The 1,153,433-nt window shown below is 43.0% G+C and overlaps 5 protein-coding genes and 2 pseudogenes across 12 annotated transcripts; 5 read left to right on the top strand and 2 right to left on the bottom strand.

The window, feature by feature from the left end:
- The first annotated feature begins 157,083 nt into the window (after window positions 1-157,083).
- Window positions 157,084-235,161, top strand: UBL3 (ubiquitin like 3). 2 transcript variants are annotated; one of them, XM_081082989.1, is made up of 5 exons: window positions 157,084-157,995; window positions 219,091-219,199; window positions 223,959-224,045; window positions 232,230-232,307; window positions 232,864-235,161. In XM_081082989.1, exons 1-5 carry the CDS (start codon window positions 157,969-157,971, stop codon window positions 232,914-232,916), a joined length of 354 nt encoding a protein of 117 aa, XP_080939115.1. In that variant the 5' UTR covers window positions 157,084-157,968; the 3' UTR covers window positions 232,917-235,161. The 2 variants fall into 2 exon arrangements, with proteins under 2 accessions (XP_080939115.1, XP_080939116.1); XM_081082990.1 differs by having other exon boundaries at window positions 157,259-157,995; window positions 232,974-233,421.
- Window positions 235,162-292,717: 57,556 nt separating this feature from the next.
- LOC308513826 (heat shock protein HSP 90-beta-like) lies at window positions 292,718-294,256 on the top strand (annotated as a pseudogene). Its single transcript has 2 exons — window positions 292,718-292,905; window positions 293,143-294,256. The product of its transcript is annotated as a heat shock protein HSP 90-beta-like (transcript).
- Window positions 294,257-369,687: 75,431 nt separating this feature from the next.
- SLC7A1 (solute carrier family 7 member 1) lies at window positions 369,688-392,592 on the top strand. 2 transcript variants are annotated; one of them, XM_081083603.1, is made up of 12 exons: window positions 369,688-369,779; window positions 372,861-373,244; window positions 375,675-375,833; window positions 377,854-378,028; window positions 381,686-381,807; window positions 382,397-382,619; window positions 383,357-383,496; window positions 386,158-386,260; window positions 387,917-388,134; window positions 388,400-388,566; window positions 389,205-389,313; window positions 390,810-392,592. In XM_081083603.1, the coding sequence occupies exons 2-12, from the start codon at window positions 372,875-372,877 to the stop codon at window positions 390,911-390,913; spliced, it is 1,890 nt and encodes a 629-aa protein (XP_080939729.1). In that variant the 5' UTR covers window positions 369,688-369,779; window positions 372,861-372,874; the 3' UTR covers window positions 390,914-392,592. The 2 variants fall into 2 exon arrangements, with proteins under 2 accessions (XP_080939729.1, XP_080939728.1); XM_081083602.1 differs by lacking the exon at window positions 369,688-369,779 and adding an exon at window positions 370,526-370,748.
- An 8,139-nt stretch (window positions 392,593-400,731) lies between these two features.
- On the bottom strand, window positions 400,732-904,105 carry MTUS2 (microtubule associated scaffold protein 2). Of its 4 annotated transcripts, XM_081083595.1 has the most exons (16): window positions 903,864-903,977; window positions 881,881-881,953; window positions 716,594-719,063; window positions 711,441-711,681; window positions 659,547-659,744; window positions 534,828-534,989; window positions 516,136-516,234; window positions 499,577-499,788; window positions 447,835-447,901; window positions 419,479-419,693; window positions 412,880-412,985; window positions 410,131-410,204; window positions 406,705-406,803; window positions 405,499-405,618; window positions 402,907-403,004; window positions 400,732-402,129 (listed from the first exon to the last, which is right to left on the bottom strand). In XM_081083595.1, exons 3-16 carry the CDS (start codon window positions 718,808-718,810, stop codon window positions 401,916-401,918), a joined length of 4,122 nt encoding a protein of 1,373 aa, XP_080939721.1. In that variant the 5' UTR covers window positions 718,811-719,063; window positions 881,881-881,953; window positions 903,864-903,977; the 3' UTR covers window positions 400,732-401,915. The 4 variants fall into 4 exon arrangements, with proteins under 4 accessions (XP_080939721.1, XP_080939722.1, XP_080939723.1 ...); XM_081083596.1 differs by lacking the exon at window positions 406,705-406,803 and having other exon boundaries at window positions 903,864-904,105; XM_081083597.1 differs by lacking the exons at window positions 499,577-499,788; window positions 516,136-516,234; window positions 534,828-534,989; ... (3 more) ...; window positions 881,881-881,953; window positions 903,864-903,977 and adding an exon at window positions 457,312-457,795.
- On the top strand, window positions 846,933-965,759 carry LOC308513827 (cyclin-Y-like protein 1; annotated as a pseudogene). Its single transcript has 6 exons — window positions 846,933-847,019; window positions 850,631-850,822; window positions 853,975-854,136; window positions 964,871-965,044; window positions 965,147-965,183; window positions 965,235-965,759. The product of its transcript is annotated as a cyclin-Y-like protein 1 (transcript).
- An 8,363-nt stretch (window positions 965,760-974,122) lies between these two features.
- Window positions 974,123-988,748, top strand: SLC46A3 (solute carrier family 46 member 3). Its single transcript, XM_081085198.1, has 6 exons — window positions 974,123-974,438; window positions 974,918-975,130; window positions 978,945-979,815; window positions 981,289-981,372; window positions 985,129-985,285; window positions 987,407-988,748. Exons 2-6 carry the CDS (start codon window positions 974,942-974,944, stop codon window positions 987,489-987,491), a joined length of 1,386 nt encoding a protein of 461 aa, XP_080941324.1. The 5' UTR covers window positions 974,123-974,438; window positions 974,918-974,941; the 3' UTR covers window positions 987,492-988,748.
- A 13,951-nt stretch (window positions 988,749-1,002,699) lies between these two features.
- POMP (proteasome maturation protein) lies at window positions 1,002,700-1,018,252 on the bottom strand. The gene is made up of 6 exons (XM_081084682.1): window positions 1,018,041-1,018,252; window positions 1,015,755-1,015,852; window positions 1,013,786-1,013,846; window positions 1,009,190-1,009,291; window positions 1,005,528-1,005,621; window positions 1,002,700-1,002,870 (listed from the first exon to the last, which is right to left on the bottom strand). Exons 1-6 carry the CDS (start codon window positions 1,018,041-1,018,043, stop codon window positions 1,002,803-1,002,805), a joined length of 426 nt encoding a protein of 141 aa, XP_080940808.1. The 5' UTR covers window positions 1,018,044-1,018,252; the 3' UTR covers window positions 1,002,700-1,002,802.
- Window positions 1,018,253-1,153,433: the final 135,181 nt, after the last annotated feature.

The raw sequence follows: 1,153,433 nt of genomic DNA on the forward strand, positions 1-1,153,433 counted from the left end.
TGCCAAGGCATTCTAAAGTTTTGTTTTTTAACATTCACAGGATTACTGTGTGTTTATTTATTTTATTTTATTTTTTCAAAAACCCAAACACTGTGATTATGGGGTTTTGCAACTAAGCAGAACTCTTACTGGTAGAAAAAATAACCTGAATTATCTGTAACTTTGGGGGAAGTTTAATCTGATATCAAAGCAGTCATTGAAATACAGCTCCATTGTAAAGTACAGAAAATTACAGAGATTGTATTGTGATGCTGGGACCTGACGTGAGACACCTGCCATCTCACATTTGGGGTTTATGGCAATTCACAGTAATTCTGCCTGTTGTTCGGAGCTTATAGATACTTGACCAGTTGGGGCTATGGCCACTCAGAAGTTCACAACCACAGACATCCAGTGTCTTCCTCTGAGGAAACTCGAAGCCTAAAATTGAAGTTCTGTGTGGCAGATAAGGGTTATGACACCATGAGACGGCCCAGTGCTCATATAACTCACGTGACTAAAACCCGGTCCTACAACGATGTCACCGATTTGGGATTTGTGCCTCACTTGTGGAATCTGTTTTGCTTGTAACCACACGCTAAGGAAAAAGAAAGCCATATGTCTTATGAATGCCCTTACCTGTCTCCTGGGTAACACCGTTATGAATAATGTTCTGCAGAGATTGCCTTTCACATGGGGAGTACTCAGGCTTTGGGTTCTTCCTAGCTCCAGGCTTTTAAAATTTGAAATCTAAACATTCTTTTCCACTGTCTTTTCAACTATTGACTTTTTTCTCTCTCTTTTTCTTTAAATTTCTGTCCTTCTGCTTCTTCACCATTTTTTTGAAGTCTCTCTTTTCTTGTCTTTGTCCATGGTTTAATACTATATGAGCAGAGATAGAGGGCCTGGAGGGGGTGAGAAGTGAAATTGATGAACATTTTAGTGAGCAGACCTTGCTTCAAAGAGTTGAGAAGAACTTCCAGCACCATAGCTCTGTCTTCTTACGATTCTCAGCACGGTCATTACTCTTTAGTCACACCAAGACCTGAATCAAAAAAGTATTTTTAAATATCCATGACTTCTCCCTGTATTACCGCCAGTCTTGATAATGCTTGTTAGTACCTGTCACCAGATCTCCCAATTGTACTCATCCAGCCAAGTCCACAGATGTGTTTCAACAAGACCCTATCATTCAGGGAAGCTGCCGGAACACTGCAATGGGGAGAATCCAGAACACAGAGCCTACCAGTCGCACAGTATCCATGCTCTCTCTTTAACACTCCGCATAACTGTGGTACCATCTGTTTGTCCATCTGCTGAAATGAGAAAAAAAAACACCATTCATGCACTGATGAAAACAAACCAAAAAAAAAAAAAAGTAAGTCCCTCTTTTCTAGCTGAACAAAAAAAGTGCAGCTAAATACTCGGCGTTTGAAAATGCAGCAGTGAATGTGGAACGAGCCTGTCTGCATATCTGGCAGCTCGTTCTTGCTTTGTTTTCCCTACCAGTATTTTGCCTCACGTTTGCTTCTGTGATGGGTATATTACTTAGCAAGCACGCCCATGGTTGTGAACATAGTATAGCATAAAAGTTAAACTCCTGTTTTTGATGTACTAGATTGTGTATGTCTTTCAAACAGTTCTAGTTTCCACCTTATACAGAATAATCAGGAAATGTGTAAAAATTCAAAAGTAAAATAAAAAATTTTATTCATTAAAAAATAAAACTATAGTTTCCAAAAATGTTGAAAGCAAAATAAAACAATGTAAATGTATACAAATTTAGGGGCTTAAGCACACAGAGAGAAATTATGTCAGATGACTTAAAAAGCTAGTAATTAGTGTGCATCATTAGTGAGATATATATTCAGATGTTCCTCAACTTACAATGGGGTTATGTCCTGATAAGCCATTATAAGTTGAAAATATTGTAAGTTGAAAATGCATTTAATAAACCTAACCTACTGAGCATCAGAGCGTATCCTACCTCAAACCAGCTCAGAACATAGTATCCAAAAAAATGCTGTAAAGTGGTGGCTAATGGGGAGCTGTGGCTCCCTGTCATTGCCCAGGATCGCAAGTATCTTATTACATATTGCTACCCTGAAAAAAGATAAAAAATCAAAATTTAGTTTCTACTAAATACATATCACTTTTGCACTATTGTAAAGTCAAAAAATCTTAAGTCAAACCAGGGACCATTTATATATCCCAAGGTCTAAAAGAGTCCCAGAAATCTTAAACTATTTCCAACAGTATTATATATACATATATATATAACTATTCTGTGTTTTAACCATCCTATCTAATAAAAGAGAAACATGGTAATTGGCGTACGACCGCTACCCTTCCCATTGGCTAATCAGGGCAATATGCAAATTAACTGTCAGCCAAGATGGCGGCCGGCAGACAGGCAGCTTGAAACTAACATGAGGCTTGCTTGCTTCAGTGACGGAGGACTCCAACGTTCCCTGACTGCCCCTGCAGGCCTCTGAGCTGCAACTCTAAGCAACTATGTAACAAACATAGAAGCTAAACAAAACCCCAGAAACCTGCTGGGCTTCAGCCAGCAGGATCGCAACATTGTAAGCAAAGGCCAGAAACCTACTTTCAGCAGTGGAGGCCTAAGAGCTGGAGCCAAGCCTCAAAGCTAAAGCTGGCCCAGAATAAAAAAAAATAAAAAAAGGAGCGGTTGGGAGCTTCAGTCACCCCCAGCCTGAAAACAGCACTCAGCTCCTCACCCAGACTGGCCAGGCACCCCAGTGGGGACCCCCACCCTGAAGGATGTGTGACCAGCTGCAAACAGCCATCATCCCCTCACCCAGGCTGGCCAGGCACCCCAGTGGGGACCCCCACCCTGAAGGATGTGTGACCAGCTGCAGACAGCCATCATCCCCTCAACCCAGGCTGGCCAGGCACCCCAGTGGGGACCCCCACCGCAACCTCCCCATTGACCCTGCCTTGAGTGTGACAGGGGATGGTTCCCCCAACCCCCAATCGGCCCTCCCTGAGCATGACTGAGGGTGGAATCACAACCTCCCAATCGCCCTGCTCTGTGTATGACAGGGGGCAGCGCCCCAACTCCCCAATCGGCCCTGCTCTGAGCCTGACCAGGGGCTGCACCTAGGGATTGGGCCTGCCCTCTGCCACCTGGGAGCAGGCCTAAGCCAGCAGGTCATTATCTCCCGAGGGGTCCCAGACTGCGAGAGGGCACAGGCCGGGCTGAGGGACCCCCCTACCCCCCGAGTGCACAAATTTTTGTGCACCGGGTCTCTAGTCCTATATAATAAAAGCCCAGCGACCATTATGGCAGAATGACCAATGATCAGACCACCAGCTGGTAGCTATGACACACACTGACCCAGACCTTGCTGTCGGTACTCTGACAGCCCTGAATCCCATTCACCCACACCCCGGACCCTGACGCAGGGAGGCAGGAGCCCCATTCCTCATGGAATCAGCTGTTGGTCAGCTTGCTGTCCGTGCCCTATAGCCCAGAATCCCGTTCACCCACACCCCGGACCCTGACCAATCTCATGCAATCACAACATTAGCTATTCATTTGCCAAATGATAAGAATTTGTATTTTCATACCAATGATTTTGCTGAAGTTTTAGATAGGGCTAAAAAGCATAACTTGACTTTGATGGCATAGTTTTTATTGAATGGAGAAGATTCCTATGAGTGTAATTATTATTATTGGGAGGTTCCATAACATTATGTGTTTAATAATTCTTGTGGAGAAAACACTAAAAGGACGAGAATAAAGTATTAGGTAGACTATTCACTGTGAGCTTTAGAGAACCAGAATGATATTACCTTAGACTTTTGCTTCTGCATATAAAAGGTGCAATAAGTTTTCTGATCTGCAAACTATAGGAGGTGTAATTTATGATACATTTTATGAAGCTGCTAAACATAGAGGATTATTAGTCAACAACACTATCTGGAAAGATACGATTGACGATGCAATCATCCTTAATATGCCCAAACAACCACGGCAACTTTTTGCATATATATGCGTGTTTGGATGTCCTTCTGATGCAGACAGATTATGAGATGAGAATAAATCTAAATTGATTGAAGATTTTTGTTGGAAATTACACCACAGAGAAGGTGCCTGTGTGAACTGTGAAATGCAAGCCCTTAATGAAACTCAAGAAGTATTCACATTGCATGGAATGAAATGTTCACATTTCAAACTTCCAGACTATCTTTTATCAACAAATACAACTACATGTGATGAATCATACAAGTGACAACAGGCAGAGATTTTGGTAAATTCTCTGAATGATGAACAGTTGGCAGCCTTTCAGACTATAACTTTCACCATTGAAGATCAAACTGTACACCCCAAATGCTTTTTCTTGGGATGGTCCAGGTGGTAGTGGAAAAACATATCTTTATAAAGTTTTGATATATTATATTAGAGGTCATGGTGGTACTGTTTTACCCACAGCATCTACAAGAATTGCTGCAAATTTACTTCTCAGTGGAAGAATCTTTCATTCCCAATATAAATTACCAATTCCATTAAATGAAACTTCAATTTCTAGACTTGATATAAAGACTGAAGTTACTAAAAACATTTAAAAGGCCTAACTTCTCATTGTTGATGAATGCACCATGGCATCCTGTCATGCTATAAACACCATAGATAGATTACTAAGAGAAATTATGAGTTTGAATGTTGCATTTGATGGGAAAGTTCTCCTTCTTGGAGGGGATTTTTGACAGTGTCTCAGTATTGTGCCACATAGTATGTGATCAGCCATAGTACAAATGAGTTTAAAGTACTGTAGTGTTTGGGGATGTTTCAGAAAGTTGTCTCTTAAAACAAATATGAGATCAGAGGATTCTGCCTATAGCGAATAGTTAGTAAAACTTGGAGATGGTAAACTGGATAGCAGTTTTCATTTAGGGATGGATATTATTGAAATCCTCTGTGAAATGATTTGTAACAGATCTATTATTGAAGCTACCTTTGGAAATAGTATATCTATAGATAACATTTAAAAACATATCTGAACATGCAATTTTTTTGTCCAAAAAATGAACATGTTCATAAATTAAATGAAAAAATTTTGGATATACTCAATGAAGATTTTCACACCTATTTGAGTGATGATTCCATTGATTCAATGGATGATGCCGAAAAGGAAATTTTTCCCATTGAATTTATTAATAGTATTACTCCTTCGGTAATGCCGTGCCATAAATTAAAATTGAAAGTAGGTGCAATCATCATGCTACTGAGAAATCTTAATAGTAAATGGGGTCTTTGTAATGGTACCAGATTTATTATCAAAAGATTGCGACCTAACATTATAGAAGCTGAAGTATTAACAGGATTTGTAGAGGGAGAGGTTGTTCTGATTCCAAGAATTCATTTGTCCCTGTCTGACACTGCCTCCCATTTAAATTAATTCGAAGACAGTTTCCTGTGATTCCAGCATAGGTGATGACAATTAATAAATCACAAGGACAAACTCTAGACAGAGTAGGACTATTCCTACCTGAACCCGTTTTCAGACATGGTCAGGTATATGTTGCTTTCTCTCGAGTTCAAAGAGCGTCTGATGTTAAAGTTGTAAATACTTCATCACAAGGAAAATTAGTCAAGCACTCTGAAAGTGTTTTTACTCTTAATGTGGTGTACAGGGAGATATTAGAATAAGTTTAATCAATTTATTAGTCATTGTTTGTATCGATGTTGTTTTTATAGCATGTTTTTGTTGCTTTTATGTCATGTTTTTGTGGTTTTTATATCATGTCTTTGTTGTTGTTATATCATGTTGTTATTGTTTATTTATTAATAAATTTACATATCATTTTAATATACATTTTACTAATTTTCTTTAATCTCTGACACATCTATTATACAGAAAGGGCAAATAGCGATATTAAAATATTTCTTCTAATTAATTCCCTTTCAATGGGCATGAATTTGTGCACTGGGCCACTAGTATATATCATAAAATTATAATATGGACACAAATAAGCCAAATAATTTATTAGAATAAACTTAAAGGCCCTGGATGGTTTGCTTAGTGGTTAGAGTGTCAGCCGTGCACTGAAGGTCTCAGGTTTGATTCCCGGTCAAGGGCATTGTGGGGGCCCTGTCTAGAATGCTCCAGATGTTCAAGGCCACTCTGAGAGTGGGAATCCTAATCTGTGTGTTCAGACGAATTTGCTATACGCAGGTGCAAATGCAAGGATTTAGAAGCTATGCAATGTGCAGGTGTGCCCTTCAGTAACCCAAAAGATTGATGGCACTGTTTTGACAAGAAGTCTCTTTTGTCTAAGTTGGTATAAAGTATGCTACTGTTCAGCCAGTGTGGTTGGCTCCTGTATAGCTCCTACGTTAAGGGGCTGCCTTATAGGGAAGATGTATTACTGACTAGCCTGTGTGCCACTGCCTGGTCAGACTACTTTGTTAGCAATGGCTCCTGTGTTTGCTACTGTATTAGCAAGGGCTGCTTTGTGTTTGCTACTGTGTTAGCAAGGACTGCTTTGTGGACTGCCTTATTAGCAATGGCTAATTGGACCACAACAAAGACTCTCTTATATTCCCATGACTTCTCATGTCTTCTAATGCCTGGCATCCAAGGAGATCCAGTCCCTGGCAGAGGGACTCGCACCCAACAGTTAGCATAATAGAGCAGGATTCAAGGAGTAAGTACTCCAATAATTGGCACAACGAATAGGGTTCAGGAGTATGTGTGGACTCAGGAGCGAGTGCTCCTGGCAGGCATGTACTCGGGTTGCAGGTTTGATCCTGGCCTGGTTGGCGCATGCAGGAGGCAACCAATCGATGATCTCCCCCTCTCTCTCTCTCTCTCTCCCTCCTTCTCTCTAAAATCAATCAATCCATCCATTGATCAATCAATTAAAAATAAGTAAATGACTGAGAACTAAGATTTTCAGTGTAAAAGAAATAAGTATTATAAATTTATGATGTATTTTCTCTTAAAATTTTTCTATTTCTGTCCACTAAAAAGTTTTAGAAACAGTAATCAACCTGATAGCAATGAGTGTCCACAGCAGCCAGATTGTGGCCAACAAATGTCACTTCCCACTAGAAAAAAACAGGGGCCCTTGGAGAAATGGTAGGTCTGGGGCAAGATGAACCAGGAACATCTTATTGTATGAAAAAGCATGAAAGCCATCAAACTATTGGAAATTCTTACAAAGCACTCAGAAGTCATCTGAAAGGAACCGTTTCTGGCCAAAAGAGGGGCAATTTGGACATTGGAAGGATTAGTAACTGCCATGGGTTGAGGCATATCAATTATATTTAAATCTATCGTTTATAACAATGTGTACTGAATTTATAAACCTCCTCGGTCACCTTTGAAGGATACTAAGGAACCATTCAGTATTCTAAAAACTAGTAAATCCAGAGAAAGAACCAAGAATATATACTGCATTTCCTGTAGAAACCTCAGAATAGCCAAAAACTTGATGAGGGGAAGTCCTTCCCTCCCTCTTTAAGAACTCCCATCAAAATCTGAAGAAGAAATGTGTATTAGTTTCCTAAGACTACTGTAACAAAGTACTATGATCTGAGTACTTTAAATAACAGAAATTTATTGTCTCCTGGTTCTGGAGTCTGGAAGTCCAAGATAAGATCAAGGTGTCAGCAGGATCATGCTCCCTCTGAAGGCTCTAGCAAAGTATCTGTTTCTGGCCCCTCCCGGCTTCTGGTAGTTGTGTGGCTGGCCGTAACATGACCCTGTCTTCACATGGCATTGTCCCTGCGTGCATGTTTGTCTCTGTGTCCAAACTTCCCTTTTCTGTAAGGACACCAGTTACATTGGATAAGGGGCTCCAGTATGACCTCATCTTCACTAATTTTATCTTTAATTACTCTATTTCCAAATAAGTTCCCATTCTGAGATACTTGGGGTTAGGGTTTCAACATATTAATTTGGGGGGTATATAATTTAATCCATAACAGAATGCTAGAATGAGACTAGAATCATTTGGTAATTCTCAATGAAATAATGGACCTAGGCAGTGGCCATCAGTAACCGCTAAAACCACTAAGCAAAAAGTTGATGAGGAACCCACTGACTAATCTTAACATCACAAGTCACAGGACAACCAGGCATCAGGGTGCTTCCTGATGTGATGCAACAGGAGAACACATTCTGTGAGGTGTTCTTGCCTCTCCCCCTCAAAAAAAAAAATCAGACATGAATCTGAACAAGCCTTTAGATGTAAAATGTGAACTAACAGTTTAGAAGATTTACAAAAGAAAAAAGAATGTGTTAAATGGCACTTTGGATATGCAATCAGCAAAATCCAGAATGTGAGAAATTCTACAGTAAAAAAAAGATCTGCTTTCTTAACAGATGTTAAGAAAAAAGAAAAGGGAAGGGGAACCTAAAAATCAAGAGACTTTAAAAAGCATATCAACTGCCCTGGCCAGTGTGGCTCAGTTGGTTGGGGATCATTTTGTGCACTGAGAGGTTGTTGGTTCAATTCCCAGCCTGGGTTTTGGGCTCTATCCCCAGTAGGGGGCATTCAAGAGGCAGCTCTCACTCACATCAGTGTTTCTCTTTTTCTCCCTCTCTCTAAAAATCGATTTTAAAATAGTTTGTAAAAAGCACATGGCCAAACTCATTGTGTGCACTCTGTTTTGGTTTGAACAAGCCAGCCGTGAAAAATAAGAACATATGAGACAATTAGGGGATTTGAACACTGGTATTTCATGAAGTTACGGAATCGCTAATTTTTCAGTGTGATTATAGTGTCAAACTCAAAATAAGTTTGGAAGTTTTGGTTAGAAATAAAAAAAGACTAATTCAAAGGTCTTAGGGTCTGCAAACCAGAAACACTATTGGGCAATACTCAGAGTGTTCCAAAGAAGAAGAAGAAAAAAGCTGGAGGTTCTTATAGTAAAAAGCACATTCTTGAGTAGAATCAGTCCTACATTCTTAGCCTCTGATTGTTCTGAGACAGCCATCCTCTCAGTGGTTCTCAACCTTGGCTGCACATTAGAATCACCTGGGAATCTTTTTAAAATCCTGATTTCTGGGCCTCATCCTCTGGAAATTCTGTTTCTTTGTTACTAATGTTGTGGCCCCACCCAAGAGGTTCTGGGTTGGCAGGAGGTGCTCACTCTTACACCCCTGTCCTTGGTAGCTTGCTTGCCTGCTGCTGCCGTTGTGGCCCCACCCCATAACAAAGAAACAGAATTTCCCAGATGATTCTGATGTGCAGCCAAGGTTGAGAACCACTGCTCTAGATCAGGGGTCCTCAAACTACAGTCCGCGGGTCACATGCAAATACAAATATTGTATTTGTTCCCGTTTTGTTTTTTTACTTCAAAATAAGATATGTGCAGTGTGCATAGGAATTTGTTTATAGTTTGTCCGGCCCTCCAACGGTCTGAGGGACAGTGAACTGCCCCCCCCCCCCCTGTTTAAAAAGTTTGAGGACCCCTGCCCTAGATGATCTGTGATCTGAATACTGGGTGTCAGCAGTCTGGCTAACAAATGCCAGGTAGTCTAGATGTGTGAACATTCTCTCCTTAGTCCTTCAGGGGGTGATCAGAGGGTTATCTGCAGGGATTATGTAGATCCAGGCGTTGATGCAAGACTGGAAAGTTCAAAGAGTTTAAGTTCTCAGGCTCATTAGAACAAGAATAGAAGCATTTCCTGATGCCTCAACTGACTTGATTTTAGTAATTTAGCAGCTTGACTATAGTCTTCAGACGATGTTTCTTCACTCTATTTCTCAATAGTTTTGCTGTGATCTTTTAAAAATATATTTTATTGATTTTTTTACAGAGAGGAAGGGAGAGGGATAGAGAGTTAGACACATCAATGAGAGAGAAACATTGATCAGCTGCCTCCTGCACACGCCCCACCTGGGATGTGCCCGCAACCAAGATATATGCCCTTGACTGGAATCGAACCCGGGACTCTTCACTCCATGGGCCGATGGTCTATCCACCGAGCCAAACCAATTAGGGCTTGCTGTGATTTTTTTAAAAGTCATTACATTTAGAGATACTACTGAAGTCTTTATGGATGAAAAGTTATACTGTCTTAGATTTGTTTCAAAATAAGCCGGAGAATGGGTGATAAATTGGGTGGTATTATAAATGAAATGCCATTGGCCGGGTGATGTGTACCTGGGGTTTTATTATATGATTTTTCTCTACTTTCATATGTTTGAAATTTTCTATAACAAAGTTTTAAAAATTGACAAGGTGGTGCTCCTCCTATAAAAGTCCTATCTCTTTATATTTCATCTCTTTTCTAGATACTGTCTCATCTTATTCACAAAGACTTAGCTGTCCATGTATTGCCTCTCTGAGCATTATGACTATTTCTATCCCCACTGAGTCATCCCCACAGCTTATAAACATGATACACTATCTCCTATCCAAAAAAAGGAAAGGAAAGAATATCAGGAAAACCAAATTTAATTGCCCTTCTTAACTCATTTCATCCATCCAATTTTTCTATTGCCCTACACAGCCCAAACTTCTCTTCTTATGCACACACTTTCTAATTCCTCACCGTCCATTTGCTCCTCAACTCACTGTAATCTGGCTGCTGCTGGAAAATGCTGGAAAGGTCATCACTGGTCTCTATCCAGTAGTGACCACCGCCAGTGGTTGTTTTTCTTTGTCTTGGCTGCATTGGGCATGGTTCCATGTCTCTCTCCTACTGCCCACGCTGGCCTTGTCCACCTGTCTTCCGCTGTCTGGTGTCCCTTTTGATAACACACAACACTCTCTCCATGCCTTTCAGTTCCTCAAGCTCCGCAGGCAGCCCGTTGTTTGCACCTTCACGTGCTCCTTGGCTCCTTACCTGTCTTCTCAGCTCTTCTCACGGTTGGTTCATGTCACTGTTCCAGTCCTTAAGACGGCCTCATGATCACTCTGTGCGATTGAGACCCTCCGCCAATCTTTATTCCTTTTATAACATCCCCTTACAAAATCTGACTCGTAATCAGATCTTCACTCGTTTATTTCCCACTGGACTATAAGCTTCACAAGGAAAGGAACCATATTAGTTTTGCTCATCCTTGTAAACAGTGTCGCAACCTAAGCCAGCAACTGGTACAGCTCCTGGCACACAGAGGCCCTTAAAAACATTTGTTGAATGAAAACATGAAATGATACATTAATCAAAAGATTACCCTAATTAGTATTACAAATTGTTCAAAGCACTGCAGGAAAAAAGCACATTAGCGGAGTTAAGCTAGTTTGAGAGGATGGCAAGAGCTTCGTATTGGAACTGAGATCTGAGAGTGGAAGGGAGTTATGCACGAGAAGGGGGCAAACATAGTGAGAAAAGGTCAGCAGACGCTGATGGACGTTAGAAAGGGAAAATTGCCTGCGATCAGAAATCCATAGCTCCCCCCACAGGGGTGTGTCTGTGTGTGTTACTTCAGAGTAAGTGACCTAGTGCAGGGAAACCCAGAAGTCGGTCTTGTTGGCTACATTTAACCACTTGAGTACCAGCAGCCAAGGAAGCTCAGCAAGCTCTCACTTTCCTGCTCCTTCAAAGCAGGAAGTATGGCTAATGCTTTAGTGAGCAGCCAGGACTGAGCTGGGGCCACTGAGCTGGAGAAGGAGAGCTAACCTCACACCTTCCCATGTGATAGAAACCATGTCTACACAAACAAGACCTCAGACACCGCCTAATGCAGTTTGTCCAACAGACCTCCTTTGCTCAGCATCTAGGTTTGGCCTAAGGAACGATCAGAGTTCAAACCTGTCTTCCCTAAAGGCAGGTGTCAGGGCCAGGCATCTGAGCACCCTCAGTCAGCAAGAGCCAAAGGAGGGTGAGATTCCAGGTGCTTTAAACTGTCCCCAGAGGAATAAAGAACAGTTAAAGGGCTTCTGAAACTAGGTCAAACACACACACACACACACACACACACACACACACACACACACACACAAATAGTAAAAGGTTTTTTGAATATATACTAGTAACCTGTCCTTTGACCTAGTAACTCTTTCTAGGAACCTGCTCTAAGTAAATCATGAGAGGCAAACAAGGGGAGGTTAGGATCATTAGACTGCTGAAATGCTGTTTACAAAGGAAAATTAAAAAAAGGAAAAACTTAAATGTCTACAAATATTATAGTATGCCTGAACTAGTATGCAGCATTACAATTATGGTTAAAAATAAATTGTAATCACTTGGAAAATACTCATAGTATAACATTAAGTGAAAAAAATAAAATGAATAAATAGCTGAGTGTACAGTATGAACTCAAGCATTTGAGTTTCTGTATATACATGATAGAAGGAAAAGGATTGGATAGAAATCATAATTATAGTTAAATCAAGCTGGTGAATATTAATTTAATTTTTATACTTATTTTTTTAATCCTCACCTGAGGAAGAGAGGGAGGGGGAGAGAGAGAGGAGAGAGGAGAGAGAGACATCAATGTGAGAGAGACACATCAACTGGCTGTCTCCTGCACACACCCCAACCAAGGCTGAGGAATGAACCTGCAGCCCAGGTTTATACTCTTGACTGGGAATTGAACCTGTGACACTTTGGTGTGTGAGCCAACGCTCTACCACTGAGCCACACTGGCCAAGGTCTGTATTTAATTTTTTAACAAATACATAATATATAGTTATAAATAAACAATAAAAATCTTTTTAATTTATTCATTTATTTTCTTTTTTATTGTGGTAAAACATATACTAGTATAGCATAAATTTACCATTCTAATCCTTTTTATGTGTACAGTTCAATGTCACTAAGTACTTTCACATTTGTTATACAACCATCATTTCCAGAAAATTTTTCTCTTCCCAAACTGAAACTCTGCACCCATCAAATAGCAACTCCCCATTCCTCCTGTCTCCAGCCCTGGCATCCACCATCCTACTCTCTGTCTTTATGAATCTGACTTCTCTGGGAATATCATCTAAGTAGAATCACACAGTATTCATCCTGGCTTATTTTATGTAGCATAATGTCTTCAAGGCTCATCGAGGCTGACTTATTTTTAAGCACCTAGTGTGGTTTCTACATTCTGTTAAGCTTCAGAGCTCATCTACAGAGAGCTCCATCCAGGTCTTTTGCATGGGACCTGGTGAACTCACAGATTTTGTTTGAAATGTGAAGGTGTCTCTCTAAGGGTCTCAGGAAGTGATGTTAAGCAACAACATTGGGTATTAAATGCTCACATCCACTGTGCCTCCAGCAGCCTCAAGTAGCTGAGGATGCCACAATTTTGTTTTAAGTCTTGAGGAGCTGTGAGTAGAATAAGCTTGGACTCACACTGATTGAAGAAAGGCCTGGAAGGAGCTTTTAAAACAACTACTCAAACCCTCTCATTTTATAGAACTGAGGGAGTTGAAATCAACTGCCTCCCTGCATGAAAGAGGCAAAATAGTGTCACGACCTAAGCCAAAACTGTTCTGAACAACAGAAGCTTAAAAAGGATACGTTTCCTTATCTTATGAAAAGGATAAGGTTTCACTTAAATACATTTGAATAAAGAAGAATTGTAAATATGCTCGTTTTAAACCAGAAATTAATTAAGGATTCTGAAGAGTAAAATGGTGGGAGTGAAACATCTATGAATATGAGATTTTGATAGCTCCTATGTGGCAAGGCCAGCTGGGAGACAGAAAATCAGCAAACTCCCTGGGTTGACCAAACAGAGTCCGTCTGACTTACAGAATTTTCACTTTAGTTCAGAAAAGGACCTGCAATAAGCAGGGTCCTACAGAGAAAGAGAACCAGTAGGAGATATATGGAGATTTGTCATGAGAAATTGGCTCACACGATTATGAAGGTTGGAAAACTCCATGATCTGCCCTCTGTCAGCTGGAGACCCAGGAAAGCTGTCGATGTAATTCAGTCCCATCTGAAGGCCTGAGAACCAGAGGAGGTGATGTCCAAAGGCAGAAGATTAGAGGACATGTCCCAGCTCAATCAGTGAGGCCAGAAAAAACAAAACAGGGACAAATTCCACCATCTTCCTCCTTTTGCTCTCCTCAGGCTCTTAATGAATTGGATGATGCCCACCCATATTGGGGAGGACCATCTACTCTACTGAGTCTCATTTCAAATGCTAATCTCATCAAAACACCAAAATCTGTATTAGGGTTCTTCAGAGAAATAGAACCAATAGGATTTATTTATTTATTTATTTATTTATTTATTTATTTAAAATAAACTGGACCCTTGACCACTTCATCACTTTTCAGTTTTTTTCTGTAGGACTCTGGACCTTCCAGAGGAGAGAAGGAAGGAGGAGGAAAGGAGATAGAAGAGGAAGGAGGGAGAAGAGTAGAGACAGGAGATCCCATCTACAAGAGTTTGCATCTGCCCAGAAGGAAAGAAGAAACAGGCACAAAAATCACTGTTTTGAACTTACAAGTAAAGCACAAAGCCTTTTCTTATATACTGGTAGTTAGATGTGCCAAGAAACATCTATGTTTTCTATATTTCTTTTTGGAAGATAAGTCAACCCTCATTTCAACAGGTAGAAACATCTTGATTATGACAAACCTCTACTTATTTCAAACTATATTAAATGTGGAGGAAAAAAAAGACTTCTAGAACTTCCCACGCATGATACTTTTCAGGATTAGCTGTAATTCTCTTCAAAACCCTAGTGTGTAACTTTGGCTCCTGTTCTCTTCTGAAGGTGGCCGTGTGCGCTTCCTTTCACTCTCTACTTGAGCAGCAGCTGCCCTTGGGGAAGGTGTCTTTTCTACCACTCCCGGCCATCTGCTAGCCTGGCTGAGGAGAGACCGATTTCCTCCACCCACATGGTCTTGCAGCCAAAGACACAAAACGCAGGGAATGGTTCAATTAAAAAACTGGGCATGCAAGGAAAGGCGGGCATTAAAGAACAACTCTGTTCTCCCTAAAAAGAAAAAATAAGGTGGGGGGGGGGGGGGTGGGAAGGGACACAGCATGTAAATATTTTATTTCAACCTCCCTTGTGCTAATTAAGGAATATGGACAGTTGTTCCTAAAAGGTTTTAGCAACTATTCGTTTTGAGTGGAATCTTCTTAATGAACTGATGTAAATAAGAAGGAATGGCCTTAAAGAGAAGACTCATTATACAGGCACAGCCCACAGCCAAGCTCCCTGCGGGCTTCTGCTGGCTGCCAGGATGTGGAGGGAGAGGTGGATATGCCCAGAGGAGGTGCGTCTCAGAGGGCGTCTGTGTGACACAGTGCAGACGTGGCAGTCACCAGGTGTGCTCCTCAAGGTGCCATTTTCATTCTGGAACGTTCAAGTGTCCTATTATTTCTGAAAACATGTGCACCAGCTTGGCATCTAACTCAGGGGACAAAATAATGCAGGAGGGGGAGGAAAATGTCAAGAGCCCACATTTTCCATTTTGTCTACTTTCTGTCCTCTCCTCACTTCACCTCACTCTCCCTCACCTACCTCTCACTACTGTTCACCTGACCGATCTGGACACAGTTTTAACTCTGTGCCATCTTGGCCGTCTCTCCAGGTTCGGTGTTTGTCCGCCACTTAAGAATTCAGGATGCAGGGGCTGTGCATCGGTGTCCTCCCGGCTTGGCTAGAACCACCTGGCTTGGCCGACGACTTTGAAATATGCACTCCAGACAGGAAACAATCTCTCTGCTCAGGACGATTGCCCTTGGCCTGAATTAGTCAGACAGGATTTATGGAGGAAGGATGAGGGAAAGGAGGAGAAGGGAGACAGGCACACAGAGTGCATTAAGTAAACACAAGTTAAGGTATGGCTCAGCGTCATAGGGCAGTGACACCGGTGGCATAGGAACCCCTAGGCCTGTTTTTAGCACAGCCTGATGGAAACTTCACCTGCAAGGTGAATAACAGAGTTTTAGTCGACAAGTGTGCCAGGCTCCATCCTGGTGGCTTTCACAGACCTGATCTCATTTAATCCTCCCGAGACACCCTGGCAAGTTTATCCTATTGTCCCCCACGTGTCCTGAGAAAACAGACCCAGAGGGGTCAACGCAGCAAGGCTCTCGAGCCTCGGGTCTGAGTCTCGGGTCTTCCAGTTGCACGACCAGTGGTCATCCACAGGAAAGAAAACCGAACCACTTTAAAAATAACCTGATATCATAATTAGTTTCAGTGATGTTAACATTAGGGGAAACTGGGGAAGAGCTTTCTGTGCTGTCTTTGACACTGCTCTGTAAAATCTAAACATGCTCCAGAATAAAAAGTTCATCCTAAAGAAATAGGCCACAACCTGGAAGCACAATACTTCCGAAAGGGATGTAATGCAGATGACCCTGGTCATCCCGCTCTTTGTCTCTCACCAAATTGGCCTGCCCACGCAGACCGAGCCCCTGCTCTATGTCATAGGGGTGTGCAGACATGCACAGGAGAGAGAAATAACGGGGCTGTGCAGTGATGGAGGGCAATGATGAGCAGAGAAAATGACATGTACGAATTGTGACGTATTGACGTATGGATGTGATAGCAAATGATAAATATTGTGTTACTAGAGGCCTGTTGCACGAAAAGATTCATGCAATAGGCCTTCCCTTCCCCTGGCTGCCGGCACCGGTTTTCCTCCGGCACCTGGGACCCAGGCCTTCGCTCCGGCCGGAGCCGCCTTCAAGCCTTCGCTCTGCCACTTGGCGCCTACGTATGCAAATTAACCACCATCTTTGTTGGCGGTTAATTTGCATATCTCACTGATTAGCCAATGGGAGGTGTAGCGAAGGTATGGTCAATTACCATGTTTGTCTATTAGTAGATAGGATGTGTGGAAACTACTTCCATTTGGCGGTATTTTTTTATTGTGTCTTTGTGATTACAAAACCTTTAATAACAAATTACAATTAGAAATCTTCCTTAAGTCTCTAAAATGAGAAACTTCAGGGCAATCTGATCTGGGGGAAGGAAAAGGTATTTTGGAGCCAGAGAAATCTGAATTCAAACTTCAGTTATGTGGCTTTTTGTTTGTGTGATCTTGATGAAGTTGCTCACAATCTCTAAACTTCAGATTTTTTAATATTTAAAATGGGGACAAATCATACCTACCCAACAGGATCAAGGCATTGAAATATACAAATATATGGTGTTTAGTGCTACATTGTAAGTGCTAAAGAAATAAATATATGAATGATTAAATATGGATTAAGACTTAAAATAGAATATTCATGCCCAATTTAACAACCACAAAAAAATCAAGCATCTATAAAAGGAAAACTCTTAGTTAAAAAAAAACAACAGACCACATGAATAATATGACACTTTCTTAGTCCCATTCAGACAGTGTTTTCTGTTGACTTTGGCGGGGGCAGGAAGGGGGGGGGGCGGGGGCAGATCCAGGTACCAGATCTGGATGTTGAGTGTAAACAGACTTGGAAGTAGCCGGTCTTTCCTGCGAGCAGAGCCAGATGTCACACAGGCATGCAGATGGGGGAGCATCAGGCTGCGGGAAGTACCGATGGGACAGGAGAAGTAGTCCTACACATTGGGTGGGACTGTGGCTGTGCCTTGTCATGAGGCTCTAAAAGTCTTCATCCTCTTTCTTTGAAGGGGCCTAAGGATGCCAGTTGGGTTGTACAAGGAGGGAATGCCATGACCTGGAGGAGCAGGCAGCCCTGAGGGGGTGTCAGGTCCCTCTCCCAATGTGGGTGCGGCAGTCTGGAAAAGACAAAAATCTTCTGTGGTTGGGCCAAGCTGCCTTTTTAAAAATTAGCTATCTGACTGTTGTCTTTACCATCTAAAAAAATTAGTGTGTCAGCCCCAGAAAGCAAAGGCAGGCACCTACCTTGAATTGATTAGCCAGAATTAGGGTCCCCAGTGGCTGGGACCTACACAAAGGTTTGCCTGTCACTCACTTAGATTTCTTTTTTTCTCACTCAGTCCTCACAGCAGAAAGAGGCCAACATTGTCACAGAGAAGCCCATGCGTGGGCAGCTTCCTCTTCCATAAAATGTGTGAGTGTGAGGGGCAGGGAGTGGGTTAGGCCAGCGGATCCCAAATCTGTCTGAACTTAAAATATGCTACATGAATGACTATTCGAGTGGACCCAGAAATCTGATATTTTTTACTTCTCCGGGGGGACTCTGATAGTCAGCTGGGGTTGGGAATCACTGGACCCCATGATCTACCCAGTCTCTTTTGTCTGGAGCATTTTAGATTATAGAAGTCCAGTTCCTCCCCTAAACCATGGTCATCAGCCCCACCTATGTAGGAAGCTTAGAAATGATTTCTTAGCAACCTGGGGGTAGTTCTATAGTTAAAGAGCTTTCTTGCTTTCCCCTGCCCATTTTTGCCTAAGATGCCTTTAGTACTTTCCCTCCTCCAACTCCCCATGTCACTTGGCATCAGGGGACAGCAAATACTCCTTGGCCCCATCTGTCCCAAGTGCCGTCTGAAGACCAGCCCCCTGCACGTCTCCTGGGAGCTTGGCGGAACCACAGGCTCTGGAGCCCCGCACCAGCCCTCCTGATCCTTTCCATTTCACCAGGGTTCCCAGGTGGCTCATGTGTACATTAAAGTCTGAGAAAGCACCGGTTCAGATCGCTGGTTCTCAACTTGGTTGTACGTTTTTTAAAACTTGGAGAGTTTTTTAAAAATGCTGATGTTTGAGTCCCAATACCCAGGATTATTTTAAATCCCACAGGGGATTCTAATGTGCAATAAAACAAGAACTAGATGAGCGCTTTAAGATAAAATGTCAAATGAGATTTGCTTAGCAGGAAGGTTGTAGCGAGGGGTTCTGTGTATCATCACTGCTTGGGGTGGATTAAACGGATGGATGTGTTTGGAGTGTGGGTGAAACAAAGAACTAAAGAGTTCTTCCACACATAGGGTTGGCTCTGAAACCCTCCAGTCAAAACAGGAGAGAAGAGCAGAGTTCGTCGAGATGTTCATTGCTTCCATGGAATTGAGATTTCTCTGGAGCCTACCGGGGTGGGCCACACTCTCTGGAGCAGCGCTGGTTCCCCCCGGGCCTTGAGAGGAGCTCACTCAGGAGAACACAGCCCCAGGACGTAGACGCTCTCTCCCTCCAGCAGAAAGCTGTTTCTTATACTCTAACTTCCACATATTCCTTTTCTGTCAGAAGCTAAGCATGTGTCGTGTGTGTAGTGAGAGAGAACAGCAGTCCATGTGGAAAAATTAACAAAAGGCTCTATGGAAAATTTCAATTCTGTGACTTTGAGCTGGAGTTGATTCCCAGAGCCCTTGCCCATCCCACATCATCCTGACAGCAGCTGGCTGTGATCTCGGACCCCTCCACCCAATGGGCCGTAGAGGGCTGGTTGGTGGATTACAAGATTCAGGCTTGACTTTGGTTTGGACAGAACTATCTGTCCCCCAATGTTCTCACCTGTGTTCTATCTACCTCACTCTTTTGAACTCACCGAGAAGTAGCACTGGGAGTGAAGACCAGTGAGACAAAGGTGCGGGATAGGTCTTCACAACCCCAGTCTGCAGGACCGCGCTGCTGTCCCTGAGCTCTGGTGGCCCCTGGCCTCCTCGGCGCCTGGGGACGACCCCAAGGGCACGATGAGGCTCAGAGAAGCTTCAACAATTAAACCGGCTGCGGGCAAGTGGCAGTTTCAAGTCCTCGTGATTCAGGGTGGGAGACGCCTCTTTCCACACTGCTCAGTGGGAGGCTCTTAGAGGAAATGTTTGAAACACCAAGAAAAAGGCGCCAGCTGAGTGAGCCCTCCTGGAGCACCGTCATTGGAAAACGGTTCCCCTCCTTCTGTTTCCCTGGTGCCCTCTTCGGAGGAGCCATGCTGCACTCAGGGCAGGGAAAGAGTGTGGGGGACGAAGGGCCATGGCTGTGCAGAGGGGCTGGGCCTCCCGCCTGACCTGAGGTTGGCTTTCAGCGTGGTCGTCATTGAGGAGGCTGAGTGGCGGTCAGGTCACTGTGTCCTGGGCTGCCTCCCCTCCCCCAACCGCTCGCCATGACCCTGAGGAAGGTCCTCTGCCTCTGGCTCCCGGGCCTTCTCCGCGAATGAGGATGAGGCCACCGTGACAGCTAAGAATGCTCTCACAATTTATGAGGCTGTGACTTCTTGGGCATTTACAGCTCAGGAAAAGGAAAAAGAAAAAAAAAATGTGAGTGAGAGTGTAAGATGCTATTTTAGGACAAGAAATAGTATTTTGGGTGACTCTAAGGAAGTAATTTTGTGAAATTTCAGACAGAAGAGACAAAAAAGGACTGTATCAAATATAGAACCCAAGAAGGGTTGGCACGGCCACACTGAGCAGAGTTTCCCTGGGAACCTGTCACTAAGAGCCTGAGCGGCTCCAGGGCCAAACACCTGGGGCTCAGACTGTGGTGATCACAGTGTCTGCTGGCTGCCGCCTCCTCAGACCGGAAGCACAAAGGAAACATGTTTGGCTCCAAACCCAAGGGCACAGGAGAGGAGAGACAGATAGACAGAGGCAGAGGAGAGAGGGATTCTGAAAATAATTTGGCATTTTATTTATTTTCACTGAGTGCCCACTACCATGTGCTAGACATCCACAGCTAAGGTTCAACTTTTGGCTTTAATGATAGTGGCCCCCTATTAGAAACACCTGCCAGGGGCCTGCAGCTCTCTACTTTCCTGGGCACACATTGCCCTGTTTAACCCTTACAACAAGGCTGTGAGCTGAGCTGCGCTGGACAGTGGATCAGTGGGCCTGGGAGCAAGGATGTGGAAGCCAGACCACCAGGGTTCAAATCCTGCTTTGGCCACTTATCAACAGTGTGCTCTTGAATGTAACCTCTCTGTGGCTCAGTTTCTTCATCTTAGGAATAACAATAGTGCCTCCCTTAGAAGATTGCTGTGAAGATCAAATTGGCTAATATTTATTAATCACCTAGAAAAGTGATTAGCATATGATAAGTGCCTTAAAAATGTTGGCTATTATTACCATCGTCCCCATTTTACTCAGGGAGGTAAACCTCTGGTAGGGAAGCTGGGCTCTGAGTCAGGCAGCACTCCAGGCAGACTTATCCCCAAGCACTTGTTATTTGGGGTAATTTTCAATGTTGCCTCTTCTAGAAGCGTGTGCAGCACGTATCTGTCTCCTTAGGCCACCAGCAGGTAATTTGTCTGCATGGGGTTCCACACTGTGGCCTGTGGACATATACCACCACCCACTGAGACCAGAGATGAGTAGCTAGAGCTGGAGCTGTGCTCAGGCTTGGTGAGTTGTAGACATTGCAGCATTCCTGCATTTGCAGGCCACTCCAGACAGCTGGCACCTCCAGAAACTTCCTTGTGCTCTAGTGGGAACGATGTTTCTCTATTGCCTACAAGTCTCAAAAGTGCTATTTTAGAAAGGATTTTAAAAGTACTAACACTTGGCTCTAACCCCCCAATATTCTGAGTTAGCTGTTCTGGACTATGGGCTGGGCCTCATCATTTGTTCTAAGTTCTCCACACGACTCGAATGTGCAGCCAATTTGAGGACCACTAACCTGAGCTGTCCTCTGATAGCAGATGTGACGGTGTCCCCATGGACCATTCTCTCCTTCCTAACCTCCGACAGGGCTGGCTCATGGGCCCCAGCCAAAGACTGCATTTTCTAGCCTCCCTCACAGCAAGGTGTGGCTGTGTGATTTATTTCCGTGAGTGACAAGGTGGTGTGCCTCTTTTGGGTCTTGGCCACCTCTCTCCATTCAGTCCCTTTCCACAGGCTGGAGAGTAGCGCAGAGTAAGAGCCGCAGCTTTGGCCACACTGACAAGAGCCTCTCTCCAGGCAATGGAACCAGGATGTAGACATCCTCATTTCCAGGACCCCCCAGGGAGTTTTCACCCACCTGCCCTAAGTTGCCCCCCTCCCTTAGTACTGTTACATGGGAAAAAAATGAAATTCCATTGCTTTGAACCTCTGTGGTTTTAGGTCTTTTTGTTGAAGCAGCTAAGCCTATATATCCTAGAAAAGACCCAGTTGATTGCTTGTAAATAGGGATGAATGTCACAGTCACCTGAGGAACTTTTAAAAACTACAGATGCCCATGACCCACCTCAGCTCTAGCAAGTCAACATATCTGAGGATAAAGACATCTGTAGTTTCTATGTGATTTTTGTTTGCTTTTAAATTCTTTATTCATTGCTAACAACAGAATAAAATTATTTTGACCAAATTAATTTGATAGAGACTCAAAGAGTCAATTAGCCACATGCATAGGAAATGAAATACCAACAGGCTAATCACTAAGAGAGAACAAGAGAAAATGCTAGGTGTGCATGCTCACTGTCTTCCTTCTGTCCTTCCTCTAGTTATGATTGAGTATATACTACATTATCTTCTTCTTTTTTTTTTTAAGACTTAATCTTTTTAGGTCAGTTTTAGGTTCACAGCAAAATTGAGCAAACAGTATAGAGATTTCCCTTATACCCCTGCCCCATCACATGCACAGCCTCCCCCTTTGTGAATATTCCCCACTGGATTGGTCTATCTGTACTAATGAATGAGCCTACATTGTCATATTATTACCACCCAATGTTCATAGTTTACATTTCAGTTCATTCTTGGTGTTGTTCATTCTATAGGCTTGGAAAAATGTATCATGACACATATCATTATAGTATAATAGAGTATTTTCACTGCCCTAAACATCTTCTGTGCTCCACCTGTTCATCCTTTCCCCCAACTCCTGCCCCCCACAAGTCCTGGAAACCACTGGTCTTTTCAATATCTCCATGGTTTTGCCTTTTCCAAAATGTCATATAGGTGGAATTATATAAAATACTAGAGGCCTGGTGCATGAATTCATGCACAGGTGGGGTCCCTTGGCCTGGCCAGCAATTGAGGCCTGTCAGTAGGCCAGCCAGCAGTGGGGGAGAGACTGTGGGAGGTTGGCCTACTGGGAGGAGAAGAGGGGCTGCAGGAGGTTGGCTGTGGGAATGCACTGACCACCAGGGGGCAGCTCCTGCATTGAGCGTCTGCCCCCTGGTGGTCAGTGCACATCATAGTGACTGGTCAACCAGTCATTCTGGTTATTCCGGTGGTTAGGTCATAACAGTCACTTCGGCTTTTATATAGATAGATAGATGATAGATAGATAGATAGATAGATAGATAGATAGATAGATAGATAGATAATATTTTCAGATTGGCTTTTTTCACTTAGCAATATGCATGTAAATTTCCACCAGGTCTTTTTGTGGCTTGATATCTCATTTCTTTTTATTGCTAAACTAGAGGCCTGGTGCATGAAATGCATGCACTGGGTGGAGCGGGGTCCCTCAGCCCAGCCTGTGCCCTCTCGCAGTCTAGAAACCCTCAGGGGATGTTGCCTGCTGGCTTAGGCCCGCTTCCCATGGGGATTGGGACTAAGCTGGCAGTCGGACATCTCTCTCGCAGTCCAGGACCCCTTGCTCCTGATCGCCTGCCTGCTCACTGCTCCTTACCACTCGATTCACTACTCCTTAGCGCTGCCATGGAGGCAGGAGAGGCTCCCACCACCGCCACTGCACTCGCCAGCTGTGAGCCTGGCTTCTGGCTGAGTGGCGCTCCTCCTGCAGGAGTGCACTGACCATCAGGGGGCAGTTCCTGCATTGAGCATCTGCCCCCTGGTGGTCAGTGCACATCATAGTGACTGGTCGTTCTGGTTGTTCTGCTGTAACAGTCACTTAGGCTTTTATTATATAGATAATACTTCATTGTCTGGATGTATTACAGTCTATGTATCCATTCATCTACTGAAGAACATTTTGTTGCCTGCAAGTTTTGGCAATTAGGAATAAATTATAAACAAGCTGCTATAAACATCCATGTGCAGGTTTTTGTGTGGTCCTAGCTTTTCAACTTATTTGGGTAAATACCCAGGAACAGGATTGCTGGATCAGAAATTTGTAATTCTTAAAGCTCCACAGGTGAGTTTAATACCTATCCTGGTGAGACTCTGGGAGGGAAGCAGCCAAGACTGTTTGCTCCCCTATTCAGATACCCCAGATCTCAGGCCTCTTGAGGTGCAACACACAGGGTACTGAGCCCAGGTCTGGGTGTACTCTTACTCCCTTCCCTTCCCCAGCAGCACCTTATGTGGCACTGGGTTTCCGAAGGGAACTCAGTATGCATTTGCCAGTTGATTCCAGTGAGCCAAGAAGTGAAGAGCCATGAAGAAACAGAGAGGGGCATGTGAAAAGTCGCCATGAACTCACTTCACGCAGCAGACAGAACTGTCAAAGCAAGTGGTTCTCAACAGGCTGATATTTTGAATTAAAAAGAGGGCTTACAAAATGCATATATACACACATGTCCTTCTTTTAGTGTAAAAGGTTGCCATCAAGACTTGTGACTGGGACATCGTTTTATGGCTTAGGAGTATGTCAGGCTCTTTGTATGAAGCCAGGTAGACTGCTGAGCCTGTGCTGCCACAGCTGCTGGTTCTGGTGGCACCTGCAGGTCCTGGGGATGACAGGGGAAGTCCCTCAACATGGAAACTTTTCCAGGACTGAAGATGCTACATTCTCTTCCAAAATGGATAATTAGGCAAGGCAAGCAGCATCTGTCTCCCCAAGATCAAATCTTCTTTCAAAGCCTTCACATATGTGAGCCACCCCACCCCCAATCTGGCGCTGGTTGTCAGGACTTGGCCTTCAGAGTGCCCAAACTCAGATCACCCTCCAGACAAGCGGAGCTGCTCCCAGGGCCTTCATCCAGCATCCGCCCATGTCTGCTCATACAAATAACCCAATTAACAAGACTACTGGCACTGCTGCTGCCTTCCAGGAGGCCTCCATGATGTTAGTAACTGCATGTCTCATTGAATAGAGCCTTTTTCTAAATTGTGAAGGCCTACATACACCAAGCTCCACCTGAACTGCATCTTTTGAAACTCAGATGCCTAATGCAGAAACAATAGTAAAACTGTAACAGGACAAAGATGACATCAAGGGAGAAAATATTGCTTTGAACTCCGTGAAAGTGTTTCCTAGACTCCGAAGGCCAGAGTGTCTGCTTTCAGGGCTGATGGCAGAGTCCTTGAACTTGTCCTGCTGGGTGATGTGGGAGTGAACCTCACCTCATGGTGTGTTATTTCACCGGCTGTAATCCAAGTGTCTTGAGGATAAGGGCTGGGTCTACAATTTCACTCTCAAGGACTATTTCATATTGGAAACTGATTGGCTGATGCTTAATGGCATATGGCTTGGCCTCCGGGTCAACTTCTTCCTTCTGAGATTGTAATCGGATGTCTCAGTGCCTTTGAGGATTTGGCATCTCTCTGCCCCCAGAGTGTTCCCTCTGCTCCAAGTGGACTGTTTCCAAGACAGTGTGAAATAGCAAAGCTCACCCCATAGACTGGGCCCTCGGGGCCTATTAATGCCGGTTTCTTGATGTGTTGTCCTCAAGCTCTTCCTGCGTCCTCCAAACAGAAATTAAAGTAGATTAAGAGGTGTGTAGTGCTCGCTTCGGCCGCACATATACTAAAATTGGAACGATACAGAGATTAGCATGGCCCCTGCGCAAGGATGACACGCAAGTTCGTGAAGCGTTCCAAAAAAAAAAAAAAAAGAGGTGTGGTGGTTGAGAACTGGCACGAAACACTGACCTTATCCAAAGAGAACTGATGAAGGATCAGTGCCTGGAAAGACTACTGAACTCTTCTTCTCTATTCTAATCTGGTCTGAGCACTTTGTTATGACAAAGCCCTGAACTGTTGCTGAGAAGGAGGCTAAAGCTCTCTGAAGATACAAGGCTAAAGGGAGAAAGCAGCTTGTGGTTCCCTGGACTACAACCCTTCAACAGGCCCCCTTGGAAGCTCTTTTCATGGTGGCCCATGGCGTCAGCCCTCAGCCCCATCCTGCTCACTGTGTGCAGAGGCTTGGCCATCACTAAATCTATTTACCTGTTTCTCAGAATATTGCTCTGTCCTAGCAGAACTTTATAGGAATGTCCCTAAATTAGCCAATGATTCATTGTCATTTTTGTTTCCTAAAATGGTAGCCATTCTTTTTAATACCCTACCGGGAAATTCCTTAGCTTTCTATGCCCACAGCTAACCTAAATCTCACTGGGGACCCCTGCTTAGGGCCTGATGGACCAATCACAGTCTGGCTACTGTCTGGCTACTGGAGGAGATGGGGAAGGGTGGTGGGTGGTCAATATAGGGCAAAGTAACCACAAGGACTCTGGGATCTGACAGGCATGAAATCAGATCTAGGCTCCATCACTTGCTAGCTTCATAGCCTCTCTAAATCTGTATTTTATCTATGAAGTGGGAATAGTAATAGTCCCATCTCATAGGGGGGTCTTACAAAGATTATAGAGAAATATAGGGAAGGCAAATGTCCAACGCTATAAGATAGCATATAGTGATTAACACAGTTCTAGCTTTATTATAATGCTATAATAATTATAGTTGTTTTCAGGGGCACAGAATTTGATTCATCATGACATAGTATCATAATTGTTCCTTCCCTGTCCCCCGCTCCTGTTTTCCTGCCCCAGAGCTCCCATTTTTTCAACATATTTATCCATTCCCTTGTTTTATATTCTGTTGTCCTTTTTTAGCACATGTACTATATTAACAATAGATTGCTTAGTTTGACTTTATAAGAAGAGTACCATGCTCTATGTAGTTCCTGGAACTTATTGTTTTGGCTCAGTGTTATCAACCAGTGTTATACCCATGTTACCAACGTTCACCTAAGTTGCTGTAGGTAGCTGGCTCATTCATTTTTCATTGTTATGTAATATTCTGTTATAGAAACATAGTACTATATAAGTTTAGACTCCTATTTGTGGGCATTTGAGGGATTTTTGGTAAACCGCTTTATTGGGGTATAAGTCACATACCTATGTACATGTCACCTATTTAGAGTATACAATTTAATGTTTTATGTTTTTTTTTTCAGATTTGTATAACCATCACTGTGGTCAATTTTAGAACATTTACTTCATCCTAAGAGGAAAGAAACCTTGTATATCTATTAGCAGTTATACACCAGTCTCCAATCTCTCAGACCCTAGCAACCAAAAATCTACTCTATGTTTCAATAGATTTGCCTATTCTGAGCATTTCTGATACATGGAGTCATAATATGTGGCCTTTTTTGACTTGCTTTTTTCATTTAATGTAATATTTTTAAGGTCTATCTATGTTTTAGTGTGCACTGGTACTTCACTTTATTGCCAAATAATATTCCATATTTTACTTATTAATTTATGAGTTTACTAGAGGCCTAGTGCATGAATTCGTGCACCAGTGGGGTCCCTTGCCATGGCCTATGGGATTGGGCTGAAACCAGCTCTCCGACATCCCCCAAGAGGTCCCGGATTGCGAGAGGGTGCAGGCCAGGTCGAGGGATCCCACTGGTGCACGATCAGGGCCGGGGAGGGATGCAGGAGGTTGGCCAGCCAGGGAGAGACCATGGGAGGGAGAGCTCCAGGGCGTGTCTGGCCTGTCACACCCAGTCCGGATCAGCTGGACCCCAGCAGCAAGCTAACCTACCAGTCAGAGCATCTGCCCCCTGGTGGTCAGGGCACATCATAGGGACTGGTCCACCAGTCAATTGTCTGCCCTCTGGTGGTTAGTGCACGTCATAGTGAGCGGTTGAGCAGCCTTAGCATATCATTAGCATATTACACTTTGATTGGTTGAATGGATGACCAGATAACCGGACACTTAGCATATTAGGCTTTTATTATATTGGGTTGTTTGTTGAAATCTTTTGCTCTTACTAACAGTGTTATTATGAACATTACACCACATTATCTGCTGGGCACACATGCAAAAGTTTCTCTGGCATGTATTCTTGGGGTGGAGCTGTTGAAACATAGGGAAGGCAAATGTCCAACACTACAGGTTAATGAAAATTGCCTCCCAAGTGTTTTAACAGTTTACATTCCCACAGCAAAATAACCATTGACCCGCATCCTTGCTAATATTTTGTATGGCCAGAATTGCTAGTTTTTTTAAATCTTGTTTATTTTATTTTGTGTTTTTAAGCAGTCAAACTACTGCTCTGCATTGGACTTGTTGCTGATAATAGCATTCTAATAGAGATTCTCCCTCCATAATTATCAGGTGTCCTTTGTAATAGTTGTAGCTTTTACCTGCCTGAACTCCGATGTCATTGTTAATACTAATGTTCTTTCTTCCTTCCCAGATGGGCTCATGTTTCGTCTCCTGGCTGGTCCCCAGTCCCACTCTACCTCTCCCAGGCAGAGAGCAGACAGGCTGTCCTATGTGCTTGGTCCTGGTAATAAACACCTCACACATATACACATGGACACACAAATGCATTCATACCTTGGGCCTCTGTCCATATCTAGATGGGAGGATAACAAAGCAAGAAGCTGATTCAATTGTTCCAACCCAGAGAGGAACACCTGGCTCTTCATTGGCAAATGCTCACCCTGCGAGTGCTGGGAAAGGAGGGATCTCGCAGGTTTGTTTTTCTGCCATTATTCATCCCTCTCCTTTGCCCGATCCATCAAATTCAAGTTGAAATGAGTGTAGCTATAATTCCTGTGCACTGAATTCTCTGCAGAATCTCATTTTATTTACTTGCTATTCTTCCCATTAATTAAAGTTCAATAGCATTTTCCCTCCAGAGGGCTCTACAAATAATGTCTACAACAAACACTTCATAGAAAGACTAATGTTGGAAATCAGTGGAGACAATAGAAGTAGAAAAGAGAGCACAGAAATTAAAGGGGCAGAGAAGCAGAGGCTTTTATGATGCTGGTGGACAAGGAGATACTCACTGTTCGGATGCTCCTGGAAGAAAGACGCATTGCTCAGCTGAGTGGCTCAACCAGAGCGAGGGCATGGAAGCTCCTCATCATTTCCCCACACCTTGCCCTGTGCATCTCTCCCATCTGACTCTTCCTGAGTTAAATCCTTTTATAATAAACCAGTCATTTAGTAAGTAAGCTGTTTCCCTAAATTCTGTGAAATATTCCAACAAACTAATTTTACCAAGGAAGGGGCCACAGGAACCTCCAGTTTATAGCCAATCAGCCAAAAGCCCAGATGACAACCTGCTCTTGAGATTGGTGTCTGAAGTGGGGGAAGGAAGCCAGTCTTATGGGACTGAGCCCTTCACCTGTGGTCTCTCCAGGCAGATAGTGTCAGACTTGAGATAAACAAGTACGTGCAGCTGGTGCCACATAATTGCTTGGAGTGGGAGGATCCCTGTGTTGAGTGAGCAGAGTGAAGTATTCAGTGAGTACTGAGTAAAGGAAAAGTTTTCCTTTATAAGGGCTCCAGGGGGAGTCTATTTCTTTGAGTCCACATTTCATATTTGTATACTTTTTCCATATGCGTTGAGATGGTTATATTGTTTTTGTTTTAAATTTTATATCTTTGATTATTTGGGAAACTGAATATTTTTAAAGTGGAAAAGCAGCAAAAGATAATGTTGAAATAAGAACAGATTCTTTAATAGCTCTGTTGACCTACAATAAACTGTATATATTGATAGTGTACAACTGGATAAGTTTTGATACATGGATAGAGCTGTGAAACCATAATTAAGATAATTAACATTTCTGTGACCCGATAAACTTTTCTCAGCCCTTACACCCTCTCATTCCCATACCACGCCCCCACCCACTACTCCCCAGGCAACCATTGAGCTACTTTCTGTCACTGTAAGTTAGTTTTCATTTTCAGGTATTTCATATAAAAGAAATGTAGTTTGAACTGTACTTTTCTCTAGCTTCTTTCAGCCTTCAGTCTCAAGAATTATACAGTCTAGGGCATGTAACTATTTCACTGCTGTTTCATGGATCAATAGTTCATTGCTTTTCATTGCTGAGCAGTATTCCATGATATGGCTGCACCACCATTTTTTACTCACTCATCCCCTGATGGACATTGGGGTTGTTTTCATTTTTTGTATGACTTATAAAATAAACATAAACATGCATGTTCCAGAATGTGTGTGGACATATGGTTTTATTTTTTCCTGGACAAACAGAGTGGCAGGGCTGTGCCACATTATGCAGTTGTTTCAGGTGGTGAGGCCAATCCACTATTTCATCAGGGCAGAAGCCTACTCGAGCATTTTTTGGAGTGCATGTTCTTAAGGCAAGTAAATTGAAGGTAAGGTACCTGAGCTCTCATGCAGAGCACTCAAAAAATGTTTACATTCGTACTTCATCTCTTCTTTGCCTGCACAATTAATGGAATTCCCCTCCTTCCCATGCAAGGATATTCAGCTATTGCCCTTGCAGAGAAATGGGGTTGTTCCCCTTGGAGTAACAGCCTTCAGTCTCAAGAATTATACAGTCTAGGGCAGCCGTGGGCAAACTACGGCCCACGGGCCGGATCCGGCCAGTTTGAAATTAATAAAACTAAATAATAATAATAATAATAAAAGACCGCCGAAACCGGTTTGGCTCAGTGGATAGAGCGTCGGCCTGCGGACTGAAAGGTCCCAGGTTCAATTCTGGTCAAGGGCATGTACCTGGGTTGCGGGCATTTCCCCAGTAGGAGATGTGCAGGAGGCAGCTGATTGATGTTTCTCTCTCATCGATGTTTCTAACTATCTCTCTCCCTTCCTCTCTGCAAAAAATCCATAAAATATATTTAAAAAAAAAAAAAAGACCGTACCCTTTTATGTAATGATGTTTACTTTGAATTTATATTAGTTCACACAAACACTCCATCCATGCTTTTGTTCCGGCCCTCCGGTCCAGTTTAAGAACCCATTGTGGCCCTCGAGTCAAAAAGTTTTCCCACCCCTGACCTAGACCTAGCTTATTCTCTTTGTCTGTCATTTCTTCATCCTTCACCGCCCTCACACAGGCTTGTGAACCCTTTGCTGAGCTGGCTCGGCCCAGATTGCACTTCACAGATACTGCATTTTTTATAAATTGAAGGTAAGACCCTCCAGCAGCAAAATGATTACAACTCGCTGAAGGCTCAGATGATGGTTAGCATTTTTAGCAATACAATATTTTAAAATTAAGATATGCACATAGTTTTTTAGACAGAACACTCTTTAATCCACACTTGCTAGACCACAGAATAGTGTAATGTAACTTTTATATGCACTGGAAAACAAATAATTCCTGGGACTGGCCTCAGTTTGAGATCCGCTTTATTGCAGTGCTCTGGAACTGACCCCAAAATATCTTCAAGGTATGCCTGTCCCTTCAGAGCAACACCTATGTTAGTGTTTAGTCAAATAACAGGTACTATAGGCTAGCTGACTTGACACATAAAGCTAACCTTTTTTTTTTTTTTTTCGATTTAGCTAAGTGTGGAAGCATTTTAAGAGGTGAAATCACATCCCAGTTACTAGGACCTAGTAGGTTGCTTTTCTGTTCAAGTTAAACATAGCAGGCTAGTGAATTGTGGGAGGCTTTGACGGTCTCAGGTGTTGACCTAACATTTCATAAAGTAGTGAGGTGGGGCATTTTTTAAAGTCCATAAGGTAGAGACAGACCCAGAACTTCCAAGAGAAGGCCCAAGGCCCCACAGCAGCTTGCATTGCTTCACAGCTGGGCCTCATTTGGGCACCTCCAAACCCCAAACAAGGAAGGGGAATCTGCAGATCTCTTTGTAGCTCCTGCTGGGTAGCCTCAGGCAGAGGCTAAATTAGCACCTCCTTAGATCCAAGAGCCAGTGTACCCAGTGGTCAGAGTGGGACCATCCAATTACAACTCCTCAGATCCATAAGGGACACTCTCAGGGGGCAGACTCAGTGAGCACCAAAGCCCCACTGAAGCAAGTCTTGCCTCATAAGGGTGTCTTCAGCACAGAAGTTCTCCCACTGTAGACACAGCTGACTCTCACAGCCAATTGGCCTGGACATCAATTCCTCCCAGTGATACCTACAACAATCAAGGCTTAACTACAACAAGACTGTGCACAATGCTCACAAAGGGGTGCACCAAGAGTGTCCACCTCAGGTAATTGAGGAGGCTGAGCCACTGGGCCCTATAGGACACCTAGCACACAAAGCCACTCTACCAACACAGAGAAACATAAAAAATGCGGAGACAAAGAAACAGGTCACAAATGACAAAAATGGAGGAAAGCAAATGACTAGATATAGAGTTCAAAACCACACTTTTAAGGTTTTTCAAGAACTTTCTAGAAACCGCCGATAAATTTAGTAAGACCCTCAAAAAATCTGGTGAGACCACTGATAAGTGTAGTGAGACCCTCAAGAAATCTAGTGAGACCCTTGAGGTTATGAAAAAAGACCAACTAGAAATTAAGCATACACTGACTGAAAGAAAGGATATTATGCAGAGTTCCAACAGCAGACTAGAGGATTGCAAGAATCAAGTCAAAGATTTGAAATACAAAGAAGCCAAAAACACCCAACTGGAAGAGCAAAATGAAAAAAGAATCCAAAAATACGAAGATAGTGTAAGGAGCCTCTGGGACAACTTCAAGCGTACCAACATCCGAATTATAAGGGTGCCAGAAGAAGAGAGAGAGCAAGATATTGAAAACCTATTCGAAGAAATAATGACAGAAAACTTCCCATACCTGGTGAAAGAAATAGACTTACAAGTCCAGGATGCACAGAGAACCCCAAACAAAAGGAATCCAAAGAGGACCACACCAAGACACATCATAATTAAAATGCCAAGAGCAAAAGACAAAGAGAGAATCTTAAAAGCAGCAAGAGAAAGAAAGTCAGTTACCTACAAGGGAGTACCCATACGACTGTCAGCTGATTTCTCAACAGAAACTATGCAGGCCAGAAGGGAGTGGCAAGAAATATTCAAAGTGATGAATGCCAAGAACCTACAACCAAGATTACTTTATCCAGCAAAGCTATCATTCAGAATTGAAGGTCAGATAAAGAGCTTCACAGATAAGGAAAAGCTAAAGGAGTTCATCACCACCAAACCAGTATTATATGAAATGCTGAAAGGTATCCTTTAACAAGAGGAAGAAAAAGAAAAAGGTAAAGATACAAATTATGAACAACAAATACATATCTATCAACAAGTGAGTCTAAAAATCAAGTGAATAAATAATCTGATTAACAGAATAAACTGGTGATTATAATAGAATCAGGGGCATAGAGGGAGTGGACTGACTATTCTTGGTGGGGAAAGGGGTGTGGGGGATGCGGGAAGAGACTGGACAAAAATCATGCACCTATGGATGAGGACAATGTGGGGGGAGGGGGAGGGCGGGGGGGGGTGGGAACTGGGTGGAGGGGAGCTATGGTGGGAAAAAAGAGGAACAACTGTAATAATCTGAACAATAAAGATTTAATTAAAAAAAAAATAAAGTCCATAAGGTAAAACATAACTGAATGGTAGTTTGGAATCTGAATCTTGTATTTGATATATCTGGAGCATTTTAATTACCATTTTCTATATCCAAACTACTTTTTTGCTTTTGGGGGTAAAAACACTCCCTGATCTTGGCTCTCCCAGTCAGAATCTGGTGCTACCTGTGTTGTCTTTTTTAAAGATAGCATAATTTTTTTTTCTAATATCTGTATCAGTTTTCTGTAACAAACTGGACACTTATAAGTATGTGATGTGCATGACATCCTATATAATAAAAGGGTAGTATGCAAATTGTCCCCTCAACCAGAGTTCTCCCAGAGTTCGACCAGGGGGTGGGCCGGCCTGCAGGGGGAAAGAAGGGGGGCCCTGGCAGCAACAGGCAACCAGGGGAAGGGAGGCAGGCCCTGGCACTGGCAGGCGGCCAGGGGAAGGGAGGGAGTACCTGGCTGGCAGCTCACAGCCAGCAGCCGCTAGGGACCCTAACAGTGCATGAATTTTGTGCACTGAGCCTCTAGTTAAATTATAAGTTAGTGGGGCTTTCGAGCAAACAATCTGCCAACATTTGAAAATACTGGTGGTCAATAACCTCTTTTCAAGGTAAGTTTTCTTCTAAATTTCAGTTGAAGAATAACTTGGATAATTGTTTGGAAAAGTAGTACAACTATGTGGCCTTGTGGATTTTAGTGTTTGCATTATAAATTATGCATATATTGTTCATAATGTCTTTATCATGACAATAAAAAAAACAAACAGTGAACTCTCAGTTATGAAAAAATACCCCCCAAAGTTAATAATTTCATTAGGGGCGGTAAGACCTTCTCATTTGAAGCAATTAGAGAATTCAAGAAAAATAAGTGACTAAATGCAAAATATATGCTATGAAAGTGAGAGAAGGGATAGGATGCTGTGGAAGTGAGAGATACATGTCCTGTAGCCAGAGACCTTGTAAAGGGACTCAGAGGAGGTAGAAATTGAGTGAGGATTTGAAAAAAGAATGAAGGCTTTGTTTGGGCTGAAAGGGAAAAGAAGGTGTCCCAGGTAGGGTTAATGGCATGGGCAAAGGTGTGGGAGGCAGAGTGTTGGATGGGCAACAAGGAGGTGTGATGGACAAAAGACATACTGCTGGAGGCAGGGCCAACCCACTAAGGAGAGAGCACTGTCTTGGTGGTATGACTTGGGTCTCCAGGGAGTAGAGGGGGCTTTGATCCACCCCAATTAATTCCTCCACCTGTATTACACTGGATCTCAATGTCACCAATAGAGGTGTGTAAAGATTTTTCATTCTTCTTGAGATCCCAATAAAATTGCACATAGTCCTTATAGGAGGAACACCCAGGTCATGCCTCAGCTGGGATATTCTCTGAGAAGAAGCGCCAAGGGGTTCTTGGGGTATGGGTGAAGCCAGGAGAAGAAGTGGAAAATTTCAATTTCCCAGAGTCTACCTTGCTTGACTGCTATGAAGAGGGCTTGGCTGTGAAGACCATTTGGGACTTGAAGATGGACAGGGCAAAGAGGGGAGTTGGGATTTAAAAACATAGTCTGACCCCTGAGTGTAGGAGCAAAGACTAAAGGTGAGAACCACTCTGTGTAAAGTATTTCACTTGGAGCCACAGGGTCTGAGGCATGGAATGGCTTCAATAAACCCCTGTTGAATGAATGGATGAATGAATGATCAGTTCAGGGCAGGTGATTAGAAAGCAGGCCATTTGCCCCATAGGATCTTGTCATTCTATTATAGGAGCATGTAATTTTTTTAGGTCCAACCCCTTCTGAGGATCTGATCCAGTTTATGGGTTTCTCTCCCCCCCGCCCCCCCACCCCGGCAAAAAAAACCCACATTTGCAGTATTATCCATTTTAGAATATTCAGAGCCCTCTTCTGCCCCAGGGACAATCCATGAAACCCTCCAGATCATCTTCAGATATGTAAAGAAATGTTGTGAGGAAAAGGAACAAGTCTACAAGTTGGAGACCAAGAGAGCTGATGTGTGGTTCCCGTTCAGATTCAAGCCTGGAAGCAGGAGAAAACTGATGGCTCAGCTGGAGGACATTCAGGCAGGCAGTGAATTCTCCTTTCTCGGTCTTTTGTTCTAGGCAGGCCTTCAACTGTTTAGACAAAGCCCTTCAACATTGGGGAGGGCCATCTGCTTTACTCAGTTTACTGATTCAAATGTTAATCATCTCCAGAAATACCCTCACAGGAACACCCAGCACCCTGTGGCCCAGTCAAATTGACACATAAAATCAACTATCACACTCTTCTTCAAAGGCTGTGGGTTGAATTACTAGAAAGGGGAAATATTCATTTTAGTCAAAGCAGTCTGAAGAAAACTCAGGATAATTTCTCAATAGGCTGTTGTGTCACATTAGACTATTAATAAATCATCTGCCATGTGTGAAATAAGCCTGGGCTATAGGAGAAGTCCCTCAGGGGATATGGAGACGTGAAAAGGAGGAAAAGGGGGGTGGGGAGGGCAAGGGTTGAATGCAGCTTTTTAGAGCATCAACCAGACCCAGATTTTCTCTATGTACATGGCCATAATTTTTAATTTTTATTTTTAATTACAACTTATATTCAATATTAATTTGTATTGGTTTCAAGTGTACATCATAGTGGTTAGACAATCATATACTTTACATTTTCCTCAAATTTTTAAGTACCCACCTGGCACCATACATCTATACTAATAAAAGGGTAATTTGCTAATTAGACTGGGAGACCTTCCGGGAGACATTCTGGATGTCCTTCCGGACAAAGCCATGGTGGTGGGGCCAAGGCAGAGGCAATTAGGGGCAATCAGGCCAGCAGGGGAGGACAGTTGGGGGCAAGCAGGCTGGGGGGGGGTGGTAATTGGGGGCAAGCAGGCTGGCAGGGGAGGGGCAGTTGGGGGGAGCTGTCTGGCGGGGCATGGCAGTTAGGGGCAAGAAGGCTGGCAGGGGGGGCAATTGGGGGCAAGCAAGCCAGCAGGGGTGGGGGGCACTTAGGGGTGAGCAAGCCAGTGGCGGGGGGAGTTGGGGGCGAGCAAGCTGGTGGGGGCCTAGCGCACTCCTGCCGGGCAGCGGGTGACAGGACGTGCTTTTCCAAATTAATGAGAGAAAATGTTGATTCTCCTGCTGCCCACGAAGGTGGAAAGTGAAGTGGGGAGACATGTGGGGAGTGAGCGAGTTTTCAATCATGGAAATAAAATGGTTAGGGTTGGGGGATGGCAGTTAGGGGCAAGTAAGTGAGCTGTCTGGTAGGGGATGGCAGTTAGGGGCAAGAAGGCCGGCAAGGGGGGCAGCTGGGGACAAGCAGGCTGAAAGGGGGTAGTTGGGGGCGAGCAAACTGGCAGGGGGGGCAGTTGGGTTTGAGCAGGATGGTGTGGGGGCAGTTGGAGGTGAGCAGGCTGGAATGGGGGTGGGCAGTTGGAGTTGATCAGGCCGGCAGGCAGAGTGGTTTGGGGCAATCAGGCAGGCAGGCAGGTGAGCGGCTGGAGCCAGCAGTCCCAGATTGCGAGAGGGATGTCCAACTGCCAGTTTAGGCCCGATTCCAAAACTGGCAGTTGGACATCCCCTGAGTGGTCCCAGATTGGAGAGGGTGCAGGCCAGGCTGCGGGACAACCCCCTCCGCCCCACCATGCACGAATTTCATGCACCAGGCCATTAGTAGTTATTATAATACTAGTAGCCCGGTGCATGAAATTCGTGCACTGGGGTAGGAGGGGGAAGGGGCCCCTCAGTCTGGCCTTCACCCTCTCCAATCTGAGACCCCTCAGGGAATGTCCAACTACCTGTTTATGCCCACACTTTTAACAGATAACAGCTCCATTGTTGTTTCTTTCTTATGCTTAAAACCATTGGAATTAGTAGGTATTCAAAGTGTATATACATTTGGGGGGACACCCTGTATATCTCTAGTCAGTGGTGAAAAAAACCAACAGCAGATTTGGGACCCCCAGACAGGGAACCTCGCTCACTCCCCACATGTCTCCCCACTTCACTTTCCACCTTCGTGGGCAGCAGGAGAATCAACGTTTTCTCTCATTAATTTGGAAAAGCACGTCCTGTCACCTGCTGCCTGGCAGGAGTGCGCTAGGCCCCAAGCAAGCGAGGCTCAGTCAGGGCAGCCTTTGCTCATGGGTGCTGGCACCCAAAGTGCACATTCCTCCTCTATAGTCGCCCTGACTAGCCCACTGTTTCACTAAGAAGATGGAATTCCTCTCCGCCTCTGGGTTCTTGATCTTGAACGCTGACCGAAGGCACCTCAGCGAGGGCTGCCTGTGCCCACCAGGTATGTCTGTCTGCATCTGCTCCCGCCTCAGCACCTGCATTAACCCCCCAGAGGTGATCTCATAGCTGCACTGGCCTCCGTGGGAACAGGGCATCACCACTCCACCCTCTCACTGTCATCTCACAGGTGCCCACCCTCAGCACCCAGAACACCCAGACACTCTCCAAAGGATGTGAGCGCATCAGAGGGGATGTGTGCACATCCTGTGGGGGTGTTAGGCATGCTGGGTTGATGGAAGTGCGGTGGAGAGGCGGGGGGGAACTTGTGCACGCCTTGGTTTGCAACTGTTGCAGGCGCGGGAGGGTGACAGTGTGCTGGGGGATGTTTGCATGCCAGGGGGGGATGTGCACACCGGAGGCCTCTGGCTTTGCAGATCCGCAAACCCCCGTGGTGCGGCCAGGAGGACGTCAGTCTGGCCAGCCACGGTGGCTGTCCCTGCGATCCTGCACCTTCTGGGCCAGGAGGTGGATCTTGCGCAGCCACTCCTGGGCGCTGATGGCCTGCAGGCGCTACTTCAGCTCAGCCTGCAGGCTCAGCTTGGTGCACTCACAGCTATCACCACCACCATGTGGGGAGTACAGGCCGCCCTCCGCCGGCCTGCCTACCCTGTCCAGAGGCTCTCTGCACTGCTCACCTGCCCAGAGTGACTGGGGCTGGGCGGAAGCCAAGCGTCCTGCCCTGCCCAACCCCGGCCGATCCGCCCCTGTGCGAGCTGCCGCCCCACCAGGAAGGGTCACGGATCCGGGTCCGGGACCACGGACAGCCTCAAGCACTGCCCCCGCCCGGCAGGGTCACGGATCCGGGTCCGGGACCGCGGACAGCCTCAAGCACTGCCCCCCGCCCGGCAGGGTCACAGATCCGTGTCTTGGTCCTGCGGATAGACTCAAGTGCTGCCCCCCGCCTGCCAGGTCATGGATCCGGGTCCCAGACCGCAGACAGCCTCAAGCGCTGCCCCCCGCCCGGCAGGTCACAGATCCAGGTCACAGACCACGGACAGCTTTGCCTGCTGCCACCCACCTTCAGTATGCAAATTAGCTGCCACCTTATTGCTTCAGGGTGGATGTCCCCACTGGGGTGCCTGGCCAGCCTGGATGAGGGGATGATGGCTGTTTGCAGCTGGTCACACCCCCTTCAGGGTGGGGGTCCCCACTGGGGTGCCTGGCCAGTCTGGGTGAGGGGCTGAGGGCTGTTTTCAGGCTGGCGGGCGACTGAAGCTCCCAACTTCTCCTTTTTTCCTTTTCTTTTTTTTTTAATTCTGGGATTTATTTACCTTCTATGGCCATCACTGGAGCTGAGAGCCGGCTTTAGCTCTGAGGCCCGGCTGCAGCTCTGAGACCTCAGCTGCTGAAAGCAGGGATCTGGGTTTGTTCTATAATTGAAACACTGTTGCGATCCTGCTGGCTAAAGCCCGGATGGCTGAAAGCAGGTTTCTGGGTTTTGTTTAACTTCTATACTTGCAACATTGTTTCTTAGAGTGCAAGCTCAGAGACTGGCAGCGGCAGGCGGGGAACCTTGGCTTCCTCCTTCACTGGAGCAAGCAAGCCTCCTGTTCGCTTCAGCTGCCTGGCTGTCGGCCGCCATCTTGGTTGGCAGTTAATTTGCATATCGCCTTGATTAGCCAATGGGAAGCGTGTCTGAGGTACAGTTAATTACCATGTTTGTCTATTATTAGATAGGACTAGAGGCCCAGTGCACAAATTTGTGCATGGGTGGGGTCCAGCCTGCCCGGCCCCAAATGGGGCAGATTGGGGCTGGGCCTGTCAGGAGGAGGAGACACCAGAAGGTTGGCCAGTGAGCCTGCCCTGATCAGGGCCCAGTCAGCTGTGGGGAGGGGCTGAGGGCAATTGGCCGGTGGACCCCACCTCCGATTGGGGTGGGGGGCTGACTGGGTGGGGCTGGCCATGGGGAAGGGCTGTGGGTGGTAGGCCGGCCAGCCCCACCCCCGAATGGGGAAGAGGGGGCCGATTGGGGCCAGTGGCCTTGGGGAGGGGCCATGGGTGGTTGGCTGGCCAGCCTTGCCCCTGATCAGAGTAGGGGGGCTGATCGGGGATGGAGCTGACTCGGGGGAGGGGCTGTGGGCTGACTGGGGTGGGTCCAGGCAGGGGAAGGGGCTGCAGGAGGTTGGCCAGCCAGCCCCACTCCCTATTGGGGTAGAGGGAGTGATCAGAGGTGGGGTCGGCCAGGGGAGGGGGTGTGAGAGGATGGCCAGCTGGCCCCACCCCCTGATTGGGCCAGTTCGCTGGTAGCAGTGGGTGTCATAGCAACCAGTCGTTCAGGTCGTTGTGGCATTCTGGTCACTGGCTTTTTATATGTGTAGATTATTGACTATATTCCCTATGCTGTACTCCATATCCCCATGACTATTTTGCAGTGTGTGTGGCTGAGTTGCTCTGTTTTAAGTCCCAGTGAGCTAGAGTATCTGTTCTGGACCATCAACCTTTTTGTGATGTTTTTTTTAAAACCAGGAACCCAGATCTTCAGGCAAGTTTAAGTGGTCCCAGTGTCCTCACACTTGGCTGCTCACCTGGAGAGTTAAAACAGACTGATTCCAAAAGTCTTGTGTCCATGTGAAACTTATTGAGGTTGGTACCTGTTCTGTGGTTTGGAAGAGAATGTCCCTTTGTTGGGAAGTACATACTGAGGTATTAAGAGAGAGCAAGAGCTAGAGAGAGAGAGAGATGATAAAGCAAATAGGTTAAAATGTTCACAGTCGGTATAAAGGACAGGTAGATATTCTTTGCCTTAGTCTTAGACTTGCAACTTTTCAAGAAGTTTGAAATTATTTCCAAATAAAAGTTAACAAAACATTTTAAAATCCAAATTCCCCAGTTTCAGAGTGTTTAATGTGTCTGCAGTTCTGCAAAGTCCTGGGGTAACACCACAGTGCTCCAGGCCCCGGCAGATAGAGGTGCCCACACCTCCTCTCCAGGCTGCCAGGAACCAGCTTGGTGCCCACTGGGGAAAGGACACATTTAGAGGTAAGCATCCTCTTTAGAGACCTTTGCCACTTTGGGGGTGTGCAGTGCGGCTGCCGCATACTTGTCACCTCCTGTTCCCTGTGGGCTCACACATTGTGTGTGACATCTGCCATTTTCTAACTGCTCAGCTGCTTGGGCTGCCTTTATCAGAGGTGGCTTTGCTGAGAAGCCCCGACAGAGGTCACCAGGGTCAGTGATCCTATAACACGGAGACAATGGCTGGGTGGGGCCTGCAGGCTCAGGGGAAGAAAATGAGAGGCATGAGAAGGGACCTGCCTTTCTCCTCCTGGACAGCAGTTAGAGAATGAGCTGGGGGAGAGGGGTGAGCTCAGGTGGTGACTTGAGAAGTAGCCCCAGGGGACCCATGTTCCAACTGTATACTTTAGCTGAGAGCTGACTTGTCCTTCCCACTTTCAATTACCAGAAAGGCAGCATTGTCTAATCTATCCATCACTTCCTTTCACCCGTCCCTTGAGACCAGAGACATGCATTTGTGAGGTGAGAGGGCAGTCTGGGCTGCATAGCAGAGCCTTACTCTGGATGCCATTAGAAGCCCTAGAGGCAGCTCACCTGGAGCTCATTAATGCCTCTTACAATCAACGTGGCAGGTGTAGCTGGCTCAGATTCTGTGTGTGGTCCACTAAGGGCCTCCAGATCTTTGTCGGCCCTGTGTCTTCCTCAGCCCCTCAGTGGTAAGCTTGCAAGATTCCATTTTTGTGTCTGGAAGACTTGGAGGCACTGTCTTTACAGGATGGACTCTCCCTGCTCTGACCTGGGGCAGGACCCAGCAGATGACAATCAGGGTCCTAGAGGGTGGGGAGGCCCTGCTTCTGTTTCACTTTTTTTTTTTTAACCACAGGGTAGGCAACCAGTAAGTGATTATATTGGACCAGAGCAAACCTGGGAGCAAGCAGTGACAGTACATCAACCAGATATCAGGAGAGAACAGAGGTGGGGGTACTAGGGAGCAGAGCAGCAAGGCAGACCCAGGCAGCAGATCAACAGAGGAATGGACAGATCTGAACTGTGTGAGGCAGGTCTTGTGTCCCTACCAGTCAAGAAGCCACCAATAGTGCTCAGCACCCACCCCCAGCAAAGCAGGGTGGTGGGGACACTCTGAGGAATCAAAGACAAATGGAACATTAAAACCTTCACACAGAACTGGGTGACATAAGTACCGAGAACTATGGAGCAGTTAGCACAGGACGGGGAAGGGGCTGGGCAGGGCTGAGATGAGGTTGGGGCTTAGATGGCATCTCAGAGTAGGTGGCCTTTTGGTTGGGCTGCAGTGGGGGAGTGGGGCTTTGCCTGTTGTCAGAGAAAAGCTCTAGACTTGACAAAGGAGACCCGGACTGATCTCCTGCACCGGCAGGTAGAACTGGCACAATCATTTAGGGCGTCTGCGTCTTCCCCTTACATGACTTCCAAGAATGATACAGCTTGAAGAGATCTGGGGCTCTCGCTGCTACAAACCACCTTCTTTTTACTCTCCCGCAGGTTCACTCCAATACCACTCCAGGCTTGGTTGGGGAAGGGAGAAGTTGGTCCAGGTCCCTAACGCATTGCCAGGGCACAGGCCATGAGATGGGGTGAAATTTTAGGAGGCAGCTTAGCAGCTCAGCTCATTTGAGAATGCCTGGATCTGACTCTCCCAGGTAGGGCAGCTGCTGGCTCAGGATGGCTCTCATAGCCTGAGGATGAAGAAAAGCACAGCAAAGACAGGAGGCCAGAAGCAAACCTCACTTTGTCCCTTCTCCTCCTCCTCCTCCTCCTTCTCCTCCTCCTCCTCCTCCTCCTCCTCCTCCTCCTCCTCCTCCTCCTCCTCCTCTTTCTTCCTTCTCTTGGCATTAGAAATGCACTTGAAAGCTCTTCTAATTCAAAACATGTCAGCCCCTTCATTCCTATTTTGGGTCCATGGCTCATACTTCAGTTGTTTGTACATCTTAAAGGGTTGCAAACTAACCTTATTTCTCATGTGCATTCCATCACTGTAGCAACTATCTTTGGGGGAAATGAAACCATGAGCACAATTCTTGGCTAGGGGAGCAGAAGAGCTGTGAGAGGCCAGCCCTCTGAGGTAGAGAAGAGTAGCACCACCCCAATAGAGGGACAGAAGGTGGGGGATGGGGCAAGACTGGGAGTTGCACTGGGAGGAGGGGAGGCCAAGGTTTGCAGGCTGTGTACACACTTCCTATCTCAAGTCCAGGTGTTAAGAACAGAGGTGGGACCATCCCTGTGACTGGGTGAGCACTGGGCTCAGGGGAAACTGGGACCATGGAGGGTGTGGTGGGCGGGTGGCCATGTCTGTCTCAGGACTGTCTTCCAAGATTGGAGAAGGGGCACCTCTTCTATGCCCCGGGCATTTGACACTGGATTATTATTACCTGTGTCACAGCCTTCAATAACTTTGTGCATGTTGGCAGGTCTGTGAGCTCCCTAGGGACAGGGGCAGAGGGTGTTTTTCTTTTCTGAATCTCCCAGTGCTCAGGAGAGCGTTGAGCCTGTATACGGCACTCAGTGAAATAAGTAACATGAAGTACTTGCTGAACTGATTCACCTTGAATGTGATGCGTCTCCAACAATGTTTAGAGCTTTGCAGTAAAGGGTCAGAGCAAGGCGGGGAGGGCTCGCCGCTGGCCAAGACTTGCTAAAAATGAGATGGAAAGAAGAAAGGACCAAAAAGCAGTTTGCTCTTGCTCTCTGGGATTAGTACTGAGTGCCTGCATCGTCATTTGTTTGTGGCATATTTAAGAACAATATATAGAAAAAATCCCCATCTTGCATCATTTCCCCAAGTCACTGGTGACTGTTCTGGTCCTGGTTCCACTGTGAGCAATATTCTATTTTCTTCTCAATTCTGGAAGCAGTGCAGGAGTCCTGGACGGTGGGGTGGGGGTTGGAGGGGCCACCCTCTCACATACTTCCTCCGGTAAATCCCTCTCTCATTATACGTACTATACCTGGCTGAATGTTCATTTAGGGCAAGGTTATTCTGCCCTGAGCTGGCCTCTGCTCTCTAAAATGGACTGGAATGTTTAAAGCAGAGATGCCTCACAGGAATGGGTAGGTTGATAGAGCAGTCTTAATAAAGTTTCCTTCTGCCGGTTATTTTCCCAAGGTGTTAAAGCCCAGGCATGGCTTGATCTTGGTTTTTATGCTATTGATCTTTCTGGTTAGCAGCATCCTGCTCAGAGAGAATTGGACTCTCATTGTCGTCTGGTTTCCTCCTCATGAGCTGAGTTGTTCCATTGGGGCAAATCTCACAGGGCAATAGCGCTGCTCTCATCAAACCTCTGCTCTACCGTTCTCTGATGTGGAGTAGAAACCTAAGCTGCTAGTCCCCAACACAGCAGGAGCAGAAAGGAGCAGAGTGAAATACCAACCACACCCTTTGCATATGACTTCTCTAATGTAAGCACAGGCCATGTTATGAATAATAAAACCATAGCTTTGTAATTCTCTTTCTCTCAGCAGCACAGAGAGTTTGCCAGCACGATCGCACCAAGCCCTGCGATATTTCTCTCAGGCAGGCACGAACCCCTCTCAGGGGTCTCCTCTGGCCCCCATTTAAAGAGAGGAGGTGAGGATTGCATTGCACCTCAGCCCTCCTGTCTCCGAAGCTTGGGCTGGACCTTGCCCGGTTCATTCTTCATGTTGCCTCTATACAAAATACACGGTGTGGGTGGGGATAATTAGGCAACATTAAATGGCTTGCTTTACCAATTGAGAAAGAGGAAGCGAAACATTCCCAGGAATGCATCTCAGAGGGATCAAATATGTCACAGACACTAACTGTGTCTGGGCCATCTGCGCCTCTACTCGGGTCCCCTTTGCACTTGGGCTACCCCAGCATCAGTGTCTGCCATGCGGGCAGGATCCAGCTGGTGACATTCAATCCATCACTGGCCTCCCACATCAGGGGACACTTCCCTGGGGACGCAGGCAGCTGGACAGCAGTGGCTCCCACAGATCAATAGGCAAACTTGCCTATTTTCCAGCAAGTTTCAGCCAGAACTTAGTGACTAAAAAGTTTAGTTCCTCTTTTTTGTTATTTCTCACTTCCTCTTCCTTTCCTATCCACAGCGCCCTTCCTTCCAGCCTTTTATGACTTTAATTGTTCTTCGAGCTCTGCTGGACCTACCTACTTTATGCTTTCTCTTCTCAACTCCGTCCTTTCCATTTCTCTCATCACTTTCTTGGCATTCTTGTCTACGTATATAATAGAGGAGGACCCAATATTTTAGTAACAAGATGACCCAATTTACAATCAGATTTTCTGTCGTGTGTTCTCAGTGACCCTTGCAAATCTCTCCCTATTTGCTGACCTGTACAAAACTCCTGATGAGGAGGTGGCAGGTACAAAGAAAATGAGTCTCTGAACATGTGATAGTCAGAACAATTCCTCTTTATACTCTTTATAACAATGGCTTTGGTCAAGTCAAGTGTGAATGGTGTTTGTACATATTTCCTTTTTTGGCTTAAAAAAGGAGTTAAATATTGGATCAGATCCTGTCAAGACTACTCAGCCATCCTGGGCATGGCATTTGTTGGTGTTTATTCTTGTTATCATGACATAGTTTTCTATCAAAGACATAGCAAAGCACAGAAGACCTCCAATAGAGGTCTTTTGAAAGCGGTGTCCATTTGCTATCTCAGTATATCTCAATTGGTCATTTAAGAAAGAAACCCTTTTGCCGAAACCGGTTTGGCTCAGTGGATAGAGTGTCGGCCTGCGGACTGAAAGGTCCCAGGTTCGATTCCGGTCTAGGGCATGCACCTGGGTTGTGGGCACATCCCCAGGGGAGATGTGCAGGAGGCAGCTGGTCGATGTTTCTCTCTCATCGATGTTTCTCTCTATCTCTCTCCCTTCCTCTCTGTGAAAAATCAATAAAATATATTTTTTTTAAAAAAAAAAAAGAAAGAAACCCTTTTCTGTTTAACTGATACTAGGTATTCAACCCTCACTGCCATTACTGCCCCCACCCCACTGACACAGGAGAACAGTTTCGGAAGCAGGGGTGTTGCTGGTCTTGTTTGTGTGTAGCCCAGCCCTAGCACGGTGCCTGGCACAAATAGCATTCAATGAACATTTGTTGAGTGAATGAGCAAGTACATCAACAGAGGTTGTCATGGGAGATGCTAGAGGACCATATGCTGGAGTCAGGTGCTTCAGAGAATAACTGTCCATGTAGAACAAAGGGAAGATTCACTGGAACAACAGGAGAAAACCAGAGAAAGTCAAAATCGTTGTGGTCTTGCCCAGATCTTTCAACCTACCAATCATCCAAAACATGCATTTCTGTTTAGTATACAAAATATTTATTGCAGCTTTTACTCTGCCAGACACTATGCTAAACTCCTGTGATAACAAAATAAATAGGGCATGTCCCCGTCTTCAAAGAGTTCTTGGTGTAGCAAGGAAGCAAACAATTTTTTAAAGTTAAAATGTTCTACTCCCATGTATTGCGTTGTACTGAACTGAACCAATGTACATATTTTTTTTAATCTGATGAACCACCCTGGCCAGAGTGGCTCAGTTGGTTGGAGCATCATCCCATGCACAGAAAGGTGGTGGGTTCGATTCCTAGTCAGGAAACACCCTGGTTGCAAGTTCAATCCTTGGTTGGGGTGCGTACAGGAGGCAACGGACTGATGTTTCTCTCTCACATCTCTCTCTCTCTCTCAATAAAAATAAATAAATAAAACTAAAAAGATGAAGATCTGATGAAGCAGTCAATTTGAATTACCATTCTGTGTGTGTCTGTTTCCTACATGTTCGCACTGGCATAGCACAAGGACAGCAGACCATTCTCACAGTCAGTGCCTGGAGGAAACACTCTATTTGGGTTGAGTTCATATGTCCTTCTTTTCTTCAATTGTTTGCTCTTGAGTTTTGCGTTTGTCAGCATCCTTTCTCCCTAGCTGCACCTAGCATCTTTGATGGGAGTCGTCACCAGTAACCTAGCAACCCCTCATTCATATTTGTCACAGAAAGAGCACTCATTGCATAAAGACCTGGCCGGTCTCACTCTCTGACCCCATTGTTACTTTAGAAAAAGGTCCCTTGTCTACAGCTCTCTCTGAGAAACATGCTGGGACGTAAACTAATGCGTCTGGAGTGGCCCATCTGTTGACAGCACGCTAATCAATGAGCTCATGTATTTGTATTCCATTTCCTGCCCTGGCTACCAGTGGTTCTTAGCAGAAGAATTGTAGGTCTGGCCCATCACAGAAACCTGGAATCTTAGAGATGGATATGGTAAGAGAAAACTGGGTTTTCCTATATTAAACTACAGCAGGCCCGAGAATAGGGGAGAGAAACAAGGGAGGTTAACAGCTGTGGGCAAAAACAAAAGACTATTTACACTCCTGAGTGGATGTTGAAACTTTGAATCAAGTTCCAGGTGGCCATTTCCATTAGCTAGAGCAGGGGTGGGCAAACTTTTTGACTCAAGGGCCACAATGGGTTCTTAAACTGGACCGGAGGGCCGGAACAAAAGCATCGATGGAGTGTTTGTGTGAACTAATATAAATTCAAAGTAAACATCATTACATAAAAGGGTACGGTCTTTTTTTTCAATAGTTTTATTCATTTCAAATGGGCCGGATCCGGCCTGCGGGCCGTAATTTGCCCGCGGCTGAGCTAGAGAGAGCAGCCAACCATCAGAGGCCACTGCATCCTGCTTAAGTGTAAACTTGTCACACTGTGGCCTATAGCCAGTAAAAAAGTAACAAGTGCTTCTTCCTTTTGGACTGTGCACCTATCCCAGGTCCCAGCACCTATCCCAGAATTGTCTCTGCCTCACCTTTTCCCGTCCCACCCTTAGCCAATGTAAAGGCTTTCAAAACAACTTTCTTCTCCAAACTCATTAGATAAAAGAGCCCCATCAATCCCAGGACGGCAGACGTGTTCATCTTTTCCACCCGGCCCTGCTGGTGGCTCAGACTGCGTGTCCCAGGACCCGTCCTTTACTGGCTAGCGTGTGGCTAAATAAACCCTTTCTCTCAGAAAAGCCTTCAGCTGTGAAGCTTTTTGCTTAACAAATAAGACCTTAGACAGCTAACATCTGCCTGATGCTAGAACTCTTTCCTTGCCACCCCAACAAATGGCCATATAACTTGTGTCCCGTTGGAGGACAAAGAGCTGTCTGTGTCTGGAGAGTGCCATTTCCAATCCCGAGCCCTTTGGCTTGTGAGAAATCTGTTTTTAGAAAGCTGATTTCTTACATTGAGCTAAAAATCACCTCCTTCCTACTTCCTTCCTATTTACTTCCTTCTGCCCTCCGCTCGACATTTCCTCACTCTTTGCTCCTATTCTTTTACTAAAATAAATTCCATGCATTACTTACTTCTTCCTCACAACTATAATATTTGAAGATAGTACTTCTTAATTTTCTCCCCACCAAGGTAAACACTCGGAGCCTTCCAACATTTTATGTCTGGCGTTGTTTCTAAAGCCCTCAGCATCTATACCCTTCTCTAGATACATGTTATTCATCTTACATTGCCTTGAATTGAACACATCTTTCAATTGTTCTTTGACCAATGTATATTATTATGATTACCTATTATTTGACACTATGTTTCCAATTAATGCAGCCTATAACTATAATAGCGTTTTAAAGCAACCACATCACACTAGAAAATCTCCAGGTATTTTGAAAAGAGAAACTGCAATGAAACCAGGTTTTCCCCATTATGCCATTGTGCAATCAATTTCCGGACCTATGTGTGTTGGCACAACATCTGCTCTATTGGCATAAGGGTGTTGTTTTCTTCAGTGCTTCCAAAGCTCATTTTGGCTTAGTCCTTTAACCCAGCGGTTCTCAACCTGTGGGTCACGACTCCCTTGGCAGTCGAATGACCCTTTCACAGGGGTCGCCTAAGACCATCCTGCATATCAGATATTTACATTACGATTCATAACAGTAGCAACATTACAGTTATGAAGTAGCAATGAAAATAATTTTATGGCTGGGTCACAACATGAGGAACTGTATTTAAAGGGCCAGAAGGCTGAGAACCACTGCTAACCCCAGCCCTTCCTCTCTCCCATACCTGCCAACGAGAATGTGAGGTCTCCAGCATCAGTGGTCCCACCTGGATGACATTTCTGCTTCTTTTTAAATTTCACCTCATGCCATGCACAGACTGTGGAAGAAGTCAATTTCTAATTGCTTGTTGGGTGGCTGAATGAATGCATCATACAAGGCTTTACCATCAACAGTCCCTTCTCCAAAACAGCTCAATGTCACCATTTAATACAGAATCTCCTCGCGTGTTTTATGTCCTAGTGTTTAGATGACGATGGGTTTATTCTGGTCATAGAAACCCCCATACTTTCTGGAAGACCTGGGAGGAATTTTCTCTCTTTAAAGGAAGGGCTGGCTGGCAACGCTTATCATTATAATTTGGTTCCTAGAGCTGCTCTTTAAGCACCAGGATAGGAATATTATCATTCCAATATGTTGGCATAAGAAAAGATGGAGAGAAAAACACACTGAGCATAATGATAGCCTGAGGCACTAGCAATTTATATCATATGGTGAGAACCATTTCTGTGAGTGGGTTTGTCTTGCTCGAGACCAACCAAGCTTTGAGAAAATATTTTCAAGTCATCTAAATCAGCAAATATTGCTCCAAGAGAGGGGAGGGTGGGCAGAGTTTATCCCCATATCCATAATTGTCAGAGCAGTTCTTTTTTGAATATCATGAGGCTTCTAATACCACCACCCATGGCAGCACCACTGAGCAAGCTGGTATTACTGATATTTTAGTGAGTTCTGGAATCTGCTCCAGCCACTGGTGACTCTAAACTGAAAATATTTTCAAGGAAAGGCTGGTAATTACTGGGTGGAGTAATGTTTATGCTCACATGAACCTTTGCCCAGGTTAGAACCAGGCTGCCCAAGTTATTCCCCTTCGCCGCCTGCAACTAGCATGGTGGTCTGCACAAGGAGGCCACTTGTCTTCAGAAATCTGCAAGGGCTGTGCCTTATCTAGAAATGAAAAGGCAACAGGGAATTTCTTAAACAAACAGAGAAGAAATTGTCAGAGAGCAAGAAAATAGATGTAGTTAGCTCTCAAAAGAAATAAAAAAACATAAACGGGAGATGATTTTTCATTTTACTCTCTACTGTGCAGGCCATTCTGAACCTTGGGGTGGGAATTCTCAACATCTCGGCCAGTTGGGATGGGCAAAGGGAGCTTAATTTCCACTTCTATGAAATTTGCCCAAACCTTGGAGTCAAGAAGACGTGTGTAACATCAGGGATATTGAACCACTAACTTGGAGTAAGGCTTGCACTGGCCACGCCGCAATATTTTTATTAAAAAGTAAGCAGGGAGTTTAATAAAAATGTAAGGCTGCCTCCTGCCCTTCAGTGCCCTTTAGACACTATGGAAATTATCGGGGCATGCCGGGTTAAGCTGCAAGAAAGGAAAGCTGCAGGAGGGTTTTGGACTCCCGTGTGTTTTGAAACAGCCACCACCTCTCTGCACCGCGTGGTTGACTATGCATCCTATGCTCTGGCCAGACCATGTTTCCTTAGAGGGCTTGAGGAGATACTGTATGCTCCGAGTCAGCTAGATGTGGGTTCAGATCACAGACACGCCACTTACTAGCTATGAAATGGTAAGCAACACACTGACGCCTTCGGGGCCTTGGTTTTTCACACTATAAGAAGGTGATGATAATATCTCCCAAGTCTGCTGTGAGAAATAAGCCAATTAATGCCTATTAAGTGCTCAACACAAAACCTGGCACACAGTAAAACAATAAAATGCTTTCTAAAACGTTATTATTTTTAGAGTAGGAGCTGAGATACAATATAGTTTTGGCAACATGAAGCTAAGCCCAGACCTGAATGTATTTAGTGAGATCTGCTACGTTGTCAGCCCTGCACTGTGCATCATGCAGTGTACGAAGGGAAGGGAAAAGCACTCCAGCATCCACAGCTTTCCTCTGGATTTTCTGTGTTCACGGAGTGCTGTTCATTAGGAAATTGAAGGTATAAACAGGCTCTCCTTTTGGGGACTAAGATGAAATGCTCAGCATGGGTCATTCAAACCTTTAAATGAACTCACAATATCATATTTGTGTTATTTCTTTCAAAATCCTCCAGCTCTAAAACATTTTTATAAGAGCTGTGGCAAGAAAGATCTGACTTTGAATATTCCTTTTCTCCCTGATCTTGTGCACCCACTTTCTGGAGAGCTACTGAGCTGCCCAGTTCAAGGACATGCCGTGGGGCAGCAGTGAGTAAAAGCAGAAAGAAAGATCTAAATATTCCACACACCTATTGTTCGCCTCTGAGAGGGTGGAAAGCATGAGGCTGTGACGACCAATAGGGCCACAGCATATGGACTCCTGAAGGTTCTTGTGTCTGTTTGGGAGCTAAAGAAGTCTGGTAGTTTGGAGCAAATTATGGGTGGTTTTTAATTTTGTTTTGAGTTACTGAGTAAATTATTAAGAGGAACTGAAAAGAGAATTATGCATGAGCCTGGATTGTGGGGGAGGCCCGGCAAGGGGGGCGGGCGCGTAGATCCGTGCAGGGCATCTGAGAGAAAGAGAGAAGCAGAGACAGACAGAGATCCCTTGCAGGAACCCAGATCTGGGCCCTTTAGGACAGGGGTGGGGAACCTTTCTCCTGCCAAGTGCCATTTGGATATTTATAACATCATTCACGGGCCGTACAAAATTATCAGCTTAAAAATTAGCCTGCTCTATTTAGTCAAACATTTACTAACTCTCCCCTAATGCCTTGGCAGGGCCAGACCAAACGATTTTGCCGGCCTTTTGTGGCCCGAGGGCCGGATGCTCCCCACCCTGCTTTAGGACATAAGGCCAAAGTGGTTAATGTTGGGATGAAAGACCAAGGGAAAGGAACCTAATATCTCCCTTCCTTTAATAGTTAGAGCCTCTTTTTCCCTAGACATAGGACACACTCTAATGAGTTCATCCTGAGTTGCAAACACCCTGTTTTCTGTGGGCATATGGACTGTAGACCTGGGTGGGGCTGACACTCACCCATTTGCCAGCCCTGGGTATGTCAGATGCTGGAGCTCTAGCAGCTCCTCGCTCCAAAGGAACATTTGGAGTCTCCAAAGTCGGGCCCTCAGAGAGCACCAGACCCCTTCCTCTGGACCTGGCCAGTGGGGCAGGGACACAGGTCTTTGCAAGTCCAAGCCTATAATGTCAATGGTCAGGATGACACTCAGTGAAAGAACACTAATAGTTTAACTCAGCAACTGAAAGTGACAGCCATAACTTGCCTCTAGTTTCCAGACCTCCCTTAGCTCTCCAAACAGTTACTAGCGGCTTCAGAAATGTCTGTAGGCCAGTCTTGGTGTTTACCCCTTCCTGCCTGTGAGCCTGCCCTCTGAGCTGCCTCCTGCCGGGGAAGGATGGGAAAGAATGGGAAAGGCCTGCTCTCCCTCAGCAGTGACCTCCAGGGACCTGTCCTCTGGTAGCTGCTGCGTGGGCCGTGGCAGAGTGGGTCCAACATGTGGAAATGTAAAGGAAGGTGCCTCTGAGATGTGATGCTTGTTTCCTTTCAAGGCAAGTTTCATTTGGACTAAAAACAAGAGTGCTTCTCTCCTTTCCTGCTCCCACTTTAAATTTAGGGATGTGGGGTCTTCAGTCCTCAGCTGTGGACGTGGGAGGAGGTCGTAGGAGCCACGGGCCCAGGAGGGAGAAGTGGCCAGCCTGTCCTCTCTGCCTGGAGGCTGACCACGATTTTGATCGGGACACAGCACAGAGGTGTCTGAGGGCCAGGCAGGCCAGTGTGGAGAATTTCACTTACAAGCTGGACCAGGAGGTCTCCGGAGAGAAGACCCAGTGCTCCTGACCGTGGAAGAGAATGGGAGGAAGCCCCCTCCCCACCTGTTTCCCATCTGAAGCTGGACCAGCAAGGAATGGGGCACAGGTAGAATGACAAAGATGAGCCAGACATATTCAGAGTTCCAGGCCACAGCACATAAGAAGCAGAGCCAAGCCAACGCGAAGGGAAGGGAGACAGTCTGAGTGGTTCTGACGAATCCCTCCTCTGGGTGGGCTCACAGCAGCTGCTCTCTGCCCCACGGCGCCAGGTTGCTCTTACTGGTGCCCTTGGTCTGCTTGCTGGAGTGACCTGTCCAGAGCACACCACTGCGTCTCCACTGGCTGGGAATAAGATGGGTCGGTTAATCCTTAGACAAACCATGATGGGTCTATAACGTGGTCTGACCCGCAACACCTCCCCAGCGGGAGATACGAGCTAAGCCCCGAGCACAGCCCCGTCCGACACAGTGGGCATCGCCAACACTGCTCTCCCACCCTGCGGGAGAGACCTGTTCCCAGCTGTCTGTACAGTGAGTTCACTGCCTTGCTGTGCAGGAGCGCGGTTTTACCACAAGGCAAATGGTTTGCCTGTTGGGCAGTCGTTCACCACGTGCTTCCAAACATGGCCCTAGACGTGATGACCCTCAGGGACAGGCCAGGACATGATGACCCTCAGGGAGAGGCCAGGGCGTGATGACCCTCGGGGACAGGCCAGGACATGATGACCCTCAGGGAGAGGCCAGGGCGTGATGACCCTCAGGGAGAGGCCAGGGCGTGATGACCCTCAGGGAGAGGCCCTAGACGTGATGACCCTCAGGGAGAGGCCAGGACGTGATGACCCTCGGGACAGGCCAGGACGTGATGACCCTCGGGAACAGGCCAGGGCGTGATGACCCTCAGGGACAGGCCCTAGACGTGATGACCCTCAGGGACAGGCCCTAGACGTGATGACCCTCAGGGAGAGGCCAGGGCGTGATGACCCTTGGGGACAGGCCAGGACGTGATGACCCTCGGGGACAGGCCAGGGCGTGATGACCCTCGGGGACAGGCCAGGCGTGATGACCCTCAGGGACAGGCCAGGGCATGATGACCCTCAGGGACAGGCCAGGACGTGATGACCCTCGGGGACAGGCCAGGGCGTGATGACCCTCAGGGACAGGCCAGGACATGATGACCCTCAGGGACAGGCCAGGGCGTGATGACCCTCAGGGACAGGCCAGGACATGATGACCCTCGGGGACAGGCCAGGGCGTGATGACCCTCGGGGACAGGCCAGGACGTGATGACCCTCGGGGACAGGCCAGGGCGTGATGACCCTCAGGGACAGGCCAGGACGTGATGACCCTCAGGGACAGGCCAGGACGTGGCTGTGGGAACACACTGACCCAGACACAACGGGAGAGGTGCACGGATCTCTCCCGAGGGCAGGGCCTCACAGGGGAGAGCAGGGAGCTGTGCGGCTTTGACCAGGTCACTTCTCATGCCTCTCCTTGTGTGAATGCCTCGTGGAGCTGATGTGCTGGTGTTTAACGATATGGGTAGTTTTCCCACAGTGAGATGTCACCTCATGCCTGTGAGAATGGCTAGCAACAAAAAGACAAAGGATGTGCACTGTTGGTGAGAATATAAATTGATGCAGAGGATGTGCACTATAGAAAAAGTATGGAGGTGCCTCAAAAAATTAACAACAGGATTACCGTATGATCCAGCAGTACCATTTCTGGGTATTTATCTGAAGGAAACAAAATCACTCTCCTGAAAAGATATCAGCATCCATGTTCATTGCAGCATTATTTACAATATGGAAACAACATCAGTGTTTACTATGGATGATAAAGAAGTGATATGCATGTATGTATATATGTATATATGTAGGGAATGGGCAAAGTAGGTTTGCAATTGTTCATATGGAAAATACAGTAATCTATAATAATAAAAGGGTAATATGCTAATTAAACTGGACATCTTCCGGACACCCTTTCTGATGAAGCCAGGGCTGGAGGAAAGCCAATCAGGTCCCGGGTGCCTGCGGGTGGCCTGGGGAAGGGAAGCCCGGGTGCCAGGTGCCAGAGGGAAGCTGAGGCCGGCAGCTGGGGGAAGAAAGGCCTACTCTTGCATGAATTTTCGTGCATCGGGCCTCTAGTTAATAAGTAAGTAATAATACAAGAATAGACTGTTTCTCTCACTCACAACTGTAAATATACTTTTGCTCACCCCTGTATCTATACACACAATGGAATATAATTCAGCCATAAGAAAGAAATCCTTTCATTTGCGACAACACGGATTGGAGGGCATTATGTTAAGTGAAATAATAAGTCAGACAGGGAAAGAAAATACTACATGATCTCACCTATGTGGAATCCAAAAGAACTGAAGGCATAGAAACAGAGGACATGGGTGGTTACTTGAGGCAGAGGTTGGGGGGCAGAGAGGGAAACGGGTGAAGCCCAGCTTAGAACCACGGTTCTCTCAACCACGTAAGAGCTGACTGCAATGTCACTGGACACCAGCCACAGAACTCCCCTGCAGCCACTCCCAAGAGGGGCTCTGCCACTACTTCTGTTCTGAGTTCATCATTTTTCCTTTCCATATTTTACTTCATTTTGTCTGCCCATAATAGTAACACATAGTTATCACAGAAAATTTAGAAAATAAAATATAAAGAAACAAACAAAAACCCTTCACTGTTTCCAAAAGCCAGCTTCCTCCTGGATTTCCCTGCCCCATCTGACCCTCTCTCTTCTCCTTGTCCAACCTCCCTGCTCTTAATCCTTATTAGCAGAAGAGTTCTCCATTAGCATTTTCAGGTCCTCCTATCTTAGGGGGCAAATATTAGCATACAAATTAGCATATTACAACCCAATTACTTTTCAATCACAAGCAATCCAAACCAGATTGGGGGTATTCTTAATTTGCATAAGTTTGGCAAAGGGGTAAGAGGCACAGTGAGAAGCTGTGGGGTCTGATGTGTCTCCAGGGGAACACAGCCGGCCTTGCTGTGGGGAGGAATGTGGCTTGGAAACAAGTAGAAAGAAGATGTAATAGGAGCGTGTGGCCATTTAACAGCAAAGGAGCCGCGCCCAGCACTCAGCACGGCCCCGGTGAGCCCCTTCTGCCCAGACAGAGAGACCCGAGCCATTTGATTTCCCAGGCTCCCTTCCAGCCCCCGCCTCCTGGGCGGCAGTGTGGCTTCAGGGCAATAGCGTTTACTGAAGGGGTTCAGTGGAGAGCGGCCATTTGCTGGCACTGTCTTCTCTGTATGTGAAGTTCACCCAGGCAGCCTGCCTAGGTCAAGTGGACATGTTAATAACTTTCGAGACTCTTCACCCCAGCCTCCCAGGAAGCCGTGTGTCTCCCAGGACAATATGTTCTAAATAAAATCTCTGGGCAGATGGCCGTAAGTGGACTAGTACATGGATGGATGGTCAATGTAACAGAATAATTGAATGGCTGCCACCCCAAACAGGCATGTTGTTTAATTACCCTAAGATCCAAAAAATCTACTGTAAATCTACTACATGGAAAGAGCTGTAGTAGGTGCTGCTAATCACAAACACCATTTTCTGGATCAACAGGAAAATGAGTTCAAGAAAATTCCTATTGAGAAATTAGAATCTAGGTATAGACAGCAGGATCTCCTCAGAGAAGCAAATGGATTTTCCAGTGTTACCCAGTGTTGGATAGCTACAGATTTCCACCCCACCCCTATTCACCTTGAAACAGCATGATGCTCCGAATTATATTCCCAAAGAGAAAACCAACTTCACAAAGTATTTGTGAGCACTGGGTGTTTGAACACTGTTAGGGAGAAGCAGAGAAATTTATAGAGCACAACACACTCATTTCACATAAAATTTCTTATTGGAGATTTTTCACTTTTTTTTGTTTGTTCTTGGCATTAAGTATTTTCTCTTAAGTTGCTCATTGATTTAACCACCTTTGCCTGGGTTCAAACTCTGTTCCAGCACTGTGCTGAGGGCTCCTGATGTGGGAGCCAGAGCCATGAGGGGCAGGACCAGAGGAGGGTGGAAGTTGCTGGCGGGGCTGGTGAAGGTGTGGACCTGTGTGGAAGGGGGGACCTGGGTGGAAGGCGGGGCCTGGGTGGAAGGCGGGACCTGGGTGGAAGGCGGGGCCTGGGTGGAAGGCGGGGCCTGGGTGGAAGGCGTGCACAGCAGAGGAGGAGCTTGTAGCAGGACGCCAGACTAACAAGAGATGGAACCTTGCATGCGTTCTAAAGGTGCTTTGCCTTGGTCTGTAGGAAACAGGAAGCCATCGGAAGATTTACTTATTGATCCGATTTCCATCTACATTTGTTTGTCCTGGCCTCCATATACTCAGGAAACACATGATTAGCATCCTCCTGCAAGAAACCTGCAGTATGTTTGCGAGCAATGACATTTCAGCAGTTGATCTTTCCTTGTTAGGCTAAATGGTCCTGATTCTTTAACCTTTCCTCATGGGACCTCTTTTCCATCTGCATTCTCTCTTCACGTGTGTCACTCTTTCTGGACTGTCTCAAGTTCTTCCCTATTTCTCAAAAGGATAATCATCAAGATGGCATGTGATTTCATAAGTGTCCGACAGGAGAGCATAACAAAGCGACTATTTCTCCTTTTCTCACGTCCAATTTTCTTGAACCAAGGTGGGGTGTTTCCCCCACGGTAACATGGTGCAGTTGGCATGTTGGCCAGCTTGGCATTACTGTTGTATCCAGGCCCCTTCCCGTATTTCTACCTGCACATCTCCAGCCGCCTTCCCATCAGCCGGCACAGTTTGGTCACAGTGTACCGCTTGCATTTACCCCTAATTACTACCAACCACGAACCATTTTGTTTTCATCATCTTAGCTTACATTTTACTTTAATTCATAAGTCCTGGACCTCTTGCCTTCTACCCCCCCATCCCCAATAACCTGGTCCTAAAAAATAAAGTGCTGGATTTGTTCTCATGAGTTGAACAGCACGTTGGCTAAACGTCTTTGAAATGGCTGAAAACAAGCTCTGGCGTCCTTTATTTTCGTGTGAATCACCAGTGTCAAACCCACTTTCTGACCATGTGTCACCCCTCTTTATAGACTCCTGTCACTTGGCATTTCTCAGGGAATATTCTGCTTTTTGGGTCTTCTCTGAAATGTTGCTGTCAGGATTTCTAGAGTAATTTTGAACCTTTCAAAGATCATGACCTCAGGATCTCTTGATTCAGGACTTTCCATGATCCCTAAAAGGATGAATATTAAATTGTTGCTTTGGCAAGGCTATCTTTTTATTTTAATTGAGAAAAATAAATTTCCTTCCTTCCTGGTGTAAATTGAGTTTATCTCATTTACCCTTGTTGAGAAGTTGTAATGGTGCTAATTAAATTAAGGGTTTCACACTGATTTGGAGGCCGTTACCAAGAGATGTTCTCAGAGACTGGTGAGCAAGCTCAGGAGAAATGGAGAGTTAACAGTGATGCAAAGACAGAAATATGTGTAAGCAGCCATTAGGTTAAGGAAATTGGTTTGCATATGAATTTTAACTATGAATTGTGAATTTTTTACCATGTAATGTTCAATTGTGAGGAATTCAGAAAATGATGCTGCCATTTTTTTTAATTCTAACTAGAGAAAGGTGGAAAAGGAAAGAGCACACAGGTGTTTTTCTCCCCCCCCCACCTTTAAAAAAAAAAAAAAAAGGCTTAGCAAAGAGGGAGAGAGTTATAGGAAAAGCTAAGAGACTTGTCCCCAGGAAAATTCATTCACTGGAGATCACATTTAAATAGAGGATTAAACTTCGCAACGCGCCTCTGCATCTGTGGCAGGAGAGCCCCGCAGGTGTCCGTGGAGGAGCAGCACTGGGCCTATGGGGAGGGACGGGGCAGAGAGGGCTGAGGGAGGGTGTCTCGGGGTCCTGAGGTGGTAGCAGAACTGGAAATGCCTTGTTGCCAGTACCACCTTCACTCAGCACCATTACCCTACCTGCCCCCCCCCCCCCCACCTTACCTCATCCCCTCAGTTAATTCAAGTAGAGCACCTGGCGTATGATGAGCACTCAAAAATGTCACTATTATGATGAAGAAAGGCAGGATACTGGACAGGCTCACAAATGAACATGGCAACTCCGCATGTAGCCTTCTGTCCTCTAAGAACCCACTGGCTGAGCGCTGCCCTGAGGACCTGGGCACTGAACACACGTGCAGGTGAGGGAGCCCAAGGAAGGGACAGGCACAAGTGGGGCTGGGGGTTGGGCCTGGTCCTGTGTCTCCACCAGAAGCCTCCGGCAGCAGATGGGAGGAGATCCTAAAAAGGGGGGGTGGAGGTCACTAAAGTGAGGATTCAGGGGAAGACAAGCTTGACTCAGCGACTGGCACCTTTGTGTCCACTGGTCCCAACAGCTGGCTCCATGCCTGTGACTGTTCACATTCAGGGGGATTTGTGAGGGTGGGGAAGGTCTGCGCACAGCCAGGAGGACAGGGGAGCTGTTCCCTGGCTGAGTTGGGCTGGGTAATTAGAGAACGTGGATGCTGGTGCCCAATTGGTAGACGTGCCTGTTGTGCTGAGACAGGTTCACAGGACAGCAGGTGCATCTGCAGCGAGAGCTGACCGATTGGATGAGGCAGTTCTCACGTAAGGAGTTGAAGTATCAACTTCCTGGGCCCCTCCCATCTGCCTTGTATCTGTCAGCTGTAGGGAAGGGCAGACATGGAATCCCCAAGCAATGCCACACACACTTCAGTACCCTAGCGAGGAAGCAACCAATATTGTCCTCTGCCTAAGGAGAAAACAGCCAAAACAGAGCATCCCAGAGCTGAGCTTGTAGACCATGTTATAAATATATACATATATATTTATATTTAAATCTTTTACCCAAAGATAATTTCCAATTTCATATACCTAAGCAAGGCCTAGGAGGCAGACCTACCAGATGCTCCCAGCACAGTTCTTCATCCCCAGATATGTCCCTCCATCAGACTCTGCCCTTCCAGACCTAAAGGGGATGGAGAGCTTTGCTGACAAGCCTCACAGGTCTGTTTCAGTACGTGAGGCTCTTATAGAGAAGACATGGTCTGGACCACGGCTATTTCATTATTGCTGTCAAGTTTCAGAATGTCTCCTGGGCTGGTGACATATGGTTAGATAATAAAGAGTTGTTGGTGAAATGCTTCAGGTATGGTTAGAGAAAAAGAAAGAAAGAAAAGAAACACACTATGGGATGGGGGTGAGAGAGTGATGGGAGGGTGGAGACTGGGCAACTCTGATTTTTACCCTATGGAAAAAAAAAAGGAAAAAAATATATAGTATAACTCATCTAAAGTGAGGCAGATTGGATTCTAAATAACAGCACTTAACTCAAAAAAAACTGTGATTCAAACAGCTCTCAACACAGAGTAGAATAATATCACGTGTGAGGCAGAACAACTGAGCTAGGAAGTGCCCATCTTTATGGGGCTAACAGGCTAATAGTGGTATTGAAAGTAGGGAAGGCTCTTTAACTGCACTCAGAAAGTTAGAGGAATAAAATACTTCCCAAAGTCTGGCTCAGTGGTTATAGTTGGCCTGCAGAGGAAAGAGAAGAAAAGCTACACTTGTGTGCTTTATTTAAACAATTTCTGCCCTTGTTAGTGGAGTTATTTTGAGCATGTTAGAGACCAATAGTTCATTAGAAATGGGACAGAGGATAGCAAAAATGCTAAGAAGAGAAGGGAATTACAGTGAGTAGGGGAGGGGGAAGGATGCTGGAGTACATAGGTGGGGGGCCTTGAGAGCCCATGAGCAGGAGTGAAAGAAACCACTAGAAGAATGCCAGATTCATTTGTTCTTTCAGCAAATATTTACTCTGTGTTGGCCCAGTAGTAGACCCAGGGGACGCAGCATGAAACAAGCAGGCGGCGTCTTTGCCCTCATGGCACCCACATTCTAGGGAGGTGGCTGGCGAGGGGGGAGCAGGACTTCATGAACATTCCATTCTGCCTGTCTGCTGAGTTTGAGGATCCCAGCTCCCTAATTCAGCCCCTGCTGCTGCTTCTGGTCACCCCTTGATCCTTCTATCTGGGAGGCCATGAGGGAAGCAGGCAATTAGGACAACAGAAGGGGTGGGGAACTGAGTTCTAGCCACCAATGTCATCTTACTTCTACTGAGACCTTAGGTCTTCCTCTCCCTTTCTTTTTAGAGGTTCATTAAAGCTGATGCACTTTCCTGGCCTACACATATTGGCCATACCCTGAAAGGTTTGTTTCATAGCCCAAAACAACGTCTGACATCATAAGCACAGTACTGAAGAAAGCCGAGCCAGCACGCAAGGTGTACAGTGGCCGGGCGAGGGGGGGGGGGTGCGGGGGGGGGGGTGGTGTTACAGTCCAAGACCTCCAGTGGATGCCTAAAACTGCAGCTAGGCATCCAAACCCTATATATACTATGCTTGTCACACACACCTTTTCACTTACAGGAAGCACTTCACAGCTTCTCTGCAGCATTTCTGAATTGCCAGCGTCACTTGAGCACAAGCACTGCAATACCACGACGGTGAACCTGACCACTGAGACGGCTACTAGGTGGCCAGTGGGTGGAGTGTATGCAGCATGGAACATGGGACAAAGAGATGACTTATGTCCCAAACAGGACGCGCGGGCTGGTGCGAGATTGCATCATACTACTCAGAACGGTATGCAATTCAGAACGTATGAATTGTTTTTTTCTGGAATTTTCCTTTTAATATTTTGGACCCTGGTTAAGAGTGGGTAAATGAAACCACAGAAAGCAAAACCTCGGGAGTGCTACTATATTTTATTTAATGCCAATCAGAACCTCATGCTGGTGATGAGAACATTTCACCCAGGCCAGGAAGCTGCTGCAGGGCAGTGTCCAAGTCCTGCCCTCCACACCTTGACCTTAACGGGATGCTCCTAGCCTTCAAGGGGAGGCTGTCTCACACCTGGTAGGTGCCCCAGCCTCTCTCTGTACCCACTGCCCACTGGGTGAGCTGGCCCTCTATCAGGAGGCTCTCCCCCTCTGCTGTGCTTTTGTCATCCTTCCCTGAAGCTTCCCTATTCAGAAAGGCTCTGATAGAGTGAAAACGTGACCAGCTCCCCAAACAGGCAGTTCTGAGAAGATATCTGCTTCCGGTCTGCTCCTGCTGCGCCAGGTCCAGCCGAAACGCTCGGATTAGAGCTTGTCAGCCCATTGTTGAAAAACTGCAGTGGGGCCCATTTATAAGCACAAAAATGAGAAATCCCAGGATGGGAAGCCTGCTTTTATTTTTAACATTTCAGAGTTGACACCTCCAAACACCTATAAAATTGGCTGCTGGCCAGAAGAGGAACAAGCAGAACTTTGGGCTGTGGGTGACACCATTCACATAGTGGAAGGTGATTTGGGGTCAAAGCATGGGCTGGAGAGAATGCTTGGTTCTCACTGCTTGGTCTTGGACATAAAGAAGAACAGCATGAGTTGTCAAACCCCATAGGAACCCTTGGGGGCACCTATGCAGGCTAGGACACCCCCAGTGCCTGTGCCACCACTAGCTTTGCTGTGCCATCGAGCTCAGTGTGCGCAGTGTGTCCATTCCTGGCTTTGGCGTGCTTCACAGCTAGGCTCCAGCCTGGCTGGCTCATGACTCTCACTGTCACCAGGCACCCCGCCCAAGGGCTTTTCTCTGCCTTTCTCTAGCTGCACCCTGTTCTCAGGCAGGCTGCTGCACACCAGCGCTTTTCTGCTGCCTCCTCTACTGCCACTGGGCCACTTGTTCCTCCCAGACAAATGCTAAAGAGGCATCTGCTCTCCAGCTGAATGGCACACTCCTGTATTTAGCCACATTGTGTAATATGTGACAATAATACCTTGTACTCAAGGTGCACCTTTTATCAGAGGGACTCCATGCACCTGCAGACATCTTCAGCACAACACCCCTGGTGGAAGGAACATGCCAAGTTGTGATCTCAGGTTCCTAGCTGGAGAGAATGAGGCCCGAGGAGGAGGGCCTGGCCCGGGTCTCCCAATGAGTCAGGAGCCAGCAAAGGACCGTGTGCTGCTCCCTAGGTTTTTTTTCTTTTTCTCTTATTTCAGTTTTTTTTTTTAATTGTCTAAAGTTTTACATATGTCTCCCCCTTCCCCGATTGACCCCCACCCCTAAGCCATTTCCACCCCGGGCAAGCCCCCACCGCCCCAGTGGTTATGTTCATTGGCCATGCTAATATGCATGCATACACGTCCTTTGGATGCTCCCTAACCTCTCCCACTCCCCTGCCATTTGTCTCTGGATCTATTTTTGTTCATCAAATTATGTTGATCATTATATCCCACATATGAGTGAGATCATGTGATATTTATCTTTCTCCGCCTGGATTATTTCACAGCATAATGCTCTCCAGTTCTATCCATGCGGTTGCAAATGGTAAAAGTTCCTTCTTTTTTATAGCAGCGTAGTATACCATTGTGTAGATGTACCACAGTTTTCTAATCCACTCATCTGCTGATGGGCACTTAGGTTGTTTCCAAATCTTAGCTATTGTAAATTGTGCTGCTAAGAACATAGGGGTTCATATATCCTTTCTGATTGGTGTTTCTGGTTTCTTGGGATATATTCCTAGAAATAGGATTACTGGATAAAATGGGAGTTCCATTTTCAACTTTTTGTGGAAACTCCATACTGTCTTCCAGGTGACTGCACCAGTCTGCAGTCCTACCAGCAGTGCACGAGGGTTCCTTTTTCTCCACATCCTCTCCAACACTTGTCGTTTGTTGATTTGTTGATGATAGCCATTCTCACAGTTGTGAGATGGTACCTCATTGTTTTGATTTGCATCTCTCAGATGATTAGTGACTGAACATGTTTTCATATGTCTCTCAGCCTTCTGTATGTCCTCTTTTAAAGTGTCTATTTAGATCCTTTTCCCATTTTTTGATTGAATCGTTTATCTTTCTTTTGTTAAGTTGTATGAGTTCTCTGTAAATTTTGGAGATCAAACCCTTATCGGAAATATCATTGGCAAATATGTTCTCTCATGCAGTGGGCTTTCTTATTGTTTTGTTGATGGTTTCTTTTGCTGTGCAGAAGCTTTTTATTTTGATGTAGTCTGATTTGTTTATTTTCTCCTTAGTCTCCATTGCCCTAGGACAGTGATGGCGAACCTTTTGAGCTCGGCATGCCAGCATTTTGAAAAAACCTAACTTAACTCTGGTGCCATGTCACATATAGAAATTTTTTGATATTTACAACCATAGTAAAACAAAGACTTATATTTTTGATATTTATTTTATATATTTAAATGCCATTTAACAAAGAAAAATCAACCAAAAAAATGAGTTTGCGTGTCACCTCTGACACGCGTGTCATAGGTTCGCCATCACTGCCCTAGGAGCTGTGTCGGTAAAGCTATCGCTATGACATATGTCTGCTATTTTGCTGCCTATGAAGTCTTGTAGGATTTTTATGGTTTTCCATCTTACATTTAAGTCCTTTAGCCATTTTGAGTTTGTTTTTGTGTATGGTGTAAGTTGGTGATCTAGTATCATTTTTTTTTTTTTGCATGCACGCATCTGACCACATTTCCCAGCACCATTTATTGACGAGACTGTCTTGACTGCATTGTATGCTCCTGCCTCCTTTGTCAAATATTAATTGAGCATAATGGCTTGGGTCCATTTCTGGGTTCTCTGTCCTGCTCCATTGGTCTATATGTCTGTTCTTGTGCCAGTACCAGGCAGTTTTGAGAACTGCGGCTTTGTAGTATAGCTTGAAATCTGGTATTGTGATCACTCCAACTTTGTTCCTCTTTCTCAGGATTGCTATGGCTATTGGGGGTCTTTTTTTTTTTTACTCCAGATGAATTTTTGGAGTTTGTTCTAGATCTTAGAAATATGCTGTTGATATTTTAATGGGGATTGCATTGAGTCTGTAGGTTACTTTGGGTGGTATGGACATTTTAATTATGTTGATTCTACCAATCCATGAACATGGTATGTTCTTCCATTTATTTATGTCTTTCTCTATCTCTTTTTTCAATGCACTGTAGTTTTCTGTCTTTTACCTCCTTAGTTAAATTTATTCCTAAGTATCTTAATTTTTTTGTTGCAATGGTAAATGGGGTTGTTTTTTAGTTTCACTTTCTGTGAGTTCATTATAAAAAGGCCATAGATTTCTGGGTGTTAATTTTGTGTTTCCTGCTACATTGCCGAATTCACTTATTAGGTCTAGTAGTTTTTTGGTGGAGTCTTTGGAATTTTCTATATACAGTATTATGTCATCTGCGAATAAGGACCGTTTTACTTCTTTTCCAATTTGGATGCCTTTTTTTTCTTATTCTTGTCTGATCGCTATGGCTAGCACTTCCAATACTATATCAAACAAGAGTGGTGAAAGTGGGCATCTCTGTCCTGTTCCCGTTCTTAAGGGAAATGAGTTTATCTTGGCCCATTGAGTATGATATTGGCTGTAGGTTTGTCATATAAGGCTTTTATTATGTTGAGGTATGATCCCTCTATTCCCACTTTGCTGAGAGTTTTTATCAAGAAAGGGTTTTGGATTTTGTCAAATGCTTTTTCTGCATCGATTGATATGATTATGTGATTTTTGTCTCTCAATTTGTTTATGCGATGCATCACATTTATTGATTTGTGGATATTGTACCATCCTTGCATCCCTGGAATAAATCCCACTTGATCATGGTGTATGATCTTTCTAATGTAATGCTGGATTCAATTTGCTAAAATTTTGTTAAGGATTTTAGCATCTATGTTCATCAAGGATATTGGCCTGTAGTTCTCGTGTGTGTGTGTGTGTGTGTGTGTGTGTGTGTGTGTGTGTGTGTGGTGTCTTTATCTGGTTTTGGAATTAGGGTAATTCTGGCTTCATAGAAAGAGCTTGGAAGTGTGCCTTCCTCTTGAATATTTTGGGATAGTCTGAGGAGGATAGGTTTTAGTTCTTCTTTGAATGCTTGATAGAACTCCCTTGTAAAGCTGTCCGGACCAGGGCTTTTGTTTGCTAAAAGATTTTTGATCATTGCTTCAATTTCTTCAGTGGTTATCAGCCTATTCAGGTTTATTCATTCTTCCTGATTGAGTTTTGGGAGCTTGTATTTTTCTAAGAATATGTCTTTTTGTCTAGGTTGTCCATTTTGTTGGAGTACAGTTGTTCATAGTATTTTTCCATAATCCTTTGTGTTTCTGTGGGATCGGTTGTTACTTCACCTCTTTCATTTCTGATTTTGTTTATTTGGGCCCTTTCTCTTTGCTTCTTGGTGAGCCTGACTAGAGTTTCATCACTCTTGTTTATTCTTTTAAAGAACAAGCTCTTGGTTTTGTTGATCTTTTGTATTGTTTTCTTTGTTTTTTTGTTTTGTCTCTATGTCATTTATTTTCGCTCCCTTTATTATTTCCTTCCTTCTGCTTACTCTGGGCTTTTCTTGTTTCTCTCTCTCTCTCTCTCTCTCTCTCTCTCTCTCTCTCTCTCTCTCTCAACTGTTTGAGTTGTAGAGTTAGTTAATTTATTACAATTTTTTCTAGGTTGTTTTTTTTTGTTTTTTGTTTGTTTGTTTGTTTGTTTTCGTTTTTTTAGGTAGGCCTGTAGAGCTATGAACTTCCCTCTCAAGACTGCTTTCACTGTGTCCCATAGATTTTGGATTGTTGTGTTTTCATTGTTATTTGTTGCCATGATGCTTTTTGTTTCTTCTTTGATCTCTTTGGCAGCCCAATCATTGTTTAATAGCATGCTGTTTAGCCTCCAGGTGTTTGATTTTTTTAATTGTTTTTATTGTATTTGATTTCTAATTTTATGCCATTGTGATCTGAGAAGATGCTTGATATGATTTCTAGCTTCTCAAATTTGAAGAGACTTTGCCTGTGCCCCACTATGTGGTCTATCTTTGAGAATGACCCATGTGCACTTAAGAAGTACGTATATTCTTTGGCTTTGGGGTGAAATGGTCTGAAGATGTCAATTAATTCCATCTGATCTAGTGAGTCATTTAAGATGTTTCTTTGCTGATTTTTTGTTTAGAGGATTTATCCAGTGGTGTTAGTGGGGTATTAAAGTCCACTACTATGACTGTATTGCTGTCAATCTCTCCCTTGATATCTTCCAGAAGTTTTTTTATGTATTTGGGTGCTCCTATATTGAGTGCATATATGTTTACCAGAGCCATATCTTCTTGTTGAATTTCCCCCTTTAGTATTATGAAGTGGCCTTCCTTATCTCTTGTTTTGGCCTTCACTTTGAGGTCTACTTTTTCAGATATAAGTATTGCTACCCCAGATTTTTTTTCATTTCCATTTACCTGAAAAACCTTTTTCCATCCCTTCACCATCAGTCTGTGTGAATCCTTTGTTCTGAGGTGGATCTTCTATAGACAGCAGATATATGGGTCATGTTTTCTTATCCACTCAGCTACCCTATGTATTTTGATTAGGGCATTTAATCCGTTTACATTTAAAGTTATTGTAGATAGGTACTTGTTTGTCACCATTTTTATTCTTTATGCCTGTGTTCCTTCTTCACTTCCTATTTCTTCTTTTAACAGCAGACTCTTTAGCATTTCTTGCATTGCTGGTTTGGTGGTAATAAACTCCCTTAGTCCTTTTTTGTCTGTGAAGCTCCTGATTTCACCCTCAACTTTTATTGATAGCCTTGCTGGGTACAGTATTCTTGGATTCAGACCCTTGCTTTACATGACTTTGTATATTTCATTCCCTTCCCTTCTGGCCTGATGTGTTTCTGTTGAGAAATCAGTTGATAGTCTGATGGTAGATCCCTTGTAGGTAACTCTGTCTCTGGCAGCCTTAAGATTCTTACTTTGTTGTTGGTGTTTGTCTATCTAATAATAGACAAACATGGTAATTAACCATACCTCTGACATGCTTCCCATTGGCTAATCAGGGCGATATGCAAATTAGCTGCCAACCAAGATGGCGGCCAGCAGCCAGGCTGCTGAAGCAAACAGGAGGCTTGCTTGCTCCAGTGATGGAGGAAGCCAAGGTTCCCCGCCTGCCACTGCCGACCTCTGAGCTGCACTCTAAGAAACAATGTTGCAATTGTAGAAGCTAAACAAACCCAAGACACCTGCTTTCAGGCAGCCTGGCCTCAGAGCTGGAGTTGCTACAGTGTTTCAATTATAGAAGCCAAACAAACCCAGATACTTGCTTTCAGCAGCCAAGGACTCAAGCTGGAGCCGAGCCTCAGAGCTAAAGCCAGCTCTCAGCTCCAGTGACAGCCATAGAAGGTAAATAAATCCCAGAATAAAAAAAGAAAAAAGAAAAAAAGGAGAGGTTGGGAGCTTCAGTCACCCACCAACCTGAAAATGGCCCTCAGCCCCTCACCCAGACTGGCCAGGCACCCCGTGGGGACCCCAACCCTGAAGGGGGTGCGACCAGCTGCAAACAGCCATCAGCCCATCAATCAAGCTGGCCAGGCACCCAAGTGGGACCCCCACCCTGATCCAGGACACCCTTCAGGGCAAACCAGCCGGCCCACACCCATGCACCAGGCCTCTATCCTATATAGTAAAAGGGTAATATGCAAACTGACCCTAACAGCAGAAGGACTGGGAATGACTGGTCACTATGACACACACTGACCACCAGGGGGCAGACGCTCAACGCAGGAGCTGCCCTCTGGTGGTCAGGGCGCTCTCACATGGGAGGAGCTCTGTTCAGCCACAAGCCAGGCTGATGGCTGCCAGTACAGCGGTGGTGGTGGGAGCCTCTCCTGCCTCCTCAGCAGCACTAAGGATGTCCGACTGCAGTTTAGGCCTGCTCCCTGCTGGCAAGTGGACATCCCCCGAGGGCTGCCAGGCTGCCAGAGGGATTTCTGATTGCCATCTTAAGCCAAATCCCCCCGGGGAGCGGGCCTAAGCCAGCAGGTGGTCATCCCCTGAGGGGTCCCAGACTGCGAGAGGGCACAGGCCGGGCTGAGGGGCCCCCTCTCCTCCCCGAGTGCACAAATGTTTGTGCACCGGGCCTCTAGTTTAATTATAATGTGTCTTGGTGTCGGTCTTTTGGGGTTCATCTTGTTTGGGACTCTGTGAGCTTTGGACTTGTGTGAGTTTTTTCTTCCCACTATCAGGAAAGTTTTCTGTCATTATTTCTTCAAACAGGTTTTCTATTCCTTACTCAATTTCCTCTCCTTCTGGCACCCCTATTATGAGGATGTTGTTTTATTTCGTGTTGTCCCAAAGTTCCCTTACACTCTCCTCCTGTTTTTTAAGGTTTTTTTCTAGATGCTGCTCTGCTTGGTTATTTTTTCCTACCTTGTCTTCTAACCCACTGATGCAGTCCTCTGCTTCTTCTAGTCTACTGTTGATGCTTTCTATTGAGTTCTTTATTGCAGCAATGTCAATTTTCACTTCTTCTTGGTTTTTCATTTCCTCTTGGTTCTTACACATATTGTTGAATTTGTCTTCCATTCTTGTCAGTGTCTTTATGACCATTGCTCTGAATTTTTTTTCTGACATACTGCTTGCCTCCATTTCATTTATTTCCTTTTCTGGTTATTCTTCCATTTCTTTCATATGGGGGCTGTTTCTTTGTCATCCCATGTTCACTCCTCTGAGGGTGTCTGGTTATGGAGCTCTCTCTCTCTTGCGTTGACTCTCTCTAGGCGATCTCTGACCTTTCCATGCATGGATTACCCACCAGCTGTGTTTAATTTGCCAATTCCAGGTGGGTGTTATTGGATTCAGCTGTTCCTTCTATCTGCTCTTTGAGAAGGCGCAGGACCTGTCTGTGTATTCGGCCGCCACCTTGTCTTCCCTGGACAAACTTTTTAGGTACCCATGCCATGGAGGCTGGAGTCTTGGTGTTCATGGGTTCACAGCTGAGGCAGCTGGTCCCTGGACATTGCAGTTGTAGGGTCCCAGGAGGTATCCAAGTTATCCCCTGTTGAAGGTAAGGCTGAGCTTCCGATCACAGCCACTATCTCCTTCAAAATGGCATGGTCTCTGTGGCAGAGCCAGCCACTCCAAGAGATTTCAGCAGTAGTAGAGGCTGCCCGGCCAGGGGAGCCTGGTCTGCCAGTCCCCAACAGTCCTGAGGAATATAACTGTCCCTCACTCACAAATGCAGACACTTCCCACACATCCATGCACTCTCCTTTCGCTCTCTCACTCACACACTATCTTGCAGCCTGCCATCTCATTGGCTGCCATCTTGGATATCCTGCGCCCTAGATTTTTATCAGACTTTCTGCTCCCTGAACTTTTAGAGCCTGCAGCTCTCCCAAAACTGGCCCTCTTCTCCCAGCACAGCATTCCTCTGCTCACACAGACATCCCTATGCCTAGACACACTTTTCACTTGCCTTAAAACCCACCCATGCATCTCAATAGAAATGCAGAAATGTTACCTTTGCTGTGGCCAGTGTTTGGCTCATGGTGGTACCTCAATGCTTGAAAGAGACATTTCCACCCAAATCCACACCTTGGCTGACTCAGGAAGTTGTGAGGAACCAAGAGAAAGTGTTCCAGAACTCTCTATAAAGGAGTTAGCCCAAATTCCATCTCTTTATAACAATGAGTGGCTGATTAGATGCTCTAGCCAGGGAAGTGGCTGTACACAGCCAGTCCTGGGGTGAGAGTCTTAAGGCTGGGGGAGAGGGGACCTCCAGGTAGGTTACTCAGACATTTCTTAAACACAAGCAGGATCTATCTTCTGAGAAAGAGCAAACCACATTATATATTAGGCGTTCAAAACTAATTGCCCTTTTTTGGTTTGTTCTATTATCGCTGATAATTGACAATCCCATTGTAGGAGATTCAGTGGTGTGCCGACAGTTCTCACAGCTGAACAAAAACAGAAACGGCAGAAAGCAATGTTGACCAGAATGGGCTTTGGCTATGGAGTGTTCCATGTTAGGGTAGGATAGTTCTATGGGTAAAGATGCAAGCTTTGTGTTCCCAAAGATGACCACACCATTGGTCTTTAACCCAGTCTCTGACACATGGTTTCTAAATCCCTATAAATTCCTAAATAATAAGAGTACTAGGAAGATCTTTTTCTCTAAAGAGGTGACTCCAAGTGGGCTCCTGGATGGCTCCATGATGGGGTCTGGTCACCAAAAAGACTAAGCCACAATTGGAAACTTGAAATTTTCATCCCTACACACTTCATCATTCAGAGACCCATGAATGAGGGGCTTGGGGGAAGGCTAGAAATGGACTTAATAATTGACCTACATGATGAAGCCTCCATCAAATCCCAATAGTACTGGATTGCTGGAAAGGTGATTCACCCCAGCTCCATGAGAACAGAAGGTCCTGCCCTCAGGACACTCCCAGACCTTACCTTATGCTTCTCTTCATTTGGATGTTCATCTGTATCCTTATCATACCCTTTAATAAACTGGTAAACTTTAAAAAAAAAAAAAAAAGATGGCCATACCAATATGTGGGTGAACCTTGAACAACATGGGTTTGAACTACATGGGTTCACATATATATGGAGTTTTTCAATAAATACAGTTGCCCTTTTGTATCCTTGGGCTTTGTGTCCATGAATTCAACCAAACAAGGATAGAATATAATATTTTTTCATCCCCAACCATGGATTCCCAACCTGGGATCAAAAATAGTGTTTCAGTTGATTGAATCTGAGGACATGAAGGGCCAACTAAAAGTAAATAAAAAGTTATACAAGAACTTTCAACTGTATGGTGATGGGTATCCATAAATCCTTATGTTGTTCAAGGGTCAACTACATACCCCATTGCACAAGTGATAATTATCTACTTCATGAAGAGCTAGAGTCTATGTCCTCTCCCCTAGAACCCAGGCAGATACTTACAGCTTCCTCAACCACTAAAACATGTGAAAGTGATGGGTGTAACTTCCATGGCTAGGGCACAGAAGGCAGTGCAGCTTTGGTCAGGTGCCTTGAATTGCTCCCTCTGAGAAAACCACGCCCAGAGGATACTAAGCAGCCCTGCAGGGAAGTGCATGTAGAGAAGAGCTAAGTGTCCCCCTTCCTGCCTATAGCGGCTTCCCTAGCATGTGAGAGGAACATCTTAGGAGCAGACTGAATAGCCCTATTAAGTCTTTGGATGACTGTAACCCCAGCCAACTTACGATTGCAACCACACGAAAGACCCTAAGGGAGAGCTGCCAGGCTGAGTCCTTACCAAATTCCCAGTCAAAAGAAGCAGAAATTATTACTGTTTTTTTAAGCCACTATGTTTTGGGGGTGATTTGTTATATAGCAGTAGATAACTGAAACACCATGGAAAGATTCTAAGCAGAAGGATGCTATGAGAAGATCTAGGCGGGGGGAAATCAATGAGGCCACTATTTGTAGAATAGAGCAAGATTCAGAGGCAGGATGACCAGTTATGGAAAATGGCGATAATCATACCTATTTTGTCGAGGCTTAAAGGTATTCTTTAAGATAGCAGATGGAAAGTGTCTAAAAGTGCCTGACTCTGAGAAGAGGCTCCATAAGTAGCTATTATTTCTGTTATCACAAGGTAGACTGGTCAAAGGTGTTATGACAGGCAGGGCTAGGAGACATAGGCAGGGAAGAGCCATTTTTAAGGTGGATATGTATGCCTCTCTTCCATTTATATCCTCCTTGCTCTGAACGCTATATCATTTAGAATAAAGTCTGGCTGAAAGAACAGAAAACCCAAAATAACAGTGGCCTCGGTAAGACAAATGTTTATGTTTCTCTGCTGTAAACAGTTCAGAGATGGTTCGATGACTCTATGGTGACCCAGGATCCTTATGAATTGAGAATGGAGAAATGGCAGTCTCTTCAATAAGTGGTGTTAGAAAACTGAATAGACACATGCCAAAAAAAGAAGAAAAAAAAAGAAAAAAAGAAAGAAAGTGGACCACTCTTTTACACCATATTAATAAAATAAGTTCAAAATAGATTTAAGACTGAAATGTCAGACCTGAAACCATAAACCCCTAGAAGAAAACATATGTGGTAAGCTTTTTGACATCTGTCTTAGCAATATCTTTTGGGGTATGTTTCTTAGGGCAAGGACAGCAAAAGCAAAAATAAACAAATGAGACTACATCAAACTAAAAAGCTTCTGCATCAACAAAATTAAAAGACAACCTACTGAATGAGGGAAGATATTCACAAATGATATATCCAATACAGGAGTAATATGCAAAATATATTAGGAATTCATACAACTCAACATAAAAAATCCAATTAAAAAATGGGCAGAATACATGAATAGAAATCTTTCTAAAGATATACAGATGCAAACAAGTGTTCAATGTCTCTAATCATCAGAGATATGCAAATTTAAATTACAAAGATATCACCTCACACCTGTCAGAATGGCTATCATCAGTAAATCAACAAACAACAAGTGCTGGTGAGGATGTGGGAAAAAAGTAACCCAATTACACTGTTGGTAAGATTGTAAAATGGTGTAGCCACTATAAAAAACTGTATGGAGGTTCCTCAAAATATTAAAAATAGAACTACCATATGAACCAGCAATTAAAATTCTGAAGAAAATAAAAACACTAATTCAAAGAGATACCTGCACCCCTATGCTCATTTCAGCATTATTTAGAATAACCAAGATATGGAAACATAGGCGTCCAGCAATAGATGAGTGGGATAAAAAAGCTGTGGTTCATATACAATGTGTCCCTAAAAAATGTATACATTCTTTAACATCTGATAGCTCAATTTTGAAAATGAAATGTATTTTAATAAACACTGCCTTTATAATTATTCAAAGTGTGTGAATACATTTTTTGAACACACTATATGTAATGGAATATTACTCAGCCATAAAAAAGAACAAAATCTTGCCATCTGCGACAATATGGCCCTAAATTGTATTATGTTAAGTGAAATAAGTCAGACAAAGAACGATTTCACTTATATGTGGAATCTAAAAAAAGAGAACAAACAAACCAGATTCAGAAATAGAGAACAAACTGATGGTTGCCAGAGGGAGAGAGTATGAGGATATGGGTGAAAGGTAAAGAGAAATAAGAGGTAAAATCTTCTATGATAAAATAAATAAGCCATGGCGATGCAGTGTACATCACAAGGAATATAGTCAATAATCTCTAATAATAAAAGGGTAATATGCTAATTAGGCTGGATGACCAGATGACCTTCTGGACAACCTTCTGGATGAAGCCGGGGCTGTGAGGGCTGAGCCCCTTACATGAATTTCATGCATTGGGCCTCTAGTGTTGTAATAACTTTGCATGGTGACAGATGGTTACTAGACTTAGTGTAGTGATTAGATAAATTTCTAATCACTATGCTATACACCTGAAACTAATATAATATTGTATGTCAACTATCTCTCTATATAAAAGTATAATATGCAAATAGACCAGATGGCAGAACGACCAGACACTATGACACGCACTGACCACCAGGGGGCAGACACTCAACCCAGGAGCTGCCTTTAGCCCACAGGCCCTGATCACCTGATCTGGGCTTGCTGGCTAACCTCTCAGTCCCTCCTCCTGGCCAGCAGGCTCCAATTGCCTGATGGGAAATGGGGAACTGAGGGCGGGTGTTGGTAGACCTAGGTGGCGCCAGGCCAAGGCAGGTGCGGGCCTCGCCCATCGCTCCACACACAGAGAGTGACTGTCAGTGGCGGGTGGGGATGACTGCTGGCAGCTGAGGAAGATGGCCCTGATTGCAGGCCAGGCCTAGGGGCCCTACCTGTGCACAGATTTTGTGCACCAGGCTTCTAGTACTTTAATAAAATAATAATAAAATTAAATTAACCATGAAAGTGAAATAAAACTAAGGAAAAAATGGCCCTGCAAGATCAAATATCCAGTTGATCTTGACAAGAAGTTGGGGCCAACTCAGCTGGGCACCCTCTTATTGGCTCTCCTTCCCTGCCTCTAACGCCCTGTTCCCCCACTCTTCTCTCCTTGGGATCGCACTCGTAATGGAGTAGTAAGCACATGATCTTGCCTCAGGCTCTGTTTACCAGGGAAGCCAGACTAAGGCAAAGCCAGTATGCCAATGGATATCTCCCCTCCATATACACTCTCCACCCTTCTCTTTCCCATTTCCTAGCCAAGAGGGGCCTGAGTGTATCTGTCTTGGGAATATGTAAGGAACTATAACAGAACAGAAGCCAGTCTTCTAGCAGGTGCAAGTGCATCCCTGCTTTGTCTAATGCTTCCCAAACTTTTCATCCCAGGTAAATTCAATGTCTTAAATTTAACAAGGTTTCTGGTTATTTCGATTAACAAAATAGTTTTGGAAATCAAAAACTGGTTATCTCTCATCAGCTCTTTTTGTTTGTTTGTTTGTTTATTTGTTTGTTTTTTGTTAATCCTTACCTGAGGATATTTTTTCCACTGATTTTTAGGGAGACTGAAGGGATGGAGGGAGGGAGAAAGAGAACTAGAGAAACATCAATGCAAGAGACACATTGATTGGTTGCCTCTCGCACGTGCCCCAACTGGGGTTGGAAATCGAACCTGCAACCTGGGTATGTGCCCTTGATTAGGAATCAAACCCTCAACCCTTTGCTTTCTGGAGAGTAGTCCAACTTAATGTAACTTGAGGGACCAGTTATCTCCAATCTCTATGACCCCCATGGAGGAGACCCTACTGTTTGCAGCCACCAAAGTGATATAGAACAGTGGTCTGTGGTCTGTGGACCACTGGTGGCCCATGAGGTCTGAAAGGTTGGCGACTGCTGATTTAAGGAAACTTTTGGAGCAGTGGTCTCCAACCGGTGGTCCGTGGACCACTGGTGGTCTGTGAGGTCCAAAAGTTTGGCGGTCACTGATATAAAAAATCCAGGTCTGTTCTAACTTGGAAGTTCAAAATCCAATTCAGCAATGACCATGCTTCTGGGAGTGCAACAGCCCACAGTTGTTTTGATGTTGTAATCACCCCTTCTCTCCCTTCTGCAAAGGCACCATAACATCTTACTAAAAAGGTTTAAGGAATTTAATGTTGTTTTAAGAATATTTAAAACAAATTCTTTAAACCCACTGACAAAATTGAAATAACCCTGGGGCTTGTGAGATATAAATTGAAGATCATGAACTCTTTTAAAAAGGTACCATCTTTCTCTAAATTTTTCATTACCTGATTTATTTATTTATTTTTATAATATATTTTTATTGATTTCAGAGAGGAAGAGAGAGAGAGATAGAAACATCAATGATGAGAGACAATCACTGATCAGCTGCCTCCTGCACACCCCTTACTGGGGATCGAGCCCACAACCCAGGCACGTGCCCTGACTGGGAATCGAACCCAGGACCCTTCAGTCCAAAGGCCGGTGCTTTATCCACTGAGAAAAACCGGCTAGGATATCATTATCTGATTAATACAACTCTATTTCACAATAAACTAGATTTTTTTTCTCTGAAAATTTGTTTTCTTAAGTCAGGATAACCAAATCTAATTCTATCTGTAGTTCTGTAGCTTGTGAATTCATTCTGTCATTCTTTTAAACTGGCCACCATAGTATTAATTCAACAAGCCATTCCCTAAGACAATGTCCCATGATTACACTTTTTGACTTAGCTGCATTAAAATCTAAGGAAATACTCAAACTTTTGAATAAAACATTCATTTTAGTTCTTTCTTCTTCCAGATGTAAGAGTTCCTGGCTACCTCCTGAATTGCTCCTATCTTTCAAAGCTGACATGTGATTACATGTCATTTGAAGAAGCACAGTTATTTCAAGAAGGTATGAACTGCTCCTAAATTATGGCTTTTCTAAACACTCACAATATTACGATGACTTCCAGGTTAGAGTTTTACCCAATCACGCTTGGTCAGTCATGGCATATTCAGAACACCTATTGTAAACAAAAAGTTCCACCCAGCTGCCAGCGGAGGGTGTGCCTCACAGGACTGGCATCAGGTTCACCTCAGGCAGCCGGCATTGAGAAAAAACAGGGTAAAGCCACGTCATCAAGGTCAGTAGGTGAATTCTAGCTCTGACTTTTAAAATTATTATTAGAAAAATATATGCTTTCTTTCCTCCTCCCTTGACTCTCCCTTTGCTGGTGTTTTTCTACACCTGAAAAAAAATGTATTTGGTCTTTACTACGCCTACATTCAAAACATAGTCTTGCAACTCAGCCAAATTTTCTGCTGAGCCAGCCAGTGGCAACAAACACCAGGGCTCACGGCAACCATAAACGTGTGTGTGTGCATGTGTTTATGGGTGGGTGGGTTGTGTGTGTGTGTGTGTGAGTGTGTGTGTGCGTGTGTGTGTGTGTGTGTGCATGCGCCAATGCAATGCAAACTTCCTAAAACACAACCCACATCCCCACCCCTGCACAAGGAACTGGATAAACAAACTCTCCGCACAGAGCCCAAGGAAAGGAATTGGGTCTAGATTTAAACCTGCGCTCCCAGGTTTCCATTCTCTGATAATGAAAGAAGGTTGCATTAATTGAATATCATGCCTCAGGCTTCAGTGTGTGATTCCTCTTTATTATTTCCAGTTTTCCTGCTTTATGGGAAGGATGGGCTTCTCTATGTTTAATGAGAGCCAGAGATTTGGGAATCCTGACAGTTGGGTCCTAACTAGTCAAGTACAGTTTCCATGACACAGAGAGCGTGAAAGGAAGCATTTTGGCCATTCTCGTGTCAGAAGCCAGAGCCTGGGACAGAGCAGACTATGGAGGTGTAGTTTGTTGTTGGTCTTTGGGAGAAAGAGTTGTGAAATCCCAGGCTAACCCCTGAGCAAAAATGATGGTGGTGATCTCTGCTCCACCAGCCTCTCACTCATAGCAGCAGCATTCACTTCCTTATCTGTAAAACGAGGGTGTTGAACTTGAGTGCTGGCTCACCCACTATGTGACTCTACAAAGTTTGTTAGTATTTGGTCAGTATTACTGGAATGCCAGGTTAATAAACAACTTGGCGGGAGTAGCATTGAAAATGCCTGTGGCACAGCTAAGGAAGATGGTAGAGGATTCATAGAGGAGAGGGGGACATCATTGGATAAATTGATTTGTTTAATACAAGAAGAGTAAATCCCAAGCAAAACTCCGGTCATAACCAGAGTTTATGACCAGCTCCTGCATAATCCTTTTTTCCTTATCAATCTGAGGAAAGGATTTAAAACTAGTGTCTTCTGCCCAGCCGACGTGCTCAGTGGTTGAGCATCGACCTATGAGTCAGGAGGTCATAGATCAATTTCTAATCAGGGGACATGCCTGGGTTGTGGGCTCGATCCCCATTGTGGGGCATGCAGGAGGCAACCAATCAATGATTCTCTCTCATCATTAATGTTTCTCTCTCTCTCTCTCTCTCTCTCTCTCTCTCTCTCTCTCTCTCCCTTCCTCTCTGAAATCAATAAATATATATTTTAAAAAAACAAGCAAAACCAATGTATTTCAATTTAGATGGGGTTGAGAGTCATGTTTTTTTTCATCAAAGGCATATGGGCACTTAAGTCTTATTTTCAATTGTGGAATGAAAGGCCCCCCCCCTTTGCCCCCCAGCAGGAATTGCGGTCATGAATGAGGGGCTCAGTGAGTGTATGTGTTTAGCAAGCAGCTTCAAGGTTCTCAAATCTGATTTCCTTATTTCTGGTGTTGAGGCTTTGCATCTTTTAGAAGTCTCATCTCTCTCTGTCTCTCTCTCTCCTTCTCTCAGCTGATAGCCTACGTTTTTGCTCACAAAAACCAACACATCCATGCTTTCTGTGGCCACATCATGCCGAGTGCAACTGGGAATACCTGTGCTGAGCCCCTCAGTGCGATGGCTCCTCCTGAGGAAGGGCCTTCCTCCCAGAAGACAGGTGCCAGGGACCCTGGCGGTCAGAAGGCGGCTCTCTCTCCCCCAGTGAGCCTGGGGCTGGCGCTGGAATAGCAGGGTATTATGAGCAAGCAGGGCTCTCCTCGCTATTTGTTTGCATTCCATCTGATGAGATGGCTGGCAAACCCCTCCAATGTCTCAGCTGCGTGGTGAGCACACTAGCCACAGGCTCTAATGTGCTCAGAGGTGATGTGTGGAGCTCACGAAAGCATCACCTGCCTCCAGTCAGGAATTCATCTGTCCCAGTGGCACCCAGATTATGAGGGAAGGATTTCGTAATCTGCCCCAACCACTCCCAAAGGAATTTCCTTCTCCCTTTGATAGGAAGGTGGAGGGGAGCAGGAAAGACATGGCAGCACTAGGCACTGGGCATTTTAAACAGAGTGAGGCTTCTTGTAAAACAGAGGAAAGTCTTTGAATCACTATTGGATATGGCAGTCCAGGCTGATAAACCCAATAAAAGAGAGGTGAGCTATGGTCACCAGCAGGGGGCGCTGGACTGCTCTCGGCTCCTGAGACAAAGAGAGTAGTAAATAGGATCATTGGGTTTCTAGCCCAGGAAGGACTTCAGACTAGTTCTGACTCAGGTGCTGTTGTTGTTGAAAGGTGTTGATTAGAGGAGTGTCTAAGACTAGAGAAATACTAAATCAGGCGGGGGCACTTAGCTGGCCACGTGGTGCCATAATCATGCACTTAGTGAGATTGTGCCTATGCCCTGAGCCATTTCCTGATATAAAATAAATATTTGAGTTGGAAGAGCTGAGTAAAGCTGCAGAATGTTCTGTAGATTCTTCACATTTTCTCGACTGCTACTGGAAGCCTTAGCGAGCCTTTTCAACACAAGAGCCTTGTTGCCATAGGTAGTTTGCACTGAGAGCCAGAGACTTCATACATTAAGAATGTTCTCCCTGGCTAGCTTGCTGTCTCTACTTGCTCTTCTGTTTCATTTGTGTAATTAGTGCCCAGACAGAATTTTCAAAAGTGTGCCACTCAAAATTGAAGGGCCAGGGGATTATGGCCCAGGGACAGTCTCCTTCCCAGCCCCTTAGGTCATTCTGATGCTAGCCTGATAATCTCCAGCTCAGAAATGGGAGTGAGCAAATACATGGCTATTGCAAGGTTCAGGTACTAGTCCTATCTCTGCCACAGGCATGATATATAAGCTGGGCAATTTATTTAAACTCTCTAGGCATTAGTTTCCTGACATATAAAAATTATGTCTAAGGTCCCATCCAACTAAACTTAAACTTAAATATGTCTGGACTGACCCCAGGGCACTTTTGGGTTGTAGGAACAGCTCAAAGTCTGATCTGGGGTGTGAGTCCTCTGAGGGTGGGTGTGCTATGTCCTCTACCTAAGCCATAACTCAGGCTCAGGGCGAACGGAGCCAGTCAGCACCACCTCAACATTTCTCAGCCCTTTCATGCAGATTTTTAAGTCATACTCCTGGATCTACTAGAAGAACAACAACAATCACCAAAATCATCCAGATCCATTAAGGCAGTGGTTGGCAAACTGTGGCTCGTGAGCCACATGCAGCTCTTTAGCCCCTTGAGTGTGGCTCTTCCACAAAATACCAACTTCTGCGCACGGGCCACAAAGTTTCAATCGCACTGTACATGCGCGCCCGCACGTGGTATTTTGTGGAAGAGCCACACTCAGGGGGCCAAAGAGCCGCATGTGGCTCGCGAGCCGCAGTTTGCCGACCACTGTACTAAGGGGACAGGGAAATCCTTCAGAGCAATTGCTTCACAGCTGTCATTTACTATCAGATTTCCATTTTTCCAAAGCCCACATCTCTAGAACACATTGTCTCTCCCTCTTCAGAGATCAATTTTCCTCTGCCTTTTGGCATTCTCTGCCATGTCTCAAATTTAATCAGCCTTTTCTCCCTCTGTCTTGGCAGTATAACCACTGAGTTCGACTCTTACTCTGAAGTTACATGGGTCCTGTATTTCAAAGAGGGAACTGAGTCAGCAGGCCAGGACTGACTAAGCATTCCCAGATTGGGCACAGTCGGTCCAATTCTCCAATTCTTAGATTGACGTAACTCCCATTGAAATTCAATGCCCAGTAACAACTACAAGCTTTATATATATAATTATGAACAAAGGTTTTTAAAAGGCTAGAGGGTAAGAAATAGGAATCTGTATCTCTGTATCAGCAATTACCTTGTGCTTATTACTATAATAGCCCAATTGTCCATGGTTTCTCTGCTTAGCTGGCACAGGCAGCCAGCCTGTTTCCTCTTGTGCCCTCTCCTAGGCCCTGCTCACTCATTGCTAATGGAACCTAGACCCTTCCCATAATGAGTTAGAGAGGAGCATGGGAAATGGAGGGCTGGAAAGATTTTATGCGCTCATCATCCCCTATGACTCACTGCTTTGTGCTTCCTTTACTTAGTGTGATGCAGTAAGTTATCTTAAACAAACACTTCACTATTTTGGAAATAAAAAGGGATACCAAGAGGTATTCAAATGCTGAGTCCTCATGGGTGCTTGGCGAGATTTAGAGAACAAGGGGAAATGGACAACTCTGGGTATCAACAGTGGGATATTCTGGAGATTGGTTCCCCCAAGATTGCAGCTCTTTGCTCCAGAAATAAGAGCTGGAAGGACATGTGACAGAAATGCTAAACTCTCTAATAGTCCTCATCCCTGGCTCTACATGAGAAACAACTTGGGGAATAAAAATTAGTGACAACTGGGTCCCACCAGTTGAAACAGAATTTATGGAAAGTAGAATCCAGGCATCAGTATTTTAAAGACTTCCTAGATGGGCCCTAGCTGGGTAGCTCTAGAGCAGGGGTGGGCAAACTTTTTGACTCAAGGGCCACAATGGGTTCTTAAACTGGACCGGAGGGCCGGAACAAAAGCATGGATGGAGTGTTTGTGTGAACTAATATAAATTCAAAGTAAACATCATTACATAAAAGGGTACGGTCTTTTTTTTTTTTTAGTTTTATTCATTTCAAACGGGCCGGATCCAGCCAGCAGGCCATAGTTTGCCCACGGCTGCTCTAGAGTGTTGTCCCTATATGCCAAGGTTTCAGGTTCAATCCCCGGTCAGAACACATATAAGAATCAGCCAATGAATGCATAAATAAGTAGAACAACACATTGATGTTTCTTTCTCTCTCTCTCTCTCTTTCTCTCATAAATAAATAAATAAATAAATAAATAAATAAATAAAGGCTCCCCAGATGAGGTTGATACACAAGGAGGGCTAAAACACCAAATTATAGAAAGGACTATTTTCTTCACTAAATACGAAAGTTGGGAGATGCCCAAACACTGAAATGAAACCATTTTAGTATTAAATAAGTAAGGTACTGTGGCTATAATATTGATAGTAGTAGCAATGAACACTTAACTGTGTGCCAAACTGTGCACTAAGCACTTGATTTGCCTAGGCCCGTGGTCGGCAAACTGCGGCTCGTGAGCCACATGGGGCTCTTTGGCCCCTTGAGTGTGGCTCTTCCACAAAATACCGACTTCTGCGCATGGGCCACGAAGTTTCAATTGCACTGTACATGCACGCCCGCACGTGGTATTTTGTGGAAGAGCCACACTCAAGGGGCCAAAGAGCTGCATGTGGCTCGCGAGCCGTAGTTTACCTACCACTGGCCTAGGCTCTCTTCATTGAAGGATACATATTATTACCCCATTTTATAGATAAAGACACCAAAGCTTAGGGAGATGGCAAGGCCAACATACCTCATGAGATCTATGTGAAAGGAAGATGTGCCTAGGTAGCACGAAAAATGCGAAGACAAGATATAGACCTGACCCTTAAGGTCCTACTTTCCAGCAGAGGAGCAAAGACATATATACGAATGACTAAGAATCCAAATGTGCCAACTGTCAGAGCTACAAAGTGTGATAGAATCACAGAACCGCAAGAGAGGGAGAGAGGATTAGGAGAGGCTTCACAGAGGAGTCAAACTGAGCTTTGAAGAATGAGCCCTGGATGGTATAGGCAGTGCTGGCTGGGGGGTTGTGGCAGGAAGAGGAGATATCTTGGGGAGAAAGCACAGTGCACAGAAATCTAAGAAAGCATCTGAGAATTGGCAACTAGCCCAGTCCAATTAAGGTTAAAAAAAGAAGCACTATATGGTGAGGAAGGTGAGGTGCCCTAAATTATGGAATCTTAAATGGGATCTAGGAGGCCACGGGGCACCCCTGCAGGTGTCTGAGCAGAGTGTGATGGCAGTGTTTCAGGAGGAGCCAGGCCAGCTGGGGCCTTCAGGAGCCTTGGAAAGTTCCTCTACAGTGGCGGTTCTCAACCTGTGGGTCACGACCCCTTTGGGGATCGAATGACCCTTTCACAGGGGTTGCCTAAGACCATCAGAAAACACATATATAATTACATATTGTTTTTGTGATTAATCACTATGCTTTAATCATGTTCAATTTGTAACAATAAAATTGGGGGTCACCACAACATGAGGAACTGTACTAAAGGGTTGCGGCATAAGGAAGGTTGAGAACCACTGCTCTACAGAGAAGTGAAGCAGGCCCAAGCCTGGGGCTGTCTGTGGATAGAAGGAGGAACAAATGCCAAAGAACCCTGGGAAGGTGTTTAGCATACAGCCCTGTCTTATCTTGCTGGCGTTGAGCGATTCTATATACGCTTCCTCAAAACCATGTTATTATCAGGAACCACACCCTACTGGGTCTGAAAACATCAGGTACTGATGTGTCCTACATGCTTTGTTAGCTGTGGTTGTTATAGGTGTTTACTGTGAAAGAGAGGGAGGGCAGCTGTCTTCTCTATATAGTTTGACTCCTGCTGCTCATGTATTTATTTAGATATTGTATGTTTTCTCAATGTCTATTATGATTCATGATAGTCAATTTTCCCTTCGAGGAAGAAAATGAGAACATGGATGCTGGCTAGGTGTGACTTCCTCATGTTTCCAGAAGGCAGAGCTTTTCAAACTTTCCACTGGTGAACTTCCATTGGGAATTCAAATTATGAGGGTGTGGCCAATTGTGAACAACTAAAAAGAATAAATTTCTTTGCATTTTGTGTTTTATCTTAAAATTTTATGTAAATCTGCAGCCCTGGCTGGTTTGGCTCAGTGAATGGAGCGTCGGCCTGCGGACGAAGGGTCCCAGGTTCTATTCCAGTCAAGGGCATGTACCTCAGTTGTGGGCACATCCCCAGTGGGGGATGTGCAGGAGGCAGCTGATCGATGTTTCTCTCTCATCGATGTTTCTGACTCTCTATCCCTCTCCCTTCCTCTCTGTAAAAAAAAAAAATCAATAAAATATTTAAAAAAAATTTATGTAAATCTGCATTCCCATAACATATCTATCCCTTCCTGTTACTCTGCACCAGGTTTACACTCTGGCTCTGTGGCGCTCTGGCTCACCTCCTTTTAACAAGAGGCCTTGGTGATTGTTCCATCTAAAATGGAACAATTGATTTAGACACGGGCCACACAAAAACCAGCTTTAAGTTGTCTATTTCACTATGATCAAAGAAAACAACTTGTCTAACTTGCTTCTTTTTTTTTACTGTATAGGTTAGCCATTGGCAAATGTTAAAATATGTCATACTAACCAGTTGATGGGAAAATGCTCTTCAATTAAAGATCCTTTCATTTACAACAAGGTCCATAGAGTAGATCAATATGAAAGTCTAAGTATCAACTTTTCCATGGTGCAAAATCTACGTGTGGGCAAACTGAGGAGGAAAATGGAGTTTTGGAGAGGAGAGGAGGCCTCGTCATTTGAGTGATATAGGTTGACAGCAGGAAACTCCTTGATTGATTATCCTTGTGAAAATTGGGTACGGTCTGTAGAGCTACATCCTCATACACAATGCCACCACTTGCTCCAAAGGCTATGAGTTCCCAAGTCTGTTTTAAGTTATTCCTCTCCTACCAAAATCCTGGCTTTCTTTCAAATCTTCAGCTTCTGATCATTAACACAGTCTTTTCAGGCTACCTTTTTATTTTCCTTCTTTGGGCTTTTTAGAGCTCATTCATTTTTATTCTATCTTGATGAAGGAGTTAAGAGATTAGGTCTTCCCATCCCATTTGTCACTTCTTGTTTTTTGTTTTTTCCAGAGATATTGCCTCTTTGATGGAGTATTAATGTCAGGTTTTCCCCTAATTCCCAACCCTTTTGTTCACTTGGATTGAATTGGGACCTTTCTTCTCACCAGTTCTTGGCTGCTGGCTCACTCACCTGTCTGTGGCAAGGTTGTATGTGGCAGGGCTAACCTTACTTGGGGATACCGGCTCCTCAATAACAAAGCCTTCCTGCCTGGGAGTCTCAAAGGCTCTTTCTGCCCCAGACCTTCTCTGGGGCACCTCACCTGACACCAATACTCCTCTTCCAATGACTATGTAGCACCGGAACCACCACGATTGGTAATGGTTTAGCATTTAGAATGGCTTAGGTAATGGAAATGGAATGGTAATGATTCATTCTAAATACTCTTCTTCGTGTCTCAAATGCCAGCCCATCCATTTTCTTTCCTGCTCAAGCTAAGTTACTGCAGATACATTAGTCACTTATTAAATATTTCTTGATTTTGATATGCTTCTATCAGGGAACTGTAGTCACAGAAACACTCAAACATGAGCCAAGGAGAAAAAAAATTATGGCAACTTCCCAACTCTATATATCCTACCATCCACTTCCTGTTTACTGTTCAAGACTGGATGAACCTGTATGTGCTATTGCCCAGGGCACATTAGAGTCACCCAAACCCCAGATAGGTGACTATTTGCTATGGAGGGGAAGGAATTGCTAACACAGACCTTGGGGACAAGTTTAGGACCACCACCTTCCAGGATTAGTATGTCCTTCCCCCTGTTGGGAAGCAGCTGGAAGGAAGGCAAAAGAGAAAGTACACCAGGATTGCAAATGTAGTCTCTGAAGTTTACAGAAAAGGAAATGTCACTCAAGACAGTTGTTATCTGCTAGAATTTCCTGAACATAATAAACTGTCCTGAAATGGACACTTTCAGGGGGTCACTTTAGGGACAGTTAAAGCTGTAGTTGGATCTGTTGTTATCTGACATTAGGGTTGGTATAGAAGAATGGTTGAGGAGAGGGGTTGGAAGCAGGAAGGAAATTGGTAATGTCTTAGAAGAGGGACTTAGGGTACGGGAGAAGGGAAAAAAAAATAAACTCTTCAATTCAAAGTCCTAAGTGGTGGATGGTTTGGATCTGATTCTATGCCCTGGCCAAGCCCTTCAATTCCTTGCAGGAGGGCAGAAGCTATTCCAGCAGTATCTCTCGCACTGGCCCAACCTGAAACAAGAGCGGGGAGTTTGCAGGGCATCATGCTGACATCAGAGAGGAGCAACCGAACAGATCCTGCCCAGTAGGGTTTTCTCCAGTCTCTGTTCTCCACCAACTCCCAGAGTTCCTACTGATTACAGTTGAAAATAATTACCCAAGATATGATGGGGAAAAGGCTGCCTTATTTATACTGTAACTTCCCACCATGGGCTTTTCTAGAAAGCAACTTCAAAGCTTTCTACCCAACAACGAAAAATTGTGAATGATCATTTCTTTCCAAAAATAAATGCAATTTCGTAAGGAATTTATCCGAACTAATGAAGCTTTGTTTCTGAGTTCCATGCCTTGTGCTGGATGAACCCGTTAAATGAATCACATAGGGAGAGCCATTTAGAACAGGCCCGCTGAACACTCTATGAAAAGGGGCCTGGCATGATATTATACCAAGATTGTCTTGGGTAGCCAGGCCTTCTCTGGCACTTGTCAGAATGATTCACCATTCTCTACATGTGAATGGGATTTCTTGTTGTCTTGATCGCAGTTAACAGTAATTCATTTCAACATAATACCATATATATACATCAATGGTGACATCAGATTTGACCCCTTTATGTCTGAAAAGAAGCACTGATGCCTCTCTTTGGAGGTCCTGTTTGGATAATGAAGCAGCCCTAGGCTGCTTTGGGCTTTCATAGAATCACTTAATCCATACTTATTGAAATCTACTATGCGGCAGATGCTATGCTGGTACTAGAGATACTCAAATTAGTAACTCAGTCTTTTCTCATAGGGAGCTGAGAATCTGGTGGGAAAAATAAGACTGACCTGCTTGCCATGTAGGTGAGAGAGTCGTGAATTGGAAGGCACAACAAATACCAACTCTGAAATGGTATGTTTTTTAAAGAAGCAGGTCTGGCTTGAGTTATAGCAAATAGAGTACATTAGTTTCCTATTGCTGTTATATCAAACTAGAGGCCCAGTGCACAAAATTTGTGCATGGGGGGGCAGTCCCCTCAGCCCAGCCTATACCCTCTCCAATCTGGGACCCCTCGGGGGATCATTGGGCCTAAACCAGCAGTCGGACATCCCTCTCACAATCCTGGACTGCTGGCTCCTAATCGCTCATGTGCCTGCCTGCTGGTCGTCCCTAACTGCCCCCCACTGCCAACCTGATTGCCCCCAACTGCCCCCCTGCTGGCCTGGTTGCCTCTTACTGCCCTTCCTGCCAGCCTGGTCACTCCTAACTGCCCCCCCCCCACCAGCATGGTTGCCCCCAACTGCCCCCCTGCCAGCCTAGATGCCCCTCACTGCTCCCTGTGTCAGCCTAATCACCCCCAACTGCCCCCCTGCTGGCCTGGTCACCCCACGCAGCCTGTTGTTCAGTCATTTGGTCATCCCTCACTAACCCTCCTGCCGGCCTGGTCATAAGCAGCTATCTTGTGAGGGTGTGAGGGTTAATTTGCATATCACCTCTTTATTATATAAGATTACCACAACATTGGGAGCTTAAAGCAACAGAAATTTATTATCTTATAGTTCCAAAGGTTGTAATTCCAACATGGGTCTCAATGGGCAAAAATCAAGGTGTTGGCAGGGCAGTGTCACTTTTCTGGAGGCTCTAAGAGAGAATCCATCTTCTTGCCCTTTCCAGCTTCCAGGGGTGGCCCACAGCCTTAGCTTATGGCTCCCTTCCTTCATCTTCAAAGCCAGCAATGTTGCATCTCTCTGACCACCCTTCCATAGTCATGCCTCTCTCTGATCATAGCTAGGAAAGGTTTTCCCTTTTTAAGAATTCCTCTGGTTAGATTAAGCCTGCAGGATAAACAAGGCTGCTCTTACCATCTCAAGGCCTTGAACTTAATAACATCCACAAAGTAAACTAACTTAGTCATAGGTTCTAGGGGTTGAGGCATAGACATCTTTGGGGGCCACTGTTCTGCCTCCCACACCGAGGACAGACTTGGCATCATGCATAGGGTACATATTTATTTGGATTTCTTTTGTGTTTTTGTTTTTCCAACCATTATCCCTTGGAGATACTGACATATATGAAAACACCATTTTCTGTGGTGGTGGATGCAGGGATGTGCTGGGTGGAACCAAGGGGAGGGTTGTTTCAAACTGTCTTGATGGAATGTGGAATTTGAAAAAGATAACCCAATTTTAAACTTATATTTGAAAGAAAAATTTTAAGAGGTCATACTCTTGCTCTCATAATGCAAAACACAGAAGGAAAAGCTCAACCACAAGCAAACCATCTCTCCTTGGCCAGTGGAGCTAAACAGAGAAAATGTATGGCCTCTGTCATCTGTGATGGGAGTGGGGCCAGAAGGGTTGGGGTACTTCTCTGGGGGTGATATTAGACTCTAAAAGGAGATTGAAAAGCACTGAGGTAGGCCAGGATAAAAGCCTTTTAACTGGTCTCCCACCCCCAAACTCTCCCCAATCAAACTCATTTTCCAATTTCTCCACCTAGTTGTGTGCACCTATGAAGAGCCCTCTGCTAAAGTGTCCTATTCATGGCTAGGCTCCCAGGTTGATTTTGGCAATGCCGGCTCAGTTCAGAGCCTCAGAAAATGTTTGTTGAATGAATGAAGTAAATTGAATGACTATTGTTTGTCATTCATGCTCAGAAAAATGCCATGGCTCCCTATTTATTCTCCACTGAATAAAATCCACTTGTTTCAAACATGCTCCCCCCACCACCACCAATTCCTTTGCTTTAGCTCTGTGTCCCCATGTCCCTCTCTTTTTCAAGCCTGTATAAGTTTGCTAGGGCTGCCGTATCAAGTACCACAGAATGGGGGGCTTAAACAACATAAATTGATTTTCTCACAGTTCCAGAGGCTGGAAGTTAGATATCATGGTGTCAGCAGAGGTGATTTCTTCTGAGGCCTTTCCTTGGCTTGTAGCTGTTTGTCTTCTGTCTGTGTCTTCACATAATCAGCCCTCTGCATCTGTCTTTGTCCAGATTTGCTCTTTCCATAAGTTCACCAGTCAGGTTGAATTAAGGCATAGCATCCTTGTCTTAACTTAATCACTTCTTTAAAGGCCTCATCTACAATTACAGTCACATCCCAAGACACATGGATTTGGGAAAACACAATTCAGTTCATATCAAAGGCCCATCTCAGTACTTTCTCTATCATATCCCTGATTTCTCTCTTTTCTGAATCTTCCTCCTTCCATCTTCTCTCCATCAGTGTTTTCCCAGCTTGTATAACACACATACCAGTACACACAGACATCCTAGAAACCATCTCTTTGCTCTGAACAGCAATGGCAATAAATATTTTTCTCCTAGTACTCAGCACTTTTACTTTGCATAATATTCCCTTCTGTTATATTTTATCCTGTTTTGTACTCTCTTGTCTCATTATACAAGGTGGGGCAAAAGTAGGTTTCCAGTTGTGAATATATGTGAAACACCAAGTTTATTCTTGTATTATTATTTGTTATTGAGTAATTATAAACCTACTTTTACCCCACCCTGTGTGTATTATATGTGTAATTTCCTCATCCAAAATGTAAGCTCTTCCTGGACATGGTTTGATACAGTTGAACATAGTAAATGTTCAATAAATATCTGATGAATAAACAAAGATGGTGGAAGATAACTATGAAGTAGTCACTTGAGAATGAGATGAGTTAAGTATATTACAGATGAATTTATTTATCACTTATTTATCTTTGAGGTAAAGGAACCAAAATTATGTGCAAGTTTGTGATTAATAAATGCTTTCTGACAAGACTAATGCTCATACCAGAAAAGCTGACTTGTTCCCATAGCATCATCATTCAGAATGGCTCAGAGACGAGGGATGTGAGTATCATTGCTGAGTACCAGTTTTGGATCTAGGCTGCCTGAGTTTGATCTTGACTCTGTGACCCTGAAAAACCTGCATAACTTCTCTGTGTCTCAGTTTCCCCATCTATGAGGAATAGTTAAAAGAAATTTTAAAAATTCTAAATGTCACCTCATAGTCTCTTGTGATACTTGGAATAGTGCCTGGCACATGGTCAACACTTGGTAAATGTTAGCTATTATTATCACCAGTAATCTCAAATGTTTTTAAAGTGCTGTTCCTTCGGCCACTCAATGGAGATCATTATATTTTGGTGCATAAATATGAAAATTTCTTCAAGAACATGACACTTCTACCCCAGGACCCACAATTAGCACTGGATATAATTCTCTTCTCTGCATTTCTGGACATTATATGATGAAGGCAGGTAGAACTTGTTCGTGTCATGGTTAGGCCTTTGTGAAATGTGACAGCCAAGTCCTTAAATATTTCTAGAAATGTCAGAACACACTAGAAGTAGCTGGGCTTGACAGTTCAAGGGCTAATTAATGCCAAACCCTGCTTCTTAGGTTGCCTCATTCACAATTCTTGGTCACTTATTTTCCTAAGTCTTACTTAAAAATATCTTCTTGCAGTTTTGCCGAAACTGGTTTGGCTCAGTGGATAGAGTGTCGGCCTGTGGACTGAAAGGTCCTAGGTTCGATTCCGGTCAGGAGCATGTACCTGGGTTGCGGGCACATCCCCAGTAGGAGATGTGCAGGAGGCGGCTGATCGATGTTTCTCTCTCATCTATGTTTCTAACTCTCTATCTCTCTCCCTTCCTCTCTGTAAAAAATCAATAAAACATATTTAAAAAATAATAAATAAATAAATAAAAATGTCTTCTTGCAGTTTCCTAGAAGGTGAGAATGCCTTGAGCAGCATCAGTGGGGAAGGGGTCTCCAACAGGCCTGTGGAGGTACAAGGAGTTGTAGGTGTGCAGGGTCTGACCTTGAACTGAATGGGGAACTGAACCATGTGCAGGACACCTGCAGGAAGTCATCCGGCCCAGCATTGAGTTTTTCTGTCTCAGAGGACGCTTCCTTCTCCCCCAACTCCCCCAAACTGTCTCAAGTGAGAAAATTTTCTAAGGTCCCACTCTTTAGTGCAAAAGCCTCATTAAAAACAAAACAAAAATATGCTAAGTTAAATAAGCCAGACACAAAAGGATAAGTATTGTACGATTCCACTTACATGAAATATCTAGACTAGGCTATTTCATAGGGACAACGTGGATTAGAGGTTACCAGGAGCTGGAGGAGTGTCAGTGGGGAGTTACTGCTTCATAGGTACAGAGTTTCTGTTGGAGGTAATATGATAAACGGGTTTTAAAAATAGATAGTGGTAATGGTAGCACAACATTCTGAATATAATTAATGACACTGATTGTATGCTTAGAAATGGTTAAAATGGGAAATTTTATGTTATATATATTTTAGCCCAATTAAAAAAAATGTTGAGAGGCAAAATAAAAAGTCATTTTCCCCACGCCGTAGTTCACACAGGATTGTCCATGCTCAGACTCTGCTGATACACAAGCAGCACCAAATACAAGTAGCTCAGAGCACACCAGATACTTGCTGTCCAGCCTCTGAGCCATTGCACATGCTGTTTCCTCTACCTGAAAGGCCCTTTCCTTCCTGTCTCTCTGGAAACTCGTGTCATCTTTAGAATTTAAAAGTCAGTTGTCCCTTCTCTCCCTGGCTTCTCTGACCCTCTCCTTTTCCCTTCCAGGATGAGTTGGTTACTTCTCCTTGGTGCCACACATTCTATTGTGATTTATTTTCTTTTTAAAAATATGGTCAAAACACACACAGTAGAATTTACCCTTTTGAGTGTGCATTTCTGACTGTTTTAATAAATACAGTTAGTACCATAACCAACACCAACACAGTTGCATCACCTCCACAAACCCCAGCCCCCGACAACTATTCTGTTGTTGGTTCCTCTAGTTTGGCCTTCTCCAGAATGTTGTATATATGAAATCTATACAGCACGTGTCATGGTCTATTGTGATGATTTTTTATTTCTGTATCTGTCCTTTGTTCTAGACCTGAGTTCCTAATATCATGGACCTTGCCTTATTCCTCTTTCCCGGAACCAAGCAGAGCATGTGGTCCATGGGACTGCCCTGTGCCTATTGGTGAAATAAACGGTTGAAAACATGATGTTTTACCCTGTTTCTAATAGTAACAAGCTGAGCAAGGTGTCCTTAGCTGGGGGATAATGGGAGGTTCCAGGCAGGAGCAGAAGCAGCTGGGAGCAAAACAGTCATAACCAGAAACCTCGAAAGGAGGTGGAGTCAGCCCAGCCCTTCCTTCCAGGTGACTGACAGGGAGCAGAATGTGGTGAGGAAATTGGTACCTGGCTACCTGGTGATCACTGGTTACCCCTGAGCCAACCCCAAAAGGCCACACCCACCAGCTGTGGCTCTAAACTGGACGTTCTGGTCCTGACCCAGGGCACCTCCCATTGCAGGGCACCTGCAGGACTCCAAGTCAGCCAGCCTCAGAGCAGCCCAGAGGGATCCAACCCGCACTCCTCCTGGATGTGATGAACAACAGTCTGGTGGGGGCAGAGAACACCAGTCTGGGGAGTGGGCCCCTCAGAACCAGCTACACCCTCCCCCATTCTTACCTGCCCCCACCCACCCCCTACAGTCACACACAGGATCCTTTGCTTGCTCTAAGACCAACCTAAATCTGAGGGGGAAAGGCATGACAAGTGGCTATTTGAGTTACTATTTTTCACTGTGGTTTTCTGTTTGCCCTCCTTAATAGGAGCTAAATATGGCCTTAATAGGAGCTAAAGTCCTGTGTTCTTGTTATTCTCTTTTCTTCCATGCTTTATTAAATCTTTTATTCGGTCTTCATTCGCACCTCCTTGAAGGCGGGACATAATCGGGTCCTCAGGTCTTTTTGGAAGCATATCCATTATTAAAAGAGAGATCATATAAGAGAAGGGCCAAGTGGTTAACAGTAAATAAATACCTGTTAAATAATGGATTCAATACTTCGTGATCAACAAGTATAGATCGTCGAAGCTAACTACATCTTTCTCAGCCCTCAGTTTGGAATGGCTGCTGCCTCTAGATCACATTCTGGTGCAGAGGTAGGAAGGAACAATTCACTCCTTATGGTACTTGTCATTTCAGTTAAATAATTAATGGGCAAGATGTAGACACTTATAGTTAAAACTAGAGGCCTGGTGCACAAAATTCATGCACAGTTAGGGATCAGGGCCAATTGGGGCTTTCTGGCTGCTGGCCAGGGCCTTCCTTCATTTTGTGCCACCCCTCGGTGATCAGCACACATCATAGTGAGTGATCAGAACCCTCCAGTTTCCCAGTTGAACTCCTGAGGGGACACTTTGCATATTAGCCTTTTATATAAATATACTAGAGGCCCGGTGCACAAAAATTTGTGCACTCGGGGGGGAAGGGGGGGTCCCTCAGCCTGGCCTGTGCCCTCTCACAGTCTGGGACCCCTCGGGAGATAACACCCTGCTGGCTTAGGCCTGCTCCCGGGTGGCAGAGGGCAGGCCCAATCCCTAGGTACAGCCCCTGGTCGTGCTCAGAGCAGGGCCGATTGGGGAGTTGCGATGCCACCTTCAGTCATGCTCAGGGTAGGGCCGATTGGGGGGTTGGGGCACTGCCCCCTGTCACACTCAGGGCAGGGCCAATGGGGAAGTTATGGCTCTACCCCATGACACACAGAGCAGGGCCTGTGTGTGTGTGTGGGGGGGGGAGGGGGTTGGGGTGCTGCACCCTGTCACACACAGAGCCTCAGGGTGATCAGGGGGTTTGGGCGCTGCCCCCTGTCATGCTGATCCCGGTGCTGGGAGGCCTGGAGGCTCCGCTGATCCCGGTGCTGGGAGGCCTGGAGGCTCCGCTGATTCTGGTGCTGGGAGGCATAGTACCCTTTTACTATATAGGATAGAGGCCTGGTGCACGGGTGGGGCTGGCTGGTTTGCCCTGAAGGGTGTCCTGGATCAGGGTGGGGGTCCCCACTGGGGTGCCTGGCCAGTCTGGGTGAGGGGCTGAGGGCTGTTTTCAGGCTGGCGGGTGACAGAAGCTCCCAACCGCTCCTTTTTTTCTTTTTTTCTTTTTTATTCTGAGCTAGCTCTAGCTCTGAGGCTCCAGCTCTTAGGCCTCCGCTGCTGAAAGCAGGTTTCTGGCCTTTGTTTGGGTTCTATAATCAAAACAATGTATAACTCCAGCTCTGAGATCCTGGCTCACTGAAAGCAGGTTTCTGGGGTTTTGTTAAGCTTCTATATTTGTTACAATGTTTCAAACTGCTGGCTCAGAAGCCGGCAAGGCAGACGGGGAATGTTGGTTTCCTCTGTCACTGAAGCAAGCAAGCCTCATGTTAGTTTCAAGCTGCCTGGCTGCTGGCCGCCATCTTGGCTGGCAGTTAATTTGCATATCGCCCTGATTAGCCAATGGGAAGGGTAGTGGTCGTACGCTAATTACCATGTTTCTCTTTTATTAGATAGGATATAGACTAGAGGCCTAGTGCATGAAATCTGTGCAAGGGTAGGGTCCCTAGCGGCTGCCGGATGCCAGCCAGGGCCTCCCTTTTCCCGGCTGCCAGCCACCATTGGCCTAGGCAGGGCTGGCCAGGGGGAGGGACCGTGAGCAGTTGGCCAGTCCCGTCCCCTGGTTGAACTCCTAGTCAAACCCCTGGTTGAGGGGACAAATTGTATAATAGGCTTTATATAGGATGCCCTTTGGAAAATATGGCATGAATGCTAAATCTATTTCTTACTATTGCAACAATTGAGAATAGCTTTTATAATCACTTTTTCTTTTTCTATAGAAGTGAAATTTTTTAAAAAACAAAACAAAAAAACAAGTCTTATGATTGGTCAGAAGACTGTTTTCCAGGCTTTTCACATTTGGAGTGACATTTCTTTTAAAATTTGTATCCCTTGCTTCATCAACCACACAGACGTGTTTTGACTCTCTCTTTAATCTTTCTGCATTGTTTAGTCTGCAGAAATGAGGAAGTGAATTGCCCCTAACATGTGCTGGTGGTCTTGATCTGGCTGTGGTCCCAGAGGCGCTGCCCACACGTGACTACAGTGGTGGCATAGAACCAGTGACCAGGCCACTGATCCAGGTCCTTATCTCAGAACCACACCACTTCATAGCAATGCATTATGCACATTAGATTTAATGTATCAATCCCACAAACATGGACATAAATCCCACAGCCACAATCCTTGAAAGCTCCTTAGCGGGTGAAGGCATGTACCAACAATCACTTGAGCCAAAGGAAATAGGTGAAGACACAGGGACACTGCCTCTCCAGAAGCCTGAAACCATCAAATGTCTGCAGGCACCTCCTGGTGTGACACAGGAGGCTGCAAAGGAGTCTCTAGGCCAGCGACCACCCATGGTCCAGAGGCTCTCACATCAAAGGTGGTCAGCATGAGACTTGGAAAGAAAACAGGTTGCACAGGTTACTTCCAAACAGAATGGAAATCCTGGTTCCACTCTGGACTGGCTATGTTCCACAGTTATGACCTCTCTGAACTTTTTCTAGAATAAAGACTAATATTTCCTGCCTCCCAGGATACTCAAAAGTATTCATCGAAGTATTATATATAAAGATTTCACAAAGCACGTAGAAGGCACAATTTCTTTTCCTTCCCCTGCCCACCTCTGAAGAACAAAGGCCTGCTGAAGCTGGCTGTGTTACAAGGTGGTGCAATGCAGAACACCACTGTCAGACAGCAGAGGAAGCACATTTCAACAGGAACAGGAAGTCAGGAAAAGTCTGGAATGTGGCACATGAGACCTGTGCTGGAGTTTGGAGATAAGCAGGGTAATGGTTGTACCTAGGGGCTCACTAAGACAGGGGAGAAGGCCAAGGAGATACAAAGGCATTAAAAATCACCCTGGTCTCACATCTTGGTCTCCAGCAGCCCTGCATCTAACACGGCCCCTAAAGCTGGGACCGGGTGAGGCCACCTTGCTAGCAGAGCTCTTGTCTCCCTGACCAGTCCTGCACTGGCCAGGCACAGGGCTTGACTTCTTCCCTTGCTTTTCTTTGAGACTGTTAGGCCTAAAACACTCCCAGCCAGATGTCCCAGGGGTTCACTGAGAGCAAATCTGTGTACATGGGAGCAAGAGGCTATAAGAATAGGCGAATGGAAGTTTGTGGAAGTAGTCATTCATCAGGCCCTGGAATCCAATTTGAAAAGCCATCTGCCTTAGCCTTCCATCAGGATAAAGAGCAGGAGCAGAGAATGGCCTCGTAGGTACAACTCCTCCACCCTGGATAACAGGCCAGCAGATGGTGCCAAGGCAGGAGGCATGTGTGGAATGGGGGAGCAGCCACTCTGACCAACACAGGGCAAGGGGCCTGGCTTCAGATCCATTTAATTACAGCTCCCACTGCCCTCAGGGGGCCTCATTTCTCAATGTCAGGTCAAGTGAGCATCTTCACTCTGCTCCCTCTTTGCTTTGTGCTTTTGGCTGCTCAACTTGAACGCTAGGCCAATCGTCGAAATGTCTTCATGTCTCCAGAACGACTCTGTGGGTTATTTGTTGCACCGAGGAGACTTGCCTTATGCAGGAACCAGAAAACACTTAAGTAGGTGACTCTGTCATCTCAATCACAGAGCTCGAGGGTCATGATTTCACTTCAATTTATCCCAAACTCAGGCTTAATCATGATAAGCCAAATAATTGTATAACTGATGGTCTCTCTACCTCATTCAATCACACATCTGGTAACACAACATCTGTAAAGGTTGCCAGGGTTTTTTGTTTGTTTGTTTGTTTGTGTTTGAATTAACAATTCTGAATGGCTTGGAGATAGTCCCAATAAGATATTGATTTCCCTGGGGAAATTTTCTTCTGATGGTCCATATTGAGCTTGAAGCCTTCAGACATATGCAAATTTGAAAATTTTTTTTCACCTGCAGCCATAGTTTCGTTTGTCTTACTCTGATAGTTCTGAGTGTTTATTACATTAGCTTGAGGAAATTTGCCACCAGTTTCTACAATTACGTGCTCAGTCATTTCACCCTAAGACCTAATGTGAGACCCCCACCGCCTCTGACCACAGCTCTGGAAGCAAGAGATGAGAGATGCAGTCAGTGTCATTGGGCACAGCTCCAGAATGGCTTCTCTTTTCAGGGGCCACTATAGCTCTCCAGATAAGTCCCAGCATGAGGCTAATGACTAAGCTGCCACTGTCACCTCCCAGACACCCTTATGTTAGATAACATGCAGCTAGTTAAATGAGAGGCCACAGATACATGCTCTTCATTCCACACACCAAGAGTAAATCAGTGAAGTTCTATAAAATATTCAAAAAATTAAGAAATCCAGATGCAAAGTAAATTCAGCCAATATGAGCCTTCCCAGTCCTTTAGCTGTTGGTCCAGAGCCAAGTGAAACTATAGGATTCCTGTAAATCTGTTGTACTTGGACAGCTCTGGGCACGCCCCCTGTATATATCATGTGATTTGGTTTGGAGTGTGCCACTGCCCAGGGAAGCCAGACTGTGTGTTACTGGTAAATGTGTTCGGGAGCAATAATGAATCCAATGGAGGACTGAGGTCTGGGTTTGAGGGAACAACCCTCAAAACCAGTGAGACAGATGGGCCAGGCTGGTCAAATGTAGTTTGGCTATAGTTTCCAATAGATATCTTTTTGTTGTTGTTGTTTTTCTTCATTTTCAGTGTTAATGGTATGCTTCAGTGTCGCTTACAGAAAGGGAAGGGCAGCAGGGCATATTGGGAAAGCTTTGGGGGGACATGGGCAGTGCTGATGCTAGTCCCCACCTGCCACCCCCAGCTGGGCTGGCACCTCTGCAAGGGTCTGTTGGCTTTGTTTCTAAGTGAGCATCACATATTTAAAAAGTGGCTTTGAAGATGAGTTTTCTCCAGTCCATTTGTTATACCACTTATTGTCAGAGCATAGCAAGTAGTCCTTTTGGGTTGACTTGTGTTTCCCAGAAAGATATGTTCAAATCCTCACCTTGGGTACCTGCGAATGTCATTTTATTTGCAACTAGGATCTTGGGAGGTGTAATCAAGTTAAGATGAAGTCATACTGGATTAGGGTGGGCCCTAATCCAATGACTGGTGTACTTATTACAAAAGCAAAATTTGGACCCAGATAGAGAAAAGGCCACATGACAACAAAGGTTCGGAAGAGAGAGATTGAAGTGATGTGTCTACCAGCCAAGGAGCACCAAGCACTGCTGGCAGCTGCCAGAGCTAGGAAAGAGGCATGGAAGGGAGCTTCCAGAAGGAACCAAACCTTCCATTCTGTTGAAGGAAACTTTGGTCTTCCAGAAGATCAAGTCTTTGATCTTGAACTTTCAGCCTCCAGAACTATGAAAGAATAGATTTCTGCCATTTAAACCCCAGTCTGTGGCATCACATTATGGCAGCCTGAGAGGACTAATAGAATGGTCATTTCACACACAGGTCAACATAACTAGAATAAGCTTTATTGGAGCCTTTACATGTCAAGGAGCATAATTTGGTCTCAATGATGGCAAAGTTTGTTTGTTTCTTTAATAGAACTAGTGTCTTCAAAACTTTTTACTGGGTGTTTTTGGAATGCTCTTAAAAAGATTAAGCAATGCACATGCATACAAATATATATTCATCCACTAAGTTGTGTTTTTTAAAAATATATCTGTGGAGACATTTAAAAAGGCAGCAGAGTAAGTGAATGCTATATAGACACGCTCCCAGGGCCAAACTGGAATTACAACTAAAATACAAAAAAAAATAAAAATCATCCTGAATAATTAACTGAAGACTAGCTGGAGAAAGCCCTGATAACCAAGGATAGAAAGTGGAGACTGCATAGAGACTGATAGGAAGAGAGAAAAAGCTGGCAGGGCTCCCAAAGACAGCAGGTAAAGTTCTGGAGAGATATCTCAGTTGTAGGGGGTTGCCTCTGAGAACTCTGAGGTTTAGTTCCCAAGCTGAGCCCTCAGCAGAGAGCACCAGAGCTGAGAAACATGCCCACACAACATCTGGCTGTGAAAAGCAGCAGAGTTGCTGTCTGCCAGGGAGAGATGGCTGGAAATGCAGTCACACTCTTAAAAAGCCAACACACAAAATTTTATGTACAGCCACTCAGCTTGGGCTCTGGCAAAGGTAGGGCAGAGTGGACTGGAACTATGAGAGCAGAAGCCAGGGTTGGGGGTTGGGGGTTTAGAGCTTGGAAGGAAGACACCCCAGTTTCCTGTGCTGAGTCATTCCCCCATGCTGAGGAGCTCAGCTTTCAAAGGCAGACCTTGGCTATCCAGGCAATTTTTGCCTGGGGGGGAGACAGTTGCCCCACCCTGTTGCGAAACCCCTTGCCCCACCCTGTGGAGTTTCTAAGGCCCATTAAGAAACTGAGATTAACAATTAGCCTCTAAGAAGCAATTACCTCACACTGTTGGAAATCCTCTCCTCACACCTGTAGACAATTGTCTGAGGGCTACTCAAGACTGAATCCAATCAGTATGCAGACAGAAGTGGGTATCTGGAGGATTTGAGTCTTTGGCTGATCTACTTAGTCAGAAACAGCTTTTGACACTGTCCTGCACCAAATATTTGGAGTCATAGCAGATCTACCTAATTATCTACTTCAAACTTTTTAAACAGGGGGCCAGTTCACTGTCCCTCAGACCGTTGGAGGGCCAGACTATAGTTTAAAAAAAAAACTAGTCAGCTGCTAAGCAACAGGCAGCGGCGGCAAAAACATCCGGCGGGCTGGATAAATGTTTTTGGCGGGCCGCATGTGGCCCACGGGCCGTAGTTTGAGGACCCCTGAGTCCTAATACATAGTCACAAATGCAAAAAGGCAGCCAAACTGGGGAGACAAAAAATGACCCCCAAATGAAAGAACAAGGGAATTCTCCAAAAGAAGAGATAAATGAAATAGAGATAAAAAATTTATTTGATATAGAGTTCAGACTAATGATGGCAAAAATGCTTAACAGAATGAGAAAAGATACAGTAAATATGAAAAAAGAACTGTCAGAAATAAAGAATGACATCACATTAATAAAAAACACATTAGAAGGAATACACAGAAGATTAGGAGAAGCTGAGGATCAGATCAGTGGGGTAGAAGACAGGGTTGAAAATAATCACTCAATCAGGGAACAAAAAAGAAAAACACAAAAAATAGGAGGACAGCCTAAGGGAGATGTGGGACAACATAAAATGTAGCAACCTATACATATAAAAGCCTAAGAGACTGGCCAACCAGCCGACTGGCCAGTAGCTATGATGTGCACTGACCACCAGTGGGCAGACGCTCAACGCAGGAGCTGCCAAGCAACAGCAACTTTGCAGAGTGCCCTCTCACACTCCGGGACCTCTCAACCAGTTGTTGGACTGCCAATTTCACCCTGATCCCCACAGGCCAGGCCCAGGGACCCCCACATGCCAGAGGGCCCCCACTCACTCCACAGATGATCCAGGTACAGTCGGCTGGGGAGGGATCATGGGAGGTTGGCTCCAGGGCATGTCTGGCTGTCTGGCCAGTCCTGCCCCACCAGCCACCTTCTAATTAATTTACTTTCAAAGTGCACAAATCCATGCACCGGGCCTCTAGTATTCACATAGTGGGGATACCAGAAATGGAAGAAAGTGAGCAAGGGATAAACAACGTGTTTGAAGAAATGATAGCAGAAAAATTCCCTGACTTGGTGAAGGAAAAAGTCACACAAGTTCAGAAGGCACAGAGTCCCAAGCAAGAAGAACCCAAACAGGCCCATGTCCAGACAAACCAAAATTAAAATGCCAAATATTAAAGACAAAGAGTAAAAATTAAAGGCAGCAAGAGTAAAGCAATTTGTGATCTACAAAGGAGCTTCCATAAAGCTGTAAGGTGACTTCTCATCAGAAACTCTACAGGCCAGAAAGGAATGGCATGAAGTGTTCAAGGTAATGAAAAGCAAGGATCTGAAACCAAGATTACTATATCCAGTAGGCTATCATTCAAAATAGATGGGGAAATAAAGAGCTACCCAGAAAACAAAAAAGGCTAAAGGAGTTTATCACCATAAGCCAACATTGCTGGAAGTGCTAAAGGAATTGCTTTAATGAGAAGAAAAAATATAGAGAGAAGCCTAGGCATATAGAATTAAAATGGCAATAAATAAGTACCTATCAATAATAACCTTAAATGAAAATGGATTAAATGCTCCAATCAAAAAACATAGGTAGCTCAGTGGTCAGCAAAATGCAGCTCGCAAGTCACATGCGACTCTTTGGCCCCTTGAGTGTGACCTTCCACAAAATATTGACTTCTGCGCATGGACCATGAAGTTTCAATTGCACTGTATGTGTGCACCCGCATATGGTATTTTGTGGAAAAGCCACACTCAAAGGGCCAAAGAGCCGCATGTGGCTCACGAGCCTCAGTTTGCCGACCACTGTGGTAGCTGAATGGATACAAAAACATGACCCAACTATATGTTGTCTACAAGAGACCCACCTCAGAACAAATGACTCACACAGGATGAGAGTGAAGGGATGGAAAAAAAATTTCCATGCAAATGGAAAAGAAAGAAAAGCTGGAGTAGCAATACTCATATCTGACAAAATAAACTTCAAAATGAAGGCCATCACAAGACACAACAAAAGTCACTACCAAATACTAAAGGGATTGACTGAAATGAACACCAAAATATATAAAAAACTTCCAGAGGGCTTTAGGGAGAGATCGATAACAATACAGTAATAGTAGGGTAATTTAACACCCTGCTGACTTCACTGGATAGATCTTCCAGACAAAAAATTAACGAGGAAACAGTGACTCTAAAAGACACACTGGATTAGATGGATTTAATTGACATTTATAGAACATTTCACCCCAAAGCAGCAAAATATACATTCTTCTCAAGTGCACATGGTTCATTCACAAAGATAGACCACATGTTAGGACACAAAACAAGTCTTTACAAGTTTAAGACCATTGAAATCATATCAAACATCTTCTTATATCACAGTGGAATAAAATTAGAAATCAACTACAATAAAATCACCCAAAGACATTCAAACACATGGAGGCTAAATAACATCTTATTAGACAACTAGAGGCCCAGTGCACGAAATTTGTGCACAGGTGCGGTCCTTAGGCCTGGCCGGCGATCAAAGTGCAAGCGTCTGGAGTGGAAGGGCAGGTCCCAGCTGCCCTCTAGGCCCTGGGCAGCACCTGGGTCCCCGGGGCCTCCACACGCCCCCCTCCGCCTGAGTCACGGCAACTGAGTCCCCACACAAAGATACAGTAAGCACAGCTGGACACTGCGAGCCAGGGCACAGTGTGGGCTTCTGGGCCTCCCAGCAGCACCACATGGAAGCTGGGCAGGCAGTGTGCTCTCTCTCCCGGGTGGCCTCACAGACCGGCTCCTGTGCAAACCTACAGTGAGCCCGACTGGCCCCTGTAGTCCTGGCAGCTGAAGCCCTGCTCACCTAGAAGCCCATTGGAGCTGGCAGCACCTCCACTGCTGCCTATTGCCAGTGCCTCATCACCAATACCTGCCATGCTCTGCACCGCCCCCTGGTGGTCAGTGCACTTCACAGTGAGCGGTGGAACTCCTGATCAAGGGGACAATTTGCATATTAGGCTTTTATTATATAGGATATCTTCCATTGATTTCAGAGAAGAAAAGAGAGGGGGAGAGATAGAAACATCAATGATGAGAGAGAATCATGGATCAGCTGCCTCCTGGACGCCCCACACTGTTTATGGATACACCTCCTAGCACAAAGGAAACTAAAAGAAAATAAACAAATGGGGCTACATCAAAATATAAACTTCTCCACAGCAAAAGAAACCATCAACAAAATGGAAAGGGAACCCACTGTATGGGAAAACATATTTGGCAATGATACATCTGATAAAAGGTTAATATCCAAAATATATAAGGAACTCATACAACTTAACAAAAAGAAGACAACCCAATTAAAAAAATGGTCAAAGGGCCTAAATAGACACTTCTCCAAAGTGGACATACAGATGGCCAAGAGACATATGAAAAAATGCTCAAGTCACGGATCATCAGAGAGACGCAAATTAAAATGATAATGAGGTATCACTCACAGCTGTCAAAATACATACCATCAGCAAATCAACAAATGATAAGTGCTGGTAAGGATGTGTAGAAAAGAGAACCCTAGTATACTGCTGGTGGGAATGCAGCCATTATGGAAAACAGCATGGAGTTTCCTCAAAAAACTGAATATGGATCTGCCATTTGACTCAGTGATCCCACTTCTGGAATATATCCAAAGAAACCTGAGCCCTAGCCAGTTTGGCTCAGTGGATAAAGCACCAACCTGTGGACTGAAGGGTCCCGGGTTTGATTCCGGTCAAGGGCACATGCTGGGTTGTGGGCTCGATCCCCAGTGTGGGGCATGCAGAAGGCCAATCAATGATTCTCTCTCATCAGTGATGCTTCTATCTCTCTCTCCCTCTCCCTTCCCCTCTGAAATCAATAAAAGTATGTAAAAAAATTTTTAAAAAGAAACCTGAAACACCAATCAGAAAGGAAGTATGCACCCCTATGTTCATAGCAGTGCAGTTTACAATAGCTAAGATCTGGGAACAGCCAAGTGCCTATCAGTGAACGAATGAATAAAAAAAGCTGTGGTTATTTATACCATGGAATACTATGCAACAGTAAAAAAGAAGGATCTCTTACCCTTTGAGACAGTAGGGAGGGACCTGGAGATTGTTATGCTAAGGGAAATAAGCCAGTCAGAGAAAGACAAGTATCACAAGATCTCACTCATATGTGAAAAGAAATATAAAGTGTGCATCTTAGCATATTATGTTTAGACTTAAACTTCTGAGACAATAAAAGGGCAAAATTAATAGAGAAAAATAAAAATATGTATCTGTGAGTTTGTTATTTTAGCAAATGAAATAAATAATTTCTATATTTCTGCAAAAAAGTGACCCATGTTTACATTTTTAGCATCATATTTATCAGTGACAGTGTGGAGTTACTGCATCCTCTAAGAGTGCAACCAATCCCCAGCCAGCACTCTGTGCTATCAGAAATGTCTGCTTATCAGCTCTGGATGGAGAATGAAATTATCCTCTGACAGAATTGATGAGGCACCACTTTACTTAGAGGCAATCTGAAGAAGAGTTAGAGGGTTAAGACTTTGATTCAAATCTTCTGGAAATTACACATTGTTACCCATACCAGAGGACACACCCATCCATCTTAATTTATGCTGACAACTAATTGATGATCTATTTAAATGAATACTCACCAAACTTGGTAACTTGGACCTCAGGGTAATTTTATTTTAGACTTATTATCAGGCTGAAGGATTCATTTTTAACTGATTGTTCTGATTTTTACAATCATGATGTCATTTTCATTGGTTCATTGGAATAGCCTTGGAGTTAGGCACTGAATAGGATTCAATGCTGCCTTTTGCACTTTCTTTCCTACCATTGTTTTGTTTGGGACTTTGGTGTTTGTTTTGTTTTCTGCCTATAACCAATCTAAAGAAGAATCAAAGGGCCCAACCAGTATGGTTCAGTGGTTGAACATCTACCTGTAAACCAGGAGGTCACAGTTCGATTTCCTGTTAGGGGACATGCCTGGGTTGTGGGCTTGATCCCCAGTAAGGGGCATGCAGGAGGCAGACAATCAAAGATTCTCTCATCTTTGATGTTTCTGTTTCTCTCTCCCTCTCCTTTCTTCTCTGAAATCAATAAAAATATATTTTAAAAATTAAAAATCAAAGGGAGATTTTAAAAGTAATTCTATAAGAGTTTATATTATCAATGGGAAATATACATAATGTTTTTAAATTAAAATGTAGAATACAAAATCAGCTTATGATTCTAAGTAAGCATATTTTTAATCAGCTTTTTTAAATTGTAAAGTTTTTAATTTACTTTATCAAAACAATTTTTAAACTAGATAGAGAGGACTTCTGGCATCTTCACACCTGAGAACTTTATGTGCCCTGGGATTAACGAGACTGAACTACCCTTCACAGTTCAATTGCCGGAGCAGAACGAAAAGGATAGTCTTAAATAGTCTTCCTTTTCTGTAGAAAGTGTGTTTTGCAGAAGATACAGATACATATTCATCACATATATATTAAATACAAAAAAATCCTGAGCTGAGAAACTGAACTGAAAAAGTAATACACAAAATGTCAATGTCAGCAGAGTTCTTTTGGGGTGATAGGAATATGAGTGATTTGTCCCTTTTTTCTACTCTTCTATATCATATATAGAAATATGTTGTTCTTTTCCAATGGTAATACGTAATATAATTAATTCTTAAAATGATCTAAGAGCAAAGCTGATGCTATGAAACATGCCCCAGACAGCTGGGAAACAACCATGGTTAATGGAGCCTGCTGTTACACTGTTGTCAAGGATGAGGAGTGGCCCAATTTGGTTGAAAAATGATCCTACCAAGGCCAAAAGACAGGCCAGCAGCAGCAGGTGCTCCAGGTGAAGTCCCAGCTGGCCAATGGCCCAAGACCAGCTTTCTCAAGGCTAAAGTGTCATGATGTCCAATCTGGCACCATTCTTGTCCCATCAAGCTCATTTTGTCCTTAATCCTGCCTCATTTGATGTGTTCAAATGAAATGCTGAGAATTTTCAGAGCAGAGAAAGCAATGAAGAGTCTGGCTCTCCAATCTGTCCATCTGGATAGACACACTCTGAATCCAGAGAACTTCTAGCACCTTCACAGTTGAGAACTTCATGTGCCCTGACATTAGTGAGAGAAACGAACTACTTATCATAGAGTATTTGAACTGGCAAAATGAAAAAGATTATTTTCAAATCAAAAAACAATGGCCTTCCTTTATATTATTGAGTGCTTATAATATGTGGAAGAAGCTCATTGTAGAAAGTGTGTTTGGCAGAGGATATACCTATAGGATGAAAATATCAATCCTAACAATATCAGAGACCCTGCTAGGAACATTCATTCATTCATTCATTCATTCACACAAGAAATCATTAATATCAGCTGTGTGCACAAATCCTTAAAGCAATGGTTCTCAAAGAATGGGCCCTGGAACCAGCAGCATTGACATCATCTGAGAACTTGTTAGAAATGCCAATTCTCAAACTCAACCCCAAAACTATTGAATTACAGTCTCTGGAGTCTAGCAATCTGTGTTATAATAAACTCTCTACATGACTCCTATGGCTGCTAAAGTTTGAAGACCACTGTTCTTGTGTATGGATGTATTGGTGGAGGAGGAATTACTGATAAGCATTTTAATTAAAAGACAAGAATAATGTGTGGAAGGAGTTCATTGTTCCAGATAAGCATACTTTATAGGGGCTTTTCAAAAGCTACTTCCTTGCATTGAATGCCTGATTCTGTGTATATTCGTAAATTTAGTGATATCACTCTCGGGATGTCAGAAAATATGTGGTTTTCTCAGTCCAATATGGTATTGATTTGAAGTATTCTTTTCTTTCTTTTTTTATTGTTTTATTGCTTAAAGTCTTACAAAAGGTATTACATATGTCTCCTTTTTCCCCCCACCCTTGACAATCCCCTGGCCTCCCCTACCCCCCAGTGTCATGTCCATTGCTTATGCTTATATGCATGCATACAAGTCCTTTGATTGGTCTCTTACCCCCCACCCCACTCCTGCCCCCCCCCCCACCCTCCCTGGCCTTCCCGCTGTAGTTTGACAGTCTGTTCAAGGCAGCTCTGCCTCTGTATCTATTTTTGTTCATAATTTTATAATGGTCTTTATTATCCATGAATGGGTGAGATCATGTGGTATTTTTCCTTCATTGACTGGCTTATTTCACTTAGCATAATGCTCTCCAGTTCCATCCATGCCGTTGCAAATGGCAAGAGTTCCTTCTTTTTTACAGCAGCATAGTATTCCATCGTGTAGATGTACTGCAGTTTTCTAATCCATTCATCTACTGATGGGCACTGAAGTATTCTTTTCAATTAACTTCTAGAATAAGACAAAGGATCCAAATTAAAAATACCTTTATTCTTTCTTGCTGATGTTCTCTGATCAGAATGTCTTTGTTTGTGCTCTTATGAAGTGGCTATATGCCAGTCCTCATGGCCCAGACCAGGTTTGTCAAAAGGTATCCTGGAAACCCTAAATGGCTATCAAAGTTGTCATTTGATAGGTTCTTGATCTACATAACTCACTTAGAGCAAACAGTTCCTACCTACTACAATGACACACACTTTTCTCTTTTCCTCTTCCCTTCTTTCTTCCTCACTGCATCATCCTTAGCCAAGACAGTAGTAATTCTGCAAAGTAGCCCCCTGATCAAATTGAGCAGGCCTGGACACAGCTGTGTTGGAAGCAATGATGCCTGGGATGGAAGCCACTGCTAGGATCTCCTGGGTACAAAGGATGTGTTCTTCTGTACAATCAGTTGTGTCTAGCATGTTTTCTGCTTCTCTGGAAAGAGATGTCCAAAGGAGCATGGCTGAGCAGTTAGCACAGCTACACAGAGACAGCTAGCTACTTACTTCATTACCTCATAAGGAATTTTGGATCCTGTCCAAAGCCCTGTTTGGGATAGAAGGTGCACACACAATTCATTTGAGGCTGTTTTTGTTGCCTCTGTGGTGGACATCCTTGTTACAGGGCTCAACTGGAGGACTGAGGATCTGTTTCCACTGACTAATGCACATATTTAATTTAAATCCCATCACAGGAGAATCTAATCACAAGAGTCACAACAGAAAATAATGTAACAACTTCCATTTATTCAGTGTTTACAATGTGCTAGGCATTATGCTGTTTCTTGATTTAAGCTCACAGCAACTCTCTAGGTTTTACTACCTCTTTTTGTAGTAAAGAAAGATTAATTTGTTCAGGATTTACAGCAAGTGAGGTATAGGAATGAGGTTTGGATTCAGCTCTGATTGACCCCCTCATGCGATGGGTCCTCTCTGATGTATCTATAGTAAAGGAACAGAACTATGATAGTTCATTCAGCTGAAGAACACACTGATTCCATCATCTATAAATGTGCCCTGGCCAGGGCTCTGATGAAGCTGTCTAGTTAGTGACTGCATTACTGAGATTTCTTAATTGAAGGGGAATTCACCAATATATGATAGATTCCAGAGCTGGTAAATAAGTTTCATCTTACTAATTCTGATTGTTAGTGGGTACCTGGACTGCTGTGTTGAGAAAAAGTCTGAGGCCATATGTAAGGCCAAGAGCCAGGAGTGCTTTAATGTTTGAGGAATATGAGGCCTGGCCTCAAGCCACTGGAGGAAATTCCAATAAATCTCTTGCAGCATACTTCCCATCTTTGGTGCATCCTGGTGGGTGTCAGGAGTCTTAAAATGTAGGCTCATACCTTGAATTTAAAGCATATGAATTTAAGTCAGTAATTATCATAGAAAATTAAGTATTATGAAGATGGGCTTCGTAAAATGTGGTGGTGTTCACAGTTCTATGTAGCATTAGGACAATGGAACACAACAGTAGATGAGATTGGAATTAATGATACAGGAGTGCCTCATTTTTAGGGAGACTAATTTTGAAAACCTGAACTCATAAAATTATAAATAAGGTTCTCAATTATACAAAAGAATTGTTGAGATGCTTTATTTTTTTATCTTAACAAAATTTAATTTTTTTAATTTTTAGTATTTTTATTTCTAAAAATTGCTTATTGTTGAGATTATTACAGATGTCCACCTGATTCCCATGATGCCCAGGCCTTCACCATCCTGTTGTTTGTGTCCATAGGTAAGGCATATATGCATATGTTCTTTAATTAATCTCTTCCCTCTGTGATTTACCAATCTGTTCCATATTTCCATGCTTCTGGTTTTATTTTCTTCATAAGTTTATTTTGTTCATTAGATTCCTTGTTTGTTTGTTTTGATTTTTAGATTCAATTGTTGATAGCTATGTATTTATTGCCATTTTATTGTTCATATTTCTTCTTCTTCTCCTTCTCCTCCTTCTCCTTCTCCTTCTCCTTCTCCTTCTCCTTCTCCTTCTCCTTCTCCTTCTCCTTCTCCTTCTCCTTCTCCTTCTCCTTCTCCTTCTCCTTCTCCTTCTTCTTCTTCTTCTTCTTCTTCTTCTTCTTCTTTCTTCTTTATTCAAGAATATCCTTCAACATTTCATGGTTTTGTGGTAATGAACTTCTTTTGCTTTTTCTTATCTATGAAGCTCTTTATCTAACCTTCAATTCTAAAGATAGCTGTGCTGGGTAGAGTAATCTTGGTTGTAGGTCCTTGCTATTTATCACTTTGAATATTTATTACCAATCCCTTCTGGCCTGCAAAGTTTCTGTTGAGAAGTCAGCTGACAGTTGTATGGGTTACCTTGTAGGTAACTAACTGCTTTCTTCTTGCTGCTTTTAAGATTCTCTCTTTATCTTTAACCTTTGGCATTTTAATAATGATGTGTCTTGGTGTGGGCCTCTTTGGGTTCCTCTTGTTTGGGATTCTCTGTGCTTTCTGGACTTGTAAGTCTATTTCTTTCACCAGGTAGGGGAATTTTTCTGTCATTTCTTCAACTAGGTTTTCAATATCTTGCTTTCACTCTTCTCCTTTGGGCATCCCATAATGCAAATGTTGATATGCTTGAAGTTGTCCCAGAGGCTCTTTACATTATCTTCATTTTTTTTTCCTTTTTGCTCTTCTGATTGGGTGTTTTTTACTTCCTCATTTTCCAAAGTGCTAATTTGATTCTCGGCATCCTCTATTCTACTGTTGATTCCCTGTAAATTAGTCTTCATTTCAGTTAGCATATGCTTAACTTCTGGCTGGTTCTTTTTCATGTCTTTGATGTTCTCACTAATTTCCTTAAAATTCTCACTGAGATTCTTGAAATTCTCACTAAGTCCCTTGAAGTTCTCATTAAGATCTTTGAGAATCCTTATAACTATTGTTTTGAACTCTGTATCCAGTAGTTTGTTTGCTTTTATTTCATTTCATTCTTTTTCTGAAGATTTCTTCTGTTCTTTCATTTGTGACATGTTTCTTTGTCTCCACATTTTGGCTGCTTCCCTGTTTGTTTCTATGTATTAGGTAAAGCTGCTATGTCTCCTGGAATTGGTAGAGTGGCCCTGTGTAGTAGGTGTCCTGTAGGACCCTGTGGCTCAGCCTCCCTGATCACCTGAACTAGGCACTCTAGATGCACCCCTGTGTGGGCTGTGTGCATTGTCTTGTTGTGGTTGAGCCTGATTGCTGTTGGTGTTGCTAGGAGGAATTGACCACCAGGCCAATTGACTGTGATGACCAGCTGCCACTTCAGTGGAACATCTGCATGCCTGCTGTGCTGGAAACACCCCTATGGAGCAGGACTTGCTTCAGTAGGGCTTTGGTGCTCACTGAGTCTGCTCCTTGAGTGTGTGTTGCTTGTGGATATGTAGGGTTGTAATCTGGCATGGACTGAAGCTGTCCCCTGGGTACACTGACTCTGGGGACCATCCTGGAAGTGCAAAGTCAGCCGCTGCCTGTGCTTTGTACCCATCAGGAACTACAGAGCCATCTGTAGATGGCTGCTACTTGTGTTTTCCTTGGAAGTTTCCAGGAGAGGCCAAGCTGTGGAACCAGGCATGCTACTGCTAGTGCCTGGCCTGGTGCCTCTTATTGAGAGGAAAGGGACACACTGACACCAGCTACTGCTTGTGTGGGAGATTTTAGGAAAGTCTTCAGCCTGAGCCAGGACAGGCATTCATATGGAATAGCCACTGCAAACAGCTTGGGTGGGGCTGCAAATTGGGTGGGGCTGCAAATTGGGTGGGCAGGATCTCAGGGAATCACCAGGGTAGAGCGAACAGTGTAAGCTAGGCTGATGGAAACTCAGATATGGCACCTGTTTGTCAGATCTGTGGTGCGGGAGGTCTCAGCATAAGAACAATGACTTCTGCTAGCATTTTTGTCTCGGGGAAAGCTGCCCCTGAGTTCTTGTCCTGGTGCCAGACAATCCAAGTCCTCCCAGTACGTCTCTTCCTAAACCACTGCCCCAGCACTGGAGTTCAGACGGAGCAAGTCCAGGGAAGTTCATGCACTAGCCCTTTAAGAGGAACTGCTTGAGACTCCAGCAACCTTTATGTCACTCAGCCACAATCCCTCCTGGTTTTCTAGCCCAAAGTTACAGGGGCTTCACTTCATAGCACTGGAACCCTGGGCTAAGGTGTCTGGTGTGGGCTGGGACCCCTTGTTCCTCATAGGAGTTCTCTGCAGCCAAGATATCCCTCCGAATTAAAAAAAATCACATGTGGATGTTGGACCAGCCCATTCCATGCCTCTGCCCCTCCTACCTTTCTCAATGTACTTTTTTCTTTACTTCTCTAGTTACAGGACTTCCATTCAGCCAGATTTCAGGCAGTTCTGAATGATGGTTGTTCAGTGTTTTAGTTGTAATTTTGGTGTGGTTGTGGGAGGCAGTGAATACCATCGTTTACCTATGCCACCATCTTGGTTTTCTCTCAGGGATGCTTTTAAATAGTAGCACTCCACCACCATATATACATATCTAAGACTTGCTGGGGATGGTTTAGAATCCCCTCTGTGATAGAAGCGGGAGGTGGGCAAGGAGCTTCACTGTTGGGAGACATTCCTTATTGATGAGCAGTCATAAATGAGCATTTATAAAACTAATGCTGGAGGATTAGATAAGGGGAATTGTGATTCAATGCCTCAAAATTTAACTTGTGTGACTTTTCAAGAACACATCTATTGAAGAAAGGCTTAGCTATCAACATTCTTGAAGAGAAAGAAAATGTCAGTGTGAGCAAAGATCTTTGTACTAAATCCTCACAGTCTGTCCAGTTAGACGGATTTTTCACAAGTGCTCAGATAGGATGATGCTATGTCCTCTGAGCAATTCAGCATCTCCAGGGAGCATTGACACACGTGGAGAAAACTTGTCTCTCAAATCAAATCAGCACCCGAGGGACCTTTAGGCCAAGAGTGACCCAGGTGGAGGCTATCCCAAGACCACTGGGGCCGCCTTGATCTGCATGGGGCCATAGTCAGAGACAGGCTCTCAGGAACCAGACTAGAATTGGATGCTATCTATACAAGCATGATGGAATTAATAAGAGTTTGTGCAATTTTTCCCAGAATACTGCAAAAAATCACTCCATTTTCTGTTCTGACTATTGAATACTTTCAACTATTAAAATTATGCAAGTCTCTGTCCACTGATTAAAGCAATTATTTCATCTTGAAAACAGCTTGCACATTCAAAATAATTTGGGGTACTGTTTATATTTAATGAATTTTCAAAGTACATTTGCAATATACTTTACTACCAGAAAAGGAGACCAATGGCACACAATCAGAATTTGAATGTATGTAAAGCTAACTTGACATTTTACATTTTATTTAAAAAGTAATTATCTTCTGGTAACTGTGGTGTTCCATAACATCCTGGATGTACCCAGTGGGTCCCCGAAGTCATCCTTTGAACCAGTCCCATGCAGAGACCTTCACTATATCATCATGGTCCTTTCTTGCCAGGCACAAGAAAGCTGATGATAACCTGATAAAGGAAGAAGAAAATGCATTTATTTAACTAAGAATTTAGTGTAAAGATAGTTTATGATTGCCACCAGAATGTGATCATTTTGTATCCTTCCTGCTTATGGCCCTCAGCCCAAACAATATATCACTGATATTTCAGCTTCATATTAAGGATGCAAATGGTTATATACATAAGCTTTACACCAAGTTATTCCTCAATCTTTTGATACTTATGATACCTCTAAGATCATCAGCTCAGCAGAATCTCTAATATTAAAGAGTTATGATTAGAACTAGAGGCCCGGTGCATGAAATTCATGCACGGGGGTGGGAGATCCCTCAGCCCCACCCACACCCTCTGCAATTCGGGGCCCCTACACCTTTTTCTTATCTAGCTAACCTCTTCACATTTAAAAAAAATGAACTGAAATACCACCTACTCTAGGAAATTCTCTTTGAACAAATCTTTACAATCTGTATTATTTTCATAGTATGTCATTCTTTTTCTTTAACAGCAACTTAGAGTGGATGCAATGTGCTTCTCATTCTTGCATCTGAATTTTTTCTCCTTGCTCTTGTAATAGCAAAGCTTATCCAATTTACATTTACCCTTCAAGGGCTTATATTTGGTTCAATTTCTAGTTGGCTCCCTGTTTTTTTAAAAAGAATATATATTTTATTGATTTTTTACAGAGAGGAAGGGAGAGGGACAAAGAGCTAGAAACATCGATGAGAGAAACATCGATCAGCTGCCTCCTGCATACCCCCTACTGGGGATATGCCCGCAACCAAGGTACATGCCCTTGACAGGAATCGAACCTGGGACCCTTGAATCCGCAGGCTGATGCTCTATCCATTGAGCCAAACCAGTTAGGGCTGCTTTTTTTTTTTAAGCAATAAATTTGGGTTGTGATAGTAAGCCTCACTTGTAATCAAGCCTGTAGGTCTCCCTATCTGAATATTTCTATAACACCTATCACTTTAGCATGCCAGAGATGGTGTTCATTTATAAAAAATAACAATAAATGCCACCTGATCACTTGCTCTTCTAGTAATATTTTATAGCAAGATGCATTATTCTAGTACTTTAACTATCACAACACTGAGGCGTGCAGAAATGAATCACACTGAACAATAGAGAATGACTCACATACCAAAGCACAGTGCCCTTGGGGCTCCCTGGTCCTGTGCCTCAGCTATCACAGCACAGCACCCAGTTCACATGGAACTCAGCTTCCTTTAAAATAGGAAGGGGTCCCACACTCATGAAGCAGCTGCTTCCACACATATTTTTATTTTATTTTATTCACAGCACATACTCTTTGTACTAGTTGTTGGAAAATCATCCTAGCAATTGCCTTTGTTCCTCTCTGTTTTGTTGCCTTAGATTCTGATGTCATTATTGCGTTTTTATCATCTACTCGCTCTAATAAGATTGTGAATTATTTAAGGGCAGGGATCATGACTTGAGCTTGTGTGTTCCCTGTCATGGTGCCTAGATAAATACTCAAATGCCATCCAGTCCAAATGACTGTGATGAGAGAGGCCTCTGATTTTTATTTAAGGGGCCTCACTTGTTCTGCACCTTTACAGAGGGGTGAGCAGTGGCTGAGGGAATTTGAGGAAACCCAGACAGAATTCTCCTCCTAAAAGATTTTGCTAAGCTAGCGCCCAGGACCGCCAGGCATTTGTCCACTTAAAACCCAGACACACAGCAATAACAAAGGCACTGGTCTCCTACTGCTAATGCCTAGGGATAAAACACCAGCCTGTAGGAACTCACCCCTGCAGTCAGGACTGGGCCACTGGGTGGACCTGGGCTGGTTCTCCTAACTCTGGGGACAGGAAGACTTCCCATGGCTGCAGGCTAGAGGCCTCAGTCTCTGCGCCACCCACCTGAACAGGTCCATAGCGCAGGCTGGTCAGCAGAGAGGCTTTTTTACCTGGGATCGCGGGGAGGCATGGCCTGGCCTGGCCTGTTCCCCCCACGATTGATCACAGCGAGGCCTGGCCTGTTCGCCCATGATCGCGGCAAGACCTGGCCTGGCCTGTTCACCCTGTGATGGGCACCGGGCTGGGGGGCATGGACCCAGGCCGTCGCTTGGCACTGGGGCAGAAACATCCACTCGGTGCCTGCGCCCATAGGCCTGGAGTGGCCAGGGGTGATCTGGGACCCCGGCTATTCAGGGCCTATGCGTGGGCCTACAGGATAGAAGCGGCCTGGGTCCCAAAGATGTTCCTAGGACCCAAGCCGCTCGGCGCCTGCATATGCAAATTAACCCACCATCTTTATTGAGTTAATTTGCATACTCTCCTGATTGGCTGGTGAGTGTAGCATAGGGGTGGTCAATTTACATGTTTCTCTTTTATTATATAAGACTAGAGGCCCGGTGCACAAAAATTTGTGCACTCGTGGGGTAGGGGGGGTCCCTCAGTCTGGCCTGTGCCCTCTCACAGTCTGGGACCCCTTGGGAGATAATGATCTGCTGGCTTAGGCCTGCTCCCGGGTGGCAGAGGGCAGGCCCAATCCCTAGGTACAGCAACTGGTCGGGCTCAAAGCAGGGCCGATTGGGGAGTTGGAGCGCCGCCACCTGTCATGCACAGAGCAGGGCGGATCAGGGGGTTGGGGCGCAGTCACTGTCACACTCAGGGCAGGGCCGATGGGGAAGTTATGGCTCTACCCCATCACACACAGAGCAGGGCCCATGGGGGGGGGCGTTGGGGTGCCACCCTCTATCACCCACAGAACAGGGCCGATCAGGGGGTTGGGGCGCTGCCACTCACACTCAGGGCAGGGCCAATGGGGAGGTTATGGCTCTACCCCGTCACACACAGAGCAGGGCCCGTGGGGGGGAGGGAGTGGTTGGGGCACCTTCCCCTGTCACAAACAGAGCAGGGCAGATAGGGAGGTTGTGGCCCCGCCCCCTGTAACACACAGAGCCGCAGGGCGATCAGTGGGTTGGGGAGCTCCCCCCTATCAGGCATAGAGCAGGGCCGATCAGGGGGCTGGGGTGCCGCCCACTGTCACACACAAAGCCGCAGGGTGATCAGGGGGTTGGGGAGCTCTCCCCTATCAGGCACAGAGCAGGGATGATCAGGGGGTTGGGGCACCTTCCTCTGTCACGAACAGAGCAGGGCGGATAGGGAGGTTGTGGCCCCGCCCCCTGTCACACACAGAGCCACAGGGCGATCAGGAGGTTTGGGTTCTGACCCCTGTCACGCTGATCCCGGTGCCAGGAGGCCTCACGGCTCCGCTGATCCCGTTGCTGGGAGGCATATTACCCTTTTACTATATAGGATAGAGGCCTGGTGCATGGGTGGGGGCAGGCTGGTTTGCCCTGAAGGGTGTCCTGGATCAGGGTGGGAGTCCCCATTGGGGTGCCTGGCCAACCTGGATGAGGGGATGATGGCTGTTTGCAGCTGGTCACACACCCTTCAGGGTGGGAGTCCCCACTGGGGTGCCTGGCCAGCCTGGGTGAGGGGATGATGGCTGTTTGCAGCTGGTCACACACCCTTCAGGGTGGGAGTCCCCACTGGGGTGCCTGGCCAGCCTGGGTGAGGGGATGATGGCTGTTTGCAGCTGGTCACACACCCTTCAGGGTGGAGGTCCCCACTGGGGTGCCTGGCCAGTCTGGGTGAGGGGCTGAGGGCTGTTTTCAGGCTGGCGGGTGACTGAAACTCCCAACTGCTCCTTTTTTTCTTTTTTCTTTTTTTTTTAATTCTGGGCCAGCTTTAGCTCTGACTCCAGCTCTGAGGCCTCTGCTGCTGAAAGCAGGTATCTGGTTTGTTTGTGTTCTATAATCGAAACACTGTATCAACTCCAGCTCTGAGATCCCGGCTCGCTGAAAGCAGGTTTCTAGGGTTTTGTTTAGCTTCTATATTTGTAACTATGTTTCAAACTGCAAGCTCAGAGGCCAGCAAGGCAGGCGGGGAACGTTGGTTTCCTCTGTCACTGAAGCAAGCAAGCCTCATGTTAGTTTCAAGCTGCCTGGCTGCCGGCCGCCATCTTGGCTGGAAGTTAATTTGCATATCACCCTGATTAGCCAATGGGAAGGGTAGCAGATGTATGCTAATTACCATGTTTCTCTTTTATTAGATAGGATTACTTCATTCCTGCTGATTGTCATAGGGCTCCAAGAGATGGCATATTGACTACTATTCTAATCCCTTAAATTGAAAGAAGTTGTATTTTAATAAATTTTTGAAAAGGAAGTCATAAATATACGTGTGTGTGTGTGTGTGTATGTTTGGTTTCTGAGAAAGCTTCATAAAATAAAATTCAAATTATTAATATATTAACTGAACTTTAGTGTTTTCATTTCAATTTTTTCTTGAGCATCTGACAACCATATAACAAGGTTTTCCAGCTTTGTTCAAGTATTATGCAGTAGGTTACTAATCAGGTAACAACTTAAATCTACCCTAGCACCCTGGTTGTCCAGGTTGTGTGGTCAAGCCTGACCATTCCTGAAACATGTTGAATGATGGTGAATGACTCGTTTGTAAAATTTCATGGACTCCAATAGGCCCTAATTTATCACATTCGGTTCATTGGTGATCATGTGACAGATGATTAATGAAGTTTGGAGTGAGTACAAATGTTACTCTCCCCTAACAAATAAGTAATTGTCCTAAGGGTTGATGATAAACATTCACTAGACTAGAGAGTAAGCTTCAAGTAATTTTTGTATTTAAATATATAATTTATAATCGGATGCATTTATTTAATATAATTTAATTTATAATATTAAATTTTAAGTATTTTAAGTATATCAATGCTCTCTCATATATGTAATATATTACATATTATTATAATATTAGAGGCCCAGTTCACGAAAATTCGTGCACTTGGGTGGAGAGGGTCCTTCAGCCCAGCCTGCACCCTCTCGCAGTCCAGGAACCCTCAGGCGATGTCTGACTGACAGTTTAGGCCTGTTCCCATGGGGAGTGGGCCTAAGCTGCAGTCTGGCCTCCCTCTGTGGGATGTGATAGGGTGGGCCAATCAGGTGATGGCCAGCTAGCTCTGCCTCCTTCTCCCCTCCCCAGATTGCCCCTCCACCGCCGCTGGTTGCTGCTACCCCCCAATCGCCATCCCCTCCCTCTGCCTCCTGGCATGCACCTTATCTGCCCTGGCACCACCTGCTCACTGGCCCCACCCCCCACCAACCGGTCAATTTGCATATTATGCTTTTATTATATAGGAAAAGTATCTAAATACCAGTCCCTTAATATGAGTTATCATGGAATAGTTTCATGAAGATAAAACCAATGATCTATTTATAGTAATGACAGTTAATCTTTTCAGAGCAAAGAAAATTGGAATTAATTTAAGTAAAAAACAAAACAAAAAAGAGTTTACTTTCTCTTTAAAATTTAATCAATAAATATAACACACAAAAGATTGGCAGTAGAATTTTGTGGTGTTTGCTATTTAGTATATATCAAGGCTGATATAGCTAAAATAATTTAAATATGTAATCCAAAATCTGTCACCTGATGGTATATAAGTTCTTGGTTTTCATCACACTTCCTTTGGAGCACCTAGGTTTTCAATTGTGCTGTTGATGCTGTCAGTTCAGTGATGTTTGTGGCATACATGGGGACTGAGAATGGGAGAAGGAAAAGGATAATGAGTTTAAACAAACTTGGCATCAATGATAACCATAGATCTTAGAAAATGTCTTCTTTGTCAAGAAAAGTGAAGTATTAAACTGTGACTAGATCTTATACAGAGTGTTAAAAATCAACCTGATATGGGACAGTGCAGCTACAATCAGTTGGGAAACCGAGAAGGTTGCTACTACCAAGAACAGTATGGGTTCAGAGTCAACTTGAGCAATATGCCATCAGTCAGATCTAAGGTCATGGTCACAGGCAACATTAGACCATTTGAACAGACAATGTACAGTGATCCCTTATGAAGACTTCACATAAACCACATAAAGCAGAGGTACCAAGACTGGTTTTGAATAATTGCTTCCATATTCATGGGGCTTAGGAAAGTCAGGAGCGTCCTGTTCTGATCCAAAAATACTTTTCTTCTCCTTATTTACAACATACTTTTTATTGATTATATTTCTTATGCTGTACTCTACATCCCCATGACTATTCTGTAACAGCCAATTTGTACTTTCTAATCCCTTCACATTTTTCACCGCCCCCCCCCCCGCCCTTCCCACTTATCTGGCAACTGTCAATATGTTCTCTGTATCTATGAGTGCTTCTGTTCTGCTTGTTTGTCTATTTTTTTTTTAGATTCCATTGTTGATAGGTATGTATTTATTGCCATTTTATTGTTCATATTTTAATCCTTTTTTCCCTTCTTCTTAAACAATACCTTTTAACATTTCATATAATATTGGTTTGATGATAAACATTCACTACACTAGAGAGTAAGCTTCAAGTAATTTTTGTATTTGTATTTGAATTCCTTTAGCTTTTTCTTATCTATGAAGCTCTTTATCTGTCCTTTGATTCTAAATAATAGCTTTGCTGGGTAGCGTAATCTTGATTGTAGGTCCTTGTTTTTATAACTTTGAATATTTCTTGCTACTCCCTCTAGCCTGAAAAGTTTCTGTTGAGAAGTCAGCTGACAGTCTCATGGGAGCTCTCTTGTAGGTAACTAACTGCTTTCTTCTTGCTGCTTTTAAGATTCTCTCTTTATCTTTAGCCCTTGGCATTTTAATAATTATGTGTCTTGGTGTGGGCCTCTTTGGGTTCCTCTTATTTTGGACTCTCTGTGCTTTCTGGATTTGTAAGCCTATTTCCTTCACCAGGTAGGGGAACTTTTATTTCATTATTTTTCCAAATAGGTTTTCAATTTCTTGCTTTCTCTCTTATCCTTCCAGTAGCCTTATGATACAAATGTTGGTATGTTTGAAGTTGTCCCAGATCTCCTAATGCTATTTTCTCTTTTTTGGATGCTTTTACATTTTGGTTTTTCTAATTAGGTGTTTTACTGTTTCCTTATTCTCCAAATCTCTGATTTGATCCTATACTTCATCTGCTCCATTGATGATTCCCTGTAATATTTTTTTTTTCATTTCAATTCCTGTATTCTTCATTTCTGGCTGGTTCTTTTTTATGTTTTCTAATTCTGTTTTTATGTTCCCTGTCTCTTTGTTGAAGTTCTCACTGAGATAATTGAGCATCCTTCTAACCAGTGTTTTGAAGTCTGCATCTAGCAGATTGCTTGTCTCTATTTTGTTTCATCCTTTCTCTGGAATTTTGTTCTGCTCTTTCATTTGGGACATGTTTCTTTGTCTCCTCACTTTGGCCACCTCCCTGTGTTGGTTTCTATGTATTAGGTAAAGCTGCTACTTCTCCAGGCTTGGTAGAGTGGCCTTATGTAGTAGGTGTTCTGGAGACTCCAGTGGCATGGCCTCCCGCTAACCTGAGCTGGGCACTCTAGGTATGACCCTGTGTGGGTTGTGTCCACCCTCCTGTTGTAGTTGAGCCTTGAATAATGACATGACAATGGAAAGGACTTACCCCCAGGCCAATGGGTGGTAGAGACTGGCTGTGACCATTGACCACCACTGGCCACTGTGGAGGATCACCTGTGCAGGGGTTCAGCTCTCAGAGCAGGACTAACTTCACTGGGGCTCTGGGGTCCACTGAGTCTTCCCTTTCAGTGTGTTGCTTGTGGAGGTTGTTGGGTGGTGCTTTGATGTGGTCTGAAGCCACCCACTGGGTGCACTGGCTTTGGGGTCTGCTGGGGGTGCAGGCCAAGATCAGCCGCTACCTCTGTTCTGCCCAGGGCCACCAGGCATGATCTACAAAGTGATCTGAAGATAGCTGCTATTTGTGCTGGAGGTATCAGGGAGAGGACAAGCTGTGAACCAAAGCTTGAACCAAAGCAACGGCCACTTAGCAAGAGATACAGGGTACACTGAGGCCAGATGCTGCTTGTTTGAGAGATTTTATGAAAATCTAAAGCATGAGACAAAAGAGGCCATTTGTATGGTAAATCCACTAGAAACAGCTTAGGTGGGCCTGAAAGTTGGGTGGGAAGAGGTCTCAGGGAATCACCAGGATAGGATAAAACAATGTGAGCCAGATTGCTGGAGTCTCAGATATGGTACCTACCTGCCAGCTCTGTGTGGAGGGGGAGTGCCTCAGAAAAGGAACAATAACCTCTGCCAATACTTTGTTTGGGCAGAAAGCTGTCCTCCCCAGCTCTCGCCCTGATGTCAGATAATTCAGTTCCTTTCTGTATGTCCCTGGTTCCTTTCAAGATGCTGCCCCAGTGCTGGAGCTCAAAGGGTGTGAATCTGAGTAAGTACATGCATAGACCTTTTAAGAGGACATGTATGGTCTTTACAGCCATAAATTATGGGGACTTCTCTTCCTGGCACTGGACTAGAGGTGCTTAGTGTGGGGCTTGGAACCCTCCTAATTTTTATCTGCCACATGTGGATGTGGGACAAGTCAGTTCCATGTCTCTGCCCCTCCTACCAATCTTGATGTGGCTTTTTCTTTAAATCCTTAGTTGTAGGAAATCCATTCAGCTAGATTTCAGGCAGTTCTAAATTATGTTTTAGTTTAGTTGTAATTTTGATGTTAATTTTCAACATAATTAAAACAACACTGGAAAGAGACTGATGAGAAATTAATATTTCATCCCTTATTATTGGCATTTTCAAAGGTTCATTTGAATTCTTTGTCTTTCAAGAGTGGAAAAGAGCTTCTCAAAAATGTAAGATTTTTAAAAATACATATGAAGGTGAAGGATAGACTGAGACAGGATGTACTTATTGCCTTGGTGAAGGACATAGATTATGTCTATACAAGACCAACCATATGGTAGAAAAGAACAAATTAAGTCTGCCAGATGTTTTATCTACATAATACGAAAAACTCCTTTGATTGAATTTTTCACTTTAATTTCTGTGTTTGATGTTGAATAAAAAAGTCACAGATAGGAGAATATGAGAAGAAAATGAAAGGTGTGCAAAAATACAGCATCAGAAATGCTTTTTGATGATAATAAAGTTTCTCCTTAATGTTTAAAGTTTTCTTTAAAGCCAGATATAATGGGTTTTATATTTATACTAGAGGCCCAGTGCAAGAAATTCATGCACGGAGGCGGGGTGGGGGGTGTCCCTCAGCCCAGCCTGCACCCTCTCCAATCTGGGACCCCTCGGGGGATGTCCAACTGCCTCTCGCAATCCAGGACTGCTGGCTCCTAACCGCTCACCTGCCTGCCTGCCTGATCACCCCAACTGCTCCCCTACCAGCCTAATTGCCCCTAACTTCTCCCCTGCTGTCTGATCTCCCCTAACCACCTTTGCCTTACCCCACACCTGGGACCCAGGATTCCCTCCTCAAGCCTGTCACAGGCACCTGGAACCTGGGCTTCCCTCTCTTTGCCTGGCCACAGGCACCCAAGACCCAGGCCAGTGTTGCTTGGGCCAGCTGCAGCCACAGGCACCCAAGACTTTGGGATGGGCAGCTTGTCTCTCTCCCAGGTCAGAGCTTGGCTGGTTCCCATTCCTCTCTCCCCAGTGTTGAGTGTCTGAGCAATTCCGGAACAAGAGTATGAGAATGCGAGGGTGTGGCAACCATTTGCATATTAGCTCTTTATTATATAGGATAGGATAGGATAGGATAGAATAGGATAGGATAGGATAGGATAGGATAGGATAGGATAGGATAGGATAGGATATATATTACCATTTTTTTGGCCTTTAGGAGCTGTTGATCTCTATGCCTAAAAACCAAAGAGGAGAGAGCTGCAGACTGAATTTTCAAATGTCCTCATCATAATCCTGATGGTTATCTTATAAAATAAACCAGTAAACCAAAGCAGAATCTAATGCAGGGAAACTAAGATTAAGGGGAAAAGATCATGAAGTCAGAGGAAATGCATGTATCACAGTCAGCAGAAGTAGGAAAATAGAGACATACAACTCTGATAGCCTGAAAAGGTCAGTTGATTGGAGACCACCTTTCTGTAGAGAAATTTGGATGCCAGCCTTGGGAACATGTATTTATTTCTCTAGGCCCTGAGGAGCCATTCATTATTTATTTTTAATTGTTTTGTTTATTAGTTGCCAACAACAGAATCCACTCTGCTAATCCAAGCTAAAGGAAAATTTATCAAACAAAGTTAGTAACTTATAGAATTTTTAGGTGAACCAATAGCAAGTGCAGCTAGATAACAGGAAACACACACACCATCAACACTCCTCTGAGTTTCCAGAAACTGCCCATACTGCCTTTGACAGAACTATACAGCCACCTCCATAGGTTACTCACTTTTGGTTCCACTTCTCTTGTGAAACCTGAGGTGCCCATGATTCATTGAGCTGAAATCATAAACCTGAGCCTTAGCTGCAAGCGAGTTTGGGAGAGGAGGTTTCTACTTTATGAAGGTGTTGACCCAAAACATGCAAGGACATACAATGATATTGGGCAGTCACTAATAACAAATGTTAACTACAGGAATGAGATGATAGTAGCTTAGCTTTAGGAAAATTAATTCAGCATGATTTGTGTAGAAGGACAGGAGTGGGAAAAGGCTGGATGTGAAAAAAAAAAAGTTAGGAGTCTGTTGCAATTGTCAAAGGAAGCAGTGATAAGATGTTTCACTATAATGCTAGTGGTAGAAACATAAGCAAGAAGGAAGATTCTGGAATCACTAAAGAGATAGGATTGACTACCTTTACCAACAATAGTGGATATCATCAACAGAAGAGGAGGTGCCATTCTGAAAAGAAAGGCTGAGTCCAGTCTGGGACACATTCAATTTTGGGAAAAACAAGATACACCCAGGTGGACAAATCCAGTGGGCAACTGGAAAGATAAATCTGGGGCTTTAGAGAGAAGTATCCAGACACAGGTATTAGTCATTACAGAGAGAGGATAATTGAAAGAATAGGACTCAGAGAGTATAGTTCAGTTAGTGTTTTTATTCTTTTTGAAATTGTTGAGTTTTTGTGTTGTTGCTGTGTGTGTGTCTTTTTTTTTTGGGGGGGGGGGTAGGTAATTCCTGATTGTCTACTTAAGTGACTTAAGGAGACCTTAACTGAGAGCTTTTCTCCCCCAGCATAAAAGAAAGTTTTACTCTTATTCAAGTAACATCTTCTTTTCTTTTGGGAGGAATGTAGCATCAGTTATATAGTTCTCCATATAACTATGTCCTGGGGTCCAGGTGACAGGGTGTATCATGAATAAGGAAAGACAAGCCTTGTTTTCATGGTAGTCATTTTTCACCTGGTATGAGAAAAAAACTAATTACACACTGGTAGATCAAGAGTACACATCACAGAAGAGAACGTTTCTGATTCTCTAACCTGAACAAGTCTCTGTGAGGAAAGGGGGGCTTGTTTCCAAGAATGTAAGTGCTATAGAGCTCGCAGCACGGGGCCTCACTGTCCCACATTTCCACTTCCAGTCTCCTAACAACAAGGCCTTCTCTGAGGCTCAGAGAAAGAGACCCTCTGCAGAGTGAATGGGAGGCTTGTTGCCCACAAAGAGTAAACTAAGTTGGGACCAGCATTTTCTTTTAAATCAAGGGACACTTTTGTTTTGAAGGACAAAACTGTCTCAGAGCAGCCTGAGCTGCCCCGTGGGGAAGGAGCTCGGTCTCCTGCTCCACTCTGATCAGACTTCAGGGCCCCTGGCACTGGCCAGAGTCAGGGTCACCAACACCCCTGGAAGGATCCTGAAATGGGAGCCCATTACCTGCTCTGTATCATCAACTTGGACACCATGTCACCGGTGCCCTCCTTCCTTCTGAGAATTCACCTACTGATGTGGAATCCTCTGAGAAGATGCCAGAGAGAGATGGACCTACATATTCAAATGGATGCCCTGCTACAGAACCAACCCTCCCAACATTTCCATTTGTTTTCTAAAGCGGAGGAGGATCTGCAGTTGCTCAATGGGGAGAGACCCACCGACACTGGGTCACTGAGAGTAGTGGTGCTGCTTCTCTGTGCACACCATCCTGTTCTCTTCATGTTGAATAGTAAATGGTTGAGTCAATCTTCAGAACTCCACCTTCCCTAGAGCACTGGAAGAAGCAGGGTGTCATTATTTAATACTAGAGGCCTGGTACATGAAATTGGTGCATGGGTGGGGCCCCTCCACCTGGCCAGCAATCCAGGCCAATCAGGGCTGATGGCCAGGGAGGGAACACAGGAGGGACCACGGAGGAACCTTGGGAGGGCTCCAGGGCATGTCAGGCCCTGTCTCGCCCAGTCCCAATCAGCTGGACCCCAACAGCAAGCTAACCTACTGGTCAGAGCATCTGCCCCTTGGTGGTCAGTGCATGTCATAGCAACTGGTTGGTTGACCACTTGGTCAGACACTTAACATATTATATATATATATATATACATACACATACTAGAGGCCTGGTGCACAAAAATTTGTGCACTCGGGGTGGGGGGTGGGTCCCTCAGCCCGGCCTGTGCCTTCTCTCAGTCTGGGACCTCTCAGGGGATGACCACCTGCTGGCTTAGGCTTGCTCCCCTGGGGATTGGGCCTAAGCCGGCAGTCAGACATCCCTCTGGCAGCCTGGCAGCCCACGGGGGATGTCCACTTGCCAGTGGGGAGCAGACCTAAACTGCAGTCAGACATCCTTAGTGCTGCTGAGGAGGCTGGAGAGGCTCCCACCACCACCACTGTACTGGCAGCCATCAGCCTTGCTTGTGGCTGAGCAGAGCTCCCCCCAGTGAGAGCGCACTGACCACCAGAGGGCAGCTCCTGCATTGAGCGTCTGCCCCCTGGTGGTCAGTGTGTGTCATAGTGTCCAGTCATTCCCAGTCTTTCTGCTATTAGGGTCAGTTTTCATATTACCCTTTTACTATATAAGATAGAGGCCTGGTGCATGGATGGGGGCAGGCTGCTTTGCCCTGAAGGGTGTCCTGGATCAGAGTGGGGGTCCCGCTGGGGTGCCTGGCCAGCCTGGGTGAGGGGCTGATGGCTGTTTGCAGCTGGTTACACCCCCTTCAGGGTGGGGCTTCCCACTGGGGTTCCTGGCCAGTCTGGGTGAGGGGCTGAGCCCGTTTTCAGGCTGGCCAGCGACTGAAGCTCCCAGCCTCTCCTTTTTTTCTTTTTTCTTTTATTCTGGGATTTATTTACCTTCTATAATTGAAACATTGTTGCTATCACTGGCGCTCCCAGCTCTGAGGCCACGGCCAGCTGAAAGCAGGTATCTGGGGTTTGTTTAGCTTCTATAATTGAAACTTTGTTGCTTTCGGAGCTCAGAGCCCGGCCGCGGCAGGTGGGGAACCTTGGCTTCCTCCATCACTGGAGCAAGCAAACCTCCTGCTCACTTCAGCTGCGTGGCTGTTGGCCGCCATTTTTGTTGGCAGTTAATTTGCATATCTTGCTGATTAGCCAATGGGAAGCGTAGCAGAGCTATGGTTAATTACCCTTTTTGTCTTTTATTAGATAGGATATATAGATTGTAACCCACGGTGCAAAATGCTCTACACACACTTTCCTTCCAGCCCCTGATCTTGGAGACCTCATGTCCTTCTAAGGCTCTGTTCACCCACTTCAGCTGCCACATGAAGTAAATTGTATCATGTGCATGGAAACCCTTTGCAGGCTCCATGAGTGTATCTTTACTTTGCTGCAGTTCTGATTACCCCAAAAATAGGAGAGACTCCCTCATTATCAGGTAACACCATCGAGGTAAGACCTCTGCTCAGCCTACTGCAGTAGTTTTAAATAAGCCATGGGTCGCCCTAGATGGTTTTGCTCAGTTGATAGAGCCACAGCCTGTGGACTGAAGGGCCTTGGGTTCAATTTTGGTCAAGGGTACATTCCTGGGTTGCTGGCTCAATCCCCAGTAGGGTCATGCGGGAGGCAACAGATCGATTCTCTCTCATCATTGATGTTTCTATCTCTCTCACTCTCTCTCTCTCTCTCTGCCTTCCTCTCTGAAATCAATAAAAATATATTAATAAAAATAAATAGGCCATGAATCAAGCATTGCTGCTCTTCATCCATCCAGTCCCCTCACACCTTCTTTTGTCTTTGCCCTCCCACCATCCCCCACACTCGCACACACTCCACTGGGGTCTGTAAAATGGGGTCAGGATTTCTATTTCAACCAAGGGTGGCACTTCTACACGGCTCTCCTTCCCCACCCATCTCTGTCCTCAGTCCTGTGAGGGCTCTCCCTCCCTCCCCTCCATCTAACTTGGTGGGCCCTGTTCTGCCCCCTCCTCCTGTGACCTCCTTTTTGCAGCCTCCCCCTTTCTCCTCTGGGGGCAGAGCTCCCCAAAGGTTTGATGGGTCAAGGGGAGGAGGAGGGAGGGACATGGAGCCTTTCTCCTGGGAGAGACACTGGGGTCAGCGGCTGCCCCCACCCAGCAGCTTTTCTAGGCCCCTGTGCAGCTTCACCCACCGCCTCCCACTGCCTCCGGCTTCCTTTCAAATTTGGACTCAGTTTCTCTGACTCAGCCCTGACCCCTCTTTGCTGCTTTCTGGGGAGTCTGAGACCACCCCTCAGCCTTGGGCAGGCATGCCTGGCCTGTTTCCCCATAATGGTGCTACCCACTCTCCTGGAGTAGTGACTGAAACTTAACAAATAAAAAGAAGCAGCTCTGAAGATTATGAATTGCGCACTGAGAATGCCACAGGCTGTGAAAGGCTGCGCAGTCCACAGCTCGTGGATCACATGTAGCAGCCTCCCATGCCACCGGTCCCTCCTGGTTCCCACCCCTGCCGGCCTCTGCCCCGGGCTTGGGCCAAACCCTGGGAGCTTCCTGATGGCTCTCACCTCACACCTCACTTTCCAGTCCAGCCCACCAGCACCCGCAGCAAGCTAACCTACTGGTCGGAGCACCTGCCCCCCCCCCCCCCCAGTGGTCAGTGCACATCATAGCGACTGGTTGAGCGGTCGAAATCCCAGCGGATCTCAGGTCAAGGGTACAATTTGCATATTCAGCTTTTATTATATAAGATGTTGGGCACCACAAATGTGTATTACTCTAAACAGTAACTGACATTGTTCCTAAGACAGAAAGAGTCCTTCATGAGACAGCTCAAGCAGGGCAAATGTGGGGGTTTCCTTCAGGAGGTTGGAGGACTGAGGGAGTTCAGGATGGCATCTCAGCTCTTGTTAGACTCAAATGTCGCACTGTCTCTTGGAGGGGCATTCTGCTGCCAAAGTTTTACAGATGGTTCTAGATGTAGCAACAGATAATTAAAGGAAAAGCAGAGTTTACACTGCTTGGCAGAGTTTACACTTCTCAAGTGTTGGCCTGGGTTGTGGGATGTCAGCTCTAGAGGACGTGGGACACTCACAAAGGCTGTCTTGGAGGAGCAGGAAGACAAAGGAAGAGGTGCTGTAACTCAGGCCTCAATACAGAAGGCCAGCAGTAATGCATGGGGCAGGTCGCCAGGAATAAGCCAGTCAGTGGTGTGAATCAGTGTGGATACTTTCCTTCCAAATGGGGGCACATTCTCAGGCCTTTCTGGGGGCCTTTAGGGACCCTAATAGTGATTGCATTAACATGTTGACCTCATGGTGTCCCAGGGCACTGGGGCTGAGATGGTGCTTCCATCAACAGAGCCCTAGGGGAGAAAAAAATGTGATATTTGCTGCAGAAACCTTCATCCCCCCCATCAGGGCAGTAGATCCAAGGTCAGCTTTTCTACCCCTTAGGCACTAAGCTACAGGAAGAGAGTGCAAAAGATTTTATCTGCCTCATTTTCCTGAAAATAATGCAATGTATCCCAGACATGCTTGGTTGCATCCTCAGGGGAAAGCTAAGATTGCAAAAGGGACCAAAAGTATCAGAAGACAGGAGTGAGAAGTCTGATTTGTCAGTTTGATCAATGATTATCTAGGAGGAAAAGAAAAAGGAAGGTCTGGGGACTCTAGGACAGAGCTCCAGGATGGTAACCCCCAGCTGCTCCTTGTCTCACACCAGCCAATGTACAAAGATGTCCTTTTACTCACCAGCTATGAGCCAATTTCCCTTGATGGGTGGTCTGACCCACTGGAGGTGGAGGTGGAGAGAATAAGACAAAGGGTAAGATAAAAGGGCCCACTGACATTCCATCTTATCATGCATGGAGGATGGTCTAGTTCTCACTGGGCTTCAGAGAAATCTTGGTGGTGCCCGGCTCCTCCTGAGGATCTCCTTCTTTCCAGGACTGGCTGGAAGCCCCACCTTCATACTTGTCCTTCTTCCTCTGTTGACATCCGTAGAAGTGTTTACAGACCACAGACCATGTTCCTGTTAACCCTCATTAGAGCCCAGGCACTAGTAATTATTGTCCTCACATTCTCAGGGCAGAACCTGAGGTCCAGAGAGGTGAACAGACTTGTTCAACATCATTCCACCCAAAGAAAAAAAAATCCTAGGATCTAGCATTTACTGAGCATTTTTTACTTCCAGCTAAGAGCTTTACTTGGCTTTATGATTTCATCATCATAACAGCTCAGGGAAATTATTGTCCCCAGTTTACAGAAGGGAAGCTGAGACACAGAGAGTAGGCATGCATCTTGCCCTTGGGCTCAGCATTTGTGGGATGTCAGTATTTATCAGGGCAACCGGGCAGTCTGGCCCCAGAGCCCTGGCTCTTCACCCCAGGGTGTGTCTCTGCAGCAACCAGAATCCTGGTGAAGGCAGAATTTGAATGCATGTCCTAGACCACCTTTCCCAGTACACAGGGAATCTTGTGGAAATGCAGGTTCTGATCCCACAGGTTTAAGATATGGCCATGGTTCTGCATTTTTTAAGAAGCTCTCAGATGACATTGATGTTGTTGGCTTGCAAACCCAGTGTGAGTAATGGCCCTCTGTATCACAGCCATTTTTTATTGGTATCTGACCTCCAACATCCATTCATTTATCTCTGATTGCCACAGCCATTGCTCCCCTCCCCCCCATACAAGCCACTGCCTTACCTAAACCTAAATGTGCCTTGTTCTTCCAATCTGACCCATCCTATGGCTGAATCAATAGGACAATAGCCCTTTACCAAGAATGAATATAGTAATCACTGGGGAGCTATTTGAACATAAACACATTTCCCCTCAATCGCAGACACTCTGATTCAGAACATCAGGAGGGCGGGGCGGGGGGGGGTGCACACTGATTCCTAGCGCTTTGTAGTGTAAATCAATCCATCCTTTCTCTTAGGCTTTCAATTTACCCATTACCTATGTAACTTACAGAAACAGGCTAGCAAACCTTGAGCACGTGTTCTTTCTGATCACACCTGGATAGGTCAACTTCTCTGCCAATCACATTGTGTACGTGCACAGGATTGGTTCTTCTGCCTCCACTCCACCCCCAGGGACACAACTTCTTAACCAAAGATATTATTCTCTGGCCATAGGTCAGCTTAGCTAATAGGCATAAATCTGAGTCTTTCGGGGAAGGATCAGAATTACTTCTGATCTCACAAGCGTAAGACTGAAGGAGCAGAGGTGTTATTCTCTCTCCCCTCAATCTCTGAGCCCAGTTTTCTAGCTGTTCTGGGTCTTGGCTGAGCAATCAGAACTCTTCAAGAAGAATCCATTCACTATAATGAGTTTCAAAGATCACCTCTCTCTATGATTAAGTTTCCCTGACTTTTTTTTTTCGTGCAGTGCCAAAGAAGGCCTCACATTGAGGAGAACTAGAAAGGCATGATTCAGGGATGTCAAATGCTCTCAGGATTCCTTCTTGCAAAATCTTTGTTAATTGTACCCAGTTTCTATAGTGATAAATTTAAAGAGACATGAAACAGCAGGATCCCAAAGACACTGGACTATTGTACTGTCCCATTAAGTGGAAACAATGGGGAGAGTCTTGAGCCTATCTCCAGGGCAACAGAAAATACCAGTCACAGTCAGATGGACTTTCTGATGAATTTTTAATAATAGAGTTTTATATACTTTGTTAATTTAAGGATGGGAAAGTTAACACATAAGGATTTATGTAAAATTACAAACCAAAAACGTATCTTTGATTTAATCCTAAATTTTCTCTTTAGGTATTTTTTTTTTATTATTTAAGACAGAATAAAATTTCTCACATCAGGAGAAAGACACTATGGAAAACCCAGAAACAACATATTAGCAAAAAATTGTTTTACTTAAAAATCTATTTTAGCATTGAAGTATAAGCAGATCAATTGGTAATATACTATAGTCTGCTCACATGCTGACATGTGGTCTTAAAATCTCTGCAAAAGAAACCATCAGCAGAACAACATGAAAGCCCACTCCATGACCAACATTCTTTCAACTGTATATATTGCAAGGTTCTAATCTCATCTTTTGTATGCTTACTTGTTACTATAAAATAGGAATAAAATGGATGGGCAGCAGACACAACTATTAAAACCTTTCATATATATTAAGACAAAACCCTTGCAGAGAATACAACAAAGCCATAAAACACTAAAAGCTATAAAATTAGAACATATAAGTTTTTATAAAAAAAAGGATAAAACATCAAATTGGTCATATTGACCCTAGTATTTTAAATTTTCACTTATCCTGCTAATTGCAAAATCTTAGAATAGGACATGGAAAGTGGGGAATATATTAATGTTACCATGAGAATCCCAAAGTTTTTTAGACCATAACTTTAAGGTAACTTTGTGCTTTTCGTTTTAATGCATAGAATGAAGAAACAGAGCAGAGTGAAAAACGCTGGCATTGTAATACTCATGGTAACAAAGTCCATGAAGACTTTGACATTAATATCTGACAGGGTTAAAAAAGGACCAGCTCAGGCCCGGCAGGCGTGGCTCAGGGGTTGAGCATCCACCTATGAACCAGGAGGTCACGGTTCAATTCCCTGTCAGGACATATGCTCGGGTTGCTGGCTCGATCCTCGATCCTTGGTGTGGAGTTTGCAGGAGGCAGCCGATCAATGATTCTCTCTCATCACAGATATTTCTATCTTTCTCTCCCTCTCGCTTCCTCTCTGAAATCAATTTAAAAAATTATATATATATATATATATATATATATATATATATATATATATATATTCTTTTTAAAGAGGACCAGCTCAGTCCTTACCTTCTGCTGATATTTGATTGGGGATAATTAAGCCACCATCAAGCTTCCAGAGAATAAAAGAGACATTTTCTCAAGTGAAAAAAAGTCCTTCTCTAAGTTCTGCCTAAATCATACCCTAGGCCTAGACACATGGGGAGAACTTCTCTTTAAAACTGGGATTAGTGAAGGTTTAATTGTTTGTAGCCACTCTTTCATTTGCTTTCACCCCAATGGTTAACATAGTATCCTGGCCCAATTCTCTGTCTCCAAGTGTTTCTGAGAGTTTTGTGCTCCCTGTGCTCCTGGAAAAGCCTAGTTGAATTTTAGGGGGCAGCTGTGGTAGTGTTTCTTTTCTTCAGGCTCCTTGGTGTCCTGCCCTATCTCGCCCCCCGCTCCCCCGACAGAGTGTCACAACTTCAGGCCAGTGCCTGGTGGCCATGCCCATGAATGCTGTGGCTCCTCAGATACCCTGCCAGATCTGATGGCCGCTTATGGGCTCTCCAGTCTTCCATCTCACTGACAGAAATCATAGGCTTCCAGCCAGTACTGCCTATAAAATCAATAGAAATGCTGAGACATGACTGAACCCGAACAGCTGAACCATCACAGATGGGAGCTGGAATCCAGTGGCAGACTCTTGTTTCCCAGTGTTCTTTCTCTCACTATTCCATAATAATAAAATCCATAATTTTTGTAATACAAAATAAAGGCAACACTTTCTAGCTTCTCCTGCAGTTAAGTGTAAGAACACATGCCTAAGCTCTGGCCAAAGAGATACAAGTGAAAACAGAAAAGAGGGGTCTAGCCTTCTTTTCTCCCTTCTTTCTGTTGGTGGGAATGTAGATGCAATGGCTGGAGCTCTAGCAGCAATCATAAGCCGTGAGATGGCCTGGAGAATGGAAACTATACATGCAAAAACTATACATGCAAATAAACAAAAAAGAGTTTGGGTACTTCTTACACTATCTAGTTAAATCTAGCTCAGAAGTAATTGTCTCCAGACTTACAGAACATAAGACAAAAATAATCTTCTTTCTTGCTTCAGTTACTGTTACATGTTACTCAGCCAAATTTGATTCTAACTATATGCTACAATTATAGAGCTAGCCATAGTCAAATAGTAATCAGGTGAATTGATTTTTCATCTTCTGGGCTCTCTTTCATGATTCTTCCCACTGTCCTCTGATGCCCTCTGTCTGCCTTGACACTAATGCCCTCCATTGAAGTGCCCATGCTCTGCAATTTTTCTAATCACTTTTCTATATGGAATACCAATCCTACATCCTACCTGCTCTGTGATATGGCAGGTGACTGAATAGGTAATGTGATAATGAAATGTATACTATGTTTTCATTCTAATCGTGCAGCGGTTCTCAACCTGTGGGTCGCGACCCCTTTGGCAGTCGAACGACCCTTTCACAGGGGTCGCCTAAGACCATCCTGCATATCAGATATTTACATTATCATTCATAACAGTAGCAACATTACAATTATCAAGTAGCAATGAAAATAATTTTATGGTTGGGTCACAACATGGGAAACTGTATTTAAAGGACCAAAAGGTTGAGAACCACTGTAATAGAGCATTCTAGTGGGGGTTAGGGTGACCAGACCACAGGAATGACTGACATAGGTAGTCTAGCTGATAACTATGGCAAGTATTTTCAGGCAGGCAGGCTTTTAGACATTTGATATAAGAAATATAATTCTGCAAACTGTCCGGCAGCTCCAAGTTCATCCATAGCATGTCAGATTCAATTAGTATTCTGAGATACTTAACTTTCTCCTTATATTGCTTACTTGTATAAAACTTGTATCTATATAATAAAAGCCTAATATGCAAATCTACTAAATGATGAAATAACTGGCAGAACAACTGGTCACTATGATGCACACTGACCACCAGGAGGCAGACGCTCAATGCAGGAGCTGCCCCCAGCCTGCAGGCCCCAGGCCAGCCAAGGCAGGTGCCAGCAGGAGGGCCCCTGATCACCCTGCCAGTTGCCCCACAGATTGGCCTCGATCTCCTGCCAGGCCTAGGAACCCTACCCGTGCATGAATTTTGTGCACCAGGCCTCTAGTTCAAAATAAGATAAATGGGGTCTGGGTGAGAAAAAATGTGAAAGTTAACACTTTAAAACATTTCAAGTTTTCAGAAATGATATTCTTTTGATTTTCCTATCATTGAAATTAGAAACAGTGTTTGAAAAAGGCCCCTACATTTAACATAACAATGTTTGGTGAAAAGTCTTTGGTTCCCCCAATAATCTTCATCAACTCGTCCTCTACCATGCAAATAAGCATGCAATCTAAGGAAAAAAAGATGTGCACCATATGGAAACACCACTTTTGGACAAGTCCCCTGGCTCCAGTTCTTCCAACAAAATTGCCATCCCAATGCCTTAGCTTTGGAAATTACGGGGCTACCATTGATTAACACAATATTATGCTTTTTGCTTCCTTGAACCATCAAAGCCAAATTACTAATTACTTATGAAAAAGTAATGATTTGTTGTTATTTCAATAGCTTATATATTAATAGGCTTTTCTCTAACTTTGCATAAGTCAGAGCTTGCTAACAGTCAGGGAAATATATAAAGAGGAAATGCAGGAGACCCCTTGAGTCATCAAATACTGCCTGAATAAACATCCACTTTTCCTTAGCCACCACTGGTATCACTTCCACTAAAAATACAGTAATTTGAGCTTGTGTCTTGGACCCCAAAGGAACAGCTTATGACAGACATGTAATTGTAAACCAACTTCCTTGAAGATAGCAGTGCCTTGAAATGAAAGGCTGGCCTTGGAAAGTAGGCAAGCAAGTAACCTCATGGTAACCTCTTATCTTTCCTTTCAGCGCCTCTTATCTTACCATCCTCTTCCTCCTTACTCTCTTTTTCATCTCACTGCTATTTACAATTATCTTCTGGCAGGAAATAAGTTTTAAAAACAAACAAACAAAAAAACTATCAAAATATCTTGTTACTCATAATTATTTTTAAAAAATCTTGTTACTTTCCCCTTTTAAGAAATGTTCCTTTACTATGTAATTGCTGTTGTTATTTTGGTGTGTGTGTGTGTGTGTGTGTGTGTGTGTGTGTGTGTGTGTGTGTTTCTAGGCCTTTACCCGCTAAGCTCACCAAGTTGGAGATCAAAGACCAGGACACAGAGTTCAGAGGCAGAAGCACACTTCTGGACTGACTTGCACTCTCCTAGGCATGTAAGGGAATATAGTCATCTGGAGACATGACTGACACAATTAACTGGTAGTCTTCTTGTGGGAGGCAAGACAATGAATAAAACAATTAGAAAACAATGTCAATTGAAGATAACTAACAATGATGTCATGTTTGAAGTCAGTCCTTGAAATAACAATGTACATGCCTAAAAATAGAGCTCAGGTGAGTAAGGAATTAGGTGGGTGGAGAGGTGTAAGAACTGGAAAGATCCAGTCAGGGCAAGGTGAGCTTACCCAACTTCAGAGGGAGCTCTCAGAATTTCTGAAGGCTATTGTTCAGGCCAGAACTTGATCCGATTAAGGTCTTTGCAAAGTTTCAATATTGAGGCATTCAGTACTGGTTAAAAGGAAATGGACTCTTGTGTATGTTCCTCCTTACTGTTCTACGAGTGGGAAAGCCACTCAGGTTACTGCGTGGGAATGACCCTTAACTCTCTTCTGTACCCATCTGTAAGAGTGCATGGGTTTTCTTCAGTAAAACCCTTTGAGGTACAAGGAGAGGAAAGAACGACAAACACTTCCACTAAAAAGCTATTAGGGGGAAATAAGTGAAAATGAAATGAGGTTTTAATCTTATTTCTAAACCACATTATGCATATATAATGTCTAATCTTTTTGTAAAATGAGTAATAATTTAGATGTACTGCACTCAATATTTAATTACCCATGAGTTCAACATAAATTTCTCCTTTTGCAAATGTAAAATCCTTGCTATTAGAAGAAAAATCCAGTCTAAGGTGAATAAAATTTTGCTTCTAATTCTAGGTATAAATAAAGCTTCCCTTTAAACATGGTTTAAATGGTTGGGCTCATCAATTTATGACTTTGTGTTCATTGAGATAGAGAGAAAATGTCCAGCATACTGACTGGCCATAGTATGGAGTGCTCAATAAACGTTAATTTATTATTTTTAATAAAGCTGTGTAATTAAGCTATAATCTGCAGTAATGCAAATTTATTGAGTATTTCAAATTTTTCATTAACGTGGCCCATGTTTTTCCACTTAGATGAGTTTAAATGTACAATGGGAACTATATGAAAATGTTCAGTTTTTTAATTATACTGGACCCTCCCTAATACTCTTATCTCAAGGTTTTGTATTAGAACTAATTCTCCCTTGTGTACTTTGGTAGACATATTATCTCAGTCATGATCTCCATTTGCAACTTATCATTATCTCACCAGTCAAACAGGTCTTCATGGACAGACAAAACCATTCTGCTTCTCCAAAGTGGGGACCTTTTAGTGCATGTGGTGGATGTCTGTATGTCATTCATTTTTAAAGAAACTGCTTCCAACCTAGTTGATTTCTGTAATGGTTTTAACAGCTATTATCTTTCCAACTTTCTTTAATGATTGGTTAGCATCTTTGGCCATATGCAAGAGATTGCTGGCTCTCACTACAAATTAAATGTAGGTAAACCAAATTATTTTAAATGCAATAGAGCTTTCAAACAAATCCTCCAGTTGCTCCTTTGCAAAGTGAAGGATTCTTTCACAAAGCCAATAATCACTTCCTAATGCATGGGTTTTGCAAATCTGGAATTTAATACATCAGATTTGTTAAAAACAGATAATGCTTCTTTATTTGCTTCTCTAAGGGTTGGTCTGTTGGCTTAATTTTAATTGAAAGAATAAAATAATCAAGACCAGATTGCTCCAATCATGTTTTGGGTTGGGTAGGGTTGACAACTAATGTGTAAAGAGCAATTTGGTATAAATGGGATGGAATGGAAGGTATTGGAGTGGGCTGGGGGGACTATGCCCTCAGATCAATAAGTTCAAGCTCCTAGCAGAGCTAAAGTTTGAATACCTTATATTTCCTTTTTAAATTTATCAGGCTCTTTGCAAGATTGCATCCTACAAAAATAAACAAACAAAAACGCAGTATTTCACAACTGATTCTGTACAAGGAGTGGTAGCAACAGAAGAGGGTGACTCCAGCACAGAGACATGTAGGCTGAACAAGGAAATGCCTAAGCTGATGTCGTAAAACAAAACCATGTGGAAAAGGACAGTGAGTTGGAGAAGTATGTTTTCCTAAACTGAAGAATAGAAACTAAAAATAAGACCTCCTTCCTATCAAGAACGGCTGGCCGTGGTGTCCTTTATGATTCTCCTTTGTGCCCCTCACTCACATGCTTCTGTCTGGTGTGGCCGCCATCCAATCCTCCAGGGAGAAAAAGAATCTTGCCTTGTCCCTGCCAGACCTTCCAAGCAAATGCAGCCTTTTGTTTCAGAGCTTTCACCTTCACAAAATGCTGAGACAGTTTCTACAAATCAGAGGAAATCTGATGGTGGGAGTGGGAGCAGGCTTGCAGAAAAAGAATTTACCTTCCTGCAACCAAGGCAGGATACATGTCAAGTCACCTCCCTGGGATGAAGGCTGGCATGGAGGTGGTCTAGACCCTGCATGCTTTCAGGCCTCCTTTCAGGAACTCTGTGCCAAGCACTGTAGGGATTAAGGAGAAAAAAGATCTATCCCACTTAAATGCTTTGCCTCTCAAGCTGTCTAAATTTTTCTCGAGATTTTTAGCTGAATGCTCTTCAGGGCGATGCATTTTCAAAAGGAAACCTCCAATTCTGACTGCTCAGCTCAGTCACCCTCTTTGAACTTCCTTTCCCAGTTCTCTGAATCCTCAGTGTGCCTTTCTGCTTGACATTGAGCATGAGGGCATTTCAGGGGATCAAGCAAAGATAATAAAAGAGCTCTGAGCTTATATAGTTTAAAAGAATGCTGTTTTCAGAAATTGTGAACAAGAGCACCATTATAAAATTTTAATTACTTATATGAATGCATTACAAATTCCTCCATCACTAGAATGTAATAACTAAAAAACTATCTTATAATGAAATGTAAATGAATTTCATCCCATGAAAATGAGACTTTAAAGTTAGCCAGGCAAACAATGGCATTTTTTTTCCTGTTGGCTCCTCAAACCTGCTGTTCCATCAAAACACAGAGGAATGTGTTCCCATCATCTAGGACATAATCCTATATAATAAAAGGGTAATATGCAAATTGTCCCCTCAACTGAGAGTTTGACCAGAGTTCGACCAGGGGGCGGGCCAGCCAGCCAACCTCCCACGTCCCCTCCCCCTGGCCGGCCAGGCCCAATTGGCCCTGGGGCAGGCTGGCCAGACCACCTGTGCACAGATTTGTGCATCAAGCCTCTAGTATTAACATAACTTTCACCATAGTTTCAAGACCCTAATTATGTAATATTCTGGGGTTTGTCCAACTACTTCAAGGATGTTGGAAACCCCTCGCCAAAAATAACTTTAAAAAAATGTAATATACATTTCTATACCTCAATCAAAAAAGTAGACAGGGGTTGTGAATAATTTTTGGAGGTGGAAGCATTAATCACCAATTATATAAATGTATTTGTTCTTTGTCAATTGCCAAGAACCCATAGGCCTGCACTCTGAAGGATGCTCGATTGAGCTTTGAAGAATGAAAGGCAAAAAAGTAAATAAACATTTATATACATTCAACTTTGACTATTTAAGGGTTAGTTATACAATTTAGGAACCTTTTCTTTTTCTTCCTGATTATACCTGGACCTTGGGCAATTGTTCCTTAGTATCTCCCCAAGAAGCTGGGTTCAGCAAAAGAGAAGATATAAGCATATTCAACTGTTCTTGCTCAGCTAAAAATATTAATATGTTGTGTCATGGCCTTATGATGGAACAATATGCAGCCACTAACTAATATATTTACAAAAAGTTGTGATGTTTGCAAAGTGTTTACAACCATGAAAAATAAAGGCAAGATTTCCAACTATATATACAATAGGAGTCCAAATTTTTTTTTAATGTAGAAAGCAAGACTAATGGGAGGAAGGAGGAGTTAGTGTTATGGGTGGAATTTGTCAGGCTTTGTGTCTTTTTCACACTTTTCCTTTTTTTCTCCTCTGGTTTTCTTTTCCACATTTCTATTAAGGATATATTACTTTTGTGTTTGTGATTTTACACAAAGTTTTAAAAGACACATTTGTTTCTATGCCTTTTTTGGCCACAGTCATTCTTCTTTGTTGTTGTTGTTAATCCTCACCTGAGGACATTTTCCCATTGATTTTTAGAGAGAGAGGAAGGGAGGGAGAGAGACAGAGAGAGAGAGAGACTAATGTGAGAGAGGCACGTTGATTGGTTGCCTTCCACATGCGACTGGAATCAAGCATCTAACCCACACCCTTCAATCTGGAGGCCGACACCCTATCCACTGAGCCAAACTGGGTAGGGCCACAGTCATTTCTAATTAATCCTCTTGTCGGTTTTGCAAAGGTTGGAATTAAAGATGCCCCTTAGGTATTGGTATAAACAGAATCCAAAAGACAGTTGTAATCCTGGCCCAGTTTCACAGAGAGTGTGGATCAGAGGCTAATTTAGACGGGGTCTGTCCAGATGCAGTACGTATTAGAGTGCATATATATCTCGTAAATGGCCCTCATGATTATTAAGGATTACCTTTGAATGGGTAAACAAAGGATACTTTTTTTTCCTCTAGGAAAAATTAGACGGCTGAGAGGTGAACAACAGCTTAAAAGGGAAACAGGCAGAAAACAGAATAGTCCCAGAAGAGACTTGGTCTTTATTTCAGTAGAAGCTGAGCATCAGAAGAGACCTCTTTTTTGAGGTCAGAGAAATTTAACTGGGAGCTCTGCAATACTGGGACCAGAGTTGAGGACCCAGCAGAAGCCCTGCTCTGGCATTCAGGAAGACCAGTTGTCTTGCAGGAGTTGGGCAGCAATCAGGATGAAGGTAGAAGGAAACAAACAGTCCTGTCTTGTGAGGCTGGACAGAGCTGTCCACGTCATGGGGGTTGAGTCACCTGAACGAAACCAGATTCTATTTTATTACCTCTGACCACCTGCCCATGGACAATTGCACCCCTGTCAATTATTATCTGGAAGAAAATTGTTTCCATCACCACACTTGGCAGAGACCGGCCTGCGTGTGTACTAGTATTGCTGGCATGATGATGATGACCTCCCAGGAAGAAAAATACAGGGAGGATGATAGATTTTTGGCCAAGGACAGAAAGAAGAATTTCAAGCTCTTAGGAGATAAAAGCAAGGACACAGAGGTCTGTGCTGTGGCAGCATACTCCAGGACATGGCTGCCACAAGCAGCAACACTAATTAAACTGACATTCCTTATTGCCACTGTTGAAGCTCCTTAGAACATTTTGGCATGTAACTTTGTCCCTGGATTATTATTAGTGTCTTTTTGGTAATCCTTTCCCTTATCTGACTTCCATGGTCGCTGTAGGGGGTCATTTTGGCTAGTCCTGTCGACTCTACCTTAAAATATATCCAGACTCATCAATTCTTCTTACCTAGTTTACGGTAAAATCTCCAAATGTATCTCCCTGCTTCTCTCCTCAAGCCTCTATCTAACACAAGACCCAGTTCTCTATATAGGAGCTAGAGGGATTTATATAAAACTTAAGTGAAATGTTGACAATATTTTGCTTAAATCCTCCATGTTCCCCCTGCATTAACATCAAGCCACACTCTTTGCTGGACTTCCAAAAACCTACACAAACTACTTACATCTGGCTTCCCTGATTTCATACTCTCCCATGTATACCAAGCTCAAGCTCCAGCAATCTTCCATTGTCTCTTCATCTCACCAAGCCTGGCTCCATCTCAGGGTCTTGCCACTTGTTGGTCCCTCTGCTTGGACAGCTCTTACCTCTACTCTTTTATTATTTTTATTTTTTTGTTTGATTTCATCACAGATATTTTTTAAGACTAAATGTTTTAAAATATAATTACCAGTCACAAATATTATGTAAAGTGACAATATTTTGCTAGGCAAAGTGACCATAGTGCTTTGCAAGCACGTTGAATTCTTCAAGGCTACACAGTGAGGTTGGGAGCATCAGCAATCTTGACTAGGAAAGAACATAGCTGAGTGAACCCTCCCCGCAAGAGGCCTCTTAGTAACTTGACCAAAGTCCAGATTCTGGCTTTCACTTTTCCCTCTACTCATTATGTTGTTTTTCTTCTTGCCATTAGGACTGAACACAAATGTTTTTCTTCAGAGAGGCCTTCTCAACTGAGCTAACCTCCCTTCCTATCACTAAGGCCCATCTCCTTGTGTCATTTTATTCCTAGCTCTTAATGCAATCTGAATTGGTTTCATATATATATAATTAGTTGTTATATTAGTTTTATGGGTTGCCATAATTAGTACCAAAGACTGGGTAGCTTAAACAACAGACATTACTTTTTCTGGTTTGATTGAGATGTACAGCATTATATAAGTTTAAAGTATACAATATAATGATTTGACTTAAATATATCATCAACAGAAATTAATTTTTTCACAGTTCTTCAGGCTAGATGTCCAAGATCAAGGTGTGAACAGGTTTGGTTTCTTCTGAGGCCTCTTTTCTTGGCTTGCAGTTGGCTGCCTCCTCACATGGTCATGCTACTATGCAAACATCCCTGCTATCTCTCTGTATGTTCTAATTTCTTCTTGGGAAGTCACCAGTCATATTACAATGGGGCCCCACTCTAATGGCCCCATTTTTAACTTATTTACTTCTGTAAAGGGTCCTCTCTCTAAATACAGTCACATTCTGATAGGGTTAGGACTTCAACATTGAAATTTTGAGAGGAACACAATTATTTATTTGCTTCTTTTGCTTACCCATTTATTTTTGTCTGCCCATACTAGAATTTCATTATCACAAGAGCAGGACTTTGTCTTTTGCTCACAGCCATGATGCTACCACCATGTCATTTCAGGGGAAGTGCTAAGTGTTTGCATAAAGCAATGATCAGTCAGTGGTTTTGCATAATTTTTATTACCTTTTCCCAATCTATTCCATTTCTCTGAAAGATTTTTATCTCTTAAACCGCACTTATTAACAGATTCTAATTTATTAATAGTTTTTATTAAATAGATTCTCCCATGAGATAGTCAATGTCATCACCTTCTAGTCCAAATATAATAAATCTGACATTTGAGTCCCATGAGCAGCTCATCAGTCATAAATATACAATTTCTATTAACCTTTTTAAAGTATTGAAAGTATCTCAAGGATTTCTTCCTCCTCTCTGTCCCATCACCATCTTTCCGGATCCCTGGCATGAAGAAACCCAAGCCGGAAACCTCCTGGATCAACCCTTATGCATTTTGCCTCCCCAAGTCTCTCAGATTTTATGAGGCACTAGAAAATGTTGGCTGAACAAGACCTCAAAATGTCACTTTTCTCTCAGGACCATATTGTTCTTTACTTGTCTGTGTGGGTCAAGTGAATTCCAGACCCACCACCAGTCAGGTTAGCTGAGCTGAAAGCAAAGGCTGAAAGGAAACTATCTGCTTTAGCTAGATAATCCATGGGGAATTGCCCATTAAGAATGATCTGTTCCAAATGTAGGTCCCTTGATGTGAAAGCTTTGTCATATCTTACAGTTAACAAAACATTGTTACAGAATGAAAACAAACATACCCATGGTACTATCCATAAAGGGTAAAGAGGGAGCCAGGTCAAAGACAAACCAACCCACTAAAGCATGGGCTTCACCAGGCAGCTGTTCTGAGAACCACAGCCCACTCCTCAAAATAAAGGTACCGACGACTGATAATCAAGAATTTTAATTTTACACTTAGCCTCATAAGAATCATTGCAAATTCAATTTCTTCGTAAACTAGAGACTTCACATACTTGATTTGCCACAGGAACTAGGACAAAATAGCACATGCACATGTGAAAAGAACACGCACAATCTCAAGTATAATTGGGGTTTAAATACAGTATTTGGAAGGAAAAAGCACCTCCAATGACAGCAAAACCCTCCCCCAAATAGTTTTATAATTGTTTTATATATTCCAAAGGAATCAACTTATTCAGAGTAAACTGGTCTGTTAATTTAATGGCCATATAGTATCAGCTCCAAAGAACCTCCAGGTGGAGGGTAAAGCTCATTCAAGCTTCCAGCACTCACCCTTCACTTTGTCTAATGTGCCTCCTGAAAGAAAATTTGAATTTAAAATTTGACAAGTACATCTTTAAAAAATGAGTTTTGGGCCACGTGCTTCCATCCTAACAGGATGAAACTTGCAAGAAAAAGAAGAATAAAGAGTCACAAGACCCGTTCAGGCCACCAAGAATTTCATAGCATCAGGACATGTACTTAAGCTTATCATCGTTTTATACCAATAATGTTAGTGGTGTGAGTTGCTTTTAAATAAATGGTAAATTTTTATTTTTATTTCTTTTACTATTTCATGATGCAGAGCTATCTGTAATTATATTTGCACAGAAAGTAGGAACACCCTTCCAAGAATAAGACAAACCCAAGAGTGAATTTGATGAGGAAATTATATCTTTAAAAGAAAGTAAACTCTAGAACCAGCATTTTATTAAGCCAATACTTATTTCTAGGTTTCTAAAGTTACTTATCTGTTTTTGCTATTTTGGAAAGAAAAGTGTATATGCATGAGCTAAGAAGAGTGACACTTATGTTCTATCTAACTCATGAGCTCTTTTCTACCTCTGTAATCTTGGACATAATATAACCTCATGAGTTGTCTTAAAGATTGCATAAAGCAAAGTATAGATGCCTATGATGCCTAACACATGGAAGTCACCAGAAAATTCCATATTCTTTGCCCCTGGTGCTACTTGATTAAAGCCATACACAGTCTGAAAACTTACAAGAGCTTCACAAATCCATTCATGTCCATGATTTTGTAATTGCTGAATCCCCCTTGGGAAAGTTAGCTAAACAGCCCAGGAATAATTTACAAATGCAAATGTTGAGAGCTAGGAGGACATAGAAAGGGTCAAGGACACTTGCCCTGGACTCCTCCTCAGGAAGAAGCAGGAACCCATCAGGGGGTTGCTGCCATCCTCTGCCCCTTGCCCTGGGCATGGCATCTGTGTTGACTGGTCCTGTTTTTCCATTCACTTACTGTTTGGCAAACTCTATGTCTGGGTGTACTGCCTCTGTCTCTCCCATTTCTCTTCTGTTTATGTTTGACCTGTATTTTATGTAGCACGTCAAAGAATTTTGGGTGAAGTGTGTTCTGAGCTCCCTAGGATTTAGGGAAAAGACAACTTTGCTGAAAAAATCATGAATAATGGAAATTGCTGGGGTTCACCATTCAAATCTTCAGGCTACCACCTGTATGTTGAGAAAATCAAGTACATCTTTGTTCAAATTTCTGAAGTGTTTTTGAAGTTTTACAAAATAAAGCATTTGGGGTAAATCCCTTGTCCTAGATTCCCTTTGATTAGGAAGTAACCTATTTTCTCAACTTTGAAGCTGGTTTAGAACTCATCTGTGTTTTCATTTTCACACTCAATCTGAGTATTTGTATTTAAAGGTAGATGGCAAGACAAAAATTCCACTAAACAAAATCGTGAAATGTTCTCTGGGACTTTACCAGGTGTAATAAGATTACTGTACTTCTCTCTTCCACAGGATCTTGATCTCACAGAAACACATATATTCCTACATTAATGTCACTTAGGCATAAGATCAGGGATGGAAAAGTGACAGAGGAAAAATAAACAGTAGGAAACATACAAAGGAACACGTCACAAAATCTTAGCCACAAAGACAAAATAGAAAATCCCTCCCCACATATCCATAGAATTTTGAAACCACCAGAAGGGCTCATATCCAAGAGCCAGTTAACAGTTGTGTCTACAAGTCAGAAACATAGAAAAATCCCCACTGGTTCTATTTTCCTGGCTTACCCAAGACAATTAGAGGAATCTTGCAAAGCAATATTTTCCCAACAGAGAATGCTAGGAGACTCCTAAAAGATGCAGAGTCCAGCTCTGGAGCCTTCCCAGTTTCTTCAGTTTAACAACAACTCAGCATTTATTGAGCAACTACTATGTACTGGACTCTGATAACATGCCAGGTAAGGTTAAGATTTTAGACATTTGTGCATGAAATGTCCTTTAAGTGAGAAGAACCTGGAACCATCTGTCCCCTAGCTCTTCACTAGGCTGACTCCCTTTTTTCAGTCAGGTCTCAGCTCAAATGCCTTCTTTTCCAATACTTCTCTAACCATTCACTCTAGAGCTGCCTCCAGCCTCCTGCCCCTTCGCATTTTATTTTATTACTCCATTTTAGTTTGTTTCCTTTAAAGATTTATGACAATGTAAGATGATCTTGTATATTCATTTCTTTAATTGTGGAGTTTATGGGCCATCTTCCCAACTAAAATACAAGCTACGTGAGAGCTGGGACTCTCCTGTCTTATCTGTGCACTCACCAGGTGTCTGACACAAAGCATGCAAATGGAGGCAAAAGCAGAGTATATATCTACCAAGGAAGTATCATTCCAATGATACACATGGCTGTCCCCAGAGTCGTCCACTGGTCCCTCTGAAGCTGACACTGTGATTGTTTGGGTGGGGTCACAGACTACTTTGGGAGTGCCGGGAGCCGGTCCATGCTTGCTGTTTCAAGGGACCTGGCATATATGGCATACTGTTCTTAATATGTTTGCTCACCTTCTTGGCACTATGTGTTTTAACCAAGGTCTCTGAGAAAGGTTGTTTCCCCAGGTAGGGATTTTCCCCTGAAGTTAGGGAGGGAATAAAACCTCTTAACTAAGTGCCAGGCGGGTAATTAATCACTTTAACTATGAACAATCATGCTTAAGCTACATAATCTTTACTCCCTGGAATGGAGATAAGAAACGCCCTAACCTTTGGAATAGAGATTGATAGGATTGGAATCAACTGGTATAAATACAGATGTAACAAGAGAACAGGACACAGAACTTGGAAGACAGAACCTACACAGAACCTAGAGACAGAAGAACTTCGCTGGAGAGAACAGGGCAAAAGATCCTGGACTGAACCTGACTACAGAAATTGGCAAGAGAACCTGACTAGAACCTGGTGACAGAACCTGGCTGGAGAACCTAGCGAGGGAACATGGCTGGAGAACCTGGAGAACCTAGCAAGAGAACATGGACACAGAACCTGGCTGGAGATCCTAACCAGAACTTCGCTGGAGATCCAGACCAGAACTTGGCTGGAGATCCTGGCTAGAGATCCTGGCTAGGCATCCTGGCTAGGCTGCTGATCAACTGAACGCTGTCTCCGTGTCATTCCTTCTTCGCCGACTCCGTCCACACCTTTGGGGACCCCTGGACCTGCTGGGGTTGGACCCCGGCATGGGAGGACACTGAGTTTCTAAGGATCAGTAGCACTAGCCAGGTAATGACTCAGGAAAAAGAGACACCAGGTGGGAGGACAAGCTCATACAAGGGCATGGATGCCAGAAAGAATTTACCAAATTCTCAGGTTTGCAAGTTTTTGTTGTAACTAAAGCAGGCATTTAAGGGTGAAAACAGGTTAAAAAAATAAGTGAGAGAAGGCACAGGTCAAATACCAAGTGAGACAAATTAAAGTATTGGGGTATAATTGAGAAATTTTTAAGCAAGGAGACAAAAAATATACTGGTGGTGATCAATCAGTGGCTTCTGAGTGAGTGAAACCTAGGTCCAAGTCCCAGTGCCACTACTTACAAGCTATATGACCTGCTGCCTGTGCCATCTCTAAAACAGGCATAGAACCCACCACCTCACATGTTTGTTGTGATGCAAAGTTATTGTGCCCTGTGCTAGACACATAAAAGTGTGCAATTGCTTTTAACTCTGATGATGATTATTGGGAATGACGTGATTCATTTATACATCTTAGAAAGAGTCTTCCAGAAACAGTGCAAAATAGATGTAATAAGCTTTCAGATTTCATGACCTGAAAAACATTTTTTAAACTTTATTCAGGTACAGTTAATGCATAATTAACTGCTCATTTTAAAGTATACAGTGTGATAAAAAAAATTTAAGAATATTTGGAGACAAATATAGAATGCTAATTTGTAAAAAAGAAAAAATAATGATGATGACCTACTATCAACTGCTTCAAAAGCAATTATTTTAACACCATAAAAGCAGGAAGAACATTCTCTCCAAACAAAGGGTGAACATTTACATTGGAGGAGAAATTGCTTTATGAAAACTCAGAACATTATTTTCAACATTTTTTCATTGTTCTCTGAGAACTCATCGTGCACTGGTGTGTTGGAACCTCTGATATTCAGATTTTATTATGGAATATAAGCCTAGATGTGGGGAGGCTATCTGGGTGGCAGTTGGTTCCAGGAAAAACTTGTGAAGAGATGAACTAAGGTTGTAGGAATGGGGGCAGAAATGTGGGCGATGGTTTAAAAAGACACTAAGAGGGTAGAATCAGTAGGGCTTGGGTATTGAGTGAGGGATTAGGGAAAAGTCAAGGATAGGTCATGGGGAGAAGGAGGCACAACATGGGAGGGGAGGAGGTTTGGTGGAGAAGCAGGTGATGCTTTGGTTTGTAATGAGTTAACTTTGGAGTTGCTGTGAGACATTCCAGAAGAGAGGTCTAACAGGACTGCTGGGATGGATGGAGCTGGAGTCCTGGGAAGCAGACTATACTTGAGATATAAAGGTGGACACCATCAGTTCAGTAGGGCATTTGAAGCCACTGGAGCAGAGGGTGTGCAGAGCAGAGAGGAGAGCAAAGGTGAGAGAAAGAAGAGCCACTGGTATTCTTTATTCCCTTCCCTCCAGGGAATTTTAATGAGCAGTCAGGCAGAGAAGCACTGTTGGAGGGAGCAGGTAAGATATTAAACTTTGTTAGGAACACCTCATGTTTATAGAGGGATTTAGAGGTTACAAAGTTCTTTTGCATATATAGTTTTTTATTAAATGTTTTCAATCATCCCCTGAGGTAGAAAGTATACCTAGGTAAGGAAACAGGATAAAATCAACAATTAAGAATCAGATGTAGTATAGAAGCTAGTGAAAAAGATGGAAAGGAAGCAAAGAGGTAGTTGGAAAACTTGGAAAGAGAGATATTGTAGAAACAGTTTTTTTAAAAAATATAATGATAGTGAGCATTTCTAGAGTGACATATCTATTAGGCATTGTGCTAAGTGTTTTGCAACTATTTCATTAGGCCCTGACAACAACTCCATGGAGAAGTTACTATTTATTAACCATATTTTACAGTTGAGATGCTCCCAGTTTACACAGATTAAGTAAACTTGCTCACAATGCTGTGAGTGGCAGAGTTGGAATCCAATCCCACGAGGTCTGACTCCAGGCCTCTCCAAGAGCAAGAGAGTGGCCAGGAGTGCCAAGGACTCCGAGAATTGATCGAGGATGACCAGGCTCAAAATGTGTCCATGGCATTTGGCAGTTAAAAATCTTAGCTTGAGAGTTTGAGTGAAGTGTGAGGGACAGAGTGGGTAAGGCTTCCCTGTCCACTCATCCATGTGTGGTTGGGATAATTGTGCATCGCACAACTCCAATTATGACAGGAGTCGCTCCTCTGGAGCTGTGAGGTATACAACCAGCACAGCCTTATGCAGAGTCCTGAGTGGAGGTTAAATGGATTTTATGGGACATGGTCCCCTGTACTTTAAAGAAGCTGATGTTGAGGGAGAAACAAGACGGGGTAAGAGAGAGAAAAGAGCACTGAGAAATGAGCCCATATTTTTGTTTGTTTGTTTTTTTAAATATGGGAGTGATTTGACATATTTTCACAATAAAGAGAAATTTCCCTGGGGTCATCCCAGCTTTTCTGAGAAATTATTTATTATTTATTTTTTTGTTAATCCTCACCTGATATTTTTCCATTGATTTTTTAGGGAGAGTGGAAGAGAGAGGGAAACATCGATGTGAGAGAGATACATCAATTGGATGCCTCCTGTAGGAGCCACAACCAGGCCCAGGCTGGGGAGGAGCCTGCAACCAAGGTATGTGCTCTTGACCAGAAAGGAAGCGGGGACCCTTTGGTCCATAGGCCAACACTCTATCCATTAGGGAACACGGGCTAGGGCTGAGGAATTATTTATAGTGCTCCTTTTCCTTTGACTTTTCCTGTTTAGGACGGCGTATTATATGGTCACCCTAAATAGAAGAACTTCGGGACAGGAGAGGCAGAAGAAGTAAGAGAGAGAAGGACAGTGTTTGTTGCAACAAGGTTCTGAGACAGTAGGAGTGGCTCCTAGGCAGGTAAGAGAGCTGAATCTTGGAAGGAGATTGCTAGGGCTTCCCCTAAAGCAGGAGGGTGATGAGATAAAAATAAGTGTGGATGCTAACAAGTTAGGGACTGGATACAAGTTTGTGAGATATCTTACTTGACTCCTTTTTTTGGCCGGTGTGGCTCAGTTGGTTGCAGTGATGTCCCATACACCAGAAGGTGGCAGGTTCAATTCCAGGTCAGGGCACATACCCAGGTTGTGGGTTTGATCCCCAGTTATGTGTGTACAGGAGGCAAGCAATCGGTGTTTGTCGCCCATCTCTCTCTGTCTGCCTTTCTCTCTCTCTCTCTCTCCCTCTCTCTCTCTCTCCAACAAAAAAGGAAGAATTCATTCCTTTTCTCTGTGAAGTAAGAAGCCATGAGGTCACAGTTTAGAGTTCAAATTCCGTGTTCAATTCACTTTACATTATTAGCCATGAGGTGAACAACATTTTCATAAATTTCACAACCTTTGCATAAACATGGTTCCTTTGGTCTCCATAAAAAAGGCAGACAAATGGGAAAAGATTTGAGCTGAGCATAAACAAACAGCTGAAAACACATGCCTGAAGAGAAGTTGGTTTAGTCCTGTCACTGTCACATATGAAAATGTTAGCATAGCAGGAAAATAGTGTGAGACAGACCTACACAAGCAACAGGCGAAGCATCCACCACTGTATCCCTCTTCATTATGATAATTATAATAGTAGCTTACTATTGAGAGCTTATTTTGTGCAAGAAAGAGTTTTGTTTTAAATGTGTATATTTTAGTGTAATATTCTAAATATACTCAACTTTTCTGAGTGTTTTTTTATGAGAAAATTGAGTAAGTCACCCAGTTTTACTCATATAGTAATTTAAATTCAGGGCCCACATTCATAACTAATAGGGTATTCCCCTCCCCTTCTCTTTCACTAGAACCTGTTGATTTAAGTTCATTTCAGGTTTTCTCTTTTAAGTCAAAGGTTGTCATTGGGATAAATTAATCATGTCTGAGTCCCCCCAGAGAAGATGATACAGTAATCTGATCGGAAAGCTCCTGGGATGGTGGACTAGATGCCCAGGCAAACAGAGCAGTTGGCTCTCTTCCTGCTGTTACCCTTACGAGACTGTTAGGCAGCTCCCCTGTGAAATCTCTAACAGGCATGCTGGAGAAGGCAACAGCTAACTGGATTATTCAGTTTAGGGAACAAGGCCATGAAATTCAACCATATAGGCAGTTGCCTAATAAGGCCTGACTTAAGTACTGAATCAGCATCAACAGAGGCCACTCTCCAACTGTGGTGGCTTCCCTGCCAATGTGAAACATTGCAAGGCTTCAAGGGCAAGCACAAGGTTTTGGAGAAATCTCTCCTTGATTCCTTATTCGGCTCTTAAATGTTAATATAATGCATAATATGTTTATTGATAAACAGTAAAGTTAGTCCCTTGGTGAATAGAAAAACACAATTTGAACAATGTGAAGTAATGATGGATCAATCAATCAATAAAAAAACTAGTATAAAAATGACTATGGTGAAGGTTATTAAGGTTGAAGAAACAGAATTTATAGTTTATGCCACAAGATTAGTGTTAAGGAGAATTCTTTTGCCTCCACTTATATAATGCTTATATAATTGTGTGTGTGCATGTTTTTTTATTTAATTGGGTTGCATTTTATTACTCTGGGTATTCAAAATTTTTTTTCTTTCATTGACTAACCCTATTATGGTGAGACAATAAAAACCAAGAATATTGATTGTGTTTTAGGATATCAATTTGGTAATACAATATATATTTATTTGGGATATTTGTCATTTTGAAGATAAAATTATGTAATAATTCAACAATTTCATAAAGCCAGTAGGAATAATTCTGTCTTTTTGTTTCTTAGAACATTTTATATGCAACTCATTCTCATGTACACTTGAAAATTACAGAGAAAACGTGGCTGTTTCTCAAGAAGTTTCTATTTCCTCATTTGTTCAAAAAGAGGGAGATGACATTATGTGTAAATCCCTTCCAGCTTGAGCATTGGCTGATTCAAAAGTGTCAGCAAAAGTGGGGTCAGGTCATGAAGGAAGGCATTATGGGATGCCAGCAAGAGGCAAACACAAAAGTTATTACTTTTCTGATGGCCTATGAATTTAAATTGTACAACGTCCATTGTTGAATATTTGCACACACAAAAATTGCTTAAAACTTGTTACCATTAAAAATGTAACTCTTATTTTTTTCAAAAATGAACTCCTTTTCACATAAAAATAGTTTTCTTTTCCATTCCTTAATTTAGTCATGGGAAAACAAATGAGCGAAGCCTTGAATATCATTTTTGTGCTCATGAAACACACTTCTAGATCTGAACATAATAATGAAAGATAATTCCTGACTTTACAGAATCACAGAACTGGGAAAAACTTTAAAAGATTCATCTCTATAATGCACTATTGGCAAGGTTTCTTGGGTGATATTAATTCACTATGCTAAGCTTTGGGGATACAAAGACCCTTAAAACTTCATGGCCATGACAGCAAGTTTAGATTCTAGAATTTCTATATCACTGATATTTCTTTTTACTTTAAAAATAAAAGAGAAAATACATACTGGGTTGAACATATTATGCAGTAGAGTGATTAATAGTCCTCCTTGGTTTTGTAGAAGTTTGTTGGTAGGAGAGGAGATAGTGGGACAAAGCTCTGTATTAGGAGTCAGCTTGATCTCCTATTAAACTGGTAGCTGCCTGATCTGTAAAATGAATATTTGAGATTTGATCATCTCCAAGACCCCTGAAGCACTTTAAAATTATCTGAATCTAAGAGGTTGTACAGATGACAACTAACTCCCAAAAAATAGACAAAATATACTGTTGGAATTCAGAGACCGTTTTCCATCCTTCTATCAAAACAAATCTTATCACAACATTTCCCAGTTTAAAACCTGTTAGTGGCTTCCATTTGCTGTCAGAGTAAATCCAAACTAATTTGCAAAACCTAAATTGCAAAGTCCTTAGTGATTGACCTCTAGTTTCTCTCTCCTGACCTTTTCTTATCCTACTCCTGCCCCACTCCCATGCAGCATTCTGAATTTCAGCCACTTCCCCTCCCTGTACTCTTTCCCTCTAGTCTAGGTTTTGGCCCACCTGTTCTCTCTTCCTGACCACACCATTAAATTGTGCACCTAAGAACATACAAGATAGCAAATTTTATATTATGCATATTTTACCATAATTTCAAAAATAAAAAATAAATTCACCCATTTAGCATGTTCAATTCAATGGTTTTCAGTATATTTATAGAATTGTGCAACCATCATCATAATCTGATTTTAGAATATTTTCATCATTCCCCCTCAAACACACACACACACACACACACACACACACACACACACACACACCATCCATATAGATCCATATAGTCATAGTAGTCACTTGGGGGGAGATATTTGTAACAGGCCATGGTTGTCATGTGATAGTCTTCTGGGACTTGACACTTGGAGACTTAGAAGTAGCTTTTGAGATTTAGTTCAACTCCTCAGATAAAGGAATGGAGGCTCAGGGGGGTTGTGTGTTGGCAAAGGTCACACAGCTTTTGATTTCCTGTGAAGTTGCTTTTCCTAATACAAAAATGATGAGTCATTTGCTTCCTTTAGATTGATGCTGACAATAGATTAATGGGATTAAGAAGATGCTATTGGATTTAGAGATCAAAGGGAACCAAGATGGCGGGTAGTTAAATGCAGGTACCCAACACCTCCCACAACCACATCAAAATTACAACTAAAATACAGAAAACCATCATTCAGAACAGCCTGAATCTGGCTGAAGAAAAGTCCTATAACTGGAGAAGTAAATAAAAAAGAACATTGAGACTGGTAGGAAGGGTGAAGGCATTGAACAGGCTGGACTGAAACCAGCCTGTAATGTTTTTATAATCAGGAGGGATTTCTTTGCTGCAGAGATCTCCCATGAGAAGCAAGGAGTCGCAGCCACACATCAGATTCCCAGCCCAGTGTCCCAGAGCTGGGAAGAGTAACTTCATGCTATAAAAACCAGTGGGGATTATGACTGAGTGACACAGAGGGTGCTAGAGACCCAGGCAGTTCCTCTTAAAGGGCCCGTGCACAAACTTACACAGTCTGCTTTCTCTGAGCTCCAGAGTCAGGCAGTGACTTTGGGGGATCCAGGACATGCAGGAAGGGATTGGATTGTCTAGCATCAAGGCAGGAAATCGGGGACAGCTTTCTCCCAGATAGGAGTGCTCACAGAAGTCATTGTTCCTGTGCTGAGACCTCACCCATTGCATAGTTGACTGGAAGCCATATATGAGCTTCCATCAATGTGTCCCACACTGTCCCCTCCACCTTGGTGATTCCCTGAGACCCCATCCCATCTAATTTGCAGCCTTACCCTTTGCTGTTTGCAGTGGCTTTTATATATGAATGGCCTGTCCAGGCTCAGGTTTCAGACTTTGCTAAAATCACTCAAGCAGCAGCTGGCATCAGCATGCCCCAAACCTATCAAATAAAAGGCCCAATACCTGGCACTAGCATCAACCTGCCTTGCTTCACAGCTGAGCCTCCCCTTGCACTTCCAAGCCCAATACAAGTAGCATCCATCTGCAGATCTCTCTGTAGCTCCTGCCAGGTGGCCCCAGGCAGTGGCTGACTTTGCATCTTCCAGAAATCCCAGAGCCAGTGTACCAGTGGGCAGCTTCAGGCCATACTAGATTACAACTCTACACATCCACAAGCTACATACTCGAGGGTCAGACTCGGTGAGCACCACAGCTCCACTGAAGCAAATTCTGCTCCATAGGGATGTCTCCTACACAGCATGTGTGCAGCTATTTCACTGTAGTCACAGCTGGTCCTCACAGCTAATTGGCCTGGAGGCCAATTCCTCCAGCAACACCAATAGCAATCAACTACATCAAGACTGTGCACACAACCCAGGTGACTGGGAAACTGAGCCACTAGACCAGGGGTGGGCAAACTTTTTGACTCGAGGGCCACAGTGGGTTTTTAAACTGGACCGGAGGGCCAGAACAAAAGCATGGATGGAGTGTGTGTGTGAACTAATATAAATTCAAAATAAACATCATTACATAAAAGGGTACGGTCTTTTTTTTTTTTTTTTAGTTTTATTCATTTCAAATGGGCCGTAGTTTTCCCATGGCTGCACTAGACCCTATAGGACACCTACTACACAAGGCCACTCTACCAATTCCAGGAGACATAGCAATTCTACCTAAGGCATAGAAACAAACACAGGGTAGCAGCCAAAATGAGGAGACAAAGAAACATGTCACAACTGAAAGAAATGGGTGCAAGCAATCTACTGGATATAGAGCTCAAAACAATGGTCATAAGGTTATTCAAGGGACTTAATGAGAGCTAAATTAAGTCATTAATTTATCTCTTAATTTATTACCAAATAAAATGGTCATAAGGCTATTCAAGGGACTTAGTGAGACTTTTGAGGATCTTAGTGTGAATTTCAAAGACATGAAAAAGGATCAGTCAGAAATTAAGCATACAATAACTGAAATAAAGAATAATTTACAGGGAATCAATGGTAGAGTAGAGGATTATAAGAATCAAATCAATGATTTGGAATATGCAGAAACAAAACCACCCAATCAGCCCTAGCTGGTTTAGCTCAGTGGATAGAGCGTTGACCTGCAGACTGAAGGGTCCTGGGTTCAGTTCTGGTAAAGGGCACATGCCCAGCTTGTGGGCTTGATCCCCAGTGGAGGGCATGCAGGAGGCAGCTAATCAATGATTCTCTCTCATCATTGATGTTTCTATCTCTCCCTCCCCTTCCCTCTGAAATCAATAAAAATATATTAAAAAGTAAAACACCCAATCAGAAGAGCAAAAAGAAAAAGAATCCAAAAATATGAAGATAGTGTAAGGAGCCTCTGGGACAACTTTAAGTGTACCAATATTTGCATTATGTTGGTGCCAGAAGGAGAGGGGAGAGAGCAGGATATTGAAAACCTACTTGAAGAAATAATGACAGAAAACTTCCCCTACCTGGTGAAAGAAATAAACTTACAAGTCCAGGAAGCACAGAGAGTCCCAAACAAGTGGAACCCAAAGAGGCCCATGTCAAGACACATCACAATTAAAACGCCAATGTTTAAAGACAAAGAGAGAATTTTAAAAGCAGCACAAAGAAAGCAGTTAGTTACCTAAAAGGGAATGCCCATACAACTATCAGCTGATTTCTCAGCAGAAACTTTGCAGGCCAGAAGGGATTGGCAAGAAATATTCAAAGTGATGAATAGCAAGGACCTACAACCAAGATTACTCAATTCAGCAAAGCTATCTATAATAATAAAAGCATAATATGCAAATTGACTGAAGGGCCGAACAGTGGAATGACCATCTGAACGACCACGCTATGACACCCACTGGCGCCAGGCCAGCCAAAGCAGTGTGATGCGATTGCTTGGGGACCCCACCATCACCCCATGATTGCCCCACAGAGGGAGGCCTAGGCCACTGACCAGCAGGCTGTGATGAGTGGGCAGGGCCTCCCTCTGTAGAGCATGATCGATTGCTCCAACAAGGGAGGCCCAGGCTACCTAGCAGCAGGACTGTGGCAGGTAGGAGGGGCCTCCCTCTTTGGGTCGACCCATTGCGGAGCCCCAGTGTGGACAGGGGCTCCCAGATTGTGAGAGGGTGCAGGCCCGGCTGAGGTACCCTCTCCGCCTCTGAGTGCACAAATTTTGTGCACCGGGTCTCTAGTCATTTATAATTGAAAGCCAGATAAAGCCCTTCCCAGACAAGAAAAAGCTAAAGAAGTTCATCACCACCAAATCAGTATTACATGAAATGTTAAAGGGTATTCTTCAAGAAGAGGAAGAAAAAGAAGAAAAAAAGTTTAAAAATATGAACAATAAAATGGCAATAAATACATATCTATCAACAATTGAATCTAAAAATAAAAATAAATAGATAAGAAATGTAATGAATAATATAAACTGATAGATAAAATAGAATCAGAGTCATGGAAACATGGAACAGACTGACAAATCTCAGAAGGAAGGGAGATCTAGAGGAGATTAACCAATGATCTTATATGCATATATGCATTACCTAATGACACAGACAATATGGTGGTGAAGGCCTGGGGTAGGGTGGGAACTGGGTGGAGAGGGGCAATGTGGGGAATAAAAGGGGACATCTGTAATACTCTCAACAATAAAGATTTAAAAAAGAAAGAAGATGCTACTCTTCCCTGCTGTGGACAACTGTGCTCTTTCTGCAGCCTCCTGGCTCACCCATTTGAGTCTGGAGGCAGAGAGTAAAGATAAGAGAATCTACATTGAGTTCAGTAATGCTCTCATGCCCTAATTCAGTGAATGAATAGTTACAATAAGTTTTACTGAGAAAAATGTCTCAGCCATTTTATAAGAGTGATTGGAAGCACAGCTAGGTACAGTGACTGCTTTTGAAAAATGTGGTCTCTTCTAGTAGTGCACAGGTAGCTGACAGCAAACAGCAACATCTTATTGGAAATGTCAAGGTCTTGGGCTCCCTTGGTGGTTGTTACACCCATGCTGCTGCGTGGCCCTTGGAAAGCTGCAAAAGAGGTGTGAATTGAAGCTTGCATAAGTCCTGCCATGTTATGCTCCTTGCCTTCCTACTTACAGTAGCATGGAGGCCCAACAAACCTTGGCCAGGGCAGTCATTGGATGAAAGTTGGTGTGACGGGTAGGTTGGGGATTAACTTTGCAAGCAAGAGCCTTCTAACTGGGTTCCAATATTCCTTCTGAACTCATTGGTCAATTGAAGCACTTTCAACTGTCCTTATTTCTGGAGGACTGGGAAGGGGGCTCTTTGCTTGCTAAACATGGTGAATGAGGAACCAAGTACCAAAGCCATGGAAAGTCATGCAGCTAGAGACTCAGAAATGTTTAGACAAAGTCCTGAAGTCTAATTGTGGTGTGAATGGGTCTTTATTTCCTCTGTGCTTTGGTTTCTCTGGGTATTTGCTCTATCCTCCAGCCTGGTTACCAACCTAACTCACCATAGAATGAGGTAGGCCGGAGGAGTACTTGGAACTTACCAGATTACTTAAGAGGCAGGCACTCTACATGTCCTGTGAGTTTCTATCCCGATGAGCCAAACCTGATTGGTTGCTATGGGGAATGAGAAGCTGTCAGACAGTGAGTTCCCTGTGCACAGTGCCTGGATTATCCATTTTTAAACTCCTGATGCCTAGCAGTGCCTGGCACAGTTGTTTGCTGAATGAAGGAGTAGTAACACTTCATACCAAATGATGCATTATTACTTACAGAGTAATCTATTTTCCCAGCATGAAGTCATTCTACTTTAAAAGTGGAAGGTAGGCAAGACTGAATTACAGATGAGGTCACATAGCTATAGGTTGGAGAGGTGGCTTTCTGACTCTAAGTCTGCTGGCATTTTTACACATGTGTGTTATTGAGACTGACCTTCCTAAAATATGCGGCCAAAGCGCTAAGAGAGATATGAATATGGATTCAGAGAGACATTTGTGTTTTCTGCATTTTGTTCCTAAATCTGGGGTAGACATATTCTTCATGTGTCTCTTGACTAATGGTATTATTTGGTGCTATTTGTTAATCACTGAAGGTATATAGGTTTTCAATTACATTTTGAGTTAAATCGAATTTAGAGGCTTGCCTGGTAAACTAGTGAATCCTCGCTTAGTTTGTAGTAGCTATTTCCTGATGTAGCTTTGGCACTCTTCACTATTACAGTTTTTGGTAATTTCAATTAATTAGATTGTAGCTCTATGGCCCTGGGTCTTCGGGAAACACATGTTCAAACATTTTCCCTGCTTAATAAGATCCATGTTCCTGTTGAACTTGTAGGGCCTCACTGGAAATCAATGATTGCCTCTGATCTTCCAAATGTAATGTTGAGACTCAGGAAATCACTACACAAAATGCTTTCAGATTGCAGGATGTGGAGAGCTCTCTGTCATTAAAACGAATGATTCTGCTTAGAAGTAAACCATATTTTAAATCTGTATGTATATTGTACATGAGGGAACTTCTCTGTACAGAATTTTCTCTCCCCTCCCCCCCCCCCCCCACCCCCCATAATTCTCCAGGTCACACCTAACTTCTGGGTCACAGCTTGGCAAAAGCTAGCTTTCCTTTCCTAGCAACTGTTACTAGGAGGGGCGTGGCTTCGAAGTCGGGCGAGGGGGACTACCCTTCCCGTGATGCTCCAGGGTGGCCTCCGTCGTGACGCACTCGGTGTCCGCGAGGGGGACGGGGGCGGCGGCCGCTAGTGGGGGGCGAGCTCCCGGAGTCCCGGACTCGCGTTCAGGCAGCTGCAGCCGCCATGTTGGCTTGAGGGGCGATGACAGGAGGTGGCTGCGGCGTTTGGCACTGAGAAGTGGAAGCGAGACAAAGCTCTGAGAGGAAGCCGTTCCGGACTGAGGAGAGGGAGGACCGGCCTCTTCCGGGGACCGGCTGGAGTCGGTGTCGCGGGACCTCGCGAGGCCGGGGAGGGGAGGGGAGGCCGGTGAGGAGAGCGGAGCCGCGAAGACGATGCGCCCCGAGAGCCGCCGCGGCCCGGAGGCGCCCGCGGCCTGAGCCCCGAGGGGCGGTGGGTCCCTGCCCGGCCCGAGCTCCCGTCCCCCGCGTGTCGCCGCGGGCTTCGGGCCTTGGCTCCCAACGAGTTAAATGCCCTTGAGCGCGGCTTCGGGCGGCCCGGCCCCCGGCCCCGGCGGCGCTCGGTAAGCCGTTTCCCCCGCCGGCCACTCAGCGCTCACGCGTCCATGTGTAGCCGCATAGTTATCTGTGTACCTCCCGCCGGGGCATTTTGCTGCTTCATGAGGACTGGACTCGGGCGCGCGTGTGAATCACTGCCGGCCCACGAAGGAGGAAGGCGCATTTAACCCCCTCCCACCGCTCCATGCCCGTGTGTCACTCGGCTCCGTCCACCTGGCGCGGCCGGTCCTGGGGCCACTGCTGACGACGACCGGGCTGCTCCCTCCCGAGTGCCCTGCGCTCCGGCCGCTCGCTCCTGGGATCGCTCCTCCGCGCACAACCTCGGCCAGGCCGCGACTTGGGCTCCCACCTCACTTAGTTTTTGGAAAGCACATCACGAACTCGTCGAGATCGTTAACGCTGGTTTCTGTGGCTGGAAGACCTCTGCACCTTTCTGTTTGTTGTGTGGGTTGTTTTCGTTTTCGTTTTGGTGTTTTTTCCCGTGAACGTCTGGCTGTTTATCAAGTGGCAAGATGTCCAGTAATGTCCCGGCGGATATGGTGAGTGAAGGCTAAGTTACGACACACTTTGATTTAATTGTGGTTTCCAATCTTATTTCATCAGAAAGGATGCAGAGGTGGGGCGAGTTTGCAGGGGCCTGTTGAGAAGCCGTCGTGCTGGGAGATTTGGAGAAGTTGGAGGTTCTGGTTTCCCCCTTTTAGCCAGTAGTGCTTTGAGGATGGGGTGTCTCACTTGGTTGCGTTTTTTCAAATCACCCAAGGCAATGGAGAAGTCGGGAAAATGTGGCGAGGTGGCTTTAAGGGGAGAAGATCCCTTTGCCAGAAGCCTCTGAACAGTGTATCCTGTATCTTAATGCCTCGGAAAACGCCGGTGACAGTGGGCAGAGCCGAGGGCGGGCGTCCCCCCAGACACGGAGGTTGGCAGGGAAACGGGATCTGTGGCGCTGACGGGCTCCCCAAGGCACTGGGTGCAGACTTGATCTTGGCGAGAACAGTGTCGTGGATCTATCTCCTCAAGAAGAAGCCCACGAGAATTTGCAGTGACTTTTTTTTGAAGTGTGTAGGACTAGGTGAACAAGTATGGCAACAAATATTAAGATGTTTGGGGATTTTCACAAATCTAGGCTCACCGTATATTGGGACTTTTAATGACTATTACAGGACTTTTAGTAGCAAATGTTTGGTAGTACCTATCCCATCACTGGACTTTTAAACGCTAGTAAAACACAATATTGAGCCTTGATCCTTGACTGTTGAGAACTCGAAACAAAAAGTATTCTTTGATGTTGCTTTTCTTTTTGTTTATAAACGTTAAGGTTGTGAGTTTGTTGACCGACGGTAGGTAGCCGCGTAGACTTACCGTGCTGGAGGTGGGTTTGTGTGAGTGTGACATTACATTTTGCAGTCCTAGGGACAAACATAATGCAGTTAACAAGAAGATGGGTAATCTTGTTTATAAAAGAATTGCTGTTAACATAGTTACATTCCATTTGAGTGTTCATGTATTCCAGCCAAAAAATAAAATTGAACTTTGTTGATTACATTTTAAAATCTCAGATGTTTCTATAGGAGCAAACTTCAGTTACAGATTTTAAAATAATTAAAAAAGTTAAGTGACCCTAAGTGGTGTGTTTTGACCTTGGTTTAAAGACATTTTGCTTATGTTGGATTTCCATTTAACGTGCTATTTAAATGTGAAGAAACCACAACATTCTGTCTTTCGGGTGGCCATGCACCAACTTTACACTCTCCTTCCTGAGTTTTAAAACTCTTGCTTTATCCTTTTGGTTTTCTCTTTCCTCCTGGTGTGCACACAGAAGAATAGTCTTCTACCCACTTAAGGAGATAACGACATGGTTTCCTCAACCCCCCTCTAGAAGTTGCCTGGAGCGGTCTCTAGACTGAGCTGGGAAATGCTGTTTCTTGTTTGGTAGGTGCTTGGGTTCATCACCTCCAGCAAAAATTTGATCTCCATAAGGCCACCATTTTATATCATCCTTCACCGTGCAAGATGTGTGCACTATTGTAGCAGAGAGTTAGAATGAAATAGATTTGTGTCATTAAAACAGTACCATCACTTTCTTTAGTCCCAGTGATGAAGAAAAGCTGAAATGTGCATAGCATCAATCACAAATTGAAATGATTTGGGAAATACTGTTTCCATGTCAGAGGGAAGATTTGGAAGCTAATGTTTGTTTCGATCACAGAACTGAGAAATAGTGGCAAGGTTTTTATTAATAGCTGCAATTATAAAATGTAATTATTTCTGTTCTAGACCTTATTTTAAGGCCTTAATGATTCTGTGGTGCTTTGAGATCCTTTGATTAAAGGTGATATGCAAGGGCACAGCAATATTATATAATAAACATAATATCTTGATGCTGTTTCAGAGTGTATCTAAGGGTACAGCTCAGATGAGATTGTTCTGCATATTTTTTATGTCTTGTTTTCTAGCTGTTGAACTTGTTGAAGGTCCATAGATTTCCCCCCCTATGTTAAAGCCTTTTAAGCCTTTATTTGCTATTACTTAGAATTTTTATTTAAGAAATACCTTCATTTGATATGCTCCTAGAATTCTTGACTTTTTGAAATATAACATGGTAAATACTGGTTAGAAGTTGTTGATTAAGTGCTTCGTATTTTTAAGCTCTTCATAGCAGTAATGGCAGTTAATTTGTGTTTTTATTCATGACTTAAAGTGAGAACAATTTTACCACTGTGAAAAGCCTCAGCCTTCCCACCCCCACCTCTTTCTACAATCTGACATTTTCCTTGCAGCATAACTCTAAATTGATCAGGATATGTGCTCTTGCAAGTATGAATACATACATTTTTGCTAGGTGCAGTAAAATTTTCACGTTTCTAAGTGCTGACAGCTAGTATGTGCTACTTAGAAAAAATGTTGCGCTCTTTTCCATGATAATGGTGCTTGTCAGTTGTACAGGAAAATCCTATTTGGGAGATGAGGTGGTCCAGTAAGGTTACAACCCTGCCATGTTTTCATTAGAGATAATTTATTCTTGAGCTACAGTAATTGCTAAATCAATTGATGTTTTTGGAAAGTCTTATGGCAATGATTGTGGTTCACTTTAAAATAGATTTTTTAGTATCTTTTCTGTTTTGTAAATATAACTCACATTATAAAATTTATTTTTAAACATTCAGTAAATTTTTGTGTTTACCATAAGGATTCTCTTTTTATAATTCAAATTTAGCAAGTTGATATATTGGAAGGGGAATAGCACCCGTAGGGAATGGATTCGCTGTACTCTTTTAAAAAAATAATTTGCAGTTGATGCCTTTCCTATTAAAATTCTGTAAATATGTTCTATAAATAATTTGCATATATTTACATAAAATATTGGCCTTTTTTTGGCTAAGAGTGATTGAGATTTACTTCCAACATAATAACTTGTGAAAAAAATCTGAGAATATCTGAACAGAATATTATAATACATTGTATATAAGTGATTCACTGCCTTTATTTTATTTTATTTTTTTCAGCCAAATCATAGGTCATGATGGGACAATATTCATTGGTTATAATTGTAGCATGAATGAGGTTAATGACTGTAGGTTTTCTGAAAGAGAATGTTTACTCTATTTGTTAGTAATAAGGCCTAAGGCTATGTAGATAGGTAGTACTTTTATTTTCTGGATAAGGAGAGTTATTAATAAATTGTATTTATAAAAGTATTATATAAAATATTTGAGTTATTATTTACAGCTTTGGACTTAAAATTGTACTTGATGATAGCTATAAAATTGAAACTCTACCTGAGAGAAATTGACAATTAGTGTGAGAATAACGGCAAAGCAATTTTGGTATTTGAAACATTTTAGGTGATAAATTAGTTTAAAAAGCCCTGTATCTTTTTGAACTGCTAATGTAGAAATTGTAGCAGATGTAAACATTTTAGTCTGGGGTTAAATGAGATAATGATAATTTGAATTTTTTCAGTACTTAATGAATTTATTGTAATGTTATATCTCTTCCATTTGTGGGAGAAATAAATACTGGAGCCCTCTGGTGGACAGGAAATTACTAAAATTAATTTCTTTTCGAAGTGAACTTTTATCACTTTTCCAACTTAAAGTAGAATGACAGGTATAAAGTATATTAGGGGAAAAGGCCATGCTAGAAAAAGGTCCAGAGAATAGAAAATGGTTAACTTTGACAAAAGAGTATATTAAGATCTAGTGCCCCAAATTTTCAGCTTACAGCTTCTTTTAATTTTTCTTTCTCTTGCTAGAGTGCTTATTTTAAGACTAAGTTGAGAGGGTTTATGAATGAACCTAAAGGGTACCAGTTCTATATTTAAGTGTGTGACAATGAACAAACAGCTTAATAAATTATGAGTCTCTAATGGAAACTTTCTCTAAATTGTTTTACTCAAATTGTCTTATATTTGGTGTTCTGAATTATTTGTTTTTATTAAAGCAAGTAGCAAATTATTTCCCTCAGCTTTCAATGCCCTTTCTGGCTCTGAATCCTCCAGTTCATGTCCCTTTCCTGTGAAAATAGTTTTTAGTCATCTTTTCTTCCTGTAAAACATTTTCTATCAGTATATTTGAGATTCTTTTATGATGCCAAATTTATATGGATATGTATCTTATATTTATATCTCTTGTACTTTCTAATGTAAAATAGACATGTAAAAACTGGTTGAGTGATTTCTTGACTCATGAAGCATTACTCTCTTTGTTACCTATGGAAAAAGTAGATTTGTTTGTTCCATACTACAACAACAACTACTACTACCACTACTACTACTACTGCTGCTGCTAATGGTGTTAAATATGAAGTCTATGATGTTTGCTTCTATTACTACTTTGAATATTAAAAAAATTCTTTAATATTAAGGTTTGAAGTTATTTAAATTAGTGGATAACGTACTAATGGCTCCACTGGTTTTCATAATTGGAACAGTAAATGTATTTTAGGAGACTGAAGTATGTGCTTCTTAAATATGCTTTTTAAGAATTCCGTTCATTCTTGGGTAAAATTGAAAGAGACTATAGAATTCATGGTAACTGAAATCTCTGGGTGAGAGATTCTGAATCAGTAAATTTTTGAATATATGAAGTGTTTTTGGAAATATCCCAATCTAATAATTTTGAATGACTGTCCTGTTAATCCTAATATGTATGAATAATTTAGCTTACATTTGATGACTTAGAGACATTATTTGAATATCATTGATTCAATTCAATTATTTTTCATTGAGTACTTCTCTGTGTAATGAAGTATCATTCTATAAACTATAACTGGCATACCCTCTGCACCTATTATAAGTTGTGAAGCTTTGTGCTTCTTCACTAGTTCAGTAATTTACTAAGTTCAATGAGGAAAGACAACTGAGATATGAAAATTAAAATATTAGAACTTCTGTTTGTTTAATTTTTGCTCCCAAAATGGGGAAGAACTGAGCTTTTATATGAATTATGGATTGGCTCTAAGACTATTTTAGGTTCACATCCAGGTGATTGCAATGGCTGGATGTGGTTTGTTGATGAAAGATGTGGGAATTCTGTAATATAGAGATCAACAGCACCATGAGCTTCTCCAAGTTCTTGCAGTTTTTCTTTTATATTATATTAGAGGCCTAATGCACGAAATTTGTGCAAGAGTAGGCCTTCTTTCACCTGGCTGCCGGCACGGGCTTCCCTCTGGCACCCGGGACCCAGGCTTCCTTCTGGCTACCGACAGGTACCCAGGACCCGGGCTTCCCTCTGGCCGCCAGCAGGAACACGGGACCCGGGCTTCCCTCGCAGCCCCGGCTTCATCTGGAAGGTCGTCTGGAAGGATGTCCAGTCTAATTATCATATTACGCTTTTATTATTATTATTACAGATTATTATAGATTAGATGACTGATGCACAGATTCGTGGACCCCCACCAGTGCACGAATCCGTGACCCGGCCTCTAGTATGCATATAAGATCTTTGGTTAATCTCTTCCCAACCCCCCTCTCCCTCCCTCCTCCCTCTGAGAATCATCAGTCTGTTCCATGTTTCCATGCCTGTGCATTGAGTGTCTGCCCCCTGGTGGTCAGTGCATGTCATAGTTACTGGTCAAATGGTTGAATGGTCGCTTAGACTTTTATATATATAGATTATAGATGTAGATATAGATATAGATAGATAGATAGATTATATAGTTACTTTTAAAAATGCTTTTTAAAAGTATGTATACTTTATATTGAGATAAGAGCAGAGGTTCATTATAAAAGTATTTAGAAGAGCTGTAGAACTCAAAGCTGCATTATGTATTTTTATTTTACAAAAGTTTAATATTCTAGATGCCGATTTTCTTCATGATGACAAGAAACTATCAATAGTATGCTACCTAGCAGATATTTTTCAGAAATCAAATACTAGGTTGTTTCTTCAAGGCAAAATTGACATTTTAACCAATAAATGAGAAAGTACCTTCTTTTCAGAAGAAACTAATGTTATGGAGAGAACATTTTGAAAACATGTTTAGATATTTCCAGTATGTTGAAAAATTCTTCCTTATAGAGAATTTCAGTGGACTTTGAATCCATTTTTTTTGAAATATAAAAAGCAACACATTTTGCTTAGTTTGCAAAAATATCTGACATCAAAAAAAATTTAATAACATTGACATCAGGTAACTGACTTTTAATAAAAGCTTGTGCATATTTGGTGATAGAATAGAAAAGTGATATAATTTAATAAACAAGTAAGCGACATATTCTTTTCTATTGATTTATGCCTCTTAGTGAGCTAGGTTTTTCAGTTTTGACTATTTCAGCTCTTAAAATCAAGTGTCAAAATACATTGAACTTTGCAAATTGAGAAACCAAGATTTTAAAAAAACAGAAGTGTATTCAATAACAGTGCTCTCACTTAACATATTAATAGTAATAGTATGTTTAGTGATTGCAAGATTAAAATAAATTAATATTTTGAATAGTTAATATATATAATATACATAAATACATGATTTATAAATGAATATGCACATATCAGAGGTATATGCTCAAGTACTTTATAGTTGGGATTTTCAGTCATAAAATTGTTTTGAAGCCATTGCATAAGATAACAAAATTGCTGAGTATTTTAAGTTCTTGTGCTTGATAATTATAGTTTTTCTGTCTCCTGCCTTGTTGAGCAATTATATTTTTCTGTGGTCAGTATGCCTACTTACCCCTCTCTATTTACAGTTGCTGACTCTTATTACTCTTGGTGTGGAAACCAGATTTTCAAAGTTTATTAGAATAAAGTATGTTAAAACTGAGGAAATGGTGTCTGAATAGAATTTTCAGGAGACAACCTATGGCAGAGTATAAGATCGTTATTTCACAGACAACCAAAAAATCTGTTTACTTGAGGGGCTTATTTTTTGGCACTTAGCATGTTTTGCAGAGATGTAGATTCTTGTTAGTGACAAACTATGTAGATGATTAAAAAATAAAATTACATGTATAACTTTATTTTATACTCATAGGGCAGAGAAGCTAATAGTGGTTCTGTACTTGTTATTCACCAGGCAGATGCTTGCCATTTTACATGATAACATTTCATCTAATCCTCACAGTGATCCTGGGGAAATACAGTTGGTATATAGATAAAATTGCTACTGCCCACTAGATGAAGACCACCAGGAATGCATCTGTAGTGGAACACGTTAGGTTTGTTGATTTGCTGCAGCAAGGAAGAGCACATACCTGAGGAACCCTTAGTAGTTTCAGGAAGAGGGATTGAACAAGTTTTGATAACATTTGGGCAGTGCAAGATGATTCTAGTTAGAGACCAGGGTCAGTAGAGACTAACTCTGTATGGAATGCTGTCACCCATGAAGTGGAAGGACGTTAGTGATTAGATGTCTTAGCCATCGTTGTTTAAGAGACAGGAGAAATGAAAGGGTTTGAGGGAGATCTTTAGTCATTTTGGAGCTGTAGCATGGCCCTGAGAGAAGTTGTTATCTATGGTCTTCTGTTCTGTTGGCCTTGTCTGTCTTTAAGAAGCATCACAGTGTGATTATCAGCAGAGATGATTTTTACTTTCTCAAAGCCTAGGTTCATAGAGGGTAAGGAGCTTCTTTGAGGTTATGTAGCTGGTAAAACGTAGAGGATAAGAATTTGGGTCTGATGGCAATAGTGATAAACATATTAAGCCCTTATCCCCTGCCATACATGAGCAAATCTTGCTAAATCCTTTAGGCACACTTTCCTAGGCAGAATACCTCAGATTCCTTCCCAAGACCTTGTGTTCCATGCAGTCACTGCTGATTGCTCTGAGCTAGCATGGTCCAGTAGAGATAACACTTGCTTAAATAGGTTTGCAAACTACTATATATATACTCCCTGGATTGGAATGATTTTAATGAAGGTAGATTGTTTTATTACTAAAATTACAAGGAGTTTTCTTTATAGTCTTTGGAACTTTGAGTTCTCTTGTGTATCTCATATATACTAACCACTTTGAATGCAGAAACTATATTGTTTTATATATGTAAAACTGATTGATAAGCAACAATTTAGTGCTTTCAGGGTATTTTGTTTTTGTCTTTATACAATAACTGCTTATGTATGATGCAAATTTTCTGTTGATTTGTTTAAATCTATTTATGATATAAATAAAATACATACATGGGCAATTTTCTATGACTAGATTTTGAGAAGGAAATGTTCTTTCCACTAAAGAAACTTGTCCAGGTTAGGCATTACATTTTTGTGAACTTAAATTAAGATGGCAATTCATCGTGTCTAGACAAAATGGTCTCTCATGATACATGTTTAATTTTTTTTACTTTCAAATAAAATTAGTGCCTTTGCCTTAGAAATATTCCTGCTTTTGTATCCTGCGTCTTTCATTTAGTCATATATCATGACAGCTACCATACCTATAATTACAGAACCACATGATTTTGAACGGATTCTGATAGATATACATAAATTGTTTAGCTGATTCTGTGGTCATGGACATTTAAGAGCTACTATAAACGAAATAATGCATATTTTAAAACATATCTCTATACTTATTGGATAATTTTCTTAGGATTAAATTCTTAAGAATATAGTTGCTGTGTGTTGGATATGTTTTAAAAATTTAGTGGGTTGGAGGAGATACATATTTACTAATTTCAAAGTATCCTTGAATTTCTGGATAAACCTCACTTCATTATTCACTGTCTTCTTTATATGCTAGATTATATTTCATTTACAATGTTTGCAATTTTCATAAACAAGATTGACTAGTAATTTTAATTTCTTGTGAAGTCTGACAGATTTAGGCATCAGGATTATGCTGACTTCATAAAATAAGCTGGAAGATGTATTTTTACTCTCTGGAAGAGTTTGTGAAGATCGATTTTATTTCATCCATAAATGTTTGGAAGAACTCGCTAGTGAAGCCATCTGGAGTTTTCTTGGGGAATATTGATTCAATTTCTTTATTACATAGAGGACTATTCGCATTTTCTATTACTGTCAGTTTTGACAAGTTTTGATTTCAAGGAATTTGCCCATTTTATCTAAATTTTCTTATTTGGCTTAAAATTTTTCACAATATTTTTATTATCTTTTTGATATTTGTAATAGTATCTTCTTTGTAAAATCTGTTTGTTGGTAATTTTGTGCTTTCTGCTTATCAGTCAGTTTTTTAAAGCCAACTTTTAGATTTAAATTTTTAAAGATATTTCTATTGGGTACTGCTTTTACCTTTATTTCTTCTGGTGGTTGTTTTTTTAATTGCTATTTTCAAGTTTCTTGAGATGGGTACTCAAATCACTAATGATCAGTCTTCTTTTTTTCATGTATGCATTTAAGTCTGACATTTCCATATAAATGCAACTTTAGCTGGATCTCACAAGTCTGATGTATTTTTATTTATCACTCAATTCAAAATATTTTTAAAATTCCACTGTGATTTTTTCTTTGACCCATGTGTTATGTACAAATAGTGTAATGTACAATATCTAAGCATTTGGCGATTTTTTTTAGCTGTATTTTTGTTGTTGATATTCAGTTTAATAGTACTGTGATCTTAGGATTATTTTTTCCATGATTCCAATCGTGAGTAACTTGTTGTTATTTGCTTTATAGTTAATTTTAGAAAATTGAGTGTGGTGCGCTTAATATTTAAATCAAATTTGTTAATTATGTTCAAAGTCTTATTTTGGGTGGTTTGTAATCAATTTAGAGAAGTGTATTAAAATCTCCAACTGTGTGAGGATTTTTCTCTATGTTCTTTTAGTTACCTCTAATTTTGCCTCATATATTTTGAGGCTAAATTAATGGCTGCAAATAAATTTACAATTATTGTTCAGCATCTATTGATTGAATCATTTTCTTTTGTGCTTAATTTAATCTCGTGTTATTTTGTACAGTAACACACTGTATAGGCTTGTGGCCTAGCAGTAATAGGCTACAACATATGGCCTAGGTGTGCAGTAGGCTATGCCATACAAACAGGTTTGTGTAAGTGCACTCTGTGATGTTCACGGTACGAAATAATATAATGACACATTTCTCAGTACCTATCCTGTGGTTAAAGAGGCACCTGATTGTATTGTGAGCTTGTGCGTGGCTTTTATTGTAATTCTGCATGGCGTTTGTAGAGTGTCTTGAACCTATGGTTTGCTATCTTTTGTCACTTTGGGAATTTTATAAGCTGGTATTCTTTAAATATTGTTTCTATTTAAATTCCTTTCCTTCTGGGACTACAGTTACATGTATGTTAGGTCATTTCACAGTTTCCACCCTCCCTTTCCCCACTATGTATCAGATTTGATATTTTTCACTGATCTATCTTCAAGTTCACTTATGTCTTTTCTGTCCAATATCCAGGTATACCCAATTATTGAGTTCTTAAGTTTGTATTTTGTATTTTCAGTCTTAAAATTTACAGAGATTCAAGTTTTCATCTACTTTTTTGGTTATATTAATCATTGTTGTAATATTCTTGTCTGATGACTGTAATATCTAGATCATCCAATAGCCTGTTTCAGTTGTCTGGGTTTTCGATCATTATATCTTTTTTTGTAGAATGCCTGGTAATGTTTTATTAACATTGTGATGAAAAATTATAGAGGATCAAAATGATATTATCTTTCTCCCGATAGGATTTCATATTTTCTGTCAGGGCAGTTAAAAAAACATGGATCACTTTGATTCATCAGTGATTGATATGACATGAGGCAGAATTCAGGGCAATCAAGAAATTCAGGTAGACTCACTCCTAGTGCGTAATGCTTATGAGATTTCACTTGAAAGTTTGGAGTATTTACTAAGATTTGTCTTTTTTGGCAGGCCCTGAATTCCAAGTGGTGTGAAGCTGATAAAAGCTGTGCTTAGCTTTTTTAGCCTCTTTGCAGCATCTTTTTATTGAGTTTTCCTGTTTGTCAGTTCTGTTGTCTATGATTCAGCATATTCCTTCTGGAAGGGCAAAAACTGAGCAGAATATAGGGCTCATTCTTTTATCTGGGAGCCTCAATTTCTGGCTACTGTGGTAGTACATAATTCTAATTTTTGTCTTCCTTACCCAGTGAAACTGATACCAGGGCCTGGATTTTATTTTCTGTGTGGCTCTGTGCCCTGTACTGGTAATTGGCAGATACCTTGAGGGGAAAAAGTAGGGATCTTCTCATTGTGTTTCCTTCTCTAGGAGCTCTTGACCCCTAATGTCCTGGCACTCTTAATTGCTCTCTCCATATCTCAGATAGCAGGATTTTTTGTTTATTAGTTTTGTATTTTATTTCTCACTTTCATAGTTGTTTTCAGTGGGAAATTTGGTCTGATACCGCTATTCTGTCATAGCTTGACCCAATTGCCCTTTCTTTTTGTATAGCTAAAATTAATTAAATAATTAACCTTGGCACCATCAGCCAAACAGGTTGCTTAAGTTAGACATCTAGGAGTCATCCTTGATTCCTCTCTTTCCCTCATCCCCCAAATTCAATCCATTTCAAAATATACCTGGAATCCATCAACTTTTCTTTATTTTCATACTACCACCCTGTTGCGAGCCATCTCTCTCACCTGGACTGCTGTATTGGTCTTGGGACTAATTCTTCCACTTCTGTTCACATTCCCCTGTAATACATTTTCCAGAAATAGCTTGAGTGATCTTTATGAGACATAAATTGAATTATCTTTTCCTCTGAAAAACAGGAAATTTCAGGTTCCCATCCTATATAATAAAAGCCTAATATGCTAAGTGTCTGGTCGTCCGTTCAATCAATCAAAGTGTAATATGCTAATGATATGCTAAGGCTGCTCAACCACTTGCTATGAGGTGCACTGACCACCAGGGGCCAGATGCTCCGACCCATAGGTTAGCTTGCTGCTGGGGTCTAGCCGATCAGCACTGAGTGAGATGGGCCAGACGTGCCCTGGAGCCCTCCCGCTGTCCCTCCCCAGCTGGCCAACTTCCTGTATCCCTCTCCAGCCACTATCATGGGTGGGTGGGTGGGAGGTAATCAACCAAAGACCAACCTATATAATAAAAGGCTAATATGCAAATGAACTGAATGGCAGAATGACTGGTCACTATGATGCGCACTGACCACCAGGGGGCAGACGCTCAACACAGGAGCCGCCCCCTGGTTGTCAGTGCACTCCCACAGGGGGAGCACCACTCAGCCAGAAGCCAGGCTCACAGCTGGCGAGCACAGCCCTGGTGGTGGCAGCCTCTCACACCACTGCATCAGTTGGACATCCCCTGAGGGGTCCTGAACTGCGAGAGGGTGCAGACCAGGCTGAGGGACACCCTTCCCCCCGACCCCCCCAGTGCACGTACACTGGGTCTCTAGCTGAAAAATAAATTCTCGTGGCTTAAGATCACAGATCCTTACCAAGGCCCTGCAGAGTCCTACAACATCTGGCTCCTGTGTGTCTCTATGATCTTACCTCATTGGCTTAATATGTTTCCATTATACTGGTTCCTCTCAGTTCCTCACATAAGCCAAAAGCTCTTCACATAGCTGGGGTGAGCTTTAGCGTGTATCATCATTGTTTTGCCTAAAACAGTGGTTGGCAAACCGTGGCTCGCAAGCCTCATGCGGCTCTTTGGCCCCTTGAGTGTGGCTCTTCCACAAAATACCACATGCGGGCGTGGATGTACAGTGCGGTTGAAACTTCATGGCCCATGCGCAGAAGTTGGTTTTCAGCCTGGGTGAGTCTATTTTGAAGAAGTGGCATTAGAAGAAGTGGGGATACGTTCGCTAAGTTCGACCCTTCAGATTGAGGACGTTTTTAGCAAAGGCCAGCTTAGGAGTACCCTAATTAAGTTAATATCAATGTACCTACCTATATAGTTTAAGTTTCAAAAATTTGGCTCTCAAAAGAAATTTCAATTGTTGTACGTTGATATTTGGCTCTGTTGACTAATGAGTTTGCCGACCACTGGCCTAAAACACTTGCCAGTATACTTCGTGTGTGTGTGTGGTTTTGTGTTTTACATTTAGGTCTAGGGCTCATTTTGAGTTAATTTTTGTGACACTTCCACACCCTCATATCAATGCTTGCTTAGGTTTTCTGTCTACAGAAACACTTTTTTAAAAATATATTTTTATTGATTTCAGAGATGAAGGGAGAGAGAGAAGTAGATAGAAACATCAATAATGAGAGAGAATCATTGGTTGGCTGCCTCCTGCACGCCCCCTCTTGGGGATAGAGCCTGCAACCTGGGCAGGTGCCCTTGACTGGAATCGAACCAGGGACCCTTTAGTCCGCAGGCTGATGCTCTATCCACTAAGCCAAACCAATCAGGACAGAAACACTTTTCCTGACCACATCTAAAGTTGAATTTTCTCTCTCACTTGGTTTCTGTCTCAGGTCCTTACTGGCTTTCTCCATAGCACTCGTCACACTTTGTAATTCATTTGTCTGTCTTTCCAGTAGGCCATATATTCTGAGAATAGGTATGTGTCTTTTTCACTTGCTACTATAGCCAGCATCTGGAATGGCACCTTTTGTGTAGTAGGTAGTTTCTTCATGAATATTTGTGGATTAAAGAAGTAAACAACTGTGATAAATGCTCTGCCAAACTTATTACTTAAAATATATTTAATACCCCCAAAAATATCTCAGAACAAGTCTATCAGGTAAGTAGGTGGTAGTGTTAGCAGCATTTGATTAATAAGGAAAATGAGGCATAATCATTGTGTTCTTGGATATTTTTATTTTTCTAACATTTTGGCCATTCTTTACCTTTCTTATGTCATATCCTTTTCCTATATCACTATATCTTAAAACTAATGGCTATGATTATACTAATATTTCAGTATTTCAATTTTACCTACTTGCCTTTGCTTAACATTTAATAATAGCCAAAATGTCAGAAAAGAAATTAGAAATTTGGAAAATCGAGAAAGTGTTGATACTTAAAGTGGTATATTTGTGGTGTGTCTATCAAGTATTGTGAATGATGTTTCAAGCTATAAAATTCTCTCATTACTTTGTAACTGTAAATAGAATGTTACAATTAATTAGGTATATTTGAATATATTATATGTATAAAATACATATTTTAAGAAAACTTTGAGCCTTTTTTACTTAAAAGACTGTTTAGTTATACAGATTTTTAGTTTTGGCACTCAAAATAATCAGTAGAATTTCCATGTTAGATATTTTATATACTATAGAGTCTACATGTAATAATCCTGCTCTTTTTATTTCTTTGCATTATTCATTCAATCAAATCAACAAGTATTGGTTGAACACATGCTATATGCCAGGCACTGTTTTAGGCTCTGGTGTGCAGTGGTGAATAAAATGAAACAAAGTACATAAGTAAAATGTATAGTATGTTAGCTATTGATAAGTACTATAGATAAGAATAAAGCAGGAGAGGGTTGGAGAGTATGCCTGTGTTGTCCAATTTTAAAAAGTGTGATCAGGGAGAGCTCACTAAGATGTTGACATTTGTACAGAGAGGTCTGAAGGAGACAGGGAGCAAGCCATCCAGATATCTTGGGGAATCCCCTTACGGACAGAGGGATTATTGCCTCTTGATTTCTTGGTTCCTTTACAGTTTCTCTTGCTGTTTCTTCTACCAGTCCTTCCCTTAAATTTTTGTATTTCTCGAGGGTTTTTGTTTTCTGCCCTTCTTTGTGATCTAAGTGGTCATTATCTTATTCAGTAATGTGTGCAACAAACATTTATTAGATACCATTGTGCCAGATACTCGAAATCGCACAGCGCCGCCTACCCAAGAGTCCCTGGTCCGGCCCTGCCTCGCTCCCCGGTCCCCACAGCAGCTGCAGCCACTGCAGGTCTGGCCCTGCCTCCCTCTCTGGCCCTTGAAGCAGGCCGGGCCGCTGCTGATCAGGCCCTCCCCCAGCGCAGGCCCTTGGAGGCCTCTGCTGCCCCGCCCCCGACGCTGCCCATGCAACCTCCTACTGTCTGATCGACCCCTTACCGGGTCCTGATTAATTAGCATATTTCTCTATTTTACATATATAGATAGATGGATGTAGATATAGATTGTCATCAGCCTTTTTAAAAAACTTTTCAGATCTTATTCTACATGACATAGAAAGATGTAATCAAGTTTATTAGAATTCTTTTTTTAAAAAGTATGGCTTTGATTTTTTTCTGAGAGAGAGAGAGAGAGAGAGAGAAAGAGAGAGAGAGAGAAAGAGAGGAAGGAAGGAAGGAAGGAAGGAAGGAAGGAAGGAAGGAAGGAAGGAAGGAAGGAAGGAAGAAAGAAAAAGAAAAAGAAACATCCTTTGGCTGGCTCCTGCACACCTCCCACTGGGGACTGAGTCTGCAACCTGTGCATGTACCCTGACCTGGAATCCTACCTGCGACCTTTTGGTGCATGGGATGATCCTTAATCCACTGAGTCACTTCAGTTGTGCTAGAATTCTCTTTTTAAAAAAGCAAATACTCTTAAGAACCTGGGAGTCATCACTGACCTCTCTTTAACCCCCAGTAAGAATGTAAAATTAGCCCTCAGGAAAGAAGAGAGGGCTAAAAATATAAATTAGTGTGGGCATTTAATTGAAGAAAAAATAATACCAATATGAGATTACATGAATTCACCCAGAGAGAGGGAGGGCAGCGTAAAAGTACAGTGGTGAATTTTGTGTTTTTTTGGGGTTTTTTTTCGCAGTGGAGAATTTTAAAAGTGACTAAAGGAACAGAATTACAGGAAAAGTAAAAAAAAAAAAAAAGTTTTATATCTTGAAAGCTGTTCAAGGAGAGACTCAGGGAGGAGTGGTTGGGTAAAGCATACACTGAAGGGCGGTGAAGAATAAGGACTAAAGTCCATCTTGTGTAATCTGGTGAAGGCTGTATCTTAACTCGTCAAGTGTGGTCAAAACTGTTTTTGTTTCAATTCTCAGTTTTCTTTCATATTGAAGTGTTAGGCACAGAAGAATTAAGTATGTCCACTTTTTTTGAAGTTATTACTGTTTTTGCAGCTTCTGTATTCATATCTAACTTTTCTCAACCTTTTTTATTTGTTAAAATGTTTTGTTTTGCTCCTGTATATAATCTGGACAAGTATTAATAATATTTGTTTTTTGCTCTAAGATTGAGCCTTTTAAAATCATACAGAAGTACAGGATCTAATAGGATTGTTGGTTCCATAGCAACCATTCAGTTCATGTTTTGGTGCAGGGTTTACTAAGAGATGTTGTTGTTTCTTGTTAAATTCTCTATATCCAGAGAAAGACATTTTACTAAAAAATTGGGACTTGCCTTTCAGAGGTGTTGTCAGAATTCCAGCTGGCACAGGAGGTAGCAAAAGGCTCTTTCATTTCCCAGAGTACTGTCTACCTTACTCTTTGGGACTTAGGACAGACAGCCAAGAAAAATAAAAAGCTGGGAAGATATTTTTCTTAAATATTTTTATTATGAAATAGAGGTGAGTTCACTCTTAAGTTGTGTGTAGTGTAGATGTAAGCTTATTATTATATCTTTTATTTTCAAATTTGCCAATACGTGAGTCATTTGTGAAATCTCATTTCTTAATTAGAACCACTAGATATACAGCTGAAGTCTTCCTGGACCAGTTTAAGCGGCCATCCCAGTTGGACAAAAGGGAGAGCAGTCTATCCTGAAATTGTAAAATTATTTTCTTGATTCCGAGGTGACTTGAAAAACTATGTAAATTATAGTTACCTGTGAAGTACAGCAAAGATAATCACAAGGACAAAAAGGAGATGTCCCAGAATAGGTACATCAGATAGTACTAGTACAAAGGCAAGAACAGTAATACCTTTTACTCTATTTGAAAACAGTCACGGATGTGGTCATTTATTATTAATTTTTGCTGAAGAGTTAAGTTTCTGAGATTGTCCTTATATTGTTAATCTTAGCATCTGATAGTTTTAAAAAATAAACTAGATTAAGGAAAGGTAATCATAATAATGCAATATCAAGTAGGTTAATGTGATTGCCACTCAGCAATGGGTGAGATGTAACTTATCTCTAGAGTGAATTGAATGACATCATCCTTTCTGTGATCTCTTGGTATACTTGACCTTTTCTAAAGGAAGTGTTTATTTGGCTTGCCTTATTTTGCCCTTTCTTGTCCATAGTCTATTTATTTTATATATTTGTACTTAAATATAAACCTTTTTTATTGTTTTATTCTAATTGTGTTACTGACTAGAAAAACAATAGGATTATTGTAAAATAGAAAACATTTTAAAACATATAATGCCATTTACAAAATTTTGTTACTTAGTATAAATGCTGTGAATGTTTTGTTCTCTTACCCTCTATCTAGACTTGGTGGGGGGAGTGTTTGTACAGTTGATGATTCATTTTGATATGTTCTGATTTGGGGAGGTTTTAAAGATCAAATTTAACTATGTAGGCAGTTTACATTCACTCATTAGAAACCTTCAAGTCTTTGAGTTTTTCCAAATAATAAAATTGGCTTCTTTTTAGCTCATCTTTATCTGTACCATTTTTCCTTTTTAAAATGCAATGTTCTTTCTGGGGATTCTGTAGAGTCTAATATGGATGTACCAGTGACAAAAAACATTTTGCTAATTTTAATTCATGAATCCCCCTATAGTTAAAGCAAAATAAACATTTGCCTAAACAAGAGTACTTCATTTCAGTAGAATCAAAAGGAGGCGGAGTTTGAATTTATGTATATTTGAGATTTGCAGAAATGATTATTTTAGAAGTCCTTGGGACATCACAGAAGGACTTAATTTTTTTTAAACTCCCTACCCTTCCCCCCCCTCCCCATTAATACATTGCATTGTCTTATCCTACTTGTATGTTTGGAAATACATATATATGGTATATAGATATAACATCTCTATATGAGATTTTTTAAAAATAATCGTATACTTTAAGTTTTATTTATAGTTTATTTACTCCCCCTTCCACCTGTCTAAAGTAAAAAAAAAATCTCTAAATGTATGATTTACAAAATTTATACATTTTGTTTAGAAAGCCAACCAAAGAAGTTAGCATGTTCTTTTGGAAAGGACAGAGTCTTCAAGTTCCAGGTGAAATTAATATCTGCAAAGCAATAAATAGAACAATCTTACTGTATTTTCAAGTTTTTAAATGAGATTTAAACTCAGGCATTCTGTTTCCAAAGCCTATTGTGTGACAATGTAACACCTCTGGAATTCTGGTAAGACGCACTGTATGTATTAAATACTAAGTATATTAGACATGAGGCAGTTCATTTTATGTACACGTGATAAGATTTTAGAGCAAAAAGGCAGCACTCATTAAACAAATAGTAGTAAATAAGCTAAGGGTTGACTTTACTATCTTTAGTATGCATTTTGTATCATGATCATAATCTAACATGCTGATTTGAGCAATATTCATAAGTTTATTTTTTCAGTTGAAAGAAGAAAGTAGAATGGAAGACAACTCAAGGGGAGAAAAACCCTTGAATATAATGTTTTAAAATGTCTACTACTGTTTCAAATATAGGAACCATGAATGCACAATAAACTCCAAGACTGCAAGGAGTCTGGGAGTAGTGTAAATCTAGAATTCATTCAATGTTACTATAAAAAATATAAGGACCTCTCAATCAGATTCTTCTAATCTCTGGTACATCTCTTTTGTAGAGTCACTAACATACCACTATCACTAAAGGTCTTCGTTAGAGAACCTTTACAGAAACGAAACAAAATACCAGGTGCTGGAAGTTAAGAGACATTGTTAGGCTTATCTAAACACCATAAATCATTCTATTAAGCTGACATGTAGAATCTGTGACATTCTGAAGTGGTTGAATTTTACCCTTGCAATTATCTGTAGAAAAATTTGGGGAGAAAGGGATTATTCTTGAGTTATCACCTGTGATAGAGGTCTCAGGTCTTTTAATCAGCTTTGACATTAATGAATGTTGCTCCTTAATTCTTTTGAGAGGGGAGTCCTTGGATCCTTTCAAAATTGTCTCTCTCCAATTTGCTAATATGATTCTCTTCTCTCTCTCTCTCTCTCTCTCTCTCATTGTTGTTGTTAAATGATTTCCTTTTTGGTAGAAAGAACACATTTTATTTTAGAAAACTGCTCATGAAAAATCTATATAATTTGTAGTGCCCTAGTATTTTAATTCATTATTATAAGTAATTATCCAGGATTGGTTGCTGAAAACATAACTGCTTTTATTAGATCAAATCTTCTAATTCCATGAATAGGTAGGTTAATTTTCTCCAGATATATGGAAGTTTTGTTATAGCAGTCTCCTTAGTTTATGCACTTATCTCACTCTTTTATTCATAGGCAGCTGTATTTCTTATGAACTCTGTAATTATGTTTTTTTATTCCAGAATTTCTACTATGGATGATACATACTACAACCATACAACTTTACTTAGCCTTTCTCTTCCATCTTATATTATTTTTCATTTTCTGTCCCAAAGCTAACTTACTAGTTTTACAGTTGGATTTAACTTATTTATTTATGTATTTACTTTTTATTTTATCAATTTACTTTTTATTTCACAGTTTGCATTCAGTATTAGTTTGAATCCGTTTCAGGTATACTACATAGTGGTTACATAAGTCATATACTTCAAAGTACTCCACTCCCCCCCCCCCTATATTTCCAGTACCCACCTAACACAATACATAGTTATTACAGTCTTATTGACTGTACTAGAGGCCCGGAGCACAAAAATTTGTGCACTGGCAGGGGGAGGGGGGTGTCCCTCAGCCCCACTTGTGCCCTCTCACAGTCTGGGACCCCTCGGGAGATAACCACCTGCTGGCTTAGGCCCGCTCCCTGGGTGGCAGATGGCAGGCCTGATCCCTTGGTGCCTGCCCCACCTCCCCGGGTTGCGCACATGGCCGGGCCGATCGGGGAGTTGGGGCGCCGCCCCCGGTCGTGCACAGGGCAGGGCCGATCAGGGGGTTGGGGTGCCGCCCCGGGTCACGCACTCGGCAGGGCCCATCAGGGGTTTGGGGCGCTGCCCCCAGTCGTGCACAGGGCAGGGCTGATCAGGGGGTTGGGGCGCTGCCCCTGGTCGCGCATAGGGCAGGGCCGATTGGGGGTTGGGGCACCGCCCCCAGTCATGCACAGGGCAGGGCTGATCAGGGGATTGGGGTGCAAGAATAGGGCTTCCTCGGGCTGATTGCACCACCAAGCCCCGCCGCCCAGGGCCGCACACGGGGGTCCTGGCTGGGGACAGGGCTTAGGTGGCACACAGGGGCCTGGATGGCGGCTCGTGCTGGCCCGCCCTGGCTGCAGTATGCAAATTAGCCGCCATCTTTGTTGGCGGTTAATTCAAATATCGTGCTGATTAGCCAATTGGAGGCGTAACAAAGGTATGGTCAATTACCATGTTTGTCTATTATTAGATAGGATTTCCTATGCCGTACTTTTCATCCCCATGACTATTTTGTAACTACCAATCTGTACTTATCAATCTCTTTACTGTTTTTACCAATCGAGTCAACTCTTTTAGATTATAACATTGAATCACTTGGGTGGGATTTTGTAAGCATTGTTTTAACTTTTATGAAAAATTTCAGACAAACACAGAAGTGGAGAGAATAGTATAATGAAACCCCATGTACTCATGTCCCAAATTCAATAATTATTAACTAATGGTCAATAATGTTTTATCTGTAATCTGCTGTACTTGCCCTTCCTGGATTATTTTTAATCAAATCCCAAATATTATATATGATATTTGATGTATATGTATGAGATATACACCTCTTTAAAAATAACCATAATACTCATCACAGTTTCAAAATTAACAGTAATTGCCTAGTTTTATAAAACATACAGCTATAAAGCATATAAAGACAAATTTTTATGCTAAGTTTTAGCAATATGAAGACACTAAAAATTAACATTTCAAAATGTGTTTAGCATTAAAGTGTTTTTTGTCTTATGAATGTTGAGAAGTGGAGAAGTCATAGGAAATACAGTATTTTTTAGTTCTCTGTTTTTCTATCTTACCTCTAAAAGAAGTAAAAAATATTCTGACTTTGCTGTTCGAATTTACAAACTATTATACATTGGCTACTAATGTTGAAAACAAGCACATTTGTAACTATGAAATAAGAACTTTTAAAATAAGTAACACTATTTTTGAAAGGTTGAAAAAATTGTGTCAAGATTTAGAGATCGTTTTTGAATAGGAAAATATCATTCAGGAGATTGATTGGCTTTGATTTGGGAAATCACTAGGTTGCTGTTGTCCTCTTTTATTGGAAGGGAAAGGATAGCATCTGTATCTCTGGTAAAGTGACCTAGTTTGTTCTCTTTTTCCTTTGCTCTATAATAGATTAGTAGTTATTTAAATAATTGATGTTAAGTGTCTCTGAATCCCTGTGGTTTGAAGGCTCGATAGATACTATTAACTTTCTTTTCCTGACTAAAAAGGATGTGTTAGTATTTTTGTTTCCTTAGTCACTCTAAATTTAGACTTTTTGATAATGAATTAGCAAGCTTGTGTGTTGAACTAGAGATAAAATATGGCTGTTTTCTTATTTTTAGCTTTATTTTTTGCGTCTCTTTTTTCACTCCTTGATACAATTAAGGGTTAATGGAGAGTTACAAATAAATGTTTGCAAACAGTTCAAACTATAAAGTTACTTTTCTATTGCTCTTGAACTGAATAAAAGCAAAAATTTTTAAAAATTCTCTGAATCAATTTTCATTTGGAATCCTTGGTTTACAGAGAAAGTGTTTAATTCAGGCTGCCATTTTACTTAGCTGCCTACTCTCCCACTCTCTCAAAACTTTGGCCCAGTTCCGGATTAGAGCAGGGATTGGCCACATGCACAAGAACGTACATGCTTGTATTCGTGTACATGGGAATTTGCACTTGAATTTCCCTTTTAACAAATGATAATGATCTGTTGACTGGAGTTTCATTTTTTGGTGTGTTTTTTTAATTTGTGATTACGTTCTGCTTTTAGAATTGGATCACAAGATTGACATTTAAAAAATAAAATACCTCAAGAACCCTATCCTTTCTGATGCATTTAAGCTATCTTATTTATGGTCCCTTTCCTGTTCCTTCCCAATCCATTCTCTCATTCCCACCAGTGCAGCTAGCCTATTATATCATAACCCTGCACTCTCAATCTTCACAGGTGGAGAGGGTCTAAAGCAATGATTAAAACATAAGAGCAAGGCTGGGTGACTTAAATCATATGTTTAAAAATTCAAGGTTTCTGCTGTTTCTACAGATTTGTCAAACAGGAGGCAAAGTAAACAGAGAAACAAATTTAGTTGTTATCTTTTATATTTTCATTTTAAACACTATAGCATCCTGAGCTATAGTAACTAGTAGCCTTTTCCCACATTGACATTAAAAATCTAAGACTCAAAAATGCTTTTGTTTCTTCTTTCCAGAATGAATAAAATATAGTCAATAAGAAATTAAAGTATTCACCTTCTACCCATGATTTCAAAGATTGAAGTAGCATTTTGCACTGTAGCTTAGACTTGAACAGTCAGTCCTCAGCACAATATGTTGAAAATAAAGAGGAAACAACACAGCAGCATTGCTACAGTTTTGGTCTTGATCTTGAGGATTGTTACATGCAGCTAAGGTCATGTGTGTTCCATATTTTGAATTGAGACCTGATACAATTTAGGGTGAATAATCCCTAATTTAGCTAGTGGTTATCTGTATAGCAATCCCTGTTCCTTAAGGCATAGCCAAGACCAAGAAAATAACAGTCTCCAAACAGCAAAAATTCTTGTAACCAACTTGGTATACTTTATTCCTAGAAGATTTTCAGAATTCAACATTAACAGCATAGTTGCTCTTAATTTAGACACAATTTAAAACTGATTAACTCAGCCCATAATAAGAGATATGCTCCCTAAGTAGCCATAACTGGTAGCTTCTCTGATAAAAATTTCTTATTATTTGTTGGTTTCAAAACGTTCATAAAATAAAACTATACCAATTGCTTAGGAACAGGAAATTTTTTGTCTTGACACCAAAGTCTGAGAGAAATTTCTTGCATAGACCTTTATTAGGAGATATAAGTAATATATAATATAGTAGCTTTCTCCAAGTAAATATAATAAGGAGTTTTTAATGGTATAACTCCTAGTCACAATTGGATAAAAAATGATTTTTCAAAGAACAGCACTGACCAATAGTAACACAGTGCAACAATATATATAATTTTAAATTTTTTATTAGCTACATTAAAAAAGTAAAAGAAACAGGTGAAGTTAATTTTAATATATTTAACCCAACATATCAAAAATATTATCTCTAACTAATTATCGAGTTATCTGTAATTAATATAAATGATTATGGTATTTTAAATGTTTTCATACCAAGTCTTTGAAATTGACTTACAGCACTTGTCAATTGAGATGTTAAATTTTTATCAGAAAAAGTCATAAAATATTTCGTAACATTTACAGTCAAAAAGTAAATATATGGATCCAAATTCCAAACATACTTAGAATTTTCCAGTAACTGAATCTCACATATCAGATTTAAATTTAAATTAATTTCAAATGCTTAGTATCCACGTATAACCAATAGCTACCATATTGAACAGTGCAGCTGGAGAATACTAGAGTAGAAAAAACTTACCCAGAAGTATACATCAAAATCGCCTGGGGCCTTGAACATATGTGCCCTTGGAAATGATTCAATCACTCGAGTGCTTCCTTGGCATATGTATTTTGGAAAAGTTTCCCAGGTATATTCTGATTTACACTCTTAGTTAAGAATCACTGATCCTGAGAATTAGTTGCATATACTTAAAATAATGTGACCAGGAGTTCCTGCAACTACATTTTTTGTAAAGGTTGTAGCAGCAGGAACATGGATTCAGGTATTCTGTGTTCCCAGCCTGAAAACTCTTAGAATTGGTTTTTTAAAAGATTGTTCTATTGATTTTTTTGGGGGGGGAGGGGAGAGAAAAAAAATCAATGCTATAGTGAAACATCTATCAGCTGCCTCTTGCATGCCCCCTACCAGGGACTGAGCCCAGAACCTGGGTATATGCCCTCAGCGAGAATCGAACTGGCACAGGACGACCCTCAATGAACTGAGCCACACCAGCCAGGGCTAGAATTGAAATTTGAATTGGCTAAATACTGTGCCAGCTTGAAAGGGAGGGTTTACATGGAGAATAATATACAGGAGATGAAGAATAGGGAGTGACTGTCAATAAATGAATGGAGAGAATTGTGGACTTCAAGACATAATTCCTATGGTTCCCTGGGGAAAATCCTTGAGGGCCACAGGAATTAAGCTAGACCCTATAAGATTAGATGGGAGAGCACTCCAAGGATGGAATTTCAACCCATATTGGGGAAGACATTTTGAAATGAGATGCAAAGCCAGATTAACAGAGGAACTTTTGTTTACTCAAAAGGTAGCATGAAGGCACATGGATATTTGAGAGAAGGAAGGAATGCTTTTAGCTGGAGGAAAAACCCACCTTTAAAAAATAAAGGTGACTCTATTGATAGTGACTATCAATAAACGCATTTATCTTATATAACAAGAAATCTGGAGAAAACTATTCTGGGTCTGGTATAACAGCTTAATGATGTCAACAAGCTGCCAGGTTTTTTTTCATTATTAGAGACTAGATTTTCATCTTTGTGCTTGTTGTCCTGTGGTTTCAAGATAGCTATGTGGGTATGACTATCACAGCCCGGTCAAAGGCAGAGGGCAAAGGATGGAGTGGAGGGCATAGCACTGACAGCCCAACTACCATTTTCCTTCAGCTCTCTTATCAGCAAAGAGTAAAATTTCCTAGAAGACGCATCAGTCTTTCTTGTACCCCATTGTACAGAACTAAATCACATAGCCACTACTTGTTGCAGTGGAGTTTGCTATAGTTCTAATGTCTTCTTGTATTAAACATTACTTCTTTTTTAAAAAAAATATATTTCTTTATTGATTTCAGAGAGGAGGGAAGAGGGAGAGAGAGATAGAAACGTCAATGAGAGAGAATCATTGATCTGCTGCCTCCTGCACGCCCCCCACTGGGGATGGAGCCTGCAACCCGGGCATTTGCCCTTGGCCGGAATCGAACCTGGGACCCTTCAGTCCGCAGGCTGACGCTCTATCCACTGAGCCAAACCGGCTAGGGCAAACATTACTTCTTTTTAAAGTACCGTTACTTAGGAAGGAATGAAATGAACTAATATGGCATGTATCTGTTAGTATCCTCTACAGCACTTTCCCACAAGTTGTCTTTTGTTTGTTTCTTTGTTTACATATCCAATATGTTCATAGTAGGTGCTAATTTGTTTTTTCTGAGTGCATGATGAATACCACCGAGAGATGCTTGTATTATTTGGGAAAATGAAAGAAAGAGCATTTACATACTATTGAGCGTTATCACACTGTGTTAAAAACATTAATAGTCTTTAGATAGTAAATATTTTCTTAATTAACTTTTCTAGTAGCAAAAGGAAACTTAAAAACTTGTAACTTGAACTGACTTCTAGATTTAACTTTAGAGATCACTGAATATAATTACTACCTCCCTAATATGGGAACATGCATAATAGTATGCTATTTTACATTTTTATGAAAAGTTTACAAAATACTTTTAAATACATGTTGTGTCATTTGAGCTTCAAAACAAATTCTGAATAGGTAGGCTATTATCTGTATGTAAGCCCTAGACTTGCCATCAGGCATGTGACCTTGGGTAAGTCATCTGCAAAATGAGAAAAGGAGAGTGCTATGAGTATCATTTGCATTAAAATATAGGAAAACATTTTGCAAACAACAGTATGAGCTGGCCAGTGTGGCTCAATGGTTGAGTATCAATCTATGAACTGGAAGGTTACAGTTCAATTCCTGGTCAGGGCACATGGTCAGATTGCGGGCTCAATCCCCAGTGTGGGGTGTGCAGGAGGCAGCCAATCAATGATTCTCTCTCATCATTGATGTTTCTATCTTTCCTTTCCTCTCTGAAATTAATAAAAATATATTTTTAAAATACACACAAAAAACGGTATGAAACAGATGTTGGTAGTAAGTAGTTGTTGGTGTTAAAACTGAGCATCCAGGACAGTCAGGTATGTAGTATGTCCAGGATGTCACAGCTATTAAGTGGTAGGGCCGATAACCAAACCCAGGCTCTATAGTAAACTGGAAAAATCTAGGGTTTTGAGTAATAACATATTAGAATGTCTTCATAACTTTGTGTTTTTTGACAGGCAATACCATGTACTTTTTTAGAAACCATGCAATAAATTGGTAGTTATTTTCCTAATTCCAAAATTCGTGCACTGGTAGGGTCCCTAGCAGCTGCCAGCTGCTGGCCGGGGGCTTCCCTCCTCCCAGCTGCCTCCCGCCTCTGGCCAGAGCCTTTCTCCCTTCCCCCAGCCACCTGCCGCCACTGCCGCTGGCCAGGGCCTTTCTCTCTTCCCCTGGCTGGCCCCACCCCTTGGTCGAACTCTCGGAAGAACTCCTGGTTGAGGGGACAATTTGCGTACTATGCTTTTATTATATAGGACTAGAGGCCCGATGCAAAAAATTCATGCAAGAGTAGGCCTTCCTTCCCCTGGCTGCCGGCACTGGCTTCCCTCTGGCCGCTGCCAGGCATCTGGGATCCTGGGCTTCCCTCGCAGCCTTGGCTTCGTCCAGAAGCATGTCCAGTCTAACCTATTATGCTTTTATTATAGATTTTATAGATAGTAAGATCATGCTTTAAGTTTATTAATTGAACAAATATATATGGTACAGAATGCATTGAGTATACATAGAAAAATAAGCAGTGTGTGGCACCATTTAATAAGTTTGCTACAAAGTTAATTTGCTAGCTTTACATTAAATATTTAATATTAAAAGATGTAGCCCTACCGGTTTGGCTCAGTGGATAGAACATCGCCCTTGGACAGAAGGGTCCCGAGTTCTAGTGTGACCATAGTCTTGTACCTTGGTTGTAGGCTCAATCCCCAGTAGGGGGCATGCAGGAGGTAGCTATTCTATGTTTCTCTCTCATCGGTGTTTCTAACTCTCTATCCCTCGCCCTTCCTCTCTGTAAAATAAAAAAAAATATGTATATTTTAAAAATTTGTATAAGGACTCTGGAATAGGTCATTAATTAAAGCTGCCTACACAGTGATTCCTTTTCTATCAGTTTTTTCTTTAGCAAACAGGCTTTCAGAATTCCATTATATATACCTGATACCTCCTGAAAGTACTATAAAAGCTATTTAATGAACATTTGTTAATGATAATTGTGATTTTGCCCACTACAAAGAATTCATAAAGTAAATTATAAATTGCATAATCCATTAAAATAAATAAATAATTCTTTAAAAAATTTAGAAAGTATAGAAAATATTTTTAAAGTTGCAGAAAAATCATCCATATTGTTCCCACCCAAAGATGACTAGTGTAAATATTTTGGTTTATTTGTTGCTAATCTTGTAAGTAGTAATGGTTAAAAGTAAATCTTGAATCAACTTTGCCATCTCTTCTTCAGAGTTCTTTAGATTTTTCACCCCCCCAAACTACAAGCAAAGCTCATTATTGTTAAATCAAATACAGCCCTCAAGGAAGCAGTGGTGCAAATTTTCACTTGACACTATGTTCACAATTACTAAACTAATTCATACTTCAATGAACAACAATAAAAAGTTACTGTCACTACTGGAGGAAAAAAGAGCTCTAAAAATTAATAGAATTAATATGGCAAACTGGATGTAGAATTGTGCTTGAAAAAGTAATTAGGTAGAGAGGAGAGAGAGAAGGGGTAAAGGCAATGAGAATTGAAGTATGGAATACTAGATTCATAGAACTCAGAAGCAGTATAGGGAGCTAGACTAGCAAGCTAGATTCTTGTCCAGCTCTCCATTTTATTATGGGCTGGGAGTCAGGCCATATCTATATATATAAAAGGCTAAGCATCCGTCCGGCAACTATGATGTGCAATGACCACCAGAGGGCAGACCTTAACACAGGAGCTGCCGAGCTGTAGTGACTTGGCAATAGTGGTTCTTGGGTGATGCACCTAGAACCAGAGAAGAGGGAGCCCGATTCTGGGGTGCATCACCCAAGAGCTGCCCTCTCACAATCCGGGACCCCCTCGGGGGATGTCAGAGAGTCAGTTTCAGCCCTATCTTTTCAGGCCAGGCTGAGGGACTCCTCCTGCTGAAGGGACCCTGCTCATTCCGCCAACGACCTTTGAACCGTGGTGGCTCCCCAGGTGCAGCCAGCTGGGGAGGGACTGTGGGAGGTTGGCCCCAGGGCATGTCCAACCCATCTTGCCCAGTCCCACCCCACTGGCCATCTTCTAATTAATTTTCTTTCAGTGTGCATGAATCCTTGCACCGGGGCACTAGTATTGTATAAAAGCCAGGATTAGGAGAATCCAAGGCCCCTGACTTCCAGTTTATTTGTTATTCTCCTATGCACAAAACAGCAAAAAGTAGCCCTGACTTTATAGAAAATGAATTATATAAATGTTAACATTCATTATATGAAATTTGTGGTACCCATATTCTCTTTAACAGTTGAATCTCTATGGAAAAGAAATGAGAATAGTAGAAACTTTCTAATTCAAAAACCTGAATTCAAATTCTGACCAGTTTCTTTTTGATAGCATTGATCTTTGTGATTTCATCATTTTAAGCAACACTACGTATTAAGTGATATAATATGGTATATATTAAAAATTAATTGGGAAATACAGCCCCACAGTAGGAAAAAAAAAAGGTGATTATTGTAAGACCTGAAAACTGCTCCATTGATGCACAAGCTACTGAATAAACCATTACTAATTACAAAACTAAATAAAAGAATTATGAGTATGCAGATATATCACTGGGTTAAGGAAGATGACAAAGCCAATGCCAATGTATCTTTTCAGTCAATGGCTATGTGATATACACAGAAGCAAATTTTGGAATAAACAAAATGTTTTTTAATACAGTCAGTATTTAAGCTAAAGAACTCCTCACTTAGTATTCACAATGAAGAAAATACCTTGGTACAGTTTTAAAAGGCATTAGACTGGAGTCAATAAATATAGGGTACCCCCCCCCCAAAAAAAATGTACACACACTTTGAATAATTATAAAGGCAGTGCTTATTAAAATACATTTCATTTTCAAAATTGAGCTATCAGCTGTTAAAGTGTGTATACAGTTTTTTGGGACACCCTGTATATGGCTCCCTTTTACCTTAGCTCTGGCCGCCCTGCTCTTTGCTCATAACAGACATGGATAATTAACCACAACTGGAGTTCCCCAAGAACATTGTCTTTTTAAAAATTTTTATATATATATTTTATTGATTTTTTACAGGGAGGAAGGGAGAGGGATAGAGAGTTAGAAACATCGATCAGCTGCCTCCTGCACACTCCCTACTGGGTATGTGCCCACAGCCAAGGTACATGCCCTTGACCAGAATCGAACCTGGGACCCTTGAGTCCGCAGGCCGATGCTCTATCCACTGAGCGAAACCAGTTGGCCGGAACATTGTCTTTGTGTTTCAACAGGTTAAAGAGCTTAATCCTGTGATTCTTAACCAAGATGATTTTGGCTCCTGGAGACCTATGGCCATGTCTGGGGATATTTTTTTATTGCCATGATTTGTTGAAGGGCAGGGTCCACTAGAGATGATATTATACATCTAACAATGCACAAAGCAGCCCCCACAACAAAGAATTATCCAGTATGAAATATCAATCATGGTGAAGTTGAGAAACCCTATCTTAGCCTTGGACTAAGAAATAGTTAGATCTATATTCAGTCTTCCAGTTCACTTGGCAAGATTTTTAATCTCAGTCTCAGTTTCCTCATCTGGAAAAAAAAAAGATAATATCTGCTTTATATAATTTTAATTCGTACAGTTTCTGACACACGGTATTGTTATTATCACTACCAACAATAATATCAAGCATATCAAAAATTTTTAGAGTGGTAAAGTTTGATGAGTACTATAAGACTTACAGTTTTTCAATTTCTTTGCTAAATTCCCCTGTTTGAGCAGTAGTAATTCACATATACTTTGTGTAACAGCTGTGTTACAGCAGAGAGAGACCACTAGAAGTCTTTTGTTTTTCCATGTGTTTTCTAATTATACAAGCTTCTGGCTACCTAATTCAGGTTCAAATGATCGAAATAATAAATAGTTTCAAGACTGAAAAATTTGTAGAATGGTTGCAGACACTCCCAGTACCTTGAGTCTTTGAGAGGATTGTTCCTTCCTAAAGCTGTGTGCTGAGATCTAGCCACTGCTCCTTGGGATCAGTTCTTCAGTAGTTGCTGGGCCTTGTTAGAGACTGTGTTTGATCATGGGAATCATGGTGTTTTCTCTTTCTCTCCAATGGCCCCCAATGATTTTATTGATGCAATTAGGGAGGATGATCAGCTAGTTCAGTACTTGTACCATGTCTTCATTAAACATGTATATTGAGCCCGGCTGGTGTTGCTCAGTGGTTGAGCATCAGTCTGTGAACCAGAAGGTCATGGTTCAATTCCCAGTCAGGGCACATCCTTGGTGTGGGGCATGCAGGAGGCAGCCGATCAGTGATTCTCTCTCATCATTGATGTTTCTATCTCTCTCCCTTCCTCTCTGAAATCAATAAAAATACATTTTAAAAACACACACAAAACATATGTATAATGATGCTACCACAAATAAATATCCACTGTGAAAAACCAGCTAATGGTGAGAGAAAGCAAAAAGAAGTGAAGACATAGAAGGAGTACACGACATTGTGATTCCTGCCCTTGAGGAGTATACTGTCTGATCAAGAAGATATAACTTACACATTTAACACTCAAAGGATTTATAGATCTAAGTGTATGGCAGACCTCATATATAAGGTAGTAAATAATTGAGCAAGGTTAGGAAAAGGACAAATCAAAAATAACCATTTCATTTGATTGAAGCTAATTACTACTTACATATAAATATGAGGCTTATGGCACTTTAAGGTCTTATAATTTACAGTAAATGTCCATACTTATTTTATTTGATCTTTGCAGTAGCCAAAAAGATAAAGTAACAGTTATTAAAGTGCCTCCCAAATGTATGTAGGTAATGTGATATAAATTAAGTTGTAGATTTAAAAATATATTGGGGAATGTCAGTGTAGAATTAGAAGAGTAATAGTCTTTCTCCAGCACTAGCCTGGCCAGTGGACATAAATGTGTTAGGAGACCTTGAAGAAGAAGGGGTATTCACTTGATGTCTCTATAGAGGCATTACACTCCTTTAATTCTAAAGTTCTGTTTGAACTCCCCAAGGATACTTTACTCACAAACTAAGCCTGTTTTCTTTACTGTCGGTATTACATTTCTTTCACAAGTTAGCAAAGCATGTAGAACACTTTTCTATCTCCTTTTTCTGATCTGAAGACATGTTGGGGTGTTTTTGTTGTTGTTTTTAAATCCTCCCCCAAGGATATGTTTTTATTGATTTGAGAGGAAAGGACAGAAAAATATTGATTGATTGCCTCCCCAGTGTGCCCGACTGGGGATCGAATCCACAACCTAGGTATGTGCCCTGCGCAGGAATTGAACCCACAACCAACTGAGCCACCCTGGCAGGTCTCATGAAATATCTTTTATTTGGGAAGACAAAAACCAATAGAACACAGGTGCTAAAATAGGGAGAATAAGAAAAATACATCACAAAGTCGTTTTTTTTTATAACCTGTTTGATAGGTTGTGTTTTTATAAGGTATTTATACTAATTAATTTATAAATAATTGATTTACAAATATATTAACTGTTTATTCCATAATTGAAATGTCAGTGGTTAAAGAAAAGAGACACTTAACAAACCATGTTCTCTTACATGACAGGTAGTCTCTGTCCTCAAAATTTTCTCCTAACTCTTCCTATAATTTCCCTAAATGTAGAATATGAAGCCCACCCTGAAGGGGCTGTGGCCAGTCTGAAAACGGTCCTCAGCCCCTCACCGAAGCTGGCCAGGCACCCCAGCGGGACCCCCACCCTGATCCGGGACACCCTTCAGGGAAAACCAGCCAGCCCCAACCCATGCACCAGGCCTCTATCCTATCTAATAAAAGACAAAAAGGGTAATTAACCGTACCTTCGCTATGCTTCCCATTGCCTAATCAGGGTGATATGCAAATTAACTGCCAACAAAGATGGCGGCCGGCAGCCACGCAGCTGAGCGAACATGAGCTGAAGCGAACATGAGGCTTGCTTGCTCCAGTGATGGAGGAAGCCAAGGTTCCCGGCTGCCTGCCGCAGCCCAGCTCTGAGCCCGAAAGCAACAATGTTTCAATTATAGAAACTAAACAAACTCCAGATACCTGCTTTCATCTGGCCGTGGCCTCAGAGCTGGGAGTGCCCGTGATGGCAACAATTTTTCAATTATAGAAGGTAAATAAATCTCAGAATAAAAAAGAAAAGAAAAAAAGGAGAGGCTGGGACCTTCAGTCGCTGGCCAGCCTGGAAATGGCCCTCAACCCCTCACCCAGACTGGCCAGGCACCCCAGTGGGGACCCCCACCCTAAAGGGGGTGTGGCCAGCCTGAAAACAACCATCAGCACCTCATCCAGGCTGGCCAGGCACCCCAGCGGGACCCCCACCCTGATCCGGGACACCCTTCAGGGCAAACCAGCTGGTCCCCACCTGTGCACCAGGCCTCTGTCCTATATAGTAAAAGGGTCATATGCAAACTGACCCTAACAGCAGAAAGACTGGGAATGACTGGTCACTATGACACACACTGATCACCAAGGGGCAGACACTTAATGCAGGAGCTGCATCCTGGTGGTCAGTGCACTCCCACAAGGGGAGCTCTGCTAAGCCACAAGCCAGGCTGACGGCTGCCAGTACAGCAGTGGTGGTGGGAGCCTCTCCCACCTCCTCAGCAGCGCTAAGGGTGTCCGACTACAGCTTAGGCCGGCTCCCCGCTGACAAGTGGACATCCCCCGAGGGCTGCCGGGCTGCCAGAGGGATGTCTCATTGCCAGCTTAGGACCAAGCCCCCCAGGGAGTAGGCCTAAGCCAGCAGGTGGTCATCCCCCGAGGGTTCCCAGACTGCGAGAGGGCACAGGCTGGACTGAGGGTCGCCCCCCCCCCACCCCCAAGTGCACAAATTTTTGTGCACCGGGCCTCTAGTCCTATATAATAAAAGGGTAATATGCAAATTGACCCTAACAGCAGAATGACTGGGAGTGACTGGTCACTATGACACACACTGACCACCAGGGGGCAGACGCTCAAGGCAGGAGCTGCCCCCTGGTGGTCACTGCGCTCCCACAGGGGTAGCTCTGCTCAGTCACAAGCCAGGCTGATGGCTGCCAGTACAGCAGTGGTGGTGGGAGCCTCTCCCACCTCCTCATCAGCGCTAAGGATGTCCGACTGCAGCTTATGTCTGCTCCCTGCTGGCAAGTGGGCATCCTCTGAGGGCTCCCGGACTGCCAGAGGGATGTCTGACTGCCAGCTTAGGCCCAGTCCCCCGGGGAGCAGGCCTAAGCCAGCAGGTGGTTATCCCCCGAGGGTTCCCAGACTGCGAGAAGGCACAGGCCAGGCTGAGGGATCCCCCCTCCCCAAGTGCACAAATTTTTGTGCACTGGGCCTCTAATATAATTATAACTTTTTAAAAACTTTTCATTATAGAAAGTTTCAAGCATTCATTAAAGTACAAAAGATAGTCTAAAAGACCCCTATGTACCTATCACGATGATTTAAAAATTAATGGCATATACTTATTATTTTTTTAAAATAAGGACATGTTCATTGTTTTTTAGAGAGAGAGAGAAAAAAAAAGAGAAAGATCAATTAGTTTCTTTTAGCATGCATCTTGACTAGGGCTAGGGATCGAACCCACAACCTAGGTATGTGTCCTGACTGGGAATCGATCCTTTCACCTTTTGATGTATGGGGCAGTGCTCCAACCAACTGAACCATACCAGTCAGGCTATATCATTTTTAACTCTGTATCAGATAACTTTCTTATCTCCATTTCTTTTATCTCTTCTTCTGGAGAATTCTCTTGTTCTTTAATTTGTGGGTTGTTTTTTTGTCTCATTTTGGCTGTCTGTTTGGGTTTGTGACTGTATTAAGTAGATCTGCTGTGCCTCTCAATTTCTAGTGCAGGACAGTGTCAAAAGCTTTTTCTGTCTAATTAGATCAAAGCCTGTCTAAAAACTCAAAGCCTCCAGACACTGCCTCTGCCTACAGACTGGTAGGATTTAGTCTTGAATTGCCCTCAGGCAATTGTCCACAGGTTTGGGGAGTATTTTTTTTTAGTAGGATGGAGCAATTGCTTCTGCCTGGAGGCTATTATTCGCAGTCTCTTATTGGGCCTCAGAAACTCCCCATAGTGGTGCAGGGTGTTTTTCAATAGGGTGGGTCAACCCCCAGGTAAAGTCGCCTATATAGCTAATGCCTGTGTGAGAAAGATGTCCTTTGCAGCGTGAGGGAGTGACTCAGCACAGGAAGTCAGGGTGTCTGCCTTCTGAGTTCTAACCCCTAAGCCCCTGATCCTGGCTTCTGCACCTCCCTCTGCCTCCAGTCCACTCTGCTGTCCCTCTGCCAGAGCACAAGGTGGGTGACTCCTTAGGGAAATTTGTGCATTGGCTCTTTCAGAGGGTGCCTAAATTTCCAGCCATCTCTCCCTGGCAGGCAGCAACCCCACAGCTTTTCACAGCCAGATGTTATGTGGATACCCTTCTCAGTTGTGCTCTGTTGGGGGGCCCAGCTTTGGGATTAGACCCTAGTGTTCTCAGTGGCAATCCCCCACAGCTGGGATATCTCTCCGGAAATTCAGATGCTGTCAGTGGGTGCCCGGCCAACCCTTTCGAGCCTCCGCCCCTCCTACCAGTCTCTGTAAGGTCTCCACTTTCTATCCTCAGTTATCAGGGTTCTGTCCCGCAAGTCTTCTATTGATTATTTAGGAAGTTTTTCTGTGTTTTAGTTGTAATTCCAATTTGGTCCTGGGAGCGTGTCAGAGCAGTATCCACTTACTCTGCCACCATTTTTAATCTATTTATATCATTCTTACTACATCTGGTCACCACCATCCTTCCCCACCGATTATTTTTAATAGAGTATTTTAAAACAAATCCCAGATATCTTGTCATTTCCTCTTAAATTTTGTAGGTATGAATCCTTAACAGATAAGAATATCTATAATCATGACTTCATTATATGACAGTAATTCCTTGGTAACACTTAATCCCCAGTCCATATTCAAATTTCCCTGATTAATAGTTGGTTTGTTCAAATTGACATCTAAAAAGGGTTTGCACATTGCATTTGATTGTCACTTAAATCAGCGGTCACCAAACTTTTGGACCTCACGAATCACCAGTGGTCCGTGGACCACCAGTTGGAGACCGCTGGAAATGTCTTTTATTTTTGAGGTTCCATCTCTCTCCATCCCCCTTTCTCTCTCCTATGCCATTGATTTGTTGGAAGAAAAGGACTTACATCCTGAAGAATATACTACATGTTAAATTTGGTTAAGTTGTGCTTTTTCATAGTATCATTTTATACCTTCCTCTATTCCCCAGTTTTCCTGCAAACTTAGAGTCAATTAGATTCAGGTTCACTGTAATTCCACTTCTTAAAAATTGCGATATAATTCACACACAATAAAAATTCACCCTTTCAAAGTGTACAATTCAGTGGATGTTTAGAATATTCATAAACTTTTACAAATATCTGTTTAAGGTTATGTATTGATTGGTTGATGAAAATGTTGTGACCACAGACTCACAACCTAAGCCTGTATTTCCCCAAAAGATGTAATGGTTCAGTAGTTCATTCTTCACAGGACTGTGTAGAATGGAACTACTGTGAATAACAACAATCAACCATACCTGAGGACTGGAGTTGTTGGATCGTAGGACAAATCTACGTTTAACATTTTGAGGACCGCTATACTATTTTCCAGAATGATTACACCCTGTAACATTCCCATCAGCAATATTTGAGAATTCCAATTTCACCACATCTTTGCCAACACTTGGTTGTCTTTTTAATATAGCAAACCTAGTGGGTTTGAAAAGATATCTCATTGTGGTTTTGATTTTTATTTCTTTGATGACTAACTAATGATGTAAATCTTTTCATGCACTTATTGGTCAGTGTACTTTCAATTTAAAAAATATGTAATTGAGATGATGTAGCTTGTGATAAGTTTATTTACATTAATGTAATAACATGTACGAGAATTTAAGGTTCAGTTTTTGTAAGTTTATTTTATTAGTTTTATAAGAATTCTTAAGTAATTGAAAAGATTTGCCATAAGGTAGTTGAAATAGCTAAAAGGTAAAAAGAGTCTATTCAGTTATAATTGCAGTTTAAAATCTAAGGAATTAATGGAAAGCTACTCATAAGTGATACATTTTGACAGATTTGTAAATTGAATAAAAATTAAAGGTAACTTTAAAAGCTAGTGCTAACTTTTTGAATTTGTAATTTTCATAAATCAAGAATTAATTTAACAAACCAAAATGGAAATAAACTTCTAAATATAAGTTTCTGTGTACAAAAAATATTTGTGGGACACAAAAGCTACTTCTGTGAGCTCAAAAGCAACTCATTATTATTTCTATTAGGATAGCTCTAATAATGCCTCCTCCTTTGCAATGAATCTTTATCATCAGTTCTCTTTTCTGTCTTTTCCATCTCCATCATAAAAATTGACCAGCAGAACTAAATTATTTTTGGTGTCATTGAAAATAAAAACTTTAAAATTACTTATTTTAAAAAAACAAAACTCCAACCACCACTACAACCACTCACAGACTTTTAAAAAAATGGTCCTCAGTATTGGTTTTGTATCTCATCAGAAGCTCTGACTTGGTAGAGACTGTGGAGTTTTATTTTAACTTGTGTGGACCAGATTGCTTGGAGCAATATTGGACAAGTTATTTATTTAGTAGAAGTAGTTTCAAGAATACCAGTGTGATTCACAAGGAATTATACACTTTTTTTACTTTTTATTTTTTAAAAAATATTTATTGTTGACAGTATTACAAATGCTCCTCTTTGTTCCCCCCATTGTCCCTCTCCACCCGTTCTGCCCTGCCCCAGGCCTTCACCACCCTATTGTCTATGTCCATAGGTAATGCATCTATGTATATAAGATCTTTGGTTAATCTCTTCCTGTCCTCCCTCCCCCTTCCCTCTAAGATTTGCCAGTCTCTTCCATGTTTCCATGTCTCTGATCCTATTTTATTCATCAGTTTATTTTGTTCATTAGATTTCTTGTTCATTTATTTTGATTTTTAGATTCAGTTGTTGATACATATGTATTTATTGCCATTTTATTGTCCATGTTTTTTATCTCCTCATTCTTTTTCCTCTTTCTTCGTCCTCTTCTTCACCTTCTTCTCCTTCTCCTCCTTCAACATAATACTGATTTGGTGGGGATGAACTCCTTTAGCTTTTCCTTGTCTATGAAGCTCTTTATCTGCCCTTCAATTCTAAATAGCTTTGCTGGGTAGAGTAATCTTGGTTGTAGTTCCTTGCTGTTCATCATTTTGAATATTTCTCATCAATCCCTTCTGGCCTGCAAAGTTTCTGTTGAGAAATCAGCTGACAGTCATATGGGTGCTCCCTTGTAGATAACTAACTGCTTTTCTGTTGCTGCTTTTAAGATTCTCTCTTTAACCCTTGGCATTTATTTATGACTAGAGGCCCCAGTTCACAGAATTCATGCACTGGGGATGGGGGAGATCCCTCAGCTTGGCCTATGCCCTCTTGCAGTCTGGGACCCCTTGCTCCTTATCACTCGCCTGCTTGCTGCTCCCTACTGCTCAGCTCACTGCTCCTTAGTGTTGCTGCGAAGGCTCCTGCCACCGCTGCTGCACTCACCAGCCATGAGCCTGGCTTCTGGCTGAGCTGTGCTCCCCCTGTGGGAGCGCACTGACCACCAGGGGGCAGCTCCTATGTTGAGTGTCTACCCTCTGGTGGTCAGTTCATAGTGACCAGTCATTCCACTGTTCGGTCAATTTGCATATTAGGGTTTATTATATAGGATGTGTGTTGGTGTGGGCCTCTTTAGGTTCCACTTGTTTGGGACTCTCTGTGCTTCCTGGACTTGTAAGTCTATTTCTTTCACAAGGTAAGGGAAATTTTCTGTCATTATTTATTCAAATAGGTTTTCAATATCTTGCTCTCTCTCCCCTCCTTCTGGCATCCCCATAAATGCTTGAAGTTGTCCCAGAGGCTTCTATTTTTTTATTCTTTTTGCTTCTGATTGGGTGTTTTTTGCTTCCTCATATTCCAAATTGCTGATTTGATTCTCGGAATCTTCTACTCTACTTTTGAGTCCCTGTAAATTGTTCTTTATTTCAGTTAGTGTATGCTTACTAGTAATTTCTGACTTGTCCTTTTTTGTGTCTTTGAAATTCTCACTAAGATCCTTGAAACTCTTACTAACTCCCTTGAAACTCTCATTAAGTCCCTTGAAGCTCTCATTAAGATTTTTGAGCAAACTTAAAACCATTGTTTTGACTTTATAGCTGGTAGTTCGCTTTCTTCCATTTATTTCACTTGTGACATGTTTCTTTGTCTCCTCATTTTGGCTGCTTCCCTGTGTTTGTTTCTATTAGGTAGAGCTAGTATGTCTCCTGGAATTGGTAGAGTGGCCTTGTGTAGTAGGTGTCCTGTAGGGTGCAGTGGCTCAGCCTCCAAGTCACCTGGGCTGTGTGCACAGTCTTGTTGTAGTTGATTGCTGTTGGTGTTGCTGGGAGGAAATAACCTCCAGGCCAATTAGCTGTGAGCACAGCTGCGACTACAGTGGAACAGCTGCACACATGCTGTGTAGGAGACATCCCTATGGAGCAGAATTTGCTTCAGTGGAGCTGTGGTGCTCACTGAGTCTGACCCTCGAGTGTGTAGCGTGTGGATGTGTAGAGTTGTAATCTAGTATGGCCTGAAGCTGACCACTGGGTACACTGGCTCTGGGGTCTCTGAAAGATGCAAAGTCAGCCACTGCCTGGGGCCACCTGGCAGGAGCTACAGAGAGATCTGCAGATGGATGCTACTTATATTGGGCTTGGAAGTCCCCAGGGGAGGCTCAGCTGTGAAGCAAGGCAGGTTGATGCTAGTGCCAGGTCTTGGGCACTAGCATTGATAGGTTTGGGGCATGCTGATGCCAGCTGCTGCTGCTTTGAGAGATTTTAGCAAAGTCTGAAACCTGAGCCTGGACAGGCCATTCATATGTGAAAGCCCTGCAATTTGGGTGAGTCTGCAAATTGGATAGGGTAGGGTCTCAGGGAATCACTAGGTCATAGGGAACAGTGTGGGCCAAGGTGATGGAAACTCAGCTATGGCTGCCAGTCAGCTCTGTGATGGGGGATGTCCCAGTACAGGAACAATGACCCCAGAGAGCACCCTTGCCTGGGAGAAAGCCATCTGGAAGTTCCTGCCCAGATGCCAGACAATCCAGTTCCTCCCCATATGTTCCTGGTTCCCCGCAAGCTTTTACCCCAGTGCTTGAGCTCAGGGAAAGCAGACTGTGTATGTTTGTGTGCCGGCCCTTTAAGAGGAAGTGACTGGGACTCCAGCAGCCTCCATGTCACTCAGCCACAATCCCTGATGATTTTTATAACCCCAAATTATGGGACTTCTCTTTCCAGCTCTGGAACCCTGGGAGTGGGGTCTGCTGTGCGACTGGGACCCCTTGCTCCTCACAGGAGGCCTCTGCAGAGACAGTCTTCCTCCTGATTAAAAATAATGCCACATGTGGTGTCAGACCAGCCTGTTATGCATCTCCACCCCTCCTACCTGTTTCGATGTACTTTCTTCTTTACTTCTCTAGTTGTAGGACTTCCATTTAGCCAGATTTCAGCTGTTCTGAATGTTGGTGGTTCTGTATTTCAGTTGTAATTTTGATGTGGTTGTGGAAAGCAGCAAGTACTGATTACCATCTTTGTTCTCTGCAGATTGTTTTTGAGCAGAAATGATGATTCTAAAGTCAAGCTGCAAGTCACGGGAGAAGGAGGTGTCCCTAATTTGTGGGTTCATGTAGTGTGATCACAGCCCTATGTTTTCTGCTGCTCCACAGCTGTTCTGTTCACTTACACGTTGGTTAAGGGCTAGATTTTTATTTCACACTCATGCTTCCATAAAAGGTGTTTAAGGTATCCAGGATTATTGACCTCAATTGTCTGCAAGTTATGGGGTCAACAAATAGTTCATACTTCACACCTTTAAGGATTTTTCTTTTTTTCCCTCTTAGTTGGAGCTATGTTTCTTCATTTCTTTCACTTTAATTTGAATCATTATTGAGCTTTCTTTTCTTCTTCCATCCTTCACCCATCCCTATTCTTCTTTTCTTCACAGAAAAACTAGTCTAAAAATAGGCCCATACAGAACAGTGAATCTTTGTGATTTGAACCCATGTAAGTAGCTTCTTTGAATCTTTGTTCTTTGGGGCAAGATAGTGCTACCAAGATTAGTATTGCCAAGATCAGTGGTGGAGGAAAATTGACAGAAAATGAACAAATGAAAATGTCAAGCTATAACTTTGCCCCAGTAATTATAAGACAACACTAAAAACTGAAATCAAAATTTAATTCAAGCCCTGGCCTGTGTTTCTCAGTGATTAGAGCATCCGCCTATGCACCGAAGGATTGCAGGTTCGATTCTGGTCAGTGGCACATACCTGGGTTGCAGGTTTGATCCCCGGCCCCCATTGAGGTGTGTATGGGAAGCAGTCAGTCGATGTGTCTCTCACATAGATGTTTCTCTCTTTTTCCCCCTCCCTTCCACTCTCTCTAAAAAATCAATGGAAAAATATCCTTGGGTAAGGATTAACAACAACAAAAAAGTTAATTCAGTATATTTCTGGAGTGATTAGAAGTCATGGCAATATTTGCCCTTGCAGTTAACTTCCTGACCGAGATTTTTGTTTTGTGTTATTTTTTGTTTAAGCGAGACAGCTAATATTTTTTTATTTAGGAAGCATATATTTTCGAGACAAATGGGGAAGTGTATATGCTTCAGCTTATCCAGGAGCTCTGACGATATAGAAGTAAATTCTATATATACGTATGTGAGCAATTCCTGAAATAACAATGACTAAGTGAAGTAATGAAACATACTTCAGGAGAACCTTAAAGTATGAGATGAGTCATTTGAACAAAGTAAAACCATGATGTACTTTAAAAAATTTGGATTCTCCGTATAAACTGCCTAAAACATTTCAATAGTCCTAGTCAACTGAACAGTGGTTAAAAAACACAGACCTTGGACCTAGGGTTGCTTGGAGACCCTGCTCAGGTACTTCTTAGCTGTTGGCCCTTGGACCTGTATTTAGTCTCTGTTATAGTTTCCTCCTCTGTAAACATGGATGTAATAATAGCAATTTTCCTGTCAGTTGCTGTGAGGATTATATGAGGCAATGTATGTAAAATAGCTAAAAGAGAACCTGGGTGTTTGGGATTATTAATAATGTTGTGATTATTAATAATAGTTTTCACTGCATATTAGGTATACTTTAGTCATGTTATGAGGTTAAATAGACTTAGGAATTCCCTGGGAAATTAACTGCCATATATAGTCTTTTTCTATAGAAATGTAATCCAGGTTACAAACAATGGATTTACAAATGTGAAGCCTTGGGACATAACAGCTTACTAGTATATATTAAAATTGGTTAGAGTCCAAAGTATTCAATATTTGCTAGATTAAAGCCATTAATAGTAGAGTTGTTCCTGGAAGGCATTAAGTTCTGTGCACATAAAAGCTTATGAAAAATGATCAAAACCATTGACTTTATTCCTGAGTGAATAGTATGAATACTGGAATATGAAATGAATGTTTCAAGTCTTAGCACTTAAGAATGCCAAGAAAAGACTGTATTGGCTCCAATAGGCAATAATCATAACAGTAACTTTGGGTAGAATTCTGCCTTTGTTTTTTTGCTACCTGCTTACAATTAGTTCTTCCCCACAACTGCTGCTGCAAAAAAAACCCATAATCAGATACATAGTCAATTTCATGATCTCAGAAGCACATATGGGAAGTTTACCTGCTGATTTCTGTTGCTTTGGTAGGTCTTGAATATTAAAGCACTCACATAGTAGGTCCATGATAAGTGCCTGATAAACATTTGTTGCATGGATGAGTTGTAGTGCACAGGATTGATGAGAGCAAGATGCATGAGGGAAGGGGTACAGAATGCCCAAGAAAGACCAATTGTGGTATACTTAACGAGTAATATGGGTCTAAACTAGGATATTGACAGATGAATATGGGTGGGGGGAGAATACATACAGAAGGAAAAACTAACAAAACCTGGTAACTGTGTAGCTATGGAAAAATAGTTGTGATCAAAATACCATTTAAAATAATATCACTAGCAGCCTCACTTGTTGAAGAATCCATGTTCTTCATTATCTCTACTAATTTCTAGGATCATTATTGATTCTCTAAATTAAATTAACCTTTACCTAGGTTTCCACCTGAAAAAAAGTAAACTAGGCCACAAAAGGTCAGCATACACATTGGTATATCCATGTGTGTGTATGTGTAGAGCTATTACATATTCCCTTACCATTACATATTCCCTTGCTATTACATGTTGGGTTGCTTTTGAAGAAACTGGGGAAAAATAATTTTATTATATTCCTTAAGAAAGCATTTTATGCTGTAGTCATACTTTCTGAAAATAAAAATCTAATTCTTTTAATGAGAAGTCCAGAAGCTCATACCTTTGTCTGACTTTTATATCTGTTTTATGGTGTTAGTTATTCTGAATTATTATTGATATAACAGCAATTTTTGAAATTCCTCACATATTGTTGCAGTTGTGTTAATAGACACAAATGTAGGCTATTTTATTGATTAAAAGTTAGCACATTGTTCAGCATATAGTCCAAATGAGAGGATTGTCATAATAACTGACTTGAATCAGTTTACTTAGATTTCTAACTGTCTTCTGGTTTCTTTATAACTTGAGATAATTTTTCTTTAACTCAAAAGCTAAGTCTAAATTTGCAACAAGTATTATGTGGTATTTTCTAATTCAGTGTGGCAGTTCTTTATTTCCTGAATTCTTTCTTTTGTAATGATGCATTCTGCTCTTTTCATGTCCATGTCTTTAGATAATTGTCTAATCTTCTCATAACAATCTTTCCTGTTTATAAATATTCCTTCTTTTTGCTGTTTGTTAGTCATTTACTTTTTCCCAGTTCATCTGTTTTTCTGCTTAACAATTTCTTTGTCAAATTTTTACTTTTAGTTTTAATTTAAACTTTACTACTCTGTGGTTCTCTTTATTTCTGGTCTTTGAAACCATATCTTTTGCTTTCTGTATTGTAATACTAAATGTTTTCGTGCTTATGGATTTATATTCTGTAACCACTTTGTATGAGCATTCAGCGTTTTCTTGAAATGAATAGCACCAGTGATTATATTAATTAACATTCTTAGCTTAGATGGTATGTGTTACGTAGTTGCAGGATTTTATGCTATCTTTTACTGGTAATGGTGTTTAATATTATATACTGATCCTGATACATTTGTTACATTTGCCCATCTTACTCCTGCTTGTACAGAGCTCTGCCTGTGAATAATTTGTCATGCTGATCCTAAGTAAGCTGATAAATTATTTATTAGGATTTAAAATTTTAATTAACAACAATTAATATAACACAATTGTATTCAAGTACAAATTCACGAGGATTCCAGAGACATCCTATCTAATAATAGACAAAGATTGAAATTAACCGTACCTCTGCTACACTTCCCATTGGCTAATCAGCAAGATATGCAAATTAACCGCCAACCAAGATAGCGGCTAATTTGCATATGTAGGCGCCAAGCAATGGAGCAAAGCCCACTGGCTCCGGGCAGGAGCAGCAAGCGAAGGCCAGCGTGGCGAGCAAAGAGCGAAGCCAGCCGAACCGGCGAGAGCAGAGAGCTAAGCCCCTCGCACCACTGTGCAGGCTCCGTCCTCAGGAGCCGAGCGGCTGCGAGAGCAGAGAGCAGAGAGCTAAGCCCCTCACTGCTGCGCTGGCTCCGCTCCAGGGACCTGAGCAAAGAGCAAAGCCCGCCGCAACGGTTCCTACTGGCAAAGAGCAAAGGCCTGGGTTCCGGCCGTCGGAGGAAAACTGGTGCCAGCAGCAGGGGAAGGGCAGACTGCAAGAGGGCGCAGGTTGGGCTGAGGGACCCACCCGAGTGCACAGGTTTCTGTGCCCCGGGCCTCTAGTTAATTTATAAATGAGAACTTCAATCTTAAGAACACATGAGGCCATAGCTATCTGGGACACCACTAAGGACAGTATTCCTAGTCACAGGTTGATGCAAATTGCCTGTGCAAGCTGAATAAGACTGCAGAGCACAGGCAGTCTAAATTGTTTTCTTCATAGACAGAGTGTATTCTTCTTAAATAGGAGAACTTGCTATCACTTTTGAATAGATTGAAAGGCATATGGTAAAGAATAGGATGATTTTTTTTAGGGTTTTTTTTTTTTCCTTCTTCGGGTCAGCTGATTTTCATTATCACTGTGGTCTGTTTCAGTGCCTGTATTCCATGATAGTTTTGTGTGGAAAATAATGTGTCATCACCAACTTTGTATAACAGTAAAACATGTTACAGTGTATTTTTTCTTGGTAATTGTTGGTAGATTCACTTTCTCATTGTACTTAAAGTATCCTAGTACCTTTACATTATTGAAATATTTTAGGATAGTCTGAAATATTCTGGTACATTATTCATTCATCTTACAATATATTAAATACCTGTTATTTTTCAAGCATAGGTAACTATCTAAGTTAACTATATGAATTAATTTAAAATGTATACTGGTATTTTTTTCTCTTTTGATAAAAGCAGGATTTAATTAGGAAACAAAACACAGCCAAAGATACCTCATTTCTAAAACCAGTCTATAGCCAGTCACACATGCAAGAGACTGTGCTGTTTGATATAAGTTAGCAATTTCTGAAAGAAGAGAACTATTAAAGTGTCTTAAGACTGATTTCCACCATCAAGGAGCATGATTGATTGCAAAGTTAAAACACATAGGTAAACTGTCGCTTCAAGAAAATGATATATGTGTAGAATGGCCTTATAATTTATTGTTTAGATTGAAATACTTTTGAGGGCCCTGTTCATAATAGTGAGAAAGCAAATATAAATCAGAAATGTCCCAGGCAAACATAGACACATGGGGTCTCCCTGATACTCACTTGTGATTGGATAGGAACTCTGAGGGAAAAATGAGCAGTGTAGGCCAGAGTGGTCACATAGGCTTCAAAGAAGGCATTAGAACTTCAATGAGGAAAATCATTCTTGTGATTCTTGCCAGGATAGAAATATATTCATTTATAATGAATATACCAATTTGGATGGTATAGAAATTTGGGTAGAGAAATACTAGTAGTTAGATTAGGCTGAGAAGTTTGGGTTATGAACTACATGATCTTCAGAAGTTACTTAACCTTAGTGACCCAGTTTGCCATCAACAGCATGGAGATAGCAGTACTTATCTCATAAGGTTGTACAACAATTAACTATGTCCTCCTGGAAAGTACTGTGTTAACTACCTGTGGCACACTGACAAAATTTTAAACCATTGAAAGTGTTTGGCAGTGTGCAGAATGGATTGGGGATGAGAAAGGCAGAAGAGAGGATTTTTAAAGAATTTAGTAAGTGATGAAGTGGAGATGAGAAAAAGGGGCTGAGTAAATTATGACTCTGAGCTTCCAAGCCTGCATGACTGGGAAACCAGGAGAATTTAGCAAAAAAATAGTAAGTCAGAAGGGTTACCTGTTATTTAGGAAGAAAAAGTTCAAATTTAAACATGACAATTTTGAGGGGAGAATAGCCAGTTAGAAATGGTCAGCTGGCAGTTGGAGGAATAAAAGTGGTGCTCATGAAGAATGAGTTTGGGAATGTTCCAAATACGTAGGTAGCAGTTGAAGCCTTGGGCATAGATGATGATCTCTCTCAAGGATAGAGTGTAGGGGAAAAAAACGATTGATGAGGGAAACATGGAAGCCCATATTTGAAGTACAAGAGGAAAAAAACAACTAAAAGGGAGAATCAAAGAAACAGGTATAGTATTTCCCAGAGTCTGTTTTACCAAACATTAAATCTATAGTGTGGTAACAGGGCATATAGGAAAGGAAATTGGTTCCGTGGTTAAATTCTACAACTCTGTTAAAGTTAAATTAGTTCATTGCAAGAATTATGTTTTTTAGTATGTTAATATACCCGGCAAATCTCCAAGAGGGAAATACATGAAGTAATGGTTTGCAGATTTATCTGTTTGCTGAACCCTCTTCGCCCCAGAATACTTCATAGAGACTAGTGCTCCATAAAACACACTTGGGGAATTATAGAAACCTAATGAGGAAAGAGTTTCAAGAAGGAAGGAATTAAACTTGTCAAATGTAGAGAGATTAAGGAACATGAGAAATGAGAAGAAGCTATTAGATTGTTTTATTAAGTTATCATACATGGCCTTTAAGAATATAGTTCAGTAGCATGGAGGACCCAGTGCACTCTCCCTTCCTCCTTTCCTCACTCCCAAGCTCCAAGGGCCCTTCTTTTGCCTCTATGACGTGTTTCCTAAGCCTGTTTATTCTAGGAATTACTTTTTCTACCTCTGCGATTTACCAAATAAATGTTCTTTTATAGTTGGGAAAAAAAAATACAGTTCAGTAACGGGCAGTCGGACATCCCTGGAGGGGTCCCAGATTGGAGAGGGTGCAGGTTGGGCTGAGGGACACCATCAGGCCTCTAGCTAAGGATAAGAGTTATTGATGAGGAAATGAAGGCAGTAGGTTTACATCATTCCACTTCTGTTAATTCTAATATAAAGTGTGATTGATAGGAACAAATTGGTCATTACTGAATATTTTTGTATCCTATGTATATTTTATTATACATAATAAATTCTTATTTTTCTAAGTAATATGACCTTTTGTTTAATGCTAATTAGATTATATTAGAACTGGAAGGGACTTTAACAGTCATGTAGGACAATCCCTCAGAGAACCATTAGTTTCCCTTTTATAGGGTAAAGGCACACATTAAAATTATTTTCTAACCACAGCCTAAGTCTAAACTAATTTTTCATGCTTAAAAAATAAAAGTAGCCCTAACTGGTTTGGCTCAGTGGATGGAGCATCGGCCTGTGGAATGAAGGGTCCCAGGTTCGATTCCGGTCAAGGGCATGTACCTTGGTTGCAGGCATGTCCCCAGTAGGGGGTGTGGAAGAGGCAGCTGATTGATGTTTCTCCCTCATCGATGTTTCTAAATCTCTATTCCTCTCTGTAAAAAATAATATGAAAAAATAATATAAAATATATTTAAAAAAATAAAACTATATGGGAAAGGTAAGCCTTATCAATTGTGTGTTTTTAAGGGGTCATCTTATGTGAATTTTACTCTAATATTAAAGACCATCTTTGAGTATAACCTATCCTTTCATATAGCAATGATACAAATATTTAACTCATAGTTATGCTGTAAAGAGGAAAGTGACTTTGACATCCTCTCACAATCACTGTAAATAGATAATTTTTACAGCCATTTCAACATTTTTTTATGATAAAATATTATGCATTAGGACTGATGACTGATTTCTTTATTATGGGTATATTAGGTTCCACATCATCACACTATGCCCAACAAATTTAAAAATCAATAAGTAACCTGAATTTTCGTGACCTGCTTGGGTTAGCATCACTGCCTCCTCCTGAGATGGTTGAATGCTATAGAGCAAACCCAGAGTATTGTAGAGTTAGTGACTGTTTTTGATTGTTGTTATCTTCTATAGCATCCAGCCTAGCATCTTGTTTAATAAACATTGGTGTGCTAAGTCTTTTGAAGTTTCTGCTGCAAGTAGACCAATCCTAAACACTCTGGCATAAGCCCATGTTCCCCTTGGAGAGGCACACATTCATTTTGGCAGATAGAAGATTCTGAGAAGTTTTTCAGTGAAGAAACTTTGGAATTTTTAAAAAATATATTTTTGGCTTTTTAGATTGTAGTAAAATATACATAATATTTACCATCTTAACCATCTTTAAATGTATAGTTTAGTGGTATTCAAGATATTCATAATCTTGTGCAACTATCAACATCATCCATCTCCAGAACTCTTTTCATCTTGCAAAACTGCAACTGTGCTCATTCAATAGTAACCCTCCTTCCCCATTTACTTCGGCTCCTGACAGACACCTTTGTTGACTTTTTAAAACTGGCATTTCCAAACTTATTTTATAGTAAATAAGGACTCTTTTTCTCTTAACATTTACTTATATTCCCTAGATGTTCCATCACTCAGAGAAAAATGCAGGATTATTTTTTATTTAGTACTAGCCACGCGTTGCTGTGGCTCAGTCTGGTTAAATGGAAAAGAAAGAAAAGAGAAAGCGCACATTTCTAATATGTTTAATTTCACAATGCTTGTGGATATACAATATTTTTTGTTGTTCCATTGTCTGTGCAGATATAGAGATTGTCTGGTTTGCCGACTCTAGAACATGCAACATATAATTGTCCATGTGAAAAGCAATCTGTGTCTAGATCTAAACCGCACAATTCTAAAGATTGGCCCTGAGCTTTATTGATGGTGATTGCAAACACCAATCAAATTGGGAATTGCAATCTCTTAAATTGAAATGGCATATCCGTTGGAATCAAAGGAATACGAGGAATGAGGACATCTTCACCTCTGAAAGGTCCTGTCAAGATTGTTGCTTCTATGACGTTGCTCATTAATTTTTTTTACTGCTAGCCGCGTGCCATTGCAAAGCTTTGGCTGGTTGATATTTCGCAACATGATAATTGGCACGCTGATTTTCAATTGCAGTACGTGCGGTGGCATCCCTGGCAGATCGAGTGAATTCAAAAATTCTGTTGCATAATTAACCGCTTCATCTGCTTCCACAACAGTGTCGACAGACTTGTATGTGACTGCCTCGCTTTGAATGTTAGACTGAATAATATTGTTAAGTTCGTAGATATCTTTCTTCTTGGCTGCAAGAATAGCTCATTCACTCAGCCAGTCGTGATTCTTAGAATTGGTTTGAATATTGAGAAATACCTTTTCAACAAATTTTTCTTTTGATGTCACTAAATTGCAGAAGTTATGAGGCAATGAAATTCGTCCTGAGGTCAGATCAACCAGCACTTTTCCGTTCCCAATTTCCAGCAATTGATGTGAGAATATCTCAGCTGATCGATCGTTTTGCAGCTGGACACGCATATTTGTAGTTAATTTTATCTACAATTTATAATTGTAAACAGAAACATTGAAATGGAATCGTAAAATATTTAGTATAGTGTGTGTTGCTTTTACATCCAACAGATGGCGCTGTTTTTCAAAAAAAGCATGTTTTTACCTATCACAGTTGCGACATATATATAATAGTAGGTATATAGGTATATAAAAACATGCGCGTATTCAAATGCAATGTTGTGTCAAAATTTCAAAGCAATCAGTGATGAACTTTCGGAGATTTAAGATTTTGAACAAACGAACATTTACATTTTTATTTATATAGATGTGTCAGATTAAGGATATTTTTCTCAAAAATTTCATGAATCCCAAGAGAAAAGCAAGCTCTTCTGAAATGTCTATTTGAGTAAGACATGAATTCAGTGTTTAGAAAGATATAGGGGGAGGTTGAGAGGGTGTTTTGGGGAGACAGTGAGTATGCTAGAGCAAACTTTATGTAGGAGAGAGAAAACCTGGGCTCCTGTTCTACTTTGCCACTAACTAGCTAGCGTTTCAGGGCCTTTTCCCCTGTCTGTTCCATATGAGCTGGGACTATTAGTAGTCTTAAAAGTTGAATGATTGAAGACTATTTTAAAAGACATGGAATTTAAAAAGTAGTAGTGAGAATTTGATGATAAAATAGAAGAAGTAAAAGGGAAAAAATCTGAGATATGGGCAGAGAAAAGAGAATTGTCATCTTCCTGAAATACATGAAAATATACACTGAGTGGCCAGATTATTTTGACTACCTGACGTTTGTAGGCAAATTAGTTATAATTTCATGCTGAAGTTGCTAGAGGGCCAGACCATTATAAATAGGGAAGCAGGTTGTTTACCATGACAATAGAAGTGATTTTTTTTCTGAAGATATGTGTAAACGCGATTTAACAGCCTTTGAACATGGGATGATTATATATATATATATATATATATATATATATATATATATATATATATATACACACACACATACATATATACTAGAGGCCCGGTGCACAAAAATTTGTGCACTCGGGGGGAAGGGGGGTCCCTCAGCCCGGCCTGTGCCCTCTCGCAGTATGGGACCCCTCGGGAGATAACGACCTCCTGGCTTAGGCCTGCTCCTGGGTGGCAGAGGGCAGGCCCAATCCCTAGGTGCAGCCCCTGGTCGGGCTCAGAGCAGGGCTGATTGGGGAGTTGGGGCGCCGCCCCTGTCATGCACAGAGCAGGGCAGATCAGGAGGTTGCGATGCCACCCTCAGTCACGCTCAGGGTAGGGCTGATTGGGGGGTTGGGGCACCACCCCCTGTCACACTCAAGGCAGGGTCGAGGGGCAGGTTGCGGCGCCACCCCCTGTCATGCACAGAGCAGGGCCAATCAGGGGATTGGGGCACTGCCCCCTATCACTCACAGAGCAGGGCTCATCAGGGGGGTTGGGGCTCCGTACCCTGTCACGCACAGAGCAGGGTCGATCAGGGGGTTGGGGAGCTCCCCCTGTCATGCACAGAGCAGGGCCGATCAGGGGGTTGGGGAGCTCCCCCCTGTCACTCACAGAGTAGGGCCGATAGGGGAGTTGGGGCACCGCCCCCTGTCACACACAGAGCAGGGCGGATCAGGGGTTTGGGGCTCCGCACCCTGTCACACTCAGGGCAGGGCTGATGGGGAGGTTATGGCTCTACCCCGTCACACACAGAGCAGGGCCCGTTGGGGGTGGGGGGGGTGGGGGCACCGCACCCTGTCACACACAGAGCAGGGCCAATCAGGGGGTTGGAGCACCGCAGCCTGTCACACACAGAGCCGCAGAGCGATCAGGGGGTTGGGGAGCTCCCCCCTATCAGGCACAGAGCAGGGCTGATCAGGGGGTTGAGGCGCCTTCCCCTGTCACAAACAGAGCAGGGCGGATAGGGAGGTTGTGGCCCCGCCCCCTGTCACACACAGAGCCGCAGGGCGATCAGGGGGTTTGGGCGCTGCCCCTGTCACGCTGATCCCGGTGCTGGGAGGCCTCTTGGCTCCGCTGATCCCGGTGCTGGGAGGCATATTACCCTTTTACCATATAGGATAGCAGCCTGGTGCATGGGTGGGGGTTGGCTAGTTTGCCCTGAAGGGTTTCCTGGATCAGGGTGAGGGTCCCCACTGGGGTGCCTGGCCAGCCTGGATGAGGGGATGATGGCTGTTTGCAGCTGGTCACACACCCTTCAGTGTGGGGGTCCCCACTGAGGTGCCTGGCCAGTCTGGGTGAGGGGCTGAGGGCTGTTTTCAGGCTGGCGGGTGACTGAAGCTCCCAACCACTCCTTTTTTTCATTTTTTTTTTTTATTCTGGGCCAGCTTTAGCTCTGAGGCTCCAGCTCTTAGGCCTCTGCTGCTGAAAGCAGGTTTCTGGCCTTTGTTTACCTTCTGTATTTGAAACAATGTTGCGATCCTGCTGGCTGAAGCCCAGCAACTAAAGCAGGTTTCTGGGGTTTGTTTAGCTTCTATATTTGTAACATAGTGGCTTAGAGTTGCAGCTCAGAGGCCGGCAACGGCAGGCGGGGAACGTTGGAGTCCTCCGTCACTGAAGCAAGCAAGCCTCCTGTTCGCTTCCAGTTGCCTGGCTGCCGGCCGCCATCTTGGCTGGCAGTTAATTTGCATATCTCGCTGATTAGCCAATGGGAAGGGTAGCGGTCGTACGCTAATTACCATGTTTCTCTTTTATTAGATAGGATATATATATATATATATATATATATATATATATATATACACACACACACACACACACACACACACACACACATACATACATACTAGAGGCCCGGTGCACAAAAATTTGTGCACTCGGGGGTAGGGAGTCCCTCAGCCCAGCCTATGCCCTCTCGCAGTCTGGGACCCCTTGGGGGTGACCACTTGGTGGCTTAGGCCTGCTCCCTGGGGGATTGGGCCCAAGTTGGCAATCAGACATCCCTCTGTATTGTGATTTGATAAACTGTTGATGGGTATGATGATGATAATAATAGATCATTTGTGATACTAGCTTAATTACGTCCTTGCTATGTGCCAGTCACTAAAATGGTGTGTAAGTTTTAAACTACATTATTTGATTCTGAATTGTACTTATAAGAACCTAGCATTTTCTTTGTTTCTTTATTGATGAGATAAAAAATAATCAGAAAGCAAGTAGGCTAATTATTACTGTTAATTCATTTTTGTAGCCCAGAAGCAATTCTTCATGTTCAGTACTTAAAAAATAATTTAATGAGTAAATAGTTGGCATTTCATATAATTCAAGAAGTATTAATACTGCTTTGGAATATAGTGCTTCACCTTCATTTTAAAAATGAGTTAAATGTTCTGGAAATTTACCTTTCTCATAAAATGAGATGTTTTATTTGGGAAGTTAAGCTAGAGATCTCTCTGGCAACCTCTTTACCTATCTTTCAGGATAGGTGTTTCTACAATTAAAAATAGACTTCCACTGAGTTTTTACCCATAAAGATTTAATATTTCATATAAATTAGAATTGACATCCTGCTGAGTGCTAAGAAGAATGCAGAAAAAAATTCCATAGTTTTAATTCATTTGTCAAATCTCAGTGCACCTTGTTTATGATCCCATACTAGAAGTATATTCATAGACAAGAATTCAGGTGTGTTTTCTTAGAGGTTAAAATGTGTTGTCATGAGTGCCTTAAAATAACTTCTTCACAAATAGAACTACTCCTTTCCTGTGGGGAATAGGAATATTTCTTGGCTTCCCTAATTTAATTTTGAAATTCTTTTTTTTCTACAATTAAAAATAAATTCAGTTTCATTATTTCATCCAGGATGGTTAGGTTCAGGAGGATTTATTGATGCCATCCCCTCTCAGACATATATCAGCAAGAGTGTGTGTGGATTGGGGTGGGGAGTGTAGGGCACCAAGCCTTACAAGCAGAAGGAACAACCAGTTTAAAGGCCTTGAGGAACTGAAAGAAGATACCTGTGACTGGAGCATAGTGAGACCAAGAGTGGTCCAGATGATGATGGAGAATAACAGTGGAGACTATGGTGAGGAATTTGCTAGGGCCACCTGGTTCATTCTAGCAGAGTGGTGAGCAGCAGGTATTAATTGTTAGCACACCTGGATTCAAATCTCACTCAGCTTCCCTACTTCCTAAAGTCTCTATAAACTCATTCCCACAACTCTAAAATGGTAGTAATACCTGCTTCAGAGCCTGGCTAGGTGGTGTGCACTACCTGAAATATAGTAAACCACACAACAAATGGCAGGCTGCTAGCACTTTACCTCTTTATTCACTGTACCATGCATACCCTACTCTGGATTCTAAGATTCACAGGCTTTTCTTTCTGTTACTTTTAAAATTCATTCAGCAAATATTTATTGGGCACTTAAAATTTTATATCCTAGCTAACTCTCTTTGCCTTAATTATATTTGTATGTCTTTCTCATAGCTTCAAGGTTATGAAATTCTCAAGCAGCAAGCATAGCATCTGCTTCAGAAAATGCTTGAATAAATGGACACCTAATAGAAAGTTTATGGAACATGATTACTATAATTCAGCATGCAGTTGTTTGGATGATTTGTTTTAAATCAGTCCTATGTAAAAAACAAAACAAAACATATTTCTTGTCGCCCTCATTTCATTTTACTTCAACAGAAATTTAAAACATGCCAGTTACAAAATCATAACTCTAGAAAAATAGAAAATATGTTTTTTTATTTTCTATTTTCAAATTCACACATGTTTTCTATTTTCAATTTCTAAATTCACACATTGCCTCAAAATAAGTTACTGTTAGGTTTATGTCTTTTTTCAAGATTAAGTAGCTACTTTAATACAGTATTTTTTAAACAGCTATCTTCAAATGTAAATAAGACAGGTAAGTAAAGACAGACATATACCATATAAACTTTTAGCAAGTTGAATGCTTGCTTTTTAAAAAAAAAAAAAAAAATCTGTTTACTTTGAGATCATTATAGATTTACATGCCTTTATAGGAAATAGTAGAGAAATCCCATATATCCTTTACCTAGTTTTCCCTAGTGGTAATATCTTGCATAACTGTGGTACAATAGCCCAATAGGAAATTGACACTGGTAAAATCCATAGACTTCATTCAGATTTCTCTAGTTTCCATGCACAGATTTGTGTCTGTGTGTATATTTAGTTCTGTGCAGTTTTATCACATGTGCAGATTCATATGACTATTTACCACAGTAAGATACAGGATAGTTCCAGCACCAGGATCCCTTGTGTTTCCCTTTTGTAAGCACAGCCAGCTATGCCTCTTTCTCAAACCTGGCCACACGATTCATAATTGTGTCATTTCAAGAATATTATACAAATGGAATCAGACAGCCTGTAATCTTTTGGGTTCCCTGTTTTTATTCAGTATAATCCCCTTGAGATAAATGGAGAGCTTTTAAAAAGTGATTTGTAAAGAAAGTCTAACATCTTTCCCACTGGGCCTATTGCCTGGTCTCTGGCAGAAAAGGTAGGAATTGGCATTACAAAGGCAAAGGTGCTTCCCTGGAATGTGAGGTAGAGTACCTCATTAGTCATGTTATTCAGAGACTCTCAGAGAAATTGGGATTTCCTTTTCTGATCTACTAGAGGCCTAGTTCACAACATTCACGCACTGGGGCGGGTGTTCAGCCCGGCCTGCACTCTCTTGCAGTCTGGGACCCCTCGGAGGATGTCCAACTGCCAGCCTAGGCCCGCTCCTGCAACTGCTGCTGCACTCGCCAGAATTGAACCAGCTTCTGGCTGAGCAGCGCTCCCCCCATGGGAGCGCTTTGACCACCAGGGGGCAGCTCCTGCTTTGAGTGTCTGCCCCCTGGTAGTCATTAAGCGTAATAGCAACCAGTCATTCTGCCACTCAGTCCATTTGCATATTAGGGTTTTATTATATAGGATGTGTTGATCTCTTGGTAGAAAATAGTCCTATTTCTTTTTTTTCCTTCTTCTTCTTCTATTAGTCCTATTTCTTTTAAAGGGCATGGTCCATCTCCATAATTGTCTGTTCAATGTCCAAAGACCATTCCAGTTAAGTCCATCTTTCATTCCCTTTCTCTCCATCCTCTTAATTTTTTTTAAATCCTGACCAATTGAAAACAAATCACTGTTGAATTAAGTTTTAGGTGAGATTTTGCCAAATTGATGTAATCAATTTGACTGAAAACTTTTATTTTAAACTTAAAATTACATGCATGGAAGAGTTGTTGTTTCCATTTGCCTTACAGGAAATGATCATGGTAGTTCTACCTCACTAATAGTCTTGTTTTGATTTGTTTTGCTTCAAAAGTAATTATAAAATATATAATTCATTTGAATGATCTAAATGCCATCCCTTGGGAATTTTATTATGTAATAGGAACTCCATCTCATATCAAGTCATCCAGAGCCTTGATAGTTTTCTTTTTAGACAAGTATGTATATGTAGTATAGCATATTTTAAGCTGTAAATAGGAATATTGTTTCTAACTTATTGATATGTCAGGAATCCCACTACCTCACAATCAGAGCTTCTTTTAGAGTATTTTATAGATTGACTTAGCTTGGCTTCAAATAAGTAAAAAGGTCTTTCATTAATAAATATTTAAATAATTGGTACATAATCTTTCAAAGGAAAATAGCTCACAGTTGGAACTATATCTATATCTCCATATCACTACCAAGAAGTTATTATTATTCATCCCCATTCAACATAATGCACTGGCCCTGGCCATTTGATAAAATGCCCAGAATGCTGAAGCCTAGATTTGAGTCTTAGTGCTAATGTTTCCAGTCTGCATTTCCACTTGCATCTTGAAACTAAAGAAACTGAAATATTAGTCAACAAATATTGGTTGAACACCTGCTATGTTCCACGCAATGTGTTACTTTCCTCATCAACTTAATTTTGTGGATTTATTGATGTTATTTTAATGTTTGGACATAAATTTCTTTCCTGAAGCAGTCTTTATCTGTTATTGTCAGTTTTAGGTAATTTTGACTATAAGATTTGGTCATTTCTTAGAGTTATGTATTTATGGGCTTACTCTCACATCATCATATTTCCCTCCTTCTGCATTCTACATAGGTGATTAGGTTTCCTCTAAGTAGATTTTAAAAATCTTACCTCGCTTTTTGTTCTCATTTTGTAGTCCAAAGCCACTTCAAACTCTGCCACGAGTTACAAACTCAAATGTTTTCTGGGGCCACACAGGTATCCTAATATATATAAAGAGCTAGGTGCCATCACGACCAAATGGGCAACTGGTCACCATGAAGTGCATGGAGCACTTCTCGGTCACCCCCCTCCCCCGGCCCCTGAGCTGCTCACCATGATGGGGGGCTGGCAGCAGGGCAGGACTGGGGACTGTTGAGCGGTGGTGGCGGCTGCTTCACAGGGTGGCCATGACTTACCAGAGCAGTCACCTGGGCATCAGCAAGTTTCTCAAAGCAGTTGCGGGGTGGGGGGACTTATGTGAAGCGACGCTGTCACGGGGTGGGGGGAGCCTCGTGGAGCAGTGGCGGGGAGGGGGAGTTTAGCGGAGTGTCCAATGGCAAGCTCTGCAGGGCGGCAGCAAGCTTCACGAAGCAATTGAGGGGTGGGGATGCTTCATGGAGCAGTTGCGGGGCTCGTGGAGCAGTCGAGGGGCCGCAAACATTGCGGAGCGTGCCGGGGTGGGGAACTTCACCTAGCATCGCAGGGCGGCGGAGGCCAGGCTAGACCTAGGGACCCTAACTATGCACAGTTTTGTGCACGCTGGGCCTCTAGTAATAAGTATATGAAGCAGGCCAATGTAAAGTAAGTAGGAATTGATAGGGTCTGTGTAAACAAATTTTTTAGATAATTCATTTTCAAATAAGAAAGTGAAATATCAGTTTATTGGTGACAGTGATGTGTACCAGTTTTAAAATAGGAAATACTAAGAACTTTGCAGCATGAACCCAAATCCAGCTAGTGCTAATGTATTTATGGGGTGAGGTATATGTATTGTTTTATTTTAATTTATTGTGGACATCTCTCCATGTCAAATTACGTAGATCTATATTTTATATCATTTAACAACTGTGCCAGTTTCAATTGTAAGGATGCATGGTCATTTATTTTCCATTCCCATGTTGATATCAGGAAAAATCTAAAATATGCTTTGACGTCACCATTGCAAATTCTAAAGATAAAGTCATTTTTCTTTATTTTAAAATATCCTAGCAAATAAAGAGGGAATATGCTAATTGACCCTCATGCCATCGCAAATATGGCGGCACCCACAGCCAATAAGGAGGGAGTATACTAATTGACTGCCACACCCTCAAAGATGGCAGTGCCCACAGCCAATAAGGAGGGAATATGCTAATTGCTGCCCCACCCTTAAAGATGGCAGCGCCCACAGCCAATAAGGAGGGAGTATACTAATTGACTGCCACACCCTCAAAGATGGCAGTGCCCACAGCCACAAGATGGTGGCACCCAGTCCCCTCAGCCCCACTGTGGTGGCAGGCGTGCGGCAAGGCTGGGCCTGCCCCGAGGTGGGCCCAGCCTTGCCACGTGCCTGCCTCCGGAATTCCCCAGTCCCCTCAGCCCCCCAGCCACCCAGGGCCGGCCTGAGGTTTAGGCAAGCCTCGGCTGTCGGCTGCCCAGCTGCTCAGGGCTGGCCCGAAGGGCAGGCAAGCCTTGAATGGCAGCTGCCCAGCCAACACCCAAGGTACAGGCAAGCCTCAGATGGTGGCTGCCCAGCCGCCCAGGGCCGCCCGAGGCTCAGGTAACCAGGGCCAGCCGAGGCTTGTGCTGCCGGCAGTGGCAGCAGCAGAGGTGTGATGGGGGTGTCGCCTTGCCCTGATTGCTGGGTTGCCTCCCGGACTGTGAGAGGGGGCAGGCTGGGCTGAGGGACCTCCCTCCAGTGCATGAATTTTCATGCACCGGGCCTCTAGTAATTTCAATAAAAGTCCAATAGAAATTATTTTTAAACTTAAAAGATTATTCTAAGGAATAGTAGATCATATCATTTGCATAATTCTTAGGAAGCTTTAATTTAGTTATATTTCTTTCCGGTTAAACATAAATTTAGCTGAACCATTTTGAAGATCACTATTTCTTGGGCATTGATGACTAACAGACCCTTATACAGTAGTTTGAAGCCTAAAGAAGATTCTATGTAAATTCACAGCATAATATATATGCATCAACATTCACACATAAAGAGACAGCGACGAATAGTGATGTATCTGTTAGAACTAAAGTTCACATCATATTGTGTAGATGTCCTTGCTTTAAGAATCACTCATTACTTGTTCATTATAGGAGATAAGTAAAGTGGTGATTTCTTACAGTTTAATCATTTTGGCAAACCACTACTTGAATTTAGTTCAAGTGGAACTTACTAAGTTTCTGGATTATATCATTTCTTTATGGGAGTGTGATTTCATCAGTTTGCTTCCTGTATTAAGCCCTTTGGTCTAATTTCATTCTAGTCAGGAAAGATAGCAAGAAAGTTTTACTGGACATATATTAAGAGTTTTTCCTCTGGAATATAGCCTTTTAAAAAACTTTTTTATTGAAATTGAAAGTATAATGCAGTTAAAATACATTTTCTAATTTGGAATCCAGTTCTACTTCATCTGATATGGAATCCAGTCACACCCCATTGAATGTAGAATTGTTTGTGTGTAGCATTTTTTTAGATGAGATATTTTATAACTTTTAACACATTTTCAAAGTGGTGAGGTGCTGGGAGTGGCACTGGCCATTGTGGTGGTAGATAGTAGATCAGTGCCCTGATGTCTTAATGATGCTGCAGCAGGCACCAATTTATTCATTGTAGCCTTTGCCGTATTAAAGATGTTTTGGCATTTTTTTATAAGGAAAAAAATATTAGTAACTGAAGATGAGAGCTTGGGTAACTTGTGACCATTAGTAACTGAAGATGAGAGCTTAGGTAACTTGTGACCTGGCACAATTCAAACAGGCACAAGACATTCTCTATTCTTTATATGTAAAGATGCTGGGCTAGTCCTAGGGCTCAGCTCTGGAGCAGACTCAACTTTTGGAAAGGTCTTCTCTGCTATCTTAACAGAGGGCCAGAAGTATAAAAAACCACACTTGTTATTTCTTATATGGAAATGAATGGATGGTGTGGTTTAAAAAAATAATAATATCAAGTTAATTGTGGAAAAGATAAGAATTAAGAAGTTAAGCCCAGCCTACATGGCTAAGCATTGACCTATGAACCAGGAGGTCATAGTTCAATTCCCAGTCAGGGCACATGCCCAGGTTATGGGCTTGATCTCCATTGTTGAAGGCGTGCAGGAGGCAGCCGATCAGTGATTCTCTCTCATCACTGATGTTTCTATCTCTCTTTCCCTCTCTGAAATCAATAAAAATATATTTCAAAAAAATAATTTAAAAGTTAAGAATAGCATGTAAACAAATACATATTTAGTAAGAACAATAAGTTCTTTGGATCTCAAAATTTTTAATTCTATTATCCACCTTAGGTTTTTCACTAAGAATCTATATTCTTTGTCATATATAGCTCTTCCTCCTCCTCCCTAGGAAAATACATCATCATGCATTTTGGATTAAAGTAACTGCTATCATTGATTCCTCTATTAACCATAATAAAGTTCTTTAAAGTTATAGTTTCTTGTTAATTTGATTAAGTTTCAAATGATTGTATAGGTTAAAATATTTTATATAATTTATTTTCTCCTTATTTTCTCTAAGAAGTAGATTATCAACTAAATTTTTCCCCGTTTAGTGAAATGAACTGTAGGGTCACCACTTTAATTTTCAATGGAAAATATGCATTCTATACTAATAGTGATAACCTGAAGAAGTCCAATTCTGAATATTGTTGGAAGTAAAATTTAAAGGCATAATGAATTTTGGTTTTCCTTTGTTCATGTATTGTGACAAATATATCTGCTCCCCCTCATATATATTAAACTAGAGGCCCAGTGCACGAAATTTGTGCACAGGGGCAGGAGGGTGTGTCCATCAGCCTGACCTGCACCCTCTCCAGTCTGGGAGCCCTCAGGGGATGTCCTACTGATGGCTTAGGCCCATTCCCTGTGGTTCTCTGCATTCTGCAGGGCCTGCCTGCTTCACACCACAGTGACTGCCAAGCAGGCCGTGCTGAGTGCTGCCTGCGGGCAACACTTGCCTGCTCCCTGGTCGCCGTGGCGACGGCCAAGGAGGCCGTGCTGGGAGCTGCCTGCAGGCTGCTCTTCCCTGCTCCTGGGTCACTGCAGCAACGGCCAAGCAGGCCATGCTGGGAGCTGCCTGCGGATGGCATTTGCCTGCTCCTGGGTCGCTGCGGTGACAGCCAAGCAGGCTATGCTGGGAGCTGCCTCCTACCTGCTGTCAGTCTCCACAGAGATGATGAGGTTAATTTGCATACTCATTCCTGATTGGCTGGTGAGCGTAGCAGAGGGACGGTCAATTTACATGTTTTTCTTTTGTTATATAGGATATCCTATATAATAAAAGCCTAATATGCTAAGTGTCCAGTCATCCGGTCATCCGTTCAACCAATCAAAGCATAATATGCTAATGGTATGCTAAGGCCACTCAACTACTCACTATGATGTTCACTGACCACTAGAGGGCAGACAGTCGATTGGTTGACCAGTCGCTATGACGTGCACTGACCACCAGGGGGCATACGCTCCAACTGGTAGATTAGCTTACTGCTGGGGTCCGGTCGATCAGGACTGAGCGACATGGGCCAGACACACCCTGGAGCTCTCCCACGCTCCCTTCCCGGCTGGCCAACCTCCTGTGTCCTTCCCCGGCCCCAATCATGCACCAGTGGGGTCCCTCGGCTTGTCCGGTGCCCTCTCGCAATCTGGGACCCCTTGGGGGATTTCGAAGAGCTGGTTTCGGCCCGATCCCACAGGCAAGGCCAAAGGACCCCACTGGCACACGAATTAGTGCACCAGGCCTCTAGTTAGAAATAAAATTATATATCAAATTCCCATTCTCTAAAAAAATTTTTACAGAGCTTAAGTTAAACACAAATGAGAAATTGGTAATAATTTAGAATATGACTGAAATAAAAAACTGAGTCATTTATTACTTTAAAATTTCAAGGTTTATATTAAAAGCATCATTGTCTTCTTTCAGATCAATTTGCGCCTCATCTTGGTAAGCGGAAAGACAAAAGAGTTCCTGTTTTCTCCGAATGACTCTGCTTCTGACATTGCCAAGCATGTGTATGACAACTGGCCAATGGGTGAGTGGTGTTTTTCCTATTGAGAATGAATAATGTTACTTCTTCATGCCCTTACCTTATTTCACAAACATTTTGAAAAAGTTTTAAATATCCTATATAATGAAGAACTAATATGCTAATTAGAGCAGACAGCAGAACAACTTTCTGGAATGACCAGTGGGCGGGGGGAGGGGCCTTGAGGCCGAGAGGTAGCCGGGGCTGCGAGGGCTGAGCCCCCTGCACGAATTTCATGCATCGGGCCTATAGTATAAGAGATAAAAAGAACAAACTAATTGATGGTATAAGGATCAAAGGTAAAGGGGACCACCTTCCCTATTTTGCTGTTCAGCTATCTCACTACAAAATGGTAAAGGCTCCACAATGCCAGGTCCCTGTTTTTGACTTAGAACTGCTTGATATAAATGAAAACTATTTTTAAAAGTAAAACATAATGTAGCAAACATACACGTTCATATAAGTAAACCCATTTATGCTGAGACACAAAGTAAAGGAAAAGAAAAACTACCTTAACAGATTATAATACATTCTCTTTGGTCTATTCTATACATAGCCTATTTAAAATTGAGTTTGACACAAAGTTAATTTCTAATTTATGTCACTTCATAAGTTTTCTGAACTACTTACAAGGTCAAGAAGGTATAAAGTCTTTATGTGCTTTACATATTTAAGCTAGTATCCATGGCACCAAAATTAGGGGGTGACACTCCTTCTTTTCTCTGGTTTTCTCTGTAATAAGACTCCATCTTGCCTTCCTAATGTGAGTCTTTAGTTTATGTTCTTCCTTTGAACTTTCCCCATGTTCTCTTGACCCTTTTATGGCATGTACCATAGTGATATGACTGTTTCAGCTGATTTTACTTAATTTTACTAGTCAAAGCAATTTGGACTTTTAAAGGACAAGACTTGTTTCAACGAAGAACACAGTATATACAAATGATTAAATTACTTCAGTGTCTGTCAACCTTAAATAATATATGGAATTTTTTTGGAGGAAGAAAATTCTTATAGATTCCTTAGTGCTGGCTTAAGTTATTTTTATCACAATGTTTATTTTTAAAGATAGAAACATGAAATCCAGTTAAAACTCTTTATCCTTATTAACTCATATACCATAAAACTAAAACAAATCCACAAGGAAAATGCAAACATAACTCTAAAACCAATAATATTCAAATTAAAAACATTATTGTACCCTATGATGTATTTTTACTAAAACCAACTTAAGGCTTGCACCGTAAGTGTGTTACTGTTGGCTTGGCGTGCATGTGTTCTGCTTGGGGAATGAGGACCCAGTCACCACAGAACCTTCATTCACACCGTGTACCACATTGCCATTCAGCCTTCACTCAGCAACAATTGATTGATAATGTATTAAATCAACCTCTGTTCTTTCGTTGTTAGCCTCTTGACAATTAAAGAAGTCCTATTTGGCATCAGTTCAATCATAAACTTAAACACATACATGGTCTTTAAAATCCCAAGGCTGTATACTTGGTTATGAAGTGATTATTTGAATTATATAGAATATTTCTTTCAGATTATCATTAAAATGAAAACACAATTTAAAAATTCTTGAAGAGGACTTTCAAACCCTAAGAATATGTCTTTGTGGATTCATAGATCTGAGTTTAAGAAACACTGAGACAAATACTTTCAAATAACTAGATCTTTCTTCCCATTGGTAACCAAGGGTCAAGTCAGTGTTAGTCCTGAATCAGGGAGCTACTGAAGCTAAAGATTGTAGGTAAGAAGGAATTTCAGAAAAGATGAAGTGGACCTAAACTTAGGGCTCTTGGGATATTGGAATTTTCTCATAGCCAGGAGCCAGGCAGGACAGATAGCTGTCAGTATGAAAAGCATTTTTAAAATACCTGTTTAGTAGTGATGTTTTACTAAGTATGACACAACATTACTTTTGTGATTTTGGAGGAAAAGGAGGGTAAAGATAGATAGCTTTTGACATCTATGGATATTCTAGAAAAGATCACACAGGACAAAAACAGTCTCAAAAATTTATTTTTTGAGGGCAACATTGTAATTTGAGCTAAAAGATATACTTTTCAAGTGCAGGTCTTTGCCATAAGTAGTGTCCCAAATGAATGAACCATCTACCAGCATTGGAAATTTATTGTATCAATCCTATGCTATGTACACACAAAAAGTTTTTGAAAATTTTTTTATTTTTTATTGATTTTTAGGAGAGGAAGGGGGAGGGAGAGAGTGAGAAACATCTATGTGAGAGCAAAATATGGATTGGCTGCCTCCCGCATGCCCCCTACCCAAGATCAAGCCTGCAACCATGGCATATGCCCTGACCAGGAATCAAACCAGCAACCTTTCCGTGCATGGATCAGTGCCTAACCAACTGAGCCACACCAGCCAGGGCAAAAGTTTTGAACCCAGCTTTTCCTCAGTTTGTCAGTTGTACTCAGCAATTTTAGACAATGCAGGGAATAAAAATAAATAATTTTTATTATCTATAAAATATTTATGTTAAAGATCCATTTCTACATTATATCACATAAATGCACCAAAAGTCAACAAATGTAGATATTTATTGTTGCTAGTAATAAAACTGTAGTAAAAATTGCTCCTTGAAGCATTGTTCTTCTGTAGTTCTCTAAATTTCAGATCCTCTGAGATGGAAGGGAGTTAGCATATTAAATCAGTGGTGTATGCAGGAATCAGGACACTCTGTGTAAGATAATGAAATAGGAGGGTTGGGTAGGGGCTGGGAGGAGTTGGGAATAGGGGAAAATGGGAGATATCTATAATACTATCAACAACAAAAATATATTAAAACAAAACTAAAAGATAATGAAATATGTGGCTTCAAGTTTCTGCAGCTCAAAAATGCTTTCCTGTGAATTGGACATTTGCTGTAATTTGTCTTCTGTATCTATGAAACACTTGCCTCTTGACCAGAAATATTCTAATAAACCATAATTTTGGATGTGATGGATTCAGAGTAATCCATACAAAAGTGTTCAAGGCTTATTTGACTTTTCTTCTAGAAGAGGAGGGATCTAGGAACTCTAGAGTCAGGAGTGAAGGCTTGCTGGGGGAGGGAAGGGGGACAGGAGAAAAGGCTGGAGGAGTCTAGGGGAAAGGGAGACAGGAGAAATTACATTCATTTTTTCACTACCGAGTTTGTTGTGCTGAGTCACTGAGAGGCACTGGTTTTATCAAATTCATATTCATTATTTTACATACACACAAAAAAATGGCAAAAGGAAAGTGCTCTACTTAGCCCCATTCTCTGCTATCACTTCCTCTTCGGGATTGTTTTTAAAATATATTTTTATTGATTTCAGAGAGGAAGGAGGAGCGAGAGAGAGAGATAGAAACATCAGTGATGAGAGAATCATTGATAAGCTGCCTCCTGCATGCCCCGGATTGGGGATCGAACCTGCAACCCAGGGAATATGCCCTGACCCGGAGTTGAACCAGTGACTTTCTGGTTCATAGGTCGACACTCAACCACTGAAGCACACCTGCTAGGCTCTTTGGGATATTTTAAACTAGTGTATGTGTTGAGAGTTATCATCTGATAATAGGAGCTTCTGTAAGAAACAAACACATCATACTAGAATTGTTGAGAAAGATAATGATGGAAATCTCAAATCTCTATCAAAATCAGAGCTTAATTATATCGACAAGCTAGAGAAAATTACTGACCCCATAGCCTCTCACACGCCAGTGTCCTCACACCATCATGTTAACAGAGCAGTGTTTCATGAGTTTCTTAAGTAGTGTTTCAAAATGAACTATTCTGTTCCTCATCATGCCCACCAGTTCGTCTTTTGACTTTTTTTATGCACTTTCCATCATACCTTCTAATATATGGGGTGTTTTGGTTTTTTTTTCAAGTTTCTCTTAAGTAGTTTGGGTAAAGTGAATTAAAGTTGTGTCTTCTGTAATATTTATAAAATGGCTTCAAAAAGACAATAAAGTAATAAGTCACCATTGTCCAAAAGTAAACACAAATTTTTTGTCATTCTCTTTTAAAATTTTTGTTCTCCAGTTTTAGTGAGATACAAATTTTTTTGTTATTCTCTATAGCAGTATATTAATTCTTTTTAAAATCTATGTGAAACATATTGTTTCTAACCTCATATATGTTAACAGGTACAAATATCCTGTTAAAATATCCTCTGTTAATTACTGGTAATTGAAATTAATTTTTAAATGATGTTTCTCTTCACCTGGGATTAGATTTTTTGCAGCTTGTTTTTTGGTTTTGTGGTTTTTTTTAATTTTTAAACTTCAGGACTCTATTTTGGCACATGTTAGTGTTCTTAAAAAGCAAAAACTAGTCTTTCCACAGTTCTGACTATTTAAGGCGAAGAACTAGCAAGAACTGAGACCACACCCTACTTGGTTTGGCTCAGTGGATAGAGCATCAGCCTGCGGACTGAAGGGTCCCAGGTTCGATTTCGGCCAAGGGCACCTGCCTGGGTTGCAGGCTTGATCCCCAGTAGGGGGCATGCAGGAGGCAGCAATCAATGATTCTCGCTCATCATTGATGTTTCTATCTCTCTTTCCCTCTCCCTTCCTCTCTGAAATCAATAAAGATACAAACAAAAAAAAAAACTGAGCCCGCAATGATTGCATGAGTAGTGCCTGCTTTTACTGAAGTGGAAGCTCCAAGTGTCTTCCTTGATGTATTCTATTTGAGTTGATCAGAAGTTTAGAACAATGCAGTAGTATTTTAATTTTGTGTTGAAATACACCTAACAAGTTCACTGGTTCTTTTCAGACTGGGAAGAAGAGCAGGTCAGCAGCCCAAATATTCTACGACTTATTTACCAAGGACGATTTCTACATGGAAATGTCACATTAGGAGGTAATATTTGCCTTTGTAATGGGATTTAATGTCTGTCTCATGGCAGCATTATCCATTTGTTTATTTAATGCTAATGTCTGATTTTACTAAAAAATTTTAACTCCAAACTTAATGTGAATTCTGCCTAGTTTTTATGTCCACTTCTTTGTATTTTGCATTCTGTTAAATTTAATTTTAGCATTATAGTGTTTACTACCTTGTGAAAAAACTCTGTCTATAACTATCTTATAAATATAATCTTATTTATTTCTGGATAATATAATTTAAATGTAATATTTAAAGTTAAAGCCAGACAAACTAGGAAAAATTTGTAATTGGTTTTCAAATATAATGATGAAGGAATGTTTTCAGTTTGACTTTAACTGTTGTAATGGCCATTCATGCAAGAATAATGAGTAACATTAGAGAGACAGTCTCATATAGTGGCTGAAAGAGCAGATTTTAGAGCCAGACAGTCCACGTTGCACCCTGGCTCCACTGCTCACTGGCTGTGTAACCTTGGCAACTGACTTAACTGCTTTGTGTCCTAGTTTCCACATAGTAAATGGAATAGCCATAGCACCTGCCTCCTAGGTTGGGAGGGTTAAATTTTAGTGCGAAGCTTTTAGAACAGTGTTTGGCACATAGTAAACACTTGTTAGTAATTACTTCTCTTTACATGTGATTGGAGAAATGTAGCTCAATGGTGCCCTCTTATGGGTACATTTTCTACCATCATCAGGGTTTGTTTTGTTTTTAGTACATGTATTTCAGAAGTATTCTGATGATCAGAAGTTTGTAGGCAAATGATCTACTTCAGCAGTCACCAACCGGTGGTCCACAGACCACTGGTGGTCCATGAGGTCCGAAAGGTTGGCGACCGCTAATCTACTTTAATATATCTTCATTTAAATTACAATCTGACTTTTGTCTCTAAAACTAACATGAAATGTTTAATTTGTTTTTCCTTGAAGGTAGAATATTTTCATTCATTCCTTCAGCATATACTTAGTCCTATGTGCCAAAACTGTGCTAACCAGTTGAAGATATACCAGTAAAAGGTAAACAAGATAGAATCTCTTCCTTCAAGGTGCTCTAATAATATATAGAAACAGATAAAATCCAATATTAAAATATTGTGTGATCAGTGCTGGAGTAGATAAGTGCAAATTATAAGTATAATAATATCAAGTAGGTAGAACATTTCAGGATAATTTTCACAAATACCACATTTCAGTGGCAGTGTAATAACTGGTCTAAGGGGTGCTGCTACCTACTAAGAGATATCTGCCATTTCAAATACAGTTACTGGCTGGTAGTCCTTTTTATAGCTCTTTGTGTAGTCACATGGACCAACTCTTAGTGTAAGAATTGACCATTAGCTCCCTGGCTGCATTGGACATTCATTCAAGAGGGGACCATGTTTTAGTCTCTTTTTCAGTGTTTGTGTCTCACACAAGCTCTTGTACTGTTGATGGGTAAATGTTGAGTGAAGTTAATCTATTGACAACGTAAATGAATCTTGAGACTCCGTTTCCCTTGAGTATTGATCTATATGAGCAATTTCCCACCAACTTGGATTCTTTATCTTTTTGTTATGCCCCACAGTTCCAACTATGGAATTAAAGATTGTGGAATTTGTGTTAAAAATCAAACTATTGATTTCATTCCTATTAAAATTTAAAATTTTACCACTATTTTTTGGGAATTTTTTTGAAATAATTAACAGATTGACTTATTGTTATTGTCATACTGTGGTGCTGTCAGTGTTTTCAAAAACAAAATAAACCATCGCTGGTTTTAGTGATTTAGGCAGATAGCATAGGAGCATAACCTAGTCCTTTCAAGTTGATCAGTATATCTGGGTGTTTGATAAAGGTTGAGTAATATTCAACTATTTGGTTTTTTTATTGCATCTTTTCTTTTTAGTCTTCCTTTGTCCTTGAATGTGGATAATGAAGAAGACAGCACACAGGGTCATAGCAGCTGTCTTCCCATATTCTAATGGCAAGTGTGGGGAAGGCTTCAGCTTGTGACTTTCTCTGTAGCCCGGTGACTTAGATGTTGGCCCAACAGCTGGAAGTCAAAAGCAGACAGATTTCTATTCAATACCAGAAGAATATTTGAACAGTGGTGCTGCCTAAAGAAAGAATGGACCTCCGTGAGAAGGAGTGAGGTCCTTGTTATTGGTGACATTCAAGTAGAGGATGAATACTGCCATGGGTAGGGGTTAGTCATTATGTTAAACCAGGAGACCTGGGTATTCTCTGCCACTGTTGAGACTTTGTGGTTTAATAAGTTTCAGGTTTACTAGTAAATTTTTGTTAACAAGTTTCTTAAACATAGCCCTGAACCCCTTTTCTAAATTTCAGTTACATAGAATTTCAATCTGCTAAAGAAAAGGTGTGATAACAGCCTTACTAATTGGGGATAAAGAAGATCAGCTACAGGTTTGACATTCAGTACATTCCAGATCAGTGTTTCCCAAAATGTGGATGAGCTGGTGAGCTTGAGACTCCCTTGGATACTCTTAACAAGCACATTTCTGCATGCCCTCTCTCTCCCTTCCATCTCCCATCTTCTACTGAATCGAAGTCCTGGTGATGTTCATGTGAAGGTTGAAAACCTCTGTTCTGGATATTGTGCAGTTTCATAGCAGAAAGCAGAAGCATCCGCAGTGAAGGAAATACAAAGCATTTCGGATCCTTGTGCCCTCTTCCTTCAGCTTCTTTGATGCTATTAGTATCAGTACCTATTCTTTCTAGTTAAAATTAAAATGGAGAAGAAAAACAATAGCCTCATCAGTCCAAGTTTTAGCTTCAAATGGCCAGCTTCTCAGCAGCTTTCCAGGCCTGCCCAACATTTCTCTAAATTGCCATCTCAGTTCTCTGCCCTGTTTCCTGAGATCCATTTTCCTTGCTGTCTCAAAAGGCTGATATTAATGATGGCTATGGCAACACTTACTGATTGCATTCTTTGTGTCAAGCCCTGAACTAAGCACTTCCTTGGATTGTTTAATTTAGTCAATAGAACTGTTAAGGGGCAGGTGACAGAATTACTATTTCCAATTTAAGTGGAGGAAATTGAGGCTTAGGGAGGGGAGGTCAGTAACACACAACTCCTTTCACATAGTTGGTGAATAGCAGAGGTGTGATTTTTACTCAGGTCTGACATAGTAGAGTCAACAAGATGGTATGACAGTGATGCACAGCTGGGCATGTGTACATATTAAATTCAGTCAGGCTTTCCCAATACATTTAGTGACATTTTTAATATGACATCTTATTTGCATTTTAATATTAAGTCAGGTTTAGGAGATTATCCACAAAAAGGCCCTCCTTTTTCCATTATCATGTGTATTTATGGGCCATCATGCTTCATTTGAATTTCAGAAGTTAAGAGACTAGACCAAATAATGGCTAGCTAATTTTTAATACCTTGATTACATGAACTATTAAGATTGAAGATAATTGGGACTCTTTTAATCCACAAGTTGAACATCATCCAACAGAGTAAGATTTAAAAGACAGATAGCAAGCAGGAGGATCATACTTGCTAAGTAATGGTCCTAAGCTTGCCTTCAGTTTGTAATTAGGGAAGAGCAAGTAGTTTGGGATGTCAGAACTCAAAGGTCACAAGGACGGAAATAACTAGAAGTTAGATACACTGGATCTTCTAATTCTATATACAGAATAGCAAAGGAATGTACCATGAAACTTGATGTTTTATGGAACCTCTATGCTGTTTTTCATAGTGGCTGCATCCACTTACAGTCCCACCACCAGTACACTGAGTGTCCCTTCATCCACATCCTCGCCAACACTTGTTTCTTTTCTTTTTTATGACAGCCATTCTAACAAGATGTGTGATGATATCTCATTGTGGTTTTTATTTGCATTTCCCTGATATTTAGTGAGGTTGAGCATCTTTTCATGTGTTTGTTCACCATCTGTGTGTCTTCTTTGGAAAAATGCCTTTTCAGGTTTTCTGCCCATTTTTAAAATGGATTATTTGTTGTTTTATGCTGAGTTTTATAAGTTTTTTTTTTATATATTTTGGATGTTAACTCCTTATTAGGTATAACATTTGCAAATATTTTCTCCCATTCAGTAGGTTTCGTTTTTGTTTTGTTCAAAGTTTCCTTTGCTGTGCAAAAGCTTTTTCTTTAATGTAACCTTATTTATTTATTTTTTTCATTTTGTTGCCCTTGCCTAAGGAGACACATCCAAAAATGTATTTCTAAGACCAATGTCAAAGAGTTGACTGCTTGTGTTTTCTTCTAGGAGTTTTATGGTTTCAGGTCTTAAATCAAGTCTTTAATCCATTTTGTGTTCATTTTTTTATAGGGTATAACAAAGTGGTCCTGTTTAATTCTTTTGCTTGTAGCTATCCAGTTTTCCCACCACCATTTATTGAATACTTTTCCCCATTGTATATTCTTGCCTCCTTTGTTGTAAATTTAATGGACTATATAAGCATAGTTTTCTTTCTGTGCTCTTTATTCTGTTCCATGACCTATATGTCTGTTTTGTGCCAATACCATACAGTTTAGATTACTATAGCTTTGTAGTATAGTTTGAAATCACAGGGAGTGAGGTCTCCAACTTCAATTTCATTTACCTCTGCTCTGGTCTTTATTACTTCCTTCTACTAACTTTGGGCTCCCCCCCCCCCTACTTTCCTTAGTATAAAATTAGATTATTTGAGATTTTTCTTGTTTCTTCAGGTAGGCCTATATTGATGTAAAGTTCCTTCTTAGAATGGCATTTGTTGCATCCCATAGATTTTGTAACATTTCCATTTTCATTTGTCTCAAGATATTTTTTTAATTTCCTCTTTCAATTCTTCATTGATCCATTGGTTTTTTGGTAGCATTATGTTCGGTCTTCACATATGTTCTTTCCAGTTTTCCTCTTACAATTAATTCCTGGTTTCATGTCATTGTGGTCAGAAAAGATGCCTGATGTTTTCAGTCTTTTTAAATTTATTGAAATGTTTTGTGGGCTAACATTTTATCTATCCTGGAGAATGTTCATGTTCATTTAAAAAGAATGTGTATTCTACTGTTTGGGAATGGAAAGTTCTGTATATACCTATTAAGCCCATCTAGTCTAATGTTTCCTTATTGATTTTGTCTGGATGATCTGTCCATTGATGAAAGTAGGATGTTTCAGTCCCCTACTATTATTGTATTACTGCCAATCTCTCTCTTTATGTCTGTTAATATTTGCTGTATATATTTAGGTGCTCCTGTTAGGTGCATAGATTTTTGTGTTATATTCTCTAGTTGGATGATCTCTTTATTATTATGTCATAACCTTGTGTTTTGTTACAGTGTTTATTTTTTTAAGTAAAGCTACCCAGCTTTCTTTTCATTTCCGTTTGCATGGAATATGTTTTTCCATCTACTTTCAGTCTGTGTGTATCTCTAGATCTGAAGTGAGTCTCTTATAGGTAGCATATGTGTGCATCTTTTTTTTTTATCCAGTCACCCACCCTATATCTTTTGAATGGAGCACTTAGTCCATTTACATTTAAAGTAATTATTGGTAGGTAGGTACTTATTACCATTTTGTTTTCATACTTGCTTTATATGTGGTTGGTCTACTACCTTTATTACACGTTTGCCCTTATTAGTGAGATTTTCTTTTTACATATTTTCTTATTTCTAGTTTTAGTCTTTTCAAGCTTAAATAATTGTCTTTAACATTTCTTATAATGCTAGTTTAATGATGATAAACTCCTTTAGCTTTTGCTTGTCTGAGAAACTATTTCTCCTTCAATTCCAAATGATAATCTTGCCTGGTAGAGTATTCTTAGTTGTAGGTTTTTCCCTTTTATCATGTTGAATATATCATGCCACTCCCTTCTGGCCTGCAAATTTTCTGTTGAAAAATCAGCTGTAAGTTTTTTGAGAGCTTCCTTCTAGGTAACTGTCTTTCTCTTGCTGCTTTTAAGAGTCTCTTTATCTTTAACATTTAAAAAATATATATTTCTATTGATTTCAGAGAGTAAATGAGAGGGAGAGAGAGACAGAAACATCTGTGTTGAGAATCATTGATCAGCTGCCTCCTGGAGGTCCCATACTGGGAATTGAGCCCACAACCCTGACATGTGCCCTGACCAGGAATCGAACCATGACCTCCTGGTTTGTAGGTTGACACTCAACCACCGAGCCATACCGGCCAGGCTATCTTTAACTTTTTTAACATTTCAGTGAGTCTCTGGGTTCATCTTGTTTGAAACTCTTTATACTTCCTGGAGTTGAATGTCATTTCCTTTACAAGGTTAGGGATGTTTTCAGCCATTGTTTCTTCAGATAGGTTTCTGTCCCTTTCTCTCCCCTTCCTCTGAGATTCATATGGTGTGAATGTTAATATGCTTGATGTTGTCCCAGGTGTCCCTTATGCCAACCTTATTCTTTTAAATTCCTTTTTCTTTTTTTTAATCTCCCAATTGGGTTATTTCCTTTATCCTGATTGTTGATACATTCTTCTGCATCATCTGATCTGCTGTTGATTCCCTTTAGTGTATTTTTCATTTCAGTTGTTATAGTCCTCAGTTCTGATAGTTTTTTTTTAATCTTTTTTATCTCTGTTGGAGTTCTATACTTATCAGCAGAGTTTGATGAGAGTCTTTATGACTGTTACTTTGAACTCTTTATCCAGTAGACAGCTTACTTCCTTTTAGTTTAGTTCTTTTTTGGGGGCAATGTCCTTTTTGTTTGTTTGTAACATATGCTTTTGTCTGTTTCTATGCATTAGGAAGATGAGTTACATCTCCTGGCCTTGAAAAAGTGACCTTATTGAGAAGGTGTACTGTGGGGCCCGGGGGTAGAATCCTTTCTTGTCACCAGAGCCAGATGCTCCAGAGATGTGGACTAGTGTGGCCTTCGGTTGTGGTTGGTCCCCAACTGCTAAGGACACACTGGCAGGCGCGGCTGGTTCCTGGCCCTCTGGCTGTGGCCTGGCCACAACTGTTGTGGGCATACTCGTGTGCAGGGCAGCTCTTTGGTGTGAATGGCTTCAAGGCCCAGCTTCGGCTACTGGAGACACACTGCACTGTGCTGGTGCTGACTGAGGCTGTTCACCAGGTGTAGCAGGGCAGGAGTCCCTTTGGAAGGCAGGCAGCTAGATGAGTCTTCAGGGAAACACCGGAGTGGAATGAACATTCTTAGCAAGGTTAAAGAAGAGTGTCAGAAGTGATGCCTGCCAGCATCAGACCAGCTAGGTGGAAGGAGAGTTTAAAAGGAGGGAAATGGTGTCCACCAGCACTCTTGCCCCTGGGGAAAGTTTCAGTAGATCCCTATCCCTCAAATTAGTCAGTATATCACCTTCGCATACGGCCCAAATACTTTTTAAATTGCTACCTTTGTGCTCATTTCCTACAGCCCTTTGACTCTCCTAGGTGTAAGCTCCACTGGTTTTCATATTTTCTGGGGGCTCCTCTTCCTGGTGCAGGTCCTCTAGGCCGGGGCTAGGATCCCTCCCTCTTTAGAGGGCACATCACAGTTGTGATGTCCCTCCCGCTTGTGGGTCACCGCACTGCAGCGAGGGCAGGGCAGGTCCTGGCTAGACTGAGTCTCTGCCCCTCCTGCCCCTCTAATGTGGCTTTTCCTTTGTGTCCGTAGCTGTAGACAATTCGTTGTTAGCCTTCAGGCCATTCTCAGAGATGGCTGTGCTTTGTTCGTTGTAGTTTTGATATCAGGGCAAGGAGGTGAGCTTTGGATCTTCCTACTCCACCATCTTGAACCTGAATTCTGAGCCTTGCTCTTGAATGCCAATTTAGCTTGTCCGTGAGATTGTTCCTTGTGGTTGGTGCATTGTCCCTGTAACTTTGTCCCTGGTGCATTGTTTCCAGATCACCAAGTCACTGCCCTCCAAAATAATTTTTTTTTATTCCTTTTTCCTCTTTTCTAAAGGTTATTTCCAATATTAACCAGTTATACATTTTCTTTTGTCGCCTTCCTTAAACAGTGTGGTTTATGTATCAAGCTAATGGCCATATCTGAACTTCTGAATTGTAAAAAATTATTTTTGATAGTATTAACCTAATTTCATTTTTTAAGAGATACTCTATCCAGGATGCAGTTTAACCTGTTGAGGAAGTCATACAAAAAGCAAAAAATGCATTAAATGGTTTCAGTTCTGGTTAGTGATTTCGATAAGTTGATGAATATGTAACAAATTGTCTTCTTTCACACAGCATTAAAACTTCCTTTTGGCAAAACAACAGTGATGCATTTGGTGGCCAGAGAGACGTTGCCAGAGCCAAACTCTCAAGGTAAGCCAGGCGTTGGAGAAGGGTCTCATTTGAGCCACAGAGACAAGCATTCAAAAATGGCTCAGTTTTGCCCTAGCCAGTTGGTTCAGTGGATAAAGTATTGGCCTGCAGACTGAAGGGTCCTAGGTTCGATTCCAGCCAAGGGCACATAATCTGGTTTGCGGACTCAATCCCCCAATGGGGGGTATGCAGGAGGCAGCCGATTAGTGGTTCTGTCTCATCATTGATGTTTCTATCTCTCTATCCCTCTCCCTTCCTCTCTGAAATCAAAATATATATATGTATGTATTTTTTTAAAAGGCTCAGTTTTTCTTGAACAGGAATTCTTAGGGAAAGGAAGTTTTCATAGTTTATGAATGGAATGTGTTGAGCAAATAACCAGACATTCTGGAAATAGATTAAAATTAACAGCATTTATTATAGCTTTTTAATAGCAAAAAATGCAAACATTAAAAAAACACTATTATAATTCTTGTGTTGGGTGCCTTCCTTTCCACTTCCTCCTACCTCCAATTGAAGCATTATTATAAACAAGGCTTTTCTTCATTTTCTCCAGGTCAGAGGAATCGTGAGAAGACTGGAGAGAGTAATTGTTGTGTAATCTTGTAAACACTGTCTGCTAAGTGTGATGTGATGTCATCCTTGTCTTTCATGCTGCTGGGACAGAAGAGACCCAACATTGCTTCAGAAACCCTTAGGAAGTCTGCCTGTAAAGCCATGGAACTGAATGATCACATGAACACTGTCATCTTCTCTCATGAAAGTAAAAAGAACCAAGAACATTTTTCACTATGATTTTCTATTCCTAGTATTTTTGTTTATGTTGAGCAGTTTTAAAATACTGGTTTTTGAATGCAGTCAATCTCCAAGGGAAAAGTTAACCAAGTTACTTCTCATAGCAGAAGCCTTTCTGCTGCCACAAAAATTTTATCACCAGAACTAACAAATCAACTGTTCCAAATACAGTTTGCACTAAAAAAGTTTGACATTATTTTTTTCATCAGCAGAATTTATAGTGTAGTTTATGGTACCTAGAAATACTCATGTATACAATTCCACACTGGAAAACACTCAGCAGTTAATGTAGTTAATTACTGGGCCAACTGGAGAGGGGAAAAAATGGAAAAGAAACTAAAATGTTGGGTGAATTCTACCTAAGTCAGCTGTGGTGGCTGCACTGGCACGGACACTAAACTGAGTGTGATGATCTTCACCGCAGGAAGTGAAGAAAAAAATGTGCCTGGTGTTTGAAGGACTCAATAGAGAGCTGATGAGCAATTTGTTTTCCTGTAACACATGCACTCTTCAGTCATAAGTAACCGAATGCTAGTTCACACAGCACAAAAGGGATGAATGTGCTTCCTAGCCTTAATGTGGAGGGGTAAGTTCTAATCACTCATAGACTTTCATGATTGGGCAGAAGTATTAGAAAACCTCATTTACTGTTCAATTTTATGTATTTGAATATCAGTAGATGGAATTTTTTCATAATTTTTGCTCATCTATAATTGTGTCCAGTGTCAGACTTATTCATTAGAGAGTTCAGATGAATTCTTAAAATTAAAAAATTCTCCATAATAACTGACTTCTTTCTTTATGTAGTTTGCATTTGGTATTAGTGCTTGCAATTGTATTAAAATCAATTATTTTGTTTTAAATCAATAATTTAAAAATGAATATGCTAAAAACAATTTGCACAGCACTAAAGCATGAGCTAGTTTCATCTAAACCTGTAAAAATATAAAAGATTTTATATTTTTTCACTGGGGAGAAATTTTCTTCCTAGATGAAATTACAAATATGTGTAGATTATATTTAATAAAAAAACTTATAAAATACCTAACTATAGAACTTAAATATAGATTGGCGTGTAGTATATAGAACAATAATCCATATTAATAACTTTAGCCTTTATAAAATGAAGTTGCAGGCTGACATGTTCTGTATTTAAATAAGTGTCCACGGTCCTTACAAACATTAAGTGTAAAGGGTTTCAGATTGTCAGCTTTGTTTAATGATAATCAGATTATTTTATTCATTGTTAATGCATTGATGAAAAGGCTTTATATGCAGTAGGTCTACGAAAATATTGTTCATACTGATAGAATTAAATTTGTATAGAGCAGAGTTTTAAAAACGAATGTAAATAGCACTAAACATTTTTTTCCGCAACCTGTACTTATAGATTCTTTCTGTAAACTAAATAAAAAAGTATCGTGCATTTCGGTGGTCATTCTAAAAGGTCTTGATTAGGTTAATAATTGTTTAAGTGCTGTCATTCATGTTACATTTGTCTTCTACTTTTATTTCTTAATTTTTAAAAATTTGTTTAATTACTATTCTATTGTTAGTTTTGGGAGTTATTTACAATGTATCTTTGATATTTAATCTGGCTAATTTGCGCACAGTCAAAACAGTGGTTAGAATTATGTAGTCTCTGTTATCACTAAATGTTATATTCAAGAGATGTTAAATATTTATATGCTTTGTTGACTAGCTCAAATGTGAGTTCTATTAGTGTTGACTAAAGAAGAATCTGGTAATTAATTGGGCAATTTAGTCATGTATGGCTCTCTTCTTCTTTTGTAAAACAAACTACTGGTAATTATTTTTAATACCTATTTTAATTCTATTTACTTTTCTGTTTTTCCATAGTTAAAAACTATCAGCTAATTGTGATTGAATTTTTACGACGGTTAAAAATATTCTCTACTGGTTTTTAATATATTTTTCTGTGTGCTCCCATGTTATACATTTCCCTCTCACAAGACCTCAATTTAAAGTTTGCAGAATGGATAAACTTGTTTATTATTAGAGAAAGAATTATGTCACTTAATATTTAATATTGTTGTGCAAATGAAAAAAAATAAAAAATAACAGTAAAATTATATACTGAAAACACCAAAAATATAGATGCCTTAATAGTATATTCATGAAAATACTCAGTTATCTCTTTAAAATAGTTCCTTGGACTGCCTGATGTCTGAAATATGATTGGTCATAGCCACGGCTACTACTGAAGGTCCCTCTGCCAAAACAACAGCTCACTTACCAAAAGGTGGAAGCTGCATAGACCCAGTAATGTAAATAAAGCCTGAATCATGGGCCTGTGACTCTGCCCAGCGCTTGGTATCTATCACACTTCTTTTACATAAATTATCCTAGACTTTACGTGTTCTGGACAAGGCTAAGCTTTCCTTCACCATTAAACCTCAGCATGTCTCCTTGATCTGAACTATTTGCTTTCTCTTCAAGATAAGTTGTATCTTATCCTGTCATGAAAAACATAGTATCTCACATTGTCATTCATATTAAATGAGGTTTTCTCATAACAAACATTTATCCTTAGTTTTATGTCATCTTGACCTTTGTTATAGTAATTTCTGTTAGCTGATTGTGGTAAACAATGTTTAATGTGAAAAGAAATTAAAAATTTCTTCATCTGTTGTAGAATACTTCCTTTAAATTATTCATAATTTTGGTGTATTTTCCTGTTCTTTATCTCTCTACTGTTTTTCTTTTTTCCCTTCAATTTACTTTATTACATTCTTCAGTAAAATCAGTATTGTGTGTGCCAGCCTTTATTCTTCTGAGAAGGGATCAACCAAAATTTAGTGTGCCATCCTTAATGGTAACTCACAGGCATGTCTTCAAGTTTTCCACTAACATTTCCATAATATAGTCTCTTGTTAGCCAGACAGTGATTTGGGTGAGATGAGGGCTTGAGAGAAGAGTATAAAATCTAGAATTATGATGGACACACAAGTGCAGACTGCTGCCCATTATCCAGGCACACTTTCCCTGGCCCAGGCGGAAAAGGTATGTCAGTAACTCTACAATTCAAGTGATACTAAAGGAGTTGGTTGGGTAAGCACACACACGCTTCTTAATGAATCTGGAAGGGATTTAAGTCTTACACTGAGACTTCCATAGGTTTCAGAGTAGAGTTCCACATTCAAACATTTAGTATCTGATTTGTTTCTACAGACTTTTCCTGTGCCTTATTTTGGTGATGTCTACAATGTAGTGAGAAATTTCACTCTTTTTAATTTATTTTAAATACTAGAGGCCCGGTGCACAAAAATTTGCGCACTCGGGGTGATCCCTCAGCCCAGCCTGTGCCCTCTTGCAGTCTGGAACCCCTCGGGGGATGACCACCTGCTGACTTAGGCCTGCTCCCTGGGGGGATCGGGTCTAAGCTGGCAGTCAGACATCCCTCTGGCAGCCCAGGAGCCTTTGGGGGATGTCCACTTGCCAGCGGGGAGCAGGCCTAAGCTGCAGTCGGACATCCTTAGCGCTGCTGAGGAGGCAAAAAAGGCTCCCACCACCATCACTGTACTGGCAGCTGTCAGCCTGACTTGTGGCTGAGCAGAGCTCCCCTTGTGAGAACACACTGACCACCAGGGGGCAGTGCCTACATTGATCATCTGCCCCCTGGTGGTCAGTGTGTGCCATAGTGACCAGTCATTCGCAGTTGTTCTGCTGTTAGGGTCAATTTGCATATTACCCTTTTATTATATAGGAGTGCCTGGCCAGCCTAGGTGAAGGAAGGGCTGATGGCTGTTTGCAGGCTGGCCACAGCACCTTCAGGGTGGGGGGTCCCCGCTGGGGTGCCTGGCCAGTCTGGAATAGGGGCTGATGGCTGTTTGCAGGCTGGCCACCGCCCCCAGCCACCCAAGCTCCCAGTGGAGGCTGGCTGGAAGCAGGTATCTGGGATTTATTTAGCTTCTATAATTGAAACTTTGTTGCCATGAGTGGAGCCCACATCCGGCTCAGGGCCGGCGGGAAGTTGGCTTCCTCCATGGCCCGGGCAACCAAGCCTCCTGCTTGCTCCAGCTCTGGGGCTGCTGGCCGCCATCTTGGTTGGGTTAATTTGCATATAGTTGCTCTGATTGGCTGGTGGGCATGGCTTTGGGCCTTGCGAAGGTACAGTCAATTAGCATCTTTGTCTTTTATTAGTGTAGATATTTTTATTGATTTTAGAGAGGAAGGGAAAGAGAAACATCAATGAGAGAGAGAAACATTGGGTGCGTGTTGGACATTGGATGATGCTCAACTGAGAGCCACACTGGCCAGGGCAACTTTGCTGTATTTAAATAACTTGAAGGAACAGACTCTAGAAGTAGTAACTGACCATCAGTAGAGCTAGAACCTCAAGGTTCCAATTGGTCTTTCATTTGTCCAGACATTCCATGTGAGTGTTTATTCAGGTCCCAGTAGATTGATTGCCTTTAAGATGGTTTTTCCAGCATTCTGCAGCCTGGCTTCCTTCACATCCTCCATCCTTATCTCACTGTTTTGTTTTTCACTAGGGGCATTGCTTTCCTGAATTCCTCTAATTTGTATGCTTCCCCCAGCCCCACTCCCACACACACACTTTCTTAGATGCCCTTTTGATCATTTGAACAGTCCTTTTTGACTGACACTCATTTGGTCCTCAGATTTCAGAATCCCATAAGAATTCCTGGACTTTGAAGTCAGCCCTGGTTTCAAGCTGGGTGACTGAACAAATTACTTAACCTTTGGACTTCTGTTTTGTTCATATATAGAATAAGAATAATACCTACTTTGAAGGGCTGTAAGAGTTACTTGTAAATAAACATGTAGAGCACATTTTGCCCAAGAACCCATTTTGTTACCAGAAAGAGGACAAGCCTAGGGTTTGTGCAGAAAAGATTTCATATGCGTCTAGGTAATTTTCCAAAGTACATTTATTAAGACTGGGAACAGTGAAACAAGGGGAGCCTAAGTGGGGCTGCTTTAGCACAGGGAAGTCCAAAAATAGGGGCCTCGGGGACAGGTTCAGAAGGTTAGCCCAGGACCAGCTACTGGTTGCAAGCCTCCTGGGGTCCCTTAGAGGTTAGGAGATCCATGCCTGGAGGTGAAGGTTGTGGGGGAGAGAGTGAGCACTGGGACCTTTGTTTTGAAGGTTTTAAAGGCTGGGAGTTTAGGGGAGGTCTTGAGGGAGGACCTTGATAGAATATTCATCAGCTTGATCCTGAGGTGCCAAAATGAGATTCATTCCCTTAACTTCATCTTTCCATGGGTGGGGTTGGAAAATGGCACTAATTGGCTTTCTGTTATCTATCTCCCTGAGTGGAGTGATTTAAAGCTCTTTGCTCTCTGGGTTGAGAAGTGTAAACCATTTATGTGTCCTTGGTTTAGGGAAGGTAGGATTTTGTGGTTTACTGGATGGCTGTAAACTGCTTAGTTGTTTATTTATCTTAGTTTCCCTATTCTGCTTGACCTGGCTTACTAGCATCTCTCAATTTGACAAACTGGAAAACCTGTCAAAGGCTTTTTGTTAGACATTAAGTACTAGGCATTAACATGTTCTCCAGACTTTACAAATATAGCTTACAAGACTGGTGCAGCCATATGGAAAACAGTATAGAGTTTCCTCAAAAAATTAAATATGGAACTGCATTTGATCCAGTGATCCCACTTCTGGGAATATAGCCTAAGAAACCCCAAAACACAGATCAGAAGGAATGTATGCACCCCTATGTTCATAGCAGCACAATTACAATAGCTAAGATCCGAAAACAACCCAAGTGCCTATGAGTAGATGAGTGGATAAAAAAGCTGTGGTACATTTATATCATGGAATACTATCCTATCTAATAATAGACAAACATGGTAATTAACCATACCTCTGCTACGCTTCCCATTGACTATCAGGGTGATATGCAAATTAACTACCAACTAAGATGGCAGCCGGCAGCTAGGCAGCTGAAGTGAACAGGAGGCTTGCTTGCTCCAGTGATGGAGGAAGCCAAGGTTCCCCGCCTGCCGCAACCAGGCTCTGAGCTGCTCTCTAAGAAACAATGTTGCAATTATAGAAGCTAAACAAACCCCAGATACCTGCTTTCAGCTGTCAGAGCTGGAGCGAGCAGGACTGCAACAGTGTTTCAATTATGGAACCCAAACAAACCCCAGATACCTGCTTTCAGCCAGCTGGCATCAGAGCTGGAGCCACAACAAAGTTTCAAGTACAGAAGGTAAATAAATCCCAGAATAAAAAAAAAAAGAGAGAGACGGGGAGCTTCAGTTGCAAGCTTGGCCCGCCTGAAAACAGCCCTCAGCCCCTCATCCAGGCTGGCCAGGCACCCCAGTGGGGACCCCCACCCTAAAGGGGGTGTAGGCAGCCTGAAAACAGACATCAGCCCCTCACCCAGGCTGGCCAGGCACCCAAGCGGGACCCCCCCGACCCTGATCCAGGACACCCTTCAGGGCAAAATAGCCGCCCCCCACTGGTGCACCAGGCCTCTGTCCTATATAGTAAAAGGGTAATATGCAAACTGATCCTAACAGCAGAACGACTGGGAATGACTGGTCACTATGACACACACTGACCACCAGGGGGCAGACGCTCAATGCAGGAGCTGCCCTCTGGTGGTCAGTGAGCTCCCAATGGAGGAGCTCTGCTCAGCCACAAGCCAGGCTGATGGCTGCCAGTACAGTGGTGGTGGTGGGAGCCTCTCCTGCCTCCTCAGCAGCACTAAGGATGTCTGACTGCAGCTTAGGTTTGCTCCCCGCTGGCAAGTGGACATCCCCCGAGGGCTGCTGGGCTGCCAGAGGGATGTCTGAGTGCCAGCTTAGGCCCAATCCCCGGGGGAGCAGGCCTCAGTCAGCAGGTGGTCATCCCTCGAGGGGTCCCAGACTGTGAGAGGGCACAGGCCGGGCTGAGGGACCTCCCCCCACCGAGTTCACAAATTTTTGTGCACCAGGCCTCTAGTCTACACTAATAAAAGAGAAACATGCAAATTGGTGTTACTCCACTATGCCCACCAGCCAATCAGTGACTATGCAAATTAACCCAACAAAGATGGCGGTTAATTTGCATACACAGGCACAGAGTGAAGACTGAAGACTCTGGCCGGAGTGAAGACTAAAGACTGAAGACTGAAGAGGCTGGCTTCTCTGCTGTGGCCGCAGTGGAGGAGCCAAGCCTCACTGCGGCCACAGCAGAGAAGCCAAGCCTTGCTGTGGCTGGACCAAAGGCCTGGGTCCCGGGTGCTGGAGGAAAACCGGTGCCAGCAGCCAGGGGGAGGAAGGCCTATTGCGCAAATCTTTGTGCAACGGGCTTCTAGTTCAGCAATAGAAAAGAAGAATCTCTTATCCTTTGAGACAGCATGGAAAGACCTGGAGGTTATCATGCTAAGTGAAATAAGTCAGTCAGAGAAAGACAAGTATCACATGATCTCACTCAGATGTGGAATCTAATAAATAAAATAAACTGATGAATGGAGTGGATCCAGCATCATGGAAGCATGGAACAGAGTGCAAAGTCTCAGAGGGAAGGCAGGGTAGGGTGAGTGGGTGGGAAGTAATCAACCAAGAACCCTGTATGCATATATGCATGGCTCATGGACACAGACAATGGGGCAGAGCTGAGGGGGGTCAATGGTGGTTATATGTAAAACTTTCAACAATAAAGAATTATCCTATCTAATAAAGAGGGAATATGCTAATTTACCCCCATTCCATTGCAAAGATGGCGGCGCCCACAGCCAATAAGGAGGGAATATACTAATTGACTGGCCTGCCCTCAAAGATGGTGCCATGGCCAATAAGGAGGGAATATGGTCATTGCCCTGCCCTCAAAAATGGTAGCACCCACAGCCACAAGGTGGCGATACCCAGTCCCCTCAGCCCTGCTGGGGCAGCAGGGCACTCCCCATGCCTGCCTCCAGAGACCCCCAGTCCTCTCAGCCCCCCAGCTGCCCAGCACCGGCCTGAGGGATAGGCAAGCCTCAGCGGTCGGCTGCCTAGCCACCCAGGGCTGCCTGAGGCTTAGGTAACCAGGGTCAGCCAAGGCTTGCGCTGCCGGCAGTGGCAGCAGTAGAGGTGTGATGGGGTGTCGCCTTCCCCTGATTGCCAGGTGGCCTTCTGCACCTGAGGGCTCCCGGACTGTGAGAGGGGGCAGGCCTGGCTGAGGGACCCCCCTCCAGGGCATGAATTTTCATGCACCAGGCCTCTAATATATATATATCCTATCTAATAAAAGACAAAAAGGGTAATTAACCATACCTCCGCTATGCTTCCCATTGGCTAATCAGGGCGATATGCAAATTAACTGCCAAGAAAGATGGCGGTAACTGCCAACAAAGATGGCGGTTAATTTGCATATGTAGGCGCCAAGCGATGGAGCGAAGCTGGCTGGCCCTGGGCAGGAGCAGCGAGCGAAGGCCGGCGTGGCGAGTGAAGAGCAAAGAGGGGGGCCCGCCAGCCCGCACGCTCTGCAGCCTCCACCACGTGCCCAGGGCCCGTGAGTGGTGGGCCCGGGGCTTAGCTAAGGCTTAGCGAATACTCCCTGGTGGCCCCACAGCAGGGAATCCTGGAAGTCTCCTGACAGGAGGGCAGCCGGGAGAGCCAAGTGGGGCAGGGGCTGCAGGGAGCCATGGAGGAGCAGAGCGGCCGGAGCCAAGTTCCTGGGAGTCTGAGGAGAGTGCTTGACAGGAGCCCGGACTGCAAAGAAGGAAGAGGAAGCGGCCACGGGGAGCTCTTCCAATCCCCCGGCACGGACACCCTACCGCAGCCCCCACACCCCCGGGGGGACGGGGAGGCTGACTGGACAGAGAGAAGACCCAGCCTTGGGGGTAGCTGCAGCCCATATCTCCGACTCCCAATCTCTTCCCCCACCACCCCAGCCAGGGGCTCCCACAAAAATAGCACACCTGTGACAACCCATCAGCGCCCCCGAGGCACCCGAGGCCCATGGCCTGCCACTGCTGGGCCCCCTCCACTGGGGCCAGGCACGCCTCTCCTCCCTACAACTCCAGACCCGGGTGAAGGCAGGCCTAAGCAGCCCCTCAGGGTCAGACTCATCCCCCCCAACACCCCCTCCCCAACAGCAGTGGTGCTGTCTCCGCAGCAGAAGTGCACTGAACCTTGCCAGGGGTGCGACTAAACCCGCCCTCCTAGCCCACCTGGCCCCACCCTGGCCCAGCCCCTGCCCTTCTCCAGGAGAATGGAGCCCCGCCCTGAGCACATACAGCTGCAAAAAGGCCATGTACAATTTAAAGAATGGTGTCAAGTGGGGAGGTTTGACAGTTACTCCCCCTTCAGCCTTGCCACCCCCCTAGCACCCCCTTAGCACTCCCTCCTCCCCCTATCCAGCGTCTCCAGGGATGACCACCGCTACAGGGCTACTGGCCAGAGTCTGACCCTCTGAGGCCTGTGGAACCCTCTGCAAAGCTTCCATAGCTACAGTCACAGGAAACAATCATGCCCTCCTCCCCTAATCAGCACCTGCTACCTGAGAGAGTACCCATGAGCTTAAAAATAACAATCCCTTGCCGAAACCGGTTTGGCTCAGTGGATAGAGCGTCGGCCTGCGGACTGAAAGGTCCCAGGTTCGATTCCGGTCAAGGGCATGTACCTGGGTTGCGGGCACATCCCCAGTAGGAGATGTGCAGGAGGCAGCTGATCGATGTTTCTCTCTCATTGATGTTTCTAACTCTCTATCTCTCTCCCTTCCTCTCTGTAAAAAATCAATAAAATATATTAAAAAAAAAAATAACAATCCCTTCCCGTTTAGGCATCACTTACTTGATGAAAAATTTCTAGGTTTATTAGCTCAGAACCTCCTCATGACAACAGTGAGGTAGGCGGAGAAGAGATTACAATTCCCATGGTATATGCGAAATGCAGAAATGAAGCTCAGAGAGGAAAAGTGTCAAGCACAGTGGTTCCCAAGGTGCAGCACACGCCCCACGGGGTCGGGGGGAGGGGGGGGAGGCAATTTGATTTTAAGTGGAGACAATTCTAGAATGAGTTAACAGTGAATTTTTTGCATTTCTTATGTTCGAAGGGGCCTCATCTACAGCGTATCCTATATAATGAAAGGCTAATATGTAAATGACTGAATGATGGAATGACTGGTCACTATGCTGTGCGCTGACCACCAGGGGGCAGACACTCAATGCAGGAGCTGCCCTCTGCTGGTCAGTGTGCTCCCACAGGGGGAAAGCTGCTCCGCCAGAAGCCAGGCTCACAGCTGGCAAGCAGAGCAGCAGTGGTGGGAGCCTCTCCCGCCTCCGTGGCAATGCTAAGGATGTCCGACTGACAGCTTAGGCCCACTAAGCCATCAGTTGGACGTCCCCCCAGGGCTCCCAGACTGTGAGAGGGCACAGGCCATACTGAGGGACCGCCCCCCCCAGTGCATGAATTTTGTGCACCGGGCCTCTAGTGTGTATATATAATAAAAGAGAAACATGCAAATTGACCGTACCTCCAAAAAACCCACAAGTCACGCCCACAAGCCAATCAGGAGTGAATATGCAAATTAACCCAACTAAGATGACAGCGGCCATGGAGCTGGAGTGAGCAGGAAGCTTGGGTTGCCCCCAGCAATGGAGGAAGCCAAGCTTCCTGACTGCCCTGCCAGCCCTGAGCCCCATTTAAGGCTAGAAAGCTTCAATTATAGAAGATAAATAAATCCCAAATACCTGCTTCCAGCCTGTGGCTGTGGCGGCCTGAAAACGGCCATCAGCCCCTCACCCAGGCTGGCCAGGCACCCCAGCGGAGACCCCCACCCTGAAGGAGCTGTGGCCAGCCTGCAAACAGCCCTCGGCCCCTCACCCAGGCTGGCCACACCCCAATAGGGTGAGGGTCCACAATGGGAGGTTGGCCAGCCTGCAAAGAGCCATCAGCCCCTCACCCAGGCTGGCCAGGCACCCCAGCGGGACCCCCACCCTGATCCAGGACACCCTTCAGGGCAAACCAGCCGGCCCCAACCCGTGCACCAGGCCTCTATGCTATATAATAAAAGGGTAAGATGCAAATTGACCTAACAGCAGAGTGGCTGGGAATGACTGGTCACTATGACACACACTGACCACTAGGAGGCAGATGCTCAATGCAGGAACTGCCCCCTGGTGGTCAGTGCATTCCCACAGGGGGAGCTCTGCTCAGCCACAAGCCAGGCTGAAGGCTGCCAGTACAGTGGTGGTGGTGGGAGCCTCTCCTGCCTCCTCAGCAGCACTAAGGATGTCCGACTGCAGTTTAGGCCTGCTCCTCACTGGCAAGTGGACATCTCCAAAGGGCTCCTGGGCTGCCAGAGGGATGTCTGACTGCCAGCTTAGGCCTGATCCCCTGGGGAGTGGGCCTAAGCCAGCAGGTGGACATCCCCTGAGGGGTCCCAGACTGTGGGAATATCTTAACAATTAGCCTTAGATTAGAAGAAAAATAGAGGACCCAGTAATTCACTACTGGGACATGGCTTCAGAAACAGATTAGACACCAGGTTGTAGAGCTTGCACAGTAAGAGAAGAACTAGACATATTAACACAAGGACGTAACTCAACATTTGAGGTGGGATTTGTTGACTGAGATGTAAAAATGCATGTATACATTGCTGAAAAGAGACAGGTCTGCTCAGGGTGGGAAAGAGCTCTAGGGCAAGAAGAACCCACATGGAGCTTCACAGACCAAAAAGCTTACCAGTAAGTGGGTGCGGAGTAGTTGAATCATGATGGAGAACAGACAAAAATATCATGGGATACTCCTGCATATTTGCTCAGATTCAGGCATCCGTTTCTGAATCTGTTATCGGAAAGGGGACCTGGCCCTTAGTGGGTCTGCCTAGAGCTGATGAATAGTGTGTGGGTTCTTGACTTCATGCAGGAAAAATTTCACACTCGAGTCCAGGTGAATTTTAAAGGATGTTTATTAAAGCTGGGGACAACGAAACAGGAAAGGGCTGGGGTAATGAGCCTAGGCTGGTCTGCTTTGGCTCACTACGAAGTCAGAGGAAAGGGGGCCATGGGGACAGGTTCAGGGGGTTTGCCTGGGACAAACTGCTGCTGCCCATTGCTGCCCTGGTTGCATGCCTCCTGGGGCCCCTTAGAGCTTAGGAGACGCATGCCTGTGGGGGAAGAAACGGGGGAAGGAAAATGCACAGCACCCTCCTGGGAGGGAAATCATGAGCTGGGACCTTAGTTTTTAGGGGTTTTAAAAGCTGGGCATTTAGGGAAGAACCTCAAAATAATATTCATTAGTTTTATGCTGGTGTGCCAAAATGATATTTATTTCCTTAACTTCATCTGTCCTTGGATGTGGTTGGCAAATGGCACTAATTGAATTTCTGCTCTGTCCCTCCCTGAGTAGGGTGATTTAAGCTCTTTACCATCTGGTTGGGGGTGGGGGCAGGGAGAAGTGCAAACTATTTACTCTTAAGTGTCCTTGGTTGAGGGAAGATAGGATTTATTAGGTGTCTGCAGTCTGCTGGTTAATTATCTGCCTCAGGTTCCCTACTCCACTTGTCCTGGCTTACTAGCCCCGTCTCACACCGACCTGAGGAAAGCACTGAGGCAAGTGCTGTAACAACGAGGCATCTTATTTACTGAGAGAACTATTGACCCTTGCTGACAATGCCATCCCGTAGGTTATCACAAGTCATGAACTGCTGTACTTGGGTTCATTGGAACTCAGAGAGAATGAATGATTCCAGTGGAAATGTTAGGAGTCTGCAGAGGAAACGTTGTGACCCAGATTTTCATGATGACGCACCTTTTCAAGGCAGATCCTGGCGATTGCTTCTCTGACTTTCTCCCTTCTTCCTTGCTGGCTGAGCTCTGATTTTCTTGGAGGGGATGGGGCTGTTTGTCCTCCCCCAAGTGGCTCAGGGAAGTGTGGCTTTATCCCAGCCCAGGGGCCAACCCCATGCCCTTTGGTGTGGTTGATTTAGGAGTGGGCCTACGACCCAAACCTGGCCAAGGAGACTTGAGGGGAGCTCCCCTGTGGAGGCCCTGGGATAAGTTCTCACTCACAAAAAGCTTAGAAGAGACTAGGTGTTCTCCTTCAGAACATTGACTGAAACGGCCACACCAACCCTGAGACCCTGCTGGGAGCCAGCCTGAGGGCGGAGCCAGCACGCTGAAGGTACAGGGTAGAAAGAAGATACCTGGCCCCCAGGACATCGCAGGGCTGCTGGTTCTGCCCAGCATAAACCCCGCTGCCCTAGACTTTTATTTTTGTTAATCCTCACCCAAGGATATTATTTCCATTGATTTTCAGAGAGGGTAGAGGGAGGGAGGGAGGAGGAGAGAGAGAAACATCAATGTGAGAGAGATACATTAATCAGTTGCCTCCCACATGCTCCTGTTATATTGTAAATCAGCAAACTAAACAGAGGATGCCTTAACCAATCAATCAGTAAGCCGAATTTTGGAGCCTTTATTACACCAGCGGTCTCAGAGGAGTTGTCTCTCAAAGTCTGAGAAAAGCAACTTGGAGGAAGTTTTCCCTTTATATCCTCTAGATCCTTTGTCTCCCCAGTATGGATTTCCGGACCCTTTGCAGGCTTTTCAAAGAGCTCTATGTAGATGTTTGTTGCAAGAAGCTTGTAGCCTTGAGCACAGCACGACTCAGTAGCCTTGAGCATTTCAGATAACTGGAGGGCACCTGGCATGGGAGTGGCTAGGGCCAGCAACGGAACAGCTTGTAAGGTCAGACAGTTGAGCTTATTTTCTCTATTATTCAAGCAAGCACGCGTGTTTACAGAAGCCAAGAATAGCAGGGTTAGTTCACAGAACAAAGGACTATCTGTGTTTAGTGGAAATTTTCAAACCGCAGTTTTTACAAAATAGAGGTTACTATGCTTCATACCTTGACCAGGGCTGGGGGATTAACCCTACAATCCAGGTACATGCCCTTGACTGAAAATTGAACCTATGACCCTTTGGTCTGTGGGCCAATGCTCTAACCACTGAGCAACTGGCCTGGGCTACTTTAGATTCTTGATGGGCAATCTAATATATTTGCCAATGTAAGAAACATTCAAACCAGAGAGAATTTTGTGAGTTTATTTAAGCCAAACTGACAATAACTGCCAGGAAGCAAAATCTCAATGAACTGAGAAAGTACTCTGAAAAAAAAATGGCAGTTTGCACCTTATTTTATACATTACAATCAAAAGAGAAGGCGTAAGTGGGCTACATGAAATCTGGGTGATAGATTAGGAAGGTGGGAGAAAGCAAAGCTGGGAAGCCTCTGTAATTGGATAAAAAAGTAAAATGATAGAGACATATTTCTTTTACATAGGTGGGTACAGGGTAGTTAACAGTCAACAATTAACAAGATAGAAGTAAAATGAGGACAGTTGTGTTCTCCACTTCAGGTGCAGTACCTGTGCTTTGAGGGGTCTGGAAAAAGGAAAATTACTTTGACGTTCCAAAGGTATGTTATTGTAGGTGCAAAAAGGCAATAGACAGGCTCAATGAAGGTAAAGATTGACTTTTGTCAGGGAGGATTCTAGCTTAGGACGTGACTACCAGCCATAAACTGCTTTCGGACCATCCTATGTGGTTATTTTAGGTCTCCTAGTTTGTAAGGCCTCCCCTTAGCTTGTCAGGGTTAGTATGTGACCCCTTTTCATCCATAATTTCTTAGAGTTTTTTCCTATTTCTGTTACTGGTGGAAATGGTGGAAATACTGTTCTTGCAATATCCTGAGAAAATGAATTTTCTAAGACTAGCACTGGAGGATGAGATATTGTAGAAAGCTTTATTTCTATGGACTCAAGTCCCTAAGTTCCCAAGGTCCCCTTTCTCATTGTGCTGCCCAAGAAGTGTAGCTGTGGCTTCAGCAGAGTGAAGATCAAAGCCAGTGTCCAGAGTTCCCGCTCCATGTTAAGGCACAGTCTGATGCAGCATCAGGCCAGTTTAGTTTGTTTCCTGCTGCAGTCCATTGTGTGTGGAGCTCACGTGGCTGTGGCCATGCAGCCATGGAGGCAACATGTCAGGGAAAAAGCCAAAGGAGTCAGAGAGCCAGGAAAGAGAGATCCATTTTCTAGGGGATTATATATTCCCAAGTTTTCATGGGCTTGCAATGGCCCTTCCCCCTCTGACCAATGATTTCTGTTCACAGGTTTGACTGACAGGCATCTTACCCACACCACCCTGACTTTACTGCACATGGCCCATGCCCACTTTGTCCAGTCCCTTCCCTCAGTGATCTGTGGGGAATGAGCTGGTGGTTCCCTGGGGAGTGTGAAGTCACAACTTCCTGCTGAAGCTGCCCAAATAACATGCCTATAATGTCTGGCCTTCCCTTTGCTCCTTTCCTATTATTAATAACTAGCTAATTACAACGTGTCACTTCCGCTCATAAAGCATCCCTAATGATACATAGGAGGGAGGGTTACATTTCAATACATACTTCAGACTTTATGAAATTAGCTTACAAAAAGATGAGAAAAAATAGGAAGATGATTCTGTATTCAGCTCTCCCAAAAATACATCTCTGACTGTATGAGCACAAATTATAATAATAAAAGTGTAATATGCTAATTAGACCAGAAGGCCAGATGACATTCTGGACAACCTCCTGGACGAAGCTGGGGCTGCGAGGGCCGAGCCCCTTGCACGAATTTTGTGCACCTGGCCTCTAGTACTGATGATGAAGGGAAAAGACATCTAAAGAGACCATTATGGCTACAAATCAGCTCTCTAATCTTATAATTTTTTAAAAATATATTTTATTGATTTTTTACAGAGAGGAAGGGAGAGAGATAGAGAGTTAGAAACATCAATGAGAGAGAAACATTGATCAGCTGCCTCCTGCACACCCCCCACAGGGGATGTGCCTGCAACCAAGGTACATACCCTTGACCGGAATCGATTATAAGATTAGGGACATGAGCAGAATGAGGGTTTGGATCTATAAATGAAGGATTAATAGCAGATGTCAACCACCTCTGAGAAAAATGTTAGAAAGGCCTGCAGTAAGCTGGAGTTGACAGAAAATAATAAAAAGTGTTTGCTTTGTTCAAAACAGAAGAGCAGTGAAAAACACACACCAACAGAGCAAAAACAGAAGAGCAGCGCAGGGCTGCACTGCTGGTGGTCAGCCCTGCCTTCTTCAGCTGGATTCAATCTGAGCACTTGTGGCTTGGAGCAGTTGCCTTGGTTTTTGCAGATGACCAAAACAGAACCATGTAAATGTTTCAGAGGAATGCAGTGGAAAGATGGGGACAAGTGTCGTTAAGATGGCATTGGAAACCAAGTGAGATGATGGAGACAGGCACAAGGGGCCATCTGCTGTGGGAGTAAGTCGCCAGGCCCAGATAACTAACACTTCGGGATTCTAAGAGAATTCATGCACTCTCCATGCAATATTGTCCTCTGCCTACCTCTTGGTGCCATTGTCAGGAGTGAAGGGGTATCCCAGACCCTTACCTTCCTATGGCTCTGGCACAGGCTCACCACCACTGCCTGCTCTGAGACACAGAAGACCCAGACACCAGGCCCCCTCTCAGTGTCCTCACCATGATCCCATGTGGCCCTAGGATGCCCACTTCCTGTCCCATTTCCTACCACTTACCCATTCCCCACTCCAGGAACTCAAGATCCAGTAGAAACCTGCATTTGGCCTCTGCCTGGTCCCTGGAAGTCCCTTTGGTTCTTCACTCAGACTCCATCTCTCCCCTGAGGGGCCTATCTCCCTGCGATCCTGGGAGTGTTATGCTTTCAAAGGCTATCATTTACTGAGTGCTCACCCAGTAACAAGCACTGTTTTATGGTCATGATGTAGGCCTATTTACAGGTGATAAAACAGGCCCAGAGAAGTACAGTGTGTGTGTGTGTGTGTATATATATATATATACATATATATATATATATATATATATATATATATATGAAGTTTATTTTATCAGGCAGAGATTGTTCTTAAAAATATTCTTTTTTTCCTACTTTTAAAATTTATATTTGTTCATTGTAGGACATCTCATGATTATGGGAAAGTATAAGGAAAGTAAACTAATCCCTCCTCTGGAATCAACTATTATTATCTTTATAAATTTCTCCTAGTCCTCTGTATTAACATGTATACATTAAAAAGTGTACTCCATACAGAGTTTATGTTGTTTTTCGTCTTTAACATATCATAAGCATATCTTCAATATTGTCTTATTTAACAACACATTTGTTTATATTTATATAATACTCCATTTCACGGGCATATTATTTTTATTTATGCAATTAATAAAAGTTTAGTGTTAAAACTATAATGAAATATCAATACATCCTCACTAGAATGGCTGAAATGAAAAGGATTGACAATATTAAGTGTTAGCAAGATGTGAAGCAACCACCTGGCCGGTGTGGCTCACTATGAACCAGGAGGTCATGGTTCAATTCCCAGTCAGGGCACATGCCTGGGTTGTGGGCTTGATCCCCAGGGTGCAGGAGGCAGCCAACCATTATTAATTCTCTCTCATTACTGATGTTTCTATCTCCTTCTTTCTCTCCCTTTCTCTCTCTGAAATCAATAAAAACATATTTTAAAAATATATATGTGAAGCAATCAAAACACTCATATATTCCTAATGAGAATGTAATTGAGAACAACTGTATTACAAAACCATTTTGTAGTATCAACCAAGTATATGTATATCCTGTGACCCAGAAACTCTTCTCCTGGATAAATATCCAACAGAAAAAAAACTGTGTCTGCCCATAAAAGACACGTACCAGAATCTTCACAGCCACTTTATTCATAAACAAGGAGCATCCCAAATGTCCATCAACAGTAGAGTGGACTTTAATATTGTGCAACAATCATATTAAGGAAAGAAGCCAGACATGAAAGAATACATACTGTGTGAGCTCATTTAAATCAAGTCCACAAACAGGCAAAACTAGTCATTGAAATAGCAACAGAATAGTGGTCAGCTTTGGTGGGGAGGGCTGCTACTAACTAGAAGAGAGTGAGGGGTGCTGAAATGTTCAATATATCATTCAAAACCACTTCTCTGCAAAAAAAAAAAATGACTCATGATACAGTCTGAAGATGTCTGTCTGCTATCTTTACTAGTACATTTGAATGATATATTGATTTGTGTTTTTCTGGGGAACTAGAGATTTCTTTGTTTTTATACCTAAAGTTCAATACCTTCTCCAGGTTCTGCCTTAAAACAGAACCTTCAGGATCAAAAGCTCCAAGAACACAGAAAGTGCTTTCACATCTGCAGATTCAATTCTGTCTGGGGAAGTTTTTGTATCTATCTTTGAGTATATCATTTGCTCCACTTGTCAATCCTCTTCTTCAGGGACACCTGAAGATAATGTTGGTTATCTTCATGTCTACACCATATCTATCATCTTCTCTATTTGCCTGAACATTTGTGTTTATTCCATTTGAAGTCACTGAGATTACCTCAGGTCTTTCTTCTATGTCTGCACGTGGATTTTTAGTTATGTCTAATCCTTTCAATTTTTTAAAAATTTTAGATAGAGAGGAAGGTGGAGGGTGGAGAGAGAGAGAGAGAGAGAGAGAGAGAGAGACATTGATCCATTGCCTCCCGTACATACCCTGACCAAGGATTGAACCTGCTACCTGGGTATGTGCCCTGACTAGGAATCGAACCTGCCACCTTTTGATGTATGGGATGGTGCTTCAACTAACCGAGCCACTCAGGCCAGGGCTAGTCCTTTCATTTCTTTTTAAAATTTATACTTTAGTCCTCTCATTGTGATGTTCTGGAGTTTATGGAAATAGGCAGGGGAGTCAGAGAATGGAGGGAAATAGAAGGACACTCAGGTGCAGCTATGTGTGTCTCTGTTGGAGGAGCTGCACCCTGCACTCTGCGGATGAGTCGTGAGTGTCTGAAGCCAGCACTCCCACCACCTAGTTGAGGGCACTTACATTTCCCTTTGGGATTACCCTCAAGGGTCAGATTGTTCTTTCAACTCGGGGATAGTCCTAGAATCCTCATTTCTGCTAAAGAATCAGCTCTATTTTTCACTATCTCCCATTCCTCTACCCTTGACTCTTTGTAAAGTGTTTTTTCTATTTCTTTTTCTTGTTGCTGGTCACAAAGAGGGAAAAACAGCAAACTCTATGGACTCTTATTGTTTTGAATAGTTATCCAATCACTTGTTTTTGGTGATTACCAACTATCTTTGATGCGTCCTTCTCATTCATTTGTTAGCCATTCATTGGGTGCCTAAGCTGTGCATTGGGGCACTCAGAGGTCAAGGACCTGTGATATAGTCTCTGCTCATAGGGTTTATGTCGTTGTCCAGCTCCCCAGTCGGCAAATACTCTCGGTTTCATACTAGTTATCGTTCCCTTCCTCCCCTCGCCTACCACCCATACCTTCATTGTCTCTGACATGCGTGTAGTACAGCCGCAGCCTCCTACACGGTCTTTTACTTAAGACTCCCGGAGACAGATTCAGCCCGAATAATGTTTGTAGATAAATCTTTTCAAAATCACTTTCTTCCTGGCTTTCCCTGGCCAAGTGCTTGTTACTGCTGACCCCATAAATCCAACCTCCCACACCCAGCTCTCCATCCTGCAGCCCCCGTTCTCCCTCCGCAGTGAATATGGAGAAATGGCTTGTTCAACATCTCTTCCAAGCCCTTTCTAGAGCATTCCTTCAGGTGCTGCACGCGTGAAAGCAAAAAACCTCCTTTCCTGACTCCCGTGCAGCGGGAGTTCCAGCTGTAATTTAAGTGTCTCCTCCTGGCTGCACACAGGTACCATTATGATTCACCCCAAGGTGTGTGGAGCGGGAAACTGGGCATGAAGCGTCTGTTTCGCTGGCCTGGAGTGTGGCAGGGGCAGGGGTTCGGGTTTGGAAGCAATGACTGCCTGGTTTGTAGGCAGTATTTTAAGCTGACAGCTTTCTGATCACTACAGAGGCCTCAGCCCAGCTTGCCGGGTGGATAAGGGGCCAATTCTTGGAGGCTCAGCTTAGAGACTTTATTTTTTCTGCTTTCTGAGTCTCATGCGCTGCTTAAGTTCTTTCTGCTTTAACCAGTTAACATGGCTCCTGGATTTTGCAGTCATTAACTCTGGGCAATATGTTACCCAGCTTTAATTCTCACTGTCCCCCAAAACCTATCAGGCTGGTCTCCTTTCAGGTCTCAGAAGTGCACCCTATTCATCCCTGCCTTGTGCCTTACTCGTCCCCTCACTATCCTATGACATGTAACCACCCCTGGCTCCTCTGCTTCAGACCTCAGGCGAGCCGTGTCTCCGCCCGAGCTTCTCTGACCCCCGTGGTCCCCGCTAGTCCTCCTCACCAGACAGGGCAGCACAGCCTGAGTCCGCGTGGCTGGCGGTGTCAGCTCTTCCACTCCAACTTGATTGTTGAAAAACCAGTCCTTGGTCTCCTTTGCAACAAAACGTAGAGGTTGGACCACCTGAGCACTGCCTTCTCTTTCAATTCTAATGTTGTTGAAACTTTAAGAAAAGCTACTTCCCAATTCAAGAGTGCCCAGCTGCTCTTAAACACCTTTCACTTAAAACTCCGGGGCCTCTTTATCTCCTGACACCTTTCTTCCCTGGTTGACCAAACACATGGGGACAGTTCACTGTCACGGGTGGAAAGCAGTTGGTGCTCTGGCAGAGCAGGGCTCCGAGTGATGAGAAGCACCATCCTCTTCAACAGGCAGCTCCTTCTCCCAGCGTGGCCACCGGCATGTGGGCAAAGTAAACAAGTTGCACATACTCAATTAGCCAGCCTGTCACCTGAGACCTCCCCACCAGCCAAGGCCTAGTGGGTGAGGGTCCAAAGCAAGCTCTAAGCAGAAGTCCTAAAGGAAGTCTGCACAGGCCAGCAGCAAGAGCGCTCACAGCACTGGACCTCACTGTGGGCCCTGGAGCTTGGGGGTGAGTGCCCTGGCAGAGGAACTAGGCCAGTGCGACACCCTTCCGCTTCAGAGAAACTAGCCGGTGTGATCCCCACACCGCAGAGGCTGTGTCATCAGGTAAGTAGGTCAAAGCAATTCATCAAGGCTCCTGGAGGAGGAAACGGGTTCCGAGGCCATCCCAGGGCACACGAGTTCCGGGAGATGCTCACTGCTCCTGCCCCGATCTGTCCCTGCTCTTAGCCTGTTCTTCATCCAGCAGCTACAGCCCATTACTTGAACCACCCACAGAAATGCCTTCCTAGAGGGAGACGAGTCTCACCTTTAATCAAAGGATGATGTAAAGAGTGGCCAGCTGACAGATGCTTGTGTTTATGTACATGGCTTCTCATGCACATCCTAGAAGCTGTAAGAGCTGCTTTAGGAAAACAAATAAAGCATGTAAGTAATTTATTTGAGTCAGGAATGACTTCAGACTTATCCTGTTTCCATCTGCTTTGACCTCTTCAGTCGCTGGTCCCTTCCTGCACACAAACACACACATGTGCCTGGCCCACACCCTTGTGGCTTAGAGGCCTCGCACTGGCCTATTCATTTAGACTCTGGCCTGGCATCTCCTTGGAGCCTTGCTTCTAGTAATTGTCATCCCCACCCTGCTCACATCCCCAGACGCCCCCCAAAACTGAGCCCAGACCATTTTGACCCCCATTTTCTAAGAGAGGTAAATCGGGCAGCTCCTGAATGTTGGGAGACTTTGGACATAATTATTGATCCCATAATTACAAAAGATCTTTGTGGCAAATTTTCCAGAAAGTTTCTTTTTCTTGATGAATTGCTTTGACCTACTTATCGGATCAGCAGCCGGCAGTCTGTTCCTTGGTTGCCTGGAAACTCCCAGCTCTGCCTTACACCCATTAGCAGCAGCCACCTTAGCCCACTTTTCTGTTTATTGTCTACACAGCTGCCCAGCCTCTATATGACCCCTGTTGCTAACGTGGAAAAGCACAAGCTCCAAGTCTGGTTCTGAGTCCCAGACCCACCATAAACTAGTCAAATGCATGTGGGCACCCACGTGAGCTTCTCCAAACATCAGCTTCCCCACGCGAAAACACCTCGACTCCAAGCGGTTTTTTATCACTAATGAAATCTGATGAACTGACGTCCGCACAGAACCATACACAGGGAAAGATGTGAACTCTCTTTCCTTTTTCTTTTTAAATGTACTCATCCTGGCTTCTTTTTTGTTTACTTACTTTATTTTTTTATTGATTTCAGAGAGGAATGGAGGGGGAGAAGGAGATAGAAACATCAATGATGAGAGAGAATCATTATTGGCTGCCTCCTGCATGCCCCCTACTGGGTATTGAGCCCATAGCCCGGGCATGTGCCTTTGACAGGAATCAAACCAGGGACCCTTCAGTCTGCAGGCCGACACTCCATTCACTGAGCCAAACTGGTGGGAGGCAGGCCAGGTATCCACACTGAACCTGAAGTTAAAATTGGGGCTCTGTGGTACCTGACCCACAGCTGCTAAAATGCCTGGATTTTAAACAACAGAATGATCAGAACCTAGTGCTTGACAGGGTGGGGTCGGAACCTGAGCCACAAATGCAAATTTGTTCTCTGGTCTCAGTTCCCAAAACTTCGCTGGAGATCCCCAAGTCCAGTTCCCAAGTGAGAAATGTAGCTGTAAATAGTCGAGAACGGGCCCCGAGAGCATACAAAGCATGAGCGCCAGACGCATGTCACTGCACCGCGCGCGCCCGGCCTGGACCCTGGTGCTGAGCACTTAAAGTACGCGCCTGCAAGTAAGTTTGTGCTTTTAAGTTTGAGACACACAGTGTCAAGCTCGTTTCTTCTCTTCAGTTTAATTTGGGCGGGCATTCCGCTGAGCAAATGACCCCTTCAGCAGCACTGAGGGAGAATGGACTCATCGGAGGGGGACTGGGGCTCTCTGCAGAGCAAGCAGCAGCCCTATTCCTGTCACTTACAAGCCTGTGCCGTCTTGTCAGGGAGAGAAGTGAAAGGGGAACAAGAAACTCCTAAGAGAACCAAACCCAACAAGTGTTTATGGGCAGGGAACCACCGGTCCCAGTGGGTTTCCCTCTATTTATTGGAACGCCCTCCAACGGTTTCCTAGAGCTGCCATAGTCAAGTACCATAGTCCGGGTTCCTTAAACATGGAAATTTGTTGTCTCGCTGTTATGGAGGCTGGAAGTCAAGGTGCCAGCAGGCTGATTCCCTCTGAGGCTGTGAGAAAGAATCTGTGCCTTGCCTCTGACTTAGCTTCTGGTGGTTGCTGAAAATCTCTGATGTCCTTTGGCTTCTAGAAGCATCTCCCCAATCTCTGCCTTCATGTTCACATGGCATCCTCCCTGTCTGCATGTCTGTGTCCAAATCTTCCCTTTTTATAAGGACACCAGTCATATTGGAGTAGGGGGCCCAGCCTACTCCATTAGAACCCCATCTTCTAATTACATCTGTAAGGACCCCATTTCCAAGGCAGGGCACATTCAGAAGTCCTGGGAGTGAGGACTTCAACATATGAATTTATAAGGAACATAATTCCACCCATAACATCTATGTGGCACACCTTTGCTAGATGCTGAGAGATAGAAAGATACGTTGATACACAGCCTGTGCTTGATTTACACACAATCCAGGGTGGGCACGCCCAGTAGAGTATTCTGAAAACTGGGATACAGTTGGTGAGAGGCACATGGGAACATGAGTCAAGTTCCAAAGGAGGAACCTTAGAGGAAGAACATTTGGTATTGGGTTGAGAGGCAAGACCTTTAAATTGCATCCTAGTGAAGCCGAGGGAGATTTTAGAAAGATCTGGGGCTGCGTTCACCACTTTCAAAGTCTGGCATTGGTTTGACATTTTTAGTCATCTTCGGTGTATCTTCAGTCTATCTAGAATATAAAGCTGTACAGCTGATGTTAAATCCAATACACTGTGGAGTGTAAGCGGTCTGACCTAGAATGTTAAAGGTACCTGTTTTTTAAAATTGATTTTAGAGCCCACCAGTGTGGCTCAGTAGTTGAACATTGACCTGTGAACCAAGAGGTCATGGTCAGAGCACATGCCCGGGTTGTGTGCTCCATCTCCAGTGGGGGGCGTGCAGGAGGCAGCCGGTTGATGATTGTCTCTCATCATTGATGTTTCTATCTCTCCCTTCCTCTCTGAAATAAATAAAAATATATAGTAAAAAACTGATTTTAGAGAGGGGGAAAGTGAGAGAGAAGGGGAGAGAGAGAGTGAGAAATACGTCGATCGGTTGCCTCCAGTATGTGCCTTGACCAGGAATTAAAATTGAGACCTTCCCATGCAGGGGACGATGCTCCAACTAACTGAGCCATACAAGCCAGGGCTGGCCTAGAACTTTAAGTGAAAATACCTAAAGTTTCAAATAATAAGTAATGATAAGACTATAATTCTAGTTTAAATAGTTTAGGAAATTTACTGAATTAAGTCTGTAATCAATGTTCAAATATTCATGAAAAATTGTTCTCCTAATGTGGTTTATTAATATTGTGTTGTGTTTAATAAAGGAAGCATTAATTGTCATAAAATAAATAGTAAAATTATATGAAAATACTGAATTATGGGCTGAATTGTCCCCCAACCCCCACCCCCGAATTTATATGTTGAAGTCTGAACCTCCAGTACTCCAGAATGTGACTGTATAAGAGGCAGGGTCTTTAAAGAGGTGGTTAAAACTAAAATAGCTTTTGGAATGGGCCCTAATTCAATATGACCAGCGATCCTTTTAAGAAGAGGAGATGAGATTGTACAGAAAGAGACCCCTGGCATGTGCACACACAGAGAAAAGACCCTGTGAGGACATAGAAAAAGGCACCATCTGCAAGCCAAGAAGAAAGGCCTGGGGAGAAACCAAACCTGCTGATTTCTGAATCTTGAACTTCCAGCCTCCAGACTGTGAGGCAATGAACCTCTGTTGGTTAAGCTCCCACACTGTTATTCATGTACAATCCTCAGGGTTCCTGTTTGTTTGTCTGTTTGTATTTGGTATGATTTGTTTCTTAATGTTTAATTCAAAATAACAAATGACTACCTCCTCTTCCTACCCAAACCTCATTTCCTCTCCCATGTAGCCCTCAGGACAGTTTGGAGTGTGTGAGTACACATGCCTAGAGGGTTTTTTAAAATAAATGTTATGACATTGTCCATATTACTCTGAAAATTTTTTCTTTTACTTATATGATTCTGAGGTATTTCTGTATTTCAACATTTTCCTATTGATATACTTTTAAATTGTTTCCAGTTTAAATAGTGTAGTTTCTTTAAAAGGAATAGGAATGGTTATACCAACTTGAATAAATTGTCACACCTCTGAGTATTGCCAAAATAAGCAGTCTTTAGTTTCTAAAGAATTCAGCAAAGCCATACTCCTTAATTTAATGATTTCAATGAAAAAAAAAAAAAAAAAAGATCTCCAATAGAGCAATGTTACTTTTTCCAAAACAACTTGTACCCAAGCTGAAGTGGGTTTCTGATTTGTTAGTGCCTAATTGCCTAGGAAGCCGATTAAATGTTGCAGATAAGGTTGGTGGAACTGTGCTTCTTTAGCCCTTAGCTACAATCCTGTGAAGGTACAAAGTGACCATTTTAGTTTTATTGTGACTTGGTTTGGGCCTGATTCTTTTCAGTTATAATCAACCCCTACGCCACAAAAGGATGATGTTATTTATTTTGGGCATTGAGTAATGCACCAGGTATGAAAGCCCAATTCACTGCTACCTTTGAGAGACTTAACTGTTTCACAATGCTTTTGGTGCATACTAATGTTTTATTTTATTTGCAAAGAATTTTTACTTTAACTATAGTCATAAATGCTTTGTCAATTATTATTTGTACATTTTACCCACTCAATTTAGCAGTAAATAACTTTTATTTGAACTCTAAAGCAAAAGCAAACAATCTGAAAGGATGTGTGCTGATTTTTCAAAATCTATGAATTTCACTTAAAAATCAGTTTGAGGCAAACAGAGTGCCGAGTGTCCTAATGCAAGTGGATATTAAGTACCTATTAGGTCGTGGGTACAATACACAACTTTAACTAAAACAGCGATATGTAAATATTTTTTTAGATATTTGCAAATCAATTAAAACATAAACTCTGTGGTCCTGAACACAAAACGCAATGCAAGCTTTTGTCTTAAGTTGTCATCAAGCCCTACACCTCCCTCCAAAGCTCCATCAGGTTCTCCAGAGATGAGGCGTTCACCACAGAGCTGCTCTGGAAGTGCATGGAATAGGTCTCTGAAACCTTTAACCTTAATAATAGTGGCAGTATCAACAGTAACAGCAGGAGTACTTGTTATCCAGCTTAATAAATGAGCCGTCTACAATTAAAGTGTTAAAGGATTGTTGGTGCTTACAGGAATTGGAACTTGAGGTAAGCCTCCACCAATATTCTCACAGACAAAGTTCTCCCTTCTCCTCCTACTCTATCAACTGTCCCCAGAGGCAAGAAAACCCTCTCCATTTATACGTCTGACCCTAGAGATTTCCCTGCTTCACTTTCTCCCACCTCCTTAATCTACCACTGATAGATTTCATGCACCTGGCTTATATTCTCTTCTTTAACTCTAAATGCACAAGAAAGTGCAAAATACCATTCTCCAGAGCATTTTATTTCTTTCTTCCTTTATTTTAAGAGAGGAAAGAGGAGGAACGGAAGGAGAGAAGGAGGAATGGGGAAGGAGAATGAGGGAGAGAGAGAGAGAGAGAGAGAGAGAGAGAGAGAGAGAGAGAGAGAGAATCAGTTGCCTCCTGCACACGGCTCGACCTGACCGGGAATCTAACCGGTACTTGGGTATGTGCCCTGCCTGGGACTCCAACCTGCCACCTTGTAGTGCATGGGACCACGCTCCAACCAACTAAGCCACACTGGCCAGACCCAAAGCATTTTCTTGATCTAATGCGATCTTGCTTCTGGGTATGTCCTCAAACTTTTGCTTCTGGGTATGTCCTCAAACTTTTGGCTCAAATAAACTCATAACATTTTTCTTTAGGTTTGAACATTCTTTCATCTACATAGTAATCAAATAATCCAGCAAGTGAAGCACATCAGATAAAAGGAGTGAGGTCATGGGATTTTGTCAAAGAGGACGCACAGAGGCTGGCTAGGTCTGGAGGGGCTCCCCAGAGGAAGGAGGCAGAGGGTCCTAGTGTAGAGTGGCAGAGGGAGCATGGCTCTTTCCACATGCACAGAGCAGGCTGGGGTGGCTGGAGTTCAAGTCTCCATGTGGACAGCTAGCTGAAAGGAAGGCCAAAGCCAGAGCATCTGGGCTCTTTGAGACCCTATTTAAAATTTTATTCTTTATCTGAATACTAGAGGTCTGGTGCACAAAAGTTTGTGCACTCATGGGGCTGGGGGGGAGGGGGTGGGGGGGGTGTTCCTCAGCCTGGCCTGCGCCCTCTCACAGTCTGGGACCCCTTGGGGGATGACCATCTGCTGGCTTAGGCCTGCTCCCCCGGGGATTGGACCTAAGCTGGCAGTCAGACATCCCTCTGGCAGCCCATGATGTCCACTTGCCAGCAGGGAGCAGGCCTAAGCTGCAGCCAGACATCCTTAGCACTGCTGAGGAGGTGGGAGAGGCTCCTGCCACCACCGCTGTGCTGGCAGCCGTCAGCCTGGCTTGTGGCTGAGCAGAGCTCCCCCTGTGGGAGTGCACTGACAACCAGGGGGCAGCTCCTGCATTGAGCGTCTGCCCCCTGGTGGTAAGTGTGTGTCATAGTGACCAGTCATTCCTAGTCATTCTGCTGATGGGGTCAGTTTGCATATTACCCTTTTATTATATAGGATTAATAGGAAGCTATTAAATAGTTTTAAGTGTTAGAGGGGCAGTGACATTACCAGGCATGAAGATATTTCCAAGTATCTTCATGTATTGCTGTACTTTTCTTCTAAGAAAGTACTTAGAACTTCTAAGTCAGCACATTTGTTTCTGGGAAGAATTCACACTGTGCCTTCTTGGATAGCAAAGACAAAGACAGGGTCAAGGTTACACTCCAGAAATAATCACTGTGAAAGCCAAACTCTGATTTGTAAGAACAGAGCTTTTAGTGAATCAAAGCCAAAGTCCAGCAACTGACAGTTGTTGGCACCAATTAACACCAACGGGAATCCCCAAACTGGGGTGCGGTGAAAAAGGAAACTTATTCAGGGCAAACAGTGATATAGCATGGCTGTGAAAACAGCACTGCTGTGGAACAGCTCAATTGTGATGCAGCGAGAGTGTAACCACCGGTTGTGAGGCTGCCCTGGAACCAGGCATCCCTGGGGCCTGGCCCATCTTCAGTTAAGCAGCTCTGCTCCACCATGGCCCACTCCAAGATGGACTGGTCAGCTCTGCTCTGGTGAGACATCTTCCTAGCTGGGGCACTCCCCAAGCCAGAAAGGAGCTGGCTTGTCTATGTATTAGAGGCCCAATGCATGAAATTCATGTAAGGCGGCTCAGCCCTCTTAGCCCTGGCTGCTGCCTTGGTCCTCACAGCAGCCTGGCTGCCTCGCGGCCCTGCCCCCCACCCACTGGTCATTCTGGAAGGTCATCCTGGAAGATTGCTCCAGAAGGTCATTCTGCTGTCCAGTCTAATTAGCATATTAGCTCTTTATTATCCTATATAATAAAAGAGAAACATGCAAATTGACCATCCCTTTGCTACGCTCACCAGCCAATCAGGAGTGGATATGCAAATTAACCGACAAAATTGGTGGGTTAATTTGCATACACAGGTGCCTGGTGGAGAGCCAGCAGCTTTGGGGGATGTGGCTCCCTCGGTAACTGGGCGGAGAGCAGAGCAGGAGAGCTGGAGGCTTGGGGGGACATGGCTCTCTCAGTCTCTCCCAGCATGGGGAGCACCAGGAATTCTGGGAATAGTAGTTCTGATGGCAGACCCAGGACCGGAAGTGGAAGCCCAGAGCGTGGGGAGCACCAGGAATGCTGGGAATTATAGTTCTGGTGGCAGACAGATCTCCTAGACACTAGAGGAAAGTGAGCCTGGAGCGGTGGGGGATGGAGGGAAAGCAAAGGTGAGGGACATAAGTAAGTTAAGAGTGTCTAGGAAAAATTAAAGGGAAGATATGCTAAAACTTCCAGGAAATCTCCACCAATGAAGCAAAGAAAAAAAAAGCCTTTAGTATTCTGTGAGCAACAAACCAAACTGAGTTGGGGGTCTCAGACAATTCACTCATATGATCGCAAAGACAGACAGAAACTCCCGGATTGGAGAGGGCTCCCAGATTGGAGAGGGTGCAGGTCAGGCTGAGGGACCCCTCCGCCCCCATGCATGAATCTTCATGCACTGGGCCCCTAATATTGGATATAAAATCCCAGCAAACAGAATAGCAGAATGACCAGAATGACCAGAATGACCAGAACAACCAGAACGACCATTGGCTATGACATGCACTGCAGAAGCCATCCAGCCTTATCCGGGCCCCGATTGCTCTCCCCCAGGGCGGCCCAGCCCCTGATCAACCCCCAAACCCCAATCAGGGGTGGGGCCAGCAAGGGCAGGCTGGCCAGACCCCACCCATGCACAAATTCATGCACCAGGCCTCTAGTATTGACAGAAGTTCCCACTCCTGGTCCCTGATTAGTTCATCCTCATGCAAATGAGAATGCCACATCCTCCTTTGAGTGGTAAAAGGCACTGTTGTTATTGGTCAGAGTAGAGTTTCTCTGATTGGTCAGAGGTACACAGCTCTGATGGCATGGGGAAAGCCTCAGTCCTATTGGTTGAAATAGGATTCCAGAGAACTGTTATAAGGGCTGGCTCAGATGGCAAAGTCACAGTGCAGGCAGTTCAGTGGCAGGGAGTTTAGTGCAGAGGCAGGCTTCTTTATGAGTGCAGTTTTCATGAGAGAACCCTATGCAGTTATAGCTGCTAGGCTCTGCTTTTTTATTTATTTTATTTTTTATTTTTATTTTTTTAAATATATTTTATTGCTTTCTCACAGAGAGGAAGGGAGAGGGATAGTGAGTTAGAAATATCAATGAGAGAGAAACATTGATCAGCTGCCTCCTGCACACCCTTTACTGGGAATGTATACGCAACCAAGGTACATGCCCTTGACGGGAATCAAACCTGGGACCCTTCAGTCCACAGGCCGACACTCTATCCACTGAGCCAAACAGGTTAGGGCTGCTTTTTTAAAGTTATTATTATTTGAGCGCAGTTAGCTTCTAGGAGCCCTTCTTAGTCCTCAGGGCTCACAGTCCTGAAGAGACCAGGAGAGGTAATAAACTAGACTATATGGCAGGAGGAGAGAAGTGGACGAGGAGTATGAGCACCCTAATGTCCATCCACTTACCCCTTCTTCTTTTTTAAAAAATATACTTTTATTGATTTTAGAGAGGAGGAGAGAGAAATGTGTCAATGATGAGAGAGAATTGCCTCCAACTAGGGATGGAGACCGCAATCTGGGCATTGCCGTGACTGGGAATTGAATCATGACCTCCTGGTTTATAGGTTGATGCTCAACCACTGAGCCACACCAGCCAGGCTACCCCTTCTTAAAAAACACACATGTTTTTATTGATTTTAAAGAGAGAGAGAAACATAGATGGCAGAGAAACATCTATCTGCTGCCCCCTGCACTGGGAATCGAACAGCAGCATTTTGGTGCTGGAATGGTCACCTGACTAAATTTTAACCAATGAAATATAAGAATTGTCATGTATGGCTTTCATAAATTATCCTTAAAAGGAAAAAGTATGTTCTTCCTCTCGGCATATTCCTTCCTGCTGGCAGTAGACTTTTAAGTTAAACTTAACAGATCTTATGATTTTACTTATAAATCTTTTTAAATCATGTAATTATTCACAAGAAGACTTTGGAATTAGTTAATTAAATTCCCTTGGACACATCATAGTACATTTATAATGAAAATATATTTAATTTTCTTTTTAAGTACTTTGGTCATATAATAAAACTTTTCTAGACACTTAAATAATGCTTGCAAAATTAATAAGTCAATACTTATGCATGTGGTGGGAATTAATGTCCCTTAAATGGGGGCCACTGGCTGCATCAGACAGCCTCACAGAGCCCAGCAGTCCAGGAGGGGCCTGGCATTACACACTTTTAGGAGAGAGTGGGGATAGATGAGAAGGCACCTGTGCCCATAAAAGCAGAACAGGCCTGGATGACCAAGGGCAAGGTGCAAACCTGCCCAAGTTGCCCATGCAGTTGGCTCTGCCTCAGCCACACCTTCCAACGGAAGATGGACAGAATGGCCTTCATGTGCCTGATCCACATCAAACTTAGGGAGTCCTCCTTCTCTGCCCCTTTTTCTTTTCAAACTCTGCCCATGGTGCAAGGCAAATTCAAGACCTCTGTCCTTGATGACTCAGGTCCCCAGTAATGGCCCCATCTTGGAACTTTGGTTTGTGCATTCTCTCTCTCCCTCCTCTCTAATGTTTCATATATATATATATATATATATATATATAGTCAAGCAATTCACACATTTCTTAAAGGCCAGTAAATCTTACCTTTCTAAAAATTTTTTTTGTTTTATTGATTTTTAGAAAGAGAGGTAAGGAGAGGACTAGAGATAGAAACATCAATGAGAGAGGAACATCATCCATCTGCTGCGTCCTGCACACCCCCTACTGGGGTTCAAACCCACAACCAGGCATGTGCCCTGACCAGGATTCGAACCAGCAACCTCTTGGTTCTTGGGTCGACACTCAACCACTGAACTACACTGGCCAGGCCTTACCTTTTTTTTTTTTTTTAAAGCCTCATAGTACTTACCACAGAGCTAGTCACGTGGTAGAAACAGTAATCAGCACACACTCATTTATTGACGAATCCCATAGTAACTCTGTGGGGTAGTTCCTATAATTCACATTAAAACAGTCCCACATAGGCCTGGCCGGTGTTATGAGCATCAGCCTGTACACTGAAGAGTCACAGGTTCAATTCCCAGTCAAGGACATCTACTTGGGTTGCAAGCTTGTTCCCAGGCCACTGTCGGGTGCATCTGGGAGGCAACCAACTGATGTGTCTCTATCACATAATTATTTTTCTCTCTCTCCTTTCCTCCCTCCCTTCCATTCTATTTAAAAGCAGTGGAAAAATATCCTTGGGTAAGAATTAACAACAACAAAACAAAACAAAAAAACACCAAAAAAAGGCAGTCCTGCATTAACTATATGATGTTTTGCAGTTGTGGTTAGTTCAAGCTTCAGTGCTAGAGAAGTCAAATAGTATTTTTGAGAATCTGCGCTCCAGAAATACTGAGTCAACATGCAAACATGATACCGAAATATTTCTTGTGCTATCGCTCTCCCCTCAACATTTACTGAAAAGGCCTTAAGATCTGGGCATGATCAGGAGGTCACCCTCTCTTGGTTTACATGAGCCCACTGTTGGGAGGGTCAAACTGATGAAGGGGCATCTGTGTTCAAAAGAAGCTTGGCAGGAAGGCATTCATATTGCTCCTTTCCAATTGCCAGTCTCCTGATGAATGTCTCTGAGGGAGTCCCTGTAAGTCAGTAGAATTCCACAACAAACACGAATACCATTGGGTCAAATGCCTTCAAGTGACAGCCACTCAGCCTCCAGGAAACCAACCCTCGGGGAATGACTCCAAATGGATTCTCCCTGTTCCATATTCTACCCAGTGCTAAATAGCAAGGTTCCAGATCCTGCAAACACTTACCCAAACCTGATATGCACAGGCAGTTTCATTTCCTCATTTGTTCCTCAATAAAGCCTTGTGACAGATTTCATCTTGTCACCATTCTGCACCTGAGGAAACTGAGGCCTGAGCGAAGGATTTTTCTGTGCAGCAGTTTTTGCATCTGATGCTGACAGTTTGTTGACAAGCCTTCTCCCTTCCTGTCATATCTCAGCAATGACATACAATATTGCTTTGTCTGGGAACCAGAGGACACCATACCTAACAAGATTGTGTTAGGACTAGATGACATTCCTTCAAACTTATGAATTTGGCCCAAGTCACGGGAGAGTGTTTGAAACCCGATCCAGAGGGTTCCTTATTCTTTGGTGGAACAGCTTGGAGGTCAAAAGGATTCCACAGGTGTGGACAGATGGTTAAGGAACAATAGTGCCAGCGCTGAGGCCAGCACAGAAGCTTCCCAGCTTGTGGCTAGCACATCTAGTAATTAGTCACATTTAATTTGTCACTCAGGGAGAGGGCAAAAACTAAAGCATGCTTTGTATTGGATGGTATGTCAAGACAAGTCTGTAAGACTTGAATCCTGTCACAGCTCAGCGATAGCCCCATCCTGGGCATGCCCCAACCCCAACCCCACTCCCACCAGCAGCCTTGCTTTCCTGCATGTAGAACAATGCACAAAGCCAGATGCCAAGCACCCACGTTGTCACTGGCTCTCTCCACATAAGAGGCCCAGTCCATGACAAGACAACGATGGCATCCTTGCAGAGTAATTCCAGAGGCTGCAAGGGGCTGAACATGGTATGGGAGAGGCTACTTCTGGCTGGGTGGGTTGGGGAGGTAGCAGAGGCCCTGGGGCCAGTATGGGGACTCCAATCCCTGAGAAGGGGGCCCACAGGCTCCCCTTGGGCTCCCTGAGCACTCATCCCACTTTAGCCAAGCCCATACAGTGGAGCAGAGCCATCCATCTGACTGTCTTCTCCACTGTGGCCAAAGTCGGAAAGTATGGTCCACTCTCCAGTGGCTCTGGCTGTGGAGCTGAGAACCCTCTGTGGCGACGGCTGATGGGCCTGAAATGTTTATCCTCTCACAGGGGGTGGAAACCAGAGGGAAGCCAAATGCTTGTGCCCCAAGTCTGCACCCGGAAACAATGACCGTGGCCGTTCCTCCAGGCCAGGTGTTCCTGTTGCTCAGCGAACAGCTAAGGTCTTAAAGCCATTGCATTAACCCGGACCCAGCTGGGTGGAAGGGTGAGCAGTGTGCTTACGATCTTCAAAGCCCCCTCTGAGGAGTCGCTGTGGCTTGGCTGACAGACATGTGGGCTGTCCCTCCTGCTTGCTGGAGACAGTCAGCATCTGCCTGTGCTAGATGCCCCTCCTGCTGCAGCCCAGCAATGCCTGCTCGGCTCTGGCTCCCACAATCGCTTATTAACAGGAATCTGTGCTCATGCCTTCAAAAGGAAAAAAGGCATGGGTGGAGACCTTAGTTGTTACTGCAAACCCCTTCCCCCAAAAACATGATGCCGCCATGAATTCAGCTCCCAGGAGCTGAGGTGAGCAGAGCTGCGCCTCTATTTTCAATGTGCTGGCAATCACCTGGAGGGCTGGGTGAAATGCTGGTTCAGAGGTGGGGGCCTGCCCTGAGATATTTTTTCATTGTTTAAAGTATTATATATGTCTCATTTCCCCCCGATTGACTCCCCACTCTCCCATCCCCCAGCCACTCTGACCTGAGATTTTGGATTTCTAATGTCCTCTCAAAGGATGCGAAGGCCACTGCTCTGCGGAGCACACTTTGAGGAGCAGGCACTGCTACACAGCGCCTTCACAAAGGCTGTTCCCTCCTCCAGGAAGGATGCCTGCCTCGGGCGTGCCTGCCGTAAATGTCCCTTAAATCCTATCAAAGGAGAGAGGGAGGGAGGGAGGGAGGGAGAGAGAGAGAGAGAGAAAGAGAGAGAGGGGGGGGGTTTATAAGTAGTTGTTGGCAATGTTGGTAATACCTGAGAGCTAGTTTTATTATAGAAGGCTTGACCTTTTGACCTTCAGGGTTGACCTATGATGTTGGGACAGCTGCTGGTGGCATTAGATCCCTCTTTTCCTCAGACCCTTGGGTCAGGATGGGACTGTGTTTCTCTGCCTAAATGCAGCCTGCAGGGCGGGGGGCCCAGTGCTCTAGGTGCAACCTGAGGGCCGCATGAAGAACACCGTGCTGGCAGCTAAGCATTCTGGAGACAAAGGAGGCCATGCCCCAATGTGACTTCCTGCACCCAGTTCACCTGGGTGCTTGCCTTCAATGCAGATTCCAGGGACCCACTTCCCACTCGCCTCACTGATATCCGTGGGGCAGCTGGGAATTCTATTACATGCTGGTTTTGAACCTTGCTTTTTTCTCGGGAAGCCAGGGAAGACCTTGGTGCGAGCAGGATGGCAAGAAGCCGTCTGCCTGTGGACAGCTCCCCCCGTTAGCAAGGAACCCTGGGGCATCCGTATTTTTCCACAGTGCACGCACACCTGCTCTGTAAGCACTCTTGGAGTTCCAGCTAAGGACTTGGCTTTCTTTCCTGATGGTAGATGACAGGAGCTCTGTTCTCCGTGGAAAGCCATGTACCCTTCATGAGCAGCCCCCTTCCTAGAGCTTTAAGATGAGCCAAGAGATGATGATCCCATCTTAAACATGCCACGTACCTTGAAAATATGGAGGTATTTCTACAAACAGCACCCAAAGCAACCAAGTGGGGAGCATAATGCTGACAAGAGAACTCCAGCTTCTCAGGCAGGAGGGATCTGGTGGACAAATGTCGGGAGGCCTCTCCAAGGAGCTGAGCCCGTCTAGAAGTGCTGTGTGGCCAGCTTGTGAGGAACATTGTTGGCAAAGAGCCACACAAGATCTAGGCCAGACCTGCTGCTGCATGCAACACTAGGTGCATTGATCAACATCTAAGGTGTTTCCCACACTCACAGGAAGTCACTGCCCTCTTCCCCCACGAAGGAATCGAGGACTGTCAGGATCAGAAAAGTTTCTGTGGATTTCTCCTGAAGGTTTAAGGGTCTGAAAATCCTGCAGCTGGTTGGGAGCCAGCTCTGATTACTTTAAATGCATAAAAGGATGTATTTGAGCATCTGGCCTGGAAATCGACCTAATCTGTCTATAGCATAATTGGTTCGGGAAGAGCTGGAAGACAAATTGAGGCTGGTGGGTATAAATAGAAGAAAAAGTGGCAGAAGGAGAGCGAGATGGGTGAGCTCAGACACAAAACACAAACAAAAGCTGCTTGGGAGAGCAGAGGACTCATTTGCATCTGGGCCCAGAACTGGACTGGCGTGAGGGGCTGGCTTCCAGAGTCTGCCCCCGAAGAGCAGGAACCAAAATCAACATCCACACAATCGTGCAGTCCCTGAGCATATTGCCACAGGTGGCCCCAAATTGCCCTTGTTAGTGAATCAAGAACACAAACAATTCATAAAAATCAGAGAATTTAGACTCAAGGCTGAGGCAGGGGTATGAGCAGAACAAAGGTCAGGGGAAGATGACTTCGTGGTCACTTTATATCTTTGTTCCCTTTGCCTGTGGTTGCGAGGCAGAGCCTCGTTACCATGCAGGCCATCAGTGGGCACCGATGACAGTTGGCCTGTGTTGGGTGGTAAAGGCATCTCCTTGTCTAATAGAGCCTCAGCGCAGCAAGGAGGGAACCAGGAGTTAAACATGTTGGTTGCTAAACCGAAGCTCATTTGTTAGGAGAAGTCAAACAGGTGTGACTTCTATCTTTACCAACAGATACTTATAATGAAAAAGAAAATTTTCATTGGCTTACAAACACTGAAAGCATTTTCCAAGAGTATCAAAAAGAGCCTGGGGCAGACCGTGGCCAGTGTTGCTAAGTGGTCAGAGTGTTGGCCTGCACACTGTAGCATCTCTCTGGTTTGATTCCTGGTCAGGGGCATGTACCTGGGTTGCAGGTTGGATCTCCAGCATAGGGAGGCAACCAATCCCATCGATTTTTCTCTCTCTCCCCCTCCACCCTCCCTTCCATTCTCTTTTTTTAAAAAATCAATGGAAAAAATATCCTTTGGTGAGGATTAACAAAATAACCACACAATGAAACAAAAAAAGAGCCTGGGACAGGCCGTGGCAGTGAGAGAGGACACAGCCAGCTGCACGCAACAGCACAGCAGTAAACAATGACGCTGCCCCTTTCAGAGCCCGAGCATGACCCACCCAAGTAAGCCTCTGCGCATCTCCTTCTGATGGCCTGTGCTTCATGACATCCCTTTCGCATTTGTCATGACAGCATTGTTTTCTGTGTCTGCTTTCTTTTGCATTTGCACCCCATGCAGTTAAATTTCATGCTTCCAAAATGAAGAATCAAACTGCCATTTCTCCTCTCTTTAGAGGAAATTAGTCGTATTTCCCCCATAATTCATGGGCAAGCGCTATGGCTGTGGACAGAGCATTAGCAACTCCAGACGTAAATTAGCTTCTGTTCCTGGTGAGGCCCGAGGTGCTGAAGGAGATCTGGCAATTTCGACTTCGGGAAGGGGAGCTGGACAGCGTCAGAGCGGTGTGAGGTGCTGGTTATTTAACCGTCTTCAGTGAAGGATGCCAACACCTCTGTCAGGTGTGCCAGGATGACCCACTTCATGCCAGTTGTCACAGGGTAATCGTTAAGAGCACCCTCTAGCTCTAAGGTGTCTCAGTTTGATTGATAAATAATACCACCACTCTAATGAAAGTGAAAATGAAGTGAATAGCAAAAGCTTATCTTGTGAAAAAAGCCGGACAAAAAAAGGTACATATTACATGATTTCATTATCTGACTGGTCCAGAATAGGCAAACACATAGAGACAGAAAGTAGATTCATGGTTGCCGGGGGCTGCAGGTGTTTGGGGAGATATGGGGAGTGACTATGAATGGGTAAGGGATTCCTTTTGAGAGAAAGAAAAATGTCCTAAAGTTGATTGTGGTGACAATAGCAAGATTGTGAATATACTAAAAAACCATAGGATTGTACGCCATATAAATTATAGCTCAATAAAGTAGCTATATTAAAACAAAGGTTTAAAAAGAGTTAAACCACAGAAATAGAAGGGAAAAACAGAAAAGCTTGCAGTGTCTTTCTGTCAGTGAGCACTCTATGCTAAGGGTCTCCGGAGAGAGGCTATTCATTCTGAGGGGTGTGGTAACTCTGCTTGACCTCTGGAGGGCCCTTGCACACAACTCCTGCAAGTTCACAGCCTTGTTGGAGCAAGAAAAAGAGTGTGAGGTTCTCCAGTGTCATTGCTAAGAATCAAGGTATGCCGAATGGCCTTTCAATGGTCAAGAGTGTTGGCGGGTGACCAGAATCCTCAAGGTAGAGACAGGGGAAGGTGGCAGAAAGTTCTGAGTGGGACTTGTCCCACCTCAGTCACGGTCATGCCCTTTGTCAGTGGGTCTCCATTTAGGTGGGAGGGGGGAGGTTACAGGGTGAGGGTGGAGCTAGGTGTGGAGACAGGAGTTTGTCCCCAGAGGAATTAAGTCCATTATCTCACATGTAGCCCAGAGTGGGGACAGTCCTGCCCACTTAGGTCTGGAACTCTAGAAAGCAAAGGGCAACCACAGAGTGTTCACCTGACAGGAATACCCCTCAGATCTTTTGAAAATATTATGGAATCTAGATAGCACCCCATTCCCAATCTGTCTACTAGCACTGGGAATCCTTATTCAAAGGAAGGGAGTTGAACTTGAAATCTGAGAAATCTGAAAATTTATTTTGTACATTTTTATATCTTTAACCCCAGGAAGAGTGTAGCTCTCAGCAGAAGCTGTTTGGGTGGATGTATGGATGGGTGGATGGGTGGACAACACACATAGGCTCAGATGAGCAGAAAAGGCTACCATGCAATGTGGTGTCCCAGCCCAAGGCCAGGGTCTCCAACAGAGGGCGCTCTCTGCCTGAAAAAGCAAAGCTAGGTCCAGGGCCAGAGAAGTAGGTGATGGGGGGTAACAGAGGTCTGGGCTCATTGCAAACTAGAGGCAGGGAGATGGGGTGTCCTAACCTAGGAGCTGGGGACGGCACTGTGCCCCAATGTCCACACACTTAGGGCAGGAAGGAGACAGACCTGTTCTCCTTTGGGCCTTTCCTCGGCATTAGGAAAAGAAAACCTAGCCCTCGGGTGAGGGTAGCACCAATGTGCAGTTTTTTCATCACTCTATCCCCAAGTGTCCAGCACAGTGACTGGCACAGGTAAGGCACACGGTGCTTCTCAAATGGAATGAATGAATGAGTGTAGAAAAACTAGATCTGAGCTGGGCCATACTATTTTAGACTACAAAACCATGTATCCATTCCTAGGCTACATTTCTGGCCTCTATCTGGTCTGTGTCAGAAAGAGGGTTACACATAAATTCCTGCAAACCACCCAGTGGTTTGTCCACCAGACACAGCTGAGTACTGACAATGGTGAGCCTAACTAGCTTCACAAGGAGGAAGGCTTCTGGGAGATCCATCCCCACTCCCCAAATCATGTGCACAAACACAGGACAACACAAAGAACGAACAGTATGGAAACTCAGAGCACAGCTCTCCACAGAGGCCAGCCTGCTAGGCCACAGTGAGAGTGTCCATCTGACACTTGGGGAGTCAGATGGCTTGTTGGGCTAACAGGGGAGTCCAGGAATGAGTGGCATGGAGCTGGAGAATCTGCTATTGAGCAGCTCAGGAAACCTGCCAAGAAGAGGGCAGTGAGGACTGCATGGGAGGGCCAGCAAGAGGAGCTGCCCCCAGGGGCCCGGGGCTCAGCACAAGCCCACCTTCAGCCTCCCACTGTGGACAGCCGTCCTGACTCCCAGGAGGACAATCAATAACAAATGTGAACAAAGTGAGTCTCTCATAACAGCCTGTTCTGCCAAAGAGCTGGTGATCGCAGCCCGTGCATCAGTGAGGAAGAGGGTCTGGAAGGTTTCTTTTTCCTTGTGGGTTTGGAGTTCTCTGTCAGCTCGAGCTGTTGAAAGCACTTGTGAACTGTTATTTCTTGTTTTAAATTCTTCTGGGACGAACTCCACAGAATCTAGGATGTTAGAGCTAAAGGGGAAAAGGGATAGACCTTCAAAATCTGTCCCTTTATTTAGAGTTAGAGAAAGTGGTGGCTGGTGACTGACTCCCACCCCACCACACACATTCAATCTCTCTCTCTCTCTCTCTCTCTCTCTCTCTCTCTCTCTCTCTCTCACACACACACACACACACACACACACACACACACACAGAAAAGAGTAGTAAGACAAACCTGCCTTATGTTAAACACCAACTAACAGACATCACTTTGGCATCTCATTTGTGGCTACTCAGCTCACACCTGGAGGGCCAGCTCTGACCATGGTGGAGACCACGGGGGAACCTGCCAGCATTTTGCCAATCCGTGTGGACTCCCAACCACCCAACCATGAAACACCTCCCTGACTCCTGGAGACTTGGAAATTGTTCTTAGAGAGAAACTAGAAAAATTCACACACAAAGGATGGGAGTAGGTATCTGTGGGAATTATTGGTCAAATGTGACCAAAGAAATTGGAATCATTTAAAAACTCAAGGTGACTCGTGAGGTGATCACGCAGTAAGCAGGGTCCTGACCGTGCTGTTGAGAGAACGGCGGTGGAATCGCGGTGACCGTGCAGCCAGAAGCCCTGTAGGGAGAGAGGAGGTTGAGAAGCCAAGCTGGCTGTGCACCCTGGTGGAGGGAAGTGCTCCTAGATGTCCCAAGGCTGCCCGCCAGGCTGCCCCCAGAGTCGGGCTAGGAGAAGGGGGTCGGTCCCTCTGTACCTGAGCCGGTGACTTTTCTGAAGATGGGGCACCACCTGCATTACATGTCTGCCCTCTGCACTGGGCCGGTGGTGTCCTCCCTTTCTCGGTTACACTTCTCACTGTGAATAGGTAACCTCTGACTCTGGGGGTGGAGACTACTGGAATGTAGCTCATGAGAGAGAGCCCCAGACCAGGAGCTGCAGTTGCCCCTCTCGGTTTCCTAGGGAAGCCTTCACAAAGCACCATCAACTTGGTGGCCAAAACAACAGTCATGTAGTCTCTCCCAGTTCTGGAAGCCACATCCAAAACTAAGCTGTCGGCAGGGCCATGCTGCCTCTGAAGACACTAGAGGAGGATCCTTTTTTCCTCCTCCAGCTTCTGGTGGCTCCAGTGTTCCCTGGCTTGTGGCCACATCACTCCAGTCTTCGTCTCCATCTTCACGTGGCCCCTTCTCCTGTAAGTCTGGGTCTCAAACCTCCCTCTGCTTTTCTCATTAGGAACCTGTTGGTGGATTTAGAACCCACCCTAAATCCAAGATGATTCATCTCATAAGCCTAAACTTAGTTATATCTGCAAAGACACTTTCCCAAAATCAGGTCACATTCCCAGGTTCTGGGGTTAGGTCTTGGGCATACCTTTTGGGGGTCACAGTTGAACGCACTACACCGATGCACGTCAGGGTCCTGGGCCTGCCATGCGGTGCCAGCCTCTGGAAGGTGCAAACTTTCTCAGGGATCGCCAACCCCTGGGACCTCCTGGGGCAACTGACTCACCAGGGAATCCCGTGGCTGTCCCAACTTGCTCTTATTTTAAATCGATTTTGCTGACCAGCTCAGTCCTGTCATTGCATCGGAAAAGCACCTGGGAAGGCCTAACTGACCCCAGCCGCCTCTCAACTTTGAGAACCACATCACCTAACAGGCAGGTCCTGCTTTAACAAGCAGGGCTGGAACTTCTCCCTCCGTAGTTACCACCTCAGCAACTACCTACACAGAAGATTCCCATGAAGGTTGGGTGTGGAATCAAAAGAGGCCATGTTGAAGTCATTCATAAAAGCCACAATTTCCTCACCTTTCCCCCCAAGGGAACCATAAAGAGGCTTTGGCCTGACACTGCCAAATCTAGATTTACCTTCTGCTTTGGCCATCAGCCCTGACAGTGTAGGCTGGCACCGCAGGAAATAAGAAATACCACTCTGCTGACGTGTGGGAAGTGTTGAAGGGGTTGGCTGGAGCATAACTGTCTGGATCTCCTGGAAGGTCAGGTGAAAATTGGACTCAAATAAATGGTGGTGGAATTGGGAATGAAAGTCCTAAGATGTCTTTAATTGTGTAGTGTGGGTGAAATGGAATGTTGCCCAGGTCAGTTGAGATTCTTGATGGGTTATTAGATCCTGTTTCATGGGGAAATAGTAACTGCATAATTACTAGGGCTGAGATGACAATAGGAGGATAAAGTAAAAATCAGACAATCTGGAGGGAGTGGCTTTATTAGCTGACAGACCCTCAGATTCAGGCGAGGAAGCTGCTACTGCTGCACTTCAGAAGGATGTTTGTTCCCTGTTAGAACATTCCCTCTAACCACGGGGGCTGTCATTGTGAGTAATAAAATGATCCCACTATCTCATGTTCTAGAAAGGTAAAAGATCATAGGGTAGGCCTTGTCCTGCATGAATAAACTAGCACATACAAAAGATAGATGTGCCATTGGTCTGTAAATAGAAAATAATTTATCCATAATTTATATCTCAGGTTACAATGAAAAGGCAGCTACTGTGTCTGATGTGTAGGGTATGTCTAGGAGTAGTCCTGTTAGAATTTGTAAAATTTCTAAGAAAGAACCAAAATTTCATCATGGTGAGAGACAGGGTAGGGCAAAAGTAGTTTTACAGTGAAACATGGTTTATTCTTTTTTTTTAAAATACATTTTATTGATTTTTTACAGAGAGGAAGGAAGAGGGATAGAGAGTTAGAAACATCGATGAGAGAGAAACTTCGATAAGCCGCCTCCTGCACACTCCCCACTGGGGATGTGCCCGCAACCAAGGTACATGCCCTTGACTGGAATCGAACCTGGGACCCTGGAGTCCGCAGGCCGACGTTCCATCTGCTGAGCCAAACCAGTCAGGGCGATTCTTGTAATATTATTTATTAATTATTGTATTATTTTCCATATGAACAATTGTAAACTTACTGTATTTGATGGGGTTGATAAATCCATGAATTGTTGATAATTTGATTAGTGGGTGAGATTTTCAGATGTTGGTCATTAATGGTCTCATAGTTGAAATGGAATGATGATTTTTCATGTCATTGGTCATGGTTATATTTTGTGTGAGAATAACAACTTGTATTTAAGTATTGTTTCTGTGATAGTTTTGTAGGTTTTTCTTAAAACTTTCACCTATTTATGGCATTCTAGGGTTAATTGTAAGTGGTGGAATTGTTTGTGGTATTGCAATGAATTTTGGTCGATCTTTTTAGGTTTAATAGTTTTTAAGTTTACTTGGGGGGCGGGCGTTAGTTACACAATGGCTATGGCTACTGAGTGATATCCCAAGGTCTTAGTTTCTGCTATAACTGTCTTGAGGATGTTTCTTTTGGGATTGTTGATGAAGGTTATAATAGTTTTATACATTTTGAAAATGATGAGGTAGAAAATGTGTTAAGTTTAATGGATTAGAGGGTTGAATAATTTATGGTCTAGAAATTCTGGTGGGTTTTTTCTTTTTGTTTGTTTGTTTTGTTTGATTTTTAGTGAGGAAGCTATTGGCATCACTGCATTAAATAACTACGGGACTTGCCTAGTTTATTATTCTTTTATGGTTATATCATAACTGACTGGAAGTCAATTGTCCTATTTAATACTAGAAGAATAAGGTCATCTTTAATAGATAGAGACATATAGGAATAGTCAAAATACATCTACAAAATATCAGTATCAGGTGCTAAACGATGGTTAGAGGTAAAGAGGAATCTTGGTTGATGGAGAAAGCAGACAATGAGAAAAGTGGAGCTGATTATTCTGTGCAATCTATGGAAGCTTGTGACTGTGGAAAATGTTGAGCCATAGACTTCATCTGAAATTGTAAATGATGTTTCATAACATTCTGAGGCTTGCAGTAATGGGGAACAAATTCCTGGAGAAAGCATAATGAATAGGGCTTGAAGTAGCTGCGATTTCCTTCCATTACTGTGGTGAGCTCAGGTGCTGGAGACTCTGGAAGCTAACAGACTGCAGTATTAAGAAGGAGCATTTCCAGGAGATGGAGAGGGTGAATGCCTAGTGTGGGTATTGGGGCTAGGCTTGAATGTAAAGAGCTCAGAGTAAACTGGGGAAAAAGAAGACTTCTGAAATAGTAAATAGGAGTATCCCATATCAGAGTCCTTGTTGGACAGTTAGTGTATGATGACCTTGACATGTGCTTTCTCAAATATGTTTCATCATCATTGGTATATGGTCAGTCCATTGGTTCATAATTAGGGCTATCATTTAACTCAACAATAGGGATGTTGAGTTAAAATGGAAACATGGGACCAAACCAGATGTCATGAGTAGGGCCCAGAGGGCTACTGCATGGACAGGTCCAGCTTCTGGGGTGGCTGCCAGTCCCAGGGAACAGCCCTGAAGAACATGTGCTGGCTCTATTAGTGCCTGGGAAGCCTGGAACAGAAATGGGAAGGGCATGGCCACTTAGAGGCAGGGCACAGAGGTTCAGAACTTAGACTCCAAAATCAGCATGGGTTTGAATCCCGGATCTACCATTGAACAAGTGTGTGATCTTGGGCAAGTTTCTTAGCCTCTCTGAGCTTCATCTGAAATGGGGGTTGTTGTGACAATTATAAAATTTCCAGGTAAACTAATTACCATTTTACTCCTTAACTGGATCACATTGTGTGTTCAATAAATGCTGGTTTGGGTTATTATTCAGAGGAAGCAAATTCACTAATCATACCCCTTTATCTGACCCCTCAAAGCTCAAGGTTAATGAACTGGAAACAGAATTGTGAAAGAGTCAATCCTCCCCCTCCCCCCCCCCCACCCCCCCCCCACCCCCCCATGAATTCCTCCTCTTTCCGGCCTATTTGTCATTACAAATACTTTTTTTTTGGTCACTTAGAGATACAAACTTTCTCTTGATGATCTAATTTCTGTAAAATGCAAGGTTAAATTCTAAATAGAAGGAGCCAGGTGAAGGAAGTTACTAGAAAATGCTATGCCTTGTCTCCTAAGAATAGTCTTGGTTATCTGGAAGAATGTCTGACATTGCCTCTCAGGCTGCAGCTCTCTCACTGTGTCCTCTGAACAGGAACTAATTTCATTCCAACAAAACCTGTGTGGCATGTGGAACATCTGATAACCTGCCTCTGCTCACCTCCCACATGCTCCTGTGGGACTCGACCTGGCCTGCTCCTGGTCTTCTCCTAGGAGGGCGAGATGTGATGTGTCCTGTTAAGCCGTGTATGCTGGAAAGTTCCCTGGGTGCAGAGGATAAAGGGACTTGGAAGGAGGGAGGATGCAGGAGAAATTTCATGGGCGTGGTGGACGTGGTTTGGAGAGCAGTTCCAAGGGAGGCACCAGCAGAAACAGGCTCCGAGGCCAGAGTGACAGTGCGAGTTTTTGTAAAGCACAGCAGGCTTATATTGGGGTTCAGCAAATGAGGCTTCACTGAACAATAATAATATCAAGTGCAGCTGAGGATTTGGATGGGAAAGACGGAGAGGAATGCACCTGGGAGGGTTTTGGTGGAGCCCAGGAAGCCGGTGAGAGGCTAGGGAGCAGAGGGTGGAGACTCTAGAGTCCCTGCTTCGTGCTGGAGCCAGCCTGGGAGCAGGAAATGAGTCACCAGTGGCACCTGGGCCAGTGGGCAGGACACCTCTAAAGTGAGAGCCCTGGATTTCACTGACAGGGATGCTATAGTCAATAACTGTTTGCTGACTGAGCCCATTGGTGAGTCATCTGAAAGGTTGGGCAAGCCCAGCTCTGGCAGGGCTCTGTCCACCAGGAGCCAAGATGTCTGCAGCTCAGTCATGGGCTTTTTGTGGCTTCTGTAATATTAGCCTGAACTTCTCCCTCCCTCATCTGTCTCCTAAGGAAACCGAGAGGATTATCTGGTTCATCTTTCCAAAGCTATTTGTAGGCCCTCTACAGAATGCAGAGCTTACTATAGTAGTGATACTGTATTTTGAATTCACATCTATTTTCTCTTGAAAACTTTGGGCAGCTTTATCGGTGGTAGAGTGGATTTTCTTACAGTATAGTTTAACTTTCATTTATTTGTCTCCAAAGACATATAAGGTGAACTCTGCATGCAGGATCTTAATCAGAATCACTTACTCATTCACTGTGTTGTTAGTCGTTTTATTATTGAGTTGCGGGAGTTCTTGATATGTTCTAAGTATAAATCCTTTGTCATATTCCCAATATATAGCTTACCTATTATTTTTTTCAATGGTGCTTTTGATGAGTAGCACATTTTATAAAGTTCAGTTTGTCAATTGGCTAGTGTTCTTTGTGTCTCATCTAAGTAATTTTTGCCTATTCTAAGGTTGAAAAGATATTCTCCTATGTATAATTCTATAAACGTTATAGTCTTGGCTTTTTCATTTAGGTGTATAATTCATAATTAAGTTGGGAGTATGGTATGAAGTAGCATCAAAATGTATTTTGTCTATGTGGACATCCAGTTGTTCAGCACCATTGGTTGAAAAAGCTTTCCTTTCCCCACTGAATTGCTTGGGCAGCTGTAGTGAATACAAATTGAGCATGTAATTTGGAATCTGTTTTTAGACTATATTTCATTCCATTGCTGTATAAACATATCCTTCTGCCAATACCATGCTTTTCTTTCTTTTATTAGTCTTTATTTTATGTTGAATTTACTCCCAGGCCATAGTATTTTTTCCTCGGTTTCTCCTGGGTTGCCTTTTTTTTCTGTGGAACCTCCTCTTCTGGTTTAGGAACCACCTGCTCTTTCTCAGGAAGGATCCTCTCAGTGTGGCAGGGAGAGCCCATGTGGGTCAATCCACCCAGGAGCTCTCTGTTCTGTGCCGCATCTTGGGAGCTTTGTTCACCTGGATGCGCTCAATGGTCAGAGAATCTACATCGAAACCCTTAAGTTCAGTATTGCCCTCTGCATTTTTAAGCATGTGCAGCAAAATTCTTTTTGGTCTACTAACCTTGTGTCCGGCCCCTCTGTTTGGTCTAGGCACAGCTACCACCTCCATCATTGTATGACAGAGTGACACACACTGCTTCTGTAAAGTGACCTCCTTGTGGTATGCATACCCTTGATGGCCTGGGGATTTTCACTGTGTCCTTAAAGTGAACATGCACATTTGAACCTCCTGATTTGCATGATTTTATGGGATTTTCTGAGTCAAGTGGATAGAGAACCATTTTCAGAGGTCACCTCAGGCCATTTTTTGGGAAGAGACCATACTTTCTTAATTAATGTACTGTTGTAGTTATTCTTGAAACCTTGTTCAGAATTATTATTATTTTATAGTTTATGGCTAATTTACAGTAAATTTTTCATCTTGTTCAAAATTGTTTGTCTATTCTAAGTCCTTTCTGCTTTTTTATAATTTTTAGAGTGAGCTTACAAATTTCTACAATGAAAGCTTTCTTGGATTTGCATGGGATTGCATTGAATCTATAGATCAATGTGAGGAGAAATGAAGTCATAACAATATTGCCTTTCAATCTATGGACATGATGTATGTTTCTATTTATTTGGATTTTCTTTACTTTCTCTCAGAAATATATGTATTTTTAAATGTAAAGGTCTTGAACATATTTGTTAAATTTATTTCTAAATATTTTATGTTTATATGCAATAGTAATGTGGCTTTATTAAATTTCATTTTCTGTTTATTGTTAAAATATAAAAATACATCTAATTTTTTTATATTAACTTTGTGTCTTACAACCTTACTAAATTCGCTTATTATTCCTAGCAACTTTTTGGGGGGATGGAGACTGAGATTCCTTGGGATTTCCTATGTATGCAATCATGTCAACTGTGAATAAAGAGATTTTTACTGCTTTCTTTACACTCTTACACCTTCCCTTATTGTACTGTAGGCCTTGCAGTACTATGTTGAAAAGAAGTGGTGTGAGTGGAAATCCTTATCTTATCCCCTATTTTAGGGGAAAACATTGAATTTTGCATCATTAATATGGTTTTAGCCATATGTTTTTCAAAGATGTCTTTTATTAGATTGCCATGGGCTGGACAGCATTCCTTCACTTCCATTCACATGTTGAAGCCCTAACTTCCAGGACCTCAGAATGTGACTGTATTTAGAGATTGGGTCTTTAAAGAGGTAATGAGGTTTCAAGAGTGGACCCTAATTCAATATGACTGGTGTTTTTACAAGAAGAGGAAATTACATCACAGGCATAGAGTGAAGATCATGTGAGGACACACAGAGAAGATGGACTCTGTGAGCTAAGGAGAGAGGCCTTGGAAGAAACCAACCCTGCTGACACCTTCATCTTGGACTTCTGCCTCCAGCACTGCGAGATTAACGCTGTCACTTAAGCTGCCCATCTGTGGTGCTTTGTTATGGTGGTCCGAGCAAGCTAATGCATAGATTGAGGAGTGACTCTCATTCCTAGTTTGCTCAGAGCATGTGTGTTTTTTTAAATTATAAACAGGTGTTGATTTTTGTCAATTTTTTTTGGCTTCTACTAAAATGACATTCTTCTGTATTTTGTTAATGAGGTGAGTTGCATTAATTATTAAAATAAAACCCCAACCTTGCATTCCTGGGATAAACCCCAATTGTTCATGATATGTTGTCCTTTTACATATTGCTGAGTTTGATTTGCTAATATTTTATTAAGGATTTTTGTATTTCTGTTTAGGAGGAATATTGGTCTGTATTTATTTATTTATGGTGATATTGTTATCTGGTTTTGATATCAGGGTGTATCATTCAAGGTTGAATCAGAGAAACACAACCAACAGGAGCTATATTAAGAAAACTAGCCGAAACCGGTTTGGCTCAGTGGATAGAGCATCAGCCTGCGGACTGAAGGGTCCCAGGTTCGATTTCAGTCAAGGGCATGTACCTGGGTTGCAGGCACATCCCCAGTAGGGAGTGTGCAGGAGGCGGCTGATCGATGTTTCTCTCTCATCAATGTTTCTAATTCTCTATCTCTCTCCCTTCCTCTCTGTAAAAAATCAATAAAATATATATATATATATATATATATATATATATATATATATATATATATAAAACTAGACTGCCTAGTTCAAATCCAGGAATATGCGACTGTGGGGGCAGATGAGGCAAGTGTGAAATCCATAGGCTGCAAGAAGGGAGGCTGGAACTCCGGGCATGAGCTAAGGCTGCTTCCAATAGTGCGATTTCTGCTTCAGGGAAGCAAAAACTCTGCTCTTTAGGCCTTTCAACTTATTGAACCCGCTCACCCAGAGTATCTAACATTATCTCTCTTGCTTTAAGTGAACTGGTTCTGGACTTTGACCACATTTACAAAATGCCTGACCAGCAAACTTTGTGTACGCAGACAAGTCAACACACCAAAAAGACCATCACAGTGTCATGCTGCTTCATTAAGTGAGTTGGAAAGCATTTCCTCTTTCTATATCTTTTTAAAAAATATAACTCATAGCTCAGCTGGCATGGCTCAGTGGTTGAGCATCGACTTATGAACCAGAAGGTCATGGTTCAAGTCCTGGTCAGGGCACATGCCAGGGTTGCGGGCTCAATCCCCATTGCAGGGCATGCAGGAGGCAGCCGATCAATGATTCTCTCTCATCATTGATATTTCTATTTCTCTCTTCCTCTCCATTCTTCTCTGATACCAATAAAATACTTTAAAAAATAATTCATATTCCATAAAATACATCATTTTTAAATGTACAATTTTGTGGTTTACTAAATATTTACACACAATTGTATAACATCACCACTACCTGATTCCAGAACATTTTCCCTACCCCAACAAGAAAGTGTGCCTCCTCCATACTTCCTTCCCCACTGTGGGAGTGTTCCCTGCAGTGAAGGGATGATGGAAAAGTTCTGGGGTTGAGTGGTGGTGATGGCTACACAACAATGTGAATGGAGTTAATGCCACTGGATTATACTCTTAAAGTGGTAAGTTTTAGGGTATGTATATTTTACCACAATAAGAAAATAATAAATGCAATCAAAGATGATTTCATTCCTTATTTTATAGATGAAGGACACAAAGTACAGATATCAAGGAACTTGCTCAGAGTTGCTCTAGGGAGAGGCAAAATTAGAATCTGCACACAGAGTGAGTTCAATTTGATGTTTGTCTTTTTCCAAGACATTTACTGGGGCAATGTTTTAATAGCATTAAGTTGTGGGAACAACTTAAGTGCCTGATGTGGTTCGGTTGTAGATAACCCAGTCAGTATGATGTGAAGCCATTAAACTTACATTTGTCAAGACTTTGTTAAGGCATGGTTGAATTATTTTCAATTTATTTATACATCATGTGGAAAATTGGCATATATAAAAATAAGTTTACATTAAGACCACAGTTTTATGTTTTAAAATTTCACACATGTATAGTTTAAGTATGTTTAAGCATAAATATAAGGGATTATATCCAAATCATAATGAGGCTATTTGGGGATTATAAAACTTGAAGTGACTTTTTTTTCATACTTTTCCTAGAGTTTCCGTATTAGTTACCTAATTACTGAATAACAAATTATCCCCAAACTTAGTAACTTAAACATTACACAATATTTATTCTCTCTCGCAGTTTCTGGGAGAATCTGGGAGCAGCTTGACTGGATAGTTGTGGCTTGTGATGTCTCGTTATGAGGTGTTGGCACAGGCTGCAGTCATTTGGAGTTTTAACTAGGTTTGCAGGATCTGCTTCCAATGTGTCCCATTCACCTGGTCGGCAAATGGGTTCCTCTCCACAATAATCCTTGAGTGTCTTTACAACATGGCAGCTGACTTCCCCTAGAGCACTGCTACCCCCCAGACCAAGGGAGGAGCTAACGATGCCTTTGATGACCTCGCCTCAGATGTCACACACAGTCACTTCCACAATACTCTGTTAGACACACACATGAATCCTGATTCAATGGATGGATTCCAGGAGGTGAGCATCACCGTGGAGGTTGGCTGCCAGAGTTTCAAACTTTCTAAATGAACTATGTGGGAAAATGGAGTATGATTAGAGGGGTAGATTCTGGGGCCAGACTGCCTAGTCAAATCCTAGTTCATACACATATAATGGTTTCATCAAATATCAAAATGTATATAGTCCTGTGTAGATACTTAACCAATATGTGTTACACCCTCTTCAATTATTAGTGAGAATGAAAATAGTAACCAGCTCACAGAAATATTGTGAGCATTCAATGAGCTGATATATGCGAGCATACCATCTGGTCCATAATAAGTGCTATATAAGCCTTAGCTACTATTATTTTTTAATTTTAAAGTCATAAAACTGATTAAATGGAATAATTATTTAACAGCTAGTGATATAGTATGAATCCAATCATATAAAAATGTATACATGTATTTTAAAAGTTCATTATTTTGTTAATGTCATTGGTCTCTGAGTCATGGTATTATAGGGTGTGACTTTTAATTTTTTCTTTTTCTTTCTATTTTTATGGTATTCGTGTTTTCGGTTGAGAGCCTTATTTGTATTACAATCAGAAAAATAATAATTTACTTTTTAAACACTCACTGTGTAACAGCAAATACTTACTTAACTGTTGCATTTGTTTACATCAACAAACATGGAGACTAGCTACGTTGAAAGTTATCTAGTCAAAGTGTAAATACTAGTTCCCTTCATCTCAAACTTAAAAGGAAAACCTCAAAGCCAATATCAGGGGGGAAAAAGGCAAGCTTTATCTACTTTGGCTGCAGTTTTTCCCCATCAAGGTGAGTATGAGCAACCCTGAACTTGGTTATAGTGCCGCAAAGTTCAGCAAACATTCAGGATACACAGCAGTGTGTGGAGTACTGTGGTAGGCACTGGAAGGCAATGAGGCTTGATGTTTATTGTGATATTTATTAGAAGAAAGGGATTTGATGCTGTGATGCTTGTGATTCTCTGTGCCCTTAATTTGCTGAATCAACCCTGAAGAAATTGTTTCACTTCCCCAAAGCTGCTTTCACACTGTAACTAGCCACCCACCCACCCATTCAGCAAAGCCACACATATGAACCAAGTTTAAAGAAGATCCTAGCTGCAAACCTGGTAGAAACTATGCGGCCCAAATGGTCTGCTCAGATCCCACCCAGTTCCTCAAACAAATGCTGATTCCAACAAATGTGGATTCCAGATAGGGGGTCATTCTCACATGTATGATTTCCCTTTTAATTTTTTTTATTGATTTTTGAGAAAGAGGAGGGGAGAGGGAGAGAGAGAGAGAGAGAGAGAGAGAGAACTAACATCAATGTGAATGAGAAACATCAATTGGTTGTCTCTTGTACACACCCCAACCAGGGATCAACCTCCAACCTGGATATGTGCCCTGATGGGGAATTGAACCTGTAACCTTTTGGTGTATGAGATAATGCTCCAACCAACTGAGCCACCTCATCAGGCCAGGCCCTTTTTATTTTTTACTTTATAATTATCAGGAACAAGATTCCTCTTTATTTCTAAAACAAATCCAGTCAGTCAAATATCTACCTTTACTTTTTCTCTTAGAATTATGATAATTTTACAGAAAAATCCTAAATATGATACAGAGTTCCCATATGTCCTGCAGGCAATTTTTATTAATACTAGCATCTTTAATTGCCACAGTACATTTGTCAAAACTAAGAAATTAACATTAGTCCAATTACCATCAACTGAACTCCAGACATATTTGTGTGGTAGGCAGTTAGATAGACATAAGCAGAGTAGGAACTATACATAGGTCAGGTGCAGAGGGTCACCAGGGTGGAGAGTCCAGGTGCCTAGCAATGGGCAAAGCTACAAGCCCTTGCATGACCACTCCCTTAGGTATTAACCCCTGGAGATGATATCTAGACTTCAGCTGTATTTCAGCTCCAGGCCCAGAAAAACAGCAAAACCAGATGGAGCAACACCATGGCTGACATCAGGACTAGCTTTAATGACTAATAACTTCCTGCCTTGGCACTGACCAATCAGTGGAGACCACAACCCAAAGGAGATACACCTAGAAAGCTAATGAATATTCTATTGAAGTCCTCCCTTGAGACTTCCAGATAAAGGCCCTTAGGACAGAGGACCCAGAGAGGCTCTCTCTAAGGAGCACACACATGCCTTTTTCCACCCCTTTCCTCACTCCCTTGTCTCTCTCTTTCTCCCATGCTCGAAGGGCCCTTCTTTTGCCTCTTTAACTAATTTCCTGAGCCCATTCCTTCTACAGCTCACTTCCTCTACTTCTGTGACTTTCTAAATAAACTTTCTCTTATAGCTTGAGTCTTGGCTCTGAATTCCTTCCTAGCTAGAACTCAAGTACCAAGGTTGCTGAACAGAGGTCTGGTCTGACTCTACCAGCCTAATACTTGGTGCCATTTCACCACAACCAACTGCATTTCACCAATTTTTTCACTAATGTCCTTTTCCTGTTCCAGAATCTTATTTGGGATTCCACATTGTACTTAGTCATTATGTCTCCTTAGTCTTCTCCAGTCTTTGACAGTTTCTCAATCTTTTCTTGTTTATTGTGAACTTGACAGCTTTGAAGAGTGCTGGCCAGATATTTTGTCAAATGTTCCTTAATTTGGGTTTGTCTGATGTTTTCTTTGGTTAAACTATGGTATGTATTTGAAGAAGACCCAGAGGTAAAGTGCCTGAGAGGAAATTTATTTTTTTATGACTTCTCAATGTCTTTAATGCTAATGGATGAATTCTCAAGAGGAAAAGCTTTTTCTTATAGAACAAATTTCAAGGAAAATATATCAAAGGTTAACTTTCTTATGTATCCTTTATTTCTCCTGTATGTTTCCACCCCATTATATTTGCTATCAGATATCTGAGTTTGTTCTCAACACTTTAAATCTGCACAGCAATAAATGGTCTTGGCTTTTTCTTTCAATGGTCTTGTCACACCCCATGCTGGGCTAGTTGCAGTGGGAGGGGCTGAAGTCACAAAGTGGTTAACATGGATCCCTACTCTCAAACTCACTTTTAGTTGGAGAGGCAGGTTGGTGCAAAATGATCTAAACCAACTTGTTTTCATGGTCATCAGGTCCTTCTTGGTGGATGACAGTGGCTTCCAGTGATTAGAAATGCTTGGAAGAACACAGGTGCCTCCTGCCCAACCACCTCCCTACCAGGTGGTGTGTAATAATGACAGCAAGTCTTAGGCCACATTCTGAAATGTGAATGGACTTTTGTTTGCAAGCAAGTGCAAACACCATGCTCTCTGTTCTTTCGGACATTCCAATAAACACTTTGCATGAAAGTTTGACCAGAGGCAAATGTGACTGTGTTCTGACAACAGATCAACTCAATCACACCAAATGGTAAAGCCTCCAGTAAGTGAAAACCCAGAAATGACTGGGGTTTAGACCTCAGGTTCTTTCTATTCTATTCAAGAGAGGACAGACATGGCTGTATAAGTCTTTTGGCTCCATTGTACAAGTCTAGCTTGATCACTGCTCACTCTCTAAGTGGAAGATGGCCTACATCCCTTACCCAAGGAACAAGTCTTCTGGTAGAGAATTAAATAAGGATTTTTTTTGTTTTTGTTTTTTAATTAATTAAATCTTTATTGTTCAGATTATTACATTTGTTCCTCTTTTTTCCCCCCATAACTCCCCTCCTCCCAGTTCCCGCCCCACCCTCCGCCCTCACTCCCCACCCACTGTCCTCATCCATGGGTACACGATTTTTGTCCAGTCTCTTCCCGCATCTCCCACACCCCTTTCCCCCCCAAAAATAGTCAGTCCATTCCCTTTCTACGTCCCTGATTCTATTATGATCACCCGATTATTTATTCAGTTGGTTCTTAGATTCACTTGTTGATAGATGCATGTTTGTTGTTCATAATTTGTATCTTTACCTTTTTTCTTCTTCTTTCTCTTCTTAAAGGATACCTTTCAGCATTTCATATAATACTGGTTTGGTGGTGATGAACTCCTTTAGCTTTTCCTTATCTGTGAAGCTCTTTATCTGACCTTCAATTCTGAATGATAGCTTTGCAGGATAAAGTAATCTTGGTTGTAGGTTCTTGGCATTCATCACTTTGACTATTTCTTGCCACTCCCTTCTGGCCTGCATAGTTTCTGTTGAGAAATCAGCTGACAATCGTATGGGTATTCCCTTGTAGGTAATTGAGTTTCTTTCTCTTGCTGCTTTTAAGATTCTCTCTTTGTCTTTTGCTCTTGGCATTTTAATTATGATGTGTCTTGGTGTGGTCCTCTTTGGATTCCTTTTGTTTGGGGTTCTCTGCGCTTCCTGGACCTGTAAGTCTATTTCTTTCACCAGGTGGGGGAAGTTTTCTGTCATTATTTCTTCAAATAGGTTTTCAATATCTTGCTCTCTCTCATCTTCTGGCACCCCTATAATTCTGATGTTGGTACGCTTGAAGCTGTCCCAGAGGCTCCTTACACTACCTTCGTATTTTCGGATTCTTTTTTCATTTTGCTTTTCCAGTTGGGTGTTTTTTGCTTCTTTGCATTTCAAATCTTTGACTTGATTCTTGAGCTCCTCTGGTCTGCTGTTGGGTGTCTGTATAGTATTCGTTATTTCAGTCCGTGTATGCTTAATTTCTAGTTGGTTCTTTATCACAACATCGAGGGCCTCATTAGATTTCTTGAGGATCTCACTACATTTATCGGCGGTCTCACCAGTCTTTTCGAGGGCCTTACTAAGTTTATCGGCAGCTTCTAGACAGTTCTTGAGAGACCTTAAAAGTGTGGTTTTGAGCTCTATATCTTCCATTTCTGACATTTGCGTCCTGTTTCTTTGTCTCCGCATTTTTTTAATCTTTTCTTGGTGCACCCCCTAGTGGTCTTTGTGCGCAGTCTTGTTGTAGTTAAGCCTTGATTGTTGTCAGCAATACCGGGGATGTTTTGACCTCCAGGCTAACTGGCTATGAGAGTCAGCTGTGTCTGCAGTGGGAGAGCTTCTGTGCTGGATCTCTAGGGCGGTGCTAATCTAGTGTTTGCCTGAGGCTATCCGGCAAATGGCTCTGCGCAGGGCTTGGGCAGGGCAGGTCCCCGGGGATCTACAGGGCGGGTGAAGCGAGCAGTTATGGCTGCTCTCAGTTCCATCCCTAGGGGCTCTGCCTCACAGAGTCCCAGCAACTGCTGCAAACCTCGGAGAGAAAGCTGCCTTCGAGTTCCGACCGAAGCCAGACAGTCCCGCTTCTCCCGTTTGAGTCTGGGTCCCTAGAGACTCGCCGGGATCTGGAGCTCAGAGTCTGAAACTCCCTCCTGATGGAAAACAACAACCACGCCCTCCGCCGCCAGCCCACTCCGCGCACACTCCGCACCTGAGTATTTCACTTCAGCACTGCGCCTCCTCTGAGTCTGGGTATGATATTCTCTTTCCTCCTAGTTGTAGAATTTCCACTCAGCCAGCCTTCCTGTGGTTCTGGATGATGTCCATTCCGTCTTTTAGTTGTATTTTTGATTGGTTGTTCGAGGCAGCAATCTCCGGCGTTAACCTATGCCGCCATCTTGGTTTCCCCTCCTAAATAAGGATATTTGAAGTGGTGCAGCCCCCCTCTAGACTGGTGAGACTTGCCAGGGTTTTTAAAGTGTTCACTAATCACTCCTAATGTATGAGTTCCTCATTAAGATTATTTCAAATACTAACTAAAAGCTTCAGGTTGTGGATTAAAATTAATTTACACTGTTAGAAACAAAAATTGAAGTAATTATAAATAGTGTGATAAGAACAGGTAAAGCTATGTATGAGGCCCTCTGAGAGCCCATCTATGGAGCTGGGTTGGGTAAGGGTGGGGTTCACAGTAGGGGGGTTAGAGAAGCTTTCAGAGAAGGCGATCTTAACCAGAGCTCCGAAAAAATGACTGGATATTTACCTGGGAGGCCAAGGTGAGGAAGGGATTCCAGGTGGAGGGAGGAGGCAGGAAAGGGCCCAGAGGCAGGAAGAGGCTTGGAATAGGCATGGCCATGGCGTGGGAATCACAGAGGAGAGGGTGGCAGTGATGGAGATGGGAAAGGTAAGGAAGTACAAGTCTTAAAGTTCACCCCAGACTGAGAAGTGTGGATTTGATCCTATGGGTAACAGGAAACTACTAGAGGGTTTTATTTTATTTTTTTTAATGCTCATCCTCCCACCCTCTCTCCTTTGGCACCTATCAGTTTGTTTTCTGTATCTATGGGTCTGCTTCTGTTTGTTTTGTTTGTTCATTTGTGTGCTTTTAAAAAATTCCACTTATGAGTAAAGTCATATGGCATTTGTCTTTCTGTCTGACTTATTTCACTTAGCATAATACTCTCTATGTTCACCCATGTTGTCACAAATGGTAGGATTTCCTTCTTTTTCATGTCTGTACAATATACCATTATGTATATGTATCACATCTTCTCTATCCAATCATGTATTGATGGACATCTAGGTTGTTTCCATATCTTGGCTATTGTAGATAATGCTTCAATGAACACGGGAGTGGACATATCTTTTCAAATTGGTGTTTTTGCATTAGAAGACTTTAAGTAGGATGGAAACTACATGATCAGATTTCTATTTTCCAGTGATAGCTCTAGCAGCACACAGAGGGAAGGTGGGAGGAAGAAGGAACTTGAATCAGAGTGGCCAGTTAGAAATTAGGGTAATGGTTTTGGCAAGAGACATAAACAACAGTGTTTGTGAGGGAGCTATAATAAAATTACCATATTGAACACTTACTCTGAGCCAGGATCTATGCTAAGCAAATTCCATATATTAATTCATTTCATCCTCATAAACTTACAAGGTTGGTACTGTTATCATCTCCATTTTAAAAATAAAGAGAGGCCCAGATAAACTTGCCAAATACCATATGCCCAATTATATTTGCATTTTATATAAACAAGGAGTATTTTCAGTATAAATATGTCTTATACTTTGCACATAATTTTTTTATATTTACTATAAATATGCAATACGTTTTGGAATCTGGCACCCCTAGGCCTAGAAAGGTGAAGTGAGTTGCTCAAGGTGTCTTAGCCGCCAAGTTGCAGTGCTAGAATCGGAATGGGGCAGGCTGCTGAGAGCTGCGCTGGGCTCCATGGGGTCTCCACTCAGCCACCTGCACAGGTAAAGCAGGGCGGGGTCTCCGCCCACCCGTGGGAACCTCACCCAAGCAGTTGGAGTTAATCACCAGGGAGCCCTTCCTTTGCCCTTTTAATCTTCCTGTTCTCTGAAGGTCTGTTTCTTAGAAGAGGTTGCAAAGCTCCCCTAAGCCTTAAGTCTTCATGCTTAGAACAAAACCCTGCCCTGTGATTAAGTAACTACCTCTCCCAACTTTCACTGCCTGGAGGGATCTGAAGGCATGTCAGGATTTCCATTTCCCTCAGCAAATGAGCGTTATAATTAGGAGCTTACTCAACTTGATCTTCACTGCACTCACTGCTCTGCTTTCCTGTTGCTACCAGCCTGGGATATAAAACATAATTAAACAGAAGCTTTAACAGATTTAATAAGCTTTCACCTGGGGCACAAAAGATAATTGTACTTTTAACATTGGAATGTTTCTCATGTTTGGCAAATGAATCCCAGGTGTGGGCAGTACAATGTGGTCCAGGGTGGGATTACTACCCTTAAGAGTTTTGTGAAGAAGGCAGATATGAAAACCAGACCCAGAACAATTGGGATGTGGAGGGGGCTGTGGGAGTCCATAGCAGGGAGCTTGTGTGCCCTGGAGGAAGGTGGGATCATGAGGACCTGGCTCCTCAGACTTGCCCACGGGCATCCCTGAGAGTGTGTTAGCAATGCAGTACATGCCCCTCCCCCTGAGACCTACAGCATCAACCTGCATTTTAACAAGATCTAAGGATGACTCCTATGCACATTAAAATTTGAGAAGCATTATCTTGAAGAACACCTGAGATGACACATAAAATGGATCAGGAAGGATGAATAGTTCTCCAGGTGGGGTCTAAAGGGATGGCATTGGAGGGAGGAATAGCATAAGCAAAGGCATAGAGTTGTGAAGAGAAATGATAGTAGCCCTTTATCTATGGGATATGTTCCAAGACCCCAGTGGATGCCTGAAAACATATTTATACTGTTGTTGTTTTTTTCCTATGCATACACATCTTTTCACTTAAAGAGAGTACTTTATGGCTTCTCTTGGGCAAATCCGAATTGCCAGCATCACTACATCTTATAGTTTGGGGTCATTATTAAGTAAAATAAGGGTTCCTTGACACAAGCACTGCAAAACCACAACAAGATAGAGCAGGATAGTGTGAGAATTCATCACTTTATTCAGAACAAAGCACAATTTAAAACTTAAGAATTGTTTCTTTCTGGAATTTTCCACTTAATATTTTTGGGTCAGAGTCAAACTCAGAAAGCAAAACCACATATAAGGAAGGGACTCTTGTAGTTGGGAAACCACACAAAGCTTTGGTGTGATGGTACCTGGGGAGTGATTGATGGGTAGGGGACTGGAAAGGCTGGCAAAGAGCCTTAGAGGGGCAAGATCAAGGCTAGCTTGTGGAGAGGAGAAGCAGAGTTTGTCACCTCAGAATATGCCTTTTGGGGGGTATTGATTGTTTTAAGTTTGTTATTTTAAGAAACAAGAGTCAAGAAGAACCTTTGCCCTTTCTAACCATCTAAAAGAATTTAAATAGAGGACCTGCTCCAGTAAGGGAGCCATCTTCATAGATAACTATGTTTTAATATAAACTAGGTGTGATAAAAGGGAGGGACCTAGCAAGGCCCCTTTGACCAAAGTCCTCACTGTATCCCACTGTTAAAGTTGGCTCAGGAAACATTTGTTTAGCAAACATTTGCTTTCCATCTCCATGTGAATTGCCTTCCTGCCCTTTGAAGTCCCAAACCACAACTGCAAGCCCCCCTCCCCCCATGTTCCCTTTCTCCTTAGCTAAGACCTTAACTGTCCCATTTGTCCTCTGGCCCCCTATCTTCTTATTGAACCCCTGTATATACATATACAGTAAATTTGGTTATTTCTCCTGTAACCTGTCTCTTGATTAATTTGATTATTATTCCAGCCAGAAGAACTTAGGAGGGTAGAAGGAAAATTATTTTTTTCTTCGCTACATTTTATTGCTTCATCAGAAGGGTTTGATTTTTTTTTTTTCAAAGAAAAATTTTCAGCAGTTTGTGAGCCAAATACAGTCCCTGCTCTCTAGTACTTGTATCTTGTCACCTTAAAGATGCCTGAGAAAGTGGTACACCATGCAGAGGAGGAAGTGGAGACTTTTGTGTTCCAGGCAGAAATTGCTGAAGTCTGAAGACTTGGAAGACCTCTTGGCAGTCAAGCACTTCTCTGTAGAAGGTCAGCTGGAATTCGGGGCATTGCTACTCATCCCCCATTGGGCTCCCTTTGACTTCTTTGAGAACAAGAAGAACAACAAAAACTCTATGTCCATCATCTATATATCTATATATAGAAAAGCCAAGCGACCGGAACTCCGGAACAACTGGAACAACCGTTTGCTTTGATGTGCACTGTGGCCCCAACCGTCCCCCCCACCCCCCAATTGAGGGTGGGGCCGGTCAGCCAACCTCCCATGTCCCCTCCTGCTGGCCGGCCCTGCCCCAATTGGCCCCAATCAGGGCGGGCCGGCCGGATCCCACCTGTGCACGAATTCATGCACCAGGCCTCTAGTGTGCTCATAATGGACAGCTGTGATGAGTTGATACCAGAGTACCTCAACTTCATCTGCGGTGTGATTGACTCTAAGGACCTGCCCCTGAACATCTCCTGAGAAATGCTCCAGCAAAGTAAACTCTTGAAGGTCATTCGTAAAAATATTGTTAAGAAGTGCCTTGAGCTCTGCTCTGTGCTGGCAGAAGACAAGGAGAACTATAAGAACTATAAGAAGGAGAACTATTCTATGAAGCATTCTCTAATAACCTAAAGCTTGGACTCCATGAGGACTCGACTAGTTGGGGATGCCTTTCTGAGCTTCTGCACTATCACACCTCCCAGTCTGGAGGTGAAATGACTTCTCTTTCAGAATATGTCTTTCATCTGAAGAAGACCCAGAAGTCCATCTATTATATCACTGGGGAGAGCAAGTTGCCAACTCTGCTTTTGTGGAGCGATTTGGAAATGGGGCTTTAGAGTAGTGTATATGAAGGAGCCGATCGATGAGTACTGTGTGCAGCAGCTCAAGGTGTTTGAATGAAAAAGCTTGGTCTCAATTACCAAGGAGGGCCTGGCACTACCTGAGGATGAAGAGGAGAAAAAGAAAACGGAAGAGAGCAAGGCCAAGTTTGAGAACTTCTGCAAACTCATGAAAGCAATCTTGGATAAGAAGGTTGAGAAGGCAACAGTCTCCAATAGGCTTGTGTCTTCACCCTGCTGCATTGTGACTAGCACCTATGACTGGACAGCTAATATGGAGTGTATCATGAAAGCCCAGACACTTCGGGACAACTTTATAATGGACTACATGATGGCCAAAAAGTACCTGGAGATCAACCCTGACCAACCCATTGTGGAGACTCTGCACCAGAAGGTGGAGGCAGACAAGAATGACAAGGCTGTCAAGGGCCTTGTGGTGTTACTGTTTAAAACTGTGCTGCTCTCTTCTGACTTTTCACTTGAAGATCATCAGACCTACTCCAACTGCATCTACTGCATGATCAAGCTAGGCCGAGGCACTGATGAAGATGAAGTGACAGCAGAAGAACCCAGTGCTGCTGTTCCTGATGAGATACCCCCTTGAGGGTGATGAGGATGACTCTTGCATGGAAGAAGTAGATTAAGAGTTTCTATTTGCAGATCTTGCATCCTCTATGTAGTGTCTTCATGGCTCTCCCAGCAGCCCTGCATGGCCCTGGTCCACCTGGTTTCCCCTAACTGATATTTAGTAGTTTTTTCTCTCCTGTCTTTGCCTAAGGCAGGTTACAATGGCCTCAAGCCTTCTCTTCTCATATTTGATATTAGGTTTGGATGTCCTGTATTGTGGGTTTTTGAAATTTTGTTCTGAAATTAAAGTATGCAAAATAAAGAAGATGCAGTTTTTAAAATTTTTTCCTTCATACAAAAATATAAGTAAAAAGTATAAAATAATGAAGGTAAAGTACAAATTAAACATTGCAGATACAGCCTTCTGTGCATTCCCACCCACCTCCATTCTATTCACCGCCCTTCTTCCTGGACCTAACTATTATTTTGAGTTTGGTGTTTTTTATGCATCGCTTTTAGTTTTTATACAATATTTAGATACAGAAATAATATTGTTTTGCCTGCTAGGCAATGATATGTATTTTACTGCAACTTTTCTGACTCAACATTATGTTTGAAATCTATCTATGGTAATACACAAGGCTTTGGGTAATTCGTTTTTTAACTATCACATAGTACAGAAGAATACATCACTACTTACCTGTCTAGTCTCCTAATGATAAATGAGGGTTTGTGGGTCTCCTATGCACATACTTGAGTTTCTCTGAGGAACATCTCTAGGAACGGAGTTGCTGGGGCATAGAGTGTACACCCCCTCAATTTCACTAGACAGGCTGTTTTCTAAAATGCTTGTACCTACTTGCACTCCTACCAGGAAAGTATGAAAGTTTCTGTTTCTCCACATCCTCTCTAACACTTGATATTGTCATACTTAAAATTTTTTTTTTGCCAATTTGATGATAGTGGAATGGCATCTCACCTTCAGTTCCTCAGTTACTAAGTAGAGCATGTTATCAGGTCCCTCTTTTGTATATTTCCAGTTAATATCAATTGTCTGCTTCCCTATTGAGTTGGTTGACTCAAATTGATATGTAGAGTTATTAATATTTTCTGGACACAGCTCTTTTATTAGTTTTCTGTATTTACATTTTTTCTCTCAGACTTTGGTTGGCTTTTTCATGTTGTTTATGGTATCTTTTCTTGTATGCAAGTTTTCCAATATCAATGTAATTGAATGAATCTATGTTTTCCTTTATGTTTTGTGTGCATACCTTAGACTTTATTTCCTTCCTTGACATCATGCAGATGTCCTATATTTTTTCCTTCTAAGAGTTTTGCTTTCCTCATTGAGTCTAATTTTATTTTCTTATATTGACAATCAGTTGTCCCATGGCCACTTATTGACTAGTCCATCCTTGCCCTCTGACTTGTAGTGTTACTACTGTCAGAGACCAACATTTCCTGGGTGCATGTTCCATTGCTGTCCTGTCCCACCAGCCTGTGTGTCTCTTCCTGCTCCTATGGCAAACAGTCCTATTGACAGTGCTTAATGATAAGGAATGACATCTGAGAAGGTGACATTTCCAATAGTCCTGGTAATTTGACCCTGTGTTCTTGCACACACACTTCAGAGTTGTCCTGTAAAGTTACACACAGCAGTCACTGAAGTAATGATTTTCATTGCACTGAACTTATATAATAATTTGAGAGAGATTTGGTATTTTTTAAATGGTCATCCCATCCACAAACAAGAAATAGCTTTTCCTTTATTAGGTCTTATGTCTTTCTATAAAATGTTATAGTTTTCTAGTAAAGGTCATGTGGATTTTTAGAGTTTTTTCTTTGATACCTTCCCTTATGTTTTCTATTGCTATTATGAATTATTGATTTTAAATTATACTTTCATTTTTGTTGGATTTGTTTTGCAGATGGTTTGTGCTTTCAGAACAAGTAACTTACGAGTTGACCATTATTTTTATATATATATTTTTTTATTGATTTCAGAGAGGAAGGGAGAGGGAGAGATAGAAGCATCAGTGATGAGAGAGAATCATTGATGGGGAGTCAAGCCTGCAACCCAAGTATGTGCCCTGACCAGGAATTGAACTGTGACCTCTTGTGTCATAGATGGATGCTCAACCACTGAGCCACATTGGCTGGGCTTGACCATTATTTTATAAACTAGAGGCTTGGTGCATGAAAATTCATGCACTGGAGGGGGGGGTCCCTCAGCTGGGCCTGCCCCCTATGACAGTTCAGGAGCCCTCAGGGGTGGGAGGAAACCCGGCAATCAGGGAAAGGTGACTCCTCATCACACCTCTGCTGCTGCCACTGCTGGCAGCACAAGCCTCAGCCGGCCCTGGTTACCTGAGCCTCGGGCGGCCCTGTGCGGTTGGGCAGCCGCCATCCAAAGGTAGCTTGTGCCTTGGGCCGGCTCTGGGCAGCTGGGGGGCTGAGGGGACACAGCCAATAAGCATATTCCCTCCTTATTGGCTGTGGGCGCCGCCATTTTGAGGTGGCATGAGGGTCAATTAGCATATTCCCTCTTTATTAGATAGGATATGAGTTGACCATTACAGGTCCTGTTGCTGGTTTGCCTGTCCAGTGCTCAGCTAATGCAAGAGTGTGGTACTAACTCATTTGCTCTGGCCCATTTTACAAATCACTTATCACCTAGTTCTGCTGTGCGGCTGATAACCTCTTCTGCTAGGGAGCAGTTTCTTCTTTCATCCTAGAAAAATATATATTGTTTACTCTGTTTTGTGAGTTATAGATACACAGAGAGTCATCTGAGAAAGCTATGCTGGTTCAGTGAACTGGCTCAAAAAGCGAGGACTAAATAAAGATGACTCCTTCCATCTCCCAGATCAGCTCACAGACTTACAACACATTAACTGCCCCAAATCCATATAGTCATGCCACTTAAACAAATAGGAATAGACACCCCACCCCCAAGTCTTCGATATTTATTTTAATGTTCCCGAGAATAGAAAACATTAAAGTGAGGAGAAGTGTGATTTGTCTTGGGGCTGCAGCCCTATCCTAGGAGATAATCCAGACTCTACATCTCTCAAAAGAAATAATGTCACTCCAATAAATATGATTTCTCTTTTAAAAAGTGAAGGTCCCATAAGAATATCAAGTCCGCTCTTGTCCTGCCCTCCCCACAGAGACACTGCCTGCATTTTCTCTTCATTTCCTTCATGTATTAGTTTCTTATTGTTGCTGTAATGAGTCATTAACAACTCTACAGCCTGAATAGCACCCATTTATTTTGTGATAGTTCTGGAAGTCAGAAGCCCTAGGGATCTCACAGGCTAAAGTCAAGATGTCAACAGGACTGCGTGTTCTTTAGGATCCTACAGGGGAGAATTTGTTTCCTTACCTTTTCCACCTAGAGCCGTGGTCGGCAAACCGCGGCTCGTGAGCCACATGCAGCTCTTTGGCCCCTTGAGTGTGGCTCTTCCACAAAATACCACATGCGGGCCCACACGTACAGTGCGATTGAAACTTCGTGGCCCATGCGCAGAAGTCGGTTTTTTGTGGAAGAGTCAGTATTTTGTGGAAGAGCCATACTGAAGGGGCCAAAGAGCCGCATGTGGCTCACGAGCTGCAGTTTGCCGAGCCGCGGTTTGCCGACCACTGATAGAGGAATGCATTCCTTGGCTCATGAATCCTATCTCCAAAGCCAGCTGCACTGCTCTGATTTTGCCTTCCTCATTGCATCTTTCTCCTCCCTGATTACCTTGAGCCACCGGGATATCCCAGGATAATCTCCCATCTTAAAATCCTTAACTTCATCAAATCTGCTCAATGCCACTTGCTGTGTGAGGTCACACATTACCAGGTTTCAGAGGTCAGGCTGTTGGCATCTTTGAGGGGCACTATTCTGCCTACCACACTTTTAGACCAACGTTTTTTAAACTAAAAGTTGACTCATTAGTGACTCACAGAGTCAATTTAGTAGGTTGAAATCAACATTTTAAAATAAAATCAGAGTAGCTTGCCTCTAGTAAGGTTAAGTATTGTTTCATTGAGTAAGGTTTCGTACCATTTAATGGACTTTGGGTTTCGTGTGTGTGTGTGTGTGTGTGTGTGTGTGTGTGTGTGTGTGTGACATTGGTTAGCAATACAAATAGAAACTATGTTTCTTACTGTGAGCTTTGATAGGAAAGCAACTATGGAACTATCATAATAACCTGGGCTTTCTGCCTCAGGGCTCTCCAATCCATCCTCCACACTGCTGCCAGAAAATTCCTCTTAAAAATACATTGGACATGCCACTCTGCTTAAAATTCTCTGAAGGCTCTCACAGCGAGTTAGACATTCTCTGCTTGGTCCTCCAGACCCTTTGCACTTTCCATCATGGACTGCCTCAACCAGGATCCTTGGCCTTGACTTTCACGTGGGTGTGGACATTGGGAAGCACTGACAAAGGTCAGAGGACTGGAAGAGAGAGGAATTTAGGGTACTTTCCCCCACCTTCTTCTCTGCCAGGCAAGACCAGCTTCATGGGTCTGCAACCTGTACAGCCTCACAGGGCCCCGTGTTCAGAAAGACTTCATGCTTGGCTTAGTGCCCTGCTATTTCCAACTTGGAATTCTTAATAATTTTTGAACAAGGGCCTTCATTGTCATTTTGCACTGGGCCCTGCAAATTATGTCACTAGTTCTGTTGTCAGGCCAGAGGTGGCAGTGACAAAGGCACAGCACTTGTCTGAGACCCATTTCCTACAACTGCAACTTACCTGCTGGCCTCAGCAGTTCTAACCAGGAGCTAGCTTCCTGCTGTTGCTGGCAGTTCCCTTTAACATACCCACTTTTTAAGTAGTCCCTTCGTTAAATTCACTTCACCACTTGCAAGAGTTCCAAATGTTTCCTGTCAGGACCCTGACTGATAAAACAGTCTACTGGACAAACTCCAAAATCTTGGCATTAGTGTCTAGACCAAGGGTGGGCAAACCTTTTGACTCGAGGGCCACAATGGGTTCTTTTTTTTTTTTTTTTAATATATTTTTTTGATTCTTCACAGAGAGAAAGGGAGAGAGATAGTTAGAAACATCGATGAGAGAGAAACATCGATCAGCTGCCTCCTGCACATCTCCCACTGGGGATGTGCCCGCAACCCAGGTACATGCCCTTGACCGGAATGGAACCTGGGACCTCTCAGTCCGCAGGCCGACGCTCCATCCACTGAGCCAAACCGGTTTCGGCCACAATGGGTTCTTAAACTGGACCGGAGGGCTGGAACAAAAGCATGGATGGAGTGTTTGTGTGAACTAATATAAATTCAAAGTAAACATCATTACATAAAAGGGTACGGTCTTTTTTTTTTTTTCTTTTTTTTTTTAGTTTTATTCATTTCAAATAGGCCGGATCCGGCCCGCAGGCCGTAGTTTGCCCACGGCTGGTCTAGACTCTTCACAATTTATGCCCCTCCCCCCAACACCCATCTTTGTAGTTTTTTCTACCATGCTACCTCCTTCATGCTATAATCCAGCTCCATCAATCTTCTTCTTGTTCTCACAAATATGCTTTGCCTTTCCAGGTCTGTGCTGTAAATGCTAAAGATTCCCCAATACACATTTTCCACTTCTTCCATATTAATAAAATTTTAGCTGTTCATATTGCTACCCACATTAAGGAGCATGTTCCAATTTCCCTTGTAGGAAGTGTGGCCATGTAGCTAAAATCTGGCTAGTGTTTGTGTGGTGGGCAGATTCCAGGAACTGTCCCTAAGGACTCCTGGATCATTACCTCCGCTGGTTCTTCTCTGTCCCTTTTTTAAATATTGTGGCCTGAAATGCAGCATCTTGGACTACAAGGATGAGGAACCTCCTCAGGGTGGTAGAATAAAGATGTGGAATCTGTGTCCCTGGAGATTTTATGGAACACAGTCTTCTTACCAGCTCTGGATTAATGCCTAAGGGAATAAGGACTTTGACATAAAGGAGAAATAAACTCTTCTTATGACACTAATATTTGGGATTTCTATTTCTTACCAATGAACCTGATCCTAACTAATGTTATACCCACCATCATTTACTAATTAAATATTTATCAAGAACCTCATTTCCCAAGCATGGAGCAAACAAGAGTGAGAAGGGCCAAGAGTGTGGGTCTTTTGACTGCTTGAGGTCATGGAGGTGGTCAAAATGGTCCTGCCCATAACATATTAGAAGTGGCCTGAGGACCTGAAAATACACCTCTCCCAAAAATACAAACAGCCAATAGATATATGAAAATATGTTCAATCTCACTGGCAATTAGGGAAATGCAAATAAAACTACAGTGAAATACCACCTTACACCAGTTAAAGTGTTGGAGAGGTTGTGGAAAAAAATGGAATACTCATTCACTGCTGGTGGGAATGTAGACTGGTACAAACACTATGGAAAGCAGTCTGTAGAGTCCTCAAAAAATTAAAAATAGACCTACCATATGACCCAATAACCTCACTCTTAGGTATATACCCAAAAAAACTCAAAATCATTTATATGCAAAGATATTTGCACCCCTATGCTCATAGAAGCATTATTCATGGTGGTAAAGACATGGAAACAGCCAAAGTGCCCTGCAAGAGAGGACTGGATAAAGAAGGTGTGGTACATGTACACAATGGAGTACTACACGGCCATAAGAAAGGATGTAATAGCATCATTTACAACCACATGGATGGACCTTGAGATTATTATGTGAAGTGAAAAAAGTCAGACATAAAAAGCTAAGAACGATATGATTTCACTCATATGTGGGCTATAGAACTGAAACTTAGGAACACAAACAGCAGTGTGGTGGTTGCCAGAGGGAAGGGGGTGCGGGGAGAAAGGGATCCTAATATGAGGTGACAGGAGAAGATTTGACTTTAGGTGGTGGGCACATAATACTATATACAGATTTTGTAACTTAATAATCCACACATGAAACCTATATGTCCATGTTGACTAATGTCACCCCAATAGAATTTAAATTAAAAAAAAGAAGTGCCCCTAACTGGAGCTTTAATCTCCACCTAAGTTATCAGAGAAAAATATTCAATACAGTATTATAAATGCACAACTTTAACCAGCCTCTCCATTCAGTTTGTCATTTACAATTCAGAGTAATCATAGTGGCACAATTTGAATCAAGGAAGACATATAATAAGCGCATATATTTTTAGAAGGCTGCTTCAGTCTCACGGGGAAAAAAACAGATAGCTAAGAAATATAACCAGAAAAGAGGTAAAATTCATAGTCTAGGTCAGAAAATTTAATGCATTCTCATATGAATCAGAGGACAATGCCAGGGCTGAAGATTTCTAGGGCATCTTGAGTGATTCGTACACTGACTCATTTCAGTGTGTTGCTGGTTCCATCAGGGATGGATTCTGAAGGGCTGCCATGTACGGTCAGAATGAATAAAATCCACATCACAGATGCTATTATGAGGCTTCCAGCCTCTCTGGAGCTGTGAGTGCAGCCATGAGGGAGACATGGGGACAAGGAGCAGAAGAGGCAGCTTGCTTAGAATGAAACCTCACATGTCTGAGATGGAATATAATGGCCTCTAAAAATAGGTGCTAAGAAACCATTCTGTCAGGAAATAATATATCACAAAGTTAAGCTTTCCACTTATGAACTTCAGAAAAGCTTTTCTTTTTCTCTGCTGTGATCTAAAGGGGGAAAAGCCCTTCAGCATGTGGAAATGCAAGAACTCAGGATTTAGACATGGGGATTCTGTGCCCTCTTTATCTAGGTCATTTTTTTAAATGACATTGAACTAGCAGGGGCAATGAGATCCTTCAGCTCAGTGTAGTGTCTCATATTAGTGGACTGAGGTTCTGGGGACTGGGTTCCCAGAAAACCAGTACCTTCAGCAAAATACTCACTCCCATCCTCACCCCCACCTTCATCCAGTGCTTTCATCCCAGAAGTGCTGTAAAATCATCCTTTGGAGTTGAAGATGCTTCAAACATAAACGACTGCTGATGGTGACTGAGCGGGAAGGAGCACGGGTGAAAGGATAGCGTAAGGGGAAGTGTTCAGGACTGAACTGTGTCCCCCCAAATGCCCCTGTTGAGGCTCTAACCCCGCAATGTGACTGTATTTGGAGATTCAGCCTTTAAAGAACTAATTAAGTTAAGTGAGGTCATAAAGGTGGGTCCTAATTCGATAGGACCGATGTCCTTATAAAAAGAGGAAAAGACACTAGGACACTAAACAGAGAAGAGGATGTGTGAGGTCACAGCGAGAGGACAGACGCGTACTAGCCAAGGAGCGCGCTCTCAGGAGGACCCAGCCTGCCCACACCCTGATCTTGGGCTTCCAGCCTCCAGAACGGTGAGAAAATTAATCTCTGCTGTGTAAGCCCCCAGCCTGTGGAATTTTGCTCTGACAACCCCAGGAGACTAATACCGGAAGTCACATTTATTAATCATCCTCTAGGTGACAAACTTAACACATGCCATTAAGTTCATGCTCACAACAGCCCTGGAATGTAGGGAAAAGCAGAGAAAACAAAAGTATAGAGAGAGCGGCACTCTGGTCACAGAATGGGGGAATCTAAAGCTGGACTCATGTTTAATTTAAAGCCAAACTGTTTTCACTGTGTTAGAGGTTCTCAAGTATTGGTGTGCTTCACAGCTATTTATGGAGTTTGCTAAAAGTTTTGAGGCCTCTTTCCCACACCAGGTCTTCGGCATGAGGCCCTGGCCTCTGTGTTTTCCTAAGCTCCCAGGGGTGCTGACTGGCCGCCCTGCCCCCGCTCCCCAGGCTCGAGGAAAGTTTCCTGTCCGTTGTTTTTTCAACATTGCATGGTAAGACTAGTAAAGCTAATATACTATCTTTCCTAACCTCTCACCTTTGCTGGAACTCCAAAAGCTTTAATTTTCATTAGCCTGTTGCGGGGCAAGTTTCCAATAACATCAATTTAAAATACAAACATCAACTCTGATTTGGCACGTGATTTTCCATGATCACAGAACCCTGGTGGCTCTGTTTCCGAGGGTCTGTCTTTATTTATTTATTTATTTATTTTTAATATATTTTATTGATTTTTTACAGAGAGGAAGGGAGAGAGATAGAGAGTTAGAAACATCGATGGGAGAGAAACATCGATCAGCCGCCTCCTGCACATCTCCTACTGGGGATGTGCCCGCAACCCAGGTACATGCCCTTGACCGGAATCGAACCTGGGACCTTTCAGTCTGCAGGCTGACGCTCTATCCACTGAGCCAAACCGGTTTCGGCTCCGAGGGTCTGTCTTGCTCTGCAATCTGACGTATTCGTATATGAGTCTCAGAATTTTACTATGGAAATCTCTGTAGTCTATGAGCCATTTACTGTCAACCACACCCAATACCACAAATCTCAGCAGGATGAAACGCCAAATTGTTTTTGGAAAGCTAATAACTACTCCTTAATTCTTAATGCTTTGTGAATCTAATATTCTGTTTATTGTATTCTCATAAAATTGTGTACCCAGAGTTACTTCTGCCAGGGTATTATCATTTTGTGAAGGGAACAAGACAAATCTAGATATTCCTTCCCTATTTTCTTGAGCTGTCTAATTAGTCTTAAGGAGAAAGATACTCATATTTTCTTAATTCCAGAGAATATCTTTTCTTTGCATGTCACATCCCCAAGGTGTGGATCTGCTGAGCTGCTTCACAATCAGGCAGGAACATAATTTGCTTCTAAGTGATATTTTTGAGGCCCGGTTCTTGATTTCTTCTTCACTCTTTGAGGAATGCAATAAATTCAGAAACTCGGTTTGGCTTTGAGAATTGTTGCTTATTCCCCAACTGTTTCTCTAGGGAACAAGAGGGAATAAGAGGAAGCGAGAAGGCAAAAATCAATGGAGACTGCATAACTGGGCTCTGTGCCTCCATCGGGTGTGAACCTGAGCAAGTGCACTCTCGGCAGGTGGAGGCTGTGGGCCCTGGGTGGCCAGTGGACCGGCAGGCAGGGGGCTGCTATCAGCTCAGACAGAGGCAGCTGCAGGGTACAGCAGTCCTGCTCCTTGCAGCTCAGAGGAAAACTAGTACAGGAAGAACGCAGCTCTCCAAGAAGGCCCTGCAGAGAAGAGCCGCAGCACCGGCTCTGCGGAAGGAAGGCATGTGCAGGCTCTGCTCTCACACCAGGAGGAGGGGAAAGGTGAGGAAACACATGCTCAGGGGAGGACCTGGAAGCAGCAAATGGTATAAGGTGGCCGTGGTCTGAACACAGGGCACCTGGCTCCAAGTTCAGTTTGCATCGTTTGTGATCAGAGATCCGCCTTATGTTAGGCGATTCCTACTCCCAAGGGTAGAAGGAATAAGAGCTTTTGTCCCAAAGCAGCCACAGAGTGGCAGGGCCCCGAAGATTCCACACATAACTTCCACTACTACCATGGGATTAAGGGGACCCCTCTTTAGGTTGGACCACAGGGCAAGTTTAACAAGCCATGATTCTCTCCAAACATTTCCCACTAAGATTATAGCTGTCCCTCTAATCATTCAAATTTTCCTTTCAAACACTCCTATCCCATCTAGCCCAGGACTTCAGTTCTTTCCTCCTGTCGACCTTAAGCAATCTATGCCCGGAAAAGATGCACAGGTCAAAACTGACCCTATACTTAGAAATGCAGCGTGTGAAAATGTGCACGTATTGATGTGGAAATGGGCTGGAAGGGTGTCACTGAGCCAGAGGGTGGGTACCTTTGGGGAAGGGAGTGGAGCCAGAGCAGGGCCCAAGAGAGACTGATGTTTCACCACTGCTATTTGTTTCCATGTATATCTTTATAATTTTAAAAATGCCAAGAAATGTTTGATGAGTTGACAACATTTTAATTGAATAAAATAATTCTTGCCTGGAGCAAAAAAGGGTATACAGACAATAGCTTAAGAGAATTGAATTAATTTCCAATACCCTCATATTTGAGTCCACTTTTCTTAAAAATAATATACTATGCAATAGTCAAGATCCAAAAAAAGGAATACGAATAACAGGATGGCCCTGGCTGGGTGACTCGGTTGGAGCACCATCCTGTATAGCAAAAATGGTTGCGGATTCGATTCTCCGTCAGGCATATACCGAGATTGTGGATTCAATCCCAGGTTGGGGTGTGTACGGAAGGCAGCTGATTGGTGTTTCTCTCTTACATCAATATTTCTCTCTCTTCCTTCCTCTCTCTCTAAAAAACTAACCAATAAAAACATATCCTCAGGTGAGGATTAAAAGGGGGAAAAGAATAACACAGTGGTGCCCATGTCCTTATTTCCTAGCTTCGGAAATCAGACACTGCCACTACAGAGAAGCTGCCCCTCACACACCCTGCCACTGGCACATGACCATTCTATGAGAAGTGAGAACTGATGTAGGAGTTGTCCTATGTTTTACAGATGGGAATTCCAGAAAAGGCCTCTCAGGAAGCAAAGAGAAGGGGTTCAAGGAAAGCCTTGGGGTGATTTTGCATTGTTTTGTGTCACCTGCGATAATGCTTTCTTCCTTTGGCAAGAAGGGATTAGGCAGAGGATGTCTGAGACAAAGGCAGCAGTGTGCTGTGGGCAGCTGCCCCTCAGAGCTGTGCTATGATTGGCCTACTTCCTGGGAGCATGTTCCCTGTCCTGTCCGCTGTGCCTGTGGCGGTCGTTCCCTGTCCTGTCCGCTGTGCCTGTGGCGGTCATCCGCTCATTATGTGTGCGTCACCAGGCACCTAATCAGCATCAGCTTTGTGGCCTTGACGTTAAATGACACTTGCTTCCTGCAAACTGTAATCAAAGGAAATAGAGAGTGCTGGCGAATAAAACATTTTGTGTTCTTTTCTATTAGCACTTGAAATTGAGTTTTTTCTAATACGTTTTTGCATTCTGCAAGCTCAATCAAACGCAATGGATGTGTCTGTGGAAATTAATGATGTAATTAAAGAATCAGTTCCCCCTGGGTCATTTGCTGGTGGTTACAGATGTTCTTCACCCCTTTTTCTCAGCAGAGTTGATGAAGCCCAGGTTGATTTTATGTAAATAAACTATGGAACGCTCACAAAGATAAGATATAAATAAGAACCACAAACTAAACTTTTTCCCAATGGCGAAGACTCTGTTTCTGATTATTCTAAAACCCCCTTTTTGAGGGGGAGGAGGAAATAAGTATGTTTTGAGATTCTGTTGTTGTTTGTTTTCCTGGAAGAAATGACATTTAAATAATTCTGCGTATATTAACTTACCTGTATGTTAGTGCCAAGTGATCAGGCTTGCAGTGCTCCTCAGGTTTATAATTGTACATGGGACGTGACGATTTGTACCTTGTCTAAGGAAGTGCCCAGGGCTCTGTCAACAGGCAGCAGCAGCTTTACATGTATGTCAGTTTGCGTAGATGTCAAGGGACAGCAAACACACACCAGAATAGTCCCTCTCATGTCCTCATAATTAGAGAGAGGACACGGTGGGTCTGCCTCATCCATCCATCATGGAGTCAGGATGGGAATGGAAATGACTCACTGATCAAAATAGCAGAATTAGATCCATCTGGTTCAGACGCCTCTCCTCAACACATCCAGAGAGTTCCTCTCACTGGGAAAATTAAAAAGACAAAAGGAAACCAAATGAGAACTAAAAAATGTTATCTATCATTTACCTAAAATCACAATATCTGATATATAGTCAGATATCTATATATGTATAAGCCCAGCGACCATTACAGCAGAATGACCAGAATGACTGGTTGCTATGACACATGCTGACCACCAGGGGGCAGACACTCAACGCAGGAGCTGCCCCCTGGTGGTCAGTGTGCTCCCACAGTGGGAGCACTGCTCAGCCAGAAGCTGGGCTCACAGCTGGCGAGTGCAGTGGTGGTAGCAGGAGCCTCTTCCACCTCCGCTGCAGCACTAGAGAGTGGCGAGCCAAGTGGTAAGGAGTGAGCAGGCAGGCAGTTAGGAGCGAGCAGGTAGGTGGTTAGGAGAGAGCAGGCAGGTGGTTAGGAGCAAGGGGTCCCAGATTGTGAGAGGGTGCAGGCCGGGCTGAGGACCCCTCACCCCATGCATGAATTTTGTGCATTGGGCCTCTCGTATAGCATTATATCTCAGTGGTTCTCAACCTGTGGGTCGCAAACAATGAAAATACATCCTGCATATCAGATATTTACATTATGATTCATAACAGTAGCAAAATTATGGTTATGAAGTAGCAACGAAAATAATTTTATGGTTGGGGGTCACCACAACATGAGGAACTGTATTAAAGGGTCACGGCATTGGGAAGATTGAGAACCACTGTTATATCTAATGTAATTTACTGAGCATTAACTAAAATATAACCAAATTTACGATGATTTCAAATAACAGCTACGTTTTCAAAATGGCTCTGCTGCCAGCCTCTCCTCCCTGACCCACCCTGTGGCCCTCAGCCCGGTGCAGGAGGGGCTGCCCTCCTGGTCTTGTTACTCTTCTTTCACCAGCCCGATTAAGTATGTCTGCTGCACCTCTCAGCCTCTGTCTCATCTAGATTTCATGCCAATGTGGTCATGCCATTTGTCCTAACAAATCAGATAACAGAGGTGAGCCATAATTATTTTACCCTCGTTTAATAGAAAAAAAAAATGAGGCCAGAGATGCTCCAACTTGCCCAAGATCCTGTTAGTCAATGCTGAAGTCAGAGCTAGGATTCCAAATTCCAAGCCCCCAGTACCTTTCTTCACACCATATGCTCTTGTCTTATAAGAACAATTGAAAGATGCTAATTAAGAAAATGCTAATTAACCAGTGCACCTTGAGAAACCAACAGCACATACAGGAATGTCAAAAGGAGACGTTCATTTGCATAGACATGATGTATCTTCTTAGAGATTGTAAAACCATATTCTCGGGATGTTTTTACTGAGATTCGAGGAATGACACTTGCTTAAGGCGACTGTTTCGCGGAATCCCAGGAACCCTGAAGTCCTGTGGGTTGTGCTGCGTTTGGATTTGCCATCTGTTTCTTAGCAGATGTGTTAGCATTTCAAGGCAGCAGGAGAAAAGTCAGAAAATTAGCTAGAAGAATATAATGCCCTTATGTAATAGCTGCTTTCATGAAGTTAACATCAGGTTCTTCTTTGGCCAGCAATGACTAATTCTTGAAATGATTCAGTTTCCTTTTGCCACAGCTTGTTGAATAGTTTTCTTACATAATCTTTTGTCAAAACTTTTCTGTTAAACACACACACTCACACACACACACACACACACACACACAAACTATGACAACTAACAAATATAAAGGAAAATTGTAGCCATTTCCACGGAATAAGGTTAAACTCAGGGTCTGGTTTCACCTTCACCTTGAACTCGACTAGTGCCAACAAGGCCCAACTCTACCAGCAAAGCAGAGAAGTGTTATTCTCTCAGAATGAAGCTGACTGTCCTTTCTCCGTTGAGAGAGGGCACTCTGGAGGCAGCTGTGCTTGCCCTGGCTCCAAGGTTCATGGGTTGATTGATCCCCATAACCAGAGATTCACAGCTCACACTCTGCTAAATTCCCTTAAAGTTGCATTTTGGAAGGTAAGTCCTGAGCTAGAGACATTTTCTGCTCGAACATGGTGAGGTTTTTGGTGGAGAGAGTGGATACACCCTCTGTGGTTTGTTCCTCCTGCATCTAACTTTAGCCCAAATAGTATCTAGACTCCAGGGAGGGGTCAGGGCTGAGCCTGCTGCCTCCTGCAGGCTTCCAGGGCTCTGGATGATTCCTGAGCTGCCACACCCTGCGCTGCATGGCCTCTTCCCTGAAATGCGACATAGTGGATGGTGTTGGCATTTTCCCTGGCATGGAAGCCATGCATACCTATACTCAGAAGAGGACTGAAGGCTGCTGGAGGAAAAGAGGTCTCAAGTTTACAAATTCCTGTTCCCTCTTGGAGTCCACAGTACTTACGCCAATGTGGAGGTTTAAATAAACATCTTGCATGAGATAGACAGGTCACATTGTCCTGGGGGATCAAAATAAATCCACACATTTTCACCCTCAAGATCTACTTCTCACTCCTGTTTTATGTGAATTAATGTTTGACTGCAGCGCTGCTGCACATGCCCTCCCTTTGGGACCACAGCTGCCATTGTATCCTCTGCTCAGGACACTGTTGGCTACCACACCTGAGCGGGGAGAGGACTGAGAAAACCACAGCAGTGGCTCTTATAACTGGAATCAGCTCTCCACGCTTTGCTCATGTTTCATTGGCCAAAGCAAGTCAGGTGGCCACACTGACTTGGGTTAAGTATAAGGGTTAAGTATAAGGCTCCTCCAGGCAAAGCTAGTGCATATTTGTGAACAATAAAACAAGCAGTGATGCTAATTAAATGTTAGACCCATAATTTCTAACACTTTCAGTTCACAAGAGTTGGGGTAGGCCAGAGACCACCCGGCTTGCTCACCCTCAGCTGTCACCAAACCACTATTTACTTGGGACTGGTGTCCTTTGAACTACATCCATCTCGACTAATTTTTTCCTTTAATAACATAAATAGTAACATAAATAATAAATAAATATATTCTTCTTGTGAAATATGCAGACAATAAAAATGGAACAAGAAAAGTCTGATAGTTCCTAAAACAATTAAAAATTGGACTACCATAGGATCGAGCCATCCCGCTTCTGCGTGTATCGCCAAGAGAAAGGAAAACAGGGTCTGGAAGAGATATTTTCACACCCATATTTATAGCAGCTTTATTCACAATAGCCAAAAGGTAGAAGCAACCCAAGTGTCCACCTACAGAAAAATGGATAAATTGAACGTATTTATATACAATGAAATATTATTCAGCCTTAAAAAGAAAGGAATTCTGACACATGCTACAGCATAGGTGAATATTGAAAACATTTATCTAAGGGAAATAAGTCAGTCACAAAAAGACAAATACTGTATGATTCCTCTTGTATGAAGTAGTCAAATTCATGGAGACAGGAAGTGGAATGGTGGCTGCCAGGGTCTGAGGGGAGGGAGGAAAATGGGGGTCATAGAGTTTGTTTTGCAAGATGAGAAAGTGCTAGAGATCTGTTGCCCAGCAATGTGGATATACTTAGCGCCCCTGAGCTCTGTACTTAAAATGGCTAAGATGGTAAATTTTATGTTTTATTTTTACTGCAATTAAAAGATTAAAAATTTTTTAAATTAAAATCAAAGCAAGAGTCTCTTTGATGAGCACTTTCCAACCTCATTTACCTCCCTAAGGTTAATATCTGCTTATTAATTTGGAGTGTATCCTTACACATTGCTGATGTGCTTACACACATTCCTACATAGATAAAAATATAAACAGTTTGTCCACACAAACAGCTGTTTTCTACTTCACATATATTACAAAGCATTACATATATTTTCAGCCATATGGTTTTGCATCTGATAGTACAGAGTGAGGCAAAAGTAGGTTTACAATTGCTCTTATGGAAAATAATACAATAATTAGTAAACAGTAATATAAGAATAAAGTCTGTGTTTCACATACAACTGTAAAGAGATATTTTAATGCTGGTTTATATTGGTCTAGATTTTAAAAAATTGCTACAGTGATCAATAGCATGAAAGTATAATCAATTATTTAACCATTTTAATGGACATTAAAGTTAGTTTACAACTTTTCTCTTTGAGCCTATGTGAAAGTATTTCTCTATATTAGATAACTAAAAATGCTTTCTGGGGCCATCAGGTGTGTGTATTTAGTTTTTTAATTTGCGCCGCCACGTTGCCCTCCGAAAGAGCTGAACCACCCAGAGAGCAGGACATGTCCATTTCCCCACTTTCTCAACACCTGCTACGATCAGTCTCTTCAATTTTTTTGCCAAACTGATGTTTGGCAATGATATTTCCTCCCTGTTTAGTTTGCATTTCCCTGATTGCTATTGCAGTTGAGGATCTTTTCGTTCAGTTGCTGGTTATATGTGTGCTTTCCTCTTAATTGTCTTCTCACATTCTTTGTCCACTGCCCTCATTTCTTAAATCCTCACCCGAGGATATGTTTTATTGATTTTAGAGAGAGAGGAAGGGGAAAGAGAGAGAGAGAAGGAAACAAACAAACATCTGTGAGAGGGAAACATGGATCGGTTGCCTCCTGTACTTGCTCCAACTGGTGATCGAACCGGTAACCTCTTTAATGTACAGGCCGACGTTCCAACCGACTGCGCGGCCCAGCCAGGGCCCGCTTTGCTTTTTCACTCTCTCTTCACGCATTTGTAAGAGTTATTTATATATTCTGTCTGTTCACCCCTTGTCTTTTATTACATAAGTTGCAAATACCTTTGTGCACCATTTGTTTTTCGACAGCCTGTTTTTAGTTTTTCCACTTGCTGCTTCCAAGTACAACCATTGTCATTTACTAAGTTCCTATGCACACATACGTCTGTTTCTGCACTAACTACTGCGTTCCACTGACCTGCTTATTCCTTCCCTTTTATGTCACCCTGTCTAAATTACTATAACGTACCGTGCACTTTGAAACCCTCATTAGTCTCCCATTTGAAAGTCAACCTTGCTGGCCTGGCGCAGACTCTTCCCACTGAATTTCTGATAACATTTGACATGGGTTGTAAGATTTGGGTTGGGGAAGCAAGTTTTGACTGGTGTTGCAAAGAAGAATATATAGATTAATTGGGGGACAACTGATATTTTAAAAATATTGACTCATCCAAACTAGGAATGTGGTTTATCTCTCCATTTATTCAGATGCTCTTTTTGTCCTTTTATGTTTTCAATAGAGGCCTGATGCACGAAATTCATGCAAGAATAGGCCTTCCTTCTCCTGGCTGTTGTCACCAGCTTCCCTCTAGCACCTGGGACCTGGGCTTTGCAACACGCTTCATCCAGAAGGTCATCTGGAAGGACATCTGGAAGGACATCCTGTCTAATTAGCATATTACACTTTTATTATTATAGATATTTTTTCTCACAAGTGTTACCTTTTGCTTATTGAGTTTATTCCTAGGGATTTTAGAGGTTTGTTGGTGTTGTGAATGGCATTGTTTTCAATTGCATTTTTTACATTTTCAGTTACATTGCTTTTGGTGAACATATAGGGAAGCTAACACTTATCATACAGTGATTTTGTACCCATCCACACTGAAACACTCTTATTGGTTAAACAGGTTATAAGTTATTCTTTTTTATTTTATGGGTGAATAATCATGTAGTTCTAAATCAAAGACATTTTTGTCTTTGCTTCATAATATTCATGTCTTATTTCTTTTTATTATCATATGGTCTAAAGATTTCTAGCACAATAAATGGTACTGCAGTCCTTCCTTGCTCTTTTAATAGTAATGCTTCTAATTTTTTATGATTCCATATGATGTTTTCAGATTTCTGACATAGACACCTATAAAATCAGACTCTCAGTAAGAAACCAATGGCAATTTGAAATAGCATAGTAACTTTATTTGATGATTATTATTTCAGAATTTGAAATAGCATTAATAAAGGGAGTACAGTCAATCCTCAATGTCCAGTATTCCATATTTACAAATTTATAATCTTAAAATAAATACTGTGGTGGCTACAGTTATTCACAGACGCGTAGAGTGGTGAAAATTTGTCACTGCCATGCAGCTTCCCAGCTGAGGTTGAGCGAGGTGGCACGGCCTTCTTGCTCAGGCCCTCTTGCGGCAAACAAGTGTCCTTTTCACAGTCTACTTAGTGACATGTTTTTCATATTTTTGTGCTTTGATTGGCAATTTTTATATTTAAAATGGTCCCCAAGCATAATGCTGAAGTGCTGTGTAGTGTTTCTAAGAGCAAAAGGGCTGCTATGTGCCTTACAGAGAAAATCTGTGTGTTAGATCACCTTCATGCAGGTGTGAGTTATAGTGCTGCTGACGGTGACTTCACTGTCCATGAGTCAACAGTATATGTTATATGAGGTGTCTTTAAACAGAAACATATATAAAACAAAGTTCTGCATTCACCATTGACAAAATGTGAGCAGAGGCTTGCAGGAACCTCACCCTGTATTTCCCCTAGGAGCAATGGTTCAGTGTTCCCTGATTCAGGTTCTCTACAACTTTATAGAACAGAACAACTGTGACTAACACGAATTTGTATTAATGAAGACTTAAGTGCAGGGTGCCTCAAAGGGTAAGGTAGCACCCCAAGGCTTAGAGGCAGCTGCGCTTTCACTGCCTCTAAGTCAAAGGGATAACAGATGGAGTGATGCCCAGGGCCCAGAGGGCCAGAGTCCACAGAGTCAGCTGCCCCAAGAGCTACAGTGACAACCCAGGTCACCTTGCAGGGAGGGAGACAGAGGAACAAATACCATGGCCTCGCTCTTCCCTTTCCTCAAATTTCCTGCCAAGGTTCCTATTGGTCCCCGCAGGAGAGGAGAGCAGTTGACACATCTCTGCAGATGAGTGAAGATTGAACTTAGGGACATAGGGAATATAGTGTGGCATATCAATTGAATAAATGGTCCCTGCATTCCTAATTTACTAAAGAGTTTTTTGAAGATGTATTAGGAATTATTGTTGAATTTCACCAAATTATTTTTTAGGATTTATAGTTTTCTCTATTAATCTGCGTAGGTTGTGAATTACATGAATAGATGTTCTAAGCATTTCTGGGATCATTCAACTTGATCACTTTGCCTTACCTTTTTAATATCCTAATTCTATTTGCCAGTGTTTTATTTTGGATTTTGGATCAGTCGAGTTTTCTACTTTAGTGTTGGTATCTTGGTAAATCTAGCCTTCAGAAATTAAATAGGAAGATTTTCATTTTTCTTACGTTTTGTCCTGGTTTTTATAACATAGGAATTATTGCTTCCTTGAAAATTTTTGAGAATTCTTAGAATTTTCTGGATAGTTTCTCCTTAGAGTTTTATCAGTTTGTTCTTCATATTTCATTTTTCTTCCTTTTTAAAAGTCACTTTGGTGTCCTGCTTCTTTGCTATCAGAGAGAGAGGAGTTATTCACTATCATAGATATTGGCAGACTGCTTTCCAAAATGCGTTGTAGCAATTCACACACCTGCCAGCAGCACATGAGGCTTCTTTCTTGGAATCTTTGCCAGGACCACTTGTTTTAATTATTGCAACTCCAAGGAATAAAATTCTGTTGTGTTGACTTGCTGCCCTCGGTGCACAGACAAGATCAAGTTCATCATCAAGGGACAGCCTTTGGAAGCTGGACTGGATGAAATCACTGAGGCTCGGAGAGACAGAGGGCATGGCAGCCCCTCAACGTGAGTCGTTATCAGGACAGCTCTAAGATCCGTGCCTTTTGTTAGACACAACATTCTCCCTGAAAGTCCACCTTTTATTTACTTATTTTATTAAAGGTATTGGGGTGACATTGGTCAACATGAATAAATTGGTTTCAGTTGTGGGTTTCTATGTTACAAGATCTGTATATTGCATTGTGTGCCCACCACTCAAAAGTCCACCTTTTATTTATTTATTTATTTTTTTTGTTAATCCTCAGCCAAGGATATTCTTCCATTGGTTTTTAGAGAGAGTGGAAAGGAGGGGGAAAGATAGAGAGAAAGAAACATCAATGTGAGAGAGGCACATCAATTGGTTGCCTCCCACAGGAGTCCCAACCGGGGCTGGGGATGGAGCCTGCACCTGGGGTATGTGCCCTTGACTGGAATCGAAACCAGGACCGTTCAGTCCACAGGCCAACGCTCTATCCACTGAGCTAAACCAGATAGGGCAAAAGCCCACCTTTTAAGAGGAAGGATAAGTTTCTATCAATAATAACTTTAAATGTAAATGGATTAAATGCCCCAGTCAAAAGGCATAGGGTAACTGAGTGGATAAGAAAACATGACCCGTATATCTGCTGTCTACAGGAAACCCACCTCAGAAAAAAAGATGCACACAGACTGATGGTGAAGGGATGGAAAAAGGTTTTTCAGGCCAATGGAAGTGAAAAAAAGCCGGGGTAGCAATACTTATATCTGACAAATTAGATCTCAAAGTGAAGGACATAAAAAGAGATCAAGAAGGCCACTTCATAATACTAAAGGGAGCAGTCCAACAAGAAGAAATAACTCTGGTAAATATATATGCACCCAATATAGGAGCACCCAAATAGGTAAGAAATCTTCTGGAGGAGATCAAGGGAGAGATTGACAGCAATACAATCATAGTAGGGGACCTTAACACCCCATTATCACCACTGGACAAATCCTCTAAACAGAAACTCAGCAAAGAAACATCAATCCTAAATGACTCACTAGATCAGATGGAATTAATTGACATCTTCAGAACATTTCACCCCAAAGCCACAGAATATACATTCTCCTCAAGTGCACATTTGTCATCTTCAAAGATAGACCATATATTGGGTCACAGACAAAGTCTCTTCAAATTCAAGAAAATTGAAATCATATCAAGCATCTTCTCAGACCATAAAGTCATAAAACTGGAAATAGACTACAACAAAAACAATCCAGAAAAATCAAACACATGGAGACTAAATAGCATGCTATTAAACAACGACTGGGTTACCAGTGAGATCAAAGAAGAAATAAAAAACATCATGGCAACAAACGACAATGAAAACACAGCAATCCAAAACCTATGGGACACAGAAAAAGCAGTCTTGAGAGGGAAGTTCATAGCTCTACAAGCCTACTGCAAGAAACAAGAAACAATGAGAATAAATGACCTAACTCTACAACTCAAAGAGTTAGAAAGAGAGCAACAAAAAAAGGCCACAGTAAGCAGAAGGAAGGAAATAACAAAGATCAGAGCGGAGATAAACGACATAGAGACCAAAAAAACAATACATAAGATCAACAAAACCAAGAGCTGGTTCTTGGAAAGGATAAACAAGATTGATACACCTCTAGCCAGGCTCACCAGGAAACAAAGAGAGAGGACCCAAATAAACAAAATCAGAAATGAAAGAGGAGAAATAACAACAGACCCCATAGAAATACAAAAGATTGTTAGAAAATACTATGAACAACTCTACTCCAACACACTAGACAACCTGGAGGAAATGGACATATTCCTAGAAAAATACAACCTTCCAAAACTTAATCAGGAAGAATCTAAAAATCTCAACAGGCCAATAACTATGGAGGAAATCAAAGCAGTAATCAAAAAGCTTCCAGCAAACAAAAGCCCAGGGCCAGATGGCTTCACAGGGGAGTTTTACCAAACATTCAAGGAAGACCTAAAACCTATCCTCCTCAGACTATGTCAAAAGATACAAGAGGAAGGAACACTTCCAAGCTCATTCTATGAAGCCAACATTACCCTAATCCCAAAACCAGATAAAGACAATACAATGAAAGAGAATTATAGGCCAATATCCCTCATGAACATAGATGCCAAAATCCTCAACAAAATCCTAGCAAATCGGATCCAGCAGTACATCAAAAAGATCATACACCATGACCAAGTAGGATTTATCCCAGGGATGCAAGGATGGTACAATATCCGCAAATCAATAAATGTGATACATCACATAAACAAATTGAGAGAGGAAAAACCACAGTCATATCAATTGATGCAGAAAAAGCATTTGACAAAATCCAACACCCTTTCTTGATAAAAACTCTCAGCAAGATAGGAATTGAGGGATCATACCTCAACATAATAAAAGCCATATATGACAAACCCACAGCCAACATAATCAATGGGCAAAAACTAAAACCATTCCCCCTAAAAACAGGAACAAGACAGGGATGCCCCCTCTCACCACTCCTGTTCAACACAGTACTGGAAGTACTAGCCGTTGCGATGAGACAAGAAGAAGAAATAAAAGGCATCCAGATTGGAAAAGAAGAAGTAAAACTGTCCTTATTTGCAGATGACATGATACTGTACACAAAGAACCCTAAAGACTCCATCAAAAAATTACTAGACTTAATAAATGAATTCGGCAATGTAGCAGGATACAAAATTAATGCTAAGAAACCCATGGCATTTCTTTACACCAATAGTGAACTTACAGAAAGTGAAACTACAGAAGCAATCCCATTTACCATTGCACCAAAAAAATTAAAATACCTAGGAATAAACTTAACTAAGGAGGTAAAAGACTTATATGCCAAAAACTACAGGACACTGAAAAAAGAGATAGAGGAAGACATAAACAGATGGAAGAATATACCGTGTTCATGGATTGGTAGAATCAACATCATCAAAATGTCCATACTACCCAAAGCAATCTATAGATTCAATGCAATCCCCATTAAATTACCAACGGCATATTTCACAAATCTAGAACGAACGTTCCAAAAATTCATCTGGAATAAAAAAAGACCCCGAATAGCTGCAGCAATCCTGAGAAAGAAGAACAAAGTAGGTAGGATCTCAATACCAGATATCAAACTGTATTACAAAGCCACTCTTCTTAAAACAGCTTGGTACTGGCACAAGAACAGACATATAGATCAATGGAATAGAATAGAGACCCCAGAAATCGACCCAAACCACTATGCCCAATTAATATTCGACAAAGGAGGCAAGAGCATACAATGGAGTCAAGACAGTCTCTTCAATAAATGGTGTTGGGAAAATTGGACAGATACATGCAAAAAGATGGAACTAGACCACCAACTCACACCATACACAAAAATAAACTCAAAATGGATAAAAGACTTAAACGTAAGACGGGAAACCATAAAAATACTAGAGGAATCCACAGGCAGCGAAATTGCAAACATATGCCGAAGGAATTTCTTCTCTGATAATGCTCCTAGGGCAATGGAAACTAAAGAGAAAATAAACAAATGGGACTACATCAAAATAAAAAGCTTCTGCACAGCAAAGGAAACCACCAACAAAACAACAAGAAGACCCACTACATGGGAGAACATATTTGCCAATGATACCACAGATAAGGGTTTAATTTCCAACATTTACAGGGATCTCATGAAACTTAACAAAAGGAAGATAAACAATCCAATAAAAAAATGGGCAATGGACCTAGATGGACACTTTTCAAAAGAGGACATACAGAAGGCCGAAAGACATATGAAAACATGCTCAAAGTCACTAATTATACAAGAGATGCAAATCAAAATGACAACGCGTTATCATCTCACACCTGTCAGAATGGCTATCATCAACAAATCAACAAACAACAAGTGTTGGAGAGGATGTGGAGAAAAAGGAACTCTTCTGCACTGCTGGTGGGAATGCAGACTGGTGCAGCCACTATGGAAGACAGTATGGAGTGTCCTCAAAAAACTAAAAATGGAACTCCCATTTTACCCAGTGATCCCACTACTAGGAATATATCCCAAGAAACCAGAAACGCCAATCAGAAAGAATATATGCACCCCTATGTTCATAGCAGCACAATTCACCATAGCTAAGATTTGGAAACAGCCTAAGTGCCCATCAGCAGATGAGTGGATTAGAAAACTGTGGTACATATACACAATGGAATACTATGCTGCAGTAAAAAAAAAAAAAAAAAAAAAAAAAAAAAAAAAAAAAGGAACTCTTGCCTTTTGCAACAGCATGGATGGAACTGGAGAGCATTATGCTAAGTGAAATAAGCCAGTCAGAGAAAGATAAATACCACATGATCTCACTCATTTTGGATTATAGAGAACAACATAGACTGATGAAAAGGGACAGATCCAAAGACTGAGAAACAGCGATCAGGCTATCAATCCCCAGAAGGAAAGTAGGGGAGGGCGGGGGTAAGGGGAAGAGATCAACCGAAGGACTTGTATACATGTATATAAGCCAAACCAATGGACATGGACAACGGGGGGATGGGAGCATGAGTGTGCGGGGTCGTGGGGGGGGGGGGTAGGTTGGGGGTTAATGGGGGGGGATGAGGACACATTTGTAATACCTTAACTAATAATAATTAAAAAAAGAGGAAGGATAATTTACTATGGCCCTAAAATTCCTGGCAGAATGAGCTCATCATTATGAAGATCATGGATATATCCAAATATTTGGTGCTTTGATGAGCACAAACATCCAGATACATCTCATAGATTCTCACAGGCTTCTTCTCACTGCACTTTTATTTTTTAACTTTCCCTATTTTAAATCCTCATACTGTCCACTCTTCTTTGAGAATCAAGTTAGGCCTGTTTGTGGTTGGAATTTAGGAACATAGGGAATATAGTGGCATGGCATATCAAGGTAACAAGTGTGAGGACAAATGGCCCTGAAGGTACGCAGCTTCGGATAAAAGCCAGCTACACATGAGGCTGCGATAGCATACATTTTTTAAAAAATGTGTCCAGCTTACTGGATTTTTCAGCCTGGTGTTGCATGGTTTCCAAAGCCCTTCAAGTGTGTCTAGTAGGTAGTGGGAAAGGAAGACTTTGGCCCCAGCGCCTTCCTCTTTCCATGGGTCAGAATAGGCCAACAATTGCACCAGGAAAACAACCAGATAATGTTTTTGAAGAGCAAAATTATAGTCACTTTATTCTTACTCAAAGGGAGTGAGAAGAAAAACACCAAGAGACACCATATGTGTCTCCTTCAGCAAGAGCCTAGTTGTTGCGAAGTCCCTTGTATATAAAGTTTTTCTCCCCGAAACAAAAATTTATTCCAGTTCAGCTGGGTTGAACTAAGCACACACTCTTGGAGTTCCTTTATGCAGCACATCCAGGAAGACTGCACTGGTTTTGCCTGGGTTTCAAGGATATTTTACACACATAGCATGTTTGCAGTGCAACTTTCTTAGGTGAGTCTTCTTCAAATTAAAGTCATATTACTATCACTCTTGAGTTCAAGAAATACACATTTTCTCTTCTCTAATGTTATTCACTCTCTTCTATGGCAAAAGTTAAACCCTAAGGTCTGCTGCAGAAACTAAAATAATAGAGAGACAAAGATCCAATTGCTTTGAAGAGTCATTCATTATTAATCACATTCGCTGTGGCACAGGTGGCCTGTGGTCATGGTTTAAAGAACATGTTTCTGACGGAAGAAAATCATTCTGGTTTTCACAGAGCTGCAATCACTGATACAGTCTAGGGGTACCCACCTAAAAATGAGAACACTCTCCTATGCTGGGATATTTATTCAGTACCTTCCCCATGCTCTCTGTACGGACCCAACTTTTGTCTCCCTTCTCACTGACAGCCAATTTCACAGTTTCTATTTCTTCCCATTCTCTCCTCCCTGTTTCTCTCCTCCATTGTAGTGAGGAGAACACTGTCCATTATAGAGCATCCCATCCCAGCTCTCCCAGGACATCAAAGCATCCATTTCCCACAACTTCTACCACCCTCTCAATCACCTACGCTTACCCAGTCTTGCAAACACTTCCTTTTATTCCTTCTGAGCTTTATTGGCATATGTTTATTCATTTTTTAAAATTTCAAGTTTGTAAAATCATCAAAAAGAACTGAAACATATATGTCAAAAACCCTTCATTCAATCTCCACAACCTCCTATCACTCCCAGGTGGTAGCCACTGTTGACAGCTGAGTGTATATTTTTTATCAGACATTTATAATGTACTAGAGGCCTGGTGCACAAAAATTTGTGCACTTGGGGGGGTCACTCAGCCCGGCCTGTGCCCTCTTGCAGTCTGGGACTCCTCGGGAGATGATCACCTGCTGGCTTCGGCCTGCTCCCTGGGGGATTGGGCCTAAGCTGGCAGTCAGACATCCCTCTGGCAGCCCGGGAGCCCTCGGGGGATGTCCACTTGCCAGCGGGGAGCAGGCCTAAGCTGCAGTCGGACATCCTTAGCACTGTTGAGGAGGTAGGAGAGGCTCCCACCACCACTGCTGTATTGGCAGCCGTCAGCCTGGCTTGTGGCTGAGCAGAGCTCCCCCTGTGGGAGTGCACTGACCAACAGGGGGCAGCTCCGGCATTGAGCGTCTGCTCCCTGGTGGTCAGTGTGTGTCATAGTGACCAGTCATTCCCAGTCATTCTGCTGTTAGGGTCAATTTGCATAGTACCCTTTTATTATATAGGATAGAGGCCTGGTGCATGGGTGGGGGCCGGCTGGTTTGCCCTTCAGGGTGTCCTGGATCAGGGTGGGGGTCCTGCTCGGGTGCCTGGCCAGCCTGGGTGAGAGGTTGAGGGCCATTTTCAGACTGGCCACACCCCCTTCAAGGTGTGGTTCCCCACTGGAGTGCCTGGCCAGCCTGGGTGAGGGGCTGATGGCTGTTTGCAGGCTGGCCACTGCCCCCAGCCACCCAAGCTCCCAGTAGAGGCTGGCTGGAAGCAGGTATCTGGGATTTATTTATCTTCTATAATTGAAACTTTGTTGCCTTGAGTGGAGGCCACAGCTGGCCAGGGCAGGCGGAAAGCTTGGCTTCCTCCATCGCCGGGGCAACCAAGCCTCCTGCTCACTCCAGCTCCATGGCTGCTGGCTGCCATCCTGGTTGGGTTAATTTGCATATCGTCACTCTGATTGGCTGGTGGGCGTGGCTTGGGGCATAGCAAAGGTGCAGTAAATTTGCATGTTTCTCTTTTATTAGATTAGATAAACAAATGTACAGCTATTTTGTAGGGGTTTTTTTACCCTCATGGGAACATATTACACACATTTGTAGTTTGTTTTTTGCTTTTTGTGTTGTTTTTAAAATCACTTGAGACATGCAAACAATATAAAAGTCTAGGTTATAAACATAAAAGTCCTTCTTGGGTGTATTTACCCATGAAGTTGAGCTGTCCTATCATTGCTTTGGGTCAACAAGAAAAAAAAGTAAAAGAAAAATAATTCATCATCCAAAATAATTGCAAAGCAAAATAATTGCAAAGCAATTTGAATCTTTATTATAGTTTCTTTTACTCCCTGTAACTCCATTTCTCCTTTTACACACACACACACACACACACACACACACACACACACACGAGTACTGATGGACAATCAGTCCTAGTCTTTGACTATCATAAGTAGTGCTGCATCCTGCATAGACACCTTTGCCCACGAGTGAATATTCTATAGCACAGATTTCTAGAAGTGCAAATGCTTTATTAGAATGACATTCATTTAAAATTTTGTTAGATCCTGCCGAATGCCTCCCAAAACAGCTCTACCACCTACATGCTCACTGACAGGGAGGGACAGCCTCACTGGGTCTCCCCCTCCACATTCACATGTAGCATGATCAACCTCTTAAAAGTTCTTTTACCTTTGCCAATCTAATGGGTTAAAAGTAGGATTCCATATTTAACTCAAATTTTCTTTTGCTGTCTTATACTTTATAAGAATTTTTTATCTGCCCATTGTTTGCCTTTATTTGTGATGACCTTCACCATGAGAAACTGTTTAACTTTTCTGTAGTCAAATTTGTCAGATTTGCCTCTATGTTTTCTTGTGGACACGCTGTTGTCTCAGCACCATTTATGAAAGAGATCCTCCTTTCCGACTCCACTGCAGGATCATTTTGTTGTTACCAAGTGTCTATATATACCTCGGACTTGGCTGAGCATCACTGATTTTGTCCATGCTGGTGCTGATACCATGCTGTCTTTGACTGTGGTATATTTTTAACATCTGGTAGATCATGTACTGTTGCATTTTTCTTCTTAGAGAATGTCTTGGTTATTTTTTATCTATAATATTCCATATTTATTATAGTATCAGCTTGTCAAGTTATACAAAGTGCTGTTGCTATTTTTTATTGGAACTATAAAACTCTACAGACCACTTTGGGAAGAATTGGTATCTTTACAATGTCAAGAACTATGAAGGGTCTGAGAGTTTATCTTGTGTGAAGCTAACATTAGCCTGTCACAGTTTCAGGGATGCTGGCAGAAAACACAAGACCTCTGGATCAAAGAACCCTATTACTCACAGGGCAGTGTAATAGCATTAGCATGAGTGCACTTGTTGCCAGTTCTGAGTCACAATTCCCACAGAGCAATGCAAGACCAGATGATATCTAAGCACCTAGTGGATCATGTTGAAGAGATGAACTCTGAGTTTAGGAAATCCAGATCTTCTATAATAGGAAGTAAGCAAATTGTCTAATACACACATCCTGAGGAGATAAGTCAGTGATTCTTCCCAATAGGTGCAGATATATGAGAGATCCGTGGAGAATGGTCTCCCAACATAAAATATTGAATCTTTCATGGTACACCCCTTTATTATTTAGCTCTTCTTTATCTTATTACTCTTCTGCTTCATCTCAATAATGCTTTTTTAGTTTCCTGTACACACATTATTAGAATTATTCCCAGGTATTTTATATATATACTAGAGGCCCGGTGCACAAAATTTGTGCACTCTGGGGAGGGGAGTCCCTCAGCCCAGCCTGTGCCCTCTCACAGTCCAGGACCTCTTGGGGGATGTCAGACATCCTTAGTGCTGCTGTGGAGGTGGGAGAGGCTCCCACCACCGCCGCTGTGTTTTCCAGCCATGAGCCCGGCTCAGGGCTTTTGGCTGAGCAGTGTTCCCCTGTGGAAGCACACTGACCACCAGGGGGCAGCTCCTGTGTTGAGTGTCTGCCTGCTGGTGGCCAATGTGCATCATAGTGACCAGTTGTTCTGCTGTTTGGTCAATTTGCATATTAGCCTTATATTATCTAGGATATATTTTGTTGTTGCTGTTGTTGTTAATCCCCACTTGAGGATATTTTTCCATTGATTTTTCAGGAGAGTGGAAGAGAGAGGGAAAGACAGAGAGAAACATCGATGTGAGAGAAACACATCAATTGGTTGCCTCCTGCATGAGCCCCAACCAGGGCCTGGCTGAGGAGGATCCTGCAACCAAAGTATGTGTCCTTGACCAGAATCAAACCCAGGACCCTTTGGTCCACAGGCTGAGGCTCTATTCACTGAGCCAAACTGGCTAGGCCCAGGTATTTTATATTGTTAAAAATTGTTTGTGGCTTAATTTTTTAAATCTCACTTTCAAAAACTCATTTGCCCGTACACAGAAATGCAACTGATTTTTATTAATTGATGTTGTACCTAGCAACCTTGCTACATTAGCTAATTCTAATAGTTATTTATTGATAATTTAAAAATTTTCATGGATACAATTATGTCATTTGTGAATAAGGGTAGTTTTATTTTTTTCTTTCTAATATATATAAAACTAGTTTATTTTTATTGCTTTACTGTCCTGGCTAGATTATCCAGTATAATTTTTAATAGAAGTGGTGATGATGGGCATCCTATTCTAAGTCCTGATATCAGAAGAAACGCTTTTAATGCTTGACCAATAAGCATGGTGTTGGCTGTAGGTTTCATATAAATACACTGTATTAGTTCTTTTCTATTCCTTGTTTGTTGAGTTTTTGTTTTTCCTTTATCATGAAATGTTGACTTTTATGAAATGTTTTCTCTAAATTTATTGAGTTCATTATCTCATTTACCCCCTTTACTCTCTTAATTTATGAATTACACTAGAGGCCTAGTGCACGAAATTCATGCACTGGGGGGGGGGGTCCCTCAGCCCGGGCTGCACCCTCTCACAGTCTGGGACCCCTTGGGGGATGTCTGCCTGCTGCCACGGAGGTGGGAGAGGCTCCCACCACTGCCGTGGCGCTCGCCAGCCATGAGCCCAGCTCAAGACTTCTGGCTGAGCAGTGCTCCTACTGTGGGAGAACACTGACCATCAGCTCCTGCATTGAGAATCTGCCCCCTGGTGGTCAGTGCGCATCATAGCAACTGGTCGTTCTGCCCTTTAGTCAATTTGCCTATTATCATTTTATTATATAGAATAGTTTTTACAACCTTTAAATTAACCTTCTGGAATAAACCTAACTTAGTCATGCTGTATTGTTCTTTCATATAATATCCTATCATGTTTGTGTATCAATTTTATGCTGGGTCATAAAACTATTAGATGGACCCCTATGAAATTGATGCTAATCAAACACTTTTTTACCTACACAAACAGGCATTTCATAAGGTTCATCCTAATAATGTTGAGTACTCCTACTTTGTTTTATTTTGTTTATTTGTAAGAGATTGCAATAAATTAGCACTATTGCTTCCTTAAATGTCTGGAAGAAAATATTGACAGATCTATGTAGGTTTTTAATTATAAATCAAACTCTTTAATATTTACATGACATTCAAAAATTTCTATTCTTGCTGAATACTGTTTTTTCGTAAGCTGTACTTTTATTTAACAAATTGAACATTACTCTAAATTTTAAAAATATTGTTGTAAAAGTATTTATAGTATCTTATGGTGTTTTAATTTCCATGGGGTCTGTGGCATTCCATTTCTTTATTCCGTCCTTGGTTATTTGTATATTTTCTTTTTTTTCTTAATTAGTGTTGCCATGAGTATATAAATTTATTAATCTTTTCAAAGAATCATATCTTGATTATGTTGCTCTTCTCTTTTATTATTTGCTTTCTATATTATTTAGTTACTAGAGGCCCGGTGCATGACATTCATGCACCCGGGATGCGGGCCTAAGCCGCAGTCAGACATCCTTAGCACTGCCACGGAGGTGGGCTGCTGTGCTCACCAGCTGTCAGCCCGGCTTGTGGCTGAGTGGCACTCCCCCTGTGTGAACGCACTGACCACCAAGGGGCAGCTCCTGCATTGAGTATCTGCCCCCTGGTGGTCAGTGCACATCCTAGCAACTGGTCATTCCACTGTTTGGTCAATTTGCATATTGCTCCTTTATTATATAGGATATGTTTATAGTATTTATTATTTATTTGTTATAGAACAGAATTTTTATTTATTAATAAAAAACGTTTTCTTTATGAGACCAAATGCCCCTTGATTCCAGCGTTTCTTGGAATATGTAATGTAGATTTTTCTATAGTAAATTTGGAAGTTATAAGAAATAAGAATATATTCATGATTTTTTTCTTGTACTTACTTGGATTTAATTTATTGTTCTTTTTCTATTTGCTCATGATAGTTACTTAGATAATCAAATTATCCCATCTTTCTTCTTTCCTAAATATTCATGTAAGTTTACAAATTACTCTTTAAGTACATTTTAATTACATTCTACAAATGTTGATATGTAATATTTTTATTATTTTTTAGTTTAAAATATTTGAAAATTCCCATTTTTGATGAATGGGTTATTTAGAGTTTATTTCATAATTTTCAAATATGTAGATATTTTCTAAGCACCACTTTGTCATTTATTTCTAGTTGTTGTTATTGTTAATCCTCACTCAAGGATATTTTTCCATTGATTTTTAGAGAGAGTGGAAGAGAGAGGGAAAAACAGAGAGAAACATCGATTGATTGCCTCCTGAATGAGCCTGGACCAGGGCCTGGGCCAGGGAGGTGCCTACAACTTAGGTACATGCCCTTGACTGGAATCGAACCCGGGATCCTTCAGTCCGCAGGCTGACGCTCTATCCATGAGCCAAACTGGCTAGGGATATTTCTAGTTTTAATGAGGATAATAAAAGAAAATAACTGTATGATTTCAGTTCTTTGACATCTTCTGTAGCAATTTTTATAAATTTTTTTGTGCATTTGAAAATAATGGATAGTCTGCTGTTTGACTCAATAGATTTAGAAAAGATATAAAGCATGAGTGTTCTATATTTGAAAATTAAATCAGCTTAGTTAATTATGTTGTTCAGATTTTCTGTACCCTGACTAAGTTTTTCTTTGCTTGTTCTACATTTACACCTGGGAGAGGTGTGCAAAGTTGAATTGAATGTTTCAGTTCTGAAACTTCCTGCTATAGTTGTAAACTTCCCCTCTTAGGACCTGTCAGCTTTTACTTTACATATTTAAAGCTATGTTATTACGTACATACAGATTTAGAATTATTATATCTCTTTAGGCCATTTATCATTATAAATTTCTCTCTATAGCCATAATACTGCTTTTTTTTTTTTTTTTTTGTCAAAGTCTGTTTTGACAGTAATATAGCGAGTAGTCCTTTGATAAATTACATGGTATATTTTTTCCATCCTTTTACTTTTAAATTTATGTTTTTATGTTTCTATTATACAAACAATAAATGGGAGTTAGTTTTATTTAATGCAGTTTGGCAATCTTATATTTTAGTTAGATAATTTAATCTTTTCTATTTATTCCAATAACTGATATATTTGGGTATAAATGTTTCATCTAATTATCTGATAATTTTTAATCCTTTTCCAAAAGGACTTTAGGATATATTAACTTCATTTATTCCCCACCCTGACCTCTATGCCACTGTTATTATATACTAGTGGCCCGGTGCATGGATTCGTGCACATTGAAAGGAAATGTGCAGGGCGGGACTGGGCAAGATGGGCTGGACATGCCCTAGAGCCAATCTCCCACGGTTCCTCCCCTGCTGGCCGCACCTGGGGCAGCACCAGGGCTCAAAAGGCATCTGCGGAGTGAGCAGGGTCCCTCCAGCTGGTGGGGTCCCTCAACCTGGTCTGCAGGAATCAGGCCAAAACCGGCAGTCCAACATCCCCCGAGGGGTCCCAGAGTGCAAGAGGGCACTCTGCAAAGTTGCTGTCGCTCGGCAGCTCCTGTGTTGAACATCTGCCCCCTGGTGGTCAGTGCGCGTCATACCTACTGGCCGCTTAGCCTTTTATATATCTAGATTTTGTGTATTGTGTATATTTGAAAAATCACAAGAGCTTATTTTTATCCAAGCAAAATTAACCTCAATATTCACAAAAGACACCAAAGACAGAAAGTGGAGACTGCATATAGACTGGTAAGAGGGGCGGAGGCACGAAAAGGCTGTCGCGGCTCCCGTAGACAGCAACTGAAGTTCTGGAAAGATATCTCAGCTGTGGGGGACTGCCATTGAGAACTCTGGGATCTAATCTCAAGCTGGGCACCCCAAGAGAGAGCACCATAACTGAGAAGGGTACACACATAACATCTGACTCTGAAAAGCAGCCGTGTTACTGTCTGCCAGGGAGAGGGGGCTAGAAATTCAGGCACCCTCTTAAAGAGCCAATGCACAAAATTCCCTGTGGAGCCACTCACCTGGTGCTCCAGCAGAGGGAGGGCAGAGTGGACTGAAGCTCTGTGAGCAGAAGCCAGGACTGGGGGCTCTGGGGTACAGCTCAGAAGGCAGACACCCCAGTTTCCTCTGCAGAATCATTCCCTCACACTGCAGAGGCCATCTTTCTCATGCAGACTATTGCTATAAAGGTGGCTTTGCCTGGAAGAAAGACAGTTAATGAACCGCATTAGAAAACACCTTGCCCCACCCTGTGGCATTTCTGAGGCCTATTAAGAGACTGAGAATAACAATTAGCCTCCAGGTAGAAGCAACTGCCCCGCCTGTTTAAAAAACTCGCACCCCAACTGAGGACAATTGCCTAAGACAGACTACTCCAGACTGAATCTTTTTTGTTTGTTTGTTTGTTATTCTTTTTTTTAATTGTTTTAAGTATTACATGTCTCCTTTTTTTGTCTGATTAACCCCCCTGCCACTCCCACCCCCTAGGGCAAGCCCCCACTGCCACAGTGTCTGTGTCCATTGGTCATGCTAATATGCATGCATACAAGTCCTTTGGTTGATCTCTAACCCCCGCCCCCTCCACCCCCTACCTTCTCCCCAAGGTTGGATGGACTATTCAGTGCCACCTTGTCTCTGGATCCATTTTGTTCATCGGTTTATGTTGATCATTATATCCCACATATGAGTGAGATCATGTGATATTTATCTTTCTCAGATTGGCTTATTTTGCTGAGCATAATGCTCTCCAGTTCCATCCATGCTGTTGCAAATGGTAAAAGTTCCTTCTTTTTGATAGCAGTGTAGTATTCCATTGTGTAAATGGGCCATAGGTTTTTAATCCACTCATACGCTGATGGGCACTTATGCTGTTTCCAAACCTTAGCTATTGTAAATTGTCCTGCTATGAACATAGGAGTGCATATGTCCTTTCTGATCGGCATTTCTGCTTTTTTGGGATACATTCCCAGAAGTGGGATCACTGGGTCAAATGGGAGTTTCATTTTTAATTTTTTGAGGAAACTCCATACTTTTTTCCACAGTGGCTGTACCAGTCTGCATTTCCACCAGCAGTGCACAAGGGTTCCTTTTTCTCCACATCCTTTCCAGCAGTTGTTGTTTGTTGATTTATTAATGAGAGCCATTCTGACAAGTGTGAGTTGGTACTTTATTGTTGTTTTGATTTGCATCTCTCAGATGATTAGTGACTTTGAGCATGTTTTCATATGTCTCTCTGCCTTACATACGTCTTCTTTTGAAAAGTGTCTATTTGGGTCCTTTGCCCATTTTCTTTATTGGATCATTTATCTTCCTTTTGTTAAGTTGTATGAGTTCCCTGTAAACTTTGGAGATTAAACCCTTATCTGAAATAGCATTGGCAAATACGTTCTCCCATGTGGTGGGCTTTCTTGTTATTCTGTTGATAGTTTCTTTTGCTGTGCAGAAGATTTTTATTTTAATGTAGTCCCATTTGTTTATTTTCTTCTTAGTTTCAATTGTCCTAGGTGCTCTATTAGTAAAGATATTGCTACAACGTATGTCTGCTATTTTGCTGCTTATGGAGTCTTCTAATATTTTTATGCTGTCCCATCTTACATTTATGTCCTTTAACCATTTTGAGTTTGTTTTGGTGTATGGTGTAAATTGGTGATCTAGTTTCATTTTTTTGCATGTATCTGACCAAATTTCCCAGCACCAGTTATTGAAGAGACTGTCTTGACTCCATTGTATGTTCTTGCCTCCTTTTCAATATTAATTAAGCATAATGGCTTCGGTGGATTTCTGGGTTCTCTGTTCTCTTCCATTGGTCTATATGTCTGCTCTTGTACAAGTACCAGGCAGTTTTGAGAACTGTGGCTGGGTAATATAGCTTGATATCTGGTGTTGTGTTCCCTCCAACATTGGTTTTCTTTCTCAGGATTGCTGCAGCTATTCTGTTTTGTTTTTGTTTTTTATTCCAGATGAATATTTGGTGAGTTTGTTCTAGGTCTGTGAAGTATGCAGTTGGTATTTTAATGGGGAGTGCATCGACACTAATAAAAGACAAACATGCAAATTTACCATACCTTCGCTACACCTTAAGCCACGCCCACCAGCCAATCAGAGCGACTGTATGCAAATTAACCCAACCAATATGACTGCCAGCAGCCACGGAGCTGGAGCAAGCAGGAGGCTTGGTTGCCCCAATGATGGAGGAAGCTAAGCTTCCCGCCTGCCTCGCAGGCTCTGAGCTCCACTCAAAGCAACAGAGTTTCAATTATAGAGGGTAAATAAACCCCAGATACCTGCTTTCAGTCAGCCCTCGCCACAGAGCTGGAGCAAGCAGGAGGCTTCCCTCCCACCAGCCCTGGCCAGCTCTGAGCTCCTCTCAAGGCTACAAAATTTCAATTATAGAAGGATAATAACTCCGAGAAAAAAAAAAAAAAAGGAGAGGCTGGGAGCTTGGCCAGCCTGAAAATGGCCCTCAGCCCCTCACCCAGACTGGCCAGGAACCCCAGTGGGGACCCTGACCCTGAAGGGGGTGTGACCAGCTGCAAACAGCCATCAGCCCCTCACCCAGGCTGGCCAGGCACCCCAGCAGGACCCTCACCCTGATCCGGGACACTCTTCAGTGAAAACCAGCCGGCCCCCACCCGTGCACCAGGCCTCTATCCTATATAGTAAAAGGGTAATATGCAAACTGACCCTAACAGCACAAAAGACTGGGAATGACTGGTCACTATGACACACACTGACCACCAGGGGGTAGACACTCAATGCAGGAGCTGTCCTCTGGTGGTCAGTGCGCTCCCACTAGGGGAGCTCTGCTCAGCCACAAGCCAGGCTGATGGCTGCCAGTACAGTGGTGGTGGTAGGAGCCTCTCCTACCTCCTCAGCAGTGCTAAGGATGTCCAACTGCAGCTTAGGTCTGCTCCCCCCTGGCAAGTGGACATCCACCGAGGGCTGCTGGGCTGCCAGAGGGATGTCTGATTGCCAGCTTAGGCCCAATCCCCCGGGGAGCAGGCCTAAGCCAGCAGGTGGTCATCCCCCGAGGGGTCCCAGACTGCGAGAGGGCACAGGCCGGGCTAAGGGACACACCCCCTCCCCCCGAGTGAACAAATTTTTTTAAAAATATATTTTATTGATTTTTTACAGAGAGGAAGGGAGAGAGATAGTTAGAAACATCGATGAAAGAGAAACATTGATCAGCTGCCTCCTGTACATCTCCCACTGGGGATGTGCCCGCAACCCAGGTACATGCCCTTGACCAGAATCGAACCTGGGACCTTTCAGTCCGTAAGCTGACGCTCAATCCACTGAGCCCAACTGGTTTCGGCTGAGTGCACAAATTTTTGTGCACCGGGCCTCTAGTGCTTTATAATTGGATATTTATGAAGTTTCTTCTTTTGCACTCAATGCAGGAGCTGTCCTCTGGTGGTCAGTGCGCTCCCACATACACGTGGGACATACAATTTTGTGGACATCTATCGTAATTTTCTTGCTGCTGTATTTTCTTACAAAGTTGTACAGTGTAAGGAAGACTCTTCCTCTTAGGGTAGGCACACTTTCTACCATGACACAGCCACAAATACAGCTGGCTTCAAAGGTCTCCTGAAAAATTTGGCAGAGGTTTAATTTTACTCTTTGTCAATGAACTAATAATCAAATCTTCTAAACCCAAGGACCATTCTTTCAATCCTAATGGACATCAGACATGTCATTTGCTGTTTCTTCTGCCGGGCAATGCTTGCCAAGTATCATAATTCTCCCCACGGTGGACAACTCCTAGGATAGAAAAGCTGTATGTGTCAGAACTCTTGGATGTAAATGACGGAAACCCAAGACAGGGGGCTTTGGCAAAAAAGAGCACCTCACTGGCTCCTATACCCAGATGGTGGCCTCAGGGAGCCTGGAAAGAAGACTTGAGTCCTAGGAGCACTCACTTCATCCCTCCCCACTGAGTTGATTTCTCTGGATGTGGGCCCACCTGGTTCTCTCAGGATGGCTGATTCCTCACAGCTGCTACTGGGGCTGCAGGGGGCTCCCCACTGACATCTGTCCAGCTCAGCTGAGAGTGAGGAAAAAGACTTCTCTTCCAATTCCAAAAGGACTTGGGAAGGCTTCTGAGGCGACCCCAATGTAGGTCACCTGCCACACACCAGGGACACTCACTGTAGTGGGGGTAAGGGGAGATGACAAACTGGCTTGGGTCTAGGGCAGGGCTGGGCAACTTTTTGTGAATGCGTGCCAAAACCAGCAAAATCTCTGACTCAAAATTCTTCTGCGTGCCAACCCTAATTTTTTGAGAACATGTTACGCCTACTTGATATCTCTTAAGGTGTACGTATGTGACGAACCTTGAAGAAATAATAAAATTCATTCGAGCAACAAAACAGTATATGATGATGAAAAATACATTTATTTTTTAATGTATACATGTACACTGATAGTCCAACAGAAAACTTTATGACTCCGTTTGATATTATCAGTGGGACTTTTGCTGCTGCATCACTGATGACAGAGATTTTACATCAGTTTATATTTCGTGACCTTCAGAGATATGCACGAGCTACTACTTTCATCCATCAGGCTACTCCTATTACGAGACTTAACAAAATTCATCACTGAGAACAAAGATTCACAAGCGTATGAGGATGAAAACATGGAGAGTAATGCTGTTGCAAAGTTTTTTAAACAGAAAAAATTTTCTGGAATGGCATTCCAAGTCCTCAATAGTTCGTTTTTGACACTATTGAAATTGGTCTTCTCCTCTCTCGTCAATCCATGTCTATGGTCTTTAAGATAACTTGTTATGTAAAACTATTTATTTATATAAGATGCACCTACACTGAATTTATCTGAAAAATAAAAAAGTCGATATTAAGAAAAAAATTGTAAATGGAAGATTATAAGAGAGGGTTTTGCGTGCCAGCGAAAGTTACTGGCGTGCCAGGGGTTGCCCACCCCTGGTCTAGGGCCTCTGAGCCCAGAAAAATGCCTATGCTGAGGGAGGTGGGGTTTAGTGAGATAGCAGTTCCTGTTAACACGGTAGTAGGAGAGGCTGGGAGTGATGAGAGCAGAATCTCCCAGAAAAGGGGACAACTCTGGTTCTGAAAGATGTGAAGGAGCTGGCCAGGCAGCAGTGTAGGTCCTCTGAAGAGTGTCAGCTGTGTTCCCACCTCCCCACCCGGACTCCCAGGAAAGCAGGACCGTGAGGTTGTACCACTCAGTCCTTACAGGGCCAAAGTGCTGATGATAAGAACACCCTTTATTATGGAAGAAGCAATGCTTCCATCTTAGCATTTTGTGGGACCTCACAAATCAGTCTGGTGTCAGAGTCAATAGCATTGTCCTCCAGGCCTATGCTATGGCCAGGCATGGTGCACATGCTTTACATGCATATTGTTATGTATTCATCATAGGCACTATCATCCCTGTCTTAGAAATGAGGAGGGAGAAACGTGAAGTAATTTGCCTAAGTGTATATGGCTTAGGAGATGGGAAGCCAGGAACTGAAGACATGTTCTCCGACTCCAGAGCCCACACACTTACCTGACTCAATTAGCTGCCTTGAAATGCTTAGAAAATGGAGTGGCTCCATGATCTGCTGAATAGTAAATATTATTAACACAGTTTTAGGTTTACAAAAACATTGAGGAAAAAGTCCAGAGTTTCCAGATACTCCCTTCCCCCAGTTTCCCTTATTATTAACATTTTGCATTGGTGTGGTACATTTGTTACAATTGATGAACCAATATTGCTACATTATTATTAGCTAAATCCTAGTTTATGTTGGGGTTCGCTCTGTGTTGTTCATTCTGTGGGTTGACAAATGTATAATGACATGCGTTCATCATTCAGACCAGGTTCACTGACCTAAACTCTCCTGTGCTTCACTTATTCATTCCTGTCTCCTACAGCCCCACAAAACTCTGGAAACCACTGATCTTTTTACCGTCTCCATAATTCTGCCTTTGCCAGAACGTCATATAGCAATATGCATTTAAGGTTCTTCATGTCTTTTCATGGCTTGGTAGCTCATTTCTTTTTACCAGTAAATAATATTCCATAGTCTGGATGTGCTACAGTTTATCTATTCACCTATTGAAGGGTGTTTTGGTTTCTTGCAATTTGGCTGCTATAACTGTTCATGTGAAAGTTGTGGTCCGGACACGACTCATTTGGGTAAATACCAAGAAGCATGATTGCTGAGTAAATATGGTTAGACTACATTTAGTTTGTAAGAAAACGCCAAACTGCCCTAAGTTGCTATACCATTTTGCATTCTCAGCAATAAATGAGAATGCCTATTGCTCCACATTCTCATCAGCATTTGGTATTGACAGTGTTTTGGACTTCAGCTATTCAATAGATGTGCAGTGGTATCGCATTGTTGTTTTAATTTGCAATTTCCTAACAACAAATGATGTTAAGTATATTTTCATATGTTTATTTTCCATCTGTATAACTACTCTTTTATTGAAGTACTTAGAGGTCCGATGCACAAAATTCATGAAAGGCCTTCCTTCCCCTGGCTGCCAGCACTGGCTCCCCTCTGGCACCCGGGACCCGGGCTTTCCTCGCAGTCCCAGCTTCATCTTTGACATGGAAGCATGCAATAGACTGACGGATCTCAGAAGGTAGGGGAGGAGGGGCAGGAAGACATTAACCAAAGAACTTATATGCATAATCCATGGACACAGATAGTAGTGCAGTAGGCCTAGAGGGGTGGAGGGGTAAATGGGGGCAAAAGGGGAGACATCGGTAATACTTTAAACAATAAAGATAAATTAAAAACAGAAAACTCATTACCAAGACCAATGTTGAGGTGCTTTTTCTCTATGTTTTCTTCTGGGAGTTTTATAGTATCAGGTCTATGGGTTTTGTGTGTGTTTCTTTATTTTTTAATCCTCAACCAAGAATATGTTTTTATTGATTTTGAGAGAGAGAGGAAGGGAGAGAGAGAAACGCTGATCCTGTATGAGCCCTGATTGGAATCAAACCCACAACCTAGGTATGTGCTCTTATGGGGAATTGAACCCGCAAGCTTTTTTGGTGTACAGGATGATGCTCTAACCAACCGAGCCACCCGGCCAGGACAGGTCTATGTTTAAGGCTTTGACCCACTTTTAATTAATTTTTGTGAGTGTCATATATATATTTAGTTTGTAAGAAAACACCAAACTGTCCGAAGTTGCTGTACCATTTTGCATTCTCAGCAATAAATGAGAATGCCTATTGCTCCACAAATTTATATATATATAAAATTTCCAGTTTTATGTTTATTGAATATATATTTTTCATTCTTAACATGAAGCTCATAACTATCTAGCAGGTAGTAAAACCTTTCTAGCTGAGACTAAGAGAGGACAAGCATAATTCCCCTAGGCCAGCAGATGGCAGGAAATGCAAGTTTAAAACCACATCTGTCTGACTGATTCTGTGCACTTATATGCATACCAGAGGCCCAGTGCGTGAAATTCATGTATGGGGGGGGGGGGATGGTGGGGGGTCCATCAGCCTGGCCTGCACCCTCTCCAATCCGAGACCCCTTGGGGGATGTCTGACTGCCGGTTTAGGCCCAATCCCTGGGATCAGACCTAAACTGGCAGTCGGACATCCCTCTCACAATTCGGGACTACTGGCTCCTAACTGTTCACTTGCCTGCCTGCCTGCCTGATCACCCTTAACCACTCTGCCTGCCACTCTGATCGCCCCCAACTGCCCCCCTTGCCAGCCTGATTGCCCCTACTGCCCCCCTGTGCTGGCCTGCTCACCCCCAACTGCCCCCCCCCCCCTTGTTGGCCTGCTCACCCCCAACTGCCCCCCCTTGCTGGCCTGCTTGCCCCCAACCGCCCCCCCTTCCAGCCTGATTACCCCAAACTGCCCCCACCACCAGCCTAATTGCCCCCAACTGCCCACCCCTGCCAGCCTGCTTGCCCCCAACTGCCCCCCCCCCCCCACTGGCCTGATTGCCCCCAACTGCCCCACCTTGCTGGCTTGCTTGCCCCCAACTGCCCCCCTGCCTGCAGGGAACCAATTCCAGCATGTCATAATTTCAAGAGTTTCATCAAAAGGTTGATGAGACTTGGGGACTCAACAGGGTTGAGTCACACATGTAGTCACCTGTTGGGAATGGCTAAAGGCATTTCCCCAAACCTTAATAGGAAACTGGTTGTGGCTGCCAGACAGTTAAAGGGCATCTTAATCTACATGTTATTGCCTCCTGTTGGCCAAACGCCTGTACAGCCATAGGCTATTCTCCAAACTGACAATGCTACTGTACCCTTTGAAACCTTACCCTTTGAAGTGTATTATCTCCACCTTGCCTTAGGACAAATTGTGTTAATAAAAGCAAGGGTCCTAGACGAGGAGGGAGTCTTCAGTTCCTTTAGCTGAAGGTCCTCTGACCCCCAATGCCTTACAAAATTATATCTTGTCTCTGGACTCTTTATTAGTCCCCGGATTCCTATGTCATCTACACATATCCCCTTTTCCAGATTCCTGAACCCTTCTAGATGCTGGGACAAGAACCCGGCACCTGCTAGCCTGCTCGCCCCTAACTGCCCCCCCACCAGCCTGATCGCCCCCAACTGCCCCCCCCCACCCCCGCCAGCCTGCTTGCCCCCAGTGCCCTCCTGCCGGCCTGCTCATCCCCAACTGCCCCCCTCCCCCCACCCTGCTGTCAGCCTGATTGCCCCTAACCGCCTCTGCCCCACCACCATGGCTTTGTCTGGAAGGTCTCCCGGTCTAATTAGCATATTACCATTTTATTAGTATAGATATGCATAACACATGGACACAAACATCCATGCTGCCTAATGGTGCTAGGCTGGGACTTGGTCTGTTAACTTTAACCTTCGATGGTGCTCTCTGCAGCCTATATTCTAGCACCTCCATTCCTTCCTTATCTTCTTTGGAATCTGGGCTAGTTGCTCTTTGATTCTAATCAAGGTTGCCTATCGCTCATGGTTCCACTGGACCTGCAATTTGAAGTCCAACCTGGCTAAAATTTAGCTTTACTTAAAATATCCAGCCAGGTTTCTGTCTCTGTCCTTCCCCCAGCTTTTTTTTCTAACTTTTTACAGAGCCCTTGAGCGCCCCCCTCCCCCTCTCCCCCTACCCCCTTCCGCCAAAGTTCACACTGAGTCCTTTTTGCTGGGAAGTTGCTTGCTTATGGGCCTTGTCAATAAGGATCCCTTAGGAAGCCTGTTGAGTAGGACTGCTAATCTGAGCACAGTGTTAAAAATCCCCTTGGTTAAGTTCCACTTATACTCCCATCAGAGTCTGAACACTTGCTCTCAGAATTTATAAATATTAACTCTATGTTCCCCCTCTGTGTTACCCAAACAGAGCAACTCCACAGTCTACTAAATTTATTGCCAAAACTTTTTTTAATACTTCACAATCATATTTCAAACATATTTCTAATAAGAATGTAAGATTTATGAGCTTCAAGCACAGGTGAAATAGCTTGCAGAAGACCACACAGTAAACAAAGTGGTAGCGTTCCAGTTCAAATCCAGATCTGGTGCCAAAGGCAAAGTGGCTGGTCCTTGAATCACACTGGATGAGAAGGGGGGCACTCTTTGATGGTAAAGAAGGCTATTGGGAGTCAGAAAAAGCCCCAGCAGGTAGAATTTCTTAGTGTAATTTGGGAGCATTTCACCACTGTACAATTGAAACTGGGATGTAGTTTTAAAACAAGGCATAGTCACTTATTATGATGCCAAGCACTGTCCAAAGTGCCTTACAAATATTAGTCCCTTTTTATATTTCACTAGAGGCCCAGTACACGAATTCGTGCACCAGTGGGGTCCCTTGGCATGGCCTGCAGGATCAGGCCGAAACTGGCTCTCTGACATCCCCCGAGGGGTCCCAGATTGAGAGAGGGTATAGGCCAGGTCAAGGGACCCCACTGGTGCACGATCAGGGTGGGGGAGTGATGCAGGAGGTTGGCCAGCCGGGGAGGGGCTGTGGGAAGGCTCCACGGTGTGTCTGGCCCATCTCGCTCAATCCCGATTGGCCAGACTCCAGCAGCAAGCTAGGGTGGAGGATCTGCACCCTGGTAGTCATAGGAGCAGTTGAGTGACCTTAGCATATCATTAGCATATTACACTTTGATTGGTTGAACAGACGACTGGACACTTAGCATATTAGGCTTTTATTATATAGGATTATAATCTTTTCCCAAGTTAGCACCGTGTGGTTATATGCTGTATAAGTTGCTAGTATAATTATAAGAGTATCATGTCCATTGGCTGACAATGAGCCCCCTTTACTGACCAAGGACATTTGACTGGCAGGAGGTGTGGAAAGGATTCCAACGCCATGGACACTGACTGACCTATAGGTTTTGGTTTCCCTACAAAGTCAGGAGGAGACTGTCAGGATGGCTCATCTCCCCCATGTCACAGGTTACTGGATCTCTACAGATTGCGCTCCTTTGTTTTTTGGAGCAAAGAGAGACAACAAAGAGGTTGCTGGTGAGGTGAGTAGTGTGGGATTTGTGTTCAAATTTCTGTCATCTCTGGGACAGTGACTCGGGAAGAAAGCGCTTGACCAGCTCTCTGGCCAGGTGTGCTGGTCCTTCCCTCCAGGGGCGTAGGCAGATGCAGGCTTTGGGGCCTTTCCTGGCAAAGGGCAAGGATAAGTTATTTATAAAAAGCAAGGGCATAACAATAAAATAAAAGGCAATTGTATAATTATCTTTTAAAACCCGTTTAAGTCCCTCCCATATCTTTGACTTTTGGAAAAGGAAAACGTGTTGGCTCGCTGTGCTCCCTGGTCAGGGCGAGGCACGGTCCTCCTCGCCCAGGCCGCGGGGTCTGGCAGCCGGGACCTCAGGATGCGGCTGCCAAAAAGGGCGGGGCGACGAGGGAAGGATGGCGCCACCGCTTCATCGCGCTCCTCCCGCTCCCGCTCCCGCCCGGCGCGTGTCGCTCTCATTGGTTCCCCGGTGACGTGACCGCGCGCGCCGGGGCTGCCAGGTCGGAGGCGGGCGCGGGGCTGATGAAACCAGGCGCGGATCTTACCGCCACTCCATTCAGTCCCCGCAGGCAGGTGTGAGCGGTCCACGCGGCGCGGCCACCGGCTCCACTAACGGCATCACCGCTCCAGCGCCCGTCCTTCCGCCCCAGCCTCCGCCGCCGGGCGGTCCTGCCTGCGTCCCGCGTCCGCCGGCTCGGTGAGTGCCCGGCCCGCCGCCCGGGGCAGCTCCGGGTCCGGGTCACCTTGGGCCCCGGGCGCGTGGGGCCGTGGGAGGGCGGCGCGGCCTCACCCTGGGTGCCGGCACCCTCCGCGTGGCCGGGGCAGGGCGGAGCGCGCCATTTTAGCCCGTGTTGTGTCCCTCCGGCGCGGCGTGGCGCATGATGCAACCCGAGTGAGGAGCGTGGCCACCTGGCCCCGCGCGCCCGCCGTCTCCGGGCCGCGCGTGGACGCCCGCGTGGTGTACGGGCCGGGGCGGGCCGGCGCAGCTTCCGGCGACACTCCCGTGCGTGGCGCGGGCACAGCACTGCGACCCGCCACGCGGTCTGCGACGTGACATCCGCCACGGGCGCCAGTCCCCCGGCGTCCCTGCGGGTGGTCCCGCGGCAGGTGGCCGGCGCGGGGAGCGCCCCGCAACCCCGCACGCTGGCCTAGACGCCCACCTCCTCTCCCCTGACACTCCGGATGCGCACCCCTTACCTGGGGCCCCGGGTTTTCCCAGGGAAGTCCGGTCCGGGTGCTCGGACTTGGCCTGAAAAGCATCCTGAGTTCGGAGCCGGAGGAAGTCCTTCCGGCTTCATAACGACCATGTCTTCCCGGCGTGTTCCCGGCCGCGTAGGCCAGGCATTCCTTCCAGACCGTGCGTGCGCGCCGAGCGGTGTGCTGTGCACCGCGGCTGCTCCTGCGCCCGCCTTCCCAGTGGGTGTGGGGACCAGCCAGGATGGAGTTTGACTTGCGGGAGCCGGACAGCCAGACCTGTGCCTTCTGGAAGGAAACTCGGCTCAGCACGCAGGGTCAGGCTCTCCCGTGGAAGTCACCTGAAGTTGGATTCATTCCAGATTGACTTCCAGGAGGAGAGGGTTGGGGGTTCAGCCCGAGGTACAGTCCCTAAAATGTGCTCTTAAACATGTAGCCGGTAGGACTGCATATGTTAGCCGCGGGCTGAATTTCCTAATTGCGTTTAGTATGAATTGTAAGTTATTTAAGATTTGTCTTGACATTGCTTGCCTTTTATGTTTGGTTCAGATAATAGGAAACCGTGGTAGGGTTATCTCCCTGATAATTTTCAGTTGGTCTCAGTGGAAATTATTATTTTTATATGAACAGATCCTTCTGTATTTAAAACAAAAGGTCTTATTTAAGTCACTCAATCAGAAATTTAGGGGATAAAGTCAACAATGGATTAAAATAGTTTTAAAGGTTTAGCATATTAAGATTATGTTTAATCATTATACATAAAATTTAAAGGATGTCAGAGGAGTTTGACTAAACAAACAGGACAAAATTTAATAGAGATCAGAAATATGCTCACATGTTTGAATATGGATTTGAGCCACATGGGTGCTCTTAGGTGTTATAATTATTTGCTTTAGAAGGAAAAAAAAGTCTTGAAGGACAAGATTGCTGACCTCAGGAGCTTGAATTCTAATTACATTTGGTAGAAGGTTCTATTCCTTGATAGGATTAAATGCATGTTTTACTGTTTTTCTAGTCTAGTGTCTTTCTACTAAGGCCAGTAACGATGTTGGAGGGCCCAGCATTATGTCTAATTGAATTAATCCCTGTCGTGAGCAAGGGAGCATCCCTGAAAAGAGTCACTCACAGACATTAGTGTGGGCATATTGCTACTTGACATAATTGTCGTGGCTGAAAGTGACCCCACATTGGATTGTTAAAAGGTGTCCAATCCCTATTCATTACTATGTATTTGGAGGGCAGATTTGAAACAGGCAATAAGTGCATTTTTTATTATGGAGAGAAATACTGCCTGCAGTTGTCCAGGCCAGAGGCACTTTCTGAGGTGTCCATCATTCTACCTGGCCCTTGGTCCTCACACCAAGTGGGACCTGTGGTGGGGCCGTAGTGTTTTTCTTTATTTTTATTAAAGTTTTTTAATTGATTTTAGAGAGAGGAAGGGGGATGGAGAGAGAAACATTGATGTGAGAAACATCAGTTACCTCCCATACCTGCCCCTTGGGACCTGCAGCTTGGGCATGTGCCCTGACCGGGAATCGAACCTGCCACCTTTCCGGGTATGAGACCATGGTCCAACCAATTGAGCCACACCAGCAGGGCACCTAGTGTTCTTCTGTGTGATTGGCCTCTTCAGATCGGGGCCCTCTACCACCGTGGGTCCCCTAGGCCACAAGGCCTGTGCTTGTACTTTGAGTGAGGGTAGGGAACCATTGGAGGCTCTCATGGTGACTTTCAACCCCGTGTAGAGAAGAGATAAGGGAGAGGGGCAGATATGAAAGCAGGGAGACTTGTAACTAATTCTGGAATAAAACCTCTAGGCTATTTCTGCACAGGAGAGAGTGGCCGAGTAGTTTTGGTGAGAGGTGAGGGCAGCTTGGACCCGGGTAGCCATGGCAGACATGCGAGGAGGTTGGTTTCTGCTCCCCTGTAGATTTTAAAGGTGGACTCAGCAGGATTGGCCAGTGGAGTCCCTGTGAGGTGGGAATGAGGTCTGCTATGAGTGTAAGAGGAATAGAGCTGCCACATTAGCAAGATGGGGGAAGCTAGGAAAGAGCAGGTGGGGAAGGGCTGAAGCCATAACTGCCACTTCACCCTCAAGGGACAGGGCTGAAGGACATCTACTTTCCTAGGGGCCCTTCCTAGGCTCCGTGACTGGTAGCCACCTGCCCCAGATCGGAGGCATTCTTTTTCTCACCTAACTTTCATGCCTCCTCACACCTGACCAGAGGTTCTCCCAGTGCCTGCAGCCTCCCTCTGCTCCCCTGCCACCCTTCAGTGGCTAGCTTGGCGGTGGGTGGGTTTGTCCTGTTGTCAGGATGAAGACCCTTTGCCACTTGGGGTTCTGAAGCCACAGGGTGTACCTGCTTTTTCATTTCTGTGCCTTTAGGACCACCTTCAAGGGGTTTCTTGGGCCTTAGGCAATGGGCATTGGATCCCAGGCCAAGGTTTCATCCACCTCAAGATTTAGGTGTCTTCTAGTCAAGATATATAGCAGTAGGATCTTCAGTGGCAGAACATCTGCCTTGTACACTATAGGAATTCTCTTTTTCTTCCTCCATAATCCCCGTTCACCCCATACCACAACTCCAAAGCAGTTTTGAAAATAACTACCCCTGCCCTAACCAGTTTGGCTCAGTGGATAGAGCGTCTGCCTGCGGACTCAACGGTCCCAGGTTTGATTCTGGTCAAGGGCATGCACCTTGGTTGCGGGCATATACCCAGTAGGGAGTGTGCAGGAGGTAGCTGATCGATGTTTCTCTCTCATCGATGTTTCTAACTCTCTATCCCTTTCCCATCCTCTCTGTAAAAATATCAATAAAATATATTTTTTTTTTTTCAAAAAGAAAATACCCCTGCAGTTCAAAGGGAGCCATAATTTATCATGGAAGGATTAATGTGCTTGCCACCTGGGAATCTGCTGGAAGAACAAGCAGCACATTGGTTGAACAATTGAGTGGGCAGCTAACTATGTTCGTTTCACTCCAGAGGCACTCCTTCAGGCACCTGGTGCCCGCCGAGCTGTGGGTGAAGCATGGACCTCACACGTTGCTCAGGTACAAAGCTCCTCAAAAGGATCCCCCCCATGAGCTTAGTAGAAAGACACTAGACTAGAATTCAAGGCTCACCCATCCTGCTACACCCAGTGACCTCCATTTGGCTTCCCCCCCTGGTTATTGTTATACATTTGCTGCAAGGCCTGGAGTTAGAATGGTGTGCTGAGGGAAGAGGCCTTCACAGCTTCAGTGTGCGGAGATGAGCTGCCATGGGACAAGGACGCTTCTAGGAGCCAAGGGCAGGCGGTGCCCATGCTGGGGACAGAGCAACCTTAGGCTTTGCAGCTGTCTGTGTGTGCAGCCTCCAGAAAGTCCTTGAGACTTTCTGAACCTGGTAGACCTGCTCTGTCTGTCGATTGGGGAAGATTCTGTGAAAGAATAAAGGGACTAGACCAGAGGTCCTCAAACTTTTTAAACGGGGCCAGTTTACTGTCCCTCAGACATTCCACACATGCGCACTGCGGGCCCAGGACGAGTCAGCTGCTAAGCAGGACAGGCAGCGGCGGCAAAAACACCCAGTGGGCCGGATAAATGTTTTCGGCGGGCCGCATGTGGCCTGCGGACCGTAGTTTGAGGACCCCTGGACTAGACTAAATCAGTACATTTAGATTCCTTTCATGAAATATGTTATTTCATGAAATAAGCCTACTGTTCTGATGATGGCAATTAGAAGTCCAGCTCAGGGAAACCTTTAAAGGCTAAGGTGAGAGGGACTTACATGGAGATAGGAGTAAGAGCCTCCCTTCCCTGAGTAGGATCGGGTACATTTATGCATCATCTCTTCCTTGTTCCTGGATGGACCTTTCTCTCTCTCTTGTGTAGGGAGGGAACGGCAGTTTTGGTTCCTTAACATTCTATATTCCTCCTGTAGTGCTTTCTTAACAAGATTCTGTCAGTTCGTGACTGTGAGAACAATCAAATGTGTTTCCACTTGTTTAAGAGCGGGTCCTACACTGCCTGCATGCTCCATGCATGGTGGGCTCTGCAATGTAGAGAATATCAGTGCTGGTCTGAGCTGCAGGGGAGTAGCCTTGGCTCGGTGTGGCCAGCCTGAACTGCTCACAGGGCCATGCATGATGTGGGTGGAGGAGATGCCATAGGCCAGCGGTTCTCAACCTGTGGGTCGTGACCCCTTTGGCAGTCGAACGACCCTTTCACAGGGGTCGCCTAAGATCATCCTGCATATCAGATATTTACATTACGATTCATAACAGTAGCAACATTACAGTTATGAAGTAGCAACGAAAATAATTTTATGGTTGGGTCACAACATGAGGAACTGTATTTAAAGGGCCAGAAGGTTGAGAACCACTGCCATAGGCCTTCCCGCAAAAAGGGTGGATCTCAGATGGGGCTCCACTTATAGGAGGAGTGCCTGTTCTAAGATCTCTCTCAGAGCCATGTTTAACTTTTCCATGTTGCTTGCATAATAATTGACTTCTAGTGCTTTCTTTATAGGAGTGATGTAATCCACTTACACACTTAACACAGCTTCTGGCACAGATTAAATGCTTGAGATAAACGTTAGCTGTTATACTGGAAAGAGCTCAGTTCTTTGATTTAGATGTGGAGAGAAATCATATTTATAACAACTTTATCTTGCTATACCATTTTACCAAGGTGTTAACATGTAGTCGCATTACCTTGTTGTGTCTGCATTGCAGGGGCGGTGTAGTGCCAGGGTGTTGTGGGGACATTGATCCTCTGCTGATCTTGGTCCAGGATCTCTGGATATGGTCCTAGTTCTTGTACATTGATTGTCCCCTGTAGGCCTGGAGGGCTCTCTTTATCACTGACCTTTCACAGTTGAGATCATGGAGGGCTTCCTGTGGCCTTTTTGCCACAGTGGGCAAGGGGAACACGGGCGGGGGGGAGCACAGTCTCTGGGCCTGTGTTGGCTTTGAATGCCCTGATGACCTCGAAGCTATTCTCTCTTTGGAACCAGATTTTTCCCTGCGTGTGGGGTTTAGGGTTCCTGAGGTCTCAGATCCGCATATCTTAGGTTGGGCCTCTTGAACCTCTGAAAGGGAGATCTCACAGCCCCATTCTTAGTGCTTGCCTGCGTGTGTGTAGGAAAGTGTGTGCATGTGTGTGTTTGTGTCTTTTTGGGGGGTGTCTACCCTCGTCATAGTCCCCAGCCATTTTGTCCAGATTACCTGAGGGCTTTGGGTTTAAAAATCAAAGTCCCAAACCTAGGGCCATCTATGTTTTCCACCTGGTTCCTCCTTCCTGGAGGTGGTGCCATGCAGTCCTCTAGTGCCTCGAGATGGGGATGCATTACTTGGGGCAGCAGGGAGAAGGGACGGCAGCAAAACTGTCTCACCGTATTTCTCCATACTGTTCTGTTACCTTCCTACCTGCGATGAAGGTGCTGGAATTGATCTTGTAAAGTTGGCGTGCAGATGTGTTCTGTTTCCCGTATCTTCTGATCTGCCTACCAAGTGCCATTAACCAGAGTCTTGTACACATATGGGAAGGAAGGGAGCTGAGCTGGCTGAGATCAGGAGTCAAGCTCAAGCTTAGGACTCATTGTGTCCTCAGCACTTTGTTTCCATTTAGTCCTCACCACCTCTGAGGAGGTTGGCGCTGCTGTTTTGACCGATGGGGAAACAGAGGCACTGAAGTGATGTAAGCTGCCCGCAGGCACACAGGTAGGTAGAGAGTGGCAGAGCAAGGAGTTGCTCTGGGGGCCTGGCCTGAGTCCTCCCACCAAGTGTGCTGTAGGGCCGTGGGCATCAGCCTCACCGGGGGCCTCGGCCTCCTTGGGACCGTGTTCTGCACGCCATGTGCACGGGGCAGGGCCAGGTGCCCAGGTTTTAGCGTAGGAACCTGAAGGTGCTTCCCCCCACCCCCCTCCTCCTTACTGAGTGAGTCTGGGAGGTGCAGGGGCCTGCTGCTCTGCTGCTGGACAGCGCCCTGCTTTTCCCTCTGTCCAGTTCTCTGCGGTCTTTGAACCCCGGTCTTTCCTCCTGGAGCCCCAGCAGCAGAGCTCTCGGTACAGCTGGCACTATGTCCTGGGACGGCGGTGTTGGGCGGTGGACAGAACCTGGGGCTGGCATGTATGAGGGAGGCCGCATGGCATTGTTTTAGGGTTGGTAGTTTGGCATTCACATTCCCAGAGTCAGGCTGGATGGGGGACTTCCTGTCCAGGCCCCAGGGGAGCCCAGTTCTATTTGTCTCCACCTGGTCATCTCCACGTGGGGATGCAGGAATCTGCAGCCCTGTGCAGGAATTTTGTGGGAGCTGAACTCTGTTTATAGGGAAAAGTCGCTTCCAGACTATACTCCATACTTTTCAGGACCAGTGGTGGAGGAGTGGTCCTGCCCTCAGATTGCTACCTTGCTGACTGCTGTCCTGTGGTGAGGTAGGGAAGTTCCTCCTTCCTTGGAAAGCACTTCTTTGACCTCCTCACAACGCATGGGCCATCTGTGTTGGGGTGACTCCCCAGCAGGTCCACCCCTTCCTGCCTTTCAACCTTTCTCTCCCCCCTTTTTTACTTTTATTAGCATTTATTTTATATTGAATTTACTCCTGAGCCATATGTTTTTGTTTTTTCAGTTTTTCTTCTGTGCAACCACCTCTTCAGGTTTAGGGACCATATGCTCTTTTTCAGTGAGGATCATCTCCATGTGGCAGAGAGAGCTCATGGATGAGCTGATCCCCCCATGAGCTCTGTAAGTTCTGTGTTACCTCTTGGGAGCTTTGTTCTCCTAGAGAGCTCAATGAACCATAGAATCTATATCTAAACCCTGCAGTTCAGCATTGCTCTCTGCATTTTTAACCATGTGTAGCAAAATTCAGCACTCTTTTAAAAAAATCTTGATTGTTCAGAGAGTATTACAGATGTCCTTTCTCCCCACCCCCACTCCACCCCCCTATTGCTTTTCTCCATCTGGATCTTGCCCTACCCCAAGTCTATTGTCTGTGTCCATGAGTTATGCATATTCTATATAATAAAACCCTAATATGCAAATCGACCGAACAGTGATATGACAGGTCACTATGATGCACACTGACCACCAATGGGCAGATGCTCAACACAGGAGCTGTCCCCTAGTGGTCAGTGCGCTCCCATAGGGGGAGTGCCGCTCAGCCAGAAGCTGGGCTTACAGCTGGCGAGCACAGTGACAGCGGGGGGAGCCCCTCCCGCCTCTGCTGTAGGTGGGTGGTAAGGAGCGAAGGGTCCCGGACTGTGAGAGGGTGCAGGCTGGCTGAGGGACCTCCCCCCGGCCCCCCAATGCACTAAATTTTGTGCACCGGGCCTCTAGTCTACACTAATAAAAGAGAAACATGCAAATTGGTGTCACTCTGCTACGCCCACCAGCCAATCGGATGAGTATGCAAATTAACCCAACAAAGATGGCGGTTAATTTGCATATGCAGGCACAGAGCGCAGACTGAAAACTGAAGGCTCCAGCCAAAGTGAAGACTGAAGACTGAAGACTGAAGAAGCTTGGCTTCTCCGCTGCGGCCACAGTAGAGAAGCCAAGCCTCGCTGGGGCTGCAGCAGAGAACCCAAACCTTGCTGCGGCCGGACCAAAGGCCTGGGTCCCGGGTGCTGGAGGAAAACGGGTGCCAGCAGCCAGGGGGAGGAAGGCCTAATGCACGAATCTCTTCATGCAACAGGCCTCTAGTATGTATATAAGTTCTTTGTTAATTTCCTCCTGTCCCTTTTCCCCCCTTCCCTTTGAAATGTGTCAGCCTATTTCATGCCTCTCATTCTATTTTATTCATCAGTTTATTTTTTTCTTTAGATTCCTTTGTTTAATTTGAATTTTAAATTCAATTGTTGATAGATACGCATTTATTGTCATTTTAATGTTCATATTTTTTATCTTCTTATTTCTTCTTAAAGAAGACCTTTTAACAGTTTATATAATACTGGTTTGGTGGTGGTGAACTCCTTTACCTTTTCTTGTCTGGGAAGTTCTTTATCTGACCTTCAATTTTAAATGATAACTTTGCTGGGTAGAGTAATCTTGGTTGTCAGACCTTGCTTTTCATTAATTTGAATATTTCTTGTCACTCCCTCTGGCCTGCAAAGTGCCACAAACCCTGTGTGCAGCCCCACTGTTTGACCATCTATCCCCCCCCCCCCCCCCCCAACCACCATTGTAATGACGAATGGCACACATTGCTTCTGTAAAGTGACATCCTTCAGATACCTAGTGGCTTTTGGGTATGCATAGCCTTGATGGCCTGGGCGGTTTCATGGGTGTTCTTAAAGTGAACACGAAGCGTTGAACCTCTTGATTTACATTATTTTTGCGGTTTTCAAATGAGTAGCGAATTATTTTCAGAGGTCACCTCAGGCAGTTTACGGAAAAGCTCTCTCAACTTTCTTTTGGATAATATTTCAGACTTAAACACTGCAGGTGTAGTACAAGGAATTCCTATGGACCCTTTTCTCAAATTCACCAGTTTTTCATTCTTTCTTTCTATTGATTGATTGATCTCCACACATAGACTTGTTTTTCCTAACCACAGCACAGAGTCAAAGTCAGGAAATTTAACACTGAGTCAGCATTATTATTTAGCCCACAGTCCATATTCAACTTTCAGTTTGCTACCATTTATATTTGGTGTTTTTTGTAGGAGTAGAACTTTCAAAGGAATGAACTGTGGTCAGATATTCTATCTCAAAAGCCTCCTTAAGAAAAAAACATGTTTCTAAAATTTAGAATGCTCGTTGTGAAAAATTTGGAAAGTACAGAAATGCAAAAAAGGAGGAGAAAAAAGCACTCACAATTCCAGCACAAAAGCTTAGTGCTGTGCCAGGTGGAGAGCTCGTGAGAGGTGCTGGAAGACCCAGCTCTGTGTTCTGGTCACCGGAACCTGCACTCACACACCCAGGCAGCAGCCCAGAGCCAGTACGGGGCTGTGGGGAAGAGAGGGCTCCTGATTGGAGCCAACCCAACTTCATGCCCCTGCCCACCACTTGGGTGGCTGCCACCTGGGCAAGTGAACTGAATGACCGCAGGGTGGGGCAGGGTGTAGGTCATTATTAAATACCCAAAACTCATTCAAGACCTGAGAAGTGTTGCAGGTCCCCTCTTGTCTGCTCTATACCCCTTTCCCCCCGAGACTTAGCAAAGGGGCAAGGATGGGCATGGGGCCTTGGTCGGGAGAAACACCGCTGGCTCTTGGCAAACATCTCATAATTATTTAATACTACTTTTGTTATCCTCTTGGCCCCCTACCAGTGGGCCAGTGGAGAAAGAAGAGGTGAAACTCTAAGTTGTGAATTTTGCTTTTTGTTAGTGACTGCTCACTTTCCTAGGGGAAGGTTTAAGAACCGTTTGAAGTGTGGCTCTTCCTCTGCCTTTCATGTATCAAGGCCATTCCCTTTGCCATCACCTGCAATAACTGAGTGGGGCTCCACTTTTTCCTGGCCAATAAAAGGATCTTTGCTGAGTGAGTCTTGTTTTGGGAACGATTTTTTCTTAGAAGCTGCTGTTGCGTTGTCCACGGCTCCCGGTCATCTGTTTCTCAGTTTCCCTGAGCTGGTAATGTACATTGTGTATGAAGAGACCTCTGAAGGTCGTGATCAAAAGCCTCAAGTATTTTTCATGTGTTTGTTTTTTCTTCCCCTGCACCAGACCCTCCCTTGAAGGAGCTGGCCTTGAGAGTGACTGTGGCGGGCAGCTGCCTGGGGTGTGCACACCCCGCTGGGGCACGGAATGCCTAACCTGGATGGGCCAGGATGGCAGGGCTCTTCTTCAAAGAAATCCTTTGAAGTGCAAACATTTCCTTTCCTGAAAAGAAGGGAAATTGAAATTGTTCTGTGCAGACAATGTTCTCTTAGATCAAAGAGGGAGTGAGGCTTATAAAGGGAGATTCACAATAGACCTACTGTGGCACGGTGGAGATGTGACTGTGTTGATGTCAATGTCCACTGCCCGGAGTGTGAGTTGGTGAGTTGATATTTTCCTTTAAAAAAAAAAAAATTTATTGAGGTCCTAAATCTAGACCTGACAATGTTATATTTAACTATGTCTCTCTTTTGTGTTTTTATATTGTGTTAAGCATTTAGAAAGACCTTTTGGGAAATTATGACACCTCCATGATGGAAAATTTGGTAGCTAATAGAAATGGCGTTTTCATAGGACATTTGATCTAATAGGAAAATCTTTACTGTTCAAAGTGAAAAATATCTGGATGGAATTTTTCCTATTGAGTGTTATCTTAATGCAACACATGTATTTATACAGAAAGGAGTGTTTGAACGGCCTTTTGTTTTGCTTAGAAAACAAATATTCTTTAACAAGGCTGTGTGTATAATTCTGAAAATAATTGTAAAGAAAGGGAATTGATCCTACAGAACAAGAGCACAGGGACATAACAGCTAGCATCGGATAACTTGCCTCCTTTATTTAAACCGCACAAATCTCTGTCCTTGTTTCTCATAAACTTCTTTTATTTATTATACTTCTCAATAAAAATAAACAGTGTAAGAATCCAGAATACTTAATTTACAGTCTCTTAAAATTTTATCTCTAAGTTACAAATATCATCACCACTGTTAGTATTCGAGAAGATTCCTCCAAAACTTGATTTTAAGCTGTTGTTTTGCTAATATTCTGTGAAATAAGGGATACTCTGTCGTTGTCATTATATAACATGTCCCCTTGAACCTACAAACAACGTTTTAGCAGCTAGTTTGGTTTTTTAAAAAACAGCTTTTGTTGGAAGACATGTCTTTTTCGCTAAATGTCAATGTTGGGAGACATTAGGCAAAAACATTCCTTAATTTTTTGAGTAACTGTACTGAACTGGGAAGACTGTCTCTCTAGTCTGAATTTGATACAATCAGAATTTGGGAAAATTATCCGATAATTTTCCCTAGGATTTGGGCCCAGTTACTGAAAGACTGTCTTGGGTCTGTTGTCTGGTGAGGTGAGGGCATAGCTTCCTTGGACCATTTTGAGTGGGGGCAGAGCCTGGGCACAGGCCGTGGCTGGAACATTCCTGTTGCTCTGGCTGCCGGCCTGTTAACATCTTGCCTGAGGATCTGCAAGGGAGTTCTTGTGGAATCGCCCTGGGGAGCCTTTGAGTTGGTGGGAGATGAATGTGGAACGTCCTGGGTTGGCTGGCTCTGACACTCCAGCTGGCCCCTAAAAACCCCAGCAGGGGTCTCTCCCACTAGGTGTGTGGCCATGTAGTACAGAAACACCATTTGCCCTGAAGAGGAGGCCCTCCCTGGGAGCCATGAGAGAGGGAGAGGAGCTTTCCCTCCACACTTAAGCAGCCCTGCCCCAAATTTAAATGAGTGGATGACTCAGAAACTGTAGTCCTCTTTCCTTCTTCTGTAATTACTGTTAGACTGTCTGAAGCTTACAGGACTTTATTACTTGTCTGGGCATGGGAAGGACTCCTGGAAATTTTGTGCCCTGAGGGCCACATACCTTCCAGGTCTAGACCTCATGAAAGGCCTGCATCTACACATGCAAACTGTACACTGATTAAAAAAAAAAAAAAAGTGTAAACCCAGGGACAAGACTAACCATGTCATATTTTGTTTCTGGAAATTTAGCACACAAAACAAGAGACATTTTCTCCGAATAGTGCATCTTGGGCGACTTTTTGATTTGCCTCTCCATCTGTATCTAAAAAGCATATAGGTAGGTATACACATGCATTGGACAGACATGGAAATACAGGCAGGTATTAAGGATAGAGAAAATACATTTTAGTGAGTCTACAAGTTCAGTAATTTACATAATGTAATAGGGTCTTCCAAACCCTAAAGTCAAAAACTTCAGATGTCTTAAACAACCTAGGCCAGGACATGCATACACACAACCCCCTAAGCCTGCATAAGGTTTACTTACATTGGGTTCTGGATAATAGGGATGAATGGCTAAAGGTAAAAGGGCAGGCCCACCTGGGTCCCAGAAGTGCTGGACTCTGCCAACAGGGGAGACCTGCTTTTGAATAGTCAGGGAAGAACTTGGCTGCATTTGCCTGTCATTCAATTAAAAGCTTGGTGCCTCATGTATATATTTGCACTGGGAAATCTGAGGTAAGCGAAGTCTGCAAAGCGGACAGTGGTCCTGCTTCCCCAAGTGCTTTACTGAAAATGTTCTGAAAGTGTCGCGAAGTTCCCTGAATTCCTTGATCTAAATGGAGTTCTTGTACTTTCTCACAGGGGAAGAAGTGGGGAGAAGCAATGGGGATGGAGTGTTACTGCGTTAAGTTGTATATGATTTTTATTTTTGCTGGGTTGTCTGGTTCATTAATTCATATGCTCATTAGAAAGCTTTCTGTTAAGTGACATGGAAACATCATTGACATTGTTCTTCAAAATGTGGGACTCGTGACCCTTCTGTAAAGGGTGGAGAGCCAAGACTAGAACTGGGGAGAGCTTTGGATGGTGGGGTTAGGGTGTGGTCGGCATGGGCGAACTGATTGTGCCCTGCGGTGGCTTTCGCATTTTGCATTCTTCATGTAGCACCCCCCTATGAAATCCCACCATAGCACTGTTTCTTTGGGGAAATCAGATTTAATTTATGCCACCTCATGTGGAAATATAGAGGGCAGTTTATAATCACCTTGTTCACACCTTTCAGTCTCTAGAAACTTGCACATTTTAGATTTGTCTCACCAGGTGTTGAGATGAGCAGTGTGTTGCATGGGCGAAACTTTGCAGTTGGGCCTGTGAATAATTGTGCTGCTTATAACACTCACCTTGGCAGAGAGGAAAATCCACCAGCCAAGGAAATGTGTCTTGATAGTTCAGCAAAGCAGCCAGGGGAGAAAATGAAGACACATTTTAAGGTGTGAAAAAAGCCCATAAAGGAGAAGGCTGTGCTGTCCAGCTCAAGGAACCCCCTCCCTCCATGTGTGTTCGTGGGTTGTCTGAGCAGGGCGAGGGGTAACCCATAAAGCAGGGACGTTTCATGAATGTGCTGGGAAGCCGGATATGGTGAACATGGCTTGATGAAAGGTGCTTAGAGCCTGCAGTCCTCTGTCCCCTGCTGCCTGGCCCTGAGGTCCTCCTGGGACCCAACACCTCCTCCTCTCTGAGTGCCCTCTGGCTTGCCTCCTCCTCTCGTAGGCACAGGCCAGGAGTCCAGAGACCAGAAATGTTGAGCAGGGACTACAAAAAGAAAAGGCCCTGGGCCCAGTGTCCAGATCCTCCCCCTTCCTTGGAATACTCCAGAAGAGCCTTGCTAGTCACAACTGTACATTTCCTCATGCCTCTGGCAGTGAGCAGCATTGGGGCAGGTCATTCCTGCTCTTGATGCAGCCCCCTGGGTGCTTGCAGACAGGTGGGGTCAGGAACTTCCTCCCTGGGCAGCCTGTGGCTGGTAACGGCCCCTAGACAACAGTAACCTTTTGTGTGGGGCATCTCCTGCTGAGGCTTTGGAAAACTGGGATAGGCCCTGAGAAGTTTCAGCCCCACACTATCTCACCAGGGAGGAAGCTTGAGGGAGGTTATTTTCAAAGGATCAGACAGCCATACACATACAACTATATACGGGCCCTGCCAAAGGGAAAAGAAAGCAAGCTGGCTTGTGTTAACCCCCCCGTTGGAATTTAGGATGAAGCCCTTCTGTAGCAGTGCTTCTAGAAAGAGTTGTCTTCTGCCAGAAATGTTTCTTTTGGGAAATCCTTCAGTGTTCCTACCTCTACTTCTCTCTTCCTCCTCTGAGACACATACTCTGCCTGCCTGGTGGGATAGAGACACAGTGATGTTAAAGCTGAGAGAGAAGGGGAAGGGTCTTGCCTGCTATCAGGTACACATGCAGAAATAAGGGCAAACATGACTCTGTGAACTAAACTGCTTTGGATGGGCTGAGACCGGAGCCCATCCTAGGGGGTGCTGAAGGACCACTGCTTTCTGTAATCTGGGTTAGACCAGCCGGAGACGAAAGGGGGCACCCTGTTAAGGGCACTCTGCCCAAGCCCTTTAGATTTGCCTTATCAGACCTGACCCCTTGATGGGCGAGCCTTCTTATTTGGATATGCAGATGCGCGCATATGAAAATAACACGCCCTTGCGTTGAGTTCACAGAAGGTTCAAAGGAAGACAAAGGATGGCAAATAGTCAGGTTTGCAAAAAAGGCTTCAATTGTGCAGCCGAAGTTCAGATGCTTTAAATCTGCTCTGTGGACAGAAATCCGATAAGGGTTATATTACAGAGGAGGGGAACGTTCTGATCTGCCAGTCCCAAGGAAAACTTCGCTTTTGTTTGGGGGTGGCGGAGAGTTCATATGAGGAGTGACGAAGATTTGGGACTTCCCAGTCTGGCAATACCGAGAGAAGGAGTGACCGTAAGACTCTTGGAGGCCGTGGCAGGTCGAACCACGGATTTATCACCCAGCTTTGGAAGTCAGAGCTTGTCCCTTGTCTGGATTCTCAAATGTTTTAAAATAAGTAGGAAGCAAAAAGTGCTTTCCACAGCCCATGATAAATGGACAACCAGCGGGAGCAGAGGTGTGAAAAGGAGGAGTCTCAGGAAGAATGTCCTTGTTGGTAGCGCGGGGGAGCCAGGGGTGCCTGGGTTGTCTTCTAACAGCGCTATATGGACATGTCTGCTCACAAAGATTGCCTTGCGAGCTTTCCCAAAGACAGGACTCTTGGCCAGAGAAGACCATGTTTGACTGAGGTATTATTTCTTACGTTTTTGGCATTTCAGAGTGGAGCAGGACACCTATCCGTGTTGTCGTTGTGAAGTGAGTTGCAGCCCCAGGATGGACACAGCCCTCTCGTCTGAATGTGGAGCCCCACTTGGAGCTGAATTCCTGGAGTTTTCTGTGTTCTTTCTGAGATGTCCTCTTCTAGCCCATCTCCCCCTTACTCGGGACCTCTGAGGGCCAGCCTCCAGCTCCTCCTAAGCCTGACATTTTGCAGCTACACGAAGTATATGTTTGATCTGAAATTAGTATTGTTGCTGTCAGCCTTTAGAAAGTGGGGAGAACTGGAGACCCAAGAAACAATGACATAATGCCAATGACACCAATTTTAAGGCCAGGTTACCTGCATTAATGAACTCCCAGATTGGCCCGTCTCATCTGAGAGAGCGGTGTGGCTCTTTCTGCCTGCAGAAAGCATCCTGTTTCTTGACTGCCAGTACCAGGAGTTTCTGCCCTTATTCACGGAGCATTAGGCAGCACTGAGTATTAATGATGTTTGGTGAGAATTAATAAGTATGTCTTCAGCTCTCAAGGGGTATAGGTCCTTCTTAGGAAGTTGCAAGGCAGCGGCAGGTGACCAGTGCTGCCACCAGTGTCCCTCCATGAGGACAGAAATAGATTCCTTTGGGCCAAGTTTGTAAATTTATGCATATAGCAGATCCAAAAGCTCAATTCAGCTTTTATGTTGGCTACCCGTGATCTGTTTGCAGATTCTAAATTTGCGGACTTTTAGCAGCATGGAAAGTTGACATTGGCAAAGCAAATCTAGTTTTCTTTATAAAAATTCAAAATATACTGGGGATTTATCCTAAGTTAGAGGCAGGATACAGTGCTGTATTTTTGAAAATATAGGTCGTCATCTTTTTTTTGAAGTTTATTGTTTTGATAAGGCGTCCCTGGGATTTCTTCCAGCACAGATCAAGGGAAATTGGCGCAGGGTTGAATAATACTTTTATGTATAAATAAGAAAATCGTGGTATTCTTAGATGTTTGTATAAGTGCTCCCATGACTAAAGAACAGTTGCAACTGTTACACAAAGGGGCTTGGAAAAATGTATCTGAACTGGCTTGGCTTCAGTTTGGGAGGTGGTAGCCTTTCTTCTCAAATTGCATCCGACTGTGCGGACTCTGTGCTTCGTTGGGAGGGAACCGGACCAGGTGCTTCATTGGGAGCGATGGCAGATGTTCTTGTTCACATGCTTGCTGGAGGCCCGCACAGACACCAGCGATTCCCGCTGCAAATCAGTAGCTGGCAAACTGGTAGAAAGGCAGACAGCTTTTGTGACTGCGGTGAGTGCCGTGGAAGGTGAAGATGCGCCTGAGACGGTATTGTTATATAAGATCTCAAAGCAGAGCTCTCCAGGAAGTGTGGCCTTTGTCCTTGTATTCATTCATTCAGCAGCTACAGTTTTGGTTGGATGCGTGAGGTGCTAGTACCGAGGTTCCCGAGGACTGCCTTCTGGGGGATCCTCTGTAGATACTGTGAAGGTGCAAGCAGTTGGCTGAGAACCCCATTTCTTTGTGATGAAGCCAACTAGAGAGAGTGCCAATCTCTGCCCACCCACCTTGTCCCCCGGAGAACTAAGGTCCTACAGTTAGGCTAAACCTGCTCACAGCTGCTTGCCTCTCTGCTTACGTAGGCAGTCTTATGGTCTGTCATCAGTCCTCACAGATTCTCTACTTTTATTTACAGCTCCCCAAACCTCCATCTTTCTGAAGTCCTTCGTGTTTGGACATGTCCCTTTTTGTTGTTTATGTTCTTTCTCCCCTATTTTTGTATATTTTTCTATGTTTTTGTGTCTGTCCTTTCTCCCCTGTTAAATTACAAGCCCCTGTAGGGCAGGGACCACCTCGCTTTTTCTGTCGCCGGTGGTTCCTAACTGTGGGTGCAGTGGACGCTCAGTACACAACCCTCGGATGCAGGATCCCGGGACTCCGGTGGATCGGGCTTCTCTGGGTGGGAGTGTGATCGGCACTGGGTCAGGTGGTCCAGCTCTGGCGCCTTTCCCACCTACCTTTGGTGTCTGTGCCACGCACTTTGACCTTCCCTTTGAAGAAGGATTGTGAAGCAACATTATACACGTAAAGATCAACAAAGAAGAGTGGATGATTCCCGGGCAGAAATGCAAGTTAAAAGGCAGGAAACGGGTTTGGAGGGGACGAGCGAGCGGAAAGAAATGCCCTTGAAATTCTTCTTTAATCATTTGTTTTTAGAGATGGAAAGTGGAACACGGAGAACAAACATTTTCATTCAATGTATACACAGTTTGGCAAAACAAATAACTGGGCTTTGTGAGTGTCCAGATGGCTGGGCAGTCTTTTTCTGTTGAGTTCAGAGTAGAATAAGTGGGAGAAGCTGCCCCTGTGACGAAATGCAAGGTAAAATTCCACTTTTGGGATTGAGAGTCAGCATATGCCAAGGCCTCTGGGTGGGGTGGTGTCGCCAGGGGAGTGCCCACAGCCCGCAGTGTGTGACCGGCTTCTTTCTAAAGGAGGCACCTCAGTGCACAGCTCCTGGCACGAAAAGGAAGCGCTGTGATCCAGGCTGCGGTTGCTGTCAGGCCCCGACACCCCCGCAGAGGACTATGGTCGTTTGCTCTACAGAAACGGCAATAGTTAAATATTCACAAATAAAAATCTGGTTAAAAACTTGGTCATTATTAATTTCATTGTTTATATTTATTTCTTACATTTCTTAATAGTTTGAACTCAGTTTAAGCATTTCTAGGCAATTGCCCTCCAATTTCCCATCTGAGTTAGTACAGATGGAAATAAATTAAACAATAAGCTTATTTTTATATTTTAAGCTCTATATTTGTATAGTCATTTGTCAGTTATAGAACACCATCATATAACATAAAAATCTACTTATTTAGAGTTCCTGCTTAATCTCCATAGCACTTTATGAGTTGGTTATTAATATGATTTCTTATAGATGAACAAACTACTGTAGTAACAATAATAATAATAGCAGCAAGCATACAGCACTTACTGTGTGCTAGCAACTATGTGCATTGCATATATTTATTCATTTGAACCTTCCCAAACTCTGAAGTAGCTATTACTACCATTATCCTCATCTTATAGAGGGGAAAGGAAGCTCATTAAGTAACTTGACCATATTTTGAATCCAGTTTTACCTGAGATTTTAGCCTCTTCACCATGGGGAGCAGGTAGGGATGGGGTGGAGAGGTGTACATGAATTACTCATTTTCAGATGGTAAGACTGAAACAGAAGTAGAGTGACTTGCCCAAGATCGCACAGCCAGGGGCAGGCAAGTCTCCTGACTCCTCCTCAGATCAGTGAGCAGATGCAAAATGAGCCACATGAAAAACATGTTTCACTCAGGGAGTACTTAGTTCAACAAACTCAGTAACGTAGCTTGATCGAGTGGGCAGGCCTTCCCACCCAGGTGCCCTGAGCCGTGGCATTCTTCTCCATGCATGGAAAGGTCAGAAGACTTTTATCTCGTTTAACTGAATTTGTGTGATGTTGACTGCGATGTCTGTCTAGCTGGAGGCCTTGCTGTGTTCACGGTTGGGCTTAGCCACAGAGGTGGATCCTGGGGGGCGGGCGGGAACTGGCCCAGTGAAGTGGCTTTGGGATGAGGCCACATCAGCCACTTAGAGCCCTGATAAGCATCATTGAGATTCTCTGAGGCTCAGTCTTCTCATTTATAAAGTGAGGATTGACTGTGCATGTGGAAAACTTACCAGTGTCTGCAACATATCAGCTGTGCAGATTTTACTATATTACATTGAGGATTGTGTTGTTATAATGCAGTGTGTTGTTGTAACTGGTCACTAGAATCTGTCCGGCATTTTTTTATTCTAGGGGAGGTCTGTGTAACTCACTGTAGAGGGAGGAGGGTGAGCCACTAGATGGCTGAAAGCCCCATCCAGCTGTGTGAGTATATAATAGAGGCATAGTACTTGGCAGTGGCGTGGACGGCCAGCATTCCTCAGGTGACATCAGCAGTCATGGACATCCAGAGCTCGCTGCCCATAAGGCTTCGCCATTAGGGCCCCTGCAGGGAGCAGATGGCGTTCTCAGAGTAGGTAGTCTGAGGTGAGTTAATAAAGCTGCTGTTTAAGAAGCCTTTGGGTGTGACAGCGGACCCTGAGCAACCCTGGAACCCTAGGCCTGGAGGGAGCAGAAGAGAGTTGGTGACCACAGCTTCCATCAAGGAGGCCATCCCCCTCCCTCTCCTGTCAGTGCCCAAATTGCTAGGAGCACTAGTGGAAAAGGGTGGATGGAGAGTGGCCCTGGGGCAAATGGGATGTCACTTCAGGCTTCGGAGGACAAAGACCAGCTACATGTGCAGCCCCACATTTTGGGTTGTTTCAGACAAGCCTCAGTTCTTAATGTGTAGTCGAAATGATCGGACAGAGGCCCATTTTGAAAGCATTTAAGCTGATGGCTTCTTCGGTAAAATTTCTTCAATTACTTGGAGCAAGTTTGTCTAGGTCATTCAGAGTATTTGGACTTCCATGGTAAAATAAAAGTGTAGATTAGATCATGAAAAGGGCGAGAGAAAATATATTAAGCTTTTTGGGCCACATGTAGTCTCTGTCGAATAATTGGTCTATTCCTCCTCTTCCTCTTCCTCCTTTTTAAAAAAAACAATAAAAACCATTCTTAATTTGTGGTCAGTACAAAAATGGGCCAATGCCATAGTTTGACACCTCGTGGACTAGATATTTTGTTTCCCTAAGTGTGTTGTGTGACAGATGATTTTAGGGCATGCACAAACATGTTCATCTTAATAGTGTAAGTGCAAATGCATATTAGAAAAAATATGTACTGGAAACGTCCAGAGCTCACTGCCCATAAGGCTCTGGCCATAGGGTCCCTGCAGAAAAGAGAAGGCCTTTTATTTGGGTGGTGGGGCTGGTTAATCTGGTCTCAGATCACTTTGGTGCTCCATTTATGAGAGTAATACAAGGTTTTTTTAAATCATTGAAAGGCAGGTGCCTTTAAGAACAGCATTAGGAATAACTGTATGCATGCTGCCTGGATACAACAAAAACTCATGACAGCGGTATACAAATAGGCTGGTTTGGAATGTACTAGGTCATCTTGTAATCAATCCCTTCTTACTAAACACTGGTGTCCCTTGATTATTTCATATTTCATACTAGAAGCCCAGTGCGTGAATTGGTGCACGAGTCCCTCAGGGTGGCTTGAGGAGATTGGGCCCCAGCTCGCGCCCCCAGCCTCGCAGCCCCACCTGGCACTCTGCCTTGGCCTGGCACTGCCCCCTCACCTGCTCCACCATCCCGCCTGCAGGGCGATCGATCAGGGCTGGGCCTCCCTGCCTGGCTCCCTCAGCACCTGGGAGCTCTGCGCCCTGCCGCTGCCACCGCTGGTCGCTGTCTGCAGGGTGATCTGCGGGACGATTGGGCCACCGTTGGCACCCACCTCAGCCTGGCACTGCCCGCTCATCTGCTCCACCGTCCGCCACAGTCCTGCTCTCATCGGGGCCAGCGGCGCCTCCACTGCAGTCCATTGCCAGCGCAGTGTTGCTGATGCCGGCCATGTTCCGCACCTCCCCCTGGTGGTCAGCGCACCCCATAGCAAGCAGTCGAACTCCCGGTCTCCCTGTCAAACAACCGCCCAAGGGGACAATTTGCATATTAGGCTTTTATTATGTAGGATGTAGCCTGTTGGGACCATTTCGTGCAGGTGAAAATGTTCTCAAGAAGAAATCTTGTGTGAGTTTAGCGGAAAAAATGGGAGGACAGAGCCATCTTTAAATTAGGTCCGTACTGCTAAATGGCAGGTGTGTGTGGTTCCATGCCGCCTGTGCCTCCTTCCCTGGGAGAGAATAGTCTCCTGTGGGGAGCCCTTTGCATCATAAATCACTCCCTGCACATTGCATTTCCCTGACTGTGTTCATATGTAGAATTGCAGTGATGCAGCCAAGTGATTTAGCCCCAGGAGAACAAATTAAGGCAATCAAAGCACAGAAACTCAGAACCCAAAGCTTGCAAGTGCTTGCTTAATTCCCTTTGGTAATCCGTGGGCTGGTGCAGGCAGGCTCCTCTGAACCTGGCTGCCCTTGGCAGCTTCTGGCCACGTCTAAGGCTGCTTCAGAGCAGCCGCACCCTGGGACACATCCATTGGTGGGAGGACGGAGCAGGCTAACACCTGCCTGCAGGAAGTAGTACAAGAGCTTGTCAATGCCCAGGAGAGTCGCATGAACTCACCTGTCAGGTGTGCCTGGGCAGACAAAGGGTTGTCTCCAAGCCTCCTGAACATTCCAGACCTTCAGTGCGGGAAGCATTTCCAAATGTGTCTCCTGTACATCCCACTTCCCAAGCGGGGCACGTTTTTTCCCCTGCCTCACTGTATGTGTACCTTGCTGGTCTTAGAAAATACTGTGTTGGAGCTAAGATACTTTGTTAAATTTGTTACTGCCTGTGATCGTGTGCCTCCTGATTACCTATGAAAGCTGTCCCTTTTTCTCTGAGATCCTGGACCATGTGTACACAGAGTGAGAGGGGTCCCCTCTTCCCATCCCCTGTACTTGTCGTCTAAACCAGCCAATGCTGCAGTCTTCCTCAATTTTATTATTCTATGTCCTGTTGCCATGGAATATTTAAGCTGTGAATTAAAACTGGAGTTTATGTTCCCACTGGAACCGGAGATATGGCAGTAACAGGAGCCAGTTTCATGTTCCTGAAACTCAACTCGAAATGGGTCTCCCACAGAATAGCTGCTGTGCAGCTGGAGTGGACATCTTCTTTCCCACGCACCCAGAGCTCTAATGGTTGGTTTTGGGGGTAGGCGGGAGAGTTTTGACTTGAAGCAGAATGAAAGTATGTAGACAAAGTGCTCCTCTCCTCCCCTCCCCTCCCTTCTTCTTTCCACAGCTTCATTAATGGTAATTTACACACCATAAAGATCATCCATCTAAAGTATAAATCCAGTGGCTTTCATCAGGGATAAGAACCAAAGTTGTCTTCAGAACCTGTTTTTTAAGTGGGAGGATGGTCCCTGTGTCTAATTCAAGTTTTACTGTAATGACATTACGGCCCATTGCCCCAGGGGACTGATTGTAGGTACATGGACTCTCAGTCCTGTTAAAAATCATGGAGCATAAGGGTGGATTTCGAGTTAGTCATGCGGAGGTCTGAACCAAGATTCCTCTTTAAATAGCTGGTTTTTCATACGTGAGCTGGTGTAAAAGCTGTATAAGCTTCAAGGGGCCAGATTGAGTGTTAAATGACATGACACTCAGTGCCTTACAAGAGGGCCCTGGTACATAGTAGGCACTTAATGTAAATGTTAGCCATCATCATCATCATTGTTGTTGTCATTACTAGAGGCCTGGTGCATGAAATTCGTGCATGGGTGCAGTCCCTAGGCCTGGCTGGCGATCGAAGCACAAGCATCTGGTGTGGAAGGGCAGGTCCCGGCTACCTTCTGGACCCTGGGCCCTGCACATCCCCCTCCACCTGAGTCACGGCACCCGAGTCCCCACGCGGAGATGTGGTGAGTGCAGCCTGATGCCGCGGGCCGGGGCACAGCGTGGGCCTCTGGGCTGCCCAGTGGTGCCACACGGAAGCCAGGTGGGCAGTGTGCTCTCTCCCAGCCCGCCTCGCCGACTGGCTCCTGCAGGAACCCACAGGGAGCCCGACTGGCCCCTGCAGTCGGTCTTGGCGGCTGCGGCCTGGCTCACCCAGAAGAGGCTGCACGGGTGCAGGGCAGGCTCCTCTCAGGCACCCGGCACCTGAGCATGGGGGCTTTCCTGGAGCAGGAGCGCTGGTGTTCCGGGGGAGGGTAGCAGACGGAGTGAGAGCAAGCTCAGTGGACACCCTGCATTCTCACCACACCTCTATCCCTGTCACCCCCGCCCCCAGGTAACTGGCGAGAGGTCACAGCTCCCCACCCGGGCGCTGTGGGAGGTTGGTTGCTACTACCCACTCCCAGTTCCCCGTCCCAGCCTGGGGCCTGGCCCTGATCAGGCGATCAGGGCCTGCTGGCTGCTGGTCGCTGTCTGCAGGGCAATCGATCAGGTCCAGGCTTTTATTATATAGGATAGAATTATTATTGTTATTGGGGACATGTCTGGCTTAGGCATGTGTTTATTATAGCAGGACCAGAGTAAGGATTCTGAGCGTAGTTGGTGACAGCATTTAAAGAGTGGGGAGGCAAGGATGGAATGGAAAAGCAGCCTGTTCTTCCATACCTGCCCTCCCCCAGCACCAGTCCTCCCTTCCTCTTTCCCCGCTATTTTTCTGCCCTAATCATTTTTGCCTTTCACAGTCTGAGAGGATCTCTGCATTAGATGACTTGTCAGTCCCTTCCAACTCTTAGAACCTGTGATTTTGTTTTTCAAATTCTCAGGTTTTAAAAAACAAAGAGGTTCACGCTCACTGGTAGGCAGAGCCTTTCTGGGAAGGAAGCTACCGTTCTGGTCTCTGGGCACTGCCTCATCTTTGTGCTCCTTCAGAGCCACAGTGCAGAGATGTCCTTCACTCTTAAACACCCAAACAGCGGGTTTTCATAACAAGAGGAATTTTTTATAAGGTGGCAATGGAGCCTTAATATCAAAGTTGAGTTGCTTACCTGCTCTGAGCTCCCACACCTCATCTGTGAACGGGGGTGAGGGATCCTCTCTGGAGGCTCAGCACAGCACAGACACGTAGCACAGGTCAGCCCCGTCGCCTCACCGGAAGCCCCACCTGGCAGTCGCCTCTCTAACCTTGTCATCATCTTCGAGTTACATGCAGAGGAGTGAATCTCAGGCAGTTCTGCAAGATACCCGAGCGGCTCTTAGAAATGAGGACCCGGATGAGGAGGGGAAGCTTGTCGTTCACACTGCATCTTTTAATCCCTTATTTTTTCTTCTGCTTGCCTCTCAGTTATTCTCAATCCTGGTTTGGGGACATCGAGGGTTCTCCAGGGATGTGGTAACACAGTTTTTATGATGAATACATACTCATTTGCAAACATTGTTTGTGGTGTTGGTTTTTTAAAAAATAAAACATTATTTAACAATAATTTTTAAGCCAGTTCACTTAAAAACATATGAGTAGAGCACGTTGCAGCCCACACAGCTCCATACAGAAGGCAGGCTTCCTCCACCTCGGTGGCCATCGTTCTTGGTGTGGGGCTGTGCCCTGCCCTGTAAGACGGTCAGCGGCATTCCTGGCTTCTACACACTCGGTGCCAACACCACCAGCTCTCAGCTGTGACAACCAAATATGTCTCCAGACATTGCGAACTGTTCCTTAGGGCCAAGTTACCCCCCGCTAAAAACCTGTCCTGCAGCCTCTGACTTGGCCCTCCCCTAGTGGGCCTTCCCCAGGAGATCTGTGCGGATGGGAGGAATGGCCTGCACTGGCCTGTCCTGGTGCACAGCCGAGGGTCCTGGGCCTTCAGAGGAGCATTTCACGTCTCAGAGGAAGGATGAATCACCAGGTTGTGAGGCCAGTGGTCCTTTCCTTGGTACTGGAGTCATTTTTCTTTTTAATAAAAATTTTTAAATCCTGTTTTTATAGAGAGTGGAAGGGAAAGAAGGGGGAGAGAAAAAGAGAGGGAGAGAAACATGGATGAGAGACAAATTGATTGGTTGTCTCCTGAACACGCCCCCAACTGAGCCAGGGATCAAACCTGCGACCCAGCTACATGCCCTTGACTGGGAATCAAATCCGAGACCCTTCGAGGCTTGGGCAGATGCTCTAACCATTGAGAATACTGGCCAGGGCTGGACTGGGCTGGAGTAATTTTAATTATTGAAGAGTTGGGGGTAGGAGGAACATTTGGCTATTTCCTTGAGCACATTTCCTGTTGAGTTTGTAATTTTTTCTCCCTGATAAGCATTGTAGAACCACAGTGTCTGTCTAGATTGTGCGATCTTTCAAACAGCTTTTCTGTTTAAATGTTATTGCTGCCTTAGGGAGTAGACAGAAACTGGTGTGGGTCCTAGTACAGGTGGAATTAGGGTGGACATTGGCAATTGAGAGGAGAGGTGGGACACTCACGTTTTCAAGTAGACACTGGAGTCCATTTGTGAGTTTGCCTGGGAACCATTAGCAACAGCTGTGGAAACCTCTGTCATCAGGCAAAGATACATATAACTGAGGGACTGGTAAGTGGGAATGTACTGTGCGGTCATAGAGCTACGGAAGTCAGGAAGTGTGGGTAAGATGGGAGTGTAGCGGAACATGATATGTAAAAGTATTTTGGTTTCTGGTACCGTCCAAGCCTGCCCCTTGCTAGTTAACAAGAGTTTGGTGATATTTTGTATAAATCCAAAGTTCAGAGTTTCAAGACTGGTAGGCTAAGGGACAGGGGAGTCACTCCTAAGTTCCTGTGGCCCAGAAAACCATTTTGGAGTCACCATCCTCACAGTACCCATATTGCAGGCTCATAAAAAGAGGGGAAGGAAGTGGAGAGCCTGAGCACGGTCTGGATCCGTTGGTGCCTGGAGGCCTCAGGGTTCAGGGGACATTGTGGGCTCCAGTCTGGACTGTCACCTGCCTCTCTCCTTGAAGAGGAAGCCAGCGCAGTCAGCTCCGCACAGTGCGTTCCAGCCTCGCAGCCCACGTTCCCTTTTAACAAACGAGCTCAGGCTAAAACGGCAAAACTATTTACTAGTATGCCAGAGAAAAAATGGAATTATGGTTTGCTTTTACAAACTATAAATCCCTCCTTTCAGAACTCTGAGACCTTGCTTATTTCTCCCTTTGGCTGTGGGAACGTGGCCATCCCAAAGGAGCTCTGTTCTGCCACAGTTCTTGTTTGGAGTCAGTGAACTTAGAAATCCCCTGACTGCCTTGATCTGTGCTTCCAATTGTAGCTTCATTCCTGACAGTAATGCTGATGTCTGGCCTTCTCGTGGGATAGAGCATTGGTTATGTCATTGGGCCTCACCTTATTTCTAATTATTTAATGGAATTGCATTAGGGGACCAGAAGTGTGCTACCTCCACTTAATAATTCACCCATTCTTATTTTTTGAAACGGTGTTCCCAGTAATAGAGTGTAAACACCATGAAAACAGGTATTTTGGTCTCGTTAGTTCACTGCTGCATTCCTGGTTTCTGGAACTGTGTGTGGCAGGCACTCAGGCATGCGGCATGAAGAACAGGATAAACCTCACAGGCAAAGCACATATTTAAGTTAGCAAAACGTTGGGCATTATGTTTAATAAAACAAAAAAATTTGCTTTTGCCTGAATGGAAGGATCTGATTCCTTGGCTTATACATTGTTTAGTGGAAGTCCATTTGTGGATGTTTTCCCGTTTTTTTAGGTACATTTCTCCCGCCTGTGACGGTTTCTGTGTGCTCCTTGAAATCTGGCACAGGTGTGGCATTGGAGTGCTGCTTGCTGTATTTATGAAATAAATTGAATGCTTTAGGCATGAGGTGTATGTGGCATTCTCATTACTGACTTTAGCAAGTGCATCTTCAAATCTGAAAAAATGGAATTCATTGGTTGAACATTCTTGGATTGAAGAAAGGCAGCGCTAATGGATTCGTTTGCCAGGCGTTTGGTCCCATTGATCCTGATGAGTTCACCCACACTAACGCACAGCCTCTCTTTCTTTGAGACTTGTCAGAGGAGGGTGAGGTGCTTCCAGGACAGGACTGTGAATAGAGCAGGGGTCACCCCCAGGCTGCTTTAGCGAGCCTGAAGGAAGTCCCACTGCTTTCCTGACTTGAGTGGGTGCTAGGCTTGGCTGTGCTCACATCACTGGGCAGCCCAGCAAGCAGCGGTTCTCAAACTGTGTGGTCTCAAAGCCTCCTCACACTTTTAGACTATTTAGGGCTTTCCAGAGCTTTGGCTTAGATGAGTTATATGTATCAGTATTTATCACGTCACTAATATTCATGTATTAATCCACTCAAAAATGACATCAGTAAAACCTCTTATCTTAACATGAATAACATTGTAATAAAAATAACTATTTTCTAAAACAATAGAATTTAATGGGAGTGTTGTCTTACATATTTACACATTTCTTTACTGTTTAGCTTAATAGAAGGCAACCGGGTTCTTACGTCTGCTGTGCATCCGTCAGGGTTGATGTATTGTTTTAGATGAAGTATGTAAAGATGGCCTCAGAGAACTCTTGGGAAGAGGACTACTTTAGGAGCCTTTCCAGATAATGGTGGTTATTCTCTCTTGATACTACATGAAAACTCACAGGCAGTGGTGGGTTCCACTGTGGAATCTGAAACCGCATCAGTGAGCTTTTGTGCTGTAAACTACACGGGCCTGTTCTGCCATATGAGTTACCTGTCACCTGGGTATGGCCTGTTTTACTGCATTATTGCACAGTTGAGCTATGCAGATCTGACAGGTTGACACATTTCATCACATAATATTTTTCTGAAAATTTGGGAAGCTGTTGGCGATCTTGGTGATGGACGCAAATTTTCCAAAGTTCTGATTTTTGTGTGTGTTTGCTTGAAAGCTCCAATTTTATCATTGACAACAAAGATTACCAGCTGTTTGCCCCCAGATTCTACTTTCGCTCCAGAGTTTTCTTCTTAAAGTATAGTCATGGCTCTTGGCTGCCCCTCCCTTCCCCCAAGAATAAAGCGCAGTTTTCTTGACTTCATCATATGGACTTTGACGACTTCATCCCAGCCCCAGCACTTGGACAGTTTCCAGGCTTGTTTCCACATTGTGTGTGTGTGTGTGTGTGTGTGTGTGTGTGTGTAGCTTAAAACATCGCATATTTATTACCTTACAGTTCTGAAGGTCAGAAGTTTGAAATAGGTCTCACTGGGCTCAGATCAGGGCATTGGCAGAGATCTGCTTCTTTAAGGCTTTTGAGAGAATCTGTCCCCGGTCTCTGCCAGCTTGTAGGAGCTGCCTGCCTTCCTTGGCTCATGCCCCCTGACAGTGGTGGATGGAGTCTATCCGACATGGCATCCCTGTGACACTGGACTCTCCCACTTCCTTTTCCACCTTTTAAGGACTCTGGTGTAATCACGGTGCACGTCATGTAATCATGAGGCCACCCAGGAAAATCTTCCCATCTCAAGTTCAGCTGATGTTTTGTTTGTTTTTTCCTTTTTTCCATAATTTTAATTCCCCTTGTTATGGAGCCTAACATAGTCACAGGTTCCTGAAGTTAGGATTTGGTCTTTGGGACCCTTATTCTGGCTGTCACACTCAAGCCTCCACAGTTTTACATTTAGGCCCCCTCCCCGCCCTTATGATGGGTAAAGTCGTCCTCTCTTAACATCACCTCATCGCAAAAGCCTTTCCAGAAGGCTCTAGGTGGGGCCAACTCCGTTCTCTTCTACCAAGACAGAGCCTCAGGTATGAATCAGCACCTGGGCGCAGTCGCACAGTAGGGTGCCTGTCAGTCTCCTCTGTTGGGCTGTGAACCTGAGCCTTATTCATCCTTGTTTTTCTCAGTTCCCTTGTGGTACTTGGCACATGGTAGAGCATCAAGAAATAGCAAAATATTAATGATTTGGGGCTATCTTTAAGTGAATGTTGAGTTTCTTTGTTGTGATAATGATGTCATCGTTATGTAGGACTGTCTTTCTTGGGATTTACCATTCGCTATTATAGGTCACTTGCAAATGGTTCACGACAAAAGCATGTATTTCTACAAAGATATGGCAAATGCTAAATATTGGTAAATGCAGATGAAGAGTGTAAATGTTCATCTAACTTTTCTATAGTGTTGGACATTTTCAAAATAGAAAGTGGAAAAGAATGAAATCAACATGTGATGAAGTGCATGGCTGTGTCGGTTGGGATTGCTGGGAAGCCGGTTCACTGCTGTTGAGGTGTTAAAACTAGCTGTTGATTGAGTCTTCATTGGGTTTGGCATAGTGATCATCCTCTCGGGGCTCACATGCGGTGCAGGTCATCTTCAGGAAGCCTGATGAAACCTCCCCAGCTCTGAGTGAGTGTGTACGTGCAAAGTAGAAATGATAAGATTGAGAAAGCAGAGGACTTTCTGTGCCACTCATCTGGAAGGTTCTTCCTAACATGCCCTCAGGGAAGTCGGACCTCACTGCATCCAGACAGTGGCCCCTCCAGTCACCGACCTCATTCTTTCTGGGATTGCAGGCCACTCCACCAGGCACGTCAGCAGTGCACATGCTACATTTAGAACAATCTGTGGCCTGTCTGGGTGTCTGCTCAGTGCCCACGTGTCAGCTGGTAGAAGAGAGCTCCCTCATGAAATGGTTGACTATACAGATTGGAGTGTGACTGTTTCCTGAGGGAACCAGCTAAGGTTTTCTGCCCCCACTGACCTTGGTTCTCAGTGCCAGTGTCAGGAGAGGGTTCACTCCCCTCTGTGGTCCCTAGCAAGGGCCTCAGTGCTCTGTCTCACATGCCCTAGATTTGTGGAAACAGCCTGTGTGGCGGATGCTTAGATAGCATCCTTATCTATGTACTAGAGGCCCAGTGCATGAAATTCGTGCACGGGTAGGGTCCCTAGGCCTGGCCGACGATCAGGGCTGACTTGTGAGGCGACTGGCGGTGTGATCGGGTCCCCGCTTGCACCTGCCTTGGCTTGGCACCACCCGCTTGCCGGCCCTGCCCCCTGCCGCCACTGCCAGTCACCTCCCTCTGCGGGGTAACCGGTGGGGTGATCACGGGGTCCCCACTTGCACCCGTCTTGGCTGGCCTGGCGCCACCAGCTCCGGTCTTGCCGCTGCCACTGGTCGGGGCCTGTGGGCTGGGGGCAGCTCCTGCATTGAGCGTCTGCCCCCTGGTGGTGAGTGCACGTCATAGTGACCAGTCATTTCGCAGTTCAGTCAATTTGCATATTAGGGTTTTATATAAATAGACGTAAAAGCCTAAGCGATCGAATGACCGAACGACTGGTCACTATGACATGCACTGACCACCAGGGGGCAGATGCTCAATGCAGGAGCTGCTTCCTGGTGGTAAGCACCACTCAGCTGACTGACAGGTGCCAGATGCAGGGCTTACGGCTGGCAAGTGCCGCTGCAGCGGCGTGAGCCTCTCCCAATCGGGACTGACTGGGTGTGAGCCTTCAGCCAGCGTAGCGGGGCCGGGATGAGCAGGAGTGGCAGGCAGCATTGGACTGCCGATTTTGGCCTAATCCCCACAGGCCACGCCAAGGGACCCCACTGGTGCACGAATTCGTGCACTGGCCCTCTAGTTTAAAATATGATCTTCCATTTATAGAGGTGATGTGGTAGCATGCCTGGGTTCAAGGCCATCTTGTCGGTTTCCTGTTTTCGAAATTCCCCCATTGATGCCCCTGCCTGGTGGTGCTTCACCCCATGTCTGCCCACTCCCTGTGATGTAACCTCCCCGCTCTCATCCCATCTTAGTTTGCATTACAGCTGGGAGTCCTTCCTGTTGCTGAGCCAAATGGAATCATTCCTCTTGTAACAGCCACAGGCATGGAGATTCTGGGGCCAAAGAGATTGTGTCTAATGCCTCTTCTTTGCCTCTCAGGAGCCTGAAGCCCCCAGCTCATCCCTACTGAGACATCCTTGCTCCAAGACCCAGGTGATCGTTGGGTGACAAGTCCTCGCATCATATTCCAGGTATAGTCTGCCCATCAGCACCCCAGCAGGATGGTCGTCACTTATGTGCTAGAATATATTAACTTAGACCTTTGGTAGGTTGTTGACTTTTTAAGTGAACTGACAGCTAAAACCCTCTGTTGTTGTTCTTTTAAAATTTATAGCTTCTGTGCTTTTTCAGGATCACCTAGTACTTCCATCTCATCAGAAAACAGGTTTGCCTTTTCACAGTGGTGGGTTTCTTAAATTCCTACATTTCTTTCAAATAGAACTCTTTTTTTAAAGAGATTTTTAAAAATTGATATTTTTCTTTAGAGAGGATGGTGGGGGGGAGAGCAACATCAGTGATGATAGAAAAGCATCGATCAGCTGCCTCCTGCATGCCCCCTACCCAGGATGGAGCCCAAAACCTGGGCATGTGCCCTGACCGGGAATTGAACTGTGACTTCCTGGTTCATGGATTGATGTTCAACCACTGAGCAACACTGGCTGGGTCCAACATAATTCTTTTTTTTTTTTTTTAATATATTTTATTGATTTTTTACAGAGAGGAAGGGAGAGGGATAGGGAGTTAGAAACATCGATGAGAGAGAAACATCAATCAGCTTCCTCCTGCACACTCCCTACTGGGGATGTGCCCGCAACCAAGGTACATGCCCTTGACTGGAATCGAACCCGGGACCCTTGAGTCCACAGTCCGACGCTCTCTCCACTGAGCCAAACCGGTCAGGGCAACAACATAATTCTTTTTTTTTTTTTTTTTTTTTACAACATAATTCTTAATACCTACAGATGGTAAGGCCTTCTGCACAAAGGCCTCGTCCACAGGGTGTGCTCCTGGTGCGGACGGCGAGTGCCATGGGTCCGCAGCATGTGGAGGCGCCTGTGCTCCGTGGCTGCTGGCTGCTCCCTGACGGTGTGCACAGTGTGCCAGTGACACAGTGGGCTGTGTTTCTGCCTTTGACCACGGAGGACTTTGCATTTCTCAAGGTAGTGGCAGGCTCCAGTTTCTTTCCTACTCCTAAACTCTTACTCTTGCTCCTACTTCTCTCCCTCTTCTATTTTTCACTCTTTTACTTAAGAATTCTTTTGCAGCATGTTCTGGGATTTAGGTGCCATCAGGATCTGCTATAGATAGTGTGTTTTATGCAGGTTCTTGGGTTCCTAGAGTCCTGAGGGGGCATTGGAGCCAGGAGGAGGTGGGGGGGTTTGGGGAGGTCAAGGCTAGCTAGTGGGTCTTGGCATACTATTTCTCTTTAAATTAGAGTAGCTCCTGTTTTATCTGACTCTTGCATTTGGTTTTGGCATAGGATGTAATGACGGGGGGAAGTTTTTCTATTAAAATATTTGAAAGCCTAGCTGGTTTTGCTCAGTGGATAGAGCATCGGCCTACAGACCGAAGGGTCACGGGTTCAATTCCGGTCAAGGGCACGCATTTCAGTTGCAGGCTCCTCCCTGGCCTGGGCCCTGGTTGGGCTGGTGTAGATGTGTTTCTCTCACATCAATGTTCCTCTCTGTCTTTCCCTTTTTTTTCTACTTTCCCTAAAAATGAATGGAAAAATATCCTCAAGTGAGGTTGAAAAAAAATAATTTAAAAAATACTTGAAAGTTTTTTTCTTTTCAGTTATTCTTTGATTAAGAAAAACTATTTACCACAGGGACTTCATCATTATCACTGTTTTATTTACCACAAAAAAATGGAGGTTGTTTTCAGGTGTGTGTGTGTATAAAGAATGTCACCTGACTTACCCTGCTCTCACATTCTTACATTCCTTGGGAGCCATTCTGAGCCTTCCTCCCGAGTGTTTTGCTATATTAAGAATGCTCACGTAATCAGGGATCAGCAGCCCACACCGTCTTTCATCAGAGGAACTTTGTGGGGGATCTAGCCAGTGCCCTTTGCCACACATCAGCATCTCCGAGCAGCTGCCTGCAGGAGAAGGAAGGAGGAGGGCATCCCACAGCTCCTAGTTCCTGGGGGTTTTCCGCTATAAGTAAGCACCTTATTTTTGAGGCTGTTGCACCTTGTAAATGTCAGAAGCAAAGGTGCAGAGTTACCAGGTGAAGCAGGGGCCTGCTCACACCCCCATGTCCTCCCTGGGCAGCAGGAGTCAGCTGCCTCGGGAGAAATGCGATGTGGGAGCCTGGACTCTTTAAAAGCCCCCCGGGCTCTATATCTGTCTGCGCCCAAGCAGCGAGGGGCACCTTCACTCACCTCACACCTGTGCTGGACACAGCCAGTGTTTAAGGAAATGAAACCCACGGTCCTATCCCTGGAAGCAGTGTCGGGGCGGGAGGCACGGCATTTTAGAAAAACATTAATGTGTCTTTATAACTGAGGCTTCTGACCAGATGCAGAGATGTCCCCAGGTGGATTTTCACACTTTATGCCTCTGTCCTCACTTCATGAAATGGACTGTTTTCCCCCATGAAAGTAGTAGCCTCTGCGACAGACAGTTAAACCTTCTCCTGGTCCTGCACTCCTTCCACGGAGCCCCATCACCCTTCAGCCCCCCCGCCCTGACACTGCTTCCGGACATAGGACTGTGGGTTTCATTTCCTTAAACACTGGCTGTGTCAAGCACAGGTGTGAGGTGAGTGAATGTGCCCCTCGCTGCTTGGGCGCAGACAAATGGAGACCCCGGGAGGCTTTTAAAGAGTCCAGGCTCCCACATCACATTTCTCCCGAGGCAGATGGACTCCTGCTGCCCAGGGAGGACATGGGGTGTGAGCAGGCCCCTGCTTCACCTCTAGACCGGACCATTTTTTTGTAGTTTTAGTCTCCCCTCCTGACCCACACTTTTGGTTAGTTCTGTCATGTGAGTTCCCCGCACTCCGTAGCTTCTGCCCGCACACGGTTCCTCCTGTGCACTGAAAGAGCTGTGGGTGCTCAGAGAGCAAATGGTGCAGTCAGCTGCTGGCTGGCCCCGGTGTGCGCTCAGGTCAGGCTCAGGCAGGAGGGCCTAGTGCTCTGATTGGGGAACTCTGAGACTGAAGACATTGTAGCCATAAGTCATAAGGGGCCTGGTTGCTGTCCGTGTTGCGATTAGAGGGGGTGAGAGGAGTGGCAGTGATGACACGCCCCGTTCTTTCCCTTTGCAGGTTTGATCAGCAGAATGGGATGCAAGGTGCTCCTCAGCCTTGGTCAGCAGATGCTGAGGCGGAAGGTGGTGGACTGCAGCCGCGAGGACAGCCGGCTGTCCCGCTGCCTGAACACCTTCGACCTGGTGGCGCTGGGGGTGGGCAGCACGCTGGGGGCCGGCGTGTACGTCCTGGCCGGCGCTGTGGCCCGTGAGAACTCTGGCCCTGCCATTGTCATCTCCTTCCTGATCGCGGCGCTGGCCTCCGTGCTGGCTGGCCTTTGTTACGGCGAGTTTGGTGCTCGTGTCCCCAAGACCGGCTCGGCATATCTCTACAGCTACGTCACTGTTGGGGAGCTCTGGGCCTTCATCACAGGGTGGAACCTCATCCTCTCCTACATCATCGGTGAGTCGTCCACTTCCGTCGTTCGCACTTCCCTACTTTGCTCCAAACAGACCAAGTCTAGTTTCTTCCGAGGAGAACCTCCTTGCCTGACCATTATCCGTCCTCCTTTTTGCTTCTTCCTCTTACGGAAGGCAGAGGCACCGCTGGCCCTCCAGCTGCTCTTGGTGTTCATGGTCGGGTGTGCTGGGGTGTAGAGGGGACAAGCCCGGCCAGCAAGGAGGTCGTTCCTGTTAACATGGAAGGCATAGAACCGTGGGATGTTTCTAATTAGTTAAAAAGGATTTAGTCTCTTTTAGTGAAGTTTTTTTTGACTACTAGAGTAAAGTCATCATGGACATAGGAAGATGGGGGGGATATAGAAAAGCATGAAGAAGAAAGTAGAAATTACCCAATCTGAGAACTGGGAGGTAGTAATTCTCTCATTCATTCATTCTCTCAACAAATATTTATTGAGCACTTGTTCTGTGCACGGCATTTTGCTAGATATTAGGGATGCAATGAAGAAAAAAAGACAGTCTCTGTTCATGAGAATTTACTGTTTAGGGATTTGACCATTGTTCATATTTTTGTGAATTTAAATGCATATTTTTGGCACAGTATCTCTCTTTCTGCATAGAACAATAGATAGTAAACATGCCTCACAGTGTTAACTGTTTTTCCATAGTAACATTCCTCATGGTTGTATACCATTGTATTGAAACAAACACCTGAATAAAAGAATAACCAAAGGCTTTGCATGGCCAGTTCACAGCAGTAGAAATGCAAATAGCCATTAAACATTCCACTTACATTTTATCAGGCTTTTTTGTAATATTATCAAAAGACAGTAAGATGTGGTAAGCTGAGCCTGTGAGTACTGGGAATATCATGCGCGGTACTGTGTGTGGCCTCTGTGTGGGCGCCACTGCCACACACCCAGGCTACCTTCCCTTTCAGCCCTGCGCTGTCTGCTCAGAACCAACCTGGCTTACTCCTCCAACTTCCAAAATAAATTTCATAACAGTGAAACTTGTAAGTGCAAACACTCACACAAGCTGAGGTCTCTCGGTGGGAATGCAACAATTTTAGATGGGCTGTTGTGTTTCCAGAAGATTTACCAGGGCACGACACAGGAGAGCGTGAGGCCTGATCGTCCTAGAGTACCGATGATGCTTCTTTGCCAGAGCGCCATTGGCCTATGTGGGGTCATGCATGTGTCATGTGCCACTGCAGGAACTGCTCACCCTTAGCTGCCGGGGAGGGCAGTTTTTCCAGCCAACACGGGGTTTTAAAGCCCTGACTCAGAGCTGGGGGTGGGGGAGGCCAGGCAGCCCCTCTCAGCCAGCAGGGTGGGGCTCGGGAGCCCCATCAGCAGTGAGCCGGCCTCTGGGGGAGATGGGAGACCATGTGTCTTCACTGGGTTGTGGCCTTGACGGACAGATTTCATAATAGGCGAGCTGCTCAGCACAAAGAAATGTGGTTTAATTTTTGAGTTGTTGGGAAAATACTTATCATGAAACCAAATAGCAAAATTGAGTCTGCAGGTCACCCTGGCAAGCAAACTCCTGAGGGTGATCCAGACCGCAATCACCAGCAAAACCCCCTTTGAGAAAGGAAAGGAAAATGCTATGCGTGACTATGGGAATTTTAGCGATATTTCCTGAGGAACGGCACTAGGAAAGCAGGGACTTTATTCAGATTGAGAGAGAGGGAGAAGGAGAGCGCACAGTCAGCTGTTGTTGGCATTGGGAGTGCTGCCTCCATTTGCGTTCCTCATGGCGGGGGTGCAGGGAGAGAACTTTGTCTGCCAGCAGGTGCTTGGGGACCTGTGGCTGTGAGCCCAGGGTCAGGCACAGAGTGGCAGAGGTGAGTCAGCCGCGTGTGATGCCCTGGTCTCCTCTTGCTGGGAGAGCAGTGTTCACCAGGAGAGTCTTGGAAAAGAAGCTCCCGAGCAAGGTGCACACTGCTCACTGCGGCCTGGGAGTGCCTTGAGCCATCAGTTACATGGCTTGCCATCAGTGTTTCTTTTTTTATGAAATAAAATAGGTAGAATTGAATAAACACTCTCTGAGTGCCTCTCAGGTAGCAAGGGGTAACATTGTTTTGTAAATTCTTTACTAATAATTTGGTTATATGTGTGTTGGGGGTAACATGTTCTATAAAACTTTTATTAATCATGTAGTTATATATTTGAAACACATGTATACACGTGTGTTAGGCAGCGGCAGAAAATACGTTTTCCCCCCCAGGCCCTAGAAGCTTCCTTGACCTTTTCATTTCACTGTGAACACTGGTTGACCCTTCTGAGTGTGCATGCTGAGGTCTGCCTGCGGCAGAGTCCCATGCACCATCTGAGACCCCGCACGGCTGCTGTAAACGTCCAGCTTAATGACAAATACTTTGTTAATTGCTTTCTTTCACATTCCTCTGATATGTGTTGTTTTGTGACAGGTACTTCAAGTGTGGCAAGAGCCTGGAGTGCAACGTTTGATGAGCTGATTGGCAAACCCATTGGGGAGTTCTCTCGGACTCACATGTCTCTGAACGCCCCTGGAGTGCTGGCCACAAACCCAGACATCTTTGCTGTGATCATAATTCTCATCTTAACAGGTACACCCACACAGTGAGAGGGCCATCAGGTTGAGGCAGGGGTCCAAGAAGACAGGTTCCTACTGGGGGTCTCTAGAAAGACCAGGTTTTCTTCTTTTTCTCTTTCTCCCCTCCACCCCTATTTTCTTTCTGTAATTAATACAGACATCTTTTTTTGTCTTAATGGCTTATGATACATTCACAGTAGGGCTGGCCTATTTAATAGCTGCCGAGTTGTGTATCATTTAGCTAACAGAGAACCTCAGGTGTTTATTTGACTATTGAGTAACATTTTTTTAGTACTTCAGGCTTTTTGTGCAAGTGACTCAGGAATACACTGTTGATCCTGTGATGACCATTTGGGAAGGAAAGTTGGTGTTCATCAGCCAGGTTGAGGTGCAGGGACGAAGTCTGGAACACTAACAGGCGTCTGGGGTGTCAGAGACGTCTCAGTTGGTTTTACACCTATTGGTGGTCAAAACACCCTTTAAGCAAATAAATTTTATGACAAAGTTATGGATACAGAATTTAAAAATGCCTGATAGTACTTGCCCACAGCTGATAGCAGCCTCTTCTTACATGTATCTGTGTTGAAGCCACTAGGTGGGGGTTTTGCTGACATAAACATTAAGTTGATGAAATGCAGATAAATTCTCTTTTGTGGTTAGAAAACCTTGCATGGCTTTTAAAAACAACCCATCTAATTTTGCCCACTGTGTAATTGAAATCATTTTGCACAGGCCAGACTCAGCAGTATTTCTGGTCCAGTGGTAGGAACATGTATCAGAAATTAAGTTTTCACTACTCAGATTTTCATAAGCACGAGAGGGAGGGACACAAAAGGAGAGATACAGCTGAGTGTGGTGTCTTCCCTGTGATGAATCACTCTATTCTCTTCTAATGTCTGCATTTCAGAATTCAGTCTGTTATGTGAGCCTCTTTTATTGTAGAATTAGAGGCCCAGTACAAGAAATTCGTGCACTCGGGGTGTGGGAGGGGGTCCCTCAGCCCGGTCTGCACCCTCTTGCAGTCCGGGAGCCCTTGGGGGATGTCCAACTGATGGCTTAGGCCCGCTACTCCCGGGGAGCGGGCCTAAGCCATCCGTCAGACATCCTTAGTGCTGCCATGGAGGCAGGAGAGGCTCCTGCCACCGCTACTACGCTTGCCAGCTGTGAGCCTGGCTTCTGGCTGAGCTGCGCTCCCCCTGTGGGAGCACACTGACCACCAGGGGGCAGCTCCTGCATTGAGTGTCTGCCCCCTGGTGGTCAGTGTGCATCATAGCGACTGGTCTTTCCACAGTTTGGTCAATTTGCATGTTAGCCTTTTATTATATAGGTTATATAAAAGACACAATGCAGAGCAGTGATCTCAAATCATAAATTGTGTTGTGTGTTCACTGGGTACTTTTTCATGCCTCTTTTCTTGCTGACAGTTTGCACAGAACTCACCAGGTGGCATCTTTACCCCAAGGTGATCCTGCATTGTCATGTGGTTTCTGGGCATTTTTATCACCTGATGTGTTTTTTAATGTGAGTTTACGAGCTAGAACTAGTCTGGCCTAGTGCTTACGGGGTGGCAGTTCCACAACCACAGACACTGTCATTGCAGATGTTGCTAACACCCACACGGCGATCTGAATAATTTCCGATCTGAAAAACTCATTCTACTAAGAAACTGAGCAAAGTGTCTCCTTGGAGAAACTAAAATCCTGCTCCTGAGGGTGGTTCTCATAAAATACTTTAATGAGTGGGAGGGTGCAAGAAGAGGCGCTCATTTCATCTCCTGGGGGGCTTGATGCCCCCATCTCTGCAGCCCTGGTGCCCCCTGGATGGCATCCTCATAGCATTGTTAAACGTCTTGATCACTGCCTCTAGAAAGATCACGAATTCAGCCCCATCCCCAGAGGTTCACAGAAGTCTTTAGAATTTGATGCCATGTGAGTTCTTGTTAAGTCATCGCCCTCATTCCCGTCCCCATCCCAGAAAGGACTTGCCTGGTATGAGGTTAATGCTCCATGTTTCCTGTGTATGCACATTTTCAGGACTTTTAACTGTTGGTGTGAAAGAGTCAGCTATGGTCAACAAAGTATTCACTTGTGTCAACGTTCTGGTCCTGGGCTTCATCGTGGTGTCAGGCTTTGTGAAAGGATCGCTTAAAAACTGGCAGTTCACGGAGGAGTATTTGCACAACAACTCTGGTCTCCTGTGCTCCAACAAGTGAGTTGCTCCCTCTGCCCGTCCCTTGGCATGTGGAGTTGGTGTGTCTGGGGGATGGAACTGGCTAGAACCATACGAGTCTTCTTTTCAGTAATGTGATTTGAATTTGAACATTTTATTAATTTTTTTTGTAGTGACATAGCTGAGGGTGTTTTATTGGTTTAAGATAAATTTTATTCCCCTCAACTAGACAGAACATGGTATGACAAGGACGCTTATGGTGAAACCAGAGTTTTCATTCTAATTCCATCATGTACACAGTTGAGGATCACTGTCAGACTCACTAAGTAATCCCTTTTTTCTCTTATTCTGTTTCATGACCTTCTTCTGAGTTTTGTGATCAGAAAAGATTTTCTCTGCAATACCATGGTGATACCACTTTATTTCAAAATGTTTAATAACCCAGAAAAAGAAATATGTGGAACTTTTATCAAAGTTTTTCAGAATTACTAAAGTATCAAACTGTGATTCTAATAATCTCTTTCTCCCACACTTGACTTGGGTTGTATCAGCCCTGAAAAGCTGTGGCCCCATCCCCCTGACCTGTCTCTGGCTCAGGGCACTCAGGGCTAGAGGCAGGTGATAGGCGGGTTTACAAAAGCCAAATAATCATAATGTATCTTTTTTTAAAATTTTTTATTTTACTGATTTTTTACAGAGAGGAAGGGAGAGGGATAGAGAGTTAGAAACATTGATGAGAGAGAAGCATCGATCATCCCCTACCGGGGATGTGCCCGCAACCAAGGTACATTGCCCTTGACCGGAATCGAACCTGAGACCCTTCAGTCTGCAGGCCGAGGCTCTATCCACTGAGCCAAACTGGTTAGGGCCATAATGTATCTTTTTTGTCAGATTTTCAGGTGAAACTTAGGGTCCTGGGATGGAGAACAGGGAGTGTGATTTTGCCCATGAGTCTATTTTAATTACTGCTAAAGGTTAAACTGCTCAGATAGAGATTCTTCTAAACTGTGGTAGCTTTAAAATGATGTCTCACATCCCGGAATGAGCAGTTTAGTTGGCCGGCCAGAGAGGCTGTATATAGGCTTTCAGGGACCCAGGTCGTGGCGCACCTGGTTGTTCTGTCATCTCTGAGGATGCTGTCCTTACCTACCTGGCTGGAGCTGGGCTGTGGGTGCTGGCATCATCCAGCTGTCCCAGAAAGGGAGCAAGTGTGGAGCAGAGTGTTCCCAGTGCTTTTAAGGACAGATCCCGGAGACACACGCTTCTTTTGCCCCCATTCGGCTGCAGAATCCAGTAGCCAGCCACATGTAGCTGCAAGGGAGGCTGAGGCACTGGGGGTCTGAGTGGTCACATGCCAACTTGGTTGCTGGTTGTTAAGGGCCAGGTGCCCAGTTGCCTGATTAATGGGCAGGCATTGATGTATGACTAGTTCATGACCAGACACCAATAGGAAAGTATTGAATTAAGTGCACAAAACTTCACTAACTCTAATATTATATGGGTAGTACTTCAAATAAAAAGAGCCTTTTAGTCTTTGGAGACTAAATCCTATTACAGAGAAATGAGGACTTTTAATACATATACCCAAACATTCCTGAGTCACATTTATGCCAAATTTCTTGGTGCCCATTCACTTATGGAGGAGTAAAGCCAAATCAAAAATCTTTGAAGAAACAGTCAACTTTGAAAACCTTGGGTGCTGTCTTACTGGTTGCTGTTTACAGGTCAGGAATTAAATGTTTCCTAGTTGTCAGTCAAGATTTAATTTTACGGTTTTTATGAAGAGGTTGTCCGTGCCAGCTGATGGTGTGTGCTTTCATCAGTCATCCTTACCCTGACTGTCCTAGCAACAGTGAACTCTGCTGGCCTCCCAAGTGGCGTTGGTAGCCCAGCCCTTGGTCCTGTGTGAGACGCCTTCAGCTGCATCTGCCTCCAGCCCTGGGACACGCCATGGAGGGCAGCGAGTCAGCCACTTTAAGAGGTGGAGTGCAGTAGGACAGGAACATGGCTTGCTTGTTTATTTTATTAAAATCTGTAAGATTCTTCCTTTTTCTTTTTTTAACCAGCTCTAGATCTGTATTTTTGACAATGGCCACACAGTCTTTCATGAAATAGTTTGTCTCTCTGAAGTTCTAAGGCATTACCCAAAAAAACCATATCGCATGGAGGGGCTTCATCATGTGTGGGTTAGGGGGCAGTTCCCACCGCACCCTGCTGCGATCGTAGGAGTCCGCTCAGCAGGGTGTCCCGTTCTTTGTGATTCACAGAGCCCGTGGGAGCGGCTGCGGTGTGGACTGTGGACCACACTTTGCTGACGTACCTGTCCTGGGCTGCCTTTTTTTGTGTCGGGGTTGGTGGTTCATGTCAGTAAATGACAAGCTTCCGTTTCAGTCTGGTAACCATTTTCCCCACATCTGTCACTTGTGCATTTCTTGGGGTTTCCCCCAGGTTGCTGCTGAGCCACTGTAAGTCCCACAATTAGGGTCTTCATGCTTCACATCCAGTGGCTCATGGCAGCTTCTGGAACTGAGAAATGTAATTATCCCAGAGGAATCGGTAAAAGGTTAATCCTCATTGGAAAGTAATTGGATCCAAATTATCTGTTTATTTCATTTGCTCATTGATAAATCAAACTGAAAGCAACTTTGCTGAAATGAGTTGCTAACTCAACCTCAGTGCATCAGTGCTCATAGAGTTGGAATATTCTTTCATTCCTGTTCTCAGGTTGGGAGGCGAAGTGGTCTGGGAGGAGGGGCGGTGGGGAGGTATGACCGTCCTCGCCCTGGGGGCTCTGTGGTAAGTGACAAGAAGCCTGCAGCCAAGTGGAAAATGTGGCCACAGGGGCGGGCTGGAGCTGCACTTCTCAGACAGAAGGAGCGGGGCTGCTCTTCAGGGGGCTGAGGCTCACGAGTAGTTGGTGAGAGGCAGGGCCTGGGGTAGACTGATGCCAGAGAGTGCCGCCCAGGCGAGACCCGGCAAGGGCTGAGCCCCACTCTTGAAGCTTAGACGTAGTGTTTACTTTAGAGTCACAGGGTTTGATCCTTTGGGACTGTTTTCTGGATCTTTAAGGACTTCGGGGTTCACAAAATGTGCTTGACTTTGAATTCATTACTTCAGCAAACAACTGATCCCCGCCCATGAGCCCAGCTGTGCTAGGCACCAGCCTCTACCTGAAGCATCCCAGCTGCTCACTGTGTGTGCGTGGGTGCTTAGGAAACATTGTTTTGTTGTCCGAAACTGAGCAGTTTTCAAACCTCAGTGACTTTGGAAATGCTTGTTTTGGGACCTGAGTTACTGGCAGATACGGAGACTTTTGCAGTTCGTTCCTACATCTGGGGCCCCTGCACTGCCCGGCTCCATTTCTTTCTCCAGGATTCTGGGGGAGAGGCTGCATTCGTTGGTCTCTCCTCTATCCTGAGGATACCCCGTCACAGTCCCTCTGTTCCATCCCCACCCCACGTCTATATTTAGAAGAGGCTTCTGGGAAGGGCATAGTGTGCACCATTGTGGTCAGGACCACACCCAGCGGAGGCCTGTTGTCCACAGTCGGACGCAGTGGCTGGCGACAGCTGCCGGGGTCATGGCCTGAGGGTCTGGAGCAGTGGTCATAAGTCAGGTAGTGGTGTTTACAATGGCTTGTCTTTGGGACCATGAAGCGAGTGTTGTGATCTTTGCTGTGACTCGTTGTTTTCCTAGTGAGACGAAAGAAGGGAATCCCGGTGTCGGTGGGTTCATGCCCTTCGGGTTCTCCGGTGTCCTGTCAGGAGCAGCCACCTGCTTCTATGCCTTCGTGGGCTTTGACTGCATCGCCACCACAGGTATGCCTGAGCGCTGTCGGGAGCCCCTGCCCCGCCCTCTAGCTCTCCAGACAGGCCAGCCTCATTTTACCCACGGGTCACTATTTTCCTTCCTGTGGGTTTGTGTCAGTCCCCAAGCTTCCACACCTGAGTAATGTGTAGATTGCAGCTTCCTGCTGATCTTTCCTACCCTTATCACTTCCCCAAGTCCCAGGTCACAGTTCCTGGCAGGAAACTGCATCCTGAACGTGACTAACCCTTCTACTAGAATGGGATAATGACAGACAGGGCTACAGCCTGACTTCATATCTGTGCATCATCCGGGAGAAGCGAAGCCATTAAAAATATTGTCATCCTGGCGAATTGAATAGTCTAGGCTCCATTGGACCTCCCAAATCTCCCTGCCAAAGGAAACAAGTCTTTTCCTTGGCGGAACCATGATGTAAAGGCCGAGAACACCATCTAGGGCCTAGGGGTCACTGGTCTGTGTGGCAGAGGGCCACCCTGTGTTTCCAGAGCCCAGGGAGGCATTTGTGGTGGCACAGACTCCCTGGACACTGACAGGCCTGGGGCCTCATGGTTTGTGGTTGTCCCTCCTGGCTGCTTCTAGGTGAAGAAGTCAAGAACCCCCAGAAGGCCATCCCCGTGGGCATCGTCGCCTCCCTCCTGATCTGCTTCATCGCCTATTTTGGGGTGTCGGCTGCCCTCACACTCATGATGCCATACTTCTGCCTGGACAAGGATAGCCCCCTGCCTGAGGCCTTCAAGCACGTGGGCTGGGATAGCGCCAAGTATGCGGTGGCCATTGGCTCCCTCTGTGCTTTGTCTACGAGGTGAGGATTCTCAGGTTCTTGGGTTGATGTCAGGTGTGGTGGGCCAGGTAAAGCTGGACACGCAGGTCTGCTCTTAAAGTTACTCTTTTCCCTGGAAATGGAGCCAGTGCCCCAACCCTGATTCTCTGGCTTTTCCTTGTTGCTATTAATCACCCTAGAGTTATTCGTGTTACTGGTCTCCTTGAAGAACCCGAGGCCCACTTTTTTACATCATCTGCTCAGCAAGGGACTGCCTTTCTGTCCCCGACTTTGGCCACTGGACCAGGCCAGCTCTTTGAACACTGCATTTTGGCCTCAGTTTGGCCATAACGTGGAGGTAACCTTGAAAAAGGGAGAGTGCCTTTTAATGAGAGGCATGTTGCCCCTGGTATGTCCTGTTAGCCCACATGAACAGTTACTATTTGTAAATGTCGATTTACCATAGAGATGTCCTCATGAACGCTGGGGTGCTTTTATTTTCTGTTTGAGTCAGCTGGAAATAACTGTAGGAATAAATGTAAAATTTGACTTCCAGAAAAACGACTAGTTTGTGCTGGTTTGTTAGGCTTTTCCTTTTCTTAGACTTATACATACTTTCTCCAGGCCTGGTATATGGAATTCTGAGGTTATATAGCTTGGTGGCGGCAGTCCTGGCGAGAGTCCAGGGCTCCTACTCCTCAGGTCAACTGGGCCTGGTTAGATCCTGGTGCCTTGGTTCCTGGGAAGCTCCTCTAACTGATGCCTTTTCTTCCATCTAGCCTTTTAGGTTCCATGTTTCCCATGCCTCGAGTTATCTATGCCATGGCTGAAGATGGACTGCTATTTAAATTTTTGGCCAAAATCAACAATAGGACCAAAACACCAGTAATCGCCACGTTAACCTCAGGAGCCATCGCTGGTAAGACCTGGAACTAATTTCACACACTAATATTTCAACAGTTAAGTCATTATTGTTCCCTAGGGAAACATCCTCAATTGTACTGCAGTCTCTGAGAAATTTTAACTTTTGTTTTCTAGCCTTAGACCTGGTTTATTGCAAGGTAACTGCCCTTCCAACACAAGGCAGAGGCGAGTGCTCCAGGGGATGTGATGGAATTCCCACTAAGTTTGAATTCTTCTGTTATTATTATCCTCTCATTGGCCCGAGCTTAGGATAATGGTCCCTCAAAGCCACTAGTCTTCTCCTTTTCTGAGTGTCCCTGAGTCGATTTTGGTAAGATGACATCTTGCATTTACAAGCCAAGTGAGAGTTTGTGTTATTACTAGAAATTTAGTGTCCTTGTATCTTAGCCTGTGAATTCCCTGGGAAACGAGGATCCCTTATGATTGGTGTTGTATAAAATGTACCACTTTGCCCTGGCCGGGGTGGCTCAGTTGGTTGGAGCTGTATCCCATGCACCAAGGGGTTGCAGGTTCAATTCTTGGTCAGGGCACATTAGCTGGGTTGCAGGTTCAATCCCCAGCACTTTGAGCCTATGTGATGATCTAGAGGCCCCAGATTTAAGGAATGATGGGGGTCAGGGGGTGGGGGTGGGGGAGGGCAGGGCTGAAATTTATTTGCACTGCATGCTGTTTGTTGTATACATTTCCTCCTCTAATGACTGGACTGCATTTCGTAGCAGGAAAGGCAGTGTGATCCCATTGTACAGAGGTGGAAGTGGAGGCACAGAGAGGTGAAGGCAGAATGCAGACCCATAGTGTAGATCTGGCTCTTGGTTCCTGGTTTGTTTTTATGCCAAAGAGGCTGGCTCCTTCCAGGGTGCGAGAAGAGCATCGGGTCTTTTGGTAAATTAAGACACGTGACACCAGCCAATTTGTGCCATAGGGACTTGTCAAACGGCCATTGATAGGACATCTTATCTTAAATGAACGTGTTGTTATTAGTAGGATTTATGCCTTTAGCAAAGTGTGCTTCATTTTGTGGATTAACATTACATAATGGAAGAAAGCTAGCTTTTTATTATTTACTAAATTTGTCCTGTAATTTTACATTTCTTTTTTATTTGTTTTTTGTTAATCCTCACCCAAGGATATTTTTTCCATTGATTTTAAGAGAGAGTAGAAGGAAGGGGAGGAGGTTGGGGGGAGAAGGGAGAGAGAGAGAAAGAGAGAGAGACACACACATTGATGTGAGAGAGACACATCGATATGAGAGAGACAGATTGATTGTTGTCTCCCACACTTGCCCCAACTGGGGCTGGGGATTAAACATGCAACCCAGGTACATGCCCTTGACCCTTCAGTGTGATGCTCCAACCATTAAGACACATTGGCTAGGGCTGTAATACATTTTTTAGAGTGATCGCAGTGGTCAGGTTAAGGGACACATGTCAGAATACAACCACTATATTTAAGGGATTAAGGCATTGGAAACCATGAAATTTTTTTCAGTATTTACATGTAATTTGATTATATTAAAGACTGGCCTTAATTTCCTTCCTGTGCTGATTAAGGGAGATGAAACTATCGTCATTAAAGTGACTACAAAGTACATTCACTAAACTTCTTTTTTTGGTGGGAGTGTAAATAAGTATTAAGTTTTCTAAAATCACCTCCCATGTTGTCGCGATTTCTCTGAGTGGGAATGCAGGTGCTTGTGGTGTGCATAGTAGGTCACCGTTCTATTTATCTGCAAGTCGTCTTTGCTCCTAAATCTTACTATTTATTCACAATCTAAATTTGTTTTAGCTGCAGTGATTTATAGGAGCTTGAGAAGTGTTTGTGGAAAAGCAATGGTTTTGTGTTATGCTTTAACTTGCCTCGATTGTGAATGATTTGAAAATACCCCAAAGTAGACCTAGCCAAGTTATTGTTTAAATGGGAAACAACCTCTATACGCATGTAAATACACATACACATTCTCACAAAAAGTACAAAGAATTTTCAAATAAGCATGCATGTGTTGTTGTTTTTAAGTGTGGTCATGGTGAAGGGCTTGAAATTGTTTGGGAATAACACTGCTTTCCATGCTCAACTGTCTGGGTCAGGAGCCTCGTCCACCTCCTCATCATTGTTGCTGACAGATGCATATGTCTTGGATGATATACCAGAGACTGTTCTTACCTCTTCAGTAGTGTATAGCATGTTCAGCGAGTGCTGGGTGGATGATGAATGAATAGATGCATGGCTGATGGATAGATTGGATGGCTGATGGATGGATGGATGATAGATGGGTGGGTGGATGGATGATGAATGGGTAGGTGGATAGCTGTACATGATTTATCTATGAGTCATCATCATATAGAAGAAGAAACACTGGACTTGGAATCACAAGAACTAGTTTAAATTCTGACTTTTCCACCTAGCTATGTGACCTTAGGTAACTCTCCCAACCTTGTCTGAATTTCAGCTTCTCCATCTGTAGTCTAGTTACCATCTATTGAGGACTGTGTACATGATTGAATCCTGAGCTTTTCTTCCTGTAAGCATCTTTCCATGGAAGGGCCTGGGGTTGGGGGGCAAGAAAAATGCACCTCTGTGGGTGCAGGTGGGTGGTGGTTCTGGGTGTCAGTCTGTGTAGAGGGCCATCCATGGATCCTGATGTTTGTCTCCTCCCCAGCTGTGATGGCCTTTCTCTTTGACCTGAAGGACTTGGTGGATCTCATGTCCATCGGTACTCTCCTGGCTTACTCTTTGGTGGCTGCCTGTGTGTTGGTCTTACGGTATGTATGGCTTTTCTGGGTCCCATGACGGAAATGCACATGAACCCTCCTAGCCTCTTAGCAGTTCAAATTATTGGTTTATACAGTGCAAATTTTAGGTTGTTGATAACTCCTTTGGGAACTTCCCAGGAGAGGGTGGGGATATGGTGGTTGAGAGCCTACTTATAGAGAATATCCATGAAAAGATTCAGGGGTGGCCCCACCTCCTTCTGTCATGTGCCCTCATTTTTCTGGCTGGATGTTAGGAGAATAGAGACAGGTTCTCATCCAAGCTGCTGAGCCTGGATCTTGGGATCAGCTTTTTTGAAGGTTTTGGTGATGATTTCAATATGGTCCAGCTTCTTGGGACAGAGTAGACTGGGGACTGGCCCTGATGAGAGTTGGGAGAATCCAATGAAACTTAGGTCACTGTGATGACCTTCAAAACTCAGGTTACTGCGGTGCTTCAGTGCACGCTGCTGGAGAAAGGCGTTCCATTATATGGTGTGGGATGGCTGAGGTTGATGTTCAGGAAGACTTTCCAGGTTCTGGTGATAACAAAGCAGCCCGGGCTTAAGCTTGGTGTCTCGGCTACTCCAGGGCACCCCAGCAAAGCATACCTCCTGGTGCCAATTTTTCTTTGTTCTAGAAGGACAGGGCTCTGCTTCCCAAGTCCCAGAAATGGCCCAAGGTAGCATTCATCATGAGACCATGTCCTCATGGAGACTCTTAGTGTTGGTCACCTGGCAGGAGCCTCCGTGTTTCTTCCCAGGCATTTATACTTACAAGGCCATTATCCCGTTTCTCATGTGTCAGCATCTAATGTATGTAAAACCTGGGTTGAGCCTTGGTGGTGATTGTATAAGATCAGCTAAAACTAGTTTACTACCACTTTTTGCTTCCCAAGGGCTCAATGCTTCAATCTTCTCCAAGGTCCCACCACCTTCTTAATTGACCTCATGGTATTACATTTAGTGAATCAGTGAAAATATGGTGAATATCTTTAAGCTTACTTTTAGACTGTATGCAAAGTAATTCATAAGGCACTCGGTTTTCCAAGACTGGTGGAAAAGATTTGAGTTTCGTTCATTTTGGGTAGGAGGATAAGAGGCCTCATTTAAAATGACTGCTCCATTCGCAAGTAGCTTGTATCTTGGAAATCATGCCACTGAACTCTATAGATTTATTTATGCCAAGGCATTGGAGTTTTAAAATAAATTGATCCAATTAAGTCTCACAATATCTCAAAGCCATCAGCCTGCAGACACATTTCTCCAGCTTTCTGCACCAAATAGGATCCTGATGTTGCTTTCTATTTCTGTCTGTGCATTTAGTTCCCTGCAGCCTGGTTTTGTTGGAAGTGGCCTAGTATCTTAAGTTTCCAAGGGCTAGTGCTACTCTCAGAGCCAGAGAAACCATCTCAAGACATTTCTCTGGGCTGGTTTATGGTGGAGGTCAAGTTGTCTCAAAACAGAGACACCAAAGAAGGCTGTTGCCAGAAGGTGAGACCCAGGTCTCCTCTGTTTCCACTTTGCCAGAGAAGACATCATTCTGACCATCTTCTTCCCGTTTGATGCCTTACGTCCTAGGAAACTTATCTTTGAAGGCTTTCTAAGAAACTGAATTATTGCTTGTTCTTTTGCTTAATGAAAACATGTTGGTCACATTTGTCTGCAGGTATCAGCCAGAGCAACCTAACATGGTATACCAGATGGCCAGAACTACCGATGACCTGGATCAAGTAGACCAGAATGAATTGGTGAGCACCAGCGATTCCCAGACAGGCTTTTTACCAGAAGCAGAAAAGTTTTCTTTGAAAATATTACTTTCACCCCCAAACATGGAGCCCTCCAGATTCTCTGGGCTAATCGTGAACATTTCAACCAGCCTCATAGGTAAGAGCCTGCCCTTCCTTGGAATGTGTCTGGGGTCCTGCTTGTTGGCATTGCACGGTTTCTTGTCACTGGGTATGGGGGTGGGTGTCAGAAGTCCTGCTGCTGGATGGACTGTGCTACCGGTTATTCTGTCCTCATTGCAGGTGATGCCTACAGAAATAGAACCTCCCTCTCCATAGGTTTTGGGGAGAGCTGAGGGTATCATGGGAACTTGAGAAATGGTTGAGATGCATCTCTCTTTCTCTCCCTCTGTCTCTGTCTTCAGCAATTCTTATCATCATCTTCTGCATCGTGACTGTGCTTGGAAAGGAGGCTCTGACAAACGTGGAGTTGTGGGCCATCTTCATGCTCATCGTCTCTGCTGTCCTCTGCTCAGTAGTCACGGTCATCATCTGGAGGCAGCCTGAGAGCAAGACCAAGCTCTCCTTTAAGGTGAGCAGCTCTGCCTGTGCTTCTGCAGGGAGCTGCCCGATGGGACACACCCCGCACGGGCTCTCCCAGGTGTGGGTGTTTGGCGGGAGGTGCTTCCTGGCCAGCCTCAGGGGAACATGGGCCATGGGCACAGACAGTGCCTGGTGGGGACCTGACCCTCGTTCTCAATGGTGTGGCTCCACCTCACCCACCGGGGCTTCTCACAAATGCCATCCAGGTGGATTGTGTATCATCACCAAGCCTTGGAGGTACACTTTTAAATTTCACAAATAGTAGAATAGTTCAACCTTAGAGGTAAAGTGGAATCCTTCTTCTAGCCCCTGCTTTAATGGGAATATAGCAGGAGTGGAAAATAAGAATAGAGCTTTCTTCGGCAATTAGTTGCTTAGACCCAAGCTCCCGCCTGTTAGGGTTTGCCTGCATGGGGGTGTATTTACGTTGGAGGAGTTGGGGGTGCAAGGGTAGGATTGGCCCTCGCTTCCTCTTCCCAACGTAAAGATGGCAGCCGATATAGATCTCAGAGGTCCATGTAAGTGTCAGGTGCAGGATGTTTTCTAGGTCGTCTTGTTAAATGATGCAAACAGGTGCCAGCTCCAACTCTGCTGTCAGGGCTGACGCTCCACCTTGTGTCTTCGCAGGTGCCCTTTCTGCCAGTCCTTCCCGTCCTGAGCATCTTCGTGAATGTCTATCTCATGATGCAGCTGGACCGAGGCACCTGGGTCCGGTTTGCGGTGTGGATGTTGATAGGTATGTCCCATACTCCAGTGTATCCTGAGACCTCCCACCCCTGCTCATCACTCATGTCCCTGCTACTTACTTGGCAGATGGCTAATGTCTTTGAACCTCCTCAGTTCAGATTTCAAAACACAGTAGAAACACAGGTATTCAACAGTTTTCTCTCAGATAACAAGGAGCTCCTGGTAGGTTGTGGGTCCTTCCCTCTTTTTCAGATACTTTTCATTTTAATAGCCTCTTGCCTGAGGTAGTTATGTTATTGGGCAAGAGCTTGAGGTTAACAAGAGCAAGGCTGTGAGCATGAGCCTGCTGTCAATGAAGCACCAGTCGTTTCCACCCCCAGTAGGAAAGTCGGGACGTCACCTCTTTTCGTGGGCGGTGGGCACTGGCAGGGCCTGCAGGGGCTTGGGGTGTCACCTTGTGGGTGCTGGTCCTGTCTGGGACTGACCGTGGCCTGGCCTCTCTCCGGGCCTCTCCCTCTGGGGATAGCAGGAGGTGGATCAGGTTTTTTCCTCAGTGTCCAGTCTGAGTGCTGATGAAGGGCGACTGGCCTTGACCTATGTCCCTCCGTGTCCCTGACAAGAGCAGAAATCTCAGGACCAGGTTTTGCTAAACCTCTCAGTCTGGGGCCACACCTTCGGGTAGACGGCTGCTGCTATGCCATCTCCAGGGTGGTACTTTGCTACCCCAGTCTCTGCAGATCCCTCACTCCCCTCAGAGTCTAACCTGTGTTTAGCTGGACAGGCATCTCCTGTAGAGTCATTCTGTGCGAGCTGGCTCAGTCTGCGCTCAGCCCACTGTGGCCATTCCTTGAGACTGCAGAGCCAGGTGCTTACTTCCTGCCAGAGGTGCAGGGACTGCTTCTGAGCATCCCTATGTAAGCGCCTGGCTTCTGGGCATTACCTACTTCCTGTACTTTTGGTAGCTGAGTTGGGTCCGCCTTTAAGGACCACTCTCCTTATGTCACCAGCAAAAGGGTGGCCCCAGGGCCACCTGGGTCACAGTCTCTGGACAGTAGTTAGAATCACAGATCTCTGGACCAGACTGATTCGTATGGTACACTCATTCCCAGGTGACCCGAATGCCCCCTGCAGTGGGAGTCACGGCCACAGAGAAAAGGAGCAGCCGGGACCGTGCAGACTGCACGGAGACCCACGCTGGCAGGGAGAAGCACAGCTTCTGCAGTGTCCGTCTTGACCCTTCCAGTGGCCACAAGCCCCCCAATTAGGTGGTCAGTGGATGAACCTGAGGGATTGATGTCCCTTCCAGGGGCCCCCAACTGAGCAGTTCCCCTGCTCAGGAGCTTCCCTGGTATGACGCTCTCCAGAGGGTCACCTCTGCTGGACCTGTTTGGAGAGTTGTGTTGTTACTTTAAGTGTAAAGTGTAGAGAGTGGAGGCTCAGCTCAGAGCAGGCAGCGTGGAGAGTCTTTGCTAAGCCCCAGGCTGTGCTGTCTGCTTCCTTGGACCCCATCTGCTCTGTTCACTGCTCTCTGCTCTTGGCCTGCAGGCTTTGCCATCTACTTTGGCTATGGGCTGTGGCACAGCGAGGAGGCATCCCTGGTCGCTAAACAAGCAAAGACTGCTGATGGCAATTTGGACCACTGCAAATGACGCACAGCCGCATCCACCGGAGGTGACAGAGCACCCAGATGCACCTTGCTGTCTCCACCAATGCAACAGGACCCCCCACAACCGCAAGGCTCCTGAGCAGCAGAAGGTGCACTGCCTGGACTACAGCCACAGCCCACATCTCAAAGGCCTGCCTGTCATGCTCTCGGGCAGGCTCACCAGGCGGTTACTTCTGACAGCTCCCTCCAGGGCCGCTTGGCTGTGGCTGCCACTGCGTCTCCTAACTTCCCTCCGAACAGAAAGCAGCTCCTCCTGCCGTGCTGCTGTGGCCCCAGGCAGGATGGAGATCTCCTTCTCATTACTGGGCACCCAGGGCTGTGTCCCAGGCACCGTTCTGGTATTGAAAACGCGGCTACTCCAGACTCATAGTAGCCTCTCCCCGCTCAGCTGGAACAGCCGGCCCTCAGTACAAGATGAGTACCACGAAACAGTATGCCTCCACAGGCCCGCCCCGAGCCAAAGGACAGCTTGCTCCAAAAGAAAAAACAAAGATTGGTTTTCTTTTCCTGCCCCTGCCCTCTGAGTTGTTTCCAGAAGGGGTCTTAGTGTGACTCCTTCTCCACTCCGCCACCTTGACAGAGCGAGAAGACAGCGGGAAGGAGGCAGGGCTGGGGCCGGCCGCACTCCAGAACGCGTGTGCACGGGGGACCTCCTTCAGCCACATTCCCGCCGGGCCCAGCCTGTTCTTGCTGCTCTGGCATCTCATTGCTGCTCTGTGTCCTGAGCAACTGGAACGTGACACTGTTTATGGAGGATTGGCCTCAAGTTAGCAGCGCTCAAAACACCCTTTTCCGTGGGTCTCTGCCGTTCACTGAGCCCTGTCCTCTGATGCTTGCGGGTCAGTGTTCGGGGTCTTGTAAGGTTCCCAGGACAGGTGTCCGCTCGTTCTGAGGTGACAGTGAACGTTCCTCCCCACACTTGTGGCCCCTGCCACGATCTCGTTGGCCCTTCTCTCAAGTGTAATCAGATTGAGTCCTCCTGTTGGTTTCTGTGAATCACTCCACCAATCAAGTTGGTGCTTAACATTAACTTGGAAAATGGCCAAATGATTAGCCTGTGCCGTCAGTGTATTGTTCAGAGTGTGGGGCCCCACACTCGACGGTTGGGGTATATTGCTGTCCCTCTGGTGTACCTGTTGTCCAGATGCCCTGGGTTTGTTTAGAGGTTTGTAACCCGGCCCAGCCCCCTGCTCCATACGTCTCCACAGTGAGCTGCTCTCTGCGGCACTCGCAGGCCGAAGCTGGAGAAAACAAACACCAGTCCCATCGTCCTCGTCAGGGTGTCGTCCGGGAGACAGGAGGCCCTTGTTGATGGAGGTAGAGGGAGACAGACATTTCACACAACACAGAACATGTAAATGCTGCCGTCAAAGCTTATTTTCCCATTTCTTCCCCCCTGGCCTTTGGCACAAATCTGGTCGAAAGAAGCTGGTAAGTTGACAGCACTTGTCTTTTGTCCTGCCCAGAAGACTCTTGGAGAAAAGTTTGAGTTTGTGAAACAGCCAGACGGCTAGGCTGGCCGCTGGAGGACGGCTGGGCAGTCAGCCTGCCGGGGCAGGGCCCTTGGTCAGGCCCCAGGTGGATTTCCAAAGAAAGGTATTTAAATTTATGTAGATTGGTGCTGTAAACTATTTTGATAAATATTAACTTATTTTGTTTGGGTTTGGTTGTCTGCTATTTTCTTGGGCCTGTTAGCTGTCCGCTCCATGTGGCTGATATTTTCCCACATAAAGAACTAGAGGGAGGTGTGTCTAAAAGAGATTTTTTTTTTTTTTAATTTCTCTTTCTGGTTGAAATATCCATGAATTTTCTGGGTGATCGGAGAGCAGAGAGCAGTGAACAGAGCAGATGGGGTCCAAGGAAAGTGCCCAACAGACTGTGATCACAGTTGACCTTTTCACTAGCAACACCCATCCTTCTGCAAACTGAAAAGGTGCGATTCTCCTGCACGACAGGCCAGAGCCAGACCTGCTCACAGAAGGCGGGGCTCAGGCTAAGGAGAATCCCTCACCCTCCCTCCGGGCAGAGCCCCAGTGTGGGGCAGGGCCCCGAGGGTGACTCAGACGTAGTGCACTCTTGCTGAGAGTAGTTTGTTCTCTTCCTGTCTGAGGGCCATGACATAGGGATGGTATTGGGGCTAACCTCTCAATGTGAATAGACTTAAAACACCTCATCCTGCCCCTGAAATACACACACACACACACACACACACACACACACACACACACAGGCAAAAAGAAAATCCACCGAAAGTGCTCCTCCCACCAAACAAGAATAGGATTGTCAGTTTTGCAGCTTGGCCAGTATTTTCCTACACAAATTTCACACATCTGGAGACCCTCTGGGGATGTTGTGTCTACTCATCTGTGCCCCAGCCCCAAATGCTGAGGAGGGAAAGACCCTTTGTGCTGAGTAAGTGCCCCTTCCTGCCTCTGAAGTCCCATCAGCATGTTTCCAGGGCCTGAGAACTCACAAAGGAGCAAATTGGAGCCCCAGGGCCTCTGCTGAAGAGGGAGAGAGAAGGGGTTTCCAAGGAAACAGCCGGCCTCTGGGGCCTTCCAGAATGGGGACCCTTGGCCTCTGCACATGCCCCACCCTGCCCCATCAGCTCACACTCCCTCCCCCCAACGCTGAGCTGGGTTTGTTTTTCCAAACCAAGAAGGAGTAGTGATAGAGCCATCTTTTCTAGGCTGTTTTGGAAGGACTGTTGCCAGAACCCCTCACATGTTGCCCACCTTTGGCTTTATTCCATTGCGTTATCAGGCAATCAGCCACCTGCTCCCATGTGCTGCCTCCTGCTGTGTGTTCCTGCCCCAGCTCCCAAGGCCCTGACACACTGCCCTCTGCCCCTGTGGCAAGGCCCGTTCACACTTGGATGAGGCACCTGGCCCTGCCTGATGCTTGACCACTGCATTGGTTCTGCTGCATGCGTGGGGGTGGGAAGGTGGATTCTGCCAGGTCTCCCCTCCACTCCCACCACTAAGGCTGTCTAAATTGACTAGGTTTTGCAATCCCAATAGGATGGCCTCTAACCTAACATTGGAGACAGACCTATGAGGTCAGGGTGGGAGGCTGGGTTCCTTGGGTGAGTGTGGACACACCTCATGGAGGCCCTGCCTGTTAGGTAAGCTCACTGGCATTTTGGGGAGCTCTGCCTAGCTTTGTACCAGGCCCCACTGTTACACATCTAATACAAGCCATCACCATGAAGACAGGCCCCATGAGCAGCGTGTTCCAGGATGGATGGAGAGGGAGGTTTTGTGGGCACATCCACTCTGCTGGGCGAAGGTGTGTGATGTGTATTTATGGAACTGGTTAGTTCCCTTTCAATGGAACTAGATATGTTATGTATAATCTAAACTATATCTGTTTGCCATCATAAGGAGAGTATTGTACTTAAGGTTCCTTGGGGAGAGGAGATGTAGATTTTGTCAGACTCTCCTGGACTTTTTTTTGGTAATGAAATGCTTTATTACCATCCAGTGGTGTAAGAAGCTACACTCTGTATTTCCTCATCATCAGTGTGATGCCTGAAAATTAGGCCAAAAAATGTCAACTGACGTTCATCTCCGTCACTATAATCCAGATTTTGTGCCCATTGCTTGCTGAAGTAGCACTCTCTTTCAAGGGGACATGGACTGGCCAAGGGTCTCAGGCGCAGTTACCAAGGAGCCATCCTGGATCGTTCTCCAGGAGTGGAGCTTGAGATGGATGACCTTGGCCGTGAAGTCCAGGCGATTTTCTCAGGGTGTGAGAGTGTCCGCAGGCTCAGGAAGCAGGGCAAGGAAGATGCACTTAGACTTTGCTAGTTTAGTAACAAGGTATGATCTTGTGTTTCTTGATGACAAACTTTTTAATTTGAGAACTTATTCTCCTATTTGAGAAGCTATAATATATATTTAAAATAAGTTTCCTGTTTAAGTTGTGCCTTTCAGCATCACTGGGTGCAAGGAGCACCAAGGGTGATGATCCCCATGAGGGCTGGCTTATCACCAAACCTGAAGAGCTGTGGTTTCTCCAGTAAACGTTTTCTTCTATTGTATTGAACATGGAGCCATTATTAAATGAGTTTTGTTTTTTATTATGTAAATTGTAAAATATTTTTTGTTTGATGCTCTATTTTTCTAATAGTTTTCTTACAGTTATGATACTAGAGTTAGATTTTAACGCTAACTGCAAATCAGGTTGGTCTCTGCTGGCCCCTCCTGTTTTCACTTTATTTTAAGAACGAGCTTAGATGTTGTCCATCACTTTTTTAAAATGTGAAACTGCATCCCATTTTCGCTGACAACACTGTGCATCGACAACTTCTTACTGTACTTTGTGTTGTAAAATCAAACTGTTTTGTGGTACATTATCTCATGCTTCTGCAAATTCTAATAAATTCTGTAGCTTCAGTGTGCACGGTGTCCATCTCAAGAATTCCAGCAGCTTTGGCCAGGTCCCCAGGAGTGGCAGTGCCCCATGGAGAGGTCCAGATCCCGCGCTTTGCTTCTTTAGCATCTTCCGCCTCCCCACAGGCCGGTATTCTATCCCCTCCTTCAGCCATTGGGTGGAAATCCTTATTCCAACAATAAGCTGGGAAACCCAGAGCCAGGAACCCCTAGAGCCCTCATTTATGATCCCCTGTCGCTATCTCCCCGCTGCCCACTCTCCGGACTTGGCTTGGGTTTGGGCCCCAGAGATTTCATTTGCTGAAGGACTTGGGTATGGGGTGCAGCTAAACCCCTCACACCAGAACACCCCTCCACACCCACCATTGCTTAGAGAGGATGGGTGCATGCAGGGCAGGGAGAGGGTGGAGAGGATTGTAGCTGTTCTAATACTTGATCTATCTGTCCCCATTCCCCCTTGAGAAAGGATCATTTTCTTGCAAGGGAGGCAAATTCATTCAAATTGACCATAGCTCTCAGACACTGACACACAGTGATCCAGTGATCACATTGGGCAAATCTGCTGCCAGAAAGACAAGGCCTAACCTGTGTGTCATCTCAGCTGATGCCAGTGCTGGAGGGGACACCCAGGAGAGCAGAGAGAAGGGCAGGGAGCTGCTGTTGGGCCTGGCGCTGGCGGCTTGTCATGGGGGATAAAATCCTGACGACCAGGCACATCACCCGGTGGTCGGCCAGATGGTAAACGAATACAAACCCGACCCGATGGTGTGGAAGTGTCCCCAGCATGTCCCCAGGGTGTGCAGTGTCTGGGGACGCGGGCAGGCAGGAGTCCATTGCACCTCCCAGGGCAACTTCTCAGAGGTCTCCAGTGAGCCCAATCCCTGGCCTTCAGGATCAGTGGGCGTCAGTGTCTCGGAGAGCCCAGAACTGGGACAGGACCATGGTGGCAGGGGATGTGAGTGTCGGCTGAGCACTGGCCGGAGCTGAGCCAGGTGAAGCCTCTTCCAGCAGTGCCACACTGCCACCTCGTGGCCTGCCACAGGGTCTCCAGCCTTTCCTGGGAAACCTTGAGCCCCAGAAAGGATCCAGGTTGCAGGCCTCGGGAGAGTCTCCGAAGCACCTTTTCCCTGCACAGTTTGGTTTTGATACACTTCTGCTGAATCCAGAGCTGTGCCAACAGCTTGGCGTTCGCAGTAACAAGGAATCCTGTAAAGGCTCTTCACCAGGTGACAGCCAGGAATGGCGGCCACCTTGCACACCGGCTACTCTAGCCCAGCCTGGCTCAGCCCCCAGAGCAAGGCGGGGTTGGAGTACCTACTGGGGGTAACACTGCTGGCCCCTCTTCAAAGGGAACAGTTTCGTTTGAGCAAATCAAGCCTTCCTACCAACCCATCAATGCGGTCATTGAAAAATGCGCTGTGAGAAAAGGCTCAGGGACCAAACTGGCAGCCCTTTGGCCTGTTTCAGATGGCCAGCACCTAATCCTCGGGGACTCAGGTTGGGTAGGGGAATGGAGAAGCTGTGCAGGTTACACTTTCCCAAGGATACGTTAACATTTCACTTCGCAAAACAATGAAGTTGGCCCTGGTGGGGGAGCTCAGTTTGAGTGTCATTCCAATACACCAAGGCTGTGGGTTTGACCCCGATCAGGACACATACAAGAAGCAACCAGTGAGTGCATACAGAAGTGGAACAACAAATTGATGTTTCTCTCTTTTTCTCAAATCATTAAATAGAAAACATTTTTTAAAAACACAATGAAGTCACTTGTTGAGTGCCTGCCGGTGGTCTGCAGTCACTGGAGAGGGGATGCAATACACCCCCTGCTACATTAACCTGGGCGCAGGGAAGACGGAAGTCACCACCCAGAGAGCAGCAGCCGTGCGCGGTGGCCTGCTGGTTGTCCGTGCAGTGGGTGCCCTAGCGTGCTGCGCCCAGCCAGGACCCTGGGTCACGTGCAGCAGAGTGACTCCAGCTTAGAGCTGTGTAGAATCTCATCCCCCCCATGTCTTGGCTGGAAGAGCCTCAGAGACTTGAACTAGCGACCACCCCCACCCTCACCCCTGCTCCTCCCCCCCGGGGAAGGGGGCGGAGAACAGAGCTGGGCTGGCTGAACCCAGGGAGCCTGTTGTTTTGTTTTTAAGAGGTTTGAGAGAAGCAGAGTGGTTAAAAAAGATATTAAGCAAACTTAAGTGATTTAATTGCCCTTGTCTTAACAACTTTGGGTGTTTTTTGTGTATATTTAAGCATTTGATCCAAACATTCCAGTGGGCAGAATGCTGATTCGTAATAACATTGTGCAGTCCCAGAGATCTGGTTTGATGCCTATACTCCAGTGATGGCGAACCTATGACACGCGAACTCATTGTTTTGGTTGATTTTCCTTTGTTAAATGGCATTTAAATATATAAAATAAATATCAAAAATATAAGCCTTTGTTTTACTATGGTTGCAAATATCAAAAAATTTCTACATGTGACACGGCACCAGAGTTAAGTTAGGGTTTTTCAAAATGCTGACACGCCGAACTCAAAAGGTTCGCCATCACTGCATACTCTGAGGCAGCACCAGCTGTGCAAACAGGTGAGACACCTCGTTTTATTGTGCTTTGATTTATTGCACCTCACACATGTTGCATTTTTTACAAACTGAAGGCAAGGCCTTCCACTAGTTAAAAGATTACAACTTGCTTTATTGCAATATTTGCTTTATTGTAGTCTGGAACCGAACCCGAGTATCTCCGCAGTATGCCTGTACCCACTTCCGGGTTTCTACCTGAGCATCGCTCCTTCCGCTGAGATGAGTGACCCAAGTCCCACGCAGGGAGAGCCGGCTGTGCCAGGCTCCTTGCACAGAGGAGGTGACCAAGTGGTTGACTTTAGAGGTCTCGCCTGCCTGCTGCAAACCAGCTGTGAGAGGGGAGAGTTCTCTGCAGACAGGAGGAAGCGGCTCTAACGTCGTCACTCCCTGCACATGCCAGTGGCTGAGTCACGCGCCTGCTCAGTAAAGGTGAGACCTCACGTGTGGGGGAAAGGAATGAAAGGGGGTTATTATAAAAGTGGAGGACACAAGACACAGCAAAAGACACTAACAGGCTGGGACAGGTTGACAAGTGAATCAATAAATAGGTCGTCACTATCAATAATCTGGAAGCTGGGTGACTTAGAGGGGATTCTGTGGTCCTTGCAGGTCTGGAAATGACTCGAGGAGATTTATCATCCGCGAAAGCTCTCTTGTTCAGCAGCTGTTCAGGACGGCAGACTTGCTACAGTCTCACTAAAGTCCCTACCACTCCTATATGCCCCACAGGGAACTGACAATAGGGGTCTCCCTTGCATCCTTAAGCAGGGGCAGGCTGCCAAGCTGGCTGCAACCCACCCAGAGGTCAGGACTGGGGAGCAAGTGCTTTCAGGCTGAAACGTGCTGGCTGCACAGAGGATTATAGGAAGAGCCACAGAGCTGTCCAGGCTCCCGTGTCCCATGTTGGCATGAGAAAGCCTGACAGATCGTTGTGCACGATAAGGAACTGCTGTCTGTGACCATCACACCAGGAGGGCTCCTCCTTGCTGCTCATGAGAAAGCTCTATGGCCACCCAGGCATGAACTGGCAGGATATAGGATACATCAAACTTTTGTTGGGGGTAGAATCATAACCCTGCCTAGGGCTGAATTTGAAATCGATGGTAAAAGAATTGCACTCAATCTTTTGTGTCCCTTTCCCACTGACTCCAGCCCACCAGCCTACTAAAGACAGCGGGCTGAGCAGAGTCACTGAGCCCCCGAAAGCCAGGGCCAGGCTTCTGGAGATCCTGGGCTTCAAATATGGGTGTGGGGGGCGTTGGACCTGCTGAATCAGGGCAAGAGGTCTGGACACTCAGTGGCTGACCCTGGCAAAACACAGAAAAAAAATCCAGCCTGCCAAACACTTCCCTGGCTGCTATGGCTCCAGCCCGAATTGCCTCAAGCCTGAGGCGGTCAGGCCAAGAGTTACATCAAGTGCGTGTCACGGGAGCTCCCTCAAATTAACTTTAATATGCTTCAAACACAAATATGCAATACAGAAAGTGTAGGGGCTGGGTAAGGAATGTGAGACCCCATTCAAGCAATCACACCCAGTGTGCCAGTCCATCAACCCCTCCCCTCTCGGAAACCCGGCCAGAATCCTGCCCCAGCTCGGGGGCCCGGCAGTGGGGAAGGGCACACACTCAGCTCCCAAATGCCCAGAAAAGGTCGGTGAGGTCTGATGGGTTTGTCTGAGGCAGAGGAGCTGCGGCATCTGTAAGTGGAAACAGCTCCGGCCTGAGACGTGATGACAGGACTTCCATGTTGAGAGGTCCACGTCCTAGTAGCGTGCAGAGTGGTGGAAGGAGCACAATGGCTGCCACCCCTCCTGTTCCAGGACAACGGCCAGAGGTGACGGGAGTCCATGGTGAAGGACGAGGCCAGGGCGATGTAGGAATTAGCTCAAGTGCGCATGGTGAGGGCTGGTCAGGGCAGAGCTCCAGTCCTCCTGGTGAGGGATTATTTAGTGCTGACATCACCACGCCTTGGCCACAACCGGCTAACACGCTGTAGCACACCCTGACAGAACACTGGAGCCGGTGTTGCTGTGTAACTGCGTTCAGCAGGCGTCCCTGTGGACGCAGCTCCTAACTGGAGAGCTGAGCTACCGCTGACACTGTGTTTGGAGGCGGTGCCGCGAGAAGGAGACATAACTGTGTGCTTTGTGAACAAGGCATAATCGACTCTAATGGAATGCCCGGCTCAATGTCACAGCATCATGCAGAGCCATGAGAGGAGAAACGTTCCTTCGATGGGCATCTACTGTGTATGTCCCCAGCATGGGGGGATACTATTGGGGGTTTGCTAGAAACAAGATGGAACTCAAGCAGAAGCCCAACCTTGACTCAGGCAGGGAACACAGACCAGGTCTGTGTTCATGTGAGCGAAGCAGGCAGGCCTTTGGGCAAGCCGACCCCTCCCTTCTGTGGGCCGTCTCTTCCCCACCACAGATGACCCTGCCTGAGTCCACTTGCCTTGGTCATACTCAGACTGCCCTGTGCTCAGGACAATTTCCAGGGGCCTTAGGGAGGGAAGTACAGGGGCTCTGTCACAAACAGGAAACAAAGGCATCATTATCATCATATCAATTGTTAAAACTACTTCCCTGTTGGGTGTCATGCTCCTAACCTTCCACAGCACTACAGGAATACCTCTCATGTTCTAATTCTACCATTTCAGAGACAGGTGCCAGTCCAGCAGCCAGTGACCACTGGCTGGAGTTTCCGTGGGCTCCTCTGTGTGGAAGGACCGTTTGGGTCCTAGATGGAGCACTGTCAGCTGTGGCATTGCTCGATGATCCTGCAGAAAATATACCTGGGTTCCTGGAGGGTCAAGGGATGGTCTAGCTCAGCGTGGAATTGGTCCCCCAGGACGGAAGAACTGGTTTTCTGGAAGCCCCTGCTAGAACCCCTGAGCCATCTCAATGCACAGTGATGGGACTGAGTTACTGAACCGAACTGAAGGGGAGATTGCTATGAATGGGGGCCTGAGGGTCATATCGGTGGGTTGACCACTCGCAGCATCAGATCAGAGCAAACCACCTAGACTGCCAGAGCGTCCCTGCCCTGGGCTCAGCCAGGGCACAGATCCTGTCAGCAGTTTTCCTCTTGAGGCCGCAGGGCGAATGGTCTTGGTCAACTCCAAGGTCATCCTCACCCTCCCTCCAGAAGGGCTTTCTCTCCCATATTTCCCCCGAGGGAGCAATAGCTGAAGGACAGATTCCAGGATGCCATTTAGGAAAAAAGCAAAACTTGTGTTTACAAGACTATAGATGATTCACTGTCATGTCGAAACATCCAAAAAGCTGCCAAACCCCGCAGGGCTTCCCACTGCGCTCCCTTAGCCACTCACCACAGGAGCCTTGATAATTAAAACCTGCGAATGGAATAATGGTGACTTCAGATCATGTTGACTAAGAAGCTGATTGTTCCAAAGGCAGTTACCGTTCACAAGTCGCTGGTGTTTGTGTTAAATACAGTACCACTTGGTGGCAGGTCGAAAGGCGCTTCTTCTCAGTATCTTTTTTTTTTTTCTTTTCTATTTTGGGTAGAAATATTCTTGGGAAGCTAGATAGAAATGCATTTTCATTTCCCAAGTATTCTTAGGCACAAGTTAGAAAACTGCTGACCTTCACCAAAATATGTCAGCACTTCATGTTATAAAAAATGCAATTTAGAACCACCGCGTGTGCAGATACGTTCATTGACATATCTACACACATCGGTGCAGCACACAATGATTATTCGGTATAGATTCCAAACTGAACTATCTGTCACTAACCTGAAATTCTGCAGTGAAAATTCATTGCTCAAAAACAATTGGCATTTCTTTCTTTTGGCTCTAACTACGGTCCAACGTTTGCACATCAGACACGACCGCCTCAGTGGCAACGCCAGGGAAGAGCAGTGTGACTGGGGAGGGCGCCGCTGAGCAGCTCCTGAGCATGCGCGGGGCGGCCGTGGTGAAGACTCCCCCAGGTGGAAGCGCGGGTGCGTGAGGGGCCGCAGCTCCGAGGGCCGCGTGGCGTTGTCATCTGGGCGTGGTGCCCACTTTGGCGGGTGAGGAGGGTCCGGAGGAGGAGCCGCGGTAAACAGGGGACGTGGGGGTGAGTTTAACTGGGCTGGTTGGGTCCCCAGTTTGGAGCTTCCAGAGCAACTCTTCATTGGTGCGGCTCAGCCTCTTCTTCTCCTGGGCCTCCTTCTCCGCGTACTCCTGCAGGTTGGCGTTCTCCTCCGACAGCTGTCTGCACGGGGAGAGGACAGTCATGCCACAGGCCTCAGCTCGGATACGCCAGGCCAAGGACGCCTGCGGGGGCAGCGGGGGTAAGTCGGACCCTAACCCACAGTCTCGGGTTGAACCACTGTTGCTGCTTGTCCCACCACCACATCGGTTCTCCCTCCCCTCTTCCTGCCCCCTCCCCCCTCCCATTCAGCCCGGTGATGGCTCAGCCCTCATGGACAAAAATAGCCTCCCACTGGCTGTTTTATTGCACACCAACCCAAGTGGTGGTGGTGGGGGGGGGGGGGTGTATCTCCACATCCTTCCCTGGAAGTTGGGGACCTCAGAGCAGGGGACCAAGATAGAGACGATGTCACCAGGAGCAGCTGCATTTGGCTACATGGCTTCTCTCTGGCACATTCCATCTCTGCTGTCCTCTGTCAGGGCCAGCCCTTCACTGCCAGGGCCAGGCTGGCCCATGGCGACAGCTCAGCAGCCAAGGGAGACGTGGGTCTGCACTGCTGAGCTGGCCATGCACAGGGTGGCGCACATGGGGTTCCCTTTTCCCTGGGAACCCCCAGCGGCCCCTCTCCAAAATCCGCCCTGGGAACAAACCTGAGCAACACCCAGCCGCGTCGGTCGGGGCTCCTGCCATATGCTTTCCGACGGTCGGGGAGGCCTCACAGCGCAGAGGAGTGAGGTAAATTGGATGTTGGGACACAAACAGGACCCTCAAGCTCAGCAGCAAAGCCACTTTGCGGGTGGCACATGGTTTGTGAGTTTAGACACCTGCTCTGCCTACCTCGTGACGACAGTATTCTGGTCAATCCTTGCTCTGAGATCTTCGTTCTGCTGCTGGAGAACTTGGATTTTCTCCTCCAGGATAATGTTCTTTTCCGCCTGGAAAGGGTGCAGTGTTAGGAGGCCTCTGGCAGGGCCGTCTGACAGGAAGGAGACCAGTGCCCTTGGAGGGTTATCAAGAAGCGTGTTTTGCAAACTACAGTGTGTAGTGCACTGGTGGCTTGTAAAATTAGGTTACAGGGATGTGGTCGGCATTTGTTGAAAACAGAATAAAGCAGAAGAGAAAATACCAGAATGTGCTGTATATAGTAAAAGTAAGTATAGTTTTATATATTTTAGATATATAGTTTTATTTCACATATATTATGAACGTGTGTGTATGTATATACTGGAATCCTGTGTAGAATATATTTTTTATAGTGAGTGTCCCCAGGCCGTTGCCATTGTTAGAGATATGCCGTGATCAGCACCAGGACCTAGTCTGGCTAACGGGTCCCATGGGCCCCCCTGTACTGCATTACCCTCCCTTGCTGGGTGCACCCTATGACATTCTAAATGAATGGAGAGATGGAAACATGGACACATTTTCCCTTCTGAGACTATGGCCAGCCAGGAATGCAAAGCACAAGACCATCTTGGCACATTCTCAGAAAAATCACAGCACCCAGGGCTGTTACTGCTCCACAATTTATACCATTCTCTCTGTCAGAGGGTCTCACCGGGCCCGAGACCTAGCTGAAGTACAGTTCCATTCTAATATGAAGTTTAAAATAAATTATTTTTGAAAAGAACGTAACAAATTCTATATTAGTGTAGTTAATCTTTAAGGAAAACGTTCACCTCTCCAAGAATAAGGGTTAGGAATCAGAGCCAAAGAATGGACCTCTGTCCCTGCTCTTCATCAAGACACTCTCACCCAGCCCTCCACTTTGCTCTAAGGAAGTGGGATGTGATTAAAACAGTACCCTACCCCATATACACAACTGCTTCTGGAGTGAGAAGTCATGAATGCCTGCAGAAAGCCTAAAACATGGCTAAAAACAGCCACATCAGCCTCTAGGCTTGTCAGTGATTGAACAACTGGGTGCAGATGGCCCAGCCTGGAGGAGGAGGGTTGCTGTCCTCACATTGGTTGGACTACAGGCAGGACCAGGAGGGCAGGCCTCTGTCCCCGAGCTCCCAGTGGTCTTAGGTGTTGTCTTGCTGGGAAGCTCTGGGCTGCCGAGGGCTCTGGTGCCACGTGGCCAACGTTAGCCAGGATGCTGGTATCAGACACTCACATCCAAGTCTGCCCCCTCCTAACTGATGAGCACCGGGCAGAAAGCGATGTCTGCGAAAGGGGACAATGCTAGACAAGAGAGGGCCGTGACAACTGAATGTGAAACTGAGGTCTCCAGCAGCTCCTGATTAGGGCAACCAGCTCCAAGGATATTTCAGAACCACGGAGAACTTCAACAGTTAGACCAGATGATTGGTTACTGAGGGGGTAAGTTAAAGATTTGCTCACTGAACGTGTGCAGGGGATGTCTCAGGTATGTACACGTGTACAGAGAAGCTCTGGAAAGTGTTAACAGTAGTGGAAATATATTTTAATTTTCTTATTTCTGTTTATCTTATCATTTTTTTAAAATATATTTTTATTGATTTCAGAGAGGGAGAGAGAGATAGAAACATCAATGATGAGACAATCGTTATCGGCTGCCTCCTGCATGCCCCCTACTGGGGATTGAGCTCGCAACCCCGGCATGTGCCCCAACCGGAAATCGAACCATGACTTCAGGTTAATAGGTCGGCACTCAACCACTGAGCCACGATGGCCAGGGCTGTCTAATCCTTTTCTATAATGCACATATTTTCCTTTTATAGTATCAAAAGTTTGTTTTTCATATAACAATTTATAAAAAGGAATAAAACATAAGAATTTATCTGAGAGCCTTGGGTCAAGTTCCAGTTCAGGATGGTATCTCCTTGGAAACTGGCTTCTCTGCTACTAACCTTGGACAATCATCTCCTTGAGCCCTGGCGTGGCCCTTGTGCCTAAAGGTAGAGAATGAACTTTGGGGTGCTCTGTTCCCCAAAAGGGGCACCCTTTGCTGGTTCTGTGGAAGTCAGGCTGAAAGGTGAGGCTGAGTGGTGAGAGCGCTGGGCTGGGGTTCCCTCCCGCCTGGGGGTAGCCACTGATTGGCTTTAGCGAGATGCCCTGTCCCAGGCCCCCCTCTCTAACTTGTGAAAGCAGGCTCCCAGCACCTCCTTCACAGCCCTGCTGTTGGAACAGAGGCATGGAGAGTGCTCTGCGTGGTGCCTGGCACACGTCAGTGACGCTCCTCTGTGCTGGCTCATCACACGTCCGCCAGGGAGGAGTGAGGAAACCACTTCAGAGCCATGGGGCGGGGATGGAGGCTGCAGAGTTAGACAAAATGAGGCCACCTCTGAGACCCCTGGCTACCTAAGAAAGGCCTGGAGACTCAAGGATAGAATTCTCCACTCAGGTGGGAGCCATGGGTTCAGGGCTCGCGTCCTGAACGGTGTCAGTGTTGACATCAACGATGACAGTAAGGTTGCTAGGCTCTCCCCAGGAAATAGACCAACTCACCAGCTTTTCCAGCTCAATAATCTTCTTTTCCTGCTGGTGTATTTGCTGATTCTTCATCTCTAACACCTGCTTCAAACTCTTCATGTCTTCTTCCAAGTGCTGATAGGGAGCCAGTGCAACCTACAGGGGCAGAGAGCGACAAGCTATCTTCCCGGTCCTGGCAAAGGCCACTGCTCACCACAGTCACGGATTTCACTAAAGCTAGTCTTCTTTAACCAGCTGCCCAGGAGGCACTGGAGCATGAGGGAGAGAGAAGAACATCAGCTCACACAGCCCTCCCTGGTAGAGATGCCCACTGGTGTCCCACTGGGAATGCAACTAAAAATCCAGCTCCCTGGGGAAAAGAAGAGAGACAGCCATCACCACTGGAGAGTGTGGGGGCTGGAATGGCCGGATGCTACCAGCCCATCCCCAGAGGGAGCTGGTGCGGCGAAAGGAGTCAGTTCGACACTGGCTTTGGACAGTCACCCAGACCACTTGGTTCAGCAGGTGGCGGGGATTTCCAGGTGCCAGCTGTGCCCTTCAGAGCCCCAGCCCAGCATAGAAACAGAGCAAAGTGGTTTAAAAGCAGAAAAGGCATTTAAAAAAAGAAATGTTAGAGTGAGGTTGCCAGATGCCAACAACAACAACAACAAAAACCCCATAGTAAAGTGGGTTAAACTTGAATTTCAGATAAACAACATTATACTTAGTATAAGTATTGAAAGGGACATCCTTATACTAACTTCTCTGTAATGCAGGTTTAACTGGGTGTGATGTGCTGCATATGGCAACTGGACACCAGAGGGGAGGAATTGTGCCAGCTCTCCTGGCAAAAACTCGCTCAACCTACTAACTCGGGCCTCAGTGGAGCCTCCCCGTGCCAGCCTGAGGGAGCTGGAGAGGACAATGGCGAGGTGGTCCTGGCCGGGCCACGCTTGTCCCAGGAGCTCAGGCACAGTGGCGGGAGCCGTGTGCCCTGTGGCAGGAATTGTGTGCCCTGTGGCAGGAATAACATTTAGATGGAGAAACCCCCGTCTGAGGAGAGGTGCTGACAGGAATATGTGTAAGACCCGGGAGGGCCTGACCAGCTGTCGCTTTGGTAGCAGATTAGCACAGAGGCCCTGTCATCGGGGTGACTGCTGAGGAAGCCACAGGGCTTCCCGGGGAGAAGTCCACAGAGCCCCGCTGAGCCCCGCGGTGCTGGAGGCCGGGGATACTCGACACCTCCAGCTGCTCTTCAGTGTTTTTCTGCAAAGCCTCCTCGAAGCGTCTGGCTCGGTCTCGCAGAGACTGGCTCTGGAAGGTCAGCGTGTCCACCTGGTCCTGCAGTAATGACACAAGGAGTCCAGCTCGGTCCTCTGGGGACACAGCAGCCTGGGGAGCCGTGATGACGGCCTGTGCACACGCCATGGGCATCAAGCTGAGGCAGGTGCTCCACATGGTGTGACAGACCTCCCACGTCAGCCTCGCTCGTGTTCCAGCTGGGGTTCTCGCTGCCCCACCCCCACTTTACAGCCCAGCTCTCCCACCGGCTCCATCCGCCAGCTCCCTCTCTTTCCAGAGTCACTTCTAGCTCCTCTTGGCCTCCCTGGGCCTCAGGACTGGGGTGCAGGTCCCTGATGTGAGCGGAGGCTGTCCTCCCTTTTTAGGCCATCTGGCCCCAGTTTAGACCTTCTGTTTAGACCAGTGATGGTGAACCTTTTGAGCGCGGCGTGCCAGCATTTTGAAAAACCCTAACTTAACTCTGGTTCCGTGTCACATATAGAAATTTTTTGATATTTGCAACCATAGTAAAACAAAGATTTACATTTTTGATATTTATTTTATATATTTAAATGCCATTTAACAAAGAAAAATCAACCAAAAAAAATGAGTTTGCGTGTCACCTCTGACATGCGTGTCATAGGTTCGCCATCACTGGTGTAGACTCGCCATCACTGGTGTAGACCATGCTCCTGGCCCCCAGCACACACCAGCCACAAGGCAGCCCTCCGTGTGCCGGCTGACGGAAGGGGTGTCTGAGGGGGCACCACACCCCTTCCCTGGCTCACCCCTCCCTGGCAGCCCTAGCAAGGACTGATCATCAAAGTTCTCCGCCCAATGACACCATTTCTGTAACATTAGAACCTACGGAATTCCAATGAACTCTTCTCTCAAGAGTAATGGCCTCATCCCAGCCGACACAAGGAGCAAGGAGCAAGGTATTGTAAATTATGGAATTGTACAGAGTAACACTGTAATGTATGAGGTGCCTGGCTTGACTGCTTTCTTCAGCATGGCAGACAACCCTGTTTGGCAAACCAGCCTTGGTTTTTTTCTTGTGCTCTTTTTTTGTTTCTTTGTTTCCAGTTACTCCTATTTCATCTTAAATAACAAAAGCCCCCACAGTGCCATTAAAAGCAAAGGCTGGGTACTAGGGCAATGCAGTAGTCAGCGGGACCTGTACCCACAGGCCCTGGGTATTAGGGCAATGCAGTAGTCAGTGGGAGCCTGTACCCACAGGCCCTGGGTATTAGGGCAATGCAGTAGTCAGTGGGAGCCTGTACCCACAGGCCCTGGGTATTAGGGCAATGCAGTAGTCAGTGGGAGCCTGTACCCACAGGCCCTGGGTATTAGGGCAATGCAGTAGTCAGCGGGACCTGTACCCACAGGCCCTGGGTATTAGGGCAATGCAGTAGTCAGTGGGAGCCTGTACCCACAGGCCCTGGGTATTAGGGCAATGCAGTAGTCAGTGGGAGCCTGTACCCACAGGCCCTGGGTACTAGGGCAATGCAGTAGTCAGCGGGAGCCTGTACCCACAGGCCCTGGCGATGTAGGCAGTGGTGCTCTGGAAGCTAACTACCACACCCCCGGTGCCTCCCCAGGCCGCGCGGCACCAGCTGTGTCAGCGCTGTCAGAGGTTGCATTTCTTTCAAGCCTCTCCTCCTCCATCAAAAAGCAGAACAGCAAAAGCGCATCAGGCAAATACCACCTAGGATGGACCTCAAATATCCAACTGGTGTTTCTGCCACATTCACCATGACTCAACACCAACCCACAGGCCCACGCGGTGCGCAGCAGTCACACGGCACAGGCTGCTTCCAATTGGATTGGCTCCTGTATGTCCAGGGTGAGGCCCCGCACCGGCCCCTTAGGAGCTAACCAACGGCATGATAACAATCGTGAGGATGATAAAAATAAATATAACAAATAATAATATTAGCCACGATCAGAACAGCAAGAGCTGCTGCTTATTAGCATTTGCCAGGAGCCAACCTGGTGCTGCGCACTTTACACACGTCACTCCTCGCGGAAGGTTCCGTCAGCGCCGTTTCACAGACGGGTACCCAAGGCTCACGGAGCTCACGTATTGCCCAAGGTTTCAAAGCTAGTAAGAGGGGGCGCCATGGGATTTAAGCCCGAGTTCAAATCTCTTACCACAAGCCTGCTTCTGCAGCTGCCAGTCACTGGCGGCAGTTGGCTCTAGCAGCTCCACCCTCCTTGTACCAAATAACCTCCCGCCCAAATGGGTTCTGTCTGCTGCCGGGTGTTGCCCGAGGGATGGCAGGGGCGGAATGAAGACTCCTCACGGGTGAAACAAAACCTTCTCTGCGGTTTGGGGCTGGTGGGTTTCTGTTACACCACAGTCTGGCTTTCCCTTTCCGGGCGTGCGTTCCTGAGGACAGCGCACCTGATGCTGTGAGAGGGATGCATGAGGAAGGCAGTTTGGGGTACATTTGCCGAGGATGAGCCCGTGAGGACTGCGTGTTGCAGGCCCGTTGATGGGCGGGTGGTGGGCTTACCGCAGACTGTTTCCTGTTTGGAAAATGTGGAACAGCACACTGAGTAGTGTGACATTGGTGTCACAAGCATGGGTGCTTGCGTAGACAGGGCCGCCTCTGCGTGATGCATGCTGCCAGGGGAGAGTCAGCCGTCAGAGGCAACACTCCTGGCTTTGTGTTACTTATGGTAATCAATGGGCATTCGTTGTTATTGTCATCACAATGTCCAGGTGTGAGTGTCCCCAGTATTTAAAAATTAACCTTGCTCTGATTGAGATGCCACAGCCGGGAACAGAAGCACCCTAGCTTCCCGGGCAGCTCCTCCCTGGGGCTGTGGGTGGCCATCATCTTTCCACAGAGCAGCTGGCAGGGTCTCTGGAAGGGGGAGGGGGGTGCAGGTGAGCTGGGGCCCCTTCAGAAGGAAGTCAGGCTGCTCGCTGGCATGAGACCCACATGTCGTGTAGGTTGGCAGTGGAGGCAGGGAAGGTTCTTTCCGCCTCACCCACCTCCAGGTGATTGAAGTCCTTTGTTTTAATCCCAGACATGCCCTATGGCTTCTGCCCTTCGCAGCCCCCCTTACACCACGCCCTGCCTAGCATGTGCTTCTCCCAAGTCCCTTTCCTCACACACAGCGCGGTGACTCCTCTGACCACAGGAAGTGTGGCTCAACCTTGGATCTCCGTGGCACTCATTGACAGTAGTATTCCCTTGGTGCAAGGATGTGCTACCTTTGGTGGGTGTCTGTCACTCTTTCTGCCACCACCCTCTGAGTAGACAATAAATTCCTTAGGGCAGGGGAACGTCTTATCTCCCTCTATATCCCAAATGTTTGTGGACAGGACTAACAGTGCTGCCATTAGCTTGACTGCAGGGTTAAGGAGATACTAACCTGTAATGACAGCCGCAGCTTTTCAAAACTGTCTTCCAATTCTTTCTTTTCAAGCTCATGGGTAGACATCAATTCTGGAGAGAAGACATCGGATTGTTAAGTTAGCCTTTCATCTGAAAAGGATCAAACAAGACTCTTGCCAGACTAAATGAGAAACGGGTGACTAGGGACACTGGTATACAGCAGACTTGAGCCTAAAGGGACTTCTCCATTACTTTGGAATTGTATGCGGTGTTATTTAGAAGAGAAATAAAGAGGGATAGAATAGGAGAAAGGGAGAGAAAAAGAGGGGGAAGTAAATAGAGCGCACACACACTCATTTCTATACCCCGCTCTCCCACCATCCGGGACAAGTCAGCTCCTCCATCCACGGTCCAATCAACTTGGTTGATTCTCCAAGTTTTCCAAATGGGAAAGCAACTGGGTGATCAATGTTCAGTCTCCATCTCCTTCCCATCCCAGGGCCACTCTTTCTTTCCACCACAAAGCAGCCATCTGGCCGCAGGAGGGAGCTTTCAGAGAGCTGAGCTGTGAGCAGCCTCCATGCTGCCTGGGCTCGCTGGAGAGCGACGGGTGAACAGGGCAAGCGCTGTGTCTGTGAGGCCTTTGGGCCACACTCTGAAAACCACAGATCTCTAGGCTTTGCTTGAGCAAAGAGTCGCTATGAAGACATTCAGACAGAAAGGAGGACTAATTGGATTGGTTCCTCTTGGAGAGTTTGGAACCATTCTATTCTAAGCAAAGTGTCATTCCAGTAATAATTTGCAAGTGAGGCAGAAAGAGATGTCATGTAAGACTTATTAAACAAATGGATTCTCTTTTCCTCCAGATGGGAACAGTCTGATTAACTGGGTGAAGCCCATATCATTCTGGCTACACAAGCAATTTGTTTGCATGTTATAACTGGAGGGAGGAGAGGTCTCATTAATCAGTCTGGGTCACACATGCTTCGGACAGGAGAGTACTAGAGACCAACAATTATCATTCTGGCTGGCCAGAGATGCAATTAGGAAAAGCTTTTGGTTTCCATTGATCCAAATCGTTGAACTAATAATGGAGAAGGTCTCTAAGAAATCTAGTTGTTATAACTCAAATTTACATTTGGAAAAAATTAATTTGTGCTGATTGAATTAAGATAAACCTATGTGTCTTTCTGTCTAAATGATTGGTTTTAATAGCCATTGAGCACATTGTCCTGACCATAATAATGAATGTTTTTGCTATTATTATATCTACTATATATAATGCAAAGGCCTTCGATGCGACATCTAAGCAAGGCTTTGCTAGTAAGAAAAATCTGCCAGGTCTATTTTATGAAAATCCAGCAACAAAAGGCAACAGTGTGGCTCACTGCATCATTTCCACTCGCATTCCCACTCAGAGACTGTTTATCTACAGCCCAGCGATGGGCTTTAGGACATTCAGATGACCCCAATACCCCAAGAGAGAGGCAGGCTGTATCTATCCTGGACATGGTATACACCATGCCTGACAACTGTGTACCCATAACATAATTATTTTGAGGTCATAACACTCTGCCCCACACCCAACACTGTGCTCTAAGACAATGGTTCTCAAAATGTGCTGCATATTAGAATCACCTGGGGAGCCTTAAAAAGCCCTGAAGCCTGGGCTGCACCCAAGAGCAATTAAAGTGGAATTTCTGAGGTGGGATGTACTCATCCGTGTTGTTGTTTTTTAACTCCCAGGTGGTCCCAATGGGCAGCCCAGGGTGGGAGCTGGCACATGTGCTGTTTCTGCCCCAGACGTCTTTGCTGCCAACATTTTTCTGTACAGCTAATTGGCTATAAGGCTTCTTTTCTGTAAACAGATAAAATAACTGGTTGGTAGTTTGGGGTTTGGGGTGTTGTTCAGTTTCATTTCTCCACTGATGATTCTCACTGTTACTCCCATCTTCATATTCTATGTAAATGTTAGCGAGCCCTCATAATGGTCTATGTAGGGACGAGTGGACACGTGGTGGTACTCTTAAAACAGTTAGCATTTCTTCCAGGTGAGATGACCCGTCCAAGAGTCGGTTTATTATTTTGGAACAGTGCATTGGGAGGAGAAAGGGAGGCCAAGTGCCCTCATGAATTCTCCTAGAAGAAGACAAGTCCTTAGGTTACATCTACAAAATAAAATCAGTTATTTGAGCAGCATTGCTATGAATCTATACATATTTTAAATGAAGGCTTACTTTTGTTATTCCTTTTTTATGTTTCATTAGGTCATTTTTAATGTCCCTCTATTTGTAGTGATTTTATCTTTTTTATCGCAAAATTGCCTTTGAAAGGTGTGTCCACCGAGACTGCTGTTTAATTGTGTGAGGCCCAGACAGGCCCGGGGTTTCCACGCCTACGTGACACCGGTGGTTCTTAAGCACAACGCCCTGTCAGACTCCTCCCAGGAGCTTTATACAATCTTGATGCCCAGCTGCACCCCAGACCAGCTGCCTGGGGGCCCGGAGTGGACCTAGACGGGCACCAGCCTCTAATCACAGCGCCCAGGGATTCCAACATCCAGGCAAGGTTGAGGGTAACTGCTGCAGAGGAAAGAAGTGCTACCTGGATCCTGGTTTTGCATCTTTCCTTTCCACAGCAAGCAGCACAGAGAACACACCAGGAACAAAAGGAAGGAAGAAAGGAAAGTGGGACAAGCGAGCAGGAGGTGCTCCTTGTGTCTGCAGCAGGAGGCTGGGCTCCCATGGCCTACCCTGCCGGCCACACACATCTAGGATGGTAGCTACCTTGGACTTTGTGGTCGTGGTCATCCTGCAGGATCGCGATGGCCACCGTGTGGTTGTTTTCCATCTCTAGGAGAGCAGCCTCGTGGCTGGCGGTGATATCTTCTACCTGCAGGAGAACCACAGTGACCGTTATGCGGGACGGACGGGTGGCAGGGATATCCTCACTGCCTGGAGAACAGAGATGGAACTCACAGAGTAGAAAGGTCAGTGGTCCAAAACGCAAGGAAAAGTCATTCTGCTGCGGTGACAGCCACCCTCATCCTGTGTGGAGGCAGGGGAGCCAGGATTTGGTGGGGACAGGGCAGCCCCTGGAGGCAGGCTGTCTGCAGGAGGGTGGAGGCTCCTGTGGGAATGGCTGCGTGAGCCCCCTCTTTACCATCCGGGGCCTGGCTCTGGACCATCCACTGCCCACTCCCATTCCTTCCCCTCACACCGATCTCTCTGGTGACGATGACTCAGGAAAAGAGGAGGGACCTCCCTGCTAGATGGTCTGTTCTGCGCTCCGGCGGCAGGTGGGAGCCACAGCGCACAAGGTACTGGAGGGAACTAACGCTTACTAAGCTACCTGCTACCAGCTACTCGGCTTACCCCTCCTAGCACATTGTAAAGGAAATACTTATGTCCATCTTATAGGAAACTGAGGCTCAGAGAGTTGGAAACATTTTGCCCAAGTCCCAGTAAGGGGCAGAGCCAGCAGTCGGCCCAGGTCTGTCTGACTGCACAGGCGAAGCTCCATCAAACACACCCCTGCTGCCTTCCCAGCAAGAGCAGCAACGAGTGCCCGAGGAGCCTCTCACCAAGGCCAAGGCAGCCGAGTCCTAGCCATCAGCTTGCAATCTGGGCCTCCCGTCCAGCACGAGAGGCTGCGGTCGTTTCCAGGACTTTAATCACGAGGAGCACAGCTAGCCTAGGATTTTTCACTTCCACTCTTCCTGATCTCCGCCCCCGCCCCCCACCACCAACACATGTACTGTTTTTGTTATTTCGTTGTTGTGCTGTTGTTTTTAACTTCAAATGTATGACTTACAGGAGTAATTGCCTAAAACAGCCTCTCCCCACGCTAGCAAACCAGAAGTGCTTTTCCAAATTCTTTGTCAGCCACCATTGCAAAAAATACTACTGTACATTGTAACACAGCACACAAGCACAAACCAAAGTGTCAAAAAACAATACTTTCCCCTCCTACTTGCAATAATCTGTTTGTTAAATTTTTATCTACTAGTGTGTCAAAACCTAGTGTTTGAGGAACACTGAAGCAGGAAGCGTGCCCAGGTCCTGAAGCTCCGTGGTGGACCAGTTAAACATACTGCTTCTAGCTGGTACTATTCAGCCACGCCCAGGGTCCTTTGTCCCTCAAGGGACAATTCACAGGCCGACCTTTGGTCTGAAAGGAGGAAGGGCTCTCCACAGGAACGGAAGCCCACGTGTGGAGTGGATGCATGCGAGTATTTTTGTTTTAAAATGGGGTAGATTTTCACTCCGGGTACTATAATTGCATGGGAAAATTTGCCTGACTTTCCTCTCCTAAGGTAAAAGAGAACTTCATCCATGAAAACAGAAATACCACTGGCAAAACCAACAGTGAACTCCACAGTGTTCGGATAGCTGCATCACATTTTTCAAACGAACATGATATGCAATGACTCACTTTTATTCACTGGCCATCCTTTTTTTAATTTTTAAAAATGTTTTTATTGATTTCAGAGAGGAAGGGAGAGGGAGACAGAAACATCAATGATGAGAGAGAATCATTGATTGGCTGCCTCCTGCACGCCCCCTACCGGGGATTGAGCCCACAACGCAGGCATGTGCCCTGACTGGGAATGGAACCGTGACCTCCTGGTTCATAGGTCTATACTCAAACACTGAGGTATACCAGCCAAGCTTACAGGCCATTCTTGATGAAACTATGTTTTACTTAAGGCTCAGACCTATAACTCCATTTATCAGAAAAGCTGATTACCACAGTACATAATTGTCCAATTCCTTTTTATATGAGGTTTTCATAGAATCTTCATCCAAGGCATTTCAGTCTCTTGAAAAAATAAATCACTGGTTAAAAAAAATACAAGTATATGTTTTTTCTGCTTCCCTACTGTATCAGTTGAGCCAAGATCACCCTGTCTGCAGACATAGGTCCCCACACATTATCTGGATGCTTGTTACCCAGTTCAGTTTAAAGAAAAATCTTTGATCAGTCCTTGGTGTGATTCTAATTTATTGGCTCTGACACAAATTACCATATTCCAGAAGAGTCCCCTCTGTCCCTGGCAGAGAAGATGCCCTGTCAGACAATATGACTTTATGTCTGAAGCTGAACATCACCCTTCTGGATTGTTGGGAGGCAGGTCTGTGATTTGATGGTGATTCAATCCCATGCTCAATATAGGAAGCATGATGTCTCTCTGTTACAGCCACTCACAGGTGCTTTTATGAGTGAAATACGGATCCCCTAACTCTGAAAGGCCATACACAACAAGAGGAAACCAGTATGAACCAATGAGCCAAGATTTGGGCGTAAGAATCCTTGCTCTTCAGTAAAGTTCCTATACATCTTTATGTTTTTGGAAGACTGTTCCCTCTCTGGGGAAGGAGCTGTTCACTATCGGCCATCCTCTTCTTGTCAGAGTATTAATCCCCATGACTGCTCCTCCGGGGCCCCTGGCTTCTTCCCAGGGCATGGCCTCACACTCCGAAGCGGCCAGTGAGATTTCAGCCTGAGGACACCCTGAAACCCGCTGCAGGTGTTTGAAGGGATTCAGACAAGTTGACGGAAGGGAAACATCAGATCATTGATTCATTGTCAGTCCACGGCAGGCTTAGGTGGGAGGAAGCATCCTTCTCTTGGGGCCTTAAGCCACTGCTGGGCCACTCCTTCCTTCTCCAGGGAGACGGAGCTCGGGCTGCGCCCGGAGCAGGAGTCTGGCTGCGCCCTCCGCTGGCCCCGTGGTGTGGAGAAGCAGCTGTTCCGGGGCAGGCTCCACTCCACAGGGGCCTGCAGTTCTGCTGGGCTGAGCAACAGCACAGCAAAGGGTCGGAGAGCCGCCCCCTGGATGGGTAAGATGCAGCTGCGGGCTTCCTCACTCAGCCATTTGCAACACACAACTATCTGAGGCTTTGGCCATTCCCTGAGAGACAACTTACGTTTAGAATGAAGATGCATGTGCTTTGTATCATCTCAGCTTTACTCATTAAACCCAAATCAGATTAACTTCCCATCTACTCCCATCCCAGACACACATCCCTGTCTGGTGGGACAGAGGGGGCGGCCCATGTTCACTCTCTCCAGGGTTCTCTTACGGATTTTCCTTCCCTTCGGTGCCTGCTTACATAGCCTGGGTAGCTGCTTACTCAGGGTGGGCAGCTAGCCATCCCAGAGCACCCAGTCCCACTCCATCCCTTTCCAGGATGTGCCTTCCGCCCCCACTGCAGCCCACACATGAGCAGGAGTTCAGGCGGCCCCCACCTTCCCACAGCGCCTCCTCCCGGGGTACTGAGACTCTGGGCTGTGCTGGGCGGGGCTCTGGAGCTGGAGGACTGAGGGTCCCTGGAACCTCCTTCTGTTCGAGGGCCTGTGGCTTCTGCTGGTGGCAGCTGTGCGCCTGTCACAGGAGGACTAAGGAGATGTAATGCCAGGGGATGAACCAAGTGGCCTCTGTATGTCCTCATGAAGTGCAGGATGCGGAGGCTGCCAGCTAGTCTGAAAGGGCGCTTTCCTTCAGAAAGGGAGAAAGGACGTCCTGAATCCGAGACAAAGCAACGTAAAGGCCGAGGAGGAGCACTGCTTCCCCCGGAGGGGAGGGCGCCTCTGCTCAGACTTCATTGAGCAGAGTCCACAGTGACTTCAGGGCCAGGTCAGGGAGGAGGACACAAGGCCACAGCGTCGTGGAGGACTGGGGTCAAAGGTCACATAATTGACCATTGAATTGAGGCTCTGTGGCTGAGCATCTTTGGGAAACAGTAGACAGCCCAGAGAGGACAACTGGAAGGCACTGTGTTTGGGCAAAAGGGGGCAAGCCTGTGTATTTTCAGTGAAAATCCGTTTTGTGTGCTTCGAGGTGGGGGCTCTGGCAGTTTGGCTTCTATTCATGCGGAGCTAGCTATGGCACACGTGCTGATTTTGATTAAACACCTTATGGTCATTTTGAAATAAAAATCAGGCCCAATCTTTATTGGCACTTAAGGAAGCCCGGAGGCCGGTGTCGGGGGCCACTGCATTTCAGGTCAGGCTGACGAACAACCCGACCCACCAGCCGTTCTGATGCAGTTACCGTGGGGTGAGGATGAGGAGGGTGCTTTGCCACACGTTCCTCAGTGACTCCCATGTGCTGGCAGAGGCGAGCGGACGGCTGGATTTGTCGGAGGGAGACCCTGCAGCAGTCAGAGGTGCACGTGTCTCAGCGCACGAGCTCCCAGCCTGAGCGAAGCTGCGGGAGCTCCTGCGCTGCTGGTGCGGGCGCTGGGCGGCCAGAGGTCGGGTTGGTCGACTGTGAAGCTGGTGGAGCACAACTGCGGACAGATGTCACTCTCCATAGGGTCAGCATTGCCAAATGCAAATTGTCCCCGATAAAGAAGCCTGAGGGTGGGTAGTCCGAGCTGGAGAGCTGAAACCGCAGACCTCACACCTCCCCATCGCAGCCGTGCACTGAGTTTCCTGCACAGAGCGAACGCGGATTCTACTGCATGAGAACTGGTGATGTCCTGCCTCGCCTCCCTCACTGCCTGCACTCTCTCTGCTGGCTGTGGGGGGGTGGGGGGGCGGTGAGGGGGGGCGGCTGTGGTCAGGCTGGCCACCCATGCTCCGCAGCAGGGGCCAAAGTCAGGCCTGAACGAGTCACAGGTTTCAATCATCCATCCCCCCAGCCAATGGGTGTCTGCAGCAGGTTTACTCAGACCTACAGCACTCGGGTGTTAGTTCTACCAGAAAATGTTCCCTGTCTTCACAGCTGGAAGTAAACTCTCAGTTCCTAAGCATGTCTCTGCTGCTCACCCAGGGTCAGTTCCCTCAGAACTTCCCTGGCGATCGCCTGAGGCATGGGTCAAGCACGCCCACGGTTTATAAATCTGGGCGTCTCTGGCAGGACCCTGACGTGTGCCTGGTGTGCAGTGGGCACTCCAGATATTCCTGGCCTAGGTGAAAGGGAGCTTTCACTCCGAGGGCCCCTCGAAGCACCCTCTCCTGCCTGGCAGCCACCTCCTGCCCTCCCTCCCACCTCTTGGCACTTTCTCAGCCAACCCAGAACTTTGGACCAGAAGTCTCTTCGTGGACACAGGTATAAACACGTTCTCTGTGCAAAACTGGGAGCGAATGGCCCAGGGATACAGAGGCTCAGAGCCGCTATTTGCACCGGGTTGGGGATGTATCCAAGGGCCATGCGAACACTGCAGACAGCGCAGGGACAAACGTCTGCTTACAGGGGTTATGCTCTGCGAGCTCAGGACGCAAGATGCTGGAGACCTGGTTCTAACATTAGCACCAGTGTAACTTTAGCCGTAACCTATTCTGTGTCCTGGTCTGTAAGTCTAAACAACCTTAAGCAGGCAGGTGTGTCTGGTTTCCACAGAAAAGATGCTGAATGGAATAAAATGTGTCAAATGGGAGACTTTTAATGACAACAATGGTGCTTATTATTACTCTGGTGTTCTCCCTGAGCCCATTAGACTCACAAGCCTCTGGGGGCCATCACCGTCCAGGGTGTCCACTTGGAAGCAGTGGGAGGGGGCAGCCTGAGACTTAGCGTGCTCTTTGCAAATGCCATTAGCAGACCACGAGAAACAATGCACCACTTAGAAGGCGGGTATTAAGGCAACAGAGCTTTGGGGACTTAGAAAGAGGAGAAAAGAACGGAGCAGAACTGGTCCTCATGGAAGCAGAGTCTCCGGTCAGCACCCACAGTGATGGACAGGGAGGCTCCCGCTCCTACCTGCTGCACCTGACGGGCTCCCTGGGAACCATTCTCTACTCATTCCAGATGAATCGCTCTCTCTAGTAAGACCGCTGGGCCAGCTAGCGGCATTCATGCTTTTATTTGGCAAGTTCAAACCTACAACCTACTCTGTGCAGGCACATTCAGGTACCAAAATTCTAGCAGTAAGCCTGGCAGACAATTCTCTCTTGGTGCTTGAGAGGATGGCCACAGAGTGTCTAGAGCAGCTGTGGGCAAACTACGGCCCGTGGGCCAGATCCGGCCCGTTTGAAATGAATAAAACTAAAACTAAAAAAAAAAGACCGCACCCTTTTATGTAATGATGTTTACTTTGAATTTATATTAGTTCACACAAACACTCCATCCATGCTTTTGTTCCGGCCCTCCGGTCCAGTTTAAGAACCCATTGTGGCCCTCGAGTCAAAAAGTTTGCCCACCCCTGGTCTAGAGGGAGAACTTTCTAGGCAGGAGCACACTTAGCAGAACAAGGAGAGGGAGGCCAGAAAGGCAGGAGGGGAGGAAAGGAGGCAACGGAGGAAGAAATGAAATCAGAGAGGGAACTTTGCAAGTAACTCACCTGTGGACAGGATTCCGGGCTCAAGTAGCATGGCTCCCCCTCCACCTTCCACCTGCACATCCCAACAGCAGAGACAGAGCGCAGCACAAACACACCTGCTCTTGGTGCTGACACCGGATCCGCAGCAGCTGGGCGCTGTGCTCCTCCTGAAGGCGCGTCATCTCCGCCTGGAACTGCAGCTGCAGCCGCCCCTGCAGGTCCTGGAGCTCGGCCTGCTGCTGCCAGCCCAGCTTCCTCACCTCGTCCTCAAACCGCCTCTCCAGCTCTTCCTTCTCCTTCTGCAGTTTCTCACACCTGGCTGTGTTGAAGGCTGGGGACAGAACGGCATCTTTGTGAAAACTGGAGAAGAGGCACCAGAAGGTTTCAGCATCCACGGTAGAGCATCAAGGTTAGTGTCACGACCGGGGCAAGACCCTCTTGCTTTGGAAGAGCCTCCAGTCTGTAAAGGGCTCTCCCATCTACTGCACTGCACGTGTGGGGAAGCCCGAGGTCGCCGGCTGTGGATAAAAGGGCTGTGGAGGCAAACTTGGGCTTTCTGACAGCCAGCCCCATGGTCCTGCCACTAGAGCAGGGCTCCTCTGAGGGCCCACGGACCGTGGGCATCAACATCATTGGGGGTTTGTCCGGCAGGGACTCTCCCAGGCACACTCTGGGTGGGTCAGGGGCCCTGGGGAAGCAGCCCAGGACCTAAACGTTTCATAAGGTCCTCGGTGGGCGACTCCTCTGCCCGTTGGGGCTCGAGAGAGACCTGTGCATTCCTGGGAGCTGAGACGGGACAGGCGAAGCACCAGGTTAAAGGCTGTTCTCCCCAGGCTGAAATGCTGAACTGGACATTCACAGAGGAAGTTCGGGTCTCAGTCAGGGGCCCGAGGCTGCACAGTAACCAGCACTACCCCCTTGCATAGGATGCCTCCCGGTCCCCGTCCTGGTGCGCTTCCCAGGCCGCCAGCAGAGGACAAGCCAATGACAGCAGCCACTGATCCACTGGTTCTTCGCATCGGTGCCTCCCCTGGGCTGTGGGCAAGAGGACTGCGATCATTTGCAAGATCTCTGTCTCAGCTGCAAACTGCTTCCATGAGGAGAAAAGCACCTCGGCAATCTACTATGTTTAGGTCAAGGGGTGCTGATTTTCACTCGCAGGGCACAGACGGCCAGGTGCAGGCACAGGTCATTACGGCCCACAAGGACGGTGCTGCCGCGCTCGCCTCCTGTGTGCATGCGCAGAAATCACCACTTACTTCAAAATCGAGTGAGCAGGTCGGGCTGGTTGGTGATAACCTGCACTCCAGGGGTGCTTGGCTATGGTCAGACATATACGTCCACGGTAGTTAGGCTTTGAAACACTCTGATCAGAAGTCCCGCCTTAAGGATGTGCTAATTCAAGGGCTACTTGGCCACATTTGGCACTAAAAAAGTATGTTAATCAGCACACGGGATGCTTCAAAGTATTTTCCCCCTGATGTAATGAGTGTGGGTTGATGGATAGGCACCTTGCCCTTGGACAGCGCAGCAGCCTAACACTGCCCCCAGTGGTCTTTTTGGTCAATTGCCCCAGTGTCCCATGCCCCACCCTTGTGTGGGGGAATCTGATCCACATCTGAAGTTGTGAGCAGGATCTGCCACTGTAACCAGGGTGAACAGAGGGGCGGGTGCTGGGTGCTGCTTCCCCCGGGGTAGGCAGTAAGCGGAGGCACTGTTGCGGAGAATTTCAAAGCCATAATCACCGGCTTGAATTGCCACCTTGTGTCAGCAATTCTAAAGACTGTTGGTGAAAAATACTCCTCAGAACAGTCCTTTGTTGGTCTGCACCCTAAACAATTGCTACAATTACCGTTGAGGTTTTTAACAATAATTTTCATATTTTAAAAAGATCACAGAGAAAACTTGAAAGTATGGCCCGAGGACATACTTGTACAAATAACCTTCCCTCCCCCGACCCCCGGATCATTTGAGAATAATATGCTTGACCTGCCACCAGCCCCAAATTCCTTAGTATATATATTCCCTACCAACAAGGACCTTCTCCATGATCATAATTCAGTCGTCAAAGTCTGGGAGTCAACATCGATCCAATAGCACCACTGATGCTCAGGCCCATGTAAGTCCCACTGATGGTTCTAATAATGTCCTTTCCATGACAAGTCCTGAACCAAGTCCTGTCTCCTTGCTCTCCGTTTGTCTAGGACAGCTCTCAGCCTTTCCTTGGCGTTCAGGCCCTAGACACCTTTAAAGGAGACAGGCCAGCTGTTCCCCAGAAAACCTCTCATTCGGTGCGGCTGATGTTCCCTCCTTAGATCCAGGTCCTGCATGTTTGGCAGAAATGTCAAAGAAGTGATGTTGTGTGTATGTACTCTTTTCATTTGAATGTTGATGCATTTTTTTATGTTTTTAAATGTTATTTTATTAAGGTATTACAAATAGTAGTACATATGTTAATGCGTTTTTAATTGTTTATGTAGATTCAGGAAAATCATGCTTAGTATAATCATCATCATTGCAGGATTATACTGGAAATGATTTTGTGGTAGAGAGGAGGGAGTGTTACAAAAGGTCTGGCCTAGGTTTCAAATATGTTAAATATTATATAGATATTATTGTCACAGGCCTGAGGTGAGGGGCAGATTGCTGGGAGTACACTGGGCTTCCCACCACAAGCAGTATAACAGCATCTTGCCGGCTTACTAATAAATAGGGACGTGATTAGCAGAGCTGGGCTGAGGCTTTCGATACCTGGTAGTGTGGTCATTGTGGGGGTCAGCATCCTCCTCTACCTCTGACCACTGGAGGCTACAGTCCCTATGAAAAGAACCCACAGACCAAAGTGGCTCAGGCCTGGTGGCAGGGGTGTGGGATGCCAGGGCAGGTTTCTGGGTGTCTGGGCCTCTTCGGAGGGTGCTTTTGTTTTTGTAACCATGTTAGCTGATCCCCCCTGCCCCGCCCCGTGTAGTGTATCATGCCATGGTCAATGAGATCAAAATAAAGCAGTGACAGCAATATTCTTCTGTGTTTAAAATAGGTCTGCAATGCAGTGCCCTGAGAGGAGACACACATGGCCAGGAAGCATGAGAACAGATGGTTAGCACCATTCATGATAAAATACATGCAAACTGAAGCAATACATTTTTTAAATCTAAAAGACCAATAAAAATGAAATATTCTTGTAAAATAGGAAGGGTCGGAGGAAACTGACACTCAGTGGACTATTGGTGGGAACGCAGTCAATAAGCTGCTTTGAGGGCACAATATCTTTAAAAATGTTGATGATAGAATTGGTGTCCTGGCCAGTGTGGCTGAGGGTTAGAGCATCGACCCACACACCAGAGGGTCTCAGGTTTGCTTTCTGGTCAAGGGTATGTTCCTGGGTTGCAGGTTTGATTACCGGACCTCAGGGTGCATGTGGAAGGCAACCAAACCAATTGATGTGTCTCTCTAACCTCTCTCTCTCTCCTCCCTCCCTCCCTTTCACTCTCTCTAAAAATCAATGGAAAAAATATCCTCAGGTGAGAATTAACAAGAACAACAAGAAATAAAAATAAATGGTAGGATTTGTAGCCTTAGGGAGTGACTACTAAACAGTATGGGATTTCTTTTTAGGGGGTGATGAAAATGTTTCAGAATAGACTGTAATGACAGTTGCAGAACTCTGCGAATACACTAAGAACCATTGAGTTGTACATTTTAAATGGGTAAATTGTATTTAGTACATGAATTATATCTTACAGGTTTTTACAAAAAATGAAAATTTAAAAATAACATGATAAAAAAATTACTTAGAGGATAAATTTAGATTTTTTTGGAGAAGAAAAACTCATCTTATTATTTAAAACTCTACACAACAGTGGTAAAAATATATGATGGCAAAATTAAACAAAAATGAAAACCTTATCACTATGCTGTTTCACACACACACACACACACACACACACACGGATATAGGTGGAATCAAATGGAACCTAAGATGGAATAAAACAGATAAAAAGATTATAAAATAAATAAAAATAAATCAGTTATATTGAAAAAAATAACATGAAGGTTTTAACACAAGTGCTCACAAGAACATTTGCTCAAGAGTTACTACAATGTGATTTGCCTTAGGGAACTATTGGAAAGTTAGTTAAATAAATGATAATGAATCCAATATACAGGAGTGGTCAAAAGTAGGTTTATAGTTGTAATACAAATAAATGATAATACAAGAATAAACTCTGTGCTTCACATACTCACAACTGTAACCCCACTTCTGCCCAGCCTATACATATAGAACAAATCCTATACATAATGGGCTATAGGCAACCAGTAAAAAAAATAAGGTAAAATTTTTTTTGTGATATAATGGAATGATTTCTGTAATACATTATTAAACAGAAAAGGCAAGGTAAAGAAATAGTATGCTTTCATAGTTCTATTTGTAATGGAAATGTATTTATATTTCTGTCTCTCCTCCCTCAGGAGCTTGTGTGCCTAAGTTACAGGATTCATTGCCCAGTGGACACCTGCAAATATATATATTTAACAACATTCTATTGTTGGTTTACATGCTTTACGAGTAAAAACCATTTTTCACATTACTACCATAATGAAGGAGAGACGGGGTTTGAAAAGGTTATAGTATCTGTAGGTCAGAGATGCCCTGACTCTTCTCTATCTCCTGCAATTTTAGTTATGTCAGTGGCAGGATGATTCATGGGCCTGGCTCCTGATTTGGGGGTTGGGAGGCCATTGGTTTTCATCTTTGAGCTGCCCCTGAATGTGCTGCTGCCTTAAATAAATCAGGAGCAGTAGAGGCCTGTTTCGCTGCCTCTAAATTGGCAAAGTAATCTTTTTTTTTTTTTTTTTTTTTTTACATATAATCCCCTTTTTTAGATATAGCCCCAATCTCCAAATTCCCCACTGCTATTATGTATGAGAGAGGTGATGATCTCCACCTGATGACCCCAGGCCTGCAGAAGATACTGGATAAGAAGAGCAGCTGGGGCCCCAAGGGGAAGAGCTCTAATAACAGAGTCCCTCAAGAATAATAAATATCCTCTTGCCTCTGGTAAATCTTCAAAGATGTATCTAGTCGGGCATTTTGCAGTCAGAGATTAACGGAGGCTAATTTAATGATATTAGACAACATCTGGAGTCTTCCTTTCTTCATGTGGAAACAGTTGGTACTTTGCCATAGAGGCCAACACCCCAGTAATAAATCCCTAGAACCCAAGTTGCTGAGAAAATAATTTCTAAAATAATGGGATTGTGATTGGCCAAGAGAATATATCACTCCTAATTCGTGAGCATGAGTTTAAAAACAAAAGCAGAATTAGAATCTGTTGTAAGTTTAAATATTTGAGCATATATATATATATGTGTGTGTGTGTGTGTGTGTGTGTGTGTGTGTGTGTGCATGAATATTCATAGTGTGTGTATGTGATGTTAAAATACCTAAAATATTATTACAGCTGTATTTAGAACATCCTCAGACATATCTACCTCAAAGACACCAACCTGCAGCCTGTGAGTGTGAAGCACGACAGACAACGGCCCTCGGGCCACGGCACACAATGCCGCCGAGCCTTTTGCAGTGCAGGCTTAATTTCAACCGCAGTTCACAAGTCAAGTGAGAGGGAAACCTCAGTGAGCAAGATCAAGTGACTTGAAGTAGACGCTCCAAATGTCTGATGAATAACTACAAGTTTTTGTTGGTTTACCAATGAGGTAGCAAGTTTGGTGGTTAACAGCACTAGACTTAAACTGGAGAGAAGGATCTGGCCCTACAGATCACGATAAAAACATAAAAAATGATATTATGTTGCCTCTTATGTCCCAGAGTATGCTTCAGATATATCAATTGTACAACAAATCATTGAATATGATGACACGATACTGTTCCACTAAGTGGAAATATTATGATGTCACTTTTAAGAGCTGAATGTACCCCCGCCCTTCCAGGGCCTCAAAACATGGCCTTTGGAGAGGATTTTTACAGATTTTAATTAAGTTAAAATGAGGTCATTAGAGTAGATCCTAATCCGGTATGACTGGCATCCTAATAAGAACTTAGGAATTAGGACACAGATCCCTAGAGACAGAAGAGGGTGTGAGGACACAGGGGGAAGGTGCCATCTGTACGCCATGGAGAGAGGCCTTGGAAGAAGCCAGCCCCGCCAGCAGTTTGATCTCAGATTGCTAGCCTGGGCCACTGTGAGAAAATAAGTTTGTGTTATTTGAGTCCCCCAGCCTGTGGCCTAGTTGCTGTCGTTACATATTGCTGGCAGGAGATCTCACAGTTAGGTAAATGATTAAGTTGTTTCTTTAGGAGATGGAAATAAATAAAAGGACAGAATTCAAGGAAAAAATTTACCATAAAAATTACCCATTATCTCACTAAACCAAGAAAAATGGAATTTCCAAGTGCAAAATCCTTCTTAGCTATTGAAGTCCTGTGACTTCTTTATACTCTGTTGGGCATTTCCCATGTCTTCCCACCTAACATTCTGGTGGCTACCTTACCCTCTCATGTTGAGGTATTATAAATTGTGTGGACGAAAGGGGCCACACGCTGACCTGACAAGCTCAGGGAAGGCCTGTGTGGCAGCCTAGCAGACTCAGAGACCTAAAGTAACCACAAAGGGTGGTCTGAAATTAAACTTTGACTAAAAGCAGTTATGGTGGGCAGTTATGTCCTAGGCCAGTATCTTCACTGACAAGATCAACTTTGATCCTTACTGAGCCCATTTGCCTTTTTGCCTCTAAGATAACATTCCTTTGAAGTGTCTGGGTAACTTGTAACTTCCCTTTTTCTGGAACCCCTGGGGCATAACCAAATGTTCTGGGCGCCAGGGCAGATACTACAAATTCCTTCATTATCATGTTGATTGATCCTGCACCCACCTAAGTATGTGTCCATCATTTTACTTTTTATCCTATCACAGAGGTTTCCCCCCCCCCCCCCCCCCCCGCTTTGCTTAATCCCACCTCCTTAAATCTGTCACCAATGAATTTCATGTATAAATACGAATGTAACCCTGCCATTCTCCGGAGCACTATCTCAATTCGTTGAGGTTCTGCTTCCCGGCATATGTCGACAGTTTGGCTCAAATAAACTCACAAAAATTCTTTACAGGTTTCAATGGTTTTTTTTTTACGTTAACAATTGTATGCGCTTTTGCTGGACAAACTAGTTTGTCCATACACACACACACACACACACACACACACACACATATATTGAATATATGTATATGTATATGTATATGTATATGTATATGTATATGGGCCTGTGGTCCCAGGAAAGGAGCCAAGGTTACACTCTGGTGACAGTGGGAAGCCCCGACAGTGCTCAATAGGGCTAATGAGGGCCTTCCCGGGACCCCTCTGCTGCAGCAGGAGCACAGAGGCAGGAGGCGAGGAAAGCCCGAGGCAGGTCTGATGGTGACTGGAAGGGCAGCTCCTGCGGGGGAGGGGCGGATTCACTGCGAGGTGTCTGGAGGCAAAGCCACCTTGATTTGCTCCTGGGTCAGATGAGGGAGGCAAAGGAACGACCGGAATTAAGGAGGCCTCAGGTTCTCAGTCAGAGCAAGTTGGGGTGGGGTGCCATTTAGGGAGATGGGACATCGGAGGGGGAGTCCAACTGGGGAGAAAACCACACAATAGACAGCATGCGAGTCTGCTGCACTAACAGAAGAATTCATGTACATCTACGGGCCCACAGCCCATGGACACTGCTCCGGTCCACGGTACCAGGGAGGGCCTTTCTAGATGTTGTCAATTAGTATGAAAAATGTGAAATTCAGCACTACTGCTTTTTGACACTTTAATGATTAATGATGTGATTGCATTTCACAGGGTTGCTGTGGTCAATTTTATAAAAGTGTCAAAGTCTTAAAAGCATGAGACCTCGGAACAGACTGGCTGTTACACTGCACACAGTGAGGTGGGGGCAGACTGACAGATGTGTTTTGCTCATTTGGGTGTGGAAATGGCTTGTGCAAGGACACGAGATGTGGCTTCAGTAAGACAAAAAGAGCCTTTCCTAGCTGTTAGGCGTTGTGAATGCTGCATAACAAAACAGAAAGGTTGCTCATCACTGTCACATTTTAAAGTACACTAATACAGGGTGTCCCAAAAAATGTATACGCACTTAACAGTTGATAGCTCAATTGCTGTTTCTTTCTTTTCAGATTTAACCCATTGGAGTTAATAGTATGTACACATTTTTTGGGAAACCCTGTATTTTACTTACCTGTGTCTAACTTTGGAAACAGGGCTCCCAAACTGGATGACTATATATATAAGAGGCTTCAAGGTCCCCAAATACATGTCACAATGTGCAGCACTGAAGGCCCAACCCCAACAACTGAATCTTTCACATAAGAGTGATGTTAAGTAATTCTCGGTACATTGAAGCCTGAATGTCAGCGTTTCTAGATAATGGAGGTTAGAAGGGGGAAGAGTGAAAGCCCAGGAAGGGGAGTGGTCAGGTGACATCTGGAGAGGAGGGGAAATAAAGGCAGAACCGGCCTGGCCAGGGAGGCACTTGCAGTAGGCGCACCAGGTCCGGCCTCGGTTCTAGGTTCATCCCACGCTGTGGGCGTTTCTCACCTCTGAATGGAGGAGGTTGGGCACTTCTATGGGCTGAAATGTGTTCCCCTAAATTCATGTTGCATCCCTAACCCCCAGCACCTCAGAATGTAACCATATTTTGAGATGAGATCTTTGAAGAGGTGAGTAAGTTAAAATGAGGCCTTTAAGGTGACTGTAATCAAGAGCCAGCAGGGATGTGTGTGCTCAGAGGCCATGGAGGACACAGGGAGCAGACAGGCATCTGCAATCCACGGAGAGAGGCCTCGGCAGAAACTGTTCTGCCGGCAGCCTGATCTGGACTTGGATCTGATACCCAGGACCGTGAGGACAAGCTCCCGCAGACTGGTGCAGGCGCTCTGAGTGCAGGCTGCCTCTGTCCCATGTTCCAGAATTCTGTGGATGTGTAACAGGAACCTGCTTAGGTCACAAAAAAGAGTTCTCTTATGTCCACGGTACTCTCTTAAAGAAGACAGGGGAGGGCATCCCGTTTTTATTATGATTTCTTCCCAAAGTGGACCCCTAAAGCGATAAGCTTCATCTACAGAGAAACTGTGTTTTCTGTAAAATCACGCATTCCCCAGTGCTGAGACATGAATAGTAACATAGTGCTTGACATTTGTATGTGTTTAGTTTAGAATGTTCTTCAATACACAATACTGGTCTACTTAATCTTCTCAGAAAATTTCAAGCTGGGTAAAGCAGGCATCTTTTTTTTGTTTTTCTTTAATCCTCACCAGAGGTTATTTTCTCATTGATTTTTAGAGAGAGTGGAAGAGAGAGGGAAAGACAGAGAGAAATATCGATGTGAAAGAAACACATCGATTAGTTACTTACTGCAGGAACCCTAACCAGGGCCTGGGCCAGGGAGAAGCCTGCAATCGAGGTACGTGCCCTTGACCAGAATCGAACCTGGGATCCTTGGTCCCACAGGCTGACGCTCTATCCATTGAGCCAAACCGGCTAGGGCTAAAGCAGGCATCTTTGCTCTGATTTTATAGAGTAGGCAACAGAAGCTCTGAGGGGTTAGAATCTTGTCTGAGGTGGCACAGCTGGAAAGTGAGAGCCAGGACTCCAGCCAGGTGTTCTGAAACCCCTGTGTTCTGAAACTTGGGAGAGTCCCTTTGAATGATATGACTCTAGTCTGCTTTATGTTTTGGAAGAAGCAAAAAAACAAAAAAAACAAAAAACAAAAAAAAACAGAAAGAAAGAAATATAAAGAAAAACAGTTACTAAGATCCCAATTAGTGGAAGGTTCCATTTCATAATAAATAAATACTTTGTACCATTTTTATGTGTTCTTTAAGACAAAGGATGAGTATTTCAACAAATGGCTAATGACTGACCCCATGTGTGAATATAATTGTAATGCTTCTTGGTCTGGGAGGGGAAAAATACATGGATGATTTATGGGGACAAAGGAGGGAAGAGGAAATGGACTTAAGAGGTTGGTTATAATAAGTTTTGAAGAGAATAGAAAATGCTGTCTACATGAGAACTAATAACTGCTGCCCATAAATAGGAAATGGCTTTCTGGGGAAATGGCTTTGCATGAGCTTGTTTCCTCCTTCCCTCCACATTAATGTGGGCTTGCAGAGTTCTAAAAGCATCCCCAGGCACCGGCTCACCCGCCACGCTGCCCGGGGCAGCCTGAAGGCCAGGTAATGGCTCCGTGTGGGCGCCCTGAGCATTTACTGCTCTGATTTTTTTGTCTTGTAAAAATGGCATTAAAAAGGTGACCCTATTTGTTACATTAATTGTACCGGTGACATCATCCACATGGCGAACATTCCTTTTCGAAGGAGCTTTTAATAACTTCCTCTAGAACATTTAAATAGAAACGTAAGTGGAGGTCCTGGACCCTTTGCACGGTGGAGGTGACACTACAGAGGTCTGAAAACTGGACTCCCATGGCCTTGTTACTTAGCGGGCTTCCCAGCGGCCCATCCCACAGCACGCTGTACCTTACTGTACCTTAATCCTCCACCCCATAGTGGGCTATTTGGATATGGAGACCAAGGGGCCGCTGAATTTTAAGGCATTTGTTGGTCACAGCCTTAAATGTTGTAATTCCTTCTTTAACAATGTCAAAATCATGGCCCAAGAATTCTGTGCTCTCCTTGATACCGTTGTAATTAACCTAGTTATTAATAACAGGAAAGCAGCAAAGGGAAGACCAAATATTGCAGCCATGTTATTTGGGCAGCTTTACACCCCCCAGGCAGCCACTGGTCCATTCCCCGCAGATCCCTGGGGAAAGTACTGGATGAGGGGAGATAGACGCATGCCCAGTAAAGTTGGGGTGACATGGGAAAATACCTTCCTATCAGTCACACCTGGCACGGGTCATTGGCCAGAATGGACATGACCACTGCAGGGGCACAAAATTTGGGATATTAATCCCCTAAACAAAGGAGTTTGATCTCTTGGCTCTTGGTTGACTCCTGGCTTTGGGGGGTCTTGCTCCTGCTTCCTGGCATTCTCCCATATGGCCCACAGCCATGTGGACCCCACACGCAATGGACTAATGGGCTACAACTGAGCTGATGCTTTGCCAGCCCTGGCTGCAACATGGAACAGGAACTCTGGACACTGGCTCTGATTTTAGCTCTACTGAAACCCCAGCTACACTTCTTCCAGGGCTGGGCTCAGGGAAGGGGACTATGCAGACCCAGGGATGTACTTACATGCAAATTAAAATCACTTTTCCTCCCATGAGAGCCTCAGAAAATTCTTTTTTCTCAAGATTTTGTAAGGACTCCACCCCCAGCAGTCAGTGGGGAAAGGGATACCCCAACTTTCCTGATAACATCTCCAGGCCCATGATTGGTTTTTGTATGAGGGTTTAATGCTTTCACTTTTACACAGTAATGAAGGATTAATGTTTTCAGTCTATAAAACCTCATTTTTTAAAAGACGTGCATTTCCCCATGAATGCATCCCAGCCTCTCCCCATAACCCCCAAGTACATCAAATTGACTCCGAGGAACAAAACAGTCCACCTCAAAAGGTTTCTACCCATGAACTTTAGACACAGACTTAGAAGAAGCAGAGTTTATAGGCGATCTACAGCAGCCTGAGTGAGTTTATGATTAACAGGGATATTTGCCTAATGCCCTGGCTGGACCCCGTGGCGCCCTCGCCTATGGAATCCCATCACTTAGCACAAGGCAGGGCGATTTCCATAAGGATTCACAGACGGGGACAAAGCCAGGCCCTCCCTTTCAGTCTTCGAGGAGACGGGCCCCTGGGACAGCGGCGTGGGGAAGCAGGCACACCCCTTTCGGAGTTCCTGGTCCTTCTCACCTGTGGAAGTGGAGTTGTTCTAGTTGATGTGTTTTGGTCCCCACTGCATGGCAGAGCCCATTTAATTGCTTATTGTTTCCTCCTGTGATGTGTCTAGAATAGAACAGCCACCTCACTGCTTCCATGGAATCATTCCGTCCACGCTGGTAGGCGTGACGCTCCTGTGCAGATTACCTCCCCCTAAGCCTTGGCTTCCTCACCTGTAAAATGGGGAGCACACCAGGGCTTACCTCCTAGGGCTAGAAGGTTTAAATAGGATAATTCAGAGTAGGTGCTGAGCATCCTGCCTGCCTCCATTAGTCATTCGGTGCTAGCTGTGGATTGTTTTTGAAGGGTCCATACAATCGCTGCAGTTTTACAAATGGAACCATTTCCCAATCTTCCTGAAGGCCAGGGTGGGATAATTATAAGACATACATGTATCTAGATGGGCCCAACCTGACTACTGAGGTTCAGGCTCCAGCGCAGACACTGTGGCCTCACTAAGCACTGTTTCGGTGTACTAGTAGTTGATTCGCTCTGGCCTGCTGCACCTCCAAGGACGTTTGAGGAAACGGTTATTGGATAAAGACCTGTGACCACTGAGTCTCAGAGACCTGGGAATGACTGCTTGTGTCCAATCAAAAGCCTGAAATAACCATGTCCACCTTATAGCACAGGTACAGGGTGGCCAAAGGTGCCCCTTGCCAGGAAAGCCTGTGTGACAATAATCTTCATCAGAACCCTATAGTGGTTCTCAACCTTCTGGCCCTTTAAATACAGTTCCTCATGTTGTGACCCAACCATAAAATTATTTTCGTTGCTACTTCATCACTGTAATGTTGCTACTATTATGAATCATAATGTAAATATCTGATATGCAGGATGGTCTTAGGCGACCCCTACGAAAGGGTCGTTTGACCGCCAAAGGGGTCGCGACCCACAGGTTGAGAACCGCTGCCTTAAGAGGACAAGTTCTCCATTTAGTTATTGTCTAGTTAGAATAGTACATGCCTGTTTTCTAAAATACTAGAGGCTCAGTGCACGAAATTCATGCAGGAGGGGTGGGGGTGTCCTTCAGCTCGGCCTGCACCCTCTCCAATCTGGGACCCCTTGGGGGCAGTCAGACATCCCTCTCACAATCTAGGACCACTGGCTCCTAACCACTTCTGCCTGCCAGCCTGATCGCCCCCTAACTGCTCCCCTGCTGGCCTGATCGCCCCAACTACCCTCCCTGCTGGCCCAATCACTGCTAACTGCCCTCCCTTGCTGGCCGGATCGCCCACAACTGCCCTCTTCTGCCGCAACCCGCCTCTTCCATGTGAGGCGGTGGAGATGCCGGGACAGGCCTCCTCCGCGCAGCCCAGAGCCGGGGGACCGCAGGCCTCACCGTGTGGAGCAGCCCCCGGGCCCCGCCTCCACTGTGTGCACGCCATCTTGTGGTGGCCATCTTGTGATGACATCACATTTAAGGGTGTGAGGACCACCTAGGCTTTTATTAGTATAGATAATCAGAGAAGCAAGAAGGGCCTTCATATCACACTAGGTACCAGAAGATGCAAACATTTCTCTGCCACAGTTTTCTAGGAAAAGGCCTCGGGCAGAGAGAAAGGGCGGCAGCACAGCGTCTGACCTCTCACACACCTGACGCTCTACTGAGCACCTCGTCGGGAGGGCCATCGAGCATCACAAGAATTCTGGGAAGTAGGTGCAATTCCTGCTCAATGTTCCCATTTTATCCAAGAGGAGCCTGAGCAGCAGAACCAAGTCAGTCCAGATCTGTGGCTTTCTCACTGCCATGCTCATAGCGGCCACCTGTCCTCTCCGAAGCCAGGGCTTCTCAGGCTGAGCCGCATCAGGATCACGCGCGGGCATTAAAACGCAGGCTACAGGCCCACCCAGAGCTTGAGTCAGTGGGTCTGAGAATCTGCGTTTCGAATAAGTTCCCAGGCGGTGCTGCTACTGGTGGGGCAGGGACCACACACCAGGAAGCACTTCTGTAAGCAAAGACGGTGCTGCCTAAACTTTGACAGATTATCCTGTTAAAGTGCAGGCTCTGACTCAGAGGCTGGGGTGGAGCCTGAGAGCGCGTTTAAACCACTGGTCGCAAGGCCCTGGTGCTCAGTGCTCAGCCCCCAGAGCCCTGCCGCCCTGTGTGCAGAGGACAGCAGGCTTCCCCACCTGGTCCGAAGCAGAGGGCAGACAGCATCTGTCACTAACTACAGGGCCTGCCCGCTGCTGCCCTTCCGAAGTCTAGGCCTACCTGTTCTCTCTCAGCCAGCGTGAGCTCCCAGTGCCGACCTGAGCCTGGGTGTGCAGACTTAGCTCTGAGGCTGTGTCTTTCTGGAGAGTTAGAGTCCCAGGACACTGAATTTCCTTTCAGATTCTTGCATGTGGCTTCCCATCCTCCTCACCTTTTAGTTGGAGTCATATATACAGTGACACCTTGTCCCCCTGGCCACACCATGCACCCCAGGCAGTAGGGAGGCTGGCACTGCTCACAGCTATTCTCTCCTGCCCAAGTCCTTCCTGGCTCCAAGTCACCGAGACAGATGAAGCCCTCATGGGCTCCCCCTGCTGGGATAAATGAGGAAGAAACAGGGTTTGGGAATAGAAGAGGGAAATAAGAGAGGATGGCAGAGCAGGAATAGAGGCGTTTGCATTGACTTTTTGATAAGAAGAAGAATCTGAAGAAAAGCACTGTAAATTTGGATGTAAATGCTGAGTCCATTGGGGGCAGGGAGCTGAGAAACAAGAATGAGGAGCTGATGCCTGAGGTTAGGGCTGTCCTGGGACCAGGGGCCACCAACAGGCCTGGCCATAATATGGGGAACCACACCTATTGGATGGAGAGGCAGATATTAAAACAGAACAAAACAAAAATACTCTCTCTAAGTAGGCACGCGAGGCAGAGCGCTTATAGGAAAAACAGGCAGGGTCTCTGTTCAAACATCTGTTGGACAGCTCATTACCCTGGGCAAGGCAACCACTGGTTTGCTGAATCTCATATTCCCATCTGTAAAACGGGCATAATACAAGCTAACCTGCAGCAGGGTTATTGGGAGAATTGGAAACCATGAATTTACAATTCCAGACATCCCGCAGGCATGCAAATGCAGCCTTGATTATGAATGTGTGGGTAGTCCTCAATCATCTGGTGAAAATCCCAGGGCAGGAGAGCCTAGCATGCCTCTAGCGAGTAAGTGATGGAAAAAGAAATTCATTTAAATGTACAAAATGGCATACATTTAGTCTGCTGTATTATTTTATTTAGTAAGTACAAAAGTATTTTAAGAGTTTTTCTTGTAAGCTCTGTCACCCCAAATAATTTTCCCCCTGTGCCTTAAATCCCTGGAATACAAGCTCTTGCCCATGGGATTCAGGAAACAGACCTTGACTCCCCAGCACAGCCCGAACCCTGAGGGCCCTTGGTCTGCTGGCAGCAAGGGAGACTCAGATGGATAAGTGAACAATGACAGCAATGTGACAATCACTATGAAACTGTGTATGGAAGCAGAGAAGTGCTCTGAAGCAGGCATCCCTCTCAGGACAAATGGCCCTGCTGGGGCGTCAAGGAGGTGATGGCAGACTAGTTTTCCAGGAAGCTGGGGAGGTTGGCGGGTGGGGAGAGGGAGCGGGCAGTTCAGGAGGAGGCAGTGAAGTGGGCAGGACTTTGGTGGAGGATGTGGAGAGGGGGCAGCAGGGGTGCGTCTGGCAGGGCAGCAGCAGTCCCACTACACTGTGCTAAGATGTTTGAATTCTACTTGTCTTAAGAATGATATAAAGCCACTGAAGGATCTTTCTTTATCTTAGTGTTGTTATTGTTTTTTAATCCTCAACCGAGGATATTTTTTCCATTGATTTTTAGAGAGAGGAAGGGCGGGGGGAGAAAAACATCGATGTGAGAGAGACACATGGATTGGTTGCCTCCCACATATGCCCCTACTGGGGCTGGGTAACCTTCATCAGGGGTACATGCCCTTGACAGGGAATTGAATCTGCCATCCTTTGGTCTGCGGGCCAACACTCTAACCACTGAGCAAGACTGGCCAGGCTATTATAGTGCTTTAATTTTTATATTTTGCATGCGAAAAAATTTCAAGCAACATGGAAAGGAATATAGTGAGCAGTAATGTCCCTTCCTTCCCTAGACCCCCTAGCTAGGGACAACCACGGTTCTTGTCATAGGCAGACATGCTTCTGTTTACTGATGGATTTTAATCATCAAAATGACAGAGGATGGATGTATGGGCAAGCAGAGAGGTAAAGGGTCTAGTGAGGAGGTTTTTACAAAAAACTAAGTCACTACATGAATGCATAGGATTCTAATCAACTGGACCTGGTGACTCACTGGACATCGAGTGTGAAGAAGAGGGAGAGGCAGAGTCAGTGATGGCGTCCAGCTTTCTGGACAGTTTACTCTGTGGATTGTGGTGTCAATAACTGAGCTATAGCCGAAACCAGTTTGGCTCAGTGGATGGAGCATCGGCCTGAGGACTGAAAGGTCCCAGGTTTGATTCTGGTCAAGGGCATGTACCTGGGTTGCGGGCATATCCCCCGTAGGAGATGTGCAGGAGGCAGCTGATCGATGTTTCTCTCTCATCGATGTTTCTAACTCTCTATCCCTCTCCCTTCCTCTCTGTAAAAAATCAATAAAATATATTTAAAAAAAAATAACTGAGCTATAGTTGGTGGTTGAGCCTGCCGTCTCCCGTCTCTATCTCTGCCTTTTACTGATAATATACTTCAAGTTTTAATTCAAATGACTCGGCATTCCAGCCTCCCTAGTCGGTCCTTGTGGCCCCGTGATTCTGCTGGCGTCAATGGGATGTGAAGAAGTGACATGGCAACATCTAAGTCATGATCCACAAGGAAGCTGCTTGTCCTCTGCTTGCTCTGCTTCGCTTCCCCTCAGGCTGAAACACTCCTGCCCACACCAGCCTCAACCACACAAGCAGGGACAAAGGCTTTGGGAACAGAGCAGAGACGCATGACCATCTGGGCCTATTACATGAAAGAAAAATATCCCTCTATCATATTTATTCCATATATAAACCCCTGTATTGAGGACCACTTTGTTATAGCAATTTAGCTTGTACCTGAGCTAATTGAGGTATATAGAAATAGAGATTTTTTTGTTTGTTTTGCTCTGAGGTGGGGAGTGTGGGGCGGGTGGAGATAAAACTGTTTGACCATGAAGAGTTGTATTGCCTGTGGCACACCAAGAGGTGACCTTAAGAGAGACCAGGGCCAGAGATGTGAATTTGCCAGCTTAGGCAGTAGTTAAAGCCATAGCAGTAGATAGATAGACAGAGATCATGGAAAATGAGAGGAAAAATAGTGAAGAACAGCATCTAGGACAGACATTTGAAGGAGAGAGACACTTACTTCATTTTTATGTTACAGTCATTTGCTAACATGCCTGTTTTCCCAACTGATTATAAACTCTTTGGATTCATGGATTATAGCTTTCTCATACCTAAATAAAATATCTGGAATACTTTATTTATGCAGAACAGGCATTCAAAATTCTCTTAAGAATGGTACTCTTGAAATATTTTACATTTTAGCAATAGATATGCTTTCAATTTTCCTGTTCATGACTATAGACATAGGCCATCCGAGTCTGTCTTTAGGTGCTGGGATTTAGAGGAAAGAGCAGGTGGGCCAGGTGGGACTGTGGCAAATTTGAGAGAGTTTGAGTCCAGGTGAAGGGGCAGCTGCCATCAGTCAAAAGAACAACAACACCATAAAAAATGGGCAAAGACACTTCACAAAAGAAGACATCCAAATAACCAGTTAACACAAAAAGTGCTCAACGTCACCAAGTAATCAGGGAAATGCAAATTAAATCCATAGTGAGATATCCCTCACACCTAGGAGAGTGTCTAAAACAACAACAACAACAAAATTACTGAATGTTGGCAAGAATATGGAGAAACTGGAATTCTCAAACATTGTTGGGGACAGTGCAAAATGGTACAACCACTTTGAGAACTATTTGGTTGTGTCTCCTAATGTTAAACTCACATCTGTCCTATGACCTGGTCATTTCTCACGTAGGAATTTACCTGAGAGAAATGAAACCATCTCTGTCCCCAAAAAGACTTGTGCAAGGATATTTATAACAGCAAAAAGAGTGGAAAGAACCCAACTGTCCCTCAGCAGATAAATTAATTTTGGTATATTTATGCAAACAGAGCACGACTCAAAAATACAAAGGAACAGACTACTGATACACTCAGCAACGTGGATGAATCTCTTATGTGGTACAAAAGCATCCAGACACAAAGACTCTACACTGTCCAACCCCATTTATATGAAACCCAAGAACAGGCAAAGCTAATCTATGGTGTTAGAAGTAAGAAAGTGGTCACTTCAGAGGAATGGAGGAGGCAGAACTGCCTGGAAAAAGGCATGAGGGAACTTTCTGGAGTGATGTAAATGTCCAATATCTTGTTTAGGTGGTGATTACATGAATGTATTCATAGTCAAAGATCATCAATTTATTTAAACAACAAAATAGTCTTTTATATTATTTATCCACATATTTCCTGTAGCTCTAAGTCTGTATCATTTTGAAAGGGTATTTTCTTTGGATATGGACTTCTAGGTTGATATTTTCCCCCTCGTACAGCACTTTAAAAACACCATTCCACTGCCTCTGCTCTATTTACAATGGCACCAACTGTCACTCACATCCTTGTTCCTGGTATGTAATGTTTTTTATTTAATATTTCATCTTTGGTTTTGCTTTTCATCAGTTGACTATGATGTGCTCAGGTGTGGTTTGTCTAGTTGTATTTATCCTGTTTGGGGTTCATCAAGTTTCTTGGTTCTGCAGGTTCTTTTAAAGCCAATTTTGCAATGTTTTGGTTATCATTTGTTTTTCACATATTCCCCCCCCCCCCCCCGCCACCACCATCTCTCTCTCTTCTCCTTCTGTCAACCCAATTATGCATCTATTGGACTGCTAATGTAGTCCTACAGGTTACTGACACTCTGTTCATTTTGTAAAAAAAACCCTTTTTTCCCCTGTTCTTTTGATTAGATGTCTGTTGGTGGTCTCCAGTTCACTGACACTTTCTTTTGCAATCTCCAATCTTCTGTAAAGACCATCCAGGGGGGTTTTCATTTTAGAGATTCTACTTTTGTTAGAAATTCTCTAACATTGCCATGAGATTCATTTTTATAGTTTTAATTTCTCAGTTTACGTATTATGTTCCTCTTTTTCTAGAAGTGGTTGAATATCTATATATATAAAACCCTAATATGCAAATAGACCGACCGGTGGAACAACCGAACAACTGAACAACCAGTTGCTATGACATGTGCTGACCACCAGGGGGCGCGTGCAGAACATGGTGGGCATTGGCCATGGCGGGATGGTGGAGCAGGTGAGCAGAGGCGCCAGACCAAGGTGGGGCGCTAGTTGCTGTCACCAGAGAGCCTCTGGTGGTTACTGAAAATTCTTTGCTCCTGTGTGCCCAGTCCCGCCGGGCACTCGCACCTGCTGCCAGCACCCGGCATTGGCCCTGATCGCCCCTGAGGGCTTCTCCACCTTCCCTTCTCCTGAGGGGCGATCAGGGCAGCAGATGCCAGAGGGCTGGTGCTGAAAGCATGTGGGAGCGGTGGCAGTGGGAGCAGGGCTGCCAGCAGACAGGGCACCAGGGGCCACAGTGGGAGGGGTGGGCGGGGGCAGTGGAAAGGGCCGTGTGGGGGCACAGAGGATGGGCCAAGACCCACCCCTGAGCCCACCACAGCCTCTCGGCCCACAGTTCTTTTCAAGGTGCACGAATGTGTGCACTGGCCCCCTAGTGTTTATAATAGTTTTTAAAATTTCTTATCTGCTAGTTGCAACATGTGGGTTATTTCAATACCTGTTTCAATTGACTTCTTTTTTGTTTGATTATGGGTCCTGCATCTCTGTATGTCTAATTTTTAAAAATTATATGTTCAACACTGTGGATGATACATTGTAGGACGTTTGTATTATATTGTCTTTCTTTAACAGGTATTGAATTTATTGACAGACAGATAAATCATTAGACTCCTTTGTTTCGGTCAGGTGTGTTTTTCTTCTTTGTTAGGGTCTGTCAACTTCAGTTTTCTTTAGTCTTAGAGAGACTCTTATTGTAGGTCATGATCTTTACTCCTTATGCCTGACCTTTCTCAGATCTTGACTGTTTGCTCAAGGTGCTCAGGGAGATCTCTCCCCCACCCCCACCCCTGCTGGGCTGGAATCCCACCTCCTGGCACTGCTTGACTTCTGGTACCTCCATTCAGCTCCCAGTCCTGCAGCAGCTGTCCTCTGCCAGGCCTCTCTGTGCAGGCGCAGCCCACCCTCATCTGAGAAGATTCCTCCCTCCACCCCCTGGCAAATTCCTGGGGGCTTGCTCTGCTCAGCTTACTCCTCTTCAGTGGTTGGCCTCACAATTACTTTAATCACCTTGAACACTGGTATCTGCTTCTGCAGGTCAGTGAGATAGTGGTTATTTCCTAGAGCACCTCTCTGTGCTGTGGGTGGTAAGAGCCCCAGGCAGAGAGCTGGGGCTAATGTGGGACTCGGTGTGTTTCCCTTTTCTTGTGGTGTTCAATGCTTGAAAACAGCTGCCTCATATAATTTGTCTATTTTACAGCTGTGTGGAGTGCGATCCTCCTGACCTTGGTGGTATCTGAATGAATAAAAATAATTCATAATGACAATTAGACAAGAAAAATCAAATGTGAACCCTGACTAGTTTACAAACCCTCCTCTGAACTTCTAGCCCTCTAGAACCTTACTCAATACACTGGACTTAAATTATCTGGTTATATGTCCATCTCTCCAATACACAGGCATACTCTGAGGTCAGAGCCTGTGTCACATCCCTCTGTTACTCCTGGCACATAACGGGTATGTCTCCTGAGTTCAGTCAAGTGTATGAAGTGAAGCAGTAAATGTTCCACATTCAGTGATCAGCCCTGGGCTGGGGCTCAAGGTACAAAGAAAAACAGAGGGGTATCGTGTGCATGAGACACTCGCAAGGGGAGGTGATGGCACCTGCATAATTTGTGGATTGTCATTGAAAATACACATTTTGCAAGATGCTCGTCAGCAATTTTCATGTCAGATGTATACAGTATGTCATGTCTTTCTCTTGCTTTTTAGTATCTTCCTGAGACACCAACTGAGATCTTGCAATAGGAAGGCAGCACGTGGTCATGGTGGAGTGAGATAAGGACCCAGCTCTGTTATTCCTCATGGTTATTTGACGTGGGGTTCTCTTTTCCTCTCTATAAACATGATTTATTCATCATTAAAATGGTGGTTGTATTATCTAGCTTACCTTTCTCCTAGGGTTGTTGTCAGGATCAAATGAAATAATATGTGAAAGGGCCTTGTAAACTGTACACCATTGTAAATATTAGATTTATGAAGTCATCATTTTATGGAGGCAGCTGACTCGGAATTTCAAGAAGCTGTTTTTCCTCAGGGTAAGACAGTGGCAGCCTTTGGTATCTTAAGTTATTCTAGTCAGTCAGTTCATGGTAGGTAAGGGTGAAATCCACAGATTTAAAAATATCAATGCTAACATACATCAGAAAGCAGAATTATCTTTATTCATAAAGGAATAAATATTTTAGAGAATCACAAAATAGATATCTCCATATAAAATAACTAAAATGTGCTATGCGTATAGATGGCAAAGAATTTTATAAATATAAAAAAAAGTGTTGCTGCCAATTGGAATGAATCATTGTCTCAAAGAGAGTAGCAGTTTTGAAGTCTTGTAGCTGATAATGTATTTCCCATGGCAACCAAACCCAGTCTCTGGTACATTTAAGGGAGTTTGCAGTTTTGATATTACTGTGCGTGGGTAAGCACCTGTTTGGGATAGAAACTGAAATGACTTCAGAAAATTACATTTATTGAAATAAATCTAATCATGGCAGCTGACATCACTGGTTTGAACATTTTCCAGCTCAGAACAAATATCTTTTCCCTACGGCAGAGGTGGGCAATTCCCAGACCTGGCTGTGCTGAGTGGTCAGTCCTGCGGAGAAAGCAGTATGTTTGAAGCTATGTCATCACACTCACATTTCTGACAGCAGACTAAGTCTGCTAGATCACCCCTCCTTTAAGATAACACTCCCTGCCCCCCTGCAACAGAGGCTGGGGCAGTGATGGTACGTTTGCCCCGCCTCCCCCCGCCCACCTCCACTAACGTTGCACAATGAGAAGACTCAACTCTGCCGATCAGAGAATTTTGCATTCCACAGATTTTGATATGTTGTGTTTTTGTTTTCACTCAAAGTCAGCATATTTTCTACTTTGCCTTGGGGTCTCCTCTTTGACCCAAGTATTCTTGAAAAGTATGTTCCAGGTATTTTCATAGTATTGATTTATTGTCTAATTGTGTTATAGTCCTAAACATTTTGTATTATTTCAATTCTTTTGTGTTATTTGAGGTTTGTTTTATGGTTCAAAATACGGTCTATGTTGCTCAATGTTCTGTGTGCATCTGGAAAGGATGCTGCTGTTGGGTGGGCTGCTCTCAAAGCCAGTTCGGTCAAGTTGGTTGACACTACTGTGCAGGTCTTTTATACCCCTCCTGGCTGCCTGCTGCTGGTGCCAGCAATGCTGAGAGAGGGATGCCGAAGTCTCCAGCCATAACTATGGGCTTGTCTATTTCTCATTTCAGTTCTATCAGTTTTTGCTTCATGTGATTTGAAGCTCTGTTGTTAGGTACATATATATTTAGTATTGTTATGTAATGGCCATCTTCATCCCTACTAATATTACAGGTCTGAAGCTTACTTTGTGTGACATTAACATAGACCAGTGATGGCGAACCTTTTGAGCTCGGCATGTCAGCATTTTGAAAAACCCTAACTTAACTCTGGTGCCATGTCACATATAGAAATTTTTTGATATTTGCAACCATAGTAAAACAAAGGCTTCTATTTTTGATATTTATTTTATATATTTAAATGCCACTTAACAAAGAAAAATCAAACAAAAAAATGAGTTCGCGTGTCACCTCTGACACGCGTGTCATAGGTTCGCCATCACTGACATAGACACTCTGATTTTTCTTTTGATTGGTGTTAGCATAGTACATCTTTCTACCTATCCTTTTACTTTAAAGTTATCTGTCTTTATAATTGAAGTGGGTTTAACTGATGTGCTTAGAAGAGGTATTTTTATAAATAAGAAAATATCCATTATGTTTGTGATCCCAAGATTAATTATTTTTTTCTGGGGTAACTTCTTAAAGTTTGCATTTTGACTCAGCTTTTTTTAAAGCTGTGAGAGGAAGGAAGATGGAAGAATCTAATTTGAGGTAAGGGAATTGGCACCATGTTAAGCCCTCTCTAGTCTGCCTAATACTCCGCTAGATCCTTTGCTCTCATCGCTGAGTGTGACAGGATTATTCTCCCCAACTTACTGACAGGCAATTCTGGCCCCATAGCACGGCTGCCAGTGGTCCTCCATTTTCATGCTCCCCTTCTTCCTTAGTAATCATAATACCTGGGCAAGGTATTAGAGCACATTTACCAATCTCTTTTTTAATGCACGTTGTCTTGTGACTTAGTTCTGGCCAATGAGACCTAAGCTGAAGTGTGGTTCCTGGAAACTTTCCCCCAAAGAGAGCACTCTCTGTTTCGTTGCTCATTCCTTCCTCCACCCTCTACCCGCAGCGCAGATATGGCGGCTGTAGCACCACTGCCATGCCGGACCGCGAGGACAAGGGCCACAGTATTGGGCAATAGGACAGTGAGCCATAGGCCTCCTGGGCCCCTGTGCACTCTGTGGCCCAGAACCACACCTGCCCCTGGGGGTTCCTCCTGACTTCTATGTAAGAGAGACATAAAAATCTATCTTGAGTAAGCTTCATTCTTTGGGGAGTTTGCTTTTTGCCCCTGAACCCAAACCTAATGAACAGTCTGAGACCAATGAACATCTCATAAGTGTTATAGAATCACAATCTACTCTGCGTTTGGACAGATCCATACCAGCATCTGTTATGGTTTTGTGACAAAGTCATACAGGATTGGAAGAAAAGGCTATTTTATTTTATCTGATTTTTCAATTTACTAAATTAAAAATTACAAAAATAATTTGGTGGTGGGGCAGAGATGCCATGGAAAACTTACATACTGTGTGCAGAAGATTTAGACTTGGGTTAAGAGTAGACTCTGTCCCATACCAGTGGTATGTCCTTAGGGAAGTTACTTAATCTGTCTGGGCCCCAATTTTCTATAAAATAAAGATACCAGCACCTACTTCATTGAGTTGTTGGAATGAATAAATAAAACATATGTGACAGAGCTGGGTAAGTACCAAGCACTATGTAAATATAAGGGGTGATAATTATAAAATTGGAAGACAAGTTATAGGCATAACCCAGAAAGGTAAAGTCACTACACATACAGACTCACAGCGGTGTTTGTACGTACGTGTGGGTCGCTAGTTACAAATGAGAAGACACTGAAAAATCCATTCTAGCAGTAACTTAAAAACATAAAAAAACAACAATTTGTGGCATATTGTTACAAACATAGATTCCTATCATATCGTCACATCAAAGCTGTCAGAATCCTTTAATATTTCTTATTTTATATTATAAAACATCCCCGGTTTTTTGTTTGTTTTTTGTTTTTGCTTTAGTTCAATAGACTGACTCTAGTCCAAATGTAGATTTAACCATTTGAGTTTCTGTACAATACCCAAGAAACTCTGCCAGAATGATTGCTTTGTTCAACACTGCTTTCTGTTTTAAAACTATTCATACTAAGTGTTATTAAAGTGTTAAATAGGGATAAAAAAGAAAAGTCCATCTTCAGTCTGAAGCTGGCAGAAAGATAAAAACTCAATGGACCTGGATTGAGGTGGGAACAGCCAGAGTACAGGCTATAACAAGTTCTAGAGAGGAAGCGGGCTAAGAGGGGGTGATGGAAGCCATGTGTGGAAGCAGACGACAGCCTTGGGGACTGGGACCAGAAGGAGGGCAGCTGAGGGGACTGAGAACCTCAAAGATGAGGGGCACCTTCACACCAAGTTCAGGCAGTCACAGCTGTGAGCAGCCCGGAGGAAGGCGTAAGGCAGGAGGCGTGTCGTGGAATCGGTGCTGGCCCAGCTCAAGTTTGCATGTCTATCTCAGCAGCACTTGTGTCTGGCTGGGAGAACATCAGGGCCACCCAGGAGTGTCAGCCAGAGGCTCCATCTGAACTAGCTATGCACTGCATCTGTTTCTCTGTCTGGTGGAATTCATCTAATATATTTTTTAAGGCTCAGATTTTCTTGAAAGGAGACCTGCTTCTAGGAAGAACGTCTTCTAAGTCTATTTCAGCATTTACACCTATAAGAGCAACCCTTCACTTATCCAATATTTGACTTCCAAATTTGGAGAATGACTATGCAAAAATCAAGGCTCAGATTTTAAAAATTACATTTTGGGGGAAATTCTAAAATTGATTAAAAAAATCAAATGTTAAACCTCTTACTAGCATTTCTGCTCCTCCTTCCTTGGATGTGGTGCTGGATCCTGGCTTCCTTTCACCCCTCAACCACTTAGCTTGGGGAAGGCTTTTCCAAGGACGGACCCAGTGAAGGCCAGCTCCAAAGACAAGGCAAGAGCCATCATCCCTGGAGGGTGACTGATGGATGAAGCCCTCAGGAGGAGAACCAGAGATCCCTTTCTCCACAGAGGATACAGCGTAACACCACTGACAACAATTTTCAGCCACTCCACAAGGGACTCTACTCTTGGACCACAAAAATATCATCCCAAAGTACACGCTGGTACATATTTGGATATTATCTGTCTCTTGTCAGGTGTGTGTGTGTGTGTGTGTGTGTGTGTGTGTGTGTGTGTGTGAGAGAGAGAGAGAGAGAGAGGGAGAGAGAGAGAGAGAGAGAGAGAGAGAGAGAGAGAGAGAGAGAGATAGAGATTTAATTTCCTCTCTCTATGGCAACCCTAAATTCAATGAGATTAAATACACCATAATCTTTTACCTTTATTGACAGAATAAATATAAAAAAGGACACTTCACATACAGGTGAATTTAGAACAAACATCAAATCCTATCAAAATTTGGTCCGTACTTTTGAGACTATACTGCAGGAAAATAATACAAGAGGAAAAAAGTAATTTGCAAATAGTACATTTGTTGTTGCATAATAGCAAAAAGTGGTAAAACCCCAAATACTCAAAGGGGAAGAGTAGCTGTGGGGGTTCTGACCAGAGTATGCCAGAGGTTAAAGGCCCACTCGCCATATGCACGTGTGAGGCAATGAGACAGCAGTATTACTCTGTTAAAGGCCCCTTTGCCCTAGGCATGTTTGAGGGCAATGACTCAGCAGTAGCACTATATGCACTGCCCAAGCGCACCCTTATATGACCTGCTTATGTTAATGTAGCACAGACGTCACTAAATTGGCACAAGGCCTCTTTTGTTTGAGTGAGTATATAAGGTGCCACTGACCAGCCAGTTGTTGGCTGCTTTATTCATAATAAAGTATGTCCCACCTACCTATAGCCAGCCATGTACTCTTTCAATTTCCAGTGTCCAAAGGGGTCAAGTCCCTGGTGGCGGAACTTGGACCCAACAGTAGCTTATTCTAGTTTACAAGTATGATAGAATGTTTTATAACTATTAAATGTCAAGCATGAAAAGTTTTTTCATACCATGAAAAGATGAATGAGGAAATGCAGAGTTTTCCTTTCTGTAGGTGTGCAAATGATTAATGCCTAAAAATGATTGTGGCACCCATTGGTCCAGGGCACATTTACTGGGGTAGCAGGTTTCAGTATGTGCTCAATAATTGTACTCCTCCCCTTCCTCCATGCATCTACCCAAATCTTAGTTGTCCTACAAGGCCCATCTCAGATGGCTGATCCTCCACAGCCTTTGGTTGTAAGCTTGAGGACACGAGTTGCATCTTAGTCACCACTCATGGTACATAGCATTGGTCCACAGCTGGCCCACATGGCGCCTTTGTGCACATAGAAAAAAGCACTTCTCCATGTGGGTGGCAGCAGCCCCATGCCAGCTGTGGCACAGTGGGCTGCAGTGGGGCTGCCTTTTAGCCCCTTTCAGAGGAATGCCCTATTGCAGGCTATAACCTACTTTTTGCAGCTTCCTCCCCTCTTCCAAGTCTGAATTTACAAGCTTTAGAAATTCCTCATTTCTATTTAGAGATAGGCTTGACCATCTCTCTTTGTCTACCATCATCTGTAAGTCAGGTTTGTAAGCTTAATTCTGTTTTCCTCTCAAGGGAATACCTTGCAGGTCAAGACACTAGAATTTATGAACTTCAGTTAATGTTGAGCCCATATTCCCCTGGCTTTCTACCCTCACAAATGCAGTCTCTACAGCGGCTCAGGCACTTGCTGCCTAAGTGTCTGCTGGGGCCGGATACTGGGCTGAGTGGCTAGGCCACGGGCTGCCAAGGCCATCCGCCCTCCCCCTACCCATGGCTTGTTCATTTGGCAGGCGATTTCTGCTTCTATTCTTAGCACTAATACAGAAATGAAATAAGACAAATACAAAAAACTCAGTGTAATCTTTGTGTGGTTCTTGCTGCATGTAGAAGCTTCTGGAAAAGACAGAGGGAAGCTGCACTGGATTTGGCCCACCACACCCAGCTAGGTCAGGGTGCACACCCCCAGGTCCAAAGCTTGGCCACAGGGTGCAGACATCTCTCTGGGGAGGGATGCACCCTAGAGTGAAAGACAGCCCCCTCTGTTTTGGGTGGAAGGCACTACTAACCTAATAGCTATGAGTCACCTTTTCAGGCTGGAGGAAAAGGCGCTGGATGGCTGGGCCTGCTCTGCCCCTCTGCTCCTGGAGGGAACCACCCTGCATATATGGGCTGTCCCAGGACTACAGTGGGCGGAGGACAAGTGCTCACTGGAAAGAGAAGAATAAGGGGATAGACTATATTTATCTCACTTTTGCTGACTGCTTCTTGGGAGAAAAGAATAGCAGGTTCTCAAGAGTGAAATGGGATCAAGAAAGGGAAGATAGCAAATACTTGGTCTGATTTTTGGCTTCAAGTGAAAGCCCCAGAGTCTGGGAACCATCCTGTCAGTTGTGAGGTCTCTCATGGTTCAGACTGAACAGCAGACCAGGAGTTTCAACACGAACCTCAGCATTTGATCCACCCAAATTTGTGTTGTTGGCCTAGTGCTCTATCAGAGAGTATTTGGGGCAGGGCAGGCAGCCATGGAACACTTGCATCTTTCAGAGCGCCTCGCGTAGCCCACCACAGCTGGGCTGCTGATCCTGGCGCTCTGCCTGCCCAGGGGGGCCCACATGGAGCGTGCCTGTCACAGCACAAACAGATGGATGGATGGGCTGCCATCTGCGAGGAGCAGAGTCAAGGCCTGATTAGCTCCACTGTGAACTGTTACGAAGCTGCTTTATAACCAGAGACATAAAAAGTATGGCTCCCTGCAAGGCTGCCGCAGCCCACCGTCGTGCTGGTAAGACACTTCATTTGTCTAGCAGCTTTGCTCTGGCTTATTACATGAGGCAGAATTGCTTTTGTTACACATTCACAGGTTTCAGGAAAAGACATGCTGCCCGCTCCTCATTTTCAATGCCCTACTTACCAACTTCATCCCTGATGCTGGCAAGCTCGATTGACAGCTCTTTTTCTTTCACAAGGGCACTTTCATTCTGAAAAAACAAAACGAACACTGAGAGTCCCCTAGTTTTATGCTAGATAAGCACTTCCACATGTTTAATTAATGAATCATATTAAGCAAATATTTATAAGCTGAAGGAGAAAAGTTTCTCATTATATAAGCATATAAAAATACACAAAGCCAAGTCTTATTTATTTGGATCACATTCAAAGTGCAAAGCTTGCATATCCCATTAATACTATCCGTGGCTGTGCTTTTCTCTGTATTGCTCTTGAATAGATCACCCTTCAATACTTTTTGCATCTCTGTGTCCTTCACACTAATCTACTGTTATACATTATTATACACTGTTAATTAGCACTATGATGAGATTTTTGACTATGAAAATGCGCATGTCGTATTTCTCTGAGGGGCAGATGCTTATTTTACTAACTGCCTTCTTAAACTTGCCCTTTCATCCAAAGATGCACGGTCAGCTCCCTAATGAATAATGAGCGCAACATATAACATAAAACATTTCTCTTTGTAATTAGACCAACAATAAAACATAAGGCTTCAGAGTGGTTTTTTTTTTCTGGTGTGTGTTGAATTCTGTATCAATAGAAGGAATAAGAAGAAATCTCTCCCTTGAAGTATCATTTAGTAAAAATACACCATTTGTCACTAAATAACTGCCAAGCTAATTGCAAACAATACGTTCTATGACACAGAGAGAAGTAGCTGAAGCAGTGCTGAACATATGATCTCCGTTATGAGTCACCATAAGCGTTTGCCTTCCTTGTGATTTTATTACTACTGCAATGGCTAAGAAAGACGTGCCATGTAAATTCTCCTCAAGTGAGAGATACCAAAACATAAAGTCTCTATCATTCTGTAGAAGGTACTCCAGTCCCAAAGCAAACATTTCTGAAGAGGAGATATTGGCTAAAATGTGTTCCAAATACCTAGCATGAGTATCACCGGGGCCTGGTGAACGCTCTCTCTATTAACCCCCTTTGACTCTGGTTTTATCACTGCCGAGGAACCTGTGTCAGATTTGAACAGACAGTTTTCACAATCTTGTTTCCGTGTCTGCTGCGTTTAGACCTCGGGACCACCTGTGCCACTTTGGATTAAGGGAAGGGTTTCCGTTTACCCAAAAGGCATTTGTTAGGCAAAGTCATAATTTCATAATGTTAAAATAAAACTCTATTTGCAGAATAAACTGAGAGATATTTTGGGGCCCAGGTATCAACAGTCATTAATTAGCTTTAACTCAGAATTCACACTCTTCATCAAACACTAACACACCGAGATTCGCCCCTCCTATCCATGCTTATCTAGACGTAACATCAAGGTTCAAACTGCATTGCTCCTCAGATGGGCTCCTAACACTTCTTACCACGAAGATTTCCGTGTCTGATGGGAGAGAGGCCGTGTCAGCTTCTGACCACTGTTTCAATGAAAAGTTCCCTAGCTGTATTCACCCCCCACCCACCACCTGAACCACGCGGATTTGTCCTTGGTGTTGATTTGTCTGTTGGGTGACAGGACCTTGGCAGTGTAGCCTGCATGGGGCTGTACCTGCTGAGTGGGTAGCTATTCCGCTTTCCCTGTCGGCTTTCCCCAGCCCCCTCTGATGGCCTCTGAGTGAATATATTGCTGCTGGGACGCTGGCGCGGCCACGCTCTGCTGCCGACGGCCAGTCTGTGCAGTTTGGCGACAGGCCTTCCCTAAGTGCTTGCTCTTGAAACACCCACTTTTCTAATGTCTGAATTCTCTGCATCAATGACGCTAGCTTTTGTTTTCTGCTGGCCAAACCGGAATGACGGGTGCTGCCCTGCCATGCAATGACCAAGGCTGTGACTGCAGGAACTCTGTCCTGGGCAAGCAGTGAGCTTAAAGGGGCCTTCACTCTCTCCTCTTTGCCTCAGAAAGTTGTTCACCATCCATTGTGGTAAATAGATCCCAACAGCTGCCTTGGTAGGCCCTCGTGTTCTGCTCAATACCCAGGAGTGAGGCTGCCGCAAAGGCTCCCATGGAAAGGATCTCGTGCCACCATGCCCCTTCCGTGCCCCAGCTAAGCCAGGTCTGGGGTGGTGACGTGGGGGATGACTGGAATGCGATCCAGGCCTCCTGTTCAGCCCAGTGTTAGGCCAGTGCTTCCCTACATGGGGGATGAGAGGAAAATTCCTACCTGGTGCCAAGCACATGACTCCTGCTTTCACTCCAAAGGGCTAAAAATAGAGCTCAGGATTAGCCATCCCAACCATCCTAGTGATACAGTCCAGAAACCGCCAAGTCTAAGAAGGCCACCCTCTGTTCGTTGTGTGACAGGCTTAACTGGAACGGACCCTGGAGAACATTCATCTAAGTCCATACCAGCAGCTGTGTCTATCAGCTACCTCTCACACTTGGTCACGGACCTCTGCTTTGCACGCTGAGTTCTCTATTCCCTCCAGTGTGGCACATTGCAGCCACAGAGGAATCCAAATGAGCTGTCCCATGAGCCCTCCAGTCTCCCCGCCATGAGCCTTCAGAAGACCCCCGAGAGTCTGCTAGAGTGAAGCCTACAGTTCTCAGATATCACTCCCATGGGGCTGCTCACAATCTCTGGGGGTTACAGACGCCTGGCAAAGCATAGGACCTGCTAATCATTCCATTAACTTCAAGCAACTGGATGTGTGGCCAAGCCCAGGCAAACCTGCCACACTCTCTTATTTTAATATGTGAACCTGGTGGTAACAGGATGTGAACAAATCTCTCCTGGTTAACATCATCCACGTGATTCCTAGTGGGCACCAGCAGCTAAGCCCCTCCTTAAATTAGAAGCCAACAGAACAGACCGTAGCCAGTTTGGCTCAGTGGATAGAGCACTGGCCTGCAGACTAAAGGGTCCCAGGTTCAATTCTGGTCAAGGGCACGAACCAGAATCCAAAGCAGTTGCAGGCTCCTGACCCTGGTCGGGGTCATGCGGGAGGCAACCAATCAATGTGTCTCTTTCACATCAGTGTTTCTCTGTCTCTCCCTCTCCTTTCTATTCTCTCTAAAAATCAATGTAAAAATATCATTGGGTGAAGATTGTAAATAATAATCATCATCATCATCAGAACAGCCTATTTATTATTAAAATTGAATGTTGGGTGAATCTGAGGTGCTTTCACCCCAACTAAACCAGAAATAGGAAATTTATGCAAAACATTGTATTGAGTGCCCACTAAGTGCCAGGCAGACATGCCAGGCAGGATATTTCTGCCTTCAAGGAGCCTTTGAGCCTCCCAGGGTCAGTGAAGAAGTGAGCGATTATAAAACAGCGCAATACAACTCGATGGGGCAGGGCTGGCAGGAAGATGTTCGAGACCAGAGGATGAACAAGCAGGTGGATCTGAAGGGCAAAGCCCAGGGGAACTGGGGCTCTTTCTGGGAACCTGTCACCCACTTCAGAGGGGCCCTTCTCTTTTCCTCACCAAGGTTCTGCCTCTGGTCTGATTCTCCCTGCTAGAGTTCTTGATTGGCTACAGGGTTACTGATGACAATTTCATAAAACTCACTGTTCTGTTTTTATCAGCTCCTTCTTCCCCAACTGATATTTTTTTATAGGTGGGCATATATATGTAAAATTTAAGCATATACATGTAAGCCAAATGACTCCCAACTAATTTTTCCTATCTTTTTAGCGAGTCCCCAAATCAGTGAAGATCAGGAAAATTCAGCCACATGAGCTGAGCCACTTTTTTCCAGGCTAAACAAAAGACCCAGACAGGAAGCTGAAGAAGAAATCTACAGGATTTTGGTCTTTGAGGAAACATCCTCATCCTTTTATTGTGAATTTTTGAAATTCAAAGGGACATGCTCATGAAATTACAAAGAGATTAAGAAATGTTTCATTCTTCCCAGAAACAATATTGCTTTTCACCCCGGGTTCCAGGAGTACAGGTTATGGTTTAATTCTACGAGTTAGAACTGGGTCACGTAGGGAAACATTTTCTTCTGTATTTCAAGACGAAGCAGCCACAAGAGGACACAACAGATCTTCTAAGTCTTCAGCACTGTTTTCACGCCACATTTTCAGTATCAGATGATGGAGAATACATAACATAACCCTATGGAAATTCCTTTGGGAAGTGCCTGACCTTTCGTCTTTCATTTTGGTTGTTATGGCTTTAAGGCAGCACTGATGCCATGCTTTGACTTAATCAAGGAGTATTATTATATTATTACTTTCACATACAATTAACCACAGGCCACTGTGTTTTTGTATCTGCCTCTCTATGCAGAAATGAAGTTTAATATAGACTGGTCAAAGGGACTGTTTTACTCATATTAATATTCTCAAATACATGTCAACATCTCCTTGTGTGAAAAACGAGCAAAACGTATCTTGTTTTAAAAATCGGAGAGACTAAATATGAAGGTGCTTTGCTCCAGCCTTTGCCCTTCTGCATGGCGGGGAGTGCCAGTGGTGACAAAATGACCAGCTTGCCCAAGAGGCTGCCATTAATCTGGGGGTGTCATGCCACACCTGGATTGCTAATGGTCAATTAGAGACCGCAGAGACTTCCAGGGTCCCAAGGAGAATGAATCTGAGTGCAAAAAAGTAATACTGAGAAATTTTGGATCTCAGAGTGAGCAAAAGAAAGGAAACTTAGCCAGGCCATGATTTTTAATCCATTTATGTATCACTTAAGAAGTTTCCTGACCTTTCTAGTCACTTTCCCAAATTAACTACTGTCAGACCACCCACACATACCTGAGGGGGACAGGAGGTGCCTTCTCCCAACTCCCACCACTACCAAGAATTTAGAGAAAAGGCGTATAAGATTAGCCTCTGACATTATAGGCAACCCAGAAAAGATTAGGGTAGAGATATGCCAATTAACCCCAAAGAAACAAAGCGGTAACTAAACCAGCCAGTGAGTTATAGTGAAAAAAGAAAAGCAAAGGGAGCTTAGAAAAAACAGGCACCAAGGTAATAACAATCACATAGCCTCTCAATTGCATTGATTTCAGGCTTGAAATCAACGCCTAAACAATGTGGCTTAGATTCCCTTCTTATATCAAAGCTTCTTAAGAAGCTAGACGTTGACTTTAAGAGAAATAACACGTTTCTCAGGCAGATGAGCATTCATATGCTTGTTTTTCACTGTTAAAAAGCACAGTGGCATTCTGGTTTATACATCTAGGTTATTTCTCTTAATAACTCAATGTCCATAAGAACAAGCAGCTCTGGCAGGTTAAGGGTAAGGAGGTCTGAACCCGCAAAACTGCTGGCTTGATGCAGAGGCAGGCTGAGCCTGCAGCTTAATGTACTCTTTGGGATCCATCTGGGTGTCTCAAAGTTCTTCCTGGATTATGCATTTCCTTTAAAAATACCTGTAGAACACGTCTTTCTACAAATCGCTGCTCTGCTCTGTGGTTAAAAAAGGGCCCTGTAATACATCTGTCCAAAAGTAACCTCACAGGGGGAGCTGATCATAAATTCCTAACTGAGCAGGTCATGGTGGGTAGTCACTCCCCAGGCCTATAAAAAGGTTTATCTGTGCCTTAAGTAAGCCCTGTTCATTGCTCTCGTGCATCTATATTAACACACTAGAGGCCCAGTGCATGGATTTGTGCACCGGTGGCATCCCTGGCCTGGCCTGCAGGGATCAGGACAAAACTGGCTCTCTGATATCCCCCAAGGGGTCCTGGATTGCTAGAGGTGCAGGCCAACCTGAGGGACCCCACTGGTGCACAATTGGGACTGGGGAGGGTCGTGGGAGGTTGGCCAGCTGGGGAGGGACCACGGGAGAGCTCCAGGGTGTGTCTGGCCCATCTCACTTGGCCAGACCCCAGCAGCAAGCTAACTTACTGGTCAGAGCATCTGCCCCCTGGTGGTCAGTGCACATCATAGCAACTGGTCAAATGGTTGAACAAGCAAGCAGTTGGACACTTGGCATATTAGGCTTTTATTATATAGGATGGTCCAACTAACTGAGCCACTGGGCCAGGGCAAGTAATCCTCTTCTTTAGGCCTCTTGGAGGCAGAACCACCCTCAAGGGAGCATATAATCTTGGAAACTATCCTGTACCTTACTTTCTCCCACACTCATGTAATCTTCCATACATTTCTTCCTTAATTCCAGTTGCATAAGGAAAACTGCAAAACTGTCATTTTCTGGAGAATTTGAGATCTTTTTTTTGGTAGTGTCTTCAGTTTGGTTCAAATGAAATTATTAAAATTCTCTACAGGTTTGGATGTTTCTTTCTTAACAGCTAAAAATCCCAAGATGGACCCCACTACTTGTTAACTCAAGTTAAAAAACCTGGGTCTGGCTTTCAGCCTGGGAAATATTTCCCCACATTCCCTATGTGCTCAGACCCCACTGTGTTTACTCGCAGCTTTCACACACTGGGCTAAACACCACTACTCAGGTGCTCCTTGCTTAGAAGTCCATTCCTTCTCAACAGTTCATGAAAACTCCTCCACATTTTTCCAAATGAAATTCGTGTTCTACTTTTTACAAGAAAGCTTGCCTATAATTCCACACTAAGTTCTCTTTTGACTAGATTCCAGAAACACATAAGATCAGGACCACAGAACCTCACTTAATTATACTACACTGTTGTACTAATGTTTTAATTGCTCTATTGTTTTGTTGCCTGCTCCACTTGTAATTTCTCTGGAAAAGGTAGTGCAACCAAATAAGTTACTGCTAAAGTCCACTGGGCAAAATGTGCCTTTTAAGAATTCTTTGAGAGTCCCCACAATAAATAGGCACAGAGTAAACCAGCAATAGTCAATGAATAGGTTTTTAAAACATTGAAAACACATAAGCACAAACAGTTTTTAATAACCATTTGTTCATCTAACACATTCATAATTATTTTATACCCTAGGAAAGATTCTATAGTATCTCCCAATAAATTAATGCAGAAGAAGCATTTTCAGATTTCTTTTTCTTGGCCCCATCTCTGAAACCAATTACTTAAAAGTATCTCATTGTCATTTTAGAATCTCTTTAGCTGCACTATGATCAAACTGTTAAGAAATTATTTTTAGCCCATCTGGTGTGGCTCAGTGGTTAAGCATTGACCTATGAACCATGAGGTTACAGTTCGATTCCTAGTCAGGGCACCTGCGTGGGTTTCGGGCTTGATCCTCAGTAGGGGGCCTGCAGGAGGCAGCTAATCAGTTATTCTCATCATTGATGTTTCTATCTCTCCCTCTTTCTTCTTCTCTCTGAAGTCAATAAAAACATTTTAAAAAATTATTTTTATTTCTCAAACTTAAGGTTTTAATTTTGTATCCATATAAAATCTGAGGAAATATTTATTTTTTTCTTTTTTAAGGGTTATTAAGCTTGGCTAAAGTAACCAGAAACAACTTTAACAACATTTTTATCAGGCCTCTTTCAATGGCGATGTGATGAACTAAGAGACTTTATTATGGGATTTAAAGGAGTATTGATTTCCATCCTTGGAGATTGTATTGGAGTCCCATAATAATCTTATTATGCAATGCCTGGCCCAATAGGTAACCATTGACTAAACAGACGATTTGGACATACTGCCTGTGAAGTTATCCTGAAAAATGGGCGAATAAGTAAAACAATAATTTTTTAAAAATTTAACAAAAGAAAGCCCTCATTTCCTAAAGTGAGCACCCAGCTCGTGAATACATACCTACAGAATCTCCATCAAGAATATTATTCTAAAATATGGCAAAGAGAAGTCAGGAAATGTGGGTATAAACACGAGAAAGTTGATAGATGCCGTATAAGCTTTTAATTTTTCATCAATAAAAAATAATTTGCGTTAGGTTGAATGTTTCAAAGCCAGATTATTTGAAAGTTACTTAAATATCACACTGCTAAAGAGATGAAATAACTTTTGTAAAAATATATTTTTATTAATTTAAGAGGGGAAGGCAGAGAGAGAGATGAAAACATCAGTGATGAGAGAGAATCATGGATCAGCTGCCTCCTTCACACCCCCTATGGAGGACCAAGCCTGCAACCCAGGCATGTGTCCTGACTGGGAATTGAACCGTGATGTCCTGGTTCAACCACTGAGCAACACTGGCCAGGCGAGATGAAATAACTTTAAATTATCTTCCCAAACTAAAAAGAATGACACAGGGTTAATTATTTTCAAGAACTTGATTTGAAATAAATAAACAAAAAAGGTGGTTTCACTTTAAAATATATTTTTCTCAATACAATTATAGCTTCTATTTTTAAAAATTTTGTATCAGGTTTAGGAATAGGAACATAATATTGTACATGTAGCAAATCTGTCCCTTGTCATAAAGCTTTCTTCAATGCCTTTCTGTGACCATTCCTTTTGAAGGAAGGGCTTACTCACTTCAATGTTGGATTTGCAAACATCTGAGTGCAAATGTCTTATATTTCTATTTTTTTTGTTAAAAAGCATATAAATGTGTATATAAATATTTTAGTTCATACTCATTGAAATAGTTATTTCTATTGGAACAAAAGTACTAGGTGAGTTTAACAATAACAGTTTAATTTTCCTACGTGGTTCATAACCCGATTTTAGGTCACAGTTATAAACAGACTGATAACTAAGACGTTCCCAAGTGACCCCTTGTAATGAGTTTTATATTAAGCCATGTATTTCCTTCACCTGGTCACATGCTGCATCTCCAGCTATCTCTATAGCTGACGATTCCCACCCCTTGTTAATTCCCATTTCAGGCATCTCTGAGCAATCCCAATGAGCATGAGAATATATCACACAGACAAGATTTCTGGCTAACATATTTCTAGTAGTAAAACTAAAAGCATATCCTAATCCATCCGCAAGCTCGTAGGCAAACGTCAAAAGCAAAGAAAGGCTTTGTGTTGGAACTGTCATACAATTCTCACGTGTATTGTACTTCCAGGTCCCTGGCTGTGAATTTCCTGCCACTGATGATGGAACACACCCACAGACTCTACGCTTAGGATTCCCCTCTCTGCTATTCACCCCAGGTGATGCCAAGAAGCCCAGAGAGAATGACTGTACTGGCGCTTTCTGCTCTGCACTTACGCATAGGAATTAAAGGATGGATGCTGTTTGTAAGAAAGAGTAGTAAACTTTCAAAGTTAGCAGTTGGCGGAGAAGGACATGTCTAGCTAATCTAAATTCCTCACCAAAATATCTTAGGTCTCACAGGTGCTTTAAAACGCACTGGGAATATCCCGAGGGTTTCTTGGCACCTGGGGTTTCAAGATGTTTGAGCAGAGCCTGACTGTTTGAGGGAAATGCAACAGTTCCCTGTGGGACTGCAGGACACAGAATTATGTAAGGCTCTGCAGAGTGGGCGAGACCAGCGCGCTGGAACCAGTACGGGCAGCCTCCTGCTCACCAACAAAGCGCACACACAGGTGAGGGGAGCTGGGCAGAAGGGGCGCTTCTGGCTTTCCCTCTGCCCTTTCAGAAGAGGAGAGGGAAGGAGAGAGAGGGAAGGCAAAGTACCGTCTTGTCCAGGCACTGAAGGCAGATATAAGGCTTGCAGCAGCCGTGGCCCATCCCGGCAGGTTGGCTGGCAGGGAGACCTCCTTCATTCAACGTGTCAGTGGCAATTCCTAAGGCGAGGTAACGGCTCAAACGAAAGGGGTGCGCGGCTGGGAGCTGTCACAACTTCCATGTGGTCCCCTTGGCTACCTTGTTTCTCTAATAACTTCAGGAATCCCGGAGCCGGAGGAACAGGAGGAGGAGGGGCTCCAAGCGGCTGCGTTGGGATCCTGCTGCGGGAGAAGCAGCAGCGCGGGAGCCAGGAAGGGAGGGGGCAGGCGGAGGGAGGGTCACTTTGCCTCGGGAATCCTCAGAACGGAGCGAATCAATAGTCGCATAACAATGGAGCACCTACCAATTGCCATCTCCCGGAGAGGACCGCCAGCCCGCCCTTACCGGGAAGGGGGTGGGGTGGGGGCGGAGGCTGCCACTCCCATCCCTGCCCGAGTGAGGATGCGCCCTTGCACCACGCAGACTCGCCTGGAGAGGACGCAGGGAACACAAAAGAAGCCTGGCGGCCACGGGTAGTCTGCGCTGAGGACTAAGGACTGGGCTGCCACAGGCTTGGCTCTGCTCAGACTGTGGCTTTCAATTTTCCTGAGAAGTGAACATACTTATAAACATGATGTATCTGGCCTTTCCTTTCCTGTAACTCCTCCTCCCAGGGTATTGGCTGCCTCTGGGAAACACCAATTGCTCATTTTCAAATTTGTGTGCCATGAGCAATTTTTGCCTTGCTTGATGAAATTTTTATATTAGAAATACTAGAGGCCGGGTGCATGAATTCATGCAGGGGTGGGGAGGGGAGGCGGGAGGTTGGCTGGGGGGGAACAATTTGCATATTAGGCTTTTACTATATAGGATAATTGTGAAATTGGTTGCCCAGGCAGACATTCACAAACCTTTCAAAAGTGGCTTAAGCAAGTAAACTTGGGGTTGGGGACAAACATTTCCCCTGGGCATATCAACAGAAAAGCCTTAGAGGACTTGACTTTTCTGGGCAATTTGTAATCCTGAAAACAGTTAACAATAAAAAAAGGTAAAGAGCAAAGGGTTGTTTTTTTTTTTTTTTTTCCTAAAGAGACATGGCCTTTAAAATATATATTTGTGTAATCCTGAAAGTAAAAGATGTGAATAATAATATTTATAAGATTAATTTTGTATTTCCTGATTCTTCAAAGGAGAAATCCTGAAATGCATCATCTGCAGAAACATACAATTGCATTTTTGCCCATTAAATTTGCCAAAGACTCTTAAGTAGACAACAATTGTTAAAGCTATCTAATTTTACTAACTTGAGATTTCCCAAACAGATTTTAATTAAGTAGCACAGACTATTTAGATTTGCTTATACGACAAGGATATTTGGTGATCAAATAAGAACAGACTGAATGTTTGCCCTAAACTTGAAAGAATAAACTCAAACCTTTTTTTTAACCAACAGGTAAATTAGCATAGTCCATTAGGTGGGCAGCATGCCTGTCCCTGTCAACATTTTAAATGTCCATACATTTTGAGCCATCATTTCCACTTCTACAATAATACACACAAGAATATGCAAGGGTGTATGTGTGAGGATATTCAATTTAGCATAGTTTGTAACAGCTTAGAAATGGAAAATACTCTATAGATACACAACACCTTCCCACTGTATGGGAAGGTGACACATTGTTGAGAAAGAAGATAAACTTATAAAACAAAAGGAAAATTATATTCATATATAAAGGGTGGCCCAAAACAATGTATACTCACTCTGCATGATTATAAAGTCAGTGTTTATTAACATACAGTTCAATTTAAAAAATGTAAAAGAATCTACAGAAATAAGTAACCAACAGTCTGATCTCTGTATCCATGTCTGTTCAATTTTGTTTGTTTATGTATTTTGTTCTTTAGGTTCCACATATTAGTGGAATCATATGGTACTTGTCTTTCTCAAACTTATTTCACTTAGCATAATACTCTCTAGGTCCATCCATATTGTGGCAAATAATAAAGTCTCACTCTTTCTTATTGCTGAGTAGTATTCCATTGTATGTATGTACCACAACTTCCGTATTTATCCGCTTGTCTATTGATGGGTACTTGTGTTGCTGCCATATTTTGGCTATTGTAAATAACGCTGCTATGAACATAGGAGTGCATATATTCTTTGGAATTAGTGTTTTGAGGGTTTTTTTTTTTTAAGATATATAACCAGAAGTAGAATTGCTGGGTCATAAGACAGTTCCATTTTAATTTTTTAAAGAACCTCCATCCTGTTTTCCATAGTGGCTGCACCAACCTGCATTGCTATCATACTGCTAGTTTTCTTGAATCAGGACTCAAACTAGGTACACATATCACATTAAGTGTTAAATCTCTTAGGCCTCTTTTATCAACAGCAGTCTTCCCCCACTACTCCCACCGCCTCCCCACCCAAGCCATTGACTTACTCAGAAATCGAATGGGGTGGCTTGGAGAACGTCCCACACTCTGGATTTGCCTTTTCACTTCCTGGTAATGTCATTTCACTTTTTCTTACATCCCTAAAAGTGAAATCTAGCTCTTGAGGCTGGATGAGACTCAGGCTCTATTTATTTGGGCAGCAATACTGGGATGTAATGTTGTGGGCATCGTATCACATCCCAGCAGGAAGCACAGGATGTCTGGACATTCCATTTGTACTGACGCTATTGTGGATCAGGAGTCTCATCTCCTCCATCATAAAGTTTCCCATCAACCTTTCATCTAATGACTTCACTTGCTCATGATTACTACCTGAATCAATTATTTCATAGGAGCTGCAACATGATGCTCTGATTCTATCATCCATTTGCATTTATTAACTGGAATTTTGATGTAAGAAAAGAATTTTTTGTTATCAACTAGGGCAGTGGTTGGCAAACTCATTAGTCAACAGAGCCAAATATCAACAGTAGAGCGATTGAAATTTCTTTTGAGAGCCAAAGTTGTTAAACTTAAACTATATAGGTAGGTGCATTGTTATTAACTTAATTAGGGTACTCCTAAGGCTTAGAAAGCGCCACACTCAAGGGGCCAAAGAGCCGCATGTGGCTCGCAAGCCGCAGTTTGCCGACCATGGAACTAGTGTGATGTCAGTTCCCTGCAATACAGTTTATACAGGAAAGACAGGATAAATGCTTATTCCTTTCCTTTTAAGGGCCAATTTTCTGAAAAGACTTGGTGTTGCAATGGGATCTGATGAGGGTGTTTGCTTTCTCTCACTTTTTCAAAACATCATTTGAGTTCATGTTTTTATGTTAATATACACGATGCGTTTTAATTCATTGCAGTTATTCCGTTTAGCTGCTCAGTTTACTCATCGTCGGCCAATGGGAGTGCCTTCTTGTTGGTGCCTGTGTCCTTCTGACACGACTCACTAGTCCACCTTCCTTGCTTTCTGACACAACATGACTCTGCGCTCATCTTGAATACTTCTTGCTGGAGATCCAGGAGCAGCCTTCCCCTGCAGGATCCTTGGTTTCTTCCCGTTGAAAATGGAAATTAGATACCACAGCTGGGGCTGATTGCTGTCTTTTTTTTTTTTTTTTTATCCTCTCCTGAGGATATTTTTTTCCGTTGATTTTTAGAGAGAGTGGAAAGGAGAGGGAGAGACAGAGAAACACCATTGTGAGAGAGAAATATCAATTGGTTGCTGCCTGCAACCGGGGTTCGTGCCCTTGACCAAAATTGAACCTGGAACCCTTCAGTCCCCAGCCGATGCTCTATCCACTGAGCCAAGCCGGCTAGGGCTGTTTGCTATCTTTTAAGGGCTACCTGATAAGGATAAGCGGTCCCTTGAAGGAAGTGATATTTCCCATAGACAAAATATCCTTGAAGGAGGTCACAGAAAAACTCAGATGGGGCCTTAGGATGGAGTGGGAGAGTAACAGCTCCTGTTCAGGGGCCCTTAGAAGTGGAAAAATGCCCAATGAACTTTACTTTGAAGGAGATAAACTGGATTTTATAACATGGTAGCAAACCAAGGTTCAGGTGGGAAGGTGCCACCTAAGGAGTCCCCAAGGTATTTAGTTATCTGTAAGACAGAAAAGAAACCCTGAACTTCTTCATGACATACAGGATGGGGGTTTAGACTATTGTGATTTGGCATAAAATGAAGCTCTGACCTCACAGGCTGATGAAATCTGGAACATTCTGGCTCCTAATATTTTTAAAAGTTTGAGATGGTTTTTATTCCTGGAATATTTTATTGCATTGGAAGAGGAATTAGCATTTAGAAGTAATATGAAGGTCTATTGGTATATCTCTTCAGAGAAAGCCTTATAAACAATGCATGCTTTGGAGCAATGACTAATAATAAACATTACTTGATTATTAACAGATGCCAGGCACCATGCTTAAGTCTTGCATGCAGTACCTCATGTAACTCTCAAAAAACAGTGTGAAATTAAGCCCTATTATCACCCCCCCCCTTTTTTTTAACCTAGAAATTTCACATCTAGGATTTAGCTTTGAAGATCCATCTCTAACAATGAACAGGCTGTTCATTATAACATTGTTTTTAGCTGAAAAATATTTAAAAACAACCTAAACATACATAGAAGAGTCGGTCAATAAATTATGGTATATTAATGCAATGGAGTACTGAGCATTTTCTTAAAAAAGGAATAAAGAAGATTTATATGAATTTATTTGGAATGAGTTCCAGAGTATGTATACTGTTAAGTGAAAAACAAGCAAACAAACAAGGTGCGAACGAACATACTGTAGGGTAAGAAAAAGCATAAGGGAATAAACACTTTGTAAAAAGAAGGATAGACCAGCCATGAATCCCACATACAAAAGGGTTAGTGGGAGTGAAGCAGAAAGAACGAACGGGGGACAGGGAGGAATGTAATATAAGGGAAGAGGAGAGAGCGCCACTCCTCTGAGTTTACTATCTCATGTATTCTTGTGTGTTAAAGCAATGCCAATGTATGACATACTCATTACAATGAGAAATAATTAAAATCAACCAGCTGTTCATGGAACCCAAAATGGAATACAAACAATTAACCTTTTTTTTTAACAAATGAATAACATACCCACATTGAAGCAAATGGAGAAGAAAAAAATTAAATAACTTTGAAAAATATTATCTTAACTCTATATTATAAGGCTAAAGACAAAAAGAACTGTACATAAATGGGTGAACAATTGAAACTACTTTGTGTTTATTTTAGGATAGAGCAAAAAAGTAAATACATTGTAGGTCATGACAGTCATGTTCTCACTGTTGGAGAAAGGAGTTACACATAAGCTAAGGGGTCAGCCTAGCCCTAGAGTAAACCCTATGGTGCTGAATTCAAGGTAAGGTCTCAGAACAAACTCATTTGAGGTCTTTTTTAATATATATATATATATATATATATATATATATATATATATATTTGATTTTTTACAGAGAGGAAGGGGGAGGGATAGAGAGATAGAGAGTTAGAAACATCGATGAGAGAGAAACATCGATCAGCTGCCTCCTGCACATCTCCTACTGGGGATGTGCCCGCAACCAAGGTACATGCCCTTGACCAGAATCAAACCTGGGACCTTTCAGTCCGCAGGCCGACGATCTATCCACTGAGCCAAACTGGTCAGGGCATAATCTGAGGTCTTTAATGTATACACAAGTAGACAGCTACAGATGCGTAGAAACTTTGTACGTGACACAGATTTCACTGTACACAGTGAGAAAAGAATGGACTATTCAATAAAAGGTGTTGTAACAAATGGTTATCCATATGAAAACAAAAGTGATGGCCTAACAAAAACTAATTCCAATTGTATTAACCACTTAAATATGAAATTAAAAATGTCAAAACACTAGAAAAGATTTTAACAAGTTATTTTTTATCTTTATATATTCATTTATGTATTTATTATTTTTCTTTATTAAGGTATTACATATGTGTCCTTATCGCCCTTAATAAGATATTATTATGCTATTAAAAATTTAGTTTATCCAAAGATACTAAAAATAAAGTGAAAATCAAGTCACAAACTGGAACATTATTCTAATACACTTAAGTAATAAATAATTAGTATCTAGAATATGTAAAAAGTATTCTAATTGTTAAGAAAAAGACAAATAACAGAATAGACAAAGGAACAAAAGATATTAAGAAGTAATTCTCAGAAGAGGATCCATAAACATGCAAAAATATAGTCAATTCTTAAATATTAATCAGTAAAATGTAAATCAAAGCCACAATGAGATACACCAGCAGACTGGCAAAAATTAGAGTGTGATAATATCTCTGTTGGTCAGGATGTGGAGTACAGGGTGCAAGCATCACAGCAGGTAGAAGCATAAATTAGGACATCCACTTTGGAGAACAACGTGGCCATATAACAAAGTTGAAGACATATATGTACATACTTTGACTCAGTAATTCCACTTCTGAATATTTACCTTAAAGAGTAACGTGTGTACATGTGTACAAGCTGACATGTTTAGGAATATTCAGCTCATTTTTAATAGTGAAAAGAGAAAAGCCACCTCTCTTTTAATTAAATACTTGATATCTAAATTATGATATAGTTCTACAGTGGGATTCCAAAAACAGAAAACGAATGAGTGAGATTCACATGAATCAACATGGAAACATCTCAAAAACATAACTTTGTATGTGGGATGATGTATACAGTATGCTATTGGTATAGATGGAAAACCTTTAAAAAATAAATGTTATGTAGTTTATGTTATAAATATTTATGTGGTCAAAACATTTAAAGAAAGTCTTGGAGTTGCAGTAATGAGGCTTCAGGATGGCAGTCAGAGATTCCCACCACTTGGTATTCACACTGCCGTGCATCCTGTCCCACCCCGTGTAGGGGCGGGTCTGTGTCATCCGCAGCAGGTCTGAGGGGAATGATAATATGTCACCTCCAAATTAGGCTACAAAAGACCATGGCTTCCATCTGTGCATTCCACTTTCAGCCTCTGATCTGCTGCTATGGGGGAAAACAAGTTGCCATGCTTTGAGCAGCCTGTGGCCAAGCCCACGAGGGGGCTGCAGCCTGCAGCTTGAGGAGTGGAGGCCTGCCAACGCCAGTCAGTGAGAGGAGGGGGCTTCCAGCCCCAGGGGGACCTGGAGACCAGGGCAGCTCTGAGGACAGCTTGGCTGCCACCTCCTGACAGAGCCAGAGCCGGGACCACTAGCTTCTACCAGCTGCGTCTCTCCTGGCTACCTGACCATCAGCAGCTGTGTGAGGTAATAAAGCCTGTAGTTCCTAGCTGCTGTGTTTTGTGGTAATTTGTTATGCAACAAGAGATAACCAACATAGAATAGGTTTATTCTTGGGAGCCATGGCCCTAATATCAGGGAGAGGTACACAGAGGGCTTCACCTTACCAAAAATATTTTATTTTTGAAATAAAATATCTAAAGCAAATGCAGCAAGATGTTAGGTCTATTAAATGTGGATAATGAGCACATGTCATGATCTGATTTTTGTGCGTTTCGTGTGTTTGCGGTATCTCACAGGCAGATAGTGCTCCCCCGTGCTGTGCCTCCCTGGTAGCAGGACATCGTCCACAGCCAGGGCAAACCTGCAGTGGGTGAGGCTTCTGCTCTCTCGCTACGAAATATACCAGGTCTTTTTTGAAAGCATTAACAAGTCACTTATTCTCTGCAGGATTAAAACACAGAACTTCAGAAGCTAACTCTTTTGGGTGGGTTGTGCTATAGAATTTGGGTTTCTGTTACAATACATGAGAAACAGTATTGAACTTCACATTTTCATTTTAAAAATTGTGATGCTAGCCTGGCCCGTGTGGTTCAGTGATTGAGTGTTGGCCTATTAACCAGGCAGTCATGGTTCGATTTCCGGTCAGGGCACATGCCCGAGTTGCAGGCTCGATCCCTAGTATGGGGAATGCAGGAGGCAGCCAATCAATGATTCCCATCACTGTTGTTTCTATTTCTCTCTCCCTCTCCCTTCCTCTCTGAAATCAGTAAAAATATATTTATACATTTAAAAATAAATAAAAGTAAAAATGGTGATGCTAATAAATGTTCTAAAAGCCCTCATATTTGGATAATAAAGAAATCAAGAACAGGTTGTCAATATTATTTAAAGCTGAAAATTTTGTATAGGTCCTAGTAAAATTATTTCATTAAGAAGCAAATCAAAATTCTTAAGCCATAGCTACTTAACTTGATTATAAATGCTGATTATTCAAATGAAATTAATTATTCACAAATTTCTGAAGAACATTAAATTACTCCCCAGTGCTAGAAAAATGGGTGACTTTACTCTTTCATTAGATATATGCTGGATTATTTTCTTTTCTGGGAAATAAGGAACACAATTGAAGATTTATTGGTCAGTGTCTAAAGAACAGCAGGAACCCTGTAGTTCCACAATCAATATAGGAATCTACTTATATAAAAACCCTGGGCATAACATCATGGCCAGAAGCGTGACCAAGCGAAGGAAGTCAGTCCTGCAGGGGTCATCTTGGAAACGGCTGCGCCCTCCCCCAGCTGTTTCCCAGAGGGCAAGGTTTCAGGCAGGAACCCGCCCTCAGGGCCAGGTTTCAGGCAGGAACTCTCACTTGGAGCGGAGCTTGGAAGTATGGAGTTCGGCCTTCAAACCAGACCCTGACAGTAGGGAGGAGGCAGCCCCATTCCTCACAGAATCTGCTGTTGGATAGCTTGCTGTCAGCGGCCTGCCAGCCAGGAACCCCATTTACCTGCACCCCGGACCCTGACAGGAGTGAGGTGGGAGCCCCATTCCTCACGGAATCAAAAGGTGGCCAGCTTGCTGTCAGGGGCCTGCCAGCTAGGAATCCTATTCACCTACATATCTGTATAAAGTTTTAATACCTTATATTAGAGGTCGTGGTGGTACTCTTTTACCCACAGTGTCTACAGGAATTGCTGCAAATTTACTTCTCAGTGGAAGCACCTTTCATTCCCAATATAAATTACCAATTAGGCGGTTCTCAACCTGCGGGTCGACCCTTTGGGGGTCGAACGGCCCTTTCACAGGGGTTGCCTAAATACATCCTGCATATCAGATATTTACATTACGATTCATAACAGTAGCAAAATTACAGTTATGAAGTAGCAACAAAAATAATTTTATGGTTGGGGGTCACCACAACATGAGGAACTGTATTAAAGGGTCGCGGCATTAGGAAGGTTGAGAAACACTGCATTAAATGAAACTTCAATTTCTAGACTCAATATAAAGAGTGAAGTTGCTAAAACTATTAAAAAGGCCCAACTTCTCATTATTGATGAATGCACCATGGCATCCAGCCATGCTATAAATGCCATAGACAGATTACTAAGAGAAATTATGAGTCTGAATGTTGTATTTGGTGGGAAAATTCTCCCTCTTGGAGGGGATTTTTGACAATGTCTCAGTATTGTACCACATGCTATGTGATCAGCCATAGTACAAATGAGTTTAAAGTACTGCAATGTTTGGGGGTGTTTCAGAAAGTTGTCTCTTACAACAAATATGAGATCAGAGGATTTTGCTTATAGTGGATGGTGAGTAAAACTTGGAGATGGCAAACTTGATAGCAGTTTTCATTTAGGAATGGATATTATTGAAATCCCCTGTGAAATGATTTGTAATGGATCCATTATTGAAGCTACCTTTGGAAATACTATATCTACACTAATAAAAGACAAAGCTGCTAATTGACCGTACCTTCACTATACTCATCAGCCAATCAGGAGAGTATGCAAATTAATCCAACAAAGATGGTCATTAAATTTGCATACTGCAGGCAGATCCTGCTGCACCACCCTGTTTGGGCGGCAGCGCAATTTCCAGCCACCGCCCGCCCCAGCGCGGGATCCAGGCCTGCCGTGTGCAGCCTGGGGCGGCGGGGGAAGGGGGTCAGTGGGGGGCAGGCGGCAGTGAGATCCCCAGCTGCTGCCTGCTCCAGTGCAGGATCCAGGCCTGCCATGTGCAACCGGGGGAGATGGGGCAGGAACCGCGGGATTGGGTGTGCAATCTGCCACCAGGGGAGTGGGCCTAAGTCAGCAGGTGGCTATCTCCCGAGGGGTCCCAGACTGTGAGAGGGCACAGGTTGGGCTGAGAGACCCCCTCCCCCTGCCAGTGCACAAATTTTTGTGCACCGGGCTTCTAGTCTATAGATAATATTAAAAACATATCTAAACGTGTAATTCTTTGTCCAAAAAATGAGTATGTTTAAAAATTAAATGAAGAAATTTTGGATATACTCGATGGAGATCTTCACACATATTTGAGTGATGATTCCATTGATTCTGCAAATGATCCTGAAAAGGAAAATTTTCCCATTGAATTTCTTTCTTTTTTTTTTTTTAAGTTGGAATGTTTTTTTAAAAATAGATTTTATTGATTTTTTACAGAGAGGAAGGTAGAGGGATAGAGAGTTGGAAACATCAGATGAGAGAGAAACATCGATCAGCTGCCTCCTGCACAACCCCCACTGGGAATGTGCCCACAACGAATATACATGCCCTTGACCGGAATCGAACCTGGGACCCTTTAGTCCCCAGACTGACGCTCACTGGTTAGGGCCCCATTGAATTTCTTAATAGTATTACTCCTTTGGGAATGCCATGTCATAAATTAAAATTGAAAGTGGGTGCAATCATCATGCTATTGAGAAATCTCAATAGTAAATGGGGTCTTTGTAATGGTACAAGATTTATTATCAAAAGATTATGACCTAACATTATTGAAGCTGAAGTATTAACAGGATCTGCAGAGAGAGAGGTTGTTCTGATTCCAAGAATTGATTTGTCCCTGTCTGACACTGGCCTCCCATTTAAATTGATTCAATGATGGTTTCCCGTGATGCCAGCATTTGTGATGACTATTAATAAATCACAAGGACAAACTCTAGACAAAGTAGGCATATTCCTACCTGAACCTGTTTTCGCACATGGTCAGTTATATTTCGCTTTCTCTAGAGTTTGAAGAGCATGTTCCATTACAGTTAAAGTTCTAAATACTTCATCACAAAGAAAATTAGTCAAGCACTCTGAAAGTGTTTTCACTCTTAATGTGGTGTACAGGGAGATATTAGAATAATTTGAATCACTTTATCAGTCATTGTTTGCATCACTGTTGTTTTTATATCATGTTTTTGTTGTTTTTATATCATGTTTTTGTTGTTTTCATATCATGTTTTTGTCATTTTTATATCATGCTTCTGTTGCTGTTATATCCTTTTGTTATTCTTTATTAATAAATTTATATATTATTTTCATATACATTTTACTAATTTTTTCTCATCTCTCACACTTCTATTATAGAGAAAGGGCAAATAGCAATATTAAAATATTTCTGCTAATTAATTCCCTTTTAATGTGCACGAATTTTGTGCACCGGGCTACTAGTAGTAACAATAAGAAAAACTTCTTGAGGCTTACTGACTATACCTACATAAAACATTTTTAAACAATGACTATACCTGCATAAAAAAATCATCATTACTGAGCATGTCTGCAGTGACCTCTCATTTGGGGTTAGGGACCCCAGAAGGGGCTTTTGGTAAGGCAGAGGAAAACCAGCTTTTCTGCTTATTAGATATTTAGCTTAAAACGCTACTTTGAGCATATGTCCTTCTTTTTGCCTTGCCAATTCTGTTTTGTCATGAGCAAAGTTCTAAGGGGAAAAGGATAAGGCACATCTGTTTTCTACCCAACCTTTATGTCTTCCTCATTCTGTTTTAAATCAAGGTTGAAACTCTAGAAGTGGTTCAGAAAAGCTGATGAGGCATGGAACTGACTCTCCCCACCCCCACAAGGGCCAAGAATGAACCGATGTGGGAGTACTAAAGCTCTTTACCTCTAGACAGGACAGCTCTGTGGAGTGATTGGAACATAAATTACCCCACAGAGTGATTCTGTGTTGTAGAGCAGCATTGATGCTTTGAAGAGACAATGAAAGATCAGGGCAATCAAACATTAATCAAAATAAAGTATGAACATGCCTTCGGAGGGATGTGGGAGACAGGGCAGTAGCAGACACTGACACCCACTAAACACTATCATGCACCCCTGTAGAGCAGAAGCATAGGGGGGTCAGAGTACAGGGGGTCCTGACCCAGGTTCAAATCAAAGTGGGTCCACAGAGTCCATAGACCTCAGTGATTATGCCCTTAATTCAGCGGTTCTCAACCTGTGGGTCGTGACCCCTTTGGAGGTCGAACGACCCTTTCACAGGGGTCGCCTAAGACCATCGGAAAACACATATATAATTACATATTGTTTTTGTGATTAATCACTATGCTTTAATTATATTCAATTTGTAACAATGAAAATACATCCTGCATATCAGATATTTACATTAGGATTAATAACTGTAGCAAAATTACAGTTATGAAGTAGCAACGAACATAATTTTATGGTTGGGGGTCACCACAATATGAGGAACTGTATTAAAGGGTCGCGGCATTAGGAAGGTTGAGAACCACTGCCTTAATTCATAAAGGTGTGACCAGAATGGATGTGCTTGGCAAGTGGCAGAAACCTCTCACTGGTTCCTTCACCTGTGGAGTAACAACAATTGTAATAGGAAAGTCAAGTAGCAGCACAAGGAACTGTCCACTCTACCCCAGGTGAGATAGTAAGTGACAAACATTATTGTATCCTAGAAAGAATGGCAGAGGTTAGTGCCACTCTCGACTTAAAGGATGCAAGGCTGGTGGTCCTCATTCTATCCTCATCCATTCTCTGTCTGGCCCCTGAGAAAACCAGATGGGTCCTGGTGGAAGACACGGCTCCACCACAAATGTGACCAGACAGCAGGCTCGGTGTTCTTATGGGGTGACCTTTACTAGAGCAGCTGAACGCTGGCTCTGGTGTGCGCTGTGTGGCTATTAAGTTGGCAACTGGATTCTTCTCCCCATCAATCAAAATGGAGGCTAAGATAGTTAACCCCACATGGGATGGACATTACTCATTGAACCTTGCCTCAGGGCCACGCGAATGCTTCTGCTCTCTGTCATAGTCAAGTCTGAAGGAATGGAGGCCAGCTGGACTTTTGCAGAGTGTCACACTGGTTCACTGCAATGATGAAATCGTGTTAATTGAACTGGATGAGCAAAAAGCTGGCAAGTTCACTGAAGGCCTTGGTAAGACACAGGTGCTCAGGAGGTAAGCGATAGACTCTTCGGTTTTACAGGGGCCCGGCACATCGATCAAGTTTTCAGGGGTTCAGTGGTCTGAGGCAAGGCAGAACACTTCCCCCCAAGTAAAAGACAAGTTGTGGTACCTTGCACTTTCTAACACCAGGGAAGAGATATAACCCTTGGGGGGCAGCTTTGCATTTTGGAGGCAGTATATTCTTCACTTGAGCATAAGACTGTGTGACCCATTTGTCAGGTGATGGGGAAATGCTCTCAGCTATGGCCCCAGTAGCCTTGCCTCCTATTTGGTCTCCCTGTCCATTTGCTTCCAAAACACGACTCTGCACAGATCACCCTCCATACAGAGTCTTCTTTTCGCTCTTAGATAAAGACTGGGATCTCCATCAAAGCTTAGGGGGCCCTGCAAGGTCTGGCCTGTCAACCACCTCCCTGGCCTACTTTCTATCGGCCTCCCCTGGCCTCCTCCAGCTCCTTGGGTGTGCGTGTTGCCTCCCCTCCACAGTAATTTTTTGTTTGTTTGTTTTTGTTGTTGTTGATCCTCACTCAAGGATATTTTTTCCATTGATTTTTAGTGAGAGTGGAAAGGAGAGGGAGAGATCTATAGAGAGAAACATCAATGTGAGAGACACATCAGTTGGTTGCCTCCCGCAAACACCTTGACCAGGGCTGGGGATCAACCTGCAACTGAAGTACATGACCTTGACCAGAATCAAACCCAGGACCCTTCGGTCCATGGGTCAATACTCTATCCACTGAGCAAAACCTGCTAGGGCCCCTCCACAGTGATTTGTTACATGCAGCCAACCCCCATTCCCCCTCACCTGGCCAATCTGCTAACAATATGTTCCCTGATCTCTTTCATCAACAGCCGTGGGCAAACTACGGCCAGCGGGCCAGATACGGCCCATTTGAAATGAATAAAACTAAAAAAAAAAAAGACCGTACCCTTTTATGTAATGATGTTTACTTTGAATTTATATTAGTTCACACAAACACTCCATCCATGCTTTTGTTCCGGCCCTCCGGTCCAGTTTAAGAACACATTGTGGCCCTCGAGTCAAAAAGTTTGCCCACCCCTGATCTCAGAGCACAAGCTCCTGATCCCCCAGACTGGGTTACAGTCTCCCTACTGCCTTTTGTATTTATTTTTGTGTTGACTTGATCAACCCCTCCTTCAGAGCCAGAGCTGCATGAGCACACAGACCATGTCTGTTCTGCTCTCTGCTGTTCCTAGTACTGAGCACATTTTCTGGTCCAGAGCAGGCACCTGAACAGTCATTATCACAAAGTGGTAGAGTACTCAAAGCACACTCACCCGTGTTATCTCCACTCGCCCTCATCAGTCTCATTTTACAGATGAGAAAATGGAAACTTGGGTTCTGTGCACTTTCCAGCTCACGGAGGGATGAACATGGCTTGAATGGTAGAGAGAGCTTGTCTCAGATCCCTATCCTGCTCTGACCTACGTGTGTGACTTCTCTCTGCCCACGCATGGGGTTATGGTGAGAATTAAACAGGAAAGGTGCAGCCAGCTCCTCCCCACATGCTTGGCACATAATGAGCACACATGAATGTTAGCTAATATTAATGATGGACAGTGTATGAGGCCTCTTAGTCCCAACCCCTCTAGGTAATTCTTATTCTCCGGCAGGTCATTTTCTATACTGTAACTGTGCTCTACGCTATAGCACTGTAGCTTCTGATTATATAATGCCAAACCCTTTTGCTTCATTGTGTTAGGAATTCTAGCCATTCTCCTCCCCTGCTTACTGCAGTTGCAGGCTTTCTCCCAGCTCTGTCCGGTCTACTTTAGATGGCTCAGATTTTGTTCCTGGCACAGAGCTTCCTCTCTTTTCCTTAATTCCAGCACCACCTGTACCTGGGCAGAAGCCCAGAAACCTGTCTCGGGACCCAGATGTAGATTGCTAGCGGCGGAAAGGATTCTAGACAGCTGCAGACTGCAGTGTGGGTGGTTCTATCTCCTTCTTCTCTCCTATGTGCAATCCTCCTAAAATCAATGTGGATTTTCTTAGAAGGCATGCAAAGGCAGAGCCACTGGGACTGTCCTGGCAGCTGGTCTGCAGCAGCCTAAGCTGACCTCTGGTTCTTCTTCACTGAAAAAGGCAGAGCTCCCAGGAACCCATCTCAGGTGCATTCCTTCTCTGAGCTCAGCGATTTTCAACCTTTTTCATATCATGGACATCACGAACCAAATACTAAAATTCTGCCGCACACCAAAAAATGTATTTTTTTTTTTTGCCGATCTGACAAAAAAAAGTATAATTTCGATTCATTCACACCAAACAGCTATTGTTGTGTTGGCTGTTGTCATTTTTAATTTGACAGTTTAAAGGAAAAGAGGTCAGTGCCCCTGACTAAAAAGTCAGGTGTTGCATGTTTCAAAAATGTTTATGGCACACCAGTTGAAAACCACTGTGCTAGCAGAACTTAAACTATTGCCAAAGGAGGTGAACAAGACCACTAGCACAGTACAAGTCCCTGGGTAGGCCAAATCCAACCCCAAGAGAAAACAGTGGGAGTGGGGGAGCCCCTTCCTCCTGGGAACTCTCCACTTTAAACTCCTTGTTGTATTTCAAGATACAAACAATATAACAATACAAACTCACTGGAGCACGTCAGTTCATGGTCTGACACTGTTCTCTAGTGTCAACTGAGAATGGTCTGCCCAGCATCAGGGCTGGTTTTGGCCACTCTGGTGCAGCATTACTAAGTCCCTCTCAGGTTCTCTACCTGTTCTGCCATGGGACAGGGCACCCTGTGAACTGAGAGACCCTGGTGTTTCTTCTGTCCTGAGAGGTGGTGTGGAGCTGAGTGGGAGAGAGCACAGCTGAGGGTCAGATGCCTTCAAACCCCGGCTCTGTCTCCGAGGGCCTCGCCTGGAGGCTGGAACATATTGCCCGCTCAAAAACATGAGCACCCCCATTCCTTCCTATGCTCAGTTGTAATAGCTTTTTTTTTTTTAAAGGTCTGTTACAGATATGAATTATAAAATTTCAGAAGTATAATTTCCTTGTTCTTTGAGTGCCTTTATCTCTAACCTTGATCTTCTACTTTTCTCAACAGTAGAAAATGGTAACCTGGTTGCTTTCAGGTAAAGAGTTAAATCCTGTAATTTCTCAGTTTAGGTTTATGTAAATCAGCCACTTTCTAGTTTGAAATTTCCCTGCTGGGTTTATTTCTCTCTGACTGCACCCTGAGTGGATTCCAAGCCCCAGGGGCTCATGCCACTTGTCACAGGGATTTGTTGGTTTCAGGCTATCCTGCCATCTGACTCCTGGCCTGACAGCCTGTGAGCTGGGGTCATCTCTGCTGCTGCTGTGTCCACGCAGGCCTGCAGGGCTGCTGTCCCTGGCTTTGTCCTCAAAGGTCCTGTGAGGACTGTGGCCTCTGGTGGTCAGGTCCACACAGGCTCCTGTGCCACCTCCTATCAGTGATGTCCTTCGTCCTCTGAAGCTTTGAAGAGACTCATTCTGCCCTCACCGTCCTCCAGCCTCCAGCATCCTTTTGCTCTGGGAGCTTAGTGGGGTGGGCAAGGCAGGGTCCCCACCACTCTGGGACCCCCAAAATTATGGGGGTTCCACTGGGTTTAAGTTCCTCCTCTAGGATCCAGTCTGTAGCAGGTGCAAACAGACTAAGGCTGAAATCTTGAGATTCTTCTGGAATATTCTTTCCCCTTACCAGCTTAGATGATTTCCCTCTAATTTAGAGATACTGGGAAGCTAGGGATTGATTTCTACCCAGATTCATTGTATTTCTCAAATCTTTTTCTATCTCTCAGGCTTTTCAGGTGAAGCTGAAAACTTCACCTTGTTGAGCTTCGGGCCATGTTGCGAGCGGTGCCCTGTTACTGGTTGTTCAAGTTAGAGGCTGGGCAAAAGCACACCCATGGCTGCTCTGAAACTTATTCACCACTAACTAACACTTCGCACATTATCTTGTCACAGAGACAGCCTATTTCCATGAAGAAGTGAGAACTCAACCCCATCAAACACTAAATATATTTGTATTTCTTGTAGATTTTAAATGAACAAGACTCAAAGGACAACAGCGAAATGACCACATAAATTGTGATCATTTTTCAAATTTTATTTTAAAAATTAACATACAGTGACCCTGTGTTGTGTGTGTGATTTTTGTGCATAGTTCAGGAAATTTTACAGCAGATATAGATTTACATAACTCTGTCACAACCAGGAATAGAACAGTTGCACCACTTCCCCAAAACTCTTCCTCACACTGCCTCCCATTCCTGATCCCTGGCAACTACCAATCACTATATTTTGTCTTTTGCAAAATCTTACATAAATGGAATCAAAAGCGTGTAAGCTTTTGAGACTAGCTTCTTTCACTCAGCACAATGCCTTTGAGAATCATCCAAGTTGTTATGTGTATCAATAGCTCAATCTTTTTTAATATCTGTGGGGTCTGTGGGGATATCCCCTCTTTCATTCCTGATTCTTGTCTTTTTTCTTTCTTTGTTCTTACCATAGGTCTATCAGTTTTATCGACCATTTCAAAGAAGCAGCTTCAGTGATTCGCTCAATTATTGTTCTATTTTGAATGTCATTGATTTCTCCTCTTATCTTTATTATTTCCTTTCCTTTGCTTGCTTTGGGGTTATTTTTGTGCTATATTATAACTATGATTTTTGTTGTAAGCATATACTGTCATCCCTCTGTATTCATAGGGGATTGGTCCAGGACCATTGCAGATACCAAAATCCATGGGTGCTCAAGTTCCTTATATAAATGGTGTAGCATTTGCATATAACCTACTCACATCATCCTGTGTACTTTGAATCATTTATACATTACTTTAATACCTAATACAATGGAAATGTTATGTAAATAGTTGTTATATTGTGTTGTTGAGGGCATAATGACAAGAAAAATCTGTACATGTTTAATATAGATGCAACCATTGTAGGCCTTACTACATCAGCAATGTAACTTTTTTTCTGGATATTTTCTATCTGCAGTTGGTTGAGTTTTCAGATGCAGAACCCATGGATACAGAAGACTGTATTATTTTTCTAGTGTCTTGAGGTAGAAGCTCAGATTATTTACTTGAGACCTTCTTTTCTGAGTATTTTGTGCTATAAACATCATTCTAGTCATGTTCCACAAATTTTTAAATATTATATTTTTATTTTCCTTCAGTTTAAAATATTTTCTAATTTTCCTTGAGACTTCTTTTTGACCCATGGACTATTGAAAATTGTGCTACTTAATTTCCAAATGTGTAAAGAGTTTTCCATTATCATGCTCTTATTGATTTTTGTTTAATTTAATCAAGGCCAGATAACACACTTTATATGATTCTAAGTATTCTAAATTTGTTTGTTTTATGATTCAGAATATGGCCTATGTTGGCCAATGTCCCATGTGCACTTGAAAAAAATATGTGTTTTGTTGTTGATGGATGGACCATTTTATAAACACCAGGAAGACCCTGTCAGTTGGTGGTGTTAGTCAGTCCTTCTATATCCTTGCTGATTCTGTCTGCTGCTTCTGTTTATCACAGGGGCGGGGGGTATAATTTTGGATTTGTCTTTTTTGTTTCTTAGCTCTCAGTTTTTGCTTGATGTATGTTAAAGGTCTATTGTTAGAAGCAAACACATTTAGAATTCTTATGTTTTCTTGGTGAATTGACACTTTTATCATTATATAATATCTTCCTAACCCTGGTAATTTCCTCTTCTCTGAAGTCTACATTGTCTAATATAAATACAGCCACTTAGCTTCCTTTTGACTTGTATTTCCATGTTTTATTCTTTCTAAATCTTTTACTTTTAACCGACATATATCATTCTATTTTAAGCAAGTATCTTTCTGACAGCATAGAGTTGGATCATGTTTTTTAATCTGCTTTCTATACATACTCTGACAATGTTGGTCTTTTTAAAAAAATATTTTTTATTGATTTCAGAGAGGAAGGGAGAGGGAGAGAGAGATAGAAATATCAATGATGAGAGAGACTCATTGATTGACTTTCTCCTGCACACCTCCTACTGAGGATTGAGCCCATAACCCAGGCAAGTGCCCTTGACCGGAATCAACCGGGGACTCTTCAGTCCACAGGCCAATGCTCTATCCACTGAGCCAGACTGGCTAGGGCAATCTTGGTCTTTCAATTGGTGTGTTCAGACCACAGTTTGGCAGACTATTTTTATAATAAATATTTTGCACTTTGAGACCCATAAAGTCTGTAGCACTGCTCAACTCTTATCATAGGGAAAAGCATCCAGAATCAGGGCAAATGGAACAAGTGTGGCTGTTTCCCAATAAAACCGTATTTATACAAATAGATTTGGCCCATAGGTCAGGGTTTGCTAAAATAATTACATTATGTTTAATGTAGTTATTGAATTAAAAAATGTAAATACTTGAACTCAGACCTACCATTTTATTGTTTTCTTTTTATTCCCAGTTTTGATAATCTGTTTTTCCCTTCCTGCCTTTATTTGGGTCATTTGAATATTTTTCAGTATTCCATTTTAATTTGTTTATTGCATTTGGGCAACATCTTTTTGTATAATTTTTTAATTGTTGGTTTGTAATTATAATATACAAATTTAACTTTTCACAGGCTAATTAAACAATATTTTATCATCCCAAGCGGAATGCAGAAACCTTACTGACATATGGTCCCTCTGCACTCTCTCCTTTGTATGCACTGAAAACCCCACCAGATAATGCTATAATGTTGGTTTCCAGGTTTTAAATATATTTTAAGGAACACAGTAGGAGTTTTAAGGAACTCAATAGCTTTTTCTTGTTTGTGAAGCTCTTTATCTGACCCTCAAATCTAAATGAGAGCTTCTCTGAGTAAAGTAATCTTGGCTGTTGAGCCTTACCATTAATTACTCTGAATATTTCTTGCCACTCCCTTCTGGCCTGCAAAGTTTCTGTTGAGGAATCAGCTGATGGTCATATGGGTGCTCCCTTGTAGGTAACTGTTTTTCTCTTGCTGCTTTTAATATTCTCTCTCTGTCTTTAACCCTTGGCATTTTAATTATGATGTGTCTTGGTGTGGGCCTCTTTGGTTTCCTCTTGTTTGGGACTCTTTGCTCTTTCTAGACATGTAAGTCTATTTCTTTCATCAGGTATGGGAAGTTTTCTGCCATTATTTCTTCAAATAAGTTTTCAATATCTTTCTCTGTCTCTTCTCCTTCTGGCACACCCATAATGTGAATGTTGGTATGCTTGAAATTGCCCCAGAGGTTCTTACACTTTCTCCATATTTTTTTTTTCTTTTTGCTTTTCTAATTGAGTTTTTTTTGCTTCCTCATATCCCAAACTGCTGCTTTGATTCTTGGTATCCTCTACTGTTGAATCCCTGTAAATTGTTCTTTATTTCAGTTAGTGCATGTTTAATTTCTGACTGGTTCTTTTTCATGCCTTTGACATTCTCACTAAGATCCTTGAAAGTCTCATGAAGATCCTTGTGTAACCTTATAACCATAGTTTTGAACTCTGTATTCAGTAGTATGCTTGCTTCCATTTCTTTCATTTGTGACATGTTTCTTTGTCTCCTCATTTTGGCTGCTCCCTGTGTTTGTTTCTATGTGTTAGGTAGAGCTACTATGGCTCATGGAATTGGTAGAGTGGGCTTGTGTATTACATGGCCTATAAGATCCAGTGGCTCAGCCTCCCCTGTGACCATGCCCCAAACCTATCAATAAAAGGCCCAAGACCCAGCACTCACAGCTGGGCCTCACCTCCTGCATAGCTGGGAACATTAGGTGTGCCCCTGTGTGGGCTGTGTGCACAGTCTTATAGTTGAGCCTTGATTACTGTTGGCATCTCTGGGAGGAGTTGACCTCCAGGTCAATTGGCTGTGAGGACCAGCTGTGTCTACAGTGGGGCAACTGCTATGCAGGAGGTGAGGCCCAGCTATGAGTGCTGGGTCTTGGGCCTTTTATTGATAGGTTTGGGGCATGGTCATGCAGCTTGTTTGAGACATTTTAGCAAAGTTTGAAGCCTGAGCCAGGATAGGCCATTCATATGGAAAAGCTGCTGCAAACTAGCTTAGGTGGGGAAACAAATTGGATGGGGCGGGGTCTCAGAGAATCCCCATGGTGGAGCAAACAGTGTGCTCCAAGCTGATCGAGACTCAGATATGGCTGCCAGTCAGCCCTGTGACAGGGGTGGTCCCAGCACAGAAACAATGACCCTTGTGAGCACCCCTGTCTGGGAGAAAGCTGCCCCTGACTTCCTGCCCCAATGCCAGACAGTCCAGTTCCTCCCTGTATGTGTCTAGGGTTCACCAGAGCCACCTGGAGCTCAGAGGTGTTGAGTCCGAGTTTGTGTGCTGCCCCTTTAAAAGGGACATCTGGGTCTCCAGCAGCCTCCATGTCACTCAGCCACAATCCCCGCTGGTTTTTACAACCCATAGTACAGGGACTTCTCTTCCCAGCTCTGGAACCCTGGACTAAGGGTCTGGGACTCTTTGTTCCTCATGGGCAGCCTCCGCAGAGACCATCTCCCTCCTAATTAAAAAAGTGGCACACCTGGTTGTCGGACCAGCCATTCTGTGCCCCTGCCCCCTCCTACCAGTCTCAATATGCTTTCTCCTTTACTTCTCTAGTTGTAGAACTTCCATTCTGCCAGCTTTCAGGCAGTTCTAAATGATGGTTGTTCTGTATTTTAGTTGTAATTTTGATGTGGTTGTGGGAGGCAGTGATTACAGTTGTTTTCCTACACTGCCATCTTGAATCTCCCAGCCTTTCAGTTCTTAAGTCTAATTTTATACTCTTTAATATTATTTTATTTTTCCTATATCTAAGCATGCCTTATCTCACCTTCATTTCTAAAGAATATTATTACTGGACATAGAATTCTACACTGATAATTCTTTTCTTCCAGCACTTTAAAAATATTCTACTGGATTCTGGCCTTTATGGTTTACAAAACAAAACAAAACAAAACAAAACAAAACAAAACAAAACAAAACAAACAAAAAACTGCACTTATTTGAATTGTTGTCCCCTTATAAGTAATGCATCATTTTTCTCTGACTGCTTTCAACATTTTGTTTCTTTGCTTTTAGTTTTCAGCAGTTTGATTGTGGTATGTCTGGGCATGGATTTCATTGGGCTTAGCCTGTTTGAGGTTCACTGAGCTTCTTGAATCTGTAGGTTTATGTCTTTCACCAAATTTGGGAAATTTGGGATCATTACTTCTTCAAAAATTGTTTCAACACACAGTCTCCTTTTTAAAATTTTTATATCATCTCTCAGGTCCCTGGATCTTCTCATTGTTGTTGTTCTTTTAAAATCTATTTCTTTTCAGTTGTTCGGATTAGACACTTTCTAATTTCTATTGCTGGACCTTCAATTTTACTGATTCTTTGTCATCTCCAGCCAGTGAGTTTCTTATTTTAGTAATATTTTCCAGTTCTAAAATTTCCATTTGATTCTTCCTTCTATCTTCTACTTCCTTGATAATATATTACATCTTTCCATTCATTGTAAGAGTACTTGACTTTACTTCTTGGGGAACTTGAAAGACAGCTGCATTTAATGTCTTTGTCAAGTAAATCCAACTTCTGTGTCATCCTGAGTTTATTATCTGTTGGATGGCTTTTCCCATAGAAGTTGAGATTTTCCTATTTCTTTGTATGCTGAATAATTTTACATTGCATCCTGGGCATTTTGAAGATTATATTATGAAAGTCTGGGTCTTATTTAAGTCCTATGGAGAATTGATAGGGGGTAATTAATCAGGTGGAGTGCAGGCTTCTAGTTTCATCCAGCCTTCTGTGGGCTGTGTTTCTGGTGCCAGTTCAGATTTAAAAGCCTTTGAATGCTATTAGGATCTGTCCACGTGTGCACAGATCTGAGTCTACGTATGCTGTTAGGGTGGGATTCACACATGTGTAGCTCAGGAGTAGGCCTAGGTGCCCATAAACACTTTGAAAGGTTCACTTTCCCAAGTTTCTCCCTCTCCCCAATCTTTGCAGTCCTTTCCACTTTCCTGGAGCTCCCTTTTTAGTCCTCAGAGGCTGGGATTTTAGTACCCCACATGTTCTACACTTCTCACAACTGTGCTCACATATGTGGCTAAATGGCAGGAGAACAGAGAGAGAATAAAAGCAATGAGGTTGTCCCACCCTCATGGGACACAGTTCCAACAAGCAGAGAGAAGGTGCCCTTCCCTCGGGGTTTGGCTTTGGTAGGCTCTGGTGGCCACCACTGCTATGGCCACAATCATAAGGCCACTTGTAGGTTGGTGTTATGAGAAAATGGAGAACAAAAGGGAGATTTACTTGGCTCTCTCTGAGTGCTAGGAGTTCTCTTTCCCACTTCTGGAGCCAGAAACAGAAGGCTTCTCCTGGAGTTCCTGCCACCATGTCCAGGAGTCCACTTCCAGGTTTCAAATGGCACTGAGTTCAGGCCAGGAAATGCTGGAGAGAAAAGCTTGTAAATTCACCAGCAGTTCTGTGATACTTCAAATTCTGGTCTTTCTCCCAGTCTGCCTGCTACCTGTTACTTCCCAGAGCTCTTAGTAGCTGCTCCATGCGTTCTGCCCACAGGTGTCTGGCTGTGTTCCGTGGGGGACACAAGGCAGAGGGTGCTCTCTCCATCACACCCAGAACCAGAATTCAATTGGGATCATTTGGATCACCCACCTGGTTTGTGTGTTGGATTTTCATATAAGAAATGATGTGTGAGGAGCTGCTCATTGGTGCACATTAAGATCGGAAGAAGGAAAACTTTCTGACCATATAAAGAAAAAAAACATTCTGAATATCTCAGGTCTGAAAACTTGCTCAGGCCATTGCTTTTGGGAAAAACCATAGATAGCATCTGGTGCCTCTCACTCACCAACCATCTGATTCTGTTTTGTGGCTTGCCCTGGGCACAGTGGATGGTCTGCCATGGATGGCTTTTTATCCCAGGAGTGGGGCAAAATACTGAGTGGGGCAAAATACTGAGCTTTGGCCAACTTCATAGTTAATCTCAGCAGAGCTACAATTGTTACTTAGGATTTGGCAATTTGGGGCAATACAAAACCAATACCGGCACTGTATTGTTGAATGGAGCATGGCTTTTTCCTGCAGCCACTGAATACTGTTCTTCACTGAATGTCAGAAGTGTGATATCTCAGCATGAGGTCAAGATGCTATCTTGCATTGAGATTTTGGTCACCTGGTGTTGCTAGTTGATACAGGAATAAGGAAAATCAAAGCAGCAACACTCTCACCACTGCCTGAAAAGGAGTCCTTAACACCCGGTGGCATTTCGGAGAACTGTCACTTTCCATGCAGCCCTGGTCAGAGGCAGGGGCTGCAATAAATGTCACACATGGCTTTATCCAGCCACAATGTTGATAAGGCTAAACCCACCTCTGCATTATTCTGATCACAATACATCAATTTCATGTCTTTGTCAATGAAATACCATGGTCGGAATGGTGGAAGGAATACTGGATTGAAGTCTTGGTTTTACTGCTTACTAGCCAGGAGATTTTAGAGCAGGAACAGCCCTCTTGCTCTGTTTCTTTATTTGGAAAATGGGAATACTAAGAGCTCTCCTGCCTATCTTTGGCAATACTAAGAGGAGCAAATAGCTTTACAACTATTAGGTGAGCTATTTGACTGGGATCTTCTTGAAGGAAGACCCTGTATCATACCCATTTTATTGTTCTGACATTTTGTATCATATTCATTTTATTATTCTGACAGTTAGCAGGTGCTTGCCTAAATATAGGGTGGGGCAAAAGTAGTTTTATAGTTGTTTGTACAGAAAATAATACAATAATTAATAAATAATATACAAGAATAAACTCTGTGTTTTGCACACAAACAAATGTAAACCTACCTTTGACCCACCCTATATTTGACAAATGAAATAATCAACCAAATATTATTTGATCAAATCAACCTGAGTTATCTATAAGATGGGCACCAAAACATCTGCGTCAAAAGATGAATGAGAGCATTAAACAAGATAATCACAAAAATATAACAGGCATAGAAGTGCTCAAGACACATCAGAAATTCACAATTACTCCCCCGCCCCTCCTCCCTAAATTTTGTAGGCTTTTCAGATTTTTTTGAGATTAAAACAACAGGGTTCTCAGAATTGCAAAAGGATGTAAAATTCAGTGGGTCCAAACAGAGTCAGTCTAAACTATGAACAACTACCTTTATGCTTTCTCTGTCTTGTGGAAAACTGACCCCTTTATCATTTATTATCTGATAATATTACTTGTTCTGAAGTCTGCTTGACAAATTAATACAGCTATTCCAACTTTCTTTGGATAAAGTGTTAGCATGTGTATCTTTCTCCATCCCTTTATTTTTAATTTGACTCTTTATATTTAAATTGAGTTTCTTGAGGACAACACATAGTTGGGTTTTTAAACAATCATTTATGACAATCTCTGTCTTTTAATTGGTATGTCTGGACCACTCACATTATTGATATAGTTGCATTAATATCTATTATATCTTTGTAACTTTTCTATTTACTGCATTTCTTCCCCCACTCCCCCCATCCTCCTCTGCCTCCTCTATTCTTGTAAAATAAACATAGTTTTGTGGCTCTGTGTTTCCTTAAACTGAAACAAAAAAATGGGGAAATACTATCACTGAAAATTTCAGAAATGATATCACCTCCTATCTATTTTGTCAGCACAGTACTTAGGAGAGTCTTTGCTTTCAAGAGAACACTGTCACATAACAGGATCTCAATATTTTTTGCATTTTAAATGTTTTTCTTTCTGTTCTGATAGAGAAGAAGTGATGGACTTTCATGCTCTGTACGGGCTGAATTACAGATATAGGTGGTTTGACTCTTAGGTTTGTGCAACACATAATTGCTTTTGTGAATTATGTCATAGGCAAACTGCTTGCAGTGTACACATAAATCTCATTCTTGCTGTCTTAGTAATTTGATTGTCAGAAATAAAATGAAAAATGAAAGTTGTGTGTTTTTCATTTCAAACCTAGTTTCAATTACCTTTGGGCATGGGCGGGTCTGCAGCTCACACTTCAGTGAACAGGGGAGGGAACAGCACCTGCTCAGTGAAGAGTTCCCTGGAACCGGAGGAATGCCTGGCATGTGCTCTTCTCTCTGGGCACAGATTGCCGCTTCCACACAATGCCCTGTAGATGTCACCATCGTCACTTCTCACAGAGTACAGTGCCAGCTTCACAGTGGGCAGAAGCGAGGCCGAACTTTGCTAAACTATTTGATTGTCAAGGAACCAGGACAGTCTGTTGCCCACACCTGTGTACAACCAGAATTGCCAAGTTCTAGGGTACTTCCTCAATCTTTCTTATGTTTACCTACTGTCTGGTGCCTGTTGTTGCACAGTACTCTCACCTTTCGGCAGTTCCTCTTTCCTTGGCTTCATTGAGGAGGGGTTTGTCCTTTCAACAACACCTTTTCCCACCAGCTCCTGCTTCCTTCTCCTTTGCTCCTCCCCTGGCCCCTACAGGGGCATGTCCTGCGTCTTCTTTGGTCCTCTGTATACAATCTCATCCTTTTTCATGTCAATGCTCCCATGTTGATTTTCTAGAGCTTTCTTTTGCTCTCCTGACAGCTAACCCCAAATTTAACCCCATAATCATAATTCTTCAGCATCCTAAAGCAGAAAGAATGTTGGAAATCAAAATGGGGGTCAGGGAGGCCACCCCAGTGTGGAGGGATGCTGCTGAAACACAACCAGCACAAGCAGGATGGTAGGAACCATGCATGAATTAATTTAAGAGCAGAATTTCAGAGCCACATGTTAACTCTAAATAATGGAAGCTCCTTCCACCTGAAATTCCTGGGAGAATGGGAAACAGGACATTCCTGAAATGTGGGATGAGATTCCACACAGTTTCTTCTGAATTTCAAAGGCACAAGTTAATATTTGAGTGAAAAGTATATATTTTTAAATGAAAAAATGCCCGTCTACCGGCCCTTATCACCTCTGGAGAATTTGTTGATGCTCAGTCTGTAGTCCCATAGAAGATATTTAACAAGAGGACCCGTGACCCCTTTAAATAATCCTGAGCTATAAACACACACGGGTCCTAAATTCTTAACATTCACATTCCACAGTTTAGTGATTCTGCTCAGGAGTTGTTGGAGTGCGGTTTCGTCACTTACCCCCTGGAGCACCTTGTTCCATTCAAGCCCCAGCAAGCCCCAGAGTCGGTTCCTGACCCCAAGCCTCACTCCTGTATCTGTCCTCCCCTTTCCATCAACACCCAGATCCTCCTCCTGGCCCCCCCACCTCTCGCCTGGATCGTTAGTTATTCTGGCAGAACCTCCTAAGTGTGTCTCTGCCTGGAATTTTCTTCCTACCGCCCATCTCAACCTGCTACCACATTCCTCTTCCTCAAATGCAGCTCCAAACATCTGTGTGCCACGTCCGAACCTCGGTGCATCCTGACTGCCTCAAACAGAGTCCCTTCTCTTTAGTTTGCTCTGCCAAGTCCCCAAGCCCCTCTGCCTCATTTCCAGTTACTGGCAGTCCCACACTCCAACCCTCAGGCAAATTAGCCTCTTCCCAGCACTGTCCTGCCTTTCCCAGGGCCCTGCGCCTGCAGTGCTGGATCCTCCACCTCTGAGGCTCTGAGGCGGGAAGTCTTATTTACTCTTGAGGGCCAGTGCATAAGCCTCCGTCCTCTCTGAGGGGGGCCTGGGCCCCGGCTGGAGGAATCCTCCTTTCTGCCGTGATCTAACAAATGTCTCTCCTCCAGACTTGGAAGTCAGGGTCTGAGACCTAGTTTTCAGATCTCCCCTTTAACAAGCGGGTGTTGACTTAACCAGGATGGCGAGGGTAGGCAGTGAGGTGTCTGTGGATCAGAGGTAATTCAGAGTGTACGAGGGGAGGCGGGGTGGGACATGTGGAGGGAGGATCTCCGCATAATTCACTACAGGCAACCAGGCGCCTTACATAAAGGGCCCATGTTCCCAGCCTAACCTGGATGAAAAGGTACAGCACAGCCCACCACATGCACCTTTTGGAAAGCAGATGGCAACAGCGGGCGAGGAGAGGGCCCAGCCTCATCAGGCAGCCTCCCCACAGCCTCTCTCTCTGTGCTGGCAGTGCCCCGAGAAGCTGCAGGAGGTGGCGATAGCCTTAGAAATTCACTCAGGTTTCAAATGCTACACAGAAATTGGCTACTTACAAATGGTTTTCCCAAAGAGGAAAATCGAACATATTCTCTGAACTGTGACAGTCATAGCAGGTACATTGAAATTGGGCTACACCAATTAGCGGGCACCCTGCAATGAGCTCACCTGAGGAGGAGCTGGGCATTTTCTGGCATTTAAGTGGCAGCATTGCCTCAGTTAGAGGAAGCAAATTAAATCACAAATGCCAAGGCCCCTTCACTCCAGTCTTGTCCCTGAAGTTGGACCTTTAGTCACCACATGACAAGTTCATGGCTTAGGTGAGTGCCCCCAGGCATTTCTAGATGATGACATTGCTATTGCTAGAAGAAGGGGCACAAAACAGTTATGTGTTGCTCTATGACTTAAAATGGCTATGAAGTCACTAGGTGATAGGATTTTTTTAATCTCCATTGTAATTTTATGGGGTCACCATTGTATACATGGCCCATTGTTGACCAAAATTCAGTTATGCCAAGGATGAATGTGTTTAGGAGGGGTGTCATTTAATGAAAAAGAAAAAAACACTTATGACAAAGTGTAAGAGAGTTGAACTGAACAGGGACAACTTGTTTCTACCGTAAGTATCTATTCTTAGCTTATTACCTCATTATGAAATTTATATTGTCATCAGTGAAGTTCCAGGATTGGGAATCTTTCATAAAAGTTTAGAACTTTGCAGTTTTGAGTTTTATTTCCCACCCACTACAATGTTTTCCATTCTTGACACCCTAGGCCAAGAGTTCTTATTACTTCAAAGCCCTGTTTGATATTGGTAATAGTGTGGTATTTGGGGAATTATGCTAAAAATTTCCTTAAGTTAGAGTCCTAAGAGTGAAAACAAATACACCAGCCAGGTAGTGTGGCAATACTTACTTCTGTGATACAAAACATTATTTCAGAACAACAGTCATTGGAACAATTTACTTCACTAACATTTCCCACCAGGTTATATGCTGAACAAGTGTCAGAAATGCCAACCCAAATGCTCACATTTTCTCTAAGCCTTTAGTTATTCAACATAAAATTAAGGGAAGAAAAGCTAATCACAGGGTACTGCTTATAAGGGGGAGGGGAAAAACACTATATTTAAATGGGCATTTTTAGGATTTAGGGAGCAACGAAGAGCTTACTGTTTCCCAGTTTGATCAGGTGTAATTACTGCTCTGAGAGCTGCACTCAGTGGGGAAGTCTCAGAAGCACCGAGTCCTTTGGCTGGTGGGCACGATGGCTTCTCTGCTGCTTTTGGAGCGCTAGGGCAGACATTCATGCTGGTGAATCACCGAGATTAAAATCTAAATGTGTTAAATGGCTAAAGGAAGCAAGCCTTTATTTTATAACATGATTCTATCTCTGTCTCTTCACCCCTCCCCTTCTACACACACAGACTGTTTTGAACAAAGAACCCGGCCCAGGGCTTCTAAGCAAGGACAATGAATCTGGGCCATCTTCACACCAGGAGCTGGCGATCTGTTTTAGAGGAATCCTTCACTTTTAGAAAAAGTTCTCATGTCCTTAGAACTCTATCCACCAAACATTAGCTGGTTTACCAAAAGTGTAAAGACAAAGAGGGGGCACCACTTTGCAAACATCAGGCTCTGGGCATCCCCTTCCCACACATTCTTCTTCCATCATTATTCATCCCAAATTGTGCCCATTTTCCTCCTGGGCTCTCTCAGGTCTCCTTTTCAGACCACTTCCTTCCGAATCACAATAACTGGCATTCGCCTGAGCACATACCACTTTCTTACAGCAACAGGTGAAAATTCACCTTAGGTCATTTTCTGTTCACATCCTCTTTGTTTAACTTTTGGATTATTGTTTCATTATTTTGTTTTTTTCAATTATGTTTCCCATCTTAACTACATCAAGAGCACTTTGAAGGTTGGGGGAGAAGAAGAAGTAGCATCATAACATTGTGGAAAAATATGGGTGTGGGATATAGTGTGGCCCATAACTTTCTATTTTGCTGTCTTTGGAAGGCTGCACAATCTCCCTGGGCCTCCGTTTCCTCAACTGTCCCATGAGAATAATATCTACATCAGGTAGAGTTGTTGAGAGGGTTAACAACTATGTAAAGTACCTAAGGCATAGGAGACAGTCAATAAACAGGAGTGATATTACTATTAAGGAGCTCTGCCATCTACTGTTTTGAACCCTCTATAGAACTTTTCATATGGTAGAGGCAGGGCTGATAAAAACCTTCTACTAACATAAGTGAACTGAAGTTGCAAAGTTGAAGTTGAAATATAGAAACTATATTTAAAAATATGTACCCTTCAAAATAAGTCACCTAACTAACAACAAAAACACAGATAACGTGCATATGGCAAAATGTACATAAGTATTAAGTATAGATGATGCATATTTGGGTATTATTCTTTCTACCATTCTATATTTTTAAAAATCCTATATAATAAAAGGCTAATATGCAAGTTAACCAAATGGCAGAACAACCAGTTGCTATGATGCGCACCGACCACCAGGGGGCAGACACTCAATGCAGGAGCTGTCCCCTGGTGGTCAGTGTGCTCCCACAGGGGAGAGTGCTGCTGAGCCAGAAGCCGGCTCATGGCTGGCAAGCGCAGTGGTGGTGGCAGGAGCCTCTCCCACCTCCGTGGCAGTCGGACATCCCCTGAGGAGTCTTGGACTGTGAGAGGGCACAAGCTGGGCTGAGGGAACCCCTGCCAGTGCATGAATGCTACGCACTGGGCCTCTAGTTTATAATAAAAGATCAAATAGTGAAAGCATACATATACACACATGCACACACTTTGGGAAGAAAGAGACTGATACTTACTAATTTTTATTAAGCTTAGAAAGTACACAAATGTTTGACATTAATTTTCATGCCTTTTCTGCATAAACTAATAATACATAAAAAACAATTAAAACCATCATCTATTGTCACATTCATAAAGTTAATGATAAAAATGACAGATTAATGTAAAAATATTTAATAAATACAATAATCTTATTAAAAATAAAATGAAAATAAATACACCATGGAGAGATCAACCAAAGGACTTATATGCAAGCATATAGGCCTAACCAATGGACACAGACAACAGGGGGGTAAGGGCATGAGGGGGATAATGTGGGGATAAGGACACATATGTAATAACTTAATCAATAAAGAAATTTAAAAAATATATATAACTTAGATAAAAGTTGATGCTACAGGGCTAGGCTCACCACTTAATATGGGATCACCAGCTGAATGGTTCCCAAGATTAGCCACCAGGGACTGCTAAAGAGTAGTGTTTTGGGGAGAGAGATCTAAGATAGCACTAGGTGGATGTTACACTCACCTCTTCCTAGGACCAAACTGGATAGAACAATCAACCTGAAAACCAATGGAAGACTAACTGAAGAGAAATCTTATAACCAAGGATTTACAGAAGAAGCTACAACGAGACTGGTAGGAAGGGCAGAGACATGAAAAAACTCAGATGGTGGCTGAGGTTCCAGAGGGATATCTCAGCTGCAAAGGTTCCCCCTGAGAAGTGTGGAGTCTCAACCCCAAGCTGGGTTCCCCAGCTCAGTGAATCAGAGCTGGGAAGAGGTACCCACATAACATCTGCTATGAAAATCCATGGGGATTCTGTCCATCAGGGAGAGACATCATTCTGTTAGAGACACAGGCACCCTCTTAAAGGGCCAATGCACAAAATCTTGTTTGCAACACTGGGCTCCGGCAAACAGAAGCTGGAGAGGACTAGTCATGTGAGGAGAAACTGGGATTTGGGCTTTGGGACAGCCACCAGGATAACTGTATTGAGTCTCTCTCTTACACCACAGACAACATCTTTCTTGGGTAGAGTACACCCCGCAATGTAGCATCCACCTGGGGAAGAGCAATAGCTCCACCCTCTGGACTTCCTGTAAGCCCACACTATAGCGCTTGCACCCTGTTGAGGAGTCAGATGCCTGGGCCAGGGTGTAGAGGTCTGGGAAGACTCAGGGGGTGTCAATGACTAAGTTGTGTGATTTTGGGTGGCAACCATTCCTCCTACTTTCCTGTGAACTTGACAGGTGCCTCCCCATCATGGGAGATCTGCTAGCCCCCTCTCTGGGCTCCTGATGACCTCATCCTCCTGAATCCTGGTCACTCCACCCTGCCGAGGTCTGGGCAAAATCCAGACCTTGTGTGACTCTGAGGTGGGGCCCACTCCCTTCCACTGTCCCCCAAGCCTGACCAGTATTTCCCAGTCACAGGTGATCCACTAGCACCATTTCACCAACTCTCAGTGGCGCCACCCTGAGATCAGGCTCCTGGCAGAATCTGGGACAGACAGAGTTGTGTGGCTCTAGGAAAGGAGCCATTTTACTCTTTCACACCTGAGCAGTGCAGAGCACTCCCTTCACATGGCCAAATCCTGGTCTGCTTGAGCCTGATAAATGCTGGTGGACTCACCCTGACATCTCTCTAAGAACCTGCCACACCACAAAGGTGTGCAAGCACACAGAGGGTGGCAGCTAGACCTGGGAAATTTGCTGAGTAGCCTCAGACCCAGAACTGGCACTAAGTTTAAACCTGAGTCAATCTGGTGAACACCACTCATCCCTACTTGGTGACTCATTGAGAACCTACCTCATGCAACTCAAGTACCACCAGAGACTCTTTCAGTGACTGAACCTAGCAGGCAGCTGATAGGTGAAGGCAGATCTTAGGATGTATTGGGACTTTTGCTGATCTGCCCCAAAGTCTGGTGTGGTAAGGCAGGCCCTGGTGCACAGTTTTGTCTATACTGAACACAACCAGGGCAAGCAGAAGCAGCCAGAAACTGTGGATCACTTTATAGCTCCAAACAGGTTACCCAGGGCCATTCATAAGAAGTGTCTGACATTGGCCTGCACCAGAGTCCCTCTCAAGAGGCCCAGAACCAACACATCCAGTGGCCATCTTCAGACATCATTAGAGCTTCACAAATGACACATCCAAAGGAAGATCTTGGCGGGCACCAGAATCTGCTGAAACGAATTCTGCTTCGTGTGGTCTGCACCTGTACAGCAGTTTGTACACTAAGGACAAGTCAATCCTAACAGTAAGCAAGCCTGAAGGTCGACCCCATATAAACAGGCCAATAGAAATCAAGACTCAATTATAATAGAAGGGCCCACATAATCCACATAAGAGACATTCCTGGAACACCCATCTCAGGTGATTAAGAAGACTGCATCACTGGGTCTCACAGGACACCTACTACATAAGGTTACCCTTCCAAGACTAGAAGTCATAATAGATCTACCTAATACATAGGAATAAACACAGAGTGGCAACCAAAATGAGGAGACAAAAAACATGCTCCAGATGAAAGAACAGGAGAAATCTTCAGAAAGAGAGCTAAATGAAATGGAGGCAAGCAATTTACCAGACATAGAGTTAAAAAAATGGTCTTAAGGATGCTCAAGGAACTTAGTAAGAACTTCATCAAAGAGGTAGCAATTGTTAAAAGGGATATAGAAACCATAAAAAAAGAATCAGTCAGAAATGAAAAATATAATATCTGCAAAGAAGAATACATCAGAAGGGATAAACCGTAGGTTGGATGAAGCAGAAGGTCAAATCAATGACTTGGAAGACAAGGTAGCAGAAAACACCCAATCAGAGCAGCAAAAAGAGAAAAGAATTTTTAAAATGAGGATAGTTTAAGGGACCTTTGGGACAACATGAAGCATAACAACAACCGCATCATAGGAATACCAGCAGAAAAAGAGAGAGCGCAAAGGATCAAGAACCTATCTGAAGCAATAATGACTAAAAACTTTCCTAACCTGATGAAGGAAAAAGACACACAAGCGCAGAGTCCCAAACAAAATGAACCCAAAGAGGCCCACACCAAGACACATCATAATTAAAATGGCAAAGGTTAAAGACAAAGAGAGAATCTAAAAAGCAACAAGAGAAAAGCAGTTAATTATCTACAAGGGAGCTTCCATAAGACTTTTAGCTGATTTCTCAACAGAAACATTTCAGGCCAAAATATATTGGCATGAAATATTCAGAGTGATGAAAAGCAAGGGCCTACAACCAAGACTACTTTCCCAGCAAGACTATCATTTAAAATTGACGGAGAAAGTAAGACCTTCCAGACAAGAAAAGTTAAAGGTGTTCATTACCACCAAACCAGCATTATAAAATATGTTAAAAGGTCTTCTTTAAGAAGAACAAGTAAGAAGAAAAAGAAAGAAGAGGAAGAAGAAGAGAAGGGTGAAGAAGAGGGAGAAGAAGGAGAAGGAAGAGGAAGAGAAGGAAAAGGAGGGGGAGGAGGGAAAGAAGGAGAACAAGAAGAAAAACATGGGAATATAGCTATAAAGAATAAAATGGTATTAAATGCATAGGAATCAATAATCACTTCAAATATAAATGGCTTAAATGCTCCAATCAAGGACATTGGGGTAATTAAAGGATAAGAAAACAAAACCCATATATATGCTGTCTAAAAGAGACATCCCTCAGAATGAAAGATACACACAGACTAAAAGTAAAGGGATGGAAAAATACATTTCATGCAAATAGAAATGAAAAAAAAAACCACACACACACAAACAACTGAGGTAGTAATAGTTATATCTGACAAAATTAACTTTAAAACAAAGGTTATAATAAGAGAAAAAGAAGGACATTACATAGTGATAAAGGGAGCAATCCAACAAGAGGATATAACCCTTGTAAACACTTACGCACTCAACATAGGAGCATCTAAATATAAAAAGAAAATCTCGGTGGACAGTAAGCAAGAAATCGACAGTGATACAGTCATAGTAAGAGATTTTTTGGGGGTCTTTTTTTTAATTCTTTATTGTTGAAAGTACTACATATATCCCCATTTTCACCCATTGACCCACTCAATCTTCTAAAACTAAATCAGGAAGAATCAGAGAATATGAATAAACAGGTTACAACTAGTGAATTGAAGCAGTAATAAAAAAAACTCCCAACAAATTAAAGTCCTGGACCGGATGGCTTCACATGTGCATTTTACCAAACATTCAAAGAAGAACTAATACCTATGCTTCTCAAACTGTCCCAAAAATGTCAAGAGAAGGGAAGTCTCCCAATTTCATTTTACAAGGCCAGCATTAATGTAATTCCAAAACCATATAAAGACTGTAAAGAAAGCTAATTATAGGCCAATGTCCCTGATGAACACATATGCTATAATCCTCAACAAAATATTAGCAAATTGGATCTAGCAACACATCAAAAAGATCAGACACCATGATCAAGCGAGATTTATTCCAGGGATGCAAGGTTGTTACAATATCTGCAAATCAATAAATGTGATACACCATGTAAACATAATAAAGGATAAAAATAACATGGTCATATAGACAAATGCAAAAAAAAAAAGCACTTGATAAACTCCAGCACCCATTTATAATAAATACTTTCAGCAAAGTGGGAATAAGAGGGAAGATATCTCAACATAATAAAGGTCATACATGACAAACCCACAGCCAATGTCATATTCAATGGACAAATACTATAAGCATTTCCCTTAAGATCAGGAACAAGACAGGGATATTTGCTTTCACAATTCTTATTCAACATAGTACTGGAAGTCCTAATAATAGTAATCAGACAAGAAGAAATAAAAGGCATCCAAATTGGAAAGGAAGAAATAAAACTGTCACTACTTGCAGATGACATGATACTGTATATAGAGAACCCTAAAATTTCTACTAAAAAAAACCCCTACTAGAACTGATAAATTAATTCAGGAAAGTAGCAGGATACAAAGTAAATATCTAGAAATCGGTTGCATTTTTATACACCAATAATGAACTATCAGAAAGGGAAACTTAACAATCTCATTTACACTCATAAAAAAATACCTAGGAATAAATTTAACAAGGATGTAAAAAACCTGTGCCTGGAAAATTATAAGACATGAAAAAAAGAAATTGAAGAGAATACAAATTAGAGGAAACATATATCATGTTCATGGATAGGAAGAATTAACATCATTAAACTGTCCTCACTAACCAAACACGCTATAGATTCAACACAATTCCCATCAAGATACCAACGTTGTATTTCACAGAACTAGAACAAATATTCCAAAAGTTTATATGGAACCACAAAAGACCCTTGGTCACAACAATCTTGAGAAAGAAGACCAAAGTTGGAGAAATCACGCCATCATATCAAACTATAGAATGAGGCCATAGTAATCAAAACAGCATGGTACTGGAATAAAAAGACATATAGATCAGTGGAACAAAATAGAGAGCCCAGAACACGCCCCCCCTCCCCCATGTTTTATGGTCAATTAATATTTGACAAAGGAGACAAAAACATACAGTGGGTTAAAGACAGTCTATTCAATAAATGTTGTTGGGAAAATTGGACACACGCATGCAAAATATTGAAACTAGACCACCTTCTTACATCATACACAAGAATAAACTCACAATGAATTTAAGACTTCAATGTTAGACTTAAACCATAAAATTCCTAGAAGAAAACATAGGCAGCAAAATCTTGGATATTTCTCATTTCAATATTTTTTTCTAATATATCAACCTAAGCAAGGGAAACAAAAGAAAAATAAACAAATGGGACTACATCAACCAAAAAAATTTTTCACAGCAAAGGAAACACAATCAACAAAATGAAAAGACAGCCCACTGAATGGAACATATCCATCAAAATACATGGGATAAGGTATTAATATCCATAATTTACAAAGAACTCATAAAACTCAACATCCAAAAAACAAGCAATCCAATTAAGAAATGGGAAAGAACCTGATAGACACTTCTCCAAAGAGGTCATACAGATGGCCAACAGGCATATGAAAAGATGCTCAACACTACTTATCATCAGAGAAATGTAAATTAAAACCACAATGATATATCATGTCAGACTTATCAAAATGCTATCATCAATAAATCAACAGACAAGTGTTGGCAAAGATGTGGTGAAAAGAAAACACTGTGTAAAACAGAACAGAGTTTCCTCAAAAAATTAAAAATGGAACTGCCTTATGACCCAGCATTTCCACTTCTGGGAATATACCTGAAGAAATATGAAATACTGATCTGAAAGTATATATGCACCCCTATGTTCACTGCAGCATTATTTACAACAGCCAAGATATGAAGCAGCCCAAGTGCCCATCAGTAGATGAGTGGATAAAAAATTTGTGGTACATTTACACCATGGACTACTACTCAGATGTGAAAGGGGAAATCTTACCCTGTGCCACAGCATGGATGAGTCTGGAGAGTATTGTGCTAAATGAAAAAAGCCAGTCAGAGACAGACAAGTACCATATGATTTCACTTATATGTGGAATCTAATGAACAAAAACTAACAACAACAAAAAATAGGAACAGACTCCTCGATACAGAGAATAGACTACCAGCTCTCAGAGAAGAGGGGATTGTGGGGGCTGGATGCAAAAGGTGAAGGGATTAAGCAAAGAAAAAATCCCTCATTGACACAGAAAACAGTATGGTGATTACCAGAGGGAAAAGAGGGGTGGGGGAAGGTAGAGGAGAGTAAAAAGGGGATAAATGGTAAGGGAAGGAGACTTGATTTGGGGTGAACATGCAATACAATATACAGATGGTGTATTATAGAATTGTACACCTGAAACCTATATAATTTTATTAACCAATGTCACCCTAATAAATTCAGTAAAAATTTTTTAAAAAAGTGTAGCGTTCTCAGGAACCAGGCAGCAAGAGAAAAATAACATGGCTCCTCTTGACCCTCAGAAGTGGGAGTCCCTGAGAGTCACACTCATTACTACACTACCGTTGGTCCGGAACTCAGATATTAGCAAATCCATTTGGCAAGAGGGGAGGACCAGGCCTAGCCTCAGGGGAAGAGCTGCCTCAAACCAGTGTAAGCATGAGGCTGGTGCTGGCACTTAAATGTTGTGTCTTGCCGGGAGCCAGTCCATCCTTGCTGTTTCAAGGGACCTGGCATATATGGCATACTGTTCTTAATATGTTTGCTCACCTTCTTGGCACTATGTGTTTTAACCAAGGTCACCTCTCTGAGAAAGGTTGTTTCCCCAGGTAGGGATTTTCCCCTGAAGTTAGGGAGGGAATAAAACCTCTTAACTAAGTGCCAGGCAGGTAATTAATCACTTTAACTATGAACAATCATGCTTAAGCTACATAATCTTTACTCCCTGGAATGGAGATAAGAAACTCCCTAACCTTTGTAATAGAGATTGATAGGATTGAATCAACTGGTATAAATACAGATGTAACAAGACAGCAAGAGACAGAACTTAGGAGACAGAACCTAGGCACAGAACCTACACAGAACGTTCTCTAGGGACAGAAGAATTTCACTGGAGAGAACATGGCAAAAGATCCTGGACTGAACCTGACTACAGAAATTGGCAAGAAAACCTGACTAGAACCTGGTGACTGAACCTGGCTGGAGAACCTGGAGAACCTGGCTGGGGAACCTAGCAAGAGAACATGGACACAGAACCTGGCTGGAGATCCTAACCAGAACTTCGCTGGAGATCCAGACCAGAACTTGGCTGGAGATCCTGGCTAGAGATCCTGCCTAGGCTGCTGATCAACTGAACGCTGTCTCCCTTTCATTCCTTCTTCGCCGACTCCATCCACACCTTTGGAGACCCCTGGACCTGCTGGGGTTGGACCCCAGCAGTGTCTTAGTTAGAATCTCTGGACACTGGGCTCAGGCTGTCACAGCTGACAAATTTCATAGCCACCCTGCCAGGAGTTGTAAAGCATGGGGCAGAAATGAAAGATTCTTATCCAGCTTCTGAGTCCCTTTTTTCTAGTGACTGCCCATGTACTGAGACTTACTTAATGGCATCAGCATATTCTGGAAAAAGTATAAATCAGCAGTGCAATAGCTGGACTAGAAAAGTACTTCTATTCTTAAAGTACACCCAGGACAAAACCTTATGTACATATAGAATTAAATGAGTGCTTTGTGCTGTGTTTTAACTTTATGTATTATATCTCATTCATGTCTTATTCATCCTAATTGAGAGTAAAATATTTGAGGGTAGGACTTTGTCAGATTGCCTTGTACTAAAAAAAAAAAATGTTTTATTGAATATTTGTTCAAAGTACCTTCTCCATTAATTCACAACATTATCACGATACCCTTGGGAAGAGTTATTAGTCCTATTTGAAACTGAAGCAACTGAGACTCACACAGAGGTGACTGAATTAATGGGAGTCTGAACAACAGCAAGGATATTAATCCTTTTGGTGATGATGATGAGACTTAAAGAGAGCCAGACACTTGCTGGAGATCCATAGCTAGACAAAGGTGGAGGTGGGGCCGACTCCTTGCTGGCACTGTACCCTCTCCTCTGTGCGGGGCTTTGCAGATGAATATGCTACAGTGTAGAAAAGACACACGTGTAGAGTTCCAGCAGGGTCTCCTAACCAGAAGAGTAAAAAAGATGTTGCTGTTTCAGGCTGGCTAGAGAGGCCGTGCTCTTCATAGTGGGCATGCTTGGCTATGACCATTTCTCATACATAATAACAATGCATCAGCTTCCCACACGAGTGACACTGAGAATTCAGGATCACTGACCCTTGTCATAGGCGCTCCATCACTGGAGGCTTCCAGGTGCCTCTGTCTCTGTGTTCCAGGTGCTTCACCCCACGTCATACCTCCTGGTCTTATTTGGTATTACAGGCAATCTCTCACATCAATCCTCTTAAACCACACAGGATGTATGACAACCTGTGAGGAAGCCACTTATGTTCAATTACAGGCATTTTTTTTTAACATGTCCACTTTTTCTCCTGGGGTTTATTTGGAGAGAGAGTTTAAAAGTACACACTGTCCGGGAGGTGCCAGTAAAATGCCATGGTCATTTGGGAGACCTGTCTGGAGTTGCTGGTTGTGATTTACTGAAAAGAAAATGAACTACATGCCACCATCCATCTTGCTGAAATGCAGGCATGTGCAGCTCCAGCGGTGGAGAAGGCCCATGGGGATCCCTGCAAACCTCCACTCTGGTTTGAGAGCCGTGTATATGCTGCAGAGAAATGAAACTCATGGTCCATGGGCCAGCAAGGAATTTTCCCGGGACCCAGAAATACAAAACTACAGGGAAACTCTTAATTTTGGCACGACAACTCACTTCTCCTCCATGATGCCATAAATGAGGTCCAAAGGTTCCAACTGGAAAAACACAGCTCATATTATCAGTACGTTACATCAATGCCCATCTACGTGAAACTCTATCAAGGATTTGCTGTGACTGTGAATGATACATGAAAGGAGTAACCCAGAGTAGGCAGAGTAACAATGTGAATATCATCATTGATCTTCAGTGAACAACCCCATTTTCCTCTCTTTACTATTGACCTGACAGTCAGTGAAAAATATGAATCCAGCTGAAGAACAAAGGACATGCCGCTCTCTCTAACAAGAAAAATGCTCAGTATTTAGCATGGCAGAGAAGGCCTGTTTGGCACCTCAAAAAAGTGTTTGCAATTTAATTCTTACAGGTGGGTATACGGCCACTTCAGTTGTTTCAGGTTGATAAATAGTACTAGATCAATATGAGATTCAAATTGGCTCATTACTGCCGGCGGTAGCATTTGGTTAGGGCGGAGGCTAAAATCCCTGGTAAACTGAAATCTGGTCATCTTGTCCTTCAGTACAACAGATTGGTAATCGGCTGTTTCTGCTGAAAGCTTTAAGCAAAAGAGAACTGAGCAGCAGAAAAGGTCAGATCAGGCTCCTACACTGGGGACGAGGGGAGGGTGGAGGGGCTGATAAAAGGCCAGTCCACCACACTTCAAGGCTCAGATGATAAATAAAACCAGTGGACATGGTGCTACTTAACATTTCTGATTTTCTTCTTTAAATTAGCCAGGAATTTGGCTGGCCATTTTCTTTTTTAATCCTTACCCAAGGATATTTTTTCATTGATTTTTAGAGAGCGTGAGAGAGATAAGGAAAGACAGAGAGAAATATCGATGTGAGAGAAACACATCGATTGGTTGCCTCCTGCATGAGCCCTGACCAGGGCCTGGGCCGGCTAGGGAGGAGCCTGCAACCGAGGTACATGGCCACGGCCAGAATCGACCCTGGGACCCCTCGGTCCGCAGGCAGATGCTCTAGCCAACGAGCCAAACCAGTCAGGGCTGTTAGTCCATTTTCTTATTTGGAGAGCATTTAAATTGCGTTTTTTACTTTTTCCCATTTATAGATACCAGGAGGTCCATACGTGAAACTTAAAATGCCCTATGGGTTTTTAATATGCTAATTCACAGTATTTAAACCTCATAGGTAAATGTTCAATCCCTAACCACGCCCCACTCCGCAAACACTCCTTGGCTACCTCAAGGTAGACCACCAAAGCCTCAGTGAGACCCCAGGCTTCCACCAGCCTCTGTTCCAGGTTGAGGGGTGGGAAGCTCAACTATACCACGGCTAATAACAGACTCCCGTGGATGGCTCTGGAGCCTCTGGACATGTACTTGCTGAGAAGGAGCCAGCCCTGTCTGCATTTCCAGACACAACCCAGGGAGCAGGGAAGCCTCCCCAGCCCCATCTGCCCCGGTAGCGCTGGGAGCGGGCTCTGTGGAGATGCCCTAGGCCTGGCATATCCCACAAGCAGCAGCCCTGTCTCCCTGAGACCCGAACAGGCAGACATTTCAGAATTTGTCTCATCTCAGCAGTGCAAATAATTATGGGCTCCATTTCCTCCAAAGACTTCACCTTCAAAATGTTCGTTTATGTCCTTTTCTTTCTTTTTGACACAATTTTCCCTTTTGGAATCAGGTTACTATATCATTCTTCCTAAATAAATTTCTTTCACAGGTCACTATAAACTTGGCTCCCAAACATGCTGCCAGATATTTCATGACCTTCTGAAAAGCAAACGTCAAACCCAAACTCACGTGTGCGCGTGCACACACACACACACACACACACACACACATCAATGTGACCACCCTCTGCCCAAAGAGCCCTTCAACATTCATTGAACGTGGTCTTACCTTTCCAAAGAAGTGCTGAGTGGACACGGCGAGCGCCTGGAAACCGCAGATGGCCCGTCTCAGCTCCCGCTGCACGAGGCCCAGCTGCCTGGCCTGCTGCTCACTCCTCTCCTTCAGCCGCTGAACCAACTGCCTCTCGGCTTCGCGGGCCTGCGGGTCAGGCTTCGGGGAAAACCCATTTCGGGGAGCCGTGCTCCTCTGCTTGGGGTATCCTATTAAAAAAATAGCGGCTTGTGAAAAAAACATGCAGCCCTTATTACAAGGTATGACTTGTAGTAAGGGGACAACAGCTCCTTATTACAAGATTTCTTCAAGAGCAAGTGGCCAAAAAGAAATGGCCAGGTTTGTCACTATAGGTATTAGAAAGAAAAAACTGACAGGGACTTAAAATATTTGCTCTGCTTATGTGGTTCTAGGTGCAAGTGTCATGCTTGGAAAAAGAATTATGAGGCCAAATTGCCCAATTCCTTTCAGCTTCCTCCATTTCTTCCAGGTCTGCTTAGAGAGATTAGAGTAGATGGTTTATCTTCAAAGGAATTGCTCTTTGAAAATGTCTAATGGGAAATCAACCAATCAGTGCAGGTCAAAGTCATAGTTGTAACTAATTGAGCATCAGGGAGTACTGCCCGCGTGCCCTTGCCTCCCTTTCTGTGGTCATCTGGTGATCCTTTCTTTGATGTCTGATGTAAGTCACACCTCTGATGGCCTCTGCTCCAGGGTTTTCTGGCTTTAAATTTCTACAGCATCAATGTCCTCCAAAATATTCCCCCAGGTGACCACTCACACCACCTCCACAACTCGGTCCGGTCCAAGGCACCACAACCTGTCACCCATGGGAAGCCCTGCTCCTCTTCATTTCTCACTGCACAGATTATAAAGGATAATCTTTATAAATATAGAACAGCTCATGCCTGTGCTGAGCTTTCCCTCCAATTATGTTCCGTTGCAGTAAGAAAGTGCTCATTCCTTCCCATGGCCCAGGAAGCCTCTGAGATCTGGTAACGGCCAGGCAGATGGTGGGGGTGTATGTGTGGGCAGGGCGATGGGGCCCAGGAAAAGGAATCAGAAACTCCGCCTGGGGTTGGGGACAGGATGGGGGAGGCTTTAAGGAGAAGTGACTATTAGGCTGAAGCTTGAAGGCTAAAGGCAAGGCCCCCGGAAAGAGCACAGACAAGCACTGTATCATGGTCCAAGGCCCTAGGCAAGCCAGGGTCTTCTCGGAGCTGCTGTCCTCTTCGTGGGAGCTAGGGCTGACCAGATGCCCAGAGAACATCTCCTTTGCACGATGGACTTACTTCCCAGAAGTGCATGCTTTCCTTTGCCCAAGCAGATCCTGGGGCATGTGACAGACATTTACCACACAGTCACAAATAACTTTAATACCTCAAACATTCTTTTGTCTACTTTTGCTCACCTCCAACATACTAGGGAGTAACACATAAAGCAAATCAGTATCTGATACACAGACAGAGCAGAGAAATGGGCTTGGAACACACAAGTGGCCTCATCTTTTAAGGAGAAAAGATGGCTAATTGCTCTAACTACTTCTGATTGGTAATTTAATGGCAACCAAGAAAGTTTTAATGAAATCTTCCTCCTATTAAGAAATAATCCAAGATTGCATTGTGGCCTCACATATGACATATCTTAAACTAGATGGCTTAATAGAACAGTAGAATGTGAACTTTCTACTTTAAAAAGCTGGCTTTATGACAGTGGGATACATAATGTTCCAGAAGATTCACTTGCACATTGTAGGAAAATCAATCTTAATATGTACTTAATTTCAACATACTCAATACTGAACATAAAAGAAAAATAACCAACAAACCATGTGAGATTTACTGTGTGCATTAAACTCTAACACACAGCCTAAGATCCCAGGTGGACTTTTTTCATGATTACTGTTTGCCATTTTATTGCTATGGCTGGTGATTTTATCAAATACTCCAGTGTTGTAATTATTGAGGTACCAGGTGCATGACACTGATACTATAGAAGATATCTCTTTTAGAAATCTGAAGGAAATAATAAGCACGCCTCTAGCTCAATGAATTGAAGTTACTTGCAATATAGGGCACACAGAGTCATGTGTGAGCTTGTGGATAGCAGTAAGCAATCAGGCTGCTGTGAATTTTTGGCTGTCAGGTTTTTCCCTGTTATTGTTAGTATTACTATCAATATCATCATCATCATCAGGTTAGCAATTATAGTCAATGGTAAACGGACAATATAAAATGATTTCCTGAAATCCTATTCTTGGTGCTAAAGGGAAGCAAAGTTTGCCACCCTCAAAATATGACTTTTGGAATATTGATTATTTTAAGCTGGTTTTTAAGGAACAAAAGACTCAGAAAGAACCTTTGACCCTCTTCCTTTGCCCGTCTATGTCTAAAGAAATTTAGGTAGAGGACCTGCTCCAGGAAGTGAGCCATAATCAGATAACTGTAGTTTAATCTGAACCAGGTGTGATAGACAGGGAGGGAGTAAGGTACCTTTGCTCAAAGTCCTCTCTGTGTCCCATTGTTAAAGTTGGCTCAGGAAATATTTGTTTACCAAACATTCATTTCCAGCTCCATGTGAGTTGCTTTCCTGCCATTTGAAGTCCCAAACCACTCCCCTTCCCCACCTTCTCCTTAGCTCAAGATGACATATAAGTCTCAACTGCCTAATGTTTCTTTGGGTCTCATATCTTTTGGCACTGCCAAATGTACATCTGTAATATAACCTTCTGACATTTTCTCCTCTTAATCTGTCTCATGTTAACTTGATTATTAGCCCAGCTAGAAGAAATTAGAAGGTGGGAGGAAAGTTATTTTTGGAGCCCCAACAGTGCTTACTTGATTTGATGTTATTACTACACTAGAGGCCCAGTGCATGAAATTTGTGCAGAGGTAGGGTCCCCAGGCCTGGCCAGTGATCAGGGCTGATCAGGGCCTTCCAGCTGCTGGTCGGGGCTTTCCTTCCCCGGTTGCCAACTGGGGCCTTACTTTGTTCCGTGCCACCCCCTGGTGGTCAGCACATGTCATAGTGAGTGATCAAACTCCCAATCTCCCGGTCGAACTCCTGAGGGGACATCTAGCATATTAGCCTTTTATATATAGACTGCTTTCATTCATACACTCAATTCAGTGTCCTATTAAACATCAGTGCACTCAGTCCACATTTCTATTCCTGGGGCCAACAAACAAACATTTGAGCTAAGATACAGGCTCCCCTGTGAACATCAGCTTTTGGTATCAACACACCAAACAAAAGTTTAGCTGATTTGTGGCACCAAAACAATGCTTGCTTGGGACTCATGGCTGGCTGCGCATGCACCACCCAACCAACGTCCCAGCATAGACTAAGGCTCAGAATTCAGTGCTAAGACTGTAGGGAGGAAGGACGGAGAAACAAGGCTGGTGGTGGAGAACTCTATTGCTTTTAGAGGAAAAGGGTCCTGCCCTTTCTAAACATATCAAATGAAACTTTATCTAGGTCTAATCATTATTTTACAGTCAATAGCATATTTTTGGTCCTCACTAAACACAGTATTCTTTCTTGTGCTGTCAATTTTTGGTATGTGTTTCGTTATCTAACATCATGAAGTATTGCTCCGTCACTTATTTCCCTGCCTGCCCTGTGAGAGGCCATCCCCTGTCGGTGCACAGCGACAGCCGCCCAGGCTCACCTGCTGTCTTGGGGATGGAGAACTTATGTTGAAAGATGACTGACACACAGCCAGCTTCACCTGTTTCATTAAAATGTAAGGAGGATTTTGTTTGTTTTTGTTATCTTCTCTTAAAAATTAGCACATAATGAAGCTAAATAATAATCTGCTTAGGAAGCAAGGGGCCAATGGAACCATGAGATGAAAAACTCCTGGGTAGCAGTGAACACAGGGAACGTGTGGGAGCGCGGTCAGCACTGGAGGGGATGTGGTGATGGAGGTTCTCCTCTGACCTCTCACATACATTTCCCTGGAAGAGCCACAATGCACACTTTAAATGAGAGGCACACCATGTCCCCTGAGGACACTTCCAGATGCTGAAAAGTTTTGTTCTCACTTCCTTCCGTGTTACTTGTGGTATTTACATTGCTTCCGGGGTAGCTGAAGGTTCCTAGCAGGCAGGCATGTCCCTGACCTTCCCCCTACAGTCAAGCAGCGCCACTTACATGTGTGTGTTTAGGTTCTTTTAAAAAAATCAAAGCTCTGGCCTCCCACACTATCTTTTGATTTCCACTCAGTTGAACTAGGGCACTGACATTAGTGAATAAAGACCTTCAAAATAGGGTCTATGATGGTTTTAGAGTCTTTAATTGAAGTGAAAAAGAGAGTAGAAATGCCAGTGTTTTTACTGTTTGCCCCAGCTGTTGCAAAAGCTTATCCTCAGTGCTTCTCTTTGATATAAAATATAGGAGTGGAAATACCCAGACCAGCGTCTTTCCAAGACCTATAGACAGATCTGATTTCCTATGTATGCTTCATGCCATGTGCTTTGGAGGGGACCAAAATGCTTGACAGCTTTTATTGAGCACCTACTCTACTCCCAGGGCTCTTAGCACGTAAGTTCACTGCTGATCACCCCTTCAACATCTCCAACAGATCTCATGGGTGTGGGGACACATGCTAAATCTAGAACATTCTCTTATTATCTCAATCTTGCCCCAATCACAATTTCTCTGTAGTCATCCTACTGGCTCCATAACTCTGGTTAGGGGCAGAGAGACTCTATGATGACTGTAGTGAAAACTGGCAACTTACAGGGAAGAGCCAGTAACCTTATATTCTCACAAGGTTGAGTACAAGCCATGTGCGTGCAGAGGCTAAGCACTGGGGAGAAGAACAGCCTGGAAAGTGGAATATTAAAAATTCATCTGAAGCCATCTGGTCACTATCCAGAGGATTCTAATGGATGTTAAATCTTAGTTTAATCTTAAAGCTGGAAGCTTAACTGACATAATAATAAACATAATGCAGCATAGAAACCTGCATATTTACACCAGAGAAGGCCCATGACCTTAACACTTGTAAACAAGAAAGAAAAGAATCACAGGATACAACTTTGATAGCCTTAGGAAAAGCACTGCATGAGTGTGGTCAACATCCTAACAGAAGCCATTCTGTTTCTTGCAGACTGGACTCATACCTCATGGACATCCGCAGAACATGCAGAGGGGTCTTCCCCAGCAGCTGGTGAGATGAGCCCCAGGCTAATCGGACCTTCCTAATGCAGCTCACCAGAAAGATCCAAAATGACCAAACTTTCCAAGTGGCATAATTTGGTCCAAGAAAAAAGCTCAGTAGTATTTATAGGGATAAAAATATCCAGTACCCAATAAGGAAAATTTACAATGTCTGACACTGGAAAAATCCTCAGGCATGCAAACAACCCATATGGAGGAGAAGATGCCCTCAATGGAAGCCCACCAAAAAATGACACCAATGATTAAAAACTATTACAACTACATTCCACATGTTCAAGAATCTAGAAGAGCAATTGAATATGTTAAGTAGAAACAAAGAAGATAAAGAAAAAATACCTAGGTAAAAATTCTAGAGATTAAAAACTCAAATGTTTCAGGGGATTAGGTCAATTAGATACCACCAAGTAGATTAGATTTTGCATAAGAAAAGATTAATGTCATCTGAAACTAATATTGAATATCAACTTTAATCTTATATAATAAAGAGGTAATATGCAAATTAACCCTCACACCTTCACAAGATGCCTTCCTACAACCAGACCAGCAGGGGGGTTAGTGAGGGACAACCAAATGACTGAACAGCAGGTTGCATGGGGCGACCAGGCCAGTGGGGGTCTGTGAGGGGTGACCAGGCCAGCAGGGGGGGCAGTTGGGGGCGACCAGGCTGGCAGGGAGGGGCAGTTAGGGGCAACCAGGCCAGTGGGGGGAATGCAGTTGGGGGTGACCAGGCTGGCAGGGGGGGCAGTTGGGGGCGATTAGGCTGGCGGGGGGGGGGCAGTTAGGGGCAACCAGACAGGCAGGCAGGTGAGCAATTAGGAGCCAGCGGTCCAGGATTGTGAGAGGGATGTCTGACTGCCAGTTTAGGCCCGATCCTGGGGATCCAAGGAATCTTGGATTGGAGAGGGTGCAGGCTGGGCTGAGGGGAACCCTCTTCCAGTGCATGATTTTGTACACTGGGTCTCTAGTTGAAAAATAAAAAAAAATATATTAATAGAATGAAGGTTCATACACACCCACCCTTTCTCCAGTCTCCTAAGAGTTGTCAAGGTCATGCTATCTCTATTATGCCTTTTAAGAATATTGAGTATATTTTCCATTGGAAAATAGCCTATTTCTAAAAGTTAAGGGAAAAAAGGGTTTTTCCTGTATTTGCCTAAGAAGCATAAATTTTATATATATTATTAAAATAATTATGTTAATCAGAAAGTTAATTACTTTAAATTAATAAATTCGTTAACACTGTTTAATAATAATAATACATAATCTTTTAGTTTATTATATTTGAGTACCTTCCAGGGTTTAAATTTTAAAATTTACTTTCTCCTGAAGGAAATTTTATACTTAAAATATATGGGAAGCTCTGTCAAATAAAGAAATAATAATTATATTTAATTTATATGTGCATATTAAATAGTTTCTAATATGCTTTCATTTGTAACTAATTATTATAAGTTACTAGGGGCCCGGTGCACGAAATTCGTGCACTGGGTGTGTGTGTGGGGGGGAGAGTGTCCCTCAGCCCAGCCTGCCCCCTCTCACATACTGGGAGCCCTCAGGCGTTGACCCCCATCACCCTCCGATCGCCTGATCGGCCCCTTGCCCAGGCCTGACGCCTCCGCCAGAGGTGTCAGGCTTGGACAGGGGACCCCCATCTCCCCCCGATCACTGGCTCTGGCCCCCGCCCAGGCCTGAGGCCTCTGGCCCAGGAATCATGCCTGGGCAGGGGACCCCCATCTCCCTCTGATCGCTTGCTCCACCCCCCGCCCAAGCCTGACACCTCTGACCCAGGCTCCAGGCCTGGGCAAGGGGACCATCATATCCCCCCAATCCCCGGCTCCGCCCCCACCCAGGCCTGATGCCTCGGCCAGAGGAGTTGACCCTCATCACCCTCCGATCACCAATCACCGGATCGGCCCCTTGACCAGGCCTGAGGCCTCCGGCAGAGGTGTCAGGCCTGGGCAGGGGACCCCCAGCTCCCCGTGGTTGCAGGCTCCACCCCTGCCCAGGCCTAACGCCTCTGGCCTAGGCATCCGGCCCAGGCAGCGGGGACCTGCAGTGGCAGCGGGGGGCGCCGCGATTGTGGGCTTCGCTTTAGGCCCAGGCAAGGGACCCCTAGCTCCCCGGACTGCCAGCTTCGACCGTGCCCAGCTCCCATCGCTGGCTCCACCCCTACTTCCTGCTATCACTGGCCAGGGCGGCAAAGGCGCCTGATTCTCTGATCATGGCTGGGGCCGCCTTTGCCCTGCCCCCCAGCTCTTAGCTCCCCCCTGGGTTTCAGATCACTGTCAGTGGCAGGGGGCTTCTTCCTGCTTTCCCTTTCGCCTCCCTGCATTGTGCCTACATATGCAAATTAGCCGCCATCTTGTTGGCAGTTAACTGCCAATCTTAGTTGGCAGTTAATTTGCATATAGCTCTGATTAGCCAATGAAAAAGGTATCGCCGTACGCCAATTACCATTTTTCTCTTTTATTAGTGTAGATAATATTGTGGAATATTATGTTTTACAGAAAGGACAAGATTCCATATTATTTACATTACTCTATAAAGTGGGGTCTTGACTTACGAGTTTAATTTGTTCTGTGATGGAGCTCACAACTCAAATTACTCGTATGTCAAATCAAAAGTGAACGAGTGAGACACGTGATGCTGGGCTGATGTTGTGGCGTTCACTGTGACGTTTGCTGCACCAACTAGCGGTGGGGTATCTGAAGCTGGCTCGTAACCCGAATTTTACCTCGCAACTCAAAGCAAAAAATCTGCTGAGAGACAGCTCGTATCTCGAAAAACTCGTTAGTCGGGACACTTGTAAGTCAAGGCCACACTGTATCTGAATTTATAGAAATACTAGCAGGAAAATTGGAAGAAACAACAATTTTTTTATAGTGCTAAATAAATAAAAAATAATTTTATTGTTTTCGTAACTTTTGTTAAATGTGTTGCTGATTCTTAAACTTTTGTTTTTTTAGATATAAGAAAGCAGTTTTAAAGCAAGTTGGTAAATTATATATTTCTCTCTCTACCTGTCCCTTCAAAATTTAGCAATTCTGAATAAGTAGCAATACATTTCTTTACATAAATTCAATAAGACCTATTTCCAATTATAGCTATATTAACCAAAATAAAAACTAAAAATAGGCCTGCTTATAGCATCATGCCTTTACCACCTTTTACAGGACTTAGTCCATCCAGCATTCCACGGGAATCCCTTACAATCCACAGGGGAAGGCCACTATTAAGCGTGCCCATTCAACATTAAAAAACATACTAGTAAAACAAAAAAGGGGGAACATGGGACTCAAGGACCCAATGAATTATTAACATGGGGGGGAGGATATGCGTGTGTTTCTACCTCCACAGGGCCGCTGTGGATTCCAGCTCATTGGATTGAACTCTATCATGGCATGGCACGGTGACTACCAGAACTCCTCCAGCCAATATAGTATAACTTTTACTAATAATCTTACTGACAATAGCCTGATTTGCACCACTCACCCCTATGTCTTTGTTACAGGCCCTGATCTACTAATAAGCCATAGTTCATCTTTTCTAGTACAGGTTGGGGAAGGAATTTATTCTGCATCTTGTATTACCACCCAGAATATTACTTCATTGAACATCAGAACTATTATGGTACTTAGGAGGCAAGCAGAAATTCTGATACCTGTTAATCTCACCAGGAAACGGCAAGACTCATCAGCTATCAAAGTCTTAGGAAGAGCATTGAGCCAATTATGGCCCAAAAGATTGTTTTGGAAATATTCACTGCAGCCATTATCTGGGCTGTTGTTATTCTTACTACTGCCAATGTCGCTGTGGCGGTCCTTCCTGAGTCTGTGCAGATGACCACATTTATAGACAATATGGCCTATAATGTAACTAGGGAATTCACTATATAATAGCACAAAGATAAAAAATATTAGCTAGACTACAGGCAATAGAGGCAGCCATTGAATATCTGGGGGAAAGACAGGGTGCTATAGCATACAGGAAAGTGCCTAATTGTGATTAGGAGCATAAGCACATATGTATCACCCCTTTAAAACGGAAAAGTAGAGTCACCATCATTGGATTAATGTTAAAAAGCATCTGTGGGGAATCTTTCATGATAACCTTGCTGAAGAAGTAAACATGTTGCAAAGGCAAATTAGAGAGTCCTTATTTGTTATCAATGAACATGAAAAACAGACTACTGCTTGGAATATGGTAAAGGAGCATTTGGAGTGGATAGACCCCACCACATGGTTTCCTAAAATCAATTAGTACTAATCGGACTAACCACTGCTGCCATTGTGATTCTCTTTATTTTTCTTATAGTCTACAAAATCAGAACTCAAGCAGTAAATGTGGTTTTCAGACCCCAATCTTCCAAAGCAGAAAGTTCGCTGTCTCCCTCTGTCTTCTGCAGCCAGCAAAACAAAAAGTGGGGAGATGTGGGGAAACACAGGACTTGGTTGGAATGTCTGTAAGGAGGATTCTTGGAAAAGTCAGAAGCCTCTGAGGGGACCTTGCTGAAGGCAGTAGCCCCCTACCTTGGCTTTTCCAAATAAGTTCGATCCCCTGGGGTGTTTTGCTAGATTCTCTATGTTTAGTCTTTAAAGACTTGACTTTGTAGAAACATGTGCTTTCTCAAGGAAACTTACCTTACTAATTATATCTAGAAGTTAATTTGAGTTCAAGCTGTTGTTACAATAAAAAGCCAATGAGGCAGGCAATCAAGGCTATTTGCTACTAAAGCAAACTAGTCCCTTAGCCTTCTCTTTCACAGAAACATGTGTCAGAGTAATCTGTTCATCCATCACTCAGAGTCTGCTGGTCAGCCCCCCACACAACTCCATTATAATCTTAAGGGACCACCATTGTGTATGTGATCTGCCACTGACTGAGAGGCTATTTTCTAGCCTTTGATTGCATATACCATGAGGGAGATTATTCTTGGTGAGCCTGACCTAGTCAGGTGATCCTGCAAAAAAAAAAAAAAAAAAAAAAAAAAAAGTCTTCTCCAGCAAGTCACAGAGGAGGAAGTCAGAGATTTGAGGCTTGAGAAGGATTCAAACCTCATCACTACTTTGAAAATTAAGGGGCCACATGTAAAGGAATGTGAGTGGCCCTAAGAGCTGAAAATGGCCCTGACTAACAGCTAGCAAGGAGATCTAAGGACACAGATCTCAGTCCTACAACTACAATGAACTATTTCTACCAACAACCCAAATGTGCTTGAAAATCGATTTTTTCTCTCTCGAACCTCCTGTCAAGAACTCAGCCTAGCTGACACTGTGATTTCAACCTTGTGAAACTCTAAATAGACACCCTTGGAATGTCTGGCCTATGGAACTAACATACAGTTGGGTGTTTTTTTAAGAAAAGAAAAAGGGAAATATTAGTAAACATACAGCTAGAGAAACTATTCAAAATGGAACAAACACACAAAAAAAGATTCAAAGAATATGTTTAGACAGGACCTGTGAGACAACTTCAAGTGGCCTAATATATGTACAATTGGAGTCACTGAAGAGGAGGGGTTAAGACTAAAATTAAAACAACAACAACAACAACAAAAACAGTGGGCAAAATTTTCAACTTTGATAAGAATTGTATACCCACAGATACAAGAATCTCAGCAAACTCAAACTAAAAATGCATAAAGGAACTGACACCAAGGTATAGTGTAATCACATTTTCAAAACCAATGATGGAGTAGCTAGAGAAGAAAAAGACAGATTATATACTGAGAAACAAAGATAAGAATAACAGTTGATTTTTTGTTGGAACCATTCAAACCAGAAGACAGTGAAACAACATCTTTAAATAACTAAAGAAAAAAATGCACACTTGGATTTGGGACAGAGTAAACAGATCTATCAAAAATGAAGGTAAACAAAAACTGAAAGATTTCATCATCAGAAAACCTCCACTACAAGAAATGTTAAAGGAAATCCTTTAGGCCAGTGGTTCTCAACCTTGGCTGCACATTAGAATCACCTCTGGAAATTCTGTGTGTTTTTTTGTCACTAATGTTGTGGCCTCACCCCATAACAAAGAAACAGAATTTCTGGAGGATGAGGCCCAGAAATCAGGATTTTAAAAAGATTCCCAGGTGATTCTAATGTGCAGCCAAGGTTGAGAACCACTGCTTTAGGCAGAAGGAAAATGATATCAGATGGAAATCTGGATCTACATAAAGAAATGAAGAACACTATAAATGAGAACTAAATGAGTATAATTGAAAGACTTTTTTATTGAAGTATAATTGACATACAATATTATATTAATTTCATGTGTACAATGTAGTAATTCGACCTCTGTATATAAGGCAAAATGATCGCCACAGTAGTCTAGTTTTCATCTGTCATTGTACAGAATTAATACAGTATTGTTCACAGTATTCCCCATGCTGTACGTTACTTCCCACGACTTATTTATAACTGGAGTTTTGTACCTCTTGATCCTCTCACCTACTTCACCTCAAGCACCCCCTCTCATCTAACAATAACCAATCTGTTTTCTGTATCTTGGTTTTGGTTTGTTTTCTAGATTCCACATATAAGTTAAATCATGTGGTATTTGTCTTTTTCTGTAAAATACATTTTCTTATTTAAATCTTCTAAAAAGAAGACTGAGTGCTGATAATCAACACAACAATGTAGTGTAGGTTTATAATCTATGTAGAGGAAAAATGCTTGCTCTCAACACAAATGCCAGGAGGAGAGGGATGGAAGCACATTGTTGTAAGATTCTCATGCTATGTGAAGTGGATTATTTCTGGAAGCTAAAATGTGAACAGTTAAATATGTAGACTGTGAAACTGAAAGTGACCACTAAAATAACACAAGGTAATAAACACATCAGCAAAGGAGACCAATACATTATAAACAATATTCACTTAAGGCAGTAAAATAGGAAAAAAATAACATATGGAATTAATAGAAAATAATAGCAAGAGGGTAGATTTAATCCCAATCAAATTAATAACATTAAATGTACATCAAAGGCAGAAATTTCAGATGGAATAAAAATGCAACAGCCAATTATATGCTGCCAGTAAGAAGCCTAATTAAATATAGACAAATGGATGAAAAGGAGAAGTATGGAAAGTGGTATACCATGCTGAAACTAATAGGAAGCTGAGGTAGCACTATCAATATGGAATAAAGTACATTTTAGGGAATGTTACCAGGGATAAAGATGGTCATTTCATAATGATAAAGTGGTAATTAATCAAAATGATAAACAATATTAAATGTTGATGTACCTAATAGAAGAGCTTCAAAATACATGAAGTAAATAATGACAGAACTAAAAGAAGAAACAGATGAGTCCGCAGTTATACTGAGATCTTAAGAGATCTTAAGAGTATTCCTGCTAGAACATGCAGACAGAAAAATCAGTAAGGATATAGAATATTCGAACAATGCTATCAGCCACTTGACCTAGGGTATATGTGGAATCCTACACAAGGAACAGAAGATTACACATTCTCTTTAAGTACATATGGAATGTTTACCAAGACAGACCTTGCTGTTGGTCATAAACTGAAAGGGCGAGGGCTACGCCCTCCATCTTACCCCGGATCCTCCATTTTTGGGCAGCAGCCTTAGCCATGTGCTCGGCAAGGAGCTTCTTCCCGGAAGCCCAAGCCTCTGCTAGCCACACCTAGGATTTCTTTAAACTAACCAATGACAATCAAGAGAAGTGCACGCCATAGATACGACCACATCCTGTGTAACAAGACACCGACTTGTGCCTGGCCAATCGGCAGGGCCCACAGTCCTCTCTCCTCCCCTTACTCCAACCCCCCTATAAAACCCCTCTCCCCACAGAGCTCACTCTCTCTCTGCCCCAGCCGCTGCGTCGGCGAGTGTTGGGGGGAGCTTGGGCTAGCCCAAATAAAGACTCTATCTGCTTTTGCATCGGACTCGGCTGGCTCCCTGGTGCTCTTTTGGGGATCCTGAAATCTGGGCTTACCAAAACAAAGTCTCAATACATTTAGAAGGACTGAAGTTATTCAAAGTATGTTTTCCAACCATAACATAATTAGAAATAAAATCAGACAGATCTTCTGCAAACAAAGAAAGCAATTCATGTCATACCTCACACTACATACAAAAATGAACTCAAATGGATCACAGACTTAAATACTAGTATAAAATCTATAACTCTCAATTTTTTTAGAAGAAAGGGTAGAAGATAATCTTGTGACCTTCAGTTATTTGAAGAGTTTTTAGATAACACCAAAACATGGTCTATGAAAGAAAAAAATTATGAATGAGATTTCACAATAATTAAGAATATCTAATCTTCAAAAAGTATTGTTAGGAGACTGCAAAACAAGTCACAGATTGTGAAGGGAAATTGCAAATCACATAGCTGAAAAGGTGGAATACAGAATATATAAAAACTTAAAATTCAGTAAGAAAAAACAATTAAAATGGCAAAAGGTTTGAATAGAAATTTTATCAAAGGGTATACAGATATGTCAAATAAACAGGAAAAGATGATCAATACCATAACATAATTGATTATTGAGGAAATACAAATTAAAGCCACAAAAATATCCCACTGTGTCACTGTGCTTAGTTACAATTTCTAATGGAAAAGCCTGACCGTTCCAAGTGCTGGCAAGGATGTCGAGAACCTGGGCTTTCACACACTATTGATGGGAGCATAAAATGGTACAACCACTTTGGTAAACAGTTTGGAAAACTTTTTAACATTTTAAGGAAATGAAACACATAGCTGTCATCTGAGGCAGGCATTCAGCTTCCAGGTGTTTACCAAGAGAAACGAAAGCAGGTAGCCACGTCAAGACACATACAAATGTGCATAGCAGCTTTCTTAAAGTTCATCCAAAGGCAATGGATTTCAAAATAATCATGCTGAGTAAAAGAAGCCAGATAAAGGTAGACTAGATATCATGTGGTTGCTTTTTAAATAAAACTTTAGAAAATGGGAACTAAGCTATAGTGTCAGTAGGGACTGGGTGGGGCGCAGAGGAGCAGGTGGGTAGGACTAAAAGGGCACCAGGACACTTTAGGGATGGAACCTGCCTGCTCTCTTAGCAGTGGTGAGGGCTTCACAGGCATATACCTATGACAACACCAAACTGTGCACTTTAAATATGCGCAGTTTAGTATTTGTTAATTATATCACAATAGAGATGTTTCGAAAAACTATAGCACCACAAGCTTTCTTCTGTTTAGTATTTCTTGGCATAAATATTTCAGTCATTTTATTTTAAACCTTTTAGTATTCTTATATTTTAAGTGTGTACTTTGTGAACAATCTAAAGCTAGATTTTACTGAATACAATATGCACTTAATACGTACTTATTGACTATTCAATAAACAAGTCCAGTATGATAATCTCAGTCTTTGATTTAGTGTAGAGTTTTGTTCATGCACATTCATTATTACATTTTTAGTTCATTTCTAATATTTTATTCTTTTGATTTTTCTCATCTCCTTCCTCCCTTTCTTCTTCCCCTTTCTTCCTCTATCTGTTTTTTCTTTTCTCCCCATTTTGCCTTCATTTGCATTGATTGAAAATACTTTGACCCTTCATTCCAACTTTTTCCACTCTTTTTATATTAGAACTATATACTCTATTTTATTGGTTATCCTGGAAATTTTAACATATATATTTTAACATAATGTCTAAAAGTGCACAATACCTCTACTTACCCTAGAATATAAGGACCTTACACATGGTGGCTTATTTTTGTGTGTGTGTAAAAATTTCACTTTTATTCTCCTAAGTAGACACAGGTTCTATGGCATTTTATCTTTCTTTCCTTTTTTAATAGATCTTTATTGATTTCAGAGAGGAAGGGAGAAGGAGAGAGGAGAGGTAGAAACATCAATGATGAGAGAGAATCATTGATCGGCTGCCTCCTGCACACTCCCTACTGGGGATTGAGCCCGAAACCCAGGCATATGCCCTGACTGGGAATCGAACCAGTGAGCTCCTGGTTCCTGGCTCGATGCCATACTGGCCTGGCCCTATAGCATTTTAAATGAAATTGTCAGACCACAGGGTTAGCATGGAATCCGGCTCTCAAATTTTGGCAGGACAGATATGGGGCAAGGAATTCCTACGGGAGGGTTGGCTCCCCTCCCCGCCTTCTTAAGAGCCGAAGCTGCAATGAGCCAGGCTCCTCCTGCAGGATGAGCTTTCTTCTTCTTAATTCATCCAGGAGGATGCTGCCCTTCACAAACTCCAGATTTACCCAGGGTCCTCCATCTGAGCTCCCACCCTCTCCTGTGGCTTTGATTTATTTCCTATACTTTTTTTTATTCCTCACCTGAGGACATGTTTTTATTAATTTGGAGAGAGAGAGATGGAGAAAGAGAAACATCAATGTGAGAAATATTGATCAGTTGCCTCCCGTATGCGCCCCGACCAAGGGATTGAATGCGAACCCAGGTATATGCCCTGACTGGGAATCACAACCTTTTGGTGCATGGGACCATGCTCCAACTAACTGAGCTATCTGGCCAGGACCCTACACATTTTAATTAACCAGAAATATTAATATGTTTTCTATTCTCTAAGCTTTCTGATTAATAGTGCAGTGACTAAGAATGTAGTTTTGGAATTTTGAGTGTTTGTGGTTCAAACCAAGACTCTACTACTTACTTCCTGTGGCTTTGGGCAAATTAATAAAAGTCTATGTACCTTGATTTCCTCACATGCAAAGCGAGGGGCAGCGATAGCACCTGCCTCACAGGCTATTGTGTGCACTAAATACATTAATGCAGTTGAACAGCTTAGGACAGTGCCTGGCATACAGTAAGAACTCAGGCATGAGCTGTTGATATTGCTACTATTTTTGTGCTTGAAGAAAATGTTCTGAGGTTACATTGCGTTCTATTCCACAAAGGAGTTAATGCCTTATGATATGAGATATGAATTTCCATAATAAATAATTTTCAACTTTCAAGTGACATTAGGTAGCTTATTTGTGTCTGAATATAAAGAAATGGCTTCCTCAGTGACAAAATAACAAGTGCTTTATATGCATAGTTGTTCTGTTTTTCTTTCTTTTAGAAATTATCGTCTCTTGCGGTTAGAGTTTCAAAGTCTGTTTTTCAATTATACATTATTTCTACATGCTGTTGGATCAGCAGATACTCCTACACAGAGAAGCTTCTACCACTTAAACGTAGCATGATAACACTGTTTCTTAAGAGAAAATGATGCCAGCAGCTGGTTCATTTCATTTAGAATCAGAACACATCAGTATATGTATGCCAGGCCCCAGAACAATCCTGCATATCACATGTGCTGGCATTGCTCCATTAATAACACTTGAACAAATAAGTTCAAGTTCAAGTTTTCTCCCCAAATAACACAGGTCACATTTCCCCAATACCTGGTGAATGAAGCTTGGTGGTTGAAGCTGCCGCTCTCTTCGGAGATGAAACAGCAGGTTTATTAGCATCTTGATCTTTTTGTAGTTCTTTCTTTGTTCCTATATATAGTTAAAAAAAACAAAACAGAAAGAAAGCAAACTAGTTACAACTGGAACAGTAACACGAGCTGTTTGTGGAAAGGGATGTTTAGCAAAAGGCAAACGGAGCAAAGTCATATTTCGATGATTTGCTGCTATGGTCACACCCCCTGTGCTTCAGGGACGACACACTTGTTTACAGCGAAGGGAATTCAGCTGGAGGGGTCAGGGGACTAAGCACACTGCTGTCTCTGATTTGATGAAAAAATCCCTATCTTGGGAGGTCGCGGCACTCCAATGACCCTGACAAACTATGTGGCAATTAATATTGTCCTGTCCTTAGCCACCAACGTGACCTGCCTGCCTCTTTCTGCAGAAAGTAATTTTCAGAAGACTGAGAAGGAAGCTGTCGCTGAAGTAACTACTGATGACTTCAGCATCATCGAGGACCCAGCCATGGGGCCGTGGCCCTCCTCAAAATAATTTCCATGCAGCTGGTCCACACAGGTGGCCTGCGAAGCCTCTGCGCTCTCTCTGCGGCAGCTGAGCCTGTGTGGAACCATAGCTGGTCCCAGCAGAACGGGGTGTGGGTGATATCTCAACAGCAAGTGGCGTCTAAGAACGGCTCCTCAAATCATGTCCGGGGGCACATGCTGCCTTTCTCCCTGTGTGCTGGGCATGGACACTCACCTTCACGTCACCTTCATCAGAAAGTCAAAGAACAATGGATGGAAAATTAGAGAAATAACACAGACCTGGATGGACCGAGACCTGCCTCTACTCTAGCAGTTTCTTATGTCATTTCCAAACCAAACCTTGGTGATGGTTCCTTAGATGCTGAGCACTAACCTCCAACTTCCCCCGAAGCTCTAGCGGTAACCACTGCTGGCAACGTGGTGACTATTCTTCCAGATCTCTTTCTAGGTATTTATAAATATATCTACAGATATACAAACACAGTTATTAATTAACTAAATGAATCACATACTGCAACTTTTTTTATCTACCCACAATTTTTAAATATCTTTTTCATATCATTTATTTATAGATCTTTTAAAATGTCACATAGCATTAATGGGCAAAGATGTACCATAATTCATTTACCTATCTCTTATTGCTGAAAATTTAGATTATTAGCAAGTGTTGGCTATTAAAATGGCTGAATGTGCTACAATAAACATTCTTCTACTTGTTTCTTTGCATGCGGTACCAGTGCCTTTCCAGGACAAACGCATAGCCGTGCCTTTGCTCATTTACAGAACTGCGAGATGCAGCCATCTGTCCTCTACAGAACCTAGTCCACACTCCAACCAAGAGCGTGTGAGAGCAGCTCTTTCCCTACTGACAGTGACGTCTCTACACGTAACTTTTGCCAGATATTTAGAGTATCTTCATGTCTGTCATGCACGTTTTCTTATTCGAAAATTGTCTAATTAAACCTTTTGCCCATTTTTCTTGCAGTTTCCATACTTCCACTTGCAAAAACTTATTTATAGTATCTTTTACTGGACTGCTGTTTTATGCAGTTTTAATGTGTTCAAATACGTTAATTTTCCCTGTCCAGTTTTAGGAGCACTATTATAGGTTATTTGTATGTCTGTGTGCATGCAGGTGTATGTGTGTGTGTGTGTGTGTGTGTGTATGAGAGAAAGGAGAGAGAGAGAGAGAGAGAGAGAGAGAGAGAGAGAGAGAGAGAGAGGCAGGCTGAAGTAGGGATAATTTCTGGAGTTTGGGGAAGGAGCAGGTATTTGGATCCTACCTCCTTCTCTCTTGTTCTTCTCTGGCCTGACTGGGCCACCGCCTCCCTCACACCATTGCATTTGCCTCAGCTGCTCTCCATCCTAGTCCACCTGCCTTCAGCTTTTCCATCACAGACCTGTCTTCATCTCTTCTGTTTTAATGCCTTTGGAGACTTTGTTTTAGTCTTGTTAGTTTGAATCTTCTAAGGCCTGAATTCTCTTTCATATCCCCCCATTTTCTTCCCACTCTCAATACACTTTGTGGCATGTAGTAACATACTGTCTCCCACATCTCAGTGACAGCGCCGTCACTCACTGTGCTCAGGTCAGAAACACCAGGAGTTACCTTGATTTGCTTCTTTGCTTCTTGCCCCCATTCAGCCTGTCAGCAAAGCTTGTTGCCTCTCCTCTGAGACTATCCCCCAGGTCTGACCACATTCCTACCTTGCATTGCCTCTGCAGAGCCAACTGCAGAGGCAATGTCACCAACACCCCTTCTGCCTCATCTACAGCCTCCTGCCTGCTCTGCTATGCCCACCCCCACCCCTACAGCTCATCCCCCCACAGCAGCAGCTGAATTACTTAAAATCTAAGTTAGAGCAAGTCATTTTCAATTTCAAAACCCTCCAACCACCCCCCAAGACACTCAAAGCGAAATGCCAATTCCTTATCACACCACAAGGTCCTATACACCAGCACTCTCCAATAGAAACAGAATGAGCCACTTATGCAATTTTAAATTTTCTTGTAACAACATTTAAATATTACAGTGAAACTAGCTATGATAATGCATTTTATTTGATCCGACATATTCAATATCACTTCAACATGGCACAGGTCACCTTTCAAGTTCTCAATAACTACTCCTGGGCTGGTGGCCACCACAGTGGACCGCACAGCCCCAGACGACCTGGTCCCGTGGCTACTTCACAGACACACTGTGATGGCTGATTTTATATGCCAACCTGACTGGGTGATGGGGTGCCCAGACATTTGGTCAAATGTTATTTGGGGTGTACTTGTGTTCTGGGTGTTTCTAGAGGAGATTAACATCTGAATCTGTGTGAGTGGGTCTCAGCAGTCTGCTGAAGGCCCAAGAAGAACAAAAGGCTGACAGGGAAGCCTGATTAGCTGAGCTGGGACATCAGTCTTCTTCTGCCTCGGACTTGAACTTACCCCATTGGCTGTCCCGGGTCCCCAACCTTGGGATTTCTCAGCGTCCATAGTCATATGTATATTTAATAAATAGATAATATATAAATTCTGTAAAGAATACATGTTATTTATATGTAATATACTATATATGTATATGTATCTTATTGGTTGTGTTTCTCTGAACCCTGACTGATATACATGCTGATATCACTCTGGTCCCTGCTTGCATCTCCAGCCACACCACCAGCCTTGCTGCTGCTGAAACATGCACACTTCCTCCCATCCTAGGCACTTTAGCTTGGGTTCCTTCTGCACAGAATATGCTTCCCCCAGCCCTGGCTGGTGTGGCTCCGTTGCTTGCAGCACCGTCCTGTACACAGAAAGGTCACAGGTTTGAGCCCCAGTCAGGGTACATGCCCAGGTTGCAGGTTCCATCCCCAGTCAGGATGCGTGCCAGTTGGGGTTCGTGCAGGAGGCAACCAGTCAGTTTCCCTCTCACATCAATGTTTCTCTCTCTCCCTCTCACTCCCTCTCTGTCTAAAATAAATAAATAATAAATGCATGCATGCTTCCCCCAGACTTTAAGCATGGTTCCCGCACTCGTGCATGCGGGTCTCTGAACAATAACCTTCAGAGAAGCCATGCCTGACCTCCAGGTGAAACAGTCCTGCCACCTGCCACTGTCCCTTTCACTTGCTTTATTCTTCTTCACAGAATTTGTCATTACCCCTAAGTATATTATATACTCACCTGTTTGTTTATTGTCTACCCTCCCCACTAGAACACAAACTTCAACCAGCTGGCCACACCCTTCCCTGTACCACGTGGTCATTCAGTTGATGTTCTTCTTGCCCCTCCCCCTCCCACTGGGCTCCTTTCAAGACAGGGCCAGGCCAGGCATTCTAGGGCTTACAGGGGCTGGAACCTGGGTCCCAAAAGCCCAGCCAGCACTCCACACTGCTGACAGGAGTGCTTTTTTCAGAGTACCAATCCGTACCAATGGCTAATCTCACTCTTCCATTCCTTCTCTCCTCTTTGATTTCAGGTATCAAAAAATACAAAAAGGCAGCACAGCAAGGCCCCTGGGAGCTGAGAAGAGAAGTGGGAAAGGCCAAAAGTGCACTCAACACAGGACTTTAAAAGAAAACTAAATATGCATATTTAATCAGAGTTTCAATTTTTTCCATACCATGGAGTACAATTTGGCAACTTCTAGCAAATATTTAAATATTATAGACTTGATTAGGCAATCTTGCTTCTACACGTCTCTCTTTGCAACACTTGCACAAGCATGAAAAGATGTATGTTCAAAGATACTTCATACATGATGACAATAATAAAGAAGTGTAAATAACCAAATTGTACATTGGGTAACAGGTGAATAAATTATGATACATCCATACTATGAAGTACTATGCCTTTAAAAAAGATGAGGTAGCTCTATATTGTACTGGTATGGAGAGATGCCCATCTCTCTATGTAAAACTCTAATGTGCAAATAGACAACAGTGGAACAACTGAACAACCAGTTGCTATGATGTGTGCTGACCACCAGGGGGAACACATAGAACATGGTGGGCATAGGTAGCAGGCAACAGAGTGCAGAACATGGAGGGCGTTGGCCATGGCAGGATGGTGGAGCAGGTGAGCAGGGGCACCAGACCAAGGTGGGGCGTCAGTCACTGTCAGCGGGGAAAGCCTCTGGTGGTTACTGAAAATTCTTTGCTCTCGTGTGCTGCAGTCCCACCTGGTGGTCGCACCAGCTGCCTGCACCGGCCCCACTAGCACCCACTGCCGGCGTCCAGCGCTGGCTCCGATCACTTGGCGCCATCAGCAGGTGCGAGCGGAGGCTGCTGGCCTGGCCCCAATCACCCCTCAAGGCTTCTCCACCTCCTCCTGCTCCTGAGGAGCAATCAGGGCTGGCAGCTGCTGCTCGCACCTGCTGCTGGTGCCGGAGCCACCACTCACGCCCGCTGCCAGAGCCCAGTGCCAGCCCCAATTTCCCCTTAGGGCTTCTTCACCTCCCCCTGCTCCTGAGGGGTCACTGGGGCAGCAGCCACTGCTGGCACTGGCTCCAGTCGCTTAGCACCATCAGCGGGTATGAGCGGGGCCAGCACCATCAGTTCATGGGAGCAGCGGTGATGGGAGCAGGGCTGCCAGCAGACAGGAGACTGGGGGCCATGGTGGGAGGGACTGGGTGGGGGCACGGAGGATGGGCCAAGACCCGCCCCTGTGCCCACTGTAGCCTCATGGCCCACAGTTCCTTTCAAGGTACACGAATTCATGCACTGGGCCCCTTGTGATAAATAATAAAGTGAGTTGTTGAATAGTATGCATGTCTATCCTATTTTTATAACACAAAATATTATCTGCACTATGATTGTAAATATGTAAAAAGATTTGATAAACAGGCACCAAAGTTTTAATAATGGTGACTTCTGAGCAGCAAGATTGAGGGGCTTTTATTTTTTACTTTTTATTGTATATGCTTCTGCATTATTTCCACTTTTTTGATGAATCACACAATACTTTTATAATAAGAAATAAATAATAAAGGGAGAGAAACCAAACCAAAATGGAAATAATTTGTCTGATCCATAAAAGCACAAGGAGAGAACCCAGACTAGTACAGCTAATTCTGCAGAAATTACTCTGATCAAAACTTCACAAACCCCTCCCCCAGGAATATAACACTCCCTGGAAGATTCCTGTATGGTTCTGGGAATTCCTGATGGAAAATTATAGCAATCAGCTATTCTTTTTGCAGTTTTCTTGCAACCTAGACTTAGTCCAATGTTTTAAAGTATACCATCAGCTTCCATTTAACTCTAAGATCTCGGAGTTGACAGAGGTGCCAGCACAAGCTTGGTCTCAGGGTTTTCTTGCTGCCCTCTGGCCACTCTCCCTCAGTCTCCCTGACTCCTGCTCTTCCTTACCTACACCTGAGTGAAGCCATCCAGGATTCTGCCTCAGTCTTCTCCCATCCACCCTTCTGGATGAGCTTGTCTACTCAGCATGCTTGCACCACTGAGCTGGATGCACTGACCACTATAAGATCTGATATTTCCAACCCAGACAGGCCCAGACATCTCTCCTGAGATCCACACCTTTTCTGGTAGCTGCCAACTAGGCATTACCACTTACCACTAAATGACCAAGTCAGCATGCCCCACATGGGACTAATTACTTCCTCTCAAATCCACTCCCCTTCCGGTATCTTCTTTCCTAGTCGATTGTTCCCCTGGTCACTGAAACCAGAAGCCAGAGAGTCCTCTTCCTTATCCTCCCATGTCACTAAGTCCTCCTGATTCTGCCTTGTACGTGGCTCCTGAATTTGGCCCTTTATCCATTCTCACTTTTTACCTTAGTGCAGTCCCTGTCATTTCTTGCTGGGACAACTATAAACATCTCCTGGGTGATTTCTCTGTCTTGTGTCTTATCTTCCTCATATTTACCTAGCCCATCCCCCTTACCACTGCCAGAATTACTTTTCTTATTCATCAACCAGATCACATGATTGTCCCTATTATTTCTTTTTTAAAAAATTGAGTTTTTTGGGTGACATTGGTTAATAAAATTATATAGATTTCAGGTGTACAATTCTATAATACATCATCTCTATATTGTATTGTGGGTTCACCACCCCAAGTCAAGTCTCCTTCCATCAACATTTATCCCTCTTTATCCTCTTCTTCTTCTCCCCATCTTCCCCTTCCCTCTGGCAATCACCATACCATTGTCTGTGTTCATGAGACTTTCTTTTTTTTCCTTCTTTGCTTAATCTCTTCACCCTTCTCACCCAGCCCCCAACCCTCTCCTCTCTGACAGCTATCAGTGTATTCTCAGTATCCATGAGTCTGTCTCCACTTCATTAGTTCACTTTGTTCATTAGATTCCACATAATATGGTACTTGTTTTTCTCTGATTGGTTTATTTCACTTAGCATAATGCTCTCCAGGTCCATCCATGCTGTCGCAAAAGGTAAGTATTTTTGTTTTGCGGCTGAGTAGTATTCCATTATGTAAATGTACCACAGCTTTTTTTATCCACTCCTCTATTGATGAACAAGAATAAACTAAATGGATTAAAGACTTAAATGTTAGACTTGAAATCACAAAAATCCTAGAAGAAAGCAAAGGCATTAAAATCTTGATCATTTTTGTAGCAATATTTTTTTTCTGACATCTCTTCAGGCAAAGGAAAACAAAAGGAAAAATAAACGAAAGTATATCAAACTAAAAAGATTTTGAACAGCAAAGGAAACAATCAACAAAATGAAAAGACAACTCACTGAATGGGAGAACATATTCACCAATATATCTAAAAAGGGCTTAACATCCAAAATTTATAAGACACTTATACAACCAACACTAAAAATCAAACAACCAATTAAGAAATGGGTAAAGGATTGGAACAGATACTTTTTAAAAGAAGACAATACAGATTGCCCAACAGACATATGAAAAGATACTCAATATCACTAATCATCAGAGATATGCAAATTAAAACAATGAGATATCACCTCACACCTGTCAGAATGGCTATCACCAATAAATCAACAAACAACAAGTGTTGGTGAGGATGTGAAGAAAAGGGAACCCTTGTTGGTGGGAATGCAGACTGGTGCAGTCACTGTGGAAGGCAGTATGGAGTTACCTCAAAAAATTGTGAACCCACAATACAATATAGAGATGATGTATTACAGAATTGTATACCTGAAATCTATAAAATTTTATTAACCAATATCTCCCAAAGAACTCACAATTATGCAAAAGGTTTTGTTTTGGTTTCCTGGAGCCCTCGATTCTCCTCTGGACGGGTCATCTCGAGGCCTGTGCAGAGCTGCCACCCTGGAATGCCCGTTCGTCATCATTCTGAGACTCCGTTGCCTCTCTCCTCTGTCGGTCCCTGTTCTCTGGACCCCTCACGTCTTCCTCTTTCTTGGTCTGCTTCCTTATTTTGGTGGAGCATGTTGTGGGGGCTTTTTTGTTTGTTTGTTTTTATTTTTTAGTTCACAGAGAAAGGTATATGAGAGGTAAATTATCAGACATATTCCATGGCTGACATCTTGATGCAACTGTTTGGTTTAATCTGGAATTCTAATGTGGCAGTCATTTCCCTCAGATCTGTGAAGGCAGTTAGCTTTGCTTTTAGCTTCCAGGTTGCTGCTGAGAAGTTCAATATCATTCTAAATGTCAGCCATTGGTGTGTGATCTGTTTGCTCTCTTGGGAAGCTCTTGGTAGCTTTCTTTTTCCTTAGTGTTGTGAAGTGTCGTGCCAATGTGCCTTGGTGTGGGTCTTTTTTCATTTATGATACTGGGCACTTGGTCAGCTCCTTCAGTCTGCAGACCCTCATCCTATAGTTCTGGAAATTTCCTTGAATATATATCCAACCTACGTATTGTGTCTCCTTTTGGATATCTCCATGCACGTGACACTCAATATGCCCACGATTGAACTGCTTGTCGCCTAGCAAAACTTGTCAGTTCTATCTTCCCTGACTCAGTAAAGTGTGTCTTTTGCTCAAGCCAGAAATGTTGACCTCAGTCTCATCTCATTCCTCTTTCTTGCTTCTCTACATGCAACAAAATGCTAAGTGTTGTGAAATATGCACCTTGCATTTCTCTTAAATTTAGCCTACTTCATTTTGATAGTCATTGCAGCTTGTTCATGCAGACCAGTGCCACTGCTCTTGTGGAACTTTGCCGCAGCCTCCTGCTTCTTCTTTTCTCCAGTCAACTCTGCCCCATCTCATCCTTCAGAACTCAACCTAGAGGTCCCTGGATGCTGCTATTATGCGCTGTGGCCAAGGCTTTATTACGCTATCAGCTGAATGCCGTTTATCTGTGCAGATTCCCTATTAGACAATACAGTACATGAATATTGCCCACTCAGTCAATGTTAGTAGATAAATGAGGCGGTTATTATCACTAACTGATAATGTTCTCCTGTGCTGGAAAATGAAATCAACCTTGCAAGGAGGTGAATTCCTGATATTTGGAAACCTCTTATTATTTTCTCCTCATTTCTCCTCCAGTGCCTCTCTCCCCACATAATAGGCATGTCCTAAGTGAGTAATGAGAAACTGTGTTACACACTGTTAGCCACAAAATTAGTGAACTCCTGAAAATGATGGATTTGTAGAAAGGAAATAGTTCAGTTCTCCGGGGGAATCAGGACACTGCATGATCTATGTCCTGAGAAATTGTAAATAAGTAAGTCATGGTGGGAAAAATACTTTGTATATGTGAAACTACACAAATAGATATTGAGGTATTACTCACTGTGGCAGTTTTAGTTCAGTAAGACACAATGAAAGAAGTGGTCTGGATGATCTATCTCATCATTTACTCACATTAGTTCAAGAGCACAATAAAACTATGCTTTTCAGAGCTAACATTTTCCCTATATAAATAAAAGAACCCCAAATAGTCTATTTAGTATTAAATGAATGCCGTCATGTTAGTATCCTGTAGTTTTACTTCAAAGACTATGTCATCCCTCTTATTTTCTGAACTATTCAGTCTTTGAAAGCTTCTAAGCATCCTTTTATTCATTTATTCATTCATTCCCTCATTCATTCATTTTATAGTTATGGGGTGGCTCCCTGTACTTGATATGGTAATAGCTATTGGAGAATCCAAGGTGAAAAGACAAAATCCTTATATGCAGAAATTCACCGATTAGTGGGATGTGTAAATAAGCAATGACAAGATAGTGGAGCAGCCCAGAGGTCGGGAGAAGGACTTCCCTCTGGGAACACGGAGATGGAGCCAGGTAGGGCTTCACCAAAGGTTATATTTGAGCTCAGATGCGAAATATTGCCAAGAAGAAAAAGGCACAACAGTGGAGGGTCACGTGTAATGATACAGATACAAAGGGAGAGTATATTCAGAAATGGGAGGCAGTGTTCTAAACACTAAAATGTTGGTAGTCACAATGGAAGACACAGCTCTCAAGGACCACTCGCATTAATGACTGCTGGACTAGCTCCCACGGCTCTTCCAGGCTGACAGGTAGAGTGGGCAAAATACCAGGCATGACCTTTCCCATAAAAGTGTGTACAGATTCATGAGGAAGGGTTTGGTATTTGTGAGGGAGGGTTTGGTTATGTGCCCTACTTCTGCGGAGCCACCACAGAATGAAAGGTTTCACATTAGCCTGTAGGTAGCTTACGGCCAAGGGTCAACGTGAGCCCAGCATTTTGTGAATTCTCTGATACTCTGGGTGTGTTTGTCTTAGATTGCTTCCCAAATTAACTAAAACATGGCTATTCTTTCTGTTGTTGTTTTTTTATTTTGTAAAAATCTTTATTGTTGAAAGTATTACATATGTTCTCCTTTTCCCCCATTGACCCCTTCTTGCTATTGTTTCAACAAAAGAATGTGAAAGGCAGAGCAGAGAAAGATAAATGTTTCTTTCCCCTTACATGGATCATTCTGCAGCATTTCAATTATAATTGCTAAATAGCACCCTAGGCCACAAAACTGGCAACAGAGAATGAGGGTATTAGAGTTTTAAACTCAAGTGTCCTAAAACAATATCAAACTGTGTCAATGAACTGCTTAAGGGAGAAGCTTTGTGTAATGATTGTAACTCAGGTGGGCTTATCAGTAAAACTGGAAACTGACGAAGCAGCTGTGATTCTGCAACTTTTTCCATGCGGTCTGTCTTCTGACCACTTTACAGCCTGTAAGTTCATTCATAAAAGGGTTGGAAGAGAAGAGGGGTATATTTTCAAATTGACAAGACATCTAATTGTTAGCAGCCCTAGTCCAAGACTGCCAGTGGAGAGGGTCTTGGGAATCTGTACTGTTTATCAAGTGGGAATTTATGATGCTCATCAATATGGAATACTGTCTTCACCATCATTGCTATCTGGCAACTTCTGCTGACCCTTCAGGTCTCTGCCTGTGTGTTTCCTGCACACTACGCTGGGTCTATACAACATGCCTTTATTGTACACTCATTTCCCTTTCACAGCTCTTAGCATAACTGTAATTAAATGATCCTATCTAATAATAGACAAACATGGTAATTGACCATACCTTTGCTATACCTCCCATTGGCTAATCAGCGTGATATGCAAATTAACCACCAACAAAGATGGTGGCTAATTTGCATACTGCAGGCAGGGTAGGACAGCGCCATCCTGCCTTCCCTGCCACCATCCGGGCCTGCTATCTGTGATCCTGGGCGGGGGGGGGGCAGGGGGTCCTGTGTGCAACTGGACCTGGGGCAGTCACGCGGGGCAGCAGCAATCTGCTGGCCCACCCGGGCATCCTGTGTGTGACCCGGGGCAGGGCCCCAACCCCCGATCCACCCTGCCCTGTGCACAGCAGGGGCCATGTCCTAACCCCCGGATTGGCCCTGCCGAGTGCGCGACCTGGGGCAGCGCCCCAACCCCTGGATAGGCCCTGTCCTGTGTGGGACCAGGGGCGGTGCCCCAACCCCCTGATTGGCCCTGCTCTGTGTGCGACCCAGGGAGGCGGGGCAGGCACCTAGGGATCGGCCTGCCATATGCCACCTGGGTAGGCACCCAAGGATTGGGCCTGCCATCTGCCACCCGGGGAGTGGGCCTAAGCCAGCAGGTGGTTATCTCCCGAGGGGTCCCAGACTGTGAGAGGGCACAAGTGGGGCTGAGGGACACTACCCCCCCCCCCCCCCCCCCGCTGCCAGTGTGCAAATTTTTGTGCATGGGGCCTCTAGTCTATAATAATAAAAGGGTAATATGCTAATTAGACCTATGTCCTTCCTGACAAAGCTGGGGCCTGAGGTAAGCCAGCCGGAGTCCCAGGTGCTGGAGAGAAGCTGGTGCCGGAAGCTGGGGGAAGGAAGGCCTACTCTTGCACAAATTTTTGTGCATCGGGCCTCTAATTGAATATATAAGTATAAGCTCCTGTTTTACCATTGGCTCCATCCCTCATGCTTCCCCAGGCATTCAGCACAGTGCTCAACTTAAAGAAGGTGCTCAGTAAACATGTGTTGAGAGAGTGGATGCCCATCCAGATTTCACTCCTCAGTGCCTGGGATGACTGAGAGTTGACTTTGAGGTTACAGCTCATGATTTGCAGTGCTTCCTGGCCTGTTGTGAGGGACTAGCCACCTCCCCACTGCTGGCCAGATAGAACAGCAAACAGGGACATGACTCTGAACGATGAAATGCATGGCTCCACACACACCATACACCAACCCCACTGTATTTTCTGTCTCTATGACCTCATGCAAAGGAATGGGTCTCAAAATTATAGCTTTAATTTTTCTCCCCCAAAGATTCTTCCTAACACATTTACTCTCCTATGATCTCCTCTATCCCAATCTATTGCAGTTTCCCCTGTTGGCTTCACAGTGACAAATAATTGAAGCTGTGACTGCATTTGAGACTCAGCTTCAGGGAGAACGCAGTTGACAGCACATAGTAACCCCAAAGAGCCCGGTGCAGCCTGACTGCTTTGACCTTGCCTCCTGCAGGTCGCACTCCAGGGAGGTTTCTGGACGCTCCTGAATCAATGTGGGCTCCCACATTGTAAGGTGCCACAACTCCTTCATTATCAGGAAAAGAACATGCTCTTTGAGCTATTAACGTGAAAGGAGTTTGTATTACATGCAAGGGTAAGAACCACCCCCAAATCATCTAGACCCGATATTCTGTCAAAGCAGAATGTTTAAGGTCTGAAAGCTCTTCCTCAGTTTCTTCATTTAAGATGTGCCCAGAGCTCAGCTGCTGTGGCTCAGTGGACTGAGTGTCATCCATGCAACAAGAGGTCATTGGTTTGATTCCCATTCAGGGCACATGCCCCAGTTGCAGGCTCGATCCCCAGTGTGGGGCATGCAGGAGGCAGCGCATTAATGATTCTCTCTCATCATTCATATTTCTATCTCTTTCTCCCTCTCCATTCCTCTTTGAAATGTTAGAGCAGCTCTTTCTGGCCCACATGCACATGAAAGTGCTCAATAAACACATGTTGATGACGTGGATGAACTGCTTGTATTTTTAAATTATAATATGCCCCCAGATGCCAAAATTTGTGGAATTGAATGCAGAAATAAAAACTTGCTTTTAAGTAGTAAAATTAGAGAGAACCAAGATGGTGGCATAGGTTAACGCCGGAGTTTGCTGCTTTGAACAACTACTTCAAAAGTGAAACTAAAAGACGGAAGGGACATCACCCAGAACCACTGGAACGCTGGCTGAGTGGAAGTCCTACAACTAGGAGGAAAGAGAAACGCATACGGACACTCAGAGGAGGCGCAGTGCTGAAGTCAAATTCTGAGGTGCGGAGTGCGCAGGGCTGGCGGCGGAGGGCGCGGTTGGCGTTTTCAATCGGGAGGGAGTCGCAGACTCTGAGCTCCAGATCCGGGCGAGTCTTTAGGGACCCAGACTCAAACGGGAGAAGCGGGACTGTCTGGCTTCGATCAGAGCGAGTGCAGCTTTCTCTCCGAGGTTTGCAGCCACTGCTGGGACTCAGAGAGGCAGAGCCCCTGGGGACAGGACTGAGAGCCGCCATAACTGCTCTCTCCGGTCCACCTTATTGGTCCTGTGCGACCCTCTCCGCCCAAGCCCTGCACAGAGGCATTTGCCGGATAGCCTCAGGCAAAGGCTAGATTAGCACCTCCCTAGAGGACAGAAGTTCTCTCACTGCTGACACAGCTGATTCTCATAGCCACTTGGCCTGGAGGTCAAACCCTCCCTGGAATTAGCTACAACAATCAAGATTTAACTATAAGACTGCGAACAAAGACCACTAGGGGGTGCACCAAGGAAGCATAACAAAATGCGGAGACAAAGAAACAGGACAAAATTGTCAATGGAAGATATAGAGTTCAGAACCACACTTTTAAGGTCTCTCAAGATCTGTTTAGAAGCCGCTGATAAACTTAATGAGATCTACAAGAAAACTAATGAGACCCTCGATCTTATATTGGGGAACCAACTAGAAATTAAGCATACACGGACTGAAATAACGAATATTATACAGACTCCCGACAGCAGACCAGAGGAGCGCAAGAATCAAGTCAATGATTTGAAATGCGAGGAAGCAAAAAACACCCAACCGGAAAAGCAAAATGAAAAAAGAATCCAAAAATGCGAGGATAGTGTAAGGAGCCTCTGGGACAGCTTCAAGCGTACCAACATCAGAATTATAGGGGTGCCAGAAGATGAGAGAGAGCAAGATATTGAAAACCTATTTGAAGAAATAATGACAGAAAACTTCCCTCACCTGGTGAAAGAAATGGACTTACAGGTCCAAGAAGCGCGGAGAACCCCAAACAAAAGGAATCCAAAGAGGACCACACCAAGACACATCATAATTAAAATGCCAAGAGCAAAAGATAAAGAGAGAATCTTAAAAACAGCAAGAGAAAGAAACTCAGTTGCCTACAAGGGAATACCCATACGACTGTCAGCTGATTTCTCAACAGAAACTTTGCAGGCCAGAAGGGAGTGGCAAGAAATATTCAAGGTAATGAATACCAAGAACCTACAACCAAGATTACTTTATCCAGCAAAGCTATCATTCAGAATTGAAGGTCAGATAAAGAGCTTCACAGACAAGGAAAAGCTAAAGGAGTTCATCACCACCAAACCAGGATTATATGAAATGCTGAAAGGTATCCTTTAAGAAGAGGAAGAGGAAGAAAAAGGTAAAGATACAAATTATGAACAACAAATATGCATCTATCAACAAGTGAATCTAAGAATCAAGTGAATAAATAATCTGATGAACAGAATGAACTGGTGATTATAATAGAATCAGGGGCATAGAAAGGGAATGGACTGACTATTCTTGGGGGGGAAAGGGGTGTGGGAGATGCGGGAAGAGACTGGACAAAAATCGTGCACCTATGGATGAGGACAGTGGGTGGGGAGTGAGGGCGGAGGGTGGGGCGGGAACTGGGAGGAGGGGACTTATGGGGGGGGGGAAAGAGGAACAAATGTAAAAATCTGAACAATAAAGATTTAATTAAAAAAAAATAAAGTAGTAAAATTAATTTTTCTGATACAGTGGTTTCTGTAGTCTGTAGCATAGCAGCCTCACTAGTCCCAGGGGTCCCCCCTCCCCCAGATAGAGAGGAACCCAAACAGTAAGACACCAGCTCTTCATTTTCTATATAACCACAGGAAATCCTTCTAAACTTTAGGCTGGATAAAGGAGTTCTATTTTCTATAATTCATCATGTCAACATTACAGAATCAGAGGGCCTGTTGACTAAGAAGTAATTTATCTTCAGATCACTATTTTCATCTGAAAATATTTCCCTATTTGTTACAACAACTACAAACCAGTTTGAAGTAAAGCCAACTATTCATATAAAATACGAATCAATGCCCAAGAGAGTTTGTGCTTGACATGTGAACAACAGGAGAGCTCTTCGTGAAAATTGCAGGGGGCGTGGCGGGGGGCGGCAAAGGGAGAAACAGTGAAAGACAAAGGCTAAGTTTCTAAAATTCGTGGGAACCTTCCATTTACATAGCCATGCAGAGGATGTTTAATATATATATGTTTTACTACTGGCATTAAACCCACAACACTTTCCATTGCCATCATATTGGTGTCAATGGGGCAATAATCATTAATTTACAGGAAGACAATATTATAGGAGTGGGTCATATTTTACACCTCCAAACATGTTTAAACACAGCTCTCAACCTGTGTCTGAAAACTCAGGGAAGGAGGAACATGGACAGACTACAGAATTATTATAGGTGATCTGGGAAGCCATATGTGAGGTCACCAGCATTGTCCTAGAAAGAAGAACTCAATGTCTAAGGAGTATTTCCAATGGTAGTTATTTCAAAAGACTGTTACTAATTGGCCTCCCTCTGAGTAAGGGCATCTAAGCAGCAGTATCAGCCACGGTTAGGTACATAGGGACATGACTCTGAATGATTGCTTTAAGTCAGATGACGCGGATGAATGCCTGCTCTGCTCCATAGAAGCTATATGACCCTGGGTAAGGGGTTTACTTAATTCCCCTAAACCCCGTTTCATCCAGAACTAAACAAGGTAGAGTTCACAAATCCCTAAGCATATTTAATGGTACCCAGAGACTCCCCAGATGTTTACGGCCATTGACCACTCTGCACTTCCCCTGTGTGAATTACTCATGAATATCTTTTACCCATTTTTCAAATTAAGTTGTATTTTTTTCCTATTGATTTTCAGGCATTCTTTCAATTGCATGCATATTAACACTTCATTGCAGAATTTTCTATCTGTTTATCATCCTTCTTACCTCCATGATGTCTTTTACTGTCTTTTTATGTCTTTTATAAAAATTTTAAATTTTTGTGTAGTTGAATCTATCATTTTAAAAAATGTTTCCAGGTTTCATGTCATGTTGAGAAAGGCATTTCCTATTCCAACATTTTAAACTAATTTCTAATTATTTCATTATCAAAAAATATGTTTTGAAAATATACAATTAAGGTTTTTGTCTATTATGTTGTTCACCACAATTTTTTAAGTCAAAGATGTAAAACCTTGACAATTTGTGCTAGGATACACATTTCTCTTTGGGTGGCGTGACACGCTCTTCTCCCCTGATTGTGTTTCTTAGTTTGCCCTTGTGGTCAGGAAGCTCCAAGCCTAGGATTTTCTCTTTTGTGTTACTTGGATTTTTATCCCTGTACCTATGTTTTTATGGTCCCTTTACTGAATGCTATCTTGGATCTTTTCTGAAATTAGAAAGTCATTAAATACAAAATAAATTAGAAAATAATTAAATAAATAAAAACAAACAGGGATTAAATAAATAATAGAACATACTTATTTTTAGTTTAAGCTTTCTCAGTTCACTTGTTTCTCAATCCATCTTAGTATAAATTCTTTGTTTGCTAGAATGAACTGGACTCCAGTGGGTAAGATTACAAATACTTGCTCTCACTCTGATTATTCGTTTACAAATTTGTGCACCTCATTCTTAGCCCCTCCAGGGTAAAGGGAGATTCTAATTATCCTCAAATCCAAGTCACCTGTGGCTTAAAGCGAGCACTAAGATGTTTGCTGAATAAATGAATCAGAAAAAAAGTCTCTCACAAAAAATCTCACACCAGGAATCGAGTTTAAGGAGGCAGCCCCAGAACACCCAGGGTATGTCCTATTGTGGGCATATGTGGCATCTACAATCCAGGATGACAGCAAGGAGCAGATGACCCAAAGGTGCAAGAGTTGCCATCACTAGGCTGCAGTCACCAAGGGAAGGAAGCAAAGCACCACAGTTCGGTTGGCACAACCCAAGTAATTAAAATAACCCAAATACTTCACAGTTCCCAGAAATTCAATTATTTGGGATTTAACTGTATCCTGCATGCCTACCTTCAACTTTTTTAATTAGCTTGATGATGAACAAATGAGGCAGTGTGGAAGCTGACTTCCTTTTAGAAACTAGATTTCATTTAAATTAGAAATTCAAACCACTGGCATAAATGAAATGCTAAAATTCACTATTAACAACAATAATTTTGAAATACAAGGAAGCCTCAGGCGCTGGAGATAGATTAAAAGAAAAGTTCTAAAATCTTTAAAATGAGCTTCCTGCTTTGTTTTCCCAGTTCACACCTGATAACTCAATTCCACTTTCTCTGGGTTTTTCCACAGTGGCCTCCTTATCTAAGGCAGGGGAACAAAACAAATTACTGTCTCGCCTTCACAGATCTTGCTCTATAGTGAATTAGGGCCCAACATCCATTCTCCCTCCCTGTTAGTGTGCCTTCCTATGTGTGGAAGGTGGAAGGTGGAAGGCTAACTACACCCTTGGACATCCCTGCAGGTGCACAGACACCTGTGCGTGAGATATGGGAGGAGCCAGAGGGGCAGGGGCCACATTTGGTTTGCTCCGGCAGTTTTCGCTGACAAACATCTTTGCTTGTCCTGTGTTTGCATCAGCTGAGTTTCCTGTGTCCGGCCACTAGCTTCATAGGTGTGGAGGGGCAAGGCATGGCCTGGATCCAGCAGGCAAAGCGTGGCTCTGGGTCAGCCCTTCTGAGGTAGCTGTTGATCCCAGGATCCCAGCTTTGGTGACACAAGCCTGGAGCCACCAGGGGCAACAGCATCCTGGGTTCCCATAGAGGAACTGGTGCCCTTGGGGTCCTGAGACTCTCTCCTGGAGGCACAGTCCGGAGCTTGCTCCCACAGTCCTTCCAGTGATTTTCTCAGCTCCTGCTTCCCTGAGACAAATGCCAATCTGGCCTAAAATAGCTTGCTTCTTGTTTATTTTACAATCAAAAGAGTGAGAGGCAGTTGTGATAATTTTAACATGAAAAATGAGTGTGCCTTAAAAACAATGGTATTATAATTGATACTAGAAGCCCGGTACATGAAATTCATGCACAGATAGGGTTCCTAGGACTGGCTGGCAATCAGGGCGAATCTGTGGGGTGACTGGTTGGGCAATCAGGGGGGGCCCTGCTGGTACCTGCCTTGGCCCCCCCCAATTGCCACCGCCGATCGCCTCCCTCCGTGGGGTGATGCAGGGAGATTGGGGGGCCCCTGCTGACTGGAGGCAGCTCCTGCATTTTTCTTGTGTGCATCATAGCAACCGATCGTTCCAACAGTTGTTCCACTGTTCAGTTAATTTGCATATTAGGTTTTTATTATATAGGATTATAATAATTATTATTAACTTTAAGTGCCATTTAAAACTCATCTATCATCCCATCTAAATAACTGATGTGCACAGAGACTTTCCAAAGACATTTAATGCAAAAAGTCTTACCAACAGGCGTGGCTGTGGATTTTGGTGCTGGAAGCAAACTCCTGCGAGGGGTAGTGACACTGGAGGTCGCCAGAGGGGCCACACGGCCAGCTCCCTTGGGTGCGTCTTTGGAAGGCAGGGCTGCTTTCAGGGCAGGCTGCTCTTCATTTCCAAAGGCTGAACCTGTGGGAGGCAGACAGTGGTCTAATTATATCTTCATGAAAAATGGATGGACCCCATTGCCATTTGCAGTTGCCAACCAATCCCACTTTGGAACTTGACCTCCCAGTGAGTAGTCCTGAAAAGCAATTTTCCGGACCAGCTGTGAAAAAAGTTCCCTTCAGACACCACATAGAGTCTGTCATTTAAATATCCTGGGCAGGGGGCTCCATAAAAGTCAACAGCAGCCTCAGTCCAGAGATTTTACATAAATGAACACACAAGCCAACCCCTCCCCCCGCCACACACAAATACCTATAGCTACATGGCTGTGTAACTATATATGATATGCACTTATCTGGTACCTCTAACCCTTTCTTAGAAACCCATGTGAGGGGCTCAGGAGGGGTGAGAATAGGACTTACACGTGCTCCACTAGGCAGTTTATGCAGAGCTTCCTTGGACCCAGCTAATTCCACCTTCAGAATAAGAAGCTTGGGATGAAGGGAGACGGGAAAGCTTGGACACAGAGAATCCCTTTGAAACTCAAGAAGCTTTTGCTTGAAGAGCTGAGGCCTCACCAAACTGAGAGGACCCTGAATTAGAGCCTAGGTTATTTCTAAGACAGAAGACATTTATGGATAATTTCAGTTTACTATTCAACACAAAAGCAGACTCTCTATAAGACGGTATATTTGTGACTGACTGCTCTGACACTCTGAAGGTATGGCAAATTGGGGTATGTGTCAGGTTTAAATGCACAATGCGGTTGTGGCCCAAGCTCTTCTAGGTCTTTCCAAACGTACAGACAGTGACGCCACCATCTATTTCCTGTTAAAGGACAAATCTTCTAAATACACCTCTCAGTACAACTGAGAGGCCCAATTTACTAAATTAAACAGAGAGCCTTAAAGTTGGTCAGCTGAGCGGCACTCCTGCTGTGGGAGCACACTGACCACTGGGGGAAGCTCCTGCATTGAGCGTCTGCCCCTGGTGGTCAGTGCGTGTCATAGCGACCGATCGAATAGTTGTTAGGTCATTCAGTCATTTGGCTGCTTAGGCTTTTATATATACAGATGATACAGAGAAGAAGTCATGTTGAGACTGAATATTGAATGCCAACTCTAATTGAAAATTTAAAAAAAAATTTAAGAAAAGTACTCTAAATATGGAAGTGATACTGAGTTCCATAAATGCTCTGGGTACTTCATAACAATGCAGACAATAGGAAACCGTTATTTACTAAGAGGAAGAAAAGAACTGGAAATAAACAAACTGTGCCTGTGTGAGCCAGGAAAATGTTTTTCTGGAGAATTCAGCCAGCAGAAATGACTTGTGTGTCTAATTCAGTCATCTCATCCCCAACAAACCTGACCCTGCCCTTGCCTGCCTGGGTGGTAAATGGTGCAGACCTAGAGGAGAGCCAAGCAGCTGCGGGAACTGCTGCCTCTGCCTCCCACCTCGGCACCTCTGCTCCCTCATGTGTAAGTGGGGAGAATGGTCATTGAGCTCACAGAACTAATGTGAGAGTTATAAGAACTAATGCAAGTGAATTTTTAAAAAGCTGATAAAATGTGTAGAGTAGTGTCTGGGACTCTCTGATATGTTATTAACACTTACAGGCCCCTTTTAAATTCAGTGGCTCATCATCACAGCAAATCAGTTTTCCATAAGAGCTTGGAAAGTGTTCAAGGGTTAATATCAGAAGAACTGCTCTCAATGAGAATAAAGGAAAGGGCTGAAGCAGATCTGATAGAAACTGCAGCTTGACTGTCTTCACAAAATGATGAACTACTCCTGACAAAGGATAAGGTGAGAAGAGCAGCAGAACGAACCACCACACTGGAGAAGTACAGCAGATCACCAATTCCATTACCCAGGAAATGGCCTGGACAGAGGGCCTGAGCGGTTCAGCTTCCCTAGAGATTCACAACTTTTTCAAATCGCTGGCTGCGATTCGCAGATTCACACCCACCACAGGCAGTGACTGTCATGCTTTAATTAATTAGTAATTACATAGGTTTTAATTTATAAGTCTCTGACAAATAGTGAGATTGAACATTTTCTTTTCACATAGGTATGGGCTATTCAAGTTTTTTCTTTTATAAGATGCCCCTTCATAACTTTTGTCCGGTTTTCTACTGAAGTGTTTTGTCTTTCTAATTGACATATAGGAGTTCTCTGAATATTCTGCATACTGATGCTTTATTGGTATATATTTCAAATGGCTTGTATTCACACTTATGTGCCTTTATTCAGAAGTCTTCCATTTTAATGCACTTGATTTTTCTCAGTCTTTTCTCACTTGATTGGTACTTTGTGTGTCTTAGCCTTTCATTCCCTATCTGATATCATGAAGATGTTCTCATGTATATTCTTCTAAAAGTTTTAAAGTTTTATTTTTCATATTTATATAATTAATTCACCTGGAATGGGGCACTGAGCAGAGATCAGATTTGTTAAAGCTGTTTGCTATACAGAGAGCCAATTGTCCCAGCCCTGTATATTGGGTAGTTCATTTTCTCTGCCCTATCTGCATTTCCAGCTGTTGTACGTCAAGTTCCCATACACTAACCACCCCCAAATTTCAGTAACTTATAGCCAGAGTTTATTTGTTGACCATGAATCACCTAACACAGGTGCTCTGGGTGGTCTGATATTCTGGGTAGCTCTACCCTAGGCAGGAACTCAGGGACCCAGGAAATTGTTTCTTACATATGACACCTAAAACACAAGTAACTGAAGAAAAAATTATGTTAGACTTCATCAAAATAAAAATAGTTGTGTTTCAGAGGACACTATTAATAAAGTGAAATGACAACCCATAGAACTGAAGAAAATATCTGCAAATCACATATCTGATAAGGGTCTAGTATCCAGAATAAAGAGCCTTTATAACTCAACAATAGAAAGACAAATAAGCCAATTAAAAACGAGCCTTGGATTTGAATAGACATTTCTCCAAAGAAGGTATATAGATAGCCAATAAGTATATGAAAAGATGCCAATGTCATTAGTCACTAAGGAAACTTTAAACCCACTAGGATGGCTATAATAAAAAAATACAGATAATAACAAGTGTTGATGAAGATGTGGAAAAATTGGGAGGATTGTAATATGGTGTGACTGCTTTGGAAAACAGTTTGGAAGTTCCTCAAAATGTTAGACATAGTTATCATATGACCCAGCAGTTCCACTGTTAGGTATGTGCCCAAGAGAACTAAAAACATATGTCCACACAAACTTATACATGAATGTTCATAACATTACCATTCATAATTGTCAAAAAAGTAGGAACAACCCAAATGTCCATCAGCTAATGAATGTATAACCAAATGGGATCTACAAGCTACAATATGGACCAATCTTTAAAAAAACATTATGCTAAATGAAAGAAGACCAGCCCTAGCCAGTTTTGCTCAGTAGTTAGAGCATAAGTCCTAAGACTAAAGGGTCCTAGGTTCAATTCTGGTCAAGGGCTGGTACCTTGGCTGCAGGCTTAATCCCAGCCCTGATCAGGGTGTGTGCAGGAGGCAACCAATTGATGTGTCTCTCTCACATCTATGTTTCTTTCTGTCTCTACCCATCCCATCCACTCTTTCTAAAACTCAATGGAAAAAAATACCCTTGAGTGAAGATTAATAAATGAAAGAAGACCAGTACAAAAGACCACATCTTGTATGATTCCATTTATATGAAACTAGAGGCCGGGTGCACAAAATTTATGCACAGAGGGGGGGGTTCTTCAGCCCAGCCTGCACCCTCTCACAATCCAGGACCCCTCAGGGGATGTCCAACTGCTAGTTTAGGCCTGATCCTGCAGGGATCCCTGTGGGGTCAGGCTTAAACCAGCAGTCGGACATCCCTCTCGCAATCCGGGACCACTGGCTCCTAACCACTCATCTGCCTGCCTCATCGCCTCTAACCACTCTGCCTGCCTGCCAAATTGCCCCTAACCACTCCCCTGCCTGCCTGATCACCCCTAACTGCTTGCCTGCCTGCCTGATCACCCCTAACCATCTCTGCCTCAGCCCCCGCTGTGGCAGCTTTGTCCGGAAGGACATCTGGAATGACGTCCAGAAGGCTGTTTGGCTGTCTAGTCTAATTAGCATATTATGCTTTTATTATTATAGATGTCCAGAATAGACAAATCCATACAGATGAAAAATAGATTACTGACTGTCAGAATTTGGGAGAAGAGGAATAGGGAGTGACTGCTAATGGTAAGAGGTTTCTTTCTGGGGTGATGGAAGTGTTCCTGAACTCAATAGAAGTGATGGTGTATAACATGGGGAATATAAAAAACACTACTGGGTTGTACACTTTAAAAGGGTGATCTTTATGGTACTTAAATTATATTTCAGTACAAAAAATATCTTCTATAAGTTTTCTTTCCTGGATCCCCTGGCTAGAACAAGTTCCTTAGACTGTGATTCAGCTCTCTCCTCCCTTCTCAGGGACTCCTAATATTCTTTTATCAGGGTTATTATTCCTATTTTCTGTCCCACATTCCTGCATTGGAGCTACAGCTGATCCCAACCAGTCTGTCCCAACCAATATGTCTCAGAGTCATCTGTCTCCTGATGGCATGCTCTTGTATAGAAATAATACAAAAAGGAATATGTCTCAAACCCATTATTGCATCCCATTCATTACAGCAGGATGACCAAGCTCCTATGTGAGGAGAATGATATTGAATTCATCCTGAAACCCCTTGGCCCTTCTCATCTACTCCCACTGAATTAGGTGTGAGTCTGAGCTGCTCTGCTCCTACTCTATGGAGACAGGAAGACACTTGCAAATTCAGGCCAGAAAGAACTGCACCACAGGTAGGCACTGGGCAGAGGAGGTTTGTGTTTATAGAGCATCTGACTTCCTATACAAAATCAGGAGAGGTGCCTTCTCAACCTTCTCCATAGGATAATTATGACAATGACTGAAGTCACAATGAAAAGTTAGGGTTTCTGGACCAAATTCCAACATCTTTCCATGACTTCATTTATTGGGAATGCCAATCACTGATCCTAGATTTTAAAAAGAAGAATGGCAATGAGGACAAACACTAACTAGACCACAATGAGGTTCTTAAGAGGATGGCTGGAGAAGAAACGCAAAGCAGTTATTAATAGTGTGATGCACTACAGTCAAATTTTAAAAAACACATTCCACAGATCTTGAATATGTATCCATGTTATAATGATGAAACTATTCTCTTCATTGATTTTTTAAACAACCCCAGGCAATCAAGGTGTATAATGTTCTGGCTGCATGATTGCCTAATTGATGCATATTTCATTGATTGATTTGGCAGCATTTATCACTTGGTAGCCAAATTTAGTTTAATTATTAACATTATCTACTGAATGTTTTATTTTTCATCTTCTGCATATTTTAGCTCAGGTGTTTGTTTTATTTCTCACATTAAAGAGCTGAAGTCTTACCATTTCAGCAAAGCTCTTTCCTTGTCACAATGCAATACGCCAACCTCCACACTAGGCAGGGGCCCAGGCAGATGTCACATTCCAGTGGGGGTGACACCCAGACCACAAACAGACATAGAGCCAACTAAGTCATCACAAACTGTGATTCGTTAAGAAAGAAACACAAGGAGCAGAGCTGGGGGGAAAACACAAGGGTGAAGGAGGGAAAACCTACATTAGGTGGAGTGGCTCGAGAAGATCTCTTGGAGGAGGTAACATGAATTAAACATTTCTCTCAGCTGTGCACTGGCCTCTTACCTCCTTTATCCTTTCTTATTAATGCCATCATCATCCTATCTAATAAAAGAGAAACATGGTAATTAGCGTACGACCGCTACCCTTCCCATTGGCTAATCAGCAAGATATGCAAATTAACTGCCAGCCAAGATGGCGGCTGGCAGCCAGGCAGCTTAAAACTAACATGAGGCTTGCTTGCTTGCTTCAGTGACGGAGGAAACCAATGGTCCCCGCCTGCCTTGCCGGCCTCTGAGCCTGCAATTTGAAACATTGTAACAAATATAGAAGCTAAAAAAAAACCCAGAAACCTGCTTTCAGCCAGCCGGGATCTCAGAGCTGGAGTTATACATTGTTTCGATTATAGAACCCAAACAAACCAGATACCCGATTTCAGCAGCGGAGGCCTAAGAGCTGGAGTCTCAGAACTAAAGCTGGCCCAGAATAAAAAAGAAAAAGAAAAAAGGAGCGGTTGGGAGCTTCCATCACCTGCCAGCCTGAAAATAGCCCTCAGCCCCTCACCCAGACTGACCAGGTACCCCAGTGGGGACCCCCACCCTGAAAGGTGTGTGACCAGCTGCAAACAGCCATCATCCCCTCACCCAGTCTGGCCAGGCATCCCAGTGGGGACCCCCACCCTGATCCAGGACACCCTTCAGGGAAAACCAGCCAGCCCCACCCATGCACCAGGCCTCTATCCTATATAGTAAAAGGGTAATATGCCTCCCAGCACCGGGATCAGCAGAGCCGTGAGGCCTCCCAGCACCGGGATCAGTGGAGCCGAGAGGCCTCCGGGCACCGGGATCAGCGTGACAGGGGGCAGCACCCAAACCCCCTGATCACCCTGCAGCTCTATGTGTGACAGGGAGTGGGGCCACAACCTCCCTATCTGCCCTGCCCTGTTCGTGACAGGGAAGGCGCCCCAGCCTCCTGATCAGCCCTGCTCTGTGCCTGATATGGGGGAGCTCCCCAACCCCCTGATCGCCCTGCGGCTCTGTGTGTGACAGGGTGCGGCGCCCCAACCCCCCCCCCCCCCCGCCCCCCACGGGCCCTGCTCTGTGTGTGACAGGGTAGAGCCATAACCTCCCCATCGGCCCTAGCCTGAGTGTGACAGTGGCGGTGCCCCAACCCCCTGATCAGCCCTGCTCTGTGGGTGATAGAGGGCGGCGCCCCAACCTCCTGATCTGCCCTGCTCTGTGTGTGACGGGGGGAGCTCCCCAACCCCCTGATGGGCCCTGCTCTGTGCGTGACAGGGGGGAGCTCCCCAACCCCCTGATCGATCCTGCTCTGTGCGTGACAGGGGGGAGCTCCCCAACCCCCTGATCGACCCTGCTCTGTGCGTGACAGGGGGGAGCTCCCCAACCCCCCTGATGGGCCCTGCTCTGTGCGTGACAGAGGGGAGCTCCCCAACCCCCTGATCGACCCTGATCTGTGTGTGACAGGGTAAGGAGCCTCAACCCCCTGATGGACCCTGCTCTGTGGGTGACAGGGGGTGGCGCCACAACCCCCCCATCGACCCTGCCTTGAGTGTGACAGGGGATGGTGCCCCAACCCCCCAATCGGCCCTACCCTGAGAGTGACTGAGGGTGACATCGCAACCTCCCAATCCGCCCTGCTCTGTGCATGACAGGGGCGGCGCCCCAACTCCCCAATCGGCCCTGCTCTGAGCCCAACCAGGGGCTGCACCTAGGGATTGGGCCTGCCCTCTGCCACCCAGGAGCAGGCCTAAGCCAGCAGGGCGTTATCTCCCGAGGGGTCCCAGACTGGGAGAGGGCACAGGCCAGGCTGAGGGATCTCCCCCCCCCCCCCCGAATGCACAAATTTTTGTGCACTGGGCCTCTAGTTATTCTATAAAATTAGAATTAAAGTATCTCTCTTGCACCTCTCTTTCCCTTCTATCAACCAATGCAGTCAGTGGGGCTCCTTCTCCATAATGGACTTCAAAAAGAGGCAACTCAAGAGAACAGCAGTTCTTTATCCATATTCCTGGAGGCCTAGGTTCTAATGAAAGGAGAAACCTGTGGCAAGCATTTCACTACCCCCACTTCACCTAAAGCAAATGGTAACTTCTCACAAAATCAGGGTGGCCTAAGAATCCTTCTGAATGCAGCACCCAGGAGTGCAGTAAGGGATTCCAGCCCTGTACCAGAGGACATGTCCTCCTCGATACTCAGCATCCTCATCAGCTGAGAGTATACACTTCTATAGGTGGAAGGCGATTCCTCTGGGTCCACAGGAACATACTGGGTTCCTGCTGTGAGGCCTCAGCTCCTGAGCTCTTCCAATTGGACAAGATAGCAAGGTCTTAAGAGTAATAATACAAGTACCACACAGGAGAGTCATGGATATCACAGGCTCTGCCCAAATTCAACACCAGATTGAAAAGTTATTAGTAATATTCTCTTTAAAAAGTTAATAAAGCCTCTGATGAAATACCTTATTATTTATGTATTTACCCTCTGTCATTAGGTTAATCTAATAATTAAATGAGAAAATGCACATAAAGCACTTCACGAAGTGCCCAGGGCTCAGTAAATGTTAGCGGTCAGCACCAGTACGAGCACCAGCATCAGCAGAAGCAGCTCTTTCATCAGCTATCATGTCCGCAAGCTCCCTCTATGCCCCACACAAGTCCAAGTGGCATCCAACTTGAGATCCTGTCCCCTTAAGACATCTCTAAGGCCACCTGATCATTGATGGGGGCAGATGATTTCTGCAAATAGCCAGTACTGATGCTAACAGTCATCTCTGCCTTCACACGGTCCTATTGCTTCAAGTGGTAGTCTTCCCAGTGCCCCAGGGTAGGCATCACTCCCCCCAAATCACATTCTTTAAACAAATGATCTCAGAAGAGAAGGAAATCTTTGTCCCCCTACTTTCTGTCCTGCTCCCTCCTGGGCATTCTCCTCTTAGAGTCCATTCTAATATATAGCAAAGAGGATCCTCATTCTTATTTCTACTCTGGGAAGAGGGTGTAAGGACACAGGTGAGCGGTAAAATGAGAGTCATAGTCCAGGGACACAAATGTGAAAGAGAAATTAGGCCTATATGAATAGTGCCTTCCTTCATCTGAAATTGTGACATTCTATGACATGGGCAAGTCTCCCAGTCCCTCAGAGCCCGGTCAAATGCCATCTTCTCTACAATACTGCCTCCCAATTCCCCTCTGGGTCACAGAACTACTTTAAGAAAGACCAAGCTGGTTAACAAAAAAATAAAAGGCCCGGGGTGATAATACCTTCTCAAAGTCACGGAAGTAATCACGAAAGATGAAAGCCAACATCACCCAGACCAAGACTTCTGAATCCTCACCACATAAATGACTCAAGGCCTCCTTCCGATTTGAAAAATTCTCTTTAATATCTACCAAGCCACATTCCCAAAGGAGAGAACACAGTCAAATATTGATGGAAGTTAGTTACTTAAAAGACTAATATGATATATCAAGAGCCATGTGAGTAATTAAAAGCAACTTTTTATATCAATGAGACCAGTGGTAGTAAATCCCTTCTCCCCATCTGAAATACTTAAAGCTTGACCCATCGTCCAGAAAAGTCTGGTTCATCGATGTGTGAATCTTCTAGTAGTTGATACCTTGGGGGAAATGTTAAAAATGAAGCATTTTGGTTATATGCTTAATATGAGAGTTGTTAAAAGACCTCACCTGATTTTAACTTGATTTAAATTCTGGTGTAGTTATTAATATGGTTTACGAAATACGAGAAATTACCAAGGGCATACATATCACCTGTTATTAACAGAGCAGTAAGAAAATTTAGGTGTCCCATTTCTATAGCTTGGAATTGATGGTCTAATATAGTCTCCTTTGCATTTCACAGATCCATTTAATTAGTTGTTTTGAGGCATCTGAGGCACTCATGGATTACTCTGTCAAGCACAGATTTAATGAGCCATGAGTTAGCTGCAAACCCAGTTTAGGTCCTAAGAAACCAAGTCAAATGTTGAAATGTGGATCATCATAATTGAGCCCCAAACTCATTTTCCGTATAATTATACACATTGCAGGGCTGCTGGGCCGAAGGGGATGTACCATCCAGCTGGATTTCTTACACTCTGAAAAAGAACCCTTTCCATTCGGTAACTTCTGGGAAACGTGAAAACTTTAAGGGAGAAGAAGTTGAACAGCCTTTTAGGAAATGAACAGCATACTGACTTTATGGAGGTGTGTCAGCTAGTAAATCAACATAATATTCATCACTTGAACTCCAACAATTTTCTCTTCCCTCCTGGGAGCTAGAAAACTCTCTTCAGAGTCCAATAGGATAGTCATGTTTCTTTTTGTCGTTTATCAACACATGGGTTTTGTTCCTAAAGTGCAACTTCAGGGCTCTTTCCCTTTACCCCAGAGTTCTCAACAGGGCAGCGTCCACACCATGGACCAGATCAGCCTTTTCTGGGGTGGGCTGCCCTGTGCACTGTGGGATGGGGTGGCAGCATCCCTGGTCTCTACCCAGTAGATCTCTCTCTCCCTCCAGCTCACTCCCAAGTTGTGACAATAAATCAATGTCTCTCAACAGACATTGCTAAACTAGAGGCTTGGTGCATGAAATTCATATATTTGGGGCAGGGTCCCTCAGCCGGGCCTGTACCCTCTCGCAGTCCGGGACCCCTCGGGGGATGTCTGCCTAATCTCCCTGGGCCTAAGCCAGCAGTCAGACATCCCTTTCATAGTCCAGAGCTCTCACAGTCTTGGACCCCTCGCTCTTTACGGCCTGCCTGCAGTGGAGGTGGGAGAAGCTCCTGTCACCACTGCTGCACTCACCAGCCATGAGCCTGGCTGCTGGCTGAGCGGTGCTCCCCTGTGTGAGTACACTGACCACTAGGAGGCAGCTCCTGCATTGAGCATCTGCCCTCTGGTGGTCAGTGCACATCATAGTGACCGGTTGTTCTGCTGGTCTTTCTGCCGTTTGGTCAATTTGCATATTAGGGTTTTATTATAAAGTGTGTTCTTTAGGGGCAAAACTACCCCCAGCTGAGAACCATTACTCTAACTGAATGAATGACCGATTTAATCAAAACATAGTGAAAAGTGAGACTAGTATCATCTAAAATCCTGCTGGGTTTACCTTGATAGCTAATTCTTTAACAATAGCTGATAGTTAATTTTTAATTAATCTTTTAGATGAACAAGGGCTGTATAAATATGCTATCAGCAATACTGAACAATGCTTTAATGACTGTTCAATAGTGGAACCTCCCCTGCTTTCCATATTTATTACCCTGGTCAGTCTCAGTCAGAAACTGGGAAGCTGGGCTGAAATATTCCTGATTTTGAGAGTTTTGAACCAAAACTTTGAACCTGCAGGAGCTCTACTAAAGTCCAAATAAAAATATCTCATTCACATGAATAGCAACTGATTGCAACTGAAATTCTATGGAGGAAACCCCAATAGAAGACAGATGGTGGATGCTTGTCAAGCAGTTTAAATTATAGTTTCATGGAGAATATCTCATTTGTTGGAAGAGCCTAGGCTTCTGTAGTAAAGTTTTAAAGCACTAAAGTTACTGGACTCATAAATAAAAACCAATAAAAATGAGTTCTTTGTTTTGGCTGTCTGTGCCTTTCTGGCTATTAGTTCCCGTGACTGGGGCCGTGGTCACTGAGCCCTGTGCGAGGTTCTGCTCCTGCGCTGAGGCCATGGCCACCCCGGGACGGCCATTAGCTTTTCTTGATCAGTGTCCTCATTTGTACCATCAGGAGAGTAAGCCCCAGTGGGACTAAATAATCACATCCATGGTACGTGATGCACGGAAAGCTCCCCTCTCCTGGCCTCTGAAAACCACGTGCTCTTGCTCCTTAGTTTATAAATATATTTTTTTCAAGTCCCTTCTAAGACAAAATTTTGACATTGTAAGCCCTATTGTCATGCATTGTTATTTCTGACTGGTGCCCATTGTGTCAACCATCATCCATGCAAAATAAAATCGCAATTGTTTAAAAATCTATCATAAAACCACTCAAGTGAATATTATTCAAACTGCTTTTTGCAAATGATCATAAATGGCCTAATAAATGAAGTTTATAACCCTTTTAAAGACTTCAGTTTTTGTGAGATAGAAGCAAAGGTTTAAGTTGATCACTCCCTTGGGGAAACCACTAGTGGACAGTGTCAGCAGCCTCCACACTCAGCCTAAAGCAGGGAAGCTGGGCTCTGTCTGGGTTCTGGGTTTTTTGAATCTCTGACACCAAGCTCAAGCCCTGAGGAGCTTCAGCTCATCTGTAAGCCCCTCTCCCTCTTTGGGTGCGTTCCCCTTGAGGCCTGCCAACAAAGGCAAGGTCTTCTGCTGGATGATGGGGAGGGTGGAAAGCAGGCACAGGCATCTCCAGGGCAGGGCGCCCCGATTGCACCGGCCACACCTGCAGCACACGCCTGCCTTCCCTCCACTCAGCCCCAGCCCGAGCAAGGCCAGCTAATGACTTCTTTTGCACTTTGTTGTTTTTATTTTTTTAAGAATCCATAAAGTTGAAGAATGTTTGTATAAGTCGAAAGTGACTATCCATATCTATTATTCGTAGAGCTTAATATTCACAAATTAAGGTTTAAAGCAGAAGCATTTTAATCAAAAGCAAAATCTGGAGTCGTCATTAGAACCTGTGGCTTAAGGGCACAGAATTCTGAGAGCTTCTCCCTAACTAGGTGGCAGTGGTAGCTTTGGGCCAGGTGGGTACAACTAAGATGACTGAAAACTTCTTTGTTTTCCATCCTGAACAGTAAGATGCCAAAGGCTGTGTGCACAGAAAGGAAAGCATGGGCCAGGCTGCTGCATAGGAGCTTAAGCAAAAGTGGGATAAATTGTTTTCTAAAATGTTTATGAAGTGCAACATCTGCTAAGGTCTTCTTCCATAAGAAGACTTCTGGGTAAACTGGCAGCAGATAGGAACAAAGTCCTGGGCTACTCAAAAGAGGAAATTTTTTATTTTAAATAATGGCAATTTCTGAACATAAATGTAATCAAGATGTGTGTGGGAAGCAGGATTCTAAGATGTCTCCCAAGAGCCTAGCTCCTCCGTGGACACCCTTGCACAGTCACTGGGGGGATGAATGTGAAGAACTTGCCTTCTGTGATTAGGTTATGTGAAGGCACATGACTTGAGAAAAGGGAGATTGTCTGGGTGTGCCTGACCTAATTACCTGATCCCTTTAAAAGTACAGTGTTTTCTTTGGGTAGAGGCAGAAGAGAAAGTAAAAGATAGATTCAAAGCACTAAAAGGATTCAAAACACTGTCTCCAGCTTGAAGGTGGAGGGGACCAGCAGCAGGAAATGTTGGCAGCCTCAGGTTGCTAAGTGTAATTCCTGACTGACAGTTGGTGAGAAAAAGGGACCTCAGTCCTGCAACCGCAAGGAAATGAATTCTGCCAGCAACCGAGCTGGGATGTAGATTCTTCTCCAGAGCCTGGAGATAGAACTGGATCCAACCAATACCTTGAATTCAGCATCTGAGACCCTGAGCAGAGAATTCAGCTCTGCTGTACGTGAGCTAATAAGCAGGTGTTTTAAACCACTAAATTGGTGGTAACTTGTTAGGCAACAATAGGAAACTCCTATAGACTAATGGTGCTTCAGCCTGGGGAAATGTGAGCAGAGCTGGTCTGGTTTAGTGGTGAGGGGAGGTGGGCCTCAGTGAAAGGGAGGCTGCATCAGAGGTGGGGACAGATGGGAACACTTAGCCACAGTGCCCTAGGGACTCCTGGAGGCTGTGCTGACCCTTGAGGCCGCCCCATGGTGGGAGGCACAGGGTCCCACCACACAGGTTAGACTCTCACAGAAATGTCTCAGTCTTCTTGAATGGAAGTTCCCTCATCTGTGAAGTATATCCTGGTGCAAATTTAAAGAAATAACTAAGATAAAGCATCCAGCAAAGCCCATTACACATAGGAGATACTCAGTAAGTGTTACTTTCCTCTCCCTTCCAGTCTCTTTGCCAAAGACGATTCTTTGCTCATTTGCTAAGCTTCCAGTGGTTCCCCACCTTTTATAAAGTGAAATCCAAGCTCCTTGGAGATAGAAAGAGGCCACTCTTTCCTTGCATCTAAAGGTCCACAACACTCAACTATTGATAATGCTGTGCCTGCCCTGCCGGGGTTTGGCCTTCTTGCCTTTAAACATGTGGCTCTTTGTTTCTGCAAGGCAGTGGTTCTCAACCTTGTTGTGGCCTCACCCCATAACAAAGAAACAGAATTTCTGGAGGGTGAGGCCCAGAAATCAGGATTTTAAAAAGATTCCCAGGTGATTCTAATGTGCAGCCAAGGTTGAGAACCACTGCTGTAATGCCTCTCCCATTCCTTCCTGCCAGGTGAAGTCTGCTTCATTCTTCAAAACCCAGCTCAGGTGTTGCAACCGTAGCCAACTATTCTGGGAAGGTAATGCCATCTTGCTTTGATGTACTGGTGTCCTCTGCACATATATTTACATTTGCACTTGCCACGTGGTAGTGATAAGGACTTTGGAATAGATCCTGAGGGCACCAGAAAGCCACTGAAGGGTTTCAATAAAGGAATTACGTGGGTTGTGTGCACGATGACCAGGGCTAAGGAGTGGGAAGATGGATTAGAATGGGACAAGGCTGGCGGCAAAGAAATGATCTGAAGCTATGTCAGTCTATCGATGACATGAAATAAGGGAACTAGCTAAGCAATATCCATTGCCAATAGCACCAGGGTACATCAACTGTTTTGCACAATGAAAGCCTGACCAGAAGGTGGCAACTTCAGAGAGAAAATGCTAATAAGCAGGTGAGAGAGGTCCATATTATGGTTGAGGGTTCATCACTGGTTTGGAAATACCTGCTGGATAAGTCTTCAATGGGCAACTAAGATGTGCTAATGAGTCTGGATTTGGTCCAACTCCAGGTCATGATAGGATTCTGACTGAGGTGTGAGGAGAGTTATTTCAATGAACATAGAGCTAGTTTAGGATAAATTAGGAGTGGAACAAATCATGGAATGAAAAACAACTGTCCCTTTGTAGTGGAGATACTAGTTGTTTTGCAACGTGTCAAACACTGGAATTAAATCTTCCATTTCTTTCCCTCTGTTTTTAGCAAATGAAAGAGCAGTCTAAAAACTCACAATTATGCTCAAAACCATCATAGAACAATGCCACCAAGTGACCCAAAGAAGTTCAGAACCAGAACAGAATGTGGGTGAGCTCCTTTAATTTTGTGTGTAAATAGTCAGAATTCCCTTTCTGGGATGACCGTTGGACAGTTGAACCAGAAGGGGCTGCATGCAATTCCAAAAGAAACCATCTAACAGAGGAGGGAGTCCTCATTTAATCTTGTCTGAAATGGAAAAGCCCCAGGATTAACCTCAAAAACAAAGGCTAGCCGAGGCTTACTCCCCTTTCTCGCTCTCCCCCATCTGAACCCTTCCATTTCTATTCTGCTCGGAACGCTGGAGATGTGGCCCCCTTAGCCACGTCTGCCTACCTCCGCCTCCAGCTATGCACAGTGCAGTCACAGTGGCTGCATTTGGAAACGTTCACTGGGGAGCTACTTACTAGTAATCCTGATGCAAATGGGCACTGGGGGCCAAAGCCATTTTGCTTGTAAGCTAGGGGACACTCAGAACTTGGCATCTTTCAGGAAAACATCACAGCACATTTAATTTAAATATAAAATTTTGTGAAAAGAAATTTTAAGTGGTGGCATGGGTATTATAACTTTAAAACTACTGAACAGGAGAGACAGAGAAAGCAAGGAAGCAAGAGGTTCATGATTGTATAGTTTGATTACTAGCTCAGCTGGTGGTTATATATTTCTGGATCAACAGCACGAGAAGTTAAAGCGTGCGGGATGAGGTGAGGTGGAGGTAATGTGAGCTGGCAGTGTTTTCATATTCCTGCTAAGTGCCACTCTATTTCCGTCACAAGGAGGGAATCACTGGTGCAAGCAGAAAGCTAAATGGATTGGAGGTTTAGGAGATGGAAGAGGCACTTACTTTTAAACTGGGTTGGGATTGGAAAATTCTTCCTTGAGTAACTAATGGCATGTTTCTCAGGGTGGAAATCCCACTGTCTGTGCAAATGAAACACGGAGGAGGCTGAGTGCTTTCCACACACCTAGCTTCCTCAAAGCATCGCCCAATGGCCACGCGGCGGCACCATTCTCCCCGATAAGAAACCTGTGCCATTAAGACGTATAAATGAGTAATCGCAATGTTGTGCACCTGAAATTAATGTCATATTGTATGTTGACTGTAATTGGAAAATGAATTCAAACAAATAAGTACAGCCTTAACCGGTTTGGCTCAGTGGATAGAGTGTCGGCCTGCAGGCTGAAGGGTCCCAGGTTTGATTCCGGTCAAGGGCATGTACCTTGGTTGCGGGGACATACCCAGTAGGGAGTGTGCAGGGAGTAGGCAGCTGATCGATGTTTCTCTCTCATAGATGTTTCTAAGTCTCTATCCCTATCCCTTCCTCTCTCTAAAAAAAAATCAATAAAATATATTTTATATATTTTAAAAAACAAAACAAAACAAATAAGTACATAAAGGAAATAAGTACATAAAGGCGTACTTCTACACTGCACCCAACCCCATCACACCAACCCAATGGGCAGACACTGCTACCTATTCCTGAATGAAGTACTTCCTACATCCATTCCGCTCCATAGCCTGGTTCCAGGGCCAGACCATCCATCTCTGTCTTTATGTTTGTTAGTTTATTCACTCATTCACATACTCACTCATATATTCATCTCATTCAACAGAACCCCCTCCCCCCCCCCCCGTGCCTGGGAAAGACCACACTATGGAAGTACTAGTGGAACTAAACATTTATTTAGCAAAGAAGGCATGAAACATTATTATTCACAATTAGGCCTACAGTAGTCTCCCCTTATCCAGAGAGATACATTCCAAGGCCCTGGTGGATGTCTGAAATCATGGATAGTACTGAACCCTACACAGTCTATGTCTTGTCCTACACATACAGACCTTTTCACTTAAAGGAAGCACTACCATGGCTTCTCTGTGACACATCTGAATTGCCAGCATCACTGCTCTTGCACTTTGGGGTCATTATTAAACAAAATAAAGGTGACTTGAACACAATTGATAGGGGCAGAAATAGAATATTGGGGAATAGCTGTAATTGTAAGAAATATTAATCATGCTTTGTTAACTATGGTTGTTTTATTCTGATTTAAAAAGGCACATTCTAACCTGGCTGGGAGTTGCACATGGGAACTTGGAGCTCACCTGAAAATGCGGCCCATCCTTCCCATCGGGAGCTATTATCATGGAAGGATTAACAACCTTGTTGCAGAAACCAGAGCTTCCAGCTCTTTGAAGACTCCCAGCCCTTTGCATAACTGCAGGCCTTTGTAAATCTCCAGCCTGCCTTACCTATACACTGTCCACTTGGCATATCCTTTTGCCTACTTCCCATATAATCTTTGTCCTTCTACCCAATATAAGCAGCTGGCTTATGGTGGGCAGCAGAGCAGACTTTTGTAGATAAACCTGCTGCTCTCCCATGCTGCCAGCAGTATTGGAATAATTCTGTCTCTGCTGAATTGGCTCAAGTAGTGACAGGTAGCATGGACCCATTGATTGTCTGGTTACACAATCACTGGACCACAGCAGTTGATCTGATAGCCTATAAGGCTACTAATTGACTAATGGGCTGGAGCTTATGCAAGTGGAGACACTGCGCAAAGGGATGATTCATGGCCTAAGATTTCATCCTGCTACTCAGAATTGCTTGGAATTTAAACTTATAAATTGTTTGTTTCTAGAATTTTCCATGTAATATTTTTTCACCTTGGTTGACACATCAGGTAACTGAAACCACAGAAAGTAAAACAGCAGAAAAGGGGAGACTACTGTACTAGTAATTGCAACTCAATCCCCCAACCTCATCATTGCCCAACTCCACCACATACTCTATTTCTACTCTCCAGCCCAGTTTACCTTCTAACATACTATAACATTCCCCAGTTTATTGTGTTTTTTTGTTTTTTTTTGTTTTTTTTATTTGGTCCCATCCCATTAGAATGTAAACCTACAGGGATCTTGTCTCTTTGTCCACTGAAGTGTTCCAAGCTCCTAGAACTGTGCCTGTCATGTCTGTTAAATAGCTCTTGAGAGGGTGAATAAATGGGATACAACCTATGTTTGAAAAGTACTAGGAATTTTGGGAAAGAATAACTACAAATTCTAACCTAATCAGGGGTGGTGGGGGAAGGTCTGAAAAGATTTCAAAAAAGTCGATGTAGTGTTAGCTGTGACAGATTTTTTTCTCTTGGTGATGCAAGTGCCTGTCTTAAGCTTTGCTAGCTGAGCCATCCATTTCAAAAAGGCAACCACTTCAAAGGAAGACTGTTATCTGTAATTAGAGGTCCCGTGCACAAATTCGTGCACCAGTGGGGTCCCTCGGCCTGGCCTGCGGGATTGGGCTGAAACCAACTCTCCGACATCCCCTGAGAGGTCCCAGGTTGTGAGAGGGCACCAGCCAGGCCAAGGGACCCCACCAGTGCACGATTGGGGCCGGGGAGGGATGGGAAAGGTTGGCCAGCCGGAGAAGGACCGTGGGAGGGCTCCAGGGCATGTCTGGCCCGCCTTGCTCAGTCCACATCAGCCAGACCCCAGCAGCAAGCTAACCTACTGGTCGGAGTGGCTGCCCCCTGGTGGTCAGTGCACGTCATAGCAAGCGGTTGAGTAGCCTTTGCATATCATTAGCATATTATGCTTTGATTGGTTGAATGGACGACTGGACGACAAGACACTTAGCATATTAGGCTTTTATTATATAGGATAAACTTAGTCCAGTCAGGAGACTAGATAAAGAGCCCCCAAGAGGCACCTTTGTTTTGGAGATCTTGACTTCAATAACTGGCCTTTGGGCTATTTGTTTGTTTTCTATTTCCAAGCTTTACATTCCTGCTTTTATGTTTTAAATTCTCCAATAAAAAGTGATCCCACAAAAACCCTATGGCCCCACCCTAGACCCCAATAAAAGCAGAGCCCATGCACACTCCCTCTCTCTACCCTCCATCTCACTCTGTGGTCCTGGGCATGCTATGTAATTTCCAGATCTTGTACGTAATAAGCCTGCATCCTTTCTAAGTTTTCTGATGGTTATAGCTGGGGGAAGACTTGCAGTCATAATAAGTACCACAAGCTAGGCCAGCCACAACATTGGTAATTGATAGTCTAAGACTAGCCCAAACAGTCACATTTACACTGAAACCTGAGGATGAGGTGAGCTATATGAATAGGGTGGGGAGTGCTCAGGGGATGGAGCAGCACATGCAAAGGCCCTGAGACAGGAAGGAATGATGAACCAAGTGGATTGAAAGATGGCAAAGTCAGGAAATGGAGGCAAGAAGAGGGGGGCGATGATGGGTGAATCTGAATCTGGTAAGGAGATAGGGCCTGGATCACACAGGCCTATAGATTATAGTAACACAGTTGGTTTTTAAGCTAAGAGCTATGGGAAGGCACTAAAAGGTTTTCACAGGGGAGTGACATGATCTGAAGTGCATTTTTCAAAGATCCCTCTGGCTGCAATGAAGAGACAGCAAGAGTGGTTATGGAGAGAAGGATGTGTGTTTGTGGTAGTCCAGGAGTAAGATGGTGATGCAATTATTGAACACAGTTGTGGTGGAATGACTGTTACATATCAATTTTTCATATCCCTAAATTTCTCCAATGAAACACCACCTGATGGAAAATTTAGTTGATGTTGTAGCAAAGGCAAAGTTGTCCAAATGATATAAATTTTCCAGAATACCTGGCATATTTTTAAAAATTAATGATAAATGAAGATTCTGACAGTAAAAATTTCATGGAAAATATTTGTTATTATATCATGTTGTTATTATTTATTTAGTAATCAATTTATATGTTATTTTCATGTACATTTTACTAATTTTCTTTCATCTTTGACGCTTCTATTATAGAGAAAGGGAAAATGGTGATATTAAAATATTTCTTCTAATTAATTTCCTTTCAATGTGCATGAATTTGTGCACCAGGACACTAGTTGTAATATAAAAACAAATATGTAATGTCTTAAAAGAAGCTGGCAAAGAAAGAAACAGGAGGAATGAGGTATCTGTGGTCACTTAAAAGAATTATAAGTTTTCTTTTCTGAAAGTTTGGATTTTATGTGTACAGTTTTCATAAAACTGCCATACCTATTGGCTCAACAAAAAAGAAAACAAATTAAAAGGATAAATTTGAGGTTAAAAAAAAAAACACAGGAAAAAAAAAACCCAGTTCATGGAAAATACTCTTCATAAAGTGGAATCCTAAGAGATAAAACTTGCATTTGTTTTCTGAGAATGTTCATCTCACAGTTAGAACCTTAGCACTTATAATTTTAATCATACGAGATCACTTAGAACCAAACACTTACTGATAATGCACTGAAGTTTTGATATTGCATTGAGAATCCAGTTGAAATGCATGTTTTATTTATTTTGACCTTACCCTGATGAAGCTTGTTTTTTTTTTTTTCTAGCATTACAGCTGTGATTCGTGCAACAGATGTGGGAGCAAATGTCCTCGACTTTGTAAACAAAGCTCAGATCTTTGATGTCACCCTAAGCCTTTCCATCTTCATCACAAACAGCATTAAATGTTCAGAAACTGTATTACATCAGGCAGTTGGCACTTTGCTAAAGTTCTTACAGTTGAGAAAGATTACTAATTAGGCCAGAGTTGTTACCATCCTCTATCCCTGTGGGGTCTGAGTTTACAAATAACTCCATGGTTTGAGAGTAAACTGTGGGAGGTCTAAAGAGAGCTTCAAGAATTCAGAAACCATGTGCAAAATAAGTATGTTTCTGAGACCAAGGTCCATAGGTATTTTTTTCAGATTTTCAAAGGAGTCTTGGAGCTCCCCAAAATTTGAGAACCTCTTGGGTTGCACCCTATCTGTCTGTTCTGGTTAGTTCTGCCCCAGAATCCAACAAATGGCCTGATCCCTGAGTTACTCCAAGCACACAGAGGAATACATGTGCCATCTATTCTGTGCTCTGGCTGGAGGTCCCACACCCACTAGATCAGGGGTGGGCAAACTTTTTGTCTCGAGGGCCACAATGGGTTCTTAAACTGGACCGGAGGGCCGGAACAAAAGCATGGATGGAGTGTTTGTGTGAACTAATATAAATTCAAAGTAAACATCATTACATAAGAGGGTACGGTCTTTTTTTTTTTTTTAGTTTTATTCATTTCAAACGGGCTGTAGTTTGCCCACGGCTGCACTAGATGATGATAGCCTCGCACTGGCCACCAAGACCATTTCTCATATACCACCCAACTCAGTAACTGTCCTGTCTTAGGTTCTCCATAAGTATTTGCTGAATCTAATTGAAGTAAATTAATTGAAAAAGGAGATTTATTATGTATAGGCCATATACGTATATATAAATTGAGGCCCTGAACTGACCATTGACATGAATGAGTGTAATTAGTCACCAGCCTGTGGGGTGTGGTTACGGTGTTTTGGCCAGGTTCAAGGCTTGGACTAATGAAAGGACAGGGTCCTCTCATTGCCATGTGCAAGTCCCAGCTGGAGGACACAATTATAGCCAACGGCTGTGGTTGTAAGCTTGAACCTATGATCCAAACACGTAGCCCCACGTGCCTTGTGATAGAGTTTGGGTGTATGTAGTTAAGTGAGGTTGAATCTCATGAGAATGCTGTAAACAACGTGATCACGCCCCTACTTTGCCTCGTGGCATCTGCTATAAAATAAAGACACAGCTTGTGGGCACTGTCAGGGAGGCGTCCTAATCAGGGAGGCAGCGTCCCACCGAGACACAGCTATTATTCTCTTGTCTGTCTTTCCTTAATCCTTTCACCCCCCCACTCGGGATCACCCTTGGTCATGCTGGCATGGCACACCAGCCCAGACTCCCAGGCAAAGATGTAGATAGACTGGCATTCAGGGATCCTCTCCTACTTCTGCCCCAATATTTCTCACACATGAACATTCTGGATAAAATACAACAAAATAATTTTCAATGACATAGTTGAGCCGAAACCAAGAAAGGGAAATCTCCAGCTATAAGAAGTCAAGAAGGAAGCAAAGTAATAGAAGTGAGTAGGAGTGGAAGCCAACCAGCTCATGGGACACTCCCTTCATGTCTGGCATCTTGACAGCCTCGTGGGTGCCAAGTGCAGACTAGAGGCCACAGGGAGCTGTAGAATTGTGTACTTGTCTAAAATCAAGACATGGAGGGATCATAGGATTCCACCCTTGGCCTGGAGAAGCAGCACCGAAGCTGGCTATCTCCCTGGGGCCAGAGTAGCAGGGTCACCTGAAAATATGGGACCCCCCTTGGGCTGCAAAGGGATGGATTTGGGGGCATGGGAAACCCAGGCTGAGAAATGATCATACAATGGATCCAGAGTGAGTGAGAGCCCCTGGGACCCTGTTAGAGACACAAAATCATCTACAAGGATTGTCTATGATGCAGAGCACATAGGACTGTGCTGGAACATGAGTGCACATCCATTCAATTCCAAAATGTTAAAAACCCTTCAGTCACCTCCGGTGCTCACAGTGCTATATGACTAGACACAGATAACTAAAGTTAAAGCAAACCAGAGCCACTGGAAATGTAAAAACTTGTTTTCTAAATAACTCTTGGATCAATTAAACTACCAAAACTATTACCAAAGAAAATAAAAATTTAAAGAATACAGATGAAAACAGCTGGCCTTCAGGAACAAGTTTATTTTCTGTGTTTCATCTTTCTACCTTTCTCCTGCTCTTTCCAACAGAGAACTTGACAACTGGCCACATTCCAGGACTCTGAGGGGACACACCTGAAACTGACCAAGGTTAGGCACAGACTGCAGGTCTAAGGCTCTGCATCTCCCGGGCAGAAAGCTGGGGTGCAGTTCCAGCCTGATTCCTGCCTGGAAAGACAGGGACATCTAGTGTTCTCCCTCTTCTCTCGTCCTCCTCTACAGACACTGCTGTGGCCGGTCCAGCCCAGCCCAGACATTTGCGCAGTGTGTGTTGTCTTTGCTGTTTCCATTCCTCATAGTGCTGGTGGTCATGTATGATGCGGGGGCTGACTGTCAGACCCTGAACGAGCCACAGATAAACAGATAACTCTGACACACGTTTCTGTGAAAGAGAGGGCTAAGGCACTACTTGGCTGTTGCCACCAAGTAACCCTGTCCGCTTGCCTCCTTTGGCTTTTATTGTCATAACAGCTTGAACTAAAATAACCTCTAGATACAATAAGCAAGGTAAGCATCCTTGAGGAAGTATATGCATCTACAAGGTCAGGTCTTTAAAGACTAAACATAGAGATTCTAGCAAAACACCTCAGGGGATCGGACTTGTTTGGGAAAGTCAAGGTAGGGGCTGCCGCCTTCAGCAAGATCCCCTCAGAGGCCCCCGACCTTTTGGAGAATCCTCCTTACAGACATTCCAACCAAGTCCCGTGCTTCTCCATAGTATTATACTTTTTCTAATATCGTATTATATTTGGGTTTGCATGTTGAAAAGGGTAAAGCAGAACAGGCTTCACTAGTGCTATTTATCAGAACCTATTTAAGTGTCCTCTGACAGGAAAAATTAGTGTTCTACATTGTTCACCCCAGTTTTCTTGGTTCGGTATGCTGGGGCTTGAGCCCTCGGTGATCCTGTGGGAAAAGGTGATTGACTGAAGTCAGGATTCTGTGTCCTTTAGTCCCAGAAAATAATGTAGCCAAGGAGCCAATCTCTCCCAAGTTATTAAATTAAACCTATAGAATATAGCCAAAGGTATATTCAGAGAAATATATAACTTCTGTGACGAGAGAGAATAAAATAAATGAATTAAAACAATCAAGAGAAGAGGTACTAGAAAATGCAAAGAAATATTGCCCATTGAAAGTGAAAAGACTGATTTAAAGATTAGAAAAAGTCATAAATTAAGAAAAAAATGGTTATTTAATAAATTAGTGTGGTTTTGTTTGTTTGTTTTAGGAAACAACCTCAATATACCACACAAACCTCCAAGTAAGCAAGAAAAAAGCAAATATGTAATATCTATCTATCTATGTATATAAAAGGCTAATATGCAAAGAGTTCCCTCAGGAGTTTGACCTGGAGACCAGGAATTTGATGGCTCACTATGACATGCACTGACCACCAGAGGGTAGCGTGGAGCAAAGGAAGGCCTGGCCAGCAGCTGGGGAAGAAAGGCCCTGGTCAGCAGCCAGAAGGCCCTGACTGGCCCTGATTGTCGGCCAGGCCCAGGGACCCTACCTGTGCATGAATTTCATGCACTAGGTGTCTAGTTGGATATAAGAGATGAAGACAGAGTTACAGATAAAACTTGAATTGTTTGCTAATGAATTAGGAAATCTGGGAGAAGTGGATAATTTTGTAGGAAAATATGTTATAGAAAACAACTGGAATACCTAATAGAAAAAAAATTGAAAAAAAATCATTTAGAAAATTTCCAATTACTGATTTTTAATAAGCTCCTGACTAAGATGGTTTCACAAGTGAATTAGAAAGAATTAGTATGCCATTAATGAGTTCCAGAGTACAGAGAAAAATAATTCAATATTATAAAATCTATTTAATTTATTGTATCAACAAATAAGGAGAAAAACCACAGAAGCCTGTCAATTATTGGTTTAAACATTTTTCAAAAGCCAATCTTTATTTCTAATTGAAAATAAAGACATAATAAAAACAGAATAAAGATAATTCCTTAAAAGGATAAAAGCACATATTTCGTATCACCAGATAAACCATTAAGATTAACAATCACTACAAGCTTCTCAGCAAAGCTGGAAATGAGATAAAAGTATTCATTAACACCATTATTATTTAATATTGTTTTAAAACTGCAGCCCAAACAAGAGAATAAAAGCAAAGTTTTAAATATTAAAAAAAAATCATTATTTGCATTATTTGTTAGTATATCACTACTAACATAACTAGGAAGTCCAAAAAGCTTCAAATGGAAATATTGTAATCAATATGCATGCAATTAAATAAACAATTAAAAATATAAATACCAATACCTTTATTAGTATAAGAAAAAAGAACAAAATTTTACTCAAATTATTTGCAAGTAAATAAAAACAATATATTTAACTGAAATTGTGTGAGACTAATAATAAAAAGAAGTACTAACTCCTGTATTGTGGGGAGGCGATCTTTGATAAATGATTTTGAAAGGCCATATTCTATATAATAAAAGCCTAATATGCTAAGTGTCTGGTCGTCTGGTCAGCCGTTCAACCAATCAAAGTGTAATGATATGCTAAGGCCACTCAACTACTTGCTGTGATGTGCACTGACCACCAGGGGACAGACACTCCAACCAGTAGGTTAGCTTGCTGCTGGGGTCTGGCTGATCAAGGACTGAGCGAGACAGGCTGGATACATCCTGGAGCCCTCCCACAGACCTTCCCCAGCTGTCCAACCCCCCGCATCCCTCCCTGGACCCGACTGTGCACTGGTGGGGTCCCTCGGCCTGGCCTGCACCCTCTTGCAATCCGGGACCCCTCAGGAGATGTTGGAGAGCCAGTTTCAGCTTGATCCCACAGGCCAGGCTGAGGGCCCCCACTGGTGCAGGAATTCATGAACCTGGCCTCAAGTTGAAAATAACTTTGGAAGATTAGCAGGGGGTGTGAGGAATAGAAGAAGAGGTAAAAGGGATGTACCACCACCAGAGATATATGCTATGTAAATGCCAGCAGTAAATGCTATGTATTATACAGCATGAAGTGAACAAATCCGTAAAGTAGAGAGTCTATGGGGAGACCTCAGCAGGCGATAAAAGTAGCATTACAAATCAGTGAAATAAAGACCTATTTTTTAACTATTTGTACAATTGGCTAGTTGTCTAGCTACAAATCAAATTTGACCTCATTCTTCAGCTTTCCACCAAAATAAATTCTAGGTTAACCAAAGGTTTATATCTTAAAGACTAGAGGAAAATAAAATGTGGCTGAGCAAAAACCAAGACGAAAATCAAAACAAACAAGTGAATATACCAGGAATGAAAAAAATCTTTATTAGCAACATTTAAAAAGACAAAACAAAAAACAGAATTAATGATCAAGGTATATACATTTTACTCTAAAAGGTAAAGAAATTAACAAAAATACTACTGTAACTAAAATCAATATAAACAACAATACTGTGGGGAAAAATATTTGCAAAATATAAGATACGCCTGGCTGGCATGGCTCAGTGGTTGAACATCGACCTATGAACCAGGAAGTCATGGTTCGATTCCAGGTCAGGGCACATGTCTGGGTTGCGGGCTCAATCCCCAGTGTGGGGCGGGCAGGAAGTAACTGATCAATGATTCTCTCTCATCATTGATGTTCCTCTCTCTCTCTCTCCCTCTCCTTTCCTCTCTGAAATCAATAAAAATATATTGAAAAAAAGAAAATATACACAATGGTTTACTGGGCCTAAAGTAAACTTTTAATAAGTTAATAGGAAGATGAACATCCAAACAGAGAAATAAGCAAAATATATACAGGTAATTAATAGTAGAAGAAATATAAGGGATAATAAATGTGTAAAGAGAGACTGATGATTAATCAAAGAAATGAAGATGAAAACCTGAGCTATCACTTTCTGCCTGTCTAACTGGCAAAGATACAAAAGTCTAACAATAGTGTTGGTGAGGGTGTGTGGAAAGAGGAAAACTCAGCCATGATGGGGAGCATAGTGACCTTACAATAAGGAAATTGGCCCACTGTGTCAATTAGCACTTTGTATAACCTTTGATGCACTTTGAGGAATCAATCTGCAAAAGGCATCATACTAGCATATGCAAATCACAGTATCCTATCTAATCCTACCTAATAAAGAGGGAGTATGCTAATTGACCCTCACACCGTCACAAAGATGGCGGGGCCCACAGCCAATAAGGAGGGAATATGCTAATTGACTACCATGCCCTCAAAGATGGCGGCGCCCACAGCTACAAGATAGCAGCCCCCAGTTCCCTCAGCCCCCCAGCCGCCCAGGGCTGGCCCGAGGGACGACCAAACAACTGAACAGCAGGCTGTGTGGGGTGACCAGGCTGGCAGGGGGGTTAGTGAGGGATGACCAAATGACCGAGTAGCAGGCTGCGTGGGGTGAACAGGCCAATGAGGGGGCCGTGAGGGGTGACTAGGCCGGCAGGGGGGGAAGTTGGGAGTGACCAGGTCAGTAGGAGGGGGGCAGTTAGGGGCAACCAGGCCAGCAGGGGGGTCAGTTAGGAGTGACCAGGCCAGCAGGGAGGGGGCAGGTAGGGACAATCAGGCAGACAGGCAGGTGAGCGATTAGGAGCCAGCGGTCCAGGATTGTGAGAGGGATGTCTGACTGCCCAGGATCGGGCTTAAACCAGCAGTCAGACATCCCCTGAGGGGTCCCGGATTGGAAAGGGTGCAGGCTGGGCTGAGGGGACCACCCCTCATGCACAAATTTCATGTACCAGGCCTCTAGTTGCTAATAATAGTGGAAACCCCCTCCAGATAGACACACACAAAATAAAAAAAAAAAAAACTTAAACAGAGACTTCAGTTTCCAGTCCAGAATGTAAGGCACTTGGAAGTCATCACTCCCACCCACACAACAAGAAAAAAGCTGAACAAACTTAAAATCAGCAGATCTTCTTAGATTCATCAGAAACCTGAGGTCACAGAACAAACCCACAGATTGGAGAGACAGACTGGCAGACACAGAATCACAGTGCACTGGAGCAGAAACTCACAAGCAGAAGCCTCTATAGAAACCAGTACTTGGGGAAGAAAACCTACACTGTAATTGAGGAGCTGGTGGAGGCTCGGTGGGAACATGTTTTGAGAATGAAAAATTCCAAGGGGGCTCAGTCTTAGGGGGACCCCACACTTCTGTGAGTTTTGCCTCCAGGAGACCTAGTGAAGGTTTTCATAGTGAAGTTCAGAAAAATATCCTCCCATGCCTCTGGCAGAGGGAAGGGGAAAGTCGGCATTTTGAAATAAGCACAGAGAATTCTGCTCTTCTAATAAGGTCTGCCCTCAGAAGGAAGCATTTCACCAGGAACTAGCCAACCGTTGCTAGAAATATAAGCGCTGAAGGTACTTCTGGTAGGTCTCAGGTGAAAGTGAAGAACATGTTATTGGAAACTGGAGGAAAAGTGGCTCTTGTTATAACGTGGCAGAGGACTTCGCTTAACCGTGTTCTGCTGTCTTGTGGAAGTGATGAACTTGTAAGTGATGAACTTGATGATTTCTAAACAAAGTGTTGAAGGTGAGACCTGGTTTCTCCTCGTGGCTTATAGAAAACATATAAGAGGAGAGAGATAATTTGAAGGAAGAAGCATTAAGCAAAAAGAAACCAGAACTTGAAGATGTGAAAAATTCCGTCTATTTATATTGCCAAAAGGGAGAAAACATGAGCTGGAGAGAACATCAACAGGGTGGCTAGACAACCACTGCTAACGCGATTAAGTGGGCAACTTGTAGATCCGATGAACTGTTTCAGTAGAAATACCACCAGCTGGGGCTGAAAGGGGCAGAGAAGGGATGAATGAAGGAAGACTGCTGGGTTTCTGGGATTCTATAGGCAGGAAGTGGGCAGATAGAGTTATTCAGCTGTAAACATGTGCTATCCTGCAAGAAAAAGGAAGAATGATGCCAAAGGCAGTCCAAGGCTGGCTCCACCTTGATGCCAGAGTGTAGGGACTGCCACCCAAGTGAGCATGGGGGGCGGGGGGTGAGGCTGCTACCCAGTGAACCCAGAACATGAACCAAAGAAGATTATTCTCCAGCCTTAAAATCTAATAGTTAGTGAGGCAAACTCATCCACAGTAGGGATCCTGGAGGTAAAACTCATAAAAGTGTGGGTTCCCCCTAAGACTGGGTCCCCCTGGAGTTTTTATCCTGCTAGGTCTAAGATTTGCTTGGTATATGTGACCCTTGTTTCCTTTTCCCTTTTTAAAGTGAAATGTCAGTACTATGCCTGTCCCACCATTGTATTTTGGAATAATATAATGTATTATCTGATTTCATATATTCACAGATGTAGGTGAATTTTGCTCCGCCATAAGTCATACATTGAGTCTCATTCCTATCTGATTCAGATGATATTTGAAGGAGAGTTTCGACTTAAAGTTGATGTTGGAATGAGTTAAAACTTTTGCGGATTTTGGGGTGGGGGAGAATGTATTGTACATGTGAGAAGGACATGAGTTCTGGGGTCAGAGGATGGACTGTTATGAGTTAAATTGTGTCTCCCCAGAATTCATATGTTTGGAGTACCTTATTTGAATATAGGGTCATTGCAGACATACTTGACTAGAGCAGGGTGGGCCCCTAGCCCACTATGACCAGTGTCCTTATAAAAAGGGGAAATTTGGACACAGACATGCACACAGGAAGATACTGTGTGAAGATAAACATAGCACTAGAAGCAATGCATCTACAAAACAGAGACCACCACAGATTGTCAGCAAACCACTAGAAGCCAGGGGAAAGGCATGGGGGAGTCTCCCTCAGAGCTCTCAGAAGGGTCCAGACTTCTGACCTCCAGACCTGTGAACAATAAGTTAAAAACAAGCCTCTCGGAGTGTGGTGCTTGACCTTGGAAGCCCTAGAAAACTCATACAACGATCAAGAGGGATTTATTCAAGAGATGTGAGGCTGGTCCAACATTAGGGGAAAATCAATCAATATAATTTAGCGCATCAAAGGGCTCAAGAAGAAAAATCATATGAATGTGGGAAAGCATTTGGTAAAATTCAACAATGATTCATGATAAAAAATACACCTCAGCAAACTAAAAATAAAGGGGTTGTCTTCCTTAATTTGATAAAGAACATCTACACAAAACCTACAGTTAACATCATGCTTCATGCAGAGAAAATGGGTCTTTTCCTGCTAAGATCAGAAACATGATAACAGTGTCCACTATCACCACTTCTACTCAACACTGTACTGGAAGTCCTAGCTAATGCAATAAAGCAGGAAAATGAATAAAAGATATACAAATGGGGATAGAATAAGTAAAACTGTTTTTGTTCACAGATGATAAAGAAAATCTCAAAGAATTAAAAAAATTTCTGAAAGTAATAAGTGATTATAGCAAAGATGCAGGATACAATGTTAATATACAAAAGTCAATTGCTTTCAATACTACCAATGAACAATTGGAATTTGAAATTAAAAACACAATACCATTTACATTAGCACATGCATAATGAAATACTTAGGTATAAATTTAACAAAATATGTATAAGATCTCTATGAGGAAAACTATAAAACACTGGTGAAAAAAAGAAAAGATCTTTAAAAAAAAAAAGATCTTTCTATAAATAGGAAGACTCAACATTGTCAAAATATCGGTCCTTCTTAACTTGATTTATAGATTCAATGCAATACTAATCAAAATCCCAGCAAGTAATTTTTTAGATATTGACAAGCTGATTTTAAAGCTTATAAGAAATGGCAAGAGATCTAGACGAGTTCAACACAATATTGAAGAAGAAAAACAGAGATCTGACATGACCCCACTTTAAGACTTACTATAAAGCTATAGGAATCAAGACCGTGTGAAAAAGAACAGATAAATAGATCAATGGAATGGAAAAGAGAGCCCAGAAATAGACCCACATAAGTACAGTAAACTGATCTTTGACAAAAGAGCAAGGACAATTCATCAGAGAAAGGAGAAACTTCTCAGCAGATGGCACTGGAACAACTGGATGTCCACAGGCAAAAAAAAAAAAAAGAAAAAAAGGAATCTAGACACAGACCTTTCACAAAAATTAATCCAGAATGGACCATAAACATAATGCAAAGTGCAAAACTATAAGACTCCTAAAAGATAACATAGGATAAAGATAGCATCTAGGTAACCTTGGATTTGGCAATGGTATTTTATTTACAACATCAAAATTAAGATATAAGAAAAAATTGTAAGTTTTGGGAGAAAATATTTGAAAACACCTATTTTATAAAGTACTTGTTTCCAAAATATACCAAGAATTCTTAAAATTTAACAGTAGGAGAACAAATGACCCAATTTAAAAATGAGCAGCCCTAGCTGGTTGCTCAGTGGTTAGATCATCGGCCAAGGACTGAAGGGCCATGGATTCGATTCCAGGCAAGGGCAGGTACCTCAGCTGCCCGCTTGATCCCTGGCTCTGGTCAGGGTCAGGGTCAGTGTCAGTGTGGGAGGCAACCAATCAATGTGTCTCTCTCACATTGATGTTTCTCTCTCTCTGCCTCTTCCCCTTCCTTCCATTCTCTCTAAAAACCATGGGGGTGAAATATCCTTAGGTAAGGATTAACAACAACAACAAAAAAGGGGCAAAAAATATCTGAACAGACACCTCAATAAAGAAGGTGTACCGATGGCAAATAAGCATATGAAAAGTTGTTCACATTGTATGTCATTAGATTTCAAGCCAAATCAACAATGAAACTGCTATACATCTTTTGGAATGGAAAAAATCCAAAACACTGCCACACCAAATGCGGGTAAGGGTCGATCAACAGAAACTCACTCGTTGCTGGTGAGAATGCAAATGGTACGGCCACTTTGGAGACAGTTTGGCAGCTTCTTACAAATTAAACACACTCTTACCACAGACCTAGCAACTGTGCTCCTTTGCACTTACCCAAATGAGCTGAAAATGTATGTCTACATAAAAACCTCCATAAAATATTTATAGCAGCTTTATTCATAGTTGCCAAAACTTGGAAGCAACCAAGATGTCCTTCAATAGGTGAACAGATAAATAAACTGTGGTACATACTTAAAATGCAATATTATTGAGCAATTAAAATAAATGAGCTATTAAGCCACAAAATACATGGAGGAACCTTAAATGCATTGCTGAGTGAAAAAAATCAATCTGAAAAGGCTACACATGGTCTGATTCTGAGTATATGGCGAACTGAAAAAGGCAAAACTATGGAGACAGTAAAAATTTCAGTGGTTGCCAGCTGTTTGAATGTTGGAGAGGACAAAGAGATGGACAGGTGGGGCACAGGGTTTTTTTTTGTTTGTTTGTTTGTTTGTTTGTTTTTTGTCTTTTTTAGGGCAGTGAAATTATTCTGTATGGAACTGTAATGGTGGCTACCTATCATTACATATGTGCCATATCCATAGAACGTTCAACACAAAGAGGGAATCTTGATGTAAATTATTAAATTTAGTTACTACTCTGTCAGTATTGGCTCATCAATTGTAACAAAGGTACCATACTAATGCAAGGTGTCTCACCCTATGATTAATAGAGGAAATGAGGGCAAGGGGGAGGGGTACATGGGAACTCTGAACTTTCTGTTCATTTTTCTATGAAGTTCAATCTGTTCAAAACAATAGTCTATTAATTTTTTTAAAAGAACAAAACAAATTAAGTAAATAAGATAATTAAATAACTCTGGACACAATCTAAACATTTTTCAGTAAAGGACTGTTTTAGTTAAATAGTGGTGGAATCACACAGCTGGACACTATGTAATCATTAGAGTGATACATGGTTACATTCATCAGTGAAGAACCACCTACTGGATAGATCACATATGGCAGAACTGCTCACATGATATGAGCTGATCTCTAACACAGTCACATCAACCTCTGTTCACGTATACAGAGCAATGCCTGCCAGGCCCTTCTGTGGGATACACAGCAGTGGTGAGAGAGGGCAAGGGCACGCCTGTCTGCACACCTCTGAGTCCCCGCACACACTGTACGTGGTAGGTATTCAACAGATACTTCTAAAGTGAAAAACTGACGTCAATTCTTTTGTGTGGTTTTCCGTATTGTTTGAAGTAAAAATAAAACACACACACACACAACATGAAACCATATTATCCTTTAATGGGATGGGGACTAGAAGCTATTTTCATTTTAGAAAAGTCAGCCCATATCCTTCAGGACAAAAATCATGATTGGCTCTTGACAACGTTTGAAATTCACTGAATAACTGCTCAATTCCCCATTTTATCTGATGAATGTGGGCCCAGTTCTACGCGGGTTTTCTTTTGCGCTGCACCTACAAAATAATTGCCTATTACTTCTCTCCACTATGTGAGGGACAGCAGTGGCAATATTCCATTTCTCTCAAATGTCCTTTTCAGATGAGAATAGCTTCTGAAACGGAACGGCTAATTTTTTTCCTTCCCAGAGCATTCAAAGGAGTTGTTTTCCTCCTTTTCCTGTCACCATCCAGGCCAGATGGTAGATTTATCTCGCCATTTCTGAATTATGGTGGAAATGTTTCCTTGGAAATAGCAATTTCTTAAACAGAATTAAAAAGCCGAGATTGGATCACCCCTAATACACAGTGTCTATGGGTAAGTGGAAACAGAGTCCATTTCCCCCAGCGCACACTCTGCATTACATACAGCGCCTCGTGTCCGCTCCGGCACAGTGCCCGTAACCATCCGTGATAATAACACTGCTTAGTTTTGTGCTTCCGGTAATCAAATTCATATTAAAAATGCAAAAGGCATCAAAGCTGACTACAGCTTTACCTGCTTTGGGTGTGGAGGAGTTTACATTGGGCGCACTGGCGCAGCCCCAAGAAAAGTGTCATCCCTTGCCTGTCCTTCTCCCAGGTGCCTGGGTCAAGTCCAAATCTCTGCCACCTGCTGTGGGGCCCTGTCTGAGAATACACCGCTGTTCAAGGCAGCTCTGAGCACGGGCCTAATCAGGGTGCTCGAGGCCAAGATACTGTCATGCAGGCCTCGCACTGCGCAGGTGTGCCCTTCCGTAGCCAGATATGATTGACGCCACTGTTGGCAACTAGCCTTGTTTGTCTCTGGAGCAATATACAGGTTACTGGCCAGCTAGTCTGCTAGAGAGAGGGTGGACACAAAGAATGTAGCTCCTATGTGGGCAGGAGAGGCTAGAGAGCTCAGACAGAGCTGAGAGCAGGGACTGCTCCGATAGAGGGCTAAGAGCTCACAGAGAGCTCGGATACAGCTGCATGTTAACCAGCCAGTGTGCTGGGCAGGGGAGACAGGGAGAAGCTGCTGAGCCAGAGGCTGGAGAGGCTATGGAGGCTGAAGCTCTAAGGGAGAGATCAGGTGCTATTGCCCTGTGAACCTGTATGTCTCGGGGCAGCATGTGGCTGCTCAGATAATAACTGGGTACCGAGACTGCTACTATTGTGTAGGAAAGATGTATTTACCAGCTGGTGTAGGCTGCCTGTATGGAATTGCTGTGAAGGACTGTCTTGTCTGGTGGCCACTGGCTTCTGCAATAAAGATTCATTCTTATATACCCACGCCTTCTCATGGCTTCTCCAGCTAAGACCCAGCGTTCAAGATGGCCCAGTCCCAGGCAGAGGGGCTTGGACCCAACACCTGTTACTAGTGAGCAGAGGATAAAGGAGCAACTTGGACCAAGTTCCCAACAGTTAGTGCAGTGGGCAGGGCTGGAGAAGGAACCTGCCTGGCGTAGTCGGGAAGAATTTAGAAGAATACATGGACTCAGAGCAACTCAGAGCAGCAGTGCTGAGCCGTGACCTGCTGGCTCTGACACCTCCCCTTCACCATGCCAGGCTCAGGACGCTTCCATATCACCAAAAACACTTTCTAAACATGCAGACACAAAACCCTCAATGTGTTACCGGAAAGGGGGCCTGGCCCTTAGTGGGTTTGTCTAGGGCCCTCGGTAGTGTGTGAGTTCTTGACTCGATGCAGAAAAAATTTCGCAACACGAGTCCAGGTGACTTTGAGAGTACATGTATTAAACCTGGGGACAGTGAAACAGGAAGGGCTTAGGATAGAAGAAGCACCAGGAGAGAACTAGGCTGGGCTGCCCCAGCTCACTGGGACGTGCAAGAAGAGGGGGCCTGGGAGACAGGTTCAGGGTGTGAGCCTGGGCTGAGCCGCTGCTGCCATTGCTCCCCTGGTTGCAAGTCTCGTGGGGACCCTTAGAGTTTAGGACAGGGGTCCTCAAACTACGGCCCGCGGGCCACATGCAAATACAAATATTGTATTTGTTCCTGTTTTGTTTTTTTACTTCAAAATAAGATATGTGCAGTGTGCATAGGAATTTGTTCATAGTTTTTCTTTTAAACTATAGTCCGGCCCTCCAACGGTCTGAGGGACAGTGAACTGGCCCCCTGTTTTAAAAGTTTGAGGACCCCTGGTTTAGGAGATGCGTGCCTGAGAGGGAAGAAAGGCGTGGGCATGCTTCTGGGAGAGAGAGGGAATGCTGGGTCCTTTGTTTTGAGAGGTTTCAAAGGCTGGGAGTTTAGGGAAGTGCTTAGGGGAGATCTCAATAGCATATTCGTCAGCTTTTCCAGGTGTGCCCTTTCAGGGTGGTGGTCTCCACTGATAGGTTAGTGCCAGGGTAGGGGACCATGAGTGATTGCAGCTGGTCCTGGTGTCTCCCACCTGGATTTGCTGCTTTTCTGGGCCTGGAGCTAAAATACAGCTTATCTCTAGGGAGGAAAGGTCAAGAGGTCTACACTGCACGACCAGCGATATGCCAGTGGAGGAAAGGCCACCCTGGAGCGAGGTCCCATGCCATTTTTCCCAACCTTAGGCACTGAGGCTGTCCGCCCTGGTGACCTTCCTTATCTGGCTGTAAATTGCTCAGCCACTTTGTTCAGCTAGTTGTCTCAGTTTCCCCATTCTACTTGCCAAGGACTTTTCCTAGCTTCTTACTATGCTGCCTCAAATAAATGCCCAGGTTGTAGGCTCAATCCCCAGTAGGGGACATGCAGGAGGCAACAGGTGGATATTTTCTCTCTCTCTTTTTAAAAAAATATATTTTATTGATTTTTTACAGAGAGGACGGGAGAGAGATAGAGTTGGAAACATCGATGAGAGAGAAACATTGATCAGCTGCCTCCTGCACACCTCCTACTGGGGATGTGCCCGCAACCAAGGTACATGTCCTTGACTGGAATCGAACCTGGGACCTTTCAGTCCGCAGGCGGATGCTCTATCCACTGAGCCAAACCGGTTAGGGCTGGATATTTTCTCTTATTAATGTTTCTTTTTTTGTAATGTTTTACTCAAATTTTTATTTTTTAAAAATGTATCTTTATTATTGAAAGTACTAGAGCTGGTGCACGAAATTCATGTATGGGGCTGGGGTGGTGGTGGTGGGGGGTGCGGCTCACCCTGGCCTGCACCCTCTCGCAATCCGGGACCCTTTGGGTGATGTCTGACTGCCAGCTTAGAGGTTAGAAAAAAACCTTGTGAGAGAAAAAAAACAAAAGAGGCCACTCCAGCAAGGGTGGGTTCTGAGGAGCTAGGGTTAACTTTCTGTGTGAAGATTCGCCAGGCCAGGGAAGAGGGGAGGAAGAAGTGAGTGTGTGTGTGTGTGTGTGTGTGTGTGTGAGAGAGAGAGAGAGAGAGAGAGAGAGAGAGAGAGAGAGAGAGACTCCAGACTCTTTTGTTCTAAAGCACAAAACTTTGCTTTCCCCACGTTTATCACATGTCTAAACACAAACATCCTGTACTGCAAGCAACATGTATTAGGGAAGGAGAATGCAGCCTTAAAGCAATGGGTGGGGGTGTCAGAAGTAACTCCTCTCGTCCCCCCCAGCTGAAGCTCCTTGGGGGCCTGCCTCTTTGCAAATCCACGTTTATCTCTTGGCTCGTGGGAGGTTAGGGAGCGCAGCATTATCCTGGGAGGGAAGGTCATGGGGGCTGCACCCATGGTACTTGCCCCACGTTTCATTTCCTCATCCTCCCAGGTTGCTTTCCGCTCCACCACTGATCCAGTTAATGGGGTCGGAGATCTGCAGCTGGACACCTCCAGGCAGAGAGCGCTCTGGGAGCTGGGTGGCCCCTGCATCTGAGGCCCCTGTGTCCATGCCCCACCCCCACCAGCTTCCCGCCTGCAGACAATGGCTCAGGGTGTTCCCCCATGCACACCAGACTCAATCCGACTGGGTGCTGGGAAAGATTGGGCGGCTCTGTGTCGGGCGGCTCTGCTGGCTATCACCTTTGAATTGTGCACCACCTGTGGGGGGGGGGGGTGGCTTTTGAAAAGCCTCCCCAGAAAGAGGTTTTTCAAAAGCCTTCAGGGACTGGGAGGTTGGCCGGCTGGAGCCTTCCTTCCCTAGGCTGCCAACAGCCGGCACACCCCCCGTCTGCACCCACCTTGGCCTGGCACTGGCCGTGTCTGCCACCACCCACCCCTGGTTCCCCATTCCCCATCGGGCGATGGAGGTTGGCTGGCAGGCCTCGATCAGGTAATTGGGGTAGTCAGTGTATGTCATAGTGTCTGGTTGTTCTGGTTGTTTGGTCTCTCCACCATAACTGTCACTTAGGCTTTTATATAAATAGACTAGAGGCCCAGTGGACGAATTTGTGCATTGGTGGGATCCCTCTGGGTGGCCTGCGGGGATCGGCTGAAACCCACAGTCCAATGCTGCCTGCAGCTCCTACCTGCCACCCCTGCTCATCCTGGCCCCAATGCACCTGCTGTGGCTTGCACCCAATCAGTCCCAATCAGAAGAGGTTCGCGCTGCCACAGCAGCACTCACCAGCTGTGAGCCCTAAGTCTGGTGCCCTCCTGAAGGGAGTGGCCTGAGGGATCAGGCTGAAACTGGCTCTCCGACATCCCCTGAGGGGTCCCGGATTGCAAGAGGGTGCAGGCCAGTTTGAGGGACCCCACCAGTGCACGATTGGACTGGGGAGGGACCATGGGAGGGCTCTAGGGCATGTCCAGCCCTGTTTCACCCAGTCCCAATCGGGGCGAGTGGGGCTGGTCGGGAGGGGAGGGGTGAGGGAGGTTGGCCAGCTGGGAAGGGACAGCAGGAGGGCTTCAGGGTGTGTCCAGACCATCTTGCTCAGTCCCAATTGGCCGGACCTCAGCAGCATGCTAACCTACCGGTCAGAGCGTCTGCCCCCTGGTGGTCAGTGCACGTCATAGCAACTGGTCGACCAGTTAACTGTCTGCCCCCTGCTGATCAGAGCACATCATAGCAAGCAGTTGAGCGGCCTTAGGTTATCATTAGCATATTATGCTTTGATTGGTTGAACAGTTGACCAGTCATCGGACAACTGGACACTTAGTATATTAGGCTTTTATTATATAGGATTACAGATATCCCCATTGACCCTCTTTACCCTGCATCCACCCATCCCAGGCTCTCACCACACTAGTATCTGTGTCCGTGGTCTCATTTAATAGATGTTTCTCTCTCTCTCCCTCTCCATTCCTCTCTCTGAAATAAATAAAAACATATTTCTTAAAAAAGAAAGCAATTCTAAATTCAAACACTTAAACTCTGTGAGGAATGTTTTTTCCTCACATTTAATATAGACATTTCTCTTGGAATAGTAAATGTCCATGTTGTTAAAAAAGAATTTTCTACCTACCTGAAAGAAAGAAAAAAGCAAACAATAATTGATTCTGAATCATTGGTAATGTGGGGGAACCCAGATAGTACTAACACTCTCTCCCCACTACTGTCATATCTACTGAGGTAAAAGTGAGAAAAATGTGGATAGAACTGCTCAGTTAATTCAGGTAAAAAACAAACAACAGACAAACAACAGCAACAAAAAATAGGCAACTGATCCAACCAATCACCATTCCTCGAATTCTTTCTGCTTTGGCTGTCTGATTATAGCTGGATTTTGCATTAATAGTACAGCTCAAAAACATTTTCTATTAAGCAGATTAGAAACCTTTAGTATCCTGAAATGGGAGTTGGGAATCTGGGTTCTGGTCTTAATTCTCAACAGCTGTTTATCTATATACATAAAAGGCTAAGTGTCCATCCATCCGACCAGTAGCTATGGCGTGCACTGACCACCAAGGGGCAGACATTCAATGCAGGAGCTGCCATGACATGCACTGGCCATTTAAAAATAATGGCACCATAGACCTGGTGCTGACAAACCAACACTAAGCTTCCCCCAAGGGGGACACAGGCCCCACCACCATCCCAGAGTGACACCCCACCAAATCACAGCGAACTATGCCAAGACCCCATGGCACAAAATGCAGTTCATAGCCCAGCCCAGCCCAGAAATGGTGGCTGTGGGCACCGGGTAATGACATCATGTAGCAACACCTGGCTTCCTCTCCCTAGTGACTAGCATCCTTTGAGTTTCTTCAGCCCAGGAACCTGGCTTGCTTTATAGCCAGGTGCAAACATTTTTTTTAGTTTAACCAAATGTTGTGAAGTGTTTTCCCATGCTTCATCTCATTTGATCCTCACAGAAGTCCTAGATTAGGTAGATAGGAGACTTGGTGGAATCCTATTTTCTTTTCATTAGCAAGCCATGAATAACAATATTAAAATATTTCTTCTAATTAATTTCCTTTCAAGGTGCACAAATCCATGCACTGGGACACTAGTTTATGATAACCTTTAAGGTTTTTTCCAGCTCTAACGATCTTGGAGTCTATCCTATATAATAAAACCCCAATATGCAAATCGACCGAATGGTGGAACAACCAGTCACTATGACATGCACTGACCACCAGCGGGCAGACGCTCAATGAAGGAGCTGATCCCTGGTGGTCAGTGCATTGGAGCTTTGCTGGAGCTCTGCTCAGCCAAAAGCCGGGCTCACAGCTGGTGAGGGCAGCAGTGGTGGCTGGAGCCTCTCCCACCTCTGTAGCAGCGCTAAGGAGGCAGTTAGAAGCGAGGGGTCCCGGATTGCAAGAGGGATGTCTGACTGCTGGTTAAGGCTTGATAGGGCCTAAACTGGCAGTTGAACATCCCCCGAGGGGTCCCAGATTGCGAGAGGTTACAGACTGGGCTGAGGGACCTCCCCCATCCCCCCTGCAAGTATTTCATGCATCGGGCCTCTAGTGATCATATAAGATTAGGTTCCAAAATTACACCTGCAAGCCAAAACAGTCCAATAGACATATTCTACTTGGCTCATGCACTGTTTTCAGAAATCATGGAAGCAATTAACAATATTTGAAACTGAGGGACTTCAACAAAAATCAGAATTTCTGGCTTTTATTTCTTTCAAATCAGAAGATCTGGAAATACTAACTCTTCAGTTTGCCACAGTCTCCCTTGATCTTTAATGTCTTTACAACTTTCAGGTCAAATGTCAGTTGCCATCAGTCAACAAGCTGTGTCACTGTTTCTCTTACATTTGCTTGAAAAGAAAGCGAAATATTTCATTACAAAAGTCAAAAAATGAAAGGCAGATCCAAGAAGCTAAATGTGCCATAAAAAATGTGAGAAAGTAACATTCTACACTTCCACATGAAAATATGCTAGGTATCTACTATGCAAATGAGCATGTTGTCACTGAAAGCACACAACATAGGACATCATTTTGAAATGAGCCACAATAAAAGTTGGCACAGGAAAGATTTGGGATGAAAACTTAATCAAGTGAGAAAAACTATTTTGTTTCTATTTGAAACTATCAGATTTGTTTCTGAATGTGAAGGAAATAACTGCTGTAACTAATAATGACTTAAGTTGTTTAGTACTCACCTCTTATAAATGGTGAGTTTATGAAACTGTTTATTGAATGTAGCTATAATTATGTCTCTTGAACAGACAGAAATAGCCTTTGGTAAATATAAGTATAATCTGAAACACGGTTGTTCAGAGCATTGAAGAATTGGTTGAAAATTTACAGGACAAATTACATGAAAAAGATAAATTGTGATATTTTCTATTACAGCCAATGAGAGAATGTAAGCCATAGTCATTGGTGAGGTGAAAAGAACTTTGAGGTGATTGAAAAACTGTTGGACATAGTGCTCATTAAGTAGAAAGCAGCAGAAAATTATTCATTTTGGTGGATTGGGAAACTTTTTTAAGGTATATTTTTTAGAACCTTTAATGCTTTAATGTAGTAAAGGTAGTTCTTCTTTGGTGGTAATTTCACACACGTTATAACATATTGCATGTTCATGTTATGCTATATAACATTTATAAGAATAATTTAAGTCAGGTCATTAAATCATTCAAGGAAATTTTTGCACCAAAAACTTAAAAACAGAATATAATAACATTATGAATTACATACACTGCTATTAGCCATGCTAATTCAATGCATGGCTGGATGGACCAGATGTACAATATGGTATCCGGCTATACTATATAATGTCAGGTGGTGGTGCTGTAGTATTTTGTTGTGTTAAAAAGAAAAAAAAAAATTGTTCTCTTCATGTAAGCAAAATGCTGATGCTGAAAAGTGTTTCAGAGATTTGAAATTCTTGGATGATGCTGCAACCTATCAAATACTTTGAATACTCTTCTGCTTAGATACTTCCAAGTGGTACACAAATACAGGAACTGGTTGGTCAAGTCATCTGGCATGAATATTTCAGTTCACCTTCCTATACTGAAATCAGTTTTCTGAAATGAAAATGAGGACCTGAACTCTAGTCCCCAAATTGTAAAGTCTTAATTCCTCTAAATTATGAATTCTTAATTCCTCCAAAATGTTATATGATTTCAAAGTTTATGATAATAAATTATCAATGCCTCACTGAAATTTCTCATTATCATGTGTGTTCAGACTGCTTCTGACTATGAAGGAGTAGCTTGTATCAGGCTAACCTTCCCACTGAAAATAGAAACAATGAAACACACACACACACACCAAAAGTTAGCTGCTTGAAAGAATTGGAGAGCAACCTGTGTAGCACCAAGCAAAAGATATTAGCGAGCCAGACCTTCCCTGCTACCTTCTCCCCTGAGAACCTTGGCTGATTTGCAACACAGGGCACTTGGGCAGCAAGGTAAACTTCCAGAAGTCTCACAAGGGGTTATTACCAGGGTTTCTTTTCCTCTTGGTTTTCAGTTATTTGGTTCTCTCTTCTGGAATGCCTGGTAATTGTTTAAGGTAATGCTACTTGTTGTGCATGACATATTTTAAAAGAGCTTAATGATGTTATTTCTATCAAGAAAAACTAATTTCCACCTGGCGGCATTTCATCAATCTCTAAGGGCGTTTCATTGGTCAGATTTAAACAAATATCAAAAAAGAAATGTGCACAGGTAAAAAGAGTCGGCTCTGGAAATAGTGAGTTTCCTACCGTGACAGGAAAGTGGTTGGCCAAACACTTTGGGGGAGCGCTCAGAAAGGATTATTGTATGTGAGGTTGGCTGGATTAGATGACCGTCAAGATTCCTGTCTACACGGATTTTGTGGGTTTATTTCCGAGGCAAAGAAAGTACTCTGCTAACGGGAGACAGAGTCCAAACCAACACATCCAAATCCACCCCATATAGAGTTCAAGTTTCTAAAGGAACATGTAATAGATCACAAATCCTTCTGTATCTCTGTTGTGATCAGTAACGGAAGTTTCAGAAAGTGCCATGAAAAGTCAATGGGAAAAAGAACTGCATTTAGTAGAGTTCATATTCAAAGTATCCTTGATCCTGGTAAAATGAATCATAAGACAGGGTATTCTAAGTAAAGGCAAGGAGAGAATGAAGAAAAAATTGAGGAGTATAGCACTTTACAACAAAAAAGGGTGGTAAGTTGTAGATATTGCATGAAAACTAGAGGTTAAGATAAGATTAAAGCCAATTACTACTGGTGGAACCACAGAAAGAACCAGGAAGCTAGAGGTCACATCAGGGGATGCATTGAAGAGAGCCAGCAGAAATCCAGCTTCAGAATCAACGTACCAAAGTCTAGGGAATTTTAGAAATGACCACAGCCTGCTTCAGTCAAGAAGCCTGTTTGTATCAGGGAAGAACCACAGAACCTCCCAGCATGCAGGTGCTCTCACAGCTGGAGGCAGCGTGGTGGCCTTTACCCCCCTCAGATCTTTGTACTACGGATGTTGCCATGTCCATATTTCTCAGGCCAGTGTACCACTGCTCCCAGGGCTATGCTGGTATAGGACAGGGAGACAGCAAAGCCACTTAGCACGAGCCTGTGCACTTTCCAAATTTATAAGAAGGGAGACAATTTGTTTATTTAAATTTTTTATTATATATATCGCTACATATCTAATTTCACAAGCTTATGAAAATGCAATCTCTCTCTCTGTCTCTTGTTCTTTCTCTCATTCTCTCCCTTTTGTTTCCATCATCCTGTATTCTCCCTGTATCCCTTCTCCTGCAGATAAACTGGTGAGCTACTAGTACCTCATATTACTATCATTATTTACAAGATATGTAGATAGACACATATAGGATTACTCTGTCATTGTCTGTCTTGCATTTCCATTCACTCACAGGAAATCCGGCAAGACTGGTGGAGTTCCAACACATTGTCCTCAATGGCTGCATAATTCCATGGCATGCTAGCTCCACAATTTCTAATCTAGTCAACCACTTCTTGTTGAATGCCATTCATTTTATTCCAACTTTTGCCATGACATGTGATCATAAATATACATATATCTGCAGTTATTTCTATGAGACAAATTCCCCAGAGTAAGATGGGTGGGTGAAAGGATACATACATTTTTAACAGATATTGACAAACTGCTTTCCAAAAATGCAGTAACAATTCACAAACGTAACACTATAATTCTATTATTATAAAACTGGATTTATTTTGGGAATAAAATGTAAAATTTGCATGATTATTTGGAAAATATATAAGCCTTCAATGAAACATGAGACTTTCAGCTATCCACATGTTAACATTCTTAAGGGAGTGGCTTTTCTCTTCTCTGTCCAGTTTGAGGAGTCCTAGGTTACATGAAGAAGTACCTAACCTGGAGAAATACTATGTAACTTCATTGGGAGAGTGTACAACAGCTAAGCCTAGTCCAATCCTAGGGAACATGAACTTCCTCCCCTGAGGTTGGAGTGCTGTAGCCCTGTCTATAATGTTATCCTGTTGTTCACAGAAGAAAAGAATCCCAGCCAAAGTGACACGAGGGAGTCCTCAGATTCTCCTCAAAATCTCTAAGAAGTGACTGGATGGAATTCTTAGCTCCTCCCTGAAGGAATAGAAGCCAAAAGGCTCAGGCTCTTACTGCAGCTCCAGAAAGCATGGGCCCCAGGTCACATGCTCTAGGGCTACAGATACATCCGTGTGGCAAGGAGACAATCAATGGACACCCCTTTGCCAGAGGTAGCTCTCTCAGTATTTCATGACATAAGGGGGATTTTTCGGTTTAGACTGGAGCAGCCTCTACGCCCTCCAGCTCAGGGTTCCAGGCACACAGGAGAAAGACCAGACTCAGGAATCCTGCTGTCATTCGAAAACCTCTAATTGCTCTTCTTGGAAGGATTCTAAGATCAAACATCATCTTCACAGTGGCTCAGCTCTGGCATTGAAGTGACACTTTCAGACACAAAGATTATATTTTTACTTAAATTACTTTCTTTGGCTATTCAAAGGCTAGAGAAGTCCCTTTCCCTCAGCAAAGATTTTAATATTAAAGAACCTTCAAGTGTAAATAAAAGCAATTCAAGTTTTTAAGAATTATTTCAACCTTCTATAAATTCTGATGATCCCCACTGAAGTCTAGTGTTCAAATCTTTGGAAAGAAAAAAATTGATGTTCATCTCATGTTGAAAATTTTAAACATAAAAAAAAGGAATCTAGGTCCTGTTTTGGGAATTTAAATGGAGTTTTCTTGAAGTATGAAGTCATGGTGACTTCGGACAGTGTGTGTCTAAGTCTCTCAATTCTTCACATAAAAAACTTTGATGTTTTAGTATTTAAAATCCAAAGCCTTCTTCTCCTGGCAGTATAAATGCAAACTTGAAAAGCCATTTAAAGGTTTAGTACTTAAGTTTGGCCATAATGTCAAATATTATTGGGCAGAACCCAAGTACTTTATACCTTTTTCATCTTTGAAATGCATATCTTTTTATTTAAACTAAAAATGAATGTAAATCTATAAGGTCGTGAGGAATCTGTAATGTTACTTTAATCTGAGAGAGGCTGTTTCGTTATGACGTTCTAAATTGGAGAGCATGGTGATGATGAGGCACGGGCTAGTATTACCTCAGTGGCACTGGGCAAGGATAGCCAGCACTATGTCATTTTGGAAGACACAGCCCTAATTCTAAAGGACATACCAATTCCAGGTGATTCCATTGCTACACTAGAAGCATGAAGTAATGAACACAGAATTTATTAAAGAGAAGGTGCAATTTCTTACTTACTTAGACTGTTGACAAATTTTTGAAAAATTGCATGGAATATTATATCTCAGATTAATTATTCTTTATTTACTAGTATACCATATTATTATTTTTGTTTCAAAAGGCAAGCTAGGTATTTTAGTAACAGAAATTATTCTTTCAGTCAGCACACAAACACAGTGGTAGTTTATAATCAGCAAAGCAGTTAGACTTTCTGTCATCACCTAACCAAAACTAGTAAAAACATTTTGATGCTAATTTGGTAAGACAAGAAAACTAAAGAGAATTCATTTCAGTTATTTAAGTCCTGTCACTGGTGTTCATGCCTTATGGCTCAGAAAAACTACTCAGATGTCTCTTTCTAATCATGTTTCCTGAATTAATCTTTTAGCTGGTGGATCATGATGTGATTCACTGAAAGAATATTGCCCTCAATTCTACGATCATAAAGGCAGATGGAAGCAGGGGTGGAAAGGGCACGTAATTGCACTGTTGTGATAGGAAAATGTTAGGATAATAGCACACAACTCAGAAATTATTATTTTTTAAGTCAGGTTTGAGGACTAGTCAAGATGCAAAATATGATCACACTTTAATGTACATCCTCTGCTGCAACATATGCCAATGACAGATTTAAAATAAATATAGAAGTAACCATGGTCACCTTCCAAATGAGGACAGAGTTGGGAGTCAGAACTGGAAGAGAACAGGAAGCCGTGGGAAGGGCCCACAGGCTCCCACTTTAAAGAAGGCTCCTATGGAGACAAGGACACACTGCAAGCCACTCCAAGGCAACCATCAGGGAAGGAGCATCCTTGTCAAGGACACTGGACAAACTCGCTGCTCACTGCAGACCTAGAGACGCTGGAGGAAGCAGACACAGCCTGCTCACCTCTACCTGGCGACTCCCTACAGGAGCATGGTGATTGGATCAGTTAATGTCAGCATGGCACAGGAGCCGTGTGAAGACCTCATTCTAGGTTGGAGGACCCAGAGCTTGACAGACACAACCACTGAACAGGGAAAGTGAACATGGCAGAAAAAATAGAAACAATAGTAACGCCTATACATAAAAGCTACAAAACATATAATGCTAAGAAAGGCAGACAACAAAATAGATATGAATTTACTGTGAATGAATTCATTTTATGGACTAGTATGACAAAGATTTTAAAATGTGTTTAGGATATTCAGAGAAATAAATGAAAGCATACCCATTAAAACACACACACACAACCCAAGACATTCCGGAATGGAAACAGGCAGAAATGAAACATATGGATACAGAAGAGAACTAACTGGAATAAAAGAAAACTTTGGAAATGAAAACTTGGTCACTTAAATAAAAACAGTCCAGGTGGGGTTAACTCTAGACTTGACAGTGGAATCGAGATTTAATGAACTGGCAGAATTCTGAGGAATTTACCACAGTGGAACACAGAAAGGCAAAGAGGTACAAAGAACAGTAAGGAACCTGGGAGACAGACGAAGCATAGGAGAAACATTTGAAAAGATAACATCTAGAAAGTTATAAGGTACCCAGGACTAAATCATACAAAGGATGTGAAGGACCTTTTTGAAGTAAATTATGAAATGTTACAGAAAAATATAAAAGAACAGTTGAGTCCATGCAAAAACATAGCATGTTTATGGAAATGAAAACTTAATATTAGTCCCCCCCCCGAAAAAAAAATCATTCTACCCCCAAAATAATTGTAACAAAAGTCTTAAGTTTGATCCTAAAATTCATATGTAAGAAAAAGGTCCAAAAATAGGCATGATGATAATAAAGAAAAAAGAGTAAAATAAATTTCTCTGCCAGGTCTCAAAGTGAGTCTAAAGCTATAGTAGTTAAGACAGGCAGACTGGCACAGAGAAAATCAGATGGGGAGATGGCGCTCAGAACAACCCTACGCATGCATAGGGAGCAGTGAGGTGGTAGTGAACCTTGGCGTGTACAGACAATTTAATAAATAGTTATGTAAAACAAAAAAAGAAATAAGACCTCTACCTCTTGCTAGACATACAGATCAATTGATAATTTGCAGGAGAAATAAAAACTATATAAGAAAAGTGAAACTTCAAACCTTATAAAAATATATTAGGGGAAAAACATAGGTCAGGAAGGATTTCTAAATAAATACAAAGAGAGCAAGTCATAATGGAAAAGATTAATAAATTTGATTAAAGTTAAATTAAAATGAGAATCCTCTATGCAGAAAAAGACATCATAAGGAAAATACATTTTTTGATATTCATATAAACAACAAAGGATTAGTAACCAGAATATATTTAAAAGCTTAAAATAAATAAAAAACTGAATAAAAAGTGGGAAGTATATACATTGGCAATTTATAGGAGAAATCTTAATCAGAAACGAATTTATATATGAAATAGGTTCTCACACAGACTAATAATCAGGAAAATGAAAATTAAAGAAATAAGATACTTTTTATACCCTTTAGCTGGCAAAAACACAAAAATCTGACAATGACAACTGCTGGCAAGGACGGAGATTGAACTGTCTACAGAGCCAGGGAACATGAATGGAAACATCATTTGGCATGGCTTTTGGCCAAATCTGGTTAAAGAAAGAACTATGCACAAACTTTAGGACCCAGCAATTCTACTCAGAAACTTTCTCAATAAATGGTTCTCATTGGAGTCATGAAACAGAGAATGATTTGTGGAATTATGTTCTCAACTATCCCAATAATGGTGCATAACCAGCACCATTCCAGATGCACAGGTGAGGAACTAATTCATAGCGGTGACCTGGGGCATCATGGCTTCATTCTCTAGCGGGACCCTGAGTGAAGAAGGCTGTGAGGGACGTTCATAGCCCCATTGTTGGAAATAGTGAGATAAACTATGTGTCCATCAACAGGAGAATGGATGTACACATTGCAGTATATACCAGAACACTGTACAATGTTATCAGGAAAATCTCCAGCTATATGATATAGGTCGATATAGCTAAACCTAAAAAGTAATGGAGAATGAAGAAAGCTGCAGAATATTACATAGTCTGATACCATTGGTGTACCATTGGTGTAAAACCTTAAGATATGTAAAAAAATAGTACTATATTTTAAGTGGAGGTACAAATATGTGTAGAAAAATATAAAGCAAATTCAAGGGACTGCTATGCTGCAGATTTATGCTGGGAGAGGAGACTGGGGTTGAGGGGAGGCTTACAGGAAAATTCAACTCAACTATAATGTGTTACCGCCTTATGCAGCAAATTATGGAAAATATTAATATACTAGAGGCCCAGTGCACAAAAATTTGTGCACTGGGGCGGAGGGGGGTCCCTCAGCCCAGCCTGTGCCCTCTCACAGTCTGGGACCCCTCGGGAGATAACGACCTGCTGGCTTAGGCCTGTTCCCAGGTGGCAGAGGGCAGGCCCAATCCCTAGGTGCAGCCCCTGGTCGGGCTCAGAGCAGGGCCGATTGGGGAGTTGGGGTGCTGCCCCCTGTCATGCACAGAGCAGGGCAGATCAGGAGGTTGCAATGCCACCCTCAGTCATGCTCAGGGTAGGGCCAATTGGGGGGTTGGGGCACCGTCCCGTCACACTCAAGGCAGGGTCGATGGGGAGGTTGCGGCGCCACCCCCTGTCACTCACAGAGCAGGGCCAATCAGGGGGTTGGGGCACTTCCCCCTGTCACTCACAGAGCAGGGCCCATCAGGGGGGTTGGGGCTCTGTACCCTGTCACACACAGAGCTGCAGGGCGATCAGGGGGTTGGGGAGCTCCCCCCTATCAGGCACAGAGCAGGGCTGATCAGGGGGTTGGGGCGCCTTCGCCTGTCACAAACAGAGCAGGGTGGATAGGGAGGTTGTGTCCCCGCCCCCTGTCACACACAGAGCCACAGGGCGATCAGGGGGTTTGGGCGCTGCCCCCTGTCACGCTGATCCCGGTGCCAGGAGGCCTCGTGGCTCCGCTGATCCCGGTGCTGGGAGGCATATTACTCTTTTACTATATAGGGTAGAGGCCTGGTGCACAGGTGGGTGCCGGCTGGTTTGCCCTGAAGGGTGCCCTGGATCAGGGTGGGGTCCCCACTGGGGTGCCTGGCCAGCCTGGGTGAGGGGATGATGGCTGTTTGCAGCTGGTCACACATCCTTCAGGGTGGGGGTCCCCACTGGGGTGCCTGGCCAGCCTGGGTGAAGGGATGATGGCTGTTTGCAGCTAGTCACACACCCTTAGGATGGGGGTCCCCACTGAGGTGCCTGGCCAGTCTGGGTGAGGGGCTGAGGGCTGTTTTCAGGCTGGGGGTGACTGAGGCTCCCAACTGCTCCTTTTTTTCTTTTCTTTTTTTTTTTTTCTTTTTTTTATTATGGGCCAGCTTTAGCTTTGAGGCTTGGCTCCAGCTCTTAGGCCTCCACTGCTGAAAGTAGGTTTCTGGCCTTTGCTTACAATGTTGCGATCCTGCTGGCTGAAGCCCGGTGGACTAAAGCAGGTTTCTGGGGTTTTGTTTAGCTTCTATATTTGTTACATAGTTGCTTAGAGTTGCAGCTCAGAGGCCTGCAGCGCCAGGCGGGGAACGTTGGAGTCCTCCGTCACTGAAGCAAGCAAGCCTCATGTTAGTTTCAAGCTGCCTGGCTGCCGGCCGCCATCTTGGCTGGCAGTTAATTTGCATATTGCCCTGATTAGCCAATGGGAAGGGTAGCGGTCGTACGCTAATTACCATGTTTCTCTTTTATTAGATAGGATGTTAAACTGTTGTGGCTGGACCATGGGTATTGGTATTATTTCCTATACTTTTCTGCGTGTTTATGAAATAGCTCTTACTTTAAAAAGCAGACTAAAGAAATCCATGAAATCTAAGGCTTCAGACTTCTCCAGACCTATAAGATCTGCAGTACTTGTGACTGTGTCATCTCATCTGGATTATTTCAGAGTTTCTGTGAGTCAGGATTTGTGTCTCTCAAAGTCATCTTCCTTGCTTCCCTGCTGCCAGAGTGATCTCTCTGAAACAGAATCTGACCCCCAGTCACCCTTCAGAGGCCCCACCTTCAGGCTCCACAGCTGGTTCACAGGCCTTCTTTGTTGCAGCCCAGAAACCCATGTCCAGCTTTATCTCCCAGCCCCCCATCATTTCATGCTTCCAAAATGCCAATTTCTTTTTGTTCCTTTTTTCCATATTTTGTTAATATATATTTTATATATGTATTTTTGTTGACAGTATTACAGATGTCTCCCATTTTCCCTTCCCTTCCCCCTGCCCCCCCCCCCCCGCCCAGGTCTTCACCACCCTATTGTCCATGTCCATGGGTTATGCATGTAAGTATATACGTTCTTTGGTTTATCACTGCTTTTTGCTTTTGTCCTTTTGCTCAGGTTGTTTCCCTCATGAAACACTGCTCAGACCTGGCCTCCCCCTGGATGACCTCCTTGATTGGCCGAGGTTGGGTTGCGTACCCTCCTCCAGCCTCCACAGGCCTTCATCTTTCCTGTCTTTTGGATCTTGACACTGAAGGATTGTGATTTATTGACTATTGTAGCTCTTGCGAGTTAATACAATGCCTGGCGCAGAAATACTTAATTTAATTGAAAGGTGTGCTCTATATGTACTACTATTTTCCCCCTTTCTGGCTCTCCCTAACTGATGCAGTATTTCATTTCAGTGTGTAATAAAACAAAAAAAATAAGCTCAGGTCACTCACCTATCAGCTCCTGCATTGTTTTGCAACCTTAGAGAGCTGGCTACGGTATATATTAATAGAATTTCTGCAGTTAGAAGGCTGGAAACAATCCCTCCTCAATTTTCTGCTTCTTGGCCTAAAATATAAACTTATGTTATTGACTCAGTATCCCCAAAAAGTAAATCCTGGTGAAAATAAAATAAGCATTTTTTATTGTATTATCTCTTGCAGTATTTTCTGAGGCACCCTCCTTCCCAGCCCTTCCCTTCATGCTCAGGGTGTCCTCCTGTCATTCTCTTACATTTGAATTTATCAGCTCTGTAATTTATCATACAAGGGAAGTCCCTCACAGCATAAGATGGCCCAGAGGCTACCACACGGTTTTACAGGGTCTGCAAAGCAGATTCTCAACCAGTCTGGGCCTAAATTAATAGATTTAAACTGGAGAGTGGTGTTCCTAGATATAGTTTAGGCTGCTTGTCTAAACATCAGAGATAATGTACCAGTTTGGGTTTAAATAAATGATAACAAACTATAATTACTTAATTTGACTGATTTACTGCTCAGTAAAATTTTCCCAAGTACCATCAATGCTGTAATAAAATATTTCGGCACAAAGCAAATTTTGAGATTTATGACACCCTTGTGGACTTCTATGCTGATACATCTCTTCCCAGATTTATTTAGCCCCTGGGAAATAATAACTCACAGCACTATCCTCACCACATCACTGACAAGTATTTTTTGCAGATGCCACACAAAGTCCCGTTGTACATGGTACTGAAGGCTTCGCTATGGGAAAGGGAAAGATATGAAAAAGGCGGTGATTATATACTTTCAGTCATTACGAGCTACCACACAACCACATCTATTAAAAAAGATAGGAAACGTACCCTGGACTATTTCCCTTTCTTTCTAGCCTTGGATATGAAGGCTCTGATAAACAGGGAACAGAGGGATAACAATTAGCTCCACCCCCAGGATTTCCCAGGATCATTGATGAAAAGGCTGGAGATTCAGCACTCAGTCCAGCTCCGGTTTGTTGGGCACAGCAGCCCAATCACCCCATTGTCCCAGCCCATCACCTGCACTTTAGGTAGCCCTCCAAACACTGCAAAAGAACTTCCAGAGGTAGAGAGAGCACAGACACATATCCTAGCTGCCAGGATGCCAAAATCTCAGTTATGCCAGTACCCAGGGAGACAAGTTTTAATTACACCACCTTTTACCTAACAACAGCTCTCATCGCTGTTTTCATATCTCTAATTCTGTTTCTAAATCAGATTCCCTGTGATCCAACTATGTATTGAAGACAAACAAACAAACAAACAAAAAACACCCCACAAACATTTGCATATTGGAAATTCTAGTGTCAGCTATGGAATGTTGAAGCCACTGAGAAACTGACATTCTTCTCGACATTTCCCCATCTTCTGCTGCTTATAGTGGTCTAAAGAGACACCCTCAAACTGAAACTGGATTTCTGAACCCGCAGCTACAGCATGACTACCAGTGAACACAACCTGCGCGAGCTGCAGCACCGTGAGATTCTGGAGGGGCGGGTCTGGAACGCACCTCTGAGAATGCCTGTGACCGAAACCTCCCGGCTTCCGCAGCCCGCCACGTGGCAGCTGGAAGAGGGGGCCGCCCGCTCCTCTGCACAGGATGCCAAAAGCGCTCTTCTCTAATGAGCATGCCTCAATTGGCAAGCTGAGGGTATGGTATGTCCCGTGAATCTAGTTGTTTGGGTTACAAGGGAAAATCACATAGTTACCGAAGTCCACTGTGGTGATGATGTAGGTCACAGTGAATGTCCCCAGACCAACTGGTGGTCAAGGTTCACATCCAGAAACGCCTGGAAAGCAGCCCTCTGCTCACAGAGTGCCACCGCACTGTCACTGATTATCTCCAAAGTGCTGGGATGACAACGAACTAGCTTAAAGACACAACATGCTCCAGCTTGAGAATGACAGCAGGGTAGTTGGGAAGAATGCCAAGTGAGTGCATTCTCCATTCAGTAGCACAGAACTGGGCCCAATCCATGCACCACAGCTAACACAGTGTGGCTGTCTGTGCTCGCCTACGCCTACCACCCACAGGCCCCTCAGCTCCCCTCGGAGTCACTGCCAAAGCCACAGAGAGGCCAGTTTCCCAACCACTGCCACAGCATGGAGCTTGGCAGAGGTGGCCGAGCATGTGGAGCCTGGAATCTGGAGCTAGATGACCTGGGTGTGAGCCCCAGCTCCACAACTTGTTAGTTCATAAATCTGGCCAGCTTACTTTGGCTTTCTTTGCCTCAGTTTTTCCATCTGAATAATGGGGTTAAAATAGTATTTACTTCATGGGTGGTAGAAGAGTTGGGTTAATATGTGAAAAGCTCTTGGTATTATAAATGCCATGTAAGTGTCAGGCATCAAACACTATGTTGCTTTTGCTATTACTAGAGCACATGAGAGAGAAAAAGGTGCCCCCCCCCCCCCCCAGCATCGCTAAAGGTTTTCCACTCCATAAGGACAACGGCTTAGGGTCCACTTCAGTTGTGAGATGGAACTTCTCAGCTTAATTTAGTGGACAATCAATTATAGTTCAAGTGAATTAAATAAAACAACAAAAGGCATGTGGCTGAGCGATATAAAGAGCAAAAGGTTAGTCAAGTAAGTTGGCAAGGTAAATAATTAGAGGCGGAAAACCTCTTCTTCTCCACTGAATTTTCTTTGCAATGGTCCCCGTGGCTGGGCTAGAGAAAATTATTTTCATAGTTTTAATGGCATGACTAAAATAAGGAGAGCTTTATAGCCTTAATATTGTGAGGAGAACATGAAGAATGGTTATGAGAGTTGAACACATGGGAGCATGTCTCTCTGTGCTGTGAGATAAATATTAACAATTGTAATTGTCTTTTCTTAGGAGCAAAAAAGATCTCTGCAACAAAACAAGTCACTTTTGGTTTTCTATCCTCTGAAGAAATTTCTGAAGTTCCCAATAATGAATCCTAATGTTTGTGAAAGCCCTGAACATTCTTTCCCATCATCCTGTGTATCAGAACCTTCCAGAAATGAGATAAACATGAAATTGACACATACAGCCTGGCAGCTGAGGCCCCTGGGGTTCCAGAACCTCTGCACTTCCCCAAACCCACAGGGTCCTGAGCTCTGGCCTGTAGGACACAGAGGTGCTTCCCCAGGATCAGAGCTGACTTGCATCTTATCTGGCCACCGGTGCTTCCCATTCTACTGTTTTCTGAATTCCAGAATCCACATGTTCATTCACCCTGTGGTGGCTGTGTAGGGCATTCCAGGAATTTCAGGGCTGAGCAAGGAAAAGCTATAACCACAAGGTTGCTGTCACACGCACAGGTGTCACAAGATGATGCTTTTTGACAGGCTTGCATACAAAGGAAGTCCCTCACAGCATAGGATGGTCCAAGGGTATCACACAGTTTTACAGGGTCTGCAAAACAGATTCTAAATGGCTAAGTGTGTTTATTTGGGCCATGTTTAAAACAACTGGATGTGTAAACATTTGAATTTGGTGTTCGTGGGCTTTTGAGCTCGTAAGTCTCAACTCTTAGCTCATAAATATAATCTGCCTGTCAAGCCAAATGGAATCTAAGACATATATTTTCCTGACTAGTATTATTTATGCTAAATGGTTAAGTCGTTTAACCTGAGAACCTACTGGTAATTTCTGATTCTTTTGCTACTTAATCACTTCATTTTTCTGAACCTAGTTCCCTTGTCTGTAAAGTTGACCACCTCCTCCTCGTGTTTATGGCACTTCTCCTTGATATCTGGCCATTGAACTGAGTCCCAGTGAAGAGGCGGGAAGCCCCTGAGATGTTGTATTCCAGGGTGGCGAAAATCAGTAATCAGTAATTTTTCCCAAAGCTCTCCAGGTGATGGGCAACCAGGCTGAGCCAAGATTCTGGAAGCTTTCATGGGAAATGCAAGATGTGATCTCTGCTCTCAAGAATTTCCTTGTTTTTTCATTGAAACAAGACAAATGCACTTTGGGAATAAAAGAGAGAGATTCAAACAAAAGAAAATTATGAATAAAGCCCGAGGATTTGTCTATGGGGCAATGAGGAAAGTGCCATGCGCTCTATCAAAGATGTGTGTTGAGCAGTAATGAGGAATTCAGGTTGGATGAGTAGGATGGGCTGGAGTAAGATGTTATTATAGATACCTACATATAAAATGTCTTTAAATCTCTCTGAATAAACTATAATATGTAGTCAAGTTAGCAACAAATAAGACATTTTAGCAATAAATAAGGGAATAATAATAATATCTTACATTGGCAGAGTAATCCATTATTTTTCAATTACATTTAATATTTCATCTCGTAAACCCTGTGAGATCTATAATCTAATTTTATTGATGAAGTAGTCATTGACTTGCTCAAGGAAAGGAAGGAAATGAACACTTGTGGAAACTCTTAATGAGAATATGAATAAAGCACTTTCAGAAAATTATTTTACTTAATCATATCTAATTTCAATAGCTTAGACACAGTTGAAATTGTTAATTTCTAGTTCATGATACAGAGTCTCAGATGGCTAAGTAACTTGTCAGCAGCCACATAATAGTGAGGAAGGAATAAATTACAAATATCAACTCAGTTTTGCTCCATATCTGGTGCTATTTTCACTATGATGAAACTGAGCACATTTAAGAATTGTATTAACTCTTTTAGGTTCAATGACATTACAGAATATGAAAAGGGAAGTAATCAAAACTAGAAGGTAGAAATGAACTAATGTGGAAATGAATCTTTGTATGCACATCAGGGTTTTAAATGCCTTTATTTGAGGGATGACCGTGAGATTATTTACCCTATGATTCATTCAATGGTTACTAAAGGAATGAAATAATAGATTAAAAAAAACACACACAGATGTGGCAGAAAAGCATACAAAAGAAAAAAAATGCATAATAAAACCAGAGTGGGGGTGTCAATGCATTCAGAGATGGGCCTATAGAAATGGGAAACTTGTCAAATGTTACCTTGGAATGTGGTAGAAGGAGGCAGACATTCTAGTTTCTTCTAATTATTAGTAAGCTTATTATTGAAGACTTTAGGGCAATGGAGTTTAAATACAGATTTTTAACATTTATATAACCAGATACAGAAACTAAACTAAATGAAATTAATTTTGGTGACAGGAAAAGTACTTTACAATGGAAACTTAGGTATCTTTATGAAACATGTTTCTAAATTTGTGACATGAGGAAGGCTATGAATGAATAAGCCTAAGTATAATAGTGACTAACATTTATTTAGTTATAACTATGGGCCATACCTACAATTATAGCTTTACAAATATCTCACTTAATGCTCGAAGCAGTGTTCTTTAGCCCAACTGGTATGGCTCAGTGGTTGAGTGTCAACCTATGAAATAGGAGATCACGATTCAATTCCCAGTCAGGGCACACCCGGGTTATGGGCTTGATGCCCAGTTGGGGGCATGTAGGAGGCAGCTAGTCAATGATTCACTATCATCATTGATGTTTCTATCTCTCTCTCCCTCTCCCTTCCTCTCTGAAATCAATAAAAATATATTTTAAAAATAAATTACAAAAAATAAAAGAGGAAAGAGTTCAATCATAGAAAAGGTAAGAATTTTTGAGGCAGACTTAAAATCAAGTGGATACAAATACAATTGCTTTCAATTAGGCTCTAAGTCCTGTTAGGAGAACATGATTTATGGAAAATTATACTTTCATCAGAAGACAGGGGCATGGGTACACTAATGAGGTCAGAAGGCCTACCCTGAGACATCCCCCCTCACATGTGCTGTCCCACTAACTAAGTCTGATATCATATGACCAACCTCCTCCCTGTTTGTAACAAACTGGACCAGAGGTGGTCAGTGGACTCAAGGCAAGCCTTTGCATAAGCAGGCCAGTGACTTGAGACCTAGGGCAAAAATATGAGTGGGATAATTAGAAGCTAAAGAATACAGAAAATAGATGATGAATGCTGTGTCAAATGCTGCAGATTTATCTGAAAATACAGACTCATGTCCATGGATGCCCATAGAAGTCCAGTCTCTCAGGAAAAAGTTTAGGCATGCCCTTTCCCAAATGAGTGACCTTAACACCTTAAGCCTTGCCAATGTAGGGCTGTAACTGGCTTTGCTTTTAATGAAACAAACTTCTGCCTTTGCCCTATGTCCCATTGTCCTTTCTTTACCTTAGGGATGTTAGTTTCTTTCTAATACTTGTATTTTTCAATTAAAATCAAATTGTGACTATTTTTGTTTTCATGTGACCCACTTATGTGCTTAGAAGTAGTGGGGTTACATGATACATTGGTCATGTGCTTCACAGACACACTTCCTTGAGAGTGGAGAGATCAATCAGTCACAGCAAAGTGGTTATGAAAGCCAGCCTTCAAGGAATAACTTCCCTCTCCAATATTAAAGAGGCATAAATTATTCAACCCACTTAGAAGAGGGTTTTACAGAGAAGTTTTCAAAGTCATTACAAATCATTTTTCTTTTTTGAAGAGTGACTTACTTTGGAAACCAACCAAAGACAAAGTGGTTATTTGACCAAATTTAGGATCAAAAAAGCTATCTCATTACTTAACACATATTATGTTCTTGGTTTTGGATAAAGTTATCCACCTCAAACGTCTATGTGGTATTGATGCCTAAAAAGAAAGCAACTATTACTAGTTTTTAAGGAGTTTATTTACAACCCATCCATAAAATTTTTCCTCAGGATAAGAAAAATATTCTTACAGATATTTTAAAATGAAAGGGCCTAACTGTTTTTATATACCAAGTGAGATAAACTAGAAAATATGGAAACCTAAATGAACTGGTAAAAAATCATGGGTACAATTTTAAGCAACAGCTTACTTGTAAGAACCATTGGGAAATCAAATGTATTTTCAATTTTCCAAACAAGGATAAAAAAAACATGACCAAATTTTTAAAGTTTGTTTTAAATTGTTTCAGAAAGGTACTTCTTTTTTTTTTCTAGAAAATTCCATGGGTTGAGGACACAGAGCATTGTACAATATTTCCTTTTCTGAGAGTAGATATATGAGTTTTAGAAGACTTAATTGAAAAACCCTCCTCAGCACAGCCAGTAGCTCAGTTGGTTGGAGCATCATCTCATGTAACACTAAGTTGTGGGTTCAATTCCTGATCAGGGCACATACCTAGTTTTCAGGTTCAGGGCACAAACAGGAGGCAACAAATCAATGTTTCTCTCTCACATAAATTTTTTCTCTCTCACATCCTCTCTCTCTAAAATCAATAAACAGAATCTCAAGTGAGGATAAAACACAAACAAGCAAACAAAAACCCTCCCCATTCATCCATGTGGACGCTTCCCTTTCTCTCCTCTAAGGAGGAACCTCTCCATGGTTATCACCTCAGCTACTGCTAAATAGTTCCAGAAGCATTGCCACCAAGCATCTTTTGACAAAGTGTAGGCCAGTAATTGACTGAAATCTTAACTTCCTTGACATTTAAGTTTGCTCATTTCTTTCCAGGTCCATACAATTACTTTGTGTCCTACTACACTAACCCCTCCTAAGCAATCCCTTGCATGTGGTTAATGTGGAGATAACTTGTGGACTGTAATAAGAGGCATATTCTGCTGAAACCGGTTTGCCTCAGTGGATAGAGCGTCGGCCCGTGGACTGGAGGGTCCCGGGTTCGATTCCGGTCAAGGGCATGTACCTGGGTTGCGGGCACATTCCCAGTGGGAGATGTGCAGGAGGCAGCTGATCGATGTTTCTCTCTCATCAATGTTTCTAGCTCTCTATCTCTCTCCCTTCCTCTCTCTGTAAAAAATCAATAAAATATATTTTTAAAAAAATAAGAGGCATATTCTTTCTTCTCCTTGGGTCTTTTCTTTCTCTTCAGGTGGGGGAACTGACTTGACTGCCTCTTTATGAGTCAGTGATCAGCATCCTTCTGTTATTTTGTATTTTGAGCTTTGGTCTACATTATATTAAACTATTGAACACAAATAAAGTACACTACCAAAATTTCAGAATGTTTGGATAAAGATTCTCAGTCAACAGCACAGTTTTCTGTAACTAACCAGTGACCTAAGAAGCCCAGGTAGACTTAGAGAGTTCACGTATCTGCTGGAATAATTACATCTATGTCAGAATCCACTTCTATGGCTGAGACAATTTCTTTAGATTTAAATGCTCCTCTTTAAATTACATAACCTGATTGAATCTTATTCCCGGAGGACCACCGATGCCACACAGTCCTAGGAGGCCACCAGATTTCCCTACATTATCATGTCAACTGTGATTTGGTCAATTAAACCCTTCAGCCCATGGTGCTTTTCACTCAGCAGGGAAGAGATAAGGTATTGGAAGACTTAAAGCCTACATGTATAAATAAGAATGTCTTAAATACATCTCCTACAGCAGCAATTTTCAACTTTTTTCATCTCATGGCACATAAACTAATTACTAAAATTCTGCAGCACACTAAAATTATATTATACTTTTGCTGATCTGATAAAAAATAGATGTAATTTTTATCCATAAAAATCTATCAGCTATTGTTGTGTTAGCTATTGTCATTTTTTATTTGACAGTCTAAGGGAAAAAATGTCAGTGCCCTGACTAAACAGGTATTGCATGTCTTAAAAATTATTGTGGGAAACACCTGATGAAAACTGCTGTCCTATAGCAATACGAAGCCCTTTTATTCCATTAGACCAGTGGTTCTCAACCAGTCTGGAGAAATTTTTCATTGCCACCTCTAGGTTAAGAGAGTACAGGCCAGGCAAACTGCTAACCACCCTACAGTGGGACGTAGGACAGGAACAAATGTCAATAGTGCCAAGGTTCAGAAACCTTGCTTTATACCATAATTCCTAATTCCAGTTTGAAATTCTTAGAGTATCTCTTGGGAGTTCAAAAATTTTAAAATTCTTTAAACATTAATTGCAATTTATTTTAATTCTGGAAAAAAATAAGCAATATGATCATTTGTCAGAGAGGTTAACCAAACAAAAGTTGTCAAGGCAATAAAATTTAACAAGTTTGAGTTTCATGGACATTGATATTAATGTTTTAGCCAGTTCAATAATTTAAGATTTTATAGGATTTATGTTGCTCAACATTGAATGTGATTTGACCTATAAGCCAAATGCCAAATAGTTCATTGTAAGTTCTATAAAGAGAAAACAAACCCACTGGTTGAATGAGCTCATGAAGGACCACAGCCCAGCATCTGGGCTCTCCAGATGAGAATATAGCTCTAGGACTATGACCTTTTATGTGTTGCTAACACTCTTGGATCCTGGAAGATTCATTGTCATTATATTAAAGGTTTTGGATCCTTTTATTCCTAGAAGGAAAGGGAAAAAAAGCAGTGTATAAGGGGATTAAAGAAATTCTGGGCATAAGGGTTGAAGGTTCCCTTGCCTCTAGATTCCTCCATAGAAGAGGGCCTCTCCTGAGCGTGGGTGGGGCCCCTCCATTCTGCTGTAGGCAGTCTGTGACAGCACTCCACTGGTCCAGTCCGGAGCTAACAGGGACCATCCAGCCTGTGTGTCCTGGGTGGGTATTTGAAAGTATTTTAGGACCAGAAATTCCAATTGCTGCTCCTCCCACTCTGAAATCTGTTAAGAGTTGATAAATAAGTTTCATTATATGTGTCAGTTTCAATCTATTAATAAAGCATTGTATAGAGGATCCGGAGCTCTGTGGGACAGTGTTCTGAGATCAATTAATGAAGGATTGGGATAAGAGTAATGTCTGGTAGATTTCCTATAACTTTCATGAGTAAGAATTTAACATACTACCCAGCCTTAGAGCCTATAATCTTTTTCTTTAAATTATGATTATTATTTACAGTAGTTTCTTTTCCATTTTTTCCTCCTTTAAGTGAAACCATTTTCGCTCTTCACTATTCTACCTACATTTACTCTCTTTGTGACTATATCCAGTCTTATGGCTTTAAGTGTGACCTAAAGGTTAATGACTTATCTCAACCCAAAATTCTCCCTAAAACTCTAGACTTTTCTATTCAACTGCTCATTTCACTTATATGTCTCTTAGGCATTCCAAATACAAGATTTTAGAGAGTGAACTTCTGATTTCCCCTTGAACCTGTTTCCTGTCCCAACATGATGGCTTTAGGACAGTGAGGATGATGTCCAGGCAAATCATGGGCAGAAATGACCCACTGCTCCCTGCTCTCGAACTTGGGCATGGAAGAGATCTGAGCATCTTCCCACAGTCTCTCTAAGGCAAATAGAAGACAGCTGAGAGGAAAGAGCCACATGCCAGCTGACAGCCATGAGGCTCCTAGAGAAGACAGGATGGTCTCAGGGAAGCAGCAGCGCTGGTGAAAGCAGGATATGGAGGTGTCCAGCCAAGCCCTGGAGCAGGATTCTGTACCTCCTGCACCAAGAAAACAGACAAAGGATGCCACGTGGGGGCATATGCCAATAATGCTGGTATCAAATGAAGTCTCAGAAGACAGAGGGACTGGACAAACCAGACACTCTTGCCAGGACACATGTGCTCTGTAACCAAAAGCCCAGTGCAGCTGGAGGAAAACCATTCGAGTTTTAAATCTTCATTACAATAAAATGGGGGGAAATTTTTGAACTATTATAAAAAAAATATTGTCAACCCTGTAGAAACTGAGCTATCAGTTTGTGCTTCTTTTCTCCAAGAAATGCTGGCTCATGACTAAGCTGAGAAAAATGAAGGGAAACATGTTTCTCTTTATGATGAATTTGAGACTGAAAGATTCAAACCCACTAATTATATAAAGAAAACATATAAATCTATGTGGCTATTGAGTGAAAAAGCCAACCTAACTCTGTTACAGTTGTACTTCAGTGTTTACCTAAATTATCAATTAAAATGTGTGATATTTAAATAAATGTTCAGCAGCCACAACAGGATGCAAGCAAGTCTCTGATGGAAGTTTCAAGAAAAAAATAAAGCACATTGCTGAGACCGGCATGGCTGATCTCTGTACAGGCAGACAGTGTTTGCTGGCCGCCTGCACATAAAGCCATAGGTCTGTTTCTGTCGGCAACACCCTATTGTCTTGCTCAAAGGTAATCGTTAATAAGTTCAATATATCCCACAATCTAACAAAACACTAGGGACACTGTAGCGCTCTACTGCCACAATGCTTCCCAAAGCCATCGACACTCTGCGCAAGGCAGTAATGAGAGATATCTACACAGGCTGCTTCCTTTGTTACCATCCCAAAGCAATTATTTTCCAGCACACATATGAGGTGGGGCTCGTACGTTGTCTAATGGCTATTGCAATAAAGCACTGTCAATGCCTCCTCTGTTACCACCTCTGGGGCTATAATTAAAAAGGGGGCAGCAAATCCACCTCCCGAGGGTCAACGGAGTTACAGCCCCTTCCTTTATAATCATCCGTAAATACTTATGCTTTACTGTCCATTAGTCTTCACATTTCAAAAGTAATACATATATTCCTATAATCTTTCATTATTCCAAGAATGAATTTAGACTTTGTGCTTACAATGTACAAATAATATTAGACACCAGCATTAGTTTTTCTGTTTTACATTGTTTTCAGCTTATAATAAATGACTGTAATTTTTTTTGAAAACAGATTAAATATTAAATGCCTCAAAAATAAGATTCTCAGATCCTGGAGATATATATATATATATAATTTATAATATATATATTATAAATATACCCCTCAGATTCAAACTATCCAATTGATTTATGGACATGGTGTTGGCTGAAAATATAAATGAGGGATAAAGAGGCTGGACGATTGTCAGCAAATGGACTAGTGGGCTGCTTCAATTTAGAGGCTGGAAAGAAGCTGGCCAGCATTTTCCATTGACTCTGCAAATAAACTTTATAAACATGGATATCACAGAACTTAATTTTCATGAAGTACTGACCATAAATAATCACATTTGCCCTTCAGTTTATTCCACCCAAGTTCTGCAATACTGTGAAGAAGGGACCGAGGTCCACATGACCATGGGGGTTTAGCAGAAAACTATAATTTGCTGTAAACCCAATTAAACACGAGCCCCTAATCAATGGGGGGCAATATTTTTGTTAGGCAGATTGAGTGTAATTTTAGAATGCAAAACAGGATGACATTTGGCTAATATTTTATTCACATATCACTCATTTTTACAGTCCAAATCCAATCCTATTTCCATGGAATAAAATGCTTTCAAATTCCGTAATTCAATATGGACAACCATGGCCAACACTAATGAACAGAGCATGCTAGTGACTGTTCTGGCTTTGCTGGCTCGCTGCTTTTTAAAAAAATTTCAGGCTAAACCAGTGTGAAGGATTTCTCAAGGGCAAAATGGCAAACCACCATGGGACCCTCCTTCTCTTGTTGTCAGGAAATTGGTTTCTTGATTATCTCAGAGGTAAACAGAATACATTAGGAGTGCACCCAAACATGAAATATGTCACATTATGCAAAATAATTGGTGTAGGCATATCACAATGTACCCAGGTAGCATGAAAACATCTGGAATCAATGAAGCACATTTTCTAATAAAGTTTTTTTAAAAAGCTGATTTAAGGAGAAAATGAGAGTGAAACAACAGCTAACTTGTAGGCATGTTGTTTCAAATTAATATAAAATCAAGTGAAATAAGACTGCCTTTGTAAGCACAATGGCATAGTTCGCAGCATGCCTTAGAGGGAAAAGAGCTGTAAACTTCTCTATTCCTGAAACAGAACAAGAAAATATCCTCCAAATATTCATATAGGGAGGAGAGATAAAACATCTCAATTAAATTCTGAGTTTAGGTCTAACAGGCTATCATGAAGTAACATACAAAAGATATGTTTTTGCAATTTTAATTTCAAGAAATAGACAAATGGGAATTTTTAAAAACATAAGTTTATTTGAGCCACAAAATAAAAGTGAAAAGAGCAATGTAATTTCTTTGAATGTAGTACCAACCCAGTCATAATATTCTCAGAAGGGTTCAAATAATTTACCATCTTGACCTTCTCTGTGAGAGAATCAATATACTGTTTCCATCCTAGTCATTCACTTTATGCTATAATTTTTCCTAAGGAAATGGAAGATGTTTAACACAGTATTAAAGGCCCTGATATCTCTGATTAATTACTAAACCCTTGTACTCACATGTGAAAATTACAGACAGCTGGGCAGGAGACCAAATATATAAATGGCAAATACATAAATGAGCTTTATAAACAAATATATAAATGAGAATGTGAGGGTAAAACCAATACTTAAATATTTAGTATCACACAGACTTCTGAATTTTAGTTTATTTCCTTAAACCATTAACATTTAGGCCTAAAGAAGACAAAATAAATCTTTATTTAACATATGCTTAATAAGTACTGCAGAATTCAAACCAACAGCACTTTTGCCATAGTTACTCCCAAATCCTGGGCCTTGAAATGGCCAAGTAACAGCATCCTTCCCCAATTTCTTTTTGCAAACAGACACATCCCTAAGAGTAGAATGGATGACTCTAAGAAGTAAAGATTGAAGATATGGATACTGATTTTAATGCATTACACCAATATCAATAAAGAAAAGAAGAATAAGTTATTACAAATTTTTATAACAAAAAAACCAGTGCAATTATTTTGCAGCCAATACAAACAAATCCCAATTAAGGGTGCCTGGCACATACTAAGTACACATTAGATATATGTTGGATGGAAAAATGACTGAAAGAATGAGGATGAAAACCTATAAAAAGTGTGATTCAGTGATTTATATGCTCTTACCCAGGCCTGTGACATAATTTGCAGGTCCAGTGCAAAATGAAAATGCAAGATCCCTTGTTTGAAAATTATTAAAAATTTCAAAATGATGACAACAGAACAATAAATCAAGTGTGGGGAGTTCTGCGTGCAGAACTCTGCTAGCTGCACAGGCCGTGTGCCCACTAAGCTGGCCTGGCTGGTACCCACAGCTCTCTGAGCTGACTCATGGGGCTCCCTGATGCTTTCAGAGCACCATGGTGCTCAGTTCACTCCCAGCTCTTCCTCTACCTTTCCCTCAGGCTCTAAACACACACAAGGGCTTCATTCCCTAATGTGCTCCTTTCTGATGGGCCCTTCAATCTCTTGCTTTCCCCTCTTGTCCCAGAATAGTGTCAGCATGATATCTCCACTCCCCACACCCCATTCATTTTTCACATTCTCCAATGTGGTGTCTGTAAACACAATTAAACACGAGTAATCAATGGACCTCCACAGCTCCAGTACCCTTCACTTCTTTTTTAAAAAATATATTTTTATTGATTTCAGAGAGTAAGGGAGAGAGAAATATCAATAATGAGAGAGAATTATTATAAGCTTCCTCCTGCATGACCCTACCAGGAATAGAGCCAGCAACCCAGGGATGTGCCCTAACCAGAATTGAACCATGACCTCCTGGTCCATAGGTCAATGCTCAACCAATGAGCCACACCAGCCGGGCAGTACCCCTTCACTTTCTAAATCCAATGGACACTTTCTATTCCTAGCTTATATTTATACACATTCATTTGTTCACCATAAATTCATTCCTTTATTTAACATACGTTTAATAAGGGCTATTATAATCCATATATTATGTTAGACACCGTATAGTGTTTACCGTGGTCAACAATATCCAATCTCTCTCTCTCTCCCTCCCTCACACACACACACACACACACACACACACACACACACACACACGGCTTGCTTTTAATGGAGCAACTTCACCTTGAGTTCTATGAAGCAGAGATCTGAATCTCCTCCTTCTTGTCAGCTCCCAGCTCCTCCCCAACTTTCTCCACTGATTTTTCTCTGCCCTAAATGTTGCTGCTGTCTTGAGTTCTCCAACTAGGCCCGCTTCCTAGGTGGGCTCTGACAGTTCTGTGATTCTGTCCAGCACTTATACAGCGGTGATTTCTAAACCTACATGTTTACCCTGCATATCTACCTACCTGCGGCATATTTTCACTACAGGGTCCATGGGCATCCCACAATAGCCTGTCCCATCTGAACTCATTACAGTTGACTCTTGAACAGTGCAGGGAGGTTAGGGGCTCTAACTTCCCACAAAGACTATAACTTTTGACTCTCCTAAACTTAGGTATAGCTGTCCCTCTGTGTCTGTGGGGGATTGTTCTAGGACCCCCTAGAGACCCAAATCCCCAGGGGCTCAAGTGCCCCTTATGAAATGGTGCAGATCAATGCATACAGTTGGCCTCCACATCTGCAGAGTCCCAACAATGAATCAAAAAGATTACAGGTATTTATTGGGGAAAAAATGTGTGTATAAATGGACCTGCGCAATTTAAACCCGTGTTGTTCAAGGGCCAAGTGCACTTTGCTCTTCCTCCATTTTCCTTCTCGACTTTGTGATTCTGTGTGCTTGTCTGTGACCCACTCTAGCCTGGTATGTCTCTTTGTCCCTAATACAGTACCTGCCAATTAGTAGATACTCAAGTTTTTGTTGAGATAAACAACCCCCTTGCTTGAGGTTCTTCTTGTAATTTTATCTCCTTGAATGACTTCAAGCTTGAGTGTGCAATTGAATCTTATTATAATAAATTATCATGCTAATTTCAGTCAGAGTCAAGAGTGCTAAATTAAAGAACACACTCAACTGGACACTGCCAACATTTAATTCTCCATGAAATATCAGGTCTGACTAATCTTTTAATTCATTACACCATTTTATTCAGTTTATTAAATGCTTCAATTTGCTGAGTGACTTTTCTTTTCACAGGCCACAGAGCATTCACACAGTAAATCCTTGAGGTATTAAATGCTAAATAACTAAAATCATGAATTGGTCTGATGTTGTTTAGGGCAACCACTTTCAGGATGCTAGAAGGCATAGCATGTTTGAGGGGAAGTGATCTTAGAGATGAGCAGGTTCTGCACCTATTCTTTAAAAATGACAGGTGTGAGGGTTAGTGACGTGACCTGCCAATGTCATATACGGCATCAATAGCAAAGCAGTCATGAGATTCCAGGCATGGATTCCTACCAATAGATATTGTTTCCATGACACAACAAGCACCCTTGGTCTCCAAACCTCATGGCAGAGGCTGCCGCTGTTTCTCCATGTGCATCCTCTCCTTCCATCTTAGTACTGTTACCCCCTATTTCAGTGGAGCATGTGGCCACCAGGGAGAAAGAAGACATTTCCCAGCCTCCTTTGCAGCTTGGGAGGACCAAGTGTCTCAGTCCTGATCCCTAAAATGTAAGCAGAACTGTAATGTGCGCCTTCTGGAAACTGCTTTGAAAGGAAGGAAACTAGCCCACTGACGCACAGGCTGGCGTAAGAGCTGGATGTCAGACAGCCATTTAGAGCAGGAGGAAGAAGCTTTGAAGTTCAGCGGCAGAGAAACATAATAGAGGAGCGTGGGTCCCTAACGCCAAGTCACACAGGCCCTCCAGGTTCCTCCAGGTTCCTTTCACGTGAGAGAAAAATTAATTCTATCTTATTTAAGCCATAATTATGTTGGATTTTCTGTGGTGCATAAGCCTAATCCTGATGGATATAACCCATATGCCTTATCTTTTCCTCCATTTGACTACCTTTACTTGTAGATCTTACCTCCACTACCACTAATACTAAGTCTACTATCCTCCTCAGGACTCAGAACAACTCCCTATCTGGCCCATCCCACCCCAGGTCTTATCACTGCTCACTTAGAAAAGGACGTTCCCATACAGGTCTTCCCCGTGCTTTCTATGTCAGCAGTGCACAACGTTCTCTGATGTTGAGAATGAGCACCCTCAGATCCTGCAAGGTTCTTATTCATCAAACCAGGATTTTATTGTACGTGACATTCTATATTTATAAGGCAAAGGAGCACAACGAAACATCGGAGAAAGGCTTTTGACTAGAACATGAACAACAACAAAAAAGATTATTATTAGCTCTACGTTAACCAGAAGATTTCATTCACTAGGACTCTCCCGCCCCAGTCAACAAGCTTCTCAGCTAAATGAAGATCCTGTGTTTCCAAATTTCCCTGTAAGAATATGCACAGCAATCCAGTTTACAGTTGGAGAAGGAACAGCAGATTTCAAAAACTCAAACCAGCAGCCAGGGGACATCTTACTTCCTGATGCGGAGCCTGGGAAAGAGTGAGCCTGCTTCCCCACCATTCCAGCCTGGGATGGCGGCCACTGTTTAGAAAGATTTTTAAAAGTCAATGGTCTCTAAATATAGAAAGCTGTTTCAAAGGACTCCATCACAGAACAACAACCACAAGAGGCACACACTTAATATAGTGAGAACATCCATCACCTTCCTGGGAGGGCAAACGGGGGTCTGTAGCGTTTGTTCACACTGCGGGTTAGCGCCAACAGGAGGTGTGAGCCTCCCTGGGCACAGCAGCACCTGGGAGCAAACACCGGCCCCAGCTGGGAGACCTCAGGGTGGAGGGGCGGTAAGGAAACCAGATGGGTGGGCTCCCTCAGAAATGGGCTTATTATTACTCACATGTATATTTCATTTTACAACACATGAGGCATTTTTATATACATTCTGTCATTTGATTTTAAAAATTCAGCCTCAGAATTGCCTTCACTCCACAGGTACATTAGAAGCAGATGCTGATAAAAAAAAAATGGCATATTACTAGTTGCTTGCAAAATAAACGCTTTGAGTGTATTGGAGCCTGGGGTTGGTGACTCTAGAGTGGGAACTAAACTGTACTTAATCAGTGCCCAATTTTGTTTCATATTGTCAGTAGAGTTCATAGTAACAGTCATAATAGTAATAGGGTACTCAGGCAAGCTTCCTTGCATTGTAGAAGTTCTCATTAAGAAAACTCTTTCTGCACTCATCCTACGTTTTCCTTCTCTCATATTCATGACATTCCTAAAGCAGTTGGTCCCCTCACACTTGAGGGTCTCCCTTTTCTAGGTTATCTGTCCCTGAGTCACAGTTCTCATTTCCACAGGCAACTCCCATGAAACCTTTACTTATTTCTCCATGCTCTTACTAGTCTCTGCTGCAGCTCAACCTTGAACCTTCTCTGATATACTGACAACACGCTCCTCACAGTAAAGGATCCGGGGGTCTCTCTAAAGGGAAACGCTCAGGACTGTTGCTGCCAGGACTGCGGGATCTGGCTACAGGTAAGGCACTAACTAGGAAAGGCTCATGGCAAATGGCAATTCTTGGTTCCAGGCCTGTCTGCAACTCTTAGCATCTCCTCCCTCCACTTCCTGCAGATTTCGTGAGACAGTCCTTGTGACATAAGCCAACCTGAGAGCTGGCTGGCCTCACCTGCTTACTCAAATTCAGTAGCACAACAGAAAATTCAGTGTGGATAGAGCAAAGTGGTAGAGAAAATGAGGCTCTCTCAAAATTGAGAATGGAATATGTAACTATTGTTATAGTATAAAATATACACACATGGAATTATCTACCTCCCTGCCTACTTATCCTTGCCACCCCAGTCCCAGCACAGTCTCGGGCACACAGCACAGGTACTTGATTGACAAGTGTGCCCTGCACACCTATCAATGAAGAGCCCCCTCCTTTCAATAAATGCTGGCTGCTGCAAGTGGCACCTCTTATACTAAAATACGAAAGCATGAATCATACACTCAAAGCGTTTATTTTGCAAGCAACTATTTCTATTTTACTTGTAAATGCTAAGACACTGTGTTACCTAGACATATTCACACTATCCAAGTGCTTCACTTTTTTTTTCTGTAAAAGAGAAGGACATTTCACCACAGGACTTCTACAGCACCCTGGGCTAAATTCCACTGACTATCCAATCCCACTTTCATAAACTGCCAAGCATTAGCGTTCATTCTCTTCAATATCTATGCTTCATTATAATGAGCGAGGTCTAATTTGGAGTTCATTTGCTTTTTGACCCTAACAAGCTGGAGTGCAGAAGGCTAAGGCAGTATCCTATTGAAAGCTTTGGCCAGGTCACAAACCTAAGGAGAAAGTCACCTCATTGGCGAGCTCTCTGTTTATCGGCGTCAGATGCTGGTAGCAGGGCAGAATTAACATGCACATGACCTAAAAATGATATTGAGGACACAACATATTCCTTTCACATGTACACTTGGATTGATAGAGTGAAGGGCGTCAAATGTGTGTGAGGGTGTCTGCAAAACACAGCATTCTCCCCCTGAGGCAAGGCTTCCATTGCAGAATCAGGATTTCCCCGCTTGAATTCTTCCTCTGGCTTTGGACTGTAATATAGTGATCTTGGGATATGGCAATGAAGGTTTAGGGAGGGATAAAGAAGGGGCAATTTGTTCACAAGGCTGCCTTGCAAGAGTGCTAGGAGAGAGAATCCACAGAACACCACTGCTAGACTGTCAGATCCAAAGCTTTTTACAAGAACAGAGCAATCGCCTAATTTTATTTCTTGAGGAACAAGGTGCTTTCCTGCATGCCCACACGTGGAGCTCAGCTGAAATCTGAAACACCATTAACATCCATGATAAGCAGAAGTCATCCTCAAGGGCTATGGTGGGCTGGGAAGCTCCATGTTTAATGGCCTAAAGTCAAGGGAAGTCATGGGTAAAATAAAAAACATTCAGATTATGTTTTCTGGGGTTTCATTAGTTGTTCTGGCTTATTTAAAGTTTCCTCATTCATTGAAACATTAAATAAATTTGTCATAATGCAGCTGGTATAATTTAAAATGACATTAGCTCAACAAAATTATGAATATCACCATGTCCCTTTTCTACTTTGGTAAAAAGGACACAAAAGCACTGGTTTTGCTCCCCTCCTGTCCCTCTGTTCATGTACCCCTTATATTTCTTTTAGTATTACACAGCATGAGCTTGAGAGGGCAAATATTGTATTACTTGATTAGGTCCTCTATGGTGGTTTATTCCTAAATATATATTCTGATTTTAACTTTTCTGGTTAAATAAGACAACTTTAGAAAATATTTTTTTCTAATTATCAAATTTAGAAGCCATGCAGATGTTCTTACTTATCAATATTTGGAGAGACTACATTACAATTCAAATTACATAAAGCACTAAGCTAGTTTGATTTAGAAAGTAGTTTCTTTTTTTCAAAAAAAAAGTGATTAGGTTATTAGAAGTACTTTATTTTTTTAAAAGCCTAATAATTAGTTCCAGAGAATACTTGAGAATTAAATCTTAAGAACATAAGAACCATCTATGATATTAAAGGTAAAATAGATGGCTTGATAGATGCTCCTGTTCTTCCACAAAGCCATGCATATTATATTCTTGGAAAATTGAATTAACTACATATGAAAGATAATTAAAATTCACTTACCTTTTTATCATCAATTGAGCTGGATTATTTTATAGCTAAATTAAGTTTTATGGTCAAACAGTAGGCTAATGATCTGATAAGTATTTAAATGCCAAATCCTCAAATAACTTTTTATAGAAGCTAAAGTCTAAAAATATAATCTATTTGTTGTATAAATCTACATGTAAATACTTATAAAAACCATCACTGCAAATGGCTACGAGTCTGACTTCCTAAATAAAAACCTATTTAGGTATGTTATAAACACAGAAAACACAAATTATATACTTTTAAACCTAGACATTTATTGCTGAGCATTACTAGAGGAATAAGAAAGTTTCAGAAAGGCAGAGGTGATAATGGGCCTTGAGCAGACACTCATCAACAGCAAGACTCAAGAGTCGTTCCATGTCTAGAACTGCAGGAGCAAGGAAGCCCACATTATATTCAGTAATAAATAACATCTTGGGAAGGCTTGTTGAAGGGTTCATTTGTTGGGAAATTCTTATATGGAATTCTACTACAACATTCTGCTTGTCTTCCATGTCAGCCTATTTTTCCTCTCTAATTCTATGAATCAACAAAATTTTGTTTGAAAGCTTCTATAACCTATGTTTCCAATCCAGAAGTATTGATAGCTATACTAATAAAAGAGAAATATGCAAATTAACCATCACTCCACCACTTCGCTATACCCACCAACCAATCAGGAATGGGTATGCAAATTAACCCAACTAAGATGGCGGCAGCCATGGAGCTGGAGCAAGCAGGAGGCTAGGGTTACCCCCAGCGATGGAGGAAGCCAAGCTTCCCGCATGCCCTGGCCAGCCCTGGGCTTTGCTCAAGGCTACAAAGCTTCAATTATAGAAGATAAATAAATCCCAGATACTTGCTTCCAGCTGGCCATGGCCTCCACTCAAGGAGGTACTGAAAAAAAAAGAAAAAGAAAAAAAGAGAGGCTGGGAGCTTGGGTCGCCTGAAAACAGCCATCAGCCCCTCACCCAGGCTGGCCAGGCACCCCAGTGGGGACCCCCACCCTGAGGGGGAGTGGCCAGCCTAAAAACAGCCCTCAGCCCCTCTCCCAGGCTGGCCACACCCCCATGGGGTGAGGGTCCCCACTGGGAGGCTTGGCCAGCTTGCAAACAACCATCAACCCCTCACCCAGGCTGGCCAGGCACCCCAGTGGGAACCCCACCCTGTAGGGGGTGTGGCCAGTCTGAAAACGGCCCTCAGCCCCTCACCCAGGCTGGCCAGGCACCCCAATGGGACCCCCACCCTGATCCAGGACACCCTTCAGGGCAAACCAGCTGCCCCCCACCCATGCACCAGGCCTCTATCCTATATAATAAAAAAATAATATGCAAATTGACCCTAACAGCAGAACGACTGGGAATGACTAGGCACTATGACACACACTGACCACCAGGGGGCAGACGCTCAATGCAGGAGCTGCCCCCAGTGGTCATTGCGCTCCCACAGGGGGAGCTCTGCTCAGCCACAAGCCAGGCTGATGGCTGCCAGTACAATGGTGGTGGCAGGAGCCTCTCCCTCCTCCTTAGCAGTGCTAAGGATGTCCGACTGCAGCTTAGGCCTGCTCCCTACTGGCAAGTGGACATCCCCCAACGGCTCCTGGGCTGCCAGAGAGATCTCTGACTGACAGCTTAGGCCTGATCCCCTGGGGAGCTCACATCTTTTCCCATTATAAACTGATGAACAGAGAGGCATGAACAAACCATCAAACCTTAGAGGGAAGGCAGGGGCTGTTGGGGGTGGGGATAAGAGATCAACCAAAGGACTTGTATGCATGCATATAAGCATAATCAATGGACACAGACATAGGGGGGTGAGGGCATTGCTGGGGGGGTGGGAGTGGCTGGGGAGAGGTAAATGGGGGCGGGGGAAGGAGACATATGTAATACTTTAAACAATAAAGAATTTTTTTATAAAGTGTACATAAAAAATAAAAAACCTTGAATGTAAAAAAAACACCCCACAAAATCAAGTTTATAGCATCTGAATTGTTCAATAACAATCATAAACATTCTCCATGGTAACACTCCATAACATTTTACCGCTATGCAGTATGCCATCATACAAGCATTCCACTCAGTTTAACAGACGTCCTGTTATCAGTCATAGGTTGTTTCTAAGTTGCTGCTCTGCCATATTGAGGCCTCAGCTTCTGGGCTCTGCTGATTTCTGCTAAAATGCTCTGGCCTGTGTGCCTTCTCTGGAGGTGGCAGCTTGGAGGAATGGCTGATGTGCTGAAGAACAGACCCTGGTCCCGCCTTTCCTTGTCATATTGCCATCCTTAGACAGAGGGTTCCTGAAACTTCATGAAATTTAAAGACTTCAAAGTCCTTTTGGTAAAGAGCTAGAGGGAAGAATGAGAAAGGTTGGGGGTGTGGAGCTGGTGGCAAATTTGAGAGCCACACACTGGAATGAGCTGTTTTTCTCTCCTTCCATACATGCTCCCTTCTTGAGGGATGAGCTCAGTGTGTGGACAGAGGTGAGAGAGACAGAAGCATGTGTGCCCCTTATTTCTTTCAGATGTCCTGAGTGGGACAGAAGCCAGGAGGTATGTTTGTTTCTGTGCCTTTCTTGCTTGACAAAGAACAGCTCTCCTGAATTGCTGGACTTTGCTTTCCTAGCCCAGCCCCCTCAGTGGTCCTGAAGCTGCCAGGGTCTGGAGAGAGAGCAGTGAGCTCAAGCTTCCCAGACTGACTTGGGCTCAGAGCTGCCTTCCACCTTCGCTCTGGGCCAGATCCACCTCCTGCCCACTCTAGCTGGCTCTGTGGCTGCTGCCCAGAGGCCGGCCCTCGGTGGCCAATCGGGGCTTGTGGGAAGCTTGGCTTCCTTCATCACTGGGGCAATGAAGGAAGCCAAGTGTCCCACCTGAAGGAAGCCAAGCATCCTGCCCGCTCCAGCTGGCTCCATGACTCCGGCCGGTGCCACCATCTTTGTGGCTATGGACGCCAGCATCTTTGTTTCAGAGTGATGGTTAACTTGCATAGTACCCTTTTATTAGTATAGATCTTATAACTAAAAGTTTGTACCCTTTTTCTTCATTTCTATTTTTTTAAATATATTTTATTGATTTTTTTACAGAGAGGAAGTGAGAGAGATAGAGAGTTAGAAACATCGATGAGAGAGGAACATCGATCAGCTGCCTCCTGCACATCTCCCACTGGGGATATGCCCGCAACCCAGGTACATGCCCTTGACTGGAATCGAACCTGGGACCTTTCAGTCCACAAGCCGACGCTCTATCCACTGAGCCAAACCGGTTTTGGCCTTCATTTCTATTTTTAATAAAATACTTGAAGCATATAGGAAAATGTACAAATAATATCAAATTTTTCATCAACCCACCACCAAGATTTTCTTTCTTACTTTTTAAATTTTTAAAATTATTTGTATCCCCATGCCCCTAACCTCTCTCCTTTGAGAATCATCATCTTGTTCCCTGTGTGTATGGGTCTGTTTCTGTTTTGGTTTGTTAATTCATTTATTTTGTTAGATTCCATATGCAAGTGATATTGTACTGTATCTGTCTTTCTGTGTCAGACTTATTTCACTTAGTAAATTCCCTTCTAGGTTCATCCAAATTATTGCAAATAGCAATATTTCATTCTTTATTATTGTTGAATAATATTCCATTGTATATATGTACCACTTCTTCTTTATTCATTCAACTATCAATAGACACATAGGTTATTTCCATATCTTGGCTAATTTACTTATTTTTAAAATTTATTTTTCAATTACTCTTGACATACAATGTTATATTTGTTTCAGGTGTATGGCATAGTAATAAGACTTCTATTTTCATTTTGTCTCTTCAACCCCCTTTAACAAACTTTTTGAATTAATATTGATTGACATTATGTCCAACACTAGTCTCTTCTACCTTGAGGAGTCAGGGTTTATCTATGCTAACCTGGAAGTAAAGATTCACCTGGGAGTGTGTCAGAAATGCAGACCCCTTGCCTTAGCTCTGGTGATTCAAACCAGCAGCCACACACAGTATTTCATGTATTCCTCCTGGCTTTGGGCATCAGTCTATGTGGTCATGGCCAAGAGTGGCTTCATTGGGGGCCGGTCAGCCTCAGAACTCAAGGTCATACTTACTTTCTATTTCTTCATGGTAGGTGTTTGGTTTGCTTAGCATAGTTCAATGTCAAAACAAAAATATTATTACCATTTTCTACATCAAATCCAATTCTAATATTTATTTGTGGGCCCATTTTCACTTAAGGGTGTTATTATAATTAAAAAATCAAAACACCAAATGCTGTTGATTATGTGGAGACATAAACTGCTGGGGGACTAGTGCAAGTTGTTAGAATTACTCTGAGGGCATTCTTCTGTGTCCAGGAAGGGTGGAGATATGCAGATATGGACATGACCCAACAATTCCACTTCCAGACCCAGAGAAATGTTCACAGCCATGAACGAGGAGACATGTGCCAGCACGCTCATCACAGCACAGCTTATAATAGCTCCACGCAGGGAACAACTCCAGTGCTAGGAGCGGTGGGATGGAATGCACATAACAGCATTCAGAGGAGTAAAAACGAATGGCTTAGCGCTGCCGTGAACATGAACGAAATCTCACAAACGGTGAACCAGTTACAGAACACAGAGTCTAGTTATATTTCTCTAGTGTTTAAAGACACTTAAAACAGTACTGTATTACTGAATGTACATTACTTCCATGGTGAGAGGTGAAGAGCGTGCACAGGGAGCCCATGCATCAGTGTCGGACCTGAGGGAGCCTCTGGGATCCAGGGGTGGGCAAACTTTTTGACTCGAGGGCCACAATGGGTTCTTAAACTGTACCAGAGAGCCAGAAAAAAAGCATGGATGGAGTGTTTGTGTGAACTAATATAAATTCAAAGTAAACATCATTACATAAAAGGGTACGGTCTTTTTTTTTTTTAGTTTTATTCATTTCAAACAGGCCGGATCCGGCCCGCGGGCTGTAGTTTGCCCGCGGCTGGGTTAGGCAGACACAAAGGGGCTTCCTCTCATCTGTACTGCTTTATTTCCAAAGGACTGAAACAAATTTGGCAAAAACTTACTCATTTTTGAGTGCTGATGACATACATTTTTGTTCTGTTAGTCTCCAATTTTCTATATTTAGAATAATTTTTTGAATTATTAAATATCAATACAGATATTTTTTATTAACTAAGTAATAATACTTCCCATCCCAGAAGTGTTCTGGAGTTGATGAGACTCTCCGAGTATATCCTTAGAGAAACCCTAAGGCAGTCGTGAGAAATGTCACCTCCCTTGGAGAAGGGAAGTTCGGAGCAGCTGGTTTCCTCTCAGGGTCACACAGCCAGTAGGGAGTAAAGCCAGACCTCAGACCCAGGCTCCAAGTCGGCTGTTCTTTCTCCCCATCATCCAAAAAATTTAGACATTTTTATTTGTAATTAGCATTTCGGTGCCTTTTATCACATAACTCTGAGAGCCTTTTGTCAATGATGGGTATAACTTCCATGTGGCAGATAGAAAAACCAGGATAGGTAGCTATTTTATGATATAGTGATATATTTAAATGACACATTTGAGATTGCATAATAAAGCAGCATTGGACCCTATGTGCCACCCAGGAACTCTTAATTCTTCCATGATTCATTCGTTTTTAGCCACTGTCAATCTTCTGATTTTTAGAACTAAAAATAAAGTTTATAAGTGTTTGTCATCCAATTCTTACAAATATGTTAACATAATTTTTTATTGCATGGTAACTTATAACACAAAAAAATGACCGCACCCTAACCTATTACAATGCCGTGGTCGGCAAACCACGGCTCGCGAGCCACATGCGGCTCTTTGGCCCCTTGTGTGGCTCTTCCACAAAATACCATGTGCGGGCGTGCACGTACAGTGCAATTGAAACTTCATGGCCCATGCGCAGAAGTCTGTATTTTGTGGAAGAGCCAGTATTTTGTGGAAGAGCCACAATCAAGGGGCCAAAGAGCCGCGTGTGGCTCGCGAGCCGCGGTTTGCCGAGCCACAGTTTGCCGACCACTGCAATATGTCAAGGGCTAGGTAATGGTGGTTAGTTCAGTAATGAACGGTTTCATTGTGAAAACTCTGCGCCGTGGGTGCTGAGCCAGTGCGGTGGGTCTGGGAGAATGGCTCCTTCTGGCTAGTTCCATTCTGAATACGTGTCAATATCGGGGTTATACCAGTTGTTGAATGTCTTTAAGATCACCCTTCTTAAGATGTAATGTAGAGCAGGAAAAAGTAGAAGTCGCCATGATTAAATCATAGGGATATGTATACAGATAAAAAATATGTACAAACACTCACACACACACAGAGGTGTTAGAATTATTGCTGATTTCCCCTCTATATCACAAATTTCCCACAATCTTACACTGATTTTCTAATTTGAGAATTAAGCACTGGGGTCTTGTCTTAGAGAGCATCTGTCCTGAGTCTGCCACTCCAGGATCCTATCCCTCAGCTTCCCTTCATCCTGCTCTTCCCCCAGGGCACAGCTCGCCGGGAGGCAGGGAAGCGTAAGCATTGCTGAAAGAGGGCAGACAATGGCACCACTTTGTTTTCTGCGATAAAATCAAATGCACTTGATGTATTTGATGTGCTTCTATTTTGCGAAGGGTACTACAAATTATATAGAGATAGGAAAGATCATATGCTATCAGCTGCTTTTAATGAAATTCTGATCCTCTTAAACCACCAGTTCAGTCAGCTCCTATTTTCCCTATTGGGATGTGGCAGAAGCCCACAGACTCCTCCAGGCTGCAAAAGCATGCTCAGTGCCACCAGACAAAGTACAGTTCCATCAAATATGGGTAAGCCTTCAAATCTCAGAAGCCTTTGTGATGTTATTATATTTCACTTTTATCAACCTTTCCAACCATGAGAATTCTTCCTTACAATTCAGAGAATGAAACTGGAACTTCAAACATTGTCCAGTGTTTCCCATTACAGACCCATGAGTGTTAAGGACACTCCTTTGTGGCATTTTATTCCACCAACAGGCGCTGGCATCCCTTAAACTTCACTCCTTTCCACTGATCCTGCTGAAAGGGGCTCTTTTAAATGTGATTTATAGCTTCGTACCAGTAGCTACTTTTTCTTCTTCTTTTTAAAAAATGATCAGTTTCTTAAAAACCTACAGACTCAAAATATAAGGAAAAGCAAGGAGGTTATAAAGTAAGAAGCAGAAACACCAAAACAATGGAATAATTCACTACAGGTAGTAGTTAACATGTACAATCCAATCCAGCTCAGTCATATCAAATAATTTCAAGTGTGATAAATCTCAGACAATTAGAAGATTATTTAAGCAAGAGTTGGAGCATATGGCATAATGACAGGTAATCTGAATTCTTTACATGCATTGCTTTTCCTGCAAAAGTATCTAGTAACATCCTAACAATTAGCTTTTTATTTGGTATTCTTGTATTAGCCCCACAGAAACCCCATTTTGCACTACCATTGCAGAAGTATATTATTTATGAAATTGGTTCCTGACACATTGTGTTGTGAGAAGGTTAATGGATTGAGCCAGTGGTGGGATTTATGTTTAATAATGCATGAGATGATGGCCTTTTAATTCATTTATTTCTCAGAAAGACTTTTACTTCTGCAATATTATAGGAAAGATATGTAAAATGATTGTATGGACTAGATCCTGTTCTTTTAAACATTTGAAGAGCATTTGCAACATGAAGAGTAACCAAACAAATGAGTTCAGAAATTAACAATGCTGTAACATTGGAAAGATATATTATTAATTTTCATGATGGAAAGCCAGGGTCTAAACTTAGTTTTCCCAGAGATCTTAAATGTTCTGAACTAAGAATTTATTTTCTATTGAGTTGGTCTATGAAACAGAACCACTTTTTCCTCTCTAACTTTGGTTGTCAACACCAGTGAGCAATGTGGTCGCAAAGCCAGAGCTGGGCAACACAGGAATAATACTCAGTCCTTCCTCATCCACTTGCCGCTCTCCACCCCCTTTTGACAGGTTAAGTTCTCTAAAGTGCCCATGGCTGCTTTTTCTTCCAGCACCTTGATATCCTTTTGACTCTCAGAACTTCTGGACTGAGCAACAGGGGATACAAGTGGGCATTACCGCTGTGTCCTTCACTTTTCTTTCCCGCCAAATAAACCTCAGAGGCTTTAAAGTGGGAAAAGATGCAGAATCACCGGGTCCATTTTCAACCCAAGTGAAACACTGTTAAATAAAGCCAAAGAGGAAGAGGAGGAGGAGAAGCAGGGAGAGAAAGTAAATTATTGTGCACTCGAGGGCGGTTAGTTAAAAATTCTCAGTTAAATTCTATCACGCAAAACTGGAAGTGTAGGTTTTTAAACTACTGAGATGTCTTTAGGCTGCTAATAGGTTAATGGTAGTGGCAAGGCAATTGTCCAGACCTCTCTAAGCAGACAGCTTGGTTTCAATTTGGACAGCACCTCTGCAGTGCACTGAAGTTAAGAACTACCAGAATGGCTGATTTGTCCAAATCACATAACTTACAAAGCCTTTGGACTATTTAAGTGGAAGGCATTATGGAGGCCATCGAGTAAAACTCACTTTTTGTGCCTGTAACTTGAAATTCAGAGGGTTAGGGGTTCTCTTGAGGTCACACAAATGATCAGCATTTTTAAAGTTCAAGTGCCTTCCCCTCTTCATACAGTAAGCCTCCCAGATAAGAAAAAGAAAAAGAAAGCATCTTGATCACACCTTTAGGAAACTGCTCTCTATCCCAATGCCTCAGGAGATACTTATCATGGGGATTCAGCACTATTCGTAAGGAAAATTCATTGGAAACAATTAACTGGGGCCTAGTTATATTAGCACTGCATGTGCAAAATTCTCCGTCACATACAATATGATCAGGAACACAGGAAGTGTCTGATTTCAGACTGTGGCTTTGACGTGGCTGCAGAAATCACGCCCAATCAGCCAGCTGGTGGCCTCCCCTGTACCAGCTGTAGAGTCTTCCAAGGAGAGGAGCTGACATGCAAATATTATAAGGCGCCAACCTGAATTATGTCAGAAACTTGTAAGATAAACATTACTTCCTTTTGAACATACTTCATTGGTGGCTTAGAATCAACTGGTAATAGATTCAGCTTTGACTTCATAACATATAAGCTTCATCTGAATTTCTTCTACATACAATGGGTGTTAGAGCCACCTTGCTAAAGTTAACAAGAATATTTGTAACCCCTGTTCTTACCTGCTAGACCTTGGTTTGATATCAAACCAAATGCCTGATTTCCCCATTTCTAAAGTTCCGCTGTGTCCAGAATATTTGCATCCACAAGCAGCCAGGGCAAAGGGGAGGCTCTCAGGAGTTAGGGTGCGCCCTTTGTTACAAAGAGGGTGGTATTCCTTGGGGAGGGTAAAGGTTTATTTGATGCTTTATCATGAAATACATTTTTTATTAACAGCTTTATGTAATTAACTGGGAGACATAGAAAACCACCACTACCAACAAAGTTTTACAACAAAACAGAAGCCACATTTCATATGACAATGGTAGGCAGAGTAGGTCAGGGCGTCACCACTCCAGTCAGGAGGACCAGGTTCCACTTAGGAACGTAGCTCCTACCCAAGTGTCTGGACCAGTTGAAGGTATGGTGTTTTGTTTTGTTTTGTTTTGTTTTGTTTTGTGTGTGTGTGTGTGTGTGTGTGTGTGTGTGTGTGTTTTGGGGGGGTTGGTTGTTTTGGTTTTGTTTTTTTGTTTTGTTTTGTGTGTGTGTGTGTGTGTGTGTGTGTGTGTGTGTGTGTGTGTCCTCCCATTAATTGCTTATTCTTGTTTCTGAAAGGATTTATGCTAACCATACTGGCTATTGTAATTATGTAACTTAACTAACATATGCCATAAATTGAAATACAAATGCAGAAAGAGAGATGCTTCTATGAGAAGAGGTTGGAGGCTTTAACAAAAACGATTGTGGAAAGTTGCTTTAAAAAGTTCTGAGAGTCTTAGACATGGTGGCCGGGTGGGGACAGTGGGAGGTGTGCTCTGGGACTATTCTTCACTTGGTCTACTTCAAGCATGTCTTTAAGAGACTGCTCAGCTGAAAAGATAACTAAACTGGAAATTGTGAATGGTCTTGGTCTTACAAGGTTAACATACTCATATTTTAAAATTTTAGATGAAAATAAAGTAATTTGTTTCTTTTTTTGTCTGTTTTTTGATGGCTAATTATAAAAATATGTAAATTGTGTCCTTTCTTGACCATTTATCAAAATAGTAATTATTCTTATTGCTATTATATGTGAACTTTGCTAAAATAGCATAACAAAGTATAACTTAATGAAGACAGTCCTACCAGGTCCAGTAATAAAGCTGCCCATTAACCTAAATGCTCCAAGGATGTAACCAAAAGGATCAAGAGAAGTGGGTGAATAACAAGACTGATCATCGAATTGCCTCACATGTGCTCTTTGCTAGGAAGCCTCTAGCATATTCCTGTGGCAGACAGACCCTGAGGGGTGACCTCACCCCATCATTTCCACCTCCTGTTTATGCCCTGCATAATCCCCTCCCTCGGAGTGCAGCTGGGCCTGGGACTGGCTCACAACCACCAGAACACCGCCAAGGTGACGGCATGCCGCTTTCAGGGTTACGTTACGTCAGCTAAGTCTCCACCCTAACCCAGAGCAAGAGATTCTCCTTGCTAATGTGAAGGAGTGAGGGGTCATGCTGAGCAAGCCACATGGCAAGAAACTTCAGGTGACCGCCTGGCACTGCAGGTGGCCTCCAGACAACAGCAAGCGAAAAGCTGGGCCCCTCATTCATATTGCCACAAGCAGGTGAGTTCTGCCACAACCTCCGAGAGCATGGAGGTGGGTTCTTCCCAGCTGAGCCTCTGGTGATGATGAAGCCAGCAGACACCTTAATTATAGCTGAGCCTCCCAGCAGAGGACCAGTTAAGTTGTGTCTGACTCCTGACCTTGGAAACTGAGATATAAAGTATGCTGTAAGCCATTAAGTTAGTGTAATTTGTTACACGGCAATAAAAAAATCCGATACATTTACTTTTCTGGTGGTTTTGTAGCCTCATCTGTTTACCTTTCTACCCCTCCCACTGGACCCTGAGCAAGTTAAAGAGAGGGATAGACTTGATTGACTCTTGTTCCTTACTCCCTCTGGTGTTTAGCAGCCTTGTGTGATGCTCAAGTCAGTCAGCTTACACTGAATGAATAATCTAATGAATGAATGAATGGACGGATGACTATGGCACTTTAGCATCCCAGGGTATATATTAACTACCGTGATACATTGCTTTTCACCCTAAGATCTCTTGGTTAATCAACATGCTGAGAAAACTGAAATTATTTCCTTTCTAAGCAAGTCATTTATCTTCGTTAAAATGGAGCTGCTGTCCTATTTTCTGGCCATACTGTTTTGATTAGATCCTTCTGGAATATTATGTAGAATTCTCTGTGCTTCTTACTAGCCTACATAATTTTGTGACATCAGCTACTTCATTGAACCAGTTACTTTTCTCCAACTAATTATTTCAAATGCTAGGCACCAATTCCTGAGGCACCCCATTAATTTCTTTCTATGAAAGGAATTAGCACAAATTTCTTTTCACTGAACCAATTTAAACCCACATGAGCATTTGATTTTTCATTCTGTCATTAGCAATAATAACCATATTCAGACTTTTGGATGATGAAAGTACTTTATACAAACTATTTTGTTTATCCATGCAATACCCAGAGGTAGCCTTGCTATGTAAAACCCCATTTTGTAGATAAGAAAGTGGTTTTTGGAGTTAACCTGTAAGTTATTTGCTCAGTGGACAATTTATTAAGTACTGAGAATATATAGAACACTGTATTTAGAAAAAATAAAAGGAATGAAGGCAGATGTCTTTCCTGTTTAACTTTTAAATTAAGTTCTCTATAGTTTTATCTGTTGTTTTTCAATTTAATAGTTTTCTACTAATATTTCTACACACAAAAGCTGGGCATAAGCCTTCATCACCTGAAGCCTAGAAAAATACAACAGCCTTTGTTTGTCTTGGTCCAACTCAGATCAGAATGTCTTGCTAAGCTCTATCGTATTTCTCCTGAGGACCCTACAGTGACTTTCTCATGCCAGTTATTGAAGATACAAACATTTTGGCTTTGCTAAACACCCTTTAGACACTTCACTCATCCTTCCTTCCCAATCTAATATTTTCTGTTAATGTTTTCATTTTTTAATAACAATAAATTTTCTATACCAGCCAGGATAACTAGCTAGTGCCCCTTTAAGCAAAACCTTTTCTCTACTTGTTTTTTAATCCTCACCTGAGGATATGTTTATTGATTTTTAGAGAAATAAGAAGGGAGAGAGAGAAAGGGAGATGGAGAGGGAAAAGGAGAAAGAGAAACATCGGTACCCACCCCAACCAGAGATGGAACCCACAACCCAGGTATTTGCCCCGACCAGGAATCGAACCAGCACCCTTTTGGTGTATGGGATGATGCTCCAACCAGATGAACCACCTGCCCAGGGCTCTGCTTGATTTTTAATATACCAGCCCTTCCAGATAACACACCCTCCTGGCTCATGTTTGACAACACACCTTTTCTCTTCTCCTTTAAAAGCAGGTACAATATTCACCTTCTGATCCACTTTATCCTGCTCTGATTAGGTCTTAATTCTGCCCTTCAAACACCTGGACTTCCCTGATTTGCTGGCATGTATATCGGCATAGATCAGCATCACAGAGGAACTTAGTAGAAACACAAATTCTTGGGCTCAGCCTCACATACAGTGAATCAGAAATACGAAGGGTGGCTCCCATCAAATTGTTTTAACAAGGCTTTCACGTGATTCTGATGCACTCTAAAGTCTGAGAACCCCTGACTGATACAAGTAAATACGTAAGTAAAAACACGTATACACACATGCATACAGTTTCCTAAATGGTATGTCCTTTTGAAAAATTAGTTAAATCTCCATTTGGGTTGTAAGCTGTTGCAGATGGTAGGAGGCGTATGATACAATGTAACTATACTGTTATTATTTTTCTAATACCCATAGCACAGCGTTTATATTCACTACTAGTTTGGCTAAATACCACTTGTCTCTTGATACCATCTCGGTTCAATAATATTTAAGCACCTTTGACCAAAGGAAAGCAAATAAATGAAGCAAATTATTCACATTAAGTATGTGCTTGCAGCTCTGATTAAGGCTGAGAAGACCAAAATTAGTTCTGCACAAAGCTCTGCGCCTCGGTGCCCCCATGGCCTTCTACAGCGAAGCTTCCCCCCAAGTCCCCAGGCACAGGCCGCTCTCTGTCCGTCCCAACCGCATCTCTAGGTGGCAGCTTCTACGTGAAATGCCCTCCTCTGGTCGTTGCCTGCCTGGATAGCTCCTTCGTGTCCCTCAAGGCCCACCTTCAGGAAGCTTCTCTGGGGACCATTCCATCACAGTGAGACACCCCTCCCTTGTGCTCCCGGGGTTCCCTCTGCTTCCCCCTCTCCTGCTCTCCACACTGTCCATGAAAAGCATTTCACCTGTCTGCCCACTACACCGCACTGAGCCACCTGCAGCAGGTTTCTCATAGCTGTGTCCCAGTGTGTGTCATGTAACTGCTGCTCAACATTTGTTGACTGGGAACAAATAATTGGGTACGATTTAATACTATGTGTAATTACATTTTCTATGTTTCTATTTCCTCAACAACCAAATGAGTATATTTTATGCTAACAACAAATGTAGCTCAGAATTAAAATGAAGTTCGTCTCTGCTGGGTCTTGAAGGGTCAGGGGCACCCAGGCTGGCCGGTTCCCTGCTGATACCTGTGCACATGGCACTGACGTTCCTCAGCAGGTTACCAGCAGCCCAGAAGCACAGTGCCAGGCTGGGATGAGCAGGAATGCGGACTTCGTGTATCTTCAAGTGCAGCCTGCAGCTCCCCTGGTGAAGTCTGCACATAGCTGCCTCCAGCGAGGCAGAGGGGAGCGCCCTGGAAGGTGTGCCAGCGATGGGCCATCGTGCTCAGCAGAGAAAAGGTCATTTTCTAGTGACTGGTGTTGCCAGATCACCCAACAGGTCACTGGGGCAGGCAGAGGGGAAAAAACAAATAAATATGTACCTTTGGGTGGTCATCTTCCAGGCCCGTAAGCCCTAGGACAGAGAAATGTGTGCCAAACAGCACCATGCTCTAGCAACATGGTTTCCTACCAAAGACAGCCATTCCAAAACTAGCTACAGCCTTCAGCGCGAATTCCCGCTCTCCTTCACTGTCTGCGGCGTGCTGTCTGACAGGCCACCATCATGGCGAAGTCATGTGTGCAGGGGCCACGGGCCTGCGGGCAGAGCCAGAGGAGACAGTGGTGCCCAGAAAAGCCTGAGACGCCTCAGGAGCTGCCGCAGCTACGAGAGGATGGCCTTCTACTGGGTGGGCCTCAACATCTGAAGACCCAAAATTTAACATCTTCTCTCATTCATTCCTGAGTGAGGATATACTCCTCCGTTTAGAAACTGCTTATTTTGATGAAATCAGGAAAGATGTTAGGCATGTACCTATAAATAAATTAAGCCTCTCTGTTTTTATGGAGAAAATTAAAAAACTCTTACCATTTGCAACAGCATGGATGGACCTGGAGAGCATTATGCTAAGTGAAATAAGCCAGTCAGAGAAAGATAAGTATCACATGATCTCACTCAATTGTGGAATATAATGAACAACATAAACTGATGGGAAAAAAAATAGATCCAGAGACAGAGAAGCATTGAACAGACTATCAAACTTCAGAGGGAAGTCAGGGGAGGGAGTGGGAAGGTAAGAGATCAACCAAAGGACTTGTATGCATGCATATGAGCATGACCAATGGACATAGACAATAGCGGGGTGGGAGCATGTGCTGGGGGGTGAGAGTAGGCGGGGAGAGGTCAATGGGAGAAAAAGGAGACATATGTAAAACTTTCAACAATAAAGAATTCTTTTAAAAAGGGAGTATTTAAAATGGCATCTGGGCCCTAGCTGGTTTGGCTCAGTGGATAGAGCATTGGCCTGGAAACTAAAGGGTCCCAGGTTTAATTCTGGTCAAGAGCACATGCCCAGGTAGTGGGCTCAATCCCCAGTAGTGGGCATGCAGGAGGCAGCCAATCAATGATTCTCTCTCATCATTGATGTTTCTATATCTCTCTCCCTCTCCCTTCCTCTCTGAAATTAATAAAAACATATTTTAAAAAATCCTATATAATAAAAGCCTAATATGCTAAGTGTCTGATCGTCCAGTCATCCATTCAACCAATCAAAGTATAATATGCTAATGATATGCTAAGGCTGCTCAACTGCTCTCTATGACGTGCATTGACCACCAGGGGGCAGTCGACTGGTTGACCAGTCACTATGACGTGTACTGACCACAGGGGGCAGACAGTCAACCAGTCAACCAGTTGCTATGATGTGCAGTGACCACTAGGGGGCAGACGCTCTGGTAGGTTAGCTTGCTGCTGGGGTCTGGCGGATCGGGACTGAGCGAGAAGGGCCAGACACACCCTGGAACCCTCCCACAGTCCCTCCCCGGCTAGTCAACCTCCTGTGTTCCTCCCAGACTCCAATTGTGCACCAGTGGGGTCCCTCGGCCTGGCCTGTGCCTTCTCATAATTTGGCTGAGGGACCCCGCCCCCCCCCCCCCCCCCGCCAGGTGCACAAATTTTGTGTACCAGGCCTCTAGTAAATAAAATAAAATAAAATGGCATCTGGTTAGCAATTTTTCATCCATGAAAACCAGGATGCAGAAAACCCTCTACACCAGCGGTTCTCAACCTATGGGTTGCAATCCCTTTGGCGGTCGATTGACCCTTTCACAGGGGTCGCCTAAGATCATCCTGCATATCAGACATTTACATTACGATTCATAACAGTAACAACATTACAGTTATGAAGTAGCAATGAAAATAATTCTCTGGTTGGGTCACAACATGAGGAACTGTATTTAAAGGGTCAGAAGGTTGAGAACCACTGCTCTACACTGACAATCTGACTGCAGATAACCTAACATTTCAACCAAATCTTTGGAAAAACAGTTGTTAATTAAAGGGCAGGTGATGCTTGACAGAAAATACTGTTGGAGTGAAGGCCGAGGAGGGGAGGAGAGCCTTCCTCAGCCTTCATCACCCACTGTCCCACAGACCCCAGGCCAGCATTAGCCCAAAATTTAAGAGCACAGAATGAGGAAGGCATGGCACAAAGGGACTAGAGATAAGTGTTGAGATCAACAAAAACATATATGAGTGTAAAGAAATATGTTGGACATATTTGCAAAATGGGGCAGTTTCTCCTATATAGTGTAAGAAAATGTAATTAATACCTAAATCTGAAACCACAATGACCAAAAAGTAGAGTAAAAATAACAAGAAAATAATAGGGTAAAACCTACCCTTGTCTCAAATAGAAATAAATTTTAAAAATAGAGTCAATAAAGATATATGAATTTACATAATAATTTGGTATGGTAGTAAACATCTTAAATCAATAGAGTGGGGAATGGATCATTTTACATGCTGTGTTAGAACCACTAGCCAATCATTTATTATAAATTAGAATTATGGTCTTGTCTAATTGTGTCACCAAATTAATTCCAGATAGCTCAATGATTAAAATATAAAGAATGTGACATGCTAGAAGAAAACAGAAGAGCAGGATACAGAGAAGAGCTTTCTGAGCATCACCCAACACAAAATCCAAGGAGGAAAATATATTAATGTGTGGTCATGGGCTGAGTTAACCTCTTTGTGCGAAGTGTTCTCATCTGTAAGTTGGTGTATAACAAGAGAACCTCTCTCAGGGTAGTGAGTGCTCGCATATGCAGCCTCTATGAGACAATACATGCAAGGCACCTAGCATAAGACTGGCATGTGGGGGTACTCAAATATCAGCAAAAAAGAGACAGGAAGAAGTTAGACATGGCCTAAATATCCACAACTGGAATTTGGCTCTATCCATTTGGCAAAGATTATGCATCTGTAAAAACTGTGTGGGAGATATGTATTTATTAACATGGCTAGGTATCTACTCCTTATCTCAGTTTTCCAAAGCAACTGGATGATCCTTTTGTAAAAATTTTCAAATGCCTCTGACACTTATTATAATACCACCTTGATTCTTTTTGTTGTTGTTGTTAATTCTCACCCAAGAACATTTTTCCACTGACTTTTTTTTCGGGAGAGTAGAAGAGAGAGGGAAAGACAAAGGGAAACATTGATGTGAGAGAAACACATCAATTGGTTGCCTCCTGCACGCACCCTGACCAGGGCCCAGGCAGGGGAGGAGCCTGCAACCAAAGTACATGCCCTTGACTGGAATCAAACCCAGGGCCCTTTGGGCCACAGGCCGATGCTCTATCCACTGAGCCAAACTGGCTAGGTTATTTATTTAATTATTTAAATAAAATAAAACTACCTTGATTATTTAAAATAAAACTTCATTCTACTTATTCCAAAATATTATTTATATACTTTTGGCTAATTTATAGCAAAACAGCCTATGCATTTGTATTTTTTAAGGATTTGTGTTGACTTTGGCTGAGTTTTTAAAACAGTTTTATTGTGATATAATTTATATACCAGGAACTTCACCCGTTTAAAGAGTGCAATTCAGTGGTTTTTAGTATACTTCCAGAGTTGTGCTACCATTACTATAATATAATTTTAGAATATATTTAGCCTCCCTAAAAGAAACCTCATACTCATTAATCACTGCCTGCAATCCTACACCAATTAATTTTGGGTACTGCCCTTCTAGGCTTGTGCTTGAGTTATAAAGATATATCTATAGATGTATATTTTAAAACACATACATATAAAGTACATGTTCTGGCACAACTTTAATATTTGAGTTGAAACCTGGGTGCACTTACTAGTAATGTAATTGTGAGAAGTCACTTAACTGCTTTGTGCCTCAGTTCCTCATCAGCAGAGCGGAGAAAATGATGCCTCTCTCACAGGCTTGTGGAGATAACTTTTTAAATGAAAAAAATTCACACCAAGTGCTTCATGCAGCCACTAGAACACAGTCAGCACCCAATAAATATCAGCTAACACAACTTTGTCATGATCAACATCTCAGGGTGTAGAATTATGGATGACTTTTATTTAGTAATAGAGGCCCAGTGCACGGATTCGTACACCAGTGGGGTCCCTCAGCCTGGCCTGCTGGGATCAGTAGACCTCCGCGCTGCCATAGCCTGGCCTTACCTGCCAGCTCACCGGGCTCCAGCCCACTGTCTGCATTGATCCCGCATAGCATGAAGTAATGCATTCAGCAGCAGGTGGCTGGGGAGGAGCCCATGGGCGCAGCGCTGGTCCCACTCATCCAGGCCCTGCTGTGCTGCTGGGGTCCAACCCCAGCAGGTCCAGGGGTCCCCAAAGGTGTGGACGGAGTCGGCGAAGAAGGAATGACACAGAGGCAGCATTCAGTTGATCAGCATGGTTGGGTTCTCTTGCCTGGTTCTATTGCCAGGTTCTGTAGGTTCTCCAGCCAGGTTCTGTAGCCATGTTCCCTCGCTAGGTTCTCCAGCCAGGTTCTGTCCAGGTTCTCCAGCCAGGTTCTGTAGCCTTGTTCCCTCGCTAGGTTCTCCAGCCAGGTTCTGTCCAGGTTCTCCAGCCAGGTTCAGTCACCAGGTTCTAGTCAGGTTCTCTTGCCATGTTCTATCCAGGTTCTGTAGCCAGGTTCTGTCTCTAGGTTCTTCAGCCAGGTTCTCTCGCTAGGTTCTGTCTCTAGGTTCTGTGGCCAGTTTCTGTCCAGGATCTTTTGCCATGTTCTCTCCAGTGAAGTTCTTCTGTCTCTAGGTTCTGCGTAGGTTCTGTGTAGGTTTTGTGTCTAGGTTCTGTGTCTAGGTTCTGTGTCCTGTTGTCTTGTTACATCTGTATTTATACCAGTTGATTCCAATCCTATCAATCTCTATTCCAAAGGTTAGGGCGTTTCTTATCTCCATTCCAGGGAGTAAAGATTATGTAGCTTAAGCATGATTGTTCGTAGTTAAAGTGATGAATTACCCGCCTGGCACTTAGTTAAGAGGTTTTATTCCCTCCCTAACTTCAGGGGAAAATCCCTACCTGGGGAAACAACCTTTCTCAGAGAGGTGACCTTGGTTAAAACACATAGTGCCAAGAAGGTGAGCAAACATATTAAGAACAGTATGCCATATATGCCAGGTCCCTTGAAACAGCAAGGATGGACCGGCTCCCGGCACTGTGCCTGCCACCACCGCTGCTTGGGTGCACAGGGGGAGTGTCCGCAGGAGAGGCTCCCACCGCCGCAGCTGCACTTTCCAGCGGTGAGCCCAGTCTGGCGCCTGTCAGCTGAGTGGCACACCTGGTATGGGAGCACACTGACCACCAGAGGGCAGCTCCTGCATTGAGTGTCTGTTCCCTGGTGGTCAGTGTGTATCATAGCTACCAGCCAGTTGTCCAGTAGTCCGGTCGTCCGGATATATATATATATATATATATATATATATATATATATTGCATATGCACTGGTATTGTTTTGGTGAGGAGATAATAAACATTGTTTTGAGCCCTCTAGAGGCTTGGTCAAGCAAACTGGAAGTGAGCAGGGAGATGCAATCCAGTATCTTGCAGGGCCATTATACCCAAGAGCTTCCAATGAGCTTGGTCCCAGCCCTGATGCTATGCCAAGATGTCCCAAGGTCATCTGTGTTCCTCTGAAAGAGGAAGATGCCTCCCTGCCCACTGCTGCCAGGGTCATGGAGGCAGTTGGCAAGAACACATCAGGTCAAATTGCCCTGTGCACCTCAGCTGGGAGCCTGTGGATTGAACTTGACCAGCAGCGCTGCCACTGTCACAGGTGTGACATCACCCAGTTCCGGTGGCATATGTCACAGTAATCAAACCATGGGCGGAGTCAGTAGGGCTTGGGTTCAAAACTGTGATCTGTTAATTTCCAAACCCTACAGACCTCAGCTTCCCTTATCTGTAAAATAAGGATGACAACAGTTACCTCCACAGCTGTAAAGGGGTTAGCTCATGTCGTAAGAAACCAATATTAACTATTGATGGTGCTGGGTTGGTTACTATTACTTAATCTAGAAAATTATAACCTTTAGCCTCAAGGACTCTGAAACATTCCCATGCTTTTCTGTTCACACATCCCATGACACACACAAGGAACACCATTTCAGGCGGATGAGATAACTGTTGGACTGAGTCTAGTCAACTCTATTCCACACCTATTTGAGGGCCTACTGCATGCCATGTGCTGTTTCAGGCACTTGAGATGCATCAGTGAATAAAAAAGACAAATATCGTTCCCTTCTTGGAACAGAAGGAGATGGAACGTCAATGAACACATAGAAAATCAGTGAAGTATATGTGTGTATATTAAGTGCATATAATGGATGAGTGTGCCAGATGAAATGCTAGAGCTAAACAAGAAATGAGGTCTGGGGGTGCAGGTGGGTTATCATTGATGTGGGGTGATGAGCAGGCCTCATTGGGAGGGGAAAGCTGAGCAAAGGCTGAAAGAGGAATAGAAGGTCTCGGGAAGAGCCTGGAAGCTTCTAGCAGGAGCCGGCCTGGTGTGTGGGCAGCATGAACAGCCGGCCGGCCCGGCAGGGGTCAGAGCAGAGTGAGACGGGGAGAGCCAGAGAAGAATGAGGGCAGATAACATGGTGGCCATTTGAAAGGGCTTTGGCTTTACTCAGAATAAAATGAAATCTGGAGATGTTGGAGTGGAGAACTTGATCTGACCTCAATGTGGTGAAGTGGTCACTTTGCCACTAGGTCCCTCCTCCAAGAGCGGGACAGCTGCCTCTTTACTGAAAAACAACACTGTGCGTCCTCCCAGCAGAGTTCTACAGCCTGCCTGCCAGCCGCGGCGACTGCATGGGGGCAGGCCCTGGAGGAATTGACCACATACTCAAAATCTAGCCGTGTGCCTGCCCTTCATAGGGGCCCTAGGGAGTGGCCAAACCTTTCTGCCTGGACCCCTTTGCCCTCCTCACGATGGGGGCAAGACTCTAACTCAATTTTCTAACAGACAGACAAGCAGAGCTCATGGTAACAGAGTTCCCTGCAGCAGGAAGGGTGAAGGTTCCATGACAGCAACGTTAACCAGCCCGCTGAGAGGCCCAAGCATATGGAGAGGGTCAGGGCTTCCTCTAAGTGTGAAAACAAACCCGCCTTGTTCTTTCCATAATGGACCATGCATGGCTTCCCCTACCCCCGTCAACATTTTCTTATTTTTTAATTGCACCCACAGAATGTGTTTATTTCAAACTGGAAATTTGACCCTGTTGATCATGTTCCCTCATTTCCCCCATTCCCCATCCCTGACCTCTGACAACCACCAATATGCTATCTGTTTCTGAGTTCTATTTTTCAGATTCAATATGTAAGTGAGATTATACAATATTTACCTTTCTCTGTCTGACTTATTTCATTTGGCACAAGGCTCTCCAGGTTTATCAATGTTGTCACAAATGGCAGCATTTCCTTCTTTTTCATGGTTGAATAATATTCCATGGTGCATCTATTCTACATTTTATCTATTCATTAGTGAATTGACACTGAGTTTGTTCCATGTCCTGATTACTGTAAATAATGCTGAAATGAACAGAGAAGTACAGATCCCTTTGAGGTGGTGATTTCATTTCCTTCGGATATATACACAAGAGTGGGATTGCTGGGTCATATGGTAGTTCTATTTTTAATTCTTTGAGGAACCACCATCCTGCTTTCATAGTGGCTGCACTAATTTGCAGTCCCACCAGCTATACGCAGCATTCCATTTTCCCAGCATCCTCACCAATACTTGTTTTCTCTTGTCTTTTTATAGCAATCATTCTCATGGTTGTGAGGTGATAGCTCATTGTGGTTTTTATTTGCAATTCCCTGATGATTAGTGATATTGAACACACTTCAATGTATCTGGCCATTTGCATGTCTTCTTTGAAAAATGTCCATTTAGTTAGTTCCTCTGGCCATTTTAAAATCAGATTGTTTATTGTTTTTCTATTGAGTCATATGTTTTGGAACTTAACCCCTATCAGACATATGATTTGCAAATATTTTCTCCCATTTCATAAGTTGCTTGTTTATTTTGTTGATGGTTTCCTTTGCTGTGCAAAAGCTTTACAGTTTAATGTAGTTCCACCTGTTTATTTTGCTCTTGTTGCCTTTGCTTTAAGCTTCAAATCCAAAAACTCATTGACAATACATAAGTTTTCTTCTAGGAATTTTATGGTTTCAGGTTTTACATTCAAGTCTTTAATCCACTTTGAATTGATTTTTGTGTGTGGTATAAGATAGGGGTCCAGTTCATTCTTCTGCATGTAGCTGTCCAGTTTTCCCAGCACCATTTATTGAAGAGACTGCCCTTTCCTTTTATATTCTTGCCCCCTTTGTTGTAAATTAATTGACTATGATCCTGTTTTTCTGAAGAGAGTATTTTCTGCATCACAAAATCAGGGCGCCACCCCATACAACAGGAAGGAGCTGCCAGAAGCAGCATTCAAGCACAGCACCTTCCTCTACCAGCCATGCTCACTTCGTCCTCCCCTCCCTCCCAAGCACGTTCCACCAGCTACTGAAAGAACAGCCTTGGCCAGCAGACCAAACCTCCCTGTTGAAGCAATGACAATTTGGGGAAGACCAGGGAAATGTATCAAAACAGAAAGATCGCCTGTAGTCTATTGCATAGTGCACAGAATTGGCCTTCACAAAAGCATGCAACCCACAATAAAAAATTTTCTGCTTTATAATTCCAATTGTGAAAAGAATATTAGAACATTAATCCACAGAATCTGGGCCCTGACCCAATGACAGAAAAACGGGACAGCAGTTCTCCCAAGCAATAGAGCAAAATGACAGCCAGTCCTTTCTGAATCTTAATGTCATTCAGGATGAAGAAACAGACGGCCAGGGAAAGCAGGTCCATGGCAATCCCTGGATTTACGAGTGCTCATGGTACTAAAAGCTTATAAACCAGGGAAAGTGTACAGCGTGTCCATCATCCTATAAAATTGTGCTCAAAGCAACATTTACAATCGTACAAAAATGCTCTACAAGGTCCATGTCACAGGGCAGCGGCTTGAACAACACCTTTGTTTTTCCATTTACAATTTCCTTTAGGACTGAGGTCATCTTTTGATATTGAACATAAAGACATCAAAGATGAAGGATTTACTTTTTCTCATTTCCCATTTAATCACTGAATACATTTTTATATATGAGCAAAACATCGAGGCATAGAAAGAATCAGAGCTGTAACAGTGTCTTTTTTGATAAACACAGATGAAGGCAGCCTGGCATTCTTTAACCTACGTGCTAACTGCATAGTACTGCATGGCTGTCATCACAATTTTTAAATAACAGTAAGAAGAAGAAGAAAATCTAAAATGGCTTCAAATGCCATCATTCGGAGACAGTCACTTCTGACTTGGGAGACTTTGCTTACCCAGACAGTGCTTTCCTCCCTTTATAGTGAGGCATAACGCACACCCCAGAGTCAGTTTAAAAATATCAACAATACTGAGATTTAATTTTCTTGCAAAAAGTTTTGCTCTTTGTTTTTGTTGTTAGTCCTCACCTGAGGATATTTTTTCCATTGATTTTTAGAGAGAGAGTGGAAAGGAGGGCGGGAAGGGGAGAGAGAGAGAAACACTGATGTGAAAGACACACACTGGTAAGTTGCCTCCTACACTTGCACCAACCCACACTCCACGTGGGGCTGGGGATCGAACCTGCACCCATGACTGGGAATTGAACCTGAGACCCTTCGGTGCATTGGCCAACACTACAACCACTGAGCAACACCGGCCAGGGTGCAATGATATTTCTTTTTAGCCATATATTTTGTGGTACTCTACAATTTAGGAAGTAAGTCCATTCTAAAGACCACATATACCCAGCCCCTCCTCTGCATCCTGCCACTGCCCGACTACTAGCCCCTATCATCTGAGACTGTACTGGTCTCCTCCCCTCCCAACCCACTCTCTATACTGCCTTTCACGTGGCCTTCTTTAACTCACAGATCAGTTTCCTTGCTGACCCCTCTTTCATGATCTCCAAAGCATCCATGCATTACCCCCACGCCCTTTGAATCCAGACTGCTGTCACACCTGATAACTGCTGTTCCTTCACATTTGTATCCTCTTCTCCCACCACATTCTCTGATGTCCCAAGAAAACTACACACTTTTCCAATAGGATCCCTTCCTCTGTACACAGGTCCATTATAGAATCTTATCAATGTTTGCTTCAATGTTGATCTCCCCACCAGACTGTAGGTCTTAGAAAGTAGGATGGGGTCTTTCAAGTTGGGATCTATAATCCTTTACAAGGTACATGGCATATAGCAAATAGTCAATAAAGGCATTTGTTAAAAATATTAATCTTTTAAAAATATTTTTATTGATTTCAGAGAGGAAGGGAGAGAGAGATAGAGACATCCAATGATGAGAGAGAATCATTGATTGGCTGCCTCCTGCACGCCCCCTACTGGGGACCAAGCCAAAAACCTGCTTGTGCCCTGGCCAGGAATTAAATTGTGATCTCCTAGTTCATAGGCCAATGCTCAACCACTGAGTCACACCAGCCAGGCAAAAACATGAATCTTTCCCCCCAACTTTACTGAGGAATAATTAACAAATATAATGGTATATTTTTAAAGTATATAACATGATAATGTAATGTATATATACATTGTGGAATAATTAGTAAGATTAATCCTATATAATAAAAGGCTAATATGCAAATTGACCAAATGGCAGAATGACCGGTCGCTATGATGCACACTGACCACCAGAGAGCAGACACTCAACACAAGAGCTGCGCCCTGGTGGTCAGTGTGCCCCCACAGGGGAAGTGCTGCGGGAGCCTCTCCCGCCTCCGCGGCAGCTCTAAGGATATCTGACTGACGGCTTAGGCCCGCTCCCTGCAGGCCTAAGAGGCTCCTAGGGCTCCCGGACTGCAAGAGGGCGGTGCACCAGGCCTCTAGTATAATGAAAACATCCCTCATCTCACAATTACTCTTTTGTGTGTGTGTGTGTGTGCTAACAATGCTTAGAATCCGCCAGCAGCTTTCAAGTATATAATACCACATTAATAAATATGGTCATTATACATTAGATCCCTAGAACTTAGCCGTCTTATAACTGAATGTTTGTACCATTTGACCTACATCTCCCCATTTCTTCCCCCCCCCCCCAGCCCTCAGTAACCACCATTCTTTTTTCTGTTTGTATGAGCTGTTTTTTTTCTCCAGATTTCACATATAAGTAATGTTATATAGTATTTGTGTTTCTCTGTTTAGCTTATTTCACTTAGCATAATGCCCTCCAGGTTCATCCATATTGTCACGAATGGCAGAATTTCTTTCTTTTTTTATGGATGAATAATATTCCATTGTATATATGTACCATATCTTCTTTATTTATTAATATAGTGATGAACACTTAGGTTGTTTACATATCTTGGCTATTGTAAATAATGCTGAAAGGAGCAGGGGTATACAGATATCTCTTTCATATCTTGTTTTCATTTACTTTGCCTATATACCCAGAAATGGAATTCCTGGATCACATGCTAATTCTACTTTAAATTTCTTGAGGAACCTCTATACTGTTTTCCACAGTGGCTTTACCAGTATGAGTGTATGAGTGTTCCCTTTTCTCCACATCCTTGCCAGCATTTGTTCTTTTTTTTAAATAATAGGCATCCTACCAGGTGAGAGGTGATAACTCATGGTGATTTAGATTTCCATTGCCCTGATGAGAAGTTATGTTAAGCACCTTTTCATGTACCTGTTGGCCATCTGTATATCTTCCTTTAAAAATGTTTATTTAGGTCATTTACCCATTTTTAAATAAATTGTTTTTGCTGAGTTGTATGACTTCTTTGTGTATTGTGGATATTAACTCCTTATCAGAGGTATGATTTTCAAATATTTTTCCCACTCAGTAAGTTGCCTTTTCATTTTGTTGATGTTTTCTCTTGATTTGAAGAAACTTTTTAATTTGGTATAATCCCACTTGTTTATTTTTGCTTTTGTTGCCTTTGCTTTTGGTTTTCAAATTCAAAAATTGCCAACACTGATGTCAAGGAGTTTACTCCCTAAGTTTTCTTCAAGGAGTTTCTTATTCAAGTATTTAATCCATTTTGAGTTGATTTTGTGCAAAGTTTAAAATAGGGGTCTAGCTTCAATCTTTTGAATGTGGCTGTACAGTTTTCCCAACACCACCTATTAAAGAGACTATCCTTTCCGCACTGTATAGTCTTGGCTTTTTGCCATAAATTAATTGACCATATATGCATGAGTGCCCATTTCTGTGCTAGTACCATGCTGCTTTGATTACCAGAGCTTTGTAATATAGCTTGAAATCAGAAAGCATGATGCCTACAGCTTTGTTCTTTATCAAGATTGTTTTGGCTATTCAAGGTCTTTTGTCATTTCATACAAATTTTATGAAAGGTCCTTCTATTTCTGAAAAAATGTCATTGAATTTTATAGGGATTGCACTGAACTTATAGATCACTTTGGGTTTTATGGACATTTTTACAATATTAATTCTCCCAATCCATGAGTATGACATATATTTACATTTATTTTTGTCTTCTTCACTTTCTTTTATCAATGTCCTCTAGTTTTTAGACATTGACTATCATCTCCTTAGTTAATTTATTCCTAAGTATTTTATTGTTCATGATGGTATTATAAATAGAACTGATTTCTTAATTTCTTTTTCAGCTGAATCATTGCTAGTGTACAAAAAAGCAACTAATTTTTGTATGTTGGTTTTGTATCCTGTAACTTAACTGAATTCATTTATTAGGTCTAACAGCTTTTTTTGGTGGTGTCTTTATGGTTTCTTATGTACTGTATAAGGTCATATCATCTGAAAACAAAGATTATTTTACTTCTTTCTTTCTGGCTTGGATGACTTTTATTTGTTTTGTTGCTGCCTAGTAACTATGGCTAGGACTTCTAGTACTATGTTAAACAGAAATGGCAAGAGTGGGAATTTTGGTCTTGTTCCTGATCTTAAAGAAAAGGCTTTTAAATTTTCACAGTTATGAACCATGCTAACTTGGTACAAGTGGGCTTGTCACATATGGTCTTTATCATGTCGAGGTGCATTCCTTCTCTATTTAATTCATTGAGAGTTTTAATCAAGAGAGGATGTTGAATTTTGTTAAAATGTTTTTTTGCATCTATTATAATGATCATATAATTTTATCCTTCATTCTGTTAATGTGATGTATCACACTTATTCATTTGCATATGGTAAATCATCCTTGCATTTCAGAGATGAGTCCTATTTGATCATAGTGTCTGATCCTTTCAATTTGCTCTTGAATTCAGTTTGCTGGTATTTTGTTGAGGATTTTGGCATCTATGTTTATTAGGAATATATTTTCCTTTCTTGTAATTCCCATCTTTAAAACTACACTATGTATCAGGAAAGATGGAATTATTATTATTCCCATTTTATACACAGGTGATTCCACATCTCTTGAGTGACACAGTTGGTATTCACACCCACATTGTCTAGCTCTAAGTCCACATTATTTGTACAAGACCAAAGCTTTCCCAAGCTGCTGCCAGGATGAGGAAACTCAGCTTAATATACTGGCTCTCTTGCAGACTTTGTGTGGCTTTTGAGAAAGTTATTGTACTAACAATTGATAACTAAAAAGAGAAATCACAATATCAATCAATCCCTTGTCAACTTGCACGGGGTGATTAGTGCACAAAGCTCACATTCTGTGGGGATAACATTGTTAATGTCCTCTTCAATGAAATACTAGTAAGTTCAAAACCAAGGCCACTTCCCGTCCTGGGCCTTCCTTTGCTCTTGTCCTCATAGCTACAACCTCACCTCCTGCTCGTTCATTCCTGGATTGATATCCCTCTGAAGCTCAAATGATCCCCTGCAGTTCATCCATAAACTCCTGTTGGCACTGAACCCTTCTCAGTTAGGGTCAGGGGGGCACAAAGACTAGACAGGATCCTCAGAGGACACAGGAAACGACCTTCACTGTCTGATGATGCTGCGGCTCCCCTGGGACTAGAAGCAGAGACACTGTTTCCCAAGAATCAGGAGGTAGAATGAATAGAGCTCCTTCCAAAAGGAAAAACGCCCAATACATCTCTCTCTCTGGGAAGCTATTTTTAGTTCCTTCAAGTGTCTTTGAATCCAAACAATTCAAGGAACTGCTCGAGTTCATAGTTTGAACGTGTTCCAACTTTGACAAAATACATTATGTCATGTGGGAAGAGATCCAACCAGTCCTAGCTGCCTGTGGGCCCACAATGCCAGCTCCGAAATAGGATCTTTGTCAGTGCTGGCAGTGTCTAGAGATGATTTGTGAGTACTGGTGCCCCCCTCATCAGTAAGTATTAGGAAGAAAAGCAGGGCTTAGGTTTGTACTAGAGCAGATCAACCAACTATGAATGAATAGAAACAATTATCAGTGCAATGCACTTCCATTCTGAAAAGAAAAATCTCATATGATAATATTAACATGATCTCATTCATATGTGAAACCTAATGAACAAAATCAACTGATGAACAAAATAGATCCAGAGATACAGAAGAGTGGAACAGCATCCACAGACTCTCACAGGGAATGTGGGGAGGGTGGGTGCGTGGGAAGAGATCAACCAAAGAACTTATATGCATCCTATCTAATAATAGACAAACATGGTAATTAACCATACCTCCGACACACTTCCCATTGGCTAATCAGGGCGATATGCAAATTAACTGCCAACCAAGATGGTGGCCGGCAGTCAGGCAACTGAAGCGAACAGGAGGCTTGCTTGCTCCAGTGATGGAGGAAGCCAAGGTTTCCCGCCTGCCGCCGCCCAGCTCTGAGCTGCACTCTAAGCAACTATGTTGCAATTATAGAAGCTAAACAATCCCCAGAAACCTGCTTTCAGCCAGTCGAGCCTCAGAGCTGGAGTTGCAACAGTGTTTCAATTATGGAAGCTAAACAAAGCCCAGATACCTGCTTTCAGCAGCCGAGGTCTCAGAGCTGGAGTCAAGCCTCAGAGCCAAAACCGGCTATCAGCTCCAGAGACAGCCATAGAAGGTAAATAAATCCCAGAAGAAAAAAAAAAAAAGAAAAAAAGGAGAGGTTGGGAGCTTCAGTCACCCACCATCCTGAAAACAGCCCTCAGCCCCTCACCCAGACTGGCCAACACCCCAGTGGAAACCCCCACCCTGAAGGGGGTGTGACCAGCTGCAAACAGCCATCATCCCCTCATCCAGGCTGGCCAGGCACCCAAGCAAGACCCCCACCCTGATCCGGGACACCGTTTCAGGGCAAACCAGCCGGCCCCCACCCGTGCACCAGGCCTCTATCCTATATAGTAAAAGGGTAATATGCAAACTGACCCTAACAGTAGAAGGACTGGGAATGACTGGTCACTATGACACACACTGACCACCAGGGGACAGACGCTCAATGCAGGAGCTACCCTCTGGTGGTCAGGGCGCTCTCTGGTGGGAGGAGCTCTGCTCAGCCACAAGCCAGGCTGATGGCTGCCAGTACAGCAGTGGTGGTGGGAGCCTCTCCTGCCTCCTCAGCAGCACTAATGATGTCTAACTGCAGTTTAGGCCTGCTCCCCACTGGCAAGTGGACCAGGCTTCCCTGAGGAGAAAGTAAAAGAACTGGAGGTGGTTTCCTTTGGGATGGGGAATGCACTGGTAATTTTTGTAAAAGATTTTTGGACTTTATCATTTTTTATGTATTATAAGCATCCTATATAATAAAAGGCTAATATGCAAATAAACCGAACGTCAGAACAACCAAACAACCGAACAACCAGTCGCTATGATGTGCGCTGACCACCAGGGGACACATGCAGAACATGGTAGGCCAGCAGCAGCAGGTGGGAGAGCATGGAACATGGCAGGCATCGGCCTCGGCAGCAGGATGATGGAGCAGGTGAGCGGAGGCACCAGACCAAGGAGGGGCGCCGGTCCCTATCATCGGGGCGAGCCTCTGAAAATTCTTTGCTCCCACCCAGCACTTGCACCTGCTTGCTGGTGCCAGCCCCACTTTCACCCACTGCCAGCACCGGAGCTGCCGCTTGCACCCGCTACTGGCGTTGGTCTTGATCGCTCAGCGCCATCAGTGGATGCAAGCAGTGGCTGCCAGCTCCAATTGCCCCTGAGGGCTTCACCACCTGCCCCTGCTCCTAAGGGGTGACTGTGGCAGCAGCCACTGTTTGCACCTGCTACTGGCACCAGCCCCAGTAGCTCTGCACCATCAGTGGGTGCAAGTGGGGCCGGCACCACCAGCGCATGAGAGCGGTGGCAGCAGGAGCGGGGCTGCTGGAAGACAAGACAGGGGGCCACAGCAGAAGGGTCAAGGCAGGGGCGCGGAGGATGGGCCAAGACCCGCCCCTGTGCCCACTGTAACCTCATGACCCACAGTTCCTTTCAAGGTGCACGAATTCGTGCACTGGGCTCCTAGTGTATACTATAATAAAAGCTAAATCTAAAAATAAAAAATAAGAAAAAATATTTTAGAAATTATAATAATTTTTATTTTTTGTTTTATTTTATTGTTGCTAATCCTCACCTGAGGATATTTTTCTATTGATTTTTTAGAGAGAGAGAAGGGAATAAGAGAGGGAAACCTCAAAATGAGAGAGACACATCTGTTGGTTGCCTCCTGCATGCACCTTGGCCAGAGCTGGGGATCGAGCCTACAACTGAGTCATGTGCCCTTGACCAGAATTGAACCCAGGACCCTTCAGTCTGCAGGCCGATGCTCTATCCACTGAGCCAACTGGCCAGGGAAATTTTTATCTTTGTTTTTAAATTACTTCCAACTTTTGAACATTTCCTTAGCACCTGGAACAGAACTAGGTAGTGGGGTCACAGCAGAGCCAGCGGCTGAGGAGCTGACCCTGAAACCGAGGACAGGCAGGTGTGTCCTCCAGTGCATTGCTACCCTCCTCCATCTGGTGCAGCCCTTCGGCAGAGTTGAAGGGGCTGAAGGAAAGTCACAGTGATATGTGTTGGGATGTGAATTTGTTTAGAGAAACTCACATCATTCAGTTTTCTTCTCTCTGATGGTTAGGCAGATGGAAATTTTAAGTTCTGCAAAGTAAATCAAAACAGGTCTCTTTTTTGGAGGATTGTTTACTAACCTGCCCACCTCCCTTCCTTAGTTAGATTTAACAGGAGTGAATATACATCAAGTTGGTTGTAGACAACACTGCAAAAACATGTTGTCTCTATTAATAGATGCCACTGAGGAGGGAAGTAAAGGCAACCTACATCTCCCCAACGTAGCTGTGAATATGGCTGGGCAAAGAGTGTCTTGCATTAAATGGTAGGAAACATATTCTCCATTTACTCATCAGCAGAAAGTCAGTGTGGCTGGTGAGAAGGAAACGCAGCTGTAGCCGTGACAGATCTCACAGGGTGAGGACTGATCTGGACAGTCTCCTCATTACCTAGGCATTCCTAGTGGAAATGCCCTGCCATCACTTCCATCAGCCAAAGCTCGTGATCCTTGAAGACCTAGTGCAGCTCCGCCCCTTCTTCTCCCTCCAAAAAGCCGCAACTGCCAACCTGGATGACTGCCCTGCACTCAGGGCTGAGGGGCTCAGTGCAGGGGCTGTTTTTAGCATCAACTTTCTGCCCAGGATTTAGTTACATGATAAGTCTCCCCATTTACACTGCATTTTATATCCTTTAGCCTGCAGGGAGCCTCAGTTACATGCTCTCATTCTCACAGTACCGTGGAGAATGAGGTTTGGAAACATGAAACGGTGAGTGAGAAAGTTGCAGAGTGGGGACTTGAACTGCATACCGTCTTCCCAGGGAAAGTCCTGTGCTCTTCCATGACCCTGCATTGGCCTCAAGTATACCTTAGATGGAACTTAACTTTATCACTATAGTTCTTTATAACATTCCCCATATTTATCTGCATGGCATTGCCTGTACAAAATTAGTATGTATAATTCCTTGTATAAAATTAATTTATATAAAGTCTTCTTTAATAAACATAAGCTCTTTAATGCCCAGACCCTCATCACCCACATAGAATTCTGCCTTGATACTCAAGGACCCAGAACAGGAAGATATCAGTGGGTTCTTGTCAATGTTTCTGAAGTGTTATTTTAATATGAGAGCAATCAAAGACATTTTCAGGGATCCACACCTGATAACATCTGTCAAACTTGTACTGAGACAGATAACATCTGTCAAACTTGTACTGAGACAGCCTTCTCAGCCTTCTTAAGGATAAGAGATAGTTACTTCATATAGATTTATCATAAAACATCTAGTGTTACTAGGAATGATGGGAAATTTTATGTTCACTGAAATAACACTCCCTTGAGAATCAGAGAGAGATGGAAAATTTTCAAATGTTCTCACACTTTGTTAGAAGAGTGATCTGTTTTTCCCCCCTGAGCACTGTCTATTCTATAACATGACATCACTTATAACAGAGGCTTTTTATTATTATTAATCCTCATCTTGAGGATATTTTCACATTGACTTTCAGAGAGAATGGAAGACATGGGGAGAGACAGAGAGAGAGAAACATTGATGTGAGAGAGACACACTGAGTGGTTGCCTTCTGCATGTGCTCCAACCAAAGCTGGGGATCCAGCCCGCAAACTAGGTACGTGTCCTTGACCAGAAATAAACCCGGGACCCTCCAGTCCGAGGGCCGATACTCTATCCATGGAGCCAAACTGGCCAGGGCTCAAAGTCTGTTTTGAACACAAATGGAATCTCTTCTTTATTGCTATCCTGGTTATTTTATATAGCCTTCTTTCATCTTCTGATTTTGTCAGAATGTTGTAGAGATTATTTCTGCCCCACGTTGATCTCGCTGCCAGGAGTAACTGAACTCAGCAGCACAGGGAACTGTAAGCACCCAGGACCCAGAGGCATCCCTCAGTGGCAGCTCCCCTCACTTCCCACTGAAGCTGCATCTCCTTCTGCGGTCCCTGGGGACACTGAGTCATGAACCATTATTTCCCCTTCTATTCTTCTCTACCTTTACAGGTGTGATATTTCCATCTTATTTTTTCTTCTCTTGTCTTTTTTCCCCTTCTCTTTTTTTCTTCTTCTCATTTCGCCCTCCATGTTTAAAAAATGTAAGTGAACCAATGTTTTTTAAATTTTTTCAATAATTAAAGTAGAAAGTAACTAGGCATTTATCTTTTTTAAAAAATTGAGATATAATGGACATATAACATTGTATTAGTTTTAGGTGTACAACATAAATGTTTGCTAAATTGCATATTACAAAATGATTACCACAGTAAGTCTATGTATTGCCATTCTTTTCCATTTTTGTCAGTCTAAAACAAGGGAAAATAATACTGTATTTAATTCATTTTATTCTATCAACAGTGAGGCAAAAAAATTACCATAAGTTTGTTGGATATTAGCTACTTTTCTTATGAAGGTCCATTCATGTTCTATGCCTACAGTTGCCATTGAGAACTTTCATTTTTTACTGATTTATAAGAGTTTACATATGGGAGATAATAATCACCATTCATAATGGTTACAAGTTATCCACTTTATTGTTTGTCTTATAATTCTTATTACCTATAGAAGTTTTAGATTGTATTTCAACTGAAAATTTGAAACAAACTATCTACCTTTTTATACAGATTGCAGTGATCAAAACGCCTTTTAATATTTTCCTTTACAGCTTCTGCTTGTGGTGCTATGACTAGAAAGACCTTTCTCCATCTTGAGATGACATAAACATTTGTCTGTATTTTCTTCCAGTGTTTTACAGCTTTATTTTTGTTTTTACTTACACTTGTAATTCATTCATCTTGAAGTTATGTTTATATGATGGATATAGAGGTGTAACTTCTTTCCCCCCAATTCTTCTTATTTTAAAATCTGCCTTTCCATACTGAATATGTGCATTATACATGTTGTATAACATATATGTATATAAGATATAATATATATTTATACAGTATATGCTTTATACATAAAGAGATTTATCAGCTGATTGATTGACTTGGGTTTATTTCTGAATCTTCCATTCTAATGACATGACTGTTTATATTTTAATAATTTCAAATCTTTCAAAACCTTTTAAACTGGAAGGGCAAGTGCCTTCTTATGACTTTTCATCTTCAAGTACATTCTGGTATACTTATTCCTACAGGGGAATATTAGCCTGCTTTGTCAAGTCCCCCAGGGTTCTGCCTGGCACTTCAGTAGATACATGCTTGCTGGGGGAGGGGGTCCCACAATACCTGCATGGCACTGAGTCTTCCCATCAGGATCAGGGCGGAATCTTCATTCGTTCAGATTTTCTTTTCTCTCCCTTGGCAAAGTTCTGCAGTTTCCTCACATACCCTCACCTTGCTTCGTTTAATGTTTGGGTTTCTGTGCCTTGTTGCTGTAATCTGTGGCTCCTTATCCCGCCTTCCCCTTGGGCAGTGAGAGAGGGACACTGCTGGTTTTTATCCTGCATATTGCACTGGCCTCCTTACTAATTTGCTCTGAAAGTTTGCCGTCTTTGATTTTCAATGAACAGCATCTTATCATCAAAATGACTAATTTGTCTCCTCCTTTGCAATGATTGTACCACATATCTTTTCCTTGAGGAAATGCCTTTGGCCAGCATTTTAAAAACAATAGAAATTACCAGTGGTAACAGTGCAGGTTCTTCCTCAACCCTGGCCTTCATAGCAACGATCTTCTGACATATGCTAATTGCATGTTTTTATAAATGTTTTTCATATCCTGGGCTGTAACTATTTTTTGGATAAAATTTTACACACCATATGCTTAAAAACTAGACAAGATACCACCGTGGAGGGCTCTTGTCTATCGCCAGTCCAAGTGAGGATCTGAGGGACAGACGTTTTTCTCTTTTGACTTTCCTACAGATTTCAATTAACTTTTTACTTTAATAATATCATCATATAAGCTGTATACATCAAATTTTTAAGTTATAAACCTTAATAACGTTTTAAATATCATATAAAAGAGGGTTTTTTCCAAAATACCATGTAAAAAGAATGCTTTTTGTCACACATCCTTCCTAAATTCAAAATTTATAACATTAGATTTGTAATTAGGCCATTCATCACTTGTTTTTCTTTCAATACTTTTATTACTTTCTTTTCTTTATTGATTAAGGTATTACACATGTGTCATTCCCCCATTGCCTCACCCCCACACCCCCACTCATGCCCGCACCCCCTGGTGTCTGTGCCCATTGGTTAGGCTTATAAGCATGCATACAAGTCCTTTGATTCATCTCTCCCCCTGACCCCTATCCTCCCCTACCTTGCCTCTGAGGTTTGATGGTCGGATCAATGCTTCTCTATCTCTGGATCTGTTTTTGTTCATTTGTTTATGCTGTTCATCACTTTTTAAAAATGAAGCTCATATGAGATAGAGCACCAAAGAAAACTGCATGGGATCAATGTAACCTTACTATTATTTAGATTTTTAAAAATTAGTTTTTGAGCAAGTTTTCCTCAATTAAATATGGCTTGATGTATATTCATGTCCTGAGACGCAGGGTTCTATCCTCTTAGCAATATTACCAAAAGAGCTTAGGTTTTCTTAAATGGGCAAATGCAACATTGTATTTAATAATACAAATAAATAATTACATTTTTAGTTAATAATTACAGGTATATCGCTGTAATTATTAATTTTTATTGACAAGCATAACTTGAATGCCCTCCAATTGTGATAAAAGAAAAATACATGGGAAATAAAATGGGTCTTTCCTTACAGTTTCTGAATGAAAATGTGAAAAGGAACAAACTTGTGTTTTAGGGCCCAGGAGCCTCCTGAGAAGCTTCTGTTCTGGAGTCCTGGGACCAAGGACACAAGATTCATGGAAAGCCCTTCAGAAACCACAGGGCCACCCTCACCGGACAGAGAGCCCACAGGGGTTCTGTGATTAGGTCTCTGTTCCCCTAGACTCCTAGGCCCCCTTCATTCCACCTCACTGCTTCTCTTGGAGTCTCTGAGGAGCACAGGGTCCTGCCAATTGCTGTGCTCAGCACACAGCACGCACACCCCCACCCTCGCTGCCTCCGAGGAACCGCAGGCGGCATCCACACACGGTTAACGGGCTCCTGTGTATGTGAGGCCGCTGAACTGAGCTTCCCATAGGTACTCAGCAAGAGGGACATCGCAGGAAACTGTTAGATTCTAGTAGCTGCCAGTGTATGTTGCAGGACCTTGACAACGAGACCTCTTTGTCCTAAGACTCAAGCTACAGGTGAACAGTATACCTTTCTCCCATGAACCCCAGCATGACCTTTAGTGTCTTTAACCCTGGTGCGTGTCACAGGATGAGGACATACCAGTCCACCTTTGCTCCAGCCCAGCTCATCACTAACTCACCCTGGGATGGTGATAAAAGTCATTTCCCGCTCCAGGCATCCGTCTCGCCCTCTGGGGGATGATCGCGGCCACCGGGAGGGTATCTCAGCATGGACAGTCCCGGCTTCTGGGGTGGTGAGCACCACGGGAACAGACCGCTAAGCCTGTGAAGGAAGATGGTGCAGTGCACGGAGGTGCCCGAGGAACATGAAGGTCGGTCCAAAGGGAACATATTCCTGGACAAGCGATCAGCCTCTAGCCAGTGAGCACACCTTTCCTCGGCCGTAATAAAAACTAAGACACGGGCTGTGTCTTCGGTACTTGCAGAGCCTCTGTTGGACACAAACTAATGGCACCTGCTTGAAACCACACTTGCTCCTTGGCCTGCAGCTTAATTCGCACGTCTATTCAGTGAAACCATTTTGACAGGTCTGTCCAGGCTCATTTGCCTTGATTAGCAAGCCTGACGGTGGCAACAGAAGTCCCCTCTGTCAGCACCGACTTCCGAAGTCCTGGGTGACAGTCCCCGAGATGCGCTGGCATTTCTCATTTTCTAACCTAAGGGTCAGAGTAAATGGGTGTTGACAGCTGACAGCTGAGGCTGCCTGTTGAGTGCACAGCACGTCTAATAAAGAATGCAAGGGAACGTCTCCAACCTCTGATTTCTGCCACCGTGGCCTTGGCGGGATGCCCAGGTGGCTGCTCTTCTGTTGCATTTTTTGTGGCAGGGACCAGAGGTGGGGTGGGAGACTTCAGGGTGGCGTTTGGCAAACCTGTGGTAAAGGTTATACCACACACCTATGTCTACATGTAAACACACACGCTCACTCACTCACGTACAGCAGTGTTCGGAGGATCCCTGCATACCTGCTGTCACAGTTTTGGTAGCCAGTCCTAAAACCGAGGAGAATGAGTGGGGGAGGGCCCCCAGAGACCCTGTGTCCTCTGCACCCCCCCAGGGCAGTTACAGGTGTGGAGGACAGCAGGGCAACCCTCCCCCGCGGCCGGCCTTGGGAGCAGCTGTCTCCTTCCATGCCACACCCTGGTGCTAGGAGTGGCACAGCCCTGTGCCAGCTCAGGCCAGGACAGAGCCTACTTAACCCAAGCCCCCGGCGCGGCAGCAGGCAGGGAGATAAAAATGCTGTGGCCAAGCATCTCCACTCCTGCCAGAGAAATCCATCCGTGTCTACCTCCAACCCTTATTATGAACTTACAGGCCTGGCTGGTGTGCTCAGTGGGTTGGAGCATCACCCTGTGCACGGAGAGGTTGTGAGTTCAATTTCTGGTTGGGCACATATCCAGGTTGGGTTGTGGGTTCGATCCCTGGTTGGATGGGGTGAGTACAGGAGGCAACAGATCCAAGTTTCTCTTTCTCTCTCCCCTCCTCTCTCTCTCAAATCAATAAAAACATGTCTTCTAGTGAGGATTTTATTAAAAAGTTACATAAGAAAGATTGTAAAATGTGTTATTCTTTGCTCACAGAAATCCCAGCACACAGAAAGAGAACAAAGCACTAAATTAGAGAAAATACCATGGACAGTAAAGAATGCTCTTGTGTAGAGAGAAAAAAAGGAAGTGAGGGAAATTTTCAGAATTTATTGGAAGAAGTAACCAACCTTAGCAACAGCACTGTGACAACATGCTTTATGTACAGTCCACTTTGAATTGACATAAACGGAGCCATAGATTAAGGGCCCTGGTATAAGAATTAAAATCGCAGTGTCATAGCTGTACCAGCAGAAAGTTCTCCCCAGTTCCTTAGAGAGGAAGAACTAGGCATTTACAGCAAAGCCTATCACATATAATATAGATTACTGTATTTATTTAGAGTGAAAATAATGCATAGATACATAGTAAATGTATCTACTTCTACGTTGTGGGTTTAATTATCCTCAGGTTTCCCTATTGTCTTCACAAGTTCTGAATTGCTTGGCAAGTAGCTATCTGAACTGAGCCCCACAAGGCCCTAACTCAGCAGGTGCTGACTGGGTGAGCCATCAGGTGTGAAGGCTGACTTATGGCTTTATTTACGTCTGTGTGTGTGCCAAGTTAAAATAGAACATTTTTTTCACAGAGATCTACGCATTGGCAGTAAAGAGTAACTACCCTGTAATGCCTGGTTGGTCCAGTTGATATTAAACTTTGTTATGCTCCCACACCCATTAACTAGAATAAACACACACATTCTATCATTTAGCTTGAAATTATGAGACTTTTTTTACAGAACCATTTGGAGGCAGTGTGGAATATCACCAAATCTGAATGCCTCATTTCTTCCATGAAGAACCAGAGGCCCAAACAAGTGAAGCAGAAACTGCCTAAGGCCGCGCAGCTACTTAGTAAGAGAGCTGAGGTTAGGGGCCTACCAGTCCCTCTTTCCTTACATTTCACCTGCTCATTTAAAGGGAGCCAGTAAAATGAATTCTCATATGTTATTATGAAAGATACATTCGATAAAAAGATACATTATCTTTGCTATATACAAACAACTATTCCAACATGTAAATTTATAATTTTTGACAAGACTGAGACAATTGAAAAGAAAACAAAGACCACCACCTAGTTTTTAGTGACTCTGGTATTCGTTACCCTGACGTATGTGGCTGAGGGGCATGCAGCCTGGCCAAAGCCACCCTTAATAACAACATAGCCACAAACGGACTTCCAGATGCCAGTCCCAAGTTCACACATGCACACACCGCTGCTCAAACTCAAACCCCGTTAGGGTGAATCTATTTTACTGAAATCACCAAAGCCTCCCAAACTGTCTCACACACAACCTGCACGCACTCAACTGTGTGGGAACGTTCAATGCAGTGTTAATTTAGCATCCAAAGTTACCAGGATCACCAGAAAAAAAAATTATCTCTACTGGTTGAATAGACCCATATTACTAGCAGTTATAGCATTAATGCAATCTAGACATACTTAATCACAAAGTCTGTAATTCTTCATTTTGGCTGGTGTACTCACTAGCAGATAAAAATCTGCATTTCACTTCAATGATACTGTATGTTTCTCTCCCTTCTTGTCTTGTTTTTAATCCAGGCTGTGCTTGTTCGGGAATGTATGATACAAAGTGCCTAAAGTTACTTAATAGCTGTGTTGTTTACATAGCAAATTCACAGGGTAAGATTCACATATCACAGAAATGAAGTTTTCTTTTTACCTATAAGAACCCATTTGAAAATTTTAATCTGTCTAGCTGAATAATATGTCATCAATAGTCTGTCATTTCCCTTACTTGAAAATACAAATATCTAAATCTCAAAATATCCTAAGGATAACCTTGACCTTGACCTTGACCTTAGGCTTTCGCTTTCGCTTTCACTGTGCCCCTACCTGCGTGGGGTGGGGATGTTGTTCAGGGTAGGAGAGCGGCTGAACCAGAAGAAATTCCATGGAGCACTGATGGCTCCTTGTCTCCTGGATTATTTCCACAACAGACAGGTTAGCACCTGCAGCTCGCTCCCCTCACTGTCTTTCTTTACCTTCATCTTTCCCTGGACTTCATATATTTCTCTCCTCCCCACCTTTTTCCCTTCTATTTTCGATATTGTCCAACTTTGTCTAGATAGTTGAAGATATCTTACTCCATGAAGATATCTTAAACAAAATGCTAGAGGACATGCACTCTGCTGTTCTTGTACATGAGATAATGCTCTCTGTGCAGGATTTACTCCATCTCCCATGACCCAGGCACAGGTAAGAACCTCCTAAGCCAGTCAGGGTCAGAGGCAACATCTATGGTTTTAGCAAGTCTCCCCAGCCCTAACCCCAATACAAGACTTTAAAGGGACCAGATATGAGATATTCATTTGTCCTGTGTATCTAACCCAGGAGCCCAAAGCTCCCATCATCAGGGATTCATGTGTGATGCCTCCTATGAATGAAGAAATAAATGCCTGCCACATAAATGTTAAAGATGTTATGATTAGAAGTATTATTATATCATTTAGAAACTCTAAACCGATAACACAATCTAGAATTGTGTTGTCTAATGGGGTAGCCACTAGCTATTGTGGCTACTATAGCCATTTAAATGTAAAGTCATTAAAATTAACCAAAGTTACCACACTTAAATGGTGAGATGGCCCCAATGGCTACAGTACCAAGGGCACAGATTGGTGCACTTCATCTTTGTAGAAAGTTCTATTGGACAGAGATGCTTACAGACACACAGGGACCTCACCAACAAGTAAGAAAATGCCTTTTTTTGGGCAATGACTATTAAGAATTTAAATTTTAGAATAGAATTTTTCTCTTTTGACCACAGCAGTAAATTCTGTATACAATTCTTGAGCCAACTAGATATACTTGCTATAAAACCAGTGATTTCCAATTGTGCTCCATGGAATTCCACAGGGACTGGCACAGCCGGGCAGGGCGGGGGAGGGGAAAGGCAGCGAGGGCTCGGATCCCTACATCCCTCGTCAGCCAGCAACTCTGCTTGTATGGAGCTTTTTGTAAATGTCCACTGACTCAGAGTTCCTGAGAAACGTTACATATTCACTCTGGAATTTGAATTGCTCTAATTCACAGTACAATAGGGACTATAAGTGAGAGAAGGTGATCTACCACAATCACTAGAAACAGTCCTGAAATCTGGTAGATTGTGTCCAGTATGAAATCATTCCCTTCAGCCTTCAGTTGTATGTAGGCAACTCTCTAATTCTCCCTTCACCTCCCATTGACTCATATTCTATCACTCCAGGTAAGCATTAAATGCCTTTTACTTTACAAAATCCCAACACCGTTATATAGGCACTGCCAAACACTACTTTTTAAGTAGCTGGGACAAATGAAGTTAACTAATGTGATCTCCTTGGAGCTCTTTACGTTTTGTCCAACATTTCTCTATACTCATCCTTTCTCACTTTCTGTCTTTATGGCTATACTCCCCACCTGTATATTTCATATCATTGCCTCTTATGTGCTCCAGGAATAGCTCCATCCATTATCCTCATTTGCTTTTGTTACAGAATTTACCAGGTGACTGAAAAATACACAGGAGTACCCAGAGACACAGGAAAAACCCATTTATTTCCAGATGTTTCACATGTACTACTACAGTGACTCGGGGGCTCAGTTCTCCAAATCCTGAGCAAACCAATATGGAGGAAGCTTTCTCTTTATACCCTTAGGTTTCTTTGTCCCCATATATGGATCAGACTTCTGGACCTTTCGCGGGCTTTGCAAAAAGCCCCCTGTGTTGGGATGGGGGCCGTGAGACCACACCGAAAGGCCTGGTCTGCCGCCAGTGCTGATAAGGGTTGTGTATTGTTCATGGTTTATGGCCTCTGTAAAATGTGAGTATTTAGGTAAACAGGTCTTGCAAGACCAGATAATTAAGGAAGGGGCAGTGACTAGGCTATAGGATAACAGGAATGTGCACTAGGGATACTAATTAACTAGGTACAGAGTTAGGCTGCTGGTCTCTTCCCCGCCCCCCCCCCCCCCACCACCACCAAATGTCTTATTTTCCTCATCACTTTCATCTCCTCTTCAATCTCTTTCACCACTTACCCTCCTCCTCTACTGAGCTACAGTCCTTTGCCTTTCCTCCTCCACAGTTCTGGACATCCATCTACATACTCCACTCTCACCTTCCTTACTCCCTTGTAACCTGATTTCTGCCTTCAGACATTTTGTTCAAGCTAACTTGAAAGCTCCCAGTGACCTCCTAATCACTACGTCTGCAGACCCATTTTTCTCAATATTGAACCCTCTTAGCCTCTGCAGCACAGAGCGCGTGGACTGATCATCTCTTTCCAGCAATCTCTCTCCTCTCCAGGCTTTCCTGATGCTCCTCCCTCCTCGCTGACCACACCTTCCCTGGCTGTGTGGTCCCCACTCCCAACCTATATAGACATGCCCTGCAGAATCTGTGGACACCCCTCTGCCAATCTTATCCTATTTGCGCTTCCCTGGTTTTCAGTCATGGCTCCAAACATCATTTATCCTCTGTGACTGCTCTCCATCATTCCAGTCCAGCATTTCTTAAAGGTGCTGGATACATTTCTGTGAATGCTTTTCTGCAAATAGCATGACCGTTCAAACTCACTCCTTCTCCTGAACCCACATTTTGTGAGTGACATCCTTATCCTTTTAGTCACTCTCCCCCCTCAGGTGCTCTTGACCTGTCAGTTCTGGCTCGATCACATTTGGCCCTTTCTTTCCATCCCACTGCCACCCTGTTTCAGGCTCCCACTAACCCTCTCTTCCCAACTGCTGCTGTTATGGGAGCCAAAGGAACCTTTGACATCAGCATAAAATATATTCTCTTTCTCGCTGAAAGCAAAAAGAATAGTCAGCACATGACTCCTATCTTCCACCTTAAGAAAGACACTGCGAGGATCTTTATGAACCTTCCCATAAGGCAGTTTGTACATGTCACAGACACAAGAAAGCATGTCCTATTGTCAAAGTTCCTGTAAGAAGTCAACATGCATCTGAAAGTTATTGCTGCTTGCTTTTTAGCTTTTTTCTCTGTTTTTGCCCGTGGCGTCAGAGTTGTGACAGGATGTTACCTCTGACCTATCATTTCTGCTAAAGCCAAAAGTAATAAAAGCTACGAAGACAGTCCCCTCCTCCCAGCCCTGCTCTGGTCCTGGACCAATAAGCCAAGGTACCCAGCATTAGGCAGGTGCCGGGGCAAAACGATGACTTCTAGAATCTCCTAGTTCTGCATTTTATGGGGGAAAGCAGGGCAAGAAAACCTTTGAGCTGCTTTCTGCCTGTCAGTATCCTGAAATCTCCATCTCCTATGACAGGGAAAGAATAAATTTGGCAGAACTAGGATCTCTCACCTTCAGTCTCTCTTCTCCAAATGGCTTTGTTCACCATTATCATATTAATTTTTCTCAAGCACACTTGTAATTATTCACTTAAGAACCATAAGTGGCTCCAAACACTTTCTAGAATAAAGTTACAGGATCCCAGTTCTTGAGAGCCCAAGGTGGTCATTTTGTTCAATCCCTCTCAACTTTATAATGAAGTTCTGAATCCAGTGAGGTTAACTGACTTTCCCTCAAATTATTCTATTATCATGAATCTTGATTTTGATGCATATTATGCATGCAAATGTCGCATATTTCTTGTCTTAACCATTTTCCCATAGTTCAAAGTATCCTTCCTCCATTAAATATCTTAAGTGAGCTAGAACATGCTAGAATCTGGCACTTATAAAACTTTTGTTAACAGTTCTGCCCACATATTTGAGTCTAGATGGATAAACTAGGCGCTACTTAAGCAATAAAGACAATATTTTCACCTACAAGCAATGACTAGCACTCAGAAGGACCATGTTCTCCTTTGTAAACATGTGTGAAGGAAGCAAAGGGGGGGGGGGAGGTGGACAAGAATTGAATGTGTGGAAATAATTGGGAAAATTCACAGCTTGATTCAGTGAAAATGATCCTATTTTTTCCTTGTAAAGAATGATTTAAATTACATAATTATGGATTCCAGGTAAATAAAAATTTAAATTCATCGGTGACATGTGTTTGACTTCCTTATTTCCAGAGAGAATCAGGCTTATTTTGGTTTTTGTTCTCTTTCTTTTCTTTCTCCCACCCACCAAATAAGATTGAGATACTTGAAAAAGTAAAACCCTGGTGCAATGGAATTAGACTCTAACAAAACAAGAAGCTGTGTGAAGCCTTTTAAACACCACAGAGTCAGATGTTCCCATTGTTCCCTCAGACATTAGAAAGGCACAGAAATAAAATCAGATCCAACTCTCAGCTTCTATTTTGAGCAGAGCTTTGAAATGCCATCAGCTTAGATTAATGTGGTATGCATTAGTCACCTTGCATAAATATCTTTCATTTAAAGGGAACCCAACTGAATGTATTATCTTAAATAATAGCATGCTAAGGACATGGCAGAGCCCTTTTAGATAAAGAAATCAAAGCACGACTTTCCTTACCTATATTTTAGAAATACCCAAACAATCACAAGCTTATAGCTCAAAAGTAAGAAACTCCTATGCAAATCAACTGATAAACTTCCAAAATTACCTGCATTAAGGTTTCATAAATGACATATGTTTTCATTTAATGCTCAGGAAGGTATTTACCATACAGGAGAGGTGATTATAAAAATTTAGAAATGGAATGGCTGCCATCTCCCTGACTTAGAGGTATGTTATCATTACCACTTTCCTTACCCCGTGGCAGACACTGATAATCCCTCACAGCCATTTTTCCAACTGAGCTTTTAAATCCTTCTCAATACAGAGTGTCATGCACATGGTCAAAGTATGGAAATAGCCGTAACAACATTACTATTGTTATTATGCAAGGCCTTGTTGTAAGCACTTTGTATTTCTTAATTCCACTTAATGTTCCCATCAATCCTATGGTACTTTTTTGGGTCCCTTGGCCTGGCCTGCGGGGATCTGGCCGAAACCAGCTCTCTGACATCCCCTGAGGGGTCCCCGATTGTGAGAGGACACAGGCCAGGCTGAGGGACCCCACCAGTGCACAATCAGGGCAGGGGAGGGATCGCAGGAGGGCTCCAGGGCTTGTCCAGCCTGTCTTGCCCAGTCCTGATCAGCCAGACCCCAGGAGCAAGCTAACCTACCGGTTGGAGCATCTGCCCCATGGTGGTCAGTGCATGTCATAGCAACTGGTCGAACAGTTGAACAGTCAGACACTTAGCATATTGGGCTTTTATTATATAGGACTAGAGGTCCTATGCACGAAATTCATGCATGGGAGGGGGTTTCCCTATGCCTGGTCTGCACTCTCTCACAATCCAGGACCGCTGGCTCCTAACTGCTCGCCTGCCTGCCTGCCTGATGCCCCTAACTGCTCACCTGCCTGCCTGATCATCCCTAACTGCCTCTGCCTGCCTGCCTGATTGCCCCTAACAGCCTCTGCCTGCCTGCCTGATTGCCCCTAACCGCTTGCCTGCCTACCTGATCACCCCTAACCACTCGCCTGCCTGCCTTGTCATTTCTAACTGCCTCTGCCTCGGCCCCCACTGCCACAGCTTCATCCGGAAGGACATCCAGAAAGATGTCCGGAAGGTTGTTCGGCTGTCCGGTCTAATTAGCATATTACACTTTTATTATTATAGATTATTTTACAAATAGAAGACAGAGGCACAAAGAGATTCATTAATACTGTATGTAATTGCCCAGAGTCACAGAGCTAGTAAATTGCAGAGGCAGGATGTAAACCCAGGCAGTCTATCACCAGAGACCATATCCTTCATTACTACACTATGTCGCTTCTTAAAAAATGAAAGCCAATACAGAGAGAAGATGAAATTTTAATCTTCTTTTTTAGAAATTTTCAAACATGCAAAAGAGTGAAGTAAATAGCATAATGAACTCTTATAATTCCATCATCCAGCTTCAAGGATTATCCAAAATTTACCCATATCTTTTATCATGTTTTCTTTCATTGTTGTTTTTCTTATTAGTTTTTGTTTTGTTTTGTTTCTTGGCTGTATTATTTTATCCAAACACTCTCATTACCTAAAACCAGTGGATAACAATTAGCAGGACTGAGACAGCCAGGAGAGGACCTGAGGGTCATGCGGTCCTTCCTCAGCCCCTCTCAGGAAGATTAGATGCTTCCTCCTTCATGGACCTCCTTCCCCACCTGCCCACCCAATGCTGTGCAGTCTTTAGCCACAGTCACACTTACAGCTCCCTGCATACTGGGATACTCCCAGCTCCTCACTGGATTCTAAGTTCACAAGGGCGAGGATCACAGTGTCCTGGTCACACCAGCTGCCAGCACTGAGTTCTGCTCTTACCCAATAACAGATACTGATGTGTGCGTGGCAGGAGAAAGAAAAATGGGCAATCTGCTCTTCATAAAACAAGACAGCAATGAAAAATGAGGCAGTTCAATGACACATTATTTTTACTATAAATAAAAATATCCCAAAATTACAGTTGATCTTACTTACAGCAATAAATGGTCAACTTACTAAAAAAACAAACAAAATACATTTATATTCTAATCTCACCTCTGGATCATTGTCAGAGTGTTTTGAAAGAGAATATACAAAGATGCCAATAAGGCTATATCTCAAACTAGAGGCCCAGTGCATGAAATTTGTGCACTCGGGAGGCGGGGGAGGTGAGGGGTCCCCTCAGCCCAGCCTGCACCCTCTCACAGTCCAGGAGCCCTCAGGGGATGTCTAGCTGATGGCTTAGGCCCGCTCACCGGAGGAAGCGGGCCTAACCTGGCGGTCGAACATCCTTAGTGCTGCTGTGAAGGCAGGAGAGGCTCCCACCCCCACCGCTGCACTCACCTGCTGTGAGGCCGGCTTGTGGCTGAGCAGCACTCCTTCTGTGGGAGTACACTGACCACCAGGAGGCAGCTCCTGCATTAAGCGTCTGTCCCCTGGTGTTCAGTGTGTGTCATAGCAACCGGTTGTTCCACCATTTGGTCGATTTGCATATTAGCCTTTTATTATATAGGATAGACAATAGCACCTCTGAAATCTGACCTCACAGGTCCCTTCTAGCTCCTTTTTCCATGAATAAAAAATGACCCCCTCTTGCCCTAACAGGTTTGGCTCAGAGGATAGAGTGTCAGCCTGCAGACTGAAGGGTCCCAGGTTGAATTCTGGTCAAGGGCATGTACCTTGGTTGCAGGCATATCCCCAGTAGGGGGTGTGCAGGAGGCAGTTGATCAATGTTTCTCTCTCATCAATGTTTCTAACTCTCTATCCCTCTCCCTTCCTCTCTGTAAAAAAACAATAAAATATATATTTTTAAAAATGACCCCCTCTTTGCCAATGGAACATGAGATATTAATGGCTGTTTCAGTAGGAGTTTTGAATAATATTTCTTGTCAACTCTGATCTTATTTAGAATGCATGTCCAATATAGAAACTAAACTGTTATTTATGAAAATGTATTTTACAATACTCGCTAGAGGCCCAGTGCACAAAATTCGTGCACAGGTAGGGTCCCTAGGCTTGGCCAGCAATCAGGGCTGATCTGTGGGGTGACCGGTGGGGTGATCTGGGGGCCCTCACTGGTACATGCCTTGGTCGGCCTGGTACCACCCACTCACTGGCCCTGTTCCCCACCACCACCACCACTGGTCACCTCCCTCTGCGGGGCAAGTAGCAGGGCGATTGGGGTGGGCCCCTACTGGCACCAGCCTTGGCTGGCCTGGGGCCTGCAGGCTGGGGGAAGCTCCTGCGTTGAGCGTCTGCTCCCTCGTGGTCAGTGCGCATCATAGCAACTGGTGGTTCCACTGATCATTCCACTGTTCATTCGATTTGCATATTAGGCTTTTATTATATAGGACTAGTGGTTCAGTGCATGAATTCATGCCCATTGAAAGTGAATTAATTAGAAGAAATATTTTAATATTGCTATTTGCCCCATCCCCTGATCGCTGTCCCCTCCCACAGCTTGCTGGTTCCTGCCTTGGTTGGCCTGGTGCCACCCGCTCACTGGCACCGTCCCCCAATTGCTGTCCCCTCCCTCTGCCTACTGGCACCTGCCTTGTCTGGCCTGGCGCTGCCCACTCACTGGCCCTACTGCCCCCTATTGCTGTCCTCTCCCTCCTCCCTTGATCACTGTCCCCTCCCTCTGCCTGCTGGCACCTCCCGCTCGCTACCCTGCCCCCCGTTGACTGGTCATTCCACCGTTCTGTCAATTTGCATGTTACCCTTTTATTATATAGGATGAGCAAAAATGCTGAAGTTAGTATTGCAAAATGCTTTCATATTAACCCTGATTTTCATTGATTAACCTTCCAAAAAGGCTCGTGACTTTCCAGTTCAGATTATATTCCCAGAACCTAAATCCTGTTCAATAATTTAGAAAATATTTACTTATTTATTTTAAGTACTAAACCAAGAAATAAAAACTCTAGAATTTAATGAGAATATCTAATTTCTCCAAATTGAAACATCTAATTTTGGAAACTTTGAAATACTCTCATGAAAAGTCTCAACAGTAAGGTTTTAGCCCAATTCTTTTAAAATGGCTAATTATACGCAAGGACATATACAGGTTATTAGGCATTTGTGAAACTATGAGGTCAGTCTACATGATAAATTATCTCTGAATATAATTACACTTTGAATGACCTATTATCTTTTCTACTCTTTGAGTTGTATAAATTATCTATAGCTACACCACAGTCAATGGAAGCAATATTTTAGATATTCTAGAAAAGTGTGAAAACCACAAAGATAAACTATCAAAACCTGTGAAAGTCTTGATAAAGTGAAAATGATTCCAAGTCCAAAATACTTCCAAAAGCTGCCAAGTTACTCTCAAGGGTCTCTCTTGTTCCATACTCACCTAAGAGAAAATGTTTCTATTAGGGAAAAATGTTTCTTGAAATTTTACTGTAAAGGCCATGCAAAGTAGAATGAGAGACACTAAAATTGAGACATAACCCCTATCCTCAAGAGCTTACAATCCATAGGGGAGACAAGACATAGGGACAAATAATTACAATGAGATAGTATGTGCGAATTCACAAAAGTGCTAAAAGCAAGTGCTTTGTAGAAGTTCCCAGGAGAAAAGATAATTTTGGATTCACAGTAAAAAGAAGGCTTTTTGGAGGAAGTGGTATTTGAATTACACTTGAAAATGACAATCTATAGAGAGATTTTGAGGGAGGGAGAGCGTTGCAGAGATGAATGGTTCACAACAAGACCCAAAGGCAGGCAAACATAAATCTCTAAGAGAAAAATGTGAATAATTCTGGTTGGCTAGTTGAGGACATATGTGGGGGGATGGTGTGTAGGTAGGGAAGGTGAGAAGAGGGCTGGACAGGTAATGGAGGACCTGCAACACCCGGCAAGGAGTAGAAGTAATGACAGGGACACTATGGAACAACCGAACAGGGCCTAAGGGAAAATTATTTAGGATCAAGTGCCTTATGGATTAGAAAGTGAAAATGTTCAGGGAATGGTTTAGGTGAGAGGTACAGAGATGATGAGAGGACTAGAGTGAAAGTGAGAGAGAAAGAACAGATCAGATCAGATTTGATCACCGAATATAAAAGCAAACAAAGGAAGGTAACAGAAAATGCTGATTCTGAGTTGTTCAGCCTCAGCAGCCAAGAGATCATAGATACCATTAAAGATAGAGTAACTTGGAGAGTAGGCATTGGTTTGTAAAAGATAATAAAATACTCCCTAAGGGGAAATATTCAGTTTGAGGTAACTTGAGTCACCCAGTTGAAGATATTTAGAAGGTCATTTAAAAGGTAGGTGAGTAGTTCTAGAGAGAGGTGGAGGTAGCAAACATGAATTCAACATCATATCCAAAGTTCTAATTGCTAAAGTTGTAAATTAGATGACCTAAGGCAAATCCAAAAAACTGAAATAGATGCGTTCTAAGAATAAAACTTGGGAAGCTCAAACACATGGCTCTCGGTAGTCAGCAGACAGGCGTTTTGATGAACTGGCAGCTGCACCAGTAAGGCTGGCCCTTGGATTCAGGTGGTTTTCTGGATGCACCCCTCCCCCAAAGATCTCCTAGAGCCCACATCCACTTCCTAAAATATTGCCCAGCTACAAGCGCTCTGAGAAACTCCCTGATCACCCCAATCAGAAACCAGCCCTCCACCCAACTTTGTGTCATTTCTAAGGCTGTGGCACATGCATCCTGTATCATGGTTTATTTATACAAATGTCAGCATCCCTGTCCAACTGCTCAGCTATAGCCCTACTTTCCCAAACATCCTACTACTTCCTGCACCAAGAAAAAAAAAAAAAAAAGAAAGAAAGGAAAGGAAAAGAAAAGAAAAGAAAAGAAAAGAAAAGAAAAGAAAAGAAAAGAAAAGAAGTAAACAAGAGGGGGAAAAAACCTTTTTTTGGTGTATGGGGGTGTGAATTTATCTTTTCAAATTCTTTATCTTGTGATTTCTGGTCTTAGCTCAACCCATAGAGAAAACATGATGGTATAAAAAGAGAGGAAGCTAAGGAGAAACTGGAAAGGGCAGCGGCAAATGTCCCCTTCATCATATTCTTTTCTGATATTTTCTGTTTCCACGCACCCTGTAGGTTAGATGCTATTCAGAATACACAAGATATGATCCTCTACATCAGTGGTTCTTAACCTTGGCTGCACATTAGAATCACCTGGGAATCGTTTTAAAATCCTGATTTCTGGGCCTCATCCTCCAGAAATTCTGTTTCTTTGTTACTAATGTTGTGGCCCCACCCCATAACAAAGAAACAGAATTTCCGGAGGATGAGGCCCAGAAATCAGGATTTTAAAAAGATTCCCAGGTGATTCTAATGTGCAGCCAAGGTTGAGAACCACTGCTCTACATGAAGTATTCCATCCTTAGGTGATATGACCTATTTCCATTAATGATTAATTCATGAAACCCTAAGTCTTCCTCTTCCCCCCACCCACATGCACACCCTCAGGGCTTTAACTTTAAATTACACCTACTCACCCACTGGGAAAATCAAGTCTACAGCGAACTGCTGATTAATGTGACAGGCAGGTATACGGTAGTCTATAGCATGTTACCAACACTAAATTCTGCAGTAATTGTTTTTCTCTAAGTTTCTATTGCCTAAGGCAGATCTTGGAGATTTATTTTTTTCCTTCTCTGAAAGCTATAAAAAAATTATGAGCTACATCCTGGGCCAAGCATGTTCAATACTATGATTTTAAATTTAAGTTTCAAGTTAAAGAATTACTTTCTCTCCTGTTCAATTTCAATCTTAAAAAAGCTGCGGGTCACTAGCTAGTGTCATTAAAGTTTTATTTGAGGTTTTCAATGGGCCCATCTCATAACCTTCGGGAGGCAGACGCACGTGCCGAGGGCTGTCTCCTGAGCACCATGAATATACGGGTCTGAATGCATCCAGCGGAACCAGGCTCCTAGTTGGGAATCAGAGAGGCAGCCGGAACCCACACAGGGAGCAGCCCAGCCTCAGAGCCAGCCTCTTCACAGCTGGACTGCTCCCCACCACTCACAGAGCCCACACACTTAGGGGTCCCCGGCTGAAGACACTGGGCAGGGTAGGTAAGGCGGGGTTGGCCTGAGGGGCCCCTCAAGGCAACTCCAACTCTAGGAGTTGCTTCAGTAATAGAAAGAAAAGGTTTTAAATCCTGGGTGTGTCTTCACCCTGTATGGCAGCTTTAAGAACTAAATAGAGAAAGAACACCGGCCCAGGACCCCAAGTGAGCCATCCTGATTCCAGTTTGCTCAGCTATAAAGTGGATGCGAAGATGCCCTTGGGTTCCCAGGACCTACAGACGTAGTCCACCTCCCTGTGTCTGCTCCACTTGTCCAAACCTTGTGGAAAAGGCAAAAAGAGATGGGAGGGCACGTGACGCAGGAAGCCCCTGCCCAGTGGGGCTGCGGTGATGGCCCGGGCCTGAGTTAGGTGGGGGGTTCCGCACAGACCTGCCGAGGCCCAGGGGGTTCACGGGCCTCCGCTTTCCACACTCATCATCACCTGACCCTCAGAACCCAGGAATATGCACAGAAGAGTTGCAGCAAAGCCAAGGTAGCCCAGGAAACACTGAGGATTCACATCGACTCACTTATGTCATTCCACTGTGGACATTGTTTCGACATTATAGCACGAGTATCTAAAAACATGAGTTATACATTTAAAAATAGTTCCTTTTTATAGTCTTGTTTCAGATTTTGAGAGATCTAATCTCTAATCATAGTGGTACTCCTAAAATGAATGCAATGGGAAAGTAGTGCCTGAAGAAAGAACAGCATTCCAAGAAGAAAGATGAAACCAACTCTGATATCATGTTAGCTGCTTCTATGAGCTAAACCAACAAAGGATGCGATGGTAGGGCTTTCAGTCTTTCAAGAGCTTCCTTCATATTTTACTTAATCATTGTCATCAAAGCATCACCTCCCCACTGAGGAACAAAAACACAATTTTCCTTGATATTAAATCTAAGAACAACTATAAGAATAATGGTTAATGGCACTAAGATATCTATTAAAATACATGTGAAGTTTTCCTGTGATTCACCGGTGAAGTACAAATTTATAGTTCAGTGACAAATAAAAGTAAATTCTAAGATACTATTTTTTTAAAAATAGAAAATTCTGAATAGAAATATTAAACATGCTTTAATATGAAGCCTTTAAACTAGGAGTTATTTTCTCTGGCACAGAACCCCAGGGTGTTCGGGGGGTGCCTATCCAGTATCTTTTGAAGCAGAGGTGATTAGAAATGCCCAAAGCACACCTGGAATTAGTCTGTCCACATCTGTCAGCTCTCCTTTAGCAAAAGCTGATGCCATGGGGACATGGTTTAATTCACCTTGAGGTTAATTTTTTTTAAGGAATCAAAATCTTCCCTTTTTCCTTAGATATATATATACCGCATTAGATGTTTTTCCTTCAGGCTCCCTCTAAAAGAGAAATATGTCACTGGAAGTTTTACTACTAAAAATGATGACAAAGAGTTGCTTCTATATTTTAAAATCTTCAGATTGTTATGCACATACATATCTAAAAACATGAGTTATACATTTGGAAATAGTTCCTTAATATATTCCCGTTTCAGATTCTGACACATCAGCTGTGCCATGACGTAATCCCCAATTACAACGGCGTTCTTAAAATGAATCTGATGGGAAAGTAGGTCTGGGCCACAGCAACTTCAGGAAACCAAGTGAGCAAAAAGCCTCTTAGAAACTGCTTACAAACACATCAAATAAAGGAAAATGCATGCATTACTTCTAGGAATAACTAAGTAGACCAAAATTTAGAACTGTTAGTGTACAAATGTTCCACAGATCACCTCTGTAGACACAAGACAAAGAAAGAACAAGCTTGGAGGAAGGAAATTAAATATATATATAATCAATCTCATTCTCAATCACTCTTTCTCAGCTCGATCTCCCAATCTCTCTTTTCCTCACCTCATGTCCCTGTCCCTCTCCCTCCTCCAATTTGATCCAACTACTAGAATCCCTTCAAAATAGCTCCCCACATAAAAACCTCTAAAACTTCCCTGGCCCTCCGCAGATTCTTGCTAACCAACATCTAAGATGCCATGGCTTCAGATCCAAAAACAATAACTTTGAAGTTGATGAGGCTGAGCTGAGATTTGGTCACCAAAGGCTTAGCCAAATGGACAGCCTCTTTAGGGACACGGCTGTTGTGACTTGCTTTGAGACTGTTAGAATCATATCAGCTAATGGGGACCATCCTGGTCACAGACTTAAAAAAAGCTCAGCTGTGCTTTCCAATTTTAACAGCTTGGAATTAACTTCAGGATATCCAGTCAAGTGCTCCATCAATATGAAGGCATTACAGGTAATCAGAGCTGATTTTTCCATTAATATTTAATATATAATATGTTTCATGGCAGCACAAAGTGGTAACACCTTTTATGGGTCTTGGACTTCTTACTTAGAAACCACAAAGCAAAGGGTTCCTGGACTCAGTCCCTGAACAATTCATTTTCTAGATTTAAGGGTAATTTAAAAGTCTTTCCTTCCAGCCCATCAATTCCCCATAACTGAGAAAACAGTAGTGTGAAACAGGCTACTTTCCTTCAGTTGATTATTTTTTTAAATCCCAATGATGGTATATTAAGCTAGTCAACCCAAATGTTCAGCTTATTACACAAAGAAAACGAAACACTGTTACAGGCATATGCCGATTCGCCTGCTCCTATCTGGAGAGAAAGGTGCGTTTGTGCAGGAGAGCCATGCAAGCCGCCTGCCCCGCCGCCCCACTTACCGTTAGCCAGCCGGCTCTGCTCGGGCTGCGCGCTGTCCAGGGACTGGGTGCTGGAGACCGAGGTCACGCTGGAGCTCCGCACGAAGCCCAGCGCCGCCAGCTTGGCTGCGGGCAGGCGCGAGTATCCCGGAGGACGAAGTCCAGACTTTGGTAGACAGGATTTGGCAGCATTCGAACTGGAGGTTTTCTTTAAATCTCCTAAATTAACCCAAACAAACAAACAAAAAAATATTTCTCAGTTGAAAGCAAGATAGACAATATACAGAGTGTGAATATTAATCCAGTTCTAGCATAAACAGGCCATGAGTAACCTTAGGGTCCAATTAGCACATTCACAAGCACACCTTCCTGAGAAAGCCCCTCACTGTGGGCCAGGAGCTTCAAAGACCTCAAAGAGAAGGAGAGGCAGAAGGTGGATGGGACAGGAACAGACACTAACCCTATTTGCATAAAGAAAGATGCAAAGTGCTTAGAAGGCTGAAGGGAATGAGAATGCTTACTGTTGCAAGTTGCCCTAGAACTAGCAGGGGTGTTGAGTTATGTTAGCTGGTAATGAAAAAATATGTGATTTAATACACACCCCAGACCAATAAAGTAGGACAGGTTAATTATGTTGCTGTTCATTAGGTCTTTAAACCTTGTAGCCACGAAGTATAAAAGCCTGACATTAATTTTGTGACTGATTATATTAAATACAGAGAATGAAAGGATAGATTGAGATACACCTTAAAATCTGGCAGACAATGGGCAAAGGACCCTTGTGGCCACTATTCATTAGTAATTATAACCAGTATGTGTGAGTCATGGAAACAGGTAAAAAGAGTCATTGTATGAACCTTTTGTTGGTTGTAGGAATGAGGTGGAAAGGGCCCAGACATGGTGCTGGCCAGGTTGGAATCTAGGCTGTACCAGTGACTAGTGGTGTGACTTTGGCCCGTTACCTACACTAAGAACCACAGCTTCCTTTCCCGAAGGAACTGAGGATCGCAAAGCTGGCCTTGCAGGTTTAATATAAGTATCCCTGCCTATCGTATCAAACTTGAATTAATGTTAGGTTTCTCTTCTCCTTTTCTATTACTTGCTTTTGTGTTAGTACAAACTTCAAAATTAGTTCCCAGACATATGCAAATCTAGCCTTTAAAATAATAAAACATCATGCCATAAATCCATCATCTCAGTACCACTACATCTGAGCAGTATTCTTATGATCATCACGACACTACAAGAAGCCTCTCAGTACCAGATAGAAACAGAATGCTGGCAAGATACAAATACTCCATGATACAAAATTTAAAAAGAAAAAGGGCCAAGTCACTTAGTATTCTGTATCATCGTCCTAGCCAAGCCATTTAACAACTTCCCCTGCAACCATATTTACTGTGAGAGCTTATATTCATATCCCTCAGCAGTGTAGTAAGTCATTATACAGTGAAAGACTAATCAGAATGCAAATTAAACATAATTTTTAAATGACCCATTTGTAAAAAAAAATACCTATGTTTAAAAATTAACAAAATCTACATATTAGAAAGTTTCTATGGGTGGATCTATAGAAAGAACTAATAGCCACACTGGGTTTATGGGGCCTCTTCCTTGACCAGCAGTTCCCCCTAAGACAGCGGTTCTCAACCTGTGGGTTGCGACCCCTTTGGCGGTCGAACGACCCTTTCACAGGGGTCGCCTAAGACCACCCTGCATATCAGATATTTACATTACTATTCATAACAGTAGCAACATTACAGTTATGAAGTAGCAATGAAAATAATTCTATGGTTGGGTCACAACATGAGGAACTGTATTTAAAGGGCCAGAAGGTTGAGAACCACTGCTCTATACAATGGTCTCTCCTACCAGATAAATCTTACAAACAGTATATACCTTCAAGGTTTAGAGGAGCAAGTCTTATTTCTTTTACACTATCAGTACTTAGCCCTAGTAGTATAGGTAAAACCTGTACCATTTGGTTTTAACAAATTATTATTCAATAAAGTTTACAAGATGCCAATTCATCCTGTGAAATGGTCACATTCAGATTTTCTAACTAAATATGCCTCAATTTAATGTTAGTTTCTTATAAAAATGGACTTAATTATAAAAAATATACAGTCCTTACCCTTTTTTCAAACCAGTCCAGCATGTCAGGGGAACATATTTTTTCAAGTGTTTTGTATCCTTGGACTATTCATGAATATAGACTTTGACAGAAACAATGTATCAACATATATAGTAAGCCCTCAATAAACTAATGATAGTGGTTAATATTATAATAAAACCGAGGAGCATGTAAAGGACACTACTACCACAATGGTAGCATGAGAAGCTCCATGGATACTTTTTTCCAGTGAAATAAACAAAATTTGTGAAAATGGTTTGTGTTTTGTTTTTTGTTTTGTTTTTAATATATTTTATTGATTTTTTACAGAGAGGAAGGGAGAGGGATAGAGAGTTAGAAACATCGATGAGAGAGAAACATCGATCAGCTGCCTCCTGCACACCCCCCACTGGGGATGTGCCTGCAACCCAGGTACATGCCCTTGGCCGCAATCGAACCTGGGACCTTTCAGTCCGCAGGCTGATGCTCTATCCACTGAGCCAAACCAGTAAGGGCGTGAAAATGGTTTTTTAAAAAACAACAGCTCTGGCTGGTTTGGCTTGGTGGATTGAGCGTTGGCCTGTGGACTGAGGGGTCCCAGGTTCGATTCCAGTCAAGGGCACACGCCTGGGTTGCGGGCTTGATCCCCAGTGGAGGGTGTGCAGGAGGCAGCCAGTCGATGATTCTCTCTCATCATTGATGTTTCTATCTCTCTCTCCCTCTTAATTCCTCTCTGAAATCAATAAAAATATATTTAAGACAAATTTAAAGTCTCTGGAAATTGTTCTAAGGGCTTACAGCAAATAAGAAAACACTTACGTAAGAAAATCTATTAAATCTCAGTAAGAATAGTGATAGTGGATGATACCTTAGCCATGACCTACTCCCTGCCTCTCCTTCACCCCATTCATATCAGCATGATGAAAAGTTTACTCTGGGTGGGAATGGCTAAGATGACAGGTTCCTCTTCCTGCTGGAGTATGGCATGCTAGTGGGAGATGCAGGCTACCACCATTTCCCATCCACATCCAAGAGAAACACATCACTATTTCCAGTCCTTATAGCACAATCATGACTAAGAGATTTTGCCCAAGAGTAGAGACAGGTCATAAGAACAAAAATGGCTGAAGCACTGTGCAAAGAAACTGACTTTATTTGGAATAGAGTATGGGAAAAGTTCAAACTTAAGTGCATTCTTGAAAATATAGCAGATTCTTATGGTAAGCAATGAGGAAGAGGCTAGTAGCTCTATAACAGCAAGAAGATAAACTATAGATAAGACAGTTTACCAAAAAGAACCAGGAAAAGAACTAAGAAAGAGCCTTCTCAGACTCAGGACTGAGGTTTCAAAGAGTGACTTCAAAAACTAACCCTGAAAAGGGGCCTGAATTTACTCGGATCAGACTGTGCAGTAATTTATGCCTCAGGGCACTATAGAAAATAGTAAAGCAATCAGCCAGTAATTAGTGGAGTCTGTTACCTGGGTGTGTTATCAAATGGAGGAAGATAGCTTAATAGAGAAATCAGCTGGGAGAAACAAAGAAAGCTCTGCTAAAGTACTGTTGGAGTATGCATATTCCCACAGTTGTGCCATCTATGAAATGACAGCAGTGGTTTCATACTGCAGGGGAAATAGGTTTCACTAAAATAGACCAGCCATGTCATCAAACAAATAAATAAGCAAACAACAACAACCCCCAGACAGGAAATTAGGTAACTAGTATACACAGATGTGACAATATATTATTGAAATGTCCAGTGTACAACAAAAATTTTTGAGATGTGCCAAAACACAGACAACCGTGACTCATACATAGGGGGGAATAAGCAGGCAACAGAAACTGCCTGTGAGCACGCTCAAATGTATGTCTTAGCAAACAAAGACTTCAAAATAGCTGTTATAAATATATTCAAAGAATTAAAGGAAACCACAGTTAAAGAAGTAAGGGAGATATTATGACAATGTCCCATTAAATATAAAATAACAATAAAGCAATTAAAATTATTTTATAAAAAAAATAACGCAATAGAAATTGTGGTGCTGAAAAATAAAACAGCTAAAATGAAATTAACTGGAGGAGTTCTAAAACAGATTTAAAGTGGTGGAAGAAAGATTCCATGAACTTACAGATAGATCAATAAATATGTAATTCATGGAACAAAAGAATAAAGAAAAAATAACAAAGCCTCAGAAAAATGTGAGATGCCATTAAGTACAATGACATACAAATAATAAATGCACCAGATTAAGAAAAGTGAAAGAAGTAGAAAATATATTTGAGTAAATAATAACTGACATTTTCTAAAATTTATGAAAAACATTAATCTTCACATCCAAGATGCTCAACAAAACCCAAATAAATACATGCAAAGAGCTCTACACCCACACATGTTATGATAAAAATCTTGATAGCCAAAAAAAGAGAAAATTGTGAAAGCAGGAAGAGAAAAATGACTATGTATGAGCAAACAGCAATACATTAACAGTTGACTCCATATCATAAACAATGGAAGCCAAAGGAAAATGGGATAACATATTCCAAGTGCTGAAGGAATAAAACTGTCAACTCGTGACTTTATACCCAGCAAAACTAAGTTTTAAAAATCTAGCCAAAATAAAGACATTCCAAAATTAACAAAAAGTGAGAGATTTATTGCTCACATACTGAATTTATGAAAAATATTAAAGAAAGTCCTTCAGACTAAAAGCATGTGATCACAGATGATAATTCAAATACATAGACACACACAACAAAGAACACTGGTAAAGGTAATTATATAATTATAAAAGATAGTATAAATACATATAGGGTATCCCCCAAAATGTATATATACTATAACAGCTGACAGCTGTTGCATTTTTCAAAGAGATGTATTTTTAAAAATTTATCTTTATTGTTGAAAGTATTACAGATGTCCCCCTTTTTTGTTGTTGTTGTGGTTTCTTTTCCCCCATTGACCCCCTCATTCCCTCGCAAGACTTCACCACACTATTGTCTGTGTCCATGGGCTATGCATATGAATTCCCCAGTTAATCTCTCTCCCCTCACCTCCCACCCCCACCTTCCCTCTGAAATCCATCAGTCTGTTCCTGGTTCTATGTCTCTGTATCTATTTTTTTCATTCATTTATTTTGTTCATTAGATTCCACATATGAGTGAGATCTTATGATACTGATCTTTCTCCAACTGGCTTATTTTGCTTACCATAATACTCTCCAGGTCCATCCATGCTATTGAAAATGGTAAGAGTTACTTCTTTTTTACCACTGCATAGTATCCCATTGTATAAATGTACTACAGCTTTTTTGTTCACTCATCTGCTGATGGGCACTTGGCTACTTCCAAATGTTAGCTATTGTAAATTGTGCTGCTATGAGCAGATATTCTTTCCGGTTGGAGTTTCAGGTTTCTTATAATATACCAGAGGCCTGTTGCACGAAGATTCGTGCAATAGGCCTTCTTTCCCCTGGCTGCCAGCACCAGTTTTCCTCTGGCACCCAGGACCCAGACCTTCACTCTGGCCACCACCTTCCATCTTCGCTCTGGACACAGTCTTCATTGCGGCTAGACCCTTCAGTCTTTGCTCCTCACTCCGGCAGGAGTCTTCAGTCTCCAGCCAGAGCTGCTCCTGTAGCTGCTTCCGCCCCCCACCCTCCCCCTCATAGCTTGATCGCTGCTTCGCCTGCCGACCTTGCCAATGGGCTCCTGGGTTCCAGGGGGCCACCTTGCCTGTGGCCCAGCTTTCCGATCATGATCACGATCAGAAGCCGCAGGCAAGGTGGCTCCTGGGTCCTGAGGTGCCACCTTGCGTGTGGCCTGGCTTTCCGATCACGATCACGGGCCGCAGGCAAGGTGGCTCCTGGGTCCTGGGGGAGTCACCTTGCCTGCGGCCTGGCTTTCTGGTGTCTCCTGGGGTCACACACAGGGGCCTGGATGGCAGCTCCCCATGTCCCACCCTGCCTTCAGTATGCAAATTAGCCACCATCTTTGTTGGTGGTTAATTTGCATATCACACTGATTAGCTAATGGGAGGTACGTAGTGAAGGTATGGTAAATTACCATGTTTGTCTATTATTAGATAGGATTCCTAGAAGTGGGATCACTGTGAGTTCCATTTTTAATTTCCTGAGGAAATTCCATACTGTTTTCCACAGTGGCTGCACAAGTCTGCATTCCCACACAATACCAGATATCAAGTTATACTACAAAGCCACTGTACTCAAAAAAGCCTGGTACTGTCACAAGAATAGTATGGATCAATAGAACAGAACAGAGAACCCAGAAATTAACCCAAGCCATTATGCTCAATTAATATTTGGCAAAGGAGGCAAGAACATATAATAGAGTCAAGACATTCTCTTCAATAAATGGCATTGGGAAAACTGAACAGGTACATGCAAAAAAAAAAAAAAAAAGAAAAGAAACTAGACTACCAACTTATAACATACATGAAAATAAACTCAAAATAGATAAAAGACCTAAATGTAAGTTGTGAAATCATAAAAATCTTAGAAGAAACCATAGGTAGCAAAATCTTAGGTCTCTCATAGCAATATGTTTATGGATACATTTCCAAAGGGAACTAAGGAGAAAATAAACAAATAGGACTACATCAAAATAAAAAGCTTCTGCACACACACACACCCACAAATGAATTGGTAAATAAAAATAAAAATCAACAAAGTGAAAAGAGAGCCCACTGCATGGGAGAAGATATTTGCCAATGATATATCCAATAAGGGGTTAAGTTCCAAAATAAATAAGGAACTCATACAACTTAACAAAAGGAAGAGAAACAATCCAAATTGAAAAATGGACAAAGGACCTAAATAGACACTTCTCCAAAGTGGACATATAGATGGCTGAGATACATATGAAAAAATTCTCAAAGTCACCAATCATCCAAAAGATACAAATTAAAATGACAATGAGATATCACCTCACACCTGTCAGAATGGCTATCATCAACAAATCAACAAACGACAAGTGTTGGCAAGGATGTGAAGAAAATGAAATGTATTTTAATAAACACTGCCTTTATTATTATTCAAAGTGTGTATACATTTTGGGGGGACACTCTGTATTTCTTCTCTTCTCATAACTTAAATTGCAATTGTACAAAACAATAGACATGTAACTATTATTGGGCCTATTAACATAGAAATGTAATACATTTAAAAATTATAGTACAAAAGATGTAGATGGAAGCAAAGCTGTATGGGAGTAAGGAAATGACACCATATGTTAACTTCATTACATAGGAAAAAATGAAGATAGTAAATAAGGTTAATATAACAAACTGCAAAAATATATACTTGTTCTCCTTTATTCATTCTTGGCTTCTTTAAAAGACATACAATTTTATGAAGTAACTAGAGGCCTGGTGCACAGATCCGTGCATGGGGGGAGGGTCCCTCAGCCTGGCCTGTGCCCTCTCACAATCAGGAACCCCTTGGGAGATGTCCAACTTCCAGGTTAGAGCCCAATCCCCTGGCCTGCGGGGATTGAGCCCTAAACCAGCAGTCGGACATCCCCTGAGGAATGTAGCAGTGCGGCAAGTGGCAGGCAGCCAGGGAGGAGCCGGCACCACACTGTTCGCGCTCATCCTGGCCCACTGCGCCTGCCACGGCCACTTGGTAGCGCTGCCGCAGAGTCAGGAGGCTTCTGGCTGAGTGGCACTCCCTCTGTGGGAGTGCACTGACCACCAGGGGACAGCTCCTATGTTGAGCGTCTGCCCCTGGTGGTCAGTGCTCATCATAGCAACTCATCGACCAGTCATTCTGGTCATTCTGGTTATTTGGTTGTAATGGTTGCTTAGGCTTTTATATATATAGATAACTAAAAATATGTATTGCATATTGTAACAGACATAGATGTAATATATAAGAAAAATAGCACAAAAGGAAAAATGAGTAAATAGAGCTACAAAGGAGTAACATTTCTATAGCTCACTGAAAGTAGTATAAATATTAAATAGATTCTGACAACTTACAATGTATCTGGTAAGCCCTAGAGCAATAAAAATATAGCTAAAAATTACTAAAGGAATTAAAATGCTACACTAGAAAATATCACTCCTCATTCTACTTTCTTTTACACTTGGTGCAAAAGAAAGTAGTAATGAGGAATAGAGAAACAGAAAAGAAATGAGCAGACAAAACAAAAAGTAAAATGGCACATGTAAATCTGACTTCTAACTCTATCAATAATAACATTAAATGTGAATGTATAAAATGCTCCACTCATCAGGCAGAGATTGTCAGACTAGGTGAAAAACAAGATAAAAATATAATTCAAATAATTCAAATTTGCAATTAGTTTAAAAGTGAAAGGATGGGAAAAGACATAACGTGGAAAGAAAAACCATCAGACAGCTGGAGTGGCTATTCTCACATCAGACAAAATACATTTTAGAACAAGAAAGAAATAAGAGAGATATTTTTATCATGGTAAACAAAATATAGCAATTATAAATTATATACTCCTAACAACAGAGCCCCAAAATACACAAAGCAAAAACTTTCAGAATTGCCAAGAGAAATAAACAATTCAAAATAACAGTTGGAGACTTCAATACTCCACTTTCAATAATGGAATGACTAGCCAGAAAATCAGCAAGAATTTAGAAGACTTCAATACTATAAACCAACTTGACTTAACAAATATTAATAAAACACTTCGTCCAATAGCTGCAAAAAATACAGGGTAAAGCAAAAGTAGGTTCATATGAAAAATAATACAATAACTAATAAAAATAATACAAAAATAAACTGTTTCACATACAACTGTAAACCTCCTTTTATCCCACCCTATACATGCTCCTCAAGTGCATATAAAATATTCTCCAGGACAAGCTACATATTAAGCTATAAAACAAGCATCAATAAATTTAAAAGGATTGAAATGATATAAGTACATTCTGTGATCATAATAGAATGAAATTAAAAATAAAAATCAGGAGGAAATATGTCAAGCTCACAAATATGTGTAAATTAAGAAACACACTACTAAATAATCAATGGGTTATAGAAGAAATCACAGGGAAATTAGAAAATACTTTTAAGATGAATGAAAATGAATACATGCCTGAGCAATAAGGCAAGAAAATAACATAAAAGACATGCATATTGCAATCAAAAGCAAAACTTTTTTTGTTAATGACATTGTTTGTATAAGGAAAATCATATAAAATCTAAAAGCTATCTATATACATAAAAACCTAAGTGACCAAATGACCAGTCAACTGGTCGCTATGATGCATACTGACCACCAGGGGGCAGGTGCTAAACACAGGAGCTGCCTCCTGGTGGTCAGTGCGCTCCCACAGCAGGAGCACTGCTCAGCTGGCCGACCCATCCCAGCGGCCCACCAGCCTGGCAACAGCCACTCACTCCCTCAGTAGTCCTGCAGGTCCAATCTGCGGAGAATGGGCCAGGCACCGACCAACTGGTGTCGCTGGTACGATCCCAACAGCGCTGCCAGCCTCCTGGAAGTTGATTCGGGCACCATGGCCACTTCCCCTCCCTAGACGCTCCACAAGGAAGAAACGATATAAAAGCGGCCGCCATGTGGCTCCCGACAACAGGTGCAAATATCAGCGGAATGGATATGGATCCTGGGCCAGCAAGGGTGTCCCATCACCTGCTTAGAGGGCCAATCGCGTCCCAGCCCCACTCTACTCCCCTTGGGTGGACACCAGATGCAGGGCTCATGGCTGGCGAGCACTGCTGTGGTGGTGCAAGCCTCTCCTGATCGAGACTGACTGGGCACTAGCCTGCGGCAAGCACAGCAGGACCAGGATGAGCAGGAGCGGCAGGCAGGAGCGGCAGGTGGCATTGGACTGCGGGTTTGGCCCGATCCCCGCAGGCCACCCTGAGGGACCCCACCTATGCATGAATTTGTGCACTGGGCCTCTACTTAGAAATAATAATGAGTTTAGCAAGGTTACTGATAAAAGTTCAACATACAAAAGTCAATTGTATTTGGACCCACTTGCAATGGATAGTCTAATGACTAGACACAATAGCTTAAAAAAAATAATTAGGAACTATAGTCAAGGGTCAGACTCCATTTTTTAAAAATGTTTGACTACTAACAGCTATCAAGTCTCAAACTCCCTTCTATACTCCCCACCCCCTTTCTGCCATATCTGGGAAAGTTGATGAGAAAGCCCAGTGCTCCTTTCTTTGACATCTGCAGGAGATGCAAACTACATAAGCCACTGCCCACTTCCATGGGAGCCCTACCCCAGCCCCACCTCCTAACAAAAACAACAAAAAGCTGAGCCAGTGTCCTTCCTTGCTCTCTCTGGCCATTTCAGACATGCCAGAGAGACCTCAATCCTATATAATAAAAGGTTAATATGCAAATAGACCAAACAGCAGAACGACTGGTCAGTATGATGCCCACTGACCACCAGGGGGCAGACGCTCAATGCAGGAGCTTCTCCCTGGTGGTCAGTGTGCTCCCACAGGGGGAGCACCACTCAGCCAGAAGCCCTGAGCCAGGCTCATGGCTGGCGAGCACAGTGACAGTGGCGGGAGCCTCTCCTGCCTCCGCAGCAGTCAGACATCCCCCAAGGTCTCCCAGACTGCAAGAGGGCATAGGCCGGGCTGAGGGACCCCCCCGCCCCCGAGGGCATGAATTTCATGCACCGGGCCTCTAGTTATGTAATAAAAGTCCTCTTGCTTTGTGCATGGTTTAATTGGTCTTTACAAACTGAATTTTGGGTGGGTCCACCCTACTTCTTCAGGGTGACTACAACAATAGGTGCTGTGATCAGGATATTGAGACAGTGACAACCCATGGGGGAGTCCTTGTTCTTGCTTTGCTTGTTGACTGGCAAGCTGCCCTCTGAGCTGCTGCTTGCTGGGGAGCTCCTGCTCTGACCTGCACTGCTCGTGCTGTGTTAGTGAGCCCTCCAGAGCCTTTGTAATGGGTTTCCCTGACCTAAGTTGGAAGTTTCAATAATTAATTGGATTTTAAGAACGGGAATATGGGGTTCAGGTGGGGCTATTTCAGAGTGGCCTTGAGTCATGTACTTTACAGGTTGGACCTATCTGTGCATCTTAGAATGAAGTTGAGACTAATGCTGAGCTCAGGGGAAAGAGTACCGGTGTTATACACAGGCTCACTGTGTGGTCACTCATGGAAAAGCAGTCACGAGGGGGAAAAAGGGAATAAAAAAGAAGCCATGTGAAGTGCTGAGGCCTGCACTAAAGAGCAGATGGCTCAGCAGCCCCCTTACATTCCTCTGTTGCTGCTGCTGTCTACATCTCTGTCGTAACAAAAATGCTGATCCACAGTTTTAGAGAAAACTCCATGGCATCTCGGTGGCACTGCAAAGGGGTTAATTCAAACACTGCTTAAGCCCAGGGTCCTTAAATCCTATAAAGCAACCACTGCCATGGGGCGGCCTCCAACCCTGGTGGATACTGATATGCAGCTCTCTGCAAAATTTTATAAATACTAAAAGGCCTGGCGCAAGGATTCATGCACCGGTAGGGTCCCACAGCCTGGCCTGCACCCTCTCAAAATCAGGTTTCGGCCTGATCCCTGCAGCCCTAGCCCGAGGGATGTAGTAGTGCATGAAGCTGCAGGCGGCCAGGGAGGAGCCCGAGCCCTGGCCAGGCGCTGTGCCACTCCCGCTCATCCTGGCCCACTGTGCCTGCCACCACTGCCGCCTCTCGCTCCTTAGCACTGCCACGGAGGCGGGAGAGGCTTGCGCCCCCACAGCTGTGCTCCCAGCCATGAGCCCAGCGTCTGGCGCCTGATGGTCAGCTGAGCGGCGCTCCCAATGTGGGAGCGCACTGACCGCCAGGGGCAACTCCTGCATTGAGCGTGTGCCCCCTGGTGATCAGTGCATGTCATAGCAACCAGTCAAATAGTCGACCGGTCGATCGGTTGACTGGTCATTTAGGGATATATATATATATATATATATATATATATATATATATATATATATATAACAGAGAACCCCCAGTAAATACAACAAAGGCTTAAAAAGAAAGAGGAGATAGGAAGGAGCAGGGAATAGAGAGAGAGAAAAAACAACAACCAAAAACCTGGGTATAGCAGAGTAAACCACAAACTAAAACAGATGTCCACATTTGGACTAATTTTGGAACTGGAAATCCAAACTTTACTAAAAGAATTTATACAACAAAAGAAAAAGGGGCACTGACTGTTGTACCCCTACAACACAGCTTCTGAATTAATGCTAATATCTGCTCAAAGGCACCAATTAGCAAACGTTCATGGCCTTAATCAATACTGAGGTTCAAATTAAGTTATTCCTGGAGATCTCATTAAATTTAAACATGTATCCCCTATAATATTCTATAATCTTAGGAAAATTACTGAACAAAATAGAGGATACAAATATGCTTCACTTCAACCACAAGAATTATCATCTTGCCTAAATTTCCCAGTTATAGCACATAGCATCCATGGCCCTAAAATATCCCACAGTGAACATGAACACTCAATTATGAATAAATTTAATTAAAATAAAATTTGTAACACATACAAATTGGCTTGACAAAATGGAACCCCAGGGACCATACCTCCAATTAAAGTAGTTATTATGGCCCAATGTAAATTAAAGCAAAGCCTGAAAAGATTGAAACTCGTTATACAAGCCCACTGCTTCTCCATTTAACAATCTATTTGACCTGTTTTTAAACCTGAAATAAATGACACTTCACAGTGGATTATGCAACCTTAAGGCTATGGTGCTACTCATTAAGGCCTCCGACACAGTATTATTGAAATTACTAACTCCATTAAATCAAAAACTGGAAAATAGGTTTTGCTGTTATAGATCTGGATAACATGTTCTGTTCAGTTGCTATTTCAACAGCCTCTCAGCCACAGTTTTATTTTACTTCCAAAGGGACACAATACACCTTTACATGGTGGCTACCCATGGGGTTCCTCACAGCCTTGCCATCACACAGTCTTTTCAGGCTAGATCTTACCTGTATCCAACTTTAACCAGGAGCTCAGGTCTACCATGACATTGATGGCATCCTCCTCTGGGAACATTCATTTGACACTCTCACTCAGGAAATACAAAAACGTAGTGCCAGGCTCTGCCATCTTAAATTCCTAAAAATGATTTGGTAAACTGTGGGTACTCCATCCCTGACACTGTCAAGAAATAGCTAATCATACTATCAGCACCCATAATATTAAAAAAAAGCCCAAGATCTTTGGGTCTCTTTTGGGTTCAGGAGGCTAAATATTCTTCATTTGAAAATGTTACTTAAGTCCATTTATGCTGTTACTTGCAATTCAGTCCTCCTTCATTGGGGTCCCCTCCAACAAAAGGCTCTAGAATCTGTCCAAATTACAATGAACAAGTACTTCCGTTAGAGCCCTCAGAGATGCCCTCACTGAGCAACTTCCTCTTGTGCCTCCTGTAGTTTCTAGACCACTCACAACGGCTATAAGTTGCTCATGGGTTTTAATGCAAGAACTGCCCTCCTTGGCCCTGCACACTACAGTATTAGAGTGGCAACTTCTGGACACATGCTGGTCTCTCCTGAAAAGAGAAGCTCTCATTAGCCCTGACCCTTTGATCCCCAGCGCAGCTAGCAAGGTTTTCTTGCTACAGGATGGAGCCAAACTAGGGCCCTCTGGCATATCCCACCTACAGGAGTGGGTGGCCTCCCTGTCCTCAGTCCATTGCCTGATGCCATAGTGCTGAAGATCACTCCGCTCCCAGACCCCTTTGCTCCCTAGGAAGTCCCTTAGGTCAACTGATAAACAGCAATGGGAGTTTTACAGATGGAAGCATGACCATCACATGTGACAGAGCTTGTTGGAGAGCTGCTGCTCTTCATCCTTTAACCAAAATGCCCCTGACAAAAGATGGGACCCAAGGCTCAGAACAATTAGACAAACTTCAGACAGTCATCTGACACCGGAAGCTCTGATCAAAAGTTAGTCCCATTTGTACACTTTCACTCTCTGAGCCATTGCCTGGCTGTCTGGTCCCTGCTCAATGTTGCCTCCTTTGAGGTAAAAAACAAACAAACTACCAAAAATTCTGGCTCTTTTTTGTCAGTCACCCAGACTATAAGTCAAACTCACACATGTTTCCATACCTCCTGTAGCCACAATATGTGACCTCACCAAAGACAGTCCCTGTCCACTTTTGGAGTTTTAACCATTTCTGAGAGTGTAAAAGGCAAGCATTTGGCTTCTCAGAACACACAAGGCTCTTGAACAAGGTGTTCGATGGAACTTTCACCTTCCTTTTACTGGCCTCAGGCTGCAGGCCTCATAGAGCACAGTCCTGGCTTACTGAACAAGTTCAAATTCAATTAAACAATACAGAGCACATTTTAGTCATTAGCCAAATATCAGGGCTCTCCCTCTTCCCAGATGTAGGAAAGCTCACAAGAAAACCCGGCGCTCCCTCCTTTGGAGCCCATGGGAAAGTCCAGACACACAAACACCTACTGGAGTCTGAAACACACACCCTGCCCACACCCTGGTCACAATAACTCCAGGTGAATCTCCTTTCCCTGCTCTCTCCAGGCCACTGAGCTCAACTGTGTAAGCAATAGTTTTCATACTCTCTGGAGGTGTGTATGGCATCACCAACCTCCAGTAGGAAGGTGAGGCACTTGAGGTTTTCCATTCTGTTGTCAAAGTAGCTATGCAATCACCTCATTCGTGAAGTTCCAACAACATGAAAACCAAAGTAGAGGGTTTTTAAATAATTTTATTAATCTTATGCAAAAGTGTCTGGTAGTGTGAACTGCATTGCTTCTAGACCACAAAGCTACTTCATAAAAACAATGCTCTATAATATTTCACTTTACTTTGCTATTAATCAAATTACCTCAATATTTTCCTAATACTAAATGGACATTCAAACAATTTTGGTATGGGTTCATCCATATCTCCAAGGTGGTTCCATCAGGGATAGTTTAACACAAGCAGTATAATACTTGTTCTTTAAAACTACAAAACATTACTGATAAAAATCAGAATATACAAGTAAGTGTCCATGGATTAGAATACTTGATATTGATAAGATGGCAATACTTCCCAAATTGATGGACGGACACAATGCAATCCTTATCAAAATCCTAGCTGGCTTCTTTGCAGAAACTGACAAGCTGATATTAATTTCATAGCACACAGAATAGCCAAAATAATCTTGAAAAAACAAGAACAAAGTTAGAAGGCTCACATGTTCCAATTTCAAAACTTAGTTTAAAGCTACAGTAATCAAGTCAATGTAGCACTAATACAAAGATAGACATATAGCTAAATATAACAGAATTGAGATTCCAGAAATAAACCCAACATTTACAGTCAATTAAATTTCAACAAGGCTGCCAAGACCATCCAATGGGGGAAAACCAGTCTTTTCCAGAAATGGTGCAGGGACAACTGGACACACATATGCATAAGAAGGGTGTTAGAGAACTATCTCATATCATGTTAAAAACAACTCAGTGGATTAAAAACTCAGTGTAGGCACTAAAACAATAAAACCCTTAGAAGAAATCACAGGTATAAATATTCACAGCTTCAGATTAGGCAATGATTTCTTATATGTGACACAAAAAGCATAAGCAACAAAAGACAAAATAATTGAACTTCATAAAAATTAAAAGCCTTTATGCTTCAAAGGATGCTAACAAGAATATGGGGGGACAACAACACAAGAATGGGAGAAAATATTTTCAAATTATATATCTGATAACTTTTAGTATAAAAATGTATAAATAACTGCGTAACTCAGTAATGGAGAGAAAATAACCAAATTTTTAAATGGGCAAAGGATTTCAATAGACATTTCTCCAAAGAAAATATACAGATAGCTAATAAGCATATGACAAGCTGCATAACATCTTTAGCCATCAGAAAGGTAAATCAAAATCACAATGATATACACTTCACACTCACTAGAGTAGCTATGATAAAAAAGACAGACATTAGCAAGTGTGGATGAGGGTGTGGAGAGAGTAGAACCCTCACACACTGCTAGTGGGAATGTAAAATGGTGCAGCCCCTTTGGAAAACAGTCTAGTAGTTCCTCCGAAGGTTAAACAGAGCGGTGCTATATGACAGAACAATTTTACTTCTACATGTGAAATGAAAGCATTTCTCTACTTGTAGTGGCATTATTCATAATAAAAGGTGGAAACAGTGCAAATACACACGAACTGATGAGTGGATAAGCAAAATGTGGAATGCCAATTCACTGGAATATTTTTCAGCCACAACAAGAAAAGAAGTACGGACACATGCTACCATATGGATGAACCCTGAAAACATTCAGCATGTGAAAGAGGAGAGACACAAAAGGTCACATATTCTATGACTCCATTATGTGAAATGCCCCGAATAGGCAAGTCTACAGAGACAGAAAGCAGTGAGTGGTTGCCAGGGGCTGGGATTTGGGAGAAATGAGGAGTGCCTGAAAATGGGCACAGGGCTTCTTTCTTCATGGGGTCATGAAAATGTTCTAAAATTGATTGCAATGATGGTTGCAAATTCTGTGAATATACTAAAACCATTGAACTATGTCCTCCAAAAGGGTGATTGTATGTAATATATGAATTATATCTCAATAAAGCTATTATATTAAAACAAAAGTTTAAGAGCATAAACAATTCTTTCCCTTAGTTCAGTAACAGGCTTACATTACCTGCAGCAATGGCTGTTTTCCCAACTCTCTCTCAGAACCTTTGCTTTCAAAAGTCCTCAGTCAGACAGAGCGGGTCTGTCACTGAGAGCCTCCGCTGAACCCCTCAAACAGGCAGGTGGAAGAAATGCTTATGCAGCACATCAAAGGCACTTCCAAGCACATATAACCACAGTGGAGAAAGCAATTAAAATAACTTCAACAATTAATAAACATTAAAAACCCCTCTAAAATAAAATATTCAAATACTACACAAAGAAGCTGTCTCTTATTTTTATCTGACAATATTTTCCAAAAAAAAGATAAAAGAGATTTTGCTGCTATTGAATACTTTAAAAATGTGTTGCTCTTTCGAAGTAATACTCTTTTTCTTTTGAAAGGTAAGTCCTTTGAAGATTGAAGATCTTCACATTTCAAACCTGAAGAATTTTATTTGTTCTTGTTTTCTTTTGTTATTGACTGTCATTTACGTATAATTCTATAAAGCTGGAAACATCTCAGTCAACTAGAATTGGATTATAGTGCTTCTCAGGTTAAATATTATATTGATAAAAGATCCATCCATCATTGTCCAACATTACTGACATCCCAAGCAGTAAAACAAAGACTTTAAGAAAATAAGTGCATATTAATCCAATTCAACATACATTCACAGCACCTACTATTGACAAGGCCTTTCTCAATTCGCTGTGGGAAATTCAGAATCAAGGATGGAGTGGTACCCACCTGGGCTCGCAACCTGCTAGAGGGGAGGCACCAGCCAAACAGAAAGCGGAGAGTGGAGCCAAGTATCACCTTACTACTTAAAGGGTTAAAGAGAATAAAACAGGGTAGAGCAAACATTGTGCTTAGCAGATATCTTGCAGAAAGCTTGCAGCCTTGAGCTCGGCATAGCTTAAATAACCACTGGCAGTGGGAGGAACCAAGGATAGGACCTGCCAGTCAAGCTCTGTGCGTCAACAGAAACTGCTTGCAGCCAGCAGAAGCTAATATCTGCCTCTCCCTTTAGTCGCTGCTGACTCCTTTTCTGGATTCAGCCCGTCTGCACCCAGACACCTGAAACAAAATTTCTCTTGATACATTATGGCCTCGTGTCATTGGTGCGCAACACCAGCCCACTCAAAACCTTTCACTACTATGGGAAGAAAATAATTAAATAAACACAAAATCATCAAGTAGACCAATTCAGAGTTTTTATTCAAGGCCTATTTTTCATAACAATTTTATTTTTTTCTGGTGTATTCACATATACAGGGCAATACATTATTTGAACCAAGTTATTTTTTAATATATTTTATTAAATTTTTACAGAGAGGAAGAGAGAGGGATAGAGAGTTAGAAACATCGATGAGAGAGAAACATCCATCAGCTGCTGCCTGCACACCTCCTACTGGGGATGTGCCCACAACCAAGGTACATGCCTTTGACCGGAATTGAACCTGGGACCTTTCAGTCTGCAGGCCAACGCTCTATCCACTGAGCCAAACTGGTTAGGTCTGAATCAAGTTATTTTTTAATGTTTCTATAATTCTTCCTAGTTGCTTTTAAACAATTTCTTTTTTCACAGATATTTTGTTGAGAGGTGGTGTGCTTTGTTCAAATGACTGAGAAACTATTCCTCTCTTGCTTTGCTCAGGAATATGAATAAACAGCAGCTTTCCTTCATATTGGGGAAAGTGACCAAAATTCTTTAATAAACTACAATCCTCCCACAGAAGAAATAAGGACACAATTAAACAAAGCAAGGAAAGGGGCATCTTTCAGAATGTACTAAAGATCTGGGTTTGATATGATTACCACCAAGTGTGTAATCTCAGGCCAGACTCAAACTCTCTGAGCCTGTTTTCTCACCTGAAAAATTAGGATAAAACCATCTATCCATTTTAATCCATTTTAGTGACAGAAGAGAAATTGCATCTAAAGTGCATATAACATTGCCCAGCATGTAGTAAAGAGCCAATAAATTATAGGCATTGCTAGTATTGCTATCATTAATGCCACTGTTGTTACAATTGCAAAAAGAATATGGGTCAAAGTACATGCTAACTAACTCCCAGGATGGCTCTCCAATGATTCTCACCTGTGAATCAGGCATGTGACATAAAATACTGTGTAAGTGATATAGACTGTTAGACTGTGACTTCTAAGTCTAGGTCAAAAAAGGCATATTGCAGAGTACTCTTTGGACTCTTGGATTGCTCTCTCGGGAAGCCAGCTATGGCATCAGGATGTTTAAGCAGCCTGTTGAGAAACTGGGGGCTCATGCCAATACCAGCACCAACTCACCATCCATGTGAGGAATGACTTCATCTTGGAAGTCGTCCTCCATCCTTAGTCAAGCCTTCAAATGACTATAAACTTAACCAAATATGACTGCAGCCTCACAAGAGGCTCCAAGCTCAGAGCATCCAGCCAAGCTGTTCCCAAATTCTTCACCTACAGAAACCATTAGATGATAAATGATTATTGTATTTTAAGCCACTATGCTCTGGGGTGACTTGTTATTCAGGAACTATAACTGATACAGTATTGGCACCTGGAAGAGGGGTGCTACCATAACAAGAATGTAATGATGGAGGAGTAGCTTTGGAACCAGGCAGCGCAGCAGCTGTAAGGAACTTGAAGGGAGAATTTGTGAAAGCCTAAAAAGTTTCAAAGGAACTATGGCCTTGGAAAAGCTGGCAGCGGGGGCTTAAAGGAAAGTGAGAATTCACTGATGGGAAGTGAATCCTTGTTATTCAGTTGCAGAAAGTTTAGCAACTAATGCACTGTATTATGAAATGTAGAAATCATCTCTTACTAAGTAGCTAATTTAGTAACTTGGCTACTGAGATTTTGAGATAGAGTGCTGAAAGTGCTACCCAGCTTCTTACTCTTGTGGTAAAAGGGAAGCATATGAGGATACACTAAATACGTTAAAATAAAGGAGCTGTTAAACATAAAGGAGCTAGGCCCAGCCAACATGGCTCAGCAGTTGAGTGTCAACCCATGAACCAGGAGGTCATGGTTTGATTCCTGGTCAAAGTATATGCCGGGGGTTTGCTCCCCATTGGGAGGCATGCAGGAGGCAGCCGATCAATGATTCTCTCTTATCATTGACCTCTCTCTCTCTCTCTCTCTCTCTCTCTCTCTCTCTCTCTCTCTCCCTTCCTCTCTGAAATCAATAAAAATAATTGGGAAAGAAAACCTAAAGGAACTAGGACTTGTTGAAAATTCCCAGCTTCTGGGCAGAGATCATATCTCTGCTGCTATTGGGAAACATGGTCTAGTGATGAAGCCAAAGATATAACTGTAAAATACTCTGATAAGACTTCAGAAAGATCTAAGGCAGTGCCCTAAATAACTGCTAATTCATAAGGCCTCAAGGAAGTTTAAGGTTATTGTCCCTCAGCAGCCTAAGAAAAACCCCAAGGCAGAGAAAGGTTTATTTTCAAGTAAGTTTTGGGTGTGGCTGTTGTCAAATGAAGTTAACCCAAAAATATTCATTAAAGACATAAAAAATTTTAGAGAACTATATTAAGAGAAATACTTCCAGCTTACACTGAAATAGTGAAGAGACAATACTAAATGAAAGGAGGTCTTTAGACATTCAAACTTCCACATGCAGGAAGCAGGCTGAGAAAACCCCTAAAATGCAAACCTTTCATTGAAGAGGAAGGCAAAGAGAGAACCAAGAGCCAGAGGACAAGGCCAATAGCCTTTAAAGTCATTATCAGACAGCGGTACAACTTGGCCCTAATCAAGGCGCCACCAACATGTACCCTGCTCCATTTTAGAATTGCTATGGGCCAGTGCCTCCTCTCACTGTGTGCCTCACATTATGCTCCCTTGTTTCTAACTGGGAGTCTACTGAGGTTATCCTATGCTTGATACACCACTGCCTATTGGGTGGGTGGAGGGGAAATTCTTTTTTTAGATAAAATCTTTTTTGTTCAAGAGGAACTGCATTCAAGGAGCTATACTCAACTATATTTAAGTGTTTCCATTCATTCCTGGACCTGATTCCGATTATGACATTCTGGATGTTGAGCTGATGTTGTAAAGGATGAGACTTTGGGGGGCCATCGATGGGGTGAGTGTTTTTTGCATGTGGGAGGGAGATAAATCACCAGAAGCCAGTGGTAATTAGCCTCCAATATGCTCTCTGCTGCAATGATCATCACCTCCTAGTATTCACACCCTGTGCCATTCCCTCCCACGGTGAGGCAGGGCAGACTTTTGTGACTAGTAGAATACTGAGGGTATGAAACTTCTGAGGTTATATTGTAAAATACATTGCAGCTTCTTCCTGGGTCTCTTGGACTGCTCACATTTGGGGGAAGCCAACCACCATGTTATAACATCTTTGTGTAAAGAGAGACCCACATAGAGGGAACCGAGGCTTCCTGCAATAGCTAGTACCAACTTGTTAGCTACGTGAGTGAGCCACTTTGGGCATGGGTCCTCTGGCCACCAGCCTTCAGATGACAGATGCTCAGCTGACATGTGACTCTCAGGATTTAAGGACAGGCTTGATGCAATGGGCTTTCTCTCCCATCAGGACAGTGATGTCTCAGCTTTACTCACTTAGCTTTAAATGTCCCACATTTGGGAAACCCCTCAGCACCCAATATGGCTCACCAAAATGGCTGACCACCAACACCTATAACTCCCAGGCTTAACTAGCAACTTCAACAATACATACTAGAATTGCTGTAAATCTGGATAGAGGTGGAAAAGTCCCTCAGTGTGAGGAGTGATGAAAATGACAGGCATGCCTAGAGTAATGATATGGAATAAACTGCCAACCAGAGGGTAGGGTAAATTCTCTAATAACTGGTGGTGATTTCAACATCTAGGCAAAACCAGTCACTAACATTTAAAAGAGAAGCTCCAGTTCTGGGATAACAGGACAGCCACATACAAAGCAATGTGGTTGGACCCCACCTCACTTCACACGTGACACTTAACTCAAAATGGATGACAGATTTAAATTTAAGAGATAAAATTATAGCCGAAACCGGTTTGGCTCAGTGGATAGAGTATTGGCCTGCGGACTGAAAGGTCCCAGGTTCGATTCCGGTCAAGGGCATGTACCTTGGTTGCAGGCACATCCCCAGTAGAGAGTGTGCGGGAGGCAGCTGATCGATGTTTCTCTCTCATCGATGTTTCTAACTCTCTATCTCTCTCCCTTCCTCTCTGTAAAAAATCAATAAAATATATTTAAAAAAAGAGATAAAATTATAAAACTCTTAAAGAAACATAGGCATAAGTCTTCATAAACCTGAGTTAGCGTAAGCCTCTTAGATATGATAACAAAGGCACAGGCTACAAAAGAAAAAATATAAATAAATTGAACATTATCAAAATTAAAAACTTTCTCTTTTTTTTTTTTTGGCTTAAACAACAGACATTTATTTCTCATGGTCCCGGAGGCTAGGAGTCCAGATTAAGGTGCAGGCAGATTCAGCATCTGTGGGAGCCCTCTTCCTGGGTTACAGATGGCCACCTTCTCATCATTCCTTGTATCATCTTTCCTTGGTAAGCATGGAAATTATGGGTACAGACCTTTTTTATTTCAAAGAACTCAATTAATAAAGTGCAAAGACAGCCACAACATGGTAAAAAAAATATATCATAAATCATATACGTGATAAGAGAATTGTATTGAAAGTCTACAAAAACTCTTAAAACTCAACAAGAAAAAGACAATCCAGTTTAAACATGGGCAAAGGATCAGAATATACACTTTTCCAAAGAAGACATTAAAATGTCCAACAAGCACATGAATTTTCCAAGAAGCACATGAACACATGCTCAACATCATCAGTTATCAAGGAATGTAAATCGAAACCATAGCGAGATGCCACTTTTACATCAAGACGATGGTTAGATTTTAACAAGTGTTGGTTAGAAGAGAGGTTGTGAAGAAATTAGAACCTTCAAGCACTGATGATGGGATATAAAATGATATGACTACTTGGAAAAGAGTCCGATAGCACTTTAAAAGATTAAATATAGAATTATCTACCATATGACCCAGCAATCCAACTCTTCGGGATATATCCAAAAGGAAAAAAATATATATCTACACAAAAACTTGTACACAAATGTTCATAGTGACACAATGAATAATATTCAAAAAGTGACTAAGCAGCCCACGTGTTTATGATCTAATGAATTTATAAATAAATTGTGATATATCCACACAATGGAATATCATTGAGCAATAAAAAGGAATCATTATGGAATGAATTGTGTTCTCCAAATGCATATGTTAAATCCCTAACCCTCAATATAACTATATTTGGAGATAGACTTTTAAGGAAATGATTAAGGTTAAATGAGGTCATAAGGGCAATCCAATAGGACTGGTGTCCCTATTTTTATTGTTGTTACTCCTCACCCAAGGATATTTTTCTGCTGATTTGTAGAGAGTGCAAGGGAGGAGGAGAGACAGAGAAACATCAATGTGAGAGAGACACATCGACTGGTTGCCTCCCTCACAACAGGGGCTGGGGATTGAGCCTGCAACTGAGGTATTGCCCTTGACCAGAATGGAACCCAGGACCCTTCAGCCCTCAGGTTGATGCTCTAACCACTGATCAAACTGGCTAGGGCAGGAGTGGTGTCCTTATATGAAGAAGTAGAGAAACTGGAGATCTCTCTCTCTCTCGCTCGCTCCACTCATGAAAAGAAAAACCATGTGAGGATTCAGTGAGAAGGTGGCTGTCGGCAAACCCAGGAGAAAGGCTTCACCAGACACCAATCCTATCGACACCTTAATACCTTGGACTTGCCTCGCCTGCAAAAATGGGAGAAAATAAATTTATTCTGTTTAAGCCCCCAGTCTGTGGTCTCTCCTATGACAGCCTGGGCTGACTAACACAGCAATAAAGTACAGACACATGCTACAAACTGAATGGCCTTTAAAAACATCAAGACAAGTGAAACGAACTAGACACAAAAGACCACATATTACATGACTCCATTATATGAAATGTCCGGAATAGGCAAATCTATAAAGATAAATATAGTAGATTAGTGGTTGCCAAAGGCTGGGGTTTGGGAAAAAATGAGGAGTGCCTAATAATGAGTACATGGTTTCTTTCTTTTTAAAATCATGAAAATGTTCTAAAATCCAGTGTGGTGATGGTTGCACAACTCTGTGAACAGGCTTAAAACCACTGATCTTGCACTTTAAGGGGGTGAATTGTATGGAATATGAGTTATGTCACACTCAAGTCATTATCTAAGAGAGAGACGGGGCTGGAGTTAGCTGGCTAGTTAACTAGTTCTCAGAAAGAAAAACAAAGAGACAAGATAGAAGACACAGAAAATTAGGAGGAAGACAGATGACAGATGGTCCTTCTGGATCCAAAGGATAGATGGCTAAAATAGAGGCCTTTGTGGTGTGAGCGCGCAGCACAGCCACCTGAGACTAGCACAGGGGCAGAGAATGAAAACTGCCTCAAGGAGAGGGAAAGTGAAGGGGACGGGGGGGGGGGGGGACACGACAGCAGATCCTCTGACTTTACTCAGTTCAGCTGAATTCAAGAAACAACAAATGAACACACACCGACGTCTTGCTAGCTCTTGCAAAATAAAAACGAATAGGATCCAGTCCCTGCTAACATCCGCATCATATGCACATGCAGAAAATCACAATAAAGTGTCCTCAGTGACATGACAGAGCAAGAACCAGAGCTGTGGGAGCTGAAGCGGGGGAACCCTAAGCCCAGACTGGGCTGAAGGAATGGGGGGTTGGAAGGGGTAAACGGAGCTGGATCATAAAGGAGGGACAGAGCAAGTGGAGTGAGGACTAGAGAAGGGAGGAGGGTGTCTCAGGGAGGAAGCTACTTGAGGAAGGCAGGAGCCAGGTCTGCTGGGGGCAGGTAGGCTGGGAGAACATAAGGTGCTCGGTCTTCTCTCCTGACAGCAAGGTAGCGCCGCCATAAAATATTAACGGCCAGGGCCTGTTTTTCTATGGAGGACTAAGAGGGGCAAGACTGGAGGCAGGGAAGTGAGCTGGGCTCCAGCAGCCAGGGAGAGGAGCCCCTGTCAGAGAGCAGGGAGTGGAACCAATGGATTCCTTATAAAATCAGCAGGTCTTACCGATTGACAGGGGTGGAGCTGGGCAGCAGTGGTAGTGGTAACAGTAACGAGTAATCTCTTTGTTATAGGAACAAGAAAGAGCCTACATACCTGAAAAATCTCCGAGGAGACCACAACTGTTAAGCCATGCGCCACTGAGATCATGCACACCTGAAAATGCAACACTTTGTGGGAACTTTAGGAAAATCCTCTCACTCCAAGGAGAGCGTCGGGAAGCTTTGGTCAGAAGAGCCCAGGGAAGGCTCCCCACAGAGCGGCCGGACAGCCTGGGGTCACTCCCTGCGATCAGCGAAGCAAACCCCAGAAAGGCGCCTAAGAAAGAAGAGCAGAGTGGACCCACGATGCCTGAACGGAACAGGGAGGGACTAGGAGGAGGGGAGGCTTCGATCCCATGCTTTTGATAAAAACTAAGTCTAGCCAGAGGTAAAGGGCAAAAGAATACAAAAACAAAACAAAACAAACTATTGCTAACCTCATTGCAGATGTGTTCATAATGTAGGAATGATGAGCAGAGGGAAACTTAGCTGAGCTGGCATTACTTAATATCCAGGCCAGAAAAAGAAACTAGTGGAAGTCGTTTGGTTTTGTTAATTTTTGGAGTTATGAAGCCATCGGTCCGAGGTAAAAGAGAACCCTGAGCCAAAGGAGCAATACTTTGCAAAAACAAACAAACCTATTTAAGTAGCATCTTTCATTGAGACCCAAATCTTGAGTTTTATTTTCTTATAAGAATCTATAAAACAGATTAGAACTGGATTATTAGAATAACAGGGAGCTGAGGATCTTCATTTGCATTTCTGTTTAGATCTTGTTTACCACCTAAAGTGACTGTATTTAATCCAGAGATTCGCTAATAACTAGTGACTTGTTTTCCACCGCATTAGAATAAAACAACCACTAGGAGAGTTGACCTGTACATATTCATACTCAATTAGTGTAACATGAATCAAAGTCTGTGTGAAAGGGAACAGAATGGGGGAGGGAGGGCGGAGGGTGAGAAGAGCGCTATAAGCAGAAGGAAATGAGCAGAAGGTACAATAATGTAAATACTGCCTGTGTCATACTTTTATTGCTGGACAGGTCTGCCTATAAATAGAAGCTGTTTTAAAAGAGATGTCAAATCCAGGTGACCTTGCCCTAACACAACTGCCAGAATTAGAAGCATTGGTCAGTTATCTTAAACTGATCATAAATCTACTGAAACTGCTAATCTGCAGGGTTATAAATGTGGATTGATAAAGCCTGTGATCCTGTTTATGTTAGTGATTCTCAAAGAAATCATCAGAGAGTCAAAACTCATCAAAAGGAAGAACATTCTTTATTAGCCAACGCAGTTGAATCATCTGTTTTCTGGTGAATGGCTTTCACATTTCAAAATAGGAGGAAAAGTAAAGGACTTGCTCTATTTGCTAAAGAAAAAAACACAGAAAATTATATGATGACATAACATGTCTTGTCTATGCTTTCACAATACTAAACAGGCCCCCGAGAGGTGCTGGTAAGCACCACTGGCTAGTTTTAAGTAGAAGAGAAGACCGCAGCTCAAGACAGGAAACAGAGCACATCTCTACTCAAAGATGCCTTAAAATGAGAATAATTCAATTTTTTAAATATATTTTATTGATTTTTTACAGAGAGGAAGGGAGAGGGACAGAGAGTCAGAAACATCGAGGAGAGAGAAACATCGATCAGCTGCCTCCTGCACACGCCCCCTACTGGGATGTGCCCGCAACCAAGGTACATGCCCTTGACCGGAATCGAACCTGGGACCCTTGAGTCCGCAGGCGGACACTCTATGCACTAAGCCAAACCAGTCAGGGCGAGAATAATTCAATTTTAAGAGATACAACCAATAATAATAATAGCTAAAGATTTACTGAGTTCTTTCTGTTAAGCACTTTATATATTTAAACCTAGAACCACAAGGAGAAAAGAGACAGGCACATGCTGAACCAGCTATTTCAGCACTTTCTGGAACATGGAGCACAGATAGTGGCCCTGGATGATGGGCAGAGGAGGAGTGCAGCCCGCAGCAGATGTGAGAGCAACGGTGCAGGAGAGCAAGCGGCCCTCTGACTTCCTGGCCTGCTGGCCTCACAGCCAGGGTGCAGAGGTGCAGATCCAAGGGAAGGAGCAGGAAGTGTGGGCTGTGAAATGCAGTGTCCAGTATCACCGCCCCACCTCTGCCAAGCCCTGAGGGGAAAGGAAATAGACTTCTAAAGACTATGAACACAATACAGTCATTTGTCAGAACATGGATGGATCTTGAGAATGCTAAGAAAAATAAGTCAGACAGAAAAAGTTAAGAACCATATGGTTTCACTCATACATGGGATATAAAACTGCAAGCAACAAATGAACAAACAAGTAAACAAAAACTCATAGACACAGGCAACAGTATGGTGGTTACCAGATGGAAGTGGGGGAGGGTAGTAAAGGGTAAAAAAGGTCAAATATATGGTGCTGGAAGATGACCTGACTTTGGGTGGTAGACATACAATGCAATATTCAGATGATGTAGCATAGAATTGTATACTTAAAACCTATACAATCTTATTAACCAATGTCGCCCCAATAGTTTTAATTTTAAAAAGAATTTGAACAAACGAACTCCAAATTCATCCAACTCAATAAGAGTGAATGATCACAGGGTCAAATGGGAGTTCCATTTTTAGTTTTTATCCCAAGAAACCAGAAACACCAATCAGAACGGATATATGCACCCATATGTTCATAGCAGCACAATTCACCATAGCCAAGATCTGGAAACAGCCTAAGTGCCCATCAGTAGATGAATGGATAAGAAAACTGTGGTACATCTACACGATGGAATACTATGCTGCTGTAAAAAAGAAGGAACTCTTTCCATTTGCAACGGCATGGATGGAACTGGAGAGCATTATGCTAAGTGAAATAAGCCAGTCAATGAAGGAAAAATACCACATGATCTCACTCATTCAGGGATAATAAAGACCATTATAAACTTATGAACAATAATAGATACAGAGGCAGAGCTGCCTCAAACTGATTGTCAAACTGCAGCAGGAAGGCCAGGGAGGGTTGGGGGGCAAGAGGGAGGGGGTAAGAGATCAACCGAAGGACTTGTAAGCATGCATATAAGCATAGCCAAAGGACATAAGACACTGGAGGGTAGGGTAGGCCAGGGGATTGTCAAGGGCGGGGGAAAAAAAGGACACATATGTAATACCCTTGTAATACTTTAAGCAATAAAACAAAACAAAACAAAACAAAAAGAGTGAATGATCACAAAGAATTTCAGAAAATCTTCCTAGTATAAAACAAACAACAAAAATGTAAAACACAAAGAGAAAACCTGCCCCTGAGAATATAGAGAGAATTCAAATAACAAAATATATCTTTTAAAAAAATTGATTCTAATTAGTATCCTCAGAGAAATTTCAGAAGAAATTGCAACAATAAAATAAAGAACAATATACTATGGGGAAGAAAAAAAAAAACAGTCAGAACCTATGAAAGCATTCTTGAAATTAAAAATACCAAAACAGTTCAATAGAAGTGTTAGAAAATAAGTCCAATAAGATTGTCTACAATGAAGAAGGAGCACATGTAGCAGGAGAAAACATGCAAGAAAAAGTAAGCACAGCAATCACTTTGGGAGGTCCAACAACCAAACGTAGACATTCTACGAAGAGAAAACAGAGAAGTAGAAGTTGAAAGTAAGAAGACAACATGATTTATTGCCCAAAGATGAAGGGAGAACTCATGTCTCACGCTGAGAGTTTCACAATTGCTTAGCAAGTTCGATCAATCCCTCCCCTTCTCCCTGAGTCTTCAGCTCTCTCCGTCTCCCACCCACTCTCTTTCTCTGTCATCTCTCTGTCTCTTCCTTTTCCTCCATTTCTTGGCGTGCGCGAGGGCACACACACACACACACACACACACACACACACACACACACCCCTGGGAATTTTTAAAGCACCAAGGACAAGAGAAGATTTTAAAGCTTTCAGAGAGAAAAAAAATCTGGTCTCCTACAAAAAAATTTTCTCAGACTGGCATCAGGTTTCTTTTGAGCAACACTGTAAATCTTTGCTTTGAAAGAAACTCATTTTCAATCTATAAAATTATAATAAATTTAGTAAATGCAGATTACAGACAGTTTCAGAAATGCCAAAACTACTAGCCTGCATTCCTTGAACTCTCTCTTGGGACATTACCGAGGATGTACCAGCAAAAAGATAAACGAAACCAAAGTGGCAGAGCACATGGATCCATGCCAAGAGAAACATGGAGTTCCAGAAGAACAACATGTAGTTGAGAAGGCCAACAGAAGAAAGTCTTGAAATAGAAAGTCTAAGACATGGTGAACAGAAAATACTTATTAAATGATTCCTCCCCTCACTCCAGTTTAAGACTCTACCTATCGAAACCACTCAATACTCTCCAATTTCTGAACCTATGCTTTGAAGTTATGTTTTATATGGCTTTATATTAAGGAATGAGAAAAACACATAAAGATGAGGATACAGCCCCCTTTCATACAATATAAATCCAGGAAGACAAGCTTTGTGCTGGGTACTCATACACAATGGTAAATCAGATGGACGTCTTGAGATTCCACAACAACCAAGGTGAACAGTAACAAGAGAAAAATATCTAGATTATTCACCTTCATCTTTACTATCATCTTAAAAAGCAAGCAAATGAATAAGCAAATCACAAGGGCCATGTTATTCCGCTGCGTTGCATTAGAATTATAGTGGATTTTTGCCTGTAGAGGTGAGCTAGGGCTGACATTACTCTTCCTTGCTTTTTATTCTGTTTTCCCTTCCTCTCTATTCTGATGTGAATTTGACTCATAGGGTTAGAGAGTTGGTCAAATACACCCTCTAAAACCTGTCTATTTCTCTCCCCATCCACAAAAACACCACAACCACTACCACAGATGATGGGCTATCATTACGGTGTACTGCAACAGCCTCATACCGGGTGTCTGTCTCCAATCCTTCTACCCCCACCCCATACCTGTCCCTCAATCCATTCTCTAAACTTTAATCCAACTGATATTTTTAAAAATAAAATGATCACATAAATCCCTTGCTTAATACCTTTTAATGGCACCATCTTGGTCTTAGGATAAATGCAAATTCTTTAACACATCTTGCCATGTCATCAGAATCTTCTATCTTTTCTCTCATTCTTTCCTGGTACTCTACATTCCAGTCACACTAATCTTCCCCTGTACCATTGCCTCTGCCTGAAATAGCCTTTCTTCCACTCTTACCATTTCCTCATCCTTCATACCCACACCTCAATTTTTAGCCCTTCATATCATAATACTATGAGAAACTTTCCTGGATTCCCTTTGGGGCTAGATTCCCTTCCTGTGTTCTCCTGAGCTCAGAAGACTTTGCCATCATAGCATTCAATCACAGTGTATCACAATTGCCTATGGGATATCTTCCATCTTGTTCATGGTTGTATCCTCAGTACCTAGAATAACTTAACCATAAAAGGTACTCAATAAACATTAATTACTATACAGACAGTCTTTGTCCAAATAAAGAAAAGAATAGTTGTTATGCTTATTCCACCCCAAAGCCACTGAAGTTGACTCTCTACATCTGAGCGGAGGAAACTTGCATTTTTTAATACATTTCTCCAGGGCATTATTAGGCATGTTCAGTTGCAATGAAAGTAAGCCAAAGATAGAACAGCTTTGTTTGCTAAATGTGCAGTGAAAACGCAGGCATTGTTAATGTTCATTTCAATGGTATGTAGCACAAATTGAACAGTGCCTCTGCAGCCTCCACGGTAAGTCCCAAGGTCACCCAGTGTCATTAAGGGACTACAGCTAGGCTATGTTCTCTCTTACCAGCTCAGTAATTCCCCTGCTTGTCTTATGTGGATGTCTTCCTATCTGCTTTAAATGTTCCTTGGTAGATGCTAGAGTTCTCAGAAAATTAAATAAAATAGTGATGAAAATAATGACATGGCACTAAGGTGATGTCAATAAACTATTCTCAGTCTTAACATAGGAATCAACACTTTGGCCATCCTGTTTTCCATCTATTTCTCTCCTCTTGAGTCTTAGAAGGATCAATGTTCCACTTCTATTCCAACATTTACCCTTCCACATGAAATCTTGATTTTGTTATTTATCACATAATAAGACACTAGGTGTCTTATTCTAACAGTTACCACCACCACATGCTCAATTTCTCTCCACAACCCACTCTCTCACACATTTTCAACTAGTTCCAATCTCTCCCACTACACTTTAAAAAACAAAACAAAACTCAACCCTGCCTCCCTTCCAGCTGGCACCATGGCTGTTTTCTCCATCAGTACATTTTTAGAAACAGCAGTCTCTTCTCATTGCTTCCGCTTACACACTTTTCATTCACTCCTCAATCTACTAATATGTGACTTCCACCTCCACGTTTTACTAAAATTGTTCATTCAAAACTAGGTCACCAACTGCTTCATAATTTTCAATCCTAATAATCTCTTTGCATTTTACCTGTCCTTTTTTCTGTGAGGCAGTTTTGACCATATTCTAATTTGGAAACTCCCTATTCCTTATACTCAAAACACTACATTTTCCTGACTCTCCCCTACCCCCCACCCCCGCCCACCCACCCTATAGTGCTCTGTCTCTTGCAGGGTCTTTTCTTCAGTTAGTCCTTAAATGTGGGTATAAAGTTCTACTCTTGACCTTTTCCTTACTCCATGTGCCTCTATCCCAGAATCAGCTCATTCCTTTTCATGGCTTCATCTGCCATCTATGGGGTAATGGCTCTTTATCTTTGGCTCAGAATTCTCTCTAGCCCCAAATCCTTCCTTTTGAAAAATTCTACCTAAATGTCCCCTAGGGACCCCAAACTCAGCATGTGTCAAATAACTAACTGTCCACCACCACCCCAATCCTATAAAATATACCCTCAGTGCTCACTACTGAGTCGTTGGTCCCTGCATGGAGATGCAAATCACCTGAACTGATGAATTCTCTGTCAGGTATATACTCAAACTTTATCCCTTCTCTGCCTGGCAAACTCCTGCTTATCCTACAGAGATCCAAAATGGTGGCAGAATAGGTAAAAGTTACACTCACCTCCTCTCAGGACCAAACTGGAATTACAGTTAAAGTATAGAATAATCAACCTGAATAACCAACTAAAGACTAGCTGAAGAGAAGTCTTATAACGAAGGATTTACAGAAGAGGCTACAACGACACTGGTAGGAAGGCTAAAGATCCAAAAAGAGCTGGCCCCACTCCCCAGGCAGCAGCTGAGATTCCAGAAGGATATGTCAGCAGCAAAGGTTCCCCCTGAGGAGCATAGGATCTCAACCCCAAGCTAGGCTCCCCAGCCCAGAGACCCGAGCCAGGAAGAGGTGCCCACATAACATCTGGCTGTGAAAATCAGCAAGGATTCTGTCCACCAGAGACACAAAAGTCTGCTAGAGACACAGGTACCCTCTTAACGGGCCAATGCAAGAAATTTCATTTCCAGCCACTCACCCTGGGCTCTGGCAGAGGGAAGGCAGAACAAACTAGAGTCGCATGAGGAGAGACTAGGGTTTGTGGCACTGGGAAGAGAGCTAAAGAAACAGCTGCCAGGACACTTTGCTGAGTACCTCTTCAACACCACAGATGCCACCTTTCTTGGGTGAAGCATTGCCCTCCTTATAGCATTGACCTGGGAGAATGCAATAGCCTCACTCTCTGGAATCCCTATCACCCCACACTGCAGAGCTCACACCCTGTTGAGGAGTCAGCTACCAGGACAGAGGTGTAGAGAGTTAGGGGTTTGGAGGTCTGGGAAGACTCATGGGGTGTCAGTGACTGAGTTGTGTGGCTCTGGGGTGGAGGCCACACCTCTCTCCATCCCACAAGCCTGACTGGCACTCCCCCTCCCAAGAGATCCACTAGTCCCACCTATCCAACTCCAGGCATCCCTGTTCTGCTGAGCTTGGATTCCAGGCAGAATCTGAGGGGGACTAAGTTGTGTAGCTCTAGGATGAGGGCACTCACATGCCAGGCCAGTGCAGAACCCTCCCTTCACAAGGCCAAATCTTGGTGCACTTGGAACTGATAAATTCACTGGCCTCATCCTGACGATTTCTTGAGACATTGCCCCACAACAAAGTACTGTGGATACCCAGTGGGAGGCAGCTAGACTTGGTATACACTGGGAATTGTGCTGAGTGGCCTCAGACCAAGCACTGGCACCAAGACTGAACCTGAATCAATCTGGTTAATACCACTTGCCCCTATCTGGTGACTCACTAAGAACCTTCTTCATGCAACTCAGTAGCACTAGAGGATCTTTCAGTGACTACAGGAAACTGGTAGGCAGAGGCAAGCAAAGACTGATCACAGAATGCCTCGGGTCTTTTGCTGACATGCCCCTGGACTTGGTGCTGATGGAAGCAGGCATTGATGCACATTTTGGTCCTTCCCATGCACACTCTGGCCCAGCATAGGCAGCCAAAAATGTGGATTGCTTTGTAGCTTTACCAGGTTGACTAGGGCCAGTCACAGGTAGTGTCTGACATTGACCTGCACCAGAGTCCTTCCCAAGAGGTCCAGAACAGACACAACCAGTAGCCAGCTTCAGAAAACATCAGCGCAGAATCCAGTTAGCTTAACAAGCAGCATGTCCAAAGGGAGATCTTAGCAGGCACCAGACCCTGCTGAGGTGAATTCTACTTTGTGTGATCAGCACCTGCACAGCAGTTCATACACTGAGGTATGGGGTCAACCTTCAAAGTCAGCTGCTTGAGGGTTGCCCCCACATACAAGCAAGCCAATAGAAATCATGACTCACTTAAAACAGGAGGGCCACATAAGGGACATTCCTGGATCACAAGCTAAGATGATCAAGGGGACTGTGCCATTGGATCCCATAAGAAGTACCTGCTATATAAGGCCACTTTACCAAGAGTAGGAGACATAGCAGATCTACCTAATAAATAGAAACAAACACAAAGAGGCAGACAAAATGAGGAGACAAGGAAACATGCCCAAAATGAAAGAACAGGAGAAATCTCCAGATAAAGAGCTAAATGAAATGAACATAAGCAATTTATCAGCTATAGAGTTCAAAAAACCATTATAAGGCCCTGGCCAGTTGGTTCAGTTGGTTGGAGCATCTTCCCATACACCAAAGGTTGTGGGTTTGATTCTTGTTCAGGGCACATACCTGAGTTACAGGTTCTATCTCTGATCAGGACATGTACAGAAGGTGGCTGATCAATGTTTCTCACATCGGTACTTCTCTCTCTCATTCTTTCTCTCTCACTCTCTCTCTCTCTCGCTCTCTCTACCATCCTCTCCCTCTAAAACCAATGAACATATCCTCAGGTGAGAATAAGAAATGGTTATAAGGATGCTCAAGGAACTGAGTGAGAACTACAAGGAACTTGATAAAAACTATAATAGCATGGAAAAAAACACAGAAGCTATAAAAAAAGAACCAGTCAGAAATGAAGAATACAATATCTGAAATGAAGAATACACTAGAAGGAATAAACAGTAGGTTGGATGAAGTGAGGACTGTTGATGGAGGCAAATTTCAGCCAGTCATAATTACGCAAGAAGTTCATCAGAAGCCTGATGGACCTTGGGTCTCTAGCAGGGCTGATAGTCTGCATATTATTACCTGCTGCTGAACAGCTGTAGGCATTTCCCCTAACCTGATAATCTTTTCCTGTTTTTCAAACCTTACCTTTGATATGTATATCTGCTTTGCTAAAGGGCAAAATGTGTTAATATAAAGCTGTGGGTCCGGAGATTCGGGGAGTTTAGTCACTAGAGCTAAGTTTCCACCTGGCTTTCCCCCATAATTTCCAAATTTATATTTCTTGTCTAGTCTCTATTCATTTATGCTGCAGCCCCTTCTCCAGATTCCTGAACCCTTGCTGCAAAAAGACTGTGGCATACTGAATCAACGATTTAAAAGATAATGTATCAGAAAACACCCAATCAGAGCAGAAAAAATTTTTTTAATGAGAATAGTTTAAGGGACCTTTGGGATCACATGAAACATAATAATATTCATACCATAGAGGTACCAGAAGGAGAAGAGAGAGCAAGGCATTGAGGACCTATTTAAAAAATGACTGAAACATTCCTAACCTGGTGAAGAAAGAAGGCACAGAAGTCCAGGAAGCACACAGAGTCCCAAACAATATGAACCCAAAGAGGCCCACACAAAAACATATCATAATTAAAATGGAAAAGATTTAAGACTAAGAGAGAACCTTAAAAGCATCAAGAAGTTAGTTACCTACAAGGAAGCTCCCATAAGACTGTCAGCTGATTTCTCAACAGAAACATTTCAAGCCAGAAGCAACTGGCATTAAATGTTCAAATTGATGAAAAGCAAGGACCTACAACCAAGACTACTTTACCCAGAAAGACTATCATTTAAAATTGACAGAGCAATAAAGAGCTTCCCAGACAAAAAAAGGCTAAATGAGTTCGTTACCACCAAATCAGTATTACAAGAAATGATAAAGGGTCATCTTTAAGAAGAAAAAACAAGAAGGAAGAAGGAAAAAAAAGGAAACAAAGGAACATAGTTACAAAGAATAAAATGGCAATAAATACATACTCATCAATAATAATTTTAAATGTAAATGGGTTAAATGCTTCAATCAAAAGAAATAGGGTAATTGAATGAATAAGACAAGATCCACCATAGAACATAAGATACAGACTAAAAGTAAAGGGATAGAAAAAGATATTTTTTTTTTTTTTTTGCAAATGGAAGTGGAAAAAAAAAAGCTGGGGTAATAATACTATATCTGACAAAATAGACTTTAAAACAAAGGCTATAGTAAGAGACAATGAAATACACTGCATAATGATAAAGGGAGCAATCCAACAAGAATATATAATACTTATAAACATGTATGCACCCAAAAAAGGAGAGCCTAAATATATAAAGCAAATCTTGATGGACATAAAAGGAGATATTGATAGTAATACAATCGTTGTAGGGAATTTTAACAACTCATTGACATCAATGTATAGATCTTTCATACAGAAAATCAACAAGGAAACAGCGGCCTTAAATGACACACTAGACTAAATGGATTTAATTTAGATCTTCAGAGCATTTCACTGCAAAGCAGTAAAATATACTATCTTTTCAAGTGCATATGGAACATTTTGTAGGATAGAACACATGTTATGGTACAAAACAAGTCAATAAATTGAAGAAGATTGAAATCATATTAAGCAAATTCTCTCATTACAATGGTATGAAAGTAGAAATAAATCACACACAAAAACTGAAAAATACACAAAGACATGGAGGCTAAATAACATGCTACTAAATAATGAATGGGTTACCAATGAAATCAAGGAAGAAAGTAAAAGATAACTTTGAAACTAATGAAAATGAGAACACAACAACCCAAAATCTATGGTACAAAACAAAAGCAGTCCTAAGAGAAAAATTCATAGCATAACAGGCCTACCTCAAGAAATAAGAAAAATGTCAAATAAACAATCTGACTTTCAACATAAAGGAACTGGAAAAAACAACACACAAAGCCCAAAGTTAGCAGAAGAAATAAAATAATAAAGGTCAGAACAGAAATAAACAAAATAGAATTTTTTAAAAAAATACAAAAAGATCTGTGAAACCAAGAGCTGGTTCTTTGAGAAGATAAATAAAATTGATAAACCTTTAACCAAACTCATCTATACTAACTGGATGTCTTCCAGACGTCCGTCCTGACAAAGCTGGGTACGGGTGAAGCCACCTGTGGTCCCAGGTGCCTGCAGCTGGCCCAGGTGAAGCCACCTGTGGTCCCAGGTGCCTGCAGCTGGCCCAGGAGAAGCTGCCCACAGTCCCGGGTGCCTGCGGCCAGCCCGGGCTGAGCTTCCAGGGGTCCCGGTGCTTGTGGCTGGCCAGAAGGAGGGAAGCCTGGGTCCCGGGTGCAGGGACTGAGGCAGAGGCAGTTAGGGGCAATCAGGCTGGCAAGGGAGCAGTTAGGGGAGATCAGGCCAGCCAGGGAGCAGTTAGAGGTGATCAGGCCAGCAGGCAGAGGGGTTAGGGGCAATCAGGCATGCAGGCAGAATGGTTAGGGGTGATCAGGCAGGCAGGTGAGCGGTTAGGAGCCAGTGGTCCTGGATTTCAAGCGGGATGTCCAACTGCTGATTTAGGCCCGATCCCTGTGGGGTTTGGACATCCTCCGAGGGGTCCCGGATTGGAGAGGGTGCAGGCTAGGCTGAGGGATCCCCCCCACACACATGAATTTTGTGCATTGGGCCTCTAGTCTATAATAATAAAAGTGTAATATGCTAATTAGACCAGATGTCCTTCCAGGACAAAGCCATGGCTGCAGCTGCAGGATCAAGGCAGCCACCGTGGCTGCGAGTGAGGGATCCAGGCAGCCGCCGCGGCTGCAAAAGTTTACTCTTGCATGAATTTTGTGCATCGGGCTTCTAGTCAAGACTAAAAGAGAGAGGATTCAAATATGTAAAATCAGAAATGAAATAGGAGAAGTAACAATTAATACCACAGAAATACAAAGGACTGTGAGAAAATATGAACAACTATAAGTCAACAAATTGGACAATCTGAATGAAATGGATAAATTCCTAGAAACATAAAATTTTCCAAGATTCTTCCAAGGAAGAATCGGAAAATATGAATAGACTGATTACAACTAATGAAACTGAAGCAGTATTTAAAAAAAAAACAAAAAACACTTTTGCCGAAACTGGTTTGGCTCAGTGGATAGAGGGTCGGTCTGCGGACTGAAGGGTCCCAGGTTCGATTCCAGTCAAGGGCATGTACCTGGGTTGCGGGCACATCCCCAGTAGGAGATGTGCAGGAGGCAGCTGATCGATGTTTCTCTCTCATCGATGTTTCTAACTCTCTATCTCTCTCCGTTCCTCCCTGTAAAAAAAAAAAAAAAAAAAAAAAAAAATCAATAAAATATATCTTAAAAAATAAATAAATAAATAAACTTTCAACAAATAAAAGTCCTGGACTAGACGACTTCACAGGTGAATTTTATCAAACATTCAAAGATCTAACACCTATCCTTCTCAAACTATTCCAAAAAATTCAAGAGGAGAGTAGACTCCCAAGTTCATTTAATGAGGCCAACATTATCCTAATTTCAAAACCACATAAAGACACTACAAAGAAAGAAAACTATAGCCCAGCCCTGGCTAGTGTTTCTCAGCCCACACACCAAGGGTCGTGAGTTCAATTCCTTGTCAAGGGCATATACCTGGGTTGTGGTTTCAGCTCCCCGGCCTGGGGTGCATATAGGAGGCAACCAATCCATATGACTCTCTCACATCGATGTTTCCCTCTCTCTCTCTCTCTCTCTCTCTCTCTCTCTCTCTCTCTCTCTTTCCTCTCCCTCCCTTCCACTCTCTCTAAAAATCAATGAAAAAAAATATCCCCAGGTGTGGATTAAAAAAAGAAGAAAATTATAGCCCATTATATCCCTGATGAACATAGATCCTAAAATTCTCAAAAAATATTGTAAACTGGATCCAGCAATACATCACATAGGTCATACACCATGATTTATTTCTGGGATGCAAGGTTGTTACAATATCCACAAATCAATAAATGTGATATACCACATAAATAAAATGAAGAATAAAAATCACATGATCATATCAATTGATGCACAAAAAGCATTTTATAAAATCCATTATACACTTAATGACAAAAACTCTCAGCAAAATAAGAATAGAGGGAACATATCTCAAAGTTATAAAGTCCACATATGACAAACCCACAGCCAGCATCATACTCAATGGGCAAAAACTAAAAGTATTTCCCTTAAGATGAAAAACAAGACAGGTATCCACTTTCATTTCACCACTCTTCTTCTGGAACATAGCACTGGAAGTCAGAGCCACAGCAATCAGACAAGAAGAAATAAAAGTAATCCAGCCTGGCTGCGGTGGCTCTGTGGTTGAGCATTGACCCATGAACCAGGAGGTCTTGGTTCAATTCCTGATCAGGGCACATGCCTGGGTTGTGGGCTTGATCCCCAGTAGGAAGCATGCAGGAAGCAGCCAATCGATGATTCTCTCATCATTTATGTTTCCATCTCTCTCTCCCTCTTCCTTGCTCTCTCTGAAATCACTAAAAATGTATTTTTTAAAGGGCATCCAAATTGGAAAGGAAGACATATGACTGTCACTATTTGCAGATGACACGATACTGTCTGTAGAGAACCCTAAAGACTCCATAAAAAATACTACTAGAAATGGTAAGTGAATTCAGTAAGATAGCAGGATATAAAATAAATGTCCAAAAATTGGTTGCATTTTATACATCAATAATGAACTATTAGAAAGAGAAACTAAGAAAATAATCCCACTCATGATTGCTTAAAAATACCTAGGAATAAGTTTAACCAAGGATGTATTCAGAAAATTTTAATACGCTGAAGACAGAAACTGAAGAGATACAAATAAGTGGATGCATATACCATGTTCATGGGTAGGAAGATTTGGCATCATTAAAATGTCCATACTACCCAACAATCTGTAGATTCACACAATTCCCATTAAGATACCATGGCATATTTCACAGAACTAGAACAATTATTCCAAAATTTTATTTGGGACCACAAAACACACACACACACACACACACACACACATCCCAGACAGCAACAGCAATCTTGAGAAAGAAGAACAAACTTGAAGGAATCATGCTACCTGATATCCAGCTATACTATAAGACCACAGCAATCCAAACACCATAGTACTGGTATAAAAACAAGCATATAGATCAATGAAACAGAATAGAAAGCACATAAATAAACTCACACTTTTACAGTCAATTAATATTGGGCAAAGGAGGAAAGAACATACAATGGGGTAAAGATAGCCTATTAAATGAATGGTGCTGGGGAAAAATTGGATCGGTATGTGTAAAAAAAAATTAAGCTAGATCACCTTCTTACACCATACACAAGAACAAACTCCAAAGAGATCAAGGACTTAAATGTAAGACTCCAAACCCTAAAAATCCTAGAAGAAAACATAAGCAGTAAAATCTCAAACATTTCTCATAGAAATATTTTTTCTGACATATTTCCTCAGACAAGGAAAACAAAAGAAAAAATAAACAAATGGGGCTATATAAAACTAAATAATTTTTTGCATAGCAAAGGAAACCATCAACAAAATGAAAAGATAACCCACTGAATGGGTAAACATATTTGCAAATGATACATCTGATAAGGGGTTAGTATCCAAAATTTATAAAAAACTTGTACAACTCAACACCAAAAAACAAACAAACAATGTAATTTTAAAATGGGCAGAGGCCCTGAATAGACACTTCTCCAAAGAGAACATACAGATGGGCAATAGACATATGAAAAGATGCTCCAGGTCACTAATCAACAGAGAGATGCAAATTAAAACCACAATGAGATACCGCCTCACATCTGTCAGAATGGCTATCATCAATAAATCAACAAACAACAAGCATTGGGTGAGGCTGTGGAGCAAAGGGAACCTTTGTGCACAGCTGGTGGGAATGCAGACTGGTACAGCCACTGTGGTATGGAGTTACCTCAAAAAACTAAAAATGGAACTGCCTTAGGACCCAGCAATTTCACATCTGGATATATATCCAAAAAAATCTGAAACACTAATATGCACCCCTATATTCATTATTTACAATCACCAAAATTTGGAAGCAGCCCAAGTGCCCATCAGTAGACGAGTAGGTAATAAACAACAACAGTGGTACATTTACACAATGGAATACTCCACATCCATAAAAAAGAAGAAAATATTACCTTTTGAGACAGCATGGATGGACCTGGAAAGCATTATGCTGAGTAAAATAAGCCAGTCAGAGAAAGATAAATACCATATGGTTTCACTTATATATGGAATCTAATGAACAAAATCAACAAAATAGAAACAGACTCATAGATACAGAGAACAGACTGACAGTTGTCAGAGTGGATGGCGGGGGGCGGTGGGGGAGCGGTGGGGAATGGTTGAAAAGGGTGAAGGGATTAAGCAAAAAGCAAAAACAAAACACACAACTCAGACACAGACAACAGTATGGTGATTACAAAACAAAGTAAGGGAGGAAGCAGAGGGTAAAGGGGGATAAATGGCAACGGCAGGAGGCTTGGCTTTGGGTGGTGAACACACATACAGTATACAGACGTGCATTATGGAATTGTACACTTGAAACACTTAATTTAATAACCACTGCCACCCCAATAAATTCAATAAAGTTATAACAGAAAAACAACTCCTATTTATCCTCCAAAACTCACCTCAATTCACCTCATTTATGGAATCTTTCCAGAGCCCCCATCTGCCTGAGCTGAGTTAAATACCCCTCCTCATGTGTCTATCACGTACTTCTCTCTTCCTGTTGTAATTACTGATTTATCTCTGTATCCCCACAAGGACATGGGACACAGAGACCAGCACCTGGCCTGTAATGGGCCCTCAGAAAATCTTTGTTGCGTAGCTGAATGAATGTTGAATAAAGCAATAAGAAAGTGGATCTAATCATCTCAAAGGCTGGAGATTCTCTGGAACTGTGGCCGGCCGAGTCAGCAAACTGCAGCCCTCAGCCTAGCCACTTGCTTTTCTAAAAAGAATTTTATTGCAACACAGCCAGCCTCATTCACTTGCATACTAGTTATGGCTGCTTCTGCATTACAACCACAGAGCTACGTGGTTGTAACAGAGACTATTTGGCCCACGAAGCTAAAATATTTACTATCTGGCATTTAATTTGCCCACCCTGATCCAAAATATCTCATAACCAAATCAACTTTCCATAATGATAAAGAAAAATAACTACTATTACTTCCACTGCTGCTATTATTGATATTTATTCTATAGATATTGATGAAATAAGTCCCTCTGTTCTCGTATACTATACATTATCGTGGGTTGAAATGCATTAAATATGTACAAGCAAAGTGACATAGCTACAGATGTGGATAAAGACAGTGAAGGAAACAAACAGGATAATCTGTTAGAAAGTATCTGGTTGGGAAGGTGTCACTGTGGAGAAGGTGTCAGGGTAGCCTTTCTCTCTGGGGCAGTGACAATTATGTTAAAACATAAAGAAGGAAACAGAGCCAGTCTTAGAGAGTGCTGGGGAAAGTATGTTCTAGAAGGAATATTGAGTACAGGGGCCCCTAGGTCAGGAGGAGGTTGGCGTGCCTGAGGAACTGAATGGAAGCCACTGTGGACGGCATGCAGTGAGGAGAAAGGAAGGGACACAAACAGGCTTGAGGGAGGAGGCAGGATACCTGGCCTTGGAGGCCAGGGGAGGTGTTCTGACTGGTTGATTTCATTCTGAATGCCAGGTGCTATTCTAAGAGCTTCCACTGACTCCTCTCAACCATCTACTGTTTTAGTTTCTGTTAATGTTCTCAATTTAGAGGAGCAGAAACTGAGGCTCAGAGAGCTGTGAATTTAGTAACTAATGAATCGAGAGTCTGGGATGAGAACTTAGTCTGACTCAGAGCACAAGGACTGCCCAGCAAACTACACAGCCTCCCATCTGCTCCTGAACTCTACCACATAGACCCTCAACTTAAAAATGATCACGATGGCCCAGCTGGTGTGGCTCAGTGGTTGCATCGACCCCGTGAACCAAGAGGTCACTGGTTCAATTCCTGGTCAGGGCACATGCCTGGGTTGCGGGTGTGATCCCCAGCAGGAAGTGTGCAGAGGGCAGCCGATTGATGATGTTTCTCTCTTATCGATATTTCTATCTCTATCCCTCTCACATCCCCTCTCTCTAAAAATCAATAAAAACATGTTTTTAAAACAAATGATAATGGAACCACGAATCTGTCCCCAATCTACTCACCTGCCTTGGTTTCCAGTGACTCTCTGTGAACTGGTCCCTCTTTCCTAAAGAAGCCACACACTTCAGTGTCTCCGCCATGTTCTTCCTGCACACTGTGCCACTCTGTCCATCCACGAATTTCCCATGTCACCCTGCCACTTTCCCGCTAACCTTCTTCCCCTGTATTAACACCTCCCAGAAACACTTCACAGTGCTTGTCACGGAGCCAGTGCTGGGCTGTGTTTACTGAACAAATGCCTGCCTCCCCAGGGCTCATTCTTCCTATCCCTGAGCTCTGGGAGGAGGTGAAGGCCTTACTGCTATCTGAAGGTATCCCAACAATTTCCTGCTAATATCTCACAGACACCAGCCTCCTCATACAAGTCAGAAAATGCAGAGTTATCACATGCTTCGGCACTGAAAAGGCAAAACCCATAAGGGAAAAATAGTGCTGACACCTTAGAATTCTAACTTTAGAAATACTGAGCATATGCTGGCATTTTGCTGAATTTTCTGGCATTATCATGACCAGTCAGACTTTTTAACAAATACTGTGTTTGTGTTTTAAATTGTTCCAACTGAGTTTACTTGCTCTTTGAGACATATTTCATGAACTTAATTGTCTACATTTTAAAATTTGGTAAGATTCATCCTGTTTTTTTAAAAAAGTACCAAAGAAGGAAGTTCACAAAGTATGTTGAACTCTAAAGTAAAATTTATCTTAATAAGCAGAATTCAAAACAAAACTGGATGTAATTTGAGAAAAATGGTCCCAACTTCTGTTACCTGATTGAATTTCTCTGGTTACTTATATAATGTAGTATTCTTATCTAGTCTTTAAAACTTTTCTATTCTGACACTTTAACTTCTCACAAAAAATATAGTTCTTTCAGATAGCATTGCTGACACAAAACATCCCCTTCAGCACCATGGGCACACATCTCCATGAGTACAAGTTACATTCTGACATGCTATACACTGTCTAGGTTAGCATTTTTTACATAATGCTTTAGGCCATGAGAGATGTTTTTCTGAAGAAATAAGATGAATATATATACAGATCTAATAAAAAAGCAATACCTTCTTGTACTTCTCAGAACTGAGGGATCTAACAGCAAACTGTTTACATACACAACCTTAGATCCCCCTAATCCAGATTTTATGTCCACCCAAAGGGGGTAACAATCCTGCTCTATGTTGGGTGCAAAAGCAGCTCCTGAGCATCATTCCCGGGCCTGCGGGCAGTACGGCTTCGTTGTAGGCATGATGGTGGAGTCAGAAAACACTGTATATAAAAACACGTGAGGTAAGAGGTAAGGAAGTGCTTAGGTTCATTTATTCTTCAGCAGACACAGCCGCATCAAGATCTGTAAGCCTTAAGAATCTTAAGAAAGAGCACTAATTTATGATGCAGAAACTGGGAAAGTCTGATTTGTGGGTGGCATGATTTACTGCATACCCAGAGTCCTTTTAGGCCACTCCAAAGCCATGATGCACCTAATGGTACCCACAAAGCCAGCGCAGGTGGAAGCATCAGGAATATTTCCCAAGGTCTAATCACTGAAATTGTTCTTGTAAAGATAACCAATGACTTCCACGTTGTCAAATTCACAGATCCCGTCTCTGCCTTCAAACTACCTAGTTGCTCAGAAGCATTCAAAATGACTGACGTCTCCCTGCTCCTCAGGTCCTTGCTTCTCTCGGCTTTCTGGACACCAGATTCCCCTGGGTTCCTGCTTCTACCCTGGCTGCTGCTTGTCTTCTTTGCTAAAGCATGAATGCTGGAACATAGGCACCCATCCTGAGGTGCCTTCTGCTCTCTAGCTGCACCCCCTTGACATTTTTCTTTCTTTTTTAATTGACATACATTTTTAATAGATTCATGTGCACAATATAATGATTCGACATTTGTATATATTGCAAAATGATCACTATACTAGGTTTAGTTAATATACCTCACCACATATATTTGCAAAATGTTTTTGTCTTGGGATAAGAACTTTCAAGATCCACTCTCTTTGCTCCTTTCAAATATGCCCTTGACTTTAGAGTAGCATCTGGCGAACCCCCAATTTCAGTCTCCAGCCCTGATCTCATAGAGCTTGGGGCTCATATATCTAATTGCCTCTGTGATGGTTCCACTAGAACTTCCAAAACATAATTCTCTGTTCTCCTCTGAGGCCTATTCTCTCTCCCACTCCCCTGGCTAGTCAACCTATCTTAAATGGCATCACCATCCATCAGTTCCTCAAGCCAAAATTCTAGAAGTCCTCATTAGCTCTCCTCTTTCTCCATCACCCACCCTCAATGTCCAGTCCTACTGGCTCTACTTCTAAAATGTAGCCCAACAATTCCATCCCTTTCTCCCTCTGCTCTACAAGCTACCAGGATCTCTCATTTGGATCAGGGTACCAGCTCTTAACTGCTCTCCCACTTCCACTCTTACCTCTTCTACTGTATTCTACACAGACTACCTACGATGATCTTCAATAAGCATAGATCATGCTTTCAATGCTTAGATTAAAATCCAAACTTCTTACAGGGCATCTAAGGCCCTCTGTGATCTGGGCATCATCCACCTCCCTACTTTCTCTCCTCCTGTTCACGTCTCCTTACTCCAGCCATGCTGACCCTTTTCCTGGTCTCTGACCGTGCCAAGCTCAGGGCCTTTGTGTGCTGTTTCTTCCACATGGAACATATTTCTTGTGCAAATAGCTACACAGGAAGATCTCACCTTATCCTATATAATAAAACCCTAATATGTAAATCGACCAAAGGACGAATGGACCAGTCGCTATGATGTGCACTGACCACCAGGGGAAGACACTCAATGCCGGAGCTGCCCCTTGGTGGTCAGTGCACTCCCACGGAGGGAGCGCCTCTCAGCCAGAAGCCGGGCTCATGACTGGTGAGCACAGCGGCAGGGGTCCTCTGAGGCAGCACTAAGGACCCCTTGGGGGATGTCCGCCGAGAGATCCCAGATTGCAAGAGGGTGCAGGCCAGGCTGAGGGACCCCCTCCCCACCCCTGTGCACAAATGTTGTGCACTGGGCCTCTAGTGAAAATGTAAGTGAGAGTCCAAAAAGAAACAATGTGGCCTAATCTCAAAGATTCTCAAGTTATAAAGTAGAAAGTCTGGAACTTCTCCATCCTTCTACTGGGGGAACGTAGCACAGGGGTGGAGCCAGAAAGAAAGTTCTGTTGCTACTTTGGATCCAGCGGCAGTGAGACTGTGTATGGATCAGGGGGTTGAGAAGATACTGATGATAGTGACTGGGTGGGCATCAGGGGAGACTGGGAGGATTACTGGGAGACATTTGAGAATTGGGGAGAGGGAGGACTCCAAAAGCATTGAAGGATATGAGAGTCTAGGAGTGAAGGGGGAATGAGATTTTTAGAGTGGTTAGGGACTGGATCATTTGCTTTAAAAGCAGCAGGTATAGACTGGACTCTTTACTATCCTCTTGGTAGCTGAAGTGAGCTTTTGAAAATGACTGTGCTGAAACTAGCCCTTCTGGAGCCCAGGGTTGCTTAAGGGAGAGACCCAGTCTCAGCACATCATCTTAGACCAGAACAGGCAGAAAGAGGCCCATAAAATTTTATGATCATATGGAAAAGAAGAGCTATAACAGTAATAATGGTATAATGGTAGTAAAAGAAGTAAGATAAACACAGAAGAAAATAAGTTTTGTGCTTCCTGGGACCCAGGCTCCCACCTCCTGGACCTAGTGTGTACTGGTGAGGAAAGGAGGGGGCGAGGGGAGGCGGGTTTGATTCTCACGCATTTCTCACAAGGCGAGTTCTCCCTCCATCTCGCTATTTGCATGAGTTCCGCACAGGCATTCTCCACTCCACAGCCAGGCCTCTGGCCCAAGGTAGTGTGTTGAGCACAGGCTCTTGTTTTAACCTGTTTATCCCCAGACAAATAAAGTGAGTGGCTATAGAGGTGCCTGTATCTAAGAGTCTCTTGACGCTCAGCCTTACAGAATGATTAGTGTAAAGATGTCTGTTTGTCAGTCAGCCCTCCCTCCCTACTGTTGTGTGGTGAAGACAGGGTCATGGACACGCCTGCCTCCCACCCTGACTCCCCCACTGCTCTAAGCACAGATTCCCCAGGGCGCCCCTGTCCTGTGGGCTCTGCTGACCTGCCCCACCTGGAGCTGCAGGCATCCTCTTTAGGTGTCATTTAAAGGACCCTGTGAAATAGTAAGAGTGTGTGAGGAGAAAGGGGGTTGCTCTGAGGAAAACATGAAGAAAAATGGAAGGATTTCTGCAGAAAGGAAAAAATGAGTGAAGGGCACTGCTGCGCAAGTCCAGGAAGCTTGGGGACTCTGGCAGCGTGGCCCGCAAGGGAGAGGCCACTGCCTGGGATAAGCCAAGAGAGTAGGCCAAGCAAAGGGCTGCAGCACGGCTCTGGTGCCCAGGAGCCAATCAGAGCTGAGTCGTCATCACCCTCCAGAGCTTCCCATTGTCTGGAGTGAGAACTTCTCATCCTCAGTCCCAGTCCTCCTCCCCTCCCGTCCCTCCCCCCACCCCAACAGCACTAAAAAGGGATTTCATGTCTTCAGTGTCCTGTACAGGTGACACTCATCATTGTCACAGGCTGTGCTGGGACCCGATAATTCCCCGTGTGAACACACAGCTTTCTCTAAGAGAAGATACCCAGAAGCCCGAGGTAAAGGATTGGGGTCCCAAAGGAGTAGGGCTGGGGCGTCCCTCCCTGTCCTGGTGAGGGCTGAACTGCACGGAGGAAGTGGCAGCCGCAGCCCGAATGTGAGAGCACATATGAGCCAAAGGAGCTGCCTGCATGGATGGAACTACAGAGCTTTATGCTAAGCGAAATAAGCCAGTCAGAGAAAGATAAATATCACATGATCTCACTCATTTATGGAATATAATGAACAACATAAACTGAGGAACAAAAACAGATCCAGAGACAGAGAAGCATGGATCAGACCATCAAACCTCAAAGGGAAGGTAGGGGAGGGCGGGGGTAAGGGGACAAGATCAACCAAAGGACTTGTATGCATGTATATAAGCCTAACCAATGGACACAGACAACAGGGGGGTGAGGGTATGAATGTGGGGGTGGGGGAATGGGGGGATAAGGACACATATGTAATACCTTAATCAATAAAGAAAAATAAATAAATAAATAAATAAATAAATAAGCTGCCTGCCACCCCTGGGCATTGCAGGCAGGATATTCTAAAGCAGGGGTGGGCAACCCCTGGCACATGTGCCAAACATGGCATGCCAGTAACTATTGCTGGCACACGAAACCCTCTCTTATAATCTTCCATTTACAATTTTTGTGAACATTTGAATGACTTAAATGTTAAATTACAAGGAACTGGCAAGACGATGTTATGTTTGGTTACATAAAGGCTTTTGAAAAGAAACTGGAAGTCTTTAAGAGGGATGTGGATGGTGAGAGATTTAGATATTTCCCAAACCTCAAGAGGCACATCAAAGACCTCCCAAAAGATGACAGAACAGACTGTCAAAGCTTTCAAAAGCTGTTTTTAAACATCATCGAGTCAACTATTGAGCAGTTATTCTCAAGATTTGTGAAATTCAGAGAACTGGAAGAGACAGCAAAATTCATGAGGTTTCCAGACAGCATGAAACTGGAGGAACTAAACTTACAAATGTTTTCATGGATAGACATGGCTGACTTTCAAATGCAGTTGATTGAATTTCAGAGTAGCTCAATTTGGAAGCAGAAATTATTGACCTTAGAGTTGACTTGGAAAACATTGAAAAAAAGCAATTAGAGACAGGAGTACCAGAGAGAAGTGCTAAAAACGAACTATTGAGGACTTGGAATGCCATTCCAGAAATTTTTTTCTGTTTAAAAAACTTTGCAACAGCATTACTCTCCATGTTTTCATCTATATACGCTTGTGAATCTTTGTTCTCAGTGATGAATTTTGTTAAGTTTCGTAATAGGAGTAGCCTGATGGATGAAAGTAGTAGCTCGTGCATATCTCTGAAGGTCATGAAATATAAACCTGATGTGAAATCTCTGTCATCAGTGATGCAGCAGCAAAAGTCCCACTGATAATATCAAACAGAGTCATAAAGTTTTCTGTCGGACTATCAGTGCGCATGTATACATTAAAAAATAAATGTATTTTTCATCATCATATACTGTGTTTTTGTCACTCGGATGAATTTTATTATTTCTTCAAGGTTCTTCACATATGTACACCTTAAGAGATATCAAGTAGGTGTAACATGTTCTCAAAAAATTAGGGTTGGCATGCAGAAGAATTTTGAGTCAGAGATTTTGCTGGTTTTGGCATGCACTCACAAAAAGGTTGCCCACCCCTGTTCTAAAGGAATTGCTTCCCTGGAAATCTGACTCTTGCAAGATCAATCTCAACTAAGTTTAATTTTGGTAATTTCAATTTCAACTTTTTCCAAATTCTGTACATAAGACAAAACTATTAACATTTGTTATATCATGCTATTTCAAAAAAGTACATAATCCAATTTTATATCAAATATATAACTCACTGATGAAGGTGAAGGTGAAACGGTGCTGGGTAGCAATGGCCACCCAGGGAGGGGACATCCTGGCTTTAAACACGGTCCATCTGCTGTCTACCAACACTTTCGTGTCTCTAGCTGCATCCTGTCCTCCCAACTCTAGTCTCCTAAATTAGCTCCTACCTTCCCCTGTACACCTACTCCTGCCCCCTGCCTGCCTCTCTAAATGGCAGCTCCATCCTCCTAGTTGCCCAGGCCCAAAGCCCTGCAGTCTCTATTCATTACTCTTTCTCTCCCAGCTCATGTCCATTCAGTGTGCCCGACCTTCTCACTGTTTCACATCACTGCCAGGTCACTGCATCAGCTGTTTCCCCTGCTTCTGCCTTTGTCCCCTTAGTGTGTGCTCTCAACATGGGACTCAGAAAGATCCTGTTTACACAAAAGTCAGATCACTCTGCCCAGTTCCAAACTCTCCACTGGTCTGCTCACTCAGAGTAAGAGTCAGACCCTTGCCATGGCTCTTGAACCTACCATTCTCCTGCCCACTCACTGCTCCCGCCTCCCTGGCCTTCTTGCCACCTCAGGGCATTTGCACTGGCTCCTCCCTCTGCCTGGAACACTCCTCAGGATATCCACATGGTTCCCTCCTCCCTCTGCCTGGAATGCTCCCACCAGGATATCCACATGGCTCCCTCAGCACCTCCTCTGGAGCCATCTTCTCAGGGAGGCCTTTTCTGCCCACCTTATTTAAAGCTGTAACCCTCCTGCTTCATGTCTCAAACCTCCTATTCCCATCCCATCTCTGCTTCATTTTATTCAATAGTAGTTATTTCTCCCAATACACCATGTAATTTGTTTGCTCACTAAGAAAAGTCTGCCCCCTCCACCATTCTACAATTTAAGCTCCTCAGAGGCAAGGATTTTTGTCTGTTGTCTGCTTTATTCCCCCTCCCCACCTACAACAGTGCTGACATGTCAAAGTCCCTCAGCAGTAATTGTTGAATGAGTGACTGAATACATAACTAACCTATAGCAGCTCTGACAACAATATGTAGGTCCATCACATTATCATGAGAATCATCAAAAAATAATTTCATCTTTTATAGAAGTGCTTGTCAAAAAACTAATTATTAAGACCATCAATGATTACCTCAGTAAATGACAATTCACAGAGTAATATAATGGCAAAGAGGTGAGGAAAGTCCCCTTCCACTAATAATAAAATAAAAGTAATAATAATAATAGTAGTAGTAATAAAGCTAATATTTAATACTGGCAAAGGTATGGCAAGAAGAAGCATGTTGAAAAAACACGAGTATGAAAATAATTATTACAAGTTTTCTAAAAAATAAGCCTGCAAAAAGTTTAGATATGCATTATCCCATAATTACACTTAAAATAGCCTATCCTAAGAAAACAATATGAAAGAAGGCAAATACGTATGCACAAAGATTCCAATTGCAACATTATCGAAAATAGTTCAGAGTAAGCAGAATCCAAGAGCCAGTGGTACAATGGTTACCTCATTTCTACTGTTATTCCCAAGTAACCCACTTGCCCACCTATGTCCCATCCATATTACTCTTCAGGTTGCAATTTCTCAAACACCATGTTGCTTGCTTTGATGACACGTATCACAACTTATAACTGTGTGTTTCTTTCTGTGCTTGTTCTTACTGCTGCGTTCACCCATTAGACCAGCAGCTGCATGAAGGCAGGAGCACTGTTTTGTTCACTGCTGCCATCCTCTATGACAGCTGCTGGCACAAAATAAGTACCAGAATTTGTTGAATAAATGAACAAACACTATTAGGCTGCCATGAAATATTTCTGAAACATTTTGGCATAGGAAATGCCCACAATATGATATTCACAGGAAAAAAACAAAACTCACATTTGTGTTATTTTAGCTACTATGCTGAAAATGCATAGTAGCAGAAAAATGCATAGAAATAAAACAAATTGAAAGAAAAATCCCATAATATTGATTCTGTCTGGGTGCTAAAATATAAGGAGTATTACTTTCTTCTTTCTATTTTTCTATATTGAAAAAATTTTAAGTATATATGTATTATTTATATAATAAAGTGATACATTAAACCTACAAGAAGAAGAATGAAAGGAAAAACAAAGAAGTGCAGAGGATATTGCAGGAGGTGGCACTGGCCAGCCACTGCAGAGCAGAGTGACAGGGCTAGGAGAGGTGCAGGCCGTTCTGTGTTCAAGATTTGTGAACAGGTGAAAACAGGGTGACATGGTCAGTGCCGGCCTGTGGGAAGAGCTCTCTGACAAACTGTGGCCCGCAGGTGGTGCCCAGCCCACTGTTCTTGAATATTAAACTATATTGGCACACAGCCGCACCATCCACTCACCTCTTACCTGTGGCTGCTTCCATGCTAAGTAGTTACAACACAGACTATCATAGCCCAGAATGCCAAAAACATTGACTATCTGGCCTTTTACAGATAATGTTTCTGAATCCTGTTCTCCAGGATGTACTATAGGAGGGAGAAACTACAAGAAGTGGTTATAGGGCCATCATTTTAAAGGTGCCATGAAGGTGACCGTTAAAGATAGATAAGTCTTGATAAATGTCAGATGGAATAACAGAAAAAGGGTGAGGCATTCATATTTTAGACAGTTACCACATTTTATATGATAACTATTTAAAAGTGCAGCAGGGAAAACAGTCATTGTTGGATGGGTTACCTGAAGGATCAGAATTGTAGAGACTTGCAGCTGTTGCCATGGGTCCTGGCGGGTGGATGGCACTTGCTGAAGACCTCTGACTGGCGATCAGGATCCTGCTCTTTGCAGAAGGTAAACGGGACATCGCGCCCAATCCCAACTGGGGCTTAAGGAGCATGGCGGAGCGGTAGAAGGTGGGAGGAACTTCGTAGTGTGCATAGGGAGGAGAACAAAATTCTTCTTTTCCAGGGAGTTCTGTAACCTATAGCAAATGAACAGAAGCTCAATCAAAGAACTCACATCGCAGAATGAGGACTGCACCTGCTCAGGACACCCAGCTCCAGCAATAACCACCTGGCATCTCTGAGTTGCTCCATCCCTGATCACTTACCTTCTTGGGGCACAAGTGTCTTCATTGTTGAGTTGACAACACACCTGGATGACCTCTTGGGTCTCCTCCAGTTCTAATAGTCTATAAATCTACATCTCACTGGGAGAAAAAAGAACTTATTTGGTAAGATTTTTTAATTTGATTGCTGCAAAATCATCAGAATTTGTGCAAGTAGCCAATCTATAAGTAAATAATGTTAATGAAGCGTGGAAAGAATTTGCAAGTGTTCATAGAATTATGAGTTTCATTATTCCTAAGGAGAAAAGGCACAATTTTTCTGGTAACATAGTTTTATAATAAAAAAAATGAACTTTACCAATTTATGTTGTCTTTTCTAGGCTACTTATGAAATAAAACATGCACTGTTAATGAGGGAGAAAAGGCTATTTGAAAGAATATAAATGTTAATGGAAAAAATGTGTTTTCTGGCCTCCATAATCTATTTACGTCATTGAAAATGAGAGACTGATTTACATCCTCTGATTGTCCTCCCTGCTAAGGGCGGACTGACAGGAATGTCTGGGAAAGATTCACCAGAATGGAAGTTCTAGGAGAGAGTCTGTTGGCTGCTGAATCACTGACCTAGAACCGTGTCTGTCCATGGCCAAAATCAGTGAGCATCCAGCAGACAAACAAAACAGCTTTCTATTGTTTCCTAAATTTAATAATGTAACATTCCCGTTACTTTTTTCCAGTTAACAGTTTAGACTAGAATACAACTTATGGCTACCTTTCATGTATGCAATTCTGAACTCACAGAGCCTGTTCATGTTATCAGTGTTTCTTCATATTAAAAAGGAAAAAAATAAGACCGTACAATCATCTATTTCCTCTCAGTTTAAAAAGAATAGTGCCAGAGGCCATGCATGAAAAATACATCTGTTAATTAATTCTGCTCTAAATCACAATATATTTTATGTCATACATATCCAGGAATCACAAGCATTTAACAATACTAGTATTTTTAATAGGGTCTATGAAGCTCTGAGCCAAACTGTTGGAAGAGATAAGCCCTTAAATTGATACTCTTTGAATGCTGAAATAGATACAAGTTCTCCTTAAATTGACATTATTGAAACTAAAGATTAGGCCTTTAAAGTTTTATCATAATCACATTGTAAAACATGCATGATTGCTATTGTAGACCGGCTGAGCAGGGGCCACAGCAAATTACATTCCTTCAAAAGAACATTATACCTTTGCGCTCTGATAAAACTGTTTACTATTCTCCACTTAATTCTCTTACTATTGATCTTTAGCTTTTATATTATACTTATATTTTCTCTGTTCTTTTATTTTTGTTTCTAAATTTTGATGCCACTGCACATTGCTTTTAGCAGGTGCTCACATGAGGAAATTATAATCATTTCTAACCTATATCTGTCAAGTTTTTAGGATTGCAATATGCTGAGCTCAGTAATTACTCAGTTCTTTGAAACTGCATAGTTTTTAGGGCTCAAAACCCACCTGGGAAATGGTCATCACGATTTCAGTAACTTCAATGCCTGTCATTTTGTTGGATAATTTGTCACTGGTAAGATAACAAATTCTTTACACAGGTGAGAAATATGCCTCAGATGCCTAATCAGTGCATCTACAATAATAAAAGGGTAATATGCTAATTAGACCAGATGTCATTCCGGACGTCCTTCCTGATGAATTTGGGGCCCGAGAGAAGCCAGCCCGGGTCCCGGGTGCCTGCGGGCAGCCAGAGGGAAGCCAGCCTGGGTCCTGGGTGCCTACAGGCGGCCAGGGAAGGGAAGCCCAGGTCCCAGGTGCCAGAGGGAAGCTGGTGCCAGCAGCCGGGGAAAGGAAGTCCTACTCTTACACAAATTTTAGTGCATCAGGCCTCTAGTCCTATATAATAAAAGCCTAAATGCAAATTGACCAAACAGCAGAATGACTGGTGGAACTACCAGTCGCTATCACGCACACTGACCACCAGGGGACAGATGCTCAATGCAGGAGCTGCCCCCAGCCCGCAGCCCCCAGGCCAGCCAAGACAGATGCCAGCAGGGGCCCCCCAATCAGCCCGCTGGTCACCCCACAAATTGGCCCTGATTGCCGGCCAGGCCTAGGAACTCTACCTGTGCACGAATTTCGTGCACTGGGCCTCTGGTTTTTAATAAAACAGGGGAATCTACAAACAACTTCACATTCCTTGTATCTTTCACCTTTATTGACAGAACACAACAGGGATCACTGCATAGCGAAAAACACATAAAGACCCACCCAAAATGTTATTTTTCCTGCTTCTCTAGTGGAGTTATTTTCCCCAATTAGCAATAATCATGCCTGGGATAAACTTCATTGTCTATGATACTGCCACTGCACAAAGCTCCAATTGAGTATTTTTAGAGAAATTATTTTGAAAACAAACTAAAGTATGCTCATGATTTCATTCAAATTCCTAAAATCCATCAAAGCACACAAACAAATCAGTTCTTATAGGATTGTCCCTCTTTGTGATTGCCCTGTGTTGTTTTCCATGGGATCCTGGGCTGGGAAGCCATGGGTAAATGTGGAGCTTCACTGAGAAGCCACTGGGACAGCCCAGGAGATGACTTGTGATGTCTAATTGTGTCAACTAACCTGGGCCACTGTACCCAGATATTTGGTCAAAGTTTATTCTAGATATTTCTGTGAAGGTATTTTTGATGAGGGAAGGGAGTAGAGGAAGAAGTGGGTCCTAATATATGGTGACAGGAGAGGATTTGACTTTGAGGGTGGGCACACAGTGCAAAAAACAGATCTTATAACATATAAACCCACACCTGAAACCTGTATGATCATGTTGACCAATGTCACCCAATAAATTTAATTAAAATAAATAAAAATAAATATTTCTGTGGCAACTTGTCAGAAACATATTCTGTCATGAGCTGGGGGCACAGTGGTCGGATCTCCCCACGCCAAGCCTGACCAGAGGACTGAGACTTGCTGAGCTTCACAGAGATAGGAGCAAAGGCCAAGGGCCAGGGGGAAATGTGCTTGGTAATTTAAGAAAGATTCACAGTCACCAATCTAAGAGCCTGACCTATAAACCAGAGTGGCAAATTGTCCATTGTTAGTGAGGTGGCACTGCCTAGGGTCAGACTCTAAGTTCCTCTGGCCAGGGCATGCTTTCACTGCACTTAGAACAGGACACCATGCAGCCCTGCATGGGGCTGAGTCCCTACCATAGAGACTAGACCCCCCTAAACTCTCAGGTCAGCATCCTCTCTCTAGATGTGTGAGGGGGAAGCCTCTCCAGGCGCAGAGTCAGAAGACAGGAAGCCAGCAGCGTGATTCAGTGCTGACAGCTGGCACCATGGCCGGCAGATGGCCAGCTTCTGGGGCACCTGGTCAGTGCTAGCCTTGGTGGAGATGTGCTGCTAAGAATGGATTGACCACTTACTTTGTGCCGGAGATGACACCTGCTATGATCAATAAAGTCTGTAAAACTGTTGATACAATCAATCAAGCTAGAGTCCAACCTGGGACTGAATTATTCTATCTCTAGGGAGCTTTGGTTAGCTTCTGTTTGTATCCATCATATGTGAATTCATAAATCAGTTATCACTCAACATTTGTGAGCATGTGTTTATGCCAAGCACTGAACTCTGGGGTCACTGTGGGGAGCAAAAGACAGAGAAAGTCTCTTCTCTCATGGACTTCACATTCTAGTTAATGCAGCAAAAGCAAAAAAGGTATATAGGAGAGATAAGTTCTAATAAGAAAGAACCTATAGAAAGGGTCTGGGGAAAGGCAGCCTTCCCAATGAAATGACATTTGAAGGGACCTAAAGAAAGTGAAGGAGATAGTCGTTCAGGTATCTGGGAGGAACATTCCAAGTAGAGGGCAATGCAAAAGGCCTGGGGCAGCAGAGGGAGAGAGGAAGTCTGGAGGAAGGAGAGGCAGTCAGGAGGTAATGAGCCACCTACAGACTCCAGCCTGTGGTCTGAGTGGCCTGGGCAGACCTGAAGGGTGTTAGGGAGAGGAATGATCTGAGCCAGCTTTCCTTTTAATTGATCACTCTGCCTGCCAGGACATTGCTTCTGGAGGCCAATCTTCTTCATGAGCTCTGGGAGGATGACTCACCTAGCACCCAGTTACTTAAAGGGGCAGCACCCAGAGGAAAGGGTAAGGGCCTAGGAGAGCATCTCAGTGCTGCCATTGTTCTGTGGCCTTAGGTGAGTTATGCATACCTCTCCACATCTGTGTCCTCATCTATATAATGATAAAACCAGCAATCCCAATCTCCAGAGAGTTACAGTAAGGACTACTGAAGATTGACAAAGGTTAAATATATTACATGGCATAGCAGGTGCTCAACTAAATGTTAGGTAATGATTATTTTGACCCATGCCTATTTTCTACTCACTGTGTTCTTCACTTGTGTGAATATGAGATATCCCCCTCAGAGGATGAAGTCTGACCAATTTGAACAATGCATTTATTTCTGACTTTTGTTCTATTGACCTGGCTTATAGATGAATTAGGCTCACTTATTTAAACACAGAAGACAATTTAAACGCATGCTCATCTAACTTCATGTGTATCCTATTGCGTGGAATTTACGTGAGTCTCCTCAGGTGGTAGATCCATCTCATTATGATCATCAACCTTCTCCAGTCAAAAATGTCCATTTGTCTACAACCTCCTCTATTAAAAGCATTATTTCTGTACAGGTATATCCAAGGGAGACTTTCCAAAGGGAGAATATTCTGTTTTCACAATTGAAAATATGTGACAAAGTTTAGGTGTTCAACTTATAAATCATATCACAATGATATTCTCTTACCTCCTGCAAAAACTTTTCACTAATCTGACTGAAATGGTGTCCTGGGGGTTTGATCCCAGATACCATCAACCCAGGACTGAAGACCCTCGGCTTCTGCAGGTCTGGCTTGAACTTCTCGTAGAGGCTGGCAGCCGGCTTCAGGTCTCTGCCTGCCACCTTCTCCTCTTTGGGAAGAGCCGTATTACATGTGGGCGGAGCATAAGGAAGGCCCACTGGGACCAGCGAGGTGTCCACCTGGCCGAGAGCCTGCGGACTCCTCCTGATGTAGGTGATGATCTTGGGCCTCACGTGCTTGGGCTTGGGCAAAATCATGGGCTTGGGTTCTGTCCTTTCTGCTGTTCTTTCAACCTGGTGGCTCTCCAGTGCCTCCTGCGAGGAAGGTGTACCCTCAGAATGTGTGGAGATTGGCTTGGGGATCCCACTGGGGCAGGTGTTCTTGTCAGGCACTTTGGGGGAGGTGTTCAACAACTGCAAGCTGTCAGTGGGAGGTGGGGCAGCCGAGAGTGGCCCTGAGGGTGACCCTGTATCCACACTCAACATACCCAAGTCCTGAAGACTGGCGCTGGGCTGGTGGCTCACACTGACAGTTGTCTCTGGGTGGAGAGGGGTTGGGACACTGAGAGGAGACTCAGTTCTTGCTGTGGAACTTTCAGTCTTAACTGCATTTTCTAGAAGGTTCTTATTTTCAGCAACAGATGTAGTGACCTCTTTGCTTTCCCCAGCTTCTGAGCTGCTGCTCTGAGGGTCAAGGGGCTCAGGGACCCCAGTCTTACTCTCTCCAACAGAAGGATCTGAAGTAAAATCCATAGCACTGGCCCTGCTCCCACTGCTCAGCACCCTTTTCTCCTCGCTGGCAGCTGGGGCGCGAGGAATAAAAGCTGCATGACCATCACCTGGTGACGTGCTGCTGGATGAACTTTCATGCAGCTTCCCAGCTGCAACTGGTGAAATTTTGCCGGGGAGCTGATTATCAGCAGCTCGCAAGGAAGCCGGGCCAGGTTTGGGGAAGGTCTGGAGAGAACCTTGCTCACCCAGGTGGACGGCGCTCTGGTCCTGCACGCTCCTGCCTCTTGGCCCTCCAGGCGTGTGGACACTGCTCTGGGGCTGGGGCAGGCTGCTGACCGCCCTGGTGGGGGCTTCTTGCTGTGCTCCCCCGCCAGGCAAATTTCTCTCTTGGAGTAAGATGCTGTCTTCCTTGGGACATCCCAGACACTCGGCCCGGGCTGACATGAACTCCTGCAGGGCCCAGGGTTGGACAGATTTCAGCTCTGGGCTGGGCTCTCCCTTTTCCGGATGTAATTGTGCTTCTGGCTCACTCAGGACTTCCTCGGGTGCTGAAGTCAGAGCACACCCTGACTGGGCAGAGCGTGGTGTGCTCTCGTTGCTAGCTTCTGGCACATGTGCTCCTTCCATCGGGGGCTCTAAGCAGGTGGTCTCCTTGGCTTCTGAGGTAGATGGTTTAGGAAGACACACACTCTTTCCCTCTGAGGTGATGTCAGCTGGGGGACAAGCTGTCCCTGGGGAGTGGGATGTCACTGTCTTCTGTGGCCCCTCACCACCCTTGGGCATGCCATCCGGGGCATCAGGGGGGTCCAGTGGGACAGGCTGTGGAGGTGGCTGAGTCAGGCTCCCGGCACACTCCTTCGTGAACTGGTCCCCTGCAGCAGCAGGGCTGCTCGCCCTATCCAAAGCGTGCCTTCTCAGTGCCGCGTCATCCAGCGTCTTTGTCAGTTTATCCTTGGGAGCATGTCGGGGAGTTTCGGTGCCTCTTGGAGTCAAAACATCTGGACTGGCCTCACCTGTAACAGACCTCCAGCCTGCCAGACTTGGTCCCTGTCCACTCCACGCGGGCTGCAGGAGAGCTGTGCCTCTCTGAATTGTGTGCTCTTCGTTTATTTCCCTACGAATAGTCGCAGACAATTTTAAATCCTTCAGGCTGCTGGGGCCAGCCTGCAATCCCTTCCCAAAGCCCTGAAGTGAGTGAAATTCACTATGGAAATGGCTTCTGTTTTCTGGCTCATGTGAATTTGCATTTCCAATTTCATCTGTCAGGTCACATGTCTGAGACTCATCGCGAGAGGGACCGCCCTCCACCAGGATCTGATTGGCATTAGTATCACCCAGACTTAGGAGACTCTCATTATTATTTTTCACCCCCTTTCTGTTGTCCTGCAATTGAGTGTAATATGATTTCTTGGGAGCCAATGGGACACTCATCTTCCACCCTCAGTGGGGGCTGCTCGCCATGCAGCCCTCCTGGACGGAGCCTGGACGGAGAGGGACTTCCTCAAGCTGCTGCGGGGTTAAGAGGAAATTCTGAAGCTGCTCGTCGCCCCCTGACAATGTTACATCGAGACACGGCTTTTAATCATTTTCAGAGCAATTTTAAAACCGAACCTTGTCTTGATATGTGGCTGGACGACTTATCTGTTAGGGGCTTGCTGAACAAGAGCCAATTAATCCATGAGACCTAGAGAGAAATAAAAATAAAACCTTGTTAAATTGACACAGAGATTCTCAAGAGAAAAAGGCATGGTAAGCACAGATTTACTCATCACTTTCATAGTATTATTTCATTCATTCAACCCATAGATTTCTAAAAAACCTTTCAGAGAAGGGCTCCTGCTGACCAAGTAGGGAGAAATTGAAACTTCAGAATAATTAATGTTAGAAATGGATGGTGAACGCCTATTAAATCTTAAATTCAGATTTTAAAAATCCACAAGTCCCTACTGATAATGAATTAAAAGGGTGGAGGAGAAAAAAAAAAAGGCTCTTCTTCACAGAAGACTACCAACTGATACAGGGAAACTATGCAGTTAGGAAATCACTATTTTTCAACCACCAGAGTCATCATTATCTTGGGCGAGGGACACAGCAGTGCTCCTGGGTGACAGATTGTTGGGGAACAGAATATTTACAGAATCTCAAGGTACCATCCTCCAGATTACTTTATTTCTTACAAAATAAAAATTTTATCTTTACAATTGAGACAAATGGTGGACGTCTCCCTAATTAAATGATCAAATTTATCATCATCAATAATGGAAACTATCAGTGTTCCTGAGGTTAGGTAGTTCTCAGTGCTTCATAACACCCAGTAGTATTCTTGCTATAAATGTTCAACCTGAATTTCATCAGGAGGAAATAATCAAATTTAAATTGATGGAAATTTTACAAAATAACTGGCCTAACCTTGGCCCAAAATGCCAATAGATATCTAAACACAGTGCATGATCCTTGACTGGACCTTGGGTTTTTTAAAAAAGTTAGCAAAGTATTGAGACAATTAGAAATTTAAACATGGACTGTATATTAGGTAAAGGTGTTTGATCAGTATTAGCTTTCTTGGTTATATAACAGTATTGTGATCATATCAGAGATAATCTTTGGTTTTGGAAGATACATGTTTTTAGACACAATATACTTCTTAACATGACATGCTGTCCTTAACTTACTCTCAAATGGTTCAGCAAAGAGAAAAATATGTGTGCACATTTGTGTGTAAAAGAGAGAGAGAGCACATGCAACTATAGCAAAATGGCAATTTGAAAATCTAGGTGATCCACTCTACTATACCCACAACTTTTGTATACGTTTGAACATTTTTGAAATAAAAAGTTAGAGGATTCTATTTCAACTTGCAAGGTCTGCATGATCAGGTCCTTACACCCCTTTCTGGCCTCCTCCCCACTCATTGCCCTCTTATTCTCTAGGCGACAGCCACACTGTTCTCACTCTTCAAGCCACGTTCCTTCCTCCTTGCTTCAGGGCCTTTGCACATACTCTCCCATGTAAATGGGATGTAGAATCTTCCCCAACCTCACCCAAGTAACTCATTTGTATTCTTCAGTTTGCAGTATAAATACCACTTCTAGGAAGCCTTCCTGATCCACAAGAATAGATTAGGTACTTCTACAATGAACTTTCATAATATATTTTATTTTTATTTGTTTAAAAAACTTTATCTGTAGAAGACACTAAAGAAAATATGTTTGCACTCAGCATATATATCAGGCAATTAATATGAATGAACAAATGACTGAATGAGTTATAAAGATCAATGTTCTTTCTGTCCTCAGAGCTTAAAATCCAAGACAGTATTTAAATTTCTATCAAAGTAAATACACAGATCATCAGTAAACATTGTTTGCCACACTATTAACGCATTTTATTCGGCCCTGGGTGAGAGAGTTAAAAGTAACAAGGTTCTGCCTCGTCCCTAATTCCCCAAATGGGGATTAAAAGTAAACAGTCTTCCATACCTTCCTCCTCATTCATACAAACATATGTGAGCTCGTGAGCATGCACAGACATGCACACACACAACACCTGGGAAGCTCTTGTGATGTTTCTACTAAAATAGGTTACGTGGCAACCCATTTGTCATTGTTTAATATGCAGTTTTATATATTTAAAAGAATATGTACATGTATCATATATCTATATAAACATATACGTATATTTATTTTATAATATATACTAGAGGCCCGGTGCACAAAAATTTGTGCACTCGGGGGGGAGGGGAGTCCCTCAGCCCAGCCTGTGCCCTCTCCCAGTCTGGGACCCCTCGGGAGATAACGACCTGCTGGCTTAGGCCTGCTCCCGGGTGGCAGAAGGCAGGCCCAATCCCTAGGTGCAGCCCCTGGTCGGGCTCAGAGCAGGGCCGATTGGGGGGTTGGGGCGCTGCCCGCTGTCATGCACAGAGCAGGGCGGATCAGGAGGTTGCGATGCCACCCTCAGTCACTCTCAGGGTAGGGCCGATTGGGGGGTTGGGGCACCACCCCCTGTCACGCACAGAGCAGGGCCAATGAGGGGGTTGGGGCGCTGCCCCCTGTCACTCACAGAGCAGGGCCCATCAGGGGGGGTTGGGGCTCCATACCCTGTCACGCACAGAGCAGGGTCGATCAGGGGCTTGGGGAGCTTCCCCCTGTCACGCACAGAGAAGGGCTCATCAGGGGGTTGGGGAGCTCCCCCCTGTCATGCACAGAGCAGGGCCCATCAGGGGGTTGAGGAGCCCCCCCCCCCCGTCACTCACAGAGTAGGGCCGATAGGGAAGTTGGGGCACCACCCCCTGTCACACACAGAGCAGGGCGGATCAGGGGGTTGGGGCGCTGGACCCTGTCACACTCAGGGCAGGGCCGATGGGGAGGTTATGGCTCTACCCCGTCACACACAGAGCAGGGCCGATTGGGGGTTGAGGCGCCGCACCCTGTCACACACAGAGCCGCAGGGCGATCAGGGGGTTGGGGCGCCTTCCCCTGTCACGAACAGAGCAGGGTGGATAGGGAGGTTGTGGCCCTGCCCCGTCACACACAGAGCTGCAGGGCGATCAGGGGGTTTGGGCGCTGCCCCCTGTCATGCTGATCCCGGTGCCGGAAGGCCTCGCGGCTCCGCTGATCCCGGTGCTGGGAGGCATATTACCCTTTTACCATGTAGGATAGAGGCCTGGTGCATGGGTGGGGGCTGGCTGATTTGCCCTGAAGGGTGTCCTGGATCAGGGTGGGGTCCCCACTGGGGTGCCTGACCAGCCTGGATGACGGGCTGATGGCTGTTTGCAGCTGGTCACACACCCTTCAGGGTGGGGGTCCCCACTGGGGTTCCTGGCCAGTCTGGGTGAGGGGCTGAGGGCTGTTTTCAGGCTGGCAGGTGACTGAAGCTCCCAACCTGTCCTTTTTTTTTTATTTTTATTCTGGGCCAGCTTAACTCTGAGGCTTGGCTCCAGCTCTGAGGCCTCTGCTGCTGAAAGCAGGTATCTGGTTTGTTTGGGTTCTATAATCGAAACACTGTTTCAAATCCAGCTCTGAGATCCTGGCTGGCTGAAAGCAGGTTTCTGGGGTTTTGTTTAGCTTCTATATTTGTAACAATGTTTCAAACTGCAAGCTCAGAGGCCAGCAGCGGCAGGCAGGGAATGTTGGAGTCCTCTGTCACTGAAGCAAGCAAGCCTCATGTTTGCTTCAAGCTGCCTGGCTGCCGGCCGCCATTTTAGCTGGCAATTAATTTGCATATCCCCCTGATTAGCCAATGGGAAGGGTAGCAGACGTACGGCTAATTACCATGTTTCTCTTTTATTAGATAGGAGGATATGTTATAAAACAAAAAAATATATAATGAACAAGAAACATAAAGGATGGAAAATTACCAATAACTTGCAGCTACCTCCCTACTTAATTTTTCACTTGACAACCTATCATGGGCATCCTTAAGTGCTCAGCTGATGAAGCTCTCTTTTCATTTCTTTTGTATCTATACATAAGCATGTACTTTCCATATAAATTTCTTCTTGGAACTCAAAAAAGGAGAAAAAACTCACATAAAATGGGAAAAGTAAATTAAAATTCAATTTCTTTTTATTTGATCCTTCTTCCCCTCTCCCCAAGAGAGGGGAAGAAGGATCAAATAATTGGTCCTGCCGAAACCGGTTTGGCTCAGAGGATAGAGCGTCAGCCTGCGGACTGAAGGGTCCCAGGTTCGATTCCGGTCAAGGGCATGTACCTGGGTTGTGGGCACATCCCCAGTGGGGAATGTGCAAAGAGGCGGCTGATTGATGTTTCTCTCTCATCGATGTTTCTGACTTTCTATCTCTCTCCCTTCCTCTCTGTAAAAAATCAATAAAATATATTTTAGAAAAAGTAATAATTGGTCCTAATGGTGTCCCAGTCATGACCGTTCAACAGGCTGCATGTGCACAGGAGCTGGTGGGTGGGGACAGGGCAGGGACTTGCACCATCAGGACATGAAGCTGCTTGTGGAGGTGCACGCAGGCCCACCGTGCTGCCCAGCCTGGAGGGGGTCATTAGGATGGGGGCAGCCCCCCGGTGGAGGTGTGTGCAGGCCCATCGCACCGCCTGGGCCGGGGGGCGGGGGGCATCAAGACAGGGGCGGGCCTCGGCAGAGAGCTCTCAGCACTCCTGCACTGGGATCTGAAGGTGCTAAGAGGAAGGGACAGCAGATGGACAGTTAGGAGGTTTAGGCCTGGAGGGGAGAGCAGATAGCCAGTTAGGGGAATCAGAGAAGGAGGGAAGAGCAGTTAGGGCCATCAGGCAGGCAGGCAGGTGAGCACTTAGGTGCCAGTGGTTCTGGATTGTAAGAGGGATCCCAGATTGGAGAGGGTGCATGCTGGGCTGAGGGACACCTCCCTGTGCATGAATTTTGTGCACTGGGCCACTAGTATTATAATGATCTAGGCCATTCCCGTGTTCACATAACCTTACACACATATAAGCACCTGCACACATGTGCTCTTTTGTTTCCCTGCTGTCCTGCCCTTCTACTCTCCCCACGTGCACTCATGGCCCTCATCCTCCCAACTCCCTTCATCCTAGCCTTCATTCCTTGACACAGAAGAGATTCTCAAGGAATCCCCTTCCTGTATTCAGATACTTCCCTTATTCAATTTTAAGAATGTTCTTCTTGAAGCTACATGTGTCACTCAGGTACAAATACAAAAAGTATGCAGGCAAATCAATAAGACAGCAGTTTAAAAGAATACTGTGTTCCCTGAGTCAGAAAACAGGTGTCCCAGAAAGTCAGGGAGAGCAAGTAACTTTACAGACATGGGCCATCCACAGAAAAAGGGCATCTCTAACTCTGGGGGAAGAATCAGAAGCATGAAACTAAGAGCTCTGTTTGGTTTGAATTGTTGAGGCTAGGAGAAACAAATAAATGAATTTTTGATGAGCAAAACCACATACACCACAATCCACAACCAGATACAAGACAGTGACAAATAGGTATAAGATCAAGGTCTTGCTAGAAAGAGTTGTCAATAAATCATAAATGATGCTCATCGCTGAGGGCATGGAAAGCTCGAATCTGCTAGGGCCAAGAACCATTCTCAGCACTAATACATATTTGTACAATTTAATTTTTAAATCATATTTACTTAACCTTTAATTTTAATTTACGCAATTAATGTTTTTAATGACCTCCAGACATAGGTCTTAACATTTCCTTGCACTTTTTTTCTCCCTCCTGGTAAGGAAATGAAAGCAGAGATCACAAGATTCCCAAGATCACACAGCTAAGAGTAAGACAGAGACAGGAAAGTAACATCCATGCAAAAAGGGAAGCTACAAAAGAAAAGCTGCCTGTTGGTGAAACTGTACAGAGCACAAAGGAAGAATAAAAGTAAAAGTCACCATCTTAAGAATAAGAACAGAAAAGCAAAAACAAAACCCAAAGAGGGAGAGAAAGCTCTCAGGAGACAGGACAATCAAATTCCAAACCTTCTCCAATGACAGAGGCAAAATTACATACAGAGGTGTGTTCCCTGATCTCTCCCCTCGCCTGGGCACCCCTGAGCTCCGTGGTTCCACCAGAAGACAGTCAGAGTCAACATGAACAGCAGTTTTTTTCTGGACCTGGATTTCAATCCCAGGTACTCAACTAGATAAAAAGTTTCCCCAATATAAACATGATCATAAAAATTCACACTCATAATACAGGGGTGTGTGAGTAAACAAAAAATGCAAATATGTCAACCAACTATGCTCACTCTCCTCTGAGGTGCATTTTCCCAAGGTGAGGAGTGTAACTTTCATGTGCCTCACATCCGTGACTATAGAAAGTTATGAACAATGGCCTTAGAGGGAAATGGTAATTAATCTTGAAAAATATCTATTTGTTAAGTCCTAAGTCCAGAAGAAATTTAAATATTTCTAGGCTCATGGACTATCTGATGCTTAATAGTCTTCCAAGGAGTTCCCCCTACCGGTAGGGTGAAAGCCCCAGTGTCAGGAAATCCACCAGCTCCTAGGCAGCCCCCTTCACCATCTCTGGGCAGTGCCACCATCAAACCAGCCAGCAGCTGGTATCACCTCCCTAGAACAGAACAATGCAATCCTTTGTCAAAAGATGTTGTGCTCCCTTCTTCCCCAAAATCTTGTTAAAAAACTCAGATTCTCCCAATAAACACCCACACTAGGGTTTCTGATTCCTTTTGAGTAGGGTGCTCAGAGCTTCACACAGTACTCCAGTCCTGGGTGCATCATCCAAGGTTATGTGGAAACAAGATTTCCATTCTCTTAGTTATACCACATACTCTAAGAGAGTGACATTTTCATGGGCATATAAACTGCCCTGCTAATTCCATATTATCAAATAAAACATCAAGTATTATATGAGTTATTCCTAAACTACACTGATTCAATCCTAGAAACTCATAACTGGTTTTTAGCACCCATGGGTAGGATCATAAAAATATATCCCTGGAACATCATCTTGCTGGTCTAGGCCCACTGTTCTATCCTATTCAAAAAAATTTGAGCCAACCCTTCATCCAAAATATATGCAGTCCATTCTGTTTTCAAACCATCTTCAAAGATATGGAGGTGCACTTCCATATTATCCTTCATTTCATAGTACCAATGTCAGTAGAAATGGGCAGGGGACAAAGTGACAGCATCTGGTGACAGGGACAAGTAACTCCATGATGCTCCTCATCTGCTTATCAACATTCTTTGGGCAAGTTCACACAGGCACTCCTCCTCCCACCAGGCCCTGCAGCCACTGCACATGGCCCATCTTGTCCATAGAATGTCATAAGAAACTTTGAGTAATAGCCAAGATATGGAAGCAATTTAGATATCCATCAATAGATGAATGATGATTATATATATATACATATATATATGTATGTATGTGTGTGTATATATATATATATATATATATATATATATATATAATTCCATATCTTCTATTAACTTTTATTATACATATAGATAGGTTACAATGAAATATTATTCAACAATAGAAAATAATGAAATCTTGCATTTGCAACAACATGGATGAACCTAGAGGGTATTATGCCAAGTGAAATAAGTCAGAGAAAGACAAATGCCATATGATCTTGTCAAAAGTTGTCTCAAAAATAAATAAATGATAAATAAACAAGCAAAGCAAAAACAGACAAACTGATGGTTGCCAAAGGGGAGGGTGTGGAGGGATAGGAATAAACTTTAAAAAAAAATAAAACACTGACAAACAAGAAGTAACTTTGTCAGACATTCCCAAAATAATTATAACATCACCTCTCACCCAAATAAAAAGAGTAAAAATAAAAGTGAAGAAATAAAAGAAAATGAGGCTGATCTACCATGACTTGTTCTACCTACTACTCACCATTCTAAGGATCTGTGTTTATTTTTCTCAGTACTCATACCTCACCAATCACAAATGCTAATTAAAATCCAATGCGGGCTCCACATCAGGTTCACTGGCATGTAGTTTGAGCACTGCAGCCTCTCCTTACTAACAAACAAAATTGCCTTTGACCACCTTTAACAATTACACATGTCTTTAGCTCTCCCCAGCTCACAATCTCAGAATAGTTTAACAGAAAAATAGTTCAAGCTTCCTTTAGTTTGTTTTTTAGTTTGTTTCTCATCTAGAACTCTTCAGTGGAATGCATAAACATTTATGAATCATAAAGAGGACTGATAGCATCCATATGCTCAGATACATTCTCTTCATCCATCTTGTGCTTCAACTTCCTATTACCATGCTTGTTCTGTCCAGTTCAGTGTGAAAGAGATTCTCAAAGAAAGAGGAACTCAGCTTTTCTACCATCTTTGTGCCCTTTACTAACATAACCGTGGGTTAACCTGGCTCAGTGACAGGTGTCTCTGCTTGACACTCAAAGTCTGATGAACAATGGACCCACATGTTTCCAGACTTCATCCCCTTGACTCTTCTACTTAGCACAGCCTGCCCTATAAAGTTGTCCTCCACATCCATAGGGAGCTCCACCTTCTGAGCTCTAAAACTCCCCCATGAAAACTTTCCTAAATTTTCTCCTCCATCCCCACCCCCAAAAATGGTGCAGAAGGAGCTCTTCATATCCTGAATCCCCAGTCTTTCCTTTTGGAACTGTCATACTGTGTTTTTAATTGCAGTGATGTGCATCTTATTTTACTACAGTTAAAGGAGTATCTCCTTGTTACAGATACATATACCCTACTTATAGCTACATGTGTCTTTCTTTTTTTTTTTACTAAACTGTAAGCTCACTAGGCTGGAGGGTAGTAAACTGGTGTCTGGGAAGCAGTTTGCACATAGTAGGCACTCAGGATGAAGCACTCTTCTCCAATTGGAGTTCAAAATGGCAAATGTAGACACCACTTTCAATAGAGCACAAACCCTATCGTTTCAGTCTTCTAAGATGCAGATTATTAAGCCACCCTTTCCAACTGGGCAGCTGGTGAGGCACCTTCTCCCCCTCACCTCAGAAGGGCTGCCCCAGAATAGCCATAGGAAATTATATGGAAAAAATACCTCTGACCATAACTGTTTGATTTACATTTGTCATAATATTTGTTTTATTTAGAAAATAAACAAACTAAAGGAAGCTTGAATGATTTTTCTGTTATTAAAAGGAGGCATGGGTTTTAAAAACTGAACATTACTGTTGTACAGCCTTCCTCCGCTGCCAGGTCTGCTGTGTAAGGCTTTTTCAGCTGTGGGTTTTCATACAAATATTCAAGCGCTGTGCCCTTGAATGTAAATGCAATTCCATCCAACAGTAGCTACTACCATGCAATAAATTATCCTTCAGAAGAGTTTTAGATACAGAAAAATGTACAGGATATAAGCCCAAAATTTAACAGTAAGTATAACAACACGAAAAAGTCAAAATCCCAACTTTCAAATTCTGGTTGACATTTTTACGGAGCATATATTCAGGGACTATAATGTTCCACCACATTTAATAGGATGATTTTATATTAAGTCACTTAGAATATTGCATACAAGTTGATGTATTCAAAGTCTTATGGCAATTGTTTCTGTTTTCTGTCTTTGTAATCATTTAAGAACATCCAGGTTATTGGTCCTATTGCATAATTTTGTGAAATTTTATTCTCAACAGATGCAACTACAGGTCATCTAAAACGTGGTGTATTGCAGACTGATGAACTTAATGAGTTCAGCTTCACCACCATATGATTAAAACATTGACTTGCTAGTTGGGGGGCAGTACTAGTAAATACCTGTTCCAGGCTCTGTAGCTGTCTGTGGTGCTGAATTCTGTGACAGCATGCCAAATCCTATGAAATGTAGCAGCTCTCTGGGTCTCGCTTTACCCTCCTTATCCAGGTCCAGGACACGAGTATGTCACATTTTTTCTAATACATAAACAGGACTGTGTTCAGAAAGAATGTCTTTGGAGGGAAGGTGAAGAAGCATATGGACATAACTGAAATGCTGCTATTTCCCCTTTATAAAGGGCCAGGAGAAGAGGTAACTTGACTTTTCATAGGATAGACCAATCTGACATTTAAGCAAAATATTATATTAACTAATATTTAAAGTCTCACCAATAAAAAATATTGCACGTTTCTCCAAATGAAGCCTCATTCACCTTTGCCAACAAAAATTATTAGCTTTCCCCTTTAAAAACCCAAATACTTCCTTCTTGCATGAAATTTCAAACACAGAAAATATAGGATATTAATTACTTGCCTATTGTGTTTAATATTTATTTTGTTTCTTTCTTGAATGGGATTTTTCTTTCAAAATTGCCAATATAAAAGAAATGGATTCTCGTTGTATTAAAAAAAATAAAAATACCAATGTCCCCTACTCCCACCCCAAGAAATAGAGTTGATGTGTAATATCCCTTTTTTTTTTACACTCAGAGAATGCGTTTCTATAACTCCACTTTTTTAATTTGCATGTCATGGACACCTCCCCACATAAATAAATGTAATAAATTTATAATTTTAATGATCACTTTTAACATAATTTACCTGCCAGTCCCATTATTGTCAGAGAATTGCATATCTTTATTGTACCCCATATTTTTTTAAGATGCATTCCTAAAGCTAGACTCACTGTGGAAATAGGCATACACATTTGCATTTTCACACAGAATGCTAAGCTCTCTGAGGGATATTTGTTTTTCTCTTTTTTAATTTACTTACTTATTGACTTTAGAGAGAGAGAAAGAGAAAGAGAGGAAGAGAAACATCAATTTGTTATTCACCCATCCTTGCATTCATTGGTTGATTCGTGTATATGCCTTGCTAGGGGATTGAACCCAAAACCTTGGTGTATCAAGACAACACTCTAACCAACTAAGCTACCCAGTCAGGGCTGATGGGGGAGGAGGGACAGTATTTGTTTTGTTTACAGGTGCATCTCCTGTGCCCTAGACTATATGCCAGGGCCTGGCACATAATGGATGTCCCATAATCATTTGTGGAATAAACAAGTGCTGCCCTCAAGAAAAAAGTGCCACTCTTCATTCTATCTTTCTTTCCCCCTATTTACTGCTCCATCTCCTCCCTCTCAAAACGCTTCCTAATTAGAATGACCAGATCATTTACCATTGAAATAGGGACACTTTTTTCTTGCGTGAAAATTGTTTCCAATTACCTGTTAATATAATTTATACATGGTAAAATTCACCCTTTTTGCTGTGCAGTCCTACAAGTTTTGGCAAATGTATATGGTCTTGTGACCACTACCACCACAAACAAGATACAGAACAGTTTCATGAGCTCCAGAGACTCCCAAAATCCTTCAGTAGCCAACCTTTCCCCAACCCCCAGCCCTTGGCAACTAATAATCTGTTTTTCTGTGCCTACAATTTTGCCTTTTCCAGAATGCCATTCAAGTATAAGTGTACATTGTGCAGCCTTAGTGTGTAGCTTCTTTCCCCCAGCATAGCAATTTTCAAGTGGTGTGCCGCAAGACTTTTTAAAACATGCAATACCTGAGTTATTTAATCAGGAGCACTAATCTCTTTTCCCTTATATTGTCAAATAAAAAAAATGCTAATAGCCAACACAATAATAGCCATCCAGTGTGAATAAATAAAAAGTATACCTATTTTTTGTCAGATTGGCAAAAAATGTATTTTTTGGTATCTCTGCAGAATTTTAGTAGTTTGTGTGTGCCATGAGATGAAAAAAGTTGAAAACATTGTCTAAGCACAGTGCACATGAAATTCATCTATCAGTAGTCAGTTCCTGCCTATAGCTAAATAGGACTCCATGCTACATACCACAGTTTCTTTATACAGTCCCCAGGTGAGGGGTGTTTGGGTTCTTTCCAGGTTTTGGCAATTATAAATAAAGCATTACAAATGCTTGTGTATCAGTTTTTATATGAAACTAGAGTCCTGGTGCATGAAATTCGTGCACTGGGAAGGGTGGGGGGTGATCCCTCAGTCCAGCCTACACCCTCTCCAATCTGGGAACCCTTGGGGGATGTCTGACTGCTGGCAGTCAGATATCCCTTTCACAATCCAGGACTGCTGGCTCCCAACTGCTTGCCTGACTACCTGCCTGATCACCCCCTAACCACTTCTGCCTGCCAGCCTGATCAATGCCTAACTGCTCCCCTGCCGGCCCAATTGCCCCCAACTGCCCTCCCCTGCAGGCCCGGTCACCCCCAACTGCCCTCCCCTGCCAGCCTGGTTGTTCCTAATTGCCCTCCCCTGCTGGCCATCTTGTGGTGGCCATTTTGTGACCCCATGGGTGTGGCCATCTTGTGCGAGGGCATGACAGTCCATTTGCATATTACCTCTTTATTATATAGGAGGATTGGAACATTTTTGAGAGTTCAAAAATGCAAAACCTAACAGATTGTCAGATACCAGGTGTCAACTGGACATATGGTCACCCTGTTTAGTACATACTTCTCACCACCCAGGGTTATCTGATGCTTGTGTGTATTGACCTGTCTATTATCTGCCTCCTCTCATCCTACCTGATCTCCAGGAGAGCAGGCACCTCTTCCTCAGTTCACCACTCTATTCTCAAGCCTAAACAGTAGTTGGCACATAAGAGGAACAAAAACATTTTTAATTGAACAAAGTTCAGTAGATACTGAATAACACCATTATCAGACTCTGTTTCCAGTGCTTTATTGCATTTAATCCATATAACAACTTGATGGATGAATATTATTACTGTCCCATCTTACAGATGTGAACTAAGGTGAAGAAAAGTTCAATTACTTCTGATAGGAAATGGAACCCACAGTCCATGATCTGAAGCCACCACTCTGAGCTTCCACTAAATCAACCTTTTTTAAAGTTGATGGGTTAAAATTTTTATTTTATCCCTGGCCAAGGAGTCTGTTGATTGAAGTGTTGTCCTATGCACCGAAAGGTTGCAGGTTTAGTTCTCAGTAAGGGCACATACCTGGGTTGTGGGTTCAATCCCTGGTGGGGTGAGTACAGGAGACAACTAATCCATATTTCTCTCTCACCTCAATATCTCTCTCTCTCTCTCTCTCTCTCTCTCTCTCTCTCTCTCTCTCTCAAAATATCAGTAAAACATTTCCTTGGGTGAGGATTTAAAAAAATTATTTTATTTTGTTTTTACTTTAGCTCCAGTGAGATTGCAGGTCATTGCATGTGATTTTTGGCTCTTACCAATTCTTCTTTCATACTGCATATCTCAGACATGAGATTGTTTTTAACAATTATATTGAATGACAAACATTGGAAACAAGCTATTTCCAGAACTCAGGTTTTATCAAGAGAAAATGAGATGTTAGATTTTAAGGACTTATTCCAGGCAGTCACAGGGGATAAGAAGACCTCTTGCCTACCACCCACCTCACACCACCAGGCCCCAGTCCTCCCAGGTCTTCTCTACCTGGCATAGTGGTGTCATTGTCTACCTTACCACAACAGCCGGAAATCTCTAAAGTTTCCCGGACCCTTTCTCTTTTAACTCACACCAAATCCATTAGGGGCAATCGGAGGGACTTCCAAAGTTCATGCCTAGCCCATCCACTTTTCTCCATCTCTACAGCCACCACCATCTCCCATGTAAGCCACATACTAATCCCCTACCAGATCTACCGCTTCCACTCTCGCTTCTGTAGAACTCTTCTTCCTTCATATGACAGCCAGGGTAATAACTTGACATATTAATCAGGTTCCCTGCCATGACTTCCCAGGGCTTCCATGCTCTGACCTGCGTGGCTGGTGAAACCTCTCTCCCCTGCCCCGCTCCCCACCCCTCTCTCTGCTCTCACCACATGGCCTCTCCTTTACCCTGCATCTCTGTCACTGCTCTGCACACTCCATGCCTGGCTGCTCACATGGATGGACCCCTCTTACATTTCAGCCTTCAGCTTCAATGTGTCCCCGTCAGGCAGGCTTCCTTGGTGCTCATCCTCTGTCCTAGTCGCAGCCCGTGTCCTACACAGCTTTCCCCCACTAGTCCATGTGTGTTTATTGTTTGTGGTCTGCATCTCCCTCTAGAGCACCAGCTCCAGGAAGGTAAGGGTCAAATAAGCCCTGCTCACCACAGATCCCCAGTGGCCAGAAGTGGCCAGTGCCTTGTAGGCACACAATAAGTACAGTGGGGCCTTGACCTATGAGTTTAATTCGTCCCAAGACTGAGCTCATTAAGGAGCTCGTTAACTCAAATTACTCTGTCAACTCAATGCAAAAAATTGGCCGAGAGACAGCTGGTATCTCAAAAAACTCGTTGGTCGGGACACTCGTAAGTCAAGGCCCGACTGTATTGGCTCCATTAATGTGGCATAACAACTTTCCTTTATTTAGCGCTCAGGGTGATGTCTTGCTGAGCAGATATCAATCACAGAATCACTGAGAGTTAGAGATGGAGAAGATGTGGGACATTAAGTAGTTCAACCCTTTTGTTTTATATGTGAAAACCACAGCTTTGAAAGGCTTTGTGACTCTAAGTTCCACCTCTAAGGCCTGTCACAGTGGGTGGGGCCAGGCTCCTCACGCCCCTGTCTGGTGCTCATCCCCTTCGCAGACTGCAGCTCTCGGGATCAAGCCTCCAGAGTTAGGAAGGTAAGAGGACAAGATGAGGTGGTGACAGGACTCAAAAAGGCTCTGAAATGGATCCAATTTACTGAGCATCATCCAATAAAAAAAAGCACAGTGCAAAGAACAATAGGAAAAAAAGATAAATAAAAGGTCCTAATCCCAGAGAAATTAAACTCTCCTGAGGCAAAAGGGATATAATGTACATAAAATTAATAACTTTGGTAATAAAAGCGTGGCAGGGTGGCGTGTGTGTGTGTATATATATATATATATATATATATATATATATATATATATATATGCTGTGAAGCAGAATACTTATCACCACATGACAAGAAGGAGGCAGAAATTCAAACTGAGAGATTGGGAAAATGAGATCTTTGCCCTTTCTGGCAATTTATGCGTGCGTGTGTGTGTGTGTGTGTGTGTGTTTGTGTGTGTGTGTGGTTTACCATAAACTCCAGCTGGCTGCTCCAGGCTGGAGTATTGGATTTGTACCTACAAACGCTTCCCCACCCACTTCCTTACAATCTCTTTAGTTGGAAATGCTAAGGAAAAGAAGCCACTGTGAAACTCAAATCTGTCAAGCATTGGTCGCTCTAAAAAAGATTTCCTGAGGAAGTAAAGCAAAGTAATAGAAAAAATGAGGCATGGGAATTATCTATGGATTTCATTTATCTTTGCAAGCCTTATTTACTTATCAGAAACACTGAGAGTTATCTGTCCTGGCCAACAAAGAAAATGTCAACATACAGTTGAAAAGATTAGCAGTTTCAAAAGGCAGCAAGAACACTGGCTCTGACCCTCCAGAGTTGGTAATAAAGTCTCTGCCATTACTTCCTGAGACAGATGGAAAAGCTGATATACTGATGATTAATAGTCTATCTACAGAACACAGATAAGATCCATGCTCTTCCAATAGCATTATTATGTGCCAGTGTTTATTAATAGGAGACTAAAAAGAAAGGGACTGCAAATCTAGATAAAAGCAAATGCTTTTGATGTACAGGAAGGAAATGTATTTCAACATGGGCATTTCCACTGGCATCCCAAGGGCTGAATCAGACAAGGTTTTGTTATAGTCTTATTGGAAGAAAGGGCAGCACTTTTTAAAAGCTGAATTCGTGTGCATGTTTGCAAGGCATGCACTTTCTCCTTCGGTAGCTATCTGGCCTCCTAACTCACGCCTGGCTGCTTTGCAGTCTTTGCCACCTGCCTGACACATGAAGGCAATCAAAAAGCCACTCTTAGATTTAGAGCTTCTCTTCTTACTCATTCACCTGACCAAATCCTATCTAATAAAGAGGGAATATGCAAATTGACCATCACGCCATCATAAAGATGGCGGCGCCCAGTCCCCTCAGCCCTGCCAGAGTCCCCCAGTCCTTTCAGCCCCATTGGGGGGGGGGGGTTGGTGGCAGGCGCACAGTGCAGCCAGACCCACCCTCAGCCCCGCAGCCGCTCAGGGCTGGCCTGAGGCACAGGCAAGCCTCAGATGGCGACTGCCCAGCCACCCAGGGCAGGCCCGAAATGCAGGCAAGCCTTGGATGGAGGCTGCCCAGCTGCCCAGGACTGCTCAAGGCTCAGGTAACCAGGGCCATCCAAGGATTGCTCTGCCAGCAGTGGCGGCAGCAGAGGTGTGATGGGGGCATCACCTTCTCCTGATCACTGGGCTGCCTCCCGCCCCTGAGGGCTCCCAGGCTGTGAGAGGGGGCAGGCCGGGCTGAGGGACCCCCCTCCAACACATGAATTTTCATGCACTGGGCCTCTAGTGTTAATATAATAATGTAATATTTCACTAATCTATTGCCTTCCTTATACAAATATTCTCAACTATCTTTCCTATCACTAGTCCTATGGTCCAGTCAGCTTCTGTGGTATGTATGGGAGAGTCCATAAATCTACCTGAACAGGTAAGGAGGGAGGCTGATTCCTGGGGGGAGGCGATTCCTGGCTTAGTGCACACTGAGGGGCAGCTTGAACACGTTCTCAAACTCCTCAGCTAGGCCCCGCTCATCTTAGCTTCTCCAAGTGGGTTAATTTCACAGCAATAGGCACACTGGAGCTGTACCTCCCTGACCCTCCTCTGTATGTGTTAGACCTTAGGAGTGGAGGAAGGTGGCACATGACCCCGTTCATCTGTAGGACTGCAGGCTGTAACCTCAGGGATGTCTGCTATCTGAAAGGAAGGAAGAAATCATTAGGGATAAAGTCAGAAGCACCTCCAGCTCAAAAGCCTGCATAGGTCACTCTAAATGGGCTCTTTCAAATCTTTCTTCTTTTTGGGGGAAGATGAATTTCTCTTATCTTCCATCAGAAACACAAAACCTTTCTTCTGTCAAAGAACTAAATACCTAGAAGGATAAAGCTGTATATTTAACACCATATGCAGTCCAAGCAAAAGAATCTGTAACAACCAGAAAGTATGGATATAAAGTACGCAGATACCTCCAACTCAGCGGAAAGGCATATATTTTCACAGCTCAAGGCCTTTGGTTAAGGGTCTCTGTATTTTCATTGGTTGTAATATCATGTAATGGACAAGGCATTTTGGATCACCATGCTTGAAATAAAGATAAATAGAAAAAGAAAAAACATATTACTTAAGAACCTGCCTGGCCTAGAAACATGCAATAAAAATAACTTATATATGCTGGGGAGAATTATTGGTTTTTTAATACACCTGAGGTAAATGAGTAATATTGTTTCAGCTAACTTGTAGGAATCCTCCAACATTTCACCAAAATTGAAAAAAAGTAAAAACTACATATATTCTCAATAAAATTCAAGAATGCTTTCTTAAAGAGCAATGTGTTGACGTGTATTTGAATAACACCCAATTTATAACCCCAGAGTGGAAAATTGGCTTGCTAGCTTTTCTGGAATAGGCCATAGGATTCATACATCCTAAATACCAAAATACACAACTTTTGTAAGCAACAAGAATCAAACGTTCTAAGAAAGCACAGACCTGGATATGTACAAATTCTAATGAGCATGGTTTAAATATTTAAAATCACAGTTTAGAAATTCACTGTGAATAACATGAGATACTCAAACATCCATTATAATCAGACACTCAAAGAAATGTCATCTCATGCTTCTTACTAGTATATGTTTAATAAAACCATCAAAAAGCTAGTTAGTGGATTTTGTTTAGTGATTCACAATCACATCCTCTTATATGTATAGGAACGTATGTTTTAGGCATGGAAAATGGGGTAATGATGCGAATTTGCCGTCCCTAACCTCTGACCCCAGGACCCTGAAGACTGCTCCTCTGAGGAGGGCAGCTGTCCAAGTCTGCAGCCCAGACTGTCCTCCATCTGATTCCTGGAACCAGCATATTTACACACTGACTACCCTCCTCCAACCAGAGAAATCTGTTCCAGGATTACTGTAAGGGCTCTTTCTAACTAAAGTGTGAGAATAGCTCTGAGGGGATGGGGAGCAAACAAGGAATTCGAGTGACACGGCTTTGTGGGAGCACTCCCTGGTGTCAACAGGAGGAAATCAGAGAAAAATCCTCTCCCCAGGAGTGGGCAGAGCTTCCTCACCAGACACACAGGCTGGGTGCAGGGTCCTGAGAGCGGTGGCAGTGGTGGTGGCCTGAAGAGGTACAAACCCTGCAGCCTGAGAACCTGTCAGCCAAGAAAACAAGAGTGCTCAGGCCCAGAGATGAACCATCTGACTGGGACAGAGGGACAGAAGGCAGTGGGAGGCTGACCTGGTGAGAATATGCAGCTGATGACCCTGCTGTGCTGGAGTTCTGTTCAGTGAGTGTGCCTGGAGGCTGTTCCCTCCACATTTGCCTAAGAACAAAGAACCCTTCCCCAGAAGCAACCCCTGCAGGGCAGGGGAGCAGGGCCCTGGTGACTGGCTTCACATAACCAGGAGTTACCAGTCAAATGGCAAAGGGATGAACATCAGAACGAAACTGGCAATGCCCCATTGACTTAGGGGTAAAACTGAAAAATAAAAATGTTGCATCTGAAAAGAAAATGAATCACCACAGTCCACTATGAGATCATTAGTAAATTATAGGCAATTAAATAACGTAACTAGTCACTGCTGATTACCCACATATTGGGCAGCTAAGAAAGGGAACCCTGGGAGTATACAGTGAGAGAGTGAGCTGCCCACTGCTGTGTGAGGTCCAAAAAGAAGCAGGAGCAGAGCAGGTTGTTAGAATGGGCAGCTGGACAATGGGAGGAACAGCACAGTGATCTGAATTCTGCAGCCTCTGAGGAGCAGGATCGGGGTGAGAAAGGGCCAGGACTGCAGGGTCTGGTCATAGCCTTTAATCACTACTGTTAAAGTGAACCCTTTCAAGCCACTGTTTCCTTCTGGGAGGTTTAAAGGACGGTGAAGCAAAGTGTGAAGATTTAGATGGTTGTAACGAAAATCCAAAGTACACACTCATTAAAAGATCTACAGAGTGACTTCTCAGTTTAAATTTCTATCACAATTTAAGAGCTCTGAGGCCATCATGGGGTTGGGTGCCTGGCTGTTCTCACTGAAATGACAGGGCGTTGGACACTGCATCAGCGGGGGAAACACCAATGTTTCTGGCTCCTTCAGAGAAGAGCAGACACCAGATTCATCGGTGGCCTGAACAGGTGGCTGGAGAGGACACTCCTGTCCCTGAGCTCAAGAGGAGGAGGATTTTGAAGGAATGCTGAGCTTGTTTCATGAAAATGAAGCCAAAATTTCAGAAGGGTATCATCAACTTTGATAGCATCTGAAGCAAATTTTAAGATTTCCCAGTTGCTGGTGATGTTTCTGAATGGTCCAGCAGGCTCTGTCAGAAACATGCTGCCTGGAAGACACAGACCCCATGTCCCTGACTGGAGAGATGAGTTTCTGTCTATGGTGAGGTCCCTCAGAATGTCACATGACCACCATAAACAGAGCAGGTCCCCTGGAGTAAGCAAAGGGAGTGTGTCTTCCTCTGCTCTGAAGCCAGCTTCTGTCAGCCCCTGGCTATGTGGTCACTCCCTGATCACATTAGGTTTCCTCTCTGCATTTTGATACAACTGAAAGCAGTAATGTGTAGGGTGGTTGTGGGACCAAGTGTATGTAATACACGAATCACAGGTAGGTGTTAAGTAAATTGTAATATAATTGCACTGCATTTAAAAAAAAATAGGCACATGCCCTAACCGGTCTGGCTCAGTGGATAGAGCATTGGCCTCCGGACTAAAGGGTCCCAGGTTCGATCCCGGTCAAGGGCATGTACCTTGGTTGCGGGCACATCCCCAGTAGGGGGCATGCAGGAGGCAGCTGATCGATGTTTCTCTCTTATGGATGTTTCTAACTCTCTATCCCTCTCCCTTCCTCTCCGTAAAAAATCAATAAAATATATTTTAAAAAATAGGCACAGACTCATTGTGACATAGCTGATTGGGCCACAGCAGGAGTAATATCCACAGATGTAAAAGTGAACTGCTGTTGGCTGTTGCTTGTTCCTATCAGTGCCCAGGACAGAGTGCCCAAGTCACTCAGCAATCTTCTGCTTTGCAGAAGCCTTGAGCATCCTCTTCACCTTGCTCTTCACTCTGCACTGCGGGCCTTAGCTCTGCAGCTGCTCCCAGTCCATCCTCCCTGTCAGCTATGTTGTCACCTTCTCTCCATTCTACAATTTGCACAGCCCACCAACACAGAATAAATATACATCTTTCTTCCAGGCACTGACTCCCTTATAGTAAGAGACTGGCAGGACTTCATCTTTAAAAGAATTGGCTATAATCAAATTAGAAGAGTTACTATGGACCATCTGCCAGGACACAGAAATAGTTTCATTTTGAAAGGACAGATGACATAATGCTATTCCTTTTCAGCATTATTTCCATGGTGATTATTCCTAGAGAGCATATTCTGGCCTTCACAGAGTCTCGACAGATCACAGAAGTACTTTGATGTGTACTAGGTACTACACTAACAGTACTAGGTGAGCTCTGGGTAGAAAGAAGCAGGGTTACAAGACCCTGGTAGCATTACTAGAGACCTATAACACATAGACCATGGCATGCCCCATTCGCTCCTATTGAAGTCAAGTTCCCTACCTGGCTGTGGCCAGAGCCCACTGGCCTACACTTTCTCTGCCTATGCCTCACCACCTTCTGTCCTACTGGCTGTAGTTATTTCTGTATATGCCCCAACCCCCAGCTCTGCTTTGTTCACAGAGACCGGCTGTTCTTTAGAGCAGGTCTCTGCCCTTTAATATCTCTAAATCCTTTTACCAGACCTTTTGCATAACAGGCACTCAGTAACACTTCAATGAATCACAGAATTCACTGAAGGCCAATAACAACTGATGAAACAGAAGTAGTAATACAAAAAATTAAAAAAAAAACTCCCACCAAACAAAAGCTCAGATCCAGATGGCTTCACAGGGGAGTTTTTCAAAACATTCAAAAAACTAACACCTATACTTCTCAAACTATTGCAGAAAATCCAAGAGGAAGGAATACTTACAAACTCTTTTGGTGAGGCCAGTATTATCCTAATTCCAAAACCAGATAAAGACTACAAAGAAAGAGAATTACAGGGCAATATCCCTGATGAACACAGATGCTAAAATATCAACAAAACATTAGCAAATCTCATCCAGCAATATACTAAAAAGATCATACACCATGATCACATGGGATTTATTCCAGGGATGCAAGGCTGGTACAATATTCACAAATTAATAAATGTGATACATGACATAAACAAACTGAAAGACAAAAATTACATGATCATATCAATGGACACAGAGAAAGCATTCAACAAAATCCAACATCCATTTTTGATAAAAACTCTCAGCAAAGTTGGAATAGAGGAAGCATATCTCAACATGATAAAGGCCATATATGACAAACCTACAGCCAACATCATACTCAATGGGCAAAAACTAAAACCATTTCCCCTAAGAATAGGAGCAAGGCAGGGATGCCCACTCTCACCACTCCTGTTCAACACAGTACTAGAAGTGCTAACCATAGTGATCAGACAAGAAGAAGAAATAAAAGGCATCCAAATTGGAAAAGAAGCAGTAAAATTGTCATTATTCACATATGACATGATATGTGACCCCATCAAAAATTACTAGACTTAATAAATGAGTTTGGCAATATAGCAGGATACAAAATTAACACCCAGAAATCTATGGCTTTTTTATACACCACTAGAGGCCTGGTGCATGAAAATTCATGCACTCAGGGCGAGGGTTGTGGCGGGGGGGTCTCTCAGCGTGGCCTGCGACCTCTTGCAGTCTGGAACCCCTTGGGGGATATCCAACTGAAACCTTAGGCCCACTCCCTGGGGGATCAAGTCTAAGTTGGCAGTCAGACATCCCTCTGGCAGCCAGGAGCTCCCGGCAGGGAGTGGGCCTAAGCCAGTGATGGCGAACCTATGACACGCGTGTCAGAAGTGACACGGGAACTCATTTTTTTGGTTGATTTTTCTTTGTTAAATGGCATTTAAATATATAAAATAAATATCAAAAATATAAGTCTTTGTTTTACTATGGTTGCAAATATCAAAAAATTTCTATATGTGACACAGCATCAGAGTTAAGTTAGGGTTTTTCAAAATGCTGACACGCCGAGCTCAAAAGGTTCGCTATCACTGGCCTAAGCCATTAGTTGGACATCTGCTGCGCTGGCCAGCCATGAGCTGCCTTCTGGCTGAGTGGCACTCCCCCAGTGGAAGCTCACTGACCACCAGGGGACAGCTCCTGCATTGAGCGTCTGCCCCCTGGTGGTCAGTGCGTGTCATAGAGACTGGTTGTTTCTGGCCATTCTGCCCTTGGAGTCCATTTGCATATTACCCTTTTATTATATAGGATAATGAACTCACAGAAAGAGAAACTAAATAAACAATCCCATTTACCATTGCAACGAAAAAAATTAAGATACCTAGGAATAAACTTAACTAAGGAGGTAAAAGACCTATACTTGGAAAACTATAGGACGTTGAAAAAAATAGAAACAACATAAACAAATGGGAGAATAGAATATACTGTGTTCATGGATTGGTAGAATCAACATCATTAAAATGTCCATACAACCCATAACAATCTATAGATTCAATGCAATCCCCATTAAGATACCAATGGAATATTTCACAGACCTAGAACAAACTCTCCAAAAATTCATCTGGAGTAAAAAAGACCCTGAATATCTGCAGCAATCCTGAGAAAGAAGAACAAAGTTGGAGGGATGACAGTACCAGATATCAAGCGATATTACCAAGCCACTGTTCTCAAAACTGCCTGGTATTGGCAGAAGAACAGACATATAGATCAATGGAATAGAATAGAGAGCCCAGAAATTGACCCAAGCCATTATGCTAAATTAATATTTGACAAAAGAGGCAAGAGCATACAATGGAGACAAGAGAGTCTCTTTAATAAATGGTGTTGGGAACATTGGACAGATGCATGCAAAAAAAATGAAACTAGACCACCAACTTACTACATACACAAAAATAGACTCAAAATGGATAAAGGACTTAAACATAAGACAGGAAACAATAAAAATCTTAGAAGAATCCATAGGCAGCAAAATATCAGACAGATGTTGTAGAAATATCTTTACTGGTACAGCTCCTAGGGCAATGGAAACTAAAGATAAAATAAACAAATTGGACTGCATCAAAATAAAAAGCTTCTGCACAGCAAAAGAAACCATCAACAAAACAACAAGAAAGCCCACTGCATGGGAGAACATATTTGCCAATGTTATCACTGATAAGGTTTTAATCTCCAACATTTACAGGGAACTCATACAACTTAACAAAAGGAAGATAAACAACCCAATCAAAAAATGGGCAATGGACCTAAATAGATACTTTTTGAAGGAAGACAGAAGGAAGGACAAGAGACATATGAAAACATGCTCAAAGTCACTAATCATCTGAGAGATGCAAATCAAAATGACAATGTGGTACCATCTCACACCTGTCAGAATGGCTATTATCAACAAATCAACAAACGTCAAGTGCTGAGGAGGATGTGGAGAAAAAGGAACCCTTGTGCACTGCTGGTGGGAATGCAGATTGGTGCAACCACTGTGGAAGACAGTATGGAGTTTCCTCAAAAAATTAAAAATGGAACTTCCATTTGACCTAGTGATCCCACTTCTAGGAATATATCCAAACAAACCAGAAACACCAATCAGAAAGGATATATGCATCCCTATGTTCATAGCAGCACAATTCACCATAGCTAAGATTTGGAAACAGCCTAAGTGGCCATCAGCAGATGAGTGGATTAGAAAACTGTGGTACATCTACACAATGGAATACTATGCTGCTGTAAAAAAGAAGGAACTCTTATCATTTGCAACATCATGCTAAGCAAAATAAGCCAGTCAGTGAAAGATAAATATCACATGATCTCACTCATTTGTGGAATATAATGAACAACATAAACTGATGAACAAAAATAGAGCCAGAGAAAAAAATATTTTAGAATATAATAGAAGTAATCCTGTTACTTGCAAATTTTTAGTATTTCCTACAACTTTTGTGATATCATACTATGTTAGTACAGTTTTGGTAATATTATTATACTTAAAGTCCTTTTTTTCTTGAAATATTAATGTTTACTGAATGTAACATTATTATATTTAAGATCATTTTTCTTGAAATATTAAAAAATAAAGGCCAGAATGGAGGAAAGGGTTTGCCTAGTATATAAATAAGCATTTAATTCATGAATGTGCTACACAGAGATTGCTGTAGGGCAAGACTTTCAAACTGGAATCAATTTAGTGATTCTTGACCTGCATATTTTAAAATGAGACAGCACTAAAAAAAAAATCAGTTTATCACATTTCTATGGATAAGTAATGTTTCCTAAAATCTTTTTTAGTTAAGAGTACATGTGCATATGTGTGTGTGTGTGTGTGTGTGTGTGTGTGTGTGTGTGTGTGCGCGCGCACGCACGTGTGAGTGCATGCAAGCCAGGGCATGTACATACATGTATATCCTTCCTGGTCATGGATGAAAATGTTCTGCACCACTGATATAAGGATGTCTTCATTGTTTTTGGCTTCCAGGAGCCAAACCAACTTCCTATTTGGGGTAATATTTAATGCTATCTTGGGGGAGGCAGGTAATCTCCATCCCAATAAAAAAAAAAAAAAAAAGGGAAGCTTCCTATCCTCCCTTCCCCTAGGCCCTATCCTCCCTTCGGAAGGGAAGTGAACCGGGGATTGGTCAAACAAATGCTCTCACTTGGGACATTGAATCTCCAGCATCAGACACAGACTGTGATGATGGGAAGATGAGATGATGGTGACAAGAGCTGTGAGAGGACCCCTGTGCACAACAGCTGCAGCAGCTGTAGCCAGCAGCAGAGGCTGTGCCTGGGGCAACAGCAGAGGCCAGTGGGAGCACCCTGCCTCCCTGCTCCTGCTGCTGATGCTCCCAGCTCTTGCCCATTGCCCAGGCATTGCCCACAGCCTTCCTTTTCTGATCAAAGTCACCAGAGTGAAGCAGTTTCTCTTGCTCACAACCAAGAATCTTGAATTATACAAATGTCATGATAAGGAGTTTGGCCTCTGCTCTGTAGGATATTAGAAGCCTTGCATAATATTAAACAAGGAGAATGACATCAGGTTAGGAAGTCCTACAAAAACTGGATTGGACACAGAAACAATGGAGCAGAAGAGCCGTTGACCCAGACCGTGCAAAAGATGTTAGCTTAAATAGGACAAAAAGTGTTAAAGAGAAACCTCATTAGCACCTCCTGCACAAACTCCACTGGAGAGGGCAGAAGCGCATGACAGAGTATGGCTGTTTGTTAAATTAAAGAAATTTAAAGAAAAAATCCTTCTCCATCTCAATTGTTATAGCAAAGCTGTTGCTTTGAGTCTAATTTGGGGAGTGAACTTCCAGTGCATTACTCTTCTTGGGCTACTTTTAGTTATTTACAATTTGGTAGGGAAACGCTAGCAGCAGGATCAATGCACAATGGAGCCCAATCTTTAACTATCTCACTGACTCGCATGACACTTTGTGGATTTATCCACAGTTAAGTTCAGTGACAGTTACTATCTGGCCTCACTGGGGAATTAAGTGTTCCACATAAGCTAATTTTCTAACACCTGAAGCATATCCAAGATCTGTTGCAATAAAGGTTTGAATTATGTTAACAGACAGCTTGCAAAACATATTGTATAATAACTTTCCACTTTCTTAAACAATGCATCATAAATAATCTAATACAGTATTTCCCTGTCGAGTCATGTTGATCACTTTGAATGAACATTAGTCATTGAACTAATGCTATAAAATATAGTCATGGTCTTAAGGATTAATTAATAGTGTTTACAGATCTCTTTGCTAAACTATTGACTCAAATACGACTATACTGGAATCCTGGTATCTCCTTTTTACTTTAATTTTCTCACATCTTTCCTACTGTTAATTAAGTATTATATCTTGCTGTCACTTCTGCTTCAAAATATAACTTTTCCAGTTTTGTAATAATGTGAAACCACATTGCAATATATATTAAAACTAGAGTCTCGGTGCACAAAAATTTGTGCACTGGTGGGGGGGAGGGTAGGAAATCCCTCAGCCCGGCCTGTGCCCTCTAGCAGTCTAGGACCCCTCAGGGAATGTCCACCTGCTGGCTTAGGCCCGCTCCCCGGGGGATCAGGCCTAAGCTGGCAGTCAGACATCCCTCTGGCAACCAGGGATGTCCATTTGCCAGTGGGGAGCAGGCCTAAGCTGCAGTCGGACATCCTTAGCACTGCTGAAGAGGCAGGAGAAGCTCCCGCCACCACCGCTGTGCTGGCAGTCATCAGCCTGGCTTGTGGCTGAGCAGAGCTCCCCCTGTGGGAGTGCACTGACCACCAGGGGGAAGCTCCTGCATTGAGCATCTGCCCCTGGTGGTCAGTGTGTGTCATAGTGACCAGTCATTTCCAGTTGTTCTGCTGTTAAGGTCAATTTGCATATTACCCTTTTATTATATAGGATAGAGGCCTGGTGAATGGGTGGGGGCTGGCTGCTTTGCCCTGAAGGGTGTCCCGGATCAGTGTGGGGGTCCCACTGGAGTGCCTGGCCAGCCTGGTGAGGAGCTGATGGCTGTTTGCAGGCTAGTCAAGCCCCCAGTGGGGACCCTCACCCCATGGGGGTGTGGCCAGCCTGGGTGAGGGACTGAGGGCTGTTTTCAGGCTGGCCACACTTCCTTCAGAGTGGGGTTCCCTACTGGGGTGCCTGGCCAGCCTGTGTGAGGAGCTGATGACCTTTTTCAGGCTGGCCATGCCCCCCGGCGACCCAAGCTACCAGACTCTCCTTTTTTTTTTTCTTTTTCTGGGATTTATTTCTCTTCTATAATTGAAACTTTGTAGCCTTGAGCGGAGCCAAGGGGCAGCCAGGGCAGGTGGGAAGCTTGGCTTCCTCCATCATCGGGGGCAACCCAAGCCTCCTGCTCGCTCCAGCTCCGTGGCCACCGCCATCTTCGTAATGAAGTGATGGAGTGATGGTTAATTTGCATATTGCTCTTTTATTAGATAGGATTATCTATAAAATAAAAGGTATGCAAATAAATGGGTACATAGCCTATTGGTTATGGTGTGGGCATAAGACTCCAACAAAAGGTAGGAAACTTACACTGTGCACTTGGTGGAATCTGTGCAGCCAACTCTCTAGAAATTGTTCCTGGGTTTGTCCTGTTAAGGACAGCCGAGGATGCCAAAGGAGCATTATAAGAGTGATTAGGGGTTTGTGACGGTAAGGGTGGCACATGTCCCCAGACGGTTTACTTCATCTTGCCACTGTATTAGTTTCATTTTGCTTGTGTAACAAAATACCACAACTTAATGGCTTAAAACAACCCGAGTTTATTACTTTGCAGTTCTGGAGGTCCCAGTCCAAACTGAGTTGTATGGGCTAAAATCAAAGAGTTAACAGAGCTGCTTTCCTTCTGGGGACACTAAAAGCTGGAAAATAAATTTCAGAAAATGTACAGAGGCCACCGGCACTCCTAGGCTGGTGGCCCTGTCCTCCATCTTCAAAGCACATCACTCTGGCCTCGTCTTCGGTCATCATAGATCCTTCTCTGACTTTGCTCTGCCTGCCTCCCTCTCACAAGGACCCTCGTGAGTACACGGGGCCCACCTGGATACTCCAGACAATCTCCCCATCTCAAGATCCTTAACTTCATCACATCTGCAAAGTCCCTTTTTCCATGTGAGGTAACCTATTCACAGGTCCTTGGATTAGGACATGGACATCTTTGGGGCCATCATTCTGTCTACCACACTCATAGAGATGCTGGAGAGACCTCAAATGTACCACGCACAAAACTGAGCTGCTGGTCTTCCCACCCAGGCCCACCACCTCTGTCCAAACCTGTTCCACCCACAGTCCACCTGCATTCCAGTCAACGGCAAGTCCATCCTTCCAGTTGCTCAGGGCTAATAACTTGCAGTCGCCTCTGTCATCAAGTTTTGTCAGGCAACCATTCAAAAACAGACCCAGCATCTGACTACCTCTCCCCACCTCCACAGCCACCACCAGTCCAAGCTACCATTTCTCTCAATGAGACCCCTGGATGTCCTGCCTGGTCCCCAGATCCCACCCCACCATCTATTCTCAACCCTGCAGCCAGAGGGAGACTTGAAATATGAATTAGCTCCTGTCACCGCTCTCTTTAAACCTGCCAGTGGCTCTCCATTTCACTCAGAGTAACAGCCAAAGTCTGTGGACAGGTATCCCAGGAAGAAAGAAAAGCATGGGCAGAGCTCAGAGGTGAGACGTGCAGTTTTCAGGACGGAAAGCCATTCTGTGCGGCCTGAGCAAGGACTATGAGAGGGATGAGAGCAAGGGCCTGGTACCCGTGGTAAGTGGCCCGACCCTATCCCAGGGCCATGGGAAGCTGTGGTGGTGTTCAGGGGAGCCGAGCACACAGGTCGGGAAGGTGGCTCGGGCTGTAGCCTGAGATGGGACAGACAGACGGAGCAGGAGGAAAGGAGCGAGGCTACTGGAGGAGCGCAACAGGGAGGAGATGGTGGCAGCAGAGAAAAGGGGGCTGGGCAGGTTCATGGCCAGTTGGGAGATCAAACGGCAAAACCTTGACTGCTCAGGTTTGCAGTCAAGGATGACCCTGGGTCCTGACTTGAGAGAAGGGTACCCCAGGTGGCAGGAAACCCAAGGGGTGGGGCACTCGGGGGCACATATAGGAGACATTCACATCACAATGCTGGACCGTCACTATCCACATGGAATCTGCTGATGAAAGATACTGGATACAAGTGTATATTTAGAAATCTTCAGTTTGCAAATGGTTATTTAAACCATGAAATGAGATTACAACACAAACAAAGCCCATCCAGGCTGAGCATATAGAAGGGAAAAAGAGGAGGGCTCAGGACTGAATCGTTTAAGGGGAGGAGAAGTCCCCAAAGGAGAATCGGAAAGAACCCCGGGCTGGTTAGGAACACACACAGCAGGAACTGTGGGCAGACTGCGGGAGAGTCCAGCACTTGTGGGAGGAGTGTCGCCACGGCAGATGCTGCTGATGCGCTCGGCAGAGCAGGCTCGATGTGCTGCACGGCTTCAGCGGGGAGGAAGCTGTGAGGGCCTGACCAGCAGTTTCATTGGAGCTGCAGACAGCAGTGGCCGTGGAACGAGGGAGGGAAGAGAGCAAGAGAGCAAGTGTGGCTGGGCCAGCAGAGGGGGCCATCGGACAGTGTCAGAGGAAGAAGGGGTCCCCCCTTTTTGCCTCTTCAGTTCTTCCCTCATTTCTTCTTTACTTGCTTCTAAGGAGTCAAAGCTATACCTGGTACAGTTCTGACGGGAAGAAGCTATCAAGGAGAAAACAGAAGGTTGTCAATGTGGGAAGTCTCTGAGAAGGGAAGAGAATAGGTGGACAAAGCTACTCAAGTGCCACCTTGTCAGAAAGCCACTTCCCGGCACTGTCAAAACACCTCACCCATTTCTGTACGAGGCTGGGAATAAAATGGAAAATAAGATGGCACCCCTGCCCTCAAGGAGCGCCGGCCACTGGGGGAGTGGAGGCCACTAACCAAGTAACCCTGACATTTCACAGACCCTGTAATCAGGGCCCTGCTGGGGTGGCGGGGGATGCTCATAAAAACAGCCAGGTCTAGAGTCTTCCAAAGGCCCAAGGGACCAAAGGGACAGCCAAACGGAGTCCTAGCAATGTCCAGGCATAGGCCACGCTGTGGGTATGGCGGTGAACTACACACCCACAACTATACAACCATAAGGAACGTTGTTAGCAACTTTCTGGCAAGGTGGCAGGTATAAACCTGTCTGCGATTTTTAGTGCTGCTGCCATCAGTACTCAGCGGTCAAAGCTCCCTGTGCTCCCCAGGTTAGAGGAGGCCTGTGACTCTGGAGAGAGTGAGAGACACTTCTCTTCCTGCTTTTGTTCCCAAATCCTTAGACCCATGGAGGAAAAGAGAGGTTTCAGGTGAGAGGAGGAATCCCCGTGAAAACTACAGAGAAGGGGAAATTGAAAGATTTCCCCACAGTGAATTTCCTGGGCAGGAAAGGAGAGAGGGCCCCGGTTCCTAGTGGCAGTCGGGCTAACACTGGCCACGTCACAGACAGAAGAGCCTGGGGCCAGGTCGGGCTGGACTCCTGGGCTGCACAGGTTCTCGGTGCAGAAGAGACTGTGGCATCTTGGAGGTAACTGCTGTGGACCTGAGAGCCATGACCTGAGGAATGTCCCCCCTGTCCGGGTGCTGCCTCCAACCCCAGGACCTTTGCACAAAAGGGAAAGAGGGAAGAGCTGTAAAACATAACTAAGACTGAATCTCCAGCCCAGAGCAAGAAGAGGCTCAGAGTCACAATTACACTAAGTGTAGAAAATGAAGAGGCATACCTGGTACACCATCTCAAAAGAAACAAACAGAAACAACACATTCATTAATCAAGGAAAGCGTGTGTCCAGCCTGCGCAGGGCAGCACGGGCGAGGGTACCTCACACACGCAGCTCCACAGTGTCATGTACATACTCTCCTATGTGACCAACAGAAGCACAGAACCTCACTGCACAAGGTAACAGAGCTGCGGCCTTCAATAAACCAAAGGCTAATTTTACAAAATCTAGCCCCTTACGTTAAACTTGCACCAGCCCACCTGCTGACAGGTAGCCTAGCTCTCTCATTTTATCTTGCTCCTCTGTCCACTGGTGGCCGGAATCATCTCTAAAATATGCAAATGTGATCATGTCACTTCTCTAAGGGCGCTAAGGGCCCCCTTTGCCCACACAGCACTCTGGAGTAACCTTACAGTCCTTCACCAGCCACGGTTTCACTTGCCAATGTCACACCAACACCCATTCTCCCAGATGGACCCTCTACATCACATTCCATGCATACACAGCTCCTTTCAAGTCCCAGGCCTCTGACATCTCCCCTGCCTGGAACTCCTCATGCCCCTGGCCCGCCTTGCGCCCAGCACAGAGCGGTTAGGCAGCGCATGTCCACTGAACGAACTGTTCAGTGAGGCCTCCCAGTGAGTTCATGGTGCCTCGCAGGCAGACGGTTCTGGTGTTCCCTGCCACACAAGCCCCTCGTTAACACGGAGGGTGAGACAGCGGGTACCGAGGACACAGGTGCATGGGCCAATTCTGTCCTGCCAAGGCGTTTTATTTGACCCTCATAATGTAACGATTTAAATTCATTATCAACAAGCATAAATCCATTATCTAGACTATAGACTAATGAGGCAATCTGTCGATGGCCCAGAAGCCCTTTTTAGGAGTACTCACTCCCCAGTCCACCCTGTCCTCACCCTCATACTGTCACTCAAACAGAAGGTGAGTCCTTGTCCTGCCAGACAGCCTCACCCACTTGGACCCCCTGTCTGGCCCCTCGGGGCATCCAAATAGAGGCCTCTGGAGCAGAACCAACCCCCATCACATGGTGACCCAAATTCACTGACTCCTCCGTGTCCATCACCAACAAACTGAATCCAAGCCTCTTCAGACCCTGTGATTCTCACCCCAGGCACACTTCTTAGATTTGCTGGGGGATGTCTTCCCGGGTGCAGGAAGCTGGAGACGGGCTCTGTTAATGAAGCCAGTGCATAAAAAATTTCTTAGCTGTGTACCTGAACTCCATGTGCTTCCCTAAAATTTCCTTATATGTTTACCCCTCTATCTTAGCCTCATTTTCATCAGCTTCTTTCTCTGCTTAGCTCTTAGGCAAGATGAGAATTCATCCCCACAGATCCCATTAGCACGTGATGGTTTTCCTGTGGCTGCTTAGCTCCCCTGCTGCTCCTCAGACCAACAGCTGACCCAGCATGCAAATCGCAGCTCCTACTCTCTCCCAGTTCCCTCCAGAATTAGATAACATGCCCAGCGGAGCATCTTAAATTACAGGGAATCAATATACATTGACCTCAGCAGATGCGGCTCAGCCAATGAAGCTGTTGACAAGAAAGCATTTGCATCTCTCGGTGAGAATCTGGTCCAAAACCAATTGAGGCAAAGTACTGCAGAGCTGTCCCACAAACAATGGCTTCTGATTACAAGGAAAGCCCATTGAACATCGTCTGTATGCTATAGAGGGGCTTGTTCTCATATTAAACTAATATTTTAGGCCAGAACTTATATCACTTTAAACTACATTCAATTCAGGGGGGAAATGCAACTTCATTTGCCCCCTGAATTATTCAAAGCCTCTTCTAATATTTAGTGCACATAAATACGCTCCCTTTAATAAAAATGCTCCCGGCCAAACGCCTCAGGTCTCTGTCTACCTAATGTGCCTCTTTGAATACCTGACAATTAATGGACTTTTAAATTTTTTGTTCTAAAAGTGGTAATTATACTTTTTGAAATAAATGTTCCTATTTAGTAAATACTTTGGATTTGTCACTACAAGCTTTGTTAGAGGCTGTATATATTTAAGTGGTTTTAGATTTGCAGAGACACGAAGGTATGTGGTGATGTGGCTGGTGGTGCCACAACTGGAGGAGTGAGGAGGAGCCGGGATCACGGCCGGATGGCAGGAAAGCGTCTGCACATCCGCCGCAGCTGCCTCGTGCCCTGACCTTAGACACCGCCTGCGTGCATCCTCACCCTTGTCCCTCCAGAAGCCGGGGCTTCCCTGTACCTGGTCCTTGTGCCACTCCTTCCTGTCTCCGCAGGGTCTTATCCTCCGACTACTGTAGTGCTCTCAACATTGGTTGTGCACTGGGATCACCTGCTCACTTTGAACGTTACTGATGGCTGGGTCCCCTCCAGGACATTCTAACTTCATGTTCTGGGAGACCTGGCCTGGTCTTTAGGACACTTCTGTTCTGCCAAGATAGAAATCTATCTCCCCAGCCCACGAGTCACACACAGTCTCTGTGCCAAAATGGCCCAGAGATATGTGTGTGCATGCACGTGTGTGTGTGTGTGTGTGTGTGTGTGTGTGTGTTGGTGGATGGAGGTTAAAATACACGGAACATAAGAGTAACCATTTTAAGTGACATCATCTTTCTGCGATGGAATATGTGTTCTACATGGAAAGAGCACTCCCGTTATTTTAAAAGTGTTCAGGGACATTTCAAATAAAATCCATATGTCAGGAACCTGGCAACAGATCATTTACATGTCCTCCCAGCAACCATCAGCTTCCCTTCGGCATGTGTGTCAGAGCTGCCAGGCGTCCCCACTGCTCCCCGCAAGTTGCTCCCAGCCTGGTTCCCTCAGACAGGTGTTATCTTAGTCTAGCAACAGGGTCAAGCCTCTGCAACCCTGAAAACGTCCTGTGTCTTTTGATCTTTCTAGCTACTGCCTCTGTCTGTCTCTGTTCGCTCCCTAGGCTCCCAATCACTGTTCAAAGCCCCGCCATCCAGTTGTTTCCCTCCCGCTACACTGAGTCTTCCTGACAAAGATCAACAACCTCCGCCCACCAAATCCCGGGGACCCATGCCATCGGCCCTGATGCCTAGGTCCGCACTGATCAGTCTCAGATACCGCATCCTGCTGGAACTCCAGGTGTTTCTCTCCTCACTTTCTGGCCTTCCCTCTTCCTTTTCTCCCAAGGTTCCTTCCTTGGCCCACAACAAGGCACAACTCCCCGGATGGGTTTGGTGTCACAACCAGCCGCAGGCTGACAAGTCCAAACACAGAGGGCGGCTCAGGGTCTCTAGGAGAGGCTGAAAGACTGGTTTTGAGTCCCCAGCTCTGTCATTATGAGCTGTGATCTGGGGTCAGTGATTCAGCCTAAACCCCAATATCTTCATCTGAAACAGTGGTTCTCAACCTTCCTAATGCCGCGACCCTTTAATACACTTCCTCATGTTGTGGTGACCCCCAATTTCATTGTTACAAATTGAACATAACTAAAGCATAGTCATTAATCACAAAAACAATATGTAATTATATATGTGTTTTCCGATGGTCTTAGACGACCCCTGTGAAAGGGTCGTTCAACCCCCAAAGGGTTCACGACCCACAGGTTGAGAACCACTGACCTAAAAGATGGGGATAGTAATTCCCACTCCCAAACGCTCTAGTACACACAGAATGTGCACAAAGGTCTAGAGTAGAGCATCGCCGTCCAATAGAACTTCCTGTGATGATGGCATGTTCCACATCTGTGCTGCCCAATACGGAAGCCACTAGCTACATGTGGCTGCAGAAATGTGGTTAGTGTGACTGAAGGATTAAATTATAAACCTTATTAATGTCAATTAAATAATTGGGGGGAGCAATATTTGCTCTATCCAGGCCTTCAACGGCCTGGATGAGGCCACCCACATAAGAGAGGGGATTTTGTTTCACTCAGAGTCCACCAACTCAGATGTTAATTTCACCCAAAAGCACCTTCACAGAAACACCCAGAAGAGTGCTTGGCCAAAAAATAAACATCACAGAGGGTAAGCGACTGTACCATGGTCACTGAGATGAATAGAGTTGGGGAGTCCAAGATTAGCTTTAAAAATAGAAGAATATAATTTCCTCCATTACTAAAAGTATTTTAAAACGTAAGTAGCAAATTTTGATAAAAGCCTTTTATCTGGCATGAGAATAGGCAGCACTACCTATTATTAGTATCTGTAATTATAACAATATAATACAACATTAACATTTACTGAGTTATTAAGGACTATGCTCTCTGCTATCTGCTTTACTTAGAGTATCACGTCCAATTATCACAGCACACCCATGACATTACTGTGTATTTTTGCACCTACTTTTGGTTATATTTTCAAAGAAATAAAATTTTGCATAGTATGCATGTATAACCAGACTCAAGAATATATTTGGATTAGCATTTTTTTCTGTCTTAAAATCACAACAATGACATTAGGCACCAATCAATATCTGGGAATACATCACTCTGACACAGTGCTCTGAGGTCGCTGGCGTCAGCATCGACTATGAAAGGTAGACATAGGCATCAGCTTTTTGGAATCTTCTCTCATTCCAGGCCATTCCTCAGCCATTCCAAAATAAACCAAAGCTGCATATTTGCTAATCTGAGTTTATTCCATTATTTTAGACAGCATGGTCACTACCAAAGTCCACAAACCCTTATCTACATTTCAGATACCAAAAGGTCTGAAAGCTGAAAGGTTGTTTTTGTAATTTATTTAACAGCAAAACATTACTTAAACTGATATGAAGCTATATATAGTTCTTTTTAAACCCCCAGCTAGTGAGAATATCCACATGTTTTATTTCAGAAATATTAATGTATTTTCTTACAGGATGCTGCCCAGACCCTACTAGGAATGCCGTGTCCTGTAGGGTGCAGGCATAATCTAGAAATCTGAAAAGTGTCAATTTCTGCACATGTTTGGCCGCAAGGGTCTTATAGAAAGCATTAAGGACCTACATATCCCCACTTTACAAATGAGGTCACCAAGGTTCAAAAAGAACCCAAATAAGCTCATTAGATGTCAACGCCAGGACAGGGGTTCCTGACCACCACGCCCTTCCACAGGCAATTGCAGAGTGAGCCGCCAGCCCTCCGGAGCACTGGAACCCCCTGCATCTGTTCTGTGGGCCAGGGTTATTAGTAGCAACACGAATACAAATGATTTGCTGAAATACATGTGGTCTTACCAAAAACAAATGCAGAACTCTCATAAGACCCCTTTACTGATACTGGGGGCAGGTGCACAAAATTTCTCCCAAATGCAGTGAAGGGAGGGTGGGAGGAACATACTTGGAGTCTCATTTTCCCTCAAGAGCTTCTGAATACATGAGATTTCAAAAATCACTGCCAATTCAGCACCTGTCCCCTGACTTCGTCTTCTGAAGGTCTTTCCCTCCTGTCCACCTAACCAGAATGCGGGTGCCATTCAGAGTGCAGCACAGCTCACCTGACTACTAGGCCATCACCCACTCACATGCATCCAGGAGCAGAAAGAGCCCAGGATAGGTGTGAGCCTTGGACAGGAAGCAGTGAAAAGGAAATGCCAACCCTGTCCTCAGGCCATGGAACATAGGCTGGAAGCGGGAAAGACACAAAAAGGGTCAGAGGCCAGTCCGGCAAGAGAATGGAGAGAGAGGAAGAGAACCCAGAGCAAACCAAGAGAACCCAGCTGCTGACATTTTAGGGCGCCCATCAGCAATGAGCTGTGACTCAAGGACAGAGTGCCAGCTGTGGGCAAACTACGGCCCACGGGCCGGATCCGGCCCGTTTGAAATGAATAAAACTATTGAAAAAAAAGACCGTACCCTTTTATGTAATGATGTTTACTTTGAATTTATATTAGCTCACACAAACACTCCATCCATGCTTTTGTTCCGGCCCTCCGGTCCAGTTTAAGAACCCATTGTGGCCCTCGAGTCAAAAAGTTTGCCCACCCCTGGCCAGGAACAGATGAAGCAGTCTCCCAGCCGTGGTGGCTCTTACACCGCTACCGCAGCATCTTTCACTGGTTCCGGAGGCTCTTCCCTTCTTATTCATTTCCTCAGTTGTAAATGCTTCCAATTAGTAACTAGTCAGTGGCTCTAGACCAGGGGTCCTCAAACTACGGCCCGCGGGCCATATTGTATTTGTTCCCGTTTTGTTTTTTTACTTCAAAGTAAGGTATGTGCAGTGTGCATAGGAATTTGTTCATAGTTTTTTTTTAAACTATAGTCTGGCCCTCCAACGGTCTGAGGGACAGTGAACTGGCCCCTTGTTTAAAAAGTTTGAGGACCCCTGCTCTAGACCCTCAGTATCAAAACCGGAGCAGGTACCAGGGTCACCTGCAGGCTTGTTAAAACACAGGCTACCAGGCTCTTGCACGTTTCCGATTCCCGGGTCCTAGGCCGGGCTAGAGTCTGCACTTCTAACAAGCTGCCTGATGGTGCTGCTGCTCTAGAAAAATGCTGAGCAGTGGAATTATGTGACTCGTATTTGTAACTTTACTTTTTCTGGCAGCCACCTTTTCTGAAGGTAAAATCCAACAAGTGAAAATAATTTAAATAATGTATTTTATTTCACCCAATATATTCAAAATGTTATTTCAACATATCAATATAAAATAACTAATGAAGTATTTGATATGTTTTTCATACTTGGTCTTCAAAATCTGGCATGCCCTTTACATTTACTGCAAATCTCAGTGTGGATGAGCCGCCCTTAAAGTACTTTGTGGCCACGCGTGGTTTCTGACTACATTGGAAGCACAGTGACAGAAGACGGCCACTGCCTGGGAATAGCAGTGTGTGTGGAGCGGGATTGTTTGAGCCCAGTGACAGTCACGTGACAACGAGGCATCGTGGAGGGCTGGAGCGGTGGACCTGCCAGGGCTCTTTGGGACCTCACTGGACCTCCTCAGAACACACATCCCAAAGAACATGAGATGGAGCCCCGGATCTCATTCAGTGTGAGACAGGAGGGGACCTCGTGAAATCTGCCATCAGAGTGCTATCTAGTGCAGCCCATGGCTCTGCCCAGGTCCTGGGGAGAGGACTATTATGGACAGAATAAGTGAGTCCTAATAGAGAAACTTTGCTAAATATAGCACCAGGAGCTCAAGGAGGCCCACTAGATAACCTGCGTAGCCAAGAGAGGCCTAGTCTGCTGGCTGCTTCCACCTCAGGTCCCAATGCAGAGAAAACGAAGGGGGCCGTCCTGTCCTGGATGTCTTCTCAAGAGCAGTTCTAGACCCAGATCACACCCCGTGCTTCAGTGGCAGGACTCCCCACGGCAGCCACAGGGCCAGGACCCCAGCAGCAGGAAAGTCCCCAGGACTCTACAGTTCATGAGACCCTCCTTGCGAAGGAGGCAGGGATGGAGAGGGTTTGAGTAGGACCAGGCATTCTAGAGAATGGAAAAGAACAAGTCTACCAGCAGATACTGACTGCTGGGTCCATTCGCAGACTCAGGTCTCTCTGCACACACTCCGGTCAATGAGAAGCACTCCCAGCAAAGCACACAGACCTACAGCACGTTTGCCTTTGGTGGCCGGGACTCTGTGAACAAGAAGTGAAAGTGATGTGCACAGATGTAGGTCCTGCCCTGGCCACTGCGGGTGCCTCTTCACCACCACCTGAGGGAGACGGTGGGTCACCCCGCCCCAGCGCTGCTGGGAAGCCTGTTTGCTTCAGCTCACTGCCCTCGCATATTTTTAAGATTATTTTTATGATAAAATGTACATAACATAAAACTATTTTAAGTGTAGCTCAGTGGCATCAAGTATACTCACACTGTTGTGCAGCCATCACCACCATCCCTCTCCAGAACTTTTCATCTTCCCAAACTGAGCTCTGTCCCCATTCAACAGCAACTCCCCTTTCTCCTCCCCGCACTCCAGCCCTGGCACCCATCATTCTACTCTCTGTGTCTATGAATTGGACCCCTCCAGGTACCTCATGTATGTGGAATCGTACACTGCTGGTCTTTTTGTGATTGGCTTAATTTACTTAAATGTAATCATCTCAAGGCTTATCCACGTTGTAGCAGGTGACAGGATTCCCTTCCTTTTTAAAGCTAAATAATGTTCCATTGTATAGACCACATTTTGCTTATCTACCCAACGTCAATGGACACTTGGCTGCTTCCACCTTTGGCAACTGTGAATAATGATGCTATGAACATGGGTGTACACATACATGTTTGAGTCCTTGTTTTCAGTTGTTTGGGGTATATAGCCAGAAGTAGGATTGCTGAATTATATGGTGATTCTATTTTTAATTTTTTGAGGAACAGTCATACATTCTCCATAGAAGTTGCACCATTCCCACCAACAGTGCACAAGGGTTCCAATTTCTCCACATCCTCACCAACACTTGTTATTTTCTGTTTGTTTTATAATAACCATCCTAATGGGTGTGGTGTAATATCTCATTGTGATGTGATTTCCCTAACAGTTAGTGATGTTGAGCATTCCTGATTTTTACTCTTGACTGCTTCTGACTTTACCATCTCCTCTCTAGTCTGGGCCCAGAGGATCGACCTTTTCCATCTGTCTTCACTGTCTGCATGACCCTAGACTTCACTTACCTGTGAGACCTTTTGTTCTTGCCCTTTTAAATGTTCTAATTACTTGGACCAGATGCAGCAGATATTTGCCTTGTCCATCAACTGGCACCCTCTGTCACAGCCAAGATTGATTCACTACCTACGAATTCCTTCCTTACCCCAAGAAGAAATGAGATTGAATTCTCAGGACGTGCACAGAAGGGCTGGCACTGGGAAGCAGTGGTGCCCCCTCACAACTCCTGGAGGGAGACTGCCTGGCTGGCCTTCTCAGTCCTCCAGATGGGACAAAGAGCCAGAGCAGTCAGTGCCCACTTGAGCCTCGCTGTGACACACAGTGAACCAGACTAGCCCCAACGCCGACGCTGGCATCTACAAGCGCCTAAGGCAGGCCAGACCAACGCTCACTGTGCCAGACTTTCTGGAGGCAGGCTAGAAAAATGCAAGTGACACAAGTGGTCACTGGCAAGTTTCACTCCGGTCACAGACACGTACCCAGGAGGGAGAGCCAGATCAGGCATGCCATCTTTCCCAAAGCTCAAGGGAAACAGTACTGTGTGGGTTTACTTTTTTAAAATTAAATTCTTGTTTTTTCAAATTAAGGTTAATTTACATAAAGGAAAATGCACCCCTTTTAGTATATAGTCTGCCAGTTTTGACAAACACAGCATGCATGTAACTACCACCACAGTCAAGACAGAACAGTCCCATCGCCTGCCGAGGTCTCCCCTGCTCCTTTCTAGTCACCCTCCCTGTAGCCCCAGCTCCCGGAAACCACTCATGTAGTTTCTAATTTCACCTTTTCCAAAATATCTTATGAATACAGTCATATAATATGTGGCCTTCTCATCAATGTGGTTCCATGTGTCAATAGTTTGTTCCCTCTGTTTTCTTTTGTATATTGAGGTAAAATACACATAACATAAAATTTACCACTTTAATCATGTTTACGTCTATATTTCAGTGGCGTTAAGAACATTCACATCATTGGTTACTCTCAAAGGCTAGCCTCATTAAATGATTATGTTTGAATCTTAATTCCATTGAAAGTCCCTTGAGAAAAATGTGACAGTTGACAGCACATTTGGTTGGCAAGACCATGAGTAAGTCAAGGTAGATCCCAGATGGCGAACACAGTCCTGGCTCTTGCCTGTTGCCCAAGTATGATTATTAATAGTCACTTTTACTTCTCAAAAGTGTCCTTGTTTGAACTATAAACCACTTGGCCACAGAGAAATCGTTTCTCTCAGACATTCCTGATGGGAGACCAAATTTTTAAAAAATAAAAAAATCCTATGGTCTATTAAATTACAAATGTCTGTCAAAATTATAAACACATTTACCTTAGACCCAACAATCCCCTTTCTGAGATCTTTATCTTACAGATATATCTGCACATGCAGGTACAAGGTTACAGCAATGCTTATAAAAGAAAAACATTAGGAACAACCCAAGTAGCCATCCACAGAAAGCTGGTTACATAAACTATGGTGTAGCTAATACCTTCAAAAGATTTACCATGTAATTCAGCTATAGAAAGGGTGAAGAAGCTCTCTGTATCCTAATATGGAAAGAGCTCTAGGATATACACCATAAGTGAGGAAAACAAGGAAGAACTTAGGTAGTGTGTAAGAAGAGGAGGGGAGGGGGTATACATTTGCATTTGTTTGCATATGCACAAAGAAACCCTCCCACAGATGCTGGGGGATACAAGGAAACTAAGGAGTCTATCTATGGAAGGAATCAGGGGTTGGACGAAAATGGGAGGGGGGCAGTAGCTTCTAATGTCATTTAAAAATTTTCAACAGTGTAAATGTATGACCTGTTTAAAAATAAATAAATGTAAAAAAAAAAAAAAAAGAAAGAAAGAAAGAAAGAAATTGGGAGAAATGTTCCTCGAGAAAAGAACTGCTAAGTTTAATAGCATGGACCAGGGGTCCTCAAACTTTTTAAACAGGGGGCCAGTTCACTGTCCCTCAGACCGTTGGAGGGCCGGACTATAGTTTAAAAAAACCTATGAACAAATTCCTATGCACACTGCACATATCTTATTTTGAAGTGAAAAAACAAAACGGGAACAAATACAATATTTGTATTTGCATGTGGCCTGCGGGCCGTAGTTTGAGGACCCCTGGCATGGACACTCTTCATTTTAATCAATTTATTTCCAACATTCACAAAATCAATAAATTCACCTTTCAAAGACTGAATATACCCCAAACTATTCAACTACCTGGAAAGTGACTTCCTTTTGAAAATTCATCATATAGTTTGACTAGGTCTGAGAAAGTTCATTCTGATAATGAACTTTAAATTTAAATCTTTTGGCCAGCCAGTGTGGCTCAATGGTTGAGCATCCACCTAGGAACCAGGAGGTCACAGTTCAATCCCCAATCAGGGCACATGCCAGGGTTTCGGGCTCGATTCCAAGTAAAGGATGTGCAGGAGGCAGCTGATCAATGATTCTCTCATCATTGATGTTTCTGTCTCTCTCTCCCTCTCCCTTTCTCTCTGAAATCAATAAAAAATATGTTTTTAAAAAATTTAAACCTATTACCACAAAATAAAAGGTGTGCCTCCCTTTCAAATTCTCTTTGGGAGCCATGTTCAATTCATTTGAGGGAACAATGTATCTTCATAAGCAGACTCATTTTAAAGCAAAAAAAAATTGCTCCAAATTCAAAACATTTCCTTAATAATTTATTTCACTTTGTGCATTAAATGTTAGCATGAAAATAATATTTAGCACCATGAATGTCCTATGAAATGCTGAACACAACATATTCCTTGATATTTTATAAGATCAAAACAAATAAGTATGTCTGGATGCAAAAGATAAGTGTATTAATTTTCTATGGCTACTGTTAGGAAAACCCACAAACTCAGGAACTTAAACAGATACACACACACATTTTTTAAATATGTATTCTATATTGATTTTAGAGCGATAATAAGGGAGAAGGGGAGAGAGACAGAGAAACACTGATGTGAGAGAGAAGCATTGATCCATCACCTTCTGCACACACTCCAACCCAGGGGTCAAACCAGCACCCAGGCATGTGCCCTGACCAGGAATTGAACCAGTGGCCCTTCGTTGCACAAGACATTGCCCAACCAACTGAGCCTCACACACATTTATTATCTCACAGTTCTGTAGGGCTGTGTACTGGCTGCAGTCCTGGTGCAGCATGGCCCTGCTGAGTCCTCTGCCTACAATCCCATGCCTCTGAAGGGCTGAGTTCCTTGCTGGAACCTGGGGAAGAATCAGCTCACCGGCTTGCTTATTGGCCAAATTCAATTCCTTGCAGCTGTAGGACTGAGGTCCCTCCTTCTCGCTGGCTGTCTGGAGGCTGGTCTCTGTCCCCAGAGGCTGCCACATGGCTTCCCTTCTCCCCAGGTGGCACACAGGCCTGCCATGCTTTACATGCTGACTTCTGCTGCTGCATTTCTGACGCCACTGGAGAAAGCTCTCTGCATTTCAGGATTTATGTGATTAGATTGGGCCCACCTGAATAATCTCCCTAATTTAAGACCCATAATCCTAATTACAGGATATCTCGGGGAACTGGATGCTTTCTGAGAGACTAAACTCAGAGCCTTATCTAAGCCTCCTACTTTTCCAGATTCCTTTTCCATTTTCAATCCACCTTGGACCTAACAGGACAAACCCCAAGATAGCTATAAAAATGTTTTAAACTAAATTGATGGTGACTACATTTTACCATTAAACTCTTCCATTAACTTCCAACTTTTTATTTCTAACTCTTGTACTCAAGAGAACTAAATCTCTTTTAAAAATAGAATTGTTTTCAGCTTAGAAAAATCAGTATACCTTAAAAAAATCCAGTGTATTCTTTAATTTTCATAATTTATTCTTTAAAATAGAAAGGGCCAAATAATGGCCTTTAGTATGAAAAGACATTATTAATATTACTAGAGGCCTGTTTCACGAAGAGATTTGTGCAATAGGCCTTCCCTTCTCCTGGCTGCCGGCACAGGTTTTCCTCCAGCACCCGGGACTCAGGCCTTCGCTCCGGCTGGAGCCGCCTTCCATCTTCCGTCTTCCGTCTTCCGTCTTCACTGCTCTGGCTTGCCTTCAGTCTTCCCTCCGCTGCTTGGAGCCTACGTATGCAAATTAACCGCCATCTTTGTTGGCGGTTAATTTGCGTATGGCACTGATTAGCCAATGGGAGGTGTGGCGAAGGTATGGTCAATTACCATGTTTGTCTATTATTAGATAAGATATTATAAGTCTTATAACAATGATTTTTGAAAAAGGATAGGGCAGTTCTAATTAGGCAGAAGTCTGGTTGTATTTAAAAATATAAATATAAATAAATAAGCTATATGTAGGTATATATCTATCTATATCTATACATATATATATATATATATATCTATACATATATATACACACACCACCTTGGCTATGAAGTCACACCTCTCAATTCAGAGCACTTAACAAAAAGTTTTATTTAAGTCTTCAACTATTGCTGGTCCTGTTACCTACTCAAAAAATGTCTCTCTCAATTAAGCTTCTTTCTAACCTTCAGTTCCTGGGATCCGGAGTTATCTAAATGCCCATTGGTGCTAGCATCTGGCAGTGTTGAGTGCAAAGTCTACCGAAGCTTTGGGGAGTAGGGGAAGGAGGGATTTGCCACCTTCTGAATGATTCAGCAACTGATGAGGGTGTTGCTTTCCACAGCCCAAAGGAGAAGTGGTCAATTTGGAAAGGTCATATTAAATAGAGTAAAATGAATAAAATGCTCCTGGGTAGATCCCAGGAATGGTGACACCTGGCTGGCTGTCCTCCAGTGACCTCAGCTCTCAGAGCCTAACGGCCTTTGTTAGTGCCCTGGAAACTATCTGGGCAGATGGTGTGGGGTCCACATGCCAGTCATGTGACAGGCTAGAGAGCCTGGAATGGAGCCATTTAGCTCCTGGAGTGAAGGATGTGCTGCTGTCTACAACAAAAGATATTATCATGAGTCATTACACTCCACAGGACATGCATTCCTGTCATACTGTCTGAGTCTCTGTTTTAAAACAGATTGTAAACATGACCTTTATATCAGAGTCATTTCTAATAAACAAGAGGATAACACATGATTGAGTTCCAAAATGAGAAAGAGGAGCCCACAAGAATTCCAAAAGAATCGACATAAGCCCAGTGTCAATTTAAAAAGCCAGTGTAATATTCCTACACCTTAACTAGGTCAAAGCTACAAATGTATGTACCCCATCCCATTCTTCTTCCTGCAACTGATGCTATTTAAATTCTTCATTTTATGTCACTTCATCCAAACTTTATATTCCTGAGTCTACTTCCTCTGATACTCTATTCTGTTATTAATCAAAACTGCCTACACATAAGGGGTCAGGACTCAGTCCAGGTCATCCTTCTCTGAATTGTCTTGTGGAACTAGGAAAGTCCTGATATAAGATCTTTAAATGATGGGGAAAGTTCACCAGTGGTAGCTAAGACATTTGACTATTTCACTAAACTTTCTATGTTCTTAATACACTTTAATGAATGTCAAGTGCAATAAGAATGCTTAAAGAAAGGAAGAGCACATATGGCAAGAGAAATATGGGAGAGAAAATACGGCCCTTGAATTTGACAGAGAAGTTCTGTCTCATGGAGCAATGTCACCATCTTTTGTGCAAGGTTGATATAAAGGTCATTTTCTATCTTCATGACCGTTGCTTGGCTATGAATCCCGTTCAGGGAGGGGAATGTGGTGGTCTGAAAAGAGAGAGCAAATGTACTATAACCAGCATAAAGTGTGATACTGAGAGAGGACAAGTTTGTAAATTAGTATTTTTAAACTGAAAAAAATAAAGAAGCAAAAATAATAACTTTGTAGATGTATAATGTTTGAATTATTTCATTAATAAAATAAATAAATCCTGAACTCCACCAGCTCAAAAACTGAATTAGTACAGTGCTGTTTTTCCCTGCCTACATCCCAGTGAAGGGAAATAAACATTTATTTATCATTTTGATATAATAAAGGCTTTCATTTCCACCCAATAATATAGCAAAATAACATTCCAATAACTAATATAAAGCTATTAACAGTCTATAAATGTCTGTTATTCAAAATATTTTGTCCCACCAAGTAACTTCTTAATAGAAAGCAAGTAAAGATAGTTCCCCTCTTATCAAACAGGTTATATTCTAAAAATTTAAGCATAAGTGAGACGTTAGGAACTAAGAAAATATTCTCCCATAAAAATATAATAATGTTTGTGAACTTACAGAAAGTGAGACTAAAAAAGCAATCCCATTTACAATCACACCAAAAAAATTAAGATACCTAGGAATAAACTTAACTAAGGAGGTAAAAGACTTATATGCAAAAAACTACAGGACACTGAAAAAAAGAGATAGAGGAAGACATAAACAGATGGAAGAACATACCGTGTTCATGGATTGGTAGAATCAACATCATCAAAATGTCCATACTACCCAAAGCAATCTATAGATTCAATGCAATCCCATTAAATTACCAATGGCATATTTCACAGATCTAGAACAAACGTTCCAAAAATTCATCTGGAATTAAAAAAAGACCTCGAATAGCTGCAGCAATCCTGAGAAAGAAGAACAAAGTAGGTGGGATCTCAATACCAGATATCAAACTGTATTACAAAGCCACTGTTCTTAAAACAGCTTGTTATTGGCACAAGAACAGACATATAGATCAATGGAATAGAATAGAGAACCCAGAAATCGACCCAAACCTCCATGCCCAATTAATATTCGACAAAGGAGGCAAGAGCATACAATGGAGCCAAGACAGGCTCTTCAATACATGGTGTTGGGAAAATTGGACAGATACATGCAAAAAGATGAAACTGAACCACCAACTCACACCATACACAAAAATAAACTCAAAATGGATAAAAGACTTAAATGTAAGATGGGAAACCATAAAAATACTAGAGGAATCCACAGGCAGCGAAATCGCAAACATATGCCAAAGGAATTTCTTCTCTGATACTGCTCCTAGGGCAATGGAAACTAAAGAAAAAATAAACAAATGGGACTACATCAAGTTTCCAGGTTAATGCCCCAGAGTCAATTTAACTCATTAATGGCTGGTTGCAACTGCTTGAGTTCTGATCATTAAGAAAATTTTCCTTTCCTTCTCCTAAGAAGAGTGTTATCAGCCTTGGACAACATTTTTAGAAATGCATGGTTTCTTTACTCTCCTCTGAGCTCACTTTCAGTCTGACTCCAACTCTCTAGACCAAGAGTTGTTCTAACCTCCAACTACAGCCCCACCAGGTCTGTCCATTTTCCCCAAACTGATCTGTCTTCCAAATGGCCCATCTCTGGAGCTCTTAATCCCAGTGTCAGGAACCTGATTCCCAGAACCTTGGTGCTGGAGGAACCTAGAGATCCTCTGACCCAATCTACCCCCAGCCTTTCTTCCCCTAAAGTAATCCATACCAATATAGGTATGCCCAACCAATTCATAATCTATCCAAAGATATTTGCATTGGTTAGTTGACTAGTAACCAAAAGGATCATGTAATTTATAGAATTCCAAGAAGTGTAAGCAATAAAAAGGAAAGCATTTAAGCTGTAGATAAAATATTTTGAATCCAAGACCCCCAGGACAGCAGGTCTCTTAGGTCTGCCCCACGATCAACCCTTCTATGCCAGCACAGCTTTCCACAGCTTCTACACTCCTCCACTCGTGAACTTACAAACCAGCTAAGTATTTCCAGGGGTTTCACAACAGCCTTCCCAGACCCTCTGGAAGGACAAGCCAGTGCAGAGAGGTGGTGGGCAGGGCAGCCTCCTGCAGTCAAGTCTGTAGTTTCTGGTGGGACAAGGGGTGGGGTGTGCTGATTCTGTTACTGTCGCTAAAAGAGCAGCTCCAGTGCCCATTACCTGTCCTGCAGAAAAAGGAATCTCACTAAGCTCAAAGTCCTGCTCTCTCTCTCTTTTTTAAAAAATATATTTTATTGATTTTTTTACAGAGAGGAAGAGAGAGGGATAGCAAGTTAGAAACATCGATGAGACAGAAACATCGATTAGCTGCCTCTTGCACATTCCCCAAGGTACATGCCCTTGACCGGAATCGAACTTGTGACCCTTGAGTCCGCAGGCCAACGCTCTATCCACTGACCCAAACCGGCTAAGGCAGTCCTGCTCTCTTAAAAATGGTCTCAATAAAGGCCAACAGGGTTGAAATATCTTAAAACAAAACTTCGGGCAATATTAAATGAAAAGGAGACATAGTAATGAGATTTGTCAATCATAAATTTCTTAAATCTACTGTAAGAAAAATATATACAGCTGACTCATCATCCCCTCTCTTCTCCTCCACCCACAACACCACCTGATAAACCTGCTTATTCACCTAAGTCATAAACTGCCGCTCCCTCACTGCTCAGAACCTAACCAGAGCTTTGTCAAGAATAGGTCATCTATACCCATGGCACAAAGTTCAAAAGATGGAAGGATCCATCTGGCATTCATGAAATCCAAGTCCCTACGTGTCCTTACAGGAGCAACCACACTTCCTTCCAGAGTAGTCTATGTACACTCTTTTTTATAATCATAATTCACATAGTATGCTAACAGTTTCTGCACCTTTCTTCTCCTACAGTCTTAGAAGCCAGTCATGACACTCCACATAAAGCTACCTTTTTCTTTGTAAGAGCTGATCACATGCCACTGCATATATGTAACACAATTTAACCATTCCTTCATATAGTCATTCAGATTACTTCCAATCTTTTGCCATTATTAAAATGCCCTTCTGGTTTTAACTTCTAAATTACATGTTTCTCATATCCACTCTCTCATGTATTGTCCTACTCTATTCTTCCACTGACTTTATTCAGTGCCATATCATCCCTCCCCTGGACTATCATAATAGCCATGTAATTGATCCTCCATGATTCTTACCCTACTCCCACTATTCATCCTCCAGAATGCATGGCAATCTATTGGGTTGGAATTCTTTCCATGTCTGTCCCAAGCTTAAAATTCTTCAGCAGCCACCACTATGTACGCAGTGAGGGCTAGGGCCATCAGCACCTTCTAGAGGCCTCCTCCAATGCCCCACCCCTTGCAGTCATATCAACTTAGTAAAATAAACTGCTGTAGTCCTCCAGCAACATCAGCTTTCTTCATCCCTCTGGTCTTTGTCCATGCTGTGCCTTCATCGTGGAATACCCTCCCATCTTATCTCATCTGCCATTTGCCACTTATTATTCATTCTACCACCACCTCCCCAGGAACACATCTCTGAACCCTCAGAAGGGACAGTGAGCTTCCATAGCCGCCTGTGCCTATTTCAGTCTGCCCTCATGCAAGATCACAGCAAAATCATTACCCAGCTCTCTTCCCCTCCACTGTACGCCACCGGAGGGAAGGAGTCCCGCACCTTTATAAAGAAATACAGCAGGGCCCTAACTGGCTTGGCTCAATGGATAAAGTGTCAGTCTTCAGACTGAAGGGTTCCAGGTTCGATTCCAGTCAGGGCACATGCCCGGGTTGCAGGCTCTATCCCCAATAGGGGGCATGCAGGAGGCAGCCGATCAGTGATTCTCTCTCATCATTGATGTTTCTATTACTCTCTTTCTCCTGTCCTCCCTGAAATCAATAAAAATATATTTAAAAAGAAATAACAGCAGGCACTTAAATGTTCATTGCAATGAACGGGTATGGAGACAAAAGAGAAGGTGAGTTTCAAAATGGAGAAGGTGATCAAGATGTGTCTTAGTTTTCTCATCACAAAAATTGAAGATAATAGTATTTTCCCCACATGGTTTTGGTAAAAATTAAATGAGATAATATGCATCAAATATGGAAACAGTGCCTGGCATTTGGAAAGCACTCAATCGATGTTAGTGTGATGTCAGGAAGAAAAATAAGAATTGAGAAAAGATCACTAGGTTGATTGGTTGATTGACCTCTGTCACCATGGTCTCTGAAGAGCTTCCCTACAGTGTGAAGAAGAGGCTGGAGGGGATGGATGGCCATGATACCTAACATGGGACTGGAAACTGCCACCAGGAAAACTGCCACTGTGCTGTGTCAGAGGAGAAACCAGGAGAAGATGGAAAGGAGTGCTGGGCCACAATAAACGTCCTGCTGGCCATGCGTGAGCTTCTGTGGCCAGGCCAGGAGGGAAGCAAGTCAAGAGACAAGTGGTCAGAGAAGGGTGAGGTGGGGGCAGGGCTGGGGCTGGGGAAGAAGGAGAACTAAGAATGGCTTTGAATGACTTCTTAGAATCAAGACACTTCCAATAAAAGTTATGCCTTGATAGCTCTGACCACAAGGGCTGAAAAGGGCTATCCCTAAAATTCCAACCCACTCAACACTAACAATTTCAGTAACATCCTGTTGTCGCCAATCCAATCGGGCTGCCCACTGGGTTAAGAGCAGAAGAGTGTTAAATGTTCTCGAATTTCCTCAGCACTGCAATCTGCTGGGCTTGAGCAAATGCCCCAGATGGAACTTCATTTTCTTCTTTTATGACTGAGGGATTATCCCTCGGTCCTCTCATTTCCCCTAGGGAAGCAAAGGTTCCAGATGGGCCCACCCCCATTATATGATTTCCAACAGCTTTGCATATTTTCCGTGTATACACAGCTTTGCCATTTATTATTCATTCTACTGACTCTCTAATCTGTTAATGTGCTGAGCTGTCCTTATGAATCACAAATCAGCTGCGTGGCCTGGTGGGGAGCACAGTGTTGGGATGTGACGTGTGGAGTCTTGTGCAGCGGAATTTTCCTTCTGCTCTTCGTCCTAAGAAAACACAAAACTAACAAATGGTAATACATTTTTTAACTTTAAGACTGTCAATTCTAAAGGAATACAGGAGTTGTATGTTTTCATCATTGTGTATGCATTCTTCAACAAACATTTATTATGAACCTACAATATAATAAGCACTTTGTTAGCTGCTAAGGAACAGAGACAAATGAATGTAATTCAGTATCTCACAGCTCCTCCAACACCCATTTATACTCCCAGGAGGAAACAAGCAAAATGACAAATTAGGTCACAATGAATCTACCTTAGTTTCATGATTTTTAAAATTTAAGCCATTACACAATTCTGTTCTCCTAACACAAAAATTATAAGCAAGTGTTCCACAGGCTAAATTCGGATAAGTTTTGTTTCACCAAAACTGTGTTTTTTAAAACATGGGTCTACATTTTAAAAATTAATCAAGAAATTTCACAAAATTAAAGTATATTTAGAGAGAGGAAGGGGGAGAGAGAAAAAGAAGAACCTTGATGTGGGAGAGAAACATCAATCGGTGGTCTCTGGCACACACCCCAACCGGGGATCGAACCTGCAATGTAGGAATCAGTGTATGGGATGATGCTCCAAACAACTCAGCCACACCTGCCAGGGCATATTAAGCTAATTTTTAAAAATATTTCTACTTTCTCTTAGAAAACACATGAAAATATCTACCAACTTTGGATTCACATTCCCACAAAACAAAAATCCCCAGAGCAGAGTCACAACAGTCCCTTTAAATCAGCACACCCTCTCCAGGACACCACTGCCCCTCACCTCTCAATCTCAAAACCCACTCTCAGCCAGCACTGGACCATTCCCTCTGCATCCAAACAGGTAACAAAGGAGGAAATAAAAGACAATGAGGGTAGTTGACTCAAAAAACTGGGAAGGAGAATAATTCTTTGAATCTGTGAAGAACTGTCCTATGTGTTAAATGTGCAAATACATTATGCCCAGCACAGTGTAGTCGCTTACATAAAACTGCAGGCTTCCGCAGTGTCTCTATCTTGTCTCTCTGTCCGAGGTGACACTTATCAATATCCTTCCCATGACATGAGAGACAACAGAGAGCACCATAATTCCTGTCTCTTTCTGAGGCTAAAGCACTTAACATCAGATGTGAAAATATTAGATATTTTTCACCTTCCTTCTTTCCTATTAAACCAGCAGAGACCCCAGCTTCTACTTTCCATTCCCCTTGATTATCTACACTAATAAAAGACAAACATGCAAATTGACTGTACCTTCGCTATGCCTTAAGCCACACCCACCAGCCAATCAGAGCGACTATATGCAAATTAACCCAACCAAGATGGCGGCCAGCAGCCACGGATCTGAAGCAAGCAGGAGGCTTGGTTGCCCCAATGATGGAAGAAGCCAAGCTTCCCATCTGCCGCGGCCGGCTCTGAGCTCCACTCAAGGCAACAAAATTTCAATTATAGAAGATAAATAAACCCCAGACACCTGCTTTCAGCCGGCTGTGGCCATGTAGGTGGAGCAAACAGGAGGCTTGGGTTGCCCCTGGCAATGGAGGAAGTCAAGCTTCCCTCCCACCTGCCCTAGCCAGCTTTGAGCTCCACTCAAGGCTACAAAGTTTCAATAATAGAGGGTAAATAAATCCCAGAATTAAAAAAAAATGTAAAAAAGAAGAGGCTGGGAGCTTCCGTCTTGGGGGGGACTTGAACAGCCTGAAAACGGCCCTCAGCCCCTCACCCAGACTGTCCAGGCACCCCAGTGGGGACCCCCCACCCTAAAGGGGGTATGGCCAGCCTGAAAACAGCCATCAGCCCCTCACCCAGGCTGGCCAGGCACCCCAGTGAGGACCCCCACCCTGATGGGGGTGTGACCAGCTGCAAACAGCCATAAACCCCTCACCCAGGCTGGCCAGGCACCCCAGCGAGACCCCCCACCCTGATCTGGGACACCCTTCAGGGCAAACCAGCCGGCCCCCACCCATGCATCAGGCCTCTATCCTATATAATAAAAGGGTAATATGCAAATTGACCCTAACAGCAGAACGACTGGGAATGACTGGTCACTATGACACACACTGACCACCAGGGGGCAGACGCTCAATGCAGGAGCTGCCCCCTGGTGGTCAGTGTGCTCCCACAGGGGGAGCTCTGCTCAGCCACAAGCCAGGCTGACAGTTGCCAGTACAGTGGTGGTGGTGGGAGCCTCTCCCGCCTCCTCAGCAGCGCTAAGGGTGTCCGACTGCAGCTTAGGTCTGCTCCCTGCTGGTAAGTGGACATCCCCCAAGGGGTGCCGGGCTGCCAGAGGGATGTCTGACTGTCAGCTTGGGCCTGATCCCCCAGGGAGCGGGCCTAAGCCAGCAGGTGGACATCCTCCGAGGGGTCCCAGACTGCAAGAGGGCATAGGCCAGGCTGAGGGAACCCCCCGAGTGCACAAATTTTTGTGCACTGGGCCTCTAGTTTTTCTTGTAATTATCCAATACTGTGCTAAAATAAAAAATATAAACCTTCCCATTCATTTCCAACACTTAGAGGTGACTTGTTCTCAGTCTAACTAGTAATGAGGAAAAGCAAACTAAGATTACACAAAAGCCCAAGGCTAGAATGTGCTGAAACAGGAAAGAACACTGCAAATAAAATACAATCAATTTCAAGGGTAAATGACAACAATCAGTGAAGTTGAAGATGCATACACCCAGTGACCCAGCAGTGGGACATGCAGTACATGCCGTAGAGTGGTGGCTTTCATATGGCCCTCAGTGAGAAATACATCTGGCCAGCTGGTGTGACTCAGTGATTAAGCATCGACCAGGAGATCATGGTTCAATTCCCGGTCAGGGAACATGCCTGGTTGCAGGCTCAATCCCCAATGGAGGATGTACAGGAGGCAACTGATTGATGATTCTCTCTCATCACTAATGTTTCTCTCTCTCTCTCTCTCTCTCTCTCTCTCTCTCTCTCTCCCTCCCTCCCTCCCTCCCTCCCTTCCTCGCTCTCTCCCTCTCCCTTCCTCTTTGAAATCAGCAAAAAAATAATAAAACTTTTATCTTCTTTCCCTTTGTTAAAAAAAGAAATACATCTGACATTATAACCAAGTGCACATACATACATACACATCTAACTAAAAGAAAACATTAACAAAACTTACCGTTATAATGTGCAGTGAATTTTGATATTATTTATATAATATACAATTTATAATTAGTCTTTACTATTATTTTTAAATGTGGACTGCAATACAGTAAATTGATGTCATGACCCATTAATGTGTAATAGCTTGAAAAACGGTGGCCGCCAGGCTACTGCCACACGGGTCTATGGAGTCATCTATCAGGAATCTTGTTGCATTGCTTTTACTAGGAGTGAAAAACTGAAAATAATCTCAATGTCCATTAAAGCAGAGAGGAAAAATAAAATTTCATATTCAGATCATGTTCATATAATAGTGAAAATGATTAAACTAAATTCATATATTTGATAAAGCTTAAAATTCTGTTTTCTTCTTTTTAATAAAAGCAAGTCTCATATTCAGAGTGAATCTAAACTTTAAACACAAAAAGTATAATTAAACTAGTGGCCTGGCACATGAAATTTATGCACGGGGGGTGGGGTGCTGTCCCTCAGCCCAGCCTGCACCGTCTCTAATCTGGGACCCCTCAGGGGATGTTCAACTGCTGGGGGATGTCCCTGTGGGATCCAGCCTAAACCAGCAGTTGGATATCCCTCTCACAATCCGGGACCGCTAGCTAACCGCTCACCTGCCTGCCTGCCTGATCTCCCCTAACCACTCTGCCTGCCAACTTGCTCGCCCCCAACTGCCCCCCCACTGCCGGCCTGCTTGCCCCCAACTGCCCTCCCCCTGCTGGCCTGATCACCCCAAAATGCCCTCCCCTGCCAGCCTCATGGCCCCCAACTGCCCTCCCTGGCCAGAGGCCCCCCGCAGCCGGGCGCGGAATGCTTGCCTCCTCACTGAGGCGAGGACAAGAGCATTCCTGTCCCTCGCCCCTCCCCCCCCCCTGGCCATTTTGTGCCCACTGTCCAGAGGCCCTTTATGGCTGGGGTGGAACGCTTGCCTTGTTGCTGTGGTAACGAAGCAAGCATTTTGACAGGCCGCTCACACTGCTGCTCTCAGCAGCCACCCCACCGGGACTGGGGGACTCGGGTGGGACTGAGAGGACTGGGCACTGCCATCTTGTGGCTATGGGCACCTCCATCATTGTGGTGGAGTGACAGTCAAATTGCATATTCCCTCTTTATTAGATAGGATATTTCTTTGGGTATATACATGTACAGAGCAAGGGTAAAACCATGCAGGAAAGGATTTATACCTACTTCCTTTTTTTTCCTTCTGCAAAAGGTTTTATTGTTTCCATTTGGTCCAATACATAGCAAAGGGCTTCATGGTGGTTTAAAGAGTGGCTAATGGTTTGGGGGAGAGGCTCAGGCAAAAGCCAGACACCAAGAGAATTCAGAGGGGCCCCTCAAAGGTCTCTGGGTTCCAAAGGCTCCTAGTCCTGCTTTAGGGCAAGCCTTTCGAAGAGACACTCGCCCAGCCCAGCCTGGTGGCTGGCCAGCCTACAAGGTGAGTCAGGTGGTTGCCCATCTTCTTGATGAGTTTCACCTCCTCATCCAGAAAGTGGTTCTCCAGGAAGTCACAGAGCTGAGGGTCTGTGTGGGTAGAACCCAGGGCAGGCAGCTCCAAAAGGGCCTGGTTCAGGTTCCTCGCCAAGGCCCTGGCGGCTTCCAGGGCATCCTGAGTTGTACCCACTCATCTTGGGAAGGCTTCAGCACGCCTTGGAAGAGCATGTCGCCACCGCTCTGCCCTCGTGCTTCTTCTCCGCCAACTCTCAGCAGAAGTGGCCCATGTCTTCCAGAGCCACGTCACTGAGGTCAAAATAGCACACCTACCTCTGAATAGCATTTTTCTTGGGGAGAAGGACACAGGAAAGCGTTTAAGATAGGGGTTTGAGATTAAAGCTAGATCTGAAACATCTTCTTTAAAAAACAAACAAACAAAAAACCTCCAGCAAATGCAAAAGAAAACGGCAGCATTTTTAAAATGTGGATGTACATGTGAGAGTATTTTCCATATTTTTATGTCTTTTTTATCCACAAAATTAAATTTAAATAATATTTAAAGAATTACCTTCTCAAAGTACACATTTCTCCCATGAGACAGGAAGCAAATCTCAAAGGATGCAAAGGTCACTATTCTCTCAGACCCTGCAGCTCCCGGATGTGGTGTCAACAGGAGCTTGGACTTTAGGATTTTGGTCTTACTGTACCGTGGCCCAGAAGGCAAAGCTAACCTAGTGCCTGCGATTTTCAAATTATTTACAATTGAACCCCTTGAAAAAACTAAGCTCATTTGGAATTTTTGAACATTAAAATGTTCTACTCCCAAGTGCTTACTGCTTATTCTGAAGCTTTGGTGGTTGAAATACTGCCTGGTGCTGAATAGGCATGATTTTAGCTGACTCCTCGCAAGGCCACCTGCTAAAATAATGTAGAAGGACTTGGCAAGACCAATTACCTTGTAGATTAATAAAGCTGACTATTTTCTGTGGCAGAGGGTCCTGGAAAAATAGAAGGGTTACTAGATCAGAGCAGCCATTCATTCCTGTACCTGGGATTGCAGTGATCCCAGGGGTTAGCATCCTCCCCGAACACCTTTCCCTGCAGACAATACTCTCACGCCCTCCAGAGATGGCTTTGTTTGCACAGATCTAAGATGCTTTGTTTAATTTAAGCGAATATACTTTCCTTCTCAATAATCAGTCTGTGTGCCTAGTTTTAACATCCCCAGCCTCAATCCTATCTATATCTTGTGAAATTTGGAAGTTCTCAGTAATACTAAAGTCATGATGCATATCTTGAACTTCACTCTTGACTATTAACACTTGATACCCATGAACTGTCTAGCACAGCTATTTGCACGCAGCACATACATTTCACCAAATTACTACTTACAAAGGGAGCTTTGGTATCAAAGAAAGAACACCAAAATCTGAGTCCTGTTTTGGCCACATGAAAGCATCCTGACCTTGGCCAAGACCCTTCACTGTTTAGGACCTCAGTTGCTTTGTCCTCTTTTTCTCGCACATTTAAATGAGAACTAAATAAGCCCAAATATGTGGGAAGTTCTGTGTAAAATAGAAAGCTTTATGAAAACATGAGGGGATGTTGATATTAAAGGTAACAGCAATAAATGTAATACCATATCCCATTTTATATACAAAAAAACACCCAGGATTGCTGTTCCCACATTTGCAACTTGTGGCCCAGGCAGTTTTTCTATAGCTCTTTTGCCTAAAGTCCCAATGATTTTAACATTTCTTTCAACTATCAATTTGAACTTTTTATTAAAATTTCATTTAGCTTGAGAGGACAGATAGTCTTAAAAGGAAAACCTGGGGACCCCTTTGGAAATGTGTTAAGTCCCTGGTCTACCACAGATGGTGTGTGGAGTTCCAGGCCAAAATCAGAGGATTTATATTCCTCAAAAATTAGCTTATTTTGGTGCCAGTGACCCTAGACCACGTGTCTTACCTCAATTCACCAATATTAAAGAAAAAATACGATGATAATGAATCATTATAGTATTCCTATTTTTTAAATTATACTCTAAATCCAAATATCTTTAATATATTTTCAAGGGAGATCCAAGATGGTGGCCGATTGGACAGCAGGCTGCAAGATAGTGTGTGAGTGAGAGAGTGAAAGGAAAGTGTGTGGACGTGCAGGGAGTGTCTGTATTTATGAATGAGGGACAGTTATATTCCACAGGACTGCTGGGGACTGGCAGACCAGGCTCTTCAGGCTGGGCGGCCTCTACTACAGCTGAAATCTCTCCCAGAATGGCTGGTTCTACTGAAGACACCACGCCATCTTGAAGGGGAGAGCAGATGTGATCAGAAGCCCAGCCTTAACCTTCAGCCGGGAAGACCTCAGATACTTTCCAGGACCCTACAGCCACAACACCCAGGGACCAGCTGACTCAACTGTGAACCCACGAACACCGAAACTCCAGCCTCCCCATCCACGGGTGCCTAATAAGTTTGTCCAGGGGGAGATAAGGTGGCGGCTGAATATGTGAACGGGTCCTGCTTTGGAGTTGTATCTATTTTTTTATATATTTTGGATATTAACCCCTTATCAGATATATGGTTACAAATATTTTCTTCCATTCAGTAGGCTGCCTTTTCATTTTACTGATGGTTTCCCTTGCTATGCAGAGCTTTTTAGTTTGATGTAGTCCCAACTGTTTGTTTTTGTTTCTGTTGCTTGTGCTTTTTAACTTTACTGCATAATTTGAATATTTTAGAGAAAATTATTTTTTGAATTAATTTTAGATTTTTACATTTGATTTTATTTACTCAATAAAAGTATATTTACATTTTGCATAATCTCGATACAGTAAGATACAATTACATTTTATTTTTTAATCCTCCACTTATTGAGAATGAGTATAAATGGAGATTGCTTTAGAATCAAAAATTATGATATTTATATGTGGTTTTGAATTGTATGGATACAACAGAAAAGAAAAAGTTTAAAAATTAAAAATTTTCAAAGAAGCAATCAGCTTAAACGTTTAAATGTTAAAACTGAAAATGAGCAGGCTTCTGGAGAGCATGACCCACATAAAATTCATGAACAGAACATAATTCTTTATTTAATGAAGATTCAATTACTGATCAAAGCACTAAAAATGAGCAAGAAAAGTGTCCACATCAAGTCCAAGGTCTGAACTGGTAAGATTAAATCCCAGGAACTTCATATTCCAAATAAATTCAATCAAATTTAATATTTTTCTGATAATCACTCACATAAAAATTGAAACATTACAGCCCTGTCTGGGTGGCTTGGTTGGTTAGAACATGATCCTGTGCACCAAAGGCTTGTGCCTTTGATCCCCAGACAGGGAGCGTAGGGAGGCAACTGACGAATGTTTCTCTCTCTCCCTCCCTCTCTCTAAAATAAACACAATCATATCCTTGGGTGAGGTTAAAAAATAACATTACACATTTTTCTTTTACCATCACATCAATATATTCGTCAAGGTCTGGGAATAGATCATATTTTATTTAACAGGCTGCTCCTCAATTTATAACTTTTAAATAATAAGCATATGCTATGAGGCTTCCATTTGTATTCTGCCCAGCCTCATGGTATAAAATATACTTTGATTCATCCAAATAATAGAAAAATATACAAACATTAAAAATTAATTTTGAATACCATTTTTTCCAAGAAACATATTCAAGATGCAATATTAGCTACATAAAAAAAGGATCACTTCTGTAAATATTTTATACATATAACTATGCAGCAAGAGGAGACTTCAAAAGAACTAAAGGTATTACAACCTAGCCAGGGAATAGTTGAATAGGCACCATGGATCATCTTTATTTACAGCATTTTCCATTTGTGCAGACAATAAGCCATTACTTAGACAATAAAAAAGCAATAAATGTTTTTAAAAGAGCAGAGTAAAGCATAGTTCTTTCCATGTCTTCAAAGTTTTCATATTCATATTTATAACATACAGGACCATGGCCATATGATTCTTTTGGAATAAACTGTACTTTCCATATATCTAGACTCACAATTCGTGGAACATATGCTGGGCTACTTTTCCAGTGATGATGGAAGTTTTGCATAGATCATGTCATCTGGTGGCAAAACCAAATGTGAGTGAAGTGGGTGGCTTAGAAAGGGAAATGAGAATAGCCACAGGGCTCCAGCTCAAGATCCCGCCTCTATTCATACCAATTTCTAACGCTGCGAGCCCACAAGACAGCCAGACTGTCCCTCAAAATACAACAGAGGCCTTTTGATGTTGATGTTGACGATGATGATGATGGTGACAAGGATCACATAGAAAGTAAAATATGATTTTACTTTTATTATATAAGTAAAATCATACAGTGTTAGTTTGTATGCCCTACTCCTTCCAGAATGTCTTCACTGGGTGAATGTCTTCATTGTAAGAATAGTGCCTGAGCTGTCTTATTGGAAGTTTCATGACATAGTTTATGATGTCTAGTATGAGGAATTGCTATTGCAATACTATTACTACTAGATCACAGTAATAGTATGCAGCAAGTCACAGTGTCCAGGATTTACCCGCAGTTACCACACCCAATCAAGGGGAATTCTGCTACTGTTCTCAATATATTGAGCTTATGTAAACTTCCTCCAAGATTATTTCCCAAATCAAGAAATACTGTATAATTTATAAATTTCCTAATTATTTCAGAATTAATATTATTTCCGTATGGTATAGGCCTATGTTTGTGATGCAAAGCATTAAACAACTTTCAAGTTTGAGAAATGTTGAAAAGAGGATGATCAACTCTTGAATTAAGAGTCCATCACAATATCACTGACGATATTCCCTATGCTGAACATTAAATCCCTAAGGCTTATTTTATAACTGGAAGTTTTACCTATTAACCCCTTCATCTATTTCACCCAATCCCAACTCCTCTTCATCCCTCTGGTAACCACCATATTGTTTCCTGTATCTATGAGTCTGCTCCTGTTTTGTTTTGTTTTTGTTCGTTTTGTTTTTTAGAGCCTACATATAAGAAAAATCATACAGTGTTTGTCTTTCTCTGTCTGAGTTATTTCGCTTAGCATAATACCCTCTAGATCCATCCATGTTGCAAATGGCAAGATTGTATTCTTTTTATGGATGAGTAATATTCTATTGTTTATATGTACCATATCTTCCTTATTCATTCACTTATCCATGGACACTTATGTGCTTCCATATCTTGGCTTTTATAAATCATTCTGCAGTGAACATAGGTGCATAAACCTCTTCAAATTCGTTTGTTTTTCATTTTCTTCAGATAAATATCCAGATATAGACTGGATAAATTGTATAATATTTACATTTTTAATTGTTTGAAGAACCTCCATACTGTTTTCCAGTGTCTGTACCAATTTACATTCCCCTTAACAGTGTACAGGATTCCCTTCTCTCCACATCCTCACTAACACTTGTTATTTTTAGTTCAATTAAACAAACAAACTTGTAACTTTAATTATATTTTTAAAACTTAAACAAATTTGTAAGTAACTAATGTTTAAATATACAAGATATTAACTTTCAGAGTTTTAAAATTAAACAGTATTTTTAAAAATAGCTAATTAAAATATTAAAATCAAATGACCTAAGAAGTTTTTAAAAATCGAATAATTTCCAAATCAAAGATGGACACATAAACTGAATGTCTTTAAGCAAGTTTCTAAAATAAAAGGTTGTGTCAATATAATCTAGTCTTCTAAGCAGCCCTAGCAAGGGTGGGGAATGTCCGACCCTCGGACTGCATAAGGCTCTCAAAATCATTTGGTCTGGCCCTGCCAAGGCATTAGGAGTGAGTTCATTACATGTTTGACCAATTATAGCAGGCTAATCTTTAAACTGATAATTTTGTATGGCCCACGAACGATGTTATAAATATCCAAATGGCCATTGGCATAAAAAAAATTCCTCGCCCCTGAGCTATACGGTGTTCTAGGAATTAATAATTTTTGCTTTTTTGGTGTTGACACAAAAAGAGTGAGGTCATCTCTTCGATTTACTGAGTACTATTTGTGGGACACCATTAAGATAATTACATCATTAAAGACTCTTGCTTCTAAGTATTAATTTAGTTCTTCTTATTATTACTTGGCTAACAATGCTAGAGCAAATATAAACATTTTGTTTTCACCAACAGACTAGAATTCTCTTTGTAACAAGGACAGTTTCAAGCACTGTCTAGTTAGCCAACATAATGGTTCATTTTGTGTGTCAATGTGGCCGGGCCATGGTTGCCCACTTTTTGGTCAAACACTAGACTAGATGTTTCTATGAAGGTATTTTTAGATGTAATTAACATTTAAATCAGTGGGTTCTGAGTAAAGCATATTATCCTCCATAATGTGGGTGGGCCTCATCCAATCAGTTGAAGGTCTGAAAAGAAAAGACTGAGGCTCTTCTGGTGAAGATGAAATTCTGTCTCCAGTCAGCTTTCAGACTCAAGCTGCAACTCTACTCTTTTCTGGATCTCCACCCTATCAACAGGTGGATAGGAGTGAAAAATGTGCCAGAGAGCCCAATGATTACAAACAATGGAAGCTGAGCTAATGACTGAATGGCCTCACTGAATTGGCCTGTGCACTGAATGGGCCCCTGCTACCACTGGAGGCTCTAAAGATCAGGTTACAGAAAATCTCTGCAAACTGTAAGGAAGTATAACACTGACAAGAAGGGCTATAGGAAGGCAGATAGTGAATCACAACCACCCACTGAACCTCATTACGATGACACAGATATTGCAAGAGACTCTTCCACTTTGTTACTAAAATGAAAAGAGACACACATTTGCCATAGGGTGACAGCAATTGCTGTGCTGCTTGTCAGCTAAAAGGAGCAATTGCACAACCTCATTATTTCTAAAGTGGGAGCCACATCAAAACTGAGAGAACATATGGGACCATCAGATTTACATGCACAGCATGGGGCCCTGCCAACATGATGTGGGTTTGAGCTCAGGATGCAGTGACTCTGTTCAGAAATGTACAATCAAGAGAGGTTGTTACTAAGAGGTCCAGGACCTTGGACATTTGGATTCTTCTAACCCCACACCAGGAAAGCTTCCTGTATCTGACTAAGGCTCAGACAGACTGGAACACAGACCCCATTCACTTGAGGCCCCCACAGCAGAGCACAGAAAGTGGCCCCAGAACTGTTTGTCTCCAATAGCAAATTTAACTCTGTATAGACACACCTATAGTTACTGCCCTTTGAAATTTATTCACAAACTATGTGGGTGTTTCCTAGATGCCAGGCACTACTTAGATATTAAAGCAGCAGCAGTGACCAAACAAAACTGGCAGCTTTGAGAAACATTTCTCCAAAGAAGGCATACAACAGGGCAACAGGTACATGAAAAGATCCCCAGGATTACTAATCATTAGAGCAATGTACAATCCAGTAAAATCTACTCATTTCTTTCTTTTTTCTCTGTTGTTCAGGTTGAATAAATTCTACTATTATATCTTAATAATTCCTGTTCAATGATTCAGTTCACTGATTTTTTCTCTGTCCCTTACATTATTCCCTTGAGCCCATCCATTCAGTTTTTTGCTTCAGTTTTATTTTTCAGTTCTAAAATCTCCACTTGGTTCTTCTTTCTATCTTCCACATCTTTGTTGAGGCTTTCTATTTTTTCATTTGTTTTGTGTGTTTGTGATTGCTCTTTGAAACATCATTTGCTTATTGAGTTATAATTCAAGGACCATAAAATTCACCCTTTTAAACTGTACAAATTGGTAGTTTTAGCATAACTACAAAGTTCTGCAGTCATCACCACTACCTAGTTCAGAACATTTGTATCACTCCAAAATGAAACTCTATCTCCATTAGCAATGATTCATTTCCCTGTCAGCCACTAACATACTTTCTGTCTCGATAGATTTGACTGTTCTATACATTTCATTTAAATGGAATCAAACAATATTTTGTTTATTCATTCATATTATTTACAACTAGAGGCACAGTGCATGAAATTCACACACTGGAGGCGGGAGGTCCCTCACCCAGCCTGCACCCTCTCCAATCTGGGACCCCTTGGGAGAGGTCTGACTGCCGGTTTAGGCCTGATTCCACAAGGATCGGGCCTAAACCGGCAGTCAGACATCCCTCTCACAATCCGGGACTGCTGGCTCCTAACCACTTGCCTGCCTGCTTGCCTGCCTGCCTGCCTGCTTGATTGCCCCAAACCACTTCTGCCTGCCAGCCTGATCACCCCCTAACTGCTCCCCTGCCAGCCTGATTAACACCTAACTGCTCTTCTGCCAGCCCAATCGCTCCCAACTGCCCTCCCCTGCTGGCCTGATGGCCCCCACTGCCCTCTCCTACAGGCCTGGTCACCCCCAACTGCCCTCCCCTGCAAGCCTGGTCCCCAGCTCAACTGCCCTCCCCTGCCGACCTGATCTCGCGCCCAACTGCTCTCCCCTGCCAGCCTGATCGCCCCCCCCCTCCCAACTGCCCTCCCCTGCTGGCCTGATCTCACCCTCAACTGCCCTCCTCTGCTGGCCAATTTGGTTCTGATTGGTCAGTTTCTATGCCAGTCAGCATCAAAAACTCTGCCTACTAGGCAGCCATTGGCTCCTTACAGTTCACCCAGTTTGGTTGTGATTGGTCGGTTTCTATGCCAGTCAGCATCAAAAGTTTCGCCTCCTAGGCAGCCATTGGCTCCTCACAGTTCACCCGGATTTGGTTCTGATTGGTCAGTTTCTATACCACTCAGCATCTCTGGGCCTATCAACGGGGCCTGATCAGAAAGGCAGGGCTGATCAGCAGCCCTGGTGGAGGCCTGGAGAGAAATGGAGGCATGGCTGCTGGAGAAAAAGAGAGAGGTAAGTGCTGATCAACAGCTGCCACAGAGGCTACGGATCAGACCCTGCTTCTCTCTTCGGGCCTCTCTCCGGGACTGATTCACAGCCCCCTCAGCAGTCAGTGCTGGGTAACCATACCTGCAGCCACAGCAGTCAGTACTGGGTCGCCACAGCAACCCAGCGCTGACTGCAGGACTGACTTCCAGTTGATCGAGTCTCTGGTCATGACGGACACAGGGTTTTTATATATTAGGAGTTTTTACTATGAAAAATGTTGTGAACATCCATGTATAAGTTTCTGTGTGGGCATACATTCTCAGTTCCCTTGGGTATATACTTAGGAGTGGAATTGCTGGGTCATATGGTAACTCTATGTCTAACTTTTTGAGGACCTGCCAAACTGTTGACCAAAGTGCACCATTTCACATTCCCACCAGCAGGGGATGAGGGCTCCAGTTTCTGCACATCCCTGCCAACATGTTATCACCTGTCTGTTTTATTCCAGCCATCCTAGTGGGTGTGAGGTGAGACCTTCACTGTGGTTGTGATTTGTACTTCACTAATGACGTGGACATCTCCTCATATGTTGTTGAAGAATATTTATGATGGCTGCTCTAAAACCCTGAGATAATTCTCACATCTCTATCACCTGGCATCTATTGATGCTATTTTTTTTCTTTCAGTTCGACATCTTCCTAGTTCTTGCTATGACCAATGCTTTTTTATTAAAACCTGGGATTTGGGATATTACGTTATGATGTTATGAGAACCTGAATCTTCGGACACTGCTCTGATAGAGAAAGGTAGGGGGAGGACACAGCCTTGTTACCTTACTGACAGGCTGGGCCACAAGTCCAGGTTCCCTACATGGCTTCCAGTGAACTGCGGAAGGAGTGTGTGTCCTCATCACCACTGGGGGAGGTGAAAGCCCTGGCCCTCCCCTAGGCCTCCTCTGATACACCCCAGTGGGGAGGCGATGGGGCCTGTTACTGCCAGGTAGGGGCAGAGGTCTGGGCTCCTTAAGCGGACTTCTCTGTCATCACCTGGCAGGGGTATGGGGGTGAAGTCAGGCTCCCACTTGGTCTTTGCTGGCATGGGTGGGAGTGGGGCTACATTTTTTTCTATGGTGTTTGACTGAAGCACAGTAGTTATTGTCTAGGAGTTTTCTGTTTTGCTAACCTGCTTGTTCATGGCCCTTTGGCTAAAAAATGCTGGCTTTTGTTAGGGCTTTTTAAATTGCCCATTGGCTGTTCTGGGTTGCTGGCTTCTTCTGCTCCTTGTCTGGGATATATGACATCAGAAAAAAAAACCCCAAAACATAATAAAAAACAAGGAATTCATCACTGTGCCATTCTCAGGTCCCTAGCTGGCCTGCCTTCTTCTCTCCACCTCTGAAACCCTTCCCATGTATGCTTTATATATAAAGTACAGAGCTTTTCATTGTTTGGTGGGAGAATAGGGAAAAATATGCCTATGCCATCTTCCCAGAGGTAGAAGTCTTTTTAGAATTGTAACCTGTTATCCTGGCTGGTGTTACTAAGTGGTTAGAGCATCAGCCCATGCACCAAAGGGCCTCAGGTTTGATTCCTGGTCAAGGGCACATACTTGGGCTGCAGGTTCTCTCCCCGCCCGTGACTGGGACATGTGCAGGAGGCAACCAGTCGATGTGTCTCTCTCACACTGATGTTTCTCTCTTTCTCTCCCTCCAACCCTCCTCCCTCCTTTCCACTCTCTCTAAAAAGCAATGGAAAAAATATCCTCTGGTGAAGATTAACCAAAACAATAAATTTGTGATCTGTCTTTTTAAAACACTTTTAATGTTTCTGGTTAAACCTTAAACATAGAAATAGCTTTCAAGTAAACTATACATTTCCTTATCCTTCTGAAACATACGGCATTAAAATTAATTCACCTTTTGACAAAGCTCAATAATACAAGCATCCATGGCTATGTGTTTATTTATTGCGCCAGACTTGAGTTTCTATGTGATAAGAAATCTGCCCTCACAGCAAATGGCACCCGCATACCCAATTTTGCCAGCTCCTGTGACCGCCTGTTCCTTGTTTTAGTCCTCATGCTTGCCAAGGTGACTGCCTCCGAGAATCCCCACACCTCTTTTTTAAATTTTTATTTTATTGTTTAAAGTATTACAAATAGTAGTAATCTGTTGCTTCTAATAGACAGCAGGCTGAGAGACTGGACAGTCACATCTTTTAGAGCTATTTTTAAACAATAGTAAACAGACTCCACTTTATACACAATATATGTCCGACATCCATCTGGCTTACTTTCATTTCCTCACCATAGTCCAGTTAGTTAAGTTGGACAATAAATGATCTTAAATACCATGATGTGATGATGTGCTACTACATTATAGACTCATTTCACCTTCACTGAGATCAGATCAAACAGGCATGTCTCAGGAGCATGTTTTTTCAGGATGTCTAGGCTAAGACCTGGTTAAAGGCAGACCTAAGGCTTAGTCTCATACCTTCTACCATGAGCATGTTACAAAACATAGAACACTGTGTTCCTAATTCTACCACATGTGGTCTGTGGACACACAGGAGACTTTGCCAACCACAGATTGCTGGTAAAACGTCCTCCTGGTATTTCTACAAACCCACTGCCCAGGGGGTAGGCGTGAGATTCCAAACAAGCTGGATGCTGGGGCTTCCAAACTACTGTGCTAAGTAAGTAGGAAAAGCATATTAAATGTGGACACCTAACAAGCCCTTGGACATTTTTTCTTACGTGATTACTGTTAGAGCATAACCAACGCTGACAATTTCCGCACAACAGGTTATAGCACCTGTTAGTTTCAGGAACGTGCTGGCCTCAGAAAACATGTCCCAGAGGCATGTTTTTTCAAGATGTCCAGGTAATTAACTGGATAAACACAGACATTAGGGCTTAGTCCAGCCGTGGGCAAACTACGGCCCGCGGGCCGGATCCGACCTATTTGAAATGAATAAAACTAAAAAAAAAAGACCGTACCCTTTTATGTAATGATGTTTACTTTGAATTTATATTAGTTCACACAAACACTCCATCCATGCTTTTGTTCCAGCCCTCCAGTCCAGTTTAAGAACCCATTGTGGCCCTCGAGTCAAAAAGTTCGCCCACCCCTGGCTTAGTCTCATGCCTCCTACCATAGACATGTCACAAAATATAGAACACTGTGTCCCCAAACTCAGTGACATTCAGAATCAGGTCCTACATCGGACTGTAGGCCTCATGCCCATCTCTGCTCTTGAGAGAGATACTTGGGCCCTAAGCAAGGGTGTAAGTTTAAAGTCAAAGTTCTAAATTCACCTGTTAGGCCTCAGCAACTTACCTGAATATTTCCTGATCTTACATAAGGAAATACCTTTGTTTACTGAGTTTTGATGAAACTTTGGAGAGAAGAGAAAACACAGTGCAAAAGAAATATGATATTCGATGAATGGCAAATATAATTACTATTATTGATTTTTATGTATAAGGAAAAGTCTGCCTCTCTATAAAGAGAAAGGATACCAAATACTACCCCTTGGATCAAAGGACTGAGTTCACTTTTGGCCTGGTCAGAATCCACTCAGCTCTCCAAAAGCAGATCTCTCTGTACAGTGTGGTACCTCCCTTAACACAGATGAAGGGCAGACATAAAACCCAGATCAAAAAACCACTGCATCTTCTAGAGCAGTGGTTCTCAACCTTGGCTGCACATTAGAACGTGCTGGCCTCGTGTTTCTTCGTTATGGGGTGGGGCCACAACATTAGTAACAAAGAAACAGAATTTCCGGAGGATGAGACCCAGAAATCAGGATTTTAAAAAGATTCCCAGGTGATTCTAATGTGCAGCCAAGGTTGAGAACCACTGCTCTAGAGCAAGCATGTCAAACTCATGGCCGGGCCACATGCAACCCACAATGAATATTTTTGCAGCCTAGCCAATATAACGGTATGTAAGAAATGTTTTAATAATTCTGTAACTTAATTTTTACAATATCCTGCTATACATAATTATTAATAATGAACTACAACGTTCGCTAATGACCGATTACTATAATCATGTTTCATTCATTTCCCTTACGCACCTCTCACACAGGTGCACCATTTCTCTCCACTAATACCAGCAGTGAATATTTTAGCAGCCGATTGCTACGTCATTAGTCTTGGACTGACTTGTTTGGTGTGCGCAACAGGAAATATTTTGCTTTCAGAGAACAAGAAAAATAGGTTTATTTGCGCTATGCTTATTAATTTGTGCAGTTATTCAGTGTCTGGTGAGTTAATGTTCAAGAAAAAATATTAATTTTTATTAAAATGTTCTACTATTTTAAGTTAACAATTACTCATTTATTTCTGCCCTTTGTATTATGTCTCTATCAAAATAAGCCTATGTTTCTATGAAAATTGAAGCTTTTTTTTTTTTTTTTTGCGGCCCACATAAACTTAAACCTTGTTTATTTGGCCCAAGTTAGCCTTTGAGTTTGACATGCTTGTTCTAGAGCAGGGGTGGGCAAACTTTTTGACTCGAGAGCCACAATGGGTTCTTAAACTGGACCGGAGGGCCGGAACAAAAGCATGGATGGAGTGTTTGTGTGAACTAATATAAATTCAAAGTAAACATCATTACATAAAAGGGTACGATCTTTTTTTTTTTTTAGTTTTATTCATTTCAAACAGGCCGGATCCGGCCTGCGGGCCATAGTTTGCCCACGGCTGTTCTAGAGGGTAGCCCTCTTCCTCTCCACCCCAACACACCTTCTCCCCACCAGCTCATCCACCCAGTCTCCCCAGGACTGCCCCCCACACGCTCTCAATCACTCCCTCTCTCCCTTTCATCTTCAAGTTACAGTGTGTAGTTTGTGGGTGTTTGTTTTGTTTCCTAGCCATGCACATTCCCCTAGAGCAGGGATGGGGAATGTCTGGCTGCTTTTGGCCCTGGAATCATTTGGTGTGGCCCTGCCAAGGCATTACGGGTGAGTTCATTAAATGTTTGATCAAATATAGCAAGCTAATTTTTAAGTTGATAATTTTGTATGGCCCTCAATATGTTATAAATATCCAAACGGCCCTTGGCAGGAGAAAGGTTCCCCACCCTGCCCTAGAATATGGGTCTTTGTTTTACGTTTCCTACCCAACAGTCCTACCCCTTTCAACACAATCCTTCTGACCTTTCATGTCTCCCATTCTACTGGATTCCCCTTCCTTTGAAAAGAGACGTTGGTTGTGAAACCTACAAGACTTGGTGGGATGCTCCACACACAGGTGGGAAACCAGCACACAGCAGGGGTGGGTACAGAGAGAACCAGAGCATCTGGGCCGCTGGAGCCTCACCAAATGGACGTGGAAGGACCAACACCCTGTGGTGGGACAGAATCCATGGGAAATTACTACCCGGGCTGGTGGTAGGGTTGGCAAAAGCTGGTGAGAACTATGGCAGAGAAAATCTAATGAATGAGCCAAGAAAATGCATTGCTGTCTAGAGCAAAGCAAGGTGTCTAGCTCCCATGACAGCCAGAGCAGCGGGAGCATGCCATCAGGCGCGCACGGGTCCTCTTAAGGCTTCAGGCTGGGCCCTGCTGGGCCCTTCTCTTCAGGGCCAGGTTAACTGGGTGGTGGGACTGTGGCTGGGATGTGAGGGTGGCAGAGTGCCCGCTCTGGCCTCACAGAGAAGGGTAGAAAGGAATAATGGAAGATGGGATCTGAAGGGAGAATGGGGGTAAAAAGTGATGGATTTGGAAATTAAGCCTTCATTTTAGCAGTGAAAACCATCTCATACATGAGCATCAATTTTCCTGGATAGTCACCTAGAAAAACATCATATATATGGGTCACTCTGAGCTCCTCAGTTAAATCAGTCTTTTTATGGCAGCATCATTAAGCTATTTATAGTGAGCAATTAAAGATAGCCTAAGTGGGCCAGCACAGTCCTATCTGGTGGCTCTGGCTGGGGTGCTGTAGTGTTAGCAGTGAGATAAAGGCTTTCCTTAAATGCCAGGTGACACAAAGGCCTTCTCTAGAAACTTATAAACCTGCCTTGAGTTTGTTTTTACATTTCACTTTTTACAGTCAATGTAATTATTCATGCAGTGCATTATCCATGATGTGACCTACATTGTAGGAAAGTTCTCAAAACTTACCCAGTGCCAGCAAGTGGCTGCATGTGGCTAGAACATGTGTGGTAGGAGACAGTGTGGGAGGGCACAGAGGGCACTGCCTTTGGACCCAAGGGGACCTGAATCAGGACTCCACAAGTAAACAGTGCTCTGGAAAAGTCAGGCTCTCGAGCCTGTTTTCTCGCCTGTGAAACCAGGACCTGTCAGCTTACTCTGTAGTACTTTTTAAAAAACTTTTATGAGAGAGAGAGAGAAACACTGATTTGTTTTTCCACTCATCCATGCATTCAATGGGTTGATTCTTGCACTAACATGTGCCCTTACTGGGGATCGAACCTGCAACCTTGGTGTATGGAGACAATGCCCTAACCAAGTGCTTTTGTATACAAAGTGCCTCGCGAATTTTGGCATCTCTTTTAGGGACAGTCCACTGAGCACATGACAATGAAATCAGGGTTATGAAGAGACTTCTACATACAGCACTCCACTCCAACCACTCTCGAGGTGAACTTCAGAGTCAAACTCAGCCCCTGTGTAAATGCCCATGCTAGGACCCCAATGCTGATCATTTCCTCGTGACCTCATCACTCCCTCCCTCTCCTCACACATCTGCTCCACCAAACGACTGCACAAACACATCTGCTTATGCTGTTCTTGGAAGGCCAGCTTCCCCCCTGCTCCAAATATGGACCTGATCCAAATCATACCTGTGTTTCAGGGCCCCCTCAGATGAGACCTGCAGTCTTCAAGGAGATTCCCACTACCAGAGCTTCCAGAACCTCTCATCTCAGCACTAGCCACGTCCCTGCATTACGAAAACATTAATGAATAAGGAATATACCCTCGCCCCTAACTCAGTCTAGTGTGTTCATGTAGAATGTGCTGCCAAGGCTCTGGGTGCATGGAATAGTGGGTGGAGAAAGCGATGGAAGACAATTTTGTTTGCTTCTAGGACAGAAAACTTGAGCAGTCTATGTCATCTGCAACACTTTGAAATTAAGTGACACAATGGGATCTTAACTCCGACATGTCAGCACTCATGGTGTGAAGCCATAAAACTTCTGTGATTCAATGGCCACAATTAACAGAGTGAAAAGGCAACCTATGAAGTGGGAGAAAATATTTTCAAATTATATATCTATTCAGAATATATACAGAATTCCGAAAGTCAACAACAAGAAGAAATAATAATCCAATTTTAAAAATGGCAAAGGACAGACATTTCTCCAAAAAAAAAAAAAATCACAAACAAGTATATAAGAAGATGCTACACATCACTAATCATTAGGGAAATGCAAATCAAAACCACAGATATCACCTCGCATCCATCAGGTTGGCTACTACCAAAACAGAAAATAAGTGCTGGCAAGGATGTAGAGAGACTGGAATCCTTGTGCACTGCTGGTGGAAATATAAAATGATGCAGCTGTGGAGAAGTTCCTCAAGAAATTGAAAATAGAATTACCATATGATCCATAAATTCTACTACTGGGTCTGTATCTAAAAGAATTGGAAGCAAGATCTGGAAGGGATACTTGCACACCCATGTTCAGAGCAGCATTATTCTCAATAGCCAAAAGGGAAGCACGTGTCCACCCATAAATGTGGTGTCTAAATGCAATGGGATATCATTCAACCTCAATAAAGGAGCAAATTGTGACATGCTGCAACATGGGTGAACCTTGAAATAAGCTAGTCACCAAAGGGTAAGTGCTATGATTCCACCTCTATGAGGTGTCCAGAGCAGACAAATTCATAGACAGGAAACAGAATGGTGGTTGCCAGAGGTGGGGTAGGAGGAAATGGAGAGTTTACGTTTAATGGGTACAGAGTTTCAGTTTTACAAAATGAAGAGTTCTAGAGATTGCTTATACAGCAATATGAATGAACTTCACACAGTACTGATCTGACACTTTAAAATGGTTATGATGGTGAATTTTATACTATGTGTATTTGACCACAATTAAAAAATTTAAAAACACTAAAATATAAGAAGGTAGATGAGGTAGTGACAAGTTAGGCTGAAAACTGAGAGAGGCTGGGAAAAGTGAGAAAACCCAGAATATATCCTTGGGCTCCGGGCGCCAGTACAGAAGAGTACTGCCCATTAAAATGGACCAAATCGTAAGGAACAGAAACCCCAATTCCAGCTGCTCAAAGTCAAAGCCTGGCTACACTCATCTGGGGAAGAGATGTTACTGTTCCACCCTGGGGAGGTCAGCCTTCCCATTAAATGGGCAAAAGAGTCACTTCTATGCAGCAAAGATTGAAAAACAAGGTGTATTCTTAATTTTTAAAAAGAGTTTGAACGCATATATCCTACTATCTATTACACTATGTTCCTTTTATGTCCTATAAAATATACTACAGTCTATAAGGCAAAAAGAAAAAGAAAAAAAGAAGCCACTTCCATGATTTATAAGTTGGTAACCCAGCAGGGCTGTGGGCAGAGGCCCCCAACCTGTACTGAGCTTATGAAATAGAAGCTTCAGGCAGGGAGGTGGAGACCAGACACCTGTGCCATCCGTGGGCCCAGGAAAGGTAGGCTCCTTTCCTTTGCACAGGTGTGGACCTGCAAAACCAGCAATGGCTGACATTATCATAACGAGAGCTCTATGTTACAAGGTCCATGGTGCTCCAAAATATGTTGCCGACAGAGTCATAAAGCCTTCTCTGACATTTAAACAGATTAAAAGCAGGAATTTTATGCCCTAACCGGTTTGGCTCAGTGGATAGAGTGTCGGCCTGTGGACTGAAGGGTCCCAGGTTTGATTCTGGTCAAGGGCATGTACCTCGGTTGCGGGCACATCCCCAGTGGGGTGGGGGTGCAGGAGGCAGCTGATTGATGTTTCTCTCTCATTGATGTTTCTCACTTTCTAACCCTCTCCCTTCCTCTCTGTAAAAAATCAATAAAATATATTTAAAAAAATAAAAAAATAAAATAAAAGCAGAAATTTTATGAGATTATAGGAATAAGCAATATTGAAATGAGAAAAAGAATCTCAGAAGCCAACAGCCTAGTTTCGGATTCACACCCACACACACTTCCACCTACATGAACACTTCTAATTGAGGGCACTGTCAATACCGAAGGAGACAGCCCATTTTATGATAGACAGCTCCGAAGACTGATAACGTTCCTGAAAAGGTGCCTCCCTGTCACTTCTACTTCTTGGCCTGAGTCTTATCTTCTTAAAACAGAGAGATTATTTTAAACTATTTAGGTGCTTTAGGATAGTTTGAAAACACTCCTACCCACTATGACGTAACATATAATTTGCTTGGCGGTACACGCACACCACACAAGTCAGTCAACAGTCTTTTCGTGGCACTAAGGCACAAAGTTCCTGCTCTGGAGAGCTTAGATTCTGGAGGTCAGAGTAACAGTAAAATTATTTTCCTAGCGAAAAACAGTTAACACCGTGATCAATAACCTGTCTGCATAAAAATGCTTGCTGTGAAAATAAACTGTCATCTTTGAAGAAGGAATAGATGGCCTGTGAATTCTGTTTGAATTTCAAAAGAAAATTTCCCTCAAGGCATAATCAATATACTTCAAACTAATTATAGGCTCAACCAACCCACTAAAATTTCCAATTGCCAAGAATCATAAGTTGCTCCTTTCATCCATTATCTTGAACAAACAAATATTACAAAGTTGTTTTTAAATCATGGGTAAAAATTTGACCATGTAGCAAATTCATCCTATTTTTTAAGAAAACAAAAAATGTTAAAAATGGGTTCTATTTATAAAAATCCCCTCAACTACTTCCTGGAAGAGTGTCATACATACAATTACTTATTAATTTCCTTTCTCTGATGAAAGGTATGAAACATAAAATTAAACAAAAAACTGACTTCTCTTGTTTCCCTTAAATGTGCAGTTTTAAATGTGAGTCAGCCACCTCTGGCAAAGCCGGGAGGGGCTATCGTGCTGGATTCCCTGCGCACAGGGCAGGAACTAAAAGGTGACGTTACCAGGGAGGCTGCTTGGGGTCCATGATAAGAGCTCAGTCATCATTTGTTCCCAATAACAGTCACAAACCTTTTTTTTATTTTTTTGTAAAAACCAAAAGATCTCATGTAACTTTGGTAGCTACTTTGAAGATTTTTTCTCAATGAATAATTCACTCACAAATATGTTGGCTAAAGTTAACCTTTTTGGTACTTCATCAGAATAAAATCAATTTACAAATTTTATTCTCAAGCAGTTTCCTTCTATAAAATCAACACTGGCTCATGCATTTCAAAGAAATAGCCCAGCCTCTGGTCTTTAATGAAATCCCAGGTGACCTAAGCACCATTAAGCACCAGGGAGCACCAGGCTTTTCAGTGCATTCCTTCAGACCCCAAACACAAAATTCCAGTGAAAAATTAATTTAAAAAATCAAAGCTCAAATTAGGATGCTCATAAAAAGTAATATAAAACCTTATGTAAGCCATGGTAATGAGAGTAAGCTCAATCACAAGAAAAAAGATATTTAGTTAAGTAAGATTTTAATTATTGCTACTCAGAGATGTCTTTAATAGGTGGCAGAGGCAATTCAATATCCCCATAAACTGAAAATTAACTACAAAGAGCCACAGCATATTTCTTTGCCTTACTATCCTGTAGCTCCTTGTCTTTCCCCAAATAATTGCTCACAACCTATGCACGTAAATTTTTCTCCATCTCAAAAAAAGTCTAGTCCTTTGGCTTATCAACATCTCAGGCAAAGGGACCAAGTAAGCCACACCTGCCCAAGGGTATCAGTTTGAATCCTTGACACATGGCTGTATCCCAGAGCCTATTAGGAATGCAGGCTTAGGCTCCACCCACCCTGATGAATCAGGACCTTTCCTTGTGTTCCTATTATCCTCATTACATGTTCCATGCTCTATTTGGCGATGTTTTTATATCCTTTAACTAAATTATAAGCTCCTTGCCCTGCCTGGTTTTGCTCAGTGGATAGAGCGTCGGTCTGCAGACTTAAGGATCCTAGGTTCAATTCCGGCCAAAGGCACATGCCAAGTTGTGGGCTTAATAATCCCCAGTGTGGGGTGTACAGAAGGCAGCTGATCAATGATTCTCTCTCATCAATGATGTTCCTATCTCTCTCTCTCTCCCTTCCTCTCTGAAATCAATAAAAATACTTGGGAAAGAAAACCTAAAGGAACTAGGACTTGTTGAAAATTCCCAGCTTCTGTGCAGAGATCATATCTCTGCTGCTTTTGGGAAACATGGTCTAGTGATGAAGCCAAAGGTATAACTGTAAAATACTTTGATAAGACTTCAGAAAGATCTAAGGCAGTGCCCTAAATAATTGTTAATTCATAAGGCCTCAAGGAAGTTTAAGGTTATTGTCCCTCAGCAGCCTAAGAAAAAGCCCAAGGCAGAGAAAGGTTTATTTTCAAGTGAATTTTGGGTGTGGCTGTTGTCAAATGAAGTTAACCCAACAATATTCATAAAAGACATATCTCTATCTTCCTCTCTGAAATCAATAAAATATATTTTAAAAAATTATAAGCTCCTTGAGGGTAGGAATATCTTACCTTATATTTTATTGAGCACATTAGTCCCCTAGCAGAGGGACGTAGCAGTTACTTGCATATTTTCTGAAATTATTCATATTTAGGGAAAATAATATAAAAATTATTACAGAAACAACAGCAACAGCAGCTACCATTATTGCTTCCCAAATGCCTGACACTTTAAGTTTCCTCCAATCTTATAGCAAAACTTCCTTTCTGAGAGGAATCCCTGTGCCTGGTGACAGAGTAACGCTGGTGGCCCAGTTCAGAGGTTCTCAGGTCCCCAGATAAGCATCGTCAGCCTCAGCTGGGAACTTAACTTGGGCTACAGGTACAATAATAGGCATAAGTACCAGGAAGATTTGCACCAAAGAAATGTCATAACTAGGTCCAGCCACCTGTCAGTCACATGCACAGCAGGTTTGCACAATGACGGGTATATGTACTGTGCATTTGTTAGGCCTATTTTGTTTATCCCTTGTCACAATGAGACTAAACTATCTTACAAGTACACAGACCCAAAGTTTCTGTAAGAAAATGAGAATTTCTTTCTAAGAGAGATTTTACCTTGTTTTTTATTCATGTCTCACTTGCCACACATTTTCCGTCAATGATGTTGGTGTGAGATTGTGTCTGTTTTAGCTGTGTTAACTTTGTTACCTATACCATGAAGGTCAGTATTTACACAAGATGTGAAACAAACAGGTTCATATTCATGGGCTTTGGGATATGTCCATTTAAAATCCGTGACTCAGTACACGAGTGTCAAAGTGAACATTCGGGCACAATGAAGAGCAGTCAGTCATGGAGACATGGGGCAATGCAGCTCCTCTGAGAAGGAGAGCATTGATAAGAATAATATAAGTGGTAGCAGATTGAAATGTGCTAAACAAAAGAGAGAAAGTGAGCAGCCTGAAATCATTAAAAGGAACTTTTAATGGTGCTGGTTCAAATGGGCATGGCATTTCTTTTCTGTTGCCTCCTGTAATACAAATACATTCCCAGCTGTCAGAAAGACCATTATGGGGCTTTACCAGATTACTCTGGTCAGTTCCTGAAAAGTCTAGAAATGTGAAATAGAATGAAAGAATTACAAATGCAGAAATTGATTTCACAGTTTGTCTCTTATTATTATACTAGAGGCCTGATGCACGAAATTCGTGCAAGAGTAGGCCTTCCTTCCCCCAGCTGCCACACGGCTTTCCTCTGGCACCTGGGACTCAGGCTTCCCTCGCAGCCCCGGCTTCATCCAGAAGGTCATCCAGAGGACATCTGGTCTAATTAGCATATTACACTTTTATTATTATAGATACCCAAACTACTGAAATAAGGGCACAGTTCAATGAAAAAGCACAACTCCAAATATGATCACTTTCATGGATTCCCATTTTAAAGTAAATAAAATTATCTCAGATGCCTTTCAGTGTCTTAAATTGAAATTTTTAGTAACTCAAACCACTTAACCCACTGGCTTGTTTAGCATCTAGTCCAGCCGTGAGCAAACTACGGCCCGCGGGCCGGATCCAGCCCGTTTGAAATGAATAAAACTAAAAAAAAAAAAGACCGTACCCCTTTATGTAATGATATTTACTTTGAATTTATATTAATTCACACAAACACTCCATCCATGCTTTTGTTCCGGCCTTCCGGTCCAGTTTAAGAACCCATTGTGGCCCTCGAGTCAAAAAGTTTGCCCACCCCTGATCTAGTCAGAAGACTACTGATACAATTAAGCAAAACACTTGGCCTTTTTGTGGCTCTCTGTGCCTCAATTTCTTCAATAAGAAATTCCTTTCTATTTTTGGAAATGAAGACCCACATATACAATGTTGGAAGAACCTCACAGTTGCATATTACATATGCTAGTATAAAAGGGGAATGAGGTAATATTATTTTTCACATGAAATTTTATTTTTTGTTTCCTCTAGACTACATGCCCTAAAGATTCTAACCTACTCTGTGATATACCAACTACTGATTTTTTAAAGAGGGTAAGAAAACATTTGTATCATTCTAATATCACAATAATCAGAAGGATAGGGATATCCTTCTTTTACTATATTAAAAAAATACACAAATACTTTTTAATGAAGTCAGTCATGTGTAACAATAAATTAGCTTTAATCTTCATATTCTCAGTGGCCTGCATGCTTAAAGGGCTGGATTTGGGAGATGAGTTTATTCCTAGGCATACAGGACAGCTGGATAAACAGAAAGGTGTGAATCAGTGGTTAGAGTCTATAAAAGTTGCTCTTCTTTCAAAGCAGTAAAGTGGCTAAGACCCCAGGCCCATCACAACATGGTGTCTTCTTCTCCCCAAAACACATTCTAAGTCCCCACCTTCAGTTCCAGGGATCAGCAGACCCTAGTATTGCTGTCCCAAGCCACAGGCACTTCCACTGCCCCTCAATCAGAAACCAGAGCACTGTAGCCACGAAGAGGGCAACTCCCACCCCCCCCCCACCCCACCCCCACCCCCCCACCCCCCACCCCGCCGCCATTGCCCCGGCTCACTCTGGGCTTCGCTTGCAGAACACCAGCTATCTACCTTCACTGACCCCAACACAGCTGGAAAAGCTGGTGTGGTGCCAGGATGCTGACAGTAGAGGGGGGTAGGGAACCCTTCAGGCGGCTTACACTGCCCTCCTTCTCTTGGGCACCAACTTTGTTTTTTTGTGGGGTTTTTTTTATCTAAAGTCACAAGAATCTGCTTCCTCAATTATCCTTTAACTCAAACTTTACGCCCATTCCTTGCCCTACCTTCACAGCGTCCTTCAGGGGAAAAAGGCATCACCTGGTGAAAGTCACATCATATTCATGTAGCACAAAGGAACAAATTGGAATTATCAAGGAGGCGAATTCGCATAATATTTTGAAATATTAACAGATGGCCGCCCCTCTTCCCGCTCCACACTTCCGTTGGCAGAGTCCCTGCTCAGAGTGGTGGTCATTCTGCATCATCTCCTCAGAATCAATATCTCAGAGGAAAGCAGAGACATCCGAGTCAATGCTTGGCCTTGGGGCTTCGAAAGCCACTGGAGATGCCTGAGGAGGAAAAGGCTAGCTTGCCACCCACACACCCCTCCACCAGCACCGCAGGCCAGAACAGGTCCTCCGCACAGGAGTGAGTGGGCCCTGAGGAAGGCGCCCTCACTCTTCCCCAGGCCACACTGGCCATGCTGGGCCTCCTGCAAATGAGTTCACCAAAAGGCACAGGAGTGTGAGCACAGGGTGAGGAAGACACCAGCGCTTTCTTGGCTGTGAGCCATAGACATCTCTGCAGGCTCCTGGAGATGATAAATACAACTGGAGGCAAAAACTAGGTCAGGACAAAAGTCAGAGAAATCACTGTTATCTCCAAGTAGAACACGTAGCCAAGAGAAACCCATATAACAATAAAAGGAAAAGAAGTTACAAATCAAGTTGAGTTTCAGACTTGTTAGAGGAGCTGGAGCTGATAAAGGAGCCAAAGTGCTTTCCTGCTGATGTCAGAGAATCATGTAACTCTCTCAGCACCTAACAGTCTCCAGAGGGGCTGTAAAGGACACAGTGAGAAGTCATGTCAAGTCTGAGAAGTTCTTTTTATTTTCTAACACAAAATCTGGCCTCTAAAGTCCTATCTGGTCTTGAGGCACAGCCCAGAAGGAAAGCAAATACAACTATAAACACATTGACTCTGTCTCAGGATCCAAGCATTTAGATCATCCAAGGGACGGTCATCAGATAATAATCTGTGGAAATGAAAGGAAAGGGCGTGCCCGGACAACACAGATTCCAGAACCTAATCATAGGGGACAGCATGTGGTAATTATTACTGTCAATAGAGTCACTTATGCAACTCAATAAATGTCTTCAAGAGAACTTGTCTATAATAATTTAAGACCAAATGAAAACCAAGTGCTTGTTAAGATGTAGAGCCACTGGAACTGCTGACAGGAGCATAAATTGGTAAATCACTCCAAACCTGCTGTGCAGCACCTCCTAAGACTAAATATATTACACCCCAGGACCCTGCCATTTCACTCCTGAGTATACACAAAGAGAAATTAGTTCTTATGTTCACCAAAAAGTTCATAACATTATTACTTAGACAAAAAACTGGAAGCAAGCCAAATGTCTCTCAACAATAGAATGGATAAAGTGTGGACTACCCTTACAATAGAATACTTCACAGCAATAAAGAAAAAACTACAAATGCCATATGCTGCCAACACAATGTGCAGCAAAGAACATATTCTATGGCTCCATTCACATGAAGTTCAGGCCCAGAAAGACAATTCTATGGAGATTGGAGTGGGGAAAGGATGGGCAGGGGAGCTGGCTGGGGTTCTGGAAATATTCTGTTATCTTGATGTGAATGGTTGTTATACAGATTTATACACATGTAAAAATTCATCACGCCATACATTTAAGTTGTGTGCCTTCATTGTATGTCAGTTATCACTCAATGCAAAAGTAAACTTTTTAAAAATCAAAACACAAAACTTTCACCACAAAGGAGGCCAGCTCTGGTCAGCATTAATGGTACCTGTACATCCTTACACACAACATAATGGTGTGAGAATCAAAAGGTGCCCTTCTCTCTAAAAGTACAAGCTTGGAAACGACACAACACACTGACTTACAAATCCAATTAATGAGTAGGGGGGAACACAAGAAAACAGGATCCAATGGGAGGAACACATGAAATAAACTTCACAACTGATGTCCTATATAATAAAGAGGTAGTATGCAAATTAACCCTCACGTCCTCACAAGATAGATGCCTATGACCAGGCTGGCAGGGGGTTAGTGAGGAACAACCAAACAACTGAACAAGCAGGTGCGTGGAGTGACCAGGTCAGCAGGGGTGGCAGGGAGGGATGGCCAAATGACTGAACAGCAGGCTGTGTGGGGCAACCAGGCCAGCAGGGGGGCAGTTAGGGGCAACCAGGCCAGCAGAGGGGGCAGTCAGGAGCAATCAGGCTGTCACACAGAGGCAGTGAAGGGCAATCAGGCTGGCGGGGGGAGGGGGAAGTTAGGGGCAACTAGGCAGGTAGGCAGGTGAGTGATTAGGAGCCAGTGGTCCAGGATTGTGAGAGGGATGTCTGACTGCCAGTTTAGGCCCAATCCCTGGGATCAGGCCTAAACCAACAGTTGGACATACCCCAAAGGGTCCCAGATTGGAGAGGGTGCAGGCTGGGCTGAGGGGACTGCCCGCTGTGCATGAATTTCGTGCACCGGGCCTCTAGCCTATTATGAACAGCATGAGCTGACTTTCGTGCTATGGCACACAGTTAATCTATTGTTTGCAGGCATGTGTGGTAGATTTATTTCATTTTCCTGAAAGAAACTTATTATGATATTTTGTAGAAGGCTGATGTCTAGTTCTAACTCCACTCCTGGGACATGTCATCTGATAATATAAAATGTGTATATATAAAAGCTTCCAGAATTTGTTGCATTTAAAATGGGTTTCAGTGAATTCCCATTCCATAAGTCCAATTGTCTAACAGCCATCCAGACTTGAAGTCAAAGAATCCTGAGTCGGTTTCTGCCCGAGAATCCCATATAAGCTGCATCTCACAGAACAGCAGTCACCACCATCTCAGAAAGGACCCGTGGTGAGGCAGCGCAGGGAAAGGAAAGAATAAGGGCCCTGGTTCAGACAAACCTGTAGCCTTAGCTGAAGGCTTATTTCCTGGAACCTTGGTTACCTTATTTGCTAAATGTGAGAAACAAGACACATCTTTTCAGAGTTATTGTCAAGACAAAACAAGGAAACAATCACTGGACTATAAGCCCCATACAAGCAGAAATCCTATTCATACATGCTATGATGGTTAATTTTATATGTCACCTTAGCTAAGCTATGGCATCCCATGGTTTGGTCAAACACTAGTCCAGATGTTGCTGTAAAGGAATGTTTTAGATGTCATTAACATTTATAATCATTTGATCTTAAGTAAAGCAAAAAACCCTCTATAATGTGGGTGGGCCTAATTCAGTCACATGAAGGCCTTAAGGGCAAAGACGGATGTTCCTCAACAAGAAAAAAAATCTGCCTCAAGACCTGGCCTGAGTTTCCAGCTTGCCAGCCTACCCTATGGCCTTCAGACTTGCCATACCCACTAACCTCAGCCAATTCCATAAAACAGGTCAAGCAATTTCCCTTTACACACACACACACACACACACACACACACACACACACACAGGGTTGGGAAAGTACGTTTACAGTTGCTTATATGGACAATAATACAATAGTTAATAAATAATAATACAAGAATTAACTCTGTGTTTTGCACACTCACACTGTAGACCTACTTTTGCCCCTCCCTGTAGATCCCTCATGTTGGCTCTGTTTCTCTGAAGAGGCCTAATACACACATTGAATGTGTACATAAAGTGCCACAACCATAACAAGTTTACGGTAACACACAGCACAACCTTAGAACCTCACCTTCCTCTTCACATGGTTAATTCCCCACTGTGCAGAAACTGTGCCCTTATTTTGTGTGTATATTCCATATTTTAATTATTAAAAATGGTAAAATTTATGTATTGGCTGCTTACTATGAGTGGAGCACTGTTTTATTTTAAGCGCAGAACAACAGTGTGAAAGGAAGGTTAGCTCTCTTCTGCCACAGGGATATTACAGAACAAAACCCCCAATCTCAGGGGCTAGTGACCACAAACATTTATTTTCTTGCACCTGCATGTGCATGTCCATTGAGACTCCAGTGATCTCGCAGGCTGCAGGTTGAGGTGGGTTTAGATCTGTTCTGTTTCTCACTTTGGGGCCTGTTCTCAGCACGAATTCTCTGGGCACACAAGCACAGTTACACCTCCCGCTGCATACCACTCACCTATATTTCACTAGCAAAGGCAAGCCACTGGCCATGCTTAATGTCAAGGCCCTGAGGAACACGCTCTCACAACCAGGTGGCCACAGGCAGGGTGTGGAAGGACAATACTGTAACAGAGGGTGAAAAGGTGGGCTCAGTGACTCAATCTACCCCAAGTACCTGGTCCAAAGTCAGGGAGCAGCCAGTGAAAACCAGGACCCAGGACAACCAGCTCCAGGTGCACCTACTTGACTGTCCTAAGTCTTCTAAAACAAACAACGATAAAAATGCAGCAGCCCTGTCCAAGTAGCTCAGTTGGTTAGAGCATTGTCCCAATATGCTAACCAATGAATGCATAAATAAGTGGAGCAACAAATCGATGCTTCTCAATAAATAAATAAATATATATATATATTTTTTATTTTTAAAAAAGGTAGCAATTTTCAACCCCACTATCTGCAATTACCTATATAGTTTTTTCAGTGAACTATGGTCCATCAGCCATATCCCACCCTCCAATCCAGCAGTCGCCAATCTTTCGGACCTCATGGACCACCACTTGGCGACCACTTCCAATCCGTAGGTATCTTATGGTTACCAGCAGGAGTACCACCCCTCAGTTGTGTGGGACCTAATACTAATCACCACAACTCTATCCAACCAATTGAAAACGTGCCAGATTCTACTCTACTGTAGTAGGCGTTCTAGGTGAAATTCCACTAGGGGAGCAAGGCAGGCCATCAAAATCCAGTGTCTGAGCTAAACTAAAAATCATTAGTCTTATTAAAATCTATCAGTCCCTAAAGTGCTAAAAAACAAACAAAAAAAAACACCTTAGATCTGAGATGTTCTTCTAAGTCGCCAACCATTTCTCTGTAGTGTTGAGTTCTATATACTTCCACTCTACCTTTGGTTCAAACTGAAAGAGAGGGGCCCCAAATTCTAAATCTGTCCAGCAAGGAAACAGAAGCGCTAGGGAGGATCATGCCTGACTCCCATTCCCAGCAGCAAAGTAAGAGCAAGGCAAGCAGGGCTCCGCCCCACCTCACAATATTCTCCATGTCCCAAGCCAATCCAGTGAACCCACGGCTTCCCGGGAAGGCCCTCAGTCTACCCTCGGGATAAATGACAAAACTGCCTTCATGCTGCTGCTGGCCCATTATGCTGGGCAACCACATTTTAGTGGATCAATCACAATGCCAGCTTTCTCAAAGACAATCTTCTACTTAATAGATCATTTCACTTGTAAACATACCTACTTTTAGGTCATCAGGCAAAGTAAGTTACTTGAAGAAGAGAAAATGAAAGAGCACAGCCCATAAATGTGTGTGTGTTTTTTCTTGTAAAGTTTCTCAGATTAAAACAACAACTCATGACTGAGCTAGCCCTTCAAAATCTCAGTGGCATGTGGGTTACACTCTCCTCCCTCCAGCCCAGGCCCCTCATCTCCTCAGATTTCTCTCCATCCTCGATGCCCCTATTCCACCTCCTCCACCCAACCTTCCCCTCCACAGATCACCAGACTTTTCTTCATAAAACCCTCATCAGATCATGTAACTCTCATCCTCAAAAACACATGATGGCTCCCTAGTACTTCCCCGCTCCACAACGGGGCTTTCACCTCACTCACTGGCCAGAGCACACTCCTCAAGAGAGCAGGGCCGAGGCCACCATGGCCATCTTGTCTCGGTGGTCCAGGTAGCAAGCACACACCTCACTCCCAGCAGGTGCCGAGAAGTGCTTGTTACTGAGTAACCCTGGTTTGGGCTCATTTCCTGCTACATACAGCTCTCCCTCCCCACCCGCTATGGTACCATCGCTCTCTGGCCGCTCCCTGAACACAGCGTGGACTGTCCTCCACACCTTTGCCTACCTGGGTTCTCAGCCTGGAAGGACATTTCCACCCATTTTCTGTGCATTGATATCCTTATTTCAGGCCTAGTTAAAACGTCAAGTTTGGGGACTTTTCAGGTTTTTCCCACTGAAATCATTTCATCTCTGTCCAGAACTAATTTCCTAGTGCTTTGTACCATTGTTTATCTGTCTGTCTCTTCCATTTTAAAGAACTTAAAAGCAGGCATTTTAAAAAGACATGCTTAGCACAGTATTTTGAAGACAGCAATACATAAAACAAGCTAGATTGAATCCAAACTCATAGGCTGCTGCAAAATTTACAAATAATACTTGTATTTACATCAACCAAAAAGGTAATTTTGTTCTTACATGTTGGACATTTAAGTAGGAGAAAATTTAATGACTATAAACACTATAACACCTAGTTTATCCCACAAGTATCATAAAATCCTGATTACCTGGTACTTTCCTGCCCCCAATATCCTGGTAAACAAAAATCTAATGGACTAACACAGATCAGATGCCCATTTACACCCACATCGCAAAATGAACGAATGAACAATAAACAGCACACACTTCGATGGTCTTCAGAATCATATTCTAGTAAACATGGTTATTTCAGCAACTAAACAATTACACTGATCGAAGTCGCTTACATCAGATTCCATGTTCATTGCAAATTATTCTACATGGTTTCCCAGTACACTTTTGAAAAGATAATTTGTGGAACTTACTAGACTACATTTCAAGTGCTACAAAGATTGCTGACCATTTTAATTAAAGAGGTTAAGTCAGAGAGCACAATCAAGTACAAAAGTTACGTTTATTTTTTTAAAGCAACCGAAGAAAAGAGACCAGAGTTAGACAATATGGTGGCTGGCCATTTGCTACACCATCCATGACTAAGTTTATGTGATTAAATCGGGAAGGGGAATTTACCTAATTAAAATTAAGCACAAGTTATCTTATTTGATTAGCTCTCTCCTTCACACTCCTGGGCCCCGTAACTAAATGCCCTGGTGACGGCTTTTATACACAGCTGTCATCTTAATGGAAATATACCTCAGTAAATTCAGCACCTATCTGTATGCCACGAGTTGTTTATCCATGTCAATCTCATTTAACAACCAGAAAAGCCATTACGAAGTTGTCAGCACTTTAATTTCCCTAAATGAATTTAATTGTTGTTTTTTTAATTTCTCATTTGGTATTAACATCATCTTTTCTTAAAATTAACTGTCATAAATGCCCACTATTTTTTAAAGCCATACATTTTAGAAACAGATTAGATGGGGATTTTGTGTGTTCAGTAGCTTGTCTCCCTTTGACTGTTATGAAGAACATCATAATGAGAAGTGAGGAGAATCCCCTCGGGAGGGGAGGAGGGAGAGCAGCAGCAGATGTGGTGGAGGACAGCCACCAAACCAAGGCACTCAGGGAAGGGTAGTGTGGCACCACGCTAAGTATCAGTACACAGTAGTTTCATTATTTGCCCAGGGTATCAAGATCCTGGTGACGAATAACCATGCCAATGCGGTTTTATCTAAGTGTTTAATTTCCATTTTCTTTTGGGTTCATAAGAACAGTAACCACACACCACAAGAAAAGTCGCACCTGTTATGTGTTTGCTATAATCAAGATAGTATTCTAAGTGCTTTGCATACATTGTTCCATTTAGTACCTGTAATGCCTCTCCACAGTAGTACTCTGTCTCCCTGGTGAATATATGAGGAAACTGAGGAACCAGAGGTGAGGCAACTTGCCCAAGGCCTGAAGTTTTTAATTAAAGAGGTTAAGTCAGAACACAGTGGAACCAGGGTTCAAAGCCATGCCATGGACTCCGCCACAGGTCCTCACCCGTGTGAGAGACCCTCAACGAGGGCAGAACAAGAGTACAAGGCCCCCCCAACAGAGAAACCTGAGCCCCAGAGAGTCACTCCCATGGTGGTTTGAATTTTGAAAACATAATACTAGATAGACATTTAGTAAAAGTTTAAAAGTAGCAAATGATTAGTATTTCTTGACGAAAGACAAGCAAATGTCACTTTTTAAAATATTGCGTTCGCATACATGTATTAGTAGCAAACTCATTTCCATTTATTCAATAAAAATGTTAGTCTTACACAAAAACATTAAATACAGGAACTTAACCAGGAATTCATTGATTGTTTAGCCATCAGATAAGGGTCCAACATCAATATGTTTCCATTTTTCCTTCAAGAAACTTCAATCTCATTGATTCGGCAAAGCTAGATGTGGTCAGAAGCCCGTGTCAGAATAATTCAGCACAACACGCCATTTGTGTGTAAACTGCAAGCTGATGCGAAATTGCCCTGCTTGTCCCGAACCACCCTAAGACACAAAGGCAATCGTGGTATCTCTCATCTCTCTGTCCTCTCAGCACTAGAAAAAGTATCTAAGATAAGAAGCAGGAATAATATTTCCCTTGCAGTTCAGTATATAATGGGGTCAGTCTTACTAACAGAATCCATCCTAGCTGACACAACTGATTTGCTGCTGGTTTATCTTCCCGAGCAGAAGTCAATGTACGTGTCCTTCTCTCCAGGAAAAGTGGCCACCGGATAGAGATCTCATCTGCTTCTCTACTAACTCCCGCTAACTTTAAAGTAATTTCACACTTTTCCCATTCCTTTTCAGTGCCCAACGTACAAGAATTACCTTGAGATAGTGCCCTGACTGAGGGCTGCTGGGCACTGCTTCAGTAGTTGAGACCAGATGGCCACAACCCTGGCCTTCAGCCAGGACAAGCACCAACTGCAGCATGGTGCCAGAGAGGCAAGGGCAGTGCCAGCTCAGCCTGTGATCACCACGGAGGGGCAGCAGCTCCTTCTCCTTTATGCCCCATGAAGTGGACGAACTTTTGTCTTTATATTAATAGAATGACATGACTCCACACCAGTAAAATAAGTTCAGGATACTGGAGTTTTCACCTTGGTCGGATATAGCAGAGCTCCGTGCATCTGTGCCCAGGAGTGAAGGGATACCCTGCTTAGTTACAGGATCATTCTCAAAGCTCTCCAAGCATAAGGAGGGGAAAATAAACCCAGAAAGAAAATGACAGCTGAACAAAAAAAATGTGAGTCTGAACAAGATGGCATAGATTCATTTCTCCCTGCCCCTCTCCACTAAGTACAGCTACAAACCCAGGAAATAAAGCAAGTGTCAACCAAAGAAGAATTCTGAAAAGCATACAGAGAGGAAGGCAAAGTGGTTAGGGACCCCAGGGCTGAAAGAACAGCAGAGCAGCAGGGTGCCTTCGGATCTCCCACCCAAAAGCAGGAGACCAGCCAAGGCCTGGCGTTTCGGTATTTTCAAGCTAGCGCCAGAAGGCTGCCCAGGTAGGTTCATTCCTCCCCTGAACCAAAAGGAAGTTCTGTTACCAACACTGGGCAAGCCAAGCAAGGGGAACTGACCGGGAGCCCTGGTGAAAACAAGTGGCCAGGGCAGACAGAAGTCCTCCCTCAACCAAGCAAGAATATTAACCTCTACAGACAGCATGGGGGCAAAGGGGAGGTGGCTCCACCAAGGGGAACTCTACCCCAAAAAGTGACTGGAAAGCCTCTTTGTCCCCAAGGGCCTACGACTCCCCTCTTCACCTAGAGAAACCAAGGAGCCAGGTAGCATAGGCAAGAGGGACACCCCCTTTACACACACACACACACACACACACACACACACACACACACCAAATACCAAGCCTGGGAAGCATTCTCCATTCCCACAGGTAGGGGATCCTACCACAATAACTGATTGGTATGCAAAGTTGCTTTGTTCCCATGCGCTGGAAACTCCCCTCCTCCATCAAGAGACACTAAGCATCTGGGCAGCACCAGTAAGAGGGATCTCAACACAGCCAGGCAGTGGAAACTCCACTGTCCCCATGAACTAGGGACCCTCTTCCCCCTCTTCCCCCATAGAGATGCAAGGTCTGACCTGGGAAAACTACTTCCACCCCCTTGGACAGCACCAGCAGGGACTAGTGGGAGACCCTGTGGCACCACAGACACTAAGCAGGCTTGAAAATTAAATTACTATTTGCAACCACAGTCCACAAAAGCAGGCTAGGACCTGTGTAGTAATCCTAAACAGTGTAAGTGCCTTCCAAAATAAAAAATGTAAATAGGATTCAGAGACTCCTAACTTAATAGCCAAAACATGTAGAATATAATAAAAATCACTAATCAAACCAAGATCCAGGAAAAGCACTACTTGTATGAGAAAAAAAGAAATAATCAAGAAGCATCGATCAGACCATCAAATCTCAGAGGGAAGGTAGGGGAGGGTGGGGGTAAGGGAGAGGGATCAACCAAAGGACTTACATGCAAGCATATAGGCCTAACCAATGGACACAGACAACAGGGGGGTGAGGGTTGGGGGGGAGGGGGTAATGTGGGGATAAGGACACATATGTAATAACTTAATAAAAAATTTAAAAAATAAAAATAAAAAATCAATGGGGAAGCCCTAGCTGGTTTGGCTCAGTGCATAGAGCCTTGGCCTGTGAACTGAAGGGTCCTGGGTTCAATTCCTGTCAAGGGCACATGCCTGGGTGTGGGCTCTAGTCCCAGTAGAGGGCGTGCAGGAGGCAGCCGATCAATAATTCCCTCTCATCATTGGTGTTTCTATCTTTCTCTCCCTCTCCCTTCCTCTCTGAAATAAAAATATTTAAAAAAAAAAAAATGGGGCCGAAACCGGTTTGGCTCAGTGGATAGAGTGTCGGCCTGCGGACTGAAAGGTCCCAGGATCGATTCCGGTCAAGGGCATGTACATGGGTTGCGGGCATATCCCCAGTAGGAGATGTGCAGGAGGCAGCTGATCGATGTTTCTCTCTCATCGATGTTTCTAACTCTCTATCTCTCTCCCTTCCTCTCTGTAAAAAATCAATAAAATATATTTTTTTAAAAAAATAAATAAAAATAAATGGGGAAAATATCATCAGGTAAGGATTAACATAGAAAAAATGAACACAAAAAATACAGGGTTAATTTCTAAAATACTTAAACTCATACAACTCAACACCAAATAAACAATCCAATTAAAAATGGGAAAAATTAAATTATATTAAAATTAAAATGGGCAGAGGCCCTGGCCAATGTGACTCAGTTGGTTGGGTGCTGTCCCATGTACCTGTGTGATTCCTGGTAGGGCACATGCTAGGTTTTGGGCTCAATCCCCAGCAGGGGAAGTGCAGGGGGCAGCTGATTAATGTTTAACTCTCATATCAATATTTCTCTCCCTCTCCCTTTCTCTCTCTCTCTAAAAATCAATAAAAAATATTTTTAAGAAAAAAATGGGCAAAGAATCTGAACAGACATTTCTCGCAAGAAGACATACAAATAGCCAATAGATATATGAAAAGTTGCTCTACTTCACTAGCTATTAGAGAAATGCAAATCAAAACTACAATGAGATACCACCACATACCTGTTAAAATGGCTATTATCAACAAGACAAGTAATAACAAGCATGGGAGAGGTTGTGGAGAAAAAGGAACCCTCATTCATTGCTGGTAGGAACATAAACTGATACAGCCACTATGGAAAACAATATGAAGGTTCTTCAAAAAGCTAAGAATAGAGTTACCATATATAATCCAGCAACTCCTTTTTTTGGGTATCTACCTGAAAAATTTGAAAACATTTATTCCCAAATATATATGTGGGCCGCGCCAGCACAGCCAAGGGTGATCCTGAGTGGGGGTGATGAAAGGATTAAGAAGGCAGACAAGAGAATGAAAGCTGGGTCTCGGTGGGACGCTGCTCCCTGATGAGGAGACAGCGCCAGCGCCCACAAGCCGTGTCTTTATTTTATAGCAGATGCCACAAGGCAAAGTAGGGGCGTGATCAAGTTGTTTACAATATTCTTGTGAGTTTCAACCCTACTCAACTACATGCACCTGAACTCTATCACAAGGCACGTGGGGCCACGTGTTCGGACCACAGGTTCAAGCTTACAGCTATAGCTGTTGGCTAATTGTGCTGGGAGGGCTCTGCCCTCCAGCTGGGACTTGCACGTGGCCACGAGAGGACTGTGCCCTCTCATTAGTCCGAGGCTTGAACCTGTCCAAAACACTATAGCCGCACCCCATATTTATGCACTCCTATGTTCACTGCAGCATTATTCATGGTGGTAAAGACATAGAAACAACTGAAGTGTTCTTCAGTTGATGATTGGATGAAGATGTGGTACATATAGACAATGGAATACAATTCAGCCATAAGGAAAGATGACATACTGCCATTTGCAACAACATGGGTGGATCTGGATAATATCATGCTAAGTGAAATAAGTCATACAGAAAAAGTCAAGAACCATATGCTTTCATTCATATGTGGGATATAAAACTGAAAGCAACAAATGAAAAAACAGGAAAAACAAACAAACAAAAACTCATAGACACAGACAATAGTATGGTGGTTACCAGTGGGAAGGGGTTAGGGGTTAGTAAAGGACAAAGGAGGTCAAATATATGGTAACAGAAGAAGATTTTTACTTTCAGTGATGGGCACACAGTGCAATATATAGGTGATGTATCCTAGAATTGTACACTTGAAACCTATATAATTTTATTAACCAATTTTACTCCAACAGATTGAATTTTTAAAAATGTACCCAATTTTTACAACAGAGAAAAATAGACTCAATAGTAATAATAAATAACTGAGACTCAGATACATGTGGGACCAAAATAAGATACCATAGTCCAACAATGGTATCTTTTTGAGTCATAAAAGAAAAGGGAAAAGAGAATGAGCTGAAATAATATTTCAAGAAACAACAGCTGAAAACATTCCAAATTTGATTAATGTCATGAATCTACAGAATCAAGAAGCTGAATGAATTCCAAAAAGGATAAACAAAGAAATCCACACCAAAACACATCATAAACTTCTCAAAACTAAATACAAAGAAAATCCTAAAAGCTTCCAGAAACACTACATCACCTTTAGGGAAAGACCAATTCAGATTACTCATCTGAAATTACATTTTTCAAGTGCTGAGAGAAAATAACTCAATTGCAAATTCTTTATCCAGCAAAACTATCCTTCAGGAATGAAAATAAAGACATTTTCACATAAGAGAAAATGAAAACAATTTATTACTTAAAACTTACCCTTAAAAAGTGGTTTCAGTAAGTTCTTCAAATTGAAAAGAAGTCATAAAATCACAAAAGAAGGAATCTTAGAACAAATGTACCTACTCTTCATAAACTGCAAACTACCACAACTCACCCAATATGAAAGAGATCATTTGAATAGCACTATAACTATTTTTAAAAAATTCCTATTATAAAAACCTCCCAAAATGGAATTACCAGGCCCAATGGTTCCACTGAAGAATTCTACCAAAGATTTGAAGAATTAACACCAAGTCTATACAATCTCTTCCAGAAAACAGAAAATGAGGGACCACTTCCCAACTCAATTTAAGAGGCCTATATTGCTCTGATATCAAAACCAGAAAAAGACAGTAGGAAAACAATACTACCTCTAACGAATTTAGCCACAAAAATCTTCAACAATATATTAGCAAATTGAATCCAACAGTATAGAAAAAGAATTATGTACCATGAGGAAATATGGTATTCCAGGTATACAAAGTTGGTTCAATATCTGAATAATCAACTAATGCAATCCATATATATACAGACTAAAGAAGAAAAGCCATATCAACTGATGCAAAAAAAAAAAGCCTTTGAAAAAATACAACACTTATTCATGACAAACTCTCAGCAAGTTAGGAGAGGAGACAAACTTCCTCAATTTGATAAAGTGTACCTCCAAAAAATCTACAGCAAACATCATATTAATGATGAAAGTCAAATGCTTTCTCCCTAAGATCAAGAACAAGTACTCTCATCACTTTTATTTAACATAGTACTGAAAGTTCTGGGTGCACAATATGGCAAGGAAATGAAATAAATTTAGATTAGAAAGGAAAAAATAAAACTATGCTGATTTGCATATGACATGATTCACTATGTAGAAATTCACAAGAAAACTACAAAAAGAAATCTCTTAGAAATAATTAATTCAACAAAGTTGGAAACACAAGATGAATATGCAAATATCAACTGAATTCCTATATGCTAACAAAGAACACACAGTAACCAAGGTAAAAAAAAAAAACACAAAACATTTATAATATCTCCAGAGCAAATGAAATACATAGGAATGCACTTAATAAAACATATGTGGGATCTTTATGTTGAAAATTATAAAATACTGATTAAAAAATCAAAGATCTAATTAAATAGACATGTCACTTTCAAGGATTAGAAAACTCAACATAGTAAAGATGTCAATCATCTGAAATTGATCTAATGCAATTACCATAAAAATCCCAGCAAGGTTCTTTCTTGCAGACATAAAAATGTATTCTAAAATATATATGAAAAGACATAGGTGCTACCATAGCTAAAAAAAAATCTTGAAAAATACATATAAATTAATAGGAAGAATCACTCTAGCCCTTAAGACTTACTATATTGTTACAGTAATCATAAAAGTAGATATTGATAGAGGAATAGATACACTGATCAATGAAATAGAACAGAGAACCCAGAAACACACTTACAAAGATATGCCCAACAGATATCTGATGGAAGAAGACTAGTCCTTTCAACAATGGTGCTAGATCATTTGGACATCCATACACAGAAAAATGAGCCTCAATCTAAACCGTACATCTTATACCAGGGGTGGGGAACATCCAGCCCTTGAAATCATTAGGTCTGGTCCTGCCAAGTGATTAGGGGTGAGTTAATTAAATGTTTGACCATAAAGCAGGCTAATTTTTAAGTTGATAATTTTGTATGGTTCACTAATAATGTTATAAACATCCAAATGGCCCTTAGCAGAAAAAAGGTTCCCCACCACTGTTTTACCAGAAATTAATTCAAAATGGATCATATGTTTACAAGGAAAACATAAAAATATAAAAGTTTTATTTTAAAAATATATAGTGGAAAACCTCTGGGATCTAGGGCTAAGCAAACAGTTCTTAGACTTGACAGCAAAAGCACAATCACATAGAAGAAAAAATTGATAAATTAGACTTCATCAAGATGAAAACTGTTTGTTTTGTGACTCTGTTAAAGGTATGAAAAGACAAGCTAAACTCCTGTGACTTGCAAACCACATATTTGAAAATGAATTCGTATTTAAAATATGTAAAAATAAAAACTCTCAAAAGTCAACAGTAAGAAGAAAAAAAAACTCCAGTTTCAAAATGGGCAAAAGACATGAACAGACTTTTCTCCAAAGAGGACATACAGATGGCAAATAAGCACATTAAACTTTATTCATCATCAGGGAAATACAAACTAAAACCACAAGGAGATATCACCACACACTTACCAAGAATGGCTAAAATGAAAAATAGTGACAACACCAAATGCTGCCAAGAATTCAGAGAAATTGGATCACTCACATATTGCTGGCGGCAATGGAAACTGGTACAGCCACTCTGAAACAAAGCTTGGCAGTTAACAAAAAAAAAACAACACTATACAACCCAGAAATTGTATCCCAATGAAATGAAAACTGATAGTCACCAAAAAAAAAAATGTGTATGTGACTGTTATGGGCTAAACTGAGTTCCCCTGTGCCTCCAAATTCATATGGTCAAGTCTTAGCCCCCAATATTTCAGTATTTGACTGTATTTGCAAATAGTTTCTTTAAAGAGGTAATTAAAGTTAAATGAGGTCATGGAGGTAAGCCCAAATCCAATGTGACTGATGCCTTTAAAAAAAAAAATTTGGACACAGATAACATGCAAATGGAAGACCATGTGATAATTTAGGGAGAAGGCCATCTATAAACTATGCAGAGAGGCCTCAAAAGAAACCAACTCTGGCAACACCTTGACCTTAGACTTTTAAACCTCCGGAACTGTAAAAATAATAAATTCATGTTATTTAAGCCACCAAGTCTGTGGTACTTTTTTTTGACAGCCTAACAAATTAATACAATGAATGTTCATTGCAGCTTGATTTGTAATAATCCCAAAATGGAAACTTTCTAAATATCTTTTAAACAAACTATGGGACATCTCTACTATGGAATATTATTCAGCAGTAGAAAATAACATATATAAATTGACAGGCCCAACAGTTTGAAGTAGTAATCAGGGAATTATGGCAAGTGAAAAAAAGCTAATCCTAAAGGGTTACATACTATATGATTATATTTATTTTGTTTTGAAATAACAAAATTATGGAAATGGAGAACAGATCAGTGGTTTCCAGGGGTTGGTGGGGTGGGCAGTGGGTGTGGTAATAAAATGGCAATCAGAAGGATCCTTGTGGTAATGGAACTTCAGAATCTTGACCATGGTGGTGATACATGAACCTAGACACTTCATAAATTGCCCAGAATTAAACATACATAGACACGAAGAAATACAGGCAAAACTAAGGGGATCCAAATAAGATTTGTGTATTTCTTCAATGCTAATATCTTGGTTGCGATATTGTGCCTTAGTTTTGCATGATGTTATTATCGAGGAAAACTGGATAAAGGGCAAGTGCATGTGAACTGACAAATTTCTCAAAATAAAAAAATAAATAATGGCAAGTAAAAAAGACATCACCCTTGCTGGGTCACAATGACTGTGGTAGTGATTGAAGAAAAAGTACGAATAAAGGGAATTTGATTTGCTAAATAAAAGGTGTGCATCTTCATCAAGTATTATTATTTTTTTATTATTCTCCTCAACTATCCATGTAGTAGGCAAATATTGTACGTAATCATTACCTCACAGAAGAAAAGGCTATGCAGGCTGATAAACATTTGACCAACGAAGACACCACCCATTGTCGCTCATGTAAAGTCAGAACTCAAGTGCTGAGAATTTTCAGTCTGTTATATAGGACTTTTTTTAGTATGTCTAAAATAAAAACATCATATGCCCATGGTCATTTCTAGCTTGCTTTCTTATTTGGCATGATAAATCCCTTTGAGGCATTTAAACTGAAAGGGGAAGTTTTAGTACAACTGGCACTCAGCTGGAATTTTCTAAACCCCATCATTCATTTCCTTGAAGAGATAATGTTTGTAATCAATAGGCATGAAGAAGTTAACCACATACTATGATTTCCTTTGTGTCCAGAAAAATAGCCCTATCTTCAGTGTCATGCTCCACATGAGGAGATAGGATGCTCTGGCCCCAGACAACAGCCCCTGATGAATGGACTATGCCCTGAGAGGACCAAGCTGAGACACAGAAATGCTTGTTGGTTTTGACAGTGTTTCTGGCCATGCATCTCACTCTTGGCCTTTAAAACTCTTAAGAACCCTGTCAATTTGACTCACTCACCATCCCTCAAAGCAGGGCCAGTTTCATGGATGTGCAATCTATGCAAGGGCCCCATGCTTGGTTTAATCTTCTGCTGCTTGGGTCTGGACATTCTTAATAATTTTTTAACAAAGAGACCTCACATTTTTCATTTGCTCTGGTTCCTACAAATTATACAGCCATGCCTACCTCAAACTGATCTTACACTGTCCCTCTCTCCCTCCCCAACAAAACTCTCAATCCATTCTTACTGAATGCCTCCGACTTCATCACTGCCTGTCAGAGTCCTACCAGTTGTTTGAACATCCAATAAAAATCACAGCTCTTCCCTGACCACTTCAGCCTAACATCTTGGATCATTCATTACCTGTAAAAACACTCCAATAATTAATCATATGCTGTACTGAGACTCTGCTGATAAAAATGTTAATAATGTTTTATTTTGTCATATCTTTTTCCTGGAACGCGAGTGGATTAAAATTCAGTGATGGCAGAGAAAATGGTCTCACACAGCACTGTCTGACAAAACTTACTGCAATGATTAGAAATAGTCTATGTGTGTGGAGTCACTAGCCATAGGGGCTAATGAGCACTGGGAATGTGTCTGGTGCAACTGAGTCACTGAATTTTTTATTGTATTTAACTTTGACTAATGTAAATGCCACACGTACTAGTGGCTAGTGTCTTGGACAGTACAGAGCTAATGTTGCCACAAGGCCTGTTGCAGTGTTGTGTACACGGTTGTTTGACTTGATTCTCAAGAATTTAATACTCACCTTCATGGTCCTATAGAAAGTGAACCAAAATTTTAAGGGTACAAGTTTTTAATAAGTTATATACTAAACCTCCCTATTGCTTAAACTATTCCTGGTAGATAAACACTATTAATATTGGTTAATCTGAAAGAATGACTGTAACTCTCTAACTGCCTGAATTAATATTAGAACTTATGTGGCTCCAAATTTCAGATATCTAGTTATAACTTCCTTTTAATCACAAAATTCCTCAATATATCTTTCTAGGCCCTAAAACTCCAACAGAAACACAGTTGGTTACATAAATTAGAAGAAGAAAAAAAAAACCAACTCAAGTGAAACCCCTGAAAATTGCCCAGTACAGTATCAGCCTAGTGTAGCAATATTCAACCTTTTTCATCTCATGGCCCACATACTAGTAAACCAATTACTAAAATTCTGCAGCATACAAAAAACTTTTTGCCAATCTGACAAAAAATAGGTATAATTTTGATTTATTCACACCAGATGGCTGTTGTCGGTTTTTTATTTGAGAATCTAAGGGGAAACGGGTCAGTGCCTTTGACTAAATATTCAGGTATTGTATGTTTTAAAAATTCTTGCAGCAGACAGATTGGAAATCGCTGGCCTACTGCAGTAGAAGGCTGATGTAATAATTTGGTCTCTTCTGACAGGGCTGCAGCCTCAGAGACCCATGAAACCAAATACCCAGGGAGTCCCACTGTATTTCAGATCTGGGAGGTACACAGCACAGCTGGACTCTCCCCACATATGGATATGAGCTGATCCTCCAGGCTCTATTTTTTAAACATAACTTGGTGCACATGAGGCTGGCCTTTAGCTGCGGTGAATAAATGATTTTTAAGACAGAGCTTTTTTAAATGCCTTCATGCTTCTCTTGACCATTTCTTTCTTTTAAACTGTTTGTCTTAGGTCCTTCCTTTATTGCTATAGGACTGTGACATCCAAAATTGATATTAATAATAAATTCACTAATTTGTTAACCTTATTGTACATCAAGAACTTTTATATTTAAACATCAAGCCAGTTAAATGCTCAAACGGCTCCAAGTTTCCATACTCACAGAACAAAATGTCCCAGGCTCCAAGGACTTTATTGATTCTTAAGCAAAGCATGCCTCCTCTTTACTAGAATTTGTCCCACAAATGGACTCCGGTTTTCACCTCCGCCTGTCTCCACCAGACATTTATATGCTAAAAAAGCACTACACAGCACAACCTTGAAAAAGAATGGTGTGGTACTTCTGTATAGTAAACATTTGGTCTTGAGCCCTCAGTTGTACTTTCATAAGTTTTGCTTTGTGGTGGGACTGTATTAGTCAGCTCGAGCTACCATAACAAAATATCACAGACTAGATGGCTTAAACAACACAAGAATATTTTCTCACAGTTCTGGAGGCTGGGAAGTCCAAGATCAAGGTGCCACCAATTTGGTTTCTGAACTCTCATCCTCACGTGCAGAAGCCTCCCTCTCACTGTGTCCTTACGTGGCAGACAGGGAGCATGAGCACATTCTCTGGTGCATCTTCTTATAAGGGCACTAAACCAACCATGAGGGCTCCACCCTCATGATCTCATCTAATCCTAATCACTTCCAAAGGCCCCATTTTCAAAGATCACATTGGAAGTTATGGCTTCAACATATGAATTTTGAGGGGACACAAGTCAGTTCACAGGGGGACCATGATTAAGTTAAATAGGGAGGAGTGGCCTGGAACACCCTAAAGAACCAAATAATCCAACCCTAAAATCTTTCAACAACATCATAATCTATGTGCCTTTGCCCATCACTGAAAAACAGAGTATGACTTACTTGCTGTAAATGCAAAATCCCAACTCATTAGTTAAGACAAAATGATGTCTTTGAATCCTAGCTTTATAGTATATTTCTCTGACTCATAAAAATTTGCAAATTTGCACACATCAGAAACTTAGCCTCACAACTCAAGGACATAACTTATTATAACCATGTTCTATTCGCATGGAAAGCCTGTCTTCTCGTTTAGGCATCTGTAGCTTTAAAACTCATACATTCTCTCTGACATTTCTGAAGTATGAACTCCTCCCGGGAACCAGCAAAGCACAGTCTCAGGAAGCCCTATGTTTCATGTGGCACTTCTGTTCTTATATTTCAGAAAAAGTTTCGAAATCACTCATTATCAAAACCTAGAAAAATTATCAGCCTACCACAGCTAATAGAAATGTATATAATTAATTCATAATGCAGCCCACACCTTGCAGTTCCAAAACTCTTCTAACCACAAATTAGATTAGTTAATCAATGGCTTTGCCTTTGGCTCTGATAAAGAGATTACCATTCTTACTGTTTCCTTGGCTCAGATAAACAACCTAACTTTACCCCTCAAAGAATTAGAAAAAAGAAGAATAAACGAAGTCCAAGATTGGCAGAAGGAAATAACAAAGATAAGAAAATAAATAACTAAATAAAATGAGGCAAAAAATAATTGTAAAGATCGATGAAATTAAGAGGTGGTTTTTTGAAAAGATAAACAAAATTGGCAAACATTTAGCTACACTCACCAAGAAAAAAGAGAAGGAACTAAAATATATAAAATGAAAAATGAAAGAAATGTTATAACTGATACCACAGAAATACAAAGAATCATAAGAGACTACTATAAACAATTAGACATCAATAAATTGGACAACCTAAAAGAAATGGATAAATTCCAAGAAACATACAATTCACCAAGAATGAATCATAAATTAATAAAAATCAACCCTGGCGGGTGTGGCTCAGTTGGTTGGAGTGTCATCCAAAAGGTTGCAGGTTTGATTCCTGGTCAGGACCCATACATAGGTTGTGGGTTCCATCCCCGGTTGGGGGAGGTTTGGAAGGCAACCAATCAATGTTCTCTCTCACTTTGATGATCAATGTTTCTCTCTCTCTCTCTCTCTCTCTCTCTCTCTCTCTCTCTCTCTCTCTCTCCTTCCCCTCTCTAAAATCAATAAGCATATAGATTTTTTTTAAAAGGAGAGAAAGAGAAAGAGAGAGAAAGGAAGGAAGGAAGGAAGGAAGGAAGGAAGGAAGAAAGGAAGGAAGGAAGGAAGGAAGGAAGGAAGGAAGGAAGGAAGGAAGAAAGATAGATTCTGAACAGACCAAATACTAGTAAGGAGACTGAATCAGTAATACAAAAACTCACAACAAAGAAAATCCAGGACCAAGTGGCTTCCCTGGTTAATTCTACACAACATTTAAAGAGAATTAGTACCAATTCTCAACTCTTCCAGAAGTTATTTTTAAAGATGAGAGAACAGTTCAAAATTCTTTTTCTTGCAGCCAGAATTATTTTGATACCAAAACTAGACAAAAATGCCACAAGAAAAGAAATTTACATGACAATATTCCTGATGAACATACATGCAAAAATCCTCAACAAAATATTAGCAAACCAAACTCAACAGCACATTTAAAGGATTATATGCTATGATCAAGTGGAAGTTACTCAAGGAATGGAAGGATGGTTCAACATCCATAAATAATGCCATACACCATATTAACAAAAGGAAGGATAAAAATAATATAATCATTTCAATAACATTTGACAAAATTCAACAATATTTTATGATAAAAATTCTCAACAAAATGGGTATAGAGAAAACATACCTCAACATAATAAAAGATATATATGACAAGCTTGGAGTTAACAATAATAGCAGTAAAAAGCTGAAACTTTACTGTGAGGTCAGGAGCAATACAACAGTGCCCACTGTCACCACTTTTATTCAACGTAGTATTGGAAATCCTATCCATAGCAATTATGCAAGAAAAAGAAATAAAATTGGAAAAGAAAAAGTAAAATTCATTATTTGCATATATGATATGATATTATATCTAGAAAACCCTAAAGACTCTACCAAATAACTGTTAGAACTAATAAACAAACTCAGTAAAGTTGCAGAATACAAAATCAATATACAAAAATTTGTTGCATTTCTATACACGAGTAATGAACTAGCAGAAAGAGAAATTAAGAAAACAATCCTATTTACAATTGCATCAAAAGAATAAAATACCTAGGAATAAACTTAACTAAGGAGGCAAAAGATTTGTAAACCAAAACTATAAGACACTGATAAGAGAAATCGAAGAAGACACAAATAAATGGAAAGATATTCTGTTTTCAAGAATTAATACTCAATTGATTTTGTTTAATACACATACTAACCAAAGTAATATTGTTAAATGCCCATACTATCCAAAGCAGTCTTCAAATTCAATACAATCCCTATCAAAATTCCAATGGCAGTTTCCACAAAGATAAAAAAATAAAAACAACATAAAATTTGTATGGAACCACAAAAGACCCAGAATAGCCAAAGAAATCTTGAGAAAGAAGAACAAGGCTAGCCCAGCCAGTGTGACTCAATGGTTCAGCATTGACCTATGAACCAAGAGGTCACAGTTCAATATCCAGTCAGGGCATATGCCTGGGTTGTAGGCTTGATTCCCAGTGTGGAGTGTACTGGAGACAGCCGATCAATGATTCTCTCTCATCACTGATGTTTTTGTCTCTCTCTTTCTTTCTTCCTCTCTGAAATCAATAAAAATATATTTTAAAAAAATAAAAGAGCAAGGCTAGAGGCATCTCACTCCCTGGTTTCAAACAATATTATAAAGCTACTAGGGGCCCGGTGCACGAAATTCGTGCACTGGGTGGGGGTGGGGGGAGTGTCCCTCAGTCCAGCCTGCCCCCTCTCACATACTGGAAGCCCTCAGTCGTTGACCCCCATCACCCTCCAATCGCCTGATCGGCCCCTTGCCCAGGCCTGACGCCTCCGCCAGAGGTGTCAGGCTTGGACAGGGGACCCCCATCTCCCCCCGATCACTGGCTCTGGCCCCCGCCCAGGCCTGAGGCCTCTGGCCCAGGAATCATGCCTGGGCAGGGGACCCCCATCTCCCTCTGATCGCTTGCTCCACCCGCCGCCCAAGCCTGACGCCTCTGACCCAGGCTTCAGGCCTGGGCAAGGGGACCATCATATCCCCCCAATCCCCAGCTCCGCCCCCCACCCAGGCCTGATGCCTCAGCCAGAGGAGTTGACCCTCATCACCCTCTGATCACCAATCACCAGATCGGCCCCTTGACCAGGCCTGAGGCCTCCGGCAGAGGTGTCAGGCCTGGGCAGGGAACCCCCAGCTCCCCGCAGTTGCAGGCTCCGCCCCTGCCCAGGCCTAACGCCTCTGGCCTAGGCTTCCGGCCCGGGCAGCGGGGACCTGCAGTGGCAGCGGGGGGCGCCGCGATCGTGGGCTTCGCTTTAGGCCCAGGCAAGGGACCCCTAGCTCCTGGGACTGCCAGCTTTGACCATGCCCAGCTCCCATCGCTGGCTCCACCCCTACTTCCTGCTATCACTGGCCAGGGTGGCAAAGGTGCCTGATTCTCCGATCATGGCTGGGGGGCAGGGCAAAGTCGGCCCCAGGGCCGCCTTTGCCCTGCCCCCCAGCTCTTAGCTCCCCCCTGGGTTTCCGATCACTGTCAGTGGCAGGGGGCTTCTTCCTGCTTTCCCTTTCGCCTCCCTGCATTGTGCCTACATATGCAAATTAGCCGCCATCTTGTTGGCAGTTAACTGTCAATCTTTGGCAGTTAACTGCCAATCTTAGTTGGCAGTTAATTTGCATATAGCCCTGATTAGCCAATGAAAAGGGTATCGCCGTACGCCAATTACCAATTTTCTCTTTTATTAGTGTAGATAGTAATCAAAACAGTATGGTTTGGATCTAAAAACAGACACAAAGATCAATGGAACAGAAGAGAAATCCCAGAATAAACCCACACATATATGGTCGATTAATTTACAACAAAGGAGCCAAGAGTATAAAATGGGGCAAAAACAGTCTCTGAAATGAATTAAACTGAACAGCCACATGCAAAATAATGAACCTGAACCACTATCTTACACCATGCAAAAAAACCAAACAAACAAACAACAACAAAAAAAACCTCAAAATGGATTAAGGACTTGAACCTAAAACCATAAAACTTTTGACAAAAACATAAGCAGTAAGCTCCTTGACATCAGTCATGATGATGATTTGGCAGGGGGAGAATTTGTCACCAAAATCAGAAATAAATAAGTTTTACTACATCACACTTAAAAAAACTGCACAGCAAAGAAAATCACCAACAGAAGATAGAAGGGTAGGTAAAGCCAATACATGCTGCCTCCAACAACCACATAAAAATTATAACTAAAATACAAAACAATCATCATTCAGAACTGCCTGAAAGCTGGCTGAATGGAAGTCCTACAACTAGAGAAGTAAAGAAGGTACATCTAAACTGGTAGGAAGGGGAGAGGCACTGAACAGACTGATCCAACACCCAAGTGTGGCATTATTTAAATCGGGAGGGATATCTTTGCAGGGGCCTCCCATGAGAAGCAAGGGGTCCCAGCTCCTCACCTGACCCCCAGCCCAGGGTTCCAGAGCTGCGAAAAGAAGTCCCAGCAACTTTGGGCTGTAAAAACCAGCCAGGATTGTGGCTGAATGAAACAGAGGCTGCTGGAACCTCAGGCAGTTCCTCTTAAAAGGCCAGCACACCAGTTTACATGGTTCCAGTTCCTCTGAGCACCAGCACCTGGCAGCAGCTTTGGGAGATCCAAAGGCATATGGGGAGGAACTAGACCAGCCATGGGCAAACTACGGCCCACGGGCCGAATCCAGCCCGTTTGAAATGAATAAAACTAAAAAAAAAAAAAAAAAAAAGACCATACCCTTTTATGTAATGATGTTTACTTTGAATTTGTATTAGTTCACACAAACACTCCATCCATGCTTTTGTTCTGGCCCTCCAGTCCAGTTTAAGAACCCATTGTGGCCCTCGAGTCAAAGAGTTTGCCCATCCCTGAACTAGACTGTCTGACATGGGGGCAGGAACTCAGGGGCAGCTTTCTCCCAGATGGGGTTGCTTGCAGGGGTCATTGTTCCTGTGCTGAGACCTCCCCCCATCACAGAGCTGACTGGCAGCTATATCTGAGTCTCCATTAGTGTGGCCCCACTGTTGGCTCTGCCCTGGTGATTCCCTGAGACCACGCCACATCCAATCTGGAGCCCACCCAAGCTGTTTGCAGCTGTTTTTCTATATGAATGGCCTATTCTGGCTCAGGCTTCAGACTTTTCTAAAATCTCTCAAACAAGCAGCAGCTGTTTTTCTATATGAATGGCCTATTCTGGCTCAGGCTTCAGACTTTTCTAAAATCTTTCAAACAAGCAGCAGCTGGTGGCAGTGTGCCCCAAACCTACCAATAGAAAGACCAAGAACTGGCACTAACACCAGCCTGCCTTGTTTCACAGCTGGGCCTCGCCTGGGTATTTCCAAGCCCAATACAAGTACAGCCATCTACAGATCTCTTTGTAGCTTCTGCCAGGTGCCCCCAGGCATTGACTGACTTTGCATCTCCTGGGAGGCCCCAGAGTCAGCACACTTGATGAACAACTTCAGACCATACCAAATTACATCTCTACATATCCACAAGCATCACACTCAAGTGGCAGACTCAGTGAGCACCAAAGCCCCACTGAAGCAAGTCCTGCTTCATAAGGGTATTTCCTATGCAGCAGCTCTTACACTGTAGTTGCAGCTGTTCCTCACAGACAATTGGCCTGGAAGTCAATTCCTCCCAGTGACACCAACAGCAATTAAGGCTCAACTACAACAAGACTGTGCACACAGCTCACACAGGGGTACACTTAAAGGGCCCAGCCCAAGTGACTGGGGAGGCTCAGCCCCTGATCCCTGTAGGACACCTATTACACAAGCCCACTCTACCAATTCCAGGAGACATAGCAGCTCTACCTAATACATAGAAACAAACACAGGGAAGCAACCAAAATGCAGAGACAAAAAAACATGTCACAAGTGAAAGAAATGGAAGCAAGCAAACTAGTGGATACAGAATTCAAAACAATGTTTATAGGGTTGCTCAAGGATCTTAATGAGTGCTTCAAAGGACTTAATGAGAGATTCAAGGGACTTAAAGAGATTTTCAAAAATCTTAGTGAGAATTTCAAAGACATGATAAAGGACCAGTCAGAAATTAAGCATACACTAACTGAAATAAAGACTAATTTACAGGGATTCAACAGTAGAGTAGAGCATTCACAGAATCAAATCAATGATTTGAAATATGAGGAAGCAAAAAGCACCCAATCAGACGAGCAAAAAGAAAAAATATCCAAAAATATGAAGATAGTGTAAGGAGCCTTTGGACAACTTCAAGTGTACCAACATTCACATTATGGGGGTGCCAGAAGGAGAGGAGAGAGAGCAAGATATTGAAAACCCCAGAGGTTTGGATTGGAGGTGGGTGAAATGGGTGAAAGGTGTTGAAGGTACAAACTTCCACTTACAAAATAAAAAAGTCCTTGGCATATATTGTACAGCATGGTGACTACAGTTAAAGCACTGTATTGTATATCTGAAAGTTGTTGAAAGAACAGATTTTAAAAGTTCTCATCACAAACACAACTTTGTAACTATATATGGCGATGACTATTTACTAGACTTATTGTGGTAATCATTTCACAATATATACAAAGTCAGGTTGTACACCTAAAATTATTACATGTTAATTACATCTCAATTAAAAAATAATTGGCCACAGTATGTAGAAGCATGCAATTCTAGAAGCCTGCACAGGATGTTCAGGAAACAGGAAGGGAGACCCTGGCCACAGCCAGGTGGAGAGGGTTAGGATATAAAAGGATGCTTCCCCAGGGGAAATTACACCTGAGCTGATCTTAAAGGAGAAGTAGGAATTAGCCAAACCAAACAGAATATGCAGGAAAAGGGAGGGTACAGCCTACAGATGAGGTTTTATTGTCATTTTTATTTATTTTATATTCTCCTTTAAGAGCACTACACATATTTATTATCTTTTTGTTCACTTAGGAACTGACCATTGACAAACTACTTCTTATTATGTTTTAAAGCTATGTCCCAGTTCCAATAGTCTGATTCTACTTTTCTTGTATGTGTATGTGAAGTCTTTTTAATAGGTAACCACTGCACATATAAATTTTGAAAGGAAAAAGAGTATACAGAGAAAAGCAAGTTCACCTTTCACAGAGGCAGCTACAGGTACCAGTTTTCCAAGACTTCTTCAAATTAACATTTCTGGCTTTTAATGAAAATGTTGACAGTATCCACTTTCCATCTGCAACTTTTGCATCTGAAAAGACGTTGGATGCTTCCAGGCTCCACGTGCCCACAGGTTTTATAAACACTAACTGGTACCAACAAAGTGTATCCCATTAGATTCCACGTATAAGTGAGATCATGTGATACTTGTCTTTCTCTATCTGGCTTAATTCATTTAGCATAACATTCTCCAGGTTCCTCCATGCTGTCTCAGCTTCTTTTTGACAGCTGCATAACATTTTATGGTGTAAATGTACCAGTTTTTTATCCATTCTTCTGTTAATGGGCACTTGGGTATTTCCAGATCTTAGTTATTGTAAGTAATGCTGCTATGAACACAGGGGTGCATATATTCTTTCAGAGGGAAGGGGGGCTGCAAGAGACTAACCAAAGAACTTATATGCATACTAGAGGCCTGGTGCACAAAATTCGTGCACAGGTAGGGTCCGTAGGCCTGGCCAGCAATCAGGGCCGATCTGTGGGAAGGCCAGCGGGGCGATCGGGGCCCCACTCACACTCGCCTTGGCCTGGCACTGCCTGCTCACCTGCTCCACCATCCCACCACAGTTCCACTCTCATTGGGCCCATTGGGGCTAGCAGCGCCTTCATTGCCGCCCGCTGCCAACGCTGTGTTGCCAACGCCCACCATGTTCCGCACTGCACCCTGGTGGTCAATGCACGTCTAACTCCTGGTCAGTCAAACTCCCGCCCGTGGGGAAAATTTGCATATTGGCCTTTTATTATATAGGATATGCATAGTCCATGGACACAGACAATAATGCAGTGAAGGCCTTGGAAGGGGGCCGAAGCAGGGTGGAGTGGGTCAACTCGGGGGAAAAAGAGGGACATCTGTAAACTTTCAACAACAAAGACAAATTTTTTTAAAAGTGTATCTGAGGTGCCTTAGGACAAATCTCTTCTCCCACAGCTTCAAGCTGACACACTGTAGAAATGAAGAAGAGAAGCCACCAGGAGACACAGTGGCTTTCTACAATCATGTAAAGGACTCTAATGGAGAAGAGATATTAGAGTTATTCTCATGCTGTCAAGGGGAAACTGGAGTCCATGGGAGGAAGCTCTGGGTCCCCATGGAGGTGGGCTGCTCCATTAGAGCTGCCTAAGGAATGGAATCCATGGTGGCCATAGTCCATGGTCATTTAGGACAGGACCAAGCACATAAAAGCTATATGACTAAATGACATGATCAATGTTTCTTCAAGTAAGATACATATCCTGTAAGTAGAATGTCATCTAATTGTAGCTGGCATAAGAGTGAGTTTTTAAGTGGTTAAACAGTTTCATGTTTATTAGAAAAAACTAGTGGCCCAGTGCACGAAATTCATGCACGGGGGAGGGTGTGTTCCTCAGCCTGGCCTGCACCCTCTCCAATTTGCGACCCCTCGAAGGATGCCCTACTGCCAGTTTACAGGGATCGGGCCTATACCAGCAGTCGGACATCCCTCTCGCAATACGGGACTGCTGGCTCCTAACCACTCACCTGCCTGCCTGCCTGTTTGACTGCCTCTAACCACTCTGCCTGCCGACCTGCTCACCCCCAACTCCCCCTGCCCCGCTGCCGGCCTGCTTGCCCCCAAATGCCCCCCTGCCAGCCTGATCACCCCAAACTGCCCCCCCCCCGCTGGCCTGCTTGCCCCTACCTTCCCTCCCCACTGGCCTGCTCATCCCCAACTGGCCCCCCTGCTGGTCTGCTTACCCCCAATGGCCCCGCCACCCACCAGCCTGATCACCCACAACTGCCCTCCCTTCTTGGCCTTTAACTGCCTCTACCTCAGCCCTGCCACCATGGCTTTGTCCAGAAGAACATCTGGAAGGTCTCCTGGAAGGTCTCCCAGTCTAATTAGCATATTACTCTTTTATTAGTATAGATATATTTGTCTGTAAATATGATTATGATTGCAGATATGAGTAGGACCAGGTAAAATTTTATAGAATGGGCCTTTTATTACAGATGGTTTGCCATGTATGCATTTTTTCTAAAGAAGTAAAAATTACTTTAAAAAATGTTTCAGGAAGACTTTGAGAAATTTACAGTATCTGCTTTTCTTCCAAGAAAGATGTCACTTTTATGCCAGAGTGAGAATTATTTGTATGCTTTGTATGTCAGCATTGGGCCACTGTGACTGGGGGGCACTTAGCTTGACTTGAGAGTAATTATCTTGCTCACTGGCTGGGAGGGAGGGTGTGTGGCAGAAGAGATAAATACTCGGTTCTGGATTATTCATAGATTGCTGACTTTCTGGATTGATTATGCAAGCCCCTCCTTTTATTGATGTCTACCTTCTATTGACAGACATCTACCCTGGGAGAGAAATGAGATGAAACTCTCTTTCTTTTCATTGCAAAAAGCATTTGAATTCCTAAGGTGTGATAAGGCCACCCAGCCATCCACAGTCAAGGTATACATTTTCATGGAGGATGTTCCCACTCTTGAATAAATTAAAACAATTTTTTTCTTTTAATTTAAACTTTCTTCTATAACTGTTTTCTTGTTACTTAAAAGCTAGTTTTTTTGAAACTACTTCCAAAGCTTTTCAAGCTGTATATGTCCTTGGAATGAATCTACACTAATAAAAGAGAAAAATGGTAATTGGCGTACGGCAATACCTTTTTCATTGGCTAATCAGGGCTATATGCAAATTAACTGCCAACTAAGATTGGCAGTTAACTGCCAACAAGATGGCGGCTAATTTGCATATGTAGGCACAATGCAGGGAGGCGAAAGGGAAAGCAGGAAGAAGCCCCCTGCCACTGACAGTGATCGGAAACCCAGGGGGGAGCTAAGAGCTGGGGGGCAGGGCAAAGGCGGCCCTGGGGCCGCCTTTGCCCTGCCCCCCAGCCATGATCGGAGAATCAGGCGCCTTTGCCACCCTGGCCAGTGATAGCAGGAAGTAGGGGTGGAGCCAGCGATGGGAGCTGGGCATGGTCAAAGCTGGCAGTCCCAGGAGCTAGGGGTCCCTTGCCTGGGCCTAAAGCGAAGCCCAAGGTCACGGTGCCCCCCGCTGCCACTGCAGGTCCCCGCTGCCCGGGCCGGAAGCCTAGGCCAGAGGCGTTAGGCCTGGGCAGGGGCGGAGCCTGCAACCGCGGGGAGCTGGGGGTCCCCTGCCCAGGCCTGACACCTCTGCCGGAGGCCTCAGGCCTGGTCAAGGGGCCGATCTGGTGATTGGTGATCGGAGGGTGATGAGGGTCAACTCCTCTGGCTGAGGCATCAGGCCTGGGTGGGGGGCGGAGCTGGGGATTGGGGGGATATGATGGTCCTCTTGCCCAGGCTTGAAGCCTGGATCAGAGGCATCAGTCTTGGGCGGGGGGTGGAGCAAGCGATCAGAGGGAGATGGGGGTCCCCTGCCCAGGCATGATTCCTGGGCCAGAGGCCTCAGGCCTGGGCGGGGGCCAGAGCCAGTGATCGGGGGGAGATGGGGGTCCCCTGTCCAAGCCTGACACCTCTGACGGAGGCGTCAGGCCTGGGCAAGGGGCCGATCAGGCGATCGGAGGGTGATGGGGGTCAATGCCTGAGGGCTCCCAGTATGTGAGAGGGGGCAGGCTGGGCTGAGGGACACTCTCCCCCCCCCCCCACACACACACACCCAGTGCACGAATTTCGTGCACCGGGCCCCTAGTTTATAAATAAGAATTAAGCCCGGCTGGTGTGACTCAGTGGTTTAGCATCAACCTATGAACCAGGAAGTCACAGTTTGATTCCAGGTCAGGCCACATGCCCAGGTTGTGGGCTTGATCTGCAGTACGGGGCGTGTAGGAGGCAGCCAATCAATGATTCTCTCTCATCATTGATGTTTCTATCTCTCTCCCTCTCCCTTCCTCTCTGAATCAGTAAGAATATATTTTAAAGAGAGAGAGAGAGAGAGAAAGAAGAGTATATATGTTTGTAAATAAGAAAACATGTATTTGATGCTCTTAGAAAGTCTTATTTTCTTTCATTAAAACTTGTGCAGTATAGGGAACTCCATAGATTCTCTTAATTTGAAGAAAGTTAGAGGGAAAGGTACTAATTCAGAGTTCCTTGGGAAAATGTGTCACATATATTTTTTTATGTTTATTTTTTTTAAATCAAAAACTGAAATATTTTCTATTCAGAAAATATATTTGGATCTAAATATCTTCTATAATTTTAACCCTAAAATATCAATTTAAATATTTTAAAACTGGTTGGGATGTTTGTTTTTTTAAATAAGTTAGGTTACTGGAGTTCTACATGTTACTGGATCACCTGGGGTAATTTTTTGATTGGAAAATTAAGAATTATAGTCAGAGGGGAGGACATCCGAATTTTTAAAGAACATATTCAATTTACTTTAGAAGCCAAATCTCTCTTATCATGTGACTTATTTTGTGTGTTTTTTAAACTATATTATCACATAAGCATTGCTGCTATTGGGACAAACAGTGACAGTTGATTCAGGTCATTTGAATGTCCACTGTCTGTTTTAATTTGTATGTTCGCTTTGACTCTGTCATATGCTCAAACTTCAGTGGAAGTCATGAGAACCTATTTTTTTGCCTGCTCCCTCCTTTACGTTGGAAATACTCTTTTTTACCCAGAAGGACCTTAACTTTGATGTAAGGGATTGTTTCCATTGCCAACTTTTTTCTTCCTGGCCCAGTAAGAGAGTTGTTGTGAACTCTTCAATGATGCCTTCCCCAGGAATCCCATATTTGCAGATGTGGTTGGGAAAAGTCATTTCATCCCCGACCTTTGCATGTCAGGTGTTGGGGTGCCCTGGTGCCGCCGTGCCTGCAGCCCCATGATCTCCGATCACGATGGTGATGATGGGGCCACAGGCACGGTGTCAGCACCCGGCCCCCGGGGTGCCGCCGCTGTGCCTGCAGCCCCGTGATCTCCAATCAGGATCACCGGTTAGGGCAGCCGTGGGCAAACTACGGCCCACGGGCCAGATCCGGCCCGTTTGAAATGAATAAAACTAAAAAAAAAAAGACCGTACCCTTTTATGTAATGATGTTTACTTTGAATTTTATTAGTTCACACAAACACTCCATCCATGCTTTTGTTCCGGCCCTCCGGTCCAGTTTAAGAACCCATTGTGGCCCTCGAGTCAAAAAGTTTGCCCACCCCTGGGTTAGGGGGTGGGCAAAGGTGGTCCCCTCCGATCCAGGGCCAGGGGGGGCCCTTAGGGCCGCCTTTGCCCTGCCACCCAGCTCTTGCCTGCCACCTGGGTTTCCGATCACTGTTCTTCCATCCTTCCCCTTTCGCCTCCCATCATTGTGCCTACATATGCAAATTAACTGCCATCTTTGTTGGCGGTTAACGGCCATCTTTCTTGGCGGTTAATTTGCCTATCACCCTGATTAGTCAATGGGAAGCGTAGCGAAGGTATGGTCAATTACCCTTTTTGTTTTTTATTAGATAGGATATATAAATAATAACAATAGCTAGGCTTGTGCACTTACTACTGTAACTGTTTTTACATTCTATCTTTTCATTTAATCCCCACAAAAACCCTGTAAGACAGATAGTATAATTATCCCCATCTTGCACTTGGAGAAACAGAGACAGGGAGAGACGGAGAGGCTTCTCAGGTTACTGCACCAGTCAGAGGCGGAGCTAGGACTGAACCCCAGCGGTGTGGCTCCAGACTCCAAGCTGCAACGTTATGAAATCCAAACATTATTCTTAGGATGAAGCTAAACCCAACATAGGATCTAATCTAGAGAAAAAGTGTTAATTAAGAGTGAATGTAGCTCTCAGATATGGCAAAAATCATCAATGCAGCACTCGAATCACTATGTTTTAAATATACCTGTCTAGATGTTTTAGTAAGTCCCCTTCCAAGCCATCTTCTGGGATTATGCTATAACCACCAAGAGCTCCTATAATATAGGCCATTCTGGGGTAACAGAGTACAAGTCATTAGAAATGAAGCTACATGGCCAACATAAAGGATGTTTAAGGGGCAATACTATGCTTTATGGTATTATAAAAAGCTGCTATGTTGCATAAAAACTTTCCTGCTAAGTCCTCCCAAACAGGCACTGAATGCAGATATGGACAAACATAGCCAAGACCCTAATTAAGTATCACTGGAGGCCCCCTGCATCCCCTCCCCAACCTTCTCCACTCCCACTACAATGGACTGTATATGCCTTCTCACACTCAAACTCCACATAACAGCAGAAAACACAAACATACATGAAAGGGGGGGGCTTTAGTGAGGTCATGCCATTTCTATTTGGTACTCTTTGGAGCTCTTATCCTTATTGCTACTGGTTGTTTATTATGGAAACACTTAGAATCACAATTTACAGCATCTTAGAGTATAATATTTTTCCCATGTCTTCTCAGCAACAGCTACCCTCTCTCCAAGACAAAAAAAAAAAAAAAAGTCCCTCACCCTTTCTTTTGAAATGCAAATCCCAGCATGCAGCATAAAGTACTGCTTTATGTTCAATAATTATTTGTAATAAATACTGTACATAAGCTGAGGGCAAACAAAGAAGCTTCAAACACAAAGGACACCCATGCTCAGTGTGCACGTCCGCTTCCTTGCAACTTCAGATGCCCTACAACAGAGTAATGATGTAATAAGTAGGCTGCTCATCCAAATCTGTGATGACTTCGCTATAATTAGGCAGTCAGAAATAATGAGTATTTACCTGCAAGCCTGAAGCTGGCACAGAAGAGGAAATGCTACTGTGCGAATGAGCTGAAGTACTCTGGGGTAGGCGATGCATGTCTTAATTCAATCATCCTTGCAAGCTAAGTGAACCTCTAAACGCTGCTGACTTCGTCCCCCTTGAATGGAATGCCACCAACTGAGATCCTTTCTTGCTGCCTGCAGCCTACGACACAGAACGGAAAGCATGTGAAGAGCTATCCCTTCTGGGAAGAATCAAGAACAAGGGAACAATGAGCTTGTCACCTCCATCATCACAAAGAATTAAAAAGAAATCAAAATAAATCGATTAGATGAAGCACCTCAGTAAATGCCAATTACTTCCAAAGAGATTCTTGGTTATCAGACTTCACTATAAATTACATTTTTTTCTTGGGGAGGGGATGAATTAGCATACGATTTTATTTCTTTTTTTAAATTGGTCTTTCCAAACAATGAGGTTTGTCCCCTACCCTTTGCCTTAGACATCAACAATGCAATTTTAAATGTAAAGGATGAAACCCAAAAATTGATTGTAACATCTCAAGGGACCAATTTCTCTGGAATAACCAGCACCCCAGATTCAGATGCCAAACGGAAAATCAGATGCATGGGTTTTCTTCATTTAATATACTCTCATTCTATATTAGACATGATTCTACCCTGTCTCTCTACTTTCATTGTCCTATTTAGAGCATTTTCATCATTGTTTCAATATTCATTTAATTCTGCTCATAAAAGTTATTTACTAAAACTCTGAGTCCCAAAAGATCTAGAAGGACTCAATCCATTAAGAACACAGACAAATATACAACGGTCAATAGTACAAATCAATCATGTTAATAGAGCTATGGACAGTGTTTTATAGGATCATAAGATTGATTCCTCTGCCTCAGAAGACAGGTAGGGGGATAAATGGGTAGAAAAGGTTTTGCAAAACAATAACATTTGAGTTATGTGTTGATAGGAAAGAGAAGCAGAAACAGTATTTGGGACAAGGAGAAAGGCCTGACGAAAAGTAAGGGCCCAAGTTAAACATCTAGTATTTACTTGAGAAATGGCAGAGTGAGAATCTACTTCCTAGAGTTTAGGACATGCTGAGTATATCATGCCTTTAGGACCGGCAGGTGCAGAAGCCTGGTGAGGAGGAAGGTTAAATGTCATGGGAGAGGTGAGATGTGAAAATAACTGCCCAGATGACAGGTTAGAAGAGATGAGACTCCCAGAGGAGTGGCCCGAGAGAAGAGGTCCGAGCACAGACTCAGATGACCCTCCCTCACAGCTCAGCACTTGCACCCACCCTTGTTTTCTTTCCTGGGTTCATTCCCATCACAGGGCCTGACACATGGCTCTTGGGCATGAGTGCTCTTCCCACTTCCTGTCGCCCAACATGACTCAGGCTTCAGCCTCTTCCTCAGGGGGTCCACCCCAAACTCCCTTCTCTGTGCTCTGTAGTTTTCCTTCATAAGGCATAAGAAAACTGAAATTATGCAGTGGTGTGGGTGATTTACCTAATGCCTGCTTTGTCCTCCAGGTCCAGCATGAGGTCTGCCGCAAAGCACTCTCAATAAATATTTCCTGAGTAAATGAGGAAGGAGCTGTCATCAGAGAGACTGGAGGTTAATCAGGAATTAGTAGCATCCCGGGGCCAAAAGGAGCAAGTGTATCAGGAAAACTGTAGTCAATAAAGAGGAAACTGCCCAGAGAAGAAGCATAATTAAAACACCCAAGAGGCCTACTTCCAAGAACCCTAAGGAGGATGATTAAACTTCCTAAGGCAGTAATTCAATCAGGTCAACTACATAAATCAACCCCCTTCGATCACGGCTTAGTTTACTCCTTAGCAGGCCCCCGGGCCTTCCTCAACCTTAACACCTCTGCCCTCCATCTCAAACCTCATGTTGGCCATGATGACCTAATCCATGCCACTGGCATTCTGATGTCTGTACCTCCCCAAACCTCTGAACTGCCAACCCTACAAACACTTCAGAGCCAAGAGAAAATGCTAGTTCTTCACCACAGTCAACCTAATCCTGGACTGCTCTATCCCATGTTGACTATTCTCTGAAGTTCTCAAGCAGCTTTGGTCCTTATCACTTAAAAACTTCACATACTGCAAGGACTCTGGTGAAGGAATTCAAAGAGATTCCTACCCCACTTCTAATGCACTTCTTCAGTTACTGCTCTAAGGAAAGAAGTACAGCCTCAGAGGTGCGCTCTGAAAGATCAGTACCTCCAGGTCCCACCACTCCCACTGTGGAGAGAACATGGCCCTGAGGGCCTGTGGTCCACAGGAAGATCCTAGGAGCTGGATTAGACTGGGCGAGATGAGAATTTTAAATTGGCATCATCAAACCCAGGAGAGTAATAGTGGTGAGAAGCAATCACAAAGAGGGAACCAGGGATCGAGCTAGAGAAGCAGCATAAAGTGCCCATTCTGAAACAAGGGAGTCAAATGGAAGAGAGGTCAAACTCAGAAGCTGAAATAATGAGCATTAGCGACCAAAGTGTGAGGCAGACTGGGGTGGGCAGCTCCACATAGTCAGAGCACACTGCTGGGAAATGGCATGTCTGGTTGCCTTTGGTACCTGGAGTCTTGCTTATTTAAAAGGGCCAATGCAAGAGAAACAAATAAGACCCCCTTGGTTTGTAAAAGCAATCTCTGTGGTTTGAGTGTAGTGAGAGTTAACATGATGAAAAAACAAACAAAACAAAACAAAGCATCACATACTTTTAAAATTTATGCACCAACTCCCTTAATTTATCAGCAAGTTCCTTGACAGCAATAACTACATCATATACTTACTTCTGTCTACTCAAAGGTGCTGCAATACTGGTTTGCATACAGGCAACACTCACCTCCCTTGAGAAATCTCATACTGATCCAAATCCAAGCTGCTGATCTGCCCCTCCCATGCTCAGCCCCTCTCAGCTGATGGAATCCTCAATCTGTCTAGGCCAAGGAACTTTATGCCGTTCTCAATCTCCTGATCTCTCATACTCAATATCTAATCCATCAGCAAGTCCTGTGGGCCCAGCCAGAAAAATATAACCAGAATTCAACCACTTCTCACCACCTTTACAACCACCAATCTGATCCAAGCCTCTGTGATTTCCTGTCTGCATTATTGCACCCACCTTCTAACTGATATCCCTGCTTCCTCCCTCTGTCTCCTGCAGCCTCTCTTCTCCACAAAGCCCCAGAAGTGAATCTTTCAAAACTCAATTGGATAATAACACCTCTGCTCAAAACTCTCCAACCTCATCCCATCTCCCCCAGTAAAGCAAAAGTGCTAACGATGGCCTCCAAGGCCCTTTCCAATGTCACCCCTGTATTACTCTGACATCATTCCAACCACGGCAACCCCACCCCAACCCAGTCACTGTGCTCCAGACACACCGGCTTCTTTCAGGGCTGTTAGACTTGCCATTGCCTTTCCCCAATAGATCTGCAAGCCTTCCTCCTCACCATCTTCAGGTGGCCCTGTGAGGCTCTCCCTAATGACCTTATTCAAAATATCAACCTGTCCCAACACATACTATCACTCTTCCCTTCTGATCCTTGCCATCATCTGACATACATATATTTTACTTATTTTCTTTGATTTTGGTCTGGTTTGTTCACTGTTATATCCCTAGTTCCCAAAATATTGCCTCGTACCAATTAAGGACTCAATAAATATTTACTGAATATAAATTAATCAACAGATATTTATCTACTCTCTGAAATATAGTATTTAATATTCATCTTTAAGATTGATCCATGCATGTATGCTATCAGCATGTCCTGCTTATAAACAGGGCCATCCAGAGCCAAAGATGAATAAAGGGAATAAAGACCAGCGTACTCCTAAATCTGCAAAACCTGCCCCAGGTTGCACACTTGCTGCCTCTACCAAATAAGTCTGGATCCTGGTTCAGGGACTCATCAGCCCTCTATTCTTGGGAAAGACTCTGAATGTTTCTGGGTTTCAAGTTCCTCTTCTGGAGAACACTTAACCCCCCTACAAAGGACATAAAATAGGGCAATAAAAATCAGTATAAAAGTATCTACCACAGTAGTTGGAGCCCAGGCTTCAATAAATGCCGACAGTCAATGTCAGCTCCTTTTCTCCCCTTTCTCCAGAGAGTAAACACTACTAACGCTCACCTCCTTGTCGGCCTCCTGGCATAATTCAGCTGCCAAGAACATTTTTCAATCTAGTTAAACACAGAAGTCTGTATTCTTGCCAAATTTCCTCACTAATATTTACCAGATGATGTATTTAAAAATAAAAAAACAGGATCACTGCAGAGCAAGATAAAAAGCAATCTATGAATGATGCTTTTCTTAAAACACCCAAATCAAATCTGTTAAGATAAAGCCTAGTGTACAGAAACTCATTCAGTCATTTGAAATGTCTGTGAAGTCTGTTCATGTCTTTGTCCTTTGCCCATTTTTAAAATGAATTGTTTTATTACTGTTGTGTTTGTGAGTTCTTTATATATTCTAGATATTGCCCATTTTAAGGTAGATGGTTTAGAAATACTTTCTCCCAATCTGTAGCTTATCTTTTCATCCTCTTAAGAGGATCTTTTGCAGAGCAAAACTTTTTAATTGTAGCTGTCTTTTCATTTTTTTATTGTGTCATTTGTAAGCAGAAGTTTTTAATTTTAGTGAAGTCTAATTTATTAATGTTTTCCTATATGACTAATGCTTTGGATGTGGTATCTAAGAAATCTTTTCTAATGCAAAGTCATACATAAAAAAAAACTTCAGTAGGGTTAACTTTTGCATTAAGGTAAATGATTCACTTTGAGATCATTTTTGTATTTGGTGTGAAGTAAGAGTCTAAGTTCACTATTCTGCATATGGGTAGCCAATTATGCCAGCAACATTCATTGAAAAGATTATCCTTTCCCCATTGAAATACTTAGGTACCTTTGTCAAAATAAATTATCATAAATGTGTGGGTTTATCACTGGACTTTTTATTCTGTCCCATTGATCAGTATGTCTATCCTTAGGCCATTGCCAAATTTGGTAGTGTAAATGTTCCAACTGTATTCTTGGTTACTCTAGGTCTCCATTTCCATAAGCACTTAATTTTTACAGCCATAGCTCTATTAAAAATATTTTATTATAAAAACAAGTATGGAACTATAGTCTATTTCAGAATTCTACCTTTTGTAAGATTTCTCTCAACAATAGACCATGCTGTCCTGTTAACCATGAGTAAAACTGTCACCATTCTCTCCTTCCACCATCTGCCTAGTCTTTCCAAGTAACATGAATGTTTGAAACTTACTAAAAATAACCCAACCATAATAAAAGGAAAGAATCTCTCCACAGAAAAAAGAAAATCTGGAATAAAATACTCAAAATGTTATCTGTGATTATTGTTGAGTAGTATAATTGATGGTAACTGGTTTTAATTTTATTCAAAAACATGCATATTTTACATTAAAATTTATTTTTCCTATTATAAAATATATAGATCCTCAACACTGAATTTTCCTTTTCTTCTAACTTTTGTTTTTAGTGGATAAACACAGTGTTATCATCTAAGTTGTTAGCATGAATACCTGAGTTTTTACCTGATTTCCAGACTTTGCATTTCCATTTCACAAAATCCAAAATAGAACTACAAAATTTATTAATGCTTTACTTTATTCATTTATAGCTATGTTTCATAAATACTCAGGGGTCCACCTTGCTAGATTTATTCTGAACTTAATAAATTATATTTATTCTCTCTCATTAGCCTAAGTAATAGTGATAGGACATGTTGGGATGTATTGACATCTATTTATATAAAAACCCTGGGTGTAACGTCATGACCGAGGCTCAACCAACCAGAAGGAAGTCAATCGTGCAGGGGTCGTCTTGGAAACGGCTGCACCCTCCCTGAGCTGTTTCCCATGAGGGCAGTGAGGTTTGAGGCAGGAACCCACCCTCGGAACGTGGCTGCACTGAGTCCTGAATCTTCTTAGCTACAGCTGTGCCCCCCCCCCAGCTGTTTCCGGTAAGGGCGAGGTTTGAGGCAGGAACCTGCTTTCTTTTGGAGCATGGCCGCACTGAGTACTGGGGCGCGTTGCCAAAGGCTGTGCCCTCCCCGAGCTGTTTCCCGGGAGGGTGAGGTTTGAGGCAGGAACCAGCCCTAGGAGCATGGAGGCATATCTTTATAAAGTTTTAATACATTATATTAGAGGTCGTGGTAGTACTGTTTTACCCACAGCATCTACAGGAATTGCTGAAAATTTACTTCTCAGTGGAAGCACCTTTCATTCCCAATATAAATTACCCATTCCACTAAATGTAACTTCAATTTCTAGACTCGATATAAACAGTGAAGTTGCTAAAACTATTAAAAAGGCCCAACTTCTCATTATTGAGGAATGCACCATGACATCCAGTCATGCTATAAATGCCATAGACAGATTACTAAGAGAAATTGGAACGTTGTATTTGGTGGGAAAGTTCTCCTTCTTGGAGGGGATTTTCGACAATGTCTCAGTATTGTATCGCATGCGATGCGATCGGCCATAGTACAAACGAGTTTAAAGTACTGCAATGTTTGGGGATGTTTCAGAAAGTTGTCTCTTAAAACAAATATGAGATCGGAGGATTCTGCTTATAGTGAATGGTTAGTAAAACTTGGAGATGGCAAACTTGATAGCAGTTTTCATTTAGGAATGGATATTATTGAAATCCCCTGTGAGATGATTTATAATGGATCTATTATTGAAGCTACTTTTGGAAATACTGTATCTATAGATAATATTAAAAATATATCTAAACATGCAATTCTTTGTCCAAAAAATGAGCACATTCAAAAAGCAAATGAAGAAATTTTGGATATACTCGATGGAGATTTTCACACATATGTGAGTGATGATTCCATTGATTCCACAGATGATGCTGAAAAGGAAAATTTTTCCATCGAATTTCTTATTAGTATTACTCCTTTGGGAATGCCATGTCATAAATTAAAATTGAAAGTGGGTGCATGCCATTGAGAAATCTTAGTAGTAAATGGGGCCTTTGTAATGGTACCAGATTTATTATCAAAAGATTATGACCTAACATTATCGAAGCTGAAGAATTAACAGGATCTTCAGAGGGAGAGGTTGTTCTGATTCCAAGAATTGATTTGTCCCCATCTGACATTGGCCTCCCATTTTAAATTGATTCAATGACAGTTTCCCGTGATGCCAGCATTTGTGATGACTATTAATAAATCACAAGGACAAATTCTAGACAGAGTAGGCATATTCCTACCTCAACCCGTTTTCGCACATGGTCAGTTATATGTTGCTTTCTCACGAGTTCGAAGAGCATGTGATGTTCAAGTTGAAGTTCTAAATACTTCAGCACAAGGGAAATTAATCAAGCACTCTGAAAATGTTTTCACTCTTAATGTGGTGTACAGGGAGATATTAGAATAAGTTTAATCACTTTTTCAGTCATTGTTTGCATGACTGTTGTTTTTATATCATGTTTTTGTTGTTTCCATATCATGTTTTTATCATTTTTATATCATGCCTCTGTTATTGTTATATCCTTTTGTTACTGTTTATTTATTAATAAATTTATATATTATTTTCATATACATTTTACTAATTTCCTTTCATCTCTCACATTTCTATTATAGAGAAAGGGCAAATAGCAATATTAAAATATTTCCGCTAACTAATTCCCTTTTAATGTGCACAAATTTCGTGCACCAGGCTACTAGATTTGAATAAGGTCATTAGGAGGTCTCACAGGGCCACCTGAAGGTGGTGAGAAATAAGCCTAAAGTAATATGCAAATAAGAAGTAATAATGAGCAGACAGGAGGGAAATGAGATTTCAATTTCACCAACAGTAAATGCTTTTTAAAATATAATATTTTTCAGAATTGATGTGAGTTGAGCACAATAAACATAAATTTCTTTCTTAAATCATATTATTAACCAAAATTTGTTGAACAAAAAAAAAATCAAATAATGGTGAAATAGAGTTTCAGAAAATGTGCCTAATTTTTTAATGAATTGGTGACTGGAGTCTTTCAGGCTGAATCTCTGCCTTCTTTCAACATATCAAATTCTTCCTGGTTCTTTGCCTCACCTCTAATTCATTATCTCAGATATTACTAGTATAAACTAGAGGCCCGGTGCACAAAATTCGTGCATGGGGGTGGGGGAGTACCTCAGCCCCGCCTGTACCCTCTGCAATTTGGGACCCCTACACCTTTTTCTTACCTAGTTAACCTCTTCACATTTAAAAAAATTAACTGAAATACCACCTACTCTAGGAAATCCTCTTTGAACAAATCTCTTTACAATCTGTATTAAGTATTCTCATAGTATATCATTCTTTTTCTTTAACAGCAACTTAGAGTGGATGCAGTGTGCATCTCATTCTTGCATCTGAATTTTTTCTTCTTGCTCTTGTAATAGCAAAGCTTATCCAATTTACATTTGCCCTTCAAGGGCTTATATTTGGTTCAGTTTCTAGTTGGCTCCCTGCTTTTTTTTTTTTAAGCAATAAATTTGGGTTGTGATAGTAAGCCTCACTTGTAATCAAGCTTGTAGGTCTCCCTATCTGAGTATTTCTATAATACCTATCACTTTAGCATACCAGAGATTGTGTTCATTTATAGAAAATAACAATGTCACCTGATCATTTGCTCTTCTAGTAATATTTTATAGCAAGATGTGTTATTCTAGTGATTTAACTATTACAACACTGAGGCGTGCAGAAATGAATCACACTGAACAGTAAAGAGTGACTCAAATACCAAAGCACAGTGCCCTTGGGGCCTCCCTGGTCCTGTGCCTCAGCTATCACAGCACAGCACCCAGCTCACATGGAACTCAGCTTCCTTTAAAATAGGAAGGGGTCCCACACTCATGAAGCAGCTGCTTCCACACATATTTTTATTTTTATTTTATTCACAGCACATCCTCTTTGTACTAATTGTTGGAAAATTATCCTAGCAATTGCCTCTGTTCCTCTCTGTATTGTTGCCTTACATTCTGATGTCATTATTGCGCTTTTATCAGCCACTCGCTCTAATAAGATTGTGAATTATTTAAGGGCAGGGATCATGACTTGAGCTTGTGTGTTCCCTGTCATGGTGCCTAGATAAATACTCAAATGCCATCCAGTCCAAATGACTGTGATGAGAGAGGCCCACCGTTGCTGGAGACCTCTGATTTTTATTTAAGGGGCCTCACTTGTTCTGCACCTTTACAGAGGGGTGAGTAGTGGCTGAGGGAATTTGAGGAAACCCAGACAGAATTCTCCTCCTAAAAGATTTTGCTAAGCTAGCGCCCGGGACCGCCAGGCATTTGTCCACTTAAAACCCAGACACACAGCAATAACAAAGGCACTGGTTTCCTACTGCTAATGCCAAGGGATCAAACCCCAGCCTGCAGGAACTCACCCCGGCAGTCAGCACCCGGTGCTGGGTGGACCTGGGCTGGTGCTCCTAACTCTGGAAAGAGGGAGACTTCCCGGGGCTGCAGGCTAGAGGCCCTGGACTCTGCGCCACCCACCCAAACAGGTCCATAGTGCAGGCTGGTCAGCAGAACGGCTTCTTCGCCTGGGATCACAGGGAGGCCTGTTCTGTTCACCCCATGATCGATCACGGGGGGGCCTGTTCTGTTCGCCCCGTGATCGATCACAGGGAGGCCTGGCCTGGCCTGTTCGCCCCTGTGATGGGCGCTGGGCTGGGGGGCATGGAACCAGGCTGCTGTTTGGCACACGCACAAGCGGCCACGGGGCAGGAACATCCCCTTGGCACCTGTGCCATAGGCCCAAAGTGGCTGGGGGCGTTCTGGGACCCGGGCTGCTCAGGGCCTATGCACGGGCCTACAGGCTAGGAGCGGCCTGGGTCCCGAGGATGTTCCCGGGACCCAGGCCGATCGTGCCTATGTATGCAAATTAACCGCCATCTTTGTTGGGTTAATTTGCATACTCTCCTGATTGGCTGGTTGGCATAGCAACGATACAGTCAATTTACATGTTTGTCTATTATTAGGTAAGATACCTTCAACTTCTTGTCCCCTTATCTCCTTGAGCTGAATCAATTCATCTACCTCTACCTGCTCTGTTCTCCTCTCATGTGTTGTTGAGCACTGACCCTGAAAATCACATAGCTACACCAATGGTGCTGGGATACATCCCTAGTATCAATATCAACTGGACACTGAGTACTAAAAGGAAAGTCTTCCACCTCACGTTAGAGAGTCCTTTTCTCACTCCCATCAATTGTCAACCTCTGCTAGATCATCAAGGGGCTCCATTATTTAATGAAAGTCATTTCACATTCTCTTAAAGCACACCAAGCAATTTACCCTGTACAGGGGAAAGTCATTCTCTCACACTTGCAGCAATGATGTTTCAAGAATGTATTCAAACAAGGGGAGCCCCAAGGTAAAGTGCTGAACAGCAACATTTTCGTATCACTAGTACATGAAATAGTGGACCAGGAGTAAAACGGTGTCACACAGACCCTGCCCAACCTCAACACCACGACCCTACATTTAGGCTCTAAAATTTGAATTTCCTCGTTGAGATTAACAACATAGAGGAACATAACAGTGGGGGGAGGGGGGAAGGTCTTAAATAATAACTAAACTTCATTCCCCACTGGTTCTAGAAACTAATATTTTTTAAGCCACAAAGCTCAGTGTTTGAAAGTATTCTGGGCCATAGCTAAAGGCCACCAGAAAGTAGGTTTGATCCTCATATACATCAATTGAAATCCTTTAGAGCCATAAAGCATGCACCCTAATCCACCAAGCATTACTCAAATGATCAAGTGCAAACCCTGCACATTTTGGGATGTGATGAAACAGAAGCCAGCACCTCTCAGACCTGTGCTGCCTATAGGACAACAAGCACCGTGGCCACAAATCAGAATCCATTATCTGGATGCTAAATTTATTTTAAGTAAACTAACAACAGCCCCAGCAATATAAAAATTTAGTTATAGTTTATAACAGTGATGGCGAACCTATGACACGCATGTCAGAGGTGACACATGAACTCATTTTTTTGGTTGTTTTTTTCTTTGTTAAATGGCATTTAAATATATAAAATAAATACCAAAAATATAAGTCTTTGTTTTACTATGGTTACAAATATCAAAAGATTTCTATATGTGACACAGCACCATAGTTAAGTTAGGATTTTTCAAAATGCTGACACGCCGAGCTCAAAAGGTTCGCCATCACTGGTTTATAACATCAAGAGATAAAATATACCCATATTGCTACAGATCAGTGGGAAGCTTCTGAATATCTTCCCACTGATTCATTTACCAAACCATCATCACCACTACATTAGTTACAGGATTTATAGGAACCTCACACTAGTTCACTTCTCTTCCTGAACAAGTGTCGACAAGTGATGTGATATTTTATGGTTCCTACAAATGCCATTATTATAACATGACATTCTCTGACTTACAAGTTATAAATAATGGATCAGATTTTCTTTCTTAGTTTTACTAAAAATGAGCCTTCAGACAGGGATATGCTAGCAAAGTTGTCTAAGCATATATCTACCACATTGTTTTAACTATAAATTATTTTTAATAATTCTATTAATTATGAAATAGCAACAGGCTATTTAAATAACTATTTTAATAGCACTTAAAAGTAAGACAATAGTAAGCAATGTATAAATATTAACCTTCCAGAAAACAAAAACAATCATAGAATTTGGGAAATAAAACCAAAAATAAAACAGTAAATTAATTTAATAAATATTTATTACCAACCTATTACATACCAGGCATTGTTCTAGGTACTGGGGCCACAACAGAGAGTGTAAAGCAGGGGTGGGCAAACTTTTTGACTCAAGGGTCACAATGGGTTCTTAAACTGGACTGGAGGGCCGGAACAAAAGCATGGATGGAGTGTTTGTGTGAACTAATATAAATTCAAAGTAAACATCATTACATAAAAGGGTACGGTCTTTTTTTTTTTTTTAGTTTTATTCATTTCAAATGGGCCAGACCCGGCCCGTGGGCCGTAGTTTGCCCACGGCTGGTGTAGAGGATACTGTTTTGGTTGTGCACCGAGCATGCATTTCCTCCTTCCTAAAGAGACCCTGATATTTTCCAGTGCATTCTCCTCCCGTGCATTCCCCAGAAGCTGGTCCTACCCCTAGTGGGTCCAATGGATCCAAGGGAAATCCCACTCCCATCACCAGAGATGGGTTCAGGAATAGGGCTGTGGCTCAACCTGGGCCAAAGACACCCAAAGACTGCTTTTCCTGGGAACCTTTAGAAAAGTTCTTCCTCAATCTTCTTGGACTTCCAGGAGGTAGCTCTCTTCCTCGTGTGTTGAGATGAGAGGCTTGGAAGTGCTGCAGCCATCTGTAGACTGACTTGAGGACATGGGGGCTCATACAGAAATGGAGCTGGAATCTCCCAATAATGTCACCCTGAATCCTACCCTACCTCTCAGCTTCCGTATCTATGGGTGCTAGTAAATCTCAGTATTTAGCCAATCTTAACGGGATGTTCTGTGCAAATGTCTAAAGGCAACTCTTCAAAGGCAGACACAGTCTCTGCTCACATTTATAATCTGGCAGAAGGGGGACACAGACTGATTCATGTTAAAAATTAGGTTCCTTAATTTTGAAGGTAGGCAGAGATGAGGCAGAAGATTAAAAGGACTAAACTCTCTTCAGAGAGTCCTATTTAAGCTGTTAGCTGAAGCATTTAAATAACTACATCTCAGAACAACAGTGTACAGTGTAGGAATAGTGGAAGAATTTGGTCCTTTCTGGTATTCTGACACCCATTCAATTCTCATCAAATTTTAAATTTAAAAATCTATTAAACAGGTTTTAGTAGGCAAAACAAGCAATGAATAAAACAAATTCTAGAACATTACAAATAGCAAACTTACAAAATAATCACTTAATTGCTGCAAATCATTTAATAAGAATAATTCTAACTTACTGATACGTTCTTAACATCAATGAAGAAAAACCAATTTTTTCATTTAAAAATACAATTTTATCATTCTTACTAATCCCAAATTGTCAAAATGGCCATCAATATTCTTTAATGACACCAAGTGATCAATTATAGAATTTAACTGAATAATTTTCTCCCTAGGAAGAAGCTAAATCCATATCAATCCAATCGCATCAGCCTTCTGTATCTACAGGTTCTGCATTCACGGATTCAACAGACCACTGATGGAAAATATTCCAAAAACATGTTACATTTTTGCTTATGTATACTATGTAGTTAGGCCCATAATGACTGTGTCTGTACTGAACTTGTACAGACTTTTTTTCTTGTCATTTCCTAAACAGTATAACAACTAATTACATAGCATTTACGTTGTATTGGGTATTATAACTAATCTAGAGATGTATTCGGTTTTATAACTAATCTAGAGATAATTTAAAGTGTATAGGAGGATTGCATAGGTTCTATGCAAATACACTATTTTATATAAGAGATTTGAGCATCTACAGATTTTTTATTCACAGAACTATTCATCAATTCCCAAGGATACTGAGAGATGACTAATTTTATTTATGGCTTATTTTTTCTTCTACAAAGTTGACCTTTTACAATTAAACATTAATATGAATACAAAACACTCAGCACATAGGCTTATTACAGCAGCAACATAAAGGCATACCCAGGAAAATAAAAATAAATAAATTTATTTAATCTAAGTTTGTAGTTTCTCTAATCAAGAGCAGGTAACTTCTATTGAATTCATTTATTCATCCATTTAATACAGTTTTACTGAGCACCTATTATGTGCCAGGTACTGTGCCATTGGGCCCTTCTTTCATAAAGCATTGTTGAGGCAGAGATAACAAATAACCTCATGGAAAAAATAAAACAATAGTTTGGGAGGTTCTACTTATCTCAGAATAACTGATACCAAATCAAGGCCCCTTGAAATGAACCCACTTATAAAAAAACAAAATTTGCCCTGACCGGTTTGGCTCAGTGGATAGAGTGTCAGCCTGTGGACTGAAGGGTCCCAGGTTCAATTCCAGTCAAAGGCATGTACCTTGGTTGCAGGCACATCCCCAGTAGGTAATGTGCAGGAGGCAGCTGATCGATGTTTCTCTCTCATTGATGTTTCTAACTCTCTATCTCTCTCCCTTCCTCTCTGTAAAAAATCAATAAAATAAAAGTTTGGAGCCTTTAAAAAAGAATTTGAAAAAAAAAATTTTATAATAAGTTATGAAAGAAAAAGAATAATTTATGTGGTAGCCAACTCCCAAGATTGACTAAAATGATCCATAACTCCTGGCATTCTTGTACTCCAATAGGTCCAATCCCCAGTGAACCAGAGTTGGCCCTGTGTGACTAACAGTTGGTAAAAGTTACAGTATGTGACTTCTTATTCAAAGTCAAAACAGGCATTAAAGCTTCTACTCTGGCCTCTTGAATCACTTGCTCTGAAGGAAGCTAGCCATCATGCCATGAGGACACTTAAGCACCCTCATAGGAAGACCCACATGAAGAGAAAATAAGGCCCCAGGCCAACAGCCAGCCATATGAAGGAGCCATTGCAGCCTAGTCACACCTATAGATGACTGCTGCCTCAGCTAATATATGACTGCAATTAACTGAGATGCCCCCAAAAAGAACTAGCTAGTCAACCATTCCCAAATTCCTAACAGAAACCATGATAGATAATAAATGTTCCTTGTTTTAAGTTTTGTGTGATTTCTTACACAAAATAAATTGAATGCTTTATCTTGAAAATGGTCTTTTAAAAAGTTTATTTAATCTATTTAAAATATTTTTAAATATCATTCTTATAGCAAAAGTACGAATCAAGTGTTGATTAGAGAGCTGGATAACAATTCCCCCAAAATACTGTACAACCGCATAATGCAAAACCTTATTTTCACTCTGAACTTTTATCAAACAATAATAAAGAGGGTGATTTTTATAAAAAAAAATAATTTTCTTAGAGTAGCTCTTTGATTTACAAATCCTTGCCCATTACATCTTATTCCAACTATGAACTCATAAACCTCTGCTGGCTCTTTATTAGTCATTACCATAGTACATGCACAGTTTTAGTAGTTTAACATCACCATCATAAAATTTCTGAAATTCTGCATAGCTGACAATATGTGTAATTTTTCTTTGGAATCAATTAATACTACATTGTTGTAAATATCCAACTATCAACTAAAGATTAAATAATATAAGACATTAAAATGATGAATGGAGATGGAGGCTAATGTTAAGGCAAGAGGTTTTTTTTAAGTGGTACTAATTTTATACGTTATTAATTCACATATATTTTTATATTATGACTAGAGGCTCAGTGCATGAAATTCATGCACAATGAGGAGGGGGTCCCCTCAGCCCAGCCTGCACTCTCTCCAAACCGGGACCCCTCAGGGGATGGCTGACTGTCGGACATCCCTCTCACAATCTGGGACCACTGGCTCCTAACTGCTCACCTGCCTGCCTGCCTGATTGCCCCTAACTGCCCCGCCCCCGCTGGCCTGGTCGCCCCCAACTGCCCCCCTGCTGGCCTGGTCACTCCACGCAGCCTGCTGCTCAGTCGTTTGGTTGTCCCTCACTAACCCCCTGCCAGCCTGGTCGCCCCACACAGCCTGTTCAGTTGTCCATTCTGTGGTTTCAGTTGCGATGGTCGCTTAGGCTTTTAAATATATAGATGATAATAACCTCCCTATTCAACATTGTAGAAGGCTTTAATAATTAATATTTGGATACATATGGCAGTCTTTACAGAAGGACTTGACCTCATGCTAGAATAGATTGGGTATCACAGGTTTCCAGAGAAATGACACTTGTGCTTCCATCCAGATGACCAGAGTGGGTTAACCTAACAAAGAAATGAGAATAACACAGGGCAGAGAAAACAGGATGTTCCTTAAAGATTCCTTGAGGGGAGCAAATGTTTCCTTACAGCATGTTTAAGAGTCTCAAAGATGTGTCATTGAAATATACTAATCCTCACTGTATCTCCATACCTCCATTTTGGTATGCTGGCAATATCTTTTTTCAGTTTTCATTTGTCAAAAAAAAGTCTTTGTTTTGCCTCTGTCTTTGAAGGATATTTTCACTACATATAGAATTTTAGGTTGGCAGTGATTTTCCTTTATCTTTTTTAACACATCATTTCATTGTCTTCTGGCTTTCACTGATTCTATTTTTAAATGTCAGCTGTCAATTGTATTGTTATTCTGTAGAAGTTATAGTGTATTAGGGTTTGTGAAATTTTCTGTATCTATTTTCATCAAATTTGGAAAATTCACACTCATTATCCCTTCAAGTTTGCTTATGCCCCACAAAATGTCCCTTAGATGCCCTATGGATCTCAAAATTACCATATTCAAAATAAAACTTCAGGTTTTCTCCCCAAAACTTACTATTCTCTAAGTCTGCTCAAGTAAGTAAAAAGCACATCTATCCAATTGCTCTGAACATATATCTAAAAGTACTCCTCAGTTCCTCTCTTTCCTTCACATCCCCCTCAAATCCATCAACACATCTTTTGAAATGTACTCTTCCGCAGTCTCTTTCTCAGCTGCCCATGATCACCAGCATCCATACCACTTCTCTCTTATGCAGACTCCTTGTACAGAAGTCTCTTTACTGGACCCAGCAGTCTATTCTCCACACATAATCACAGTCATTTTTTTAAAGCATGAATCAGGTCACATGCTTCCTTCCCTTCCTGGAAATCTCCAATGTCTTATTACCCTAATAGCTCCTAGAAGCTGCTTCTATGTCTTCCTAACCACCATTCTTGACCAACTGCAAATCTAAACAAACTTGATAAATCCAAACTAATCAACATGCTTAATCATTACCAGAAGCATGGACACTGATGACCATGGCAACCAATGTGAAGAGATCTTGAGTGGCCCAGCAAAGAACTTCACTGAAGAAGAGATGAGCGAAGCTGTGAGGTGGAATTCCACTCCAGAGGACCTTCCTCCCTCCTCCCACATTCTGTCATCTGTCTACTTCTCCAGTTGAGGCCATTTGTCCTACCATTCAGAAAATGGAAATAATATCCAGATTGTTGTTGTTTTACTACCCAAACAATAAAGATATTTCATTTGGATTCTTCCTTAAGCTCTAAGTATTTTTTAACATAAAAATTTCAATCACCACTGTGGAAGACAGTATGGAGTTTCCTCAAAATGTCAAAAATGGAACTCCCATTTGACCCACTAATCCCACTTCTAGGACTAAATCCCAAGAAACCAGAAACACCAATCAGAAAAGATATATGCACCCCTATGTTCATAGCAGCATAATTTACAATAGCTATTTGGAAACAGCCTAAGTGCCCATCAGCAGATGAGTGGATTATAAAACTGTGATACATCTACACAATGGAATACTACATGGCTATAAAAAAAGAAGGAACTTTTACCATTCACAACAGCATGAATGGAACTGGAGAGCATTATGCTAAGTGAAATAAGCCAATCGGAGAAAGATACATATCACATGATCTAAATCATATGTGGGATATAATGATCAACATAAACTGATGAACAAGAACAGATCCAGAGACAAATGGTAGGGGAGGGGAGGTTAGAGAGCAACCAAAGGACTTGTATGCATGCATATTAGCTTAACCAATGGACACAGACACTGGGGAGGTGGGGCTTACCCAGGGTGGGAATGGCTTGGGGGGGGGGGGTTAATTGGGGAAAAGAGAGACATATGTAAAACTTTCGACAATAAAAAAATAATAATATCCCACATACCTTTTTACTAATGTGTATAAAGAAATCAGAGTCTGTATCACCCAAGAGTAAACATTTTAAAGTAATTCAAACATTTGATGATAACCAAAACTGTTTCTGTATCGCACAGAAAACAGACTTAATATAAAGGGATGTACTCCCTTAGTTTTTTGTTATACTACTTATTTTTAACAAAACCCTATGAATATCACTGAAATGATATGTCTTCCCTTCACAATGAAAATTAACTTATAAATGGACCAATTAAAGTCCAGCCATTGTTAAATTACGTTAAGAACCAGTTAATATGAATTAGAATTTAATAGCTTTGAAAGGGCCCTATGATCAATGCCAATGTGAAGTCATTTGAACAATGAGCTATCCAGTTAAACATTGGAAGTTGGCTTTAATTAATTAGCTTTGAGAATTTACAAACCAGAGAAAGTTAAGAGAGTTAAGTCCAACTGGGGCAGGAGTTAAAGACAGAGTCAAGATTCTGAAGAGCTCTTCAATAGCTCTAAATATTCCTTCCTTTTGCAACAGATTTGCAGATGATCAAATAACCCTGTGTAAACATTACAGTGGGAGGCTTTGAAAGAGAAGGTCTGATAATTTTCCTAGTTACTACTTCTGTCTGAAGGCCTTCACCTTTTTGCTTGTACCCAGAGCTAATGGGAAACCAAGAGCATCCTGTACATACACGTCATGGAGTGGGGGTCTGGGAAAAGTCCTGGAAAGCACCCAGCCAAATGCTTCCCAAACTCTGTTCTGAAATAAAGTTATCAACCGACTCATGGTGAAGGTTTTTTAATGACATATAGTGAACTTTTTATAAGGCTGGACTTATTCTATCTCCAAAGGACTGACAGTCTGAGATCATAGCTGTGGACAAAAGGGGCCACATGCTGACCTGACAAGCTCAGGGGAGGCCTGCATGGCAGTCTTGCAAACTCAGAGACCTAAAGTCACCACAAAGAATGATCTGAAATTAAACTTTAACTAAAAGCAGTGATGGTGGGCAGTTATGTCCTAGGCCAGTATCTTCACTGACAAGGTCAACCTTTACCTTCACTGAGCATATCTGTCTTTATGCATCTATGATAACATACCCTTGAAATGTCTGGGTAACTTGTAACTTCCCTTTTTTTGGAGCCCCTGGGGCACAACCAAATGTGCTGGGCGCTAGGACAGATACCACAAATTCCTTCATTATCAAGTTAATTGTTCCTGCACTCCCCTACCTATGTGTCCATCATTTTACTTTTTATCCAATCCCAGGGGTTTCTGCCCCCTACCTCCCCCCCACACACACACACTTTGCTTTATCCCACCTCCTAAATCTATCACCAATGGATTTCATGTAACCCCTCTAAGTCCCTCCTTTGATTGCAATGTATAAATAGAAATGTGCCAGAAGCCAATTCCAGCATGACAGCAGGGCTGAATCTGGGAATGGCTGATGGCATTTCCCCAAACCTGAATAGGATACATTAAATTGATTGTTTTCTGCCAGACAGCTCAGGGCATCTTAATTTACATGTTATTGCCTTCTACTGACCAAACACCTGAACAGCCCTAGGCTAATTCCCCCATTCTGACAATGGACTTCTGTATAGGAAACCCTGACCCTTTGAAGTGTATATCTCTGCCTCACCTCAGGAAAACTGTGTTTATAAAAAGCATGGGGTCCTGAGATGAGGAGATCTTAGTTTTCTTTAAACTAGGCTCCTCTGGCCCCCAAATGCCTTTCAAAATTATGCTTCGTCTCTGGACTCCTATTTAATCTACGCACAGCCTTCTCCAGATTCCAGAACCCTTCTACATGCCAGATCAAGACCCACCGGCGTTAAATGTCACCCAACGTCCGGCATTACAAATGTAACCCACCATTCTCCGGAGCATTATCTCAATTCCTTGAGGTTCTGCTTCCAGCATATGTCAACAGTTTGGCTCAAATAAACTCACAAAATTTTTTTACAGTTTTCAATGTTTTGGGTTTTTTTTATGTTAACATAGCTTTCCTACTTCTCTGGAGTTAAAACATCCTTCTTTTATTCACTCTCTACAGGCAACAAACACAAAGAGAGAATGACAATACGGTGGTGGGTGATGACTGTGCATTTCTTAACTTACTTGGTTGGCAAAATTAAAATTTGAAATATTTTTCTAAGGACTATCCCTATAATCCAAAAAGCTAAGGATGCACTGATCTAGACCAAGTCTTCCCTAAGACCTGAGTCCTGCTAGTGGATGAAAGTCCAGCAGGAGAAATACGAGCAGAAGCAAACTGAGCAGAAGAAATACCCTGGGGAAATGGCACCGGGACCAGCAGTATAACACTGTGATGAGTCACCCACTCTTCCCCCTACAGGTCTAACTGGAAAGATGAGAGATGAGCTTACTAGAACTCCTGCATAAACGAACAGACCACCACCAGTATTTACCTCTGATGACTCTGGGTGAGAGTAAACCACTGCAGAAATGTAGGATCCAAGGCAAAAAAAGAGAGATGAATTTATCACACAGGACAGCGCTATTGGAAGATAATAAACTACACATTAGTATACCACAGAGTGAATTTTCACAAAGTAGGCTAACGTGCAGTTCCAAACCTCACTAGGCTGTTAATGTGGGAGAAAATGCTGTTTTTCTGACATCCATTTCCTGCCACTTTTTCTTTAAAGCAATCCTGCAATCCCTTCATCCCTGTTGAAGCTGATAAAAATGAATAACATGAACAGAAGATGCTCTGAATTTCTTAGAAGCAGGTACAAAAATTATGCAGTTGTCTAATTATTTGTGTTGGTCTTTTAGGGATTTCCTTCAAAGGATCATAATATCCAAGGACTTCAAACCACACGGACCCTGGAGTCTGAGCAAACAACTCAGATCTTGGCAATGACAGCTGTGCACAAAAGGCCTGGCACTTGCAGTCACTCCCCTGGGTCCTTGTACCAGTATTTCAGAAGAAAGAAAAGAGGCTGCAACCGTCACTGTGACAAAACAGTAAGCATGGGACGCAGGTGCGAGAGCTGCCTGCATCCTCATGACAGCCGAACAGAGTCACACCGCTGGGATCACAGTCGGGGTACAAGAAGACGTCTCATTCTCTGCCTGACACAGGAGCGTCCAATGTTCTTCATCTTAATATAGAAGGAAACCCCTACATACTGATTAAGGGTGACAACAGAGCTTAAATACAATGTGTGTCCTCTGGTGTGAAAAGCTTTAATTTTTCCTCCCATTGGATATTTGTAAGCAATACAAAGTGATGTTTGACAGGAAGGAGAGAAAATCAGTGACGAGACCTTGAATCCCTTTCCTCCTTCCCCAGAAGCCCCTGGCACTATTAGCAGGCCCAGAACTTTCCCTCTGCATTATTGGTTAGTACGATCTTCCTCCGTTTGTTTATCATTTTTTCTTAAATTTTAAAATTTATATTAAATCAATATGAGGGGAGAAGTGAGAAGAAAAGAGAGCTTTGATTATAAACCCCAAAGAGTTCAAGCCACGAGCCAGTTTTATTTAGGAGTAACAAAGAGGGGAGTATTTGCTTAATATAGAGCAAAGTTCCCCTAGAAGCTAAATTTTTGGCAACTGTCTTGCACAAGATTAGACCGGCACACACTCGTTCACCATCACTCACCCTCCTCCACCTACCATCTACCACTGCAGCACAGAGGTACAATTTAAGATTTGACTTCTGTTTTCATGAGTTTGCAGGGACTTAAGAGAGTAGTTATGGAACTTCCCATTTGCTTGAGTAGCAGGTGTAAGATGCATTTGATTCCTTCATGATCCTATTACTGTCCTTAAAAGCTTTACCTACATTTGCCCGGCTGGTGTGGCTCAGGGGTTGAGCGTGAACCCATGAAACGGGAGGTTGCAATTCAATTCCTGGTCAGGGCACATGCCTGGTTGCAGGCTGAGTCCCCAGTAGGAAGCGTGCAGGAGGCGGCCCGTTGATGATTCTCTCTCATCATTGATGTTTCTCTCTCTCTCCCTCTCTTTGCAGCCAATGAAAAAAAATATTTTAAAGAAACTTTACCTGTATTTTAAAATTAATATCACAATTTCAATATCTTCAATTATTATGTTTTTGGAGGATAGAGCAACTTTAAAATGTAGGCACACAAGATATATACAAAGGGACATCCAATAATCCTTCTATCATCCTTGTATTGGTTACTACCAGAGAAACCTGTCCAGTTGTCAACCAAAAATTAAAACTAAATTAAAACTATTAGGAGTGAAAATGAAAATTCTATATACTTTCTCTAAAAACCATTCTTTGCAACCATTCTCTGATTTTTATATAAAAACATCTTTAAAATAAGATGATTAAATTTTTGAAACCTAACTGTAAACCAAGAATCAGTCATTTTGGTATTTTAACACAGGCTATTTCTAACCCCTAGTTGTGAGCAGTCAAGAAGTGTAAATGCCACAGGAATCAAGAATAAAACCCATAAATCACCACATGCCAGAAAGCAGGAGGCACACACAGCTCTTTGTTCCTATCACACCCTCTTCTACACACATTTATAATCATCTGTGCTTACCAACTATTTGAATTTCTGGAAAATGATGCTCCAATCATCTGAATTTCATCCGAAGAAAAGAAAGTCACACAGCTGAAGGTCAGCTCTGGGTAAATTAACATTCAGCTCAAACAGGGTCAAAGCAAGGAGGCAGTGCAGTAAAGAGCACCAGGAACAGCCACCGTCTGGGGCAGACGCAGAGCGAAGTGCACACATGTGCTCTGTGCAGATAGCAAACATCTCGCTAATTCGCACCAGAACCTCACTGGGGAAGCACTAAAATGCACTCTTCATGAAAAATTAAACACACCATCCTGGACACCCCCTCCTCTCACTTTGGCCTTTTAAAGATAAGTAAGAAACCCTTAAAATAATATATTAGCTTTTGAAATGAAGATAAGTAGGAATTCAAATGCTATGCAAAGTTTTTCAATAGCCTCAGACAGTTTGTTTCTAGTTTTCTTTTTAAGAAAACCGTTTGGCTCCTTCATCAAGGAAATCATGAGAGAAGCAATTACAAAATGCAGCAGCAGCTGAGCATCCAGGAGCGTCACTCCAGTGCACCCTGTCCTCCCTCAATTGTCACCATGGGGAAACCCACTGTTCCCCAGGGCACTGCTCTTTCTGCGCCTGCCCAATCAATAGGCTAATTTTAGGTAGAATATCTTAGAAATGCCATAATCCATCCCATGGTACAAGGATTCCAGCATCAGCCAAAACCCTGCATGTTACACAGCACAAGTTGTATTTTCTTCCTCGTTTAAAAGGTGCATACTTGGTGCTAAAACAATCTGCATAACTAAACTCAGCCTCCATTATCAGGCACTAACATCTTATCTAATAAAGAGGGAATATGCTAATTGACCCTCACACTGCCACAAAGATGGCAGTGCCCACAGCCAATAAGGAGGGAATATGCTAATTGACTGCCCTGCCCTCAAAGATGGCGGTGCTCACAGCCACAAGATGGCCGCAGGAAAGGGAAGTTGTGGGCAATTAGGCCAGCAGGGGAAGGCAGTTGGGGGTGACCAGGCCAGCAGGGGAGGGCAGTTGGGGGCAACCAGGCCAGCAAGGGAGGGCAGTTAGGGGCCACCAGGCCAGTAGGAGAGGGTAGTTGAGGGGGACCAGGCCAGCAGGGGAGGGCAGTTAGGGGCGACTAGGCTGGCTGGGGAGGGCAGTTGGAGGCAGCTGAGCCAGCAGGGGAGTGTTTAGGGGGTGATCAGGCTGGCAGGCAGAAGCAGTTAGGGGTAATCAGGCAGGCAGACAGGTGAGTGGTTGGGAGCCAGAAGTCCCAGATTGTGAGAGGGATGTCCAACTGCCGGTTTAGGCCCGATCCCACAGGGACACATGATCCCGGCAGTTGGACATCTCCCGAGGGGTCCCAGATTGGAGAGGGTGCAGGCTGGGCTGAGGGACACCACCCCCCCCCCCCCGCCCCCAAGTGCACAGATTTTGTGCACTGGGACTCTAGTAGGAATCATAAAGTCATTTGGAAGCACAAATGGCTGAGAATAGCCGTTTGCCAACTTGGAGTTTTTGCTGTTGTTTTGTTTGTTTGGGGTTTTTTATTATGTTTTTTACATAAGACTGAGAACAAAAATCCCTGATTCTTTGCAGGTAACCCAAAAGCTGGATTATAAATTACAGAAGAGTCTGAGCTTTATTCTAGGAAACTGGATTCAAGATTCCATGATGCAGGTCCTAAAACATGAGTTGAACCCCCAAAAAGCTTTCCCACCTCTCTTCTATCACCCCGAACTCCTCCAAGGAGTCTACATGGTATGCTCATTTTGACATATCTCCATACTGGAATTGTCCTCCTCAATGTTTATTCATTTTTTAACTACTGAGACATATAGGTCATAATCAATACTGCCACCTCAAACAGACAATACGCTAAAATAATGCCCAGAGCTCTCAGGTTTATTTTGGCTCAAAATATTTTACTGAGGCCCGGCAAGTGTGACTCAGTGGTTGAGCATTGACCTGTGAAACAGGAGGTCATGATTCAATTCCTAGTCAGGGCACACAGCCTGGGTTACAGGCTTGATCCCCAGTGAGGGACATGCAGGAGGCAGCTGGTCAATGATTCTGTCATCATTAATGTTGCTCTCTCTCTCTCTCTACCTTCCTCTCTCTGAAATCAATAAAAATATATTTTAAAAAAAATTTACTGATCCCCTAGAGCAGCGGTTCTCAACCTGTGGGTCGCGACCCCTTCGGGGGTCGAATGACCCTTTCACAGAGGTCGCCTAAGACCATCGGAAAACACATATATAATTACATATTGTTTTTGTGATTAATCACTAAGCTTTAATTATGTTCAATTTGTAACAATGAAATTGGGGGTCACCACAACATGAGGAACTGTATTAAAGGGTCGTGGCATTAGGAAGGTTGAAAATCACTGCCCTAGAGTGTTCTAGTCCCTCCAATTCCTATCCTCCTACACACATCATTACAGGAAACAATGGGTTTTCTTTTTAGGAGCTATTTTAAAGAGAATTAAACACCTTTTCGTGTCATTTTCTCTACTGAAGACTCTGCTGTGATGGTTGGCACTCTAGTCATTCTGTGTTGTTCTGAGGACACAATAAAGGCTTACTATTTCTTTCCATTTTTTTCATGGAACACTCCACCAGGCAGTTTGGCTTTTACTTATTCAAAGGATAAATTCTAATAAAAATGAACCCAACAGAACATTAAGCCCTATTCCATTATACTATTCTGAAGTGGAATACCAAATCAAATGGCTACCATTCTTGATAAAAAGTTAAAAAGCAACAGAAACTTCAAATGTGGTTTCCAGTGGTGGAGATTAACTGAACTAAGCCACCCACAATCTAACTTGGGCTTCTTGGTAATCAACAGTGTTCATTGGCAAGACAGCCAGCTGGAGTCCAGGGCACTTCCTGGGAACACTGCACAGTGGCTTTAAAATAGACCACATGAGGACTGAGTATAGTTCCAAAGGTTAATTAATCCCCTTTTTACTAATTATGTTGGCCTGCTCATAGCTAGGTCCAAGATATTGGGAAAGAAGCATAAGCTCAGCAATGACAATAATAGGAACTCAGTAAAGATATACTGAATAAATGAAGTCAGTATCTCAAACACCTGAGTATCTTCAAGTACCTCCTGTGCCTATATCAGCCGTGGGCAAACTACGGCCCGCAGGCCGGATTCGGCCCATTTGAAATGAATAAAACTAAAAAAAAAAAAAAAAAGACCATACCCTTTTATGTAATGATGTTAACTTTGAATTTATATTACTTCATACAAACATTCCATCCATGCTTTTGTTCCGGCCCTCCGGTCTAGTTTAAGAACCCATTGTGGCCCTCGAGTCAAAAAGTTTGCCCAACCCTGGCCTATATCCATCTCTCAGCCTTTCAGGTCCACTGAACTACCCACATGCTGAGTGGGACCCAGTTAGCAGTGATAAGGGCAGCAGCAGTGATAAGTTACAGCAGCTGCACATCCTGAACAGCCTGTGTGGAGCCAAGAAACCTGGGAAGCTCAATTGCTACAGGTGCCAAGCACTTGTGCTGAGTCTTGAAGCACAGCCAGAGCTCTCCCATCTAGACATGATCATGGCTCCAGTTTTCATCTATATGGGTGAATTTGATAACCTAAAATCTAAAATCAGGTAACCTCGCCATCCCGATAAAATAGTGTAGAATATTATCCCACTTGCCTTCCATGCGGCATGGACCTTATAAAATACTTGCAATGATTACTATGTAGTTAACAATGGTGAGCTCATAATTGGCATCTGTTAACAGGAGAGCTTCCTGCTTTTGTGAATATGCAATGGGGGGAGAGGGGACAGTTAGAAATTCACCTAAATAGATTCACCTTCATAGCTTGTCAAAAGTGGGCAAAGTGGCAGAAGACAAAAACCAGAGTCGTGAGGGTGTAATTAGTGACTTCTGACCTCCAGAGAAGGGACTGCCTGAGGGCTAGAGGCTGGAAATCAACTTTGTATTAAACACATTTGTTTTCAGCCGAACCTAAAACTGCTGTGGCACCTGTGAAACATTCTTCTTCTGCTATATGAGTTCTCTTTTCCCCCTGGAAGGGCTACTACAAGCCAACACAGAGGGAGACAGGTGTGCAAGGGATAGGAAGCGCCACAGCCCGGAGCAGAAGTGGGCAGCATTAATACTAACCTCTCCTGCCTAAGGTCAAAGTCCCTGAACCTCGGGCTATGTTAGATGCCTGCCAGGTTAGGCACACAACCGCCTTAATGATGGTTTCCGTGTAACGGCTCAGGGAGGTGACCGCTGGGCTATATCATGATTTGTGTCAATCTCCCCAGTTTTCCAGGGTGATGTGTGCGCCTCAGATCAACAGATTGTAACTGAGTGGGACGGTTGGGGCTGACCTGAAACGGGTGAGTCAGAACAGGGCGTGAATTTTGGAAAGGAATCAGCTATGTGTCTGTGGGACAACATAGCCTGTAGATCAGCTCTTGGGAGTCAACGAAGCCAATTCTACGGGGATGACAATAGAGCTGGAAAAAGGGGGAACGCAGAAAAGATATTGAATGTGAAGAGCTTGGGGCTCTGATTTAACTACCATCACAAAGCTGAGGCTTTGCTGTCAAAGCTCTCTCCTACAGCTCCAGAAGGTCTGAGAACAGAGGACAAGACCACATATGACTACATGTTTGCATGTTTTCCACTTTCTTCTCTTTAATCACCCTTAGTGATAATTCCTTAAATATATACTGTTTGAAATTATAAAATAAATAATGTTAGCACCATCACTCTCATAGGAAATATCTATTATTACATATTCTTCATCACCCATAACATGTTTAGCTGAAGACATTTATATAAAATTCGTATATAAAATTTTTACTCCTATTTCTCAGTTAACATTGCATTAAATTTAGCAGCCTGCCTGCATGCGGATTTTGTCTGCTGCCTCTGGCATTGCATTATAATCCTGTTTCCCTGGAGACCAGAGTTATCACAGGCAAGAAGGATTTTTTAACATGCTAATTTTTGTAAGAGTGAATATTCTAAACTTCTCAGCTCTGTCTTCCTCAGCCTCGTCTGTCACTGGGCGAGTCTTCAGACTGGCTCAAGCCCCTCATGGGAAGAAGCATGCGGACAGATGGTGTTGCATGGAGCATGAACCGGAGTCTGGTTCCCAACCCCCTGCGCCTGAACTTTAGCTCTATCTGTTCCCAGCTCTGTGACCAGCGTCTGTTTCTGATGAAGATATTTGTAAAGTGTTAGCCTCTCCCCCCTAGGTTAAGAATGAAAATAACAAGGGTTTCTTTCCCACATACGCTTGGGAGGGGGTATATGGGAAAGAGGTGGGCAGCACAGATCTCGGGGGAGAACCTGTGGGGCGCTGTCTGGGAATCTCTGCGAACAGGATCAAGAAAACCAGGCATAGGCACCATTCCCATCAAGTGTTCCCAATGGTGACACCATTCAAACCTCTACAGCCATTCCCTCCCACACATGCATTGCTCAGGTCACTGAGCACGGAGAACACTGGCCTCCTAATGTCTCCAAACTGACTCAGTGCCCATCAGAGGCCAGATACTGTTCCAGGCCCAGCAAACACAGCACAGAAGGAAGATCCTAGACTCCTGATTGTGAAGAGTACTGCCCAAGATCATATTTTAATATAACAGCAACTATTGCTTACTGGTTGCTTATTTAGTGCCAGGTATTTAAAAATTTATTCACACACACACATTCACACACACTCATTCTATTTCATTTCAAAGCAACCGTAGGGCTGACTATTGTCAAGATTTTAGAGTAAAAGAAACAGGCTCAAAAAAGCCAGATGCCTGCACAAAGCTAATAAGTGACTGGCTGTATCCACATCAGGCCTGTCCAGCCTCACAGCCTCCCAACCACACGTAGAACAGTATGTCATACAGCTTACATGAACGTGCAGGCTACCTGCAGTTAATTCTCTAACACAATTCTGGCGATCACTTATTAAACAGGCAATGCACCTATATTATCTTACACACACATTTTAAAAGTATAAATGCACGCCACTCCACCACATTTCTCCCCATTTTATATACCATCCTAAGGCCAGGGGACCACTTTCTCTGTTTATGCCATGGCACCAGGGTAACGGCCCCTGTAAGGGCAACACTCAGCAAGGAGCACCGCCCCTGATTGGCTCCGACCCTGAGTGACAAAGGTTCAACCACTTCTGTCAGCTGGTTCTCTGAGCCTGATAAGATTCCCCAATAGACTGGTTGCTTGATAAGAACATCATTTGTTACGGACAGAACTGCCAAGGAACCATCTGCCTGCCACTGGGGAGGAGGACTCCTTTTATCAGGCCAAGCTACAGCTGTCCAGCCAGAGCTACAACAGGCACAACACAAAAGGTGAGATGCACACACTGAATCACTGTCACACCCCTCCCGTGTGTGACAACATTTGCAAAGACTGAGCACGCACAGGCTGAGGTTTCACATGTGCGCTCAGTGACTCTCAGCAGGACAAGACTGACTTGTCCTCATTTCTCCAGAATCCAGCACACAGAGGAGAGCGAGAGAGAGGGAACAGACAGGCTCCAAACATGGACTCCGAGCTGAGGCACACGTACCAGTTTAAGCTGGAGTGGGCAGCACACAAGCACTCCCTGCTTGCTTCTCCTTCGGACCCAGAAAAGACAGCCGGCCCCGGTCAGATTCCCCACGCTCTCATAATTATACCGTGCTTCCCCCTGGTTTCGCACGGTGTGTCTGAAAGTGTCAAAACCAAGGTTCCGGTTCCAAATCTCTTGCTCTAGCCTCTCAGCACAAATGATGGCCCAGGAATCGCCAGGTGTTCTCTGTTCACATCTCTTCAGACACTAACCTTTCAGGAAGAAGAAAATCAAATTCCCTGATACCTGCCAAAAGCTGGCAAAGGGGTGACTAGGAAAAATGCTGCTCATTTCGCCTCCAACAAACAAGCTGTTTGCTTCTTTTCACAGAAAATGAGAAGAGTTACCTGGAAAGAATAAGAGTATTTGCACAAGACAGAAATATTTTTATTATAGAGTTGATCCTTTATGGGGGTTAGGGACACAGACCCCTATCCCACCCCTGTGCAGTAGAAAATCTGCATATAATTTCTGACTCTCCAAAAACTTAGCTACTAATAGTGCACTATTGACCAGAAGCCTTACCAATAACATAAACAGCTGATTCACACATATTTTGTATGTTACATGTATTACATACTGTGTTCTTAAAATAAAATCAACCAGAGAAAAGAAAATGTCATTAAGAAAACCATAAGAAAAATGCATTTGTAGTATTTATTGAAAAAATCCCTGTAAAAGTGGACCCGCACAGTTCACACCCATGTTGTTCCAGGGCCAGCTGTCTGTCAAATGGAAGCTGTCCTTACAGGTGGCGGAGACCACAGCAAAGAGCGCTGAAGCAAGCTCTAACTCACCTTGTCCAAGATCTCTACCACTCTGTCTAACTGACCTCAACCAAGTGCAAATCAAACTTCTCCTCCCAACTCTCCCCTCATGCTCAAGGTTTGTCAACAAACGTAGACAGAATGAAGGTTACTGATCAGTATGACTGATTCCGAAATGAAACCCCATACTCGGGGAGCTCAAGGAGAACCTGCTCCCAGAAAGGCTGTGCCCCTCCCCCACCGGATCAGCAGGCGTTTCCTTGGATCCTGATCATCCCACAAAAGCATTTTCCAAGAAGCAACACACACATTTCCCACGCTACACCTTTCCTCTGCGTGTGATGTTTCGCCATGAAGCTCCTTAAATAGTCTTCCTTAGCATCAATTACAGGACGATTACTCATGCCTTTAAAAATTCATTATGTTTTATATTAATAAAGTTTCACCTCAGTAGTTAAGTTTAATAGTAGCTGCTTGTACTGCACATTACATCGAGGGCCGCTAACTCCTAAAAACCTTAATCCCTATAGTTTAGAACCCTGGTAACTGGCACACGCATAGGGCCTCCAGAAGCCAGCATATACCAAAGAACTCCAGTCCTACAAACTGAGCATCACCCAGACAGGCCCGGCTTACAACGGGGGCTAGAGACATGATTTTCCCACAGAAGTGACTATGCTGAAGGGATGAGGTCCCCAAGCGGTCCTTACAGTCCTTTGTGCATTATGTCTCTGAAGCATCCAGCCAGGCCAGACAACTGTGGGGACTGTCTGCAGACATCCAACCTGGGACAACGCCACCCGCAGGGCACAAACCTCAGGGCCAGGCCTAACTCTTGCAGCACTGACAACCGAATCAGGACAGCCTGGGGGCCAACCCCACTGGGCTCAGCTTCTCCTTCTGCAAGGTGGAGGCAGCGACACCTAATCCAGAGCATTAGTGTGAAGGCAAATGCGATGGCTGCGCAGGGCTCAGCTCTGCCCCTGGGCCTGATGAAGGCTCCATAAAAGACACATTTTAAAAAATCACATATAATTATCTCTCCTTTCCTCTTCCTCAAAAAAAGGCCTGATGCTTTGTACTTGCTGCCTCTTGCCATTCGTTTAGAGCCCTTTGCTTCCTGGTTACTCACCTCCACATGTAGCTGTCTTTACCTTCTCCCACCTTCTCCCATCACCTCCCCCACCTGAATGGAGCTCAGTTTGGGGAAGGAGCACTAGAGATGGAATCTGAAGATCTAGCTTCAACTCTAGCTTTCCCACCTTCTCGTCCAGCAAAGTGCAACCTCTGACTGAGCTCGTCCCCATCCACCCTGTCCTCAGAGGTATTTATGGAAAAGACAGATGGATGGATGATGACTACAAACACTGAAAATACCACAGTGAAACTGTAAGGTGCACAACTTAGCAAACCTGAACTGAAGTAGGCATCTCCCCTAGCCTTGATTTCTTTATATTCTCATTCCCTAAATACTTTCTCACATACATACCCGCCATCAAAACACTGTTAACAAGCTTGCTCATTGCTTTCAGAAGACTACATATAATTTATTTTCTTTTTAAATTTTTCTAAAATTTCTAATTACATAGCTATTACAATGCTATTGACTATATTCCCTATCCTTTACATCCCTGTGACTACTTTGTAACTACTAATTTGTACTTCTTAATCCCCAGCTCCCTAACCCCATCCTCTCTGGCAATGGAATTTGTCTTTTTCTGTCTGACTTACACCACTTACCATAATATCCTTTCTACAACAGCCAAGATATGGAAGCAACTTAAGTGCCCATCGATAGGTGACTGGATAAAGAAGATGTGGTACATCTAACCTATTCTCATTCATTCTTTATTTATTAAAAAACTGGAAAAGTTCTGTAGTTTGACTTCCCAAACGATTACTGGGTCCCCCTTTTCCCGAAGGCAGCCTGTCCCTGGCCCTTGCTGCCCCTGGTATTAGTTTAAAGCCTGCTTGCATCCTGGCCACCCTGCTCCACCCGTTTGGTATCTTTACAAGTTTTGTTCTTACCTGGTTGGCACCTCCATTCCCTGTGTTACATCTGCCTAAAAACTGATCACTGATCTGTAATGCCCCAGAAACCTCATGGACTGCATGACTTCAATCTTTCAGATTTTTTAAAAATAATTTTTAGTTGGAAATTCAAATTTCTAAGTTTAAGAGGGCTTGCTTTTATCTCTCAGAGTTATCTTCCCAAATATTCTCAGTTGCTGCAACACCCCTGTAAGAAGAAACCACCAATTCCACACCAGGGGGGCTCTGTGAAGCAGTATTCATTGCTCTAAATTAAATTTAACCTTGTCTCGATACACTCAACACCAAGGTCCTCCCTCCCAGGTAAGCCAGGCCCTTCAGGAAACATCAACACCTTAGAGAGTTAGTGGCTAATATGTTCAGCTGTTTTGATTTGATGGCTAAGAAGTTGTGTTCTGGAACCAGAATGCCTGGTTCCATTCCAGCCATGCCTCTTATTACTTGTGTGCATCTGGACAACCAACTTACATGAGTCTCAGCTTCCCCATCAATAAAATGGACTCAATAACAACATGCACCTGGTAAGTTCATGATGAAAATTAAGTATGTTGGAAAACCTGAGCACTGGGCACAATACCCAGCCCAGCCCAGTTGGCACACTGTAAATGACAGGGGTCTCTCTCTGCATAAGTGTCTGTTTTGGTTTGGGGCTTGTGGTTTTAAACTCTACTGTCATTCCACTTTAATATGAATTAAAGTTGAGGATATATTTGCAACTTAAAATCACAGCAAAAAAGCAAACACAGATGCTAAATAGTCCTCTTTGGGGAAAGGACTCTATTCTATGACCAATGAAAGTCATCCTTTTATAAACCCTCGGCCTATTTTCAGATTAGTTGGCCAGCCAATAAATGCACACGTTGATGTTCTGTAAACAAATTTGTCAGAGAGATCTCCCCAGATGAGTGGCAGAGCTCCAGGCTGGCAGCAGATGCACACCAGTGCCAACAGCACGGCTGCTGATGGAGCAGAACAGCAGCCATGTCTCCAGCTGATGGTCCTCACCCCTCAGCTTCCTACAGGACACCTGCTCCTCAAGGGCTCAGCCAAGTGCCCGCCTTGGAAATGTGCTGTCCAGCGAGCTATGAGCTGCAGCTTCAGCACGCGTCAGACCCAGCACACATTCCTGTAGCTGGACTGAGTTTGAGCCCTAGAACTTCTAGCAGCTATAGCAGATTTCCCGACACCAGGGACATAGACAGTCATCCACTGACCCATCTCATGAGCCAGCTCCATCCAGTGTGCCTGCCTGACTTCGCAAGGCAGCACACAACGGCTTTCATGTAAGGTGCTTCCTTTAAGGGAATCAGTTTATATCGCCTTATCTCTTATTTGTACTTTCCCCAAAACTGTTCTGCCTGGCAACATCTTTCCTCCTCCCAGCTGCCCTCCTTCCAGTTTTTAAAGAAAGGCACAGCCCTCACACATCCTGGCTCCTTCTATGGTGCACTGATTTAAACATTTCCAGTGACAATGGGACCTTTCCGAATGTTGGCATTTTAATAAATACTGAATGTCAGTCAGAATCTCACCTGGAAAACCAAATCCATGTTAAGTATCTGCCACAGAGGGAAGTGATGGGGGGAATAGGTCACACACCACCCGCCCTGCACTGAAGGAACAGAGGAAGAGGTGTATGACCAGAGCCACAGGACCAGCATCCCCAGGAGGAAGCCAGATCCACCGTGAGCCCATCCAGAAAAGCTGGAGCCACCACAGGACTCAGGTGCTGCTGGAGTCCAAGGGGCCGGGAGAGTGAACTCTGGCTCCTCCCACTGCTTAACCTCTCCCTGCAAGGCTATCAAATAACATGGGATTTTTATTCTGTTGGCTAAATTGAAAAGTGATGTAACCGGTTTTACTTTAAAATATCAATATGTATAATAACCTAGGGATTGCTTTGCAACTTTTTAAACTATCATGAAACTTTTCGATGCTAACTTTTTAAAATGTAAGGGTATATGTGATTTTTCAAAATTCTTTTAGGAGTTACGTGAGCAAAAAGACCTCTGTGCAAGGAGATATAGATAAGCTACCCGCCTTCCATGGGTTTACAGACTAACAAGAGGGAGGGTGAGATGGACTGAACCAACAGTTATGAGCTGTCTCTCTTGGTGCTTCACATACAGGCCACCCTAAAAACACCCGGGAGGCAGGTGCTGTCGTCTCTGCTTCACCGATGGTGAAATAAGATCTCAGAGGTTCAGTGAGCTGCCTAAGTCTGGTTGGTAAGTGACAGGACAAGATTCAAAAGCAGACTTGTGGGACTCAGTATCACTAATCATCAGAGAAATGCAAGTCAAAACCACAATAAGACATCACCTCACACCTGTTAGAATAACTATCATCAGGAAGACAAAAATAACAAGTGTTGGCAAGGATGTGGAGCAAAGGGAATTGCTGTTGGTGGGACTGTAAATTAGTGTAGCCCCTATGGAAAACAGTGTGCAGCTTCCTCAAAAAGTAAAAAATAGAACCACCATATGACCCAGAAATTCCTCTTCTGGGTATTTATCTGAAGGAAATGAAATCACTTTCTCATAAAGATGCAGCGCCCCCCTCATCCACAGGGGAGATGTCCCAAGACCCCCAATGGATGCCTGAAACTGGAGATAGTACTAAACCCTCTATATACTACGTCTTGTCCTGTACAAACACACCATTGCACTTAAAGGAAGCACTTTACCACGGCTTCTCTTTGGCTTATGTGAATTGCCAGCATCACTATTCTTGCACTTTGGGGGTCATTATTAAATAAAGTAAGGGCTGCTTGAACACAAGCACTGTGACACCCAAAGGTACATCTGATAACCCAGCTGGCTAGTAAGTGACTAACAGGTGGGAACATCTTCAGTGTGGAGACTAGGAAGAATGGATAATTTGTGTCCACAGTGGGACAGAGCAGGACCAAGTGAAATTTCATCATGATACTCAGATAAAGCTCACAATTTAAAATTATGAATTGCTTACTTCTGGAATTTTCCATTTAATATTTTTGGATCATGGTTGACTATGGGTAGCTGAAATGACAGAAAGCAAAACCACAGATAAGGGGAAACTACTATATCACACCCCATGTTCCCGGAGGCATTATTTACAATACCCAAGACATGAAAACAACCTCACTGTTCTCTGATGAATTAATGGATAAAGAAGTGTATATGGTACATATGCACAAAAGAATGGTACTCATCATAAAAAAAAAAGAAGGGAATCTTGCCATTTACGACAACATGGATGAATCTTGAGAGCATTATTCTAAGTGAAATAAGCCAGGTAGAGAAATATAAGTACCATATGACCTGCTTATATGTGGAACAAATAGTAATAACTCGTAGATACCGGAGGTATAGGGGGTCAAAAGGTATAAACTTCCAGTTATAAAATATATAAGTCATGGGGTTGTAATGAACAGCATGGTGACTACATTTACTACTACTGTATTGCATATTTGAAAGTTGCTAAGAGAGTAGATCTTAAAAGTTCTCATCACACCCGGCCATCAAGGCTCAGTGACTGAGCATCAAACTATGAACCAGGAGGTTACGGTTTGATTCCTGGTCATGGCACATGCCTGGGTTGCAGGCTCAATCCCCAGTGTGGGGTGTGCAGGAGGCAGCCAATCAATGACTCTCCCTCATCATTGATGTTTCTATCTCTCTCTTCCTCTCCCTTCCTCTCTAAAATCAATAAAAGTTAAAGTTCCCATCACAACTTCAGAGGGAAGGCAGGGGAGGGGGTGTAAGAGATCAACCAAAGGGCTTGTAGGCATGCATGTAAGCATAACCAATGGACACAGACACCAGGGGGATGAGGGCATGTGCGGGGAGGTGGGGGTGGCCAGGGAGAGATCAATGAGGGGAAAGGAGGCATATGTAGTACTATATGTAATACTTTAGAAAACAAAGAATTTTTTTTAAAAGTTCTCATCACAAGAAAAATAAACTGTTAATATGTGCTAACAGATGTTAACTAGACGTACTGTGGTGACTGATTCATAGTGTATACAAATATAAATCATTGTGTTATCTACCCAAAACTAAGATGATGTTATATGTCCATGAAAATAACAGGTTTATTTAATTCCACAATTTCTTATGTGGCAAATTGCTCCCTGATTTCAAAAGCACGGGAGTATGGTATCAAATATGCCTCAGAGCAGCATTTCCCAAACTGTAATGTGCCAACAAAGCACTTGGACTCATGGTGGGATGCAGATTCTGACTCTGAGGTCTAATGTGGGGGCCTGAATTTCTGCATATCTAACAAGTTCCCACATTTGGGGACCACACTTTGTTTTTTTTGTTTGTTTGTTTTTAAATATATTTTATTTATTTTTTACAGAGAGAAAGGGAGAGGGATAGAGAGTTAGAAACATCGATGAGAGAGAAACATCGATCAGCTGCCTCCTGCACACTCCCTACTAGGTATGTGCCCGCAACCAAGGTACATGCCCTTGACCAGAATCGAACCTGGGACCCTTGAGTCCGCAGGCCGACGCTCTATCCACTAAGCCAAACTGGTTAGGGCATGGGGACCAACTTTGAATAGCAAGACCCTCAAGCAGAGGGCACCAAACTTTCTTGAGTGGGCACTCCTTACCAGTAAGACATTTTGAGCATGCATCCCCTGACATGTGTACACGTGTGTATTTATAAAGTGTATATGCCTGTATTCTGACAGTAACTAATATAAGAAGACATACTATCCAGTTAGGACAAGGTACATTGTTGCACTAACAGCTACAAATCCTCATCCTATATAATAAAAGCCTAATATGCTAAGTGTCCGTTCGTCCATTCAACCAAATAAAGCATAATATGCTAATGATGCTAAGCCACTCAACCACTTGCTATGACATGCACTGACCACCAGGGGGGCAGATAATCAACTGGTCAACCAGTCGCTATGACATGCACGGACCACCAGGGGGCAGACCCTCCAACCAGTAGGTAAGCTTGCTGCTGCGGTCCAGCCAATTGGGACTGAGCAAGATAGGCCGGACATGCCCTGGAGCACTCCTGCAGTCCCTCCCCAGCTGGCCAACCTCCCGTGTCCCTCCCCAGCCCTGATCATGCACCAGTGGGGTCCCTCAGCCTGGCCTGAGCCCTCTTGCAATACGGGACCCCTTGGGGATGTCGGAGAGCTGGTTTCGGCCCAATCCTGCAGGCCAGGTCAAGGGACTCCACTGGTGCACAAATTCGTGCACCGGGCCTCTAGTTTCTAATAATCTTGCTGGTGATTTTGAATTTTTGACCATTTCTTATCCAACAGGACTCTACCTTTTACTTGGCTAAGGAACTTCTCATGCAACAAGTAGTAGGAACAATATCAAATCTGATGTTTTCTTAATGTTCATTAGTACTTTCGCTTGTTAGATGGTAAGTCTCAGATTTTTAAGCCACACATCTATTTTGTGAAAATTAAAACTAGGTCATGTAATTTGTAAATCGACTTAACCCTGCATACACATACTGCTAAAGGGACAGAGGAGTGCAGGTGTCACTGTTTCCATCCAGATGTGACCTCCCATTGCTTCCTCAGGACTCCTCAGTTCAGAATGTTACAGGTGACAAAGCGAAGCTGCCTGTTTATGTCCTTATAACAAAACATAAGAAAGCTTAGTTTCTGTCTCATCCTGAGTCCCTAAAGGGATTTTATGAGCTTCTCACCCTTGGCACCCACTTTGGAAAACACATCCTAGAGAAGAAGTTGCAAGAATGTAAGGAACAAGAGCTCACTTTCAGGTCAACATGCTGTTTTCATGATCAAATACATTTTCAAATAGTTTAACAAATGCAGAACTAACAGAAGAAAAAATTGTGTATGAGATTTTTAACCCCTTTAAAATTGTACTCCCCCCAGCACCACACACTTTGAACTTTTCCTTTTTCCTACTTCTCATACTTAAATTCTCTTTCAACCAAATCCAAATAGAGAATTTGAAACAATGAAACATTTAATGTGGCTGTGAATGACTGTGGGGAAGCACGAAGTTGGTTGGAAAGTCTATAAGGATGATTCTCTGAAAGGTCAGAGGCCTCTGGGGAACCTTGCCAAAGGCGACAGACCCTGCCTTGACTTTTACAAACAAGTCTGAGCCCCCAGGTGTTTTACTGGAATCTTTATGTTTAGACTTCAAAACATCTTTGTTTAAAATACACTTCAGATGCATGTGTTTTCTCAAGGATGCTTACCCTGCTGATAATATCTAATGGTTAACTTTAGTTCAAGCTGTTGTTCCAATAAAAGCCTAAGGAGGAAGGCAAGCACGCCTGTCTTGTTCCTTTAGCCAGGCACCCTGACAGCCCCGAATCCCATTCACCCACACTCTGGACCCTGACAGGAGGAAGGAGGGAATATGTCTAAAGACCAACTATTGGCATAAAATACCATTCCCTTTCTATGTCCCTGATTCTATTATGATCACCAGATTATTTATTCACTTGATTCTTAGATTCACTTGTTGATAGATGCATGTTTGCTGTTCATAATTTGTATCTTTACCTTTTTCTTCTTCTTCCTCTTCTTAAAGGATACCTTTCAGCATTTCATATAATACTGGTTTGGTGGTGATGAACTCCTTTAGCTTTTCCTTATCTGTGAAGCTCTTTATCTGACCTTCCGTTCTGAATGATAGCTTTGCTGGATAAAGTAATCTTGGTTGTAGGTTCTTGGTATTCATCACTTTGAATATTTCTTGCCATTCCCTTCTGGCCTGCAAAGTTTCTGTTGAGAAATCAGCTGGCAGTCGTATGGGTATTCCCTTGTAGGTAACTGGGTTTCTTTCTCTTGCTGCTTTTAAGATTCTCTCTTTGTCTTTTGCTCTTGGCATTTTAATTATGATGTGTCTTGGTGTGGTCCTCTTTGGATTCCTTTTGTTTGGGGTTCTCTGCGCTTCCTGGACCTGTAAGTCTATTTCTTTCACCAGGTGGGGGAAGTTTACTGTCATTATTTCTTCAAATAGGTTTTCAATATCTTGCTCTCTCTCATCTTCTGGCACCCCTATAATTCTGAAGTTGGTACGCTTGAAGCTGTTCCAGAGGCTCCTTACACTATCTTCGTATTTTCGGATTCTTTTTTCATTTTGCTTTTCCAGTTGGGTGTTTTTTGCTTCTTCGCGTTTCGAATCTTTGACTTGATTCTTGCGCTCCTCTGGTCTGCTGTTGGGTGTCTGTATAGTATTCTTTATTTCAGTCAGTGTATGCTTAATTTCTAGTTGGTTCTTTATCACAACATCGAGGGTCTCATTAGATTTCTTGAGGATCTCACTACATTTATCGGCGGTCTCACCAGTCTTTTCGAGGGCCTTACTAAGTTTATCGGCAGCTTCTAGACAGTTCTTGAGAGACCTTAAAAGTGTGGTTTTGAGCTCTATATCTTCCATTTCTGACATTTGCGTCCCGTTTCTTTGTCTCCGCATTTTTATATCTTTTCTCGGTGCACCCTCTAGTGGTCTTTGTGCGCAGTCCTGTAGTTAAGCCTTGATTGTTGCCGGTAATACCAGGGGTGATTTGACCTCCAGGCCAACTGGCTATGAGAGTCAGCTGTGTCCGCAGTGGGAGAGCTTCTGTGCTGGATCTCTAGGGCAGTGCTAATCTAGCCTTTGCCTGAGGCTATCCGGCAAATGGCTCTGTGCAGGGCTTGGGCGGGGCGGGTCCCTGGGGATCTACAGGGCGGGCGGAGCAAGCGGTTATGGCTGCTCTCAGTTCCGTCCCTAGGGGCTCTGCCTCTCAGAGTCCCAGCAACCGCTGCAAACCTCGGAGAGAAAGCTGCCTTCGAGTTCCGACTGAAGCCAGACAGTCCCGCTTCTCCCGTTTGAGTCTGGGTCCCCAGAGACTCGCCCAGATCTGGAGCTCAGAGTCTGACACTCCCTCCCGATTGAAAACAACAACCGCGCCCTCCGCCGCCAGCCCGCTCCGCACGCGTGCGCGCGCACTCCGCACCTGAGTATTTCACTTCAGCACTGCGCCTCCTCTGAGTCTGGGTATGATATTCTCTTTCCTCCTAGTTGTAGAATTTCCACTCAGCCAGCCTTCCTGTGGTTCTGGATGATGTCCGTTCTGTCCTTTAGTTATATCTCTGAAGTGGTTGTTCGAGGCAGCAATCTCCGGCGTTAACCTATGCCGCCATCTTGGTTTCCCCCAATCCTATTTTAAATGCAGGAAAATTAACTCAAAAGTATATTGTCGAATCATATTCAAAAATGGAAGCCAATCAGGTAAATTTCATTAAAGCAAACCAATCTAAGTTGAGAGTTGAAAAATATAGTGGTTTGATGGATTATCTCACATCTAGATCTGAAAATGATAATGTGCTGATTGGTAAAATGATAATACTTCTGTCGTCTTTTGAGGGTAGTCCCAGAAATATGCAGCAGCAATATCAGGATGCTATGGCAATTGTAACAAAGTATGGCAAGCCTGATTTATTCATAACCATGATGTGCAACCCAAAATGGGCAGATATTACAAACAATTTACAACGCTGGCAAAAAGTTGAAAACAGACCTGACTTGGTAGCCAGGGTTTTAATATTAAGCTAAATGCTCTTTTAAATGATATATGTAAATTTGACTTGGCAAAGTAATAGCTAAAATTCATGTCACTGAATTTCAGAAACGTGGACTGCCTCACGCTCAGACATTAACTAATCTTCCAAATAACTATAGTAAGATTTCTGCCTATAGTTAAGGCAGAAATTCTGGATAAAGACCAGTGACCTTGACTTTTTCAAATTATAAAATCAAATATGGTACATGGACCGTGTGGAATACACAATCCAAATAGTCTATGTATGGAAAATGAAAAATGTTCAAAGGGATATCTGAAAGAATTTCAAAATGCGACCATTGGAAATATTAATGGATATCCCAAATACAAATGAAGATCTAGTACACAATGTCTATTGGAAATAAAGTTGTCAATAACACTTGGATTGTCCCTTATAACCCGTATTTGTGCCTTAAGTATAACTGTCATATAAATGTTGAAGTCTGCACATCGATTAAAAGTGTCAAATATTTATTTAAATACATCTATAAAGGGCACGATTGTGCAAATATTCAAATATCTGAAAAAAAATATTATCAATCATGACAAAGTACAGGACGTCGTTGACTCCAGGTATGTGAGCACTCCTGAAGCTGTTTGGAGACTTTTTGCAATGCCAATGCATGACCAATCTCATGCAATCACAAGATTAGCTATTCATTTGCCAAATTATCAGAATTTGTATTTTCATTTTGCTGAAGTTATAGGTAGGGCTACAAGGCATAGCTCAACTTTGATGGCTTAGTTCTTACTGAATAGAGAAGATTCTGATGCGCGTAATTATTATTATTGGGAGATTCCACACATTATGTGTTTAATAAGTCTTCGTGGAGAAAACGCCAAAAGGACAGGAATAAAGTATTAGGTAGACTGTTCACTTTAGAGAACCAGAACGATATTACCTTAGACTTTTGCTTCTGAATGTAAAAGGTGAGGTAAGTTTTGCTGACCTGCAAACTGTAGGAGGTGTAATTTACGATATATTCCATGAAGCTGCTAAACATCAAGGATTATTAATCGACGACACTATCTGGGAAGATATGATTGACGATGCGATCATCCTTAATATGCCCAAACAACTATGGCAACTTTTTGCATATATATGCGTGTTTGGATATCCTTCTGATGCAGACAAATTATGGGATGAGAATAAATCTCATTTATTGAAGATTTTTGTTGGAAATTACACCGAAGAGAAGGTGCCTGTGTGAACTGTGAAATGCATTCCCTTAACGAAATTCAAGAAGTATTCACATTGCATGGAATGAAATGGTCACATTTCAAACTTCCAGACTATCCTTTATTAACAAATACAACTACATGTGATGAATCGTACAAGCGACAACAGGCAGATGTTTTGATAAATTCTCTGAAGGATGAACAGTTGGCAGCCTTTCAGACTATATATACTCCGCCATCGAAGATCAAACTGTACACCCCAAATGCTTTTTCTTGGATGGTCCAGGCAGTAATGGCAAAACATATCTTTATAACGTTTTGATATATTATATTCGAAGTCATGGTGGTACTGTTTAACCCACAGCGTCTATATAGGAATTGCTGCAAATTTACTTCTCGGTGGAAAACCTTTTGTTCCCAATATAAATGACCAATTCCATTAAATGAAACTTCAATTTCTAGACTTGATATAAAGAGTGAAGTTACTAAAATCATTAAAAAGGCACAGCTTCTCATTACTGATGAATGCACCATGGCATCCAGTCATGCCATAAACACCATAAATAGATTACTAAGAGAAATTATGAATTTGAATGTTGCATTTGGTGGGAAAGTTCTCCTTCTTGGAGGGGATTTTCAACAGTGTCTCAGTATTGTGCCGCATGCTATGCGATCAGCCATAGTACTAACGAGTTTAAAGTAATGTAATGTTTGGGGATGTTTCAGAAAGTTGTCTCTTAAAACAAATATGAGATCAGAGGATTCTGCTTATAGTGAATGGTTAGTAAAACTTGGAGATGGAAAACTTGATAGCAGTTTTCATTTAGGAATGGATAGTACTGAAATCCCCCATGAAACAATATGTAACGCATCTATTATTGAAGCTACCTTTGGAAATAGTGTATCTATAGATAATACTAAAAATATGTCTAAACCTACAATTCTTTGTCCTAAAAATGAGCATGTTCATAAGTTAAATGAAGAAATTTTGGATATACTCAATGGAGATTTTCACACATATTTGAGTGTTGATTCCATTGATTCAACGGATGATGCCAAAAAGGAAAATATTCCCATCGGAATTTCTTAATAGTATTACTCTTTTGGGAATGTATGTCATAAATTAAATTTGAAAGTGGGTGGCATCATCATGCTACTGAGAAATCTTAGTAGTAAATGCGGTCTTTGTAATGGTACTAGATTTATTATCAAAAGATTGCAACCTAACATAATCGAAGCTGAAGTATTAACAGGATATGCAGAAGGAGAGGTTGTTCTGACTCCAAGAATTGATTTGTCCCTGTCTGACACTGGCCTCCCATTTAAATTAATTCAAAGACAGTTTCCTGCGATGCCAACATTTGCGATAATTAACAAATCACAAGGACAAACTCTAGACAGAGTAGTAATATTCCTACCTGAACCCGTTTTCGGACATGGTCAGTTATACATTGCTTTCTCTGGGGTTCAAAGAGTACGTGACGTTAAAGTTTTAAATACTTCATCACAAGGGAAATTAGTCAAGCACTCTGAAAATGTTTTCACTCTTAATGTGGTATACAGGGAGATATTAGAATAAGTTTAATCAATTTATCAGTCATTGTTTGTATCAATGTTGTTTTTATATCACGTTTTTGTTGTTTTTATATCATGATTTTGTTTTTATATTATGTCTTTGTTGCTGTTATATCATGTCTTTGTTGTTGTTATATCATGTTGTTATTGCTTATTAATAAATTTATATATTATTTTCATATACATTTTGCTAATTTTCTTTAATCTCTGACACTTCTATTATAGAGAAAGGGCAAATTGCGATATTAAAATATTTCTTCTAATTAATTCCCTTTCAATGTGCACGAATTCGTGCACTGGGCCACTAGTATGCATATAAAAACATTTGTTTTTGAAACAAGTATTCTGATTTCTTACCTCTGTAGATCAGCAACCCAAGGTTTCAAGAATTCATTTAAGATGAATTCCACCAATGTCATTGTCCAAATGCATGTGCTTACATGGTAGTATTTAAAAATACAATTAAAAATATTTCAGAATCACTAGCTCTGCATTTAAATTGTGCAAAGGTTATGGGTTTCTTATACCTCATAGGTCCATGACAGATACATGTCCTCGTCCTTTTCTACTTCCTGTACCCACCTGAGTCATGGCTTTGGCTGGGACAGGAGTGTTACGGCTAAGACCCAAGAGAATACACCCCACAGAGCACTGCATTGCCCTGCAGAACAGACAAGCTTCAGGCAAGAATAGGCTCTCATCCCTTCCAGAATATATTTTAACTTGCAAATAAGGGATCATCCTCATTTATAGCAATATTCCTCTCCTCTTTGGTAACGGAGAGCCACACTCAGCTGCACACAAAAGGGGGAAATGTTCATCCAGAAATAAATGAAACCATGTTAAACAGGCACCTGAATATTCTGAATACAAAAATCAAGGTAAATTTCTCTACCCAATGGTCTCATATAAATATAGAACAAGTACCTGTAGTAAGGACAGGTCTGATAATAAAATTTTAACACCAACATGAGGTTTTAATTTTACTGTGTCTGTTGGAGTTTTTGCTGTAGAATGAATCAACTGTCTAAAGACTGGCCTCCTGGATGGTTCAGAGACATCTTTAAGAAATGCTGCACAAAAGAATGAAAGTTCTCTGCACCAAAATTAAACTTCATTTTTACAAGTCTCTTCTCCCTTCTATTGCTTAACACTTTATTATTAAGCATATCCTCTGGGCAATTTATGTTTTTAATATTGCTCCTCTAAAGACAGCTGATCAGAACCCATTGCTGCTGGGAATTTCACGCAATATTATAAAAGGTCCAAGGCAAGTCTGGGGAGAGGGTCCCTGGTGAGACTGACAGGGATGCCTAGCTCAGAGGGGTTGGCTCTGGCCAATTAGCAAAGCGTATCCTCTGCCCCAAGTTTGCAGCTGAGTCCAGGGCACAGCAAGAGACATACGCACCTTCCATGTTGTACCTGGGCCCTGAGAAAAGGAGGATGGTGTATCCCCACCTGCCTATGTTAGGACAGCATTCACAGTTCTGTCTGCCTCTGGTCTGCAGACAGCCTAAAAGCACTCCTTCACATCCCTTCTGTGTCCAGACAGGGACTGTCACTCAGATCTTCAGCCAGCAGATCTCAAGTCAGCATGCAGGGTGCGGAGTGCGAACGCTGGCCAAAACCCCCTTGCCTGGTGGGCACCTGTGGGACAGAAGGGAGATGCTTTCCTATCCTTACTGTCTGCTTCAGTGACCATAAAGAGGTGAATTTTTCCACCAGTGAATTTTTAAAACCCTGGAGGTTTTTAAAACCAGAGCAGAGTGCCGTGGTGCTGTCCTCATCTCTCCGCCTCCTCACTCTGGGGTTCACATTCCAGATGCAATGTGCTGATGGATGAAGCCCTGGGACTAAACCATGACTGCAATTTGTTTCCTGAATTTGGAGGAATGCAGGGAGAGTTGAAGATTTCTCATACAGCAAACTTGAGAAGGGCCTCACAAAGGGCATGGCTTGACCTGCTGAATCCTGTGAAAGAGCACTCAAGCATAGAGAGGAGAGGGGAAAGGGTGTTCTAGAGAGGATGTGGGGAGCAACTGGGCAGAGGCTACACAGGGAAACCTGCTGGAGCAGGGCTCACGGAGGAATACGTGAGAGCACCTGGGCAGAGCTCTCCCAGCAGAAGCGGCACAGATGGTGCCCAGGGCGGGCAGGCTGCCTGGCTCGCTCTCCCTCCATCAGCCTGCGCCAGAGTTCAGTTGTTTCTCCTCTAGGGACTCTGTGGTATGCCGGCTGCTTTCCTTTGCTAGATTTGTGTTGAGTGTGCTTTTTGGTACAGCTGTTTGCTTGTACCCTATTCCTCTGTGGCTTAGACCAAGAGGGCTTTTGTGAACTTCTGCTGAGTTTCTGCCTGTTCAGCTTTCCAAACAAGCTGATGTGAGAACCGATGACTTTCTAGCTTCTCCATTTGGAGAACCAGGTGCCTCACTTTTACTGACCTAAAAATGACTTTCATAAACTCTGGCAGCACACTTCCCACTTAGCTAGCCATGAAAATACAAAAGGAGCATTTGGAAACAAAAATACTACCATCTCCGGGAATATATGCATTTATGCATTCATGTGTTCACGCAACAAATGCAACATTCATTGTGCACTATATCACAGGGTCTGTGGGAGACACCAGAGGTACATCAGTCACGTTTTCCCAAACATGCTAAGCAATGCCCAAATAAAACAACTTATCTTATGGATTCATTAATTTAAAAAGAGCTGGATTTAAAAAAAAAAAAAAGGCATGTAGCAAAAGCCAAAATAAAATAAAAGAGGTTGATGCCCTGGCTGGTGTGGTTCACTTGGTTGAGCATCTTCCCATGCACCAAAAAGTCACAGGTTTGATTCCTGGTCAGGGCACATGCCCAGAATGTGGGTCCAATCCCCAGTCAGGGTACATATGGGAGGCAACCAATCAATATTTCTCTCTCACATTGATGTTTCTCTCTCTCTCTCATCCTCTCTCTCTAACATCAATAAAAACATACCTAATCCTAAATAATAAAGAGCTAGTATGCTAATTAGACCGAACAGCAGAACGACTGTCCGGTTGAAGCTGGGCTGCGAGGGCCAAGGCAGCTGGGGCTGTGAGGGCTGAGCCCCTTGCGGGAATTTCATGTATTGGGCCTCTAGTTAATTAATAAATAAATAAATAAATAATATAGGTCAACAGTGAAAAATCACAACTAATCATCCCACCTCCCACCTAGCTCTTCAACACCCTTTTGTTCAAAATCATCTTTTTAAATATCTTTGTAGTCACACTTGATTTTGGATCTCGTAAGTGTTCTAGTGAATATGAGCAATATAGGCTAGCTATTCATACAAGGCATTCTCAACCTTGGCACACCTAACATTTGGAGTCAGAAAATTCTTTGTGGGGGCTGTCCTATGCATGATGCAGTATTCCTAGCTTCTACCCATTCAGTGTTACTAGCATCCTCTTAGTGTGACCATCAGGAATGTCTCCAGACATTTCCAGATGCCCAGTGGGAGAGAGAGAAAAATCACCGCCATTGAGATCTAGACCATTCAGGCCAAAAATATTCTTTCAGTAATAGTAGAGGAATTAATGGGGAAAGAAGGGTGATAATATTATAAAATGGTAATTAATAGGAAAGCTTACTAGAAGACTCTTCTAATTTAATTTTCTTTTGAACTCAGCACTCACACACCCCTTTTATTGAAAACTTTTCCAAAATATTAGTCTCTTGTCCTGCCAGGCTAGATACCATTAGTGAAGTATAATTAATTATTTTAACTATTATAGTTCTTATAGTAGCTAGAGTTATTTTCCAATATAGAAATTGTTATGCAATACCACAGGTATAAAACAGCAATAGGAAACCAATACTGATTGACCCCCCAGACATACTGTGAGCGGCCTGGGAAGGATGGAGAATGGGGCCTGTGAGTACCCCTCCACGCTCCCTGGGACATTCCTTTAAACCACTATTTACACATTGAGCTATCCCATTATATTATAAATTCTTTTTAAAAATTATTACTTTTATGTTCTCAGCACCTAGCATAGTTAATATCACAAAGCAGGCATTCAATAAATACTTATACACCTGCACTGAAAAGGGAGTATGTAGCCAGAAATGCAGGTAAAACATGGGCCAGGTATTTCTGGTAAGAAATCTGGGCATTATATATAGAGAGTGGTCAGATAACATGAGGGCTAGGCCTGGCAGAGGCAGAAGGCCCAGGTAACTGGGCGGGGAAAGCCACGTGGTGCTAAGAATGTGCAAGTCAGAGCAATAGCTCATAAGACTTTTGAATAGCCCATTCATTTCTAATTCTGCTGTAATTTCTGTGATAACTTTAAAGACGATGAACTCATCTGACATAGAGGATGCCGGGGACTTTTCCAGGAGCCCCACTGTAAGTCTGCATCCAGGAAGTGCATTCAAATATGCACCACTCCCCGCTATCTGCTTCTAACAGCAGAGTGAAGCCGTTCCATCTGCCCACTGGCGTGCTTGCCCATTTATTCAGCAAAGATGACACAGTGCCAGTGTGATCCAGGCCCCTGTGTGTGTGCCCCGATGACCTAGTTTAATAAAATCTGGCCTTGCATCACACAGAGCCCAGGTTTGATTCCTAGGGAGAGAGGCAAGGTCACGGGTGCGTGGCCCACAGGACGAGGGAGCAATGTGTGGGAAACTGTGCTGTCTTGTGCACCATTTAAAGCGGACACCAAAGACACCTCTGTGGTTTCTATCACCTTGGCCAACCGGCCCTGCGATAATTACTGACTCTGCCTCCCCCACCCCCAGCAACGAATTCCCTAAAATTCTGGGCTCTGGATCTATGGACTTACACATTAAAGTATGTTTGCACTATTTTTCTCTTGTTTTCTGCCCATGGAAAAAGAGGATTGGGGAAAAGATTAACCTCACCCTCTCCAAAACATGGACTCCGAGACCCTGGTAGTGCTAATCTACTCCTGAGATCATTTTAAAGCAGAAAATAAGACACATGCACAGCTGAGTCTCTTTGCATATTCAAAATCGTAGGGTATTTTCAGTCCTTTTTGACATTTCCATATTTCAGAATAACAGGTTCTTCTTTGATGGAAAAAACAAACAAACATATAGTCATTTTAAAAAAATCTCGAAGGTCTCTGAAAAACCAACTGTACTGACAATTCCCTCACATCTCATCATGTGGTACATATTTATTTCTAGGATCCCTACGGTCTTGTTCAGCTAGTGCCCTCTAATAATAGAATTACCTGCTCAAGCTAAAAGCAGTTTTGTCTATGAAGCTATCAGGCTTCATATTATGGAGGTGAGATTAGCTAGTCTGAAACTCATAAAATTCAAGAACAAAAAAACACTTTTAAAGGGTAGACAGAGTCTATGTGTCCAAAGGGGCAGTAAAGCAACATGGTTAGGGCACGGCTGGCTGCAAGCTCCAGTTCTACCCTTCACACTTAGGGGCTGGAAAATGAGGGAGGTGGCAGCACCCACCTCACAGGGTATAAGACAGCGGTTCTCAACCTGTGGGTCGCAACCCCTTTGGGGGTCAAACGACCCTTTCACAGGGGTCGCCTAAGACCATCGAAAAACACATATATAATTGCATATTGTTTTTGTGATTAATCACTATGCTTTAATTATGTTCAATTTGTAACAATGAGAATACATCTTGCATATCAGATATTTACATTACGATTCATAACAGTAGCAAATTACAGTTATGAAGTAGCAACAAAAATAATTTTATGGTTGGGGGTCACCACAACATGAGGAACTATATTAAAGGGTCGTGGCATTACGAAGGTTGAGAACCACTGGTATAAGAGATGATGGGAGCAATGAGTTGATGAGTTAGTGTGTGGGCTCAGCACAGCACTGAAGTGAGTACTCACTACATGATAGATATTATTAGCACTGACATGCTGTAAATCCATTCCATCCCATTAAGAACCCATCAAGTACATGGCACTACGTAGCTAAGAAACTTCACCAGATGATAACCCACTAACTTCCCTTTTTAAAAAGCTACTCTGTGTGTCTAAATCGCTCTTGCTACAGAGTATGTACATCTTTACATAATCAGCATAAAAGATCTCATTAAAAATAATCAAGACAATAAGTTGGGTCTATAAGTGATAAAAATATTTCAATCCAAAAATTATGACAATTAATGATGAGAATGCCTGATGGTTGTGAAATATCAGTTTCATTTTAATATTTATTAAGCTAGTGTTTTTACAAATATTTTCCAGTAGCAAATATCTTACTCCCTACTGAAAAGTAAGGAAAAATGGAACACAAAATTATTAGGTCAATATCACAGGTGCCAAAAATTAGACCTGGAAGGTCTTTATAGCCTCACTCATTCCTTTGTATTCCAAAAGCAAAGAAAAAAATCAGAAATAATATACAAAGTGAAACAGACAGTTAAGCAATTATACAGCAGGGGAAACATTCATAGAGGCCTCCCTAATTCTCTTTCCCCTTTTTGTTCTGCCCTTTTAACTGATTTTTTAAAAATATTTTTTAAATTTATATTTTAGAGAGAGAAGAAAGGAGAGGAGAGAGAAACACTGATGTGAGAGCACAACACCGAACTGGCAACCCCCAGGTGAACAGGACGATGCCCAACCAACTAAGCCACATGGCCAGGGCTTAACTCATTTTTTAAAAAATCCACATATTTCTTTCTTCAAAACATAGATCATGTATGTGTGGTGGGAATGGCAGAGGTTTCAGATGTAATAACACTAAGGCCTGTTCCCCTAAAGCACATAACCAGTTCTCTTAATTGACCATGTGTTCCTCTACTTCTGTAATTAGAGTATCACACCCCCCACGATACACACACACACACACACACACACACACACACACACAGTGTGGGCCTTGAGCAGGAATATGGGATATAAACGTCAGCTTTCAGTGGAATTATAGCTCCTTTCTGAGGTCTTGTTACTGTTACTCCTAAGGTTAGGTGACATCCTCCAGGGATGAAGGAATAGTGAAATGATACAATAAGAAAACCAGCTTAGTGTTCCACAAAGAGGAGCCCCTTAATTTCCCTCCAATCAATGCTACCATCAGCACCTATGGAGCAAAAACTTTTTCCTAGGCCATATATTTTGTGTCTATGGCCTGGCATCTTTTCCATCTCCCATTTCCTCCCTTCATATGAGTCATCAGCCTCTGCCACCTCTGCTACCACCATCCTGACCACCCCTACAACCACCACCACCTCCACCCATGACCCAACTACCATGACCAGCACCACACCTATTCCCACTGCATTGTTTTTCCCCATATCTGTTCTTTTTGTCCTCAGTAACACATCAGTCATGTCACATACTCCACCTGCAGCCCTATCTCTAGCTCCCAAATATTGCTGCACCTCTCTTACACTGTATTTGTCAATCAATATCTATCATTAACAGCAACATAACAGCTGTTGTCTCATCAGATTAATTACAAAATTTACAAGTAGGTCAGAGCCATCCATTACAAACACACTAACATTTTGAATGGAACTCCCTTTTACTGGGGAAAAAAATTTAAATAGTCTTTGAGAACAAGAGGTGGTGATGTACAGAATAAAGCCCCTTCAGTAGTCTTGGGGATCTGGAAGTACACTGTACCTCTAACTTGCAGGAACTTGGTCAGAGATTTGGTTTAAAACATAACTTTTGTTTTCCTTTTCTAGTTTTACCCCTAGAAAGCTCAGGCTGCCCCTTCTGGCCTCCAACCTATAGACACTGTGATCTCTCTGTTAAGTTTCTTTCATAGAACCTAAGTGTCCAATCAAAGCCAGACCCCAAACTAGTATTTCTATCTTCTGTCCCCAATGACCAGAACTTAATAAAAGCCCCCCTTCCTTAGAGTCTGTCCTGCACTGAATCCCAACAAAAAGCCAACCTCGCAGTTGTTCAGAGAGTGAACATTCAAGACCACCATATCTAAGGGGACACCAATCACATCATTAGTATCCCTACTACCTTTAAAATTATATTTTTATTATAATTTTAAAGATGGATAATTTATTTAAATTGTCATTTCCCCGCATATGGCAATAAAGTATCTTATTCTAATAATCAGTACAGTCTAACAATTTCCCATCAACTGGAAGTAGAATATCTGTGGAAGGGGCGCCTTTGTCTAATTGGCACAAAATGTCATATGGGCTCACAGCAGCCCTCAAAAAAATCTTCTCTCAAATGTTTTAAACTGTCTGGGGTCTTGGCTGTTCGCTACACTTCTACTATTAGTTTAATAAAATCTGTTTGTGCTGTATTAACATCCCCTTCCCAAATCTGGTCTTTTTTCTTAGTAATTTCAGTTTTCAAGCACATCCTACACTCAAAGCAAGCCCTTAAATGCTACTGCATCCCCTTGTCCTATTTCTGTCCGTTGATGTTACTAAACATGTGTCAGCAAGAATACAATAACCTTTTGTTGCAGAGAAGATTAATTACCACAAGGAAAGAGATGTCCATGACAGACACACTCTACCAATTTAAAATCATTAACAAAATATGCTGTTTTAACTTGAGTTTCAGTCAATGTCTGAATATATTCCTCACATTTCTTAAAAGCATTATTAAATTAGGCTTTCATACGAGAATTCATTTCAATTTTCTTGTTTCAATACTGATATTTACAAAAATTGCCATCAGTTATTACTTGCAGTACCAGAAAGTACTGTGCAATATTTAAGAGGCAATTATGGACCCAAGTCAAATGGAATGACAAAGCCAACAGAAATACACATACACTCACCTTGACCCCCAGAAAACAAGCTTTACTGACATTGGTAACAACTGGCCCTAGTTGACAATCCAGGTGTGGAAACCTTAAAAAGAAAAAGATACAGGAACATTTAGAAGAAAGGAGGAAGATTCAGGGAAGCACAAACAGTACCTTAATTATAATACTACTTCTCACTATACCATAAAGTTAGTTCAGGAGTTCTTAAATCTAAGCAATAATTGTACCACAAATAAACTCTTCAAAATTGGGGTTGTGTCATGAATTCACCATTTTTCCACTGGCTGTGTCTAGAATTTTAGAGATACTTAACCTTATTTTCAGATTAATCTTCAATGGATTACATGACTTCAATTTTCTTTCTATCTTATTCCCTCAAGTGGTTAATGATGTGAAAACTGATTCTTAAACACACCATATAAATGATACATCTTAAGGACTTCAGACTTACCTTTCATCAGGGGAAGAATACTTCTGATGCATGAATAATCATGTCTATTTTGTAGATCTGAATTTTTCTAAATTGCACCAAATTTATAGTTATGCTTCCTATTTTCTTCTAATTCAGAAGAAATTAAAAGTGAGAGGATCCGTAAATCCTATAATACTGACAATGTTGATATTAATTAAATCCTTAATAAAATTGTATTTCAAAATAAACCAGCAAAAATTCCTTTCCTTTCTAAGTTGTCCAGCAAGATTAGTTGTTAGATAGTAGAAGAGACGCAAAGTTTCCTTTCAAATGCTACTGCAATGGACACAACAGAATGTCTGCTATTATTAGATTGCATCATATAAAATAGCTGATATCCAACCAGAAATTTCATCATTTTCCAAACAAGAAAATAGATACGATTTTAAAACCCAGTGATCATGAAACAAATCTTCAAAATTACCAATTGGCTCAGCACAAATCATTTTTCTGAGCAGCATCAGTGGTGTGGGTATTAAATGTTTCCACTGCAATCCAACATATGTTCATGGCACCCGGAAGATAATAAACAAATTGCCTCCAGCCTTTGGAAGGGCCCGGGTCTCTTTTCAATTCTTTTTTCCCACCCAGATTCTATTTACTGCCAACTCCCTCTCAGCTTCCTCCTTGCCTGGGGGGGTGAGGCAGGAGCGGTGTGTGTGTGGGGGGGGGGGGGGGGGGGAGCGCCAGGGGAGGGAATAGGGTGGAACAGTATCAGGGAAGAAAGGAGACATCTGTAATACTTTCAACAATAAAGGTGTTTTTTTAAAGAGTCTTTTCCTGGAGCATGGTGTGGTAGAGAGAAAAGCTGAGGGCAAGAAAGCATAAAGGTGAGAGTAAGGGTGCAGAGCTCTAAGAAGAGAGGGTAAAGGGAAAGTAAACGAGGAACACAATGGGAGGCAGGGGGGTGAAGGAAAAAGATGCTAGCAGCACACCACATTGAGAAGAATTAACAGGTCCCAGTCCAGAAGGAATGAAGGGAACATTTACTTCTGCCTAAGAATGTATTAGGACCTGCCACAGTCACCACTCCACGCTACCCGACCCCTGCTATTAACACCATCCCTGCCACCACCCAGGAACAAGGGCAACACCGCTGAAACTAAAAGCCAACAGGACAGAGGCCATGTGAGTGCCCTAGGTGTAAAAATATACATGTTTACAAAATGTTTTCTTCTGAGATGGAAGAACTTAAACAATTTTCCCTGCTGCCAGGAGACCTACTAAGCGAGCAGCCTGCCATAAATTGTTTTGTTGTGTTTTCAAATAAATAAGCTGCCAGTTTCAAAATAAACGTTTTGATCTTTTTCATATCGTGCTTCTATTTCTCATTCCCTATTTTTTAAATTACTAAAAGATAAGACATAAAGTCAAAATCAGCACTCTGACCACATGAAGGGGTGGCAAAGTCCAAGTTGATATGCTAGGTGAAATGCGTAGTTTTGTTCATATCCAATCAGAATTCTAAAACAACCTAAGACCAAGAGAAGAAATCAAGGAGAGAAAATTCAACATTCAGAGACACCTCATTATTCCAGCAGTGATTTTCCCCTTAAAACAGAGATATTGTGAAGGTAAATACATTAATGATGGCAATAGTTGAATGATAGCACTGATAAACCTGAACTGGAACTTGAAGAAAACAATCAGTTTGGAGAGTCTATGGGAGGGGCTAGGGCTTATGGAAGTCTCTTACGCAATCTCGAGAGCACACGAGAATTCTACAGGAAGAACTCTATGCTCAGAATGAAACTCTATGGTTCTAACTTCGCTTTCCCTTGACTTCTTCTTCCCTTGGTAAAATACCACCCCATCTTGGCTCACAGAGCAGACTGTGCACATGGCTTGCCTTAGTCTGCAGGCACTGGATTGTAACTCTTTCTCTTTCCCAAATCATTGTTGGTGAGAAAACACATTAATTGATATTAATTTTCAGTTGAAAGCACTACTATTAAAAGTAGTAACAGAAAAAGGAAATAATAATTATTATAAGTATCACCACAATAAAGAGCTACTGCAAAATAACCACCCTTAGTTAACTGACCAGTTGGGCTTGCTCTGCTCCTTGTAAGTTAGAAAGTGACTTCATGTCAATCAAGCAACAAAACTAGAGTGTAAGCAAACTTAAGGAGTGCTGGCTAAGGTAAACAAAGACTATACATACATGTATGGAAGCTGCCAGGTATCAACTAAATGAGGCCACTCTGTGCAGAGCCAGAGGCTGCCTAAGAAGCAACTGGTCAACCTCATACACAGGAGCCCTCGGCCACTGGTAATTATCACTGTGATCAGAGCAGGGTCTACAAAACATCCACCATACAAAGGACGTGGCAGCTGACACAGAGGCAGGAGGAGTAGGTGTTACCTAATGCTCGCGTCCTATAATAAAAGCTGAGAAATGAACTCTGCACTATCCTGTGCGTGCAAACCTGAAACAGGTGGCTACACAATAATCACCGAGGGAGCTTGTCAAACACAGATTTCCCGACACTACCCTAAAACTTATTCTTGAATCTCAAGAATGTGTACTTTCAAAAGCTTTCCCTGTTACTACTGGAGCGCAGCCACGTTGAAGGACCGGTGCTAAAGGAAACTACCAGAGAAGCGGTCTCTCCGTTCACCAGGAGTTTGAGCTGGGTCGTCAGGAAAGTTCACTTAACCTTCAAAGCCCCTCACTGAGTAGATTTCAATACACTGGATTTACAGAAAAAACTGAGGGGCATGTCTAAATGGTCAAGTGACTTGGCCAAGATGTCAAAGTAAAAGAAGAACAAATCTTACCTTGTGACTTCCTTCTTAAAGTTCTTTAGTGGGTGCTCACTGCCTATATTCGAAACTATGTTTCAGGTATTCTGCAAAGACATAACCCCTGACTCTAATTCAGCCACACTATTCCTTCAGCCACCCACATCCATGCTCCAGGCAGCAGTACTATTTCCAGCCTCCCTGACTTTACCTGAGCCCTTCCTCTATCTCACATACCAAGAACCCTCTTCATGAAGCCACTGACTACTACTGAGAGTTATCCAGGTAGAACTGACAATTTCCTTCAGTGGGTCCTGCAGTAATTAGAACAGTGATGGTGAACCTATGACACGCGTGTCAGAGGTGACACGCAAACCCATTTTTTGGTTGATTTTTCTTTGTTAAATGGCATTTAAATCTATAAAATAAATATCAAAAATATAAATCTTTTACTATGGTTGCAAATATCAAAAAATTTCTATATGTGACACGGCACCAGAGTTAAGTTAGGGTTTTTCAAAATGCTGACATGCCGAGCTCAAAAGGTTCGCCATCACTGAATTAGAACAACAAAATAACATTTAACTTCTCTCCAATATTACATGTCTGATCATAGAAATAAATGACATAATTTTTTAAATTAGATGTCAGTAAATGTTTTAAGAATAAATACAGTGAGAGAGTCAAAGCCAAAACCTGAATCTGGATTCAAGTAAAAATCAGTATACTATGCTGTGTCTCTAGTGGCCTTGAGTATGATTTTATAAAAATAGCCCCAAAACTATCCATACAGTAACAGCCTCACGTAGCAACTGAATACTTGATATGGCTCATCCAAACTGAAATGTGCTATAAATGTAGAATAAATACCTGATTTTGAAGAATCAGTATGAAAAAAGAATGTAAAATATTTCAACATGTTAAATGATATTATAGATATATTAGGTTAAATAAAATACATTAAAATTACTTCCATCTGTTTTTTGGTTTTTTTGCCTTTTTTTTAAGTATGTATTGATTTTTTTTTTTTTTAAGAGAGAGAGAGGAAGGGAAAGGGAGAGAGAGAAACATTGATGTAAAAGAGAGAAACATTAATTGGCTGCCTCCTGCACACCCCCTACTGGGAACTGAGCCTGCAACCTGGGCATGTGCCCTGACCTGGAATCGAATCCGGTGACCTCTAGTGCATGGGACAACACTCAACCACTGAGCCACACCGGCCAGGCTCTTTTTGCCTTTTTAATGTGGTTACTAGGAAATTTAAAATTACATTGTGGCTTACATTATATTTTAATTGGATGATGCTACTTCATAAAGTATAGATTTTCTCTACCTTAATAAATCTGCTAAAATGATGTTAACTTGTGTTAACATTAGAAACTATGGGCAGTATTCTACAGCATGGCCCTGCTGGGCACACAGAACCTGCTCCTACATTCAACACTCAGACTATTGCTTTTATTTTTTTCTTTATTTTTTTTCCATCACCATTTATCCCCCTATACCCTCCTCCACCTTCACCCACTCCCTTCCTCCCGAATCAGCACACTGTTGTCTATATCCATGAGTTCTCTTTTATTTTCTTTTTTGATCAATCCACCCCATTCCAACACCTCACCACCACAGCTGTCTGCCGGCTCTCTATCTATGAGTCTGTCTCTACTTTGCTTATTAGTTCAGTTTGTCCATTAAATTCCACATATGAGTGAAATTATATGGTACTTGTCTTTCTCGGACTGTTTATTTCACTTAACATAATGTTCTTCAGGTCCATCCATGCTGTCACAAAGCATAAAATTTTCTTCCTTTTTATGGCAGAATAGTATTCCATCTACTAAAGGACATTTGGGCTGCTACCAAATCTTCACTATTGTAAAATAATGCTGCAATGAACATAGGGGTGCATATATTCTTTCAAATTAGTGTTTCTGGTTTCTTTCGATATATTCCCAGAAGTGGTATCACTGGGTCATAAGCAGTTGCACTGTTAATTTTTTTGAGGTATCTCCATACTGCTTTTCACAGTGGATGGGCCAATATGCATTCCCACCAGTAGTGTACTATCATTCACTTTTCTGCACATCCTCACCAACACTTGTTTTATTTATTGATGATAGCCATTCCAGCAGGTATGAAGTGATATCTCATGGTGCTTTTAATTTGCATTTCTCTGATGATTAGTGACACTGAACACCTTTTCGTGTTTTTTTTTAATAAATGTTTTATTGTTGATAGTATTGCAGATATCTCCCATTTCCCCCTACTTTTTCCCCTTCCTGCCAGACCCTACCCACCCACCCCCCAGGTTCTTTACTACCCTATTGCCTGTATTCAGGGACTATGAATATAAGTATACTAGGGGCCCGGTGCACGAAGATTCGTGCATCGGGGGTGGGTCCCTCAGCCCGACCTGCACCCTCTCCAATCTGGGAGCCCTCAGGGGAGCCCTCACCAATCTGGGAGTTCCTGTCTGTCTTTGCAATCATATGAGCGAATTGTCTGAAACCCCCAACCCAGTTTGGTTTGTTGCTCACAGAATAATAGAGGCATTTTCTTTTCTTTGCTTCATTGATGGAGATTTCCTGGAAGTTTTAGGATATCTTCCCTTTAATTTTTTCTAGATACTCTGATTTTACTTATGTCTCTCATCTTTGCTTTCCTTCCATCCCCCACTGCAACAGTAACTAGCTCCATGCTCACTTTGCTCTAGTGCAGCTGTTCTCAACCTGTGGGTCGCGACCCCTTTGGGGGTCGAATGACCCTTTCACAGGGGTCACCTAAGACCATTGGAAAACACATATATAATTACATATTGTTTTTGTGACTAATCACCATGCTTTAGTTATGTTCAATTTGTAACAATGAAAATACATCCTGCATATCAGATATTTACATTACAATTCAGTAAAATAACAGTAGCAACATTACAGTTATGAAGTAGCAACAAAAATAATTTTATGGTTGGGGGTCACCACAACATGAGGAACTGTATTAAAGGGTCGCGGCATTAGGAGGTTGAGAACCACTGCTCTAGTGTTTAGGAGATCCGTCTGCCACCAGAACTACTATTCCCAGAATTCCTGGTGCTACCCAAGCTCTTGGTTTTCCCTTCCTGCTCTGTCTCCATCCCATGGCCTCCCACTCTTCCAAGTCCTCCAAGCTGCCAGCTCTCCCTCTCTGCTCTCCGTCTGGCAGCTTGGGGAGCCAAGTTCCCCAAGTCACTCCACTCTCTGCCGGCTCTCCTGCTCTGCTCTCTGCCCGGCGGCTTGGGGGAGCGACCGAGGGAGCCACATCCCCCCAAGCCTCCCGCTCTCCTGCTCTGCTCTCCACCTGGCGCCTGTGTATGCAAATTAACCTGCCATCTTTGCCAGGTTAATTTGCATACTCACTCCTGATTGGCTGGTGAGCATAGCAGAGGGATGGTCAATTTACATGTTTCTTTTTTATTATATGGGATAAATTCTTTGGTTTATCTATTCTCATCCCTCCATACCCACATCAAGGTATGTCAGTCTGTTCCATGCCTCCATGTTTCAGGTCTTATTTTGTTGGTCAATTCATTTTGTTCATTAGATTCCACAAATAAGATCATGTGATATTTGTCTTCCTTGGATTGGCTTATTTCACTTAGCATAATATTTTCCAGGTCCATCCATGCTGTTCCAAAGGCTAAGAGATCCCTCTTTCTTACAGCTGCATAGTATTCCATTATGCAAATGTCCCATAGTTTTTTATCCATTCATCTACTGATGGGCACTTGGGCTGTTTCCAAATCTTAGATATTGTAAATAATGCTGCTATGAACATCGGGATGCATATATATTCTTTCTGATTGGTGTTTTGGGGTTTTTAGGATATATTCCCAGAAGTGGGATTGCTGGGTCAAACAGAAGTTTCATTTTTAATTTTTTGAGGTAACTCCACACTGTTTTCCATAGTGACTGCACCAATCTGCATTCCCACCAGCAGTGTATTAGGGTTCCTGTTTTCTCCACATATCCTCACCAGCACTTGTTGTTTGTTTATTTTTTTATGATAGCCATTCTGACAGGTGTGAGGTGATATCTCATTGTCGCTTTAATTTGCATTTCTCTGATGATTAGTGATGAAACATTTTTCATATGTCTCTTGGCCAGTTGTATGTCCTCTTTGGAGAAATGACTATTCAAGTCTTCTGCCCATTTTTTTTTTTGGGGGGGGGGATTGTTTATCTTCCTTTTGTTGGGTTGTATGAGTCTTTTATATATTTTGGATATTAAGCCCTTATCAGATGTATCATTGGCAAATATGTTCTCCCATACAGTAGGTTCCCTTTTCATTTTGATGGTGGTTTCTTTTGCTGTGCAGAAGATTTTTATTTTGATGCAGTCCCATTTTTTTCCCCCTTAGTTTCCTTTGCCCTAGGACAGTGGTCGGCAAACTCATTAGTCAACAGAGCCAAATATCAACAGTACAACGACTGAAATTTCTTTTGAGAGCCAAATTTTTTAAACTTAAACTATATAGGTAGGTACATTGTTATTAACTTAATTAGGGTACTCCTAAGGCTTAGGAAGAGCTACACTCAAGGGGCCAAAGAGCCGCATGTGGCTCACGAGCCGCAGTTTGCCGACTATGGCCCTAGGAAATGTATTCACAAAAGTTCTGCTATATGAGATGTCTGAGATTTTACTGCCTGTGTTTTCTTCAAAGATTTTTATGGTTTCATGCATTACATTTAAGTATTTTATCCATTTTGAGTTTATTCTTGTGTATGGTGTAAGTTAGTGGTCTAATTTCATTTTTTTTTTTTTTGCATGTGTCTGTCCAGTTTTCCCAACACCATTTGTTGAAGAGGTTGTCTTTACTCCATTGTATATTCTTGACTCCTTTGTCAAATATTAATTGACCATAAAAGTGTAGGTCTCTATTTTGATCCATTGGTCTATATTCCCATTCTTGTGCCAGTACCAGGCTGTTGTGGTTATAATGGCTTTGCAGTATAGTTTGATATCTGCTACTGTGATCCCTCCAACTTCATTCTTCTTTCTCAAGACTGCAGCAGCTATTCAGGGTCTTTCATGGTTCCATATAAATTTTTAGAGTATTTGTTCTAGCTCTGTGAAGTATGCCATTGGTATTTTAATAGTGATTGCATTGAATCTATAGGTTGCTTTGGGTAGTATAGACATTTTTTTTTGGTAGTATAGACATTTTAATGATATTAATTCTACCAATCCATGAACATGGTATACATTTCCATTTGTTTCTATCTTTCTCTATTTCTTTTTTCAATGTCCTATAGTTTTCCAAATAGAGGTCTTCTACTCCTTGGTTAAATTTATTCCTAAGTATTGTTTGTGGGGTTTTTTGTTGTTGTTAATCCTCACCTGAGGATATTTTCCCACTGGGTTTTGTTTTGCTTTGTTTTGTTTTGGAGAGAGTGGAAGGGAGGGGTGGAGAAAAGAGAGAAACATCAATGTGAGAGAGATACATTGATTGATTGCCTCCCACATGCAGCCCAACTGGGGTCAGGGATTGAGCCCGCAACCAAGGTATGTGCCCTTGACCCAGAATCAAACCTGTGACCCTTCAGTCCGGGGGCCTAACACTATCCACTGAGCCAAATTGACTAGGGCTGAGCATCTTTCATATGTCCATTGGCCATCTTATGTCCTCTTTAAAGAAGTGTCTATTCAGGCCCTAACCAGTTTGGCTCAGTGGATAGAGCGTCGGCCTGCGGCCTCAAGGGTCCCAGGTTCGATTCTGGTCAAGGGCATGTACCTTGGTTGTGGGCATATCCCCAATAGAGGGTGTGCAGGAGGCAGCTGATCAATGTTTCTCTCTCATCGATGTTTCTCTCTATCCCTCTCTCTTTAAAAAACCAATAAAATATATTTAAAGAAGAAGTGTCTATTCAGGTCCTTTGCCCATTTTTAAATTGGGTTGTTTGTTTTTATAGTGAATAGGAAGAAAGACTATACTAAAAAGAATAATATTTCTTTGTCTCTAATTTTTGCATTTTTCATTAAGAATCTTTGGTTGATTTTGGATCCTTACAAACATGGCCTTATTTTATAAGCATTATCTTTCCAGGAATCTCTATGGTATACTGATTTTCTAGAACCCCCTGATTAACTATAAAATGATATGTACATGTGTATGTATACACATACACATACATACCATATGTATACATATTTTTACATATACATATATAAACACATACACACAAATAAACACTACTTTATGTTGTACAATTTGTCTCATATTTCTTTACATTTTTTGTAACTGTTGCATCTGGCCAGTTTAATACATTTTATGTGGATAGAAAAATAAATTCTGTAGATTAAGGCAACTGAATGACAATTATTGAACTGTCATAAAAATATTAAAATGTGGTGTACTGGCATGTGTAAAGTGTGGTAGATAGAACCATGCTCCCCCCACATACATACACCACTTTCCTAGAAAGTTGTTACATCCTAATTCCAAGGACCTGTGAATATGATGGATTAAATGGCAAAAGAAAATGAAGTTGCCAGTGAAATTAAGGTACTAGCCTGCTGATCTTATTACAGGGAGAGTATTCTAGGTACTCCAGGTGAACCCAATAAAATCACAAGGGTCTTTAAACGTGGAAGAGGGAATTGGAAGAGTGTTACAAAGAGAAATTAGAAATCTGGAAGGACAGTGGAGAGATGCAACATGCTGGTGCTGAAGATGGGCGAAGGAGCCATGAGCCAAGGAATGCAGGCGGCCTCTGGAAGCTGGAAAAGGCAAGGGAACAGATTCTCCCTTGTAGCCTCCAGAAAGGAGCACGGCCCTCCCAATGCCTTGATTTTAGCTCAGTGAAACCCATGTCAGACCTCTCACCTCCAGAACTATAAGATCATAAATTTCTGTTAAGCCACTAAGTTTGGTGGTAATGTGTGATTTCTTCTTTGACTGGTTACTAAGAGTATGTTGTTTAACTTCCACATTTTGTGAATTTTGGAAATTTCCTCTGCTATTAATTTCTAATATCACTCCATTGTGGTCAGAAAACATACTGTGTATAATTTCAGTGCTTTTAAATTCACTGAGACTTGTTCTGTGGCCTAACATATGTTCAATGGCCTGATAGATTCTATTCTAAAGAATTTTGTATGTGCACTTGAGAATGATGTGTACTCTGCTGTGTTTGCATGGAGTGTTCTATAGGTGTCTGTTTGTTGTATGTAGTTGGTTTACAGTGTTGTTCAACTATTCTATTTCCTTGATGATTTCCCATCTAATGGCCTAGTTCAGTGGTCGGCAAACCGCGGCTCATGAGCCACATGCAGCTCTTTGGCACCTTGAGTGTGGCTCTTCCACAAAATACCACATGCGGGCATGCACATACAGTGCTATTGAAACTTCGTGGCCCATGCGTAGAAGTCGGTTTTCGGCCTGGGCGAGTCTATTTTGAAGAAGTGGCGTTAGAAGAAGTGGGGGTACGTTCACTGAGGTCGACCCCTCAGATTGAGGACGTTTTTAGCAAAGGCCAGCTTAGGAGTACCCTAATTAAGTTAATAACAATGTACCTGCCTATATAGTTTAAGTTTAAAAAATTTGGCTCTCAAAAGAAAGTTCAATCATTGCACTGTTGATATTTGGCTCTGTTGACTAATGAGTTTGCCGACCACTGGCCTAGTTGAACTTCTGTCTAGTTTCAATCCATTATTAATAGCAGGACATTGAACTTTCCAACTATTATTCTTGATTTTTTATTTGTTCCCCTCAAATTTTGTCACTTTTTTCTTCATGTATTTTGGAGATATGTTGTTAGATGTAATGGTTGTAATTGTTATGTCTCCCTGATGGGTTAACCCTTTTATCAAAATATAATGACTTCCTTTATATCTTGTAATAATCTATACTAATAAAAGCCTAGGTGGCCCTCATGGCCTCACATCATCACAGGAGGGCCACCCCCATGTCGTCACAAGATGGCCACCACAAGATGGTCAGCAGGGGAGGGCAGGTGGGGGCAATTGGGCTGACAGGGGAGCAGTTCGGTATCAATCAGGCCAGCAGGGGAATGGTTAGGGGGCGATCAGGCTGGCAAGCAGAAGCAGTTAGGGGCAATCAGGCAGGTGAGTGGTTAGGAGCCAGCAGTCCCGGATTGTAAGAGGGACATCCCCCAAGGGGTCCCAGATTGGAGAGGGTGCAGGCTGGTCTGAGGGACACCCCCCTTCCCCGTGAAAGGATTTCATGCACTGGGCCTCTAGGCTATATATAAAAGCCTAAGCGACTGAACGACCAGTCGACAGTCACTATGATGCATACTGATTACCAGGGAACAGACACTCAGTGCACAGGATTAGGTTCCCTCCTGAATGGATCGGGCCTGTGAAGATCGGACTTCCCCCTATCTGGACAGGGCCTGCAGGAATCGGGCTCCCTTCTGTCTGGATCAGGCCTGTGGGGATCCGGCCAAACCAGCTATCCGACATCCCCCAAGGGGTCCCATATTGCAAAGGGCACAGGCCAGGCTGAGGAACCCCACCAGTGCACGAGTTTGTGCACCAGGCCTCTAGTTGCTTACTAAAATCCATTTTGTCCAATATTAGCATAGCCATTCCCAATTCTCTTTTGGTTATTGTTTGCATGCATATCTTATTCCATTCCATTTGTGTTTAATATAAAGTAGATCTGTTGTAGAAAGCATATAACTGGATCATGTTTATTAATTCATTCTACCAATCTCTGACTTTTTATTAGACTGTTTATTCAATTTACATTTAGTGTAATTACTGGTAGGATTTACATCTGCCATTTTACTATGTTTTCTATATGTCATGTTTTTTTGTTCCTCTATTCATCCATTACAGACTTCTTTTGTGTTAGATATTTTTGAATGCCATTTTAATTCCCTTGCTCTTTTATTACATTTTTTAAATTTTTTTCTTAAGAGTTCATAATCTTTTACATTTACTAAAATAGTTACCTTTACTGGTACTCTTTATTTCTTCTGTGGATTTGAGTTATTGTCTACTTTCTTTCACTACAACCTTCAATATCAAGATTCCCTTTAAGCCCAGCCTGGCTCAGTGGTTGAGCATCAACCTATGAACCAGGAGGTCATGGTTTGATCCCTGGTCAGGGCATATTCCTGGCTTGTGGGTTTGATCTCCAGTGCAGGGCATGTAGGAGGCAGCCAATCAATGATTCTTTCTCATCACTGATGTTTCTAGCTCTCTCTCCCTCTCCCTTTCTGAAATCAATAAAATGTATTTTTTTTAAAGATTCCCTTTAATATTTCTTGTAGGGCAGGTCTGCTAGTGACCACTTATCTGGTTTTTAAGAATTTTTAACAAATTCCCTTGTTTTGTTAATTAATACGTCTTAATTTTTTTTCTTCTAATTTTGAAGAATAGTCTTGCTGGATATAGAACTCTTGATTGAATGGTGATCCTTCCAGCACTTTCTTATTCTACTACCTTCTGGCCTCTGTGATCTCTGATGAGAAGTCAGATATTAATCTTATGTGCATAATGTACATAATAATTCACTTCTCCCTTATTAGTTTCTTTGTTTTTGCTTACAACAACTTGACTGTTGTGTGTCTAGGTGAAGTTCTCTGTGTTTATCCTGCTTGGAATGCATTCAACTTTCTGTATGTACAGATTATGTTTTAAATGAAATTTGACATATTTTGTGACTATTGTTTCTTCAAGTATTCTTTCTGTCCCTTTATTTTTCCTCTCCTTTTGGGAATTCCATTATTTATATTTCGATACTCATGATGAATAGTCTGAGGTTCTGTTCATTTTTCTTTATTCTTTTGACTTTCTGTTCCTCTAATTGTATAATTTCAATTGTTCTATTGTAAAGTTTCTGATTCTTTCTTTTTGCCAATTTAAATCTGCTCTGGAGCCCCTCCAGTGATTTTTTTCATTTAAGTTATACTTTTCAACTATGTGATTTCTATTTTGTTCTTTTTTAATAATTTTTATCTCTTTATTGATATTCTCTATTTGGTGACACATCATTCTCATACTTTCCTTTAATTTTTCAGACACAGTTTTCTTTTATTCTTAATATATTCATAGTCATTGACTTAAAACACTTGTTTTATAAACCCAATATATGGTCTTCCTCAGGGACACTTTTTAATTTATTTTACCTCTGCAAATGGGTTATACTTTCCTGTTTCTTTATATGTGCTCTAATTATGTGTTGAAAATTGGATTTCAAATAATATGGCAACTCCAGAAATCAGATTCCACCACCAACCACCAAAGGTTTAGTGTTGTTGCTGTTTTTTGTTGTTCTTCTTCTTCCTAATGCGTTTGTCCATTTCCTAAAGTAATTATGTAAAATCTATTTTCTTTATCATGAGCAGCCACTTAAGTCTCTGCTCAATTTGCTTTAGTAGTCAGCTAATGATGAAACAGAAATTTCCTTAAATACTTGAAACAATATGTCTCACACCCTTTGCTGAGGGGCTCTGTGTGTATACTGACACAGGTTTTCTATGCTCTGATAGGCAGTTTATAACTCTACCTAAGCCTTTCTTCCTGCTTGTGTAAAGTTTCAATGTCAGCCAGAGGTGATAGATTAGGGCCTTTTCAAGTCTTTGTTGAGCATATACACAGACCTGCACATGAATGTGGGCTTTCTAGGTTCTAAAAAAATATGTCAAAGCTTTTCAAAACCCTCTTTGGATATCTCCTTTCTCAATTATTCCTTTTAAGTTTTTTAGTCAACCTCTTGTTAACCCCAATTCATGTATCCACTTCTGGCAACTGTGATGTTAAACAACTGCCACTGATTGTTTTTAACAAATGCCCTAATGCTATTTACCTGGATGAATTCTGAGTCATTAGAATTCATTAGGTGAAATAAAAACAAGCTCTGAGAATGGAGCTTTACAGAGAGCTGCCAGACAGTTCACACAGCACCATTTTCTGAGACAAGGGTATTTAAAGAGCTCTGAACTGGTCAGCTCTCTCCAACAGTTTTAGTTTTCCGAGGTCCTGCGGTGCTAGAAAGGAACAATGGGAATGAGTTTAAAGGCTACAAAGTTCACTGTTCTTACCAAGACTCCATTTTTTTCTTGAATAAACTCCTTGGATGGTTCTAAGTGGTTAATTTCCAAATTTCTAAAGTAGTTTGACAATTTTTGCCTCACTCAGTAAACTTTTGTTCATACTGATGTTTTAGAGAAGAGGGTTTACAGAATGTTCTCACTCCAACATTCCAGATGTGGTTCCAAAATAAGTAGTATTTTAAAAATTAATTAAAAAAACTAATGAACAAAATTATCATAATTTTAAATTAAGAAATGATCATCAAGTGTTATACGACTCCATATGGGAGTCAGACACAAGAAGAAAAATCAAATACTAACATCTTTTTATAATTTGATATTTTGTTCATCATGGGTTTTTCCACTAATTTTTTTTTAAACCTCATTAAAATATTATTTCTTTTTATTGCTCAATTTTTTGGTGTCCCTTTAAATTTTGTGCTGAGGCAAGTGCCTGACAAGCCTCTCTCTAGTCTTAACCCTGGAAAAGGATGATTTCAAACCACATCTTTGCCTTTTTTTTAACTCTCCAAACTGACATACTAGTTTTAACTCCCATTCATATTCCACTACAGTATTTTGAATTGTCAAAATGAGAATCTTAAAATCTAGCAGAAAAATTTTAGTGCACAGTTTGGGAGTAAAGAACTAAGTAGGCATATTAAACTAATCTCTTAAAACTGCTAGTAGAGGCAAATTAGCTCACTCAATATAAAACTCAATACCAGCTGCCAGTTAAACTAATATAACCTGGTGTAGGTGTGTTTTTTTAAGGAATATATGCCAAGTCTTTAGAAAATTAAATGTAATGGTTGGCATGTATTCCATACAAACTTCCTAAGATATTATACAACACAAATAGAAAATGCTTAGAAATAACAAGTTCAACCAAAATTATTCTGTTGTATGATTTCATTTCTTATATTGGCTTACCTTGAAAATTAACTTATCGGAAAAAAAGAAATAGAGACAAAAATGCTTGGCATAATATGTAGCAAAATTTCCAACCCAAGAAGACAATTGTGTGTAGAGAAAGATTGCCTGTCTTGAAAGTTATTTTGAGTAATTTCAAACAGCCTAGAACAAAGGCAATTAATTACAGTTGATTTAAGATTACTTCCCTATATTGTCATTTAAAAGAGATAGTGTTCATATTAAGTTTTTAGATTACTACTTTGCAATAACAGCCTGGTGAAGTGTGGGAATTTAACTTCCCTGTTAAGTGTTCAGTATTTGCTTCTGCTATTTTAGTGCCTTTTCTTGTAATCCGAGGCTCCATATCCCATGCTCTTTTCCACTACACTTTTGAAAAGCATTTAAAAATCACTATATCAATGTTAGCCTATTTCTAGACAAATTTACTTGCCTTATCATAGTCTTTATAGAATAAAGCACTATGCTGGCTTTTCATTTCTGCAGGTGAGTCCAAGTTCCTAAAGTCTATATCAACTTGTCATTATTACTAACTTAGCCCTAATCACATACACTGCTGATGTAGCTTTAATGACTGTGTACACACTGTTTTGTTTTTCTAAGGGAATTGAACCTACTGGTTCAATGGGTATGTAGGTGAACAAAGGGAGGCAAAACTAATAAGGAGAAGTCTTGAGGGGTCAGGCAGTTTATCCTCTCTGGGAACAGGGAAGTACATCTGCCTGAAAGATAATAATCAAGCTCATTTTTAAAAGTCCCTCCACAGATTGGGTTAACAATCTCTTCTATCTAATCTACACTCTAGTAATAAAACATGAAATGGAAATAAGATAAGAAACCTAAATAATCATTTTCTACAGATGATATAATTGTCTACCTAGAAAATTCAAGGGAAATAACCACAGAAAAGTTAGAATTGATAACTTGAAAATTACCTGGTTATACAACTATATTTTAAAATTAGTAGCTTTCTATCTATTAATTATGGATTATGTATATGCTACAAACTGAATATCTGTTCCCCCCTAAATTCGTATGTTGAAAATTTAATGCCCAAGGCAATGGTATTAGGAGGTGGGGGCCTTTGGGAAGTGGTTAGGTCATGAGGTCAGAAGCCTCACAAATGGGATTACTGACACAGCTTGCTTGCCCCTTCCATCAAATGAGGACACAGCAATGAGATGTCATCTATGAACCAGAAAGCAGGCCCTTACCAAACATCAAATCAGCTAATGCTGTGATCCTGGACTTCCCACGCTCCAGAACTATGAGAATAAATTTCAGTGTTTATAATCTATCCAGTCTGTCATATTTGTTATAGCAGCCTGAACAGACTAAGACAATACAACATAATCATTATGTATAATATAGATAACCAATTGACTATATAACAATAACCAAGGACTAAGACAATAAACCAATATGTATTATATATATGAGTGTGTATATATATATATACATATATATATGAATAACCATTTAGAAAAGGACCCATTCACAAAAGCTAAAGAGTATAAAATACCCAGGAATAACCTTAAATCCCCCATTTTCTTCACATGTAGGGCATGTAAGAGAAGCTTGCAAAGTGAGAGACCACATAATGCAATGACAAGCACAGAGAAGAGGCAAGACTATCCATTTCCTAATATGCCACATTCCTGATGCCACCTGCTTGTGTCTTACGGTATTTGGCTGCTATTAGGCTCCTATCCACCAGCAAACAATCCAAAGAAGCTTTGTCTACATGGAAGATTCCTTCTTTGACTTGCGTTGAATAAACAAATTAAATGTAATGGTTGGCATGTAGCGTAATGGTTATACGCTAATGGCTTGGAAAAGTCAACAGCTATCCATCCATCCTGTCCCATACCCATGACCCCTATACATCGCAGAAGGTTAGGCTTTTCTACCAGCAGACAAGTCCTGGCTGCTGCTCCCCACTGGTTTCTCACCGTTCCCCTGAGGGATCAGTGACAGCCTGCTGCCAGGTCCACATGTGTGTTTTCTGATTGTTAAATGTAGGGCAGCCACCTGGGCATAGAGGAGCCAATGAGCAATTCCCCCTCCTCAAACCCTAACTAACCCCAGACACCTTCAGGCCATGGGGTTCTCTCTGCTTCAGTTTCACCTAAGGAGTTGCTATAGGTTCTTGACATTTTGACATTCGCCAAGAAAGAGTAGTGTAGTTTCCACTGTCAACATCCTTTATTCTTCACAGTTCTATTTGCCCAAGGGGACTTCAGGGAATGCAAGCTGAAATGGAACTTTCCTGGTGGACCCTTTCCTATAAGCCAAGGGAAGCCATCAATGAAAACACACAACCTCCTCCTAGTTTATGTAGCAGCCTAGACTGAATTCCAGACGCCCTGAGAGGCTGTTGGTTGCACCTGGTCCAAGCAGCAACATGAGGCCGCCTAAGGCCTCAGGAGCAGCATGTCCATTCGCTGGCACAGCCTCAGGTCACTGCAGAGCAGGGTCCACGGGCAGAATTACAAAGGTAGGCTGCTGTGGAAAGCACTGGTCACTAGCATGCGAATTCTCCACAAGTGCCGGCAGCCAGGCCTCCCTACTCTCCTCCTGAGTGCCCGCAGAGCTCTGGTCTGAAATTCCTGCACTGGTTGGCCCCTAATGAGTGAAATGCTCTTCCCCGGGTGTCCATATGGCTCACTCTTCAGTCCCCTTCAGGGCTCGGCTCAGCATCCCCTCAGGGAGGCCTTCCCCGGGCACCCTATATAACACAGCAATTCCCCGCCCTACACTCCTTCTCCCCCAGCTCTGATTTACTTTTCTCCATAGCACTATCCCTACCTGATATATTAAAGATTTTACTCCAGTTTATCCATTAGATTGTAAGTTCCTCTATTTTGTCTGTTTTGTCCACTGCTCTAAAATATCAAATGCCTAGAACAGCGCCTGGTACACACACTTAACGTATTTGTTGGAAGTTGTTAAAAACAAAGCTGGATGTTAACTAAAAGCAGTAAAGACAGGTGGTATTCAGGATGTACTGCATTAGGGGAAAGAACTAAAGTATAGAACTGAGCTCAACTTCAATCCATGCAGAGGTGAATGGGCACCTTAAAGGAAGAATGAGCGGATAAGGAGGTGACAGGTGGAGAGCTCAGAGTCAAGGAAATGGAGAATTACAAAGGACTGGTCGGGTAGTTGGTCACTGTCAGTGTGATTAGGCTCACTGAGTGTGCTAACTGGCATTTGTCAAAGTTAGGCTCCTAACCTCCCACAGGGATGGGAGGCAGGCCCTCTCATTCCTAACGACTGCATTTCAAAGGAATGGCTGTCAGGTCCCTGAGAAAGACACTCCTGGGTTGTAGGAGACACACATACATGTTAAAAGGGAAGAGAAAGGGCTATAATTCTAAATTATTCTAATAAATGCTTAATAAAAGGAGGGGGGCCTATCATCAGGTATTGGCTGGAACAAAGGGTAAGTTCTTTTGGCAGTCTTGAGATTTTTCCAAACAGGAACTCAAGGGGGCCTGGGTCATCCCAGGGACATGGCCTTAGGCTGTGAGAAGCCCTGTTGGAGTTTTTCCAAGTCTCTTATTGTTGGGGTGGAAAGGGCTGTTATGAAAGTTGGCGTTCTTATAGGCCAAGGTTCAGCTCTAGTCAAGAAGAGAGCTCAGAGGAACCTGACTAAAGTGTGATCAAGGAGAGAGTCTCTATGGATGGATGGATGGATGGATTGATGGATGGATGGATGGATGTATGGGGTGTAAAGGTTGGCGGAACAGGGGTCAAGATAATAAGATCTGAAGACATCCAAATTCATATGTAAGTAGAAATCATTTCAGAGAAAATCCTCCACTCTTCAACAACTCCTTCTAAGCATGCCTGTGGTGAACAGAATATGGCTCTCATTTACTCATAAAAGCTGCTGATGGGAACAAACCCATTGTTTATCCTATTCCTGCCCAACCTGCGTTTGTTTTCTGCAGGATAATTTCCAGACCTGAGTTTGCTCACTGTTTAAAATTCTTATTAGAGACAGAGGCTAAGGAGGTTACAGAAAGATCTCCTGTGGAGCTAATGTTCCTATTAACTTTTTATTAATGAAGCATCTTTGGGTAATTTTGTCTTCCTTTCCCCTCGGCAGCCCACCTCTAAGATGTGGAAGAGCTTTAACTCACTTTCCTCCCTTCCCCAGTCCTGTCTCAGTTCTTCTCTACCTCCAGCTTTACACTCAGATCAAAAAAGTCCTGCTTCTGTGGAGTTGGTTCTCCAGGTAAATACCTGATCTCTGTATCTCCACACAGCCCTAGGATCAGTGGTCGGCAGACTCATTAGTCAACAGAGCCAAATATCAACAGTACAAAGATTGAAATTTCTTTTGAGAGACAAATTTTTTAAACTTAAACTATATAGGTAGGTACATTGTTATTAACTTAATTAGGGTACTCCTAATTAAGGGGCCAAAGAGCCGCATGTGGCTCGCAAGCAAGCCGCAGTTTGCCAACCACGGCCCTAGGTGATAGCAATCTGCATTTTCTCCACAGGCCAGCTACAATACTGACTAGAATTATTTTTCTTTTCATAAGACTACAGACATTAAAATAAGAAAAAGCACTTGTATAAGTTAATATTTGAATGTAATTTGAAGGCAGGGTGGATTCAGGGTTCCAGGAGCCTTATGTTTATATAATGGGTGGTGAGTGGAAGAGCTTTTTTAAATAAGTAGTAACCGCCTCATTTAAAAAAGAATCCAAAATTACAAACACAAACTTAGGTATCACCATGTGAGCATGTTGCTAGTGGCCTGCTCAGGCGCTTGGAAGTAGCCTGGGTGAGGGGTCCTGTAACTTAAGATTCATTAGCTTTCCAGTCAATTCACCTCGACTAGGCAATATAACAGATTGGAGAGGTTTATACCGCAGCACTGAAATCTGTAGAAACCGGCTAAGTATAACAGTCTTATATTATATCAGTCATCTAGATACTATTCTTATCTCTCTTTCACAAACCTCCATCCCTGCTGTTCCCTCTTACTTGATGGCAACACTCATTATGAATTTGTGGGCTGGGCTGGGTTTGTTTCCCTCTCCCCTGTCTAGGCTCTCACAATCTAATACTGTGTCAATTATGTAACAGCCAAAAGAGAGAGTTTAACGGAATACAAAGCAGAGTCGGAGTTCTTACATAAGCCTCATAAACCATCCATAAGATCTGCTCCCAGACTGGGGTATGTGGAATTACATAAGGTAGTTGGGAAACACTGATGCAGCAGCCAGGTTTATTTCCGATCTCAGAAACAATCGAAGCATTCTCCACTTAATTTAGTAGTATACATTAAGATAATAAGTTTTGAATTAGGTGAAAAAAATAATCTTTAATATGACTTGCTTATCTTTTCATGTTAACATAAAGGAATCTCCTGACACTGCTATTCAACTTCCCTGTAACCTCTGCACAAAAAAAATGTCCCCTTAGGATGCCCCTCCATATTCTACATGAAATTACAGGTCCCTAATAAACATCAACCATTCTTGATTTTGTTTTGTTTTTTATAAAATCAAGAAAGATACTTAGACAAAATACAAAAATGTACATGCTATAATTCTTTAACACATCTTTCCAATACCAATTTTCTCTCCCCATATTTCTAACCACTTATTTTTTTACTTTCCTTAAACCACTGTAGCCACACCTGGGACTACAAAGTGACAAATTAAAAACAACAACAACAACAGTGCGATACAATGGGTCTCACCCCTGGCTGCACACTAGAATCACCAGCAGAGCTTTTAACATTACAAATGCCACAGCACCACCCAAAACCAATTAGAATGAAATATTGGGGTGGCGCACAAAAAGGGGATGCCTAGACATTAGTATACCTGATGCTTTCTACTTTTCCTTCTTCGTACCTGAAAAAATAAGAGGAGAAATTTTTGCGGGGAGATTTTTAATAAGTGGCAGCTCATAATTAGTTTCCATCAGATATAAAATATCATTCTATAGTTTGAAAGCCATAAAGGATATCTGTGGGATCCTTTTTATTACTATCGTAATAAAAAAAAATTCACCAACTTTCTTTAGCCTTTAAAAAAAACCCTATTTTATTGGTCACTGTTTTTGCAATTCTACCTAATCAGTTCAAAGCAAAGGCCCTATATTATCTTAATGGATGTCTCACGCTAAGACCCTGCTTATCCTCAAGTAAAGTTTTGGGTTAAAGCAGAAATGACGGTTCTCATTTATCGTCAACCTCTCACACCTATAACTTTCCAATGAGCAAAATATGTGTTAAAGCCCTTACATAACAGAGTACAGGCGCCTTTGGTGTCCTGCCAAGAGTACTTCTTTCCGTATTTGTATTTAAAATAGACTGGTAGTAACATCACTTGTGTGCCTGAAATTCCTTCTGTGCACGAGCTCCGAATGAAAAAAAAAAAAAAAAAAAAAAGGATGTAGCAACCCGCTTTGCTGTTTTGCCATTATAAACCTCAAAGGAAATAACACATTCTGACTAAATTAAGGCGAAGACACAGAACAAATTATCCAAAGCTGGGGGTAGGCGGTGACTCGGCTAACTAACCTACCATCCTTTCCAAGACGGAGCATGTTTAACCTGGCAGCATGCGAGGTGCCTACTGAGCTGCAAACCTGGGCCCTGGCCGGCGGGGAGGTGGCAGGCCAGCGTGAGCATCACGGTGACAGAAAAGGCAGATCAACGCCCGCTGCCAGGCTGGGCTGCAATCCCGCCCCAACTCCGGCACCTGTCTCCCCGCAGGTCTAGGAGGCAGGACCAGAGCCCAGCCCGCTCTGCCCGACTGTGCGGAGGGATGCGCTCACCTGGGTGGGGCAAAGCCACGGAAAATGCCCAAGAAGCCACCACTGCCTCCATGAGAGTCTCACCCCGGACCGGCTCCGACACGCTCCCTCCTCCTCTGCCTCCTCATCCAGCTCGTTTTCTATTTAACCACAGGTCTGGGCTCCGCTGGCCGGCCGAGGACGTCCGCAAAAAGGGGCGACAAAGTTGCCAAGAGAAGCCGGCAGAAGTGGCGCAGGTGGAGGCGCAAGAGACGCCCCCGCACCTGGGACCGGCTCGCCGCCGCCGCCCCCGCGCACGCCCGCCCCGCTCCCGCGCTCCCAGCGCCGCCCGCCGGCCGCCGCCCGCTCCAGTACCGGGCAGCGGGACGCACGCGGGGGCGCCCACCGGACGTCGGGGTGCTGTCCGCCCGCCGCTCGCACTGCCCCTCCGCCTGCCTTGCGCGGACAAAGGGAAGCCGCGGGGCGGTGACGGCGAAGCCCGATCCCCGAGCGCGTCGCGCAGCCCGCGCTGCCAGCGAGGTGCGATCCGCGGTGACAGCCGCCGGGCGGCGAGCGGGGCCCCGGGAGAGGGTGACGCGGGCGGCAGTGTCGCGCGCCCCTCGGCGGCCGCCGGGAGATGCACACGCCGGGGCCCGGCGCCTCCTGCTGGCCCCGCGGTCCGCAGCCCGCAGCCCCCGGCCGGGCCCCGCAGCGCCCTCTGCCGCCTGCTCCAGCTCAGGGCGGGCCGGGGGCGCTGCGTGGGGCTGCCCACGGCGGTCCCAGAGCGTCCCCCCTCCCCCCCCCCTCATCCCGAGGGAAGGAAGGAGGAAGACAGAGGGTGGCGGCGACAGGGGAGGGGTACGCGAGCGTGGATCTGCTGTTTTCCACTTAAAACAGAAGAGGGAGCCCCAAGTGAGTTAAGAGCAGCTGGAGGAATTGGGGTTCATCCGTGGGAAGAATTGGAAGGACGGGAAGGTTCCGGATTCACAAGGAGCCTAGAGTTGATCTCCTGAAATGTTTGCGGGAAAGGCTAGCGCTTCTTTCTAGAATCGGGTTTATGTAAGTGTGCCTGGCGCTGTCTGCGGGGTTCTGAGAGCCTTGATGTGATGCTGTGAGGAATAAATAGATGAATGACCTCGCGAGGACCCTTGGGGACCCTTGGGCCTCCTGGGTGCACCGAGGAGGTTTCCCTTAAAGGCAGGCGAGTTCGGAGAGCGCTGTTCCCTCCGCTCCCCGCGGCGGTGGAATAAACATTTGTCTTTATGACAATGAAAGGGACTGGTCCTTGCGCTGTTTAGGTGGTGTTGTTTTTTAAGGGGAGGGCGTGTCTTTTTCCAAACTGCCATGGTAAGCAATATTTCATACTATTTAAATTTTTTTTAACAAGTTGGTCTGCTTGGTGAAGGGAAGTCATGAAACAGCACCCTTTTCCACCAACCAATGTGTTTTAAAATTATTCTATCAGTTCTCCCTTCTCTGCTGGAAGAATCTAGGGCAGATTTCATAGCTTTTTCTGTCACTTTCAGGTGTTAATCAACAGTCTGATTCTTCGGTATTAAAAAGTCCAGTCCACTCCAAATCAAAATGTCAGTCCCATCCCACTAAAGCCTCCCCGCTACCTCCCCTAACTCTTCCTAACCCCCTAAAACCTCCCCCTCACCTCTCCAGCCCCACCCCTGTCAGCTCCCAGCCTGACCCAGCTCAGAGCCTGCATGGGGAAGAGAAATGTCTGGTTTTTCCTCCTTGCTCTGTATCTTCCCAGCTAGCTCTGTGAAGGTTGGTAGCTCCAGAGTGGCAGCATGGATATGCCCCCTGCACCAGGCCCTGGTCCTCAATTCCAAGGCAGCTTCTCCTCTGGTGGCCTGCCTCACAGAGACCCTCTGCGGGGTCACCATGCCCTGGCAGGCAGACCCTGCTACCTTCACCCACATCCCTGCAGGTCCCTGTCACAGCAGCATACCCTCCTCATTTTCTGCTCACAGGCAGCTCTGACCAGCCTCCCTCCTTGACGGTTCTTGTGTAGAAATCAAGCAGCCATCTTTGAACTCGTGCATGTCCCCAATGCAGGTGATACATGCCAAGGTCTCGGAGCAGTTTTCCAGAAGCACCCCTTCCTTTGTGTGACGTGGCTGGACACTCCCTCCTGTTCCTCACGGCACCTCATAATCCTCACTACCCATCTTCTCCTTGGTCCCTCCCCCCTTTTCTTAAATTTGGGCAGAAAGCAGCCGACCCCTTACAAAGCAAATCATCCAATGCCTCTAATTAAAATGTGGAGCCCTGGCTGATGTGAGTATCATCCAGTGCCCCAAAAGTTCGCTGTTTTGATTCCCCATCAGGGCACAGGCCAGAGATGCGGGTCTGCATATGAAGGGTCAGGGTGCATATGGGAGGCAACCCATGGATATTTCTCTCTCACATTGATGTTTCTCTCCCCGCCCCCCCAGCTCTCTGAAAACATATTTTTAAATAAATTAAAAATAAAATGAGGAGACACCTCTCACTGTGGCCACTGAGGCATGCCACTCAAATCGTGAGGGAATAACTGACAGCCTCCTAAACAGTGCTCACACCAAGGCTGAGGTTCCCAGCTGTCCCCAGTCCAGGGCTTTGCATAGTGGGAATGCCAGAACTGGCCCATTTCCACCTGATGCAGGAACCCCATAATGGGCAGCGTTTCTTCCAGAACACCCCATCACCCTGCCTAGGCTCTCAGCTCTGCCCTGCGGTCTGAGGCTCCTCCTACCCCACCTCCCTCCCTTCCCTCTCCTTTTACAGGTGTCAGCCTTGCATGGCAACCCGAAGGCTCTCCTCGAGCACCTGCCAACCTCCTTTCTCCTCCTGCACCCTATACAGGTGTTTTCTCAGTGTATTTTCCCCGCATCTAATCCTTCTTGGCATCTGCTTCTCAGAGGTCCCAAACTAGCATAGTCATCCGCTGTTCCCAGCAGATATTCCAAGTTCCATTTTAACATTTGGTTATGTTTGCATTTAGAAAATAAAAGAAGAGTAGAGTGTTCTTTTGAGAAAATAAAAAAAGATCAGCAGGTATCTTCATATACGTTCCCCCAAAACAGAGCCTGATAGAAGGAGCTGGAGGTGGAGAGGTTATTTTGGGAGGTCATCCCAGGAAGCAGGAGTGATGAAGTTGAAATATTGAGACAGGAAAGTATGAAAAGGTGTGATATAAAGGTCACTGCTATTCACAAGTACTCAATATAGCAGGGTCTCTGGGAAGCTTACAAAGACCCTCCCAGAATTGTCATTTCAAAGATGGGGCCTGAGAGGTGACCATCTGGCTCTTATTCTCTGTAGATGGGACTTACTTAACTCCTTTGCACTTCCCTTCACCAGGGCTTTAGAAAAGACACTGAGGCAGAAATACAGTGCCCAGTGGCAGCATTTTGTTGGGGGAAGGGGCCACTGTTGACTTGAGTTCCACTCCCAAGGGAGGGCCATCAGAGCTATGATTCAAGGGCAGCCAAGGAGATGTGGTGCCAGCTGCCAAGGCAGGTCTCAGGAGTCTTTCCCCCTTGCCTCCCCAACTGGCATGTCGGTGGCCAAAGGCATCTGCCCTGTGCAACTCCAAATTGCTAAAATGCCCAGGGTAAAAGAGGAAGAAAGGGTATAGCAATGTTGCAAGTCATGAATGACACTCGGCAGGAGACTAGTGTCTTGGTCCATCCACGCAGTGGTAACAAAACTACCTTAGACTGGGTGACTTATACACAGACCTTTATTTCTCCCAGTTCTGGAAGCTTGAACTCCAGGATCAAAGTGCCAAGTGACTTAGTATCTGGTGAGAGCCAGCTTTCTAAGCAGCTGTCTTGTCACTGTAACCACCTAGACAAAACAGGTAAGTGAGCTCTCCGGGCACCAATCCCACTGAGGAGGGCTCCAGCTTCAGGACCTGCTCACCTCCCAACGGCCCCACCTCCTGATACCTACCACCACATTGGGGGTTAGGTTTCAACAGCTGAATCTGGGGGGACACAGACAGTCAGAACATAGCAACTGACTGACACATAGCAGGATCTTATTAGGGATCAGTGCCTATGGGAAGGGAAGTAGACCAGGACTGGACAGTGGGAGTAACCGGATTGTGATTCAAGCCCAACCTGGCATCAGCCAGGCCCAGGTTACTCAGGGGCTCAGACAGAGTGGTGTGCCGGGGCCTGCTGGTACTGGCTTGAGAATGCCAGTTGTTAGATATTTAGGCATTTTGTGAGCCAGTTGTTAAATACAGCTATCATTGAAGATTGATTAAACTTACAATTTTCTATATATTATATTAAAAACAAAGTTAACAAATCACTTCCATTATTTTGCTACATTTATATATGCTCTTGAGTCTTTTTACAACTCAAATATCTATATGGTAGCAATACTACAGTGTAGGGCAAAATAGGTTTACAGTTGTGAATACATGAAACACAGTTTATTCTTGTATTATTATTTATCAATTATTATATTACTAGAGGCCCGGTGCACAGATTCATGCACTGGTATGGTCCTTCAGCCTGGCCTGCAGGGATCGGCCGAAACTGGCTCTCTGACATCCCCTGAGGGGTCCCGGATTGTGAGAGGGTGGTTCTCAGGTGATGCACCCCAAAATCAGGCTCCCTCCTCTCTCTACCTCCAAGTCACCACAGCTCGGCAGCTCCTGCATCTGCCCCCTGGTGGTCACTGTGCATCATAGCTACTGGCTGGACAGTCAAATGGGTGGACAGTCGCTTAGGCTTTTATATATAGAGATTTTACATACCAACAACTGTAAAGCTACTTTTCCCCACCCTGTATATGATAATGTACTATTGGGCATCTCTTTCCAACTTCACATTCATGGTATTGCTTTTGTAACTTTAAGTCACCCATGGGATGTGTATTTACACCACAGAAATTGGCAAACACTACAAATCAGGGTCCCCCCCTCCCCCCCCCCCCCCCCCCCCGCCAAGGAGCCAGGTGTTACCAGCAGTTCTCAACCTGCGGGTTGCGACCCCTTTGGCGGTCGAACAACACTTTCACAGGGGTCGCCTAAGACCACCTTGCATATCAGATATTTATATTATGATTCATAACAGTAGCAACATTACAGTTATGAAGTAGCAACGAAAATAATTTTATGGTTGGGTCACAATATGAGGAACTGTATTTAAAGGGCCAGAAGGTTGAGAACCACTGTGTTAAACATTTACAAGCACACCACTGCATATATGACATGGTCAGAGCTATTCCAAGATGGGCTAAATGACCAGATTTTTATGTCCCCACCCACATCGGTCCCTGGGTGTGAATTCTCTGGGGAAGGTGTGCTCTTGGGGGAGGGGGTATCTTCAGGTGAGGCTCACAGCACTGCCCCCAGCTGAGGCAACAAGTCCCTCCTTGCAGGGGAATCTGGGCTACAAATCTCTGGAGCCTCCACAACTGGCATAAGGTCAGTTAGAATATTTTCTTATTAATTCTAAATACTTCTTACTACCTCTACAGGTATAGTTACATTCATTTGTTTCTAATGTTGTTTAGATGTGCCATTTTTTCTTAATTAATCTTTTTCTCTTATTTCATTCTTCCTAAGATTTGTCTGTATTTTGACTTTGTTGAGTCTACTGTTTTTTATTTACAATTTTACTAATTTCTGCTGTGATTATTATTTCCTCTCTTCTGTGTTCTTTGGGTTTATTTTATTGTTCTTTTTCAAACTTCTCAAGTTGAAAGCTTAGCTCATTAATTATCCATTTTTCCTTTTTTCAAATAAATTTTTCATACATTTTTCTGTGTGGTGCTTTCAATATCATTAAATTGTAAATTTCTATTAAAATTACTTTTTTGCCCTGACCAGTTTGGCTCAGTGGATAGAGCGTTGGCCTGCGGACTCAAGGGTCCCGGGTTCAATTCTGGTCAAGGGCATGTACCTTGGTTTGCGGGCACATCCCCAGTGGGGAGTGTGCAGGAGGAAGCTGATCAATGTTTCTCTCTCATCAATGTTTCTAACTCTCTATTCCTCTCCATTCCTCTCTGTAAAAAATCAATAAAATATATTTTTTAAAATTACTTTTTTACCCATTTTTTTCTTTATTGATTAAGGTATTACATATGTGTCCTTAACTCCCCATTGTTCCTCCACCCCCTCACTCATGCCCTCACCCCCCTCCCCCGCCCCCCAGTGTCTGTGTCCATTGGTTAGGCTTATATGCATGCATACAAGTCCTTTGGTTAATCTCTCCCCCTTACCCCCACCCTCCCCTACCTTTCCACTGAGGTTTGACGGTTTAATCGATGGCTCTCTGTCTCTGGATCTGTTTTTGTTCATCAGTTTATGTTGTTCATTATATTCCACAAATGAGTGAGATCATGTGATATTTATCTTTCTCTGACTGGCTTATTTCGCTTAGCATAATGCTCTCCAGTTCCATCCATGCTGTTGCAAATGGTAAGAATTCTTTCTTGACTCATGAGTTATTTGCAAGTGCCTTTAATTTTGAGATAATTTTTTTTTAAATATATTTTATTGATTTTTTTACAGAGAGGAAGGGAGAGGGATAGAGAGTTAGAAACATCAATGAGAGAGAAACATTGACTAGCTGCCTCCTGCACACTCCCTACTGGGGATGTGCCCGCAACCAAGGTACATGCCCTTGACCGGAATCGAACCTGGGACCTTTCAGTCTGCAGGCCAACGCTCTATCCACTGAGCCAAACCGGTTAGGGCTTGAGATATCTTTTTACTGTTCATTTCTTATCATACTTACAGTGCGGCAAGAAGACATGGTCTGTTGGATACACTCTTTAAAATTGTTATAGACTGGCTTGGTGGTCTATTCATAAATACTCCATGTTCCTGAGAAGAATGTATATCTTCTAATTTTTAGATGTTGGGTTTTATGTATGTTCATTAGGCCAAGCTTTTTAATTTTTGGTCCAAATATTCTATATCCTTTCTAATATTTGTCTCCATGAGCTATCAGTTACTGAGAGAGGAATAGTAAAATCCCCCACTATGATGCTGAATTTGTCCATTTCTCTTTGCAGTTCTCTCAACTACTGCTTGCTTGTACTGGAGCTATGTTATCAGGGGCAAACAAGGTTTGAAATGTTATATATTTTTGGTAAATTATATATTTTTTCACTATATAGTGACTATTACTTTTTATGTTAAAATATTTTTCTTCTGATATAAATATTGCTACAGAAGCTTCCTTTTGGTTAGTAATAGCCACATATCTTTTCTATCTTTTAACCTTTCCATGTTTTCTTTAGTGTATGTTCCCCCACAAATTTGCAATATCCACTTATTTTTATTCAATCTGACAACACCTATCTTTTCATTTGTAAATATACCTCATTTAATTGCTTATAGTATAAATATTATGTAATTATATCAATTACTTATATAATTGAACCTACTCTTGACATATAATTGTGTACTTTTTTTGTCCTCACCCCAGGACAGTGATCGGCAAACTCATTAGTCAACAGAACCAAATATCAACAGTACAACAATTGAAATTTCTTTTGAGAGCCAAATTTTTTAAACTTAAACTGTATAAGTAGGTACATTGTTATTAACTTAATTAAGGTACTCCTAAGCTGGCCTTTGCTAAAATCGTCTCAATCTGATTGAGGTACGTTCGCTGAAGTCAACCCCTTCCAACTCTCCCATCCTCAACTTGTGCATGAATCGCGCGCCTCCCCTGCGCTGCCTATCCCGGAGCCCGCCTGCACCTCCTCTCCCATCGCCCAACCGACCGACACCCCCCACTTCTTCTAACGCCACTTCTTCAAAATAGACTCGCCCAGGCTGAAAACCCACTTCTGTGCATGGGCCACGAAGTTTCAATCGCACTGTACATGCATGCCCGCACGTGGTATTTTGTGGAAGAGCCACACTCAAGGGGCCAAAGAGCCACATGTGGCTCGCGCGGTTTGCCGACCACTGCCCTAGGATATGCTTACCCATTGATTTTAGAGAGGGGAAGGGAGAGAGAGAGAGAAACATCAATGTGAGAGAAACATCGATTGGTTGCCTCCTGTCCATACCCCAACTGGTAATCAAACCCACAATCTAGGTATGTGCCCCAACCAGGAATCGAACCCACAACTTTTCGGTGTACATGATGAACCTCCAACCAACTTAGCCACCTGGTTAGGGCTAATTGTGTACTTTCTATTTCTGCATTTTTGTTTGTTTGTTTCTTCTTTTCTGCTTCCCTTTGAGGGAAATTTTCCATTGTTGTATATTTCCTGTCATAGAAGTTATACACCCTATTTTTTTCTCAGTTGTTATCCTTAAACTTATAATGTGCACAAGTATCTGGAAATTCTCATTTTCTATACCTTTGTGCTTCTCCTGAACAATAAAGTACCTTTGAGTACTCAAGCTCTGATTATTCCCTGCACATCTACGTGATACTGTATAGTATTTCAATTGAGTTTTTTACTCTGCAAATTAAACAGTGTGGTTATTGCTTTATAGCCAGTGTTTGCTCACCATGCCTTCTAGGATCTCAGATCCTTTTTCTGGGACCAGTTTCTTTCTTTCTGGAGAACATCATCAAAACTTCCTATGTGAGTGCTCGTTGGAGTGAAACATTCTCCAGCTGTTTTTCCTAACCATGTCTTAATTCCTTCCATCTTTACACAGTAGCTATCCATCGGAGTGAGCAGTCACTCTCTCTTCAGGCTTCCATTGCTGCCACTGTCAGTCCAATTGTCATCCTGTAACATCCTCTCCCTCTGCCTTTAAGACCTATCTTCCTATTGATTTGGTTGCTTTGGAGTTCGCTTCATGTGGAAATGGTTTTTAACTACAAATTTATTTCTTTAATATAAAAGATTATTCAGATGATCTATTTCTTCTTGAATTATGGTAACCTGTCTTTCAAGGAATTTGTCTATTTCATCTAAGTTGCTGAATTTATTGGCATAATTGTGTTTATAATATTTCTTTAATATCCTTTAAATATTTATAGGATTTAGAGTGATATATGTCTTTCATTCCTGATATAGACAATTTGTATCTTTTAATTTTTTTATTTTAAATTTATTTTATTTTATTTTTCCATCATCATTTATCCTCTCTATGCCCTCTTCCACCTCCACCCCCCTCACCACTACTTCCACAATCACCACACTGCTGTTCATGTCCATGAGTTCTCTCTCTTTTTTTCTTTTTGCTCAATCTCTCCACCTCCAACCACCCCACCCCCACCCACATTCATACACCAGAGCTGTCTGCCTGCTCTTTATCAATAAGTCTTTCTCTATTTTGCTTGGTAGTTCAGTTTGTTCATTAAATTCCATAGATGAGTGAAATCATGCTACTTGTCTTTCTCTGACTGGCTTACTTCACTGAACATAATGTTCTCAAGGTCCATACATGCTGTAGAAAGGGTAAAATTTTCTTCCTTTTTACAGCAGAGTATTTCATTGTGTAAATGTACCACAGCGTTTTTGGTTTTTTCCACTCATCTACTGATTTGCTTACAAATCTTGGCTGTTGTAAACAACACTACAATGAACAGAGGGGTGGACATATTCTTTTGAATTAGTGTTTTGGTTTTCTTCAGATATATTCACAGAAGTGGAATTGCTTGGTTAAAAGGCAGTTCCATTTTTAATTTTTTGAAGTAACTCCCTACTGCTTTCCACAGTGGCAACACCAATCTGCATTCCCACCAACAGGGCACTAGGATTCTCTTTTCTCCACATCCGCAACAGACAACACTTGTTTGTTAATTTATTGGTGATAACTATTCTGACAGGTGTGAGGTGATATCTCATTGTGGTTTTAATTTGCATCTCTCTGGTGATTAGTGACTTTGAGCATCTTTTCATATGTCTGTTGGCCACCTGTATGTCCTCTTTGGAGAAGTGTCTATTCAGGTCCTTTGCCCATTTCTTAAGTGAATTATTTGGGGGGGTTTTTGGTGTTGAGTTGTATAAGTTCTTTATAAATTTTGGATATTAACCCCTTATCAGGTGTAACACTGGCGAATGTGTTCTCCCATCAGTGGGCTGTCTTTTCATTTTGTTGATGGTTTCCTTTGCTATGCAAAAACTCTTCAGTTTGATGTATCCCATTTGTTTATTCTTTTTTTTGTTTCCCTTGCCTGAGGAAATATATCTGCAAAAGTATTGCTATGACAAATGTCTGAGATTTTATTGCCTCTGTTTTCTTCTAGGATTTTTATGGTTTTGAGTCTAACATTTAAGTCTTTAATCCACTTTGAGTTTACTCTTGTGTGTGGTATAAGAAGGTGGTCTAGTTTCTCTTCTGCACACATCTGCCCAATTTTCCCAGCACCATTTATTCAATAGACTATCTTTAGTTGATTGTATGTTTTTGCCTCCTTTGTCAAATACTAATTGACTCTAAAGGTGTGGATGTATTTCTGGGCTATCTATTCTCTTTCATTGATCTATATGTTTGTTTTTATGTGAGTAGCATGCTGTTTTAATTACTATGGCCTTGTAGTATAGTTGATATTAGGTTGGGTGTTTCCTCCAACTTTGTTCTTGTTTCTCAAGATCGCGGTTGAATCTGTAGATTGCTTTGGGTAGTATGGACATTTTAATGATGTTAATTCTTCCTCTATAAACACAGTGTGTGTTTCCACTTATTTCTATCTTTCTCAATTTCTTTTTTCAGAGTCTTATAATTTTCTGAGTACAGGTTTTTTTACATCCTGGTTAAATTTATTCCTGAGTAGTTTATTATTTTGAAGTAATTATGAATGAGATTGTCCATTTCTTAGCATTTTTGTTTTCATTTCTTCAAATTCTCGTCATTCTTTTTCAAATGTGTGTGCTCATTTTATACTCATTATTTTCTTCTCATATTTTTTAATTTTCTCTTTAATGTCAGTAAACCTGTTAGGAGCACTTTCTAATTTTCACATTTGATTATTTCAGTACCTAAAGTTCTCAAGGTCCAACAATATTATTTGCTTTTTCTACTCACCTTCACTCAGCAGTTTCCTCCTATTTTGGTAATTTTTTATTTTGAAATCATATTTGCTCCTTTTATTGTTGGATGGGTCTTTTTATAATGATGTTGCCCTAAGAGCCTTGTACAAAGGTCTTAGTTCCCATATCTCACCCTGTGTGAGCCAAGACCTAATCTGCCACCCCCAGTCAACACCCCACATTAGCTGTGCATTAAATTGATATTATGGCCTGGGTTCTTCTAAACGCAGGGCAGACAGTCTCATGTGCAGGTAGTTTATTTGGAAAGTTATCCAAAGGACAGCAAAAAGCAACATTAATTGTGTTCATAACTTTTTTCTAATTTCAGGAGTTAATTAAATGTTTCTAATATCAGAAGTTGTTTTAATCCTTTATTTCCCCAAAACTATTCTTGTGTTAGAAAATATTACCAAGGCTATGAAATATATATATATATATATATATATATATATATATATATATATAGTCCCAAAAATATGTATATACACTTTAACAGCTGATAGCTCACTTAATTTTCACTGCTTTTCAGGTTTAACTGATTTGAAATAAAGGGTGAAGCCAGACTAAGCTCTGAACAAAGAAAATTTATCCATTAGACATTTTATGGGGATACATAAAAGATAAAGTTTACGGTACAGAACCAGCAACAGTTAACAAATTGAGGGTGCATAGATACTGAATGAAATGATTCTTGATGTTTGCAATTCCATTGCTTCAAGTTATCAGCAGTGCCTGGACCAGAACAGTAATGAGTTTAAAAATAGGCTTTGCAAAAAAAATTATTCATTTCTGTAGATTCTTTTAAATTTTGAAAATGAACTGTATGTTAATAAACACTGATTTAATAATCATTCAAAGTCTGAATACATTGTTTCGGGACATTCTATATGTATATCTGTGTATATGTATGTCATATATATGTTGTGGCTTATATGTGATATACAGATCCAACTAAAAAGGCTGCACCAATTTAGACTCCTATCATCAATGTAGAAAAGAAGCTATTTCATCTTTCTTTTAATTTTCTTTAAATGGTTTCCATATTTGATACGTATAAATAGTAGCAAATTTATTTCCTTTTTCTTTATCATATTTTAAATATAACATTGAAAAGCACAAAAGAATATATGTAACATGTATGTTATTAAATAAAATAACACACATAAACCCATAACCCAACCAGTAACTTGTTATCCTTCAACAAGCAACTCCTCTACCCAGTTCCCCTTCCCTCCTCCTCACTCTACCCCCAAGGTAATTATGAGTTTTATGCCCATTTTCTCTTGTCTTTCTTTTAAAATAATGTCATATATATATATATATATATATATATATATATATATATATATATATTAGTGACTTAGGGTTAGCTTTATAACAATGATACCACATGTAAGGGAGTGCTGCAACTTGCTATTCGCTCAACACTATGTTTCTAAGGGTCATCTACACTATGGCACATAATTGAAATTCATTCCTTTTCACTGCTATATTATATTCCATCATTTTCCTGTTGGGTTTTTTTCAGCTTTTTTTATAATGAATCCATGTGAACATCTCATAAAAATCACTTCAAGTATAAGAAAGCACTCAAGATAAATATCCAATATTTTTCTAATGTACCAGTGGAAACATTGGATATACCAATATACATTTCCACCAGCAGTAAATACTAGTAAGATATCCCATTTATCCTCATTCTCTCCAACACTTGATATGGTCAGACTTTTCATTGCTGGAAAGCTAGTGGGTATAGAATAATATCTAACTGTCGTGCTACTTAGTATTTCCCTGATTAGTAGTAAAACAAAGCATCTCTTCTATCTTCTGAAAAATACCATTTAATGTATTTTGCCCAGTTTTCAATTGTATATAGTCATCTATCTTACAGATTTGTAATTCATTCCATACTTTGGATACTAATCCTTTGTTGGTTATATACATTACCAATATGTTCTCCTAGTGAGTTACTTGATTTTTATTTGCTTTAGGGTATTTTTTGAAGACATCTTAATTTTAAGGTAGTCAAATTTATCAGCTCTTTCTTTCACGAGTTTCTGTGTCTTGTTTAAAAAATTCTAAAGTTGAAAAGCTATTCTCATATTTTGTTCTAAAAGTATTAAAGTTCTGCCTTTCATATTTTACATACTTAGTCAACTGGATGATGTTTGTGCTTTGTAGGAGACAGGAATCCTATTTCAATTCTATTCATGTAAATACTCAGATGTTCCAGAACCATACATGAAATACTTCCTTCTTCCCCCAATTATCTGCAATGCCACTTCTGTTATATATCAAAGTTCCATAAGGATGCGGGCTTCTTTCTGAATCCTTATTTGGTCCTACTAGTCAATCTGTTTATCCCTATACCAATATCCAATGCATAAAATCTACACCTTTATAGTAAGTCATCATGTCAGCCAGAGCAAGTCCATCTACTTTATGTTTCTTAACTATTTTTTACCCTTTTCTCTTCTGTGTACATTTTAGAACCAATCTATCAATTTCGATGAAAATTCCATTTGGTTTTATTTGGAATTTGGAAAGAATAAACAACTTTATGATATTGCATATTCCTCTCTGAAAATGTGAATATTACTCCATTTTCTTGGGTGTTGTTTAATGTCCTCCAATAAGATCTTATGACATTCTGTCTATAGATCTGGCACACATTTTGTTAGCGTTATTCGTAATGCAGCAGGTTGTTGATTATCTCTAAAAATTCTATCTTTCTCTTTCTGGGCACACAGCTCCCAGGAGTGATGGTGCAGCTTTCTAGGTAGCTCCTACTTAAATACTGCTTTCCCTGACCTCAGCTTTTCTTCACATTGCATTGCTCTCAACATTGACATGGAGTGGCCCAGCTTTGATCGTTCAGATGAATACAGGACAAATTCAGGACAGCGATCGCCAACCTTTCAGACCTCACGGACCACCAGTTGGCGACTGCTGGTCTAGGGAATGATCTTGTAACAAAGTAGAAGGAATCTAGGTCTCCACATGATTTGTTGAAGCAGAGATGTCCCTCCAGCTTGGAAAAGCCAAGCTAACAACTTCTCTTTTATTTAATCTCTACTATTTGGGACTATTTTTTACGGTGTGCTATCTTTTTTTATACACTGTTAGATTCTGTTTAGTAATATTTTATTTAGGATTTTTACAGCTATGTGTAAAAATGCGATTGAACTGTAATTTTCCTTCACTCTACTATTATTTTCTTATTTTGATGCCATAAAATACATTAAAAATATTCCCAGTCATTTAGTCTTCTGGGAGAATTTACATAAGATGAAATGTTCTGTTTCTAAAAAGTCTAGTTTAGCTCATCTGTAAAACCCTCTGAATCTCATGCTGTTCTTGTTAGGAGGAATTTTTACTATTGAATAGTTTGATTTATTTAACATTAACTTGCTTTGTTAATAGTAATAAGTACTACCTCAATGCAGGTTTAATTTCCATTTGTTATATTACTAAAGAGGTTGATCATTTTTCATATGTCTATTAATTCTGGGTTTCCAATTTTGTGGGTTGCCAGTTAATTTCCTTGTATCATTTTGATCATTTAGATGACTAAATTCCACTTTTCCTCCCACTGTGTGTGGAATACCATTCCCTTCCCCAGTAATGTTGGCTTGGCCATATAATCAGCTTTGGCCAACAGAATGGTAACAGACAACTGTGTTTGCTTAGATTGGCTTATCTCTTGCACTTTTATCATCACCATGAGAACCACCCCTGGTGACCATTGATCATAGAGCAGTGAGGCGCACTGGGAATAAACTTCATCTTCATCCTGGAGCCAGGCTGCAGCTGAAGCAGTCACCCAACCCAGTTCAACCTCAGTCATTCAAATCAGAGTTGACCAGTAGATGCGGGAAAATAAATGCTGCTGTTGGAAGCCACTGGGTATGGGGGATTTGTTATGCAGTATTATTGTAGTGATATCTGACTAACACATCTATTTATCTATCAGGGTGTTAGAGAATTTCTTATCACTTTTTATGATTGTTATATAATTTTATATATAATTATATTTAATATATAATTAATTTTATATAATTATTTGCTGTAATTATTTCCCACTGTGATAGAGCTTGTCTTATACTTTGATTGTGTTCCTTTTTTTTTTCCTTTTTTTTCTTTTGGTGTTTCTTAATTTTACTTCAGGAAACTCTTATTTTTAGTTAAATTTGTGCATTTTTTCCTCTCAATCTTATACTACCTTTTAACTTGGTGTATGGGACTATGCTCCAATCAACTGAGCCACCTGGCCGGGGCAATCTTATACTATGTTTTAACGTAAACAGTCTTTCCCAATTCTGAGATGTAATAAATAATCAATTCCATTTTCTGTTCCTCTAAAACTTTAAAAATATGTAATTCCATAATCTATCAGGAATAACAGAGGAATATTAATTATTCCTAGATCTTAATTTTTTCCTGAGTTTAGTGTAATATATCTGAACCCTAAAATTAACACTATTTCTAATTGGAAAAAAATGTTTAAATTGAAATCTCTTTAAGATTATGTGTAACTGTCAATCTTTTAGCTAACATGTTTGCTTTGAAATTTTAATTAAATTAGCATACTAATTTAACTATTCCAATTACTTTGTGTTTAACCAAGCTAAAATAAGGCTTTCATTTGCTGCTCAATTCTTCTAGAGAATTTAAATTCACCACAATCTTCTAGTAATCCACATCTCTGTTCCTTATTATCCAAAATGATGTAATTGTTTTCCAAAAAATTACTATTTCTGGTTTCTGGGTTATCTTATGATCCTCTTGTGTGTACAAGTTGGAATTTAAGAATGCGCATTTCACTGTGAAAAGGACTAGAGTACAGCACAGGCAGCATTGCCCTGCTGAAGCCTGGCGGACGTGAGCGCCTCTCCTCAGTGGGGCCTCTTGTGGTTCTCCCAGGTGGGATTTGTTGCTCTTCCTCCTGTAGACCCATAACAGTGTGCTTATAGGACTCGTGTTGTGATGTAGTGTTGTTTACGTGTTTGTTCCTTTCATTTGACTGTGAGTCCCCTATTGGCAATTACTTATTTCTGGTGTCTGGCAGCTATCTTGGTACTTGGCTCATAGAAGATGCTCAGTGAATGTCGGCTAATTGAAGGACTGATTGGAGGTTTGCACTGGGTGATATTAAAGTGACAGTGAGCAGCCTATGTGGTTAGCTTCCTTTCTCTTTCCTTTCTCAGTATGTGATTCATTTAAACTATTGTACCAGGTCATTCTTTTCTATTGCTCACTCTAGGTCAGGCGTGGGCAAACTACGGCCCGCGGGCCGAATCCGGCCCGTTTGAAATGAATAAAACTAAAAAAAAAAAAGACCGTACCCTTTTATGTAATGATGTTTACTTTGAATTTATATTAGTTCACACAAACACTCCATCCATGCTTTTGTTCCGGCCCTCCGGTCCAGTTTAAGAACCCATTGTGGCCCTCGAGTCAAAAAGTTTGCCCAGCCCTGCTCTAGGTAGTTATTGGATGGCCCAAACACCACACAGAAGATAGGAAAGAGGGATAAAAAAGATTATCCCCAGTGTCTAAAACTGATTCATTCCATCAATGTGATGTGCTGGAAAGAATGCTGAACTAGGGCAGTGGTCGGCAAACTCATTAGTCAACAGAGTCAAATATCAACAGTACAACAATTAAAATTTCTTTTGAGAGCCAAATTTTTTTTAAATATATTTTATTGATTTTTTACAGAGAGGAAGGGAGAGAGATAGAGAGTTAGAAACATCGATGAGAGAGAATCATCGATCAGCTGCCTCCTGCACACCTCCCACTGGGGATGTGCCCGCAACCCAGGTACATGCCCTTGACCGGAATCGAACCTGGGACCTCTCAGTCCGCAGGCCGACGCTCTATCCACTGAGCCAAACCGATTTCGGCAAGAGCCAAATTTTTTAAACTTAAATTATATAGGTAGGTACATTGTTATTAACTTAATTAGGGTACTCCTAAGCTGGCCTTTGCTAAAAACGTCCTCAATTTGATTGAGGTACATTTGCTGAGGTCGATGTCTTCCAACTCTCCCATCCACACTCGTCTTGTATACTTGTTTCACCTGTCTCCTTTCGTTCATCCTCTCTATATGTCCAAACCATCTCAACATACCTTTCTCAATCCTCGACACTACATCTTCTTTCACTCCACAACGTTCCCTAAAATTAAGAAACTTTACTTATAGTTTTAAGTCTTAGTTAAACTATAGGTACGTTGAATAAAACTTGATATCATACTTAATAATGATATTATTTATTGTTAAAATTAAATTCCCTACAATTTACCTTATAATATCCATAAAATTAAATCATGACAATGACTGACAAACACTAATGTGAACGATGGCCTTGCATCTCCTTGGAAAGGTTGGGTAAGTCAGGTTTGTATGTTGTTGTTTTTAATTTTAGGCACGATTCCAGGTTCTCATCAATAAGACGACTTCTCAATTTACTCTTGATACGGTTCATGCTTGAAAATGATTGTTTGCATAAATATGTAGACCCGAATAAGGAAAGAACAGCAAACGCTAGTTGTTTCAGTTGATTATGTGAGTCAGGAATACTATTCCAGGTGTTAAAATCAACATCTCTTCCTTCTCCAGGTCTTTCAAAGCAGACCACTTGTGCTGTGAGCTAAGTCCACATTTGTTTTTCTCCAATATTTCTATATCAGCACAAAGACGTTCAAATTTCGAACTCCACAGTTCTTTGTTTTTTAAATCCAGCAATTGCATTTCAAAGTTGCCAATGTCAATATTAAAGGGAGAAAAATTTAATTCTGTTACAGTAGCATTGAGAGGTTTTTTAACAAAGGCTAACATCACTTTGCTGTTTCTGAATTCCTGAAACCTGTTGAGAAAAGCTTCCCTCATATTTAAAAGTGTTGTTTTGAAATAGCAAATGTCAATATCAGAATTATTTTCTTGGCGATGTTTCAACAGGCTTGGAAAGTGAATCAAAGTTTCTCTTTCAAAATCTTGAGCAAAGAGAGATCATTTGTTTTTGAATGAAATAACTTCTAACATCGAAAAAACTGTGTTTCCTTTCCCCTGTAGTTTACGATTAAGCTGATTTAGATGAAAAGTAACGTCTACCAGGAAATAAAATTTTTGGATCCACTGATCGTTTGTTAGTTCTGGATAGTGAACACCCTTCTCAAGGGGAAATGCTTTAATTTCTGTTAAGGAAGCGAAACTTTTTAAAACATTTCCTCTTGACAACCAACGTACCTTGTTATGCAGCAGAAGATCTGCGTACTCACTCTCCATTTCAACTAAAAATTCTTTAAATTGGCGATGATTAAGAGCTTTAGCTATAATGGAGTTGATAATCTTAATCACCAATTCCATAACTTTGCAAATTTCTTCTAGAAATGTCTGCGCACAAAGCGCTTCTTGATGAATGATGCAATGGTAAGTAAGTATCTCGTGATTAATTTTTTCTTTCAAAATAGCAACAAACCCGTTTCTTTATACTGGTCATACTTTTCGACCTATCTGTTGAAATTGAGACAATTTTATCGAGTGGAATATGATGTTTTCCAATGCACTCAATTACAGCATTTGCTATATCCTCTCCACGTGTTTGACCTTTGAGTGGCAATAATCCTAAAAGTTCTTCTTTAGGACCTGTAGGTGAAATAAATCGTACAAAAAGTGAAACTGCCCTGACCAGTTTGGCTCAGTGCATAGAGCGTAGCCCTGCGGGCTGAAAGGTCCTAGGTTCGATTCTGGTCAAGGGCATGTACCTTGGTTGCGGGCACATCCCCAGTCGGGGGTGTGCAAGAGGCAGCTGATCAATGTTTCTCTCTCATTGATGTTTCTAGCTCTCTATCCCTCTCCCTTCCTCTCTGTGAAAAATCAATAAAATATATTTTTTTTAAAAAGTGAAACTTGCGCTGTATCATTTATGTCACAAGACTCGTCAACTGCTATTGATAAAGCTGAAACCAATTTAAGATCTTCGACTTGCTGTTGGTTATATTCAAAGACATTTTGACTGTTCTATCTTTCATTGTTTTAGCAGACAATGGTAACTCTTTAATTTTTTTTTTTAGAATATCTGCTTTGTTCTTAAAATCCCGAAATAGCTCTTGGTATGCATTTATAAAACAACTTATTTATTCACCATCTGTATATGGTTTTCCTCTCTTAGCAATCTCTTGACTAACCACAAAACTTGCAATATTAACATTGTTGGAAGATTGCATCCAGTAATTAAATACAGAACTTGATTTTTCTTGATTCTTCTGAAGTTCCTCAACTGCTTTCTTCCTTGCATTACCGACAGGATATTTAGTACTAAATGACACGTGTTTAGTTGTAAAGTGTCTCTCCAAATTCGATTTCTTGTTATGCGCCAATTTTCCTGACAAATAAGATAGGTTGGAAAGCCATTTAAGTTTTGAATAAACGTGAAAGTCTCAGTCCATTCGACTTTAAATTCACGGTTTTCATCTTCCATTGTTTTTTGTTTTGTTTTTTTTTTGCTTCTTCTTTGTAGCCATGTCAAACAGGGCACCTAAAAAAAGTTTCATTTCATAATAATAAAGCCACCAACACAAAAGAATTACAATTCTTAAGTTGATGACAAAAATACCTGTAGGATTTGCAGCTGGTTGGAAAAATACAGGTAACTTTATGCTTCAAGTAGGTACTTTTGCCACCTGCACCGCGTCTCCCATCGCCCGACCGACCGACACCCCCACTTCCGAACCACTTCTTCAAAATAGACCCGCCCAGGCCGAAAACCGACTTCTGCGCCTGGGCCACGAAGTTTCAATCGCACTGTACGTGCGCGCCCGCACGTGGTATTTTGTGGAAGAGCCACACTCAAGGGGCCAAAGAGCCGCATGTGGCTCAGGAGCCGCGGTTTGCCAACCACTGAACGAAGGTAAGACGGCTTCGGTCTAAGTCCAGTTTTTCCCCTTAATAATCAGCTTAGGGCCAGTCACTTCAGTCCTCAGGGCTGCATTTTGCCCTCTGTAAATCGTAACATGTCACTGCATTACAAAGTCTGTTAAATCCTTGTAACTTTAGTTCTCTACAAAATGAAGCCGGACTAGTCAGCAGGCAGCCAGCCACACTCTGTAGTGAAGGGCGTGAGGCTCTGGAGTGCAGGCAGATCTGGCACTGAGTCCAGCTGCCAGTTCACTAAGATCACCAACCTTGGGAACATTATATGGCTTCATTGGTGCTCAGTTTTCTGTGGGAAGTATAATACCTCCCTTGCAAAGTCGCTGTGAAATTTAAATGAGATAAGGAGCGTGAAGTACATTCGCCATTCTTAGCACACAGTAGAGTCTAGACAGGGACTTCTGGTGTGTTAATCACACCCCTGTCCTCACAACAGAGGCAGCTCATCTTACATAAATGAACAGGGAAAGACAATAGACGTCCATCCATTTTAATGGCATTTTTCCTATGGTTTTGGTACCAAACACCATTGCCAAAAAGAGGCTCTCTCAGAGACAGTGGTTAAGTGGTTAAATATTAAATACTTGATGTCCTACAATCATTAAAGAAGTGTTCCCTAGGCCATTATCCCTATGTTCAAAGAAAGGAAAAATCTCCAGATGTATAGAACCTGAAAATTGGAGTGATTAGATTCTTTAAATCCCAGACAAAGGTACCATTAACTCAAATAATTTTTAATTATAAAGAATATTTCATATACAGTGAGCAATATTAAATTATAGCACAATCAACCAGTATCACCAACTGTTCAAAATCTATACCTTAGATCTGGATACTAAGGTTTTGTTTTGAAACAAAACTCACCTGCGTACAAGGTAATTCACTTTGGAATTTGCTGTTCAAACCTGCAACAGCCCCAGAGGGAGAACATCAAGCATGAAACCATCATCTCACATTGGGTTTTGACATTCTTGATTTGGGAGCATTTTCTGCACAAGCCTTGATGTAGAGCTAAAGCCTAGTCTGCCCAGCAGAGGGCAGCAGCACCCAGGAGAAAGTACCAATAGCGCTGATAGAGTTTTAGATAAGGCTCCACCAGATAAGCTTCGGAGAAGCCACTAGGGGGTGACACTCCATTCCAGGCCACGAGCAGCACCAGGGGCCACTGCAAAATGAAAATACTTGTCCCTTGTTCAAAAAGCAAGAAAAGAGAAGCTTTCCTTTCTTCTGCAGTTTCCCTTGACCTATGTTGTTTTATTTGCTATTTAATGTCAGCTCCCTCAGGCATAGGGCTGGGGTTGGGAGGGTATGCAGACCCTCAGGGACTCACCCTGTGACTGGGTGTGCAGAGGGCACAGCCAAGCCTCCACTGGCCCTCTTTGCCACTATGCCCAGGCCACCCTAGGTAAGGGCAGCAGCAGTCCTAGGCAGGGGTGGCAGCTGGTGACCCAGACCCAGTGAGAGGGCAGAGGGAGGCAGGGCTGGGCCTGAACCCAGGTTCCAAGCCCCTGGTACAGGCTCCACAGGCCCTTTGGACTTCACTTACAGACCACGAGTGCAAAAATAAAATTATTCAGAACTTCAAGATGGCTACCACAGAGCCTTAAAGCAAGTGGGGCCCCCTTCTGAGCGTGGGGACCTGTGGGACTGCACTGGTCACACACCCGTCCAGAGCACTCTTTTACTCTCTGAGTCCAGCCAACATTAACAACCTTGCACCTCTAAGCCCAGACTGGGCTGGCCTCAGTGTGATTTCCTTCTACTGTCAGAACAGAAAACACCACCACTGTCCAGTCTTGTCCTTCCCTCCTCACTCCAGTCACATCAGTTACAATGTTTCTTGAACACCGAAGCTGACACTACCCTCAGGACCTTTGCCCTTAACTGCCCGCTTTCCTGGTCTGCTTGTGCCCAGGGACTGTGGGGACACCCTCCTTCCCTTCATTCAGAATTCTGCTCAGATGTCACCTTATCCGGGAGGCCTTCCCCAGCTAAAATGGAAAGCATCTCCAGTGGGGTCTGACCCTTTAACCAGCTTTGTTTTCCTCAAAGCATTATCCCCAACAGCTGATGTATTTAATACAGGTTAATTTGCCTGCCTTGGTGGGTATGCACGGACTAGAATGTCCAGAGGAGCAGGATTTGTGTGAGGTTTCTGGTCCAGGACAGTGTCTCCAGCTCCTAGGCCAGTGCCGAGCAGGTGTACACACTGGAATGTTGCAATGTCTTGACAGCCCACTGTCTCATGGCGGTAGTGCCCACTGGTGAGACAAACTGAAGACCAAGAAACAACAGGGCAAGATCCTAACACTTTTAGGATCAGAGGATGGGATGCGAGAGAAGTTCCCTTTACCTGCATGCAGTTTGCTCTAAAAGAATGCTGAGTTGGCATGTGCCTTTATATTTTCCCATTGCCTAGTATTTTTTTTTTTTTTTACAACATGTGATCACTTCATTCCTTTTACAGGATAAATAAATAAGGCTCAGAGGGGTAAAAACTCTGACTTAAAGTCACACAGCTTGCAGTGGCAGAGTCAGATCTACAAGATCAGCACCCAAGATTCTTGACTTTTCTCCTTGTGCCCTTTCCCATGATCATATTGTTCTGAACACATAGTCTGCAAACTGAGCCTTTCATTTTAACCTGGGATGGGGGGCTTAGACCTACTGCCCCTACCAACTCTACTCAAAGGCCTACAACTTGGGAACTTACTCAGCGTGTATGCAGAGACCAGCCAGCTTCGCCTTGGATTCAGCACAGGCTCCACATATCAATAACTTATTAATAAGCCCACGCATATGATGCTTCTAAGCAATTACATATCAAATGTCAAGAAAAATTATAGGGGAGTGCATTCTGTGTTGTGAAATATGGCAGTAGACAGGCATAAGTTATGTGGTTCTGAGTGTATGCTTCTTGAATGATCATTGATCTCTGGGCCCTGAGGAGTTCATTGTCTAGCCCCAAGCAAGGCACTTATTCCAGCCCATAGACCACAACTAATTAGCCACAACTACATCTCACTGGAGGGTCTCCTTTGTGGTGAACTTTAATATTCAGGAGGAGAATAGACCCTCTTGATTCCTTTAATTGTGTTTTCCTAATTAAATTGCAAATTGTAATTGCTTCTTGTTCTGGAAAGGAAGATCTTAGATTTCATCATTGAGTTCTTAGGCTCACATTTTATCATAACTATTTTTAAAATTTTGGCACCACTAAGTAACCAAATAGACCTTACATCATAGATAATGTCTGGATAAATATAAAATTTCCTGTTTGACAATAATCCTCACAAGATTGTTGCCTAATAGTGCCTGGTGTATACTTATTACAAAAGGGACCAGGATAATACACTTCAGTGCAACTGGACCAAATGAGATGTATTGTCCCCTTCTCTATGAACCATTGTGTTTCTCATTTCCTGATCTTTAAGATGGAAGAAATTTTATCTGACTCTTCTCTACTTAAAGGAAGATTATGCAGATTAAGTTAAGACTCTTGAGAAAAAATATTATAGAGTAAATGTTGGCAAACAAAGGTACTATGTTAATATTATTTACAACTGTTAAAGCAACAAAATTTTCAACCAAGTAAATTTCATGATCTAATTGAAGGATGCATGAGTCAGGCAGCATCCCATCTAGTCAATAGAAAGCTGTCCAAAATGGAAGGCTTTTCTGGGCAGAACAAAGGTAAACGATTATTTCAGGCAAGGTCACCTTTCTTCAGGGGAAGGCAGGGGGTTTTATCAGGCAGGGTACCGCACTAGTGCTGACCAGGAAATCCCAGACTGATGGGCTTACAATTCCACTTCTGTGAAAATTAGGTTAAGTATTAAGTCTTGGTGGGGCTAGCACAAGTGAATCTGTTTGGGGTCTGTTGTTTCATTGTAACACAATATAACTGTCTCATAACAGATTGGTAAAGATGATGAGATTTGCAGAACATAGAATTTTAAAACTGAGACCCCAAAGGTGATTTGGTTCAAATTCATTTTACAGAGGGATAAACAAAAATAACATTATCAGAGTTTAAGACACCTATTCTAAAGTTTTCCTTTGGAAGACTAAGATTATATAATAAATTATGTTTCAAGAGGGAATGAAATTTACTAATTAGCTCATTTGGAATAAATCATAATATTGAGACAACGAACACCCCCCCCCTTAAGGGCTCTAGACTGCAGCAGCTTCTCTGTAACTATTCTTCATGAATCAGGCTTTCCAGATCTCCCACCATCCTGACTACCCTCGATAAATTTTAAATTGTCAATGTCCTTCTCAAAATGGCTAAACTTAAACCCTCAATTCTGTTCTCACTGCTATAGGGAGCTGTGAGGTTGTTGCCTCCTTAAAACCCTGGTGAATCTAATTAACCCAAACCAAAATCATGTCCATTTTGGGAACACCTGCATAAGCCAAACCCTAGGCCTCTCCTATGTAAATTCCTTTAAAACCAAGGACAGCCGAAACCGGTTTGGCTCAGTGGATAGAGCGTCGGCCTGTGGACTGAAGGGTCCCAGGTTCGATTCCGGTCAAGGGCATGTACCTGGGTTGTGGGCACATCCCCAGTGGGAGATGTGCAGGAGGCAGCTGATCGATGTTTCTCTCTCATCGATGTTTCTAACTCTCTATCTCTCTCCCTTCCTCTCTGTAAAAAATCAATAAAATATATTTTAAAAAAAAAAAACCAAGGACATGCGTTCTTTTTGTCTGCTCAGTACTAATTTTCCCAACTTCTGCAGCAGCATTCCAACTTCGCTTTGGGGAGTTACCACTCTCCACTGGAGAGAAGCTTGGAGGGAATGTCGATCCAGATGGTCTGCGCTCCCCTGGCCAAGAGGTGGGCATGTGACTCAAGCTAGACCAACCAGCTGCCCTCTCTCTGGAGGCCTGGCCCAGAAGGAGATAGCAGGGGAGCTGATTGATTCAAGTGATGCTTTTCAGGGACGCTGTCCGCCAGTCACTTCTAGTTTCCTAGATCCTCCAAGTTATTCTGATTTTGGAGCTTCCAAATCTTGGTTCTTCAGCCTTCACTTTGATTTTGGGAATACCCCTATATCCTCCCAGTAAAATCCTTCTTTTGCCTTTCGTTAAAACAAAGTTAGTTTCTGTTGCTGTTAACCAAAATCTCTACCTGACGCACCTGGCCTCCAGCTATTTTCTGGTTTGTTAGTTCTTTTGTGTGCTTCCTGCCCCTCCTTCTCCGCTATCAGAGAAGGGACCTTGTCTGCCCTGTTCATTGCTGGATCTCCAGACTAAGAACTCCATCTGTAACATAGGAGGCTCTCAAAAAATTTTCTGTTGAAGAATGAGTAATACAAGATTCCATAAATAATCCAGTTGTCAAATCCAAGTACCTTGAAATAATAAACCGAGGAAATGAGATATTTTAGTTAATCTATTTCTTTGTAAACATGAACTCATAAAAGAAATGGAAAATGGTCTGGAAGAGAGTATTTAAGACCTGAGCCTCACTAACTAAATGCAAGTCCTGTTTTCTGCCAAATTAGCCTCAGAATTGAGCAGCTGGGCAAAGGGTAGGAGGACCTTGTGACAGAGTGGATGGTTCGACTCACTCTGCCTCTGAGGAGCTGGCCACAGTCACACCCTCCCCTCCTTGGCTCAGCGAGCAGGGAGAGAGTCAGCTGACTGGAAGTGATCCATATGGAAATGGCTGCATTTTTGTACTTGCTCTGTAACCAGCTGAATATAATGTGGGCCTAAAACTTGTTTTGTTTAAAAAGAATAAGGAGAAACAGTAAGAAGAGTTATGCTGATAGGATTATTGGGGCCAATGTTTGCTGACAAAGAATTGGATGAATACTGAAGATATAGGCACAATAAGAAGATGCTCACAGTCCTCGCCTGTGTGGCTCAGTTGGTTGGAGTGTCATCCAGTACACCAAATGGTGGCGGGTTTGATTACTGGTCATGGCACATAACCAGATTGGGGGTTCAATTTGGGAGGCAATTGACCACTGTTTCTCTCTCATATCCATACCTCTCTCTCTCTCTCTCTCTCTCTCTCTCTCTCTCTCTCTCTATCTCTCTCTCTCTCATACTCTCTCTCTCCCTCTCCCTTCTTGTCTCTAAAAAAAAAAAAAATCAATTAAAAAGTGAAGAATTGTAATATCTTTTTAAAAAATACAGACTTCCCACCCCCAGGTCTGATATAAAAAACTTGAATTATTAGTACTTCAGAGGCCTTTAAAAACCTATAGAGAGAATGTAGAGGGAAAGCCCTATTCTATATAATAAAAAGCTAATATGCAAATCAACCTAAAAGGCGGAATAACCAGTCGCTATAATACACACTGACCACCAGGGGGAAGACGCTCAATACAGGAGCTGCCCCCTGGTGGTCAGTGCGCTCCCACAGGGGGAACGCCACTCAGCCAGAAGCTGGGCTCACGGCTGGCAAGCACAGCAGTGGTAGCAGTAGCCTCTCCCGCCTCCGTGGCAGTGCTAAGGATGTCTGACTACTGGCTTAGGGGCCTAAACCATCAGTTGGACATCCCCCAAGGACTCCTGGACTGTGAAAGGGCACAGGCCTGGCTGAGGTACTAGCCCCCCCCCCCCCAGTGCACTAATGTCGTGCACCAGACCTCTAGTACTACAGAAGTGTCCATTGACTCTTACACCTCCTGAAGGCCTCACCAGAGATGCTAATGAATAATGGCTAAGGTAATGTGAACATCTGTTGTGTAGCAGACACTGGCTGTGCTGTGATTTGCATGCATTTTAATATGTGATGTCACAGTTTTCTGAGGTAGATACTACTATATTCTCCCATTTTACAGATTAGGAAAGTGAGGTTGAGAGAGGTTAGGTAACTTGCTCACTGCCATACAGCTAGTAAGATTTCAACAAACACCCCATATAGACAGCCTATGGAGAAGGCCATGTGGCAGGGCACTGGAGGCACCTCTAGGAACCGAAGGTGCCTTCCATCCAGAAGCAAGTGAGAAGCTAGGACCCTCAGTTCATACAGTAAGGAAGTGAATTATACCAACAGTCATGGAGCCTGGAAGAGGACTTGGAGGTCTAGATGAGAGCACAGCCTGTCTGATTCCATGATTATAGCCATGTGGAACAGAAGACCCTGCTAGGCCCTGCTGGACCCCTGACCTGCGGGAACAGTGAGATAAACAGTAGGAGTTTTAAGTGCTAAGCTTGTGATAATTGGTTACATGGTATAGAAAAGAAATGCATACCTAATGATGAGGTTTCCACTTCCTGGTAGGGGAGAAGGGAGCAGTGATATCCATATGACTCCAAGTTAGGAATGCTCACTAGAAATTCAGGAATTACAATAAGCCTGAAAAAAAGAGGGACGAAATGAAAAAAATTATGCAATTCTCTACCACCCCTAACACCCAAACACATTTTTCTCTCAAGGCTTGACAGAGTAAACAACAACTAGGATAGTATAATTTCAGGAACACTATAAAACTGGCATTTCAAAAATATTTGCCTTCCTCTCCCCCACTCTTGACATGTGAGATATCCATCTGTGGGGGTGGGGTATCTTTATCTATAGAATGGGGCCTTGACTTACGAGTGTCCCGACTAACGAGTTTTTTGAGATACCAGCTGTCTCTCGGTTGATTTTTTGCATTGAGTTGATAGAGTAATTTGAGTTAACAAGCTCCTTAACGAGCTCGGTCTCGGAACGCAGTAAACTTGTAAGTCAAAGCCCCACTGTATATATAAACTCTAATATGCAAATAGACCAAACGGCGGAACAACCAACCAATCAACCAACCAAACAATGGGTCGCTATGACGTACGTTGACCACCAGGGGGCGTGCGCAGAAGATGGCAGGCATCAGCAGCAGGTGGCAGAGCATGGAACACCGTAGGTGTCAGCTGCTGCGGGATGGTGGATCAGGTGAGCGGGAGCACCAGACCAAGGCAGGGCGCCGGTCACTGTCATCTCTGGTGGTTACTGAAAATTCTTTGCTCCTGTGTGCTGCGGTCCCACCCGGTGCTCGCACCCGCTGCCAGCACTGGAGCCGCTGCTCGCACCCACTGCCAGCAACAGCCCCGCTTGCACCCACTGCCAGCGCCGGAGCCACGGCTCACTCTGCTGCTGGGGCCTGACGCTGGTCTGATCGCTCAGTGCAATCAGCAGGTGAGAGCTGCAGCTGCCGGCCCCAATCGCTCCTGAGGGCTTCTCCACCGCCCCCTGCTCCTGAGGGGCGATAGGGCAGCAGCTGCCCATTGATGGCGCTGGCCCCACTCGCACCCACTGTTGGCCCCATTCGCTCCATGCAGTCAGCGGGGCCGGCACTGTCAGCACATGGGAGCAGCAGTGGGCGGGAGTGGGGCTGCCAGCAGAGAGGGGACCACAGTTCCTTACAAGGTGTGCAGGAGGCCGCCCATCATCTTCACTAGCAGAGAAGTGCAAACAAGGATCCCAGAATGCTGGTGACCCTTGAACTCAATGCAAGGGCCTGAGTTATGCACTGATTGTCTAGTCCTGATAATGGGAGCTTAAGCTATTTCTTGATCAAATAGTCTCAGAGTAAATCCTCCTAATATTTACTGATCTTTTAAGATAGCCTGTCTGTTACTGCAATTAACTGCCTGACTAGGGGTTTTATGTTTAACCAAAGTGAATAAAAGGCTGGCGAGGCCTGGACACCGGTGGAAGTCCTTCCCCTTGAATTGGACTTGCCCGCCTGGCCCCCCAATATTTCCAAATTATCTCTTGTCTCTTCTCTTTCATTTGTGTGTGGCTCCTCTTCCAGATCCTGAACCCTGAACCACGCAGGACGTGGGGGAACAAACATACACAAAGGTGCACAAATTCGTGCACTGGGCCCCTAGTGCAATAATAAGTGTTTGGAATCCTTGTTTAAGATGCACTTGCCTGAGCCCCAGCCCACATCCACCAATTAGAATCTACATTTTCATCAGGGTTGCTTTTGGTATTTGCATCTGGGAACTATCCTTTGAGGAACATGCATCCTCACCTTCAGGAAAAATGAACAGGAAAACTGGAGCAATGGCTTGGAAAACTTGATTTCTATTTAGAAAGCCTCCTTCTCCCCTCTTAGTCCCAGAGCCCATCCAGGAACTACGCCTGGCTCCACATTCCCTGCCAGGACTTGTTGCCAAGCTTCAGGTTGCTGCCTGGCCAGCTGTAAACCTCTGCCCAGACCAGGGAGAGTGGACATGCAGTGCCCACTCTGGAACTCTCTCAGCCAATGCCTGGTCTTCTTGTAACTGAAACCAAGATTGAGCTGCCTGTCTCCACAAAATCCAACTGGTGCTGGTGAACAAAGGAAAGAGGTTTATTCAAGTGTTAGCCACGTGAGAAGATGGGGGACTCTTGTGCAAAGCCTATCTCAAATCTTAATGCAGGCAGAGGTTCTATAAGGAGAGAGAGGGAGAGCAGAACAAAGAGATCAAGGGAAGGGGTTTGAAAACTTCTCTACGTGCAGACTAGCACAGTCTGTTCCAATAAGGACTTTGAAACTAGTCAAGTGATGGTCTGGGGTGCATCATCCTGGTTTTACAGTTGAAGGTCAACAATTCTCCTAGAGCGGCAATGGCTGAAGGTTGGAATCTGTATCTTCTGAAGTTAGTTCCTAGGATTCTTATACAAACATGTGTTATCTACAAGTTATATATTAATCAGAGTCAGCATTTACAGAAACAATGTTAAAAGAATGGTGGGGGCCTGGCTGGTGTGCTCAGTGGTTAGAGTATTGGCCCACGCACCAAAGGGTCATGGGTTCGAATCCTGGTCAAGGACACATATCTGGGTTGCAGGTTCACTCCCCTCCCCCAATTGGGACACATGCAGGAGGCAACCAGTCAATGTGTTTCACCTCAGTGTTTCCCTCTCTCTTTCTCTGTCTCTCTCTGTCACTTTAGCTCTCTCTTCCCTCCCTCCCTCCCACTCTCTCTGAAAAGCAATGGAAACAATACCCTCTGGTGAGGATTAACAATAATAACAAAAAAAGAATGATGGGGTGGGTTACAAATCCCCACTGCTTCCTCACTGCATTCCTTGTGCCTAGGAGCACTCCTGACACACAGATTCATGTCTCCAGTTCTGTAAGCTGAATTTTGGGGCCCAGGCTGCAAATCTTCAGGTTCTAGAACCTGAGACATTGCCCCATAGAGGGCCTGGGAATCTAGGACAAGCATAGGGAGTCTGTGAGTGTCAGCACTGGGATAAGCTCTCTGACTTCAGAGTTTGCCTCTGACAGCCCTGGCCCTGCACCAGCCGACTTTTATCACAGCTCCTCCTACATATACATTATTTACAACATCACTCACTGGAGGGCCATAAGCAGCTGATGCCAACATGAAGGGGACACCCCAGGATGTTCATTCCATCTAGACTCCACCTTCTCCTGCCAGAACCTGCCATGTTGCACCTGTATTCTAGGTGTCTGACCAGTGTTCCCTGGAAGGGTATTCGTTTCAAATGACAGCTGTCTTCAGTGCATCAAACTAATGCACTAAATACCAACAGCCAGAAATTCCCTCAGAGAAATTGCACCAGACCGGGCTGAGGACTATCTGACACCTGCTCATGAGTTGTTCTACTTTCAACCAGAAGAGTTGAAAATGCACCCTCCAAATGTCCTGACTTCGGATTAATCAGCATTTTGGGGGAGAGTCCAAAATTCTAACTGAAAGATTTTTCCTTGAATAAAAAATACAAATGACATTGACTGATATTATTGCTCTCTTCAGACAAATTTTAAACATTGGGCAGCTGTCAAGCTCATGGTGGCAAACAACATTCTAAATTCCTCTCGGAAGCTTCCGTTTTAGCATACTGCTTAACCCTGTCGGCTGCTTGCTCTGAAATGAGAGGCCTACTTCATTCCTTTTCAAAAATATGAAATATTCTGGTGTTTAAATACCAGGTCTGACAAACAATAATTTAACTATTAATCATTCTTTAAGCAAAACCCGTGCCTCGTTTTTTTAAAAAAAGTAGTTAGTGGAGCCCTCATCTCAAACAATTGGACAAGTGCTTCTCCCTACCTGCTTCAAATGTATTTCTACTCAGCACAGAAAATAGTAAAAAGACAAAGTACTCAAGGGCTGATATTTAATCAACTTAATTTTTACTGCTTCACCAAGGGCATTCTTAAGACACAGGTGTTTTTTGTCCTGGGCGCACATGGTAGTGAGAAACGTGACGGCTGTCAGCACAGCTTAATGCCAATGCCTCACTTCAGAGAGCGAGCTGGTTAGTCGCTGCTCTTCTACAATAGTGTAAAAGTAGCCCTTTACAGTATACATCGTCAGTTCTTCTATTAACCCCCTTAATGCTGACAATAACATTTGTTATCATCTCCAAACTACAGACCAGAAACTGGGGGACAGAGAGCATGGGAAATGTCCCCAAAACCTCAAGGTTATCAACTGGCAGTGCCAGCTCTCCCAACATAAAACCCCAGGCTATTTCACCAGGAGGCACTACCTCTCCCCAGACTCTGAAGTGAGTCTGTGTCGGGCCTCTGCACTTCTTTTCCCACATTTCTTGACCCTGCGGCTGCTCAGCCTTCCAGGGGTTCACATCTTCATTCTCCTGCTCTGCAGCCTTCTTTCCTCTGCCTCCATCAAATCCATAATAGCATTCCACCTTTTCCATGCACTTGAGTTCTGTAAAGCACTTTTCCATTTATCTTCTTTAGACTTGGATCTTCAAACTACTTTGGGAAGTAATTTTTCTTCCCCACTTTCCACAGGGAAAATGAGGCTCTGCGAGGTGGCACTCTGCCCAGTTCACAGAGCTTACCTTTCTTGCCTCTCCTTTCCTTAAGATCTTTCAATCTCTAATAGATACAATCTCTAATGTATAAGGATGTTTAAATGACGGCTAACTCCTTCCCATGCTCCTTCCAAGAACTATTATCTTTCTAAAAAGGAGCTTTGTTAAAAAGCAACACTTGTACCTAAGAAATGACTCCCCAGTCTTCACACTCTCACATCAGATCATTTATTTGTGCCTCTCCAGGAGAATAACTGCATGTAGAACAGAAGCTGGGCCATGGAGAAATGTAAGTTATCACAATTTTGCAAGTGACAGTATCACCCACTGTGAGCCTTTTCCCTCACAATGACATCTGAACAAGGCACATGTCCTCTGAAGCCCAAACCATAGGAATAATGTGAGATATGTGTTCAGATTGGACACACCCAAGAATATTAACAGAAATTAGCAGAACAGAATTTAGTAGTCATGATCCTTTCCATACCCACACAACAGAAGTAGGACAACTCAATGCCCAATTAGAGTAAACTCATAAAGTCAAAAAACAAAACAAAACAAAACAAAAACCTTAGGAACCTAAACTTGAAAGTCTGGGGCCTTTGAAGTTCTTGTGCAAGGCTGTGGCCAGGGAGAGGTTATTTTAAACTGAGGATAAAGGAAGTAGCTAGATTAAAAGTTTGTTTCATTTCCAAAGTGGGGGGAGGGGAAAGGAGTGTCTTTCTAGAAGCATTCTTCCGGGAAACCAGCCCTTTCCCACCTAGATGTTGATGTTTCCTGAGAAAAAGTAAATAACTTCTCCCCGGCACAGTGTAGAGCAGCGGTTCTCAACCTGTGGGTCGCGACCCCTTTGGCGGTCGAATGACCCTTTCACAGGGGTCGCCTAAGACCATCCTGCATATCAGATATTTATTTACATTACGATTCATAACAGTAACAACATTACAGTTATGAAGTAGCAACAAAAATAATTTTATGGGCCGAAACCGGTTTGGCTTAGTGGATGGAGCCGTCAGCCTGCAGACTGAAGGGTCCCAGGTTCGATTCCGGTCAAGGGCATGTACCTTGGGTTGCGGGCATATCCCCAGTGGGAGATGTGCAGGAGGCAACTGATCGATGTTTCTCTCTCATCGATGTTTCTAACTCTCTATCTCTCTCCCTTCCTCTCTGTAAAAAATCAATAAAATATATTAAAAAAATAATTTTATGGTTGGGTCACAACATGAGGAACTGTATTTAAAGGGACAGAAGGTTGAGAACCACTGGTGTAGAGGATCAGTTAGTCAGTAAAAGCTGGAGAAATTGAGTTTGCCCCCTCGATGGTATCAGCACAAAAAAAGGGAGGGAACGACTTTGAGGACAGGGCCTGGGGACAGCAGAGGCATGTGGGGAGGAGGCAAAGGGAAGAACACCTCCAATGCCAGCAAAGAGTGGTGCTTCCCTTACACATAGAATTTATCCATCTTCCCAAATATCAAATGGTGTAGTTAACATATGCTAACTGCAGCCATGAAGCGCTGTTTCCTTTTTAAAATTACTACCGCCCCTCTCCCCTATGTTTAACCAAAGCGGACTTCCCATCACATGGAGCCTGCCCTGGATCCAGGTCACTCAAATGGCCTTTTTTTTTTAATTTTACCTGCGTGCTCCTTAGTTAGATACCCCTTCCCCAGCTTCTCTCCCCTCGAACCTCAACACGCCTCTTCTGTTCTGACCCAAATGAACCCAGCTTCCCTGGGACGTCTTTCTCTCTGCTGGAGCCTGACAGGCAATGTGGCATGGGGGACCCACTGAACTCTCAGTGATTCTACTTGTCAAGAGCTTCAAAAATCTCTTTGAAACAAACAAGATGTTGCTGGCCTTGCAAAGGTTCCCTGCCCGTTCACAATGAAGCTGTGGCTGCACGGGGAACCACGCCGATCGTCCGCCAGCCCGTGGCCATACTGCAGGCGTGTCTGCACATGCGGGCCCTGCTTCAGCACTTCCCTGCACGGGGAAATGCTGCGGAGAACAAGGGAGCAAGTGCGGGCCCACGAGGTGTGTGATCCTGAATGTCTGTGAGCCAACATTCTTCCTGAAAACACCTAGTGCCAGTATTTTGAGAGGAGTAACATTAGTACTTGCCTTGAACCAAGAAAATTGATTATAGATTTGTAATAGTTAAAAGATCAAAGCAGCTGCTGCTTCATAATGAATTTATTTCCATACCTACAGATAGTTTGAGAGACCTTTTCTATACAGGAACTGAGATAAATGTAGAGTTTCTCAGAAGTGTGATGTAACAATTAATAATGTCTGCCTATTCTGAAATATGTGGGAATTTCACAAAAGAAGTATTGTAATGTTCTTTTAATAACTATAAAATAAGTATATAGCATAGAAAAACAAGTCAGTGTGGTCTAAATGTATGATATAAGGCAATTCTTTTAAACTCTAGTATACTATAGACCTCAAGCTAAAAAGAATATGCTGAATGAATTAACCCAAAATTCTCATCTCAGATGTCAGAGGCATGTATTGTCTGGCATTAGATCAGGGTGTGCAAGGAAATGCTAGCATCTGAGAGGTGAGTTATAACAGCTAGTGAAGCCTCAAATTTATTTTGCCCATAAAAACAAAACAAAAAACTTTTTTTATAGAATTCTGAGAAACAGCATTAGACGGTTGAAAAAAATAATTCCTGGGCGTTGCCCCTTTGAGAGCCAACATAAACACCGAATCTACCCGGAGCAGAGACACTACCCCATCAAAGGAAAATAAAACAACACCAGAAATTCTATATTTGGTGAGAGAAATATCACCAAAAGAAGAGGAAAGCATAGGATGTTTGGAAAGAGAGTGGTAGATATTTTTAAATATCTACATTGTCTGCTTTCTGGGCTAGTCGGGCTAACACTGCCTTCATGCTTGCTGTTTCTAAATATGCTTCTACATACTTTACAGGTGTTAACTCATTTAATGCTCACAGCAATAGTCAATGCAAGATACATTGTTATAACCCCATTTTACAGATGAAGAAACCAGGGTCCAGAGAGGCTGAATAAGTTGCCTAACGCATCCATCTAGAAAGGGCCACATTGGAATTCAGACCCAGGCAGCCTGAGCTCAGAAGCCAAAATCCTAATGATTTCACAATATTACATCTCATGTTGTTACTGGTGAGATGACAAGGCCTCAGTTCTTGCCTTCTTGAAGCAAAGATTTCAATCAAGAGACAAAATGCAGCAAAGCAAGCAAGAATGTATTGGCTGCAGCAAAAACACACTCAGGACAGTGAAACAAGGAAGGCTGCTTAGCATAGAAGTCAGAGAAAGGGGGGCCTTGGAGACAGGTGCAGGGGTAAGCCCAGGACAGGCTGCTGCTCCCTGCCCGTTGCTCCGCTGGTTGCAAGTATCATGAGGACCCTTCGAGTTTAGGAGATGCGTGCCTATGGGGGAAGGGAAAGTGGGAAGGGAATGGCAGGGGCATGCTCCCCAGAAGGAGAATGCCTGCTGAGTCCTTTGAATTGAGTGTATTTATCTCTCTCTTGCAGGTGGGACTCTTAGGGGAGTTCTCAGGGGAGGGTCTCAATAGAATAGTCATCAGCTTTCCAGGTGTGCTCTTTCAGGGTGGTGTTCTCCACTGATTGGTCAGAGCCAGAGCAGGCAGTCATTAGTTAATACAGCTGGTCCTGAGGCAGACACGGCTTCACTTGTCTGGTTTTACTATTCTAGGCCTGGAGCTTAAACACAACTGAGGCCTAAATGCTATCCTTACAGAGGAAAAAGGGTGTGTAAACCACATGACCAGTGATATAAAAGGTTAGGGGAAGGACGGTTACCCTAAGGACCAGGGTCCTTGTTTTCCCAGTTTTGACCCTTTCTACCCATCAGGGCATTCTGCCCTGGTGACCTTCTGTAACTGACCCATCTTCTTTGCTCTGCTCATGTCTGCCTGCCTATTACAATGTAGCCAAAAAAAGTTCAATCTTACATCTTTGATTTCTGAATTACCTCCTAGACAAATAATTTAATAATTTAAAATCACAGGTAAAATTAATATTTTCTTAATTCACATCAACTTCAAACCTAGGGAGGACTTAAGGAAAACATGGCAAGAAATGCCTGAAAGATGGCTCGGTTTTTCATTATCAAATACTGGTAATTCAGCAGAAATGAGATATGGTGAGTGTGAGATTTTGGGAGGAGGTTTTTGTCATGAAGTCAAAGAAGTGGCAGGCCATGAAATGAAAGAAGCAAAGCAGCACCTGAGCCTCGACACTGGCAGGGCTCCAGAATTTTTTACTAAATGGAACAGAAATTATAAAATAACCAAGATTTTGAATCACATAATTCCTACACCACCACCACCACCACTGTTCTACACCCCCACACACAGACTTTGGAAGAGAGGGAACCAAGATGGCAGTGTAGGTAAACACCTGTACTCGTCACCTCCCACAACCACATCAAAATTACAACTAAAATACAGAACTACCATCATTCAGACCAGCCTGAAAACTGGCTGAATGGAAGTCCTACAACTAGAAAAATAAAGAAGAAAGCACATTGAGACTGATAGGAGAGATGGAAGCAAGGAACGGGCTGGTTTGACCCCCAAATGTGGCATTTTTTTTTTCATTGGGAGGGCCTCTCCCAGGCCTCTTGTGAGAAGCAGTAGGTCCTAACCACACACCAGCCCCCCAGTCCAGGGCTCCAGTGCTGGGAAGAGAAGTCCCCGTAACTCTGGGCTGTAAAAACCAGTGGGGATTGTGGCTGAGTGACATGGAGGCTGCTGGTGTCCCAGGTGTTCCTCTTAAAGGGCCATGCATAAACTTACATGGTCTCACTTCCTCTGAGCTCCAGCAGTGAGCAGCGGCTTTGGGGGAATCCAGGGACATGCAAGGAGTGACTAGTCTGTCTGGCATCAGGACAGAAACTTGGAGACAGCTTTCTCCAGACAGGGATGCTCACAAGGAGTCATTGTTCCTGTACTGAGGCCTCCCCCTTCATAGAGCTGACTGGCAGCCATATCTGAGATTCCATCAGCATGGCCCTCACTGTTCACTCCATGCTGGTGATTCCCTGAGACCTGGCCCCATCCAATTTGCAGCCCTACCAAAGCTGTTTGCAGCTGCTTTTCCATATGACTGGCCTGTCCTGGCTCAGGCTTCAGACTTTGCTAAAATCTCTTAAACAAGCATCAGCCAGAGTCAGCATGCCCACACCTATCATTAAAAAACCCATGACCTAGCACTAGCACCAGCCTGTCTTCCTTAACAGCTGGGCCTTGCCTGGGCACTTCTAGCCCAGTACAAGTAGCAGCTATCTGAAAATCTTTCTGTAGCTCCTGCTGGGTGGCCCCAGGCAGTGGCTGACTTTGTACTTTCCAGGAGGCCCCAGAGCCAGTGCACCCAGTGGACAGCTTCAGACCATACCAGATTACAACCCTACACATCCACAAACAACACACTCAAGGAACAGACTCAGTGAGTACCAAAACCCCACTAAAGCAAGTCCTGATCCATAGGGGTGTCTCCTGCACAGCAACTCTTCCATTGTAGACACAGCTGGTCCTCACAGACAATTGGCATGGAGGTCAATTCTCTCAGTGACACCAACAGCAATCAAGGCTCAACTACAATAAAACTGTGCTCACAGTCCACACGGGGGCACACCTAGTGTGCCCAGCTCAGGTGACTAGAGAGGCTGAGCCACTGGGCCCTACAGAACACCTACTATACAAGGCCACTCTATCAATTACAGGAGCTATAAGAGCTCTACCTAATACATAGAAACAAATACAGGGAAGCAGCCAAAATGTGGAGACAAGCATGTTACCAATGAAAAAAAATGGAAGCAAGCAAACTACTGGATACAGAGTTCAAAACAATGGTCATAAGGTTACTCAAGGATCTTAATGAGAGCTTCAAGGGACTTAGTGGGACGCTCAAGGATCTTAGTGAGGATGTCAATGACATGAAAAAGGACCAATCAAAAATTAAGCATACACTAACTGAAATAAAGAATAATTTACAGGGATTCAACAGTAGAGTAGAGGATTCTGAGAATCAAATCAATGATTTAGAATATGAGGAAGGAAAAAACACCCAAGCAGAAGAGAAAAAAAAAAAAAAAAAAAAAAAAAAAAAAAAAAAAAAAATCCAAAATATGAAGATATTATAAGAAGCCTCTGGGACAACTTCAAGCATACCAACATTCATAGTGTATGGGGGTGCCAAAATGAGAAGAGAGAGAGCAAGCTATTGAAAGCCTATTTGAAGAAATAATGACAGAAAACTTCTCCTACCTGGTTAAATAAATAGACTTACAAGTCCAGGAAGTGCAGAGAACTCCAAACAAGAGGAATCCAAAGAGGACCACACCAAGACACATCATAATTAAAATGCCAAGGGCAAAAGACAAAGAGAGAATCTTAAAAGCAGCAAAAGAAAAGCAGTTAGTTACCTACAAGGGAGCACCCATATGACTGTCAGCTGATTTCTCAACAGAAACTTTGCAGGCCAAAAGAGAGTGGCAAAAAATATTTAAAGTAATGAGTAGTAAGGACCTACAATCAAGATTACTCTGCCCAGCAAAGCTCTCATTTACAATTGAAGGTCAGCTAAAGAGCTTCCCAGACAAGAAAAAGCTAAAGGAGTTCATCACCACCAAACCAGTATTACATGAAATGTTGAAGATTATTCTTTAAGAAAAGGAAGAAGAAGGAGAAAAAAAAAAGAGATAAAAAAATGAACAATAAAATGACAATAAATATATATATCTATCAACAATTGAATCTAAAAATCAAAATAAACAAATAAGAAATCTAATGAACAAAATAAACTGGTAAATAAAATAGAATCAGAGACATGGAAATGGAACAGACTGACAAATCTCAGAGAGAAGGGGAGTTGGGGAGGGGCGGGAAGAGATTATATGCATTACCTATGCATACAGACAATGGAGTGGTGAAGGCCTGGGGTGGATGGGAACCATGTGGAGGGAGATAATGGGGGGAGAAAGGAAGATATCTGTAATGCTCTCAACAATAAAATTTTAAAATAAAATAAAAAGACCTCAATGTACTTGAGTTCATCCTCCTTCTACAGAAGACTATTATCGGACTCTGGTTTACTATGTGTGCCTACCTTTTATCAGCTTTCATTGAAGACTGGATATATCTATATCCAATATGGATGTATCCTATTGAGAGTTGTTAGGAGAATGAACAGAAATGCATTGTGAGCATTTAAGCATTCATTTATTAATAAACAAATAGATATGGAGTTCTTTCAATGTACAAAAACTAAAATTTTGGCTCTTGACTGAAGTATTAGCCAGCTGTTTGAGAAGATGAGGAAGTGATTCCTGTGGTGGTTATGATAACTGCTTCCCTAAATTTGAAAGAACTCCCCCTCCTCATCCTAAAATACAAAATGAAGCCTATACCAAAAGGTCATTTCCTAGCAACTCTGTACTTACAAATGGTGAATGATACCACCAGCTGAATGCCAGTGGATCAGTCAGGACAGAATAGGTTAGGCTGCTGTAACAAACACCCTCCTCAATACACACACACACACACACACACACACACACACATCTCAGTAGCTGAGCACAACAAAGGTATATTTGTAGCTCATGCTGCGTGTGTACTGTGGATTGCAGGATGTGGTGATGGTGGTGCTCTTCTCATTGTAAACATCCAGGGGCCCAGACTGTTGGGAAGGTTTCCAGGGGAAGGTTTTCATAATACTGGAAGAATAGGAACAGAGTGTACACAGCCCTTAATGGTGCCTCCTGAAAGTAACATATGATTTCCACTCACATATTATTGACCAACACAAGTCAATAAAACTTTACCTAACTTTTACCTAACTTTAAAAGAGACAACAAAATACAAACTTAGCATGAGCCCAGAAAGGAGGGCAATGGGACTGTTTATTTAGGTACAGCCCTAATGACTAGGATGTCAGAATCAGGAAGTTGTTGTGATAAATTTAAAAGTTCCCCTTTAACTTTGTGGATCTGAAGTTAAAAACCTGCATGGCTAACAATTCAAAAATGATGATAAGTCATGTTTCAGTAGGTGGCTGTGTACACAGGGGACAGGTTGGATGGAGCTGGTGGTGGCCATTGAATATCGAGACAGGACAAAAAACACCCACTGCTCCATTATCAGTTTAAGAACTTGCAACTGAATTCAGAGATTGACAGGTGCATGTGGGCTGTGAGGTCTCAGAGAGAGTAAGAGAGAGTAGCATGTACAGATTTTAGGAAGAGGAGAAATTTTTTTTTAATATATTTTATTGATTTTTTACAGAGAGGAAGGGAGAGAGATAGAGAGTTAGAAACATCGATCAGCTGCTTCCTGCACATCTCCCACTGGGGATATGCCCGCAACCCAGGTACATGCCCTTGACCGGAATCGAACCTGGGACCCTTCAGTCCGCAGGCCGACGCTCTATCCACTGAGCCAAACCAGTTAGGAGAATGAACAGAAATGCATTGTGAGCATTTAAGCATTCATTTATTAATAAACAAATAGATATGGAGTTCTTTCAATGTACAAAAACTAAAATTTTGGCTCTTGACTGAAGTATTAGCCAGCTGTTTGAGAAGATGAGGAAGTGATTCCTGTGGTGGAAGAGGAGAAATTTGAAACTATTTTGCCCACAACTCTGTAACTCTTATTTGAACCTGAGTCTAATGAAAACAATCATGTGAAAGGTAAAAACAGCCCTGGCCAATTCCAGAATTTGGCTACAACCTCTCCACACAGGACTTATAACTTTGCCCTTGATCTTGACTTGTTGAATTTCCAAAGATCCCTGGTCTCTCTGCCAGAGCACTGGGGCTAAAAACACCTTTCATTCCTGATAAAATTTATCTAATGCTTTATGCTTTATGTGAAATAAAACTACAGGCACAATCAGGAATATGGGAAGAAAAATAGAGCTATCCTGAAAAGGAAATGTTCATGGCACCATCTCCCTTCCCCGCTTCCTGCCCCCCCACACCCCCCCCCCCAAGGACTTCTCCCAAAAGGAAGATGTCTGGAGGGCCTGGATGTCTCTGTAGAATGGGGACACCCTTGTCTCTGGTGAAGCTATTGAATCATCCACCACCCATACCAATCTCATTTGCACTCCATAACCCACCAGAAAGTATAAAGTACATTTTTAAATCTCAAATCAAGGACTCAGTTTTATTAATAATAGAGCAAAAGAGGTTGGCAGTGGACAGGGCTACTGTTTGTGGCTTGGGCGCCTCCCTGTCATTCGGGGCCTTCTGCACTACAGCTGCGAAAGAATGCAAAGCTTCTCAGGCTGCCATGATGATGAGGTGCAAATCCAACCTGCTCCACAAATGCCAAGAGAGGGAACAGTCGGAGAGAGCCCAACAAAGTGCTCCAATCTCAGCATCTCAGGCCCAAGTACAGATGGAGGGTAGGTGGCAGTTTACATAACACGCATTTCTAGTTACAGGTTTGATGGAATGTTGTCTTTGTTTGTTTGTTTGTTTTACATAAGACTAGCTGGGCAGTCTGGGCTGTGTCCTGCCTTCTATATCCTCATAACATCTGTGTCTGAAGGCTTAAGTTAATTCCAAGAGACGCCACTGGGAAAAAGCTCAAGTGACCTATTCTGTCTGTTTTTTAAACGTTAGTAACTGCCACACTTTACCTTAAACTATCAATGTTAACATCTGAGCAGCTTAATTTAAAAACGACGTTTTATTGTGCTAAGGAAAGTACCATCAGGATGTATGTATTAGTTATATCTCCACCTGCTTCGGGAATTTAAATGAAGTAAGTAAATAGATATTGTGCTCAAACTCAAGGCCTGCCTGCCCGGAAAAAGGTCTTTGGCTTTAATGCGAGACTCCACTTTCTGAGGAAACTCCACACCGTCAAACCTCAGAGGGAAGGCAGGGGAGGGCGGGGGGAAGGGGGAGCGGTCAATCAGGAGTCTTGTATGCATGCATATAAGTCTAACCAATGGACACAGGCACCAGGGGGGTGAGGGCATGAGTGCGGGGGGGGGGGGGGCAAGGGGCAATGGGGGGATAAGGACACATATGTAATACTTTAATCCATAAAGAAAAGAAAAGAAAAAAAGGCTCCACTTTCTGCCGGCAAATATGAAGTTGGTCCAGTCGATGCAAATAACATTATTGGTGGCAACCCAGGAACTGTTATCTGGATGGTCTCTGTGACACACTGTTCTCAAAAAACCTTTAAATAATTTCTAGTAAACCGGCCGAGGGAATATTTCCAGGTGACAATGGAGCTGGAAGTGGTATGACGTTTGTATGTGATGGCTACTCATTTTTTTCTGAAATAAAGAACCTTGTGAAAAGAGGAATTATGACTGGTATTTACAGCAACTTTTCATAAACATCCCCAAATTCCAGGCACAAGACAAAAGGCATGACTCATCACAGTAGGGGGTATAGCCAGGGAAGTGTCCCTTGTGAAGATTGCTTCCCTGATGCCTGAGAGTGGCTTTGAGGAGGTCTGTAGGAAGCTGATAACGGAGCATTTCATTCTTGAAGAGCACCAGTAAATATTTGTTTTTTATCAAGAGCATTTCCTCAGCTAAAAATGTCAAGTTTACAGACTGTGAATTGATTTTTATTAGATTGTTATTAAAAGGCTGAAGACTTGAAAAAACAATGTGAATAATTATAGTTATTTCATTTACGTTGCATTTGAATCCGCAGAAGGAGATGATCATGATGGATGTGGCTTGAGTTCTTCCACACGCTGTGGTTTTTAAGGGCCGGGGAAGTCCTCTCCCCCCCAAATCTCCCTACCCCGTCCCCGTGGCTTGTGGGCAGGCCTAAAATCCCACAGGTGGGAGGCATTCCTGTTAGTGACAGTGGCAGTGCGCACAGGATCTCACTTAAAAGCTCACACTCAGAAGTCCCCCTTGGTTTGCAGTGGGGTTAGGAGTCCACAGTTTTACAAGCAATCCAGATGATCCTGAGGGGTGATCTTTCTTCAGAACAACTTTAGAGAAGCACTGACTAAAACCTAGTTAAGGCCTCATCTTTTAAAAAACTCATAGCAAAAAAAAAAAAAACAACAAACAGGAAATAACAGGTGTTGGAGAGGATGTGGAAAACCGGAACCCTTGTGCACTGTTAGTGGGATGTAAAATGGTATGCTATGGTTTCCAAACAGTTAAATATAAAATTACCACATGATCCAGCAGTCCCACGTCTAGGTATATCCCCCAAAAATTGAAAACTGTGTCTCGAAGTGGTATTTGTACACCACATTCGTAGCCTCCTTATTCACAATAGCCAAGAGTGGAAGCAACCAAGAGCTCATTGATGAATGAATGGGTAAACAAAATGTGGACTATACATATGTTGGAACGTTATTCAGCCTTGAAAAGGAAGGCAATTCTGATACATGCTACAACATGTTTGAGCCTGAAGACATTATACTAAGCCAGACACAAATATAAGATTCCATCTATATGAGGTACCTAGAGTTGTCACCTTCACAAAGAGAGAAAGTAGAATAATGGTTGCCAGGGACTGAGGGGAGAGGGCACTGAGGCGTTTCTGTTTTATGGGCACAGAGTTTTAGTTTTGCAAGATGAAAAAGTTCTGGGAGATGGATGGTGGCGATGGTTGTATTACAATGTGAATGTACTTATTAGCACAGAATTGTACGCTTAAAAATGGCTAAGGTGGAGAGAACTTTGTTATGCATATTTTACACAAATAAAAATTATAATAAAAAATTCAACCCCTGAAAGGAAAAGGACATTATTCAAACAATAAATTATTGGTTCTGTGAGTTTGTATTTCAGGTAGAGGATGGAAGAACATGGATCAAAACCCACCTAAGGAATCCAGGATTCATAGACGGTTAAGAAGCTTGCTCATGGTCAGGCTACTAGTGCAAGCTACAGCCAGGATCCAAAAGTCAGCTGACTCTGGTTCCCCCTTGCCTACTCCTTTGCCCCCTCTGGCTCATTTCTATTGGATGTGAGAGGGGGGATGATAAAAAAGAGTCCAGATGCCTCTGAACTTCAAGTCTGAGTTACTGAAAGATATAGCAGAGGTTGCAAAAGTGGGAAATTCAGAAGAGGATGATTGGCGAGGGGAAGGAGAAAGATAAAAGGTTCGGTTTAGAATTAGTCACTTTTGAGCAGACAAGAGACAGCAGGCTGTTGGAAATGCTAGCCGGGCATTGGAGAGGGTGGACTGGCAACTGTTGTTGAACTAATTAGTAAAAGTGAAAGCAGGACGTAGATAAGCTCAGGGGAGAGAGAGAAGGCAAAAAAGGCAGAAATGAGGAGAATGAAAGAAGCCAAGAGTCAAAGCCAGACCGTGGAAAAATGCATGCACTGTGTTTAGGAAGCAGACACGGGAGCAGGGCCAGCGACAGACAGGAGAGGAGGAGGAGGAGGAGGAGGAGGAGGAGGAGGAGGAGGAGGAGGAGGAGGAGGAGGAGGGAGGGCATCATGGCAGCCCAAAGCGGAGCCTCATGACTAACTCTTCCGTGGCAAACTGCAAGTACAGGAGCTGGTCATGCAAGTTAATATTTGTGTAGACATCACGGGCCCCACATTAATGGACTCTATAACAGCAAGTTGAGGTCAGTAGAGAAATGCTGTCATTTTCATATTATAGATAAGCATAGTGAGCCCCAACAATTTTGGTCAGTTTCTCAAGGTCATGGACCAACATTAAGTCCAAATCTTCTTAGTTCAGATTCCTTTTTCTTTCCAATATGATGGGGAGGAGGGAGTGACAGCGAGTGCAGGCAATAAAGGCTACACCATTGGTAGGAAAAAAGGTTAAAAGTAAAACCAACTAAAAGTCAATCTGCTTTTTGTAACAGCATGCACCAGCCATCCTAAACAAAACTCACCTCCCTGAAAAACCTTCTAGGGGGTCTAGGTTCTCAACAGTTGCTGTAGTTATAGGTGAGTTTTACAAACGTATATCAAATGGGCACACTTGAATTACTTATCCTTCCACAATCATTGCATTCTATGTGGAAGTCAATTAGGACAATCCCCAGTTATCCTGACTTATGTGCACTCAGGTACATGCGGACATTTGGGGAATAAATTGGTAACACTGTGGACGCGCTCAAGTTCATTTTGGGCCCATTTCTTGTCTCCAGCCCTGTGCTGTGGCCTGTTACTGTGTCTCCAGAGCAGATTCAGAATGGACCACAATAGCTCAGTGATGCTCAAGATGAAGAAACAGAACTTGTGTTACTTCAATTTTGTCATTTTATATGACCATTTGGAATTTTTCTTTGTGTTTGAAATGTAAAAAATTGAAACAGAGAAGTGTAATATTTTGTCTGATAAATGCAAGTTTCAGTTCACATCTGAAAAAATGTAATGACTTCAATAATATCTATAATGAAAGTGCATTTTTCTTTAATAGAAAGAATAATGGTGACTACTGATCAGTGGTCAGTAGTGGAAATAATTTTGTCTTGTAGAGGACAACAGTCTTAGTTACTCAGATCCACCACGGCACTGCCCAAGATAGACCAGAACTCTCCACCGCTCCCCCGACACACACACCCCACCCCCCACGGGGAAGTGAAAGGCAGGGCTCCCATGGACTCCAGCTCCTCCCCCTCTGCTTTGCTCTGTACTCCTCTGCAGGGATTCCCAGTGAGGAGGCGGGAGGTGGAGCTGTCAGGGCAGGCAGGCAGTCCCATTGTCTTTCTCTACCCTCTGCCTCAAGAGCAGAGTGCACAAGGCTTGGGAAGTGCAAAATAGCTTCTCCTCTCAAACAGGCCACAGACCCGTACTCTCCCGAGGTCTCGGGGGAGAAGTGGATCTCAGAGAAGCGTTTGTCCCGGGGAGCTCTTGCAAATAGTGGTCCATTTCCTTAAATGCAGCTTAAAATAGCAATTGAGGAAGTTGATAGTTTTAAATTCAGTGTTAAAAAAGTTCCATATTCTGTCATGAACACATTTTTTGGTCTTGGATACAATTGGCATTAATGTTCCTATGCTATACTGTACTTAAGCTTTATAATTACATATAAAACACACAAACACACACACCCTCATATTTACCCACCAACGTTCATATATATCTACATACACAATATTAATACTACAGATTTCATATACATGTAAACACCCATATTTAATAACTACATATTTAAATATGCATAGTAATCTGGTTTTATATGTGTCCCTATACACAGCTCCACTTATGTCAATAAAATCAGACAATGATGGTTGGGAATTTTGGAAGAAAATTCTGACATATGAATGCAGGGTATTTTCATTATGCATCACTGGTTGAATAGACTGCACTCAGTTCTCCTCACAGAACTTACTGCAAAAGGCAGAAAAAAGTCCACTTTCCCATAGAAGTTAACCGGGGCCCACTTTCCAAAAATAAATAAAAGGAAGTAACTCCTAATAACAGAGGAATACAGACAAATATAAGTCATGAAAAAGAACTGAACGCATTTTGACATTATCATCAGCTGAGTATTAAATAGTCAGTGGTCTAGGGTAAGTACATTGTGGTTTTTTGTTTGTTTGTTTTGTTAATTCTCATCCAAGGATATTTTTCCCATTGATTTTTAGAGAGAGTGGAAGGCAGGGATGCAGGGGAGAGAGAGAGAAGCATCCATGTGTGAGAGACACATTGACCAGTTGCCTCCTGTACACACCCGACCCCAGCCAGGATAGGGCCTGCAACCCAGGTCCATGCCCTTGACTGAGCCTCAGGCCAACACTCTAACCACAGAAACAAACTGGCCAGGGCTAGGTAAGTACATTCTACACAAAGATCCAAACACAAGGTATAACTGCCTAGGGAATGCTCTGGACCAGGGGTCCTCAAACTTTTAAAACAGGGGGCCAGTTCACTGTTCCTCAGTCCGTTGGAGGGCCGGACTATAGTTTAAAAAAAATTAGTCGGCTGCTAAGCAACAGGCAGCAGCGGCAAAAACACCTGGCAGGCCGGATAAATGTTTTCAGCGGGCCGCATGTGGCCCGCAGGCCGTAGTTTGAGGACCCCTGCTCTGGACCAGTGGTCGGCAAACTGTGGCTCACAAGCCACATGCAGCTCTTTGGCCCCTTGAGTGTGGCTCTTCCACAAAATACCAACTTCTGTGCATGGGCCACGAAGTTTCAATAGCACTGTACGTGCGCGCCCGCACGTGATATTTGTGGAAGAGCCACACTCAAGGGGCCAAAGAGCCGCATGTGGCTTGTGAGCCACAGTTTGCTGACCACTGCTCTAGACCATTTGCACATGGGTTAAAAGGATCTAGATCAGTTCCATGTGCCCAAGGAGGGCCCTGAACCTGCTAATACTTGACAAATCAGCCAGTCTTGGGTTTGTGGGACAAATGTAGGTCAGACCTTGAATCCCAGGCTGGGATTGGAGTTGCTTTAGGAAATCCTGGAGAGAGGACCCCTCACAGTCTTTGTGGAATCTCTTTAAGTTTTAAGCTGACTTCAGAGCATAGAGTCCAACTCAGCCCAAATCTCTCCTGACCGGGTATGAAACCCCCAGTGGACTTCCAGAACTTCTCCATGCCCCAGGGCCTAGAACACAATTCATGCCCAGGCTCCCTGTGGCCTTTCATTAGACTTAGTACCAAGTTCTGCAGGATGGCTAATTCTCCTGCAACACTTTACTACAGTAGCACTCGCGAGAAGAGTGGAGACAGATGCACAGTGCCAAGCCCTGGCTCCACTGAGAGGGACAGAGGCAGGGAATGGACTCACTGGCTAAATCCTACTGCTTCTCCCCTATCTGATTCTGAGAAGGTTTTCTACATTGTGTAGAGTTTCCTGTGCTCACTATATAGGTTACATGTTTGGCTCAATGTGATTTTTTTTTCTTAGGGAAATATAAAGGGCTCCTAGAGGAAATAGTACAGACATAAATATACTAACTTTTTGTTGAGGCTATGGGTTCTGTGAACAATAGTAGTTGCCAGGATGAACAGAACAGCTGAGAAATGTGTTACCCTTTTTGTGTTAATATTGCAAACAATCCTCATGGTTTACTCTATATCTGTTTCTAAAGAGCTCAAAGGCCTTTCAGATCATTTTTAAGAGGTTCCCAACCCACTGGCTACACCAAGATTAGTGTGGAAAAGCTTGGTTGAAGGTAGCTGGAGGGAGATCTAGTCATCTACATCTACCCTAAAGTCACATCTTGCAAAATCAGGACAAATTACATCAATCCTTAACCGGATAAAGAGAGATAGAGAGATCCCCATGCTGGGGTTACCCTTGGTCACAGGCTCTAGATTTCACCCTGATTTCCAGAAGCAGGGCCTCTATCAGCAGGTCCTCCCTAGAGTGACCACTGGCTCCTCCTGTCTGAGTACCTCCCCCATGACAATGACAAGTTTCAGACTGAATATAACTCACCTCTCCATCTGCTTTGTAATGACTTTAAAACAAGAGTTTTCGGTGTGTTTTTTTTTTCTATTCCCCATGGTAGAGTGCCCTGTACAATATACTGGTAGATGCTCAATAAAGAGTGAATCTCAACTAAACTCACTCCATTGTAATTTTCATTTCTGCGATTTCTGTGACCTGCGATTCTATCTTAGTTTGTACAAGAAGGGTAGGCAGGGAGAAAGTGAAACTGTTTGGGGCCACTGGGGACTTGGGCAGGGAGCTATGCTTGGCCTGAGAACATCAGAATATATAATCCTCACCTTTATTTGGGCCTCTGTGCCCTTTGACTATTTAAGGAAGAGCTATCAGCTGATGAAAATTTAGAACAGGGAAGTCTTATAAAAGAGATGTCGGAGACCAGTCAGACCATTTACCTCCTTAAATCCGTCCAGTGGTGGTCACTCTTTATCATGGGGAACTATGCATTCTAAGAAAGCTATATTTACAAGGATAGCCTTCCTGATATGCTGCCAATGTCATACTCCCCAGAAGGAAAATAAAGTAAAAGTGGGGGACACGTGTCTTAGGTCTGGCTCCCCAGAAAACAGGCTATGTGACAGAGATGTGGACACGGGAAGTGTTTGAGGAGTGGACGCCTGAGAGTGGGAGTGAAGGCAGCAGGACCGGGCAGAGTGAGAATCGGCAGAAGCAAAGGCCTTGGCTGGTCTCCAGGGAGCTCTGGAGCCCGGATGGCCCTTTAGAGTTGTTCCGACTTGAGGCAGAGGGTCTGGGGTGTGCCCTCCTTAATTTCCTATGCTGAAGTCCTAATCCTCAGTACCTTAGAATATGACTGTGTTTGGAGATAAGATCTCTAAAGAGGTAATTAAGGTTAAATGAGGTTATATGGGCAGGCTCCAAGCCAATGTAAGTGGTGTCCTTCTGAAAAGAGGAAGAGACACCAGGGGTGGGTGGTTAGAGAGAAGGCCTCTGAGGACATAGCAACAAGGCATTTCATCTATAAGCCAAGGAGATAGGTCTCAGAAGCCAACCCCACTGGCACCAAACTGTGAGAAAATAAGAATGTTGTGTAAGCTGCCCAGCCTGTGGCACTTGGTTATGTCAGCCCTGGCAAGCTAATAATACACACCCCTTAGCCTGGGCTTGAATGTGAGTTGTCCCCAGGGAAGGGGGGAGGTGTCCCTTCACCTGAAGCATTTATTTTGCAGGCAGAGTCAGAGCCAGTGGCCCAGCAGCCGGGGTCAGGGCCTGCAGGCTGTGGGCTGCGGGCTGTGCAGTGTGGTACACAGCAAGGCCCCATGTCAGTGCAATGAGCCAGAAGAAGGACTGAGAAGATTGTGAGGAAAATATTGTAGGGATGAGGACACTATTTCAGGAACCATCTAAATGATTTGCCATCCAATTGAGCCTTTAAAATATTGAATAAATTTGCATTTATAGAGCAGCCCTTCAGAATGGGAAGGAATCCTAAATATCACCTGTCAAGCCCTTGTTTTCAAAGCTGGGGCAAAGAGGCTCAGGAAAGTTGAGATTCTGCCACGATCTAGAGCAGCGGTTCTCAACCCGTGGGTCGCGACCCCTTTGGGGGGGTCAAACGACCCTTTCACAGGGGTCGCCTAAATACATCCTGAATATCAGATATTTACATTACGATTCATAACAGTAGCAAAATTAGTTATGAAGTAGCAATGAAAATAGTTTTATGGTTGGGGGTCACCACAGCATGAGGAACTGTATTAAAGGGTCACGGCATTAGGAAGGTTGAGAACCACTGATCTACAGGCAACTTGAAAGCCAAGCTGGACCTAGGACCCTGGCTCCCAGTGCGCTCTCCAAGATACGCTGTCTAGCTGAAAACGATTCTGCTGTCACCACAACTGCAGAGCCTCTAAGTACGATTTTTAATTAAAGGTCCCAGCTTGTAAACAAAGCCAGATGTAAATTGCACTTTCAGTAAACTTGGCAGTGTTATTCAAAAGCTGTGACGAAAATGCACAAGGCCTCGTGATCATTGTGCAATGTGCTTAGACTGACCCTCCCCTCCCCCACCCCCCAGCAGAACACAGGGAGCAAACTCCTTTTTGTGAATTTCTTTCAGGGGGAACAGGACAGAACAGATCTCTCCTCCTCCCTCTTTCCTTATTTTCTCTTCTTTCCCCTTCTTCTCTCTCTATTCTATCACATTATCTGTCATCTTAAGTCATAGATCTCATTGTTTAGTGGAAGGGACCAGAGTTTCAGTCCCGAGATAATGAAGGCAATGTGCCAAGAAGCTACCAGCGCCTCAGTAAATGCTAATTTTCTTTTTAGTTGTAATTTGCACAACATCTCCTTTATAAACAATTTTTTTTCCTTTTGTAGATATTTGCCCAGAATAACTAAGAAATGCTGACTGAATCAGTGCACGCCAAATCCTAGTACTAGACACTGGCCAACTTGCAGGCGTCCTGACAGGGATTTCTCCAGAATGTGATGGGGGTCAGCAGCAGACCCAGTGGCTAGAAGAAGCAGAAAGCTGACTCATGTGAAACGGACACAAATGTCTTTTCTCACATGACAATGACTCCGAGGGAGAGTAACCCTCCACATGAAAAGAACATTTTCTAGATTAAATACAAGAGCATCACCTTGAAAATCAAAGAACTGATAAACTGGTGGCAAATGTCCACAGCTGAGGAAAAGTCTGAACCCAGAGAGGTTGGGGGAGCAGCCGCTCAGCCTTTTTGCTCCAGGGCCTTTACTGCAACCAGCACAGGGCTTCTCGGGCTGGGTCACCAGCCTCCTGAGACAGAGGGAGGAGTCAGTGCCCAGGCGGGGGCTCACTGCAGTCCCTCCTGGCGGTTGATACTCCAAAGGGTCGCTCTGCCAAGGTAAGGGTGAACTAGAAATCAGCCTGCCTGTCCCCATGGCTCTAGGAGACCTAGGGGGAGGCTACTGGGCGCTGACTACAGCTGGAAGGAAAAGCAGGAAGAAAAACAACTGTCTTGGAGGTATCCTGATCGTAGCTCCACCCTCATTTCCTTGAGCAGATTTGCATTCTGGAATGGCAAGCCAGGTGTGTGGTTTTAGGTGTCCCTGACCAGTAGAGCCCCAGGCACCTGACAGAAGCAAATGCAAATCCTCTGTGGAGGAAGCACCTCCAGCCCAGCCTCTGGGAAACTCCAATACCATTTATCTAGGCCAGTGATGGCGAACCTTTTGAGCTCGGCGTGCCAGCATTTTGAAAAACCCTAACTTAACTCTGGTGCCGTGTCACATATAGAAATTTTTTGATATTTGCAACCATAGTAAAACAAAGACTTATATTTTTGATATTTATTTTATATATTTAAATGCCATTCACCAAAGAAAAATCAACCAAAACAATGAGTTTGCGTGTCACCTCTGACACATGTGTCACAGGTTCGCCATCACTGATCTAGGGCAATGGCCTCGGCACAAAGTTAAATGGCAAGTCAGGAAACTAGGCTCCATGAGAAAAAGACAATGGAAATAAGAAACAGCAGAAATAGACCTACACAAACTTTAAAAATCTTATCACATGCAAACTACAAACCAACTATGCTGCTATATTTCAAGAAATAATCAAATGTCCAGAAGAAAAGTTGCCCCACTCTTGCACAGTTCAGCAACTCAACAATCCATTCAGGGGTCTGAATTCTCCCCTAATCCTCAGCAGTTTGTCTGTCCTCCACTAGCTCTCTTCATGGTCATAAGGTGAATGCAGCAGCTCCAGGCTTCACAACACACAACTTCCAGAGGCAAAAAAGGGAGGTGTGTCTCCCTGTAGCCCCTGTAAAAGTGGAGCCTCCAAGCAGGCTTCTCTGCCCACTTCCCAGGCCAGGCTTACATCACACACCATAGCTGAAGTCATCATCTGGGAGGAATGTGGCTGGATCAGACCAGTAATGATTCAGTCTCTATGTTACTGTTGTAACTAGCTAGTTATTAACAATAAGAAAAGAGCAAAGGGAAGGCATAAGCATGGCCATTTGGGCAGCTTCACCAGGAAGCTGCAACTTCACACTCTCCAGGGAGCCACCAGTCCATTCCCTGCAGATTATAGGGGGAAGAGACTGGACAAAAGGGGAGATGGGCACATGTGCAGTAAAGTCAGGGTATGTAGGGAAGGTGTCTATCAGTCTAACCTAGAGGGAATGGGGCCACTCCAAGCCCACAAAAATTTGGAAATACATAATCCCACAGACAAAGGCCAAGAATGGTAAGTATAGCCCGGAACAAGGATCCCAGAGACTGTCTTAAGCCCATATCCAACACCCTGGCTTCCCCAGGGATGTGCCCACCACCTCTAGGGAAGCTATGGGATAATTCACTAGTTGAGATGTGGGTAAGGAATAGAGTGTGCAAGCAGAGTTATAGAATGCAGAAGATGTTATGAGGAGGGTGATTTTGTAATTTCTTTTTCAAACCTGGACACTTCTTAGAGTGAAAGGAATGCTATTAGTAATTATACCAAGAGAACAGGTTCACACTAGGAAACCAGGATGGATGCTCACTCTAATATTACAGGGTTATTGCCAGGAAAGGCTCAGCGGATAAGCATGGGGGAGGGGGGCATTGGGAATGTATACTTGTCCCTGACCTTTGAGAAGTCTCATTCTATAGGGAATTCCACAACCTTTCTCCTTGGTCAAGCTGGGCCAAAGGTGGAGAAATTCATGAGATACAACTTTGAAATGTCAGCCTCTGTATTATTCTGGCACCCCTGGAAAGGTGACCACTGTCTGTTCCTCTCCATTGATTTTAATTCTGTTCTCCAAGCTTTCAGGTTTTCACCTTTCAATAGTCAAAATTCAGTACTTCTCAATACATCTTGTTACTGATTCATGCAGAACTGAAACTCATCACCAAATTCTGTGCCTTGGTATTTCCTTGTAAGATATAGCATAGAATCTGAAAACACAACTAGGAGCATATTGTATTAGCAGGCCTATCAGCACAAGGATGACAAAAGGCAGGCCCTTATTCTCCATGTGCCTAAATACCCTCCTGGCAGGGAGAACAAAGGTAAAAGTCTGCTAGGAGCTACTGTCAGATGACTGGGGGCCAAAAGTCATAGCAAACGTTATCAGCAAAAGGCACATTTTGAAAGCCTGGGCGAGGGAGGCTGCTGTAGATGGGTTCCTCCGTCTATCCCACATACAAATTTGTTGTTGTTGTTGTTTGTTTTTTTGACCTTGCTATTAGAGCTTGAGCTTCATTCAGATAGTTCTCCCCCTTCACAAGCCCTGGGCAGGTTCACTGCTACTCATCCCAGATGTTATCGGTGGGGAATCCTCCATGTACCCACCTGTTGCTGGGGGAAGTGGGCTTCTTGTGATGTCACCAGAAAAGGAATTTTCTGAGACTCCTACAGGAGAATGAGTGGCATTTATTTGTGTAGAATTATACCCCTGAGTTTACACTATATCCCTTTGTCCTGCCATGAAAAAAGTGTAGTTGTGTCCTTAGCAGAGCTAAGATTAAAGCCATTGCCCAAAGTTTCTGTCCCATATTTGCATAGTCCAACCCAGCATCAGGCTAGCTTAGCTTGTGTTCCCAGCTGTGGTCCATCTGTCCATTGTGTGTGGGTCTTATTGGTCCAAATAGCACTGTCCTGATAAGTAAGAATTATGCATTCTAATTGATCATTATGGAGCTCCTCTGCAGTTCCAATTGAACGGTGCAGGTCTCAACTCATTGGTTAAAAAAAAAAAAAAAAAAAGATGAAAGGATGCCATGGCCGGTGTTCTCAGTAGTTAGAGTGTCAGTCCATGCACTAAAAGGTCATGGGTTCAATTCCTGTCAAGGGCACATACCTCAGCTGCAAGCTCAATCCCCAGTCCATCAGTCTAGGCAACCAGCCGATGTGTCTCACTAATCTCTCTCTCTCTCTCTCTCTCTCTCTCTCTCTCTCTCTCTCTCTCTCCTCTCTTTCTCTCTCTCCCTCCCTCCCCCATCCAGACCTCCCTTCCACTCTCTCTAAAAAAGAAATGAAAAAAATATCCTTGGGTGAGGATTTAAAAAAAAAGATACAAGGAGCTTTTTTTATTTTTTAATATGTTTTTATTTATTTTAGAGAGAGGAAGGGAGAGAGAGAAACATTGATCAATTGTCTCCTATACTCCAGCCAGGGACCAAACCATCAACCTGAGCAAGTGCCCTGACTAGGAATCCAACCTGCAATTTTTTGATACACAGGACATCGCTCAACCAACTGAGCCACATCAGCCAGAGGAGCTTTTTTATAAGGAACACTAGTGGCCTGGTGCGTGAAATTCATGCGGGGGGGGGGGGTGTTGGGGGGGGGCATTTCCCTCAGCCCAGCCTGCAACCTCTCCAATCGGGGACTGCTGGCTCCTAACCCCTGACCTGCCAACCTGCCTGATTGCCCCTAACTGCCTCTGCCTGCCTGCCTGATTGCCCCTAACTGCCCTCCCCTGCCAGCCTGATCTCACCTAGTCTCTGTCTCTCTTTGTTTTTCTCAGCAGTCCTCCAGGCCTCCCTGCCTCCCTGTGTCCCTCTTCCTCTTTCCTGGCTGGGAGGGAGCGGGGCCAGTGGGGGCCACTCCACCCTCTGCTGGCCCTCCCTTCCATCCAAGCCTCTTCAGGCCCATTCTGTTTTATTTCCTCATTCTGAAAGAGGCTCCAAGAGCGAGCTGGGAGGGAGGGAAAGAAAGGGAGAAAAGGCTGTGAGCTGGTGGGCGCTGTGTGTGTCTGTGCGTGTGTGCGGTTGTGAGTGAGTGTGAGAGTGTGAGTGCCGGCCCCGCCTCCCCATCCCCGTCTCCACTGCCACAAGTTCCCACCCACCAGAGCCTGCTGCATGCACAGCCAGGTCGTTAGGTCGAGTCTCCAGTCATTGTGGATGTGACGGACGCAGGGTTTTTATATATTAGGATAATGGGCAGCTCAGCCTGTGGTTTTTCTTTGAAATGCAGTGTGTATGAGAGATTTATTTCAACAATGGCTGTTAGACTTTAGTTAGGAACTTGGGCCCAATTAACCACAGGAAGTTCTTGGCAGATATCTTTCTTCTCGAGGTCCACAGAACTAACATACAGATTTGGGATGTTGATGTTGTATAGAACTGCCGGATCTAAACAAGTTGATGATAAAATGAAATTATCTTTAAATAATTTTTATTATTATGTCTTTTCATGCTTCACAGACATTGTGCCCATATTATCTGCATGTGAGGTGTACTACAAAATAGAAGGAAAACATACCAGAACAATGTAGGGTGTTATGAATTGAATTCTGTCCAGCAGAGAGGTATGTTGAAGTTGTAACATGGTGTATGAAGACATGGTTCCTACCATTAGAGAACCCACAGCCTAGCCCAGGGCAGAGTAATTAGGATAAGAGTGGTAACTGCTCAGATAGATAGAGAAGGCATAACTGACATGTTGGGAAAGAAGGGAAGGCTTCCTACGGCCATTGATCCCTGAATTGTGTCTTGGAGGATGAATTAGATGGCTAGGCAAGGCCAGAAAAGGAAGAGAAGGGACATTCCATTAAGAGGAGGGAACTTAGATCAGTAAGTTAAATTTCCGAACCAGAGTTCAGCATGTCTGTACATAAAAGTCCAGGTGGGGAGTTGTAAAAGTTGCAGGTATACAAGTAGGTAGAGGTCAATGCTGTATATCTTGCTTAGGAATTTGGAATTTATCCCAACAGCAACATGTACCCACTAAAGCAGAGAGAAAACAGCCAGTTTTATATTTGAGGTTTATTGATTTATTTATATTTTGATAGCAATGCAAAGAATCCATTGTCATGGGGCAGGATGGAAAGGTAAGAAGACCCAATGTGAACATTTTAGAGTAAGTGGGAGATTTCAAAAAGACCAAGGCCAGGACTGGAATGGTAATGGACAGCAATGATGCAGGGGACAGGGCAGAGGCAGACTTGAGCTGAATGGATTGATTGAGGCAGCTCTTGGAGGACATAGGCCAGCCTATCTTATTCACTAGCACCCAACATAGTATCTGGCACACAGAAACACTCGATACATGTTTATCTGTCTTCAAGTGCACTGGTTCTCTCCTTGGCCTTGTCCAATCTAGCTTGGAGCCCATTACAGGCGTTCTCCATTTCTGTTGCAGCGTTTCTGATGTCTAACATTTCCTTCTGATACTTTCTTAGCATTTCCATCTCACCAATTATATTACCCATCTATTCCTGCAAATTGTCTGCTTTTTCCAAAAGAGCTCTTAAAATGTTAACCATAGCTGTTTTAAATTGCCTGCCCAATAACCTCAAAGTCTCCACCACATCCCCATATGGTCCTGACACTCTTCACATTGTGTTTGTGCCTGCCTCTTAGCATGCTTTGTAATTTTTTGCTGAAAGCCAGACATGATGTATCAGGTACTAGGAGCTGGGGTCAATAGGGCACTAGTGTAAGCCTTTATGTTATCTTTGTTGTAGCTGCAGATACCAGAGGCTTCATCGTGCATAGAGCCTGTGCCTCACAGCTTTTCCTGGTATGACCTACTGTTATTTCCCTGGAGCTCTGTAGGTGGTGGTCAGGTGTGGAGGATGGGAAGCATCCTATATACTAAAGAGGGAATATGCAAATTGACCATCACTTCGCCACAAAGATGGCAGCACCCACAGCCGAGGCTGAGTTCCCATAATGAGCCTTAATGAGCAATCAGCAGGGACCTTAGGCTGCGCCTTCCCTAAGCCCTCCCACCATGGGGCTTGACAGGGGACCTCAGGCCACACCCCCTGCCCTGGCAGGGCTTGACAGGGGACCTCAGGCTGCTCCCTCAACCCGGTGGGACTTGACAGGGGATCTCAGACTGCACCCCCAGCCCGGTGGGGCTTAACAAGGGTGGGACCAGCCAGGTCTGAATCTAGCCCAATGGGGGTGGGGCCAGCCGGGTCTGGGTCTTGCACAATTTCGAGGTGCATGTGGGTGGGCGGGGACTTGACTCTGGGTCCTGTGGTGCACCCCAGACTCTGAGAGGAGGAAGATTTTCACATACATTTTACTAATTTTCTTTCATCTCCGACACTTCTATTATAGAGAAAGGGCAAATAGCAATATTAAAATATTTCCTCTAATTAATCCCCTTTTTAATGTGCATGAATTTCATGCACCAGGCCACTAGTTCTTATATAATCTTGTAATTAAATATCAGTCATTTAGTGGGCCTGTGTCTCTGAGCTGTGATCTTCACAAGCATTTGTTAGCTTATTTTTTCTCCCTCAGGTGAGACAGGAATGCTAGACAGGCTGGAGCCAGTGGAACAGTCTTTTTCCTCAGACAGTAGGCCTTTGTTATGAGAACACTGTAGGCATATTTCAAAATAGTAAACATTTCCCTCCTCCGCCAGAGCCAAAAGAGAGTCATTCTTGGCTCTTCATCATGAGAACCTAGTGAGGTTCCTGCAGACAAAACAAAACAAGTGGAGAGGCCCCCTGAGGCACAGACCCCAGGACTTTCTCATGCTCAGGCTGGTCTGCACTTGGCCTCCAGCAATTTATCAAAAGTGCCATCTCAGTGTCCCTGCCAGCACGTGGCTCTAGTCCCTTCAGTGCAGGTCAGGAGACCTTGGATTTGCCTGTCTCCAGATCACAGGATATAGCTGTGCCCTGTGACCTTGATCTCTGATGGGTACAAGATAAGAAAGGCACTGATTTTCAGCTCAGTCAGCTTTTTTTGCTCTGAGGATGGGAGTGATGACTTCCAAGCTCTTAGTCATCAGAGCTGAAACTGGAAGTCCCTCTGTACATTCTATTGAATTAAAGAATCACAAGGAACAGGTCTGAACAAACACTTGTGGAGGGAACACACTGGAGGGAGGGGTCATGGATGAAACCACGTCTGGCTAGGTGACAGGTAGAACACTAGGGAATACAATGGGGTAACAGATATTTGAAGAAGGGTAAAAAGTTTAATCTCATTAATAAAGAGATACTTGTAGATTACGTTCAGATTACCTGCAGGTTTTGTGCATATTACCAGAGAATAAACATAAAGTAAACCACAGTCCAGCTGGTCAGGACTGGCGTGATTGCTGACAACACAAGGTACCCAAGGGCGCGGCTCCCCATCAGTGTCAGATCCCAGGTGGCATGACTGCACTGCTTTTGTAACCTGGGGGAGTACAGTGGCCTGGAGGACACAGTAGTAAAAACTGAGTAATGGTGGTAGGATGTAGAGTGAAAAGATAAGAGGGTGCATTGTACCTTCCTGGGGCGTGTGCATAGATCAGAGCTTCTCCTCCAAAAACTCCTTAAACTTCTTAACTGCCTTCTTACACTCCTCCTTCGGGAAATGAACGAATGAAGTTGGATGGCAACAGGGCCTGGATTCCAAGGAGGCTCCTTGTCTCTGTGACCGCAGGAATACAGGTGGCAAATACGCTCTGTGAAGAAAAACAGTTATTCATTTTGGTTTCAGTTTCCTTGTGGGTAAAGTTAGGGGATTGGGCTGGAGGATTTTTATGGTCTATGAGTCTCCACTATTTTGTGAGACTGGTTTTAAATAGATTGGTCCCAGCAGCATGAAGGTTCACCCAGATTCATTCTTTCATTTCAGAACAGCTAGTTCTCCATTCTTGAGTAAATTTTCTAGATAAAGGTTCTTGATTGCCTGTTAGCAGTTGGCTTCCATCCTGTTATCTTGGGCCACCTGTGACCACTCAAAAATGAGGATTTGCCATGTGGTTACTGACTCAACTTTAAAGTTGGGAAAATAATCAACAACCATTGAGAGTTCTGAGGGGGTTTTCCCCTAATGCTTTGTAATAAATATGAATGATTTTGCATATAATTGTTCTATCATTTCCCTCTCTCATTTCTTTCTAAATGTACTGTTTTTCTGACTATAAATAAATACATGTTAATTTTTGAAAATGTGGAGAATACTGAAAATGATACTATGGTATTTAATACACAAATAAAAATTATTAGTAAACCCACCACTCAGAGCTAATTGCTATTAATATTTGATATATTACTTTGTGGGCTATTTTCTATGCATTAATATGTATACTTATTTTTTTAACAAAGTTGGGATATATTATATACTTTTTATTTCCTTTTTTCACTTAATATTGAAATGTGGGGTGTGGGGAGCAGATCTCCCCCTTGCGGGTTCTTGCCTTATAAAGTTTAAAGGATAAAATTCGTAGACTAAAAGGACTTGTTAGTAAAAGGGTAAAAAATTATTGGAAGCAAATACAGACTCTCACATAGAGAGGGGTTTTCAAGGGGGTAACCCACTAAATTTATTTATTTATTTATTTTAAATATATTTTATTGATTTTTTAAAGAGAGGAAGGGAGAAGGAGAGGGATAGAGAGTTAGAAACATCAATGAGAGAGAAACATTGATTCAGCTGCCTCCTGCACACTCCCCATTGGGGATGTGCCCTCAACCAAGGTACATGCCCTTGACCGGAATCGAACCTGGGACCCCTCAGTCCGCAGGCCAACGCTCTATCCACTGAGCCAAACCAGCCAGGGCCTAAATTTATTTTTTATAAGGTTTATAAAGGCTGTAGTTCTTTGTCTCTTCATGCTTCCTTCTAATTGAACCCTTTCTTAATTTATGACCCTGTGTTTTTCTAATTGGTCATTCTTTTTTGAAGAATATCAGTTCCAAAGTCTAAAACTCATGTGATGTCCCCTTCTTTCTCTTCCTCTTATCTTACAACATTTCTCTATCTCCTGTGAACATATGTTTCTCATTTGTCAGCATCTGTTGACATTTTTTTATTCTCTGTGAAAATATGTTTTTTTTCCTCATACTCTGTGATTTCTCTTTATTCTCTGTGAATGTATGTCTTTCTCTTCTCTTATTTCGTGTCACTTTTCTATTCTTTGTGAATGTATGCCTTCTGGAGGCTTAAAGCCCTCACCTATGCATTCTTCCCCCATGGACCCTCTTTATTCCTAAGACTCCCTAAACCTGCCTATTTTGTCCCTAAAACTCCTTTCAATATCATAGCATAAAAACTTTTTCATGTAATTAAATATTCTGTGAAATATAGTACAATGGCCTTTCTAGACACCATGTGTGTATTCACACTTTGTTGTTTTATACATATAATTATACTAGTGGCCCAGTGCACAAAATTCGTGCACTCGGGGCGGGGGAGAGGAGTTCCCCAGCCTTGCCCATGTGCCCTGTCACAGTGCGGGAGCCCTGTGGCCCCAAAGGGGTAGGCCCCGCCCACCCATCCAGGGCTCCTCGATGGATTGCCCCAAAGAGGTAGGCTAGAGCTGGGGGAGGCCTGTGGACCCCCAGCTGGGCCTGCAGCAGAGGGGCCTCTCCATATGCCTGTGGACCCCCAGGTCAGCACAGGGGAGTTGGGACATAAGCCTTACGTCCTGGGCCCATTGCCGGGGGTGGGGACATGAGCCTCATGTCTCCAGGCCGGCACAGGGGGCGGGGATGCAGCCTGCTGATCGGTTTGCATGATGGCGTCCTGACCAATTTGCATATTATCCTATTATTAGATAGATAGTTACATAGTGTTACATATTCAGTGACATATATTCAAATTATAAACAACCTTATGTAAGTCCAAGTAGCTCAATTTCTATATCAATGCATTATTATTTCATCAGTGTGACTTGCTGGGTAGACAATATGTGCCAAAATCATTAATGACTTTATGCATGTTAAAGTATTACTCTGAATAAATTTTTTACCACTTGACTTTTGCAAGCAGTGTATGACTTTGTTCATTTCACCTCAGGGTGCCCAAATGGATTTTATCTTAAAAACAAAATCTTGGGTAATTTTGAATGTGGAAAGTGATACTCTAATAGTTACTCTAATGTGCATCTATTTGATTACTAGTGAGACTGGACATTTTCCCTCTTTTTTTCTGGTACAGAATAAAACTTCAGATAGAATTACAATTAGTTGGAGAGTTACACATTTTAGACTGGCTTTATGAATAAAACTTTTCATTTCTCAGCTCAGAGTCTGAGGTCTAAAAGGCAGGGACATGGTGATGGTACTGCCAGTGCTCACGGCCCTGGCACCCCCGCTCCGCTAGCTGGATTTCAGAGCCCGTGAGGACCACCACCTGCAGCACATCAGTGACTGGGAGATGCCCTAAGACTTAGTTTTGGAATCAGACCCTTCTGACCACTCAAGGCCAGCACAAATTTTCCTGATCAAAGCTCAAACGGACGAGTGAGAAGAGAGGAAGAGCAATCATTTAAACGATGTATCTCCAGCGTCACTTACTAGAAAGTATAGCTCATGCTCAACAATATCTCTAGATCTCAGCCACAGCCAGCCAACCTGACCTTAGAACCCCAATATATTGTGTGACCTTAGCAATGTATTACCACATAAAGAACAGAAATGCAAATAGATCCTTGGATAGTTTTGATGGCAATAACATCCACTCACAGGAGTAAAGCTTCCAGAGGAATACATTAAGCATGATCCTGAACACCAATTTATTTACTGATCTATTTGTATTCTTTTAGTGCCCACAGCTAACAGCTGACTGTGCAATAGTAACTTTGATTTAGTTAGAAAGGCTTTTAACTTATGCTCAGATCTACATTTGTCCCTCTAACTGGAAAAGAATAGCTTTGGGGGCCACTCTTTTGCCTCCAAGGTTTGGGACAATCAGGCTGTATGGAATGTGGGCTACGGCCAGATCCTCAGGAATAAGATGGAAAGGCATTTTTTTGGAGCTACTTCGGTTTAATATTAAAGTTCCTGCCAGTGTACTTTGACTTTTGCTCCTTAGCAGATGACAACCTGACTTTTCTATTTGCTCCTCTTAGCAAAGAGAGAGCACAGAACTTAGAGGCCATTTCTAGATTGTGTGAAGACAAACTCAAAGACCGCGTAGAGCTGCTGTAAGAAGGTCTTTCAGTGCTGACAATTCCACTGGTATTCAGCGCTCTAATACCATCCTCTCCTGAGGGACAAATGAGGCTTTGTAGCATCCTGAGCCCCTCACCTATGAGGACTGAAGAAATAGCATCACTCCTGCTCAAAAACCAGAAAAATTAGCATTTTCATCTAAAAGTCAGACATTGAATTCAACAGACTCATGGACAGCAAGGACTATGCTCATAGGAAAGAATGGGGCCTTGTCAATGAAACACACTCCTTACTCCTTGTCCTTTTAAATGTAAACAGAGTTACATTTTAAAGGCAAAAGCTCCCAACCCACACACAGATACCTACTTATGATGCAGGCTGATAGCTGTCAGCCATGTGAGGTTTTTTTTAATTGAAGTTAAAACTTTTAGACTTTAAAGACACTATATAACTTTCATGTCTTTCCTATTTTTCTGGAACCCCCCTTTCCAACATTGCTGCATATTCCTTTAGAACCAATACACTGTTACCATTGAAACACGGGACTCCTACCAACTCGTAAAGCCACTTGGGAACAGGCTGTAGCATGTTAGGCACTGAAGGGTTCTTCCTCCCTTCTGCATCATTGAAGTTGCTAGTCACCATTGGCGATCAGTTTAAACCGAACAGCTGTGAATAACACTTGTCATTCAGCTTCTTTGCAAGCACTACTTATTAGCATATTAGCATATTTGGGATAATAAGAGAAAGTATCAATCATTGATTTTCTACTTCGGTGGGGTCCATGCTGCATATCTTAAGAACTATAATGGTGTTTCTCATTTTCTGATGATTTTCTTTGTTAAATAAATGCATCAAAAGATATTTTTTATGATTCCAACCAACATGGTAGTCCAGTGATAACAAGCAGGTAATGGATAGAAGGTGACCCGAGAGTCTTGGTGCAATTTCAAGCTTGGATGCACTTGGGCCCCTGAGGCCCTGCTCAGAAGTGTAGGTGCTGTGGAGCATCATTTGAAAGTTTAACTAAACTTCTCTTGAACTTATTTAGTTTTGTAGATTTTGGATAGTGGGCTTCTTATATTGTTTTTTGTTTGTTTCAGCCCTTTAAAGATAGCAGATATTGGCTGAAACAAACAAACAAAAAAAGTTTAACTTAAAGTGGGGGCTGAGGCAAGAAATTAAAAGTAAAAGCTTAATATCTGAAATTTGCCGGACTGGATAAGTTTAAGAGAAATTTGGCCTTTCAAATGATGTTTTATGAATTTGTAGCATTTTACTAGTACCAGAGCTTAAGTTGCACTAAGACTTTAGGGGGATACCTTGTATCTTCATAGAAATAATCTCCTCTTTCAAAAATAGTTTTGTGGGTTTTCTGTTTGTATGTTTGTTTTTTCAGGGCTGTGCTGTAGACCTGCCTTGATCACCAAACTTTCTTTCTTCTAGATTTGATAAAGGAAGATTATAAGAAGCAGTGTTAATTCACATGTAATAAGTGGAAAGGCATTGGACTCTAATAGTCATATGAAAGTAAGTGAATGCACCAGCTTTTCTATCCCACCTGTTTACCTGGTTGTAGGTGTCCCATTTAAGTCTTGCTACTTAAGAGGAAACATACATGTTAGGAACAAACCCTTACCTCAGGCTATAAAGGGCAGGAAGTTAAGTAATCAATCTTTTAGAAAATTGGTAAAATGTCACCTAAATTTCAAATATTTTTTTTTTAAATTAATGTTCTCAACTATGTGAAATATTTCTCCTAGTTTCTCAAATGTATTCCTAGAAATTTTGTCTATAAACAAAGCATTTCAGGGCCAAGGAATACTTTCTCGCAATATAGCAAGGCTTCACACTGTATTAAATGCTGCAGGTTCCACCATTTTTAAAGGACAGAAGCATAAACAATAAATAATGGTACATAAAATATTATAGCCTACCACCAAAAAAAACATTGTTTATAAAGTTCAGAGTTTGGAGATTCAAGTATTGATTGAAGTTTTATTTTGAAAAGAATGCTACAACTTACGTGTATTTTCTTTTTCATGTTTATATTAAAAGAAACGTTAATCAACTCTATTTTAATAAAAGTAACTTTTTATTTCTGTCATCATTATATATCATAATTGAATATTAATTATAACCATCACTTACTTAGTATTCTGGTACATATTTCTTTTAAGTGATTCAGCATGACAAAGCATGTAATCATAAACTCAGTCTCTTAGAAAAATATGTCAGATAGTGTTCTCTGTGGTTCCCAAGGACAGATTTAGTGTACAATTCCATAATTCAGGGTCACTGAACAAAAACTTTTTATTCTTTTGACAAAGATTAACTGTTCCAACTACAGCTGTAGATGTGGTCATAGTCTCACATGAGTCAGCCATGCTCCTGTGCGCAGGGGGCTCACAATTCTAGCCCAGGGAACAGATGACTAAAAAGTCAACATACAAATACATAAAATCATACAGAATGTGAAGTGCTAACAGAAATCAAGCAAGAAGCTATTGAGCCGGAGAGTAGCAGAAAAGAACCCACTTTCCTAGTTTGGGTAGGATGCCCAGGAGACGCTCCTCTGAGGTGACATTTAAGTTAACACTGAAAGAAGTGTGGTGACCCTGAGAGTGGGAGGGAGTTCAGGGGCACAGAGACAGGCAATGGCCAGATCACTGGGGCCTTACGGGCCCTGGCCAGAAGGTTTCATTTTATTCAGAATTTAGTGGGAAAGTCATTGAAGTGTTTTAGGGGAGAGACTGATGTGATCCTAAGTCTGTGTACAGACAACCATGCTTTGCCACCCAGGTAACGAGCTGCTGCAGCTGCACAAAGACAATGGTGGCCTGGGGTAAGAAGCTGAAGATGGAAGGAGGGCTGACCCTCTCAACTCAGTCCACATAACGGAGTCACTTGCGCATGAATGTAACTTACTCTGCTGATTTTAAACCCCTCCCTATTCACACACCCAACCCCATTAGAAATAGGACTATCTCCTTTTAAGAGAGCAATGTGAGAGCTGCTCTTTAGGGTCACAAAAGGAAACGCCAGTTTGAAGCAGTGGCCAGGCTCTATAATGTCTCCAACACAGTAGTGTGTGTCTGATCGAGCAGGATGGAGATCCAAATCCCAGCATTATTGAGTCCCCACCAAGTACCAGAGCCTGCTCTAGGAGCTTCACATATATCCTGCTTCACTTGCTGTGTTAGAAAATAAAGCCATACTTAAGTTGTTAAACAAGTAAATAAAATATGAGCTTTCATTCTTATTGTGAGAAGGCCATTGTCATCCTCTGAGCTCTCCTTTCCTTGAAAAGTGGACCCCTACTTCATCCAATTGTAGGCCTGTTTACTTCTGTTGTGCAGAAGAGAAATTGAGACGTCTGATTTGACTGCCTAAGTGTCCAATCTCTGCTCTGGTGAGGGTGGTACGGAAAAGAGGAAGTTCAGCTCTCGGGTCAAGGGGTTGAAGACGGAAACAATATCGACAGCTGCACAGATTAGTGGGAGGTTGGTGAACCCTGGTTAGCACTGGTCGCTCCACAATACAGGAGGCTGGGTTCCCAGTTACAAGTCTAGTCACAGATATTTCCATTCACAGTTAATCAACTACTCATCTTATGAAACCTCAAAGGTGGTGGGTCAGGAGAGAGTGCAACATCATGGCTCTGTTCCCAACCGGCCTTCCCCTAAGACAAGACTGGCCCTGGTCTTGGGCCTGGCTTACTGGCCCAGCATTTCACTCCATCGCCATCACCACCATCCTGGTGAATTCCTTCTTGAGGGCCATCATTCATTGCCCATTTCTGACCACTCAGCTTAGCTAGGACCATCCCAGCACATCGGAAGAGTTATAATAACTTGAAAGCCCAAAGGGAAGGAGTCCGGATTTCTGATTTACCAGGGAAATCCTTGGTGCCTTTGCATACTTGCCCACCTCCTCTCCAGCAGCCTTCACATTCTACCCCCAGTTTGCTGATGGCAAGACAGAGCCCCCTGCCTTAGCCAAACGAAAAAGGGCTGTTCAGCCCAACTGCTCCAGATTCAGGGGCCTACCTGCCTTACAGCCACACATCTAAAAGGGGTATAAGTAATATCAGTTATATTTATGAAAATATTTATATTTATAAAAGTTACAGCGTGGTGACCAAAAAGCCAGGTATGATTCCCAGATCTCTGGCTTTGCTGACTGAAGGATGATAACATTGACTATAACAGGGATTTCTGGAAAGAATCAGATTTACAAGAAGGATATCTATTTTGGATATTTAAAAGTATGCAGTGGTTTTTAAAAATAGTCAAGTGGAAGCTCTGGATGTCAAGTTCAGAAAAGAGTTGAGGTTGAGATTTGGGAATGATTGGACTCTTTGTGGTAGTTGAGTCACAAGTGTGATGTGATTGGGAAGAAGAAGGGACTGAGATGGAACCTGGGGAGCAGGACCATTTGGGAATCAAGCCTTCCAAGGAAACTAAGTAGGAGCTCTCGGGGTAATAGGAAGAATGGTATTACAACCCAAAGGGAGAGAACATTCAAGAAGGAGGAATTTGTTCAACAATGTTCAAGGCAACAGAGATCAAGAAACACAAGGGTTGAAGTCAGGTTATGAATTTCTCAACTAGATAGAACCTATTCAGGTCTGTTTGGCATATTATTGACCAAGGTCATATGAGCAGATTACATTTCCTTTCAACAGTTTGTACTTGGAGTTGTATCATTACACTCTTATCAACACAGTATTGACAATTACCTAATAAGCAGTAATTGGTATAATTTAGGTCTTTTCATCACATCTTACTTTGTTGATTTTATCAGAACCCAAAAAAGTCACTTTCTTCTTGATACAAACAAAATCTAGTAGCAACTATATTCTTTTTTTGCTTAAATTTTTCCACCGCCATTTATATCCTCTTACACTTCCACCCACCACTCCCTGCCCCTGCAATCACCACACTGTTGTCTGTGTCAGTGAGTAGCTACTATATTCCCTTTTGGCTTTGCCACTTAACTATGGCATTGCCCAGTACAGCGAGGGTTCTTTTGAATTCAGTATGTCTATTCATGTGTCAGGTGATGGCTCAATTCTCCCACTCTTTTTATTGGAATACTAGCAAAACTTATTTTAAACAATATGTTATGACAGGGTTTGGTCTCACTTAACTGGGCATAGTGTTTATATATTTAGTCCACTTCTTTTCTCTTTTCTGACATTATTGAAGTATTTCTACTTTGAGCAATGGGATCATAAGCAGAAATGCAAATACAGACAGTGAAATCAAGTGTCAGTACTTAATTAAAGGACAATTCAGAAAATGCTTATGTTAACACTTCTAGGTCATTGAACTGAAAACATAAAATGTCACAATTCTCCTGTAGAGCTTGCCCTGGAGATTGCACCTTGTTGACCCATGTTTCTGAAACACTGCCAGGAAGACTGTGCCCAGTGATGGCCACTCCTTCTTTCATGCCTAGATTTTATTTTCGATTTCAGAGTCTTTGAGAGAAGAAGGCTTAAGTGGTTAGCCTTCAAGGAGTAACAATAGTGATAGTTACTGGTCTGTGATGACTTCCACAGACCTGGTTTTGGAATTCTTTTTACTACTTTCATATGTTCCCATCTTTTCTTACCATATAAATGGAAATTTCTTCGATAATTAACTATGGAGGTATTAACTTTTGCTTCATCTACATTGCCCAGTACAATGACAGATTCCAACTGACAGTTGGTTAAGTCTTCTTTTATTTAATACATACTCAAGCAGTTAATATGATGGGGGGGGGGGGAGTTTTGCATAACAATTGTTATCACCATGGAGATATGCATCGAAATAAATTAAGGAGGCCTGGCTTTCTTCTTGTGGAAGAGTAGGCATGGCAAAGCCTGGAAGTATATCAGATACTAATTCTTACTGCCCATAAGAAAGAACATCTTCTAAAACAGTGGTTCTCAACCTTCTGGCCCTTTAAACCAGTTCCTCATGTTGTGACCCCCAACCATAAAATTATTTTCGTTGCTACTTCATAACTGTAATTTTGCTACTGTTATGAATCGTAATGTAAATATCTGATATGTGGGATGGTCTTAGGCGACCCCTGTGAAAGGGTTGTTCGACCGCCAAAGGGTCGCGACCTACAGGTTGAGAACCGCTGTTCTAAAGCCTAAAGCCCTTTTATTTCTACGGACTTTCATGAGAAGTCCTGGTCTGGAGACAAGGAGGTCATTAAAGCTATTTACTGATATTTTCTTCTCTGTCTGAGCAACTGATAGGACTGAGCTTCTCCACATGGTCCTGTGACTTGCTGTGTGGCCAATCAAATGCGAGCAGAAGTGGCCTGTATCATTTCTAGGGAAAACTTTAAAAGCTCGTGTCAGATCCACCACATTCTCCTCTCTCTGCCCCCATGCCAGCAATAATATTCAGATGATGGCTCCATTAATCTGTGTTCATGAGTGAAAGTGATAGACAATTAAGCCCCCATGACCATGGATAGACAGGTAGCTCAAGAAATAAATAAATCTTTGCTTTTTAGGGTACTGAGATTTGGGGGGCATGATGTTGATCTTCTTGATTTTACAGGGGTCAAGCACCTGAAGTGGTCATTGTACAGTGAAGAGAGTTGACAAAAGGGTCTAAGCCAGGCAAAACATTTAGAAAATGGGTTCAGCTAGCACTAACCCATGTTATTTTAGGGATACAGTGTCTTACAATTCTCAAAAACATTTTGGTATAGATTAAGTCATTTATTCTTCCTTGTGTTCTGGGGGCTAGTCAGACCTATACCTATTCCTTCCAGACCAAGTCTTCCTGGTTAGAGTCAGATGCTCTCATTGTCCCATCCTAATTTGAATATGTAGGAAACTGCACCTCGTTCATAATTGTATACCTTCTTTCCAATATCCATGCTCCATGGTTTCAGACTCATAGTAAGTACTTTATAAATGCTCATTTGCAGAAGCTGAGAAGTGTGTTAAGTGACGATTCCAAAGTTACAAGCTGGTAAATAGTAATCAGGATTCAGATCTAAGACTTAGCTGTCATTTACTGGGTGCTGAGGAAGAGAAAGCAGCCCTAACATCCAGGTGCTGGCCTGGGTGTTGCTATGAGCTCTTCTGGACTATCACCACAGTGTTCTGTAGAATAAAAACAATTTCATAGAATACCAACATCAGATAAGGCCATTCTACGACCCTGATCCAGACAAAAGCAAGACCACTCCATAATCTTGTCTGAACATAGACAGAACCTGAACATTATCTAAACCACAAGATTGACCCAAAATGGCTATGGCTGCTGCTTCTTTATCAGTGATGGCTTTTGCCTTCGATGGGTCTTCACTCCTTCTACATAAGTTTTATTAAGGCTCCCAGTCACAGAACTACCCCACGTCCTAATAGCATCCGATCCAGCGCAGGTTTTGCTTTCTTGAACTAGTCTCAAAATCACAAAACATAAACCCCATAATAAATTTTAAACATTTTACACTGTGATACTCCATGGTTCCCCGTGAATGTATTCCTTCGCGCTACAAGCTGCCAGACCGTAAGAAACCCAACTCGGTCAGTCAGGTGTGTTCCCGGTGGGATCCAGGGCTGCGCGCATGCACTCGTGAGGGTTTCCTTACAACAATCCTGCAAGACCCCCACCCGACAGGTAGAGAAATGGAGGTTCACAGAGATGAAATAATTTACCCAAGTTCACACCCCGAGGAAGAGCCAGCCAACACATTTCAGATGAAGGCTGACCTGCCAGGAGCGCTCTCTCTCCGGCACCCGGGGCCCGCGCCTCTCCCCCTCCTCTGCATTTCTTCTTGAAAGGTTCAGAGTGGGCCGGGTTGAGCACCTATGGCATGAGGCCATAATGTATCAAAAGAGCTTTTTATTTCAGGCACCTGGGTGCAGGTGGGCTGAGTCGGACCAAAGGAGTCAGTGGAGAGTGCAGGGAGGGAAAGGTTTTTATTAACTTTTGGCGGCTGCAAGCCATTCTGCTGAGGTGAGGGTCGGTCGGGTCTGTCCTTGGCTCCTCCGGATGCCAGGTGTCTAGTGGTTATCTAGGCTATGCAGGGTTCAAGGCTGCACGCTTTCTGCAAGATATCTGCTCAGCACGGTAAGTTTCCTCTGCCCCATTTTGTTCTCTTTAACCCTTTCACTTCTTAAGGCCCTCGCCGGGCGACGGAATGCTACGGGGAGGTGCAGGGCAAACGTGTGATTTTTGCAACAGATGCCCCCTGTGCTTCTGTGAAAAACGACGCCAGACCCAGTCTTGCTCCGCGACCGCAGAGCCGGGAGTGCGCCCTCGGCGCCCCGAGCCCCCAGCCAAGTGGGCACAGCGCCAGGCCTCCCGGGCCAGCGCGCGAGCGACATCGGGGCGGACCAATCAGGGGGCCCAACCGCCGAGAGCCGGGCAGGACCGTGACGGCTCCGGGGCTCACTCCCCACTCTGGGCCCCGCCTCCCCGGCGGGCGGGGCTGAGTCCCCGCGGGGCCCAACCCGCCGGCCGCCAGCTACCGCGCCGGGTCCGCTCGGCGCCTCCCGGAGTTCGCCCGCCGGGGCTGCCAGGGGACCGCCGCCGAGGTCACTGTGGACGCGGAAATGCGCTTCCCGTGCTTTGCTTGCCAGTGAGGGCTGCCGTCCCCGCAGGTGCGCTGGGTCCAATTCCACGGCGATTGCCCTTCGCATCCTGCGGCCCCGCCTCCGGGCCCCGCTGAGCGGCGGGCCGAGCGCATATCCCCAGGGGAGACCGTTCCCGGACGCTGGCCCTTAACCCGGCGAGAAGACTAACGGCGGGGTGAGTCAAAAAATAAAATAAAAACTCCCCTTGCGTTTGGGAGCTGTTTTTAAGTGTCCCTTCCAGCCCGCTGTCAACAAGCCGCCGGATGACAATAACAAAGAGTGGCGCAACTGTCTGGTCCGGGAGCAACCTCACTGTTTTCCACGGGAAAACCCGCCGGCGTGTACCAGGCGGGAGCGCGGTGTGGTCACTGAGTCACCAAAATGGTGACAGCTTATTAAAGAATTGTCTTAAAGACCGTGTGAGCCCTGCAAGGTTCTGCTCCTTAAAATGACAAGTATGACCGTCTCAGGTTTACCAGGCACCCTATTCCAGAGTAAAAGTTACCCTTTGAAAGTGCTTAATGCTTTCTGCCCCTTCCCCTAGTTTGCTTGTTTAGGCAACAAAATTCCTCTAACTTTCCCATCAGTGAAAATCTAGCCTTTCCGAGAAAAACGCAACTCATTCATTGTCTCTCTCCGTTTTCTTTGTTATAGAAGTCAGCTACCGGCATAGCCAATATGAAGGTTTTCCTTGTAGAGCCGGCCATTTGCCTCAGCGCCTTTGCCCTGACTTTGATCACCCCACTGACAACACAGTATGTGTACAGGAGAATATGGGAAGAAACAGGCAACTACAGCATTGCACCTGAGAGCAATATTTCTGAGTGTGAAAAAAACAAAAGCAGCCCGATTTTTGCATTCCAGGAGGTAAGAAATTAAAATACCCTGAAACGTAAGAGGAAACGTGTAATGGGGTTTTAAATGAAAGAGTACATAGCACTCATCCGACATTGATCTCTCAAGGGTCAGCGTGAATCTCCTAAACCCCAAACCAAGCGCCTGTCTTCAGTTCTTACCCAGTTTGAGGTTCCCTGACACCTCTCACTGGCCTCTGCCACTTGAAATCCCCTTTTTTGATGACACTGACACTGTCTTCCTCTCAGAAAGTTTCAGAGCAGTCTCACCTCCTCTGTGGCTCTCTCCTTCCTCCATCTCCCTGTCAGCCCCACGAAAGCCTGAGAGTTGGACCAAGGCCAGCACAGCTCGAATGAGGGTTCTGTGGTCAGACCGGGTGGGGGTGAATCATGGTGTTTCTGCCTTTCCCTTGCTCACTTCCTCCCACACCCCTTCCATGGCACATACATGACCCATCACTGAAGACTGTGGGGCCAGCCTCTGTCATGGGGGGCGGGGGGGAGGTGGGCCAGCACTGGTCATTCATTACTTGGTGACCCCAAGTCAGCTTTGACTTCCATGTGTGGCGACACCTGGAGGGGAGAGCACTCATTTTTGCTCTGGACACTGAAAATATTCAGCCAGTTATTACGGAGCCTTTCCTTCTTCCTCTCTTCCCCCCATGTTTCAATCATTTAAAGCAAGAGGTCCATCACCTTTCTCCTGTCCCCTCAGGCAGTATTTAACAAAGTCTACCAAGGTCCAGATGCAAAGGAGATAGTATCCAGAGTTGGCATTCGCCCCCCCCCCCGCCCCCCCCCCCCCCACACACACACAATGCCTCACAAACAAACATTTATAAACTTTGAACTCTTCCTGTTGGGAATATTTTGTGATGGCAAAAGAGTGGTGCTGCCTCCCCAGTAAAGAACAAGAAAGTTTATGGGAATTCAAGTCACCTGCCTGCTGCCTCTAAGATTGTCTTCTTAGAAAAAGATAATTCCAGGGTGACTGGGAGAGGAGTTTGAGTGCTGGGGCAAATGGCAAAGCACCCTGAGAAGGCTCTAGCACTCCCCGAGGCACCCATACATAGACATGCATTGGAATGAAAAATACTATGAATTTCAAGGTATAGCTATAAGAGTAAACTGAGCAATTTCACTTATATTTAAAAATCTATATGGATGACTTTTATTTTTCAACCTTTGTGGGGTTGCGAGATATATAATATTTATACTCTCTTATGAATAAATATTGATCTAACCTATTTTCCAAACCTCCAAGTTTTCTGAGCCCTGTGACAATGAGGTACACCTACACATTCTCTCTGGCAATGAGAGTAGTCTCCAGAGGAGCTCTTAACAAAATGGGGAAGATGTGGGAAGGACACTCTTGGCTTAAGGGTGAAGAGGTAGGGAATTCTAGATGTGTTTGTTGACTTTTGTGGAGGAATGAATCCATTTTTAATCCCCTTACCACTCCCTCTTTCCCTTGTTAAATGATTCATTTTGAAGTGTTCAATTGGCCATTGGGGTCTGTTTTCCTTTTTGGGGGTGGGGGGGATCTGTTCTCTTCAGATAACTTTTAAGATAGGGACTTTGCTATTGGAGGGGGCAATTTAGGGTTACCAACAGATCACAAAGTTGTTCTTGCTCAGCAATTTATATTTAAACCTTTTTTTAAGAAAAAGATGTTTTTATTTATTTTAGAAAGAGAGGGAGAGAGAAAATCATCGATGTGAGAGCGGGTGAAACATCAATTGGCTGTCTCCTGCACACCCCCTACCAGATATTGAGTCTGCAACCTGGACATGTGCCCTGACCAGGAACTGAACTTGCAACCCACTGTGGTGAAGAAGTTACAGCTCTGGCCTTCCTGAAGTGTAGGTTAGAGTGGAGGAGGCACACAATGAGTAGATCAGTTAAAATATGTCCTGTCAGGGAGTGGTAAGTTTCTAAAGAAAAACGGATGGCAAGATAAGGGGATAGAGCACTTGATGGGGTTAGTGGAATATCTTCGAAGGGGAAGGCCATCATAGTAGGCCCTCTAAGGAGGTGACATTTGAATTGAGGAAGTCGGCTGTGTGACAGTCAGGTGGAGGGAACAGCAACTGCAAAAGCAAATTAGCATAGAGCATTTGAGGAGTGAGGAAGTGGAGATGAAATCAGAGGAGTCATAGTTTCAGGCCACCCACACCACTGCAAGGAGCTGGATTTATTCCAGAGTAAGGACAGCCATTAGGGGATTTTGAGCAAAGGAGTGACAGGAGCTGATGTGTGTTTGTAAAGATCATTCTAATTGCTGTGAAGATCATTCTGTTGGGGTGGATATGAATCAGATTCATATTACCATCTGACACCAGAGTTCAATCTTAATCATTATGCCAAAAAGTACAACTGGGGAATGGTAATTGTTGCGAGAGAAGGTTCAGAGGAAGGAGAGGTTACATCTGTTTGGGACTTTCAGGGAAATCCAAGCTGGACTGTGCCTGGAACTGACCGAGTATCGGGGGAGTGAGTAGAGACAATGCTGAAAAGTGCAGTTGGACTTGGCAGCCTTAGTACCAGACTAAGGAGTGTCAACTTTCTCTAACAGGCACGGGGGAGACCCTGAAGCTTCTAGGCAGGTGAAAGACATGCTGATAGAGTGTCTATGATCTGCAGAGTGAGACCAGCACTACTTACTGAATTAAATAAAGAGGCCAGTCAGAGGACAGAGTGGTCCAGGCGGACACTAATGAGAGTTGTTGCTCCACTGGCAACTATGACTATAAAGAAGGATAAAGGCTTGAGAAACGGGGTGGGCAGAATAGATTGTGTCAGTGGGGCACAGGTAAAGGAAAGGCTAGAACTAAATGACTGAGTTTTGAGTCTGAATGACAAGAACATTTCTTGCACACCTGGAATTGTTTGAGTTACATGAATATGTAAAAATAGAAATAGGCTTACTATTTTTAAAAAATTAATTCAGTATTTGACAGTTTTGTGGTTCATCAGTTGTTTAGGGTGCTTTCTAAATATTACATGAATAAATATTTTAATGAGTTTGTAATCCCCCTTATAAAAATTACACATAGTCTTTATATAAAATTTGGAAAATTCAGAGAAGTGGCAAGCAGAAAATGCTTTTAAATCACCCCAAATTCTTTCCGCCAAATAACTAGTGTAGCAGTTGTGACAGCTGCCAGTCTGTGTGTATACATAGTCGTTTGGGGTCTTGGAAGAGCTGAGTTTATCTCATTCCTCAGTTTACCGCATGCTTCCATGTTTAGTTAGTGCAAAGCTCCTCTTTGGGTTTTACCTTAATTTTTAGTAAAGAAAGGAATGTTTCTCACTAGTCTGTTCGTGGAGACACATGTAAAGAGGACATTGAAGCTCTTCCTAATGAAAGTCTATGAAATATCACATTTACACATGCTATTCATTCTCCCGTTAGAGCAGAGAGAAAGACATATCACGGAAAAGGATATTGCTCTGGTGTTAGAACAGAAATCTGATCTCTCAGTGCTAATTGTTCATACAAGAAGGAAAACTCATTACATGGCCAGTCCCCAAGGCCTTGGGGTCTAAGGATCCCCTATGTGAGACAAAGACACATTAATACACACATTTTTAATTTTATTGGTTAAAGTCCCCACCATGGAATTTGAATGTTATTGACTGAGCAATGATGATTATCACCTTTTGATGTGTGCTTTGTGAACTGGATGAAGATTTTAGCTGTGTAAGCCCACACACCAGATTCCCCATACCTGACCTTATGGCAATGTGTAGTATACACCATGCTATTTTTATATGCACTATACAAACCTCTGTAAACACACTGACTTCTTTTTATTTCTTTGCAGGAAGTTCAGAAAAAAGTGTCTCTTTTTAATCTGCAGATGGACATAAGTGGGTTAATTCCTGGTCTAGTGTCCACGTTCATACTTCTGTCCCACAGTGATCATCATGGACGAAAATTCCCTTTGATTTTGACTTCTGCTGGCGCTCTTGTGACCAGTGCCTGGCTCTGTTTGCTTTCCTATTTCAACTTTCCATTCCAGCTTTTGATTGCATCTACCTTCATTGGGGCACTTTTCGGCAACTCTACCACATTTTTGGGTGCCAGTTTCGCCTACATAGTTGATCAATGTAAAGAAGAAAAACAAAGAACAATTCGAATAGCTATCATTGACTTCATGCTTGGACTTGTTACTGGATTAACAGGGCTGTCTTCTGGCTATTTTATTAGAGAACTGGGTTTTGTGTGGTCCTTTTTCATTATTACTATGGCTCATACTGTTAACTTGATTTATATTTTATTTTTTCTTGGTGATTCACTGGAGGAGTCTTTATCTCAGAATGTTTCCATATCATGTAGTGAAAGCTTTAAAAACCTATTTTACCGAACTTACATGCTTTTTAAAAATGCTTACAGTGGGCAGTGGTCTTTGCTCTGTTTGTTACTTTTCACAATGATCACTTATTTTTTTGTGATAATTGGCATTGCCCCCATTTTTATCCTCTATGAATTGAATTCACCACTCTGCTGGAATGAAGTTCTTATAGGTTATGGGTCAGCTTTGGGTAGTATCTCTTTTTTGAGTAGTTTCCTAGGAATATGGTTTTTTTCTTACTGTATGGAAGATATCTACATGGCCTTCATTGGAATTTTTACCACCATGGTGGGAATGGCTATGACTGCTTTTGCCAAAACAACATTGATGATGCTTTTAGGTGAGTTGAAAATGTAGCCTTAGTACTAACTGTGAATTTGGAGTTTATGTCAAATGAATTTAGTCTATTGGGTGAGAAATAATATAAGATTCTCTGTTTAATGCATTCTACTTCAATTAATGGTAATTTGTTAAAAACTAGTTTTCCAGAAGCTGAGCACCAATTTGCTTGAAAAGGTAATTCACATAATAACCACAGTTTTCCAAATTTGCATATTTTCCAAAATAATTGTTCTGAGGAACATTCTTCTTATGAATTACTTCTTCAATATAGCTTTCACCAAATTTAGTATTTCTTAAAATGCTGCTAACAAGGCTACTTTACCTTTAAAAAATGTTAAGACAATTATGTAAAGTATACAGATTTAGAAGAAAAATTCATACTTACTAAATACATTCAAGAAAAACAATTCTCTATGACAAGGGTTTTCATATCGATCTTTTGACAAATTGGTCATTTCATAAATTAGCTTTTGATGAACCAGTTTTGGCAAATTGGACTGCTTTCTAATAACCTATCTCTTAAGTGGTTTTTGTAGGGCTTGAGTGAGATACTGCATTCAAAAGGACTAAAGGACCTGCAAGTTGGGATCTGGGAAGATATAGTCTGTCTTCCTCTACAAAAGGCAGTGTCATCCTCTCGATACCTTGCAGGGAAGCAGGGTGACCAAACAGAATGGGGCTTAATTTCCATCTCCAGCACTAGGTGTTCTTGGGCAGGTTAATTAAATACTCTGAGCCCTCGTTTTTTCACCTATAAAATGGGCATAGTACTACCTAATTCAAAGGATTATAATGAATATTAGAAGAGATTACAGTAAAGCACTTAGCACAATGCCTGGTATTCAATAAATCCTAGTTCTCCCTTAGAGTTGACAAGGCCAAGTTAGTTCATCTATGTGGAAAATGTTGAAAACTTTAAAGTGATCTGCAAATGTAACATATTACTATTTTATATTCCTAAAAACACTATTGACTATTAAGGGTCATAATTTATGGCCAGATACAATGTGTGTCCATGAAGTTTTTCAGTCACAATGATGAACAAGCAAGAAGATAAAGAACCAACTTATCAATAAAAGAAACAATATAATAAAAGAATGCTAACACTAAAAATGCCAACTCTGAAAAATCAAAAACAAAAAGCAAACAGAAAAAACTAACAGTCTCAACTTGCTACACAAGAGATTACTACAATAATTAGGGAAATAGCAGATCAATCCCCATTGGCATATCTGGACCTAAGACTTCCATGAACTCTTGTTCTTAGCACTGGAATTAAGAATTTGAGAGTAAACTCACCTTAAACTGACCTGTCTATAGTCTATCTTAATTCACTAAGTAGACTTCTATAATTCATTCAGTCTTTAGATGCAATGACGTAGGATACTAATAGAAATAAAATACTTAGAGAGAAAGAGTTTTACACAAAATTGACCATTTGTTTTCTGATTTCTGACCATTTCTCTCACAGTCAGGCTGCTCTTCCTCTTCACTATTGTGCCGCTTTCTGTTCTACGGTCTATGATGTCAAAAGTGGTTCATTCTACTGAACAAGGTGAGTTTAATTTGGAATATAATGAATTAAAACCTATTTCAACTCAAATCTATGCAAATCAATGTTTGCTTCAGAGTATTCTATAGCTTTTTTTCTGCTCCCTTTTTTTTTCTAATCCTTACCCGAGGATATTTTTTCCCCCCATTGATTGCTTTTTAGAGAGAGTGGAAGGGAAGGGGAAAGACAGAAACATCCATGTGAGAGAGACACATCGATTGGTTGCCTCCAGCATGTGCCCCAACTAGAGCTGGGGATCAAGCCTGCAACTGAGGTATGTGCTGGTGACCAGAATTGAACCCAGGATCCTTCAGTCCAGAGGCCAATGCTCTATCCATTGAGCAACCAGCCAGGACTGTACAGACTCCTTTTGAATTAAGTGATAAGTTCTGTGTTAGGGAGAGGCTTCTATTCAGACAAGGGAGCCCCTCCCAAGGGCCTCATACTTTAGAAGGTTTGCTCTTGCCAGGCCCCACCCCAAGAGAAGAGACCTCAGGGCCAGGTGGATATGCCCTCTGAGCCCACATCATCTCTCCCCTCTAGACTACACTCTGGGTACCTAGGTCCCCATAATCATAGCCAAACAGCTCTGGGCTCATATCCAGGGATGCCTACATAATCCTCTTCCTGAGGCCCTTTCTCCTGAAATAGGACTGTGACCTCAGTGTACTCACCTCTAGACCAAAGAGTTAGCCAAGCAGTGACTCTTCATAGGAGACCTGGCCTGACCTTGGAATTGCAGAGCAGGGTGTATGCAGCCATGTGTAAAAGGCCCTTGCTGAGCAGGATGGAGCAAGAGATAGAACACATGGTGGGATGCAGCCTGCAGCTGGGGACGGAGGCCAAAGGCCAGCTCTCCCAGAGCCGTCAGGCCCCTACATGGAATCCTAAAAAGTCTGAGAATTCTGAATTTATGTCTGACCTTCCAAATTATTGCAAAGGTATATTTCTTAGAGTAGGAAGGCAGAACATATCTTAGTTAATAGTTTGTTAATCAGAATTATAACCTGTAAATATTTAAAATATAATATGTAGGCCTCTACTTGTATCCTTAGGCTGGGCCTGAATCAGAGTCCTACCAAAAAACAGGACTCCACTCAGGTGGTTCATTAAAGAGATGTTAATGACATACAGTGGAGAGAAGTGTGCATGTGGAGGCACCCACACAGGGTGACCCAAATAGAGAGGGAGCAGAGAAGAAACACCACATCCTTTTTCTCCTCCTTCATCCCACTAACCAAGTGCAATAGGAAGTTGGGCCATCAAGGAAGTTCAAGTCATAGAATTTGTGGAATGAGCCTCCCAAGTACAAGGAAGGCAAGAAGAGCAAACAGTTGAAGGGGAGGACAGGTAATAACCAGTACAAAAGGAAAACAAAAATTACAATTTCTAGTTAGAACTAGTTACTAGTAAAATGTCAGGTGTATGGAGTTGTCCCCCTTCCCCTTTGTATCATCTGGATATCATTGAACTTTGGAACTATTCTTTTGTTTCATCTCTTAGCCTGATGCACATGTTCATATTAATTGTTTATAATTCATAATTACACTATTCTTTTTATGGCAGGTTAGTCAACACTGGGGAAGGCTTCATAATTCAATCAATTAAAAATATATTTATTGATTCTTTTCACTCACAAGATGTAGCTGTATAGTGTATTCATACAGCTGTTTATAGAATATATGATGATAAGTAGAAAACTTAATAACAAACATTTTTTGTATGTAAAACTCTATTTGCTTCCTTGAATTATGCAGTGGTCATGACACCAACAGCACAACAATAAAAGAAAAACAGATAAATTAGACTCTTTTCAAATTAAAACCTTTTATCCACCATCAAGGAAGTGAAAAGACAACCCACAGAATGGGAGTATATATTTGCAAATCATATGTCTGACAAGGCACTTATATCCAGAATATATAAGAATTCATAAAACTCGCCGAAACCGGTTTGGCTCAGTGGATAGAGCATCGGCCTGCAGACTGAGGGGTCCCGGGTTCGATTCCGGTCAGGGGCATGTACCTGGGTTGCGGGCACGTCCCCGGTGGGAGATGTGCAGGAGGCGGCTGATCGATGTTTCTCTCCCATCGATGTTTCTGACTCTCTATCTCTCTCCCTTCCTCTCTGTAAAAAATCAATAAAATATATTTTAAAAAAAATTCATAAAACTCAACAGCAAAAAAGACAACCAATTGAAAAAATGGGCAAAGTATTTGAATAGACATGTTCCAAAGAAGATATATAAGTGGCCAATAAACACATGAAAAAATGTTCAACATTAGGCATCAGGGAAATGCAAATCAAAACTATAAGATGGCCAAAATGAAAAAGACGGTGTTGGTGAGGATGTGGAAAAATTGGAATCCTCATACACAGTTGGTGGGAGTGTAAAATGATACAACCATTTTGCAGAACAGCCTGGTAGCTCCTCAGAAAGTTACAATTAGTTACCTTATGACTCAGCAGTTCTATTCCAAGGTATGTACACAAGAGAACACATGTCCACGTAAAATCCTGTACACAAATGTTCACAGCAGTATTATTTATAACTAGAGGCCTGATGCATGAAATTCATGCAAAGGGCTCAGCCCCCGCCACCACAGCTTCATCCAGAAGGTAGTCAGGTCTAATTAGCATATTATGTTTTTATTATTATAGATAGCTAAAAAGTAAAAACAATGCAGATGTCCATGAACTGATGAATGAATAAGCAAAATGTGGTATATCAGTACAATGGAATATTATTTGGCAATAAAAAGAAATAAAGTACTGACACATGCTACAACAGGGATGAGCCTTGAAATCATTATGCTAAATGAAAGAAGCTAGTCACAAAAGGCCACATTTTATATAAATATGATTGCATTTATATGAAATGTTCAGAAAAGGCAAATCTATAGAGATAGAACTTAGATTAGTGCTTTCCAGTGGCTTGGGAGAAAGGGAGTGATTGTTAATGGGTACAGTTTCTTTTTGGGATGAGGAAAATGTTCTAAAATTAGGTAGTAGTGATGGTTACTCAACTCCATGAACACACTAAAAGCCACTGAACTGTACCATTTAAAAGGGTGGGTTTATGGTACAAGCAGGGCAAGCAGAACATTATATCTCAAGCTGTTTGAGGGGGGAAAGAAAAGTCTACTGCTTGACTTAGAGCCAAAAGAGACTTATCAGGATGCATAGTTTAGTTTTGTTTATATTTTATTTCATTTACTTATAAAGGCTTTTAAAAAGTCATTTCATATTGTTAAATGTAGTGACACTTGAAAATGGTAAGTTTACATTTTGCAATTTCCTGTTCTGAATTGTGATAACTTTTAGTTTTATCCTGTTGTCATTGGAACTACTCTGCATTGTTCTAGGCCACTCCATATAAGGGACTTGAGCATCCATGGATTTTGGTATCTACAGGGGTCCTGGACCCAATGGTGTGCGGATACCAAGGGACAACTGTAGTTAAGTTTTTGACTGCAGGGGAAGGAGGGAGAGTGCCCTTAATCTCAGTGTTGTTCAAGGTCAACTGTACTGTGTTTTCAACATCTCTCACATCAAGTCCAAGGAGCACTCTTGACCTCAGTTTCTTCACCCACAAAATGGGTTACTGTCTTCTCAGGGATTTTGAGGGGATAGCTTTCACTCACCAAGTATGTCCTCATGTTTGTTCTTATCAATGACTGACAGTTTTCTCCATTTGTTTTTGTTTGTGTGTAACTCAGTCTTTTCTTTTTTCTCCCTCTGTACCCGACCCCCATACAGGGACTCTGTTTGCTTGTATTGCTTTCTTTGAAACACTTGGTGGAGTCATTGCAGTTTCTACTTTTAATGGAATTTATTCAGCAACTGTTGCATGGTACACAGGCTTCACCTTTCTGCTGTCTGCTGGTCTATTACTAATTCCAGCGATCAGTCTATGGTATGTACTTATTTTTAATCATTTTATCAAAGGATAGCTGAATTAAATTCCATAGCCTCACCAGTAAAGGTACATAGATCTATTGAAGTTTGGCCTCAAACTGTACATTTCTCACAAAATTTAGACATGAAAATAGCTGTCAATAATTTTGGAGACTTAGGAAAAAAGAGACAGTGACACATTGACCAGAACTAGGAGAAAGAAAGATTGGGTCAAATAGAGACTCTGAGAAGTTGGCCCTATCTCTTTAAATATGAACAATTGATTAAATTAGCATCTCAGACTAGGTATAGCTATATATTCAGACTGTGATTTCCTAGAGTGTAATGTCCCCTGGTGGTCAAAGATTACTGTAAGATATATTTTAATCAGGATTCTTGGATAATGACGAGCAGATAGCAGACACTGAATGTTAGGAATTCTCTTTCCAGAGAGTTGGCTTGTTTAATGACTCCCTTTTTAATTGTCAGTATACAAATACATACAAAGTACAAAATGCTTTTGATGAATAGTACATAGAATGAAAAGATAGAGGCATAAACATATGCCTTTGCCTTTCAATTAACAAAAAAGTATAAGCTAATTAGGTAAGTGATTGCTGAAGTTCCCAAGCAGATATATTTGACACATTCTTTGGGGCCAAAGCCTTGAGCTCCGAGCTCATTCACCTGTCTCTGCTGGGCTTGGCCCATTCCACGTGGTGATAGCATGGCCATGAGGCCTCAGGAGAAGAAGTTGGGGCCCAGCCTTCAGGCATCATGGCCTTCTCCTCTGCACTCGGGGAGGTGGCTGTGGGTATGGGAGGACAGCACCTATGTGCACAGGCTGTAGGCATTCTCCCGGGGCTGTGACCTCCTTAGAGGGCTGGCTCATGTCTCATTCATCGTAGGACCACAGTGTATAGTGTTTCAATTAAGTTCTGATAACTCGGTCTGTGTAAGACAGAGTGCAGTAGTATTTACAGTTCCTCTGTGATTTTGATGAAAAGTGATTTTAACTAGGCATCTTTTTAAAAAAGAAATTATTCGCCTATTGGCAAAATTAAAAGTGCATGATGAAACAACCTTGTACACTGCTGGTAGTAATGTTATTCGGCACTCTCATTTTCAGAAAACAATTCATGAACATGTATCAAAAGCTTTCTTAAAAGTTCTTAATATCTGACCCAGTGATTCCTTTTAGAAACCTATCCCAAGGAAATGATTAGTAATGCCAAGACTTATATATAAAGAAGTTCATTATGGCAGAATTTTTTAAAATAAGTAAAATGTACAACAATGGTTAAAGATGGTGCATCCATATCATGAAAAATAGTATAAGAATTGCCTGCATGGAGAGTAGAATAGTGGGTACTTTTCATTTTAGTCTTCATATTCTCTTATGAACACATTACTTTTATAACAGGAAAAATCAGTGCAGCTGGATAAAAGGTAGTTATCCTCTTAATAATGCTTCTAATATTGTGGGTGGTCTTCTGAGATTTTTTTTTAACCTTGTACTGTTCAATAATTTTAAAATAAAAATTACATACTATTTTAATTATTTCTAGATGGCTTCTTGTCCTACTTCAGTTATAGCTACTGAACATGCACTTCAGTCATAGTTTTGGTCATAATTATTTTTTGTGGACCACACAGAGTAGACAATGGGCCAAGTGCACGTTTTAGGGATCTGGAAGAGAAAGAACTCAGGTAGTTTTTTTTGTGTTTTGTTAATCCCTCACCTGAAGATACTTTTCCATTTATTTTTAGAGATAATGGAAGGGAGAGAGACAGAGAGATCGAAACATCGATGTGAGAGAGACACATTGATTGGTTGCCTTTGCAAGCCTGCCACCAAGGTATGTGCCCTTGACTGAAATCGAACCTGGGACCCTTCAGTCTGCAGGCTGACCCTCTTTCCATTGAGCCAAACAAACTAGGGCAGAACTCATGTAGTTCTTAAATTCTTTTCAGAATGCTATGGAAATGAGCCTGTAGGACTCAAAATACCAGTATGTTCTTTCTATGCATAATCTGCATAATTTCTCAGAAGCCGCATAATCAGGGGAAAGGTGGAATACAGACTATTTATTTGTGTTGCCTTAGTCGCAATTTTTAAATGTCCTGTTTGCTTGTACAGTATTGTCAAGTGTAGCAGCTGGAACAAGAGAAGCAGTGAACTTCTTATCCAGGAAGATGCCAGTGAAGACACATCAGACTCATGATTCATTGTGATTTCAAAACAATGCTCATGCCATGCACTCTGACTCGTGAGGCGTACCGCCCAGCTCAGTCAGTGCTTCAGGAACAGTCAGTGGTTATGTCCTTGCTTCTGGCCCGGGCAAGGAGAGGAGCCACTACTCCGGCGCCTGGAGGACCGCGCACTTCGAGCACTTTATGAACATTGTGTGATGTGTTTCCGGTACAGAGAAAAAATCTCAAAACACTTGCCCTTTGGGGATTTACAAAAGAAACTGAAGCGTAACGGTACCAGGAGGGATTAAGACACTTGATATGATCAAGTACAATAACCTCCCTGGCATACTCCAGTCTCTCACACTGAGACCTCCGTTTCTTTATAAAATGGCTTTCTGACCTCTCTAGGATTTTGAAGGACAACTGGCAAAAATTATGATGAATCATTCAATGGAAAAATAATAATAGAAGTTTTAAATATTTATAATTTTACCTCTACTTAGGTTGTGCTTTGTTTTATAGAGCCCATCAAGGTACTATTGATAGTAAAAGCTTTTAACAGGTGCAAAATCCTTAAAATAGAAGCTCTTGAAAGAATACATTGTTTTCATTTTTCCTAATATGTTTCATCCGTGACAGGTGTGATAATATTTCTATATGCAACAAAGGGTAATTAGAAAAATCAGATTATAAATAAAATTGTTTCTAAAGAAATGTAAAAACTGAATAAATAGTCAATCGGGAAGTAAAGTGATATTATAGCACCAGTCCTTATTCCTTATTTCTGTCAAAGGGTATCCATTTCCTACTGGCTCACACCCATCCCAGGCCTGGACCCTGAAAGCACCACATGCTTTCATCCTTTACACACTGTTCCATTTGCCCTCCCTCCCTGGTGACACTGAAACTTCTAAGTCTCAGCCAAAATGTTGCTTCCTTTGTGAAACCTTGACATTTTCCCTGTATCTACCCTGGTCCGGCCCCACTGTCCCACAGAGCCCACAGCTCTTTGTGTCTCCTTCCATCCTAGCATTTTCCAGGGCTTTGTAATGTTTGTTTCCCCTACCAGACAAGGGGAGGTACAGTCTGATTCCTTATTATATCCTCAATAAATGTTTGAGGGGAGGTACAGTCTGATTCCTTATTATATCCTCAATAAATGTTTGTTGAACCAAATACAAAATTTTGTTTTTACTTGTAAAAATAATTTAAAGCCACATATTTAATGCATCAGGAGAGTAACCACTGATATGCTATACTTGTCAAGCCAGCTTGCAAATAAATTGAAAAATATAGTAGTCTGTATGCTTTTTAAATTAGTTGAGAGTATTTTCACAGGTCCTTCAATAGCTCCCATTTTCTAAGTTACCATATGTAATAACACAAATGCCTTGAAGCACAACTGGTTGATTAACTTCTTTGTAAGCTCTTGAAAGCAGATAGTCTTCTGTTTGATAGCACTGCTTATGGCTTTTCCTATAGGAAAATTAGTGATTGCTTAACCAGCAAACAGCACTCATCATTTAAAATACGAGGTGTTCTTGCCCTGGCCGGTGTGGCTCAGTTGGTTGGAGCACCATCCCATGTGGGTTCCATTCCCACTCAGGGCACACACCTGGTTAAGGGAGCGTATGGGATATGTGTTCTCACATCAGTGCTTCTTTCTCTCTCTCACTCTCTCTCCTTTCCTCCCTCTGATACAAATAAAGTGCTAGGAGTTCTTATTTCCAAGACCATTTTAGGTTTGGGAGCTCATGTAAGAACTGAGTGATGCTCAGATTTATTTTTGTTTTCCTTCCTGTGCATTGCTCTTCCCAAATCAAAAGTACAAGTACTTTCCTACTTACAAAGTGTCTTTCTATACCACCTAATTTTATCCTGTTCATAACCTATAGCATAGAGCAGCATTTCTCAACCTCTGGGTCGCGACCCCTTTGGCGGTCGAATGACCCTTTCACAGGGGTCGCCTAAGACCATCCTGCATATCAGATATTTACATTACAATTAATAACAGTAGCAACATTACAGTTATGAAGTAGCAATGAAAATAATTTTATGGTTGGGTCACAACATGAGGAACTGTATTTAAAGGGCCAGAAGGTTGAGAACCACTGGCATAGAGCAATTCATTTCCTCATTTTACAGACAAATAGGGTAAGTCCCAGAGAGATGTGATTTGACAAGCAGTCGTCCGGCACAGGATGGACTTGCCCCTTTTCTCCACTCCTGTGCTCACTAAATAATCCTCTGGTTATGCAATCACAGCTAGGGGGACACCTGACAGGTTATAAACCCAACATCAAGAATTGTGTCAGCTGGAGAATGAGGTGTCCCTCAAAGAACACGTGGCTAGCACGATCTGTACCCAGTTAAAGTACCTACAGTATTGCCGTTTTGAGGTTAGACAAGATGGTCTGTAATAAACTCCCTTCCAGCTCAGCATTCCATGATTTTGCACATTTCATCTGAACTGAAGAGAGCACAGATGACACTGTTTTGAAGGATTGACAGATGATTCTCAGTTGAGCAAAAACTATTTGAGATGTAGTAAAGTACATCAGGGGACTGGATTGAGGTGGCCCAGGGTAAAAATATAGCCATCTCCAAAGTGACTATCCTATGAGATGATTAGTGAAAATGATGCTGAAGAGACTGCAGTGATGGCGAACCTATGACATGGGTGTCAGGTGACACGCAAATTCATTTTTTTGGTTGATATTTCTTTGTTAAATGGCATTTAAGTATATAGAATAAATATCAAAAATATAAATCTTTGTTTTAATATGGTTGCAAATATCAAAAAATTTCTATATGTGACACGGCACCAGAGTTAAGTTAGGGTTTTTCAAAATGCTGACACGCCGAGTTCAAAAGGTTCGCCATCACTGGACTAGAGAAACACACCAGCTGATGGGGGTATACAGTCAAGACAGAACTGGGGAAAAGCTATCATCTAATCTCCCATAATGTAACCTGTGTATCTGATTATCAGCAGAAAGAATATTAATGGATGACTTGTTCTTATCAAGTCCATAAAAAGAGAAACAGAAAGGAAAAGCATGCTCCTTTTTAAGCAGCACTGTGCAAGGGGAGTTAGATATACCATAACTAATGGAAATGAATATTGTCATCACTAGAGAGGATATATTTCTATAAGGCTGGACTATTCAATAGGATCACTACAACCTGCATTACACTGCCTCAAAAAATCCCTTTTCTCCACTCCTGTGCTCATTAAATAATCCTCTAGCTATACAATCAATATCCAAAACTTTGCTATTAAAGAACAGGGTGCCCTAGGTTCAGGCCTCTTTTAAAGAAATGCCTGCATATCAGAACCACCTGAGGAACTTAAAGAAGTCCCTGGTGATTCCAATTCAGTCAGTCTGGAGCGGGGTCTTGGAAACTAGTTTAAAAACTGCCCCAAGTGATGGATACACATCCAGGTGCGGAAACTACTGCCCTAGATGAGTGCTTGTCAGCCTAATGCAAATGAGCATAATTAGAGTGGAGTGGAAAGTAAAACAAACACAAATACCAAGCCATGATTCTCAGCCTTGGCTGCCAGGTGGAATCACCTGGGGAACCTTTAAGACCTCCTGTGCCCAGGTCCCAGTCCAGGCCGACTAGGTAAGAATTTCTGGGAGGGGGAGGCAGACATCACTACATTTTCAGATGTTCTCCAGGTGATTCCAGAATGTGGCCACGGTTGTGAATCACTACTTCAGATGAGGGACCAGAGGGTAAATGTTTTAGGCTTTGTGGGTCAGGTTACACAGTCTGGCATAATTACTTCCCCATCTTCATGGCACAAGCAATCACACACCATACAGAAAAGAACGTATTTGGCCTGTGCTCCAACAAAGCAGCGAGCTAAGCTTGACTCATGGGCAGTAGTTTGCCCCAAACCTGCTCTACATGGAGGACACACATACTCTGATTCCTGGAGAGGTGTGCCTCTCAGTGTAAATACTGGCATTTTAGATTATAGACTGCATAAAACATGTCAATATAAAACTCTTGGTACGGTGCCTGGCTGAGTGGGGGCTTGAAAGACAGGTTTTATTTGTTTAGCTTGAGACAGTCCCCTGAACCAGGTCAATTCTGGTTGCACTGACAGAATACATTTCTGAATCTACGTGGCCTCTGATCATTCTCTAGGGATGGCTTTCTTGGGAATATGTTCCTAGGATATGATCAAGATGGGACCTAGCCCAATGGTTTCATTGCCAAAGGAACAAACAAGTCAATTCTACATAAGTGTTCCCAGAAAACAGAAGTAAGGAACATTTCTCAATTCATCTTATGAGGTCAGCATTAACCTGATGCAAAATAAGACAAGAAATTACCAAAACAAGTAAAGTACTGTTTAAAAAAATTAAAGAAGACAAGTCAGGGACGCAAACACACTTGAACGCTTCACGGACAGCCTCCACTTGGAGAACTGTAGAATGGGGTGGAAACGGAAGTTTCTGAGGATAAAGAATACAGAACAAGGAAGTATAGGGTTTGGCATTTGAGGTTTGGCTGACTGGATAACTGTGTTTCTGGTCAAGCAGAGCATTTATGGGGACGTGAAAGTTATCTAAGTTTCCATTTGATGTGGCAACACGGGCAGGGGCAGCTCCATCTTGGGCCTAGACAGTGGTTCTCAACCTTCCTAATGCCGTGACTCTTTAATACAGTTCCTCATGTTGTGGTGACCCCAACCATAAAATTATTTTTGTTGCTACTTCATAACTGTAATTTTGCTACTGTTATGAATAGTAATGTAAATATCTGATATGCAGATGTATTTTCATTGTTACAAATTGAACATAATTAAAGCATAGTGATTAATCACAAAAACAATATGTAATTATATATGTGTTTTACGATGGTCTTAGGCGACCCCTGTGAAAGGGTCGTTCAATCCCCAAAGGAGTCGCAACCCACAGGTTGGCGACCCACAGGTTGAGAACCGCTGGCCTACAAAGTTATTTCAACACTACAAAGTAAAATCCCTCATGAACAGAAACAACAACAAAATACTAACAAGCAATCAATCTGTAAAAAAGGGAATGCACCTGATCAGTGGGGTTTATCCAGATAATGCAAGGCTGGCTCAGCATTTGAAAATCATTTAAGATAATGAAGCATATTAACAGACTAAAGAGAAAAAGAACACACACACACACACACGATTATATCAACAGGTGCAGAAAAAACAACAACATTTAACACAATTCAACATTCATTCATGATAAAAATTCTCAAGAAACAGGGATCAAACCAATAAACAACATGTACAAAAAGCAAAACAAACCCATACAACTAACAATACTTAATGATAAAAATACTAGATGCTTTTTCTCTAAAATTGGGAATAAGGCAAGGATATCCGCTCATTTTATGTAAATTATACCTCAGTAACCTTGAATTAAAAACACTATATTGGTGCTCTGAAACCAGCACATGTTTAAGGCCCCTGATAAAGTTTATCTTGGGAAAGACACTTAGGTGGCAGTGAATAGGGATTTACATAGGCAAGCCCCCAAATCCAAAGCTCCTGTGTGTGAAAGCATTTTACTTCCTCTCTCTACACCAGCAGTTCTAAGTGTGGTCCTGGATTAGCGGCATCGCCATCATGGAGGACTTTTTAGAAATGCAAATGTTCAGGTTTGACTCAAACCTCCTGAATCACAAACTGCAGGGGTGGGGCCGTGCAGTCAGTTTTCTCAAGCCCTCCTGTGATTCTGAAACACAAGAACATCTGAGAACCAATGCACACTAGACCAAGGACTGTGGCATCTTGGCTTCATTTAGTGTGGGCCTGTGCTGATTCCAATTTTGCAAACTATTAAAGCCACAAGCAGCTTCTTGAGTTCAATGAATGTAGTTATCTTGTGGAAGAGCATCATTAAAGCACATTCAAAATCTATTCCTTCACGTGTTCCTGAAATTCTTGGAGATATAAATTGGAAAAGTTCTCAAATTCCTTTTACCTGTTAGACTTATTTGGATGTGGTCTCCAGGGGAGGCATGCTGAGCTCTTAACTAACTGGGTTTGGAAATAAAAAAGTTGCAGAGGCAAAAGGGGAACTGGCTTTCTCTGATAAACTTGAGCCCCCTCAGGTGAAAGGTGAAAAAAGTCTTTAGGAAGAAAGAAACAGCCTCCTCCCGCATGAAGAAACTGCCTTCTTTTGCAATCATATTCCTATTTAATTTAATCCTCAGGGTCCTGATTAGTGATCCAATTTTAATACGTGGGTAGGGCAGGGGCTTCAACAGTGGCTCTCATTCTGGAGACGCAGCTTTGTTTTTGCAGAGTACTATATCTGTAAGAAATGACATTCTTTAGGTTTCTGCAGGTTGGTTAGAGGATTTGAACTTGTTATTTACTTGCCTTAAGGCAGAAGCAGCCACTCCACCATTCTGACTTTTCATTTTCTGGTTGCTCAGAGCCTTGCTGTAAAGTTGCGCCTGTGATTTCATGTGACCAGGTGGGAGAGTTGTTTTACAGGTTTTTGCCAAAGATAGGCAGCTTTCCTACCTGGTTTTACTGCCTAGCCTACCTCAGTCACATAACCTCCTGGGTTCCCACAATTCTCTGGGAGCCTGGTCCCTATCACACCAACTGTCAGATGCCAATTAGGATATCACTCAGAGATTCTGACTGCAAGCACCAATTCAAACAAAATAGCTGGGTGGGAAAATGACACTTATTGAACCATCAGAAAGCTGAACACTGACTGAAAATCTATAATAATAAAAGCATAATATGCTAATTAGACCGGACAGCTGAATGACCTTCCGGACATCCTTCCGGATGACCTTCCGGACAAAGCCAAGGCAGCCACTGGGGCTGCGAGGGCTTATCTCCTTGAACGAATTTTGTGCATTGGGCCTCCAGTTTAATTATAAGGAGTTATTGTTAAATTAGATATGATAATACTAGGGTTATGTTAGCTTTATAAGCTGAAATATTTATACGCAGAAATGATGTCTGGAATTCCTTTTAAAATAATGAGGGGAAAGTGGGTGAAAATGTAGATGAAATAAGATTGGCTTAAGTAAATTTGGGGAGCTAAATGATGAGAACATGAGATTATATTGTATTTTTCTATCTACTTTTGGATGTTTGAAATTTTCCGCAATAAAAAGTTTAAACATAACAATATCCTGCTTCTTTGTGCCTTTTCAGTTCCCTTTGTCTTCTCTTAAATTTTGATAATATAGTGCCTGCTTGTAAGCCATGGTGAGGAATGGAGCAAGGTTATCACTGCCCGCGCTTTGCCTGATCTCTGACTTTCTCACACCATCGGGCAAAACATAATTAGTATTAAGGTCAGCAGTGTTTCCCCTACGGCTAACATAGTATTTATTTGGTAATAACTGTATGGTAACTATGATTATGATAACTAAAGTACTGTGAGTATACTCAATATTCTGTGAAATACCATTAATATCATTAATTTTTAGTATTAATACCATTAACATCAACAATTAAATTTAGCAGTTTAACCCCAGTGTATTTTTATTTTCAAATTGAAGGTCTAAGTATTCATAAAAACAACTAGGTCTAGGGAATCAAAAAAAGTAATCACAGAAATGCATTGTAAGACATTAAGAATCTATGAGTCCATAGGATCCCTTGGAGAAAGAGAAACGGGGGAAAACCTGGCTTTACAAAAATGTGTCAGCTATAAATGTAGATGAAATAATGTAATATCACATTTTTTCAGCCCTCTCCTGTCCCCAACGACCATGTTATAAATGACTGAAGCTAGGATTTTTCATGGATGCTAAAACCTCCGGGTGAAAGGTTCTTAGGGAAAAGGATATACACAAGGTCTCAAATTACTTACTTCACAGATTACTTACTAATTACAAAAGGAAAACTTCACTTTTACGATTGGAAAGCTCTGGTGGCCACCACCTGTTGACCAAGTGATCACACTTAGCAACACTGATTAACGGGACACACCTGTGGCTTCTGATGTGATGCCTAAGAAGTCCATGTCACCACCTTTGCACACTTCATGCCAAAATGTGTATCCTGAATCTATCTACTTAGGAGGAAGTCAGAAAGATGTTGATAATTGATGAGTCTACATGAAGGTTATTTTGGGTGTTTTTGTATTGTTCTTTCAGTTTCCCTCTAAGTTTGAAGTTTTTCAAAATAAAAAGTTGGTGAAAATAGGATGTGGTTTATTGTTTTGCAAGATTTCTATGTGATACAGAAGGGTTTGGAAATAAAGTTTGGTTAAGTATCAAGTTAAAGTCAGTTACTCTTCAAAAGTAAACAAGCCTAGCCAGAGTTAAAGCAGAATTCCACCTGGCCCTTCAATGACCCAAAGCCATATCCTCTACGTGACCACTATGTCGTCAGAGAAGAACAATATAGCCTTCCCTGTCTCCACAAGGTCAAGACACTAAAAAGACAGAGTACAACTGACAAAGCACAGCTATTGGCTCCAGAAATAAATTCAAGATCTGGAGGCAAACTTTACATTTTCAAAATTTGGGTTTTTTTGTTATTTTTTTTTTTTGTCTTTAAAAGAAAAAGCATTTTAAAAATCCTTCCATTTTTTTTTCAGTTGGAAACAAAAAATCCCTGCTCAAATTTTATTAGAAAACCAACAGTATATTCTCATTCTTTAATGTGATTTAAGGATCTACAATAAGACAAACTAAAAGTACAGGTTCTTAATTAGGCATTTGTTATATGTAAAGGAACCTGGATTTCAATTTTGAAATTAGCTAAACATGTCCATGAAGAGTCATGGCATTTTTGTTTTGTTTTATTGAAAATTAAAATATATACTTAGATTTCATTTTTTTTTAAAAAAAAATAACCAATTGTAGATTCCAGTGGAAGATTACATACTACAAGGTCTTTCCATTTTTCAAAGTAATCTACTGGTTCAGACCATCTTGCACATTCTTGAATGTCAGCATTCCAAGGAATAACAAAATGCAGGAACATGGGATCATACTTGTGTGTACTCTTAGAATAGGGTAACACCTACTGCAAAGGACAAAACTAAAGAAAAATGATAAGCCTATCATTTGTATTTTGCACAGAGGGTAGGAGTCAAGAGCCCAGTGGAAGAGCCACATGGTGTGCCAAATAGTACCAAATATTTTTTGCCACATCTCAAACACTTCTGGACAACAAAATCCACAAATTCTTTTATCCTCATACTAGGGGCCCAGTGCACATTGATAGGAACTGTGGGCTGCGAGGCTGTGGTGGGCACAGGGGCGGGTCGGCCCGTCCTCGGTGCCCTCGCTCAGCCCCTCCCGCCGTGGCCCCCAGTACTCTCTGCCAGCAACCCCACTCCTGCTGCCACCGCTCCCACACCCACCATGATCCACGCTCTGCCGCCCGCTGCCTATGCCTGCCATGTTCTGCATGCGCCCCTGGTGGTCAGTGCACATCATAGAGACCAGTTGTTCGGCCATTCGGTCTATTTGCATATTAGGGTTTTATATATGTACTAGAGGCCCGGTGCACAAAAACTTGTGCACTGGTGGCGGGGGAGGGGGGGGGGAGTGTCCCTTAGCCCAACTTGTGCCCTCTCACAGTCTGGGACCCCTCGGGAGATAACGACCTGCTGGCTTAGGCCCGCTCCCGGGTGGCAGAGGGCAGGCCCAATCCCTAGGTGCAGCCCCTGGTCGGGCTCAGAGCAGGGCCGATTGGGGGGTTGGGGCACTGCCCCCGTCACACTCAAGGCAGGGTCGATGGGGAGGTTGCGGTCCTGCCCCCTGTCACACACAGAGCCGCAGGGCGATCAGGGGGTTTGGGCGCTGCCCCTGTCACGCTGCTCTGGGGGCCAGGAGGCCTCACGGCTCCGCTGATCCCAGTGCTGGGAGGCCTTGCGGCTCCGCTTTACACAGGGGCAGTGAGGCCTCGCTGCTCTGCTGATCCCGGTGCCAGGAGGCCTCACGGCTCCGCTGATCCCGGGTTCGGGAGGCCTCGCGGCTCCGCTGATCCTGGTGCTGGGAGGCATATTACCCTTTTACTATATAGGGTAGAGGCCTGGTGCACGGGTGGGGGCCGGCTGGTTTGCCCTGAAGGGTGTCCTGGATCAAGGTGGGGGTCCCGCTTGGGTGCCTGGCCAGCCTGGATGAGAGGATGATGGCTGTTTGCAGCTGGTCACACCCCCTTCAGGGTGGGAGTCCCCTCTGGGGTGCCTGGCCAGTCTGGGTGAGGGGCTAAGGGCCGTTTTCAGGCTAGTGGGTGACTGAAGCTCCCAACCTCTCCTTTTTTTCTTTTTTATTATTCTGGGGTTTATTTACCTTCTATGGCTGTCACTGGAACTAAGAGCCGGCTTTAGCTCTGAGGCTTGGCTCCAGCTCTGAGACCTCGGCTGCTGAAAGCAGGTATCTGGTTTGTTTGGCTTCTATAATTAAAACACTGTTGCAACTCCAGCTCAGCCAGCTGGCTGAAAGCATGGGGTTTGTTTAGCTTCTATAATTGCAACATTGTTTCTTAGAGTGCAGCTCAGAGCCCAGCAGTGGCAGGCGGGGAACCTTGGCTTCCTCCTTCACTGGAGCAAGCAAGCCTCCTGTTCGCTTCAGCTGCCTGGCTGCGGCCGCCATCTTGGTTGGCAGTTAATTTGCATATCGCCCTGATTAGCCAATGGGAAGTGTGTCAGAGGTACAGTTAATTACCATGTTTGTCTACTATTAGATAGGATATAGATTAAAAGGCTTAATATCAAATTAGGTTGCACCATCTTTAGGTCTGTTTCTATTTTATTGTGAATTTTATCACTTTAGTGTTAACAAAATAAATTTTAACCAACCATCAACCTATAAAGTTCCTCTTGAATCCAAAAATTAGTATTTTACAAGCAAAACAAAGACAAGGAAAGTACTAAACTGATATATATATATGAGCCTAAGGACCAAACAACCGAAGTACCAGTCGCTATAACATGCATTGACCACCAGGGGGAAGGTGCTCACTGCAGGAGCTGCCCCCTGGTGGTCAGTGCGCTCCCACAGAGGGAGCGGCACTCAGCTGACTGATGGGTGCCAGACGCTGGGCTCACTGCTGGCAAGCGCAGCTGCAGTGGCGCAAGCCTTTCCCGCCTCCACAGCAGTGCTACAGAGTGGCAGCGGTGGCAGGTGGAGCCAGGATGAGTGAGAGTGGCATGGTACCTGGCCGGGCTCAGGCTCTTCCCCAGACACCTGCTGCTTCGCGCACTACTACATCCCCTGATGGGGTCCCGGATTGTGAGAGGGTGCAGGCCAGATTGAATGATCCCACCGGTGCACAAATCTGCGCACTCGGCCTCTAGTTTTCAATAAAATCATAAAATTTAAAAAGGAAAAAAAATTAAGCTTAATTGAAGAGTTGGCACCTAGGCAAGTAACTCTAGAAATTTGCAACTGATTCTTTCAAAGGAACCTAAATAATTCAAAGGAACCCAACTCCTGTAGATCACAAATTTTTCAAAATAAAAAGTTGGTGAAAATATGTGGTTCATGTTTTGCAAGAGTTCTATGTAATACAGACAACAACAAAAACAAATTATAAGGGTAGTCTAAGTCTTGAATTAAAATCAATCCATCTCTCTAAAAGTAAGCCTTGCCAAAATCAAAGCAAAAATCCACATGGTTCCCCAATAACTCAAAACAAACACTGCAGATTGCAGACATTAAGAAACATCAGTAGCCACCACTAGTCTGCTTTCTGTCTCCATGGATTTTCCTATTCTGGGCATTTTATAGAAATAGAATCACACAATTTGTAACCTTTTGTGCCTGGCTGCTTTCACTTTGTGCGTTTTCAAGGTTGTCCCATGTTGTAGCATGTCATCAGTGCTTCGTTCCTTTTTATGATTGAATGATATTCTACTGTATGCACATGGCACATTTGTTTATTCATTCACAAGTCGATGGAATTTAATATGTACCTTTTTAATACGGTTACTAGCCTACCAGCCATGTGCTGGACACTTTGCTGCATGCTACATCCTGACTATGTAAAGAGCCCTCACGTATCAAAAAAAGAATATCCCTTTACATAAATGAGCAAATGACCTGAACAAGCGTTTCGCAAAAGGGGAACTACAAATATAATAATTTCATTGTTTTTAAAAATCTCTTCAATCTCTTCTTTTTAGGTAACTCTGGGATTGGTTTGGTAGAGTAGTTCATGTTACTTAGGAACTAATCAGAGATGTTGGTTTGGGACACTCTCCATTCGGGAAGAATTTCATTTGGTTCTCTGCTCAAGTAGGACATTTGTACATTTGTGACCGGAAGGTCATTGCCCTTGAGTTTCAGGTGATCCCCCTCTTCTGAATTCAGATGGACACTAAAATCATTTTGGGGACAATGTTTTTAAAAATGAAAAGTGTCTCTTTTCATATGGCTCTAAATTTACATATTTAGGCTGGTCACTAACTACTGAGACATAGAACAGTGGGTCTCCAAAGCCCGAAGCTCCTTGAATCTGCATGTGTTATTTCTCTGCACCTCTGCTGTCCAGTGTGCAGGCACACGCCACACGCCACTGTTAGCACTGACACTTGGCCAGTGTCAGGTAAGATGCGCTGTAAGGGTAAAATGCTCTCTCGGTTTTGGAGATGTAGTATAAAAATAATGTAAAATATCTCTAGTATTTTTTTTCTATTGATTACATGTTGAACTGACAGTAATATCTGGATATATTGGGTTAAATAAACTATATTATTAAAATTAAAAAAAAAAAAAAGAAACATCAGTAGCCCTAACCGGTTTGGCTCAGTGGATAGAGCGTCAGCCTGCGGACTCAAGGGTCCCAGGTTCGATTCCAGTCAAGGGCATGTACCTTAGTTGCGGGCACATCCCCAGTAGGGGATGCATAAGAGGCAGCTGATTGATGTTTCTCTCTCATCGATGTTTCTAACTCTCTATCCTTCTCCCTTCCTCTCTATAAAAAATCAATAAAATATATTAAAAAAAAAAAAAGAAACATCAGTAAACTTTTCAACACTGAGGTACACCACAGCATTAACTGATGCTAAAGAATGTCACTAACATAAAGGCAAAAAGCAAGCAAGCATATAAATCAAACATTCTCAACCCTGGAGAGCTTTTCAAAAGTACACTTCCTGGGACCTACTTCAGAGTAGTCCTATTAGAATTTCTGACCATGACACCAACATTTCTTCACAAGATTCTCAGGTAATTTTACTTGCATCCAGGGATGAGGATCACTGGTAAGAAGGTGAAAAACGAAAGTAAAGACTAATCATGATTCTTCATCTCCGTGTTTAAAAGCATCAGCTTTTCCTTTTAAATGGTCATTAATTTCATAGTACCCCCTACTGGTCAGGAAAGTTACCTACTATTCCTAGAACTAAAGAACATCCAACTGAAAGCAAATACATCTAGAAACAATCAATTAGTAAGCCCTTATTTCTTTTTCTATATTTTCTCATAATTAAGGGTAAAATGGGTTGGCAAATATTGTGTTGGCAAAGTTGGTTTTAAAATTAAACTCAACAATCAGTAATGTGTCATTTGGTTTATCTCAAAGTTTGTCAATCTTGACATTACTGACATTTGAACCAAATGATTCGTGGTTGCAGGGAGCAAACCCAGGATATAGTTATGTAATATTCAGTAATAACTTTTAAGACACAAAAGGCTGTTTCACTATAGTATTTTACATCATCTTCCTTTAGTACTTTCAATTCTTTATATGACCATATGTTGTAGGATGTTTAGCAGCATCCCTGGCCCCTACCCACTAAATGCCAAAAGCAACCAAACTGTGACAACCAAAAAATATCTTCCATTTTCAAATGTCCCCTGACCCTAGGGAAGGGGCAATATTGTTTTCAATTGCAAATCAATGACTTATTCAATAGATGTTTCTGAGGACACAAGAATGCGTAAGAATGTGAGGAAGGTGAATACTCATTGTGGTTTTGATCTGCATTTCTCTAATAATTAGTGATGTTGAATGTCTTTTCATGTGCCTGTTGGTCCTCTGTATATTTTCCTTGGAAAAATTTCTATTTAGATCCTTTGCCCATTTTTCAATTGGTTCTTTTTTTGTTGTTTTTGAGTTGCATGTTATATACTTTTGATATTAACCTATCAAATAAATGTTTTTTTAATTGCTGAAAGATGATCCATTACTAATTAAATCTCAAAATCTTTAATTAAATCTCAAAATCTTAATCTAAATTGCAGGTTCATAGAGAATACCTTTTAAGACCCATAGTGAAGATTTATTTTTAAATAAGTATAATGCAATATGTTCATAGAAACATAGTATGTATGTATACATGAATGTTCCACTCTTTTTAAGATCTTGTGACCTATAAATCTATGCAGTACAATACTTTGACATCTGCTGGTTGCTTTAATTTTTCATTTTAAAAACAAGACTAAGATCAAAACAACTGAACTTTTCAATCTGAAGAATCAAAGGATAGCTAGAATTCTAAAGTAGCTTCAATAAAGCAAATATTCCTTTTTAATATGTTTTTATTGATGTTAGAGAAGGGAGAAACATCATTGATGAGAATCACTGATGTGCTGCCTCCTGCATGCTCTACACTGGGGATGGAGCCTGCAACAGGGACATGTGCCCTGACCGGGAATTGATCAATGACATCTGGTTTCATAGGTCAACACTCAACCACTGAGCCATGCTGGTCAGGCACAGATGTTTTTCTTCATTTTTATAAAATATATTTTTATTGATTTCAGAGAGGGAAAGGGAGATATAGAAATATCAATGATGAGAGAATCATAGATTGGCTGCCTCATACAATCCCCCTACTGGGGATGGAGCCCAGAACCCGGGCATGTGCCCTTGACCGGAATGGAAATACAGACCGACGGAAGCCAAAGCAGCTAGGGCACAAATATTATTCTAATGGGTACTAATGGACTAAATGGAAACAAGGTAAAATATAAATATCTGATTTTGTACTTAATTTGAAGTGTTATCATTGAAATCAATTACAGATGTTTATTCTAAAAGGGCTATGAAGACTATGGACTCAAATACTGATAATGGTTATTCAAAATTCAATTTATGGAATGCCTCGGAAATAGGTTAAACTGGAACCTGTTGTCAGTTTTATAATATTCATTAGCAACCATTTTTTAAAGACATAGAAGGCTATTGTTTCAATATAATTCAGGAGTTTTAAAATCATCTCGAGTGCCTTCAACTGTCACATGGATGTAAACCAAAGACACAAATAATTTCCAATGATGATACTATGTAGGCAACAATTCTCATGTGTCAGTACTTTTAATGTTGTATACATAAAATTATAGTAAAAAGACGACTATAAACAAGATGTAGCCCCTCCATTTCCATGGTCAGCTCACTTCATTACAGTAAACCAAGTTTATATTCCACCATCAAGTGTGGTTCTCCCATTAGTTCACTTTGTGATGGGTCTGAAAACAAAAAGAAACACATATTAAAGATGCTCAAAACAAGATAAATTAAGTGATTACACTCACATGAAAATACAGAATAAGTGAAACTAATCTCAAGGAACAGAAAACAGACCAGTGTTGCCTGGAACCAAAAGTGGGGAGGGACTGCCTGCAAAGAAGCCAAGAACTCCTTTGGCTTTCCAGATGCCTCTAGGAACAAGCTCTAATTATGAGATGAGGCAATCTCTTAATCTAAATTGCAAAAACATTTTCTCTATTGTTTGGTGCTCCGTTGCATACACAAACATACACACAATCATAAATTAGAATTCTAGAGCAAGAAAATCTTAACAATCTTCACTCTCTTGTTTTTATGGATGAGTCAGACAAAAATTTTAATGGTCATAATGCACGTAAAAGAGCTGTTAAAATTAATACGAAGAGTAAGCTTCCCAGGAACAAATAAAGCCTGTTTTTTTTTAATCTCCTACTCAACATAGGAATAGAAACAGAAACAGAATAAAACCCCCAACACAGTAAAATCAGTTTGTAAATGAAAGGATCCATTTACATTAAAATAATGATTACCAAGAGCTACTGATCAATTTGGATGTTCCTCACTGAGTCTCCTAAGACAGTCCTTGGCAAACTCATTAGTCAACAGAGCCAAATATCAACAGTACAACAACTGAAATTTCTTTTGAGTCAAATTTTTTAAACTTAAACTATATAGGTAGGTACATTGTTATTAACTTAATTAGGGTACTCCTAAGCTGGCCTTTGCTAAAAACGTCCTCAATCTGATTGAGGTACGTTCGCTGAGGTTGACCCCTTCCAACTCTCCCATCGTCTTATATACTTGTTTCAGATAGACGAGTGTGGATGGGAGAGTTGGAAGGGGTCGACCTCAGCGGACATACTTCAAAACAATGTACCTCCCCCGCACTGCGTATCCTGCAGCCCGTCTGTGCTGCATCTCCCATCACCCTACCGCATCTCCCGTCACCCTACCGACCAAAACCCCCCACTTCTTCTAACGCCTCTTCAAAATAGACTCGCCCAGGCTCAAAACCGACTTCTGCGCATGGGCCACGAAGTTTCAATCACACTGTAAGTGCGCGCCCGCACGTGGTATTTTGTGGAAGAGCCACACTCAAGGGGCCAAAGATCCGCAGTTTGCCGACCACTGTCCTAAGAGGCTGGAGATTATGCAGACTGTATCAATTCAGCAATCTAACCTTGATTCTCCACACTTGTCACTCAACAAAATACCCTTAGCAACAACTAATACTACTACAATAACTAATAAACTGCTAGGTATATAACAGACATTCAAAATCTTAACTTAAATGTCTGCACATGAGTAGAAAGAATAAGCAAAGATGTTTGCTGTAGCCCTGCTTTGTGTTAATGAGAAAAAATGAAAGCACGCATCAATAAACACATACTGAAAGATACACAGTATTATACCAATGTTAAAAAATAAACAATACCAAATATTTTCTGATGACATGTTTGTATGAAGATACGCAGGAGGACATGTACTAATAACAGCAGGTAACCAGAGAATGAGGGAGAGAAATGGGTCTCAGGGTAATTATGGAAGACCTGAGTTTGGGCTATATTGTTTTAAATTTATAAACAAACAATATATTCATTTAGATAACTACAATTTCCTTTAAACTCTGCTGTTTTAAGCTTTTGACTTTAATAAAATATGCACTTGTTAAATAAATCACTTGCCCCAGAAGACAGCATACCATGTGAGAAAGGCACTGGCCTGTGTTTCCGGTGCCTGCTATGCCATGAGCTCGCTGTGAGACTCTAGGCAGGACCGAGCCTCTGGCTCACTGTTACTTATCTTAAAGTGAGGGTCTGCACTGAATGGAAGGCCCCTTGCGGCATTAACAAAGAGTCTATATTTGCCTTTATTCTTGCCCTCCTCACATGCTCTTCCCTTCCTTGTAAAATGTACAGATTGTTCTTGGCCAAGAACTTCACAGATGAGTGAGTAATGCCCTCATCGCCTCCAACACATTACAAAACGTAAACTGGAGAAATACACAGATTTTCACTGGGTTTAACAGTCCTCATAGAGTTCAGATTAACAAACAACTCCCTCATTAGAGACATAAAATTCCTCCTGGGTCAGCTGATGAGGAGAATGTGATGAGCAAGAGCTTGCAACACTTACTAGGGATCAAGCACCTCAAAAATATTTTGTTAGCACTGCATTTTTAATGAGAGAGAGAGGGAGAGAGCAGATAGCTCATTTTAAAATACACTAAAAGGCCCTGACCGGTTTGGCTCAGTGGATAGAGCGTCGGCCTGCGGACTCAAGGGTCCCAGGTTCGATTCCGGTCAAGGGCATGTACCTCGGTTGCGGGCACATCCCCAGTGGGGAGTGTGCAGGAGGCAGCTGATCGATGTTTCTCTCTCATCGATGTTTCTAACTTTCTATCCCTCTCCCTTCCTCTCTGTAAAAAATCAATAAAATATATTTAAAAAAAATAAATAAAACCAGTTAAAAAAGTTATTACCATTAAATTGTATCCTACTGGAGTGAATAACACATGAGTCCAATCAACAGCCAGCCTCATGAGGACAAGGATGCTGTGGGTTTTGTTTGCTGCTGCTGCCCTGCACATTATTGGGTTCTAGAAAAAGTTGCTTACCATTAAGAATATCTTCAAATCCAATAGTCTCATCATTGCCCCTCAAAATATCCAGTGAAAGGTTTGAGCTTGGAAGAAATGGAAGACGCTGAACCTTTGGGAAAAGTATGAAAGGGTAAGATCAGAGAAAAAAAAAAGGTGGGGGAATAAGTAATCTAATTTTATGTTTTTCATTCTTTATTTGTAAAATCCACAAAACCAAATGTTAATTTAACCAGTGTGGAGGAAAATAAACCACTCGTATTTAGGCCCAAACTAAGTTTTAAAAAATTCCTCAAAATATGTAAAGACACTGAAATTGTACTTTTATAATCCTGTCGTCAGGTTTACACATATCTAGGGGTTTTGCTTCTGCTCAGGATAAGCACAGCATATACCATCTGATGAAATGCCAAATCCCAGAACCTAACACTCGATCTAGTTTCTAATAAAGGTAGGATGATCAAATTCCTGAAGAAATTCCAACTAAGGGAGAGCATTATTCTACTTAGTAAACTAATTACTTCATTTTGTACGTTCTGCATTGCTCACAGTACAAAGATAAGTTTTGACCCTTTCAAACAGTAGTGATAATCAGAAAGGAAGATCAAGCTCATGTGTGGGGCCTTTATAACACACAACACTATTTTGAATGAGTGTTATCTACTTTTTCAAGTGTTAAGTAAGTATACCACAGACGGGTACCTAAGTATAGTGGAGAAAGTCCAGGCGTGTAGTCAGAGAGATCTGGATTCCAATTATGCTCTAACTACTCACCAATCCTAGGGCTTTGCATAAGTTACCTCTTCTGTCTCAACCTCAGTTTCCTAATCTGTGAAATAGGATTATACCAACTCCCTCTCAAACTTGTAGTATGGTGGCACATAGCCAATACTCAACAAACCTTAAATTTTCAATTTTTCTGTTTGTCAATTGCCTGGCAGTTATAATTTGAATCAATTCAGACAATTTTGGATATTGCCGAAAGAATACCAAAAGAGTAATAGATGGTCAGTGACTAAATAATACCCAGTATTTTAAAGTAATAACTTCAGAATGTAAGGAGACAGTTAATATTTTTTTCCACCAAAGAAATATATGCAGGATGCGGGTGGTGGGGATCAATGGGGGAAAAAATACAAAGGGGATATCAGTAATACTTTCAACAATAAAGATAAATTAAAAACAAAACAAAAAGAAATATATGCAGACTAAAAATCTTTTTAATTACTAATGGCCTATAGTTATTTTTTTGTGATATGGAATAATTTCTCTAGGTTATCAAAACTAGAAAAAAAAAAGTGTGGTGAGGGATATAAAAAGAAGAGGAAAAAACAAAAATGAAGCCTGTAAATTAAACCAGATAGTAAGGGGGATGGTAGGTAGAATTTGACCAGAGATATAACCCTGAGAAAGCATCAAAAACAGGGATGAGCAGGCAGTGGTTATACATCCTGACAAGCAAGAACTGCAATAACATAGTGATCAGACCACAAGAGCCAAAATCTTGAACAAAGTTTTTTGGATTAAATGGTGTTAAGAGCTTAGGCCCAAAACATGAGCAATATGTAGCTGGAATCTGAGTAGTAGAAGCATAAAAAAAAAAAGCTAACAATTTTGTGCAAAAGCATGTATTTCATTTGATCTGCAGAATAATCCTAATAACTCCATACTGTTCTCATTGCTAACTCTACTTCACATTAAAATCAAACACAACTTAAGGTTCAAAAAGGTCTCTAATGCATTTAAGTTCTTAAAACTAGCAGGTGATGGAGCCAAGATTGACATCCAGATTATTCTGATGTAAAGCCATACATGCTCTTTTAGAGCTTTATTCTTGAAAAAAATTCTAAAACAGCTTTCAAAATGACTTAGTGATGGCATTAATAGAATCTATTGAAAAAGACACAATTATAGCCAGGTGAGAGAAAGGAATCCACAGTAGCAGAAAGAACATGTGCAAAAACCAAAAGGAGAAAGAACAAAATTAGTCAGGATACTGCAAGTAGCTGAGGAGGCGATGAAGCATGGTGAAGAGCAAGCAGAAGGCAATTCATGACCAGAGCCACATTAAGGAAGGGGGTTTTACCCACTTTTAGGGCAAAGTGAGGGGAGTGACATGATCAGATTTATGTTTCACAAAGATTATTCTGGCTAGAGTGTGGAGTGGTAAGCAGCAGGGGTGGGTGTTGCCATAATCCTGATGAAGCACAGTGAGGGTCAGATCCCACGCAGCTGCAACAGTAAAAAGAGCTAACTGATTGGATGTTGGAAGGTGGGGGTGGGGGATAAGGTGCTAGGTGAGATAATCAAGGCTAGTATTCCAATTTCTACCTTAGGAAAAACTCTGTTCATACATGACAAGTCATATGTGAGAAACAATGAGTTATTCTGTACTTGAGTGAAATTTGAAGTGCCTGTGGGATTCCCAACTGGAGAGCCTATAGGCTTACAGCTCAATGATAACTAAAATCATAGAAACAGATGGGAAATAAGATGAGTAGAGGACCAGAAATGGGTATTAACAAAATTGGTATTTCAGGGAACCAAATAAAAAAAAAGAATTTATACAGCAACAGCTAAGAATGAGGCTTCAGAGAGGAGGAGAACATCATGAAAGAGCAGTGTGCTAAAGCCAAGGCAAGAAGGGAGGCGACATTAGTGTTGCATACCACAGGGAGATCAGCAAATGAGGGCATAACAATATCCACTGCTCACGAGCAGTTTCCGTGGTGTGTGATGAGAGCCAGAGAATCATGGATTGAGTGAACAGGAGCATATGTAGCAACGTAGGCAACTTTTAAAAAATATATCTTTATTGATTTCAGACAGGAAGAGAGAGGGAGAGATAGAAACATCAATGATGAGAGAGAATCACTGATCAGCTGCTTTCTGCATGTCGCCACCGGGGATAGAGCCAGCAACCCAGGCATTGTGTCCTGACCAGGAATCAAGCCAGCAATTTGGATATGTACCCTAACCAGGAATCAAACTGTGACCTCCTGGTTCATAGACTTGACACTCAACCACTGAGCCACACCGGCCAGAACTACGTATGTAGACAACTTTTTAAAGCTCAAATTGCAAAAGCATACTTAGTGAGAGACAAGCTGCTATAAAGGAATTTGAGATCGATATAATTTGTGCTTTGTTTTAAAAGACAGAGGCTCAAATGTATGTAGAAGCTGCTGAGCTCCAGCAAGCAGAGAGAGGCTGAAGATAATCAGCTATGGAAAGGATCCACAAAAAAGGAAGTCCCTGAAGTAGTGTGACGTGACAATTCCAGAACGTGGGGGACAGTTCTTACATTCTTGGCCATTTCTAAAGCTCTTACTCCTGAGCCACAGGTTTACTCAGGTATCTACAAACTGCCTACTTGATACTCCACTTGGATAGTCCCACAGGCATCTCAACTTCAACCCTCCAAAGAAAAAACATGGAAGTGTATGCAGGTAAGTTTTCAGACACTGAGCCCATAATTTGAAGAAGTTTTCCATTTAGTGGTTTTTATTTTTCTTTTCTATATAAAATAGGAATTGAAGTCATGTCCTAAAAGGGGGAAAGTAAAATAGATTGTAGGGAGCAGGTTAGGTTTGTACAGCTGTTATTAAAATAGAAGAGTCATTCCAATCAGTGTCAACACACATGTGGGATGCATACATAACTGACACACATACACTCACCTGTTGCACTGCCTTGAATTCCATTTGCAATTTTAGTGGAGCAAATAGACCCTGGATGTTTCTCAGTGTGGAAAAATTCATTTTATCTTGGTTGAGCTGGAACTGCAAAAGACAGCAACACAATTGTATTTGTAGTTATTTTTAATCCTAACCCATATTTTTATTGATTTAGAGAGAGAGAGAGAGAGAGAGAGAGAGAGAGAGAGAGAGAGAGAGAGAGAGAATCATTGATGGTTGCCTCCTGTACACTCCCAGACCAGGGATTAAACCCTCAACCTAGGTATGTGCCCCTGACTGGTAATCAAACCCATTATCTTTTAGTGCACAGGACAATTCTCCAACCAACTGAACCACCTGGTCAGGGCAGCAATATAATTTTAAATGGTACACTCAACATTCTCTATTTAAAACAGTTAGCACTGATACACATGTAACACAATATTTAGATGAAGAGTTTTAATACCCATAACTAAAATAAAAACAAAATACTTTTACTACTTTCTTGAACAAATATTCAGATATATATGTCTATATTTTATCCAGCATGCAGGTATACTTCACCAGTATAAAATTATCACTTGAAGTTTGGATTTACAAAACTAATAAATTAAGGAATATTATTTCACATTGCAAAAGTATATTCACAAAGCATAGTAACAGCTCAGTACTTTTGGTTTTAATTACCACAAAATTGGTAGAGCAAAGAAAGGGTATAATCTGAGATCCAAAAACAGTTACATACAGTGACAAAAATTAATAGTGAATTTCCAAGTACGAAAGTGTTTATCTCAAAAGATTTCATAAAGAAATAATCAGATCCATTATACCTCCCTGTTAAACTACAATGTTTGAACTCCACTTTTGAAAATAACTGATTCTTTGGGAGAGAGGAGAGGAACCCAAATCTCTGAACAATTTGTATTGGGCATAACTAAGCAATTTTTTTTTTGAATCATGCTTTTATTATTTCTAAAAAACTTTTATCACAATTCAATGTATTTCAGGCAAAAGGAATCAACTTGACTCTTGGATTCTAAAACATAGTTTCCCAAAATGGCTCTTAAAAAGTGTTTATGATATGCAAACAGACAGCTGCACAGTTCTGTCTGAGCTAATGAGGTAAAGCGACGTCTGTGACCTTTTTTTACTCTTTTAAAGATTTTTTTTTTAAGTCCTCAGTAAAAAAAGGTAACTAATCAAAAATCTATTAAGAGGTTAGTAATCACTTGGGGCATGATCTGGGGGCCATATATAAGAAGTTTGAAGGTAAGATATCTAGCAATATGGTTTTTAATTACTTTAGCTTAACCGCAAAATTGTGATGGATGGTCCAAATTTGGTCCACATTTAGGGAAAATCTGAAATACTTTATTATGAATATATGACCTGAAATTCCACTTGAAGGGTCTCCTTTAAATATTGAGTTATGCAGCCCGACTGGTATGGCTCAGTGGTTGAACGTTGACCTATGAACCAGTAGGTTTGATTCTGGGCACATACCCGGGTTTCGGGCAGGGCAGGAAATGCACATGCAGGAGGCAACTGATCAATGATTCTCTTTCATCATTGATGTTTCGCTCCCTCTCCCTTCTGTCTGAAATCAATTAAAAAATGTTTTTAAAAAATATTGAGTTATCCTCATAACTAGATAAAATTTTATGTAGAAAAGTTAATTTATACACTTTGATAAATATACCCACCTTGTAATGTGATATCGAACTGCAATTACCAATCAACATATATCTAATTATTTGCAACCATAAGCAAAATTAGAATTAGGCTCTATGGTAATAAAGAATAAAACAGAAGAAATAGTTTATCCTGGAGAGAGACTATATATATATATATATATATATATATATATATATATATATATATTTTACATAACCTAGTTGGGAAGATATTACACATAGATCAGGGCTTCTCAACCCTTGGCACTACTGACATATTGGGCCAATAATTCTTTGTTGCAGTGGGTGTAGACCAGGGGTGGGCAAACTTTTAGACTCAAGGGCCACAATGGGTTCTTAAACTGGACCGGAGGGCCGGAACAAAAGCATGGATGGAGTGTTTGTGTGAACTAATATAAATTCAAAGTAAACATCATTACATAAAAGGGTACGATCTTTTTTTTTTTTTTAGTTTTATTCATTTCAAACGAGCGGGATCCGGCCCGCGGCTGGTGTAGACTGTCCTGTGCATTGTAGGATGTTTAGCAGCATCTCTGATCTCTACCCAAGAGATGCTAGTACCAAAGAAACTTCCCCCAGACACCACTTGTGACAACCAGAAACTACCAAATGTCCCGTGGGGGGCAAAAACATCCCTAGTTGAGAACCACTGGCACAGATGACGGTCATCTTCTTCACTTTCACCACTGCAGTTCCAATCATGGAGAGCTACTATAAGCCAGCATATACTGAGGGATTGGCTATATAACTCCACTTTACTAATGAGGAAGGAAACTAAGACTTAAAGAGAGATTAAGCTACTTGCCAAGTTTACTTAGCTAGTAAGAAGTATAATGCCAAGAATTTAAACTTCTATATAGTTCAATTACACAACCCATGCTAAAGGACTTACAATCCTATATAATAAAAGGCTAATATGCAAATCGACCGAACAGTGGAATGACCAGTCGCTATGATACGCACTGACCACCAGGGGGGCAGACGCTCAACACAGGAGCTGCCCCCTGGTAGTCAGTGTGCTCCCATAGGGGGCGTGCTGCTCAGCGAGAAGCTGGGCTCATGACTAGTGAGCACAGCGGCAGTGGCGGGAGCCTCTCCTGCCTCCGCGGCAGTGCTAAGGATGTCCGATTGCCTGCTTAGGCCCACTCCCCGCTATCAGTCAAACATCCCCCAAGGATTACCAGACTGCAAAAAAGCACAGGCCAGGCTGAGAGACACTACCACCACCACCACCACCCCCCCCCCCCCCGGAATGCACACATTTCGTGCACCGGGCCTCTAGTGGATAATAAGTGCCATAGAATTTCAAGGTAGAAAATGCCATTAAGCTGATTACATTATTAAGACAACATAGAGTCAATAGATATAAGCTAAGTCTCAAAAGATATAAAAACTTTTAGACTCTTCACCATTTGGGCCAGTCTCACTCAGATTTGTCATAGTTTCTCTTAACATATATTGCTCAAAACTGAACCAATATTCCACATCTAATAACCAAATTAATACTTAGGAAAATGAGAGTATAATCTCCCTTGATTTGAGCTCCATTTTCTTATTAATAAAGTCCAAGATTGCATTAACTGTTCTTTTCAGTGGCTAACATATTCTGCTGGCTTATAATAACCATACAGTCAAGTTTTATGTACCAAGTTGATTTACCCCATCTAAATGTGTATAATTCATTTTTTGAATCCAAATGAAAAACTTCACATTCCCCTGTGTAAGCGGTTTTTTGACTTTTGGCTTAGTCCTTTGATCTATTTTTTCATCTGATATAGTTCACTAATTCATTAAAATTAGCTATCCTTATCAGCTTTTTCTTCCATGGTTAATTTACATGCTTTCCATGGTTAGTCTCATCTCTGACACTTAATTTTCCTACAACTTCTGAGCATGAAACCAGAATGTACTTAAACTAAGAGCCATTTTGTTTTATCATCTAATTGGAACCTCAATTTCACCATCGAATTACTTGTTCTACTGTCTCTTACACAAAGATCTTTTCCCTTGCTGAAAGAGGAAGAAAAAATGGAAGGTCAACTTTCTGGGTGACAGTGCACCTTGTTCCCCAAGTAGTAAATCTTTCTTCTTGCTCTGAAAGTGTATTTAAAGACCCTCTATACAAACGGTCACCAACCTTTCGGACCTCATGGACCACCAGTTGGCAACCCCTGCTCCAAAGGTTTCCTTAAACCAGCAGTCACCTACCTTTTGGACCTCGTGGACCTGGTTGGCAACCGCTGCTCTATGCTGCCTAAAAATATCTGTACAGGCTACATGCTCTTTGATAATTGCCTTTCCCCATCTACTTAACTGGAGAATATTGGCCTAAAACTATTCAAATGTTCCCTCCTCAATAAAGCCTTCCACAATCGCTAAGCACAGGTGGGTGAGCCATCCTTGGACCTCTAAGCATCTTATGAAATCTCAATCCACTGCTTGTCCTATTAAATTTTCAACCCCTTAAGGTCGGGGATTATGTCATATTCATCTGTGTACATACTGTGCCTAGTAAATGGATGTCCCTCTGTAACTTGGAGAAGCAAGGTTTGAGAAAGAAGTCAAGGGTAGAGATAGGGACTTGGAAGTCTACATCAAAAAATGGCAGGAGAAAAATAGAAAACGAGATCATAAAAAGAAAAAAAAAAAAAAGAGGAATGGAGAGGTAGACTGACCTTTAGAAATATCCATGAAAAAGAGAAAAATGTATAGAAAGGGAAACTTTAGTGGAGCAGTATAAGGATAATTCAAAGCCTACTCTACAAAAAATATTAAAAATAAGGTGCCATGCTCTTCATGGTCAAATGCTCCATCCAGAATTATCTTAATAAATGAAACCACAAATGTATTATTAAAAGCATTTTCTACCAGATGATCAAAATAAATATATTGTTAACATACTTACATTTTTTTCTGATAATTCAAGAGGATGACTGGGCAAAAGTTCATTTTTCACACAAGAAAAACTGAAAATAAACATTTAAAAGAAAGATTACGTATCACTCAATACTTACAGCTTAAAATCACATCTATCAAAGGTATAACTACAATGGAATGGCACGAGGAATTTGGGGGGAGATAGTGAAACTTCTGTCTCTTGACAGGAAATGATACATGTATTAAAATTCATATAACTACTCACCAAAAGAGGGGGGAAGGTCAAATTTTAAAAAGTCAAATTTACTGTATGCTAATTGTTTTAAAATACATCTATTATAGATAACTGGGGTCCACATTTCAATTCACTAGAGAAATCCCTCTAAAAAATGGTGTTAAATGATGCCTGGTATCTAGAAGAAATTGCATAAAGTATGTTTTTCACTATTACTCTTATGACATGCTTTTGTATTACATAAAATATCTAAGTCTCCTCTGCTCAGGTCCAATGTGTATTCAATATTTAATGTGTCTTTAATAACACATGTCAAGTAACATGTTTGACATTTACTGAATACCTCTATGTACAAAGTACTATGTTAGGTGATACACAGCTAGAACCAGGCTGCTGGTCTTTATTACACTAGATATATAAAGATGACTAGCTTATTGTCCAAAACAGGATTTGAGAACTGAAAGAAACCTTAGAAATCACAGAATAATATACTGATGTTTTCTTTATACTAGCAGTCACCAATCTTTCAGACCTCACGGACCACCCACGCAGGGAGCGCCACTCAGCCAGAAGCCGGGCTCATGGCTGACAAGCACAGTGGCGGTGGCGAGAGTCTCTCCTGCCTCCGCAGCAGCGCTAAGGAACAGTGAGCCAAGTGGTAAGGAGCAGTGAGCAGGTGGGCAGTAAGGCAGTGATGGCGAACCTATGACACGTCATGTCAGAGGTGACACGCGACCTCATTTTTTGGGTTGATTTTTCTTTGTTAAATGGCATTTAAATATATAAAATAAATATCAAAAATATAAGTCTTTGTTTCACTATGGCTGCAAATATCAAAAAATTTCTATATGTGACACGGCACCAGAGTTAAGTTAGGGCTTTTCAAAATGCTGACATGCCGAGCTCAAAAGGTTCGCCATCACTGCAGTAAGGAGTCATCAGTAAGGAGCGAGGCGTCCCAGACTGCAAGAGGACGCAGGCCAGGCTGAGAGGACACACACACACACACACACACACACACACACACACACACTCTCCCCCCATCCCCCACCCCCACACACACCTCGAGCACAACAGTACACAAATTTCGTGCACTGGGCCTCTAGTAAATACATAACGAATCATCAGGACTTGGTTACTGGCTACCTTATGAATTTGATTATATTATAAATGAAATTGTGTCTCCAATTCCAAAGGCTATATACTGCACCTTTCACTGCAAAATGGTAAGATAACAATGAGGCATTCTGTCTGTCCCCAGACACCATTAGAATGCCATTCCATTACAGTACAACCTAAATACCTTAAAATTAGATATAAAATTCAAAACACAGAATGTGGTGGGGAGGCATTATTATTTAAGCAGAAAAGCAACCTGCCAAGAAAAAGAACTAAACATAGAAACCTAAACATAGAAACATAAAGGAAACAGAGAGAAGGACCACAACTGTATGCTAAAAGCTATAAAGTGAAATACTCCAACAGTTAATAAGTTAATAAAATGGTTCTCCAAGTTATCAAAAGCAAAGTGAAGAACCCTACTAAATCATGTTATTGGGTAACGACTCCTAGGAGGATGCCCTAACCTACTACTCTGATAAGGCACTTCTTCGGCTACAGAAAACATCTAAGCCTCCACTCCCCTCCACCCCCAAGTAAATATATATTTAGGGCCTAGCAAAATATTTAAAGAATATCATGAAAAATAATTTCCAGAAATAGTTTATTATAACAAAGTCAAAGTCACTATTCCCCCATATACCCTTTTCGAAGAAGATCATGACTTTCAAAAGGTCCACTTGCTGATAGCTCAGTAACTGGAATACTGTCCTTTAGCTGAGATCCAAGTCCTCTGGTATTCTATAACACAAAAGAAAAACAGTATTAAATACAAAAAAATTCAAAAAGCCCATACTGAACATCAAAGGAAAAATCATGGTTTAAGCATTAGAGAGAAAAAAATAAGGTCTCTGCTCTCAAAGAGCCCAGTCTAGATAATCACAACGAGCATTATACTAGAGCAGCGGTTCTCAACCTGTGGGTCGCGACCCCTTTGGGGGTCGAACGACCCTTTCACAGGAGTTGCCTAAGACCATCAGAAAACACATATATAATTGCATATTGTTTTTGTGATTAATCACTATGCTTTAATTATGTTCAATTTGTAACAATGAAATTGGGGGTCACCACAACATGAGGAACTGTATTAAAGGGTCGCGGCATTAGGAAGGTTGAGAATCACTGTACTAGAGTGACACACATGGTACAAAAATATGAAATTTATGGGTAGGAAGAATTCCTGAGTTATTTCTGAATGCTGTCAGATCAAAAGGCATTCCAGGAAAAAAAAAGAACACGGGAAAAGGTATAAAAATATAAATATAAATGTCGAAGCAAGTAAGGTAGAAGTAAAGGTTCAGTTTTATTCTGCAACCAAGGTACATGCCCTTGACCGGAATCGAACCTGACTCTTCAGTCCGCAGGCCCACGCTCTATCCCCTGAGCCAAACCGGTTAGGGCCAGAGGCTGACTTTAAATCACTAGCTGCTCAAGTTCAATATCCCTGCAATTCTGCATAAAGATGTAAAAAAGCTACAGGTAGTTTGGTATCAGTCTTATACTGTTCTAGGAGAAACTATTCTGAGAAACCAGCTTTTTAACTAGTTTCTAAAATCATTCATATATTTTATTTGCTCAGTACTCTATTCTGTCCAGGGTTTCTTCGACCTACCCCCTAGTCCAGGCTCTCACACTTGGATAACTTACACAGCACTCTATTGGGTCTTCCTGCCTACACCCTCTCCCATTTTCCAATACTGCCTATCAAGGCTGTCCTAAAACACAATCTCCCCCACAAACACTGTTTAAAAACCTTTCACTGGTTCATCAGTCTTGTCTGAAGAACGAAGTCCAAAGTCCTGAGCCTGGGACTCAAGAATGTGCACAACAGGTTTAACTCCCTCACACAGAAAGCGTGGGGCCACCAGGAAAAGGATCTGGAATCGAGTGTGGACTGTCGTTAACCTACTAGGTGACTGTCATCGCCCCACACAACTCTCTGGCCCGTTTACCCAGCTTTCCAGGTACCTTCCCAAACACGCGTCCCCTGGCTTTTCTGCACAAACATTCTCCTCCTCCCAGACTGCTTCGCTGCAGTGACAGAAGGAAAGTTTCTTTTCTGCACAAAGAAACAGGGAATTGTGATCTCTGTATTCTACTGAAAGCTTCTCAATTACCTTCTGTAAAAATATCAGGATTGGTACTTGATACTTCTAATGAAGCAGCAGAGGAAAACCAATCTATGAAAAATTATCACTAGATACACTGAGTGTTTTTAGAACCTCTTTACAATGATCAGCAATTTTCTAAATCTAGCCGTGGTAGTGGTATCAGAGGCTGGTGAGTCAGGGGCTTTCCCAACACCACAGCTTTAAGTTAAAAGAGAGAAAGAGAAAGGGGGAGAGGGGCGGAGGAGATGCACTAACAGTGCTGACTAACGGGAAGTAGCAACTGCTTGCCTTTTCCCCCTCCAACACCTGGCATAACACATGCTCCCAAAGACGTTTGCAGAGTAAAGCTGAGTGATAGGAATGCGCGCTAGAGCTGTGGGTTTGTTATGAAGTCGATCCCCAGGGTCCGGGTGGGAGAGGAGTGTCCGGGCTCCCAAAGGTTCCCCCCTCGGGGAAGGGCGGTCGGCAACGCCACACACAGAGGTTGCACCTTCGATATGTCCTTTCCAGCTCCGCGCCAACCACCAGGAAGGGGTCAGGGTCTGCTGGGGGGCAGGACACAAACCGAAAGAACAGAAGGAGCTGGAAAAGGGATGAAGCCGAAGCACTGGCCGCGGGGCCTGCACTGTAGCTCGGCCCGCGCGACGGCCGCGAACGCCCAACCCTATGACTCAACAGATCATGACGGCCGAGGCCAGTCTCCTCCATCCTCCCGCCACAGCCGCCGCACCGGGACCGGCTGGGAGGCGGCGGCCTGGTCCCGCCGGGCCACGGCCCCGAGCTCGCCGGGAACTCGGGTCAGCCGGGGGTCCACTCACCATCTTTAGCTCACGCCGCAAACAGCCTCTCCAGCCCGGTCGCGTCAGTCAGCCCCGCCGCTCACTTCCGTTTCCGGGGTTGCCCCCCCTCATCCGCCGGAAGTGCGTCCGTCCTGGCGAGGAAGGAAGGAGGGCGCGGGGCGCCGGGAGGGAGCCGCGCGGGGCCGGGGCTCCCACGCCCGCCGTCCCCGGGGACCGGCACTCAGCGCCGTGAGGGTGTGGCCGCGAGGAGGGCGGGCCGGGACGCGCTGTGCCCCGAGGGAACCCGCAACCTCCGCTCCGGGGTCATAAGCACCGAACGTTCGTGCCGCTGACGTTGTGCGCCGGCTCCCAGGACGCAGCGTCTTGCTGATGCCAGACCTCTCAGATAGATACTGCACTGTTTCCCATGAGGGTAAAGCAGGCGTAGGTGGCATGAGTGAGTGGCCTGCAGGCGTTCAGCAAGTGAGGCCATCCTGGAACGTAGGCTTTTTCAGTTGCTGGTTTTTTTAATCATATCTTGAAGGCCTGCCGTGTCCAGGACCCTGTGCTGAGGCTAAGAACACAAACGGCCCGGGCTGATGTGGTTCCTGGGCTAGAGGAGCAGAGGAACTGTTGGGGAGGGGAAGGGTGAAAACGAATCAAGTATGATAATTACTGGCATATACTGGACTCTTACTGTATAGTAACACAGTTGTAAGTGTTAAACCTTTAATCTTTTGAAGTGGGTACTACTCTTACTTCAGTTTTACTGGTGAAGAAAACGAGACAGAGAAGAGTTTATAAAAATATGCCCAAGGAGCCTGGCTGGCATGGCTCCGTTGGTAGGAGTGTAGTTCCCTCCCAGGCAGGTTCAATTCCCAGTCAGGGCACAAACCTAGGTTGTGGGTTCCATCCCTGGCCCCAGTGGGGGCCTATGCAGGAGGCAACTATCCATGTTTCTCACATGAGTATTTCTCCCCACCCCACCCCTTCTCTAAAATCCAAAGAAAATTCCCTCAGGTGAGGATGGATGGAGATTTTATATATATATATATAGATATATATATATAGATATATATATATATATCTATATATATATATCTATATATATATATATATCTACACTAATAAAAGAGAAAAATGGTAATTGGCGTACGACAATACCCTTTTCATTGGCTAATCAGGGCTATATGCAAATTAACTGCCAACTATGATTGGCAGTTAACTGCCAACTAAGATTGGCAGTTAACTGCCAACAAGATGGCGGTTAATTTGCATACATAGGCACAATGCAGGGAGGCGAAAGGGAAAGCAGGAAGAAGCCCCCTGCCACTGACAGTGATCAGAAACCCAGGGGGGAGCTAAGAGCTGGGGCTGCCTTTGCCCTGCCCCCCAGCCATGATCGGAGAATCAGGCGCCTTTGCCGCCCTGGCCAGTGATAGCAGGAAGTAGGGGTGGAGCCAGCGATGGGAGCTGGGCACGGTCGAAGCTGGCAGTCCCAGGAGCTAGGGGTCCCTTGCCTGGGCCTAAAGCGAAGCCCACGATCGCGGCGCCCCCCGCTGCCACTGCAGGTCCCCGCTGCCTGGGCCGGACGCCTAGGCCAGAGGCGTTAGGCCTGGGCAGGGGCGGAGCCTGCAACCGCGGGGAGCTGGGGGCCCCCTGCCCAGGCCTGACACCTCTGCCGGAGGCCTCAGGCCTGGTCAAGGGGCCGATCCGGTGATTGGTGATCGGAGGGTGATGAGGGTCAACTCCTCTGGCCGAGGCATCAGGCCTGGGTGGGGGGCGGAGCCGGGGATTGGGGGGATATGATGGTCCCCTTGCCCAGGCCTGAAGCCTGGGTCATAGGCGTCAGGCTTGGGCGGGGGGTGGAGCAAGCGATCAGAGGGAGATGGGGGTCCCCTGCCCAGGCATGATTCCTGGGCCAGAGGCCTCAGGGCTGGGCGGGGGCCAGAGCCAGTGATCGGGGGGAGATGGGGGTCCCCTGTCCAAGCCTGACACCTCTGGCGGAGGCATCAGGCCTGGGCAAGGGGCCAATCAGGTGATCAGAGGGTGATGGGGGTCTACGCCTGAGGGCTCCCAGTATGTGAGAGGCGGCAGGCTGGGCTGAGGGACACTCCCCCCACACACACACCCACACACACACACACACACACACACCCAGTGCACGAATTTCGTGCACCGGGCCCCTAGTATATATATAAAATCTTAAAGGAGCCATAATCCTGTATTGGTATTGCCTAACAAATATAATATGACATGATGGACTCATGCGCTGTCACCAAGTGGCGGAGCTAACTTAAGGAAGGAATCCTCAGGCTGAAAGCCAAAGAATAAGAGTGAACTAGCTTGAAGTAGCAAAGTGTATGAAAGAATATTCTGGCAGATTTGCTTATGCAAAAACTGAAGTGGGAAAGAAGGTCTATGGGGCTGAAGTAAGGGAGGGAGTAGTGTGAGCTGAGGCTGTAAGATGGAGCCAAGTTTATTATGGAGGCCCTTGTGCACCAGATTAAAGACGAGGCTTTATCTTTAAAAAGCCATTGAAGGATTTTAAGGAGGGAGGTGATGAAGTTTCGTACGTTTTGTACATCCAGTGCCATAGTCCGACAACCTTGAAGTTCTGCGGTAATCTAAATTTTAAGTTTTGTGCACTGCTGTCCTTATATGTCTGTTCAGAGTATCCATGTTTACCTTGAGATTTGAGTTGAGTGTTTCATTTGCATCTTTTCCTTTCACTCAGTTTTATCTAAGGAGCAATTTTAAAATTGTGACTTTTTTGTAAGTCATTTTAATATTTGTTGATTGCTTGCAACTCAGTCATTAAATATTTGTTGAGCATTTGCTTGGTACTAGAATATAGACCTACAGACAAGAGAAATGCATTTCCCTATTCTTGAGAGGTTTTGACTTTCCCAGGGGAATAGACATGGGAAATAAACAGACATTTAAAATGCAGTGTAGTAAATACTTAATAGAGAAAGGAGCTGGGCCAGGAAGTGGTTGGGAACGGGGGAAATGGCATTTGAGGAAGAGGAAATGTGGAAAGGCAGATTTGCAAAAGGGCATGTTATAATCTGAATAATGAAGGGCATTTGTGTGGTGTGCTGAGATTTGGGGCTTTTTCTTGAAGGAAATAGGATAATGAAGGTCTTTACAAACACTTGACCTTAAAAAAAAATTATCCTGGTGGCAGCATGAGGGATACACTAGAATTGGGAGAAACTAGGAGCCAGGATACCATTTAGAGCAGTGGTCACCAAGCTTTCGGACCTCACGGACCACCAGTGGTCCATGGACCACCAGTTAGCGACCCTGATTTAGAGTGTTGGAATAGTCCAAGCCAGTGATGATAAAAGTGTAAATTAAGGTAGCACAGCATATTGAAAGATTTTGAGAAGCAGTGAAAAGTAGGGATGAACCTGAGAAATACGACAATTAAAGAGTAAGACAGAAGAAGGGGAGCCTGCCATGGAGACAGAAAATAAACGGTCAGAAGCAGAATGAAAACCAGATCCATGCTCTGTTAGAATCCAAAGGGGAAGAAAGTGTTCAGAGGTTGACAAGTAGTTCAAAAGAGAGGTTAGGAAGTACTTTTAAAGTAGCTTCAAGCCCTGGCCAGTGTCTCTCAATGGTTAGAGCTTCCACCTGCACATCAAAATGTCACTGGTTTGATTCCTAGTCAAAGGCACGTAGCTGGGTTGCAGGTGCAAGCCTGTCTGGTTCAGGTGCATGTGAGAAGCAACCAATTAACATGTCTCACATTGATGTTTCTATCCCCCTTCCCCTCCTTTCCACTCTCTAAAAAAAAGAGCAATGGAAAAAATATCCTTGGGTTAGGATTAACAAAAATAAGTAAATAAAGTAGATTCAAAATGGTCTTGAAGTTTTGAAAATAGGCCTTTGGTGGCCATTGTGAAGACAGTTTTAGAAGCGCAGCAATGGGAAAATCACTTAATTTTGAGCAGCGCGCGCACACACACACACACACACACACACATGTATATTCATTTAAAAGTGGTTGTTACAGTATTAACTAATACAAGGCAGTGTTGAATATGATGAAAGTTTAAAAATTAGATTTCATACCAGAATGGTTCATGTTTGCTTAAGCTGTATCTGTTACATACTTTGGAGAATATTAATAACAATTAATACCTTCTATATTTCAAGCCTGTTCTTAGTTCTTTACATACATTGACACATTGTTCCAGTTAATTTGCAATTACTCTATGAAGTAGATATGACTATTATCCATCCACATTTTACTTAAGAAACAGGCTGTGTGCATTGTAGGAGAACAAGAACCCTATATTTTATTTATTTATTTTTTACTTTTTATTGTCTTCCTTGATCTTACTCTTCTGCCTGTGGTGCAGATATCTGTTGAATGCATGTAGTTGAACACAGAGGAAATGCCCATGTAGGTGCAGGCTGGTAATGAAACATGGGTGAGAAGCAGTTGAATGACCACAGCCAGTTTGATCATCAGGAGATGTAAAAGCCTTCTGAGCTTAAAAATTCTCCAAAAGTTGCCCAGCCAGTGTGTCTCAGTGGTTGAGCATCAACCTATGAACCAGGAAGTCAATTCCAGGTCAGGAATATGCCCCAGTTGTGGGCTTGATCTTCAGTGTGGGGCATGCAGGAGGCAGCCAATCAATGATTCTCATCATCGATGTTTCTATCTCTTCCTCTCCCTCTCTGAAATTAATAAAAATATATTTTAAAAAAATTATCCACAAGTGGAGAAAGGGTGGTATAAAGCAGAGGCATGCACTTCCAAGAGGACGTGGTTGAGTGATAATAATCAAGCAGTAGTAGTGGGAAGCAAGAGGCTGTGTTGACATTTTCTTGCCCTGTGAGTCAGGGCAAGTGGGAGAGAGTCGACACCACTACACAGGCTTTGAGGAAAGCTGGTTCAATTAGGGCTAAGATGTGGGAAGAACTTGTGGCAAAATTTAAATACTGGAAAGGCTCGCCGAAACCGGTTTGGCTCAGTGGATAGAGCGTCGGCCTGCGGACTGAAAGGTCCCAGGTTCGATTCCGGTCAAGGGCATGTACCTGGGTTGCGGGCACATCCCCAATGGGAGATGTGCAGGAGGCAGCTGATCGATGTTTCTCTCTCATCGATGTTTCTAACTCTATCTCTCTCCCTTCCTCTCTGTAAAAAATCAATAAAATATATTAAAAAAAATACTGGAAAGGCTCATTGCAATCAACTAGGGAAGTTAATTGCATGTTTCTAAGGATATAGTGGCAGGGATTTGTGAAGAGAAGACAAGTGAGTATCAGGTTCAGGGGCTGAGCAGATAACCATAGCAGAGGAGTGCACGGGTAGAGAAATGTGGGAAAGAATGGATGAATGGATAATTATGCATGAGAGGCAAGACCTAATATGGTTGAGAAATAGGCTGGAGATAGACAGGAGCAATCCAAGGTAACTTATTTATGGAAGTTTCAGAACTTCTACAATGCCCTGACTAGCAATTAAACCATGACTTCCTGGTTCATAGGTTGATGCTCAACCACGCCTGGGTCTGGATCCCAACCCTAAAGCTTAGCACTTAAGCCTAGGGCCTAATTCCTTGTTTGGTTCCAATGATCCCTTTCCTCCATGGTTAGACATAAAAAAAACGAAACAAAAAAAACTGGCATCCCACCACAGTCTACAATTCTGATACCCACTAACATCAAGAGTGACAGGTGTATGGGCAGGTGTGTGTGTGTGTGTGTGTGTGTGTGTGTGTGTGTGTGTGATGTGCCCAGCCTTCCCTTCCCCCTGCCAGCTATAAATTCTTGCCAGACCTGCTTGGTCTTTTTCTTCCCAGTCTGAGGACAGTTCTCAGCCAGATGGATTATTTTTTTTAAAATATCTTTTTATTGATTTCAGAGAGAAAAGGAGAGAGAGAAAGAGAAAGAAACATCAATGATGAGAATCATTGCTTGGCTGCCTCCTGCATGCCCCCTACTAGGGATGGTGCCTGAAACCTGGGCATGTGCCCTTAACCAGAATTGAACCCGGGACCCTTCAGTCTACAGACCGATGCTCTATCCACTGAGCCAAACCAGCTAGGGCCAGATGGATTCTTTTGAGCTTAGAAAGCAGAATTGGAGAGGAACTGTTGGCAAGGGTTGGTGGCGATGGTTTTCCTTCCCAGTTTAGGACAGGAGAAGCATGAGAGCCCCATTGCCTGAGAGACATGGGAGGTAAAAATGATGTAATTAGTGTAAAATGTTTGTAAAACATTCTCCCCAAGACCTAATAATTTGAATGTTTATGGTAGTATAGGTTTCAGAAATTGTGTTCACCTGCAAGGTTGAGGAAAAGAGTTCATGTGAGGGGGTAGTACAAGTCTCAACTAGTAAGAAGTTACTGTTTCAAAAAAGAATCTATACATTATTATAAATATAATACATCCAACTCATTCATATATATATATATATATATATATATATATATATATATCTTTATTTCAGAGAGAAAGTGAGAGGGAGGGAGAGAGAGAGATAGAAACATCAGTGGTGAGAGAGAATCATTGATTGGCTGTCTCCTGCATGACCCCTACTGGGGATTGAACCTGCAACCCGGGCATGTGCCACTGACTGGAATCAAACCTGGGACCCTTCAGTCTGCAGGCTGATGCTCCACCCACTGAACCAAACCAGCTAGGGCCAGCTCTTCTTTAAATCATCTAAATTCTTGTAATGCTGGGAAAGTTGCAATGTGCTTGATTTAAGATAAATTATATTTACACATCTTTCTTTGCAAGTCCCTTCATAAGTGTTAGGGATGGAGAAATACTTTACACCAAGTTTATTTGACAGACCCTTTCTTTAACCCTAAGAGATGAGTGTTTCATATTTCGTTTGAAATTCTTTGCTGACTGCGATTTCAGATGGAGCTGCTTTTAAAAGAGTGTCCTCTGATTATGAAAAGCTGGATTTTCAGAATAACTGCTGGAGTGGACTCTTGATCCAGGTGTTTTGTTTTACTATTACATCTGCATTGCATCACACACAGCAGAGGTTAGCATTCGGTTTTTATGCTTTCATCACCCTACTTCAGCTGTCTGTTTTTAAAAACTGGCTTATCTTTTTCAGCATGGAGTCTTTACCCATTTGCCTGTGGAAGATACAGTTTGTAGATTACATGCAATGAATTTTAAATTATAGTCCTGTTTCTTTTACCATAACCTTCATTTGCCAGGCCACATGTAGGAACATAGAGTCATTTTAATGTTAGCTAAAGAAAAATTTAATTCAGAAGGCATGCCCAAAACATTGTACAAAGCCTACTATAATATGCATGTATGTCTGATATTTTCAATTCCCTTCTGTTTTCAGATACTGTTGTCAGTATTCCCCCCCCCCCCCACTGGCTTGAATAAATGAGAGAGGGAATTTTTGTGTTTTTGAAAATTCAAAAATTTATTCCCAGTAGATAAAGACTTGAGGAGAGAAAATTTGCCTGTATTCCAAACACACTCAAAAGCAGTTTATATTAATTTTATTCAGAATCAGAAAGCTGGTTTAGAATCTAAAAGTTGAAAAAGACAGCCTAAGTAAGTCATCTGATTGTGCAGTTTGCTCTATTGACTTGTTTTTTCTTCCAGAAGCAATGCATGCTCTTGTAGAAAATTAGAAAACACCAAAAGGCAGAAAGAAAGGACTAGAAAGCAGAGATCAGCACTGTGAATGTGTCAGCTCAGATATTCTTCTGTATGAGAGAATATATCTATTTAAAAAAGTAAAGACTGACTCCAGTTTCTAAATGAGCTGGGAGGTTTTCTCTTGGCTTTTTTTCATGACCATGATATTATTTAATAAAAGCCTTAGAAAACATCCTTTACTTCTTCAAGAATGGTGAATTACACGTAGGCTATTTATTCAACATTTTTCATTCTGTCAACATGGTTGGATGCCAAATGGCTGTTTTGAATAATTTTCAAAGGTATGTTTTTTTGGTATTTTGCCAGGGAAGTCATAACTCTTAAAATGCTCCATAACCCTAGCCATACAATTAGATTTATGGACAGATATCATGTTCCATTTTTGTTGTTTTCTCACTGTTTCAGTATCTGGGATTGATGCCAAAGACTATGCAGCCTTGTTCTATTTATTAAATTAGAAGGGGGAAAATGCCTTGGTTGTTCATCATTCTAGTTAGATGTCTTTTACATGATTGGGAAAGGAAAGTGTTATTTCTTATACTCCTCAGTTAAATAATCACCTCACTGAGAAATCTGTATCACTTAATGGAACTAATCAACTGATGCCTGAGCCACAAGAAGAGCACCTTGCCTTATTCCAAACCTTCTTCCATATTGCTGCCAAAGATGTTTTGTCCCTTAAAATCCAAACCTGTTACTTCCCTTCTTAAAGTCCTTTAATATCTCCTTGTTGCCTGCCCTACAGGATGAATTCCAGACTCTTTCGAATGGTAAACAGGCCTTCTGTGATCTGACTGCCAACCTCATTCTTAATTCCTTTACTCTAGTCATATTATATTACTTAGAATTCTTCAAAAATGTCATTGGTTTCATGCCCTTGTACTTTTATTCCTATTTACCCCCCTTTCTGGAATGTTCTATTGTACCATCTCAGGTCAAGTGTCACTTCCTCTATGAAGCCTTTCCTGGCATCACTTCCTCTATGAAGCCTTGCTTGCCCCCTTCCAGGGAGAATAGACCTTTGTACCCCATTGCATATGCATATATAATTGTATCAGCATCTGTAACACATTGCTGCAGATCTTATTTTTACCTGTAAATCCCATTCATCATCTTTTTGAAGATAATTGTATCCTTTTGTAGCTCTTACTGCTTTTTTTTATTGTTGATGGTATTACAGACTTCTCCCATTTTCTCCTTTGTCCCCCTCCACCCAGTCCCTGCCCCACCTCAGGCCTTCACCACTCTATTGTCTGTGTCTATGGGGTATGCCTTTATGCATATATGTTCTTTGCATCTCTTCCTATCCCCTATTATGACTGTATTGCTGTTGATTTCTCCCTGAAAGTCCATTAAGAATTCTTAAAAATATGTTTAGGTGTTCCTCTATTGGGCACATACATGTTTACAAGAGTTACGTTTTTTGTTGGATCAATCCCTTTAGTATTATGTCGTGACCTTCTTTGTCTCTTGTTGTGGCCTTTGTTTTGAAATCTGTTTTGTCAGATATGACAAAACAAGTCCATTTGACTTGAATATATTTTTTCCCATCCCTTTACTTTTGTTCTGTGTGTATCTTTTGTTCTGAGGTGGATCTCTTGTAGACAGCATATATATGGGTCATGTTTTCTTATCCATTCAGCTACCCTATATTTTTTTATTGGAGCATTTAATCCATATACATTTATAGTTATTATTGATAGGTACTTATTTATTGTCATATTTTTCCAGAATTAAAGAAGAAAAGTAAAATATACAGATTAAAATGTCAGATATTGAAGTTCTCTGCTGTTTCATTACTGTTGATTGCAGTAAGCATTATAAATCTCAGATTTATCAAGTAGAAGAATGTCATGTAATTTGTCAAATCCAGTTTAGCTAAAATGAGGTTTGTTGCTTACACAATCAACTTGTTGGCACTATTCTACTGCTATTGCATAAATACTCAGCTATAAGCTTCAACATACATTTTAATTTGCTGACCAACAGATTCAACAAAGTAATGTATTCATTCAAGTTGTGTTGTAGTTACAATGATTATTGCCATCCAATTTTCCACAAGACTGTTTTTTTTCAAGTTTTGATTCAAAGTAAAGTCTGACTATACCACATTTCCTCTAATAATCTTGACGTCTATTATCCTGTATAGTATACATAATCATAATTCTTGAGAAAGTGCAATATTTCAGGTGAATAATTTTTCCTAAATTGTATCTAATGCTGTACTTTTTGAAATCATTGTAATAAATCTTTGAAAACATATTAAAATTTTCTCTTCAATTAGAATGTAAGCAACCAAAAACTCAAGAGTCAGTATTAATTTTACATATTATTTTTATGATGAGAAAAAATATATATATGGACTACTTAAGATTTAAATTTAAAAAATCTATTTTAGACATCAGTATGGATGTCAGCTCAATTGCATGTCATAGAATGTTAAACTTGAGACTACCCTTAAATCACTCATTTTCAAAACAGGAAACAGGTAGAGCCCTAAATTAACTTACTCAATGAATCTTACAGTGTTAGATACAAAACCAAAATAAGAACCTGGATCTACTCATGACCATTGTTCATTCCACCATATCTTAAGTGTAACAGTTCAGCTCTCTAAGCCTCATGGGACATTTACATTGTACAAAGTGCTAAGTATAAATTAGCCGAAGAGCTTAATATCTGCTCTCAACCACTCAGGGATTTATACATTGATTTTGGGAGAATAGACATGTTTTATATCTTTCAATAACAATTTATAATTTTCTTCATATGTCTTAAACTTGTCTTATCAAAGTTAACCTTAAGTATTCCATACACTATACTTTTAGTATACTTCTATCACTAATCCAAGTGGAATATATGTTTTTCCATTTAGTCTGGCTATTCCTATAAGCATTCTTACTGATTCATTAAGTGTGGTATACGCATATCAATCAGCTTAGAGTAAGTTATGTTGCAGCGGCAACCTGAAATTCTCAGTGATTTATAACTGACTGCTCATACTGCATGTCCATCACAAGCTGGCAGCAGCTCTGCTTCACATCTTCACTCTGGGACCCCGGCTAACAGTCCCTGCTGTCGAGCACACTGCAGTGCAGCCTGTAATAGAGGGAAAGGAACAAGCTACAGCACCTTGTGGTTTGTAAAACTTCTACAAAGCAAAGCCCCACAGTACCTCCCGCCTCACATTTTATAAACCAAAGCAAGAGACGTGCCATATCTGACAGTGAAGTGTCAGGGATGCATATCTGATATGGGAATTTTGGACTGGAATGCGCAGTGTTCCCTGGGAAGGATGGTTTTCCCTGGGCTCTTTGTCCCTTGGAGTGAAAGAATGAAGCCACAGATGGAAGATGGTATAGCAAAGATGGAAATTTATTGAAGAACAAGTATAGACTCCCACGAAGGGAAAGAATCTCACAGCACAGACTGTCATGTGGGGAGGGGGAAAGAGTCCCACTGAGTCCTTTTTTTCTACGGTTTATAAAGGCTGCAGGTCTTTGTGCCTCTGATTGGTTACCAGCCCTTTCTGATTTGGTCACTATAGTAACTCCTGAGCTCAAAGGTCTAACCCAGTGTTCCGACAAACCGCGGCTCACGAGCCACATGCGGCTCTTTGGCTCCATGAATGTGGCTCTTCCACAAAATACCACGTGCGGGCGCGCACATACAGTGCGACTGAAACTTCGTGGCCCATGCACAGAAGTTGGTTTTCGGCCTGGGTGAGTCTATTTTGAAGAAGTGGTGTTATAAGAAGGGGGGGGGGCGATGGGAGACGCGGTGCAGGGAGGCCGCAGGGTACGCAGCGCAGGGGAGGCTGCTCGATTCATACAGGAGTTGAGTGAGCCAGTCTAACCTCGCAGGGGACATGTGAGGCTCTCCTCCCCTCCCCTCCTTACTTATTGTTTCTCCATTCCCTCTGGGCTTTCTTCCTCCTTCCCTTTATTGTGTAAATGTGTACCTTTTGCTACTCCCAGCTCCCTTGTCTTATGGAAATGTACCCTTTTGCAGCTCTGTACCCTGTGTGTTTTCCATGGACCCCTTAATTTTTAAAAATTTCCTAAACCTGCCTATTTCATCCCCCAAAATTCCTATTATACCCAAAAAACTCCTTTTATATTCTCCCACAGGAAGGGCCATTCATGTCACCATGCCACACCTGGCATTAATGAGCTGGAAATGAGTAATATTCCAACAAGGACAGAAAATATTTTAATCAGTAATACAGTTTTCACAGAGCTTTGTTTTTAAGTTGGCAAGATTGAGAAATCCTAGTAAATGATGCATGTATGATACACATTTATCACTGTTTAACAATGTCCTGTTCCTCTTTACTTCAAAGCACAGTAGAACCTCGGTTCTCAAACTTAGTTAGTTCCAGAAGGCTGTTTGAGAAGCAATTTGTTAGAAAACTGAATCATTTTTTCTATTAGAAATAACATAAATTGAATTCATTCCAGACCCCCAAATGATTTTGTTTTAACTTTTCTTATATACAATACATGTTAATCTATAAACAAGCACTTCTTTTCTTAAATTTATCAAACCACGTCCTACTAGCCTTTAATCACTTTCAGTACTTGTTCCAGGGGTGTCTTTCAGGTCAGCATGCAGCATCTTTGCTTTTCACACATCACTGCCTCCAAAATGTTGTCACCACTAACTGCTTTTTGTTTATCCAAATCAACAACAGTTTTTCTGCCTCTTCAATTGCCTGTGATCACTGTTTCTTTCACACCTTAGCAACATTAGCACTCTTGATGGCCTCTTTATGTTTTTAAATTGTGCTAATTTTCCATTTCACCAGTAACAAAAGAAAACAAAAAAGCCCACAAAAATATTCACAGCACAGTTTCCTGAGATGTTAACAATATGAGGTTTAGGGGTAAATTGATTCGAATTCTCTCCTTTGTTTGTGGCCAGAGAGACGCATTTTGCCACGCTGATGTATCAGCATGAAAAGGTTGTCAGGTTGAGAACTGAAATTTTGTTCAATAACCGAGACATTTTTTTCTGTAGAACAATTTAATGGAGAACCAAATTATTCGAGATGGGAGACATTCAAGAACCAAGGTTTTACCATAAGCAAAAGATTATACTTTCTTGTGTCTTAAAATTAGGCATCGCTATGTGACTAATTCTGGCCAATGAAAATGTGAGTGGAAGTGATGTATTCCATTCCTGCATGGGAGCATTGAGGAACTGGAACATCCCTGCAGTAGTGACTATGGAAGTATGTGTGGATGTGGAAGTACCCAAAGACCAAAGTAGCTAGATTGCTGAGCCATCGTGTAGAAGGCAGTTGTCCTGGTTGCCACCCAGGTGAAGAATTTTTGTGGTTTTAAGTCACTGAGATTTAAGGTGGCTTTGTTTGCTGTAGTATAACCTAGCCGACCCTAATGAATACAGTGTGTGTGTGTGTGTCCATATTGTTACGTAGGACAAAGTCTTTTTTTTAATGTATGGGTACACTGATTTGGAATGCCATGACTTCTTTCTTGCATAAATCACACTTGAAATGCATCCTATACAATTTCCAGTTTAGATTTCTCTACCATGGATCAAGAACTTAAAAATACTTATAGAAAAATAAAAATACAGAGTCTTACAATTTTCCCATCATCCTATATATTAAAAGGCTAATATGCAAATAGACCGAATGGCAGAACAACTGAACAACCAGTCGCTATGATGTGTGCTGACCACCAGGGGGCGTGTGCAGAACATGGCAGGCATTGGCCACAGCTGGATGGTGGAGCAGGTGAGCAGGGGTGCCAGACCAAAGGGGGGGTGCCAGTCACTGTCATCGGGGCAAGCCTCTGGTGGTTACTGAAAATTCTTTGCTCCCACATGCCGCGGTCCTGCCCAGCACTCACACCTGCTGCCAGCGCCGGCCCCACTTGCACCCATTGCCAGGCCAGTTCCACTCGCACCCACTGCCAGTGCCAGCCCTGCTCACACCCACAGCGGGCACTGGAGCCGATGCTCACACCTGCTGCCAGTGCCCAGCACCGGTCCTAATCACTTGATGCCATCAGCTGGTGTGAGCGGCAGCTGCCGGCCCTGACTGCCCCGAGGGCTTCTCCACCTCCCCCTGCTCCTGAGGAGCAATTGGGGCAGCAGCTGCTGCTGGCACCCACTGTTGGTGCTGGCACCTACTGTTGGTGCTGGCCTCAATCGCTCTGCACTATCAGCAGGTGCGAGTGGGGCCGGCGCCGTCAGCACCATTGAATGGAGGTGGTGGGAGTGGGACTGCCGGCAGACGGGACTGGGGGCCGCAGTGGGAGGGTCTGGGCAGGGGCGCGGAGGATGGGCCCAGACCTTCCCCTGTGCCTACCACAGCCTCACAGCCCACAGTTTCCTTCAAGGTGCACAAATTCATGCACTGGGCCCCTAATTGTCACACCCAAATCAACAGCATTGTGTGTAAATTGCCTTTATTAAATCTAAAGCAGATGACCTAGTTTTTATAAAAACAACAATTTGTTCTTTTCACATTATTTATTGGATTCAGTAATATTTATTTAAATTATTTGGTTATAATAATAGTCTTAACTGTCATAAAAATGTTTAGGAGCAAGCACTTGATACTTGTAAGCATACAACTCAACAGGTGAAAATGAAATATATGGTTATGGCACAAGGTAAGAGAATTTATTCTGCCGTGTAAGTAATAGTCTATAAGTTTTACAGATATAATTGAGAGCTTGTATAAATCCCAAGTCATTTAGATAGAAGTGAATTAAGAGAGCTTCTACATAGAGAACAATTTGCACACACACATATGCATACATTTGTATGTGAGTATATATGTATGTGTTTGTGTGTGTTATACTTATCATGTGTCCAGCCATATTACTTAATGACCTTATTAATTCTAGTAGGTTCTTTTTTAAAGTATATTTTGGAGTTTCTAAATATGTAATATCAGTAAAAAGATAATCTCTTCTTTCCCAAATTTATATTAATTCCTTTTCTTAGTCCACTTGCTACATCCTTCAAAGTAATGTTAAATAAATAATGGTGATAGTGAATATCCCCCTGTCTTTTTCTAAATTTCATGGGAAGTGTATTCAGTATTCTCTTCAGGATAATGTGTAGTAGCAGCTTTTTAGTAAAGATCTTTAATATTTTAGGTAGTTACTTTCTCTGTCAAAAACTGGCTACAGACTCACCACAGCAAAACTGTTTTCCAGTCCCGCTTGTGATTAAGTAAGCCCCATCTAATTGAATTTTACTTGTAATTAAGAAAGCTGTCTCACTGAATTTTGGTCAAAAGAATGTGGGTGGCAATGATCTATTCTTCCAGTCCTAATTGAGCCTCTGACATGATTTTTCAGTTTTCCCTTCTCTGCCAGTCAGATGCAAAGGACTTGGTGAATAATTCTGAGATCCTAGAACATGGCAGAGCTAGTGATAGAAGGAGCCTAAGTCTCTGAAAAACTGTGTAGGAGAGCTCCATTGCTGGGCCACATCCTATATAATAAAAGCCTAATATGCTAAGTGTCCAACCATTCATTCGATTGTTTGACCAGTCGCTATGATGTGCACTGACCACCAGGGGGCAGATGCTCCGACTGGTAGGTTAGCTTGCTGCTGGGGTCTGGCCAATTGGGACTGGGCAAGACAGGCTGGACATGCCCTAGAGCCCTCCCGCGGACCCTCCCCAGCGCCAATTGTGTACCAATGGGGTCCCTTGGCGTGGCCTGCATCCTCTCACAATCCAGACCCCTCGGGGGATGTTGGAGAGCCAGTTTCGGCCCAATCCCCCAGGCCAGGCCAAGGGACCCCACCGGTGCACAAATTCGTGCACCAGGCCTCTAGTCCTATATAATAAAAGCCTAATATGCTAAATGTCCAACCGTTTGACTGTTCGACCAGTCATCTCGCTATGACATGCACTGGCCACCAGGAGCAGGTGCTCCAACTGGTAGGTTAGCTTGCTGCTGGGGTCTGGCCAATTGGGACTGGGCGAGACAGGCTGGACACACCCTGGAACCCTCCCACAGTCTCTCCCCAGCTGACTGGGCGAGATTGGCCAGACACACCCTGGAGCCCTCCCGTGGCACCTCCCCAGACCCAATCATGCACCAGTGGGGTCCCTCAGCCTGGCCTTTGGGGATTGGGCCGAAACCAGCTCTCTGACATCCCCCAAGAGGTCCCGAATTGCAAGAGGGTACAGGTCAGGCTGAGGGACTCTACCGGTGCACGAACCTGTGCGCCAGGCCTCTAGTTGAATTATAATGTGACTAGAGGCCTGGTGCATGTAATTTGTGCACAGGGGTGGGCGGTGTCCCTCAGCCCGGCCTGTACCCTCTCCAATCTAGGACCCCTTGGGGGATGTTCAACTGCCAGTTTAGGTCCGATCCCACAGGGATGTCCGACAGTCAGACATCCCTCTCACAATCTGGGACTGCTGGCTCCTAACCGCTTGCCTGCCTCCCTGCCTGATTGCCCCTAACCACTTCTGCCTGCCAGCCTGATCGCCCCTAACCGCTCCCCAGCCTGATTGATGCCCGATTGGCCTGATTGATGCCTAATTGCTCCCCTGCCGACCCGATCGCCCTCAACTTCCCTCCCCTGCCAACCCGATTGCTCCCAACTGCCCTCCCCTGCTGGCCCAATCACCCTCAACTGCTCTCCCCTGTAGGCCTGGTAGCTCCCAAGTGCCCTCCCCTGCCAGCCTGATTGCCCACAACTGCCCTGCCCTGCTGGTCTGTTAGCCCGCAACTTCCCCCTGCCAGCCTGGTCACCCCAACTGCCCCCCTCCCCCGGCCAGCCTGACCTGCTGTTCAGTCGTTTGGTCATCCCTCACTAACCCCCCTGCCGGCCTTGTCTCCCCAAGCAACCTGCTGTTTGGTCGTTGCTGTTACTGTAACGGCATCCTGGACAATTTGCATATTCCTCTATTTTTAGTATAGATGAGGAATAATTTGTGGGAAGCTACTGAGCTACATAGCTAGCTTATCCTATGATAATAAATCTTCTAATCAGACTTATATAGAGAGTTTTTATTTGGAATGACTACCCACTTTTTCAAAAACTTTTTCATCATTTATATAATCTCTATTTTCTCTATTAATTTGCTGGTATAATGAATTATATTGACAGGTTTTTAATAACAAACCACCTCTGTATTCCTGGAATAAACCTACTTGGTTATAATAAACTTTTATTATTCTAAAATACTTTACTTCCTAAAATTGTATTCAGAAGCTTTGCAATAATCATAAATGTCATTCTATGTTTTCTTTAATTATCCTTTTTTTTTTTTTTTTTTTTTTTAACAGAGAGGAAGGGAGAGGGATAGAGAGTTAGAAACATCGATGAGAGAGAAACATCGATCAGCTCCCTCCTGCACACCCCTTACTGGGGATGTGCCCGCAACCAAGGTACATGCCCTTGACTGGAATCAAACCTGGGACCCTTCAGTCCATAGGCCGACTCTCTATCCACTAAGCCAAACCAGTTAGGGCATAATTATACTATTTTTTAAGTCAGATATTCAGATTAAGATTTTGCTGGCGTTATAAAATTAAATGTGCAACTTTCAGCTTTTTTTCCTATGGTTTGGAATAATTTTTAAAACATTTGCTGAACCGGTTTGGCTCAGTGGATAGAGCGTCGGCCTGCGGACTCAAGGGTCCCGGGTTCGATTCCGGTCAAGGGCATGTACCGTGGTTGCGGGCACGTCCCCACTGGGGGGCGTGCAGGAGGCAGCTGATCGATCTCTCTCATCGATGTTTCTGACTTTCTATCCCTCTCCCTTCTTCTCTGTAAAAAATCAATAAAATATATTTTAAAAAAACCAAAACAAACAAAAACAAAAACAAAACATTGAACTATCTGGTTCTGATGTATAAAAAAGAATTAAAATTATCCCCTTGCTTTTATTTATAGTTGTACTCAACTTCGCTGTAACATAAATATATATTATTTAGTTTTGCCTGTTTATAACTTCTATAAAAATGAAATCATAAGATATATTAATCCATAACTTCTAATATTTACTCGCCAGTGTTTCTGCAATTCATCCATGTTGATAAACAGTTGATTTATTTTTACTGTTGTATAATATTCTATTGTATAAACACACCATCACTTAAAAAAATTCATTCTACTGGGTTCATTGGATTGTTTCTAGTTTTTGCTAGTATAATTATATTTTGTACATCTGCCAAGAATTTATCTGCCAAGAGTGGAATTGCTGTATTCACAGCTATTAGTAATACCCAAATGTTAACCAAACTGGTGAAAGCAATTTACACTTCAACTAATAGACTTTCCATTTCTCCACATCCTTGAAAATACTTGGTCTTAATCAATTTTACGTTTTTCTCATTCTATTGGGTACAAAATTGCATCTCATTGTGGTTTTAATTTTCATCTGTACTATTGAAACTGAGTAAATTTTCACAACCTGTGAAATGGATGTTCATATAATCTCATTTGTCTATTAGTTTGTCTTTATTATTGATCTGTGGGTAAAATACAGGTTGTTTATAAAGAAAAAAAGCCTTCTTAAATTTAATATAGTCAAATTTACCAATATTTTTCTTCAGAGATTTTCAAAGATTTCACATTTATGTCCCTAATGTAACTGTAGTTGTACACACACACACACACACACACACGCGCACGCACGCACACACAAATATACACACATATTAGATGAGGAAAGGATCCATTTCCTTTTCCTGATATGGATTATCCCAGCTCTTTTTATATTGAGAAATTTATCATTTCCCCCACTCATCTGTAATGCCAGCTTTGCCAAATATCTGGTTCTGGGCTTTCTGTTCCATTGCTCAATTTGTCTATCTTTTTGTAAATTCTGTTTTAATAATTACAGTTTATAATATCTTTTAATATCTGATAGGACAAGACTTCCTGCTTCTTTCTTTAGAAATACCTTTAAAAAAAGAAGAAGAAATACCATATCTTTGGCATTTTGCTCTTTCCTGTAAATTTGAGTTAGTTAAGGAGGTTATTTGGATTTCTATTGAATCTATAACATTTGGGGGAAATTGATAACTTTAAGATGGAACTTCTCCATTCATATTGCATAGTCTTCATTTACTTAAGTGTTTTTGCACATATTTTAGTAAATTTTTGTAGTATTCTACATGAAATTCCTTAAATATTTTTTAGATTTATTCCTAGATATCTTATTTTTTGGACTATTGTAAATGGTATCCTTTTAAAATGAAAATTTGCAGCTGCTTGTTGTTTTTAGTTTTTGTTTGTTTGTTTTGCTGGCATACAGAAATGCAATTAACTTTTGCCTCTTGATCTTCTATCTAAAAATCTTGACGCATTTTATTTTTCTTGTAACTTGTGGCAGATTCTGAGTTTCTACATAGACCATCACTTAATTTATAAATAATGATAATTTGGTTTTTTCCTCTCTAGTCCTTATACTTCTTTTGTTATTTTTCTTGATAGTCATCAATGACTGGAACTCCAGCACAAAGTTGTTAGGAATGGTAATAATTTATCTTCTTGTCTTAGTCCTTATTTTTAACTTTTTCACTATAGAGTATTATATTTGCCAGAGATGTTTTTACAGATACTTATTATTAGGTAAGCTAAGGATGTTCTTTATTCCTTTTTGGCTTATGAGTGTTCTTGTTTGTTTTTGTTATAAATGGCTTGTGAAATTTTTTGAGTACTTTTCCTACTTCTTTTGAAATGACCATCTGTTTTTTCTCTTCTAACCTGTTAATGTGGTAAATTATATTAATAAATTCTCTACTGGTTCAACAACCTTCCATTTGTGGAATCAATCCAATTGATCATTAACCTCATATATATTTTGCTCAGTATAGTTGCTAATATTTAAAGATTTTTACATCCATGACCAAGAATGAAGCTGGACTATATTTTTTTTCTTGTCTAGCTTTTGTATAAAGTTATATGAGCCTCATAAAATTAGTTAGGGGATGTTCCTCCTTTTATACTCTCTTAATCTTAAGAGATTAAGATTAGAATGATCTGTTCCTCGAATCTTGGTAAACTTGCCTATAAAACTTCCTGGACCTGGTGTTTTCTTTGTGGGAACAATTTTAAGTACTGATAAAATTTTAATGATTATAGGCTGGGTGGTAATCAAATTATTTAAAAACCAATTAGAATTGTTGCACAAATCAATCAGAACTGACCCTGTCCCTAAATGAACAGTATGGCTATACAAGCTAAATAGCTCTGATATTTAATTTCAGATTTTAAATTTCTTCTCAAGTAAGTTTTGCACATTTAGGTTTTCATGAATTTGTCCATTTTACTTAAGTTTTTAAATGTATTGATAAATTGCTTGCAATATTTTATCTGTGTAATTGCTGTGGTATTTATGATTTCCTTTTCTATTTTTAAAATTTATATCTACTCTCTTTCATTCTTGATCACTTTGCTAAATATTTGTCAGTTTTATTTTTTCTTCAGTGAACCAACATTTTGCTTTGTTGATCTTTTCTATTGACTATTGTGTTGTTTCATTAAATTTTGGCCTTATTTTTATTATTATTTTCTTTATTCTATTGTATTTAGACTTTTTGTTCTTATTTCAACCCTTCTTTTTTTTATTTATTAATGTAAGTATTATAAGGCTACTCACTTCCTCTATCATTTTATTTATTATTTTTAGAAAAGCAAGCAAGAACTCATTGACTGCAGCAAAAATATACTTAGGAGAGTGAAGCAAGGAAGGGCATAGAAGCAACAGGAGAGCCTAGGCTGGGCTGCTTTGGCTCACTGACAAACCAGAGAAAAGTGGACCTTGGAGACAGGTTCAGGAGGTTAGCCTAAGACAAGCTGTGCTGTCCATTGCTCCCCTGGTTGCAAATCTCATGGGGTCCCTGGAGGGAGAGCACACTGGGACCTTCATTTTTAGGGGTTTTAAAGGATGGGCATTTAGGGGAGGTTGTAAGGGTAGATCAATAGACTATTCATCAGCTTTATGCTGATGTACCAAAATGAGATTTAGTCTCTTAATTTGTTTGTCCTGGGGTGTGGTTGGCAAATTTCACTTCATTGGATTTCTGTTATCTGTCTTCCTGAGTAGGTTGATTTAAACTATTTATCCTCTGTTTGGGGAGGAGAAGTGCAAATCATTTATTATTAAGTGTCCTTGGTTTGGGGAAAATAGAATTTACTAGGTGGCTGAAACTGCTGTTTATCTATATGTTTCCCCATTCCACTTGTCCTAGAATTTTCCTAGCTTTTTACTATTCTACTAGAGGCCCGGTGCACAAATTCGTGCACAGGTGGGGTCCCTCAGCTTGGCTGGCAATGGAGGCCGATCGGGGTTGGCCAGCCAGCAGCGGGGAGGGACCACAGGAGGTTGGCCGGCTGGGGAGGTTGGCTGTGGGAGAGCACTGAACACCAGGAGCAGCTCCTGCATTGAGTGTCTGTCCCTGGTGGTCAGTGTGCATCATAGCTACCGTCTGGTTGTAACAGTCACTTAGGCTTTTATATATATTCACATACATACATACACACACAAACCCTAGCCACTCATCTGCCTGCCTGATTGCCCCTAACCGCTTCTGCCTGCCAGCCTGATCGCCCCCTAACCACTGCCCTGCCGGCCTGATTGACACTTAATTGCTTCCCTGACAGCTTGATTGCCCCAACTGCCCTACCCTGCTGACCTGATCGCCCCCAACTGCCCTCCCCTCCTGGCCTGATCGCCCACAACTGCCCTCCCCTTCCGCAACCTGCCTCCTCCACTGGGACCTGCCTCCTCCGTGTGAGGTGGCAGAGATGCTGGGACCGGCCACCTCCGTGCTGCATGGAGCCATGGGACTCCCAAGCCTCACAGTGCGGAGCAGCTGCTGGGCTTTGCTTCTGCTGTGCATGTGGCCATCTTGTGGCAGCCATCTTGTGATGACATCACACGTGAGGGTGCAAGGACCACCTAGGCTTTTATTAGTATAGATCAGTGATGGCGAACCTATGACACGTGTGTCAGAGGTGACACGCGAACTCATTTTTTTGGTTGATTTTTCTTTGTTAAATGGCATTTAAATATATAAAATAAATATCAAAAATATGTCTTTGTTTTACTATGGTTGCAAATATCAAGAAATTTCTATATGTGACACGGCAGCAGAGTTAAGTTAGGGCTTTTCAAAATGCTGACAGGCTGAGCTCAAAGGGTTCGCCATCACTGGTATAGATACATATTATTCTTCTCAGAGATTTGCATCCCTAAAATCTTTTAGGGTTGATGAGGGAGGATCGTCTGTCTTCAGTAACTGCTTCCTACTGATAATAGTTGTAGTCCCTGCCTATGTTATGGTATGGAAGTCTTTTTCCCTGCCTGATCTAAGGGAGACATGGGAATAGGATTTGAGACTGGACTAAAGAGGCCATTGATTCTTCTAAAGTAGGGGTGAACTAGAATTCCCAAAGTGTTATCATTTTGCCATGTTGTCTCATGTTAGGTGGTGATGTAGATGGACCTCTATTTTATAAACAAGCAGGTAATAAGGAATATGCCTATGAAAACAGAAGAAAAAACAAAGGTTAATGATCATAGCAAATTATAAAACCAGTTTCTGAGTCTGTAAGACTGTCAATCGAGAGGATTTACAGTTTCTTTTGTTGGAATGAAAGCAAGCAGTGACAATTCATCAGCATCAGATGCTCAAGTAAATTCTTTTTAATTGACATTGTATCAGGAGTTCTTAATAATTCCCGAGTCATAGCATGGGAGAAAAAAAATGAAACATTAACAAATGGAGAGTTGAAGACAACTAGAAGAATTCACGAATCAGTTCAGTTTATTGGTAAAAATAAAATTTTAGAGACAATCAACTGCACTAGAGTCCAATATCATATTTGGGCATTGTGATTTCCTCCTAAAATCACCCTCATTTTTATCAGGGACTGCATTATATCTGGTTTTAATTTAACCTGATTATTTCTATAGACACAATAAGGAGGATAGCAATTAATTACATAGGCTTTTTAAAATCTGCTTTGCTGGAATTTCATTCACAAAAAATCTTCAGATTGAGTTTTAATCAGCCCCTTGGGGTACAGAAGCCAAGCCAACAGTTGCCATCCAGTTTTGCCTGTAATGCCTGTAGGTTTGGATGGATTCCTCAAGTTCTTGAGTTTCTTTCTTTGCCATCTCCCGGGAAAACAACCTTCATTCCTTACCTGGAAAGATTGCCATGAACCATGTGAATAAGCAAGGTACTTTGCCATTTTTTTCCAAGGGGCATTTACTAGTATTGGCTTCAAAGTCAATCTCAATTTCTTCAGTCTTTCTGGTGACATTTAGAGTTCCAGCATGTCTCTCTTGATCATGACATTCTAGTCAAAGACTTAGTTAATAAAATCACAATTGGAACCTGGTTTTATGTGCCCTATTAGAAAGATAATAGATTCTTATTGAATTCATGCTAACAAATAATATTCACTTATTAAGAGTTGCCAAATTCTGGAGGGATTAGGTAGGGAGAAAAATATAAATGACTCAATGTTGCTTATGAGGGTATGACTTACTAAATTGTTTTAGGGAAAAAACAAGCTTAACCAAAAAGTAAGTAACCAACATTCCTTAGATTGACATTAATGAACACATTTCATGACCTTTATTGGCTAATACCTCACTTTCAAGAAACAATCTTCAACAAGTCAGAAGACATATCAACAGTTCTAAATCCACTCACAGCTAGCAATCAATGTTTCAGTATTTCATGTTATTTTAAAATATCTAGACATTCAATTACTTTAATTAAAATTCACTAATTTCGAAAGGAATAGTTGAAATAAGTTAAAGTGATTTGCTTAGGTAGCTAAGGTTACTTTTTTAAAAACCTATTTTGATAAGATTTACCTTCCAGAGATTTGTATTTTTAAAAATGGCCAAGGTTTTATTGTGAAGTCTAGATATTTAGATTTCAAAGGTCCTGGGCCTTTGTTTTATAAAGTCTATTTACTATAAGCCTCTTGAGATAAATAGGGGAAGTTTGGGGGAGGGAAAAGGACTTGGTGGGCTTTGAATTGTTTCTGGAGCCATACCTCTTGCCCTATGAAGACTTAATTTGTAAAACAAGCAGTTTTTTAATACCTTAACAATTGGTTTGCCACCCAAATATTGGCAATGGGCTGACAAATTCATCTATCCAATTTTAGAATGTTTCTTTTCATTTGGGTACATTTTTCTAGTTTACAGATAGTACATAGCTTAGGGTTGCCTCTGAGAGCCATAAAGAATTAGATATATGGAACCTCTGTCCAATTCCCTTAGGAACAGCAAAACAGGTCCTAGCCTAGCCAGTGTTGCTCAGTGGTTGAGTGTCAATCTATGAACCAGGAGGTCACGATTCAATTCCTGGTCAGAGCACATGCCCTGTTGCGGGCTTGATCCTCAGTGGGAAACGTGCAGATTAATGATTCTCTCTCATCATTGATGTTTCTACCTCCCTCTCTGAAATCAATAAAAATATATTTAAAGGAAAGCAGGTCCTATCTAGTATTGTCCCATACATTTCCTAGTTGGAAGGGAATAGGTTCTGATTTAAAGTCAGACATTGATTAAATATCTTTGCCATTTATATAGAAGCTTTACTCTGAAGGAGGAGACAACTTAAACTGGATGTGGTTAGGAACAGATAAAGTAGCCCCAGTATGTATAAGGGCCTTAGTGGCTTGCCTTTCTATGATAATTTTAACTTCTCCCAAACTGTTGAGAAGGGGAAACACCCTTAGAGCAACACTATACTTGCTTCTGGTTTCGTTTCTTTTTCTAAGTCCCATATTAGTTTTTTGCAGTTCTTTTTATGGTAATCTGGTTTTCTATAATAGGAGCAAATTTATCTAGTTTCCTAGCAGACCACATTTAGCAATTCTGTTGCCTTGCTCTTACAAACCAATAGGTAGTGGAGGAGATAGAAGTGGAAGGAAGAAGGGAGGGCAAGGGCAAGTCCAGACAAAGAAGCTCAGAGAACAGTGATATAGTAGAGGAGCTATAGAAAGTGGAGAAATGGGGTATAGGCATTTATTAGCTTCAAAACAGTTCAGTATCTGACTAAGTTTGGCCCAAGATTATTATTACATCCTTCCACATTAATTCTTAGGCTAACGATACTAGTATATGTTGGAAAATGTCAACGAAGTCATTGGGGTTATCAAAGTAACTCCTGATCTCCGCCTTAATTTGTTTTAATTCTATAAGTGAGAAGGGTTTATGGACAAGCTGTCGGCCACATTATCCTCCTGGCACCTCCACCAATGGTCTAACCCTGGCAGGGAAAGGTAGGAGTGGTTTTGGCCTTTTTGGTTCAGGTGACTGAGTTGTTTTTTTCTAGATATGGAGCAGGGCCAGATAGAAGAGAAGGTTTAGGTAATGAAATGGGGCTACAGCAGAGGGAATATTGTGGGCCATTAGTGTAGAGTTGTGAGATAGGGTCTTTGTTTGGCTGTAATACAGCCAGGGCAGTCAATTTACATTTCTGGAGGAGATCCTCCCATTCTCCTAATAGGAAAAATGTCTGGACATAAGGAGTTTCTGACCATTTGCCCTGTCGCTTGCAGAAAATATTTAATTGAAGGATTCTGTTGTGATTAATGCTCCCATTTGAGGCCATGAATCCCCATCAGGGAGTTTATATTGTGGCCAGACCTTTTTCAAGGTCTGGAGGTTGAATTGTACTCAGTTAGCTAAAATACAGGCCAGAGAACAACTCTCATCCTGCAGAGAAGGTTGCTTTCCCATATGGAGGCTAGGAATTAGAGAGCCCTATGTCCCGGGGTCAATTCTGGGTTCTGGGGTCCCAGCATTCGAGGGCTAGAGTCTGACTTCTCAGGGATCTAGTGGGGATGAGACCATGTAATCTCACCATAATTTCAGAAGATGGTACGTCAAACATTACCAGGCGATGGGTGTCTCTGCAGACCTAGTTGAGGTGGAATATGCCTAGGAATCTGAGAGCAGGCGAGGGCAAAGGAGCAGAAAAGAAAAATAGAGCTAGTGTGTTCAGAAGAGATAAGGGGTTTTATAGATAGAGGAGGGCTTTGCTAAAAGGCTCCTAATGTAAATAAGGTAGTAGCCAGTAAATAGAAGGACTAATGGTTTGAGGTAAATTTAGGGTTCCTTTTACCTTTTAGTTGTTTTGTATCTTAGATTTCTGCATGATATCTTATAGTCTATGAGGAAGCATGGGACTTGGTTGGAAAGTTTGTAAGGAGGAAGTTCTGAAAAGGGGAGTTGGCTGATGGCAGCCCATCCCTATTTCTCAGAATTCCGACGTAGGGAAGTTGGCTGAAGGCAGTTGCCCCTAATTGTTCCTTGACCTTTCCAAATAAGTCTGTGCATGTGCAGACTCTCGGGTGTTTACTGGAATCTTTATGCTTAATCTTTAGATGTCCTTGCTTAAAGGACACTACAGACACACATGTCCTCCCAAGATTACTTACCCTACTGATTATATCTAAAAGGTAAACTTTATCTCAAACTGCTGTTACAATAAAAGCTTAAAGAGGCAGGCAATTGAGGCTCTCTGGTTTCTTTAGCCAGGCAGTCCCTTAGCCCTCTCTTTCACAGCAAACCTGTGTCAGATTAATCATCTGTCCCTCAGGGTCTGCTCATCAGCCCCGGCAATAGTCTGTGTATCTCCTATTCCTTTGATGATATCTATGCCATTTCTGCTGAACCCCTCTAGGATCAATTCTGACAGGGTAGACCTCTACTCTGAGAGCTTTTACATTGTCCAGATTGTGGGAATGCTGTGCCTGCCATAACCCATGATACTATAGAAATTCTACCAATGTGCTGTAGAGATTTGACCCCGTTAAACCCTGAGAGATTTTATAGATGACTAGAGGCCCAGTGCATGGAATTTGGGCATGGGTAGGGTCACTGCACCCAGTGCCAGGGAGGGACCACAGGAGGGCTCCAGGGCGTGTCTGACCCCATCTCCCCCAGTCCCAAGGCTGACTCTTAAGTTTATAACTTGTGTAACTTAATGGATATAGTGGCATTTACTCAGACATGGAACATTGGAAAGATACTAGGTTGTGGGGTAGGGGCTTATAAGTCCTGCTTTAACCTATTGAGTTTGCACCTCTGAGATATCTAAAAGGAAACCCCAAGTGAGCAAAACAGGCTTTTGGTGCCCAGAGGAGATATATAAATAAGTGAGATATCTGCATAAAGGTGGTAAGTGGAGCCTGGGCATAGGGGAGATCCCTCAGAAATAGCACTTTAAGAATAAGAAAGAAACATAAGCTAAAAGGGAGAGTACCTGTCACCTAACAGTACTTCTTATTCTCCCCTTAAGAACTTCAAAAAGCAGAGAGAAGTGAATATTAACAGGAGGTGTGGGTGGAGGGGCAATCTGTGTTCTTGGCTGCAGGTGTAAAACGCGTGCACACTTTACATATCAGGAGTACCTAATATGTCTTTGTTTGGTTTTATGTAACTACAGAAAACAGAACTCTCAGGTTATTTAACCTCGAGTGAAATTAAACTTTAGGAAGGTATTTCCCTTCTGGCTATGTACATCCTCTGACACAGTCCTGAACTCTTCTATCTAGGGGTATGAATACCATATTTCAAGAATCGTGAAAGTACAATTCCTTTTTAGAAAGCCAGGACATTTTTAGAGAGACCAGGAAATTGTCAAAAGTTGCACATGAAATTAGTAGAACGCTGACAAAGCCTGGCTCTCATGATTCCTAACCAGTGTTCAACCCACCAGCAAACATCTAATATCAAACAAAAGTGATATTTATCGACTGCCTACTGAGGTAGCAGGTAGTGTCTCTCCTACTATACCATATGTGTGTCATACTTAGCAGGAGTTTTAGGACCCAGTAATGCAGTCTAAGACATGAACACACAGCTCTGCACTCACTGAGACAACTCATTCATTCTCAGCGAGAAGGAGGCAAAACAGAAATAAATCAAGATTAATTGGATGATCCAGCTTGAGGGTGTTGCAGATGTAAGTGGGGAGAAGGAAGAAGAAGAAATGGTAAGGTGAGAGAGAATATAGAACAGGAAAGACATTAAAACAGGGGTCCTTAAACTTTTTAAACAGGGGGCCAGTTCACTGTCCCTCAGACTGTTGGAGGGCCAGACTATAGTTTAAAAAAAAACTATGGACAAATTCCTATGCACACTGCACATATCTTATTTTGAAGTAAAAAAACAAAACGGGAACAAATACAATATTTGTATTTGCATGTGGCCCGCGGGCCGTAGTTTGAGGACCCCTGCATTAAAATAACCAGTTGCTGTTACTCTTCTCTCTCCCCATCAGCTTAGTTGTCTTTTAAGAAGTAGACATGTCTTTTAAGAAGAAGCTAGGCTGCAAATGGGCGTGGAGGTAGTTGTGCCATTGACCCACCTTTGGAAAGCTGTATTCTGGGAACAGCAAATGCATTTTTAAGGTGTAGTTTGCTGAGACGGGATGTGATCGTTCCCCTCTGGAGAACGCATAGTGCCAGCTTGCCAGAGAAGCTCTAAAAACTTGCAACCACTTCCCGCCCCCCCCCCCCGCCCCCCTCCCCCCCCCCCCCCCCCATCACAAGGATGCATTTTCCACAGAACTTAAAGAGCTGGGCTATTGCAGTGACATGCAAAAGCCCAAATATGCTTGAAACGTATCTTCCTAGGTGAACACTGCAGGGTTTCCCCTCTCATTCATTGTAGGAAATCTCATTTTAAGTTTTGCACAGAAGGAGAAGTTCTAATGGCCAGGGGAGTCAATATGTTTCCATAATGAAGATGTGGAAATACAGAAGCCTGACCTGGGTGTGAGAGCTGGTTCTGCAGTTGACCAGATTTCCCAGTCCCCACCCGGTCGGTCGATCTACCTCATGACCCCTGGTTGACAGAGCTCAGCCTTCTTACTGGGTCCAAATGTTACCATGTTTTTAAACAATTAAAATAAACATATCTTAAAATAGGAGAAAGAGGAGCCCAGCTGAACGTCCCCCTAGCAGCCCATTGCTGTCATCAAAGCTGACAGGGGGTATAGCTTGACCTGCTGGTGAGGAGAGTGGGGTGTTTGGATTTCTTTCTGTTTCTATTATGTCCCTGGTCATTAAAATGGGGCATCTCCACAGAGTTAAAGGTTATTTTACACAGGAAGCACATTCAGTATTAGTACAACAAATGTTTTCCTTTCTCTAGCCATGGAAGAACCCCACTCACAGGGAGTCATGATAAATCAGAGCATCAGCCCTTTCCGCTCGGATACCAATAAGTCTTGCACTTCAAAATTGCTGACCTAAAAAGGATACTTGAGGAGCATGTTTTTTCTTCTTCTTTTAAAGAAAGCAACACCAGAAGCAGTCTGACCTCCTTGTGCACTTAGATGCATACAAAAAAATAAAAATAAATAAAGTGAGTCACTCTGTGTTTCTAACTTTAGGTTATAGAAGCGAAGCACTGAATCATAAAACTTGTCAGGGAAGACCTAGACATAGTTTATCCAGATAATATTTATTTAAAAGTAACTAAAATTCTATTTTGGTGATAGAATTATGGGATTGGAGCTACAGCTGTCTACTCGCTAGTCATTCCGCAGATCAGGGTGTGATTTCCAGCAGAGATAAGGTCGTACCGTTTCAAACAGTCTGCCCTCATAGGATTAGCCACACGCAGGTCAAAGGTTCTCCACGCTCAGCACTGACAGGGAACGATGAAATTAACATTGGGAAAAGCATTGCAGACTCAGTCCAAATACTAATATTAAATGTGCAGTGGATGAAATGAAGGATTTTTAAAAATCATCTATACAGTCAATTGGAAACTAAATAAAAACCTATGTAACCCAGCTGGCATAGCTCAGTGGTTGAGCATCGACTCATGAGTCAGGAGGTCACTGATTCCCAGTCAGGGCACATGCCTGGGTTTCTGGCTCCATCCCCAGTATGGGGCATGCAGGAGGCAGCCAATCAATGATTCTGTCTCATCATTGATGTTTCTATCTTTCTCCTTCTCCCTCCCTCTCTGAAATCAATAAAAAATAATACTAAAAAAAACCCCAAACTTATATGTAAAACATACTGAATAGATACAATCCGAATTCAAGTCTTTCTGCAAACCAAAACAATTCTTTTAGGAGCCTGATATAACAGAATTAATCTAATAAAAAAAATTACTCATATTTTTGAGTCTTCCCTTATAAAAGTAGTCTCCTAGCCTATCTTCAATACTTTTAAAACTACCTTTATAAATTATCTCTATTCCTACCTGTGAACTACCTTTCCTGTTGTTCTGATTGGTATGTAATTATACAATGTCAATATCAGAAGCAATTATTTTTAACAATACTATGAAATGATTTTTAAAACAATACCAATTGAGCTATCTTATTTCATTACTGCCATACTGCCTCCCATTAAAGTAAATTAAGCAAAAAAGTAATTTGCTGACTCAGTTTGTTCCAAAGCCATGATTTGGGGAGCACCTGGTGTTTGGAATATCTGCATTACTGCTCCCCTAACCCTGAGAAGTTTTGTTGTCGTTCGTTTGTTTTTTGTAAGATTTCCTGAAGTTATGGATATCATTTATTACACATTGCAATTAACTTCAGTCCCATGTGGAGTGTTAAAGGGCGACTAGTTCAACAAAACCCTCTTCAGCATGAACATTCTGTCATATCTATATTTATCAGGAGCACTCTTCACTTCATGCCCTTCCTCCTTCTTTCACCCCTCACAGCATGAGCTGTTGGAAGCTTTAATAAAAAATAGCATACATATTTTGAAGCTGTTTGGAGGGGCACATACACGATAAAGAACTGTTGTTTGTGTTTGAATGGTATTCTTGAAGGACTTGATGGGGCCCGTGTGATAGCTGCTGGTTGGAAATAACCAGCTATTACCCCCATCCAGAGTTGCTTTGGCTGATAACAATGGCCCCATGACAAAAAGAACCACCATTATATAAACCCATCTCTCACAGGGCCCCACAAATTGAACTGAGACTATATTTCCATCTTGTCTTATTCTGATCTATCAATCCATAACTGATTTAAGAGGACCCAGATCTATAGGTACTCACTGGACAAGGGTTTTCATTCCCTAAAAGCCCATTTCTTCCCTACTTTATCAAAGGTAGCATGAAAATCAGAGGTGGATGGAATTAGGAAGCATTTGCATTGACGGATGTAGCAGCCCACACAATTCATTCCTACTCGGTGCTGCACTGAGAACTTACTGCCCATTCACCAAATAAAGCAAAGCCCAAGGAAAGTATTGTCTCAATAATTTTAAATAAGACTGAAAGGCATGCTCAAAAAATGCCATTGTCTTGATTCATATGCTGCCTTAAAACAAATCTCAGCATTTCACTCTTCTAAACACACTGTATGTCTTTTTAGCGTCAATAAATAAGTTTTCCAGTTCTGAATGGGAAGGAAGGGTAGGCAGCCTTTATCTTGGTGGAGGTGGGACCTCCTTGAATCACCATCAGAATCCCGGAGTGAAAGTACTTGTTATTTGTCTTCAGCAAATCAAACAAACAACAACCCCTTGATCTTTAGGAAGCTCTTTCTTGTTAAGTAACATTCTGTCTGACTTTTATGTTTCAGCATTCATTGTATATTTAATTATTTTTGAAAGTTTTGTTTTAAACGATTACACTTTTTCATAACTTAAGATAAACATGAGCATGCTTTGTTAATGATTAAAAATAAATTTCACAGAAAACTGTAAAATGTGGCAAAGATAATACCACATGGGGTCGGTATGTTCCCAAACACAATTCTCAGGGGGCCCGTCTAAACACATAGCTTCATTCGAATTCTTGTTCTGAAAAGTTTCAGGAAGCCCCTGACTCTAACCCACCCTTTCCTGAAACTGGGGAAAGCATGGGAAAAAAATTACCCCTGAAGTAAAAAAAGAAGAATCTCAACACATCAGAGAGGCATGTTCTGTCTTTTTTTAGACTGCGTTCCAAAAAAAATTAATGCTACTGCTTTTAAATAGAACGCACTGGGATAGCAATTATAAAAACAAATATATTCACATCTCCCAACAGATATGTTATCAAATGACTGCTTTTAATTCAACTTGAGAATGATTAGATCTTATCACATGAAAAACATAATCTCACTTGAACCTATTCTACTTTAGTTGTAATATTTTATAAGTAGAGGTAGGAACAGGTTTTCCTGGGTGACTCATTTTTCAGGCTATTACTCGAAATCTTGGAATGTTCATTCTTCCATTTTATTCTTTCTATTTCAATACTTTTCCTCTTGGGTAGAGTCATAGATTTGGGACTAGGATGTCGGAAGTATTGCAGTTCTTAAAGAAGACGGTAGGTGGAGTTGAAAAGCCGTGACTCTCAGCCAACCCTCATTTCTGGAAGCTCCAAGTGGGAAGTGTGAGAAGTCTGATGTAATGGGATAGGTAGGGGAGAGAATGCTGCCTGGGGAGACAGGCTGGAACCAGAGAACACGAGTGTCTACTCCTCCCCAGACACCCAAGTTTATGACCCAGCTTCCTTACTTTAAAATGGCAAATTATCCTGTTCCAATTTAGGAATTCTAGTCCAATTAAAGAAATTAAATATTTAGACCCAATTGACACTTTGCAGGAGGATTTTACATACTCAATACCAATGATGTTAGAGCCTCTAATTTGCCAGGGTTATTTGCTAAAACTAAATAATAATACACACTTTTGAATTCAAGAAAGTATAAAAAGTATGGGTTGTTTTTTGTTTTTCTTAAGTTTAGAATCACAAAAGTCCTTCTATAGATCTCTCCTAGCCCCTGTCTGACTTTTATGTTATGGATAACTTCTATATCATTCCTGGAAGAAAATATTTTCTTGGGAATAGTGAAATAGAAAGCTTTTCTAGGGTTTCACTAAGAGAACAGTTAGAAACTGGGTCACCCAATGATGTATAACGGAGCTGTAACTGTGGTGCTTAGCTTGGAGTGGAATGTGATAGGCCATCACAAAGGAATGCTATCTGGATTCGCTGGAATGAAGTGGAGTTTATTCGTTATTCTTTCCCAGGACCAAAAAATTGACAATTGGTTGGCTTAAGTAAAATTGCTGTATTTGGACAGGGTTGTGGGAATAAGAAAAAAGACTTTAGAAAGCTACAATTTTAAGCACATTTTTGTTCTGGCATCAGGCCACTGCAGTCTGTGAAAACTAGAGCTGAAAGCAAATTAATTTAGGGTTAAATCTTCATAAAAACTGAAATCATATAATCTTGGAATTAGAGATCATGTGTTCTGACCTCCCTCCAAAAGCAAAAATCCCCAGAAGAACATCTTTGAAAGTTGACCTTGCAGACATTTTCTGGAACACTTTGAGGAAAGAGGCTCTCACAGCTTCTCAGAACACCCCATTCCTTTCCTGAAACCTGATTTTAGCATTTCCTAAACTGTGGTGGGGAACCTGAAATACACAGGCATATTCTTGGAGGTCTAAGACTTCTATACAAGGTCAGTAAATTTTTATCTTCTCATCGGGATGAAAATCTAAAAGTAACTAATATAAGCATGTTAAGTTGACCACTTTTTTAAAATTAGTAGACTTTTTTTTTTCTTTAGCAGTTTTAGGTTTACAGAGAAATTGAGTGAAAAGTACAGAGTACCCTTATATCTCTTGAGCCTCCCACCTCCCATTTTCCCTATTATTAATATCCTACATTAGTGTAGTGATTTTGTTGCAATTGGTGGGCCAATATCAATATTATCAATATAATATTATTAATTAAAGTCCATACTTAATGTTAACATTCACTGTTCATGTTGTACAGTCTCTGAGTTTTGACAGATGTAGTGACCACTTTTTATGTGAGGACCACCAGAAGATACTTTTTGGTGCTTGCTTTTGTTTATGTTGAGAGTAGTCCTACTCTAATTGTCTGGGATAATAGAAAGAAAAGAGCAGAGTTGGACTAAATAGGCAAGAAGATTTTAGGGAATGTCAACTTAGTGAAGGAAAGTGATAGCAGATACTGTACATGGAAAACCCCAAAGACTCCATCAAAAAACTACTAGACTTAATAAATGAATTTGGCAATGTAGCAGGATACAAAATTAACACCCAGAAATCTATGGCTTTTTTTATACACCAATAATGAACTCACAGAAAGAGAAACTAAAAAAACAATCCCATTTACCACTGCACTAAAAAAATTAAGATACCTAGGAATAAACTTAACTAAGGAGGTAAAAGACCTGTATTTGAAAAACTACAGGACACTGAAAAAAGAGATAGAAGAAGACATAAACAGATGGAAGAACATACCATGTTCATGGATTGGTAGAATCAACATCATTAAAATGTCCATACTACCCAAAGCAATCTACAGATTCAATGCACTCTCCATTAAAATACCAAAGGCATATTTCACAGGTCTAGAACGAACTCTCCAAAAATTCATCTGGAATAAAAAAAGACCCCGAATAGCTGCAGCAATCCTGAGAAAAAAGAACAAAGTTGGAGGGATCACAGTACCAGATATCAAGCTGTATTACAAAGCTACGGTTCTCAAAACTGCCTGGTACTGGCACAAGAACAGACATATAGACCAATGGAACAGAACAAGAACCCAGAAATAGACCCAAGCCATTATGCTCAATTAATATTTGACAAAGGAGGTAAGAGCATACAATGGAGTCAAGACAGTCTCTTCAATAAATGGTGCTGGGAAATTTGGTCAGATACATGCACAAAAATGAAACTAGAACACCAGCTTACACCATACACAAAAACAAACTCAAAATGGATAAAGGACTTAAATGTAAGACAGGAAACCATAAAAATCTTAGAAGACTCCATAGGTAGCAAAATATCAGACATATGTTGTAGCAATATCCTTATCAATACAACTCCTAGGGCAATGGAAACTAAGGAGAAAATAAATGGGACCACATCAAAATAAAAAGCTTCTGCACAGCAAAAGAAACCATCAACAACAAAAAAACAAGAAAGCCCTCTGGATGGGAGAACATATTTGCCAATGCTATTTTAGATAAGGGTTTAATCTCCAACATTTACAGGGGACTCATACGACTTCACAAAAGGAAAATAAACAATCCAATCAAAAAATTGGCAATGGACCTAAATAGACACTTTTCTAAAGAGGACATACAGAAGGCCAAGAGACATATGAAAACATGCTCAAAGTCACTAATCATCCAAGGGATGCAGATCAAAACGACAATGAGGTACCATCTCACACCTGTCAAGTGCTGGCGAGGATGCGGAGAAAAAGGAACACTCATACCCTACTGGTGGGAATGCAGACTGGTGCAGCCACTGTGGAGAACAGTATGGAGTTTCCTCAAAAAGTTAAAAACGGAACTCCCATTTGACCCTGTGATCCCACTTCTAGGAATATATCCCAAGAAAGTAGAAACACCAATCAGAAAGGATATATGCACCTCTATGTTCATAGTGGCACAATTTACAATAGCTAAGATTTGGAAACAGTCTAAGTGCCCATCAGCAGATGAGTGGATTAAGAAACTGTGGTACATCTACACAATGTATGCTGCAGTAAAAAAGAAGGAATTCTTACCATTTGCATGGATGGAACTGGAAAACATTATGCTAAGCGAAATAATCCAGTTGGAGAAAGATAAATATTACATGATCTCACTCATATATGGGATATAATGATCAACATAAACTGATGAACAAAAATAGATCCAGAGATAAGGCAGCACACTGAACAGACCATCCAACCTCAGAGAGAAGGCGGGTGGTGAGGGGGGAGGGTGGTTAGAGAGCAACCAAAGGACTTTGTATGCATGCATATTAGCATAGCATAACCAATGGACACAGACACTGGGGCGGTGGGGGCTTGCTGGGGGGGTGGTGGCGGGGGATGTCAATGGGGGAAAAAAGGAGACATGTAATACTTTAAACAGTAAAGAAAGATTCGCTAAAAATAAATAAATAAATAAATAAAGTGACATCATAGCCTGTCTCATAAATGAAGGTTTCTCTGTGGTTCAGAAAAATAAAATAGTTTGGTTTGGGTTATCACAGTTTATGCAGTGGTCTATGCCTGCTGAAGACAAATGCCATCATACCTTACTATGCTCTGACTGATGGTTTTATTTTAGGGAAACAACATCATACCTCATTAAAATATGGTTATCTAAATATTGTTGACATTGTAGCTTTGCTTGCATTTAATTTATACATTTGTAAATGTAGTTTGTATAATGGTAAGCATAAGGACTTTATACTAGTTGTAAACCCATAATTAGGAAATGTTATAGAAAAATATTTGTAAACCCCTGGAGAGTTGCAGAAATATTTTTTCTCTTATCAGGGGGTCTGTATATGACTCAGGTTTAAGAAACTCAGTTCTAGCCCTGGCCAGTGTGGCTCAGTTGGTTGAATGTTGTCCCCTGAACTTAGTGGTCTTGGGTTCGATTCCCAGTCAGGGCACATGCCTGGGTTGTGGGCTTGATCCCCAGTAGAGGACATGCAGGAGGCAGCCGATCAATGTTTCTCTCCCATCTATGTATGTCTCTCTCCTTCTCTCTTCCCCTCTCTCTAAAATCATTAAAAACTTAAAAAAAAAGAAAGAAAAGAAACTGTTCTAAGCATTAGGTAGTTTTTCCCTACATGTAGTGCCGAAGTGCCTCCCTATGATTTGCACACTTATACCAGCTCTGCCCTGTGAAATCTAATTTTCTTTCTACACAATAGCCCTCTACATTTTTACATATAACATTTGCTCAGTTGGAAGCTTTCTCTTTTATATTTTAAGAGATTGAAACAGGTTGACTCTATGTATGATTCCCGGAGGGCAAGTTATAACTCTACACACCCCCATCTACTGTTGTGACACATGAGGGGATTAAAAGGGGAGGTATGATTTGCCCACTTTCTCCAAATAAAAACAAGGTCAGCATGGCCTGATTTGTTCTTAGTGAATTCCTGATGACTCTATGGTTTCTTCTTGGATTTCTTTTCTGAATGCTCAAGGTCATGTCCAGGTGGGTTAGCTGAAGGGTTATTGTTTCTGTAATATAGTCTTCTCCTATTTAAAAACCAGAACATTGTTTTCCTATAATCAATGTTCTGGAAAGTCTATCATTCTGTATGATTTCTCAGTGAGGCAAAACCTCACTGGCAAAACCTCAAGTTGTTTTTCCCAGCTCTGTAGTCACAATCACCTAAGCCTCCTATGAAGCATGAGCAGCGCCTGCTGGGAAGCACTACCTGAGAGCTGGGAAGTTACCGCCTGGAGGCTTAACAACTCCAGGTGCGCGCGCTGCGCAGCACATACACTAACATTGGAACGACACAGAGATCAGCATGGCCCCTGCGCAAGGATGACACGCAAATTCAGGAAGCGTTCCGCACTAAAAACAATTAAGTAAATAAACGGGGGTAAGAGGAAGAGATCAACATAAGGACTTGTATACATGTATATAAGCCAAACCAATGGACATGGACAACGGGGGGATGGGAGCATGAGTTTGTGTGTGGGGGGGAGGTTGGGGGTTAAAGGGGGGGATGAGGACACATTTGTAATACCTTAACTAATAATAAATAAATAAAACAAACAAACAAACAAACAAAAACTTGAGTTGAAGTTGCCACTTTGGTGGTTGGGGTCAAGGTTGGCAGAACCTGAAGGCCCCGAGGAGTTGGGAGAAGTGTTAGCCAGTTGCTAAGACAGAAAATAAGGACTCTTTGTGAAACAAGCCCATCCTTCTAGCACAAGAGATTACAGCAGCGGTTCTCAACCTGTGGGTCGTGACCCCTTTGGCGGTCGAACGACCCTTTCACAGGGGTCGCCTAAGACCATCCTGCATGTCAGATATTTACATTACAATTCATGACAGTAGCAACATTACAGTGATGAAGTAGCAACGAAAATAATTTTATGGTTGGGGGTCACCACATGAGGAACTGTATTAAAAGGGCCAGAAGGTTGAGAACCACTGGATTACAGTGTCCTACGCCAAAAAGTGAGTCAACAGAAAAACTAAAGACAAGGCAGAAGCAAGTGACAAGAGTTGACAGGAGGTTGAGATGAGGCTTGAGGAAAAGTTTCTTCAAATAAGAAGCTAAGGAATGAGCACAGGGAAAGAGAGCTTGTCCAGAAGCACCATTTATATGGGTGCCCAGTGTGTGTGTGTGTGTGTGTGTGTGTGTGTGTGTGTGTGTGTGTGTGTGTGTGACAGGATGGAACTGGAGGAAAAACAACCTTGCAAGCACAACCTAACCTGAAAAGGGTAGGAAAAGAGTAAATTAAACATTCTTACCTGTTACCTTTCAGTACTGTGATTTTGACTCATGTTTATAATTAACTGTGAGGCCTTAAAGAGAAACTACAACGAGGAAGTAACACCCGTGGGAGTCAGTGCTGATGAGTAAGGCTGTATCCTAGGAAAGTCATATCTCCCAAGACCAACATTTGCTTCTGCAGGCATGATGCTTAGATATACTTCCAGTTGCATAGAGACATTCTGCATATGACAAAAGAGCATAGATCTTGATGACACATAGCCTGGGTAGGAGTCCTTGCTCCAACATTTACCAGCCATGTGACCTTGGGAAATTGACTTACATTTTCTATTGCACAGTTTCTTCCTCAATAAAGTAGAATGATAACAGAATACCTAGTTCATAGGGTTGTTCTAAGAATTAAATGAGTTAATATATACATAAATACTTAGAGTGGCCTATGCAGCATATTGTATTGTGTAAGAATTATTATTCTTACTTGGCCTCCCCTAACTTCAAAGGAAGCTGGGAAAGTGAATGTATGGCTGAGGAGACAGTAATGACTGTAAGTGATTCAAACCAATTATGACTCTCCCCTGAGGTTGTCTCAGGACTGATTTTCCTGAGAACAGGGACTCTTTACCTGGTATCTTTATAAAATCAGATTTGTGTTAGCAAAGAAGACAGGAGGGTGGTCGTGACTGTTGGGGAGACTGCAAACTGTCTGTCACACACCCTCATTTACAGGTCAAGTGCAGAGATGCATGAGGCCTCCCCAAGCTGACACATCTACTTGGTAACTGATCGTAGTCAAAACTAGGTCTCTTCAATACTCCTTTTTTGCACAAAAATGATTTGGTAGTTTTGTGCTTCCTCACTACGGTGGCCCTGGTTTTGAGATACAAAATCTATAGACCTTAGAAGTTCTGAAAAACAAAGTATAGCTATCACAGGAACACATGTCAGCAATTCAAGTGTCGCTCTAAGTAACAGCAGGCTCAGAGCCTGTGCTGCATAGACCACCTGGTCATGATCCTCAGGGTTGTCTTCACCTGAAGTGCTTTGCTTGCTCATTTGAACAGAGAACTTCCAGTGTCTTTAAGAACACGTTTCCATTCCCTGGAATCCAGCTCCTACTTTTAGGGTTTGGACAGAAATGAGTTAGCTCTTTGTTGCCAACCCACTCATTCCATCTTGAAGTAATGTAGAGATCCAGTATCCAAGGGATAGTTAAATTATGGTTCCATTATGAAATATTATGAGGAAATTAATTTCACAGGTATAAATACTGTGTAGCAACAAGGAAGTGTTGGTGTTGTAATTAGTGTTAGGTGAACAAAGCAGGATGGGAGACACTCCGGGTCCGCCCATATCACTCAAGTACCTCAGTTGTTCCAGCCAAATTCCAGCTGCATCTTTGAAGTTGGGGCTCTTTCCTGACTGCCCCCTCACGGTGGACACACTCACAGCTGAGGAATTAGCCTCCCCCCACCCCAGCAGTTCTCCAAACAATGGCCGTGGGTCCACTACAGTAGGATCATTTTGAGGTGTGTGTTTTGTACCGTGGGGATTAAGCTTCTATCATTTAGTAAACATGTTCTTTATTGGCTGCTTTCCTTTCCTGGTATTGCTTCCTCATGACCTAAGCATTGCTGCACTTCCCTAATCATGACCCTTGGGTGAATCCTGTCTCAGGGTCTGCTTCTGGGAAAATCCAACCTAACGCATGCAGGACAGGAAAGTGTAGAAACAGCCCTGTTTGCCCCTATAAACGATGTGTCTACACATAGGCCAGGATGAAAAGGAGATACACAGCAATGGTAAGAGTTGAATGAGAATGGAGAGAGACTATGTTAGACTTTCCTCCACTATTTTCTAAACTTTCTGTAAAGTTGTTATATAAGTTTTTAATATTTTGTTTTATATTTTAAACAACAATCAAAACATCTGTATGCCCAAGTACGCATGCCCAAAAGGCTGGAAATGAAAGAGAATAGCTGTTGAAGAAATGGTTGACCTCAGAATAGTCTGTTATAAGGAAAACAGGGATGAGAGCACAGGGAGTGGTGAGGTTTCTGAAGCCAATCAGAGGCGGGAGGACATCACCTTGTAGTAAGCAGACCTCAATCTGGTCTATAATTAAAATCTACATAAATTCAAAGTTTACATTATTTAGTGCCCCAAAGTGTAGAGATGTCTATTTTTCAAAGATCAAACTGTTTAAATTCAAACATTGTGTTCTATTTTTTTTTAATACCAAATAACTAAGCATTTTTTAGGAAAATTTCTTCATAGATAATTGAAATAATTTCTGTTTTAAGATTGTGATCTACAGTTTATATGATCAGAGCTTACTTTATTTTACTGAGCTATTTTCCATGTAAAAACCATTTTTTCACCTGAAGAGGTGAGTTTAGTTATGTTATCTTGCTTCTAAGAACATTATAGCAAACTGTAGAAACTAGCATATTACTTTATTTTTCCATCATTTGCACCCCAAACCAAGAACTAAGCAGATTATAGGTGTAAAGTCAAATTTTTTGGATGTGTGGTCTCTGAGATAATATTGTACCCAACAATGTCACTTTTTGAAGTGGGGAGGAGTGGATAGCACTGCATCTAAGAGGTAAGTGATTTTATTTGAAAGGCTAATTAACTCAACTTACAGGTTTTTCTTCTCCTATAGCCAAAGAGAGGATGGGGTAACTTTGTACAAGCAAAATGAGAAAGGAAAATGTGCCTTTATCTCCTATTATCTTTCCCTCATAGGGAGATTGATAGAAACTATATAGTCTTGTGGTGAACAGGGATCAGGCCTAAACCGGCAGTTGGACATCCCCCGAGGGGTCCCAGATTGGAGAGGGTGCAGGCCAGGCTGAGGGACACTCCCCCCACCCGAGCATGAATTTTGTGCACTGGGCCACTAGTATGTATATATATTGATTTCAGAGAGGAAGGGAGGGAGAGGGATATAGAAACATTGATGATGAGAGAGAATCATTGATTGGCTGCCTTCTCCATGCCCACACTGGGGATCGAGCCTGCAACCTGGGCATGTGCCCTGACCAGGAATCGAACCATGACCTCCTGGTTCATAGGTTGATGCTCAACACTGAGCCACAATGGCTGGGTGCCACTCTTTTTATAAAGTTCAAAAATAACTAAAACTAAGCAATAAAGTGTTTAGCCATACAACAGGGAAAACAACCAGGAAATGCAAAATCTGGATAGTGATTGGATGTGGAGAGACCAAGAGAATGGGATGGGAGGATATTTTTTCCATTGATTTTGGAGAGAATGGAAGGGAGGGCAAGAGACAGTGTGAGAAACATTGATGTAAAAGAGACACATTGATCGGTTGCCTCTTACAATCACCCCAACCAACTGGGGCAGGGATCAAGCCTGCAACCGAGATATGTACCCTTGACCAGAATCAAAACCGGCACCCTTCAGTTTGAGGGCTGACACTCCAACCATTGAACCAAACCAGCCAGAACTGAATGTAAGTTGTTGTTAATGCTCTAGTTTGGGAGTTGAGCAGTAAGTTCATTGGCAAAGTTGTTTGTTGTGCCTGAAGCAATGACAGTGTGCCCTGAACCCTTTCCCTATGTGGCCCTGTCATTTCTCCTGGCTTAGAATCAAACCTAAATGTAGCTACCAAACACGATATCCCCAGACTTATCAGGGATCTTTAGCAGGACTTGCTTTGCTGAAAGACCCCTGCACCTCCTCAGGAGCTCATCAGCATTGGGACCCCAGTTCTCCTCGAGCATCACTGACCCCATAACACTCATCTTGGCTGGAAAAACTCTTCTCTTGAATCCTTTCTTCCCTGATTTCTATATGGTATAAGGGAGCCATCTGAGAAATATGAAGAGCAGGGCTAGTTCATTTTCAAAGGAACTTATGTAAAAAGAAAGATAAATCAATATACTTTACAAAAATATTTATAAAGAAACAGATTAATTATATTACAGTCTGGGAAAGTTCAGAAATGTCATACAAGACAATGGGGTGGAGTTCATCTGATTGACTGCAAATTGCCATCCAAAGAAGGGGGGGCGAAGAGAGGGGGTCCACCTCAGCAGTGGAGCCAGAGGAGCCCCGGGTCAGGAGGTGGTTTAGGTGAATGTCCACAGGTTGCAAGGGACTGTGACGTACGTGGATTGGGGGTGGAGGGTGGAGGCAGAAAATACTCTGGACCAGGACAAGGCTGCCCAAGGAGCATGTGGGTGGGTGAAGATACAGGAAGTGGTGCACAGCTGGGGAAAGATTCGAGCAGGACAGTGTTGAGTCTGACTCGTTAGATGATTCTGAGGGAGCTGTGTGGTAGACCAACTGGCTCAGAAGGAACAGATGGTTCAAGGCCACTCTTCAGGGGAGGAGTGAGTGGTGGGGTGGGAGGGTGGCAGGTGGCGGGGGTGAGTATGAAGAGCAATGCTGCACTTGCAAAGCCATCAGGCCTGGTCAAGGGACTTGGATGGGATTCTGGCGAAGGGGAAGATTGAGATAGGCTGTAGAGAAGGAAGCTGCTGTCCTTGGCAGCTGACAGTGAGTGATGAAAGCCAGAGAGGCAGCAAGATTATCGAGGCTTTAGACATGCAGTCTCAACAGGACACTGGCCCAGCCCACAAGGACAGAGAAGTTGGGCAACAGGGAAGGCTGGGTGAGGAAGGGTGGGGAGTTTGAAGTCTCAGGGCTATTTATATTCAGCTGGGGATGTCCTGGAGCCCTTGGTACGTGACTTACAGAAGAGGAAAGGCCAGGGTGTGTGCTGGGGTAGGAAGATGGTGGGAGGCAGTACTGGGTGTGTGGGCGAATGGAGGAATGAAGAGCTGGGCTCTATCTGAGGAGAAAGACGAGTGCCCCACTTAGATGGTAAGGGGTTTGTCAGCCCCCTGTCACTTCATCTCAGGACACAACTATATCATTTCACTTCTGTTCTATGTGTAATGTGAAGTTTATCATTCTCTTTAAAGCACTGACAAAGTAACACAGTTTACTCACAAGAAAAAACCATGGGATTTGGAGACTTAAAAGCTTGTATTGAAATCCTAAATCTATAAGGAAGATGTGATACACACACACACACACACACACACACACACACACACAATGGAATGATATTGAGCCTTAAAAAGGAAGGAAATGCTAAGTGAAATAAGCCAGTCACAAAAAGACAACTATTGTATGATTCCATTTATATGAGTTCCCTAGATAAGTCAAATTCATAGAGACAGAAAGCAGAATGGTGGTTGCCAGAGGCTGGGAGAGGGGGATGGGGAATTGTTGTTCAATGGGTGTAGAGTTTCAGTTTTGTAAGATGAAAAAATTCTAGTTATCTGTTGCATCATATGTGACTATAGTTAACAGTCCTGAATTGTACCCTGAAAAATGGTTATGATGATAAACATTATGTTGTGTGTTTTACCACTGCCATCACCCCCCAAAAATCTTAGATCTGGTGTTAGTGGCTGTGTGACCTTCACCTTGTACACACCAACTAATGTCTTGGAGTCTCAGTTTCTTCATCTGTAAGATGGGAATAGAATTAATTCTCAGATGTTCTGAGAATTAAATGAAGGCGTGACCAAATGATGCTCCTTACATACAACCTTGCATTAAAAAGTGTTCACATTTTTATTAAATACACTAAATTTAGTTCTTCCATCATCAAAATCTGAACAGTTTTCTTTTAAGGACCTAGACCAGTGGTTCTCAACCTTCTGGCCCTTTAAATACAGTTCCTCATGTTGTGACCCAACCATAAAATTATTTTCGTTGCTACTTCATAACTGTAATGTTGCTACTGTTATGAATCATAATGTAAATATCTGATATGCAGGATGGTCTTAGGCGACCCCTGTGAAAGGGTAGTTCGACCGCCAAAGGGGTCGCGACCCACAGGTTGAGAACCGCTGACCTAGACTTACTTGAGCATGTCACTATGCAGCCCACACAGTACCGAAGGTGAAATAGGTAAGAGTCACACCCTGAGCTACTATACCCAAAGGATTTGTAATTAGACTATATACGAAGTGTCCCGGCATCCATGGTTTTGATTGGAGGAGGGTCCTAAATAAAGAGGTCACTCTTCCCATCAAAAGAAGCTGAATCTAATCCCTCTGACCACACAAGCTGGGCAGAATTCAAATGCCACTGGACAGAATGCTGGGCTTTCAGATTTGTCTGACCTCAAGACCAGAGAGAAGCCCTTTGCATAGTAGCAGTCATGAGCAGCAGGCATTTGGGGAGCCTATGGGAGAAAGCAAACCACCTTAGGAATATTATTAATAAATATTTGGTGTTTAAAGTGAAATTTGAATAAGTACCAATGTAGAGACATTGACCTTACTGGAGATATATGACAGGCCAGCATGGAGTGTGCTTAGGTGAATCACCAGAACTTGGAAACCCAAGATATAGAGGAATTCAGTCTAGACCAAAGCACGCTCTTAGCCATCCCTGGCCAAGAGCTTTTCTTACTCCTTAGTGAGAAGAATTTGGGAATTTATGCCAAAATGTCTTTCTATATTATGTCCAGTTTGTTGCATAAACTTATAAGTCACCTGGAAGTAACTGGATCAGTCTGATTCCGTAGCATGGGTCCCAGCACCCTCCAGACTTTATTCTGTTACCTTCATAGAATCCTGGGTTACCAACAGCCACTGGCTGTTATTGGAGCAACATACCTGCACATGGTGGACTCTATCTGACCCTTTCAGTTAAAATCCTGGTGCGCAGAGTCTCCAGGTAAGCAGCAACCCTTCTACAAGATTGTCTTGGTATTCGGCCTGTAACAATAGTGCACCACACCCAGAAAGACAATATGCCAAAATATTAAGATATCCTACTCAGGCAGTATGTCATGTAGAACACACATAGCCCAGCACAAGCCAGTCCCTCTTAGGATGAGAGGGTCAATCAGACTCATTGGATACATTCATATTACTCTCAACGTTCTTGGGCTGTTTTTTAAAGATATTCCATGGTCTGAGTGACACACGGAAGAGGGGACAGTGCTAAGGGCTTTGGCATCAGGCAGAACTTAGTTGAAATTTCATCTCTACATCCTTTAATGCTGTGCAAGCTGATTATATTACTTAACCTTTCTGAGCCTCCGAATTCCTCCTCCATGGAGGGAATCCTAGAAGCAGCCTCAGGTTTATGGAGAAAAGAGAGATGGCTGTTGAAGGGTCCTATACACAGACTGGTCCACACAAGCTGCTCCCTAAATGCCATTGCTGGCCCTCCCCTCTCCCTATATGGCCCTGTCATTTCCCCTGATTCTGTTCTTGCTTCATCCTCTCTCATCCCTGGAACCTGCTTTTGGGTCTTGACCTCTTTCTGTGATGAGCATGTTCATTGCGGACACTCCCGTTCTCACACAGACTCTCTGATAAACAACCTCTCGTGTGCATGAAATTTTCATCTTCTTTTCTCCCTTACAAATTGTCCTTCCTTTAAAAGAAGACTGGCCCCTTAATTTCATGGTTGTCTCAAATGACTTAAGTGTCCAAATGCAACTGGTTGCTGACTTTCTAGCACTTTCTAACCTCTTGGGACAGAGATCTTTTCCACTGAATGTTCCCATCCCCTGTGTGTGAGAGGGAAAGCACGTGTGTGTTCTCAAATGTGCCTGTTTTTCCCTCCGAAATGCCAGCACCACTTTTAAACTTAGACCCCGCATCCCATCTGTCGCCGGAGGCCCAGCAGGACAGCTCAGCTGGGACGTGCGCTCTAGCGAGCCTCGCCTTCCACCTCGGCATCCTGCTTGGGAACTTTCTCCTTCACAGAACTGCTCATTAACTCGGACTCAGCCCCGCGTCCCAGCTACGTGTTCAAATGAAAGGGCTGTGGAGAGCCGGAGGATCCCCTGCTTCCTGCAGAGAGGCCAGACTGTCCTTTCCCTGTAACGTGCAGTCGACTTCCTCCAGGGAAGTGGGTGTTCTTTATTTTCTAACATGTCAGAGGGACCAGTTAAATGTTGCATTTTTTACGAAAAATTAAGGGGTTTTAGCACGTGTTCAAAAGCAGGTCCTTTTTCCTTTATAATTATGCCCATGTAATTCTGTCACGTTTCTGTGGTTTACAATGTTTTCCCTTCACCCACACCATTGAGGAGAAAGCCTTCTGCAAAGCTTATTTGTTCTCTTTTTCGTGCTAAAAACAAATCCAGGAGCCGTTTTGACTGAGGCCTGCCCTGACATTGAGAAGCCCCAGGATGGGCTGTGGGTCCCCTGCAATGAGCCGAGGTAGAACCAAAGGGCTAGATGGCGGAGGGTTTTAGAAATGACATTTGATAAAACCGGGGCTGGGCGCCCTGCAGCTTTTAGAGAGTGAATTGAGGCAAACTGCTGTCAGGATACACAGGAAAGGCTGCTTGTTTATCTTGAGTTTCTCCACAGACATCTCTGGACACATATGGTCACTGTTTTTGTTTTGACTAATTTTGATTTTTTAAATGCCCTAATGCTTCAAAGAAAACACAAGCTTTAAAAATGACCTAATCGTTGTCCGCTGTTGCTTCATGGGGCATCATGAGCCTCCAGGAAGCGCGGAGCGTAGCAGGGCTGATGCGAAGAGATCAGATTTGGAATTTGAACCATCCCAGGCGGTGTTGACTAGCCAGTCAAGGATCCTGTGATTTGAACCTCGGTTCCCCATCCCCCAAACTGGGAGTTACCATATGTTGGTTGCCAGGCTTAACTAAAGACAATTCAGTCTAAAGAATGACATAGATTATTCTGATGATGATTGTAGGTACTATCCTTAGTGAGAATCCTCACAAAACCCTGAGGTCTGCACGGTTATCACCCCTGGTTGACAGAGGAGGGGATGAAGGTTTGGGGAAGTGAGATCAGACAGAACGTGGGAACCCTGTCCCCTTGGCCCTGTCCCACCTGGTGATTGTTGCCTAAGTATTGGCATTTATAAATTATAAATTACAAATATAACTCAAGTTCACTGTGAAAAATCCAAACAGCAGAAATATTTAAAGTTTTTAAAACAAAAAGTGATAGGACTGCTTCCTCAGAAAGGCGTTGGCAGTTTGATAAACATCCCCTCAGACCTTTTCCAGGCAGGCACGCCTCGGACTGTTTCAACAAAAGTTAGATCATGCTCTGTGTGTTGTTCTTTATTTCTGAGTGGAAGTAACGTGGCGGTAAATAGTGGTGGCTTCAGCATCAGAGCTGTGTTCAAGCCCCCAGCCCCTTCCACTGTTGGCCGTGTCTTTTTGGGCAAACTGCATAACTTCTTTGCATTTCACTTTTAAAATGAGTATCACACTATTTATCTTTTAGAGCTCTTAGGAAGATTAGAGGAGGCATGTAGAATGCAAAGCACCCCTAAGTAGTGGGGATCATTATTATTTCTAATACACAATTTAAATTCTAGGGTATTTTTCATTATTGAACTGTAAAAATACTACACTTTTCTCTGGATTTGAACAATATTGGTTATAGTTTATAAAGACACTGTCTTGGACGCTTTATTTCGATAAATGCTCAGCAGGGTTCATTCCTGTTGAAAATCAGTGGTTTTCAACCTTGGGCGCACATTAGAATTTCTTGGAAAGTTTGTGAAAACCCCAAACCAGGCCACACCTCAGCCCAATTACTATATTAGAACCTTGGTGGTTGAGACCCAAATATCGGTATTTTTCTGAAGATTCCCATGTGATCCCAAGACAGAATAACTACTTTATATGAAAGGAGTAGACTTCACTTGCTCAACGTATTTGTATTCATGGAAGAGTTTATTACCTTCCCTCTCTTAATGCAGTATCATGAATATTTAAATATGCATGTGGAGTGAATGCCAGGTAAATATAATTAAATCAAATAAAGGATTGTACATTGTAAAGCATATTTTACAAATTGTTATGTAAATATATTTTTATTTTAGAAGTACATTAAAGAATATGTAGAGAATAGGAAAAAAGAAAATAATTCACGAATAGTCCCACCATATATATATACTAGAGGCCCAGTGCACAAAAATTTGTGCACTCGGGAGTGTCCCTCAGCCCGGCCTATGCCCTCTTGCAGTCTGGGACCCCTCGGAGGATGTCCACCTGCTGGCTTAGGCCCGCTCCCTGGGAGATCAGGCCCAAGCTGGCAGTCAGACATCCCTCTGGCAGCCCGGCAGCCCTCGGGGATGTCCACTTACCAGCAGGGAGCAGGCCTAAGCTGCAGTCGGACATCCTTAGTGCTGCTGAGGAGGCGGGAGAGGATTCACCCTATGCCCTTTAGAGAAGTATTACTTCTTCAAAATAGTAAAACAGCCTATTCTTTATTACCAATAACTACTTTCTATCATCCCTTCTCGGGGGCAGGTGCCGTGATGGGTGTGTTTATAGGCTTTGCTCACAGATTTACCTTGTAAAAATAATTGTGCAAATAACAGATAATTCTTGACCTCTGGAAGCTTATGCTAAGTCTGCCCACAGGTTTGCGGTGGAACCCAAGGGCAAACAGTAGATAAGTCTCTCCATGTCAGCCACAGGGCAGGTGAATTGGCGCGAACAGGTCGTGGGAGGAACATACTTAAACAGGGTGGAGCGGGAGGGAAATAACCTTTCTTACAGCACAGGTTCCAGGGAAGGAAGGGAGATTTCAAAGGTTGTTTCCATGATTGGAGAGGCATTTGTACCATGTGGGGGAGGAAGCAGGTTCCAGACACAGGTGCAGGCCGAGAGGTCCCGTCCAGAGCCGCCCCAGGGCTGATGATGGCCACTGAGATGGGGCTCCTGACCGAAAACTCCAGATGGATAAGCAAGGCCCACATCTGAATTAAGCACCCTTCACATGGGCTCCTATAACATCCAATTTCAGGCTTAGCTCATTAGCCGGTAATGTTTAAATATTTGTTTTCATGTATCATTTATCAATAATGAGCATTCATGATTCTTAGGTACTGCTCTAGGTACAGGGGACACAGTAGTGAACAAATTAGACAAAATCCCTTGCCCTCTGGAATTACATTTCAAGGAAGCAGACGAACAACTAACTAATAGAGACACAGCTTTATAATGTGCATTCACGTATGGTATAAAGGAAAATGAAACAGGGAAGGCAGAGAGAGAGGAGTAGGGGTATGAAGGCGATTTTAGATAAAGTGGTCTGGAAAAGCATCCTGACAATGGACACATTTATCACCTGCTCTAAGGAATTGCTGGAACAAGTCATAAAGATGTTTGGGGACACAGTATTCCAAGTGGCAAAAACTGCCAGTGCAAAGGCCCTGAGGCAGGATTTGCTGACATACAGGACGTTGAAGGAGCAGAAGCTGCTATGGCCAGAGCAGAGGTGACTAGGCCACCCTCTAATCCAAGCTGCAAGTTCCATGAGGTTAGAGATCATGTCTACCTGGCTCAAGGTCATGTCACCCGATTTTTAGCACTGGGGCTGGCACGTGCTCTAAATGTACTGCATGAACTCACATCTTGGAACAGCTTCCCCATTTCTCTAGTTTTATCGATCAGGTCCCTGAATGGGATAGACAGGAAGACACTGAGCCTTTGGGCAATAGAGGAACTGGGTAAATACAACAGAAAAGCAAGGAGTTGAGGGACTGAGAATAAATCTGAGAGGTCCTACATGATGCTCCAGTAACTGTAGCTGACCATGGAAGAGGGCTCTGGAAATGATGTCTTATAACCATATCACATTGTTAGAGCTGCGCTCTCTAAGTCACTAATGATTTCATAGAGATAAATCCAGTATCCTCTACTTACTGTGACACTGCACCAAGTGATTTACATGGCTTAGCTTGCCATGATTATTATGAAATTTGATGATATCTCTATTTTACAGATGAGCAAACTGACATTTTGAGAGGTTACATAACTTGTTAAGATCACACAATTAGTGGTAGAAACAAGCAGTCAATCCAGGCAGTAGGATTCTGAAGACTTTACTCTGAAATCTTGTCCCATGAAAGTCTCTCTGCCCCATGTCCTGCCTTATCATGGTGGGATGACCTTGTTATTATAGCATAGGATGAAGAGTCCTAACCGGTTTGGCTCAGTGGATAGAGTGTCGGCCTGCGGAATGAAAGGTCCCAGGTTCGATTCCAGTCAAGGGCATGTACCTTGGTTGTGGGCACATTCCCAGTAGGGAGTGTGCAGGAGGCAGCTGATCGATGTTTCTCTCTCATTGATGTTTCTAACTCTCTATCCATCTCTCTTTCTCTCTGTAAAAAATCAATAAAATATATTTTTAAAAAAAGAAATTGGATGAAGAGATTTGAGTTAGATTTGACACCGATTAGTATATTTTCAAATCAATTGCTAACAACTACTCCATGTTTTTCTTCTGGTTTTGGGGTCTAGCCTACATAAATGAGTGCTAGAGTCAACTACCGTGAGATCTATTTTACAGAATATCCACGACCCGTGAGGCTTGAAATTGACTGAGGACAATACACCCCACTAGGAGGGAGCTCCGTGATGAAAGGAACTTGTGCCTAACAAGGGAACGTGTGGAGTTTTTCATGGAAAAATAGCAGCACCATCCTGGAAAAACCCCGTCATGCTCTATCTCTCCAGGACAGATGAGATGTGTGGTGAGCCTCCTGGGACAAGTACTGACAGGAATTCTGGTGACAGGGAGGACGGCAGCACCCACCACAGGGATCAAGATATGCCTCCCAAAACAACAGCTAATGATTCATTCACTGATGAAGTAAAGGACACAGTGGAGATGTTTTGGCTGCTAACACATGGCCTCACCATCCAGGTCCTACAATGTTAATTAGGAAGGAAATGGTCGAGTGGAAGTTCATTAAATTGCTCTACGTGACCTCTAACACTAGCATAACTCTATTCACAGGGTATATGAAACTTCTTATAATGACTAACTCAAGCCCTGCTCAGAGTGGCAAGTCCCCGAGAAGACCATTAAAAGGAGTGATGTGGGCTTTCCTATCTCTATTTACTTTCCTCTTGAGATTTTCTAAGAAAGAAATCAAAGAGACAAGGCAGGAAGTGGCCTTTATCCTGTGATCTCACTACATCCCACTTGGTGCTTTAGTACCCAAAGAGAAGCCTTTTTCCTGAAGTGATAAGAAGAGCTGCTTTCTTGAAGATCTCAGTGGTCATTGAAACTTAGGGCAGTCTTGTCAGCAGGACATTGGCTGCTTGATTGGGAGCCCAAGTCATAATCTCTAAGAGACTCTGTGGCTAAAACTGTGAAGAGTTGACATGAGGGCAAAACGATTGATGACTCCATCCCCAGATTGGAGGAAGATGAGAAGAAGCATGGAAGATGCTCAGGCCAGCCCCTTACTGCATCATAAAAGACTTCAACACCAGACTGGGTGTCCTTCCTGCCCCTTTATTCACTTTCTGGATTTTCTGTGAGAACACTGACATCTTTCTGAGGAAAGGGATTCATAAGCATCCACCTCTCAGAGGAGGCAGAGCCCATTCAGACAAATCAGGTGAAAACAAAACACATCAGGGTGAGCTGTAATGGGGAAATGACAAGGCTCTGTGTCTAAAGGCACAGCACATGGCACCACAGTTAAAGCTCTGTATGAACAAGAATAGAGCGGACGTTTTGGACACCCTTGACAATCACATATGAAGTCACTGTCAGCCGTGATACTTATGCCAAGTGCTATGTCAAGACTGAGGTAATGGTGTGTGATGGGAATGCCTTTAGGAGGGGCCTGGTACACCCAAAACCACAAGTCTGGACATTTGGATAGGGCTTCATCTGGACACCAATATGAGTGAGACCTCCACCTCTGGTGGGCTATAGTAACTCAGAGCTCCAACCATCCAATGCTCAAGCTTGGCTGTATCATGGGTCATGCTTGGAGACCTGCCAGATACATGGATGCATGCTGCCACTGCAGCCGCCTGATTTGAGACTGGCAACTGCCTCTACCTATGGAGATCACCATTGACTGAGACTTTGAGCTTGACACACTCATTCTGCTCAGTTCTATCATGTAGGCTCCCCCTTTCAGTGTGTAACTTGCATGTGACTCTATTGGTTGATTGGGGAGGTCTCCTTTAATAAACCTGGCATTGTGAAAAGACACAAACTTGTGTGAGTGACTCTCTCAGGAACGCTCCTTGCTCATGGCAAGCTCATTGCCAGAAATCCACTCACTGGTCTTCATGAACTCTGAGAGCACAGTGTTGGTTTTTTTATTGTGAATACTAGAGGCCCGGTGCACGAATGTGTGCATGGGTGGTGTCCATGCACCGGCAGCGGGGAGGAGCTGGTCAAAACTCCAGGTTGAGGGGACAATTTGCATATTAGCCTTTTATTATATAGTGTGTTAAGTAAGAAATTGAGAGGCAGTAGTTATTGTCAAGAAGCCAGATCTCATTTCTAAATACAACACAATATTTTCATTGTTGTGATGTGTGTGTGTGTGTGTGTGTGTGTGTGATATAGTTCCAGTGTCTCTCAGCAGCAGAAAACATTAGGAAACCTGGGCCAGGAAACTGGATGACCACTAGCATTTCAAGTTATTCAGGATTTTAGAGCATACAACCCAATTCCTTAGGCCAGTGGTCAGCAAACTGCAGCTCGCGAGCCACATGCGGCTCTTTGGCCCCTTGAGTGTGGCTCTTCCACAAAATAACATGAAGTTTCAATCACACTGTACATGCGCACCTGCATGTGGTATTTTGTGGAAGAGCCACACTCAAGGGGCCAAAGAGCCATGTGTGGCTCGCGAGCTGCAGTTTGCCGACCACTGCCTTAGGCTAAAACAATGGGAGACACAAAGATGAACAATCCAAGACATTGGTTCTCAAGGAACTTGCATCCAAATTCAGGAGACAGGCGGATAAAACACCCAAGAGCATAAGTGGCGGGGGGCGGGGAGGAATGATGGGTGCTAAAAGAAAAGTACAGAGTGTTAACATAATACCAAGGAGGAGGTGATTAATTTAACTGGGCAAGGTATTTCCTAGGCTTTAAAGAGCGCCTGGGAAGGCACGTGGGCATTTCTTTAATTATTGTCAGCTGAAGCCAGTGGCTCCACGTCCTGACGTCCTTTGCCAAAAGGCAGGAGTGTTGTCAGCTTGACCTTCAGCCCAGGTGCCAGGGGGTGGGTTTTGTTATTTAAATCCAGCCAAGCACCAGGAATGAATACGACTCCCACCCAAGAATGCAAATAATCTCCTTTGTCTTGACTTTTAGTAAAACTTCCTGTTTTTTTTCTGTAAAAAATAAATACATTGTATTGGCTCTGGGTCACTATCTCTGTCCCTGTCCGGATCGGATCAGAGGACAGTGGTCCCACCCGGCCCCAGCTTTTTCCTTTCACCTCTGTGTCTTGTCTTTTTCTTTCATTTTCTCAATCCCCAGCCACCCCTACTCAGGAACTGGACCACTCTCTAGCCGCACTGGACGTGGAGAAGAGAGACATATTTACACTAGGCATATAGGGAAGGTATTCTAGGGGAGAAAATGGCATAAAAACCACAATTAGATACCACCTCACACCCATTAGGATGTCTATATAATTAAAAAACAGAACAAAACTGGAAAATAACAAATGTTGGTGAAGAGGTGGAGAAATTGAAACCTTTGTGCACTGTTGGTAGAAATGTAAATTGGTGCAGTCATTTTGGAAAACAGTATGGAGGGTCCTCAAAAAATTAAAAATAGAACTACCAAGTGATCCAGCAATTCTACTTCTGTGTATATACCCAAAAGAACTGAAAGCAGGGACTCAAACATATATGTATACATCCTTGTTCACAGTAGCATTATTCACAGTTGATAAAAGATAGAAGTAACTCAAGTCTCCATTTATGGATGAATAGATAAACAAAGTGTGGTCTGTCCATACAATGCAATGTTATTCAGCCTAAGAAAGGAAGGAAAAGATAATATATGCTATAATACGAATGAATGTTGAGGACATTATGCTAACTGAAATAAGCCAGTCACTAAAAGAAAAATACTGTATGATTTCAGTTATATGAAATAGAGCAGGCGGATTCACAGATACATAAAGTAGATTGGTAATTGCCAGGGGTTAGGGGACAGGGATGGGAAACTATTGTTTAATGGGCATGGAATTTCAATTTTTCAAGATAAAAAGTTCTGTGGATAAATGCTTATGATGGTTGCACAACAGTGTGAATGTTCTTAATGCTACTGAACTGTACACTTAAAAATGGTTTCAGACGGTCAGTTCTATATTATGAGTGTTTGCCACAAAAAAAACAAGAAGAGTCTGTGAGTAATGGGCTTGGGAGATGCATCAGCAGATGAAGGCAGATCCCTTTGAGGCAGCCCAAGCTAAATCTTTTGCTATATGAAAATATAGCAATTCACTGTATGATAATGAGAAGGGAGAGGATAAAATGAAAAAATTCAAGATGGGAAATCTATGGGGAGAAATAAACTTTGTTTTGAAAATGACACAATAAACATCATTACCATGTTTGGCATAAATGAATTTTATGGTCATTTGCTCTAAATATCTCAAAGTCATTTGGAACTGTCTCAGAGTCATTCCTGCTATTGGGGTTGGAGAGCAGATAGATTCTCATCCCCTGTTAGAAAATCCCATAGAACCATGTTGTGCTCCTTACCCATCACCTAGACAGCATGTCTCTATCTGGGTGTGTATTAGGGGAGTATCCCAGGAGGCACATCTAAATTAGGCTAATTAGAGGAGGGAACCCTTCACAGAGATGTGGGTGGGATATAGGAGAACCACAAGGAATAGAAAAGTATTTTGGAACCAGTCAAAGGGAGGCTGTTACCATCCCTAGACCTGTAGAGTGAGGGGAGGGAGTGATTACTGGCACAAGAAGGAATGAATTTTATGACCCAGAGGCTGCCTTAAGCGGCATGTGACCTTTGGTGCCTGGATGCATGTGAATCTGAAAAAAGTTAAACATTACCTTGAAATCACTGTCTGGAATCTTCAGCAGCGTTTTCCATTGGCCAAGGCTAAGGAACCCGTCTGACACTATCCAGCGTCCCTTTAACTTGAACTAATGTTAGCCCTGGTAAAACACAGGGCGCTGTCCACACCCCAACCTTTCTGATTCAGTAGGTCAAGGTGGGCCTGAGAATTTCCATTTTTAACAAGTTCCCAGGGGGTGCTGATGCTGCTGGCCTGGAGACGACATTTTGAGACATAGCCCAGGCAGGCCACCTCCCCCCAACCCCTTTAGACAAGGAGAGGAAAACAGATGGATAGTAGATCTGGAAAGGCAAACCTAATGTTTAACTTAATGAAACATGTTACTGGACCCCGTATTAGTGTCACACCTTTTGTAGGTCTCAGTTTCCCCTACTATGAAATGAAAGAGATATTAGAACCCTTCCAGCTCATTCTGTGATCCCATGGACCTCAGGCTGCAGCATCTAAAGCCACATTCTTTGAGTAACCATGAAGATTACACTTCTTACAGGTGAAGCAGTTTCTATAGTAGACTGGCTAGTAGCAGACAGCACTTCATTGAATTGTGCTATGAGTTATGTGGAAGGAATTTTATGTATGTTTTCTAATGGTTTTTCCTGTTTCACAAATGGGAAAGGGCATAAACAGTTGGCTTTTCCACATCATTTCTCCATAGATGAAAGGAGACATTCACTATGTCAGATAAACTATGTCCCTAAATAGGAAGGCCCCTTTGATTTGTGTAAAATGAGACATTTGGGAGATTATTAAAGATTTTACAGGAGAGGACACCTAACTAGAAAAAGCCCAGCGGGTTTATAGCAATTAAGCCTATAGAACTGCTGTGCTGTGTAACTGAGGAAATCCTTTTCTCTTTTCAAGTGCTCACTCGTTAAAATCCAAAGATACCAGTTGTCCTCCTGGTTGATGGAGGTGCACACGTGTGAGCACAGCATGTGTACCAAACGTTTATGCATCTCTTCGTGGAACTCTGTTGGTGTGTCCTGTGTACTTACGGTGACACAGATGTTGTACAGACATGGCTGGTAGGGTTTGAAAAATTTCCATTTGCTCCTTGGTTCCTCTTTTGTCTTCATTTAATTAAAAAAAAAAATCTTAGGCAATAGCTGGTTAAAAATAGACTTCCTCACAGCAGTCATACAGCTGCAACTTCCAGGAATTTTAAAGCCTCTTTTGAGCAACCATTTTGCTTTCTCTCAGGGCATCTCTGACCCAGAGATTTAAGCTGCTCTTCAGTTGCTGATTCATGCAGTTGTGCACCCATGTGTGGCTATGAAGTCAAGCCATGGCTGAAGGATACATTAGGAGGCCACGGGGAGACTGCAGTACGGAAAGTTGTGTCCCTGTTTTGAGAGGTGGAGAGTTTCCCGTTTCTTTAGGGTAGATTCCCATTAGCAGCTTTCAGAGACCTGGGCCCATGGAATAGTCTGCCTCTACAGACTAGTTTCATTCATTCTACAAGCTTTACTGAGTGCCTGGAAGCCTGCCTTGGTGAGCTCAGTGGGCTCCTTGTGCAGCAGACAGACACGAGTATGTGGAGCTGTCATACAAGGCAATGAGTTCTCCCAACAAACTTCTACGGCCCCTGGACACAGACTGGGATGGTCATCTCATGACTCCATCTCCAGTTGCTTAGCACATACTGGGTGCTCAATAAATATTTGCTGACTGGGTACAGTAATAGAAAAATACACAAAGAGCTATGGTTGCTCAGGGGAGGGGCTGGTTAATCCTTCTGGGGGTCCAGGACGAACACCAGCTCACTGGGAGAAGAAAGGGAAAGAACACCCTCACCCCTGCCTTCCCGGGAGGCCCAAGAGCAGCTCACACTCTATTTTCAAAGGGGCTCTATTTGTTTTAATAAATAAATAAAAGAGACAAACCAAACAAGCCAGATTCTATTCTAATTATATTACCTCAAGCTGTCAGGGCCAAGAGCCTGAAAATGTCTCCAGATTTGTTCCACATGAATTCCACTCTTTGATGCACTTCCCTCTACTCCACGGTAGCTGATAGACTCAAGCCGAATGCCTTCCAACTTCACTCATTGTGAACTGAGGGAGCCGAGTGCCACCTTCCTAAAGAGCATGGAGAAGGTATTAACCCAGCTGCCGTCCCTTCTTATTCACTTGTTACTGCTCCTTGGGCATGGGCTGGGGGTCAGGCAGAATGTTAGGGGCTGCAGGTGAAAATGGTGACTAGAAACAGAAAGCCAGACGTTTTATTGAAATAGGGAGAAAGAGAAAACTCCCAATTGCTCTACAGTCTTCCAGGAATGCCTGGTTCTGGATTAGAGAGGCAGAGTGCCCTGTTCATTAATTTGGGGCAGGGTGGGGATGGCAGTGGTAAGAGGGGACGCTGTCCATTTGTCTCTTCTCTTCCTCTGACCAGCCACAGGCTGAAGGTGGTTGCTGGAGCCAGCTTATACCAGCTCTCAAGGGCCAATTGTTAAATCTTTAGGAATTTTTAAATCGGCTGATAAGCACATCCATTATTAAGGATTAACTATGCAAACATTCAGTTAAGTAGATTATATTAAAAGCAAAGACATTAAATGCTCAAAAATCATAACTTTCTAATTTAACTACATTTTGCTATTTGTTATGTTTTTGTGGTTATTTACATCTATTATATCTGTATGGTAGAAATACTATATTATGGTACAGTATCACCTGTCTTTTCTCCATCTCTACATTCAGTGATACCCTGTCGATAGCTTGAAATTGGCCATTGTGAGAATATTTATACCAGGGAAAGTAGCAAGTGCTACAAATCAGGGTGCTTTTTTTCCCCCCACCAGAGAGTCAGTTGTTAAACATTTACTAGCACATGGCTGCAAGGGACCCTCTGAAGTTTCTTAGGAATAGACTCACTTAAGTTTCTGTAGGCCTTAGGGTGTTGTGAATGGTCCAACGTGGTGATCTCTGAGGATAGGACAGGTATCCTGAGTCATGTTTGCAGGCCATAGTACTGAGTCTATGCACTTGCCACCAATTGTTCTGTATTGGGCACAATATCATTCTGTAGTTGGACATATGTAATTGTATCATTAACTAGAATATAATTCAGAATAGTTTTTTTTTTAACTCCTCACCCAAGGATATTTTTTCCATGGCTTTTTAGAGAAAATGGGAGGGAAGGAGAAGGGAGTAGAGAGAGAGAGAGAGAAAGAGAAAAAGAGAGAGAACCATCAATGTGAGAGAGACACATCAATTGGTTGTCTCCCCCACACACTCAGACTGGGCTAGGGATTGAACCTACAACCCAGGTACATGTTCTTAACCAGGAATCAAACTCACAACCCTTAGGTCTGTGGGCTGATGCTCTAACCACTGAGAACACCAGCCAGGGCAGAATGGATTTTTAATGGCTTTATTGAGATACTAGAGGCCCAGTGCATGAAATTCATGCATGGGTGGGGTCCCTAGGTCTGGCTGGCGATCAGGGCCAATTGGGGCAGGGCCAATTAGGGCCTGGCTGATTGGGGCCTGCTGGCCGGAGGGGGGGGGGGGTGACGGGGAGGGACTACAGGAGGTTGGCTGCCAGCCCCAGGAGGGAGCCAGCCCTCAGCCCCCCTGGGAAAGGGGCCATGTCTGCTGCCACCCACCCCTGGTTCCCCATCCCAGCCCAGGGCCTGGCCTGATCAAGCTATCAGGGCCTGCTGGCCGGGAGGACGGACCGCGGGAGGTTGGCAGGCCAGGGGAGGTTGGCTGTGGGAGCACACTGACTATCAGGGGGCAGCTCCTGCGTTGAGCGTCTGCTCCCTGGTGGTCAGTGCATGTCATAGCGACCAGTCATTCCTGTCACTCTGGTCATTTTGGTCATTCGGTCATATAGGTCACTTAGGCTTTTATACATAGAGATAATTCACATCCCATACAATTCACCCATTTAAAGTGTTCTGTTCAGTGATTTTCAGTATATTCACAGCATAGTGCAACCATCAATCAACACAATCAATTTTAAAACATTATCATCACCCCCAAGAGAAACCCTGTACCCATTAAAAGTCAGTTTCCATTTTTCCCAATCGTTTTCCCTTTCAAGTCCCAGGCAACCTCTAATTTACACAGTATCTCTATGGATTTGTCTATCTGAACATTTCATATAAATGGCACCAATAGGTGGCCTTTTGTTACTGGCTGTTTCTACATAACACAATGTTTTCAAAGTTTATCTGTGCTGCACCATGTATCAGCATTTCATTCCATTTTATTACTGAACCAGAGGCCCGGTGCATGAAATTCGTGCACTCGGGGGGGGGGGGCCCTCAGCCTGGCCTGCGCCCTCTTACAGTCTGGGAGCCTTCGGGGGATGTTCGACTGATGGCTTAGACCCACTCCCCATAGTCAGACATCCTTAGCACTGCTGTGGAAGTGGGAGAGGCTCCCGCCACCAGAGCTGTGCTCGCCAGCCATGAGCCCGGCTTCTGACTGAGCAGTGCTCTCCCTGTAGGAGTGCACTGACCACCAGGGGGCAGCTCCTGTGTTGAGTGTCTGCTCCCTTGTGGTCAGTGTGCATCATAGTGACTGGTCGTTCCACTGTTTGGTAGATTTGCATATTCGGCTTTTATTATCCTATATAATAAAAGCCGAATATGCAAATTGTCCCCTTGACTGGGAGTTCAACGGTTCGCTATGACATGCACTGACCATCAGGGGGCAGTGCAGAACATGGTGGGCATTGGTGATGCGGTGCTGGCAGCAGGCGGCAGTGGAGGTGCGCCGGCCCTGATGGGCCCTGACAGAGCGGGGCAGGGGCCCAATGATTCAGGTAGAGGGGGATGTGTGGGAGCCCAGGGGCCTAGGTGCTGCCCAGGGCCCAGAGGTCAGCTGGGACCTGCCCTTCCATGCCAGACGTTCACGCTTCAATCGCCTTCCAGGCCTAGGGACCACACCCATGAACGAATTTTTGTGCACTGGGCCTCTAGTATAGGATAACATTCCACTGTGTGGCTATCCTACATTTATTTATCCTTTCAGTAGTTGGTGAATACTTGGGTTGTTTCCACTTCTTGGCTGCCATAAATAATACTGCTATGAGCATACACATACAAGATTTTGTGTGGACATAAGTTTTTTTTTGTTTTTTTTTTTAAATATATATTTTATAGATTTTTTTACAGAGAGGAAAGGAGAGAGACAGAGAGCTAGAAACATCGATGAGAGAGAAACATCGATCAGCTGCCTCCTGCACATCTCCCACTGGGGATGTGCCCGCAACCCTGGTACATGCCCTTGACCGGAATCGAACCCGGGACCTCCCAGTCCGCAGGCCGACGCTCCATCCACTGGGCCAAACCGGTTTCGGCCATAAGTTTTAATTTTAAGAAAAGAGGGAGGAGCTCGTGGAAGTGGCACACATCACTCCTGCACACTGTTCATTTCCCCAAATTCAGCCATATCACCCCAAATGGTTGCAAGAGAAACTGAGAAATTAGACATACTATTTGCTGGGAAGAAAAGGAGATAGAATTTGGTGAACACACAGTAGCCTCTGCATAAATCTGTTTTAAGAATTGTGTGTATGAGTGTGTACATGCACATGCACGCGCATGTGTTGAAGCATGGTGGCAACCATGCTTGGTGGGAATTGCTGTTTAATATTTTAACCCTGCTGACTTGGCTTCTGTCATTATTTGCTTGCTAAAATAATAGAAAAGCTATTTTGATTTTCTGAATTATATAAATCATCCCATTTGGTTGAATACCCTATTGATTGTAATTTGAATACCTCATTGGTTGTGGTCATACTGGTTTTAGAAAACACATTTCTCTGTACGTGGAGGCCAGCACTTCACAATTACTCTAACTTGCCTCAGTGGCTCCAAATAATGTGTTCCCGTTGACTCAGTGGTCCCAAGACCCGATGGCTCCAGATAATGTGTTTCTGTCGACTCAGTGGCCCCAAGACCCAAAACTATAATTAATCTTTGTAGACAACTAATCAGCTCAATCTAGCTTCTGTAAACAAACTGTTTTTTTGCAAACCAGGTTCCTCATTCCAAACCCCAAGATGTAATCAATACCTTTGTGATTTTTGCCTATATAAATCTGGTGTTGCGGCCATCTTATCACTACGAGATTTGGAGAGCAAAATGTCCCCTTGTAGTCCCGGATTTAAAATAAATGTGACTCCTTAATTCAACTTCTTGAGGTATCCTTGTGTTATTCGCGCGGGGTACATTACAACAGTGTGTGTGTGTGTGTGTGTGTGTGTGTGTATACTTCTAACTCCTGCACAGAATCCTCCACTTGCAACCTCCTTGCTCTACATTCTGTGATGGGGGACACCTCTCCTCTCTGGTAACTCATACTCCATTTGTGCGCCTACATGGAAGGAAGTTGCTGAGTGAAGAAAGTTGGAGTTCTGTATGAGGGGAGGAGAGAAGCAAAAGCGCAGTGAGGTCCAGGGGAAATGCAGGGGAACACACTAGTCAAGGGGGAGTTGATTGGTTTTCTGAAACTTGAGGTAAGGAAGGACCAAAAGCTATATAATGTAAATCCTTGGGTATTGGTTATGCTAAGTTTTTGTTCTACATTATGAGTTTGGATCTAGAAAATGTCATAAAGTTAGAGATCATGACCACATGTAGCATGAAGACAAATAAGGTTTCACCCCTTCAGAAAGAGCTCCTGGGAGTTAAATTTCCTAGCCCTCTGGACTAAGTGTTCTTTTGTCTCATAATCAATCATGTGACTCCCTCATTTTTCTTACTACATTTAGCTGAATAGCTTCCTTCTACTTTGCTACTAAATGGGAACGTGGGAGAGGCAGCCACACTATCCCATAGAGAAAATGAAGCCACTTGAAGTCTCTTCCCAACCACCTGCTGTCCATGTTACCAGTCGGGTGCCTCTGGCTGCTCTTTGGGAGGGCGTAACAGCTAGCTCCCTTCGGAATGGCTCCAAGTCTCCTCCGCACTCTAACTTTGGGCCCTAAATTGAACCAATTGCTCACATTAGAAGAAACATTTGTGTGCATTTCTGTTAGACTCACATTGCCCCCAACTTTCTAGAAGCCTCACCCCCTGGTCCCATATGCACTCCCTTTCAATAATGTTGGTGGTGGTTGGGTGTCTCTTCTCTCCTCCAGCAAGATCCTCTCTGTATGTCCGTCGATCTCCCTCAGGCCACACCGTGTTCCTAAAGCACCTCTTCATGCCTAGTTCAAAACATCTTCCCACCAATATTCAAATAATTCTAAAATCAGACTCCACCCTCACCCCCCACCAAAAACCATGTTGTCTGGCCATGCCATTCACATAACCACACCAAAAAGTCTTGCACCATCTTTTATTCATTTCACTATTGAACACATTTGTTCTTTGTCTCTGGCTGGTTTGCCCAGTCATAGCTGTTAGTCTGAATCAGTGAGTTCCCTCTTAACACTGCAAACTTCAAGAGAGAACCTTTTCATCCTTGATTACAGCGAGGAAAAACAGTGTTCTGCTTTCAGAGCAGAGATATTTCATTCAGGCTCTATGGGCCTGTAAAACATCAGAACTGAAGCGATGCCGTTAGCGCCCATAGCACATATGTTAAGTAAAGGAAGAGGAAGGAAAGCTGAGTGAACCAGTATTTATTAAGACCCCTGATCATGTGCCCTGCCTGTGTTTGGTGCTCTAGCCATAGCATATTAGGGATTTTCACCTGAATCCAATGAAGAAAGTACCATTGTCCTCATTTTCTAAAAGTTCAGAGAGGCTAAGTAGTTCACCTAGAATCAAACCACTAGTTCTGGAACTAATATGCAAATCCACGTCTGTCTGAATGTCTGTGTTCCTTGCGGCCTCTCTTAGCATGTATGGCAGGTATTATTATTATTCATTGTACTTGTTTAGAAAAGAAAAACCTCAGATCTTTCTTTAAATGCATATGTTTAAACCAACCAAAGTGTCCTTAGCTAGAGGACCGGATAAAGAAGATGTGGTACATACACACAATGTAATACTTCTCAGCCATAGGAAAAGATGTGACAACACGGATGAACCTTATACTAAGTGAAGTCAGTCAGACAGAAAAACCTAAGAACCATATGATTTCACTCATTGTGGGATATAAAACTGAAATTCATAAACACAGACAACAGTATAGTGATTATCAGAGGGAAAGGGGGCGGAGGTAGTAAAGGGTAAAGAGAGCCAAATATATGGTGACAGAAAATGATTTGACTTCGGGTGGGGGGCACACAATGCAATATGCAGATGATGTATCATAGAAATGTACACTTGAAACCTATCTAATCTTATTAACCCATATCTGAAAGATCAGACAGAGGCCAAAAACCAGGACTACAGGCTTTATTAGAGGAGAAGGACCTACCGGGCTGTCTCGCAAGGGGAGGACAGCAGCACGTGCAGGGGTGGGCATGCCTTTTGAGGGGCGGAATGGGAAGGGGTGGGGGCTTAGTGTAATCGGCTCACACTGATTGGTGGCTTACTGCATGGTCCATATAGGAACAAGGGCTTAGGGTATTTGGCAGGTATGGATTGGTGGTCCAATAAATAGTCCATATAAGGTACATGGGTTAGTCACTCAGGTATTTCCAGGGCTGTAGGTTACCTCATACTCTGCCCACCAGTTGGGGGAAGGAAGGATCTATCAATATCAGCCCAACAAATTTAATTTAAAAATTAAATTAAAAAATTTAAAATGCATATGTTGATCACAAGGAAAGGAGGATGGCAGTGAAAATTCATCTTTCCTGCTGGAAAATTAATTCAATATATATACCCTACTGATGAGAGGTGAGTAGGATCATTTAGGTACAAGAAGGACAGAGAGTACAGTGAAGTGTCTATACACATTTCCATTCTTCCCTGTACTCCGCCACCCCCCCCCCCCCCCGCCATGATGGTTCTATGTGGTATTTTTCATCGAGAAAAGCCACATGGATCATAGGACAAATTTGGGACCCAATTCTTTCCTACACGATGGTAAGAATGGACTGCTCTGGAGAAAGGTAACAGCACACTATGTGTGGACTAGGAAACCTTGAAAGGGCCCCTTTCTCTGTTGGGCTTGTCAAGTCCTATTGCAGCCACCGCAGGGGACCCAGGCAGTGTACAGGTGAGTGAAAAGTGTTTTAAGAAAGATTCTATTAAGGCCACAGTGAAAGGTCTTTTGCTTCCTGATCATTAGCAGCTGGGAGTGAGGCAGGATAGAAAGAAGTTAGGGAAAGCTACTGACAAGTGGAGTGAGGAAGTAGGAGCAGACATCACTGGCTGATAAGCTGCTAGGTTCTCTCATTGAGCCCCCACCCCCACCAAGATCAAAGGGAAAGCAGGAAACCCCTGCAGTGGTCACAGAAGTCAACAACAAGGACTGGCTCAAACCAGATCATTCCAAGATGCAGGAAAAATAGCCAGAGAACAACCCCAAAGCTCATTGTATCACCATTCTAAGGAAAACTGGCATCACAAGTAAAAGCGCCCCTCCCCGAAGGGGGATGAACGCCATGGTACTCCCAGAACAGACCGTATTAGGTACCAGAAGGCAGGGCCAGAATTTGACGCCACAAAGTTCAGAAACCACCAACCTTGGAAACATAAAATCCCAAGAACTGAGGGACCCAATTGTAACTCACTGAAGAGTTCACTCGCATCTGCTTTCTCTTCTTTCACACTCTGTGAGACTTGCAACCGGTGGGCGACTCAGCCCCTGGCTCTGTCTCCAGGAACCGGCATCCTAGTCTCTTGTTTTCTACCTGAATAAAACTTGCTTTTTCTCTCACTTGGACTCATTCTTGAACTCTTTCCTGTGTGAGTTAAGAGCCTGGACCATGCTGGGCTGGGGCCACCCTCAGCACAGAACCGATCCTGCGATGAGAGCAATCAGGACATGCAGACAGAGTGTAGTTTGTCAGTTGAGGCTATTTCTATCATCTTCAAGTCTTTTTCTCCCAGTCCCACTTCCCTCTCTACCACTACCTGGGGAGGGGGGGGGGGCGGCGGTTAGGAGGTGGAGAGGTCAGGAGAGCGAGGATGTGGAGGGGAAAATAACAACTCTTTTGATCTACTCCTAATGATTTATCCTTTCAGTTTTCAAATTTTTAAAAATATGCATTTTAGTTTAAAATGAAGATGATGGCCACTAAATTTTACATGCAGTGTGAATAAATTTAGACTTTTCCTTGGCCGCATGTTTTGACCAGAACACAGCAGGATGTTGGCCAGGACAGGATTGCACGATGTGTGTACTTGGGTGGCGGTGGGATTTAAGAAGTAGCCTTGAGGTCTGGAGCTTCAGTTTCCCTTGATTCTTGGAGACAAAACTTGGCACAGAACAATGGCAGTGGCTGACAGTTTTCTCAGTAACCAGAAAGGACACAATCCAATAGAAATGTAATGTGAGCATAAACATGAGCCATACATATAATGTTAAGTTTTCTAGGAACTGATTTTTTAAAATAAAATAAACAGGTAAGACTAAATTTAATAATAAACTTTATTTAACCTGCTATACCCCAAATAGTATCAGTTCAATGTGTAATCAGTTTTTTTTTTAATTAATGGGAAATTTTATATTCCTTTTTTAAAATGTGAAGTCTTTGAAACTCACTGTGTGTTTTACATGTACACACATCTCAGTTTGGATTAGCCACATTCCAGTGTTCACTAGCCACATGTGACTAGTGGTGACCATATTAGATCTGAAGAGTTATTTCTTCTGTGACTCCATGAATTCTTCTGTGATTTCGCCCAAGCCAAATTGGAAAGACCATTGCATTCAAATATATCAGATGTATATTGCTGCCTAATAAACTACCTCAAAATTTAGTGGCTTTAAAAACAACTATTTATTTGCTCACTAATTTATGAGTCAGTAATTTGGGCTGTGCTCAACAGAGATGGCTAGTCTACGTTCCAGTGCTGTTGTCAGAGTTCATTTATGTCACTGGGCCTTGACTACCATGGCTGGGCAGGCTGGGCGTCTCTCCATGTGTTCCTTTACCCTCCAGGGGGCTTATTCACACGGTTTTCAAACCATTGCTTGCATCACATGGCCAATATCCCATGGGCTAAAACAAGTTGCATGGCCAAACCCAGAGTCCATATGAGAGGGAACTATGCAAGAATATGGGTTCAGGGAGATGTGATTCTTTGGGAGTCATTTCTGCGACAATCTACCATACCATACTTTATAGAATACAGGGTGCCCCTCCAAAATGTATACAAACATTTTGAATAATTATAAAGGCAGTGTTTATTAAAATACATTTCATTTCCAAAATTGAGCTATCAGCTGTTAAAGTGTGTATACATTCCCCATATGAACAACCTTTTATTTTGGAAATGTGGGTTCTTACTGTGACTTGATTATATGGTAGCCAGCTCTGAAAGTGGTCTCCAGTGATTCTTGTGATATGGTTTTTATGTCCCTGTAACTTCCCTTTCCACATTAAAAAGGGTGACCTGTGTGAAAATGACAGTGTGTGACTTTGGAAGCAAAGTCATAAAAGGCATTACAGCTCTGCCTTGCTTGGATCACTTGCTTTGGGGAAGTGTTGTGAGGACACCAAATCAGCCCTATAAAGAGGTCCACTTGATGAGGAATTGAGACATCCTATCAATAGCCAATACTGACTTGCCAGTCATGTGCATGAGTCATCTTAGAGGCAGATCCCCCAGCCCCCTCAAACCTTCAGGTGGGACTTCAGGCCCAGCAAACACCTTTACGAAAGAGAACCTGAGCAATTCCCAAATACCTGACCCACAGTAAGTTTGAGAGAATAAATGCCATTGTTGCTTTAAGCCACTAAGCTTTAGGATAATTTGTGATGCTGCAATAGGTAACTACCTAGTACAATTAGCTTTATTTTGAAAAGAGATCAAAGGTCTGAATTTTAAAAATTAAAATTGTCTAGAAGAAACTAAGATGGCGGCATAGGTAAACACCGGGAAATTGCTGCCTCCCACAACAACTTCAAAAATACAACGAAAAGACAAAACGGGCATCATCCAGAACTACAGGAAGGCTGGCTGAGGGTAAATTCTACAACTAGAAAAAAAGAGAAAAGCACACTGAGACTCAGAGGAGCTGCGGAAGTAAAGTGCAAAGGTACGGAGGCTCGAGAGTGCGCGGAAAGGGGCTGGTACCTGAGGACGCGGCTGTCTTTTTGAATCAGGAGGGAGTCACAAGCTCCCGACTGCTCTGAACTACGGTTCCGGGAAGTCTCTGGGGACCCAGGACTCATATGGGGAGAAACTGGACTGTCTGGCAGCAGGCAGAACTCTGAACTTGAGGGCAGCTTTCCCTCAGAGGTGCTTGCAGCAATTATCGGGACAGTGAGACGCGTGGCCCCTTAGGGCAGGGCTGAGGACCAGCCATAGCTGCTTGCTCCGCCCTTTGATTCCCTGAGACCCCGCCCCACCCAGGCTGCGGCAGAGGCTTTTGCATATGAATATCCTGGCCCTTTGCAACCTGAAAATTACCTAACAAATTGCAGCTGGGCCAGACAGACCCAGAACTTCCAAGAGAAGGCCAAGGCCCCACAGCAGCTGGCATTGCTTCACAGCTGGGCCTCATCAGGGCACCTCCAAACTCCAAAAAAGGAAGGGGAATCTGCAGTTCTCTTCGTAGCTCCTGCTGGGTAACCTCAGGCGGAGGCTAAATTAGCACCTCCTTAGATCCAGGAGCCAGTGTATCCAGTGGTCAGAGTGGGACCATCCAGATTACAACTCCTCAGATCCATAAGGGACACACTCAGGGGGCAGACTCAGTGAGCACCAAAGCCCCACTGAAGCAAGTCTTGCCCCAGAAGGGTGTCTTCAGCACAGAAGTTCTCCCACTGCAGACACAGCTGATTCTCACTGCCAATTGGCCTGGAGGTCAATTCCTCCCAGTGATCCTACAACAATCAAGGCATAACTACAACAAGACTGTGCACAAAGCCCACAAGGGGGTGCACCAAGAGTGTCCACCGCAGGCAACTAGGGAGGCTGAGCCACTGGGCCCTACAGGACACCTAGCACACAAAACCACTCTACCAACACAGGGAAGCATAAAAAATGCGGAGACAAAGAAACAGGTCACAAATGACAGAAATGGAGGAAAGCAAACGACTGGATATAGAGTTCAAAACCACTTTTATAAGGTTTTTCAAGAATTTTATGGAAACCGCCGATAAATTTAGTGAGACCCTGGAGGATATGAAAAAAGACCAACTAGAAATTAAGCATACACTGACTGAAATAAAGAATAATATACAGAGATCCAACAGCAGACAAGGGGATCCCAAGAATCAAGTCAAAGATTTGAAATACGAAGAAACAAAAAATACCCAACCAAAAAAGAAAAAAGAAAAAAGATTCCAAAAATATGAAGATAGTGTAAGGAGCCTCTGGGACAACTTCAAGCATACCAACATCAGAATTATAGGTGTACCAGAAGAAGAGAGAGGGCAAGATATTGAAAACCTATTTGAAGAAATAATGACAGAAAACTTCCCCTACCTGGTGAAAGAAATAGACTTACAATTCCAGGAAGCGCAGAGAACCCCAAACAAAAGGAACCCAAAGAGGACCACACCAAGACACATCATAATTAAAATGCCAAGAGCAAAGACAAAGAGAGAATCTTAAAAGCAGCAAGAGAAAGATAGTCAGTTACCTACAAGGGAGTACCCATCCGACTGTCAGCTGATTTCGCAACAGAAACCATGCAGGCCAGAAGAGAGTGGCAAGAAATATTCAAAGAGATGAATAGCAAGAACCTACAACCAAGATTACTTTATCCAGCAAAGCTATCATTCAGAATAGAAGGTCAGATAATGAGCTTCACAGATAAGAAAAAGCTAAAGGAGTTCATCACCACCAAACCAGCATTATATGAAATGCTGAAAGGTATTCTTTAAGAAGAGGAAGAAGAAAAAGTAACTCTTACCATTTGCCACAGCATGGATGGAACTGGAGAGCAGATAAATACCACATGATCTCACTCATTTGTGGAATATAATGAACAACATAAACTGATGAACAAGGACTGATCCAGAGACGGAGAGGCTTTGATTGGACTGTTGGGCCTTGGAGGGAAGGTAGGGGAAGGTGGGGGTAAGGGGGAAAGATCAACCAAAGGACTTATATGCAAGCCTATAGGCCTAACCAATGGACACAGGCAACGGGGTGGGGTGGGGGGGGAAGTGGCGAGGGCATGAGCGGGGGTGGGGGTAGGGGGTGGGGGCAACGTGGGGATAAGGACACATAGTAATATCTTAATTAATAAAAAATATATTAAAAAAATAAATTGATAGGATTAAAATCAACTGGTATAAATACAGATGTAACAAGACAATAAAAGACAGAACTTGGCTGGAGATTCTGGCTAGAGATCCTGGCTAGGCTGCTGATCAACTGAAAAAAAAAAAAGTCTTACATACCAAATATAAATGTTTTCCCTAAAGTTGAAATGAAATTTGCCGTTTATATAAAAACTAGAGGCTCAGTGCACAAATTCGTGCATGGTGGGGTCCCTCAGCCTGGCCAGCAATCGGGGCCGATCAGGGCTGTCTTGCAGGAGGTTGGCTGGCTGCAGGGAGGGACTGCAGGAAGTTGGCTGGCTGGGGGAGGTTGGTTTGGAAACATACTGACCACCAGGGGGCAGCTCCTTCATTGAGCGTCTGCCTCCTGGTGGTCAGTGAGCATCATAGCGACCGGTTGGCCAGTCATTTGGTTGTTCCGTCACTTAGGCTTTTATATATATATAGATGTTTAAAATAAAAATTAATATCACCAAATGTTACATCTTGTGACAAACATATAAAGCATTATAAAATGTATAGTTCCTTCTAGCAAATGAAAATAACTACCCTTGGGTTTTTATGTAAAAGAGACATAGTTTTAAATATTTTTGAATATAGGGAACTAAGGAGCTTGACTGAATTGCATGTATTTGGGGACTTCTAAATTTTCTTCAAACAAATTCTAGGTTAAAAATGGCTCATGGGGAATCCCCAAGCCATTCTACATTCTACTTTTCCTGCTTGTTTACATGATGTGCTCTCAGCAAGTAGCACTGAGGCATTTGAGATTTAGGCAATAAGGATGTGTGTTGCTTTCCTTCAACCTTCTTCTATAATGTCAGGAAATACATATACCAATGCAAATGATCTTCAGGATTATAAAATCTGCCCATATATTAAAAACTTAGGCTTTCAAATATCTGAAACCATCTTCTTTACCTACAACAAGTTGTAGGTAAAGCTATTAAATAGCTATTTAATAGGTATTAAAATACAGCTTAACTTGGACTGTGTATCAATTGCCAACAATTCAATTTACTTACTTTGATAGTCCTTCTAATGCTGTAACTTCTTCTCCCACTCTATGTCTCTTTTTCTGCTTTTTCTTATGCTACCTTTGCTTCAAAGAGGGACCCACCTTTTATATCTCCAGTATCCTATTTCCTCTTTAGTAGAGACTTATAAATCTGGAGAAATTAAAAGTCCAGTTAAACATTCATAGTTATGCAAAGAATGAAATCTTATTTATCTAATCCTAACCTTAAAGTAGTCACATCTTTGTTTTCTTTGGAAACTTCTGAAGCTCCTTTTCAATGTTGTTTATCTGAGCCATTGTCTTTACTTTTGGTCCAGAAACTAGGCTTTCTGCATCTTCAGAGTATCTGTCTTTCTCTTTCCCTGTTCTGACTTCAGGTAAGCTGGATACTTAAACTCTTCCCCGTTTATGTTGTATTTTTCTTTGAGAATTCCTTTTGGGGTTCAGCACTGTCTATTTCAGAGCCCTTAGGTGTGGTCTTGGATATTTTTGTTTTACAGGGGCTCTTGCTATTTGTGTCCATATTTGACCCTGGCTCTGGACATATTCTTCCCTCTTCATTTCTTACTTTTCTTTTTCCTTTCTCCTTAAGTGCTATCATGAGTTTCATTTTATTTCAACTCCATCTGCTAAAATGTTAAATAAATAACTCATCAGCTACTCTTAGGCAGGAATGGATTTATTTTTACTGTCTTAGGGAATGTACCAGGTTTTCCTGGTGCTTCCTTTGGTGGATGTTAAGAAACAGAAATGGTTGCCAAAAAGTTTGTTGCTATTTATAACATTTGCTTTTTTTTTTTTTTTTTTTTAAATCTGAGCTTACTCAATCTGAGCTGTTGCTGCATTCTCCTGTTTCAAATTCCACAAAGGCAAATCCCATCCACTCTTCAGTAGACTTATAATGTTCAAGACTTACATAAACAACACTACATGTTTCCCAAATTCTCTGCATCCAGCTATGATTAACATTTTTTGGAAAGTAGTTCCTATGATAAATTGGAAGCAGTGTTAAATATCTAAGAATTTAATGACTATATAGACTAAGCTTTTCACAAATCCTATATCTTAGAAGGTCAATAAATTTTAATTTTAATGTTAAATATGTAATCTATATCTATCTATCATATGTATGTCTACCTCCCAACCAGGTAAATATTCTTAGTGTCTTATTATAGAGAACACATAAAAATTAAGAACTCAACTTTTGGAGTCAAATGGAGCTGGAGTTAAATCCTGGCTCTTTCATTTACCAACGTAACGTCTCTGGGCTTTGGTTGCCTCATCTCTCATTGGAGATAATAATGCATACCATAGAGCAGCGGTTCTCAACCTGTGGGTCGCGACCCCTTTGGCGGTCAAACGACCCTTTCACAGGGGTCGCCTAAGACCATCCTGCATATCAGATATTTACATTACGATTCATAACAGTAGCAACATTACAGTTATGAAGTAGCAACGAAAATAATTTTATGGTTGGGTCACAACATGAGGAACTGTATTTAAAGGGCGAGAAGGTTGAGAACCACTGCCATAGAGGGTTGCTGTGGGGACTATATGAGGAGCCACATATAAGTACTTAGCATTGCACCTGTGCTAATAATCTGTGGCATCTGCCATTATCTCCTTACTTGGGCTCTGCTATCTGTGTTTCTTGACTCTTCCATGCTGTGTCTTTGTTTTGTGCTAGAAAAACACTTTCAGAATGGGAAATTTATTTAAGTATTTCACTGATGGTCTAACATTAACTTTATGTTCCTAGGCATAATTACAGCTCTTTCTAGATGTAAAATAAACCCCAAAGAAGTTGAAATGCTTAATTATTACAGAGTCTTTTATGAAACACAGAATCATTTAAAGAAAATAAACAAGCTCACTCCAGTTGCCAATTCCATATACCACATGAAATCCAGACTTGGGCTAAAAGAACTTACTGGCAGGCTCAGTGTGGCCATATTTTATACGGAGCTTTTTTTTTTTTTTTAATCATTCAATTACTCATTCAGTAAATGAGAGAGAGAGACGCCAAGATAATCAGCTGTAAACAGTGGACGTGCCCAACCCCAACCCCAGTTCTGTCTTTTGTCTACAGTTGCCCAGCCATCGTCTGATGCCTCCCTGATGTGGACAAAGGGGTGGGAGAGGCAGCCAAGAGAGGGTGTGACACTGGGGCAGCCTTCAGTTCCTCCATTTGACACCAAAGGGACATGTGAATTTCCTATGGGTTTTGTAGACAGCTCGGTAGATGGCTACACTTAATCTATATTCAAATCCCCCATCCAAGGTTGCTGTCCTCCAGGCAGGGGCAACCCTAGGAGCTGTGGACGGGACTGACCTCCATGCCTGGGAAGACCATCTGAAGGTTCATCTGGACAACCCATCGGTGTGTTCCACATGCGAGTCCTGCACAGAAAAGTGCCGGGGCTGACCAGCAGACTCTGAGCGACGGATGAGCAGATTACTCCGACACAGGTTTCTGTGAAAGAGAGGGTTAAGGGACTTACTTCAGTAATAAAAGCAGTCCTGTTCGCCTGCCTCACTGGCTTTTTATTGAACAGCTTGAACTCAAATTAACCTCTAGAAACAATCAGCAGGGCAAGTATTCTTGAGAAAGCACATGCTTCTATAAGGTCAGGTCTTTAAAGACTAAACATAGAGATTCTAGCAAAACACCCCAGGGGATCAGACTTGTTTGGAAAAGTCAAGGTAGGGGCTGCACCTTCGGCAAGGTCCCCTCAGAGGCCCCCAACCTTTTAGAGAATCCTCCTTACAGACATTCCAACCAAGTCCGGTGCTTCCCCACAGAAATGGTCAAACTGTATGAAGAGGCTACAGCAATCCAGAGAGAGGAAATTGCCTCTCACCCTGGGCATCCCAGCAAGGATGTGCTGCCCACCCTGCTCCACCTCCCGCCCCAACCCAGGAGGCCAGGTACAGGACGGGGAGAGTGAAAGTGTTTGCAGACCATGACCCATCCTCTATCCTGAATTGCTGGGGGAAGAAGAGAATGGATTTGAGTGGAATATAGGTTCATATTTTAAAAGGAAAACTTTTAATTATGGAAAGTATCTAGCATAAAACAGAAAGAATAGTGCAGTGCTTCCTTCAATCAGCTTCAATAATTATGTACCACAGCCAATCTTGTTTCACCTACACACTCCAACTTTCCCATCCCTAATAACTTTGAAGCAAGTGCCAGATATGATACTATTTCATCCATAAATATTTTAGTGTATATCTCCAGAAGATAAAGACTTAAAAAAATAACTATTAGATTCCTGCATAATATAAAATATCTCCTGATTGTGTCATGCTTTTTTTATGGTTTATTTAAATAAAGATCCAAATAATTCCATACATTGCATTGGGTTTTATGTCTTTTAAGACTTTTTAAAAAAATATATATTTTTATTGATTTCAGAAAGGAAGGAAGAGGGAGAGATAGAAATATCAATGATGAGGGAGAATCATTGATTGGCTGCCTCCTGCACACCCTCTACTGGGGATTGAGTCCACAATCCAGGCATGTGACCTTTACCAGAATTGAATCTGGGACTCTTCAGTCCATAGGCTGACGCTCTATCCACTGAGCCAAACCAGGTAGGGCTCTTTTAAGACTTTTAATCTATGGTTTCTCCTGCAACTACCTTTTATTCTTATAATTTATTTGTTGAAGAAATGTGTGTTTTTTTCCTGTAGACTTTCCCACAGTCTGGATTTTGCTGATTGCTTCCATGTGATGTTGTTTAACATGTTCCTCTGTCTCTGTGTTTTCTCTAAATTGATAGTTAGATCCAGAGATTTTATCAGATTTAAATTGGTTTAATTTTTTGGCAAAACTATTCCATAGGTGATGATATGTTCCTCCTCAGAAGAAATTCTTTCTCCTCACTCTTTCTGTCTTTAATTGTAGCAAATACACAGGGTATCCCCACAAATGTATACACACTTTTTTTCGATAACTCAATTGATGTTTCTTTCTTTTCAGATTTAACCCATTTGAATCAATAATTATTCATGTTTCTTTCTTTTCAGATTTAACCCATTTGAATCAATAATTATTCAAAGTGTGTATAAAATTTTTGGGACAGCATATACATAATAAAATTTACTATTTTAAATATTTTTAAGTGCACATTTTAGCAGTGCTAAGCACATTCACAGTATTTTGTAGATAATCTCTAAAACTTTTAAATCTTTTTTGGGGGGTGGGGTGCTGATTTATTTATTTATTAGAATCAAGTGCAGAACAGTAGAGAGATGATACATGTTTGTGCTTCAATACTTTCAAACACTGAGATTCTGAAATTTCAAGGTAAACAAGTTTTAAGACAAGACTGGATTTTAAAAATATTCTTTTGATAACTTATTTTTATATAAATAACAGGGAAAGGAAAACTAACATGTTCGACAAACAAGGTCCTAAAGAATGAGCACTGGTCACAGGGAGGGGACAAAACAAGTAGTAACAGTAAGAAACCAACCAATTCAAGTACCTACAGTTCTGTCCTTAGGAAATAAGATATCTTAAGGAGAGAGGGGGGACAGACCTGAAAACTAACCTGAGTGCAAAGGGGAGAGAGATTTCCAAGCCTTGAGGAAGGAACACTGCAGTGCATCTACCGGGAGGATGAGGAACATGTTCTGAAAGGAAACAGGGGCCGAGTTAAACTAGCACATACCACGTTTGCAACGACATCACGAGACAGTAACATACAAGAGGTCTGCAGGAGTAAAAGGAGTGATATACACGGTGGGGGGGCGAGGGGGGGAAGGGGTCTGGACAGGGGACATTTTCGTGACTTCCACTGTCATTGTATTTCAATGACAACAGCAGCAGAACAAACAGTGTGTTCACTCCCAGAGAATGAGAACTGCTGAGTCTTAAGGATGATGAGACATTCTCCCTACATTTGTTTCTTTAATTTTTGCATTAGAGCTAAGTTTTATACAGCTAGGCTTCTATACAGAGAATAAAATGATCATTTTCTTTTACAAGTACAATGAAGTATGACCCCACACTACAAAAAGTAAAATACATATTAGAAAGTATCTTCCATTGAGGATAACCTGTGTGTGAAAAGGTTTGTATAAATCCAATGGGCTATTATGACCATTAAACAACAACTCTCCATTCCCCCCCCCCCCCCCCCCGCAGCCCTTGGCAACCAATACCCTACTCTCTGTCTCTATGAATTTGACTGCTCTAGGTACCTCATACAAATGGGACTATATACTACTAGAGGCCTGGTGCATGAATTTGTGCACCAGTAGGGTCTCTCGGCCTGGCCTCCTACATTCCCCAAGGGGTCCTGGGTTGTGAGAGGGCACAGGCCAGGCCAAGGGACCCCACCGGTGCATGATTGGGGCCGGGGAGGGACACAGGAGGTTGGTCAACTGGGGAGGAATGGCAGGAGGACTCCAGGGAGTGTCTGGTCCATCTCACTTAGTTCTGATTGGTGGGACCCCAGCAGCAAGCTAACCTATCGGTCAGAGACTCTACCCCTTGGTGGTCAGTGCACGTCATGGTGAGCGGTTGAGCGGCCTTAGCATATCATTAGCATATTATGCTTTGATTGGTTGACCAGCCAACCGGACGACTGGACACTTAGCATATTAGGCTTTATTATATAGGATTTGTCTTTTTGTGACTGACTTATTTCAGTTAGCATAATGAGTTCAAGGTTCATCCATGTTGTAACATGTGTCAGAATTTCCTCCTTCTTTAGGCTGAATAATATTCCTCTGTAGGCACATACCACATTTTCTCTGTTTATCTGTCACTTCTAGTTTTTAAATAATGCTACTATAAAATTATGGGTATACAAATATCATTTTGAGACCCTGCTTTTAATTATTTTAGTTATATGCTTAGAAGTAGAATTGTTGGATCATATGGGAAGTCTATTTTTAAAATTGGGAACTGCCATACTGTTTTCCACAGTGGCTGCACCATTTCCACAGTGGCTACACCGCCAACAGTGCACAGTGTTCCAATTTCTCCTCATCTCTTGCCAACACTTGTTATTTTCTGGTGAATTTTTTTTTTTTATAACAGCCATCCCAATGGCTATTCAGTGATAACTCATTGCGGTTTTGATTTGCATATTCCTAATGATGAGTGATATTGAGCATCTTTTCATGTGTTTCTTGACATTTGTGTATCATCTTTGGATGTCTTATCAGATTATGATTTTAAACCTTATCAAATATATGATTTTCAAATATTTTCTCCCATTTCATAGGTTGTGTTTTCACTGTTTATGTTCTTTGATGCACAGAAGTTTTTAGTTTTGCTGTAGTCCAATTTGTATATTTTTACCTTTGTTGCCTGTGCATTTTGTCTTATGCAAGAAATCCTTGCCAAATCCAATGTCATGGAACCTTTCGTCTATGTTTTCTTCAGTAGGTGTCTCTCTTCTGGCCGCCATTGATGGTCATTGCCAAGAACAATTATTTCATTAGAGGTTCCAATATTCCAATTTAGTCCTTCATTTATTACTAGAGTATTTCTATGAAGAGAAATTTCTCTTCATCAATTACTTGGTTACCCCAAAGCTCATTTTAAACATGGAAAATTTATTCATTATTTACAATTTGTTAAAATATTGGGTTGGTTTCCTAGTATTCTCTTAATACAACAAATGAGTTGAGAGGTGTTTTTTTTGTCTCATTTAAATTTACAGATTTAATAATTTTGATATTTAATCCACTGACATTTTTACTTTTTATTGCTGTTCAAATGTTTCTATGCTTAGACAGAGGGAAACTCTTCAAGTTGGCCCCTGAATTCTTTTGGAATGGCCCCCAAATTCTTTGATCAATTTCTTGCTTTCTGGCATTTTAAGATGTTTTAGGCCTATCTTACGCATTTCCTGTCCCAGACAGAGAATTGGGCATTGAGAGCATATTTAAATAGAAACAGGACTGAGATTCTGAAATCTAGAATGAGATTAAACTATCCCAAGATTCTTGACTATCCAGACAGCATAATTGGGCAGCCATGGGAAAACATGAAGTGATTTCATGTTTACATGCCTCCGATGAATTGAAAAGTCTCAATAAACTGATAATAAACATCCAAGTGGAGAGGTTGAGGAGGCAATTGGAGGCATATTGTTAGTGGGAAAGTCAAGATCGAAGGTACAAATTTGGGAGTTATCCCAATAGAATCATGTGCAAATCTAAGGTAGTGGTCGGCAAACTCATTAGTGAACAGAGCCAAATATCAACAGTACAATGATTGAAATTTCTTTTGAGAGCCAAATTTTTTAAACTTACACTATATAGGTAGGTACACTGTTATTAACTTAATTAGGGTACTCCTAAGGCTTAGGAAGAGCCACACTCAAGGGGCCAAAGAGCTGCATGTGGCTCGCGAGCCGCAGTTTGCCAACCACGGATAAGGGATGAGATTATCTAGGGAGAATACGCTGAGAAAAGAGAAAGCCAAGGACAGAGCTCAAGGGCACACTGACATTTAACCACTAAGAAAAGGCAGAGGCAGCAAAGGGATGTAGCTATTTGGCGAATTAGGAAGAAACCAGGATATTAAGGCGGTCTTGAAACCAAGTGAAGAGTGTATTTTAAGAAGGAAGTCTATGTCAGAGAGAAAGTTTGACAGAGAAAGACAAAAAGTGACCCTTAGATTTGGCAAAGTGGAAGTATTGAGACTTTGACGAGAGGGTTGCTGAGGGTTGGTGGGGACGAGCATCAGTGGAGGGGGTTGAGGAGATGGACTGTGTTCTCATGGGGACTGCAGAGTACGGGGTTCTTAGTTTGCCCCTGCACCAAAGGAGAGGCCAAGCCGCCACATAAGGAAGCAGAGCTCCATGTTTGAGGGGATAGCCTGGAAGAGAAGGGAATGGCAGACTATGGGCAGACAAGGCTCACCACTTAACTGTGGATTTTTAAATTGTGGTTTAGAAAAAAGACATAGTATAAAAGTTACTAGCTTAATTATTTTTAAACATACAGTTCATCAGTGTTAAGAATATTCACATTGTTATGCAACAGATCTCCAGAATTTTCATCTTGCAAAACTGAAACTCTGTCCCCATTAAATAACAGCTCCCCCCACTCCCCCTCTGCCCAGTCTCTGGAACCACCATTCTACGTTCTGCCTCTATGAATTTTACACTACTCTAGATACCTCATATCAGTTGCCTGCTTATTTAAGAAGGCTGAACTCAGATCCCTGAGAGCTATGTGTAGGAAGGTCCCTACAGAAGAGTATATGACTGCACCAAGGATATGGAAGTGTAGGATGGCCAGGGAAAGTCCAGCAAACCAAGAACAGCATTTGGGGAACTCAGAGATGAAACAGAGACCACTGAATGAACAGGCTGCTTCCCCAGCTTGCAGCTGCCCAAGTGACGAGCCAAGGAGAGCTGAGGATGGCCTGGGAGAGGAGAAAGATTCCAGTGCCCCACACGGAGAGAAGCACCAGCGAGTGGCTGTTGTAACACCAGTTACGGAGCAGAGAGATGCAGGGTGGCTTCAGCAGCAGCTGGGAAAGGCTCCGCTGCTAGGCCTCAGCTTAATCAAACAAAGACCGGATGGTAAAGAGCAGATGACATCCAAAACCAGTGTTTCTGCCCAGGGTGACAGGACATTGCTGGGCCCAACGGCCGGTCTTGAGGCAGTCTCTCTGTTTTGGAGTAAGTGCGCAGTCCTCTTACAGCTGTGTCCCAGGGAGGTGGGCTGAGTGGCTCTTTCAAAAGAGAGGCTTAGGCCCATCTTCGAAAAGGGATCTGAAGTGAAAGTGCCCAGAGTTACAACCAAAGTCCCACCTTTTCCAGTCCTGGTGCAATCCCATGGAATGACATAGACCAAGGTCCGTAGTTACTTCCTTAAAAGCCTGTATTAGGGGGAAGTGATGACAGGATAGTTCATTTCTTCATTCAATTGACTCATATGGTAAGGGTAACACATCCATTTCAGCACCATACCCACTAACTAACGTTCAGCATTGTAGACTATTTTTTATTTTCATTCCTAGTAATTTACCTGGGACGCTGGAGCCCCAGGTTCTTGTTTCAGTCATGCCACCCACTAGCTGGATGGCCGTGGCCAAGTCCCTCAACTTCCCTGAGCGTCTGTAGCGGATCTATGATGAGAATAAATAATACCTACTCCAAAAAGTTGTGTTTTTTAATGAAATCACATATGTGAGGTTAACTTATTAACTGTATATTGCCAAAAGTTTAGTTTTTATTTTTTATCCTTAAAAAAAATCCATTTTATCAAATTATCAATAAAGTTCTCCAATGGCTGCCCATTGCCCCAGGATAAAATTCAACCTGGCCTAAAAGTGTTTTGGCCTCTGCCTGTCGTAAATGTTTCCCTCCACGTCCCGCGTGGTTCAGGGTTCAGGATCTGGAAGAGGAGCCGCACACAAATGAAAGAGAAAAGAAAAGAGATAATTTGGGAATATCGGGGGGCCAGGCTGGTAAGTCCAACTCAAGAGAAAAGACTTCCACCAGTGCTCAGGCCGCATCAACCTTTTATAGTCAGAAGTAAACAAGGTAGTGGTTACCATAGTTACACAGTTCTTGTGAGTTTCACTTGTTTTGACCATAGTTACACTTCCTGGAAGTAGTAGCCATTGCAATTAGACAAGAAGAAGAAATAAAAGGCATCCAAATTGGAAAAAAGGAAGTAAAACTGTCCTTATTTGCAGACGACATGATATTATACATACAAAACCCTACAGACTCCATCAAAAAACTACTAGACTTAATACATGAATTTGGCAATGTAGCAGGATACAAAATTAACCCCAAGAAATCTGAGGCATTTCTATACACCAATAGTGAACTTTCAGAAAGAGAGATTATAAAAACAATCCCATTTACCATCGCACCAAAAAAATTAAGCTACCTAGGAATAAACTTAACTAAAGAGGTAAAAGACCTCTACTCAGAAAACTACAGGACGTTGAAAAAAGAGATAGAGGAAGATATAAACAGATGGAAGAACATACCGTGTTCATGGATTGGTAGACTCAACATCATTAAAATGTCCATACTACCCAAAGCAATCTATAAATTCAACGCACTTCCCATTAAAATACCAACGGCATACTTCACAGATCTAGAACGAACTATCCAAAAATTCATCTGGAATAAAAAAGACTCCGAATAGCTGCAGCGATCCTGAGAAAGAACAAAGTAAGTGGGATCTCAATACCAGATATCAAGCTGTATTACAAAGCCACTGTTCTCAAAACTGCCTGGTACTGGCACAAGAACAGGCATATAGATCAATGGAATAGAATAGAGACCCCAGAAATCGGCCCGAACCAGTATGCTCAATTAATATTTGACAAAGGAGGCAGAAACATACAATGGAGCCAAGATAGTCTCTTCAATAAATGGAGTTGGGAAAATTGGACAGATATATGCAAGAAAATGAAACTTGAGGAAGTCTCTCTGTTTTGGAAAAAGTGCGCAGTCCTCTTACAGTAAAACTGTAACTTACACCATACACAAAAATAAACTCAAAATGGATAAAGGACTTAAATGTACGACGGGAAATCATAAAAATTCTAGAAGAATCCAAAGGCAACAAAATCTCAGACATATGCCGAAGCAATTTCTTCACTGATACAGCTCCTAACGCACTTGAAACTAAAGAGAAAATGAACAAATGGGACTACATCAAAATAAAAAGCTTCTGCACAGCAAAAAAAACCATCAACAAAACAACAAGAAAGCCCACTGTGTGGGAAAACATATTTGCCAACGTCATATCTGATAAGGGCCTAATCTCCAAAATTTATAGGGAACTCATACAACTTCACAAAAAGAAGATAAACAATCCAATCAAAAAATGGGCAAAGGACCTAAATAGACACCTTTCAAAAGAGGACATTCAGAAAGCCAAGAGACATATGAAAACATGCTCAAAGTCACTAATCATATGAAAGATGCAAATCAAAACAACAATGAGGTACCATCTCACACCTGTCAGACTGGCTATCATCAACAAATCAACAAACGACAAGTGCTGGAGAGGATGTGGTGAAAAAGGAACACTTGTGCACTGCTGGTGGGAATGCAGACTGGTGCAGCCACTATGGAAGACAGTATGGAGTTTCCTCAAAAAACTGAAAATGGAACTCCCATTTGACCCTGTGATCCCACTTCTAGGAATATATCCCAAGAAACCAGAAACACCAATCAGAAAGGATATGTACACCCGTATGTTCATAGCAGCACAATTCACCATAGCTAAGATCTGGAAACAGCCTAAGTGCCCATCAGTAGATGAATGGATTAGAAAACTGTGGTACATCTACACGATGGAATACTATGCTGCTGTAAAAAAGAAGGAACTCTTACCATTTGCAACGGCATGGATGGAACTGGAGAGCATTATGATAAGCGAAATAAGCCAGTCAATGAAGGAAAAATACCACATGATCTCACTCATTCATGGATAATAAAGACCATTATAAACTTATGAACAATAATAGATACAGAGGCAGAGCTGCCTCAAACTGATTGTCAAACTGCAGCGGGAAGGCCAAGGAGGGTTGGGGGGCAGGAGGGAGGGGGGTAAGAGATCAACCAAAGGACTTGTATGCATGCATATAAGCATAACCAATGGACATAAGACACTGGGGGCTAGGGGAGGCCAGGGGATTGTCAAGGGCGGGGGGAAAAAAAGGACACATATGTAATACCCTTTGTAGTACTTTAAGCAATAAAACAATAAAAAAAAAGAGAAAGGCGTAGCTAGCTTTTTTAATTAACAAAGGGCCAGTTGTTGTTTTTTTTTTACCGGGCTACTTAGATTTTTATAATTAATATATTTCAATAATTCTTGAGATTCAAATCCAATTATTATTTTAAGGCATTTACTTTGGCAAATTTTTGTAACAGAGACAATCTTACTGAATTTTCTTTTGGAGGTCATAAAGTTAACTTTGGAACAGGCTCCATTAACATTTCAAAAATCACTTTATTATGGAAAAATACCAATCTTGTTGCTAGAACCAGCCTGCATTTCTTCCCTGGGTCAAATTCGTCATTTTTCTTAGGAAATAACACGTCTTGGGTTTTATTTTGTACATTTGCAAAGAGATTCCAGCTCAAAACTCTACCTAAATGTCCAAAAAAAGGACAGTTGCATGCATTAGTTTTAAGCCAGCTTTTCTCTTTAGACGTGCACAGAAATCCCAGACGCATTTTTAAGTTTTGTAAAACTTTTCAATTACGAGAAGGAGACTTTAAATTAGAATACTTGGGGAGGGGGCGTCCATATTGGATCACCATGTGCTCCCTTCTTCTGTTCCCCCACATCCTACTTTGGGGGAAGTTTCAGCAAATGACTCAGATGGCGTATTTTTCCCAAAGTCATGCTTAATAGAAAAAGACATTTTAAATTTTTTCCCATTTCGCTTTCCAAAGTTATGGCTAGCTCCCAAGGTTATCTTAGCCAAAATTTGGTTATCATAAGATGTTCTCCGGTAATTTTTAAACAAAACATTAAGTAATCTCACTGAGGGAGAGCTTATAGCTCTGCCCTCTCCTACCACCTTTGAACCTCTCCACACCAGAGGCGGATTCGGCCGCGGGGTTTCATTTCTTATTACAGATTTTAGATTCCAAATATAAATTAAGATTTTAATTTGGACAAGAAACCACATTAAGATGACTATGGCACTCTTTTTTCAACCTGATTTAAAAGAGTACCTTTTAATATTCCAATTTCTTTATAATTTGGCCTTCTCTTCTGTTAACAGAGAATTAAACATTTCAGGATTAGGACATGGAAGTGGAGGGAGCCATGAAGGCCATTCCTCCCATTTTTTCTTTTCTTTCTGCTCCTCTTAAGGAGCGGAGGGTGCAAGGGGAGGAGATTTATCCTCCTTGGCCTCTCTTAAAGGCTCTAGCAAATGAAACACCGTGTTTCACAAGGGAAAACAGTTTTTGGAGGCAAGTTTTTTCCCTGCTGCTGACTTTTTTTTTTTTTTTTTTAAAGTTCTGACTAACTTTTTGGCAAACATTCAAGATCTAATGTACCTTTTTCAAGAAAACAAGGGTTATGTTCTATAACATCAAGCAAAAATTATAAGAGATTACCTTCTGAAACTTTAACTCCTTAAGCATGCAAATCAAAAGTCTATAATAAAGTTTCTTACTTTTTTAAAGCCGAATCTACTTTTTTAAAGCCAAATCCTGCCCCATTAGCCTGGTTAAGAAAAACGTTCCCGCCCTGCTTACAGATCCGGACTTCTGCAGCTAATCGTGGGCTTTTGTGTGTGGTGAAATAACCCCCCACCTTTACGGTGAATTTTCCTACCTTTATGGTGAATTCTTTGTTCCCCACCTTGCCGGTGAAACTGTTTTTTCCGCTCTAGTGAAACCTTCACTTCCAGATTTCCCGACGGGCGCCAGATGTCGTAAATGTTTCCCTCCACCTCCCGCGTGGTTCAGGGTTCAGGATCTGGAAGAGGAGCCACACACAAACGAAAGAGAAAAGACAAGAGATAATTTGGGAATATTGGGGGCCAGGCGGGTAAGTCCAACTCAAGAGGAAAGACTTCCACCTCTGCTCAGGCCTCATCAACCTTTATAGTCAGAGGTAAACAAGGTAGTGGTTACCATAGTTACACAGTTCTTATGAGTTTCACTTGTTTTGACCATAGTTACACTTCCTGCACTTCCTCAGCCCATTAGCTTCCCAGATAAGATCTAGGGAGTGTTATAAGGTCAAGCCTAATTATGCTAAGAGGACTGTGCCCTCTAAGCTGGGACTTTTTTGTGACTTTGCCAACAGGTCAGTCTGAGGCTTAAGCCTATATCGGTTCCCCACATCTGCCTAATTCTCTGACCTCATTTCTTACCCACCTCTTGCTTTCTTTCATACACAGATTCTCACCACACTGAACTTGTTTCTGTTCCTTACATATTCCATCTTGTTCCCACCTCAGGGCCTTTGCTCTCCTTCCTACCTGGAATGTTCTCATGTGGCTCAATCCTTCCCCCAACTCTGGTCTCAACTCAAATATAATTCATCAGATCAGTCATCATATCTAGTGTTGTCCCCTGACCTGTTGACAGTTTCTATCACAGTAACCTATTTTATTTTCTTTATGAACTTATCATTCTCTTATTTATGTATGTTTTACTTATTTACATCGAGGTTCTTTACCAAAAGGGACATAAAGAATACAATTTTTCTTAGTCACTTCTATATCTCTCACCTAGAATAGTGCCTGGCTCACAGGAGGAGTTTAATTAATTTTCATAGAACAACCTAAATTACTGCTAAGAAAATTATTTGTTAGATTTTTTATTTTTTTTAAGACCATCAGGTAGAAACCAGTGATCTTTTTTAAAAATATATTTTTATTTATTTCAGAGAGGAAGGAAGAGTAGAGAGAGATAGAAACATCAATGATGAGAGAGAATCATGGATCAGCTGCCTCCTGCACTCTCCCTACTGGGGACTGAACCCACAATGTGGGAATCGAACCATGACCTCCTGGTTCATAGGTTGATGCTCAACCAGAGTCACAACAGCTGGGCTGGTAAGTAGCCACATTCATGGACATTAAATAAATTTCAAACTTAGTAATTTTATATCACAAAGAATCTGGTTCTTCGGGCCTTTATATATTTTTTATCAAAACTTATATTTATATTGAACATGTTATTTTGTAATCTAATTTTTAATCAATGATACAGAATATTTCTTCTACAACATCATTTTTAATAGTGACATGTGGATGTAACATAGTTTATTTAACAAGTTCCCTGTGATGTACATACTGAGGAATGCTGGGTTAAAGGGCCACAGATAAACATCCCAAATTTCTCTCCAGAAAGGCTGTGCCAACTTCACTCCTACCAATAGTATAAAAGAGGTCCATTTTCCATAACTTCTGACAATACTGACTTTTATCATTAATAAAACAGAACAAAATATTTGTTAACTTAGTAAGTGAAATAGTATCTCATCATTGTTTTATTTTGCATTTCTTTCATTACTTGTGATTTAAATTGTTTTTCTTTGCTTTTGAATCATGTTGTATTTCTTCCCTTATGAATTGTACATTTTTATTGTATATTTTTGTTTGTTTTTGTTGCTGACTTTCTATTGTATTCAGCTTTCATTGATTTGCAGTAACCCTTTTTATTTTAAGGTATTTAACTTTTGTCACAAGGCAATTAACCTTTGTTAATTGCACACATTTTCCAAACATGTTGTTTGCCTTTTAATTTTGTTTTTGGACCTTACATCCTGGTACCTAAGTAACCCAGAAGGGAAAGTTCACCTCAGTGAACTCTTAAGTGCCTGCACAGCAGGCCTGGGGTCCTGGACAACACAAGTCCTGGCCAGTGTGTCTGAGATGTCCAAATAATTCAGAACTAAAGATTCCCAGGACAACTAAAATAACCAACTACTATTTACTTACTGATGGGCTTATGGAATACTGTTAGCTCTAACCTAAAGGTGTTCACATTTCAAATAGGAACTTTAAAGTTCCAAGGGAACGAAGCTATAATGGTGAAAAAACAAGCATTAGTAAACCTTTTTAATGTTAAATCATTTTAATTACTTTTTTCCGTAAAGTAGCCCTTCTCTGTTCTCTTAGAAGGCCATTGTGACGTAGTGGCCAGACCTGTGGAGAGAGGTTCCCAGTGAGGAATATTCCGTTACTATGTGTGTGTGTGTGTATGGAGTACCTCATATTACCTTTCATCTTCAAATGATCATTTTTGATGAAGTGCTTTTCAAATAAATATATGAGCAAGTGTCCTCTCACAGGTGAGCTGCCTCTCACTGTAGCATCATGGCCAGAACCCATTGCCCACCTTTTGTCAGAGACTTCTGGAAGCTTGGTTAACCTTTATTTGGGCTAATCTAACTCCTCTTGGAAGTTAAACCTGCCTTTCTGGTTCCCTTGCATGTAGACAATATTCCCCCTGCCTGTTTTGAAACTGTTATGCAGCCCCTCTCAGCTGCCCCACCTCTGGACGAAATAAAGCCTGCTGCTGCTCTGACCGTCCTGCCTGGCCCATCCTTCCGAGCCTCTCCTCGGCCCGTTTCCTTCGCAACCTTCTGTTCATTTCTGCTGGTTCTGCTTTGTGTCAAAAGTGTCGGAGTAGGGGGACGAAGATGAGTTATGAGGTGGTGGATAGGAGGAATGTGCAAAAATAAACAGCTAAAGGTCCAGCAGTGACTGTTCCCCTGGTCAGATTCTAATTTGCTCTTGCTCCCCATGACATCCCCATACGAAAATGGCAGCGTCTTAAGCTAAATTCCGCTCCTGTCATGAAGCAGGTAATAAGGACGGTCAAGGAGCTTCATCAACATGGAGGAACATAAATACTGGATACGAACCTTTTAGTAAGAACATGTATTTAGGCAGAGGTTGAAGTTTAATATGAGCTCAATATTCCTAGTATATCTCCTTCTCTTACTATTCTATTAATATACCCAGTGCATCTGACTATTTGAGGCCTTTGTAGGGTGTGTGTGTGTGTGTGTGTGTGTGTGTGTGTGTGTGTGTCTACAAAGCTTCAGAAAGCTAGACCTTGTTGCCCTGGCCGTGTAGCTCAGTGGCAGAGCGTTGGCCTACAAATCGAAGGTCAAGGTTTTGATTCCCAGCCCCCTGTCTGGGTGCCTCTAGGAGGCAACCAATCAATGCCTCTCTCTCTCTCTCTCTCTCTCTCTCTCTCTCTCTCTCTCTCTCTCTCCTCCGTCCCTCCTTTCCACTCTCTCTAAAAATCAATGGAAAAATCATCCTCAGGCAAGGTGTAACAACAATAAAAGCAAAGAAAGAAAGAAAGCTAGACCTTGTAATTATTCTACTTTGCCTTAATCATTCATTATTTAAAAAGTAGATATTACTCACTGTTGATGTTCCATTCTTTTCTCATCTTTGCATTTCCTGTAGGAACCTTTCCATCAGCCCCTGTCGACTAGCTGTAAATGTGTTTCCACCTGTGCCCCAGCAAAACCCCAACCTCACAGCTCCATTGCAATCGCTGTTTTATTGTCTGTCACTTGTGCCCTGCAGCATGATGGCCTTTTTTTTTTCTTAAGGTAAATGAGCGATGTTTTGTCCACTCATATTTCTCTTTTGGCAGGCATGTAGCAGGACATCTGGAACTCCTGTTGGAACTCCTCCATCATAAAGCCAACCCTCATGTCATGGCATGTAACAATCTTGAAACCAAAATAAATCTTATTCTTAATTGTACAAAACACAACTTAATGTGGCAATAATGGGAACTGAAGCCACAAGCAATCATACACGACTTTCATCAGTTCAAAAGTATTTTATTGAGAAACTACTATGTTCTAATCATTAGTTGAGATTTGGAGGCATCTCATTTAGCAGGGATTGAGATCCACAGAAACTGGCAGGAAAGTAAACGCTTTCTGGTGTTACTCCTTTGGATAAGCAGACCCTGCCTTTTTCAAGCTCTTCAGAACAGGAATAACCTCATAAGGGGGCAATATTGCCCTAGCAGCCTGCTCGCTCCCCAGATGCCTCAGATCACCCTGTTACCTTTGGGATCTGCCACAGCCTGAGTAAAGACAGACACCAGGAGGAAGGACTTCAGGCACAGACTAGAGAGTCATGCCACCAAGACGTCACCCAAGGCCCCGTTTTGCCCATTCTTTCCTCATTTCCGTTGTAAATTTCTCCTTACTCTCTCGTAGGTTTTTCATCTTACAGCATCTCCAAAGATTCAGTCCATCTCCCCTGCCAACAACATCCTTAAAATTTATAAAGTTTGCCAATAAAGCCACAAGTAAGATTAGATCATAACAGCATGTCTACTTGATCTTTGTTGGGGTCTATTTTATGATCTTTTAGAGCTTGTAGTATTGGGATTTGACCTGTAATAGCCCTGAAAAGTGGCATCCGGTTCTGTTTTATATTTTAAGTTCCAGAACATTAGAGACCACAGTATGTGGTTTTGGTGGCCCGCTTTGAGTGACATGGGCACTTTGGTGCTAAATATATGCTGAGGGTACAGTCCACGGGAAACTGGCTTAGATAATCTTTCCACCCACTCTGTAGGGTAAAGGTACTTTTACTCACTGTTAACATATTTAATACTCAATACCTGTTTGACTGTTTTTTGTAGTTACATTCAATCCATTGAGCACTTACAAACGCAGGGGGGTCTGCCAGGTGCTGAACGTGAACCAGTGGAAATGGCCTGGATTCTGCACTCAGGATGCCTGGCTCAGTATGGAGTCAATTACAGGTGCTCGGACACCACAACGCCAGGCAGAGTGTGGCAAGTGCCACGGAAATGTGTAAAGGACATGGGGTGGGAGTTCAGGGCTGGGACAGGCCAGATCAGCTGGTGTGAGGAGAGCCAGCTCTGTAGAGGAGGGGCCCACAGCCCCCAGGCCGGCCTTCTGGTGAGAAGGGCCTGGCAGGGAAGGGCAGGGGAGGAAGGCCTTGTCTGGTGATGTGATGCAGAGTGAGAAGAGGAGGCTCAGCTCTCAGTAACAATGATCATAACAATGGCCACTTACCGAACATGTGATAGGTATGGGTGCTTCACTTCTCACACACGAACTCTAAGTGAATCCTCCTCCCCCATCTGCCCTAGACCCAGGTTTACAGCTGAGGGCGCTGAGGCCGAAGTCACCCGCTGCTGCACGTTAGAGCTGGGACTTAGCCTGTATGACATCCCCTCCTCCCCCTTTCTTCACTGCACTGTGTTCCTGAGTGACTTTGAGAAGGGTGACTTCTGAGAGACTCAGAAAAAGGACTTGCTTTTAGAGCACTGCCAGGGTGTTATACCTGTTTATTTACATGTCTAGTGCATTCATTCTTGTACTGATTCTCCTCAGTAGGTTAGTTCTGCAATGTGTGGGGCCGCAGAGTCCTGGCCTGGCCGCGTATCTGCACTCTGAGCCAGACACAGTGTTTGTAACTGGAAGCGCTTGCGCCCGCCCTGCCCTTGCGCACAGCTCACCTCCTGGGCAATGTCAGCTGACAAAACCGTCCCCACTCCCCTTCGGTTCCCAGGGGAGCGTGTGAGGCCTCCGGGCGCCCTGGACTCCTCAGGGTGCTCTACCCTTTCATGAGGGCCGCAGCTCTGCCAGCTCCGCCTCCGCGTCCTCGCCTCCAGGCAGGCCTCCCAGGCTGTCGGCTGCCCGCCCCTGGCGGACTCGGGGCCCAGCATTTCCCCTCTTTCCTGGATGGCCCTGCCTCGGCCTCAGGGAGAGCCTGGCTGCTCCTCCCCAGCACCTGGGATCTAGCACATTCCCTCAGCATCACCGCGGAACCCGCCTCTGGAGGGTTGAACTGTTTCCAATTTAGCTGGACGCCTGGGGCCTGGGCGCAGGGTTTGGCACGTTGGGCTTCCCACACCTGTTTGCTGAGTGAATAAACAAACGTGTTCGGCGCGGTCAGGGGAGCCCTCGGAGAGGACGGCTCGCCGGCTGTGTGGTTCCGAGCCTCTGGAACCTTGGAGAAATTCAGGCCACGGGATGGGACTCTACAAGCAAATATTGAGAGAGTAGCTGAACCACTGAAGGAAAGCGGGTGATTCAACACGAGCTGGGACATCGCAGGACGTCCGGGGGAGGCGCGCACATGGAAACAGGTGCGATTTTTTTTAGGTTTAGATCAGGTAGCTGCCGCCACAGCTGCAGCGCAGGGAGGGGCCGTGCCTTCCGGACACCAGGTAGTCAGTGCTGCACTGAGTGCAGGTGCGGGAACACAGCGAACTTGAACCCACGCTACTGACCCTGCGAAGAGGGGCGGCCAAGGGCGCTGATCCTCCGGGTTCTGATCCCGGCGCCCTCTTCTGTGCAGCTTCCTGTCCCTGCCCTACGGTGGGCGGAGGGGTTTGCGTATTCTCAGCCTAAACACAGGATTTGTCCTCAGGGAAGTAAAACCATCACCCAGCGCCATTCGAACACGAAGTCTCCAGTGTGGGACTTGAAAGAGCTGGATGGGCCCTCTTCATGTCAGGCTCTAAGTGCGGCCCTGCCGTGGTGTCCCGTCCTCCTTGTGCCCATCGCCGCGGGCTGCCGGGGAAACCCCAGCTCGTTTCATCTCAGGAAAGAGACAGCATTTCAGACTTTCTTGGGCACTTTCCCTCCTCTGCTCTCAGGCCTCATACTGACTTTTCATTGGCCAAACGGCCTCTCTGCCGGGAGGGGGCTGTCCAGCCCCGCTGGTCTCTCCCCACAGAGGCAGCACCTTCGCTGCCTTCCCGCTGCTTCTCGGCTCCGGGCCTCTCATGCTGCGTACCCTGCCGCTGACCTGTGCTCTTTAACAAGTGGCCTCTTGATCTTTCTCCTATTCTCTTGCTTCTTGATATTGAAACTATTTTTTTTAAAAAAGACACTGGTTTGAGGCCACATGGAAAGCTGCTAGAGTAAGCCATATGCCTTTGCTGAGTAATCATACATAGGAAGAGGGATTGTTTTATGGCAGAAGTGCTGACATGCTGGCCTGGGGATCACGGATGATGACGTGCTCACCTTCCAAACCACCGCCGCCATGGAGAGGGGCCACGAGGCCCCCATGTCACTGAGGTATTCTCCTGTCACAGAGCTTACCAACAGGGGTACATAATAATTATTATACATAATAATTATCTGCCTCTCTTAAACTCTATTTTTTCCTTCCATGCCGAGTATAGTGTCTGGCCTATAATAGGTGTTAGTCAACGGTGTAGCAGAGTTGCTAACTCATGTCATGCATGGCATGATTTAATGGGTAAACAAAATTCAATGACTTTGGTTTATAAATGACCTCATTTATCATGCTTCTATCAAATGGCTAATGGGAAAATTTTAACTGAATGTCTGATCTGAGTTAAATCTTAGTCCACATCTGATCATTTAAATTCTTTCTTCAGGTAGTGTTTTCTTTCTCTGGTACAATTGCTTAGCCTCTTAGCTAGTCTTTCCTTCCCCCTGCTTCTTTCTCCAAGATAGTACCTGCTGTTTGGGGGAGGGGTCGGTGGCTCATCTGTCCCCTGAACTTCTGGAACAGTAGAGCATACACTCTAACAGGCACTGGCCTTTGGTGTAAGGTCCCTCATCGGCCTGGCTGTTGCCTGCCCTGTTTACCCCCGAGTCTGAAGTGACACCACTGGCTGGCAGTCATGGGCTGCCCTTTTGCGATGTGCAGTGATGCTGGCAGGGTCCCTAGTTAACTCTACCTCTCTTGTGTCCTATTGTCTGCAGATGTCTTAGCAACCTCCCTGGGAAAACTCATTGATTGCAATTCCCAAGATTCAGTTTTTGGACCTTTTGTTAATATTCCCCATAATATCTTCTTACTCATAGTCGTCAGTCTCTCTCCTAAAGTTCACCACAGGAAACATTTTGTCCAGCCTTACATTATGTGAATTTGGATTATTAAAACAGTACTGACTACCAGTACGTTTTTAAAAAAAATTCGATGTGCCCTCCCCCACAAATGTTGCTGTGCCTGCCCTCACTGAGCATTCTGCTAGAGAAAGTCGCCCGTCAATAGCATGCCCCCAATGGTGTTTCCGTGTAAGTAATACCAAACTCTTCCTGTTCCCAGGGGAAAGGGTTTTACCAAACATTCCCAATAAAATCTAGTAAATAGATGTGTGAGTCATTTCATTGAGGCCTCTGAAGAACGGATTAATGAATAAAGACTCTTTTATGAGTCATCTTGTTATGTTTCTGGACAAGAACCATCTAAAAGCAGTTTCCACAAAGGCAACCTGAGATTTGTCAAGCATTTCCTCTTCCTTTGGAACTTGGATTAGATGAAGTTCATGGCCCTGGAATACACGATGCTGTGGTTGAACATTTGCTCCTGGCCCCATTGTTGCATTTTCATTTTTGAATTTCCTATCTTGTTGTGGGTCCAGAGTCACCTCAGCAAGGGCTCCAGACAAATTGGACCCTGCGCCAAGCAGATTGGAATCATAAGACCAGGAGAAATGGCCTTTGAAATTTAGAGACCTGAGGAATACAACAAGAACAAATTTAAAAAGATCCCAGATGGTGTGGCTCAGTGGTTGAGCATTGACCCATGCACCAAGAGATTACTGTTTTGATTCTCGATCTAATTAGATAACGGGCACACGTATTCTCACTATACAGGTAAAAACAATTTATCTGTCTTGTTCATTTTTATATCCCCAATGCCCAACACAGTGTTAAGTCATATTTATTGCATTAATGAATGAAGGATATTTGACTGAAAAGGTGGTAGGTTTTCCATTGTTTCAATGCCAAATGTTGAAGTGACTTCAAAGTGCCTAGGGGTATACATAAGAATTCCCTACATGTACACACAAAGAAGAGAAGTAATATCAGAGAGAGAGAGAGAGAGAGAGAGAGAGAGGACATTGGGAGAAAATAATAAAGAAGAAAATGTTCTCTTTGTATTTTCAGCTTTACATTTTTGCTTCACTTTTTCCCTAACTCCCCTCCCTTAATGACGCATCTCTTTCTATCCTCCCATTCCCAGGGCCCATGTTTTTCATCTGTTTCTTTTCTAGTGAAATCTGTTAATAGCAGAGTAACTGATACACTCACTCATACTAAAGTCTGAGTGGCTGCTTCCATTTTTTGAATGAGCTCTCTAAATGAAACATATTTGTATTATAATCTATTGATATATATAAAAGCCTAAGCAACCTTTATGACTGAACGACTGGAATGACTGGTCAACCAGTTGCTATGATGCTCACTGACCACCAGGGGGCAGATGGTCAATGCAGGAGCTGCCCCCTGGTGGTCAGTGTACTCCCAAAGCCAACCTCCCACAGCTCCTCTTCCTCCCCCTCCCCTCCTCCCCCCCGCCCCGGCTGGCCAACCTCCCATGGTCCCTCCCCAAGCCGGCCGGCCCCCCATAGGCCTCCATTGCCGGCCAGGCCTCTAGTAGAGGATAAAGGGATGGGTTACAATCTGTGCAGTCCCAGAATTAAGGAATGCCATAGATAAATGAGAGGGTGGGGAGAGGAGACATTTCAGGTAGAAATGACCCTGCTTAAAAAACAAGAATTGTTCCTCTTCCGAATAGAATAACTGCTCATGTAGGGGATGTTGTGTAGGAACACCCATGTCTTTTTCTCATGTTTATGTGCCCTAAATAAGCTCAATGTCTTTAAAAGAGAGATACAGGACAGAGACAGAGACAGAAAGAGACACAAAGGAAATGAAACACAGAGAGAGAAGCAAGCAATACAGGAATCTGAGATGATTAATCCAATTGAAAAATCATGTCAGAATCTCAAACCCTCAGGGAAGGGTTCTGCTCTCTTTTCAAAGGAGAAGGCAACCAGGCCTGCATGATCGGGGCAGGAGAGGCCCTGGTGGCTATCTGACGGTCACACGGTTGGACTGTCTCAGTCTGGGCTCAGCACATTCGCCCCACCTTGGTCTGCTCAGATGGTCAGACTGACACTTTAGGTCAATCTTTGGCTTGTCCTTTATTCTCAAGGGAGAAACTGCCAAGTCAAGTTACCCTCTTGGTTCTAAAGGAAATTGCTTGGTCCAGATGGCAATCGACCAACCAAGCAGTATTTTTTGAGCCTTTCCTACACCCAAGATCCTCGAGCAGGGCCTGCACATTGTGCAAAGTTAAGGAAAAGAAGTGAGCTATCTAGCTGGGGAATGAAGACACAGGCATGTACAGCTAGGACCAGAATTGAGGACCCTCACCCCATTGAGGAAAAGATCTCATCACCATTACTATCACTAGAAAGCAAGAGAATTTCATTGTGCCAAAGACTGTGCTAAATAGTTGAAGAAAAATGGTCCCAGATTCCATTCATTCTCAGCTCAGATTTTGCATGTTACCACAATTTACTTTTATATTATCCAAATGAGCACACATTGTATTGTTGACCCATTATGAACCTTCCATGTGAAGCAAAAGAGGAAAAGGCGGACATTCCATAGTGGGGGGTCAGGGGTGATGAAAGTAATCAGAGGCAGAATTCAGAGGGAACTTCTTTTGAGTTTGTTCTATTGCAAAGCCATACCCTCCCAGAATGATTTGGATGCCTATACTAAAAAGAACTCCGGGAGTGACACAGTCTTCCTATAACCTACTGTCCTGCTTGAAATCTTTTCTTCTCTGAGGATATGATTCTAATCTTTATCATGGCCTACCGGCTCCAGCCTCATCCTGTGCCACACTCACCATTATTCTTAGCATGTCAGCCACTCAGGCCCTTTCAGTCCTTTAAATGCACCATGCTGCTTTAGACCATGGGATCTTTAAATGAGCTTCTTTTTTTTTTCCACCTGAAATGTCCTGCTCCCTCCATCTTCACCAGGATAACACCTTGCCTTTCTTCAGACTCAGCCCAGTCTTAACCTCCTAAGTGACCTCCCTGGCTATGGTTATAAGCTTTCATAGCACCAGGTACCTCTCCCAGTTACCAGGCATCACAGCTATAATTTAACATTTATTTTTGTGATTCTTTTTTGTTGTCATTAGTCCTCACCCAAGGAGATTTTTTCCCATTGACTTTTAGAGAGTGGAAGGAAGGGAGGGTGGGAGGTGTGGAGAGAGAGAGAAAAAAAAAACATTGATGTGAGAGAGACTTATCAATTGGTCACTTCCCGAACACACCCCAACCGGGTCTATGGGTCGAACCTGCAACCAACCAAGATACATGCCCTTGACTGGGAATTGAACCCATGACCCTTCGGTGCACAGGCCAACGCTCTAACCACTGAGAACACTGGCCAGGGCTATTTTTGTGATTCTTACATTCTAGGTTGTAAGACCCATGATGGCAGAAACTGTGTCCGTTCTTTTATTTTCACCATAAGTCTGCTAACATAGCTCCTGGTGTATTGAAGGAATTTAAATATTTACTGAATGAATAAATAAATGAAGGTATTTACAGTCTAAGTGAGGCACACAATGACTATGCAAAATAAACTTGCAATTTCAGAGCGATTTCAAAATATTTAATAATCAGCATGGTAAAATCATCAGCCAACAGAACTGATCCTAGGGTGGCGTCCCTGTGTGAGCCAGGGGGCATCAGCCCTGAACTAACTGATGTGTGAAAGTGCTCTCGCCCGTCAATCCACGATAAAACAATGTGTTTCAGTGACTGCAAAATCTCAATCCACAAAACCCAGAGAAGCAAAAACTGTACAACTTTATTTTTAAAAAACTGAATTAATTTTACTTCTTGAGCCATTCTGTTGGCGGTAAAAAACAAAACAAAGCAACAACTTAGTACCTTCAGTCCAACCAGGACTTTCCAGATTGATTCAGAGTTTTCCTGCCCTGCCCATGTACCTGGGGACAGGTCTAAGTTCTAGGGGCTAATGTAGTGCCACACCTTCAAGGGATCAGACCACTGTTGTCACCCTCATGATGGTGTCTGCCAAGATGCTTCCTCTGCTACCAGGTTTGCTGTCTTCTCCCAATATTGGCATTGGCTGAGATGATCACCTTTCTTCTGGTCTCTGTTAGTGTCCCCATACCAGTCAAGCTAGCCCTCTTCTGCCGCAGTACGGACCCTCTCTCAGTTATCTGCTTTCCTCTCTCCAGGAAGAATAGAACGCTAATTTTGGATGCTTCACACTGGGGACAGAGGAAACTTTGTAAGGTTTGTCTTAGACCTTCCCAATGTAGATTGGCCATGCTGCCATGTTTGCCTTATTGCTGCTCTTTCCCACCAGCATGAGAAAGCCTTGCCACCAAACCTGGCTCCCCTGCGATAGAATCACAGCTTGCCTCTGCAATCCCTGCCTCCTCATAGGTCTTCTCCCTGCCTGCCCACTTGGTCTGGATGACTCCCTTGGAGTGCAAAACTCCATTCTCATCTGATCATTTATTCTACTAACTACGTCATTTATGGCATAAATGCTATGCCCTAAGTCTTTTAAGACCTTGTTTTTTGAGACTCAAATACTTTTTGTATCTTATCTCTGCTAAGAGACTCAAAGTCCATTTGAAACCCAAAAGCTGAGTGTGCCTTTATTTGTTCTCCCTACATTTCTGCTCTAGCCTCTTGACCCTGAAGACAGTGAAAAGAGCTTCTTACTGTTGGCTGATTGGATTGGAGATCACAGAAAATACCAGAGAGAGAAAAACACAGACAAACTCATTTGAGAAGATGACACCTTCACACCATAACGGTGTTAATAATTGCTTGCTTAATAAATACATAGTAAATGCTAACCAAAAACAACAAACAAAAAAAACCCCACATTTAAATTAGTATATGAAAGGTCAGCAGTGCATTGAAGCAACTTTTACAGAAAATTCTAATTTTACTACTTATATTGAATGTAAGTTTCCATATATGTGTTCTCATTTAATCTCCTTTAATCTCTTTTTTAATCTGAAGTTTTTAGAGGAGAAAATTGAAGCCCAAAGAAGAGGTCATGCTAAAGGGGCAGATTAATAACAAGGCCCCAGATTTCCTGGCTCCCAGTCCAGAACTCTTTCGAGGACATCGTGAAAATGGAGAGGGGCAGAAGACAAGATGAGCTGGAGTCAAAAGTTGTTATGCTGGGGCTGCGTCCTTGGCTGGGCTGGCCTGCTGCATCAGATAAGCAGTTTCGATAGAGAGATGCTGTTGTATCCTGGCAGTAGCCACTTGCATTTGTCCGGGTTTTTTTGTGACAGCCTTCGTGTAGCAAGGCCATTTCATGGACAGAGCTCAGCTTATACCTGAGCCATGTTTGTACTCCAATTCACATAAAAATGAAACCTTTTGGACCGGAAAGTATGAAGTTAAAGCTGAATGAGCTGGACAGCCAGACTCTCAGGAGACAGTCGTGGAGCTGCCAACCTCCCCCTGCTGCCCCAGACAACACCAATCAGCCACATTTGGTAGGTAAGTCTTCCAACATGCAGGGTCCGGAAGAAAATGTGAGATCTCACTCAGTCCTAAACTTAGCTTCTCTAATTGTCTACTAAAATCAGCTGCTTCTGTGATCTTCAGATGGGCCAAGAATCTAGCTATTTTCTCATAGGCCCAGTCTAGTCTTGGAGGGTAGAGAGGGGAGATTGACAATGCAGAAGAGTCCTTCTTGGTTAAACATGGGTCTGAGTCAGGGGGAGCAGGGAGAGGCTTAGAGTTGCTCTAGCTCCGTGCTGGTGCTCATGCAGCCCCAAGCCCTTCTGCTCACCTCAGAATAGCCTTAATAGCCTTCGATTCCTTAAAAAGGCCAGAATGTGCCTTCTATCAGGAACAGACCTTAGAATAAGCCAGATCCACTGAGCTGTTTAATCTAAACCTGCCAGCCCCAGGCAGAACTGACCCCAAATAGGTTCACATGAGACAGGTCAATCAGCTGAGAGCATGATTTAAGACAGCAGGATGGTGGCTTCTTAGCTAGAATCAGGTGCTTTGCCTGGAGGCTAGGTGATTTGATCAAAGAAGCTTTCAGCTAGAGTGGAGGAGGGAGAAGAATTGCTCAGAAAACTAGTGGAACCAGTTACTATGGAATTCCACTTGAGAGGGAAAATGAGGGGCCTGGTGATTCCCAGGGATGGGAACCAGAACCACGCCTTACAGCCTCAGTAGATGCTCTGCCAGTGCCCAGAGCAAGAGAAAAAAAATGGGTCCAGACCATAACACAGGGTGACTACTACATTCTCATGGTTGTTGGCGATTGTAAGAGTCTCGTGGCATACTGACAGAACTGGTGTCCAGTTCAATGGGGGCATGACCAGAGCTTCCATCATGCACACTTCAAGATGCACCTGGCCATAGCTGTACTGTCATGGTCTCCTGATCTCCTCATATTCCCCATCTTTAGAGTAGCACCAATACATACTCAGTACTAAGTCAGAAATCACACTTCTTGTCCCCTGACTTCCAAAGCTGATCAGTCCATTGATGACTCTTTAATCTCTCTTCTCTTCATCCCCATAGTCATTTCCTTATTTCAAGACTTCATCCTATTTTGCCTGAACACTGTCCCAGCCTCCTCCCGGCAGGACCTACTGTTCTCCCACCCCACCCAACCCTGTTCTTCACAAGATTGCCGAAGAGATGTTGCTGAAATGTAAGAGTGATCATGTTATTCCATGCTTAAACCCTTCAGGAGCTTCTTGTTGCCTTTGGAGTGAAATGCAAAGCCATGGCATGGCACTCAAGTTCTTCATGACTCCATCCCTGCCTGTCCCTCCAGCCTCACTTCTTACCTCTGCTGCAGACTCTGTCCTCCGCTCATTCTGTATGGCAAGCCATGTCCTCTCCTGCCTCTGTGCTTGCTTTCACCCCGGCCTGGCATGTCTTACCACTCCCACCCCACTCACTCTCCAGCGTCTAAAATGCCTGTGGTCCTCAGGACTTTGTTCACACACCCCTACCCCCAATTTGGGTTGGGAAGCCCTGCTCTGGCTCCTGAGCCTCCTGGTTTATCTCTGTGGGCACATGCATATTATACACAAGACTTGGCATTTGGCAGCCTTCATGGATGTTAGAATGCTAGCACAGATGCCAGCTTTTCCCCAGTCATGTGCTTTTAGTGCCAGTCTCCCCAGTACAAACTAACTTTTACTTCTTGAGAGAGAGAAAGGGAGAGAGAGAGAAAAACATCAATGTGTCTCTCACATGCCCCAGCCTGTGATCTAACCCGAAACCTGGTGCCCTGACTGGGAATTGAACCCAGGACCTTCCAGTGCCTGGGACAACACTCAACCAACTAAGCCACACCAGCCAGGGTCAAACTAACCTTTACTTAATGACCATTTTTGACGGAGACAAATCCTTTCTTGTTCCCAGGTGTTACTGCCAGTGACATGCTCACTTGTGACAGGTACTGGGCTTTTGGCCAGCCTCCTTGGTAGCTGAGTGGCCGGCAGGGTTTCTGGGATAGCGTGAATAGGCAGACTTTTCCCAGAGGCATTGGTAGTCTTGGACTTTTGCCAACCACCCTGTCCCCAGGAGAATAACCTGTCCTAGGAAACTCCCTGCTTGGCCTACCAGGTTTCTCCTTCCAAATCATCGATCGTCTGATAAGTTTTATAAGGCACTCCCAGGAGTGAGTAGGGGGACAGAGAGAAGCTGGACAGGATCTTCCTGTATTTCCTTCCTGGGAAGTGGAGTGAAAAGTCCTCCCTTTTATGGAAACATGAAGAGTGGGAAGTAAGTGTGTAAGGGCCTAGGTATTTTCCTCTCTTAAAATCTATATCTCTGAAGTTCACCACAATGCCCAGCACATAGTAGTTGTTTAATAAATGTTTGCTGAATAGTGTAATGCATAAATATGCAGTTATGTTATACAGTAAAGTGGTAAGAATGTGAGGTTCTAAAATTAGATAGGCTGGGTTTAAAGTCAGGCTCCACAACTTACTGTGTGTCCTGGAACAAATTACGTAGCCTCCTGTAGCTTGATTCTTTATCTGAATATAATAGCAGTGCCTATATGTTAGGCTTATGAGAATTAAATGATTATAAAGTCAGTGTTTATTAACACACAGATCATTTTCAAAATGTAAAAGAATCTACAGAAATGAATAATTTTTTGGTCAATGCCTGTTTTCAAACTGATGACCGTTCTGGTGCAGGCACTGCTGATAATGTGAAGCAATGCAATCAAAAACATCAAAAATCTTTTTGCTCAGTATTTGTGTGCCTTCAGTTCATCGACTGTTGCTGGTATTGCATCATAAACTTTACGTTTTATGTATACCCATAAAAAAAGTCTAGTGGCACGTTAGAATAGATTTTCTTTGTTCAAATCTTAGTCCGGCTTCAATCATTATTTCAAATCAGTTAAACCTGAAAAGGAGCGAAAATTAAGTGAGTTATCAGCTGTTAAAGTGTATATACATTTTTGTGGACACCCTATAATTAATTATATTCCTTTTTCCCTTTTACTAAGAAAAATTTTTGGACTGCCTGGTTGGGAACTACTTGGATTCTATGTACAATGATCTTTCCAAGAAACTGATACTAATTGAGCCTTACTTTATGCCAAGCATGTATCTAATTGGTTTACAAACTGATGCCTAATGTCTGACTCCTGGGGATTCTAATGCAATAGGTCTGGATGTCAGGACTTTAAAAGTTGGCTGAGGAGTGCCAGGTGAGTGAGCTGGGAAAAGGAGCCAGAGATTGGTCATTTATTTCCTTTTTTTGTTATCTAATCAAATACATTGGAAATACAGCATTGGAGGAGAGCTCTTTGGATACTCTGGACCTCCAGGAAGAGGAACCAGTAGGTCCTAGAGCAAATTAAGCCTGAAAAGTTGCTGGAGGCAAAAACGACATAATGGAAGTTATCCTACTTTGGGCACATCATGAAAAGGCCGTTCTTTGGAAAAGACAACTATGCTGGGGAAAATCGAAGGCAGCAGGAAAAGAGGAAGACCATATAGGAGATGGATAGACTCCATGAAAGAAGCCATAGGCGTGAGTCTATAGGAGCTGAGCAGGGCTGTACTATGGACGTTACACATTCAGAGGGGTACCAGGAGTTAACAGTACATAACAACAATCAAATACATGTTTCTTTTTTATTACTATTATTCTCAGAATGTAAAATGAACTAAATAAAAACAAATAGGAGGGAAGGGGCATAAAATGGAAAGAAAAAGTAGCAAAACCTTTGTTTTATCATTGATTAGCATTGGAAACCATATTTTATTACCCACCTTTTCTCTTTATGCCATTTAGGTTTAAGAACCTCTTGATTCCTAATTATGTTCGACAAAGTCTTGTTCTCTTTTCCTCTTATTTCATTTGTAAATAAATTTTCATAAAAACAACAAAACAACATAAGGAGAAAATCTTTCAAAATATTGCCTGAGACGGGTATTCCTCTGCATGCCATGATTGTGACATCATCCAAAACATGTGGTCACTCAGAAATGTACTTCCTCTCAGCTTTTAAAATTCCTTATATTTTAAGATACATTTCTAATTATATTTCAAATAAAAACCAGATGTTTTGAACCCTTGACTTAGAGATCTCTTTCTGAATCTTGTTTAAAAACTCTTAGGAGGGGGTGGCAGTTCCTCAAAGATTTAACATTCTCAAAAACTTTTCCTGGGAATTTGTAAATTTGCCTCTAACAGAAAATTGTTTAGGTCAATTGACCTTTCACAAGGCTCCCCTATGAGTATTAAGAAGAGAGAAGAGTTAATTTTGCAGGTAGTGGTCTTACTTGGATTTTCTGTAACATTCTTAGGATTACAGAATAGCTTGGTGGCTGATTGCTCCCTTCTCTCTGTCAGACATTGACTTTCACATTCTTGTAAGGAATGTGCAAAATAATATGGGAACAATTAGCCTTAACTTAGAATACAAATTTCTTTCTCTCCTGGGATCTGGCCAAGTCACTACTGGTTGGAGCTCACATATTAGCCTAGGTGAAGTTACCACATCTTGAACTGTTTTGATCACTCCCTTCTCACCCTTCATGGGGGCAATTTCTGAGGTCTGGGTGTTAAGGGTGTCCAGCTAAGCTAGGAGGAATAGAAATAGAAGTTTCTTGTGTTTTCAAAGATCAGGACCAATGCTATATTTCTTATCTTCAACCAAGGTCACCAAAAAGGAGACGTGACCTAGGCAACAGATGGAAACACCGTGGGGCTGACTTCACCTGGCCAGTCATCTGCCCAGAGGTGACTTCACGAGGAAGCAGGTTTGGGAAAGTCACCTTTAACTGGATCTTTCTTCTTTCCTCAGAGGACCCTCCTGGGTAGAAAGCGTACAGGAGACTAGACCATTTGCTTATCTGGCTGGTGTACAAAAGTGGAGTGAACTTTTTAAGTCTTGCACTATTTTTCCTACAGAAAATGACAGAGCAACATAAAGTTTGGCTCCAACTTATTTTCCACTCATCTCTGCCTTGCTTCCTCTCCCCCTGCCTCCACCTCTTGCTATGCCTGGGACATGCTGTGCCTTTCGGGCCTCCCTCTAAAGGCGTTCCTCCTCCTCCAGGAAACCCACCTAGATCAACTGTCACCTCCTCGGTGCAGCCTCCCCAGCTCCCACTCAGCCAGTAGTGCCAGCTCTGTGTACCTGCACCTCATTGATGTCTCTCTTTAGATTTCATCTTGTTGAAATGTAATCTTTGGTTCATGACTGTGAACCTCATTAAGCTGTAGACTCCTTAAGGGCGAGGACAGTGCCTTTTCTTTGTGTCCCCTGGGCCCTGCACAATGCCTGGTCCTAGGAGAGGGAACATATACTTGCTCAGGGTGGGAGGAGAAGAAGGAGAGTACAGGGAGTCCTGGTACCTTTGCCCTCAGGAGCGACCACCCTGGGCAGTGAGAGCGGAGAGACAGGACACTGTTAGTTCTCATTTGTTGTGACTCCCTAAAGTTGTGAGCATCTTGCTTGAGTGTAATTCTACACCGTGAACCCCAAACACAAGGCCACTACTTCTGGTGTTGCTGAAGACATAGAGATCCCTTCCAACACCAGAGGCAAAATTGGCAGTTGGGTTAAGAGACCATAGACTAGCATAATTTATGGGCAAAGTCAAAGGTTTTCCAGTGTAATTCTGACCATATAAGAGTTTGGCCTTACATGCTCACTTAGGAACTCAGTCTCCCTAGAAATAGTGACTGAGTGAAAGCCTCTTTCCTTTTTCAGGTTTGATGAGGCAGAAGAAGGTAGGAGTGAGGGCACAGACCAGAAAACTGGAGCACCCTCTTTCTCTTAGGCAAAAGCAACGGCAATAACAATCTCAACGTGGTTTATTTAAAACATAGAACCTTACCAGATGTGGGAGGGTGTGACACTGATTAAAACAGAACATATCCTCACTACCTCCCAGCAGGAGGTCTTCGAACTTTTTTTTTTTTTTTTTTTTTAACTCATATTCTGCCTTAGGTTCTTCTGTACAAATAGCACAGGCAGCCCAGGAGTCACACAGGTCCTTTCACCTTCACATTGGCAGACAGAGGCCTCACTTTGGAACCTTTGCGGGGAGGGCTGGGCACCTTTGGGAGCCTGAGCTGGAACTGGACCTGAGCCAGAGCCTCAGCCTGAGCCTTGAATTGTACTGTGGTCATGGACTTTGCAGGCAGAGCCTGAGACCCATGGGGATGTGGGCAAGAACACATTCCTAAGTGTGAGGTGGGCAACGCAGGCAAGTTGATTGACCTTGCAGCCAGTGCCCTGTGGGATCTTGGGCTTGACCTCCTTGGGCTTTACAAGGCCTGATGGCCTCGCTCATGCACTCACAGCCTTAGCATCACCGGCCTAACGTTTCTTCAGGCCCTTGCTGTGCTTCTTGGCAACCGCATGTTCCTCAAGAGCGTGGGATACACCCCCTTAAAGGATTCATATCTTTGGTGATTGGTTTTGTTGATGCTGTTTCTGTGCCATCTGGGTACGGTGTGGTTCTTGGTCTTAGCCATGTCTGCACTAAAGTCCAAGGCTCCAGTGCCTGAAACTGGAAGACAAAGAAGGCAGCCTCCTGGAGGGCTTCCCTCTCAAAGCCAACTTTGTTCTATGCATTTGTCAGATAGTGTAACCTGCTGCTCTTACTGGATTGTGGATTTGCCTCCATTATCAATCACTTACAACTTCCTAAGATGCTAATTTAAGTATAGTAGGGATTGTGCCAAGACATTTTTCCAAAAATAAGGACCAAACGATTTCTGCCCCAACTAAACTTGTTTCCTTGAACTCCATTTCCTTTTTTTTTTATTGCCTTTTATTATTTCTTTTATTCAACCAGTGTTTACCGAGCACCTGAAAAATACCTTCTTGCGTGGCCCTGACGGCCTTTCCACCTGTGCTGGCAGGAGGGAGTGCTGGCAGTGCAGTGAGGAGGACGTGGCTCTGCTGGGACCATACGGAGCCCACCTGCTCGCCAAGCCTCCATTTTTTTAATACTCTGGGCATCATGATATTTACCTTGCAGGGGTTTTTTTTGGGTTTTGTTTTGTAAAGCTTAGTAAATGTAAAATATATTACAAGTGCCAAATATTTGAACTATTATTTAAAAGCCAGGTTTTATATTATTATATAAATAATTTATTTACTTAAATATAAATAACAAAAGTTAATTTCTCATTCACCATATGACCACTATATGTTAGCAGGTATTCTAGCCAGGGTTTGGATCTTTTTAAAAAAATTCTTTTATCTAGCGCTGGCTGGGTGACTCAGTTGGTGGGAGTGTTGACTCACATACCAAAAATGGTTGTGGGTTTGATCCCTAGTCAAGGTGTGTACAGGAGGCAACCGATCAATGTTTCTCACATCAATGTTTCTCTTTCTCTCTCTTTAAAATCAATAAAAATATATCCTCAATGAGGATTTTTAAAAAATTCTTTATTATTCACAAATTGGAAAAGCTAAGTTAAGAAAACAGTATGAATATTTGTAATATGTAATTCTGTTGGATACCAATAAATTAAAGCACAAAATAGCTCTTCAGAAAACAGGCCTGCAAACTTTCTTTTCTCCCCTGCTCTGATGAGCAGCTTTCAGTGGGAACATATGTGACAGGCCTCTTGCCTGTCTATGGCTATGCTGCAGGTGTCACAACAGGAAGCCACGAATGACTAGACATTCATCCTAAGTGGCCAGAACGAAGGCCACTTCTCCAGTGTAGCTACCTCTCATGAGGCTGCTGAGTGGGACCAAAGCTTTGCCACCCCAAAATATGACTTTTGGGATATTGCTTTTAAGCTGTTTGTTAAGAACAAAAAACTCAGAAAGAAACATTGACCTTCCCCCCTTACCTACTTCAAGGAATTCAGAGAGAAAATCCTGCTTAAGGAAGGGGCATGGCCTCCGCATCATCACATACACTGAGCGTGGCAGGGGAGCGAGCCAGCAGAGCTGTCTGCTGGACTCCCCTCTGCATCCCCTTGTTTCTGGGCGGCCCAGTAAGACTTTGTTTACCACATTGTGCCCTTTCTCATCTACCTGGAAATGGCTAATTTCTTTTTGAAATTCCAGATCCCGGCCCTCTGTCACCTTTGTCTGAAATGGTATGTAAACCTCAACTGCTTGGGCCCTATTATCATATGGCCCCACCCTGCCCAGGGTGCATCTGAAAGAAATGTTGAACATTTCCTCCCGTTAATCTGTCTCATTGTGTTTGATGATTAGTCCAGCCAGAGGGTGGGAGAAAAGTTACTACGTATTTGTGCCCCACACTGTGCTGGCCGACTACCTGGTAATAATTATGCTGAGAAGGAAGGAGCTACCTCCGGGTCAGGATGGTGCCCTTTGCCTTGGAGGACTGTAATATTTAACACCAAAGGCAAAGACATCCATTCGCTACAGCGCGGTATGCCTGCAGTTTCCCTTTCTGGCTTTGGCTGTCCTATCATCCATAAGTGCTGCAAATTTTAATGGGGGTAGAGGAGATATAGTGTCCTTTGTTCTCTTTATGCCAAGGAAATGTGTTTTTTAAGTGACTTTTGAAACTGAGGATCATTATGACTTTGATTAAATTTAGTTTTGAATCCTAGCTCTAGAAATCATCTCCTCCCCCCCCCCCCCCCCGCCCCAACCCCCTACCCCACTCCTTGGAGAAGCAGCAACCCTTGAGGCAGCAGATGACAGTAACCCTGACTAATGGTCACATAGTCTGGACCTCTGGCGGCTAAAAGTAACATCTTGACCTCAGATATGTTTCAGTTCCTGAGCCCTAAGGTGGAAGGACCCCCTGGCTACTTTCCCTTGAGCCCAGACAGAGAGATGCAGGGAAAAGGCCTCAGCGCTGTCCTGAAGACTTGAGGTGATTCATTACCCCCTCACCTCCGACCAATCAGCTCCCAGCAACCCATGGTGTCCTCTGATTTTGCCCAGTATGATCTCTAATGAGATCAGAGAGTTTGCCTACATGCCCTTAGAGAGACTGGGCTTTTGATCATTAGCTTTCCCTTCTCCTGAGTGACGCCATTCATCAATAAAATAGCCAATCTTTCTCCACCACAATTCTTGGTGTTTAGTGTTTGGCTCTGCCAGTGCGGAGTGGATGGACTTTCTTTCTGTAACACTTTTGGTGAGCCTGCGTTCTAGACTGAACTTCACCCACGCTTCTCCATTTCCCTGCCTTTTTAGGAGGGTGAGGATGGCTAGAAGGGGGCTGGAGTTGGCTATTGGTCTTCTCCCAGATCAGTTAGACTTTCCTAAAACTTTGGCAGGCTAGGCTCCGGGTAGCTAGTTTCCACATGCAGTCTGTGAGGAACAGTGCTCTGTGCATCCCCTTGCCTGCCAGGAGCTCCAGGGACTGTCACTGATATTCACCCTGTGAACCTGGTAGAGCTCCAGGAGCTAAACTCCCCGAAGTGTGGATGCCCCTGATGACTGGGTGCCCTGCAGTTTCTGTCTCTGAGACTTGTCCCCACTGAACCTCCAGAAACCACAGTGCACGTTTTCCTCACCAGCACCAGTTCCCAAGCAAGTCTCTGCCGGGGGAGGGGGTCTGCTTGGTGAACTGTCATTCCCCTTTTCCGCCTGTGAGTTTTTCCAATGTGGGGGCAGTGGTTTGCCCCATGACTTCACAACTCTTACAAATTTAAGATGAATAGTTGATTTTCCAGTGTTTTTGTTTGTTTGTTTGTTTGTTTGTTTGTTTGTTTACTTGTTGGGATGGCATATAGGCCTCTAAGCTCACATGCTGGACCAGAAACCAGAAATCTCCAATGGATTCTTCTTCTCGCCTATCCACAAAGCACTCTGAGTAGAGTTGAGAATTTGAATAACTGAAACTGTGGCTGTTCATTTCAGATAGTCCTAGAGATCTTCATGGCTCAAAGAACTTTCTAGGAAAAGTTAACTATGTATTTGAAAGATGACTAAGTTCTCCAGAGTTTTGGCAGAGATGAGATTTCAAATCTCGGGGTGGGAAGGCTTGCTTCTGGCTGAGCCATGCACTGACAGCCCCTTTTAAATTTCAACTTGATGTGATGAAATTGGTGTCCCCAAATTTGAGGGGAGGGAGGTAGGCTTTTCCCTCCTACCCCTCTAAGTCACCAAATCCCAAATGCATGCTCTCCTGGATTGGATTTGTCCTTGCGGCAAAGGCAGCATCAGGATACACTTAACTCTGGGCTTCACTCTCTGGCAAATTTCAACCTAGTTAAATTCTTTACTATCATATCTGATCTTTTAAAAAAGTTTTCTAAAAATGTATTTTACCCAGCATTTATAGTTATTTTCAGTGGGAGGCTGTTCCAAACAACCTATCCACTCCTATTCCTGGAAAGAGAAGTACTGGTATACTCTATTTTATTTCCTTAATAAAATTTTATAATCTGAAAATTTCCTCATTACTCTTACTTATTATCTGACCATTCTGAGAATATACCCCCATTGCATTCTGCCTTCACCTTTGTTGTATCCTCAAGGCTCAACTAGTGCCTGGTGTGTGGTAATCATCTAATAAGTAGTTGTGAAAGGTAATAATAATGATGATGATCATCATAATGAAGTAATAACATTAAAATATCTTAAACATGGGACAGGTGTAGTGTCTTAGCTGCCAGCTTTGCACCAGTTTCCCCTTCTCCAAACCATCCTTCACGTGCTGGAGGTTTAACTTCCCAGAGGATGTGCTCTCAACTTTCAATACCTCCCCACTGCCTTTCCCAGAGAGACCATATTTCTTAGCTTTGTATACATACAAGTCTGGCTGTAAACTAATTTTCTATTATTTTTATGTCCTGTGTTCTCCCTAAATCAGTCTGCCTGTCATTTCCCAAACATACAACCTAACTTTGCTCTCACTAACTTCCCTGCTATGACTGCTGTTCCCATTGCCTCTCCTTCGTCCCAAACATACTATTCCTTTGACACACCCCTCAGATCCCACTTCCTCTAAGATTCCTCCACTCATTCCTTGGCAAGAAATAATTCTCCTTTCTTTAAACTCCTAGAGTGCTTTGGGCTTCTTATATTTCTTATCACATATGCTTTGCATTATAACTGCTTATTTATGTGACTAATACTTCCCCTAAAAACTTGATGGTGCCTTGCTTGCAGCAGAAACTCCATATCTATATATACAAGTGACCATTTGACCGTTCAACCATTCAACCATTTGACCAGTAGCTATGACACACACTGACCATCAGGGGGCAGACGCTCAACACACAGGCATGGAAACATGGAACAGACTGATGAATCTCAGAAGGAAGGGGGTGGGGAGAGGGCGGAAGAGATTAACCAAAGATCTTACATGCATACTAAAGGCCCGGTGCATGGATTCATGCACCGGTGGGGTCCCTTGGCCTGGCCTGTGGTGATTGGGCCAAAACCAGCAGTCCAACATCACCCAAGGGGTCCCACATTGCAAGATGGCACAGGCCAGGCCAAGGGACCCCACTGGTGCACGAATCCATGCACTGGGCCTCTAGAACGTGAATAAAAAGATGGAGTGTCAAACCAAGCTTAGATTGTGGATCTCAAACAATATCAAAATGAGGGAATCTTTGTCCACTACTCTGAATATAGTACGTGGGGTCAGGCAGCAGCCATACCAATGGCCTCCTTACTTTAAAGGATTATTATGCTCCAATTGCTTGACACCTTTTGCAGAATGATTGGAGACCTGGTTTAAAAAAAAAGAATTCTAAAGCACATGGAGAATTTCCTCAGAGAACTGCTCTTGTTTAAGGAATATAAAACTAAAAGTTAATGCAAATGACATCTACACCAAATTGACTCTGACTCATATTTTCTATCGGCAGTTCCTGTAACCTTACTAAATTTCTCCTTTGTACTACACTGAATGTCACCACCCTGAAAAACAGAAACCCAAGACAGCATTTCTTTTGTTTGTAGAGACTAAGTTCTAAAGATAGAAAATTCCAAGTTATGAAATTGAGCATTTGAAATCCTGTGTCTTTTGCATAATGGTGTTTTCTCTCTCTGAAATGGGAATTGGCAGTTGTTATATTACCAATTATATTAATGCAACAAACAGACTGCATTACTATATTTAATTAATTATTAAGAAATATAGTCAATGAAATCTATTTCATTCTGCAAAAAAATAGTTGTGGTCCATGTAGTCCTTCAGGAACAAACCTCTGCAGAAGGAAGCAGAACTACCATCAATACTACTACATAAGTCAAGGAAATTAGATTGGTCTATGGTCAGTGTTTTTTAACCTCCCTTTTGTTCAGGCAAGAAGTTAGAATAATCAAAGAAAATGCCCTCTAAAGTAGTTAGTTTTGAGTTAACCTAACAACTAAGAGAAACCAAACCCTGTAAAATAAACAGTTTTACACATCACAAGTGGACAGTTTTAGGGGAAACACAGAAGAGGACACAAAAGATATTTGAAATTAGATTTCAGAGAGAGAGAAACTCTCTAAGGCAGGAATGTCATGGGCCTGCAATCCAAATTGAAGGCCAGAGCCCAGTCAGTGTGGCTCAGTGGTTGAGTGTCAACTTATGAATCTGGTCAGGGCACATGCCTAGGTTGCAACTTGATCCCCAGTGTGGGGCGTGCAGGAGGCATCCAATTGATGATTCTCTCTCATTATTGATGTTTCTATCTCTCTCTCCCTCTCCCTTCCTCTCTGAAATCAATAAAAATATTTTTTAAAAATAAATTAATTAAAAATAATAAATTGAAGGCCAGAAATCTGAATAAGAACCCAGGAGGTCCCGATTGAAGGCATGAAGAGCTCAGTGATAGCAGGGTGGCAAATGATGTTTGATAGAATTTTAGGTAACATCTCATAGGATCTTAAGTCTGGCATCTTGTTGATAATTTCGGAGGCATACTGGTGAGGATATATTGTACATGCTCAAACCCATTCTGACCACAGTCACTGCCAGAAATCCAGCCCTCTCTGCTCACTCAGTACTGCTTCGCTCATCTCCAATCAGACCTACCTCCAAGCCCAACCTCCTCTCTAACCCTCTACTGCCCCTTGAAGAACCTCCACTTTGCCATCAGCAAACCCCTCCAGCTCCCTCTCCATTCTCATCCCGAGAATGTTCTACTGCAGTGGGAGCCATTGAGATTTACTCTCATACACGCTTTGGATCTCAGGACCAGAGGCAAAAGTTGTGTTGCCTTGAGTCCCCCTTTGCCACTTGCAGGCCATGTCTTTCCCTCTCCCTCTCTGTTGCTCAAACCCCTGCTTTTTCAGATTCACATCACTCACATGCCACCTACTTGTCCTGATAGCTGTCATGCATGGACTTCAAGAACTGCCCCCCACTACACACACACACACACACACACACACACACACACTCACACACTCACACACTCAGATACTGGAAGCTTTAGCTCCTGGCTGCTTGTCTTCCCTCCCAACCCAATTCCTGAAGCTTTTTGGCTACTTCAATGTACATGGAGATGACACATCTACCACACTCTGAGGCCCTTGGCTATTCAATGTCTCTAGAACAGCCACACACAAGCAGGTCACACCCTGGCTTAGGTCATCATATTCCCCCCCAGCCCCTACTCCCAACACCCCTATCACCCACCACACCTTCCTATCCTTCTGCTCCTGTTCATGCCTCCTCAACACAATCCTCAGCTCCGTCAGCACGGCAGTGCCCTGACCACTCATTCTCTGCTAAGGCCTTGTCTCCTATTTCATTGAGAGACTAGGAGCCTGGCAAGGGGCACTCCCTCCTCTTTCCACCCCATCTTGGCAAATACATAGTACCTCGCACCTCTTCCTTTGGTGTCACCTCTCTTGTTTATGCCTTTGCTATCCTAAAACCATGCTCTCTCTTTCTCTTCAAGACTGTTTTCCACAGCTTGCTTACCAACATGTCTTAGTATCTACCCTCTGAGAAAGTACTTGCCCCTGATGCAGTGGCATGCTGGTGCTGGTCACACTGACTCCTAAGAGCCGATTGTAAACTTTTCATGGATTGTGTGAGTTGTGTGATATTACATTGGTAACCTGAAATGAGCTCTGCTGGGAGAATGTGTACCATAGAAAGGAAGGCTTTGGCTTTCCAAAGGGAGACTATTAGACATTGACTAGCACATCACTGCTTTATCCACATCCTCCTGCTGCTAAGATGTGTTTTCCTGTGATTTGTCCCACCTTCGTACCTATTTAAGCAAAACTTCCCAAGACCTGTCCACAGTGTGGACTTCCTCAGACCCATTCACTCCTCAAACCCACTCCAATCTACCTTCTGTCCTTGTCAAAGGCACTTAACATGTCCATATTGCAAATCCCAATAACACCATTTCTGTTTTTATCTTATCTGACCTTTGCAAGGTACCCACTTCTCATTCTTAAAACATTATTCTCCTAATTCCTCAGATACAACACTTTCCTAGTGTTTCTCCTGCTGCTCCCGCTGTTCTTTTTCAGAATCCGTTGCAGGCTCTTCCCTGTCTCTCTTACACATACAACTTGTAAATGTTGGCTTCCTGGGATGCGGTCCTGGGTCCCTCCATCATTTCTCCCTGGGTGACCTCATCCAACCTCACCCGCCCCCCGCCCCCCCCCCCTTGCCCCAGGAAACCAGTTCCTCTTCCCAGTTTCCCCTTCTCAGTAACTGGTTCAGCCATCAGCTTAAGCAGAAAATGTGGCCACCATTCAGGATTCCTCCTCATCTTCTCCCACCACTTCCAAGGCCTGTTGTTTCTACCGTCTGTGGACACATGCATCTGAGTCCCCCTCTTCTCTCCAGGGCCAACTCTGCACTGCCTTCGAAGCCCCCGCCTGTGTTCTCCCAGTGACCTCCTGCGGCTGTCCCATTCCCACTGCTGCCCCTGCTTACTGTATTCTCCGCCAGACAACCAGACTACCTTAAAGTCCTGGACATTAAAATGATTTTTAACCTTAAGGATACGCAGAAAAATAATTATTTCATTATTGAAATGGCCAATTGCAAGAGTGTATATAAAGTAAACCACCAATAAAATAACTTGTTAAAATTGCATTGAAATGAACAAGTTTATATAAGATTTCAAGTGAGAAAGTATAACAGAAAAATGTAATGGAAATTATTCATCTTTTGATTATTCAGTTCAATAGAAATTATTCATCTTTTAAATTGATAGAATTTGCATAGGCATCATTATTTCTCCTTTCGGTTAAAAATTATTTACATTACCTTAATTTGGGTTTTGAAATAATAGCTTTCATTTTAAAAGCAGCGATACATGCAAGTAGAATTTAAAAATCAAGGCTTAACAATATCCTTGCAAAAGGTCACCAAAGCCTTTTGCATATATGCTATCAAAATAAAACTTCTGAGTATGAGAGCTGCCTGAAATGATCTAATCAAATAAAAATCACTTAACTAGTGCTCATTCTTTGTTATGGTATAAGAAGAAAATTAAACTCTTACAGAGGTTTCATATACCTATGGACTTTGTCGATTTACTTTTTTAAACAAACCCTTAATCCTTAGCTTTTCCTGTACTACCCTGGAAATTAAAATGGCTTTTACCAACTTCAAGGACACATGGAAAAGTAATGCTCTCACCTTTGAAACTGTCAATAACTTTTCTTTTGAGCTTACAGAAGTTTCCCTGTTAACATGAAAGACTCTGGAGCCTGATAACCTTTTCAAAACAGAAAACAGATTGTTTTATCACGCCGCCCAAAACCTTCCCGTGGCATCTGCGATAAGATCCACATGCCTTCTCCAGAGTCCCTGCATGGCTGGGCTTTACATTCCCCGCTTTACCCCCTCCTCCTGTGTCTCCAACTCCACACGTGCAGCCACACTGGCTTCCTCTACATCCCTGACACACTCTCTACTGTTCCTGGTTAGTGTGTGTGTTGTGGGGGAGGGGAGAGGAAATTTTCATGATTTTTTTTACCTCTGAAACTTTGCACAAGCTCTTCGCTCTGTCCAGGAGCACATTCCCTTCCATGTTCTGCTGACCTCATCTCATCTTCCAGGACTTATCTCAAATACCACCTACTAAGAAAAGCCCAGCAGGCAGAGGGTCTAGTGGAGGAACACAGGCAGATTAGAAAAAGAGTCATCTCTCTTTAACATAAGTAGATAAATATCTCATATTCACTGTCTGGTTGGTAAAGTATCACTTCCTTGTATTTGTTATCTATTCATCACAAACTGAGAGGTGACTTTGCTTGGCCAATGCTTGGCTGAGCACCATGGGACCAGCGGAAATTGGCAGAGAAACTCTATGGGGTCCACCCAGGTCCTTCAGCTGCCAGGGCCTTGGCAGTGTTTGATTGGTCTGCCCAGGTTCTGCTTTCTCCCATTGACAGATGTGCCCCAGGTCTTAGATCAGGCTCCCCAGAGGCAGAGCTGAGATGGGGACTCTTGTACAAATGGTATATTGGGAGAGGGCTGACAGGAAGAATCCGGAGGTTGGTGAGGGAAGCAGAAAAGGAGAGGGGGAGCAGCTAAGAAAAGATGCAATTTCAGGTGAAGTGTAACTTCAGCCTGAAAGTGACACTGGAGCATGAATGGTGCCACAGAGTTGTCTCTCTTTAAAGCAGAGGTCTAGGCTTTTGTCTCCCTCTATCAGTTGGTCATTGGCTGAGGGCACCTTGGCAGTGGGGGTACAGGTCACTTCACAGACCTTAGGTGGCTCCTGTCTGCATAGCCTGGTGCATCCTCTAGGTAAAAGGGATCTGGGTGGGGAACCAAAACCTCAGGATCATCTTAGAGCAGGATTTCTCATTCTTTTTTTTAAAAAATATATTTTATTGATTTTTTACAGAGAGGAAGGGAGATAGAGAGTTAGAAACATCGATGAGAGAGAAACATCGATCAGCTGCCTCCTGCACATCTCCTATTGGGGATGTGCCCGCAACCAAGGTACATGCCCCTGACCGGAATCGAATCCGGGACCCTTCAGTCCGCAGGCCGATGCTCTATCCACTGAACCAAACCGGTTTCGGCTGGATTTCTCATTCTTAGCACCATTCACATTTGGGGCTGGATAATTCTTTATTTGCGGGGGGCGGGGGAGGAGGGAGGAATCATCCTATGTATTATAGAATGCTTACCAGCATTCCTGGCCTAACCCCTTAGATGCCAGTAGTAAACCCACACATATCCCCAACCCCCTACCCATCCCCACCTCCAAATGTCCCCTGGAAGGCAAAATTGCCCTTCCCTTCCCAACCATCCCACTATTCTGTGTCCTCGGCCAATCTGGAGAGGGAGTTCCCAGCCATTGAACTGCTTGTTCACAAGGGTGTAGAATCCTACATACACATGAGAGAGAGAGAGAGAGAGAGAGAGAGAGAGAGAGAGAGAGAGAGAAACATGAATGGGAGCCTAAGCTTCTCTGAATATGACTTGCTAAACTAAGACTGGCTATTTAACAAAGAACATTAACAGAGCTGAGTGAACGCTTGGGGTAAGGGAAAGGCTGACTGCCAGGTTTCTGGCTTTGGCAAATGCAAACACAGGGTGAGAAGAGCACGTTTGGAGGCGGAAGGACCAGGTAAAACTTGGATATGTTGAATCTGACAAGCTGTGGCTCCTCCCACACAGTCCACTTGCTTAGAAGAACCCCACAGTGCAAGCCACAGAATGAGAGAAAATATTTACAAATGACTTTCTGATGCAGGTTTACTATCCAGAATATGTAAAGAATTTCTACAACTCAACAACAATCCCAAAACCCCCAAAGAATTTGATTTTAAAATGAACAAAGGACTTGACCAGGCATTTCTCCAAAGAAGATATACAAATGGCCAATAAGCACATGAAAAGATGCTCAACATCACTAATCTCTAGGGAAATCAAAATCACAGTAAGATACCAACTCACACCCATTAGTATTGCTAATATTTAAAACAAACAAACACGCTCTGGCTCAGTTGGTTGGAGCATGGTCTGGCACACCAAAAGGTTGCAGGTTCAATTCCCAGCCAGGGACATACCTAGCTTGTGAGTTCAATCCCCTGGTCTGGCACATACAAGAGGTAACCCATCAATGTTTTTCTCACATATCCTCTCTCACATTGATATTTCTTTCTCCCTTCCTTTCTCTCTAAGGATCAATAAATACATATCCTGAGGTGAAGATAAAAAACAACAACAAAAAACCCTCAGAAAACAGCAAGTGTTGGCAAGGATGTGGAGAAATTGGAACCTTTATGCACTGTTGGTGGGATTGTAAAATGGTGCAGTCATTGTGGAAAACAGTATGAAGTTCCTTAAAAAATTAGAAATAGTATTAATCAGTAATTCCACTTATGAATATATGAATAGATAGATAGTATCTCCAATAGAATTAGAAGCAGGGTCTCAGAGTTACACTTGTACACCCATGTTCATTGTAGCATGATTCACAATAACCAAAAGGTGGAAGAAACCCAGGTTTCCATCAATAGCTGAGTGGGATAAAGAAAATGTGATGCATACATATAATTGATTATTATTGATTGAGCCTTAAAGGAAAGGAAATCCTGACATATGCTGTAACATGATAAATCTTTTTAAAATTTATTTATTTTATTTTTTATGTCTCAATTGTAGTTGACATTTAATATTATATTAGTTTCAGGTGTAGAGAACATGGAGAAATATTGAGGCCATTTCTACTTTCTGTCTCTATGAATTTGACTATTCTTAGAGAATTTGTCTATTCATACCTTATATGGATGGATCTTGAGGACATTATGCTCAGAGAAACAAGCCACAGTCACAAAAGGACAAATATTGTATGATCCCACTTCTATGCAGTATCTAGAATCGTCTAATTCATTGAAACAGATGGTAGAATCAAGGTTACTAGGGACTGGGGTTAGGCAAGAAAGGGGAGTTGCTTAATGGAAGCAAAGTTTCAGTTTTGCAAGATGAATAGGGTTCTGGAGATTAGCTGCATAACAATATGAAGGTACTTAACACTATTGAGCTGTACACTTACTAGTAAATGGTTAAAATGATTTAAAAAAGAATTCTATGATATTTGTAGAGAAAAATTCTGCTTGACAATATAAAAGTAAAGTAACTGGTCTCTATAAACAGAAATTGGCATGTTTTTCCTATTTTCCTAAAGGCAGTTATACACCTATATTTATTAGTAGTATATGATTTAAATTGGGGGATTGGTTTTAAGATCTATTTGTTCTAGAATACATTTTAAAAGAGAAATGCTGGATTAGACACTTAGATGAAAATATGGATACTTGGGAGGGGCGCTTTGACTTTCAGAATCCTCTGCTGCCCTGAGAGGGCCACTCCTTCATGCGGTGTCCCGTCGGCCTTCCCACACAGACCCTCCTGACAGTGTTTGTGTGCTTCAACACTGGGTTGGCAAGAGGGTGTTTCCCGAATAAAGTTCACTTGCAGATGAATAAGACTTCCTCAGAAATCCCACTCTAGAGTGGGAGCACCACTTCCTCCTGCCATGGGCCAGCGCCTCACACCCCCTCCCCACCTCCGGAATGAGGGATCTGGAGAGGACCGGTGCACTTACTCTTGCCCAGCTTCATTTCTGCCCAACTGACATCATCGAGAAGCAAAATTTCCACACAGATGCATTCATTCAGTCAACGAATATTTATTGAATACAAGTTACTGGGAGAGAGCCATTAAAACTGGGAACAAGCTTTTTCTAAGTCCATTTTATTAAGGTATAATTTACATACAGAATTCACCATTTTAAGTGTGCAGTTCTATGACTTTGACAAATACATTTCCTATGAGCATCCCCACAATCAAGATAGAGAATATTTCTATCGCCCGCCCCCCCCCCCCAAAGGATTCTCCTGTGCCCCTTTGAAAGCAATCCCTCCCCTCACTCCTCTTTCCTGGCAACCACTGATCTGATTTTTGTCCCTATTGTTCTGCCTCTGCCAAATGTCAAGTAAGTGAAATCATACAGTATGTAGCTTTTTTGTCTGGCTTTGGAGATTCATCCACATTGTTGCATGTATCAGTAACCCATTCCTTTTCATTACTGAGTAGTATTCCATTGTGTGGATATACCACAATTTATTTATCCATTCACTAGTTGATCAACATTTAGCTTGTTTCAAGTTTTCAGCATTATGAAAAAAGCTGGTAATATGCATATGGGTCTTTGTGTGGACATTGTTTTCATTTCTCATGGGCTAATACCTAGGAGGGGAATTGTTGAGTCATCTGGAAAGTGTATGTTTAAATTAATAAGAAACTGCTCAACTGTCTCTAAAATGGCTGTACCCTTTGCATTCCTACCTGGAATATACGTAAATCCCAGGTGTTCGGCATCCTAGCCAGCCAGACAAAGCTTTTTGCAAACATCGGCATCTTAACTATTTCAAACCTGCAGTAATCATGATCATTCCATCTTCAGCAATGTGTGGTTATATCTTTAAACTTCCTGTTCTATAAACAGGCTCAGAAATATGCAGCGCCAGGTTCTTTCCACAGTGCACACTTTTCCTTATAAAACAGTAATATAAAAGTGCCTTCATGATATCAGTTGAGTTTAAGGAATTGCAACAAGGCAGAGTTAGCCCTTAGCCAGATGCAAGTAGACAGATAACAGAATAGTACTAGTACATGCTCAGTCTTAGAAGGGATCTTTAAAGCCCTTCCCTCCACCCACCTCCCCACCATGGGATGCTTGAATCCTGTCTTACTCTGTTCCTGGCAAGGGGTTATCCAGGTTCTGAGGCATCAGGCCTCTGTTGGGGGTCTCACTTGCTCCTGGGGCACTGTATTAATCAGGAGATGATATGGTCAACAGGATTGTGTCAGCTGTGGACAGTGACTTGCTACAGGCTTCTTCAGCTCATTGCTCTTCATTTGGGTTATGGAAGCTGACATAATTCCAAACCCTATTTTTTTGTATTAATACAAAGTTTAATAACAAATATGATATTTTTCACAATTCTTTGTGAATAACACAATTACATAGCTTACAAGGAATGTTTAAAAAATATAATCTATTCATTTAAAGCTATTCATAGATTATTTACATTTTTGCGTAATTTCTGTCAAGTTCCTATACTAATTTTTATTATTTTTTAATTTAAATTCTTTATTGTTTAAAGTCTTACATAAGTTTCCTTTTTCCCCTTTGACCTCTCCCCAGCCACCCACCCCCCAGCACATGCCTTCACTCCCCCGCCCCCGCCCCCGCCCCCGCCCCATTGTCTGTGACCATTGGTTATGCTCATATGCATGCATACAAGTCCTCCAAACCCTATTTTTATCAGACATCTATTCAGATATTTGAAAGCAGCTCTCATTCTTCTAAAGTATCTTCTCTTATTCAGACTAAACATCTCTAGTTCTTTTGACCGTCCTTAAGCATGATTGATAGGCTCTTCTCCAGCCTGTCCCTCTCCTCTCAAAGGATGCAGCTATATCTAAGATCTGCCCCAGAGGGGGAGCTCAGGGCTGAGCCAGACCTAAACAGGTCTAGCAAACAGGGAACAGATTCTCTGCTTTTAATGTACTCGAGGGTCACACTCATTCTTTGACAGAGATCCCGGCGCCGCATACTGAATTGCCATCTGTGTGGCTGACTCCTTAGCTGTTTCTTCCCCAATCTGTATATGCAGAATCAAATGTTGGGTGACTCAAGAGAAGGATCTGAAATGTTCTCATTATAGATTTACCTGCTGCTCCAATTTGCTAGGGTTTTGGCTAACTCTGATTTTATAATCAATTATGTTTATGATCTCAACTTTTTTGTCACCAACGTTGATAAATGGGTCTGCAACATCTTTGTTCAGCAAAGTTTTATGTCCTGTGCCCTTGGCCAGGCACGGGGAATAATACAAAGATGAATCAAATGGGGCCAGTCTCTAGAGGAGCTCAGAGGATTGCGAGGGATGAGGACATCAGTCTATTCTGAATTGTGTTTAGTATGTGGTTAGCCCACATTCTGGCCACACCCCCACTGTCCTGGTCCCATGTTCCCTAATCTCAAAATATTACATGAACTTATTCACATGGATGTAAAAATAACTGAAAAGAGCAAATAGAATGAAGTCAATAATGAGCTCCTGGAGTGGCCCAGCTTACAGGAACAGGCGAATAATAAGTGTGTAAGTAATGGGAGGAAATTGTATTTTAGGGTGCAGGGGTGGGCAAACTTTTTGACTCGAGGGCCACAGTGGGTTCTTAAACTGGACCAGAGGGCCGGAACAAAAGCATGGATGGAGTGTTTGTGTGAACTAATATAAATTCAAAGTAAACATCATTACATAGAAGGGTATGGTCTTTTTTTTTTTTTTTTTAGTTTTATTCATTTCAAATGGGCCGGATCCGGCCCGCGGGCTGTAGTTTGCCCACGGCTGGTAGCCTATTCCCAAGTATTGGATCTCAGGCAGAGTGCGCTTTGGGCGGTGTCCACGAGGCTGCTGGGAAATACAGGCTGCAGCTGAGCCTCTTAAGAGGTCCTCTTAAACCTGGTCCTCAAAATCCAGGTGGGGGAGGGCGTGCATTCTTCACAGACACTTGACTGCGCCACAGCACTGGCGGTTCTCTGCTTGCGTTGCTGCTCCCCTCTGAGCTAGCAAAGTGTTCACACCGGTGACGGTGGGTCCCCTCACTCCTTTACGTTAGGAAAGGAAGATGCAATCACAGATGGGAAGGAGGGCTGGTTGCTGACATCTAGGATCCCAAGGAGCAAACCTTTGGAAAAGAGTTGTTTCCTCAGGAAATTCTTTCTCAGCCTCCTCTTCCAGAAAACCCCTGATCTCAACCCCTGCTCCAGAAAGGTTTCCTGCGTTGCCCCGGAAGCAGGCTTCTTACCCAGAATGTGACAGTTGCCAATCAGTGTAAAGGACAGCGTTTGAGCCGAGAGTGTGGCTGCTGTTTTTATTTCCTCATTTCCCCTGGAAGAGTGTTCCCACACACACCCCACCCCCGCCTCGCACGGCGAGAGCAGGCGGGGCTCCAGGAGCGCTTTGGGGTTCTGTTGTTTACTTACTTGTCCCCGAGTTTTTGTTCAGCCAGGGAAGCTGCGCCGCGGCTCCTCGCATATTATTTATCTTTTCCTGCGAGGACTTGTGACAGCCCAGGGTGTTGTGTATCCTGTGAGATTGTTTATCGCCCAGGCCCTGCCGTGGCCGGAGCAGCCTCCTTGCCGGCACTTCACGTCCCGAAACCCGGCTACGTGAGCGAGCGAAGGGCGGGAGGTCACGCTGGGTGCCGGGATGAACCCGCGTCCCCTGGAGCCTGGGCGGCGTGTCCTCAGGCGGAGGCCTGACCCCGACCCCGAGCGACCAGGTGACATTAGCCAGACAGCTGCGCCGCTCCGGCTGCTCCGGGAAGTCACCTGTGAGCGCCACCAGCTCCCACGGTCGTCCCAGCGGATGGGGTGGTAGTGACCCCAAGACTAAGTGCCCCCGCCGGTTCCACCCTGGCCCCGCGCCACCGCGGCCAGGCGCAGATCGGGGCTCGCTGTCCCGTCCCCCGCGGGGGACCCTATCGGAGCGGCTGGCCCTCGGCCTGCGTTCCACGCGCGGGCTTCGTTCCCACTGGTCCAGCCAAAGCCCCGCGCACTGGCACCTCCTGGAGCGACCCTCGCTGGTTCCAGGAGAGCGGGCCTGGCCCGGGGTGCACAGGGGCGCGGGAGGCTTTCCATTCTGAGCATGACCCTGGCCATGGGGGACTTGAAATTAACCATAGGGTGACTTCGGGGTGAGTCCTGTCTTCCCCCTTCTCCTCGCATTTCCTCTCTTTAGATGTCCACCCTTTTCCCCGTCCTCCCTTTTTCTTCTCGCCGTTGGGAGTGTCAGCGGCAGGTCTCTCGCCCCGGTGAGCGGCGCGCCCGGCGCAGGAGGAGGGGCGGCGCCCCTGCCAGCGCGGCCAGCCGGTGCCACGTGCACGCGCACTCACACTCGCACTTGCGGGGGAAGATCAAACGCTCCCGGCGGCCGGAGCTCTGCTTTCTCAGGCGGCCGTCCCCCATCACCACATTGTTAGCGGGACAATGGGCTCCTGTGTCAGTCTGGTTGGCACCAGTTTTGTACGATGCAGGAAACAGCATTTCCTCTCGGTGCTGGAAAATTAACTTGGATCGTGCTTTTCCCTTTTTATTGAGAATCCGCACACACCCCGGGAAACCCGAGCTCCCGGAGAGGGGAAGGAGCGGCCGCAATAGACATCCTAGCGTCCTGCGTCCTGCCCTGGCGGTCCCCTTCCCGCTCGGCTCCGGCTCAGGTCCTGCCAAAGGAGGAAACTCGCGGCCCTGAACAATGAGATGGCCTGTGTCTCAGCAGTGACCCTCCCACTGGGGCTGTCAGGCGGCCTGTGCCAAGCCGCAGAGCCCACGCGTGGCCCGCTCTGCCTGGAAGGGGAACTGGGCAGAAGGGGCTCCCCAATGCCAAGGGACCCCCACCTTTGGAGGTACCAGCTGTCTGCTCCAAGGTGTCCAAGCGTGGGCAATGGGACAGTTGTATAGATAGTCCCAAAACTTACAATTTGTAACAATTGTTAGGCTCACAAAGTACTAATTCGCATTATCCTTCCCCACTTAGTAGTTCTATTTGGGAACTCATTTCATCTTGCCCTGAATTATATCGTGTTGTCTATCTCTTGGAATAGCACTGGATTATAAAATCCTGGAGGCCGGGAAGGGTCTTCTTTGTCTGCATTATCACCACAAATGTTCATAAAATAAGTAGATATTGTTAGGGTCACTGAAGGAGGAACGCATGAGGCCAAAGTGGTGAGGGATCATAAATTTATTAGATCATCTGTATACCAGATAGGCTGAGCCCCCAAATGGTGCCAGCCCCCAAAGACAGGGAGTCAGAGGTTTTCAAGGACTCTAGGCAGGCTTCTTCTGGGCGGAGAATTCTCTGTGCAGGTCTGGATTCTGGGAAACTCCTTGGGCAGTGGGGAAAGATAATGGTCTAAGCAAGTGGAATGTCCATTGTGAAGTGGCCTAAAGGTCAGTTCCCAGGGAAGGGGGTATCGATTCAATTATTTGATCAAACCTGACAGATATGTGTACCTCTCCTAGCTACCCCTCCCACCATCTCCGACTATTCACATTGTGGGCTTGAATACTAACAGCTGACTGCTGACCTTACCCTTAGAATGTATGTGTATATAATATGCATAGGCTTTTCTATACATTGCACCTATGTACACACACTCATACACATGTCTACAATATGTGTTTAGTAGCTGCAATATCACTACCATCCCGCTCTCCTTCCCTGCCCTTGATCACCATCTGGAGAGAAAAACGTGGAAACTCCATTTTAAATCTATTATAGGTGTACCTCTCCTTCTCATTAACCTTCTTTTGCAACCTATTCTTCAAACATTTTATGTAAATTTAATTTCTGAAAATGTTATTTCCTGTCTATTTTTAACTTTCAATTTTTTTTCATAGTCTTCATTTTTTAGAGCAGTTTGAGGTCCACAGCCAAATTGTGTGGAAGGTACAGAGAGTTCCTATATACCCCCTACCCCCATACATGCACAACCCCTCCCATTTATCCATATCCCTCACCAGAGCGGTACATTTGTTATAATCAGTGAACATACATGGATACTTCTTAATTACTCAAAGTCCATAGTTCACATTAGGGTTCACTCATAGTATTGTACTTTCTATGAGTTGGGTAAATGCATGAAATATGCATCTGTGGTAGGCAGTTGGACAGACATGAGTAGAGCAGGGACAATGGGCCAGGTACAAGGGTCATTAGGGTGGAAAGCCCCTGGTGCCTAGCAACTGAAGGAAATGGAAAAACAGGGCCTTGTCCCCAGGGTGACCTTTTCTCCCCTAGCATATTTCTGGTCATGTGATTTAGACCCCCTGACCTTTCATATGGCTGGTCATGTGGGCCAGACCCTCCTCTGACCTCACTCCTCTGGCAAGTAACTAGTCATGTGGTAGACCCCCTTGCAGGAGGAACAACTCCTATTCCTTAACAACCACACCCTCAAGCATTAACCCCTAGAGATAATATCTAGGCCTCGGGTGTGTTTTCAGGTCCAGGCCCAGAAAAGCAGCAAAAGCAGACAAGCAATACGTGGCTGATATCATAACAGCTTCATTAACTAATGACCCCCTGCCCTGGTGCCAACCAATCAGTGGAGACCACGACCCTGAAAGGGCACACCTGGAAAACTGATGAATATTCTATTGAGATCCTCCCCTGAGACCTCCAGATAAATAACCTCAAGATGGAGGACCCAGTGTGGCTCTCTATATGGAGCAAGCCTGTGCCTCCCTCCCTGCTCTTCCCCTAGGCGCATTTTCCTTGCCTCTCTCTTTCTCCTAAGCTTCAAGGGCCCTTCTTTCACCTCTGTAAGTTGTCTCCTGAGCCCATTTCTTCGACTTATTTATTCTACTTCCATGAATTTCTAAATAAATTTTCTCTTATAGTTTGAGTTTGGGCTCTGAATTCTTTCTTATCCAGAACTCAAGTACTGAGATTGCTGAACCAAGGTCCAGTCTGACTCCACTGGTGCCAACATATGGTGCTGACTCATATCATCTTATTGTGGTGTACTGTGGCAGGTTTCCAGAGAAGACCACCCAGGACCACCTTGCAGACCCAGACCTATTCTAGGTACAGTCAGGGGCCCATTGTGCACAACCAGTTCCTTGCTTTGCATGGAGTGGGTTTTGGTGAGTTTTCCTTGGAATTCTGGAGCTCCCTGTTTCAAAGTAAGAGACCCTGACTTTCTTTGAGATATTTTTTATGTCCTAGAGGTAGAGTTAATGGTTAAGGATTGTGATAAGTCAGGACAGCAAGAGAAAAAAAATGGGTGGCTGATTTTTAATTTTGGCTTTTCAATTGGAATTGCTTTCTCAGGGTCTGCACAAAACAGTTTGCTGGATAAATGAGAGCCTGAATTTATTCGGCGCTGAAGATAAGGGGCACTTATTCCCTCCAGCTTGGATATTCTTGGGTGACTAAGACTCTCTGTGGAGATGTCAGGATGTGCAGGAGCCCCATTGAGAATTCCATCTCAACTGTAATTAAATAATTGACTCGTCTTGAGATGCACACTTAAAGGCTAGTTACCTAGCACTCCAAGTCCTCATGACTGTATTAGACAACCTGGGAGAGAAACCAAGACAGATAAAGGGGTTTGAGATGACTCAGGAGGTGACAGCCCCTTGGAGCTCAACCCACAAGCAGCACATTTCTACCCACTGCACAATATCCCTAGAGATTTGTTCAGAATCTACAGATCTCAAAATAAAACTAAAATTAACATGGGAAATCATGTCTCCAAGGCCAGAAACTCCCAGCCCTCAACCCCCATTAATACTCCTGCAGATATAAAATTAATAGGAAGACTTTAGTTGCAAGCACTTACAGAAATGGGAAGGTTTAACTAGAAGTGATATCAACTTAAGATGGCCAAAATGTAGCTCTTTTGATTCCTAAATCGATTTTTGCATGCAAAATTAGAAATAGTTGGCTCCAAAATTAAACTGAATGAATGGGAAACTTATCTTGATTGGAAATTAGAAGCTCCTAGGAGGAGCACAGGTAAATTACACTCAGAATAGAAAAACAAAAGAGCTGGTCTCAGGCAAAGGGAACACAGCAATTGTATACATTCCTATAGAATTAAGGAATCTACATAAAGATTTCCTTGACTTTCTCCAGATCCTTGGTGGAGTCACACAAAAAATTTAACTGTTAAAACATGCAATCCTAGCTTTTCTGACCTATTCCAGTTAATATACCTACTGGTTTCTGGGAGCAAAGCAAGAAAATTACTAAACACAGTCTTCTTGGAAACACCTGTTGAGAAGCCTATTTTTATTGTAGAAAATCAGGTCACCTTAAAAAGGGTTGTAGAAAACCTAAATGGAATTTAGAAAGAGAAAATAAACAAAAAACAAGCATAGGTTGCTCCAAGGACTGTGAGAGGGTGTTTCCCCTTCTCCTTTCTAATAGTTTAGGAGCTATGAAGATCATTATAGACTAGAGGCCTGGTGCATGAAAATCGTGCATTGGGGGAGAAAAGGGAGGGGACCTCAGCCCAGCCTGCACCCTCTCCAATCCAGGACCCTCGAGGGATGTCCAACTGCCTCTCACAATCCAGGATTGCTGGCTCCTAACCTCTTGCTTGCCTGCCTGCCTGCCTGATCACCCCTAACCCCTCTGCCTGCCTGATCACCCCTAACTGCCTCTAGCTCACCCCGCAACCAAGACCCAGGATTCCCTCCTCCAGCTGGCCACAGGCACCCAGGACCCAGGCCGTCTTCACCCAGACCGGCCACAGCCACTGGAGACCATGAGCAGACAGCTTTGTCCGGGCCGCAGCCACAGGCACCTGGGACCGTGGGCTGGGCGGCTTGTCCCTCTCCCAGGCCTCAGTCCCAGCCAGTGGCGCCCAGGACCATTGGGCACGTGGCTTGTCCCTCTCCTCGGCCGCAGCCTGGATGGTCCCCATTCCTCTCTCGTGAGTTCATTTGTGCCTGGATGGCCCACATTTCTCTCTCCCCAGTGTTGAGTGTCTGAGTCTTTACAGCGTGATGGCATGAGAGCATGACAACCATTTGCATGTTAGCTTTTTATTATATAGGATACCAAGGCTACTTTATCTGTTCTTAACCACACCCAACTCAGTTGCTTCCTCCCTCAGAGTAAAGCTTCTGCACAAGTGGTAGGGATATCTAATCAACCAATGTCTGTTTTTAAATAAGACCCAGAACTTATTCCTGGGACTTCCAGGCAAGATAGTGGTATATATAGTACTCAAATCTTCCCACAGCCACATCAAAATTACAACTAAATTACAAAATAACCATAATTAAGAACCACCTAAAATCTAACTGAATGGAAATCCTACAACTAAAGATTTAAATAAGAACCCACAATGAGACTGGTAGGAGTAGCCAAGACATGGGATGAGCAGGTCTCACACCCATGTGTGGTAGATAAAAATTGAGAGAATTAACTCACCTGCAAAAGTGCCCCCTGAGGAGCAAGGGGGGTTAGGCCCAAACTAGACCTCCAAGCTCAGGGTTCCAGTGCCTGGAGAAGTCTCCATTATGCTGGCTATAAAAAACAGCAGGGAATGTGGCAGAGTGAGACAGGCAGGTGCTGGAGTCCCAGGCAGTTCCTCTTAAAGTGACTTCACACAGACTTACTCAGATTCAGTCCCCCTGAGCTCCAGCACTGGGGCATCAGCTTGAAAGGAACCAGGGTCATACAGGGAGGAACTGAATTGTCTGGCATTAAGGTGAGAGCTGGGGGGACAGCTTCCTGCCAGACTAAAGTGCTGGCAGAGGCTATTGTTCTTTTTCTGAGACCATTATTCCCATAGAGCCAGCAGGCATGTGCCATATATGAGTCTTCATCAATCTGTTCATGCTACCCTAGTGATTCCCTGCTCCACCCAACTTGTGGGCCCAACCCAAGCTGTATCCTGTGGCTTTTCCATACACATGGCCTCTCTTGCCTGCGTCAGATTTTCCTAAAATCTCTTAAACAAGCAACATCTAGCATCTGCATACCATGTACCTCTTGCTAAGTGACCCTAGGCCCAGCACTCCGGACATCTGGCCATGGCGATCAGCTTGGACTTTCTTGGACACCTACAAGCCCATCTGCATCTCTCTCTGTAGCTAATGCAGGGTGGCCCCAGGCAGGGCATGGGCAGTGGCTGACCTTGGACCTCCCAGAGGCCCCTAGCCAGTGTGCCCATTGGACAACTTTAGACCATGCCAGATTACAACCTACCACTTCCACAAGTAACACACTCAAGAGGCAGACTTGCACCAAAGGTGAGCACCAAAGATTCACTGAAGCAAGTCTTCCTCTGTAGGGTCAGTTCATGCACAGCAGCTCTTAAGCTGTAGTCTCAGCCAGTCCTTGCAGCCATTTGGCTTGGGGGTCAATCCCTCTCAGTGATGCCAACAGCAATTAAAACTCTACTACAACAGTACAGTGCACACAGCCCACAGAAGGATGCACCTAAAGCACCCAGCTCAGGTGAGAGACTGTGCCACTGGGTCCTATAGGATACCTACTACACAAGGCCACTCTACCAAGTCTTGAGAGAAACATACATAGAGAAGCAGCCAAAATGCAGAGACAAAAAACAAAGTCCCAAATGAAAGAACAGAAGAAAGCTCCAGGAAAATAACTAAATGAAATGGAGGCAAGTAAAATGCCAGATACAGAGGTCAAACAGTGGTTATAAGGATGTTCAAGGAACTTAGTGATAACTGCAAGAAAGTTAGTGAGAACTTTGACAGAATGAAAGAGGACATAAAAACCACATAAAGGAACCACTCAGAAATGAAGGATGCACTAACTGAAATGAAGAATTACTTTCAGGGAATCTACAGTAGAGTAAATGAAGCCAAGAATCAAATCAGCATTTTGGAATGTGAGGAAGCAAAACAAAACAAAACAAAAAAATAATCAGAACAACAAAAATAAAAAGGAATCTAAAAAATGAGGATAATGTAGGAAGCCTTTGAGACCACTTCAGATGTTCCAGAAGGAGGAGGGAGAGCAAGGAAATTGAAAACCTATTTTAAAAAATAATAACAGGAAACTTTCCTAACCAAGTGAAAGAAATACACATACAAGTACAGGAAGCACAGAGTCCCAAACAAGATGAACCTCAAAAACCCATACCAAAACACATCATAATTAAAATGCAAAAGATTAAAGACAAAGAAAGAATCTTAAAAGCAAGAGAAAATCAGTTAGTTACCTACAAGGGAACTCCCATAAGACTGTCAGCTGATTTCTCAAGGAAACTTTGCAGGACAGAAGGTATTGGCAAGAAATATTCAAAGTGTTGAAAAGCAAGGACCTACAAACAAGATTCCTCTATCCAGCAAAGCTGCCATTTAAAATGGGAGGACATTGAAAAAGCTTCCCAGACAAGAAAAAGGTAAAGGAGTTCATCAACATCAAAGCAGTATTACATGAAATGTTAAAAGGTCTTCTTTAAGAAGAAGGAAAAAAGATAAGAAATATGAACAATAAAATGACAATAAATACATGTCTATCAAAAATCAAATCTAAAAATCAAAATAAACAAACAAGCAGAATAGAAACAGACTCATAGATACAAAGAACATTTTGATAGTTGCCAGATGGGAAGAGTGTTGGGGTGGTGGGTAAAAAAGGTAAAGGTATTAAGAAGTATAAATCTGATGTTACAGAATAGTCATGGGGATATAAAGTACAGCATGGGGAATCTACACTAATAAAAGAGAAACATGGTAATTGGCGTACGACCGCTACCCTTCCCATTGGCTAATCACAGTGATATGCAAATTAACTGCCAACTAAGATGGCAGTTAACCGCCAACAAAGATGGCGGCTAATTTGCATACTGCAGGCAGGATGGTACAGCACCATCAGAGAGCAGGTTGGGGGTGTGAGTGCCTGCGGTCACCCGGGACCTGGACGCGGGCCTGGCAGGGTGGTTGCGGTGTCCACCCCCACTCACGCCCACAACCCGGACCCGATTCTGCCGGCAGACCTGGACGCGGGCCGGCGGGGAGGCTGTGGCGTCCGCCTGCACTCACGCCCCCAACCCGCACTCACGCCTGGGACCTGATCCCGCTGAGGGACCCCCGCTTCCCCCCGAGTGCACAAATTTTTGTGCACCGGGCCACTAGTCTATATATATAAAAACCTAAGCGACCATTACAACTGAAAGACCAGAATGACCAGAATGACCAGTGGACCAGTCACTTTGAAGCACACTGACCACCAGGGGGTAGATGCTCAAAGCAGGAGCTGCTCCCTGGTGGTCAATGTGCTAACACAACTAACCTCCCACGGCCCCACCCCCCAGCTGGCCAGGCCCCATCGGCCCCTGGTGCTAAACCATTCATAGAGACCTGTTTCTAGGTTGGGGTTTCATATGTAGTAGAGCAGCTCCCTCACTGTGATCTACTGAAAGTCAGCCCTCAACACAAGGCTTTGTCTCACTTCCATCCTCTCCCTTCCCCAGGGGCCACATGCCCACTGTGGTGGTGGCGCAGTCGTGAGGGAAGGAGGAGGGGGGAGGTGGGGAACCATGCAGTGGCAGGGCACCAACTGCGGCGGCAGTGTCCAGTGTTCATTCCTTCTGCACCCGGCCCAGCGACCGTCACCTCCTCTCCCGACCCCACTGGGGCCCTTGGACCTGGGCTAGGACAAGGAACCGGGGGTGGGTGGTAGCAGACGCAGCCCCTTTCCCCAGGGGACTAAGGGCCAGCTCCTTCCTTGGGGCCTGCTGGCCAACCCCTGCAGTCCCTCCTGCCCCCCCCCCCCCGCCCCAGCCGGCCAACCTCCTGTGGTCCCTCCCCCATGGCCAACCAACCTCTCATGGTCCATCCCTTCCCCTCTCCCTCCCCCCCACCCCTGTGCACGAATTTGTGTACCAGGCCTCTAGTATAGTCATAATGTTCTAACTCTTTATTGTGTCAGATGGATACAAGATTTATCAGGATGATCACTTAGAAAGTTATATAATGTTTAGTCCCTGGGTTGTACACCTGAAACTAATATAATAATTGTATATCAACTAATTGAAAAATAAAAATTAAATCATAAAAAAATAAACCTGTTCCCTTCCAACTAGAGTAAGTTATGGGACAAAATATATGTTTTTACTAATCAAATCTACTCCAATTCACCTTATAGGGTAGAATTTTCTTGAAATCAGTGATGCCTACATATCCTTTTTCCAGAAGAATGTAATGTGTTTTAAAATAAATGAACCAGATATTGAACCAATTGGGAATAATAATAATTAAAAAAAAATCCACAAGAGGAAACTAATCTTGAGACTGTCTGAACATTTGCTAACCATCTTTTCTTCTTTATTAACTCCCATGAGATTCTCAGGGACAGCTTAATAGGGACTCTCCCTTCCCTTTGAAGTGGCTGCTCTCTCTCTCTCTTAGGCCTCCTAAAAGACCAGGGCATTGGGAAGATGAAAGGTAAGGGAAATAGGTCACTAGCCCCAAAAACTAAAGACCAGAATTGTAGAATGAGTTTCCCATCTGAGGTGACAGAGATATTAGGCACCCCTTGTATGGAAAGGTTACCTAAGTAAGAACAGAGGCCAAAAGCAGGGACACTACGCTTGGGACACGAATCACGTAGAGTTGAGTCCAACTGTCTGAGCAGAGTAAGTCCATCTAAGCAGTGCCCAGCCATCACTGTGACTGTTGGTGAATCTGCCCTCAGAGCATGGATAGCAATCTACACCCCGGATGGCACCCGGATGGCACCTGGATGGCAAGGTATCCCTGTGGAATAGTGTCCACCTACCTGAGAGGAGTAAGCCCATCATCCCTATGACTGGCCATCAAGGTGATATTTGGTAAGTATACACTCAGGGCACAGGGTATGCATTCCACATCCCAGGTAGTTCCCAGACAACAGGGTACCTGCCTTACTGTGGCTCTCAGGCCACAAAACAGCCCAAGACTAGTAGTGACTCCTTTAACTCTTGGATCAGTATTAATTTGTCTCTCTATAGATGGGAAACAAGTCCATAGTGCCTTGAGTTACCCCTCTTGGGGAACATATTCACCAACTGGAAGAGATTTGACCCTCGAGAAAAAGGTAAGGGAATCTCGAGAAAAAGGCTAATCTTTTGCAACATGGTCTGGTCCCAATATAAAGTGGATAATGTGTTACCAGAAAGGGGAACTGGCTCTTGGCAGGTCTGCCTAGGGCTGGCTGGTAGTATGTGGGTTCTTGACCTCATGTAGGAAAAAATTCACAAGTCCAGATGAATCTTAGAGGAAATTTATTAAAGCTGGGGAAAGTGAAACAAGAAAGGGCTGGGGAAATGAGCTTAGGATGACCTGTTTTGGTTCACTAAGAAATCAGAGGAAAGGGGGCCATGAGGATAGGTTCAGGGGGTTTGCCTGGGACAAACTGGTGCTGCCCATTGCTGCTCTGATTGTATGCCTTGTAGGGTCCCTTAGAGCTTATGAAATGCATGCCTGTGGGGGAAGAGGAGGGTGAAGGGAAAAGTGTGGGCCTGCTCCTGAGAGGGAGAATGTGCACAGGGCCCTTCATTTTGAGGGGTTTTAAAGGCTGGACGTTTAGGGGAGGATCTCAAGAGAAAATTCGTCAGTTGTTTTTAAATTCATCTTTATTGTTGAAAGTATTATAGAGTCCCTCCTATTATTCCCCATTGCTCCTCTCCACCTCACTCCTGCCCTCCTCCCAGTTTTATGCTGATATGTCAAAATGATATTTATTCCCTTAACTTCATTTGTTCTTCAGTATGGTTGGCAAATGGCACTAATTGGATTTCTGCTATCTATCTCCCTGAGTAGTGTGAGTTAAGCTATTTACCCTCTGGTTGGGGAGAAGTGCAAACCATTTACTCTTAAGTGTCCTTGGTGTAGAAAAGATAGGGTTTACTAGGTGGCTGAAAACTGCTTGGAATCTAGATTATCTAGATGGCTGCAAACTGCTGTTTAACTATCTGTCTCAGTTTCTCTATTCTATTTGTCCTGCCTGTCTCAAATGAAGAGGTTTGGCCACATAATGGCACCATTGATTTCAATACCATCCTGTAGCTAGACCTGTTTTGCTGGTCTCGGGGAAACAGATGTAGGTTCCATGTATCCAAACCTTCAGGGCTCTCAGGAATGACCCTAAGCTATATACTACCTGTAAACTAGCTCTCTCTACAGTTGCTACAGAATTTGAAAGAAAAAGATATATCCAGATGGGGAAAAAAATTCAAGAATGAGTTTGTAAGTCCTTTGACAATATTTGGGTGGCAACCCAATCCTTAAGGTATCAAAAATAACTGTTCTTGTTTTACAAACGAAGTCTTTTTAGGGCCAGAGGTGTAGCTCCAGAAACAATTCAAAGCCCATTAATTCCTTCTACTTTCCCAAAACCTTCACTATTTATCTCAAAAGGTTTATAAATAATTGACTTTATGAAACCAAAGTCCTTCTAGGAGAAGCTTGTATTTCTTTCCCTGTACCTTTGAAAGACAAATACCAGGTCTTCTTCAAAAACTCTTACTGGGCCATCTTTTAAAATGCAAGTTTCTGAAAGGTATTCTTATTGAAAGGTGAAAAAAACCCCAAAACCTTAGCCATCTGAGCAGAGATCAATTTAACTTACTTCAGCTGTTCCTTTCTAAATTAATCTTTGGTAAACATTATTAAATATCTAGATACTTTTAAATAGCATGAAATACTGAAACATTGATTGCTAGATAAGTCTTAAATTCACCTACTTTTGGATTTTTATTACAGAAAAGCTAGAAAATACATTTGGAACTTAATGAATATCTTATACTCTATTAGAAGTATGTCTCTTAAAAGTGTGTGTTTACCAATGGAGAAGCCTATGTTTCTAGAAGCTATGAAATGTATTTGCCAATCTAAAGAATTCTAATTGCTTACTTCTCAGTTGTCACTAAAAATTAAGATTTCTAAGAGTTAAGAATTCTAATTAAGTTGGAAAGATATTGTATGGTTTTGGTAATAGAAAGTATAAGATGTAGAGATACTTTTTGAAGGAAAAGGAAGAAAGTGAGTTGTCCTAAAGTTGGTTATTTCTGAATGAGTTTGGGAGAGGTAAACTGAAAGGCATTAGGAGAGTTGTAGAAGGTTTGTAAAAAAAAATATTGAGAGAAAATTACATGGTTAAACTGAATAATGGATTTAATTAAGTAAATGAAATTAAAGATCAAAAGTAAGCTAATACAGATTTGAAGTTTGGTTCTTTAAAAAACAACAACAACAAACAAAAAAACAATCCCTAGCTGATGTGGCTCAGTGAATAGAGCATCAGCCTGAGGACTGAAGGGCCCCTGGTTCGATTAAGATAAAGGGCACATGCCCAGGTTGTGGGCTTGATCTCCAGTGGAGGGTGTGCAGGAGGCAGCCAATCAATCTCTCTCTCTCTCTCTTCTTCTCTGAAATCAATAAAAATATTAAGAAAAAAAAAAGCCCAACTGGCATGGTTCAGTGGTTGAGCGCCAACCTATGAACCAAAAGGTCACAGTTCAATTCCAAGTCAGGGCACATGTCCTGGTTGCGGGCTCAATCCCCAGTGTGAGGCATGCAGGAGGCAGCTGATCAATGATTCTCTCTCATCATTGATGTTTCTGTCTCTTTCTCCATTCCTCTCTGAAATCAATATAAATATATCTTAAAAAAACAATCATTTTCCTCTTGTGTTCCAGATATAAGGAGATTTATTTTTAAAGCAATTTGGTAAATTATATTGTTTCTCCTTACCTGATCCCTCCATAATTTTAAAACTCTTAATGAGTATTATCATCTTCATAGCAATATGTTTGTTTACATGAATCCAATAAGAATCTATTTCCTTAAAATAGGACGCATAAAACCAGTTTCCAGTTGTGGTTTTATTAGCCAGGACTTTGACTGGAATGTCATGTTTGAGAGACATGCCTGGACTCTGGTTCACATGGTTCATGGCAGTCTTTCCAGGTAAGAAGAGAAGGTTGCTTTCCTGGGAGATGACAAATAAAGCATCTCTAGACATTTTGGGAACCTCAAGAACTTGAGGAATCCACCCAAATCTATCGGTATTGCAGGCAAAGCCAGATGGCAACTGTGTGGCTGGGTCTGTGCCCTGAGAGGTGGACTAAAGCTCAATCTGAAAATGTCTTGTGAGTGAAATTCCAGCAAAGCAAAGTTGAAAGAGTCTAAATGATAAATTGCTTTTCTTTTTGTGTTTATGCAAATAATCAGGCCAAATTAAAACTGGACTTAATACAGCCTTTTAATGAAAGTGATGGTAATTTTAGGGAGAAAATTTGTGTTTCAGTGGAAATCACAATGACCAATTGTGGATATTGGACTTCAGTGCAGTTGATTGTCTTCAAAGCTTAAAGTTTTGTTTTTACCTGTGAACTGGACTGGTTCCTAAATTCTTCTAGTTGTCTTCAACCCTCCAAGCTAATGTTTTGTTTTTCTCCCATCCTTTAACTTGGAAATATTGAGAACTACCTTCCTAGGAAATATGTCCACCCTGATTTCTTATTGTGGAGCTCTGTCTACATTTTCAGGTATCATTTTGCTTCATCTTAGGCTTCTTTCCTCCTTGCTATTAACTCACTGGACTTGGACTAGAGATTATAATAATCTGTGGACATAAACATCCTCAGCAGGTTCCATTCTCCTGGCGTCTGTTCACCTCCTTTCTAGGGCTTTACTCTTCTTTTACTACAGCTTACTGCCTGACCATTTCCTCCACTGGACCCGATGACTACTCAGAACCTTTCTTAAAGAAGGACGTTTAATTAATTTTAATCAATAGAGAGTCATAGTTGTGGCATCTGAAAAAAAAAGAAAAGAAACGAAACATGTGACTCACAAGGCTTGAAATGCTCAGTGAGGTTTGCAATCACCTTGCAGGTCTACAAGGCTAATTCCAAGTCTGTTTATTTCCTCTTGGGTTTTTCTGCTCACATTTTAAGCAAGCTGCTACCCAGTGAGCAGTGGTGTCTCAGATTTTCAAATGGCTAGATCCTCCCTCAAGAAAGATGCACGGAGCCCAAGAGTATAGCATGGCTTTAATAAATTACACATATAAAAGAAGAAGCCTTACGTACAGATATTCTTCATGTAGAAAACATTCTTTTAAAATCTTAAACATGAGTATTAAACAACAATATGTTGACTTCCTCTTGGTAATGGCTTATAATACCTCAAGATTTAATTTCTAAATGGCTCTACCTTGTCCTAAGTAGTTTAGGATATGTAAGTAAATTTAAATTTATTTTATTACTTAAAGCATGATTTAATTAAATAAAGTGTATGGATAAAAGATAGTAATAAGTAAAATCAGTGACTTCATCACTTATCTTAAGCTCTGTTCAGTCACTGGCCTAATGCATATGTTTGAGTTGACTACACCTATTTAACTCACTTCAAACCCTTCGGCCTTGTATCCACCTCTCCTATAAGCCTCTTTCCTGTATTAACTCTGGGTTCATAATAACAGGAAGGGACTCACTAATGTAGATGGAGCTTTTTTAAAAGTAAAAATGCCTCTCTCTTGCCCTGTTTCCCTCCCAAGGGTCCTAAATAAAGGAGAAAAAGTGACACAGTATGTGCAGGCCAGCAACTGGGCACCACAGTTGTCTTCTTTCTATCCAGAGATTGTGTATTTTGGCCCCTTTCTTAACTAGGCTTTTTGCCATAGAGTTCATGCTGGGGCATCAGATATGCTGGCAAACGTCTCCGCTCATGTGCGTAACATACACTCACACATAGACATACATATTATCACACACCCGTCACCATGCACCACCAGGGCAAACCAATCCTCAGGTTTGACTAAGCCAATACTTTAAACTCTTGAAAATTTAAATTGACCAGTGAGTCATTTTAATGGGGAAGCCATCCTGAGAACTTACAGTGGGCTGAGTGTGTGTTGCAAAGCTCCTGCGTGCCCTTTCCTTAATATAGCCCACAAATGAGGAGCCTGGGGCTCAGAGCAGTTAGACCACTTGTCAAGATCACACAGCTGGTCATTTCAGAGGCGGGACCCAAAGCATCCTCATATCCTGGTGGGCAAGAGAGGGAAGGTCCAGGCCACCCTTTCTGAAGCCAGTGGTTCAGGATTTCTCCGGTCTCATTGGATCTAAATCCTTACCCCCCCCAATTCTCTGCCACGGCT

Source organism: Myotis nattereri, assembly GCF_964212035.1.
Source record: "Myotis nattereri genome assembly, chromosome: 2".
NCBI classification, from domain to species: Eukaryota; Metazoa; Chordata; class Mammalia; order Chiroptera; family Vespertilionidae; genus Myotis; species Myotis nattereri.

Coding starts and splice junctions, on each gene's coding strand:
- UBL3 (XM_081082989.1), top strand. CDS start 157,969: ATGTCCAGTAATGTCCCGGCGGATATG. Junction 219,200..223,958: donor GTATGACAACTGGCCAATGG/GTGAGTGGTGTT, acceptor GGTTCTTTTCAG/ACTGGGAAGAAGAGCAGGTC. Junction 224,046..232,229: donor TGGAAATGTCACATTAGGAG/GTAATATTTGCC, acceptor TCTTTCACACAG/CATTAAAACTTCCTTTTGGC.
- SLC7A1 (XM_081083603.1), top strand. CDS start 372,875: ATGGGATGCAAGGTGCTCCTCAGCCTTGGTCAGCAGATGCTGAGGCGG. Junction 375,834..377,853: donor CATAATTCTCATCTTAACAG/GTACACCCACAC, acceptor GCACATTTTCAG/GACTTTTAACTGTTGGTGTG. Junction 378,029..381,685: donor GGTCTCCTGTGCTCCAACAA/GTGAGTTGCTCC, acceptor TTGTTTTCCTAG/TGAGACGAAAGAAGGGAATC.
- MTUS2 (XM_081083595.1), bottom strand. CDS start 718,810: ATGAGTGTCCCATTGGCTCCCAAGAAATCATATTACACTCAATTGCAG. Junction 412,986..419,478: donor GGTGTCAGCACCAAGAGCAG/GTGTGTTTGTGC, acceptor GTTCTCCTGCAG/GTAGAAGATATCACCGCCAG. Junction 406,804..410,130: donor AGCTGCGGCTGTCATTACAG/GTTAGTATCTCC, acceptor TCATTACTGCAG/GACCAGGTGGACACGCTGAC.
- SLC46A3 (XM_081085198.1), top strand. CDS start 974,942: ATGAAGGTTTTCCTTGTAGAGCCGGCCATTTGCCTCAGCGCCTTTGCC. Junction 975,131..978,944: donor CGATTTTTGCATTCCAGGAG/GTAAGAAATTAA, acceptor ATTTCTTTGCAG/GAAGTTCAGAAAAAAGTGTC. Junction 979,816..981,288: donor AACATTGATGATGCTTTTAG/GTGAGTTGAAAA, acceptor TTTCTCTCACAG/TCAGGCTGCTCTTCCTCTTC.
- POMP (XM_081084682.1), bottom strand. Junction 1,009,292..1,013,785: donor TTGAATTATCAGAAAAAAAT/GTAAGTATGTTA, acceptor TGTCTTTTGCAG/TTCCAGCTCAACCAAGATAA. Junction 1,005,622..1,009,189: donor AATTCAAGGCAGTGCAACAG/GTGAGTGTATGT, acceptor CTTTTCCCAAAG/GTTCAGCGTCTTCCATTTCT.